At 36.5% G+C, this 1045253-nt stretch overlaps 35 protein-coding genes and 6 non-coding genes across 65 annotated transcripts; 26 read left to right on the forward strand and 15 right to left on the reverse strand.

Annotated features, from left to right (window-relative positions):
- The first annotated feature begins 34348 nt into the window (after nt 1-34348).
- LOC124641778 (multiple epidermal growth factor-like domains protein 10) lies at nt 34349-74009 on the forward strand. 2 transcript variants are annotated; one of them, XM_047179997.1, is made up of 8 exons: nt 34349-34398; nt 57487-57640; nt 64304-64438; nt 64851-64988; nt 65725-65854; nt 66184-66320; nt 67180-67376; nt 73165-74009. In XM_047179997.1, exons 2-8 carry the CDS (start codon nt 57574-57576, stop codon nt 73333-73335), a joined length of 975 nt encoding a protein of 324 aa, XP_047035953.1. In that variant the 5' UTR covers nt 34349-34398; nt 57487-57573; the 3' UTR covers nt 73336-74009. The 2 variants fall into 2 exon arrangements, with proteins under 2 accessions (XP_047035953.1, XP_047035944.1); XM_047179988.1 differs by lacking the exon at nt 34349-34398 and adding an exon at nt 46206-46368.
- On the forward strand, nt 38201-38273 carry Trnar-ucu. The gene has a single exon. It is a non-coding gene; the product is annotated as a tRNA-Arg (tRNA).
- Nucleotides 39303-39375, forward strand: Trnar-ucu. The gene has a single exon. It is a non-coding gene; the product is annotated as a tRNA-Arg (tRNA).
- Nucleotides 74010-74535: 526 nt separating the features above from the next.
- Nucleotides 74536-78935, reverse strand: LOC124640011 (octopamine receptor-like). 2 transcript variants are annotated; one of them, XM_047177587.1, is made up of 9 exons: nt 78826-78935; nt 78171-78415; nt 77421-77688; nt 76933-77080; nt 76546-76625; nt 76365-76451; nt 75913-76031; nt 75307-75490; nt 74536-74909 (listed from the first exon to the last, which is right to left on the reverse strand). In XM_047177587.1, the coding sequence occupies exons 2-9, from the start codon at nt 78406-78408 to the stop codon at nt 74789-74791; spliced, it is 1245 nt and encodes a 414-aa protein (XP_047033543.1). In that variant the 5' UTR covers nt 78409-78415; nt 78826-78935; the 3' UTR covers nt 74536-74788. The 2 variants fall into 2 exon arrangements, with proteins under 2 accessions (XP_047033543.1, XP_047033551.1); XM_047177595.1 differs by having other exon boundaries at nt 74779-74909; nt 75302-75490.
- Nucleotides 78936-82296: 3361 nt separating this feature from the next.
- On the reverse strand, nt 82297-212513 carry LOC124636369 (neurogenic locus Notch protein). 5 transcript variants are annotated; one of them, XM_047172467.1, is made up of 33 exons: nt 212170-212513; nt 172115-172193; nt 130898-131175; nt 125982-126326; nt 119781-119943; nt 110341-110534; nt 109745-109900; nt 109313-109495; nt 102128-102242; nt 101650-101771; nt 101194-101361; nt 100739-100877; nt 96428-96580; nt 95708-95814; nt 95317-95430; nt 94770-94926; nt 94030-94262; nt 93540-93685; nt 93014-93162; nt 92454-92603; nt 91984-92123; nt 89535-91816; nt 89189-89397; nt 88643-88843; nt 88143-88311; nt 87482-87686; nt 86972-87125; nt 86480-86591; nt 86004-86120; nt 85463-85583; nt 83601-83723; nt 83074-83178; nt 82297-82653 (listed from the first exon to the last, which is right to left on the reverse strand). In XM_047172467.1, the coding sequence occupies exons 1-33, from the start codon at nt 212279-212281 to the stop codon at nt 82460-82462; spliced, it is 7395 nt and encodes a 2464-aa protein (XP_047028423.1). In that variant the 5' UTR covers nt 212282-212513; the 3' UTR covers nt 82297-82459. The 5 variants fall into 5 exon arrangements, with proteins under 5 accessions (XP_047028423.1, XP_047028405.1, XP_047028415.1 ...); XM_047172449.1 differs by having other exon boundaries at nt 85463-85598; XM_047172459.1 differs by having other exon boundaries at nt 91969-92123.
- Nucleotides 212514-212908: 395 nt separating this feature from the next.
- Nucleotides 212909-218370, forward strand: LOC124639747 (ectopic P granules protein 2). The gene is made up of 12 exons (XM_047177217.1): nt 212909-213200; nt 213445-213644; nt 214158-214337; nt 214507-214595; nt 214710-214806; nt 214927-215107; nt 215507-215623; nt 215993-216170; nt 216551-216695; nt 217015-217173; nt 217434-217554; nt 218142-218370. Exons 1-12 carry the CDS (start codon nt 213095-213097, stop codon nt 218255-218257), a joined length of 1689 nt encoding a protein of 562 aa, XP_047033173.1. The 5' UTR covers nt 212909-213094; the 3' UTR covers nt 218258-218370.
- A 274-nt stretch (nt 218371-218644) lies between these two features.
- On the forward strand, nt 218645-220499 carry LOC124642686. Its single transcript, XM_047181289.1, has 3 exons — nt 218645-218759; nt 219028-219224; nt 219440-220499. The coding sequence occupies exons 1-3, from the start codon at nt 218645-218647 to the stop codon at nt 220475-220477; spliced, it is 1350 nt and encodes a 449-aa protein (XP_047037245.1). The 3' UTR covers nt 220478-220499.
- Nucleotides 220500-221210: 711 nt separating this feature from the next.
- On the forward strand, nt 221211-223080 carry LOC124644005. The gene is made up of 3 exons (XM_047183180.1): nt 221211-221325; nt 221753-221928; nt 222049-223080. The coding sequence occupies exons 1-3, from the start codon at nt 221211-221213 to the stop codon at nt 223078-223080; spliced, it is 1323 nt and encodes a 440-aa protein (XP_047039136.1).
- A 660-nt stretch (nt 223081-223740) lies between these two features.
- LOC124644989 lies at nt 223741-225820 on the forward strand. Its single transcript, XM_047184703.1, has 3 exons — nt 223741-223855; nt 224399-224574; nt 224777-225820. Exons 1-3 carry the CDS (start codon nt 223741-223743, stop codon nt 225818-225820), a joined length of 1335 nt encoding a protein of 444 aa, XP_047040659.1.
- Nucleotides 225821-226036: 216 nt separating this feature from the next.
- LOC124637756 (neuropathy target esterase sws) lies at nt 226037-259073 on the reverse strand. Its single transcript, XM_047174397.1, has 29 exons — nt 258840-259073; nt 251657-251738; nt 251134-251345; nt 250564-250750; nt 250124-250269; nt 249601-249729; nt 249275-249355; nt 249003-249131; nt 247909-248001; nt 247299-247391; nt 246892-247023; nt 246056-246152; nt 245495-245703; nt 244561-244873; nt 243966-244124; nt 243407-243525; nt 242488-242601; nt 241744-241926; nt 240683-240838; nt 240206-240325; nt 239597-239783; nt 237126-237242; nt 236375-236491; nt 235851-235971; nt 234775-234865; nt 232150-232358; nt 230675-230822; nt 229723-229776; nt 226037-228256 (listed from the first exon to the last, which is right to left on the reverse strand). Exons 1-29 carry the CDS (start codon nt 258939-258941, stop codon nt 228146-228148), a joined length of 4011 nt encoding a protein of 1336 aa, XP_047030353.1. The 5' UTR covers nt 258942-259073; the 3' UTR covers nt 226037-228145.
- LOC124645295 lies at nt 235167-235330 on the reverse strand. Its single transcript, XR_006986203.1, has one exon. It is a non-coding gene; the product is annotated as a U1 spliceosomal RNA (small nuclear RNA).
- Nucleotides 259074-259238: 165 nt separating the features above from the next.
- On the forward strand, nt 259239-262471 carry LOC124639437 (RNA-binding protein 1). 3 transcript variants are annotated; one of them, XM_047176799.1, is made up of 5 exons: nt 259239-259384; nt 259487-259695; nt 260576-260647; nt 261034-262060; nt 262148-262471. In XM_047176799.1, the coding sequence occupies exons 2-4, from the start codon at nt 259487-259489 to the stop codon at nt 261242-261244; spliced, it is 492 nt and encodes a 163-aa protein (XP_047032755.1). In that variant the 5' UTR covers nt 259239-259384; the 3' UTR covers nt 261245-262060; nt 262148-262471. The 3 variants fall into 3 exon arrangements, with proteins under 3 accessions (XP_047032755.1, XP_047032772.1, XP_047032763.1); XM_047176816.1 differs by having other exon boundaries at nt 261910-262060; XM_047176807.1 differs by lacking the exon at nt 262148-262471 and having other exon boundaries at nt 261034-261563; nt 261910-262060.
- On the forward strand, nt 260166-260299 carry LOC124645314. Its single transcript, XR_006986207.1, has one exon. It is a non-coding gene; the product is annotated as a small nucleolar RNA SNORA53 (small nucleolar RNA).
- On the reverse strand, nt 262459-266128 carry LOC124639427 (UDP-xylose and UDP-N-acetylglucosamine transporter-like). Its single transcript, XM_047176787.1, has 4 exons — nt 265782-266128; nt 264704-264825; nt 264000-264267; nt 262459-263068 (listed from the first exon to the last, which is right to left on the reverse strand). Exons 1-4 carry the CDS (start codon nt 265947-265949, stop codon nt 262703-262705), a joined length of 924 nt encoding a protein of 307 aa, XP_047032743.1. The 5' UTR covers nt 265950-266128; the 3' UTR covers nt 262459-262702.
- A 4655-nt stretch (nt 266129-270783) lies between these two features.
- On the forward strand, nt 270784-372983 carry LOC124642531. Of its 2 annotated transcripts, none has more exons than XM_047180974.1 (7): nt 270784-271133; nt 308499-308680; nt 367191-367361; nt 368213-368396; nt 368998-369234; nt 370081-370236; nt 370565-372983. In XM_047180974.1, exons 1-7 carry the CDS (start codon nt 271079-271081, stop codon nt 370801-370803), a joined length of 1224 nt encoding a protein of 407 aa, XP_047036930.1. In that variant the 5' UTR covers nt 270784-271078; the 3' UTR covers nt 370804-372983. The 2 variants fall into 2 exon arrangements, with proteins under 2 accessions (XP_047036930.1, XP_047036931.1); XM_047180975.1 differs by having other exon boundaries at nt 370099-370236.
- LOC124642482 lies at nt 341256-347461 on the reverse strand. 9 transcript variants are annotated; one of them, XR_006985784.1, is made up of 4 exons: nt 347254-347461; nt 346895-346953; nt 346407-346532; nt 341256-341847 (listed from the first exon to the last, which is right to left on the reverse strand). XR_006985784.1 is itself a non-coding variant. In XM_047180961.1 (2 exons), exons 1-2 carry the CDS (start codon nt 346792-346794, stop codon nt 341682-341684), a joined length of 432 nt encoding a protein of 143 aa, XP_047036917.1. In that variant the 5' UTR covers nt 346795-346888; the 3' UTR covers nt 341256-341681. The 9 variants fall into 9 exon arrangements, 6 of the variants coding, with proteins under 6 accessions (XP_047036917.1, XP_047036894.1, XP_047036909.1 ...); XR_006985779.1 differs by lacking the exons at nt 346407-346532; nt 346895-346953; XR_006985775.1 differs by lacking the exons at nt 346407-346532; nt 346895-346953; nt 347254-347461 and adding an exon at nt 342150-343373.
- A 603-nt stretch (nt 372984-373586) lies between the features above and the next one.
- Nucleotides 373587-376251, forward strand: LOC124642515 (zinc finger protein 665-like). Its single transcript, XM_047180973.1, has one exon. The coding sequence runs from the start codon at nt 373704-373706 to the stop codon at nt 375456-375458; it is 1755 nt and encodes a 584-aa protein (XP_047036929.1). The 5' UTR covers nt 373587-373703; the 3' UTR covers nt 375459-376251.
- A 9173-nt stretch (nt 376252-385424) lies between these two features.
- On the forward strand, nt 385425-588209 carry LOC124641374. Its single transcript, XM_047179445.1, has 4 exons — nt 385425-385842; nt 545406-545477; nt 584305-584415; nt 585155-588209. The coding sequence occupies exons 2-4, from the start codon at nt 545464-545466 to the stop codon at nt 586224-586226; spliced, it is 1197 nt and encodes a 398-aa protein (XP_047035401.1). The 5' UTR covers nt 385425-385842; nt 545406-545463; the 3' UTR covers nt 586227-588209.
- Nucleotides 450225-451684, forward strand: LOC124641382. The gene is made up of 6 exons (XM_047179455.1): nt 450225-450280; nt 450504-450689; nt 450836-450898; nt 450985-451053; nt 451247-451372; nt 451495-451684. Exons 2-6 carry the CDS (start codon nt 450594-450596, stop codon nt 451663-451665), a joined length of 525 nt encoding a protein of 174 aa, XP_047035411.1. The 5' UTR covers nt 450225-450280; nt 450504-450593; the 3' UTR covers nt 451666-451684.
- On the forward strand, nt 483393-488444 carry LOC124641357. The gene is made up of 3 exons (XM_047179422.1): nt 483393-483926; nt 485387-485467; nt 485699-488444. Exons 1-3 carry the CDS (start codon nt 483856-483858, stop codon nt 488355-488357), a joined length of 2811 nt encoding a protein of 936 aa, XP_047035378.1. The 5' UTR covers nt 483393-483855; the 3' UTR covers nt 488358-488444.
- LOC124641364 lies at nt 490312-492471 on the forward strand. The gene has a single exon (XM_047179434.1). The coding sequence runs from the start codon at nt 490394-490396 to the stop codon at nt 492176-492178; it is 1785 nt and encodes a 594-aa protein (XP_047035390.1). The 5' UTR covers nt 490312-490393; the 3' UTR covers nt 492179-492471.
- A 12735-nt stretch (nt 588210-600944) lies between the features above and the next one.
- LOC124641711 lies at nt 600945-603219 on the forward strand. The gene is made up of 2 exons (XM_047179878.1): nt 600945-600989; nt 602887-603219. The coding sequence occupies exons 1-2, from the start codon at nt 600945-600947 to the stop codon at nt 603196-603198; spliced, it is 357 nt and encodes a 118-aa protein (XP_047035834.1). The 3' UTR covers nt 603199-603219.
- A 22058-nt stretch (nt 603220-625277) lies between these two features.
- On the forward strand, nt 625278-628506 carry LOC124639121 (60S ribosomal protein L7a). The gene is made up of 7 exons (XM_047176354.1): nt 625278-625434; nt 625829-625943; nt 626378-626527; nt 626972-627060; nt 627340-627471; nt 627933-628055; nt 628297-628506. The coding sequence occupies exons 1-7, from the start codon at nt 625420-625422 to the stop codon at nt 628477-628479; spliced, it is 807 nt and encodes a 268-aa protein (XP_047032310.1). The 5' UTR covers nt 625278-625419; the 3' UTR covers nt 628480-628506.
- LOC124645341 lies at nt 626110-626183 on the forward strand. Its single transcript, XR_006986213.1, has one exon. It is a non-coding gene; the product is annotated as a small nucleolar RNA SNORD36 (small nucleolar RNA).
- Nucleotides 628507-629110: 604 nt separating the features above from the next.
- Nucleotides 629111-632355, reverse strand: LOC124639129. 3 transcript variants are annotated; one of them, XM_047176380.1, is made up of 3 exons: nt 632174-632355; nt 631560-631877; nt 629801-630031 (listed from the first exon to the last, which is right to left on the reverse strand). In XM_047176380.1, exons 1-2 carry the CDS (start codon nt 632231-632233, stop codon nt 631572-631574), a joined length of 366 nt encoding a protein of 121 aa, XP_047032336.1. In that variant the 5' UTR covers nt 632234-632355; the 3' UTR covers nt 629801-630031; nt 631560-631571. The 3 variants fall into 3 exon arrangements, with proteins under 3 accessions (XP_047032322.1, XP_047032336.1, XP_047032328.1); XM_047176366.1 differs by lacking the exons at nt 631560-631877; nt 632174-632355 and adding an exon at nt 630469-630711 and having other exon boundaries at nt 629111-630031; XM_047176372.1 differs by lacking the exon at nt 629801-630031 and having other exon boundaries at nt 631384-631877.
- A 4224-nt stretch (nt 632356-636579) lies between these two features.
- On the forward strand, nt 636580-732697 carry LOC124640802 (extensin). 2 transcript variants are annotated; one of them, XM_047178736.1, is made up of 5 exons: nt 636580-636959; nt 695886-696148; nt 729343-729469; nt 729698-729755; nt 729833-732697. In XM_047178736.1, the coding sequence occupies exons 2-5, from the start codon at nt 696067-696069 to the stop codon at nt 731381-731383; spliced, it is 1818 nt and encodes a 605-aa protein (XP_047034692.1). In that variant the 5' UTR covers nt 636580-636959; nt 695886-696066; the 3' UTR covers nt 731384-732697. The 2 variants fall into 2 exon arrangements, with proteins under 2 accessions (XP_047034692.1, XP_047034699.1); XM_047178743.1 differs by lacking the exon at nt 695886-696148.
- LOC124640817 lies at nt 680702-682390 on the reverse strand. 2 transcript variants are annotated; one of them, XR_006985599.1, is made up of 3 exons: nt 681592-682390; nt 680840-681365; nt 680728-680807 (listed from the first exon to the last, which is right to left on the reverse strand). XR_006985599.1 is itself a non-coding variant. In XM_047178754.1 (2 exons), exons 1-2 carry the CDS (start codon nt 682378-682380, stop codon nt 680913-680915), a joined length of 1242 nt encoding a protein of 413 aa, XP_047034710.1. In that variant the 5' UTR covers nt 682381-682390; the 3' UTR covers nt 680702-680912. The 2 variants fall into 2 exon arrangements, 1 of the variants encoding a protein (XP_047034710.1); XM_047178754.1 differs by having other exon boundaries at nt 680702-681365.
- A 36613-nt stretch (nt 732698-769310) lies between the features above and the next one.
- Nucleotides 769311-771224, reverse strand: LOC124643804. The gene is made up of 4 exons (XM_047182906.1): nt 771090-771224; nt 770433-770534; nt 770213-770342; nt 769311-769601 (listed from the first exon to the last, which is right to left on the reverse strand). Exons 1-4 carry the CDS (start codon nt 771221-771223, stop codon nt 769311-769313), a joined length of 657 nt encoding a protein of 218 aa, XP_047038862.1. The 5' UTR covers nt 771224.
- A 6090-nt stretch (nt 771225-777314) lies between these two features.
- LOC124642621 lies at nt 777315-779332 on the reverse strand. The gene is made up of 4 exons (XM_047181136.1): nt 779208-779332; nt 778773-778874; nt 778466-778595; nt 777315-777629 (listed from the first exon to the last, which is right to left on the reverse strand). Exons 1-4 carry the CDS (start codon nt 779330-779332, stop codon nt 777333-777335), a joined length of 654 nt encoding a protein of 217 aa, XP_047037092.1. The 3' UTR covers nt 777315-777332.
- Nucleotides 779333-781971: 2639 nt separating this feature from the next.
- On the forward strand, nt 781972-784090 carry LOC124642628. The gene is made up of 4 exons (XM_047181147.1): nt 781972-782441; nt 782650-782754; nt 783222-783354; nt 783772-784090. Exons 1-4 carry the CDS (start codon nt 781972-781974, stop codon nt 784066-784068), a joined length of 1005 nt encoding a protein of 334 aa, XP_047037103.1. The 3' UTR covers nt 784069-784090.
- Nucleotides 784091-784226: 136 nt separating this feature from the next.
- On the reverse strand, nt 784227-826616 carry LOC124639181 (fizzy-related protein homolog). Its single transcript, XM_047176430.1, has 10 exons — nt 825995-826616; nt 809418-809683; nt 796201-796434; nt 795154-795288; nt 793962-794076; nt 789881-790002; nt 788378-788546; nt 787873-787982; nt 785106-787488; nt 784227-785074 (listed from the first exon to the last, which is right to left on the reverse strand). The coding sequence occupies exons 1-9, from the start codon at nt 826140-826142 to the stop codon at nt 787312-787314; spliced, it is 1476 nt and encodes a 491-aa protein (XP_047032386.1). The 5' UTR covers nt 826143-826616; the 3' UTR covers nt 784227-785074; nt 785106-787311.
- Nucleotides 826617-830394: 3778 nt separating this feature from the next.
- On the forward strand, nt 830395-832182 carry LOC124638623 (RNA-binding protein 45-like). The gene has a single exon (XM_047175626.1). The coding sequence runs from the start codon at nt 830651-830653 to the stop codon at nt 832085-832087; it is 1437 nt and encodes a 478-aa protein (XP_047031582.1). The 5' UTR covers nt 830395-830650; the 3' UTR covers nt 832088-832182.
- A 149-nt stretch (nt 832183-832331) lies between these two features.
- On the reverse strand, nt 832332-840635 carry LOC124638607 (histone-lysine N-methyltransferase SMYD3). Its single transcript, XM_047175625.1, has 10 exons — nt 840543-840635; nt 840060-840329; nt 839489-839573; nt 836900-837059; nt 835894-836021; nt 835362-835538; nt 834888-834987; nt 833778-834113; nt 833278-833440; nt 832332-833080 (listed from the first exon to the last, which is right to left on the reverse strand). The coding sequence occupies exons 2-10, from the start codon at nt 840185-840187 to the stop codon at nt 832876-832878; spliced, it is 1482 nt and encodes a 493-aa protein (XP_047031581.1). The 5' UTR covers nt 840188-840329; nt 840543-840635; the 3' UTR covers nt 832332-832875.
- Nucleotides 840636-840897: 262 nt separating this feature from the next.
- On the forward strand, nt 840898-842713 carry LOC124638639 (uncharacterized protein C1orf131). Of its 2 annotated transcripts, none has more exons than XM_047175629.1 (3): nt 840898-841269; nt 841632-841819; nt 842204-842713. In XM_047175629.1, exons 1-3 carry the CDS (start codon nt 841008-841010, stop codon nt 842315-842317), a joined length of 564 nt encoding a protein of 187 aa, XP_047031585.1. In that variant the 5' UTR covers nt 840898-841007; the 3' UTR covers nt 842318-842713. The 2 variants fall into 2 exon arrangements, with proteins under 2 accessions (XP_047031585.1, XP_047031595.1); XM_047175639.1 differs by having other exon boundaries at nt 840902-841269; nt 842619-842713.
- Nucleotides 842714-850139: 7426 nt separating this feature from the next.
- On the reverse strand, nt 850140-900627 carry LOC124642739 (probable serine/threonine-protein kinase tsuA). 2 transcript variants are annotated; one of them, XM_047181355.1, is made up of 3 exons: nt 900198-900627; nt 880651-881022; nt 850140-853527 (listed from the first exon to the last, which is right to left on the reverse strand). In XM_047181355.1, exons 2-3 carry the CDS (start codon nt 880768-880770, stop codon nt 850309-850311), a joined length of 3339 nt encoding a protein of 1112 aa, XP_047037311.1. In that variant the 5' UTR covers nt 880771-881022; nt 900198-900627; the 3' UTR covers nt 850140-850308. The 2 variants fall into 2 exon arrangements, with proteins under 2 accessions (XP_047037311.1, XP_047037318.1); XM_047181362.1 differs by lacking the exons at nt 880651-881022; nt 900198-900627 and adding an exon at nt 857919-858030.
- Nucleotides 865960-866032, forward strand: Trnak-cuu. Its single transcript has one exon. It is a non-coding gene; the product is annotated as a tRNA-Lys (tRNA).
- Nucleotides 900628-904324: 3697 nt separating the features above from the next.
- Nucleotides 904325-907394, forward strand: LOC124642771. The gene is made up of 2 exons (XM_047181412.1): nt 904325-904605; nt 905189-907394. The coding sequence occupies exon 2, from the start codon at nt 905997-905999 to the stop codon at nt 907389-907391; it is 1395 nt and encodes a 464-aa protein (XP_047037368.1). The 5' UTR covers nt 904325-904605; nt 905189-905996; the 3' UTR covers nt 907392-907394.
- Nucleotides 907395-908074: 680 nt separating this feature from the next.
- LOC124644437 (UPF0605 protein CG18335-like) lies at nt 908075-923554 on the forward strand. The gene is made up of 9 exons (XM_047183790.1): nt 908075-908195; nt 908658-908775; nt 913525-913663; nt 914676-914772; nt 917371-917546; nt 917770-917932; nt 918271-918409; nt 922867-922965; nt 923352-923554. Exons 1-9 carry the CDS (start codon nt 908075-908077, stop codon nt 923419-923421), a joined length of 1122 nt encoding a protein of 373 aa, XP_047039746.1. The 3' UTR covers nt 923422-923554.
- Nucleotides 918459-922266, forward strand: LOC124642750 (elongator complex protein 3). Its single transcript, XM_047181384.1, has 7 exons — nt 918459-919231; nt 919418-919582; nt 919768-919882; nt 920276-920526; nt 920886-921051; nt 921435-921647; nt 922051-922266. Exons 1-7 carry the CDS (start codon nt 918669-918671, stop codon nt 922243-922245), a joined length of 1668 nt encoding a protein of 555 aa, XP_047037340.1. The 5' UTR covers nt 918459-918668; the 3' UTR covers nt 922246-922266.
- Nucleotides 923552-936356, reverse strand: LOC124642758 (kynurenine aminotransferase). Of its 2 annotated transcripts, XM_047181403.1 has the most exons (11): nt 936204-936356; nt 935916-936074; nt 935429-935582; nt 934893-935019; nt 931295-931404; nt 930762-931005; nt 929626-929792; nt 929012-929198; nt 924952-925115; nt 923718-924568; nt 923552-923676 (listed from the first exon to the last, which is right to left on the reverse strand). In XM_047181403.1, the coding sequence occupies exons 2-10, from the start codon at nt 935969-935971 to the stop codon at nt 924494-924496; spliced, it is 1284 nt and encodes a 427-aa protein (XP_047037359.1). In that variant the 5' UTR covers nt 935972-936074; nt 936204-936356; the 3' UTR covers nt 923552-923676; nt 923718-924493. The 2 variants fall into 2 exon arrangements, with proteins under 2 accessions (XP_047037359.1, XP_047037351.1); XM_047181395.1 differs by lacking the exon at nt 936204-936356 and having other exon boundaries at nt 923552-924568; nt 935916-936153.
- A 24813-nt stretch (nt 936357-961169) lies between these two features.
- On the reverse strand, nt 961170-1031114 carry LOC124642655 (protein obstructor-E-like). Its single transcript, XM_047181230.1, has 6 exons — nt 1030959-1031114; nt 1013068-1013126; nt 975337-975573; nt 974771-974959; nt 967150-967370; nt 961170-962047 (listed from the first exon to the last, which is right to left on the reverse strand). The coding sequence occupies exons 2-6, from the start codon at nt 1013099-1013101 to the stop codon at nt 961976-961978; spliced, it is 753 nt and encodes a 250-aa protein (XP_047037186.1). The 5' UTR covers nt 1013102-1013126; nt 1030959-1031114; the 3' UTR covers nt 961170-961975.
- Between the last annotated feature and the right edge of the window lie 14139 nt (nt 1031115-1045253).

Raw genomic sequence — 1045253 nt, forward strand, 5'->3', positions numbered from 1 at the left:
CTAAAATTACATAGAGAGTATCAGCACACTGAAAACTTGTATTTGGCCGACAGTTTGTTTTTCCTCATAAATCAGTTTGAAGATTTTTGCGACTATGCAATTGCACATTACAACCGACTGTACACTTCGATTGGAATCAAGTATACCTAACTTCAAAAAAAATGACAACCATCGGGTCAACTGTTTAAATCTGCAGTGTGCGGGTATTCTAAGTATTTAAATCACATTAACATCATTATAATACCCCACAGCTATTTCTCCACCACCCAAAGGTGTACACCACCTTGTACGAAATGTGCAGAAGCATTAAATAAATAAATAAATAAATAATAGTGTCCACAAATCAAAAACGAACCACAACACAAAAATCAACGGAAATATGACGTCACGCAGATTGAAAAAGGGTCTTGTACGAATATGCTAATAAAATGCCAGGTGAAGCCAGGTGTCTACATAGTAGGCGTGACAGTTTTGATAAAGCTAATGCATTGATTGACGAATATTAACGTGTTGACCCTATAATGATATGCGCTTGCGCGGTTATGCGGAAACTGATTTAATTTTGAGTTTGTTGATTTTCTGTTGAAGCTGTTTTAATTTTTTGAATATTTTATGGATTTATTGAGCTTGATATTGGGTATATTTATTACTCTTACACCCCACGAATACCTAATGTTGCATTCACCTAAAAGGAACTTGCTAAAGGGATTTTGATGAAACTTAACAGTAGCTTGTACTTGTACATCAGAATAATCTTTTTTTTAACCCATAGAGTAACATAAAGTGGATTTTCTAGAGTAGTAGCTAATTAATCATCCAATCAAATCAATCCAATGAACTTACATGTAAGTATATCGTTTGGCGCCCACATAAAGGTGTCTTTTTAAGTGAACATACAAGGTGTTGATTTGCATTTGTGCCATAGTTCAGGAGGAGGACATACAATACGTAAATAATCGATTGCAATTACAGTAGATGGGAAATAACTAATATGCACTGCTTTTTTTGTCATTGTAATGTCGTGGTATTTCCGAAGTAATCCAATTTTATGAATGAAATTTATGAGTGATCGTTGCGTATGCTTTGTGTTTGCGTTTGTGTGAGGGTGCAGCACGGTTTTAACGCCAGTAACGTACGCGCCAAGTTTAAATAAGGCTAGATGACATTTACGGAATTCCAAAAAAAAAATAAAAGAAAAAAAATTACGTACCATTTTTTTATTGATTTGGGTCGAGAATCATTAGCATAATTACCTCCTTGAATATGGCACGGATGCAAATCAACAGCTTGTATTATAGGTTCTTGACACCCGGTACTAGCTCGTATCGGCAGGTGTTACCTCTATCTAAGTAGGTAACGTCCTATCGAATATGCAAACAGGATTCTGATATTCCAAGTTTAATATAGGTCATTGGTAGTCTGAATAAAAAACGATCCATTCTTTTTGAAAGACAACGTTTTTGAAGACAACGTTTCTAATTTACAATAGGTATTAGTCTATTTCCAAAGGTTTTAATTTTCAGCCGTGTGTATTTACTGATGCGATGATTATGAAATCGGCCGCCATACAAAAAAAAAAACAATTCAAACAATGACACCTTTATCCTTCAAATTATTCAGAAGATGACCTTCTTGTTTAATGCGAATAAACTGCGGATAAACACAAATTAGCAGATACATGACAAAACTGACACTTATATCACTAATGAATCAATTCTTACTAATAAAAACCTGTCAATGTCATTATCTCCCGAGCTTTTTCCCAACTATGTATGTTGGGGTCAGTTTCAGTCTAAAAAAAACTTGTCAATGTATTTCGATGAAAGGCAAAAATTGCTTCTGCCAGCGGTCTCACCCGTATCCCGTGGGAACCTCGGCACGAACCCTGATAAAAAGTATCCTATAGCATTCCTCTAAATCTAATTCTCGATAAATGGGCTAATTAACACTGAAATAATTTTTCAAATCGGACCAGTAGTTTCTGAGATTAGCGCGTTCAAGCAAACAAACAAACAAATTCTTCAGCTTTATAATACATATTAGTATAGATTTATCGGAATAACATACAGGCTACTTATGATCCATATGCGGGAAGTTTTTCCAACACTTTTGGGAAACTCCAAGCGGAAACTAATACCTAGATACCTTTAATTTCTTGCAAGTTTTTCCAAATATGTACTACCATCAATGTAAACAGGCATAAACAATGCCATTTGCATCCTCCAGGGTAATTGCCAACACTTAATCGACTGTCAGTCGCCACAGTGGATGGATGTCTGACAGTTACACGATTCATGATTGCCATCTTTGTCAGTACCTATATCTACCTATACATAGAGAATACAATAGTAAGAACAGGGGCCCGATTCTCCTAAGTTAATAATGTCAAAATTGAATAGACAACGAATCGCAATAGCAGTTTTAACCATATCGGGCATTCTGCTACTAATAAAAGACCAATCGTATTACAACGACATTCGATTGGTTTGCGATTGGTCTGCCATTTTGGTGATTTTGGTCTATTCTTTACGGTAGTTTGCTCTACAATCATATTGCAATTGTAAATCATTTGCAGACAAAATGATTCATTATTAAATGACAGAAAAGGATAAAAACTTTTATTTCAAAGGATAAATAGCGGAATGCCACATACGCTTTAATCGTAATTGACTCGTGATTGGATCTCAGTCGAATGTGAATTGTATGTCGCTTAAGTAACATTAGGAGAATCGGGCCCCAGTTCCCTTCAAATGTGACTGCTTTTGTTATTAAGAAATACCGATATTACCAATGACCTAGGGCCTATGTCCCATCTCAGGCTCTAAGCTGTCTGTGGTAGTTTCATTATCGTGGAAGTTATAGACAAAGGAGGTTTGTCTTGTACAGTAGACTGCACATCAGTGGTATCTGTCATGCACCTTAACTCAATAGTGATAAATACGATTTTCCTATAAAACTGTTACTACTGACCTGAAGTTGACTGTGCAGTTGCTTTAGTAAGGATATTGACGAAAGTGCAAGGCGAGCAGCTCACCTTCTTAAGTGTTACGGCTTAAAGCTCATATGCTAAGATATTATTATATATATCTATAGCATCTTTAGGTACAACCCCTTTGCCCACGGATCAATAGTATTTATTTAAATGATTTGATATTCTGTACCATTTTATCGAAATCAAAGATCGATCGATCGATATAATTGTATCGAGAAAGGTCGGAAGCGAGATACTTATCTTAAAGTATCGTATTGATATCAAGACGGTGCATCCTTGATATCTTGTAGAGATAAACAAAATCGTCAATATCTTTTGTATAAATCTACTTTGGTCTTACTGACTTAAACCCACCACGTTCCTTCTTAAACCCTTATAAATGTACCAGGGCCGCGGTAACTCTTTCGAACAAACCCACAATGGTACTGTGCCTGTCAGCATCATAGAAAAAAAAAAGAATAACTATTATTTTAATACCATGAAAAAATAGATGCGCGAAAATAAAACGCCAAAATTACTGACTGACATTTAAGTAACACGATTAGGGCTGTCCACGTTGTCACTCTATCGATATGACGACGTCATTGTCCAAAATAAAATGACACGCATTTTTAGAATGACATTTAAAAAGTGAACGCAATGTCCGCTCATGCGTGTGCATTTGAATAAAGAACAGAAGTTGGTACGTATTAAAAATGATATTATATTTTCGATGTGGGTAAAATGCATAAAAAAGGACAAGTTGCAAGTAATGTGCAGTCGTATTTGTTCGTAATTATTTTAACAGTTTCTGTGGTGCCTTTGTCCGAGGGTGTTGAAGTGGTTTTGGTGGAAATTTGTCGACGGTTGCCATATTATGGGTGCATATTATATGTTTTGAAGTGAAAGTTTTTTTAGAGTAATTTACTTCACTGTCTCATTAGGATTTTAAGCACGGAGCTTAGGTACCTACTTATCTAAGGATATTTTAACACTATACGGTTATAGGGGCATTCCTTATTGCATCGAAATACTTTGGTAACTAATTAGCTAACTAGTTAGTAGTAGTTGCATACTTAAGGTGATGATAAAATCTTTGTCAGCGAAATGCTTAAGAATAGGAAGACAGCGTTATTTTTACTTAGGTATTTCTTTATTGCATCTCCGACAAAGAATATACCGATACATGATATCTTGCCGATAGGTAAACAAAATTTTGTTATTTTTCCAACAAGAATAAAGTCTGTTTATCTTATTGGATGTAGGTCAGAAAGTAGCTTACCTGCTGTACAACCAGGTGTAACCGGGTTCTAGAAGTACCTACATTAATCCAACCGTTTCCACGTTATCCTGTTATCCGATACGACGTGCTTACGTCACTGTACATTGGATTAGTCAATGCTACCTCTTTGCTTTCAATCTCTGGCTAGATTATACTAGTGCATTTATTGACGATTATTACGTACCTATATTGTACATTGTAAATGTGTATAATGCAAACATATTTGTTCCTCAATCATGTTTGAATGGCTGAACAGGATTTTGATGAAAATAAATAAGGTACTTTTAAAATCAGTCTATGAAATTGTTCTGTCGGGATGCGAGTAAAACCGCGATATTAAACCTTCATGGCCTTACTACAAAAACTTTAACCACTGTTTTGCACTTGTCTAAAAAAAATGTGGCTCCAAAATGAACCATATGTCAACGTCATAATTTGACATTTTTTTAGACAAGTCTTAAACTGACGTTAAAAAGTTTTTGTGGTAAGACGGTCATAGTTTATAGTTCCAGCAAAAGCATTGCATGTAGGCATAGTTCTTAAATTCTAAGGCCTGTTTTGAATAGAGAAGGGAGTCTAAAATGATTACATTCCTCATTTATCCGTATGTTATGTATACCACTTACTGGCATCCTGGAATTCTAGCAGGCGCACGCCAGCACCCGTTTACCCAATGAGCGACATTTAATTAAACATCTCAATAGCTCAATCATTGCCACACGTAAAAAATATCCTTTAAATTCTCTAGCAACACCACTAATTAAACGTCAAAATTAGCCGTCAAAATTGGACAAACTTCAGCCCACTTCCTTTATTTTTTTGGAGACATTTACACTATTTTTAATTCCACAATGCGGTACCGCAATACGTACCCTTTTTAGTAATAAGATCTCTTTTGGTGAAGTCAAGTAATTTGAGTACTAATTCTTGAGCGCGTGGACTATTTTTTGAACAACCAATTTATATTACTACCCAAAATTCTTATGGTCCACCTTAACGTCATAGAAATAAGGATTGTTTTAGCATGTTTTGTAGTTTTCGAAGTCGACTAAGTTTGGTACTTCTATTATAAAAAATGGAATCAGCTGCCGAGACCCTTCTTTTGTTTGAAACGGAATAAATATATCTAGAAGGAGTTTTGTGCAAAGGTATTTGCGAGACGAAATGCGGTTGAATGCTTGTTAGAAGCTGTAGGGTTGGGAATTATATCGACATTATCGATGCGATGGGATTTTTTCAAGCGATGTTCATATTTGTGATCTTCATAAATATTTGTTGCGGGCTTAGTAATAAAAAATATATTTACTTACCACGTTTCTGGTTACATAAATAACCAAATACGTGACACCTAAATTATTAAATCCAAACGAAAACTCGAATTTCGAAAGTGAAAATTCGGAACGCAAACCACATGTTGCGTAACAAAAGCGAAACATGTTCTATATTTGAACAGGATTGCTTCCGGCTGGACAGATAACGTACGAGTACATTAAATATTTATCGATGTCTGTTGGGCACATCACTAGTGGCCAGGTGATGCGAGCGGTCCTCTGCTCTTTGACAGCACCCGACGTAGAAAAAAAAGTTATTTATGTCAAATAAGAATATTTCACGGACAAGCTTTGCTTATTTGGTCATGTGGATTTGTCTACTTTTGAATAATGGTTCAACTTAGGTTTGGGTTAGGTCACAATAGGTTTACGAAAGGTTTAGTTTTTCAGCAAATATTTTTTTCTGTTTAGACTTTTAGAAACAAATTCAACTGTAATGTTAATTAAATAGTGGCCAAATCAAAAGGTTGATTATATCTTGGACAAAGGATAAAAGACATTACCATATTGCCATGGTGCCAACCTTTTGGCTTTTTCCTAGTCGACAGCAGTATGACAGATTTTTTGAAGTTATTGGTTATAATTACTTCTTTAACTTTTTCATAACCCTGTCAGTAAGTATATTTATAATTTTAATAATTAATTACGAATTTGGGCATCTTATTTTATATGGACCAATGTTACTCAAATAATTCCCTGATACAAGGAACCATAGGAGCTTAAAAAGATAAGTATTGGACAGTAAGGTCATTTGTTATTTCTTCTCAGCTCCCACATAACAAATTGTACAATAGACTTTTATTTCTCAATGATTTGTTACAAACATTTGTAAAGCAATAAATCCGCACGTTACTGTCGCTGACATTTTGTGAAATTGTAAATCTTACAATACCGGACATAATCTTACGGTGAATTGGGAAATACAAACATACATCTACATTTGACAACCACCTTATTGCGAAGTACGAGAGTTCAGAATTGAACAACCACTGCCGAACAATATTTTGTTTTCCAAACTTTGAGAGGTCTATGAAATGTCAATTCGAATTCACAATTTTAAATTTTGAAATTGCAAATTCTGCATTCTAGAACTATTTCTTTGCCATTTTGAGTTTCGAGCCCGCAAATATAACTTTGTATTCTGTATTGATTGTAAGAAAAGAAGTAATTATTATTTAGCTCAAAAGTTTTTCTTGCGAGGGTGTGTGACAAAGAGAATTGGAGCAAAATTCCGTCTATGGCACGTGGGCCAGCTGCATTTTTTTCTTTTGGCACAATAATAAACAATTTGTGCAATCAGTGAAAAAAATACAATTGGACTGAGGATTAAGGAAATTCGCTTTGAATTTTATTGAAGCGTGTATTATTTGGGAAAAGACGTTGAATACCGTATTTTAGACTTCTCAACGATAGCATTGAAGTAAAAATATAAGAAAAACGTAATTGTTTCACTTTGTGATCTATTTTAATCAGATTGTGTATTTTTGATTCGTTTACTTTATACTAGAGTGAATTGACAATTTCCAATAAAAAATAATAGGTACTTCATTAAAAAATCTACACTAAAATTACAACCCCAATTTGGATGGTTTTAATCCAAGTTGGCGATTATCTGTTTAATAATTCAAGTTGGCGAAATAATATTCCAAAATTAAAACATTTTTATTCAAAAAAGTCAAGACATACCTACTACTAATACAAATTGTTCCATTGTTTGACTCTTTAATTTTAAAATGCAATAAAAACAAATAATCCTGTCTATCGATATACCATCTTTAAAATAATTTACTGCTTTACACCTTGCTTTAAAAAAAGCGTGAACATACATCACTAATATCGATAAGAAAAACAAAAAACAAAACTGCTCATATCTTACAATCTTGTTACTTGTCATCACTAGTACATTTTACCACGTTATATTCCTTCGTCTGCTACCGAAAAATAGACTTTACTGCTCGGAGATAAAGTTCAAGCAAGTTGCATAGATATCCTTGCCTTAGTCCTGATCATTTTGGAAGTTCACATCTGCTAAGCTTATGACAAGTCAAATACAGTTTTATTGTAAAGTGTTAAGGTTAAAATTAGCGTGTCAAAATGTAGAATCTGAATGTTAGTTTTTCTAATTACTATACGGTTGTAAAACTTTATTTTGGATTATAAACTGTTTCAATCGAGATATTGTATCGATTTAAGTGTTGATTTGTTAATCGATCAATAAAAGTTTTTTGTTCTTTTCAAGAAATTAATTATGTATGAGAAATGCATTTTATGATTCATAGTTACTATTGTAGTTTTAAGACGCTATTATTAATTAAGCCTGTAGCAATAATTCATGTTTAAACAGATACTTAATGTACCTGTAATACTATTGTAAAATGAAATAACATTTTTCCTTTTCAAATATAAAACAAAAAAAAATACTATAATATAAGTAAATTATATTGCAGTGTCCAAAAAGCTTAAGACATTTTATTATATAAAAAAAAACAACAGAAATACACGCTATTACAAATTCACGTAAAAATAAATAATTAAAAGATTTTTTAACATGTCCAAACACAGCTATGATTCGATGTTCCACCATGTGATCATCATCTGATCAGTTCGATAGTAGACATTTATATGTATTGTCATCAAAACTACACACAAAATGGATTAAAATAAGGTTCCTTAACATGCTTAGGTACATACAGGACCTATAAAAACGTAAAATAAATCTGTTCTTCAAACAACTTGATACCTTTATTAAAATCTCATTGGACACCAAATTAGTAATCACTATCTCGATCATTCAAACCGATAGGAATGCAACTGCACACTGCATGCTGAAGGATTATGCACAACGCGTGCCTTTGCATACAAATCTCCCTCAGCTGAGTAAACGAGGATTATCGTTCTGTTTGAAAATGATAAAAAATCACGCGTTTGTCCTAGATATTCTCAAATCGATTTTAAAGGAAGCAGGAACCATACTGGGTAGGTAGGTGTAGGTATTTTAACGTTTTTAAATCACCTTGATATTAAAATAAAACTTAAAGAAAATATTAAAAGGTCAATGTCAAGCTAACGCTCAGTGTCTTAGTGGTATTTTTTTTTATGAAAGATTAGGTACTTAGTCGTTTTTCTGCGGTTTCACCCGCGTCCGTGGGAGTAGTGCCCATACCGGGATAAAATATGACTTAAGTTACTCGGGAATAGGGCTGCCATCTCGAATTTCGCCAAACCCGGACAAACATTAAAGAAACCCGGACATTTGGCGTAAATTTTTTCCCCGAACGAGTACGATTTTTTTTTTTTTTTTTAAAATCAAAATAATACTTAATTTGTAATCCATTTACTATTAAAATATGCTTAAATTCAATGAGGTGCTTCCTTACATGAAAAGTGTCCGGGTTTTCCCCGGACACTTCTTGAAACCCCGCCCGGACGGCCCCCGGACGGCCTCCAAACGAGGACAAATCCGGGGAAACCCGGACGGATGGCAGCCCTACTCGGGAAGAGTGTAGCTTTCTAGTGGAAGAAACTACTTTTCGTGCCGGGATCAAATATTTCGTGTGGAATCCCGAGATAGTGTAGCTTCCAGCAGTGAATTTTTCGAATCTGTTCAAAAGTTTCGGCGTTTACAATTTTAATATTTAAGAGGCGACATATTAAAAAGAGTTGCACTACATCGCTGGCCTTAACTTTATAAATATACAAGAGATAGGTGTTAACATCAATGTTAAAATGTACAAACACTGCAAGTAGTACTTGTCTATCGTACATCTGCCGCCCGTATACAACATGACATAATTATGTGCGACGCATCATCGTTTGAATTACGCCACTTTTATTAGCCCCTACGTACAAACAGCAGGGTAAAAACGCCGTATCTCCACTTACGGTTGTTACCGGAAAATAACAATAACCACAGTTCATATATCGCCTAGGAAAATTATAAACTTTCCTAGGTTTGTAAACGAGACATAAATTATATTATTTTTATGCCCATATTTTAGAATTCTAATCTTACCAAGGGGTATCGGGTTGCCCGGGTAACTGGGTTGAAGAGGTCACATAGGCAGTCGCTCCTTGTAAAACACTGGTACTCAGCTGCATCCGGTTAGACTAGAAGCCACCTCAACATAGTTGGGAAAGGGCTCGGGAGATGATGATTTTATAATCCTAATAATTATAAACTTACGGATCTCTTATTTTTCAGTGACAGAGGTAAATTCACTTACGACATTTTCAATATGCGATAGTAACATAGGGGTGGGCTGTCTACATGTTGCATTATTTTTTGTATTGTTTTGTATACTCAGTTAAATATTCTATATTCATTGTTTGTGGAAAATATTGATGATTTTGTATCATGGGGGAGTGTTGTAGTTGCATGATAAATGGACATGCCTACCTATTGTTATATTAGCAGAATCATGGTATTGAGTTCATTTGTTTATAATGATTCGCCCTGTTTTGCTGGACTATATCAAAACACAATTGATTTTGTATGGTCTTTGAAGTTTATTAAATATACAGTGATTATAGTCAAAAAGTTTGCCTGTCTGAACTCAGCCAAAAAACGCCTTGCGCATGCTTTTACTCTGATAGTGATACTTTGAAAGTGAAATCTTCTTTCATCATTTCATTTGCTGCAAGATTTTTAAAAAGTAGGTATGAGGTACCAGTGTGTAATTAGAGTAAAATATGGATACTTAATAGTGAAGTATAGTAAATGATGCATACTTAAATATAACTTTTACTTCACATTTCTATGTATACCTACGCATTAGAGATATCGTCATATAGGTAAAACAAATGTTTTCGAACCAAAATCCTATCGCTACTGAGCTATCCCCAAATCATGCAAACTACTAGGTACCCCAGTAATAGTAGCTTACCTTTATATTACAGATTGAAACTTCACCCGTACACCTGGGTTTAGCGTGACCTAGATTTTAGGAAGCCTTACAGAGCGAGGGTTTAAAGCCTGATATCCAGGTCCGCATAGAGGCGGCAGCGTGGCGGATAATATTAATCTTCGGCAAAAATCATTTGCCTAGCGTTCTTACAAGTATGTTGGCGTCGGCTTATAGTCTAACTGCATGCAGCTTAATACAGTGCTTTACATGGAGTGACAATTTATCAAGCCTCTCTATACATATAATTACCCAAGTAATGACTAATCACTACCAAAGATGTTAAAATGGCTGTTGTGTCACATAATTTGAGCTGCGAGATGGTTTGAAAGAGTTACCACGGCCCTGGTAGGTACACGAAGGGCTTAAGAAGGAACATGGTAGGTCTTAGACAGAGTCTGTCACTCCTTCACGCTGCACCCACAGTGATACTGTGATGATTTCCCACCAGTTTTGGATTCAAATAATATCTAACCAACAACCTAAAATCAAAACAAACTACGCAATTACCATTTGTCGCGAACCACAGTGCAACAAACCAACAAACAAACACAGATTATTGATAACCAACACGCAACATCCAGCTGTGACATGCAATTGTACATTTTATCTACGCGATCGGCGCGTGCGCGGCTAATATTGCGATATTGCAATTATTTTGCACTGTGGGTTATACGTTGCTATGGTTACCTAATTGCTGTGTAGCTAATTGTTTTTTATTGTTGTTTTGAATAGTATTGTGGTGATTGATTGTATCAGAAGTTAATCTGTGGTTGCCGCCTGTGATATAACAAAAAAATGAAACTATTGTATTTCGGAATGCATGGATTTACAAAATCTACCAGATTTACCAATCAGAATCATTAATTTGTTAAATAAATCAATTAAAAAAATAGTTGTAAAAACAAAGTTACCTACATATTTTTCAATTTTTAAAATTACGTTCGCATTATTTTATTTACCCCATAAAACAAAATAACCACCCCACAAATAAAACTTTCGATATTAAATTCTACACTTTTCAATGCGCAAGATAATTTGTCAACAAAAATTAATTTAACATTAAATTGGACAGCTGGCATAAGGCACGGGCCACAATCGAATCAAATTAAATAATTACTGGTACATGTGTATGCGTTTAAAAGTCCATCAGCCGTCCGTCGGTCCGTCGGGCGTCCGTCACGCGCCCATCAAAGTGCGTCAGTCATTATCGTCATTAAATTGTGTCCACATGTCACCGGCGTGCGTTACTGTTTTAAGGGTTATTTTTTAAAGATGGTGGATGCGGGTTACTTTATTAAAAATATTGAAAGCGATTTTGATGCAATTTTGCCTCAATATGTAACTGTTCTATTTGGCAAAAAATATTTGAGATTATTATTTTTTAATTTTCGGTTGCGGAAAGCCAGATTGTGTGTTTCGTGCGGTGTGTTCAATTTTAGTCTGGTGTAGATTTTTGTCTTCATTCATAAAAAAAACTGAGAACCTAATTTTTTTTAAGTCGGTTAAAAATACAAAATTATTAACATTGCAATATAAAGATACTAGCCATGTACTAGCCCAAGGACAAAAACCATCAAAAGCTTAAACTTGTAACCTAACCCTCTCTCCGCTTTTGACTTAATCACACTCAATGCGTCCGCTACCTAACATTACATTTATTAACGACAATGCCTGCACTTGTCCGCGGCGGCCTCACAAATTGGACCATTTTATTGACTTCCACAAACATACAGTTTTAAAAATGTATGCAATTTTGTACAGTAGCGTATGCCTTACAATTTTATACACTTCAAAGCTGTATTTTGACATTTTTATGTAGCTTTGGGCATTTTATTCTAGAACAATATAATATAAGTCTTACGGCACAGATTACTACTTACGGTAACCTAGTTGGGTACCTACCTATTAAATATTTGGCTCGGAACGTAATAAAACAGTTTTCGCTTTAAACAAAATCTATACCTACTTTGATTACCTACTTAAAGTATCATAAGGTTTCTAACTGTATGAAACTTATAAACCAACTCGCTTGCAGTGAGTTACTAAATTCATTCATTTTGATGAAATGACTTTTCCCACTCTACATTTTAATTTTGGGAAATTCCCAGCTGCGAATTAAAACCAGATGTATATTTCATAACGGCTGCGCATTTTTCAGTTTTTATTTAAGTAAGTTAAAATTTATAGGTATACCTATGTGTTAAAATAACGGATGTTCGTAGTCGTGGCGTATAAACTTTGAGACAGATTTTGACAAATGGGAATTGTATCGGGAATCGATTAATCTTTCTGACGCGTATGAACTGCGCTAGGGTTTATTTTATTAACAGCATGCTTTCAGGTTCCTTTAGTTTTAGATATTTATATACATACTTAGTTACGTCACCATCATCATCATCACCCTTTTTTAACGTCCCACTGATGGACACACAGGTCACCTCACACACAGAAATATATTTACACTAAACTTAATTAAATGAATAACGTGTAGTTACATTTTTTTTGTGCAAATTACACTGACAGAAATGAAAATTCCCATTTGTCTATTTTTTAGGAAATTCCCAACCACAACACAAAGCGATGTACCAAAACGTTTTACCTACAAAAAACGTGTAATATGATTACAAACCAACTACAGAAATTAAACGTATGTCCATCAAGTCCTATTATAAAATAAAATATTTTCTATTGTCATTGTGGAATATATCTGATTTCCATTTGATTGTAATGTACCATTTTGAACTTAAAACCGGTTCATTTTAACGTAGGGGTAAGAACACTTAAACAATTTGCTTTGCTTTTTGAACAATTGAATTATTTTATTTTGTATGGTATCTTCTGAATGTGTTTTGTTAGCACAGTTGTAATGAAATTAGTTTTTGTTATAGGTAACAAAACTACTGATATAGATCAAGTGGCAACAACACTGGGTAATGGTAAAACAGAAAATAAATCAGGAAGATATGTGCTTGGTATAATACTGGAAGGCTCAATAATTAAAACTTTTCTAATTTTTTGTTTTGGGCATAAACACTTACTTGGTTTTGTGTATGAGGAGAGGTTTTAACTAGATCAATGATTTTGACCTAATATTCCATAATTATATAAAGCTTTCTTACAAACTAACCAACGTAAGTAGGACCATTTTTATTTATTTGCAGGATCCCAGCGAGTTGTCGGCTCTGAAATATTTCCTATCCACCAAAAAACCTTATGAATGTTAAAAAGCATTCGCAGCTTCGCATACACAGATGCTTTAAAGCGCTTAAAGCGATCCAGCTATGTAGTGGCGCTTACATATTTAACAGGCGTTCCTTGGCAATAAGCCAGAATATATACAGAAAAAGAATTTAAGCAACTAATGATTACGTTATTTCTGACTAACATTGGCAAATTGTTGCTCACATACTCGCTTATTTATTTTTAATATTTATTTCAGCATGCGAAGCTTTACAAACTGTTTGGATTTCTCCCTTTTAATACTTTGTTTTTGAATACTTACATATATATTTTCCAAAGGAACTTAATCTATATATGTAAAGGAAAGTCGTGCTAGTTACTCCACTATAACGCAAGAACGGCTGAACCGATTTAGCTGGTAGGGAGGTAGTTTAAGAAGGACATAGGATAGTTTTTGTCACCATCCGGCTACGGGAAGCAGTTATCTCGGGACGCGGGTGAAATCGCGGGTGCAAAGCTAGTTATTTATAATAATATGTTATAATAGGTTCCTAAATATTTTGTAACCTGATTCACGAAGTAATTGTAAAGTAGTAGGTATTACTCGAAAGCTATTGATATGTTAATTGGAATACGTGGACATTAAAATAGCATACGTATTCAGTTACTGAATGTAGTTAGGATTTGTTCAAATATGAAAGACGGTATTACCTATGAACGCATACAATTGTCACCAAAAAAACAAAATTTCTAACAAAACCACTATCAAAATACCACAAAAAGCGATAGAGGTCCATTAAAATTACGCTTACGTGCATCTGCCGCCCGCATCACACCTCAGGTTAACTACACTCGCGGACAAAATTACCGACCGCGCGTAATGAACACTCGATACGCCCGATAAATAGAAAGTAATGAATAGACGAGCTGTTCACACTCGTACTATGAAATCGAGTGTATTTGGAAAAAATATGGTAATTCATTGCGGAGCGCTATGGTGGCACATTTAGACAGTCAATGATGTGGAATGCGTTTATAAGTATTGGCAGTGTATATTTGTAATTTGATAATTAATATTTTTTCCATATTTTATTGAATTATTTTTATACTTAGATTGACCAAAATATTGCAAATTTGATTACTATGTCACTGTTTCTATTTAACTAATATACAAAAAGCGTGTAAAAAGTCGTTTTTTTACGAAACAATATTTTATAAAAAATCAGTTATACATACATTTATAAAATGAAACGAGCAGTGTATAACGTATATATCTTCCCATTCAAACAGCAAAAGGGAATTCGATCATCATCATCATCATCAGCCTATCGCAGTCCACTGCTGGACATAGGCCTCTCCAAGTGCACGCCACTGAGATCGATTTTCGGCTTCTCGGAAAGGGAAGGGAAGGGAAAGGGAATTCGAACATCGTTATTATTGTCATTCGATCGAAGGGTGCGCCTGCGCCGGCGTTTCGAATCGTTCGCTATGGTGGTCAGCAATATATTTATTAAATTTATATTATTTTTAATACATTTCGTAACGGGTTTGTGCCCCCAAGTGTATTTAATGATATGTTTGACAATTTTGATACTTTTTTAATGTCTATTTTTGATCGGTAATTGAGAAATTGTCATAATATAATGATTAGTAATAATATTGATTGATTAAGATTAATCAATGGTTTTATTATTCAGACTGTACCTTTTATAATACATGTATGTATTTCTCATGGTGTCATTATTCAGTCATTTCATATTACACTATATGAATACTATACTTTGTCCTTCTCTTATTTTATTAAAATCCTTAATTTAATATTAATAAAAAAATGGAGGTAATAAAGTCAGTCAATGAATATAAACAATATCTACAACATAAGTATTAGGGGCAGAGAAGGTAATTTAAGGAAATGAAGATTATGAATTTCTCGTTTTGTTCCGTACCAAAATACAAAAATATTTCATTAATTTATTACTTAGTTCTTTATACTAAAACACTTCAGTAGGCTTTCTAAAATTCCCTCACATGAAGTTAATATTGAGAATTAGAAATTAAAAGAAAGTTTTACACTTGACGTACAAAAGCTAATTGAGGTCAGTAATTACACTTACTTGCAGAAATGACGGAGCACTTTATCATGACGGTGTTACTTACTAACCTTAATTTTCATATTGACGTCTTATAAGATAAATCTTTCCATTTATTTAACTCATTAAACTAAGAAGATTGAGATAATATACATACATAGTAAAGAAGTTTGAAATTATTTTTTTAGCATAAATGCATCACCTAATTATGTACTTAATTATCTATAGTTATCTAATAAAAAAAATCTAAATAAAAAATACGGATACGGAAAGAAATTCCCTTTGGATGCGAGATAACCGCGGTAAAACAGCTAGTTAATATAACTGTAGTTACATTCATAAACTATATTTAAGTCCCAATCTAAAAACGGCCCCAAAAATATCCACAGTAATTATTATTATACTTAACACGAAACTAATTACAGTTGTCCCAAACCGCAACTAAAAAGAAAGAAAAAAAATGAAAATTCCCATTGGTAAGGATTTTTTCCCATTACCGGCGTGGGAGCCGACGCCCGGTCTAATTGACCGACGCGTCTCAAACTGTCGTGGCAAGGACGTTTCTTGTCTTTGACACGAATTTATTTACTTTGCAGGGTTGGCCCAATTTTTTTGGTGTTAAGTTTAATTATTCATAAAATAATATTAGTTTGATTTGAAGTAGAGATCGGTATTTTATGCGTCTGTTGGATTTTATGGTTAAATTAATGAATACATGGTATGATAATGGTAAAATTCTAGACGTTTTCCGTCTATTTTGAAGCTCGGGGTTCATTTGATTTTGATTGTTAAATATACATTTACATATTTGAAAAAAAGTAGGTATGCATTTTGGAATCGGTAGAGATGCCATAAATTATGATCTAAGAAAAGTTCCGGACAAATTATTTCATTTAAAAGCAAAGAGAAAAGCATGTTGAATAAAACTTCAGGATCCCATTTCTCAACAGCTTCTTAGGTAAATATTATTTTAATACTATTTTTACTGTATTTCTATTAACATACATAATTATTAATTCTTAACTCCTGCCAGCCCTATCAGTGTCCGTCACCCGTGACCCAGATCTAAGTAACTATTATTTCTTGTTATCTAACCTGTAATTTCGTTTTAAATGTTTTAAGACCTTTTGAAGGAGTCAAACGGTCGTATAATGTTAGTTTCTATTTAAAGAAACAATTTATTTGTGTTACCTATTGATTTTCAGTGGTTCAAAACGTAACTTTGGCCTGAAATCAAACTACTGCAGACTTCACTGTCATTACAATTAGGATTTTTTTTTCTATCAGACTTCCCAATATTATGTCTATCTGTTCATTTGCTTACTAGACATATAATTTTGACATAAGCCCCGCACAAGTACTTAACGTCAAATTCCTATCTCCAAACAATAGATAGTTTGCATATCGGGAGCGACTGCTATTCAATTGTTTTCGCATTTAAAATGCACCCCAAATCTGAATCGGATCCAGGTTTTTACGTATTTTATATTTATTTGGTAATAAACAACAAGATTTTCATAATCCATGCATAGATCAAGTGCTACCAAAGCGCCGTAAGCAGATGCTTTCAACCCTCAAACGCGACCAGGCCATTTTTATCCCAATCACATATTTTTTACGCACGCGCCCATTGTTGTACTTATAAATTATTTACATTACAACAATGGCCAATTGTTACAGTCGGCTGACCGTTTAAATATTTAGTGCAACCTAATTATTTTGTTAAAATAATGATACGTCCATGTTGGATCACAATGGTATACGTGGTTAAGAATTTTGTGGTCTAATTATGGTCAGTATGTGTGGGGTTAATCGGGATATTGAAATAATAATGGTTCCTATGCTGAAGAGTTATTTTGCAAATCGCGAAACGTGCCTGTTAGAATGGGCTGGACGAGGGCGAGAAATTATAATTGCTGTTCGTATGCTAATATGTATTGTTATTTTTTTGTCGTTTTTGAAAATTGTATGCTTTATGATTTCAATCGTTAGATCGTGGAAGGGTTGCTTAATTAATAAGTAGTGGATACAATTCGAAGCAGCTTTCTCATCAGCCTTATTTGGAATTAAGAGAACCCGCACATTTCAGACTAAATAATCGACAGCTGACCCGATGGATGTTAGCATTTTTTTCTGTAAATGACTCTTGAATTTTCTTGAAGATTATTTATTCTATCAAAGTTTTCAGTCATTCTATTACCTACTAAATACCTGATCTTTGTAATGTGCCATACCATGGCATTCCTCTTCATACTGATTTATGACCCCAAACAAAATATCGGCCTACTAAAATTCTGCAGTATGCTGGTAGTCTTATGCTAAGGCTAATGCGGAGACGTAATAAAAACGTCTACAATTACCCCACATAACTAAATTTCAACAAGCTTACCCCCTTGCCACAGTAGCACATCAATTAGCTATTTAAATACCAATAACAGTTTAAGTAGCTCCCAATAAAAAAATACCCCAAAACGAGAAATAAAATCAATCGACCGTTTCCAATGATACTAGGAAACATGACCGCGGTACGTTACGTAGTTACGCACAACAAAACAGACAGACACGCACTAAACGATAATTTTGTATGCAAATATGCAATATCTTAAGTGGGATCGAAATATACGTCCGCGGTTCAGGATTAAGTACTGTTGGGAACGAAAGTGGTTTGTAACGTTAGTGGAAATAAATTTTTGAACATGAGTAATTTCTGATTATCGCCTAACGGAGATAGCCGAATTCAATACAATAATTAAAAATAATCCTATCAACAAACGTAGGTATTTACTGTATTTAATATCTAATTATATTGCTTTATCGCTATTTATTTTATACCGACATAGCCACATAATTTGAAAAGTTAGAAACTGAAAGAAGTCAGAACCTGGAACCTAAACTGGAAAACCAAAATTAGAGACAGAAAATCCCCATAGTGAAATTGTACCATGTCATAGTAATAAATAAATATATATTTATGCTCTTTGATATATTATGTAAAGGTATACTGTTTTATATACAACTATAAGTTACAAGACTTTTCCAGCAAAAAAATATATATTTCTAACGACCAATTTCTCTAACACTATTTTCCATACAAGTACATACAAAGAACAGATGTAGGTATGTGTCGTACCGGCTAATTCATATGCAGCAAGGGTTCGCGCATGCGCTCTGTGGCGTGCGCAGGAGTCGCTTACACTACACCGATATAACCGCTTATCAAAACTTGTATGTCGATTATTTTATTTATTAAAATGCTAATTTATATTTCTAAAATTTTGTATTATGAGTTATGCTAATATTTTGGTTTTGAATGTTTTTTTTTATATATTTTTTTTTCGGTTGTTCTTTATTCGCCTCCGGTTGTGGGTTAGTACACCGTATTGTGTAGGTAAACTAAAGCTTAAACTTTCTATTAGTTTGAGAATAAAACAGTTACGGAATACTTTTATTATACATACAGTTAAGGAGTGGAATTCTCACCCTGAGTCCTTGTTTCCTGTCAACTGCAACCTGGGAGTCTTCAAGGGTGAACAGGATTCTTCTAGCTAGACAAACGTGCTCCAGCTTTCGACCACATCGTCGCTTACCATCAGGTGAGATAATGGTCTCAAAAGCGCCAATAAAAAAAAGAATTGTTAGATGGAGTTGAGTTGATCCCACATCTGTGTGCAGAATTTCAGATCAATTCATTCAGCCTTCAAAGCCTAATTGAGGAACAAACATGCAAACCCACAAAATTTAACATGTAGGTATAATATCATAGGATATGATGTCTGGAAACCTCCCGCTTGTTGCAGTTTAGGTAGGTACCTACAGCAAATGTCCTCATTAAAATGTATTCGGACAGTCAACTTCGGAGTCATTCGTGCGTGATCGGGAATGTTCGTAAATATTCCTGGATCGCCCTTCGTTGCGCATCATTTGGTAGGAGCAATGTAAAGTGCTACATCTGTTTTTGTCGATTGATTTATAATATTTACACTGTTGTAAGTTTCATACTGCATAGATAAAATATACCTGGGTACCTTATTTATTATGAAGTCGGTAAAAACTTACCATGTCGATTTACAAGCCTCTTTAGTCGCGTTGTCGATGGTCTGAGAGTGTTACTTAAAGAGTTTTGGGTCTCTATTTCTGGATCAGGTCGAAATCGAATAATAGGACTAAAGATTGATCACTATGCAATTAAGTAAAGTTACATTCCCGTTCCTAGAAAGGCTTAAACCGCCATTCCTGGTTGCCTTGTGCCTAGATCACACACTACCGCAGAAAACAATTCTATTCTAAGTCGGTTCCCGTCCCAGGGGATACAATTTCTTAGAAAAGCATTACTACATGACACTATAAATCATCCCTTCATACCCCACAACCCTTTCACCGAACACTATGAATAATTACTCAAAAAATAACGTTAAAACAACATCTAACGACCCCATTTACGTAACTACGAAACCACGAAAATGTAATATTGTACAAAATTGCCCATCTAAACTAATTTATCAAGTTCACCGTCTGTGGTAGACCTTAAAATGCAATTAAAGGGTATCGCCGATGACTTTATCTTATCAAAGGGATATCAAGACGATTAATAATTACGTACGGAACCGTTCACTGCACACGTGTGAGCTACCGTGGAATAGGTGAAGGCTGGATACGAAAAACTAGGCTAAAATTACTAAGCAATTTTATTTTTGTAAAGGTCAAGCCTGTAATTAAGAATTATTTTGATGTAAGTAAAGTTCTAGGTATAGCTTAATGTTAAATAGAGGCTTTAGTTAAGCTATAGATTCACTGCCTAGTAAGTAATATTTAGTAAAAATATGCCATAGTTGACTAAAACTTACGGAAGGAATCGATAAATGAGAAATGCTAAAATTGTTTTGCAATCCATAATGTGAATATAGATTTAGTTTATTTTAAAATATAATGTACATACTTCTGGTAAATAAAACTACTATGTCTATTAATATTTTTTTTTCTATATTTCGTATCCACCACCTTAAAATCCAAGTCCTTAGACCAGTTTCAATTAGTGTAAGCGCCCACTGTACAACATTCTTATGGCCACCCTTAAGTCACCATACGACCCTCAATGTCATAGACTGATGGACATAGAAGTGCGTCTAATGGGGTCTTACAATAATAACATGTTTTGGAAGACGACATTTATTTTGGATTGTTATTATATTAGCTGTATAATTTTGGTTAAGTATTTTTTTTCATAGTTACAGGAGGAATGGCTCAATCATGGTAGGTACTTTGACATTTGCACTGACAGTCACTCGTTTAGAAGAGGATCTTCGTCTTCTGCAAACAATTATTAAGTACTATCCAATTGAAGAGTCTTTAGTATTCATTACAGATAGTCAGTAGCCAGAAAGTATGAAAATCAGTCTTATCAAACTGTAGTAACTCACTCACACTCAACTGTATAGGGTCGCTTAGGTAGGCAGACGCTTCATGTAAAACTCAGGTACATAACTGCATCCTGTTAGACTGAAAGCCGACCACAACATATTTGTGAAAAAGATAATTAGATCCAAGATGTCTGACCACTTGATATTTAGAACTGGAAACCAATTCCATCGTGGTTGGAACTGGGAGAAAATAAATGAAAAACTCAAGAGTCAAGAGTAGATATTTCTGATGCCAAAAAATAACATTTTACCCATAGCTTTCTTCCAAACTCGATGGCTTCATTCAAGTCCAGCCGCAAATCAATAGACAAAACTGACTTGATTGATTATTCCGGCCGTTGTCAAAGCGCGGGCTTATCCCGTATCAAAAACCATGACCAGCAAACCCGACCGCTATTGAAAAAACTGGCGAAGTGCGAGTTGCATTAGTAGGGCTGAAGGTTCCGTATTTTTAAAAGACGTAGGTAAACATTTATTTTAAGTGCTGGTTTGCTCATTAAAACGTTAAGATATTAATGAATTTGTGTTATGAATCGCTTTAGAATATAGAGCACTTTGATGGCAAAATATAGAGCACTCATAAGATCCTATGTTACCCATGTGTTATAAATAAACACTATAATTCTCTGATTTGGATTTTGGAAGATGTTTCAAGTAACGTAAATATTTTTCAACATTTTGCTTGTATTTATCAATCTTCAGAAAACTTTTTTTATTTTGAAAATATTTTACAACAGCGTATGCTAATCTTACGTCTGACTTCTTGTAATATTGCAACAGAACCCCAAAAAAGGATTTAAGTAGGTACCTTACCAAAAAAAATCCATAGTCACCAAAAATTCAGTCCTGTCAAATTCTAACGACAATAGAATATTAGCCCGCAGTAAGCAGTGGGGGGCGACTGTTATTTTATAATAAGTGACAAAAGGGATATCATCATCCTGTTTATATAAAGGGTACGGGTAGAACTATAAGTGATAAGTGCTTATAATAATGGTCATTGAATTGCCTAAGGGTTTTCACAGATTAGTAGCCCGTGTGGATATTTTGGTTTGTTTATTGTGATTTCCAGTTTTGGGATTGGAAATAATAGTAGGTTTTAATTTATTTTTGCCTTTCAAAATGCAGCTTTTAATAAATAAAATCTCTATTTATTTTTGAATTTTTATGTCATTCTAGTTCTTTCTTCCCGTGTTCTTGTCTGTAACTGCAACTCTGAAAATTGACTCTCTTTTATTTCCATGTCATTAATCGACACTAATATTTATAACTGAGGAAAACGTTGTTTACCTATTTGTTTGTAATGGCACAGTAATCTGTGTGGTAATGGATAAACTCAAAAACTACAACCAATGGTTATTACTTAGGTATATACTATATATATGTATATTGGCCAGTATTGAATGGTGCAATAGTTACCTGGTGCCCATTTTTAAGAACAAGGGTGACGTGTTGGATTGCAACAACTATAGGGGAATAAAGTTAATGTCACATAGTATGAAAGTCTGGGAGAAAATTATTGAAAGAAGGCTGAGAGAAGAGAGTGATATCTCACGAAACCAGTTTGGTTTTATGCCTGGTCGGGGTACAACGGACGCTATATTCTGTATTCGCCAACTGTGCGAAAAGTACAGGGGCGCACACAAAAACTTGCATATGGTGTTCGTTGACCTTGAAAAGGCATATGACCGGGTACCTCGTGAGGTTTTGTGGTGGGCCCTTAAGGAGAAAGGTATGCCAGGGAAGTATGTGCAGTTGATCCGAGCGATGTACGGCAGATGCAGTACACAAGTCCGGTCCACAGCCGGCACTACCGCCAGTGTCAGTGTAGGCGTTGGCTTACATCAGGGGTCGGCGCTCAGTCCTTACCTCTTCCTGTTGTTAATGGACGCCCTTACAGCGGACATACAGGAGGAGGTTCCCTGGTGTATGCTTTTCGCCGATGACATTGTTTTGGTGGGGGAGAGTGGACCAGAGGTCCAGAGCAGATTGGAAGCATGGCGGCTAAGACTGGAGACGGTAGGGTTAAAGGTCAGCAAGAGCAAAACTGAGTATCTGCATTGCGATTTTGGCGGTATATCAAGACCCATGGCCATAACCCTAGCCGGCATGCCCCTACCAGCCTGCTCCGACTTCCGGTACCTTGGTTCACTCGTCCAAAGTGACGGTGAGGTGGACAGGGACGTTACGCATCGGATCAATTCTGGATGGATGAAGTGGCGACAGGTAACTAGCACTATCTGTGACCCACGGATGCCTCTCAAACTGAAGGGCAAAATCTACAAAACCGTCATAAGACCTGTCGTCCTGTATGGATCAGAGTGTTGGGCATTGAAAAAGAAGGATGAGAAAAGAGTGCATGTAGCAGAGATGAGAATGTTGAGATGGATGTGTGGTGTTACCAGAATGGACAAAGTGAGGAATGAGTATATCAGAGGAAGCCTGAAAGTAGCGCCAGTGACAGAGAAAATGAGAGGTCAGCGTTTGTCCTGGTATGGGCATGTGATGAGACGGTGTGAAACGCATGCTACAAAGAGTGTGCTAAGTATGAATGTGGAGGGATGGAGAGGCAGAGGTAGACCGAGGAAAAGATGGATTGATTGCCTGAAAGAAGACATGAAGCAAAAAGGAGTGGATGTAAGTATGACGTCTGACAGAGAGGAATGGAAGAAAAAGACATGTTGCGCCGACCCCAAATGACTTGGGAACAGGGCAGGAAGATGATGATGATGTATTGGCCAGTAACACAGTAATAGGTACGTTTATTCCCCGTTTGTATCTCTATAAATGGAATTGTTACCTACTGTGATTTTGCAACATTCCCCATCAAACAAAATTATCTCCTTTAATTCAGAAATAGATTCACAAAACGGATTATCAAACAGATGTACCTACAAAGTGCTCACCTACTGCTCTGCTCACCCACCTTTAAATCTAAGCTCACATGCTTGACTGAGCACAAAATAATCCATCCATGAACTATGCTCATGTGCCTTAAACACGAACAAATAAAGATTAACAGAACGCACCTAATTATTTGGTTTATCTATTTTTTGCGTTTTTTAATTGGGTGCAGTCTCTGAGGTATTATTAAATCCTTGGTCATGACGTTTCCCATGGGTTTTGGCTCATTAGTAGTTTATTGACATGTGAAGTACTTTTTTATAGTGGAGAAATAGATGGATCTGTGCATAATGGTGCCTTACTGGGAAAGACCTCTGCATGGGCTGAAAAACCTAGTTGGCTTTATTAAGTCATGCACCACAGGCTCTCTATCAAAGTACCTAAGCTAAAAAATTTGGTAGGCAGATCCTTAGTCTGGAGAAAGCAAAGTGTTAAATAGTTACTAAGGCAAACTTTGTGTAAAAAGTGTATACGAGTTACTCAACAATAGGAAGGGCATACAGTTTCAGACTCATAATTCGAATGCTACAAAGACAAGTGATGACCATTTATTGCATTTCCTTAATTTTCAAAAGAAAATCTTTCTAGGTATCCTAAGTATGTAAACGAATTCACCAATAACTTCACCTTACCTACCTAAATATACCTAACTAATCTAACTACAAGACCACTACTTAACAAAACGCACCCTAAAAAAACAAAAAATCACCGACGTCATTGCACTATAATCCGCACCCTAATAATCGCCCTTGTATGCCCAGTCACGTATTAAAAAAAATAAAAAGAACTATCTATGCCCTCATTATCTCTTTATAATGCTAAACTCTATGGTCTATTGTCAAAATGGCGGTAAACAAAGATTATAGAAAGTAATAAAACGAGGGAAGTTATTGATACGTTAGGATTAAAATTAATCTGTTCCAGTCAAGCGGTTTGCAAATATTTTTTGAATTAATAAGGGCTATTCGATGATTATTTTGATGTGACTGAGACTGACTTTAAGCTGGGTTTATGTTTGGTAATTGTGAGCGCGGTTTCAGCCGCGTACTGGTGAACTTATTTAATGATAGAAGTAAAGCGGTACAAACAATCTAACTTTAATAGATATTTTGGTACCAATCTACAGTTTTACTGATATTAGGTGTAAATTTGTTTAATTTATTTAAACAATTCTTTCAGTTTCAGTGCTAGTTTCTCCGGGTGCGCGGAAAAGAGAAGAAAACACCAGTGGCAGCTAAAATAGGTATACCTAATTCAAATTAACAAGTAAGGAAATCCTGAAATTCGCAGATAAAACTATAACGGCATAGTAATTTCTGAGATCATCGTCAACAAACAAACATCAACATAATAATGTTAGAAAAATAGTATGTAATTTTGAAAATATGAATCATTTTTGATGAATGGACCATGACGTAATGTTAAAATGTGATGACGATATACAAAGAAACTGGTTCAAAACTGCATTCAAATAACATTATTAATGATATTTTAATCGACTTTAAAAAGATAAACAATAATATTTGGCATACATTCGGTAACTTAAAGCAATACATTTAAATTTAAAGTAAAAACTGACTAAGATACAAAAAACACTGACAATCTAAAAAATATTCTTTACTAGCTTCCGCCAGCGGCTTCGCCCGCGTGGTGTGTTGATAAAAAGTAGCCTATGTGTTAATCCAGGTTATCACCTCTCTACACACCAAATTTCAATCAAATCGGTCCAGCCGTTTTTGTGTGATTTAATAACAAACATACATCCATACATTCTCACAAACTTTCATATTTATAATATAAGTAGGATTAACGCCCTAGAAATAATTCCTGGCAAAATATAATTATATCTCGAGACGCCATTTTTTTAAAGCGCCATCTATGAAATTACAAGTCAACTAACAAGACCCTTCGTTAAATGCCTAACATAGCGTTGTGTGGCAGCAAGTTTGTACGAACATTACTACAGCTGTAGTTCCGAAAGATACCAACAGATAGCTCTGTTCTAAAAACGATTTTGAACTAAAATAAGAATTTATGTGTACCTGATTTTGCCAAGCAAAACTGTTGAACTGGGTAATTAAAAATTGATTTAACATGGAGACAAAAATATTGTAACTAAATCAACATAATTTGAAGCCAAATTCAAGTTCATTACATCAGTTGATTTCTAAGAAACCTTAACCTTTTTTACTAAAACACATTACGTACACTTGACAACATTAAAAAGCTCATAATTTAATTACCTTCACAGCCATAATTAGAGGCAATTATAAAAATAATTTCTACTTGAACGACGATTAGTGCTGACAGATGACGCTCGTTACAAACCGCGATTTGCGGTAGACAGCAGTATAAAATAAAATGGATACCTACTCTAGCAGAAATAGATACTAAATCCTCCCTAATATTTTGTACGGAGAACTAGCTCTGTTCGTTAGGACAACAACTGAAATGTTAAGGGCATGACCGCATTAATATAGCTTATTAAATATATGTGTAACAGCTAGACAATGGTATCACAAGTCAATTCTCAAATCTCAACTAACATGCTGATGATAAAAGACATAAGTATTACGTAACAATGTATGAAGTCACCAGGTACTGACTACTGCTTCGGAATTTTCAGCCTGACAATCCTGTTGCTAAAACAAAACTCATGTCGTATATCAAGACGCAAGAGACTGCTTCTATTCCTTAAGAACTGGCGATTTACTTCCCTACAGAAATATCGGCCATAAAACTTTCTTAAAAGCTTTCAGTCTCATGGACTTAGAGATTTTGTTAGAACCCTTTTAAAGTAATCCTTTGCATTTTTTCAAGACAATAAATAGGTACTACGGTACTATACACACCACACTTACAAAAAGATCCTCCCGATATGTTCGTAGATCGTGTGTCGTGTAAGCTGCGTCCGCGCAGTAATCACGTCATAAGACACGGAGCCGTGGGAACATGTTTGTGCGCAACTTGTTTCAGTTTGTAAGTACACATTGTTTTAAAACCTCTTTTTAGGAGAGTCTTTTAAGGTCCAATTTTGGAGATAATGGGCATTTTGAAAGGTTTCTGTTTTTTGAGTTGTGTTGAAAATGAAAGTTAAATGGTCCTTTTCTTGAAGTAGTTGTAAAGTTTGTGTGGTAAATAATTAATATAGCTTTGGTCATTCTTTATTTATTGCTGTAGAATATTTTCTGTATTTAAATAAAATTTACAAATGTAACCAAAGATTAACTATATTGTCTCTAGAAATCCACCTCATTTACGTCATCAGCAGGCTTCTCTCTATATTATCACACAGTAACACACTTTCCGATGTCATATAATAGGTCTTTACCTATGAAATTACCGTTTTGTATGAAAAAAATTAAACGTTTTTTTTTTCATGTATTTTTTATTTGTATTTATCAAAGTAATTACCTATGCAATCAATGCTTCTTTGCCAACGCAGTGGCAGTGAATTGATGCCCTTCTTAAAGAAATTAGCTGGACGGGGGGCAACCATTTGTTCAAAGGCATTGGGGTAAGGGTACTGAATTTTTTACCCGACAAAAACTTATCCAAATTCTGGAAAAAGTTGTAGTGTGTGGGCGCAAGGTCTGGTGAGTGGCGGACGACGGAAAAAATCATTCATTTGTGTGTCTGTTGAGCAGTGCAAGGCACGTCTCGACGCGTACTTCGCGCCAGCGTTCATTGAGTTCGTGGGACACCCATTTGTTAAGCTTTTTTACCTTGCCAATTTGACGCAAATGGATCAATATTGTTTTGACGCTAACGTCGAAAGCTTTAGCCGTAGATTGTGTATCATCAGCTTCCACAATCGCCTTTAATATTCATCGTTGTCGACCAAAGTCTTCGGTTCAACTTTCAGGTCGAAATTTCCAAAACGGAAGCGAGGACACCAATAACAGATGATGCGTTAGTTAGCAGTTTTAGCTCCGTAAACGTCGTTGATGTTACGTGCCGCCTGTGCCGCCTTGCTGCACCACGGTACTCATATTCCATAATAACTTGATTTTCTAACGTATCCACGATGAAGAAGAAGATTGAAATGCGATGACAATGTAGCACTAATCAATTAACTAATGACTACTTTTGGAAGATGAATTCCATGTTTTTTTAATAAAATTAATTTGAAAATTACAATTCTTAACCAAACAAAAAATATTATGATTTGAAATGGCCATTACCGCAGAACGGCAATTTCATAGGTAAAGACCTAATAATAATTGCGTAGACCGTACTTAGAAACATATTGTGGCATTTACATCAAAACAAATCACGACTCATAACTGTAAACAGTCGGGTAATTATAAGTACAAAATTAGTAAAATATCTAAAAAAAAGTGTCAGGAAAAAGTTCGAAGTCCCGACAATCATACCCTCAGGTCATGCTCAACTCCTATTGGCGGGAAAGTGACCCATTAAGCCATTCCCGACATTCCTAGTGGATTATAAAAGAAATTACTTGGACGCGGCCAATCTGTATAATGACCGCAAAGATGATAGGATCCTGGCATTAAAATGACGGAACACACACAATGGTACATACATAGATTAGAATTAATGCAGAGGAGATAGTGGATGGCGTGATTAATGCCTAATGTTTCTGCATGTGAGTAAAACTTTTGCGATGACTATTGTAAAGCCTGCAAAGATTTAATCAAACAGAAGCAAAATATTCTACAGATTTTGGAGATACCTTTGCAAAATCATATAACATTATAAGCAAGCTTCAGTAAAAGTGCTCAAAGAATTAATTCCGTTCCGTTTTTGAGTACCTATCTACTAAGTACAATCGTATTAAATACACATTGAATGGCATTAAAATTAAGACAAATGACGCTTTATAAAGTTATAATAATATTTTTTTTTTATCCTACAATCCAAAGCATGGGCATACAACCGTCGTCCTCAGTAATGCATCAAAGACATTGGTAAAATACTATCACCGTTACCATTACTTACTCTTTTTATGGAATGCTCCAAAACAATGCAACTATTAAATCACACCAAATCTCTGTTAAGCCATTACAATTTTTATTCCTCAGTTCTTACAGTTCAAATTCCAGTGACTTTACAGACGAATTGTTGTTCAAATTTTTTCCCATAAAATAATGTAGAAATTAGGAGCATTATAAAATTGATAGTGCGGAGACAATTGGTCTGATGCTGATGGTGACACGAATGATATAATGACGCGTGAGATAATAAACATTAGTATTAAGGTGATAAACAAGGCATATCTAGTAGACAAGTATTTACGTTTAAAGGTGGTGAATACACTAATAGTGTAGCCACTTGGTATGTTCTTAGCACCAGTTGCTGTGTGGTTGCACATTTCAGATTTTTTCCCACCTAGAAGAAAGATCAAGAATCTGGGTAGCTTACTTAGATAATTTGCTAATTAAATTAAGCTTTATTTTCTAAGTGGCTTTTGTTAATTATGCCGCCAGTGTTTATAATGTTTTAGTTTTTCAGAAGTTTCAGAAGCATAGGCTACAAGTGAAATACTAAGTGAAACTTTAAGTTCTTTGAATAACTTGGTCCTACCAAATGTAATTCAATCAACTTTCAAAAAATTACTTTCAAATTAATCTCCACCACTTGAAAAAGCTCATCCAAAATCTAAAAATAAACATAATCCGACTTCAAACAAACAAACGCCACGTCACACCGCCATGATTAATTCTCATTACACAATGCGCGCGCGCAGTTATTAATGAACACATCGTGATTCTTTGTTTATCTTTTGTGGGAAAGTTTGATGGTGGAATCCTTTCGGGTATAAGCTTTTTGGGGTTCTGTAAGTACCTAAAAGATAAAACGGGACCCTTTTACCAAGGCTTCGCTGTCCGTCTGTCAGCAAGTGATAGTTAGATCGTTGATAACATGGATTAATTGCATCATCGGAATCTCCCGTTGACATCGGAAGCGTCTGAACTGTTAGCAGAAATTGCTATGAGGTCAGTATGGGTCAGAACTGCACCTCAAAAATTGGGGAAGAGATACATAGTGCGATAAAGCTGCTGTCTGATTTTCTGTAAAAGCCAGGCCATCTCACAGGATTCATGGGATGAAAAGAAAGAGAGGACTCTCTAAGATGCTATGGTGTTATGCGCGTGGTCTCGGGTTCGATTCCCGGGTCGGGCCGAAATCGCTTTGTGGGTTTTCTTAAACTTTCACAAAGCAGCCCGTAGTCTGGAAGTTGGTGATTAATTCACCCGTGCATCGGAGAGCACGTAAATGTCGGTCCTGCACCTGATCTCTTTCCGGTCGTGTCGGATTGCCGTCCCATCGGGTTATGAGAGTGAAGGAATAGGGAGTGCACCTGTGTCTGCGCAAATGCTCGTGCACTATAATATGTCCTGCGCAGCTGGCTGATCTCCTTAAGTGAGAGCAGCCGCCGTGGCCGGAATCGGCCGAGGACGCCATTATTATCATTATGGTGTTAAGGTGTAAGGTGTTAAGGGAGACCGATCAGGATAATGTATCTACTTTCGTGGCAAAAGACATGGCGCCACTAGAACAATAAACTATCCCATAAAAACTTCAAACTATTCCCCCTATGAACTGCGCTCATTGTAAAAAGTCCTTTGGTTATTTAAAAACAAAGAACCTTTCACCTCTTACGTAACCAAGTAAGAAGTGCTCTCAAAACTAATGATTTACGTCAACTCAGTTGACCCACATTCGTCAATCGATCTTTGTTGCTGAATCGAGTTTTATTGCTCTGTGGCTTTTGTACGTAAGACTATAATTATCATGTGATGCTAATGTTATTCTGGTTTTACACTAGATGTTTATATTCAAAGCTGTGGTTTTATAGGCTTTTGGAAGAAGAACAATCGAACCTACAGTTGCTCACTTACAGGTCCTACAACGAAACAATACCTGAATAATTTGACGGCAACGTTACGACTCCTGACGTGCATTTAATACGTAGGTACATATCTACAAGTATCTTATACGCGTCGTGGGAACTTCGGCGCGATGAAAAGCTCAGAGATAATACTTCTATCTTCCTTACTCCTGCATCATCAGGTATAACGCCATCTCCTTCCCAAATTCGTGACTATACGATTTTGCTTCAGAAACCGAGAGGCAATTTGTACGTACTTTTGTTTTTTGACAGACGATCTTTAATAAAGATATGTATCTGAGTACAGTTTAATAGCTGCTTTGGTCCAGTTTTGAAAATTATTATTATTATAAGTGGTAAATGGGATGGTTTGTTGCCTCATCGATCATTCTGCAAAGTCTACAAGTCTAGTCTAGTCTAGGCCTTACTTAACATTATCTGGCATATTTCTATCTATGAGCTGCAGGTTGGAGTTTTCTCAAATCCACCAAATCTGTAGTTCCTGATGAAGGTTTTTTTTATTATTTTTCAAATTTCTACATATAAGTCCATGAAGCGATTTCAGCCTCATCAAGGAACTGAAACGGAGACGTCATACTAAGCGGTCGCGCTTACATCAAGACCAACGAGGTAGTCTATCAATTAAAAACTGTGGTCTCCACATTCACAAACAAATAATGCTTTATAGAAAATTGAGAATTTTATTTCCTAGTGACAGCAGTCTCTTTTTTCATTTAGCTTTACTCTTGTTCAAAATTCATTGACCATCAACTACCATTACCATTAAAATTATTGTAATTACCTATAGATTTCTACTGTCCTACAGCACGCGTGAGTGACTTGCTCACGCGCATGACATTTAGTGGGCGACTGGACGCGTCCCATTCATGGGAACGCGTTATTCTAATGTCAAAACGTTCATTCATGGTAGCTTCGGACTTGTTAGTCGAAGATAATTGTAGGAAGTAAATTGTTTAATGTGGAGCAGTCATAGTTGTTCAGTGGTTAAAGCACCAGCCTGATAAGTATGAGGGTGCGGGCTCTATTTCAGGCAGGTTGAGCAAGTATTAATGCAAGTCTTCTAAGCTGTGTGCATTTTTGGCTATATCATGGACACCGAGGATGGATTTAAATTGTTACGTGATTAGTGATTGACGGTCAATCCTAATCTGTAAGGAAGTGTCCTGTGCCTAGCAGTAGGACAATAAAACGGCTGACGATGATGTTGTTGAATACCACATTCGTCACTTTATTTCAACAAGACCTGATGATATATGATTTATTTTTACAGCAAGTATGTGGAATATGGGTATAAAAATATTTGTCGTAACCGTCTTCCAATTCTGGTACACAGAATAGGTTCTCCACGTAAAGTCAGTTATCAAAATACTATAATAAGGGATTACACCGTGACAAACGAACTGAACGACAGCCTGTGTTAGATACTTCGCCAGTGAGCGAAATAATGAGCTATTTCCTTTACTTTACTGTTATTATACCGAGGAATGATGCCGGTGCATTATGGCTTTCTTTTGATGCTAGAAAGACGTTATATTTTTGTATTTTGGAAAAGTGTGTGACGGGCGGTGAAATGCTGCGTGCTGAAGTTATGTCATGAAGCTGAAGATAGATTTGGCATATTTTGGGGAGGTCTATATCCAAATGAACTGGTGTAGAGTAGGTAGATAAAAATAGAAGAATTAATGGAACTTGGGTCTTACAAAGGGAAGAAGGTACATCGTGTTGCCGGTAACTGGGTTGAGGAAGTGAGATAGGCAGCCACTCCATGTGAAACACTGGTACTCAGCAGCATCTTGTTAGACTGGAAGCCGACCCCAGCATAGTTCGGAAAAGGCTTGGCAGATATTGAGGTGAACTTTTGGATATTTTATTTATTTATTTTTATATAACTTGCCAGAATACTTTTTATTTTCATTTCTCTCCTGCAAACAATAAGAATTGCGTGCCAACCAACGCAAACATTTTGGAAAATGCAATATCTTATTCCCACAGCTCAGTCTGCCCACCCAGGTGGGAAGCTCGCGTGAAGTTACAAAACTAGTTGGACGCCCGGAGTCGTCTGCCAGCCGGCGCTATGCCTCACGTAATACCAGGCATTGTTCACGACTCAGCTCTTTGTACCAGTTGCTGGGATTACCATCATTTTTGCAGGATTTTTTAATCAAAATTAAAGACCAAAGCAGCCTTTTGAGTCATTATTATTGTAAACATCTATCGTGCAAATTATACTATACCCTTCAAGAAATTTTTCCCCATTTCCACAAAGGTAAAAAGCCTCTCCCAGTCTCTAAACTGTCAATGAACCAAATTCCATTTAAATTGATGCAGTCGTTAGGGGGTGAAAGCGCGACGGATAGAAAGAGTTAGATACTTTCCCGTGTATACTATTAGTAAAGATTAGCTCTATCTGATTGTTTTTAGGTGTCCTTCTATGTATAACTGATATTGTATTGACCTTTATAGTTTTGAAACTTCTACTCTGCTGCTTTAATACCAATCAAGACTGTCCCAACATTCTCCGAAATCATGGCTGCTATGGACACCCACCGTCCGGACTGACCGACATCGGATCCGGTCGGTCTCCCGACAATGCACGAAACATTATTATTACAGAACAATATTTTTTTATCTCGATGCTATTCGATTCAAATGGCATGTGATCTATGAGTATCGATACATAGTTTCGATTCTTTTGGTTGTGCAATGGTTTTTGAAATAGAAAATAGGTGCGGTACCTATTGTTCAGTTACTGATAGACGAACGAGTTTTTTTGTGTTTTATTTTTGTAAATTATTCTGTGAAGTACATAGTTTTCCGATTGGACTTTTGGCTTTCTTGCAAATTTTCTTAACCTTCTTTTTAGGGCTTTTGGAACAGTTTTGGTTTAATAACACAATTCGGTACCTACAAACTATACACTTCCCCGAAACTCCAATAAATTGAAGATTAAAAAATTAGAAAATTATTAGAGGTTTTACTACATATTTTCCAACTATTTGAACGCACCGCTGTAAAATCACGCACTATTTCCCTTTGCTATTGTTCAGAATATCTCTCCAGGGAAAAAAGCTCGTAAATTGTGTTCCTAATTTCGATTCCGCATCAAATGCCTAGGTTAATCTTTTCCGGGGCAATCACGGAAGGAATTCACACGGGCCAACGAGCACCATCTCTGGGGCCATCGCTTTGGCGCCAAAACAAAGATACACTGACAGTCTATGCTCGTTCGGCCCCCAGAGCGCATGCGCGGACGCGCGCCATCTTGCCGTAACCATAGCAACGCGAATGTAATCAAATAAACTTATTTAAATCAAAATAAAGACTTTATAGTGCGTGTTAATTATATTTTTATATTAAAAGACAAATAATGGTGAGCAGTTTTGTGTATTTTGTTAAAGTTGGACGATTTCTATTGTATGTTTTTGTTTGCGAAGTAAAGTAGGTAAGTATGTGTTACGATTATTGCGCTTCGAATTTAATTTATTGCGCATGGCAAGCTGTTTTTTGTCTGTCATTTGATACTGTGCGGTATTTTGGACTTACTAGTTGGTGTAAATAAGGAAAATATTTGGTTGTCAAAGTAAGGGTTTACCTAAGTATTTTTCAGCAAACTTGTTAGTCCAAGTACATGAAAGAAGAATTAACTAGTAACTATTTAAAATACATAAAACTTTCTCGTGCCTCAGACGGCATTATCAAATAGAACAAGTCTAGTTTTATTTCTTAATTACCCATGAAGAAAGAGTGCATTCTCAAAATCTAAGCTACTGAATAAAAAACTACTGGAAAGTTGTTAACCATCTTTCGACCACTTTGCGACCGCAAATTATAAAGTAAAACGAAAATATAAGCTTTAATATTACAATTTCAAACTTAATCAATTATTAATCAGATCGATTTCACTTATAAGTATTCTAATAAGAATCCATTTCATTTCCTATTTATCTACAACTTTCCAAAAACACATTTCTAAATAAATGCTATATTTTTACTCACACAGAGGTAGGTACCTACATACATAGAATGCGAAAACATCATTTCTTTATATTCACAGTTATTAAGAATTCTTGCTAAATGTACAGTACCGTTATACCTACTTTAAATCACCTAAACGAGTTGTTTTATTAAATTAAACATTTTTATTAAGACATGTCAAAAGTAGGTCTCTCGTATTCTACACGAAAATTAATAATTCATGCAGTGACAAGCGAAAATAAGTGTTGCCAGTCAGCAAAATAACGGGGTTTTTCTGAGATTGCTCAACTACAAGAGGGATTCCTTATCTTTAAGGTTTTGTCACCCTTATGATTTACTTGACTAACTCAGGAGAGTGAGTAACCCCTTTTTCCTGCACCTATGAAATGCACTTACCTACTTCCCTACTCATCACCTCTAGAGCCTTTTCCTAACTATGTTGGGATTGCCTTCAAGACTAACCTGATGCAGTTGAGTACCAGTGCTTTACAAGGAGCGAATGCCTATCTAACCTTCTCAACCCAGTTACCTGGGCAACTTACTTCCCTGCTCCTGCTCCCATTTGGTTTTATTAATCAACTCTATAATATTCTACCTATTTGAGTAAATGAAAAAGCTCCCATGACTGTTAACCATCACCATCATGATAGATGACTTTACTGCCCCATCAGTTAGGGAGGGACCAGATTTGGTCATGCTTATAACTAAAAGTGGACTACCCGACCACACGTTACCCCCTGGTTAACTTAACAGACTTTCAGGCTTTTAAACATAGAAGCTTTCATTCTTCATTCAAAATTAATTAGACGCATTCTTCATAAAACAACATGTCGCAAAAATACCCACCTACCAACAGAAAAATTCGATGACAGAAGTAATAAAAAAAGCAAAACGTCAAATAGACACTCAATAGCAGCTAAGTTGATACCTTCCCACGCTAGTGAGAGTCAATTGCGTAAATCGCAATATACTGTCACAGCACATTTACACAATAGCTTGTAACTGCACTTTCAGCTGTTTATGTGTATCTATCTACTAAATTGATGGACGCTGACGAAGAGGAACGATAAAGTTTCCCATATCTAATTGATAATAGTTTAGTTGTCGTCAAATAACTTTGCTATTATGAAGTCAACCATTTAAGGCGCAAACGCTGTAGTCTTTTGTTCAGCGTGAAGTCATTAATAACTGCAGATTTTAGGTCTCCATTCTCAATTACTGGATCAGGAATTCGCATTGTGGATTTTCGTTATCATTATAGATAGTTAAAAGGCAACACACCTAGTAGTTTTAATGAATATTCACATATTACTGCAAAGTTGCCCCTGGGGCCCGATTCTCCTAAGTTAATAATGTCAAAATCGAATAGAAATCTAATCGCAATATGATCGCAATAGCAGTTTTAACCATATCGGGCATTCTGCTACTAATAAAAGACCAATCGTATTCGATTGACATTTGATTGGTGTGCGATTGGTCTGCTATTTTGGTAATTTTGGTCTATACGGTAGTTTGCTGTCCAATCATTTTGCAATCGTAAATCATTTGCAGACAAAATGATTCATTATTGAATGACAGAAAAGGATAAAAACGTTTATTTCAAAGAAAAAATAGCGGAATGCCACATACGCTTGAATCGTAATCGAGTCGGAATCGGATGTCGCTTAAGTAAAATTAGGAGTATCGCACCCCAGTTCCTTCGAGTTCTTCTGTAGCTAAACTAATCATCATCATCATCTTCCTAGCCTTCTCCCAACTATGTTGGAGTCAGCTGATATGGCGGCTAAATTCCTAAATACTTACACCCCACATTTAATATAATTTCATTATAACATTTCGGTTTTCATTTACTTAACTGTATTTTACGGCAGAAAAATGGTGTTGGTAACCCATTTTCATTTGTGTGTAGGGTGGCTTTGAGTTGTGATTAAAGCACAGAATGGTCCCGGTACCTACATAATTACATAATTAATCGAGAATTTCAGATAACTGTTATCGGTTTTTGTATATTAGGATTTGAAAAATAAGTGCAAAAAATAAAACTCTTATCAGTCCGGAAAGTAGCGTCCTCAGTCAAAATGATTTGGAGCCTGTGTTTAGATAATTGAGATATTACATAAATTACATTTCTCTAAAAAAACTAAAAAAATATTGTACCTATCTAAATCAGCATCGTCCCACACAACAAATTGCTTCATCGAAATTTCAAAAGGCAAGAAAATGAATTAAGAAGATGGTTACCCTAATTTAAAATGGTTTAATTTATTTGTTCAGATGTTGAACTGTTTAACGATGTGTCGAAATATTGTGAACTACTGCGAAGTAGTAGTGAACTCTTGGGCGGTTCGATAAATAAATAAAAGGTAATTCGATAGACTTTTGTTTATTCAATTATGTACTATATAATGTTCTGAAATAACTCCGTGAATTATGTACTACTACGGTTTATTCCAAAAAACTTTCACTAAAATAAATAAATATTGCTGTCATGCCAGTGGATTCGATTGAATTACCTAACAGTATTCTGGGGCCCGATTCTCCTAATTTTACTTAAGCAACATAATATGATTCACGTTCGACTCGATTCGACTGAGATCTAATCCCGACTCGATTAGGATTGAAGCGTATGTGGCATTCCGCTATTTTTTCTTTGAAATAAACGTTTTTATCCTTTTCTGTCATTCAATAATGAAACATTTGTCTGCAAATGATTTACGATTGCAAAATGATTGTACAGCAAACTAAAGTATAGACCAAAATCACCAAAATAGCAGAATGCCCGATATGGTTAAAACTGCTATTGCGATCATATTGCTATTCGATTTTGACATTATTAACTTAGGAGAATCGGGCCTCAGGTATTAAATGGTTGTGGAATCTACACTCTAATAATCAATAATATGCCTAATGCGAGCTATGTTGAAGAAGACTAAACGTTTTATTTTTATCCGGATGCGCGGAATAGTACCCACTACCCACAGGACGCGAGTATCACTTCTGGCGAAGCTACTACAAAAATATTTCAATAGCATCTATTGAGATCGACCTAAACCTCTGTTTACCCTCTTTTATAAAGAACCAAAATAAATCAATGATAGGTACCTATAATTTTATTAAGATTGTCGTCAAAACATTGTTATGTAAACAAATTTCCTCTTGCGTATACGTACGCGTTGCCAACGCGACGCACACAAATAAGTTTTTATACTAAATGTGTAGGTGTGTGCGTGACGTAGAACGCGATACGTTATTACGGCGAGTCTCATACAGTCCCTGTGGCGCAGAGGATAGCGCGTTGGACTTCTAATCCAAAGGTCGTGGGTTCGATCCCCACCAGGGATGCAACGTTCTCAATGAGAGTAAATTCGAAGCTGAGATATTTTTGGTTATTCTCATAGATTTTATTTAGTCATTTGGGACTTCATTTGTTTTGCGTTGCTTTTCAACCGACTTCCAAGAGGAAGTGGTGTTCAGTTCTGATGTTTTTAAATGTGTAATAATTTTTATGAAAAGCATTTTTAATTATTAATTTAGCTTTATAGTAAGCTTCTGCTTACGTATAAATATACTTGTAGCCTGCAGCCTAATTGAATAGTAACGAAAGCTAAAAATATTTATATAGATGTACTTACATGATGTTTATTGCGTCACCGTCATTATTCATGATGGTTCCGTATACATTTGAATAATATTTTATGTATCGTTTTATTTATTGATATTTATTTTACAACATTGTAAACACTGTTATTTAGTAGCTAGTATTTAGATTTTTTCAAAAATTGTTTTTTTTTATTGATAAAATTTTTTTAAGAATTTACTTTGGGATTCTTAGCAAATAATTTTTTTCATATGTATTTTTATTTTCTTCATAGGTTCCGTTTCTTAAGAATAGGTTAATTAATATCGATAGTATCTTCAGATAAAATTATAATTTTTGGACATGGTTATTTTTTTTCTGTTTTTTAATTAATGACCATGAATTTTTTAATTGTTCCTCATGGTTTTACCAGTCTCGTCCCGGGGAAACCACTTTCTGTAAGGGACTAAATAAATTAGGTACCTTTGTCATTTCTTACGTCCGTTTGCAATATTCTATCTAATTGTAGCTTTGCAAACTAGGGATAGGAATTTGACAATACTTAAATTGGCTTATGTCAAAATTCTATCTCCGTCCGTAATAAAGGATAGGTTTATAAACGTTGTATTAATTTAAAGAATGCTATTTTCGTCACATTTTCATTCAATCAGGCGTGTGATTAATTTACAAACAATGTTTTAATCTCGTAATCAATTACTGTTTCCAATCAATTTCATTAATTTTCAGTACATTGCAAGTCTTATGGACCGACATTATATTATAGTTTAGCAACTGTCCCTGTGGCGCAGAGGATAGCGCGTTGGACTTCTAATCCAAAGGTCGTGGGTTCGATCCCCACCAGGGATGCGGAATACCCGTGTTAAATAGCACGTGGTCTTTCTAAACAAAGTTTTGAAGGTTGCGAAAGAGAAACAGAAGGGAAAAATGCAAAAATGCTAATTTGTTGGGACAAAAAATACACAGTTGTCATTGAATGCTTGTGAAATGTCTCTTGAATCTTATTTTGCATTTTTTAATATTTTTTTCTATTTTTTCTTACAATGTTGGATGATCTTGTTAATCTGAATGTGTGTGACTCACATTCTACTCTAAAAATAAACCTGGCTGCAATGCATCTTATTGTCACTGGTTCCAATAGTAAGAGTGTCAGGAACCCTGATTTTCGTAACTTTGATGTAGTAGGTTTCAGGCAAATGCGAGACATAAGTACGTGTAATGTCTTGAAAATAATTCAAAAATTAATTTCCTTTGACTTATCTTTGACCCTTTGGGCTTCAATGAATCTGCCTCCACGATTCCGATCCCTAATATTCCCGACCATTCCACTTTCTCGTCATTTGCTTACCCATCAACTACTATCAGTTTTTTCGTGGTTTTTTCCAACCAGACCACTACTCATTACTCGTAACTCCCAAGTCGTGCAAACATACAAACAGTTACCCGTCGATCGAGTTTTTTACCGGCGGCCATGTTTATATCCGGCCCGCTTACTGGTCAGTCGGTCAATAAGACCGTACATCGATCAAGGGATAAGTATATTTTTGGTACAATTGACCCACTTGGAAAGTATTGATATCCACATGTGGTTCTTGTAGGTTTTCGTTTTACTTTTTTATGGGGTCAATTGCTATTAGGAAGTTGGTTTTTAAATGCTACTGAGTGGTATTTTTCTTGGAATCTTGAATTAATCGAATTTCGGTAAGAATGTTGCTATTCAAAAATATAAAAATTAAGTAATTATTTACTTTTGGTCCCAATTACATAGTGACCCAGTGTTACACAAAAGTTATCCTAGAATAGGTCATAAGAACATTAATTATGACAATTGTTATTTATAAAATAGACAATTGGAAAACCAGTCGATAGGAGAAAAACCCTATAGGCACGGTCAAAGAAAATTTCAAATCCAAAACACAATAAAATTATAGATATCTCTTCATTCAAAGTAATAGGTACTGCTGTTAAGTAAAAAGTGACAGTACAAACTTACCTCGAAGCCTTATAAGTTATAACTTTCTTTCTTATGTCGTTACTTAAGTAAATTGTATTATGATGTGTAAAACACCATATGGTTATGGTCAAACCGCAAACCAAATTTGGTGCAACTTGACACGACCCGGAAGGAGGATATAGGAAACTTTTTATCCGCTTACTTTTATAGGGTCCAATTGGACCTTCTGGTTAAAGCAGAAAATTATATTAAATTAAGCTTTTGTGTTCGAATGGGAGAGATTGCGACTATTCTTATGTATAATTTTACTTTTGTGTTTAAATCGAGATTAAAACTTCACCATCTATCTATCTACATATCTATCATGATAGTTGGTCAGCTGAAATTTTCACAAATGATGTATTTCTGTCGCCTGTTTAACAAACAATTTGAAAGCTCTAGTAAAATAAGTATTTTTACAAACGTGATTTTCTGTACGGAACTCTTGGTGCGCGAGTCCGACTCCCACTTGGCCGGTTTTTACATTCTACTCAGTATGTATAATTCAAACTTACTATTAATTATAATATCAATATTTCGGTATCTATCATGAAAATAAAAGCGTGTTTACACAGTACTTGTGTTTTTTTAAATAAGAGAAGAACAAATAAAAAACAATTTGTAATAAAATTATACAAAGGTCCAAAATAATATTGTTATTACTCAACAATAAAATTGTGTGAACTACTTGGTTCAAGGTTGGAATGAAGCAAAACTGGTCAAGAGCGAGTCTTTGTCCAAAAGATATGAACTAATAAATTCTAGATTTTTTTAATCAAATATTATTAGTTCTAATAGAGGCAACTATAAATAAAATGATCTGTGGGAATAATAAAAAATACGATCGAATACTGTTTCTATTTTTTTTATATATATTTTTTATTTACCTATCTCTAAAATGGCTCAGAAAGAACTATGGCATTTCATTTGTTTCTATCCAAAAAAATCTTGAAAAATATTTCATTGGATTTTGCCGAATTCTACGGAACCCCAAACATTAAAAATAACAATAGCGTTAAAGAACAGCCTTGAAACGGGTTGCTGTTCTTACAGACAGACTTTTTTGTGTTTTAAAGAAAGGTAGATTATTTTTATAATATTATCTTCACGGTCGATTGCTTTTATAAGGTGAGCAGAACAAATGAAAGGTTTTTAGCCTTGTTTGTTCTTCTGTCTTTGTTTAATTAATGCACCTGGTTGTTTTTGATTGCAATGCATCACTATAGTTTCCCTAACCAATTTTTTCTTGTCTTGACTTTGGCTTAACCTTGAAAATGGTCGAGTTTTTTTTCTTTCCACCAACTAAGTTCTCAATTAATCACCACATAACGTATACAAAGAAGATACTATTTGTGTACTATATTGTTCGTTTTTCTAAGCCTCACAAAAACTAGCATTATATAGGTGAGGTAACTCTCTGCTTCAAATACATTATACAAGTACAGTCAGGTACAAAAATACATACATTGAGAACAAAATTAAAAAAAAAAACTTCCTATCTGCCTAGCCTTAAAGCGTCCTTAAAATAAAAATACCTGACCACTATAATCTTAAATTCAAAAACTGTCGAACTGTCTACGGATATATCTGTACTAATTAATATTTTACGAAAGTTTGTCTGTCTTTAATATCTAAGTACCTAGTTTATTTTCTCATGTAAGTACCTAGTCGTATCAGTTACAGGAGGATTCAGTGTTCATACTTTGACTGTTTAGTACTTTTGTTGCTAACTATACACACATGCCTACTTATTTATAAATAAGTTCAAGGCTAAGATCAAGGCTACAACAAATACCTACATAATTTGTTATAGAGTACGTTTCAAAACCAGTTTGCTTGTATGGTTACGCTACTATAATACATGTATTAGCGTTGGCGCTTGGGGCTTCCAATTTGTCGAGAACTATGCTTTGTATAAATAAGGTAAGTAGTTGTAAAAAACGAATCTTTGCAAACTCTTTTTCATTTCTCAGAAGTTAGTTCTCATTACCTAGTAATCCTTCCACCCTATTCCCAATTTTATTTGGTCGAGTCGAGTTGGCAAGTCTTCATCTTCCATACTCTTGCCATTATCTCACAACTGACATTATTTTCAGCCATATCTTTTATGTTAGTCCATTCCTCATATAGGTACTTATGCCAAATAGCTATTAGGCACACTTGTCTTTCAGAAATATCTATCAAATCCTTAAGAATATTTATAGCAATTCATGGTTACTGTACAATGAGATCATCACCAAAGGACAAAGTACCTTCAAACCGACATACTGACCCATGTTTTCCTTACAAACATACAGACACACAGCAATGCCAGTAGATTGTTTTCTTAAGGTCAGTCTTATTGATCTGACCTCCGCTTACGAAACGCAAGCAAAGACACTGCTTGAATGAAGATTGAACGATTAGACCGTCGATGGATTTTTGTTGGGTCAAAGAATTGCGACTTTGGTCATGTGGTTTTGTATTGCTAAAGGTCCTAAAACCTAAGTTTTACGGACTGGTTTGTTCCGTGAATGTACAATATTAGAAATGCAAATTAAAGACTAGCTATATTTCTTGGCAGTCAGTCGGTGAAAAATTTTCCTTGTCAGTTTAGAACCAGGAAAATGGTTTCGTCATATTTCTTGATCCCCCCAGGTATTGCGAAAACACAAATTTTCCTTGTTTAATAATGTATGTGCAATTATGTAATTTTCTTTATTTTATTACGTACCACTGTTCTATTTATATCAGCAACTCTTATATGGCTTTAAGCTGAGGAGAGACGTAGTTAGATAAGTAAATAAAACAAACGCGCAATAAATGTTTCCTATAACCGGACTGGGGCCCTATTTCCGAACATCGTGACCTAGGTTCAATCGCATTTGGTTACACTAGGACGATTCAAATAGGAATAAGAGTTGGTTTGTTTGATCACAGAAAAAAATTATCCGACTTTTAAACAAAAATGCAAAAATCTTAGCCTTGTCTTAAAAGTTGATATTACGAAGAACTCTTCGAAATATCAACTTTTATTTTGCCACCAGCATCTAAGTGGTCCCAGAATTTTGAAATCGGCCATCTTCCATTTCTGTAACACAAACTCCTCCTGTTTTGGAAGTCTTTCAAAATATCTAAGAGGATTACGATTTAGTGATCAATAGCAACCATCTCAAAGTAAGGGGAGTGAGCCAGTTGCCATCAACTCATAGCAACAGCAGCTTCCCAAATACAAATTAAAATTGAACCCAATGGGTGCTAGAACACTATCTTTAGCTGGGATCATAAACTCGATCATAGAAACAATGTTCTGGTCTTCATGACATATCTGTCATATTGATAGCGAGTAGCACTGTTTAACCAGCTCCATGTCTTAATTCTGAAAATCGAGTGAAGAAAAAAACTCAACATTAGATTCCTCCACAACACAGTCGGAGAAAACAGCGTTACATTAGTAGAGCATCGTTCAAGGTCAGCGCGTTCTGCGCTGGCGCATCCTGCTCGCATGGCGCCGATACTTTTGTTACGTTCCTTTTATTGCGCTCTTACTTACGAAAGTGGTGTCCTATTTCTTTGGGGGAGTTCGGTTTTTTGCTGGTGAAGTGTGGGGTCATTGACCAAGCAAGCTTTGTACGGAGGATACTGTGATGGGATCTTTGTCGTGACGATAAAGGATCCTTAAAGGTTAAGTTGGTCCTAGTTGTGTGTGGAGCATGTAGAATGTTGGGTTCTGCTAATTTGTAGAAACTCCTGCAAGGATTTCTTAGAACGTAATTGTTTCTGGAACAGTAGCTTCTAAGGTATCTTAAAGACATAGAAAACCTTACCCGAGGTTTCTTTATAAGGAACTGAAGCATATAATCTACATGGATGATATAATTCCTATTCGAATACTGACAAGTTGAAAAAACACCGTGCAATACTAATTTGCTCTTGATAGTTTACTGAGTATATATTCATAGTTATGCTGACAAAAGAAGTATTATAGCTACCTACTATATAAATAGTTCAACCTACGTAAACAGTATGAGTCACTTTAGGAAAACGAAATACTATAGCGTACGACCTTATATTACTTCCGTAGTAGAAGATATACTTCGACTCAATACAAAAACAATTCTTGCTCAGCTATTTTTGGTCGCAAATACACTGTACGAACGTGATTTTTTCTAAGTCACACACTAGGTATTTTCTAAATAATCTTACGGAATATGTATCTTGTGCCTTTAAACCAAGTTTATTTGAAATCAGCGCAACAAGTTATCTTCTTCCATTCTCTTCTATCTGGCATCATCTCACAAGTAACATTATTTGTAGTCCTATCTTCTTTCACACCTTCATCTATAATTTTTTTGGTCTTGCCATGTGTGTCCATCCATGTTCATACTCTCATAATTTTTCATGATATTTGATATAATGTCTTTATATTGCCTTTTTTAATAATCTGAGAACACTTTAACGCTCTCAATTTGAAACACCTAGGTACTGATTTTCATATAAATATTTTTTTCTTCCTTGTACCCATCGATGTAAATATGACCCGTTTTGCCAACAACTGTAACCAGGGCACGGCTCAAGGGATTTCAATTAAAATACAGGCACACAATACCTTTACCCATCCCTTAGAGAATTGCAGGCTTTATTGGGATTGCAAGAATATTCAATGTTTGCTTTCTTTTCTTTACACAGTTCGATTCAGCACTTGCACCTGATATAGGTGAATTTTGACCACTTCGTAGTGAAAAAAAGGAAAAATACCTACATTATTTATCATCTAATGATCGCCGTGAATCACATTTGAATCATGGTACAGAAAAATCAATCTAAAAGTTGAAAAGCAAAAATACAGATAAATATAAATACTATTAACCAACAATTAAACATAAATGATTCACAATAGAATCAAATTCGAATAAATATGTTATCAATTGACGTAACTGATAAACCAATCAGAAGGTTATCAATGTTCTAGGTAAGTAACATACTGACTGATTGTAATCAAACAAATGACCACTTTATGATTAAAACTACATTTCGAGTAGTATCAGTTATTTGAAAACAAGTGGGTGCCAATTATTCCGTATCTAGGCTACATATATTTAGTTTCTATAATAGGTACTACTGTGTACAACTATATTACTACAAATATAATTCTGTCAAGTTTATGTCCCTTACTACCTATGCCTTAGTCATCTATTTAGCAATACCAATAGGTATTTTAAACAGGATCTTCCTTTTGCTCTTTTGCTAACTCCGAAGCTGCAGAACCGAATTGAAAAATGCTTTCTCTATTTAGGACACTGCCTTATTCATGGGCTGACTTAATGTAGGCTGTATTTTATCCGGATACGGGAAAAAGTTCCTCTCGTGATGAGAGTGAAACTGGGAAAAACAGCAAATATTTGTTTATTTTCCTTTTAGAACAACCAATTTCAATATGTACAATAGTTAGGGAAAATACCAATAAGATCTAATAAATACCCTAAAAAAATAAGCAAAGAAGAAACGGGGCATTTGACTGGTTGAGAGGCCGTATTCCTTTAGCAAGGCATTTTATATCAAAAGCCCAAGGCTCTTTTCTTCAAAATATTGTCATCTCAACTTTTTTCCCATACTTACTTAGAATTTCGTAATAAATACACAAGTACAATAGTACTCTATGTATGAACGAAATTAAATTCGCGAACGATCGTCTAATCTGACCGACCGGTACGTACCGTACAGTGTAATTTCAACCGTGGTGACCGATGGACGTTCGAGTCAGTGCTGTGGGAGTTTCAAACGCGTGTTTGAGGAATATCTTAATAATGATATTTGAGTGATATTTAGTGCGTTTTAGTGATATTATTGGATTTGGTTTTGAGTTTGAGGTATGTTGGAATTTTGAAGTTTTTATACTTAAGTATTAAATGCGTCAGCTGTTAGCATAAGTAAATACTTATTTGGGAATAGTTTTTTGTCGTTTGTTATGGGAAGTTTATTTTTTATTTTAACTAAGTTTGTTGTGAGAACATATAGTGTGAATTGACCGTGACATTTTACATTTACATTTGACATTACACAAAGTGATGACAGTAAAAAAAAAGTAAAGTTGAATGAATAGAAATTGAATGAATCACAACCATATTCTGTTATATGCAGTAACACTTTATATACAGATGTAGACATAATATAAGTGTCCTTATGACTACTGAAAATTACTCATTTCCCTTCAATGAATAGACAACTTTCGCGGAAAGATTAATTATTTCCTTCGCGATATAGAGTTGTTAGAAATCTTATGTTTATTTAGGTATTTAGTGAAAATGTAATGTTGATACTTAAGTAACGGACATTATTTTTTTTTAATATTAATAGTTTCCCGCGGTTTCACCGGTGTCCCGAGGGAACTTATGTCACTCGGGGATAGTGTAGTCTCAGAGTAAATATTTTTTCAAAGCGTGGGTTCTTTCGAAACCTTTAGGGTACTAAGAAAAAAACAATTTTTCCTCTTTATTATCAGCACCTACCTATATTTAGATATTTTGTAGTCCAATATTAAGCGTCAAATTTATAAAAATCCGTCATTGCAGTATTTTTTAGATGATAGGACTTTATAAGTTGGTTGGTTGGTTAACTACGTTGAGCTGCACCTGCCGTGGTCAGTCTACGGATGGGTACCCATCCCCTTTTTTTTTTTTTTAATGACGTCAAAAATCATCAAATGACCCCTCCCGCTGTGGGTTAGCAGCGGAGAGGGAGTGTCAGATTCTTACTGACTAAAAACCGTCGTGTTCCGTCATAGGCCTTTTGTGTACCAGGGCCACGGTATCTCTTTCGAACAACCCGCAGCATGGGTACCCATCCCTGACAAACGGATAAGGGATAGTTAGATGAAATTCGTCAGTCAGGTGCAAAAAACTATTAGGAATATTTTGTAAATGCAATAGTCGAGGTAATGTAGTAGTAAATATTTAGTTTGTTTTTTTTTTTGAAATTATTATGTACATATACCTATTTAAGGTTTTTCCTTAAAGTAAACAGTTTAAAAATAAAAAACTGGTTTATCTAAGTAAATTCCTTTGTTATGTAGTCATGATGATTAAGGTGCACCTTGCATGAATGGTAGTGACATAATCTTATCAGTTTAGTATTTTCTTCATGACGCCGAAGCCGGTATAGCCGGTACTTACAGCTTAGATATTGCAAAATGAATGTGTTCAAGTATTGTTCAAATAAACCATGAAGACATCTCATCATAATCCTCCGAGCCTTTTTCCCAACTATGTTGGGGTCGACTTCCAGTCTAACCGGATGTAGCTGAGTACCAGTGCTTTACAAGGAGCGACTGCCCTATCTGACCCCCTCAACCCAGTTACCTGGGCAACCCAATACTCCTTGGTTAGACTGGTGTCAGACTTACTGGCTTCTGACTACGCGTAACGACTACCAAGGATGTTCAATGACAGCCATGAAGACATATCCAAGTATGAAAAAATTGAGTATCTGAAGGAAAAACAAGCTACAAAAATCACTAAAATTGTTAAAGAAACAAAAATGAAGGCAGCATTTTATGATGTTTTTTTTTTGAATGCACGGGTTGTTGTCCATTTATTTGTGAAAAAAGTTATTTTTATGAACATCTGTATGTATAAATTAATCAACTATTACGTACAGAAAAATACTTTATTTTAAAGCCAGAGAAAGAGTAGCCCTTATCTTGATACATCAATGTGACTCAATGGGCGGTCTTATCAATGACAACAATCTTTTTTATTTTAAATTCATTCAAAACAAACGTAGTATTGCAATCGCATCGCTGCACCAACTGTGTCGGTATTTTTATTAGGCACAAACTCCATTTTATAAACTTGTCTGTCTGTTAGCTCTAACTTATCAAATACAACATAGATTTTCATGCAGTTTTCACCAATATAAAGTGTGATTCCGGAGGAAGGCGTGAGTGTATGTAGATATATTTAAACGTGACTGAAGCAATATAAAAAATAAAATTGAAAAAAATAATGAAAACATACATTTAGATAAATTTCGTATCATACATGGTTTTCCTCTGTAACTGAAAACTAATAAGGTACTACACTACTTAAAAGTGTTCCGATATTGCAATAAATTTCAATAAAAGTCCATACATAATAGACTTCTTTTAGAACCTATAACTTAGAACACAATGTTTATTATTAAACAAACTCCACTCAAGCAAGTCACTCCCTCGGAATTTACTTTACAACGAAGAAATCTTAATCGTGAATAAATAACTCTTATCGACAAATATTATCGATAAACACTATCGATAAGTATCGATACATGTTTTATCTAAACGGAGAATTACATTTACCACGATTGTTTATATCGATTTGACCCGAGCCATGGAAAACACAATGATTAGCGGAGGTGTCATAACGCAAAATCTCCTAAGAAAGTAGCGCACCAAAATGCGGATGTTCGGGGGACGAGGAACGTTACTAGCTCCGCCCTTACACGCTTTTCTATGGAATCTGACATTTATTTTCAAAATAAAATCACCAAGCAATCCGGACCAATGTTTGACTGATTGATTATGATTTGACAAGGAATCCGAAAGCCTCGTTACTTTTAGTTTTTTGATCATACCTACCAAACGTTGCTTGACCTACAAGAAGGCTTGACCTACCTTCCTTATGGCATCTCCGCTATCTTTCCTTCCTCCGTGTTTACATCAATTTGACCCAAGTTTAAACGCGGGTCGCACTGTGCGTTAACCTTTGATTAATAAATCATTGGTTATATTAAGATTAATGTTAATGCTCTGGAAATTGGTTACGTGAGTTTATTGCTTGAACTATGATTAGAAGAAGGGTTAAGTGATTTTCATTTTCAATTTTAGTTGCCTTTTAATATTTATTTCAATTTCCAATAGGTACGGTTTACATAGAATGTTATATTTTGATGTACCTACTTCGTTGTTTTTATATCATTACTGGCTATTCCCTGCGGTTCCAGCAGTGTTTTAAGGGGCACTTTGCGCACCCGGGTAAAAATTGACCTTTGTTAATATTGGTTACCTTTGTTAGTGAGACTAGAGTTACTTTCACATACATAATATTAAGTAAGGATAATAAGTACTAGTACAAGATTCTTTATTAATTTACCTAGTAAGGCAATATGCGTAACTAAATGCATTAAAAAGACAACAATGTAAAAATAGATGATGTAGCAATATGATTACGATTTTATAGGCGTTGTTAAGAGTTTTTACTTTGTACCGTATTTAGCTGACAAGACGGCTTAAAGATTAAAGAAATCAACAGTTATTGCTGTAAAAGTTAATTAACAATCTTCATGCTGAATATAACAGTTAAAATCGGAAAAACTTTCTTCAATTTCGTTTGACGGTCGTAACTCTTACCAATAGCTAGCTATACTTACTTAGTTGGCCGTGTCTCATTATGATCGTTATTTAACGATAATTTTTAATCTACCAATATAATATGGAAACAAACATGTTTTTATTTGTTTGTAAAAGCTCCGAAACTACTGAATCGATTTGAAAAATTCTTTCACTGTTGGAAAGCTACACTCTTCTCGCGTAACATAGGCATACATCAGGTGTGTCGTTCATAATCACATTAAATGAAATGCGTTAATATACTGGTTAATATATGTCGATTAACACAAAGATAAAAGAAAAATACGTAAAAATAAAAAAAAATGTTTTTTTCAAACAAAGTAAATGGAATAAAAATGTGCAAAAATTAAAACACCATATAAAAGTCAGTCATTACAAACAACTGAAATTCTCCCTTGAAAACTGACAGCTGTCAACTTATCAAAACATACGATACTCCTAACTTTATCTCTGCTTTACACATGATGTTGTAAATTATAAAAACGAAAAATGACTCCTGTGGCTAAACCACTGAATGGATTAGGTTATTTTTTTTACAATTGTCCATAGAATATCATAAACTATATGCGATATGATTTAATGTGATTGTGAACGACACACCCGATATTTTATCCCGGTACGGGCAGCAATTTCCACGGGACGCGGGTGAAACCTTGGAGAAATCGGCTAGTTTTAAACGAGCGAACGAAGATACCTATAAGATCTTGTTATTATATTTCGTAGCTTTAGCCATTACAAACTGAGATAGCGTGAACAATTTTTAGAAAGTCGACCAATTTTTCGGTCGAAACTTTTTTTACGCAAATCTGCTATAATCCGTTTTGCAATAAAGATTTTTAACCGCAGTTTTACGGTTCAATCGGCTTATCGAGGTGATAAAATTATTTCATATTTTAAACTTTATTATAGAAACTTGAGATTAGTTTTTATTTGATAAGGACCCCAACGCCTCGTTAGTTCTAGTAACTGATCACGACTATCATACATTGCTTGAGATACCTTCCTTATGACATCTCCGCTATCTTTCCTTCCTCCGTGGGATAACCTCAGCATAAATTAAATACTTATGTACCAAGGAAAACCACCATCAATTAAAACTGCAATTATAAATCAATATACATAATTTTGTGCATAATTGCTTCTATTTAATGAGTCATTCGTGAGTCAGGTGCATTTTTGTGACACCGAAACAATTGAACGATGTCACCCACACAGACAATGCATGATTAAAATTAGTTAACAATGACTGCATTTGTTTTACTGTATAACTGTTATTTTTAAAATTGGTATGAACAAAATTGCATCATTTTTGACATAATATGTTAGCATAGTAACTTTAAATTAGGCTGGTAAATCTGCACTTTTCGAACGTTAAAAACAAAAGACAGATCAAAACGCCCACCCTTCACCTCTTCCTATGTGTTTTTGCTGGGAAGAAGAAGTGGTGGAACACAACTCCCCAGCAACACATGTTTGTCTATTAGGTTTGAAGAACCAGATTTAAGTTTCTATACAAAATGAGTCTAATCTTTGCAATTTTTTAATTTTTTACATCTTCAAGGTGTCTTTATAATCCTTACCTTATAATATAGGTAGTATATCAGCCGTTTCTAGCATGTTTACCCGTATCCCAGGTGTAATAAAAAATATAACCTATGTTATTCGAGGATAAAATAGCTTCCTAACAGTGTAAGAATTTTCAAAAAAATCAGTTCAGTAGTTTTGGAGCCTCAACGGATAAAATGCTGCTGTTATTAAGTTAGTCAAACCCGTGGTCTCGGGACCTTTAAAATCACAAATCGCCATAAAAGCCGGGAGACAAAGCTGGAACATCTTAAGATTTACAGTTATACCCAGTAAACAGTAAGTTCCTACAAACAAAAGCATTCCTGCTGCATGTGCACTATTCATTCTTTGGGTGCATTTTTGAGATGTCTCAATTTATTTCGTTCTTGCAAATAAATGAATTATAGGTGATTACCACTCAATCCATCTCTGTGTGGAGTTGGCCTGTGCCCAGCAGTGAGCACAGGCGATAAAAGGCTGATGATGGTGAAATAAACTCATTGAAAACATAAGGATCTATCTCAATCTTCATCGCCACGGTAATTCTTTTTAAAAGTCTCACAGGACTCGTATCAAAGAGAAAGGAAACGAACGTTAATCACCAAACTTGCAGACGAATGAAACAAACGATGCAGACAGAATAGTTAATCAATCGGTGTGTGTCACATATGACTCATGGAACAGAGAAGTTATTAAAGTCTGGTGGCCTTACTACAAAAACTTAAACGTCTGTTTTACACTTGTCTAAAAAAAATGTGGCTGCAAAATGAACCATATGTCAACGTCATAATCTGACATTTTTTTAGACAAGTCTTAAACTGACGTTTAAAAGTTTTTGTGGTAAGACGGTAGGTCTAAGTTTAGGTTTAATCTGTAAGGTTAGGCTTATAGAATAGAGTGGTTTCCTTATTTCCATAATGCTGACAAGACAGTTCATCTCTATTAGCATAATCGAGTCCGATGATGCGAAGAATTTAAGCGATCTGCTTACATTCTTAAATTATATGATAGTTTATGGCCATAGTTGCCTACTTCTGAATATGCTCATTTTCCAACAGGGAAAGGATTGTTCGAATCGGTTTAATAGTTTTTGAATTCATCCATTACAAACAAACAAAATAAAAAAAATCCTCTTTATAATAGATATTATATAGATGACTTTCAATCTGCAATTGAAAAACAACAGATAGTTCGATTATTGCAATCCGCGTTAACTCACCAGTATTTCGGTCACACACCGAGTCAAGAACCTACAGTAATTAACTTAGACTAATTACATTACAGCATAAAGGCATACACCACGATACGTGTTACGGTGGCTAACTTCGCACAATGGGACGGTACGGTGGCCGGTTTGTGCGAACAAGGCCTTAGAACTCAGTGGGTATATGCCTTTATTTTGTTTGTATAACCTTTTTGGAATGGGGTCATGTTTTTTTTTTTAATTCTGATTGGCTGTTTTTTTTTTCGTTTTTCATTCTTTGACCGTTAATGTGGTTTAGACTGTATGTATAACACCTATGTATGCAGTAGGTACGTTGGTACATACAAATAAATTATTACAGTTGGTATATATTCAGGTACGTAGATACAGTAGGTTTCGATTAGTGAGAGATTTGGAACAAGTAGAAAAGGTTGGCAGATTATAGCACAGATACAGACTATTTAGAAACAAATTGTATCGCATTTTAATTGATAGTGTCAAAAATAGATTATAACAAAGACTTCGCAATATTTTTGAAAAAAAAAAAAAATCTCGCTGATAAATGTCAAAAACACTATAATTTTTACACTTCACTCCAAAAAAAAGTACCAAACCACAAAATATTTCCTTTTTGTACAAATCGAGTACGCAGACGCGTATCTACAGTCACGATCAATCGTGATACAAAACGCTTTTTTACTCGACTGTACCTTGGATTAGTAAGTACTTGCGTTTCGTAATTGTTGTGTTACCAACTTATTTTATACAGAGTGATGACTTATCAATTTTGTTCGAGCTGTTTTTGAGATGGTGTTGATATGCAGACAAATTGTTAGTTGGAAGCTTAGTGATATGTAGGTAATTCATTATCGATGTTGTTGCTTTCTTTAGTTTTTGGTAGTTATACTTAAACTTCCATATTTATGAAAAAAATTGCATTAAAATTAAAATCTTTTAAAATAATTACGTATTTCCATATAATAATTTTACAACAAGTACCTACGTACAATACCTACTTATGATTTACAAAAAAGTGATTATTGACAAAAATTATATTACATAAACAATTAAAACCTAAATTATATTCTCCAAATCTCTTGAGGGCCAAATCAAGACCGCATCCCTTAAGAAACACAAAACCTCCGTCATTAAGAGAAAATATCAAATTCCAGTAAAACCACACCCTGTATAAATATAATGGCGTTAGTAATATTTTTCACAGCATGACTCTTCGTGGTTCAATTGCGTACAAATTGAGTATTATGGAACATGGAAAAAATATACAAAAAATTGCTAAATGTGTAGCAAGTTTTGGGGACATAATATTGGTTGAGGAAGAAAAATAAGATTATTTACGCTTTTGAAGGACGATTGATTATAATAGAATCAGTCCTGCATAGTTCTATTCCAGCTCAGACAATAATACCAATACCACTTTTTTAAGTTTGTATGTACCTACTTTCTAAGTGTATCCTGGACACCAATGACTGTATTTCGGATAGGGCTGCCATCCGTCCGGGTTTCCCCGGATTTGTCCTCGTTTGGAGGCCGTCCGGGGGCCGTCCTGGCAGGGTTTCAAGAAGTGTCCGGGGGAAACCCGGACACTTTTCATGTAAGGAAGAACCTCATTGAATTTAAGTATATGTTAATAGTAAATGAATTACAAATTAGGTATTATTTTGTTTAAAAAAATCGTACTTGTTCGGGGAAAAAATGCGATTTACGCCAAATGTCCGGGTTTTTTAAATGTTTGTCCGGGTTTGGCGAAATTTGAGATGGCAGCACTAATTTCGTGGGACACGGTAAACTGTAGATCCCGGCTGCGTTTGAACATCTTTGGCAGTCGTTACGGGTTGTCAGAAACCAGTACGTCTGACAACTAATCTTACCTAGGGGTTTGGGTTGTCCAGGTAACAGGGTTGAGGAGATCAGATAGGAAGTCGCTCCATGTAAAACACTGGTGCTCCATTCTATTCGATTAGACTGGAAGCTAACCCCAACATGTTGGGAAAAAAGGGGTAAATATACCTCGTCAAAATCAGTTCAAGAATAAATATGCTCTTCTTGTAACTCTTACTCTTTGCTTATTTGTAATACGTATAAGTAGACTCATTTTCAGACTTTAGTTAAAAATCTAGGGCAATACCAGCTATATTATACCACCTTACTCAAAGTAACCCGATGACCAACTTTCGTTGGAATGTTATTTGTTTGCAGTAAATGCAAAAAACTTGTAAATACGCTTGCGCAAGCACGAGTGCGACGTGTAATGATACCGCAGCAGAATGTTAAGTTGAAGTTCTGTAGTGTACATGACACGTTCGCTTACGTAAATAGGAAGGTATCTGTGTTTAGCATCATCAATGCGTGTGGTCTGCCAATGAAAAGTAGAGAACTTCTTTTTAGCACGAAAATGCAATAATTTATTAACTAATCCACACAAATACTATAAAGCTAGAGAATTCGTTTGTGTATGCTCTAAGCTCTAGAAGTGTACTGGAACGATTTGTTTTTTTTTTTTCATTGTTTGATGGCACTACTTTAACTCCGGCTTTGAGAGGTCTGTTTCAAACTGCCTATGACTGCCGTATCCGAAAATTGGCCTGGACAATCTATTTAGGACTTTTTCTTCCTGACTACCAGTGCCGATAAAATCAAAGATCTAGTCACAAGGAGAACCTGGTTCCGCTTAACGTGCTGTCTTATGTACTGTTCTATATAAAACATATGTATTTAGTTTAATATGGACCAAATATCTTTCATTCCAAAGTTCTTTCCGCTACAGCAGTCGCCGTGAGAATGATATAACTCAGTAGAGCGAGAAGCGACTAGAAAATTATAAATTTTAACTACATAGTAAAATCTATTGTTTTACAACGATTTGTGGCGTTTAGTACATTCGATTTGTGTTCAAGTATATTATTTGGGCGATAAGAATCTTGTAATGGACGTGTTAACAGTAGAATTTATCGTGGGAAGTGATTGGGTAGTTTTGTATCTATATAATAAATATGTTGATTATTGTAGATTGTAGACGATGCATTCCTTTTTCGATTTTTCCTTAACTATCCTTACTAAAACCTTATTAAGTATGTCTCTAGCAGTGTCTTTAGTATTTGGAAGGCGAACGTAGGGCCGAAGCCAACACGCTGAAGCTCTTTTGAGACATAATGAAATGGTGACACAAAGCCGATGATTATCTCTGTATACACTATAGAAATGTACCCAAGGACAATCCCCATTGCTAACTTAGAAAACTACTTGGCCTTTTATGATGGGATATTAGTATATTAGGATAGTGGGAAAATTTTACCCCTTTGCTTACTCGATACAAATACTCATTCGCAAAAAAAATATATGAACTATATAAAGGTATTATTTAGTTTACCCCGTAAAAACTAGATGGCGTTACTATACGTTATGGTTAATTTAAAAGTACTCCATGCTTATCAGCAAAACGACATGGTGACCTATTTCTGCAGTTCATGTAAAAGATAAGATTGTTTCTTTTAAGCTCATAAGTAATACCTTTTAATCTAGTTCAACAAATAATGAAAAAAGATTAAAATATGTCTGCTGTTTACTGTGGGGCAAAGAACTGTTAAAGTAGTTTTTAATGATGATTTCTGACTTAATTTTGAATGCGTTGTGTTTTTGAAAATTTGCTGTGAAGTACTGCTCTCTTGTTATGAGTCCCATCGGGCTATGAGAGTTAAATAATAGACAGTGCACAGTGCACCTGTTTCTGCGCAAATGCTCGTGCACTATGCCCTGCGCTGTTGGCTGATCTCCTTATACACGAAAACCGCCGCCTTGAGCGACAAATCGGCTAAGAGGACATCATCCTCATAATCACAAATCTTACTATCTTCAAAGAGCTATTATTACTGGATGAAGGTCAATAATCCATTAAAAGAATTGAAACATATCACACAAACAAAAAACACTGGTCAAAAATGCTGTTTAAAAAAACCTACTCTCTAACTATTACTATTCTAATAAAGTTGTCTAAGACCACACAAACACTACTAAGAACCTAAATCTAAAAACTTACAAAACATTCTTATGCAAAATAAACCTTAACTCTATAAAAATAAAGTTCATTTCTCCTTAGCAAAAGACAGCTAATAAACAGCTAGCACAATAAGTGTTAATGAACTCGTCTGCCTAGATTCTTACTAGGAAAACGTGTTACTAGACTAAATACTCACTCGTGTTTGTAAACTCACAAACTGGCTTATTTGCTTTGCAGTGCTTACATACTAGCGGATTTCACGCTCGGAAAAGCTGAGCGCGATATTCGCAATGCTCGGTTCGAACGGGCGTTGTCTGTTCAAAGGATGATGTTAAAAACCGCGCGATAGATTTTGTCACCGGATTGAGTCGTACGACAGAATTTCGCTAGTGTGTTAAGTGTGCGAAATGTCTGTGAAGTCAGATCTTAATGATAACTTGTCTTAATGGAGACTCGAGTCTCTAGGGATGATTTAAAATGATGTTGACCCTAGCTTGAAATCGACCCCTTCGAACCCCTTGAATGTCATCGACTGCATTTGAGATAGCTCTTATCCTGACTGTTCAGAGAGCAACATTGAATTGAATTTTAATGTTTGATTCAATTTATAAGTAATATATTTTCTATGCTTATCTATGGTAATAATACCTACTTCTAACGTACTATCTAACTATAGTACACGTCTATTACAAGCAGCATCCCTACCAACTATCTCGTGACGAGTATTTTTCCTATCACACAATTAATCATAGATGTGATAATTTTATCTTATCTCTGGTACTAAGGCATACTAATTAATACTTTAACATTTTTCCTAGACGTGAGGCGGTGTGCGCGTGAGTGCCTGCGTCCCGAAAATTCCCGAGCGCCCCCGACGTTTGCCGATTGGTTCCAGAAGCTAGAAAATGAAGGGGTGGGAACTATGCCTCTTGGGCCTTTTGGGCTTGGCTGTGGCACAGGGACCTGAGAAACGTAAGTGCTTTTAATAACTTAGATTTTTTTTGCATAAAAGATTTTCAAGTGGGAACTTAGAAATCCCTTCATTGTGGAAGATAGTCATGATATTAAGTACTGACTGATATAAAAAAAGTTTTAATTTAATTAAATTCTCAGAAGGTTACGAAGAAGTAATTTTATAGTTGCCATTTCTTATATCTTTAGGGCTATTTTCAGTCTATAGTAGATACAAAATAAATTATTTCGGTCTGAAAACAAAATCTCAGCGTAACTTTAATTAGTATTGATTGCGTAATTTATTTTTCGTAAAAGGTACTTACATAATTACAGTCATATAAAAATATTTTTAATTAAGCAACTGCATCGAATTTTTCAAGCGTTTTGCACAAAACAACTTTTTGATATAACCTTATCGGCAATATCGGTATAAACCTCAATTTTACGCTGTTACATACAACAATATTATTCCGTCAATTATTATGTAACCATTACAATTTGATCACGCGAACAATAATTGAAAAACCTGTGTACTTACAAGTAAAAGCAATGGTTATGTTAATGGTACAAAAATAAATGGGCAGTACCCACATATTTTACTTGCCTACGTAACATTCACACTTAATTGTACGGGATTGAGGAGATCAGATAGGCAGTCGCTCTATGTAAAAAAAAACTGGAAGTCGACCCATACATACTTAGTTGGGAAAAATTTAATAGAGAGATATAATAGCACATTTTAAAAGAGAGTGGTTCTTTCCTGTTCTTCACAGTATGAGTAGGAAACTAGCTGTCCCCCGCAGTTTGACCCGTGTATCGAAGGAAGTACTTCTCGCAGCCGGATAAAATGTATGTCTATCGGGCTCTAGACTATCTGCTTACCAAAATCCGTATTTTGCCGTAAACGATCGGCATATAGACAGGCACTTTCGCGTTCCATATTTGCCCGAGTTACAAAAAAACAAGTCATTTTACAACATAGGCCTATGTGTAAAACTTCAGTTTCATCATATTTGCGTCAAGGCTTTATACTTTAATGTCATTGCTTTGTTATCAGTATAAACAATGGGAACGCTTATCAATCTTATTTAGGCTGTAAATCACTTCACTTCGGTCTTCAGAGGCCGTATTGTGTATGTCGCTATGCGGATTCTAGCACTGCTATTTTTAAAGCTAGATCCTTTATACCTACATTTTCTGAAAATCTATGTCTAGGGATATAAGTACTTCTCTGTGTAGTAAATATGTAGAAATGTACCTAAGTAGTAAATTAACTATAATATCGGGCTAATATAATAAAGAAGAAACATTATTTATTTGTTTGTTGAAACAAGAACTAATTTGAAAAATTATTTCACTGTTAGGGCTCGACGAGCTCCACTATTCCCGAGCAACATAGGCTATATTTTATCTGGGTAAGAGCACAAGTTTCCCCGGGATGCGGATGAAATCGCGATAAAACAGCTGGTCGTCTATAAAGTAGTACTATCTGTTACTATTCAAACACACGTGTAAGGAAGAAAAAGAGCTGTAAAAATCTTAGTGCCTGGTAGACCACCTTTCAATTCAATGAATAAGTGGGTACCTAATATTTCTACTTCTATCAATTCTTCAAACAGATCCTAAAATCTAGAATCTAAACTACATTGTTCACATAACACTTAGTAAGTACTTAGTTAATAGGAAATTAACACAATCACTGTGTTACGTACCTATAAGTATTCCCACGGTGTTAGGAATCACTCACCCAGTTCCTATTTCCTCGCAACACTGATATTATCGTTAATTATATAGTAAAGCGGCTTGTTATTAATGAAGTTTCTATAGATTACAGGCTTTTTTTATCGACGACTGTTGTTCGATAGTTGGCATATAGTTTGAACTAGTTTGAAGGTTCGATCAAACTTTTAGTCGGGCGATACCCGAGCGTTGTAATGTCTTCACTAGCATACATCCATACTGATAAACGGTAGATTTCAATAACTATAATCTTTCTGTTTATTTGACTAGGTAGGTACTAGAGATTTTGACATAAGCCTTATACAAGCAATGTCTTTCGTCTATATCTCTTGCAAGTATATCCTCAGGTATATACGAAAACCCATTCGGCTTCCTTCTTCCACTCTACAGAAATTTGACCAGAAGTTCGGAAATGCACGAACAATGTTTCCAAAATGTTTCTTTTTAGGTGGTTAACAACGATGCGTACACGCATATTAGCCAATTGTAGTGACTTACCCGATAAGAGACGTAAGGAGGGCAAGGCGACTGCACTTACGACGTCCTATTAGGACGTTACCATTTAGCGTCGTGGTGAGTCATAAGATTGCAAGGTGCAGGGCAATAAATATGTATGGGTACAGCTATAGAAATTGTCTTCGAATAGTCAAAAAAACCACCTTGGACACCAATAGCTGATAAAAAGGTGAAGGAAAACATCTTGAGGAAAGTTGGACTATACAGTCCGAAATCACCAACCCGCATTGAGGAAGCGTGGTGATTATCGCTCAATCCTTCTCCATGTGAGAGGAGGCCTGTGCCCAGCAGTGGGACGATAAAAAGGCTGTAACAACAGTGAAAAAAAAATATGGGTGTAGTAGAATTGTCTTCGAATATGTCAAGTTTGATGGAGTGAAGCGAAGATTTAAAACTAGTTTTGACAAAAAAAGAAAAGGATTAGATAGCTTTAACTGCACCACCTTCAAAAGCATATTTATAAAACACAGTTGTATTTTGTTAAATAGTGCCTAGCTAGACAATAGGTATATGTAGTATTACGTTTGTGATCGCCATTTGATAGCAGTTCAATTTTAGTAATATGTTGATGTACAGCTATATTTTGACGACTATATTATTAAAACAATGCTTATTATTCAATTGTCAAAATGATGAGTATGTTGATCAAAACTCTCAGTTAAACATTTCGGATCGTCATTCTTCAGCTGATTGAATTTATTTATATCCAGCCTTATTCGCCAATACAAAAAACACGAATTACAACAGCCATAAGCCACCATAACAATAAGCGTCACTAGACATTCCTCAGAAACTATCGAAGACAAACCGTTATGAACCATTTGCAACAGTCCATTCGTTTCATCTGAACCGGACTCGAACCCGCACCGTCGCACTCCGTCATTGGTTGACAATGCACACTACAAACTTTTAGTCGGCCGATATTTTATTTCGGCTCTTATCAGTCATCTGCATAGCCTTTTCTCAAATATGTTGGAGTCGGCTTCCAGTCTAGCCGGATGCAGCTGAGTACCAGTGTTTTACAAGTAGCAACTGCTTGTCTGACCTCCTCAACCCAGTTACCCGGGCAACCCAATACCCCTTGGGAAGATTGGTTGACAGACTTACTGGCTTCTGACTACTCGTAACGACTGCCAAAGATGTTCAATGACAGCCGAGACCTACAGTTTTGCCCTCTGTGCTCATAAATCTGTATGGAAATGAATTTCAGTACGCACATAACAACGATCATGTATTTGGCCGGTATCAGACCGATTGAAAACTTTGATTGGATTCACAATTAAAAAAAAAATGTTTTCCAACTCTCGGGCAAGTTGTCGGCCGATTGTTTAGTCTCCAGTGTGCGGCTACTCTAACTGCGGGCGATAATTGAAAACCGCGAATAACTAAGGGAAATTGATTTTTTACTATCTCTGCTCTCTAATTTTTAATTTTTGTGTAACGGTGCTCTATCGTTGTGAAGTGAAAAATGGTACTATGATATTTTTGGTCGATGTATAATTTTATTATTCGTCGTTATTTATAACTATCTCACTTATTATATCGTATCGTATTGACTGTCGATATGCAAAAGTGATTGTTGATGACTTCTCACAATCTTCTATATGTACTTATTAATGTTTTAAAGCTGAAAAACTTCTTCCGCTTTCTTCAGTTTGTATGGTTGTTTAAAGTAGGTAGCAGTAAGTAAGTAATCTCAGTAATTACAGAACCAATTCTTATTTTTATCGAGCCATTCTATCAGTCAAAACATTCACCTTAAGGATGCCCACTGACCTGTTTTTTGGGTATTATTTTGTGAAGCTTTTATCTTAATTTTCATGAGACTAACCTCCCCACTCAGAGACATTTAATGATTACTTAAGTCACTCCTTAGTGACGGAATGTCATACAAATCCTTCACTAAGGAATGGCTTAAGTAACCATTAAATGACTCTGAGTGGGGAGGTTACTAAGATACCCAGATTTTATTACTTGTCATGATAATCGAATTATTAACAAAAGATGGTAGTTGATTGCCACTTCGTCGCACTTGTTTCCAACTGTCTTTAAAATCTGAATTCGACTATTTCACGGCTAATCATACTTAAAGAAAACTATTTTATTTACCAACTAACATCTTCAATATTCTCTAATCTACAATATTCGGTCAGCCATTTAGAATTTCTTGTGTCGCGCACGTCTCTCAATTAATCATTTTGAGACCATTACTAATAATGGTTTGGTACACTTCGTTAATACTAAAACAATACAAAAGAACTATTCAAATAAATAGTACAGCTTGACACGGTTTTCATGATCCGAAAAGATTATTTATTAAACTGCGAAAAGAGCGTTTTTATGGACTAGCTTCCGTCAATTTTTTCACCCGCATCCCGTGGGAAATACTCTGTCCACACAGAAAAATGGGCTGTACCCTTTCTCTATAAAATGGTTACTTAACTAAAACTGAAAATGTAAAGATTTCCAATCGGACCAGTACCTATAGTTACAGAGATATGCTCTTCTAACTCTTCACCTTTATAATATTAGTATGGATAAACTCAATATAATTCGGCTGCTAAGAAAATATACACTATATAAATATGTAAGTACTAGTTCTAGGACTACACTGTTTATCTAGATAAAAGTTTAATCCAAATACTTGTTGTATTTCCTTGATTTGAAAGCAAAAACACTTTTCTAGGAAAAATGACGACTTTACAATTCGTAGAATGGTGTGCGTCAGTTGGTATCAGAGATAATGTTCTCTTTGTTGTTATTTAAGTATTTAATACACTTGTCTAATATTTATGTACTACTTACATACTTATCAAAAATAGTCATCGCAGTGTCCAAATATTACTTAAGTACCTGAACTTTCCACGTGAAAAACTTCATCTATATTGAACACCGCATGAGATCTATAGGTACCCTACTTGATACTATTATGATAAAGAGGTAGGTACACTTTAGTAGCGCTTTCCTGGCAGTAGTTCCAACGGAACGCGAGTGGAACCGCGGAAAAACAGCTAGTATATGATATCGCGAACAGACTTAGTGAAGGACTTCTTTTTAAAATACGTAGCTACTAAAGGTAATAAAACCTTATCACCAACTATCGGTTACAAGTTTTTATTAACCAATAAAAAATCCCTTAAAACAATCTAATTTATCTAGATTAAAATAGATCAGCTTCGCAAATTACCTTGAAATGAACAAAAAATATAGGCAAGGTACACTTCGAGTCATAAAATAGAGGCTTCCTACAATAGTTTGTTCAGCACTGATTACACTAGCTTGCAAACAAAGTTATCGCGAAATGACTGATAGTACTAACATTTCCTTGTTGTCATTTGAACTAGAAGAAAGAGTATTGTTTGCAGTTGTTCGTCATTTATTTTTTCAGAGAGATTTTACATAAATATGTACATATGTTGTTGTTATGTGGTGTGGAGGTACATTCACCTAGTGATATCAATTCACTAGTACACAAAGGGCTCCAGAAAGAACATAGTGGGTTTTAGTCAGTAAGAGTCTGACCAGTCTGTCACAGCGGGTGGGGTCATTTGATTATTTGCCACTAGGAAAATAAATCATGGTTTTGAATCTAGCTAGTTCAGTTAATTACCTATTTCTTTATTTTTCTTTACAAATATATACGATTTTCTTTAGATTAATTTATTGTGCCCCTTGTCTTTGTTTTTTCAAATACATACATACCTACGTACCTACTCATTTAATCCCACAAACCCACTTTAAAACAGTTGTTTAAGTTACAAAAACTTGGCTAAATAATTCCGTATTTCAGCCCGAAATAACAACACCAGAAATACACTGAATTAATTTACCAAATTAGCATATTTTGACGCTTAATCTTGAGTCACGTCATCTGAATAACTTAAAAACAAAAGAGTGACTACAATAAAAAAGAGTTATTGCTTATATTTGTCTTTTTAATTTTGATAAAGCAATATGCCTCGTGACGTCAGTGGAACGAAGCAAAAATGCTAGTGTGAATTGGACATCCATTTTGAAAATTAATCATTTACGCTCTTTAAGACAAGTCAGTTAGACAGACAAGCTAATTATTCATTTACTGCGAATTTCTATAATCTTATCTGTTCTTTGTTTTGCGATCAGAGATTGGGCATAATTTACATGGAGCTAATTTCAAAAGTCGATCTTGAATCGGACAAAAAACCGATAGATTGTTTAAAGAAATCCTCTTTTAGCTGTAGGTACTACTTTGACGGAAGCTGAAAAGTCTCGATTTTCAGGAAGAAATAAAGTCAAAGAAGAAGTAAAACATCCAAAATACTAAGTTTTTGAAAATTCACATAGTATTTGAGTAGTTGTATGACGAACTACAACTCAAATCCTATATACGAGGTATCAGAATAAACTGCAGACGGTTCATTTCTAAATTCTTACTATTGTTCACAGGTCGGACGGGTAACGTCTGTTCCGTGGACATGGATTGTCCGGACAACGCGTTCTGTCGGCTCGGCAGCTACTGTGTCTGTAAGGATGGGTTCGTGTATGCCGCTGTCAACAGCACACATAAGGGCTGTTTGAAAGGTAATTTTAAATTTACTATAGATCATTCGTGTCATGTTCTTCTTTTCAACCCTTTTTAATTTGTAACTTGAAAACTTGAGACGACACGCAGTTACTTTATCAGAATAAAATAAGTCTGACAGTAAGGTTTCTCAGTCAGAAATTAAAATTCTTGTTGATAATGCAGGGGATTTGTTTTTTGTTGTTTTATCTATCTTCAGCTCTACCTTTCCTATCTTCAGAAATGGTAGACTACCTACTCAATGTTCCGAGCTTCAGAAACTCCTTCCTTCCTCCTTTCTAGTCCTAGTATAGTTCCTTCTTGGTAGTCTTATTAAACGAGCTACAATCTCAGACTTCCAGATCCCCAATCAATTCTTCTAGATCCTTCGGCAAATTCTTTGCATTAATACCAACATTCTCGCACTTCCAGAGGCCCACATCGGCGAGGAATGCGTGCAACACATCCAGTGCCACTCGACGACTGGCATCCACTCGGAGTGCGCTAATGGCGTGTGTGCCTGTGCACCTACCGCGCACTTCGAAGACGATCGCTGTTATGAGACTGCTGGTAAGCTTGGCTGGTTTTATAAGTTAAAAAAACGGATTGAGAACCTCTTCCTGTTTTTTGAAGTCGGTTATTATAAAGTGAGGAGTGAAGGATGTAATTTTTAAAAATAATGGCAAAATTGGAGACCTCTGTGTCGAAATATGCCTTAAAATGGCTGTAATTATTGTTTGTACTATAGTGCCAAAAACACAACTTAAAAAATCTATATAATATAACTGAAGGTATGTTCTTATTGGCAGTCGGGTAAAAACTGCAAAAATGGATCTCATAATATTGCGATCCTTATTTCTAGAACAAGATATAAATTACCTGTTTAAAATTAGATTAACTTTTTTACCCGCACCTATTTGAAGAGACCAAGAAATAATTGAAGTTACTCTAATAGAAGTTATATTTGGAAAATAACCGACGAGTTACGGTGCGGTTCGTCATGCGATCAAATAATGACTCGCTTCCTTTGCCATCTTGTACCGTGGTATATTGTTAGATTGTGTGTGAATTTTTCTTCAGTCAGAAATAGAAAAAAACACTTTAGAATATAAAACATTTTTCGTTTTGGGAATATACATTGATAATGGTACGGAAATATTCATACGCAAATCCGACTCACACTTTTCCGGTTTTTACTGTTTTACCGGTTTCCTTCTCTAGCTTCTATTTCTCTGGAAATCTGCGTAAACTACTTACTGTGAGAATGATGAACCCATCGTAACCGAATCCTTTATTTTTCTTCCAGTAATCGGCGACCGATGCGTGGTGGATCAAAACTGCTACCTAGGAGACCAGGGGGCTGAGCGACAGGCCTTCTGTGTACGAGGGTACTGCACCTGCCAGTTGCAGTTCAGTCCTAGGGATAATGGCACAAGGTATATAATTCTAGAGCTTACTATCATGACTTATAATCATTTCTACTTGTACACGGGGATGCTTTTTTATAATCTTTTAGACAAAATAAATATGGAGTTTTTTAGAAACTACTAAACTCAGTTCTACTAAATTCAATCCTATTCATATTCAAGAGAGACGTTAGAAATTCATATTCATTGAATTCATGTTCTTCAAAACCTTTAGATTCTATTATATTGTATAAGACGCCCATTCATTCTTAATTCTGAATCTAATTTAACAGACCTGTGTTATTTTTTTTACCAGCTACTCTCTAAGCTTGCTTATACAAAAAATAATTTCCATCCAGATGTGTCCGCGACGCGACTTTAGGCGAGGAGTGTGAGGATCAGCTGCAGTGCGCGGGCGCAGGTCTCGAGTGCAGAGGCACTTGCAGGTGTCGCGACAACTGGGTCGCGCATAATGGCACCAACTCCTGTGTGGAATGTAAGTAGCTTTGAGTTTTGATGTACATAGTTTTAAGTTTTGGCGACAGCAATTAATGATGATATGTTAAATAATTAATGGTGTCGCACAATAGATACATGCTTCTTCACTAAGATTTATCTATTTAGTCGGTGACAAAATAAATATAGTCTGTAGGAAGTGATTAATAAGAAACTTTAGCACGCCGTATAAGTTTAACATCGACCATTTGTGGAAAAAGTAAATATTTTTCACATTTCTGTTTTGGTTGTTTCTGATTGGAGTTCGGTTTAAACTAGAACTCCCCATTGGCACTCGATGTAAAATCCAAATAATTAGAATTCTCTTTTTCCTAATTAGACAACGCTTGAACTACGGTTAATCAATTTTAAATAGATGTTAATCAAGCCTTGGAATTCCAATCAGAGCAAAATATCTTCGATTAATTAACAAGCCCTTGTGCCCTTAATTCTTAGGGCTAATTGGCAATTAAATCCTACATAATAATATGCTAATTACATGAACTTACATAAAAATAGGGTCAAGGCTTTCTATCACACTTTAGGGCCTTAACTTCAATGAAAAAGTAATTCGATTTTTGTTAGATGCTGCTAATTTGTGGATTGCTCATCTAATTTGGAAAGGGTAAAACCGATGTTATATAATTATTAACATTAACTACTGTCAATTACTTAGCTATCTGTATTCCAAATACAATGTTTAGGTAGGTACAGCAATATCATGCGAAATGTTGTCTAAATGTTACCAGCTATATTTTGACCGATGACAATCATAATAATCACTACAATATCAAAATTACTGGTCCACCTATTCCCACTCTCATCACCATAAAATTAATTTTCTTTTCCTTCTATTCCAGCCGTAAAATCTCTAAACGACTTGTGTGAATACGACGTGCAATGCGACGGTCTAGCCGGGTTGCCTGAAGCGCGGTCACCGGGCGCCGCGCTGTGTCTCGGAGGGGCCTGTGCTTGCGCATACAACGCTGTGCCGGCTGGTAATCCGCCGAGGTGCTGGCATCGCAGGCGACCGGGACAGGAGTGTAGGAGAGATGAGGTGAGCATGGGCGTAGCCACACTGGGGCAAGCTGGGGCACTTGCCCCACCCTGAGCCCTGGCTCTGACCTATAAGGTGTCTGATTAAACAATGTTTTTTTTAATAACTCTAACTAACAACATCAACAATCATACTATCCGTAAGTTATTGCACAAAAAAAGGTTGTCGACTTTGAAAAGAGCGCGATCAAAACAAAACGCACGCTCGAGTTCCCGAACGTGCGCGGTGCGCGCGTCATTTGAAAGCGAGCCGTATTCCCTAAAAGAATAGGTGCTATCGAGGACCCGTCCACCTAATCCAAAAAATAATGCATTGAAGGAGATGGAACTAGTAGATGTGATCAAAATTTCAGAAATGCAATTTTATCCTAGTGTAAAAACCGCGCTTGCTATTTGGCTTGCCCAGCCATGTACGACCTGTACAATAAAACGATTGTTTAGCACAGTGGTTCTTAACCGGTGGTCCGCGGACCACTGGTGGTCCCTAGAGGCATTCCAAGTGGTCCGCGAAGCTTAGCTGCGCGACGTTGCTATACGTTATCTAACTTTATTTTTATCGACTTATCTATGCGAGCGAGGGGGTTTTCGTATGGACGTATATCGGGTGTGTCGTACCTAGCCCCCCCATTCATGAAAATGTATATTTGGGCGACATTAGTAGTTTTTGGTTTTGTCTTAAAAAATAATTAAAATTTCGCGCTCGCTTCGCTCGCGTATTCAGAAACTATATGCCCTTATTTTTGCATTTGTCAACAAACAAAAAGTTAAGAGGACGAATTGGAATTTTTGGCGCCAAGGATCTCAATTTTTCTCAGTAAATACAAAACGGATCAAAATACAACTTGGTTACCTGAAAGTTCAAACATGATTAGGTAACTTTTATAACAGAGAAAAATATATCAAACATACCTCTTTTTAAAAAGAGATTCACATATTATGGGCAAACGGGACCGATTTAAGCCTCTTAACTTTTTTAGTAGTTGAATATATACATACTCTTTAAAATTGTAGAAGGAATTTTTATCAAATTATCATTTCTAAATAATAAAATTACAAAACCATTTTGTCGCTTACGACTTTTAGTTATAAGCTAGCGCGCGTATTGTTATCCTCGCCCCGCTCAGACGCTCCGACCCCTTTTGGCGCCTTAGATGCGCGTGCCGGTTATGGAATTATTGTTGACCAATTCGTCGCCTTAAATACGTTTGGGCTAAATTTTACGTAATATTTGGTTTAAGTCCGATAAAAATTTCGCGCTCGCTTCGCTCGCGTATTTGGAAACTACACAGGCATGTTTTTCTTTCTCTGCATTCGCTTATCTAAACAACTGCCGACATGCGTTTAGCTTTGAGTAGTACTGTACCAAAAATTCAGAAATTAGTAAAGAGAATGCAGTCACAAAAATCTCATTAAATTAAAATCTGTAACTTTGAGTTTTTTGCTAAATAATAAAGAAATGAGTGCTAATTATAAAGTATGCTTGTATTCTTTATTATTTATTGCTTATTACAAGGTACATTATATATTCGAAAAGGTACAAAATGTCCAACAAAACTCATACCTAAATTGAGAGTAAACCGATGAGGTGTCCCCGGCAAGACAAACTGTTGGTAAAATGGTCCCTCATGACTAAAAGGTTAAGAACCACTGGTTAGCACATTACGGCGCACAGTGGATCCAAATTGAAAATTAGTGGACATAGGCAACAAAGTTCCAATATCGATTCGATATTTTTTTATGTGATTCTACATGATATTCCAGACAACTTTTACTCTTGTGAAATTTCTTCTAAAGTCGATCGTTTGTCTGAAAAAAAATAAATTAGATTTTTTTGTATGGAGCGAATCACGTTTATTTTTTTTTCTTCAATTGTACGAATATGTTAGGTCTGTGGCATGAGTATATGATACCTAGGGTCATTCTCTATCCAAGAAAAAATATATCAGCGCCGGCCATCTGCAGCCGCGCGAGTAATCATGCGGTGAAAAAATAATATTTTCTATGACATTTTTTGCCTTTTAAGATCAATTCAAAGTATATTTTCTGTCTCACTTGGCTGTTTTCACCTTATTTTTGGTTAAATATATAGTTTCAATGGCTCACAACTAGTAATTCTAGCAGAGGTTTTGTTATTATTGCATGTTATCGGTGGCACCTGCATTGTGATTGATGACTCATTTTTGTTGTGCGCTCGTCTAAGCGCACAACTAATTAGTCATCGAAAAATGCTCGTCTCTGATTGGCTGTAATTTTTTTACTACCTGCTAGTCATGTTAATATGTTCACTACTTGAGTAATTAACACTGACTATAAATACAAAGACATTTATTATGTCCCTCTAGTTTCGCTCTTGTCGCTTATTTGTGAACACGGTGAAATACTTTTATTTTAATATTTACGTTAGAACTATGGCTGGATTTTGTACCAACCTAGATCTTTTAGTGAAATTAAGAAGTGGTGGTGATCTGAAAAATTATATGTTTCTATATGAAAGTATAATTTCTGTTTTGAATACCACAGTTTCTGAAGAAGACAAAAACCTAATCAAGGAGTTCTGTCGGCTTTTTTGTGTAAGTCTAAATAAAAAGTGGACAGAGTCAAGTAGAAGTCAAAAAACTTTTATGAATCGTATAAATAATCGCAATTGGTTGGAAAAAAATATCAACTGGCCTGTTTTTGACAGTGTTGACCTGAGAAGTGAGTTGGGCTTTTCGGACGTAGACTTATCTGAGCCAGTGGATGTGAATTCCCATGTTCCTAATCTTGCAGTATGTACTACGGAAGCGGTAACATCTACACTCTACAGAAAACCGTTCGAAGACTTATGTAATAAGCAAAAAAAAAGACGTTCTACTTCCATAGTAGAAGAAAATTCAGAGGAAGAGTTGTAGGACTGGTACTTAACAAAATTGAAAGACAACGGCAAAACGAATCTGGCAAAAGTAGTCGAATACCTTTCCAGTAATCCGGAAACGCTATCCCAAGTACACGAGCGACTATTCAAAAAGCAGAGCCTAAGTACCGTCTCTGAAGATAAGTGCTTAGCTCTTTATACCTCACTTGCGCTCTCGAGATGGAAGTACTTAAGACTTCAGAAACGTCAGAGAGAGACAAACTCGGAAAACGGACAGAAGAGCAACAAACGAAGACATCCTCCCATGGACTTCTAATAAGCGCTGATCCCCACATATCCTACATAAGGCCTAAAATAACGAAACAGGTTCATGGTGAGTTGTTGCCTGAAGCAAATCAGTTGTTACTGACTACCGAGCCTCCCTGTGATAGCGAGATTATGGAGGAAGAAGAATGCCTCATAGCAGAGTCCGAAAATTTGCCGGACCCACTTCTGGAATAAGAAATAAAGTGATCCGGCTCTGGACTGTTCCCACAAAAGCCCATCAGGGCTGGTATGATAAACAGCCCCTTTCAGGGCTTTAATAATTTCACAATGTTCTTTCGATCATACGTACGATAACTTATACTATACTTTACATACGCTTGATTGTGTAGATAATGATTATCAACGTCTTGCCCATAAAAAATCAAACTATTTCACCTATATTTGACAAATAATATTTATTTTACAGGTAGCAGGTAGTAAAAAAAATTACAGCCAATCAGAGACGAGCATTTTTCGATGACTAATTAGTTGTGCGCTTAGACGAGCGCACAACAAAAATGAGTCATCAATCACAATGCAGGTGCCACCGATAACATGCAATAATAACAAAACCTCTGCTAGAATTACTAGTTGTGAGTACCTATGTGCCATTAAAACTATATATTTAACCAAAAATAAGGTGAAAACAGCCAAGTGAGACAAAAAATATACTTTGAATTGATCTTAAAAGGCAAAAAATGTCATAGAAAATATTATTTTTTTACCGAATGATTACTCGCGCGGCTGCAGATGGCCGGCGCTGATATATTTTTTCTTGGATAGAGAATGACCCTAGGTATCATATACTCACGCCACAGACCTAACATATTCGTACAATTGAAGAAAAAAAAAATAAACGTGATTTGCTCCATACAAAAAGATCTAATTTATTTTTTTTCAGACAAACGATCAACTTTAGAAGAAATTTCACAAGAGTAAAAGTTGTCTGGAATATCATGAAGAATCACATAAAAAAATATGGAATCGATACTGGAACTTTGTTGCCTATGTCCACTATTTTTCAATTTGGATCCACTGTGCGGCGGGTCAAAACGTGGCTTCGCTCAACCATGAGCGAAAATCGCTTAAGCGGCCTGTGTATGCTAACTGTGCACAGAACAAGGGTCTCAGAATCGAAAAATATTTTTTTAGAAGAAGTGCTTAACAGGTTCTGCCAGAACCCACGCCCTCTTCTCTTGAAGTAATATTACTCATACATATACTTAGTTAAAACTTTAACTTATAAACACGGAGTATTCATAAATAAATAGGATAGGTTGACTGCTGCCCCACCCTGAGCCCAAAGCTGGCTACGCCCATGGAGGTGAGGGACTATGGTTTTGAAGTGTTTTTATTAGATATCGTGGGGGATAAGTAAATTTGGCCTGTCCACGGAGTAAGGAAAGATGAGCGGAGATGCCATAATGCAGGCAGGTCAGGCGCCTTCTTCTAGATCAAATTCGTACAGTGGGCATGACCAAAACGATCAGTTACGAGTGAACTGACGGGCATTCGAGTTCTTTGAGATTTTATTACAAAAAATGGTCCAAGGAAGACTTATAAGGGCGAAAACAGTAACTTTCATCGTCCCCTGCTCACCCGCATTTTGGCGCGCTACTTTCTTAGGCGATTATCCGTTATGGCACCTCCGCCAGTCATTTTGTTCTGCATGGGCCTTTTTTTTTTTTTTTCCGACGTCAAAAATCATCAAATGACCCCTCCCGCTGTGGGTTAGCAGCGGTGAGGGAGTGTCAGACTCTTACTGACTAAAAACCGTCGTGTTCCGTCATAGGCCTTTTATGTACCAGGGCCGCGGTATCTCTTTCGAACAACCCGCAGCCCCGGCAGGCCTTGGCCGTGCTGGGCCCCGCTGGGGTTGCTGACATCTCTTTGAGGAGCGCGTGGAACAACGCGCGCCGTCGACACGGGTCTGTCGTCTAAGTAGACAGAGGGACGATGAGCCACCCGAACTCACCGCCCACAGACCCACGCCTACGGTGGCCGGGAGTCATCTCGCGACACCCAGCGCCCATGGTGTCTACCTGGTCCAGTCGGCGGCCGGGATGAGAGGTGCGAACTCTCTGGCGTTCCGCCTCCTCCTTCTCGAGCATGACGGCTTCGCAGAAGGAGGCGACGGCATCCCATTCCCTCTCGCCCCGGACCATGGCCTGAACCAGGGCCGGACGCGAGAGGTCGCCGCCGCCCAAAGCCTCGACGAGGACCCGGCGGTGCCCTTCCCATGCGGGGCACACCTGGACTGTGTGGTCCACCGTGTCCTCGGGGCTGTCCGCACAATGGTGACACCCGGGTTCTGCATGGGCCTGTCCCATGACTTGTGTAACCTACTCGGACACCATTCTATAGTTAGGTTCTGCCCGAGTTTTGTATTATCTCGAAAGCGTTTGTCGGTCTTGGTAATACAACTAAACGTCATGGCACATCTTACTGTGCTTTCACATGATATTTTCCGCACGGTATTTTTACGCACGACAAAAACCTGTCGCTCGGTGTTTCACGTGTCATCATTTGGACTGGTTTTCAATTCACCGCCCGTACGATTGTCTCGGAAAATCCACTAGTGTAAAAACCCTAGTAAAATACATTAAAACAATCCCTTTTTTTGTTTCAGGAATGTGTATCCGAAGAAAACGAGCCCGGCTACTGTTTAGCTGGCCGCTGCACTTGCAAGACTTGTTCACCAGACGCTAAAGACTTCGGCGGTGCCTCCACGTTTTCCCGCCCACCATTATACCTCTCCGCCATTTTGTCCGTCGCCGCCATCTTGAGATACCAGCTTTGAGAAACAAATTTTTAATATTATTACTTGTTATTAAGTAGATTTGTTTAAGGAAAGATGATATTAGTCGAGTGTTTTAAGAAACGAAATCTGCATATTTTTTTGCTGCAATTGAATCAACCAGTGGGAAAGTAATGGTGGTCGAAATAAATGGATAAGTATAAAAAAGGTGAAAAAGCGTTCAGAAATCATGAAATCGCATTCCATAGAGCATAATATTCTTTTAATAAAAGATTATATAGTGAATGTCAATTATAGGTACGTAAACAATATTAAGTATTTATTTAAAAGAAAATTTTTAATGAAACAGTTTCAATATTTTCCTACCTAAATTATTTAAAAGTATAATCGAACAAAATGTCCAACCGAAACTGCACAGTGTTACAAAAATTATATTTTATAGAAAAAATTAAAATATTATATTTCCGCACAAAGCTTAGTTTATAGGATGTTACATTGTTCGTAGTTTATTTCAAAGTTTATTTAAGTTGTAAATAATATTGTTGTTGTTAAACTTTGTAAATTTTAAGCGTAGATATAATAATTTCACGTAGAAACAGTATTTTGCGAGTGCAATTTTATATATTTGTTTTAATTATGAATGGGTAGTGTTCATGCCAAAGAAATGTACACAAATATTGAATGTATTGTGTAAATAAATATTATTTATTTTAAAACTCTGAGTGGTTTGAATTTATGATTTTCCTGACTGAGACAGGAGTATATGACAGATGGGGAAAAAATACTTATTTTTTAAAGTATTTCTTTAGATGTAAGTGAAGTCGTGGTGGCCTAGTGGGCAAAGAACCAACCTCTCGAGTGTGAGGGCGCGGGTTCGAATCCAGGTCAGGCAAGTACCAATGCAACTCTTCTAAGTTTGTATGTACTTTCTAAGTATATCTTAGACACCAATGGCTGATAAAAAAGGTGAAGGAAAACATCTTGAGGAAACCTGGACTATATAGTCTGAAATCACCAACCCGCATTGAGTAAGCGTGGTGATTAATGCTCAATCCTTCTCCCTGTGAGAGGAGGCCTGTGCCCAGCAGTGGGACGATAAAAAGGCTGTAACTGAGGTAACTTGCCATGTCTCATGAGTTATACAAAAGATAAAAATGACTTTTCGAAATATTATTGTAATCAAGGTTTCGTGACCAGAGGAAGGGCAAGGTTTTAACAGTACCATATATTAAACAATCATTCTTCATTCCAATTTATTTATTTTTAAATAACTTAAAATTCAATTACAATATTTGTCATCGTTATAAAAAAATGCACATTAGTATTGATTATTCAGTCAGGTACATTACATTTTTATGCATTTATACATTTACATTTTTTACAGAAATATAACTTACAAAACAGAACATACATACATGAGGTTTATTTTGTCACTTTTTAGACCATTCTGTATATAGCTCGAACTCTAATCATTAAATGGTCATCATCATCATCATCAAGACTTGTTCACCAAAACGCTTAAGGGTTCGTTGGGGCCGCCACATGTTCCCGCCCGCTCAATATACCTCTGCCATCTTGAGCTCAGCTTCCACTGTCGCTTGTTCGAAGCTTCAACTCTGAAAAAACAATTTGTTAACTGTCACTAATTCTTAGAATTTAAGTATTAAGTAGATTTGTTTAACTAAATGTTTCACGGTAAGTACAGAGGCACGAAAATTGCTTATTTTGCTGCAAATGAATTAGCAAGTGGGGAAAATGATGAAAGGGAAATAAATGAATGATAAAATATAGAATAATTAAAATAAACCCTTTACAATAGTTATTCCCTTTCTTTTTATTTTTATTTATGGCTCTTTCGTTATTTTCGAAGACTGCCAACGCCAAGGTAAGAAATGACACTGTGATTGGTGAGAAGAATAAATAAATTTCCTTCCTAATCATTTATCTAATGCCCTTTACGTATCTTTGTTTGTAGAGTAAAAGTAGGATCGTAAAATGATGTCCTCACCTCACCGATTTCTAACAGCAGGAGCGAGCTGCACGTCAGTTCTTCCCCCACTTGACAATGACAGCTGCAGCGCTTGACGGACACTGGGTGACGCGGCTGCGTACACCAGCGGATTCAATGCCGAGTTGATGTACCCTAGCCAAGTGCACCACTGCCAGATCGAGTCCCATACGCAGTCGCAGATGGAGTCTGAACAGAATAATTTATTTATATGAGTATAATATAATATAGGTATATAATATTATATACCTATAGTATAGTGGTACCTATTTGCAGTGACCCTCAAATCTAAAGTATTGGTTTTGTGAATGCGACAAAAAATACGTCTGTTTGTCCGGCACACGGAAACCACTGAATAGATTTAAATGAAAGGTGCACAGATAGTCTAGCTAGAGCCTGAGAAATTCGGGGTCGCGATGTACTCCTGTCAGGTCGAATATGGACAGCTGCTAGTTTTTTTATATATCTAAGTGTTTCTTTTTTCTTAGATATTATTTAGCAGTATTCAATGCAAAGACTGGTAGAGACCAATCCAAAGGCTGGTGATAATTTGAAAGAAAGTAATACGTAATACGTAATTATGTCAAGTTTTATAGCATGTGACAACGGACCTATAGGCAACGCCAAGAAGAAAGGCGTCCAGCAAAACAGGAACAGCCCCATCAGCCTGATGATGGTCCTCGTTGCAGCACGAACCATTGCCATCTGCTGCTGAGAGAGGCTGCAGCAACTAGAAATATAAACAGTGACAATTAAATTGATAGCAAAATTACTACCGGGTGTGTATATAAAGGGAGTGCATAAAGGAATATATAAGTGGAATACATGATAGAGTGTATAAGGCGTCCCTAGAGGGAGTATACAACGGGACGATGTAAGGGCAGTCCATAAGGGAGTATATAGGTAAGCAAGGGGCAAGGGGATTACAAAATTATACTAATCGCTAGGACTATCTAGAATATCGAATATAGTCGCATTTTAAACTTTTATATATCAAGAAACTTAGGACTGCTTCTACCTCGAGGATAATGCACGCAGAAGGAAGAAGTATAAATTGACTTACTGAGCCGGAGACTGCTTTAATGGTGACCGTGGATCCTCCCCAGAACCTCCAGGAAGATCGAGACGACAAGCCTTAGGTGACACTGCTCTGCAAAGAAAAAAACAACCAAAATGATAATTTAATCTGATTTGGAACGAATTTGTTGAAAAAGTTATAAACATAAGGAAAAAACAAGACTTACCCAGAGTTTGTTTGCTCCATTTCCAAGCGAGTTGGTTCTGTAGTAGCACATTTTTTCAAAGCAGTTTTCGAAGGTTTGCCCTGAAAAAAAAAAAAACATTAAAACTAACTTAATCCTTGAAAATAACAGTGCTTTCTCTCAAAAACGTCCCTTAGTCATGTGCCCCCTCAGATACTCCCTTAGTATTACCACAGTATCATCCCTATTTACTCCTATTATTTTAAAAAGAGTTCAGTTTCACACAACCAAGTTACACCCATTTATATCGTCCCACTGCTGGTCACAGGCTTCCTCTCACACAGAGAAGGACTGAGCGTTATCACAACGCCCTTCTTAAAATTATTTTCCAAAACTTAAAAGAAAAGGATGTCTAATGGTATTTCTTACCCCTTGTCCGGTATCTGGGCAAGACATCCCGCCTCTATGCGCGCGGATTTGCCGCGGTTCCGACAAGGCGCATAATATCCGCGCATACAACACTACCATTACGATAGCGGGGAGATAAAACGATAGGGAAGCACTGTAGAACACATATCTGAAAGAAAAATAAAGATTTCAGGAAGTTAAAATTCATAAGTGACATTAAATAATTCAGTACATATATGTGAGTTAACTTGGATGTAAACTTGCTTTGCCCAGCTTTTATTGTAATCTGTTACCCGCGGTTCCACCCACGTTTCAAGGGAACTACTTATGTACTTCCAGTACTCGGCTAAAAACACGATATCCCTTATCTGGCTCTAAATAACTATGTACCAAAATTCATTAATCTGTTTAGTACCTATATAATTTTGCAAAGGGTGAAACTGCTGACGGAGCGTCCGCTAGGAGGCAAATTAAAGTACAAATTACAAAAAGAAAATATTCCAACTCACACAATATTCTTATTATCCGGACATCCCTTCTCACTTTCATCTTTCTCAAACTCGGTCGGTGACCCTATGAAAACCGCTGGCAGTGCCACGACCAAGGAGATCGGCCACACGAGACAGGCAAACAGTCTTGCTTGCTTCGCTCGTTTGGCTCGAGCTAGGGGTGCTGTGATGCCGGACCAGCGCTCCCAGCCGAGGCAGCAGAGAGACAGGATCGAGGCAGTACAGCACATCACGTCTAAGGTCTTCCAGAAGCCGCAGATTACGGGTGCTGAAAAGTAATGATGGTAAAGACGACCATAAGACTAAGTTCAGAGCCCAAGTTCAGATACAACATAAAGGTATTTTTTTCCGCTAAAACGCCTAAGTAAGTGGTACATATGTAGCTTATAAGAAACAAAAAACATCATTATTTGACAACCTACACTCAGGTACCACTTGGTAAATGTATTTTTAAGTTCTATTTCAATTAGTTAATAACATTGCCCATCAAAAGAAAAAGGTACATTAGATACAGTTTAATACATTAAATTTTAATAATAATTAACAATAACAGTCCCGACCCAGGTATAAGGTAAACCACAATTTGAAGAAGTTTGAGGGCAGCTTATGATGGCGGGTTGCCAAAGTCTTACACAGTTGACGCTCAAGAAAAGTCCTCAAATCTGCACTGACACTATACTTCATACTCACGAATTCTAAACACAAACAGCTCTCTCACAGAAGCGACCGGCAGTACAACTTCATACTCACGAATTCTAAACACAAACAGCTCTCTCACAGCAGCGACCGGCAGTACAAACAACCCCACAAACAAGTCAGCGGTCGCCAAACTCGCGAGCGGGTAGTGAGCCGGGGCAGTGCGCGCGCGCCGTAATGCTACCAACACGGCTACATTGCCGATGATGGTAGCCGTCGATAGGGCAGTCAGACACGCGCAAATCGCGCACCAGAGGGGTGTCAGACCACCCCGAGGGTTTAGCGAAGTCATTGTGCATCTGGAATTTAAGCTGGATTATATCTATAGAGCTGACGTAGCCTGTATAGCGATAAATTGGTGTCTAAACGTCAGGCTTGCTTAGTTTTGGGCCAATTGTAAAATTTACAAAGTTTTGGAAAACAAATGATTTTGATTTGATATTACTGTCCATGTTAGATCTATGGACCTTTTCTTGAAAGGTTATTTTAATAAAGGTATTAAATGGTTTCCACACTATCGAGTTCATTGTCAACAAATATAATTACAACCATAATTGTGTTCATTGGGATATTCAATAAAAAAGCTAGGTTTGTAGTGACGATCTACCATATGTACCAGGGACAGATGTAGCACTCAAGAGTTTGTGAACATAATCCATACAAAGTCGACCACAAAACGGCATGCGACTTAAAACACAAGTCTACTTACATGAAAAATATAACCACACTCACAAAACCCAGAGAATTGGTACTACGTAGTTCACGTCACTATTCTTAATCCATGTGTAAATATCATTTAAATTATATCTTAGCTCGGTTGTAAACGATATCACTCACTGCACTGGAACGGGTTTTTAAAAATACTTATTTTACTATCACCGTCTATTAGGGAAGCCACATATATTTTGAACTACCGTCTTCACAATCAATATTTGTATCGGGTATCCTCTTTCTTTACTCAGTGGGTATTCTAATGTTAACCAATTGCAACGAATATTATATTGTTTACATAGCAAAAATGCATCAATTAAGGTATCATCACTGATCGAAATTTTGAAAAATCGGTTAAAAGCGTGTCGGGCGGGCTACGCTCAGGGCCCCGATTCTCCTAAGTTAATAATGTCAAAATCGAATAGAAATCGAATCGCAATATGATCGCAATAGCAGTTTTAACCATATCGGGCATTCTGCTACTAATAAAAGACCAATCGTATTCGATTGACATTTGATTGGTGTGCGATTGGTCTGTTATTTTGGTGATTTTGGTCTATACGGTAGTTTGCTCTACAATCATATTGCAATCGTAAATCATTTGCAGACAAAATGATTCATTATTGAATGACAGAAAAGGATAAAAACGTTTATTTCAAAGAAAAAATAGTGGAATGCCACATACGCTTCAATCGTAATCGAGTCGGGATTGGATCTCAGTCGAATCGAGTCGAACGTGAATCGTATGCCGCTTAAGTAAAATTAGGAGAATCGGGCCCCAGTGTGTACTCCGTAGATACGTTTAATGTAATTATGTAACTCAAAAAATCGTAACAGCTCGAAGTAGCGCAAAGTACAACATCTCTTAGGAAATTAGGTAACTAATTTGTAAAAATGGAATAGGTTATGTACATAACCTATGTACTTTGGGTTTTCGGTGATATTTTTGAATTGCGTGAAGCGATTTTTTTTTAAATTACTTTTAGTTGTAACTAGGCCAAACATAGATTTATTGTAAAGAACCCTTGCCAACCATCGGGAAAAAACAATTAAAAAACCAAAGTTTTATTTTATTCCTTTATTGACATTACGGGAGAACATTTATTAAAATTTCATTTTTTCCTTAAAAATTAAATGCAATTATCTTCAATGAAAATAATTGTTTAAAATATATTTACAAGTCTTATGGCTACTGCTAAGAAACTAAACTAATTTAATAGTTTAAATTACAAACATCTTAATTAAAAGGCACACGGATTGAAGATCATTTCTCATCATTTTATTCCTAATATGCCTTCAAAGTGCATTACAATTTGTGCCAGTGTTTAAAACATATGCCAGTTTATTTTCCCTTTTTTACACACACAAACAAAAATATTTTTAAAAAGAACATGTGTTAATCTTTATGAGTATAACGTCTGCACTTAATTTTATCTTTTACAGTCTTAGATTTTTGTCAAAAGTTTTTTTAGTGTTACATTTTATGTCTTGTACTTCAAGCCAATTCCTACGTGTCACGGCCATTTATTGCTTAATCTTAAGCAGTTAGGAAGCACGTTTCGCTTAACCATAATATTTATTCTACAACTAGTAATACACAAGTAAATGTTCTGTGCTTTTCACTAACGGTACAATATTCAAGTTTGCTCATTGGCACATCAAAGATGACACAAAAATAATAAAAACTATGAAACTATAGTAAAACTACGAAGATCAGTTATTTCATTCGCATTTAAATATTACTTAAATTACAAAATAAAAATGATAAAAATATTTACAAGGATGCAGGCGTACAACATCGGAAGCTATAAAACTATAAAAAAATACTTAATAATATAAAATATATTACAATATAATAGAGTATGTGTGGAATTGAGTAAAAATTGAGCATGAGTGGTCCCGCTTCAATTGCTTTTGTAATTAAAATAATAACAAATCAACAAGTTTTGTTAATTTAAAACGAAAATGGAATGAATGAGATCTTATATCAATTAGACATATGCATTGCAGGATATGCGGGAGGCGGCAGAAGTGTTGTGGAATTAATGGCAACATTGTTTATGGAATGGCTTAGTGTTGCTAGTATATTAACAAATAATACCAACAAAATATGTAGCTTAAAGTTTTTTTTTCTAAACAGCCACCTCTGCACATAAAATTAAAAATTGGAAGCAAATTATGGAATGATTCGATAAACGGAAGATATGTAAACTATAACATAATATTCAAAACTGAGATTATTGCCAGATCAAATAAAATAGTCTGCAAAACAAACAAACAAAAATAAAATTACTAAAATAAATGTGAGAAATGCGATGGCGGCATCAATCTCAGTCAATATTACATTTAAATACTAAATTAACGCAATTTGTTTCTAAAGCCGATTTAAACGTGTTTTTCATAAAAACTCTTTTGATTTATTTTTGCCAAAACTCCATTGAAAGCCATGCTTATTAAAAAAAAACTAATAATTATTATCTATTAATTTTATCCCAGCTTTAGTAACAAATCGAAACTATCTACACACTAAAAGCGATAAAATCCTAAGCTACAGAATCACACATAAATAATTTCCGTACAAATGTGTTGTCGACGCGTACCGGGCAGCCATCTTGTGACGTCATCGACCGCACCTAACAAATCTCATATGCGTTGAAACCAATGTCCAAAACACAGCTTACAAACAAGTAAATAATAAAAAAATCAACAACGTAACAAGTGTGTCATTAATCAATATGTGATTATTTATTTATCGGTGTATTTTTTTTCCTCAAAATTATTTTATTATCATGACAATCCATTTTTAACTTACTTATTTCATTTGCCTAATATGTGGCGATTCAAAGTAACAACTTCAAAAAAACCTGTACTACTTCAGTACTATAAATTTATCGCCAATATCATTCAGTATAAAAATTACCTTTTTCTAAATTTTTTAATAAAAAATACACCGAAAACAGAGGAATGCTTAAAATCACGAGATTACCAAATGTTAGTGCGTTCTACACTAAGTTAATCTATACACTCGAGTCATGGCTGTACAAGTCAGTCTATGTTCACGTTACCGCCGGCCGCGTGCAAGCGAAGCCGCAATGGACGACGACCGGGCAATATGCACGTCTGTACATTTGTCTTCTTTCGTATGCTGCTGAACGTTCTTTTTTTGTGGTGTTATTGAAGTTGAATGTTTCCATAAAAAAACGACTTTCCAAAAAGGAAGAGGTTCTTATTTCAAGATGTCTGAATTTTTTTGCAATGCATTGTAAAGTGATTATGAGGGAAATTAAATGAATTTTTATGACTGTTTCTTTTCTGAATTCATCATCCTCCGAGCCTTTTTCCCAATCATGTTGGGGTCGGCTTCCAGTCTAACCGGATTCAGCTGAGTACCAGTGCTTTACAAGAAGCGACTGCCTATCTGACCTCCTTAACCCAGTTACCCCGGCGGTTTCTTTTCTGAATTATATGTTGAAAATTTTGTGTAGTTTTGCCATTTATTTTATCCAGTATTTTAGCACCAAAAACGTGGCAAAATATTTTAAAAAAATGTTCAGACCCAACAACAAAACACCACTTACAATAAGATTTACAGAACGTCTATAATTTTTCTAAACCTGAAACTTAACCTATGTTTATATATAGATGGCTTCCGTCGCCCCCTTATTGGTCTGTTGGATGTCGTTGGGGGAGAGAGCGGCGCGGTCCGACCAATCAGAGTGCGGGGATTGCGTGAGGGGAGTCTGCGGGGAAGGAGTTGACCAGTGGTCGGGGGATTCCGGTGATGGCGTCGGGAACGTGTCCCCGATACCCCAACCTCCGTATAGACCTGTGGAAGAAAGGTTTATTTAGTAAAAGTGGAAAGAAAGAATTGGCTAGATCCGTCTTAAGTCGGCTAAAATGCGAGGAGGAAGAAGGAGGCCCAATTTTATTTTCACATGACAATCTCAAACGATCATATTTGAAGTAGGAAACAAAAAGTGTAAGTCACCACCATGATTCTTCCATTATCAAAGTGACATAATAGGTATTTTCTCAGCCGCAAGGCCAAGTACAACAACAGCAGTTTGACGCAAGAATTTCACAATAAAAGCCCAAAAAAGGGCCATACCATAATAACAAAGCTAAGTTTGAAGGTGGCTTGTATAGTGGTGGTTTAAGGTAGTTTATTATTATATACCAAATCCTAATTCTCATAACCATAGTTCCCTGCCATACAGTTTTGCTAGTTAAAATTAATGGTACTTACTTGACATCATATTGGTGAGCGCGGGATGCTGTCCCTGCACTTGTCCGAGCGCGGCCGCCTGAGACATCACCGCTTGAAACTGCGCGTTGTGCTGATTGTTTGCACCTGTTGAAATTAAATATTGATTAATAACCTTATCTATACTTCTATTATAATAATAATAGGCATAGAATTCTTTTTGATGTTCCCTAAAGCCTACGAAAGAACGGAATCGAGTTGATAAATTATGTCACTGTTAGGAACTCTATCTCCGGGTGCTATGGAAAAAAGTACATTTAAATGAAGAATGTGTCAAGCAAGGATTTTTGTTCAAATGAAATCACAGCGAAAAGTTTGTTGCTGGAAGAGTACGTTTTACGGTTAATAAAATGGTCTGTACACAAACATCTAGGTATTTGAATTTAAATTACACTAGACGAAAAATGATCAACATTAAAACTCTATTAAACATGTAATGTATGGCCAATGTGTCCCTACAAAACAATAACCTATCATAAAAATACAAGCACTATATCAAGTATACTAACTCATCTGCGCAAGCGCGGAGTAGGCGGCGGCGTCGAGCTGGTTCTGATGCGAGTGGCGCAGCGCCGCCATGTGCGCCGGTGACGTCGGCAGCGACGGCCGCGACTTGCCCGGGGACGGAGATCCTAAAGATACAATGGAAGGTTTAATATAAAGGTATATAATAATGTCATTTAGGTCAAGTTCAAGGAGCTCGTGAGTTTGTAACAGCAGCATGGGTCGTTCGATCACGAGGTTGGTGCGGTCGAGTCGTGCATAGGGGACCATCCTTTAGAACGAGCAAAAGCACGTTCAATTGGTGGATCTTGGTTGTCCCTTGAACATGTTTGGCACTTATCATGTTTACTACAGCTAGAAAGTCAGACTATCATTCTTAAAAAGAGGTATCGAGTTGCTGGCCAAATTGACTGGCTCGAATAGGTACTCGCTCTATGATACCGATGCTCAGCTGCGTACTGGTAGCCGACCCAAACATATTATTCTTTATTGCACACATAAATACATTTGACACACTGAATACAGAGAGATAATGTACAGTGGCGAATGGCAATGTAGCATAGTTGGAAAAGGCTAGGCTTAAGAGATCTGGTTCACGGCACAATTTATTTACATAACACAAAAACAAGAAGCCTAGAGCAGCCGTTCCCAAATGGGGTTCCGCGGAACCCTGAGGTTCCGTGACAGGCCCTCAGGGGTTCCGTGGAAAATTCAAGATTTCCATATGGTAAATCGTTTCACTTTTGACAATATTATATTATTATTCATTTTCAATTAAATTGTTTTAAATATTGCATTCCAAAATTCCATTTTGGCACCATGTAGGTTGGTACCACTCGGGAGTGTAAGTCTCGTACTTTCGCGACAAGTGGCGGGGGAAGGCCACGGCAGCAGATAATTAAATTCCGTTTTTTAACAAATTGTAGATTAACTTAATACCTCCAGGTCTTCAGCAATCGGCAAAAGTAGGTAGCGAGGCTTATTTCATCGCCAGGATTATACGTTTTCATACATTTGACAGGACGTGAAATGAAACGGCATACGAGTATTTCCAGTGGCTATTTTTACCATGAATCAAAGTGTGACATTATTTCCAATTTTTGCACCTCCGCGAATCCGAAAATTTCGCGCTCGCTTCGCTCGCGACTCCATGTTACGTGTGATGCTTTTAGGTTCGTTTCATTGCTCAAGTATCCAACACAGAAAAAATTTCGCGCTCTTGCGTCGAGTTTTCCTTTGATGTTTATTTATTATTCCTCTGGTTCAGAAAAAGCAATAGCGCTTTCTTCGCTAGCTGCTTATTCATTTGCATTTGCTTTTTTTGTGGATTGTACTTTTTGAGACCTTATTAATTTACAGTGGTTTTGTTTATTTTGTGTAGGTACTTAAACTAAAAAAAATTCGCGCTCGCTTCGCTCGCGATACCGGCTACCACTGAATGTCTTTCAATGCTAGCGGGTGCTTGGAACTTCTTTTTTTAGTTAAAAAAAATCGCGCTCGCTTGCCTCGCACCTGTACAAACCCAATCTATTTCTTTTTGCGTTTACTTTGTCAGTCTTCAAACTGAAAACTATACACATAATACACAAAGTCAAGGGCGGCTAAATTGTTTTCTGGCCCTTGTGGCAGATAGGTAGCCATGCTACGCCTGAGTATAATGAATATGTCTCTAACCATATAACCATTTGGTGCGCTACCACACGCTACGAGCCGTACCTAAGTGTATTTACGTTTTTAGTTTACTTCTTACTTAAGGTAAGGTTCCGCCGAAAAATGGTGAAACGAAAAGGGTTCCGAAGCCAAAAGAATTCGGGAACCGCTGGCCTAGAGAACTAAATTAAAGTATAACAATAAAAGGGAAACTTACCAATATAAGCGTGCGGCGACGTAGTATGGTTGGAGTGCGTGGGCGAGTGGTTGGAGTAGGGCGGCGACAGCGACGCGCCCAGCGCGCCGCCGCCGTACGACTGTTGCAGCGTCTGACCCGTCTGCGGGACGAAGCACTGTTTCCATTAGGTTTGGAGTTAAGAAAATAACAGTTTTTTTGATATAACAAAGTGTTAACTAAAGATATTACTAAAAGGTTTACAAAAAGGTTCAACATTTCGAAATTAAAGCGCGTTTCATCGATATAGGAAATGATAATACTAACTTAGCTGGTAACTTTTTTGTATTTTGGATTATGGAGAAAATATTGATTAGCGTGATTACCTAATCATAAGGTGAAATTAAAACTTCGTACGAGGTAGATTATGGTACTGCAGATAATGATGGAATATCAAAACAAAACACAGTCAAGTGTTTGGTGGCACAAAAATTGGATCATAATCTTCTTCTTTACCCCACATTTCACTTCTAAATTCTAAGAAACTCCCATATTGCTAAAGACAGCAAGCCATATGTATTACCTTGACGCAGTCCTCATAGCTTGGCGGCTGTTTGTGCTGCACGAGCTGCTCGATGCCTACGAACTGCGCCATCGCGTTCGAGTACAGGGACGTTGCGTCGTACGGCGACGGCAAGTCCTACAGACAAACATAGATTTAGTTAGATATACAAAAATACTTAATAATGCCGATTATCGGCCATTGACGCTGTTCTTATTTAAGGAGATTAGCCAGCTCTACAGTTTCGTTACGGGTAGTCAGAAGAAAGAAAACCTACCAAGGGAGTTTTGTTCAGATAACTGGGTTGAGGAGGTCAGATAGACAGTCAATCCATGTAAAACACTGGTACTCAGCTGCATCCAGTTAGACTGGAAGCCGACACTAACTTAGTTGGCAAAGACTAGGCAGATGATAAGGTAGAATCCAGTTCAATAATGACGGATTTCATTATTTCAACAATGACTTTTGTAAAGTGTATGTCGAGTATGTTTACATACCTGTAAATTTTGGAGCGGTGATTCAACGGGGCTCAAGCTGGAGCCCAGACTCTCCACGCTCTGCGGCACTTCCTGTGCCACTTTCTTATTGTTCTTTTTTACACTAGGTTTCCTGAAACAATATTATATGGGAATCAGTTAAATGTAATAGAAGGACTTAGGTATTGCTCCTGCCCTTTCTCTCTCTCTCTCTCTCTCTTCTGAACCGATTTGAAGAAAGTTCTTCCAGTGTTAGATATCCCAATAATCGGAAGGCTTATTTAGGCTTCTTTTTATCTGGGTGCGCTACTTAGTTCCCACGGGACCGGGCTGAAGCCACTGACAGAAGCTTTGTAGGACATAATAAACACAAGCGCCTGTTTTTAAAAATTGACAAAAGGCCCTAGCGGAGTTCCGTAATTACCTAATGCGTTTTTTTTTCGTTTACCACTTACCCTATACTACCTATACTTGCAGGATGTAAAAATTTTTTGAAAGTTGGTTAAAACATACCGTCTAATCTGCGTAGTCTGCAAGTTATTGTTGTCGTAAGCTTGGTCGGGGCTGTCGGGGCCGGCCTTCGCGCGCGACTTCTTCGGCTTGCCCTTAGCGGCCGTGCTGATCACCGTCGGCTGGCTGATCAGCTGCGGGTGAGGGTTTGGAGATGCTGCGGGAGAAATGTAATGTTAGTATAGTGGATACACAGGTTGTTTAAATAGATGAATGGAAGTATCGGCAAACTGGCGTTTTTGAATGGTCTTGTTAAGAATTTACTCTGGCTATTTAGGACCACCAGATTCTATGTGGAAACTGCGTCAACCATACATAGGAGAAAATAATAAATCAATCAGTAAACCATTATTGGGTAACTTAAGTCACAATATTTTGTAGACTATTCTCCTGAATGAGGATAAGTTTCTTGCCAATGTTTGTGTACCATTGGGACACATGTCTTGGGTTTATTCTCAGCAATTGCAATTTCAGCCTCTTCACTAAAAAGTCCAATTGCAAACTCCAACTTACACATAAGATGATGATGCTGCGGCGGCGGCCTTGGACAGTGTTCATCCAATAGCCTCACGATGTCATCATGCATCCTCTCCTGGGCCACATCCCGTGGCAGTCGGTCCATATGGTCCGTTATCTCTCTGTTGGCCATAGCGTCCAGTAGCGCTCGGCATGCACCGTATGAGCCTTCGCGAGCGCCTAGGAAGAGGGGCGTTTCGTCCTGCGAAGAATAAGAGAATAAGATATTTTGTAAGAAGAAATACGAGTATATAAATCTTAAAGCTTGATTAAGATAGGGATAAAGATTTGTTTGCTGAAATGCATGAACGAGCTAATCTCAGAAAATACTGATCCAATTTCAAAAATACTTTCAGATTTACATAGCCCACTAACACGGGAATGCAATAGGCTTATATTAATCCTGAAATTGAATAAAAGTATGTGTAAAAGGACCTTCATAAATCAATTTTTGTTTGCTTATCACAATTTACAATATCACTAAGCGACACCCGTGTATTTAAAGCTATGTGAAGTATGTATTGGCTACAAACGTAAATTCAGCAGTAAAAAAGGTAATTGTTGAAATAATCCGCATTCATTATTATTCTCGATAATCGCATAACTTAATAAAAAGTCTCAGCAATGGTCTTCCTTCATAAATATTTTCAAAACTAACCTTATCATCCTGAGCGTCTCTATTAGCTCCATGAGCCAGCAACACATTGACAGCATCAATATTATTAACAGCGGCTGCCCAGTGCAGTGCGGTCTTGCCGCTGTTGTCAGCTGCGTTAATGTCTGCGTCTGCGTTGATTAAATCTTCTACCATGCCTTCTATGGCTAGCCTGGGGAGGAAAGAAGTAACATTAGGAATTGGTCTCAAAGTATCAGTACGGTTTGTGAACGCTTGGTCCTTAAAAAATATAGCTCGATTAAGTAATACTGCCCTCAAAAATATCAGTTCTAAGTTTCCTCTCAAAAACCTAAGTAAGAATGACATGAAACTTTTTTCGTTTTGTCGTGATGTTAAAAGAAATATTTTTGACTGTGTTCTGAGCTTTGGTTCTAATTGATTTTTCTAATTGAAAGTTACTTAACAAAGTCATCATTTCAATCCTGTGATCCTTGTGTCTATTGCAGTTAACATTGTCAAGTCAAATAGGTAAATATTCTTACCTAGCAGCCAAAATAAGTGGCGTGGTTCCATCATGCATCCTAGCGTTGAGGTTCGTGGCTCTATTCCGCAGTAATATCTGGAAGACTCCCATGGCATCAGCAGCGACGGCCGCGTGTAACGGTGTGCGGCCTGTATTGTCTTGTGAGTTCGCGTCTGCACCCGCGTCTAGAAGACGTTTGGCTGCGTCTGCACGTGCGTATCTATAAGAAATAAGGATAAGTAAGTGATATGAAATCTTCTTCTTCTATTTCTTGGTCGGTCGATTGTCAATCTAGCTTTAATTTTGGACTCAATATTTGTATGTTACATAATCATGATAAAATTATACAGGTATTTATTAAATGTTAGGTAATGAAAACGGATAGTAAGGCAAATTTAGTTTGGGGGAAGGACATCTAATGATTTCGCGTGTCCTACAAAATGTTAATTACGACCACTAATAAAAATTAATAAGTTCGTCAATTATTTACTCATTAATGGCTGCTGACTGACTACATTAAGAATTTTGTTTTATTGTTTTTTTACACAGAAACAACTCTTCTTACCTCGCGGCCAAATGCAAGCTAGTCTCTCCAGTCTTATCCATTGCCGCATTCAACTGAGCACCTTGAGCCACTAACTCCGATATAATATGTGCTGTCTGTTCATCTTCAGCATCAGACCCTGTGTCCAGTCCACCTCCTCGCACTGCTGCCACCATCAGCGGCGTCATGCCTAGAGGACCTCGTGCGTCGACTTCTACGTGACCATCATGCTGGAAGAATAAGGAAAACACTGGTTAGAACTGATTAAATAAATCTATACTAATATTTATAATCTTGAGTGTGAGATAGCCTCAATAAACAGTATTTAATATGTGTGTTAGAGGAATAATTAGTATGGAATACTTACGATAGCAGGCGGTGTCATCATACTAGGAGGAACTCTGATATCAGCAGCATCAAGATGCTGTTGGGTCCAAACTCTTCCGTCATGGCCGGCTTCCTCATAATCCGTGATAGCAGTATGGTCTGACGCATAACCTCCAGGTGCACCATTAGCATCCCCTGGACCTCGAGCACGCTTAGCCCTGGGAGGCGCTGACCCATCATCATCTTCATCCGACCAGTGATGAGGAGGTCCCATATGACCCCCATTGATATCCACGTCAATACAACCGATAGAACCTTTGTTCAAGTTTCTCATCTCCTGTCCATCAGGACCACGTCTTCGTGATCTTCGTCTGGTCGAAGAGTTGTTGCGGATGAAACCTTCTGGGAACCATGTTATGCCGGCTGCTCGCTTCCTTTGAGCAGTCACTAGCACTCCAATCAGTAGTCCAGCAAGGAGGACCAGAATCACTCCGATGAAGACGTATTTGGAATTGGTTGGGACGTCACTAGCATCATCGGGGGTTTTTACACCCTTGACTTGGAATATAGGGAAGTCAGGTGATAAGGAGTGTTTAGATGCTGTAGCTGCTAAGAACTCTGCGGCTTCTCTCGCTGAGAAGAAGCACTCGGAACTTGACATTGATGTACATTTTCTGTTATCAATTTCCAAGTAGACTTGGACTCCTGATTGTCCTCTTTCCGTAAAGACGATATTATGATTCTTTCCGAACTCTGTGTCTTGTAAGCCAACATCTGTCGATCCCTTCCATGGGTAGACCATATCATTGCCTAGGTGATCTTTCTTTATCAAAACTGTTGTTCGTAGCTGATGGCCCAAATCTCGAAGGAAAGCGACGGAGTTCTCCTTAAAGGTCCTGACATCCATCAGTAAAGTTACTGACATGACACCTTCGGCCAGATGTGGAGGTTCGTTCTCACAGTCGAGACCGTCCCAGTTACATTCAGCGTTGTTACAGCCGTAGTCACAATGACCGTTCGCGTAATGTTTCTGACAATACGCATCATAGATTGGATTACAGCGTTGTAGGGACTTCTGACAATCTCTTCCGTCGAACAAACAAGCCTGTGTGTTGCATACTTCGTTACATTCACCATCCATGAAGACTTCCCAACATTTGATAGGTGCTGTGCAGTTTGCCCAAGGATTCAGCCCTAAAGAGCAGTCATTACCGTCAAACTCACACGCGTATGTGTTACATTCTTCGTCACAATGGTGGTCGCCTTGCTTTTCTTTGCAACCCTTCTTTACACACTGTTCTCTTTGGAAAGCCAAATCTAGTTCTTCAAAACTTGGTCCTGGTTTCTTAGGGTTGAATCCTCCAATTACTGGACTTCCATAGCCTCCTCTGGAGTGTGGGTCATGGATATCACAGCTCTTGCCGGTCCATTGTCGTGGGCAGTAGCAGAGGTAGTCGCCAGCTTTGTCAATACATCTGGCTTCGGGATGCTTACAAGGGTTGCTCAGACATTCATTCATGGAGTCAATTTCGCAGTTGATTCCTGATAAGCCAGATGGACAGTCGCATACATAACCTCCGATTTCTGAGATACGACAGTATCCTCCATTTTGGCATGGGTTAGAATCGCAAGCGTATCCTGAATATTCGCAGTTCTTGCCGTAGTATCCATCACTACAAAGGCATTCGTGTCCTCCCTGAATAGCAGTGCATCTTCCTCCATTCTGACAGGGGGAGTTAGCGCAGAAGTTTACTTTAGCATCACAGTGTCTTCCCATGTACCCAGGCTTACAGTTGCAATGGTAATCGTTGACAAGTTGGACGCAGTCTTGAGTACCAGGTATTAAGCAAGGGTTGGATAAACATTCGTTGATGTCACCCTCACATCGTGGGCCAACGAAGCCGGGCGGACACTTGCACTCAAAGCCCCCAACTTTGTCGATACAAGTACCGTTGTTGTGGCAGGCGTCTTGTTTGCAGTCATTCACGTTGATCTCGCATATTTTGCCAAGAGTTCCGAAGGGACAGGAGCATGAGAAGTTGTTGATCAGATCGTGGCAAGTTCCTCCATTTTGGCAAGGGTTAGGTAGGCAATCATTGACATTGAGCTCGCAGTTCTGTCCTTGGAAACCTTTGGCGCATTGACACTGGTAGGTTCCTACCAGGTCCTTGCACAAAGCTCCGTTCTGGCATGGTGCTGAGTCACACTCGTTGATTTCCTTTTGGCAGTAAGACCCAGTGTATCCTTCAAGGCAGTGGCAGCGATGGGAGTTGCCAATATCTTCACATGAGCCGTTATTGCAAAGCTGTTTTAGTTTTACACCTGTGGACAAGGAATATTGCATTAGCTTAGGTAAAACTTAACGTGGACAATATAAATAATTTAACTTAAGTGATTTTTTGTACAAGCCATAATTTTTTTTTTCCCGAAATGGTCTTAAGATAATTAGAAGTATGTAAGTAACAGTAAATTACCTCTGTAATCCATACCTTTCCTGATAGCCGCATCTTTACAGGACACCATTTCGACGTCACAGAGTTTGCCGGACCAACCTGGGGCACAGGTACAAGTATACTGTGGGCCCTTCTGCGAACATGTGGCACCGTTCTCGCATGGATTCACTTCACACCTGAAGGAAAATTTAAACATGAATTACTATAAATTTTAAACTTGGTAAATAAATTTTGAAGATAACATAAAAGGATAGAACTCCAACAGAGACTGGTTTCAAAAACTATTGTGATAAAGTCAAATATTACATAGCGAAGTAAGTAGAAGATAGAGATATTATGTAGAAATGGAGCTATAGAAGTCGAAGTCGTGAAATCTGGTCAACAGGTTAAAAATAATATTATGCTTATGCATGAAGATCGACACAGTAGTCTTCACTTCAATGTTAAAAGGCTAATTTGGTCTCCTAAAGATTAATTAAGACTAGCATTAAAAACTCTTAACTTACCAATCAACATAAGTCTCGCAGTGCTTGCCAGTGTATCCATACGGACAGTGGCACGTGTAGTAAGTGATGTGATCGTGGCAAGTGGCGCCATTGTCGCAGGGAGAACTGTCGCACATGTTTATACGGAACTGGCAGTTGGAGCCCGTGTAGCTGTTGAGGAAGAAATAGGAGGTAAAGTAATGGTAGAAGTAATACATTTTAATGATATGAAATGTGATGATAGAAGGACCGTTGCTTAAGTTACTGCTTAGGATAATGATTTTGGTACTACAAGTAATAATGTAATAAGGCAACAAGAAGTAAAACATAACCAGAATAAAAGGCACACTCAATTTAAGTTGCGCCGTGTTGATTTTTATTCAATTTGTACTAATTACTGTCTTAAAATAATAGGATAAAGATAAAACATAACAAATAGGTATAATAAGATGATCTGACGAAAATATAGGCTATATGCCAGAGTAACGATGACCTTTGACGATGATGATCTTTGAGGATCCAAAAAAATACAAAATCTATATATGATATAAAAAGCCTTAAAGATCACCAATAAAACTTACCCAGGAGGACAAGAACAGTTGTAAGAGTTGATGCCATCGATGCAGGTGCCACCGTTCATGCAGCTGGACTCGGTGCAGTCCTCGTCGTTCGTCTGACAGTTGATGCCCGAGAAGCCGAGAGGGCAGGTGCATGTGTATGATGCAACGTACTGGAAGAAATAAATAAAGTTTTAGGTAAAGATAGATAAAGGAGATTTTGGTAGATGATCTTTTAAATTCTGATCTGGGAGAATGGACATAGGAAATAGGAAAAACGATAAGAGATTGATAATATTTTATAATTCTATTCCATTATTTAATGAACTCTTTTTGAAGGATAAGAAGGAAAGAGGTATTCAATATATGGGAACTCATATTGATAAAGGACCATATCCTTGCCTAAATTTTGGTACCTGCCACTTGCAATATATGGGTGGACAGTAGAAGTTCTTTTTTGCGTTAATTGAATGATTACCTATTTTTACCTTTCCATATTCAAATCGATGTTTACCCTAGTTTGAAAATGTAAATATATTTAGTTTCTCACCTGATTGCAAGTAGCGCCGTTCATACAAGGCCTAGACTGACACTCGTCGATGTCCACCTCGCAGTGCTTGCCCGCGAAGCCGCTTGCGCACACGCAGTTGTAGTCGCCGATCGAGTCGAGGCACGTCGCGCCGTTTTGGCATGGGACTGTGAATAAAAAGATTTATTATTATTTAGTATTTTGTAAGATATTTAAATATAAAGGAAATTAGATTATATCAATGTTAATGAAAAAAAAATATTATAACATATCATCTTATATGATTCATAGGTTCATGTAAGAAGTTTATTTTTATTTTAAGAATTAGTAAACTGGAAGGCGATAGGTAGTATTAACTACCTGTACATAACTTGACGAATGAATGGAAGATAATTTATAACTCCTCGTTGCAGATCCCCATTAGACCCAAATGCATTGAAATGATACATCAACAAAACTTTCACGTATTTAGACACCTAAAAAGTATTAAAAATAAATCTTGCATACTCACATGAAGCACAATCATCAGTATTAATAGCGCAATCCTTCCCCTCGTACCCCCTCGCGCACAAACAGGCATAGGACCCCTCAGTATTGATACACGTGGCCTCGTTGTGACACGGGGCTGTCACCGCACACTCGTCCACGTCACGTTCACAGAGTGCTCCTGTCCAGCCCACTGGACATTGACAAGTGAACTCAGCGTAGGATGCTTCGGCTACGCAGCGGCCGCCGTGACGACATCTGTGGAAGAAAGGAATGATGTGTTAAGAGTGCTTTATGTGAAATAGTGCAAAGACCTATCCTGCCCTCATGGCAGCAAAAGTTAGATATAAGGTTTTGAAAATTTCATGATGATAGGGTTAAAAGTTCTGAGTGAGCAGTTGTTACTTCTTATTTGTTAATATGGTTTTAAATATAACAGAAGGTGGAATTAATGGCGGTAGGCTGTTATATGACACGTTACGTCAGTTTGAAGAGTACCTACAAAGGTTTGAAGAGTTTGAAGATTGCAATATGTATACCTATTTCTAACTTCCTAAAATGTATCATGGTCTTCAAAAAACAACGAGCTTGTTGAATAAGGAGAAGAAATTACGTCACTAAGTATTGCTCGTCACTATGTAGCTATATGTAGTTTATCAGTTGTGTTAGCACCCATAACACAAGTTAATTAATAACTTAGCGTGAGGCTAACCGACCGTGTGTGAAAAGGTGTCCCGACATTATTATATTTATTATATTACTTACTGGTTAGGCGTGCAAGGATCAAGAGTGTTTTCACAGTTGCGTCCGGAGTGCGGCGGTGCGCACACGCAGCGGTAGCCGTTGACGAGGTCGATGCACGAGCCGCCGTGCAGGCACGGGTTACCGGCGCAGTCGTCGATGTTTGTCTCGCAGTTCACACCTGAGAGAGAAATAAGTGTTATGATGATTGGTTGTGTCATAGGTGTAACCTTAGGTGTTATTAAGAACCACTAAATGTTACGATGATACTTATGTATTTGCTAAAATTATGGGTAGAATCAAGACTCAGTATAATTGTCTACCTAGCTTAACAGAAAAAATCAACTTCAAAATGAATGGATGATAAAAGTTGCTGAATTTTCTGTTGCTGAGTTGACATATATGAGGATCATTAGTAGGCAAGAAAGTTTAATCATGAACTAAGATGATCATGACTTAAGATCATAAATCAGACCGGTCATACCTAAAAGCTTTCTTGGTTGCTTGATGAAGCCATGTCTACATTGTATTAAATGCTCAGAATTCAATAAATTGAACTTAGTGAACTTACCAGTAAATCCAAGTACACAATCACACTTGTAAGCATTGAGCCTGTCGTGGCAAGTTCCTCCGTGCTGACACGGGTTCGAACTGCATTCGTCAATATCACGTTCACAGCGTTGACCTAAAATAGAATAAAAATGGATTAACTACCAATTTCCACATCATAAAATTGGTAATCCCGAGAAGAATGAATCTTTAACTCCTTTAAATCTCTATGTTAATTAAACACATTTCAAATTATAACAAGCTTCCTTCGGTGAAAGTATGGAAAATTGATTTAGGTCCAAAACCAAAAAGTCCCATAAATATCTCCAAAGTGATGAATTGACCCAAGACAACGGCCCAGAGCCAATCCAGGGTTAGCGAAATAAAACATGTCATGAATATTCAGAACTTACCTCCGTATCCAGGTAAACAATGGCAGATGAACTGGTTCACTCCATCTTCGCAGGAGCCGCCATTGATGCAGGGGTTCGAAGCGCACTCGTTCACGTCTGAGAGGCATCTGCAGAGAAAATATTTAATTAATATCGTGTTCAAATTATCAGTAAACAGGTAATAAGTAGATGCATTAAGAACTTAAGCTTAACTTTAGTTATTAACTTAAATTCCTGTTTTACTTGATCTTACTTGGAGTTTCGAATGTACTTTTAGGTATAATTTAGGTATCTGTATCGTACGCAACTCTATGAATTTCTAAAGACTGCAATGTTAACAAGGTGCGAAGTTTCGAAGACTTAAAACTAAATTATTTACTAGAACATCTTTTATCGACGCATTTTGGACTAGTTTCAAAGCTATAGTCCTACTTATATTATAAATGTGAAAGTTTGTGAGAATGTATGGATGTATGTTTGTTATTAAATCACGCAAAAACGGCTGAACCGATTTGATTGTAATTTGGTATGTAGATAGGTGATACCCTGGATTAACACATAGGCCACTTTTTATCAACACACCACGCGGGCGAAGCCGCTGGCGGAAGCTAGTATGAAATAATTTCAGCAGTTGAATCCTTAAAGTTTATAATTCTTCTTCTTTAGTTAAAATTTTGACAGCACTCGGTAAATCTAATCCCAAAACCCTTAAAGTAGTCCGGCACCCGCTACCGTCCGTACCTAGCGTCATAATACCCTCTAGGGCATTCACACCGAAATCCGTTGATCCTGTCCACGCACTTCCCTCCGTTGGCACAGGGGTTCGACAGGCACTCGTTGATGTTCGTCTCGCAATGCTGGCCAGTGAACCCTGGGATGCACTCGCAAGTGTACCTGAGGAACGGGGTTCACGTTAGATGGATTTGAGGGTGTTTTTGGTGTTGACAGCAATGATGATGGGGTGATGTTCGGATGGGTGTTTTGACTTTAGTAGGATCAGTTACTTTAAGAAGTTTGTGGGTTATGGACACACACTTGGAAACTTTTTTTCTTGAAATTCGTATTTCTACTGAAGATTTCGTGTGACTGAGAGAAGTAGGGTAAGAGATAAGTAAAATATCACTTAAAAGCAATAAAGTCATATACTTAAAGAGTATAAATAGGTAAGGGCGAGCCTCAGCTACTTACCGGGTCACAGGTGGCGGATAGTGACACGTCCTATAGTAGGTAGGATAGCTGCGAATATAGGGAAACCTTAATAAGCAGTCCCGGACCGAGGCGGTAGGGTTATCAGGGAGCGGCGGGATGTTGAGTGGCATCGGCATCTCCAAGAAAATCCGCAAACTACCCAACGACGATCCTATGACATGGCGAGTTAGTGCCGCCATTAAATAAGCACTTAGCCCTGGCAGTGGGAAGCAGCCTGCCAGCCTATCTTCGAGCGGATTTCGGCTAACGGGATTTACGGTCAGGATAGAGATTACCTGCGAGCGCGAACACATATTGTTCTCACCGGTTGCAGTACTGCGATCACCAACTCGTCGTGGCTGGCGCGGTGATTATTGCTAAAACCCCTCCAAGTAAGAATGTCAAAGAAATCAAAAAATCGACCCCGAGTTCCCAGCGCTCCGTCACTCCTTGGTTCGAGCAGTGGCCAGGTGAGATGGGGCAGGGGTGCGAAAAGGAATCCCTGGGAGTTGACTAACTGCCGTAAACAACGACTACTTATTGCCACTTATAACATCCGAACAATGTCATCAGAAGAACATCTACTGGAATTAGAAACTGAACTACTCACTATAAAATGGGATATTCTTGGACTATGTGAAATACGCAGGTCCGGTGAAGCAGTGACTATCTTACCATCGGGGCATATGTTGTACCACAAAGAAGGCGAAAAAGAAGGGCAGCACGGAATAGGCTTCTTAATTAAAAAAGACCTAAAACATCGTATATTAGAAATTGGTTGTATATCCAGTAGAGTAGCTTATATGAAACTTAAGCTGTCAAGACAGTACACATTAGCAGTCATACAAGTATACGCACCAACCAAGAGTGATAAGTACACTGATGAGGATGTCGAAAAGTTTTATGAGGATATAACATCTGCTATGAAATTATGTGGTTCTCCGTTTAACATTGTAATGGGAGACTTTAATGCCCGTATAGGCGCGATAGAATCGGACCACGAGACGTGTATCGGAAAATTCGGCTTGGGTTCTAGGAATGACAGAGGTGTAACTTTAGTCCAATACCTTCAACAATCAAAATTGTATGGCATGAATACGTTCTTTGACAAGAAGCCGCAACGAAAATGGACTTGGAAGCATCCAGATGGAATTCACAAAAGCGAATACGATTACATCCTTAGCAACAGGAAGGATATAGTAAGGGATGTGACAGTGCTAAACAAGTTTGCAACTGGAAGTGATCATCGGTTAGTGCGTGCGGAAATAGAAATTAACATCAGCAAAGGAAGGAGAAATTTAGTCACAAAGTCCGCAACACCACGAGATGCTACTGTCGAAATCCTTAGAACGAATGCTTTAAAGTATCAAGAGGTAGTAGACGAAGCACTTCCTGATCTCTCTGAACTGGGGAACATGGACATAGATTCCTTGAACGAGCATATTAAATATAGCTTGACATCAGCACTAGAGGCAATAATCCCAGCCAACGTCAACTTCAGTTCACAGAAGTTAAGCCAGCAAACACTAGACCTAATGGAAAAACGGCGGCTATTACGAGAAGGGAATAAAAGTGATGACATGTCATATCGAGACCTACAGAGAGAGATACGAGAAAACATTAAGCTGGACCTACAAAACTATAATGAACATCTTATAATTAAAGCCTTGGAGTTAAATTCAAGTAAGAAAGTACTGCAGACTAAATTAAGTACAGGCAGGAAAGAAATATTTCAGCTCTATGACCAGCAGAATGTACTAGTATCTAATAGAGAGGAATTGCTTGAAGTAGCGAGATCATTCTATGCATGCTTGTATGAAAGTAAAGTACTGGACCCACACAAAACTCCACAACATAGGCCACACCGTCCACCTATTTGTAATGTAGGATCAGAGGATATTCCGGATATTGCGACGATTGAGGTCAGACATGCGCTGAGTCTAATCAAGAACAGAAAAGCACCTGGTCAGGACAGGGTTCTGCCGGAAATGCTCAAACTCAGCACAGACAAGCTTTGGCAGGCTCTAGCTGTTTTGTTTACTAAATGCTTAATGGAAGGCCGAATACCGCAGGACTGGAATAACGCTATAATTACACTAGGTACTTCACAAAAAAGGTGATATTCGTAAATTGGACAACTATAGACCCATCAGCCTCTTGTCGCATATTTACAAGCTGTTTACAAGAGTTATTGCTAACCGGCTGTCCAGGAAACTTGATAACTATCAACCACGAGAACAAGCTGGGTTTCGTACGGGATACGGGACAAATGACCATTTGCAAACGCTGAAAACGCTCCTCGAAAAATGTCACGAGTATCAGAAAAAAGTAATTTTAACTTTCGTAGACTACGAGAAGGCGTTTGACTCTGTGGAATTTTGGGCGGTGGAAAAGGCTCTTGCTGACTGCAGAATTGATGAGAGATATATACGCGTAATCAAATATATGCAGACTCATGGCACATCCTGTATCAGGCTCCACAAGTTAACGAAAACATTTCCATTAGGACGTGGCGTACGGCAGGGCGATACTTTATCTCCGAAATTATTTACCGCTGCACTAGAAAATGTTTTTAAGGAACTAGACTGGAGTGATAAAGGTATCAACATAGACGGAGAAAGGTTGAGTAACTTAAGGTTCGCTGATGACATAGTCCTGATATCCGACAGCGTTGATGATATGCTTAAAATGTTGGAAGATCTGCGTAAAGAATCATCACGCATAGGATTGAAAATGAATGTCGGAAAGACGAAGATCATGACGAACATACCTGACTCTCGTAGATGTGACATGCCTGTGGAGGTTGTTGATGATTATGTGTACTTGGGCCATAAAATATCTCTTGGCTATAAGAACCAAACAGCAGAGATCGACAGAAGAATTGCACAAGCATGGTCTGCCTTCGGTGCGAACAAAGCAATACTCCGCTCAAAGAAAATTCCGCAACACCTTAAGACTAGAGTCTTTGATCAATGTGTCCTGCCAGTATTTACCTACGGGATGGAGACAGCGACTTTAACACAGAAATCGGCCGAAAAGCTGCGTGTAGCCCAAAGAGCGATGGAGCGTGCAATGCTCGGCATATCGTTGAGGGATCAGAAGAGGAACGAATGGATCCGAGAAAAGACCCGTGTTAGAGACGTTGTTGTGGCAATAGAGCAACAGAAGTGGAGATGGGCAGGACACATTGCCAGAATGGAGCAGTTCAAGTGGACCAGGAGGCTAATGGAATGGCGACCGTGGGAGAATCGTCGCGGCAGAGGACGTCCCCCTATGAGATGGGTCGATGACATATCCAAAATAGCCGGACCAAATTGGATGAAAGTGGCAAGAAGTAGGCAGAAATGGAAAGATTTGGAGGAGGCCTACGTCCGAAGACGGACAACCTAGGGGCTGTGATGGATGGATAAATAGGCTTCAATCGTTTTCTTAACATGCAGTGTAAAAATCAACCAAAAAAAACTAAGAAACTCAACATGCTTTTTAATAAATGATTTGGAAACTTACTCAAAATAATTGCTGCATGTAAAGAAAATAAAGAAGCATTAATATTATAACAATACGTAGTGCAAAATATGAAAACAAAAGAACATTAGTGATGAAGGCATAGGATTGAAATATAAAACAATAACATAGCATGCAGTAGTTACTATAATAGATCGAGTGAAGTAAATACGTGACAGATAAGTACACCATAGTGCAGTTTATAAGTAAAGAACAATCAATGAAAGACGAGTGTAAGCTAAACTTCTAAAACAAATGACTAATCCTGACCTGTTGATGTCATAGTTCAAAAGTAAAGAAGATTCAATGAAAGATCAATCCTTGATTGTATGCCAAACTTTGAAGACAAACAAATCTTACCTGTTGATGCCATCGATGCAAGTAGCACCATTTCTGCAAGGGTTGGAATAACACTCGTTGACGTTGATCTCACAGTTGCGGCCGGAGGTGCCAGGCTTGCAGCGGCACTGGTAGCCACCGATCAGATCTTCACAGTGGCCTGGAGAGAATTTGTGAGGTCAATTAAAGACATGTACAGTAAATACGTAATAAGGTTAGTAAAATTGATAAGGAACATGATCATTATTTCTCCTAAGTGATGCCCATAAAAATACGAAAGTTGTTAATTTAGGACCTATCCGAGGGTCAAAATATTTTGTTGGACATCTGTTCCTTTTCATAGCAACTATGTTTGATCCGGAAGAAAGTCAAATGTTGGATCTTCGTCCTCTCTCTTCTTCTACAATCGCATTGTCAAACAATGCTATTGAAATAAACCAGGAACTCTTCCTAAAGGCTTGTTAGAATGTTCTTACCTCCAAATTGGCAAGGGTTAGACTCGCACTCGTTGATCTGGGTTTGACAGACTCTGCCGGTATACCCAGGGTGGCAGTTGCAAGTGAAACTATTGTCACCATCGATGCACTCTCCTCGATGACACGGAGCCGACAGGCAGTCGTTTATGTTGGTTTCGCAGGACATACCTGTGGAATAATATTATAGATTAGAAACATAGTTGTGGTATTCGGAAGACTTAAGTTTTGGGAGACAGTTGCCATGATTTTGTCAAATTCTATAACTGCTTTCTTACATTTTCTAGCAACGAAGTTTTTATAAATAAAGCAAGCAAGTATTATTGAATGAAGTTACAGTGACTGTTGTTGTTGTTTTCAAAGAATTATTTTCAGTACTATCTATCGCAAAATATGTTTGGTGTTGATGTTTGAACTATTATAGTGTCTGTAATTTTCAAAAAGCTCATGATAACTTACCAGTATACCCAGGTGGACATTCACAAGTATACCCAGCGACTGAGTCGTGGCAAGTCCCGCCATTGCGACAAGGACTCGAAGCACAGTCGTCTATATTCACTTGACAGCGGGCTCCGGTGAAACTGAGGATAGAAAAAATGAAGAAATTAGAATTATCTCGAGTATGTTATTTACAAAGAAAAGTCAACTAACGACCTTCAGAAATCTAAGATACAGAGGTTAATCAATATTCGGACCGTTTTAAAAAGCAATGGGTCAAAAAATATGTAGACCCTAAAGTTAAGACACATTTTTGGAGACATAATGCCAAAACAATTTTGATCAAGGATAAGCTTGCCAGGCTAAATGGCAAATCTTATCCTGTATCCAAGGTAAACATTGCGAGTTGTTTGTGCTGGTTTGATTTTCTCCTTATAAAATATTGTTTTACAGTTCTTGATGCATTCCCTTCTACAAATAATACGAAATGTGTACTTACCCAATAACACAAGTACACTTGAAGGCGTTGATCATGTCGTGACAGATGCCTCCGTTCAAGCAAGGGTTGTTCGCGCACTCGTCAATCTCCACCTCACATTGGGTTCCCGTGAAGCCTAGAAAAGAGAAACAGATGAAATTAGCGTAAGATAAAATCATATTTATAGGCCCCTTAGATTAAGGGACTCTTATAACTTTTTTTTTTTTTTTTCAAACCCTTGTCTTACCAATTGATTGACAAAGCATCTGAGTTCAGAAAACTTGAAAGTGCTTAAAGTAACCCATTAATGACTACATATTTCATTAAATAACATTGCCGCCGCAGCTTAGTTAATAGAAGGTAATTTCAAGATAGAAAAAACATACGGACAAGCACATACTCCGGGCTGGATGACTTCTAGACGCTAAATCACTTGACTATAACAACTTACTTAACCAAATATTTTATTAATACCTAATATTTTTATTTACACACAAGAACGAAATCCTCTTCAAAACGACACAACAGAACATAATACCATCTATTTATAGCTTAAAGTTAAAGTGTAATAACTTGAGCGAGTGACGTAGTTTAAAGTGCGCTTCAAGTTATCGGAGCATCGTAAAACGTAAAGCCGATGGCGACTACAATGTTCACTTAGTAAGTTAGGTACTTTACTTAGTTGTAACTTAGTTGGTATGTACTCTTGATATAGGTTGGAATTTTCTGTACCTATAAGCTATATTTACTCCTATTTTGGTTTGGTTTGTTTTGCTAAAAATTGCTTGCGTATTCAAAAAAAAAATTAGTATTTAATAATGAAAAGAGTAAAGAATATCATTAATATTTTTCTACTTCAAATTTTTCCACATTTTGCTATGCCTGAAGGTTTTTGTAAACAAGGATCCATTCGTTTATGATAGTGTAATAGACAACCAATGCACATAAAATTACATTCCTATAACCTAACCTATAATGAGATGGAATAAAACCTCACAAAACTGAAGCCCAGTCCATCATACCATTGTCCTAAAATCAAATTATATATTACAATAGACCCCATACAATAGTCCGTTCAATTCATACGGACTTCACATGAATACCATTATGACAGCAAAGAGATTTTATGTTTATACCATAGACTCGTCTCTGAGAATGCTAATTGACGTCAGTGGTCCAGACCCATCAAAACCATACCATCGACCTTCACATTGGAAAACGTACTTTAAGTTAAGGAGGATAGTTCTTAAAATTGAGTGGCGTTTCCACTGTCCTATGTTCAACTGGAAGTTGAGAAGCGACAAGGGGAATTGGACTGAGTAACGAAGTGGTTAAAGTTCAATTTTGAAATAAGAATGAAGAACTGCTCGAGGCAGGGCAATCTAGCTCCAACCAGTATCGAGTGTGCCCTTTTAAAGAAACAAACATAAATCTGCAGTTCCCTGACCTCTATTGTATAGACATAAAGTTTATATTTGTTTGGTTATATGACTTGTTTAAATGGTAATATCATTCTTAAGAAAATCACTATCCCGCCAAATTGGGAATGTGGTTCTGCATAGCAAAAAATTAAAATAATCGCAGTTGAATGACTCTTATGGTCGTTGTTTTAAAGTTCATTTTCGTTTTGTTTTAATTGGATTGTTGCGAGTAAATTAAATATTTAAATAGCGCGGTTCTTGAGTAGCATTTTATATCGTTTATGGAAAAAGACTGAAATATCTTGTACAAATATAAAGCTAGACAGAGGCATTGGAATCCTACTTAATAAAGTTCTATTGAGTAAGAAAGAATGTACAACTTGTGGAAGAAATAAAATATTAAGAGATGGCAAAAAAATCGTCTCATAGGACAAGTTACTTTCTGCAAAACCCGATTTGCAAACAGAACCTAGGAATATGTATAAAAAAAAATAAAAAGAAAAAAGATACTGCATACATTTTCATTAACTCTTACATGGTCCTACCCCAAAGGAAAATGACAAAAGACTATCTATTATTAGCTGATGAACAAGCGAACATACGCGTAGGCCTGACAGCCATGCTAATTCCGCCTTACGAATTACGATTACTTAAAACAATGACAATAAAATGTGTTTACGAGTAAGACTAGCCGTGGTGGGTCTATGACTTAGATAATTTTAACAACAGGAGAAGCTACTGCCGTGCCTTCCCTTCTGTTAGCTTGCGTACGCTTGATACGTCTGTACTTTTTATTTCGTAGTTATAGGTGTTTGAATCGGGTGGGTTAATACTAGGAATGAAATGGCAGTAAGATTCTGTAAAAGACTCCTCAAGTTTATGCTTGTGATTGTCAATTTTGCTGCATACGTGCGTAACGATGTGATCGAAAATGCATGAAGAAGCTATCACTATTTGTTGTCTAGCCACCTGCGCGTAAATTGGCAGACTTTTTCGCATACAATGTGCTTATGTAGGTTCCGGTTGGTTTAATGATCTAAGACCTATGGACAACATGGACTATGGTGACGATGGTAGGGATGCCCCGCCTCTAACTAGTGACCATTTTGGATTTAAGGTATAAGAGATCAGCGGTTTTGACCAGGTAGGTTTGTTTGATTGACAGGCGTAACCTTGTAACTGCTGAACCAATTTGAGAAAATTTTGTGTTAGATAGCCCATTTATCGAGGAAGGTTATAGGCTACTTTGTATATGGGAGTACAAAGTAATTACTACTGAACGTGGGTGTACCCGCTGGCAGAGACTACCTGATAAGAAGCAAGACGTGGGTGGAACCGCTTTCAGAATCTAGCAATTGATAAGGGTCAATTTACCACCTTTTGCACCTCTCAAATCCTTATTCCAATGTCCAGAATATTTATAGATAGGTCTTACAATATAGCCTGTATATTATGAAGATATCCTACAGTTTACGCCGTGGCTCGACCGTCACGATTTCGGATCACAAGCCACAATGAGAATGTTTGGTGAATGCTAATAGCTACTATTCGCATACATGAATGGCTAATACCAGTTTTAAATACATATGCCCAGCTGGCTTTAAATGCTTTAAATATTATGTATTTATTACTTTGTGGGTATTTGTTTGGGAAACCCCAAAGATTGTGGGAATTATTTCTGGAGGAAGAAGGTACCTCAATTAGGTATCTTAATGAGGTATCTATTTTGGATCATTTTGGACTTACATATGTTTAACATGGATTCGACTACTTATTTGACTGCCTTAACCCGGTCACACCCAACTTGGCGACCCTTCGGTAAGATTAATTGCCAGACTTTCGGGTTTCTGACTATCCATAACGACTGCCAAAGATGTGTAAAACGATAAAAAGGCGATAAAATATGATAAAGACATATTTCTAGAGTTCCATTATTCATATTTATACTTAGCTTCTATTCCATCATGCAAACAATTCCTTGTTCCGTTATATTAAAGGCAATAAAATAAATTGAATTAACAAATTATACTCCAAGTATGATACCTATTTGAAGTAATAGACGCCGTTAGCTTAGTTTTTCTACTTAAAATTATTATGGCGTTAGTGCTAATAGTTTTAAAGTAAAAACTGAGGAGTTGCCTCTTAAGAAATATGATTGATTTATGGTGTTAAATGAATGAAACGAATGATGAATGGTGTGCATTTTTTAGTTCACTAACTGTATTGCACATAAATCATCGCATGTACGAAAAAGTAGCTTACCGATGATATTTTCAATGATATTTCTTTTAAAAAAAGATGCATCTGGATGTAAAGTTGAATACCTATTTTTGCCTCTTATTGAACAGGTGTAAAAATAACAAGTTACAGACAACAAAGACTTTTAAAACGACAATTAAAAACAGGCAAGGGTCCGATATCAAATTATGCAGGTCAAAGACCTTATAGATGTTTTTATAAAAACTATAATGTCGTCATACAGTGCAGTCATGCCCTTATTTGTACTCGCGTGACAAGTTCGAGCTCAGTCGAGCATCGCGAGGTGCGCGGGCGCAGCAAGATGAACTTGCGGTCTCGTGTAATGATGCCTCAATTCCTTGTTGTTTTAACGTTTTATTGTAATATTACATGACATTATTGAGTCTTCTTTGAGACGGGAGAGAGCTAATGCCTTGTTTTGTCGTTTCTATGGTGATTATGTAAAATGGTGGACGTTATACGTCATTAACTCTTCCGTTTAATGAACTGACTTACCTGTAATGGTAAGCAAAAAGGCCACTAACATTCCTTATAGAATTTATGAGAGAAACTATGAGGGTGTAAAGAGGTAGGGTGCAAATGCAGACCTATATAAAGTCTTGTTAAAGCTAGTATTAAAAGCCCTAGCTTCATTATTCACCTTATCTACAGCAACTTTTACTTCCGTAGTTACAGCCTCTAAGAATAGGCCCACGTGGCAGGCAAATAATAGTCATATAACTTCGCTAAAAGCCAACAGTTCAACACCTTCTACAGGAAGTATGGGGTTAAAGATCAGAAGCGTCACTAACATACTCGTAACCCCCCCTGGTACGCCGTGGGATGAGAACATAGTGAATGAAGATGGTATTGAAAGTTTTCATTCATAGGTTTGATAATAATAAGAACTTAAGCAAAATATAATGGAGATGTTTTAGGTACCTAGTATTTTACTTTTTCAATACCCTACAGTACGTCGATTCTATAAAATTCAGACAACAACTCGCATTTCACTTCGCATTTCTCTTCGCTATTCACTCTCATTTCGCATTCGGTTCAAAACGTTCTAAAACGAAAACGTTCATCTCATACTTTATCTGTCAAAATCTCGAGTTTAATTTAGTTCAACTCGCAAACACGCTCGCAAGAATAGCGCTGGTGTAGTAACTCACGGCGGATTCAGATGTGAAGCTTAGAGTGAAGTCTTATTAGAATCACACTGCAGAGCTATCAAAAGAAGACAATGTAAATAAACCGATATCTCCCAAATTATTATATTTGGCATTCTTTACTTCTGATAAGTAGGTACCGAATATCGGCTTTAATTTTGCTTACTACAGATAGGAATTTGGCATTACTTGTATGGCGTTATTGTCATAAGTCTATCTCTTTTAAGCAAATAAGCAGATAGATAGAATATAATTATATTGGGAATTGCCGCAAACTAGATATGAATAGCCCATAATAGGTTGATGAACCAATCCCTAATAACCAACTTATTAATCCACAAACAAATTCACACGGTTTTTAGGTCATTAGAACTTAAAGAGACACCAAAAAAGATGAGCCGATGATACCCTTTGACACTTATGCAATAACAGATTGTGGCAAAAGATTTGAATATTTTATACCATTAATAATGACGAGAAGCGACTTTATCGCTGAATAAGTTTCCGATTTCCTTTTGTCTTTTGCAATGGAGGTGTAGCTTGTGAATGGGTAATGAATGGTGGTAGAAGGGGTATGAGTAAAGCTGAAGATAATTTGAAATGAGGCTACCATTGTATAGGGCTGTTTACTGTAAGGATAAAGTATCTCCTAATTCTTGCTCCTCATATATCTTCACAATTTCTGCTGGAGATTGGTATTCTATGTAGTTTCAGCTTTCTAAATTAATGTGCCCTTAGTGTATATTCGTCGTCGTTACAACACATATAAACCTGATTATTTATTATTCCACTACCAACTACACATCTATTCCTTTCCCAACCTAACACTTAGGTACATGTCCGCAACGCAACGCCACCCAACTTCCTAGCCATCTGAATGAAAACATAGGGAGCTAATACTACGTATTATAGCGTTGTGCCTAGCACACCGTGTCCGTATTACGTTAACTGTGACTCTGATAGCAAGGTTTGCCAGCAATCGTTTCCGCGTCAAGACAATGCGCGTGAGCAGACGCTCTCATCGCTATGGGAATTGGGTCCGGAATAGGGCTGCCAAGCTCGTAATTGGACCAATTAATGCACAGTAATTGTAGGTAAAGCTGGACTGGATGTAAATAGTAGTGTTGATAGATAGTTGTTAGGTTTATGTCCTGTCGTTTGCTTTTATAATGCGGGAAAAGTGGGATTGTGATTTCTGTATAGTTAGATGGGTAAGCATACGGTTGAATGCGTTTGCAGTTTTATTTTTTATTCAATTAGAGGGTGATCCTAATATTTTTAAGTGCCAAAGACCTTGCCAAATTATACCAAATTATACCACCACATTACCAAATGTAACAAATGTATATTCATCTCACTACTAAATTTGCTTCAAAATAACTTAAATTTCAAATAGAATTTCAAAATAAAACCCAAAAATAAGTGTTCATCTACCAACTTCACTACCATCAAAGTCTAAATCAAAAATATTTATGTAATAGCAAAAGGTAGACAAAGCGACAGCCCTAACCCAGCAGTATCACCCGTCTCTGTCTAATAGGAATTAATGATAATCATCAAGCTTACCGTCAACTGCTTGCAAATTGTAAGCTAGGCTTCAGACCGGCCTCTAGAGAAATCGAGCCCTACGACTACTTACTACTAAGATAAATGTATGCAAATATGTATTAGAAATCTGATAATCTCCCTATAAGTTAGTCTGAATTTATCATAATTCCAATTCAGGTGAACTGTCCTACCAGTACCTATCATGATGAGAAAATTTCAAATCCGTTTGGGTGCTGTCGGGTTTATGCAGTTTTGTCTTGAAGATAGGTTAAAACTGTGAATGATACTGATTATCGAATTGTTGGTACTATTTAGCCATGTCGACACACCATAATTTATAATCCATGTCGATATGAAAGAAGTAATAATTCTGCAATGCCCTAACGGTACAAACTTTATTACAATGTACAGAAAACGTCCAAGTTTCTATGCAGATTAGTGAATATAGTCGTCGAGATGCTTGATAAGGCAATTTGTGTGTTTGTTTCACTAAGATAAGTTGTTTTGAATATTAATCAATTCCCAATGACTCACGTAGAACTGGTTCCAATGAAGGTATTAGTAGTTGTGATAACTACGACGGTTGTAACATTTTACATCGTTAAAGGCCTATTCAGGTATTTAAGTAGCTGTATATTTAGTGTCGTGAAAGTTCATGCATATCTAGGTGGATTTACTGACCTAATTTTAGTCACTGATAGAGAAAATGAATTTCCTTCACAACTGTTAAATCACAAAAAGACATATTATCCATCTTGAATCAAAAATTTTAACACACTTTTAATAAAAGATGTTGGACAGCTAAATATCAATATTGAAGGTCCACTTACCAGGCATACAGACGCAGCGGAAGGTGCCAGGATCATCGAGACAGGAGCCATCGTTCCTGCAGGGGTGACTCTCGCACTCATTCACGTTGGTCTCACAACGGGGTCCCGTGAACCCAACGGAACAGTTGCAAGCGAAAGACCCTGGAGTGTTCACGCAGATGCCGTCATGTTCACATGGTGATCCTGGAAATGAGGATTGGTTAAAGACAATGGCTAAAGTAAGGAGACCAGTCTGTGAATGGAAATCACATAAAAAAAGATCTTTCATTGAAACATAAGTTACGCCTGTAGCTCTTAGAGACAATTTTACGGTGAGTTGTACCATTAAATAATTTAATTGGGTCTTTATCAGCCCCTTACTTAAAAATGCAACATGTTCTTCGTTCACCGAAAAAAAAAACATCATAGAATAAACTGAAGTTCGATGCTTACCCTGTTCACATTCATCGATATCCTCAGAGCAATCTAATCCCTTGTATCCGGATGCGCAGGAGCAAGTGTAGGAGCCGTTTATGGGGCTCGTGTCGCAGATGGCGTCGGCATGGCAAGGGTTGGACGTGCAGGCGTCGTCTAAGTGGCAGAGTAGACCTGGGAGGGAGAAAGTAAGGGTTAATCAGCTGACTCTTCAAAAAGGAGGAGGTTCTCAATTTAAATGTTGGTTTTATTGCTAGCTTTTATTTCTAAGCCTTCCTATGAACTTAAAAGTAAGTAGGTAGAAGTATTTAATAATCACTATCATCATACTGGAAAGAATCGGGTATCATAATAGAACAACTATCAATACAACAAGATCCCTGACATTCAAAACCGCATCCTATATCCTCATACACATATCCTATTTTAACCACTTTAAAAAATGAGGTTTAACCTGTATGTTTGGTTGAAAAGATTTTGTAGCGGTTTTCAGCATAATATTTATCACACTCGAGCGAAGATTTAAGATAGAAATTAAATATTGAAGTCGGTTTTAATTATTTTGCAAAACAGTTATTTAAGTAGGTATATGCTAATACTCAAAATTCACTCACCAGTCTTCCCAGGAGTACATTTACAGTAGAAAGCTCCGACCCTATCGATGCAGGTAGCCCCGTTGAAGCACGCCGCCCCTGCGCAGTCGTCGATGTTCACAGAACATTCTGGACCCGTCCAGCCGTTGACGCAGATGCAGGAGAAACCGCCCACTGAGTTCGTGCAAGTCGCTCCGTTTTGGCAGACTAGGGGCCTGGTGACAAAAGAAAATTGTTAGTTTATCTATGGAATACATAAGAGAAATAAATAGGTGATTGATGTACATAAATGACACTTAAAATTAATGACAAACTGTGTCTAGAAGTAACTGAATTTAAAAATTTTGGTAAAATATGTAGCGTTGAATGTCATAGATTTCCGCAAAGTAACGTCTGATTCCATAATTTAGTAACAAAATAATTATATACATACATTTTCTGTGACCGTTAATAATTATTACAAAAAAAAGGTATCAACACATTCAGAAAACTAAAAGTACCTAAAATCAAAAGAATGCACATAAAAGAGCAATAATTTTCGCGGGAAATTACAAAAAGTAGCCGCCATGTTTTTCACCAGTTTTAGTTTTAAAAACCATTTAATGGTGCTTATTAAAGAGGTTTGAATATTTCGGTTAAAACCTTCGTCGTAATTTTTGGCCGGAATTTGGTGCAGATTTTAAAGTTGTCTCTGATCACCGTTTAGCATATCTTTTTATTTAATGGGACATTGTAGATTTAATGTGTAATTTTAGAGTTAAATTGAAATTAAGTGGGGAGACATTTTTGGAAAAGAAATCTACATACATTTTTTTTTGGAAGTTGTTAACGACAAGCAATGACTTCGGTTTAATTATATTCAACAGTTTATTAGGTTTTTAATTCGATATTTCTGAAATAGCAGTATAGTTTGTCGTATTTTGCTGAGCAGATACGAATAAAAATGATAAATCTTCCTAGGTTCTACTAAGTTACAATTCTTAAGTGCTAAGTGCCTAGGCTTCGTACAAGGCACCGTTACAAAAATATCAATGAATAATCATAGTAATTACATTTAAATATTTCCACAATAAAGGTTAAAGGCGCAATGTAAATCACTAAAGTCCGTATTACGAAAGATTTATGCGGCCACTCGGGCACAATCGGGTACGATCGGCAAGGATCGAGAACGGGCGCGGCACGAGCGCCTGCGCGTATCAGATCAAATTGCAAACAATATTGCCAAACCTTTAGTTTAATATATTATAGTTAAAGGGTCGCGCTTTGCTTGTGTCAGATTGATAAGTTAAGAACTTGTTGAAGTAGAAGGAAAAAGGTTTAATAGCAAAAACAAAAGCAGGCCTAAAACAAATGAAAGAGGAAAATTAGGAGACACTGAACACGAAATTCAAAATTGATAATCAAGAAGAAAGCTAATAGATAATTCCAATAGATCTACCGGATTAAGGTAAGGTGAGACAGATTTATATAGATAAAGCTACATGAATGAATTATACTACGGTCACACCCAGACACAATTTAATATTTCTTAGGCTTACCATCGTAAATCCAGTGGGAGTGTCAATAAATTCATAATTTTTAACCATTTCTGACAGCACTGTGAAATGTGTTGTAAATTGCATACCAGGTGACGGAAATTGTAGCTTATGATATTAATAAATTATTATTTTGGTTGGTCTGTTATAATTCATTTTGTGAGTAACAGTAGTTTTGAAGTTTTGCTTGTTTGTTTTTGATTAAGAACATGCTTTCTGTGTCTACGTTGATTACCTTGAATTCATTATTTTAAAAGCTGTTTTTGACAGGGGTGTCTTAAAGCTGGCTTGTATCCTACTGTTGGGAACAGTAACGGTGGGTATTGAAGATTTTAGATACACTAATAACTCATCCTCCGAGCCTTTTCCCAATCATGTTGGGGTCGGCTTCCAGTCTAACCGGATTCAGCTGAGTACCAGTGCTTTACAAGAAGCGACTGCCTATCTGACCTCCTCAACCCAGTACCCCGGGCAACCCGATACCCCTTGGTTAGACTGGTGTCAGACTTACTGGCTTCTGACTACCCGTAACGACTGCCAAGGATGTTCAATGACAGCCGGGACCTACAGTTTAACGTGCCATCCGAAACACAGCCAATGGTGTCTAAGATATACTTAGAAAGTACATACAAACTTAGAAAAGTTGCATTGGTACTTGCCTGACCTGGGATCGAACCCGCGCCCTCGTACTTGAGGTTGGTCCTTTACCCACTAGGCCACCACGACTCTTAACACTAATAACTGTACTTCTTATATCGGCGTTTCTAGTTCTGACTGATAATTAATATCCTTTCTAAAATCTGTACTACAGAAGATTGTATCTGTATGAGTATGCAAAGCCGCAAAGCCACAAAATGAAGTAGCAAACTGTTTTTACTTCAGTTTACCTGGCAATATAACTATCATCACTTATCTATCTATTAGACCGGGATGAGGGTCCATTCATCACGCTCTGCACGGAAGTGAACCGAGATGATTGCAGGGGTCATCATCATTAATCACTTCGCTTTACGGGACCCACTGGGTGCGCCGACGCCAGATCAGGATCGAAGATTCGATCTCTAGATGTAACTGGCTTTGATTTAGTTTCTATGATGCTACTGATAAACCTGATTATGTTGTTAACACGGGAAATTCATGACACACAACGGACAGTTATCGCCTACTTCCTGGTTCCCATCTGACAAATAATTTTATATTTTTAACTGCCATCTTCGAAAATGAAGTCAATCATGCCAGAATTCTTTAAGTGCGGCTTTATTTCTTTTTAATTAATTGGGAACGAATAAAAAGATGGGAAAAAATCTGACAGTAAAAATACAATATAAATAATTATTCGACCACCTACAAATACTTGATTGTAATTACTCCCTTCACGACGATCGTTTATCCACCCGCCCTTTCTCCCCACTTAAGGCAGCGGCTTCACGTACCCGGTAGCACCGCGATGCGCAAGCACAGACGCGCTTAACGATCTACGCCGCTGCGTGTTCAACGCAAATTGTGCCGAAGCAATTTCCTCATAAAAGTATCGTGTTCAAAAAAATACGGTTATAAAAGTTTTTATACGTACTACACTGATTGCTAAGGAAGGTACAGTAAGGATATTGAGTACGTAAAAAAAGTGATGAAGTTTGACTAAATAACGGGTTGCGAGAGACTCGTTAGTGGTTTGAGGAAATGAAAGATATGGATGGAATATCATTTCGAAAGCCAACAGAGAAATTGGCAAAGTAAATGATAAAATCACATCTGCCAATGACTTTTAGCTTTTAAAAGAAGTAGACTAGAATCAAATGAATGATTACAAATATGCAATCTAAAATAGCGAAGTTGTTGTAGAATGAAACCCCAAGTAATAAAGCAAGGCTTTATTAAATAAAAGCTCTGCAGACCAGTTTTGAATAACCTTAATAGCTTTTATCTTACAGCATCTGTAAGCGAGTGTACGCGTCTCCGAGCAGATTACTCCTCTCCATATAAAATAATCGATTAGCAAATGATTAATAGCCAATCGATGATGCTCAAATTGAATATCCTATCGGCGATCTGGTAGCCAGACAATTACAAATTATCGTAACGTCCCTAGAATGTTAAGAAATTGTTACTGTGAAAGACTTTTTTTCTTGTTCTGGGCATTCTATTTTAATAAATAAGGATGCTGTCGGTATGTATGTGCTTATCTTCAACGTTAAAAACATTTAAGAACTTAACAAAATAACAAGATGCTTGCTACACAAAACCATAAAGGCTTACACATCATCTGACTTTTACGACCTTTACAAGAGAAGAGACAGCTGTCGCATTCTTTTGCCTACAGCCCCAACCGGACAGTTATAATAGTGCGTACTTATGCGACAATTTCCTAGCCAGCCAATTCCTCTGGAATCGGGGTAAAAAATAAAATTGTGCGCCTAACAAGACGGTTGCTTCGTGACTCCGCCGACACGTTGTAAATCTAAGAGTGAGTAATTTCTTTGAGAATTCTGTAACTGTTTAAGGGTTAGAAGAGGTGAAGTTTTTTAGGTTTAAGTGGTTAGTCCTTCGTCTGTGGGTGTGATTTTAATTGTCCATATATTTTGTATTTTATGGCCCTCACTGTTACGTGAGATGGTTTCAATATTGTTGCTTTTAATGTTATTGGTCCTTCGATACGGTTGTTTATTGTTTAACGGCTGTCTCATAAAATGTCCCTTACTTATAACCAATTCTGTTTTCTTTTACCAACATTCTTATATCAACAAACATTATCGTTTGTTATAATTAAACTTTCCTCATTTCATTAATTAAAACTCACACTTAGGAATAATTGAACGGCTTTGGAACACATCATGAATAAACATGGCGAAGCTTAAAATTCTGGTTGTACTTACTATCAACATTTTTACCCAATAAGGGATAGGCATTTTAATTGTGACTTTCTTAAAGCCAATAGCCATACGGAAACAGCTGGATCATTAAAATGAATTGATAGGTAAGTATATATTCAATAACAAGAAAATATTTCCTCAATTAACAGAAATGTCCAGTGAACAATTACAGTTAGAATATTGATAGTCACTTAGATTTAGTAATCAAAAGCTTTATGAGACATGAAATTAGAGAGTCTGGTCATAACGTAGCTTATTTAAACATTACTGGCGAATAAGATAGTAGTCATAATTTAATACTAAGAGAAAATAGGACATGACTATTGGAATAAGCTGTTCCCCTGAGGGTCTGGCTATCTTTATAGGTACCAAATATTTTAGGATATGTAGTTTTGACGTAAAAGCCAGATAGACAGAAAGACAGAGGTACTCTCACATTTATAAAATTAGTAAGCATAACGATACAGATGAAACAATCAATGTTGTAGATAATTTTTATGAAGTCGCTGATGCAGTTTTAGCTGAGACCAAACATTTCTAAGAAGAAAGACAGACACAAGATGTAAATAAACAAACTAAGCGTAATGTAACACGATAGCAATGCCACCTGTACCGTTGCTACCTTCCGGCGTTAGCGGAGTGTAAATCTTGACTGACGTTAGATTATAGCCCTCAGGGGATGAAGGGAGATGGTGGATGAAATGTTATAGTTCATAAAGCTGTTGTTTGGTTCAGAACTTTACGTGGCTCTTTGTGAAGAAAATCAATTTGCTTTTTAAGAAAATAACGATTTGATGTTGCTAATTCCAAAAATCCCTTTTCAATCAAAGTTGATTTCTTTGAGAATAAGAAACCTAGGAAAGCACACGCATATATTTACTTACAGCTAACTTAATTTGCCTTCAACCGGGCACATATCCAAAACTATGGAATTCTGGAAATTCCAAACAATACTAGATTTGAAGGTATGCCATACAATGAAGGCTATATAATGAAGAACTAAATGCATTGACTATAAATATAACATTCCTTTTATATCCTCAAACACAACACCTAAAGCGCGACCCGATCTAGCATAAAACTTTATTATAAAAACTGTATCGACTTCCACCTCAAAACCAAATGAAAAAAAAAGCCTTAAGGCACCAAGACGTAACTTGATATTGGGCACGCATTTATCTGACGCGTTTCATGAGCCAGCGACTCGGATACTGTGACACTATCCCATGGAACAAACCCACAAGCAAATCTAAAGCTAAACAACAAAGGAATAAAGTCCAAAATTAGATAATCAAAGTCCACCCTGCTGTACATGCTACAAGTAAAACAAAACATAAGCAACAACACTACGCTAAAGTGTGTCCATACAAAGTTATCCTTTCAATTGAGAAGGGATTTCGTAATCGAATTTGAACTTTATTGGATTGTGATAAGAGTTATAGGAATGCAGATCAGGACGGGATTATAGGTTGTCTGGTTTCGAAAGAGGCCTTTGCAGCGGGAGGTCTAACAAATCCATAGATGGTCGAAATATTAATAGTTTGTATAGAGACGATTAATTCAAAAGAAATGGGTAATAATATTCATTTTTATAATCGTATTACTTTTATGACGTAAGCAATATATCAGAGGGACCAAAAAAGGAGATGTTTTGAAGCGGTCATATTTTTTTGAATTTTTCGGTAATGATTTCCACTTTGTTTTATGGAACGCCATTGGGAGTCCCTCTTGGTGGCCGGATTAGAAACTTTAGGGTCAAGTTAACTCTGATTAGTTTAAATTTGAAAACAGTAATAAAAAAGTATTGAATAATACATATTGATACATCTCCATTTACGTACAGCATCTAATCGCCTTCTCTCGTGTATTGTTGAAGATAAAAAGAAAAAAGATTCGTCTCATCTTTCATCGTCCCGTCATTCATCAATCTTAATTTACAAGCTTTTGAGGCGCCATAATATCGGAATGGTACATTTACGACATACTAGCTGTTACCCGGGGTTTCGCCCACGTCCTATGTAAAAAAAAAACATATTTAGATAAAACTAGCTTTTGCCCGCAACTTCGTTCGCGTGGAATAGTGACTACCAGCAGATTTTTGATTTGACCAATAGATGGCGCTATATGTCCGGAATAATTTTATTTTTATTTTTTTATTTTTTTGTAATAAAAACTATCCTATGTCCTTTCTCAAGTTTCAAACTATGTCTGTACCAAATTTCACACAAATCGGTTCAGTAGTTTAGGCGTGAAGAAAAGACAGACAGACAGACAGACAGACAGACAGAGTTACTTTCGCATTTATAATATTAGTTTGGATAACCCGACAAATTAAGAATGTTTCATATAAAGTTCAGTAGTACCGGAGCGTTTTGGGTCCAGACAAACGAACTCAAATCTTCTCTATAACACTAGTGTGGAATTAAAAATTTTGAGATTGATACTATCACAGTACAGTTAATCTTTAAAATATTCACGATTATGAACGATAAAGTGAATATTTTGGATGCCAACCATTGATTATGGCGACATTTAACTGTGAATAAAAATGATTACAGTTAAATTAATTCCCGTGCGAAAGACACAGTAAACCTTAAAACCGGAGGTACTGAAGAAAAGGTTTTTGCGCTAATTATGAAGCCTTTAATTCCGGACATACAGAAGCCGCATAATCTTTGCTAAAAATCTTGGAGGATGTGTATTTTGATCCGTACAAAAAGTTTGGTTCAGATGAAACAGAAGTCCAATGGATATCAATTTTCTTATAATCCGTTGAAGAAAAAACTGCAACTGTTAATAACAATAACCATGTTCAAGATTGTACACTTTTACCTGAAGCATCAAAAGTTTTTAAAGAGACCCGAAATACATATCTGGAGAAGGATAAGACATTACTTAACAAAATAAACAAACTATGCACTAAGTAATAGAAAAATATGAGAACTTAAACCATCAAGAAGTCAATTACTGGAAAAAATGAAGTCATTTGCGTTTACAGACGCCAAAGTATTATGAATACATCGCTATACTATTACCGTGCGAACGTAGGAACATCTTGGTGTTTTTTGTAGCCAATCATTAGCTAACAATTAATGAAGGAACGGCGCATCGCACATGGCGACTAAGGACGTTGATCCTAACCTAAGTTGCTAGCACAAAGCGGGGAAAATAGCTACCTGTCTAAACGAGATCAGTCGGAATGAAATATAGCTAAAAGTCGAAATGGTTGAAAGTTCAAAACTCGTAGAAAATGTCAAGGTTGAAGAACTAGAGATAAACATTGCATAACAATGACAGCTAAAGACAAAATAATAGCTAGAATAATAAATTAACATTCAACAAACGTTTTTGGACGAAAATTAGAAGAATTAGTTAAGAAAACATTAGGAAAAAATCAAAAGTACAAATATAACAAAAGTAAACAGGAAGAATGAAGCGTGTTCCGCTATTCTGTCGTCGCTTGAGACGCGGGGCCGTTGACTTCTTGACGAGTTATTTTGTAATTAACGCCCAATACATCGACACACAGCCACGATGATATTGTATCATACAAAAAACTATCTCAATACAGATGTAGATATCATTAGCCCGTTTATAATAACATTTGGCAGTAATTCGTTTCATTAACTTGTCGGTTTTTTAACGAGTTACGCAAAAAATACATATTGTGGACATAGTCGCATGCGCATCGTCATCCAAGATGGCGTCTGATATTGAATTACGAAGCTCAGGACGCGCTGTTGTTTTTAAAATTGTCCTGCTCCCAAATTTCGGCCTTGTGCGTCCGCAATAAAGAGTAATCTTTGGTTAATTCAATTTTTTAGGCGGTGCAATCATCCGATCCGTTCCAGACTTCGTTTTGCCGGGACGCAGGCTTAATTGGGCCGCGCCGATTCCTTGACAAGCGAATAATATCTCGCAACACATATTTTCCAATCCGAGCATACCGCGCCCCTTTCATCGGGACAATAAAGTCGATATTTCTATGACATGCGCTGGCGCAGCCGTAATATTTCATTGTCAATTATAGGCAGTGCTTCGAAGTCCAAGAAGGATACACGAGCCAACAAATTGGCGAGATGTAACTGTGTACATAAAATTGTTCGCGTATGAAAGTTTAATTCCCTCAAACTATTGGCTGACTCATACTCTAGGGACTCAGTTATTACCAACTTTCGAAAACCCAATAGTGACAAAGACTTTATAAAACTGCAATTAATTTAAAATAATTGACAGTATTTGCTGAAGAGCTTTTTCAAAGCAACGGTTCTTGCTTTGTTGATTCGCGCGAAGATCTTAACCGTCTTGATTGGCGGATATCTTCATTTATCTAGATTAACGATAAGATCTTTAATGCCGATTTGTTCATTAATTTTGTAATTAGTCGACTGGTTTTTAACTATGAGAAATGTCACAGAGGGCATGTTAACGACTCATTTATCAAAAAAAGATAATTGAAGAGCAACTAAACTTATGGTATTACCTAAGTTTAGCGATGATTAAAACAATATAGCACTAGCAAATGGTGATACGGACGTGAAAGGTTTCTGAAATGTAATAAACGCTATTATTTCGTCTCCACGTACTCACTATCATTCATCAACAAGCTATTCTCTTGTCATTCAGTTTGATTGTCAATATTGTCAGTTAACTTGACTGTCCTTTACGACTTGAATGATCAAAGAATGGCTCGGACTACGAGGTTAGAAAATAACTTTACAATTGTCTTGTTAACTTTCAATAAACAATACAACAGCGTTTCTAAAGTTCAACTTATATAAAGTGTTCGTTTCATGTTACGCCGTTCTATTTATTACGACTGTATATAACCTGTTGTTGTTTTAGGTAGACGTTATTTAGCAAGTTATCATTTACATAACAACCAACTAAAACTAAATCAGATGCAGATTCAAAAAACTGAGTCATCACAAGGTTAAGCAGGTCATCCTTGCTTGATTTCAAAGACGATAGATAACAAACAATCAACCAAACTTAACAAAATCTGATCTAAAAGTACCAGGACATCATAAAACTGAAGCAGTTAAAGCAGCCTTACCTGAGAGCGCACTCATCGACATCAGTCTCGCATAGTGTCCCGGTGAAAGTGGGCGGGCACTCGCAAGTGTAGGAGTTGAGACCGTCGACGCAGGTCGCGCCATTCTGACACAAGTGGCCGGGACAGTCGTCGATGTCGATCTCGCAGTTTTGCCCGCGATAACCTGGGGAAAGATGAGAGAATTTGATAATGGTTAATCTGATATACTGGGTTGTGCATCTGTTTCATTTATGAGAGAGGTCAACAATTAGAAAGGCTCGGTATGAGATATAGCCCTAGGAGAGCTTATTGCAGCCATCCATAAAAAGCTCAAATTTTTATTCTGTGTCATGTACCTACCAAGTTTAGTCACAAAGTTAACAAAGCAAAAATGGAAATAAAAGTCAATTCTAATAAAGTTAACAATATTTATAAATATACAGAAGAATGCAAGCCTAATGCAATTAAACTATTGAAAATTGTTTAACAGTAAACTTTAACTGAAATAAACAGTTTGAAAACAATCCTAAAATTCTTAGACTATGAATCAACATCATGAGAGTTCTTAAAAGAAATGGTTCCCAAATTAATTAGTCATCTACACTCTTAAAAAAATTTGATAGACTCTTTATTCTAAGTGTCAGGACATCTGTTTTCTATTTTCAGCTGAAGTGTTATAGTACCATGTTGATTTAAAACACGTGTAATTTATTACGTCATTGGCTTAAGTGTTAAAGAATCTATAACAACCATTTCTGATGTCAGACTTATAAAAAAACTATCAAGACCATCATTACTTAGCTAAATGATAATCTTTTTAATTCAAACCTACTGAAGCATAAAACTAGAACTTTTTAGTGCTAAAATTAGCCATGGCTAACTTTTTTCCTCTTAAAACAACACGCAAAGCGCTAAGTAGAGGAAAACAAAAAATATGATCAGACGAAGACAATAAGCTTTAATGAAACAAATGAGATCTGGTTAACAAATCTCACGAGACTTTCAATAGAAATCAATTTGAAGTTGGAACAGATATAGATAAAGATCCGATTACTATTGTAGTAGGTATGTACAAGATCAGTGGTCAATCCTGGAGTGTTGAAATCACACCACGGTTTACAATTCGATTAGCGAGTATAGAATCTCATTATATTCATTAAGCGGTCAGTTCCCACGATGCCACATGTGCTACTGTTTATGTTAGAAGCGCCTCGTTTAAATCTCTCGACGCCTTTTTTTGACTTGAAGTCAACGTGCGGAAAGTTGGGGATAAATATTTTTGTTAAGATACGACTGGAATAGCTTTTGCAGTAGACGTTGGAGTTTAAAAATAGAATTCTAAAACGGTTATTTATGCATTATTTTGGACTTGCTTGATGAAGGAGATACGTATCAACTGAATAATAAAATTGATTTTAAACAGTACAGTACAAAAAAGAAATAGAAATAAATAAAATGATTACCATATCCAAATGACGTCAAGACAATTCCCAACATATTAATAAGATAAAAGAGCTATAAACACAATCATAAAAATGAAGATTTCGTATATCTCAGTATAATTAAATGATTTAATCCTAATTAGCGCTTAATAAGATTGGAAATAGTTAAGACGAAAGATGAAAAATAAAACTGAGAACACTATAAAACGGTTTCGGTTGATACGCGAAAGTAGATTTTATCACCATACCGACAATTTTATGTGTTTTGATATAAAATTCTTGAATTTTATTGTACATTAACATTAAACCGTTGTGTTACAAGTGAGAGAAGGTGCATCTAAATTAAAGTTCCATTAGAAAATTAACATATTATATTTATGCTTCCTTTTAAGAGTCGAAGAAAACTTTGATTGGTTAATAAAAGTTGTCTTTGCAGCGATGAAGATTTTGCTGTTGATACTGGAATCTTTAATGTTCTGACTCACTTCCATATTGAAACTTACTTCAAGTTCTTAATCCACCATAGTACCGAGGCTTATATCAAGCACACTTATTCCCACTTCTTTCCCAAGAAATTTGCCACCAGCAATCACACCAAATATTTGTTCAAATATTTCAAATTCATCTTCATTACTTCTGGCAACGCTTCTTTCTCCATTATTTGCCTTTGTACGCCATGATTGAATACACACACAAACATTGGCTACAAATATTGGTGTTTCGTCTTACGTAAACTTTTTAGAATCTAAATTGACAATCAGATTAACATAATATAACAGTGTGAGAGATTCTCTCCCTGTCTTCCCATAAGTCGAGTCTTGTACGGAAGCTATTATTTCAGAGACACATGTTAGAACAGTTTCAACATGTGTTAATGATTCAAATATTAACTAATAGGGTTATTAATATTACGTTTCTAGTGTAGGAAATGACATGACACAGTGGATAGTGTTATGGTGAGTGATAGATGGTTTTTAAGCAGTCATAATATTATTTCTTTGAAATTTAGTCATATGAAGCACGTGTAAGCAAGTATATTTTTAAAAATTTTGAAGGACATTGTTATTCTTTATATAATAATTGTAAATATATTAGATTTAAGTGATTTGACTTTTATGATTGTGATCAAAGATTTATAGATTGCAATCTTAATTATCATTGGTTTTTTGATCATATTACTGAAACAGCTTAAGTAGACGCAAGTCATAATAATAACTTTGCATCAGAAAAATATGCATACGATTTTAATAATACACTAGATAATATAAACAACTAAGCTACTGCGACAGATATGAATAATAACGCTGTCATTGAAAATAGAATTCCATAGTAATTATGAATGTATTTATTACAATGCAGATTGTAATATTAAACATGTAATCAAAGGAGCCAGCGAAGCGTGCGCAGCAGTATTAAAATTATAGTTAGTTGAATGGGAATGCGGTAAAAACCTGACAATCTAGCTAAACTTGGTACTTGGGTACATTTGTTGAGTTATACGGTACTTGAGATCAAGCTTGATGAAAAATATGAAGCCAGACAAGAGATAAATAAACATAAAACAACATGGATGGCTACAGTTGAAAATTCTTACTCACCAACAACTAAAACGTTTAGAGTCAATAAAATTAATGTGAGTGCCATCATAACATTTGAAGCAGAAACAGAAACAGCTATTAAAGAAAATACAGATCAAACAACATCTTTCTTTCTTTTTCAATCATCAAGTGTTGTAGAAATGTTAAGTCAATAAACAAATACAGCTTCAGGTGTTAATTAACTGTATTACTTTTCCCACAGTTGGGCAAAGTGTGACGTCACTGTAGTTTAAGTGGTCGATAGCTGTCGCTGACTCTTGAGTGCAAGGAATGTATGGGAGAAAGTGCTTTTCATTGAATTGTATTGAGTCATTGGTCAATTATTTTGTGTGATACAGATGTCGGTTGGTCTAATTTTATGGCCTCTGATGTGTCAATGGTTAAACTTGTGACATTGTTTGTTTGTTGTGTTTAAATTAATCGTTACAGAATCATTTAACTTTTAAATCAATATTTAAAGAATGACCCTGTAAAGGAGCTCTATTCCACAACACTATTACAATCTATGTTGTAAACATCAGCAAAGAAAAACCTAGATACGTGATCATTCAAAAGAAAAACACACATAGCGTGTATCCTATCTCACCTACTATTGCACAACATAAAACAAAAACAGAACTCAGAACAAAACAAAAGCAAAACAGCAACAAACGGCTCTCAATTCTGTCTTCATCAAACTCATCTTCATATATATTTCCCTATTACGCAATTTCTTTCCCAGAAACTTAATATGGTGTCTCAAAATATGGACCATTTCAGCAACGTGTTGCAACTGCTCACCACCATTTTGCAACGGCGTAATGAAGCTAATGAATCTAGATGCGCGCGCGCAAGTACAAAAATTGTGACGTAACCGTTGCGTCAGTGCGGTTGGTTTTTAGAGAATTACACGGAGATATTAAAATAATGGCGGGTGTAAGTAATGGAGTTAGTTTATCTTAATATCTTTCCTCTTTTTCTATCAATTTAAAATTGCTGTTTTCAGACATTGTACACCCATACCTATGAATGGGTACCTATGTATGGGTGTACCGAAAGTCTTCGGTTTTGATAAAAAGCTTACTTGAATCAAGAAGCTCTTCCCAAGTGATACTTTCACAAACAAGTAAGTTTGGATTTCTATAATAAGTGATATTTTCTACAGATTAAGCTGTAGTTGAATTAAGTCATTCATCATGTTTTGTTGTACCCACAGAATATTTTCCCCATTAGCGTAAGTAATGACAACTTACAAATCGATCTGAGTCAATGACATGAAAATGAAATTGAAAGCCGTGATCGAGCGTGTACTATAGTGCCTTATGATCTTGGAATCCTGAATCTCCTCCGTTTATAAGACGAGGAAAATATGCTTTTAAATCCGTTTGTCGCTGAAACTGTGCTAGACAGATTTCCAAATTGTAGCGTACATATTGATAAGGCTATAATATTCCATGTGCAAATACCTCGGGCAAAGTCACAGGCAGTTATTAGCGTATATTGTTTCAACGAGGTCACAAAAATACACAATTCACTTATATAGATCATACAAGACCAGACCAAAGCCATTCACAACATAGATTAACATAGATAGCACATTAACATTATAGATTTATGCAGTATACCAATTCTGTGTAGCTTTCGTACCAGTCGTGGTCGCCTCGGGCCACGGTCGCCTTTAGCTCAACTTGTACTCTGTGACGTAAATAATGCAGACACGATTATGAATGTAAGTTTTATAGTTCGGTGCGTATGTTCGTGAGACTCGAAGTTTGTATAGGAATCTAGATGAACTGGTTTTTTTTTGGCATCTATGGTGTTAAATTTAGCATCGTTTTGATTTTGTGGCGGTTTTCCGCCATACGCGTTTTTAGGTGCAGCATATCCTTCACCTTTAGTTAATAGACTACCGGTACATATTAATCAAGTACGACTCCTTTATGCCTATTTAAGAAGCCTATTATGTTCCTACAATCGAATTAAAACCTCTGTTCTGAGAGCCGGTAGCTCTACCCACTATTTAATTTGGGTCACTTGAGTTTCAAAGCGTCTTATTTATTCCTAAGATGTCGAAGTATCCACTACTGAATACTACTAACCTCACTGATACCATCTCATCTTCACCATCGTTAAAATCACTAACTTTCCTATCTTAATCAACTCAGAATCCAGTAGAAATCAAGATAAAGAATCCATAATTACCACCATTCACATACAAATAATATTTAAAGGTAACACATAAACTCGGTGCTATAAGACGGCAAATATCTCGAACTTTCTCGAATCCTTTCAAGAGCAATGACATTACACAGTGTGAATTATATTTGCTTATGCAGTTTATTGGTATGAGAAATTTATGTCTGTTGGACCTTGGAAAGTTGGTCTAGTCCACGCAGGTTTAATATCGTGTCTAATAGAAATCTTGCTGTAATGCGTGTACTGGGAATTAAATTTTGAAATAGGCTTATTAGGTTAAGTTTTAGCAATGTCTACCGTAAAGTAGGTTTTATCTGCGTTATAAAGAATCCTTTGGCTAAAATTATGTTAATACCTTTTGCAAACTAGTACGCAAGTATTAAAAGCAGGTGTAAAATAATATAAACTGTTTGCGCAGGAAATCTTTACTCATAAACCAACACTTTCTCATTTAAATCATTACTCAGAATTAACACAAGACAGTAGCCTATCGTTATTACTCATGATTTACACGACACTGCTTACGATATTACCCATAAAGTTCCACCTAACGATGACCACGCCCTTTGGCAAACCAGTACTACATTGTACATCTCGCTGATTGAATAACACTGCCCAACTAGGATCGTAAGCAGTTATGTACGGGTTAGGATATGGTGAAATATCTAACACGCCCTGTTTAGCTAGTTAGCTTATTGATCTCGCTACTATTAGCATTAGAATGGAGTGAAATAGTGTGTTTGGTTTGCAGATAATACGTGTTGGTATTAGGTTGCTATAAATAAGTGAACTGAGATTTTATAGTTTAGTTTACAAGCTTCTAAAGTGGGTCTTATGTAGGGTCAGTTTTTGATAGTATCCAGAAATGTTGCTTTGCATTTCCTAATAAAACATAATGGTTTACCATATCAAACCATTCAACCAAAACATTGTCCTTAAGAATGAGCTTTTTATGGATGACTACAAAAAAATTAAAAAGAAATCTATTAAATAAAAACTTCACTTACCAGGCGGACAATCACACTCGTATCTAAGCTGGTCCAAAGGCGTGCACCTCCCATCATGATGACATGGAGACGGCTCACAAGGAACGTACTCCGCATCACAATCCCTCCCCGTGTACCCAGGCTCACACACACAAGTGTACGACCCGTGTGTGTTGAAGCACCTTCCATGGTGGCAGGGGCCGGAGCCACTAGAGCATTCGACCACATCTTCGGTACATCTGGAGCCGGTGAAGCCAGGAGGACAGGCGCAAGAGTAGCCAGCTGTGGTGGTGTTGTCAGCTACGCAACGCCCTCCGTTTCGACAGGGTTGGGACGCGCAGTGGTCTTCGTGGGAGCATTCGTCACCTGGGAAAGAGATTGAGATTATATAAAGAATAGAAACCAATTTTAAGGTTGCTTAAAATGGTGGATAATCCTAAATATAACACTACTCTTGAACTTGATAGACTACACCTACTACAAGGAATATGACTAACTAGACATTTTTAGGAGCTATTTTGGAATTGTATATTGAGCAAAACTATAAAAAACTATCAGTAGAAGTCCAGAGCAAAAGAAAAATGTAATGATACTTTTAAACATAAGCTTCAACGAACAAAATAAAACCTGTCATATCTTAATGGCTTATGCAAAACACGAACATAATAAGTCATAACCAAGGCTGAGATTGAGAGACACGGCTTTATTCGACTATAAGACACCGACACGAATGATCGAATAGGACCTACAGACATAAACAGCTAATCGAATCCTTCATAAACCATTAAGGACAGCTTCTAAAATCATAATTATCTAATCAGGAATATTAATGAGACAGAAGTGTGTGAATCGCTAAAACATTTGCATTTAAAAGCGCCGATGAGCAGATATTAATCGAACTGATGATTGCGATTCGATGTCGATAAGTTGAAGCCGATTGTTAATCGAGTAATTTAGCCTTCGATTGAAATTTTGGATTTGACATCGTTTTACAATTGAATAGTTTGGAGTTAATTAATTTATTTGCATAAGAATTGGAAGTATCTATGGGCGTTTTTGGAGAAAGCGTGGCACACTTATAAAGAGGCCGATTTTTCATTGATAATTTGAACTAAATTGTGTCAATGATATCAATGCTTGAAATTATGATTCATTCATTGTTATTGCTAATGTTGACCTTTATTAAAAGGCTGATTATAACAACAATAAAGCAAGTCCCAAAATTGTCGATGGTGTCGACCTGACCTCTGAAATTCATCATGTAATAAGAATGTTAGGCTGACTAATAGACGCCTAAACGAAAGAATTCGGTTTGATTGGTGGAACGAGCTCAATTGCTGTTATGGACACTTCTTCGATCCTAATGCAAGTTTAGAAACAAAATGTTTAACGCCTGATAGGTATCTGGCTGTGGTTGTTCTTGCAGGTCTTTTACGACGCCATAAAATAGATACTGCTCTTTCTGTAAATTGATCTGTTAAGTGTTTGAACAGTGCTGGATTTGTTGCAGACTGTTCCATTTTTACGACTGTCAATACCCACATAGTTATCATTATTTGCGGCACAGAAATGTAGAATAGCTTTATTGGTCGTTTCGTCTTTACACTTCGGTAGTTCATCAAGTTAAAATATAACGTTGTCTACACTAACAAATTAATCAACCATACGCATATTTTCCTCCAAAAATTCCACAATCATCAAAGCGGTAGCCGCCTCTAAAACAGTAAACCATCTAATTCATTAGTTGCACAAACAATTGTACGCCATTCGGTCGCATTCACACACCTCACCAAGACTGATATTCAAAAAGTATTACTTGCCACTAGTTATTCAGGAAATGACAAATTGCGGACTTTCTATAAACTTTCACCGACTCCCGTGTGATACGAACGCAGTAATATGTAATTTTCCATATAATCTATTAAAAGTTTTATTCGTTTAATTGAAAATTGTTCTTGATTAGACTCGGAGGTGGTTTCGTCAAGTGCCACTTCCAGTAGACTGTAATTGGTCTTTGCATGCAATGCTACCTGTTTCATTATTTCTAATTCATTTACTTTTTCTAGTGTTTTTTGTTTGTTGTTCTCGTTCATTTTGATGACGTTCGTGAGAGTCGTGACCACATTTCGACAATGAAGCTCAATTACATTAAAAGTTATTACCTTAATTAATACTTATTTTATACTATAAAAACGTTGCTTCAAAATCTCATCTAGGTAAAATAAAAATGTTTCTTTACTCTGATTGCTGTGCAAATGGTTTCAGAAACGCGTTCTATTATACCAAACCAAGATCTACTATAAAAACAAAATTAACGTTTTTTCACTCTTCAACAGAAAATTGGTCTAAAAGACCTTCCACATTTCCACAAAACCGTATTCTAAATCACTCGTCTCACTCATACAAGATTATTGAGCTTCTAAACGTCTGTGCGCGCCATAATTGCTTGCCTTAGATGGCGGCTGCGCTTACGCAGCGGAGGAGTTTTTGCCCAGATTCCCTTCTTATGGTGGCAACTAGCCCATGTAGACTACTGGTTTGGTAAGTGCGATGTGAGTTGTGGCTTTTTTTTGTCTTCAGCATTTTAGAATACTGATTTGGTCTGACTTAAGTATATTTAAAGTTATACAAGTTGACCAACGTGCGCTTTGCTTCGTCGTTAACTTAATTTTATCGGTCACTTTAGTACAAAATGGCACAAGTAATAGCGTACAAAATAAATAAATGATGATCTAAAGTAAACATCTGCCATATCTTTACACTATTATTATCTCTAGTTTACAGTACAAAATGATCAAGACCAAACAAATAAAATTTACTTAATAAGGACCAATAAAAGCTCCACATGAGTTTATTTTTTCTATCAAATATAATAGACTCTCATTAGAAAAAGCTTTATTTCATTTATATTATCCTATTTAGTATAAAAAAAATCACTAGTGACTTGCGCCTTGTAATAAAAGACCCATTTTAACAGTGCCATCTGCTTCTGGTCTTTAAAATATCCCCAATCATATACTAAATGATAGACCGTGATCCTCATAAGAAACAATCTCAGAGAGTCAGGGACAATCAAAACCAATTACGGTACTACTTAAGAAAGACATGCAATTAAAAATACGAAATAATAACAGACGTCCTGTTATTACAAAAATATTGTAGGACCAACTCAAAAATAAACTTTATTTAACCATGGCATCATTCTAACAATTAACGATATTTTATGGCTTTAAACTTTATGATATGAAACGTCATGACGGCAAATAAAAATAGTTGAGACATGACTGGTACTTAGCTTGTGGAGCAAATCCGTAAAAGGATATAAAATATGTAGTTAAGCTACTAAAGAATAAATCGCAGAAACATGTTTACAGTACGAAACAATTATGAAAATAGTTATTGTAACAAATGCAGTCGAGATAACAAAGAATTACAATACACTTAGATATTCAGAAAAACTGATCGTTATAGGAATTCTGTACTACGATTCACGATCGAATAATATTGAAAAAAGCAGAAGATAAGATGTGGATACTAAAAGTATACAATGTCCTACCTACACCCATATCAATTCACATGCAACTTCTGACCGTATTTGAAAACCCAAACTTGAAAGAGAAGATCGGATGCTTTTAAAGTTCACATCTAAACAAAGCGATAAATGTATCACATAATAGACTTTAAGTGCAACAAAATAAGAGTGTAGAGCCTACTAATATTATTAGAGTATTTGAAAGGAAACGACTTTCCAAAATTGACCAGTTACTCCTTCCTAAGGTTACAACATTAAGAGTCCACTGAATCATTACGATAACATAATTCTGAAACGAGTTTTGCTTGAGGCACTGATTGATCAAATTTCGCTTTTAGTTGACCGTCTTTTATGTTCGTAATTTATTTTATGCCAACTGTAATATAAAAATCTTCATCGTTTTAAATGACAGATTTATATTGACTTTTATTGATATCGTTTACGTTTGCGTTTCTGAGTGTATTAAATGTTCCCATATTTTGATGGTGATTCGAGATTTATGAAATTCATATCGTGATTTCTGAATGTTCTTTATTGGGTAATGACAATTTATAGCTTAACTTTAACTGAGTATGTTCGAATAAAGACGAATATTTTTTCCAAGCTTTTGCTCATTTAAGACAACGCTATAATGATAAACGATGCTGATTAATATTTTTATGTACATCCTGGATTTATGCTACAACAACATACCGTTAACGACAAATATGAATTATTATCGACAGCTCACCATTGTGGTCATAACAAAAGCCATAAATGGCGTAGGATAACCACCATAAACGGTGTCTAAGACGATGCCAATTGAAACAAAGATTAAAATCAATTCTTCATGTTCTAGCTGTATTATCTTTACCGTAATTTATAACATAAGTCTTGTATCACAAACACCTGTTTATTAGTCATCAAAATGCGTAACCAATTACGCATAAAGGATGTAAGATACAGACAGACGGACAGACAATTATTGTGATAATATCTAAACCATTTCTGAGGAAGAATATGAAGTGGATAATTGCATAGGTGTGAAGTAAATGGGATTAAGATAATTGAAAATTAAAGTAAAGCAATCCCACAAGAATAAGAAATGACAGCCTATTAGGGACTTCAACCATAAACACGTTTGGTGTTGATTGAAATCCAGGTGCATGGTAAAAAATCCATAAAATTGACAGAATAATACGAAACTGCGTCTTATAATGAATAAGATAATTAGTCTGATACTCCAGAAGTTTATAATTGATATGTGTCCAATTTGATTCCGTAAGACAACACCAATTTTGAACGCAATAAAAGAGACCATCACACTGAGGGTGTATGTTTAATATGACGACTTACACTGCCAGTGTTTAGTGCCTCTATTAAAAAGAAGTCATAAAGAGTGTGAAAATTGGATCAGGAAACTCACCTGTATAGCCCGGCGGACAATCGCATTCGTAAGTGTCAAGTGACGTCAGCCGGCAAGTAGCTCCATTTAAACAGGGAGCTGAATCACAGGCAGCCGGTATACTGATCTCACATAACGATGCGCTGAAGCCCAAAGGACAGTCGCAGGCGAAGGAAGGAGGACCTCCGCTGACTCCTGGCCTGACCCTGCAGGAGCCTCCGTTCTGGCATCGAGGACTAGACTCGCTGTGGCAAGGGTTCAGATGCTGGCAGAACTCGCCCGCGTATCGGGATGTACAGCTGAAACAAAGAAAGGCAATGTTAGTAATGTGAAAATAATACATTGAAATTAACAGATAATTTTTGACGACCTCGATGGCGCAATGTTCACCATGCCGGACAGCCGAACCTGAGGTCCCGGGTTCGATTCCCGGGTAAAGGATTGTCTTATTTTCCAAAATGCTATGAGTAGTGTCAGCAGTATTGTGAAATACCACGGTAAAACACAAAACACTTAAAATGTCTAGATTAACCTAAATAGACATTTTCAAATCCCTACTAGGCAAATAAAGATCTCAGTGAAGCGTTTGATAGCATTAACAAATCGGAATATCCGCTTTCCTCAAGTGAATAATAATCTCAAAGACTGCCACTTTAACCTGTTACTTATCCTTGTAATTTTATACTTTTGAGTCCATTGGCTCCTTTGAGAACAGTAACTCCTACCTTTTGTATATCTGTCCTGATTCATAGAGCTGTAGCCTTTTCTTGAAAGGCTATTTTACTTTTTGGTTTTGTATCCAAACCATTGGACATGTGTGAGGGTTTATGTATATGTGCTACTCTATTTAAAGTGCTAGTATTTATTACTTTGCCTCCGTTGGAGGTCTTTGTAACACACAATGGGTTTGTAAGCTTGGCTTTTTCTATAATTTGAGTGAATGTTATAGGTTTAAGCTTATTTTTATTTGATAAATTTTTGTACGTGTTATTTTCATTATTTATGTTAAAATGGTTATAAAGTTAAATTTCCGCATATCAAGTTACAAATTTTTATTAATTGAACAAAGATGGACGATGTGTCGCGACGCATATTATTGATTTTAAATTCACTTTTAAAAATTCATTATTTGGAACATGAGTTGGTTCTCAAGACCTTGGTATGCATAAATAATTAAAATCTATAAATAAATACTAATAGGGAATCTTTTACGTCAACAAAAAATATTGCATCATATTTTCCATTTTTACCTTTGACCAGACCAGATTGGCATTATTTATTCATTCATAAAAATTCCGAAACCCTGAAGCCTACAGAAATAAACTGGCATAACATATTCGTTGCATTATAAGGCTGACAACACACTAGCGGCTCGTACGTAGGTGCGCAGTCGTGCAGCGCGGGCCGGACGTCTACAATAAATAACGCAGATACGTCGCGAACACGACCACGTGACGTGTGCACGTTCAGCCCTCGCCTTTGTATCGCGTTTGTGCTTTTTTTTGGTTCCAATATTTGTATAAATGAATAAAAAATATTTCTTGGGTACATATTTTTAAGTGTAAATTATGTCTTCATCCTAAACGGGATTAAAACTTGCGTAAGATAGTTTTGAAACAGGTCATTATTTAAAAGGTAAATAAGAGCATTTTTCTTCTGAATTCAAAAATTAGTTTAGACTCTAGAAACGATTAAAGACTAAACAAAAAACAACTTAAGAAGTAAACAACGATTGAAATAGAAATACTAAGAATAAAACAAGCAACATGTATAATGATGGTGTTTTTGCAGATTGCTATAATGTAGGTAATCATGGACCGCTAGCTCATCGTCTAAGAACGCCATTAAGTAATCAATTTCCCTCAGTTATCTCCTACACCTTGCAGAATAAGCAACTTAATACTTTCTATGTTTTTCTTTTATGGCATCAGTATTATGAACTTTTACCTAACCAATCTCACTTGAAAACACCTCTTCTGTGTTTTTTAATTACATCAAAATTCGAATGGCATCGTCATGGTCAACTTGTTCTTATAAGAAAGAAAATAGAACTTTTCTATGTACTAAATGAGAATATGTTTTTGATAGTAAATAACAAAGCAACGGTCCAAAGCATTATTGATATGGGAACTGAGAAATTCTTGACACAATTCAAGCCATTGCACGGAGCTTAAGGTGCACCCAATACGGTCACAGATAAAATAGTCAGAAACCGCCCACGTAAGCAAGAAAATCTTTCCTTAGCAGTAAAAAGGTCGTATTATCATAATCTCACCATAAATTACAATGACATGATAAGTGAACAGAGAATACGCATATTAAATAAATCGTTGTCACTCCCGATATTTATGGACGTGACAGAATTCTGAAAGTGCAGTTTTGACGAGAAGAGTTGCTTGACGTTTTATTAAAAATACAGGATTTTTTGTAGCCACAGGTATTTCATCATCTCGATTTGCATTCTAGATTGATTTAAGATCTGCAATTCAGAATAAATACATAGTGAGATAAACGAAAAATCTTTGCGAAGGAAGTAACGCCCACTTTACTTTTATTATTATATTAGCTTGTATCACAGATAGCAGTCCCGATCTAAATGTACCCACCCACGGGTATGTTAATGTTCCCAACTTTAACGAAGTAAATCTCATTTATTGGTCCGTACCAATACAGACACTTTAAGTGTTGGTGGGAAAATAAACTATATCCAACTACCCATAGACGTTTTACACAAATCGAACATCATAAACCCATATTGGTTCTTTGATTACACATTCGTTCTAAATGGTTTGTGTATTTAATATTGTTTATAATATTTGTAACAATTATAACCTCCAAATTTATTGGCCGTAAACCTCATAAAATGCGTACAGATGTAAAGTTATTTATTTTCTAATAATTATGAATATTAATGTTTTATTAGTTTTGAGTCAACAAGGTTTGATGAATGGTGCAAGCTTATTAGTCGAAGACGAAACGAAACCTCCTGATACTTATAAATCTGAGAAGTTATATGAATAGCGAAAAATATTTTTAGACACAAAACTATCACCAGTAAAATATGCAATAGACTCCAAGGATTTGCTTGAGCAAAATGTTTTGGATCCAAACAATGGATTCCACCAAATACAAATGGCTTTATCGTGATTTCGTTAGGTTGGTGTACTGAAGTGAGGTGAGCTTGTCTGGCGTGGGAGGACGAGCCTGAGCCTGCCCACGCAGTGACCTCGCTAGAGGGTGCATGCACTGGACCTGCAACTCGCAACTTCGATGACGTTGTAGATGTTTCGGAATATATTTGCGAGTTTTGAGATCAAGAAACAAAAATATCTGTATAAGGACAGACTATTGAAATCATAATTAAAAGGGAACTTAACAAGCTAGTTATTTGTTCTATAGCCAATAATGAAAAAATAAAAATAGAGGTGGAAATCATCCCATAAAACCCGCTGAGCTTCCTCGGGTTTCCCACCTCCATTAATTACGACGTCGAAGGAACAATAACACTGTTAGATGACGATGGCCACCGCGCAAAAGATTATCTCTAAAAATTATAACCTGTCTTGAAAATAGGGCTTTTGTTCAGCTAACAAGACTGGGAGCTAAATCTTCATTATAGGGCTAACAATAAATCGTTATTATCGCTGATCTAATTATAGACGTGGATGAAAAAAAGAGATATCGACACGGTAATACGGGGTTTTTATTTGCAATTTCATATGAGCATGGTCGTCTTCGTCGTTTGATAATGACAGACTGTCCTGTTTGTTGACTGATAATTTCAATGTAATTTCGAGCTTATTGTTTTGAGAGGTTTTCTGCACCCAAAACAAAATTGGTCGTCAATGAAATTTTAAAATGCAGCATAGCTTATTATAAACTACCCTATTTATAAACTTAAATTTTCTAAATTCCATTGGTCTTTTACATTTCCAACTTTCTCAACAGCTCCAAACATCGCGACCGCATCTATGTTTGACACACGGCTAGTTGGAAACCGCGCCAGACCAAGGTTGGCTGCGCCGCCATAATTTATAGCTGGCGACAGGAGATCCCGTGTCGCAGCCAGTGCCCGCAATAAATAAATAGTTGCGTGCTTGTTCTATGTTATACGATACGCTGCAACGCTAGTGAACTTTTAAAGGGTTGCACCATTTAATGCTAGTGAGGCGATGAAAGAGTTGGTGCATTTAGATAGGCTGGATTTAAGCTTAGAAGTGTGGAGGATTGTCAAGGAGATAAAAATAAATTGCAATGTGCTTTAGAATTAATTAAGGCAGACATTGCTACTTTGTTTATTATATCTAGGTACTAAAATAAGACAGCTTTAAATGCATCGACATTGAAAAATATTATAATAACCGTCACGTAACACCTGTTCCAAAAATAATTATTTCCAAATGCGTTTGTACCAAATGTAACAGTACCTACTACAGGCGGTACATCATAATTAGCATGGGCACGTATGAATGCATGTATAATATGATTAAACGCGCACAGACGACAAATATTCCGTTGGGTTCGGTTCGTGGAAGCGCGCATAGCATCGCATGTCGTAGTTATCTGATGCGCGCGCTGACGGCCTGCGTGCGCTTAGGCGCACGCGCAAGCCTTGTATCTTGACGTTAAATCGTTTAGCGCTGAAGTGTCATCGATGTGAATGTTATTTTTGGCTGCTGATTAAGATTTTGTATCGGCGGATCTTTCGATTGAGATTTTCAGATTTCTCATCTCCTTTTGCTTTATTTGGGTGTCGTCGTTAAATTTTAAAGGCGGCATCGTCAAGGAGGAAATACGCCAAATATTATCTTCGATTCCGCGAAAAGCTCTGAGCCAGACCCATCATACTGCTCTGTGGTACATAACTAACATGACTTTACGACTACCTTTTTCAAACATATTATACAATTCAAGCAGCGATCCTATTACCGCAGAACTTTTAAGGCGATGGCCGATCCCACAGATCAGCTAGTACTAATCACTTGATACCAATTTGTAACGATAACGGTAACAAGCCGGCTGGACCAGAAAAAGTGTTTTTCTACAAGATTCCCCAGTTTTTTCCTGAGAGAACTGACAGCAGCCGAACCAGTTCAGTTCCTGTCATCATTAGGTGCGTCTGCGCTTCTATGGACATGCCCAGTTATGCGACCCGTAAAGGGCGGAAAAGAAGCAATGTACTCGTGATGTTCAACCGTTTTAATGAATTTTTGTATGGGAATTATGTTAATTGCCATTAATCGTATGAAGGCGTTTGGATTCAGCCGTTCTTTCTCGTTACTGTCATATATAGTCGAATAGCTTTTAGTATTTTGTGAGAATATTGTTTTAAAATATTCATAAACTAATTTTTTTTATGCTCGTGTTGCGGGAAATAATTCACAAAGGCAATATGTAATTGTGCCATATTAACAGAAAATACGAATTAGAACTTTTATATCTTCATCTGGGACAACCGTAAACCAACTATTTTATGATATTGCTATAAGACCATATTCATAACAAGTCAACCTGTTACTCCAAATTAACAGTCTCCTAGAGCCATATAAACTGTTCGTTGAAAAATAAACGAAACCCAATATGGCGGGAGCATAAAACGCACGGTAGCATGCGCCGGCGCAGCGCCATAGCTCATCGGGTGCGCGCGCAACTAAAACATTACATTTCGCTTGTTCAATAAATACTTCTCTTTTCTCCCGGCTTTGTATGCAAATTGTGGTTTCAATGTCTTATTTGTTTTGTGAATGGATTTTTAAAGCTAGTTTACGCTGTGGAGTTAGTCGTTTTGTGGTTGAAGGGAGTATATGGGAATTTTAACAGATTAGATGCAGAATCACTTGGCAGAGATTTTTAAGAAGAATTTTCAAACATTTTGCTTCTATTTTAGCTCCCAAAGAATAATAGCAAAAATGCTAATGTTTTTACACTATTATTTCACCATACATGTGTGTATCATAAAAAACAATTCGTGGACCCAATTCCCACATCGCAGAATGTTAGAACAACACGTGTTGTTAAACATGTGTAAAAATGCTGCCAACGAACGTCGTTCAGATTTCTCCTATTCTCAGAAAGATCTGTTATGTGAGGTCTGGGTACAGAATTAGATTGGCAAAGCTCATTGAGCATTGAATTAATTAAGTTTGCTTGAATTTACATTGCTTCTTCTATAAGTAATTGAACTTGACTTTTGTCACTTGATGCATTATTTTTTGTTTCATTACAAAACAGAAAAGAAACTTCACCAATAGACTTTCCTAAACATCTAATTTCACAAGAAAACCACAAAACTAAGGAAAACACAGCAGAAACTGCAGTAGATCCCTCTAAACCCTTAATTAGCGTAACAACAATTAGAGATACGAACACAAAGGCTGCGGATTGTATCTTGGACTCGGGAGGACCTTCCATTCCTTGTAAATCTTTCAGATAGCGCGCCGCAGACACCGGCCGATAAGAAAGCCCACACGACCCCAGTAATTGACGTAATAAGCTAAAGGTTTTTGAACCCCTATAGCAACTTTATGTCCTAGGATTTAAAATAGATAGGCCCGATGATAGTGCTATATTGTAGCAATAAATTGTCCTATCTGAGTTTCGTGCGAAATATTATTTGATATGGATTATTTTGAAGTTGGAGACGCTGATAGGATATGAATATTTATTTGTACTATCTCACACCATTTCATTATAAATCTGTGATAGTGTAATGGTAATCTTAAGAAGGAAAGCTTTCGTAGTATGTAAAAGTTAATACAATTCTCCCCTCCGGCCATCACCCATCTACAAAACCACCAATCCAGCATTTTGAGCACCATCCAACACAAACTTAGACAGTTCAAGCATCTAGATCGTCTAAATTCAGATCTATGTTAGTACGTGATTGGGCGAACGAGCGACGCAAGCGCAGCGGCGGACGCAATTTGCCGAGAGGCGTGGCCACGGTAGCGAGAGGGGGAAAGGGACACCCGCACCTACACGTAATAGGTAACCTCCGCGCACTCGAATTCTTCAAGTTTTTCTTATAAGGACCAAGATTTATTGTGATGGTGCTGCTAAATGAGATGAGTCTGTGTTTCTTTGATTAGCAAGATATTTTAGACATGTACTTTTTATTGCAAGTTTAACTACAACTAAGTAAATTACTAATGATATAACTATTGATGCAAAGGCTGAACACAATAGAAAAACGGAGGAACTATTTACTCAAAATAATAGACCAGATGACGATGAACTTAATAAACAACATCCAAAAATATAACATGAACTAGTCACACCGACAGAGCACAATTTACCAAGCGCATTAAAGGCAGAGGCGAATGGAACGCAAACAAATAATTCAGATGGTCTATGCTTGCTATCCGGGACAATGCTGAGCCACACAATGAGTGCAGTACTTTGTGCCTCAGGTAAGGCTATTGGTCGGATTTTATATTTAAAGTACCATACAAGTTCTTACAATGCAATCAAGAATAATTTTACGAAATGAGCTTTAATGGCTTTGATTTTAGGTTTATATTGCAAATCGTCTAGTAGATTTTCACTATGATGTTCTAAATTTGTTATTTTTGATTGTTGATTGATTGTCGTCTTTATTAGTTGTAAATTCCAGTAACAAAGTATCCAAAAGTTTATTTGCAACTTGATTTCTCAACGATACAAAAACAAATAAACCCGTTTACATTATTTGTTTAGGCTCAAATCCCGGATTTGGCAGTGCAGTTGGCAATCGTTCTTATAAAAGGTTAGCCAATGTAATAATACCAAAATTCGAGGTAGTTGCGAAATCGTGACTGAACAAACATTTGGCAAATGATAATGACTCAGAAAGGTGATTTGTCCAAGTGTGATGTCGAAAAAGATTGTATTCTATACATTTTAAGAGATTTGGGTCTTGATGATAACATTTATACTGCATTGGATGACGTAGATACTTTTAAAAGCAGTCTTGATTCAAAGATTGAAGATAATGAAACACCTAATGACGGTTATTAATAAAGCGATGATTTAATAAATAATGTCATGATTATGAATTCCTAGGATTCAAACAAGAAACTGAATGAATGGCTATGGAACGGAAAATGCATCATTTAACAATACTAAAACTGACATTTTAACAATCTTAATTATATTAATCTTAATTATATTAATCAGCATAACAAATTGTTTTAGTTTTTTGGGAATTAAGATTCTACAGAATAATATCCTCTTTCGTTTATTTGAAAATCATATTTGCCATTTTTCATTCTTCCATCGTCTTTCAACATCCCAACTTCAGAATCATCATCACCAGTTCAAACGTAATCAAATAGAGATTTTAAACTATTATTTACTGCAGTTAAGATACTCTTAGCATTACAGGTTACAGTATCATCGTGAAGTAATCAGATCGTGCAAGTCATATTTTAATCTTTACATCGGATCATTTGGTTGGCGATAGACAAATAGAGGTTATCTAATACGAGGTTTGGGAGCACTTACTGTTACTTCGTCATGTTTAACTTTTACCTTTATATGGAGTTCAAGATGTGGTTTTACTTTATTAGGATTAATAACTTGTGTGTTGTTCGACGGTTGTAGAGAGTAAACTCATATTTTAAGATTTATATCAGCAATATTTTCATCAGTACCTATAAACACAAGACGACTATCAACTCACATGAAATAAATTACAAAATGTTGGTTAATGGATCAACAAACAAAACACTGTCTACCCTAAAGTGCCTAATGCTCGTACCACAAACTAAAATAAGTCAAGTCGCAAAGGTAAAAAATGTTGATTTGTTTAAATAATTTACAATACGCGCATGTCACAATCCGCGCACGCGTCCGCCGCGCCCGTTCCCACGCGCACCCACACATGCGCACGCGTCGCGCGTCTGTGTGCGTGAGGCGCGCGCAGCTTGCGCTCCCAACTTTCATAGAGTAAAACATAACGCGAGTATAGCTGGACAATGATCTTTGCGAATACAAATTCTGATGCCACCAATAAATTATATCTATTACAATGTTTGCCAAAGACAACTTAACCACTTATACATCGTAATTAACGCCAAAGATGTCGATAAATCACGTCAGATTCTAATATATTTTAATCATAAAAATCTCATTTGAAATTCAAAATTTTACTCAACGAAAGAAAGATATAGCACCGCACGTTTTATATCATCAATCAACTTTTTTTAACCGGTTCCGATCAAGGTCAGCTAAACTGATGATTCCGAAGGTCCTAAACATGTTCTGGACTTTGGCTAGAATCCCTTGTTCTATAGTTTTGATTAAAATTGGATAATGGACAACGAAAATTGATCGTAAAATCTATAATTGTAGGCAACGCTGTGGATGGAGATATTTTTTGCAATGTTTCTTTTATCAAACATGATACAAACACTTGTTAGCAACTTGCTTTCGGATTATTTTTAGATGAACCAAAAAAGTGATAAGATAAATCGTGGACTTACAAAATACCAACAACTCTGTGAAGGCACAGCAATCCCAAATGCCGATGACCTGTCTTAGCATATTTTGTATGTCAACACGTGTGCCAAAGCTGCAATATATCGATCGAAATTATTGCATAGCAACATAACAGGTCGCAAAATCTTCTACCCATTTAAATTCATTTTTTTCACCATCATCGTAAAATCATCTACCATGATTTACGGAATCAAAATGAACATTTGGACTTTTCATATCTCCCAAACATTCACAAATGCCAATTTGATCATCGACCCCATTTTTGTGGTCTGACCTCACAGATGTTATAACATTGTTAACAAAAAGTATCGCATCTGTCGCGTTGATCTTTGTCCCACCCGCAGAATAACATCCGTCGATCCTATTGAGCATACGGCTGCTGACACCAGCAACGTCATCATCAAGGTGATAGCATTGTGCTTTATGAACTACAAATCGGAGGTTATTTAGTTTAATGCCCTTTCTAATGTTGGTACATCATCTATGTATTAGACTGATGATGAGAAATTAAGGATAGTGAAAGAAGCTTCAGACTTGATCCTAAGTTAAAGTTTCGCTATTAAAGACAACGAAGAAATCAAACTGTTTGGTGTACTACTTATGATGAGACCAATTGATTTCCATCTCCCTCCTTCCCAGCAATTAAAAATAAACGTTATCATCATACGAGTACTTATGATCGTGCATCTATTCATCACCCCCTTGCTTCATTATGAGACCAACAATACGGAATTATCTATACACCGGGATCGAGTTACTGCACACACGTGCAATACCCCCTCTCTCCCCTCCACCGTGCGCAGACGCGTCTCCGTGAGATCGGGCGGAAATTTTGCCTCACTGCAGTTTTGTCATGGTCGGTTGTTATGTAAGTAATGTCAAGATGATTGAAGTTTAAGGTTTCATGTGCTGTGCTGTGTTTTACATACGAGTACAGTTAGAAAGCAACTTTATGAGAGTTCAAACTGTAGATAGTTCTGTTGGAACAAGGTTTATAACTGGCACAGTAAATGTAAATACAAATGATGTAAACCTTCGACTAAATATAAAACCACTGCTTATTCTAGATCCATTACATAAAGAGACAGATAGATACAGACACTAATGCCCTTATAAAAGGGCTAACCAATAAAATCATTAAAAGACATCTAAATGCGAAAGATTATGTTCAAATCAACAAACAAAAGACAGTAGAAAATCCCATTAACTCTAATTGCAAGGAGGCATTTTAAAATAGGATCACATTAAATAAAGTAAAAGCAAATTAAATTGTCCAAGTGAATGGAACCAGTGTTCACGTCAGTATCACTTCTGAAGCTATTACAGTCGCCATAGAAATATATAACCTATGCTAATTGTCATTAAGGTCCAGTTATTAATCTCCTGAACGCATCCAATTAACTGACGTAATCGCTGATAATATATGGCTAACTACTTTGCCTGGACTAGTCTCTTAATCTTTATAAGGTTTAATTCGAAGTTTATCTTATGCAAAATGTGCATCGTATCTTTTTATCTATCACCTATTAATAAGTTCTCTAGAATTTGAAGTTTCAAATTATGTTAACTTTTTGAAATTAAGAAAAATTAAAGGTGTCAAAGTAAAGGTACCGTAAAGTAATAGTACCTTCAAAAATATAAACCACATAAACTTGATTGACATCAGCAAGTTCGCACCATCGATCAAAATCATGTTAAAAGTAACCTGAGACATTTTTAAGAGAGGGAGAAATACACTAAATTAATTACAGAACTAAATCAAAATGTAATTGGAGACCTAAAGGTACAGAAACCAGACTGTTCAACATAAACGAAGCAAGATATGAGATCAATCGGATCATTTAACGGCTTGCGAGAACCGCGTCCAAGCCTGAAACGGCAACTACGGTTGGCGCTAGATGCCAGATAACATCTCCAACAGATGTGTGAGGCTGTAATGAGAATCCTTTAATGTTTTAACTGTTTGAAGCGAGAATAACGTCAATGGATAAAGAAAAACATTGCCAGCGAATATTTATGTCTCGAATGAAACAAACACAGATGGTGAAATAAATTGCAGGGATTGCGAACAACACCTTCAAGAGGTACATAAATCAATGTTCAAAACCAAATTAGGACACCCAATAACGCTTCCAGGCAGAGGAAAATTTCAAAATAAATAACAGTCCGTATTTGTTTCGTAACGTTTGATAGCATCGCCGAATAAAAACAAAAGTCTCTCAATTTAAGGTATCAGCTTCGATCAGCATAAATATTAATATAGGCGTAACCATGTCATGTTGCATTTAGGAAAATTAATCATGGTGTTCAATTCTTTTTAAATTTTAATTGTGGACTACATTCGCGTTGCTATTGAGCACATGTTAGCAATTACTTAAGTCAATAGAGGATGCAAGCATGCGATCGTGATAGTGGTGTGACAAACGTATGGCGCGGGCGTCGGCGGCGGCGGCTCGCGGCCTGCCTCGCCCATAAATCTAAAAGCCGGCCCGAAAGGACGCGCGCAACCCTTTATTATACCGAGACATGATTGGCCTCGGGCGCTCGAACCAAACGAATGCACGCTTAGTAACGACCGTCTCGTATCTCTGCGACTTTACTTTCCGAGAGGGTTTTCTTTTTTTGAACCGCGGCGATTAATACCTCAAGTCAAGCGCCAGAGTTCAACGTATCACGCTCAAGGTCGCGGCTAACGGTCGCACAAACCGCGAATACAATAGTCCATGGTTTAGCAACATAATTGTTCCTTCACGATCGCTACGTGCGGCACCGGATTGTAAACAAGACATGTGGGCTCGTGTGCGACGTGCATACTGATAGCCGGGGAAACACGCGACCCTAGCGATTGTAACACTTTTTTGCGATTATCGAATTCCATCTTTTCTATAGTGGGAATCAGATCTATTGGTTGTTGAGTCGTAACAATTGTGTCTACATCAGACGTCGCACCACCGTCAATCATGTACTCACTCGTAAATACCTCTAGAGCACGACCGCTATTGAATGCGGCAACAAGAGAACGAAATGTAAATCGAACATGACATCCGGGTGCGAGTTCAAGCGAGCATCACCGCGGATTCAAAATGGAAACATTCACGGACGCCGCTTAATCTCATATCGAATCAATGAGATTGTTCTGGCGAGCACGCCCGGGGTCGGGTCACCGTGCTAAACGGCGCACCAACTCGAATAACCAACCAGTCGGTAGTTAAAACCATAAGAATACGTGAGTACATTGCTGTCATAACTCGTATACAAACAATTTTGAGTCGTATACCATTGTGATAAGAGTTGCTGAATATTTGCCATTAACACTGCTCGAATGCCGTGAGTCATGCGAACTTTATTTTTAATGAGGTTTAAAGTCAATAAACCTTTATTAAGTTTTTCTCTGTTAGCATCTCTGTGTCATATTTGGAGCTGCTTGCAAACGAGCTTCTGATTGTGCGGAGTAATTGGCAAATATTGAAGGAGCCGGTGTTGACACTGATGTGCTAAGTCAGGATTGAAACGTAATCTGGTCGTATGATGTATGGAGTGGCGGAGAGGCGCACGACGCTCGGATCTGTGCTCCAAATCTAAGTCGTGGTCGCACCGCTCAACCATTATATGCAAATAGTAAAGCCGTTCTTCAGCCTCAAGCCTGGTACGACAGCGTTAACTAATTTGGTATCGACCATAGCTGCGAGCCGCTGCTTTTGTCCAATCACCGCTTAGATCAAGGTGTCATTATAGAAATCGAAACAGCTGACTACATCACAGATAAGTATAAAGTACGGCCATATTATTCTTCAATGCTATGATTTGAAGACAATGAATATCTTATGAAGGTAATCTTGGAATTCCTGTCGCAATGGCGCATTACATTTTACCAGAACACCGTCTCGTCTTCCAAAGCTAGTGACTTGAACCATAGGCAAGCGCTTCTTAAAATAAATAACGATTGGGCAACCGGCGTCACCCTATTGTGACAGAAAGCCACGCTTAAGACGTTAAAACGTTCAAAACAGACGCCTTTTGAATTCACCCAGATTATTTCTGTGAATAATTGAGCAATCTTATTATGTATGTGAGAATGACATGTCGTTTGCGATTTTGTTTTAGAAAGCGAATAAACAGACTGTTTGTATAATGTACAGTAATAAAGACATTTATACGTAAACAGGCGCAGGGCGAAAGCTACATTTATAAGGCGAGATAAGTTTCAAACTAGAAACATTACTTAAAGGAGATTATAGTTTGTTCATAAAGAACAATCTTGAGCAATATATTCGAAATTATATTCAGTTCTAAGCAAAGATTATAAGATCTAACGAACTTGAGTTTATTGCGACAGGTAATGTAATGGTTGGCTGTGAAATTAATTATGGGGGACATAAAAAGGCTGAAACTATTGTCGATTTAAGTGACATGCAAGATCATGGTCACAAAAACAGTGTCTAAATTAGCCTAAAGCATGCAAGAGCAAAAAATTCAAACTCTATTAACAAAATTGGACCGAAATTTTCTTAGACCAAGCTAGTTATTTTAGTTCTTGATCGAAATTCGAACGGTACAGCCTAGGATCCAGGCGGTATTTACGCCTTGGTGGGAAAGAGGTTCGGCTCGCATGGGAGCCCTCGAGGCCTTCGTTCACTCGATTGGGCTCGCGCCACCGCCCCAGGCGCTCCGACCTGGCCTAACCACCGGTTGTTACAACCTTTTTTACATTGGAAACAATGTTAGTAATAATAATGTGTGGTATGATAGAATTGGAATTGGTTTATAATCGATTCCAAATGTGGTTTGAGTTTGTGATTGGTTTCTGGTCTGTGAATGAGGAAGAGATTTGAACAATGTTTTGATCTTGTAATGCTTTGTAATGATGGATTTCTGTTGGCTTTTATTTTTATCCTTAATATTCTGGAATACATTTCAACAGTCAGCTTTGGAGTGTTCATTTGCTATAAGATGTGTCACATAATAAGATATTCTATATCTACTTTTGTTACAAAGTTGTCCAAATTCAGCTCTACTTTTGTGTTTATAAACTCGTGTATTATAGTGAAATAACGAGGTGATACCTCAAGGCATTAAATAAATCATGATTTCGCCACGCGAGCTTAGCATTAGTGTGAATTGGATATTGAACGGAATATTTACTTAAGGTTTGTAGACTATAATTTATGTTGATTTTAAGAAACAAGCCAAAAATATATTCCCAAACTATGAAATGACTTTAATAATTAATGAGCTGATGCTGATAACTTTGGCTAGACTATTTTTAAGACTAATCTGATAAAGATATTTGTTGATAATAATAATGAGAGAGAAATAAATGAGTTCCTTACTGCTGACATCTTATTGGCAAATAGCAGACCAGATACAGGAAATATAAATAAATGTGAACAGTTATCAGAAGCCTAGATAGCCTACAAAATTATAAACGAAGTAGTTTTAGAAGTAGGGCATGAAAAACATGTATTATGCGTTCTTATTAAAGATTCAAATATGCAAGCAAGAAATAGTGGCGATACATACATATGTATACGGCATGTAATATGTTTATTGATGGCGTGTCGTTACTGATATTGTGCATAGTTCTTTACGACGCAGGAAATCTTGGGAACCAGACCATGATTTTAAGATCTGAAGAATTAGTTGGCGTCAATGTTAAAGAAAATTATCATATCACCCACGGCTTCTCAAAATAAATAAACGTAAGTGGCACTAATATGGACGTATTCCATTTAAGATAGTTGTAATATCATTTTATGATTGTGATAAATTCATGATCGATATTAGCTAGATCGCAGTGTGAGATCGAATTTCCATATGCAAAGAATGAAATTAAAAACATTCTTAGAGGAATAACGATATTAAAACTAAACTGAGATGTTGATACACAACAATCAGAATACAAGATTGATTTGTGAATGGATACCTAAAAGTTTTTATGAACGATAGAAGGAGGTGATTTAAAAAATGCAAATTATTTTGTTCCTAGAAGTAGCGTCGATATGAGAACGTTTGGCAATCAAATCATATTTTTATAGCAGGTAACACTATGGCATAAATAAAACATGTTTCACGTCGTGTGATATATTGTCGTATAGGATATTATGTAGATGCTGAATATAAATTTTGCGGTTACCATCTGATTACCTTGATAAAAGTTGTTTTTTTTATTAACTGCATTTTTCGATGAAGATGAACCTTGAAAATAACCTCTGGAAGAAAAAGACATGTTTGCGAGATATAATGTGTTTAGTTGTTACAAATCTAGCACATAAGATTCTTCTAGTAACCTTTATTTTTAAATCAAGTTCTTTCAAAGTAAACACGGTTCTAATATCATCATATCTCGCTAAAGAATCAGTACTTTATTGAAAACCTCCTAAAGCGCTATCACAAATCATATCATTGTCTTCAGCCGCTTGTCTAACATAAACTTCTCTTGCAAACTAAAACAGTATACTCATTACATAAGATTCTAGTTGGTTTTTATCCCTAAATGTGAAAGCATGCGACTTCACCCAAGCATGGGCAGAGGCCGCGGCTACGAGCGGCTCACGTGTAGATGCTATCAAAGATAATGCTATAATATGACGCCCCATCGCCGTTCACATCTTACGGAACCATATTTTTTATTGACAATAATAAATTAATAACGCTTCGACCCTAAAATTAGAAATTACTGTTATATCGTTTATAGCTCAATTATAAAACAGCTTTCGTGTTCTATAAGGAAAAACTACAATTAGACATATCTTTTTTTTTATCTTTTGATAAAATCTTCCAGACACTAACGGCGAGATTAATTCTAGATCAAATAATCGGTAGCAGATCAAAGGCGTATCGACATTGACCTTACCAGCGCGGGCGCAGTACGAATCGATTCAGATCCGACCAATGAGGGCGCGACGATGCTCAAACAGTGCGGCCGATGACCCGAAGCTGGACAATTTGCATACCTAGTTGCATCACCGGTCATAACTAGTTTGATGATAAGATTTGGTCCTCTGATTGTGTGGGAGATAACATAGAGCGACAGTTATTATTATTAGACGCTCTAGATAGGTTGGATGGACTGGAAATACCACATTTTCTATGGTCTTTAATTTTTATGGATTAATTTATGGATATAATGAACTAATCCTAAATGGTAATATAATAGACTAATTTGATAGAAATGAGTTGCAAAATTGATTTACATCAACTGAGGGACAAACAGCAATAAAAACTGCAGATGATGCAAATAAATCAAAACAGAACACAAACCACAAATAGAATGCTAATAGGTGTACAAGGAAACATGATGGCAACGTCAATTTAATATCCCACAGATTTGAAACTGAGGGCTTGTTAAATACTATAGTTAAGCATGATTCATCAAGAGGTAAGACAGAGGTAGTGGGCACCTGCCCGCCCAGCTTTCAACCTGTCATAATTAAAGAAGGTTCATCTCTGTATGGGTAATTAGCTTTATTTGAGAAAATTATATTAATATGGACGCTATTGGTAATTTGAGACGGGAAGATGAAAGCAGAAATTGGGATGTACTTATTACATCAATTATTTATTAAATGGGGTCTTAAGATCAAGACTTACTGTACATAATTAGATATAAAAAAGAGTTACATAAGGTTTATAATGCATTTTGAAAAGAATAAGCATATGTATAAATTCTGAGAACACCAATAGAATAATTTCTTACACAATTATCAAATCCCATATATCTCAGACCCATAGAGCCACCTCAATTACCCACAAATTAAAACTTATGGAATAATCCAATCGTAAAAATCACACACCAATAAAATTCATGGCACCATCCATTTTAGGAGACCAATTTGTGCATCAAACGTGTTCGGAGCGGTAAGGCCTCTAATAGATCACCTTTAATAAAAGCGGATAACGAAAATCAAAGAGTATTCAGATTTCTTTATGGCCTACATCTAATATTTCTTGACAAACGTGTGGTTTCATATTTTTACGACATCGCGAGCTTATGTGAATATTCACGAGTTGGGTTAAAAAGATCCTATGATAAGTCTGGGTTTTGAAGTGATGATATCATTAACTGCTGGGTTTTTACTACTTCAATTTTTACCATACCATCCTTTTAAACATCTAAATTGGATTTCTCATCACATAATCTTCCAGAATTCTTCAACATTTTAGCCTGATCTATGTTAAAGTTTACATCTATATCATCTTTCTTTTTCTTTCTTTTCTTCAAATCCTTGGTAACAATAAAGTCTAACAAGGTGTATAAAAGTGGAACTTCAACCGGTACTGCTACCCGGATATTGTTTACAGCTATGGACAATCACACAGGTTCAGAGATTGCTCTTTGCATCAGTAATCAGTTATTCTAGACTAACATCATGTTGGGCTATTTCTGTTTCAATCGATTTCTAAAACATTCTCCTACTTATTGGTACTCGCCTCTTTAGATCATTCTGTATTAAGGAAATCTTGATTGAATCAAAGCACAGGCTTATCGTCATACTTTTTACGCTCTTGTAATGTCCACGAGTAATTTTCTCGCCTTAAGGAATTAGGGTCTTAATCTGAATTTTAGATAGGTTAAGCCGCTTTGGCCCCTATCAACTATCTCCATTAATTTAATGATACGAGTACAGGCTGTAGTGTCGCTAGTGATGTTTTTTTTTTAATACATAGATATTACATGCACATAATGAAATTGATGTAGCACTATATCTGCGATTAAGAAAAACGCCTCACTAACTTGGTCAGTTATGATTTCATTATCAATTTATGATGCAAATATTTAATGAGCTTAGTATAAAAAATACGGTTCAGAACAGGCATAATTTAGTTGAACATTATGATGTAAATTAGAACATTGGTATTTCGGACACGTCCCACTTGAAAATTAACCTAAATGAAAATTCATGATCAGATTGCCATCGATACAAAATTAAGAATCGAGGTGTCCCATTAAAATAGCTTAAGACAAGTACATACAAAGTATTAATGGAAACTACATTAGTGACAGATAAAGCTGAATGAACTTGAAAGCTTAAACCAACGACATCGACCAATCAGGGCTTGTTCTTAATTCTTCCTGTCCTGTGATTGGTCGAACTCCCGCGCTCATCCTTCGATGCATTCGTTTTTTTAAAGCTGTATTTATTTTAGATTCTTTTTTTAATTTAATACAATTGCGGGGGCTTATTCAAATGAACGGGGTAATCGGTCGTCGGCACCGTATTAACGCTTTTTATGGCGTTTTTTGGTTCAAGTGAGGAGAAAGAGCGTTCCTCTGAAACTTTAGTACCTGACTGCTTGACTTTTGTATTCTTATTTCGTCCTTCAATGATGCGACATTATTCATAGTTTCTAGCAGATACTGCATCATTTTTAGCAGCTCCGTAATTGTGTTAATTACTTTTAAAACATTAATGAAAGTAGTCTCTTAGTTAGATACTATGTTTTGGGTTTTAATATCAAGTATATCTTCCTTTACATGGACACCGGTTATGATTAAAACTTTAAAGACTGCATCACCGCTTTCTTCTTTAACATGCACCAACTTAAGATTGTTGTTTTACCGAAATCTCATTTTAATTTTATTAACATTCAAGCACTGCTTGTGGACGATATCAGGAATACATAATTACTAATGGACATACCTTCAAATTAGAGACCTTTAATATCACGTGGATGTTATTATCTCTTGAAAAAATTTTAATACACAAGACATTCCGTGGACGATTAAAAATTAAGTAGCGTACAATAAATTTTCACTTTTACGATCACGAATATTTTTATAAGTTCGGATTATTTGATGTGGGACCTTTTTGCATAGGACCTTGTTAATATGTTGGAGTTGGCCCACAATTTATGGATAACAAAAAATGTTAATTAATATATGAGCATTTTATTATCTTTACATCTGAAATTGGCTGTCATAAATATTTAAGAAAGAGATTAAATCAAATCTAAAACTTTGTTGGTTCAAAATTCCGAAAATAACCATGAGGGCACATACCTAGCTATAATAACACAAAATATAAACTTACAAATGCTCATTTACAATCAAGACAACCACGAATCGAATAAACATACCATGTTTACAGTACAAGCAACAATATTATGACGCATCGAATCCACACAATCGATTGATACTCCACTCGATGTCATATCGATACCTGCTCAGTTCAAGTCCAAAGAACCATGAACACTTTTTTCCAAAATAAACATCCATCGAATCGATTTGGAACTTCATCTCCGAATGTTTATTTAGTAACAGTCCGTATTAAGAAATCGATTATAATATTAAGACACGCATTCCAAAATGCATCCTTAGGAGTAGATCTTAAAGTTCAAATTTAATTTCTTTAAACTTACAGCCTTGGCCAAAAGTATTGAGCACCCATGACATCTTTCAGTTTTATGCGGAGTATCAAATAGGAATAAAACAAAACGTTTTTTTTATTTGTAATTTACTATTTATTAATTGAAAATTAATATTTTGTGGGTCCACCGTTTGTCTTAATTACAGCAGAAATTCTTTTTGGTAAAGAGCTAACAAGATTTTTACAGTCTTCAGCAGCAATCGCGTTCCATTCTAGGCGCAGGTAGCGTTTCAATTCTTTTCTGTTGTTAATTGTGTGGCGCCTAACTCGACGCTTTAATAAACCCCATAAATGTTTTATGGGGTTCAGATCTGGCGACTGGGCAGGCCAGTCAAGAAGCTCTATGCTATTTTCCCGAAACCATGTCATAGTGCGGGCAGATTTGTGGCAAGGCGCGTTATTCTGCTGTAATTTATCACTATCCATGTTCGTGTCACCGAAAAGTTTCGTGAACGAAGGCAGCAACGCAGTTTCTAACACATTTACGTACTTAGAAGAGTCCATGCGGCCCTCACACAAGAACAATTCGCCAACTCCAGAATCGGTCATGCAACCCCTGACAATTATACTGCTGCCGCCGTGTTTTACGGTTGGGACCACACACTCTGGCTTAAATTCTTCGCCCACCCGGCGACGCACAAAGGTCACACCAGGTGTACCAAAAATCTGCAATAAAGAGAAAAATACTGAGTTCCGGAAATAAAAAGAACTTCCTCTATGCGTTTAGAATTTAAACCATTTTATATTATTTTGTTAGGGCATTATATAGACTTACTCACCTCAAAGTTTGATTCGTCTGACCACACTACATTTGACCAATCTGCAGCGGTGAAAGTTCGGTGTTGTAAGGCCCATTTGTACCGAGCTTTTTTGTTGCTCTCGGAGAGCCATGGCTTCTTCCTAACTTTACAGCCTTTCAGACCAGCTTCCTGAAGCCTTCTACGAGTAGTTCGAGCAGAAATTGTTTTCTTCATTTGTTCTGAAAACTCAGCAGCGAGCTCTGAAGATGTTTTTTTCCTATTTCTTAATGACTCTCTCAGTAACTGACGATCTTGACGGCCTATGGTAATGCGTTTGCGCCCTGTTCTCGGTCTATTTTGATGTGATCCGGTATCAGAGAATCGCTGAATAGCATAATGCACGGATCGGCGCGAATATTTCACAGTTTTGGAAATCTCTACTTGTGATTTCCCTTGCTCATGCAGAAGCTGCATCTGCACTCATTATTCTAAAGAAAGTTCGTTTCGTTTTGGCATATCACAACTATAACACTTAAAACTTTGAAATAAAATACCAAAGGCGCACTAGATCACTGGATGTTGTCACAACGAGCGATGGTAGCGAACTAAAAAATAAATTCAAAAATTGTAAAAGACAGATTTTCTTGCACCCAGGTGTTTTATTGTCCGCTGCGGCATAAGTCATTGTTTTAAAATCTTTGTAGATAACCGATAAATGAATACATCAACGATAGATTCGGGTTTCTCCCATAATTACCGTGATCTAGCGAAATTTGTAAGGTGCTCAATACTTTTGGCCAAGGCTGTAGGTGATCTTTATGAATTCATTTGTAAGGGATTTTGATCCTTAAATGCAGTCTGTTAGAACACATTATTCTTCAACGATAGATTTGTTCGGACTATGACATCCGCGTTGACAATTTCGGAGCAGTACACAGAAAACTAACATAGCCTTGAGTCTCAAGTAACGAGACAGGAAACTAGAGAAATAACACTTTCAAAGCAATCAAACTTGATTTAGAAAGCAATCGCTGATTCAAAATTGATAATAAATCTTCCTTACTTACGCAAACATTTAAATAATCACTTGCAATTTGTTTAGCAACAAATGAACTTGTTAAATTATATCATCTAGAGTCTAAATCTGTATTCTACAAGTCTAACTACATTCACTTTTGGGATTGAAATATTACAACAATTAATAGATTTAAAGAACAGGTATATGAATTAAAAGCTTTCTCGTCAAGAATTAATGCGAAAACATAAACCATACGAAATAATTTAATCACGAAATTTAAAGTTCATCTATTTAATTACAGAAACTTGCCATCTATCAAGGTAAGGCGTGGCGACCATACTGTTTTAACTTAACCAGTAATAACAGGTTAAAGATCAGCCACAATGTGTTACTACGAACTCAGACAATGTCTGGTTGAAAATACTGCAGAGACAGTAAACAGTAACAATAAAGGGATAAAAGATATAAATTGCTTTTTGAGTTGAGTTGTAAAGGTCGAACGAGAATATGGAACCATTTGTGGTCGAGTGGCATCTGGTAAACCACATGTAGTGACGATGGAGATATCGAACTGAATTTTAGACTCTGGGCTCATGCGTTTACGCGCTGAGATGAGGAAGTTTAAAATAAAGGAGAAATGACACTGGACTTGAATGACGCGCAAGAAGCGCCATTGTTTTCCCACTTCAAGGAACCGTAATGTTATGAAAACATTCGGAAACGTCATTCCGATCAATCCATTTAAAGGTTTCAATTAAAATTCTGCGTGTGCGCATTACTCAGTCGAATCAATCACGCTGATTGGTGGCACGATGTAATAATTTACAATACCAATCGTTTTCAGCTGCAATAACTTCCAATTAAGGTCCGTCATGTCCGAGATGGTCGATCAGACAATGGCGAAAGATACGACAGCAAAAAGCCGGTCAACTTCTGTGAAAAACACTATTTAACTGTCATCCTATTGGTAAACATGCATTCGTAGAAAAATGTACAATCTAAAATATATCACACGATAGCTACAAGGATCATTTTTCAAGAGAAAGAAGTAATAAAACACCCAAATAATACAAAAAGGTTCATCGACAGCTTATGTATGCATCTAATATTGAGTCAACATTGATACCTGTAAATGAAACATCCTAACAAGTCCCAGAGAAATTCGATCGAGTTGTTGAAAAGAAAGTAAAAATTAACATAACAACGATAAGTAAAAGCAATTAACACGCACAACCAGACACAGGGAACATTGTACACGATGAAGGTACTAACAAATATATGGAGTGACATTTAGTAGTAGTTAAGTTTAATATTCGTTAAATAGAAGCATCAGTTAAAATGCGGCAGCTGTTAAATATAGTTAATTAGTTATACGACATTGGAATGCTGTTAAATAGAGCACGAGATGATGTAATTTACGGAGTTTTAGATATTAAGTGGTTTGCCACGGAAAATATTTTGTTAAGGTTGATAATGAAAGACGACTCATTTTTCTTTTAGTTGTTTATGACTGAATACCAGATGTTTTTATTACGCATGCCACAATGATGGAATGTAAATATTAAGTGAGGTTATACATTGGCGGCTTATTAGTCAGCTTTCCTAGAAGGAGAACCTGGACTATAAACTCACAAAGTTGCAGAAGCCACAAACGATAATGGAAAAAACAAAAGGACTCCATTACACGTATCAATTTCCACACTGGCTAGTTAGTATGATATCATAGTATTACCACGGCTATTACTCTCAATATCAGCAGAGCCAATTGGGAGCCCCATGCTGCGTTACCACTTCACGCGCGAAGTAATTTTGAGAAAGATGCCACAAATATTTTATCATGGAACCTTAGCTCACAAGTATCACGGATTTAAGAAGATCGTGCGTAGATAAACGGTCGATGTTGAGTAAACAGTGCTGTAAGGCGTTTGGTCACGGCTCCACAGTAATCTAAATTCGAAATTAGTTTGTTTTTTGTCATATTGTTCGGGAACGGTCCATCACGTCTTGGGACTAGTGAGAAATTGAGAGCTATTGGAAATCAAAACCAAGACAGCAAGCTTGATAATGAACTTGGATGAACGAGTTAAGTTAAATAAATATTTGTTTTTAATATTATAGACAATGGAAATTATTCCAAAAACTATAATAATAGAGCATAAATTACATGTACTCGTATGACCGCTGACCTGAACGCCACTCCATTAAAGATGGCCACAAAACAAACGCAAGATAAGAAGAGCAAGCAAAATATGTACATTCCTAAACCAATAGACCTCTTCGGGTAAAGGTCGGTGACCTCCTGTTGATATTTACGTAAATCGTTCATGATGCGATGACTGACAAATGATGAGTATGATGCTCCGTGCTTTATACTTGAAGTTAAAGTTCAAGTTGCGTAAAGGTGCTGACGTATGATTCAATAGGATCGTGATCGAATATGGGCGGAGTCTTACACTTGTTTTCGAAAATCGACTTTGTAACAAAAGGGATAAGGAATGTTTTTGACTTTCTGGAATGACGTCATGGTTTTTGAAGAGTGAAGGGTATGTTCAGTGTAAATTATAACAAACGTCAAGTGTCTTTTCTGGAAAGTAATGCTACTATTTCATGCAGATTTTCAACACTATTTAAGATGACTTTCAAGAAACAATTCGTTTTGCTAGAAACTTGACCAGTTAAATAAAATAAACATTCTATAATACACGAACTTGATCTGTCAATCAAGTACAGCGATCAATACTACAATATTGTGTATACCCTAGCCATCATCCGGTCGTTAGATAACAATTTTATTCACGTCTCCATGAATCATGATCTATGCGGCCGTGTTATTAGTCTGGCACGTGTTGTCGATCTAACTATTGTACAACTTGAAGGAAATATAATAGGAGATGAACGATATAAAAATGTTGGGGCAAAGAATTGTGACGTTGAGGAATGTAGAACAAGTTTATGTGATGACGATTGTGATGATGGTATCCATTCTACAAATGGAATAGATTTTCTCAAAGTTGAGAATACTAGGAATACTAGTAAAGCAAAATGTTGACAGTCATTTATTTAAAATAAATATGTCAAATGAATCTTTAATAGCTCCAGTACATGACCTAACGCAACAAACACTACAGACTACACTAATAACAAATATTATTCAAGAAAATAAATCACACAAATTACAAAAAAACCTTTGACATTAGCCACAATAAAATTGCACCATATTACATCAAACTGTGTGAAACGAAAGCATGCGTGCGCGCAGGTTAGAGCTAACCTAACACACCATTGTTCTCAAGTTGCAATGGTACAGAATTGCGTGATACACGCCAGCCGGCGAAAGTCGGTAAACAACACTAGGCATTAATAGGGATGTGCCTTTGTAACTAATGATTAATCGACTAAATAAATTGACAGTAAGGTAGACAGTTACGATATATCGATATAATGAAGAGGGAATTGCGTTAGTAAATGTCATGTTAGGAGTAATGTTTCGTGTGATTTTAAGGCTATGAATAGTACTTCTGTGGAAGATCTTTAGACCGTAACAAGGAAATGATCGTTATTAGTCATTATTAAAATGAAATCAGTACAAATATAAAACAAACACAGGTAATTTAACAAAGAGGATTCACAAATGGGTACCAAGAATCGATTCCTTAAGTTACCTGTTAGCATGTGATTAGTTTGAAAGATTCTGGGTGATGTAAGCACCGATAAATTTAATCCTAACAATAGTGGTCAACTCATTGATGAATTACCAGCTATCTATAACTTTTGTATTCAAAGTTTAATAATATTAATGATAGCCGTTCACCAGCCGTTTAAGCAACGGTATTGCAACATCAACTAATGTTAGTGTTTTATTGCCCTGTAAAGTCTCTTGTCCATTGTTTTCTATCTGAATATAATTAATTATAAATGTTCTTTGTTTAGAAGCCCGTGTTCTGATTATGTGAGAGAAATGTCTACTGTGAATGGCCATTCATAAAAAAATATTTACTGATAATTTTTCAAGCGGCTCGAGTGATGTGCATTTTAAAATGTTAATCCAAATAAATAAATATAAAACAATAGACTTTATAGAAGAAGGAGATAATAATAAAAATAAAATCTATCTTAACCCAACAGACTTCTAAGAAACGGGACTTAGATAGGCAGAAGCAATCATCAGTCAATAACATCATTACAAAATCTACAAACCAGAAGCATTTGCAGACACATCCATTAGTCTTACTGGTGAACGAAGGGTTATTAACAGCAATCGCTCATAAGATGCTCATTGTGTTGTTCGTTAGCAGTATACGAACAACACAATGTTATAAACTACTAGAATTTTTCTAGACCTTGTCGGCGTCCCGAAGGTGCCCAAAATGAACCCATCTTTGTCTCCAAGGTACCACCTATCTCCATACCTATCTTAATCAGTTCAACCGTTACAGTGTAAAAGGGTAACAAACAAAATTCTTTGAGCATTTATTTAGTGAGACTAAACGCAATGACATAAATCGAATATGTTACTTCAGTAGCTTTCACTCAACAGTCAATCCAAATTCCATACGGCGATATATGCCTTAATTCAGTTAAATATCAAACGTAAGCTCTAGACATCCTGGTTCTAGGGTTGCCTGCTGCTTATCAATAACTGGGCAGACATTATCCTTTGCTATTTTGACAATACATGTTCCTTTAAATATCTATTACATTCTGTGTATTTTTTTCTCGACTGTATTCTTATTTAAACTTCGTATTATTGTCATTTTGTTTTCAATTTTACCTAGACATACATTTTATTATTCTCTATGCCTCCCGCTGTCGGGGATTCAGCTCAACTTATTATATGCCTTTACTTTTTAAAGTTTTCCTCCTTTTCTATTGCCTTTTTAGTCTTTTGATGTCTGTTTCAAGTTTGTTATCATCGCTTCTCAACCTTGATTGCTATATCAAGTCAGCCCTATCCAGCCGCAAGTCGTGATCCACCATTGCTATTATTTCATTAAACGAATAATTGATAGTTTCAGATGTTGTAATACAGTTTAGATGGATAGCTCGTGCTACGCGCTATGGATTAACAAGTATTATACTGATGGTGCGCTAAGTTGTGTGACGTAGATTTATAAGTGCCACCTTAGGAGCTGGTTTAATGTTGCTTTTATAGACTGTGCTGGCACTGATCTTTTAAAACTAATCAATTTTCCAGCTTTTACAATTGATATGAAAAGTACCATGCTCTATTTTAGATTTTTTAGCTATAACAAAATACTAACTTAACCAAATTTTTTGAGCATCCTCATTGACATAGCATCTTTCAATTTAAAATTCGATATAACAGATTTTCTTCTGCAAATAATCAGTTTCTCCACCTAACGCAACGTAAATATATTCGAATCTAGCCAGTACCGTTTTGTGGGTGGCAGCATATACATGCAGCCTGATTTACCAATACTATTTAAACGCAGTGAATGAGTGATTAAATAACTCGATACATCATTTCTTAACAATCGCATTGTTATGCCCAAGGGGATCATTAGTGCTATTCGTTAAAATCTGATCGTCAAAGATGATAGTACTGATATCGAAACAGGGCAGATTATCAATCAGCATAATGCAATGGTTTGTAATTGAAACTTGTGGTTATAAAAAGTAATGAAGGAGTAGTTAAAGAAGATGAAGCTTAAGTAGACGACAGCTACAAAGATTTCGACAATACTTTTGTAAAGGACGATGAACGTATTATTGACAAATCTCTACCAAAAAAAAAATGAGAAATGCTACACTTTAAATATCTTAGAAATAGCTTGAAGAGAACCTCGTGCTTACTCATGTGGTCTAAGACCATTAAGACATATGACTGTAAGATAAAAACATGGCGACCGAATGAGACGTGCTTCATGCATCGAGATAGGCGCGAGCGCAGGTGAATTTTCACGGAAATCATACAAGACTATCATTCCTATTCTTACAACCTTTATGATTTAGAAAATAAGGTTCATTTTTCTTTAACACTGAAATTTTCTATGATGGTACTGTCGGCACTTTTTAGTGGAAGTCCAAGTTCTTTATTACTTATGTTGTCGTCAAGATAAACCGTGATAGTATGACAAAGGTACATTGACAATGTTTTTTTTATAACTGTTTTATTACAGAAAATAATGCTTTTAAGTGTTCTTGGAATGAAATAACTGTTGCGGTCAAAAATGTTTGTTTTAGTAAATTCTCATACTTTTCCTCAGATAAAAGAGTATAAAGGTCTTAACTAGGTATTTTGAAATTGGTGACGTCTTATAAGCCATTGCCTTCAAGCATTACTAAATAACCCTCATTTGAAACTGCTAGATGATTTGTGTCTATTTGTCCGAACTAATGTCAATATCGTGCAGATCATAAATAACGTGTTCCTTTAGATACACTATTGTTACTGTAAATATATAGATAGTGCTTTGTTTCAACAGTCTTTAGTGTCAATTATCGATATTAGTTACGAGTATATCGATACCGTCTCGCACAACTCTTCTTAATGGTGTTTCATTGAAAGTTATTTTCATCGTTTTCATGACAGTAACTGGTCTTTTTGTTGCATTAAAATAATTTTATTGACATTCAAATCTAAAACCAATAATTAGTTCTACGTTAACCAAAGCCTACCGAACCATAACGTCTCAATAACGTTATCCATACCATCTTTATCAATTATTTAAATTTCATAGACACTAAATTTGGATTCCAAGACCTTTGTATCGTTATAATGAACGCCATATCAAGATTTTGTATCATTAATGGGGAATATTCCATCAAGATGCAAGCCAGCAGTTCCGACTGCATTTAGCTGTCAATATCACGATAATCTTGAATGATCGTGATTACTATACTTATTGGAAATATTATATTTACTACGTGTACCGTATGTAATATTTCAATTGAATGTGTATTGGTTACGTAGTGATTCATTTGGATATATGTATTTTTTATATAGATGATATCATTTGATTTCTTAGTTATATAATTAACTAGGTATGACAAGCCCATGTAATATGATCACAATCATCATATCAAAACCACAAACTAGACGGTGAAAAAGTCCAAAATTAAAAGTAGAAATTTTAGACAATCATCTGAATTTCACTACATTCTGGGCCCTGAGTAGCCAATTACTTAATATTCTCCAAATATATTTTATGAAACTATAAACGGAATCAAAAAATTAAATTCACGCTTCTTCAACAACTTTAAGAACATAACAGAACCGTTCGACATTTTACACAATCCGCAATCGTTAACGACAATGCGATGTGATACAGATATCGCGGACGATTGCGCGGGCGCAGCGAACGAGCCCATAAATGGCGACGCAAGCGTTCATTAGGACTGATCCGACTGACTTGATGAGGCTTGATGTTTGATTCAAATGCCTGACGATTGTGATTGCTGGGTATTGTTTTGATAAGCCTTGTTACAGTTCGACCATTTTTTACGGAAGTTTCCAAATAAATAATCCAGAATTAATGGCAAAAGTGAAGGAAGAAAAGCAAAACTTAAATACTGTATCAGTGACAACAGATGTGAATTCGGATTGCGATAAAAATTTCACAAACCTGCTATACTGAAATATGCATGATATGATTTAATAATCCATTCATGCGGAAGGACGACCACAAACGTCACCTGATTGAGATAATCAAGTAATTTGAAAGACAACAAATAATAAAATGCAGGTTATTATGAACCTTAGTCAGCATCGCATATAACCAACATCGTTGAATCACTTAATGAAATGTCAATTAGAATAAATGTTTTAATGTGAATAGACGTTGGAATATTTTTGCTAAATGTTAAGGCCGATAGACGGCCTCAGTCTACACGTGCAATTTGTTTTAGGTTACTGACAATGCAAATAGATAAACACAATCTCCTTTTGAGAACAAAGGCACATTTTTTATTATTTGCTTAGGAATAGAATAACATAAAGACTGGTTAAAGGTTTAGTAAAGATTTATAGCCTCTTATAGATGAAATGATAGGACTTGACTTTAGAGAACACATTTGTTTAAATCTAGAATTATGATTGACATTTAATGGCTTAAGCAAAGGCTTAGAAGGTAACTTCAATAATAATGACAACTTAAGACTAACATAAATTAAATGTACTAAAGCAAATTTAATCAAAGGACATAAAGCCAAGTACTCCACATGCTCTACTTTGGCCAAAGGACGAGGGAACGGAGCCATTCTAAATGTGATAGCTAGCTAAATTACAATACGGTAAAGGGAATCGATGTTCGCAACGAGAACGAGCATTGATTCAATTTGAATTGTAGTTGAATTGAGAAACTTTAATACTGTTATAAATCTAGATTGGAAACTGTTACGAACAAGCTATCAATTTAGGGAAATGGACTTAACATGTATTAGGTCTATAAGACTAGTGCTAATGTTGATTGCATCCCAACAGACCCATAAACACTGATTCTTAATCTTACTACAAGATTGTAGGAGATAAAAGTTTAACTGCTAACGAAAAAGTAATTCAAGACTTATATGATCTGCTAAAAGTTAGCAACGTGAAATTAAAAATCTGAATTGCATACGCTGCAGTATCATTTGCAAACAAAATTGTTGAAATTATAATGCTCACGAATAATAAGCAACTAAAAACGAAAGAACCATCTTCACACCAAGCCATAACAGATAAAAATGCAAATGCCACTACCGAACGTCCGCTGAACATCTGCCAAATACTAAACTTGAATACGAAACTAAATCATCAAGGCCTGATAACTTTGAAAAAGGTGCAAAAAATCGGTTCGCCCGTGACCAGAGTATAGTGGGCTCGCTTGAATCGCCAGTGATTGGCTTTTGTTAAAATAAATACAAAATCTTTAGCTTTGTCCGAGGATTAGCATTGACGTATCGATGAGTGGGCATCGAATATTAAATAATCTAGACATTTTTTACATTTTAATGTCTGATTGCTATCAACAGTATAACATCATGTAAGGAAATGTAAATGTTTTTTTTATTACCGTATGACGCAGATATGATAATTTAAATGCCTGATGTTTTGATATCCACTACATAGGTAAATATTTATTTTCCAAGATTACTTTTCTCATCAATCATTTTGCACGCTTCTTATCTGGCGATGCCTCCAACTTTTCATCTACGAGTAAGACTAATGCAACGCTCATTTATACAAATTTTTGATTAATTCCTGTCGTAACTCAACTGATTAACTATGTTATGACATCTTCGATAAAACATTATGAATATCTTCACCGAGTTAATCCATTCATTTGAATTTTACTAAACGAGTGTTGTCATATACACAATTACTCGAAGCCTGTACCAGCTCCTCTTAACATTTTTCCTTGGGTTAAAAGTCGTCACTTCATTTTTCTTGTCTAATCCTATTATTGCTTTTACGTTCCTATTTTTTACCTTTTCATCGAATTTTTCGTGAGTACCTTTTATAGCTGCTGCATCTTTTTCACCTTCAAATTAATCACCTTTTATAATAAAAGGATTATTCAAATGATCACCAAGGTCTATCTACCGAATGTGCACACAGATACCGAACGTCGGAAATTCCTAAAACGTTCACTGTCTAAAGTAAAACTAAAAGGACGTATTACCGTTTACGATATTCAAGCTGGGCCAGTTATGGTGCTCTTATACTAAATGCCTATTCAACTAACAACAGGAGCACACATTTGCATGTACCGACTTCATAAGGCCTGTATGCCTATAGTGCCTCAGCATGTACAAGTTGCCGACCGAGCATAGATTGTATCACATTATTTATAGCATAAAGTCATGGTTCAATACCTTTGGGCTTATTATTATTCATTGGTGCCGTGTAGGAAATCTTTGCCGCTCTGAGGCAAGTCTGATAATGACAAAGTGTAATCTGAAGTCTGCTTTGAATTCAACCCTACGGGGTTACAAAGCAAATAAAAGTGAGCTTAATATCAATTTTAATCGATCTTCAATGATATTTATTTGAATAATTCCATCGATATTGAAACGAATCGTTTCTTCTGTCGGCCTTCTATTTTTAAACGAAAAATAGTTAAGAAGGGTGACAGCTTCATAAAAGAGTAATGTATGGACTATGCCGTATCTTAGAACTGGAGCCTCCGGAATCCAATCAAAAACATTAATATTCAATTAATCGTTAGACGCCACTAATTTCCTATCACCGTTAATGGCCTGTACCGGTAGCAGAATAAAATTCTCTGTTCCGAGAAGATAAGAAATAATATTTAAAATCACAGTAGCGTCCATTATAGTCGTTTCATAATTTATTTGTTCATTGAGCGATAAATAAGCGGACGTCTATGACTTTTTATCGAAAAATGCCTTCGGACAGGATTCCCTAAAGTTTCGACGAATAAAACTACTTTGGTCGGAATTTCTCCGAGGCTGCGTGCGTGGACGATCGTTTTGGTGCTATTATCTCTGGAACCGGTTTGTTTGGGCGAATTTGAGACAATGGCGGCGGTTTGCGCGTGCGCGTATACGTGATTCGTTGTTCCGGGACGGTGTATCAAGTTTATTTTGCTGCGCGCTGTATAAAATAATATATCATAATTTTATACCTTATACGTCGGTCGGTGTATGTGCATCGATTGTTCAGCAAACGCGATAGAAGAAACATTCCAATAAGGATTTGAAGTATAAATTATTACATGAACGTACTCGTATATTCAGCAAAATAGCTCGTTATAAATCATTGTAAACAATGTCTGTGAAGGCACACTTATATGCTTGATAGCAGACCTTGGTTACATAAACATGGAAACTGCCCACAAAAAATATATCATTGACCGCAGTAAAATCCTCCAAGATTCTTGCGTCCTTAATAACGGGCTACTTGAAGATAAAAGTCTTTTAAACTTGTAAAGCTCTTGTAATTGATCTTTTTGACCGCAGTTTGTCCTTAAAGTGTCATGGTGGTCAGCAAAACACTTATTTTAAGACAAGCTCCGAATGGGACGTGTTTTAAAGTCACAAAAGGACTTAATCTTTTTGGTGTCCCATTTGCCACGTATTTTTGGGAGCCATTTGGGACCTGTATGTGGGCTGTTTTTGAATTGTGTGTGGGTTATAAAGCTGTTTTTATTATTTCTTGGTTGTTTGATCAGGGATTTAAATTAAAAACAATGTTCATATAATAAAAATATTTGGTTTGGCACCTTATTCATTTATTTTTGCTAAGCTTTTTTGGCTTGCTTGTGACATGTGATTCACTGAGAATCTTCACAAAAGCTTAGACTAGTAAGGACTGAGACAGATTGAATTGAATGGGACCGTATCGTTGAGATCAGGTTTCGTAAAGTATTACCAATTCAACTCTAACGTAGATTTTTAATTTTATTAGATTATTTTGTTATTAATAGTCGTTCTAATTTGAGAAACTTCGGCTTTAGTTTGAAGCTTGATGAATTAATCTAAAGCCTGTATTTTTTCTGCCTAAGTTCAAGGAAAGCAAATACAATAATTTTATCCGTTTCAACAACGATGACATCGTGAAACAAAACCTTTTTATTCCATTAACTCTATTTCATCTAAGTTTGAAAGTGTTACATGACACAACTTAACACCATCAAAAGCGATTCAGAAACTATGATTTTATTTCTCACGCTCTTACGCGAGTCATCTCGAGACGAATTTGAGGAAGTCGGCGCTATTATCTTCCTTCGACTTAGTCAAACAAACCGAGAAATGGTCGCATGGCAACGGCCGCCCATAACAAACTGGTTCCGTAACTTTTGAAATTTATTTAGGCAGGTGTCATTTATGTTTTCGAGAATAACACGACTTGTAAATATTAAGAAAAAACATTTCGTAAGTATGGTTAAAATACTCTTTAGTTAAAGATGGTATTCCTAATATATGTATTTGGTTGGGTAAAGAATTCCATTAATTATAATAATTTGTCAACTTAAAATTTTGGCCTTGACTTCATCCAATTAAATCATGACAGTTTTATTTTAAACTAGCTTTTGCCCGCGGCTTCGCTCCCGTCAACTGACTTCTCTACTTTACCCTATTTGTTTTTTCATAAGAACCTTCTCCTGACAATAACAAACACAAAAAAAAAGAATTAGCCAAATTGGTCCAGGCGTTGTTGAGTTATGCGCTTACCAACACATTTTGCGATTCATTTTTATATTATAGATAAGATTATTTTTTAAGATTCATTAATCAAACGAAGCCTTAATATACCTGTTTTTGGAACTATGGTTACTGACTTATAATAACCGATACAAATTAAATACTGGCCACTAACACTGATCTCTAAAAAGGTTTTTCAACCCAATCCAGTGTACCGAGAAAGTTCGAAACAGAACTACAATTAAACTAATGCATTTCTTAGTGGCGCAAGAGTGGACCCACGATAGACCCCTGTGGAATCCTTTATTATAAACTCATTTGCTACTAATGATACTGTTACGTAAGATCGGAAATGGACCGAAACTTGTTGGAATAGATAGGGGGAGTGAATATCAGGCATTATTTTTAAGTAATCTGCATATTTTTAGGGTTCCGTAGCCAAAATGGCAAAAACGGAACCCTTATAGTTTCGTCATGTCCGTCTGTCCGTCTGTCCGTCTGTCCGTCTGTCACAGCCGATTTACTCGGAAACTATAAGTACTACAGTGATGAAATTTGATGGGAATATGTGTTGTATGAACCGCTACAAAAATATGACACTAAATAGTAAAAAAAAGAATTGGGGGTGGGGCCCCCCATACATGTAACTGAGGGATGAATTTTTTTTTTTCGATGTACATACCCGTGTGGGGTATCAATGGAAAGGTCTTTTAAAATGATATAAAGTTTTCTAAAAAACATTTTTCTTAAAGTGAACGGTTTTTGAGATATCAGCTCTCAAAGTCGTAAAAAGTATGTCCCCCCCCCTCTATTTTTATAACTACGGGGTATAAAATTCTAAAAAAAATAGAGGTGATGCATGCTAATTAACTCTTTCAACGATTTTTGGTTTGATCAAAGTATCTCTTATAGTTTTTGAGATAGGTTGATTTAACTGTAATTTACGGAACCCTTCGTGCACGAGTCCGACTCGCACTTGGCCGGTTTTTTTTTGTATGGATTTTATTGTTGGTAGGGATTGACGTTGCAAATGCTGATTTACAAAAAATATGTCTTTAGTATTTTTCTAGAAGAAATTTTCTTCTGAAAGTTTGCCCTAGGCCAGAACTGAGCTTTTGGAAGGAGTGCATCACCTTGAGTTACCTTTTATGTAGGCACAAGGTACATCTTCAACTACTATACTCATAATTGTACAACCACAACTAATTAACAAACAATTATATCATTGTTATGCTAAACATACACACGAAAGGATGTCAAAACAAAACACAGTCTACGAGTATATTACTATTAGTAACACTACTACCAACAGACTATTAGCCAAAACACATTACCTTCTTTAAACCAACATTGCACAATATTGCAATACTTCTTGGTTTCTTATTTCGTAAGTGTTCGTGTGAACTCGGGCTCTTCGTGTCATTTGTAAATGACGGACGAAACTATTTTTTTCCTTACGTTTTGTTGCTATCTGCAGCCGAAATTACTGCATTGATATCAACAAATGCCCTATCTTTAGATTGGTCTTTATCTGAAGTGTAGTGTGGTACACTAATATGTTAAAAAAATATCATTAGATTTTACTAGATTTCCCAGCAAGATGCGTGTGAAAACCTAAGGAACAACTAGTCCTACATATTTCTTTACACACATGACAAAACTAGCCACAGCCAGTTCTAAGGCATGCATTATGTATTTACCATACGTCGTGGGACATAAACTTTTATGGTACTCTGATACTGAATTACAAAATATCATTATAGATGATGGTACATATAAAACTCTATGCATAATGTAAGAATATGTAAAAGGAGCGCAGGCTTATAGAGGGCTTGTAAAGTTATGGATTGACTGAGGGACAAATTAAGGGGAATTAGGTATAATGACATAGGGTTCTAAGATGCACCATTTTAATAATTGATAGATACGATAATCGATGAAGATATGAACATAACAAATTAAGCTAGCGTCAGACTCCAAGATAAATTGATAGTAAGGTGTAAGGATTTGCAAATCAGCGATCGTATGTAGAATGGTGGCTGTTAAATCAGCACACACAATCACACGAAATGTTAGTTTGAAAATAATTGGACCAGTATATCTAAAGATTTGGATTCATCTCTTTTTTCTTTAGCACCGCTAAGTTTGGTTTTACTTGCATCTTCAAGTCCTGTGAGAATGACCTTTCTACTTACTAAAGACGAAACTACATTTCTGCTAACCACCGTTACCATAAAATGCGTAACAAAATTCACGCAACAATAACCCGACCGGCGCATACGCAGATTAGTCATCAAGTAGCAACGTAACGTATTTCATCATACAAATAACGTTTTCGTGAGCATGTCCGACCAAGGGTCGTGGGTTCACTCCCGTGCGGTGCGATATTCGGTACTTTATTGTAATCATTGCTTTGTTTTATTGTGTGAAGTAATTTGTGTATGTTTGTTTTGTTGTTGCAGTTATTTTTGTAGAATTCAACTGTTTTACGTGATTTTGTTGTTTTTGTTTATTTTATTACAAGTGCTGGACCCAGTCAATTGATACTTTTTATTACCCATATGACATGAGAAAAGAAATTCTGATTCATGAAAAAAAATATATGATCATTTGTTGCCTAAAAAGTAATTTTGTCCTTAATAGATCCAAAATGCTTCAGATGAAACTATACAGGCTTCTAAAATGTCTGTTAAAATAACCTATTGTCCCTTTGACACGAACCCGAACCACCGTAATTGTTATAGTCAGTAATAGTGATGTACCTCAATCGAATTCGAATAATTTCGATTACACGAACGATTTGGGGCTATAATCATAGTAGATGTTTGTAATAAAGGCTATGGAAGGTGAATTTGATATCATAAATGCAATTGAATTGATAAATCCTAATAATTTTGAATGGCATGTCGAGGAAGAAACACGTGTTAGGGTCGTTTCAAACATTCTTTTGTGTCTCTCAAATTAGGGTGAATCCAGAGGGGATAGATAATAATAAATTCGAACAATTGGAGAAACATTAAACATTATTGCTTTACGTATTCCATAAAATTTTGAATAGATTTTATAGCTTAACCACAAATATTCCCAAAAAAATTGATGAAACATAAAAAGAATGAAAGGATACTTTAAACTATTACAATTCAATATAAAAAGCTACAAAATTATTAGTTGAACAAATAATCCTGAGGCAGATCGTGGCCATAGATCGGTACATCAGAGTTGCGCGCGCGCATGACATCAGCGGAATCGGGTCGGCCGCCCACCTCCATTAGCCGTCTAGACGAGTGGACAATTGTTATCTATTATCTGTGCATCTTCAAAAGTACCTTTCATACTTATGTCCACTCCTAAAGCATAAAGCACCTATAGATTTTTGTAATCCATACAAGGCAGAGTTGTTTGGAATTTCCTGTTGACTCAAAAGCTGAGTGAGTCATTAGATATAAAATTTTAGCCAAAGAATTTTATGCCTCAGAAGGAATTAACAATTTAGTCATATTAAGACATATCTAAAACAATTTTCCCAACATGAAAAGCACATGGGACTGTCGATATAAATGGTATTAAATTGTATACAATTATCGATAAGGAGATAGTCGATACAAATATGTATTTGATCGCAGCGTTATAAGTTCCGCAAGAGGTTATGGTCACAGCGGTTGCCATTATCACCATAAAAGTAACAATTTTAATGAGCACAAAACAAAGGGATCTGCCGCTCCAATGCCCTTACCATTGGTCTTATAAGTGATGCTGTGAAGGAGAATTATGGAAGGAAATCTCACATACATGTCCCTAGTTATTCACTTAAGCTAATGTGACATTGACTGAATAGCATTTAAATTAGTAATAATCACTGCAAGACTTTTTTCATAACCCTTCTAAAAAGCTACACGTTATGTATTTCTTGAATAACATTTCCATTCTTTATTACCTTTCATTTATTTGAAGTTAAATCCTTTCTATAATCATCTCCGGTATTAAATGCTTCAGTTTAGGATACTAATATATCTGCAACCTTCACTTTCTCAATCACCTCTTCTTCTATGTTTATTAGTGAAAGAACTTCGATATCGCTAACAAATGGTAGGGGAACTAATGTGAATCCCTGCACATTACATGACATATATGGCCATCTGATAGCGGACCAGTATTTACTGCCGCGGGACAGTGCCTTACCGCGGCAAACTAAGAATTACCTGCGTTTGTAAACTCTGCTGTAACTGGTTTTAGAAGTAAAGTTCTAACACCGTTTGTGAATTTCGGATATCTTCTAAGATCCAATTAAATAACAATTTGAAAACTTACTGATCTGACATTTTAGATCATTTTCTTCCTTATATCCTTCGTTATAATTTTCTTCCATTTAATCCTAATCTACATTTTCATATAAACTCACATTCTGCATGCTCATCTTTCACTCTACCATGAAATCTTTCGAACATATCAGTCTAAGTTCTAGGAACAGCATAACAAGCAGATAATAAGTCAGCATTTTGTCTGAGTTTCATCACATTACATGACTGCAAACGTCTAGACTTGATGATAGATATCGAAACAGGTTTTAATAATAAAGCTTCATGTTTTACAACCAAACATTACTAAGTATATGAAAGATACTAATATGTTAGTAACAAGAGACTTGAAATTCAACTATCTCAATTGAAATCAAAATCTTAAGAAGCTAAAACTAATACTGACCAAATAGACAAAAGAGATGACAATGATGCATATTTTATTGCATCTTTAGATAATCGTTCGATCTCATGTAAATAAATATCATCAACCCCGATTCCAAGTTTCCTATTCATCTTAGAAAAATGCCGAAGAATTGGGAGACGTAAACGACCGCCATGCGGAATATTTCGAATCCTTTGATTCCATTGTAAAGGTTTAATAAAAAGCATTAACTCGTAAATATGTATTGTAAATTCTTGAGGGGATCCAACAAAAGACTGTCTTAGGCTTCATCATCTTGTCATGGCAGTGTCATTTCTATCGAGTTACAGGAAGGCGTGTCATAATATTTGCGCACGGGCTTCGCTTGCTCTCGTCGCAAACGCATTGTCATTGTCCCCAGAATTCATTTCGAGAGGGTTGCCAGAAGTAAAATGATTGGTAGCTTTAATTTCATTGTACCTCTGTCCAGTTTTATCTTTTTTATCATTTATAGTAGCTTAATCATTTTCTGCATCATAAAACTCACTTTAAATTCAATCATTGGATATTTCAATATAACAGGCTCAACGATTTTATTATTTATACTTTATACCACTTCGGTCGCTGCAATTTTATTGCCTTCTTCAAAGTCGAGCGAAAGCAATTTAGGATAAAAGGGCCATATTTTTTGTTGAACGATCATCGAAAATGGTCGAGTGCAATATATTGGTCAACGTCACATATCAATCGAGTCGAGTGGTAGGTACCATTAGCATCGATACCGGCTAAGGATGGGAAAAGAATGTGGGTTCAGTATACGAATTACGAACCAAAAGATGCATTGTTAAAATGGGGTTAATTGAGATAAAGAATATGTATATCAATATAAGATTTTGAACATAACACCACTGGTAGTATTCTAAATTGCTGATTTTGGGACCATATTTTTGTTGCTTAAATAATAAAATTAACTAACTTATTTAAATGAAATGTAAACTAGTAAAACATATTGCACCAACAAGACCTTTAATTACATCCCTAACAACAATCAAACATGATTTATTTGAAGGAACCCAACAAATTCATTACAGCAATATATTTTTTAATGCAATTACGGTCCCACTTGAGTGCCAAAGGGCTCGCTTGCGCATCTGTCCGTTGATACGCACACATGCAAACGCGCTGCGCACACGAACGCGATCTTTACACATGTATACGGGCACTGGGTGTCTATGGGGCGGTGAAATAATAATTCTAACGGTTCTATGGCATATGGATGGGGTATCAATTTTCGGAAACTAGTAACGATCTTTTTGAGTTCGGTTTTTGTAATTATGGTCGTTTGATTAGTTTTGAAGTATGTATATAATTTTTGTTGTATAGATTAAGTCAAATATTTTTTATGTATGATCTAATCTGTATAATTACTTTGGAAAAAAATATATAAATATATAAAAAATATATATATATGTTTTTGAGGATATCAATTTTGAATTGTCATGATCCAGATATTGATATCAGCTAGCGTTAGGATATATTTGTACCTATTTGACGTGTTTTAGAAGCTAAGCCAAGATTAGGCTTAGTTCTAGACACACGGCAGTGTGTCCGCCAAGTTCGAGCAAAAAAAGCGACACACCGGCCGTGGGTTATATTACACGAACCATTTCGGGCCAAATTCGACCCCCCTATAACTCAAAATCTATTTTATTTACGCATATCAAATTTCTAGTATCTGTTAAGACCCCCTCACTTATCTAAAATACAAAATTTCGTTAAGATACCTATTGTAGGTCTTGAGATATTGACGTCAGAAAATCGCTATTTTTACTATACACTCACTGACTGACTGACTGACTCACTCATCAAAAACCTAGACCACTTCCAATGGTCGCATTGACTTGAAATTTGGCATGGAGGTAGGTCTTTATGTCAAAGTAAAGGGAAAAATCTGAAAATGGCCAAGTGTGAGTCAGTTTCAAAATAATTCAGATTATACCCCTAAGGAACTAAAACGAACTAAATTTATCTATATTTATATAATATATCTTCGAATGGTCGTACCGATCTGAAATTCGTTACAAAGGTTTGTATTTAGTCAAAGTAAAGTAAAAATCTGAAAACGGCCAAGTGTGAGTCACTTTCGAAAATAACGAATGTGTAACTTTGATCCACGAACATAATATATGATAACATGTCATGTCAGTCAGTTGGTAAATCTAGTCCATTTAGTTAATCTAGTTCATTTCTTTGTAAGAAGCATAGTGCATATTCAAAAATCTGAAAGATAGTATAAATGAGACATTTCCTTAACTAACTTAATCATAAGAAAAAAATAAAATAAACAACCTTACAAAAATAAATGAAATCCCACCCAAAACAAAAATGTGAAAGGCTGCCAAGTTCGATAATATGGGAATGCTTCGCCTATAAAAGAAGTGAGATCTGAATAAGTACCAAGTTTCATACACATACCTCAGTTAAAAATAGTTACTTTTTAATAATGTTGCTTGGCAAGTTTTCACACACCTTGTTATAAACCTACTAAACGCAATGAATCAAGTATATAATTTTCTATTAAAACTTGCCAAGTAACATCATTAAAAAGTAACTATTTTTAACTGAGGTATGTGTATGAAACTTGGTACTTATTCAGATCTCACTTCTTTTATAGGCGAAGCATTCCCATATTATCGAACTTGGCAGCCTTTCACATTTTTGTTTTGGGTGGTACAACTTTTCTCCTACTTGTTTGTTGTCGTTTTAAATTCAAAGCTTAAATTTAAAAAAAATATGCTTTATAAGCTTTAAGTTAAGAACGCAACCGCATCACTGTTAAAAATAAAAACTAGTAAATTAATACACTTACTTGCAGAAATATTCTCCTCTCGGCGTAGACAGGCAAGTTCCGCCATTTTTGCATGGCGAGGGCGAACACGACACGAAACCTGAGAAAAAGAAAATATCACATTAGCATTGTATTCGTAAGTATAACAACTTTTAGCTGCGGCTTTGCTTGCGTTAAATATTACTAGACACCTAGACACCACATTAGTGAGTTCCTTAAACTCACTAAGGAAGAAATGAAGAAATGAAATCGTTTATTTTGCAAGTTGGACATTACATCACTTTAACACGTCATTGAACGCTGGGGTCGGCATTTCCTAACTGAGTGATCCCTGATGATGCATATTATACAAAGTAATTTTTGGAAATTCGAAGGACACAAGACAGTTGCTGCAAGATTGTAGGTGAAACTGCGAAAAATAACTAGTCCACTAGTACCTACCTATGAATAGACAAGTTCATTACATCAAAAAAAGCGTTCATTAACAAATAAGGCAACGGAACTTGGAACAGAAAAATGACACACATTTAATTCGTCTGATTAATTGCACCAACGTTATGACTATGGCAGTCATTATACACTGCCATATAGGGCCATCTGGGTCACTACAGAGATTTCGAATAAAAATTCTGAATGTTAGACAGATCTTGATAAAAGCCATAAGATTTGAAACGAGATTGAGTGGTAAAGAAATATTTATTACGTAGCCTGAGGTCAGTGTTGAATTTGAATAAAGAACTGTAAGATAATCATTAAACAATAAATATTCACTATTCACGTCCTATTCGAAATCGAATAAAAAGTTTCGAAATATCGATACAAAAATTCGCGCCCGAAGTTTCTGCGTTGTATTGTAATGCAAGTGCCATGTTGTGGACGAAATTTAAAATAATGAAAAAAGGAACATGAGTTTAAACAAGATTGATTGGTGACAAAAAACACTGGAATGATCCGGTGGTAAAGTGTAAGATACAGATCGAGAGGCCTGGGCTCTTAACATATTACCTGTGTCCCGAAGAAGGATTGCTGATTCCGTGATAATGCTCATAAAAAGCATTTTTGCAGAAGCGATGAGGTGTTTGAAAAAGAAACGAAAATTGGACGCGATTTTATCAGTTTAGTGTCCATGTGAAATTTTGGAAATTCAGGACTTTTGGCCATGAAAGAAGAGATATTTAAATTTCAACGGCCCAATAAACCAAATAATCCTAAATAATTTATGCACATATTTTCAAAAGCGCCCATTTACATAAAACATACAGCATCAGATATTCAGATGATCTCTACAAAAACAGTAGGAACGAAAAAAAAACAGCATTCGATTTGTTATCAACACATTCGAGTATCGATCGATATAATCTCGATGTATCGATCAGTCAGAATCGAGACCACCCAAACATAATCGGATACATTTAGTCCAGGAAATTGGACTCAAAATGGCGGCTTTTATTTAATTTAAATAAAAATAGCGAAGGAGTGACTTTAGTTGTTCGCACAGATATTTATTTTATCCTGTGTTAAAAATAGCTCATACTCGATACAGCTTTTTGCAGCAGGTACAAAAAATAATCGATACGCAGATGCGTTTTAGAGGACGAGTCGAAACCTGACCTGACCTAGTAGATGAAAAGGCCTCGTAGCATTTCTAGTAATTATGATAATTGTAGTATATTGGTAAATTAATTTCGTCACCTTTTTTGCATGAGAATATTTAGTTTAGAATAAACAAATTACACAAGATCAATATTGATAAACCTAGCTTTACCTAAACACATAAGATTTCATATTAAAAATACGCAGGTAAAAAAAATGGCGAAAGTAAACATGTATGAGAAAAAGTAACGAATTTCGCTCAATATAAGATTTTAAGTGGAATCAGATAAGCCTAGGTACATATTTGAACAACCGATAAATAATTTTGGTAAAATTAAAACATGATAAGAGCACTTTTCACTTGTTTACTTAGCTCTTGTAAAAATGTCAACACGCTTGAAAATGTAACTTAGGCGTGGGTAATACGCTGTCAAACTTGTTTGTGATAACGTCGAAATAATTTATTTAAGTAAATAAGAACTCTCCAATGTACTCTAAATGAAGGCTTTCAAGGGAAAAGATGCTCCAAAGGTTCTTGAAAATACAACGCTTTTTGAGAATGGAGATATAGAGGAAAGAGCCGACTGAAGGAACTATGAATGGATTGTGTGAAAGGCTGAAGGTATTTCTGGCAAGAATGTTATTTGTTAGATGACGTCAGCAGTGGCGAGGCGTCCTTATAAGCCGATTCCCATCGGCTTCCCTTTCGAATTTCAAGAAAGAAGCATAGGTATAAGTTATAATATAGGTATAGGTATAATTAATATAATCATTTAAACCACACAATTTAAATATGTAGGTATAACAAAACGCCTACCACCGTAAAAAAATTGTCTATACTTGAAACATTTTGCTCCTACTAAACAAGCCGCGGCTTCCTCCTCCATACAAAACTACGCTTGCGTGACGTCATCCACGCCGCGCCGCGCGATGTTCGCGGCATAATGCTACGTTCACACGCGCGCCGCGCAGCCCGGCGGGCTGCCTGGCGGGCTGCGCGGCGTGCAGCCCGTCGCGGGCAGGCGGACATTCAAGCTGTTCACACGCGCGCCGTCGTGTCAGTCAGTGCAAGAATGGCGAGCAGCGAGGATCTCGGTGTTGTTGCTGTCATAGCCTTTGCCTTAACTTATTTTTATTGGAAAAAGAATCAAAATGATGAACGACGTTAACCATTCCGCCATGTTGTTATCTCCGATCGTAGCGACTTTCTTAGAACGTTTAATCGTCACGAAAGCGCAGAAGAGACTGACTGCCCGCGCGCGTGTAAACAGTCGCCGGGCGCCCGCACATTCATCCTTTGAACTTTGCCAAAAAACCGACACTCGACCGATTCGCGGCATTCACGGGCACGGGCGCGTTCACGGGCTCGGGCGTACCGTTTACACGCTCGTGATAGTGACTGTGCCCGTTGAATGTCGATTTGAACGCGCGCGTGTGAACGTACCATGAGGGCGAGCGGTAAGCCGGCTCACGGAGCGGCTTCCAGCCAAATTAAAACTCGCGAGTGAACGAGAAAGAACGCGTCAAGAGTAGAGTAGCTATATCTGTCTACGCGCGCGCGAGTGACAGCGCTTAGAGCTCTCAAACATGTAAACAAACAAATCAGACAAATTCACTCTCATTGTTCTTATTTTGTTTTAGATAATACCATTAACAATTTTTTCTTTGTATTACTTAATTGAATTTATTGGTGTGTGTATCATTTGGAAATAACATAGTTCGTGTGTGTACAATATTTTATGTTAGTTTAAGTGTTGTTACATTATGTCAACATAGATGGCGTTGTGTATTTTTATGCAAATCCTGAATCGCGGTGTTAAGATTCTCCGCGATTTAATGACCCTACTTGGGAATTTATATTTTTTTGTATTCGCCAACTGTATAATTTTGATTAAGTAGTTGGCAGTATCATTACTCCCTACTAATCCCCGCGATCGCACTGTGACCTGGTACTCAGTACGAGTACAGCGTGTGTAGTGATAATAGAGAAACCTACGTTGAAATGAGTTATTTATTTTGTTTGATGCTACGTTCAAACGCGCGCCGCGCAGCCCGGCGGGCTGCCTGGCGGGCTGCGCGGCGTGCAGCCCGTCGCGGGCAGGCAGACATTCAAGCTGTTCACACGCGCGCCGTCGTATCAGTCAGTGCAAGAATGGCGAGCAGCGAGGATCTCGGTGTTGTTGCTGTCATAGCCTTTGGCTTAACTTATTTTTATTGGAAAAAGAATCAAAATGATGAACGACGTTAACCATTCCGCCATGTTGTAATCTCCGATCGTAGCGACTTTCTTAGAACGTTTAATCGTCACGAAAGCGCAGGAGAGACTGACTGCCCGCGCGCGTGTAAACAGTCGCCGGGCGCCCGCACATTCATCCTTTGAACTTTGCCAAAAAACCGATACTCAACCGATTCACGGCATTCACGGGCACGGGCGCGTTCACGGGCTCGGGCGTACCGTTTACACGCTCGTGAACGTGACTGTGCCCGTTGAATGTCGATTTGAACGCGCGCGTGTGAACGTACCATGATACGTAGACAGTTTGCATCAGGTTTCTTTTTAGTGTACCTACTTTTAAAACTTAACTAGGATAGCATTTATCGCATTACACTGTTTTCCGACAGATTATTAACTTTAGGAAGGAACTTATTTTTCAAGGTTAAGTTTTGAGAATAAAAACGTGTTATAAAACTCGGGCATGCCGCTCGGGTGAATTACCTACCAATAATACGTCAATATTAAAATTACTAACGTCCTGACGGATTTATGAAACATATACCTACGATAATATCAATGGCTAACAGGCCGTTGTGAATTAAATACTTAAAATGTATTGTTTCTAGTGCCAACTTTTCGCAGATTCTAGTAGTTAATATACCTAACTAAAGATAATAAAGTTTTATAGATATTAATAATCTGCCGAATTCCTCGAGAAAACATGTTCAAACTATCAGTCTCTCAGTCAGTGCTAAAAGGTGGACTGAGAAATTACCTCCATTACTTCTCCCCCCCATCCCTGAGTACTCCCCCCCCCCCCCAGTTTTTTTTTGCTGCGGCTTCCCTATTTCATTAAACCACCCTTCGCCACTGGACGTCAGTTAGAGGAGTAGGAGACCATTGTGTAAAAGAAGAGCACATCGCGCCGACCGCCAATGCAAATCGGATTAAGGGCAGGATAAAACGAAATAATACCTATTAGCTTGAATTAAGATTGTCATCCATTTAACTTCACACGAACTTCTCCATCTTTCTCGAGCTACAACCAAATAATACCAATTATTTACCGTTGGAAAGAATAATTTGTGACAATCCTCAGGCACTCGATAGGTTATCATTACAAATATAAACATGTAAGTGATTGACATGCGTGGGAACAAGTTCAAAGTAAGTAAACAGAGATAAATTGGACAAGGTTTAGACATTTCCTTATTATTGCGTTTCTTGGTTAAGAGGAGGATTGAAGAAAATAACATAAAAATAACTGAGATAATAATATTTATATGTTGTTTTTCCGAGGGGCAACACTAAAGGGATATAAAGACACCTAATTTGGAATCTGTTCCTGTTTATTTAAATTGCCCCAAGAGATTATTTAAGGATCCAGGAATACAAAGGACAACCTTTTTAGAATCTTTATTTACCTTTATATCTAAATCCTAAGAGACTGTTCTGTCTTTGGCAAGGACTTAAAGATGGTACAAAAATCAATTCTATCTAAATTGTTGGATGAAGGAGACATATATTCAACAGTAGGTAGACGGCATTCATATGGTGATGATGAAAAGATCCTCTCAACTACCATAATCCCATTTAAATCCACACACATACCACCTAATAACCTTTACAATTTCAAGTATCAAAACTGGTCTAACGCCAATTTGACAATACAAGCGCACATTGTTTCGAGAAGTGAAGGACGCCGATCATTGCAGGTCACTCGTTCAACCGGGATCAGATAAATGCCATGATCCGCATACCAGCCGGGTAAAGGGCTTTTGGGCATTAAACCTTTCATTAGGATATTGTTATGTAAGACGTTTAGTTTGAGATAAGGAAATAAGATTTAGAATTTGAGAATAAAACTTAGTGCTCTTGAAAGACCAAAAAGTTTAGAATGGGGTTCTTGCTATTGTAATTATGACGAAAGAGGCTTTTTGCAACAAAAAATAAAATTCAAGATACTTATGTACACCTCGTCACTTGGATGTTTCGTTATTGTGATAAATATAAGCTTATACATAAGGCATTTTCTAAAAACAGTGCTGGACAATAAATCAGTGAAATCATCAGATATGTAAATAGAAGCTAGGCATATAGCCATTATGAAATCCATAGCCATATTTAAAAACCCTTTAGCCACTATCGTCTTTAACCTGGCAGCACCAAAATTTCGAAAACTCAAACAAAGCCAAAAGGATCTTCGTTTTTTCGCATAACTTGCCAAATTCGCGTATCGGGAGGGAGGCAACACAAAAACTGGATGCGACGGCTATTACCTTATAAGGTCACCCATTGTTTTTGTTGAACAAACAGGATCGGGCTTAAAGGACCCGAGAGGTCTCTGGTCATTGGAGTTGAGGAATAATCATGGTGATATTATAGACGGGGAAGTTTGAAAGTTTGGTAAACTTTTACGCAAGAATATTGAACTTGACAGGAATGTATGTAGATGATACACCAGAATAGATGCCTTTTAACCATGTTTGGGGAGTAGTTATTTCAGGACGCTGGTAAAACCACGTGACACTGGTAAATATCCCATATTTCTAGTAGATGTCTTCATATGAAAAAAATGAGTTTCAGGACGGCATCATACTATCTATAGTTGACGACTTTGAAAAATATTTCAAAAAGGTTTTAGACCAGTATAAAATATACAGTTATAAATATACATACATGATTAAGCAATATGCAAAATCAAAATTCGATTGCCATTTATAAACAACCTATCTGCAACTAACCGGTTTTGTTTTAAAATTCATATTGCAATCCGCATAAATTATGTTAACAAAATATTACTTAGACTACATAACTTCCTAATAACCTAGATTAGACCTCAATAGAATAAATACATTATCAAATTGCCTTGCACAATAGTTAAAACATTTGTTTGATTTCAATAAACTGACTGCGCAAAATGGAAGACGCCAGACTCTCTGATAACTGAAGACTGCTAATTATAAGTCTGCCGATAGTTTATTTGGGTTCATAAATCAGTATGAAAATGAAGGGTAGGCATCAGATTTTTCTATAAAAAAAATCACAGCTATTGGGTCAACTGTCGGCCGACTGTTTAGTCTGTAGTGTACGAGAGCACTAAATCTGACACCAAATACCACGTTTGTCTAGTTAAACTGCTGCTCTGCTTCACATACGTATTACAAAATTAGGTTGGATCCGAGAATACCCTCTGTGTACAGGAAAAACAGCTACTACCAATTATACTCCTGAACTCCAATCATAAACCCACTCGATATGTCTCTGCGTACATTCAGCGCGTTCAGCAAGACATTGATGGATATAAAGCGCTTGAGGAATGACTATCAAGTAATGACTGGCCCCTTATTGATGTTTTATTGATCACTTACTTTTATATACTGCGCACGAGTCGCAAATGCACCAAATTTGGAGTATCACGACGCTGTTAATGCTGTTTGTTTAAAGTTTATGTAAAACTACCTTTTAGTAGCGGTTTTACCCGTGTCCTGTGTGAACTAATTTGTAGGGACATCCAGATAAAAAGCCTTACAGCCTTGTACGACAATTAGGCTATCTAACACTGAAAGAAATTTTAAAACGCGTTCAAGCAATCAAACAAACGAATAAATTCAGCTTTATAATATTCTCAAATTAATCAAAATTAATAAGGCAACATATTAACGCTTTTATATATTTTTCTTTTAAACAATTAAATCGATACCTACTATTTACTTATCGTTCCAAAACACACACTAAAATCATCAGATTCGACTATCATTGAGTCATTCAGGAAGTCCTGATACGCATATCTGGACCGTGGGAACGTTAACCGTAAACCGCTGATAATATTACAAAAATACTATGCACAAAAAATATATATTTTTTTATGGTTAAAAAAAATTGCTATAACGTTTCCGCAAAGTGTGATAGGAGTGTGATAGCGGGGACAAGTTGGGACTTGATCAAATGTGGTCTGATAACAGACGTTAATGCCCGCTGTATGATAATGTTCTATTTTTGAAAGCAAAGCTTGAATAAAGCCCGATAATAGGTACTGTTTGAAATGAACAAGGTGCTGGTGGTAAATCAATGGGTGAGGTTAACTGTTCAGAAGAGGACGTCTTATGGCTGCGAATTGTAAAAACCAAATCAATTGTAGTCGCATTTGGCACTAATAGCGGCGTGTGTTTTAACCGACTTCCCAAAAAGGAGGAGGTTCTCAATTCTGATGCTTGTATGTTTCTTTTAGCTTTTCATAAGACCTGTAGGTAAATCTAATTACATAAATAAAGTCTGCGTCAAATTGTGACCACCTCTGGTTCCTATATTTGCATATCTACGTGTAAACAGACACTTTGTCAAAGATTAACTTAACACGAGATAAGAAACTGTTTGCTTAGGAATGTCGGGATTTACGACACAGTTTTTTTCGTGTATATTCATTTTGTGCTTTGCAAGTTTTTACCGACTTAACTTTAAAGAAAAAATAAATGAAGTGTAAGTGTAGAAAATTCGATAAGATTTTGTACTCTTATCCACGTTAATATAATCCAAGTGCAGATAAAAATGCGCCCAATAGTTATTTGTGTATAAACAGGTCATTATTGTCAGTCTGACAGCATTATGGGGTTCTATTCCCGTGTAATACAACGTGTACTTATTAAAAATTCATGATTGTGACATAAACCCCGCGGGTTCACTTACTAATATATCGAGTTATAATTTAGATATTTAGAATCGATTCTCGACTTCGTAAATAGGTTTTGAAGAGGCTTTTACTATTCGGTTGTATCTAAATGTGAAAATAAGTCTGTCATTCTCAAATGCATGATAATTTTGCTACGGTGAGTAAGACCACAACCACCGATTAAAGTAAACTCAATCTTAAGTAACTTTGATAAGACACACTTTTGAAAAACATAACTTAACTTTACTACCACACGAACTTCCAATGAATTGACAAACAAAAACAAATTCAAAGGTACATTTCACAAAAAAAAACCTGTACCGGACACCAAGCTATTTGGTACCAGATGCCAAAAGACTTGGTACCCAAATCTGGTACCACTATGGTACTAATTGTCAAAATCTCGCGTGTCAATGTTCGATGATGCCGATATTCAATACAAACTCGTATAAAACAATAATTGCTTGCGTTTAGCGATTTCACGGTGAATCGGGCCTGTTTGACAGTTGAGCCGCCATATTGGAATGTGGCAAAGGAAAATATTTCGCGGTTCCCATAGATTCGGATGTTTTGTTGATGGTATGCGTGAAAATGTGAATGTGGAATATTAAATTACTGTGTCGTCTAAATACTGTTTTTGTCTTATCTAAACCGTCATCTAAATTATTTGAAACTTGTTATAAGCATATTTATTTACTTGTTTAGTCTGCCCGTGACCATAGATGTTGTAAAGGATCCGAAACGTCGGGATTAAATAGTATTAATGTAACCGCGAAAAAAACGGAAAATTTTCATTTAAATGTCTATTCGCGTTAGTGTCAGAAGTCAATATCTGTAATAATCTTTGAGTAGGTACAGGAAAACATGTATGTGAAACTTTTTCTACTACACGGCCGATGTATGCGGGATTGAATTGGGCCACTTAGCCAATTTAGGAAGCTCACACGAACTTGTGAGAAACCCTGAGCCGTTTTAGATACATGTACTATAATGGACACACCCGCTTAACCATCACTGTTCCTTTTTGCTGGTTCTTAAGATTATAGAAGCACTAAGCTTGCCCCGTGATATTAGGCTTTTCAAATAGATGAATATTTAAGCGGAAAACGCAAAGAAACTATTCCGAAGTTGCTTTGTTCTACAACGTAATACTTATATCACACTAATTTTCAAGTAATTAACGCCATAAAAGTGCTCAAAGTTCACGTTATTATCACCATTGATAAGCAAAGTTAATTAAAAGTTATCCGAACTTTTCTTATCAATCATTATGATTCATTATAATTGTTTATTTTGGTAATGGACCGTGTAATTTTCTCTGTAGTGTCAATTAAAGCGTAGAAATAACCAATTAGTTATAGTAATTAGGAGTCTGTTTGGTAGTTGTGATAAGGTATTTTTATTTGACATGTTTATGAAGTTTGATTAATTATGAGTGAGATTATTAATAAATATTAGATTGTTAATAAATATTAGATTGTTAATAAAGTCACTAAAGTTTATGATTTAAATTAGATTGATGGACTAGCAAAAGAATGGAAAGTAAACTAAACGTACTAACACAAAATTGATAAAGAACAGACATGAGAGAAACTATGGTGTCTTAATCCGGAGGCACGGTAATGGCCCCGCGAAGTGGTTCGTCTTCGCAACCCTTTTATCGAAGCGATTTGTCGTTTTTCTGAACCTAAAAAGATTTCCGAATAGCACAATAGCTAGGTGACTTATAAGAACAAAACATTGACACATCCATACCACGGTATATCTATACCTTCTACAACTGTCATCACCTAACCTACATAAAAAAAATGTAAACATATAGAAATATTACCATAACATCATAAGTGACATGACGGCTCCCCACCTCCCTCCTCAAAACAGACAGACACACCGATTAACATGAGTCCCGTTAATTCAATTAATATAAAAAACAAATGACTGTGTCTCATACTCTTTCCGCGGAAGCTGGACATACAAAATGGTGCTTTGCATACCGTTATGGGACATTACTGGCCCACTATGGGCCTACTACTGTTAGACTGCGTAGGCGCAGGTTAGGTTATATATGTTATAGTAAATTAATAAGCTGGTTTATTGTTCGTTTGGTGGGATAGATTTCGATTTGGGTTACTTTGTGTGTTTGGTGTTGTTGTGGTGAAAAATATGTGATTGACATTGCACGTCGGCCGTAAAAAGTTGTTATTTAAATTGGGTATTATTTACGAGTTAATATCTTATTACATAGACGTTTACGTTTAGATAGCTGAAGATTGAGTGGCTGTCCTTTCCGCGATTGTGTCTAAACCAGATATTCATATAACCTAAGTCCGTCTTATGAGCTTTATCAGTTACGTAACATCCCTGATTTTACCCCGACCAATTTACCTACAAAAAACACCATATAAGGTCATTATTGAAGCAACCCATTCCAAAAACGAATTAAAATATCACTTCTCAATTTTCTATAAAAACGTAGAAGAAGAGAAAGAAGTGTAGAAGTCAATTGTTTTCACTGAGGACATCCCTCAGTGAAAACAATTGACTTCTACACTTTCTAGAAACATCGATAGTATTATTACTACACACGGCACTATTCCAGGGGTCGTGCTCACCCTCCGTGGCGGATCGGCGCGGGCGCATCGTGCTGTACTTTCGCGACGCTAACAAATATGGCAGATAGGGGGTGGTATTTGATATTATTATTTTTATTTTATATATAAAGGATGTTTGAGTGCACTTTTGGGTGCAGTTCCAAAAGTAGCACGTTCATGTTAGTAAACCAGCTCATTGCTCGCTTGTAAGAAAGGGTAAAGTGTAAATAAAGAATTTTAATTCATGTCTCAGTTTCAGCGCAGGAAGAAATTAAGCTTATTGTTATCCATATGTGAATATGTTTTTGGAAATAAATGATTTGATTTTGATATGAAACGAAAATAATTCAAACATGACAAGACAAAATTATAACTTGCTTCAAAACGTGATTAGCCAAATTGTGTGCTACTTTTTCATAATTTTAACCTATGTACCAACGAGACCCAGTCCATATAGTGTGACCCATGTCATCAAAGGTCGCGTTACACTATAGAGTACTAGTATACTAGGTAACAGGGGCCTCAAATCAGCGTTAATAGCGGATGCCCTCGCTTATACGTCGCATCCGCTGGCAGCGACACGGTTTCACTTCGTTTTTATATCGATAACGTTTCATCTCGATATTGAGAGATGAGGAGGTCATATCGATATTTTGGGAGACAAGTTACCTTGTTTGGGTGTTAATGTGAATTTGGGAAATAAAATCGATAACGTTTCATCTCGATACTGAGAGATTAGGAGATCATAACGATATTTTGGGAGAGAGTGTAATATTGTTTGGGATCCTTTGTGATTTTTAGGGGAGTAAAAATATGTTTGACTGTTGCTATTTATTGGTGGTTACCAGGTTTTCATATTAACATATATAAACATATAAACCATTGTTTTAACACTGTAACTTTAATACCACAGGCGGTAAGGCAGAACTAGAACACTTACTTTCAGAATTATAGCAAACTTAAGAACTCAAAATGATTCATATATACCATCTTTTACTCACACGATAAGCCATACAGCATCTTCAGCATAAATCACAACATTTCCCAATCTTCCCTTACACTGTATTAACAGACAAAAAGCCTCACATTTAAGCAGACCAGCCCACATGGCTGTAAGGCCGTTATAATGCATATTATGGTCTAGCACAAGACCCGTTATTCCTAGAACGATGGGCATAAAACATGCAGTTTGATCGCGATTTCTATGGGATTCTACAATGAGATTTTCCTGAATATAAATATAGATGGTAATATAAGCTTTAAAAGAGGTATCTGTAGTTAAAACTTTAAGTTTATGAGAAGGCTTGATGACTAACGTAGGTATCAGCAATTCTTCGAAACTTAAACTTATGATATTGCTTTAAAAAGTACTCAGAAACTTAAACTAGTAACTGAAGAGAACTCTGGTCTGGCAAAAGAAGGGTTGTGTTTTACATCAAGTTTTTTTTTCAGGAATTACCAACAAAAGTTCTTCAAAGTGTTATGTCAAAAATAATGCAGCAGCTACTTGCTCTGAACTCAGAAGCTGTCACCATGCATTGCTCAACTCCAAATCATTTTACCCAGCTTCACAAGAAGAGTTCACTAAACTTTTCCACCATCAATCTCTCAGTCGCTCTGTTAACATAATTATCGAGCGGTTTGAGCGACAAAAGCGGTTGAAGCGACAAAAGCGGTTTGCTGTCCATTGTTCGGTGATAAATCGTCGAGCAATTCATTAATACCGTTTGAACAGACAATGGATGACGAAATCAGAGACATTGGACGCTATGGAACTTGTCCATGTGTGTAGAATTTGATTGCAGCTTTCTCTTGATGTTTGGTCTGATTTCAGTATTGATGTGTAGGTACTTTTGGTATAGTCTAAAACTACGTGCACTCAGATTTATCAAAATATAGGATAGTTATAAATGCTTGGGTCCTTAAATTCGCAGTACGAATTTAAAATATACATACAAATTGTTGATTTGAATTTAACGTTTTGAAAATGAGTTAGGATCCACATCTCAAAGTTTTCCGTACTTTTGCAGATTTTAATATAAGTATTTTGAAATGAAAAACTTTAACATAGCCTCAAATAAATAATACCAAATTAAAACATAACCAGTAAGTATGACGCCATCTTGTTACTTGCACTCACACAAGTACATATAGCACACGCATTAGTTGTACCGAAGGACCAGGAGACAATCGCTCTTTATAAGGCTCTACAGCCATCCATTGTTATGGTGGACGCTGATAATAGGTTCCCAGGTGCAGGCTGTATTACCTTCACGTTATAATGTGCCTTAGTTACTTTGATTTAAAATGGAGTTCGAATTTTTTAAAGTTAGACCTTGTTAATGGGCAAAACCAAAAGTTTGTACTTAGAATGTAAACGTCGTCTAACATCATCTTCTTCCTCCTGATCTGTTCCTAAGTTATTTGAAATCGGCGCAGTATTATGTTTTCCGCATCCATTCCTCTGTCAGGCGTCATACTTACATCCTCTTTCCTTACCTCCCAGATAGATATCCACCGGTTTAACAGTTACAACAGAAACTTGTACGTACATCCAATCCAAACTTAAAATAAACTCTTTGAATCCGATAATCAACAAGTTTGGACACACTTACGAAAATGAGAAACAAGTACATATGAAGAAACAAATGAGCAGCTCTTTCTTATTAAGGCCAATAATAACGTTGAAGTTTTTAAGTTTGTAACACGTTGTAGGTAGCTGTATCAAGTGATCCGCAATCCGAGACTTGCTCTGTAAATACTGATCTTGATTACATTGCAAGTTTTTGCATTTGTCCATTTAGGATAGGGCTGTCATTTGTGGTAGGTTAAATTGTGGAAAATATTATAATGTAGAGGTAGATATTTGAATAATTTATTAACTTTCTTGTAAGTTTTTTTTTCTCTTCATTTACATCATCACCAGATTTTAGATTAAAAATCCCAGATTGTATTCTAAAAGTGACCAAAAATGTCGAACTAACTTCAAAGGATTATAATTATTAATTTACCGTTCTCCTTCATCTTAGTATCTATTAATTATTATCAATTTACTAGATCAAATCGTTTCCTCTGTCTTTTCCCAGTTTCGCCAAATCAACACACGTATAGCATTATTAAAATTAGTCAATTTCAAACTTAACTGTATATAACAACATTCTAGTGGCCAACCCTACAACAATATGGTATTATACCACAGAACGGGTTGCCCACATATTAATTTTAATTGCCCAGTGAAATCGTGCAGTGCGCTTTGCACTCATATCATGGCGCCTTAAATGGCTGGGTAACGTAAAGAAAGTGCATATAATCCAGACTTTCTTCAAATATCTGCGAACGATATTATAAGACTGGATTATAGATGTGGTTTACTTGGCAGATCAGTTTAAAGGAGAACTGGTTTCAGTATCATCAGCAAGTCTGGTTTTGATATGAATCATGATATGTGGCTAATTTAACTGGTATAAAACTGGTCCTCTTTGAGAACTTAGATTAAAATTAAGCTGCAATTTTGCATGAGGTTCAAAAAAAAACTTTTCGTAAGCAGTAATGTAGCCCACATGCAACATCACCACATACCACGCGCAAGCGCATAAAATGAGATGATTTAACAAATTGCCCCCAATCGCAATCCGCGTTTTTCTACATTCCGTAAAAGAAGACCAGTATTTAAAATGTACTGAAATTAGGTAACTAAATACTTAGGCATACCGGCTTAATTAATTCACGAGCTTCCTTTTAAATTACATAGAAATTAAAAGTGTAAAAGGATGTTGAGAAATGTCTGTCTACTGCCATTAAAATGTGCGTCTAATTTGAATTTAAGTATGGAACTGCAATTTAATGTAAAAAAACTGCCTCATCTAAAGGACCTACATAAGTAAGTATTCCTTCAAAAGGATCAAAATATTCACCCAGGTTTTTTGGTCCAAAACTCCACGAGGCTCTTTTCTTATACCCTTCATACAAGACAGCTTTTAAAGACCCGAAGGTTTGTTCCAAATATCTCCAGACTCCAATATCTCTTGAATCATCTCACTCTACAACTACCCGCCCACAAAAGAAAACTACTCTTACGCAAGCTAATGCCACCTAATTAAAACTACCAGAGCTACAAATCGAACAATCTACTTTATATTCCAAGTTTATCTGGTCGTTTTATCATCTGTGTAACACATTATTGCCATTGGAGTATATGTCGCTAGTTCATTAGTAGACCATTAGTCAGGCGCGGTTGTAAATTGGACTATTTATCTGGCAAAACCCACGCTTGATAGTGACTTGTACGCAAATGTCTGCAGTGGGGTTCAACGTCAGTTTATTGTCGGGTAGATTAGAACTAGGAAGGCATTAGAACACATTTGTGAAGTCAGAGATACAAAAATTTGATTTTGACCCTTTTTTTGGATCTGAGTTTCGAGCTTGAGCGAGCCAAAGCTTCTGAAAATCTGTTGAGCTACTTTTGTTTTAACAAAGGTAATAAAAATTTACTTATACGGTATCTAAGGTTAACTGCACAAACTCAAAAGCAAAATCCTGTCATACTCAAAATGATTTCTCATTCCAGTTCAGCACTACCATACCGTTATTCCACTACTCAGAATTCTCTCACTATCCCCACTATTAAACAATAAGTTATTAATAATATCTTCTCAAACACTTCCTTACACCTACAGGCTGAAATGCAAAGCAAGTGGAGATACCAAGGATTTATAGAATTGATACCTGTGACAAATCGTTATGGGAGGTACAACATGGTCTATGACCATAGTTGGGCTCCTGTGGTGTAACATGACAACGCGATTATAGGTCGTATTGAAACGACGGCTGTAATGATAGGTACCGATAGGACCGTTTCGACGAGTATTATTCTAGGGTTAGGATTCTGGTTTGGTGAAAGCTTTCTGTTTTAAGGTGTTGTTTTTATGGTAGATCATTTATGTGTTAACAAATGTAAGTGTAAAGTGACCCCTTTGGCACCATTGGACCCTTTGGCAGTAATAGAAGTAGAAATATTGGCACAAAAACACAGAACCCAAACGATCAGTCGGGAACCTTACGACAAAAAATTTAAAGACGTAGGTCATAAAAAATGAACATTCACCGCTACAAAATGCCCATTTAATTATTAACAAAGTACTTTTAAAGACTGTAATTAATTCACCAAAAAAACTAAGGCATGCTTTCACCTATTTGACCTATCATGACCTATGGCCGTCGTTTGAAACGGTCGTAGTGAGTGCAGTTCCACGTTTTGATATATCTGTTATGGACCAAGTGATAAATTGAGCAGTATACATAATGCCCGGTCATTATGAAAAATGCCCAATATGAGAGCGCAATTTGATAATAATTATTCAAATAATCAAATTGACCGGGCACTATACATATTGCCCGTGACCTTTTGGGCAAAGTAATACAAGCAAAGTAATAACATATTTATATTCATTTTTTTCTTGTTATTGCCATTTAATTTAAAATAAACTAAATATTAAACCACTTAAATAATCAGCCTCATGATTTGGATTAATTATGAAGGACTTCTGCCTTAAAAATCCACTAGTTTTTGCATTTAAAAGTTAAGGAAAGTCATATTTAAAGGGTGCTTATTAAACAGGCTCCTTTTTAATATAATTATTCGCCCCGAATAATGTATGTTGCCTTCTAAATTACTAAGTCAGCCACAATTAACGAGCATCTAAATAATACTATCTCAGCCACTCGTTATCTTCTAAGTAAACCGCTCTAAATACAACTCCGCATGATGGTTATTTTTTAGCATCTAAATTTGTAGCATGCGTTCTAACAGTAAACTTCTAAAATACTATTAAATGACATCATAAAATTTATTTATTTAGCTTCTAATTTTTTAACTCAGTACGTTTAAAATGTAAGCAAGCAACATGCAGCAAGCATGGCTTCTGTCACGGCTCCGGTGCTGCGGGGCTCCGGCGGTCCCATGCGAGCTTATCGTCGCAGATGGTTTTCACGCTCACCGCCGCAGCTTCGGCTTGCTGGCCGGCTCAGCCGGCCAGCCTCAGCCGCGTCGGCGAGCGTTAAAACTACCTGCGCCTCAGCTCGCAGGCCGCCTCGCCCCTCCACACTTACGCGGTTGTGAATTGCACTCTAGGGGTAGGACAGACAAGACTACGTGGAGTCGGTTTTGCAGCGATACGTTTTCGTCACATCATCCTCCGAGCCTTTTTCCCAAACTATGTTGGGGTCGGCTTCCAGTCTAACCGGATGTAACTGAGTACCAGTGCTTTACAAGGAGCGACTGCCCTATCTGACCTCCTCAACCCAGTTACCCGGGCAACCGTTACGTGGGATACGTTTTCGTCACTAACTTCAATTTTTTGCTTTATTATCAAATTGCCCAACTGTCATGTAGCAATATAATAATGCCCGTGCAATGTGATAAATAATGAAGTTAAGATAGTTATTAATCACTTGGCCCGATAAAGCTAGACATTATTCATAATGCTCGGGCATTATTAATAATGCCCGAATTAATCACATGGTCCATAACATATCGATTGTATATTAAAAGTGTTTTTCCCGGGTAAATAAATAAGTTCCAGATCTGACCCAAAAACCTGGATAATCTCCATTCAAACGAAGCCAAAGTTTCACTCAATTAAAGTCTACCTTCAAGCATGTTAGCCCCGACACTTGAATACCAAACTGTCTCTCTCCTCCGAGTTACACGCGTTACTCGCATAATAGCGTCTAATGGGCTACGTTAAATCGATGCATAAATCGATCTAACAGAATAGAACCATTTATCAGGCAGACTTGAGTAATATCGAGCGGGAGACGATTTTAACAGAGGCGAGATGTAACATCGATTCTGAAAGCGGCCTTTCGCGTTTCAGCGGATTCGTGGGGTAACTTCTCATTGAATGTCTTAGATAATGGATTGGTCTTTCGAGACGCGGGTCATTATATTTCTCACATAAATACGCTCTTATTTCTTCTCGCATAAATAAGAAAGTTACGCGATTAGGGCCCAAGTTCATCGACAACATAAACGTCAGTTGTCAGAAAAATACACAGATATTTTGTAAAATAATTGGGGATTGGTCAAAATGGAGTTAAATATACAGATAATAGCACAAATTACCAAGCAATAAATAAGTACTCTTTATGAGGCGAAAAAGCACGAAAAACTTCTTTTAACGAACAAATATCAATCTTAACAAAATACCAATTAAATTCACATAATAGCAACATACTCCAATTATGGGAAATTGTAGGTAATTAACAGAAACTGTGGCATCTTACTCCACGTAATTAAATGTTGATTGAAGTTAGTAAGAGAAGCCGTGTGGTTCGGCTAGTTAATTGGTAAGCAAGTAGCGATCAAAGGTGCCGCGTAACGAAATGTCAGGGTTACCAGGATATTACCGGGGTATTGGCTGGTGCAGTTTTTTATTGGAAATATTTTGTATTTAGGTACTTCATATTTATGTAATAATGTACCTAGCTAAAGGTGCGAATTTTTGCTGTTTCTAAAATAGATCGAACATTAATTACCTAACTTTTGTACTATGTAAATATGCTTACATTGTTAATCATAAAATATATTGTTTTAAAAATCGCCTTTTTAGGGAAATATTTACGTTCGAAGATAAATATTTAAACTAAAGTCATGGAAATTTAAACCTTCCGAATTACTAAAAGTCTTATTTGTAAGCTTTAGAATATGCTTCATAAGAAAATCAATTAAATCTGGCAACCCTACACCAGACGCAACAAACTGATTGTTTCGATTGGCCACGGCGAATAAAAATTCTGAATCAATCAGACGATTGATAACAAATTGTATGAGAATCGAAACAACCGCCGATCGATACAGTTTAAGGCGAGGAAGTGGTCAACAATAATTCCATAACCGGCACGCGCATCTAAGGCGCCAAAAGGGGTCGGAGCGTCTGAGCGGGGCGAGGATAACAATACGCGCGCTAGCTTATAACTAAAAGTCGTAAGCGACAAAATGGTTTTGTAATTTTAATATTTAGAAATGATAATTTAATAAAAATTCCTACTACCATTTTAAAGAGTATGTATATACTCAACTACTAAAAAAGTTAAGAGGCTTAAATCGGTCCCGTTTGCCCATAATATGTGAATCTCTTTTTAAAAAGAGGTATGTTTGATATATTTTTCTCTGTTATAAAAGTTACCTAATCATGTTTCTACAACTAACAAAATAAGGCTTATATCATGAACTTTCAGGTAACCAAGTTGTATTTTGATCCGTTTTGTATTTACTGAGAAAAATTGACATCCTTGGCGCCAAAAATTCCAATTCGTCCTCTTAAACTTTAGCAATTACGCGTTTATTCTCACATGTTTTGTAATACATTTCGTAATCAATAAACTTTTGAGGAAAGCTAATCTGCAGACGTATTCAAAAAACATTGGTTATCAATAGGTAACTGACCCCATTAGTCTCAGAGGTCACAAGTGCGTCTGCACGGGGTCCCAGTTCTGATTATTGGGTTGATGTAAAATGCTTTGTGGGTTTTAGAAACTTTGCCAAACCGGTGTCTGCAAATTGGTAGTGTGACACCCCCTTGCCTGGGAGGGTACGTGAAACCGAACGAATGCTACTCAGTAGCAGTCGTTGTTAATTCCATAACAGAGGCCGTCAGAGAGATTTGAGAAAGCTCTGACACTAGGGCTTATTAGCTGGTAGAACCTGCAGCTCACACGATAATATTGTTTTCTTTTTCTAACTTCTAAACTCTATGCAATTCGAAGCCAGTCAAATTACATAATACCTCTTTTTCTCATGTACACCCGGATCTGTTTTCATTCACCTCCGAAATAAGAAGCCGGATTTCAGTAAACATTAAGAAAATTCTCACACACAATGAATATGTATGATTCCATGTATATTTAAGTAAATATACATAAAAGCTACTGCATTCGATCTATCACACGCTTATCATGCATTTATTTATGACTAATGTATTTGTATTTGTACTGAGATATTACTTGTATTCATTAGATACAATGTCAATAGTTGAACTTGTATCTGCATAAGGAAGTTGTATGCTAATGTATGACTATAACACCACGCCTTAGTTTATTGGTTCTTAGAGACGCTGTTGAGTTACCTTCAACTGTTTTTTTAATCTTCTAAGTATAAGTAGACTATACTAAAGAAAATCTCAAGAGGATATACCTAGGGTGGTCTCTTCACTGTCCTTTTTACCCGGCTGTCAAGAAAGGTCGTATTTTTTGCAAATCCAGAACGGCTTCACCCAAAAAAAAAATAGTCAGTTCAGAAAAATTGCTTACTACTTTTGTGCAGTCTTGTGCAGAAGTTTTGTGTTTATATGTGAAGAACGTAGTCCTAATATTCCACTAGCATACATAGATAATAAATCTATTACCTAATTAACACAGCCCACTCCAAATATGTACAGCAGTTACAAATAAACTAGGCACATTCTCACGGAACGCGTCAACCGGTATCATAATAAGAATTAGCGCGCAATATTGACCTTACCCGATCATTATCTATAATGGCTACGTATGACAGAAACCTGGTACTATGACCTTCAGTTAGAAGCACACTGCAGACTAAACAGTCGGCCGATGGTCAGCAATAAAAAAAATCGTGGTTCCAACCACAGTTTTCAGTCTCTCCCGAGCCTTTTCTCAACTGTCTTGAGGTCGGCTTCCAGTCTAACCGGGTGCAGATGAGTACCAGTGTTTTACAAGGAGCGACTGCCAATCTGACCTCCTCAATCCAATTACCCTGGTAAGACTGTCTTCTGACTACCCGTAACGACTGCCAAGGATGTTAAGTTTTCAGTCAATCTGATACGGACTAAATACCTGATCGTTGTAACGTGCGTACCACCATTCATCTTCATACTGATTTAGGAGCCCAAACAAACTATCGGCCGACTAAAAGTATGCAGTGTGTACTCTTAATGGAAGCAGAACATAATAGATCAGTCTTTGACCAATTTTCCGCTTGTCATGCAAACTGTTTGTTTGTCTGTTAATCAAGGTTTCGTAGTTAGATGACGAATTAATTGGAGTATGTGTATGTAGGGCAAGCTTTATTGCGAAGGTTGGGTAATATGTGGTAATCTGACAAATAGTTATGGAATTTAGTTAAAACTCAAGCTTAATATCATTTTTTGAAACGTGGATGCAAAACAGAACATTTTTAACGGCAAAAATTACAAAAGACAGAATTACGGAAATAAATTATTTTGCACTACAATCATTTCGTACATCACTTTTAGACACCGCTAAAAATATCCGTAAAATTGTAGATACGTACTTAAAGCAAGTAATTTTTAAAATTAATAAATTGTTTTAAGTACACTTAATGTTAAAGGGTTTTCTTTAAAAAGTCTTATTATTTATTTAAATCCATTAAAAAGTAATAAAAAAGCTTCTAATTAATATCTCCCTTACACCCTTTACATCCGTTGATACCTCGGCTGCGCCCGCGCAAGTCCTCGCACAGATGCGCGAGCGTTCCCACCGCATCCCCATCGAGAACACAAGTGCGTCCCATATGGCTTGGATCATTCACATGTGTACCATTGATTTTTACGAGTATTCGTATTTGTATGGAAAAAATGTTGTAGTATGGAAATTATGACTGGCTTGGTTTTTTTCTATGGTAAGATTTGGGCTTTGTTTTTAACTTCATGTGAAAGTTCATTCATTGTTGTATAGATAAATATTTAGAAGCTAAAAGTTACAACAAAAGAAAACGATTGAGAAATCCATGTTGGCATCAGAGGACCAATAAAGCAATACATAAAAATAATAACCTAATCAAATAAAGAACTATAAAAATATCAAAACCCATTAATAAATAAGCAACTAAGATAACTAAACATTAAGTTAAACTTAAAGTCATTTAACTTTTAATAACTTTAAGAACACAAAAATTTATAAACATAAGTTTTGGACATAAAATGTTCAAATCAGTAATTGTTACGGACGCCAGTTTATTCTCACGGTTAAATATAACCGGACTAATTAAACTTAGTTAAAGAGTGGAATATTAATTTTATTACGATTCTCGGATTGACTTTGGTGGCGCCAAGACCGCCTAGCTTGATAACTTTTTTATGAACAAGGCATAAGTTCACCGACAACATAATGTCAGTTTTCTTAAAACAACAGCTTATTTCGAAGATTTAACGAAAAAATTTAGAATCAACAGTTGTATTCAGAAAACTGACGTTTATGTGGTCCGTGAAAATGGACCTCAGATTTTTTTGTGAATGAATCAAAGTGAAAATGAAAACTAAAAGTCAAAAGTTGATGTTGTAAAAAAAAGTAATTGGAAATAAGTTAAGTTTTAGAATTATTTTGATCTTTAGTCTTCCGCCATGAAATGCAAATCAACCTTTGAATGAAAAAACTGGGTATTCAACCGATTACTGACCAACCATAAAAATCGTAATTGCCAAAAATATTTTATTGCTGCCAAAAATATTAAACCACAAAATAACATCAATTATCTTGTGGTGTATTGACTAAAAAACATGACTTTATGTAACCTTCTCTTTAAAACATATCTACATAAAATATTTATTTTCTTTTTAGAAACCACAATTTTATTTTAATAGGAAACTAGCTTTTTCTCGAGGATTATTGCACATCCTTGATGATCTTTTAATTACTGCAATATTTTTATTGAATTTTAAGTATCCATCTTGACCAAAACTTTATATAAATTTATATCCGATTTCTATAAAAATATTATGTTTCTTGATATTAATATATTAATTACTTTAATATTTACAAGATATGTAAGAAATTGACAATGAAGCCGCCATAATGGAATTATGACATCGTTGAACAGTGACGTGTTGTTCCCGCGCTTCCGTTAAACGACACAGGTGGGGCGCTTGCGCATCGCCGTTGTAGTCTTGAGATCGATTAAGGTCTTCAAATTAGTGTCAGATCCATTATGGTAGCTACAGGTAAGTATACAGTATATAGGCTATGTATAGGTGCTGCTGGATCAAAGCTAACATAAAAAACAAGGTCTATAATCGACTAAAGACACTAAAATAATAGTAACAGCCTATCAAAACTACGCATAATCCGTCATTCCTATCAAACACCGCCATATTGACGATATAAATAAATAAAAAGGACAAAAAAACGACCAAATAAAGGTCATGCGTATTGCATGTAAAGCTGTGAGTGTGTATTTTTTGTCGGCCTTTTGTGTTACATTTCATATGCCATTAGAAGCAAAAAATAATACAAAGCAAGAAAAAAATGATGATAAAAAAGATTTGGGCCCAACACGTGGGCGTTCGATAGCGTAAGAAGATTAGTTTGGTGCTGTATCGCTTGTTGTAGATTTTACTTGATATTGATTTGGTCCTTTTTGGTCATAAAATTATTGGGAAAATAAGTAAGAGACTTCATTTTTATAATTATATTTTTTTGGAAACTGACAGTTGTGATCCTTGAATGGTAGGATGCTTGAATAGGTGGTACCTAACACCTATCGAAATTGATGTCAAAAAATAGTATTTTGAGCCATAAAGTTTAGCATAAAACTGTCTTTACAAGCGAGGAAGTATTGAAAAACATATTTCCATACAAAGAATTTCTCAAAAACAAAATGACACAAATCGATACAGTTTCACCGCGCGCGCAGCAGACTTGACCGGATGATAGATATGCACTTGCGGGGGATAGAGACAGCGATATCACACCACGCGTTAGAACGAGACGCAAATATAAGTGGCGTACGTTAGTTGCAGCTGCCGCCAACGTCACAGCTAGGGAATAATGGGACCCGCTCAAGCGTAGACACAAGGATAAAAACACTATGTATGCCACCTTTGGATACTCTGACATACCAGAATATCCAGTTTGGGAGAATAACTGCGAATTGCAAGACTTGTAAGTTCAAGTTTAAGGCATTGATGATTCAGGTAGAAGTTGTATCAAGGATAAGTGCGGGCTTTAAGGTCCATGTAACAGCTGTCAGCATAAGTAACAAGATAACAAACAAATCTACACTATCAACTATTAGCATAAACATCGAACAATCAAACGAACACTTTATAAATACATCAAATAGTACAATAGATATTATTAAACAATGACCCGCCGAAGTCTTGTCCGAAGCACAATGCAGCCTTTTAGATCCCATACTACATGCGCGTGCGACTGTTCCTTACAGTACTGCAAACAATTGGTTGGCCCAGGTGCCCAGGGCGTTCGTGACGCCTAAAGATAAGGTAGCACAATAAATAAGCCCTAATTACTTCCTATGTAACATTGGAATTAGAATTTTCATTGCCAATTAGATCGAAACAATGAGCTTTCTGTGTTGTCCACTTAATATATTGGTTGTTCTATTGTAGATACAACAACGATAGGACAAGGGTTTTGTAGAGGTAAATAATAAAAAAGGAATGGCAAAACCTGTACAAAATGATATAACGTACAACATAACAATATTATCAATAACAGAAAAGCTTATTGTAATAACAACAGTGACCTCAAAAGCGAAATTTCGAATCCAATAAAACAGTATGATGAGAAACTCAGATGAGAAAATGTAGGTACACCACAGTCCGATATTATAGCGAGCAAGTGGAGTCATTACTTACCTCACAATACTGTCTATCATCGGGAATGGAATCGTTGAAACCCGTTATACAAGGAGCTTGGCCCAAAGATGGATCTTTAGCGAAATGATTTACATTCAGCCGTGCCTTTCTACTTTCCAGATCGCATAAAGATTGAGTTTTAAATAAGGCACAGCAAGGCTTGTAATATTTTCTAGTATTTATTCATCTGTGTTATCGAAATTATGAAAATTTTGTGATATTATGCAAGATTTATATTTTACAACAATGTGGAATGTATTTTTACTCCACTTTGCTAACTAAATATCTCGCTAACGAACCGAATAAACATTGACGCAAATTTTAACAAAAACATTCCGAAAGAATTTGATCAAATTAGCTATGAACACGAACATCTAAACTTCTAAAGCCATCAGCGAATGGTGATTTCGATTCGTCATGACACTCACTGACTGCAGTATTCTCAAAGCTATATAATTGTCTGCCACGGTCCATAGTCGCAAATTATCGCAGTATAATATTTGAAATTGTTTTGTTTATGGCTATCCGTAAAATTGTGATATGCTTCAATATGTTTTTGTTGCATGTTAAGTTTCATTTTAAGACTGCAACTTCTTTTATTATTTTGTCTATTGCTTCCAATTTATGTGTGTTGATAAAACCTCATCATTCAGGTTTTGATCGACTTTTTGATGTACCGTTTCCAAAAATCTACATAGCCCCACTATCTTTAGACGAAGCCTATAATCACCTCGCATTACGCGGAACGATTACCTATCCCAAATTAGTTGATGTTGAAAAGGCGGCATCTTCCTAAAGTCCATTAATCACGAATGAACGAACGATAGTAAATCGAATATTAGTCCGAGGTTTACAAATGGCGTCAAGACTGAAGTAGTTCTGGTACAATATGTCTTCTACCAGTTTTGAAGCCCCATCTTTTTGATGGGCATGTAATTTTTCAAAGTGCCTCACTTATTGCGGTTATATTTTAGAGTTAGGCAACTTGTTTTGTTACTTGTAATTTGGGTGCTGGCTACTTTCGAAAACGATTACAGCTTCGTATGGAGCACTACTGATAGGCTGCTTATTACTCAGCGTCATTTTAAAAATGGTTTGAGGAAAAAGTGCACTGGCTTATCCATTTGGATCTCTTCACAGTACTAACTTCTTTAGTTTCGCAGGGTTAACTTTACAAGCGTATAACGGTATAACTTCATATTCAAGTTACACGTTGAGCGACATTGACAGACTCATTGTAGCAAAACTGTATCTCATCAAGACTTCACACATCCTCAACCCTGCACAACTGAAATCTCTCTCAATTGATACATAAAATTAATCATAATCATCCCGTAGCTTCGTGAATGGTTAAATTATGAGTAGCGTCATTTAGCCAGGGTACCAGGCCCACTAACAATGACTAATAGTCTCGATGAAATAGATTTGTTGCCTGTGCCAATTATAGAAGTGGGTGATCGTAAATTACGTCGTTAGGACAGACAGAATCTAAGTGGTATATTTTATGTGTAGGAATATGATGAATTTTAACACTGGTGGCTGTTGGAGCATTGTGTAGTGAGAGGACTGCTCAAGGCAATAACGTAATTCTGAAATCAACTGGAAATTTAAACGAGGTCTAAAATATTGCTCGCAAGTCTACCTTATTCAGGCTTGCATTGATAGAAAGATAGTGTAAATCTTCTAACAATGAAGTGTTGTATCATTGTCGGAAACTGTGAATAACATGCGAACGTCGAACCACTCCATTAGACACTATTGAAGCTTAAAATATTATCCTCCATTTATAGTTCATACTGAACCCTTCGGACAAAAGCATCATCTAATTAGAATCAATAGTCATGTCCAATTTTCTTTTAAAGGTCACGAAATGGTTTGCGACCCACAGGTTAAAATCCCTCAGGGAATCAGCTTAAATATCCCATATACGTCTGTACCACAATAGCTCGGTTTCACGATTTACTGTAATACCCCTACTTTAAGTCCGTAAACGGCATATTTAGGCCGACTGGCGAAGATCCAGTGAACACCATTACTTTGGCTAACAAGCTGTTATATTTGGAGTTCTTGTTTTCTGCTATTTTGTTTTCATTGTTACGGTTATCAATGTGTCAACAATATTTATAGTAAGTATGAGTTCAAGTGGCTCCTTCACATATGGTTTTAACTATGGGAATCGAAACTTTAGTGAGTTTATAGCTCCTAAATCATCAGACGCAGTTGCCGTTGTAACGTCTATAGGTCATGAAACAGTTTAAGTATCAATAAGTCATTAATTTCTCCTTATCCTGCCATCATTAAACTTTGATATTTATTATCCCCGACATTGCGTGACTTATGGCGGTGAAAGCGCCCTCTAAATGATAAATTTAAAGACTCTTAAGAAGACTTAGCCGGCGTCCCATACCGAGCATGCATTATTAAAGTTGAATATTAAAATTCGTGTTCTAACAAAATTTATTTAATCGCATAAAACATTCAAGTTTGACCGCAAACAATAATCTGTGTATAAATCATAGTGTAGGCTCACACGCGAGGTGAATCACGGTTCCGAGAAAGCGGAAACGGCCAAATTCTCCGTTCTTTTTATGGTATAAACCGGCGGAATAACATGACACGGTTGCCATCGCTCCCGACTGGGACTTTTTGTTGTTTTTGTAAAATAGACGGTTAGTACGACCGTCGTGCGTCGAGCACCTGCGCCGGCGCACCCGGCGCAAATCTCGGAGGGTGCGACGCCTCGGGGCTCCGCTGCGGGCGCAGGTAAACGGTCCCAACCCTCGCTCCAGCGACTCACATCAATAAAACTAGTTCAGGATGCGAATATGATTTGAGACGTTCAAACCTTGTAACACAACTAATCATTCAAGTTGTAATGAATGTAATCACAGAAAAGAAAATGATCACATGTGACGTGTTACGCAACTACCGCACATCGCATGCGCGGCGTTCGTGTGGCCGCAACTGCCGAGCTCCATTCTCAGCACAAATCATCACAGACAGACAAAAAACGAGCCATGGAATAGGTTTAGAGGTATTAATTACAGCAGCGGCAGCGGCCGACACGATACTCCGGTATTATATAATTAACCATTACCAAGTGTGTCGAAATCCCACGTGGAGGTTATTTTATTCATTAAATTGTCGTTTAAATGATGTATTTTAGTCTATTATTCGCGCCGACATAATTATAAAGCTTGATAAATCATCACATAATTTTCATTTTTGATTTTCTTCGCCTTCGTATGTGGATGATGTTATAATGTTTTCTCAGATGCCGAAATTGCTGGTGATCACGCTATTTACGACAACGATGAACTAAGTAGCAATTAAATTTGTTTATAATCCACGATTCGGAGTTACGGGTAAAATCTAAACAGATTTAAATGGTCTCACGGTCCACAAATGGGTATTTAACCGTCAACGGTGACTGGCCTTCTGGTTTCAGTAGCTTTATAATAATACTTAAGCAATTACGCATGTCAGTCAGGGCCCGCGGACCAGATGTCGATTTTAAGCTCATACCGTTATTACCCAGAGTTGCAAGTCCGACCGAGTAAAGGATAATCCATATAATTAATGCTATTGTTTCGCCAGGATCTCGCCGAGTTGAAGCCACGTTTATATCATTAAGTTTTAGTGAGGCATCAACTGTGAAACGTGGATTTCTTCAAGTGTAGCAAGATTTGTTAGAGCGCGCGTGTTGACCTGTTATAGGTATGTGAACGCTGAGGCTCAAAGGCTATGACGAAATGTTTAAACAATAGGCTGTTTAAATAAATGAATCATTATTTTCATAGAAATCAAAAACGAAACACAATGTGCAAAATTTTGCAACGTTAAAAGTTCAATCATAGTGGAAGAGGAATAGTCACTTCAATGGAAGTTTTCAAATAACAATAGTGAGTCGGGAGATCCCAAAGCATCCCTGCCCAATAAACTATGGGCACAAGCTCATTTAAAACACCACGATGGCTAAGACAATGCGAACAGGTAGGTAGATGAACAAGTGGTGCTTTACGAGTCTTTGTAAGTCGCCACAATGAGAGGACCTGACATTACCGGATTCCACTCTTCCGGACGAAGTACCTACTCCGTTTAAAGAGCACTTTTAACAAAAGTTTGGGTGATTAAGTGTTGACTATGCTTTTGACTTTAAAGGAAGTTGTTAAACGATAAAATTTTCAACTACGGCGGTTGAGCAACGGTACTGATTTTTTGAGAGCAGTTTTAATATAGCAGTGTGGATTTCTTCTTCAATGCTTTTTTATTGATTTGAATACATTATCGGCTTTTTGTACTACATTTTATAAAAAGCAAATAGTGATTTGCATATCGCAAGTTTTTTGCAGTTCTGTAGCACATAATCGTATCTAAGATGTAACACTTGGCTTTAACTTTTTTACTAATTTATGGTAATCAATTTGCCACCTGAAATGATACTTGACATTATACATTTGCTTTGCTATGTTACACTTTGGGAAATTGATTATTCTGCATTGATTATTTTAGGTAGGTAAGTACATAATAAATGTCAGATACTCAAAAGCCCTTTAAATATGATACAATCACTTTGGAATTTTGACTTGAATATCAATTAAGTTCAATCCAAATCTCTGATACCGAAAGCACATTACATAAACAATATCAGCCAGAATCCGGAACCATTAACCACGATTTGGATCAAACAGAGTACATTACCAATGAGGTTGGATTTCGACAAGCAACCGAGGTCATTACAAACAATGACAGTAGGGACAAAGCCATGGATTTTGGTACTATCACTTTTGAAGTAAGTAAATCAGTTTTTGATATAGATGATGGAAATAGATCATTTAAAACAGTTGAAAGAGTATGCGAAGAATTTTGAGTAGGTAATTAAATGTATTTTAACACCAAAGACCTTCGAGCAATCAATCGAAAACCAGACCAATAAATATCTAGAAACTTCTCATTCAACAAGTTATATTAACTGTACACACTAAAACAACTTGGTCCATTCATACAGTATCCAGTTACAATCGAGTGGTGCCGATTTCGGCAGTATATGCGCCGGCGCGCGATAGCGACGTTCACACGGTACGATAGAGCTTCCGAGAGCCGCCTTCCGCTGACTTGTCGAGACCTGACCCGGTATCAGACCGCTTCAGACCACTTCCGCCGGACACCGCAAACGACAGTCTCAGTATCAATAACTGATAATGATAACTTAACCATGTATGTTTTTGTGTTTGAAGTGTCTGGAGCAAGGTCAGATGTAGGGGAGTCGGGATATTTGTGGTTGTTAAAGTCTGATTTATTGTAGAGTATGATGATTTTGGCAGTTCTAAATTTAACAGCACCAAAATTTTGAAAGTGAGTTGCGAAAAGCTAACGATTTATTTGGACGGTACGGGAGATCCAGTCATGCTTTTTAATTAAAAATATTTGAACAATATTGACACACAAACGTGTGATACGAAACAATCTCACAACGATTGCAGTTTCCTTACTTTTATGGGCGTGCGCCGCTCCCATCATTATAGCAGTACCTGCGCGCGCAGCATTACGAAAATATCATATTCACACGAAATTAATTGACGTTTCTTAATGTTAAAGTGATCGCCTTCATTGTCTTATAAGATTATCGGATAAATGAGGAAATCTGTGGGACGAAGTTATCTCCCATTTGAATACAGATTCGTAGATTGTACCTACATAGAAACATTTCCACGGAAGTCGTAAGAATTACAACGAAGATGCGAGTTATGTTTATTGTTAAAGACGAAATCTCATGCTTTATGAATATTGAGAAGCTGAGTAAAGACTAAGATCTAAAATGTATTCTTAGACATGATCCCGGATTTTGTAACTGTGAATTCAAAGTCTAAAGCTAATCCCACCCACGTCTACAGAATTTAGCATAAATTAAAGCCTTCAATATTAATGTCTTCGGCCGAATCACCTGTATAATCCGCCTTAGGATTACATACAGTCATCGGTGTAACCCAAACACTGGTGCCCAGACACAATCAAAGTGACAAGCCAACCAAGCGTTAAGAAGTAGTCTGGTATCGTCAGACATCATGCACCAGTTCATTCAAACCATTCCGTAATCCAATTACTGTCTAAGACCGTATGACCTTCTACCACCTGTTGAACGTAACTTATAGATTGACAAGTTGATTGCAAGCTCTGAGTTTAATTATGATATTTGAGCAGATTTTGAAGGTATTATTTTTGGGAGCGATCTTATTGTAGGTTTGGACGATGAGTGTGATGTAAGTATAGCTTGAGATGTAATTATCGCTAAACCAAAAGTGTTTTGTAAGAGATAAGATCTAAAGCTCTTCAAACTATATGTATTTATAACTTGAAGAGTTACTGATTCGAGATATAATCACATTAGATGTTAAGGCATAAAAACCAAGAGAATTTTTCACATCTTCAATTCACACATCTTCAAACACATTTATATCCATTACAACTCAAAAGTCACTCTCACAACTCATTACAGTTTTTGCATCTTAAAGTATACCTGATGATCTATTCTTGATTGCACTTCGATACCGTTATGTGGCTGCCGCTGACCGATTCGAAACAATGAAAGGTCATTTCGTAATTCATCATCTACAAGCTCTGTCTTATCTTGTTTATCGTATTTGTTTTAATAATAAGCACACAGCTGGACAGTGGCTGCAGGTTTGTATTGAATTGTTTAAGGTTTGATGCTGTTAAAGATACCGCAGCTTCTTTATTTAACTCATCAAATCATTCCTTAAAAGTATCTTCTAAATTTCAAAATGGTTCTAGAACTATAGCAGTATCATGCTTTATCATCAACAAAACTAATTACTAATTTAATCAACTGTCTGCATTACATAACACAGTTTTTGCTAGAAAGGTTATTTAAAATTGTAACGAACCAAATGAGTTTCAAATGGCAGAGCACGGCTTTTCTCAAAACAAAAGACGTACCATCATGAAATAATAGATTTGTAAGACTCAAATGATTAATGATGACCAAGTAACAAGTAATGTACGGAGCTTTATACTTTCACACTAATGATTTATAAAGACAAAACAGTTTTTAAAACTTGATCTGTATGAGTCTTCTGTGATTTATGAAGTGGAGTTATTTGCCGCTGACATGGTTCTTGATTAATCTTAAAGTAAACTAGAATATGAAATGGTTGAATTGAATTAAGCATCTGATCTGTCGGCACACTTTACTTTACCGTTATAACTTAACAGATATAACTTAATACATATACAGAACTTGAAAACTATCATGGAAATATCCCATTTTGATTCCGCATAACCATAAATCTGGCTCATTTGGACCACCACGAATTCAACTATGGCAAACACTATCCAAAAGTATCTTATTCACTTCTCAGCTCTCAGAATAAATCAAAGCATTATTTAACCATCTTCGTTCCGCCATCACCAAATAAAATAAATTCATGCTCAACCACGGAGGTTTCATAAAACTTAATCTCTAGTGGATATGGCGTCCATAAAACCGAAATCTCGAAGGTAACACCCACAGTTTATCAGGGGCTATCCGAATGCCTTACACGTATGTCCACATGGTACATTGTATTTCGGAATAATTTAAAATCAATTATGTGCGGTTAGAAATTCCACAAGTCTTAAGTGGACGCTATTTCGAAGAGTGATTTATTTGGCTTTGAGATTTGTGCTTGGTACTTTCTTGTTTTAAAAGTACCTTCGTAACAGTATAATAAAGATTATTTTTGTGGGAATTATTCTGAATCATCTTTGATCACCGGTATCGCAAAGTTACATGACAAGTTTTTAAGATTGCGCTTGGCTTGACTTAATCATTTTAATTAATCAGCATTTTATCCATATAGTTTCTCACAAAAAATCTGTTACCAAATCCTTGACTGCGCAAAATAATAACAATCGCTGCAATATCAATTTTCGAAGTGGCTAAATACCACCAGACATTAGATCATAGACTTTGATTGCCATAACTTGAGATAAGCTTTGCTTTCACGATCGTCTGGCCAATAAAATAAAGAATCACCGAAGGCCCACTGACGGCCGTATTAGAATCAGGGTCAAAAATGCTATAGGATACATTACTTTTAGTAAGACGAACACTATCATTGTCATAAGTTGTATTTTTATGGTTAATCCGTATTGTAACATCTTTTCTTTCATTTTATTGTCCATCTTATCATATACATCTGCCTTCTTTGACTTATAGATATTTAAATTCAAACTTTAATAAAGTCTTCACTTGTTCTATATCGTCATCATTTGCGGTTTTAACTGTCTCTGCTTTCGTTATAGTGAGACTTCTGTCTTTAATTATGTATACTGTGACTAAATTGGCTTATGGTGCAATTAGGAACCAAACTGGTAATTTACAATTGACAGGTTGGAAAAAAAGCGGACAGACAGACGTGAGACGTTTAATATTATGTAGGAATTGACGCTAGCGGAGTGTGATGGATTTTATTAATTTGATTGTGCATAGGTGCGTTAATTAAGATTACAGGCAGTTAAATATACGTAAATAAACGAGGGTTTAATATAGCAGAATCAATAATTGAATCATTTTGACTGAATATATTAAAAATAAAGTTATATATGTAGGTATGTATATCATGAGAAATAGGTCTTTATTGGGGTCTGCTTATATTTTTCAATGACAATAAAAATTCTGAGTACGTGAGAGACCGATCTATTCGAATACAACGGAAAATCGAGTAATTATACGACTAATATTCGATAGTCGTACAATCGATAGAATAGAATGTACTAATAGGCCATCGTTTTGATATTTATACCGATTTAGAATCATGGAGGAGCTTTGTAGAATAGAAATGTCGACAAAGTTAGCTTTGCAGTTGGTTTGAAAGCAATACTTTCTTTAAACAATGAAGAAGATTTCAATTCAGTCCAAAATACTTTTGTGTCAATTGTAATTAATATCTTTGTCGGATATTTTTTAACGTGGGAGAGGATTCAGATATCCGATACGGGAAAGGAGCCACAACCCTTTGGTTTTCGACTTTGAAAGCACCAAATGGACAAATAAAAGGTAATAGCCGATATATTTACATGATGCCTTGTACCTCGAAGAATTATCAGGTTTCTTTGACCATTCAAATGTTTGGGTTTTCAAAAGAACTTTTTCTAAAATCAATATTCTGGGAGCTGTATCTTTTACGGTAGAATTCTGAATACTTAAGTATATTACGATAAGCGGATTAGTATTTATTACATTTTCATCTGGGATTGGAATTCAACAAGTTTGAAAGCAGTACTACTTTATCACGTTATAAAAATTGTCCAAAAGACATCGAACATTACTTAAAGGGCATCGCAAAAAAACAAAAGCAAGTTCACACTTAAACACAAAGCTTACAATAAAAGTCAAAAACAAATCAAAATCTAACACTTTTTTTAACATCATGACTTCTATGTTAATTTTTTTCTCGGTGCTCTCAACTCTCAACCCACATTTTAAAACTTTTTCATTTTGTATCTTGCCACAAAACTCGCTTACCCCGCGGCTATGTTTGGTGTTCGTGACACCGGCGCGGGCGCAGGTTTATTATTAAAGCAAACGGACGGACGATAACTACTAGCGCATATGCATGGAGGTACTACGTAAACACTAGAACTGAACATGTTCGGATATTTTGAAAGAATCATCCCGGATTTTATGGTGTGCGAGCAATAGAAGTTAAAGTTCACGAGTCAAGTTCAAGTTAGGTCATTTTGTTCACAACGTATGAAATATGTAGTTCAAAATACGTGTGTGTAACTTTTTTTAAGGAAGTAATAGTTTTTATTTTCAAGGTAGACATTACTAATGTTGGATTAATAACTAAAGAAAAAGAATAGGCCCTTATTGCATAAAATCAAGATGACAAAGTTACCAGGGAGACGTTTTATTCCCTCCAACATTTAGCCACATTTCTCACAAGAAGTTGAAATCATGCGGGTGCGGGTATTATGTAAAAATAATTGTTTTGAGGTTTTCCACGTCACCAACGAGGCTGTGACATGTTTTTATCGTAAAACTCCGCCAGTGTTGTATGGGAAATGTAAGGTTCTCATGCGAAAGTCTACCATTGTCTGTCTTTTTTACTTAAACTTCACAATATTGTTATTTATTTGTTAAAAACGAACGCTAATAACTAATCAGTAATTGTTTCTTTCGATTAGAACAAAAAAATATGTTTTTTAAACAGCGTTAATGGGTTTTGCAAGATCATAATTATTGGCTATTGAAGCGATTAACGAGTAATTATATGATTTATTTGAAGACCATTAATGAGGGTATAAACATTAGTTTTGTAATTCTGATGAGAATGAAAATAAATGGTCAGACTAAACAGTTATTCATTAGTGATTTTGAAGACAAATCGTCGTGTGAAGGCCGCGATAAAGATCGACGTGAACATAGAATATGTCAAAAGTATGGATAAATCAGAAAACACTGAGGACAGATTTATCACCTTCCACACTCGTCCCGTCTTAATACATTTCATAAACCTGTCTTATAGGGCTGACACACCATGACCACAAAGGCAAACAGGAATCTTACTTTAAAAATATCGATAACGCAACAAACGTTGTTTAAACTATACCTCATTTAAATATAATACCATTACAATATCGTCCACATAGAAGCAAGAAGTTCCAGACTCCAGATAAAGTAAAACATGGTAAGGTAAGTGCGCCAAGTGTCAACCCTATCTAACATCCGTGAGGTCCAAACACGGGCGTGTTTGAGCACCGCACGGCTGCGCCAGCGCACTCTTGTGTAAGCAAACAACAAGAGATAACTAGGGATAGATACTGCCATGTGTAGTCTGAGAGAGATAAAAAATTTAGTTTCGAAGCACAAAATTCAGGTTCAAAAACTTGTCAAGCTACTTTTGGCCGTGAACTTAGTGATCTAGCTCTATGGGAGGTTAGAAGATACAAATGTATTTAATAGCTGAGGAATGAATAATTTTGCATTTGATCATGTATTTCCATCTTTATATGCCAAACGCAAATTCTGGTTACAATACAATACAACAGTATTAAACGATCATATCAGTTTTACTGCAGGGTAAATATAAGTACACAGCCTTATGGATAAGCAAGAAAAATCCTCAGAATAGTTAATGGCAAAAAAGTAAAGCCAACAAATTTTTACAACATCTGTTAACTTGTTGCTAGTTTGCGACGATTTTTAGTACTTTACATATTATATTATCCACTCATAAAAATCTGCCGCAATGCTCTAATCAGGTTTACGCCAATTCAGCAATATAATGTTGCTCATTGTAAGTTTTACAGCTTTACAAATTTATAAGAGTTGTTTGAAGTTGTGCTTGAACTTACAATTAAGTTGTAAAAGCCTACCCTTCGATTATTTTATGACTAACTGCTGAAGGCTGGTTACATGGATCATATACATAAGGATTGTTTGTTTTAACATTTCTGTATTTATGAGGAATGTTAATCAGCAAAACATTTGTTTTTATTTTTAGAACATTACTGGAAATGCTTCGTGATTTTCATTTGTTATTTTCGCAGAAATAAGATGGCATTCACTGCAACAAACGGCACCATCACAGACGGCATTATCTTTACAGAATATTCCAAGTTTAAGCCGTCAAAGAGCAATATGAAGCTGTCTCAATCTACACTTAGTTTCCAAGACATGTCAAAGCATAAACTTTTGACTATAAACTTTGCCTGAGCATCAGCAATCAGCATGAATGCTCATTACCATCAGAAAGCTGCCACTAGCGGCAGAAATACCTTATAAGTGTCTCATAGTCATAAACTGGTAATTAGCAATTTAGCAAACAGTTAAAACCTGTGTGGTCTTAACTCAACGCTTATATGGCAATACCTAGCTTTGACACGCCATTTTGACGAAATAGATTCCGTTTTCAATGCAACAAAAAGTTTGAGCCTAATTTGGTAAGACCGGTTCGTATCATTAACAATTATTGCTGATTTATGAGAAGTCTGACGACATTATGATAATGTCCTTTAGGTCTAAAGTTGCCGTGTGATTGTGATTGGCTGGAAATAGTAACCTGATATGATTGACGTTGAAACTGAGCATTTAGAGGTAGCATTAATAAATCATGAGTAGGTAACACAAGTTTGCCGAAGCAATACTACTCAGATTTAAGGACATTTATAAATGACAAAATCAACTACTTAAGTGAAGAAGAACTAAAAACCAATGTATTGTAACCTTCGCGAGTTGGAACTATTCAAATATTCAATGTTTCTCAGACTACATACGTCACAAATAAGTAAAGGCGATTCGCAGAACAATTTCTTGCGTCGGACACCCGAAGGCGTTATGATTTTGCAAATTTAAGCTTTATCACATTGGAAATAAGAATGGATGTTGACAGTGGAATTATAGCAGATGCAAATGATGTAGATTAAACGAGAAATTGGTCATATAGGGTAGAGTTTAGTTGAGATTTATTTGTGACGGCGTCCAGTGACCCCGGGCGGGTACAAGTTGGACAATTGGCCATTAATTGCGCGTGTTTGTAGAATTGGAGCGGACCGTCTGTTTGTACAACATGGCGACATCTGCATGACTTGTGCTCCGACGGCGTGGAGCACATTGCTTACCGGATTGAAGGAACGTAATAATTTTTGCAATGATTAAAAAATACAAAGTAAAAGCTGGCTATTAAATTAAGATAAGCAAAAATATTTCTACAATCTCCTCATTATAACTTAAATACGTTTTGTAAACGTTAAAATTATGAGTCCTGTCAAAATTACATCCCATGAATTTTACAAATATTATCTTCAACAGTTCAATACCCTTACTCAAAAACATGACACCCATAACTTTTACCTGTCTATCCTGTCATTGTTATAGTTCCAGAGATAGAACGAGACAGCAATAGTATTCCGAGTAAGGATTAGTTTACCTAGAAATGTTATAACAACTAGGTTAATCTTGTAGCTAATGAGATAAAGCTTCAAATAACTAATTCGTTCTAAATACTAATCCTGCAGATTTAGACGAAGCATTGTCTGCATAGCTTAATATATGTAATTGTTACATGCCTACCTGTAAGTGCTTCAGCTCGACTTAATATACCTCTAATAGAAACTAAAGTAACAAAATCAAGCTAAGCAAAGGAACCTTTGAACCAAGATAAGGTCCAAATAGACATACATATCTTAACGAGTAAAGCGAAAATCGCAAAGCATACAAGCGGAAACATAAATGGTTTCAAACAATATTTGAGGCGTTGTGTCCATAACATTAGCCGTTAGTTTGTTTGGGCAGGCCCGGTTACTTCGCTAGTGGGTACGGGAATATTTCCAGATAGGCTTAAAGTTTGGGTGGTAAAGTTAGTTATAATCATTCTTTGGTATGTAGGTAAGAGGTTCTGCAGGATGCAAAAGTTTGAAAGATACAGCAAAATAAATGTCTGGTTTTACAGTTAGTAATAAATGAAGAGAAACCAACAAATTGTAAAGTATTGATGTAGGTAATGACAATAACGCGTAGAGGAAAGAAAGCTCTCAAATAACCTTGTTTGGTAAATACAAGATGTAATGAAGTTTTCTCGTAAACCGAAGCTATGAAGAAATAAAAATATTAAAACAAACACTTGTTCTCAAGGCAATAAAGATTTAAAATGAGCAATATTACTAAAAACGCCAATATAAAGTCGTATCACAGAACAGATTTAAGTTGAATTACGTCCGTTCGTCGTCTTCGCATACAAAACAGGTACAATTTTAAAAATACAAAAAGAACTTTCCCTCAAAATCGAGAATTTATACATACATTGTCCCTTTCTAAACTGTAAAGTGACACTTTAGTTGATCAATATTCAAAATGTCCCGAGTCCCGACCACAGAAATCGTGGGTAGATGGCTGGAATACAAAATGGATGGAGCGTACATTGGTATTCACCCAGAACAGTATAGGCGAACACGCCGAGAACTTGACGTATAGAATTAAACTGTTCTTTCTTATCTCTAGATCTAAGATATTCTTATATTTAGAAGAGTTTAGTGTAGACGGATTTCTGGGAAACAATTTGCTTTAATTTGTTCTCAAGTCTGTGATATAATTTGCCGTTAATTTTAAGAAAAAAACGGACCTCACCTAGTTTTCAAACCTAAGCCTATACGAACGTTTCCTTATTGCGGATATCAGTGATCCTATGGAAAAGCGAAAATGCGTACATGGGTACGATAAAGAAATTACTCAGGCTATAAAACAAGAAACACGTAGGTATTTGTTTTAAGAAACAATGTGGTTTCGATAAATGTTGATGGAAAGTAAACGACGCTTGAAGATGAAAAGCACTATAATTTTCTAATAAACGGAAAGCTAGTAAATACCTATTGGTAAGTTGGTTAAAGAAAATTAACAGCTAATAGACAATTAACTGGAAAACAATCCGCAAATTAAGGGTGAGGATAAAACAACTGATAAAGTAGGTATCGTACTCAAGTTTTTACCATTAACAACAAAGACAATACTTGTAAACAGAGACATAACGTTACTTGCTTGGTTAATAAAGCTTTAGCGGAAAACTATTGTACTGAATCTATAGTTTACGGCCTTATATTGAACATAAAAGAAGAGAATAAGAAGATACAACTTAAAATATTAAACAATATAGGTAGCCTAGTGGGAAAAGGAACGGTAAGGAATTTTGTTTTAAAAGAAATAGAAACATTGGCATAACGTAAGCATAAACTTGCTAAAGCAGTTTTAGTACCACAAAACCAAAACACTTTTTGATATTAGAAAGAAAAGGATAGAAGAAACATTCATACATATTCAGAGAGGATGAGATTAGGAGATTTGTATGTAGATGAACTACACGCTGCCCGAAGGAGGATGACATAGTATTCCTACGGCTTAAGTTAGTAGAAAATTGAATAGATAGCCAGAAAGATGTAACTAATAGATAAGCTTAAGAAATACGCTTAGCTATAACGGTCTTATAAACGGATAGCTTGTTCTAAATACAATGTCCGTGGGTACCTAAATGTGATTGCCTACAAGCTAAGCCTACTAGAACAAATATACAAATATCAATGTACAGAGCAGTAAGTGAGCCGATGCCATAATACGGGTTCGGATTACGAGCCGCGCTTAACGTCAACAAACGCGGCACAATTAAAAAACATTAAAAAATGCGATGCGTTGAATTCACTCCAGTTTTTAAAACGACTCGTTTCACAAGTCCCTACTGTGAGAACCAAGAGGTAACCCGACCGAATGAAAACGACATCGGCCCGCGGAAAGCTCGCTAAGCAAGCGCGCCAACTCAACTTGGTCGCGTAATCTTGCAGACCGCGCTTTCATAAGCTCAACTACTTGTATAACTAGCACTCACCTTCGACTCCATGGATCCTTGCGGCCAGTGTCGACAGCACTATGAAGATTGACAGCAATTGAATCCCATAATCCGGTATAAAGTTCCTCGACCACATTTTGTAACACAACATTCACACATGGATCACACACATTTGTTTTACTCCTTCTATGTCGTTTGAACACTAAATAATCAACACTCACGGAACCAAATGTAAGAACTGACACTTCATTTTGTTTTTGAACTGTTGTTACGTCGAAAACAGTTGTTTATTGGACATTTTAGCGGTAAAACACGTTTGAAATTAACGTAAAGCCCGGTAGGAACATGCGCAGCCGCGTCCCGCTCGCATCTGACGGCTTTGTCCGTAAATACACAGCGTACGGTAAATCAAAATGGCCGCCGGCGCGTCTGTGTGCGTGCGCGCCCCTTGTAACAATACATATTATGATATATAAGCTTTATCACTTACTTGGGACACTAGTTTCAATCATTTGAAAACAGCACACAACTGATTTAAGTCATGAATTGTAGAATATTTGGCTAAAACACCGTGAGAACTGAATTACGCACACACTCAAACGTACGCGGAGGAATGTTGATTCAATGGAGAAATCAAGCGATTCAGCAGCGCTGTGTGCGCGCAGCCAATCAAGAGCTTTTGAACTTTGTCGTTCATGCGCCACAACACAGATGGCGTTTTATGTTATTTTGTAAAAGGGGTTGGTGGTGAAAATCATATTTTTATAATTAAAAACGGTTACTTACTTGTAGAAAGATGAAAAATTATTTGATATCCTGTCTGAATAAAAATATTACGAATGTCTTAGCATTTCCACAAGTAGGCTATTGTTTGATCAATACGCCGTTGCGAGTGTTACTGTGAACCTAGCCAAAGGGAGGCTCGTATCATCTTATTATTAAAAACAGCGACAATACTATAACAATGGCGATGTGTTATCAAAAACATCCCTTCGAAATAGAAACAGAGGATCGGCTAACTACTATCAACACTAAAATATTTGAGATCAAAAAGAAAATACAGCTGTCAGGTGCGTACATATGAACGAAGATTTGTAATTAAATAACATCAAATACTTATTTAGGTAACCTTTAGGCAGATTAGCTTAGACCCACTGTTTTACTCACCTGAAGATACAAGAAAAATTACTCCGTGCGCCTTGCATATTGCCATAGTCAGTATACAGGATCTCATCTATCTACATAGGAATTTTTATACTAATCGGTTCCGACCTTTTATAAAATCAGACATTAGAATGGATGTCTTATTTTCAGAGGGTCAAAGAAAATCCAATTACGAAGAAAACGAAGCTGAAAAGCAACAAAACAATGATCTCATAGATACTTTGAAGAAAGAAATAAAACTAAGGCTTACAGAGCTTGCACAAGCTAGGGCAGTGATTGGAGAGGAAGAGGTGCAGATCAAGAAGTACCTCAATGAAGTCTGTCCTATGGGAGACAAGAGTGCTGATAAGGTAGATGCCACATTTTAATAATTTGTCGTTGAAAGGAGTGATGGAATTACGCAATTTATATGTGAATTTAAACATAAAAGTCAATATGGTCAGTGACGATATCTAAACCGATACATCTATGTTACAGCGAAAATAGTAGGTTAACGTGTGCTGAAGATACATCGTCTTTCTCATATGCTTTATTTTAATAGCTAAGAACCTTTCACTCGTTCAATAGTTTATCATACAAGGAAAACCTGGGCATTCATACAATGATAATAACAAAGCCCACAAGATGGGATTGCCAACTATTATAGTGACTCACAAAGTGTATGTTTGTTGTCATCAATTTGTGGCTTAGCTTAGAATGATGGCCTCATGACCCCATGTATGTACGTATTTCACCTTATAGTCTTAATGCAAGACAAATCGCACAATATATCAGTAATTGGAATAATTTTCCTGTATGCAAGAGCATACAACATTGTAAAGAAGAATGATGCATAAATAATGATTAATTCTTCCTTCATACAGATAATACACAACCTAGATCTTAAAGTGACAGAACAGAGAAAAATACTGGACCTACTGAAATATGAGAAAAGAAGTAAGAAGAAGAAACTGTCTGAATTGGAGAAGGAGTATGAATATCTTCTGATAGAGAACAATAAAGGGATATTGGTGAAGTCTAAAAACAATAGCAGGGCGAGGAAGGTAAGTATATCATTGACTAAAGGTAAGAAATGATAAAAATGTCGGTACAGTTAGCTTTGTATCACAGAAAAAATCGTATCATAACTAACAAATTATGAATATTATAATTGAATATTATTTTATACTACATTTTACAACATTTCATGTTATCTGTGTTTCTTTCACGCAGAATGTTTCGCACTTAGAAAATGAGATACACAAGGTGCTTATCCAATGGACAGAAGCGGAACTGGTCAAGAAGAAATACATTTCTATCAGGTATATCGCCATTTCTACACAAAAATATCTCAACAATCTTATTGCGTACCTATTTTCAAAGCAATTTCTTGGATTCAGTGACTCACCATCTAACCAAATAGTTATTTGTCACAGGCAAGCGCTTTTAGATGACTCGGTCAAATTCGAAAGCTCATTATCCCGGATAGAAGATCTTCTGAAGAAACAGAAAGAAGAAATCATGAAATTAGAGGTATTTTTCAATATCCATGTAACATATCTTCGACAATGACGATACATAAGACTACTAGTTTGCTAACCCTGCAAAGTAAAATCGACCTTACCAATACTCAAATACTGCTCAATATTGCAGCGTATTCGTGAAGAGGCAGCAGAGATGCGTGTTCGTGCAACTGCAGCGACTGCAGCTGAGGCAGCTCGTGCCCATGATGCAGAACATTCGAGAGCCTCTGAACGAGCGTACTTCGCACAACGGTTCGCTGAGAGGAAGAGGGAATTAGAAAAACTAGAGAAGAGGGTGTTTCCACCACAAGGTAATGTATACCATAACGCTTGCTTTAACATACTTATGGACAGTCGGTGGCATTGGTACTCATCTTCCCGACATTACAAAAGTGATGTCTCAATTACATGTGGACCATTAAAAAATAGACCACCAAGAAAACGGATGCCCATTATATAAATGTAGTAATTTAAATAAATATGTAAGATACTGTCATTACCTAAATTGTTAAACCAATTACTAATAGCAACATGTAATTATTCATGCGTGGAACAAAAACTGAAAATTATACAAGGAATGAGTACTTTGAACCTTAAACATTTTAGCTTTGGTAATAAAGATGAGCCAATTGAAAAGCCTAAGTACTCCTAAAATAATAAATTGAATACATATTATACTAAATAATGATTTAAGAATAACTCTTCTGCAGCTCGGGTCGTGGTACGTCAAGAGTCCACGAGGTCTACGGAGGGAGAAGCAGTTCCCGAGGAAGTATCGGCTTCTCAACAGATGGAAGACATCTTCCAAAGGCTGATGAAGCTAACGGGTATGCTGGATAATTACACAAAAATACTTAATAGCTGGGGTTTAAGATATTTATCAAACTGTCGTGTATGTGTATGTATGTATATGGTACGGTTAAAGCACAAAGTGTGGCTACACCTAAATTTAGCCGACTACAGCTTGGCATTCTCATTTGCGGCTAAACTTAGTTGTATCTTCTTATCTTCGGTTATGAGGAGGGGAGTCTTCATTATAGCATAGGTGCAGCCGCATGCGTTTAGCTAAAGTTAGATAATTATGTAATTTATGGGGAAGGCCGTAACATGTTCAACAGTGGACTTTCCTAAACTAAAATTCATATGACAATGGAATAAGTGTATAATACAAGATAACACAATCAAATCAATTCCAGGGGTGACAGATGCTGAAGAAGTTTTCGACAGGTTCAAAGCCCAACGCGACACGTCGCAGCGTCTGAGCTACTTGCAGCAGACCACAGAGGAAGAGAAATTGGAGTTGGAACAGACTCAAGCCACCATGATGGCTGAACTGGAAGCCTTTAAGTTCGCCTCAGTCAAGGATAAAGATGAGTTAGTACTATGTAGCTTTCTTTCGTATTCTCTTACCTATACCATACTTATATTTTTATGTTCTCCCAAATTATTTACATAAGTTACACAGATTGTTTAAAGTAGATAACTCATAGAATGCCAAAGTTTTCTCCAGATTTAAGGCATCTATTTATATCTATCTATAACAAAGATCACAAAGCAAATAAAAATAATTCAGATGAGAATTTCCAAAATTAAGATCCGGTACTATTGATTCTTGTCCATTCGTAATAAACAAACACAACTGAATGAATTTTCATGCAACTTTACCCATATGAAGAATGTTAAGATTTATCTAAACAAAGGCGGGTTTATCACCAATTTTTTATTCTTTATAACAATTTGACTTTATCATTCAGAGCTCAAGACCAAATAACAGCACTGAAAGAAGAAATAGCAGAGGAGAACGCGATCTACGAAGAATTGGAGAAGAGTATGGATGAGCTGGAGACTCTTCTGCTGGAGATCAAGAGATTACTGTATGAGCTGTGCAAGCTGTTAGATGTAAGTGATTAGCAAGTAAATATTAAATAAGATGTGAGATAATGTAGTTAGAAGTCTCTTTGTTTCAAGTTTAAAATGCCATCAAATATCAAGACACTCGAAATGATTGAAGTTCCAATATTCTACTGTGATCTATAAAAGATCATCTGGGTTTGACGTAAGCCACTTCAATCGATCTTCAGCCCACTTTAATCAGTGCTATCAAAAGGATTCTTTAAATCAGTTGTTTTAGTGTTGATTCAACAGACATTCTTCCCAATCTTTACTCATTAACACTTGTCTTATTGTTCAGTTTCAAAATGCCCACATACTATTTTAGATAATCCCAGAGCCCAGCATGCCAGAATGGACTGCTGAAGCGAGAGACGTGCAAGAGATCATGACGGTACTCACGACCCGCTATGAGAAGGCAAGAACCAGAGCTGAAGAAATTAAGGAAAAGCAGAAAGACACTACCATTATTATGGTACCTTCTACTGTAAGTTATTGATGTTCTTTGAACGCTTAGATATTTTTACTGGCAAAATGGACAAAGTACCTACCTATCTTGTGTAGAATTAGTTTTTGAGTTAGATACTCTTTTGCTTCACCATCAAAACGGATTGTGCTTATGATGTATCATTTCAGGTCTGGTCTAGATGTGAAACATATTTTTAAATTATTAGATGTGTTGTCCTCTTTACGTACAGCTTGCTGGAATTTACAATCTAACAGGGTTTCTTTATTAAAAACTTACAGCCAGCCAGTGCAGCAGCTTCTGTGGCTGGTATGAGTGGAAGCCAGAGCACCCCTAAAGAGTCAGAGAAGAACATACCTACATACAAGGAACTGTTGCAGAAGGAGCCTGTTAAAGCTCAGAGTACGTATTACCAGAACATCACTTGTATAGTCACCTCTAGCCTTCCTACAGATATGTGCCTTGTTTCCGCAAATTCTCTTATACAGAACTATAAAAGAATTTGTGAAACTATAGTTCGGCCATTCAGAGAATGCGTTCCTGACACGTCGCGATTGAACTGACGACGTAACTTTGCAATGGCGTTGCAGTTACGATAAAAATATTTTTGCTGGTTGTTTACCGTTTTAACAATTGAGGAGCATTAAAACAACATTATTATATCAATAATCAATGAATGTAGTTACGTCGTCAGTTCAATCGCGACGTGTCAGGAACGCATTCTCTGAATGGCCGAACTATAGTGTGACTTTTATTTAAACTTGAAAAAGCCTTGTTGAATCGAAACATAAAAGTTTTAAAGTCTTCTATGAACTAGCAACAAGTTCAAAGAAAATCGAAAAAACTTGTTTCTTGGATCGTATCCAAGATTTCGATATTTATACATCACGATCAATACATATTATGTATTTGATACATTAAAGTGTTGTTAGCTAAATGTAGCAGTCGTTCAACTAACATACATAATAGTAGGTACTTATGTATTTCAGCTTCTGAAGATGAAGAAGACATACCCTCACGCTGCTACCTCAAGAGGCAAGCTCAGTTGATTGTGGACACTAAGTGCAGAAGGAAAGGGTTCAGAGTGCCTTACCCGAGGAAGTAAGAAACCAAGCTCTTTGCTGTGGGATTAGTTCTAATGCATCAATGTTTTACACTTTTTCATAAAATTATTTTTTTTGTAATGCTTAAGTTTTCTATTACATTATATGTACCACACTTTTCTCGTTTTTTTTCTCTCCTAATCCTTGATCCAGACTTCTTATGGTCTTCAATCATGAGCCAGTCTTTAAAACCAAAGAGTACGTAGGTCTCATATAAAACCTTTTTCATTTCATCTCAAACACATAGACACTAAACTGCTCCTGGGTCATTGACAAATGTCATTGATAACTGTCAAAAAAAAAAACTGATTTATGTATTTATTTGTCCATACAAAAGTTTTCATAGTATATTTAATAATAATTTTAGTAGATTTTTACCAGTATTAATCATGTTTTGTCCCGATCAGAATGCGTATCTCCAACTAGTATGTCCTATAGAGCCACGGGTGATAAACAAGGCAGTGAGAAAGGCTATGCGTAGGAAGGTGAATGAACCTCGTGATGGTAAGACTTCATGGACAGACCTATAGGATAGCTGAAAAAGTTTTTATACTTAGTGATGTTCGATACATCTGAATCTATTGGTAAAGCAGGGATTTCTCCGTTGTCAGCCTTGTCCCTGAGTGAAGTGTACCTAACTCAAGTTTACAATCTCCCTAGGTTACACCCATCACCGCAACAATCTCAACCAGTCTCCGTTTCACTCGAAAAGTGCTACAAACTACTAAGCAAACTTACCGTAGCATTTATGTTAACAAAATTTTCCTTTCAGATAAATATAATTTATTAACGACTTCTATATCATCTTCAAGACTGGATTCATCACAACCGTCGTTGTCTATGCCTTTTGTCGACGTCACTGAAGCTCGCCTGGGCCTAGGCCGTAATGGACTTAAAATTGTAGTCAGGGAGCTCAATTCTCCGGACAAATTAACAAAAATTAGAGCTGTGCATACTGTTGGTAATCTGGTGAGAATTTCCTTATTTCCTATTTCCAGCTTAGGCCCCAGCCCAAAATTCAGTCAGCAAAGTTTAATAATTACTGACCTCCACCAATCTCGATAAAAAATCATTTAACCGACAGTTGATATTGAGAACCATGAACCATGATGAACCAGAGAAATGGTAAATAAAGTTTTATATTCTTCTGTAGTGTAAATTAAATCTCTGTTTTTATCATACAGGTCGCTGGAATGGACTGCGCCCTACACCTCATTGATCTACATGTCATATACAGACTCATCGACCTCATGCAGGATATCGAGCCCATCATCAGGGAGAGAGTTGCTTTCATCCTCACCAAGTTTGCTACCATGTATCAGGGCAGAAAACGCATCATGAGCCGACCTATCGTCGTCGACCATCTCATCCAAATGTTCATGCAAGACCGCAAAGAAGTACGATACGCTGCCGCGCTCTGCCTCAAAACGCTAACCAGAGATAGATGCGCTTGCGAAATAATCAACAAGAATGATAAAATAATCGTAAGCCTTCTAAAAATGATCAAACACGATTACATGGAGATTGTACTGTATCATTTGAATTCGCTCAAGAACTTGTCGGAATGGGACCCCGTGGGGCCGTTGAAAGCAAACGCGTTTTTGGTAATGAAGAAGTTGCTTGTATACCACCAGTACAGGGTTGTACATGCTGCTTTGGACTGTATGACACAAATGTGCAAACACAGCGTGGGCAAGCAACTCGCTGACAAATATGACTTGAACTGTACTTTGTTACATTACCTGATGTCGCCAGAAATAGAAGTGATCGTGAGCGCTGTTGGTCTGATGCAGTACACAACAGTGACAACCCAGTCGAAGTGGAGAGCGAAACAATTCGGGTACGACTTGATCAAACGTTTAGTGGCTTTGACAGCGTCGCATACCGTACCAATACTGCAGCTTCGATCATTACAAGTCATGATAAACCTCAGCTCCTGTTCTGACATCAGGTTTGAGCTGAAGAATAATTGGGAACAAGCTATTGCATCGCAAGTAAAAATTAGGCCTTTTGAGAACTGGGACGGCACTTCAACAAATACAACTTTTACTACAAAGACTGGGTATAACTACGAGACGATGTGCATAGAGGACGAAGATACCATCAAAGCAGATTTCGGTGACCGTGTTCAAGCATTTGATACTCAAAGCTATGCGAAACGCATCGCAGACGCTAAAAAGAGACTGCTAGCAGCTATTAATAATACGAACTATAAAGAATAAAAATCAGTCGTTGTTTTGAAGAACAAACACAAAAATGACTTTCTATAAAGTATTTTAAACCAAGTTGACTATTGTAATTATTTTTTAAATACCTAATGTAAATATTAATTTACTTGCATGTTTGCTAATCGAATTAAAACAATATTGTGCAAACAGTACGTGTTTGATTTTGAGAAATAATGGGTTGAAAAAAGTTCATTGCAATCTAAAACAATTATTTTGTGCAAGTGATGCAAGCAAGATGTAAATATATTCTTATCAACAAACTTAGCAGGAATTTCCCGCGTTCATAGTGGACTACTTCCTGCACCCAGATTAAAAGTCCTATCGTATTTTTTTAATTGGAGCCCAACCCATATGTAAATTTCAGATAATTTCGTATAAGATTTCAAAGCTTGATTGATCAACAAACCCTGAAAAATTACAAACCGCACCATCTATCAGGATGGTAATAATTTAGATGGTTGGAAACTTCTTTGAGCCCTCACAAAATGGGTACCAATCTGACGCACCAATAGACAAAACTTTACGAAAACAAAAAAATTCGACTACGTTCGACAATTTGCTGTGACATCGGTTTTGAAACATCAAATAATTCCTATTAATTGATGAGCGAAGTGTCTGCGAAGCGAAAAATTTACTCTAGTTTTTTAGATTAATCGACGTATATTTACTAAGTTTAATTATACGTAATTTATCTTAAGTTTTAGAGATTAATTTTTAAGGCCTCATCATGTTCTGCCCCCATAAGAACTCGTATCTCCAGCTAGAATGTGCTATGGAACCGAGGGTCATCAACAAGGCTGTTCGAAGAGCTATGAGGAAGAGCCAAATTGACCCTCATGATGGTAAGTCATGGTAGAAGATTCTTGTAGGAACGTGCCACTAGCTCTACACAAAATTGACCCCTCAAAATTGCTAAGATTGCACAAAGTACATTGCAGAGTAGGCCTTGGTTAATGGGTTCCACCAAAATTGTTCAAAGATCACAAAAAATATTTGCAAACTGGACACTGATGAGCAGTGCCGTGCCGCGCACGGTAGAATCTCGCCGTTAGATACTTATATAGTAACGCAATAACAGGCATTAAAATTTTCGGATCAGAGGCATAAAAAGCATCCTAGCCTTATATCACGAGCCTTCAAGATCCTCAGCAGCGCTACCTATCGTCGCTACCCAAGAATCGTTTTATCTGAAGTCATCAAATACATTTTTAGCACTTCACTTCAGTACCTGCTTGTAACATGGTCCTAATTCTCCGTTCCTAACCATAGAAAAGCCAGCAGCGCAAAGGCTGACCTCTTCGCAACCATCTCTGTACGCACCCTGGGTGGACATAACCAGGGCGAAAATCGGTTTCGGACGCCGAGGACTACGCATTCTCAACCGAGAACTCAACTCAGATGATCCATTGATACAATTGCAAGCTGTTAACAGTATTTATGATCAGGTGATTTCAAATACTTTTCTTTCAGTTACATAGGTACAATGTTTTAACGCTTAACGTGGCATCGTTTAATGTTTGCTTAAATACTGCCATGGCTAAACGAGCTTTTTTTACTTTCAACAGGTTTATATATCGGAGAGCGCATTGTTTCTCATCAGTTTAAACGTCGTCTATAGACTTATTAAATTGATAGAGCATAGTGACGCCACGCTGCGGGAGAAGGTGATCCTTATCCTAACTCGACTTGCTAATTACTATCAGGGCAAGAAGCAGATCTTGTCGAGACCAATAATCATCGATCGCATTGTAGACATATTTTTAGAAGATTGCAAAGAAATACGATACGCTGCTGCGTTCTTGCTCAAAACTCTGACAAGGGGTGAATACGCTTGTGAAGTTATCTTAAAGAATACAAGAGTCGTGGAGGTTCTTTTAAAGGTAATGCTAAATGACCATATGACTATCGTCGTATTTTATTTGAATGCACTCAAAAACTTAGCGGAGTATGACCAAGAGAGACCCCTGAGAGCTAACGCATTTCAAGTGATGCGAAATTTTATGAAAGTACACGAGCCGAGAATCGTGACCGCTGCAATGGATTGCATGACGCAACTCTGCAAACACCCCGTGGGCAAAGCCTTAGCCGACCAGTACGACATTATAAAAGCCATAAAAGTTCTTCTGTTAGCTTCTAATGTGGAGGTAATAATATGCGCTGTCGGATTACTGAACTACGTAACTATAACAAACATGTCGAAATGGCGATCGAAAGAGCTACAGTGGGACTTGGTCAAGCGTTTGGTAGATTTGGCCGTGTCCAGTAATTTGCCATCGCTGCAGTTACGATCATTGCAAGTGCTCATCAACTTGTGTGAAAGCCCTGACCTGCATCATCACATAGGAAGTATTTGGAGAGACAAAATAAGCAGCATACAGGTGAAGACGCATGAACAATGGGACGGTACCACGACCACTACAACTTTTGGGCTGGAGACTGGTCACAACTACAGAACTATGTGTATCGAGGATGTGGAGACGATAAGGAACGATGAAGGTGACAATGCTGAGGTTATGAATGCACACAGCTTCTTGCAACGAGTTAGGGATGCAAAGCAACGACTGTTAGATGCTATTGACAGACGGCCATATAAGTAATTAATTAAATACTATATTGTAGTTTGTATTGTTCTGATGAATGGTAATATTGCTAAGTTTTGCTGTGTTGTGTTTTGAGGGAGCTCCGAATGTTTTTTTTTCAGTTTGATCAGTGATATAATCGTGTTTAATTGTACTGAATAAAGTTTTAATTAGTTATGTATCCTTTTGTGTTTCTTTATATAAACTGGGAGTAGTTAGCTTGCATGAATATAATTACAAAATGTTAGGTGATATATTATAATAGTAATTGCCTCAATATGCAATATTGAGAACTTTAACATTGGTTGTAGCTCATACGAATAATGTTTATTTGTACCTAAATTCCTTTCAAGTCCTTCTGTTTAATGGCATGATGATCATAAGATTCCAGATAAGCGAGCTGTAATAGGTACAATATCGTTAATTACAATAGGTACCCGTAGATGTAAAACCCGAAACAAAAAGCAACGGTGTAAAACTCCCGCTACGTAATCAAGGCGTAAACAATAAATAAATACCTAAGCCAAACCTCAAATACTTTTCCGTCAAATCATATATTTTTATTTATTTTTGTTATTTGTCAATCTGACATTGCCAAGCTGTGGTGTCAACAAACTTAATTGTTCGTTATTTACAAGTTATACATAGGTTTTTATAGGTTTTTTCAAGAAATCAATCATGTTTTGTGCACACAAGAATTCATATCTTCAGCTGCAAACGAGCGTGAATCCGATGCTGGTGAACAAGGCTGTTCGCCGCGCTATGAGGAAGACGCAGTTTGATCCTCATGATGGTAAGGCATCGAAACAACTTTCCCTCTTTACCTAACTAAACAATCTGAAATGGACTGCATACAACCCCTACACTCCGCCCCTAAGACGACCCACTGACCCTACAGTACATACGTAGGAAAGGCTCGTAACCACTAGATTTTTGGACGTTACAATCGAACTTCAGTCATGAATCTATCGTAATAACAAATGGGAGATTAGGACACCGCTCGTGGTTCAAAGTAGCCTAAAATCCTATAATAAATAAATGTTATAAATGCAAGCAGAAAGTAGTGAGCATGTATTAGTCTATGTTTGTTACATTTTCACGCAAAAACTACTTGACGAATTTCAATGAAAATTGGTAGTAGGCAATAAAGCTTAGATATATATCAAAATAACATACAGGCTACCTTTTATCCATGTGCGGAAAGATTGGTAATAGGCAATAAAGCTTAACTAAAAATAACATACAGGCTACCTTATGTGCGGAAACTAGACCCCTCGGGACGCGGGTGAAACCGCGAGCGGAAGCTGGTTCATTCATATTGTTTTTCGTACTTCAGAAATCCCACCAGCTCAAAGATTAGCGTCGATGCAGCCATCTCTATACGCGCCCTGTACTGACATCACTCGAGGGCGCATGGGGTTCGAGCGTCTCGGCCTCCGCATCCTAAATAAAAATATCACTTCTGAAGATAATGCCATTAAAGTGCAGGCGATTCATACTTTGAAGGATCAGGTAATTTGAAGTTACTGGTTCACGAACTTCTATACCTAATAAACAGACCAACTAGAAATAAAGTAATAGAAATAAAGTTGCTGACTACCATTCGTTACAGCGATGATAAGGGAAGGTAGCAAAAATAAGTCTCTCAACTGAATGATATACCTACCAGTATCAAAAATACCAGTCTTTCTTTCAATACGATCTCACTCAACAGGTTCAAATATCAGAGAACGCGTTGTTCCTCATCAACCTGAACGTCGTATACAAACTAATAGATTTGCTGACGGATCCCGACCCCATCGTCAAGGAGAAGGTGTGTTTAATCCTTTCACAACTCACAAACTACTATCAAGGCAGGAAACGAATCTTAGCTCGACCGGTTGCCATAGACCGCCTGACGTTCCTGTGCATGCGAGAACGAAAAGAACTCAGATATGCCGCAGCGTTCTGTCTAAGGAACCTTGCAAGATACTCTGCAGAAGACATGATAAAAAACGACAAACTAGTCGAGAGTCTCATTAAAATGATTAAAAACGACCACGAAGGCATCGTCTTGTTACACATAGAAACCCTTAAGAAATTGGCAGAATGGGATCCCGAGAAACCGCTAAAAGCGCACGCGTTTAAAGTCATGCTGAAGCTGATGTCTTATCGTCACGATAGAATAAAAGAGGCTGCAATGGACTGCATGAGGCAACTGTGTAAACATAGCGTGGGGCAAAAACTGGCAGACAAATATGACTTGACACATTTACTGTTAATGCACCTAGAGTCAGAAGATGTACAAGTCATTATCAGCGCTCTTGGTCTCATGGAGTACACATCAGTAACATCGATGTCAAAATGGCGAGGCAAAGAGTTCGTTTACGACTTGACTACCTTATTGGTCGTCCTGTGTGTGACACACGACATCCCCGTGCTGCAAATAAGGGCCATGCAAACCCTGATTAACTTGTGTGACAGTCCAGACATAAGGAACTTTGTGAAAAATAATTTAGAAAAGCAGATAGTCAAAGGTATAAAGATTAGGAAGCCTGAACAATGGGATGGTACTACTGAGACGGATAATTATGGACTGGAAACAGGCCGTAACTACCGGTCAAGGTACACACCTAAAGTGGAGACTATCAAAAATGACCAAAACGACCACGGCGAAATGGTTAATGTGCCAAATTATTTGACGCGAGTCAAGACAACGAAGGATCATCTGCTTAGAATATTGAAATATAAATCGTATAAAGAAAGCGATAAAGTATAAGATTATGCAACAATACTACAAGTCTTAGCCAGCGAAAAGGACAGAGAGAATTGAAATATCATAAAATGTCTCAAAATCCGGAGACATCTGTATTTCGTTGGCTTTTGGGTCGTATTTAAATTATTTCCTTTTCTTATTTTTTACTCTGTATTATAATATTGAGAAGTATTACCAGGATGTAGAGAGTTTTAATGACCATCAATTATTAAAAAAAGATTTTTATTATTAAGCATTTATTTGATAAATTATACGAATTACAATATTTGAGCTAGACATTTGGTTTTATTTAAACACATTTTGTGCCTCGTGGCATACTTAAAGCTACATTCAGTCGTTTAGACTAAATAATAAATTATTATCTACAAGATACAGGCTGCTATCGACATATCGATATAAAGTGTCGATAAGTTAGAGGTTGTTTAGATATTTTAGATTGTATAATAAAAAGAAACGAAATATAGGGACTTGATAATAGAATTATACAAACATAATATAAATATTTTAATATACAAAATGAATAAGATATAACACAAATCATTCACACAATATTATTCAGTGTACAAAGTATTATAGAACTGTTATTAATAAATAAGAGATATCATCATTTATAGTAAAAAAGACAAAGGTTTTTAACTGGCAAAGAATTTGCTAACGTAATATAGCTCTTATGTCTAGGCAGTTGTTATTAAAATCGTATGGAACGATACCTTCGTGTTTCGTCGTAAATAAACATGTTTACAAGAAAAGGCAAAATATAGCGAATCATATTATTTTATCTACCAAATATTAGTGTGTAGACTAATAGGAAGTTCACAGATAATTTATTAATAAGTAAGTCTTACAGTGTTTATACATACAAGGAATATCTATCTACGATATATTTTGTAGGTATTATTATGTAAAGGCAATTCTAAAATGCTTATCTCATTTACAAATAAGGTATTTTTATCTAAATTATGTTCTACACAAGCTGTTATCATTTTATAGTCTGTGTTTTGGCGACCATTACTAGTATTTTAATATAACAGCTGTCAAATTTGACGTTTCAAAATCAATAGACAGACATATGGTTTTGATTTTACCAAAGATTTATATTTATTTTCCTAGGCCCTATTTTTACTTTTTGAATCAATACTGGAATTGGTTTATTGTTATTTCTACCCAATTAAACAACTATAATATTATATTTTATACAGGATACCATATTTTTCAGTCATACAAAACGACCATTCACATAATGATTATTCTAGAATATTCCTAATGTTTAATTCCACTTTCCAGATTTCAAATAAAGTTACGCTTTCCTGCATATTATGATACAAAAAGTTTTAAACACGCTCGTAATATAACATCAGGAATTGTAAAACTATTCTCAATTAAATATTTGTTCTTCTAACATACATTACATATCTAATTGCATTGATATCATGAGTATATATGAAGAAAAAAAGAACCAAATAATTAACACCATCTGTGACTCCATCAAATCAAATTATGCAGTATTACTCCAAATAACAATGAAAAGAAATACACTGGAGGAATAGTAATTTATAAATATTTTTAAGGAAAATCTCGAGACAATATAATTTATAAGAAAATCTCATAATTTAGCAGCTAAAATCCTACTATATATTGCAACCATCCCGCCATTCTACGACCAGACTCGACCAAAGCAAAGGGGAGATTTCAAACAACCAATAGAATTTCTCCGTTCAGGCACCACTGGGTGGAGACAAGATATTTGAATAACTTAATTCTATTGGTTGTCCATTTTCTCCGCTTATAAAACACCCCCAATTTGGAAAAAACATCCAGATTAAAAAAAATCGCCACTAACTTTCTACATCTCTTTAAAATGTAATTACAGTTCCACCCACTGCACAAAACTTTTACAAAGCAATTGTCTTTTGATTATTTACACATACCAAAATCATCATCATCTGCTAATTAGTTATAATATCACAACATTAAAAAACATAATTTTTATCCAAATAACAAAAAAAAACAGAATATCAAGTCTCCTATCGATTATCATTTATATTATCAAATACAATTTAGGATAAGCAATAATGCCACTTCAATGTCCACAAATAGTCCTAAAAACTGGATATAACATAATGAAATGTGTCGTCCTGCATGGTTGTAGCATAAAACACATCTTCTTCGGTTATAACACGGGCCATTTCCGTTATAACACAACACAACGCAGTAATAACACATCACATGGCCGTTATAACACAAACACTACGGTTATAACTAGTCAGTGGTGTCGAGGTACTGTGAGTACTCGTAGAGCGCTTTGCACAGATCGTGCAGTGTCGGGTCTCACCTGCCGCCGCCGCGCTTGTTCAGCGGGTCGTACACTTCAGCTTCAGAATCTATCTCATCTTCTGAAAGGGACAGGGAACCTCCTACACGACGGGTGCGTAAACCCTCCTGAAATTTTGATAAAACCAAATTTAAATTTTGATCTAGAGGTATTAATATTGTTTTTTTTTTTTTGTTTGTTGACGTGTTAGAATGTTAAAATACAAAGTGGTACTAACTATGTGTAATGGGGTGCAGGATTGAAGTAGTAAATTATATTGTTAATGACCACTAAATTAATTACACGTTAAAAGCAAGATTCTTGAGTTTTGAGGGTTTGATTTGGTATTATATTTGGCTTTGATCAAAATCTTGCTTTCTTTGATATCTATAAGAAGAGTATGGTGTCAATAAAAATGTCATAAGCATTGCAACAAATGTTAATAGAAAAGTAAGGACAGCTGTGTGCATTATCAAGAAAATTAGCACTCTGCCTACTTCCTTAATGAAACGCATGCTGTAAATATCAATTTAAATTGATGACATAAATAATGTAGGTGTTTTTACACAAAATAATATATAATTTTGTATTGAAGGAGTACAAGAGAATCCACTACAAAAAGTACTACTGTGTTTCCTGTATAGATAGAATAGACCTTGACCCCATAAAACAATACAAACACCCAAATTAACCGACACTAACATTAAATTATATGGTTTTTAGACTATCTCAAGTTTATGGCTGTATCAAAACATGTTCTATTCTTTAACTTAACCCATTCCCGGTCGGCGACGTAAATGACTGATTGACATTCAAAAACCGATGTGGTAAACGAGACAAAATTTTGATCCCACTTATTTAATTTTTTATTCTACATAAACGGAATTAGTAACGATACAAAACATACAATATTTTTCTCACCCATTGAACTGCCCCGTAACCAAACAAACCAATTTCTAAGGACTCATAATACACACAGAATATACAAACATATAATATAGTTAAGTGAATATTTGAAAAAGTAGTAACACCGCAAGCAATTTCTAAAATGTTAAACTAATAGTACAGAAGACACAAAAAATAACCCTCTCTAAAATTAGCCTCAAATCAACCCCAAAATTATTATTAGCGAAGAGAATAGCGCACCAATATTTAAAAACAGAACCCCATTAAGCAAACATTAAAACTCCGACTACACCAAAGAGGAGCGGAGCAAAAAGTTTTTAAACAACCAATAAAATTTATCCTCTCAGAGTAGGCGGAGATTAAGATTTAGAACGAAATGTCTCGAATAGGATCTTAGCACTATGTTGAACAAGGGTCGCATTGCGTCCCTATGACACATAATATTCTCTTATGTCTGATTATTTTTGTGTATATCTACTAACATGCAATCAAAGGCATTTTCTTTCTTTCTAAATTTAATTAGCTGATTAAAATCTTCCCCGCTCCACTCAGTTTTAGTGCAATCCGAGTTCCACTGCATTTCAAAAGCCCGTGACGCCACAGAATCCATAGAGAAACAAAAAAAAAAGAAAAAAGATCTGTACACCGTATTACAAACTACAGTGCAGTGCAGTCAATATGTGCCCACCAATTCCGTGTCACTGATCCAAGCGGCCGCTCCGTCCTCTACGCTTGACGACATCTGAATGTTTATTGAAAATTCAGAATTTATTCGCCGGTTTTTAGATAATTTATAAAAAAAAACCGTAGTTACACGGGGTTGTATTGTTGGAAGATCTGGGTCGTTTTCATGGCCTCAAGTGTTTAATGATTTTAGTAAATAGAAGCTTGTGAAAGCAGACAAGAGAAAAAATAGAACGAAAAATAACACCATTTTTTGTCGGGGGTTTAAAAGGAATCTTAGCTAGGAGTTATGGTATTATGAAGTTATTTTTGAAAGATATTTAATTATTATAGCCAACCCCGTGTAGTTACGGTTACTGATAAATATTTGTTACGTGACTGTAAGCCTAGAATATTTCTAGACTTTTAAATCTAAGTAACTTTAGTGTACATCTTTGTATGAATCAATATGAATAAACTGCACGGCAAAAAAAGAATACCGAAAAATGTATACCCCAGTTATTGAGTAGATTCTTTAGATGAACAAATTAATGATATTTACAGTGAAAAACAAAATAAATTAGGCCACAACACTTAAAATCTGATAAAATGAAACAAAACAAGAATAAGTTAAAAACGAGCAAAATTATTGCATGAAAAAATAATATTTACTGAATAAGTACAAAATACAATATTAAAAACTTTTGTCAATTAAAATAGAATTGAAGCCACTCACGAAAAATATACATACTCATTTATTGACCGTAATAAACCATTAAAACAAGTTTAAAATAAAATTGACGGAAAGTGACATTCCAACTAGGTTCACCAAACGTAAATCATTCTTATATATCGCTATGAGGGTTTATCCCAAAATTCCATATCACTACAAATTCTCATAACTACAATACCTACTGCTTATAAAACATATGCCTGTACCCTAACAAGTAAGTCTCAAAATTCCATAAAAGTCTTACCTCGAGTATCCCAGCGCTAGGCTCCGACGCGTACCCCTCGAAATGGCGCTGATCCTCCTCATAGTCTGATGATGAAGAGGAGTCGTTCTCCATGTCGCGAGCAGTTCTCACCGAGCACACCATCTGAGCTAAGTCCGTGAATGTGTAACTGGAAATATTAAGAGAAGAAATTGATTAGTGGGTGGTAAATTTTTTTGGCTTCGAGTGTAATCACACAAACAGACAGATATTTTTTTCAGTAATTTTGCGAGCTTTGCTACTGGAAATTGTTTATGAATCAGACAAGCTGAAACTGAAAATGTATTGTTTTTGTATTGCAAAAATAATCATTTTTGAGATCTATTTATCGACTCAGAATTCAGATCCTGATGTGTGTGTACATAGAGGTATATTTATAGGTATTTTGTTAAGAGGTTGAGGTTAAGACAATGGAATCTTGCTGTTAAAATGTTGCAGAGTTAAAAATATTATAACCACAAATAATGTTTAAATGTAACACGTGCTTCAGTGAAAATCATAACAGAAATGTGTATGAAAATGATTTTAAACCAAAAAATTAAAACTACAACTTATTTATCTTAATATAAAAATACATACAATAAATCCATTACGAAGCAAACGTTGCAATTCTGTTTGAAAAAGAGCCGTTTATTAATTAAAGACCTCAGTATTTTGAGGGTTATTCAGTGTTCCACTTACTCAGTGAGTGAGGGTGGGTGTTTCTTGTCTGCAAAGCCACTGGGCCTTCGGATCCCTCGGCGTTGGCCCTCGAAGTATGTAGTCCCGTACCGGTACCTCATAGAACAAACTTCAATGTTTTCACTACTGAAAGACGATGGTACCCGCCACCCGAAGAACGTTCTAGAAGCTAGTCAGCTCACTCCAAAATTCATAGAAAATTTTAGAAGCTATTGTCAGCTACTCACAGATGAGTACTGCTTGGCTCCAACGCCCATCGGAATGGTTCGCGTCATTGGTTATAGAATAAACTTAAAAGCTCTTATTCTTCACTAATATGCCTCTAACTTAAGAATACATTTAAAGCGAAAAAAAAAAATTGGCAAATAGTCTACGCAAATAAAAATTGATAAATTGAAATCATAATTTATTTCATTTTGTTGACGTTTCGGCTTATAAGGTCTAATAACAGATAAGCCTGATCTTATGTACTCGTGAAATAACAAAAAAAGTGATGTGACCGTGAGTAAAAAATGAGTGTGCAATAATATGACTTCTAATTAATTCTAAATGTTAATTACACAACTATTACATGCTGTTAACAACGTGAGTATAACCACAAACACATTCACCACCAAGTTTTTACTTCTTAAAAGATCCCTTGGAAATTGCAACGACCACCGCATATTCCAAAGTCGCGGAACACAGAACATCTAAGCGTCCTCCGAAGTAGGTCCACACAAGGACCATCTAGAATATTCTAGATCATTCCAGAAGGTTTGAGAACTCATACTTACTCAGTCAACGAAGGTTGGGCATCGTGTCTTCTGCCTTCAGCCGCAGCACCGCTAACCCCTCCCCCGCCGCCTCGCCTCTGGCCCTCGAAGTATGCGGCGCCGTGACGGTACCCGACTTCACGAATCTCGTCGAAAGAACCGAATTGTAGGGTTTTGTATGCGTCGATGGGAGGACGTATGTATTCGCAGTAGTCGGATTTCTTTACTTCCTGAAAAAAACATGATTGCATTTAATATAACGAAATAAGTAAGACGATATACAAGGTGTGATTTTTAGACTAACATCTAAAATGATTTAAAAATTAGAGTCAGGACCTAGGTGTAAGGTGAATAAAAACAACCACATAAAATATACCCATCAGTGGCGTAGCGTGGGGGGGGCAGGGGGGGCAAATTCCCCGGGCGGCAGCTTTTAGGGGGCGGCAAAATTTAACCAATTAAAAAAAAATTGTTCGCAACTAGTATCTGCGCCGCTACATAAAACTGTCTAACAATAACAAAACATTAAACAAGAAAGTTGAAACTTTTTAAACTTAAAATTAATTATTGTTAAAAGGACAATGGGCACTTTGTATGGGATTTGGTACCCGCTCCAACAGCAACGTATTATATATCATTAGAAAGGTATTTACGTGAAGAATAATAAAAACTATGGAGCTTGCCTCAATTAGCTGTCCGATCCAAGAACGATAAAAATTGAATCGACATAGAAACAAATATATCATCCATATATGCAAATTCATTAAGAGGCATTTATGTCGTCAGTGTAATAATTTTAAACTCAGTTAACAGACATCTTACATTGATTGATACACTCTATTATAATCTAAAGGTTGTAATAGTCTATGGAGTCATAATACGGAAACACAATCGTCATCTGATTTGACAAAAGTTCAAAACATTTCTATTCATCTTTTTTTAAGAAGAAATTCACCATTATCTCAGCACCTCTTGAGGAGCAAGATTGAGTCGTAATATGGACTATGTAAACATCGTCTCCTGACTTTTTAACCTCAATTGATTGTAAATACTGAAAGACTTTCATCAAATACATAAGCTGGTTCTGCGTGAACTGCAAAGGTTTGCACAGTCTTTTTTTAAATCAATCGGCAGGCAAACATTCTAAAAAGGCCAAATTCCTGTTTTTTTCTTACTTTACCAGTTTTTATTCAAAACAGTTGGATTTAAGAACTTCATCTACGTTGATGATTTATGAACATTACACATTCTATTAGTCGATGTCACGGGAAATGGACAAGGATTTCGGACTAGTCGTCATAGTAAACATTTTTTGCCTTGCCAAGACCTACGCAATGGTACTAGATTCAACACTGTTGGACAGGGTACCAAAACGCCCATCGTCCTTTGGTACTTAAAACAAACGTGACACTACATTTTACGTAATTTTGGTTTTGAGCCTTAAATAAAAAATAATTAAAATTTCGCGCTCGCTTCGCTCGCGTATTCAGAAACAGTGTACGCTTATTTTTGCATCTGTCAACAAACAAAAAGTTAAGTACGTTTGGGCTAAATTTTACGTAATTTTTGTTTTAAGTCCGATAAAAATTTCGCGCTCGCTTCGCTCGCGTATTCAAAAACGATATGCACTTATGTTTGCATTTGTCAACAAACAAAAAGTTAAGTACGTTTGGGCTAAATTTTACGTAATTTTTGTTTTAAGTCCGATTAAAATTTCGCGCTCGCTTCGCTCGCCTATTTAAAAACGATATGCCCTTATTTTTGCATCTGTCAACAAACAAAAAGTTAAGTACGTTTGGGCTACATTTTACGTAATATTTGGTTTAAGTCCGATAAAAATTTCGCGCTCGCTTCGCTCGCGCATTTGGAAACTACATAGGCAAGTTTTTCTTTATTGCATTTGCTTACCTACACAACTGCCGACATGCGTTTAGCAGAGTGCTAATTTAGGTAAACCAATGAGGTGGTCCCTCATGACTAAAAGGTTAAGAACCACTGGTTTAGATAAACTTGAATGCTATAGGTAAGCAATACCTACCTAGATACAGGCCAAATTTCACGCTTAGGTATAGTTCCATGGAAACTAGTTTAAGTCCGTAAATTAAATTAATTAGTTAAACAGTTTAAAGTAGCCCCGCTTTTAAATTATTTCAATTTCATATATACTTATAGGTACCTACTTCGCTAGCCTGCGTACCTAAAAGAATTTTAAAACCTTCAAGAAATCAAGTAACAAAGATATAAAATAGTCTACTTGCCCTTCTGCCGGGGCTGCGGGATGTTCGAAAGATTACCGCGGCTCTGGAACATAAAAGGCCTTCGACGGAACACGACGGTTTTTAGTCAGTAAGAGTCTGACACTCCCTCACCGCTGCTAACCCACAGCGGGAATGGTCATTTCATGATTTTTAACGTCGATACAAAAAAAAATCCCTTTTTTTGAAGTCGGTAAAAAATAACAAACGGCCAGTAACACTTGTTAAAAAAAATACACGGGAAGGGGCGGCAAAATCGACAACTGCCCCGGGCGGCAGATACCCACGCTACGCCACTGATACCCATATGACAATTAACCACAAAAATATGTATTTCATTAGTCAAATTTTGCTTGCAAAACTTTACAATCAGATTAAAATTGCAGTTTACCTCTAGCTGTCTATTGCAAGACACATAGGCCAGTCGACTCTGAATATCTGGCAAGTTTGGCACTTTCACAGGCGTTGTGAAGGGATTCCATCTGTAAACACAACACATTACTGTTACTACAGAAAGACCATAAAAATCGTACCAACACCGCTTATCTATCTATTTACTGAAAAGAAAATTTCGACTGCGAGTAAAGCCAACACGAATGATTTTAGAAATCGTCACGGTCAGTACTTGAGTAAAACTGTAGGATCATAGTAGTAGAGAGATGTTTTCATAAAATTGTGAGAAAGCCTTAACTTCTCGATAATACCTACAGCACACATAGAATAAGCACTAAATGTGTACTTCACATAAAGCCCTTTCAATTAGAAGATTTTTAAGGAAATCCGGAGGGGACGGCGCGTACGCAGTCCCCCACTACCAAAAATTACGCGTCCGAGTTATCCACATTAGGGATAATCGCAGGGGTCAACCCATCCGCAGTGCAATGGATGGACCTCGCCCTGGGGGAACCGCCTTCGTGATCACGGTATCCCCTACGCCAGGTAAGTATGAGTTCACTACGGTACCGCCGGGAGGTCGTTCAATCGCGGAGAATCTTAACACCGCGATTCAGGAACGAGGCGGAATTGCACAGTGACATCTAGCGATGAGTTTGAAGAAACTATGAGCGTGGTGCCCAGGGTAAGTACTATTTGGTGTGGTTTATTGCTTTGCTTATTTTTATCAAATCTTCTTATTCACTAAAACACTTCACTAATATAATAAAAAAAATATTATAAATATTAATTTGAGCGCTAATAATAGAAATACATAACACATTGTAAGTAGGTACAAGTGGCGACACCTAGCGGATCAATAACGCAACTCAACTTTTAGATACAAAATGGTGGTTTCCCGCGCTTATTCAAATCTATAAAAAATCTATAAATAATCTTAGGCTTTGAATAAACATAGCTCCTAAAAACAACAGAAGCATTGAAAATCAGAGAAGTATTTACCTGAATATTGTTATATTAGCTTTAATTACATCTAATATTCTAATTAACTAATAATTTGTAAAATAATCTCACCGTTTCCACAATAGCCACCATCCGGACAAGTCGTCGCCATAGTTGGTGAGATCTGTATCATCCTGGGAGCCCACATCAATGGCCAGGATATGTTTCGCTCCCAGTGATCTCATCACGTCCGCTGTAATGCATTGTTGATAACATTATAGACAATTTGACTATAATGTGCTACATCCGTGAAAAACTAGGATAACTAGCAGGGTAAAATTTATTAGGGTTCTACAGTTTTCAAGATAATTCTCCAAGTAGAAAGATTAGTTAAGTATTGGATAGTCAGAGTGATTTTATGGGTTTCACTTAGACTGCAATTCCAATGTATCTGAATCAAGTGATTATTGGGTGTCCACAATCCATAGGACATTGTTTCAAGAGATTAAATCTCATTCTGCAGTAACTATTGTTTTGTGATATATAAATAAAAGGAGCACCTTTAAAAATACACTGTTATTCTTAAATATGGGCACAGATTATATCTTAGTAGGGACATAAAAAATTTGTATTTAGTTACAAAATTAATACATTACCAGGCACATTATTGACGTAGCAGCCATCCAACAGCAGATGTCCGTCCATAGGGTCGCATATAGGCGGGAATATGCCCGCTATGCTCATGGAAGACCGGCAGTACCTCCATAGCACACCTGGTGACACTCCGCCATTGAAGCATCCACCAAGGAGGCCGTTGCCATTACTTACCTTCGACGCTAGACTGAGTGACAATATACGTCTTCTCTTTTCAAATTTTAGAGTGACAATATATGTCTTCCTTTTTCAAAACTTTATACAACGAACGGTGTTGTTGTTTTGTTTATTTTTTATATGCTATGGTAGATTTTTTTTATTATAAAATGAGTTTGGTAGAGCTTTGACAGTGAAATGCGTGGAAAGGAATTTTCGTGAGAGACAGAACTATGTGCTGGAAGTTATTAATTTTGTTAAGAGTTTTGTATCTAAGCTACTCGGTTTCCCATGAGTTATTAACGGATTTCTACTAAGATTCGTACTGCAGTTATTTATTGAGCGAAATAGTGCATCTATTTGGACGGCAAGAAGAATGTGATAGACTTAGAATAATTTTTAGACCCCCGAAACTACAATACATCTAATTATTTATCTAATTGTGTCACACAAATAGAAAAGTGAATTTTAATTTTAAAATTAATTTTAGTCACAGAGTCGTCTGACAATATTTTCACTCAGCCTAACAGTGCGTGCGTGATAGATCAGCCAATCGGATAGTAGTACGCAACACACGGAGCTCTGTGATTGGTTTACCTGGGAGGTTGTTGACGTAACCGCCGTCCAATAGGAGGTGGCCGTCTACGGGGTCGCAGAGCGGCGGCATGTAGCCGCTCAGCGACATCGACGCGCGAATGTAACGCCAGAGCGAACCTACACACACAGCACAGCTGACGCGGGTTCACTCGCCCTACTCGTCGTATTAGTTCAAGTTAAACAACACACTCCATGGAGAGGAAATGAACGTGACAGACATAATTTTACCAACCCAATAGAACATATCAGTGTCGCTTCTGTTTCGTGAGTAATCTATGATGAGAATAGACATTGCTACAGTACTACATGCACCATGCTACGATGATACGCAACGACCACGCTGCGGCGCCGCTGCGGACAAACTACGGATGGCAAGTTAAGAGGGTTAATACATAGATAACAAATGAGGAAATAACTAAGAACCACACTCATGCATATACATGAAGATGAGATAGAATGTATGAGAGATGTATGATGATTTAATACATACAAACTTTATATCACATCCAACCCGACATTGTATGGACGATACATATATTTATTAATGAACTCCCAAATAATTAGCGTTATTAGGTAAACCAATCACAAGCGCTTTTTTTTAAGTAATGGCAACTTCCCAAAGGCAAATGTCGGATTCGTATCGTTGTTAAAAAAATATAAGATTAAAAATTTCGATAGTTTATATAGGGGGGATTTAGAACACCAAGTGAGGGGGGTGTAGGTATACACATAAATATAATTGCATGTAACAAACACACTTTGACATCATACAAACATATAAATGCAAGTGAGTGTGGTTTGTAGACTGTGGCGGACAATGAAACAAAAATAAAACTGTCACAGCGTACCGTGTGACTGGTGGGGGGGGAACAAAATGACATGAACACAATATTAGCACTTTACACCTGTAACGACTATTGCCATCATAGATATGTTTGATCGTATGACGGTATAGGCATCCGCATGACGTACTGTATAGCCAAGTGACGCGAACATTGCTTCACTAACGCCCAAATTCACCGATAATATAAACGCCAGTTTTTCTTAAAACAACTGTTTACCATGAAGCTTTTACGTTCAATTTTCAAAGTAAACAATTGTTTTACGAAAAATAAACGTATATTCTATCAGTGACAATGAGCCAAAAGCCGTGTATTTAAGTGACGACCACTATAACGTCCATCCGAATATTTGGGATGAAAACTTTTTCATCCATAGACGCTAAAGTGGTTAAAGCGTTTACAGACGAATCATATTACACGAGCAATATAAGCAGCTACATTTAATCCTGTTTTTATAAAATTAATATCTGTAGCCACTTATGAGTCTGTAAAAGCTATACAAAAAAAAAATAGCCATAAAATATAATCTGGTCTGCAGATACAAAACGACATCAATTTTTAACACAAATTTTCTTTCAATATTAACATGCATCACATCGATACGATTATTGTTTTGGACTCGTTTACACAATGGCTCATGTTTGGGCGTTTTAAGATCATTGCACATTTTAGTACCCAATGGAATATATTTCTTCACATTTCTATAAAGCTTGCCAGCTGCTACGGCCCGAGTTCATCGACAACATAAATCTTCTATTTTCCTAAAAGAACTATTTACTTTAAAATTTCAAACGTGAAAATAGTAAACAGATGTTTTAAGAAAACTAACGTTTATGATGTCGGTGTAATTGGGCCTGAGCAGGATATAATGAGATGAATGCAATGTATAATATTATCGACCAAATGATAGGACACCATGAGTGTTACAAACCCCATGTTTATGAACCCAACAATGACCGTAAAATACGCCAAAACTTTCCATTGTAGTAAAAGAGCCACGAGACATATTTGTAAAAAAAAATCGTAAAGCAAAATTAAATTAAAAACTTGGGTTAGTAAAGTGCAAAATAAAGCTTTAAATTAATCCAAAAATAATAAGTTTCCCGTCCACGAAATGTGTTGTGTTATTGTAACTAATACTACAGCGGGTTTCATGAATAGAATTCAAAAAAGTTTTTATAAAAAAACACGTGTGTTTACGGACATCGCACACATTTGTGATTGCACACAATTTTAAGCTTTTGAATTGTGGTGTAAATATAAAAATAAGCCACTTTTTATTTGGTACGGCAAAAAGATACCTATGATGTAATTTTGGTACTCTTTTTTTAATAATTATTGTTTTGCTGTATATTTATAGGAGTATAAGAAATCATAATATGGATATCAATATTTCAAGATTATTAAAATCTGCAATTATTTCATCGAAATTAACTTCTTGTTAAGATGTAGATAAAATATACTCCTTACATAGATGCTGTAACTGGGTATTCATCAAAGTTCATGTGGTTAAATTCATTTACCTCTAATTTCTCAATACTTTAAAACTTCATATGTTGTAAAAACCATCTTAAATTAGATGTCCTAACCATGAAATTCCTAACAAAAAAAGTCCAATTTCCAACTTACCATGTCGATGTACCCTCATACAAGACGAACTGATATCCGTAGTGACGGTAAAGTATGGGAGCCATAGGTCTTCAATATGAACGTCCCCGAAGGTGGAACGTATGGTCGCGTTGAATTGACGACCAGAGAACATTGATGTAGCTGGATAGGTTAGGTCCAGGAGCTGTTTGCCCCATTGGGTCATTTTCTGGAATTTTACGTAGTTTGTTAGATTAAAACTACTTTCATAATGTAAAAAATATGATGTTGCGGTTAGAAAAATAAGGTTGTTAGAGTTTTTTCGTGTATATGATATCTGTTTGCGGCAATGTATCTTCGAAACGGATAGGATAGGTATACTGATTTAGAGTTTTTTTTTTATTTCAACTTGTGTTTGCTAGTCTTGTCTCATCATTTGCGCAGCCTTTTCTCAACTGTGTTTTGGTCGGCTTCCAGTCTAATCTGAGAGTACCAGTGTTTTATACTTCTTGTATATTAATTATTGATGAAAATTCATCTATGCTTTAATAAATTATGAACTGTTGACAATAAAACTTACGGAGGGAAAACTGACCTGTTGTCTTTTATAAAATATTCTTTAATTTTTGAACAAGATAATTGATTTAGTACCTGTGACCACTCCCTGGCCTTCTGCGTGACGGTGGTAATGTTCCTCTCCATGCACCACAGCGCCCCCATGAACGCGCCGATACTCACGCCGCCCACCATGTCTATGGGGATACCGGCTTCCTGGAAACAGAATTATAAGGTCTTTAGTAAAATAGAAAATAAGTTTGATGGATATATAGAACAGTACTACAAGATGTGAGGTGGTTAGCAAATATTTTTTGAACACAAGTACAAGTAAAGGCACGGATGTTGAGCAATCGGTGAACACAAAACAAAATTGCAAAAAATTGTGCACAAAATGCACAGCGAAGTTTAACGCTCAAGATTCATGCCGATTTTTTTACGCTACCTATATCTGTGCAGTCATTGATAGCAATCATCAAATAACCCCTCCAGCTGGGTTAGCAGTGGTGAGGGAATGTCAGACTGACTGACTAAAAACCGTCGTGTACTTTACCACCAGCTTCATCCACGTACCTGTATGGCCCGCACCATGCCGACATGCGCGGCGCCGCGAGCCCCGCCGCCGCCCAGCACCAGCCCCACCGACGTGCCCGTCAGCCATCGCGCCAGGCGAGAGAAGTCAGAGTGGACTGAAGCTTCGGACATCAGCACTTTGCTGTATAACTCGCTCTGGAAATGTACATAAAGTCACTGTTAACCGAAGAAAAAACAATAATAAATCTATCAGTATGTGGTCACAGGTTACGGCCGGTTCACACATGTCTCCGTTTTACTGTCCCGTTTTATCGTGTACGTTTTTTTTTCGTCGATGGCGTATGTAGTTGTATACAGAATACTGTGCCATGTGTGAAGTCACTCATACAACTACATACGAAATCGACGAAAAAAAAACGTACACGATAAAACGGAACAGTAAAACGGAGACATGTGTGAACCGGCCGTTATGTGTCAAAAATGAGCAAAAACCCTTTTAGGATACCTCAGGCCCTTTTTATATGCATACGGTTCCGTCACGGCTGCATATAATGGCAGTTAGTTCCCAAAAGGTGAAACACAGGATAATTTTTTGAGTAACACATTTCTTGGTGGTTCAACACAACAATAATAGAACACACACATTTAACGGTAAACAAAATATTACTGTCATACCTATACCCCACCACTTTGGCTAACAAACTACCCCAAAATACTTACAATCCGATACTGTGACTTCCTGGTGAACATGCGATGCGGGCATCGCACGTGGTGGTGCTGGCTGACCCACGTCCTCATGTTCAGCCAGTGCACCGTGCCTGAGGGGTTGGCACCACCTTCTCCATGGAGAAGCACCAGCTCCTTCTCTGTATGTATAGCTAGGAGCCCGACAAAATACTAAAAAACACAATCCGATACTGCGACTTCCTGGTGAACATGCGATGCGGGCATCGCACGTGGTGGTGCTGGCTGACCCACGTCCTCATGTTCAGCCAGTGCACCGTGCCTGAGGGATTGGCACCACCTTCACGGTGGAGTAGGACTAGCTCCTTCTCCGTAAGGATGGCTAGGGGCCCAGGAAACTACTACAAAACACTTACAATCCGGTACTGCGACTTCCTGGTGAACATGCGATGCGGGCACCGCACGTGGTGGTGCTGGCTGACCCACGTCCTCATGTTGAGCCAGTGCACCGTGCCCGAGGGGTTGGCACCACCTTCTCTATGGAGTAGGACTAGTTCCTTTTGAGTACGAATGGCTAGACGCTCGATTTCTTTTTCAATCTGAAAAGGGAGACGCAAGATATATGACATCGCGCGCTTATGGGATGGGAAGAAAGGAGACAAATGCGTCATTGATATATTTGCGTTTATTGACTATTATTTTTTTTTATATCTTTGGTATTTGTCAATTATATATAATCTATATGTATGTACACCCCAAACTGCCCGTTTTTCACTGTGTTCTACAGATAAACTCCACTCAAAGGTTGTCTGGAAGAAATCGCTATTTAGCGATAAGACCGCCGATTGTACTGTTTTTTTGTATGTTGTGATGTCCTGTGTTGTTAATTTTCTTGGTGTACAATAAAGAATAATCTATCTATCTATCTACGTCAAACACAAATTTGCAAACAGATATGCACTTCCCATTGAGATTTTTAGTATCTGCATAAAATTATTGACTATTTTCCTAGGACCAGACTCTATAAAATATCAAGGTTTCGCACAACAGAGAGTACATAGATACAAGGGCCTCAGAAAAAAAGCAGATCTCCAGAAAAAGCAAAATACACCCTTTGATCATATTATTTATTGTATTGTATTTCTATTTTGTGTACTTACCTTGCCAATACTGGGTTGCTTGTCTCCTAAAGCAACAATAAGAATACAATCTGCCTGACGGATGCATCTCTGGGTCCACTGTGTGAGACTAGGATCGCACTGGTATAATGCCACCTGGAAATAACACGTAAATCATACGAATATTGGCAACATCAGTCAGTCAGTTTTGGTGTAGTACTTCAAATCTTTATATTAGTTCACAGTTATAAAAACTAGCACTAGACGGCTGTTATTGAACATCCTTGGCAGTCTTTACGGGTAGCCAGTAAGTCTGACACCAGTCTAACCAAGTATTGGATTACCCGGGTAACTAGGTTGATGGTCGGATAGGGCAGTAGCTCCTTGTAAAGCACTGGTACTCAGCTACATCCGGTTAGACTGGAAGCCGACCTCAACATAGTAGGGGTGATGATGATGATGATGATGATGTCCTCCTAGCCGATTATCGGCTACGGCGGCTGTTCTCATGTAAGGAGATTAGCCAACTGCGCAGGACATATTATAGTGCACAAGCATTTGCGCAGACACAGGTGCACTCCCTATTCCTTCACTCTCATAGCCCGATGGGACGGGAATCCGACACGACCGGAAAGAGATCAGGCGCAGGACCGACATTTACGTGCTCTCCGATGCACGGGTGAATCAATCACCAACTTCCAGGCTTCGGGCTGCTTTGTGAAAGTCTTCTAAAACCCACAAAGCGATTTCGGCCCGACTCGGGAATCGAACCCGAGACCTCGTGCTCAGCAGCCACACTTGCGACAACTAGACCAACGAGGCAGTATAGTAGGGGTAAAAGGCTCGGAGGATGATGAGTTATAAAAACTAGATAAACGTGTTGGACATAGGCTCCTCAAAATTGAAAAATAAGACAATTACGAAATTTCTTAAAAGAACGTTCTATTTTTTCATGGCTTACTTTATGCTTATCTTCTTGCTGAGCAAGCCAGGAGCTAAGTCTGTATTCATTGTTAGGGTCCATAATAGTCAGACCCAGAAGCTTTCTGATCACGTCTGATGTTAGACGCACTGTGGGTCCTGAAAATTAAAATTATCCTGTTAATATAATGTCTAGGCACTTTATGAGTGCTCTTCAACATGGCAAGTTTTCTTAAACGTAAGGTGCATAATGCCGGGCGTTGGAAAAAGTGGTCAATCGTGAACTACATAGGGAAATACAGAAGCGGGTAGTACATAGGGGGAATACATAAGTGGAATAAATAAGAAAGTACACTGGGAGAGCACATAAGGAAGAACATAGTGGAGTATTATAGAAAGTAAATAAGGGAGAATATAGGAGGAAAACACAAAGGGAGTATATCTGCAATGCTGTCGAGGTACACAGAGGGAGTACATAGAACGAAGAAAGAAGTGTGACGTCACAAATTACTTAGATGCCGCTGCAGTTTTCATCTAGCCTCCTTGCCCTACTATTGGCACTTCTAAGGAACAGGGGTACTACTAGAGAACTAACTCACCGATAGCGGACAGCGAGTGGTAGAGCTCGTAGGTGAAGGCGGTGAGCGGCACGTCGTCGCTGACGGGCACCACCGCCACGGTGGAGAAGTTGTGCTGCGACGGACGAGGCTCTATAGCAGCCGCGCCTCCAAGACCTGCTGTTGGTTTCTGCCAGGATCCTGAAGATTTTTTTTTTAATTTTATTTTTTTATTAGCCTATGCTGTCCCACTGCTGGGCAAAGGCCTCCCCCAAAGCCTTCCACTTTTCTCTATCCATCGCTGCTCGGGTCGTGCGATAGTTGTCATTCCCAGGGGCAAAATCACGTCCCTGAAGGGCCGGAACGCGTATATAGACAAGTTCGTTTGCACGCATTCCTAGCGCGCCCACGTCGGCCGGCAGTCACTCGCAAACCGACTGAGTGATGACCCCGTAAAAACACACGCGACCATTTTTTAACACGCTTATTTTAATCGTGAAACGAAAGGCTAAACTGACCACAACGTACAAAAGTGCAAAAACGCTCGACCACTTGAAAATCAGTTTGACGAACAGTCATATTATAAAATAACAATACTAAAGAATCTATACAAAATTTATGTAACAAGAAAACTTACCCAAAATCCTATGCCCCAACAAATTGATCAACCTCGTCACCACAACAGGGAACCTCAGTTTGATCGCGTTAAACAATCCTTCTGGAAGTTTCGCTAGCTCCGAGTCCCTGACCGCCATTACTGTGGTACTTCTTCTAGTTTGTGTCACCATTTCCACTATGCCAACGAGATCACCCTTGCCGTATTCACCGACCAGCTCTTTCTTGCCATTGGGATGAGTGATCACGGATCGGAGACGACCGGACAAGACTATGAATGTGGATCCGGATTCCTCGTCTTGACGGTAGACGGCGCGGCCTGATTCGAGGAATACCTGGAACAAATACATGTACATACAGTTTTTACATATTAGACAGGAGGCTGTCATAAAAAGTGTTCTTTGAGAAGTGAGTAGTTTCAGAGATTTTTACCAATGACTGACTGACATATTATAAAATCAAGTGAAGCTTGGCAGTCGGTCCGTGGATCTCCATATATCTAAACGGGCTAATCTGTGTTCGAAAAGCACGATAAAATGTCGATCTTGTCTGTCATTTGTATACCTTTGGTAATCGTTACGGGGAGTCAGGAAACAGAAGTAGTCAGATGACAACCTGTCTAACCTAGGGGACATTCTGTTAAAAAAAATCTTATCAACTTACCCAGTCTAATGCGAAGTCGACTTGTCTAACAAAAGGCGACAGCCTCCTGACCACAGTTTTGGCGGTATGCAAGACCACTGAAGGCCGTGCTCTCATGATGCTGTACACTGTCTTTAACCAGATGCAGGAGAAGTTATCAACTTACCCAGTCCAACGCGAAGTCGACTTGTCTAACAAAAGGCGACAGTCTCCTGACCACAGTGTTGGCGATATGCAAGACCACTGAAGGCCGTCCCCTCATGATGCTGTACACTGTAGTCTTTAACCAGATGCGGGAGAAGTTATCAACTTACCCAGTCTAAGGCGAAGTCGACTTGTCTAACAAAAGGCGACAGCCTCCTGACCACAGTGTTGGCGATATGCAAGACCACTGAAGGCCGTTCCCTCATGATGCTGTACACTGTAGTTTTGGATAATAACCCGATGCGGGAGAAGTGTTTTGCGCGAATGGAGAAAAAGCTGGGTTCGCCTGTTAGTACGGCAAGACCGCCTTCGACTTCACCTGGAATAATGTTGCAGTGACTTATTAACCACGTAAATCTCTGGATTTGATCGATTTGTCAAGGAAGTTTACTGGTGTCAACAACGTATGTCAAAAATGGATTGATGCACTTTGAAAGTAGGACAGGCCAACGTAATGAACATGACAAATAATTTTGGAACTTATCTGTATCAGTATAGTTTTTGATATGTAACTTGTGTACTAATTGTTTAGAGATATTATTCCGACAAAATCAACAGAACGGAAGGGTAGACTTAAAAGTTTTATAGCGTACAGTAAAACTTACTTTCGGTGAAAAAAGTAATTCAATTGACTAGTGCCAAGATTTACCTATTACCCTATATTAACATACCTGGATAAGCAGTGAACATATGAACTTCCCCTTCACCCTCAGCCACTCTCTGAGATACCAACAGAGCTCCAGATAGTAAGTACACCAGCGCCACATCCTAAACAAAATTAAATAAAATTAACCTTTTATATCAGTGCTAATAAATAATGAGTATAACTAAACAGCTATTGTACAGAAGAAAATAAGGCGAATAAGAAAAAGTATACATGTAAGATATTAACAAAAAAAAAACAAAAGGTGTAATGGGAGTTATCTATGATAAAAAAAGTTTATGCTCCTCCTAACTTTAAATGTTTACTAATTTCCGCTAAAAATAATTTGAGTAATGAATTATAATTTGAATCATTGCACAGATTGCTTTTCTTGTGTTTTTATATGTAAAGTATTTATAAAATAACGCAAATTTATATTTTTCTAATTTTTCCTAACAGAATCCAATGACGTCTAAAACCTAGACCTATGTACTAAAGAATGAATACTAATGCTATTCAAAATCCAATGTTTCTAGAAATGTATGGGAAAATTGACAGCGATGGTATGCGCAACTGTCACTATGTCACACTGAGTCTCACACAAAAGTTACCTGTGTGATCTCCGGCTCCCCGGGAACACTATAATACAGCTTATGAAAGGGAATTATAAAAGCAATTTAATACAAACTAAATATACAGCCTACAGAATATATAGTCAAACAATAAATACATATTTGTATGTGTAAGCGCAATACCAATATTGCAGTTTTGCGCAAAACTACTAATGTTTGCGCATTTTAGCGCAAAAGTGTAAGTGTTTCCGCAAGTTTGTGTGCGTCTGTGTGTGGAGGTTTGAATGCTCACCTTGTGACTCTCTTCTTTCATGATATAAGTTCCCGCGGGTAGGTCTCTAACTTGCACATTGCCGCGCAAAACGGTGTCTGAATCCAGACCTAGTTCTTTGACGAAAGCTTCTGTCGCTATTTGGATTAACGCCTGTTAAATAATGTATAAACAATATTATAATTTTCTTCTTCTTTATTTGTATATTAAATTGCATTAGTGTTTGTTTCTACTAAAACTCAAAATGGTGGGATCGATTGGTCTTATTTTTTTTTTATTGTAGAAGTCCAAGGAAGGTTTAACTTAAACAATATAAGACGTTACGAAGTTTGCTGGATCAGCTACTTTTAAATGAAATTTTACCATAGTAAATTATGACAAATATTCTTCTTTAATACAACTTGCTTATAAAGTTCTTTAATGCATACCTGTTCATCAAGGTTATCAGTGTTATGCTTCTTGAAGGAGTTTCCCTCCCGCGCCCTCTGTAGCGACGGCGTCGGCTGCACGTCGGGTTGCTGCTACAAAATTATATTATTTAAATATCTATTCTGAAATAGCTACTAAATAAGTATATTGCGTTCCTCGCTAATAATTCCAGGAATGCTTAACAACTTAGAACATATTTGAATAAAATATAATAGGTATAAAACGTCGGACAGATTTTTATTGCCTATGACCGCTTATTTTCTTGGTGTTTTAACCCTTGTCAATTGGAACGAAAACCACTCTTTTCCTCCGTGGAGGGAGAGCAAAGAGGTTGCAAAATAACATAAAATTTCTTTAGTTGCCCTTTAATCAAGGCATATCTTACCTCATACAAATTACAATTATGTACAGTTCTCGCCAAACTTTTTGCCGTCACTGAAAATTACTGCGTCACTACATAGAAACAAATTTTAGGTATCAGCGAGTAGCAGAGTTATGGGCTACATGTACATACTGGTGGTCGGAATTTTGTTACGGACCGCCATTGTATTTATTAATGTATTTAGCGATAACTGTACATAACTATTATCTACATATAATTGTTCTCACCTGCGGCGTGTTGGTCGCGATGTCAGGCACCATGTCGGGTTTCTGTCGCCGCCCCTGTATGTGTATGGGCGAAGACGACGCGTGGTTGCTCTCCTAGTTCAACAAGCCATTAGTAGGGAGACACACGATAAAAAACATGTTATTCATATAAAACTATGGGGAGGAGGGTTAACCAACTTCAAAAAAGGTTCGAGGTTCTAAGTTTGAAGTGTATGCCATGTTTATGCCCTTGTCGGGACGGTATTTGTCAGACTCAAGAAAATGGTTCTGTTTTAGATACATTAATTGAAATCGGTTTCATTTTATTTTTTCATAAGAATGAGGGATGAAGTTGTCAATACTGATCATCTGTATTGATGTGCACACTGCATTATACAAAAAAAAGCTAAAACTGATTGTTATTGACATGAAAATAATTTTGAATTACTCTTTGTCAGACTGAACAACACTACGTCATCGCATGTACAAAAAGAAATGATCTATTTACAAGGTTTCTTGACAAACTACATAATGTCGTAGAGTAAAGCTACCTGCGGAGCGCAGCGATGTGGAGGAACGGAGAAATATAAACCAATATCAGCATTGCAAAAAATCTGAAACAACCTCATAAAATCAATCCTTGGTTGGATAATACTTCTCGGTTTCTCCCATGGAGAACAAAATGATTAGCGGAGGTGCCATAACGAAATACTCCTAAGAATGTAGCGCACCAAAATGTGAGTGTGCGGGGGACAAGGAACGTTACTGTTTCCTCCCTTATACCCTGACCATTTTTTGTAACACCAAAAATCGTTGACAGTTGTCTCAAAGAAGCCAAACGCATAGTTAGTTCACTCGTAACTGATTGTTTTGCTCATGCCCACCGTTCGTATTTGACCTAAAGAAAGGCGCCTGACCTATCTACATTATGGCATCTCCACTAATCTTACCTTGCTCCGTGGTTACCCCGCACCGCAAACTCACTCCACAAGTAGCCTTACCCTACGACTCTACGTAGTTTTCAAAGAAACTTTTTACCAGGACATTGGTAACACAATAAGATCATTAAAATCATGCAAAATTTCTCAATAAATAGTAATAATATTTTTTCTTACCAAATGCTCAGACATTGCTCGTTCGCTGTGGTGGGGAGAATGCATGTTCGCTCCGCTTTCAACGTTAGTCATCTTCGCTGTTTTACCGGGAGAGGACGCCACTGTGTTCGGACGACGTTTCTCGCGGCCCTGGAATATATCAAAATAAAATGTACTTTAAATGTAAAAGAGCATATCAAAAGCATAGGAAATTAAAGTTGGGCCTGAACATTTTTTCGAAATGTTTGCTTGTTGTCTTTATGATGAAATCAAAATGGAATAAAAATAATTACCGGGTTAACCAACTCTGCACTCAATCCAAGGTACTGATGCAAAGCAGTAAATGTCACTCTTTGGAGACGCACCATAATGATCTGGAAATAAACAGGAAAGCAATCAAAAATAATTACAAATATATAATATGTATTTTCGAAACAAAAATCACATAATTATCAAGATCTCAACCAAAGAACTGGTTCTATATAGGAAATGAGGCAGAACTTTAATTTACTTCAATCTCCCATTTTATAAATAATTGGATGATTAGGAACCCAACTCGACTAAAGACCACGTATGGGAAGTTGAGGATGCAGGTGAAACCACTGTCGGAAGTTAGTACCTGTATAACCCTGACGAATATGTCAGGGTACTCTTTGAAGACTTCCTGGAAAGCCCTCATTGGCAGCTTTATAACTTGGGAGTCTTCTAGAGCCTTCGCGTTTACCGTCTTGTATGGTTGTGAGTGGCCCTGGAAGACAAAGTGATAAGTTTAATTGGATCATATTTACTTTTTTATTTAATAGTTTATGTACACAGTTACACACACAAGAGGAAAAAAATTAACAAATAGTACAAAGGCACAGCTTATTTTATAAGAAATCTCTTCTAGCGGGCCCTTTCTGGAAGAGTAGTGTAGTGGCTTCTATTAATACCTGGAAGATTACAATTATTGTTCTTAAATACGACAGCATTTTTTGGCATTTGTAATTTCTTAAGGTAAAGTGGTATGTTCCACTGGTGTGCAGCACTGTAACGCACTTAAATTGCAAAACTGCGACCTTTGTACGCGAACACAGGCTAGCAGTGGACTAGTGCCTACGAGTGCCAACAATGTGCCTAGGCGGATAAGGAGCTGGACTCACAGTGAGCACATCAGTGAAGCTGAGCAGCGAGGTGACGCTCTCTCCGGCGCGGACCACCTTCAGAGACAGGCTGCTGCCGTCCTGGTTCGTTATGTAGACGTTGACGCGCCCATTTTGGACGACGTATACGTTCTCGTCTGTGTCGCCTGTAAAGAAAGACAAATGATAAGACATAATAACTGCTGATCTGGTCTCATTATATGCAAGCACAGAAATTACGGAATCAGACAAAGTGATACTGACATAGGTATCCTTAGTATGTATTCTCTTTTAAGAGGTCCTACAGTGAAGGTAGTCAAATCCATGACGAGAATCAGGATCCAAAAATAAAAGGATCAGATTATGACAACTTAGACAGTTTATGGAGATAGAAAAAAGCTTGATTAATCACAAAGATCCCTAAACCAAACAGTTTAATTTATCAAGGAGGTTGCACTTACCAACTTTGAACAAGAAAGCACCAGCGGGCAGGTTGAGAATCTCCGTATGCTTGCAGAGCATGAGGAATACCGGCTTCTCGAAGTGTCCGAACACCCTGATGCTGTGTAGCATGTAGAGGGCGTCTGGGGGGACCCTGTCGTCGCTGGTTAAGTCTTCTTCTAAGTATTCTGCTGGGGGCTCCAGTACCTGAGCGAAAATTGGGTATTAAGGATATTTTTTGCTATTGAAGTGCTATGGGAAGACTGTCATTTTGCTATAATTCTGAGGTAAAACTGACACAGGTAAGATTGAAACTCAGGAATGATTTAGGACGAAAGAATAATTTAGAATCGGTAAAGAAATATTTTCATCAACTTAAATATTTCTAACATAGTCTTTCGTACCTATATACACTCCTGTATTGAAGCATCCTAATATCCTAATTAATATGTTTGTTATGAACTCATTTCTTAATCTCATTCATATTCATAAATCCATTTAGCAAATTACGGCAAAATCCAGTAGAAGAAAAAAACTGTCTATCTCATTCCTAGTAGGCAGTATATCAGAATCCCATTGTTCTTTCTCACCTTCAATTGTTCCGGAGCAGTTTCCTTCTTCAGCTGCAGGAGTTTCCTAGCGAACCTCATGACAGCGCGTCTCTTGCGCCCCTGACCAGAGTTGGAGATAGACTTGACCTTCCTCAACATCCTGCGACCGTAGAACAGCATCTTGTCTCTTTTGCGGAACCTCTTTACTGCATCCCCTGTAGCCCCGGCGCCGCCTGTGGCTCCTGCCATTTCTGGAAGTTTCAATGATGGCCTATGATTAGCGACAGATTAATAATTTCTACATTGTTAACCTGCAGACCTCAGGGTAAGAAGGTGAGTGGCTTTTAGTCAATAAGAGACCGACACTCCCTCGAGGTGCATCCACAGTGGGTCACTTGATGATTTCCCATAAAAAAGGTAAGAAACAGAAGAGGCAGATGGCAACTCAAATCAAACTGAAATGGTTATTATTGTTAGGAAAAAATAGGTTTGCTTGTCATTTTTTTAAACAATGTTGAGGTAGGTCTCATTTCTATAATAATTGATAGTACAATTGAATTACCTTTCGACCTCCATCGTCTGTAATAGTAGAAAAATACGACCACTAAGGATACGAGGAGACAACCGCAAATAGACCACAGCAACTGCGAACAAAAATATGAATTATAACTACTAATAATAAAGGCCAAATTAGGCCGACAAGACAAGGCTATGATAACAATTTTACCGCATACATTCTTTATATCAATGTCACGTTCATTGTGAAAATATTGACCGCGATAGTTTTCAAAACATATTCTTTCAATTAGTAGAAATGACAATACAAATAGGGCATGCCCGCATCTACTTAACAACTGAATACTGAATAATGCACTGATATAAATATTTATAATCAACGGCTTTCATTTCAAGGTAATAAGGAACTGCGCGTGCGCTTCTGTAAAGGTCACACGTACCACGTGTATCTTTAAAATATTAAAATGCTACTAAAATACCATATCGACACATTTATAAGGTAAATAGCAGAAACCTTCATACTGTTTGTTAATTTGGCAAACATTAAGTTAACGTCTCCTTGGATCAGACGTGTGAAAACTGCGTGGGTCGGCGTTTAATTGTGTGATGTAACCATTGAGGAATACTCATAGTTTGTCAAAAGCATCATAAAAATTGTCTCAAGCATTAAGAATGTGTTTATCATATCTAGGTAAGTACATTAAATCGCAACCAAACCAAGAGCATCATCATCATGATAATTCACTTGGTTCTTCAGTAGTATTAAGTAATATCGGCTGAAGTACCAAGTACGAAGACCTTATAACTATTTTGGCATTTGAACAACCCTCGAAGGATTGATCAAGGAGTACATTAGCTTAAATACCTATGTGGCTTGTGGATCTCCCACCATACCTATCTATACGTAACTATATATAAATAGTCATACACAAATCTCATAAAGACCGAAGTTGCCTACTCCAACAAGACAAGTGCATACTACTTCCTGCATTCCTATCTATAATCTAATACGAGTAGTAGCGTAGATTACGGAACTCTTGTAGTCTTGTTACACAATACGGATCAATTCTTCCATTCATGATATCCTTAAGTGAGCAGCCTACTTACGATGCTAAGATGTTTCTCGAGCTCAAAGAGAGACGATATTGTGTTTGGTCTATAAGTAAGTAGTATTTATTTCCTAATTGCGAGAGAAGTTTTAGTTTTTTTTTTTAATATTTATTTAGAGCAGCTTGGTGATAATATGTTAACATCCTATCGTAAAACGAAGAGAGATTATCTGCTGAGCCAGCAAATTTTGTTTCGGTTGGTGGGCAGATAAAGAAGTCATATTTCAAGCGCAAAGAACACCGTAGCCGTATCTTTAGAGTATCTAGACTCCCTTAGCGAGAGAACTGTATTGTTTGTTCTGGTAATTTTTTTATACCAGGCTATAAAAAACTTCTAAGCATGATTCTGTAATTTCTGCCTTCTGAATATGTATGATAATCTACTAAAGTACGGCCTTCTAAACAACTTCTTTACATACATTTATCAAAGAGCGCGATAAAATGTGTCAAGCCCCCAGGCCTTGAGAATTTTGTGACTATTTTTGCAATCTTCGAATAGTCGTTGACATTGAACTAACAAGAATATCGCGGAAAAATCAACGTATTGATGAAAAATGTACGGTCACGTTTTGGTCAAAAATAGAGATCAATATTCGGGCTTCATTGTTCAAAAGAATTACTGAGGTCTTGGCACATGAAGGGCTTCAGACGGAACATGATGGGTTTTAATCAGTAAGAATCTGACACTCCTTCACGCTGCTAACCTACAGCGAAAGGGGTCGATCATTTGAAGATTTCTCAAAAAAAAGACCAATATTCGAGTATCAAATGGTCAGAGGTTTCTTTGCAAACTGTGGGTTTAGTATCGAAAGTGGTCTCTAAAAAAGTAAACACTAGATAATTGAGAGAGATCTGTTTTTTTTGTGCTACATTTTAGTTTAGACAGTAGTAAACAGGACCCAAAACTTCTAAACAAAAATACATTTATCGAGTTTTAACTTCGAAATAATATTGTAATAAAAATAACAAGTTTTTTTCCTTATATGGCTACTAATGCCGTAACAACAGGCAAGTTTGAAACATGGTTTAAATATTAACTTCAACCATGGATAAGATCTTTGTAATAATTTGCATAGATCCTAATCTTTTTTCTAACAGATACCATTGTGTTTGACTATAATAAGTAGGTTTATTTTGATTTCTTATTAATACACTACTACCACTACTACAGATGGAATGATTTCTTGCTAGTGCTACTCCAAAATTGAAGTTAGGAATCATGGGACTACATGGGTTACATTAATGCATAATATCGTCGTATATTTTTCAAGTCTATTTGGTCCTTTTATTTTTAAGGTTCCGTATTAAATTAATTTGTAGTTGATAAAGTATGACTTAAATTAACGCAAATATTTCGATGCGTTCATTAACTGGCAGATCTTTATGATATTATCTAGAAAATTATTTAATGTATGTTTTGACATACGAACACCATCATGTTACTTCGCAATAAAAGTCCAATTTGCTGGTAAATTGTATGATAACAAAAGCTTCAAATTACTCACGCGATACTGTTTGTCTCCCAGCTGAGCGGTTAATATGACGCACACGCAAGCCACAAAGAACACCATTATTCACTTCATTTCATTACATGCAATTTCTATTATTGACGCACTTAACAAAAAAGGTTTTTACTATTTTTATTTTTTGCACACTTTTTTATAAATTTTTCATAATTTTTTTATAAATTATTTTTTCATTGTACGTCCATCACCGACTAAACAGATCGGATCCACTAGTCGCGAGTTTGTAAACAAGTTTAGTCCTTGCGTACGACTTTTCATTTTCTGTCGCAACTGAACGCGACTAGCCGCGTTGCGACACGCGTCTTTATTAACCGTTTATGTTTCGTTTGGAACAGCTGATAGTAGTGACGTTAAATTCTAAATAGGCGTCCGGTCATTATCTTTGCACTACAGTGTAACCGCAATGTTTATTTGGTATCTATGTTGACCGCAGACGCCACTGTTTAAATATTTTGGACGTTCTCAAACGCGTCGCTATTTAATCATTAGGTAGTAGTAAGCGTGGTATTGTAAAATATAGTAAAGTTAGTGTAAATAAAAAAATAAGCTTTTAATTAATTTAAATTAATAGGTAACTTCGTATGGTAAAATACTTCCGTCTTCTAGTAGCAATTATTTAATTAAAACTAACATCAAAGCGATAGTTTCAAAGTTGCAATAAGAGATAATAATGGGTCAAAGTCAATCCAAATGATTCACAAGTTCAAAGACAAAGAGTTACCATTTTACTAGTAATTCAAAAGCAATACATTTTAAAAAGTAGGTAAAACAGTTCAATTATTTTCATTGTCACGGTCCAGTTTTTGGGAAAACCATTATCTAGCCCAATGGACTAGTATTTCTTAAATTCTAACAAAATACTTTTTTTACCATATTGAGCTACAACATTATTTTTCTAGTTAAATGAACTTTATAATACATAAATAATATACCTATATACCTGACTTACTCAGAGGGCTAATTCTTTTCTTATTTTTGCAGATAAATAACATACATAACTTCATGATCATTACATACATAACACGCAACAATAGATCAATATAATAAAACTGTGATCGTCTTCTAAACTATGTAAATAAATACTCAACGCCTTAGTCATTTGCTGTCGTTTTTATTGTCAACAACATTTCTTCCGCATACGGCAATGCGCGGGCGCACATGTTTTTCTAGAGGTGTGTCAAAAGGGGACAAGAAGTATTTACTATCATTACGTCATCGTTTCATTAGATATTTTTATTCATACCGCTCAAGGTCATCGTTTAGACTTGAGTAAGTAAATAAGTTTATCTAATTGACGACATTTACGGCCCTGCCTTCGTAAAATAAAAAATAATACCCAAACTTCGCTTAATAGGCTTTTGTATTTAATCACGCCTTTGTCCTAATTAAGGAAATAACGAAGCTTATTTCATTTAAAAACTAAAACAGATCTAGAATAAAAATACCACGGAGCTGAGTTGCAAATTTTTAAAGCGTGTTATTTTTTTACACTTGTTGTCTCGTCTAGACTTTTTTGTTACAAACTGTATCACCTAGATTTAAAAGATACTTTTTTGTCCGCTGTTACTAGATTTCTTCTGTTGGTCCTAATTACTAGAAACAAAACAGAGTCACACAGACATAATTTACAGCTACCTTTTCTAGCCACATGTATGTCCAGTAAAATGAAAATATCACATAACATCAACATTTGCATTTACAACCTCGTAAAGTACATTGAATCTGCTTTCATAGCTGTCGTCATTTGTTTAACGCAAATTGAATCAAACATGCAAAATATTTATACCACATTGTATTTTATTTATCGCATATATCCAGTTGTAAATTGTAATAAATTGCGTAGCACATAGGCCTTGCTTTTATAAATATATCTGTCTTATCATTTAGTAAGATTGATGTAAGGCCACACACATCATAAGATTAAAGACCACCCCTGGAAGCCAAAATCTTAAAAAAAAAATATGAAAAATATATTTTGTTTTTTTTTACGAATATTTTTTTACTTTATGGGCTTACGAAGCCACTGTGTTGAATCATCATCATCATCATCATCATCATCATCATCATCATCATCATCATCTCAGCCATAGGACGTCCACTGCTGAAAATAGGCCTCCCCCTTTGATCTCCACAGATACCTGTTGGAAGCGACCTGCATCCAGCGTCTTCCGGCGACCTTTATAAGGTCGTCTGTCCACCTCGTTGGTGGACGTCCTACGCTGCGCTTGCTAGTCCGTGGTCTCCACTCCAGCACTTTTCGACCCCATCTGCCATCTGCGAGCAATATGGCCTGCCCATTGCCACTTCAACTTGCTAATCCGGTGGGCTATATCGGTGACTTTGGTTCGACTCCGGATCTCCTCGTTTCGGATTCGAACACGTAGAGAAACACCGAGCATAGCCCTCTCCATAGCTCGTTGAGCGACTTTGAGCTTTGAGATGAGGCCGATAGTGAGAGACCACGTTTCGGTACCGTAAGTCATCACTGGTAACACACATTGGTTGAAGACTTTCGTCTTGAGGCACTGAGGTATGTCGGACGAAAAGACATTGCGTAGTTTCCCGAACGCTGCCCTCTTTCTCGAAGTTGGACCTACCTAATTGGACTACTTGTCCTAGGTAGATATATGAGTCAACAACTTCGAGTACCGAGCTTCCAACAGAGACTGGGGTGGGCTGAACATGGACATTTGACATAATTTTCGTCTTGTCCATGTTCATTTTCAGGTGTTGAATATGAAAGTTATATTTTTACTCGTATTTTTTGCATGCATCTTATTTATTTATTTATACTTTATGTACAAAAAAGGTACATTGGCGGACTTAATGCCTCAAGGCATTCTCTACCAGTCAACCATCGGGTTAAAGGGAGAAAATAAATAGGTAGTACAAAAAAAAAAAAAAGAGAGAAAGTCATGAAACGATAAGAATAAAAACATGATACAATACATAAATACTCAATACATAATATCTCTTTGTTTTGTGTGAGGTATTCCAATATTCATTGAATATTTTATGGTTTCGATATCACAACGCATATGACTAATACAGCACCAAATTAAAGTGCATTGTCCTGTGGTTTCTGGGGTCAAAGTCTCACAAGTGGACAGTGAACTCGCAAAATCCTTTACAAACGAAAATATAATTATAATAAATGGTCATTCATTTTGAACAATCTTATCATTAATCAGGGCGTTAATCTTGCCTTCATTTTCAACCAAAATTGGTATTAATACCTGCCTTTAAAAAAACTGGAATTTATTTACACTTATCTACTTGTTCATTCAAATATTTACATTTTTAGATTTCCTTTAGTTAAAATAATGGTCTATGTTTAATTTTATTGTTTTTTCAGAACTTTATTAGCAGTAAATGTTTTGTCAAACCTATATTTTTGATTGTTATCATAGTTCTACAATACTGAAGCTATTGGTTTCTGTAAGATAACTTCATATCAAATAGAAAAAAATAATCAATGTCTAGTCACACTATTGTTACCTACTGAGATAAGTCACATACTACTATTGTTATCAGCGAGTTCACTATAAAGTGCAAAATGTCATGAAATTAAATTAGCGGCCAGTGACAAGTGTTTAGTGCCAATTATTGTAATACAAAAGAAACATGACAGACACGAATTAGTACCTTCTGTTTTTAAAGCATCCATTCTCACGTTTTTACGTCAAATCTATCAAATAACATTTTTTGTTATAACAATAAATGTTTTTTGTTATAAAATAAATTCAGTATTATAATACTGAATTTAACACAAAATTTTTATATTGGTTCCATGTAACAATATATTTTTTTCTTAACATGAAAATACTGTACTGTCTACTACCTACCTACAATTTATGATTTTTTAGAGAGTTGAATTGTAACCACAAACTATTATTAATAAAAAAATATAGTTTTAAAATATCCAGTTACGGGTCACCTTTGATAATCTTTAGCTTATCAGCAAAATTTTACATTAAATTTCTGAAGTTTTAAGAGAACACACACAATAGAAATATTACCAAGAATAATCAAAATACATAATTTATTGTCCATTATTAGGTATAAGTAGGTATATTTTCTTTTTTATGTTATTGTGAACCATTTGACCATTCTGACTCGACTGCATCCTGGGGTTTCTCTTATGGAATAGAATAGAGTATCTTAATTGGAACTGTCAATTTTTAGCTAGTTAGCAATCCAATACTAATAGTTGAGTTTCATATAGAGTTCAGTCTGACAGACTGAAATAAATTATGACTGTGAATATGTGAAAATGAATGGAATACCCAATTAAATGTGTTTTTCTACGCATGTAAGTACATCTTGAGGAAATTACTAATGATTTATACGTCTACTATCTTTTACTTAATTGATAACCGGACCATTTCCAAATCTATTGTTACATCGCACACGATAACATTGGCTTCAAGGATACCGATTTCTATTATTACAATTCTATACCCTTGTAACCTAACAAAATACTTCCGGTATGATATTATTGTCACACAGTACGCAACATATTTTATTCTATTACATACTTTCCACATAAATAAAGGAATTCGATAAACTGAAGTACCGAAAAATCAATACTTACTTGGTTGTCTTGAAAATTGTTAGACCACTCGGACGTCCATGTTTTCACCGCAAACATGTTCGAATTGTCGTTAATATTGTTCAAAAGCCCTACCACGTCCATCTTCGTTAATTATATCGTATTTATTCAAGTCAATTCTAGAAATTCATCGCGATTCTATGAAACAATCAGCTGTTTGACAAATAAATAACAAAAAGTGGAGAGGGGGAACGCGGGGTGGAGTGCATAGACAATCAGAGGAAGTTTGAAAAGCAGCACCATCAACTACAGACTAGTGAATGAGTGTAAGTATTTCTATCCCTTTCACTCTGTGTTTATGACTGTTTATGATCATTCTATCGTTCATTCTTTCAAGCAAGTTGTATTATAATCATTCGATCAAAGACATTTCGCCCGAAACTTCATTCATTTTCTTCATTCCATTCACGACGTTGCTAACAAGCGACAGGGTCGAAGTTTGTGAATAAAATATTTGAGTTATTTCAGTACTCATCAAGTACTCAATTTATTTAATTTACTGTTACTAAAGTAGTGTAAAAGTCGATGTAAGTTTCACGTTATTTTATACAAACAGTAATTGTGAAAAGTGCAGAAATTACCAAAATGGCGTCCTTTAAAATGTTACACGTTGCTTTTACGTTTTCCAGATGTCTCGCTACCGAGAGTGGGACCTCTCTTGCAAGGTTTACGTGGGAAATCTTGGCACAAATGCATCTAAATATGAAATTGAGAAGGTATTCTCTAAATATGGAAACATCAGAAATGTGTGGGTGGCGAGAAACCCGCCAGGATTTGCTTTTGTGGAATTTGAAGATCCACGTGACGCTGAAGACTCCGTGCGTGGATTGGATGGCACGTAAGTATTCGTTTTATTGTAAACTCAGACATTTTTCACATTCCATCTGGTATTTTTTTCTAAATGTTTATGAAATGATGGAGTTGGCGAAGTGCATCCGCCATTTTAGTTTTGCTTGACCCACTTGGAGAGTGGTGGATACATCTAAATGTTTTTGAATATCCTCGTAAATTTAGTTGCAGTCGGAAATCAGTAATTACCTACCATGTTATTTATGAATGGTACCTAAGCACGCCGCTGAAGTTATCGATCCACTTAAACCGTCTGACGAGACGCCCCAGACTTAAATGTTTTATGAGGTTGTGCTGTGAAAGCTCTGTTTGATATCGAGGCATTTTCAACTCTAAGGACCCTTGCATGAGAATCCAAATTTCGAAATACTTATAAACCATACGATAGCCTTGCTGCTATGGCGTTGACTGCCGATCGATAGGTTGCGAGTTCAAATCTCAACCTGCGCCGTAGTTTTGTGCACGCTCCTTAGATCCGTTTCATCCTCAATGTGAAACGCTTGAGTCATAAGTGTGCTAGATCATGATACCTCCATACTAAGACTGAGATGTGGTATTCCTATGGATGGCACTTGTCTTGGAATGGGGAACATTTTTATTTAAACTACTTTCGTACTATTTGCTAAATACGCATCTTTGGATGTTCATTAACTTTTGCTTGACCTAAATTCCCTTATGTAAGTAATGTTGAGTAGGTACATAAGATAGCAATATTTTCGTCAGGAATATTAATTTTCGTGCAATATAGGTTACCTACATATATATACCTATTATCGGTTATACCTAACATCTTCTTGATTGAGCAGCTGTCTGCAAAGCAACAATTCTTTTGAATTTTTAGTTGAATTGTTTTTCGTTTTTGTTTCTAGTCGATGCTGTGGCACTCGTATCAGAGTAGAAATGTCTAACGGCCGCACCAGAAGAGATCGCAGATACTCCAGGTATGTTGAAAACTCATTTCGTTTTCTTTGGAGTTCTTTACCAATAAATTTCTATACAAAACAATGGGGATTATTAATGATTGTGTCATTAAATTATCTATTATGTACAATCTAATGACAAAAGCTGAGTAATGATTATAAAATTAATGGGGAGTACTCACTAGAAATGATCATTAACAGTTGTGTACCTTCATTATCATTATTTAACTCTGAAAAGCTCTACTACCAAGCAAATGCAAAACTAATTACATATTTGCTTTTGACACAAATACCTGTACTGAACTGTAATTTAAGATGTTACTGTTTTAATAAAATCTGCTAAAAACAAGTAGCTAAGTAAGTTGATCTGGAAATATTAAAAGTGGTGGGTGTTGGAACGTTTGCAGGTCCATTTTATCAACCAACCACCAACACACCAACGACCTCACCACATGTGTTCACCACAACTACGGCTCGTTAACCAATCTGACATCCGCGAACGCCGCTCGCAACAACATCCCGCTCAACTTCTGCGATCGGCTCTCCAAACTTCTGCGCGCAGCCGAAGTCTCCAACATCTGCGTCCCTATAACTTACCTCCTGACCGCCATCACCTAGTCCCCAACCGTAATCCGAACCTGGACTTGAATAAATGCATTATAGAGAGCCACACAGTATAGGAACCTACAACTGTCCTGAATGTCATTGCAACTCCTAATGCTTCACCGACTGCACACACTCGTCGTCACCGTGGCACCGAGCTAGAATACAACCTAAGGCGATCGACTTCCCCGTGTTACCGCAATTTTTCTTGAAACTTCCAATTAATGCCACCGTTCGACGGAAGATAACATTGAAACGCCTCCGCCTCAGTAATATCCCTTCGGCCTCACAGCAGCCCCACAACGGTCGACCTTCGCAGGCTCACCATTTCTCGGTACTTTTTAAATCCTATACTTAGAACCTTACCTTGCCTAATACTTAGAATTAGAGAAAATCGTCGTGTTGGCGTTTAAGGTGTAGGTAACTAGGGTTTTGAGTAATGTAGATGTAAATGTTAAATGGGGCCCCAAATATAGCAAACTAAGACTAAATTTTACAAGACTACACATATTGAGTTATGTAAATTGAACAAAGCGGTCAGTAAATAAGTCAGTTTCTTTGTAATGAGGGGATAGATGTAAATTCAATCGCCGTCTAATTGAATGTCCTTGAGGTGTAGAAGTTGCCATGTGTTTCATAGTGGAGAGACTGGGCTTGAAATAATGTGGGTATGTTGATAGATCCCGCAGTCGCAGTCCGCGCCGACGCTCGTACTCGCGCGGCCGGTCCGGCTCTCCGCGCCGATCGCCGTCGGTGCGCCGCCGCTCGCCATCAGTACGTCGCTCACGGTCTCGCGACCGCCGCAGCCGCTCTGACAGCAAGAGCAGATAGGTACGTACCTTCATTTTTATTCCCTTTACATCATATCCGTAAGCGCGCCTCATTACGATGTACTTAATAGAGAATTATCGTTTTCAGATAATGAACTACATTGACAGTTGAAGAAGTTTTAATTAATTGGACAAATATTCTGTAATATAAGTGACGTGAAGTGAATAGAGCGATTGAGTGTATGGATTTGAAGTAGGTTGCATACAAGTATATATTTTCTCATATAATGGTACAAGCAGCTTCATCTTGTCGATCGTATGTAGTTACTTTAGTTTGCTTGTAAGGTTGTATATTTTTATTTCTGTAGATACCTTACAAAAGTTGTATAATTTTCTTGTTTAAGAATCACCTATAGTTTACATACAAAATATTTTTAAGATGACTAAATAAATGTGGGATTTAAAAGTGAAATATTTTTTATTCAATATGTCCTACTTATAAAATACATAAAGTGTACTTAAGAAGTGTAAAAATATAATTTATCATAAATGCAAACAGTGTATAAGTTAAAATATAGCTAAGAATAACACAAAATATAATATTTTAAATCTCAAAGATCTGGAAGGCCGAATTTCACAATTTTAATACATAAATATATCACTACGAGACATTATTTACCTAAAGGAATGTCATGGTACCTACCTACTTTAGTTTACTTTTCATGGTGACTGGTTGTTGCCGTTTAGCAGAGAAAAAGTCAAAATACACGCATGTACCGACAGCAACCAAAAGAGTTCCTATTACGTGAAAAATATTTAAATTATTTTTAAAAACTATGGTGGAGATCAATAGAGATGCAAACTTCCTCAGTGTTAGTATGAAGGTCACTGTGACCGAAGTCTCTTTGGTTGCCAAGTCATGGACTGAATGTGTGCAATAGAATTGAGAAAGAATGTTCAACCCAATTAAAAGCCATCCATCTAAGGGAAGATCTGTTGACTCGTTCATCAATTGGGAGGAGATTCCGAAGAATAATGGCATTGGAATGGCGTGTGTGTAAAACAGCATCTGCAAAATAGAGATAATATTAAATAATCTTCACCAGGCGACTACGGTAAAACAGTTACCGTTTCGTAACAAGTACCTAGTTTAGAAAAAATTCTCCCGTCCGAAACCCCTGACCTGATTTTGCATAGGTACCCAAAAAATTAAGCTGAATAAATAAAATAAAGTCTTAAAAACATCTATTTTATGATGTATAATTAGCCGAAATTGCCTACAAAATAACTGATAACCGGCGAAAATAACACTAATTATGCAATTAGTATTTTATTACATACCTTAAGAAGATAAAGATATTTGCCCAAACTGCTAATAATGGTTATATTATAGATAAGGTCTTTTTATTATCACTGTTAATGAACAGTGATAATAAAAATGTAAGATATTTATCTAGCTAGCTATCTTGTAACTTCTATTCATTCATTTAATACAGCCTATACAAGCTGTTTATTTGCATCCGTGCCATATTCAAGGAGGTAATTATGCTAATGATTCTCGACCCAAATCAATAAAAAAAATTGGTACGTATTTTTTTTTCTTTAATTTTTTTTCGGAATTCCGTATATGTCATCTAGCCTTATTTAAACTTGACGCGTACGTTACTGGCGTTAAAACCGTGCTGCACCCTCACACAAACGCAAACACAAAGCATACGCAACGATTACTCATAAATTTCATTCATAAAATTGGATTACTTCGGAAATACCACGACATTACAATGACAAAAAAAGCAGTGCATATTAGTTATTTCCCATCTACTGTAATTCCAATCGATTATTTACGTATTGTATGTCCTCCTCCTGAACTATGGCACAAATGCAAATCAACACCTTGTATTATGTAAGAAGACATGGCATGTCATAATATTATTAATTTTCTTGTATGGCAAAATGCTCTAACAAGCCATAAAAAGTAAGTACATAATGTTGTTTGTTACCTCATTAGGGTGTTTCCCGTATTTTGAATACAACCTCTCCTGTTGAAGTCCAGTAAAGGCACCGGTTATTAGTGTTGCCAGTAAGATAGTTACTCCTATGCACCAATATAGGAATGTCCCTTTATTTTCCTCATCCGTTGGGGCTCCTCCGTACATAGCCAGTGCTACTCCGGCACTTATAAGTATTGAGCCTATTGCATTGTTTAGCTTTGGCATTTGTTTCTTCACACAGCAGTACACTAGCATGCTAGCTGGTGAGGATGCTGACCTGGAAACGAGAGACCATAACTCTTAGAAAGTTGAATCAACACTTCAAAAGAATTGACAAATATGACTGCTTGCGCAATACTTTCATAAGTACAGACTCAACTAATACAGGCAGATTAGTGCATTAGAAAAATCAGATTATACTAGACAATCAGAAATTTTTAAATTCAATATCACAAAGCAAGATGTAGAACAAGCATGCTTAAGCCAGAGGACCTTTTTCCTTAATGCTAGAGAATATTTTCAACTAGCTGTTTTCCCACACTTGCATCCTTGTCCAATGGGTACAACTTTTGCCCGTACGACGAAAGTTACTTGGGAAGAATGTAGCTTTCGAACAGTGTAAGAATTTCTCAATTTGGTTCAGTAGTTTCGAGTATTTCTTCTTTTTATATTACTGCCTAGTATAGATGCAATAATAAACTATAAATAGTTACCGTATTATCATATGCAATGTGGAGGGCACATGCAAGGCGTAAACATAGTTATTAGCCACAGTAGTTATGAAGAAGAGGCTGACTAGCATCACATACTGCTTTAGAGGTATCTTTGGACCTACCTGAAAGAATTTAAGTTGATTAGTAGGTAAGTAAGAAAAAAGAATAGAAATAAGTAGGTATAGAAATTGTATGAGTGATGTAAGATAGCACTTGGGATCATGGGAGTTCAAACTGGTGTTAAATACAAAGCATGTATTGGATATATAAAATTTCACTTCTTACAATTGAAGTAGATATAATAGAAAGATAGAAAAAAAAAAAAAAAAAAAAAAGTCACGATGGCCTAGGGGGTAAAGGACCAACCTCTCAAGTATGATCCCAGGTCAGGCAAGTACCAATGCAACTTTTCTATGTTTGTATGTACTTTCTAAGTATATCTTAGACACCACTGACTGTGTTTCGGATGGCACGTTAAACTGTAGGTCCCGGCTGTCATTGAACATCTTTGGCAGTCGTTACGGGTAGTCAGAAGCCAGTAAGTCTGACACCAGTCTAACCAAGGGGTATCGGGTTGCCCGGGTAACTGGGTTGAGGAGGTCAGATAGGCAGTCGCTTCTTGTAAAGCACTGGTACTCAGCTGAATCCGGTTAGACTGGAAACCGACCCCAACATGATTGGGAAAAAGGCTCGGAGGATGCCACAATTGAAGTAGATAAGCCCCTATTAGAATCCGTTTGGAAACTGAAAACAAGGTCAGTTTATCAATTTTTCACTCTATAACAAATGATTACCTATGTTAAGTAGGTATACCTAAAAAATGAGTGACATTCCAGGTTAATAGCTAAACTACTTTGAGAAATTTCTACTTGGACTTGGAAACTACCTACTTAAGTAATTAAATTCTTATTGTTTCTAAGCAATGCAAGCTTCTTGCAATAAGATATGAATAAACATATTTTTAAAACCATACAAAAGGATGCTGAAGGGCGATTGATTCACGCAAAAGGAAAATAACAAAATTAAATCATAAGAACATCACAAACTGACGTAATTAGTTCTCTGTAAAATGACTCACCGTTCCAAACTTTGCAGTAACTACGAACCCATATAAACTAATAAAGAAGAATTGTAAAAAGGTAACTAAATTAGCGCTGCTTGGCCTCTTTGCCATAAGAATTTCCATAAGAAAAGCGCTGGAACAACATCCTATAAAAACGTTTACTGTCGTTCGCGAAACACCCATTTTGAATACTTTATTTTAACACTCGTTCAGCTTTATATTTCTCGCCAGTAAATTTTTGATATATTCGCATTACTAAGTTTTAAAAAAGAATAACTTATTCCGTATTCGCGGAAATTCGTATTTTTTACGGCGCCCGCGCACCCAGCTTGACACAGACCACTATACTGACACTGACAGATAAACAGAAATTCTATTGTGACGTGACTGACGTTTAGGCGTTTATGACGATAGTCACGTACTAACTGTCAAAGTGTCGTTAGTCTTGGGGTGGCCCGGCTAAAAATATTATTACCCCATTATTGCGGTACCTACTGATATGTTCAGTATTAAAAAAAAATTATATACATTAATATTACGAAGTTATCAGATTTTCGACATTTTGTTTGTTAATTGAACGAGCTAGTCTCAGTAACGGTCTGATTTTAAAACGCTTTACCGAAAATGGTTAAAGGACGGCTATTTTTAACCTCGGTACGCGAATTATTTCTCAGGGGTTGCAAGACCATGAAAACCATAAAATAATTTCATACTACCCATATGAAATTTGAAAGACAACGAATTGACAGTCTCCTTCCATTTATGGAAGTTGGTTGAAATGTGGTGAATGTAAAATAACCACTAACAATAGAAGCAATTAGCATTGCCATTCAACGTGGCAATGCAGCCAGTCTTCTGGGCACGTTTCCGGGGGACAGCGATGCGGAAGAGTACTTCGACGCCTAACCCTCAACTGGTTTTTGGTTTTGTTATTTTTTATTCCCTTTTTATTCTTGTTTGTAGTTAAGTTGTAGGGAATAATTTAGTTTGTAAATATACATTACATATTTTACATTACATTACATTACATATTTAGTTTATAAATATGTCGGAGGCGTCATCAGGATGGATGGCACTATCGTCCGACATCAGGTAGGATAATCGAGCAAAGAGATAACTCAAAGAAACTCAAAACTCAAACAAACTCAAAACTCAAACGTTTATACAAATTAGTCAGAACAAAAGACAGCCCCCAAAACGCCCGCCCTTCGCCACTTCCTATGTGTTTTGGCTGGGGAGAAGAAGTACGAGTACGTAACGAAATGCAGTAACGCGACGACTCCTCGAAGACTCGACGAAGCCTCAATGAAGACTGAACTAAGACTCAACCGAGCCACGCTGACCGCCACGACTCTGCCAAGCGCGCCAAATTGTTGATTCACCGGAAACGCCACCAGAGGGCGCGCTTGCGTCTCGTTCAGTGACCGTAGTTACTATTGACTATCTCCGACACGGCCATAACTGACATACACACGTCCTCGTGTGGCTCTACATTGTACCTGGTGACAAAAGAAAACAAAACTGGAGTAACTTTTCAGCTCGGCCTACCTGACTACACGATTAGGAATGACAAAATAATTTTAAACAAAACAGGATCGAAATATTTAGAAAGAATGCCACAATCTTAAAATCAATCGAAATCAGATCACACAATCTCGAATCATTGCACCATGTAAATGATCGAGACAGACCTAAGTCAATCAGGAATCGATAGGCTCCAGTCCTTCTCACTGGGCGTGTCAAAGATGAAAAATGATCAGTCCTTCTCACTGATAAGTTGTCACAATGACGATATCTTTGACACAAGCAGTCCAGTCCTCACTGGAATACTCCTAGGATCTACCCAAGGGATATCAGTCCTTCTCACTGATATGGTAAGGTAGGAATTGCATCTGAACAATGAACTTTGCAATGGAAATATTAGCATTAACTTGAAATAAAATCAGCGAAATCAATTCGAACAAAATCAGTCGCAAACATCAGTCAGATACAATTATCATGCGTGCATTAGTTAGAGTTCGATGAAGTACCAAATCAACAGCAACTAAATCTAATTCAGTTGGAATCTCAGCTTGGGGCATCTTTCTAATGCGATCGTGGGCATACTCGTAGGCTCATTAAGAGCTAAAGAGGCTATTAAGAGTTAAAGATTTCAAAACATAGCGATCACCTTCAAGTAACTCAAGAACTTAAAATGGCCCTTTAAACTTAGGGTCAAGTTTAACTGGATTGCGCTCTTCATTTTTTATTAAAACTAGGTCACCAACTTATTAACGAGACAGACGCCTCTCAAGCTTATTAGTGTCATATGACAAATAACCTCAACATAAAGCAAAAATGGATCGGTCTCACCGGATTTCACTCAACGTGCGTGACGATCGCACATCGCTATGGCGCGCAGTACAGCAAGGCTTTCGCGGATGTGAAGCCACGGAGATGCACGAGCACCAACACTCCGAACTCACGATGACACGTCAGGCTCCTAGCAGGCAGCTGGGATGCTCCGCAGTAATTTTGTCGCCATATTGCACAATAACCACCGTCATTGTTGAAACATGAAACAAAGACAAATTCGGTTAATTTTCTAGCATACCCTCAACAACTAGCTTGACATGTAACAATGGAAAACGATACCATTACCATAACCGTGGTTACCATACTTGTACCTTCGCTGAAATTCTTAATGAATGTTCTACTACAAACTCCATTTTAAATTATCGACGTTCCATTATTTTTTTTTTTTGTTAGTGGGTAGAAATTTATCTTCGCATGGCGAATTCGAAACGCATGTGGGCTCGGATTGCATCCCACTTCTGATGTCGGAGGCGTCATCAGGATGGCACTATCGTCCGACATCAGGTAGGATAATCGAGCAAAGAAATAACTCAAAGAAACTGAAAACTCAAACGTTTATTCAAATTAGTCAGAACAAAAGACAGCCCCCAAAACGCCCGCCCTTCGCCACTTCCTATGTGTTTTGGCTGGGGAGAAGAAGTGGCGGAACAAACTCCCCAGCAACACAAGTCTGTCTGTTAGGTTAGAAGAACCATTACAATTCAAAAATCACAAGACTTTACAATAACACTAGATACACTACACGTAACGAAATGCAGTAACGCGACGACTCCTCGAAGACTCGACGAAGCCTCAATGAAGACTGAACTAAGACTCAACCGAGAGTGCGCTAAGACTGAGCTCCGCGGACGCCACGCTGACCGCCACGACTATGCCAAGCGCGCCAAATTGTTGATTCACCGGAAACGCCACCAGAGGGCGCGCTTGCGTCTCGTTCAGTGACCGTACTATTGACTATCTCCGACAAATATATAAAATGTAGTATTAAGAAGTAGAATAGTAACTTTGTATATAAATGTATTACAATAACGTATGTAAATAAAGTATTATTTTATTTTCGTATAATTAAAACATAAAAAAATAGAAGCAATATAATATGAAGTTCTTTCTGAGATTATATTTTCAAAAGTCTAAAAAAATGTAATTCCTTAACTAATTACGCTTATATTTTGGGAACGCATGCTCTGTAATTATTGGCAACACTGATGCACGAGTTGCCAACGTTTTCACCACTAAGTAGATGGTAGAAAAAAATAATAGCATTAACATTTTGTGACTCATACACAAGTGATATAATCTTTATCTACTTGTTTGTAGGGAACCTGTTTGCTCCAATAGTTTTTACCACATTTTTTCTTCAAGGTTAGGCAAGGGCGATGAAACGTAATTTGAAATTCCACCTTAAGAATATTGGTATCGCCGAATTAGGCGATATGACGAAGGTTACTACGCAGTGAGAAGAGTAAATAAGTACCAAAAGTAAATTGTTCGTCTACATTGCCATAAAATAGTTCCTAAGAGAGGAAATGATTGGTTTTTAGTTACTTACGTTTTGTTTTAGTATTTGGGAACTCAGGGGTCCCCTTTGTTCGTCACGGAGAGGTTCAAGTGAAAGTCATTAGTACGTGTAACCATGTATTTCACTGGTCGTCATCGATACATATAATATCACTATAAGCTATTAACACCACGGAGGAATAATGTTCTACTCGAAGCCTTTGTAATAAAGTAGTTTTGTGTCGAGTAATTATTCGTGTCCGTTGGAAAAAAGATGTGTTCCATAGATAACCAATGTCTATATGAAAACATAATAAAATTCTCGGGTTGCCAGCGCAGTGGCGTCCGGAAACGCCACACCACCCCCCCCACGGAGAGGGATAACCCGATGTCTATATGAAAACATAATAAAATTCTCGGGTTGCCAGCGCAGTGGCGTCCGGAAACGCCACACCACCCCCCCCACGGAGAGGGATAACCCGATGTCTATATGAAAACATAATAAAATTCTCGGGTTGCCAGCGCAGTGGCGTTCGGAAACGCCACAAGTAGTATTTTTATGTAGGTAGATGACTAAAAATAAAGAGGTCTGTCTACCATGTAGTCTAGTTTTTTGTTTCTAACAAACAATAACCATAATACCTGATAAAATACCTGATGGCCAACAATTCCTGATCCTGCATTCCGGATGCAAGTTTACAGATCAGTCTAGATTTCAGTCATTTTCCCAGGATTTTCTTTAGTTTAGTACTTGGGAGTCTGTTTATAGCAGTTTCCAGTCTTATCTACTTAAGGTATCTGATGATATGACATCGGTACTCAATTTAAGACAGTCAAGTCAATGATCTATTACATTTCTTGCTTGACCTGGAATCGAACTCGCACTCTCGTACTTGAGAAGCCGGCGCTTTAACCGCTACGCCACACCGGCGTGCTTACTGCTTGAGTGCCTAAGGCCTAAAGATTTCCGACAGTTTCACCGCAATTCAGGACGGTTGAGGAAATATTGAGTGCATGCAATGAAAGATTGGATACACTGTAATGGCGCGATAGGGAGTACCTCAGTCTACCTACTGCCGCGTCGCAACAGTCGTGAGTCGTAGGTAAATAGGTAACCGCCCAAACAAGCCTCGCGCCACAGCCGCCGAGCCCGGTACCAACGAGTTGGTTAATCAACTATCGAGTGTGCCTGTGCAAGTCTGCCTCGCCGCGTTCAGTCGCGCGGACGTGTTGTTTCGCGCCAAAATGATAGCTCCGTTCCGATTTCACGCATCGAGAGTTTAAACGATCGCTTCAACTGTTATTTTTTACTCTGATCAAAATCAACAGTTTTTAGTGATGTGAGTGATAATAAGTGACTAGTGATTGTATCTGTTTTAATTTTTATTCAAATACACAATGCAAACAGTTAATTTTTTTGATTATTTGTCAAGTGTGAACGAAATTGCACTGTTGGGAAAATGTTGACAGGATTCCTAGTGTTGTGTGTGCTCCTTTTAAATATATTCCCGTCAGGTAAGTGACTGTAATTTAATTTGATTATTTAAAGCGACCTTCGAGATTGAATGTATTGTTGTTTTTGTACAACCGGTATTGCAAAAAATATGTTAATCAGAATTAGTTCGTTCTACTACAAAATAGAAGGTAGAATTCCTTGATGTCATAGGTACCTTCCAAGACTCAGGCAGTACTCCTATTGAGAAAACTTTTATGCAGGGACCTATTTAATTTCTCCTAGGAAGATAATTTTTACCTAGTTAAAGACTTAAAAGGCAATAATCCCAAATTAAGCCAATATTTATTCCCACCTAAGTGTTGGTTAAGAAGATTTTGATATGCTTACGGAGCTAAGCTACTTAACTGTTACCCCACCAGCGGAGCGTGACGAAATAAATTAATTTGCACGCCTTGCTAAATTAAATTAGCATAGTTTTTTCTCCGTCGCAAGTAAATAACTAATGTTATCTTAACGTCTACCTGATATTTCTCAACATTAACACGAATAGCATTTTAGGAGTTTTGATAACTTTGCAAGTGTATGTAGATGAACAGCTTGGATCTTCATTAGATTTTGGTACTGACCGAAATAAACATTCAATACTAGATAAGGGTACTTACTTTCTAAAATAATCTTTTGTCGTGTGGGTACGTAACTTAGGTACTACGTACGTATCTGCCCCAGTAATTCCTTAAAATTGGGATTACTTCTAAAAGAAAATATTTCGAGCGTTCTGAAGGACCCCATTGTGAAAATGTTATAGAACTTCCGACGAAAATAAAAAATAATTCGTTAAATATAGCCTGTGTTAAAGACCTACCTAGACCTGTATTTATAATGAAGTTGCATGATAGCTGAAGCTAAAGATAGAACGGTAGTTATAGCATGTTTACTGCAAGCCATCAATTACCTACGGTGTGTCGTTGCGCACACGCACCTAGATGTTTATCATGCTCGTTTCTTAAGATAATTATGGTAACAATGTCTGATACAAGTTATGCTTAGGACGGTGATAGCAGGTACCTACCTACTTACCTACCTACCAACTAAGGCAGAATTGATGGCCAAGGAAGTCGAAAGGCGATAATAAAGAAGCAAATGTGCCGGTTTACTCAATGCTGACGATACTGAAAATCAAATATTTGCAAATAAGGTACTTCTCTAAAGTTCCAATCTAAGAAAATCTCTTCACAGTCACCTTGACGAGGTGAGGTATTATCGTATCATAAGAATTTATAGGCCCACCATGTCCAATAGAGTACGAGAAATCTCACCCCAAGCCTACTAGATTTAAAAGTTACGAAAAAGCCACGATATTCCAAAACATTCTTTACTACTCCGATTTTGAGCTCAGAGGGTTCCACAATATTTAATGCTTCATTCATTTGTTTTGCGTTCAACTCGCAGACTAGCTTATTCGATCCCTAGGCTTCAACAATATAAACTAGTGGTAAATACTATCCTACACACACGCGCGGTTTTATACACGCTGTTAATTGTGTAATTACTGGCTATAAGGAAAATCTATTGTTCGTAAATCAATAGGACGAGAGGAAGCACGTTAGCCTAGCTGAGCAAAGGTCATGAACATAAAAAAAGTTATTCATTTTAAAGCTTCTGTAAAAGAAGTTGGGTACTAGTGACTTCACCACAGTTAAAATGTACGAACAAAACACTACAACTTTCGTGAATTAACTTTGCCGTTCTGAAGTACTACATTTGATGCCTCTTAAATCATCACCTTTTATTATGACAAGCTGTAATTATAATTCGCTTTTTAGTCCTCATACCTACATCAATGTAGGTACCTACGTAACAGTTTCTTTGTAGGTATTATAACAACAACTGGTCTTATAGCAACAGCGTTTGCAAAATAACGTGGGAAAACCACAATAAATAGGGGAGAACATAAAATGTTGAAAATAAAACTACAATTTAGTAGTTTGATCACGTCCTAAAGAATTTATGGCAAGTCAGCGACTTTGCAGCAATCTGAATGTGTTGTAATTTTCCTAGAAAATGTAGACCTGAGCCATTAAAATTCCATGGGTTTTTGGCGTTGTGTTAAAAAAAATTGTATGCTTGAACTATGAAATTGTTCTCATTGCAACAAACCCGCTTATATGAGTCTGAACATTTGGTTTTGAAGTCTAAATAACAACAAATACAGAAGCTGCAATTCATTAAAATAAAAATAACAGTTTTGAGAGATGTACAAAATCATATTTTATTGTTGGTGTCATCATTCATTAAATCATAAATTATCTGAGTCCCGAAGAAGATGGGAGCATTAACGAAAGTAATATAAGCAAGCAAGTGGATCAACCACAAATCAAATCATCACTGTCACGGCCAGTGCCACGCGCCAAATGGCACGCGAAGAAACGTAACATAACTCAAAATAGAAGCCATCAACTATTTGGCAAAACGTCCTAACTGGGGAAGGGAAAAGTGGGAACTATAGAACAAATTATAGTTAAGGTATAAGAATGGAAACAGCCTTGGTATATATTTGTATAATGATGTAGGTATAACAGCTGAAATAAAGACCAAAAACATAACATAAACTTTCCAGTCCATGCGTTCAAATTAAAATAAGGCAGTCGCAAAGAAAAGAAAATCTCGGATTCAACAGAAGCATTCGACAAAAGTAATCATAGCAATAACGACTTCATCATCAGCTTAGCCTTATACCAACTGTGTTGGGGTCGGCTTCCAACCTAACCGACAGCTGAGTACCAGTGTGTTACAAGGAGCGACTATCTATGATGCCAATAAGAGAGTCATTAACGAACCATCTTTCATTGAACACAGAAACGAAAAGTCGATGGCAACGAGCTATTTCGAGGAGGAGAGGAGTGAACTCACGGCGATGTCTGCCAAGATTCAATAACAAATAACGTGTTTTGAAACAATCCCACGTGTAGGCTACGCAATGTCTGAATCAACATTGTTATATCAAAGAAATTATCTACAACCACATGTACTACGCTAGAAATACCAGCTATTTCTATTGTCACTATGATTAATTTTAGAGTAGATTCCGATCTCATTACATGCATCTGTTTCTTACACTGTAGACTGTTTTTTCGTATTCATTTGTTTTCTAGCGTCACGTATTCTTCAGAAATTATCATCATAATTATTCCTTTACCACTCAAGTGGGCAGTTGTTTCCGAGGAAACTTAATTCACTTTAATCCCTCTTATATTTTATACTTATAACTTGATTTTCTTGTTATAATATCTTAAAGATAAGAAATGTCAAGCGTTTCGTGACGAAATCTTCTTACGCAGCTATTACGCTTTTTGCAAAATTCTATAGTTTCGCCAATTTTATTTCGAGATATGACTTAAGCAGCACTAATTACCTAGAAACGACAGCTTGCCAAACACAGGAACTGAAAACAATTTGCTCCGAAGCTCTAATTACATGCTCTCGCTTTATTTAATGCAATAATCATTCCATGGAGTGCCTATTTACAATTCTGTCTAGCGTAATGCGAATATCTTAATCTGTATCTAAAATCTAGTTATTGCTATTAGCAACAGTTTTCAAGATCCTCTCTATAGCTTGATTGATCAATGAAAAATTCTCGAGTCACCTTCGAACCACATCAACGCCCGCCCGAGCAAATCATGGCTCTCGTATTTGACCCCAGAAATGTAATGCCAATTAAAAGTAATATGGTCAAGCGTCAAAACATCTGATGACGCTATCGAACTATTTCAGGGTCAATTATAATTTGTTGGAATGTCTGTAATACATAATATTGTTGAAAACAAACAAATGAAATAACTTCAAGATGCAACGAGAACTATAGATGGCTTCGGATAATCGTAATCTGATTCAAGGGGTGCAGTTAATGCTGTTTGCAGCCATCTTACGAAGCTATAGAAAATATCTTTTACATAACATAAGCCATACGCTTAGAATGTTCTCGCATTGTGACTTAAGTTTCCTCTTGTGAAGGAACGGGTTATATCAGACCACCTATGACGAGTTCGGAAAACGTCACTTGTTTTTTGTTTTTTTGGCTTGCCGATTCAATTGTCTTGTTTAGTGAATCAAGGACTTATGACTTATCCTTTCAAACTGTTATTAATAGTTACTTTGCTGGTTCACACTTAAATAAAAAGGGCCGTAATCATACACAATAGGTAAATTAAACCGACACAAGTGTAGAACCAGATCTCGATACACGTATACACACATACAGGGTTGGAATACTAGACGGTATCCGCATCCAAGTGTGCCAACAAACGGTTGACCTGGCCGACCGGCGCCCCAGCGCTCTGGGAACCAACACATGGGAACACAGCCGTCACACATAGCCATCAAACCATACGTACCACCATGGCATACGAAATTTTGTACTTCGACGAAGATTCTGTAAATGAGACGACTGATATTCTTGAGTAAATAAACGATGATGAATGAGAATTAGGTGTGTGTAGAAGATGACTACTTGTCTACGCATGAATAAAATATAAAATAAACTTGAGTGAACACTTTATATTTACATAAAATGGTATATAAATTACAGAGATAACCTCTACAGCAGGTACATAATATGAAGCTTTCACTCCGGTTACTTGCGCAATTAACTCGAAGGATACAAAGGCTACGTATGATTTATCTCAACTTTTTTCTTCACAAGGTGAACTAGATCGTTGAGTCACCATCGCCAAAATTGATGGCATCAGTAATTTTTTGGTAGATCAGGAAATGTTGGTGGAAGGTTAAGGTGAACCTATGATTTTAAACGATGCGTTTATTAGTTTAACTACATCTTGAAAGATATGTTGGCATTTATGGCAGAGAATAAGTATATTTTTACTAACCCGTGTTATCGAAGGACTAAAGAGCAAAGTTTCAGACACCAATCCCAATAATAGAATCAATGGGCTAAACAAAAACAGAATTCATATCTAAAAATGACATTGTAATAGGGATTCCTGGACCATAAAACTAAATTAAATGAATTTTCAGACTTTTAACAATGACGTGGTTTTCTTCTTTCTGAGCCTTGATGGTAGCACGTCCTACACCAAAGTCAATGTCGACTTTGTTTACCACAACAATTTTTTTATTAATTCACTGACCCTAAATAAATAAATAAATAAACCCTGTACCACGTCATTCTGTTTTCCACCATCTTGCTCTAATTTATATTAATATCTAATATTTACGAGTATTTTACCCCCATTCACCTTCGAACGAAAATAAACTTTTCTTGGGTTTGCTTGTGGCGGGAAAATGGGATGCGCTATTTTTAGTGGTCAAACAAGTTTTGGATAATAAATGTTTACCTACTCAGTAAGATTTGATGAATGGAACCTAAATTTTTAGATTCTATAAAGAAATCTGATGCAGATAACTATCTAACTACCTTACGTTAATTGTTTATTGAAAGCTGACGAGAGCAGCTGTGGCGGCAATGCATTTCGCACAGTTGGTTGACCTTGTTGATCTGATTGTAATGCAACTATAGTTATGCATATTGAATTGGTAACAAAATCTTGATTAAAAATTACACTTCCATCTGCAAATCCAAGAAATTATAAAACATCACAAGATTTAAAGCTATAAGTACAATCCTACAGAGCGAGCGGAGTCTTTAGAAAGAGCCCATGAACCCACGACTTTTAATTCTCAAGACCTTACCCAGTGTATCGACCCCGACCCTGGCTATAAGACGAGAGAGGTACAACGGCCTATCCTGAGACATATCTCAGTCTGGCATATTGTAAACATAGTGCGCAAACGACTACTAAATATATCTTCACGGCCGAATGTCTATCATTAATGCTCACTGATTATGTCATTCACGTATCATTTTGAATGGCTGTAGCTTCTGTATTGTCCTGATGATGTCCTGATCTCTCTCCGGTCGTGTCGGATTACCGTCCCATCGGGCTATGAGAGTTAAGGAATAGTGAGTGCACCTGTGTCTGCGCAAATGCTCGTGCACTATAATATGTCCTGCGTAGTTGGCTAATCTCCTTACATGAGAACAGCCGCCGTAGCCGATAATCGGCTAGGAGGACATCATCATCATCATCATCATTGTCCATGTGTCCGCCATTTTTCTTTTGGAATACAATAGTGGGTACAATAGCTTTTATGAATATTTAGGCTTTGATTTTAACATCTGTTTTATGGTTATCAAAAGCTCTGTCTATTATTATCACACCTTTTGTTTTGTGGCTACAGCAGAGACGTTAGTAGTTAATATACGAATAGACTTTCACTTGGTCTATAGCAATGAAAAAGGTTTTATGCCATCGACAAACCTATAAAAAAAGCTTTGCTTCTGTCATATATTGAAGACCTCAGTTGATCGTCTTCTTCTTCCTGTCCTGTTCCAAGTAATTTGGGGTTGGCGCAATATGTAGTTTTTTCCATTCCTCTCTTTTAAACATCATACTAACTGTTGTAAATCCACTCCCTTCTGATTCATGTCCTCTTTCAGACCTTAGCTGATGATAAATGGTAAAACACAAAAAATACAAAAACAATCCCAGAATCGTCCCTTCAATAATACCCGTCCCGTTTTCAAATATGAGCAGTTAGCTGTCTTTTATCTGCTTCCATGAAGTAATTGCATTTATAGCATAAATCATACTTAATTTCTGTCATCTTGATTGCAGAAACCACGTAAAGGTTAAGTAGTTCTGTAACGTGATATTTATCTGATGTCTTACGAACTTTATTAGCATGTCTTATATTTTACATAGGTAATTACAAACTCGCCTACAGATTAGGTACATTTCTTAAAATAAGATTCTTGGAAATCCGATGCCCAATGATTTGAAAACATAGATTATGTTATTGTCAGTATTAGTTGATTTTATCTCATCTGGATTTGAAATGTTTACTTACTTGCACTAAAATTAAATTAAGCATATTATTTTATCCAAGGAATTTACGCAGACGAAACACTTAGTATGGTCTTAAGTAAAACTATATATATAACCATGACCACGAAGAACACCGTATTAAAAATACTGCCTACCCAGAAAAAACAACAGTCTCACTATCACAACTCATACCAAGTACTTTCTGCTTCACTAACCTACATATTTCCTTTTAACTACGAAATCCTTGTGAAGCAATTAAAATCACGCTGATAACGTTCGCCCGTATGGAGGCGCACGTGTGCTGCGCAGACGCACCGATTGCACAAGCTTGATGTGACGTCACTAGTTTATTAGCTACCTAATAATTGGTAATTGCCCTACCTGATTTATAGGTCGCCATGATTATTTATGGTATATGATAGAGGATTATTCAAATAACTGACATTAGTGGCTGAATTAGCTAAGGGTAGGGGATTATGTAGGTAGGTGTGACTACAATTTAATGTCGTAAAGGTACAAGAAATTTCATTGATTATCGTTTACTGAAATAGATAGTTTATTATTCTTACTGCAACAGAAAAGAAATGGTATCCTTTGGTGGTCATATCACCATCAGTCGGTCGTCAGAGCGTTTTCAAGCAGTGCATCATAGGCAGGTGACGTTAGCAATTGGGACTGGATGATGTTAGTTTGATCCCTTACACCCAAAAGCAGAAAGAAAAGAAACGGTATGTCTTGGGCGAAGTCAGACGACTCCCTTCTGCATCGTTAGCAACGTATTTTTCCGGATTTTCCAACTGTCAAAATCAATGTCTGCAGAGCTAAGTTAGTATCTACTAACGTAAAACTCAGTATGTACAGCTCTCATCTTAAGAATTCTTCTCACCTCCCACGTGTCGCTGACTCTCAACCGGAAAGGGTTTATGTACATTAACTAGACACCGCTTCGAATTATAATGTCTTAAGGTTTTTCTTGCATGCAGTCGTTGATTTACGCAGTTTGATGCGTAGTGAATCATTGTGCAAGTGCAAGTGTCCTAATTTGCATTAGACATTGTGTGCACAATGTTTGTGACGAATGGATGGTTCAAGGGAGTACGTCTTGGATAGGTGATGGCGAATAGTGTTGGTATTCTGTAAATATAAGATGTTAGATATAGGATTAAGTTTGGATTAATGTTGTGTTTTGTCCCAAAATAAGTCGTCTTCTTATTATCGTGGGAGTTGCGGGCTTTATTAATCATCTTACAAGTCTTAGATTCAGAGTTTTCTCAAATCCTCCTGACGGCCTCTGACGTGACATTGTGACTATTGTGGCATTAGGATATACCTAAATGATTAACTGTGTACACACACAACACATAGAGCTTGTAGTATCGCATGTTATTTTTGTAGTTTATTTACAAGGAAACCTAAATTAATTAGTGAGGCAACTTCAGAACAGTTTCGCCGATTACGAAACGCTCGCATTTAAGCCGTGCAACGATTATTTTACTTCCTTGATTCAATTATTGAGGATATCGCTAATGTTATTAACTTCAAAACATTATGGGCATTTATGTTATTGTTGCTATTGCAACTGCAACGGATGTGGTCATAAATCAACTGTTATTCGCAACTTTTTACACACTGCAAAGAAGGGTTTTGTTTTTCGTGCGTATTGGTATAGTTCAAACAGTTCACTTACCTTTAGGTATGAAAAGCTTCTAAAACTCACAAACGATTTAGACCCAAACCCGGAATCGAACCTGAGACTTCGTGCACTGCAGCTGCGCATGCTACAGCTAGACCAAGAAGCAATTGCGTGGTGTAAAAACACCTCCATTTAATTATCCACCAGTATGACATATAGGGGTATGGTTTACACAGGATGTTACATTGTTTCACCTAAGTTCCCATATTCCCATTATAACTCGTTTGAAAATACCCATGGTAGTAAGTTGTGACGTCACAAAGTTCATCGACCGATAGAGTTGCGTACATCACATACATAACACAATAGAAAACATACTTACGAACACGCCACGTAATTTATAAATAGTGGGTTCGATTCTTTGTTATGTCAGTGTTCATGTATTGGCAGTGTGAACGAACTGGATTTAAATGGGTAGGTTATGGAGATCGTTACCTGGTACTTGGCTAATGTATCCATTTAAATTACCTCAAGCGATTATTTTTTGTGTGTTTTTGATGCTGCGTAATAAAATGAAACGCGAGAAATATCGAAGTCAAAAGTCAAAGTATTTTTTTTTTCAAACAGGCTTATCAAAGCTCTTTCGAAACGTAAAACTAGTTGAACGCTTCCAAAGAGTTAGTCCCATAAAGAAGAACCGGCAAGAAACTCCATAGACACTCTTAAAATCATTATTTACAATAGTTTTCAAGCAAAAAACTAAAAATAACGAAATTATCCCAGTTTCAACCTATTCTTAAAGATAAGGTCCAAAAAGAAACCTACCAAGACCTCTCAATCTGTATAGTATAAGATAGATAGACCTATTCCTCGGAACTCACGCGCGTATAGATGCAATTGGTCCAATTTGCCTACAAAGTAACACTTCAATTGAAAATGTTCTAGCACCCACAAGTACGTTGCATTAGTAGCGAGTATTTGGACCGATGCCCAATGATTTGCAATGAGGGATGCTAAGTGCATTGGCATCATTCGAACTCACTTAGTGTAACCTACTTTACTGTGGACCGAAGTTAGCAACAGCGAGATCATTAGGTACTACTGCATTTGTTTTTACAGGTCTCTCTGACGGTGGATTTCTTTAACCGATCTATTCCCTGTCTTGCGATTAGAGATTAAATTTCGACATCAGCTCCATATAAACTATGTACATAAGGCCCATTCAGTCCTCGTAAGAATAACCTGGAAGGCTCCTAGAAACTTCCACCCTAAATGACGAAATTATGTGGATTGAGTTCTTGCTGAAAAGGTTCAGGAAAAATAATACTTTATTGCACATGAATAATAGTGAATCAATCAATAATGGCTGGTTTCTGTAGGTAATAAGACATCTTATTAGCTACTTTTGTTCATAACGAAATACAAAATCAGCTGTAAGCAATAGGTAAGTCGTAATTTTCAGTTGCGAAAACTTAGCTACACATTCTCAAGTTATGGCAAGTTGTCAAGTGAAAATAGGCCTGCATTTGAGCTCTATAAAGCTGGCAGTACAAAGTGGGCAAAAATTAAAAAAAAAAAGCTCAAAATTTGTTGCTAATTTGTTGCTAATTAGTTGCCAAATAATCGATTTTTTTGCTTTTGCCGATTTCGAGAAATCGTCAACAATGCTAGCTTCACCATAAGCTGGCATGGATTATAAGATAAAAGTAAAGGTAAAATAAACAAAATCACTACAAATTTGTTGCTAATTTGTTGCTGTATAACCAAAATAAATTTGAGGTGCAAAAATATTTTTTTTTTCAAATAGAAAATTTTTATTTGCTTTGCGCGCTTGAATGTCAATTGTTTCATGAAAAAAATATGAAATAAATTTGTTGCTCGTCACAGAACTGTTCCTTGTCACTTAGAGAACCAGCAACTAAATAGACACCCGACGATCGGGTGTCTTGAACTTCGGTGACTAACAAACCGGCCATGCTAGCTTGAATGTCGATTTTTCCGGTGAAAAACGTTGAAATGAATTTGTTGCTCGTCACAGAGGTGATTAATGTCTCTCAGAGAACCAGCAACTAAATACACACCCGACGATCGGGTGTCTTGAACTTCGGTGATTAACAAACCGGCCATGCTGGCTTGAATGTCGATTTTTCCTGTGAAAAACGTTGAAATGAATTTGTTGCTCGTCACAGAGGTGATTAATGTCTCTCAGAGAACCAGCAACTAAATAGACACCCGACGATCGGGTGTCTTGAACTTCGGTGACTAACAAACCGGCCATGCTGGCTTGAATGTCGATTTTTCCGGTGAAAAACGTGGAAATAAATTTGTTGCTCTTCGCAGAACTGTTAGGCATCGATCGGAGAACCAGCAACTAAATAGACACCCGTTGATCGGGTGTCTTGAACTTCGGTGACTAACAAACCGGCCATGCTGGCTTGAATGTCGATTTTTCCGGTGAAAAACGTTGAAATGAATTTGTTGCTCGTCACAGAGGTGATTAATGTCTCTCAGAGAACCAGCAACTAAATAGACACCCGACGATCGGGTGTCTTGAACTTCGGTGACTAACAAACCGGGCATGCTGGCTTGAATGTCGATTTTTCCGGTGAAAAACGTGGAAATGAATTTGTTGCTCGTCACAGAGGTGATTAATGTCTCTCAGAGAACCAGCAACTTTTCGTTAAAAATCTAAAAATCAGATCTTAACGTTTTGAGGTTCTAGGAAGCTTCCTTGACCACTTCCACGAGGGTGACACCCTGGCTGTATATATGTGTAAGAATAAGTATGTGAATCGCTTATAACTTTCGAACAGCTTGACCGATGAGTACCAATCTTTGTCATTCTAAAGAAATTTCATCAAACTTAGATTTCCTGAAAATGTAAACCAACTTGGTCCAATATATAATAGAAAACAATATAAATCATTACTGAACGAACTGTAATTATTTTTACAAACAAAAAAATATCATCTGAGTCACGATTTCTTCTTTGGCATTAAAAATGAACTAAGCATTGAGTACTTTCCAGAAACTATATATTGATTAATTTTAGTATACTCTTATAGCCACGTAATCAACTGGTAACATTGGTGACTAGTATTCAGTATTAATATTTTTTTATTTTTCAATTTTATATTTCTTTCGCTTTTTTTTTTAATTATATTTTTCTAAGCCATCCTTGAGCGCTAATAAGCAAAAAAAAAATATCGAAATCGGATGACCCTAAAAGGCCATTCCTGTAACTTCCCGCTAGATACATTAAGCGTTCGAATGTTGCCGTTTGTTGCGATGTTTTTGAGCTCGTCAATTTATGAGAGCTCAACAATTTGACTTGTGTGTTATTTTGAGCTCTCCTATTTATTTAGTTGCTGGTTCTCTAAGTGACATTAATCACCTCTGTGACGAGCAACAAATTCATTTCAACGTTTTTCACCGGAAAAATCGACATTCAAGCTAGCATGGCCGGTTTGTTAGTCACCGAAGTTCAAGACACCCGATCGTCGGGTGTCTATTTAGTTGCTGGTTCTCTGAGAGACATTAATCACCTCTGTGACGAGCAACAAATTCATTTCAACGTTTTTCACAGGAAAAATCGACATTCAAGCCAGCATGGCCGGTTTGTTAGTCACCGAAGTTCAAGACACCCGATCGTCGGGTGTCTATTTAGTTGCTGGTTCTCTGAGAGACATTAATCACCTCTGTGACGAGCAACAAATTCATTTCAACGTTTTTCACAGGAAAAATCGACATTCAAGCCAGCATGGCCGGTTTGTTAGTCACCGAAGTTCAAGACACCCGATCGTCGGGTGTGTATTTAGTTGCTGGTTCTCTGAGAGACATTAATCACCTCTGTGACGAGCAACAAATTCATTTCAACGTTTTTCACCGGAAAAATCGACATTCAAGCTAGCATGGCCGGTTTGTTAGTCACCGAAGTTCAAGACACCCGATCGTCGGGTGTCTATTTAGTTGCTGGTTCTCTAAGTGACAAGGAACAGTTCTGTGACGAGCAACAAATTTATTTCATATTTTTTTCATGAAACAATTGACATTCAAGCGCGCAAAGCAAATAAAAATTTTCTATTTGAAAAAAATTATTTTTGCACCTCAAATTTATTTTGGTTATACAGCAACAAATTAGCAACAAATTTGTAGTGATTTTGTTTATTTTACCTTTACTTTTATCTTATAATCCATGCCAGCTTATGGTGAAGCTAGCATTGTTGACGATTTCTCGAAATCGGCAAAAGCAAAAAAATCGATTATTTGGCAACTAATTAGCAACAAATTTTGAGCTTTTTTTTTAATTTTTGCTCACTTTGTACTGCCAGCTTTTTAGAGCTACTAACAAACCGGCCATGCTGGCTTGAATGTCGATTTTTCCGGTGAAAAACGTTGAAATGAATTTGTTGCTCGTCATAGAGGTGATTAATGTCTCTCAGAGAACCAGCAACTAAATAGACACCCGACGATCGGGTGTCTTGAACTTCGGTGACTAACAAACCGGCCATGCTGGCTTGAATGTCGATTTTTCCGGTGAAAAACGTGGTAATAAATTTGTTGCTCTTCGCAGAACTGTTAGGCATCGATCGGAGAACCAGCAACTAAATAGACACCCGTTGATCGGGTGTCTTGAACTTCGGTGACTTACAAACCGGCCATGCTGGCTTGAATGTCGATTTTTCCGGTGAAAAACGTTGAAATGAATTTGTTGCTCGTCACAGAGGTGATTAATGTCACTTAGAGAACCAGCAACTAAATAAATAGGAGAGCTCAAAATAACACACAAGTCAAATTGTTGAGCTCTCATGAATTGACGAGCTCAAAAACATCGCAACAAACGGCAACATTCGAACGCTTAATGTATCTAGCGGGAAGTTACAGGAATGGCCTTTTAGGGTCATCCGATTTCGAAACAAACATTCAAGGAAACATAACCTGTTTGATAATCATCAGCTTAAAGGAGACTTGGTGATTGGATGTTTATTTAGTTGCTTGTTCTCCGATCGATGCCTAACAGTTCTACGGAGAGCAACAAATTTATTTCCACGTTTTTCACCGGAAAAATCGACATTCAAGCCAGCATGGCCGGTTTGTTAGTCACCGAAGTTCAAGACACCCGATCGTCGGGTGTCTATTTAATTGCTGGTTCTCTGAGAGACATTAATCACCTCTGTGACGAGCAACAAATTCATTTCAACGTTTTTCACCGGAAAAATCGACATTCAAGCTAGCATGGCCGGTTTGTTAGTCACCGAAGTTCAAGACACCCGATCATCGGGTGTCTATTTAGTTGCTGGTTCTCTGAGAGACATTAATCACCTCTGTGACGAGCAACAAATTCATTTCAACGTTTTTCACCGGAAAAATCAACATTCAAGCCAGCATGGCCGGTTTGTTAGTCACCGAAGTTCAAGACACCCGATCGTCGGGTGTCTATTTAATTGCTGGTTCTCTGAGAGTCATTAATCACCTCTGTGACGAGCAACAAATTCATTTCCACGTTTTTCACCGGAAAAATCGACATTCAAGCCAGCATGGCCGGTTTGTTAGTCACCGAAGTTCAAGACACCCGATCGTCGGGTGTCTATTTAGTTGCTGGTTCTCTGAGAGACATTAATCACCTCTGTGACGAGCAACAAATTCATTTCAACGTTTTTCACCGGAAAAATCGACATTCAAGCCAGCATGGCCGGTTTGTTAGTCACCGAAGTTCAAGACACCCGATCGTCGGGTGTCTATTTAGTTGCTGGTTCTCTAAGTGACAAGGAACAGTTCTGTGACGAGCAACAAATTTATTTCATATTTTTTTCATGAAACAATTGACATTCAAGCGCGCAAAGCAAATAAAAATTTTCTATTTGAAAAAAAAAATATTTTTGCACCTCAAATTTATTTTGGTTATACAGCAACAAATTAGCAACAAATTTGTAGTGATTTTGTTTATTTTACCTTTACTTTTATCTTATAATCCATGCCAGCTTATGGTGAAGCTAGCATTGTTCACGATTTCTCGAAATCGGCAAAAGCAAAAAAATCGATTATTTGGCAACTAATTAGCAACAAATTAGCAACAAATTTTGAGCTTTTTTTTTTTAATTTTTGCCCACTTTGTACTGCCAGCTTTTTAGAGCTGCATTATCAGATGTTAAATTCGCTGTAAAAATAGATCCGTGCCTGCGAAACAGCGAGCATACCTTTCAGCAACGAAGAATGTAAGACATAAGAAAAATGCTTTGAGAAACAGGAGTACTTTTTTATAATGTTGGCATTTTTTAAAGAATGTCTGCGTCGGTTTCCCGACCAGATGAAACTGAGCTGTTTTTTTTTTTCAGTATAATTTTGTTTAGTTATAGTATATTTTTTTGTACAAAGCAAGTGAAATTAGTGTGATATAAAAATACTATTTTACGACCGTGCTACATTTTTATTGATTACATATTGAAGATGGCTGGTACTTATGTATTACATAATTTATTATTAAAGGTTCCTTCAATGTGAACGTTATAATTCAGGTTAATGGTGATTCAATAATTCATGCTATTATTTTTATGAACAATTCAATTTCATATTTCAAAACTGTTACATTTTTAATAACTATACAGTATCATCATTCATCAGCAATCATCATCCTCATCCCCCGAGCCTTTTCCCAACTATGTTGGGGTCGGCTTCCAGTCTAACCGGATTCAGCTGAGTACTAGTGCTTTACAAGAAGCGACTGCCTCATTCATTTCATCAGCAATTATTATCTATAAATTTTATGGCTACAAAGTACGTTAGATTATGTTCCCATTCCAAAACTAATTACGAACAAACTGTATCTTCTGATTAGTTTGTACCGTGGTAGAAATGTGACATTTGCCGTATACCGTATATTCCGGTCCGCCGGTTCGCATCCCAGGTTTGCCCGTAATTCCCCGGAATCCTTTCTTTAATTAAGGATTTACCTGCGTTAGGAAAGCCGGCCGGTTTTTGCGGGCATCACCGAATTTATTTATAAGGACTTAAATTCAGAATTATTTACAAACGGAGATAGGAGAATAAATCGTTTTTCAGAAGCAGAATCTCGAAACCCGAAAATTAACTTTTGTCTAAAGTTAATTTTCGCCTTTCGAGATTTCGAAAGATTATCTTTGGGAAATGGTTATTCTATTCTATATTTTGAGAACAGTGTCAATGTTTGTGAGATAAAAGATAAACTGGAGCTTAGATGGATATATATTTTTTGATAGATGATACCGTTGTAAGGAAAATGATCGTTCCCAAACGACAGCCGATATGAATGGAAGACAACTACGTGATAAATTGGTATAATGACAAGTGGATGACAAAACGTTATCAGAGCCCAAAATAGACTGGATCTTTATAGAAAAATAATGATGTGACGTGTCTTGGAAAAAACCCTAAGCTACGTTAAGTGATGAACTACCTATTTAGACGTAGGTCTTGCCTACCAACTGAACTAAAAAGGATTTAATCCAGCGATAATTGACATAATGAGGACTACAATCCTATCTATGGTACTCAGAATAGTTACTAATAAGTACCTATCTATAATTGAAAATGTTCTTGTAAATAATGGTGTAATTAGTAGCAAATTGCAAAACAACAGGAAAAATAGAACCATGGAGAAAATTTTGCTATATTTAGAAGTTATAATTGGTAGAAGAAAATGAGAAAGAAACCGTAATAAGATTTAATGAAGGCGAAGTTCTACTTTCTTGTCTTCAACTTTCATAAAATTTAAGTATACGTACTTGCGTACAGTACTTAAAAGTAAATTGAGAAAAACAAGTCAACTTAGTACACAAAAGTCTCTTTTACAACAAAACTGAATCTAAAAAATATTTGTGAAGGTTTTTCTTTGTTTCACCAACAAATATATATTTCCACAGACTTACAATTTATGGACCAAAAGACCTTCATAGCCTTTTATCCCAAAAAACATGTTATATTCCCATAGGGACATTCAGTACATACTACCTTAGTGTGTCTCTATCTGATATAAGATCTTACAAATATGTATAACGTAAAAACCATTACATTTAGGTACTGAAATTGTTCTACCTAGAAACTCGACAATGCTTAGTTTTTGTGCCAACTGACATTTCAGGTACATAAGTGATTGGCTAGCGACCTCGACTCTTGAGAACCATCGGTAAGTTATAGCTACATCCAAAACTAGAAAACGACAGAAAAATAGTCTGGTAAGCCAGAGAAGATGTAATTTATACTAATATTATAAAGAGGAAATATTTTTTTTTGCTTTAATCCTAAAGGCTCCGAGACTAGACTAACGCGCCATATTTTGTCCGGAAACGGGAAAAAAGGTTCTCGGGAGGACGTGGGTGAAACCGTGGAAAAAAGCTAGTCATTCATGTAATTGAAAAAGAAATGGTATGTCTTACTTTACTAATACTTAACTTTTATGTGAAACATTATGAACTTTGACGAAAGACGGGTCAATAAAAGTTTTATATCTTAGAAACATGTCCGCTAAACAGTTGATTGACACTGTGAGGACCATTTTCTCAAGCATAATATACTCCTACCACCAAATATATTCTTCATCGAGTTACAAAAACCATATTTTAAAAGCAGTATCTTAGCTAAACAGCAACAAACGTGGAAAAAAAGAACATACAATTACACGAAAAGATAACCACCATACCATTAAAAGGGTTAGTCGAGTTTGCGCATTAGATTGACCGATAAAGAAGATAAACCTTATCGCGTCGTATAACAGTGTGACGTCATAGTTTGCACGCGTATCATTAGAGAGAGAATTAGTTAAGAACTGACGGCCTCGTTGGCGTAATGGTTACCATGCGAGAAGAGGATCCGGGGTTCGATACTCGGTACGGTCAATATTTGTGTGATGAGCATGTTTGTTGGCTGTGGTCTGGGTTTTACATTAATATGTGTAAAGTATATTAGTTCTGTCGGCACCTATAACACAAGCTAATCAATAGCTTGGGGCTACCCGACCGTGTGTGAAGGTGTCCCGATATTTAATTTGACTTAAAAATACGAGTGTATCTGTCACTACTTGATCTGAAATATTCGCATACAACTGTCATATCATGTCGGGGCCGCATGTTCAGCGATTCGATAATATTTTATTTGTACGATTGGCAATCAGGTCGACATAATTTGAGGCCCCTTTAGATATGAGTCGTTTCTGCATGCGAAGCTGGCTAAAACCAACGATGTGCGTTTTCCAGTATTTTTTAGTTCGTATCGTGGATTTAAATTGACTACTTTCTATGTTACTCCCTAAGGTTTGTATTTCATGATTTTAAGCGAATAGTACCAAAACAACTACAGTATAGAATCATCGTGAATGCTTGCTGATTGATGATGAAGTAGATTTTATAATTAAATACACGTCAGCAAAGAGGTTGATATTACCGCTGATTTTCGGGCACCAGGCCAATTTGGAACTGTACGAATTTTGGAAACCGACAACCGCTCCAAATTATAAAACGTAGACGACATAAAATGGAAAACGGATGCCTGTAATTTTTTTACGTAACTAATTTAGACGTTTTTCAGAGAGAGAGAACTTCTTAATATAATTAATGTAGAATTGTACTTGATTTTACAATCAAGTTCGAAACAACTAAACTTGGTATAGGAGGAAAACCGCAGGGCAGTGGGAAATTAGTTTTTGCTGTAACTAAGCTCAACGTCCCCAACCACGAGACAGGCAGATAAATGACGCGATATAATTAAACTCAAGGTTATTTATTAAGCGACATTTTATAATGATTCAAATATTAAACATTTTTACAGTACAGCGACCTTAGCGTCCGCTACGATAGTTTTTTTAATTAAGAGCATTAAAATAAAATGTAATTTCGTTTTTCTTTTAATATTATTTGTAGAGACGAAACTAGAAGGCTGAATTTCTTTAAACTAGACTAGACACAACCCGGATTTTGGTGCCTAGTGCCAAATAATATTAAATGGACTGAATCTTTTTCATGACCTTCGGCATTTTTGAATCTCTATGTAATTTAGCCTCTTCACTATCCACTATTCAGACACAATACTTAGTTTAACAATAGTGTACCTATATCACATATGTGACTCACGGAATAGGGAAGTTATTAACCTTACTAGCCAGTCAATACTTACATATTAGTGGCATACACACTAATATTAGAAAGGACATTATACAAGTAGGCTATTTTGATGTGAAAAGCAGTTACTTTAGGACTCCTGAAGAACTGCTGGCAGAAGCTGGTCTATCATAAGAATGGTATTATGCATTGCAAACCTTACAGACTTACATATATAGTCGCTCTTAACTATAAGATTTCTAGCACTCTCTTTACGTATTCCGCTGATTAACATTTTTCCTAATTAATGTTTTTCCCTTTACAGTTTACACCGTCAAAGCTTAATACTGCCAGCATGAAAACATTTTAATAAAATTTCATTAGTACTCGCAAAAAATAGTCGTAAAACATTTTCTAACGAGCCGAATTATTGCTTTACAAACCGGTCTAGTGTTGTTAAAGATAATCTTTTATCTTACGAAATGTCTGATAAGTTTATATTAGAGTTAACGACATCAAAGTGCGGTGGTTGTGGAATATCAAGATTAAAAGGTAGTGGTATCAGTATTTTCCTGTCGATGACAGAACAATTGTATTATCATCATCGGCCGTATTATCTCCTTAATTTGGGTTTGTCTTAGTGTAATACAGAGAAGACAGAGCAATCTACTGTAATTAAAAATGCAAAAGTTTGTAAAGATGTTTTCTTTTTGCGCAAAAACTAAATAATGGATTTTATTGAAACTTGGCCGTGAAACAGCTTATGAATCATAATAACATATAGGCTACTTTTTATTCATATTGACAAAAGTAGTTGCCTCAAAGCGGAAGCTAGTATAAAGTAAATCTCTCGCTCCATGCAATATATGGAGACTTCAGACGTTATGACCAACATACTAGAAAATATAATTCCTTCCTTTCACAAAATAATAACATCAGCACATGTATGCAGCGAGTACAATGCAATTTAATAATATTCCTCATAAGACGAGACCTACGTATACAAGCAACGAAATGGCAAAGCTTATGAGCAATCTACAAAATGAAAATTAAATGCTTTCTAACATAACACTGACAAAACCCACCAACCCCAAGTGGTAGTTTGGACTCGCACACGAGAAGTTCTGTACCATTAACATTATCTATAAAACTTACTTTATAATATACCCCAAAAAATATGTAAGTCTTTGGGAAGACCCCAAAAACAAACTTTTTTAAATTTTCAGTATTCGTTCTTATAGCAGCAACATTCATCATCATTCATACATCGTCTGTGAAAATCTCAACTGTCTTAACTATCACGGTTCATGACACAACCTGCTGACAGACGGCCAGGAAAGTCCTACTAAAAGGGTTTCCTTTTTTACTCTTTGGGTGTGAGTACCCTAAAAAGCAACAGCAGGAATAAACCTAGACAGTACATAGGCAGCTTATGTTCTCAGCATCTACCGTGACGAGTCGATGCGGATGTATGCACCGCCGCACTCTCCCTTCTCCGTGAATGCTACTCCTATAGGTATCATGGTAAGTACTTCAATTCTACATAAAACTATGTGTTTGTAAGTTTTTTCCATAGCTATTGCGTTTAAATCTAGTTGATTGGTGGAAAAATTGCGTCGTAAATCAATAGTTTCACGAATTTTCTATACGTAATAGATTTCATACTACACCATGACATTATTTAGAGGTAATGTTGGATATACTTACTGGATTGATTTTGAAAATTCTGTTCACATCATGATATGTATGTAATAATAGGCTATATTTTTACATGAACCAGCTGGGATGTAAGATATAAAACCAAGAATAAACTCGAGGAAAAATATGTATAAAAGGTGGCCAAAACACGTGAAAATATATTAAAATGAAATCAAAAAGATCCCAGTTTTATTAGTGAGCAATTTTATAACCGATAAAACACTATCATACATATTACTAAGAATGATAAGGCCTGGTTGGTAAAAGTACTTATGTTAATTAAAGAAACCCAACCCAAACACTTGCTCCCAAAATGAGTAGCACCCAATGATTCATAACTACACTACCGACAAAAAAAAGACGCAGCTTAATCAGTCCAGTTATCTTCAAGTGTAAACTGCGCATTGACAAATATACGAACTTTACAAGAATTTAGTTCAGGACATTAAAACACGCATTACACAATACCGCGATAAGATATCAAGTTTTAAAAAACAAATATGATGTGGAAATGTTTAATGTTCAAATTCTAGACGAATTTTCCTTCCCAATTTGGTTTAAATAAGCTTTAATCAAGATATTATCAGGAGTATGTAACATGGAGCCGAATTACCGCTTGCTGTTCAGTGAAAGGCTATGATTTCTTATGAGAGTCCGAAAACTTCAGTGGTTGGAATATTATACTGGAGCGAAATATGATGGAATGAAAATTCTCGCTAATTTTACTATAGTTAATTTAGTTACTAAAGTACATCACAAAACTATAAGATTAACCTGCCTGGGATTGAGCAATCGTGGTGATTAACGCTTAATCCTTCTATGTGTGAGAGGAGGCAAGTGTTCAGCAGTGGCCAATAAAAAGGCCAATAATGAAGAAACCAGCAGATAACATGCAGCGTAAGGGCAAGAAATCAAAACTTTCGGAAGAGACATTAGGGCTTATGAAGAGACGACGTGAAAACCCACCTGTCACTTCGTCAGCTAAGCGGGCTCTAAACCAAGAGATCAACAAGCACGTACGACGTGACCTCCGGTGCTCCAATACTCTTGACATTGAAAGAGCAATTGAGCTGAATCGGGGGTCAAAGGTGTTCGTACAATCTCTTGGAAGAAGCCACTTGACGAAGCTGACCACAACAAGTGGAGAAGTCGTTTCTTCGGTGCCCGCAGTCCTTTCGGAAGTGGAAAATTTCTATGGCCGGTTATACGCATCGCATGCATCTCGACCTGATCCCGGAAATGAGGATTCTAGAGCCACATTAACGCGCCATTTCACCGAAGACCTGCCAGAAGTCAGCAGTGGCGAAATCGAGATCGCTCTGAGACAGCTCAAAAATGGAAAAGCCCCTGGCGAGGATGGCATTACAACAGAGCTATTAAAAGCAGGAGGAAAGCCCGTACTGGGGGAGCTCCAGAAGCTTTTTAATGCCGTCCTGTTTGAAGGGAGAACTCCAGAGGCGTGGAGTAGGAGTGTTGTCGTCCTGTTCTTCAAAAAGGGAGACAAAACCCAGTTGAAGAACTATCGACCCATTTCCCTCCTAAGCCACGTCTATAAGCTGTTCTCAAGAGTGATCACGAACCGACTTGCGCGAAGACTCGACGAATTCCAACCACCGGAGCAGGCTGGGTTTCGGAGCGGATACGGCACCATAGACCACATCCACACAGTGCGGCAGATTATACAGAAGACCGAAGAGTATAATCAGCCCCTGTGTCTAGCATTTGTGGACTATGAGAAGGCCTTTGACTCGGTTGAAATCTGGTCTGTTCTGGAGTCCCTGCAGCGTTGTCAAGTAGATTGGCGATACATCCAAGTGATGAGATGTCTCTACGAAGCCGCTACAATGTCCGTCCAAGTACAAAATCAGCAAACAAGGCCCATACCGTTGCATCGAGGAGTGAGACAAGGGGATGTTATTTCCCCGAAACTGTTCACTAATGCAATGGAGGATATGTTCAAGACGCTGAACTGGAAAGGACGTGGCATCAACATCAATGGCGAACACATCTCTCACTTGCGATTTGCTGACGATATCGTCATCATGGCAGAAACGCTGCAGGACCTACAACAAATGCTGAACGACCTGGCTGAATCTTCTCTACGCATCGGCCTACGGATGAACTTGGACAAAACCAAGGTCATGTTCAATGAACATGTTCTACCGGAACCGATTGCGATACACGGTGCCGTTCTCGAAGTTGTTCGGAAATATGTATACCTCGGGCAGACATTGCAGTTAGGTAGAAACAACTTTGAGGACGAGGTGAATAGGAGAATTCAGTTGGGTTGGGCTGCATTTGGGAAGCTACGTCGAGTCCTAACATCGTCGATCCCACAGTGCCTAAAGACGAAAGTCTTCAATCAGTGCGTCCTACCTGTCATGACTTACGGAGCCGAAACGTGGACACTGACGGTACGGCTGGTCCACAAGTTTAAAGTCGCTCAGCGGGCTATGGAAAGGGCTATGCTTGGCATTTCTCTGAGGGATCGCATCAGAAATGAGGTAATCCGTCAGAGAACCAAGGTCATCGACATAGCCCACCGAATCAGCAAGCTGAAGTGGCAGTGGGCTGGCCATATTAGCCGAAGAACCGATAACCGTTGGGGTAAACGAGTTCTAGAGTGGAGACCACGCCTCGGCAAGCGTAGTGTAGGACGTCCTCAGGCACGGTGGAGTGATGACTTGCGCAAGACGGCTGGCAGGAGCTGGATGCGAGTAGCCGAAAATCGATCTCAGTGGCGTGCACTTGGAGAGGCCTATGTCCAGCAGTGGACTGCGATAGGCTGATGATGATGATGATGATGACAGCAGATAACAAATCATTCATTTGATTATAAAAAACTTCTGGTGCAGACAAGTAAAAACTAAAAACATTAGAAGTATTTCCGAACAAGGCCTTCCAAGCTCTTACTAAAGACTAAACTACCTTTAAACATAATAAATTATAGAAAGCACAGGTGCCTAAAACAGCCTGTATAACGAATTCATAAACCCACCAGTCTGCGAAGATAATTACAAGTACCACGTCATACTATGACGTCACAACGCTGTAGTTAAGTACTTCAGTAATGAATTAGCCGTTCTAAATATAGAGAGAAACCGTTAAGTTTGGTTTATTTTCTGCGGAGATTTATAGTTGCTAGCTTAGACAGAAAGGAAAGAAAAAAACTCTTACAAAAACAAATACCTAATAGCGGAAAAATACATGTGTGCCAAATAGATCCCATTCAGCATTATGCCTGACTCTGGTTTTCAACTTGTAGCGCCCAACTATAAACTGGACCTAAGAGAAGCTGCGGGTCAATATGTTTTAGGATTCAAGGGTCAAGGTGTTCCTGTTATAAGTTTACCTAAGTGTGATGTGATTATTTGTCGAAAAACATTTCAAATACAACATTAATTAATATCTCAACTTACGTTCCATCATCACCCTCTATTCCTGTTTTGTTTATTTGGAGTCGTCGCAGCATGTCTTTTTCCATGATTCAGGCTGACGTCATCTCACAAGCAACATTCTTTCCAGCCATATCGTCTTTCACACAAACCATCCATCGTTTATTAAGTCGTCCCCTCTTTCAAGTCTCAACTTACATTTAACTATATAATTGAGGACTGACCAAAGATAGAATGTAAAATTATAAAAATACTAATATATTATCTCCTTCAATATATTTTCTCAATCTTTACATCATTTCGGGTGGAAATTATCAAAGGGCATGAAATAAATATTACGGTAACATACTAAACTAGATTCTGGCAACCCAGCCGTTTCATCCGCTTCAAAGGGGAACTACTTAACACACCCGAATAAAAGTAGCCCATGGTTATTTTGATACATAAGCTATGTGCTGCCATTCATATTTCATCAAAATCCATGCAGTAAGTAGCTTTTGTTTGAAAGAGGAACAAACATAAATACCTACCTAACTTTCGAGTTTATGTATCAATAAAAGAACTACACTACCCAACAACACACTATCCAATCTATCTATGGCTTTAAGGTTGGCTGTAAGAGAACCCAATTCTGGGTTAAGCTCGCCGTTGTACATCAACTGACTTTATTCTGTGTATATTAATTGTTAAATGTGCAATAAAGAATAATAAGAATGTTGGAAAAATCTCATTACGTCCTTTAAGTTTTTCAAGCATGAGTTGTCATTTGCTTATCACGCTGTAACACGTGTTATTTCACTACGTACATGATTAGTAATTTTACTATTTTATACAAAGTCATTGTATCTACACTCGTATGATTTGAAATGAATAGGCCGGGCGTTTTATTGAATAACATGTGCTGTGACGGCTATCGACCATTCCCAGTATGCTATCTATCTATTTATTTTCTTACCAGAGATAGGCCATAGCTCGAACATTCATAGTAAATGTTATCAAAATCTTTGATAGACGTTTGAAATGCTCTAAATAACTATGAAGGTTATGTTTCTTTTAAAACCAACTAAAGGTGACATCTTGTTTTTTAATAGGCAAAAAAATAATTAGTTAAGCAAAAAAGTTGTGACAGAAGCCGAACAAGTCTAATTAATATGTCGAATATCTTAACCAAAAACGTAAAATTAAAATGTAGTTTACGCAATATACCTAGCTTGCCACTTCGAAGGTACTAAATTACCCTAATAATCTACATATATTTTTTTGCCTGATTCTTCATAAACTTAACAGAATACCTTCTGAATTATATTCAAAGGAAACTGGCCATCAAAACGCTTTTATTTCACAAACATTAAAAGGTTTCTAAAACCCCATGTGCATGAGTTAACAAATTCGACCCTTATAATTGCTGGTCACGGGATCCGGTCCCATGGTGTCAGGGACCGATTAAGGGCTCGTGTTTGCAAGATGGGGTATATCCACCCATGGTACGTTATTAATTATGTCTTACAATGTAATCAACGCTTGCCAAGGATAATTTATAGGTCCTGCAATATAGGATCAAAGGGAGTTAATCACTATAATATAAAGCATTATAAAAGCGAATATTTTGAGTTCTTTGCAAAATTTTCCTAATTTATTAATTACAAACGAAAACATCAGAATTGAAAAGTTTCTCCTTTTAGGGAAGGTGGTTAAAAATATTATATTTTATCAGTATAAATCCATTTGGTTTGAAATTACATGGTGTTGACCATACCTATGCTTAATTTACCTCACCAATACATGTTTTTAGACCTAAAATTAGATTTTCCTGTATCCTAGAACTAATATTTCCTTGAGGTCAACCGCAATTTCAATTTTAATTAACCATTCAAGGTTGACGGCACAACAAGGTCTTCATAAAACGTCGGAGGCTTTTAAAAAGAGGTTCTATTTTTTTATCGTCCCTCAATGAAATTAGCATTTTTATAAGGCAGGTTGTTTTCTTGTTTCAGAACTGTATTATTTGTAGCATTTTTTAAGGTTAGAATTACAGAGAAATTACTGTAAAATGTTGTTCAAGGAAATCTGTGCTTGGCGAGACGATCAGTACTTATATTTATTTTTAAAGTACAAAGTAGCAATAGATCCTAGGACCTATTCAAATGAAGTTTGCTTACAGATAGTTAGCTCTATAAAGCTGGCAGTACAAAGTGGGCAAAAATTAAAAAAAAAAGCTCAAAATTTGTTGCTAATTTGTTGCTAATTAGTTGCCAAATAATCGATTTTTTTGCTTTTGCCGATTTCGAGAAATCGTCAACAATGCTAGCTTCACCATAAGCTGGCATGGATTATAAGATAAAAGTAAAGGTAAAATAAACAAAATCACTACAAAGGACAATGCTATTCTTTGTATGGAAGTTGGGCTCAAGAGTTGCCCACAGTAACTGCATAGTGTATTATGTTCCATAGGCTTATAATAGGTCCCAGATCGAAATATTTCGAAATCTATCCCGGGAGTCCTGAGAAAAACTGGTTTGACTCTTATTCAATATTACGAAAAACATCCTTACGAACTCTTAACTATTCCACTTTTATTACCTTAATTGAAATGCATTATAATATTAATCGACAAATACGAGGTATTGAACGAGAATTTTTTTTACCGACTTCAAAAAATGGAGGAGTTTCTCACTCAGTTCGTTTGTATTCTTTTTACGTAAGTAAAAAAAAACCGATTTAAACAATCATTTTATTGTTTGAAAGGATTTACTTTCCAAATAGTTCCTTTGTTATTCGGTCCAGGGTCTGGTGATAGAAACCTTAAAACAATAGGGAACTCTCGGAAATTGTAAGCACATATCGAATAAAAACTTGTCATTCGGGTATATGTCTCCGACACCACAAAACTGTGGAGGTTAAGACCTGACCTGCCGATGGAGACGACAGTGAGACGAGGGAACTCCTCAACGATAACTATTTACTACCTCGTGTTCGAGCTTATTTAATTCGTCCTGATAAGATTTTTCCATTGCCATTACGGATATTAATTGCATGACGCTACACGAACTTAGGACTGATTGTAGTAGATAGAGACTGAAAAGCAAGAGAAACAACAATTACCTTTAAACGTCTATTTCTGTTATTTTATCCTGTTATCAGTGAAACCACTAACTATCTGAATGTTATTTCAAGAAAAGAAGGTTGTTAGGTTTGTGGCTGCTTAAAATGGCTAGCTAACAATGGCTGGCTAACATGAGAACCGGTTTTTCTCTTGACCTCTGGGACCGATTTCAAAAATATTTGGAGTCCGTCTTAAGAGTGAAGTAAAGAACCTATTCTAACCATTCCCACTACTGGGCAAATGGCTTGGGCTTTATAAAGTGACTGTTCAAGTTTAACATTATAACCGGTTTTTTTCGGGACCTCTGGGACCGATTTCCAAAATATTTGGATTTCGTGTTAACAGTGCAGTAAAGAACCTATTTCGACCACTTTCACTACTGGGCAAATGGCTCAGGCTTTGTTAAGTGACTATCTATGGAGAACATTTGAACCGGTTCTTCTCGAGACCTCTGGGACCGATTTCAAAAATATTTGGATTCCGTCTTAAGAGTGAAGTAAAGAACCTATTCTAACCATTCCCACTACTGGGCAAATGGCTTGGGCTTTATAAAGTGACTGTTCAAGTTTAACGTTATAACCGGTTTTTCTCGGGACCTCTGGGACCGATTTCCAAAATATTTGGATTTCGTATTAACAGTGCAGTAAAGAACCTATTTCGACCACTTTCACTACTGGGCAAATGGCTCAGGCTTTGTTAAGTGACTATCTATGGAGAACATTTGAACCGGTTTTTCTCAGGACCTCAGGGACCGATTTCAAAAATATTTGGATTTCGTGTTAACAGTGCAGTAAAGAACCTATTTCGACCACTTTCACTACTGGGCAAATGGCTCAGGCTTTGTTAAGTGACTATCTATGGAGAACATTTGAACCGGTTTTTCTCGGGACCTCTGGGACCGATTTCAAAAATATTTGGATTCCGTGTTAAGAGTGAAGTAAGGAACCTATTTTAACTATTTCCACTACTGGGCAAACGGCTTGGGCTTTGTAAAGTGACTGTTCAAGTTGAACATTAGAACCGGTTTTTCTCGGGACCTCTTGGACCGATTTCCAAAATATTTAGATTTCGTGTTAACAGTGCAGTAAAGAACCTATTTCGACCACTTTTACTACTGGGCAAATGGCTCAGGCTTTGTTAAGTGACTATCTATGGAGAACATTTGAACCGGTTTTTCTCGGGACCTCTGGGACCGATTTCAAAAATATTTGGATTTCATGTTCAGAGTGCACTATGGAACCAGTTGGAACTACTCCCACTGCTGGGCAAACTTTGAGCCCAGACCCTGGCATTGTCCTTTGTTGCTAATTTGTTGCTGTATAACCAAAATAAATTTGAGGTGCAAAAATTTTTTTTTTTTCAAATAGAAAATTTTTATTTGCTTTGCGCGCTTGAATGTCAATTGTTTCATGAAAAAAATATGAAATAAATTTGTTGCTCGTCACAGAACTGTTCCTTGTCACTTAGAGAACCAGCAACTAAATAGACACCCGACGATCGGGTGTCTTGAACTTCGGTGACTAACAAACCGGCCATGCTAGCTTGAATGTCGATTTTTCCGGTGAAAAACGTTGAAATGAATTTGTTGCTCGTCACAGAGGTGATTAATGTCTCTCAGAGAACCAGCAACTGAATAGACACCCGACGATCGGGTGTCTTGAACTTCGGTGACTAACAAACCGGCCATGCTAGCTTGAATGTCGATTTTTCCGGTGAAAAACGTTGAAATGAATTTGTTGCTCGTCACAGAGGTGATTAATGTCTCTCAGAGAACCAGCAACTGAATAGACACCCGACGATCGGGTGTCTTGAACTTCGGTGACTAACAAACCGGCCATGCTGGCTTGAATGTCGATTTTTCCGGTGAAAAACGTTGAAATAAATTTGTTGCTCTTCGCAGAACTGTTAGGCATCGATCGGAGAACCAGCAACTAAATAGACACCCGTTGATCGGGTGTCTTGAACTTCGGTGATTAACAAACCGGCCATGCTGGCTTGAATGTCGATTTTTCCGGTGAAAAACGTTGAAATGAATTTGTTGCTCGTCACAGAGGTGATTAATGTCTCTCAGAGAACCAGCAACTAAATAGACACCCGACGATCGGGTGTCTTGAACTTCGGTGACTAACAAACCGGCCATGCTGGCTTGAATGTCGATTTTTCCGGTGAAAAACGTTGAAATGAATTTGTTGCTCGTCACAGAGGTGATTAATGTCACTTAGAGAACCAGCAACTAAATAAATAGGAGAGCTCAAAATAACACACAAGTCAAATTGTTGAGCTCTCATAAATTGACGAGCTCAAAAACATCGCAACAAACGGCAACATTCGAACGCTTAATGTATCTAGCGGGAAGTTACAGGAATGGCCTTTTAGGGTCATCCGATTTCGATAATTTTTTTTTTTGCTTATTAGCGCTCAAGGATGGCTTAGAAAAATAGAATTCAAAAAAAAAAGCGAAAAAAATATAAAATTGAAAAATAAAAAAATATTAATACTGAATACTAGTCACCAATGTTACCAGTTGATTACGTGGCTATAAGAGTATACTAAAATTAATCAATATATAGTTTCTGGAAAGTACTCAATGCTTAGTTCATTTTTAATGCCAAAGAAGAAATCGTGACTCAGATGATATTTTTTTGTTTGTAAAAATAATTACAGTTCGTTCAGTAATGATTTATATTGTTTTCTATTATATATTAGACCAAGTTGGTTTAAATTTTCAGGATATCTAAGTTTGATGAAATTTCTTTAGAATGACAAAGATTGGTACTCATCGGTCAAGCTGTTCGAAAGTTATAAGCGATTCACATACTTATTCTTACACATATATACAGCTAGGGTGTCACCCTCGTGGAAGTGGTCAAGGAAGCTTCCTAGAACCTCAAAACGTTAAGATCTGATTTTTAGATTTTTAACGAAAAGTTGCTGGTTCTCTGAGAGACATTAATCACCTCTGTGACGAGCAACAAATTCATTTCAACGTTTTTCACCGGAAAAATCGACATTCAAGCCAGCATGGCCGGTTTGTTAGTCACCTAAGTTCAAGACACCCGATCGTCGGGTGTCTATTTAGTTGCTGGTTCTCTGAGAGACATTAATCACCTCTGTGACGAGCAACAAATTCATTTCAACGTTTTTCACCGGAAAAATCGACATTCAAGCTAGCATGGCCGGTTTGTTAGTCACCTAAGTTCAAGACACCCGATCGTCGGGTGTCTATTTAGTTGCTGGTTCTCTGAGAGACATTAATCACCTCTGTGACGAGCAACAAATTCATTTCAACGTTTTTCACCGGAAAAATCGACATTCAAGCTAGCATGGCCGGTTTGTTAGTCACCGAAGTTCAAGACACCCGATCGTCGGGTGTCTATTCAGTTGCTGGTTCTCTGAGAGACATTAATCACCTCTGTGACGAGCAACAAATTCATTTCAACGTTTTTCACCGGAAAAATCGACATTCAAGCTAGCATGGCCGGTTTGTTAGTCACCGAAGTTCAAGACACCCGATCGTCGGGTGTCTATTTAGTTGCTGGTTCTCTAAGTGACAAGGAACAGTTCTGTGACGAGCAACAAATTTATTTCATATTTTTTTCATGAAACAATTGACATTCAAGCGCGCAAAGCAAATAAAAATTTTCTATTTAAAAAAAAAAAATATTTTTGCACCTCAAAATTTTGGTTATACAGCAACAAATTAGCAACAAATTTGTAGTGATTTTGTTTATTTTACCTTTACTTTTATCTTGTAATCCATGCCAGCTTATGGTGAAGCTAGCATTGTTGACGATTTCTCGAAATCGGCAAAAGCAAAAAAATCGATTATTTGGCAACTAATTAGCAACAAATTAGCAACAAATTTTGAGCTTTTTTTTTTTAATTTTTGCCCACTTTGTACTGCCAGCTTTTTAGAGCTGACATTAATCACCTCTGTGACGAGCAACAAATTCATTTCAACGTTTTTCACAGGAAAAATCGACATTCAAGCCAGCATGGCCGGTTTGTTAGTCACCGAAGTTCAAGACACCCGATCGTCGGGTGTCTATTTAGTTGCTGGTTCTCTGAGAGACATTAATCACCTCTGTGACGAGCAACAAATTCATTTCAACGTTTTTCACAGGAAAAATCGACATTCAAGCCAGCATGGCCGGTTTGTTAGTCACCGAAGTTCAAGACACCCGATCGTCGGGTGTGTATTTAGTTGCTGGTTCTCTGAGAGACATTAATCACCTCTGTGACGAGCAACAAATTCATTTCAACGTTTTTCACCGGAAAAATCGACATTCAAGCTAGCATGGCCGGTTTGTTAGTCACCGAAGTTCAAGACACCCGATCGTCGGGTGTCTATTTAGTTGCTGGTTCTCTAAGTGACAAGGAACAGTTCTGTGACGAGCAACAAATTTATTTCATATTTTTTTCATGAAACAATTGACATTCAAGCGCGCAAAGCAAATAAAAATTTTCTATTTGAAAAAAATTATTTTTGCACCTCAAATTTATTTTGGTTATACAGCAACAAATTAGCAACAAATTTGTAGTGATTTTGTTTATTTTACCTTTACTTTTATCTTATAATCCATGCCAGCTTATGGTGAAGCTAGCATTGTTGACGATTTCTCGAAATCGGCAAAAGCAAAAAAATCGATTATTTGGCAACTAATTAGCAACAAATTTTGAGCTTTTTTTTTAATTTTTGCTCACTTTGTACTGCCAGCTTTTTAGAGCTACTAACAAACCGGCCATGCTGGCTTGAATGTCGATTTTTCCGGTGAAAAACGTTGAAATGAATTTGTTGCTCGTCATAGAGGTTATTAATGTCTCTCAGAGAACCAGCAACTAAATAGACACCCGACGATCGGGTGTCTTGAACTTCGGTGACTAACAAACCGGCCATGCTGGCTTGAATGTCGATTTTTCCGGTGAAAAACGTGGTAATAAATTTGTTGCTCTTCGCAGAACTGTTAGGCATCGATCGGAGAACCAGCAACTAAATAGACACCCGTTGATCGGGTGTCTTGAACTTCGGTGACTTACAAACCGGCCATGCTGGCTTGAATGTCGATTTTTCCGGTGAAAAACGTTGAAATGAATTTGTTGCTCGTCACAGAGGTGATTAATGTCACTTAGAGAACCAGCAACTAAATAAATAGGAGAGCTCAAAATAACACACAAGTCAAATTGTTGAGCTCTCATGAATTGACGAGCTCAAAAACATCGCAACAAACGGCAACATTCGAACGCTTAATGTATCTAGCGGGAAGTTACAGGAATGGCCTTTTAGGGTCATCCGATTTCGAAACAAACATTCAAGGAAACATAACCTGTTTGATAATCATCAGCTTAAAGGAGACTTGGTGATTGGATGTTTATTTAGTTGCTTGTTCTCCGATCGATGCCTAACAGTTCTACGGAGAGCAACAAATTTATTTCCACGTTTTTCACCGGAAAAATCGACATTCAAGCCAGCATGGCCGGTTTGTTAGTCACCGAAGTTCAAGACACCCGATCGTCGGGTGTCTATTTAATTGCTGGTTCTCTGAGAGACATTAATCACCTCTGTGACGAGCAACAAATTCATTTCAACGTTTTTCACCGGAAAAATCGACATTCAAGCTAGCATGGCCGGTTTGTTAGTCACCGAAGTTCAAGACACCCGATCATCGGGTGTCTATTTAGTTGCTGGTTCTCTGAGAGACATTAATCACCTCTGTGACGAGCAACAAATTCATTTCAACGTTTTTCACCGGAAAAATCAACATTCAAGCCAGCATGGCCGGTTTGTTAGTCACCGAAGTTCAAGACACCCGATCGTCGGGTGTCTATTTAATTGCTGGTTCTCTGAGAGTCATTAATCACCTCTGTGACGAGCAACAAATTCATTTCCACGTTTTTCACCGGAAAAATCGACATTCAAGCCAGCATGGCCGGTTTGTTAGTCACCGAAGTTCAAGACACCCGATCGTCGGGTGTCTATTTAGTTGCTGGTTCTCTGAGAGACATTAATCACCTCTGTGACGAGCAACAAATTCATTTCAACGTTTTTCACCGGAAAAATCGACATTCAAGCCAGCATGGCCGGTTTGTTAGTCACCGAAGTTCAAGACACCCGATCGTCGGGTGTCTATTTAGTTGCTGGTTCTCTAAGTGACAAGGAACAGTTCTGTGACGAGCAACAAATTTATTTCATATTTTTTTCATGAAACAATTGACATTCAAGCGCGCAAAGCAAATAAAAATTTTCTATTTGAAAAAAAAAATATTTTTGCACCTCAAATTTATTTTGGTTATACAGCAACAAATTAGCAACAAATTTGTAGTGATTTTGTTTATTTTACCTTTACTTTTATCTTATAATCCATGCCAGCTTATGGTGAAGCTAGCATTGTTCACGATTTCTCGAAATCGGCAAAAGCAAAAAAATCGATTATTTGGCAACTAATTAGCAACAAATTAGCAACAAATTTTGAGCTTTTTTTTTTTAATTTTTGCCCACTTTGTACTGCCAGCTTTTTAGAGCTCTGCATTTGTATCGATTTCTTGCAATGCAGACAGTGTGTCGAAGACGTGTTTGTAGTGAGAAGCCGCTTTCTGTGCGTTCCGTCTTACGCAAGTACGCTCTATAAATAGCTAGGCTCTGCATAATGTGATGGCTTGGGTTTAGGCTTCTTTTAGCACTAGCATAGTATAGTACCTAAGTTTAGAAATATGCTCGTCGTCGTCGTATTAGCCGAAAGACACAGCTAGACAAAAGCCTATCCCGAGGTTCGCCACATTGCTCGATTTTCAGCAATCCGCATCCACTAGAATCTCATACGCTCATTTACCAATAATGTATATACAAATTTTATAAAGCAGAAGAGTTTGTTTGTTTGACGCGCTGATGTTAGGACATACTGGACCGGATTTACAAATTATTTCAGTGTAAAGATATTAAGATAGTCCATGTATCAAGGACGACGACTTATAAGCCATTTACTCGAAGAAGTCACATCGGGAACAGGGCGAAACCGCTGGCGGAATATTCTGTGAGAAAGCTGATTTTCTGAAAAATTCTATCAACTTAAAAAGTCTTAAAAATGCAGTTCCCAAAAATGCATTCTTTTTATAGACGCATCGCTCGTGTAAATTATGTGCCAAGCCAAGTAAGATTGTTTACAATTTGCACTTTACAAGGTGGACGAAATGTACACCTGCATTGCTCAGTTGATACAATGCCAAAATATGAGAAAAAAAAACACTTCATCCGTGTAAACAAAATGTCCAAAGTAGTTGTGTAATCAACCAGCTTTGACGCGAAGCTGACGTAGAATGTAAAGGTACATGTATTATTTCTAGACTTTTCTAAAACATTAAAAGGTCATTTTTCATACAAAAATAGTATTAATTTACATAATAGACAATTGATTGTTTTGTAGTGTTTGCAGCCATTTGTGTAAAAATAGGTACCTGCACTGTTGTTTGTTTTGTCATTGGCTTTTCAATCATTTCAATTGATTTTTGGACACAAAAAACGTGAAGATTAGCTACGATACGAACGGATAGCCAAATCAGCGCGGCAGAATTAGCCTTTGGTAAAACTATACGTTTGACAGCCGAATTCTATGATGGATTGCAAGAAACAGATTGTAATAACCCAAGTAGTTTGGTTGAGAAAATACGAGAGACTGTCAGTCATTATCGTCCAACGAGAGATAATGTAGACTCGCGTAAGATTTTTGTTCATTCCGCGTTGCAAGATTGCCAATATGTTTTTGTACGGGATGATAAGGTTCATACAACCTTACGATGGCCATTTAAGGTTTTAGAGAGATCTACAGTATTTAAAATTCAGTTACCCGAACGCGAGGCATATATTTCAATAGATCGATTGAAACCTACTTTCGTAATGAAGAAAAATGAAAGTTCCGTAAGTAATAATATACCTATCATGCCCAGTGACGATTCCCAGTCGTCACATAATACGCCACAGGTGTTGTTAGATATGCAAAGAGTAACAGGATCAGGGAGAGTAACGGCCGGTTCACACATGTCTCCGTTTTACTGTTCCGTTTTATCGTGTACGTTTTTTTTTCGTCGATGGCGTATGTAGTTGTATGAGTGACTTCACACATGGCACAGTATTCTGTATGCAGTAAAAACGCCATCGACGAAAAAAAAACGTACACGATAAAACGGAACAGTAAAACGGAGACATGCGTGAACCGGCCGTAATCCGAACACCCGTACGATTTGCGTTATAGGTAAGTAGTTGTAGTTCCCATGGGAATAAATTAGTTCGTGATTCTTTTAGCACAGTAAGCATTTTCAACAATGTCTGTAATAATATAATCGTTATCTTTTCTGTGTTTATTTTAGGATTGTCATAATAAGGTTATGTTACCTATTGTTATGCACCCTTGTAAAACTGATGTTTTTTTCTAGTACACGTTTATCTTTATTTACTGCCTCGTTGGTCTAGTGGTCGCAAGCGCGGCTGCTGTGCTCGAGGTCTTGGGTTCGATTCCCGGGTCGGGCCGAAATCACTTTGTGGGTTTTAGAAGACTTTCACAAAGCAGCCCGTAGTCTGGAAGTTGGTGATTGATACACCCGTGCATCGGAGAGCACGTAAATGTCGGTCCTGCGCCTGATCTCTTTCCGGTCGTGTCTAACGTCTTAAAGTGAACTTTTTTATAATTTCGATTTTTGTGTGAACAATACAATGTTAGGTAAATAAAGCTGGTAATAAAATAATAAGAGAAATAAATATCTAGAATGCACATACCAACAAGTTTGGTAGCGAATTAATTTATTCTTAAACTAGTTACGACTACCTACTTATATTAAAAGGTGCATAATGTGTAGTCTTTTACCTACATATGCAAAGAATAGGTTGTTACCTATTGCTATTCTTAACACTTTTTCTAAACTTTGGTGTTGGCCCCACACGTATCACCGAACGTGTTTATCGGAAACTTTACGTTGGCCCCAACATTTGCTTCGACGTTGGAAGCTGCTGGTATTATATGTACAAAATGTGGATTTACGTCTACATATTCGACGCTAATCGCGAACGCTATACCCTCAAATATGTTTGAACAAATATTGGCACCAACGTTTGTACCCACATAAGCATTAACTTAAGTGGCACCCATTACCTACTCAAATATCACTAGAACACACGAAAACGTTCTAGAAAAACCTGTTAATCTGTTAGTTAATGAGCTAAGCGATTAACAGACGGACGTACAGAAGGCTATTTTCGGCTACTTATCTGTTAAAGGCAATTGAATTTAATGTTTAAGTCATGAAGCTGGGAATAGATAGGAATTTTAAATAGTGTTATTTCTGTCTTGACGGTGACTTTAAAAGGGCTGTCTGTCTGTCTGCGTGTATGTCTGTATTAGGTTTAGATCTACTGCGTATTCGGAAGGTGCTGCTGGTTTTCTCTGCGCGTGCGACGGGTGTGAGGTGGATTTAGAATGAAGGTAATCTGTGTAGGCTGTATTTAGATGAGGTTTCTTATGTTAGATTGAAATACAGTGGGTAGTTATTGTTGCTATATTACCCTGTTACTTTGCAGTTACCTACCTAGATATCTAGCATTATTGTGATGTAGAGAAGATATAGTAAGCACTTGATAGAGTGTAATAAGATGAGCATGTAAATGATATAGGATTGTCTCTAACAAAACAACCACATTTAATGTAAATGGCCAGTGGATGGTTTTCTTCAATAAATAAATGAGTTAATTTATCAAGATTTTGAGAGTAGAAGAGAAATGAAGAATCATGTTTATGAGTAAAATAGAAACGTAAAGATTAATATTTGAATATATAGGTACCTAGATATGTATATGTCTACTATAAAGTCAGTTTCCTTTGCCAAACTGTTATTGCTCATACATTTTCATTATAGTTTATGCAGATGCATATGTCAATTCCCTTGGCTTGCAATTGCAAAGATGCAATAAAATAAAACGGTTTATGATCATAATGCAATCTTCTATTTGAATTTTAATCTTTCGATGTGGGTGTCTGTATTTTGATTAACCTTACGTAGGTACCTACCCAGATACTATATAGTATATTAGTAGTCTCTTAACAACAAATGTTTTAACTTTTTTCGTAAGCGAAAAGCAGACTTCTCAGTGAAGATGAAGTAGCTGTTCTTCGGGAGACAATTAGGATCTTTTTACTCTTATGGGGTATTCATGCCATTTTCAATTTAGATCAGACAGAGCATAGAAATCTACTTAATATGTGCCTACTTGGTAACTGTCTCTATATTTGCCGTTTATGCCCACTAAGCACTTGTAGGTCGCTTGCACTTATATGTACTTGCTTTTACCTCATACTTGCACACTAAGCATAGTTATCGGCACGAATCTTGACCTCTGACCTTCACCTGCGCAGAAGTAATTTATTGGGTCTCTTTTGTGGTATGAAGTGAGTCGCGGGGGCGGGCTAAAGCGGCGATTGGCCCGCAGTGCATCGCGTCATAGCCGTCACTCGGTATTGGTTCTTTTCTAATAAATCACTTCTACGCAGATGTAGATCAAAGCTGAAGATTCGTGCCGATAACTATACGAGGTAATTCTTCTCCAGTGGAATAAAAGCTAAAACTTCCTTCTCCTTGTTCCAGGGTTGTGTTCTAGTCTACTATGCGGGCGCACAGAGAAGTTGGAGCTTGGCAGCAACAGCGGCGCGGGGGCTGCGCTCGCGCTGGCTCTAGTGCGGCCTCCCTCTGCACCCCGAGCCCCTTGCCAGCTCAGTCTTACTGCCCCTGAGGCCGCGGCCTTCGCTGTCAGGCTTATTGATGTTAAGGTAAGGGATACTCAAACTTAGTCATCTTTTCGAACTTCAAAAACATAAAACTGATCACCAAAAGGCTCACCACTCACCACTTCTTACGTGTGTTTGCTGGGAAGAGAATACCCCTGATTGGATTTGTGACCAATGAATCGATGGTGAAGGGGCGATAAGTTTCTCGAGTGGTCATTGACACAGTCTTGTAAACCCAGCGTAGGACGGCCTCAAAAGAGGTGGATGTGGCCCCAGACACAAATGCCAACAAAGAAACATATGTATTTTTTCTACTGAAATATTCATGGATTTTCACTATTTACGTCATAAAAAATATGGCATTAATATGTAATGTTTTCCCTTTTTAGAATACTAACATTGTCTTCATCTATTCTCAATAAAATTATAATTTCACAAAAAAAGTAGCAACACAACTGCAAAATTGTGAACAAAGCAACGGAACGAGTCGTGTGTAACTTTTTTCGCTGAACAAACTCGTAACTAAGTTGGCACGTTACGTCGGGATCGACGCTAATCGCTTACGTAGCCACTTAGCACCTTTATCGCGTGTTTGTGCCAACAAATCAATCAATACGAAGCCATATGATCTGCTGGCTTTTTCCAGATCACGCTAAAAGGCTTTAGGGGGCCTTTTAATAAGTTTCCGCAATATCTGTTTTCTTTCTCGCTTGGGTTTTCCCGTGAATTCATTTTTTTTAATACAATTAGTTAAGTAGCTTTTATTGAACTGCTAACTACATCTCAACTGCCTAACCTTTTCACAACTATATTGGGGTCGGCTTCCAGTCTAAACGGGTGCACCTGAATGGCGTCAGCCAATCTGATAGCTAAATCTTGTTAAGCCTGGTTGCCGGACTTACTGGCTTCTGGCTACTCGTAACGACTGCTAAAGATGTTCAAATGATGAAGTAGAAAATCCGACAGTGCTTAGTTCATTATTGGAAGTGTTAATTACATAGTCTAATTATTTTGTGACATGATCAAGTAATTAATAATGCAACAGTTTATGTCAAAACATGATGATTCTGGTTGTAGCGTAGGCTTTTGTTACGAAAGAACAAGGTCGGTACTAATGATGATATTTGTACAACATGACATTACCTACTTATTTCTGCTGCATCAAATGATTACAAGATAGGGTCAAGTTACTGTGCACAACGGGGTTCAAATTACGAAGGAGAAGTATCGTATAGCAGTACTTTTGGAAACTTGTAGGTAATTACTACTTATATATATAATACAAGATATAATACTAGAGGAAAGATCTTTATGTTTGTTTGACCTGGTAAATAAAATAAAGGCTTTGCAACTACTGATCCGATTTAAAAAATAAGCTAGGCTCCTCCCAAACATAGACTATATTTTATCCCGGTGCGGGCAGTAGTTCCCACGACACGTGGATGAAAAAATAAGCTAGGCTCCTCCCAAACATAGACTATATTTTATCCCGGTGCGGGCAGTAGTTCCCACGACACGTGGATGAAACCGCGGAAAACGGGTAGTACTTCATCAGCTTGTGTGACAGCAACGGTGACAAGCTCCAGTACGATTAGGATAAACTTTTCGGAACGCGATCTTCTTTTTTCACGACCACCTTTAAGGTAAGGCTCTGGTTGTGAGCAAAATTACCAATAGTCCAATACATACTTAAGTTACTTCAGCAAAAAGGGGCGTGGCTCACATCTATCGTCACAAGGACCAATACATAATTACCTTAGCAAAAAGGGGCGTGACTCGCATCTATAGTCACTAAACGTTTCGTCTAGACGCCTTGACATTCCAGTAGATCATCATCGATGATGTGGTTTTCCTCAATATGGCAATGACCTTAAGTAACACAGTTACTATGGTCACAACTTTTTTCTTTATACGATATCCTTAACGTGGAAGATTTTCCTTGAAGGGTCACGTTATTCCGGTAAAAAATAACAAAAAACTGATTTTTGGCACGTGTGTGGGAAGGAAACTTGCTTTTTGACACGACCCTAATGACGATAACTTTTTTTAATTTTACCTTTTTGATTCGTATCCAAAAATATCTCAGGTTCAGCATTTTTAATTAATGTGGTAACTGACCAGTAAGTATCTCTGTCGTCTTTTAGGTATCGGGATCAAAAATTATAAGAAGAATAGTTAGTTTAGTAGATGGTAATAGTTTCTTCTTGGCTCTCAAAAATAATCATAATTTAATTACTTTTTTACTCAAGAAGTTACGTTGGAAAATCGATTACTCCACGGTCGATACAGCATGAGTTTTATGAGTCATAGCACGTGTAACAATACCGAAAAATCGATTATGCAAATCGTTCGCTTATTGCACGTTTATCGACAAAGATCTAAGTTTGAAAAATTTTAAATCTCCAGAATATATATTTATACCCTAGGCTTTGTTGCTTGGGAAGAGTGTAGTTTTTCAACAGTGAAAGATTTTTTCAAATCACTTCAATACTTTCGGAGGCGTTTAGGGTACAAACAAACAAACAAAAAAATTGTTTCCTCTTTGCTGTGTGAGTATAGACTATTTTCTGCATCTCCAAGGAAAGTTAACTTTTCACATTTTACATAACATTACTTATAAACTGGTAAGGCACGAATTATGTCATCACTCATTAGCCGTTTGAACAAAGCAGTCTGATAGCCTTCCTTATGTCACAATGCTTGTAATTGTGATAATCATGCCCATGTAAGCTTGGGCACGCAATCGTAGAAGACAATTTGCGAATCATTACGCAAGTGTCAGAGTAAAGAGTGCAAGACTAGGACCGTCTGATGTCCATGACAAAAAATGATGTCAGAATTGGGTAAATTGACGTGATGCTTTTCTTTCGTCATGTAGAAACTCACTTTTTAGGTAGAGGCTACTTTTGCTTTGTAGGTTGTTCCCCAAGTTTTCATCCGCATCCCGGGGGAACTTGTTTCCGCACCAGGATAAAATGTGGCTTATGCCATTTGGGAGAACAATTCGATAGTTCAGACCCTTCAGGGAACTAACAAACAAAATGTTCTATCTAAACTATGAAGAGGACTTCATAGTTTATACGACATTCTTGTAGATACAGTGGAAAAATGGTACTTATCAGATATTGTATTTTGATTTTCTTAAACTTATATTTCTTAAGTCTCTGGAACAGTCGCTCATAAAATTTGCCAATACCTCATCCTTATCCAGTCTTCATCTACTCGTATGCTGACACAACTCTTATGACACAATATAATTTGCCTTTACAAAATCCAGTTAGAACATGGTGCCATCCCATTGTTTGCATCATCAGTTCGCTGTGTAACCAGGAAACCATTAGACTCAATACGGTGACCAAACAAGGCGTGGACAATGGTCTAACAACCGATGTTCGGACATACTGGCGCCGGGAACTTCGATGTGGTAGAATTTTATCTCATGCGTCTGAGCTATTTACTGATGCAATTGTGTCTGAGTAGACTGTTATTGTTATCGTTTTGGCATCTAATCGTAAATCAATTTTAATTATTATAGTGTTTTTTTTTTGTATTTTCTATGACTGATCATCTGACATGTGTCTGAAATGACCCCTTACACTGCATATACAGCGTGCATCAAAGTCTTTCGATTAAAATCCGTCATGTTCCTGTTGTGATTTTACATTAGACTCTTTTAATATAGGTTTCATTGAAAGCTTAACTTGCCTGATCTAAGTAGGAACCGTTATCAAAAAAGACACAAGAAAACTTCCCGCTACACGATTTTTCGCAAAAGAAAATTACTACAGACAACAGAATTCATTTGTTCATGCAAATAAGTGACGGATAATGCTTGTTTGTGCCAGAAAAACTATAAACGAGGTCGCACGGATAAACTTAACAATAGTTCAATGGATCTTGCTTTAGGAAGTATTTGAGAAAACAAGGCCGCTTCCAAAATGAAAAGAAATGCTTTGGAAACTTTATTGTTCGTCGTTATACTTTAACCACTTCATTTTGTTTAATTGAGGAAATACTACCGTTCCTTTATTCTATCTATCTTTAGATCTGCGTACTAGAGATAGAATTTTGACAACTCAATATACGTAATGTCATATTCTAATCTGTGTGTTGGGAACGGCTGTTAGAGAATACGTGTTCGTCTTAATCTTGGTTCATCCAAAAAAAAATGGGCCCCCTGAAATTACCATTATACTTTGCTGGTCTGCGTCAGGACCCCTGTCACAACTCTCCGATCCTCTCGAAATACATATGGAGAGTTGCTACCTAATTGCTACCAGCTACCATTAGTTGCTACCAATTGCTACCCTCGTGGTTTTGAAGATATTCAGAATCTAAAGGTGACAGCCATTCTGATATCAGGATGGCTGTCACTTTTCCCAGTGTGAAGAAACGGCGCAAAAGTATTGTGTTTTTTTTCCACCCAGAGTTGCTACCTAATTGCTACCCTCCAGAATTAAATTTTGGACCACATCGATTTCGTGGATAAAAACATATCTAAAAAATTAGTTTTAGCGCCTATCAAAAATGAATTAGCAAGTTTACAGTTCAATACAAAGCGGTACTTTTAAATTAGGCGCTATCTATAGTCTACCTGTCATATCAACTTAAGTATGCCAAATTGCTAATTTATTTTGACGCAAAGACTCATTTTTTTATATCTTTTTATCCACGCAATCGATGTGGTCCAAAATTTTATTTTGGAGGGTAACAATTAGGTAGCAACTCTGGGTGAAAAAAAAAATACAATACTTTTGCGCCGTTTCTTCACACTGGGAAAAGTGACAGCCATCCTGATATCAGAATGGCTGTCACCTTTGGATGCTGAATATCTTCAAAACATCGAGGGTAGCAATTGGTAGCAACTAATGGTAGCTGGTAGCAATTAGGTAGCAACTCTCTATATGTATTTCGAGAGGATCGGAGAGATGTGACAGGTGTCCTGACGCAGACGTTTGCTGTTTTTGTAACTTTGCAATAAATTATGAAAAATTCTTGTAGGTACATACCTACGTTTAAATAAAAAAACATTTATTAATTTAACTTTAAAAGTGCACCCAAATAAAGACTAGACTTAATTACTTTGGCCTCCAAGGTCCAGAAAGGGTCACAAAATAAACAAGTCCTTGCATACCTTTATCTATATTAGTCATGTGTTGCTGTTTATACCTGCGACCATACAAATTAACTTAATGCAATTTATTTATTACTCCAATGCTTATTGTTTGTCGTTAAACGTTACTATTGCAAATGGTTATTCCGATGAATCATCTGTTTGCTTTTATGCTAAATCTACACTAACTGTAATAAAGGGGAAACATTTTTTTGTTTGTTTGTTCGTTTTGACCCTTCTTCTTAAATTTAAGAGCCCAGCTCTTGTCGGTGTAGCTCCTTCCATTTACGCCTATCTAGCGCCACTCCTGAACTTCCTTATACGTCACAACATTCACCTTCTATTTAATTTGCTTGATGTAGCTGTACCTTGGACGACCCCTTCCCCTCTTTCCTTCGACTTTCCCTTCCACGATGTTTTTTATAAAATCGTCGTGTCGTATAAGGTGTCCTATCATTTTTCCTCTCCTGTTCTCTATGCTATGCAATAGTTATCTTCTACTCCCTGCTGGAAAGCTGCGCTCTATCCGAGTAACATAGGCTATACTTTATCCCGGTACGGGCAGTAGTTCCGTCGTGAAAATATTCATTAGTTGTCCGGGTGTTTCTTCCATATTCTGTCAATTTTTGTGCTTTGTACCTGCTCCATTTAAATCATCAAAATCGTTTAAGCCATGATTATTGTCATACAGACACGTCGATCCACGAGAAGTAACTAGTATTATTATTATATGTATAAAATAATAAAATTGTATGTGCCATTTATGGTTATTGCATATTTATTATATAGTAGATACTTCCATGCTTAAAGGGTAATCAAATTAATGTGAACTTTGATCAGGTAGTTACATATTTATTTAACTATTTAATGATCAATTTTATGGCTGCGTTACATCTTCGCTATATTTATTGGTTGCCTTGGAAACCAATACGTTTAAAGGCTATAGAATTTGTTTCTATTAATTAACAGTTGCAGTAACCAAGGAGTAGTTATCGGGTTGCCCTGGTAACTGGGATGACTACGTAAACTAGATAGTCGCTCCTTGTAAAACACTGGTACTCAGATGTATTGAGTTAGACTGGGAGATGGCCTTAACATAGCTGGGAAAAGGCTAGGCAGATGGTTAATTTATTAGAAGTATTGGATAGATTGGCACTTACACGTGAAACAGAAGAAGTCCAGAAGCTGATCATTGATGGTATTTTGAAGAGACTGCACCACGTCCCGAAAATATTTTTTTTCACAGTCTATTTTACAATCAAGCTAGCCTAAAAACAAGCCTAAATAATAATTTTATTTCGAGCACGTGATGTTGATAAGGCTTTACATTATATAAAACTCGGCCTCGTATATAACATATTGGCTATTTCACAGTTAAACCCAGTTGTAACTGGCTTGACCTAGATTTTACTGGCTCTTACCACAATGAAGCTAGAACTCAGAACTACAGAAGTCATAACGGATTTAAACTAATTAGATTAAAATATTTTACAACTAACCATTATAATGTTTTTATTTACGTATATGTAAATAAAAACATTATAATGGTTAGCTAGACTTGTTCAAAAGTTTGCTCTAATTTCGACCATTCTATCAATTCTCGCTTGAAACTTAGTGCTCCTAAAAAATCAAAATCAATTGTTCTCGTTTCACAAGAGATAAGAATTTGCATTTCAGACTGTTTTGTTACGTTCTGCATAATCATCTCTGTCTGTTTGAATAGTTACATCATTGTCAAAGTCTGCGAATAATGATTTGAAGGCGCGAAATAATAATACAAAATCTTGTATAACCTTGCAGTTGTTTGTCTTTTAAATCCCGAATCTCATTATCATCAGCCTTTCTATTGTCCCAATGTAGGGCACAAAAGCCTCTTCTTCTCCTCACACGCTTGTTAAAACATTCCAAATTTAAGGATTCAAAAAATTATTAACTCGCAAAGGCCCATGTTTGATCACTATCCCACTTTTTTTTCGTTTGTAAATTATCTAATGAAAAGCCACCTTTTTTTTAACCCACCAGCTGTGGGTGGAGTGACAGACTCTTACTGACTAAATCCCAGCATATTCCTTCTTAAGCCCTTTATGTAGCAAGGCCGCGGTAACTCCTTCGAACAATGCCGCAGCCCAACCTATCAATAGTGAACTTTTATAGGAATAGGTGTTTCTAGAAGTCTCTAACGGATAAGTTTTATGTTACCTACGCGTGGCGGAAACCAAACCTGTTTGTAGGTAAAAAAATACAAGGTTGATTGCTTGCTTTATTTTCTAGTCTGCAGAATTTAGAGTGTAGGTAATAACTACATGTCTGTCCAGTGTGAGGTATGTCTCAAATAGAAGCATAAAACATAACCCATGTTCAACGCTGATCGTGTAGCTTCCTCACAGTGAAATAATTACCCAAATCGCTTCAAATAAACACACCTCCTTTCTTAATGAAGAATAGTATTTTTTTGTTTCATTTCATCGGGAGCAATATGGACAGTGTGCAAAACATGGATATCAAATTGACTTTTACAAGGCATGAAGAAGAATCAAGACCTTTTGGTCCACAATTCTTTTTCTCAAGTCTAGACTAGGTAGACTAGAGGTATTCCTATAATTTGGCTAATTCTGCGTGGGAGTTAGTTTATAGATCTGGTCGTGATAAATGTCAAACAGTCAATCCGGGTACAGCTTTTCTTCAACTCATGATTCATATGATGACATTATGGTGATTGCAAAAAGGTGTCAAGATGTTCAAAACTGATACCAAGATTAATTTGATAAACTGATGAAGCAAACTATTGTTAAGTCGGTTCTATAAAAAAATCTAAAAATATTGCTCATAAGAAGCCGAGACACTGGATAATACAAACACCTAGCTATTAGAAATTATTTCTTTATCTTTTCTCTGACCATCATTTTTTCAAAACCTTCATAGATGTTACTCAGGATTGTTTCTCAAGCGATTAGATGTAGCTACTGCAGCCCTAATGGATGTAGGGTCCGCAGATCGTCAGTAATTTCTTCATTCTTCATTATAATTGACCATGATTACGTCTATTAAAGAAATTGCGTGAGAAAGCACAATGGATGGCCCGTGGTGAGACACGTGATCAGTTGATCTTCAGAACTGCAAACGTGCGTCGTGTCTATTGTCTATAGCTGTCTATTCTTTGACATGATTTTATTATTATCTGTCCAAGCTATGGACTCTCTTTGAATGTTAATTTCGTATTTTTGATCGTTGTTTTATGTTGCATAACTTGATTATCGTTGGTTATATAAAAAACAAAAAAAAATAGCAATGCAGTAATCAATTCTATTTTTGTTCGACATAATCACATCACTTTTCTTTTAAATAAAAATGTTGTTTTGATATATAGAACCATATCTATAGATATTTTCTGATTTGACAATCTCACGAAGGCACTGGATGCAGCAACCAACCGGGCCCTTTTGTAAATCAATTAGGGATGGCATATGATCAGCAGTCAACGTTCTATAAGGATGCTATGATGATGATGATAATTTAACTATTGTCATCGTCCTTAAAGCTTATTGAAAAAGTCCTTGGGCTCATCAGTAAGTGATAAAAACACGTTGCATGCGTTTCTATTGTGATACGGTTCACGAACCTCGCTCAATTTGCAGTGGACAGTGTGATGATTGCAATTGTATGCATTCACGATTGATTAGTGTCAATTGAATGTTCCTTTAGCATTGGCACACTTACGGCTGAAGACTTGAACTTCGATCCTGCAGAATTGATCACTCCTTCTCGTTAGAAATTTTCCGCTGTGCCAGTAATTCCGCAAACTATCATAGTTGCTGCAATATTTTTCTCATAATATCTAAAGTTACTGGGTTGAAGGGGTCAGATAGGGCAGTCGCTCTATGTAAAGCACTGGTACTCAGCTACATCCGGTTAGACTGGAAGCCGACCCCAACATAGTTGGGAAAAAAGGCTCGGAGGATCATATCTAAAGTCACTTTTACTATGTCTCCTTTGGTGTGGAGCATTGTGCGAAGAGACACACAAATGTTTCTGCTAATATGTCGGCGAAACTGCAACCTTAGTGCGCGAACACAATCCTGTTAGCTGTGTACTTGGCCGAAACGTACATATTTTTCGGTTCCGAACAAATGTGTGTGTGAAGATGTTTGACTTGTAAATCCATTGAATTTTAATATATTTTTTTAACGTTTTGTCTGCAATTTAACATCCTAAGAGTTTCCATGACCTTGAAGGCCGATATAGTTAAAGTAAATTACGAACAATGTGATATTCTTTGATATTGAAATAAATACGTCAAGTGGGATGAATTGGATGCAACGAAGATCGAGGTCAAATATGATCACGTGTGAATGTCATTACTAGGTACTTCTTTTGTATTACTTTACAAGGCAAGAGCCTCCGCAGACTGCAGATTGACTTGACGGCCAACTATTAAACCAACTATTGGCTGATAGTTGGCGAACAGTTCAGTTCGAAAGAATTTAATCAAGCTTTTTACTTAGCGGATACCTTATCATTTATTAAATGTGATTTGCGATAAGGTCAGAACAAACTAGCGTCCGACTAAAAGTTTGCAGATTGCTGGGGTATTAAATATTAATTAACTACATGGAAGGTAAATGAAATAGAACCATTCCCTTTCAAGCTTGATACTTATATGTCTTTTCTTATACAAGTTCAAACAACAGTCCTAATTAAACAATGAAACACGATACAAATCCATTTACACAAGCCACGGACCTCTGGAATATTCACTGGTCTTCCGCTCCAAAAAACTGACACTGTATTTTTTATGGAAGTGTTCCGTTGCCATGGAAACAAAACCACAAACAAATATGACAATCACAAACAGCAGCTTTATTACTAAGCAATAAAGTCCAAAATACGTTGCATCGAAGGTTGCTAAAATTCGAAATAGGTTAATGAAACTGTTATAATAGTTGAAATCGAAAATGCGCCGACCAATTACAAATTAATTCTCGCAGCTGAACGAATGATTTTCTTCTAAGTAATCACGTTTTTTTTTGTTTCAGGTAACACCTGTCATAATTATTTAATAACTAGCTTTCCGCCCGCGGCTTCGCCCGCGTGGAATTCGGTTCACCCCTCCCGCTGTGGGTTAGCAGCGGTGAGGGAGTGTCAGACTCTTACTGACTAAAATCGTCGTGTTCCGTCCTAGGCCTTTTATATACCAGGGCCGCGGTACCTCTTTCGAACAACCCGCAGCCGCGGCTGGCCCTGGCGCTACTGGGCCCCACTGATTTCAAAACAGACTAATTCGCGGCGAACCTTAACACCACGATACAGAAAAGCACAACGCCATCTATCGAGCTATCGGGAAGCTCGCGATTGAACAATGAGCTACAAGTTAAAGCGCGAGATATCATTGCACTTCTTACGTATCTTAAAAAAAACAACGTCACCACGTTTTAAAAAGCTATCATTCCACTTCTTATGTATTTTAAAAACACATCGTTACCACGTTTTAAAAACACCCAGCGCCATCTATCGCATACCTCAAGAACGAAATAACTTAACTAATACTTATACCAATTAGTAATTCGTTGAATTATAGTTAATTCAGGATAAGTAGATGTAAAAAAAAACAGTTAAGACGATAAAACAAATCGTACGTCATCCCTCGGGAATTCCTCATTTTCGAGGATTCATTATCGTATCATTTAGCTTCTAAATTTATATGTTCATATTCGTTTGCAATATATAAGTAGATGTAAAAAAAAAACAGTTTAGACGATTAAACAAATTGTACATCATCCCTCGGGAATTCCTCATTTTCGGGGATTCATTATCGTATCATTTAGCTTCTAAAGGACAATGCTATTCTTTGTATGGAAGTTGGGCTCAAGAGTTGCCCACAGTAACTGCATAGTGTATTATGTTCCATAGGCTTATAATAGGTCCCAGACTGAAATATTTCGAAATCTATCCCAGGAGTGCTGAGAAAAACTGGTTTGACTCTTATTCAATACTACGAAAAATATGCTTACGAACTCTTAACTATTCCACTTTTATTACCTTAATTGAAATGCATTATAATATTAATCGACAAATACGAGGTATTGAACGAGATTTTTTTTTACCGACTTCAAAAAATGGAGGAGTTTCTCAGTTCGTTTGTATTCTTTTTACGTAAGTACGTGCATAACTCCGTCGTTTACCAACCGATTTAAACAATCATTTTATTGTTTAAAAGGATTTACTTTCCAAATAGTTCCAGGGTCCAGGGTCTGGTGATAGAAACCTTAAAACATTATGGAACTCTCGGAAATTGTAAGCACATATCGAATAAAAACTTGTCAATCGGGTATATGTCTCCGACACCACAAAACTGTGGAGGTTAAGACCTGACCTGACGATGGAGACGACAGTGAGACGAGGGAACTCCTCAACGGTATCTATTTACTACCTCGTGTTTGAGCTTATTTTATTCGTCTTGATAAGATTTTTCCATTGCCATTAAGGATATTAATTGCATGACGCTACTCGAACTTAGGACTGATTGTGGTAGATAGAGACTGAAAAGCAAGAGAAACAACAATTACCTTTAAACGTCTATTTCTGTTTTTTTTTTTTTTATCCTGTTAACAGTGAAACCACTATCTATCTGATATATATATCTCTATCTATCAAGAAAAGAGGTTGTTAGGTTTGTGGCTGCTTAAAATGGCTTGCTAACAATGGCTGGCTAACATGTCTCGTACTAGCTGCGATTCGATGCAGTCGTGTTGCTGACGCATTCTTTTGTCACTAATCGTTTTAGCGCGGCGTAAGCCGTTGCTAGTTATTTTAATCGCCATGAGTGAACAGCTTGTGGCGAATGAGCTGCTGGCGTTCCTGCAGCAGAAGCTGGACGTGATGGACGAGGTGTCCGCTATCCAGATCTGCGCGACGAATTTCAGCGAGGAGGACGTCGCTGCTGCAAAGCAGCTGCTGTACCGGTTGCTCAACAAGAGCGATCAGATGGTGTCCCGACGGCGTGACGGGACAAAGAAAAGCATACAAGATATCATCACGCTGCTAAAGGAGACCGATCCTGACGACGTGCCGACGTTTGTAGCGAAGGATCTCAACAAGCTACCGCCCGTCACTTTCGACCACGTCGACGTAACAAGCCTATTGAAAGATATTGTCTTTCTTAAGGCAAGTCTTGCGGATGTACAGAGGAAGTTAGATGCATCCCAAAATACTGTCGCCGAATTGCGCAGGGAACTCAATGAGTTGCGTAAATCGGTGACTGTAACTGGGTCACCTGCGGGTGCATCGAACGTAAACATGCGGCGCGGAGCGTGCCTCGACGTATCGGGTGCAAGTTTCGCGTCAGCAGTTTTGTCGCCATCGCCGCTGTCGCCGCCGAATGCTGAGTCGGCACAGTGCGCGCCTCGTGCGCCCCGCTGCCCCGCTCCCGTCCCTGCGGCTCCTCCGCTCGCCGCCGCTCGACCGCTCGAACAGCTGCTCGTTTCTGCAGCGTCGACGAAACATCGAGACTACGCTAGCGTCACCGGTAGCAAAATTGATGCTACGAAGAAGCCCGTGCCCGTAAAGGGACAGAATCGGGCTGACGATGAGGGGTTCGTTACGGTGCAAAGGAGGAAGCGCCGTCAGCGAACCAACGAGAATCGTTGCGGCACGGCTCCTACTGAGCCAAACATCAAAATTCGTGCCGCCAAGCCGAACACCCCGGTGTACATCTCCCGCCTACACTACACCACTAAGGCGGAGGACATCGTGGAGTACGTGCGCCAGAAGCTGAAGTACGCCCCGAGAGTGCAGCTGCTGGAGTCGCGCCATAACGTCAATTTCAAGGCGTTCGTGGTGCGAGTGCCGACGTGCTTCCTGCACCTCGTGTTGGACGAGAACTTCTGGCCACAGGACGTGGTGTTCCGTCGCTTCCGCGGACAAGTGCCACAGGACCGCACAGATAGTAGATAGTGCATTAAGTGAAGTGCTACTAACATAGTTTTAAGTTTTTATTTACTAACAATTGTGTATAACATATGTATGCTAGTTTTAAGGTATTTATCTATGGGCCTTTGATGCCTGATAATAAAGATGATTTGATTTGATTTGATTTGATTAGAACTGGTTTTTCTCGGAACCTCTGGGACCGATTTCAAAAATATTTTCATTCCGTCTTAAGAGTGAAGTAAAAAACCTATTTTAATCATTCCCACTACTGGGCAAATGGCTTGGGCTTCATAAACTGACTGTTCGAGTTGGACATTAGAACCGAGTTTTCTCGGGACCTCTGGGACCGATTTCAAAAATATTTGGATTTCGTGTTCAGAGTGCACTATGGAACCTATTTTAACAATTTCCACTACTAGGCAAATGGCTTGGGCTTTATTAATTGACTGTTCAAGTTTGACATTAGAACCAGTTTTTCTCGGGACTTCTGGGACCGATTTCCAAAATATTTGGATTTCGTGATAACAGTGAAGTAAATTACCTATTCTAACCATTCCCACTACTGGTCAAATGGCTTGGGCTTTATAAAGTGCCTGTTCAAGTTTAACATTTGAACCGGTTTTTCTCGGGACCTCTGGGACCGATTTCAAAAATATTTGGATTCCGTCTTAAGAGTGAAGTAAAGAACCTATTCTAACCATTCCCACTACTGGGCAAATGGCTTGGACTTTATAAAGTGACTGATCAAGTTTAACATTTGAACCGGTTTTTCTCGGGACCTCTGGGACCGATTTCCAAAATATTTGGATTTCGTGATAACAGTGAAGTAGAGAAACCTATTCTAACCATTCCCACTACTGGGTAAATGGCTTGGGCTTTATAAAGTGACTGTTCAAGTTTAACATTTGAACCGGTTTTTCTCGGGACCTCTGGGACCGATTTCCAAAATATTTGGATTTCGTGTTAACAGTGCAGCAAAGAACCTATTTCGACCACTTTCACTACTGGGCAAATGGCTCAGGCTTTGTTAAGTGACTATCTATGGAGAACATTTGAACCGGTTTTTCTCGGGACCTCTGGGACCGACTTCAAAAATATTTGGATTTCGTGTTCAGAGTGCACTATGGAACCTATTTTAACAATTTCCGCTACTGGGCAAATGGCTTGGGCTTCATAAACTGACTGTTCAAGTTGGACATTAGAACCGGGTTTTCTCGGGACCTCTGGGACCGATTTCAAAAATATTTGGATTCCGTCTTAAGAGTGAAGTAAAGAACCTATTCTAACCATTCCCACTACTGGGCAAATGGCTTGGGCTTTATAAAGTGACTGTTCAAGTTTAACATTTGAACCGGTTTTTCTCGGGACCTCTGGGACCGATTTCAAAAATATTTGGATTCCGTCTTAAGAGTGAAGTAAAGAACCTATTCTAACCATTCCCACTACTGGGCAAATGGCTTGGACTTTATAAAGTGACTGATCAAGTTTAACATTTGAACCGGTTTTTCTCGGGACCTCTGGGACCGATTTCAAAAATATTTGGATTTCGTGTTAACAGTGCAGTAAAGAACGAATTTCCACCACTCACGACTGGGCAAATGGCTCAGGCTTTGTTAAGTGACTATCTATGGAGACCATTTGAACCGGTTTTTCTCGGGACCTCTGGGACCGATTTCAAAAATATTTGGATTTCGTGTTCAGAGTGCACTATGGAACCAGCTGAAACTACTCCCACTGCTGGGCAAACTTTGAGCCCACACCCTGGCATTGTCCTTTACATGTTTATATTCGTTTGCAATATATTACCTTGTTTTAAACGACACACAGCGCCATCTACAATCCATCCATCAAGCAAACAATATTTTTGTTTTCCCTCGGGAATATCTATTTTTTTCGGGATAAAAAGTACCCTATTATTTAATCCGGACTTCTAACTTTACGTCTGCAAAATTTCAAAGCAATCGGTTCAGTAGTTACGGCGTGAAAGCGGAACAAACAAACAAACAAACAAACAAACTCACTTTCCGATTTATAATATTAGTAAGGATACACGTTTGTTACTGAAAATGCTTTCATAATCAAGTAAGTTTCTATTTTGAATATTTATGTAACCTACGCATTGTGAATTTTGCTGTTTATAAAACAGCCGTGCGTGCATAATTTTGACGAATTTACCTGTTCAATTTGGCTATTGCCTACTTACTATGCAGGTTTTTATTAAGATTACAGACAATACTTATGCGAAATTGATTACGCTTATAGAAAATAATGGTTCTTCCTATATTCATTATCAGTGAGATATTTTTTGGCTGTTCTTTGAATTTTAATATTTCTTCGACTACATCTTCATCTTCCTCGCATGGTCTTTTGATCCGTATAGCAGAGGAGAAAATAATTTTGACCGTGCCGATTTTGCCAAGAGAAATCACTGGCAAAAGGTGTCACTTCGTGTCTGCATGACAGTAGTTCATTCTTGCTGATTCATCATCTACAGATATCATTCGTCTCGTTTTGAGGTTGCTTTCTAACCAATATTGTTTAATTTGTATCGTTGATCTTTATGTTCGTTTATAACTTCTACGCTATGTAGGTAAGCAGTTTTGAGTTTTTTCATAATAATACTTGGGTCATGGGTGCTGATCTGTTCGTCTTTGGTTTTTTATTTTATTGCATAGGAACATCTTCTTTTACATTTGTTTTATCTCCTTATATTTTTATGCCTTTAATTATCGAATTGTGGATGGACTCCCTGACGAATCAATAAGGATGTATTTGGCCGATTTGAAATTAGTAAATCTGAAGCAAGAAGAATAAAATCTTTTGTTACAAATTGAAGTCCTTTACATCTTTCTTTGACTTATGATAACGGCAACCATAAAAATGCAGAGGTCAGTTACTTCATAAGGAAAGAAAATAAATACCTACGACTTACGAGTAGCATTCACATTCATAAGTTATGACCAGGAAAGGGCACATACCGAACTGACCGTTACATGTATCTGATTGTATGTATGTCTTTATTTTAATATTGTGATATTTTTGTTCAAGGATTTATCATTTTTTGGTTTTGTGGTTAGAGTAACTCTTTGTGGTGGTCTCGGGTATAGAGTTGCAAAGTTAATATGCTTCATTAATAAAGATAAATAAATGAAATACCATCAACATAAAATTAAAACGCCATTAAAAATAAAGATATCAGCTTAAGCAGTCTATCTTGAGATCAAATCATGCTAAAATTGGCTTTACCCAACCGAACGGCCGAGAAGCCTGCAAAACCCGCCGGAGACCCGCCAAGCAGGTTCTTAGATCTAAAAATAGCAGCCAGCAGCCATTAACGGTGCGTACGCGCAACTCGACACGTACATTTCTCCTTTCACTCACAGAGTAATTTGTACCTTAAGCGAACATCGCTATAAATTATATTTGTGTGCTAAAATGTTGGCTTTGACTTTCAGAAGGACGTTTTAAAACAAAACAGTTTTTTTTTTTAAGTTAATTTTTAGCAAATTATTTTCCGAGTTGTCGTCTGTTTATCGATATTTCTGGAAGGTTTTTGGATTTTCCTGATCATAATAAAATACTGGTATTGTTATATTAAAAACAAATATTGGGAAAACCTCAAGAATTGGACAAAGTCCGTGATCTATTAAAAATAACTTGAAACCTTGATACGAGTACCTATTAATTTACCATTAACCTTAATGGAAATAAGGATATTTTTATAATGAGCATAAATAGAGTAATTATACATTTACATTAAAGTTATTTATTTAGGTAGGTATAGATATAAAAACTGGGTTCAGAATAACTGTTTCAAGAAGTAAAGTTGCAATGAAATTCAAGTAACAAGTTAACCTCCAATATAAATACCGACTTGTATAATAAAAAAATTACCATTCATTCCAAAATTAGGTACTTTTCTACTTTAAAATTTCAGAGAATTAACGTTATATACATTATCAATATGTTAGGAAAATCTAGCTTATCGAGTACCTAAGTCAAGTAATCGCTAACAAATACATACTTATGTAGTTAAGTAAGTAATAATTTATCTACAGGAAACAACTGACTTCGTGATTTCAGGCGTTAAATCAGAATTTTAGACAAACTGAACTATTGAACCTTAGCTGTAATTACAGCCTTCAGAAATGAATAGCAAAGCCAGTTGATGAAAAAGGTTAGAATATAATGCGTGTACGGAACTGTCTTTTATTATAGTCCATTAAAAACAGCGTTTGATTAATGGCGAAGCGCCTTTTATATGTATGTAAAATTAAAAACACCGGTAAAAGCTTACCTATTCATATTCTAATTTAGGTTTCGCACACTGTCAGCTTTATTAGGAAGTTTGTTCATTACAGTTTCTTCTCAGCCAAATAGTGAATTCAGTCAAAGTTTTTAGTCAGTTTGATAGCGGCCCCTGATCGTTGTTATGTGGGCGCTACCATTCATTTTAGTACTGATTTATGAGTCCGAACGAACTGTCGGCCGACCAAAAGTTTGCAGTAAGCTCATAGGACCAAAGCGGAGTGGAGCGGATAGTTTCGTCAGGCTTAGTTTTTATCCGTGTACTTACTTCTGCTTATTTCAAAGAGGACATTGAAGTCTTGAAAAAACAGGAAAACAATAATATTCATAAAAAGTATTTTGAAACACTTCGAGGAAAATTACAAAAGATACGCTTCAAAAGACCTGTGATGGATCCACTCTTGCGCAACTTCTCAGAAAAGATCGGTTGGATTATTAAGAATTTTTCATACTTTGCACTTGGAGGTTGTATCGGTTATTTGACGTCATTTGTTTTTTGTTTTATCCTCAAATATGGGTACGTCAGTACGTAATCTAAGATATATAAAAGAAAGTCGTGTTAGTTACACCACTTATAACTCAAGAACGGCTGAACCGATTTAGCTGAAAACTGGCAGGGAGGAGCCAGGAGAAGGACATAGGATAGTTTTTATTACAAAAAAAAAAATACAATTTAGGTATTCCGGACATACAGCGCCATCTATTGTTCAAACCAAAAATCTGCCGGATGCCACTTTTCCACGCGAACGAAGTCGCGGGCAAAAGCTAGTATTCAATGAAAATTGTGAAACGAATGATGTACCAAAAATATCCTCGAAGCTTACTTACGACATTTATAAAAATATTTCTTAGTGATTTGTTCTTCGTATTGTTCTTACACTGTTTTTTTTTTCTATGTCACACATATTTATTTGATGTTCCTTATGCACACCAGACTCATTTTTTTCCTGAGGTTCGTTTAAAAAGGACCGAAGAATATACGCTCATCAAGATGCAAAATTCAACCTTATGCAACATGATATCAATATAATAATAATAGTCAGCTTTAAAGGCTGAAATAACGATAGGAAGATTTGCCTAAGGAAAAACCATAATAATCTAAGCATAATGGTAGATTCCTTAATTTGATGTTGAAACATAGGTACTTATTATGTTGAGGAACATTAAAATCGGCGCCAGCGGCGGTGCTGGCCTGTACGATTACCTTCTTGGGTTTTTATTACTAAGGTTTGTTACGTTGTTAAATCTTAATTTAGAATTCAGCTTAAGTTAGACGTTTATTTTTGGAACACCTTTATGACAGGGTGAATTAACCTTATTTACTACTTATTATTTAAAATGAGAAATGTCCTCATGTCTATCTGTCCTGCTTCCACGCCAAAACAGGTTTAATTACTGGACACTAACTTATGTATGTTTCTATATTTTATTCAATGTAACTTAATTACCAGTACTTAATTAAGTTCTAGCTTACAAACTATTGGCTATTCAATAAAACGAGAACAAACCAACAATCTTATATGTTCTAGCAACAATTACTACTTTATCAACACTTAGAAGTGTCCACAAGCAAGCAATAAATCCAACAAGTCTCAATAAGTCGTCAAAGAAGGACCAATTGGCCAGCTCGCCGTACAGTTCAGACCGACATATCGTAACAGGGTACATAGCACACATATCCATTAACAGGTATTTTTACTTTATATACAGCATATGATGGTACATAGTAAGTACAGTGACGGAAAGAATTTCGCTTACACTAATTATAAGAATAAATTAAGTCAACATACCAATGCAAGAAACAGTTGAGCTGAATGAGGCTGCATCCGGTTAGACTGGAAGCCGACCCCAACATAGTTGGGAAAAGGCTCGGAGGATGATGTATGTTGTCAGACTGTTAGTCCGACCGTATCGCTTAGTTCGTTCAATTAAGTCTTGCTAATAGAAGGTGAAGGTGATGTGTTGTGGACACGTACGACTGTGTTTGGTCTTTTTTGATAGTGTGCAGATTGATATGATTTGATTTGAAGCAATTTAGTTGTTGCCGTAGTAAGTATAAGCTTCCGTGCCAACGTTTTCAACGTCTTCGTTTATAGAATGTGACCTAACTAACCTAACCTAACCTAACCTTCCTCAATAAATGGGCTATCTTATACTTGATTAAATATTTTTTGTTATCGGACCTATAGTTCCTGAAATTGGTTCATACAACCTTGCAGATGTTCCTAATAAACTTACAACAATATTATGGATCCTGTAAAGTGCTAATTTGTGGAGGAAGTATTTTTTGTACTCTCAAAACTTCCATAGTACAAAAATAAGTTGTTATCATTATTGTCAATACAGGAAAACGGATAGAAATACAAGTAAACGTATAAAATGTGACCAAAGGCGTACTTATACAAGTTTCATAAATGTGTTAATTGAGCACTAAATGAAATAACCTCCGGGCACAAAAGCCTATGATCGATGAATACATATATTGCCATAATTTCATAGAATTTGTGAAGGAAAATATGACATTGCCATTGATGCTTCTACCACAAAATATGAATAATATTTGCGTAAATCACTGTATGAATTTGTTTGTTACAGTGTAGGTAGAACATGTTTGTTTTGCTAATGAGGATTTTTCAAGCGCGAAACCCCATTCGTTATAATAAAGTTCATAAAAATTAGTACAGTCAGTCTTTTGGTATTTTCCCTTGAAAACTGGCTGCTGTCAACTACATATAAAATTCGGTACCCCTGCATTTTTATTTTCAGGATTAGTTTTGCAGATTGTCAGTAAGTCTGACACCAGTCTAACCACGGGGTTATCGGGTTGCCCGGGTAACTGGGTTGAGGAGGTCAGATAGGCAGTCGCTCCTTGTAAAGCACTGGTACTCAGCTGAATCCGTTTAGACTGGAAGCCGACCCCAACATAGGGAGTTTTGCAGATTTCCAAAAATACATAAGACATACCTGTGTTGTCTATGAGGCGTCATGTCTTTTTTGTATCACTTAAAATCTAAAAAAAAAACAAAGAACAGGAAATGAACCGGCTTAAAAATTAGCATCGTGCCAAATCGGCGTTTACTTCATTAATATTCTCTCAAACTAGGAGAGCTATAATAAACTTGATCTGTTACATAAATGTTACGAAACCTTTTAGAGATTCTTGTGATTCTTGTCATGTCTTGTATCGACATAGGTGGTGGCCAAATCAGGGTTGTCAACCTTAAGATTGCTTTCGATCGTGGGGCTGATAACCAATATAAGAAGATTATGATAACAAGAAGTATGGTGTGTAGGACAGTGGGACACTGAAGTGACCAAAATTCATCCAGTATTCCAGGGTAATATGCTATTTAAAAGTTGAAAACGGCGTATTTTTCAGTAAGAAAGCAATTAAGTTTAAGTGTTTCAAAAATTATGTTTAAACAAGGGAAAAATAAACCTATATTAAGGCGGAGAATATGCTTCACATTGTAAAAAAATGTCGGCCCTTGCTTAGCGGTGCTAATTTTCAGCAACATCCGATTAAATTAAAATTTAAGTTTCATAGAACCTCCAAATACCTCGACTGCGTATCGTATCTTCATACCATTTTACGTATCAACCCTACCATTACCCAGTATGTATTCAGGCTGCGTGCACGCATTACATAACAACACTACTGCTAATTATATCACCCGGGACCTTCAGTGGCATATAGTAGTACCATAGTATATGTTACATAAGGGCCCTATGTCTAACAAAGGAAATAGATAAATAATTGAATACTAATCAGTAATCACTGTTTACATCGCCATATTGCACGAATCTCACGTTGCTAATTATTGCGTTGATAAATATCTGGTTTGTTATGTAATAATAATTAGTAATGTTACTATTTCATTATGTGGATACCTGGCTTTTCCCCGGATTTGTTGCTTTTGCCCAGGAATGACTATGGATAGTAGGCAAAAGAAAAGGTGGATTCATAACGGATGATTAAGAGGTATGACATAAATCCAAAAAAAAAGCGAACAGGGCAAGAAGTAGAATTATGAAGAGCATAGCTCTGAAAATGCTTCAGATTTTATTTATAAGCAGGGTTAATTTTGGGCCTGAAAGAACCCCTTGAGAAGAAGGCATTGGAATCATGCTCGTTCATTACATGACCAGACCGTCCATGAATAGTCTTTTTCATTGTCAAACATGGTGGATGAGTATCCACAATGATTATCAGCAGCAGGCTATCCTAGGTAGACAACTGAACAGCCTCTCAATCAAATCGCACAACAGCATAAAATGGCGGCCGAATCGCATAATGACTGCGTCGAGGTAAATATGTCATGACCGTATGATTTACTAGCGTGTCATTAGAGTGTGAGACATAATGCACTCGACATGCAATCAGTGCAATAGGCAGGCTGGTTAGGTATGTCATAGTTGAAGTAAGGTAACGAGGTAATAGGAGAGCTAGGAATCTAGACTGCATTGTTATGCTTTTATTTAGTTGTGAGCAGAAATTCTGGGTTATTTTTTTTAGATTAAAAGGTGAGAATTGAGCGTATTTATTAGGTTTTTATTATTACTTCATACTTTCTAAGAATATCTTGGACACAAATGGCAAGTTGAAAGGCAAAGGAATATTATATTACCAACCCGCATTAGGTGTAATTACCAACCCGCATTAGGTCCCTACAGTGGGAAGTAAAAAGGCTGATGATGATTTCATGCTATAGAAGTTACTTAGTTAGTTAGTCACTTTAGTTAATTTACCAGAAAGAGAGCTTAGAGCTTCAAATAACAAGACCATCGTTGTTAAAACACTAAAACTCTTTCGAGCTAGAAAGACTTGATAAAATGTTAGGGGAATTCCGAAAAGGTATCTATGTTGAACAAAAACTGATAAAACTTCATCATCGCATCAACAGAATAATAATGTCATCAATACCCAGACAAATTAAACACAAATGTTCTTCACACTCAATGCCTTGTTTGTCCAAGGGTTTTATATGTACAAGAATACTCGTTTCCACGTACACGACCTCCATTGTACCACATTGTACCATGTTTACTTGCATTGGCACAAATACATTGACAAAAGCGCGGGAAATCTTAAACATACAAAATGGCGGCCGTACCACGCTTCACGCACCTGTGCGCGGGATGATACATTTGTAAGCACGCACGTCAATGCGTTTCGTCAGCCAGCTGCAGTTTGCGTGTTTTTACCCGATTGAGCGACGAGGGTTATATGTTTGAATAATACGCTTCTGGGATACAACTTTTGCCTACAATTAAATAATCAGCGCTATTTTATTTACCTAGACACCAACGCAGATATATAGTAAAGAATGGATGTCTCATAACATTTGGTACGGGAAAACAATGCCTAGATATGTTCAGCAATGACCGTCCTATATTAATAAATTCTTTTCCGAAAGGTGCTTCATTAATAATACACACAGAAAGCTTGTTCATTAATAATACAGCGTGTCTCTTTGGTAAACGACCAAAAGTGGATGTAGACTACTAATGACCCCTATTTAAAAATGCATCCCTGTGCAAATGTTGGCACGTGGCAGTATTATCAGCCTGTGGGTGCAATGACGCACTGAGGATAAGGTAACAACCTGCATGGTAATGACTTTAATTGCAAAGACACGGTCACTCATTATGCTAATTATGCGGCTTAGTCAGACTTACCACACACGGCAATTATCGATTAACGCTGATATGTTATTTATCTCATTCATTCAAAGTACAGTGCTAGTAACGTAAAAATCAATGGACCCAGTGTGGGCTCCAGTTCAACTATATAAAAATGTAATTTTAATGTGTGCTCATCCAGTAGGTCAACTTGAGAGATGGTTCATCATAGGTACGTTATCCATATCTGTGGTCTGTACACTTTCTAGAGATACAATAAAACATTAATTAATAAGGTCAAAAATATTATGTATTTACCTATACCCAATTTTATGAGAAAGAATATTTCAACTGTTAAAGCTAAAGAAATAACTCCCATGGCCTCCTACATAAGTAGATAATGCGAAAATAAGTAACATCAGTTGCAAAGAAATCTGATTGATATAGGGCGTGTGACAGGTGATATTATGTGATATGCATACATGCTTCAACAGATATGAGACCCTGTGTGATATTTGTACATCAACTAATAAGCATTTTTGTTAGCTTATCACTAGCGTTGAATATTAGGAATATTAGGACTCAGCAACTGTTTAGGCTGCAAGGATAAACATACCAACCCACAACTCCCTAGTATTTGGCTTCAAAAGACCAAACCAATGTTCAATTCCTTTCAACCGACTTCCTAAAACGAAAAAAAGTCGTTGGCAAAATAAACACAATCAACAGACCTGCAGAGACCGACTTCTAGTACAGTCCAAAAGTTATATTTTGTCCCTTTTAATGTTTTTGTAATTGGTCCTTCGAGTCGCATCAACGCTGTGTATGGCCGATATCTAAGATGACTAGATAATATCATCAGTCAACTGTCAGTGACCTTGCGTATAATCTAGTTGTAAACAACAGTAATAACACGCAATTAACTATGAACTTATTATTCATTATATTCAATCAATAAGATGCTTAGTGAATGATGTGGGCTGCATGACGTACGGGTTCAGAGTCAGAAATAACTGCAGTGTGTAACTCAAGTAGGTGTGTACCTCGATATGGTCAATGGCCATGGCTTGAGTTCTTACAATTTGCTCCAATTCTTAGAATCCATACTTCAAGACGAGGCCTTTTATGCTGAACCATTGCTTTGAACCACATGTGAAGTCTTTTCAAAGGTTTTAAAGTTAGTTAAAGATGAAATAATTTTCTCGATCCATCGTGATTAGGATTCCGTCTCTATTATTTTCTGAAGAGGTTTTAATTTCTATAGTAAATATCTGTTCGTTTCGTTCGATTGTTCGGGATCTTCGGTATTAATCACTGCACTGTCCTGTGTGGACATAATAGTTAAACAATCGGGTTAAACAATGATTCATGGGACAGGGACGTTATTAATTATACGTAATTATTTAGTCAATATTTGTTGAGTGACTTGGTCCAATGCTCAGTCTCTAACTGGAAATGAAAGTTCTCAATACTCTATACTTTATTGCATTCCATTATGTGTACAACGTTGTGGGTAAAAGTAAATGGAAACAATTATGGACCCTGTCGGGTACAGCGAGATAGTTTATAGAGGAGAGGATGAAGAGCGCTTTTTTAAAAGAAAAACAAAAACATATATTCGTTCTTGCAAGACGAACGTTAATCACGAGTCACATAGAATGGAGGCCTAATGGTGGTTTTATAATAGTTCAGTGAATATTCAAGAAGCGTTGCTTTAAAAGTCACATGATGTTACAAACACATGTTCAAATGTTTGCTGTATTTGTTCATATGCTGTCTACTACACGTTGTCATTAATACTATTGTTTTAACTGTTTGCTTCGTCCTGAAATGAAAAATCGATTATTAAAAAAACATTTGTGATAACATGACCTGTCAATATTATGCTATTATGTGTCTAACGAGAACCTTAAATCACAATTAGAATGCCTATTTCTCGGAGAATATAGAACAACCATTTTACAGTAGGTATGTCACACAGGTTGTAACATTAAAAATATTACTCCATTTTATGGACAGCCGTGAGGGCCAGTAATGGACTTGTCAAATGTTGGAAAATATACCGTTACCCACGCGTGACAGCATACGAGCGTATGCTCAAATGATCGTAGTAAGTGACTGATAAAGTTTTGCAGGAGTTCTAAAGGGAAAAACAGTTTTAAATCTTGATTTTTTTTCTTTCAATTCGGGTATAAACACCACTACACTTTATGCATTAGATGAGCATGAAAACCTTTATTTACAACTATTAGTTACACTCATCAGTTGATACTGTTGGAATTAGTAAAAGATTATTTGCTCGAAGCTATACAATTGATAAAGATCTTTATGCTACATGTTTGTAGAACGAGAAAGTGGCGCCTACGCAGCCTGCGGCCTTTTGGCGGAGAAATCTGATGACGTATGGTAAATGTATGTAGGAACCAATAGAACTGTCTCTTATTATGATTGTTTTGTCTATGACATGGTTTTTAAGAAAATATACATAAAGTAGGAGTTAAATGCTATGTGTGTGTTAAAGCTCACTTCTCCTATTTTTTCGTCTTTTTACGTAAAAATGTTTGAAGAAGGGAAGTACGTAATTTCTAAATATACTCGTATGTCTGTATCTTGCTATGCCCATAAACTAAAATCCTTTTACTACTGCGTATAAAACTTAAACGCATTAAATGCTAAGACCGGAATCACGATTTTGTTATAAATTCTCTATAGTCGTGACCGAGCCATTTGTTATTACTTGGAAAATATTTGAATTGACTGCGTTACCACAAATATTATTATCAACTATTTTTATGGTGTTTCTATTTTCAGTTACCTATGTCATACACAACTTCCTTTTTAGGAATCATCGTCATCTGCTTAGCTTTTTCACAACTATGTTGGTGTCGGCTTTCAGTCTATCCGGACCATTGACCAAGGAGCGACTGCCTATCATACCCTACTCAACCCAGTTGCCCGGGCAACCCAATATCCCCAGTAAGACTGGTTGTCAGACTTACTGGCTTCCGACTACCCGTAAAAAACCGTGCCTTAGATGTTCAATGACAGCCGGAACCTACAGTTCAACGTGCCCTCCGAAACACGGTCATTGGTGTCCAAGATATACTTAGAAATGTTAGCTACCAATATGTTTGCATGATAAATAAATGATTTAGTAAAGACACTGGCGCCATCTATGTCCGGGAATGGCACAACTACCCGACAAGAGTTTGTGCAATCACTGTGATGAAATAATGGAGGGGATAATTCTTTCTTGCGGAGTTGTGCCATGCCCGGCGCAGTCTTACTTTGGACGTCGCCGAGTAATCATCTCTGGAACAACTATAATTGTAACCGTGAGCTAAAGATTATAATTATTATATTTGAAATAACGCTGAAGTGTATTGGAAGTTGTGTATTGGAAAGAAATATATTTGCTGGGTAAGTACACCTAAAGTGTTTATAATTTATTTCTAATTTCCCCTAAAAATCTTTTGATAACATACCTAATTCATTAACTTCTGCTACTGAGATAGGTGCCATAATCCTGGGTGTTCTACATCTCAGAAGTGGGATTGCAACCCGAATTGGCCATTTTCTTTTTTTTTTTCTTCGCTTTACGTAAATTGATGTGACTATTTTAACGCATTTTTCTTTTACTTTATCAACTATAAATCCACGTGGTCAGTACATAACCTAATTTTGCTTTTGTCTAGTTTGCTTCACTACTGACCACATATTGTACGTGAAGCTATGAATCTGTTTTTAAATCAATTCGGTCATCGATTTAGGAACTCCCAAAGATAAGATAGTGCTTTATACCTACCTTACCGAGTAGCTACTATAAATACTGAACGCCCAGACAAAGTTACTTTCCTTACTTGATAAATAGTGTTATACCAACTACGAATGGACTTATTTTATCTGACCATAACCTTTTCTCAACCAATAAGTACATTTGAAATTTATTATCGTATATTATAGTTTAGAAAGCGCCCGCTACTATAACCTTAGTCTCCTTCTTTTTAAACAAATACTTTGGGATTTAATCTACTTTGCAGGTTTGAACTATGGAAGCAAACAATAGAGGACGTGCAGTCTACACTCCAACGGAGGCTACGGGATCCCCTCCAGTCCTCGCTGAGACGGACACCGCTGCAAGGCGTCGGTCCCGTAGCCGGCTCAGCCAGCAGTCTAGACGTCGTCGGAGATCAGCCAGCCGAAGGTCACCGGTATCACCGCGGTCACCGTGCCAGAGGTCAACGGGTCGCGCCAAGTCGAGGTCCCCAATTGACTCTAGACACGTGTCACCAAGCTACAAGCATCCTGGATCTTCAAGGGTCTCGCAACCCAGGTCTACAGGCCGCCAGCAGTCAAGACTGCGACGGAGGTCACCGAGCCGGAAGTCTCCGAGGTCACCGTGCCAGAGGACAACAAGACGCGCCAAGTCGAGAACCCCAAGCTACTCTAGACACGTGTCACCAAGCTACAAGCATCCTGGATCTTCAAGGGTTTCGCAACCCAGGTCTTCAGGCCGCCAGCAGTCAAGACTGCGACGGAGGTCACCGAGCCGGAAGTCTCCGCGCCTAGGCGTGTCATCAAACGAAGAGCATCCTGAACATTCAAGGGCCACGCAACCCAGTTCAACAGGCCGCATGCGGACAGGGAAACCAGGGCATGAAGACTCACCAGGCGGCTGGCAGTCGTCTAAAGACCCCAGCCAGACGCAGAGTCGTGCGGGCTACCGTTCGCGCAGTCCTTTGAAGCAACCACGAGCCAACTATGCCAAGGGTCATCAATTCGCAGCTCCAGACAAGATCACCGGTGAGTCAACTTCTTCATCTGAACAACCTATATTATCAGACCTTGTTAATGTTTTAAAATCAATGTCTAGTAATAATCTCGAAAAGTTAGGCTCTCTGAATAACACCATCCCCGAGTTCGACCCAAGTAAAAAGGAGCAGACAATGACCATGTGGCTTCACAAAGTCAACGAGTGCGCAACTATTTATACATGGTCGGAGAGACAAACTATTCATTTTGCGTTGCCAAAATTAAAAGGTATTGCCCAAAGGTGGTATGAAGGTCTTCCATCTGTCTTGTTTACTTGGGCCGAATGGCAGGAAAAACTTTTATCCACTTTTCCTTCCGAGGAAAACTATGGTCAGATGTTAAGCGATATGTTGGCAAAAAGAGCTAGATTTTCGGATTGTTTAGAAGAATATTATTATGACAAACTCTCATTGATTAATAGGTGTGGTATATCGGGAAAAAGGGCTGTCGAGTGCATTCTACATGGTATTGATGATAGATCTGTTAGACTGGGAGCCGAGGCAGCCCAATTCGACGATCCTAATAAGCTCCTTTCGTATTTACGCAACGCTCGGAACACAAAACTATACAACGAGCGTAGAATTAACAAAGGTCAACCACAAAAAACGCAGAATAACCCTAACCCAAGACCTACACGTTGTTCAAATTGTAAAAAGGATGGCCATGTTACATCCCAGTGCACTCAACCTCTTAAGAAGTGTACCCGGTGTAGTAGGATAGGTCATGAAGCTGAACAGTGCTTTGCTCGATTGCCAGTAACTGAAGAGAAAAAGGTCATGCGAATTGTGGACGAGGCTGATATATACTCGACCGTTATTCCAGAAGTTACATTCCTAGGCTCTGAACCGAATGAGAAATTCTTTAAAACTGCATATTTGAACGGTTTCCCGATTCCCGCATTTGTCGATTTTGGGAGCGAATGTTCAATGGTGAAGTGGTCTGAGTTTCAGAAAATAGGTTCAGGGTTCCAGACCGATAATCTCCCTACACTTAGAGGATTTGGCAATTCAGTTGTTCCGTGCATCGGAAAACAACAAGTTCGAATTGTTATCGATTCTGTAGGTGCCGATCTCGAATTACTGATTGTCTCGGATGACACCATGCATGTGCCACTTCTAGTGGGACAAACATATACAGAGCAACCTCACATAGTAATACACAAAACTAGTAACGCCTTAGAAATTTCCGAGCTTGATCATCAGGACGTAGTACTCAATAGTAAAATTAAACTATTCTGTACCAGCTCTGTTGAGGTTGTAGGTATTACTCTCGTGAATGTTTATACTGATCCTCCACATAAGGGAGACATATTTGTTGACGGGAGTATCCGATCACAAAAAGGCATTCGTTATTCAGTAGCCGCCGGATTGTTCCATATAGGAGACCTTGGAACTGGACAGATAGTAGTCTCGAATACTTCTTCGGTACCAGTTTTGCTCCCAAAGGATGTCTTGATTGCTCGTGGCCGAGTGGCATACAAGGAGTCCAATGTTCAAGTCTTGACTATGTCCTCCACCCCTAATAATGAATGGAAATTTATTACCGAGATTGACCTAAATTTAAATGACAATCTTTCCCCTGAACACAAAATACAATTACTTAATTTATTAAACAAATATCGATCATGCTTTGCGTTCAATCTATCCGAATTAGGTAGTACTACGGTCGGTCACATGACGATAGATTTACATGATAATGAACCGGTTGTTTATAGGCCTTACCGTTTGTCAATTTGCGAAAAAGAGAAGGTCCGAGATATGATCTCGGAATTGTTGGATAACGACATTATAAGACCATCTACGTCATGTTATGCCAGCCCGATAGTAGTCGTTAGAAAGAAGACCGGAGAACTTCGCTTGTGTATAGATTATCGGTCCCTCAACAAGAAAACAGTTCGTGAGAACTACCCTATGCCACTAATCGATGATCAGTTAGATGTCTTATCAGGGAACAATTATTACACAACTTTGGACCTAGCTTCGGGGTATTATCAAATACCAATTCAAGAAGCAGATCGACATAAAACTGGCTTCGTAACGCCAGATGGTCATTATGAATTTAATCGAATGCCATTTGGTCTAGCGAATGCCCCAGCAACGTTTCAACGCATTATGAACCAAGTCCTTGGATCCTTGCGACACAAGGAGGCTCTAGCTTATTTAGATGACGTTATTATCCCTTCAAAGGACATAAACGAAGGAATGGCAAGGCTAGAGTCCGTATTACGCTTGTTCGCTAATGCAGGTCTCACGTTAAAACTGGCTAAATGCTTCTTTTTCTGTAGCTCGGTCGAATACTTGGGCTTCGAAATCTCCGGAGGTGGTATTCGTCCGGGTGAAAGGAAGGTTGAGGCTGTGAAGCACTTCCCTACCCCTCAGAATCAACATAACGTCCGCCAGTTCCTTGGACTCTCTAGTTTTTTCCGCAGATTCGTTCATAAATTCTCTGTTATTGCTAAGCCTCTCACCCTTCTCCTCAAGAAAGATGCTAAATGGTCATGGGGTACTGAACAAGAGACTGCATTTCGCACGCTACAAAAAGAGCTTGTGCAGCGCCCCACACTAGCTTTATACAATCCAGCAGCAGATACAGAACTCCATACAGACGCCTGTAAGATTGGAGTGGCGGGTATCTTGCTGCAAAAGGATAAAGACCATCACCTTAGGCCAATTGCCTACTTTAGTAGGCAGACGACACCCGAGGAACAAAATTACTCGTCATATGACTTGGAAACTCTTGCTGTGGTCTCTGCATTACAGAAATTCCGTGTTTATTTGGTGGGCATACCATTCAAAATAATAACGGACTGTAATTCCCTACGAGCAACCTTCCAAAAGAGGGATATGATCCCACGAGTCGCTAGGTGGTGGGAGCAAATGCAAGAATATGACTTTTGCATTGAATATAGACCTGGTGATCGCATGAATCACGTTGACGCACTCAGTCGTAACCCCATTCAGGAAACTCAGAAGTCCTATGACGTTAACATAATGGTCACTGATTGCGACTGGCTAGCTACAGTCCAAAGTGCAGACAGCGAGATCCAAAGAATAATTGGTATTCTAAAAGATCCCCAGCTGAAGGACCTAGTTGATATTCAATCCAACTACAAGCTGAAGAACGATAGGCTGTATAGGATAACTAGTAACGGCGACAGGTGGGTTGTGCCAAAAGGTGTTCGATGGCAGATTGTCAAACAGAACCACGATGACATTGGTCACTTCGCGGTGGACAAGACATTGGAACGCATAAAAGCGACATACTGGTTCGCAAAGATGCGTAACTTTGTCAAGAAGTATATTGGTTCATGTTTGGAATGCGCCTATTCGAAGGCTTCAGGTGGTAAGAAACCCGGCACGTTACATCCTATACCAAAGGTCGACACTCCCTTCGATACAATCCACGCGGACCACGTTGGCCCTTTTATTCGTAGTTCTAGAGGAAACATGTATATCTTAGCACTAATTGACTCATTTACTCGGTACATTTACTTAAAACCTGTGAGGAACACAAAAACTGCCACTTCCATTAAGGTCTTCCGCGAATATTTTGGTCTGTTTGGTGTCCCAAGAAGGGTGATAACGGATCGAGGTACCTCATTTACTAGTGACAGCTTCAAGTCATTTATGGTCGAAAAGAACATTAAACACGTATTGAACGCTGTTTCCACTCCAAGGGCCAACGGTCAGATAGAGCGATACAACCGGACTCTTGTTGATGCTTTGACTTCAAAATGTGTTGGCACACAAGAAAATAAATGGGATGACCATCTACCCGATATTCAATGGGGCATGAACAACACCTTCAACAAGGGTATAAATCGTACCCCGGCAGAGGCTTTATTTGGAACTAGACCACTTGGCTCAAGTGACTGCAAGGTATTAACTGAGCTTTCAGACGATCTGTCGGGCTCTTCTAATAGTCAGGATCTGACCCAAATCAGAGAAGAAATAAACTCCCATGTAAGCTCTTCCCAACAATCGCAAAAGAAAACGTACGATGCCAAGCACTGTCGAGCTCCAAAATATAAAGTAGGCGATTTAGTAAGAGTTGAACGCCAAGTCCCAGCTACGGGAACTAGTAAGAAACTCGTGCCCAAGTTTCAGGGACCTTATAGAATTACAAAGGTGTATGACTTTGATAGGTACCAAATTGAGGACACCCCTCTCACTCGAAAGTCTAACCGATCATATTCAACGGTAGTGGCAAGCGACAAAATTAAGGCTTGGTTGAACTTCAATAGACCGCATGATGAATCTTCTGGCGATGATAGTGAGTAATATTAAATTACAAATATGATTGAAGAATTATTATGTTTTAATAATTTTATTTCAGCCTTATAAATCAATAATCATTCTTTATTTCAGTTCAAATTAGTTTTTTTTTTCTCGGTATTTGGGCCATGAAATAATGCTCATTACTGATATTTTCTTAAGAGACCTCAGGACCATGAAATAATGTCTTTTGAGGTCTCCTCTGGCCATGAAATAATGCCAGTCATCGTACAAGGGCCATGAAATAATGCCCATTAGTACTAACTATAGAAGGCCTTAAGACCATGAAATAATGTCTAAAGAAAGTCTTCACGGGCCATGAAATAAAGCCCACATACTAATCCTACCTATTGATTACATGAATTGATGTTATTATTTGTTATAAAATATGGCTTGATTGTGCCAATGTATAACTAATTGTTAATATATAATATTATGTACCTATGGAAAAGCTATGCGAATTATTGTCATTCATAAATTGTACGCTATTTTCAAGAAAGTGTTACTATACGATTAAGTATTAATTATTATAGATAGGCCCAGATGGAATAAAAGAGTGGACTGTATTTCTTGGTTTAATAGGTTTTCTTAAGTAGGCTATTAGCACTAATTAAATTCGCAATCCCGTCCGTTCTTGCTCGCGTTGTCGTAAGGTGTGTTTGGAGGGCGCGCGAGCCGTCGCTGCCCCGCCACGCCGCCCGCTCCCCTCTGCTTGAGATGCATGTGTGTCTGCATGTGCGTGCGTGTTAACGTGTGCGTTAACATATTCCCGGGCGACCAAGGAAAGGCCAGCCCAGGTGATGATGATGTATGATATTTCATGATCAGTCCGATGGTTCATCCAGTAATGGGCATATTTTATGAAAGGCCCGTCTGATTGTCCCGGTCTTTACTTTGATGTCCGCCACTCGAGCTTCTCCGTCATGTCCCGGATACAGCTTCACGATACGTCCCAATGGCCACTGAGCCACCGGTAGCGCCTCATCTTTCACGATGACCAATGAGCCCTCTGTGAGCGCGCCGCGTGAGCGTTGCCAGCGCGTTCGTTGGTGCAACTGAGAAATATATTCCTTATTAAAGCGTCTCCAAAAATGTTGGCGTAGAAGTTCGATTCGGTGATGACGCGGCAGCCGTGCCGTGTCGCAGTCGGACATCTGTGGATGAGGTAGAACAGTTAGAGTACGACCAATTAGAAAATGAAAGGGAGTGAGAGCGGAGAGATCATTTGGATCGGATGAAAGAGGTGTGAGAGGCCTTGAATTGAGGATGCCTTCTATTTGAACTAGCAACGTGTACATTTCTTCATATGTGAGGTGTGCCATCCCTAGTACTCTTTTGAGATGATGTTTTACTGATTTAACGGTGCTTTCCCATAGGCCCCCGAAGTGGGGTGAATATGGAGGAATGAAATGAAAGTTTACACCTTGTTCTGCAGCGCAACTGTAAATTGACTCACCGTGATTTCTAAGAAAGTTGGTGACCACACGAGCGGCACCTACCAGATTTTTTCCATTGTCTGAATAAATATTATTTGGTTTACCTCTGCGAGAAATAAACCTGTTAATTGCTGCTATGTAAGATTCTGTCGTTAGATCTGTAACCAATTCCAAATGCACAGCTTTCACGGCAAAACAGATGAAAATGCAGATGTATGATTTAACAAGTACACTTCCACGCCCCTTACGGTTGTTGATCATAATTGGCCCTGCGTAGTCGACACCTACGTCACTGAATACAAAATTTGCATGCAATCTCTGTTCAGGTAATTGCCCCATGATAGGTGTTACAGTTTTACCTTTAAACCGTTTGCATGTAACACATGATTGTGTAGTTTTTCTAGCCAAGTTTCTACCGGAAATTGGCCAGAATGTTTGACGTATGTGAGACAATAACAATTGTGGGCCAGCATGTAGAAGTGTGATGTGATATGTTGAGAATATGATTTGAGTTATGTAATGAGCTGAATGCAATAGGATAGGAAATTTTCTATCGTAATTGTATGGCGATTGAGCTAACCTTCCGCCCACACGAATGAGGTTACCATCCCCTATGAAAGGATTAAGTGAATTTAACTTATGTGATGTAGGTAATTGTTTGTTATGTAATAATAACTGATATTCCTCAAAAAATAAATCTAGTTGCACTAACTTCGCTAATTGGTATCTAGCTGAATTAAGTTCGCTAGTAGATAAGGGCATGACGTCACCTCTGCGCATCTGTTGGCGTTTTTTAATGTTGATTTGATTTGATTGTTTGTGTTTGCAGTAATGAATGAACCGAAGAATGTAAGCTACGATTCGTGTAAGTTTGTTAAAATTAGAATATTTGTAAATGAATGAATTGTTATCAGTCACATGTTTGTGCGTGAGATGTGTTTGAGACCGGACTTCTGGAAGGTCAGATACGCTGAGATGCCCTGGTTGTTGAGGCCAGCTGTGTTTATCATCATTCCTTAAAAAGTCAGGTCCTGAAAACCATAAAGGTGTATGGAGTAATTGTTGTGCATTGGTACATTTAGTAATAATATCAGCTGGGTTTTGTTTAGTTGGTACATAGTACCATGTCTGTGGTTCAGTATGTTTGAGAATGTCCGTGACTTTGTGTTTTACGAATGTTTGTAATTTATGTGTAGGTGAGTTTATCCAAGATAAAACAATTATTGAGTCACTCCAATAATAACACTTACAATTTTTGTTGCGAACGGAGTTCAATATCTTATTACTTAAATTAACACCGGTAAACGCGGCACATAATTCCAGTCGCGGTATGGTAAGTGCTTTTAAAGGAGCCACCCGTCCCTTGGCAACTAACAGTTGAACACTGATACTGCCATCTGATGTATAAGTACGTATATATGCGCATGCACCGTATGCCTGTTGTGAGGCGTCGCAAAAAATATGCAGTTCAATGTAATCGCGCGATGAGTCATGAAATGCTCGCCGAGGAATAGATAAATGATTTATAAAAGATAACGATTCTACGAACTTTGCCCATTGTTGTTGTATTGAAACCGGTATTTCATCGTCCCAGCTGACGTTGTGTGTCCACATCTGTTGCATAATTAGCTTAGCTTCGAGTATGCAAGGGCTAATAAGTCCCAGTGGGTCGAAAATATGACCTATGGTGGATAAGATTGTGCGTTTTGTGATTTGTTTTTGTGATACAAATTCTGAATGTACTGTGTATGAAATTGTGTCTTTGTTAATGTTCCAATAAATGCCTAGTGTTTTAGATGGATCATTTGAGCTAAGATTGAATGTTGTGTCATTTGAATCATTGAAACCCAGATGTTGTAGAACAGTTTGACAGTTAGACTGCCATTTTCTAAGTGGAAATTGATATTTTTTTAATTCAAGAAAGACGCCTTTGGCGATTTCAAAGAGTAATGACTCATCATCGGTTCCTGTCAAAAGATCATCACAATAAAAATCATGCAAGATGACCTCGGAGACAATTTTGTGATCATAGCTGTCTGAATGATTCTGTGTGTTTTTACAATCTAAGCCTATTTGTTTTATGCAGCGTGTTGCTAAATACGGCGCCGATGCCGTGCCATATGTGACAGTGTTGAGCGTATATGTTTGCAGAGGTTCCGTAGGATTGTATCGCCATATGATTTGTTGTGTTGGGCGCTGATGCTCCATCAGCATCACCTGGCGAAACATTTTCTCAATATCTGATGATATTATATACTTATGTTGTCGAAATCGTATGAGTATAGAAACAAGATCGTCTTGGACGACAGGTCCTACTAACTGAATGTCGTTGAGTGATAGTTTTGAGGACGTCTTTGCGGAACCATCAAATACTACTCTGAATTTTGTAGTAGTGCTGGTCTCGCGTACAATACCGTGATGTGGAAGGTAGTATACTGGTGAGTGCTGTGTGTTTGTGTTCGTGCTGGTACCTGACTGTAGGTTTGATGTTTTATGTTCTGATTTAATGTATGTATTTTGATGTGAGTGTTTGTTTAAAAACATGTGACCTAGCTGTATGTACTCTGTTATGAAGTTTGAGTACTGTTGTTTGTATGTGGGATTTGAATTCATGCGGTTTTCTATGGAATAAAACCGTCTTTTTGCTTGAAAATAGGAGTCACCTAAACAATCAGGTGACTTTTTAAATGGAATAGTGACAACGAATCTACCATCACTTTGTCTTGTAGTTGTTTGAGTGAAAATTATCTCGCATGCATCTGAGTCGGAAGGATCGTCTACTTGTGTATTAGTTAAACTATCTAGCTCCCAGAAGCGTGATAACTGATCTGAGTTGTTGTTATTGAAAAAACAACTGTTTGCTTGCTTGTCGGTGTTTGTTGTGCAACCGGAAACTAGCCAGCCTAGTTCAGTTTCTTGTAAAGTAGGCTGGTTTTTGCCTAATCGAATGTGACCGCTGCTAATTATTTGCCAAAATATGTCTGCACCTAGCAATATGTCAACTGCTGCGGGTTCATAGAACTGAGGGTCGGCTAGTTTTAAATGTTTAGGTATATTCAAACCTTGTGTATTGATGCGCATGTAAGGTAATGACTGTGCTATTGTATCAAGTACCAAACATGATAAGTTAGTTGTGAATGAACCATGTAATGATTTTATCTGAATTTTTGTGCGATAAAAAATGTTTGTTTGCTGCTGATTTATGCCTGAAACTGTGCCGTGTATGGGTTCGAATGTAAGATTAAGCTTTTTACTCAGACTGTTTGTAATGTAACAGGAGGTACTTCCACTGTCCAGCAAAACCCTGGCTAAGTGTGGTGTTCCATCACTAGCGATGACATGAACTAAGGCAGTGGAAAGTAATACTGATGCGTGTTGTGATTGTGAGCTACTGTTACTAGCGAGTGTTGTGTGCACAGTGTCTTTGGTCGGTCCCTTATGTATGTGTAGCATTGTGTTGTGTTTCTGTTGACAATATTTACATGCTCCTCCACGGCATGACTTTGTTTCATGACCGTTATGCAAACAGTTAGCACAGAAGTTGGAAAACTTGGAAACCTTCTCTATTCTCTTTTCCACAGTCATTTGTTTGAATTGTGAACAACCGAATAGAAAATGATGACCTTTACATAGGGGACAAGAAATGCGAGATTGTTTATCTTTAGCATCTGATTTTAATGAATGCGATTTTGAATCGGTTTGTTGTGTGGTTTTTGTGTCTTCGAGATTTTGTAAAAGCATGAAACGATCACTGAGATATGTCTTTAAATTTTGAAGTGTGGGCTTTTCTACTGTGTCGTTATTGATTGATTCTTTCCAATATCTGAGTGTTGTGATATCTAATTTGGAGGTAATAAGATAAATCAACATTGAATCTACTGTGGGTTCGCCTAGTGTATTAAGTGCTCTGAGATTTTTATTTACTGTATCTAGTAAGTGTCTGAGTGATGTTGCTGATTCTTTTTCAATGTTTTGTATGTTGAATAATGCGTGAAGATGATTGTATATCAGCTGATGTGTGTTATTATATCTTTCTGTGATCAGTTCCCAAGCTACCCTGTAATTGTTTGATGACATTTCTAACGATTTAATAACATCGGAAGCTTCACCTTGCAGAGATGCACGCAAATAATGAAACTTTTGAATACTATCTATTGATTTGTTGTTGTGTATCAGTGATTCAAAAGTGTCCCTGTATTCGAGCCAATTGTGATAATCTCCTGAGAAGTGTGGAAGGTCAATGGTGGGTAATTTAATGAATGCTTTGGTTGTGTTACCCTCACTTGGAGTTGGTACAGACCCGTCGACGCCAGCAGTTTCATTTTCTCGCAGCAGATGGATGCCGAGCGCAAGTTGAGATTGATAATCCATTTCAAATTGCTCCCGCTCCCTCAGCTGTTCATCTGAAACCCCAGTAATGTCGTCGATGAGGGTTTGATTTTTATCGAACTCGTTTGCAAGATACTTGTAGGACTCTAGTCGATTGCGTAATTGAATAATATCTAAATCAGACAATGGCTTTTTGGATTTTAATGACTCGAGATAATTTTTAAAAACCGTGACCTTGCCTTTATGACTGGATCTCCTCTTTTTGTATGTATTGAGGTGAGGAATGTCACATTCGTTGGGATTATTTAAAGTTTGAGCTGATTTAGGGTCAGTCATTATTACTGAAATTTGATAAAAGTAACGAACTTAAATGAAATGAATACTTAAATTTGATTGGGGGTGTGGCATGGACCGCGCGACGATCACGTAACCTTACCAGATTACCCTCAGAGAACGTGGTGTTAACTCGTTACGCTGAGAACAAGGTGATGTATGCTGTTGGGGAAAATAAGAAATAAATGCATTAGAAAGCGATGCAATTATTAAAAGTAACAATTGATGATGGGATCAAACTTCTTTTTAAAAAACAACTACAAGAAAATTGAGAAAAAAAAGTGTAGGGTAGGTGAGAAAAAAATCTGATGCAATAATTGCTTATGTGAAAAATTGAGTGTAAATATGGACTAATGATAGCTGAATTGATGTTTGGAATTGGGAATAGATGGCAATTAAGCAAGTTCACTGAATATGAGATGACTTTGAATGATTTTGAAAGAATGAATTGGTCGAACTCACGAAACCGCTGCTACCAAACCCTTTGTTCGTCCTTAGCGACTGATGATGTGGCCAGCACTGCTTGTTGCTGTGATGTAGCTCTGCTTCCAGATGCTGGTAGGTTGAATTCGTTGATGCGACGCCTTCTATTTGACCTCCAGCTGATTTCCGGCCGCTTTTGTGGTGGCGTGGCTTGCGATCGCGAGACGTTTTTGCTTTTAACTTGACTAATTACTTCGAAGGACCATAGATAGGCCCAGATGGAATAAAAGAGTGGACTGTATTTCTTGGTTTAATAGGTTTTCTTAAGTAGGCTATTAGCACTAATTAAATTCGCAATCCCGTCCGTTCTTGCTCGCGTTGTCGTAAGGTGTGTTTGGAGGGCGCGCGAGCCGTCGCTGCCCCGCCACGCCGCCCGCTCCCCTCTGCTTGAGATGCATGTGTGTCTGCATGTGCGTGCGTGTTAACGTGTGCGTTAACAATTATGTTATTCACCATGTGGTGTTGAATTATACGAGGACGTTTAATGTAATTGGATGGCCGACTGTTAGCTACCAATATGTTTGCATGATAAATAAATGATTTAGTAAAGACACTGGCGCCATCTATGTCCGGGAATGGCACAACTACCCGACAAGAGTTTGTGCAATCACTGTGATGAAATAATGGAGGGGATAATTCTTTCTTGCGGAGTTGTGCCATGCCCGGCGCAGTCTTACTTTGGACGTCGCCGAGTAATCATCTCTGGAACAACTATAATTGTAACCGTGAGCTAAAGATTATAATTATTATATTTGAAATAACGCTGAAGTGTATTGGAAGTTGTGTATTGGAAAGAAATATATTTGCTGGGTAAGTACACCTAAAGTGTTTATAATTTATTTCTAATTTCCCCTAAAAATCTTTTGATAACATACCTAATTCATTAACTTCTGCTACTGAGATAGGTGCCATAATCCTGGGTGTTCTACAGAAAGAACATACTTACAAACTTAAAAAAGTTGCATTGCCTCACCTGGAATCGAACACACACTCGTACTTGAGAGGTCGGTTCTTCACCGACTAGGTTACCACGAGTTCCATTCTAGGAATACAAAGCTAATATTTGTATTGAAGTAATTGAATAGTATTTAATGGCGTACCTGTCAATCATTGATCGGATATAACCTTCAACTGTCAGAAAGTTGTCTTATCTAGAACAAAAGGGAGTGTTTCAGTATTTATCGAGCTAATGACCCCGTAAAAACTTCCGTAACATAAGAAACTGCAGTGTACATTGGAAAATTTTATAACAACACAGATAGAGTTAAGAAAGATCATATAATATGTGTGACGCTGGATGCAGGTCGCCTCCAACAGGTATCTGTGGAGATCTAAGGGGGCCTATGTTCAGCAGTGGACGTCCTATGGCTGAGATGATGATGAAAATGATGATATAATATGTAGGTGGTTCGAAGAGACCAAAAAAATATTTAACTTTGTAACTCGAAAAAATATGTTTATAGAGAAGTCTGAACCTGTATTAATTAAAAATACGCTAATAACTTATTAGCATTTGCTGAATAATGCATCTATAAAATTTCCGCTTATCGAACGAAACGTTGCAAACAGCACGCATCCTTTGAACTTGACCGACTTATCAACCGCAGAGGTAAGCCCATTTATGATGAATAACCTTTACAACTTGATTATACAGGTAATGAAAAACAACATGTTCTTTAAGATTTAATATTAATCTATACCAGTATTATTAACAGAATTTTTTTTTTTAGTTTGTGTGTACTCTGAAGGCTCCTAAACTACGAAATGGATTTGAAAAAAATGTCACTACTGGAAAGCTACACTCTTCACTCAGCCCGGTAATATAGGCTATATTTTATTACGGGCACTAATTCCGACATGACGAGGGAAAACGGCTCTAGTATTTTTATATCTAGTATTACAAAATGTTATAGTTGTCAATCCTAATTCATTCACTGATTATCATAATCCAAACATTGACGTCATTTTCCAAGGCAAACCTATTTCACCTTCAAAAAGAGACCAAAACAATTTCACCAAACTGCCCTTTGACCCAAAAATCACCAAAAGAGTGCAAATTATTTCCCACAGTGCAAAAATTGTACCGACCTTGGTAGAACAACCTGATACGTTGAAAAACGCCAATTCACATGGTAATGTCGAAACAGCTACTGCAACTCGCGTTAACTTCGCAGATAGTTTCGTAAGTGCATCTTCTGCATACAATGATATTACTGTTAACTGCAATGGTTCATTTCCAAATTGTTTCACACCTCCAGAAAGGTCAGATTGGCGTAATCTGCAAGATTTTGGAATCATTCTTCATCGCCGGCTTTTGTTTTACGAGGATTTTGTTAATTTAATGACAAAAATCTATTATTAATTGAGTATTTTTTATTTGTATTGTGGTAGGTTATCACTATTGTTATTATTTTTTATCGTAATTCATTAGTTTCCTCATAGCAATCAAGTCATTTTAATAATTAGGTACTATTGTTAATTTTGTTTTGCAAAGCACTAGGTTTCATTCAGTCACTAGGTTTTATTGGTTTGATATTAATAATTGATATTGAAAATATTATGGAGTTCAATTCTATCTGTTTTTAACCAGATTGGGTACATTTTGAAAAGCACGCATTGGGAACTTGAATTTAAGTCATTGGCAAGCTGTATCTAAATCTTAATTAACTTGATTCATAGCTAGTGGTTTTCCCCGATACCCGTATAACTTATCTGATTTTTATAAATTTTCCTCGCCATGCAATAATTCACTTTTACAATTATAGATAAAATCTTGGGATTATCTTCGATGTCCTTGTAATTTATCTTCAACTAGCGACCCGCCCCGGCTTCGCACGGGTGCAATGCTAAAATTAAAAATTACAGTCCTTTCCCACTATTTAATGGATGTTATAACCTTCCTCTTCAATCACTCTATCTATTAAACAAACCGCATCCATTTCGTAGTTTCACAGATTTAGGCATACATATGTATATAGGGACAAAGAAAGCGATGTAGTGATGTTCCCAAGATCTATAAGTCTTATATTAAAATCTTTATGTGACATATCCTTTATTATTCCACGTTACCTACTTCCACGTACCAATTATCATCTGCACAGATTAAAGGCTATCTATCTTATTACTCTCTTTCCCTTGTCTCAGGATGACCAGTGTCTGCTCAGATAAGCTAGGCCACTGACCGCAAGTCATAATGCCTAGGTTCACATCACAGGTCAATATATTATTACTGTCTTGACGTATTTAAAGTAAATATGATTAATTGTTCAAGTGTTAACATTGACAATTAAGTTTGTTTAAACAATTAGCTGCATCAATTATATGCTGTTTTGCTTTTCATTTCTGTGGTACATGATCAGGAAATGGTCTTTGTAAACTTATGATAACATGATGAAAATCACGCCTTATACCGTGACACATATCGACGACACTATTAATCACATATTTTATGACTACCCTTTTTCTAGCGGTTTCACCCGCGTCCCGTGGCAACTACTGCCCGTATCGCGATAAAATATAGCTTATGTCACTCGGGAAGAGTTTATATTTCCAACAGTGAAATATTTTTTTAAAACAATTCAGTAGTTTCGGAGTCAAACAGACAAACAAAAAAAATGTGTCGTCCTTATTGCATCAGTATAGATTAACTCTATTTTAACAAGTTTCCTTTCTTCTCATACATTAAGAATAAAAGTACAATAAGTGAGTGATTCAATTTACCCAGCCAATCTAAGTTGTGAGAACTCAATTGAATGAAATGAGTAATTGGTCTTGCATGCTACAAACCAGACATTAGTGTTGCATTATGAACGAACTTCGTGATATTGTGTTTCACAATGTAATTCTTGCTTGATGGATTAGTTCAAATATTTAATGCCCTTGTTTGAATCGGTCTTTGCTTTCCGTCATTATCGAGTAATATTATTAGCGGCTTTGCCCGTGTCCTGAGGGATAGATCTGAATGAGTGTCGCAGCCTGCCTTAGCATTCTTTCTGCACTATATGTTATCTCTTCAGTCGGTTTCCCACCCAAAATCTTTACAAGCAATCCTGCTACATGGACGACTTAACTTGACATTTTCAAATTCATCGAATTTATTAACAATGATAGCTATATCATTGTCTTTATTAATAGTTGAATTCTTGTTAAGAAATATTATTTATACCTATTCTCTTATGAATCGTACGCCGCTAAAGTCACGTACTATTCATTTTAGCCATGTTTAATTAACGCCATGTCGGTCACCACGCTTGAAAAACTTGTTGTTCTCTTGTATAAGTCACATGATCTTTCATAATATTTAGTGTTTTTCGCACTACGTTGTCAAAAATATTTGGAAAAATTGTCTGTTCATTTTGTTTTGAGCCAGCTGTTGTTGTCACATCATGCCATTATTAAAATCCTACAATTTCAACCCTTTTTAGCTCATTTATCATTAATTCTTTCAGGGATGATCCGTCTTTCAAATGTTTCATTCATTTACGTTGATCATTTCTTTACGACTTTGTATTATTATCTAATTATGTCATCTTCTATAATAATAACTACTTTAACGTTATCATTAAGTCTTTATATAAATATTAATTACATTTTGTTTGTTTGTTTCAGGTATGTAAAGCAGATTGCACTTACTATGCTTCATACATGAGACGAGGTGTAAACAAGACGTATGTAATTATGCATTCATTTGATTACTCGTAGCTACCTTCATTTGTACACCTGTCTTCAGGAAAGGTTTATTAAAATGGCAAATCATGTCTTGGCAAGAAATCTTCTTCTTCTTCGTGCTTTTTCCCAATTTTATTAGAGATATCCGTAATTATTTTTCACTACCATTGCACTCTGTCATCCATCCTACTAGCATTGACTCTCTCTTGTTCATATCATCTTTCAGACAATCCATCCATCTTCAGTTATCCTCTCCCTCTTCATCAATCTTCATTCAAACACCGCTCCATAGAAATTCATATTATTCCTAACCATACAATAATTTCATCATACCTTTATCTACGCATTAAAATCCAAATTCTCTTAACCACCACGCAAAAAACTGACATTAATTCGCCAAATTGCCGACATCATATGAAAATTACATTGATTAAAGTCCAAATTCCCACACTCTGAACACAGGTCTAATTATTTCATCTACTCATGTGAACGAGCTTATTTTTTGCTAAACTAAAACTGGTTTTTGGGATTGTAATTGAGAACTGTTTATTTCATTCATGAAATATGGGATTTTATTATTGGTTATACTTTGATTGCTAAACTTGTACTTCGGTTAAAGGTTTCCAATATTGTGATCTCACATGAAATCATGCTATTGAAACTTTTCTTATCTAAAACTTCCTTATTTCTCAAGCATGAAATTATGACGTAAATTACTGCTCTACTTACAAAAATTGATAATCAGTTAGATTGAAAACCAACTTAAGATAAGAAAGAAGAGGCATATCGAGAAGCTATTAAAAGGACACTTCAAAGTCTTATTACAATTCTAAATGAGTTATGACTTCATTTATTTGAACTACTCATTAAAATAAATGGGTTTTTACAATCAGCTAATCAATTCTTACGACCATTTGTGTCATACAATACTCATAACGGCCGGTCCCAATATTCTATCTATCTGTTGTTTCTCTTACTAGAGATAAGAAATTGACATTACTTGTATGGGACTAATGTCAAAATTGTATCTGTAGTAAGCACATCAAGAGCATCATCCTCCGAGCCTTTTTCCCAACTATGTTGGAGTTGGCTTCCAGTCTAACCGGATTCAACTGAGTACCAGTGCTTTACAAGGAGCGACTGCCCTATCTGACCTCCTCAACCCAGTTGCCCGGGCAACCCAATACTCTTGGTTGGACTGGTGTCAGACTTACTGGCTTCTGACTACCCGTAACGACTGTCAAGGATTTTCAATGACAGCCGTTCACCTATAGTTTAACGTGCCATCCGAAACACAGTAATTGGTGTCTAAGGTATACTTAGAAAGTACATACATATCTGTAGTAGGCAAACCAAGAGAAAGATAGAATATTGGAACCGGTCAAACAAAGATACGTATTCACAATGGACTCTTAACAATCTTCAGACAGATGGAAAAAAAGTAGGTGAAACTTTTGTTTCTTGCATTTACTTTCTCTATTGTTTCTTAAACGTCATTTGTTGTTATGTTAATTTGTACAACTGGTTCTACCATTTGGTTGGTACTGTCTTGCTGGTACTGTGCCACCTACATTCTTGTTTATGACGTCAACGTTGACAATTGGGTTACATTTTGATACAGCTTTAGGTGTGACTAGAGAATGCATTTTCATAGTTAATTAGTATCCTACTCAAGCTGTCTTTGCTAGATTTGTACAGTATCCACGCAGTTCTCATTGAAAACGTCTAACAAACAAGCTTTAATATAACAAAGAACATAAAGTACCTCATCGTGTTCAAAACCAACAGGCGTCTCTTTGTCTATTACACAATACATTATTATTTACACCAGAACAAGTAGTAAAACTCATAGTAACACGTAATTATGAAGCATGTCCATTATTGGAATCATTATCTGCAGTAATTAGCATGACATCTTCAGAGTCAATGGTTTCTGCGTCATCACATGACTTTCATGAGTGGCCTTTTGTTCGGTGCCTGATAACGAACATAATTGTTGCAATTGACCCACATCGTCAGGGGTTTTATTGATGGAAATCACGATCAGTACACCTGATGAACTATGTCGTGGTAGCCTAATGGGTAAAAAACCAACCTCTCAAGTATGAGTGTGTGTTCGATTCCAAGTCAGTCAAGTGCCAATTCAACTTTTTAAAGATTGTATGTACATACTTTCTAAGTATGGACACTATATAATGACTGTGTTTCGGAGGGCACGTTAAACTGTAGTCATTTAACATCCTTGGCAGTCGTTACGGGTAGTCAGAAGCCAGTAAAGTCTGACGCCAGTCTTACCAAGAGGTATTAGGTGGCCCGGGTAACTGGGTTGACGAGGTCAGATAAGTAGTCGCTCCTTGTAAAGCACCGGTACTCAGCGGCACCCGGTAAGACTGGAAGCCGACGCCAACGTAGTAGGGAAGAGGACCATTGACTAAAGATTTTACGTAAATATGGAAGTGAACCATATTTCGTTGTTTGTAGTTTGTTCATGTTTGTGTCATGCTTTCTCGGCTTAGATAACCTTATTACTTATGCAATTAATTATGCATTAGCGTTCTTGCCTAGGGGAATAAATGCGCGTGTTTTCCGTATCCAAGGACTAGCTAGCGGTCACCGGAAATTCATCAGAATATTATCAGCTAGACAATTTTTACTTAGAGCAATAAAAAGTCATGAGTTTCAAGTCTTCTCAGCTTGAGAAGAAGCCAAGCAGTAGGTCTTAATTTCTGAGGGTCGTTATATGTAGATATTTAGTTATCATTATATACCTTATTGACGCATAAACTTACCCGACTGGCATTACAGTTAAATTAATTCTAGTTTGCAATTTTGTAGCATGCCTTTAACATTAATTAGTATTATTCAAGATTACTATCAGGTTATCATAAAGTATATTGGCGTTGTGCAACTTACCACAATTGTCGCTGTCATGAATATTCAATTTAATTGTATAATGTTGTTAATAACTAATTTTCATTTCATCGATCTTAAAGATAACTTCTGCTAATTAGTATTCATAATTTGCTTCTACTAGTGTTTGCATATTTTCCTGTTTATCGTTTCTTAGTCTGGAATCCTTAGTTTTTAAAACTTCATCAATTTTAATTTAAAAAGGTCTTTTGTTTGATATAACAGGGTTTAAAAGAGATTGTTGAAGAATATCTTTAGGAAAACCGTATCGTGCTGTACCTACGTCTGCATGACTAACTCAAATCTTTTTCTTAGCAATATTGTAGCCAATCAAGTCTTACTTATGATTACAGTTAATAATCGTAGGTTCATCTAAAAATCTATAGGTTTTTTGTTCAATTCTATTTTTATCATTATTTTCAATTGGAAAATCCCTTCCGTCTTATCCTGTATGACTCCTCAGTAATTTGATTTCATCATAAAAATATGCTCTTTGTACCATTTATTCTCTAGAAATCTTCAAGAACGTGACTTACGTAGAGCCTCCCAATAATATCCTTTACAAATACAGAATACTACAAATCTTTTATAGCTGCGTAAATATGTTCACATTCCTTCCCAATGTTGTAAGCCGGCAAAATTGGAAATACATGATCTTTTTTAGGAATTTCAGCAAATAGAGTATTTTGTACTTGGTCGGTTAGCTGTTGTTGACCGTCTACCATTGACTCGCCTCCTACGACCAAACCAGTTTATTCTGAATCAACATAAGGATTGACGCCTTATAATACTTTGAAACGTATATTTTTCAAAGATTTGCATATCAGGGGCTTACCGTGATCTCATGCGACTGTTTTACGAGTATCTTCGTTTGGCATTTTTGTATTAGTCATTGCTTGGTGCCCATTTTGAGAAATCAGGCAGTTTCTCAAAAAGGTTTAATTGTTGGTTTATAAATGTGAAATCTAGTATAGATGTACGTAATGTGGCTATACTAAGCTTCCTGTTTGACTTACAAGCTTTTCAAAGACTATTTAAGTAAAAATATGATTTTCGTTTCTGTTTATTTTTTGAATAGCAAATAAAATGGGTTACAATAATGTGTCGTATATTCCAACAATCTATTTAAAATGTTAATAATGGTAGTATGTGTGTGGCCATTTACCTCTCTCACAGAGGCCTATTCTTGGTTAGGGTGAACAATCTATACTGTGTATGTGTGTTAATCAATAGATATTATACGAGGATTTTAATTTGGCGGAATATGTAAACTTACCTTACAGTATTCGTATTTTTATCAATAACATTTTATGTAGTTGGCTGCTACTGTAGTTTTTTCACCTTCCGTATATGTACGGAGTTCATACGGAGTTCAGCGGTGGTTGTAAGTTTATATTTTGTAATATTAGTCAATCGTCCATATAATAAAAGGTAACAAAAAGCCTTAACGCCTAAAAGCTAAGATCCTTATGCATTTCGTTGACTTATCATCTTCAATCCATATTTTTCCTGATTTTTGACTTCTAACAGGAAAATACAGTCTGAAGCTTCAGACTTATGTAGACGGTCACGATTTTTATTCTAAGAACATATTAGGAAGACTAGTGCAAATAGAGCTAAGTATATTTGTTTTAGTTCTAAATGACCTTTAGATATTTACCGATGAGCTCACTGTCATAATAAAAAAAATCATCGTGTAGGTGATATGATACGACATACTATAATATGTGATCTGAAATGTGAATAATACTGGCTGCTAAGAAGGAAGAAAAACTTCCGGGTCTTTGTCGCGTATAAGAGCGCTTTATGAAACGTTCAATGTACTTAGGTACTCAATTGTATTTTAATTGAAAATTTTGGATTCCTTAAAAGCTGATGATCACCCTAATATAATAAATAGTAGCTAAAATTGCTTTCATGATTTTCTATTTTAGTTTACTGTAGATGTTTCCCCAGACTTCCAGCCTTTCTTTACGTATGACTTTAAAGTCACATGAAGCTAAATTATACGAAAATATTGATCTTAACGTCAATTTTCTTCACAACTTTGTAAGTATATCTAAGAAAAACTCGACAATAGCAGCTAACTGGTTCGAGTTCCTGCGTTACGGTTGTTTTTTATACTGCATTGCGCGAATACTGCAACTTAATTGCATTCACAACGACATTAATTAGACTGTCTGTCTGTTTTGTTCTGTTATTATATTACAACTAGCTTTTTTAGCAGTGGCTCTGTAGGTTTGGAGCCTTTCGGGTACAAACAAACAAAAGAATGGTTCCTCTTTATTAGGTATACTAGCTTCTGCCCGCGGCTTCGCCCGCGTAGAGTTCGGTTATATCGCGTTTCCAAGAGAACTCTTCAAAAGTCCGGGATAAAAACTATCCTGTGTTCTTTCTCAAGGTCAACTCTATGAGTATCTCTGTACCAAAAATCAATTAAGTGGTTTAGACGTGAAAGCGTAACAGACAGACAGAGTTACTTTCGCATTTATAATATTAGGATTAGGATTAGCACATATAGATTAGCATTAGTTTATAACTTAGATTAGTGTTGTTTAAGTCATTAAGATGGGTCAGTGAGACTCTACTGAAATTCATAACACCCCACTTTTTACTGCAACGTTTATTACCCTTTGCAATACACGGGTAGAGATAGGATAAAGTCATATGACTCTGTAGCAATTTATTCTGATATAAATACCAGAAGTTATGACTGTTATGATTTCTCATAACTTCATATTTTTAAATAACAATTAAGTGCAATTAATATACAAACGTCAATGGATACTGAGAAGACTTGATAATCGTTTTATTATAGGTTTGACTATTAATATCATAATCTACATTATTAGGTATGAAATAATGTTATTATTTATAAGAATAAGCATACCAATTACCAAGGTTACCAATATAGTTAGGTAAGTATAAGTGACTGCCCTTTTTCACTGTTGCCTATCTATTAGTGTAGTGTAATGATTCAATGAAACACATATTTTCACCATTTTTGCTCTCCGAAAAACTTTGTGATATTAATAATTACTCACAGGCTATTTAAGTTGGTTTTTAGATAAACATAATATAAAATTTATAGCTCATTAACATATCAAAGCTATCAATGCTGATTATAAAATTCGCAATAATTTCCCAATATTACTAGTTGATAGTTGTGAAATGGTAACTGAATCATTATCAAACGGTTCATTAGTGAAATTGTCACGTCATTACCATCAATAAATAATCTCTTGACTGTTGCTTTAAATGATGTAATCAATCAGGTCTTAGATGTAATTTATTGACTTTTTACGATTCGGAAGATATGGGATAGATTTTTCTTTTATAAATGGGATGGGATTTTTTATTGGCTTGAGTTTGTCAAAATAGGCAGCTCCAGTGGGTCGTTTTTTGAGAAATTGGCATAAAATATAGTAGCTTTACTAAAACTCAGTCTATTTTCAATAATGCCTATTATTGTAGCTACCTTTACACTTCCAAATATTAAGAAATACAAATTATCATTGCCAAATCTCTTGCCACAGATAAAATAACATTTCGCGCCCATTTAATTCAAAATGGCTCGTGACGTCACGCCGTGTAAAGGTTAATAGCGAGATTTCCATGTGTTATGTCACCTTCAAGGCTGTGTGGGTGTGTCTATACCGATCGTCACAGATTGTGTACCTGTGTGTGTATCATGCGTAATTAAATTATATCAGGTTTTTGTGGCCGCGACTCGTTGTGATTGGGTGATAAAAATGTGATCTGATAAATATACATATTGGCAAATATCTAAAAAAATATTCAAATAAAATAACTCCAATATAGTCATCTCTTATTAAAAAAAACTGTTTGTTGGACTACGGATTGGTAAGTTTCAGTGTTTTGAAAGAAAATGGCATGACTTAATTAAAAATACAATTTATCCTCATAATAGGTATAAACTACATGTTTACGTGATCAAAACCTTCGGTCACCATATGTTTACAGTTAGTGGTCAATCAATAATACAAAAATATTAAACCGTTCTTTATTTAAAATTGCTCAAGTCATCGTCATCACTGTTATTTTTTATATTCAATTCAAATCTTTATTATCAAACGGTTTGTACTGGTTTAAAAGCCATTTTTATTATTTAATGATGTATCAATTTGTGTCAATTCTGTGTTGATTTGTAAATTGCTTTTGACCATATTAAAATGTGAAAGTATAATCATTAAAATGTGGTTAAAGGTGGGATTACGGTTTATAACTATTTTGGCTTTTAGCACACATAATTTAACTTTATAAAATACTTACTAGCTTTAAGTTCAATAATACAAGTTTAGTTTGTGTGAATTTGCATACCAAGTGTCCATTTAAATTCCTACACGTCTACGAAGGGGAAAATGTCAAGAAAATCGTAATGAATGACTTTGCTTGTCAATGCGTAAACGGTTGTAAAATGACTAACTTTATAATATTGCATCATTACATCCTCAGGCATTTACCTACCTATTGTCTCGATGTGTCATATTAACTTTTGACGAGCGTCCAAATTATGAATTATGTTTTGGTGCACGAGGAAAACAATCGGGAAAAAGATTTATATTTTCAATCCTTAGGTACTAAAAATACAAATGCGAAAGAAAGTGTGTAGGTATGTCGCGTTTTCAAGCCAAAATATACACCGAAAAGCAGTTCGGTAAAAAAGATGGGTACTCTTACTCGTTATTAAAAAGAGTTTTTCGCGGTATTACTACAAACGTAGACATACTTACTCGTAATTCCTATGCACTTTTAATGTTTTATTACCTACATACAATGAAGGCGAGAGAAATGAGGAAGGACTCGGTAATTACCTATTAATTAGCATACAAAGGCTCTGTCATACAATTTTCTTTTACTTACGTTTGTGAAAACAATTATCTATTTTATTTATTTTAGTAAAAAACTACTAAAAGTAATTACAGAATGAGAAATCAGGAATATCTTTTGCTCCTCAAATCACCCGCCTGTTTTACTATTATGGTTGACCAGTTCTTATAAAGTCGCGTGCGTGCCATAGGTACGAGTTATCAAGAAAGCTAAACAATTCGTTAGGGGAACCCTCTATGGCATACGACCTCCACCTTTTGCGAATGAAATCAGGTCAGCCATGTTTAGGCGGGTCGGTCAGTCTTGTGTCTTTTGCCAGTTTTAGTTACAAATTTAGCTAAGCCTGGGTAATAATCATAATAAAAACCACCCGTAGTATATCAGGAATACCTAGGAACTTTAAAGGGAACACAGCACTGAGTTTTTCGCACAACGTTGTAAATTCTATGCCATCGACGTAAATACATTTAAAATATGCAAGAGCGGGGGCTTTGCAGATATGCACGTAGCAGGAGTGCAAATCTTTCTCTTGGCATTTATTAATGGCCGCAACTTACCTGAATTGGTATAAAAATCATCTAAACAGACATTATCATTGCCTGAGAAAAACACAATGTCGTGGAACATCTTTCACACGAAAAAAACACGTTTGGTTTTGCTGGAGCGAGTAGACCAGAAGAAACATTTGTTGCGTCAGAGTGCCGTAAATCAGTGGAAACTTTTCTAGAAGCTAGTATAAAACGAATTCCAGACTTATATTAGACGGGCTGCGGGATTGTTCGAAAGAGTTACCGCGGCCCTGGTACATAAAAGGCCTACGACGGAACACGACGGTTTTTAGTCAGTAAGAGTCTGACACTCCCTCACTGCTGCTAACCCACAGCGGGAGGGGTCATTTGATGATTTTTGACGGACTTATATTAGACTTGTATTAATACTAAGATGATACTAAAGTCATGCTCACTTAAGTTAACGTCGGAGGCTTCGAGAAAGGGAATACTTAGTGTGAATGGCGCGATCGGTATTCAGTCATCAAGGTCTATGCTAAATAGTGCAGCAGGATAAATTGCATAATGCATTCACATTCAACTTACATTAAGTTGGTATTGTTGACTAAAAGATCATGTCTTGAAATGATGAAACCATGAATTTTGAAAAAAATTAAAGTCACTTCATAAAAACTGGCAGTTTTTATGAAGAAGACTTCCATGTATCTACAATGTAAAACGAAGAATCTCGTTTGTTGCATGTGGGAGCCCGCCAAAATAACAACAAAAAAAAACAATTATCATGGTACATGGAATAAAGCCTGGTGACAGACGGCCAAACTTATAACCATTCCTTTTTTACTCTTCGGGGTCGGTAAAAAGATAGAAAAAACGAATCTCAATATAATAATGAATAATGTAGGAAGGCCTTACTTCATTCACAAAAGCAACCTGCATCACACACTACATAATTCATATGTTACTCAGACTCTATGAATGTTAAGGCATACACTTTACCACAGTTTTTACAAGAAATCCTGCATTATATAGAAATGCGTTGTTTGAGCTCAAGGTCTCTCGGATCACGTTTGCTAAGACCTTGCCGTTGCCTTGGCAGGCATTAGGCTTAGTGCCTAGATCTCATCTAGATTATAACGTATAGCCGTTTTATGCCTGCTTCTCGTGGGAATTACTGTTGTGTACTGTACCGTACCTGGATACAAAATAGCCTATGTTACCTGCGAAGAGTGAAGCTTTCCAACAGTGAAAGAATTTTTCATATCCATTCAATAGTTTCAGAGCCTTTAGGGTAGGTACAAACAAACAAGCAAAAAAAGGTTTCCTCTTTAGTATTATACTAGCTTTTGCCCGCGACTTCGCGTGGAATAGTGGCATCCGGCAGATTTTTGGTTTGATCAATAGATGGCGCTGTATGTCCGGAATAAATTGTATTTTTTTATTTTTATTTATTGTAATAAAAACTATCCTATGTCCTTCTCCTGGCTCTAAACTATCTCCCTGCCAGTTTTCAGCTAAATCGATTCAACCGTTCTTGAGTTAGTGGTGTAACTAACACAACTTTCTTTTATATATATAGATTAGTATTAGTATAGATTTGTTGTCTTTTTTGACAAATTAATAACTTTCATCTTGTAGCTGTGACTAATGAAACCAGGTAGTGTACTTCTGGTCTTAAAGTCATAAATCACTAAGTCATTTATGAAAACTTACCTATTGCTTAATTAGTGTTCAATCAATCAATTTAGTTGGATCATAAATCTTCTTTTTTACCTTATTCAAGTAATATACGATATGTAGGTGAGAGTACGATACGACACGTGAGATTATTATTCTGCTTCTTCCTGTCCTGTACCCAAGTTATTTGGCTTTCATTTCTCTTTGTCAGACATCATACTAACATCCACTCCCTTCTCGTTCATGTCCTCTTTCACGCAGTCAATCCATCTTTTCTTGGGTCTATCTCTAGATGAAGATATTTTTTATTATTAGCATGATAGATTATTAAGATAAATATAATATTATGTAGACATGTTTATTGTTTACTCTCGGATATTTCCTAGCAGGAAAATTAGAAGATAATCATGTTACTTGATACTATTACTTGCTGTGTAGACAATGGGCCAGGTGGGAGGTAATTATTATGGCATTTTATCACGCTAGCCTATGGTAAACAATATTAATTACTATACCTGACACATGTCTTAAACACAAGTACCAAGACTCATCCAAACATTATAGCAAAATTGTATTAGATTCACGATTTAAAAATACCTCACCATTTGAATTAAGTATCAAGAAACAATGAATGAAATTTATGAATACACCAGACAGTATATAAAAAAGGAACAATAGCTTTTCAAAAAACTTGAGGCCTCATGATGACAATCCCTCTGGATTGTCATCATGAGGCCTCAAGTTTTTATTGTAGTGATGTAAAAAAAGTAAATCATGATGACAATCCCTCTGGATTGTCATCATGATTTACTTTTACAATGGATTTATCCCCATCACTCCAATATATTGCTATTACATGCTCATGCAATGACACCATTCAATCATTTCCTTTCATGACACATACTTGGGTACCCATAATTTTTCAAATGAATTGCCTATCAAATGTAGCTCCTCGGTGACCAAACGAACCACAAAGGTTTTATTTAGTCTATTCCCTATGACTTAGTAAGTGTTGTATATTATACATATATTCCTGGTATTCCACGTCCATTCATGTGAAATTCCAAACTTAAAATTGTTAGAATGTGCCGAAACTTTTAAATAAAGAAGTATATCACATCTTTTGAGCAAGTGCAGTGATTAACGCTCAATCCTTCTCAGTGTGAGAGGAGGCCAGCAATGTTGCAATAGGACGATAAAATGCCTATTATGATTAAACCTTTTTATACAAAGCTTCGTCCTTTAATATACATATGTATCTAGACCAGTTCATAAAATCAATGCAATCATAACTGTGTCTAGGTGAAGGGCTGCAAGGTTAAACGGAAGGCGTGACGCGACCATTAACTTTTATGACATATACAGACATACATATGCCACTCATTTAGAACATACATTAATAATTATGTAGGCCGTTAATGGATACATTAGGGCAATATATTTTGGTATTTCCGTAGTTCCGTATTTGACTGATAAGATCAATAACGATTATAGATTTATATCCTGTCTGATTTCTCTGATTCTGAAAGAATAGGTGCCTGTTTGTGTAAATTACTTGATTTATAGATACCTACATATAATGTCATTGAAGATAGATAAATACACATAAATGTATTTGCAACTTTTCTGTGACAATACATGCTTATAGTAATATTATTTTGAGAGCTAACATAACAGAGAGCTTGACTTTCATGTTTTCAACTGGTGTTGGCAGATTGTAATTTACATACTTACAATATCCTGATGGAAATGCCCAGTATAATTTTCTCCAAGACTAGACAAACTATACCTAACTCTGTATTATGATTTATTCCTTTAACGATAAATAGCATAGACTACAGATTACGTAAACCCTACTTCCTGCATTTTCACTTTCAGCAACCATAGACAATTTATCAATTTATTGTCTATGCCTAAACAGGAACTGTCGTGCCCGAACTGAAGTGGAACAAATGGCTGGCCAATTACTCTTTATGAATGTTATAACTATAATAATTAATTAACTTGTTTTATGGGCTAAATATTAATGAAAACTTTAAAGGTCTTTGTGAAGGTAAAAGTTTATTTAGGTAATATTATGAGGTCCTTTTTGTTTTCTTAATATTTTCTTCGTGCTGCAAGAGTTATTAAATAACAACCTCAGTGCTATATAATACTTCCGATAAACGTTATATGAAATACTGATGTAACTGAACTCGCAGTCATCATATTTCCTTTGTTTGTCACGTCATGTCTGTGACATAAACACTGATCTATCCCACGATACCAGATTGTACGGCGCGGGCAGAAAAACTATCCAGTGATGTTTCCTCGCAGATGCAAAAATCAGAATCAGAAGGTTACTTGCAATGTTAAAATGAATAAATAAATTATAGAATCAAGCATTACTCGGCGGATATTCGTCGACATCTCTTGAAGGGGCACTGTGGAGTGGCGAAACACGTTAAACCTTCCTCATGAATCACTCTATTACTTATTTGTTTGAACTTCATGGGATCGTTGGTGTGCAGATCGGTTACAATGCAATGGATCAGCCCCCTTATCTGTTTTCAAGTCCATGGATCTACGGGTGCTCCATTAACAGCTTCGACACCCTCTTTTCTTGTCTATGGATCCCCCTAATTGGCAAACCGCAAAACGGAAGTCGTGCAGAAGTTTCAAATGACGAGGAGAGACGCGAAGATATTATTTTGCAGTTTCACGGTTTTATCTTCAAAACTTAGGTTTACTTTCAGCTCAGTAAGCCAAGACAATGGTTTAATTGTTGGCTCACTATGTGCTACACACATACATACTGGTAGTCAACCCAGTTGGGTAACAGATTCCATTGTTGAGGTTTTCATAACACCTATTGTGTTAGCGATTCCAAGTTTTTATCATACTCATATGCTGAACTATATCGCTGTGTGCCATAGCATCACAATGTGGTGGAAATTAATGGTATGTAGATAGATAGCATAATCAGCTGTTTAGGCATGCATATAAAAGTGAAATACCGCGAGGAAATACCCGTTTCAATTCTTGTAATGATTTTGAAAATATAATGAATTGAAGCTACAAACAATTGTCGCTAGCCCGTTTTTTAATTATAGAACAGTGTAGATAATGTTTGCCATATTGCATTAATTTCTGGCAGTAAATAATCAAGATCCAAACCTATTAAACCATGAAAAAAATAAGCATATTTGCAATTCTAATCTAGAACTAAATAAATCAGTCCTGTAGATTTACATAGCACAAAGACATTCTTATGGGAATGATCGCATCACCATTCAGGCGGATTTCCTAGCTTCGCATTGTTTCAAGTTTTACAACAAAGCTTACATAAAAACACTAATTTATTCATCTTCTAAAGGAAACAGAATAATCGTTCGTGATTACGATACAAATTTTTTGAAACTTGTGCAAAAACTATGTGCAATTCAGATCGTAAATTCTTGCATTACACGACCTTGCGTGCATGTGGAATACTAAGTAGAATGATTTTGTTTTATAAGGGTTTCTTGACTTTTTGGACAATAACATGTTCACATAATTAAGTTTACCTACTTACGTGAAGTCTGCAGAAATGCTTTTGCACTTAACATAGTTTGTCTTGCGCAGCTAGCTGATCTCCTTAGAGAGGACCGCTGTGTCAAGTGACGAGGTTTTATATGTTTTTACACACACACACACACACACAGGCTTACATTTCTCAGTAGAATTTTAAATGGATTTGCAAACAATGATTTTGTTTATAATTCAATGTACGTAGACTTGCTATAAATATTAACCTGTTGAACAAATTGGATGCAATTGCGATATATACAAAAACTACCTGAATACTTAATCGGCACAGATTTTAAGCATCCTTCAGGATAGCTCATTCGGTCATTATAATTAGCTTAAGGGTCATCAAGACTTTTAAGATCTATCTGTCTCATATTTTTTTCTGAATTTAATTTGATTCTGTATTTAATTTCAAGGGATTTACCCATGTTGTCACGCCGAATCGATCATAACCTTTGATCGGAATATCGGATATGGACTTTAAGCTTATCATAGCTTAGATTTAAATGTGATGAAACAAATATTATTATTAACAAATCTTCAAATATATTTCGTATATTCTTGTCTATAACTTACCTCATCTTCGGCACAAAGTCAATAACTGCTAATTGACTTAGCACGTCATCACAAGAATAATTTACAAGTCCAGCTCAATAATAATCTTCATTATTATTTTTACCATTCTCTTATTTAATTTCTTCATTGTGACTGATATTATTTTAATGATGGCAATTACGGTCTTTTGAAATTGTTTTTACAGATTGTTACTTTAATTTTCAACGCGGTTGGTGTTGCCTTGTCCTTTCAGCTTCTTGCCTTAGAGTCGCAATATCAAGTAGATACCTAGTCTTAAGCATGTCTTTACATTACCCCCTCTTTGTCTTTGTTATAATATTTCTGTCACATATAGCCTTATGCTTTCTTAAGAGGTACCTACCAGATACTCTAATCTTCTTAGGTTTTACAGAAAATATTCTTACTTGATCTATGCCTTACCATGGTCATCACTAGACAACTAGACACTGACTTGTCGGAGGGAAATTGTCAATAAGACCTATCCTCCTTAATGTCTGTACGTTAACGAATGTTCCATTGAATTTATAGTTTTCTTTTGTTCTTTATGCTATCGTAACAAACGTGACTTCATATGTTTAATTACTGTCAAAATCTTCATGTATGCACGTATGACTGTGTAGGACATTAACGAAATTCATCATAACTGTTCAATGAATCAGTTTTTTAATGCACTTGTATGCTTCAACTTAAACAATGATAATGTTCTTTCGAATACAAAATGGACACATCACAGTCGAGCTATTCACGTTTTCATTATTTTTGGCAACTTTTATGATCCTGTCAAACATAGACATCTATGACGCAAGATCTTTTTTCTTATTTGCAAGTTTCGTGTCTATATTAACAGTCATGCATTGTTATTATCATTGCCGTCGTTTTAAGGTCGGACACGGTTTGACATGATGAGAACTAAAAGTCACATGATGGGCGAAAATTCCCATGAAAATTCATTGGATACGGTGGCAAAGAATGTCATTTACATCTTCATTGTCATTATTGATGATTACAATTGCCACAGAAAAATGCTAAGCGTCATTTTCTCTTCACTTAGTTCAAAAAACATCGCCAATTTCACGAGTTAAGTCGTGAACATGTCATCAATAAATCATGAATCCAAAATGGCCGGTTCTTCCTTTTGAAATGTTCTAAAGTCTAAAATGCTCGTTTTTATTATTTCAGGAGTCACTATCAGAATGGGACCGAGGTATTCTGACGGACCTCCAGGTGCCGCCAGTCGCCGGCGCACTCAACCGCAAGTGGAGTGCGCGGACAGCTGCTCACGCGCAGGACACGGCGACCGACCAATCAGCGCCCGTTAACAACAGCACTGATGCCTGCAAGCTGCTTATTGTGAGTATAACTAATGTTCAAGATATAAGATATAAGGAATATAAGTTACTAGTTTAGGTGTAGGACCTAGTAAGGAAAACAAGGACCACTTTCGCTTAAATACCTATAAATCAATTGGTCGAATGCCAAATCTTTTTTTTCTTGATTAATTGCGCACCAGTTCATTCATGCTCCTTAATGATTGAAACAACCTTCATAAATGTAATTAAAAGTTACTGTTAAGAATATGTAGTCCAAGCTATGTAAATCCCGTTATCTTTTGGAATAAAACTTTCGAAACTTATTCTTGGTAATTTGGGATTACAATCTCATTTAATAAGGTAAACAGCAATAATTCATTAAATGCTTCTGACCTTTATGAATACAAAAGTAATGTTTTCTCAAGACTGCAGTCGAATGGGTATATCTTGGTACGCTTATTGTATTACGAGGATATTCGGGTTAATTGGAGTCAAATGTCTTCAATTATTTCTGCAACAATGAAGTACTCTGTTGTTTTCGTTGGACTTCTCGAATACCCTTCCTATATGATCCCACGCATCCTTATGGAATAACCCGTAGGACTAATTAATTTCCTTATAAGAGGTCAATCCAATCCAGTTTATATTGGTTCTATTAGAATAATAGGACGAGCATAAAGATTGAGGTATTAAGTTTCCATGCAACATGAATGGTAGACTGCATTTATTGATCTTTTTACCCGTATCGAGTAGTTTTATGAGCTATCAAGTGTAATTTTTCTCATATCCACTTGATGGCCTCTGATATCGAATGATGATAGTGACTGCCACTGGATTACAGCTGAGGTTTATTGCCCAGGTCATCAATAACTCTATAATTTATTTTTCCAGTACATCGGAGACGCAAAAACACCGATGTGGCGTCTAAACCTCTGCGGAGGAAATGCAGCAGCCGTGGCGGCGAGAGCTGGAACCAAGCTGCTGCCTTCCAAGTTGAGGATCGTGTGGAACCCCCCCACTTCGCCCTACCAGCACACGGAGAAGTTACGGCTGGTCGTTACTGCGATTAATAGTGGTACGTAGATACCTACGTAGAAGAATAAATAAGACCTTTACTGCCAGTAACTTTACAGGCTGTAGGACTCTTCAAAAGACTCTCTAGAATACAAAAGGAATAGAAAAGAACATAGCTGGATTCTAGTCAGTGGTAGTCCTTTGGTTGACACTCTTTACTCCTCCACTTACAGTGGTTGGAGTCAGTTTCATTCTCACTAAATAAACTAGGTAATACCTACAACTAAGTGCTTACGCCATCTAGATCCAAAGGTGAACGCTTGGCATGTTTTAATGATTGCAGTGTCCTAATATATTGCGGACTGCAGTTTATCTGATGATAGTAATTTTCTTGATTAACAGACTAGCAAAGTAATTGCCTGTGACAAAGAGCTCGTGCCAATTAAATGTGTTGTCTCACTATCCATACCAAATGAATTACGAATGCAACCAGAAACCGCAAAGTGATGGTTAAAAGACTGCCCATAAGGTATTTCCAATGATATTGTTTTCAAGTAGTTTTCATGAAATCTGCAATACACTCATTTACCTACAGTCACTACCTACCTTCTTACATTTAAATATACCATCTTTCTCTAATATCTGCCATTCCTATCTTCCAGGTTCAATCTGTACCAACGACTCCCAATTCGTTTGCGGAGTGACCAGTCTCTGCATATCCTCGTACCTCGTCTGCGATGGAGTTCGTCACTGTCCTGGTGGAGAAGACGAAGACCCAGGTGCCTGCTCTCATAGACACGATCCTCCGTTACTGGAACTCCTGAGAAGGTTTGCTGCAAGGAACCAAGAGCTGCTTGGGTTGGACCAACCTGATGGCATGACGAAGCCTTCGGTTATAAGTGAGTGTTTATTTATAAATGCTTTTGTTTTGTATTGGTGTATCTGAATGTTGTTATAAGACAACATTCAGATAGGTAGGAAAAGTGAAGGCAAATTATGACGCAAGCAGATAAATAGGTAGAAAAATTTGCAAAAAAGAAAACTGTTATGCTGGTGGACTGGATGTTAATACTTGAGTATGCAAAACATGAATGGAAAATCTAGAAAATCTGAAAATAAATAAGAGTTATTTCGTACTTCTCGGATGAATTAAACTCACATAGCAAAAACTAGAAAACTGGAAATTCTCGCGATGATTTCCTTAATTGTATTTGAAGTGATAATTGAACCAATTGCATAATGTAAAATGTCCGCTAAACTTAGAGGGCATGGGAATGTCCATCATTATCAGTCATAGTTGACAAAACAATTTACTCTATAATAATATTGAAATTAGTTTCCTTATTAAGCGCTTCAATAACAAAACTTGAATGGAATATCTTCGTAGATTCTTGCCATTTTCCCCTATATTGCTGAATGGGAATACTTATTCTATCAGCGCTCATACGTCAGTACATGGGATATGAGTAATTACTCATTACATGAATACGGGAAAATCATTACATGTCCACATGTCCCAATATTCGATAATTCTCAAAAATTGGAATATCAAGGTAGGGCTTAATTACCATCACTAGTCCATAAAATATAACTGCTTCTCTTAAATCATTATCCTCTATCATTTTAAAGCATCGCGTTTACAGCTAGATCAACTATCTTGTACCAAAAAGTCCCGATACTTGTCATTACACCACTATCGTGCCCTCAAATTCATTTAACTAAGCTTCAGATGTAACTGACAACAGGCGATTTGACCCTTTCAGTGAAGATCAGCGAGTCGGAGAAGCCGTCGAATGCCTTCATGGAGTTCGCGGCAGCTCTGGAGCCGTACGGACCCTGGAGTTATATGGTAGTCGGCATGCTGGTCTGCGCTACTATACTCATGTTCTGTTTGGCTTGGGGTGAGTAAAAGATCATCATACATTATAGATGGATCAGGCAAAGTCAAATGTAAATCAAAGACTTTTACGGCATTTGGGAAAGTGGTCATTATAATTGGAACTGTGTCTTGTGTGGCTAATAGAAGACTTGACAGTTGACAATAATTTGAAATAGAACAATCACCAATCATGTAAACTGTTATTTATACAAATGCATACGAGAGCATATAAAGGTGTTAAAAATTTTGAATAAATATATTAGTGAGACGGTTATTATTTGTAACATTTCTACTTCATCGACAAATGTACTATAAATAGTTGAAAATAACTCAACTTCTTAATTTTTCAGAATGCTGCTGCAAACGTTCAAAGCCATCAGACACTCCAGTCACCATCCCGCCATCTTGCATCGACCTGTCACCAACAGTCACAGTGACAGCTGCATCCCAGCAACTGTTTACGTCCCCCCTGCCTCCCTCGCCGCCGGAGTACGAGCCTCCCCCGTCGTACTCCTCACTGTTCCCTCGCGCCTTCAAGTCTTCACCAACGCCGGTACCACACTGCTCTCATCAGGAACCTCCGGATTGAAGTGCTGGGTAACTGATCTAGCTAGTTCGTAGGTAGAGTATTGCAATTCTTAGGGTTAAGTCTACAAGTGTTTGACACGGATTTGTTTTGTTGATTGCTTCTTGTGGTTGGTGTAAATTTTGCTGTTCTCTTGTGTAGTCATCTAAGAAGGAGCTAGTAACGCTCGCACGAGTCGATCGATCATAAGGCTGAACAACGCCTGGCGCGTTGTGTCGCTTTATAGAATACATGAGTATTCAGCTGATTCAGCTGCAAATGGTTAGACTGAAAGCCGAACCCAACATAGTTGGTTAGGCCGGTGATGATAGAGATAGAGCAACGCAAGCTAAGGTGCAAACTATTGTCCTTAGCGGCCATTTTACTCTTAGTATGGCGTGATTTATGGTACACACAGCTGCAGCAAAATTAACATTAATCAGAAAAGGCCGTAAGTGATGGATGATTGTATGAATTTAGGCAAACTAAACTATCTCATTAGATTTGGCTTGCCTTGTAAGTTGGGCTTTTGTGGTTTACGGATGACACAACTTTGCGTTAACACCGACTTGTAAAGTCACAACATTAGGCTGAGCGAGAGGCATTTTAGACTGTGACGCGTACTTTCCCGTATTTCTTCTTTTATGTTAATTGCATGATTAACTTGTTGTGTATCAGTTAACTATTCTTATTTATTTTTTCCTATAACTATTTTACTTTTGTGTCGTATATGTGTCATGTTATCATTCTCGTTCTTTATCTTACTCAGTCATTGCCTCTGACTAAATTCACGTCCCTCTTTGGATTTACCATCATCATAAACTTAAACAAAAGAGTGCTGAGTTGTGTCATGTAGGACTACACTATGACGACCCCAAGTTAGAGTCTGACACCTATTTTAATATCACCATCTCTTTGCAATCACTCTCTTTGGTTCGTCATAGTAAGGCCCTAGTAACCTACTGAAGTCGAATGAGTCGTGATAAATGACGTAACTTAATAAAATGTCTCGATACGATATTTTTATTATAAGTAATTAGGTATTCACCTGTTTAATTAATACGACCGCTATACTAGACGACCAATGAATCATTACATATGGAATTCAAGGAAAAATTGACGCATTTAGTAACGAACTGATGACTAGACGGAACCTTTGTTTAGAATGGCAATTCCAAATGTAAACAGCTCTTAGTGTTCCAGTAATAAGGGTCAATTTACTTTGAATTTGTTACTACGGAGTTTCCAGGGAAATTCTAGGTCTTAAGATACCTAAAATTCTTTTCAGTACCTAATCTGTTTGAGGTCTTAATGAAAGAAGAGCAAATTATATTTAAACATATGAACGCCCATAAGTAAAAAAAAAGAAGATCCCGACAAACGGAGAACCTCCTCCCTTTTCGGAAGTCGGTTATTAAATACATATTGACCTTTCTATAATTTCTTTGATCTGGTATTACTGGAATGCAAGATTGTCATAGTAATTCTCTGAATAGTTATGGGTTTAAGACCAATGAACAGACACTATTGTAAGTTTTATTAGTTAATATGATATTTCAATTATTATTGTAATTAAAAGTACAGACGGTAGCTAATACAAAAGCCATGTAGTGACAAGTACAATAGGATAACGGTTTTTTTATTATATTTTTTTCAAGTTTTACACGTAGGTTTGAAATTAAATAAGTATTAAAAGTTTTTGTGTTATGGGACCAAATACCTTCGTGAGATTCACTCAATAACAACTCTTCAGTTTAAGATTTTAAAAATAAAAATAAGTATGTGTGTCTGTAAAGTGCCTTAGTATTTGTATAGTCCCTGATTAAAGTGTAATATAAGATAATAATTAGAATTAAAGTATGTAACATGACTATTTGGTAAAGCTGAGCGATAAACTGTTTACGTTTTGGCGCCCTGCGCAATTTATTATCTGTGTTATTATATTTTTTATTTTTATTTAAATTCAGAAAATGTCGTTAAAAAATATAAGGTATCGTGTCTGTGCTCCGTAAAGTTTTGCTAGTCTTCTTAGTATCTTTATAACTTTCGATTTGTTATTAGTATTTTACTTTAATACTTGATATTAACCCGTATTATGTATTAGTTTATGAAACTGAATTCCATGCATTGTAAAAAATGAAAGTGATAATTTTGTATTATAGTAAAATATTAATATTTAAAAATTATAAAAAAGATTTATTTTACAATTTGTGTTTTATTTTCTTGTTTAAATGGTCCCATAGTAAAGTTACTCCCTTACATATGAACTACCCCTACAAATCACACCCTTATATTTGTTCGAGTCTTTGCTTGTATGTAAGTACTACGAACTCCCCCTATAAACTCCTTATGTAACCCCTAAGTCCTCCCTCATAAATTTAATGATGATGATGACTCCCACCGAGTCGCTTGTCGGACACGGCTATTCTCATACAAAGACATCAGCCAGCCGCACAGGACGCCTTTCACCTTATAATAAAAGTACCAGGTTTAAACCACCGTCCCGAACAAAGTTTAAATTAGTATAGCACCTTATTATTTTCAGAAGTAGGGTTCATATAAAAAAAAGGTCAATGGAAAAATTTTCTTGAAAAATAACTCGGTGAAATGGAAAATCATTTTGTATTGTCTGTTCCGTTCATGTCACTTGATGTCACTGTCAACTTTGAGTAGCGTTCCATTGGCTCATATGTACAAATATTTTGCATCGTTAGTTTGTGTGTCTCGTTCTATCAAACGTGTATACAGTTATGAAAAAAAGACGGAGTGTCAAAATTGTTAAACATTGCAATAGTTATAAATGAGCTCGAAACGCCATTGACCTAATCAATTGCATTTATTTGCATGAATTCAAACAAATACAATAAATAAACTCTAAAAACGAAATAGTTTGATGGCTAATAAACAATGTAAATGAAAAAATAATGAGTGAGCAAAAGAAGAACATTAACTGTCGTGTTTGTTTGCGATATGATTTGAAAGGACAGAAATGTTTCTCCTTGTTCGAAAACTACAATAACTCTTTGATATTTGAGAAAATTAAGTATGTAGCCGACGTTCAAATAAGGGAGGGTGATGGCCTTCCTAGCACAATATGTCCAGACTGTTTACTGCAATTAGAAACAGCACTAGTGTTCAAACAAAAATGTGAGACTTCAAACAAAATCTTGCTGAGTGTCCTCAAACAACCGTCTAAAATTTGCAAGGTAGCCTTCAGACCTGTTCCAGTTAAAAAAGAAGCAGAAATAGTATTGGGTAATGCAGCACAGGATCCCAGCCAAGGTCATAGTCACATAGGTGCAATATCAAAAACACTTGAAGGATCAACAAATGTGGTAGCAGAAATTCCCACTGATGCACAGCCTGTCCATGAAGTACCTATAACTTGTCAAACGAAGTTTTTAACTATTTCACCACTACCTCTCAAATGCGAAGAACTAAGACAACCCATCGACCAAGAATTTGAAACTGTTCATCTGAAACTTGAACAAAATACTCATGAAATACACAAGGAAGTCCCAGTAGCTGAACCATTTGAAAATGAAGGATCCATTGATGAACCATCTGACAGTGAACTGGTTATTGATACTGATAACAATGGAGGAATTGACAGCGAAGATCATGATGAACCTGATAATAAACAACAAGAGCCTCAAGGAACAGTAAAAAAGAGTAAAGCTAGAGATCTTAAATTAATATGCGATGATTGCGGAGGAAGCTTCAGAAGTAAATGCAAGTTAGCCGTCCACTGGAAGAAAGTTCACCAACCCCAAAAGTTAATTTGTCCGCACTGCAAAAGAATCTTCAAATCTTTCAAAGCATACCATGTGCATGCCAAAAAGAATACAAGAAGCTGCTATGTTGCTACTCTCGTAAACATTGAAGGTTTGGGCAGCGATAGGATATATCACTGCAGGGACTGTGATTATAAAACTAGAAATATTAAGGACATAGATGCCCATTTGGTTACACACAGCGGAGACAGACGGTTTCAATGTAAAGATTGTTCTAAATGTTTCACACAGCATGCTTCACTGCAAGGGCATAGGGAATCACAGCATAATGACTTTAAAGTTGAAGCAACATGTCATTACTGTGGTCTATACATAAAAGGACGCAATAAACTATACAAGCACTTACGAATACATGAGCCGAAATCGGTTAAATGCGAAGTTTGTCAAAAGATATTTAAAAGTCATTCGAATTTATCTAATCATATGAAGAGACACAATGGTGTTAGAGGCTACACGTGTGAACATTGTTCTGCAAACTTTTTCACCATGTCCGAGCTCTGTAACCATAGAAAAAAGGTGCATTATAAGTCGAAAACATTTAAATGTGACTTGTGTGAATATTCTTTGTATACAGCTGTTACACTGAAACTGCACAGGGCAAAGCACACTCATAACAATGTAGTATGTTTACTGTGTGGCATGTTTTTGGAAAGTGCCGAGAAGTTAGCTCTTCACCAGAGAAATCACAATGAAAAGAACTTCGCCTGTCAACAATGTGATAAAAGTTTCCACCGTAGAGATTCACTGCGGAGACACATTTTACAGAAACATGGGCCCCCAAAAAGAGAAGAACCGGTGCACATGAAAGTTGTAAAGATCAAACAAGAGTTTTCCGCAGACCATAGGTTTGATAATGTCATTACATTGTCGCCTATTTTGTCATAATCTCATATCAATTTAAATTTCAAAAGAATAGCTATGATGTTTCAACGGTTTCTATGAATTTGGATTCAGGCTATTGTTTACCTACCTATAAAAAGTACTGATTTTATTTATTTAAGATTTTTTTTATATGTGGTCGGAAATAGGATGTGCAATGTACAAATACTACTATATATTTTTTTACAAAATTTAACTGTAAGTAGGTATGTATAAGATTTTAAATATAAATATTTATAGACCAATTTAGATACTTTAAAGGCTCATAGTATTATTTTGAATATCTGACTATTTCAATGATGTCCTATTACTAATTCAACTTCTATGATTTCGCAATAGGTTCAATCATTTTGTTAAGTACCTTTTTAATTCCATAATAAAATAAACTTCTGACATACGCAGAATCGTCGATAGCTAGATATATTTATATTATTATTTATACCTACTAGGTACAGAGAGAGGATTAGTTAGAGGTATTTAAATAAAACTACTCTTACGGATTTTATCGCGTTATATTAATATTATTTAATCCCGACGTTTCGGATCCTTTACAGCAGAAAGTAGTTTTATTTAAATGTCTAATATTCGCGTAAGTGTCAGAAATCAATAGGATTAGAGGTATTTACATGCCTATGTAATAATATTAATATGTAGGTAGCTAAGTCAAACAATACATGAAACTTGTAAATCTATGTATTATATACCTAAGAGTTTGGGCCGCTGTAAATATGAAGTACATTGAAATCGTTTAATTTTATCGTATGTATTTAATAAATAATAGATAATGAGATATTATGTATTGCAGTAGTCTTCTTTGTTATTACCCGCCCACATAACTGTCCCGATGTTCAGTGGTCGCAAGCATTGCGGATTCTTGGGTTCGATATCCGGGTCGGGTCGGCCGAAATTGCATATTGCGAAATTTTAAGAAAATTAGGCAGAGCGACGCGGAATCTGAAAGCCTGCAACTATAACTGCAACTGCATATAAGCGCAGGCTAAGCTGTAAAGGTAAGTAATATCCCGACTCGTCTACGGTAAAACGGCTAAACCGATTGAGATGAAACTTGGCAAGGAGTTAGAAGTGGTTTTGGTACCATGGAGAGAGCGGAAGGCTACGTTTTAATGCAACGATATCTACTCAATCTCAGTCGTGTAATCTTTAATTACACGATTGCCGAGGCTGAGTAATATTAAAGTTAATTTATGTACCTACTCACCTAAGTAAGTACCTACTGTATCTACAGAATAGCAAAACAGCCAACTCTTTTCTACTTAATTTGTTTATTTATTCTGAAGATACGAAAACAATTCAGTGAATATATACCGATAGATCGAGTCTGAAACTCGGAATCGGCCCAATCCGTTCCGTAACGTACATCCGAAGCGTGAATATTCAAATGTCGCAGAATAAAATATTTTTGCAAAATGACGCCGGCTCACTCGGAAATAAGCCCAGCTTTTCTCCACGCTCATTTTATACCGTTTGTTCGATTTCTTGTGCTATTCTAGAAAAACAAATGGGAAGTAGGTAGGTACCATCGTTTCTTATTTTTAACCGACTTCCCAAAAAGGAGGAGGTTATCAATTCGGCCGGTATGTTTTTTTTTTTTTTTTCTATGTATGTACATCGATTACTCCGAGGTTTATGGACCGATTTACGTGATTCTTTTTTTGTTCGACTCGGAATAGCTGCCAGTTGGTCCCATAGTCATCAGGTCAGGATCTGATGATGGAAACCCTGAGAAATCGAGGGCAACCTTCGAAAGTTGTAGGCATACATAGGGTAAAAACTTGATACTCAGGTGTACGCCTAAAAGCACTATTCAACAGTGAAGATTTGGAGCTGATCTGATGATGGAAACCAGAGAGGGTCGAGGGAACTCGACAACTGAATATGTAAACTACCTCGTGTTTGGGCTTAAATTATTTGTATTGACAAGACCTTTGCAACAGTGAAGGTTTGAAGCTGACCTGATGATGGAGACCAGAGAAAGTCGAGGGAACTCGACAACTGAATATGTAAAATACCTCGTATTTGGACTTATATTCTTTGTATTGATGAGAACTTCCCACTTGTATGGATAGTGACAACTATACGTATCACTGAAAAGCTTTAAATAAAAAACTTTTTTACAAAAAAATTAAACCGACTTCCCAAAACACTAAAAAGCAAAAAAAAAAACTATTTTTAGGTGCATCGGCCTAGAAGTCGGTGGCAAAATTAACTTAGTAACATCCATTAGACACCGAATTCTAGGCCGATGCACCTAAAAATAGTTTTTTTTTTGCTTTTTAGTGTTTTAATTTTTTTTGATTCTTAGGTAACTGAAATGTTTTTTGTCATTTTTCAAATGTTACTTGATATCATTCTTTAAATTATTTCTAGTGTATCAAGATTTAGGAACCCAACTAATGTTTATGTCAGTGAACCTGGCAGATCATTGTCTAGCAGATCAACTTTTTTTTTGAGTTCTTATCGCATGCAGATGAGTTCTATAGTTCCTGATAGTTTTCAGGAATAGTTCTACCATTTTCAGCTGAAAAACGATAGTTCACAAAATGATCTGCTAACTTCCGGTAGCAGAGCATTTCTCAGAAAATAAAAAAAAAACTGAGATATTGTCACATAAAGATGAGTTCCATAGTTCCTCATACTTTTCAGGAATAGTTCTGGCGTATTTCAGCTGAAAAATATTTTTTTTCCCAATTCACGTTTGAGTGTTAAAAGAGCATGAATAAAGATTAAAGTGTTATTTTCAAAGTTCAATCCAGATAAAAGGGCGAAAACTCATTTGTTTTCGATAGATGCTTCATGAAACTGTAATCTAGACTTCAATTCAAATCTAGAACTATCATTAAAGTATCAGCAGAGCATGGCTGAAAGTAAGAAGCTGTGAAATTTCACATTTTAATATGAAAAAATATCCAAAAAAATATTTTCGCGGTTCCAATTACTCTAGGAGGCGGGAACTATCGCGTTTCTGATAGAAGAATACCAGCACCATAATACAACAGCCGATTCAAACCCAGAACTCTCACTAAAGTATCAGTAGAGCATGGTGGAAAGTAAGGAACTGTGAAATTTCACATTTTAATATGAAAAAAAATTTTTCGCGTTTCCAATTACTCTAGGAGGCGGGAACTATCGCGTTTCTGATAGAAGAATACCAGCACCATAATATAACAGCAGATTCAAACCCAGAACTCTCACTAAAGTATCAGCAGAGCATGGTTGAAAGTAAGAAACTGTGAAATTTCACGTCTTAATGTGAAAAAATATTCAGAAAAATATTTTCGCGGTTCCAATTACCAAAGGAGGCGGGAACTATCGCGTTTCTGACAGAAGAATACCAGCACCATAATATAACAGCAGATTCAAACCCAGAACTCTCACTAAAGTATCAGCAGAGCATGCTTGAATGTAAGAATCTATGAAATTTTACACTTTAATATAAAAAAAAAAATTTTCGCGATTCCAATTACTCTAGGAGGCGGGAACTATCGCGTTTCTGATAGAAGAATACATGCACCATTATATAGAAGCAGATTCAAACCCAGAACTCTCACTAAAGTATCAGCAGAGCATGGTTGAAAGTAAGAAACTGTGAAATAACACATTTTAATATGAAAAAATATTCAAAAAAATATTTTCGCGGTTCCGATTACTCTAGGAGGCGGGAACTATCGCGTTTCTGTTAGAAGAATACCAGCACCATAATATAACAGTAGATTCAAACCCAGAACTCTCACTAAAGTATCAGCAGAGCATGGTTGAAAGTAAGAAACTGTGAAATAACACATTTTAATATGAAAAGATATTCAAAAAAATATTTTCGCGGTTCCAATTACTCTAGGAGGCGGGAACTATCGCGTTTCTGTTAGAAGAATACCATCACCATAATATAACAGCAGATTCAAACCCAGAACTCTCACTAAAGTATCAGCAGAGCATGGTTGAAAGTAAGGAACTGTGAAATTTCACATTTTAATATGAAAAAAATTTTTTCGCGGTTCCAATTACTCTAGGAGGCGGGAACTATCGCGTTTCTGATAGAAGAATACCAGCACCATAATATAACAGCAGATTCAAACCCAGAACTCTCACTAAAGTATCAGCAGAGCATGGTTGAAAGTAAGAAACTGTGAAATTTCACATTTAAATATGAAAAAAATTTTTTCGCGGTTCCAATTACTCAAGGAGGCGGGAACGATCACGTTTCTGATAGAAAAATACTAGCACCATTACATAGATCCAGATTCAAACCCAGAACTCTCACTAAAGTATCAGCAGAGCATGGTTGAAAATAAGAAACTGTGAAATTTCACGTCATAATATGAAAAAATATTCAAAAAAATATTTTCGCAGTTCCAATTACTCTAGGAGGCGGGAACTATCGCGTTTCTGATAGAAGAATACCAGCACCATAATATAACAGCAGATTCAAACCCAGAACTCTCACTAAAGTATCAGCAGAGCATGGTTGAAAGTAAGGAACTGTGAAATTTCACATTTTAATATGAAAAAAATTTTTTCGCGGTTCCAATTACTCTAGGAGGCGGGAACTATCGCGTTTCTGATAGAAGAATACCAGCACCATAATATAACAGCAGATTCAAACCCAGAACTCTCACTAAAGTATCAGCAGAGCATGGTTGAAAGTAAGAAACTGTGAAATAACACATTTTAATATGAAAAAATATTCAAAAAAATATTTTCGCGGTTCCAATTACTCTAGGAGGCGGGAACTATCGCGTTTCTGATAGAAGAATACCAGCACCATAATATAACAGCAGATTCAAACCCAGAACTCTCATTAAAGTATCAGCAGAGCATGCTTGAATGTAAGAATCTATGAAATTTTACACTTTAATATAAAAAAAAATATTTTCGCGATTCCAATTACTCTAGGAGGCGGGAACTATCGCGTTTCTGATAGAAGAATACCAGCACCATAATATAACAGCAGATTCAAACCCAGAACTCTCACTAAAGTATCAGCAGAGCATGGTTGAATGTAAGAATCTATGAAATTCCCGCCTCCTATGGTAATTGGAACCGCGAAAATATTTTTTTGAATATTTTATCATATAAAAACGTGAAATTTCACAGTTTCTTACGTTCAACCATGCTCTGCTGATACTTTAGTGAGAGTTCTGGGTTTGAATCTGCTGTTATATTATGGTGCTGGTATTCTTCTATCAGAAACGCGATAGTTCCCGCCTCCTAGAGTAATTGGAACCGCGAAAATATTTTTTTGAATATTTTTTCATATTAAAATGTGTTATTTCACAGTTTCTTACTTTCAACCATGCTCTGCTGATACTTTAGTGAGAGTTCTGGGTTTGAATCTGCTTCTATATAATGGTGCATGTATTCTTCTATCAGAAACGCGATAGTTCCCGCCTCCTAGAGTAATTGGAATCGCGAAAATATTTTTTTTTATATTAAAGTGTAAAATTTCATAGATTCTTACATTCAAGCATGCTCTGCTGATACTTTAGTGAGAGTTCTGGGTTTGAATCTGCTGTTATATTATGGTGCTGGTATTCTTCTATCAGAAACGCGATAGTTCCCGCCTCCTAGAGTAATTGGAATCGCGAAAATATTTTTTTTTATATTAAAGTGTAAAATTTCATAGATTCTTACATTCAAGCATGCTCTGCTGATACTTTAGTGAGAGTTCTGGGTTTGAATCTGCTGTTATATTATGGTGCTGGTATTCTTCTGTCAGAAACGCGATAGTTCCCGCCTCCTTTGGTAATTGGAACCGCGAAAATATTTTTCTGAATATTTTTTCACATTAAGACGTGAAATTTCACAGTTTCTTACTTTCAACCATGCTCTGCTGATACTTTAGTGAGAGTTCTGGGTTTGAATCTGCTTCTATATAATGGTGCATGTATTCTTCTATCAGAAACGCGATAGTTCCCGCCTCCTAGTGTAATTGGAATCGCGAAAATATTTTTTTTTATATTAAAGTGTAAAATTTCATAGATTCTTACATTCAAGCATGCTCTGCTGATACTTTAGTGAGAGTTCTGGGTTTGAATCTGCTGTTATATTATGGTGCTGGTATTCTTCTGTCAGAAACGCGATAGTTCCCGCCTCCTTTGGTAATTGGAACCGCGAAAATATTTTTCTGAATATTTTTTCACATTAAGACGTGAAATTTCACAGTTTCTTACTTTCAACCATGCTCTGCTGATACTTTAGTGAGAGTTCTGGGTTTGAATCTGCTTCTATATAATGGTGCATGTATTCTTCTATCAGAAACGCGATAGTTCCCGCCTCCTAGAGTAATTGGAATCGCGAAAATATTTTTTTTTATATTAAAGTGTAAAATTTCATAGATTCTTACATTCAAGCATGCTCTGCTGATACGTTAATGAGAGTTCTGGGTTTGAATCTGCTGTTATATTATGGTGCTGGTATTTTTCTATCAGAAACGCGATAGTTCCCGCCTCCTAGCGTAATTGGAACCGCGAAAATATTTTTTTGAATATTTTTTCATATTAAAATGTGTTATTTCACAGTTTCTTACTTTCAACCATGCTCTGCTGATACTTTAGTGAGAGTTCTGGGTTTGAATCTGCTGTTATATTATGGTGCTGGTATTCTTCTATCAGAAACGCGATAGTTCCCGCCTCCTTTGGTAATTAGAACCGCGAAAATATTTTTCTGAATATTTTTTCACATTAAGACGTGAAATTTCACAGTTCCTTACTTTCAACCATGCTCTGCTGATACTTTAGTGAGAGTTCTGGGTTTGAATCTGCTGTTATATTATGGTGCTGGTATTCTTCTATCAGAAACGCGATAGTTCCCGCCTCCTAGAGTAATTGGAATCGCGAAAATATTTTTTTTTATATTAAAGTGTAAAATTTCATAGATTCTTACATTCAAGCATGCTCTGCTGATACTTTAATGAGAGTTCTGGGTTTGAATCTGCTGTTATATTATGGTGCTGGTATTCTTCTATCAGAAACGCGATAGTTCCCGCCTCCTAGAGTAATTGGAACCGCGAAAATATTTTTTTGAATATTTTTTCATATTAAAATGTGTTATTTCACAGTTTCTTACTTTCAACCATGCTCTGCTGATACTTTAGTGAGAGTTCTGGGTTTGAATCTGCTGTTATATTATGGTGCTGGTATTCTTCTATCAGAAACGCGATAGTTCCCGCCTCCTAGAGTAATTGGAATCGCGAAAATATTTTTTTTTATATTAAAGTGTAAAATTTCATAGATTCTTACATTCAAGCATGCTCTGCTGATACTTTAATGAGAGTTCTGGGTTTGAATCTGCTGTTATATTATGGTGCTGGTATTCTTCTATCAGAAACGCGATAGTTCCCGCCTCCTAGAGTAATTGGAACCGCGAAAATATTTTTTTGAATATTTTTTCATATTAAAATGTGTTATTTCACAGTTTCTTACTTTCAACCATGCTCTGCTGATACTTTAGTGAGAGTTCTGGGTTTGAATCTGCTGTTATATTATGGTGCTGGTATTCTTCTATCAGAAACGCGATAGTTCCCGCCTCCTAGAATAATTGGAATCGCGAAAATATTTTTTTTTATATTAAAGTGTAAAATTTCATAGATTCTTACATTCAAGCATGCTCTGCTGATACTTTAATGAGAGTTCTGGGTTTGAATCTGCTGTTATATTATGGTGCTGGTATTATTCTATCAGAAACGCGATAGTTCCCGCCTCCTAGAGTAATTGGAACCGCGAAAATATTTTTTTGGATATTTTTTCATATTAAAATGTGAAATTTCACAGTTTCTTACTTTCAGCCATGCTCTGCTGATACTTTAATGATAGTTCTAGATTTGAATTGAAGTCTAGATTACAGTTTCATGAAGCATCTATCGAAAACAAATGAGTTTTCGCCCTTTTATCTGGATTGAACTTTGAAAATAACACTTTAATCTTTATTCATGCTCTTTTACCACTCAAACGTGAATTGGGAAAAAAAATATTTTTCAGCTGAAATACGCCAGAACTATTCCTGAAAAGTATGAGGAACTATGGAACTCATCTTTATGTGACAATATCTCAGTTTTTTTTTTATTTTCTGAGAAATGCTCTGCTACCGGAAGTTAGCAGATCATTTTGTGAACTATCGTTTTTCAGCTGAAAATGGTAGAACTATTCCTGAAAACTATCAGGAACTATAGAACTCATCTGCATGCGATAAGAACTCAAAAAAAAAGTTGATCTGCTAGACAATGATCTGCCAGGTTCACTGACACCTAATGTTTGATAATATGGGTTTACAAATCTGCTGCTGATTGTACGTATTTGGATGATATTCGCCATTGATGTCGAAGCCAACTGGTTGAAATAGCCGTTAAATAAAAAAAAACTAGCTGGTTGATTAATGATGCCTATTTTAACTATTATGTAATCTGTGGTAATGTCTAAGTAGCAACCGTATTTTTAAATTGAATTTTGCCGACACGTATTTAACTCACATAGCGTAGTGGTCAATTGCATCGTCAGCTGCTCTGCTTATTTAATTTCCAGGCGAAATCTAGGAAATATACCTAACACCTAATGTTGAAGGATTGCATTATGTTTGTTTTTCTTGTTATCTCCCATGAATTACTAATTGTTTGGCATCGACTAATGAATCTTTAAAGTCATTACTAGCTCCAGTGTGTAAGATGTGTGTAAGTAGGTTTATTGAGATAAAGCGACATACAGCGATGTTGCGAGTAGCATTGTCTATGCTATTGTCCCACAATGGATTGTGATGGCCATTCGCGTAATGTGTGTTATGTTTAGTGTGCCTAGGTACTGTAACGTAGTTAGAAACTTTTTCATTTGTAAGGTTTTATTCGTGAGATATTTTTGATACTGACCGGGCAATCATTTCAAATGTATTCGATTTGTTCCATAGAATAAGTTTTTTATATTGAAGTGTGTCACTTCACCTCTCGAGCCCAAGCAATAAACGTCGTGATATCGAATCAGTTTTTCATTTTGAGCAAGATAATTATTCCCGGTACGACAGTACCTATGACTATCAAGCTACCTACCTACATACATTAGGTTCCTACTTTGCTAGTTGTTAGTTCTTACTATATATGTAGAAGAATCTTTCTTCCTTAACTGTTAACTGTTTGCAGAAAGATTAGCAGGAAACACCATTCATCAGATATGTTCGTATACATAAGGAACCTACCTACTAATTACTTATCTTAGTATCTCCTATAGTTATGATAGTGACTGTCAAAGTGAATATTAGATTTGGTCTTCAATTACCTACATCAGATGAAGTGCTATGATAACAAAGCAATCGCTCGTTAAAATTATTTAATGTTTACCTACTTATTAATATGTTATTCCTAAACAAATAATAAAAATGCATTTTGCAGCCATATTTGTATTTTTAAGCGTTTTCCCAAACCAGTTTTTGCAGATCGGTAGCTCAGCGCTGTTGCTTGCTTCATAGATTAAGCTAGGAAGTGCATAGATGCGTCAAAACGTTAACACTCTTACCTGCAGTGAATTTTGCCTATAATGAAATACATTTGCCATAATTTTGCATTTAATAAGGACGTCATTGTGCAAGCAATTGATTTTTTTGGTAATTAAATAATTTATATTAGATACTTTTTATATTTAGTTAGTAAAAGAGGTATCTATCGGGTGTGTAAGTGTAGGTTTAACAACTCATATACTAGGCAGTAGTGTTCACCTGCTCTTTTTTTCTTGCCTTATCCTAAAGCTTTATATAAACCTTATCGCAAAAATATGTCGCTAAACAAGGTAGCCTTTCTGTTCGTCTGCTTTCTGAAACCAATTAGGAAGACTGGAAACGATTGCATCTGGTTTATGGAGCTAATTAAATTTACCCATATCATTAATCTACCTGTACATAAATTCTCTCACCTGTGCACTGCACGCATGATCTTTGACTGCGCGGCGCCGTTCGTCGCCGCCACCAGTCGACCGGCCAGCCAGCCACCCGCCACCGCCATTTTTGCTTCAGTCCAGTTATACCTGCGCCGCGCGAGCACGTGTCAGTGCCGATTTTACCGCCAAAAACGATCGTCAACGAAGATGAATCTGTTCAAAAGTGTACATATTTAAATTTTCCCACGTCCTTTATTGTGTAATATCGTCGAAAATTAGCTTCTGTGTGTGTAAAAAGTTAAAAGTAAATGTTTAGATTGTTTTTTGCATAAAAAGTGGTGTTGCAATTTCTTTTCATCTCAAACTTTTCGATTGGAAGATTTGTTCAGATCGCTGTTGTGATTCGATAAGTGTTGTAAACAGTGATTTTATCTTGTAATTAGTGTCGTGTTGGATTCTAATTGGAGCCGTACCGGTCCGGTGGTGATATTTCGCCGTTCCCAGGCGTACTTTGGCAACAGGTTAGTAGTGAGCGTTCAACCCGTATCATTTCGGTTACGTACACATAAACTGTGTTTATAACTTTATAAATAACGGTGGTTACCTGCGTGAATTTTATTGTTTGTTTCTATAATCTCAGATGTACGATTTTTAATGTGTTTTTATGGGTTTGCTATAAATATTAAGAAGACAACATTGTCGTGTAAAACTGTAGTCGTAGTCGTTAAATTGACGTTGCCACAATGAAGTCGTAACGTTGTTAATGATTATAGTATTTATTTATTGGCCATGGCGTCGCTGATGAATAAGAAATGCACTTGGAGAGGCCTATGTCCAGCAGTGGACTGCGATAGGCTGAGATGATGGCGTCGCTGGGATGTCGCTGAATTATACACAGATTCCTAGGTCTTACGGTTGCTGGCTAGCCGCTTGATACCTACTGCACTTATGTGCCTACAAACATAAATTAAACGATCATAATGGACATTCTTAGTCCTGGGAAAATGTTGTACTGAAGGCGATAATTAGGTGTCACTTCGGTATCTTACCGACATACATTTGAAACCATAACTTTAAATTTGTGTAACTATCTAGGTACCTAGTCAATTAGGTATACCTACTTATCTATAACGAAGACCTAACCTTAACTAAAATATTTTTATAAATTTTTCAGTGATTTAATGAACACCCGTTTTGGTTCGAAATGATAAAAAACAAACACAAGCTGATGAAAATCTAATACCTACCTAATTTAATTCAAGCATAGTTTGTCTATGCTGCCTTCGTAAGAAGCTATTCAGGTTTTGGTATGTTCTCCTTTGTTTTTATTGAAGGAATCATATTATCAATAAATACAGTAATTTAGAAACATTAGCTATTACAACAAGCTTAGTCTCATTTTCATATTTTCATGTAGGTATTACTCCATTTCCAATATGTACTAATTTCCGTTCCAATGTACCGTAGACAAATAAACTTATTTTAGTTTTGTTTAGGTAATTTTTGTAGTAAAAGCTCTTTAGTAATCTGTGTTAAAATAACGAAATATCCAAGAGAATAACTTCCACACAATTTATACCTACCTACCTCACATAAAATAGAACTCAGTATTTTTATACAGTATGAGATTTTCATCACTCATTTCTCATTTTAGTTATAGCCTTAGTAAATTAGCAAACACCTAGATAAAAGAACTTTTTACAATAACTTAATAATAAATATTTATACAACATACAACTAACTTATTACCTAATATATACACTTACTATAAATAAAAATATTTAAAAAATTGCATCAAAAAACTCCTCATCGCTGCCCACCGGGAGTGTACCCAAGAGGCTGGCAGCATTGCCACGTTGGATGGCAATGCTTACTTTTTGGCCAAAATAAAAACCAGCCCTTGGGTCACCTGAAGTGTCAGCAAGTCGCTTAGCGATATCCTTATATAGGAGATGAGCACTTGGACCCCATGGCCCGAGGGTTTCAACCCCAAACGGCTCAAAGGTATAGTTACCCACCAGGGTACTATATTTGCGCCGTTTGAGTTCCTCTGCAGCCGCAGCAGCGGAACCAGCACATCGCGCCGAGCTAGGAAGGTGAGATGGTGCAAGAGTAAGAGATAAAAGTAGGTACATACAAATTTTACTTTTCCTCACAGAAAACCATGAACACCGAAATAACGAATAAAAAAAGTTTGTAACATAATGGGTAGGTTAGTACCTACCTAGTTAGACTTGGAAAAAATTGATGGCAAGCGATTTTTCGATGACGAAAATGGCCGACCACTTCCGACGTTACGAATTTGGAATCCAAACCATGCCTACCTTCCTATATTTCTATTCGGAACCTAGGAAAAGCTAAGTCAAAAACATAACATGCATCTGTTACAAACTTCACAACTAGTCTAGCTTATGGAGAAACTTGGTAGCAACTTAAGAACACAAGTTTCCAGCTTACGTCTAACTTCAAGATAGAATGAACAATTGTTATGAAAGTAATTCAAACATTTTCAATTAAAACTACTGCAATTGTTGGTGTTTCTTTTGTAGATTGTAGTACCTTTTCAGAAAATGAAACCTTTTTTCAAGGGCAATCTTCAGCATCCTTGACAATAAAACTTTTCCTAAGATTCACTTCAGGATCGCCTTACGCCCGATTCGCCATCTTCCTGTTTAATTAGAATACGCGTGTAGCTTCAATTTGCATTTTACCAATTTCTAAAATTCAAAACTAGGTAAATTGAGATATTCAAGCGTTTTGATGAATTTTCTTTTGATAGGTAAATAGACATTCACCACACACATTTCCTGCTACCATTTTATAAGAACAAGGGTGACATCAGACTATGTGGAAACTACAGAGCCATAAAGCTAATATCACACACCTTCAAAATATGGGAAAGAGTCATCAACCGCAGACTACGGCAACTCACCCAGGTGTCCGAAAACCAATGCGGGTTCGTCCCAGGAAGGTCGACAACTGATGCTATACATTCAATCAGAATTCTGATGGAGAAACATAGAGAGGCCCAAACCGACCTACACATGGTATTCATTGACTTGGAAAAAGCATTCGACCGTGTTCCAAGAGAACTTATCTGGCAAGCCCTAAGAGCACAAAAAGTCCCAGAGCACTACATATTTCTGGCGAAAGACATGTATCGCGCTGTTAAAACTAAAGTGCGAAGCCCAGCTGGAACAAGCGATGAGTTCGATGTGATGGTCGGAGTCCATCAAGGTTCAGCGTTGAGCCCCTTGCTGTTTATCCTGGTAATGCAATACCTCACGGCGGAACTACAGCGCCCCCCACCATGGGATATACTTTATGCGGACGACATTTTACTGGTAAGCGAAGACCCCAACAATCTTCAGCAAATCGTGGAAGAATGGCGAGGAGCTCTTGAGAGAGCCGGCTTGCGAGTTAGCAGAGAGAAGACCGAGTATCTGCACTGCAATTTCAGTGGCACAAAAAGTAGCAGCACTATCCATCTGCGGGGCACCCCACTTAAGGTAGTCGACCACTTTAAATACCTTGGCTCAATCATCTGCAATGATGGAACAATAGATGCCGATGTAACCCACCGTGTAAACACCGGGTGGATGAAATGGAGGGAGCTATCTGGGGTTCTATGTGATAAAAGGATGCCCGTTCGCACTAAAGGCAGAGTCTACAAAGCAGCAGTTCGTCCATCCATGACATATGGTGCCAAATGCTGGCCACTGAAAAAGCAGCAGGAGCAAACACTACATGTCGCAGAAATGAAAATGCTAAGATGGGCTGGTGGGGTAACGATGCAGGACCATGTCCAAAACATCCATATTCGGGGCAGTTTTAAAGTAACGCCTATACCGGAAAAGATCATGGAGAGCCGCTTAAGATGGTACGGTCATGTCATGAGGCGACCATCGGACCACATGTCGAGGAAAGTGCTCGATATTGGTACCCAGCCCAGAAGACGCGGTAGACCCCGCCTTACATGGATGTCCGTTATTGAAAAGGATCTGAAGAAGACACAATTATCATCCCAGACGACCCAGGACAGACCGTCCTGGCGAAGATTGACCAGAAGGGCTGACCCCAAGTAAATGGGATAAAGGCCAGGCAGAAGAGAGGTAAATAGAGATTCAAATTTTATAACAATGCAACAAGATTTCATTTTCGACTTAATCAAAATCTTACTCAACAGTAAATCTTAAAATTTTCTACCATGATGTAGGTAGGAACACTATTTTAAAAGCAAGACTTCTCGGAATGAATTTACGAGACAGAAACAGGATTATTGTGCAGTCACCTCGCGGCCCGTTACATGCAGTCACGTGGTCATGTTGCTATGTGAAATAATCGATATTAACGACAATCGCTATACGCTAATTGGCTCTGTAGAATTTTGAAATTGTTGGGCCCGTGGGATAGCTACGTTGGGATAATTGATCGATATCAGGGTACGGATGTCAGAGGTACAATACAGTTCATTTATTCGAAGATATGTGAGACAAGACGATTATGATATAGGTACCTATTTATTAAATTAGAATAGGTACGGTCTATCCACTACAAAATGAAAAATAGGTACTTCAATGTGGTGGTGGTGTTATTAGTAAATACTGAAGCCTACTCTATGTATTGATTTTTCTCAATGACAGGAACATAAACACTAATCCGTATCGCTATCGAAATAACTTAAACGAAATACAGTATTGATATTCAGGATATGTTTCTCACAAAGCCGATAACAAAGGCCTCAGGCAACCCTACTCTAGTTTCTCTATGTTCCTGTAACGGATCAATAGCATAAATTACCCGACACAAACAGAAACAGGCTAATTGTAACACAAGCTCACAACAATCTGGATTACAATACCATTATGCTAATTGTTTTCGGAAATTGAATGTTAATTTTAGTTGTAAGCCGGTGTTATAATGATGGTAGGTAACACATTGAGTGATGTTCGATAATTGCTCTAAAATCCGATCTGACAAATTAGCTTATTGATCGATGAGATAATGGGTGCTTCGTTTATTCTCTCAAAGCTTGGTACCAGAATTATGTGGTACTGAATCTTATGAATGAAAAGTATTCCTCGATACAACTCTAGAGATTGTTGGCAGACCAGGATAACAGAAATAGTTGAGTGACTGAAACGTAAGTCGTGAAGTGTTGTGTAGATACACAAAGATCACCTCTGATCCCTCCGGGAAATACAAGCCATAGCGACGTTGTGATTTTTATCTTTCACGTTCAAATAACATGTATTTGTCAACCACGAGTATCTGTATCATAAAGAAGAGGTGACGACGACATAACGGTAAAGTTAAGACCTACTTAGAAGTTTGTAAGCCGAGCGTAGTGTTCATACTTAGTACCTAATATTTTTGTTCCTAATGTTTTGAAGTAAACTAGGTGTAGTGTAGGGTAAGAAGCATAAAATTATGTTTTTCCTATAACATTAGGTACTGTACTCTAAAACAAGATTAACAGCTCAGAAGCTGGTAGCTAAAGCCAGATAAGCTATCTCACTTTTATTTCCAACGTGACGAGTTTTTCGAATTTATTCCAAACCCGGTTTGTATAGTTTTTGCAAGAATAGGTAAGTGCCGTGCTTAATACTCTTTGCCAACCTAATTTAAAAGTAAGATGTTGCCCAAACAATGACGAAACGCAGGTCTCAATTTGCAAATTGTAAGATCTGAGACTAGATCGACAATTACGTCATGAATTGCGCTCGCTACGCGCTATATTAAGTACAATACACTAATAAGAATCAATAGTCTAGAAATGTTAAAATCTTTTGATACCTATTTGTTTTTCTGTTTTTTAAGTAAGCAAATACAAAGTAATCGATGAATTGATGATACGAAGTGTAATTTATTTTAGCACTTTACGCGTGCCGTTTATAGATAAGTGTGGGTGCCATTAAAAACTAGTTCTGTAGCTGATAATTATTGGAGCCAATGCCCCAATAAAACTTACAGCGCAAAATAATCCGCCATTAGATTTAAAATTCAAAATAAGCAAGACTAAAAAGAAATCAGTCTAGTTTTTCAAATTAGGAAATATAAAACACGATATTACGAAACAATTACAATTCCTGCACATACTACCTCATTTACAAATGAATAGACTTCCAACAGAGGCCCGTGAATGCAGGCCTAGGAGACCAGGCACAAAGGAGCACCTAATGAAGTACCTACTTTGAATAGACTGCAATCACTAAGGAGGCTAATCTACCACAAATGTCAGGACACAATGTTTCTGAATGGACCGGGGATTTCAGCCCAGAATATTGTCTATTAGACTTTGATGACAAAGAAGATTGTCTATGAGGTCTCTAATTGCTTTGCAGGGAAATAATTCCCACAATGTTAAGAACTGGTCGTCGGATTCCACTAAAATTACACTACAGTATTTAATCTAAATTTGTGTCTTAACACATACTTAAGTAATACCAACTATGGACCTCTTCCTAAGTCAAAGATCCACAATTGGCAGGAACCAAATGCTCAAATTATTTCCAAGTTAAGGCCCATGTAGTAAGTACGAAACGCATAGTCACTCATCCATGGTTGGCTGGTCTGAATACATCGATTCTTGGGCTTTTATTTAGCCACGAGCCCCTTACATATCTCAGAAATTGTGACGCAGTTTTGTTCACTGTCTCCTGAATGGTAGATAAGTTCCGATGTCTATAATGTTCGCTTCATTGGAGAGAAAAGAAAACCGAGTGTTGTCACTTGGAACAGTACACATAGGTACGCTATTGACTTCGTTTTGTATGATTTTGTAGAACTATTCATTTTGTGCGCAACTATAGTTCTACGGAAAAATATTAGGGCACTTCAGTCTATTTGACTTTAACCTTTAATTCATCTTTTAATAACAACTTCACGTTCTAGACACAAATGTATGACTGCGGAAATAAAGTGTCGTTCTGCTAGTTTAAAAACGAAATATCTGAAAACAAATTACGCAACTCATAATAAGATTAACGCTAAAGCCCGATATTACGAAGAAACGTAATCTCATAAAAATCTTAAGATTCCTCGTTACGATAATGGTTGGGACTTAACTATTCTCAAAAGCTCCGATTATACGCGTACTTATCATATTTTTTCATTTTGCACAGCGCCGGAGACAAAGTTTTGCAGACATCACGCTGAATAATTTTATGCTTTTAAAACTACGAGCATAATTTAAACTTTTACGAGTCGCGTCGAGTGCTCTTAAATAATACATATTCTGATATAATACGAGTGTTAAAGCAGTTCATTGTCCCAAAGGTCACCATTGTCACAGACCATTAAAGAAACAATAACCTCGTATACCTTTAATCCATATTTGACAGCGGTCTGTACGCTTTACAATTGAGGGTACTTACAAAACGATTTGTTGAGGTTCTAGCACCTTCTAAATTAAGTTGCTTTGTTCTGTATTGTGAGAACTGGTAATTAAACTTGATCTATGGTCACTTTAATGCTGAAAGGTCGGTTAATAATGTCTGTTAAATCCAAATAAACTGAAGTAACTTTAGCTACAAAACTACTTGTAGCTCTTCCAAGGATAGAAGTTGAAAAGAGTTGGATAGAATCCAACCCTCACGGGACTTAGCGATACAGTTATGAATTTGTAGTAACAGTAATTACTTGAATAGGAAGATGAAGCTACAAATTGTTTTCCAACTCCCCGGCTGCAAGTTCGGAGAGTATCAGGTACGCTATAGACACGGAACGATTAGATTTCATAACTATTCCGCAATAAAGTTACTCGTGCTGTAGACTGTAGCGAACTCTGTTTTGATTCAGAATCAGAACATACAAGCTTTTGTTGTTATTATGACGAACGGTATTTTTTCAAGCAGCATTTTTAACTTTGTTTTGTCGAAATATCGCTTTTGTAGAATAGTGTAATAATAGGTTAGGTAACACGTAAATAATGCCTAATGCCCCCTAATGCCGCTACTTTTTCGTAAAAGTTTTTAAGCTTTAGCGAAATATTTACCATAAGTCATGGTTTTGCTATTGAAAGGCACAAAACAAGATAGAAGAATGTTTAAACTTCACAGATTCATCCTATAAGATTACCAGCATTTCACAATTTCTTTCCCTCAACTAAATGAAGTTGCATGTTTTATTTCAACATTTTACCCGTCGGATAAATTACATTCGCTCGTACCTTGTCAGATTACGTCTGGATGCATGTAAATGTAATCTGTCACAAATGTGTGTCACTTAAAAAGCTCGAGGTTTTAACTCTCAAATTGGTCTTATTGACTCGATTTATTGGGTACCAAAAATAAACACCGAAAGTGGGTCATTGTAAATCGTTACAAAATTGTCAAATGATACAGTTATGTATCGATAATAATTGGCAATAAATTATTGGGTTTTGCAATAAATTGCTGTTCCTTTTATTTATGTTGTAACCTTTTAACCAATTACAAAGAAAGGTAATGATTTATTATTATTAACACCTTTTTTAACATTCGTATTCAGGTCTTCAAAATTCGAATTACCTACCTATTATTGTTTTCCCTGAAAACATTCTTACCAGAAAAAAGTTACGAAAATCGTTACGATTAGACAGTAAGCAGATCTAAATTATAAATAATGTTAGATACGTTAATCTGCTATTATCCTCCTAGTACCTTAATCCACCTATCCCGGAAAATAAAACCTTAACAGGAGGCTGTTATGTCGTCTTATGTCCTGTTTCTACTAACAAAGGCCACCCGTAGTGCGCTGGCAACATTATGGTAGTTTATGTAACGCTATTATCTCCACAACATAAACTGGGAGATGCAGGGAATATTAGATTTCAGAATATGGTGCCTTGTTTTGTATAGTGCCCGACTATTACTAGAAATTAGGTATCAGTTTTACCAGATGATGTGTGCAATTCAGCTACTTTAAAACTTTGTAAAAAAACAAATGTCTAGTAACATACATTAATCAAAAGCTTCTATGCTGAATACAAGACAACATTTATCTAAGCTTGAAAAAATCTTCAAAACTTGCTTAACTCACCTTGTCAGGTACAAGAAATATTACTTTTATATCCCTAACTTGAAACCGAAGATATTTTTGCGGAAAAATGTGAGATAACCTCGTAAAAGCAACAAAAAGAAGTCATTTGGCTGAAACGGATCTGCTGTTGAAGTTATACCCACATTTACTGAACTGAACGGATCTAATTTATCGGAATTTTTCCCGCGGCCCTTCTCGTTCATTTGACAAGTAAGTAATGTTTACTTTTGGGTGCTTAGTTCTTATGCGGTTTATTTTACGAGGCCATTACGCCCACGTATGTGGTATCAATCTCAATTTATTTAATGGTCTGCAAATTGGAAATAAAAAGATTTTGGAAGTGCCTGCACATTGCTTTGTCAATAATGGTCCTTAGGGTGATGCTACATTTGAGATTATCCGTATTAACAATATAAATTAAATATTTTAAGTGTAGATCGATTCTGTATTTGTTGACACGTTTGTTCCACATGGCAACACATTTTGTCATGACAACCAGGAGCTCTACTTTGTATACGTTACACGATAAAAAAAATATGTTTTATTTAAAGGTACGCAAACACTACACGACTCCACCCAAAGAACATAGGCTTAGCTACTTTCCCACAATATTATAACGAATAAAATTAAAACCCAATCAAGAAAGTGGTTTTATTTATGCATGTTCGCTTCGTACCGGCAGTACTAACTATAGATTTCCATCGTAACCTGTGGCTTGCCTTCATTAAACATTAACGCGACCTCAGCCACGTAAATGAGGATCATTTGGAGACAATTTGTGTCCGTCAGCCATTTTGTGGAGTGTACAGAATGGGACAAAAGGACCGACATAATGGTTACGAAATGGTCTTAACGTTTATAACAATTTGTGAGTACGTGTAACGCTGTGTCGTAGTTTATCAGATGTTATTTTGTAGTTCACGACTTAGGTGTAATAATAATCTGTTCAGGCATTACACGTTAAACATTGTCAAATAACTAACGAAATTAAGAATTATATATCATTTCATTATGAAATAGAACATTCTATTTCATTATTTGTTTGAAATTATAAGGACAGACTTCAAACTCTTAGAATTAATGATATCATTCGACAAACGTCAATGATGATCTAAAATCGTAACTTTGTATTTACTCCAATTAGCTCCGGCTTAAGAAGCAGATTGTTAAATAAACTGAAGCATTTACAACGTTGTTAATTACCAACTATTACAGATTGTAATCATGTTACTAATTTTGCGAGCGATTAAGACTAGGTCGTTCTCGTTATTACTGAACAATTTGTATTTGTTAAACATTGCTCTACTTATAGATTGTAGATAATGTCTTGCTAGAGTATCTTTGAGATAATGATCTGAATTTGTACTCGAGTTTTATGTCCTTCAAGTACCTATTCTTATTACGAACCACATAATTTTTACCACAGCCAAGGCTCAAAGTTTGTGAGGTTGTGAGGAGTTATCACAGGATTTACTGAAACGGTCTTTAAAAAATCTTAATTCTCACTTATTGTAAAAACATGTTACTTGTGCCAATGACTATATTTTGTATTTGTACTGATAGTTGCTCCCTTGCGACTTGAGCGAAACCGCTTGAAACAGCGAATAAATTATGTAAGAATTACAGAAGATGCCTTCTACGCTGTAACTAGACGAAGCATTCCAAATAATTTTACTCTGCAAAATCTGTAACTACCGTATTTTCTGCTTTACTATGCACTTCGTCTCCAAACCCAATCTGTCTACGTCATTCGGTCAAAGCCTGAAGGTTATTGAATGCCATGTTCATTAAATTGTGCACCTGAAACAATTTAACTTTGCTTAACGCTTAAATTAAGTTTTAACCGTGTATTACAAATGACTACAAGTTTTGACTTTAACTTTGATAAGCAATTCATTTGCTTGACAATTTGACAGTATGGGGTAAGAACAGTCACGTTTATTGACAGCTACATCATCAAATGATTTTCGAAAAATGTAACTTTTTTTAATATTTGTAAAATTACATAAAATACAAAACAGTATGCTATACATACAACGTATGTACTACATATTCTACTTAAGCCCGCATTAACAAGCTCAGTAAGCAAAAAATACAACATTTTAATATCATAAAGCAGAAATTTATCGATACACACGAAGTGCGGGTACTTGAAAAACAGCATTACTTTGTAAAAGCACTAATACCCTCATCCAGCTACAAACTAATCGATGTTAAAGTATTTGTTGCTCAATCGTTTACTGAAGGGCAATTTGCATTACATTAAAGCCTGTGGTCTGATCAACGTGAATGAGCAACGCTTTAGGTTTTATCCGTAAATTAACGAGCGAAACGTAGTTATTTATTTAAAAGTATGTATTTACTAACTGTTTTCTCGAAGTAAAGTACTCGAGGGTAGGGTTTAAGACCGTTTTGCTGGTGCGGATGAAAGTTTAAGGGCTATTAAAGCTGCTATGTCTTTACTTGAAGCTACAACGAGCTGTTTGCGGATTAATGGTTGTACCTAGTAGTTGGACAAGTTTGAATACTACCGATTTACGAAATTATGAGACATATAGACTGATGACATGAGACATATAGTCTACTACAGTTTACACGAGATTAGGTATAAGCTAGATTATTGTAGAGCCGAAGTTCCTACCAGACAGACAATGCGGCAAATTCTGTACTGCCTAATGTTTATAAAGAAATGATCTTCTTCAAGTAAGCGGCATGTTTCTTTCTGTGATAGCATTCTTAGTTGACATTCGTGACACATATGCCTTCCCATGACACCCTCCTTTTAACAGCCTAGTAACTAGTGCTATAGCAATTTGAGTACACAAAGACTTTGCCGGAATTGTGGGAAAATTGAGCACTAAAGACATTCCTAACACGCTTAAAGAGGACAATCGTTGTAAACATAATTGCATTTGCTATGTTCAGAAACTCATTTTCTTCGAATTAAACAATACGGGGCATTTCCTTCATGTTGATTCTTTTGATTTTCGCAGAAAATTGTCGGCAATATTTTCTGCGCCTTGCGCTTAATTCCCAAACACTTCTGTGAACTTGGTCGCGTCGGTTTTTCAATTGATGTATTCTTGGCCTCTTGTACCAAGTGAAGTATCTTCCCAGACTCGAGTGATATCTTCAAGTTTTCACGATTTTATGCGACGTTGCCTCCAATACAATTTATGGCTTGCAATAAAATTATATCTACTTTTTTATTGAACTATAATTCTTTCATGGCTCTTGTTGATAGTAATAATGGGCAGGCTAGTAAAAACATCCTTATCATTATTTCAAGAAATCCAACTGAATTTTAAACAAATTGAATGTGTTTTTTTATATACGATGATCCCATTGATGATCCTACATTTAAGTTAGATATCCAACATCTTGCCAGGACTAAAGTTATTTAAATAAATTATATGTCGTGATAGCTATTCAAGTTTGTGCTCGTTGTTCTCAAACTTGAAATTACAGTTCCAACACGATACATTCAAACTAAGATCTGAGACCTGAAAACTTAGGACATAATAAATGTAGTATTCATGATATCTCGCCCGACTTGGCTCAGGAGTTTTGTTAAAAGACAGACTAGTTAAAAAGATTCCCGTTCTTTTAGGGATGAGAAACAAGCATGAATCTCCGATGATTAATCAAACCGTACATTTGTGACCTTTATTTATGTAGGTAGAAGCTTCTACAAATAATAATCGGTCAATACCACACTAAACAATAGCACAGAACTGATTACGAATTCATTGAAATAAAGACTTAACAGAGCCACCATGAAATGATCCCTTCAAATAATCTCCTTTCAATTAAGTTGTCTTACCATTTGAATATCTACTCTATTCAAATTAACACAAGGCTTCCTTTTCCATTACAATAGAAGGAAATGCAATTAATATAAGCGACGTGGCGCGAAGTCTTATTACTTGAAGAGTAGAGCCATGTTTAAAACCACAATGAATGTGACAACCTTTAGGGGACGAGAAATATAATAGAATGAAGAAGTTTTCTTGCGTTATGTTTTACCAACTCACTGGAGAGAGGAAATTAAATGGAAATAGAAAGAAGGACGTTCGGAAGAGGGCGTATAAGTTTGTCTATGTGCCTGCTACATGGAAGCATGGAAGTGGCAATTTTAAATAAGTTTCATTCTTTACAATGACAGCCAACCAAAGACAAGTTTTTTTGTCTGTGCTGAGCATGTAATGTTTTCTCTAGATTTCCTTCCGAAGGAATTTTCCCAACATCAAGTATTTCTATCCAATCATAAAAACGATAGAACCGCGCATCTCGCGGTTCCAACAAATCTGTAATCTTAACAACCGGACACTCCGGTCGGAAGCCGGTATGTTCACATAACATGTTAGTCTTCATTGCTTAGTAAATAACCAATAGCTATTTATATACAAATAGTCGTTAAGGCTGAGCTTTAATTTCTTCCTGGTCATCTGAAGTTTTTCTTATGGAAATATTCTGATCACGTCGCAGTGGACGTAGTTTCATCTCGTTACTTAGCATAAAGATTCAAGAAAGTGTCTTCGCTATTTAAAGCCTCCTTTGCTTAACCTTTTATTAAAATACATTCCATATTTGAAATCAATGAAACAAGCTGACAACACTGATTCCTAAGAAGTTTGAAGGTGATCATAATGTCGATATTCATCATCTTATAGCCGTTTTGTGAGCAACCTTATCTACATATTACTTTTAACGATAAATCAACAGTTATGGTGATGCTTAGAAGCTGGTAATTACACATCTAAATCACTCAATCCGTATCTGTCAGTCAGTCGTTTTTTCCCGCCACCACGCGTGACGCATACAATTGATTTAGCATGCAGTATTCGGTTTGTTGACAAACGACCGCGTGTATTGTTTTCGCTCCATTATACGATACATGGCCACGATTTCCCTATACAGCAAGTAGTCCAAACGAAAGTGATTTATTGTATCCGTTTAAAGATAATGCATGTTTTACATAATTGAATAAAAGGGTTTGTTTAGCCATTCAATCAAAAAGCCCTTTGACTGAGTAATAATTTGTTGAATTTATGGTGTTATGGCCGACTGCGTAAAAATGGGAGATCGAAGAAAGGAATGCTTGAACATTAGTGTTCATATCGTCGCAAGTAAAGTTTATTAAATGCTATGCTAGACTTTTAAATAAGTCGGTGCCAGTCCAGTAGCTGTCCGTCTTGAATGAATGAATTCCACCTATCAACATTAAAGAAAAATCCAAAAATGTAGGTACTCAAATTGATTGTAATTTCCTACTTACGTAGGTTCTTACTTTTTTTTAAAGTAGGTAATTATTAAAGGTTTAAAAATAGGAAATATAGGGTCTAACAGTATAAGCTAGCAACTAATCTTTTGCAACAACAGTTCCAATATAACGGAAACTATTTTATTGCAAGAGAGGTTAGAGCTTGCAGTTGTTTTGTCGACATTAATGGCGCGGAATCGGAACTATTGATTGGAACCAACGTGTGATTCCAAGAACTAGCTGTTCCGACCTTTCTTTACGTTTTGTGGAGAAAATAAACTTTGTTAAGACTATTGTAGGTAGATATTAATTTCAAGAAGACATAGGAATGTTAGACCTATTGGAAAATCTAAGATTTTAAAGTCTAAGGTCTTAAAGTCTGTACGTACACAATCTGACACTGAGCTGCTTCAGTCGGACCTTGACAGATTTGTACAATATTGCAAAACCAACAAATTGCAACTGAATGTGTCTAAATGTTTTCATGTAGTATTCACCCGTCGAAAATCTAATATTGGTTCGGGGTATAAGTTGGATGGTACTTACATAAATAATGAAGCCAGAATTAGGGATCTTGGCGTGATACACGACAGCAAGTTACTTTTTGACAGTCATATAGAGACCATGGTTAGCAAGGCTTTCAAAGCCTTGGGATTTATTATTAGAGTTTGCGCTAGTTTTCGTTCGATAAAACCTTTAAAAGTATTCTACTGCTCCCTAGTGCGAAGTCACCTTGAGTACGCTTCTCAAGTATGGAACCCTCAATATGAGATTTACAAATCTCGGGTTGAATCTGTACAGAGGAAATTTTTGCGGTACCTAGATTTTAAGGCCAAGCAGTTCTCAGTTAAATATGAGCACCGATGTAGGAGATATCATTTCTTACCGTTGGAATTACGGCGTAATATTAGTGATGTCTGTTTCTTGGTGAATGTCGCAAATGGCTCAATTGATTGTCCTGAACTGCTTAGCAAAATATGTCTCCGGACTAATCAAAATAATTTAAGAAAACGGCCCTTATTACAAGTACCATATTCAGGAACAAATTATAGGCGCAACGCCTTCTGCTTGCGCAGTGCCAGAGCTTTCAATAGTTTACCATCAAACCTGGAAATTGATTTATTTTGCACGAGCGCACAGAAAATTAGAAAGATTTTAAACAACGATTACTTTGGCGATTAAATACGTGTTGAATATTGGGGAATGTTGTGTGAATGTTGTTAGTCTTAAGTTGTAGTAGTTATTTTTAGTTAGTAGTCTTTATTAGCCTGTTAGTTAATTCTTATTTTTTGTTATTTTTTTAAATGTATTTATGAGTCTTTAAGCTAATTATTAATAGTTGTTAATTTACTTATTTTTTAGTCTATAAGCTTGTACGTAGTATTTATTTAGCTACATAAATGTGGAAGCTTGTAATTAGCAGTAAGTACTACTTGTATATATTATTTAATTGTGTTATTAGTCTGTAAGCTTTCTGTAAAATAAAATAAATAAATAAATTTGTTTGAACGATACTAAAAGTGTCAATATTAGTTACAAGCTTTGATTACTACAATCAAAGGCTACAAGCAGCCATAGCAAAGAGCTGTTTTGGAGGTTAAGTTCTGAACACATATCGCTATAGTTCGGCCGCTCAGAGAATGCGTTTCTGACACATCGCGATTGAACTGACGACGTAACTTTGTAATGGCGTTGCAGTACGATAAAAATATTTTTGCTGGTTGTTTATCGTTTTAACAATTGTTGAGCATTAAAACAACATTATTATATCAATAATAATCAATGAATGTTGTAATTTTGTGCCAAATTGAGTGTCAAATAACTTGGTAAACAATATTTTTCTAAATCTATACTGCGCTATTACAAGGTTATGTCAGCGCTTTATATTTGTAGTGCTGTGCTAAAAATAACAGGCAAGTATCGTAATCTGTTCTGGTTGATGGTTCTTATACAGTTATACTTACAATATAAAATAATACTTTTTGTTTTTCTTTTTAAGAATTTGAAAATAATGGACTATAGGATAACTTTTATGAAATATAAAAATAAAAGTATGATCAAACTGAACGCGCGAAAGAAAGTAGCATTTTTATATTTAGGTTGAAATTGGTAACCCCAAATGGCATCATGGGCCGTCATTTTGTGACGCTAAATAGTCGTTTGTTGTCGTTTCGTGCGCTAAGACTAAGTGCCCTGCCTCATTAGGACGCCAATGACGACGTCGCCGGCTACGTATCCAAGCAGTTAGTATTGAAATGTATGGAACGTCGCAACGTCGCCAAATTGGAGGCGTGGCCACGAGCTACAGTTCCCTATGTGGCTTCTGGCTACCGTGGCAACTTGGCGACGCGACGTGGCCACAGTAGCCACTATAATGTACACGGTAAAGCGCACCTCCCTCACACAGTCGCCAATGTGGTCGCCAATTAGCTTGCAATTTCTTGAGCGACGACGTAAACAATTGACTGTCGAGACGCCATGGCCACTCGACTTGGCGACATTTGGATGCCAGAAGTAGCCAGACCTGTGCCGCTTGCGACGTCGCCATGGCGTCCCAGTGAGGTAGAGCTCTAAAAACCTGATTTTGGAAGGTTTTGACCGAGATATCAGGATTGATTCTGTTATTGATAATACCTAATATAATTATACACGTAGGCGAAGATGATGATGAAGACACCACCTCCTCAAGCGAATCGGAGTCTGATTAATATTCTGTACGCACATTCAATTCAATGTACTTACTTTATTGCATAGAAATACAGATTGTAACTTTGTAACAAAGAATAAATAAAACGATTTTATTATATGAATATTACCTTTTTTTGGTTTCCACTTAAATAACTAAAATATAAATTTTAAATGATTCCGCCAATTTAAAACGAAAATAATCTTAAAATAATGCGGCGGTTTATTTTGGGGGAACGGTAACGAACTCAGTGTTATGTTGTGCCCATCACTAGTCCTGACTAACTGATAGGTGTCAGGAACGCATTCTCTGAACGGCCGAACTATAACATCAAATACTTCTTACGAATTACTTACCTACGCACTTATGTAGATCTGTGTTTTAAATTAAAAGTTACGCAATTTAATAAGGAATATTGTTTACGATTACAATCAGTGGATTATGCGTACAAAGATGAAGTTCATTTTAATTTTACCTTTCAATCATGTTGCAAGCCGTCCTTGACGTATTGTGTCAAAACAATAAACAAATGAAAGAGATTGTCAATTTATGTAAATCTTAATAATGGCTGTAATTACAAGTGTTAAAATAAACGTGTTTTGTTATTAATTTTGAAGTTCCAATTGTTATTTCGAGGTTGATTGCCAACTTATTGTTTTGCGTAGTGCCCTTTGCAATTGATTATCAATTTATTGCTTTTTATTACACCTATAGCATTTAATAAACTTCAAAGTGATATTTGCACCTTATAAGTGACTTTAAAAAATGACCAGAACTGGGCGTATTTTTCCTAAGCATATGGCTAGGTATGCCTTTTACTTCGTCACATACTTACTTGTAATTTAATTCAAAGTAAGCAGGTAGGTCACTTCTCATATTCCTTGCGTGTAAACAGGCAAATATTGTCACATGCCGATAATCTATTAGTGTCAGTTTTTAGTTACCGTCTAGTGCATGTGAATGTTAATATCTAGCGTTTCTCACGATCCTACGAACTTTGTTAGACACCCGATGTTGGGATAAGGTTGCAGAATGCGGTGGAACGGGTGTAGGGCCTTTGAGGATGAGCTGAATGTCAAGGATAGCTGTGGATGGTGTGGTGGTGTGACAAAAATATTGTATTCCAATGACAAGAAAAGAAAAAATAAGTATCATTTGTATTTTATGAATAATATTTTGAATACCATTTAACTTTCTTGTGTATTTCCTCTTGTTTTAATATATATTTTTTATTTTTTTTTATTGATGTAATAATATAATAATGTACTGTGACTTGGAATTGAATTTGTATTTACTTATAATTTGGAATATTTTAGTAATGTACCGAGACTAATATGACTGATTGTGTTTTAACCTTTGATTTGTATTTTATTATTGTATGCCTTAACGGCGGGACATAGCTGAAGTTATTTTTATTATTTAAGACCTGTATTTATGATGCATACCTATAGTCCACAATAAAGATGATTAGATTTGATTTGATTTGATGGTGCAGCTAAGGAGTGGGGATAGGCTTATCGTGTAGTGAGGAACACATAAGCCATAAAAGCAGCCAAGCTTGAACACGTAAATCTCAGGAACTACTACTAGACTGACTTCAAAAATTATTTCAATGCTACATGGCCCATTCATACATGGAAAATCATGTGTCTCCGACAAATTGTATTAGAATGAAAGCATAATTGTTAACGAATGAAATGTTATCATAAATTCGTGTAAATGGCTCTGGCATTGAGTCGTTGGATGCACTATATTTTATAATTCAGAGATTTTTTTTGTATTTAGATTTTATTTGTTATTTTATATCAATTGTGTAACCTAACGAGGCTGGCATAACGTAACAGAGTTAAAGCCTCATATAAAAAATAAATGACTTAAAAAATGAATTCATGTCTTCGATCCCAATACAACTAGGAATTTTACGGACACAAAAAAATAAGCAAACCATTTTTCGCGAACATTATGTTGTAGTATTTTTTCGAACTTTCAAGTTCATCTCAGTTGACTAGCAAAAGGCAATAAACCCGTAAGTTGTAACTAATAATAAAATAACTAGCGCCAATTATAGCTTAGGAAACGAGTTCCCAGTACCCATGTGACGTGTATGGGAAATGGCCATTATTACCAATAGCTTACACCTGTCAAGCCAGACCATGTCTTGGATTTATATTATTATGTCGTTAAATAAAGATGTATATTTCTTTTATCTTTTTTATTATCTGTTTTAAATATAATTTTATGTCAGAGCTTAATAACTTAGGTACCCATTTATTTTTGAGTTAGTTACATCATCAAATATTTGCCAGTGGTCTGTCTTGCAACATAGGTGCAGTCGATTCGGAAATTGCTTTTTAAAACTATGGAAAATCTATGGTTAAGTATGGTTTCTAGAGATTAGACCTTTTTTTATTTTAAATAGAATTTATTAAATCTCTGTTCAAAATAGGCATAATTAAAAACAAATAATTAAAACTCTTGTATACTGGGATTAAACAAAAGCGTAATTAAAACGTAATACAGTAGATTTTACGTCTAATAGTCTACAAGTTAATCCTAATTGTCTAACATAATTCGAAATGTAAGCATTTAAATGTTAAAATTAACAGCTTTGTCTTATGTTCTGTAACTGAAACTTTTAACTTTGAAAGATTAATTATTTTGCTTTACTAATTATAATTTGCGAATGTTTATCGTAATACAAATTATTTAAGTAACTTTCGGAAATTCTTACTTTTGAGAACATATTTCATCTGTTTGTCGACAACGAGATTTTCATTTCGGATTTAAAGGCTGAAGTTATAAACATAGCTTTATTGAACCCCGAGGAAGACTTCTCGTTTATCGAAGTTCATGATTTAATTCTTCAGAATAAAAACATTTCATGACAATACTATGCTATACATTTATTCAACATCCTTATCGGCCGTTACCAATATTCCATATAATATTAGGGGTTAAAGTATGAAATTGCCGTTTTATTCTAGTAGGTTTTTGAATTGCCATAGAGTCTTCATGGTTTGAGGTTTTCGAATGAAACTTTTTTCACATGGTTTCTGTGACGTTCTTCTTTCAAAATATGTGAAACATTTGATTATCGATGTTCAATTGTTTTTGTTATTCAACTTTAACAAGAAAGATGGATACTGCGAAAATTTGAGTAATTTTTGAATATGAGTTCCGACGCGGAAGTAAACGGCAGAAACAGCCCGCAATATCAATGCTGCATTTGAAGAGGTGTCTGCTAATGAACGCACCGTGCGATTTTTGATTAAACGCTTTCGTGGTGGAAACTTTGACTTGAAGAACGAGCCACGAAAAAGACTGCCTGACAGGTGATTAACGTGGAATTAAGAGAGACGGTGAAAGCCTATCCTAGTCAAACTACCCAGATACTCAGCTGAACACCGAATAATGTTGAAAAAATTAGCAGTAAAACAGCCACGACTCATGAATCGACCTTCACCGTATTGCTCCATGACAAAGCGAGACCTCATACAGCAAGAGAAGCCGTTTTAACTGTTCAGGAACTGCAGTTGGAAACTATTCGTCTTCCTCCATATTCGCCAGACCTTGCTCTAACGGACGACCATTTTTTTTTTGTGATTTGGACAATTATCTGCCCGACAAGAAGTTTTATTCCCAGGAGGCAGAACAAAATTCTTTCACACAGTTTGCGCAGTCTAGATCCTCAGAGTTCTACCGTAAAGGCATAATGACCTTCCTATTAGATGGCCGCAATGTATAGATAATAATGGCAACTATTTTGATTAAATAAGTTTGATAAAAAAAAAAGATTTTCAGTACAAATCGGCAATTTCATACTTTAACCCCTATTATTAACCAATAATATTCCATATACCTATCTGTTGATTTGCTCATTATTATATAGAATTTTGACATCAGCCACATGCAATTACATAATGTCAGATTCCTGTCTCAGGTAAGCAATACAGCAGATAACTAAAATAGAGGTATTTATAAGGAACGGACTCTTTGACCTCCACGACCCAAAAACTAGATACCCACACGTTAAGAAAGATCTTTCATGACAGACCATGTACCAATAGGCCAAAACTATTGCGGCAACCAAATTAATTGCTGAGCTATAGTCAAGTAATTAATTGTTAACTCATTGTTTTAGCCAGGTTTCGTCCGCCTCGTCGATCGCTCGTTTGAATAAATGTGTGTTGTCTATGGTTTTTAAAAATTGCTCAATGATGGGTTTAGTATGAAGATTGTATTGCTTTTGGCAGAAGTGTAGAGTAGAAAAAAGAAATGCTGAGTAGTTTTCTTGCGTGGGGAGTATTTTAACATATAATTTATTTTATCGTGCTCAATTTAATCGTTTCAAACAAAACACAATAACTAAGTAAATAAAAACATATTACATAATTCAAATTCAAATATCGTGCCTCTTGGAAAGGTCAGTACATAGGTACGTTCAGAAACACTGAATGTAAAACTGGTAAAAATATAACTGAATGTAGGTACCACGCCGCCAGTTGCCACGCTGGATGGCAATGCATATCCTTTGGCCGAAGTATTTTAACCCATTTACATATATGCTTCGACTTTTCATCTATAATATTTCGGCATGAAGTGTTCTTAAGTTTTACCCTTAATTGAAAAATGCGTCTTTCTTTTATGAATAAAATCTGATCATTCAATCTTTAAATATTGTAGTAGGTACATACTAAGCCTACAGCAGGTGCTATTGTTCAAGAAGAAGTGTAACAAAAAATCCTTTGATGTTGATTGCTTATCGGTCTCTATCGGTAAGGCCTAGGGGCCCAATCGAGGTTACTTTGAGGTAGGTACTTCCAAATTGGTTCCATCATGACCTTATATTAGTAGTATTATTACTTTAAAACATTGGGAATTTTAACTGTACCTAGTCTGTACATATTGGTCCTCTTAAGTCATTTTGCGAAGTATGTATATGAGTTTGAAACACAAGAGGAACGTGAGATTAGAGAGAGCACCCGAATAAAAACCTTTAAACAACATATAGTTCCTAAATTTAAAGTAGTAGAACATTGCTCGAGGTACCAAGCTGTAGAAGTTTTTAATAAGTTGCCATCTGAACTTAAAACACTTATTTATAACACCCACCTGTTCAAAGCAAAGTTAAAAGCCTTTTTATTAGAAAAATGTCTGTATCATATATCGGAACTAAGTAATGTTTCAAAATCATAAATGTATTCTCTGTTATTTTATATTTTGGTATATTTTGACATTAATTCATATTTAATATTGATTTATTGTTTATTGTAATTTTTTATGTGCATATTATGTAATTCTACACAATGGAAATTGTTACTGAATAAATAAATGATGATGATGATGAGTATATTGGTAACCTTGACTTATGTAAAAAAAAGTCCAGTTCTAGTCAAGTACCTACCAGTTGTAGGCAAAGAGGATGCTTTAATTATAATTATTGTACCACAAAACCTATGTCGTGGCTGAAGTCATAACTGACGGAATTCATTAAACTTTCATACAGATAAACAATTAAAATTCTAACTAATCAGAAATATTCCCACCACCATTTTAATAGCTCACTAAAACTAAATCAAACAACACCTCGATTAACGCGAAAATAACAACAAGCACATAAAAGATAAATTATACACTAGTTTACAGTACATTTGTTGCCGGGATTTTTTAAGCTGTTGTTGACTACTCATATTTAACCATATTTGAAACTATTAGTAGTTTTTTTTTATCAGCTCTAGTTTTTGAGATACAGCTAAGTGCGGTTTAAAGAGAAAAAACGTGTATTTACCTTAAAGAATATTTGTTTAAAAATTATATTAATTGTTAAGTTCCAAAAAACTTGACTTTAAAGCTCTTCTCTTATGTGTAGACTTTGGGAAATGGCGTATCAGAGACCAGCAATAGTCAGACATCATTTAAATCCCAGAAACCCTGATAACGTTCTTCCATGACACGTTAATCTTGATGCATAGGTACGTTCTCCCTGCTCTTCGCTCATATCTCCTAAATTTTCCGGAAATCTGTCCAGATGACTGAAGAGGAAGTGAGTTTATGCTCAAATTGCATCCCATATCTCTTAATTGTAAGAGCAGGTCTTCGACAAGTTCAACATAATTTTCATTATAATTTTTCAAAATTCAATATAATTTTTATTCTCTGAAAGTTCAGGTGAATGCTGCACTGGACGCTGAACACATGTACTACTTCGGTTTTGCCATTTAGCTCGATTTTTGGTGTTTAAGCTGTTTATGTTCACGCTACAAAAGTAAGAGTCGTCGAGATGATTTTTCGATTATTTCCAAATAGTTCGTGTTTTAAGTTTAAAAGTACTTCTTTTACCACTTTTCCATAATCTTAAGTATTCAACGCACGATTTACAAACACGATCAGGAGCCCAAGATTTGTCATTTTTATCCAACAACATTCCAAAATATAAAAAATAAGTATTTTTAAGCGTCTCTGATGACATTTCTACTCTTCTCAAACACATATTTTCCACATAAGTAACAAACATGGTTTGGATTGTTCAAACAACGCCTCCTTGAACTACTCATGTTGTAAAAACTTCACATATTTGTATAATTACACTAAAATACGTACTTTAGCGACTGAAAAAGGTTCAGAAAAGAGAAAGTCAATAACAAGTAAAGTCGAGCTACAAAAAAATTTTTGCGGGTGTAATTAATAAAAACTAAACATAAGTGAATGTTACCAACCATTAAATCCACGGCAACAGGCAAAAAGTTTGATTTTGTAAACTAGTGTTATAGATCCTCGTTATGGATCGAAATGATTAACAAGATTGCGCCGGAGCATCGAAGGGGCGACCCACGCGGTTCATGGTAACCGGTCGCTGTTTGCACTAACCGTGAGAATCGTGTTACCAGCGTTTTAGGACAGTTTTTTTTTTGTTTTGGAGTTAAAAGAAGTGATTGTTTGGTCATTGATTTTTTGAGTATTTTTCCTGCTACCGTATTTTGGCGGTTTTTTAGTACCTATTGCATTTTTTAGATCTGGAGAAAACTGTTAAGTTTTCTAAAAGCATGTACCCCTATATTCAGGATTACATAAAAGTTGAGAATGTCAAAGGTTGACAACACTGAAAATACCTGCAGTCATTACAGAAATATGTCAAAGACAAAGTTTGCAGCAAACATATAAATATCTTTTCCTAGTTATCAGAAAATACAATATCTTAGAAATTTCTAGAACAGTGAGCAGCAGCACGTTATCTCAGTATTTGCCGGACTGACTGACATTCCATTTAGGATCTGTCCCTCACGGGTATTCTAGCTAGACTATACTTTTAGCTACATTTGTTCCTAATGCGATCTTTTGCTTTTTCTTTGTAAATAGTACTCTATTCTTTCTTAGAAGTCTTTATTATGTTAGGGGAAAAGATTTTTCTAGGAGAATAATGTTGTTGGTATCGTTAAACGAAGTAAAATCTATTTGGTTACGCCTTTTTTGTCTATGAGTTCGTTTGATTGATTTATTCGTCATTGGATTTGTTTCTTATGGAATATTTATGTTAAAATGTATGTTTTTTGATGACAGTTTCAATAGTCACAGTTAATCAAGTTGTCTATGAATAATTTCGAGCAGAATTCACGTGAAATAATTTACTTAACGTTGGTCTTAATAGAATTCTTAATTAATCAACGTTTCTTGTTACAAGGATATGGTAATTTGACGTGGGTGTGGGAGATCTTGTGAAGGGGTGTCAAAATGGAGCTTACGAATATAGCGTTAATATGAACTGAGGTGGCGAGCCAACGCCTGATTATGTTTAAACTCTGTGGGAAGATGTGTTTACTCCGTAATTTCATCATGAAGTGTGGTTCTGTCTTCATATTTTGGTAACAAGATTTTACAAACAAATATTTTCAATAATATAGTAGATACTAGATAACTACTTACTATAATTTAACATACGGCCACATTAGTAGATTATTCAGTTCAATTTATTTATCTGTGTAAGCATAGACTAATGTAAGAAGTCGTCATAGAAAAAAAGTCGGGCCTTTACACAGCCCACTGAAGAACATGGTATACCTTTTATACCAGAAAATGGACTTTCTCCCTAAAAATGCGTATAAAAACACGGCTTGCTTTAATAAAAATGTCAACAACCCCAAATGTATTCTGTACAGCCTTTTTACTGAAAGTAGGACATCTTTGCCGAGTTGTAAAGTACGAGCCGAGCTGCTTGTAAATACGTCTTTGTGCGAGAATTGTCTGAATACCACTTTTGTCTAAAATAATGGTAGGCTGTAAGAGAAACTCCTTTGCTTACATTTTAAAACGTATGTTTTTCTCGCTAGTCTGTATTATATTTTTACATCACTTTATCGTTAAAAAAAAGTAAATTAAAATTCCGTTTAACTAAACGGAATTTTAATTTACTTTTTTTTAAAAGTCGGTAACTACCGACTTTTAAAAACCATGTTAAATGGTTTTACATTTATAAATGTTTCTCTCAAATGTTGCGATGTAAAATTCATTTCCGAATAGTAAACTAAAAGGACCGAGTACGTTTTTAATCGAATTGCGAATAATACTAAAACGCTCCGGTTAGTAAGTCAATAGAGGCTTTTGCCAGTATAACTAAAAGTGGGACAATTGGGTTTAATATTTGAACGAAAATAGATGTGGTTGGAAATTGTTGACAAAATTATCGAAACTTACCTTGTTCACAAACAAATGATGTTGGTATGACATTAGGTAATATAATTTATTCAAACGAATGTTATCTTTTGATGACATGTTTTGTTTATTCTGATAATAATCTAAAATTAATAACAGCGATCATGCTTCCAGCAAAGTGACACGCAATCATACTTTGTTCATGATGCCGTTGATAACATCAATTTCTAAACAACTTCTAATCCAACTGTAATTTAAGCTGTCAACAGTATAATCTGTGGTCTTGTCAGCCAACTGTCAAGATTAGGGCGGGCAATGAAACGTCCAGGGTATTTGAACTTCGAGTGTGGCGCCAGTTGCATAGACAAACGTCAAATTGGGAACATTATAGCTTAGTGCCAATTTTCGCCGCATGTCAAGGTACACTGGGCCCACAGTAATTGAAGTAATCGGATTTTAATTAAGTGTTGAACTGGCAGCTTCATTTATTCAGACAATGAGTTACGTAATCGGATACTGGCATGACCAATCGCTGTTGTAAGCGCTTAGCTACAATATTTATTTATATGTGCGCAGATGGGTCAATTAATTCGTCTCACTTAAGTAACGCCGTGGTTTTTGTATCTATGATTGATGTCTAGTTGGTTTTGCAAAAACCTATTTGATTAATTGGTAAATGGTTTGCGGTTTTGTTAAATAGTTCTTCGTGTAGTATTCTGTCAATTGAGAGAACATATAAAAAAACTGCCATGGTGATGGTAAATTGATTTAAATTAGCTTACGACTTGATTGGCAGCTACTCGAGCGTATAACTATGTTTGTAAGAAAATTGAAGATACAGAGACACAGGTTTACGAGTGCTGCTATAACTGCATATCACAAGGCAGTAATGTAAGTTGATGGTCAAGTGATCATATGAAGTAGTACATACTTCAATGTTGTCATCCAGTAGGTACCTATGGTAAGGTGATTATAGTCAAATAGAGGTAGGGTTTGCAGAAAGAGAGATGAAGGGTCGAGTAAGTCAGCTCAAAGTTCCCAAAGCTCGCAGTCCGTCATATGGATAATGATGGTTATTGCCGAAGTAACGTTTCCCGCAATTAATTGGAAAATTAATAGGATGTACATAGACATTCGTGACCACGCAGGATGATAATTAATTGTTCCAATGTTATTTCAATTATTTTCATTTAAATTCGCGATGCAATAAAATAGCTGACATAATATGTTTTTGCCGGTTCATCCAACTGCAGTGGCTCAACAAAATAGCGCGGCAAATTGTAAATTATCATGGCGGTTAACCAACAGTGTTAACTTCGCTGTAATGATAGTCATTTTGTGCGCAGCTAAATACACCAGTACTGTGTACCATACAACTTATAATCAGAAGGTTCATATTGATCCATTAAATATCTTCCGTCTTACCACAAAAACTTTTAAACGTCAGTTTATGCCTTGTCTAAAAAAATGTCAAATTATGACGTTGACATATGGTTCATTTTGCAGCCAAAATTTTATTAGACAAGTGTAAAACAGGGTTTAAAGTTTTTGTAGTAAGGCCCCTTAAGTTTAATAAAGTCTAAGTTCATATCCAAGTTAGCAGATTTGCTGCGCGGTCGGATGGTTCCACTAAAATGCCACAGTTTTAATGAGTATTTTCTAATCATTTAAAAAAAGGTTCACTTTTATGGAGCAGTGAACTGAATGAAATAACAATTTGGAACTTTATGAAACTTCAAGTCTAAGAACAAATCGAAAAGTGAAAAAATAATCTTCACTGGGTCAACATGCATCAAATCACAGATTTTTGTAAAACCTGTGCGATTGCTTCCGTATTATTCAAAGCGTTACCGAATTGCAAAAAAGTACCCATAGCGCTGGGAAATATAGCTGTATGGCCTTAAAGTAACTTAAAAGTACAGCCTTCTGTGTTCGACTGTATTGTAATCAAGTTTTGAGGTGAAGTAGAAGTTGTATTCCAACTTAATTGGATTTTAGAGTCCCGTACACCTAATTAACCTACTTGGAACTAGCTACGATGTGTGGTTCCGTAAGTACTAAGGTTTCTTTTCCTTTTGTCGCTTTCTGAGTGCGAATGAGAAATTAAGGTTGTTTGTTTGTTTTGGAAGTGTTATTATTCTCTAATGCGGCTTTGTTTTGAGACCGCAATTTCGCTTTTTACGTCCCATCTTTTGCCATGCTTTTTTTCTTTTACGTCCTGTTTTTACAATGTTAAACATACTAAGACAAGTCCAACTAGTTAATATGTCACTATTACTATCGCTTCCATAAATTTCACATAAAAACCCCATAAATTGTAGTGCGTAGGAGAAACAAAGTTCAATTGCGTAGGAGTGAACAAAAACTTGCTCTAAAACATTGCCAATAAAAGTTAGGTTAACTTATAAGGGTGATGCGAACAAAACTATTTGAAATTACAACTTTGAGGACATGTTTAGGTGAGTAACAAAGTTTAAATCCCTTATTTGCCATTTGGACCTTTAGCCAGATTCTAAAATAGACGAAGTTACAAAAAAATATAATTCAGTTCACATCGAAAATACATTACTATCCTGGGTAAAAAATATTATAATCCTAAAAAACCTGTCTGCAAAAATATAGGACACAAAACAATATACTTTTTGAGGTCGCCTTTTTACATAACTGTAGATCAAACAATTTTTATTCGCGTCCAGGGATTAGCCGTCTGTGTAAACCGACCTTTTTCGTGTGACCTAAGCCTAACAAAAATGTCAGTGTCGCTATCACTATGTAAGAAAAAATGATCGGAGTTGCCATAATGCAGGTAGGTCAGGCGCTTTCTTCTAGGTCTAAATGCGTGCGGTGGACATGACCAAAACGATCAGTTACGAGTGAACTAACGAGGCTTTCGGTTTCTTTGGGACATCTGTCATCGATTTTGGCATTACAAATAATAATCGGGTTGGTATTACAATTAAAAAAAAAAGTCGTGGTGGCCTAGTGGGCAAAGAACCAACCTCTCGAGTATGAGGGCGCGGGTTCGATTCCAGGCCAGGCAAGTACCAATGCAACTTTTCTAAGTTTATATGTACTTTCTAAGGATATCTTAGACACCAATGACTGTGTTTCGGATGGCACGTTAAACTGTAGGTCCCGGCTGTCATTGAACATCCTTGGCAGTCGTTACGGGTAGTCAGAAGCCAGTAAGTCTGACACCAGTCTAACCAAGGGGTATCGGGTTGCCCGGGTAACTGGGTTGAGGAGGTCAGATAGGCAGTCGCTTCTTGTAAAGCACTGGTACTCAGCTGAATCCGCTTAGACTGGAAGCCGACCCCAACATAGACCCCATTCCACATTGGGAAAAAGGCTCGGAGGATGTGAAATAATAATCGGGTTCAAAGAAGGCGTATAAATGAGAAGACAGTAATGTTCCTCGTCCCACACCCGCTTTTTGGCGCGCTACTTTCTTAGGAGATTTTCCGTCATGGCACCTCCGCTAGTCATTTAGTACTCCATGGCCTCTATTTTTACAGGCTATTCCCAGCTTGAACCGTGTACTTCAGCAACAGGTCTATAAGATTCCCTTGAAGATAAGGGGACCCTCACTATGTAGCCCTTATTGTTACAGTCACAAAAGATGGTGGAAATATTCGTTAGAAGTAGTTTTTTTTTAAGTACTGGGGACGATGTTGTATTTGGGGAAAGTGTATAAAAATATATATTTTGGGAAAAGCTTGCTGTTTTTTCTGGGAATTAATATTAATTTCAAGTTACAGTTCTATAGACATATAGGTTTGAAAAGATTTTGTATTGATTTTGATGAAATGCAGTTTTCTGTGTAAATGTAGCTACAGTATGTGACCGCCCCCCGTCTCGTTTATTTATTCATATTAAATACACGAAAATTACTATATTCTTTCTGGAAAAAACTTCATTACATACTTGTAAATTCACAGTACAGCTAATATTAAATTAAATTCCCATTTCGGACACGCCGTTCAGCCATGGTCTTTGCACGCAAATGCCAAACAACCCGTAATCACGTGCTCGGTTCCGACAAAACGACACACTAATGAAAGGTTTAAAAATGTTACTTCCTCAAATCATTAATGTTAACTGTCTATTTTATTGTTTCCTAATATTCTAACGCTTTTTAAATAACTGTTTGATTGTGCTTACTGCCTGTGTCATGATGCATGTTGCAATAATGAAATAATACGTAATAAAAAACTATAAGGGTTCCGTTTTTGCCATTTTGGCTACGGAACCCTAAAAATGGGTTACTCTTATCATATCTATTTTTATTGCATCAGCATGCTTAATTATAGTTTACTTCGGCAGATTTTATAGAGATTTATCATTCACCCTATCGAAAACCGATAGCAAGTACTAGTAGCATCGTGTATCTCAGAGTCGTGATTTTAATTCCGAGAGCAAAAATAGATACGGAGCCGTTCGACGGCTTCGTGACTGCCTGCCTTAATATTTTATACCGGCTCTCGATTGACGAGGACGTCTGAAATTTAAAAAGACGAGAAAATGCTTTTGCCGTTTTACTATTTTACGAAATACGGTACTTGGTTTTAGTCGGCCTATCTTCAAACGTTCTTTATTTAAATCTTGAAAATGTCTATTCATGTTTATATCGTATGATCGAGGTTGTATAGCATTTTTCCTGCCAGTAATAATCTTTAAAAAGCGTATTTCATATCTGTTAGGAGTTGATGTGAATAGCCGAATGGCCATTTATGTCCAGCCGAGGATTGAAAGAGGTACGAGGAAAGAAATTCTTGAATTCACTTCACCCTAATGGGAGGTTAACATATTTTAATATACTCGTATTTCTATATGTTTGGTTATTAATCTAGCAATACAAATCACTCTTTAAGACTTTGCTAGATATTTCGTTCGACATGTTTTACCATAACTTTCACGAAAAACTCCATTTAAAACCGAAATTCAAAAGACTTTCTCTTGTTTCAGGTAAAAATGCAGCATATCACGAGGTCAGATGGACCTTTGTGAATTTTGGCGCGAAATGTATTCAGCAGCCGCCAGGGTTATGGTCATTTGACATTTCATAGCCACCCTGTTGCCTTGGTACGCAGTAACGAGAAGGTTTTATGTGAAAAAACATGAACGGCCATTTTTAGAGATGCAACGAATATTTTTTTATGAATGAATGACTTCGCTGCTGTTTTTGCTGAAGCGGTTTTTATTCATTTCTTTGTATGTAGGTTGAACTTGTTTTGATAATAGAAAAAAAGTGTTTTAACCATTTTCATTTTTAATACCTACCCATTCCTGGCTTATAAATCTACATTGTAAAGGGATCTAGTCTATGCAAAAAAACTTCTGTATAATTCTTTAACCCAATCTATATAGATTCCATATTCCAAACCTGTTTAGCAGTTTTCAAAAGCCCAACGTACAGACAGACTTGCTAAGTTAATAATTTTACTACGGGAAGTTCGACCAATTAGGTATTCAGTTTTGAATTAAAACGTTCACAGCTAATTATAATTGACTCACACATTATTGCAATCAATTAGCATTGACTTGAGGCAGTTATATACCACGCTCTATTTTGTATGATCATCATGCGCTAGCTAATCGTAGGTAATATTTTGACATTAGGCTGACTTTGTACGGAATGGAAACCACGATTGTCACTCAGTTAATGACGTTTTGTTAGCGCAACTTTTTGTAATACAATATTACTACATAGAACGATTATATTTCTTTCTTATAGCCTCAAATACATGGAGAATTTGTATATTCCTACCGCGCTTAAACGTTCTATCATAACACCGGTGCACAAGAGTGGTGACAGATGCGATGTCAACAACTATCGCCCGATATCTGTCTTACCAGCAATTTCGAAAATAATAGAAAAGATAATAAATAGAAGACTTACAAGCTATCTAAATAAATACAAAATTCTCTCTGACTCACAATATGGCTTCAGGCAGGGTCGGTCAACTCTGGATGCGGTCACTGCACTAACGTCTGAGATTGCTGATAAGGTTGATAAGGGTTATAAATGCGTTGCAGTGTTCCTTGATCTAAAAAAGGCATTTGACACCGTATCTGTTTCCATTCTTGTGCAACGACTAGAGGAAATTGGAATAAGAGGGAAGGCTCTCTCCCTTTTCGACAGTTACCTCCAGTCAAGGAGACAGCTAGTTAAAGTAGGTGACTCATGTAGCGAAGAGGAAAACATTGCATTTGGAGTTCCACAGGGCTCAGTCTTGGGCCCCCCACTGTTCCTGTTGTATATTAATGAACTCTGCAACCTACCTAACAGTGGGGGGAAAATCTTCTCTTACGCAGACGACACAGCCATAGTCTATCACGGTGAGACGTGGGAAGCTGTGTGCTATCATGCCGAGCAAGGACTAGTAGTTGTAGACAGATGGCTCAAAGCAAATCTACTTACCCTAAGCGTTCCTAAAACAAATTACATTTGCTTTTCCCCCAGTATACGGTCCAAACCAAGTGCAGAATTTAAAATTAGAATACACACATGCTCTGACTCTATAGACCAAACATGCAGTTGTCAAGTCATTAAACATGTCTCTTCCATAAGATACCTGGGAGTGATGGTCGATGAGTGTTTAAATTGGCACTCCCACATTGAGACTATCACGAAACGAGTACGTAAATTCATATGGATATTTAAAAATCTCAGGTATGTGATGCCACAGGAAACACTCAAAAGGGTCTATGTTGCGCTCACTCAATCGGTTATTGCATACTGTTTACCAGTGTGGGGAGGGGCCACTAAAACTAAACTCCTTGAGTTAGAAAGAGCCCAAAGGTCACTTCTCAAAGTAATACACTGTAAACCATATAGATATCCCACATTCGATCTTTACAGAGAAAGTGGCCTACTCTCAGTACGGAAATTATATTATCTAATTACTACCTTATATTTACAAAAATCTATTCCACCTAGTCGAGATGGACGGGAAAGAAGAAGGGATGCAGTGGCTTACTCCCCAAGGGTCAGAACCACCTTCGCCCAGCGCCAATACGCAACCCAATCAGCCTACATCTACAATAAAATTAACACTAAGCTACGGTTCCACAATGAGCCTGCATTCGTGACTAAAAAGTTATTAACTGAGTGGCTAAAAACACTCACCTACGAGGAGACTGAACTTATTTTGAACAGACTTCAGTAAGCGATTTTTTACTATACATACATTTAATGAAGACACGCACACATACGACACATAACATAATAGGCAAACACACTTACGTTCCACACACATACACACTTACACACACACACTCACACACGCACACACACACAATCACTTTAAACACAAAGAGCTGCTGCTACTCAAAATCTAAGATTAAGATTAAGATTTTTGCTTCATATTTTAAGTTTATTTTTTAATTTTACTTTTACTTTATTTTGTCTGTATTTACTTTTAAGTCTTCAATTGTAAAACCTAGTCTCAATTTTGCTACATAAGGGAAAGAGCGAGATAGCCCCAACACAAGTATTATTAATTACTTACTGGGGTTGTCTCATTTATAAAATTATTGTGACAGTTTGAGACAAATAAACATTTTTCATTTTTTCATTTTTCATTTTTTCATTTAAGTTACTGTTTTTAGTCAAAGGCTACCATGTTTTTTGGCAATATACCTTGCAAAACCAACGCTAAAAAGGCTAGATAAAGTATAAATATTTAAATCCTGACTGATCAGACGATATAGTATAGACTGCTAAAATCACAACGCATACCACTTTTGCCAAGTCGGTTAAAACCCGCGTTATTTCGAAGTGAGCCTTAAATAGCTGAACAGTGAATTAACTTATATCGCGTGTCATCTAGTGCACGTCTCGACACGCGAATACTTAAGTCTGTTTTATGCATATTTACACACGATTTCTTTCGTTTTGTTCACTTTTGAAAACTGTTGTGAAGTACCAGTTCGTTACCTACTGTATTTATAGATTACTCGCTTCCGTCTGCGGTTTTACCCGCGTCACGAAGGAGCAACTTTACGCGCAAAGATAAAGAAGCCAAATTTTGCTCTGTGTTTATGTAAGTAAGGTTTATTACTGAGCATGAAAATCTATTCAGTAGTTTTTGCGTGAAAGAGTAACAATTATTCACACGTACATATTGTAACTTATGAAATTTTCCCAGTTATAATATAAGTAGGATTAACAGTTTTTGTAGCAGTTAGAATGTTTGACAACTACCCATGTACTCGCCGCCGCTTGCTAATTGATACCCATAGATAGAATTTTGTATGGCCGATACCTAAAAATGGAGTCTACACGGCTGACATAAAATTTTTATTTTTTAAGGTAACTTCACTATAGAGACAGTAATTCAGTCATAATCTAAACTTAATACAGCCTTGGCACATTAGTGAACGTTCTAACCTCTGAACATTTTGTGGTTTTAATGTCAAATTCGTTCACAATGGTGATGCAACGCTTAAGGTCGGTACACACTGCCCCGTTTGATCGCCTGTCGCATTATTTTAATGTGGGAATCTAGTATTTTGTGTGAAAAGTTCTGACGAACAATGTCTGATATGTTATTGTAGTTTCTGTTTTGTGGTGATTTAATTTCATAGATTTTTTTGGATAACGATTTAGTTCAAGTGAAAACAAAGTGTAGTGAAAATAAAAAATCCAAAAAATAAAGACTAAATAAAAAATAATGGAAACTATTTCTAATATGCAAAATCTAAATGCAAATATAAGTGAAAATCTTCAAAATTAAAATCACGGTACAATTAAATATTTCATGCTTAACTAGGACACTTGATTGATCTCTAACCATTTTTAGAAAACTTATTAACCGACTTCCCAAAAAGGAGGAGGTTCTCAATTCGGAAGCTTTTTTTAATATCATCTGTCTAGCTTTTTGTCTATCTCACCTCTTCAAGCCAGTTACATAGGCAACCCGATAGTCCTTTGTAAGACTACCCGTGACGACCAAATGATAGCCGGGGCCGAACAATTTACCGTGCTTTCCGAAACAACAAATTTACAACACTACAAACATTCAAAGTAAAATACACCTCTTGGTTCTAAATTGCAATTCTTACGACTTGTAACTCTTGCAAGTCACAAACGTTACGTGTGCCCATAAATATTGTTTAACGACTTTCTTACGGTATCAAACCATAAATAAGATGTTTTCGTCCATTTATGTTTTCTCTTACAATCTTGATCGGTAAATTTTCTTTTACTGAGGTTGTAATATGAGACGTTATTGTGATTCAGATTTGAGAGAGATGGAGCTACGTAATAAATAGCTTTGTCCCTTTTACACATTTCTCTTGGCCGTTATAGCCTGGCCCGTTCGTTAGTGACACTTCTATGGTCCTCTCGGGGAGCGATACGGAGGCAGCGGTGGTGATTGTAGTCTCGCTTGCGGGACAGTCTTCTCAGCTGTCGTGATCGTCAGAATCGCTGTCACTCCTCGTAGATCCCTTCGAAAAACATATAGTGAGTTACCTTTTTGCCACCATTAGTGCTACCAATTCCTAGCCTTGTGGTTTTCAAGATTATCAGCATCTAAAGGTGAACCATTCTGATATCAGACGGTCACCAGCTGTCACCATCGCCGCGAGCACCCATAATCACACCCGCTGCCTACATCCCGCTCCCCGCGTGGACCGTGGGAGTGTTACTAACGAGCTGGCCAGACATTAACAGGACAGTCAGTCAACATAATAGGTTTTGGTGTATCTTTTCACGAGCCGTGAGTTGCGAAAAAGTGTGTATTGACCTTTATTGCAATCGATAAATGATTGATGCGCATTTAAGTAGGATCGTATTAGGATTAACCTTCTCCTTTGAGGCTGATTCGATTGTAAATGCGCTAATCTGTGAAGTAATCTTTTAAAAGCATCCAATAATATGATAGTTAAGTAAAAATCTATAAAAAAGGGTCATCAAAATCCATTAATCACTTAGCGAAAGTCAAGTGAAAATCTTAATTAAACATCGCAACATTAAAGTCTTAAGACATTTACCTTTCTTAAAAAGCTCATCACCAAAAATTCTCACACTCGTATGAACTATGACCGAACTGTCACCTTTCAAACCCGGACACCATTAATGTTCTAAAACAATGGTTATGGTAACCATACAGCTTAGATCATTAAACCAACGGGAGTCGGAGCAAGTGTCTATGCGAAAAAGTCTGTTAAGATTTGAGGCGAGGTTGAGGGAAAGCAACAAATAGTGATAGCACGCACAGGACCCGAAAATTTACTACTTTGACGCACATATATACATACAAGCATGACCACCCGCAGTCTCGTATCTTTGACAGAAGAGAAGGCAGGGCAATGGCGTCTTCTGTTGGTTACATGTTCTAAGCCAAGCACACCAAATCAACGTAATTATAGTTTTTCGAGGTAGGTGAAAGTAGTGGATAATGTCAGCCAGTAATGTCTTACCGTCATTTTGGATTTTTGTGATCTATTGTGATGACGTAACGATAATATTTCATTGTTTTTGTGGGAGTATCGTTGTTTAATGTACCTACTGTGAAATTGTAGGAAATGTGTGTAGGTACGCCGTTGAGGTACGCCAATTAAATTGTCGTGGCCATTTGGTCACTTGACACAAAGGTCGTTCGTTTGTAACTGGGAAATTGTTATTTTTCTGTTTCGGTGACTTGTGAAAGATATTTAAATGTCGTTGCGGAAGATTCAGTGAATTGAATGAAACGTAGAAATGTCATTTGAAGATGAGTTTTTTTTAGAGACTTTCAAGGAATAGGACGGATATAAGGGAAGAGGATGACTAAAGAAACGATGGATGGATTGTGTACAAGTTGATAGGGTTAGAAATAATGTTACTTGTGAGATGACAGCAGATAGGAAAGTATGGAAGGAGAAAATATGCTGCGCCGACCCCAAATAAAATTGAGATAAGGGTAGGAGGATGATGAGGATGACGATTATAGACTTTCAAGGAAAATATTATCAAGATGAAAAAATGTATTCATACATTTGTAGTAGTTACCTTTTAATCTTTGACTTGCAATTAAATAAATAGCTAAGGTCTAAACCACCCACACAGTCATGCATTTATTCAAATTGATCACCTGCGCTTGAGCATCAAAAGACCACTATCATTAAATCCGACATATTGTTTCGAAACCTTAGACTACCAAATTCGACAGCTCTTTATCACACCTATTGCGTAGGCCGTAAGGTTTAAAATCCAATGTCAATGGAAATGTCGTTCAAATATGTTTCCGGATAATTTTGTATGGTTTTGTTGGTCGCCATTAAAGTTGGATGTTCCGTACAATATGGCTTCCTACGGATGATGGGATGTAGTTTGTAGTAACTTGTCAAGCCGTTTCTCTTTTGTTTGTGTTTCAAATGTCAAATGTAGGCTGTATTTGGTACTATGAAGGATCTGAGTCTATTGAGCTCGAGATTTGTTACTTAATTTGTGGACTTATAACTGATATGGAATCTTATTAATATTATATTTGAAAGTTTGTAAAAAAGGATGTATATGTGTGGATGGAATTGGATGTAACATCTATACTAATATTATAAAGCTGAAGAGTTTGTTTGTTTGTTTGTTTGAACGCGCTAATCTCAGGAACTACTGGTCCGATTTGAAGCATTCTTTCGGTGTTAGATAGCCCATTTATCGAGGAAGGCTATAGGCTACTTTTTATCCGGGTCCGTGCAGAGGTTCCCACGGGATGCGGGTGAAACCGCTGGCAGAAGCTAGTGACAAGAATATGGCTTATTTGTAGGCTAGTGTGAAATAAAATCTCATTTTATTAAAATTGGCATAGTCTACTAAAAATAAAAATATTGGAATTTTGGATTCCAGATAACGGAATTTAGTTGAAAGCACTGCTTTCTGAAAGCTATTTTTATTCTGTAAATAGTATAAATAACAAAGGCTAAATATAAATGCGGAATTTGCCTTGTACACTGAAAAGCATAAAATATTTTATTTTGGAAAAAAATATAAACCGCCTTTAAAAATTCTGGATGGAACCGAATAAAAAAACTTTAACACGGCTCTAGGAGTCGGTGGCAAAATAAGACAGACCTGCAGACACCGACTTCTAGAGACATGACAAAAGTATTATTTATTAGGTTTTATTCAGTGTTTTTGACGCCGGTTTTTATTTTTGATAACTCGGTTGGGTCTTTTTATTACTGTCCACAGCATCATAAACACGAAGGACATAAACTTTAATAAAGTACACTCACCGCCAAAACTACTAAACTCTGCAAGGATAAAGCGCAAATAAAAGTAATATGGCGGCATCACGTCACTTCGCTACCACAATGTGGAGATAGCGTGATCATCGCGACATTACCACTTGTTGTACTGTCGGGGACTGGGGTGTTTTGTTTTACCGACTTTGCGGAAAGAGGCTTGAAAAATACTCTTTCAACAGTACCTAAACTTGTTGCTTGACTAATAACTCCAAATTCTTGAATTTATTTATCGAGTTATCTTCTTCTTTCTATTGTTATTCATCAGAAAAATCAGTTCTTTAATTAATCGTAACTACAGTTTGAACGTTGGAAGCTAATTATATATTCATGTAATACACAGATCCTTTTAACCTACTGTAAACGAAGGGTAAGCACAAGATAAGATTTCCCCATACAGGAAATCTTTTAAACATAAGTATTGTTATTCCCTAAGCATATCCTAATAATAATCCTAAGTTAACTTCAATGCATCTTGTTCTAAAGTTAGAGATACACTTATTACACATTTATTCCTGTCACAATCTTTATCGCATAAGACATTTCCTTCAACGCGAGTCCCCAGACGCCATTTTTGCAAATGGCGGCCTTAAAATTGTTAGCGCTCAGGACCGTGGTATACTCGTATATTACTTGCTTTTACGTTACCGCAATGCGAAACTTCCATTTTTGCACATTAGTACAACTTATATATTCAAGCTTAACTTATATTTAAGTTATGTAGTCTCTTAACCAAAGTTCTCGCGATAAGGTTTGAGGAAACACGACGTTTTAACCGCTAACTTGTTAGATAACACTTATGTTAGCTGTGTGAGTTAAGTTCTTAGCATTTCATAACTTAACGCATCTCTTAGTTATGAGAACTTGGGATTTGCAAGATTACTCCAAAAGTGCAGAACGAGGGAAACAAATCTTTAAGATCAAGTAGGTAAAAACCATTTCCTTTTGATACATCCGTGGTTGATAACTTTTGACGGAGTTAGAAGAAATTTGTCATCATCAATATTTTTTTATTGTCTCACTACTGGGCACAGGCCTCCTCTTACGCAGAGAAGGATTGAGCTTTCAGAGTACGTTACTGGATTTTGTTACTAAATAAACAAACTCATAGAAAAACGTCATTTATCTACCTACCTAAAACTTATGTTGTAAGTTTAAAATCATGGTTTACTTGCCGGGATTTCTTTGTGAAATGATTTCTTCATACAAAATGAGTCTCTTGTGGTTTCAGCTTTCCCAAAAAAACAAATTACGGAGATGGCTCTTACTCTAAGAACTAAAGCACTTACTGTGATGTTTTATCACATTTCCTCTAGGCTTGGTTTTTTGACATTCTCCATAGTAATTTATCATAAAGAGTCGGGTTTTTGTGTTGAAACAATAACTTCGGGTAGGCAAGGCATGGAAATGGTAAATAATGGGTTTGTTTAGTGTATGTGTGTTAATGAAAGAATAGAATTGCGTTATTGGAGAAAGTTCAAAAATATATTCTTACATAGAAATGTTTTGGGAAAAGATGATTTCAATTAGTTAGCTACTGAGATTGCGCATTTAAGTGACAAAATATACTTTTTTAATAACAAAAAAATGTAAGCAATACCAACAAGACGTACCATAAAAGTTCATGCTTACACTGCAGAAAAGATAACATGCCGATCCTTTAAACAAATTCAGTGCAATTTATAGTTATGACTTGTGTGCGCGATCGTACAAGACATCTATGATCGTGTGTAACGGGTTGTATGGTGGCTAACGACCAGGCGCACGCGACGCTCTGTGATATTTTAACTTAATTACTTTGCTTTGGCCACGTAACTGATTGTGTAAGGTGGTGTGCTGATTTTGTTGATGTCTAAAACGGGAGTTGTAGTATAATAAATGAATGACTGAAAAATAAGGCTCCACGGTCGTCTGTTTATCCTGAAAGAATGGGTTACGGATTCAGAAGTCAGAAAGTCTGAGAGCCAGGCTTGCTAGGTTGCTTATGTATGACTGGGTAGAAGAGGTCAGATAGGCAGTCTCTCCATGTGGCACACTGGTGCGCAACATTCAATCAGATTAGAAGCCGACCCTGATGTAGCTGGACGTTGGGTTGGCTAAAGGTTAGGCAGATAATTGGCTCATATTTGGCATAAATTAACATTTATTGCTAGATTTACTGTCTAAGCATCAGATGAACTCAAATGTCAGTATCAGGGTTATAGAAGAAGAGAGAGGAGAAACTTGGCTATAGGTACAGTACACAGTCGATTGATAGACTTACTATATTCATGACGATGATTTGAAACGAAGACCCTCGAAGCAGCTACAAATATTATGTATAGGCTCCGAGATTATTCGAAAGAGTTACCGCGGCCCTGTAACTCAAAGGGGAAGGTACAAAGGTATGCTTTAGTCACTAAAAGTCAGTCACTGCAAAAAAAATGTCTAGGGGGTCTTAGTATGAAGATATGGTTGACGAGGATTGCGTAAAGCCGGTTGCTAAACCTCATTAAGGATTCCCTAACCATCTGCTGCTCATATTTTTTAATTTTTATGACAGCTATACAAACGTCGGCTCTCCTTTTAATCAGATAGACAGCGATATATTTTTTTCCACCGAATAACTTTCTGATCTCTAAATTAACAAAGAAATGTCTTTATAATGCAAATTATGAATATTTAATACTAGGCATTCTATATTCTTTCGTTGACAAAATTCTCTCCGTTTTATTATAATTTTCACAGTAGAATTTTGCGGGCAAAACCGGGCCTATTATGCGAAGTAAAGAATGTGTTCTATATTATATTATTCAAACTTTCTTATATAATTTCGAGGTTTTCAATTTGCAGTAGTTTTTAGTTACATAATCCTTGTTTTTGGTCGTGAGACATTATGATAACTCTATTAAATAGTGATTTATGAGCTTGGTTGTTTTATGGAGCTGTTGAAAACTGACAGGTTCAAAAATTCGGTACCCCTATACCCCTTTATTCGTGTTTTTGTGATTGCTTGTTGATTTTAATAAAGTTATATTGTTCGTTGGATTTTTGTATCATTTAGGGATACTAAGACATGATTATTGTGGATGTTCATATTCACATATATTGTTATTTACTAAAATGAACATAGTTATTAGTCTTATGCAAGTATAAATCTACCTTAAGTTCCGATAGTGAGTCCAGGCTGATTTTTTAAGTTTTTATGATATGCTCGATATGATTAAGTTGTTTGAAGTAGCCCGTGGCCTCGCGCTCTGGCTATCACATATTAAATATTCATATCTTTACCGCAATATATCAACTAAAGTGTTGTCCCCTAGGGATCTACTTATTTGTTTTATATAGACTTAATTAATTTTAAGAACTAAGTTACGACTTACATTATAATTAAATACGTTTATGGTTTATGTTTTCAAATCACAACCATTAAAAAATGTTTTTTAGAGAAAATATTTAAAAAAATCAAATTCAGGACATGTCCAATTTCAGACGAATTACCCTTCAAATTCCAAAAAAAGGTTCTAAAAAGGCTTAAAAACAAGACAAAAAGTAACTTCGTTTTTCCCAGGATTTTTCAGGTAGGTAATCGTAAATTTTCCACACTTTCCGACCCTCGGAAAGGTTTAAAATCAATGTTTTATTGGCCACGTGCGGAATGGGAGGTGCCCCACTCAATTTTGTATGAAGATAGAAACGTTACGTTACAGGTGTTGCGTCTCTAAGGAATTAGAAACTTCGTCCTTTGATCTTTGAGCAGAAAAACTTAAAATGTTAGGAATAAACAAATAGACGAATCTATGGATTATAGAAGTTTGTGCTTCTTTTAGGCAAAAACTATCGAAATTTGATAAATCTTAACAGCTATATATATAGCTAATAGAATAACATAAAGGCTATTTTTATCCGGGTGCGGGAAAGAGAGTGGTTCCCTTGGAAGAAGAGCGAATGCCTTGGAGAAAACTAATAGGTAATGTTATAATTATAAAAATGATGATGAGGTTAGGTTTAAAAGAATATGAATAAAGTCGACGATGATGATAATCAGGATTGGCCAGTATACTTATTACGTTAGATTAATTAATTTATTGACTGTCTGCATATAAATTAACTCCTTAAACAAATAACCCGCTTTTAAATATATACATAATAAATTATACTTTTAAACACTACTTTTAAAACATAAATAAGCCCTGAGGCCAGGATACCGTTAAGAGCGTGTTACAAAAAAGGCTAAAGTACTATCACTTATTTCCAGACTGAAAACCAGTTCAAACTAGTTCGTAGCCCAGTTAAGTCCAGTTTTTTGTCACGTAATTTTAATTTGAGGTTATTTTTAAACGATTGTAGTGCAGTTTGACAGTTGAAATTACGTGTTATTCTGTTGTGTAAGAATTAATTCAATTACCTAATGAACTAAAATTAAAGAAAGCAATTCTGTTTATCTGTCTGTCAGGCTTTAAAAACGACCGAAGTTATTCAGATAATATTCGTCACAAATAAATACGTTTGAAAAGGAAATCGTTTAATTGTGAAACAATAAAAGATTCTCTTCCTTTTTTTTGAAGTCACTTTAAATATCTATGGTATCAATTTCAAAATGTATTCATCATACACTTGAAATAAATTCTATCTCGATACTCAAAGGTCTTGATCGCAATACCCAAAAACTGTTTGCTTAAAACTTGATCTAAAAATAGATTTAAACTGATTGCACAGCACTTCTAAACCGATGGACAGCAATATCCAACATTTTCAATAATAAATATTGGTTTAAGATATTCGATTTTGTCAGTACCCTCCTCAGAAGTGAGATATTTTGGGTTGTACCTAATTTTAGTTAGAGGTCCAATGCTTTTGATAATAGTTTATTTTGTTTCTAGCTGATTTCCCGCGGTTTCACGCGCGTCTCGTGGGACTCAGAAGTGAGATATTTTGGGTTGTACCTAATTTTAGTTAGAGGTCCCATGCTTTTGAAACAAGATTATTTTACCTATTACTAGCCGTTTTCTCGCGGTTTCACACATGTCCCGTGGGAATTACTGCCCGTACCGGAATAGAACATAGCCTAAGTTACTCGAGAGAAAGCTACACTACTTTCCAACAGTGAAAGAATTTCTCAAATCGGTCCAGTAGTTTCGAAGCTTTTAAACTAAAAACAAACAAACAAAATCCTATTTATTATATCAGTATAGATGAAACTAAAGCCCAAAATTGACAAACTTGTGACTTTAATTCACGTGTAACTTTACTCGAACATCATATAAGATTGATTTTATCGATACTCGATATCCATATACTGCCATAGACATTACGAAATAGGTACAGAGTACACCACTAGTCGATTGATATCGTTGCGAAACATTAGGTTATGGCCGTTATAAATATTAATGATAGTCAGTTTGGTACAGCTAATGTGCTCTAATATGTAGCCTGTTTATGTACCTACAGTCTAGTGTCTGCTGTATATATGTATTTATTTAGATATAGGTAACTATAGACTGGTTTGAGCTAGATTTTTGAAAGAACGCTCGATTAACTCGTTTCGGTAAGTTCGAGTGATGAGGTTCCAAATAATATAATTTTTTCTCATATTGAAACTTAAACTAAAGTCAATGACATCTGGAGGTGTCAACTTTTGGTAGGGTAAATTGAGAGATTGTTGCCCATTTTCACCAACAATCTCTTAATCTAAGTGCCACTTAGAATAAGGGCTCTCCCAATTTCGACATAAATAACTATGGATAAGGGATACCTAAACTTTGGTGAAAACGAAATTCTTATTAAGTGTTCCGTAAATGCTCTTAGGGGATCCCTTAATTTAGGTATTTGTTGGTGTGTATCTATTTATTTCTGAAAAGGAAGACATTCCATTATTTGACAAAAGACAAAGGACAAAAAGACTACACAATTCTCTGCTCTACAGGATTTGACAATCGTGATTCGGCTTCACTCTCGATATTACTGTTCAACTTCATGGAATCCTTAGAACCGAAATATTAATTAAACTTGCCATATTAAGTCCGAAGACTATCAAATTCCTTGTAAAACAATATTGTGGTCAGACTTCATACAACACATATATGTTACCTACTAACTACAATTTGTGCGAAAATAGAGGACCGAAGGACCAAATCTGAAACGATCTACACTTCGGTTAACTATTTCGATTTAAATCTAACTTGTGACTGTTTAACTGAATTTATCACTGTGATTTATGGGGGTTCTATGGTACCCGAAATTGTTGGTACTATTGATAACCTTTGGAATTGTTAGTATGTTACATTATTTAGATAATTGCAACCCATTGTTGCTGGACAAATGCCTCTTTGAAATCAAAACTTGCGTCTCGTGTGGTCGCGTCACGCCATAACAGACAAATATACGATGAAACATTCCACACCTAACCGATGATTCGTTAATGCGTCGATCTGAATACATTTACGATACGGACACGAATCCGCTCTTAAATACATATTTTTAAGTTGAATCTACTTTTAGGTCAACATGCTTCTTAAATTAGTTCAGAAGAGCGTAGAAGATCACTGCTACCAGAACTGGTCTTCTCTGTCCTTGCATTATGAAAATATAAGCAATGTTTTATGGATTGGATTAACTTTGTACCTCCATCACTCGTCGGAATGTGGATCATTTTAACGCCTCAAAAGTTCGTGAACAATGTCCGCAACTCCAGTAATTTTACAAACAATTTCGTTTTTGATCTTAATCATTCTGCCTTTGTTCCGAGCGATGACAATAATATTTAGTCCAAAAATGTTATCAGAGATTTATTTCCTGGTGACCATTAGAGGGAGATAAGGTGAGACAGCAAACAAGTCTAGATCGAATAGAAAGTTAGACAATACAATGGGCCGTTTAGTCCGTACTTTCTCCCAGCCTGAAACAATGAGTTTAGTGTAAATGCGAGTAGGTATGTACCTTGTTACGTATACATTGTTAGATAAAACGGATTTGTGTACATCCTAGCACTTTCGTTTTAGTACACGGTTTGTTAAAAGGAAATTATTGTATGAGGAAGTTTGGTGCGGTTCTCACAGATTTTAAACTGGCTTATCTTAAGAAGCAAACAATTTGTGCAGAACGTGTGGTAAGATTTAATAAATTATAGAAGTCTCTGAATGAAGAGTATTGGAAGTAATTCGTTAGCATAAATATTTCCATTTCGATTATCCGGGCAACTACATACTAGCGGAGAAAGTACAGGACATTCATTGAAAAATATATTCTCCTATTATCGTGCTCCTCAAAATCCTGCTATTTGAATGTATAACACAAAAGCAATGCCGCGCTCATATCAATAAAAATAAAAGTAAAATCCCTCTCCTTTCCTTAAAGAAAACAATTTCATTTAAACACTATTAGAAAGGAGTTCTTTAATAAAGTCGAAACACGTTTACAAAGATCCATTAGAACAGTTCTCCCACACGTGGTTCGAGAGATTAACGCAGCTTTATTCGAAGCTAGCTTTGTAAATACTCGTACAGACTGCTACTGTTACTAGCTTTGTCGGTTATCTGCATGGAGAACAAAATAACAAGCGGAGGTGTCATAACGGAAGATCGCCTAAGAAATTCACACGCCAAAATGCAGGTGAGTGGGGGACAAGGAACGTTACTGTCTTCGCCCTTTAGATCCAACCATTTTATCGTTGACAGATTTCTCAAAGAACCCGAACGCCTCGTTAGTTTACTCGTAACTGATCGTTTTGGTCAAGCCCACCGCACGTATTCGACCTACCTGCATTATGCATTATTAGAAGGCGTCTGACCTACCTGCATTATGGCATCACCGCTCTTTCCTTGCTCCGTGGTTATCTTTGTGTTTGTTGATCTGGTCCTTGTTTGCGCTTTGTGGGGATTGGTCCTTTGATCCACGGCGATACGCTGTGTTGCCAGACCTTGTCTGTTCAGTTACATTTTACGGAGTTAAACTGATGTAGCTTCATTATCTAGTCTTCTATATTCTATACTATCTAGATACTAAAATAATATAGTAGTTCTTATGGTTGGTATTCTAAAGACTCGGAACATTCAGACTTCGGACAAAATTCTTTCGTTATTAGGAAGCTAGACTATCCTGAGGAACATAGGCTATATTTTAATCGGGTACGAGAAGAACCTTGGGACGCGGGAGAACAGCTAGTGTTTAATATAATTTAAAACAGTGTATTCTGCGATAGGTGGAGCTGAAATGAGCAAAATATCGTGTGTCAACAATTAAGTTTCATAGCTGCCACAAATTGTGCAAATGCATGAAACTAAATTTCTGTTCTCGTTAGTGTGTTTACCAATATTGCAAACATGTTTTAATCGATTTATTGATATTTAAATTTTCATCATCTGCCTAGCCTTTTCCAAACTATATTGGGGTCGGTTTCTAGTGTAACCGGGTGCAGCTGAGTACCAGTGTTTTACAAGGAACGACTGCCTATCTGACTTCCTCAACCTAGTTGTACCGGGCTACCCAATACAATACCCCTGCGTAAGACTGGTTGTCAGACTTACTGACTTCTGACTACCCGTAGCAACTACAAAGACGTACAACGTACGACAAAGACGAATATCAGCGGATACTTGAAGTCTATACGGTCAATATCTTTCTCATTTTATCAATTTATGTAACGAGGCTTTTATTCCATGATTTCCAAAACACCCACAAAAATGTATCTAAGAAAGAACACAACTAATAGAAACGTTCAGCTTCAGATACCACAATAACTAACAATTCTGTCTTCGCGAAAACAAAGGGAAAATAATCCCAGTTATCTTCGAATCTGGCCTTCAGAACCGGGTCACATAACTAGGGCCAGGATAAAGTTTGACAGGCAGGATTTATTATCAAGTTTCATGATATATATTAGTCACAGTTTGGTATCTGTTAACCGTGTCAGTGGTACGAGTCTCATTGAGTATTCTGTGTATGTGTTAGTGAGTAAGCCGACTACAATACCAGGTTGTAGGTACTGTGTGTGAGAGAGTTTTGTTAAGCGGCTAATGTGACGGTAGAGATTGTGGACTACATATGTAAATACATGAGAATTTACCTAGTGTGTTATATGAAGTAGTATTGCAATTCAGGGAAGCATTTCCGTTGTAAATAGGCATATTATACCGGCGGATCGAGTAGTACGGATACTCAACAGCGTGTTACTATATTGGTCATTTTTACTTGCTCATTGTCAGAATTTAAGAGGGTGATATCGTACATATTGTGTCCGCCATTGTTGAAATGGCAAAAAAAAACAACTGTAAAAGAAATGTATGTGTATGTAAATAAACCTTCTTCTTCTTCTTCTTCTTAGCGTTTATCCCGTCTTGTGACGGGGTCCGCTTTCCGTATCTTCTTCTTCTACTTCGCTCTATCCTGGACATCTTCCTCTTCGAGTTCGCAGATCTTCATGTCTTTCTTTACGACACTCATCCACCGCAGTTTTGGCCTGCCTCTGCGCCTTTGACTGAGTATGTAAATAAATACATTAAATTCTTCTAGCACAGTCTTGGATTGAAAAGTCAGTCCGTCTTTATTTGTAATATATAGGTTAGAAATTGGTCTTATTAACCCATCTGCATTTTCGGAGTCATGAATTAAAGTCAACTAACACCTGAATTAATTTAAAACCGGATTCAAAGTATGACAGACCCCAACAATTTTAATGAACCCCACGCAATGGACCATAGGTACCGAGATATGGTACCAAAGGACCAATAAATCAAAATTTTGCCTTCTTGATGTATAGGCGTGGTTTTGACTTGATTAATTGCTATGTGTTTAGCACAAAAATTGCTAAGTCCAAAACTAAATGACGGGTTTGGACAAATATCAATTGATCAATGTTTTGCGAGACCGCTGTTGTTGGCACAAGTAATGTTTGTGAGAATTTTCGAGTCCAAAAGTATGAACAAAAATATTGTTTTTTCTATATTTTTTAGTACAATAACATCAAAACTCAGTCGCTGAAGAGAGGCAGCACAATATAATATCTAAATTATCCGTCACTATTTATAACTCAAGTTGGTTCTTCTTATTATACTCTCGGAATCACACACGGCTGATATTGTCGTGGTACAGAATGAACATTAAACTGCAAAAAATAGGAAGCAATATACTAAATTTTAACACCAACTATAAATTGTCTAAAACTATTAAACTACGGAGCATTCCCACGGATTTAAAACCATTTGTCTAACATGTTTCCGTTGAATTCTATTCATAATAAAGAAGACAAATATTACGAAACGCGGTCCCACGCAGGTAACGTATAATTACAAAACTTTGCTGTTAATATACCTACCTAGACTTGTATAGCTGGCGGCTGTGTTTGGGAATATCAGTAGGTATACAAGAATAACATATCTCCCTCTTTTGAAGATATTCCCAGTCTTGCTAAGGGGTATCGGGTTGCCTGGGTAACTGGATTAAGCAGGTCAGATAGGCAATCGCTCCATGTAAATCACTGGTACTCAATAAGAGTGGAAGTCTACCCCATCATAGTTGAGAAAAGGCTAGGCAGATGATGATCGTGCGAACATAGATTACAAGCCCTTATACATATACATACCTACCTATACCTGCAGCGCCATCAAAACATTCTTATTCCTAAGGTGCTGCGGGTCTGCCGGGGCTGCGGGTTGTTCGAAAGAGATACCGCGGCCCTGGCACATGAAAGGCCTACGACGGAACACGACGGTTTTTTAGTCAGTAAGAGTCTGACACTCCCTCGCCACTGCTAACCCACAGCGGGAGGGGTCATTTGATGATGTTTGACGTCGTTAAAAAAAAAAGGTGCTGGTTTGAGGTCTTAATAAGACAACCAAAATAACAAACCTTAGCAAAACGAAGAAACAGATACAGTAATAACTTTGTTGCTAATCTAATTAGATCATCGTCGGCTTTTCTTCCAAAACTAGTGATTGATGAGCATATTTGAATGATGGATCTGAATTCATCAATCTGACAAGATAATCATTATTGACGATATCTTATGGCTCACAATAGTTTCTTTTTAAAAATAGATTAGATATTTGGCTGGTCGGTCTTCTTATTCAGGATCGAAGGGCTGATGATCTCTGACCTGTAGAAAATTATCTTTACCACCTCTAATTTCATTATTACCGTAAAAATTAACCCCTGAACGAGTCTAGACCGTCATTTCAGTAGTCTAAATAATCTTGAATTTGGATCCTATGAGTTTTCCTAAAACTTTTCAAGTAACCTTAATTTCTTCTAAGGCAGTTAGAGTTGCTACTTCCTCCATATTAGAATTAATTAATGGAGATATTATTGAACTCATTGATTGATTTTAATTGATATCACTTGACATTTCCAAAGGGCTTGATTGGAATTTAATGATCCATGATATTTAATGAAACTCTTTGTGGTAGTGTGTGGGAGATATTGTGAAATCCTCCTTGATGACTTTATATTTGTTTAGGATCAACTGGAGTGTAGGTGTCTGTCAGACCGTTTTGTTGTACTTTTGCTTTATTAAAATTGATAAATTAATCGGTGACGATGGTGTAATTATAATATTGCGACATTTTGTTCATTGGTTTCGTGTAGCTACATCATTATCATCATCTTGCCTTTATTCAATACGTCAGCGCAGCATGTCTTCTTCTTCCATACTTTTCTATATGACGTCATCAAAGTAACAAATATACATATTTACCTGTACATGGTTTATGCCAAAGTAGGGATGAAGTCACGTTTATCCCGGAAAAATGCTGGTATTTTGTAAAACGCCTCGAGAGTGAGGTAACAGGTAAAAGCTTAGAAAAATTAAAAGTCAATAGGTTTGTATGAAATTCTGGCTGCAAAAGAAATCAATGTTTAGTGAGTATAGATCTGGGGGCACGGCAGTGCCCCAGCCAAGTCTCGAGCAAAACGGGCACGGCGGCCGTACCATCTTTTCTCGAAGCGATTCGCGGCTGTTTCGCCCCCCCTATATCTTCGACGTGGACAAAGCTAGGAGTTAAGGTTTTCGGTGAATAATAGTAGGCATTAGAACAAGCTTAAGTTCGAAATTACATGCCAATTGAATTAATAGTTTCGGAGTTACGGTCGATCAAAGTTACACCATTTTGTCACTCACTGACTCACTGATTCACTGACAGATCATCAAAAATCTAAGGTACTTCTAGCAGACTTAGAAACTTCAAATTTTGCACCAAGATAGGTCATTAGCCACATATAAAGGAAAAATTATAAAAACATTAAAAAATAATATGCCATAGAAAACAATTTTATATTTGCGGTTTGGCAAGAACATTATGTATGGATTTTGACAGCATTGTTAACTTTGTTCGTTGTTTAAGTACCTATTCAATGAGGGTCTTCTCAATTTTTTCTGCCACAGGGTGGCGCCCCGTATGCGTCTGGTCCAAACAGCTGTCAAATAGTATGGAATTGTAGGGTCCGAACTTATTGTTTATTTAAATTCTGTTATATTGGAAGTGTTATTGATTTTATTATGGACTACGGTCAGAATAAGGTTTCCGAACTAAAAATTGAGCTAAGAGAGAGGGTGCAAAAGTCACTGGTACTAAGGAAAAGCTTGTTGAAAAATTTGTTAACACAATATGATTTAGTTTTTTTATTTACTCAACCGCAATAGTAAAACAATAATGCAGTGCTTTAATTATAAAATAAAAAAAAAACACTAAAATCGTTCACTATTCATAGTAAAGATAAGCACTTTGACAGTTACCTGGACCTGACGACTCGGTGCTGCCACCTCGTGGACGCCATTTTAGAAAACCCTCATTGGATGAATACATACATAGAATAGAAAAGAATAATATAAATGTAATACATAGACTATCATTAATACAAATTAATACATAAAGTTCATAATTCATTAAATTATTAAAGCTAAAACTCCATTGTATTGCGATAAATATTGTATGCGCGCTCGATAGATGGCGTTGTACCTGTCTGAATCGCGCTATGGTTTCTTTACAAAGCGCAGTCTAAGTAGTACTTCAAAATAATTCGATAATTTTCGTTTGATAGCGCCATCTGTCTATGAAAAACCATTTCGAAACTAAAAAATATTGTAGTGATAATTGATATTCGGAAAACTTTACGTGTTATTTAGTTTAGTTTAGTTATAGTTTGTAAGTTAGTAGATAATGTTATCTGTTAGTTAGTTTAGTTCTATTTAGTTTGTTAGTTATTTATTATACATATATATATGCATATATATATATAAGTTTAAGCCCTATTAATATATTGTTATAGTAGTAATTGTAAATATAGTGTAATGGAACGTGAAATATTGTACATAAATGGCGACCTTTGTCCACACAGAGTCATCTCTATTTCTGGAGATGGGTCGTGTTTATTTCATTCGTTGTCATACTGCATGTATGGGAGTTTTCAGTCGTCAAACGATATTAGGCGTGCTGTCGTCCATTATGTAGTGGAGAATTGGGATGATATGCAAGTCTATACCTACGACGAACGTGGAGACGTTTATATCAATGCAGATATGTATTCAGCTGCAATGCTGAAAACAATCACCTATGGATCCGTATCCGAACTTAAAGCGGCCGCTGCATTGTACCCCTTTATTTTCCAAGTTTACCAAAATGGTCGTTTGCAGGGATCATTCGGTGATGATCCTAGGAAACCAGTGAAACGTTTACGATTTACTGGGAATTTTTTAGGAGGTCATTACGAAGTACTCGTTCCCGATAATTACTCCATAGTATCAGATCTTCAGGTAGATGAAAATACTTCTGATTCTCCTAGCTCGACCCAAGCTAGTGAAAAAAATTATAGTGAAAAAGAAAATCGACTCCGAAGTATATATCGCCCAGACTTGTCTACCTTAGAAGTAACGAAGCCTCAGAGAAGAAACAAAAGAGATAGAGAATGGGTTCTAAGCAAAGCAGTAGCTGAAGTCCAAGAAATTATGAGTCACCTAAAAAAAAGAAAGAAATACACTTACAAAAAATAAATGAGATCCCACCAAAAACATTAAATGTAAAAAAATGCCAAGTCTCTCGATGCAGTCTTTCCATCGTAAAAAGTTTTGAGATCTCATAAAAGCCAAGTCCTATTCAAAATATTTTGTAGTTATAAATCAACATTTAGTAATTGTATCAATAGTTTTCTTTATATTATAATTATAGTGACTTGGCAATGAGCACAAGAAGAAACAAATAAAACGGCATATTTGGAGGAGTTGAAAGTTACACACACCGCATACGTAAACATTAATATCACAAAATTAATTTTCTTTTGGTTTATCCGTGTCGTCCCAACCGAATTTCGGCAACGGCAGTCAGTTTTAGTGTACTCTCGATTCATTTACTTTCATAAAGCCCGTAAGGTATTCTTAATTATTGTATTGGAGCATGTAGTCGGTAGCGACCATCATGATTCACACATAACAAATAATTTGATCACTGGTCTCGTCAGTAACATTTGCACATAATTCCAGGCAGCAAGCAGCTTTTAATTTGTGCTCATTTCCAAGTCACTATAATTATAATATAAAGAAAACACAACGAAGAATTATAATATAAAGTAACAAATATACATATTTACCTGTACATGGTTTATGCCAAAGTAGGGATGAAGTCACGTTTATCCCGGAAAAATGCTGGTATTTTGTAAAACGCCTCGAGAGTGAGGTAACAGGTAAAAGCTTAGAAAAATTAAAAGTCAATAGGTTTGTATGAAATTCTGGCTGCAAAAGAAATCAATGTTTAGTGAGTATAGATCAGTGTTTACAAATAAACAACAAAAAGAAGGATTTAAAGAATTCTTTGTAGGAGATTTGTCAAGCGCTATTAATTGATGACCCGACGCGACGGCCGGCTCGGGTCGTGAATCGGGAAGTGAGAATTGCGAAATAAAACACGAGGAGACAAATGCCATTGTTTGGATCCAAATAAAATTAATCGTCTTTAGATGTACTTTATATACTTTAAAAAAAATCTTAATTGTTACAATTAGTGTTTTTTTTTTACGTTAACATGAGAGACTGCAGAAGTTTATGCAGTCTGAATAATTCTCTTCGCAACACACGAAAGAAAGACCGGTTCCTGTTTTAATTGATTCAAATCTCACACGAAAAGAAAGCACTAAAAAGAAGAAAACAATGGAAACATTTTTAAGAAATAGCCGACTGAACCTCGGGGAAGGACTAATCCATAATAAAATATTTCACAGGGTTTCTTTCCATATATTTCAAATAGGAGCATTTAAATGTTTAGTTAGGAGTTTTTCCGGGTAAAACCAAATTTTCTCACTTCAGAAGGAATAATGTTTCGTGCGTGTTCGTGAACAGTATTTCGCCAACTTTCCTCCCATGGTCCTTTGAGACAAGATTTACAAGCAAGAACATCGGTTTGTGACCGTGACGGAAAAGGGCTGTATTTTCTTGCTTACGGAGACAAAGGAAGCCTTTTGTGGCCGGAAATGAAAGATCGGATTTTTTTCTTTAGTTTACAACAGGTGGTTGTGGATAAAAAGCCTAGATATGAATCCTATTAAGGACCATTATACTAATTTTACTAGCCTTAGTTTCAGTGATTTTTTAGCGTTTCATGTTCATCGAAGTTCAAGAAGAAGTCTGTTTTTACCGTCACACTGACTGTAAAACCTATAGTTTGTCTGAACATCATCCGGGCTGATAGCAACCCGTTATCCAAAAACACTTCCTACAATTTCTATGTATAATATTTTCACAGTAAACAGGCATAAAAATCAATAAATCAGTTACGTAGGATTTTGATACCCCAAAGTGCGCAACAGAAGTGCATGTAAAGCCGTTGTTAGCTTGATCTCTCTGCCGCTGTATCGGATTACCCCTGCGTACTGTGAGGGAATAGTGAATGCACTAGGTCTCAGTTGCATACGGTGTGTTGGTTTAGTAGAAATGTTCTTTGTGGCGCATTACTGAGGATTATAGGGATCCTAAATTATTATATTAATGAGATGTGTTTGTTACAAGTTCACGGTGAAGCTAACTTGATTTAATGTCTTTCAGAATTCGTTAAATAGTGGTAGTAACATCATTAATTTAACCATAGAAAGTCCACTGCTCAACCTATGCCTCTTCCATTGATTGATTGCATAGGCCTGCGTCCAGTACCTTGGTCAACAGTAAACTCAACTTCTAAACAAACAAAACATACCACACAATTAGAATTACAAGAAAACAAACAAAATATAGACTTAAAACACAACAAAACATATACATACAATTCGCCGCAATTTCGTCTCCCCGGGTTCGCTGAGTCGCATTGCTGAATAATATGTGATGTCATTGTATAAAACTAGAGTTTTCTCGCATTTCCTGATAAATTCAATTTATTATACCCTACTTCGAGGTCTGGGTTGAATTGAGTAAACATAACAGCATAGTTTTTATTTGCCATGAATATTATAGAATAGTCGTTATGTTTTTGTAAGCAAACAATGTCATAGGCAGGCAGGTTTTTCTTTCAGTTTAAATTTGTATAACTCACCACTATTTCAAACTTTCCCAGATCATTACAAATCTACACTATATATAATATCTAATGTTCAAATAAAAAACCATATAACACATAACTGTTGTTAATTTATTACCAAAGAATATTTTGCACACACCATTCCCATATTTTCACATTACGAAACACCACCTTGAAACATCAAAATAAACCCCTAAACACACCATTTGTCTTTAAAAGGGTCGCTTTCAACCGTGATTGATTTTCCTCTGATTCGCATACACCCTCCTTCATATAGACACAGGTATACACCAGCCTTTATGCCAATGCAGTCTGTGAATACCAGGTATTGTCCCAAGCGGCCTTCAGTTAGCTATTCTCTTTGGCTATTAAATGTTACTGCTATTGTGGGATTTCTTTGTAGTTCACTAACGTGTTGTTGATTAGGTTTCGTTTTGTTTTGGGTACTGTTTAAACTGTTCGGATAGAATAGAAATGTACCTTCTGTGTTTCGGAGGGCACGTTAAACTGTAAGTAACTGTAGGCTGTCATTGAACGTCTTTGGCAGTCGTTACGGGTAGTCAGAAGCCAGAAGTCAGATAACCAGTCTTACCGATGGGTATCGGGTTGCCTAGGAAAGTAGGTTGAAGGAGTCAGATAAGCAGTAGCTTCTTGTTTATCACCAGTATTCAGCTGCATCTGGTTAGATTGGTAGCCGCTCACTATACATAGAAGAATAAGAAACGTAAATATAAAGAATAAGAAATGTACTAATTAATAAATAATTTTTCATTTGTTTCAGGTACATACATACAGCTGAGATTACTAGTGGAATACACGACAATGATCTGCTACTAGTTGTAAGTAGTAGGTACCTACAGTAAGGTGATCCTTTGAATCGCTTTGAGATAATTTAGATAAGAGCTACATTATGCGACTTAATTAGATTAGCTTATTAAACTTATTGCAGACGTGAGATATTGTTGACCCTGTGTGTAACTATAATACAAAAGACATAATTGCATATTATATTATAATTTTATAATTACAAAATGTTTCTCTGTATATAAAAAACGTAATTATTTTTATTAAGAATCAATTCAGTCTTCAAGCAAAACTATCACTAAACTAGTTTTACAGTTGACCAATAATTCAAGCTCCATTTCCAACCTTATGTAGGACTGTAAACATGAAAACTAGAACATAACTCAATTTTATGTCCTCACAAACTGAATTTTTGGCACAAATCCATCCAGTATGTATTTTGTCGACTGAAATAACTGTAATGGTCCCTATTTTCCTGTGATCTTCGTACTTAAAAGGAAAAACCGGAGTAGGTATTTTAAAATACATACAACAGTAACAAAATCAAAAGACTGAGTTTAAAATGTTTATGGAATAGACGCCCCGAAACTCAACATTTGAAATTTCAAATTAAGAGTCCGTGTAAACTAATAGAAACCTTTGAAATTCCCTGACACGTATCAAGGAGTAGGACTCAAAATAATAAAACAATAAATAAATTAATAGTAAAATAAGTTTCTCTCATACCAAACGGAATACTAAATAAAGAGCAATATTTTATGTCCGGAAATGTATGAAAGTGTGTTGGAACTGAAATATCGATTCTCTTTCTTCTTGAACCGTAATGGTCTGTTCAGAGGGGAAAAATATTTTGGCAGTTAGTGTAAGTAGTTTTTATTAATTCTTTTTTGGCAATCAATTTTGTATAAATGAAAGGCATATTTTATTTTGAAACACCATCGAAAATGGTGTGATGCGCAACAAATTTGTGCATCCGGATAGAATCGTAAGCTTTCTGTGTTGGGTTTTATACAATACCTTATTAATGAACATTCTAAGCTATATTTTCAATGTACGCTATATGTACAAACTTAAACTACTTATCTTTATACATTGTTGGGTTATATCTAGTTAACTTTTCTCAGTGATAATTCAATAGCTTGTGGGACAGTTATGAATGCCTGAAAAAAATCAATACAATTGCATTAACTTCAAACCTAACAATATCAAAATCAAAAGATAAATCACGTACATAACAATACAATTTTTTAAGTAATATATTATAAAAAAATGCGCTACTCCATCGTGCCGTCTGAACGCGATACAACTATTGTCTCAAGGCTCCACGGAATTCAATCTGCAGCAGAACTGTGTTTGTCGATGCAAATGCAAAGCAAATTCAATAATAAGGAAACTGAGAAATTATCCAAGGAAACAGAATGCTTCTTTGTATACTTGAAATATAATTTCTTTCAACTGCCGATGAAGTTTGCATTTTAATGGCCAACGATATTTCTGTTTGTGTGTAAGTTTTAATAAAGTGAAATATCTATAGATATACATATATCACAGTTTGGTGCCATTCTATAGCAGATCATTTTTTATTATCTAAGGCTGGCTATAAACACAGATTACTATAATAGTTACTACTACCTCGGACACAGGATAAGTTAAGCATGGCGATCCAACGAGGTAATGCTGCCAGCCTCTTGTGCACGCTCCCAGTCGACAACGATGGGGACGAATTTTATGACGCGTTTTAGTTACTATGGTTTTTTTTTTGTTTTACTAGGATACTTTTTTATATGTATTGTAAATATATAAACATCTATGTAAATAAATAATACTTAACATAAATTCAACATAAAGTCAAACGCGTGCCTATATTCAAGGAAAAAATGTGTTTTACTTAAAACATAGTCCGATGATCCAATGCCAAGAACTCTCATAAACATTATAGAACCGCTCGCCAATCCTCTGACTAGCCTCAACAAATAAGGCTTAACTTCTCAAATATATTATGTATTGATCCTCAGCTGTTACGTAGTCACCGCTATTATAGAGCTTCCGGATTCCGAGAGCCTTCTTAGAATATAAATGATGAAACACAGTGACGGGAATAAAAATTGAGTATTTAATCTTCCGACTTATATATACAAGATGAAAGTAGCTGCCGCGGTTTCGCTTGTATCCTAAGAGATCTTTACGTCATCTAATAAGAAGTATATGGTTGGCTTAAGGTTAGGCGGATGGAAGTTGCCTTCTTTACCATCCCGTCATCATCATCATCATCATCAGCCTATCGCAGTCCACTGCTGGACATAGGCCTCTCCAAGTGCACGCCACTGAGATCTATTTTCGGCTTCTCGCATCCAGCTCCTGCCAGCCGTCTTGCGCAAGTCATCACTCCACCGTGCCTGAGGAGGAACCATCTTTACCATCCCGACTTTATTCCAATTGCATTCCTGGTAGGTGTAGCATATCTTGTTCTTCTATACTCTTCTGTATAACGTTATGTCACAAGTAACATTCTTTCTTGCCATCTTCTTCTTCATCTTTCACTAAATTCATCTATAGTTCCTTAGATTTTTCCCCTTCATCTATCTATGTTCACTGCTGTATATGCTCAATGTAACTCTGTTCAGCCTTTTTACCGTCAACAGAGATTGCGTTCTGACATCTTAGTTATTGTTTTAATAGAATAAATAAAGTACTTCTTTACCTTCCTTTGCATGCTTCACGCGTATTGGCGATAAAACTCTTACTTTCAAATTACGATGTATCTAACGGTAAACACGTAACTACCTATATAAAAGTGCACTAAAAAGAGAAGTAGACATTTAATCTAGAATTCTAGATCTTATTAGCATGCACTTGGTGTTATTTTACGTCATTTTAGGGTCACTGATTAACGCTCAATCCTTTTCCGTGTGAGAGGAGGCCTGTCCCCAGCAGTGGGACGATAAAAAATTCTGTAACTAGGGTTACTGAAAGATGCAACCGTAGTAAGTGCTTATACTACCTACGTATATCTACGCTTAGGTTTTTACGGCGAAACATACCTACTTATTATATATACTTATTTGCTCGTCTGTCCACCTGTCTGTATGTCGGCATGTCACCATGTTTTTCATAAACATGGAACTATGACAAAAATACTGAAAACCAAAAGAATAATAAATACCTATATAAGGGACTTCAATCCAACAAGCGCGATTTCTTGGTTAGTTTTCTACGGAACTTCGAGCGCGACTCCGATTCGCACTTGGCCGTTTTTTAAATTGGTATGTAGATATTGTTATAAAAAGTTAAGTGTAAAAAACGATATAATCTGGTCTAATGGTGTGTCAATGTGATAGATAATGTCAAATGCATTATGTAAATGTTTGTATAATCGTCGAGTGGCTTTTAGAAGATACCTATATTAAGACTAATTACCTAGTTTATTATTTAATTTAATTTAAGAGAACTGAAAATTATATTACCAATTATAAATACACGTAAGAAACCAATTTGCGACATTGTTGACTGCCTAAAATTGATAAATTTTTGGCTTTGGTGATCACCCAGGGAAACGGTATAAACTCAGATAATAAGAATTCTAGAGAATGTGTGTCGTACTATACTACTAGCCGATTGATTTTATTATCGTTAAAAATTCCCCTCTATTTTAACGGATATATCATAAAATATACTATAAACTGCAATTACGCGCTCCATTCACCCCTTATAGCAATAATCGACGCACCGTAAACCACCGAGTGACACGCTAATCGATCGTTTGACACGCATACCGGAATCGATACAGCCCATGGAGAACAAAGTGATTAACGGAGATGTCATAACGCAAAATCTCCTAAGAAAAGTAGCGCGCAAAATGTTGCGGGTGTTCGGAGGACGAGTAACGCGTTTCTATAGCTGACCTCGCCGTTCTTACACGCATTCTATAGAACCCACTCATTATTTTCAAAATAAAAACATATCATTACTAGCTCCGCCCTTTCACACCTTCTGTAGAACCCGCCAGTTTTTTTTTTTTCAAAACAATATCAACAATCGATCAATACCGCTTCACAGTTCAATTTTGATTTGACAAGGATCCCGAATTCCTCATTTCTAGTAACTGATCAGACTTACCGTAAGTTACCCTGACCTACAAGAAGGCGCACCGCAGGCCTTATGGCATCTCCGCTATATTTCCTTCCTCCGTGATACAGTCTGTGTCGAAGCCACGATGCATCGATGCATCGGCGCCGGTTCGATTCACCCAGCTCGATGTCGATGTTGAACTATGGGAAATGAAGCGGCTGTTATGTCTTATCAATGTGGGCAAACCGGCAGGATATGACAAATCAATTTATAAGCTAAAAGCTCGATTTTGTTATTTAATTTACGTTGCAATGGTAGGTCTTGTCCGGGCCGATTTAATCCTTAAAGTTGGTTGTGGACACATCCATCAGACATTTCAAAAAATTACATTCATATTAAATTCAGGTAGGATGAGGAAGTATATGCATAAGGGAGAGTAGGAATAAATAGGAAGTATACATATGGAAGCATAAGTATAAGGAAATAAATATGACACACTAGTTATAAGCAAAACGAAAACTCAAGCACAAAAAAGTGGCCATTTTTTTTAATAAACCGAACCAATTTCAGGCCTACAATATTGATACTCGTAGTTGACTCACAAACCGCAGTTTGCTGACTACTTCAACTGAACCCAATAGTTGCCGAGTGGTCAACCGGCGACCCATTTCCTAATTGCGTGAAAACTCGCAAGTTAACTCTTAACTCCCGTGATTCCAGTTAACTGGCTGCGGTTTAATTAACGTATGTCAGTTAAGTGGTTGTTTTAACGTTTTATGTGTCTACTACATGATTTTTTTACACGTTCCGTATTTTTTTTTAGTTGTAGAGCTTATTTTGAAGGAACTCAACCGAGCATTTTAATCATTTTAGTTGGATAGACAGTCACTACGTGTAAAACACTTGCACTCAATTGAATCCGAATAGACTGGAAGTCGACGCCAACATAGATAACAGACTCTACAGATGATGATGATGAAAATGTTGTGTCCTCAAAAGTATGTCAGAACACCGACCCAAAATGAAAATGGGATAAGGCCAGGACGATGTTGATTAAATTCTTCTTGAAGTCCAATTCCTTATTGCTAATTAATGGAATCCACATCCATTTGATATCCATGTGACATTTTAGCTTTGTCTCACAAGGCAGACAGATAGCTTTTGTATGTAAATAAGAATATAATTTATGTAACGCTAGTTGTTATTTTTCTTTGCTGTAACAAAATAATGTCATGGCGGGCTGCCAAGTCTGCCAAAAATATTTAATGTCGTCACAAACTAACGGGCATATCTAGCACATCATGTTATAAAAAATATTCTTATTATCGCCAAATCTTATACAAATATTCCTTGAATGCAGGCTGAAATACGGTGTAGCCCATATACGTCTGACTAGGCAGTTTTTTCATAACTTCAAATATCTCTGTTAACAGAACATGCCATAGAAGCTAAAATATAGGTTCTTAAAGTTTGCCAAGTTATACCTCTACGGTATACAAAAATAGTCATTTCGAAGAATAACATTTATAGAAATACCTAGAAACTGATTCTTTAAAATAATTTTAATAAAAGCACCACCTACGTCGAGTGGCCCCCCTTACTTATTGGACTTCAAAAAACTTCCAAACAAATGAAATTTCGTAACTAAAATACTTACAATTTCAAACGCATAATAATAAATAAACGCGCAATAAATATACGATTTCGAAACCCAACCCGGAACCGATTACGGCATTGTTACGGCACAAGCGTGTCCTTTTGTGACCCTAATACGATGTTCTGACTTATTAGGACGGCATTGTCTTAGCCGATTTAGGGTTGAAAGAATTACATTGTATCTGCATAGGTTCTGCGTCACTTTTAACTATTCTAATATAATATAATAAATAGGAAATATTTTTTTGTTTGTTTGTTTATAGGTTCTGAAATTATTTGAAAAATTCTTTCACTGTTGGTAAGCCACACTCTTCCCGAGTAACATAGGCTATATTTTATCACGGTACGGGCAAAAGTGTTCACGGGACGCGGGTGAAACCGCGGGTAAATGGCTAGTTTATTATACATACTTATGCATTGCCCCATCTGCATCGTTATTTTTATGGACAATTCAATAGATTTATTACTTGAGCATAAACTTTATAGTAAAGGAACACACTGTACACTTATTGCAATCTGTTTTTACATAACAAACTCACAAACATACTAACACACACAAACGTATTACTCACAAACTCTCTCACACATCACACTAAAACAAAGGTTTACCACAACTTGAAACTTCACCCTTTTGACACAGTCCACTTGCACTCCTACAACAATACATTTATTTTATAAACGTACCTGTATAGCCGGATACTGCCCCCTAAGATACAGGTTTAGGGGACAGGGTCGACCTAATTGTATTTTAGCCTAGCTTAAATTATTATTAAGAACTTTATTTGTAAGCATGTGCAATGTACCTAAATTCTTGTGGTAATAAATACATTATTATTGTGCATTTATTTGTCTTTCAACATATTATTTATATTTTTAAATATAAGATTACAAAAAAAAAAAAAAAAAATAACATTTAAAAATATAAAAAATAGATGGCCACCTATATCGGGCACAGGGTCCAAGGTACCGGTGGTTAGGGTCCCAGAGACAGAAACCTCCTCACAATACGCGCCGTATCAAGGAGTACTGCCTTCTGAATCAATCCCTTGATCCAGCCGCCCAACGAGAGCCTCCTGAGGTGTTGGTCGAGGCTCTTGGCTATTTGACCATTGGCCGTAATGACAATCGGCACAATAACAGCCGTGTCGACATCCCACATGGCGACAACCTCGTGCGCTAAGTCAAGATATTTTATTTGTTTCTCTTTCTCAGCTTTCACTAGGTTCTCGTCATGCGGGACGGTGACATCGACTATCATCGCGCGGCGCGCTAATCGATCTATCACCACCATATCAGGCTTATTGGCTGCAATAGTCCTGTCAGTGATGATAGATCGATCCCAGTACAACGTGATATGGTCATTTTCGAGAACTGGGTCGGGCGCATACCTGTAGTACGGTACCTCAAGATCTACAAGTTTGTATTGCAGAGCAAGCTGCTGGTGGATGATCTTGGCCACTTGGTTATACCTGTGCAAATATTCACCGTTAGCCAAACGAGAACAACCAGATATAATATGTCTGATAGACTCACCCGGATGGTGACATGCCCGACATATGTCAACCGTCTCGTCTTTCATAATATATCTCCGGTAGTTATTCGTCAGGATAACTTCGTCCATAATTGCACATACAAACCCTTCGGTTTCTCCAAATAGGTCACCGAAGCGTAGCCAAGCTACGGACGCATTGAAGTCTACATCGGGGCCATGAAGAGCCCCGAAGAAGCGTCCGTGTAGCTGTTTGCTCTGCCATACCCCCTTGCGATCATGGGTAGTTAGCACCACAGGTCTGCGCCAGTTCTCATTTGCCAACGATAGCGGGGTGAGTCCTTTGTCCACTGCTACCATATCACGATGCATACCCACGTCGCTTTTGAGAAGATATTCTCTGAGAATGCACACCTCACGGTTGTGGAGCGTCTTTGCATTTAAAAAGCCTCGGCCTCCACATTTCCGTGGGATAGGTACAGTCTCATCACTGACGATCGTGGGTGATGCATTCGTTCTGCGGTCAGCAGTGTGCGGACTCTCCTATCCAGGGCATCCAATTCAGTTTGGGTCCATTTGAGTATACCGAAGGAGTACATCAGGACTGGCATGACCCAACCATTATAGGCGCGAACCTTGTTATTATTATTAACTCTTTTAATTTATCTGTGGTCTGCATAAAAAGGCGGGAAATGGCTTGTCAAATACAGCTAGGGCAAGATGGTGGACGCCAGCCTGTAAGTGCAAATTATTCATCGGATTAAAGAGTGATTGGACTCTTTCATATCCATTCAATTTACTGATGAAATAGCAAATGCTTACTTGAAAATTTGATTTTATCCCGTTGGCTTAAATTAAAAACACGCACTTGACTCGATGGTAGGCAATTTTATATTTTTTAAGAATATCTTGATTTAAACCAAAGTTAGGTTAGTAAGGGTGGGAAGCGGCCTAAACTAATAACAAAATGAAAATAAGCTAGTGTATGTCTGGATTCCAAATCCGGTACTAGAAGGTGTAATTCCTGGACACGTGACAAAGACATGTAATTCCGGGACAAACCCGGATTTCCTGGCCATCTGGTAACCCTTGTTAGAGGGTACTATATTTGAAACAAAAGCTAGTTAATTTCGAAAAATCCTGCAGCTCTTAACGCAATAATTCAAAACAGCCACACTGAGTGCTTTTTCGAGTTTAATCAACCCCTCTAAAGAGAGTTAATCCTTTACAATAAATTATAATTATTACAAGGTAAGCCGCCTGCCGTAAGAAGGTTTTAATTGGCTTTTAAATTCAGCCTTGTTAGTCAAAATAGCTCGTTAAGGATGGTTTAATATTAATTCCTGTACTGGGATTCTATAAAACTCGATCAACAACTCGCATTTCACTTCGATTCGTAATGTCATTTCATACTTTAGGGGAGGTAGGGGAGGGATGGGCACTTTTTCACAATTTATTGCATAAAAAATCAGATTTTACAGATCATTATCAACTTTTATTGCCATTTCTTATATTCGGCTAGATATAATGAAAGAGCTTTCCTAAAAATTACAATCAGTTTCAACATTACGAGATATTTAAACGGTTTTATTTAGCTCACCCCGTTTGTTTTATTATTTATTCTTGGATCAAATTTAGTAATTCAAATTTCACCCTCTTCCTGTCAACCGATTGGTCTGAAATTTTGTATACACCTTTAATTAAATCCAATATGGCCGCCGGCACAAAATGGCACAGCCCCCTCAATATGGGTATCAAATGAAAGGGCTACACAAGTAGAATACTGTCAGCAACCCCAGCGGGGCGCAACAGGGCCAAGGCCTGCCTGCACGTCGATTCTATAAAATTCGAACAACAACTCGCATTTCACTTCGCTATTCACTCTCACTTCGCATTCGATTCAGAACGACCTTGATTTTGCATTCTGTAAACATCACCTAATCACTTGCGAAGTGAAGTGAGCTCGACATCGACCAATGCTGTGCTAGTGACTTCCCCACTCGACAAAATGTCAACCGAGATTAATCAGTTTTTAATTTTATCAGTTTTGACACAGAATTTTAGCTAAATATGATGTTTTAGTTATAATTTGTTATTGTAAGGAATTTGAGGCAGCTTTTAAGTATAAAATAAACAGAAATCTCTAAATTCGTGCTGTGAATATAATCTATGCTTACCCTACGAAAAAAAATACTGACAGCGCCAATACCATTATTAATCTGTGGACAATATTTTCTTCTCTTCTGTCATAGAGGAAAGTAATATATCGGGTATCTTCTGTCTTCATATTGTGTTTAAGCTTGTTTGTTTTCGCCGGTTTTCGCCGTAATTGTGATAAAATCATGAAGTAATTTTATATTTCTTGTTATAAAGTTAAAAATAATATTAATTAAAGAAGTGTTTATTTTATTAATCCAACAATAATTTCAGTCCAAATGACAGGTCGTCTCACCCTTCGTCGGCTCAGGTTGAAACTCTGGTTGAGTTTATGGAGCAAAACCCTGGCCTGGCGAAGGGTTTCGTGAGAACGCAAAATGCCAGAGAGCGAAGTCGAAGCCAGTGGGAGGAATTAGCCGTGCGCTTAAACAGTATAGGTGGCACCATCAAAACCCACAAACAGTGGACCAAGGTTAGCAGTATTTTTTTTTGCAGCAGTATGTTAGAACCACTTCACATTCCTTAAAGCAAACCACTTATGCGATAGCCGATAGTCTTGGTTTCAAGTGTGTTCCTTGAATTCATAAATATTTTATTTTGATTTTATGTAATCTTTTTCAATTTTTGACCAAGAATATTGTGGAAATGGAGACAACTAATTTTCTTTTTAATTTTAAATAAATGTTTGATTGTAGTATTGGACTGACAAAAAAAGCGCCATTAAAAAAAAAGTTGCAGCACGCTCTGCTGCTAGGCGTAGGACTGGTGGTGGGGTGGAGGACGAAATGATGCTAACTGAGGTTGAGGAAAGGATTGTTGCTTTGTGTGGTGGTGAAAGCTTTTCCACAGGAGATGCACATTTAGGCATTCAGCCGTTTCCGGTAAGAAATTCAGAAATGCAATTGGTAAGTAATACTAGAAACACTCTGCAAGGTTTGCTGTCGTTTTTACAGCACCCATTTTTTTGTGGATTAGACCCTTTTTAGTGTTAAGTGAATTTTATATTAAATTTACCTTCCTGTTTCAGGAAAATGATACGCCGTCTCCATCACCCGAAGCACAACCTATATACAATACTAATGATGACAACGTAAGATATTTTTTAATTCATAATTTTATGGAATTCATTATTTTACACTCTTATCTAGCATTTTTTTTTATGTTAACTTATTATAGATTAATGTACCACAACAACAGCAGAGTCAGGCACGGCCTACTGAGGAATCAGCAGCTATTGTATTTTATGTAAGCTATTTTGTACTAAATATGTCTGTATATGATGTGTCTAGATTATATTCTATTAGTATCTATAAATATTGAAATTCATTTTATTATTACCAATATAATTGAAATAGTAATTCATCCTTGTAATAACCCTAATAATATTATAATCTTAATTTTATCCCACAAGGAAGATACCATTTTATCCAATTTACAGGATTCCGCCCTGATTGAGGACAGTCCAGCACCTCGAAATTACAGACCACCAGCTAGTGCAATTTCGAGAAAACTGTTTGCTTCCTCATCCAGCTCCATTGTTGGAACTAGCCAAAGCATTTTACGGGTATGTATCTATCTCTGAAATTCTAAGTGCTTTAATATTATTTACTGTGTCACTTGGAATTGTCGATATTTAATTTCAATATTAGGAAGTGGGCCTTTTTAAGATTGTTTCTGTTGTTTCAGAATAACCAGTTAGACAACACTCCTCCTCCAAATCCTCATGTTTATCATCCCAGCCTGTCCCCTCCAACTGTAACACTTTCCCATACGCCCACACCTTCACCTTCACGCCGTGGTTCCACCCCAGTAGCCTCCCCAGTCATTCCAAGAACTGCGGCTTCATCATGTAGGTAAAAAATACATTTAAACAGCATTCTCTACATTTTTGCAACTACATCTGGATGGTAGTCGAGTACTCTGTGTACTAATAAGCACCTAAATCGTCCTTTTAGGAGGCCTATTGTTCTCTCAACTGAGTTGCGAGCAGTTGAATGACGCTTATTGTAATAAGCTTCAGGGGAATTCTCTTCAGCGCCACTAATTGGCGTCATGAGGTAGGCACGCTGAGCATATCCTGAATCACCTGAAAAAAAAATAACTATGTAGTTTTTATACTTAGTAATTAGGCTTATATTCTGAAGCAGGGTCAGGAAAGGATCTACTTACCGAGCAAAACTACTTCTTCACCAGCATTTGTTAATGCCTCTAAATGGTCTTTGATAGCACTATAATTAAAAATGAAGCTATCGTGAGTAGCTCCTCCATATGTGGGATCCACGTGTAAAATATTTAAATCTGCATCTGTTATCTGAAAAAGAAATAAATTACAATGACTCTATTATACCTAATTATAATTGATTACAACATTGAAATCCATTTTACCAATTGCACATTTCTTGCATGGTAGCCTTTGCGGCAGTAAAACCGTTCTTCGTTCTCTGCTGGTCTATTCATTGCCACCAGAGTGCCATCAATACAGCCTATGGTGGCTGGAAACCCAAACCTTTTGTAGAACCTGTAATTTACAATAATCACTAACATGATCAACTGTAAAAATAAAAGGGTCAGTTTAATTATAATAATATTAAAATTATATTATATCTAGGTACTAACCTTTCTTTTAAAATTTGCCTTTCTTGCTGATTTTGAGGAAACCTTATATATTTTTTTACTACGGCCGGATTGTTCAGAGCTTCCACTACTTCATTTATGCAACGAGATGCAGACGGTTGCGATAAATAAGTTCTGATGCCCTCTTTAATAACCTTCTGGTAACTGCCACTAGCCAAGAATGATAAAGTACATAGTATCTGTGAAACAATAAATCAATAAAAAATGTAATACCTACTTTATCTGGATTTAGTGAAAACAAAATTGAGACCAATTTGGTTATTTTCATGCTTAAGAGAATACCAATATTATAACTGAAGTACAGAGGCTTTTGAAAACATATCAGCTGGCGGGGAAACCACATAAAGGGAATACTCCTTATTAAGAACTAAGTGTTTTTCTTATTATTGTGTGCTTGATTACAATTTTTCAACTATAAACTGTGTCAATACTTACTTTTACACGAGTTGTAAGTCCTTTGCCTCGACGTTTTGTGGGCTTTATCAGGGGCAGTAAATCAGACTCCAGTTGGTCAATTAGCTCCTTTGACAATCTATATATGCTCACATAGTCATCATCGCGAGTTAATAAAGGTAAACTACGAATTCTAGCAGATTGTTGACGCTTTTCTAAATTATCTAAAGCATGAGCTTCTTCTAATAAAGATTTAAGCAAAAACATTCTAGCCATCGTTAAATGTAGGCACTTAATCACTTTAAAACACTTAGAACTTTATTTAAACACTATTTTAAATATAATAGTCTCTAGATCAAGTTGGCAACGGTACCTGAAACAAGATTCTATAAAGGATTTTTCGCGCAGATTTATAACCTCACAAATTTTCACTGACGAAGAAAAGCCTCCCTACCATTGAGAGCATTGGACACTTTTGACTTAGTTTATGAAAAAAAAATCGGTAAAAAAACTTTTAAGTTAAACGGTTTTATCTTATGTGCACTGAAAACTAGAAAATAAAAAATAGTTACTTACCTGTCAACCTACGTAGGTGGTCCCGGTCATATTAGACTAAAATAAAAACGTGGGGCCCATTAACTATTGCTGTAGTACTCTCTTCTAAAGGTATAATAGGTGTGGATTGCATCGACTTACTATAATTGTAACTGGAGATTTTGACAATCAATAATTAATAATAGAAAATACACATACCTTTCATTAGTTTTCTCTTTATAACGATCCGAAACCGCAACAAAATATTTAAGTACTTTTACGAGTGTTTGTTCTTGACAACTCACAGAAATGACAGATAGTCTATGGATGAACACCGTTACCAGTCGGTAACGTAAACTACCCAATTAAAAAAAAACAAAACTATGATCAGAAATCAGAATAAAAGGACCCCCCTTTTATTCTGATTTGATCATGTCTCCCAACTGCCCATCTCTCCCCTACCTCCCCTATAGATAGACAGATTTTGACAAATCTGTCAAAATCTCGACTTTGATTTAGTTCAACTTGTCAACACGCTCGATAGTGAAGCGCTAGTGTAGTTTGACAATGTCAATCACGAAACTTTAAGGTAGAATTCCGTGGGTCGCGATTGTCGCAGCCGCGCGCGACAAAAGTCAACCTATGAAAATGTATGGCACCGCTGCCGAGGGCTGCGACAGTCGCGCGCGGACGACGAATTTCGTGAGCCGCTCGCGGCCGTACGCTTCTCAACATGGTCTAGCGCTTAATAACATCTATAGAATTTTAGTAAAACCAGAATTAAATTTTTGACAATGCCGCGAGCAGCTTACGAAATTCGTCGGCCGCGCGCGACTGTCACGGGCCTCGACAACGGTGCCATACATTTTCAAAGGTTGACTATTGTCGCGTCCACGGAATTCTACCTTTAGATCGAAGTCGAAGTGAGAGTGATGTCGAAGTGAGTTGTGATATTTTATAGAATCGACATGCTGATTACTTAATGTGTAAGCTTTTTGGTAAAATTATGCCTTTGTTATTTTCAGGTAACAAAGCCAATAAATACGTGTTGTACTTAGATAGAGTCAGGGTGGTAATTGATTAAAAATTGGGTGTTCCCTGCGGTTTACGTACCCGGATAAAATGTAGCCCATTGTCAAATCAGCCCAGAAGTATCGAAGTCAGGGTAGAAACAAAATCTTTTTTAATATCATTAGTATTTATGTGTATAAAAATTCATGATCACCATTTTCATAATTTCGAAGTAATTTTCACAACAAATGAAAGGCTAGTAGTATATTTTACACTAGCTGACAAAAAAATGTGGCTAGTAAAACCGTTGATTTTAAAAATGCAGGTAAAAGTAACGAGTTAATGGACACCAGAGAACTTTTCTAGTATTTTTTCTCTTTCCGTGTCCGCTTTGATTAAAAAGATGCGCTCATTAGCCAGTGTAGGTAAGCTTTTAGATAGCGCCATTTTTTTTGGCTTGCTTTGTAATGTCCGATGTGTTTTTAAAGCGATTTGAAATGGGAACATGTTTTCAGCTTGTATTTTTTGTATGATCGATCAGTGATATTTTCGCGGGTGCTAGGATAAAAAGATTATGAATTATGTAAAGAATAAAGTTATAGGTAAATCTTCATATAAGATAAGACCCGAGATATAATGATAATCAAAAATAAACATAAAATACTAACACTTTAATTAACAGCCTTAATTTTACGTATTAGCTCTATTTATCACTTCACAAAGGAGAAAATATTTCTTATACTAAAACCCCCGGTATTATTTTGATGGACCGCCAAATTACCAGAATAGATGGGAGTCCGTTAGAAATTCGGCAAACAAGAACGTTGTTAGGGGAAATGAACTCTTACACAGTTCATTACGATGTTTTATTTTGTTAATTTCTGTGTTTTATGGTACTTAATAAATATTATTTCAGAAATTACTAGGTTCGGCTCTTAGGGTGCGTCCACATCTGGCGAATGCGCCGCGAATGCGCAGCACGCGAGCCGATCGCGAGCTGTCCGCGAGCTGCGCGCGTGCATTTTTGTTCGTGCGCCGCTTCTGCGCCGCCCGCGCGCAGCTCGCGCGCGACCTAAGCGCCGCACGCGAGCGGCGCGCAGGCGGCGCGCGACGTCTGCCATCTTCGATAGTACTGAGCCAATATACGGAACTGTAAGGGCGAGAACTGATTGCGCGCAGATCGCGCGCCGCTCGCGCGCTCTATACGAGCCTTGCGTGAGTTGCGCTAAAGAGGCGCACCGAACTATTGCAGTGACTGCACGCGCGCAGCTCGCGGACAGCTCGCGATCGGCTCGCGTGCTGCGCATTCGCGGCGCATTCGCCAGATGTGGACGCACCCTTAGAGACCTGATCAATAGGGGGTTGTGTCACTTCAGTTTTGAATTATTTTTGAGGATACGTATGTGTCAGACATGTAAAACATGTATAGAAATTATTTCATCTTGGCTAACCTGATAAGAATTTAATTTTTGTAATGTTTTAATTTGTTAAGTGCCTCACTACCGCATTGGGTTATCAAATCAAATCATTTAGGCCTTTACAAGCGCTTATGAACGTCAAAAATTATAAATAAGTTTGATTCTAGTGGCCCATTCCAAAAGTAGCTTCCTATGGAGAAGAACGGGCAAGAAACTCCATGGTTACTCTTTTTAAAACATAATAGGTGTTACAGGTCATAAGTCTGTAATGTTAGTGATAAAGATGGTAAATAAATGAAGATTGTACAATTTGCGCCAGTGGTACGTTGTCCAGGCAATCAGCAATGAATATGGAACAAATCATTCAAGCCATTCGGCATTCATCTCTTATTTTATTTAAACTCACCGAAATATGCTATTGTTGTGGCTTATGCGCCTCGGAACAATTCATTGCTTCGATATTCTCGACCTATGAACCGTAAAATCATAATGAAGAGAACGGTTTCTAAACAAATAGTAAACTAGTTGTTGCTTGTGGTTTCACCAGTGACATAAGTGAATAAGACCATTGTCTTTTGTAAGTATGTAAACTATCCTGATAGAATGGTCATACATACCCAATGTAGGTACTACCACGCAGGTGTTACTAAAAAAATGTATCAAACTCGATTCGTATTTGTATCGATAGATTTTACTGTAAACGAGTGGCAGACATACATCTCATTCAATAAATAAATATAACTTTAAGCTACTCCAATAAAGTCGAGACAGACAAAAAATTCACAAACAATATTAATATTTTTCAGTCAACAATCACTTAAAAATATGAATACATTGAAATGAAATTAATAAGCACTTCAGTTCATGAATAAAATATAGATAGGAAGGCATTTGTAAGGTCTTTTGAGGCATTCGCTCCAACTTTCTCTGCAGACTATTCATCAATCTGCGAATTTATGGCCTAGGTCGGTATCTAGACGTAATTATTGTTATATCTGGGAGGTATAAATCGTGGTAATTTCAGCGGATGTAAGATGATAAAGATCTTATTGATTATTTATTACTATTTGTTACAATTGGCTGAGAATTACTCTACTAGTCTCCGAAACTCATGAAAAGATACCAGTGCAACCCTATCTCTTTGTAAGTTTGTTTGACAGTCATTCTGGTTTGTAACTACTAACTTCAATTCACGACTGCCAAAGATGTATAATTGACAGCCGGGACCCACAATTTCACGTGCTTTAATCGATCTACCGGTGCAGCTGTTATTGAGTTCGTTTACTTTAAAAGTACTGCATAATAAACAAATGAAAGTTCACGTAAAATTATAACGAGGCTCATTATTGCGTTCACAAAGTCCTCGAAAAGTCAATGCTTAATGAAAAACTTAATAAATAGACCGCAGTACGGCCCAGTTGCAATTCACTGCGCTTACAAGTTTCGCATTAATATCGGAATATTTTCAATGCTTTTTGTGCGAAGTGACTGGTGGCTGTGATAAATAAATAAGGTGGGTTTGAAATGGAAATTTTTGTGTTGTAAATTATTTATTTGTTGAAAGATTCTGTATTCAATTGGTAGTTTCGCATTACTCCTTCCGAAGTGAGTCTTTGATGTTTTAATTTAAATGTTTCAGGTAAAAATTTGAGAAATACCTTTTTTTTATCATAATCCCAAAAAAAAACTATACAAATTACCAGTAATCTTTTCTTCCAATTCCAAATAAACTCTTTAACTTCGCAATATCGCTATAGATTCATCAATATTAAATCAGCTCCGTCTGACATGATAAGCCTTTTAAGTAAAAGAAAACAATATTAAAAGCCACTCAATAGAAATGTATTCGGGATTCCCGATACGTCACTCAACCCTACAGTCAACCCTTGTCAGATAGCGTAAGAACACGGAGGAAGGAAAGGTAACGGAGTAGCCATAAATAAAGGTAGGTCAGGCGCCTTCTTGTAGGTCAAGGTAATCAGTTACTAGAACTAACTAGCGTTCGGGTTCCTTATCAAAGATTGGTGATTGGTGATTGGTGATTTTTAACCGACTTCCCAAAAAAGGAGGAGGTTCTCAATTCGGCCGGTATGTTTTTTTTACAATAATGGGGATTCCATGAAAGTGTAAGGGAGGAGCTAGTAATGTTCCTCGTCTCCCGTACACCTTTTTTTTTTTTTTTTTTTTTTGTTGTCGCTGGGCTAAAAATGCTATTACGCATCCCCTTCCCGTCGGGGGACGGGAGAGGGGTATGTGGGACTCCCCGGTAAAGACGTTCCCGGTATACCCACTAAAAAGGCCCAGCGGCACTCCGACCTCGCCTGAGTGGAGGGGGTCTGGGAATCTATGGCATCCAGTCCCCCACCGGCGATTGCCCGCCTTACGGCAGGCCCCTCATGCCTCCCCCCAGTGGAGAGGGGGTCCCTATGATGGCCGGAGCACAAGGGGCGGTCCTTGTGGTGCAGGCGGTGGCACCCCCGTGCCTGTCGCCCGCTGATCACCCCCCGGGGCGGATGGGGACGGACGTTGTGTTCGCCGTCTTCCACCCCTTCTTCGTCTGCGGTGCGGCGCCGCGAGAGGGTCGCTCTCCCGCACGCGCTCCGCCGACTCCTTCTGTGACATGACGTCCTCACAGAAGGAGGCCACCGCTTCCCATGCCTCCTCACTTCGCAGCATGGCAGCAATCACGCTGGGGAGCGAGAGGTCGTCCCCGACTACTGCCACCAGGGTGCGGCGGGGGTCAGTCCACGATGGGCACACCTCGATTGTGTGCTCTGCCGTATCCACCTCGGCTTCACAGTGGTGGCACTGTGGAGTCTCCTCCCTCCCAATCCGGTGCAGGTACGATCCGAAGCAGCCATGCCCGGACAGCAACTGCACCAGACGCATCGAGAGGCACCCGTGCCGCCGATCGAGCCATCCGTTCAGGACAGGCCCGATGGCATCCAACGTCCGGCGACCGAACGTTGCCGAGGCAAGGTCCTCGGCCCAGTGCCCAGTTATTACCTCCCTCGCTTCCTCCCGAACTTCTTCCCGTTCTATTGGGTCCGGGTGCCGGTCTAGAGCCCTCTGTGCCGCCTTCCAGTCGTACACTCTGGCGAGCACCCAAGCCTCGAGCTCCCATGGAGGGGTTCCCGCCAGAACGCACGCCGCCGCAAAGCTCACTGTTCGGTACGTCCTCGCCACCCGCTGCGCAATGACCCTCTGTGGCCTTCGGATGGCAGCGGCGTTTCTCCGTCTGCACAGTGAGTCTGCCCAGATTGGGGCCCCGTACAAGGCCATACTCTTGAGTATGCCGGCGTATAGACGACGGCATTGGTCGCCGGGCCTCCCGATGTTCGGGAGAAGCCATGAGAGGGCGCCCGCGGTCTTCATTAAGCGCGTCGACAACCCGCTGAAGTGGGCGCTGAAGTGCCACCTGCTGTCGAGGACTATGCCCAGATATTTCATCTGGGGCTGCACCCCAATGCGGACTCCCTCCACATGGATATGAGCGTCGGGCGGTTGGTGTTGCCGAGGCCCGTGGAAAAACACGGCTTCGGTCTTTTGCAGCGCCACCGTCAGCCCTAAGCGGGAGATTCTGTCCACCACTAGTGAACCGCCCGCCGAGGCCAAGCTGGCCGCCTCTGCAAAATTTCTCCCCCGGGCAGTCAGAAGGGTGTCGTCTGCATAGCAGATGACAGACGTGCCACGGGGGAGGTTTTCCCGCAAGAGCCAGTCGAATCCGATGTTCCACAGGAGTGGCCCCAGAACAGAGCCCTGTGGGACACCGGACTCGACGCCGTAACGTCGGAGCTGACCCGTCTTGTCCACAAGGAGGACAGTGCGGTCCCTCAGGTAGTCCGCCAAAAGTCCCCGCAAATACGGAGGCACCCCATGGAAGCGGAGGGCCTCCAGTATGGTAGAGTGGGGAATAGAGTTGAAGGCGTTGGCTATGTCGAATGACACAGCCAACAGTCCATCCCCCGCATCCATCGCCTCCTTCACCTGATCCTTGAGTCGAGACAGTGCATCAACTGTCGAACGCTCAGCTCGAAAACCGAACTGGGCGTCCGCTAGATCTGGGCCGATTGTACTCAGGTGCCTGTTGATTCGGGCGGCGAGGACCCTCTCGAACATTTTACCGACTTCATCCAGTAAAACGATGGGTCGGTATGCCGATGGGGAGTCCGCCGGCCGCCCTTCCTTACGAAGAAGGCACAATTGGCCCTCCTTCCATGGCTTCGGGAACCTCTCAGACGTGAGGCACGCACTGAAGAGGTCCCGAAGCCTTTCTCCCATCTGGGAGGTGGCGATGGCCATCACCTTTGCGGGGACGCCGTCTGGACCTGGGGCCGTCTTTTTCCCCCTGAGGCAGAAAGCTGCCCTTTCTATCTCGTTCTCCGTAACCAGCGGGACCTCCTCGGCCGACGACAGAGCCGCACCCCGCGGGGCGCTCATCACTGGTGGGGTGAAGTTGTCCCTGCCCGGAAACAGGGACTGGACCACCCCATCCAGCAAAGACGGCTCGAGGGTTTCGGCAACGGGGGGACCGTACGGGCGCAGTTTGTTGCATGCAGCCTTGTACGGCCTCCCAAAGGGGTCAATGTCCAAACCTTCAAACATTTCCGCCCTCGCGCGATCCTGGGCTGTGCCCATTCGCGCCGTCAGTGTCGACTTAGCCTCTATGTAGGCTGCATAGAGGCGGTCTTCGTTGTCAAGGTCGCGAAGGCGCCGCCGCCGGCTTCTCGTGTAGGCCCGCCTGGCTGCCACACAGGCGGCCCGTAGATCCCCCAATTCCTCTGACCACCAATAAACGGCACGTCTAGGTTCCGGACGATGAGACCGAGGCATGCTAGAGTTGCACACCTCGGTCAGGGATACCCTTAACTGGACCGCTGTGGCGTCCACATCACGGACTCCGACAGAAGGGGCCAGCCAGTCCTGGACGAACGCCGCCTCTACGGCGGCCTCCCGATCTAGGCGGGAGAGCGCCCACCGTGGGAAGTGCGACCGACCCTCCTGGGTCCCCTGGGAGTCTGGGGTGCAAACATCAAACCGCACGTATCGGTGGTCGGACAGCGTCTCCACCAGCTCCACCCGCCAGTCCACTACACAGGCCGCCAAAGAAGGGGATGCAAAGGCGAGGTCCACTATGGAGCCCCCCTGCCGCCGCACGCAGGTGTGTACTGTTCCTCTATTCAAGAGGGACAGACCGGATGACACGGACCAGGTTTCAACCTCTCGTCCTCGGGCATTGGTGGTCGGGTTACCCCATATTATCGACTTGGCGTTAAAGTCGCCCAAGACCAACACCCGGTGCTGTACCATTCCGCCTGCCACCCTGGCGAGGACCTCTAGAAAGTTCTCGAAGTCCGTGAGAGGGCGGTTTGGTGAGAAATACACCCTATAAGGGCAATGTCACCCCACGCTGCGGCCACGTATCCCGGTCCCCTCTCTAAGAGCGAGAGGGGAGGAGAGTCCGTGGACGATCGCGCCATCAATGCAACCGAGCCGTTGTCGTCTCCCAGCCAGCTGCCAGGGACAGAGTACGGCTCGGCGATAACCGCCACGTCCACCAACCACTCCGCAAAGGTTTGGACCAGCAGGCTCTGGGCTGCTCTGCAGTGGTTGATGTTCGCTTGAAGAACACGTCGTCTTTGTCCAGCTATCAGTCGGTGTTCATAGCGCTACCCTCGGTGGCCGGCACTGAAACTGGAGTTACAGTAGCAGCGACAGCGGCAGGCCGCGCCGGCGCCTGCGATTTGCTCTTCTTTAGTGGCGGTCGGCATTCCCTGCCCGCCATCACGTGGTTGGCTGGACGACCACTGGCAGCGCATACCGCGCAATGCGTGGTGGCAGCCTCGCAGGTGGCCACCCTGTGCCCCTCTTTCCCGCAGCGGAAGCATAGTTCCCCACGATTGGCAGTGGACGGGCAGAGAGGCCGGGTGTGCCCGATGCCGAGGCACTTGAAACAGCGCATCGGCGCATCCTCGAGCACTCGGACCCCACCCGAGCTAAGTCCGACCGGAAGGCGACCCTTAGCCAGGACCGCTTTGGCAACTACGACCGGGCACTCTAATCTCGTAGTGCCCATGCCCCTGCGGCCAGGTCTAATGGCTCGGCCTTTGATAGATGCGACGGTGCAACCCCCCGCCGCCGCAACCGCTGCCACCACCTCCTCTTGCGTGACTGAGTCGTCGAGGTCGGTCACCTCAAGTGTCACACACTTGACTGCTCTCACGACCTTGGCCGTGTCCGAGATAGCCTCTCGGAGCTTCGTCACGAAGAGGTCCGCCTTGGCGCCGCGTTGGGCCCCCGAGAACTCGAAGATTCGGGCCCCTGTTTGGGTCTTTCGGCACGTGACTCTGCCAGCCCCAAGTTCTGTAGGGTCGACATTTGTACGAGCCCGCCGCAGCACGGACTCATATGTCTCCCCTCGTTCCGCTGCCTCTGGGGTTAATGTGACCACGACGGCTGCAGTTCTTGGAGGAGGAGCGAGCTTCCTCCTCTTGTCCGCTAGAGCTGCAGGCTTGGCTGCAGGGGGCTCAGGGGCCGACATTTTCCCTCTCTGCTTCCTTTTTACCACCTTTATCCAAGGCTGGTTGGAAGGTGTGGTGGAGGGCAGCAGTACGTCTTCCGTCACCGGTTCGGGAGGGAACGTCTGAGTAGTCGGGGCCGGTGACGTCTTCTTGCCCTTGGTGGTTTTTAGCACCTGGAGCTCCGCCTGGGCTGGTGCCGTTGAGGGCCCCGGTGTGATGGGCATCCGTCCGGGCGCCTTATCCGCCGCGAGTGGAGGGCGTAGCCGTGGCTCCGGCAGGAGCCGATCTTCGATGCCGGCGAGACAGGCTCTGGTGAAGGCCCTCTCCTCCATAACTACCTTGCGGATAATATCCTCAAAGTAGGAGGAGGGAGGCAGCGGTGTTGGACCTTCTAACGTTCCCTCTTGCCGAGTCGTGGGCTCGGCAATACGCGCGTGCAGCGCAGACACCTCTTTCTGCAGGCGATCCACCTTCGCCTGCAGTTGCCGCGTTTCCTCGGAGGTGGTGCGCTGCGCCAGTTCCTTAACAATGCCGAGTAAGCTCGCTGCCCGGCATTTCAGGGCCTTCTGTAAGGTCCCCTTCAAGTTGGAGGACTTGGAGGCCACCTCGAGGATTTCCATCTGATCCTCCAGGGCCATGCGCTCCATTTCCTCCACTGTGTGGTCCGCGTAGACGACACTAGAGGCGCCGTGGCTGGCCTTGGCTCGGCTTCTTCGCGCCGGCTGTTCCTCCAAGTCGTCTTGTAAAACCGCCCGCTTCGCCGGCTTCTCAGCCGCATCTGAAGAGCCTACGGAGCCCCGCTTGAGGAAGGCCCTCTTCCTGGTCTGGCGGGTTGCAACGCCGCTCGTGCCACTCATTTGTGACTCCGTGTCGGACAAATCGGTGGACACGACGTCACTTTCTCGCATGAGACTAGCCGCGGATGGTGCGCGGCTGGTCTCTGATGCCGAAGCATCTCGAGCCATGGTTTGGCCCCGAGAAGGGCCTTTGGGTTGGCCCTGAGAAGGGCCTTTGGGGAGACAGCGCCCGGAGGCGGCCCTTACAAGACGTGGCATTGCCACCCACAATATCGAAACGCAAGACTGTTGAAGATGTTTCGACGCACAGCGTTCGTTAGCCGCCGGCCTGCCACTCCGTTACGGTGGTCAGGCGCGGCGTTGCCCAGGGGTCACTACGTGGAAGTCAACGCTGTGGGGGGACCCCCCGCTGTGGGGGGACCCCCGTCTCCCGTACACCTACATTTTGGCGCGCTACTTTCTTAGGAGATTTTGTGTTACGACATCTCCGCTAGTCATTTTTTTCTCCATGCGTAAGAAATATCGACAAACGTAGTTCGGTAACCGCAATGAAACTGCGCTAGTTTAGCATGGCTAACCGCAAAAGGTTAAGTTACGGTTTTTGGGACTTTGATGTACTTACACTAGACAAATAAATGCGGTTGAACACTAATAAACCATGAAGATTTAAAAACACACTCAATTTACTTATAAAAAATGCTATTACTCTGTATCAGATTTCATTAATGATAAGCCAATTTAGTTTACAGTATTATTGTTTCTTAGATTAAATTTATATAGCAATAAGTGATACCTAGATTATAGTTTTTATAGCATAAGTCATATTTTTTGCATGCCATTTAGGCAGAATGTACACGGGTCAAATAATAAAATTACCTACATTTTATGCAAATAAATAAATCTATTCTATTCTATGCTGAGTTTGTATGTTTAAAGGAAATAAAATGTCTCACCCACATTGAGTAAGGTTGGTGATTAACGCTCAATCCTTCTCCGTGTGAGATGAGGCCTGTGCCCAGAAGTGAGACGATAAAAAGGCTGATGATAAAGATGTGGTTTTAATAACTTCTTGACTTAAATCTAGGAATTAGTTTGAAATGAACGTTGGAAGCTGTGAATACAGAAGTACAACACTCGCCATATAACTTTGCCACTCTGAAGCCAGCTACTTGATGACTTGCCCCACGCGTCCTTTGCGTACACTTTGACTGATTCGCACTGGAGTCAACTTCAGTCCGTAAAGTCATACAACAATAGGTAGAAAACTACATTAAAAGATGTTTCGATTTAAATAGATAGGAAAAACCGCACGACCAATCTAGTAAGACAAGTAACCATAACTTAGTTTATTATTTAGTCGAGTTTGCGGAAATTGGATTAGTTTGTCTCAAACGGGTCGTTTACACGAGTTTAAGTTGATTATAATTAAAAGATCAAGCGTCTTAACCTTTCGTTTTATGAAATTTCCTGGAGGGCTTGGATAAATAAGTTGTTGGTCTTTGATCAGTTGATTCATCTGCTTCTCGTTAACTGTAAGTTTGTAAGAAAATTCATAAGCAATATCAATATTACCCACAGTTTTGTTTTTCTTTTTTTTAATATCAGAAGGTTACTTATAATAAATACTACGGTACTCGCAAAACACAATGGCGGTTTGCAATTAAATTAGGACCATAAGTGGCATGTGGCCCATATACCACTTGTCTAAAAACATGATTCTGCGATGGTTCCGAATAGTGTTCTGAGACGTCAAAAAGTTTGGCGAAAACTATCCAGACATAATAAGTTAAATGCAACTGGAGAACGGTCCTTATTGAAAAAGTTGACTCCGTCCGTAAGTATCTTGCATACTTATTTACCAAACATTAAATCAATAAAAAACACATTTATTCGTCTTAACTAGAAAACAGTCCCCGAACGAAAAACTAAACGTAACCACGAAATATTTTGCAATCATCACAAAATAATAAAAAAAGGTATTAGCGTTCCAATTTTTTCCACAAAATTACTTTTAATCAAACCAAATGAATACAAGAAACATGATTATTTTGCGGTGTAAATAAAAACCTATTGTGCTTATTCTAAGCTTAATGTAAAAACCAGTATAATTCTAGACCATTTTAATAAGAAATATAAGAAAAAATATGAATTTTCTATTCAATTGAACGTAAGACTCGCTCTGTTGGATTGAAAATTAAATAGCGCTTCGAATGCAGACCAATAGTTTGATGAATATTTAAATATTTGTTCTTATTGCAAGAGGAGTTTTAGAAATTAATTTTAGTACTAGAAGCAGTGGATTATAACTCGATAATACTAAGACTGTTTCTCGCGGCTTTATCCGTGTTCTGAACATAATTTTTAAGATTTTAAAATAATTCTGTGTTGGTTTCAACCAAAACAAATGAATGTTGGGATATTGGGTTGCCCGGGAAACTTGGTTGAGGAGGTCAGATAGGCAGTCGCTCCTTGGAAAACACTGGTATTCAGCTGCATCCTGTTAGTTTGGAAGCCGACACCAGCGTAGTTGGGAAAAGGCTTGGCAGATGATGAGTCAACTATTTTGCGTCTGTTTGTCAGGTTAATAATGCTTAAATGCTGTGAAGTTTAGACATTTTACGTGACAACCTGAAAAATGAACTCTGCTATTGCTTAGTTGAGTTAAAAACTTAACAGATATTTTCTGCAAACATTATTAACTTAATTATGCGTGCTGGTCCTAATTAGCTCGGGAGCTGTAATTGCATTTCTTCGATGCATCTTCATTACACGTCAAACCGGTGCTATAAAATCTTCTATGTTATTTTTTATGCACTTATTTTAATACAATCAATCTAACAATTGATGTTTTTATGTTTTTTATTTATAATAATAATCGGTTTTAATGATCAGTTTTATCGTTCTTAATGTAAGTGGTAGGTAATCAGCGCCGATAAAGCAATAAAGCTTACTTTGTGATCAAAATGCTACTCTAGGAGAAGAACCTTAATCGCAAACAGAAAAATTGCTGAAAAAATATTCTGTCGAGACTTACATCGAACTGGCCTGGAACCACTATTTTGACAACGGCAAGCAGATCACAGTAAACGATATTTTCAGAAAAATCTCCCTTACTACTTAAAGAAACTTACTACTACAAACTAAGTAGTATTTACATAATAATAAAATGCTTTTTCACAGTACAAAAAGGCCATTGCTACACGTCTATTCGTGACAGCTAACCCGTAAAAGCCACAGGGCGTGCGTTGTGAGCTAACCCGCACGCACCAGCTCTCTTCCGCGCTGACGACTGTGTGAGCTCTGACGAGGAAATGTTAGGGTAGTTGCATATCGTGTTCGAGATAGGAAATGTCGAATGAATGGAAGGAAATGTGAAAGTTTCAAAATCGATTGTCATCACACAAGCTACAGTTTGTACTGGTATGAGTATCTTACTTCTTCACGCGCAAACAGCAAATCCGATTTTGATGACACTTAGCAGTCAAAATCAGAATAACATATACTTCAGGAAGTGCGAAGTACATAGTTTCTTCAGGATTTTTCACAGCTTCAGTTTAAGCCGTGTTTCCGCAGATACCAAAAAATATCTCAAACATTATTTTCGATACACAAGAACACCTTAAAAACTACGATGATATCAATTCCACCCCAACCAAAACAGAAAACCACAAACACCACAGTATTACACCAAAAAAAACAACCTAAAATCCTAGTATATTTCGTTTCCACGTTAGTATAATGTGCAGTGCGGCCTCGCTGCGGTTTCTATCTTTTGTGCGGTATCGACTCACTGGATCAAAGCCGACTGAATGGTATGCCTTTTGTGTACTCTGTAATGTGAATACGTAGTACATTATGTACTGTAAACATACTGTGTTAACGTAGGTTATGTAGGTATATGGAGTGGGTGGATGAATGGCATGTATTTTCGTTTTTGGTTTTTAGTTTCAGCTTCAGGGGTTGATTTTATCAGTTATTGTTCATATTTATAATAGAAAGGGGCAAACACAGGAGCTGTAAATGGATTGTGTGAAAGCCTGGAAATAACTTTATTACTAAGATGACTTCCAATAGAGGTCTACGGAAGAGAAAGACAAGCTTCTCCGACCCAAAATAATGATGATGATGGTCTTGACTTTGTGAAGATTTCCCCAGGATTTTTAAACCACGATGACCTGAAAATCATGACAGCCTTATTTATGTTGTTATTCTGTATATGTGCATAAATAAAAAAGGTTGACCTAAACTAGAATATATAAGCTCACTTCTATATAAGCTCTTTTCTAAGTTTGTATGTACTTTCTAAGTATATCTTAGACACCATGGACTGTGTTTCGGATGGCACGTTAAACTGTAGGTCCCGGCTGTCATTGAACATCCTTGGCAGTCGTTACGGGTAGTCAGAAGCCAGTAAGTCTGACACCAGTCTAACCAAGGGGTATCGGGTTGCCCGGGTAACTGGGTTGAGGAGGTCAGATAGGCAGTCGCTTCTTGTAAAGCACTGGTACTCAGCTGAATCCGGTTAGACTGGAAGCCGACCCCAACATGATTGGGAAAAGGCTCGGAGGATGATGATAAGCTCACTTCTGTACGATATATCAGCCGTTCTAAGTTTACACGAAAACACAACAAAACAGACCTAGCCTTGGCATGTTAAACTTTATAAACTTAGTTTAACATAAATATCTTCAAGCTGCTATAGATAACATAAACTTAGCGTTTCTATGTTACCTCCATCTCTAGATTCCTTTTACGGGTATAGAACCTTCAGTGTTCATCATCGTGACCTCAAATTATTCCTCTTAAATGTAGCTTTTGTTATTTGTTTTTTAATCCATCTGTTTGTCTGTTTTGTTATATACAGAGATTCATTAATATTGATCTAGCTCGATTCAAAACATTATCTTCGATCCTCAACTGAAATTCGAAATTTCCAATAACTAGATAGAGCAGGGAATACAATATTGTGTCATGACAGAGTCATAAAAGTAGTCTAAAGGTTTCAGTCTAAATTCTTTAATTTAGCAGAAATTATATTTTATTTAAAACAATATTCCATCCGGTTCAAAAGTTACAAAACCAATTTTCTCAGCTTCATGGTCACTCAACGAAAGCTCATTCCTCATTACCGTCCCCCCTGAAACAAAAGAGAACCAAACATTTTAATTTCCACGTTTTTCTTCAAGGCTCCTTTACAAATCTCTTGGAAACAAAACACCATCGGATACTATGGAGTCGGATGAAAGACTCCTTTGTTCGAAAGTAATGGAATACTGGCTGAAACAGGTGTCGGACTGTCATGTTTAATTGGATTCCATGCCTTTTTGAATTTTACGGAACATTCTAGAATGAAAGGCATAAATAAGCGAGATTATAGGACTGCGTGGATAATAGCTAAGAGGTGCACGATACCCGATTAAGAGGACTTATAAGTATCTACAGTCCCAAAATATAGATAGATAGGTAGATATATAGGTATATATAGGTATAGTAATGGTTATGTATATTCTGCTTAATTTTGAAAGTAAATCGTGTGACTCATGAATCTCCAATGGAATTCAGCAAAAAAATGCTGCTTCTATAATCCCTAATGCTTATATTCAAAAATTATACTGTCTTAGTACATTTGGAGATACAGAAAACTTAATCTATGGTTTAAATACTTATAAACAGTACTTATAAAATGAAATAGTAATAATAGATGTGGATTCACAAGCAGCTGTTTCTATTGACGGCCGTGACCCTACCTCTGACGCCAGCAATTGTCAAGGTGACAGACTTTATAAGCACGAACTTGAATACCAAATCAGGCTGACCAGGTCTATAATGTGCATCTGACTTTGTTACTAAGAACAAGGAGAATAGTGTTTGTGTAGTGTTTGATTATGTATCTGCCTAGCTATTTTTTAAAACAGTTTCTATTCTAACCAGACGCAGCTTAGCTTAGCAGCTTATTGTACATAAAATATTTAAAACACACACAATACAGAGAAGACATGTACAAAGGCGAGCTTAACCCAGAGTTGGGTTCTCTAACCTAACAGCAAACCTTAGAGCGATAGAGAGATGCGATAGGGAAGAGAAAATTAAAAGTGCACAACATTAAACTAAACAAAGATGAAACTACATAATATATAATATATACGACTGCCATTGTTTTACATAAAGCGGTTGTCGGACTGTCTAGCTTCTGACGACCCGTAACGACTGTCAAAGTTGTTCAATTGACAGCCGGGACCTACTAATTCAACGTGCCTTACGAAACATATAGGAACTTGCCATGATAATTGTCTTGGAAGATGGTACCACTTCTATGGAACGACCGCGCTAAGCGTTGCTTATGCTTATTAATATACTATATGTATATGACTATATGACCGATCTACCTTTGCGACTGTTACTCAGCCACAAGACTTTCAACGCCTTATTACCTAGAAAAATAATAATACATTTCAGACGCAGTCTAAATAAATTGACCTCAAAATGAGTCAACCGAAGCCACAGTATGAAATTATACGGGACCTTTGATCTTGTTATATCAAACGATGTCAAGTTGAATAAAAAATGTCACCTAGAAACGTTCCATTGGTTTCTTAGAAATCTTAAGTAGTAAAGTAATGCTATTTTATGTTTCTTTTACATTTTTAAATAAATTACAATACGTTTCTGTATTATACACGTTATAAACTACAAACGAAAGGAATGATAAATCAGTTTGTCTACAGAAGTGATCAAATTGAAATAACCCTTGGAAATATCTGAATCAATAGTCACTTACAACTTTTTTCCTTTAGAAATGAGCGAATTACGAAAAATTTTAGAACCTGGTACATACATACAAAAAAAAATATATCTGAATTATTTAACGTTCTTATGAGATAACGACTATAGCGGGCTACTTTCAAAGTTTGTGATCTAAACGCTTCAATACATAAAACATGATTCTCCCGCAGTCGGGTAAATACATAAACATCCAACCAATCTGCTGCAAAGCTGGAGTCAGGAACTTACGATTTTCCATATAATGGTGACCAAACAGGCTGCTATCGGGGCCAATGCTTGTTTATTTCTAAGGCCTTTATCGATCCTGTGTAGTGACGGCGCAATGTTTAAGGTAACAGAAGGTCAACTTTATTAGGAGAGAGATAGTTCCATCATGTCTTGATTTGGTGTGGGTGCATTTGGACTTCATCAGTGCAAGACTTATAAGAGGAGCTTGTGGCTAAGTGACGGCTCCACCTGTCCACCGATCATAAGGTTAAGCAATGCTTGGCGCCGTAGGTATGTGGATAGGTGACCATCCTCCCATGACAAGAGACTCCGTGTTCCTAAAAGCGCGTTAAATAAGTGGTTCTCGGAGGCTGTCAGTTGAATATTTTGGCAGTTGATACGAGTCAAAATATTAGTTGTTAGAAGCCGGAAAATACTACAGCCAGTCCTAGTAACGGGAATGAGGTTGCCCAGGTAATTGGGTTGAGGAGTTCATATAGGCAGCCGCTTCATGTTAAACACTGGCTGCATCTCAACACAATTAGACATACAACATAATTACCAAAAAGGCTAGGTCGATGATGATACTTGTGTTCAAGCTAAACTTATGTCAGTTGCATTAAAATATTCCTTATATGAAGTCCACCTGTTCTTCTCAAAGTTGTTTGTTTGTCATCATTACGTGCTTTTTATTTTACTCGTCAGTGGCAGAATCGTCGACATGGGCATCGACAATTTACCATATAGAAAAATAGAATAGAATAGAGGTCTACCTTCTAAACTTACTTGCATAATGTCATTGACATAGAGTAAATAGCGAAACAGACGCGACTAAATCGGAAAGGTCTGCGGTTACGACATGCGCTGAGGATTGATATAAGATACTGAAGCCGGTTGGGTTATGCTATATATGTACTTACTTTGTGTGGTTCACTTTAGTGGGTTAGAGTTCATTTTAGTCAGTATTATGTCGACTTTTTTTAACCCTCCTGATATCTATAAAATTCAGTCTTCCTGATAAAATCTCACTTACATAATCTTTTATTATATTTCTTTCGCATTTATTTTATTTCTATAATAACAAAGTTTAAAGAACTTTACTTGAGATTCTTATTTTTATTTCATAATAAAATTCCTGGAGGAGCCCAGGAAAAAAACTAGGTAAGTGAAGTAATGATGAACGGATATTGACCGAAATTTAATTTCTGAAAAGTTTGTAAGTGGTAGGTTCTAGGAAAAGTAAATCAATTACACAATATTACCCAGAAGCACAAAATTGAAAAAAAATGAAGTTACATAGTAACAAGAAATGTCAAAATCATTATTGATTTTGACTAGTTCCTGAAAAAAATGTCCGAGTTAAATAACGAAAGTCGCCTCAAAAATCTGGTAAAAAATCAGCACTGCTTACTTCGAACTCCGCCAACTGAATCCTTAGTAATTCTCCATATCAAACATTTCAATAACAAGCTTTAAAAAGAATAAATTACCATACAATCACTGTCAAAAACATTTAAGGAGCCAAAAAGACCAGCTTATGAATTATTTGCATATTCACCTTGTAATTGGTCTTAATTTGCATTGCTTAGCGACATTAACGGGAGCACCATTCATATGTCTAGACTAGACTACACACTCTATTTAGTCGACCTCAGAATCATGTCACCTCAAGACCTTATACCTACCTTATTCCCTACATCATAAGGTTCAATTTCCCCCACCCTTTCCACCTGATTTGCTCAAGACAACATGTCTATATTGACCTCTGTTTCTTAGATCTAGAATTTGAATAAACTCACCCGGTTTTGTTCAATTGCATCTTTCACGGTTTAGTGGGTCGGAAATTTGAAATATGTACATCAAGCTTGTGATAAATAACCTTAGATGATATGTTTTTGAATAAAGGATGATTGAAAGGCGATTGACAAAAGGATGATGCAAGAACAGCTATAGATATAATTCTTCTTTCGTTTTAAGCAGTTTCCATACTTTTTGCAGTTTTCAGTGGTTCCTAAAGCTAAGCGTCCACTCGTCGGTATCGTACGCAACGGACGTATCGCACGCAACGGATCGTAGTATTATTTGTATAGAAACTCAAACAAGTGCGTCCACCTGTCCGCATCGTACGAGTAATCTTGTTTGAGTTTCTATATAAATAATACTACGATCCGTTGCGTGCGTTGCGTCCGTTGCGTACGATACCGACAAGTGGACGCTTAGCTCAATAGTCTATCTATTCTTTTTATTGCTTACTCGAGATAAGAATTTGACACTTTGATGTATGAAACTATATAACGTGGAAGCAAATCAACATATGCATAAAATATTGGGAGCCGCTGTTACAACGCTAGAGACCACAGCGACATTTTACTCTGAAAGTTATCGTGAATCCAATCAAACTTTTTAGTCAACCGACTAAAAGTACATCATAGCCTGAACATTGTAATTGGCGCACTTCCATATACCTCTATAATAGGTTAGGAGCCCGATCAAACTATCGGCCGATTTAAAGTTTCCTGTGTTAGTCTTTGGAGGTTATCAATTCCGCGTGAGTCGATCATAATGGTAAGCAGCGCTTGGCCCGGTTGTTCCTTGGATGGATGACCTTGTCATAAAGTGTTCTTCTATGTTTCTTAAAGTATGATAAACTGTAGATCCCGGATGTCATTTAAAGATCTTTGGCAGTTGTTAGGGGAAGTCAGAAGCTAGAAAGTCTGACAATCAGTATTGGATTGCCCGAGTTACTGGGTTGCAGGTCAGATAGGCAGTCGCTTTTTGTGAAACACTGGTACTTGCCTTAGATATTTTAACTCACTGCATAAAGTACATATTTAATAATGGCAAAGACGTATTATATCGTCTTGGTTTATCACTTGTCGATGTCAGTATATTTTGCTTCCATTTTAGTGCTAATGGTTTCCTTTTGAAGGTCATAAGACGTGACGTTTTGATGAGAACGTCTAAGTTAATTTCCTAAAGAGTTTTTCTTTATAAATGGCTGGAAAATACTCGTTTATAAGGCATGAAGGTTGGCCTTTTTGAGTCTTGTATGTGGAGAGATTTATAAATAAATTATTTTTAATTTCTTAGCCTTTAATGAATTAATATTATGAATGAGTAATTTGGCATAAGTACCTACCACTAATGCCCGGTTCTTATAAATGAAATTATGAAAAACAATTCGTTTTGTGTACGGAAGGTTGCTCTTTATCATACCTACAATAAATATTTAAAATACTCACTATAAGCAAAACGAACATGTTTTTACAGGAATCGGGAATAATTTCATGAATAGAAATGTTTTCCGTATTGTTGAGTACGTATAACAAAAATTAAGAACAAACAATAGGAGATGATATATCATGAAGTGTGGTATTATAAATAAAATAAATGAAGGCAGTATCCATGACTCACACTGCTCGCCAAAGGACCAGCTAATAACGTTTACTTGAGTGTCATCATGCGCGGGCGCAGGCCAGGCTGTAATTGTTCCGCCCACGAACAGTTTATTTCCTGGATTTAATACTAACATGCGTGGGAGTTTATTGTCTATGAACATCCTGGATTGTGACTTTGTGACAGTTAGCGTTAAAGTTATGTTAGAAACTTTGCAATGTGTTTTTGGTCACGGATGTGTCAATTACGATATTTTAAGCTATAGCCTGCTGTGGAAATAATATTGCTTAAATAAATCTATGTTTGTTGTTTCCACCATTTTGGGTTCACATATAAATACCTACTCGTTTAAAGAACATAGGGCCTTTATTATAGTGATCCTTGACTCTTATTTAAAAGCCTTTTTATACCTAGGCTCAAAAAAATTAAGGATCAAAACAAGTAACGACATTCTTCTCTAGAACTATTTTATTTACTTTCTATCCAAAGTAAATAACATTTACCAAAAAATACATTTAAATGTTCAAAAATAAAACTCCTATCGAGTCTTCAAAAGTACTTCCATTTCATCGGCTTCATACTATTCGATAGGAAATCGCGATGCAAAACTATCGTCTTTGCTGGCATTGGCACGATGCCACGTACATCCAATCTGTGTACCATTGCATTTTATTTCAAATCCTACAAGTTTTCAATCTTCTTTCAATAAAAAAGTGACCGAGAGTTGGTTATGGGTTCCGTAGATAAAACGCGAGACTGACTGACTGTCTGACTGTTGAGTGTGGTTGGAATCTGACTGTTAGGCGCAAAATGTTGCTTGTAACATACTTCCTGAATAAAAATGTTTAGTGATTCAATCCTCACTTATCATGTCTTTTCTGTAAGAAAGAGCTCTTGCAAAGGTGCAGTACCTCCTCATCATCATACCTACGAAAGGTAATTAGTGGCGGTGGATATTCTCTTAAAATATGGATGTAACTACACCCATGCGCATTCGGAAGTCACATACGAGTCGCTACTAAGTTTGGTTAGTGTTTTAGCAATAAATGTGTCAAATGGCATTCTAAAAATACTTTATAATTTCAAATTTTCATATGAAAAGATTAAACTTTTAAACATTGAAACGAAGAACATTCGTCGCCCCTATTTCTCAGCGGAACCCTGAAAACTAAATGGAAATAGGGAAAATATTCAAAAAAGGCCCGCTCGATTCATTTCCGTGTAAGTCTAAGGTACACAGCCATCTTTTTTCTTAGGGATGCGCACATATGTAATATCGATACTCGATGTACATATTTTGATTTTGTATCCTTACACGCACTTTGGTATTCAAATGTTTTGCTTTCATCTATTTTGTATTTACATAGGAAGGTTTTTGTATACCTAAAGGTAATGTAGATTGTGTTATGTTTGGGGATGATACGGTGTTTGTGAGACTGTATCGCGGGTTTATCGATGTTTTCCCGACTCTATTTTTGGCACTGTGTGTGAGTTTGCTAACTCAAATCTACTTTGTACACCCGGACTATACGTTATTTGGTAGAAATAATATAATGACCTCTTATGCTGTGAGTTTCTACTTAAATACTGATCCATGTTCCTCTTGGAACCCTTCGTGTTCCAGAGCTGCGGTAACTCCTTCAAAAAATCTCTATAAAGTTGTTTGTAATCTTAAGTTATTATTCGTAATTACAAACAAAGAACCAACCATAACACAAACTACAACAGTAATAACGATTCAATCGAAGTATTCGAAATAAAAACACACCATTTTTGTAGTTTCGATGTCCTTCCTAGCAAAGTCAGGTTTGAAGCCGAGACCTGCTTATCTAATTCTGAGATTACATTAGACTAATTTCCAAAAGCCAGCGATAAGATCTTACGCATCAGGTTTTACTTTGTAATAGTCCAATATGCGATAAATAGATCCTTGATTAATGCCTTAATTGAAACTATGACCAATATAAGCTGAGCTCTTATTTCATAAGACTTGTACCAAAGCCGGTCTGGTTCAGGATATAATAGTTATGTGCTATTGATGGTCGGTTGACCGTTGGTAGACATGTAAATAGGTATATGCAGGCCTCTGTCACTCGACGTACTTGCGCGCGATAAATGCCTACCGCTCGCTGGGTTACCGGTAGCCCCACGCGGCACAGGGCTTTCGACAGCCGCTCGCGACGCGCGCGTTTTATGTTTATTATTTTTATTTGTGAACATGACGACCTCTGGCCAGTTATGTGCTGTGCTTGGTTGCAGATCAAGTAAAAGAAAAAATATAAAGCTTACGTTTTTCCGTTTACCTAGAGATGTAGACAGGTCAGTTATTGTTTATTTTTTATTTGGTTTTTAAAATTATCTAATAAACTGAACAACTATTTTGATTTATGTAGGTGTATATGTGACTATTGTAGGAAAATATAAAGGTTTCCTATTATATATGTATAGGCATTTAGGAATATTTTATACCTATGTATGAATATACATAGGTTTCTATTTTTTTAAGTAAAAATACTTATCGCTCACCTAGCAGTATAATGGCACATTTACAAAAAAAGCGAAACTGGGTTTTTACGGCCTAAGTGTTTAAAAGTGTATAATTTATAAAGTGGTAAAACGGTACGGCATTAGTTGTTAAAACTATAAAATCTAAGATAAAATATAAAATGAAATCATAACCTCGTTTCAAACGTTTGCAAAATCTTTGACCCTCATTTCTGTAAAATAAGAAAAAAGTAGATGTGTCATTATACTGCTAGGTGAGCGTTATCTTCTTTGTCATTTAAAAAATAAGCGACTTACTTTAGATACTTAAATTATAGATACTTAAATTATAGATACTTATACCTTATACTTAGTTATACGTGCAATGATTACCGAGTTTTGTGGCTAAAAACATTTCGAGTATAAGTAGGTATAGTTTTCGTCCAACTAAATGGTGGCTTGGAACATTGCATGTATCGCTGCGCAGAAACCAATTTTGGGTAAGTAGGTATGTATCAGCGGTCAGCGGTGTTGTGCCAGGAGTAATAGGTAAGTATAGAATCCTTGCGTGTTCTGTGCTCGAAAAGTAGTTGGGCACCTCCATTGATTTGGGAAGTCAGCTACAAATAAGCGTAACTTTGTTTCCCTATTTAATTGTAAGAGACAACCCTACGCTCGCTGTTGGCACGGCCGCGGACAATGAACTGTGCGCTATCGCATTGAAATAACAATCGAGCGCTGGAGCTTTTAGGGTCAATTCCCACTGAAAGAGCAGCGGCCGGCAGCGGCCGTAAATGCAAGTGATTGAGCGCGAGCGCGGCGGGCCGCGCGGCGCCGCGCTGGGCCGCGCCGCGCCGCGCTGGGCCGCGCCGCGCCGCGCTGGGCCGCGCCGCGCCGCGCTCTTACATTGTCCGTGCTCTTACGGCCGCTGCCGGCCGCTGCTCTTTCAGTGGGAATTGACCCTTAAGGTTCATTTTCTAACGCAGCTATGAATTTGTAGGTAGTTTGGGAACTTGTAGGTGCTTATAACAGTAGGTATGGACTTTTTTGTATTTTGTATTTTTATTTATCTGTTACGTAGTAACTATTATATAATCTGTGGTATATGTATGTAGTTTATTTCGAAGGAAGCATGGATCCATTAACTAATTTGATATTGAAAGGGTTTTAATAGCTACTTAGCCTTTGCCAACTATGTTGCGTTTAGCTTCCATTCTAATCGGATATAGCTTAGTACCAATGTTTTACAAGAAACGACTGCCTATCTGAGCTCCTCAACCCAGTTACTCGGGCAACCCAATACCCCTTGGTAAGACTGGTGTCAGACTAACTGGCTTCTGATTACACGTAACGACTGCCAAGGATGTTCAATGACAACCGGGACCTACAGTTCAACGTGCCATCTGAAACAGTCATCATTGGTGTCCAAGATATACTAAGAAAGTACATACAAAGTTTTTCAAGGTGGCATCTTGAATAAAAGAACCTGAAGTTACCGTGTTCCTTGGGAAATATGTAATAACATGATATTAGTTATACTGTTATTAATATCATATATTTTTATGTTATATCAACCTCAACACTAATTTCTAAGACTTTTTATAGGACACCTACCCGACCTAACCTAACCTAACTTTTATACGATCCTTTTGCCGCCAAACCCGATAAAATATGTCTGAAAAGACATTTCAGTGAAAAGCGATTTTCAATAAAATTACGTTTTACTAAACCATCGAGGCTGATTGATATCAGTTATTTTACAACTTGTAATAGAAACCAGAAATTCCATTATATAAGGAAGAGTGATGACACCCGATCCGTTTTAATAACCAGCGATAATTTGAAACGTCCATGGAGAACAAAATTACTAGCGGAGATGTCATAACGCCATTCCCTAAGAAGCGCGACAGGAACGTTATTACCCAACTCGGATTCTTTGCAACCCGTTTATCCCGTCCAAGACCAATCTTTGCCAATTTGGTTTTGATTTGAAACGGCTCCGTTATTTCTGTTCACCCCTACCGTGCGTTACTTAGCCTACAAGAAGGCGCCTGACCTACCCGCCTTTTGGCGTCTCCGCAATCTTTCCTTCCTCCGCGGACATGTCTCTCATTCGCGCTCTTTTATACAATAACCGTTATTTTACGCGGGAAATTGATTGAGTTTACTTTATTATACTCTTTTTTCGTGGGATACTTAACAGTACTATACTCTATCCACGGAAGCAAGAGCTAAAAGGTAAACAAAGAATGATACTTTTTCAAGATGGCGGTATAACCCGACCGATGACAAAACGTCACATTTTTGTGTAAAATGTTCGCAGTATCTGTGATTTTGTCATCGGTCGGGTTATACCGCCATCTTGAAAAAGTGTCATTCTTTGTTTACCTTTTAGCTCTATCCACGGAAGCAAGAGCTAAAAGGTAAACAAAGAATGATACTTTTTCAAGATGGCGGTATAACCCGACCGATGACAAAACGTCACATTTTTGTGTAAAATGTTCGCAGTATCTGTGATTTTGTCATCGGTCGGGTTATACCGCCATCTTGAAAAAGTGTCATTCTTTGTTTACCTTTTAGCTCTTGCTTCCGTGGATAGAGTATAGAGCTTTAATACATAGTCATTCGTATTCGAATCAAATTACATATGTATATATATATACATATGTAATTTATGTATGTAATATATATATACATATGTATATATATATACATATGTAATTTGATTAGTAGAATAGTTATTAGTTGGGGTGTTCGTTTTCATAATTTTATAAATTTCATTATATTATTTTTTCATTATAATAATTTTATATTATTTTTAGATTGCGAAAGTAATCGTTTTCATTTAAAAGAGAATGTGATATTTTAATACTTCATTATTAATTTGCCTAATTCATTGACCAGCAGTTTTTGTTAGTTTATTTATTACATTTTCTATTTATAAAATGCACTGGCTGGTAATAATCGGATTAGAGGTCAAATTCTATTCATTATTATTACCCAGTTGATATTTAAAACTAAAATCATGACACAAGATTGTGATAAAACAGCATTCTTAATTTATAGAATGAATTAAAAGCCTTGAATAAAAGTAAGCTTTAAAATGGTTATCTACAAAATATATAGATGTCTTAAACAGGTCAAAAACTTCTTCAGGCAGAGTTTATGCAAATTGAAAACTTTATTTACACATATATTATTTTAATTACTTATTAACTGGTTCATTAGATTATGAACTCGTTGAGTGAAACCACTTTAAAACGGATGAATAAGAAAATATTTTATGTTTTTATCAATATTAAATAGATTATTTAATGTATTATTTTCTTTTTACAGGTAAGCTGGTGCATGATGTTACAAAAGCGAGAACAGAGGCAACAAAATTTCAAGGAATATTCAAACTAAAAATGTGGTATGTCAAAAGCTGCCTTGTGTTAATTGTTAAATACTTAGGTCCTAAGTTGGTAACCCTTCAACATTGTCTACAATCAGCGCCATCTAGTGCAGCGGCGATAGCACGCACGATGTTTTCGACCGTGGCTGGCGCCGCTCTGTTTTATCGAGCGGTGTCGCCAATCAGAAAGCAGCCTGCATTTACCGACTTTTGACAGTGACGTCTTAAATGTCACTCACATTTTTTTCTTCCCTACAATTTTTGTAAAACCTGTACCTACATGTATAAAAAATAAACGCACTAGTTACTGGAAAAATAATAAAGTAAATTCATTGAAACACATACAAGAATCCCGAACAAAATTGGACCTTCAGACCCGGATCTTCAGCAGAATCAGCATTGGCAGTCACGGTCAGGTCAATCAATCCTTTCCTTTCCCAAACCGCTACTCAATTTGTGCTAACATCGTCATTATTGTGCAAATTCCAGTCTTCGCAGCCACATGTGCAGCGGCCACATTGCCACGAGCACGACATTGCAGTTAAAACTGTAAGTACTTGATTCCTTTCTCCTGTAAATCACCAATATGACTGAAAAGGGGCAGTCCCTAGATATAGAAAGTAGTGAAGATCTTATTCGTGATTTAGTGAAAAAACGAGGTGTAGTTAAAAGAAAGTTCACATTGTTTCTCAAATATGTGCAATCTTTGGACGAGTCAAACTTAACAGCAACTCAGAAGTTAGAATTGGAGGAGCGTTATCAAAGAGATAAAATCTTGTTTGATACATTTTCTGAAATTCAAGACGAGATAGATGTGGCTGTGTCAGAGTGTCAATTAGATAAAGAATTACAGGAGAGAGAAGCGTTTCAAGACCAATATTATGCTATTGTGGCTAAATGTAAATGTGTTCTTAAAGATTCCAGTAGTCAATCCGCTCAGAGTCAAGCACAAAGTCAAAGTCGCATTAACGGTGTAAAACTACCAACTATTTCTTTACCAACCTTCGATGGTTCGTATGACCAATGGCTTGAATTTCGAGATACTTATATGTCTATTATTCACAACAGTAATAATTTAGAAAATGTGCAGAAATTTCATTACTTACGTTCCGTCCTTACGGGCAACGCCCTACAAGTCATTAAGTCGCTGGAGTTTTCAGCTGATAATTATTTAGTAGCTTGGGGTCTTTTAGAAAACAGATACAATAATAACCGTCTATTAGTTCATAATCATGTGAAGGCAATATTTTCAGCGCAGTCAATGTCTAAAGAATCAGCTGCTCAAATCCGTAAATTAATTGACACAATGTTACGTAATATTCGTGCACTTAAAACTTTAGGAGAACCCACTGATACATGGGATACATTAATTATTCACATAATAGTTTCAAAACTAGATTCGTCAACTGAGCGTGAGTGGGAACTTCATAAAAGTAATTCCACGAACAGTTCTGTCGATAAAAAAATGTTGCTGTCAGATTTATTAACATTTCTGAAAGATCGAGCTGATTTTCTAGAAACTGTGAAGCCTTCGCAGAATAAGCCAGCCACGATAGACAATAATAATAATACTCACACAAAGAAGTCGTTATCAGTAAAATCACACAGTTATGTTGCAACACAAAAGGATAGCAAAAGGTCAAACAATTCAAAACGTTACAAATGTAATATGTGTGGTTCCAATCATCCCATTTATTCATGTGAAGAGTTCCTTAATTTATCGCTTCGGGATAAACTACGTATCATTGAAGAAAAAGGTTTATGTGTTAATTGTTTACGCATAGGTCACGCAGTTAACGAATGTTGGTTCGGACCGTGCAAGCATTGTAATAAGAAGCATAACACATTAATTCACGACCATTCAGTAAACACTTGTACATCATCAGCAGTGGCGCATATCACACAAAAGTCTCACCCTGAACCTAGTACAAGTGACGCACACACGCAGTTAGCTCACACCACTTCTCATAAAACACACACGCTTTACACAGAAGATAATAATATCAATACACACTATTATCAAAACCCGGTATTATTGTCAACTGCTTTAGTGGAAGTGGCGGACGAGCATAACGTATATCACACAGCACGTGCTCTTCTGGATAACGGAAGTCAGCATTGTTTCATTGCAGAAACATTGTGTAAAAAACTTAATATTCCATTGATACAGTCCACTGTTCAAGTGAGAGGGGTAGGTAATACTGTCACTCAATCCACAAATTCTTGTAGCATTCAATTGCGATCCAAAGTAAATTCATTTAACACACGCTTTAACTGTTTAGTTTTGTCTTGTATTTCATCACACTTACCGACACTGAGTACAAAAGGTGACATAGAAATACCTGACAACATTCAACTGGCCGATCCTGAATTCTGTTCTTCCGGTGAAATACATTTGTTGATCGGGGCGGACAGGTTCTGGGATCTGCTCAGTGAGGGTTTAGTAAGATTGCCTAATGGTCCATACTTACAAAACACAAAATTTGGATGGATCATATCTGGTATTGTACACAAAAGAGTTTCACGCATTAAACAGACTCAGTGCAATTTCACACATAGTACATTAGATTCTGATCTCAAACGTTTTTGGGAACTTGAAGAGATTCCTATTAGTAGTAATAAATTCACTAAGGAAGAAATCGCATGCGAAAAATTATTTAAAGACACTACTTTACGCGTAGATAAGGGTCGTTTTTCTGTGCGCATACCGCTAAGCGAGTCAGCTGATGTACTCGGCGATACATTTACTATGGCCGAGAACCGGTTTCTTGCACTCGAACGCAAATTACTAAGAAGCGCACCGGCCTATAGAAAAATGTATATTGATTTTATAAATGAGTATTTAAGCTTGGGACACATGAGTCGCATTTCTGATTATAATAAAATTTGTTATTTTTTACCACATCACGGTGTTTACCGAGAACACAGTTCTACTACGAAGTTAAGAGTGGTGTTTGACGGAAGTGCAAAGTCAACGTCAGGTAAATCATTAAATGACATCCAACACACAGGCCCTGCGTTACACAATGACTTGTTTTCTATTTTGCTTCGATTCAGACAATTCAGATACGTAGCATCTTCTGATATTGAGAAGATGTTTCGGCAGGTAAAAATACAAGAAGACCAAAGAAATTTACAATTAATTCTTTGGAGAGAGAATCCATCCGATCCTCTCGGTGTGTACCAACTTAACACAGTAACATATGGAACTGCGTCCGCACCTTATCTTAGTATGAGGTGTTTGAAGCAACTCGCGTTGGAATGCAATGATGACGTCATCGCACAAGTCATTAATGACGACATTTTTGTAGATGATCTCGTCACTGGCCACGATGATCAAGAAACATTATTAGAGATTTGCAACAGTGTTTCTAAAGTACTAGAATCTGGATGTTTTCATCTGAGAAAGTGGGTATTTAATTCACCAGTTACACAATCAAACGTATCCGCTTTTAAGGATTTATCATTCGGTGAAAACTGTCACACTAAAACATTGGGAATGGGATGGTTTTATTCTTCTGACGAATTATACTTTGACACTAAATATAATCAAGATAAATCTCATGTTACTAAACGAATCATTCTTTCAACTATCGCACAAACATATGATCCATTAGGTTTACTTGCACCAACGGTTATTACTGCTAAAATCATACTACAAAAACTGTGGTTAGCTAAATTAGACTGGGATGAACCGGTGCCTAAGTCTATTTTATCAGATTGGCAAAACTTCATTAATAAATTTCATAATTTACAGTATATTCACATTCCACGTCATGTAATAGGACAAAATACAAGTGTAATAGAATTACATATTTTTTGTGATGCTTCACAGTGTGCGTACGGAGCTTGTGCATATATACGCAGTGTTACAGATAATAATATAATAACAGTACATTTGTTATGCGCGAAGAGTCGAGTCGCCCCGGTGAAACCGGTTAGCATACCGCGCTTAGAATTATGTGGTGCATTAGTGGGTGCAAGATTGTTTAAAAAAATCGAGAAATGGGCCCCTTCTTCGAAATTTACGTTTCTAGATCGAGTTGTTTTCAGAGAAATCACCATATTTAAATCCGCAAAAAAATATATAGTATAGATACATCTTTGATGTAGTGACTTTTTTTGTTAAAAACACATTATTTAACATTTCACTCGATAAAAAAAAAAGCTGAAGTAAAGTCGATTTTGAAAGTATTTTAAGTTTTATGAGACTTGGGAGAACGCAACTTTTATGAAAATTTTACATTTCATTTACTAATCGGGTTTGACAGGGATATTATTAGATAAATTTGTAATATGGCAAATTATTTTTTTAATATAAAATAAATACGTGAAAACGGCACGCGCGCGTCGCGCGCACCGCGCCAGTGTCCTGCCGGACGTCATCAAGGGAGGACCTATGCAACTTTTGCTCGCGACCACAAATTATCGATGCCGCGCGCGTAAATAAACGTGTTGTATTATAAGTAATTAAAATGGCGAATAAAAAGAACAAAATTAAGAAAAAAAGGGTATCTGAAGTGAAGAAAATCCGAAAATGTATTGCGTAAGTACTTATTCCATAAATACGTCACAATATACCTAATTACTTCTCTACACAGACCAGTGAAGTCAGTATGACTAGAATTTTAAATCTATAATGGAAACATTCTTATACCTTTACAAAGTGCAGTTTTGCATCCTGGTCAAATTCAAGGAGGTGTAAGTAGGTACTTAGGTATGTTGTGTTTTGTTTTTATTATTACATTCTTTTATTATGTTTATGAAGATTTGAAAGAAATTGAACATGGCTATCGGTCACTACTTGTACTTACTAGGTAAGTACCCTGAGCACGGTTTATGGTCGCGCGGCACAAAATAAATAGGTACAGAAGTCAATCTACATACAAAGCGCGTTCGAGACACGCAGACATAGGTGTCTATGTGTGCGTGTTCACAGACGCGCTGTCTCAAAACGACTCAAAACAGTGCGAGCGCGGCTGCCATTATTTTACTCTTTGGCGGCTGCCGCTTGAGACACAAGACACGCGGGTCACACACAAGGTAGATAAATGTACACGCGTTGTGATACCTAACTGTAATTTGATTGTAATATTTTTAATTTTAATCACAAAAGAAAAAGTAATAATTGAGCAACAAAAAAAGTCGTATTATAATTGTTCAGTGGACGGTTTTACAACAATAAACAGTGAACTGTCGTTTTTTAGCCTGCCGGTTGATTCAGAAAGGTACCTTTAGTATGTACCTACTTATTTTGTCATATTTCGTTTTTTCGTTTAATAAACGCAGTAGGTACAATTAGGTGGGTAGGTAAGCGCCGCGGCCTCTGGCCTAATGCCGTAATAAGTTTTTCTAGTGTCGACCCAGGAAAACCTACCTACCTACCCTCAAAGATTATTACTAGTAGGAGTTGACATTTTTTGTGATCATGGCGAGAGTATGTTGTAAGGTAGACGAAATATTTTCTGTGACTAATTTGTAATTAAAAATAATCCATTACATACCTACGGTGATTCTGTTTATTAGGTAATTTCGTATTATTCTGAAATACTGTCAAAACATTTTAAAACAGAAGTTTTTTATACACCGTGACTTTTTAGTCGTCTTACAACGTCAGCCCACTTCATGTATCCGAAGAGTAGAAAACGTTAATAATAAAAAATAGGTATGTATTTATGAGATCTGAATAATTTAAATAAAAAAATATTACGCATGACGGTCCAAAGCTTGTATCAATGAAGCGGCGCCGGCGACGGCGCGCGTCTCGGCTCCATTGATACAAGGCTCGGACCGCGCTCGCAACGGGGTGTGTTTGTGACTATATGAGTCATAACAATGAACAATATTTTTATTTTTAAATTATTCTAATAATATAATAAAAATATTTTTTTTTTATGAACGTGTTCTACTCATTGGAAACATGAAGTTATTAAATTATTTTTTATTATTATATTAATTCAATTATATTTTATTAAATTAGTGTTTGTTAATTTCATTTCATTCCAGTGCTCTGAGACCACGTACCGAAAAAGGTACTTTGATGTCCAAAACAAGTACCGATGGGCACTCTAAAGAAGGACAGGATGCGTAAGTACATTATATACATATTACATAATATACTATGGCGGAGCAGTGTTATCCATCCGCTACAAGTTTGACGTTATCTCCCGTCGCGCTTTAGTTTTCCTACTTATCACATGTCTTATGTATCCTATTATGGGATGTAACATGGCAGTAAATGATTTTTTGTTCAACTTTATTTCAGTGACTTTGAAACCAAATCCGTTTCATTACGTTAATGACATTCCATTGTTGCAGAAAAACTAGGGATGACGAAGATAATTCCATGATTGTTGAAACTGAAAACCATGAAGACAAACTTCAAAAGACAACTGGAAAAGACAAAGATGATTCCATTATTGTTGAAACTGAAAATCAAGAAGAGGAAGATGATTACTATAACGTTGAACCTGAAATTCAAGAAGACCAGTTCCAAACAGTGACAGGACGACGCGTTATTGATATCAATTATTTATTTAGTCAATTACAAGAAAAAGCACGTCACAACAACTTGTTCGACTGCAAACAGGAAAATTTTCAGCTAATCAGTGAAAAAAGAATTGGCTTAATTTCAGTATTTAAATTTGAATGTAATATTTGTAAACAACTTTGCTTTATAAATTCCGAAAAGACTGAGTCAAAAGTTAATGTAAATATCGCAGCCACCACTGGCATGGTAGCAACAGGGATTGGCTACTCACAATTCGAAGAGCTTTTTTCTGCAATGAACATTCCCGTATTTTCTACAAATTATTACAATCAACTCCAGGATAAAGTGTACGAATGTTGTGAAAAAACAGCAGCCGCATCGATGCAAGATGCCGCAGAAGAAGAAAAGAAATTGGCTATCGCAGAAGGTCGCACCAAAAATGGCATACCAGTAATTGATGTTTACGTGGATGCTTCTTGGTGTGCAAGATCGTATGGATCGAATTATAAAGCTGCATCTGGAACTGCAGCAATTATCGGTAGAAGAACCGGTAAAATAATTTTTCTGGCTGTAAAAAATAAATACTGCCTCGTGTGCGCCCGCGCAGAGAACAAAAATGTCGCTCCTAACGAGCACAAATGTTTTAAAAATTTCCATGGTTCGTCATGTTCAATGGAGGGCCAGATAATTGCAGAGGGTTTCAAACTTTCCATTTCCATGTATGGAATAATTTACAAAAGAATGATTGCAGACGGAGACGCCTCGACATACGCAAAAGTACTAAAAGAAAATCCATATAAAGACCAAAATATTACAGTAGAGAAAATTGAGTGCAGAAATCACATATTGAGAAATTTATGCAAAAAATTACGTAGTCTAGTTTCAGAAACAAAATACCTTTTAGCTCACCGAAAAACTTTGACAGATGTGAAAATTATGTCAATGAGGAAAGCAATAGTAAGGTCAGTTATACACCATAATAAAAATCTTAAGGACGATGCTGTAACTATCCTTCACAGTGATATAATCAATTCTGTAGCGCATGCATACGGCGATCACAGGATGTGTCAGGATTATAACTGTGACAAAGAAAAACTGTATAGCGACGGACTGAAAACCATTCGAAATTCAACATTTCTGTTCCGGATAAATTCGATTATTTCTAATGTGGCAGTAAAATCACGAAGTTTAATAGAGAACGTTAATACAAATCTTGTCGAATGTTTCAACAATGTCATTGCGAAGTTTATAGGAGGAAAGCGAATTAATTTTGCCTTGAAACGAGGCTATCAAGCACGATGTAATGCTGCGGTGGTAAAATTTAACGAAAAGTCAGCAATATCGTTTATAAAAAACACATTAAGAAATACAAATCGACCAGAAGAGGGATTAGCTGAAGTTGTGGAAAGGAAAAGAGAAGAAGCCCAGAAAAGAAAAAACAACACGGAACGTCCAGCTAAAAGGAAAATCAGGAAATTGGCAGACACGAAACCAAAACAAAATGACTATGGCCCCGCTAGTTTAGACCCAGATATGTCCCTGTCTGAACTAGAAGTAGCTAAAAAAGAATTTCTAAAAAACTTAGAAATTCTTACTGCTGACAAGGATGCGATTGAGCGCACTACAATATTACAACGAGACAGTAGCGAATGGCTAGAAATTCGAAAAAATCTTATTACTGCCTCCAATTTCGGTCCTATTTGCAAAAGGCAAGTATCAAAAGATACCGCACCATTAGTAAAAAATATTTTATATAAAACAAATTTAGGCCGTGTTGCATCCATTGCTTACGGTATTGAAAATGAGCAGCAAGCATTGCACAAGATACAACAACAAGAAAACGTATCTATTGAGCCCTGTGGTCTGTTTATAGATACAGAATTCCCATTCATTGGTGCTACGCCAGATGGGCTCATTGGAAAGGACATTCTGGTGGAAGTCAAATGTCCTTTTTCAGCATTAAAAATTGGCTTAAAAAAAGCCATAGAAGAAAATAAAGTACAAATACTAAAATTTAATAAAAAAACGCGCACTACGTCAATTAATACAAATAGTAATTGGTTTTACCAAATACAGGGACAGTTGCATGTGGCAAGACGACGGCAATGTCTACTCGGAATTTGGGCCGGAGAAAAAGAGCCAGTCCACATAGAAATGATTAAAAGAGATGACTTATTTTGGAAATCTAAAATGGAGTCCAAAATAATACGATTTTACCATAAATGCCTACTTCCTGAAATAGTGAACCCCAGACATACGCGTGGTATGAGCATAAGAAGCCTGACCCTTGAAGACAACATATCATCCGAAAATAAGGAAAATGAGGAATCGCAAGACAATCCTGATTCCCAACTCGGAGGGGAGTGCCATGAGGATTGTGGCTTTGACCCTCTTAGAGGAGACTCGCGCCTAGCATTGAGGAATGTCTCGGTCGATGAAATTGAACCTGGACCTAGCACACGACCACTAAATTTTTGTGAATTTTAATTTTTATACCTCATCATCCTCCGAGCCTTTTCCCAATCATGTTGGGGTCGGCTTCCAGTCTAACCGGATTCAGCTGAGTACCAGTGCTTTACAAGAAGCGACTGCCTATCTGACCTCCTCAACCCAGTTACCCGGGCAACCCGATACCCCTTGGTTAGACTGGTGTCAGACTTACTGGCTTCTGACTACCCGTAACGACTGCCAAGGATGTTCAATGACAGCCGGGACCTACAGTTTAACGTGCCATCCGAAACACAGCCAATGGTGTCTAAGATATACTTAGAAAGTACATACAAACTTAGAAAAGTTGCATTGGTACTTGCCTGACCTGGGATCGAACCCGCGCCCTCATACTTGAGAGGTTGGTCCTTTACCCACTAGGCCACCACGACTTTTAATTTTTATACCTCATCCTCATCCTCCGAGCCTTTTCCCAATCATGTTGGGGTCAGCTTCCAGTCTAACCGGATTCAGCTGAGTACCAGTGCTTTACAAGAAGCGACTGCCTATCTGACCTCCTCAACCCAGTTACCCGGGTAACCCGATACCCCTGGCTAGACTGGTGTCAGACTTATTGGCTTCTGACTACCCGTAACGACTGCCAAGGATGTTCAATGACAGCCGGGACCTATAGTTTAACGTGCCATCCGAATCACAGCCAATGATGTCTAAGATATACTTAGAAAGTACATACAAACTTAGAAAAGTTGCATTGGTACTTGCCTGACCTGGGATCGAACCCGCGCCCTCGTACTTGAGAGATTGGTCCTTTACCCACTAGGCCACCACGACTTTTTACTAATTAATTACTTTTTACTTTTAATTTTTATACCTATACACTTTATTTTTTTATTTTATTATATTACAATTAATCATATTAGTCTTTCATTATATTACCCACCAAATCTTCTACAACCATTCTTCAAGTTCTACAGAATGATCATCGCCTGCTTTTTCATTCACGAGACTGTTATATCAGAATACCGTGGCCGTTCGAACAACCCGCAGGAGCGACAGAACTCATTTGATGATTTTACCAAGCAGTAATAAAAAACTTAAAAAAATAAAATAAAACCGATTCCCAAAAACACTGAAAAGCAAAAAAAACTATTCTTAGGTGCATCGGTTTTTGGTTTTTCAGTGACAAGCATAGTTGTCACTATCCGCATTTGTGGAAAGTTCTCATCAATACGAATAATATAAGCCCAAACACGAGGTACCTAGTTTACATATTCAGTTGTCGAGTTCCCTCGACCTTCTCCGGTCTCCATCATCAGGTCAGCTCCAAACCTTCACAGTTGCAAAGTTATCGTCAATACAAATAATATAAGCCCAAACACGAGGTAGTTTACATATTCAGTTGTCGAGTTCCCTCGACCTTCTCTCGTCTCCATCATCAGCTCAGCTCCAAACCTTCATTGTTGCATAGTGTTATCAGACATACACCTCATTGTCAAGTTTTTAACCTATGCACGCCTACAATTTTCGAAAGTTGCCCTCAATTTCTCAGGGTTTTCATCATCAGATCCTGATCTGGTGATTATGGGACCACCTGGAAGGTGTACCCTATCAAACAAAAAAAAATTTTGCAAATCGGTCCAGGCGTCTTCGAGTAATCGGTGAACATATATGTAAAAAAAAAAAGATCCCGACGAATTGAGAACCTCCTCATTTTTGGGAAGTCGGTTAAAAAAAAATCATAGGTACATTTATAACAATATACCTAAGTGTATTAGTGTTTACAGTCAACAGTGGAGTGGACAGCACATCAAGCTACACGTTTTTGTTGCAAACAAACTATTGTTACCAGCACACCAATTATATTTGAACTACTGATTTATTTATCTATACTGTGGCGTGCTCGCCCGCCGCCATAGGTCACCAGAGTTCATATCGCGACGGCTCCTGTGCAACGCGGACGCAAGCCGTCTCGGTGCGTAAAATGCCTAAACTTTCGGAATAAGGGGCCCTTAAGATTAAACTTTGATAATGTCTATTTTTGGTCAGACTCCACGGTAGTATTAGGATGGCTTAAAATGTCGCCTAATTTATTGAAACCATTTGTACAAAATCGCATTGTAGAAATAAATGAGCTCACTGGTGACAAACAATGGTTTCACGTCGCAGGTAAACAAAACCCGGCTGACATGTTATCACGCGGAATGCACCTAGATTTACTTAAGTCGTGCGACATGTGGTGGCACGGACCCGCATTCTTACAAGTTGACAATTCGGAATGGGATCAAAACATGCGCTGTTATGACATTAATTGTGATGAATTGCCAGAATTAAAACCAGTTAAATCTACTGCACTAGTTCAGATAAATTCAGATGATTTTTTGTTTCACAGATTCTCAAGTTTTAATCGCTTGCGCCGTGTGGTAGCATACATTCTTCGTTTCACACATAATATTCGTAAACTAAAGGCAGGTGCACAGCGTTTCACAGGTTGTTTATCTGTAAACGAATTGAATAATGCAACGAGAGTTTTAACTCAAATCGCACAACAACAATCTTTTCCAGAAATTTATGATAGTTTAAAAAATAAACGTCAGTTTAAATGTTCACGTAGTATTTCTGGTTTAAATATATTTATGGACGAACATAATTTAATTAGAGTAGGAGGAAGACTTGTGAACTCTGACTCGTTTACCTATGACAAAAAACATCCATTGTTGTTGTGTAGCAGACACCTATTTACTAGACTTATTTTTGAACATCAGCACAAGGTATTATTACACGCTGGGCCGCAGTTGCTTTTAGCAACTGTTAGAGAAACATGGTGGCCTTTAAAGGGACGCAATTTAGCAAAACAAGTTGTACACAAGTGTGTAAGGTGCACACGAATGCGAGCTACGCCAATGAAAATACAAATGGGTAACTTACCTAATGAACGGCTTGTGCCAGGATATCCATTCTTACGTTGTGGTGTCGATTATGCCGGGCCATTGCTCATGCTGAATCGCGCAGGTAGAGGGGCAAAATTGACAAAGTGTTATATCTGTCTGTTTGTATGCTTTGCCACTCGCGCTATACATTTGGAGTTAGTCACGAGTCTGACTAGTGAGGCATATTTATTGGCTTTGAAACGCTTTATTTCCAGACGTGGCAAACCTATGCAGATTTTTTCTGATAATGGTAAAACATTTGTCGGAGCTTTAAAGGAATTCTCAAAATTTTTAGATACCAATGAGTCAGACATTTTGAATTATACATCCGATAACTCAATAGAATTTTCTTTTATTCCGCCATACTCGCCTCATTTTGGTGGTTTGTGGGAGGCAGGAGTCAAGTCTTGCAAATATCACTTGCGTCGTATTGTAGGCAATGCACATCTAACGTACGAGGAGTTGAGCACAGTACTAGCACAAATTGAGGCTGTCCTGAACTCCCGTCCTATATCTCCTATGTCCACAGATCCGACAGATTTGCTCCCGTTAAGTCCAGCTCATTTTTTGATTGGCCGGCCACTTACTGCGCCTGCTGACAAGAAAGACCTGACGATGACAGCCACACATCGCCTTCCACGATATGATCGCATAGAACAGATGCGACAAAACTTCTGGCGTCGGTGGGCTACGGAATATATTTCTGAGCTTCAGAAGAGGACCAAGTGGCAATCTAACCAAGACACATTACTTCCGAACACACTGGTCCTAATAAAAGAAGATCACCTTCCACCCCTGAAATGGCAACTTGGACGAGTGCAAGAGACGTTCCCAGGTCGAGATGGCCTCTCTCGTGTAGCAGTCATCAAGACGGCGACCGGAATTATCAAGAGGACGTACCCAAAACTCTGTCCACTACTACAACCACAGTAACTTCGTTGGAAGCTGGTGCTTCCAAGGCCGGGAGTATGTCTACAATCAGCGCCATCTAGTGCAGCGGCGATAGCACGCACGATGTTTTCGACCGTGGCTGGCGCCGCTCTGTTTTATCGAGCGGTGTCGCCAATCAGAAAGCAGCCTGCATTTACCGACTTTTGACAGTGACGTCTTAAATGTCACTCACATTTTTTTCTTCCCTACAATTTTTGTAAAACCTGTACCTACATGTATAAAAAATAAACGCACTAGTTACTGGAAAAATAATAAAGTAAATTCATTGAAACACATACAAGAATCCCGAACAAACATTTTATATAAAAAACTTCAACCCATCTAGGCATTATCAATAAGGCTGAAACGTGAGCCGTACACTGATAGACAGACAGTCGTTTGCATTCAATAAAAGTTTCCACTTTTAAGCCACACCAAAAAAAAAATACCTTTTAAACAATAATAAATTTGATGATATTTTTAATCCTATAACAAAGTTTCTAAACAGTAATAATAAATCCTTCAAACATTAATGGTCCTATTCTGACACCCACGCCTTTCTAAAGTTGGGATCACATTGATGTCAGGAAACTTGCGTGGGTATTGCTCATTGCTTCTATTTCTGGCATTAGAGGACAATGTTGGAGCAATTTGAGTGCCCAAATGACACCCTAAATCTATTACGCTTAATCTTAATTGAGTTAATTTATTTGGAGAAAAATAATGTTATTATTTTAGTTGTTTCTTTCTAAAAGAATTAATAAAATGTTTTGTGTGGATATTACTGAAATGTTTCTTCTTCTTCTTCCGAGCCTTTTCCCAATCATGTTGGGGTCGGCTTCCAGTCTAACTGGATTCAGCTGAGTACCAGTGCTTTACAAGAAGCGACTGCCTATCTGACCTCCTCAACCCAGTTACCCGGGCAACCCGATACCCCTTGGTTAGACTGGTGTCAGACTTACTGGCTTCTGACTACCCGTAACGACTGCCAAGGATGTTCAATGACAGCCGGGACCTACTGTTTAACGTGCCATCCGAAACACAGCCAATGGTGTCTAAGATATACTTAGAAAGTACATACAAACTTAGAAAAGTTGCATTGGTACTGAAATGTTTAAATGACAGTTTTATTGAGAAAGGATTTTGTTTTAAGTTGTTTTTTATATTTATTTTAATGGTAGATAATAAAACTGCAGTAATTATAATGTAAAAAGAATCCCTGCCTGAAATTTTACTGATACTGTACCTAGTAGATACCATATATGTATAATAGTGTTTTTACAAAAGTATTTTCATGCAAAAAGCTAGTTCAGATTTAAATTCCATTAGTTTAATTTAAATCAACGATAATAGATAGCAATTCGATAAATTAGAATTGAATATTAATTTTTACATTAACACAAAAAACAGTCCGAATACTGAAAAAGCAACCTGTTCGCTCGCAGCTAATAAATATGTTTTTGGCGTAGGTCCCGCGCAAACCTTTCAGGCCTTTCAGCGATATTGAAATGTTTGATGGATGACATGTTAACTCCGCACGAGATTGGGTATTTGGCTTGTCATATTTATTCATTTTATTTATTTATTGTTGTAACTGTTGTTGAAAGTGAAAATATATGGATGTACATATGTATATACTTTATCTTGTTTGGATATTTTTTCTACATGAAGCTTCAGTCGTAGGTAATCTATGAATGAGGCATGAGGTTATCTCAGAATTCAATTTGTAAATGTACCTACTATCAATATCAATACTAATCTGATCACTAATATTCATATTGTTTCTTTATCTGAAGATTTTGCTTCAACGAGCCAATCTCAGGAACTGCTGGACCGATTTGATAAATTCTTTCCGTTTACATATCCCATACCAGGGTGCGCGGAGTAATTCCCATGGGACACTGATGTTACTGCTGGCAAAATCTAAAGTAAATCTAGTTAAGTAACATCTCCAGCTTCTACACTCAAAATTTCATGAACATCTAAAACTAGGTACTAAGTTTCCAGACTTACAATACACCTCCTCAGTAACGTTATAATACAAACAAACAGAAGCCTTAATGTCAGTTTTAATTACATTGCCAAGCCCAGCTTCTCTTGAGGTGAGATCTAACTAGATCTAACTAATAGCAGTACTTTGATAACTTTCGTCTGGATGTGAATGAACTCTTAATGAAACAAGATGGAATACTTCATTATTTTAACTGGAATACGTTAGAATATAAAGACTGAATGGATAATGAGTGGCCATGTATTAGGTTTTGTTGGGATTTTTCTCGTGTGCAAAAAAATATGAACATATTTTTGTAATTTATGTTAAACACTTTGAAGTGTATCTGAAACCCCTCGCCGTGTCAGCCGAAAGATGTCCACTGCTGGACAAAGGCCCACGTTCACCACTTTGCTCGATCTTCAGCAACCCGCATTCACTGCTTCCTGATGGCCTGAAACCTTAACGTATTTACAGAAATGAATAGTTTACAGTATTCTTTTTGTAAAGAAGTGACACAATAAACAAAAGAGCAACAAGTTTGTGAACACAGTTTCCTACTTTTTGAACTAGTGCATTGCAAAATAGCACACCGTTGTTCTTTTATTTCTGGAAAGGAATTAGCACAACTTTACAGTTCGTTTTTGAACAGATCAATTAATGGAAACGGTAGTTGCTTGGAGCTTTATTTCAATTACATTATTATACTTGTTGGAGACTGTGATGAAAGCTATTTAAACAAAAAATAGATACTTCCCGCACCCGGATAAATAGTTATCCTTCTCAGGCTCAAGATTGTCTGGTTTTGATTGAACATTGATCAAGACAGACAGAAAGAGTTACTTGCAAATTCCCTAAAATAATTTTGCCAAACTTCAATGTTAAATCCTGCTCAAAACTTTCAGAATCGTGGCCACCATTTTATATTACAATACTAGGGCCAACGTCAGCCATTCAGCACAGGTGCTACCTACTACTCATATTTCAGAAAATACAGATTTAACTCCACAGGTTCATTGTGCACTGAAAACGAAGTTATTTGAGTATTCTATGTTGATATTATATTTGGAGAAATTAATGGACGTCCGTGCAACCTGTTGAAAAGAAGCTTTTGTAAAATATATTTAAATCTATACTAATATTATAAAGAAGAAGTTTGTTTGTTTATTTATTTATTTAACAGTTTATGTACATACACAGAATACAGATAAGAAGAAAAATAGAACAGGTAGTACAAAGGCACAGCTTATTTCATAAGAAATCTCTTCCAGCTGGCCCGTTATGAGAGAGTTAGAGTTGTTTGTAATGGATAAACTCAAAAACTACTGGACCGATTTTAAATATTCTTTCACTATTAGAAAGCTATATTATCTGCGAGTAACATAGGCTATATTTTATCCTGGTGCGGGCAGTAGCTCCCACGGGACGCGGGTGAAACAACGGGAAAACGGCTAGTGTTAGATAAAAATAATTTATGAAGAAAATTTATTTTAAGATATGCTTTGCAATTTTCTTCTAAGGGTTTTTGAGATAACGCTATGGATTCTAACATTATAAAGCTGAATAGTTTGTTTACTTGAACCCGCTAATCTCGAGAGTCAGTGGTATGTTTTGGAAAATTATTTCAGTGTTATACAGGCTGGGTATAGAAAAGTTGGTAGACTACTTTTTTCCGATGAGGGTTTCTATTAGTAATAAAAAAATTGGTTCCATAAATTCTTAACCCCTTTAACCGTCACAAAAAAATCCTCTTTATAATATTATTACCTATTCTAAGTTCCAAGGCAAGGTAAACAAACATTAATTAAACTTAGCTTTTAACTAACATTCCAAGTTGTAACTTAACGCTAATTATGAAGTATTGAATTACTTAGCAACCTTCATTGTCAGGGCCTTTTGTTAACCTTGGTTTTACTTAAGGCCGACATACATAGACGGGCTTGCAAGAAAGAACTGGGTCAGATGTGTGTCGGGATTTCAGTAAAAGGCGCCTCTACTGCCACCCAAAAATGCGAATTTGTTAATGTAACATACCATTTTTTTGACCTACACTAAGGGTCAATTCCCACTGAAAGAGCAGCGGCCGGCAGCGGCCGTAAGAGCACGGAAAATGTAAGAGCGCGGCGCGGTGCGGCGCCGCGCTCGCGCTCAATCCCTTGCAATTACGGCCGCTGCCGGCCGCTGCCGGCCGCTGCTCTTTCAGTGGGAATTGACCCTAATTATGTTGTTTTAAAATTAAAACCACAATGTATTTTCGTAAACAAAAATAAGTTTATGATAATGTTATTACATTCTCGTTTGAGTAATTATATTTGGTCAATGGAAGAGATTTAGTAAAATATGTTAAATATATCATTCTTCAGTAAAATAATTCCATTCTTTGGAAGACGGAATGAAACAGATAGGAAATACAACTCACTTTATATTGTCCTACATGAATTATGTGATGCACAGAACTACATAACAAAACAAAATGAAAAGCATTAAAGCAAGTGAAACCGGCAAAAGGTAGCAGTAAATATTTATAAGCTTTCAGTTCAATATTCATATTAAATTGTAAAATCGATTCGAAGTGCCACCGACAGGCGGTAGACTCGTAAAATATTAGATGCGATTGCAGAGACGCTTCTGTTTCGTAACTTATTGAAATATCAGGAACTTACAAGCTATAAATAAACTCTTGGAGATTTACTTTTGAAAATTTAAAGTCAAAATGATATTAATCCATCTGCTAGTAAATATGCACCTCTCAAATTATTACTACAGTATCTACAGATTCCCGTATTTAACTGATTTTATGAACTCAATGTCTTTCAAAATGGTGATTGCAGGCAATGGATAGTCATCATAAAGTATGAAGCCGATGATTTCATAGTCTTCGATGATGATCAATGAAGAACTAGTCAAGAAATAATGATTGAAGGAACGATCTAAAGTGTAGGAAAATTTTGTGAAATAGAGGTACAGTAAATGCCTTATTTGTGTTCCATGTGAATTTAATCGATCTTTCTGCCCTGTTGCCAAGTTTTTGGGGTCAGCGATATGAATTTAATCAACCAATAGCAATTAATGGGGCTACAATACAGTCGATTCGAATAGTCTAATACCCCGCAAAGTATATTGAAGAACTTAAAACACTGAATTAAAAGCGGCTTCACTTTAATTAAACTTGGTATAACTTGGTCTATTAAAGTAATTACCGTTCCGTTTAGCTGTGTCAATTTCAATTGACTTCGAGGAACTCTCAAAATCGAAGTCTACAGATAGTTACACGGGTCATAGTTTCACTAGCCGTTTTCCGCTCAGTTCAAACGATGTCGACTGGAACCGAGCAACAGGTATTTTTCCGCGCGGAATATGTCGCGCGTAGAAAAACCGAGCCGTATAGCGCGACAAAATCTACTATACTCTATCCACGGAAGCAAGAGCTAAAAGGTAAACAAAGAATGACACTTTTTCAAGATGGCGGTATAACCCGACCGATGACAAAATCACAAATACTGCGAACATTTTACACAAAAATGTGACGTTGACGTGTGAGTATAGTATAAAAGCGCAATTGTGTATTAAGCTGTCTTGTTCTCTGTATTATAATCTTAAATAGAATAACACAAGCCTTTTTACTTCACAAATACACACCATCATCATCCTCCTGCCCTGGTCACCTTGCGGGTAGCCCAAAGTGCTGGTGGAATGCCTTAGCTTTCTTAGTCGTCTCGACACCCACGGGCGAGAGATGGGGAGGTCGTATTCTAATCCGGGCGGTCACGGATGCCACACATATACACACACGAGTATTCTAAAGAAGATAAACATTAAAACACCATTTTCTATACCAATCAAGCGATTTATCGAACATTAAATCGAGAGCCTCCGGTATCGATATGGCCGTGCGGTAATCGATTTAATACTCCAATATTTACCTTTAATAGCCAATTGTGACGCTAGAGATGGGCTTTGTGGTAATTATAAACATCGATAAAGCGATCAGAAGCGATAGTTTCTATGTGATGGTTGTAGAGAGGCTCCCACGCCGTGAGTGAACGTTTTATCCATATAGTGTGGTGTGTGCTATCGATAAATTAATGGGCAAAATGTGATGGGAGATGAAGAAGGGAGTAGGTTTATGTTAAAGTAGATTTTGTATTAAAACTTTTAGTGAGTATTATATTGTCCTAAACTGACCAAAATAAGGTATAGACGATATTTATTTAAGCCTTAAGGGAATGACAATGTTCTATTGTTATGCCTATTTTCTGAAGTTAATCAAATATTTTATATTATTTTATTAGGTTATATTTTGTACTTTCAACACACGATATGACATTTATTTTGTTCGCAATGAACTGAGTATTGGTAAAATGTTAATGAATCCAATACCTAATTAATATTATTAACTCGGAACTGACACTGTGCTTTAAATAACGGCTATCTGCCATAATAACGGTATAGTGATTAAGTTTTGATTAATATGTAACTGTTATAATAATTAAATGTACCATTATTGTTTTATGGACTTCAATGTGAGAGGAATATATATTTTTATTAATGAATTACTTTTTTTGTAATGGGAGTTATATTAATTACTGAGCAAAAGAAGCCTCTCAGGATTATTAAAAGTTTCTTTATAATTACTTGTGATCAACAAGTTTAATGTTACTTATCTGCTTGCTAATATTTGTTTTATATATATTATAGTTAACTATAATATGAAATCTAGTGAAACAGAAACTAAAATAATGGATTAATATTATCATGCAGTGAATGAATAGTTCATACACCAAATATGAAACATTGCTCAAGTTTCTTACATTTTAAAGGGCTCCTTAAAATTGAATCACTCCGAGTAAAATCACTTGAAATAAATTCAACACGTTAATTTCAAACGCTCATAATTAATGAATTTTGTTTTCGTCTCAAACTCATGTGAGAACTTGGTAACTTCACACGCTTTCAGTTCGCAAAAACCGAAGTTTTTATGTTGCAATGTTCATTAATTTTCGCTATTTATTGTTTGAGATTGTTACGCTAAAAACTGAATCTTTGATGTTGTAACAGTTATTTATTAATTACTTATTTAATTACAATACAATTGCTCCTACCTGTCTATCACTATTTTTTTATCTTATTATTCTTTATTGTACACAAAGGCGAGCTTGACCCAGACTTGGGTTCTCTCTCTAACGGCAAACCTTAGAGCAATAGAGAGACGTGTTAGGGAAGAGTAAATTAGAAGTGCACAACATTAAACTAAACAAAGATGAAGCAAAACTACATAACATAGAGGTATTTTACACAAAAACTACTGGAACTTTGCAAGTATAAGTATTAACTATTAAGTAATCTGTGGATTACCACAGATTGTTATAATATTTAGAGAGATAGGTAGGCTACTTTATTTCAGACTGCTGACATGTCAGATAAACTAAATTCTTGTAAGGTGATCACATTAAAACAACAGTAGGTATGTCAAGTACCTACCTGACTGCTACCAAAACTTTTCAGTCTGCCGTTTGCATAACTGTTATAATACAAGGTCAGCAGTTAAATCTGAAATACAGGTACAAACGATGCTATTTTCGCGCGATCGATACACGGTCTGTGCCAAATACATGCATATTCAGTTTGACTTTTAACGGCCTTTGATTTAATATAAACATACAAATACGAATATAGATTTAATTTATAGATTATGTATTTAATTTATAGGTCCCTTTTGTTAATCTTGTCGTCTGTGTCTTCGTGTCTTTTCGAGCCACAAAGGGGATTCCTAACGTCGCGTCGTAGATTGTCATCTTTTTAAAAAGTAAGTAACTAACTACTAATTTTGGCCTATAACCCGCTAAAGCTTCATACGGTTACTAAGCCTTCATCCCAAACTCATGAAATCGTTTACTTATTGGTAAGTAGTTTTTGACTTTACCGCGAAGAGACAGACCAACAGATGCGACGGAGGGTTTTGTCTATAAATGTAGTAATACAAAAATATTATGCTCAAATTCTCAATTCTCTTTGTTCCATTTCTAGATTTATGATATACAAAATGTCTGAACGTCTGGTATTTAAAGTGCTCTGACCTTTTGATTTAGTTTCAATGTTTCTCTGTAGCAGTCAGGTTCGTAGCGGCCTCGTCTAGACTCAAAATAAATGGCAGCTCTAAACTTTTTTAAACCTAGGTATCAACCTTAACTTAGTGAATAAATTATATGTTAATACTTTGATAACATGTGATACGTACATAGCTTATGTTATCTATGAAGTTTTGAAGGTATTGATTTCAAAATTATAATATTCTAGTCTCTAAGGGCCGGTCCCAATACTCTTATCTGTTATTTTGTAAAACAAAAATAAGAATTTGACATAAGGCACGTCTTCTTCTTCTTTCGTGTCGATGACATGTCTTATAGTAAGACTTACACTATGTCAGCCCAATATGCCGCCACAGCGAGAGCACGGCCGGATGCGCTCATTAGGTCCTCCCGCGAGCAAATTTCAGGGCACAGTAGACATGCGATGAGGTGGGACATGGTCCGCACAGCACTCGCACCCAAGGCGCTCGTATGAGGCTAATGTCTAAATTATTTATCTATTTAATAAGCAAATCAAAAGATAATATTGAATGTTAGGTTTGGCATTAAGAAATCCTATTTTTACACTGCGGTAAATCTACAAACTAATTATGTCAATATAATTTATTCCGTGCCAATTATAAATTAAAGCGGCTAATATTACAGTTCAATGATTTCAACTTGATTGATTGCAAAAACTAGTGCTTATGACCGGTTCAAAAAACTTGTAAAACTACCGTGGTGTTTTAATATTTAAAAAGGATTTTTTTTGTTAGATCACACACTAATAAAATTTTAGACCGCGCCTTTTGCGTAGAATAACAGAGGAAGGAAAGATGAGCGGAGATGCTATAAGGCAGGTAGGTCAGGTGCCTTCTTGTAGGTCGAGTAACGTACGGTAAGCGTGATCAATTACTAGAACTAACAAATCGTTTGGGTTCTTTGTCAAATCTAGACGAATCTGTCGGAAATTAGCGGATTAAGCGGAGCTGGAATCGTTCCTCGTACCCGAATACCATTGTGGTTAAGAGATTTTGCTTTATGACATCTCCGCTAGTCATTTTGTTCTCCATGGTTAGACCACGCAGTAATCAAATTCTTTTACAACGCGCCTTTTGTGGAGGACTCTCTCAAATACATTTACATTATTACCACCTTTTAAGGTTATTACAATTTCAATAACCTCTGAGAGTAAATACTTTTTTTTATATTCATTTATATTTTTAATATATTTGACTTAAACGACCTAAAACAGCCTAAATAATAATGTCGGGACACCTTTTTCACACACGGTCGGTTAACCCCATGGTAAGTTATTTATTAACTTGTGTTATGGGTGCTAACACAACTGATAAACTACATATAGCTACATATATACATATTTATAAATACATATCATAACACCCAGACCACGGCCAACAAGCATGCTCATCACACAAATGTCGACCGAACCGGGAATCGAACCCGGGACCTCAGGTTCGGCGGTCCGGCATGATGACCATTGCGCCATCGAGGTCGTCAAACTAAAGGCTGAAGGCTATTTCTTAAATAAAACGTAATTTGTCAAAATCTGAAAATATTTTAAGAAGTAACCTCACAAGTACTAAAAAGCCTCCTTTTCTGTGCTTTTAAATTTACATAAAATGTATATAAGGTGGTTCTTTATATTCTGAAACGGTGCACGTAAAATGGTTCGTGTGGCTACTAATGTGGCCACAATTTGCTGAAATTTGCGGACTTTACGTGTTGAATTTAAAATGGAAAAATTTAAAGTTCTATAAAGATTTATTTATTTAAAGATCTTTCTAGGAGGCTGATTGACGCTTCTCGTGACCAAAATGCTGACTATTACCTCGGACAAAGGATCAGCATGGCGATCCAACGAGGTAATGCTGCCAGCCTCTTGGGCACGCTCCCAATCGAGAGCTATGGGGACGAATTTTTTGACGCTTTTTAGTTTCTTACTAGGATAGTTTGTAATGTTGATTGTAAATGTGTTTGTCTTGTAGATATCTATAGATGTAAATAACGTTTAAATGGAAAATGTATGATTATATTGTGTCTAAAAGCTTTTTGATAAACGCGTTAAATGGAGTTTTGTGAGTTTACACTGGCTGAACACATTGTGTAAGCCTTTTGTAATTAATTTATCTGTTATCGGTGCAGTTGAATGGTTCGTAATGATTGATTCTTGGCTCAGTTTTTCAATGATATGTAGTGAGAATGATCTATTCTAGTGACAATTAAGGTCCATTACATACGATAAAGGACCTTTATATGGCACAAATGGATCACAAATGGAACCAGTATTAAATCACCACAGAGTAAGCTAAATAATCTAAAGAAAAATATACTGTTATTTTTCTTAATTTTTATCCCTTCTTTAGACTAGAACTATTTATCGGCAAACTCAAATCTAGCTTTAACTAGTGGCCCGCTCCGGCTGCTTCCGGGGTATGTAGATACATAAACTAAATCTTTAATTCCCCTTGGTGTCTATCTATTCGGAGCAGTAGTTTTTGACTGTAAGAACTGCGGACACAAAGAAAACTTTATTTTGTAACATGTACACTCTGCAAAATAATTAGCTGGGCAGGCAAGTGGCTCCACCCAGCGCGGCGCGGTGGTATTAAGAGAAACATACATGTTAGTGTGCGTAAAGTTCACGCGTGTATTACTTCGCCTGTTTATTAATGTGCGTACACAACGGGTTATTGGATACAAACCTCAATAACCCGTTGTGCACGCACACACTTGCAATTTCTTTTCACTATTATGCTGATGAGAATATGAAGTTAAAAGGAGATCATTCAAGTCTCGAACATTTTGTACCCAAAAATGAAAGTGCCGGCCAGAAGAAAAAAATAGTAGATTCTTTTAGAGAATAATGCTCTGAAGATTTTTTACTATTACAAGAATTGTCTACAGTTAACCCCCAGGCTGCTATTTGACTTTAAAAATACAAATAATCCAACAATGTTTGTAGCATTACATTACGTCCCAAAACTGGAGAAGGCAGGCGCTGCCTTCAAACGATTCTTGCCTAACCTGGGAAGTCATCAAATGACCCCCCCCCCCCACCCGCTGTGGGTTAGCAGCGTGAGAGCCCACTGGGGCCCACTAGGGGTTGCTGACACCGGAGTAAAAATATCTTAGATTCTCGTCGAGGATAATGCTCTGATGATATTTTACTATTATAAGGAACGTCTACGGTTAACCCCCAGACTTCTATTTGAGTTTAAAGTGTGAGTACCGTGAATAAAAACTCTATGCTTGAATGTTACGGAAAATAACGTCCACAGTATTTTTTAACTGACCGAACGTCTACGATACCCCTCCTGCTATACCTAAGTGCCTCTAACTGATTTAAACCCATCATGTTCCTTCTGACCATTTACCAGGGTCGCGGTAACTCTTTCGAACAATCCCGTAGCCCCGGCAGGTTTTGGCCCTGGTGGGCCCCAGTGGGGTTTGCTGACTCTCTGTGGAGGGTGTGGAACAATGCACGCCGCCGACGCCTGTTGTCTCCAAGGAGACGTAGGGACGGCGAGCCACCCCAAATTCTATAGGGGCGAGGGTGAACGGGATGTCTTCGTCTCCTTCTGCGAAGCATGCCAGAGAAGGAGGCGGTGTAATAACTGAGAGTACGGGCCTCTCATTCCAGCCACTGCGGTGGACGTGGAAGACACCACGCGGGTCGGCTATCGAGACGACTCCCGGCCACCGTAGACGTAGGTCTGTGGACGATGAGTTTCGGAAGGCTTATCGTCCCTCCGCCTCCTTGGAGACAACAGGCCCGTGTCGACGGCGAGCGTTGTTCCAAACCCTCCACAGAGAGTCAGCAAACCCCACTGGAGCCCACCCGGGCCAAAACCTACCAAGGGATTGCTCGAAAGAGTTACCGCGACCCTGGTACATGGTCAGAAGGAACATGCTGGGTATAAATCAGTAAGTCTCCTCGGTGTAGCAGTGGGGGGGGAGGGCAGCTGTACGTGGACGTTATTTCCCGTAACATTCAAGTATAGATTTTTTATTCACGGTTCTCACACTTTAAACTCAAATAGCAGTCTGGGGGTTAACCGAAGACGTTCCTTATAATAGTAAAATATCATTACAGCATTATCCTCGACGCTATTACGATATTTTTACTCTGGCGTCAGCAACCCCCCGTGGGCCCACCAGGGCCAAGGCTTGCCGGGGCTGCGGGATTGTTCGCGCGAGTTACCGCGGCCCTGGTACATAAGAAGGGCTTAAGAAGGCACATGATGGGTTTTAGTCAGTAAGAGTTTGACTTTCCCTCATGCTGCCTACCCACAACATGAGGGGGGGGGAGGGTCATTTGATGACTTCCCAGGTTAGGCAGGAGTAGTTCAGTCGTTTGAAGGAAGCACCTGCCTTCTCCAGTTTGGGGACGTAAACGTAAAGTATTGCTCCAAACGTTGTTGGATTTTTTTGTATTTTCAAAGTCAAATAGCAGCCTGGGGGTTAACTGTAGACGATTCTTGTAATAGTAAAAAATCTTCAGGGCATTATTCTCTACAAGAATCTACTATTTTTTTACTCTGGCCGGCACTTTCAGTTTTGGGTACGAAATGAATGATCTCCTTTAATGACAAGACTATGAAGGCTCGTAGCCGAGGCGTAGAAGCGTTCGTCTAGCGATTCGGAAGTTTTATGTTCGAGTCTCACATCTGCATAGACTTTTTTCATAACTAAAACCATTTTTTATTTTCATTATGTATTTTTTTATTATTGTAAATAAAATACGAATATTAATCTAGATTTTAATAAGGAAGTATAAATTAAACAACAACATTTGTATTAAGAAAGCAACAATATTTATTGACTAGGTTTATTTATATTATAATCACAAATTAATAAGTTTTATGTATGACAAAACTATTCTAAGTCGGACAAGAATTAGCGTTATTTTTCATATTCAGTGGGTAATTATTAATTTATTAGTGATATGAATAAACATGTTAGTAAGTTAGATAATTATTAAGATGCAAGTATCTTAAATTGTAATCTTACTAACAATAACATCACTCACATAAAACAAATTTCATTACCCCCTGATATTTTTAACCGACTTCCCAAAAAGGAGGAGGTTATCAATTCGGCCGGTATGTTTTTTTTTTTTTTTTTTTTTTTCTATGTATGTACATCGATTACTCCGAGGTTTATAGACCGATTTACGTGATTCTTTTTTTGTTCGACTCGGAGTAGCTGCCAGTTGGTCCCATAGTCATCAGGTCAGGATCTGATGATGGAAACCCTGAGAAATCGAGGGCAACCTTCGAAAGTTGTAGGCATACATAGGGTAAAAACTTGACACTCAGGTGTACGCCTAAAAGCACTATTCAACTGTGAAGATTTGGAGCTGATCTGATGATGGAAACCAGAGAGGGTCGAGGGAACTCGACAACTGAATATATAAACTACCTCGTGTTTGGGCTTAAATTATTTGTATTGACAAGACCTTTGCAACAGTGAAGGTTTGGAGCTGACCTGATGATGGAGACCAGAGAAAGTAAGTCGAGGGAACTCGACAACTGAATATGTAAAATACCTCGTATTTGGACTTATATTCTTTGTATTGATGAGAACTTCTCACTTGTATGGATAGTGACAACTATTCGTATCACTGAAAAGCTTTAAATAAAAAACTTTTTTACAAAAAAATTAAACCGACTTCCCAAAACACTAAAAAGCAAAAAAAAAAAACTATTTTTAGGTGCATCGGCCTAGAAGTCGGTGGCAAAATTAACTTAGTAACATCCATTAGACACCGACTTCTAGGCCGATGCACCTAAAAATAGTTTTTTTTTTTTTGCTTTTTAGTGTTTTGGGAAGTCGGTTTTTATTAATAGCCAATTGGTGCGCCACTAGACCTGTATGGAAGAAAATTTTTTGAGTTATAGCGGTCACCATCCTTTCGCCAAAGTATTTTGCGACCATCCTTGTCCGACTTATAACATTTTTCATCGCTAAATATATTATTGCACCAATCAAAATCCAAATATTCTTTTGCGAAGCGTACCCGGTTTTGTTTGTGAATGTCGGATAGTAAAATTTTCTTAGCTGGCCTACGACATTTCACACCAGCTGCATGCAAGTGGTTCCTTATAGTTTGTAGTGTCACATCATGTTTAGTCGCCATGGAACGAGTGCTGAGGAAAGGCTCAGCCATATGCGCAGAAACTATATCACGGTGCCGCGCATTGGCTTCTGTGTATGCAAATCCAGCCTTCGGTCCCGGTCGGCGAGGATCAATGTTTCCCGTATCGGCATATCGATGAACCCACAATTGCACAGTACTTCTCTGTGAACAATAATTAAATATTGATATAAATAACAGCAATCGATTACATTACATACAAATCTAAATCAAAGTAACATAATATTATATATATATATAATAATATATATATTATATACATATCCATTATATATATTATATACATATAATATATATAATGGTCATTGTATATATATATGTATTACATATATATAATATGTAAGTTAATAATATTAAACTTCATATTATAATCACATAACAATAATCACAGTATATATAAATATATTATGTTAATATGACATTTAATATTATTAAATTACATATTAGTATAATAATAAAATAAAATTACTCACCGATAACTTTAAACGTCTCGCAATTTCACTAATTGAAACGTTTTGCTCATGCAAAACAATGATTTCTGCTCTTAAAAGTGTAGTCAAATGATTCATGTTGATTTGACAAACAAAAGCACTCTTCTCTCAATAAACGCAAAGTATAATCACAGATTATTATAATAGTTGGTATAATGTCTAAAAACGTATCGAAAGCCCGCTAGTCAATAGCATTATGAATTTATGACGGTGAACTTAAACTAATAATTAGCTTAGATATGGTTTGTTATTTTTAGAGGGTAGACGGTAAATATATTCCATCCAAAATACAACGCAGACTTACTATTACTTAAAGCAATGAATTCAACAAACAAATGTAAAATATTTATTTTTAAAACATACAAAAATCGCTGTGCCGTAAGCGAGATACGATCCTACGGCCCCAGCGGCGTAGAATTTTAATTTCTGTCCGCTCGACCAACGCGCTATAGAAACGATAGTTATGAACGCCAAATTTATGCGTCATATTCCCTGCATCATTAGAGGCATAAGATATTGCAAATGTTTGAGTGGGGACACCGTGTTATTATGAAGCAAAACTATTGAGTCACATACTCAATATCACCACGCCGCGCCGCGCCGGGTGGAGCCACTGGCGCGGCGACTTATGAATAGGCGAAGTTAAACACGTTTTGCTTTACGCACACTAACATGTATGTTTTTCTCAATATCACCGCGCCGCGCCGGGTGGAGCCACTTGCCTGCCCAGCTAATAATTTTGCCGTGTGTACCTAGTTCATAATATTTATTATTACAAATAATACCTGAAAAGTCTCATTCTCACATACATTATAGTCAAACTATAATCTGGGTTACACGGCGGTCGTTACGCACTCCCGTAATGATGCGTTTTGTTCTGTACTGTATGGCGGAGGTGACAGGTCACGTAACAGACACTAGACAGTGTTGAAGCTGGGATATTTATCTACATAGTTATTTGTAAAAACTGGGTCCTTCATTATAGTTTCTTAAACTATCTGTATCAATTTTGTGACTAAAGTTTGACAAGATTTCAACTAGGTTTTCTTAAAAATAAAGTGAATTTTTTTGGGACTAAATCCTCTTTTTTTATTGATCATAATTATGGGTTAGGGGGAAACTCGCCTCTGGGCCGCGGCCCAGATTACACGGTATAATAACAGTCGGGAAAACTGGTCCGAATGTGCGGGCCAGATTACTATGTGAAATAAAGTGACGGAGGTAAGTCGACCCATTGGGACTTAATTTCATAAAATCCGATAGTTGTGAAATTTTTCACAGCTCAAAATCGTCAGGAGGCAAAAAGACTTAGATCTTTTTCATAATTTTCATCATAAATATAATACTTTGTCTAGATACTGGACTCCTAGTAGCTAATATAGACTTCGTTAAATAATGAAGTTCCTATAGATACTTAATTAATAATCTCAATTTATAAGTAAAACGTAAATATAGAAACATTGTTTCTTTTTATCAAAATTTTGTTCGAGTGTTACAAGAAAAAACAAATCCCCTTTTGGCAACAAGAGTATTTTTGTAACACTCATTTATGTTGACATTGGATATATTGACATCAATATAAAATAATATAAAAATGAATCGCAAAATGTGTTGGTAAGCGCATAACTCAACAGCACCGGGACCAAATTGACTAATTCTTTTTTTGTTGTGTTTGTTATTGTCAGGAGAAGGTTCTTATGAAACAAAATAGGGTAAAGTAGAGAAGTCAGTTGATGGGAGCGAAGCCGCGGGCAAAAGCTAGTTTTCGATAAAATTATGAAAAAGATCTTTATTTTTTTAGCTCCTGACGATTTTGCGATTATTAAATATATAGGTATAGGAACTAAATATGCAACAAAAACTTTAATGGGGTTTTTTAACATGCTGTAAGTAAATAAAAATAAATATTATATCCTACTTATACACACATATTCTACATATGTAAATATCCCACTATCTCCACTAATCTAGATATTAAAAAAAAGTAAAAATAAAAACTATGTATCAAATATCTATAGGAGCTTCATTATTTAACGAAGTCTATATTAGCTACTAGGAGTCCAGTATCTAGACAAAGTATTATATTTATGATGAAAATTATGAAAAAGATCTAAGTCTTTTTGCCTCCTGACGATTTTGAGCTGTGAAAAATTTCACAACTATCGGATTTTATGAAATTAAGTCCCAATGGGTCGACTTACCTCCGTCACTTTATTTCACATAGTAATCTGGCCCGCACATTCGGACCAGTTTTCCCGACTGTTATTATACCGTGTAATCTGGGCCGCGGCCCAGAGGCGAGTTTCCCCCTAACCCATAATTATTGGCCATTTGTAATGAGTAGCTTACCAAAACTTTTTGTACTTACTAAAGCCATATTTCACAAAGTAAACACATTTTGATCACAATAAAACACTCACTAAATCACTTACTGCAATTGGGGAATCGCTTTAGCTTTTTGAAAAATGAAAGAAAATTCGGAATCAAACAGAACCGACGTAATCTTGGATAGTAGTTGCACGTAGGTAACACAAAAATTGCTTGTGACAAACTGACAGACACGGATTTTACAGTCTGTATGCTATGAGAGTGTTGAGAATTCGGTTCTGTCATGTTTAAAAGGGAAGCTCAAAAAACTCAAAAATATGTGAAGAACTTTGATTCTATTAAGTGTAGGTAAGTATGTTTATTCATACCTGATTGTCATTCATTATCATTTTGTTTGGGCTAGGCGCAGCATTTCTTCTTTCATACTACTCTGTATGACGTCATCCAAAATTAACCAAAATAATCGCAGTGTATTGTTATTCCCCTTTATAAAACCGTATTTAAGGAACTCGTTCCTAACGTTTAATAGAGTTACATTTTTCTAAGAATACGGAGAGCGCAGTATTTAATATTATAGAAGATATTTCCTGTAAAGAATAGTCTTTAATTGCGGTATCAAAGCGTTTGTACTCTTTCCTTTTGTAGAGCTAAGAAAGTAAAAGAGGAGGACTTCTTTCTGCAAAGACTCTGATGATAAAGATAACATTTAATTTTAATATTATCACTCGCTTTTGCATAACCGAGTGAATTCAAAAAGAAGGTTACCAAAGTTAAAATGTATCTTTTTCTTTTAATTCGTAAATGGTCGTCCAATTTTATAATAAGCTGGATATATTCCGCGGCGAATGTACCACAATTGAATTTTTGAGGTAGTTATAGTTCGGCCATTCAGAGAATGCGTTCCTGACACGTCGCGATTGAACTGACGACGTAACTTTGCAATGGCGTTGCAGTTACGATAAAAATATTTTTGCTGGTTGTTTACCGTTTTAACAATTGAGGAGCATTAAAACAACATTATTATATCAATAATCAATGAATGTAGTTACGTCGTCAGTTCAATCGCGACGTGTCAGGAACGCATTCTCTGAATGGCCGAACTTATAAGTATGCTAAAATTAAATAAGTTACTCCATTAGCAGGCGTTCCAAGTAGCTAAATATTGTCATTTATCAACAAGTCGACCTTAACAAACCCGTTCATACCTGTTATCTAATTAACTATGAAAACTCTTTCACTTCTCTATCTTCAGCCCATCTTAAAATTGCCAAGTAAATGTAAAATCACATTAGATCAGCCATCTATTCAAAGCTTAGCCTGTAATTACCTACCGTTAGTCAGATACGATGCAATTAGTATAACCTCACACTGCAAACTTTTAGTCGGCCGATGTTTTTTTGGACTCGGAAATCAGTATGAATTTTAATGATAGTACGCACATAACGACGATCGGGTTTAGCCGGTATCAGACCGAGTAAAAACATTGATTGAAAGACAAAGTCAAATTACTTATTGAAAATAGACTAATTAGATAAGCACTTTTTTTCACGTCAAAATTACAAAAGGACAGTACCCTCAAATATTTACTGTTTCACATCTTCCTAGTGTTATGGTTGGAAAGAAGAAGTGGTGAAGAACAAACTTTCCAGTAACACAGCCGTCTTTTTATTGAATGATTTTCTTATAAATATTTTTTTTCAGAACATCAATCCAACAGTCGGCCGACTGTTTAGTCTGCAGTGTTCAGGATACTCTTAGCATTCAGAATCTGTCCCCCGCATTACGCCGAGATTGATAGACGTTATGATAGGCGACACGCGATTTTTTACTCAATTACTATGTATGTAGGCGTGAATAGAGATGGAATTTCCTTGATTTCGATTGATTGATTGATTTAGCACGCGAGAGGACGTCGCTTGTTGCCTAAAACTATTGAAGACACATTTGTTCGAAGACAAAATCTAAATTGTACCTCTAAGTTGTTTTTGTCACTCATTGTGAGTCTCAAAAGTCGAATTAAAATAGTTTCTCACTAGGTTCTTATAGTAATTTCCCTGACTATGTTTCAAGGCCCATGAGGTTATGCTTATTGCTACCGATATGGCATTGAGTTAGTTTTCAAATATCAAAAATCGATGTGAAATACATTAAGGTTTGGCCTAGATTTGTATACAGATTTCGATCCTTAACAGATCCTTTGTAATCGTCAGACCAAACAGAGGTTACTGTTATTTTTGGAACCTCTATTAATACTGTCTGAGTAATGATTTTTAATATATTTCGCGTAATTAAAATAAATTAATTCACTTACCTCATTTGTAACATTACTGCAATAAATTCGTTCGGTATGATCGCGTAGGGAGAATGCATTAATCTGAGTTTACGCGAAATTGTTTCCGTAAACAAGGATAGGGCAAGCTAAACAAATTTCCACATTACTGTATTGGCATTTGAGTTGAAAGATTAAAATAATTGCATGAGTGTCACGCTTCGTCAGGTCTAGCTAGTTCGTAGCTCTGTTATTGTAATTGCGATAACACCGTGAAATTAATTTATAATGTATGTTTTTTCTACGAAAGTATAACGTATGTTCTTTCAGCTAATACATTATGTAAAGCCATAAAAGATGGTAATGTAAATGATAAATGTTTACTGTAGTAAAAACTCTGTAACAAATTAATGCAGAAATCATAGTTAATTCTCCACATGCATAAAAGGAAAATTTTGGAAAAATTAAAACACAGCAAATACCACAATTTAAACTAAAAGAACATTTAAAATTAAGTAGGTAACCCACATTTAAATACAGCATCCAGTCTTTTCATTCAAGTTCATCAAAAGACAAGTAGTAGTAAAAAGACGGCACAAAATGCGGTGCACCTGAGTTCCTGAGTGCAATTTGTGACTGCACATTTGAAAAGAAATGCATAACGAGGACTCCTTGCAGTAAATGTGGGACACTTATTCATTACGATTCGTGGTTGTAAGTTAATAGTACGGGTCCACGTGACTGTACTATGAATGACTAGCTGTTGCCTGCTGCTTCATCCGCGTTGAGAGGTTTTGTTACGGGATAAAAAGCAGCCGATATGCTATTTTGATATACCTAAACCTTACTGATATTTTCATTGTGAAAGTAACTTTGTTTGTCTGTTAAAAATACACTTTTTATCCGGCTGTATGAGATAATTCCCTGAGACGCACGTGAAACAGCTACATGCCAAATCGTTCAGAAGTTCTTGTGTGAAGGGTAACAAAAAGATAAACATCTGTACAAACTCATGTTTATAATATGAATGGAATGTGGTTTGATGTTAAAGCAAGGACCTCGACTCATTCTTTTCTCTTCATCTACAAAAATTAACACTTAGCTAGCAAATACGTGTCGCAAAAGACTTAATAGCGTTCAATTAATCTAATCAATCCCGTATGGCTCTTTCAGTCTTCCCCGCAGAAAATCTTCATTTGACGGATTACTGCCTTCCTATTGATAAATGAATGAACCCTTGATAAGCTTAATCTATATCTAATCGTATCTTACGTACTAACATATTGATCTGAAGATTTTGTTAGTTTGAAAGATATAACTGTAGGAGTTCATGGCTAAGTTAGGGTGCGTCCACATCTGGCGAATGTGCCGCGAATGTGCAGCTCGCGAGCTGCGCGCGTGCATTTTTGTTCGTGCGCCACGTCTGCGCCGCCCGCGCGCAGTTCGCGCGCGACCTAAGCGCCGTACGCGATCAGCGCGCAGGCGGCGCGCGACGTCTGACATCTTCGATAGTACTGAGCCAGTATACGGAACTGTAAGGGCGAGAACTGAGTGCGCGCAGATCGCGCGCCGCTCGCGCGCTCTATACGAGCCTTGCATGAGTTGCGCTAAAGAGGCACACCAAACTATTGCAGTGACTGCACGCGCGCAGCTCGCAGACGGCTCGCAATCGGCTCGCGTGCTGCGCATTCGCGGCACATTCGCCAGATGTGGACGCACCCTTACAATCGGACGCGTCGAACGATCATAAGGTTAAGGTATCGTTTGGCGCGGTCGGTCTCGGAAGGCACGTTGAATTGGTAGGTCCCGGTTGTCGTTTAAACAAACTTCGGCAGTCTTTTCGTCTTTAGTCCGAAGCCAGAAAGCTAACAACCAATCTTGCCACATAATGTCTGAAAGAGTTAACTCTGTGACTATCCATGCTGTAATTTCTAGTTTTCTGCATTTGATAGCTTTGACGCGGCAGATTAAGGGCCGCGGGTGACACCACAGGGCAAAGCTACCTTATATCCTGTTATAGAAGGCGTAATTACACTAGAAACGTATATCCGTCAGTTTGACGAGAAATTCTAGCGTTTATATCGTAATTAACAGGAGTTAACGACCTTCTTCCTGATTGATAAAGTTTTGCTGTCACGGACATGACTTTGACACTTGGGAAGTGGTATGGCAGTCGGATTTCAGATCAGGGAATCGGTACTTATTTGGACCTCTAATGTTCCTACACGCAATCCTTAATAGCCCTGTCAATTAAACCGATTCAGAAGGGATTTGTCACAGAGATAGGTGGTACCGTGGGATAGGCGGAAGCTCGTTTTGTTATTAGCTTTGATATAATATAATAAAGGAACAATTTTTTCTTCAGTTTCCAATTTTTACAGCTGTTATATTTTCCTCATAAAATAATAAGCAATATATAAACAAAAGCTGACAATCTGCATGCATTCCCTCATCTAGAAATATAGATAACATCTAACTTTACTCCTATACCAACCAAACAATATGACAGTTCGCGTCAAATTAACTCTCCTCACTCCTGTCAGTATAGTAGTATAGTATAACAATAGTCGGGATATGATTGTGGGTGACAGCTCAGAGAGATCTGGATGAAAGGGTGACAGGTTACGTCGACAGCCATAGACGTCAGTTGACGACGGCTGTAGTGTGTTGTATAGACGTCTTTATTATGCAAGGGTGACGTTATAATGAAGCCTGTTGTCTTGCTTGCTTTATCTTTGTTTTGAAAGCTCCAAAGAATGATACGTTTTGAATCCTTTTTTTAGAATGGTCCTGGTCATTTGCTGTTATTGGGCCGAATTCATTGGCAGGAATCGGACATAAGAAAATAAGTTAGGCAATCAAGTAACGTGATCTTCTTTTGCTTTTGAGCATGTTATTCTAAATCTTTGTAACTCCTATCTTGCCAGTTTTAATTAGAGGTACATAAAGCTTCCATCTTCCACATAAAAAGTATGGTGACAGTATTTTTGTCCAATATAAGACAGTAGTGAGGACTCTTTGCATAAAACCTGTAAAAAAAAGTTAGCTAAAAGTGCATTATAGGGGTTCCCACAGTTAAAAAAATATGAGTATGATATAAAAATCTTGATTGAGTCGACCAGGGAAACAGTTTACTACGCAATCACGTGGCAGACGGCCTGTGTGATGGCTCGTCAAACAGGAACGATCCCACCGAGCTTATTACAGCTTTTAATTGAATTTTTAATACGGACACTTTTGTAGGAGACATTTATTTAATGGAACATGTAAAAATGTTATATATTTTTTATAATAAAACCGACTGCTTATGTAGTCTTTACAAGTCGTTGTCTCGAGATTATTGCTGTATTTATTTTTTCCACCAATTTCTATAGGGATGTTAAAGTGCCTATGCATTGTTCGGCTTGTCAGTTAAAACACTGATGGTGGTTTGCACAATTTAACTATAACACAAGTATACAGCTGGTTATGGTTTGGTTATTATTATAGTTAAACGGTGCAACTCACACTGAGAAATAGGTTCAAGCGTGGTTGTGATCAGAGCGCTAGAAAATAGTTTTAAAGTATTAATAGTTGACGTAGATAGATTGCGTCAATAATTAATACTTTTCCGCACCACATTTCTACACAACATCTTCCACAAGAAACTAAATACCCCAAGATATTCCGTAACATTAATTAACGAAACCGAAACTATTTATAGTTCGGCCATTCAGAGAATGCGTTCCTGACACGTCGCGATTGAACTGACGACGTAACTACATTCATTGATTATTGATATAATAATGTTGTTTTAATGCTCCTCAATTGTTAAAACGGTAAACAACCAGCAAAAATATTTTTATCGTAACTGCAACGCCATTGCAAAGTTACGTCGTCAGTTCAATCGCGACGTGTCAGGAACGCATTCTCTGAATGGCCGAACTATAGCAACCGAAGACGGACTGGCGAAACTCGGAAAGTCTATTATCTCTGGATCGGAAATTTGTCAGACTATTCGGACGCTGATGTCGAACTGTCCAAGTTTCTTCTTCGATTCACTATTACTACGTCTGGAAAGTTTGGAAACTGATGTATATATTACTAGTATCGAATATGATTCAGTGTAGATCAAAAAGTACAAACAAGTAACGTACAAATTAAAAAAAATAACAATGAAGTATATGGATTATACTTCCAGGATTGGGAACATGGTTCAAATAGTCTGATTTTCAAATGAAATAGTAATCAGGAAACATGGATGGATCTGACAGTCGCTACATCCGTAGTCGGAGAAGTCAATAAAAAAATGCATTTCTCTTAAAGAATACGAAATAAAATAAATCTGACATAAAATGGATTGCTAGCGCTAAGTCCTTTGTAATGAACGTATGTCCATATAAATATACTAAAGAATTGTGTGGGAGTGGAATTATCACTTCAACTTTAGGATTATTTTATACTTTCACAAACGGGCAAATAAGTCTAGCACAGTGTAACGGAATAATCTCTTGTAACATGGACGTGGGTCAAATCTTAATACGAAGAAGAAAACATATATTTTTCAGGTATTATAACCGCAGGAAAGATATTTTGAATTGTCTGAGAAGTACCTTTTAATTTAAAGACTATATTTTATGAAATGATAACATTCACAAGTAATTAAAATGCTGCAAACTAACTTCAAATAAAACCTCAGAAACCAATACCTTAGTTAACAGAAACGATGTCTTTTAACCGACAAACGCGAACACAAGATGTAATAAAAGCCACGATCATATCAAAGGGAACCGCTCTAGTTAAATACAACGTTCAAGCACAAAGCAACCTGTCAACCAACGGTGGTTGCCAAAGGAACATCAAAGATAAGAAATGCGTTAAAGATAAAGTAAAACCGTCAACATCTTTCAAGTTTACAACGAATTCCTCGTCTTTGAAAAGCGGTGTAGTGATTGAATTTATTAAATCTTTCTATTCAATATCGCGGGTCGCGACAGAATTTCTAGAAACATTTGATTTATAGTCAGATGGTCCCTGTTCGATTGCCGGTACGGTCAACATGTGAGTGATGAGCACACTTGTTATTATCTGTGTTTACAAGTATATATCGGGTGTGTCGTTCATAATCACATTAAATGAAATGCGTTAATATACTGGTTAATATATGTCCATTAACGCAAAGAAAAAAGAAAAATACGTAAAAATAAAAAAATGAATTTTTCAAACAAAGTAAATAAAAATGTGCGAAAATTAGAACACCATATAAAAGTCAGTCAGTCACACAAACAACTGTAATTCTCCCTTGAAAACTGACAGCTGTCAACTGATCAAAACATTCGATACTCCTAACTTTATCTCTGCTTTACACATGATGTTGTAAATATAAAAACGAAAAATGACTCCTATGGCTAAACCACTGAATGGATTAGGTATTTTTTTTTTACAATTCGCCATAGAATATCATAAAGTATATGCGATAGAATTTAATGTGATTGTGAACGACACACCCGATATAGTTTATCACTTGCGTTAGCAACCAATTCTACATTAACACCAAATTACGAATATCATAAAATTAACAGCACACCATCAAGGTTTATCAAATCAATCTGAACCTCATTCCATCACAAGCTATCTAACGGTCATTGTATTCACTATCACGCTCTCGACACAGACACGTCGATATAATCTACGACTGCCTGACACGAGCTGAACAGAATACCCACAATGGTCCAGGTTTAGCAGCATTGTGATCACAACTGACAGCCATAGCAGCTTGCCTTTCCAAAGCTTGTCTTTCCAAAGGTTATTTAGACGGCAATAGACGTGGACGATGAACGTAAAATAGACTGGCTTTTGTTTTGGAATGCTATCGGTTTGTATTTTATCGAAGGTCAGACGGGAATAGACCTGGTCGTGGACGTGACAGTCTTTTGTTTTGGTTTGCAATTGCTACAATCTACAATAGATGTGTCCTAGCTCTGGATCAGTTAAATTCCTAAAGCCATAGCTTTGTGTCAATAGTGTGAATATGTATAAGTCGGAGATTTTTTAAGTCTGTTATATTTTCAGCTTTACTACATAAATTCGCTAATGAATTAACAACCAAAACGGGACAATTGATTACTGGAATTTTCATTTCAACTTTCGAATCGATCCATCAATTAAATTACTTCAGAACACAATGCAAACATTCATAAACTTGTGCTAAAAACCTAAATTTTTACGTGACAGACTTTTCAATTTTTGCTTCTTTTATTAAATTTTCGTCTTCTATCGGATGAATCAATAACTGTACATGACATGGCCTTCAATCTATGAACTTAATGAACGTCGTGGAAACTGCGGGTGAACCACAAAATTGTGCTGACGGTCCTGCCTTTTTCATGTTTAGCGGTTAGAAAACCTTTTGATGGCTGTGAAAACATTTGTAGGATGTTGTTGTGGGAAATGTTGAGGAAATTATTGAAATTATTTGTTTGATTGAAGTTCTTGAACGAGGAAGATCCTGAATTTAATTATGCGCTCTTGGAAAGGCTTATCATCTTTTAAGATTTCCGTGGATTATGGACAAATAGAGGTCCAAATCCACAGAATATAGTTACCAAATTAAATCTACTTGTTGTTGTTGTTTAATGAGTTCACTTAATTAAAATGTTAAATTTCCGATTTCCTAACCCGTAAGTAAACCATTAAAAAATACATTATCTATAATACCTACCTTCATATTCTTTACCGGCAACCTAGACCTTTTCCAATGTACGTAACACATGACCCAGGTAAATATGTGTGCTAGATTTTCCAGCTAACACTAACCTGACCGGGATGCGCTCCGTGAAGGAAATTGGACTGTAATTGCTCGGAAAAAATGCACACGGTAATACGAGGAGATGGGAAATGCGAAAGGCTCCTATATGTATGAGGAATATAACTATGCTGCTACGTATGAATTTCTAGTGAACAAAAGATCATAATTGTCAGTATTTCTTAATGTCCCATTGCAGGGTAAAGATCTCTAATAGTACAGAGAAGGAGTGAGCGTTAATGACCACGCTAGTTTAAGGTGGATCGGTGATTTTAGAATTTGAAGATTTCCTCAAGATTTTCTTCACCATTCTCAAGTCATTGATGTCTAGGATATACTTGTGAAAATTAATGCTCATGCTTTGAGCAACAGTTTTGCATTGTCCAGTGCTCTTAATTTAATCTAAAATCGTTTGATAGGCTGTAAAAATGCGATTAGTTAAGTAACCGCCTCCCTTTTTAGTAAACTAAGAACCATTTGGTAACAGCTGTTTCTTCTCTCAAATTAAATTGATACTAGGTACATATAAAAGTAGGTTGATATTCGAGCTATTACCCACCTTAATGATACTATTAATTCTTAAGTGGTGTACCGACTGCTGCTGTGTTTTTGTCGTAATTAAAGCTTTGAGCACATGAAGGGAATCTCTCGCTATTAGCCACGGTTGTTTCTTATATTTCTTTAATTCTAGCAGAATTCTCTGCCTGTGTCTTTTCTTATCATAGATGTAACGGAGTTAAAGTATCTAAACTAATATTATAAAGAGGAAAACTTTGTTTGTTTGTTTGGTTGTAATGAATAGGCTCAAAAACTACTGGACCGTTTTAAAAAATTCTTTCACCATTTGAAAGCTACATTATCCACGAGTAACATAGGCTATATTTTATCCCGGTACGGGCAGTAGTTACCACGGGACGCGGGTAAATCGCGGGAAAACGGCTAGTTTTTACACGCTTTTTATTAGCTTCACCTGTATGTTTGTATGTTTGTAACCGACTTCTTTGGGCGCGATTTTGACCCACTTTAAACGGCCAGATTTCGTTCAAACTTTGTAGATTTATTGCGGACCGATGACAATACACTAATTTGATAAAATTATTCCATTTTTAACCGACTTCCCAAAAAGGAGGAGGTTACACATACACATCGATTACTCCGAGGTTTATAGACCGATTTACGTGATTGTTTTTTTGTTCGACTCGGAATAGCTGGCAGTTGGTCCCATAGTCATCAGGTCAGGATCTGATGATGGAAACCCTGAGAAATCGAGGGCAACCTTCAAAAGTTGTAGGCATACATAGGGTAAAAACTTGACACTCAGGTGTACGCCTAAAAGCACTATTCAACTGTGAAGATTTGGAGCTGACCTGATGATGGAGACCAGAGAGGGTCGAGGGAACTCGTCAACTGAATATGTAAACTACCTCGTGTTTGGGCTTAGATTATTCGTATTGACAAGACCTATGCAACAGTGAAGGTTTGGAGCTGACCTGATGATGGAGACCAGAGAAAGTCGAGGGAACTCGACAACTGAACATGTAAAATACCTCGTTTGGACTTATATTCTTTGTATTGATGAGAACTTCCCACTTGTATGGATAGTGACAACTATTCGTATCACTGAAAAGCTTTAAATAAATAACCTTTTTACAAAAAAATTAAACCGACTTCCCAAAACACTAAAAAGCAAAAAAAAACTAATTTTAGGTGCACCGGCCTAGAAGTCGGTGGCAAAATTAACTTAGTAACATCCATTAGACACCGACTTCTAGGCTTTTCAATTTGCAAAATATGATTTTTGTTAATTTATATAATTTTCATCTATAGTCGATAAGGTAAGAAAATTAATTAAAATTTTCTAGAATTTTTCTCTACAGTCGATAAGGCAGGACTCGATGTTAATTTTTATTTCCAATAATTATCTTTAGCCGTTTTCTCTAATATTGACAATTTTTTGTATACTAAAGAGAATTTTAATTCTACAAAACAAATAATAGTTTTGAAACAAACTAAAAAGTAGAAAATAAATAATAGTTTAAAAAAAAACTAAAAAACACGCTTTTTATAGAAAAACGAACTAAAAATTAGAAAATAAATTTTAATGGATTTAAATTAAGAAAACAGTGTTAAAAATTTCAATGAATATAAATTAATAATAGTGTGAATACAAAAAAAAAATATTTAAAAAAAGCGTGGGGTGCTTTTTAAGATATTATCGAAATGAAAATCACTGTACTCATATCTGTCAATAAAATATTTAGAACTATTGACACCATGCACCCCACGCTTTTTTTAAACATTTTTTTTTTGTATTCACACTATTATTAATTTATATTCATTGAAATTTTTAACACTGTTTTCTTAATTTAAATCCATTAAAATTTATTTTCTAATTTTTAGTTCGTTTTTCTATAAAAAGCGTGTTTTTTAGTTTTTTTTTAAACTATTATTTATTTTTTTAATACATTAACTACTTAAGTAGGTATATATTTAACCCTTACACATGAATCACTCTTATCTTTTTAGGTATTAATGCAATCCGCATAATCATACTGTGCAGTATTTTTCATTAATCATGAAGAGATAAAAGCAGCCGCTGCGTAAGACTATTTTAAAGGAGCCCTAAGTTTTTCAAACTGACAATGCTCCTCTATTCACTCGAAAAGCCTCACAAAGTGCATAGCGTATGTCGAACTATACATAGAAGCTAATTGTTTCACAAGTTCTCGCCTCAAGTCAATCAGTGTTCACCAAGTTGCATCGTGTGACCAAGGCTTAAGCGCTTTAGTCTCAAGCTGGTACAATGTAATTTGAAGTTTTGACTTTAATACTGAAACAAGGCTATTGGTTAAACTAGGGAATCATTGAACATGTGGAATAGAAGAACTTTTAGTTTTCAGCCATGGTCTTAGCCAGTCTAGCTTCTAGTATAAGGGGGTTATTGTTCTCTATAATATGAAATATAGCGTGCAATAATAATAATAGAGAAAAGACAATTCTATTATCAAGAAAGTGTTTTCGATCTGGGAATTTAAGGGACCCATCGAATATCCTGGTATGCATGAACTCATAATTTCAGACAATGGTCTGAGTGATATCATAAATACTTCCGCTAGCGGTTTTATTACAAATCGGTTCAATAGTTCCTGAGATGCGAGATTTTTAACAAACAAACTTTTCAGCATTTATACCTACATATATTATGTTGTATTTTAGCCTAAAATTAAGAACAAAAATAAAAAATCCCGGAATTTTTATTTACCTACATGCCAACTTGACAAGACAAAACAACCTCGTAAATTATATTTTGGACCACAAAAACACGAGAACAAGTGACAAACACAAAAGAAGCTGAATTTTGCAAAATGTTAATTCAGCGCGTGATGCTGAATAAAAATGGCGGCTAAAATGTCGCCTGTCTTCGAATTATGAATGGTAAATGTTTGTTTATGGTCTAACGTACCTACTTGGTAACTACGAAACTTCATGGTAACTAGGTATGTACCTACATGGTTACTAGGTATATACCTTCATGGTAAATAAGTACCCATGTATTTTGGAGTCACTATGCAGGCTTTTCGCCGAAGACTATAAAATTATTCTCTTTGCTTCACGTCCAGGATATAAAGTTGCAACAGAACTTTTGGTTTAACAAAATATTTTTTCAAGCCAGACAGGAGATGATCAGAATTGTCAGTGCGCTTTGAGCAAGCGCGTTGATTTAATGCTCATTCCTTTTCTGTACTGAAATCGTTCCTAGAGGTATACAATAAACAATATTCTATTCTACAATATTAAATCTACTTGTACCTGTAAAATAAACCTTCAATTTTAGCAGCTCTCAAAATCAAATTGGAAAGTACTCGCCCGCTCAAAATTTAGTTACACGTCAAAATTTCATTCGCGCGTCCGAATAACTTTGGCAGTAAATGGCAGAATTTCACTATTGCAAGCACCCCACTGTTTGCTTGCCAAGTGTAAATAATTAGCTCACAACTTGGTAATTAGCCAGCAATGTACTTTGTATATTATGTTAGAACTACGGTAGTTTTAGCGGGCGTGTAAATTAATACTAATTTCTCGTGCAACGGGTTGTGTGCGCAAGCAATATGACAATGTATGTTTTCAATATGTTTTTTTCATCAATTCATGATTAAATTACAGTGCCTATGTCTTTTTGTATGTGGTCTAAAACTGAAATTAGATCAAATGATACGGACACAAAAAAATTGCTGTTTGGTGCCAAGTTAACGTGTTGGTTTATGTTCAAAGTTACGTATTTCTATATTTATTTGGATATTTTTTCTAATAGACTGTCGACCTTTGTAAACTTAATCGAATGCCAATCAAGTGATTTTAACAATCACTTGATTGGCATTCGATTAAGTTACCATAAGCTAACATCAGTTCTGAAATTGCTTTGTTTAGGAAACATATAACAAAACCTTAATAAACATTAATAAACCATACTTATAGCACGGTTTCGGAATAAACTCACATTTTGTTTACATATATACCGAGAACATAACTACAATATCTGATTACCTTTGAACCTTCTATTTCTTTCTTAAGAGTAGTACATAGCTGACTAAACAGTCGGCCGACAGTTTTCCTGAAACGTGAAAAAAATGTAGGTAAATCAAAGTTTTTAGGAGGTTTGATTCCGGTCAAATACGGGTAGGTAACTGATCGTTCTTACATACGTTTAACTACTATTTACTTCCATACTGATTTATGAGCCCACCAAACTGTCGGCCGACTAAAAGTGCGCAGTTTGAGCTTACTCTTAACTATAATTCATATCGGACATTTCCCCCACATAATTAACCCCTTTGTGCGCGGAACCACTTATTTAATGAAATTCCTTTTTATTTTTCTTTTTCAAACTTTTCTTCGTCTGGAGGTAAATCGTAGTCCTTTTGTGAATACAGAAAATGTAATAAAAATTTAATTTTTCTAAAAGGCAGCCTTTTACCTTTTATGAGGTAGGAACTTTCAAATTATTATTATTCGGGAGTTTTTGCGGCGAATCTTGTCACGAAGATCTTGAGACGTATTTTAGGTTTTTGGGTTAAACCGATAGGAGAGCTAACCTTTTATTACTAGCGAGAAGCTTTTATTACTAACGAGCTATTACTTTTTAACATAAAATATTTATGTTAAAAAGTAATAATATTTTTGATTTTGTTTTGCTGTGGGTTTGTGAAATTTTATGTTTGCCTTCAACATAGGTAAATTAATGATCCTAATGATAGCTTTTGTCATAAGCCTTTGCTAAGCCAACTATTAGTGTATTCTGGCGAGTGAGAAATAAATAGTAGGTAAATTTTGAGGACTATTATGACTATTATTTATATATCCTTCTCCAGTACTTACATAGAAATAAAATGCTTAAAAACGCCATTTAAAAACTCAGGTATAACTTGAAAACTCATTCAAACTTCAACCCGTTTGGGATTTTAGAAATAACAAATGCAAATTAAGAGTATTCCACTTTCAAAGAGTTACTTAATAAAAACTTGAAACAAAAATAATACTTAGAAAAACATTATCTAAACTTAAATCGAATAAAAAAATAAAACGAGTTTACTTTTCACAAAGGGTCATTATTCGAAATTGATATAAATTACAATTCCATTAAAATTGAATAACGTCATTGAAAATATTGTAAAGCTTAGCACAAAACACGTGCAAACCAATTATCATTGAAAGGTTGAAAATGAAATAAAATCTATTGTGTACACCGAGCTTTGTGATTGAAACTAGACCTGTCTTGCGGCTTCACTGGCTTTTTTTTATTCGTCTACTCATCATCTGCTTAGATTTTCCCAACTATGCTGGGGTTGGCTTCCAGTCAAACCAGACGCAGCTTTACACACTGGTATGTTTCACAAGATGCGACTGCCTATCAGAACCTCTCAATCCAGTCACCTGGGCGGCCCAATACCCCTTAGGTAAGACTGGTTGTCAGATTTTCTAACTTCTGACTGCCCGTAACGACTGGCAAAGATGTCGAAATGACAGTCGGGAACTACAGTTTATCGTGCTTTCCGAAAGTAAACGCAGATTTCTTTCCAAAGGTTTCAGTAATATTGGCACGTATAATCATTTAAAGACAGCAGCTTTTTATATAAGTAAAGATGGATTACGTAGGCACAGACTAAAATCTTTGATAAATAAATTAGGTACTAATGAGCACTAATTACAATTTGGGATTATTTTGCGCGCCTAATGGATTTCAGTACGTTTAATTCTTGAAAATAAGTATATATTTATTTTGTTCAGAAATGTTTTAGAATTATGTAACACCTACTTAAGTACTTTATTAAGTTTTTGATCCTAATAGACTTTATCTTTGTTTACAGGTATGAATTTTGGCCCGGTCTACTTCTTATAACGAGAAATGGTCGTGCATTTTATACCCAGATTGAGCAAGGTTAGTTAATTTAGGACCCAATATTTTGAATCATTTCTGGTAATAAACTGTCATGATAAATACAAAAACAGCTCACAGGTCAGTGACCTTATCTGCTTATACTTAATTACTAGTCGTTTCGCCGGGGAGCCAATGCCCGTACGTATGCCTATACCTATGTTTGTATAGCCTATGTTATTCGGGAAGAGTGTAGTCTTCCAACAGTGTTTTTTTCAATTCCATTCGTAGTTTCGGAGCCCTTATGGTAGAAGCCAACAAAAAAATGTTTCCTCTTTATTGCATCTATACTAATATTATAAAGCTGAAGAGTTTTTTGTTTGTTTGTTTGTTTGAACGCGCTAATCTCAAGAACTACTGGTCCGAATTGAACAATTCTTTCGGTGTTAGATAGCCCATTTATCGAGGAAGGCTATAGGGTTCGTGCAGAGGTTCCCACGGGATGCGGGTGAAACCGCTGGCATTCTGAAGGTACCTTTTCGCAAATTCGAATAGGAACTTTCTAAAACCTAATATTGGTCTTCTAAATCTCATAATCGAGACACAGAACGGCAATCCGATCTGCGATTCAATTAGTCTCGGATAACAGCTATGCGATACAACTCAATTTACCTTGTAATTTTCGGACTACCCTCCAATCTTTCGTAGTGTAATCTTAGCTTCAATAATGCTTGTGTAGTTTCTGTTTTGAATTCTGATTCGAAAGTGTATGTTTGTTCTTTGTATGCGTGTTGTGTTTGAAACGTTTGATATACTTATTGTTCCAATTCCACGTAAATAATTTAGCTGGCTTCAGGACTTAATAATTTTTAACCGACTTCCCCAAAAAGAGGAGGTTTGCGATTGGGATGTTTGTATTTTTTTATTATACATTTTACTAAATTGTGGTGTTTTTTTTAAATCTTTATGTGTACTTTATTCTAAATGTCCTTTTTTTGACCCTATATTTATTGACTCTCAAGTATAGTCGTCCTGGATAACCGACCTTTTTCATAGTAAAGAAGTTCAAACGAACCCTTTCTTCTTTTAAATATCGCATACCAAAGTCCAAGAACCAAATAATTCACCAATTCCGAGAGCAAAGGACAGATATTCTGCCTACCCATTTGGATGAAACTTCAAACAATGACAATAGGTCCCAAAGGGCCCATTCCAATAAAATATTTAGCGCACACTTTTCCTGCGATAAATAAAGTTTTATCATCCCACTTTGGCAAGTTAGGGATGTCAGGAAGACAGGAACTTTGAGGCGGATTATGTCCTCTGAGGTTTGGTGCCGGATGGGTCCTTGTTAGTTGTGGCCTACGGTTTTACCAAATAAAATTCTTCTTCTCTATATCTTGATTTTAACCAGTCTAAGTTGTGTATGAAGCCTTGGTGTTTGTTAGTGTCTCTGCAACTATCCAAATATAGTTATGTCAGGATTTTAAAAAGGTGTTTTGGAATTGCTGTCCTCAGAGGGAATGATCAGAAACACTTGAACGTTAAGAACAAACCTGACGACTTAGGTCTGGTCTTCCTGTGCTCGGAGTAAATATGTATGTCCTATTTCTCTTCGGGATTGTGTAACATCCGAAAGTGAAAGAATTTTTCAAACTGATGCAATAATTTTGCAATTTTAAGGATAGGTGCAACAAATAAATAAACAAACAAATAATAATAATCATTCGTAATATTAGATTATAAGACTATTGATAGCCACTGTCGTCAAGGGACATACCTTAACCTTTATCAATACCCATCAGTTGGACCCTAAAGATGAATTCTGACATGAGGTAACCCTACCAGAATATAAAGGCGTTAATACACGGTCGGTTAGATAGACCCGGGGGATGTGAATTGTTTATCCAGTTATTAGTAGACTTTGGATATTGTTGGGATAAATGTTTAAACGGCCAGTTAGCTGCTTGTTGTTGTTTCTGAAGTGCTCAAAATTAAAGAGGCTACCACTTACAGTTTCTTGGCATCATATTTACGTCGGCGACGCGACGTCTTGGAAAAATAAATGAAATCTAAGTGTTTTTGGTTTTGTTCTTGATTTATTTTAACGATGTATAATATTGTAGTGGGGTAATCAAAAATATTGTAGTGGGGTTTCCTCTAATAATGTATTAATTTAGAAGTAAGCGTTGTTTCTCTTTATGATTCTCCTGGATTATTGAGAACATGATATACGTCCTACCTTTGGTTTACCGCTATCCCAAACATTTTCACACAAAACGATTCAAGTTTAATTACCACTGACCTCATTAACTTAACCAAAAAACCACAACCAAACAATGTTTTTGCACCAAACACTCCGGAAGTATACAATTCATTAAAGTTTTTGATGTAACCACTATTAAATTAAATCTTAACTTACGAAAATGAACCTTAACGCAATCGCATTAAGATCTAAAAAGATTGAATAGTAATTACACTTCATCGAATAGGTCGTTGACCCTGCGCAAGAGTAGCCTTTAGTTCATTCACGTGCGCGCGCACCTGCTAACTTGTAGACCAATGATTTTCATTCTATGTACTGTCGTGCACAATGGTCTTCGATTGTAATTGATTTAGTTATAGATCTGTAAGAGCGATGAACGGGATTTTCATGAGAATACGGTTAAGTTCGTGTGATGTTGCAATAGATTAGTTTTTGTTAGAAATTCTGGTGAATGCTTTGATTTCATTACTGTGATAACTAGATCCAGTCTTGAAAATTTTTACAAATTCTTTCACTGTTAGAGAGCTACACTCTTCTCGGTTAACACAGGCTATATTTTATCACGGCATGGGCAGTAGGTCTGACAGAGAACGGGGAAAAACTGTTTGTGGTAAATAAAAAATGCTGAAAAGTGATAGTCACTTCAATTTTGAATGAATATTAAGAGAATACCTAACCCCACTTCGCAAACATAATACATCAAATTATTCAAATGTCGTTTTTACATAAGTGCCAAGCGAAGTGTCGTTGAAATAATATGCGGAACCCCACTTATAAGCAACGGTAAGTGCAAATTGGGGTTCAGAAAACAAAAGGGATGCGGAAATGGCCCTCGTTTACCCAATTGACCTTCTTGATATCTTATTCTGTATGCGTTTGAATTTGGAATTCGTTGGCTGTTATTTTTGATGCGCGTGAGTGGTTTTTGGAGAATAGAATGGTTAAATGGATCTTTTTGGTTATTATGTTAAAGTTTAAACTGATTTATGTTGCTGTATTTTATTTTGTTTAGGCTTGTTTTTAATAATTCATTTGTATTGAAACTAAAGCCTAAAGAACTTGTAAAACTCATCTCAACTTTGAAACAACTACATTAAAAAAATGGTAAGCTAAGCTATCAATATCACGAGGCTTATAATTATTATGTCAGTAGGTACTGTAGCTTAGCAAAATAACATAAGTTTCACTTAAAAGCTTAGCGATCTCAAACTAGACGTCAAGTTCATAATTAAAGTACCGATTAAGTATTCATTAAGTTATGATTACTCTCTATAATGCTTCCAACTCACTTTGAATATAAAATCAGTTTAAGTTAGAAGTTTTTAATACCTAATGTCTAAGTGCCTACGTTATAAGTTTTAAGCTGGCTTGTGTTTGTAAATGTGTTTATTAGATATAAATGGTCTTACTACAAAAACTTAAACATGTGTCAAACACTTGTCTAAAAAAAATTGTAGCTGCAAAAAGGACCTTAATACAACGTCATAATTTGTCATTTTTTTAGACCAGTGCTAAACTGACGTCTAAAAGCTTTTGTGGTAAGACGGTAACCGTCTTACCACAAAAACATTTTGGAACCACATTTTTTTAGACAAGTGTAAAACAGTGGTTAAAGTTTTTGTAGTAAGGCCATAAATGTTTAATTATGTTATGGCAACTTAATTTGTATTTACATAAAAAATACGTAAAACACATCATCTGGCTAGCCTTTTCCAACTATATTGAGGTCGGCTTCCAGTCTAACCGAATGTGACTGGGTGTGAGTGTTTTCGATTGCCTATCTCTGACCTCCACAATCCAGATACCCGGGCAACCCTTTGTTAAGACTGGTTTATCAGAGAGAATGCTATTGATGAAAAAAAAAATACAATCCTCGCATTTTTGGGAAGTCGGTTCAAAATGTATTTATTGAGTCCGTTACTAAATGACAAAAAATAACTTCTGTGACTAACAGTACTTTACCAAATATTGATTCAAGAGTCAAAGTAAATATTGTATGTACATAATGTGTACACACATCTCGCGTTTGACAACCGCCGTACCGCGATGCTTTGAGTTCGATTCCCGCTCAGCGCACGGATTTGTTTGTTCATTGCATTCTACAAACGTCTGTTGCGGTTTGTTTGTATGGAGTTTACGACTTTTAGTGTTAGGTTAAATGTTGAACGAGTTTAGATCATGTTTTGAAATGTTGGTATTATGTAAGTACATGAGGTAATTTTATGTAGGGAAGGATGATGTGATATTTCGAAGGTCCCTATGGGCCCTATTTATGCCCGTAAGCATACTGTAAAGAAGTGATGATTTTGTTTTACTTATAGTCCGTATGATATATGTATGTGAATATTATATTATAATACTCTGAATGTCTGTCATTTCGACTTTCACACCATAAACTACTGAACAGAAAGCCTGAAAAAAAAAACAGCCTAATTTTTATCCGGTTGTGATAAGTAGCTAGTGTATGAAATCTCAGGGAACTATGTAAATAAGTACATAGACACATATGAAGTTTCTAGTTCGAAGGTTAGTGATGTGTAATGGTGCTCAAACCACATACCTATCTATTGAAGCATTTAACTTGATAATTAACACTTAATTAATCAGAGATTCCTGCGATCTGCATTCCGACCTATATTATTGTCAAATCAAATCAAATTAACTTTATTGATACATAAAAACCTTTCTTACATTTTATCTTGTTGCCATATTATAAAAAAATCTTAACTATAGGAGGATTTGAAATAGGTATACAAGGAAATACAATACAGTTGTTTAAAGGTAACATAATGATAGTGAAAAACCCTGCCTCCCAGACTAGGGAAACCCTGTGACCTAGGAGTCAGTGTTCTGCTTATTACTAGTGCACAATCATAGTGTGGTTTTAGCAGTTACCTATTTCTTTTGTTTGTGTGTGTGTGTGACAGTAGACAGTACTTCTTAATGATCTACAGCCTTACTTATAAACGTGAATTAAATATAAGTAATACTTAAGGGCTGTTTCAGAAAATTCTCACTTATAAACTTTGCTTAAGCATATCTTAACTAACATTTAATCACTACTTAAGACTTTAAGTAGTGATTAGTTAAAATGTTGCTTAGAAGGTGATTAGAGATTTTATAAGTAAGGGGGATAGTAACTAATAAGAAGTCTGTAATCCATAGAAATATTTCATTCAAGGCGCGTGCCCTACTAATGCGTACGTGACCAATCAGCTCTTAATTACTTAGTTACAAAAGGCAAGGCTAATTTCATTGTAGTCTCGTCTGTGGGAGTCTGGTCAGTAATTGCTTAACTTGTAGCCTAATAAATACTGTTATTTCGATACACATTTCAAATATTTTAGACCGAAAGAATGATCGAAAACAAGCTGATTTAATTTAAATGTGATACACAAATAGTTTACTAGCGCCTGAGGAAGGCATTAGCTGATTTTTATCCGAGTGTTAGGAGTCGTTTCTTCTGCATGCACGTAAAACCGCAAAGTAAAGCTAGGTGTTGAAAGCACATTACATACAGCGGACGAAGCCGACGAAGACATGTCTAATGTTAGGCCTCTATATAACCATGTGATACCCATACGAAATTCATCAGGTGCTGCTTAGCATGTCGCGGGTTCAATCCCCACACGGAAAACCTATCTGAAGTTTCCATAATTCATATTTTTGCCATCTCATAAACCCATATAGTTTTCCACACAATTTTACAATAAAAACATTATTCAAACGAATATTTTTAACACAGCAAAATAAAGTAATTATGCAATGTATTACACAATAGTATACCTTCATAAGTAGCTTTACAGAAATGTCAGTAAAGCTGTAAACAAAAGCTAGATTTTACGAATGCTTTGTGAACTTCCCTGTTGAAGTATATTAATCATTGAAGTAGTGTTTCTAACAATGTACAGTAAACTGCACATTAGTGGTAACTGTCATGCACCTTAACTCAATAGTAATAAGTGCGATATTCCTATAAAACTATTACCACTGACCTGAAGTTGACTGTATTTGTATATCTAAAGTTGCCAGTTCCATAAAGTTTTATAACTAGAAATGCACCTTTTGTTTGGGCGTGATTGATGGAACAACCATCTGTGTTACGAGTAGTTAGTGTTTCGAAGTCAGGTAGTGTTTTGTTCTTACCTTTTACTATCGTGAAGCCACTGATGACCTTTACCAAGGTCATTTTACGACAACTGTACGAGTTAATGCTACTTTTAATATAGAAAAATAAGTCAGTTGTAGGCATTAACCTAATAAGTGAGCAAGTGTTTTTTTTTCAAAAGAGTGTTTCTTGCCGGTTTTGCTTCTGCATGAGACCCACTCTTTAGAACAGTGCAACAAGTGTGACGTTTCGAAAGAACTTATAGGCTTAATTGAAAAAAAAAAGAACTTAGATATTGTGGAACTTTATTTTAAAAAGTTTATAATGTTAATATATTACTCGGGATCGAAAGACCAACTTTTTCAAAATCTTCTGAATATTTCTTAGTCGTAACTTCCACTCAATGTTTAAAATGTAATGTTATATCTACATGTATACGTATTATGATAATTTCTTTAATCGGATCTGAGAAAATTGTTTTGTCAGTTTGTATCGTATCTATATCGGTCATCTGTCAACGCCTCCGCGTATTTCTGATTAAATCTGCCCACGATCCTAATATTGATCGAATTCATTTGTTTTACAATAGGATTAATGAATTAAATTAAATCGATATTCAATCGATTGAATGAAAAATTGAAATCGATTGAAATAATACGCAACCTTTATTTTCTAATGTGTGGTAAAGTAAATTCCTGTTTCAATGCATTTAAATATATTAATTTCTTCTAGACCAATTTTAATATGCATATTATTGTATTATTCCTTCTCCTTGTAAGAGGAGGCCTGAGGCCAGCAGTGGGACGATAAAAAGGCTGTAACAGATTATTGCATCGACACATTCCTAAAGGAAGAGTTTTGGCCGAAGGGTGTCGTCTATCGGAGGTTCCGAGGATGGCTACGCGACACCTCGCAGCGTAACACGACGCCGACACTCCGTGTGCATTAGTTTTAAGTATTTTATAGTGTATGATGTATTAGTATATGATTTAATGTTATAATATTTATGTATAGTGTTTTCTATGGGCCTTGATGCCTGATTTAAATAAATAAATAAACATTTTCTCTACCAAAGTTTTAATATTTTCTGTACTTATAAAAGCTTTTTGTTTAACCTAACCTAACCTACTCAGTACTCATGTTAAGAGTAACTCTTTACCATTCAACAGCGTGAAAAAATATTTAATCCAGTTACAAAAATATTTTTCCAGCTTTTCAGAGCATTTTTGGAACATTTCGCTATCTCAAAATATACTAAGGAGTATGTAAAAGAGGCTTAGATGCGCTCAATTTAACGTCATTAGGCCTAAGAGTTTGGGATGCTGTGATATGATAGGTAGGTATGCATAGCTGAACTCGCTTTCAATTGCGGTTAGAAGGACCAGAATTTTGCAGCCATGTTTGAGTGTGCAACAAATTATTTTGTGAATTTATGATGATCAAATAATTTGGTTTACCTAGTAGAGTTATTGTTTTTACGGAATAATAAGAAGAGAATTAGTTCACTATTAAAAGCACCATTACTCTGAATAAAATAAAATTAGTATATTATATTTATAAACGTTAAATTAGGCAATAATATAATTTTGCGGCATTCGATGTGAAAGTTTTCATTATCTTTTCTCAATTCAAGTCGAGCTAAGTCAAGTCAAATCATTTATTAATTTTACTCAGGCCTTTACAAGCACTTATGAACGAATTAAATCACGTACCTACAGAAAGTACAAGAAAGCTATAGATCATGTATTTAATTGTGTTATTTACACAAGAAAATGTATTTAATGCTACATTAACTATAATTATTCGCCTTAAAACTTTCTTTAATTTACAAATGCTAGGGTTTTCCTTCTGTTGCCGACAATTTCCCTTTCTCTAATAATGCTAAGTAATTTACTTTTATTTTCACTGATAATCACCGGGTCCTTTAGTCTTAAGTGCCAAAGAATAATGCCAGCTTGACACCTGATTGGCAATGATACTTGCCAAGACTTTGCTTTGTAACTAGATATTATATGCTGCCTCGTTGGCCTAGTGGTCGCAAGCGCGGCTGCTGCGCTCGAGGTCTCGGGTTCGATTCCCGGGTCGGGTCGAAATCGCTTTGTGGGTTTCTTAAACTTTCACAAAGTAGCCCGTAGTCTGGAAGTTGGTGATTGATTCACCCGTGCATCGGAGAGCACGTGAATGTCGGTCCTGCGCCTGATCTCTTTCCGGTCGCGTCGGATTGCCGTCCCATCGGGTTATGAGAGGGAAGGAATAGGGAGTGCACCTGTGTCTGCGCAAATGCTCGTGCACTATAATATGTCCTGCGCAGCTGGCTGATCTCCTTAAGTGAGAGCAGCCGCCGTGGCCGAAATCGGCCGTGGACGCCATTATTATATTATGAGGGGAAAAATTACTTCACTCGATGGCGCAATGGTCATCATGCCGGACCGCCGAACCTGAGGTCCCGGGTTCGATTCCCGGTTCGGTCGACATTTGTGTGATGAGCATACTTGTTGGCCGTGGTCTGGGTGTTATGATATGTATTTATAAATATGTATATATGTAGCTATATGTAGTTTATCAGTTGTGTTAGCACCCATAACACAAGTTAATAAATAACTTACCATGGGGCTAACCGACCGTGTGTGAAAAAGGTGTCCCGACATAGTAATTAAGATCCCAGTTCGAGTCCAGTCGTTGGATGGATTGTAAGAAATAATTGTTAAGTTTATCGGGTACAAAGATTTAGGTTGCTAATAACATAATAAAGTGTATAGTATAACTTGAACACTTTACTTAACATAATGAATAAGGCTGTTAATCAGCCTATTATCAGCTCAATATAACATCCAGCCCTTCCTATATTTGACTAGAAAGCTGAACAACGCTCCTCCAACCTTTGAAGGATTAAAATAAATAAACAAATATCTAATATTCAGTAGCTATTCAAAGCTTTCTCCTGAAGTGTTTCAATAACTTATTCGCATATGTAAGAGGTTGCAAGTGTCTGCTTAGCACTTAGAACTAATTCAAAATCACTTACCTAAGTTGACAACTGACTGGCGTGTAAGATATTCGTATCTACGTAACAATCATGTACCTGCACACTGGAAATTAAATAGTCGGCCAACAGTTGATCCGATGGTTGGCAAAAAAATAAATTTTGAGTCCAATCAAAGTTTCCATTCGGTCTGTCACCGACTAAGTACCTGATCTTTGTAATATGCGTACTTACACAGTGTCGTTTCCGTACATAGGAGAGCACGTAAATGTCGGTCCTGCGCCTGATCTCTTTCCGGTCGCGTGGGATTGCCGTCCCATCGGGTTATGAGAGGGAAGGAATAGGGGGTGCACCTGTGTCTGCGCAAATGCTCGTGCACTATAATATGTCCTGCGCAGCTGGCTGATCTCCTTAAGTGAGAGCAGCCGCCGTGGCCGGAATCGGCCGTGGACGCCATTATTATATTATGAGGGGAAAAGTTACTTCACTGTAGTAACAATGTGAAAAAATAGTGTGATTTCCCACTTTTGTTTCATAGGCACATCAAATGCTTTGACCAAGAAATTAATAATTAAGATCCCAGTTCGAGTCCAGTCGTTGGATGGATTGTAAGAAATAATTATTAAGTTTATCGGGTACAAAGATTTAGGTTGCTAATAAAATAATAAAGTGTATAACTTGAACACTTTACTTAACATAATGAATAAGGCTGTTAATCAGCCTATTATCAGCTCAATATAACATCCAGCCCTTCCTATATTTGACTAGAAAGCTGAACAACGCTCCTCCAACCTTTGAAGGATTAAAATAAATAAACAAATATCTAATATTCAGTAGCTATTCAAAGCTTTCTCCTGAAGTGTTTCAATAACTTATTCGCATATGTAAGAGGTTGCAAGTGTCTGCTTAGCACTTAGAACTAATTCAAAATCACTTACCTAAGTTGACAACTGACTGGCGTGTAAGATATTCGTATCTACGTAACAATCATGTACCTGCACACTGGAAATTAAATAGTCGGCCAACAGTTGATCCGATGGTTGGCAAAAAAATAAATTTTGAGTCCAATCAAAGTTTCCATTCGGTCTGTCACCGACTAAGTACCTGATCTTTGTAATATGCGTACTTACACAGTGTCGTTTCCGTACATAGGAGAGCACGTAAATGTCGGTCCTGCGCCTGATCTCTTTCCGGTCGCGTGGGATTGCCGTCCCATCGGGTTATGAGAGGGAAGGAATAGGGGGTGCACCTGTGTCTGCGCAAATGCTCGTGCACTATAATATGTGCTGCGTAGTTGGCTGATCTCCATGAGAACAGCCGCCGTAGCCGATAATCGTACATACAGATTTATGAGCCCATACAAACTATCGGCCGACTAAAAGTTTGTAGTGTGATGGTACTCCTTGTTGTCAGCTGACTGCTATGTAAGATATATGTAACAGTCGTGTTAGGTAACTTAGGACAAATGGTTACGAACTTAGAGCTTACTTAGTTTATAAGAAGCATTATGAAAGGCAGGAATTTGCTTGAAAACTGGAAATTGCTGGAATGTTCTAAATTCTAAAGAGTTTCAATGAATAGTCTTTCTATGTATTCTTGTTGGTAGTATTTATTAAAGTGTCTTATACGAAGTGATAGTGATCTTGTTTATCTTGTAAGAGTGATAACGAGATAGGAGAGGCAGAGGAAGACCTAAGAAAAGATGAATGGATTGCCTGAAAAATGACATGATTAGGAAGGGAAGTGAGTGACATTATGACGAGTGACAGGGGAAAATGGAAGAGGATGACATATTGCGCCGATGCGACCCCAAATAAAATTTGGAACAGGGCAGGAGGAAGAAGAAGTGATAACGAGATTCTTTTGATTTTTTTTTTTCAATTTTAAGGGTTCACAGTTATTTAACATTAACCATTTATAAATAAATACATACATAACATGATACATAGAGGAACTAAACTTTAACTGCCTTCCTACATACATTGTATGATAAATACCTGATACATTTATAGATAGATGCGGTTTCTTTCATCAGCTATATAGGTAGTTACAATCTTATCTCGGATCGAAGGACCAATAAATATTTTAATTCACTATCTATCCATTAAATGGGCAGTAAAGAATTTTAGGACATTTCAATATTTATTGCTAGTGTGCTATAAAACTCAGTTTATGTTGTGGTGGTTACGTTTTATGGTATATGTTCTTTGAAGATGTATGTCTAGACTAATATGTAGAAAGGTTTTTCAAGAAATTGTAATTTTACATTGAACAAAAAAAAAGGTTTTTTAGATAGATAAATATATAATAGACAAGTCTCAATACATTACATCCTGGGAATTGAATACTTTTTTTGTTTACAAATCAAAATATAAACTGTATTTTTTAACCTACACTTTTACTTATTTAACTTCTTCCAAAGTTATACCAAGTTATACAAAGTATAGCAACAGGTCTACGTGTTGCGCCCAACTTTGTCATACAATATTGTCAAAGTAAATACATATATGTACATATAATAGGTACTGTACATATCTTCTATACATTTTACATGCAATCCATCGATTTAATAATATAATCACCCCCCGCATGCTGGCAGGTATAAGACAATAGAAAATCAATTGTGTTTCCGTCTCTCGAAAGAGATATATGGGCCATAAAGGATGGGGATCATGTGGAGTTTGCGGGATCTTTTATTTTGAATTTTTATTTTTACTTGCCTTGTTATCAATATGATAATTTTTGTTGATGAAATAATCTCATAAGGTTAATTACAAAGTATTATACCTGTGCAAGTCCTCACTTCTTCAAAATCTGTCTGCCTGTCTCGCTTTAACGCTGGCTTCGAAACTGGTACACCAAGGAGTACCAAGGAAGTCTAGACTAAGACTTCTAGTAGATCTTGAGAAAGGGACTACTTTTTACCCGTTGAAAAATGGTTTTTCCGAAACGTACGCAAAACCGTAGGGAAAAGCTGGTAGTAAAATCAAAACTTTAGCTTCACACCTTCCCACCTTTATTTAGCTTAAATAATTCACAGCATTTAATAAATCACATTGCATAATAATCGTCTTACTTAACACAGATTTAAAGGCGTTCCTAATTGGCGAAGACAACTAAAATAAAGGCGTGGGCCCATCACGCCGACGCGAAATCTAAAAAAAACATTAGAATCAACAATTAGCGTCAATTAACAAAGTCCTACTCAGGCTCAAAGGCTTTATCTCTAATGCAAAAAGTTTTACAATCAAAAAGGTTGTATGTAGGCGGTATTGCACGATTTCTTTGTCTTTTACTTCTAATATAATATGGGAGACGGATTAATTTGTCTGTCTGCCCATCTCGTATTTATTTATAATGCATTAAAGTGTATCTTATTTATTTTCAAATCTTTTTGCTTTTTGGTATCCCTCTAAGACCTCCAACTTTCTGTCATCCCTCCAGGGACCTCCTCGAATGATACTCAGTTCATTTTTCATAGACCTCTCTCTCGATCACAAAAAGTTTCGTTAGTCTGGAAAGTTGTTCTAATCCCGCTCAGGTTGAGGCATGATTCTAGTAACAAATACTATCAGCCTTACTTATAAAAATCAACTAATCATCTTCTAAGCATTGTTTTAACTAATTACTTCTTAAAGCCTTAAGTAGTGATTAATTTTATATACCTATAAACGTTGCTTAAGCATCTCTTAACTGATGAACGGATAATGACATAAAAACATACTAATTTCTCAGCACTACCTGAATGTTGGTAGCTTAAAAAAATATTTGTCATCAAAACGTTGTGTAATGGCAACAATGGCATCCGTGAAATATAAAATTAAAAAGTTGAGCTGTCAAAAAACCGGAAATGAAAAATCAGCTGGTAAAGATCCAGCCGTTTTGTTAATTAGCGGCTTAAACAAGGGTGTGAGGCTACTTAATTTGACAGCTCAATTGCTAAGCAAGCGATTTAGTTAAGCCACGTTTATAAGTAAGATTTTTTCTTAAACACCCCTTAAGTATAACTTATTATTTAATTCACGTTTATAAGTAAGACTGTATGTTTCTATTTCACTCCAAGCTTGCGGATATAACTTCCTACAAAATATCAAATAAGTAACATCAAAACTGACTCAACAGTTTTTGAACAAAAACCCCACAAATATCCTGTCGTATGCGACATTAAACTCCCTTAAACAGCGGAAACAGGCATATCCGTATGTTCGGCCACTGCACACTAGTGAGGGGAACAATCCCGGTAACCCCGGGATGGATGGTAGCCCGTCAAGTGAGACTTCCGCGCGCCCCGGGAACCGTGGCCGCCCGGTATGGACCGGTCACGAGCACTATTAAATTGGGGTCTGGTACAAGTTGGAGGCGATAGCGATTTGTTTTTCTTAGATATTTTAACACTTAAACATATATTCAGTTTAGCTTTGTTTTGGGTTCTCGGTGACTTTTCTTATTTCTTTCGTGTGTTATTGTATGAAACTAAAACACATCATCAAAAATTGTTCTGGCTACATATGTGTGTTCTAGTTTGTGTCCAAAACTTTTTCGATTCGATCAAAGGAAAATACCTCCCGCATAAAAGTAATCATGTCCTTTCTCTAGCTCTAGATAGATTATCTGTGTACCAAGTTCAAAGTACCAAGTACTTACCAAGTTTCATTTCATCATTGAACTCTACACTTTCGCATTTATGACATTTTAACTTAAACTAATTTAAAGTACTACCGAACGGAAGATCTTATAACTTGTAGCACACAAAACTGAATCTTTAGTGTTGGTTACACGATCGCATCGCCCACGGGCGAACAGACCGACAGGCAAAGTTCAATATTAGATATCCGATATCTAGACATAAATAAATCGATTTATTTCTATAGATATCTCTATCGATTGCTGCCTACCTATGGAATCTTAGGTCGTGATCGCTCGTAATGTCATTGTGTAGCTTAGTGTTGTGGATGTAATAGACCTTTTATTTAAAGTGTATATTAGGTAATGATTTTCTAGACTGCTAGAAAACACTGTTTTAGAATATTTATCGTGAGGTTTCTGAAGACCCGTGCGTAGGTCTCAAACATGACATACGACTCAATGCTTGATATAAGTGGAATAAGTCAACTTTAATATCCCCTAATAAAAATACCAGTTTAAAAGACCAGTTTAAAATAAGTATGTATTTTTAATAAAAGGCTTCCCAAATCGGGTGCACTTTAAAGCAAATAAATCCTAAAAGCGGACGGCTGAGATTTATCGGTAACCCGGCGCGTGATAGGACGAACCTAATGGATCCCACTGGTTTTAGCCTTTTTGTGCCCTTTGGGAACATTTTACTTCTGAAGCATACTTTGTAAAGTACTAGCTTCTGCCTTTGTCTTTGTGTTGAAACTTTGGAATTCATCCTCCGAGCCTTTTTCCCAACTATGTTGGGGTCGGCTTCCAGTCTAACCGGATGTAGCTGAGTACCAGTGCTTTACAAGGAGCGACTTCCCTATCTGACCCCCTCAACCCAGTTACCCGGGCAACCCAATAAATACCCTTGGTTAGACTGGTGTCAAACTTACTGGCTTCTGACTACCCGTAACGACTGTCAAGGATGTTCAATGACAGCCGGGACCTACAGTTTAACGTGCCATCCGAATCACAGTCGTTGTTGAAACTTTGGAATTCCATCCGCAAAAAACATATAAATCACACTGTCATAACCCTCAACAACACAAGTGACTGCGGTTTCATCCGCGTCCCGTAGGAACTACCTATTTCGTATACGCTAAAAATTGCCTACTCTTTGTCGACAAATGGGCTATACAGCTTGGTAAGAATATAAGCACGTTGGGCTAAATAAACTTTATTTATATGAAGCTAACTTAAAGTTCACAATAACAATAATAGTATGTTCTGAAGTTTAGAATAACACCCCATTTACTTTAAGGGTTATGCTCATTGGCTGGCGTGAATCGCCGGAATGCCTGGCTTGACCAGTGACCATAACTCAGGATGCTCAAAGCCGGCTCACAGTGGCTGGCAAACTGCGACGTCAATCGCTAGCTTAATACGGAACAGGTAAAGCTACCGCCTCAGTGTATAAACCTCTATGTTAGTAAACGTAAGTTATTTTTTATTACATACGAAGATTAATAACGGACAATTAAGAGGCCTATAAAAACTTTAGCTAAGAAATACCATTTATTTTTATTTTATTTATTTATTTAAATCAGGCATCAAGGCCCATAGCAAACACTATACATAAATATTATAACATTAAAAATCATATACTAATATATATTTTATATAAACAACTTAAAAACTAATGCACACGAAGTGTCGGCGTCGTGTTACGCTGCCAAGTGTCGCGTAGCCATCCTCGGACGGAACCTCCGATAGACGACACCCTTCGGCCAAAACTCTTGCTTAAGGAATGTGTCGATGTGATGAGTTGGAACTCGCACCATGAACGAATTGAAGTTCGTATTGTGGCGCGTATTGTGGCCACCCTCAAGGTCCAGTTGGTCTTGGATCGAACATACTCCACGATCTGCTCCACCGTCGTGGTGTGATGTAGGCGGGACACGTACAGCTGCGTCGTTGGTACTGCAGGACACAGCAGGATGTTAGGTCCAGTTTGTGCGGTACCGCACTGATTCCTACAAGGTGGCCTCTTTTTTCTCCTTTCTACCTTAATGAAGCCATCCTTGTCGCACGTGTCCTACTTAGGACCAGTCTGTGGCTGAGATGTGCCACGGGTTAAATTATTTAGGTACTGCTAACGTTATGTTCACGCGGGACATACCTACATTTCTAAGCCGGATCGGATTTTTGGAGGATACGGTTTAATCATTTACCTCTATTACCTCAATGTTATCTAAGTACTTTTTCGTGCCTTATGATCTTCATTCCATTTGATTCATATCTTTGACAGTAGAATAGTATCACTCACATTCTTCTCACATCACACTATTTACCAATCTATGACAGAATTAGCTCACTTTCCACTTAAAACAAGTAGTCTGAACTATAGTAATTCTTCGTAAAAGCAATAAAAAGGTTTCTCACCATTTATCAGAATGTGCCAATGGTGTTAATGGATGATAGCAATACGATAGAAACTGCTCGGTTCCCATCGAACGCTATTGTTAAGGTTGATAGACATCTGGTCTAGATCGGCTTGTTGTATGAGACTGTTTCTTAGGCTACGAATAGACAGACGGCGTAGTCGGTTACGACAAACACACTTCCCTTTGAAAGTGCTGCGAGGTTGGAGGTACTCAAAGTGGCTGCGGGTTCTACGTATTCAAGAACTGTACGAGTACATACTCTGCCGGAGCTGCGGGATTGTTCGAAAGAGTTACCGCGGCCCTGGCACATAAAAGGCCTCCGAAAGAACATGATGGGTTTTAGTCAGTAAGAGACTGACATTCCCTCACCGCTGCTAACCTACAGCGGAAGGAGTTATTTGATGATTTCGGACTGTAGATACTGAAATATGGTTCCCTGTGTTTGCGTGACCAACTACATGTAGTGGGAACGCCTAGTCTGTTCTCAGCTTTAGATATCGTGTTGCAAGCGAATTGTTTGTATCTTATAAGTAAGATACTATAGTCTGTTTTTTAATCTCGTAGACTAAATTGACACTTGCAAAATGTCAAACTTTCTAATAATTTTGCTAGCTCTGTGGTGCAGTGTTGTACTTACGATACCGGTTCGTTGAATCGTAACTTTTTATCTATAATAGACGAATTTAATATTCATTCAAAGTTTTATATTAAAAATTCACGTACGTACACATGGCTGTACGACGTGCTACAAACTGCCAGGGATATCTGACCACGCAAAGCCATGCGTAATCATCAAGGATAAGCCCATTATTTCAGGATGACTTATTGTAAAAAGTTACGATTCAACGAACCGGTATCGTAAGTACAACACTGCACCACAGAGCTAGCAAAATTATTAGAAAGTTTGACATTTTGCAAGTGTCAATTTAGTCTACGAGATTAAAAAACAGACTATAGAGATAGTTAATGTATTGCTCTTTTGTCTGTTGAACAAGTTATTAATCATAGCAAAAAATACTGAAGTTGATATATTGAGTATTTTTAAATGTAGGGAAACGGTTTCAAAATTGACAAAAAATCGGCAAAAGACGAGCGTCATCTTCATCATGCATGAATCAAAATACATTTTATAGTTCACTGACTCAAGATTCTTTGTTATCACAAACAAAAATATTCCAATACACATAATGAGAAATGTCAACATCATGATCAAGTCATCAAAAAAGGAAAATAAGAAACATCGTTCTCAAAATAATGAAAACTCAGCTACAGTTATTTATTCCAAAATTCTCAAACCGAAATTATACTTCGGCCGTTCAGAGAATGCGTTCCTGACACCTATCAGTTAGTCACGACTAGTGATGGGCACAACATAACACTGAGTTCGTTACCGTTCCTTCAAAATGAACCGCCGCATTATTTTAAGATTATTTTCGTTTTAAATTGGCGGAATCATTTGTTTTATATTTTAGTTATTTAAGTGGAAACCAAAAAAAGGTAATATTCATATAATAAAATTGTTTTATTTATTCTTTGTTACAAGTACATTGAATTGAATGTGCGAACAGAATATTAATCAGACTCCGATTTGCTTGAGGAGGTGGTGTCTTCATCATCATCTTCGCCTACATGTATAATTATATTATTATCAATAACAGAATCAATCATGATATCTCGGTCTAACAAAAGCCGGGTAATCAAATAAAAACAGATCGAAAACACTTGAAAAACGTGGTCTATGCGCACGAAACGACAACGGACGACTGTTTTAGCGTCACAAAATGGCGGCCCATAACGCCATTTGGGGTTACCATTTTTAATCTAAGTATAAAAATGCGGTTTGGTCATAGTTTTATTTTTATATTTCATAAACGTTATAATTAAGTCTTATAGTCCATTATTTTCCAATTCTTAAAAAGAAAATCAAAACGTATTATTTTATATTATAACTGTATAAGAACAGATTACGATACTTGCCTGTTATTTTTAGCACAGCACTACAAAATATAAACCGCTGACATAACCTTGTAATAGCGCAGTATAGATTTAGAAAAATATTGTTTACCAAGTTATTTGACACTCAGTTTGGCACAAAATTATAACATTCATTGATTATTGATATAATAATGTTGTTTTAAGAGGACGAATTGGAATTTTTGGCGCCAAGGATGTCAATTTTTCTCAGTAAATACAAAACGGATCAAAATACAACTTGGTTACCTGAAAGTTCATGATATAAGCCTTATTTTGTTAGTTGTAGAAACATGATTAGGTAACTTTTATAACAGAGAAAAATATATCAAACATACCTCTTTTTAAAAAGAGATTCACATATTATGGGCAAACGGGACCGATTTAAGCCTCTTAACTTTTTTAGTAGTTGAGTATATACATACTCTTTAAAATGGTAGTAGGAATTTTTATTAAATTATCATTTCTAAATATTAAAATTACAAAACCATTTTGTCGCTTACGACTTTTAGTTATAAGCTAGCGCGCGTATTGTTATCCTCGCCCCGCTCAGACGCTCCGACCCCTTTTGGCGCCTTAGATGCGCGTGCCGGTTATGGAATTATTGTTGACCACTTCCTCGCCTTAATGCTCCTCAATTGTTAAAACGGTAAACAACCAGCAAAAATATTTTTATCGTAACTGCAACGCCATTGCAAAGTTACGTCGTCAGTTCAATCGCGACGTGTCAGGAACGCATTCTCTGAATGGCCGAACTATAACATTGGAAATTGAAAATAAAAAACTTTCATAGCAAAAATAACCCTCATCAGAATTCTTTATAATATTGTTTGGAAAGTTGAAAGGAAGAAAAAATACATGTTTCTGAGTGGCAACTGTTAAAGTTCTGCCATTCCACTTTGAAGTTTTAGTTTCAACTTACCAGCACGTTTTGGTGCAAGTTGTAACAATATTATTACTTTGCCTGGCTTTTCTGCTATTTTCTTATGCATCCTCCGAGCCTTTTTCCCAATCATGTTGGGGTCGGCTTCCAGTCTAACCGGATTCAGCTGAGTACCAGTGCTTTACAAGAAGCGACTGCCTATCTGACCTCCTCAACCCAGTTACCCGGGCAACCCGATACCCCTTGGTTAGACTGGTGTCAGACTTACTGGCTTCTGACTACCCGTAACGACTGCCAAGGATGTTCAATGACAGCCGGGACCTACAGTTTAACGTGCCATTCGAAACACAGCCAATGGTGTCTAAGATATACTTAGAAAGTACTATCTATGTGTGTATAGTATACTAATATAAAAAAGTTTTTTTTTTTTTTTTCTTTTTGTCGGAAACTATTGACCCGAGTTGAAAAATTCTTTAACTTTTGAAAATCTACACACTTCCCGAGTAATATAGCATATTTTATCCCGGCACGAGCAGTAGTTCTCACGGGACGCCAAAATCTAACTAGCTTAGCTAGAAGAATAGTATCATTGTGCACCATTTTAGCGGGATATCTCAATCAATTTGTTATGTATATAAGAGACACATAAAATTATTTTATTGTTTATGTAAAAGTATGGTGTAAACCGCTATATCTTAAATCTTGTACCACACCCTTTACTAAGTAAAATCGTATTTCCCATACAAACGATGCATTTGTTTAGCTGCGCTCGTTTAGAAAATTGCATTCTATTTGTACTGGTGTTCGCATTTATAGCACGATTACGGAAACATGTTGGGATGAGCCTGTTGCTCGAAGAAGCTACGGAAGTACATAACAAGATGTTTGTTTACATACATTTGTGTAAAGACTAAGAAAATTGTGAGACCATATTGGTAAGTTACTATTTAGTAATCTGTGGTATTGGCAACAGTCTTGTCAATAGGCAATCCCTCCATGTAGAACATAGGTACGAATATTTACAAAAACAATTCCAGCAATGTCTATGATTTATTACGCCGTGATGCACGCGTCCTCGTCATTTCAGGGACAAGAAAAGAGTACAGTCATGAATTCTATACATCTAAAACCATGACAATGCTTCTATTTCAGACATTTACTATTTAAAGAAATAATACCTATCAGAAACTACTTAGAAACTGAGACTTTTCTGATGACTCGGGACAATAACACTTCCTCCGTGTTTTAAATACATTTTAATGATGTCAGATAGTCGTGTAGAACTAAAAAATAAAAACAAACTTGCTGCAAATAGCACTAAAAATATAGTGCAAACAATTAAAATATACACCGTATTCAAAAGTTTTCTCCTCAAAACATCAGAAAACATTCGTGTTTCAAATATCGGAACGAACCCAATTTGCAACAGTCGGCGACCCAGTTTGTTTTCAATTAGCGAAAATATTGAAGTTTTATATTTTTGTTACAGTTTCACGCGCGCCATCAAAATTCGTCAAAACTGGCTACCCTCTGATAACATCAGTACCATGGATTCGGAGAGGTAAGTGATTAATGTTTTTTTGTTTATTTAACGTTTCTGCTTTATTGGTTTCTTGTTGTATTTGTCTTTGGGACGCAGTTTTGAAGTTATAAAGTAAGTTGTGCAAGAGTTTATAGGAACGTTCTTAGGAGATGGACTTTGTTACATTGTGATAGTAATTTCAGTACCGCGGTCATACATTTAGAGAATTACACCAACAACTCTTATCCAGTTTTACGCCCTACGCTTATGGCCCTACGGTGCCATAGACATACACAGACACGCCAAAATTAAAATATAGTTTTAGAATTTTCTCACGATCACACACAGATGTACAACTGCTATATTTTAAGGTACGTTTTGAATGCTTGCTACCCACTGCAACAGCCAACCGCACGTGCCGCGCCAGTGACTGCATGAAATTGGTCGATATCTCAGTGCGATTGCACATTGGCAGTTGCAGTCGGCAACTAGCATTCAAAACGTACCTTTAAAATAACAACTGAAAAATTCACTAATAAATAAAGTTCCCAGGAAATATTTCAGCAAATAAAAGGTTTCCCACTAAAACTAACGATGTACATTTATATTTGCTAACAGTTCTATCATCCCCACTTGTTACACAACCCTCGTCATGTGAGAAAATGGTACATAAAACTACCCAATCAACATTCAACCTAATGCTTAAGAAATAAAGTTGAAAATCCATTGAAGAAATTTGACAGATCTATTGTACCTAGTAGCTTGATATGTGGCGTTCGTACTATTTATTGAGTGCTAACTCGCCACTTTTCTGTATTCAGCTATATTTTATTGTTCCTGGCAGAGAAATGTGTTTCGAATTTTATATAATTGTAGGCATTAAAGTTTCAATTTGTATCTTTAGTGAAAATTGTGGTACCTCTGTTTTGTATTTCATCTTTGTCGGTAGTGTTATGTTACTCTGAAATGCAAGCAGCAAAATGCAATTTGTGTTCGTTACAAGGAGTAGTTTAGAAAGCCTCACGGTATCTTCAAACATATACATGAAACTTAGAGGATAAATAGCGAATCTTTGATTATATATATCTCTAGATGGAGTGTCACCATACAATCCCAACAAAGAAGCAGAGACAAAATTGTTATGCATGTGTGCGTGTAGGTGTCATTTTACACTGCGCGTTGACGTAAATAATGATACCAACTTTCCAGATTCTCCCATAAATAATGAAAAAAAAATAGACTAATTAAATAAGTTTGTATACATAGTGTTATTCGGTTTAACTATAACTTTATAGAAAATTGAACCTTGTTTGGCACTGCTCCTTTTGTAAGTCTTCGGCGCCCTATCTTGTCGACAGTACTCATGTCCTTGCTGCGGAAGTGATCGGAACACACTACGGTATTTTTTGTTGGTGTCCACATCCCATCTCCGCGGCTTTTTTTAATGCGGTCTATCCACTGACTCTTAACAATAGGATTACTTGGAATTCTTGAAAAAAAATGATGTTACGTTGATGACCATAATTTACTAATCAAATAATAGTAGATAATATTTTGGAGAATCAGAAAATGTCTATCCGAGCAATAAAAATAGAAATTATACCTACCTATTATTTTTTTGCGCAATGCTTAAAAAATATCCTTTATACATAACATAAACACGTGAAGTTGGGAAAATGAAAAACAGAAACTGGCAACACTGATACAATATGGCGTGATTTAGTAAACATAATTACAAAAAACAAATATTTATTTTCTGGGTCAGTTACCGATGGTAGGTGATGTTATTGGCACTTTTTAGCCTTCCTTTATAATTCCGGCAGACTTTAATTGCACATATCGTCATTTTATCTCTGTTATTTGTATTTTAGTTAGCGCGCGTAATACGTTTTGACAGTTAAGCGGAACGATCTGTTCTGATTGACAGGAAAGCTCCTGTCGATGAGCAGTTCATCGACATTTTTTTCCACGCTTGCGCGCACTCGACGCTACATCTAGACATATATATAATCAAAGTAGCGAATATGAAACGTCCGGTTGCAACTGTTGCAAGCGTTGCTTAGCTCTGAATTTGTATCTTAAAATATGGTATAAACTAAGTATAAACGGACCTAAATATGAATACAATACCGCAACATTTAATATACACACACAAACATACACAATTGTAAACAAAACAGTAGGTACTATTCAGGATATCATTTCTCCCGTGATTTGAATACAAAGGAGAGCCTTGTCTATTTTCTCAAACTTACTCGCTGGAATTTGAGAACAACGAAATTTCCCGTAATTTATTTTCATTGCTTCCTATGAAAAGAAGCTTGGCCTGACGTCCTGAACAAAAGCGTCGTCCGTTACTGCAGAATTAATGTCGACAAAGACTTATTTCTATATTTATCCAAGACTGTATCGGATATATATAGCATCAAAATAAATATCACAACATACCTAATGAATTTCTTTCATCAATTTTCCTCAAGAAATCACATACGAAAAGTGCCTGTCAAAATACATTCTTTTCAATCTACAAAGAAAAAACCAGAACGTTGTTTATTCCTCTGAGAATAGACAATAGAAAAAGATTGACGGACTGTCAAAACCCTTTTCAATTTCGAATATGGAACGTCAAAACATACGTCACATACCAGTGTAGTCCGGTCGGACATGAAACAATCAACAAATTGAATTTAGTTCCGCGCACAGATTAGATACGTTATAGATTGCAATTTATTTATTAAATTGGGAGTGACAATACAATCGGTCATTTCAGAGTGTAGAGTAAATATTACGTCATACTGCAGCGAGTGAAAGCTTGGATACCTTAACAAAATAAAGTAATAAATGTGTGTTCAGCCAAATTTTAGGGTTCCAGTTCCTTATAATTAAATAGACTTCTCTGCTCAATCCTCATCTGCTAGATTTTCAGTGTGATGATAGTAAAAGAAAATACAAAAAAGACTATGCAACTCTTGAATACCGCATACCATTTTTGTAAATTATTTAAACCTTTCAACATTAATATCTACAATCTTATTGCAACATTTTAACATGCAAGTTTATCCACCAACCTCTGACATTCAATACTCCATAACACTTTCCTACTTTTATTTCCTCGTCCTTGGCCGTGCCTCGGGACTTGATGCACGGCGTAACAACTATATCAGACTCTCTAAGGAGACCTGATTAAGTATGTACAAGATTTAGTTACGTAGAACAGTGGTACCAAGGTGAACGCTCTTGTATGTAGGTTAGGAAACTCGTTCATTTATTTTGGGAGTAGGACATTTTGTTACGCAGTGCGCTTTATTTAAATAGTACATATGTCTTAGGTTGGATGCGTGATAATTTTATATGTAACATGGCTGAAAATATATAACAAATAAGGTAGTAATAAAATGGACAGTGGATTTTTTTTGTGACTTAATTTGATTTTTTGCGGTTTTCTTGCGTCATTAATAAATGTATACTTTCCCATGTTCTTCACATTCCATGGAATATGCTACAATATATCCTATTAACAATTAACCTAAAAATTGTGTCGCAATATAAGTGCGGATCCGTAAAGTCCGCACTAAGTACAGTTTAGAAGAAAACTAATTTCCTCACAGTTTTGAAGTCCCAACTTCCAATCTCTCAGTAATGACTAGCCCGAATACCGTATTCATAGGTGTAGCAACATCGTATGAATAGCTGAGCAAGTGTTGCCAACAAATAACCACAATGTTCCCTGAAATGTTATCTTGTTTTTCGTCGAGATTCAACGAGCTATTTTTTTTCTGTTTGAATGTAAACGTGGATGGGAGTTTTTGGTACATTATTTCTATGTTTGTAAATGTCTTTAAAGTCTTGTAGATAAAATTGTATGAAAGACGAACTGGCTGGAAAGAACTTTGCTAATGAGATGACATTAAATAGAGGAGTATAGAATAACATTTTGTGCCTACCACAAATAAATATTAAAAGTTCTATTTCAAACTGAACTGTAATTAATTTTAAAAATTAAAATAAAATGAAGTCATTTTCCTTTTCATCAACTAGGCAGCTAGCCGAATAAGTTATTAGCTCTATATTGTATTCTAAAGATAAATAAATAAAAATAGTACCTATTACTCAGTCTACGAAGCATAGACACAAATCTCAATTAGTCTTCATTCTAGAATTCCCAGCATAGAAATATAGCGATCTATCGTCTGATTTACTTGCTTATAAACCCAAGTAATTTATTACGAACATTCCTGGATGGCTACTGAATATTTAACTACAAAAAACTTAGGTAATTCGACTGATTTTACTTGAGAACTTTTCGAAGCCTAAAAAATGTGAATACTAGAATTTGCTACGGAGTTTCCAAACAAATTCGAAGTTCAAATTCTTGAATATTTGAAAAGCGATTCGTGAAATGTTCGTTCGTAAAATTAATTCATTGTTCTCCACGTGTGACTTACAACCTTCGAATTCCTTTTGTATAAAACTCGGAGAAAGGAAAAATAGCGGAGATGCCATAAGACAGGTAGGTCAAGCGCCATCTTGTCGGTCAAGCAACGTAGGATTGATCAGTTAACTAACGAAGCGTTCGGGTACATTCTCAAATCAAAACCAATCTCTCAAAGATTGGCCTTGATTGATTGGTGATATTATTTTGAAAATAATGAGTGTGTTCCATGCGAGACAGGAGCTAGTAACGTTCCTCGTCCCCCGAACACCAGCATTTTGGTGCGCTGCTTTCTTAGGAGATTTCGCGTTATGACATCTCCGCTATTCATTTTGTTCTCCATGCTTACAACCTTTGAATTCCTTTTAAATAAAAGCAAATCTGTTGAAAATACCAACTATTATTTGTCTTACTAATTAATTAAGTCTCCTTTTCTGCAGAACATTTTATTAACGTCTTGTTCGCGTTGAATTCTCGGCATTTCTGTTCTTAAGATATTTCTGCTGTTTGTCACGGGCCACGGCTTTATTGAGTTTGAATTTTATGAATTACGCTCTCTTTTATTGTCTTTGTATGTTCTGTGGAGACTCAATTTTCTTTAGAAGTCGTTGACTAATTAGATATGGCTTATTTTTTTCTCATCAGATTGATATTGGTTGGCCATATTTCTACAGAATGGCAAAATAATAATCTACATAAAAATATTATCTTACTCCCTATTATGTATCCCTTTCAATAAAAACCACTGGACCCTCAAACTATTACACAAAACTAGCGAAATGAATACAAATCTTAATCTAAGAATCGTTCTTTAGGGAAAACAGAATATTACATATATTACTATTAAATAATCCATTGTTATGTCAAAAAGTACAATAAACACTCCAACGATTTATCATCTCGGTCACGGCCGCCATTTTTTCGCGGCAAAAAATATTTTGTTATGAGGTCAAGTTGGCGGCAAACATTCGAGAAACCAATTTAGCTGTGACAGACTTTTTGGAGGTTATGTGAACTTATCTACTATAATATAATAATAAAGAGAATCATATTTTTGTGTGTAACCCTAAAGGCTCCGCAACTGCCGAAAAGATTTGAAAAATTATTTCACTATTCCTGGTAAATGCAGTATGCCTGGTAAAGGCAGTATTTCCCACGAAACGCGGGTGAAACCACGCGAAAACGGCTAGTATGTATTATTATCTTGTTATTTATAAGTTTGTAAGTTATCAAATAGATCGCGGAATGTTTGGCAGTTGGTAGATTACTTGCTAACTTTCATTTGATCTTGGATTAAGAACTTTGTTTTGGGCTAAAATCGAAACTGATAAAATATGTGCGTATCTGTTTATGTTAGTAAGGTCTGATAGAGTAGTATAGTAGACAAAGACATGCTGCAACGAACACAAAGTAAAGTTGTAATAAGGGCAGTTGGATAATAATATTTTCCTTAAAATAATGTCTGTTCCGTGACACTAAAAAAGTTCTAATGATGATCATGTCATTATACCCAAAATAAACTTTTTAATTTAACTTCATCCAAAGTTTCCAATCGGTTTGGCCAACATTCAAATAAGTAGACCTTAATTTTAAAGTAGGCTACTATTAAAAAGATATTCCGGCCTCTCAGTGTGAATTTCCCCGAGGAACTAAATCTTATTAGGTACACAATTTCACGTAGACAGTTCTATTAAGTCTGTTAATACCATTATATTGTAGGAAACTATAGAATAATTGCGTGTCACGTTTCATATTCAGGAAATGTTCCATATTTGATGGGAATTCTGTTAGGATGATAAAAGTTTTTCTGACGGGAATCTGATTTATATAAGCTACGTTTTTTTCGCCACTATATTTATGTATTCTTATAAAACCTAGACTACAGTACTAAAGAAATAAAATTGCAGTTTTATGTACTTGTTGCCTGATAAAAAGTTGAAGGAAAACATCTTGAGGAAACCTGGACTATATGTATAGTCTGAAATCACCAACCCGCATTGAGCAAGCGTGGTGATTAATGCTTAATCCTTCTCCGTGTAAGAGGAGGCCTGTGCCCAGCAGTGGGACGATAAAAAGGCTGTAACAGTAACAGTAACAGTACTTGTTGCCCGTATGCCAATTTTATTTGTTGTAGGCACAGCATGTCTTCTTCTAAATCTCTCTTTGAATTTATCCCTCAAGTGATATTATTTCTAGCCATATCGTCTACACTCTACATACAATTCATTCATTGTAACATACACTAAGTTTACAATACATACATACGTCGGTTCCCTTACCCTTACGTGTTCTGTTGCTTTTTAGGGTGCGTCCACATCTGGCGAATGCGCCGCGAATGCGCAGCACGCGAGCCGATCGCGAGCTGTCCGCGAGCTGCGCGCGTGCAGTCACTGCAATAGTTCGGTGCGCCTCTTTAGCGCAACTCACGCAAGGCTCGTATAGAGCGCGCGAGCGGCGCGCGATCTGCGCGCAATCAGTTCTCGCCCTTACAGTTCCGTATATTGGCTCAGTACTATCGAAGATGGCAGACGTCGCGCGCCGCCTGCGCGCCGCTCGCGTGCGGCGCTTAGGTCGCGCGCGAGCTGCGCGCGGGCGGCGCAGAAGCGGCGCACGAACAAAAATGCACGCGCGCAGCTTGCGGACAGCTCGCGATCGGCTCGCGTGCTGCGCATTCGCGGCGCATTCGCCAGATGTGGACGCACCCTAAGATATAGGAATTTCACAATACTTACGTTATGTTAAAATTGCACCACCGCAAAATTGCAATAGTCATTAAACGGTCTACAATTTTGTTAAAGACAAATATAAACCCTTATATGTATTTTCTAAGAACTTACTTTCAAACCACAAACACAGTACCTTTAAACATTTTCAAACCAATAATTTCAAGGAGTATTAGAACGCATAGGTCAAACTAGTTTCGATCTTAGACCATAATGCCTCGGAGACATTTCTTTAGTACCCTTGATCTTATGAGTCCTGACCTCACTGGTATAACAAAGGAGTTTGCTAAGATATTTAATGGAACCTTGAGATTCAATATTGTCGTAAGTCTTAGGACTTCGGCTTAGGTCCATTTTTAAGTACTTTAGTAGAAAAAGGGTATTTTGTGTACGTAAGAAGGAGGTTATGTGATCGGTTTTATTTTATTTATTTTTCTACGCTAGCGGCATGTCCCGGCTGCACTTGGTGATGTAAATATACCTAGACCTTCCTCAGGAATCCTTCTATTTATAGGTGGAAACCACGTGAAAATCCCGTCAAAACTTTTTGAGTTTGTCTTGACCGAATAGACTCGGCGTAGAACTTTGTTTCATAATATGTATGAAGTGATTAATCTCAATGTGTATTATTTGGTTACATAATTTCCAAACCGTTTTAGTTATTCATATGAAAATAATTTAAATTGTTAATTAAATTATCCCCAGTACAGGTATAAGTCCCCTTGTTCCCACAAAGTGTATTCATTAATAGTATAGAACACCGATTTATTTTTATTGAAAAGGCTTTTGTGCTATTTAGTAGCTATTCCATAGAAGAGATTAATTAATTTATTCCCAATGAATATGAAATTGAAAACTAGTTCTGTATTTTAATTAATTTATAGCTTGAATAGGTTTGTATTTTATTAATATAAAAAGGAATAGTCCCTATATTTTTCCTGGCGTCTGTCCATAAGAGATTCCATGTTCGAAAGGCACAATAAATTGGTGGGTCCCGGCTTTTATTTGAACATCTTTGGCAGTCGTTACGGGTAGTCAGAAGCCAGAAAATCTGACAACCAATCTTACCGAGGGTATCGGGTTGCCCGGGCAACTGGGTTGTGCAGGTTAGATAGGCAGTCGCTCTATGTAAAACACTATTCTGAGTTGCATCTGGTTAGACTGGAAGCCGACCCCAGTATAATTGGGAAAAGGCACTTTGTCATAAGATAAAAATAAATGAGGTTTTTTAGGCTGTATATCTTCCCCTTTGGAGTCAAAAGTTTTCTGACTCTGGTAATTCTTCGTCCGAACAACAGTGTGGTCACATCTTTAGCTTAGCCGCAATAGGTCCCTTAACAATCCAATGTTTTACTGACCTCAAAATTGTTCCGAATTCGCCCCTGAGGTACGATAAATTTTATATTGTACCTTGTAAAAAAGTTAATAAAGCATTTTTCTTTTTCTATACTTCCCTAGAGAAATATTCGCTTTATTATTTTTGTAGCTTTGAACTGGTGTTTTATTCATAAAACCGCCATTTGCATGAGCTAACCCGCGCGACAAGATTACCATTTTCTCGAAGTTTTATTTCCTTTTGCTTTCACACGGAAAATGTACTGTTTTAATATTTAATCGGGAAATAAATTTTCGAGGTTTGCTGGCAGAATTATTATGATGTAATTTTAATTCTGGCATTAAATTACCATTTTTTTTCGATATACTTTAAATGGTGTGGTTAATTTTCACAAATCATGACATAGGCTATATGAAGGTTGCGTTGTTGCTGCTTATTATCGTCGGTGTAGAACAAATAATAATAACTTTTTTACATTGTATGTACCTGTCCAAAAATACCTTCTTTACAAAGTCATCCAAAAAATTACATTTTCTTTAAAGTCAGACATTTTTTTTTTGCAATAATAAACTCACATTCTTTCATAATAACATGCCCAAGATCAGCAGTCTACGCTCCACATCCCCAATAAAGGCGCGTAATGTTAATAACATGTATTGCGCAAGCGCACTTGTAATACAATGATAATCACTTTCGCCCGAGTATTGACATGCGCGTGAGTGCTACCGGCTAACGCACTGCTAAGGTGACCATATCGTTGATGGAATTTGGGACTGTCTTGTTTTTTGTTACCGACTTGCGAAAAAGGAGAAGGTTCTTAATTCGGATGTTTGTATTTTAACATAGTTAAAACAGATAAGTTTTCTTAATTATGATTATTTCTTAAAGGTGTCAAAAATGTACAACGCTTTCAATGCGTAACCTCTAAGAAAGTCTGTCCTAAAGGATAAGATAAAAGTTTTTAAGTAAAGAACAGACGTATGAAATGTATTTATGTATGCTTTGGAAACAAATTAAGCAAACAAATGTAGGGCAACACTTGTTCTTCCAACAGGTATCTGTGGAGATCAAAGGGGGAGGCCTATGTTCAGCAGTGGACGTCCTATGGCTGAGATGATGATGATGATGATGACTTGTTCTTGTACTGTTTTTCCTCATTCGCATACGATCGTGCGTTACGTGTGATACATACGAGTTTAATTTAATCTAAAGGCATTACGGAATTTTATACAGAAAGCGACAGGAAATGTAGCAATGATAAGCGATTTGTTTGGAAAGCCCTTTTTTACTGCTTAAGTATTCGCAGATTATTATGCAAAATGTTATTTCGGAAAACCTCTTTAACTTTGTATTTTTCAATTATATAATAACAAACCACGAGTATTTCGCTAACAAACACTATCTTATTTCCCATTTCTGTCATATTTAAAAAAAAATGTGTTAAATTCTTTAGTGTAGGATGTCCTTTAATGAAGTCCACGCATGGCCAACCTATTCGTCATGACGCAACGTGAAACATCGGCGCCGGCGCAGTCTGACAAACAGTGGCATGCGGCTGTCACATTGTTATTAGTTGTATTCGTGTTACGAGATCTGCGCCGGCGCAGTTACGTGCGTTTATGGGGCTAGTAGAGCTGGTATGTATGTACGTGGTTATTGGAAAAAAGTAGTTCTTATTTCTCACTTTCAAAGAGTATAGAGGGGTGAGGGTGTATCTGTGTTATTTTATTTTTTTAAATTATGTATTTTATGTGTACAGAGAAATGGTATTATTTCATTTCAAATTAAATGCCTCTTGGATATATCAGTAATTGTGTTTGCAGTATTACGTTATCATATCGGTAGATACGTCTTGAATCTTTCCTACCTAAAAGCAGAGTATAATTTTCTAATGCTCTTATGTGGTCTTAAGTTCAAACAACCAATAATTTGAAAACTTTCCGGAAGTGAAACCACAATAACTTAGAATTGCACAAAGCTTTCAGTAAATCAAAAATGTTTTATTGTTGTGGCGATTCGCACAACGCAAAAGTTGTGCTCTTGAAACTTTATGATATATAGCTTGGTATATGAGCTGATGGTCACCCGAGGTTTGTTTTGAAAAATACGTAGGTGTATTTGTGTGAAAAAACACTACCAGTTTCTCGTGATTTCACCCGCGTACCGGGGAAACTTCTTACTTCTGGATATAATATACAATAGTGTTTTTCTATATCGTTTCAAGAATTTCAAATCCTTTATAACACTAAAACATTAAGTAATTTGGGTTAGGTAATTTAGAGTTTGAAGTTGGTATGTTAGTTTCTGAAGCGTAACGGCCTAACGATTCAAACTGATTCTCATTAGTTTATTTTTTTCAAAAGTTCTAAGTGTCCTAGCGAAATGTTATAAAATGTAGAAATAATAGAATTGTTTAGTTACACCCATACATAGGTAAAGTTAACTGAAATAACAAGCTCTGCAAGCATGACGTTTATAAACTTGATTAATAAACAGGTTGCTTATGTAGCAGTTAAATTAATTCTTGAAGAAAAATAGTGCGGGCTAAACAATCTTTGATGAAATATTTTTTATTAAACACAGCATTTAGATTGCAAACACAGAAGATGATTCTTATAAAAAATAGCGTGTAATAAAATAATAATCTCTGATCATCATATGTAATATGATATTATCATCACGTCAGCCAATTGCCGGCCACTGCTGAACGTAGGTTCCCCAATGACCAACATTTTGAGGCCTGAATGTGTGACATCAACAAAAAGGCGGTTTTACAGTCACACTGATCGTCGGCTGAACTGACAGCTAGGCGTGTAGTTTTTCTGATCATCGTTAGCGCCCAGTTCTACGCGTCATTCAAAAACGCTGCATAGATTTTATATATTTTCAGCTTTCAGCCATCAGCGCTGATGGTCAGCGCTCGGTCAGCGTCACTGTAAAAAGTGCAATTTAATATTTCCAAAAACAAACTTTCACATAATTGAACATTGAAAAGACTAATGACGCGTCAAGCTATTTTTAGTCAAATTGTTTTAGCGTAATGGAGAACTGTTAATCATTGGCTAGCACGTGCCTTTTGCAGGATTAGGTATATCTGTCTTTGTCTTGCACTTGAAATCTAACAGTCGAGTGAAAGAGAGAACCCAGATGCAGCTAAGTAACTAAGAAGTCTTTAAAGAACAAAGGTTTTTGTGGAAAGGAGTTTGTGAACAAAGTTCTAGTGTGGCTTCTAGTTAGTCAATAGGTATTGTTACTAAATACTTCTCAAGGAAAAACTTTATTCCGACGGCACACGTGACGGGGGATCGCTCAGTGAAGGTATTCCTATATCATGATGAGTTCCTTCATGTTTCGGACCACTCTTTCAGCCTCACTGACTATTTCTTTCATCTTTGGCAGTCGTAACGGACAATCTAGAAAATCTAACAAAAGCTAGCCAAGGTAGCTTTTAAACTCTTGTAAGTGTTTGAGTTTGTAAGATAGACACTGGTTCCTACTCAGTTGGCCAGTAAAACTATAAGCCGACCTCAACATAGTTGGTAAAAGGCTCCTCAGATTTTAATCAAAACCCCGTCAACCGTCAAGTACATAAGAAAAATGAAAGCCCTTTTCCACTTAGTAACAGGCAGGTTACAGGTTAAGTACATAGTTGTATACGAGCGACCTTCACCTTGACCCTGGCCATAAATCTGTGAGGTCAAACACCTGCCTCCTTTGTTTTGAGGTACTACAAATTAGGCAGAAGGTCCACTATGTTAAACGGTGTAAAATTGAAGTAATATTGCTTGGCTGAATGATATTAAAATACTCATTATTTTGTGATGTTATTTGAGACAGTTGCATCTCTATGTATGGCCAAAACGAAGTTAATAAAGAAACTGAATAAGTCTTCTTTGAATATCATGATAAGATTGGTCTTCGCTGTAATATAGAAATTCCTCATGAAACCCTATTTTATCTACTGGTGTTCATGTCATGTGGGTTCTCCCACAAGAAAATCCAGTATTTTATTACGGCTAGGCAGACAGACAGACATTGTATGAATGTTATTTATATTTTTGTATTTCTGCATATAATGTAAGAATTATGTTTTTAACCAAATGGCTGGCTCTTCTGTTACTCCCTGTGTTGTGACACTAACGGTACATTTCAAGCTTATTAATACGAGCTTAGGATTTCAACTCACTCTATTTATTAATACGAGCTTAGGACTTCAACTCACTCTATTTATTAATACGAGCTTAGGACTTCAACTCACTCTATTTATTAATACGAGCTTAGGACTTCAACTCACTCTATTTATTAATACGAGCTTAGGACTTCAACTCACTCTATTTATTAATACGAGCTTAGGACTTCAACTCACTCTATTTATTAATACGAGCTTAGGACTTCAACTCACTCTATTTATTAATACGAGCTTAGGACTTCAACTCACTCTATTTATTAATACGAGCTTAGGACTTCAACTCACTCTATTTATTAATACGAGCTTAGGACTTCAACTCACTCTATTTATTAATACGAGCTTAGGACTTCAACTCACTCTATTTATTAATACGAGCTTAGGACTTCAACTCACTCTATTTATTAATACGAGCTTAGGACTTCAACTCACTCTATTTATTAATACGAGCTTAGGACTTCAACTCACTCTATTTATTAATACGAGCTTAGGACTTCAACTCACTCTATTTATTAATACGAGCTTAGGACTTCAACTCACTCTATTTATTAATACGAGCTTAGGACTTCAACTCACTCTATTTATTAATACGAGCTTAGGACTTCAACTCACTCTATTTATTAATACGAGCTTAGGACTTCAACTCACTCTATTTATTAATACGAGCTTAGGACTTCAACTCACTCTATTTATTAATACGAGCTTAGGACTTCAACTCACTCTATTTATTAATACGAGCTTAGGACTTCAACTCACTCTATTTATTAATACGAGCTTAGGACTTCAACTCACTCTATTTATTAATACGAGCTTAGGACTTCAACTCACTCTATTTATTAATACGAGCTTAGGACTTCAACTCACTCTATTTATTAATACGAGCTTAGGACTTCAACTCACTCTATTTATTAATACGAGCTTAGGACTTCAACTCACTCTATTTATTAATACGAGCTTAGGACTTCAACTCACTCTATTTATTTAGGGTTAAGTAATTGAACGGATTTTTTTCATTTTCTGAATTGCTACGTGGAATGGCATGGACCCTGTATTATTTATCGTAATATTCTATTAACAATTTCAATATACGCTGTAAACTAGCAATAAATTAAACACACATATTAATTAAATTAACCATAATATTTTCAAGCTTTCGCCTGCACTTCATCCGCGTAAAGAGAAGCCATAAGATTATGAAACGTTCTTGGATAAATGAACCATCTATCGCTGAATTTTTCAAGAGTAAAAATAGCTTATATCTTATATCCCGGTACGGGCACACGTTCTCATAGGACGCGGGTGAAACCGCTGGCAGAATAATAAATAAATAAAATAATGTCCGGACACTTTTTCACACACGGTCGGTTAGCCCCATGGTAAGTTATTAATTAACTTGTGTTATGGGTGCTAACACAACTGATAAACTACATATAGCTACATATATACATATTTATATGTCGGAGGCGAACATCAGGATGGCACTATCGTCCGACATCAGTTAGGGTAATCAAGCAAAGAGATAACTCAAAGAAACTCAAAACTCAAACAAACTAAAAACTCAAACGTTTATTCAAATTAGTCAGAACAAAAGACAGCCCCCAAAACGCCCGCCCTTCGCCACTTCCTATGTGTTTTGGCTGGGGAGAAGAAGTGGCGGAACAAACTCCCCAGCAACACATGTCTCTCTGTTAGGTTAGAAGAACCATTACAATACAAAAATCACAAGACTCCAATAAGTTTAGGTACTACAACGCTAAGCAATAACACTGGGTACACTACACGTAACGACAGGCAGTAACGCGACGACTCGACGAAGCCTCGACCAAGACTCGATCAAGACTGAGCTCCGCGGACGCCACGCCGACCATCACGAATCTGCCAAGCGCGCCAAAATGTTGTTTCACCGGAAACGCCGCTAGAGGGCGCGCTTGCGTGACGTTCAGTGTCTGTACTATTGACAGTCTCCGACACGGCCATCTTGACAACTCACACGTCCTCGTGTGAGGTAGGTATCTGGAACAAGAATTCACGGAAAGTAAGACGTCCTTTGTTCGGCCTTCCTGACCAAAAGTTGGGAAATGAAATCGTAAAATGAAAACAACAAAATTTATTCTCATTCACATTGTCATAACACAAGAATCTCAGCATTTAAATTACAAAATCAACATTCGAACCAACTTAAAAATCGTTTGATCAAATTTAGTATGCAGTACTCTGTTCGTAACTCCACCTCGTCTAACAACTCATTGCCTCAATCCGGCAAAACCAGCGGGACCTCCATCCGGTAACCGAATTCAACACACACAACATATCATATTGCCTCTGTCCGGCAAGTATGGGACCTGCTCAATAATTCAAAGTTCGAATTAAAACAATTTTTACTTAGTTATCGTCAGGTTTATCTGATCAATCTAAACATTTTCAATGCAATAGAACGCTTTCACCTTGTGCGATGAGACGCGATGTCCTGGCCTGCCGCAACTCACATGGCCTCCACGACGAATCTGGGGGAGGATGACGCTCCAAACAGCAACTGCAGCGCACCTCGCCCGCCGCTTGACCGTAGTAGACCTCGTCCTGTTCTCCAGGCTCGGTTCACCTTAGATGTTATCTGTTAAGTCAGAAATGGAAAGTGCTTAGGCAACCGATCAAATATTGACAACATATGGGTCAGCAACAAAACTCCACGATGGTAAGACCCAAACACATATTATGGGTTTTAAGAATAGCAATCATCATTTAAATGAAGAAACTAGTTACATTAAATGCTAAGCACGAAATCAAAGAAAGATCGAATTGCTAGTCAGACTCAACTTGTAAATTACTAAATCATTACAGCTATGGTTGTCATTCACATCAACGCCTTCTACTCGATAGGCTTCACATAACTGTCGTGTCCCTTAGCAGAGCTCACAGCCCATCCTGGTCTCCTAGGGACCACAACCACAGCGACATGACACCAACTGTACCACTGATGTATACGGGTCTCTTCTTGGTCACCCCGATGCCGTCACACAGGCCAACGAGTCTCTTCCAGGTCACCCCGATACCCATCATAGGTACAGCTTAACACAATGAAATTACTGAGAAGGTGAATGTAACACCTTACCAAAAATCTCTAGTCTGATGCACAATTCAATCAAATGACGCAAAACTGAAATATTCTAATTCGAGGTTTTAATTGATAAACAGAAACCAGGTAATCCCTGTGACCAAACATAAGATACACACTTCAGCCATCCCTGTGACAAGTGTTCAACGGCAGTCATCTCTGTGACTTCCAACTTAACAGTCAATCAACCCTGTGATTGAAGCGCAACACACAAGCATACACACATTTACGTGCTCTCCGATGCACGAGTGAATCAATCACCAATATCCAGACTAAGGGCTGCTTTGTGAAAGTTTCTAAAACTCAAAGCGATTTCGTCCCGACCTGGGAATCGAACCCAAGACCTCGTGTATAGCAGTCACGCTTGCGACCACTAGGCCAACGAGTCAGTCAAACAGTACAATGTACAATGACAAGCCACAATAAAATTGGATTGATCTCACCAGGTTTATCATTCAGGCGTCGTAACATCTCTGTGCATAGCGTCTCGTGTATGTTCATGCTGAAATCCGGCGCGCAGTAGAATCCAGGCGTCGCGCTCGCGGACGCCACAGCGACGAACTAGCAGACTAGACTCCTTTCACTCGAAGCAGGAGAGGCTCACGGGATTATCACATGCAAAAGAAATCGGAAATCGGTTAATTTTATCACAACATTTTCATAACAACGATGACAATATTGCTGTCATGGCATAAATCTAATTTCACTGATTGACGATTTTCCCAACAATGCAATTCATGAAGGTCACGTGAACAGTATGTCAGAACATTATCACATTCGAACCCAGGTGGTTCATAACCGACAATAATCAGCGAGACAAACTACCTCTCATGTTTATAAATGTCATGACAAATAACCACAAAAATAAACCAAAAATGGATCGGTCTCACCGGGTTTCCATTCAACGTGCGTGACGATGCGCACATCGCTATGGCACGCAGTACAGCAAGGCTTTTGCAGACGTGAAGCCACGTAGATGCACGAGCACCAACACTCGGACCTCACGATGACACGTTGGGCTCCTGGCAGGCAACTGGGATGCTCCGCAGTAATTTTGTCACCATATTGCACAATAACGACCGTCATTGTTGAAACATGAAAAAAAAAGACAAATTCGGTTAATTTTCTAGCATACCCTCAATAACTAGCTTGATATGTAACAATGGAAAACGATACCATTACCATAACCGTGGTTACCATACTTGTACCTTCGCTGAAATTCTTAATAAATCTTCTACTACAACCTCCATTTGAAATTATCGACGTTCCATTTTTTTAAAACCAAATGATTCAAATTCCACTTACATCGTTAAATACACACTAGCAAAATTCACATAGCAAACCTTACTAACAAAAGTCAAAAACTAAGCTCAATTCAACAATTTCCGTCAAGACAACCTCCCTCCGGCGTCTGATACCGATGACTCAAGACATCCTCTATCCGGAGTCTGATAGTCACCATTTCAAGACAACCTCTATCCGGCGTCTGACATCTACGACTCAAGACATCCTCTATCCGGAGTCTGACATCTGTGACTCAAGACATCCTCTATCCGGAGTCTGATAGTCACCATTTCAAGACAACCTCTATCCGGCGTCTGACATCTGCGACTCAAGACATCCTCTACCCGGAGTCTGATAGTCACCATTTCAAGACAACCTCTATCCGGCGTCTGACATCTACGACTCAAGACATCCTCTACCCGGAGTCTGATAGTCACCATTTCAAGACAACCTCTATCCGGCGTCTGACATCTGCGACTCAAGACATCCTCTACCCGGAGTCTGATAGTCGACTTGCCGTTCAAGACAACCTCTATCCGGCGTCTGACAGGCACACCCAAATAACCATTCCACCGAATAACCACCCAGGATTCTTCCTAGTGCTTACCTAGATCGATTCAATGTGATAGCAGTATCGTAACTGGCGTTGCAATTTTCACCACTACAATCTTTGAACACGTGACACTGTGGACATTCGGATTGCATCCCACTTCTGATGTCGGAGGCGAACATCAGGATGGCACTATCGTCCGACATCAGTTAGGGTAATCAAGCAAAGAGATAACTCAAAGAAACTCAAAACTCAAACAAACTAAAAACTCAAACGTTTATTCAAATTAGTCAGAACAAAAGACAGCCCCCAAAACGCCCGCCCTTCGCCACTTCCTATGTGTTTTGGCTGGGGAGAAGAAGTGGCGGAACAAACTCCCCAGCAACACATGTCTCTCTGTTAGGTTAGAAGAACCATTACAATACAAAAATCACAAGACTCCAATAAGTTTAGGTACTACAACGCTAAGCAATAACACTGGGTACACTACACGTAACGACAGGCAGTAACGCGACGACTCGACGAAGCCTCGACCAAGACTCGATCAAGACTGAGCTCCGCGGACGCCACGCCGACCATCACGAATCTGCCAAGCGCGCCAAAATGTTGTTTCACCGGAAACGCCGCTAGAGGGCGCGCTTGCGTGACGTTCAGTGTCTGTACTATTGACAGTCTCCGACATATAAATACATATCATAACACCCAGACCACGGCCAACAAGCATGCTCATCACACAATTGTCGACCCAACCGGGAATCGAACCCGGGACCTCAAGATCGGCAGTCCGGCATGGCGACCATTGCGCCATCGAGGTCGTCCAGAAGCTAGTGCATGATACTTACAAAACATCCATAAACAAACACACAAAAACATTCTCTTACACCAGTTAGCCAGTAAGTCAGTCTCCATGATGAATAGCATTTAAAAAATAAAATGTTAAGCCATTCATCACTGAAAAGCTTTTTATTTCGAAGACGCTTTTCATTAGGTAACCTTGGAAACAATTTAAAATCTCTCCATTGTCTCGCTAAAGATTTTTTTATTGTTTTCAATGGAAAATATGGGCCAGGGTTAGGTTTTTTTGTTGACCGAAAGCTGTATTGTAATGTAATATAGGTACCTTATACTGTAAAATGGAAAACATTTTATATATCATTTTACAAAATCGACAATAGTAGATTTTGCCAGTAATGTCTTTCGAGTCTCTTGGGGACCACTTCGCGCACTCGGAAAAAAAGAAACTTAAGGCCTTTATATAAATGAGCTGATCGTTTTTTTTTTTTCAAGTTGACCCATAGGTTCTTCAGATTTGAGCGTTTAAAAAATAAATCAACTCATTGTTTTCATACAGATTCCTTTTACCTCTGTTTAGATTAATCATTTCTTCATTATCAACGTAAAACGACAGATTACTTTAATAGTTAGGTACCAGTAAAACCAAAAGGTGGCTCAAAACTAGAATTATTTTACTTACATAAAAACACGCAATACGGAAAAATACCGGGACAAAGGATCGAAAACAAAATAGTTTTGATCCTTACTAGACCTCATTATCATAAGAAAGAACCCAAAAGTTTACTCGTACAGACCTTGATCCCTTCGGGTTCATTCGGGACAAATATTTGTATGGCCTAATGGCCTATTATGGGCATTTGTTTTCTGGCATCTTGACTGGTAACCGCTGAAGTTAATGGCGTTGATATTTATTAAGACCTGAAAGGGATGAGGAAGATTCAGTAAATAGGCTTTTTGAAAGAGATGTAGGTCAGCTGTGGTCAAATATAGACAACGTACCGACTAGTTTAGGTAGTCCTAGAGTAGACTAGGATAAGAATACATATATTTTCTTCTGCCCCACTGCAAGGCACAGACATTTTCTCATACAGAGAAAGAATGAGCTCAAAGCGGAATAAAATTATTTCTAAAAACGCACATCTGTGACATATGACCTAAATTAAATTAGGGTCGTAGATAATTCCAATCTCAGCTTATATAAAGGCAGCTTCAATTCTTCTCCTTCACATGTAGATATCTATTCTTTTTCCATCACATAAGATCGTGATTACTATAAATAGCCTATTACAATAAGCCCAAGGCTAACACAGATCTAACAATAGTTCCATTCCTATTTTAAACGTTCGAAATAGGAATAGCGGCACTTCTAGGTCACAGTCGTGACCTTCACTTAAAAAGGCGATCTCAACCATAGACAATCCCGCTGCAACACCGACCTCTTTTTAACCGTTGTTACCTGTTGGACGTGAATTATAACGGACAGTGACAAATAGGCTAGTCTACATCTCGGGAATATTAGGATTTACGCTAGGTCTTGCTTGTGAAATATGATATCTTTGTCTGTGATTTATTTTTTGTTTTTCATTTGAGGTAAATTCGTAAATGTGTATAAAACACACGTGAATGTTTTCTGCTCGTAATATTTCTTTATTCTTATACTTATTCAAGTTACTGATAGTGCCTATATTTTCATTTCTGTACAAACGTCTTACATTTTGTGAATACTCAAAGAAATATCGCATTTACCGAATCAGAGATAAGACCAGAAATCAAAATCATTGTTTCCAATTGATTGATGAGCCATTAATCCCTTCTGTTCAAAAAAAAAAAACTTCTTTAATCCATTATTGCATTTTGCAAGTTTGCAATCACAACACCCAATCGGTCTGCCGTAATCCAGTCAACCTCAGTTATATTTACGTCCCTTATAAAAAGGAACAAATCTTTTACCAGATAAATCAATCACCGATGCACAGGTGGCGCCATCTATCTTCCTGATGACTCACAAGCCTTACGCGTCCCGACATTTTGTCGGAAAGACTTGCAACTAGTTTGAACGACAATATTTCCTAAGTTTAATAGGATTCTCTAGGGAAAAACTAAGTTGCTAGACGTTGCTTCCAATTATTTTATGTGAAAGAATGGGATTTCTTGCCTTTTCTTTATCCGGGTGAGCTCAAACTTGGCTAAGCTTAAGTTCTTTCAAAGTTGTTGACGGTTTTTCAACCCTCTAAAAGTTTCTCTCTAAACTTTTGCGAAAATTCAATTCTAGTTTTTTTTTTTATTCTAGAAGAAATAAGCAGCTAACTTGATGTTCTATTGGATATTGATTGAACATGCATTAGACGACCAATCCATTTAAAATAAGCACTATTAAGTCCAAAATCATTCAAGACCCGTTCTCATCTCAAGATGGCATCATTGTAGGTACTCAAGAATTCAAAGCAAATGCGTTTGCTAAACCAAGTAAACGTTACCGTCGTTACCAGAGACAAGTGGTCTACCCTTACAGCATACGTAATTCGGAGAAAGCCCCATCTGTGGCCAACAGCCTTGTTTCTTACACATAATTTATTTGCTGGCATACTTTTTGTGGAACCTCAAATCTTGCCAGGATGTATTTAAGTGTGCAATTTTGCGCTTAGAGAATTTTGGAGCTGGTTTGTTTATGTGAGTTTGGGTAATCAATGATTTATGTAGATAGTAGAAGGTCTTATTATCAGCTTTGAAGATTTGGTGGGTCTCAAAAGGAAAGGTTTAGGGAATATGTAATCATTTTGTTATTTAGGGAGCAATTGGCTCTTATTGTCTACACTTCTATACTAATATAAATCAGAGGAAACATTTTTGTGTGCACTACAAGACTTTAAATTTGCAAAATTCTTTCACTGATGGGAAGCTATAATTTATTTTGGTACGGGAAATGAGAAAACCTCAAGACACAGCAAGTAATTACAGGAAATACAAGTGACAAGGTTTACCAATTGTCTAAAGCTGTATTCAATCCAATACGTATGTTGTAATGTCACTTAAGATTTATCCATTACGCCCACATATGTGCAATCTATTAAGGCTATATTCTTAGCACATACAGCACAAATAAGCCCGCAGACAATTTTATTTACTTGCGTAACCGAAGTATTTCCTCCACAAGAAAGTAATATTTTCTTACGTCTTTTCTTAACTTCCTAATATTACGAAATGGAAGATTAATCTTCTGAAGAACCTCATATCATCTCTTATTGTATTAATGGTTTGGGTGGATCACATACTACCATGTATCAAGTTTTTTTGCACCCTGATTAGCCACGATAGTGCTCAATTCTAATGAGAACTGCAGGGAAATTTATGATTGCCGTAAGCAAAGGTTTATGTATGAGCTTGTCATACAATAAGAACCACCTACCGATGAGTCTATTTTCGTGGGTTCCTCTACAATTAACACTGACAAACTATGTCTAACTAACTACGTTAGGTGGTTTCAAAATCGCAGCCATCGGTTTTATATTAGGTTAGTCAGATATCGATCCCGTACCGACTATTCCTAATGATTTTGTACCACAGTTGGTATTGATACACAAACATACACATCGCATCACATTGGTAACGCGATGAACCGTACTTTCGTCTGCGCGGCTACCGTGGAGAAAGGAAAGATAGCGGAGATGCCATAAGGAAGGTAGGCCAGGCGCCTTCTTGTAGGTCAAGCAACGTACGGGCGGCGATCAGTTACTTAGAACTTACTAGGCATTCGGGTTCCTTTTCAAATCAAAACCAATCTATCAAACATTGGTCTTGATTGAAAGATGATTTTTTTTTTTTTATATTGGGCGGGTTGCAAAAAAGACGTGTAAGGGCGGAGCTACTAGCGTTATGACATCTTTTTATATAACTTAACATATATAATACTAATATTACATATATAATACTAATATATATATATAATATAATACTAATATATACTAATATATTAATTTTATTATTATTGTAAACTTAATAGAACCTATAATAGTAAGTCAATAGTTTAGAAATCTGATCCAACAGATAAACTGTGTATACAGTTTTGTTGGACATTTTATATTTTTTATAATGTAAAATGTACCTTCTAAGCAATAAATAAATAAATAAATAATAAATAATTTCTCCGCTAGTCATTTGGTTCTTCATGGTGGCTATGTATCAAAGCGTGGTTTGTGGTGGTGTGTGATCCGCCTTATTCTATTAATGTTTTAGTTTCGGTAAATAAAAGGTAGCTGAGAGAAATACTGGATCGTATTTGAGTCAGATAATTAGATTTCTTGATGTATTAGGTTTGTGATGAGATGGGATGAAGATAATAAATGTAAGAGATATCGTGTGATTCTGTAATGGATTGTAGAAGTTATTTTTGGTTAGATGATACATGATACATGATGATGTATTTTCATTAACTTTATTAAGTTGACCTAGATTAGTAATTGTTTATGTTCTTAATTATGAAAATGATTTATAGTTAATTAAGGTTAAATAAAAAGTGCTGGAGTGGAGACCACGGACTAGCAAGCGCATCGTAGGATGTCCACCAACAAGGTGGACAGACGACCTTATAATGGTCGCCGGAAGACGCTGGATGCAGGTCGCCTCCAACAGGTATCTGTGGAGATCTAAGGGGGAGGCCTATGTTCAGCAGTGGACGTCCTATGGCTGAGATGATGATGAAGGTTCATCATCATCATCCTCCGAGCCTTTTTTCCCAATCATGTTGAGGTCGGCTTCCAGTCTAACCGGATTCAGCTGAGTACCAGTGCTTTACAAGAAGCGACTGCCTATCTGACCTCCTCAACCCAGTTATCGGGACAACCCGATACCCCTGGTTAGACTGGTGTCAGACTTACTGGCTTCTGACTACCCTACTACTACTACTGAAGGTTACATACACCCAAATTGAAATTAATCATATTACATCTCACTGTTACTAAATGCGAGAAAGTTTGAATGTTTGGTCGAATATAGATTTTCGTTACTTATGCAAACACTATGTGGCAGATTTTGATGAAACTTTCAGCTTATATATCAATATAATATTAAGCTATTTCTTTATATTACTGTACTGAAAGTCCTAAAAGTCCTGTGAGAAATAGTGTTTAGGTATATTAAACTTTGTTATTCCATCATTATCTTCAGTCTTCATCAATAAGTCTTCACAGTTTACCAAAGGCTCCGTCACGATAATCTTCAGCGTACAAAAGTTCAGCGGTTCGTCGGTTCGCCGACAGACTTCCCAATAACCAATTACGGTCTTATTGGGCTCCAAAGTTTGCTTGTCACTTATTGTTTTCTAAGTTAAAGGTGGTAGCACACTCATTCGAGCCAATGGAAACGAATTCTAGACTTGAAATCTTATGGAATCTCAAATACTTGCATGGTCTGAATCGTCCGATTCGACGCCTCGTAAAGTTTGAGCTAATTAAGTTTGCAATTTCTGAATTAAGCATCTGACTCTTTGCTTATTTGTTAATAGATTGAGAAGCAAAAAGAAAAAAAAAATCAATCTTTTCTAAAATGGCTACTATTGAATTCAGAATAGTGGTACATATATACAATACACATGCTTGAGGCATCAAATGGCCAACTTTAGATATTCCAAGTTAATTGTACATTCGACAGTTTGAAGGAAATAAATACGTTTTCTTCTGTGGATCGAGTAAATGTGGTTTCACCTTTACAAGACCTCGGAAAAGGTCGAAATATTGAGGCGAAAGACAGCAACAAGTTAGCTTTAAGCCAGTTGTTTTGACAACATTTTGATCGAGCAAACAGATGTTATTTTGTTTATTGACGCTGTTTAAGTTCTTTCGTCAAAGTCGAAGGAATAATAACCGTTTTATTAGTGTTCGGTTTTGTCGACAGAGTTGTTTGAACAGACTTGGTGAATTTTGAGAATTTTTGTTCTCTGTTCGGCAGTTTCTCAAATCATATCAATTTAAGATACTAGATAGGATTATATATAAACTTACTTCTGATAACACCAAGGCCAAGTAGGTAAAGAGTGTTATCCCAATATAATATTACTCAAACCGTTCAGCTGTTTTCGCTTAAGGAACACACACGCAAACACATATTTTCGCCCCTATTTTATTAGTAGTTATTATATCATTTCAAGAAACACCATCCGTGATGGTGATGGTCCATAAAATTTAATTCACAGTTTATTCCCTAGTAAACACACTACAACCCGTGCTGCCTCGGGCAGCGGATGTCATCTGACACTCGGCTGCTTCCTACAGTGATAACAGCTTGTATTTACACGTTATCTACAGTTGTCGCTACATTATCGCGGGGAAATCTACTATGTGGTTTAAGGAAGAAGGTTAAATTGTGGATGTGTCTATAACAATATCCTATCCTGCTAATATTGAAAGTTTGTGAACATGTATGGATGTATGTTTGTTATTCTTCCACGCAAAAACGGTTGAACCGATTTGGTTGAAATTTGGTTTGTAGATAGGTGATACCCTGGATTAACACATAGGCTACTTTTTATCAACACACCACGCGGGCGAAGCCGCGAGCGGCAGCTAGTTTGTTTTTAAAACTATGATGGTGTCGGGTCTTATAAGTAAAACTTTTCGGAAGTCAATCCCTATTCTGAAATTGGTCTTGAATTTTCAAGAGGTGAACTTACATACATTAGTTTGTCCGAATATAGAAAGAAGTTCTCTAACACAACGGGTGAAGCCGCTGGCAGCTAGTTTACCGTGTTTGTTGGGAAAATAAATTACGAATTCAATAGGGCATATTATTGAAATAATTGAATTATTAAAATCAATTGATTATTATTATATTGACGCTATTATTAAAATATTTTTAGTAATAGCGTTTTTGACGCTATTATTAAAATATCTTTAATAATAGCGTCTTCCGTTCATGACACATTCCAAAACTTCCTGTTCGGATTTATATAATAATAGCATTCAGCTATAAATAAAATAAATGGACACACGAGGGTGGTGTTGGTATAATTTCTACCCTTATGAAGCCGGGGCTAGCACTGTGTAAAGCCAAATTATTGATCAGCATTTATAGTTAAATACGTGGTTTGTGAGAAAAAGTACACATGTTGTAAGTTTATAATCATTACGCTCTTGTAAGTGGTTCCATGAAGTCTGACACGTTTTTAATTTTCAACTAAACCTTGTTTGAAAGTCAAAATATGATATTCTTATCGGTTGCTATGTCAATATAGGTACACTTTATTGTAAGACCCCTCTTGACTCATAAAATATTTAGTCTACTTCAGACCAAAATATTTATCTAGCCCAGTCGTGTCTGTGGTCTCTTGAAAAATAAAAGTAGCTAATATCTCAAATGTATAGCATTAATACCGAATTTATATTTTATATTTATATTACAAATATTAAGATATAATCGCAATAACATTTTAATTTCAAACTTTTGATTCAAAGTGCTTGAAGTTATTTAAAGCCGAAACGATCCAATCTGGAATTAATATCTAGTTTTAAAGAGTGAAAGTTCGAATTGGATTCTAACTCCATTTTATTTGAGATTTGTGTCCAATATTCGACACAGACAATTGTGATACAGATTGAATTTTTAAAGCGACGATGAAATTTTTATTTTGGAACATATTGCTATCAATACAAAATTTTGAATGAGAAAGTAGATCTATCTCTATGATTACTATTACTTGGTACAATTTCACGGTATAGTTGAACGAATTTGTATGAAATACCTACATAGATTAAAATTAAATATTATTGCAAAATTACAAGCGTCAAATCTATAAATATATATATTTATTAAGGAAAAAGTAAAGTTTTATTCTATACAAAGCTATTTTCAAGTTTATAAAATGTATGTAGATTATAACTAGGTGTAAATTGCCGAGCTATTGTTATTACCGCCAAAGTACACGCTGCCAAAAAACATATGTTATGCAAAATTTCCCCATTTCACCGTTTTCCATATTCAAAAAGTTCGTTACAAGCGCCAGCTGTGTGGCACTCCTGCGCAGGCCACCTGTTGCGCATGCGTCGTTACGCAGCCAAGCGTGGCGGCACTCGCTTGTAAGTTACAAAGCCGCTATGTGCTTTGCTGTGTCAAAAAGTCGTATGTGACTTTGATATCGTTGTACGCCTTATATTAGTTACTTTATATGTATACATAAAGAGATTATTAGATAATGTAAACGCACCTACTAATTTGGAGGATTTTCGAATTGAAATCTTGCTTGTGCCTGGACTTTTGTTATCTCTTTCACACAATACCCACTGATCGTATTCTGATGAAAATTGACCTATTTTATATGGGTCACATACTGCACTGATGCACCTATAAGATTCTTTTTTGAGTCTGTAATAAGCGCTAATTCACCAATACAGTGATATATATTTATAGACCTTTAAAACGCAATTTAGCACTATGTGTTGTAATATTTGCAATAATAGACAGCTTGCTACCTAGCTTAGTCTCGACTTGATGAACATCATATCGGCTCAATACGGGTCATCATGCTGCACCTTCCTTCCTTTTCTCACTTCACAAGTTAAAACGAGACAGAATTCTTCAAATCGAAGTTGACCCTTAGAGTACTCGTACACTGCAAACTTTTAGTCGGCCGATAGTTGGTTTGGACTCATAAATTATAGTTCGGCCATTCAGAGAATGCGTTCCTGACACGTCGCGATTGAACTGACGACGTAACTTTGCAATGGCGTTGCAGTTACGATAAAAATATTTTTGCTGGTTGTTTACCGTTTTAACAATTGAGGAGCATTAAAACAACATTATTATATCAATAATCAATGAATGTTATTACGTCGTCAGTTCAATCGCGACGTGTCAGGAACGCATTCTCTGAATGGCCGAACTATAATATAAAGATGAATGGTAGTACGCACATTACAAAGATTAGGTATATAACTTTGATTGGTATCAAGATTAAAAAAATAGTTTTGCTTATTTACTTTCTATCTGCCCGTGACCATGGATGCTGTCAAGGATCCGAAACGTCAGGATTAAATAATATTAATACATATAACCGCAATAAAATCCGTTAAAGTAGTTTTATTTAAATGTCTAACATTCGCATAAGTGTCAGAAATCAAAAATACTTTTGGCTACCATGGGGTCAACTGTCGGCCGACTGTTTAGTCTGCAGTTTGCTATTAGGTACAGCAGGGAAAGGTGCGGTGTCCGTTGTTTCGCTTCCCTGCGCAGGAGTCGATATTTTTTTGTTGGAAATCGTATTACGTTCAGGTTCGCGGTCGGTGTGGTACATTTAGTTAGGTTTCCTTTGAGAGTGTATTGAAGGGTTTTAGAAGGTTATTGATGTTTAAAATTGTGTTCAGGATATGTAGGAGTGAAGTGAGAATGGATTATCTGAGACTGGATGATGAGGGTGACAGGTGAGTCACTGGTTTTATGGTTAAAAGAACCGTGGATTAGCAATTGAATGGTTCACTAATGACTTGCAGGAACTCAAATGGAAATAGTATCCTATGTGTTTCGGTTTTTTATTGTAGTTTCGTTAATTGGTTCGTGCCAAAGAACATCATGACAGAAAGACAGGAGACCAATGATCATTTTAGCAATGTTCGACATGCATACCAGTAGACCTATTTAGGAAAAGGGCTTGACTCCCGATGGCTTTTTCGATTTCCTTTCTAACTTTCCGTTTTTCATCCTTATCTGGCTTTTCCGTGAAACCGGGAAATGTTTTACGGATTTTATTAAAGTGAGTGAAATATTAGCCATGTCTTCTTTCACCAGAAAACCCCATTAAATGTGTCGCGATATTTCATTTACGTTCATATTTCTTCCATTCGCTTTATGAAGTTGTGTCGTTCTATATTTCTTTGCATTTGAAGATTTAAGTTGGTCGACGAAAGGAAAATTGAATTTTCGCTTTGCGTCCGTTGTCATTTGTTTGTATACATATATTTAAGGCTATTCAAGACATCCCTGACGATTGGTATTCACTATCGTAATACTAATTCATAGTTTTGTTCACGAGCACGCATACACAAAATTTTGGTTTGTATAGTCGTAGTTGCTAAGAAACCAAAATCGTCGGATACCTATCTAAGATTTGACTATGAAGTGTACTAAATATTTTGTCAAAAAATATGAATAAATGACAAACATGGGCCTATGTTCATATTTCATGTAAATAAATCCGATTGTCTGCTTTGAATTTTTTCGTTAATGTTAGACAGATCATTTTATCGTAGAAATCTGGTAGAACCAAGAGTTATTTCTATAAAGTAGGAACGAAGCCGCGTGTACCAGCCAGCATATTAGTCGTGCAGGTCAAACGACATACGACTATATTCCCCCATACCGCTACGACCTCTAACCACTTCTAACGGGATAATCAGACCTCAACAGTAAACGTATTCATTAACTATTTTATACCCAGTCAAGTTTAACTCGATCGGTTAAGACATAAGTCTTCCGGATTAACGCTCGGTTAAATGTAATCTGCATATTGAGTGCTTCGTAATACTAGTAATATTATTTTCTTGTTATCTATTTAGTCCGTTGGGAACTTAACTGAAGGAAATTGCGGTTTAAGTCGATCGTTTTCATTTAGCCTTGATAATTTAGTGCTGGTTACCCCGTGTTTGTGTCTTGAAACTGTTTATCCCCGATAAAGACAGTTCAAGTCTGAGTAAGTGTACGAGGGATTCTTTACTTCTTTCATCGTCACCATCCTCATGCCTTAACTAATTCTTCAATTTATTTTAGGAAAAAGAAGAATATTGATCCAGCTTATCTTCTTTCATACTCCTCTATCTGACGTCATCTCAAAAGAAATATTCGTTCCGGCCGTTTTCACAATATCCATGTACCATTTCTTCCTCTATGTCCCTCTACGTTCATGCGTAGTACCTCGTATGTTATTATTCCTTTGTATGTTCTGTAGGATTCTTTACTAGTCTCCTGGCTCAGAAACACAGAAGTCCCGTTCACAACTACTAGACCGACAAGACGTCACAAGAAGTCATATTCATATAAAGTAGGCCAATAAGTGTTAACTAGATGCACATTTATTGAATTCAATTGCAAAGACCAGTGTTCATCAATACCGTTAAGCATATTAAAATATGCAAACGCATATTAAGCATACTAAAATATGCATATCACTTCACACGTTTTAACACAGTGGTTATCAGTGAAAAAATCTCCATACATATTTAATAACTAGCTTCTGCCCGCGACTTCGTACGCGGATCCTGTCCCTTATGCCAGCGACTACGGGGTCAGCAAAATCAAAGATCTTAATCGTCTGATATTGAATTTTAAGAGCCCGTTGACTTGAAAACAACGGAATACGCATTAGAAACGTTACATATATTTTATTTTTGTACTTCAACAGCAAAAGCACAGCAGACTAAACAAAACGCTGAGAACTGAACCGCAATAGACGCGACCATAGGGATAAAAGTAGTGATTCTAATTAGTCCGAATTTAAGTTGTGTGTGGCAAAAATATTACACGTATTATTACGTAAAAAACATTAAATAGATAACAAAGTCGTGGTGACTTAGTGGAAGTCGTGGTGGTTTATAGGGCAGAGAACGTCTTTGATTCCAGGTCTGGCAAGTGCCTGCCAATGCAACTTTTCTAAGTTCGTATGTACTTTCTACGTATATTTTGGATACCAATGACCGTTATTTGGAAGGCATGTTAAACTGTAGGTTCCGGCTGTCATTGAACATTCTTGGCAGTCGTTATGGGTAGTCAGACCAGTAAGTCTGACCAGTTTTACCAAGGGGTGTTGGGTTGAGCGGGTAACCGGGTTGTGGAGGTCAGATAGGCAGTCGCTCCTTGTAAAACACTGGTACTCAGTTGCATCGTGACTGGAAGTCGACTCTAACATAATTGGGATAAAGGCTCTTGAGATAATAACGACAATAATAATGAGCTATAAGCACCGCAGGACATCTGAGGCTGATGACGGGGAGTAGCTACCCCGCGGGGCTATATATACTGAGTTCTCCAGGGAGAGTATACTGCCCCCATCTCCGGCCGGTCGGAGTGAACCATGACGGGGGTAGGTCTCAAGCCTCTGGCTTGGCTTAGCCGTCCAGAGTGGAGTCGCTAGAGCAGGGTTAGTAGCCCTGCTCGGAGGATGCCTCGTGGTAAGTGACCCACAGGGAGCGCGTAATCTGCATTTAAAATCCGCCGAGGTATTCTCACACTTCAGCCGCTCATGTCCCTGTTGCCCTCTTGTTGCTATTCAGTGACTGATCTGTACAGTAAGTGAGCTGGCGAAGTCTCCACCTGCAATTTTTACATGTATCTAATACATTGTCATCGGCAGGTGCCATAGTTCCCGTAGTTTCCCCATTCCTAGTCCATTAGCATCCCATCACAATAGCCCAAGTAGTTTTCATCCACAGTTAGCAATGGTATAGCACAGAACCGGGGATTGTCTTTTTTTAACGACGTCCACCGGGGATTGTCCTTGAGTTCATATTTCTATAGTGTATAAAGGGATAATCGTCGGTTTTGTGTCACCATACCTATTTCATAACATTCGTTTCTATACATTTCAAGTGTAGTATTGCTCTTGAAGTTCCACATCAGGTGTTCCAGATCTTCGATGTATATACGTCAATAGAGAGTGCTTATTAGATTGAACCACTTTTGCAAAAACGTCATATCTTTATATGCTATAGTATAGCTGGGCTCCTGGGGTTCCACATCAGGTGTTTTACATCTTCAATTTTTATAAGTCAACAGAGAGTGCTTATCAGATTGAACAACTTTTGCTAAAACGTCACACCTCTATATGCTATAGTCTAGCTGGGCCCCTGGAGTTCCACATCAGGTGTTTTAGATCTTCAATTTGTATAAGTCAATAGAAAGTGCTTATCAAGTTGAACAACTTTTGCTAAAACGTCATACCTGTATATGGTACAGAGAAGCTGGGCTCTTGGGGTTCCACATCAGGTGTTCCAGATCTTAAAATTTATTATCTCAGCTGAAAATGCTCATCACATGAAACAATTTTTGCTATGGCACCATTTTGGTATCTCTTATAGTTTTGTTGGTCTGTTGGTGTTCTGCATCAGGTCTTCAAGTTTTGAAGATAAATTATAGCCTATATGTTGACCAGGCTTAATACTGATACAACAAAGAAAAAATCATTGAAATCCGTCCAGTAGTTCCGAAGATTAGCGTGTACAAACAAACAGACATACAGACATACAGACATACAGACATACAGACATACAGACAGAATTTTTTTTTTGGATTTGTGCTCCATTACTGTTTCTAAACCCCACCCAATTAATATTTTTTTAATATATTCAATGTACAGACACAGTTTTTTTACAGATTTATTATATGTATAGATATGGTGAAGCGCGAAGGTGTTGGATTTGCATTCATTATGCAATCTCTATGCTTTCTATTTCCGGAGCAATATGCAAATTTGCAGATAAGGATCTTCCCGTTACGTATCTTCTTGGAGTCTATGGCACATTAAATTATGCTCTTGATTGGTACACTGATTAGGGTACACAGTTAAGGGACCCTCACTTATCATGATTGCCTGTTCTATTAGAAGGTTGATTAATAGCGTCAGGGGATGTTTTTTTAATGTACGAAAATGTTCAAGGTTTTAAATGTTTGGCTGGCAAAACATGATACAGGGAGAAGGTGACATTAGTCAAAAGTTGAAACTGTAAGAAAATACATTGTATAAAAAAAAAATGAAGCTAATAATATTTTTGTCGAAAAAAAATTGATGACTGGAAACTTTTGCAGCGTATTTTTTACGTATTGTTATTACGTCTTATTGATCTTAGATGAGACTGGACGAGCTGTAGTAAGTAAAGGTAATATAACTATCAATATTCGGATATCTGCCTATCAAAATAAATTGGCCGATCCCTTCTAAACTATCATTCAAGACGTTATGTTATCCTTTACTTAAAGCATTCAATTACTTTCACATTTTAACGTTATTAGGCTATATAACCAAGAGTAGCTATATATTCAACAGGTTACGTTTCTGAGGATAACGAAATCCTACTTCTAACTGGCATTACATAACATTTTTATATGAATTGAGCTTTTGTGGATGCTGCTGAATAGCTGTAAAGGTACTTTAGCCTGTAAAATGTGTTGCATAATGTAATAGATATTGTTAAAAGGAATCTATTGTTATATTGCCCATTAGTAGACCATTTCGTGGGTTAAGAACTAGAGTAGCGTAAGGCCAAAATGACAACTTCTCGGGAGAGCCCGAAAACAACTCTTTACCTACTGTTATCTTATAGCCCTTTTCGTAAAAATCTATAGTAGTTAGATATCTGATTTTTACTAATAATAAAACTGTATTTATCGGCTACAGAATAATGTAACTTTTTGGTCAGTCAAAATACGGTTTCATTTTAATAAAATGTATTTTTCAAAAACTGGTTGACATTTTGGCTGTTACATAAATTAGTGCCATAGTAGCGTATCGTATCCCACCCTTACGTTTTTTTGGCAGGACGAAAAATTACGGAAGCACCACCCATAAGCAGTAACGGTACTTTACGTTTATTTGGCACGAAACAAACTAAGCCTACATAATCAAACTTTCTGCGTTAATAACATATGGCAAGATACGTTATTTAAGCGATTACATTGAAGGCATATTTTGGTGTCTTATTCGCTCTGTAAATCGAGTTACGATCGTTGTGCTCGAAATTTTGTTTGGCAATAAACAAATATCTTTTTTTTTATATACGTTATTGTTGTACTAAGCAATCGACTCACTACATCGTTCCAGTTTTTCGGCACATAAAAATATGGGGATTAAATAAACGAATGGTGAAAAAATTTGTTTTTGTATTTTTGCCCTTACGCTACTCTAGTTCTTAACCCACGATTTATCGAAAGGTAGGGAACTTTTTATACGGGTGCGAGAAGTTCCTTTGAGAAACTTTGTTAAACTGGGGGAAACAGGCTTGCTGAATTTTTTCAGCTAATTACAAAAGTATTTCATTAATTGGAAGATCCTTATTGCCGAGACAGACTTCGTTTATTTTGATTGCTTTTATTTCAGAATTAGCGTGACAATTTAAATGGTCCAACTCAATGCAAAGTCATTTCGGACTCAAAATAAAACCCATATCTAGCTGTCTTAATACAATTCACAATAAGTCAGAATACATTAGACATCAAAACTACAGTTCGAAATAAACGCCGTATCACCTAAAATAACTACATTATATAACGTTATTAATACGTTATTAAAGACGCTATCGAAATAATAACACGTTACTCGACAGACTTCAGTCAATGGCACTAGGGTAGACCAGGAACTGAGACTGGCGTCAAATTATAGCCCATAGGCTCTGAATAACGGACGCGTCATATGTGGGGAGAGTTGGGGACAAGCGACAAGCGACAAGCGGGAGCGGTTTGAAAATGTACGAATGTAAAGAGCGGATTATTGCGTGATTACTAAAGTAGTGACAACTTTATCGTAGGGGAATTTTTGGTAAGTGATAATATTTAAATTGCGTAAATTACAGTACCCATATGCAAAGGTGAACAAGGTCAGAAAAGGTCATCGTTTCAACCATAGGACCTTCACTGCTAAACATAGGCATCCTATTAATTTTCAGTAACAACTAAAAGTGGCTCGAGGATATTCAATACCGCCCGTTTGGTTCCCAGTTTGAGACAGTTTCCACCCACTTCACAATTATAATTAACAAAATCGCCACTCCCTCATCACTTGGGTCACGGATACGCGCCCACTTACCGTATCGCTAGCTCCGTAACGTTGCTTATAAATATTTCACGTAATACTCGTAGAAAGGCCTGCTTTACCCAGCTGCGGGACTATTGATTCTATGCTTATGCAGGGACAAGCAAATGTGGGAGTTTGAACAGTTAAACTAACAATATTCTGTTGATCATGTGCGAAAGGTTTGTGATTATTGTTATGGCGTAAATCCACCGTTTATGGTACTGTGCTTCAGTATGATGCTCACAAATTTTAGTTCTTGTTATTATTTACTCTAGAAAATAAAAACAAACTGCGTGGGAACTGTTCTTAAATGCCATACAATGTTTATTTTACACAGAGGTGCGCGAACAATGTTTGTGGAATCTCGTTGTTATAGAATTTATACGACCTATTTAGCGTTTTCCTACCAACATTTTCAATAACAGTTGTTTTGAAAGCTGTTCCATAGCCAATGGCACTTTTTTATAATTTTCAAAGGAAGAAAAAAAAAACTCCATCGTTGCACAAACTTCATCTTGTATTCGAATGTTAGTAAATATAGATTTAACAGTAAATATAAATGAAAATTCAATCGCAGATTCCTCTCATCGCAAAACTATTTACACACTCAACATAAAACAACCCAGATTGTTTATTGAAACGTATAAATTATGCAGCACATTTCAGCTTGATTTACATATACAAACATACGTTTATATTGTATTTATGTGTATGAGTAATGAGCGATTCATGTTCCCAATTACGAATGCATTAAGATTCTGAATATTCCAACATCACTAATTTCCATGTTAGCACAAATGTTAATTTGTGCTAACATGGAAAATAGAATAACCACGTCAAATGTTGGAGTCTAAAATCTCTAGTGAATCAAAGCTGATTTTAATTTAGTTTGTGGTGAAAGAGTTTTTGAGGACGCTGCTTTATATGCGGAAAGTTCTAGAACTTTTTAGGTCGAAACTGTTCGATAATAAGTTTGTTTTTGGCCGAAAGGGTCTTGATAGTGTCATTGCCACTGCCAACTCAGGTTTGTGTCTCGCAAAGACTCTCAAAATTAGTAATATAATACTAGGCTGATTGCTATTTGGTTAATCCATAGTTCCAGTAGTCATTATCTAGTAGTCCGCCTTTACTTTTCTTATAGTCGGTGGAAAATAATGGAACTGGGTTTTCTTGGAGCGATTGCCTATCTTACCTCCCAGTAACCAGGGCAGAAGCGATACCCTTGCTTTCGAAACACGGCTCTGTAATATTTCAGTAACCTAATTGCTTAAATGTAACAATTACGAAAGAATATAAATGTTCTTCCGATAATATGTTCAGCCACGTTCAGTATCAGGAAAACGTTTTAATAAATCATTTTACACAATCCAGTAATGAAGTTAATTGAAACTGAAGTCTGAAATGCGATGCGATGCGATAAATCGTGCACAACGTAACAGGTAACAGCGTGTAAACTTGTACTTCACGGGAGAATTGTGTCGGATTATAACACGCTGTTGTTATGTAGTACATGTGTACATAATACGTAGATATGTACATTATTTACGTATGTTTGAGTGGTTGAATCTCGTGGCTTCGTTTGTGTCCTCATGAAATTACTAAGTACAGGTAGATTTACTCAAATATCCTTGCCGTTTTGAAGTTACCTACCGACTTCATGATAGTTAAATGCTCATATCTGAAGAACTGTTAAGTTAACATAAGTAATTTATACCCGTTTCCAGCATTATTTTCTCACTGTTATCAGAATTTTATGGTATTTAGTCGACCTATTTTGGACTCAAGCGCATTTAGAAATCAGTTCAATTTTTCAAAGATTTTCTTCTACATACAAAACACATACATAGCGACCTTAAAGAAATCGCGATTACTTAACAACCATTAACCAATATTAAGAAAAAAAAATATATCATTCAAGGAAAACTCTCTCTCAAATATAATAGGAAATAAGAAAACTCTTTTACGTATTTTTCTTCCTCAATTTAGCTAAATCGATTCGCGCTTACGATTTAGGCTCACGCTTGACTGAACTCGGGAACATTGAAAAACGTTCGTGATTTACTGGTAATAAATACGTTACTGATACTTTTACGAACAAATATTTAACTAGGGCCCAAGTTAACCGACTACATAAGAGTCACTTTTCTTAAGACAACTGTTAACTATGAATTTACACGTTCAATAGTCAAAATGAACAGTTTGAAATATTGAACTAAAATTGCGGGCTCCGGCAGTCATTTGTACATCTTTGACAGTTGTCATGGTTATCCGAAAGCTAAAAAATCTAACAATCAGTGTTACCAACTGTTAGCAGGTCACAAGCAGTAGCTACATAAAACATTGGTACCCACAGCCGCATCCCAGTAGACTGGAAGGAAGCCGACCAAATAATTGGGAAAAGGCTAAGCTGATTTATCATTAACTTAGTTATCATCACACAACAATCTGATAAAACACTCGGTCCACTTATGAATTTCAATGTACAAGACCCAGTCAATTTTAAGCTACCATAAAAATACAATATCGTCAAAAGTAAACACAATAAAAAACAATCACTGAAAAGCAATCATCACTCCATACGTAGTATTTAAATGTAAATCGAGCGATGTCCAGTGAAATTCCGATATTCCCCGAACCTTTCATTGTAAACAGTACGCATGTGTGTTTAACAATGTTTTATTGGGGAACAGATTTCAAAGGAATTCGTGGGTATCTGTTGTCAATCGTTTATCGTGATAGGGCTCGGTTTTTTAAGAGAACGTTTAAGCGTTTTAAACGTTTTATCTGCCCATGCCTACGAAATTTAGACACTGACCTATCGGATTGTAGATCGTATTACTACTATTCTATGCGAATTCATAGCTATATAAAGTTCAGAGATTTCCAAAAAAGCCTCACCCCTCAAAAAGTAGACCAAAAATACAATATTCACACAAATAAAACCGTATTTATAATAATTTGCAAACAGTGATAAAATAATACTTCACCCAGACCACATCCATTTGCGTTGAACAAAGTTAATTAAATGGAGTATCACGCAGACTCTGTTTTTATTATGTTTGCTTATTTGTATTTCAATATTGCAGCACATTTTATGGACGTTATGTATGCAGTAAACAGAACAAAAGCATATATTCCTTTTAAGTTTAAAATTATTAATGAACCCTTTCAGGAGCATCATATGAATATTTAACTGACTGTCGAAGGATGGTTGGCGATTCATTTTTGCGATGCGTTTGGTGAAAGTTTCGAGGCGTCACTGATATTTTTAAAACGACTGCAGCTTTTTATCTGCCAAGATAGAGATGAATGCTAATGCACAAATAAAGTACAATGATTAGCTATTGGCCGTTGACTATTTACCGCCCATATAGTACAGAATACAAATATAATAGTTAACTATATACAACATGTAACGTAATTAACGCACACCCTCAAACACCCCAATTAGAATATTATGTTATAATCATAATACATACACTGAATTTTCAATTTAACATGTATATGCATTGTTATTTACTAAATTAGTTATACCAATTCTTGGAGAACTTTTTGGTCATACTACTACGCACGCAAATATCGCGCCGCGCGCCGCTCGACTCGACACAATATAACGAAACTACGGAAAAAGCCGACAATACACGAAGTCTTATTACTTTGAGTTACGGTCTATTTGAATTTGTTTTGACTGTACAGGGTTAATATGACAATAATTTCCGTAGTTTTAATTATTTTTGGGATAAAAACTACCTATATTAAAATGATATAAATCGATTCAGTAAACGATTCTGAACAAACTAATTTCAGGATGTGCGTTAATTAAGTTACATGTTGTATACAAACTTAAACTACTTATCTTTATACAGAACTAAAAATAAAATACTATATACAAAATATATATACCTAAACATAAAACATATATTAAAGAGCATCGATCAGGCGTCGAAGTATTCCTCCGCATTACTGTCCTCCGGAAACGTGCCCAGAAGGCTGGCTGCATTGCCACGTTGAATGTTAACTTATTTACTATTCAAAACGTTATTCAAAGGCTGACTCATAACAGACAAAAGAAAATCAATTCCTAACATCACTTACCACTTAACTACTTTCCAAATTAACAGGGTCCTCCTAATTGTTCTAAAAGCTGATATATTTCCCGTGAGTTCCCCTTTTTGTTCGGAAATCGAGTTGAACAAACAGACTAACAAAGTAGCGTACTAATAAATGTTGAAAGGAAAGTTAACGATTTTCTCCAACTTTTAATGGCGACGAACCTTCATTGGGTGCTATGGTACCTAAATGGTAATTCGTTCGTAGTTTTGATTTAGTTAAGGGTGGGTTTATTTGTCTTTACTTTGCCAGGTTTTGTGAGGATCCTGTTTATTACATCTATGTTTTAGTATTCTCATCAATTTTAGTATTCTAGGTTTTTTCACGTCAAATTTTCGAGTTAGGATTGAACAATGTTATTATTTGACACGTTTACATTCGTTCTTAACTCAATATTGTGCGCCAAAAATAAAAGAAAACCTACAGATATGTTAAGGGAGTTTTACAGCTAAAAAATATTTTCGAAGAGCTGGTCATCGATTTAATATTGTTCAAATGTAATAGCCCTTATCTGAAAATCTCCTGTATCTATCGTAAATATTGAAAAGTTACTAATTTTGTGTTTTCTTTGTCCACAGCCGAAGCGAGTCGGCTCTGAACAGCCCAACGGAGCCTGACGTATCGCTTGCGGCATCCCTTACCGACCCTCTAGAGGCACACACGCTGGAAGAAGCACGGCGGAGCATCAGGTAATGGCATGTTAATAATAATTAAAAATAATGAGATTTAGGGCCAGGACGACATATCAAAAGAGATCAGATGTAATAGATGTCATCTCTTTTCCGTCAATCTCATATTCTGATGGCAATCCAACAACCAGAGGGAGATCAGGCACAGAGTCGGCGCTTGTGCAAATAAGCTATCAAGTACCTATCATCGCTTTAAAAAGTCATTAAATCTTGTTGTTAAAACACAAAATACATAGGCTTTACACAGCCAATGGCTACTTAATTCAAGGCCTAACTACTTTGACCTCCGTAAACCGCGGCTCAACGAAGTCATATCTTCCAATTCGAGAAATACATAAAACATGGATTGTAAATGGAAAAGAAAACAGCCATCCGAATATATTGACATTACCTCGACACTTGGAAAACTTCGCCGAGAAAATAACTTAGAAACAATATTACATATTTATTGAAACGGTCAAATTTCATGAGAACGCTGCGACGCGAATAAAATATGGCTAGAAAATCTCTCGAGTACACGCCACAGTAAAGTGCTTCGATATAGAGTAGTACTTAAGAATTGACAAGCTGTTTAAAGTTGGTTTTATAGCCTCCATAGTCCTTGTCGATTCATATTTAGGCATTAAAACATTTATGGCATAGTTGTTTGTACCTGGATGTTGTTTTTCAAGGAATTTCACCATATAGGATAAGGGATATTTATTTTGTGCACTAATAAATATGTTTTCTGGTTTTGCAGAGATCTTCGAATGAAGTATCGCGCTCAAGCCCACCAGCTCCTAACATGGCGGCGTGCGCACAGAACGCAAGAGGAACTAGTCACACGCCTTCAGAAGGAGAAAGCGGAACAACTCAAGTCCCTCTCCAGCCAACTCCTTCTCTTCGAGTCACGCCTCGTTCGCAAGCAGAAAGAGATCACCACCATGATGGCGCTCCGAGAAACAATCATCATGAAGCAGCAGAAAGTTATCGAATCACTTCAAGCCAAGCTACTCGATAATGGAATCGAGTCACAAAATATCCCAGACTTCAGGGACATGCTCCAAGATACTCACCTCGCTGGTGACTTCGACTCACTCAATGATTCAGATTCTGCTGTCATCATGGAAGACGTAGACTTCGACAGCAGTAATACTCCGCATGTGCCAAGATTCAGGTCCACCAACCCTGACAGCGTCACCATCGTCCGGTCAATATCAGATGCTATAGATCCCAACCTCAAATACAACGTCGTGAGGCGATCGAATGGCTTTCTGAGGAGACCAGAGATTCTGGAAACTGTATACAGTGTAGAAGAAGAGGTTGATGGAGATTCCACAAAAGGTCTCAGTGCGCAAAATAGTACGGAGAAGGATCTGCTTGATGCCAATAAAACTGACGAAGAGAAATACAAGGAAACGAGTCTCCTCGCTCAAAGGCGGGATAACTTTCGAATGAGGAGCGTCGTCCTTACCGCTGAGGTCAAAAGCATAGACAACGACAAGGAGTTAAAGCCGAAGAGCGGTAAAGAGGTGTGGTCGTACAGCTATGTGCCAAAACGAATGACTCCAGCCAACGAGTCTGATGACGAGGGCACGTCGAACGCCGAGAGTGACGAGGAGCCAGAACCGAAGTCGAACCACGTGGTGACGTACAACAGAGTGATGTCGAACCACAGGAACGTCACCAAGCCCAAGGACGTCAAGTATAAGAGGATAAACAAGGCCAAGTCCAAGAGCTTAGAGGAGCTGCGAGGCAGACTAAAGAACTGGGTCGAGAAAGGCAACAAGTTGTCCAACATACCTTTAGAACACGCGCAAAGTTACGCCTAAACTGAAAGTTCCTTTTAATTAAGTGTTGAATTTCTGCGTGATTCGTTTCTCAAACGATGTTTTACTTTCATCACAGATAAAGTAGATCACAATGTAATGGTAGTATCCAAGTACCTTTTAAAATAAGGGTTGTAACCAGCTTTACGTCGGAGGCAAATCTATTGAAATATTCTTGATACTCAGACTATTGTAAATAAATATTTCTTGTATGTTATAGATATTGTGCAACATTAAAACTAGGCTAAGTTAGGTTGTCTTTAAGTTTTCTATTGTTTATGAACGGAGTACTTAAGAATAAGGTATCGTGTGGTACGCAAAGGGTACGCATTACGTAAGCAGTTTTCCTGTCTATTTTTTGACAATGTCAAAGTTATTAAATGTCAAAATTGCAAGAGACAGGGACAAAAAGAGCTAAGTGATAGAATGCATCTAAATATTTATTTATTTATAGAGATGTAGATTGTTAAAAAATATAACTAAAATGTATATTCCCCTGCATATTTTCAATGTCTACTTTAAACTGATTATATTATTGGCCTAGGTAATAAATTGTTAAAATAGGTACTTAATTATTCATATTTACAATTTTGAGCCTATAAATGGACAGTATAAATTCAATGTTAAATATAATATTTAAATAATAAACATTTTTCCATTACATTTGCTTACCCTTGGGGTTTTGATGTTATAAAATAAGCAGTTATCAGAAATCAGAATTCATATCCATTCCTTAGTGAATTTTCATTATAATAGTACAAAATATGTTTTTAGTAAATGTTCTATAAACAATAGAAAACTTAGAAAATATATATTTTCGCGCGCACGACTGATTTTGAGTATTTCATTTTGGATAAATAAAAATTGTAAAAAATATCGCTTTATTGGAATTGAAAATCTCCTGTGATTTTGTGATTGTCTCGTCAAATTGTTTTCGCCAATTCCTTATAATGTTAGGTAAAATTAATATAAATCAGAATAGTTAAAGAATTATTCTGGAGATTTATAATTATTTAGATATTTATTGTCTCGGTGCCAATTATTAAAATATTTTTTCTCTTGATAATAAATAAATAGTTAATATTTTTTTCCGTATACAGGCTGGTCGGTTATTGATTTGCGTCAAAAAGTGTATTTATTTTTACGTGATAATTTGACGAAAAAGTTTCTGTTTCGCTTTATTTTGAAATAGAAAAACTTTTTGTTTTATTTACTGAATTTTAAAAACATGACATTTGATATTTTTTTATCCACGTTTTAAAAAGAGTTGATTTTTATCACAATATTTACTTAAAAGTTTTTTGCAAAAAATTTAAGTAATCGGATCGAAGAGTTTTCGAATTAATCAAGATATTTGAGAAATATGATCTCGACTGATTTTAATTAATTTGATTGGAAAACAGAGAATATTTTGTTCAGAAGCAAATTAAGGCTTCGAACTCTTTTGAGCGAGTTTACTAATTGGCTTAGTGCTAAGCTTGGGAGTGCGTGCTAATTGAGTTTCTGTAATTAGTAGACACGTGCTCGAATATTGACTGTTTGCTCATCCAAACACGTGGTTATATTACTCAAATGTAATTACACAACGTTTTTTGTATTGTTGAAGATATTGTTATAATATTTACTTCTTGATTTGAATAGTTTTCTTATAAGTAATAGTTTGGATTTTTAATGTATGACTATTCCAGTGCAAATCTTTTAAATCATAATTTTACATTTTTACAATATCTGTACTAATCATTTTATATCCACAAGACATCGTATCTTTTTTTATAGTAATTGTTGCCCCAAAAATATCGCTAAGCGATAAAAATAGCATTGTCAATAAACGACCACCCTGTATACAGCCTACATATCACTTTCCGCTGTAAAATGGACGATAGCTTCGGAAATATATTTTTTTAAATATAATAACTGTGTACACCGCATTCCTAATAATAGTCAAACACTGATATTGAATTGAAAAATAAATATATCAATAAATCATTTGTTTTGTTTTATTTTAAACTGGTATTCACTCTAATGCGTTTAAGACTGTGGTAAGAAAATGTTGGACTATTAGGTAATTAAATAAAAATTCATGACACTTATCGGTCACAGGTATGAATAAAATCATTTTATCTAAAACACTCACAAATTTTAGGGTTTGGACTAAATTAGTGGTACTTATTTGGTTGTTACAAACGGTAGTAGGATCGTAACTACAGTTTGAAACTAAAAACTTATATTACTTTGGTCAAGGGCACATCATGTATTTCTGTAAACTTAGATATCAAGAAGTAGATCCACTACGCCGTCATAACGGGGTTTTTTTGCTCTACAAATCAGTAAATCAGGTAAAATTATACATAAGTAGGTAAGTACAAAGGTTAACGGCACAATATCGGCCGTCGTAAGTCAGCCGAGTTTTATGGACCACTCACGGTATCTCTCACTTTTGCAGTAAAACAGCTCAATGTTTAGTACCTTACCTTAGTATCTTACTTTTTATAAGGTTTACTGGACAATAGCCCTTTTGAGGTCTTGTTTTACGCCCGGTGCTATTAATTTATAGAATAAGTAATAATTTAAATCTATTTGCTCTTCAGGTTACGAGGCACAATTTATGAGCAGACAAGCTGTTTACTGCGGTTTCACCCGCGTCCCGAGGAAACGACTTCCTGGGGATAGGATATGTTCCAAACGATAAAAGATATGTTTAAATTGGTTTAGTAGTTACTGCGCCTTTAGGGAACAAAAAAAATACACTGTAAGTATAGATTGCCTTTTTAAGAAAGCCTTCGTACTGTATTTCGCGCATGACTAAAATAAGGAACAGAGAGTACAAAAAGTTTTAATTAATTCGCCTAAATCGCAGCAAGTATTGAAAGTCTTTCGTAAATGTTCTTAATTTCTTTCAAAGTCAGAAGACATCATTATATCAGACTCACACAGCTTCGTTCCCCATTCTTGGTATTATAAACGAATAATTTTAACTTAAGTTACAAAATTCTATGTCATTTCAACACCGAACGACGACCCTTTGTAACTTTATACGTGAAATATTAACTTGAATATAAACCGCGTTAAACTTTGTTCCCCAAAAGAAAAAGGAAAAATTGCGAAGCTTAAGTCAATATTTTATGTGGAAGAAGTTCTCTTTCTTATGGTATTTTATTCGGATGAAAATGAAAATCATTGGTGCCTTGTTTTTCCTGAGTTTTTTTCAAGAGTTGGGGAGCGAACTTTATGAATACACAAACTTACATACACAACAGACATACCCACTATCTAGGTATGTATATGGCATGTACACTGAACTTAGAGATATCCTCTAAAGACGAAAACTAATACCTCATAACAGACGGAAGTTCAGGATAGAGTTAGGGACAGGCTTATTGATTCATTGATAAAAACTTATCTACCTTTTCCCAACTATATTGGGGTTTCGGATTCCAGTCTAACCATATGCAGCTGAACTACTATTTTTTTTACGAAGAGCAACTGCCATCTAACCTCCTGAATCCAGGTATCCAGCCAACCCGATACCTGTGACTGACACCAATTGGCAATACTGGTGTCAGACTTTCTCACTACCGACTAAAGTCCATTTCACGAAAAAAGTCCCGTAGACACAGCGCTAGTGTCTATGCTATGCGATAGCTCAATAAATACGTACAAAAATATATAGTTCCACAATTTTCCGCGAACTTCTTTCGTGGAATGGACTTTACCCGTAACACCTGTCATATATGTTCAAACGACAGCCGGCACCCACCAATCGAATGTGCCTTCCGAAACACGGAAAAGGCGTGTTCTATAAACAAAACACGACCTTCTGGGCTTTGCTGCAGCTGAAGAGAAATAAAAATATGCGGGGATCCTTTAAAAGGACATAAATTGGAATTTTAAAGTGAGTATTCAATAATATATTAAAAGTCTAAAAGAATAAGCTTTAGCCTGTAATAATAAAGCTAAAAGTTTGCGTAAGACGATTTGACATTATTTTGGTCTTAGATTTAGAACCGAAGACGTTAGGACATAATAGATTTAAGCCATGTCTTTTTAAAATAATACTGAATCAAACATATAAAAGGTTTTTTGGTAATTTTATAAATCCAGATAATTTTGCAAGTTGGAGTTCAGCATTTTTAAAGTTATTATCTAAATAGTTTTTAATAAGACAATATATAGGTAAAATTAAGTAGGTTTGGAGATTTTCAAAATTTACAAATCCAAGAAATACCGTCCGGTTTGAGAAAACTAGCACTAGGCCTTTATAGATGATTAAACCTGCTGCACACATTTTACTCAATTTTCCATCAAATCATTACCAGACTGTTCAAAGCATTTTCGGACGACAAAAACAGATCTAATTTCGAACAAACCTGATGACGTAAACACAATTCTGAGAACGTTAATGAAAACAAATAGAGATTAATCAATGCTTTAACAAAAACACTCGTTTAGCTAAACCATTTGTACAAAATTAAATCAAACATTTTCCAGTTGAAGAAAGCGTGACTTGGAACGTAACTTAGAACATTAACCAGATGGAGTCGCCATGAGCACAGATCTGTATGTAAAAATGTCTGCCGAGCTTGGGGCGCAACCATATTGATAGAACACTAATGGACTTTCGAGCGCGTCGCTCTGTTAACACATAACAACATTGTCAAACACAAACAAAAACGTGATGAACACAAGTAGGTAGGTTAATATGATTTACATAGGAGCACGAGCATTTTCGTACCCATAGAAATCAAAAAAGTATCCCGTACCATTGGCACAGGTGAAGACACAGCGTCTCCAGTCGGTCAAATTATCCAAGCTACCTACACAATCATGGCCGGTGGGGTGATTGAGCACCCCTGCCTCGTGCCCCAAGTACAGAGAATGCCCCAAGTAGGTACCCAAGTGCCCCTAATAGAATTACACAGGCTGTATAACTCAAATTCTTGTGCCAATTCTTCGTCTTCGTCAAAAGCGTTGATTGGACGCTCGATGTCAATAGGAATGTACTGAAAAGTTTTTTTTTGTTACGAAAAAGGTTGGAAATTGAGAGGTTTTCATTCTTTAGATAATTTAACAGATTCCATTGATGTTAAAGCAAATGTTGGACGAGATTTTGATTTCGGAAATCTTTTTTGAAGGTACAAAGGCGAAAGAATTTTATTTGTTGAGTTTTATTATGTTCTCAAATATAGGATAAGAATTTCTCCGAAGGTTCTCTATGGTTAACCAGTGAAGGCTCTTCAACATGGCAGACGTATGAAGTAATCTTAAAAAGAAAAAAAATTGTAAGTTACTATATTCGAAGAGTAATTTGAAAAAATCATCTTAAAAATAATTTACAAAATAATTATTCTCCTCATTTAACAATAAAGACCCTCATATTTCTTTTAGCGTTTATCTAACGAGTCTTAAGACAACACTTAAGAAAAAAAATAGTCACTGATAAGTAAACAAAATTATAAACGCCTGAAAATTCCTTGGCAATTTTAAACAATAAAATAAGACTGGCTAAAAAAAATACAATATAATCAAAACTAAAGTTTATAATAAGACAATTTTTTAATGCGATATTCAAAATGCAATAAATACGTCAAAAAATACTCTATTTTTTGGAAAATAATTCAATTTTATTTCCAATCAGATTTCCCGAGAGGCGTCAACGGTAGCAAATATCTACCGTTGACTAATTGCTACTCCACCGCCTCTACCGGTAGATGGTACCTGAATACCGGAGTGTCGGGAATTATTCTATTAGGGAATATCTGTTACATTGCTGTATTGGATTTTAGAGGATAATAATTGCATTGTGGTCATTGCTGAATATGGTAAAGATTAATTGAACGATTTATTGGGTTTTTTGTAGGAGTGTGTGACCTTCCTGTTATAAAAGAACCTACAATAAATAAATAGATCTATACTTGTATATAACGAGGAAAGATTTCCTTATTTCTTTGTTTGTTTTTTGAATTGAATAGGCTCCGGAATTATTGTACCCATTTTAACAATTCTTTTACTGTCAGAAAGCTACACTATCTGCGCTGAATATGGGCACAGTTTTCGCGGGACGCGAGTGAAACCGCTTGAAACAGCTAGTTTACAAACAAGATCAAAAAGGGAAAATTTTCTTGCTTTTCCTCATTTGCCAAGTAAAAAATAATAAGAATACGATACGATGAAAAGAATTTTCCAATCAGCACAAAATTAAAAATCGCAATGAAAATCTTAAAATTAACTTTTACAATTAAAACTTCTTTCTCTAAGTTGCTTCATATTTTTCTCACGTATAAGTAAGATAAGTATAGGCAGCAATATTCCTTAATCCTGAGCTGGAGTACAAAGTTTCGTAATCAAGCTGTTGCTGATCAGAAGTTAGTAGTTGGTATAATTAGACGCAGCGTCAGACTTTGAGGAGGAAACTTGAACGTGCCGGTGCAATTACTTCTGTTGGTATACGTGTTTCGATCGTATGGAACTGTTGGTAACATCTTAAGTAATACAAATACGATGGATCGACAGTTATTTTCTCTGAATTTCGATAAGGCCGACAATAATTTCGATAAAGTAAGTAAATACTTTTTTAGAAATGTCAAATCCGCACCTGGTTGCCATTCGTGGCAGTCGGTTTGAGAGTTAAATACTTAATAAAAAAATTGAGAGATAAAAGTATGCAACAACTTTGCTTAATGGCGTCCACGGCCGATTTCGGCCACGGCGGCTGCTCTCATTTAAGGAGATCAGCCAGCTGCGCAGGACATATTATAGTGCACGAGCATTTGCGCAGACACAGGTGCACTCCCTATTCCTTCACTCTCATAACCCGATGGGACGGCAATCCGACACGACCGGAGAGAGATCAGGCGCAGGACCGACATTTACGTGCTCTCCGATGCACGGGTGAATCAATCACCAACTTCCAGACTACAGGCTGCTTTGTGAAAGTCTAAGAAAACCCACGAAGCGATTTCGGCCCGACCCGGAAATCGAACCCGAGACCTCGAGCACAACACTCGCGCTTGCGACCACTAGACCAACGAGGCAGTCAACTTTGCTTCACAACAAGGATAAAGACTGTCAAAGTATCGGAATTAATGTCATCGCGGACTAATTCTCTGCCGACAGGCTCAGTGAATATCCTATTTTATTTGAATACAAAATAATACGAATTATATTATTCGTATTATTTTGTATGATTGAGTAATACTCATTTGCCAAAAAATATCAAAAAGGTACCATCTTTGTATTTTGTTCCGTATTCCGTATTCTGCCGCATCCCGTATCTCCAAGTAACGTTGTTTCCACGGCATTTATTATTGTGTAGCTAGCTTTACGGCCCATATACAGAGTGAAGTTAAATATTCAGCTGCTGTCTTCCTTATTACACGGTAAGATGCAAGTGTGTATGTGTGTGAGGAAATTGTGCCCAAGACATAAGGCTTTTTGGATTAGTCTGAGGCCTGATATTGGTGAATGTAGCCTTAACAGATGTCTTATTTCGAGGAGACAATGTTTTTTTACGTACATTTTAATAAATGTATTCACGTGTATGTTCCGAAATCAAGGCTGACCATCCGCCGAAAAAACAATCACGACAATAACTGTCATGACGAGTTTCTCGTGATAGGAAGGCACGTTAAATTATCGGGCTGGTGTTGGAACTTCTTTGGATGGTTACGGGTAGCCAGAAAGTCAAGGTTTGCCCGGGGAGTCTTATTGGGTTGAGGACCTAAGATAGGCAGTCGCTTCGTGTATAACACTGGTATTTAGCTGCATTCGGTTAGTCGGAAGCTGACGTCAATATAGTTAGGTAAAGGCCATGGAACGAAAAAAAATCTTCCATATAGTAAAGTTGCAATTGTTACAAAAATCTCAGTGAATTTGGATGGCCATTCTGACACGTTTTAAACATCACAATAGCTGCAGTTGTCAGACTATTTCGCTTTTGACTATGCGTTACGGCTGACATCGTTTATCTCTCACAAAGCATTGCTTAATTTCGCGGTCATGCGATGTTCGGCTGTTGTTTGTGTGCCAGCCTTTAATAAAGAGCTACATTTGTTTAACAAGTAGGTAAACTCGTTTAAAAATAGATAGTCTATAACCTTCTTCGATGAATGGGTTCTTTAGAACGTAAATGATATTTCCGTACGGCCTGAGATTAGTGAATTCTAACGAACAAATAAAAAAACTAAAACTTTGTGAATTTGGATGTTTGTTGGTTGGTCATTCACGCTTAAAGGCTGTGAAACTAGCACTCTATGTATTTCTAGTTTATAAATCCGAATAACATAATCTAACATACTGCGTACATAGAAGCATTATTTATTTATTATTATTTAATTTTTACCCGACTACACCAAGTCGGGATTCCTGTGAGACTGTGTATGGAAGCTATATCTATACTAATATTATAAAGCTGAAGAGTTTGTTTGTTTGTTTGAACGCGCTAATCTCAGGAGCTACTGACCCGATTTGAAAATTTTTTACAGTGTTAGATAGCCCATTTATCGAGGAAGGCTATAGGCTACTTTTTATCCCGGTACGGGAAGTAGTTCCCACGGGATACGAGTGAAACCGCCGGCAGAAGCTAGTCTATACTAATATTATAAAGCTGAAGAGTTTGTTTGTTTGTTTGAACGCGCTAATCTCAGGAACTACTGGTCCGATTTGAAAATTTTTTTCAGTGTTAGATAGCCCATTTATCGAGGAAGGCTATAGGCTACTTTTAATCCCGGTACGGGAAGTAGTTCCCACGGGATGCGGGTGAAACCGCTGGCAGAAGCTAGTATCGGTATAAAATCTACAGCAGCATATATACGAGTATAAGCGCAAATTAATCAGTGTCAAGCGCTCTTGTTTGTTGAAACCCTCCCAGTTTGAACATTTCACTACAGCAAACTTTGCTCCACATTTGCACTTGACTGGTACCAGTAACTATGGCGGAAAATACCAGTAATGTATATCGAGAATGTTTCTCTACTGCCAGGGATGAAAACGCAAACATTCGGTGAATAGTTTCTTAGTTTATCACGTTAGGAACTCGATAGTTCTGAAACATGGTTGTATTGTGCAACATAATTTTGAGCTCTTACGACGATAGTGTCTTAAGTGATAAGGATATTTAAATCGTACCAATGTTATTATCAGGTTAAGGCATCAAGCTTTTTACCACCACGGTCAAGCAAAAACCTCTTCTCATATAGGTAGAGAAAGAATGAGCTTGCTGAAGGCGGACTGGCAATTTTGACTTTTGAGTTCAAGTTTGGCGAAAACTGCTATTAAAATCGTAAGGCAAATGCTTTGTAAGTAGTTTGCAACTAACATTAGTTTTGTGCTTCAGTTATCTAAGGAAGACCTTTATAGAAACTACCTAAAATCTATGTGAACAATTCATTTTCATGTTCAAAGGCATAGGTACTGAGGCTAAATAGACATTTATGTTATCACAAATCACAAAGTTTGACCAGCACTTTATATAGTTAGGATAATCTATCTTTTATTCCAGCGATTTATCTGTATAATTTACTACAGGGAATTCTAGTTTCAACTAAGTTACAGTAAAACAATAAATCAATTACTTTTCAATAGTTTCGAAAGCGTCTATCTTTTAACTTTGTACTCTGGGATTCGAAACAGGGGTAGATGATTTATTTGAGGAAAATACGAAGTTTTCAGCAAGATTTATGAAGCAATAGTTTATAGTTTTTATAGCCACTTCAGTCTTTTTAGTTTATCTTTAACGCCATAAACTTTACGTAGCTAACGGGAAAATATCGTCGGGAAAATTGGCTTAAAACTCGTTGTTCCGCCACAAGGCTACGTACTCGTTTCTAACTATTTTGCTCTCCTATCCACCTACTACAAAATGGAGTAGGTGGATAGGAGAGCCTGTGTATGTATCTGGGTACATATTGCAAGTACTCACATAGAGACTGAAGTCATCATAATGAAGTAAATAAAATAAATAAATCAGCTAAAACTTACGCAAGCTATAATTTATTATGATAGCGAGTTGCGTAAATCGGTGACTGTAACTGGGTCACCTGTGGGTGCATCGAACGTAAACATGCGGCGCGGAGCGTGCCTCGATGTATCGGGTGCAAGTTTCGCGTCAGCAGTTTTGTCACCATCGCCGCTGTCACCGCCGAATGCTGAGTCGGCACAGTGCGCGCCTCGTGCGCCCCGCTACCCCGCTCCCGTCCCTGCGGCTCCTCCGCTCGCCGCCGCGACACCGCTCGATCAGCTGCTCGTTTCTGCAGCGTCGACGAAACATCAAAATGTACGTCGAGACTACGCTAGCGTCACCGGTAGCAAAATTGATGCTACGAAGAAACCCGTGCCCGTAAAGGGACAGAATCGGGCTGACGATGAGGGGTTCATTACGGTGCAAAGGAGGAAGCGCCGTCAGCGAAACAACAAGAATCGTTGCGGCACGGCTCCTATTGAGCCAAACATCAAAATTCGTGCCGCCAAGCCGAACACCCCGGTGTACATCTCCCGCCTACACTACACCACTAAGGCGGAGGACATCGTGGAGTACGTGCGTCAGAAGCTGAAGTACGCCCCGAGAGTGCAGCTGCTGGAGTCGCGCCATAACGCCAACTTCAAGGCGTTCGTGGTGCGAGTGCCGACGTGTTTCCTGCACCTCGTCTTGGACGAAAACTTCTGGCCACAGGACGTGGTGTTCCGTCGCTTCCGCGGACAAGTGCCACAGGACCGCACAGTGACTTAGTGCATAAGTGAAGTGCTACTAACATAGTTTTAAGTTTTTATTTACTAACAATTTTGTATATCATATTATGTATGCTAGTTTTAAGGTATTTATCTATGGGCCTTTGATGCCTGAGAATAAAGATGATTTGATTTGATTTATAAGTACTACGAATGGTCTTATAATCGCAAAATATAGAAAATTACTCCTAATAAATCATAAGAGTCGTGGTGGCCTAGTGGGTAAAGGACCAACCTCAAGTACGAGGGCGCGGGTTCGATCCCAGGTCAGGCAAGTACCAATGCAACTTTTCTAAGTTTGTATGTACTTTCTAAGTATATCTTAGACACCATTGGCTGTGTTTCGGATGGCACGTTAAACTGTAGGTCCCGGCTGTCATTGAACATCCTTGGCAGTCGTTACGGGTAGTCAGAAGCCAGTAAGTCTGACACCAGTCTAACCAAGGGGTATCGGGTTGCCCGGGATACTGGGTTGAGGAGGTCAGATAGGCAGTCGCTTCTTGTGAAAGCACTGGTACTCAGCTGAATCCGGTTAGACTGGAAGCCGACCCCAACATGATTGGGAAAAGGCTCGGAGGATGATGACTCCTAATAAATCATCCAAAAGTACAGCATTTGCAGCCAGTCATAAAAAACGTAAGGCAAACAGGCAGACACCCTTTATTCTATAAAAGGGTGTTTATCAATTTAATGGTGCTATTGAAAGGAATTTGGGGTCGACCCTTCATAAGTAGGCTTTTTATTCGCTGAAGCCTGACAATACCCCGCATTTGGGGGCATACATGACCCCATCTTTTATGAGCTTAAAAGGATAATTAGATACATTCTTATTGAGAATTTTCCTCTCTGCATAATTTTGGTTTGGGATTTTGAACCCTAAAACGGACGGTTTAGGGTCTAGAGTAAAGGCACGGGTTTTGATTCGTCATTGAGATGAATAAAGCTGCAACTGAAAAGGACATTTTTGATCCTAAATACGTTATATAAGAGGATTATACTTACGTAGTAACTATTATATAATCTGTGGTAACTATTATATAATCTGTGATTATACTTCTTCGCTTCCGAATAATTTAAGGTTGTACTTTCAAGCAACTTAGTGCACTCAAAATATGTCCGTAAGTAAGAAGGAAATGACATTCTGTCCCAACTGCTGACCCCAAAATACTTTAGAAATAATTTAAAGCAAGACGAGCGGCATAGTTTTCACACAACCCTTATTACAGGGTTTCATCGACACTTTCTAAGCAACCCTAAACTACCAAAGAATATAGCTACAGACCAGTTTTTGTGTTCATCCCACATACTACTATAGTTCGGCCATTCAGAGAATGCGTTCCTGACACGTCGCGATTGAACTGACGACGTAACTTTGCAATGGCGTTGCAGTTACGATAAAAATATTTTTGCTGGTTGTTTACCGTTTTAACAATTGAGGAGCATTAAAACAACATTATTATATCAATAATCAATGAATGTTATAATTTTGTGCCAAACTGAGTGTCAAATAACTTGGTAAACAATATTTTTCTAAATCTATACTGCGCTATTACAAGGTTATGTCAGCGGTTTATATTTTGTAGTGCTGTGCTAAAAATAACAGGCAAGTATCGTAATCTGTTCTTATACAGTTATAATATAAAATAATACGTTTTGATTTTCTTTTTAAGAATTGGAAAATAATGGACTATAAGACTTAATTATAACGTTTATGAAATATAAAAATAAAACTATGACCAAACCGCATTTTTATACTTAGATTAAAAATGGTAACCCCAAATGGCGTTATGGGCCGCCATTTTGTGACGCTAAAACAGTCGTCCGTTGTCGTTTCGTGCGCATAGACCACGTTTTTCAAGTGTTTTCGATCTGTTTTTATTTGATTACCCGGCTTTTGTTAGACCGAGATATCAGGATTGATTCTGTTATTGATAATAATATAATTAATTATACATGTAGGCGAAGATGATGATGAAGACACCACCTCCTCAAGCAAATCGGAGTCTGATTAATATTCTGTTCGCACATTCAATTCATTGTACTTGTAACAAAGAATAAATAAAACAATTTTATTATATGAATATTACCTTTTTTTGGTTTCCACTTAAATAACTAAAATATAAAACAAATGATTCCGCCAATTTAAAACGAAAATAATCTTAAAATAATGCGGCGGTTCATTTTGAAGGAACGGTAACGAACTCAGTGTTATGTTGTGCCCATCACTAGTCGTGACTAACTGATAGGTGTCAGGAACGCATTCTCTGAACGGCCGAAGTATAATGAGCGCAAAAATACCTCGAGCAAAACCAGAAGAAAAACCTGGTGATCTTGAGGAAATGTCTTTAAAAGGACCTTGAAGGAAAATAAAATATCCCTTACATTTTCAAGGGAATGATATGTCAAAGCGATGTTTTATAGCCGCGGAAGACAACGCTATATATTCTGAGCCTGATTTACAGTAAGCGGTAAGTTTAATCTTGTTCTAGTTTTGTTTTTATTCAAAGAAGTTAATCGATGTTTGATTATGATTAGTATTTAAGAAAATTTTGGATTTGATGGTTATTGTTTATAGACACGACTGCCAAGAAAGGCTATGTTTTCTGTAATAACACTGTTAGAGTTTTTCAGACTTCGAAAATCTTTGAACCACGTAAGTATATCGTCCTGAACTTGAAAAAGAGCCAGTAAAAATTAGCCATTTTTTAAGTTACTAATTACGGTAATCAGCACGTACCTACGCACTTTAAAAGGTCAAGTGCATGTTGCAAGAATCTTATCAGCTAGCAAAATAATGTAGAATTTTGAAATATTACTAAGATCTACCTAATCATTGAAGGTAAGTATCTACGTGACTTTTTACTAAACACGGCTCTAGCTTGACCAACTAACTCAGTAATTCATTTACGAAAGTGATTTTCGAAATATTGATAACATTTTAGAGTTCCGTTGTGAATGTGAAAAAACCTTTACATTAATGAATCTGTTTTTGTAAGACTGATGAGATGCTCGCGTTTCATACAAGATGTATTGCGCAATTTATAATTTTGCTGTACACTGAAAATGTTGAAGTTTTAAAGTAAAATTTAAGCTTTATAAGTTCGGGAAATGCTGAAAATCGAATGCATTTTGAATGAATTTTTTATAGAAAAATATCAAATATATTTTTCTTACATTTACATTGTGATATATATTAGTTGGTTGCGAATAATTTTATTTCAATCACACGTGGTTTTTTTTCTGTAGGTACATGAAAGAGCAAAACTATCACGTTTACAAAACTAGTGTGACGTGATTTGTCTTCATAAAGTGTGAATTAAATTAGACGAGGTGTCTGTCTGGACGTTTTAGGTCAAAAAGGGATAATGGGAAACAAATATCCCTCATGCTTCACCTTTATCAACGTCGACAGTTCTGTCAATCAAGACGAATGGGGATGGTTGAGATAATACCGCTATTCATTTGTCTTAGGATTTAAGTGGGATATTCTACGACGTAGAATCTGTGCTATATCATAATTAGATTGAAGCTTAAAGACCAATAAGTTTACGTGATTAAATAAATTTAAAATAATTAAATCACATACATTTGCTACATTTCAGTTAAATCAGTTTTAAATAAATAATGATTGACATATGATACCTATCCTTGATAATATTATGAAGTCTGTGCTGTACATTCGTAATTATAATAATGTTAGGTACCTAAGTTACGCTAAAACAGCAAATCGATTGAGATGTTTGACACTAAGATAAATGGTACCCTGCAGACGGAGTTAATTTACTTTTTATACGACAGTTGAAACAAGTCCAGTAGTCCACCCGGGACAATGGTAAAGCCGCTTTCGGGTAACTATTAAAATAAAAATACCTATGTACGGAACCCGTCCAACTATTTTTGTTTTGTATAAATAAATAACTTTGTGCGTTGCTACTAGTTTATATAGGACACAATCGTAGGAATTGCTCCAGTTATTGTTTTAAACAATTTGTGTGCAACATGAAGAATTTGCTGCTATTCGTTTTTGCACTCTATTTGTGTCAGGTAAGGTTCATTTTGCAAGTTTAATATTTTGATGGACTCATAGAAAATATTTTTTTTTTCTAAATCAGCCCCTATCTGTAGCTTTTCGATTCGGTTAAAGTTTAAAAAGCGATACTTATAATTTAATTTATAATTTAATTACCAATCCAATTAAATGCTGTATACTTTTTATATGAAGTTTCATCAAAAAGATTATGAAGAAATCTTCACGAAATATAATCGTTGTAATCCAGAATTACCCACAAAAATTATAGTACCTAAAATTAAACTCTTATGGCCTTACTACAAAAACTTTAACCACTGTTTTACACTTGTCTAAAAAAAATGTGGCTCCAAAATGAACCATATGTCAACGTTTTTGTGGTAAGACGGATACCGTCTTACCACAAAAACTTTTAAACGTCAGTTTAAGACTTGTCTAAAAAAAATCAAATTATGACGTTGATATATGGTTCATTTTGCAGCCACAATTTTTTTAGGCAAGTGTAAAACAGGTGTTTAAGTATTTGTAGTAAGGCCAATACCGTTTTACCACAAAAACTTTTAAACGTCAGTTTAAGTCGCAATTCATCCTTGCTAACATATTATACATTAGGCAGAATATTCATCACTACACCAAGAAAAGTGATGTCCACAGTATCAACACTAGGAACAAGCATAAACTGTGCGTACCCATTCACAGGCTTCACAAGGTACATGGAACATTTATGGGGCTTGGTATTCGATTTTATAATAAACTTCCTCAGTCGTTTTTAGAATTGCCTTTTGATAAATTTAAAGTGCAGATCAAATCTATCCTGTCGAAGAAAGCTTATTATACAGTTAATGACTACATAAACGATAAAAATAGTTGGTCCTCATGTTAAACACTGGACAGCTTCAAAAGTTATCATTATGAGTTGATGTGATTTATATTATTTTATACGTGACATTTTTTTATTTTATGTATACTGACTAATTACCATCATCGTTCTGTTTTTACGATGAGTTGTTCCTTAATTTTGTAAATGGTCTACTAGCGACTGCGAATCTATTAGTATTAACTGTTTTCTTGTAGTGTAGCTGCAAGTCGTCATGCTCCCTTTGACGGTATTGCTTGCGGTAGCGTCGGTGGTCGGGTTGCCTCCCTCCCTCAAAAATGTGCGAGGGGGGCGATGGCTGATCCTCGCGTTATGCTCGTGAACGGGTGCTGCTTGTGGTACCAGGTCGTCTTGCTGACTACATATTTGTACACCCGTAATATACCTAATGTATATGATTTTGGTATGAACGGTAGTCCTAGTTCACCGTTTTCATTGTTAATGTTGTTATTTTATTTTTTCATAAAAACTCTTTGACATGTCGGTGGGTGCACCCTAAACTATATCTATCTTCACTGAATGGAGGCTTTATATTTTTCACTCTTTTTTTAATAGATTTATTTTGTAACTGCTTGAGTAATAGGTATGGGTAAGGTGTGTACTAGCCAACATGATTAACTATTTGAATTGATTTTATATACAAATTTATGTACACAATGTTGTATAGTGATATTTAAATATTTGTATACGGTTCTTCAAACCATACAGACAGAATTGTGTTGCTGGGGAGTTTGTTCCACCACTTCTTCTTCCCAGCAAAAACACATAGGAAGTGGTGAAGGGCGGGCGTTTTGGGGGCTGTCTTTTGTATTGACGTTCGAAAAGTGCTGATTTTCAGCCTACTTTGAATAAATGACTTTTGATTTTGATTTTGATTTTAAGCCTTGTCTAAAAAAATGACAAATTATGACGTTGACATACGGTTCATTTTGCAGCCAAAATTTTTTTAGACAAGTGTAAAACAGGGGTTTAAGTTTATGTAGTAAGGCCATTATACTTTTTAATCTCCCATAACTCTAACTAAACTTATGTTACAGCAAGCAACAGCCTTCTGTTGCTTCCGTGACCCCTGGATGTTGCCAACCACCCCTTCCACCAACATGTGCGGTTGTTCCAACGTTTGCACCAACGTTGGCACCAGCTGCGACTGCGCAAATCCCTGCAGATGCTTCAAGGATCCCGACAATGTTTGCAATGTATGCCAATGCACGTTACCCTGCGAATGTACTGCCAACTGTGGCTGTGGGAACCAGTACCCTATTTATTTCCCTGAGGTCCAGTACCCGGTCAGTATTATGGAAATTGAACCTTTCTATTTTAATACTTGTAACTGTGGTTGTGGTTGTTGAAATAAATGTGTGGAATATTAAGTTTGAAGTTTTTAATTTGAGCTGTTTAGAATTTACTGCCTGTCAAGTGCCATGATTCTAGGTTTAAGAAAAGTACCCTGATAAGCTAAGTGAAGGGTAACAGCTTTACTAATGAGGAAAATTTTATAGTTGTTTTTTTGCACCTTAAAGTCTCCGAATCTACTGAACTGATTGGAAAAATGCTTTCACCATTGGAAATATGGCTATATTTTATCTCGGTACGAGCAGTAATTTCCAAGTGACGCGGGTGAAACCGCGGGAAAACGCCACCATTTCACCGTAATTTCTTAGGCGACCATGCACTGAAATAATTACATTTACGAAATGTAAAATTAACCCTTCACCAACCGCAGTGGCACAAGGAAGTAATTTACACGAGCCTCGGTTAGGGTTACAAATGAGCCCAAACCGCGGCTAAGTTATTGTGAGCCAATTTGAATTTACGGCTTTTGTGGGATTACCCACACCTTACTTGAACTTAATAAGTTATCACTAGACTTAAGTAAAGCCGGGTATTTAGGTTAAGGTTCTGGACAAGTTTGTTGGGGTAACAAAATAATAAGAATGATGTTCTTCTTAATTGTGTTGCATTTATACTTATCCTTCTTCGATACATTACTTGATTAAGTAGTTCTTAGATTCATATGGCCTTACTAAAAAAACTTTAACCACTGTTTAACACTTGTCTAAAAAAAATGTGGCTCCAAAATGAACCATATGTCAACGTCATAATTTGACATTTTTTTAGACAAGTCTTAAACTGACGTTAAAAAGTTTTTGTGGTAAGACGGATAGGATTTAACAGTTTTTTCCGTACCGAATCACTATTATTATCGGTTTCATAAAGCTTCACTTAAGCTAAAAGTATTTTGATTTTGCATTAAATAAGTCCATTTTAATTATTCTTTAATTATCCCAAACCAAAAAATAAAATCTATAAAATTTCTAACACTTCCCATGCAAGTAAGAATAGTGTAGGTATAAAAGTCACCAGAAAAATTAGATAATTCTAAAATATCTCCGAACGGACTGAATTTCGTGTTCCTGCAGTTGAACGGTAAAACATCTATTGATGTTTTGAGTTCTTTTGGGGTAGCTTTAAAGACACACATATTACAAATTTAATTTTTACTCCGAAATTGAATTATTATTCACGACAAAGCTACACTTTAAATCTGTCTATAAAAATTTACATCTATTCTAAAACAACGTACAAAAGCAAACGCCTGATAAAAAAGTTACTCTCAACAATTTAATACAAGGACGCCGCTGTTATATTTTATAACTCCTGGAAGCTACCTTGGGATATATTAGCGTCAGTTTATGCTCAGCAACGTAATAATGCATAAAATAAAATGCTCTTCCAGGAATTTTATGCACAATTTTCTTGTGTAAGAAAACAAGTTTTGTCGTTGACTTGAATTATGAAAATGGCTAGTACATCCCTCTATGGTGTATTTAGGTAAAGCTTGTTGCACTTTCGTATGGTGCGGTTGTTAATAAATAAATGAAGGATAGGATAGGTTTAGTTGAGGAGTTTTCGAAGAAAACTCTTCAAAGTTTCTAACTTTCTTTGATTTGGTATTTCCCTACATGTGCAGTTTTCTGTAGTTTAGAGCTCGAAGAAAGTATACAGGCTACTTTTTACCTGGTTGCGAAAAGTGGTGTTCTCACTCGAAACTTGAGCAAAACTGCGGGACAGATCTATTTAGGTTACAGATTACCAGTTTCTACACACCTAACTATAAATTGCATACCTAATTGAGATAAAATAATTATGAAATGCTTGCCATAACATTGAGCCATACCATTTTCTATTTAATAGGAGTACTATTTAAACGTATTATTCTAGTTCTAGAACTAACAATGAATTTAAACGTGCATGCTCATAGTTAATCAAAACTGCAATATTAATTAGACAGCATTTTCAACGAGAACTACTCTGTTATTCTGTTCAGTCCTAGAGCATTTACCGAACTGGATACGCCATTGCAGTGCTTTCCCATCTGCTAAGAGTACCAGCACGCTTCAAACTTTTAGTCGGCCGTTAGGTTGTTAGGGCTCATAAATCAGGATAAAGGTCAGGTAATCAAAAGGTAGCAGACCGACTGAAAACTTTGATTGCAATCAAGTTATTTAAAAAAAAACAATTGCCGATCCTACTCTAAAACATCAATTATACTCTTATTTTTGCTTCAAGTTTATGCAATTTTACGTGCTAAACCATTTATATAAAGAGCTATCACTATTTGTTACATCTCTTAAATTGCCAGTCTTTTAAATACATACAGAGTTTTGCTCATGCCGTCTCCAGTTGGTTAAACGCTCCAAGATAAAACCCTCAATCGGTTCAATACTAATGGATTCCAGGAACCCTATTTACGTTATGTACTAAGCCTTGGAACTAGTGCGCATATCAGTGGAACGGTTCCCAGGAACTGTTCCTAGTATTAATGGTATTAGGTATTGGCTTCGACAGTATATGTCAAGGGGAACGGATTGAACTAATTACTTATACATGATATTTTAGTGCTGTAGTTATTATGTATAGGTATAGTATTGAATTTTGTACTGTTCTAAATGGAATTTGCTTAAGGATGAAAGCAAGAGTACTTTACATGGGTTTGATTGTATATTTGAAAGAGTTTCCAACTTTCTGTCTTTTGAAAGAATACGGATGGAGACCTAATATGAATATCAGTCAGCTTGACACTTTCCACATCAGAATTATTTGATGACTAGCTTCTGCCCGCGACTTCGTACGCGGATCCTGTCCCTTATGCCAGCGACTACGGGGTCAGCAAAATCAAAGATCTGAATTGTCTGATATTGAATTTTAAGGGCCCGTTGACTTGAAAACAACGGAATACGCATAACCATTAGAAACGTTCCATATATTTCATTTTTGTACTTTAACGGCAAAAGCACAGCAGACTAAACAAAACGCTGAGAACTGAACCGCAATAGACGTGACCATAGGGATAAAAGTAGTGATTTTAATTAGTCCGCATTTAAGTTGTGTGTGGCAAAAATATTACACGTATTATTACGCAAAAAAACATTAAATAGATGACAAAGTCGTGGTGACTTGGTTGAAGTCGTGGTGGTTTAGTGGGTAGAGAACCAATCTCTCAAATATGAGCGTGCGTCTTTGATTCCAGGTCTGGCAAGTGCCTGCCAATGCAAGTTTTCTAAGTTCGTATGTACTTTCTACGTATATTTTGGATACCAATGACCGTTATTTGGAGGGGATGTTAAACTGTAGGTTCCGGCTGTCATTGAACATTCTTGGCAGTCGTTATGGGTAGTCAGAAGCCAGTAAGTCTGACCAGTTTTACCAAGGGGTGTTGGGTTGAGCGGGTAACCGGGTTGTGGAGGTCAGATAGGCAGTCGCTCCTTGTAAAACACTGGTACTCAGTTGCATCGTGACTGGAAGTCGACCCTAACATAATTGGGACAAAGGCTCTTGAGATAATAACGACAATAATAATGAGATATAGGCACCGCAGGACATCTGAGGCTGATGACGGGGAGTAGCGACCCCGCGGGGCTATATATACTGAGTTCTCCAGGGAGAGTATACTGCCCCCATCTCCGGCCGGTCGGAGTGAACCATGACGGGGGTAGGTCTCACGCCTCTGGTTTGGCTTGGCCGTCCAGAGTGGAGTCGCTAGAGCACTATTAGTAGCCCTGCTCGGAGGGTGGGTGCCTCATGGTAAGCACAGGGAACGCGTAATCTGCGTTTAAAGTCCGCCGAGGTATCCTCACCCTTCAGCCGCTCATGTCCCTGTTGCCCTCTTGTTGCTATTCAGTGACTGGTTCCCGGGAGCCCAGTAAGTGAGGTAGCGAGTCTCCACCTGCCATTTTTACATGTACCTAATACATTGTCATCCACTAACATCCCATCACAATAGCCCAAGTAGTTTCCTCCATAGTTAGCAATAGTTTAGCACAGAACCGGGGATTGTCTTTTTTTTAACGACGTCCACCGGGGATTGTCCTTGGGTTCATTTCTATAGTGTATAAAGGGATAATCGTCGGTTTTGTGTCACCATTTAATAAAAGTTGTCTCAAAAGGGCTTCAGCGTGTTGGCTTCGGCCCCACGTTTGCCTCCCAAAAATTCGGAACTCTGTAGTCCCGAGGTATGGAAGAGACATAAGTACAAAATAATAATGAGATATAACGCAACAAAGTCGGAGAGTGGGGGCTCGTGACGCCACGTCTAGATATGTAAAATTTGTACTAAGCAGTGACTTAACACAAAATTCAAGCGTTGTTGCATCTTCGTTATTATTTGTTTGTGAGAGAGAGAAAAGAAAAATACGTGTCCATTATTTTAGGGTTATCTAAAAGACGGACGAATTACTTTTTTTGATTCACCATACCTATTTCATAACATTCATTTCTATACATTTCAAGTGCAGTATTGCTCTTGAAGTTCCACATCAGGTGTTCCAGATCTTCGATGTTTATACGTCAATAGAGAGTGCTTATCAGATTGAACCACTTTTGCTAAAACGTCATGTCTTCATATGCTATAGTCTAGCTGTTTCCACATCAGGTGTTTTAGAGAGTGCTTATCAGATTGAATAACTTTTGCTAAAACGTCATAGTTCTATATGCTATAGTCTAGCTGGGCCCCTGGAGTTCCACATCAGGTGTTTTAGATCTTCAATTTGTATAAGTCAATAGAAAGTGCTTATCAAATTGAACAACTTTTGCTAAAACGCCATACCTGTATATGGTACAGAGAAGCTGGGCTCTTGGGGTTCCACATCAGGTGTTCCAGATCTTAAAATTTATTATCTCAGCTGAAAATGCTCATCACATGAAACAATTTTTGCCATGGCATCATTTTTGTATCTCTTATAGTTTTGTTGGTCTGTTGGTGTTCTGCATCAGGTCTTCAAGTTTCGAAGATACATTATAGCCTATATGTTGACCAGGCTTAATACTGATACAACAAAGAAAAAATCGTTGAAATCCGTCCAGTAGTTCCGAAGATTAGCGTGTACAAACAAACAGACATACAGACATACAGACATACAGACATACAGACATACAGACAGAATTTTTTTTTTGGATTTGTGCTCCATTACTGTTTCTAAACCCCACCCAATTATTATTTTTTTAATATATTCAATGTACAGACACAGTTTTTTTACAGATTTATTATATGTATAGATGGTGCGTAAGTAATTTTCACAGGAAACAGCTATAATCTATGTCTATATGCTTTGAGTCTGACAAAGCTGTCATTTGTACATTTTCTGCAGCTGCTGCGACTAATCAGAAGCCAGAAAGTCTGTCAGTCTTACCATGGATATCGTCTTGTGTAGTTGACTGGATTGAAGATAGGTAGATAGGTAGTCGCTCCAAGCAAAATATTGGTACTCAAACAGATTCGGTGACTGGAAGCCAACACCAACATAGTTGGGGAATAGCTGGATGGATGATAAAATGAGTCATCATCATCAGCAGGCGCATAGGGTAGGATAGTTTCACTACTGGGGAGAAACACTTGTATGACGGGGATTTTCTGTGCACTTACTCACTATGGTAAGGCTGACCCCGCATTAGGCGTGCGTGATCCTCGGGCGTGTGAGTAGCGCGGGCGTCGCGAGCGCGCTGCGTGAACGTCGCGTTTTGCTGCCCTACGCTCGCAATTTGCCATTTCTTGGTGGAGCCAGCAAATCAAAAGAAACATAAGTGTTATATACTGTGCATCACTACCGCACACCGGGAAAATTTCGCTATTGCGGAGGACGTTTATATACCATATTTTGTGTCACACGTAAACAGGACGACAGTAAGTATCCACCGAAACACTTTCAAAGATCTGATGAACAAACAAATCAGACCTGACTTGGTCACCTGGGGCCAATCAGAGCTCTATGAAGCGATCATACGCTTTGGCTCCTACTGTTATTGTGGTTTCTGAAAATTTAATCACCTCATTCAACGATGAATGTAATTCTGATGGTACTATTAAGAACACTTGCTTAGCGCAGAAGCTGACGTTAGCAGGTCAACTCTTTTGACTTCTCGAATAGGATACCATTGGTTTTTGTGCAATGCACACCTGCAATGCATTCTGGATTAGGATAGGATATAGGTGGATAGGATTTGCAACAGAGAACAATTCTGTCTTTGTGATTAAATGACATCAAACGTAGTTTTATATAAAAGGTGTTTTTTAGGGTTTTTAGACTTGGCTCGGGTCTTACTGAGACTGTTCGTAATCGTGAACAGTGTATTTGCGATCAGAAGTTGAAAGTTAACATGTCTCTGGTATGCGGCGCGTAATTTGTACGTTTTCAGACGCATAAAGCATTTTACGTGTGTATGGTATTAAATCGAGAAAGCTCCCATTTCTTATCTGCACTTTGTATCTGGGCTTGTTTTTAAAGCTACAGAATTCTACATTACCTACCTCACGCTTAGCAGCGCTTGCGAGAGATAGATCCTCATTTCTTCTAGGATTAAGTTTACAGATTTTGCATCAGAAAAAATAATTAAGGTCTACTTAATACTATATACTCACTCAAAGTAATTTGTTTTAAGGCCACCACATTAGTGGAAGATAAGCTAAACTATGTTTATGAAAAAATCCTGATATGAACTCCATCTGTAACTTTAAATGATGATTAATTGTTCCACTAAAGTCATCATTTTTGACATAATGTTCAAAATATAATTTAGATGGCACCGTTTTAAATTTGGCCGAGAACTATTAATTTTCCTTTCATCAAGGTAATAATTACAGTTGGATTTTGATGTGGCACGGCAAACTGACAAACACTATTGAAATGTCTATCGAAAAATTACACTTCGTGTTAAAATATGGTGAATTACGGAAAATACACAACTCCATCTGTTGAAATAATAATCCTCTATAAAGAATGTATGGTAATATTGTCATTCCACCTCGCTCCTTTGACAAATTGATGATGTATTTTATTTACCACAGATGGAGCTACTTTAACCTTGGCTAAACAAAATTTTCATATTTTTTTTTTCTTCCGAAGTTACTTATAAAGGTGTGATTTTCTGTGTAAAGATTAATAATAGGCCGATCAACTAATATAAGTACAACATTCAAATGTACAGTCTGTACAAATAGATTGCGTGTCGTAATATTTTACATCTTGAATTCACAAAATTAATCATATCTTTTGATAGAGTGAATCGATTTCGATGAAACAAAAACTAAGTAATACCCCAAGTTACGTAGAGTTTTTGTATATAAGCATTGTCTGCATTTAATTCGTAGATTTTACGTGAATCGCGAACAAACAAACAGATAAACAGACAAACAGACAAAAATGACAAAAATGATGGAAATGGGTTCTGTTAGTTATCCTTTAACATGCTGGCTATTTTTTTTGTCAATTTCTTCAATGTACAAAAATTACTTTTCTACAGATTTATTATATGTATAGATTTGCTGTCTACAAAAGCATCCTAGAAAAGGTCAGAATGCGGTAGCTACTTATAGAACGCTTCCGTTGGACCTAATATTTATCTACTGCCCAATATACCTAGTTGTGTCTTTAAATAAATATCACTACGTTCACTACAACATAAATTGGAAATATTTATATTCGCTCTCCAGTATGTTGTCAAGGTCCTAGGCTAACGAACCCTTCGGTATCCTTTGGGACCCTAAAAAGGGCCCAAATAATACTGAAGGTCAGCCATGACATAAATGATAAACGAGTACCGTAGTCATTAGTACGAGCGAAGTAAGAAAATTAAACCAAGTATTTTGAAAATTTAAGCCGAAAATAATTCAAAAATTCCCAAAAGAAAATTACGTAGGTACCGTGGAAATATTCGGCCGACCATTAAGTCTTAATTATTCAAAGCCTAAATTACTTTTTGGCGCGAATTGCCTCCGCCATATTTAATTTTGTTGTGAACAGTACTTATACGCGAATATTAAGTTGATTTAATTAATTTTCCTTGGTAATCTTGGCAAAATTAATGTTTATAGGTTGTAATAAAATATTTCTTGGTTCCTAGTTATGTTTCTTGAGATGGACTTTGAATTTTCTATTGTCTTGTTTTCCTTATTCCCAAGTCTAAAGTAAGATGAAATGCGTCATAAATCCTTGCCAGTATACTCACTATAATACATATAAATGCGCAAGTAATTCTGTCAGTACGACTTCCACGTCAAAACTACTGAATCGATTGTATGTTGGAGCGCAGATATACGCGAGACACAATTGATTTTCTATTGTTTTATGGTAAATGTTTGCCGACCCCAACATAGTTGGGAAAAAGGCTCGGAGGATGATGATTAGGTATGTTAAATGTTTGATTCACATTAAAATTGAGTCTAGCTTAAAGCCTGCGAAAGACCATGGAATAGGGGTTGTAGGTTACACCACAATAAACTTTCTTTTAATATGTACGTACCTGTGTTAAAATTTGAATAATTATCTTACTCCTTATGAAATTTTCCGTGAATTTCCACTTCCTCGCAATAGTTTGATGTCAGCCACATTATATAGTTAACGTCCTTCGGTAACATCTGCTATTAATTGGCAATTAACCACAGATGTAAGGTAACGGGTAACGTTACTTTAGATAACGGTTTAATTGATATCTTGTATTAATTAGAGTTATCACTAAGATTAGAAGACACCTTTGACTAAGGGCTTGCAGTTCCTTTTAATATCTGTGGATGAACTTGTACTATAGAAATCACTATCTAGGTATGGTGGACATACATTGAGAATCATGTGGCAATAGGAGTGTCTTCATGTCCTAGAAATATGTAGTCTTTAAAAGGCACTGATAAAACCATCAAATGTACCTAAGTATCTTTTGTTTGAGCACAATGTATGTACAGAAGTTTTATTTTCCCATTCAATGCAACACACTAACAGGTTAGCCTTTTTCATAAAACAAAAATTGGCCATTACTTCCCAGGTATAATTATCGTTGAAATAAAGATTCACTCCACCCAAACAGGGCAGAAAAAAATACATTTTAAATACAATATAAATACTCCCAATGAAAGTTCTAATCTAACAGTTTCAAGTGTAACTATCTACCATTAGAAAGGGGTTTACTGCACCGAACTGTACCACTCACGATTCCGAACTCACGACTTTCCGATCAAGAGCTACGTATATAACTACTGAGCTATGGTGGGTAAGTGGTTCGGCTAGATTTATTAAGTTTATCTACGAGTAAGGGAGTATGTATTGCTTTGAAGATTTAGATGAGCTCGTGGCAAAGTAACAGTCGTAAGGTTCGATCGATCATAAAGTTAAGCAATGCTGGTCTGTGGAGGGATGAACACATATTGTCATGAAAAGTTTCGATAGCCATGTTAAAGAGGTGGGTCTCATCTGACATTTGAACATCCTAGACGAGCAAACAGAAGGTAGAATGTCTGACTACAAGTCTTACTAATTACAAGGGTAGGTACTGTCTTACAAGGGTAACTGGGATGAGGACGTCAGATAAGCAGTCGCGCCATGTAAAACCACTGACACTCATCGGCACCCGGTTAGACTGGAAGCCGACCTCAATAAAGTTGGGAAAATGCTAAGTGATGATGAACTACAGCTTTTAAGGCTTATACGGTATTCCAAAAGTGCAGTCTAGAGCCTGCCGTTAATAAAACACTGCAAATTTATTCTGAAACTGAAATCCTCGATGTGGAAATCGTAAAATCAGATTATGGTCGATAATCCTGAAAGTCGGCAGGCAGCGTGCCTAATCCGGTTAACGTAGGAAACACAGGGCTGCCGGATAACCGGGGATCCTACGATAAACGGATTGTTTTGGCCTTAACTTCAGGTAAAATAACATTGTAAACACAAGTGGTTGCCGCTGGGATTAAACTACAACTATATTTAAGTAGATATAGGTAGGTATATGTTTCGTTATCAAAATTCAAAATCTGTTTATCTTTAATAAATTCCTAATCAAATCGAGTATGGGTAACGTCATGTAAACTACTGCTGTTTACCTCTTTATTTAGTTATATCCCTCGAAATAATGATTAAATCGAATAGAAGTATAACCCAAACGGTCGGAGGCGCACCAATTCGCGTAGAAACGACCTCGTTTCACATTGATTACCTACACAACCAAATTCGCAGTATTTAAATATTTAATTAACCAAATATAAAATCAAATCCGGCCGCCAACCCTGCGGCCTGGTGTTTAACCACAGTTAAATATTAACGGACGGACACACGATGGAATTATTTATAGACATAAGCCCCTATGTTGGGAATCTGCAAACATTTGTACCATACTCAGTAGTTTAAAGGGATGAAGGGGATACGAGTAAACACACTAATTCCCCCTTTTATTTGGAAGTTGAGGACGGTTGAAATGGTTTGCAGAAATCTGTTATACTTTTAAATAAAAGATACAGTCTGTGCAGTGAATAACTTTTGCAGTAGGCAAGTGTCTATGTCGTTCGGTATCTACTTAAAAGAACACGACTAGTTTCATTCAGTAGCCATTGAAATTCTACTACTAACTAATATAAACAGTATATTTCGGCTATACCCGACTCTTCATTACCTACAGACTTTACAAGTACTTTCAAAATACCGAAACATTGAAATTATTAGAACTATCTCGTATCTAGGTAGGTATCTATATGTATATTAACCATAGAATGCATAAAACGGACTCAATATTGGGTACCATAAACCAATGTTTGTACTAGGTCCAAGAAACCCATTTGTGAAATTAACAATTTTAACATCCCCGCATGGACCAGGTGTAGAGATGGCCATTTAGTAATTGATACTGAAGTATCACTTACTTACGTAAACCGTTAAATGTATTGCTTCTCTAATTTATTGCTTGTGTTCAGACTATTTTATAGTTACCTTTCCATAGGAACTTCCCTATATTAAAGTTACCTACTACATCATCATCAGCCTTTCTATCGTCCCACTGTTAGACTAATGCCTCCTCTCACACAGAGAAGGATTGAGCGTTAATCACCACGCTTGCTCAATGCAGGCTGGTCAAAAAGTTATTTTAATCAAAATGAAAGCACAGGGGTCTCAAAATGGGAGCAGTATCTACATAAAACCTTCTCGTCATTCCTCATTCCAAGCTTATTCCCTGGTCAGGGTCACAACAGTCGTTGACAAACAAACGACAGAATATTACAACAGTGTCTGTGTGCTCGAAATTAAAAACATCGCGCACCCCAGTGTTTTGTTTCGTTCAAAACTTTCATAATTCCCCCATTCGAGTATCTGACGGTTGTTGCGATGTGCGAAGCGAGTGAAGAAAATGGAGAAGTACTTCAGGTCCATTTAAGATGACAAGGGAGGCCCAGTGTTAAAATAACTTGTGACTTAAAATGGGCTAGGTTTGAAAAATGCTTAGGTGGGGATTTATTGAAAACAATTATGAAACTTGTCACTTGTTCAGAAAGAATGACGTTTTCTTTTTTCATTTTTAGTAGTTCGATGCAGCTATTGATGCAAAGTAGCCAAACAAAGACAGAGGGATGAAATAGCATCCACAATTGAGGCATTGATTACACAGAACGCCAATCATCAGTCCTTGTTTGTTTAGGCACCTATTTCTTCAGAACAACTAATGTGTATTATGTCTAAGTACTACATATATTTAGAAACCGACATGATATTACCACATTCAACTGTGTCCTATATCGTTCCACGTATATTAATTTATTCGAGACGGCCACAGCTCGTCGTTAGCATGTTTTTATTCCGGTGTGAATAATTAATAGCGGACAGTTTCAGGATATTCTATCTGATCACGTACCCTTCATTACTGGCTGAGCTAATTAGTATGCCCTACTCTTCTTTGAAGTTGGTTTTTAAAGTTCTCAGAAAAATATTGATAAGTTGGTCGAGTTCAGGCTAGACTCAATTTTGTTATTTGTCAAGTTTTTATAAATCATTTGTTAAAAAGTAACGATTCTTATTCTTGACAAAATTACTGTTGAGTCAGTTCCGTTTTTAATCTTTATCTGTAATAATAATATAATATTTAAATTTCTTAACAGAATCAATTACAAAGAGTCTTAAATATAAGCTTATATCCGAGTCTTACTTACTTGAACTAGGATATCCTGTGTTTCAGGCGAGAAGAGCTAAAGTAGATAATTTAAAATTGACAAATAATAATCAAAAGGATTCTATAGTACATTAAAATTTGAAAACTTTTTGTTAATTACTACTTATTAACTAATTTGACGACCTCTATGGCGCAATGGTCACCAAGCCGGACTGCCGAATCTGAGGTCCCGGGTTCGATTCCCGGTTCGGTCGACATTTGTGTGATGAGCATGCTTGTTGGCCGTGGTCTGGGTGTTACAATATGTATTTATAAATATGTATATGTGTAGCTATATGTAGTTTATCAGTTGTGTTAGCACCCATAACACAAGTTAATTAATAACTTACCATGGGGCTAACCAACCGTGTGTGAAAAGGTGTCCCGACATTATTTATTATCTAGTTCACAAATACATAGATAAGACTGCACTACCTACATAAAACCACGGCAACCACGGCCACCACGGTCTTCTAATTCTAAACGGCTCCATATGAAACTTACAAATGAGAAAAGTTCTTATTACCGCGCCCCGTGTATGTAGTACAGTCAGCGACAAGACTCCGTGAACACAATCCAAATGACAAAATATCTGAGGTACTGAAATCTCAAATGCAAAAGTTGTTGTCAGCAACTTTTGTAATTCTATACATATATCGTGTGATTACTTATGGGAGATTTTACTGTTCAGATCATCATTATCATCATCATCCTCCTTCCCTTATCCCAATTTTACTTGGGGTCTGTGCAACTAGTGTTCTTCTTCCACACTATTTTATCTGCCGTCATTTCACAAGTAACATTCTTTTTAGCTTAGTATTTTTTGTGTTCATGGACTTTTGTAGCTGATTGTACTTACTTTCATGGTTAACTGCAGATAAGCATGAGCGTGGCAGATATGAACTATTTAATGCTGGCCTATAGACAGTAATTTTGTGTTTACTTCCATGTTACTTCCTCGCTTGTATAGTGGACATAAGGTTCGATTCTCCGGTCATGTAGCTTTTTTAAAAACTTTTTCGGAACAATCCATTTTATGACTGGTAGTTTCTACATCCTATAGTGCCATACCGTCTGCCATGATAACTCTGAAGTTACCTACTACCTGATTGGAAAACCTGCAGCTCGCAAAATAAGAAGGTTAAACATGATAAACATACCACTAGATACAAATAAGATATTAGCAAATAAACTCGTATATCCCTCGGGAAATATTGATTCTTCCGTTGGATGTTATCAATGATATGAAAACAAATAATAACATCAAAGGAATGCTCTGGTTTCTGCGTCTATATATATAAGGGGGTGTACACACGGATGAACGGTGTTGCGCGGCTTTTAATGGGCAACTAGAATCAAACTTAGTTATATTTTTGACGTTCATAAGTGCTTGTAAAGGCCTAAATGAGATAAATGATTTGACTTTGACTTTAATCATAAAGTGCGCTCGTGTTAGCTTTAAATTATACAAATCTTTAAAATAATTTAGGTTTAAGCTCAGGAAGAGGTATAGGACTGTATATTTTTCCTGGAATACACTACATCATCCTCCGAGCCTTTTCCCAAACTATGTTGGGGTCGGCTTCCAGTCTACCCGGATTCAGCTGAGTACCAGTGCTTTACAAGAAGCGACTGCCTATCTGACCTCCTCAACCCAGTTATCCGGGCAACCCAATACCCCTAGGAATACACTACGAACTGTAAAATTCGTGCGCTCTAAATGTAGAATTCCTGTTAGTAACTACGAGTGAATGTAGTGTGCGACAGTAAACATAATTATTTTTCGTGTTAGTGCACTTAGTTTTTTTTTCTTCTGCTTTGGGCACGTGCATTGGTATATTTTGATCCAAAATAATGTATTTTTTAGTTATAAGCATATAAGTAATTACAGTAATAGTAGTTGTAGTTGTTTACGTTTGTGAGTTACGGCCTGGACATTTTTACACAAATAAAACTCTCCGCGCGGCTTGTGTGAAAGAGCCTTATTCCTCCCTCGGCTTATAAATAATCCAGTAATACATCGCGTACATTCCCAAGGCTTTTTATGAAAGCCTGTATATTAACAACAGAAGATATTTAATACCCACTTATTAAAAAAATACACGAGTAAACATTCTAGCGTACTTCGCAAGCTTTTACGTAGCTATATTAGATTTCTCAAAATAAACACTGGAGTTCCGTACGTTATTCCATCATTGCCAATTTTACTGGGAAATCTTGCCGGCTTTGGATGAAAAAACGGCTAAATTAAATACGGAATATAACACGGTTTTCGCGTCAAAGGCTTGGGGAATTAAATAAAGTTTAGCTGCTCTTCCGGAAGGCACGTTTAATTTGAGGGTGGATTTCTCTTGTATTTTATATTCTCGTCTTTTTGGAATGTTTGTTGAATGCAATGTGGATATAGAAGCCATACATTTGAGACTTAGGATGTTCAATGAGTAGGTACCGTCTATAGATATGACTTTTTGAATACGATTTTTATGATGGACACGACTATAATAGGTATTAGGTAAGTAGGTAACTATACTGCGTTGTAAAAAAAAACACATTTCTGATATGTTTTTATTCCAGTTGCCAAGTATTTTTCTCTAGAAGCGTGTGAAATTTCAAGAAACATCTAATTTAGTTATATAACATTCCAACCAGCTAGCCGTTACCCGTGACTTCACTTGCATACAAGGGTTCGCGATGGTGATGATGGGTGGAGATTTCAAGTTAGGGACAGGACAACTTACCTACTTATACTACAGATTACTAAAAGTTATATTATATTTTGACCTGATTGATGGAATAATTTTGTAGTTCTTTTATTGATTTCACAACATATTTTCTACATTTTTGAATAATAACAAAATAAAACATTTTAAAATATAAAAAATAGATGGCCACCGTAGCGGGCTTGATATTATTACAGTAATAGGTGCAATATCTCATTCTTGCTGTTAATTTTGGATAACAATGACTAAGTAGAGGTACCAAAAGGAAAAAATCTAGAGGAAACCTAGACATCTCCTTGAGCAACATTGGTAATTAAAACGACCATTCCTTATTCCTTAAGTATGTACGAGCAGAGGCCTCTATCCCTGCTTTGCTTGTCCTACAACAATAAAATGCTGATGATAACGAAAAGTAATCGCCACGTATATATTTATGGAAATATGATGATGAATATTTTGTCCATTTCACACAATACAACAGCTGAAAAAGTAATTAAAACATACAGTTGTCCACTCAATCGGATAGTGCACTCAATTTGACTCGATTGCAATCCCGCATTCATCATCAAACTGATACGGTTTTTAATCGAATATATCATCAATTTTCCGTTCGATATAGGTACCGATATCAATCGACAATGATATTCGATTTGAATGGGTATGATAAATTGGGTTCGGTGTTGTGACAGTAATACAGTAGTTAGTTTGAATTATTGATTATGGTAATTATTATTGAGGGCTAACTATCTATTTCTATGCTAGTATGATAAAGGGAAAACATTTGTTGGTTTGTAATCTCCGAGACTACTGAATCGATTTTAAAAAAAAACTTTCACTGTTAAAAAGCGACACTAATGTGGATCACAGAAGTTACCGATCCATCTGTGGTTTTTCTATTAGACATTGTTTGACAGTTGCAATTGGTAAATTGAGCATTTTCGATTCAATAACACAACCTATTCAGGTATTTACGTGAATTAAAATTTGTATTCACGTTGCTGGGAACTAGGTAGGAACTAGGTCTTAAAATATCTAGCTGGGTATATAATTAAAGCGTTGCATAGTATCTGATACACGCCGTAAATTAATCGGATCATACTGAACTTAATTACTGCATTCTCTTCAAAGGGAATAATTTTATACAACGCGATCCCCTATCGAACCGATATTAAATTCCAGGATACCTTCGCTTACAATATGCCATTCACAAGAGCGCGTCACTCGATATTGTATCCTATGCTATTAGGAATAAAGTCCATACACCAAGCTTCATTCGTGCACCAAGTTATAAAGTTACAGCGCTATTGGATTTTCGAGGGAAAATGCAACAAGCATCAAAGAGCATGTTTGGAAAGCTTGATATATCTTGCCTATAAAAGTCCTCAAAAAAATATAAAAAAATACTGAAAAAAACGGTTGAAAGAGTGAAAAAGTTCTTTGAAGTTCAAAAATGGCGAAAAAATCGAAGCTTTGGTATTGGAAGGGATTAAATTGGAAACCGCATGTCAGGCTTTACGCAATGTTGCAAGTTTTTTAAGGTTTTTTTTTCATAAAAAGACTGTACCTAGTATTTTGAAAATTAAAATATTGTACGTAAAAAAAATGTAAGTACACAGAACCGATGTATGAACCATATCCACATATACTCGACTGTCAAGTACAGTTTTTAGCCTTAGGCCATATCGAATACCTAACCTTTTGTGTTGTTTAAAATCATGTAGGTACTTCACTACAAATACTTCAGAATCCGACCGGGCGATGAAATCAAAGATAATAGGTATAGATAATGGGTTTTTAGTTTTTTTAATGTAGGTAGTCAACATTTGAAATGTAGGTACATACGGCAGCAACGACTAAAATGCTTATCACGACTCAATTTTAAAAGCACTACGACCAAAACTCTAGGGGTGTAAAATGCAATGAATATTATACCAGTAAGCCCGCTGCAGAAAATTCTAAAGGCAATGCGCGCCAATTTCATGTGGCGGGAAATATTTAAAATGGCCGTCACGTCTGACAACATGGCCGCGTCCCGGCCAGTTCTACGTTGAAATAGTTCCGAGTTTTGTGTGACTTTCTGCAATTAATGCTGAATGAAACTGCCGTATGGTTTATGAATATTGAAGTGCACGTTTTCGGTTGTATGAATTTTAAATTGCGAAAATCCCTGTGAGAGTTTGGGAAAATATATCTACAAACGACTGTGGGTAGGCAAGTGCGATTCGGAAATTTGCTAGGCACTTAACAAAAATGAAACACATATTCTTAACCGATTGAGTCCCTAAAAGAATATGAAACATGCTAAGAGATAAAATAATTGCAGTAGCGCCTGGATGGGTCAGTGAGTCGTCTTAGGGGCGGAGTTTTTTAAAAATCTAATATTAATTCCTAATAAAAGTTAACCCCAAAATATTCTCAGAAAAAAATAAACTAATTTATAAACAAAAAAGGTGCAAAAGTCTTTAATCTTACCGAGTAGAACAATTAATAGGCAATTCGATTACAATGCAAATTAGCTTAGTTTAAATTACACCCTCTGTCAAGCTAAAGAATATAATTTTCAGTTCATTTCCCGCGCTAAACAAACCTTGCCCATTTCTGGGGTAATGACATTTTCTTATTAACGAAACTAATTTCACAAAATACTTGGATATAATTATTTATTCTGTCGAGCTGACCTGGATTCGCTGAGATTTAAAAATAAATCCATACTTGGTTGCTCGTTTTGGTGGTCTTTGCAAATGCTGTTTACGTCTATTTTTTTTGTTAACAAAACATTATTTTATACTGGCCTCCCTTATAATAGGTTTATCTGTGATTTATTTTATTGATAAGTAGGTTTTTTTTAGAAAGTTTAAAGTGTAAGTAGGTCGGAATTTACAGATACTTTCATAGTGACTCAAAATCAGTTCCATTCATATTTTATTTTGGTCATTTACCTACCTATTTGTAGGTAATTAATTGATAACAAACCTACTTTGTATCTGCTAATGATTTTGTCCAGATTACTCGATACAAATAGGTACTTATTTAAAGTTGTGAATAATCAAAGGTTTCTTCGAATTACCCCACTTTACTTTACTAGTTTTATTAGTTATTTAGGTAAAATTCGTTACTTTCCAAGCAGCTTTTTGAAGTCCGTAAAACTTTCAACAATAATCGCTTTATTCGGAATATTTTAGGGACTTTGTCAAACTTTTGGAAATTAATTTTACTTTATTGCAATTAGGTATTGCCTACTTAATAGGGCTTCAAATGTTTTTTTTTTTTTTATACAGCTGAATTAATTTATCTATTTATAACAGGTGTTTTTTTTAAATCACTCGTTTTGCTTACGGATGGTAAATTTTAAAACCGAAGCCTCTTACAATAGAATTTTTCATAGTTTCCTGCAAAGGCAGTGTTTAGTAAGAACCACGGACGAGAAATAAAAAAATATAGGTACCTACTAGTCCGTGGTAAGCACATACCATCACAAAAATCTCAAAAAAAAAGCAGCCATTGTAAGAAATGGCTGTTTTTTTTTGAGATTTTTCAAACTATATAACATAACCAGTTAGGTAACCACCACCGCTTACAGAACCGACCATGTTTACCATCCCCAAATTATTGATTACTACATTTTCATTGACGACAAATCCACACTTTAAAATGTCATTTCCAGTTCACTAAGTCATTCTGGGTAATACCCGGCCACTTCACAGGTTTCATCGTTTATATACTCATTGTAGCGTGGAATAATAAAGTTTTAAATGTAATACGGAACTTCGGAATTGAGGCGTTACGGCGAACCTGGGAAACTGAATAATTGTATGAAGGAAAAGTAAGAAGCTTTCGTGCGAATTTCAGAATAATGGAGAAAATTAAGTCTGTATGTTGTTGTTAATAGGCAAGTTTGTAAACAACTTATCATTATCGTTAATTAACAAAAAAAAACATAAATAAACTTACTACTCAATTAAAGCCAATTTAAGTTGATAAGATACGCGTAACGCCATCTATTGAGTAGAATTAAGAATATCAATGATAACAGAACCAATTTAATGTAATCTGTGACGAAATGAATAACATCGAAATTATCAGCAACGTTCATTCATACGCCACTGATAATATAACAGTGATTATATAAAATAATTAACACACAACATTAAGTTTGCCATTTGATGCCTCGCGGTCGAGCGATAGTGTTGTGTTATGTTCTGACATCTTTTGATTGTTGCTCAGTTAATAGTAGTCAAGTTCAGAACGGTATGGTTATTGAATGCTTTCATTCCTTAACTATACCCTTACATTTAACAAATAAAAACTGAAACTAAGGACATGCATTAGTAAAAACACAGAGTTATCTATACTGATAGGTATTATAAAAAGGAAAACTTTGTTTGTTTGGTTGTAATGGATAAACTCAAAAACTACTGGACCGATTTTAAATATTCTTTCACCATTAGAAAGCTATATTGTCTGCGAGTAACAAAGGCTATATTTTATCCCGGTGCGGGCAGTAGCTCCCACGGGACGCGGGTGAAACCGCGGGAAAACGGCTAGTAACTAGATAAGTATGTACTCAAAACTTTAACTTTGGCTCAACAAGTAACGCAAGCGATGACCCCAAAGTTTAAGCTGTTCTAAACCAAAAAGTTCTAAAGTAGCGGTCTAGACTGAAAAGGATGCATATTGATACAGCCAAACAAAGTTCCTAACTAGTTTGCAGACGAGACTTTAATATTCAGAATAGAGTTAAAAGTTTAAGCCTTGGTTTCATTGTCCTGACAGTGTTGTCAAAGGAAAATAATGTAAAAGGTATGTACTTCTACCCCGGATTAAAAAAAAATATTGTCACTTCGCAAATTTCCTAAGCGTACCTACTCACAAAGACTTTTTTGTGTTTTATTTATTTTAACCTTTCCACTGCGTTTACGTTTACCTTTGTTAAAACATTTACACTAAAAAAATCGTTATTAATAAAAAGATACGCGCCTACAGATATTAACTCTGAAAATCTGGAGACAGACAAATAGCATCAAAACAGTTGTTTGAATAAAATCGTAACAATAGAACATAAGATGCACTACACGCGTTAAACCCCATAAAAGTAGGAGGTAATAAAATTTCAGTCAATCAAAAAATTTTATTTTATTTTTCCGGATCGACGGTGATTTCTAAAAATGCTCTCACTTCATTAACGAGCTTCAAACTCAAGTCTGCTTCGACCTCGCTGAGCTCATCACTAATTTCTTTTAGCAATGTGCGCACTGGGGTCCCCAATCTCGACCCAGTCCTGGACCACTCAAAATAACTTGTCATAAAATTATGGAACGGGTCTACATTATGTTTGCCATAAATATGATCCATGTCTGATAGGATCGCATGGACCAATTCCACATCTCTCCCGTTTATCATGTGTTTTTTAGTAATCAAAGAATTTAGCCTGTCTTCCACAGTTCTGTGTATGGTCAATAATACTTCCTTCGTTGGAACATTATCCGAATAAGCCATATCGTTTAGTATTATTTGCATTTCATTTGCAGTTATATCGCTAACATGGGTATAAAATTTAGTTTCCATCAATGCTTCGGATACGTATCGAATGAAGATCTTCACATTATCTTCTTCCATGTCTTTGAAAGATCCTAATAAAGTGTCCAGTGCTTTTGTGCACTCATAGGCTTTTATGCAAATGTCGTATTCTGAGCAGAGTTTGCTTTCATACTTTCCTTCGACTATTGCGGTGGCAATGACGAATTTTTGCTTCAGTTTCTTCTTCACCTCGTTAATATCTTTCGGGGAGCCTTCCAATCTATGAGAAGCAAACTCAATGGCCGCTGTTTGGAACATAATACTTATTTTCTTAATTAATTCAGACCACATGTAGGGATCGTTGCTGGAACTGACTTTCATATTTATGGACCTTAGCAACTTTCTAATTTCACGCAAACATTTCTTGAGTTCCTCCTCAAAAATAAGACGCTTAACCAATTGTGTTTCTTCATTTCCAAGATCTTTTTGACTAAGTATTCCTTCAAAAATGGCTTCTATAGATTTCGTTTGGACCATAATGTATTCGTTTAAGAATTGTTCTAAGTTACCATCGCAGAAATCTAGATCTCTGCATAAGTATGTAGACTTAATGATTAGATATAGAACATCGTTTTCTTTAGAGAACGTCATAGAGCGTCGCCCAGAAGTTATGGTGTTTTTTTGCATATAATGAGATATAGTATCCATTACTTCTTTGCCGATGCTCACTGCCCCTTGCATGTTGACCTTGACTGCATCATTGAGGGATATTAAAGCTGGAAATAGATGCAACGTGCATTTTGGTGCTTCATTATTCAAATAATAAGTAGGTACCTTTCCATTGTTTTAGTTAGTTAGATGATTGATGAGACATGAAGAAAAATAGAACAATCAAGTATTTATCCTTATATCAACATTTTCAAGTTATGCAAAAATGTAAGATCAGATATTATACCTCTAATAAAATCGCTAAAAAGAATCTAAAATAATTATTTTTTACTAAATAATGAATAAAACTCTTACCAAAAATACCAAACAAAATGTTTTTATAATCCATGGCCAATATAAAATATATCTTTATTTAAAATAAATAACATCTTATTTTACTACCCATAAAAACGGTTGACGCTTTTCCTTTTCCCCTTAAAATAAATTCAAATAGAGGCGTGATTCAATTTGATGGTCGTAAACTGTAAAACCAAGTAAACGTGTTTAGAATATAAATAAAACATTTGTTTCACGTGGTAATGACGAAGAAGTAGTTTTCGGCGTCGTTCGCCCACCTCCGACAATCGTTTTTTTGTAGGAAAAAAATAGAACACACTGTTAGCAACAGTGTAACGTATTATGTTATACAAAAAGTGGCCCGATTATCTGTCCTACCATTGCTACAAAAAATCTGACGCGGGCAGCCTTCATCTGACCTGAAATATTCTAAATTCAATATTTATGATACCTTACTTATTAGATGTGCCTGCAGTATAACAATAGGAGAGAGAAGCAGATAAGATCGTAGAGCATCATTATTTTGTTAACCACATAGATTTTTTATGAAATAATTTAATTTTAGTTTAGTGACAGTATGAATAAACGATTACTTAAACATGATCTGATAAATAAACAAGTAATAAATAAAAAAAAATATAAAGTAATATACATTCTTTAAAGTAAAATAGCAGTTCTGCCATTGAGCTTAAAAGCCTAGGCTTCAAAACCTTGAGTTGAAGGTAGAATATGTTATCTGTGGTAACGTTTACATTTGACGTTATTCACAGCTGTCAAATCTTTTTGGTTCGGCCATTTTCGCCGAACGTTTGGTGTTCGCTTTGGGTCACGTATCTTTTCGTGGCCTTTAGATCACTTAAATAAAACCCATTCAAGATGGTGCAGAAGAAGGTAAAAGCCATGTGCGTTTAGTAAATTACTATATTTTCGTTACAAAAAGTGATATTCCCGTGAAGTTTACACCATAACATGTTTATGGGACCGTCGATGTTTTTGGCGTCCAAACTGTTTTATTTTGGTTTATATTCAGGTATTTTTGTTCAGTGGTGCATTTAAATAGTTTCTGCTAACAGTGATTCTGGATTTAAAAACTGTTCTTCTTGAATTTTAGTTCATTTAAGTGAATAATCTCATCCTAACCTCCAAACATTGCCATGATGTTAACTTCGTACTGAAGTGCTATGATTACTACCAAATTATCACCAAGATCGCTGATGACAACGTGTTAATTAGTAATAGACTCGCTAGCACGTGACCTCGGCTTACAAAGTTGTTGTTATTTCAGCCTAAGAAGAAGGTAGGAAAGAAAGTAGCGGCCGCACCTCTGGTCGTGAAGAAAGTTGAACCCAAGAAGGTAGTAAACCCACTCTTCGAGAAGAGGACCAAGAACTTCGCTATTGGTAAGTTTACTATTTAGTCCTTTGTTGATACCTCTTTGTTATTACTGCTAAGAAACTACCTACTGAATAGGTTCTACTCTACAACATCAAAGTTCCATTGAGTTTGAATGCAGTGTTCCTTTTTTGAATTGCGTTGCATGTAGTTTTGGCGGTAAATGATATTGGACTAAAATGATGTAAAACTTTTATCCGAATAACCATGTGGTTACAAAATATACGAGCTTTTTAACACTGATTAGTCCAATCTAGACAAAATTACTCATCAAGCGCTACTGGCTGAGGCACTGTTTAGTTCTAAATGTAATACACAACAGTATTTGTGGGTTGGTTTAATATCTTTACCAAGATAATTTCAATAACGTGGGGTACAATTTGCTGGATTTATTATCAACAGAAGTCAGACGGTTATGTTTTACCCTTTTATTACTTCGTAGGTCAGGACATCCAGCCCACAAGGGATCTGTCCCGTTTCGTCAGATGGCCCAAGTACATCCGCATCCAGCGCCAGAAGGCGGTGCTGCAGCGCAGGCTGAAGGTGCCCCCACCAATCAACCAGTTCACCCAGACACTTGACAAGACCACAGGTTTGTGCATTATTAACTTAAATTAAAATGTATTTCAGACAAGTTAGAGAATCATTTTATTGTAATTAATAAGCTTGCCTTTATTTTCTTGATTAATTCTAGATTTTATTATACTTATACTTACTTTTAAACTTTTATACAGTAAATGAGTATGTCCATTAACCCCTTGAACGCTAGTGCGCGAGACATAATTGATTTTCTATTGTTCTCTAATTAGAGGCATTCAAGCTGTTAAAAAGACAAGCAGAAAACGAATATTAAAACCATTTTCAAGCTAAATTGTTGAACTTTTTAGGTTACATGATGATTACCAAATGCAACGATGAATCACTATGATTATCAACAAAAATATACGAGCTTTTTAACTCTGAAGTACCATAAATATTAATTTATTCTACTTTTTATTCTTACATTAGGTTTCAAATAGATTTGTTTTGTTTTCAGCCAAAGGTTTGTTCAAGATCTTGGAGAAATACAGGCCAGAGACTGAGGCAGTCAGGAAAGAGCGCCTAAAGAAGGCTGCTGAAGCTAAGGTAAGATTACTCTTTGTACTTGAAGTTACTTAAAGGTTGAACTATATCTAGCAAGTGCCAGAGTAATATTTTCAAATAACTTAGTTGTGTAATGTAAAATAATATTTGAAGGGTATCCAAAATTCTTGAAGTAGGAGTATAGGCCATTGAAATGATGCATAACAAAATATTCAGATTGCCATGAAGACCTCTAACCACCAAGATCTCTGATTGTTTGCTTCAAATTCACACTCCAACCTTCTTTTACCACATTTATTTGAGAATAAAACCTTCTTTCAGGTCGCCAAGAAGGACGAGCCTCCACCAAAGAGGCCCAACACCATCCGTGCTGGCACCAACACTGTCACCAAGCTGGTCGAGAAGAAGAAGGCACAGCTTGTTGTCATCGCTCACGATGTTGACCCCATTGAGGTGAGATATGAGTATTTAGTAATTAATATTCACTGATCTTCAAGGTAGATGTGCTGGTAGTTACTTTATCATTTATTTAATAGAAATATGGATTCCATGAATAGGATGGACAGATAACAAATTATTTAATTGCATTTTAGAGTCTTATTTTGAGATTGATGGTTCTTATGTTATGGTTAACTTGTTATGTAGTTACATACCAGAGATTATGAGAATATTTTAATGTACCTTAAAAATGTGACCAGCAAACAATAGTCAATTTACCAAGTTTTCTTGTTATTCTTTGTAATGTGTATTATGAGATAGGTGGTTGCTGTGATGTTAGAATTTCTTCACCTGAGGCTTTAAATATAAATTATTTTTAGCTGCATGAAGATTGTTGACTCTGAGCTCTCTTCCATCAGATCACAACATTACCATACCCTGTACGAAATATTGCTAAAAGACAACTTTGTTCACAGCTGGTTCTCTTCCTGCCCGCCCTCTGCCGTAAGATGGGCGTACCCTACTGTATTGTGAAGGGCAAGTCCCGTCTGGGAGCCCTTGTGCACCGCAAGACATGCACCTGCGTTGCTATCACACATGTACGTATTTTATGCCTATTCTTTATTTATGTGATAGTAGAGATGGCGAAGAAAATGTGTCTCAGATGTGCATGTAATGATGATTTATTTGCTATCATACAGCTATGCTGACAACCTTTCTACCACCAATAGATTTTATCTGAGGATGCCATCTATGACACATACAAAACTTCCCATTTACTGAACTAAAGTAACAGCGCCAAATCACAGAAACTTACTAAGAGTCATCTATCTTTCCCAGGTTGAGTCTGGCGACCGCGCCGCCTTCTCGAAGGTGACCGAAGCCATCAAGACGAACTTCAACGAGAGGTACGAAGAGCTCCGTAAACACTGGGGCGGTGGCGTCCTCGGCAACAAGTCCAACGCGCGCATCGCTAAGCTCGAGAAGGCGAAGGCTCGCGAGCTGGCGCAGAAACAAGGCTAAGCCTAATAAAATTTAAGACCTAACGTATTGCTGTTGTTTTTTTTTTGTTTTACCTTATTGAAACCCCATCCATTTTTAGCCATTTACAAATCATTTGAAAATAATTATGCAATGGTTATAGCCCAAAATGCGGCTACACCTAGGGTTTAGCCGGCTACAGCTAGGAGTACCTATCAAACCCATTTACCACACATATCTATATAGCAATCTTCACACCAGTGGCTAAAGTAGGTAGGTTTTAAATTCTGGTTTGAGAATAGTAGAATATACATGTATCTTAAAATTAATATTAATCAGTGCCATCTAACGTGTTGAAATTAAATCAAAAAGTTAATTGACTTGTTGCTTTCAACGCCATCTAGATTTGTCTTACATTACTTTTTAAATAGATTTTGTTTTAACTGGGATAATTAACACATCAAAATAAACCCTTGTAAAAAGGTAGCAAGTTTCAACCAGTTTTAACTGTGTTCCGAGGAAACGTTACCAGCTGACGTACGCGATAAAACTGAATGTTATTTTTCAAGTTTCATCAAAATTCGTTTAAGTGTGATTGAGAAACATACATCTAATCTCATAAACTTCGACAATTACTATATTAGTTAGGTAAAAAAAAATGAAAGATATAAAATAAGAAATAACGTATGCTTTATTCAGCTAGAATTTTCAGTATTGGTTTCTATGCTGTAGTACAGTAAAACAACTAATGAGAATTATATAGTGTGTACATTGTATAAAATAAATAAAAACTAAGCAAGCAAAAAAAAGAGAGAATTTTACAATATACTAAAAGCTAAAGTTCTTAAATAAATAAATCAGTGGTCAGAGGTCATTAGGAAGGATATAATTTCAATTTTCAAAAAGGGTTCTTCCTAGTTGGATGTTTCTAAATACACAAGTACATATTTTTAATTTCCAAAAGAGTACATGTGTAACTGTGTGCTTTAAAATAGTTGCGTCATCAGCATTTTTATTGCCCCACTGCATAGCACTGGCTTCGCACACTTCAAATAATACTGGCCTTACTGGGAACAATCCTCTGTGCCATCATAGTTAACAGTAACATCCCCTCTGCACCCATGGATAAGATAAAAAGTCATTTATTCAAATTAGGCTGAAAATCATCACTTTATAATACATATAATAAGTTTCTTTCTAATGCTTATACATTTTCATCTTCTATCTTTATTTCAATTTTTGTAGGTAATTCACTATTTGGGGATGTACTTGTGGCATCTTCTTCTTCTCTTGATATAGTTTCCTCTGTACTTTCATTATAATCTTCTTCAGAGTCACTTTCTATCTCTTCTTTTATTTTTCCTTTCTTCCTTTGCTTGCGTTTTGGTGAAATTTCAAATTCAGAAGAAATTTCTCCATCTCTTTCTTCCTTCAAAATTTTTTGCACTGTTCTTGGACTAACTCCTGTAGCTGCAGCAGTGCGCTCGGTAATATTACGCAAATGTGATATATCACAATTTGGTTCTAGATAAAGTACAGTAAATTTATATTCTTCCTTGAGATAACGATAAACATTTGCAATCATTCGGCGGGCCTGAAATAAAACAGATTGTTTAAATCATACAGCAAAACCCAAAATTAACCGACATCCTAAAAAGGACAGACCTAAGCTGAGAGACATCTTATAACTACAACGCACAACAAACTGTTTAACACGATCTAAGGATCAATTCTCTCACCCAGTCCAAAAGGCTAAATAAATAAATAAATTTAATTCATATCTCTCAACCCATTCTTAGACTAAGTCAAGAAATAAGGAATAACTTAAACACAAAGCATGTTTGCTTGTACCCACTTAGATCAGAGTGTAGCAAAGGGTACGCAAGTCTCATGAAAACCCGGTTTGAAAAAATATTTCACTTCAAGATATCATATCAAGAAAGTTTTTAGGCTACATCTTAGTAGCTGAGCAGTAGTTCTCGCGGGATACGAAATCGGTTGGCGGAATCTAGTAAAAATGATTTGCCATACCTGAGTGCTAAATACTATTCTCTTTTTTATTTTACCAGTCTTCTTTACGGAACTCATTGAGTTATGTGTAGAACACTGGCTGTATGAAACTTATCGACAAATTTACTTTACAACTTCATTAAGCGTATGTAGGTTCGTAGGAAACAACGAGTTTAATCACGTCGGAATAACAAACAAAACAAATAAAATCTCTGCATTCTGCAAGCAATTATTTGACTGTATGACAGTTCACTCAACGTCAACTTCAGGTCAGGCAACTACCAGTGCTGCCATATATACTTTATTATTTTCCGCTTCCATAATATAACCAATTTCATGAAATTCCCCACTTTTTTGCGGTTCATTGTCCACATTTATAGACTCTATTGTAAATAAAAACACTGTTTTACACAAAGATTTTATTTCGTAATTTTTACCTTTGTAGTCGTAACGAGGAAATTATTTGTACGCCTAATCCGCGTAATAGTCAAGTTTCAATTTAAATCTTCAATCGATTCAATTAGAATTTTAATCTTTTCAGTGAAATGTATAAAATTTTTTGGTTTCACGATTTTTGACATTCACCGTTCTCTGACTCTTGATCTAACAGTTATATTATATGTCAATGATCTAACCCCAAAAATCACGGGTTTCCCTGGAATTGGCAGCACTGACAGCTTCATGTCAAATCCTCTTGTCATTTTGCGTTTCGTTCTACGATATCAACGCAAAATTATCATTCCTACTCCCTACTAATATTATAAATGCGAAAGTAACTCTGTCTGTCTGTTACGCTTTCACGTCTAAAACACTGAACTGATTTTAATAAAATTTGGTACAGAGAAAGAATATAGGTTAGTTTTTATCCGAACTTTGAATTCTCTTGGAAACGCGATATAATCGAACTCTACGCGGGTGGAAGCTAGTGACTATATATAAATACTTTCTATTTTATTATAATATTTTTGCTGCCAATAACAATGACAGAAATAAAGATGCACCAGAAACAACCGTCTCTGCCATCATTGAGGGTTAAGTCCCGCAACAGATAATTTCCTGCATGTTGATTTGTTCAACACTGAACCATGAACTTAATTAGCAACATAACTAACATCTAATTCCTCTTATGATATATTTTGTTCCGTGCTTTCACTAGAATCTTCTTCAGGGTCCGTTTCTATATTTTCTTTTATCTTTCCTTTCTTTCTTTGGTTGGGCTTTGGTGAAATAAGATTAGATGGTTTATTCGCAGCCTCTCTTTCTTCTTTTAAAATTTGTTGTACTGTTCTTACACTAACTTTCGTCGCTGCAGCAGTGCGCATGGTAATATTACGCAAATGTGAAATATCACAATTTGGTTCTTTATGAAGTTCTGTAAATTCAAATTCTTCCTTGAGAAAATGGTACACCTTTGCAACTATTTTGCGAGCCTGAAAAATATAACATAGATTATTAGAAACATATCTATCAAACTATTCTTAAACTATCATCTTTGTGGATGGAATAAACAAAAAATTACTCTGAATGGACATTAAAACCATTTACCCTAATAATACAAAGCCCGGATGCAAATCTCAAGAAACACTGGTCCTACTTGATAAAATCTTTCAGTGTTAAACAGCATAATTTATCGAGCAAGGCATAAGGTTTACTTTTAATTAGATAAAATAATAGAAAAATAAAAGAAGAAAGCAGAAAAAAATGCTTTAATGTTCATTTATCGTACCTCACTGCGAACAATTTTCCTCTTTTCTTTTGCTATACCGTTCTTCTCAACGTTGCTCATTGTATTATGTATGTGTATGGTTGAAATAACTACTCCTATTTATTATAACATTAACTAAATACAACAAATTATTTTTATTTCCCTCTCCTTTATTTATCATCCCATCTGTCACACAAGTTACAAGTGACAATGTCAACTTGAACTCAAGTCAACTGTCAACGCATCTCGTGACGCTTCATTCTACGTACGATATATTAGCACAAAAATATAAATATTCTCAATTTTACGAATATCTACCGTAAGTGAAACTGAATGTTGTAAAAAAAAATCCAACTTGATCTTTACTTGACCCCTACTCAAAAATTCTTACTTAGCCCTATTCCTTATGGGCAGACGTTTCTTAGGACCAAAAAATGCGTAGTGGTTGGGTATGGAGAACAAGGAAAGGAACATACCTACTGTTTTTCAAAATGTTCTGTAAATATGTAAATAGAATTTCGCTCAGAAACTTGTCATTTTTGTGGATCGCTTCTGTTTACTTGTCCTTCGAATACAAAGTAGGTGCAATCAACTTATTTGACTTTTGACCCATATGAGCTTATTTCCATACCTATCACAAATTAGGCAGATTTACCAAATCCATTTTTTTATTATTTATTTTTATATCTCGTTATTAGCGTAATTATACATACATTGCAATTCAGAAGTTAGCCTTTTGCCACGCACCAAGCAGGGCATGAATTAAAAATGTATAAAATTATACTTTTTTAGAACACTGGTACTGGAAGGAACACAAGTCACACCAACCAAGGAAGACCTTATTTCTTTTTTTATGAAAACTCATTACATTAGATTGAAAACACATTGAAAGAGAGTATTACTGCGTGATGTATTTTCACTTTTCCAAAGATAAAAAAAAAAACATTTATTCTCATGTCCTAAAAACTCTTATGCTTTACATTTATAATTCCCATAATTTACTAAGACCTAGAACTTCCCTTCTATCATCTATCTAGGCTAACTTGCTCGTAATCTGTGGTGCTCAGCTAAATCGTCTCCTGCCTGCCCCTCAATAGATAAGGACGTAAAGCGGATGAAGCTTCCATCTATTCAGCTCCGAACCTATTGTGCTCAGATTCTTTGCATCAATTCTGAAGAGAAATGCTCCGTAGCCGTTATTTTAGAATGATTATCTGAAATGTTAAGTGGTTAAGGAGTGGAAAAGTAGGTGTTCAGTGCATTCAAGTGGTGTATGGTAAGATTGGAAAATGAAGAAAAAAAAATCTATTTCACTGTAATATTTCTGCATTTTTTTATAAGTAAACCCCATCTAAAAACATCTATTTATTTATTTTTACTTAAGAAAACTTAAGACCTCCCTTTAAATTACTTAGTCGTTTTAACCCTTAACGTAAGTAGATCACTCGATTTTTTTATAGTTAAAATAAACATGAAGATCACTTTATTTGCTCTAGCATTTTATGCATACCTAGACATTTATTTGAAGGCATAGTGCGTAAGTATTCTTCATTACAGAAAAAAAATCTTAAGTACTCTACCTCTAGGTAGCTACAATTTAAAAAAAAACAACCTACTAACATTTTCAAAGCTTACAAAAACAACAGGTATCCCATCCGTCGTATTTCCTCTTTTAAGTGAACTAAGCGGTATTAATTCGAAAAACTTGGAACGGTTCCAAGATGGAGTCAGGTGCAGTTCGATAACGTATGGATTGGACTTCCCGCGACTTTCGGACAGGCGATGTCAAAGGTCGATTGGAAATATGCTGGTAACTTTAGAGGGAAGGAGAATTTGGAATTTAATTTCCGATTTGTAGCTGGTTATTAAGTTTGGGTTTAAGTTGGAGCTATGTGATTTAAATAATACGCTATTTAATTGAAGGTGTGATTTAGAGGCTCGTCTACCTAAGGGATGCCTATGAATTATGGATGCTATGATTATTTTTAAGAGGACGAATAGGAATTTTTGGCGCCAAGGATCTCAATTTTTCTCAGTAAATACAAAACGGATCAAAATACAACTTGGTTACCTGAAAGTTCATGATATAAACCTTATTTTGTTAGACGTAGAAACATGATTAGGTAACTTTTATAACAGAGAAAAATATATCAAACATACCTCTTTTTAAAAAGAGATTCACATATTATGGGCAAACGGGACCGATTTAAGCCTCTTAACTTTTTTAGTAGTTGAGTATATACATACTCTTTAAAATTGTAGAAGGAATTTTTATTAATAATAAAAGTATATAAACAGATATGGACTTAGTTGTTAATAGGTATAAAATTACATGAAAATATTCAATTTATCATATCCAAAGTAAACAAGATCAAGGTTCAACGCCACCAAAGCCTTTAAATGGCCAATAAAATATCCGATTTTATAGCCTCAATTGGCTATAAGTGGCCATAAGTTAAAAATATAGGTACTGCTTCAGTTAACACTTCTTAAATTGACAATTCCATCTTTAAAAGATTCCGACGAATTGAGTACCTTGTCCTTTCGGGAAATCGATTAAAAAGTAATCATTGCTCTACTTTCTCTGCCTCTATCGTAGACTAGTAGCAAATCTTTTAACACCTTTGTTTGTCCGTTCGAAGCTGAGGAATCTGCGGAAGCTGCTTTTTCAGACACTAGACTAACAGGAACTTAGTTAGATCCGTTAAGATTCTTGTCTAGTAATCCGTAAATTTCTGCGTGGAAGCAGGTAAAACTATCTATGTATATAAGAAAATCCTGAAATATTATGTTGAGAAATAAATTATTATGAAAAGATAAACTAAGTAGGTACTTATAAATGCACGTGAACTTGAAAACTATTTAACAACTTAGTATTTGCGGTCAAAATAATTTCTCACTTCAATAAAACCTATTTTAATTTTGACTAAAGAGTATGTCAAAGTATGGCTGAATTCGGTCAGAGAAAAGTTGGACGCCATTAAGTTTTAGTTTTTATTTATTTATTTTATTCGCATTTAATGGCAGTTGAAACAGTTTTCGAGCGATTTCAGCCATTTTTGAAATAGGCTCATAGGTTTTATAGAAAAGGTGATATATTCTATATATATAAAAATGAAACTCGCTTTCCGTTGTCACGACATAATTATGAAAACGGCTTGACCGATTTGGTTGAAAATTAGAGGGGTGGTAACTTAGACCCGGGAGAAGGTTTTAGGATAGTGTTTGTCACCATCCGGCTGCGGGATGCGGGTGAAACCACGGGCGAAAGCTAGTTTTTTAATAAAATAAAAACAACCCTGACGAAAAATTCCAACCAAATTTCTCAACAAAAATGGCGAAAATGTGATGAAGGAAATGAAACGACCTAGAGGCTGGAGATTGGTTAAGTTTTTCTTTAATTTTATTGGGATAGGATTTTTCAGTAACCTTCAAATACCTACAGGTACCTATGTACCTACTTACTTACATAAAAATCTCCTGTGACAAAGACTAAGCGATCATTTTTACATAGGTACGGGACTCGGGAGCTTTTTATCTTGACTTATCAGTCCGTCGCGTCCTTGAGAGTGAAATATCATTATTTTATTTTACCTACTTCTAAAGCATTTTTTTTGCGTGCAGAACAGATAGGGTTCGATTCGCGGTACGGTTAACATTCGTGATGAGTGAGTATACATACATGTTTGTTGTGTCTACTGCGAGCTTATTATAAGTCTGTTATAATAAAGTGTTCAATCTAAAGATGGAAGCCAAGAAATCTATCCATTAAGGGCTATCTTTTTAGTTGACAACTAGGGAGAGGGGCGGTCAGACAGGATTAAGCAATAACCATCGAAAATTATACCATTGATACTTAGTTGAAACTGACTACCTTCCAGCTTCTTCTTTCCAGCCATAACACTAGGAAGTGGTGAAAGGGGCTTTTTGGGGGTGCTGTCATTTTTGTAACTTTGACGTTAAAAAGTGCTAATCTAATTAGCCTATTGTAATAAACGATTTTTGACTTTGACTGACTTTACCTAAACGCCAGCATTCATTACATTCCGATTTTCCACACTTTACAAATAGGGCAAAAACGTACGCAAAATGAGATTACACTCCTGGTTTAATCAAACAATAAATGAAGAAGAGAGCAATTATCATAAGAAAAGCCGAAAACAATAGGTAAAACCCACAAAAACAAAATAGAAGTTTTGCATGCAGCTTTGCCAATCAAACAGTAAGCCCTCCTGATTGACAAATCAGCTTAACCACGAAGAAAACAGATCCAAGTATCGTTCAGAAATAGAACAAGCGGAAATGGCGAATGGCGCACTCAATCCGACTACGGTTCTAATTGCATCCTAACTAACAATCAAGAAATTGTCAACGGCTATTATGCAAACTTAATAATAAACGCCTCTGTTAATGGTTCCGTACTCGTCCCGTAGTACGCACGCGCAAAGCCATTGCAAATGTAACAGGTACTGTGAACTTATAGACGCTTTCGCTCAGTCGCGAAATGTCGGGAGAGCCGCGCAGGCGTGTCGCCTGTTCGTCTTCAATTAATCCCACAACCCTAAAATAAAAAAAAATAAACGTCAAATTAACCCCGCCAATCGAAGATTGAATTTCAAAAATGGAATTGGATTTTCGTTTGTTTATTAATTCAATATGGCGTGATTTAGTGAAGATGTTTGTAAGTGGCGTGTATTGACTTTTTGTTTTGTTTTGTGATAATTTGTGATAGCGATGCCAAGTGGATATGGGTGTGATAATGATAACTGTTTGTGGGATTGGATTGCTCAATGCATCGGACTCTATGGTGAGTTTCGTATTTTAGACATATTCGTACATTTTAATAGGTACCTACCCTGGATGTACCAAAAACAATAAAGATATAGCTAAAATACTATCAAAACTTATTAAATAGTTTGAAACTGTCAGATAAACGAGAGAAATCTAATAAAACAGCAATGGTTTTGGAAAAAACCCATTCGACGAATATAAAATTAATGAAATTACTGGAACATTTCTTCAAAGCTTGAAGAATTCCCTGAAATATCGTAAGTTGGATCAAAATGAAGAATTACAAGTTCTTGCTAACGATTTAATTGATACCGTTTTAGATAACCCAATTATAAAGAGGATAGCCACGATAGCTCAAGCGTAGAAGTCTCTACTAGTGAACGAGAGGACCATGGTTCGATCCCATCGTGTAGGTACCGTTATTGAAAAAAATGCTGATGAATGGTAACTTATAACTAAGAAGACCATAGTTCTCTACTTATAGGTAATTTTATTATATGAAAGTAAGATAAATATGATTGGGACACAATTTATGCGGATTGCTGAGCTTTACACTTTGTTTCAATTTGAAGTTGAATCAATGCAGAATTTGATCCAAGTTGACTTAGGTAGCTTATCGCAAGACATAGTTAAGAAAAAACAACTTATCTAAGCAATTTTCGATACAAGTCAAGCCTTAAGAAATACTGGACCTGAGAATCAAATGCCCCTAATAAGTAAACATAGAAGAACAAATGACAATGACAGCAATAATAGGACAGAAGATAATAGTGCTTCGAAAATATCGAGACATTATTCGATACAGCTTTTAGCTCTCACGTAGACAATAATATCGATGCTAGAGGTCACGTAGACCATTGGCTCAGCTGTTTTCAAATGTTTCGCATTCGTTCCAGAAAATAAGGTTATTATTATTATCATAATCCTTCTATAACTCTAATGTTGTAGATTACCATATATCAGAATTGTCATTTTGTACTTTAAGCATTATATGCGAGATTAAACCGGTGTGTATACATATGTTACATAGTTACTTATTGCGTGCGAAAATTCCAAAAATTGCAAACTTTATGTGCGAACATTAGCAAACAGTGCAGTGCGCAATTTCGCACACGTATGTTCGCGAACAATTGCGGTCCTTAGACTCATGTGTCTGATCAGAGGTGACTTTCCTGAGAGTTTGATTTTCATCCGCGGATTGTGTCTCGGTCAAGTCAACATTTGGATTAAGTTTATCTTCAGTCTGATGGACAAACCCTGGATTACATCAGTTTGTTATTAAATACCTATCCTTCACTAAGGAGATATAAGTACACAACTTTTAATGTGAAGTTGATGAGTCGGGGACGAAATGAATCAAACTTCTTATGAATTTGACTGCTCAAAGGCGCACAATGTACTGTTATATCCTTTTCAAATTCCTTGGAATAGACAATGATAATGGAGATGATGTAAGTGGATCACTTTTTGTAAGTTATTACTGAATCAGCAATTAAGGGTAGATAAGCCTTACTTGATTGTGTTTATAAAAGCTAAAGGTTATAATTAACATAATTTAAGAACTACTATTAGAATAACTTTAGACTTGCAAATGAGACTCCCGATGCCTAAACGATATTTATTCTTTTACCTCAATAATAAATATTTATTTTGGGTTTCGCTCTGTAACTCAAAAATTGATCTAACCCGTTGAGGAAAAAAATGAGTTTGTTATTGACATTCGAAGATTATTTTTTGTCAAAGAAGATCTTACGTAGACAGATAATTATGATTTCTGCGATACTTAGGCATTGAAGAGATATTGGCCCAAACGTTATAAAAATGGCAGACGCAAGGGTGTACTTAAAGTAAAGATAATGCTTGAACTCTCAAAATTTCTCAAAATTCATTATTTGAATGAACACGACTCCCAAGATGTTAATAAGAAAATTATACAAACGACGAAGTCTTAAAATGGATTAATGTTTTGAGACATTAAGCTGAAGACACACTCTTAACGTCTCACGACAAACAAGATATAAGGGATAACGTCAATAATGATAATAAATTCCAAGTTCTAACAAAACAGCTAGCCGTTTTGTCAAATGACGTGAATGCGACGTTGAAAATAATCGCACGTCAATTTGTTATTTGAACGGTTTCGTTGTTAGGGTTCGAGCACACTATTGATTTTCGGCAAACAACGGTCCCGTAATGGTTCCTATTTTAAACGAATTCTTTTGTCGGGATCGGCCCCCTATCCTGCATAGTTGAGTTATTGATGTCAGGAAAATTATTGTGAAGAGTAAGTTAATATGCCGTTTAGATCATGCATGATATGGATGTGGATTGAATCCCCTTATTTGCTAGATACTTAGACCAATTGAAAATCATCCTCCGAGCCTTTTTCCCAATCATGTTGGGGTCGGCTTCCAGTCTAACCGGATTCAGCTGAGTACCAGTGCTTTACAAGAAGCGACTGCCTATCTGACCTCCTCAACCCAGTTACTTAGACCAATTGAAAAACGAATTATAAATCTTGCTGTTAGAGAATTTGCTGATTCTCAGTCTCAGTTTACTCAGACATTAAACGAGCTTCATTTGAACGTAGTTGAGCTACCTATATCTCTGGATAGATATAGAAGAAGGGGACGAGCCAAGACACGATGGATGGATTGAGTGAAAGACGATATAGCTGGAGAAAATGTCACTTGTGAAATGACGTAGGAAATAGAATTAAGGAAAACGAAGACATGCTGTGCCGATCCCTAATAAAATTAGGATAACGATGATAATGAGTTGAGCTAAATCATTATCTTTGTACTGTGAAATACTCCCTTGTAAGCATTACATACTTTATTTCGAAGAATCCATCGCTGAACCATTCAGCATTCGAAGTAAAGAACAAATAATTCTCAATCTCCCACGAACTCGTATATTAAAGAAATACGAGCAGAATATTAAAAAAATACGATAGATCTTTAAACGTGCCAGCCTAGTAACCCAGTTTCTTCATATTCTTTTTGTGTGCAGCTGATATGTATGATTTTATCTAATAATCCGGTATTACCGAATAATAGATATCGTTATCGGTAACGGTAATTCTGTCACTTCCTATTTGGTAATCTGTATTAGTCAGTGTTTCCTGTACTTTAGCTTTAATCACTGGTGTGTGAATACTTATTGGTAGACATTTGCTGATTTATTAGGAACTAAGTTTATCTTTTGTTTTATGTTTTTCATAGTTATAGTTGTGGGTTAGGTAGGTTTAACATTAGCAAAAGCTCGGGGATAAACTTCGTATGCTCATTTTAATCGAGTGAGTGCAGCACTTCGCTATGGATGCAAGCGAACTCCATAAATAATATAGTTTTTTCTTTATAATCAGATTTTAAACAAAATAGAATGAAAAAAGAACGTGAGTTTAACTCACACTAGATCGTGACGTGAGTTCATTGCCTTTGATATTAAAACTTCACAGCACGATATCTTCTATGTAAATGCGAAAAAAGTGAAAATATATGATATACTTTAATATTTTTACTCTGCTGTGTTTTATATTTAGAAGATGTAAATACTTAACTAAATTAATTAACTATTATAAGAGTATTTATATCGACGTTACAGATCAGCGTTATTTTAGCACGTGGATGGATATATAGAGGAAGGAACGACCAATGAAACGATGGATGGATTGTGTGAAAAACTATAATGGCGGCTGGAAAGAATGTCATTTGGGAGATGACGGCAGACAGAAGAAGTAGATATGCATGGGAGTAGAAGATATGATGCGCCGACCACAAATAAAACTCTTATAAGGGCAGCAGGATGATATTTGCTTCAATATACTTTTTTATTTAGACAACATTTTGATGAGCAGCCCATGAATTAACCTTTATTTATTTCAGCAGCAAATATTCTCCAAAGATAATGATGTTTTACAAAAGCTCACGCTCCTTAAATAGTTATTCACCAGGTACCTGTGCCCACCTGAGTAACACTGTTAAACCTGTTTATACTTCTTTAAAAAACGCTCGCGATATAATAAACAACCTTTCAGTATATTTTGATAGCCCATCCAGAATTACCCACTATATCCTTCAGCAGTACTAATATTGGATTTTATTCCGGAAAGCATTAATTTCTAATACCATTAAACATTTGAATCATAACAATGCGTGCTCTTCCGGCGATATATAACTTTATGACTATTCTAAACAAATAATTCCATTTAATCCATATAGTTTTTGCCTAGAGCATTCAACCAATAGGAGCCGCCGCCATTAGTCTGTGAGAAAAAATATTAAAACTTACAGCCTTTTCAGGCGGGCGGATTTTCCGCACGACACCTCTCGTTTCGTTTTTGCGTCATTTTCAATTGGCGATGTTGCAGGGGCGAGGCAGTGTAAGAAATACTAATACTGATACGTAGCTTACTTATACATTTTGAGAACGTCTTTACGCAAGCACAACTTAAGAACGACGAAGCATAGACGCACTTATGTACCTATACCTACTTACCTGCGTGGCTGGGTGATTGGCGCTTTCAGACCTTTGATGAAGGGGAATGACACAGCAATAGTGTTTCCAGTTCATTAAATTATCTAAGTGTATAAGCGAAAATTTATTGTAATACCGCCCATAAAGTTTCTAGAAATCTGACGAGGAATGTGAGCAGAATTTTTTGTGTAAACAATGTTTTTTCTGTGCGTGCCTGTGATGCGAAAGCTTTGTGGAGTCGGTCTAATTTCATTAAGTCGTGACATCAAAGTCGGGTTTGAGCTAGGCTGTTCATTTGTCTGTAGGGTAGATAGATAGGAGGGTTTTTATATTTGACTAGCTCTTCCTGCGGTTTCACCCACGCCTACGGAGAACCACTTCTCAAGACATAGAAAGTAGCCTATGTACTATGTCCTTTCCGAGGCTCTAGATTAGAATGATGTGCACAACATTTTTGGCATGAAAGTGCGACAAATGGATAGATGCTGTTAGTCCTTTTTTGGAAATAATAGAGAGGTTAGAGTTATAGGAGTTACGTGTTATTCTGATGTATTCGTAAGCTATATGAGTGCAAAGTTTTACTAACATGCCGACAGCAGTTTTTGTGTAAAAGAGCAAAGCAATCACAATTACAAACTTCCACGTTTTTTATGATTTATTATACACTAAATTGTTTATCACCGAAGATCATTACGACCTAAATCTAATTACACAGGCGATGAAAAATTTCTAGTTTCATTTAGGCGTCCCACGAAGCCTGATGGCTGTTAGCTCATAATCCTATTATGGTATTAGTTCCCAGAAATCCCGCTTAATGTTGTCGGCGCTAGCGGATTTCTTAGCTTTGTACTTACAGGGTAATGTTCGAAGATGATTATTAATTATTAATAGATAATTAGTAAGGTATGTTGTGTTGGTTTTTGATAAAGAATAGATTTGTCTGTCTGTTTGATGTAAATGTAAGGGTTTTTGGGTTTATAAGGATGCCGTGGTGGCTTTGTGGTAAAGAGCATCTTGAAATCATTCTCCAGACTTTTACTGATTAAAACCTAACTTAAAATCTCTGTAGCAGTATCTCGTGTAAGTTAGTAATTTTTATCAGTGTCTTAAACATCAATTATTTCAATTTATATTATTTTTAATGGGTGGTCTAAGACGAATGACGGACATTCACTTTTGCGATGGAGATAAAAACCTTAATTTTAATGAAATATTATGGTATGGTGTGATTTTGCAAGAGGGAATTTATAGACTTCTAAAATACTCGTATTTTGCACAATAAAGTTTGATACTTCAATAAAGCCTCCGATAGTGTAATAAAAACCTGATAATATCTATTCGAATCCGAGTATCGATATCTCCGAAATGCAAATGAAATTCGTATTCTTATCGATAAATCCCTCAACTCTAAGAAGATAAAATACAAAGCTTTATTTATGTCTAAACAAGATAAATCTGATACAAGTGGAAAATAAATAATATTTCGAAATTATTCCTTTCGCTTACATTTGTGCTTATTTTTATCAATTTCTTAGAACTTGGTAATAATCCGGTTTCTATTGTATCTAAGAATAAGTTGGTACAACAGCCATATTATTTTGTTTCGAGATGTTATTTAGGCAAGATTCCACAAAAATTGTTCGCGTACCTACATATTTTGGTATCGAACCTAGTCTATTGTCATAGCAAATCTGTCAGTATGATAGTTTGCTTCGCTTTCACGGTTGAACCGCTTCACCGAATAATACCTCGATCGTTTTTGGTGCATTTGACAGTTGCTGTCAGTCAGTACCAGCAAGGCTATTTTCCCTAGAACACTGACAGCTGTCAACTGCACAAAACATTCGGTACCTCGGTGTCACCATTGGAGTTAGACAGGCAGGATCTAAGTGCTTCTCACATCCGCAGTGTAACTATGTCTGGTGCAATTTTAAGTTTTTTTTTAAATAAAATTAAACAACTTATAAGCATATCTGCAGGTAACTTAACAACGACGTCCTCAATCTATACTGTTATTATAAAGAGGAATCATTTTTTAATGTGTACCCTAAAGGCTCCGAAACAACTGAACAATTCTCTCACTGTTGGGAGCTACACTATTCCCGAATAACATAAGCTATATTTTATCCAAATACAGGAAGCAGTTCCTTGGGAATAAGGATGAGAGGGTGGAACCGCGGGGAAGCAGCTAGTAATTTATATAACGAGACAATTATCCACATTAGGGATGGGAAACTGTCTCAGCAACGGCTTCCGTTGCCTAGCAACGTACCACGGAAACAATATATTGCTCAATTAACAACATAGCAAAATAGCGTTCTACACTATATTTTATTAGTTCCTCCATTGTTTAATTAACTGCCCAGTTTTCATTAATACGTGTGGGAAGAATCTTAACTCAGATCTATTACTTAGTTCTATTTTGAGATAAGTATTTTTCGCCTTAGCTGCGACGGGTAAGATATTTTTCCACCATAGATTTATACCATCTTTGTCTACTTCTGATATGTTTAGCACTATGTTTTGCAAACATATAGACAGTAAAAGACAATGAAATATAGCCAGTTTGCAGCTGAAAATATGCAGACGATTTGGAATTTATCGACTTATCTAGTTTTTAGTTTGAGCTGTTTACCTGCGTTAAGTACTAAATATCTCCAAATGAAGACTGGAGAAATTAATTTTAGCTAAAACGTTGATGCTGATAAAATGCTAACCTATAACATGAGTAAAATATTTTACGTGCAATGGTGATGTGCATGCTCTAAAATTACCGATATCGATAAAATTTCTCTATTGAAAGTTTTGCAAACTTAAGCCCAAGTGGGTGATCTAAAACTAAATGTAGCATTAGTGTGGTATTTATAACTTTGCGTGTAAAAGTTTCTAAGTATAATGGGCAAGTTTTAGTGTTACTGTCACTAGTAGAACTTTCTAGTACTTTGGAAAGTTTTCTCAGGTCCTAAATGACAGTATGAGTGATAAAGGTTTAATTTCGGCAAGCTAGCACCTACGCACTTACATACTGTAGGTACTCTGTGCCTTCTTAATGTTGAGAACCTTGGGTCTCAAACTTAAATGTCTTTATTATAAGTAGGCATTTGCAGGTTATTTTTTTAAGTTACGGTACGGTATGGTTCCAAGAACTACTGGAAAGCCTAAATGATATGACGAGAAAGGTTCTTTGGTAGTCCCTTTCATTAAAACATGATCTATAGTGCCTTTCTTCACATCACGATCTTCATTCTTCCACATCACATGCCCATAACAACGCCCAGCTTCCTCACAGCTTCTCAGCTACCAGTTCCACTTTCAAACTTCCACAGAAACCAAAACAAAACACTCGATAATAATATTCAGAATATCGATGTCTCTTATAAAATCAATTCCATTTACCACTCATGACAGTAGTGGAGTGTCGTCGAAAGACGTTCGAGCATCCAGACTGAGACGTTCTCCTTGTTACTGGGGGATTTTATAGCTAACGATACGATTGCGGTACGATATCGATGATTTAGAAAATAGTCGTAGAGGTGTGAGGGAAAATTTTATGGAGAGTTTGGTGTTTTGATTTGAAAGTATTTTTAGGGGACAATACCCACTGTTGTATGTTTGAGCCATGACAAACTTTGCGGCGGAATTATCAATTTTAGAGTAGGTATTTGAGACAAGTTGAAAATCCACTAGTCTCCAGCCAGGAAGGTATAAGTAAAGTAAAACATATTTTCAGCATGCTTTGAATACGAGTACACCTAAAATTTACTAGCTTGCACATAATTTAAAACCTATGTAAAAAAAGTAGTGACCAATTTTTCCTTTAAAAAGTATGTTTCACGTAAATCGAATCCTGTACCATAGAAGTGAACGAATGTATCCATTTTGTCGTACAAACTAAATCTCGTATTTCTGATCTGTGAGAACTAACAGCTGCTTACTATTGATGTTCCGTTCCAAATTACATTTCCGATGAAAATTAAGTTACTGTTAACTGTCCATTGCGTGATATGTAGGTCGTCTTTTATGTTGTTCATTCCTAAATTGAGCATTGGACGTGTTACGAGGTTCAGTCACGAAACCTTTTTTCATTTATCTTTAATTTGTCGATATGTGTCTCACAACACTATTTGGAATGAAGATTATTATTTTTACTACGTAAGTAAATTGAAACTTATTACGTCTTCAACGAGAAAGGATGGAGAATTTCAATTTGTTCCCATTTTTTAACCCTATAGGTACACATCAAGTTCATATCTATCTCGTAAATTAGATAATGGTCTCATATCTAAACTTTTAGTATAGTTGGATACCCATAGACACCCAAAACGCGGACGAACCCACAAGCAAAAGCTACTACTCTAATAAAAGCCCACTCGTGCCAAAATTATCCTCCCATTTATCAGCAAAAACAAAAAGCAACCAGTTATTACCACCCCTAATATTTACCAGACTCTTCGCAAAAGAAAGTTATTTCTGTATAAAATATAAAGGAATTATCAAGGCTTTTCTCTTTATTTATAGATATCCTTGGATTTTGTCCTCTCAGTTGGGATAAAGGAAATTATTAGCAACAAAAACCGAAATAAAACCTAAAATTGATTTTGTGTCCTATCCCTAGGCAATTGTAAATGTCTAGATTCTCTAGATTCTAGGTAGAAGAGGTGTGATATTTATACCTATGTGTAGTGGTAGGATGTTTATGTTTTCAATCAACTCCTTCAAAGGATTTTCGATGGTGGGAGCCTTAAGAAGAATTTATTGTAAGACTGGAATATTTCTTCAGAGATTATTTCACGGCAAGCCTGCTCCACTTTTGGTCACATAATTGCTTACCATCTGGTACTGAAACGTGTGCTCATCTATAGTAATATTATAAAGAGGAAAACTTTGTTTGTTTGTTTGTTTGGTTGTAATGGATAAACTCAAAAATTGCTGGATCGATTTTAAATATTCTTTCACCATTAGAAAGCTATGTTATCTGCGAGTAACATAGGCTATATTTTATCCCGGTGCGGGCAGTAGCTCCCACGGGACGCGGGTGAAACTGCAGGAAAACGACTAGTAAAATTATATTGTAGTAAAATTAATCTTCATAATTTTCTTCATTTCAGTACCGCGACTGTTTCCAACAGATAATTCTAGTTTTTTTGCTTCTAAAGTCAACACTCTTCACAAAGTCCCCTTATCATTAAGCACTCTTATTTCAAGAGTAACAAACTAAATGAAAATCATATTTTTTATTAAGAGCACTTCGCTGAAGCAGTTGTTGAAAGTCGAACTTGTTCGGCTTTCAGTCCAAGTTTTGCTGGATTTAAAGCAGTAATTTTTCTCACATTTAAATCGACCGTAGCTTAAACTCCATAATAAGGAGATGAACATATTTTGAAGTTTAATATTTAAGTTCTTTTGACCAATATTTGGCTTTTCTCTAAAGAGAGAAAACATATGCAGAGCATATAGAGCTAGACTAACAAAATTTTGCATAGACACAGGAGCTCCCTCTAATCCCTTACTCTCATAGTGCGACGGGTCAGCAATCCGACACGACTGACAGCTTAACAGACACTACTAAGTAGGTAATTTCTATAAGAGAATATAAAGCTAAGTCATCATCATCATCCTCCGAGCCTTTTTCCCAAACTATGTTGGGGTCGGCTTCCAGTCTAACCGGATGTAGCTGAGTACCAGTGCTTTACAAGAAGCGACTGCCCTGCCTGACCTCCTCAACCCAGTTACCCGGGCAACCCGATACCCCTTGGTTAGACTGGTGTCAGACTTACTGGCTTCTGACTACCCGTAACGACTGCCAAGGATGTTCAATGACAGCCGGGACCTACAGTTTAACGTGCCATCCGAAACACAATCATTGGTGTCTAAGATATACTTAGAAAGTACATACAAACTTAGAAAAGTTGCATTGGTACTTGCCTGACCTGGAATCGAACCCGCGCCCTCTTACTCGAGAGGTTGGTTCTTTGCCCACTAGGCCACCACGACACAAGCTAAGTAATGACCATTATAAAAAAAAAGTTTTCCAAACATAAAACTTTTATCTATGTATCTCTGTATTTTCACAAATTAAGTAAAAGAAATACACAAGCCCCTACGACGTGTCCAAGAACGTTGCCAAGTAACGTATCTACGTATCTTTATTTACTTGTTACCGTTATTCGATCTTGAAATGCCAAAGCCGTCTCAAGGACACAAAGTCGACTAAGTAAAGTTCAGGGCTGTCTGTAAGGAGATCTATCGGCTTCGGCTGTCCTACATATTTCTTTTCGGGTGTCGTAAAAGGAGGTTAAAGTGTGAGTTCTTTGTTTTAGTAAGCCGAATTGTTGAAGGTTCTTTGAAAACAGTCGAGTATGTGATATAAATGTTTTTCGTTTCCCTCCGCTGCGTTTGAAACAGTAGATTGTAGATTAATGCATTAAGAAAACATTGGATTTAAACCCAGATTCAAACTAAATCCTTCTCAAGCCCACATTGATGAATGTAGATGCTATATCAATGACTATTCATCACTCATTGCTTATTCACAAGAAGGAATTAAAGAGGAGATGCTATAAGGTTGATAGGTCCGGCGCCTTCTTCTAATCAATTTACGGTGGGCAAGACCAAAACGATGAGTTATGAGTGAACTATTGAGGCGTTCGGGATCCTTGAGACATCTGTCGAAAATTTTTGGTTTTTCAAAATGGGCGGGTTCCAAAGAAGACGTATGACGGTGCCAGAAACGTTCCTCGTGCTCCGAACACTGCATTTTGGCAAAGCTAATTTCTCAAGAGATATTCCGTAATGACATCTCCGCTTGTAATTTTATTCTCCATGCTTATTCCTAGGTTGCATTTCATATTAAATTGATTAATGTGACGGCTTCGTTTATTTCCAATATCTGGGACTTCAAAGGTTTAGTAATGGTTACTGAGATTCATGTAAGGTTTATAGCATCTATTCAGTATTTGGTGATGGACTACTACATTTACACAAGCTTAGGAATATTCGGAGATTCGGAGCAATGTATCGGAATCAGCCTAAAAGGTGAGGCAACAGGCTATTCTGTATTGAAGATATTGTGGTTATACGATCAGTTAGGATTCTATGGTTTAGTGTGTTTGCTAAATGGATATAAGCTATTGAATATACATGCAATATACTGACATTTCTTGAAGATACACGTCATTTTATGCCGAGTTGACAAACTTGACTCTGCACTACTGTGCATGTTGTATATTGTGTTTATTGGTAATATCACACTTTTGTCAATGTACAAACGAATATAAATTCAAAATAAAATTAAATAATAAAATAAATGTTTTTGAAATTATGTATGTACCTCCTTATTCTAAGTACATATACTTTTATATTTTTTTTTTCCGACGTCAAAAATCATCAAATGACCCCTCCCGATACTTTTATATCTGACGTTTTGTCATAAGTAGCATTCTTTACATAGAACATAATTATCGTCTTTAAGAAACTCTATCCATCAATAAAACGATCCCTGCTAGCTGCTATTGTACAATTTATGTAAATTCCAGCCTAATTATAAAAAAACTTCTTGTAAACCACGTAGCTATGCGCAGCCATCTTGTTATAACTATTAAAATTGTATAAATATCATACAGTTCCTGTCTAGCCGACAGATAAACAGCAGTTATAACGTATGTAGCGATGAAATATACACTTTTCAAAAACCTGTTAAAAAATCTACGTTGTTTCCTATAAATCATACAACGCTTTGTTTATTTCCAAAATATTTTAACACATTTTTGTAAAGTACCAACCGGCAGGTGGGTGCTATGTAAATATTTATGTTATTATTTTTTGTACGTCTGAGGCTGTTTATTAAATGAATTATGAGCTAAATTGAGGAGCTTAAAATTAGAAACTGGATATAGTTTCTAAGACTTTTGAAAGTTTAGTTGGACCTGTATTGAGCACGTTGCCCTTTTTCCATACAAAATTGAGATACGGTCAAAATTAAGAGCGCTTTTACATCAACGGATTTTTCGATCGGTTTTTCTACTCATCTCATTCCCAGCGGCGAAAAATCTGTCTTGCTATTTTACGTGTCATCGTTTCAATTTTTCTACACGCGACGCATTCCCCGCGATAAAAACCTGTCGCGCGGTTTCACGTGTCATCTTTGTGATGCTCCGCTCATACGAAATACTACCTATATGGTGTGAAAGCGCTGTGAAAAGGCAATGAAAGAATTCGAATACAACTTTGTCGCAATTTTTCATGTTTGGCTTTTATCCCCAACAGCATTTGTTCAATTAAGGTCCATTTTCAGGAACACAAAAACTGTTAAAACTATTTTGTATGCAGACAGGGTTAGTACCTTTTACTGTTTGGGCATTTGGGAATTATCTCGCTGAGGCAAAAAAAGGCAAACATTTAGTATTTCATTTGTAGGATCAAAAAAAAAAAAAACATTTTATGGATGGACAAAGAGTATATAGACAAAATATTAGTAAACATAAAATTACAGGTACCTAATATTGTATTACCTAACCGTTTTATTTAGTACCAAAGTTTTATTAATATCACTAAGGAAAAATACACTTCTCATCAAATAACTCCACTATGGATATAAGGGTTCTTCAAAATCGGTCATTTTCTCGACACGAGACGTTGACACGAGACGTCAAGTTTGACTCTTACTTGCATAGATGTAATATGTTATAAACAAGATTGCGCACTCTCAAAATATATATTTACGAAAATGAACTCTATTCCAACGCAATAAGGTACTAAATTGGTTGCATAATACACAGAGGCAAATCCGAGCCGAGAGGGATAGTTAGAACGGAGGCCGTTTGTCTCTTTCTAACACCTTGCCAGCATAAAAAAATGTTGTGATCAAGTTTTTTTTTGCCCAAAAAAACAATTGAATCACTTATATTTTTATCTTATTTTAACAATTGTAAGTCAACAAATTAATAACAATCGCATTAATTTATTCGTATTTATTCTTAAAACATAAACAACATAAATTTTTATTTAGCTTTTTTTATTTTCTAGTGGTAACCCTGAACATTCTTGGCGCGTAATCAGCATTCAAAATTTTGTTTATATTTTTTTGTATTAAATCAATTTAAACTATTAAAATGGTGAAAAAGTGTTGCTTTTATACTTGTGAAAGTGAATCCTATGGTGGTTGCAATATATCGCTAAGCTAATAATAACATTTTCGTAAATCAAACAACTAGGGTGTCCATGAATTCTTGTAATGAGTCAAAATATGGGTGATGGATTTTAAAACTGTTGTACTATTGTTATAGCTTCCCAAAAAAATGTAAAAAGGCGATATAAATGGCTCAGCAGTCTATATGTGAAGCAAAAATACAAAAAAATCAGTCTGCACTTCGAATCTTCCCGTTTTTATTACTGCTAATTCCCGCTAATTATTAAAAGCCTATATTAGTATTTTAAGGTCACAAACTGCGTAAGTTAAAACTTCAATACCAATCTGTGCTTAATAATTTAATAATCTTAGCAAACTCGGATTGGTCTCACATAGCTTAATCTCATAGTCACCCTATTAGAAAGGGACAGACGGCCTCCGTACTAACTGTTTCACTCGGCTCGTTTTTTGGTTAAAAATGCGCAGTCCTGTTTACTATATTATGTCTATGCTTACTTGTCTATCAAAAAAAAAATACGACAAAAATTACTTGGAAGCTTATCATTAGCTCGAATGACAAAATCACGCTTTGTCGTAATTTACGTGAAATTTTATATCAAATCTATACATATAATAAATCTGTAGAAAAGTAATTTTTGTACATTGAAGAAATTGACAAAAAAAATAGCCAGCATGTTAAAGGATAACTAACAGAACCCATTTCCATCATTTTTGTCATTTTTGTCTGTTTGTCTGTTTATCTGTTTGTTTGTTCGGGATTCACGTAAAATCTACGAATTAAATGCAGACAATGCTTATATACAAAAATTCTACGTAACTTGGGGTATTACTTAGTTTTTCTTTCATCGAAATCGATTCACTCTATCAAAAGATATGATTAATTTTGTGAATTCAAGATGTAAAATATTACGACACGCAATCTATTTGTCAAAACTGTACATTTGAATGTTGTACTTATATTAGTTGATCGGCCTATTATTAATATTTACACAGAAAATCACACCTTTATAAGTAACTTCGGAAGAAAAAAAAAATGAAAATTTTGTTTAGCCAAGGTTAAAGTAGCTCCATCTGTGGTAAATAAAATACATCATCAATTTGTCAAAGGAGCGAGGTGGTAAATGACAATATTACCATACATTCTTTATAGAGGATTATTATTTCAACAGATAAAGTTGTGTATTTTCCGTAATTCACCATATTTTAACACGAAGTGTAATTTTTCGATAGACATTTCAATAGTGTTTGTCAGTTTGCCCTGCACATCAAAATCCAACTATAATTATTACCTTGATGAAAAGAAAATTAATAGTTCTCGGCCAAATTTAAAACGGTGCCATCTAAATTATTTTTTGAACATTATGTCAAAAATGATGACTTTAGTGGAACAATTAATTATCATTTAAAGTTACAGATGGAGTTCATATCAGGATTTTTTCATAAACATAGTTTAGCTTATCTTCCACTAATGTGGTGGCCTTAAAACAAATTACTTTGAGTGAGTAGTATTAAGTAGACCTTAATTATTTTTTCTGATGCAAAATATGTAAACTTAATCCTAGAAGAAATGAGGATATAGGATATATCTCTCGCAAGCGCTGCTAAGCGTGAGGAAGGTAATGTAGGATTCTGTAGCTTTAAAAACAAGCCCAGATACAAAGTGCAGATAAGAAATGGGAGCTCTCTCTATTTAATACCATACACACGTAAAATGCTTTATGCGTCTGAAAACGTACAACTTCTGATCGCAAATACACTGCTCACGATTACGAACAGTCTCAGTAAGACCCGAGCCAAGTCTAAAAAAACACCTTTTATATAAAACTACGTTTGATGTCATTTAATCACAAAGACAGAATTGTTCTCTGTTGCAAATCCTATCCACCTATATCCTATCCTAATCCAGAATGCATTGCAGGTGTGCATTGCACAAAAACCAATGGTATCCTATTCGAGAAGTCAAAAGAGTTGACCTGCCAACGTCAGCTTCTGCGCTAAGCAAGTGTTCTTAATAGTACCATCAGAATTACATTCATCGTTGAAAGAGGTGAATAACTTTTCAGAAACCACAATAACAGTAGGTGCCAAAGCGTATTATCGCTTCATAGAGCTCTGATTGGCCCCAGGTGACCAAGTCAGGTCTGATTTGTTCGTTCATCAGATCTTTGAAAGTGTTTCGGTGGATACTTACTGTCGTCCTGTTTACGTGTGACACAAAATATGGTATATAAACGTCCTCCGCAAGAGCGAAATTTTCCCGGTGTGCGGTAGTGACGCACAGTATACAACACTTATGTTTCTTTTGATTTGCTGGCTCCACCAAGAAATGACAAATTGCGAGCGTACATTCTGAAAATCTTGGCAAAACTACAGGTTTCAAGTACGAACACATGAAGTGGACTCTCACAGATACGTACATTTTGCCTATTCGTGAACTAATGCAAACATTTCGGTGGAGTCCCGGCTTAGGCGTCCCCCACATTAGGCGTGCGCGATCCTCGGGCGTGTGAGTAGCGCGGACGCCGCGCGTGCGTCGCGAGCGCGTTGCGTGAGCGTCGCGTTTTGCTGCCCTGCGGCATTTGCAGCGCGCTCGCGGCGCGCACGCGCCGCTCTCCTTGACGTTTAACTGCTAAGGCGTTTAGCGGGCGGCGGGGATAGCAGGCGAAGGGGTAAGAACGCAACTCGAGCGCCGCGTGCTCGCCGCGAGCGCGTCGCTTGCACTCTTCACACATGCCGCAGGGCAGCAAAACGCGACGTTCACGCAGCGCGCTCGCGACGCCCGCGCTACTCACACGCCCGAGGATCGCGCACGCCTAATGTGGGGTCAGCCTTACCATAGTGAGTAAGTGAAACTATCCTACCCTATGCGCCTGCTGATGATGATGACTCATTTTATCATCCATCCAGCTATTCCCCAACTATGTTGATGTTGGCTTCCAGTCACCGAATCTGTTTGAGTACCAATATTTTCCTTGGAGCGACTACCTATCTACAATCCAGTCAACTACACAAGACGATATCCATATTATGGTAAGACTGACAGACTTTCTGGCTTCTGATTAGTCGCAGCAGCTGCAGAAAATGTACAAATGACAGCTTTGTCAGACTCAAAGCATGTAGACATAGATTATAGCTGTTTCCTGTGAAAATTACTTACGCACCATACGTAATAATTTTCCAAATTGGCTGAACAACGTCACAAACTTTACTTCTTTTGTTTAGATAAATGGTCACATCCACAACACAACCCTGATCATTGAATCTATGCGACTGCTAAGTGCTAATCCTAATTATACTGTCACGTGAAAGAATGCACCTACGGGATAAGTAGTATTTTGACGATTCTATATTGCCCACGCAGACGAAGTTGCGGGCAACAGCTAGTCATTTTATATTTGCGTTACCCACACCTCGTAGTAACATCCCCCTTGAACCCATAGGGTCTTAAAGTATAGATATAAGTACTAATACCCTTGACCGCTTCGTCATAAGCCCTATACTTGGCGAATTAGCTGGCTAGCAAAATTTATTACAGCCGACCCGAAATAATTATGTTAAGGCAAAACTCGTAAAGTCAAATTTTCATTACAATTCTGTTATAAATATCCGCCTTTAGTAACTCTTTGAATTAAGTAATAGTTTTCGTTTATAACAGTAAGTGAAGAAGTTTGTAAAATGACTGTAATGAGTACTAGTAGGCACAGTAAAGTAAGGCTCATATTGCAATATAAGGCAACCTGCATCTTCTTGATTACTTTCACGAGGTATAGTTTAGCTATCCATATGTCAATAAATTATACATCTTAGATATCCAACAGCCAAGACTGACAGTCGAGACTCCGAAACTTACTACTGTATATGTTTCAGTGTGTTTTTGTAAACTTTGGGGTATCAGTTTAATTAAATACGTTGATAGAACTCTCGTCTACTTAGTTCAGAACTTTGAACTCTGATCTGAATACTAATGTTACTGAATAAACTTGGAATCTGTGCTAGTGTATAAACTGGACAAATGTAAATACAGAATGGATACATTGTAAGTACTAACTGAAACTAAGTTAGGACGGTCGTAATGTTACTCCTCTTAACTAAACAGTAACTATTTGAGTCTTTTTAGGTACCTGAGATGTCGTTCATTATGGTACGTTCGTCAACAGATAATACCTTTAAGTTTTTACGTATAGGACCCATTTCACACACGATCGGCTGATTCCAAGGCAAGCTATTTATAGCTTGTGTGGGTGATACAAGTGATGTTATTTTCTTTTTTTATGATTGTATATCACGAATACATATTCCAGCATCCATCCATGTTGGCGGTGCCCAAAAGTCTTACTTGGGATCCTCTGTGAAGCAGTCAGGAATGGTTGCCATTTTACCAACAGAATCGCTTTGTTGACATTGATGATAGGATGTCATGGTTTACAAGTTTTTCTCTGTAACACCTCTGCGTCCATCAGTGAGGTCGTCTAAAAAATGTTGTTTCCCACTCTTCTGCCTATGCACTATAAACTCGTATCTAGTAAACACAGACATTTTCACACCCTCAAGTTTTATGGTCCGTAGACTGTTCCCGTATTTTTGACACGCGCACACTGAATCGTACGTGCATTCCGGCCGTTATGTTACAGTAGGTACATGCAAAGGAAAAAAATGAAAATCGGGAACACTATGGGGACCCTCACGAACTTTTACATCCATGTTTGTTCGGCTATAACAATAGTGGTGATGGCAGGGTACAGTGAAAACCTTTTATTTATTCCCGGAGCTGATGGTATACTTAACTGTACCGTTACACTGTTATATTTATTTTGATACCTACTACAAACATAAATCCTGTAAGATTATTCTATGGCACTAAAGATCGGTCTCCGACTTTTTCTGATGACATCTTATTGCCCCGATCTACATACGTTGTGTTCATTTCTGCCATTCCTCTCTGTCAACCATCATACTTATATCTTTACATTCGTCTTTTCTTCAGGTCTACTTCTTTCTCTCTCCATCCATTCTTGACTTGAACAAACTTACAATAAAATTCATACAACAAAAATAAGAAAACATAAATCAACTATAATATGATGTATGAATTTCAACAATTTTCCAGACTCACGTGCGCTCATAGGAGCAATTCTCTCACCTACGTACTCCACTTAACGCGAGTTTCCGATCAGATCAAAACTTTCCGCATTTCAGCTAGAAACGTTCGGCTCACTTAGCAACTATTATATCCTCAAGCTTCTTATAGAAAGGCGGATGATAGGAAACTAACTTGAGAATAGTTTCATTGATTACTGATTACGATTGCGTAGATAATGTAGGCTTCATTCAGGTTTTTTGTGTAAGCGTTCCTCTTAGATAATTTAAGAAAGTTTTGGGAAAGCTTGACTATAGATACTGAACTGAACTGATAAGGTCTAAAAAAGGAAAAACCCTATCAAGCTTTAGGAGAAATGTTGAAGGTTAGGTTAAGTTAGAAAAGGTGGAAGAGATGAAATCCTGAAAAAATATTGGTAAAAGCGTGAGCACATAAAGTTAATAAGAATCCTGTATATTTAACCAAAATGTCTCCCGCTGCGTTATAAATATCCTAGCTAGATGGTGATGAATGAATTTCAGGTGACGTAAAGGCTAGACAAACAAAATGGGAAAATATTACCAGCGAACTAGACGTTCCGTATTTACAGACAAACATGTAGCTTGGAACAAATATCTGGAGCCCACACAAATATTAGTCTAGATGGAATAGAACGGCCCACATAAACACTGCTTCTCTATATACATTCGACAGAAAGACTAATAAAGACAGACAATGTAATACAAAAACAATCAATTTAAATGAAAGGACCATTAAATTAGGATAATGGCAAAATGAAGAACCTACTACATCATCTTCATGTACACATAATACTTAACACGTGGAGATTTTGATAGCCTAGACAACTTCTAATAATATTTAGTTTAACAACCACGAATAGAACGGTCAAAACAAGAATCAAAGCCTCCTAATCTCAATACTTGAAATAGAGCCAAACAGCAACAGTTGACCAACTAATTCATAACTTATGGCATCAGAAAAAAGGTTTGATATCGCTTATCCGCAATCTGGAGTTACGACCTTTGATCTATTAGCAACATTACCATCTCCGGTATATGACAAAATTGCGAGGGTTGATAAAATTGAAGCTGTGATTTGAGCTTGTTTGATAAAATACCCGACTGTTTATACAGGTATACCTACCTGCCGGGAGGCGGTACACAGAAATTTGATAGTTAAATTCGTTCGGGCTTGATGGTGTCGACCTAATTTTGGTGTGTAGCTACCACCGAGGGGGTTGCCAGCTAAATGAATTTGGCTTGTGTTTGTATCTTACAACACTAGACTAGCTTACAACACATTGAGAAGGTAGTGTTACTTACTAAGTATAGCTTTGATCCACCAAGGCTTTCGAATGTAGAACGATCGACTTTCAGTCAGTAAAGTGCGCTTGAATAATGAATCATTTTCACCTGTTTTTTTTTTTCAGAAGCTCTTGAATATTAGAACCAACGTTTGTCTGAACAGAAATACCTACTGTTATCACAGTCCATATTCCAAATAACACGCATTCTAAAACTTACTCTTGAAAATCCTCGCAATTGAATCAACGCAAATCCCTTTACGACTCCATTACTAGTTCTTTCTATTTTTACGTTCCCACAAAGTTCTTTAAGATTAATTAGCATCAGTATTCCATTGAATAACAATGGAACTGATCGGGTCGTGTCGAGATAACGCCGGTTGTTTAACGATGCTAAATGCAGCCTCTACTCGGTGGAAATTAACTCATTGATCTTTTTCAAAGACATTGTTCGTGTCACAAAAGGGATTCACAGTAGAAATAAGTTTGATGTCAATAGAGAAGAGATCTTTGGGATTCCAATTTCATTATTAACGGTACTCAGTTCTCTGTGAGACTGATACTTTTGAAACTTTGTTTGGACTGTAACGAATAAGCAAAAGCATTCCATTAGGTAAGTAACTATCGTAAATAATCCTAAAGAACCACGTTTGTCAATGAAAGATGAACCTGAATAAGCAAATAATGATAAATAGGTACCAAACACTAGTGCGAGTGTCAATAAACAAGCTTTGATCGCTGACACAGCAATTTGTTTTTAACTGATGTTTTTTAAGGAGGGCGCGTCAAAATGAAAACAGGGGTTCACATAGCCTCTGGCTACATGGGAAATGGAGTGCGTTCCAGCCGGTATTATCGATCTTTTCATTCTAATTAATTTCTGAGCTAGAATCGAAAGTAGCAGGTACAAAAGATTTAACAATTTAAAGGTTGGTCCGTATCATTCGGATACACCTACGCGTTAAAATGACACAGTTTTGATAAAGTAGTGTATAGTTTAATAATCACCTACATTATTATTATCCACTAGATGTCTGACTACTTATTATTTATTAAGAAGCCTTCAAAGATAGCCTTGATAATACAGTAAACACACAAAGATTGGTTTAGTATATCAAAACAGTAATTGACAATATTACTCACATAACATCTATAATACTCCAATAGCTACTACAAATATCGTCCTTGAAGATGACATGCCAAGGAAATATCAGAAACTGGAGACAGTGCCATTATGTCAACTGAACAAATATTCCCAGATATTCCTTTAGCTTCCAATAAATAACAGAATAAAGAAAATAAACCTTATAAACTGATCGCTAAAGCTGATTTTGATATAAACGCTAAGAATCACATAGCAGACTTCAAATTCGCTCATATGGATAGTATAGATAAAGTTTTCTTTGGAAGAATTTTCGGGAAATATTATTATGATGAATGTTTTCTTTGTTGGGAATTATTTGAAAAAAAAAAAAAGTATTTGTTAGGGTATTTAGCTGTCGGGTCAGCTGATGTCAATATTGATGTGGATGGGACAGAACTATATTGTGTATGTATAAAAACCGGTATTAGTTATTTCATAGAGCTAATAATGCTGGCCTTCCTTCATTTTCAATTACAGCTTGTTCAATTAAATACTGTTATGAAATTCTTGTACATTATATTGTGGCTAAGATTTTCTAGATATCTTATTACTTTCTGTTCACTTAGGTAAATGAACTGAACTGAAGGTGAATGAATAAATAGAATGTTAAGATTCATCAATTTATTTTATTTTAAAAACCTACTTTGTTTTCCCTTCAAATAAAGTTGAGCATGAAACATGAGGAAAACGAACCCAACCAAACGAACGAACCAAAAAGCCCAGATTACCTCGTGAAATTAATTTAAATTGCGATTGCAATGGAAAAGGATTCCAATTGCTAAATGGAAATATTTGGTATACACACTCGTATACAGGGAGTAAATACATAGCTTCTATGTTCGTATTTTGTTTAATAATTCCATCCAACATTTTCACTCCAAATTGGTTTGCCAACGCAAACGAATCGAGTTTATTTCGCTCTCACCTGGTGTAATCTGCCTCGCCTTCATGGTAACCTAACAGAAATATACGTACAGTAGGTATCTGTGTCAACTTTACGGACTAGATTAGATAGATCTTGCTTCAAATTGTCATTCGTTTGTGTAAATCTTAAAAATCAACTTCAACTTCTTCTAAGACATGTCATTAACTGAGACTACTTGTACCACATCTGTTTTGTAAATAGACGCTTTTTCCCTTACCTTCAAAAGTCTTTTATCTTCATTCCATTCATTCCAATCTTAATTTACCCAACACAAATATCCACAATCAACAAACCGCCTCAGAATCACCCGATATAAATTCAATTTTATTATCCACGGGGCTTAGCAACCGAAAATTAATCCTCTCTGATTTGGGGATTACACTCCCGTTTGTTCCAATACAATCGGTTTCATTTGCCTGATATCCGTGGATATGTTATAGATTAGCTTCGCGGGTTCGCTAAAGGCTGTATGATTAATAGTATTCGGTGAATGGACAGTGACATCAGACTGATTTCGTGAAATAACGCGTGTACAGCGTAATTCTGCAATGCGGGTGTTGTTACTTAGATCTTTTAATGTTAGACTTATTGTATTTATTTATCAAAATCAGGGATTGATTGGTAATAGTTAATAGCTCTTTGCCTGGCATTAAACTACTAAAAATTAAGGTTCAATAAACTCTTTCAAAATTCAATAACGTCGATCCTAACCCAGTGAACCTCGAATTCATTGACTTCAACTAAAAGGTGCGCGTGAAATATGTCAGCACGTATCGTCAATAAAGGACCCTAGCCAGCCTAAATGGATGTCTCCAATACAATCTTCGCTCCAGGTGGTTACGCAACCAATATGGCTGCGGAGCCTAACACTTTGAAATATAAAGACATTTTATCTTCTACATAAGAAGGTTTATGTACGAACGCACGTATCGGAATACTAATACCCAAGGCTTTGGGAATGTTCTGGTATTTAGATTGAAGAATACTGTATGTGGCTCCGTTATTTTATTGACTCGCTTTTATTTGGCCTTTTATTCGGTTCGTTTTATTGTTATTTATTGTACCACCAGTTTATTGTTCTTCTTAAATGATTACTACTGTTCTTTCTTTTTCATGGGGATATAATTTTGGTATATTGCAATTCTGATGCGTGGGTTAAAACATATTCATTATCAACATTCTTACACATTAATTTTGCATTGCTATCGTCGATAAAATAAATCGACTGATGTTTCATACTTTATTACAGAAAGGTAACAACTTCTCATATTGCTTCCATGCTTTTGTTATAAACCGTTTATACTTAGAAGCTCCTTTTACCTATTCGCGAGAATGAGAATACTTTCCTATTTTACAAAACAGTATACAGCTGCCGTACCCATCTTCCGTGAAATAGCTTGTAATGATGAAAAAAGTCGGTATAAGCAAAGTTTTTAGACGGCAAAGGAAAAACTTTGACTACAGGGTGTTTTGAGATCGAATGGTCTTATGTACCCCGTAGGTAGCTGAGAGGGCTTGCGACAAAAATACCCCTTGTTGATGGGGGTCGATTGGGCAGGATAATTAATGATCCTAACTGGGTATATGTATATTAGAAGTATAAAGTGATGGTTCTTTTAAGGTTTTTACAATTAATTTTTAGGGTCATCTAAATATAAACGGGATACGGTTTTAGGTTAAGTATTTGAGTTATTTAGGCTTTTTAAAAGACTTTTTGTATCCTATACATACCATCTACTTTATCTAGATATTTAAGCTTACAAAGTTAGGTTTAGTTTAATTGAATTTTATCAAGAAATATGAACCGAGCTGAATCGTAACTTCAGATACAACTAAGTCATCTATATACACAAAACAGTTGACAAAGGCAGGCGTCTGATAACAGAGAACTTTACCAATACCGTTGTGTCAACACTAATCAATAGTTTCAACTTTACAAGTTATTCGACATCAGTCAACTGTAACTTGTGACTAACACAAACAAACCAAAGTTCTTGTATTTACCGTTATTTGATAATAACCGTCTTCAGAAGCAAGACTCGTTGAAACTTCTGTGTACGTTTTACTTTAACGTGGGTTTATGTAATTAATAAACTGAGTATATTTAGACGCTGGCTTCCGCCCGCGGTGACACCCACATCCCGTAGGAATTCATTCGCGCTCCCGGTTATAATGTAGCCTATGTCACCCAGGGATAGTGTAGCTTCCCAACAGCGATAGAACTTGGACTCTTGGATCCAAACAAACAATATTTTTGCTTTTCATTTAGATAAGATTTTATTTGAAATGTTTACAACCCTGAATAGCTGGAGATTTTCAAATACTTAACAGAAAACTAAAACGAATTTGCTCATTATATTTTATCAGTATTTCAATCAAAGCATCGCAATCACGGTTTCTAAAGCTTCAAATCAAACGTTTTCCAATTTTAGCTACTAAGGGTGTAAATCAGTCATCAGCTTTGTTCCACTAAAATGTTTAATTGACCTCGTTAACACGTAAATTAATTAAATTAAAACGAATCAATTAATTTAATTGATCCCTTTTATTAGTAGGCAGAGTCGCGTTGATCTGTGATTTGGGAAATTGAAGCTGCATCACAATTAGTGATCATTATTTTAAGTACCTCATTGATTTTCTATGCCTTTACATCATTTTGATTAATAGGTAATGGTGACGTAGAGTATTAGGAAGAACATTATCATATTGTTGGTTTCATGGCACCATTTCAATTAATGTAGGTATTATTTTTGGGAATGGATGGATTGTACAGAAGAGATAAGAGTAGGATGAAGATATGTAAAATCTAAGAATCTTAGGGGTGGTGCGTTCATGATACAAGCCAAAATGTTAAAAACACTTTACTGGTACAACTATTATTCTGGTTATTTCAAGATTAATAAATAGATTCAGATTTAATTTACTTTAACGTAAACCTTTGTTTTACACCCACGTCTAAAATCCCAACCATCTACATTTAGATCTATTTCCAGAAATAGACTCTTAATTGTTGAACAACTAACACAAAATGGCCTTAAGCACTGGTCCAGGCGTCCTGGATGTTACGTCACGTCAGAGAGTTTCAAACGTCACGTCAAAGTGTAGTCGTGTTACACGGGTCGTTAGATTTTCAAACACGTAGGTATTTAAACTTGAATTTGTAAAGGGTGGTGGCCTGGTGAATGCTAAGCTTTTAATAGCTCTGCTACTTACTGTTCTTATTTAATGATTACTACTGTATGTTTTACTGGGTGGTATTGGTAGTTACCTATTGTTTTGCTGGGTGTCTGTTACGCCACTTCTTCTTCCCAGCAAAAACACATAGGAAGTGGTGGAAATAAGGGTGGGGGTTTTGGGAACTGTAGCCTAATTTGAATAAAAGTTTTTGATTTGAGTTTTCCTTTGTGTTAAACCAGTAGAACTACTCAATAGCTTATGTAACTCTGTTTCTTTACTTATGTTTTTAACAACTAAGCTCTCCTTCCCAATTTTCTTGTCACATAACTACTACTAGTCTTTACTTTCTTGTTTAAAAATCAGGTTTACAAAGTTTTTCTATCGCTTATTATTGCTCATTTTCATGTAGTCTCACCCTTAAGCCTTACTTTGTAGAAACGTTCCATAATTACGGCTGGCACAACCCTCATTTGTTTAGTGAAAAATTTAATACTTTAGTGTAACTTAGTCGGTAGTTACTTAAATTATATTTGCATGTTTTACGTGATATGTGTACGCTGTTGATATTATTTTATTTAATTAGTTGTGGACTGTAGTGTGTAGTCCGAGATTTTATTTGTCTTTTAAAGCAAACAAAACTATAGTTAAACAATAGGCCACTTTTGCACTTGTTCCCTTCGTAAGTCGTTTATTATTTAGAACCTCTTACAACTTAGTGACTTCTTACAAGTCGATGATAGTCGTATCCACACGACTGCCTATTTCTGTCATTAGATTGTAATTTCCAGTTTTATGATTGAAAAAATAAACTTCAGTAGCATCATTTATTATTATCTTATTTTGTTCAGAATAAAAAATGCGCCCATTACAGCTCCCTCGTCAATTCTGAACTCACAATAAAGAATAACATCTCCAATAAAACCTACAATGGTGCATTCGTACGAAAATCAATTATTATGATAAGTGTGGGGTAGATATTGCCTATAGACGCACTTTCCTACCCCTGTGTTCAGACCACGGAGGAAGGAAAGATTAGTGGAGGTGTCATAATGCAGGCAGGTCAGGCACCTTCTTCTAGGTCAAATGCGTACGGTAGGCGTGACCAAAGCGATCATTATTATCACTAATGTACTAACTAGTAGTTCGGGTTCCTTGAGACATCTGTTTAAGACTGATTGGTGATATCAAAAGGGCGGGTTTCAAAGAAGGCGTATAAGGGCGTAGCGAGAAACCCCGCACACCCGCATTTTGGCGAAGCTGTTTTCCTAGGAGATTTTCCGTTATGACATCTCCGCTTATCATTTAGTTCTCCAACTTTTAGACAAACAGGAAGTATGATAAAATAATGCTAGCCGAACAATATACAAGTAAAAGATTTATAGGCAAAGAAGTTTCTATTTGTGCATCTGAGAATATTCCGGGAATTTCGTATTGAATGAGAAAAGAAAATAATGTTATGACATCCTATGATAACTGTGTATACAGCGAGAAATCGGTTTACATTGAAAATATTTTCGAAACACTGATCTATAGGCATTTTATCATTGACCTTGATGAAAAATGAGACTTCGACATTTCAATTTATCTTCAAAATGGAGCGAACGATTCAGTTAATTGATATGAGGGTTTCCACATTGTAAACTTCTAGTCGGCCGATAGTTAAATGGTGGTCGAACATTACAAAGATCATTGTGTATTAATCCAATATCAGAACGACTGAAAACTATGATTGAAATAAAGATTTTCCTTTAAAAAAACTTACAACCATCGGGTGAACTATCGGCCGACTGTTTAGACTGCAGTGTGGGACCTCTAAGACTTGAGAATTAATGAAAAGACAATTGAAGACTCAAATTGTTCAGGTTTTTTTGTAGGTAGAGCTAGTTTCTGGCAGACAGCCAGTAATCTGTCATAACTTCATAGCTTACTATTACAAGTTTTGAAGTTCAGTCATTAGCACGTCTGCACGCTCTAGTTCTTTATGATCCTTCTCATACTTTCTACAATCTATCTATTCCTAATAACATTATAAAGCTGAAGAGTTTGTTTCCTTGAACGTGTCAGGTACTGCTAGTCCGATTTGATAAAATTATTTCACTGTTAGAGTACCCGCACACTTTAAGTCTTTTACCATTTCATAAATCAGTATGAATATGAATGATAGCACTGCACATAAAAACGATAAGGTATTTGGCCGGTATCAGACCACTACTTAGTCACAACAACTATTAAAGAACAATGTCAGACGTCCATAGTAACTTAGGCTCAATAAAAATATTTCATGGACAGTGAAAATTCTTACAGTTTTTTGTGTAGTTTAATGTCAGAAGCTTTTCTATGTTTTCTACTTTTGCATTGAACTTCTCAAAACCAAATTATTCCAAATTATTAAAACGAAAAACCTGAACTCGATAAACAAAATAATTACTTATTACAATGATATTTTTTTTTGGAAAAGTTCTAGATAACAATTAAATATTTTATAAGAAGTTAGTATTTTATATTTAAATTGTTGTAGTAAAGAACTTTGTGTCCGTGAGAATTTAGTTTTAAAAGTTGATTGGGTGGGCCGAAACCTGACATTGTTCTTTGCAGTGTGCTATTTAGATGTCTCATTTATTGAGGAAAGTTACACGCTTTTAACATAAATAAAACTTAAACAAAATGGTTTAATGAGATCAAAGTACCTAAGTTTTGTAACCACACGGTTTCTACTAACCATTTCAGTTACGATAATTGGGTACGTTAACTAGGCCTTACCTATTCCAAGAATACAAGGTTTTTCATCTGAATAAACATGAAACCGACCGTTTTCTTCCAAGGCTTAACGTAGTGTCCTACTGGCCTATTAATACCCCTTAACCCTCCACTGGCCACGGATCGTGAGCTCACGTAATCTTACCTAACCCGTCGCATGTTGCTCACACTTGACTAGCCACAGGTTGTACTGTAGTTGTGTTTTACTAGCAGGCTCTTGTAACCTTAATCTATTTTTAAAATGACCTGTTATCAGAAAGGATTTGTTTACAAAGAGATACCTTTTTGGATCATGTTATTTGGATATTTAAAAAAAATCTTTGTCGATGAATGTCGAAGACAGATACGAAAAGTTTTATCATAATATTTTTCTAATACGAACATAAAAATACGAAGATTGGAGCTTTTTTTTTTTTTTTTTTTTTTTTTTTTATCGACGTAAAATCATCAAATGACCCCTCTCGCTGTGGGTTAGCAGCGGTGAGGGAGTGTCAGACTCTTACTGACTAAAATCGTCGTGTTCCGTCATAGGCCTTTTATGTACCAGGGCCGCGGTATCTCTTTCGAACAACCCGCAGCCCCGGCAGGCCTTGGCCCTGCTGGGCCCCGCTGGGGTTGCTGACGTCTCTTTGAGGAGCGCGTGGAACAACGCGCGCCGTCGACACGGGTCTGTCGTCTAGGAAGACAGAGGGACGATGAGCCACCCGAACTCACCGCCCACAGACCCACGCCTACGGTGGCCGGGAGTCATCTCGCGACACCCGGCGCCCATGGTGTCTACCTGGTCCAGCGCGGCGGCCGGGATGAGAGGTGCGAACTCTCTGGCGTTCCGCCTCCTCCTTCTCGAGCATGACCGCTTCGCAGAAGGAGGCGACGGCATCCCATTCCCTCTCGCCCCGGACCATGGCCTGAACCAGGGCCGGACGCGAGAGGTCGCCGCCGCCCAAAGCCTCGACGAGGACCCGGCGGTGCCCTTCCCATGCGGGGCACACCTGGACTGTGTGGTCCACCGTGTCCTCGGGGCTGTCCGCACAATGGTGACACCCGGGCGCCTCCTCACGACCGATGCGGTGCAGGTACCTCCCGAAACAACCGTGTCCGGTGAGGACCTGCGTCATGCGGTACGTGAGGGCGCCGTGACTCCTCCCGAGCCACTCCTCAAAGAGGGGACTTACCGCCACGATGGTGGCGTGCCCTACGAAGATTGGAGCTTCGTTTCAAACTTAAAAAAACTTAGGATAGCTTGTTGGAAATCTGCATAAATATAGCTCAAGAGGTCCTTCAAGGAAATGTTACGAAAATTACACGCATAATTGGGTTTATTTATGCATCAAGTAGTGTTGAATCTTGAAAGGTAACGTTCTCCTTTCATCTGACTTATAAAGCGACCCCTAGTGGATTTACAAGGTTTGAATTAATTAGCCTGCCGAAAACTTCGAGGGAAATGTTATTACATCGTGATTTTGTACGCAATTCTCAGGATTTTGTAGCTTGAAGTAAGAAATTAAACATGTTTTGTCAAGAGTAATTTGGTAAATAGAAAAGGGTATTTTAATAAGTGGTAGGAAAATTCCTATTTGTGTTATGAAAATATGGAATTCTGGTCCGCCATCTTTATCCTCTCAGCTGTTAGTTTGCAACGAGTCCTTCAAAGTTTTATACTGGCTATAACCCTGTGCCTAGTCACACTACAGGTACCTTCGTATACTCTCGTAGAAGCCCCATTAAGCCATTAAAAGCCATAAGTAACCCTCCACTGGCCGTAAACGCGAAGTTCTAAGCACATTATAAATATCATGTGGCTTATAAACGGCGCTCTACTTATTTAGTTGCCTTTATAGCCTCTGAAGTAATATGATGTGTTTTGTCCGGCTATTAACAACTGATGTGGGATTTTAGACTATTTTGTGACAGGTCAAAATATTCTGAGGAATGACAGTAATGACTTACATTTTCAACTTTACACATCTGTATGTAGAGCCACCGAGTATTCAGTCGATGACAGTGCTGTGAATTATGATTTGATGGTATCATTTTAAGGCATTCGCTAAGAAAAACTGGAATTGCCTAAAGGTCAATTATCTTTCAAATACTTAAGTCACTTTCATAATTACACATCGCCATTGTTCCTTTTTATGGTGAAAAACTATGGAATAAGGTAAGCTGTAGGTAGTGACAAAAATGATATCTGAATTGTTTGGGATTGAAAATCTGCTTTTGAAATAAAAAAGAGGAGTCATTGAGTTACCTATATCTGTGAAAACAGACGTAGGCATACCGCTGTGAAATCAACGTTCCCATTTTCGCTCTACGGACACAGGTAAAGCTTACTCGGTGGCTTAAGAAGTACTTAGACAGGTGCCGAGTTAAATAGTCTAGTCTAGGCCATGATGTCCGTAGTTTGAAACTTTTGGGCTTACAACTAATTTATTCAGTAAGACTGTCGTTAATATTCATATGGAATTTGACCTACGAGATGGCATGACCAGAGGCTAAATTGTGATTGTGATAGTTTGACATTTATGCTCCTGGTCCGCCATCTTGGATTTGGTCTTTATGTTTTGCCATTGAGATTGTTTTGCTGTTTATCCTACTGACACTTGCAATAATAAACAGTTTATTACTTAACTGTCAAATGATGAATATGTAGAACTCATTACAAAATTACCCACTTATGCTTAGCCTATATAGCCGTTTTCCCGCGGCTTCTCCCGCATCCCGTGAGAACTACAGCTGTTCGTACCGCGATAGAATATGCCTATGTTACTCGAGAAGAGTGTAGCTTTTTTACAGTGAAAGATTTTTAGAATTGGTTTAGTACAAACAAACAAACAAAAAGTGTTTTTTACTCTTTATTACATTAGTACACATTTCTCATCACATAAATACCTTCTTATACTGAGATTAATCGCTGTTTACGAAACTACAAGAAGGTATTTTGTGGGTGTTAAGTTTCTTGCAAATTGTTCTTCATGTATTTCATGCAACTCAAGCAATTAGGGTCTTATATTGCATGTAAAGGCTGAAAGAAGAAAAAGAAAAGAAAATTGCTGATATTAACAGGTACTAAAGTTATGGGAATGCACGGACTAGTAACAGAGTTTGTGAATGTGGTACTATATTAACTCAAATAAAATTTGTAAGTATGCTCATTTATTTGTCTAAGCAAGAATAATATTTATATGCACGGTATCAGTATATTCTATCTTCTAAAAAATCGTTTAAACTGCTTTAATATTAGGTATCTACGTACACAAATAAGACTTCTTAAAATAGAAAACGATATTAACTTCAAAGCAAAAGTGTAAGCATGTCTAGTTTACTATCGTTTTAATTTAAATATTCAGTATAAATATCACTGTCTTATTTGAACTAACAACAAATAAACTACTTAAATCTAACTCAGTTTCAAAAGTATTATTAGTTGAAACTTATTTTATTACTTGTTTGTAGTTTTCTGTCTTGTTTAAAATCTTATGAAGACACAACCAACTTGAAGACAAGAAACTTAAATAAATTATAACTTAGGCATGTGTTAGAATTTCCAAGATGGCCACTGATATAAATAATGCCGGGACACCTTTTCACACACGGTCGGTTAGCCCCATGGTAAGTTATTAATTAACTCGTGTTATGGGTGCTAACACAACTGATAAACTACATATATACTTATTTATAAATACATATTGTAACACCCAGACCACGGCCAACAAGCATGCTCATCACACAAATGTCGACCGAACCGGGAATCGAACCCGGGACCTCAGGTTCGGCTGTCCGGCATGGTGACCATTGCGCCATCGAGGTTGTTAAGGTCGAGGTTGACAGGAACTTTCGAAACTTCCCACGCAGCCATGTTGGATATTCAATCAATGATACACACGTGGACGACTGATCTAAGGCTTGGTTCATACATTTGTTTCGTGTCGTCACAACTCACTGTGGCCGACAGGTTTATTTCAGACACTCAGACACGCCGTGTCTACGCCCTGCCGCGTATGTAGGTCACAAACGCCTTAAAGAAGACATTTGTCCATGTTATGTCTCAACCCCACGTCGTTGTAGACCATGCTTTAGACTAAAATTACTTGAAGGTATATAATTGGTAGCAGCTGTTTGACGGAAATAAATTCCTCTATTATTGATTAATAGAGCCAAGTTGAAGGTTTTTAACGACCAAGGACGAGTATTATCAGTCCGTTTTTTTTATAGCAAAACTTTTCAATCAACAAAATTTTGTCATGTACCTAGAAACCCAAATACCTCTAAAATTCTGCCATTCACTAAACCTCCTCAACAATTTATAATTGGAACACGGTACTGATAATCTCGTTCCAAAAAGTGGGTAATTACCCTTCAATTATTCAGCAGAACCCTCGTCCAAGCGAAGTAAATGTAATGGCCTTTCTGAACGTTGCAAGGCACTCGTCAACGACCAGCAATTATAACAATTACCACAATGATTGGTGTCAAATGTTGGTACCAATTTCTTTTACCTTTGGCCTAAAATAGAACTTGTTCATGAGGGATGATGATTATAACAATTACCACAATGATTGGTGTCAAATGTTGGTGCCAATTTCTTTTGCCTCAGTTCTCCTTTGGCCCAAAATGTCACTGGTGCGCGAGGGGTGAAGACTAAGCGTCCATGTGTGAATGTCAGAATGTTGTTTGATGTTCGACTACATGCCAGTTGAGACGGTACGTTTAGTTAGAGCGGAGAATTTAGGTCCTGCCCTGCGTGTCGTGTCATGTGATTTTTCGTATGAGACAAATATTTTTTTGATCAGCGGCTTTGGGGCCTCATTCGTTTAACTCTAAAAATAATGTATTTTAAAAGCCTATTGAGGATGTTCTGCTGCAAGAGGATGTAATGCTGTAAGCTTGTATCCTAAAATATCTGTTACTTACTTAAATACGTAGGTATACATATCGCTATATCCAAGTCAGTCATGTCGATAACTTACTATTGACAGCTCACCTTGTATAACTCAGTTAAACGATGCACTACATCGATGTTATCTAACACCGCTGTCACATGCCAGCGTGAGATATAGACGAATATATCATGGTTTATCGATACCTGTATCGATACTATACATATATCGATTCTATAGTGATATATATCGAGTGGCCGCGCGGTGGACCGAGATCGCTGAGATCCAATTAAGCGCCGCCGGACCACCTGACCTTGATTGAAGAAAATATGGGCTGGTGGTCAGATTGTTTGTTTGTCAACGTTACAGAAACCTTTGGTCTTTTATTTTTTACCTGTCCAAACTTCTTATATGTTCTTATATGTAAATATAACTGGATCATTAAAACAAATCTATTGAACACTTACCTATTCATCTAATCATGTAATCTGTAACGGTAGAGATTCATTTGTATTTAATTGCGTATTTTCAACAGAAAAACATACATTTTCATGCACCAATAAATTCCCTACCGATTCGAACAACTTTCAAACTTGCAATACCCTTACAAAAATTGCCGTGATCTTGAAATATACTGACAACTGGCTATAAAGATGCTCTTGGCACTATATTTCATCGAACGACCGAGTAGGGGGTTCCGCAACCAACCGAGAAAGCGGTCAACGGGTTATTCACTACTTAACCCTTCAATGCCAAAGTCCCTTCTTCTCAATGTCATATCGCGAACGTTCTTGAAATTTTCGAGATAGAAAAATACGAAGGTCTACGAAAATGTAAAGATGTATTGGTACCCAAAAAGTCTATTGTTCACGGTTGTAAGCAGGGGAATATTGTTCGAGAATTATTTTTTAAGGATGCTCCACTGGACAGAGCGGGGCTTTTAATGCCTATCATTTATAATATTTTAGAATTTTCAATTACTTAAGTATATATTATAAGAACATTTAAAAAAAAACTTTATTTCAGGCAGCTAGGGCTATATTAACGTAAAGAATATGCTTTACGTTATAATGTAATACCATTAAAGTTCATTTAGTCCCATATCTAAACAACTATGAAACTTGTCTGTGCTCAGAAAACAATAAACATGTTTAAAAGTAAAAAGCAATTGAATCTCCTCCATTCTATAAAGTCGGTTAAAAGTCCGTTTAATTACTTACGTTTTGTTTGTAAGTTTGAGATTGTTTTGTCGAATTCTGAAGTATTTCTTGCTAATGTAAGGCATATTAATGTAGATATTCTTGGCCTCCATGGTATGCGGTATTTGATGAATGCGGATCTGTGTAACTATGCACGTAAATTCACGAAATATTCGTCACCCACGCGATCACTACTGAGTTTTACGTGTTATTTACGAAATCCACGTTTTTATCTAATAAAACACGTTGGTCATAAAGCTTGCTGCGTGTGTTATCTGTATAATTTATAAATTGTGCTGGCGCCTATGTGTAAAATAAGATTTACACTTCTTGTCAAATAACTTTGGCTCTCTGAAGCTGACAATAACAGTTCATTTACGAAAACTGAACTAATGGATAGCCACGCCAATAAATATTATGATTATCCTTTCGTCCTTTCTAATGATACACCTACACATAAAAGAAAAAAGAACAATCTAAAAGAATTTAAAAACAAAAAATAAATTCAAAAAAACATTTTCACTCTCAAAAGATAATCTGTTTTGTGAAAATACAATAGCATTTATGACTCCTGACTACACTTAGTGCCCAAATAACGTACACAATCAAATCAACTGGAAATCGGGAGCAGCATCTGAGCGCCGCACTGTGGGATGGATTTCGGGTTTCATAGACATCCGATTAGTAACCTCGAAAGTGATGACTTTTACGCCTGAATATCTTTCGGAAGACCACATACATACTTTAAAATTGTATAATTATAGTATAGACTCGTAAACGGCTCTTTGAGAATTTTTTATTCAAAAATTTGTATGAAGCTGAACGAATAAAAGGACATATCTCCGGTCTCGCACAATTGGCCCTAATTATTTTTCAGGGAGTCAATCAATGAATTATTTGAAATTTTTTGATATATTGCATTATACGGCCAGAGGTGCGAAACATTTTTTTTTAAATTATTAAACTTTTTTTTTGGAAGTATCAAAAGTTTTAGTTTAGGCCAGCTTGGCGTCTATATCTAGCGCAATAAAAATAGGAATATGAATGGGGCTATGACAATATATGATAAATATATATTTAAGTGACAATTATTTAACTTGATTTACCATACATACATAACATAACCATTTGTAAACTATTCCTCAATCAAGAAATATTCGATTATTTAAAATAATAAACACGATATATAAAAATAACATAATCAAAGATAAGTCATAATTAATTTGGAAACAATATTATGAAACAATCTTAAAAAACATAAATTAATAAAATAAAAAAATCTTAATTCTTAAAAAAAATAAAAAGACAAGTAGGTATTCATGAAACTAAAATTAATGTCATAATAACAATCACACTCCAAATCATCACGATCATTCAGAGTCCGAATCAGAGTCACAGTCCATTTCAAAGTCAGAGTCTAAATGCGAAATGTCTGTGAATTCAAACTCAGATTATTGAAGCTTAAGTAAATCAAGGGTTTCTCTAAAGAAAGTTTTATTTTTCTTCGCGTCAAAAGTGGGTCTTATTGATGAAATAAGTGGATCCGAAGAAAGAAGAAGAAAGTTTAAAATGTCATCATTGGAACTCACTCTACTTTTCTTACGGGAGTTGTGTTCCCTGAATCTTCGGAAATCCTTGTTGCAGGTTTCCGAAGCCTCTTCAGAGAGGTTGTGTGGTACGATCGCATTACAAGTAATGATGTCAGCTCCATGAAGTAGCAATTTGTGCACGGTTGCAGTCATGTAGTACCAATTATACATGGATACGTACCTTTTAGCAGTTTTGTATGCGTAATCTTTGAATTTTACGGTATCCAAATCCTCACCGGAAGTTATCGCTTGCAAAATAACAGCAAACCTGTGAATCAGTTTCGCATCGAGTCCTGTTATATCGGCAGTTTTCACTGAATCTGTAAAGAATTTTCTCGCTATATTACCGTCAATGGTCGTACCATGGCCATGCTTCACTACATCAATCAGTAAGCCGAGTTCATTTTGAAAAACGATCTTGAACTATCTTCTTTTTCGCATCTCTTACATTTTGTTCTTCTTTTTCCTCTTACAGACGATTTTTTGATATGAAGTCTGTATGATATATTTAAAAGGCATCCCATCACATTTATACGTGCATGCAGCGTAGATAGTCCAAACTTCAACATTTCCGGTGATGTCACTCTTTTTTCTACAAGTTCCAAGTTGTTCATCTCGGTCGGTTTCGCTAAACAAATGTAGCATGCAGCATTGGACTTAGCCTCTGAAAGATAAGTGCAAATCTTGACATCAACCATTGTCATCATAAGGTCATGGGTTACTTTGTTAGTTTCATATTCGGTTGGTCGAAGATCTGAAATTTGCTTTTCCATTTCCGTTACTTCGGCCTTCATCACAGCCTCACTTTCTTTTACAAATTGAAACTGCATTGGACGACAAAAAGCTGGTGAACAAGGTTTTTGGTTTTCCCAAACTGTTATGTCTTCACACATTATTTTTAAAGGCACTAAGGATGTCATAAAAATGCTGGAATCATCGTCTGCAGAATCCAACTTTTGCTTATATCTACTTTGGCTCGATGCATCGTCACAACCCCATTTCGATACCAGAATCATTAGGTAAAAAGCTAATTAAAAAACTAGCCTAAAAGCCATATTGTGAAATTTGTGTCATAGTCATATACACATATTACATTAATATACTCATACATGTCATACATACTGATATACAAATAAATTTTAAATACAAAAATACTTATCGAATAATTTAAAGAAAAGTTCAATAAATGTCACTTAAATATATATTTATCATATATTGTCATGGCCCTATTCATATTCCTATTTTTATTGCGCTAGATATAGACGCCAAGCTGGCCTAAACTAAAACTTTTGATACTTACAAAAAAAAAGTTTAATAATTAAAAAAAAAATGTTTCGCACCTCTGGCCGTATAATGCAATATATCAAAAAATTTCAAATAATTCATAGATTGACTCCCTGAAAAATAATTAGGGCCAATTGTGCGAGACCGGAGATATGTCCTTTTATTCGTTCAGCTTCATACAAATTTTTGAATAAAAATTTCTCAAAGAGCCGTTTATGAGTCTATACTATAATTATACAATTTTAAAGTATGTATGTGGTCTTCCGAAAGATATTCAGGCGTAAAAGTCATCACTTTCGAGGTTACTAATCGGATGTCTATGAAACCCGAAATCCATCCCACAGTGCGCCGTACAAATGTTTGTTCGACGCCCAGGGGTTTGAATTTGATGACCGCGAGTGTAAGTCGACAAAATTCACGTTCAATTTTGGATGGAACTTGCTCGAACGTTTTTCGAAGTTTTGTCATCTTTTCATATTGATGTTTTAGCTGTGCAACTGCTATCGATAAATCTGTACCTAATAATGTTATAAATGCTAAAGTTATAGTACTGAATATATAATACTGAATCGTTTTTATTTGATACCCATACAGTCTTGAGCCTGAGAAAGGACATTGGCTGTTAGCCAGTTGTGGAGACTTTTGAGACGAGAGTGAAACGGCGGGGAAAAGTATGCTAGTGTTATGTAGTATGCTTCTTAGCATCATGGGTCTTAAATGCCAAATTAAATTAAAACCCCTTATATTAAGCATTAAAATTATTAATATTCTTCAATATTGACACAACTAGAAGACTTTTGAAAATTGCTATACTTACAAAAAAGAAACGAATTAAAATCATATATAATCATATCATAATATAAAATGAAAAAAAATCCCGCCATCTAAAAAGCGCCTAGAATGACAGCAAAAGAAATATGGCGGACCGGCAATGAACACAAATGAAGAATTATTTCACATAGACGAGGAGATTGGGGCGAAACACAAAACCTTATTTATTTTAATTATGGGATAGGCTTACTGTTATGTGATAACTACGTGAATTGTATGTTAACTAACGTGGTTGCCCTGTGTCCATAGTCATGTATAATATCCAAGTCCATAGCATAGTAATCTTGTTGGAATTTGCGTGATTACAACAGATTTATTTAATCTTTAGCGATCACAGAAATTTTCACCCGATCGAGTCAAAGTCGAAAAAAGAACAAGTGAAATTTTAACTTTTTAATAACATGTTTAGGTTGTGTTTACAAATCAGAAACAATTTTCCAACAGATCTTGCCGTGTATTCGCATCGTGGCCTATCTCCGTCTAGTAAGGTATCTGCTATCATGCCTTTCTCAATCAAAGGCAAATCACAATTGGTTCTGCCGTTTTAGCGTAACAAAGAGACTTTCAGATGATTGGAGATGTATGTAATGTACTTCATTCTTCTGCATATTTTGTATGAACGGATTAATCCCATAAATAATCTTGGGTTAAAAGTTAAAAGCCCATCGAACACGACTAATTGCCTGCTGAAAACCTGTATGTTTACTAGTAGGAATATACAAAGGTTCAGTAGCAATAATAAACTATTTTTCATTTACGTCATTCCTGAATGGAAGTGTAAAAGTTAAATAAGCCGTGAAATGATTCGCGAAACTAGTTTCATCTGGTTGCTCGTGCGGTTTTCCGGTATTACCCTGTTTCTCTTCGTTTCGCTCAAATATTTTGTATACGGAATTCCGGTGTTAGTGTATAGTTTTTTCGGTTTAAATATGTTATTACTAGCTATTCCACATACTCCCCGAAGGAACTAATTTCCGCACCCGTATAAAAAGTAGCCGATTCAAAATCAAAATCAAAATCAAAATCAAATTGTTTTTATTTCAAATAGGCCTTTGCAGGCTCTTATGAAACGTCAAATTAGTTGCACGGTTCCAAAAAGTTGGTCTCATGGAGAAGAGCCGGCAAGAAACTCCATAGACACTCTTTTAAAAAGTAATATTGTCACAAACATTCTATTACATAACAATAGTAAGCTGATAAAATTATACAATGCAACTGAAAGGTAAACAGTAAATCTATACAATCCAAAGAGAAAAGAAAAAGACGTTTAATTGCCAGGGAAGCCACACATGGAGAGATGAGTTATCGCCATATAATATCTTTATCGTCAACGAAGTCTTGAATTTTATAATAAGCTTTTTTAATGAGGGTGGATTTTACAGTGTTCTTAAATTTTATATCCGTGAGATCGGTTACACACTTAGGCAGCTTGTTGTAAAAACGGACACAGTTCCCTAAAAACGATTTATTCGATTTCGTTAATCTGAATCTCGGAACTACTAGTTTGTGCTTGTTTCTTGTATTAATCGAATGTATATCACTTTTAACAATAAATTGATTTAAGTTTTTGCGTACGAACATTATATTTTCAAGAATGTAAAGAGAAGGAAGTGTAAGTATTTCAATTTCTTTAAATAATTCTCTCAATGACTCGCGAGGGCCGAGGCCATAAATTGCACGAACTGCCCTTTTCTGGAGTACAAATATTGAATTTACGTCCGCCGCTGCCCCCCACAATAAAATACCGTAGGACATAATACTATGGAAGTAAGCAAAATACACGAGCCTAGCAGTAGCAACGTCAGTAATCTGTCTTATTTTTCTGACTGCATAAGCTGCGGAACTCAGCCTTTTTGACATTGCTGAGATGTGAGCACCCCATTGCAATTTAGAGTCTATGGTGATGCCCAGGAAGACGGTTTGCTTAATAACATCTAACTTATTATCGTCCAGAACGATATTGAGCCCTACTGGTGTTACATTAGGTAAAGAGAATTTAATACATTTCGTTTTAGAAGAATTAAGAAGCAAGTTATTCGCGGCAAACCACTTGCTCAGAATAACCAAGCTATCGTTTACGTTTATGGGACTAGATTCCTTTCTGTTAATTTTGAAGACAAGGGAAGTGTCATCAGCAAATAAAATAATGTCAGAGATCTCAGACATCATATACGGGAGATCATTTATATAAGCTAAGAATAAAAAAGGACCTAAAATTGAGCCCTGCGGCACGCCCATTTTTACTAATGACCCAGATGAAGTTGAGCCACTTATGTCCACTACTTGCTGTCTATTTGATAGATAGGAAAGGATTTCCCTTTCTCAAGCTCTAGAATATCTGTGTATCAAACCTCATTTCGAACAATTTAGGTGGACTCTCGTCTCTCGCCAATATAGGTACTCTTAATGAGCTACTAAATAAGTTAAGGAAAATATGTGAGGAGCAGGTTACTATAACGATAATTTAATACGATAACATAATCTAAACTAGAGCAATTATTTTTCAAACGAGTAAAAGGCTAGGCATATGATGATTTGCATTTGATTGAAATTTTGCAGTAATATTTATTTACTAACGTAGTTAGTAGTAAGTTACAAGATACCGCATCTCTTTTCAAATTCTCAATTCTCATGTATTTTTAAACTAAATCCGATACCAGAGAGAGTTGGCTAAGAAGCTTTAATACTTGTAGACACAGCAAAGACCGTGTATTTCTAGCTTACGAGATTTACGTTCCGTGCTACCGCTGGTAAGGTATTCCTTTTCACGTAATATTGTATTTATCAACATTAATATTATGGAGAGGTATTTAGTTGAATGTTAGTTTGTGTGGTAAAGTTAACCGTTCGGAAACATAATAGAAAAATGTTTATGCGAATAAGTTATAAAACTGAAGAGTTTGATTGTTTGCTTTAACGCGCTTACCTACTAACTACTGGAGTGATTTGAAAACTTCTTGCAGTGTAAGATAGTCCACATATCTAGGGAGGCTAGCTTTTAATCCGAGTGCGCGGAGTACTACTTATGGGCCAAGGGTGAAACCGTAAGCATTGTTTAACTTAGAGTAAAATCTATGATGATGTTTTTTACAACACTTCATATAATGAGAGTCATTAAATGACTCCTCTCGGTATCGAAGCGAAAGGGGGTGTCAATCTTTACTGAATAATGAAGCTTCCCCTAATTTGCCATTTTCATTCCAATCAGTGCGTATTTGTCACATAAAGTTCATTTTACTGTTCATAATGAAAGTTTACGAAGATACGAACAAAAGGTACTATCAAAATAATGTATATCTATCAAGCTAAGAGAAAAAAGTAGGCATCTGTAGGTACTTTCTCCCTTTAGGCATTTTCTCCCCAGGCCATCTAAGGGATGTCTGTAGAAGATCACTTTTAGTGATAAGACCGCCCATTGTGACACCTACTTTTATTAGGTTTAGGCCGTTCGTACAGGCTACGCAAATCTTCGATGGACGATGTTTTAGTCTCTGAGCAACTATCGAGAGAGTAGCGAAACATAATATTGCTGACGCATGCAGACGATAATTTAAATATGAATTTAGCAACATAAAGGCAGCCGTTTAGACACACAAATCGTCGGGTATCCGTAAAATCATAGCCAAGTGTAAGAAAGACCTAAGTTAAAAATGGTGTGAAGGAAGACTGAATACTATTAAAAATGAGTACCTTAAAAAGAAAAAAAAACTTGAGATAGTTTGAAAATATTCTAGCCTTCCTTCCTTCTTTTCCACTGCCGTAAATATCGCTTAAAAATTTGTCAAAAGCGTCTTATTAATAATGACTTCGCACACCATAACGATGCGGTAAAAGCCCTTGTGCGATGCGGTCAAATGTCCGCCAGGGCATTTCCCGGCTTTCCCGAGCGTTCCCGAGCGTTCCCGGGTGTTCCCGGGCGTTCCCGGATCATTGCGGTTTTGCGTCCAGCCTGTTTAGCTTCCGAATTAATCAATTGATCATTGTTCTTCGCAATTGGCTGGTTCCTGTTACATATTTGTAATTCAAATTAGGGGCTTGTGATTGAAGGGTCAATGTGTATGTTTGATGGATTTCTTGAATTTGTTAATTAGAATACCTGCCTGAATTAACATTCTTCAAATTGAACGCCAGTTTCACTAGCCACAAGAGCCTTCCATAACAACGATCGATATTTAGGAATCGCGTCGCCAGACAAGGGTTGAAAGTTGATGATGATGATGAATTACCATTCTCATGAATGACGTATCACTGCTTACGGCCTTCCACAAGATGTTCTACGGTGCCCTTGGTATTTGTTTATGTTACAGCAACATTGAAAATTCGTTGTAATCGGGATTACCAAATATAATCGCAAAACTTAAATCCGTTTACAAACAATCTCTCAGAAATTGAAATCATATTCCCAGTAAACAGAACTTAACAAGAATAGCGAAACACTTCGTACAAAAATAAACACATAGTAGAAATCTTACGCTTTAGTCTACAGAGACACATTTATATAAGTTAGTTTGTGCCCCAAGGAGGGGTCTGGCTCGGTCGATATCACCCCTTCGAGGGGAACTTTCGGGCGAAATGCGTAGTTTCAACATCCATTGATGATTTTGTATGGGCGGTCTAATCGGCGACGGGAACCAAAGGAGCAATGAATAGTGAAGTGGGGGATTGGGAATGTAACGTTATAAATTTGTGAGGAGACCCTGTCTGTGCATTCCAGATGTCGGCGAATTACGTTTTGAGGACAATTTTAATGAGAATAAGAAAGTTTATGAGGAATTATCGGGTTTTGAGTGAGTTTGGACTGTTGAATCGAAAAAGGTAGCTGCTATTGAATTCTTGTGTAGGCGGATCGGCATCTCTTTAGTAAGTAACACTTCAATAGCATTGCAAATGATTAATTTTTGTAAGTATAACTTTCTAAGACAAAGTAGAGACTGACTTCAAAAGACAATAAAAAAGCAAAAAGGTTTTATACTGGTACTTCCAATTAATAAAAGGCTTGCAAAAATATTCCACATGTGTTATATATATTGTGTCCATGTCATAGACCCTCAAATAAATATACAGTTTACCGACTCAATAAAAACAATTGTGAAACTCCCTACACTCGAAACACACATCAGAAAAGATAAAGTTTTTACGACAACGACATCTCAACTTGTGATCTTAAATAAAGTTACAGTAACTTCGATTCCATGGTAATGTCATAAATAAGGAAAAGACGAATCTTTTCTACAGTCTCGATAGATCTTGTGTGATAGGAGTTTGAATAAAACATGTATTTATGGTTTTACGTTTTACATAGAGTGGTTGGTTTGTATTTTAAAGTGATCTCTGTAACAAATGAACAGATTTTGGAAACAAGTAAAGGCAAATGATTATGATATCAATGTAATATTTAAAAATGTCATCAATTTGTTTTTGAGTGAATAAATAATACCAATGTGATCATAGAAGTAGAAGAATGCTGATTACCAAAATAGTTGTCTTTGTTTTGTGAGGTTTGAATACAGCGGTTACCCACTTAATTTACGAGCAACGCATATTGTGTTTTCATTCCAAATATTCCATAATCACAACAGCTTTTATCCCATTACTTCCAGCCATATTACAAAAAATAACAAAACCAAGGAATCTAAATCGATTAATCGATTTAAAAGCGAGATAAATAATGGTATTTCCTCGATTCCGCATGCATCATCTCATGAATCGTTTTACTATCGAATTTAAAAGCCGGGCGGCGTAAACATCGGATATTCCTGGATAGTTTCACGATGAAGCTACACAGACGGACATACAGACGCGGGGTAAACAGTTTGTCGTTTGTGGACGCCGCTATTTACGGGCGCGCAGAATATAATACTGATGCATATTGCATATATGTAAAAGAATATGGTATCATAAACTTCCTCTGAAAGGTTTTATTAAAAAAAGGCGAATAAGAGGCTATTTAAAAAAATATTTATTTAGAAATACTTATTATTTACTGATTAACAAACAAATAAATAAACTATAAAATCCTGGGTTCAGGCCATATCCATCCATCCATCCATTACCATGTAGCATGTAAAGTGATAATTTTTAATAAGTGTTTCGGAACTTCTATCGCTTAAATTGACAGAAGTAGTCTTATCACACACTATTTATACAAACAACATAATTTAAAACAACCCAAACTGTTCGTAGCTAGCAATAACACCCTCTATTCTACCCTTGATCCTCCCAACAGTCGCACTCTGCAAGTTCTCCGACTTCAAAGTTGCTGTGGCGTCATCTAAATGCGCTTTTTTGAACGACTCCAAAATTTCCGTCGCTTCTGTCGGATCCCTCATTAGAAGAGTAGCAAATAATATACAATGATAGAACATGAATTGAGCGTATTTCTTTATATCTGCATCCATCTGGTTTCTTGGGTAAACTATGGCAGCTTTTAGTCCAAAATTCGATAGTGACTTGTCTAGTTCCGAATAGTAATGGTCTATCCAACTGGGATAGTGTTTGGACCTGGTTTCGTGATCGGTGCAGTTGAAGATGATGTAGAGGAGATCAAGTGTTGGGTTACCGTCGGTTGCAAATTGGTAGTCGATCATGATGGATTGTATTGAGTCACCTTCCTGGAAGCGAAAGTAGATTATGTTAGTCTAGCTTTAAACAGTTTTACTGTGCACGGGCTACTTGCAATGCAAATAAACATTGTCACAAATAAATAAGTTTCAATTCATGAAGTAAAGAGTTTTTGCAATTTTATCAAACAGATAACCTGTGCCAATGATTGATGATGAGAAGTATTAAAGAAGGCGGTTGAAATCGCGGTTAATGGTAAAAGAAGAATGTACTTACCATTTTAAACATAATATTATTCGTCCACGCATCTCCTTGTTGAATAACATTATGTCTTTGACTTCCACTTGCTACCAACTGGGCCCGCCCTTTGAACATTTTAATAAGTTTATTTTCAATTAAATGTTTATGCTTATCACCAAGAACTTTTACAGTATCAGCTTCCAATAATTTCCAGTGATTATTCATCAAAGGGTTTGAGAACACTACATTCCAACCATCTGTCAGTTTCTTTTTAAACTCTTCATACTTTTTCGGTTCTTGCTTCTTCAGAACGAATGAAAGAGAATGGTACACAGCTAAGTCTTTTAGTACCTTTCTCACACATTCATTGGACAATGATTCAAACTTATCCAGCATACTGAATTGTGATTCATTCAAGTCTTCTAATATAATAACTTCATTGGGAGGTTCGTTGAAAGATCCATAGCATTTTGCAAACCTAAATAGATCCTTTTCTGGTATTCCTGCTGCTTTCTGCAGCTGCACGAATTTAGGCAATACCTCTGTGTACATGATGTGTTCATTGCGAAACGTAACTTCATGATTGGTTGTGTGTCGAGCCATTTCATCTGTAGCGGCGATTTTGACAATCATTTTCATGCTTCCATCTTCACCTTCTATGGTGATTCTCTTAACATTTCCTACAAAATTATCACCGGCTTTCCCAACTGTGTTGAAAATTACTCTTTTAGCTTTTAAACCTTGTTTTTCTACCACTTTATTGACGAACTCCAGTTGGGGTTCGTTTAGGCTTTCAAAATCACCTTCGAACTTGTATTGCGCCATGATTGCTTTAGACACTAACTTGTTACTGAAATGGTGTTTAAATTTATATAAATGTGTTATCTCTGTCTAGTCTGGCTATTGATCGGATGAGTATAAGATAAAATGCGTTATATTTGGTGTTTATTTGTATATCTGCTAAGTCATACTATGCGATTGAAACAATTATGATCAACCCATTCATATTTTTAATACTTTGGTAACGCGGGAGACAAAATCCTATAGCCTTCCTTGACAAATGGGAAAACTGAACGAATTTCTTTAACCAGTCCAGTATATCCTGAGATGAGCGCGTTCAAGCAAACAAATATCAGTCGATAAAGATGTTGTTGTGAGGAAGGTGATGTAGCATTAGCATGAATGTAGAAATTAAGAAACGATGAAGAGATTGGGTAAAAGTCGATATGGCTAGAAATAATGTTGCTAGTGAGATGACGGCAGACAGAACAGTATGGAAGATGAAAACATGCTACGCCGACCACAAATAAAAAATGGGCTAAATGATGATGATGAATGGATGTTATAAATTCAAAGAGCAACACTTTGAATTTTTTCACAAGTTTTCCTGTTCCGTTACAAATCCTCTAAATTGATTCAATGATGAGCCATCACGGTTCAGCAAAAATGCTTATCTGGTATTAATTTTTATGAACTTTGGATCCATAAATCTCTATAAATTGGACATTGGTCTTTTTTATCAATACTACAGCAATTGTAATCAAGACAGCAATTATTTTCATGCATTTATCAAAATTAGTATCATTTTGTTATCTGTGGAAAGGTGCAAGTCAGTATTGGCTGTCTAAATAAAGACAAATATTATGTTATTGTAGGTTAGTTCCAAAATACCTACGTTTTTATCAATATCATGGTTAGATAAAAAGTACTTTATCAATTATTGTTTGTCAGTTAAAAGTCTATACGATTTGAAGAAAAAATACTCGTAACTATACACCATTGATATTTCAATTCCATTGTAATAAATATACATACTAGCACCAGCCCACGGTTTCACCCGCATCCCGCGATAACTGCTTCCCGTAGCCGGATGGTGTCAAAAACTATCTTATGTCCATCCATTTTTGAGTAATAAGTATAATAGAGTAACTAACACGACTTTCTATTATTTATAAAAAGATGTATATTTTGATGATACACGCAACTACTACATACATTACGTATTACGTATATTAATTTAAAATCATTCAATAATTTTCAGAGAAATAACAGAGTACCCAGATTTCTGGCAACACCGCTTTTAATATTGTCTGAGGCTTTCCGCAGACAACGTATTCTGTCTGCGGTATTATTTTATGCTGGTAACTCTGTATTAGAGTTTCTAGGAAACTATAAAGCTTTTAAAGGGTTTATTACTTACTGCATACATGCAAATGGAATGCAATATATTAGCAATGAAGTTTTAATGAAGCCAGTCAACTATCTTACCTATTTAGTTAATTCAGACTTATAGAGAGCGGCAAATAATTTACAATTATGAAGTTATTTTCAAAGATGATGCTCCTACCTAGACATCATCCTGAATTGATAAAACTCAACAATAGCGTGCTATTCAGCAAAAAGATAGATCAATAAATTTTCTGTATCAAAGTATAACCAGAAAAATATTGTGGTAAGGGTAGTAAATTACTGATGCACATAAGATTTTTACTGCTTAAAATAAAGTTTATTTTCTTCAAAAGTAGGTACATAAAGACCTGGCCACCACCAGTCTCAAGTCACCAACAACCTGCGTCAGACTGCTTCATTTGAAAAACTTAGAATTAAAACCGCACTGTACCAAATAAACAATTTAAACTAAGTTTAACATCCCCATAAACTGTTTAGTTCAAGTTTATTACTATAACAAAGCCTCATTTGTACGGAACGTTAACGTGCAATTTCCCGGACTACGGACTTCGGACCCCCGACCCCGGGAGACCGGGATTCAAAACGGCTCCGTCTCAAATTACTCGCGATAAATTCATCAAGGAGAATTGTGAAGGAATTTTAATAAAGTATATTGTTAAAGATAAAAAAAAATCTTTACTGTGGCTAACATCGTACTGTAAAAGCCTTTGAGTATTTTTCATAATGATTAGGTATTGATGAAGAAAGGTTTATTTAGAAAGTACCTACATTGTATTGTGGTTAAAAATACTACCAAACTATCTCTGAAATACTGAAATGTTAGGTACTTAACTTCAACTTTTACTTAAGTCTTTCTGTGTCACAGTCAACAAGCATAATACTTTGTAACCGTACCTATGTAATTTCAGTCAAAATAAATGAAATCTGGTATCACCATTAAAAAATGTAACGTCCATCATTTCGTGCATAAGTAACAAAATCATGAATATAACTTTTGAGTGTTCCGTTTAAATCTAACCCCGTATTCGGCATAAAGTGCTTCACAGGAGCGCCATAAAATCTTATATTCACCTACATTTTATGGTGACTTTTTACAGCTTTATCAGCGTTGAAGAAAAAACGTTTTGCAGTCCTGGTTTTTATTTGTTCCAATGAAAGGACCCTCATTTGTTTAGGTCCACAGGCAGTAAATATTTGCAGCCGACGCGACGTCCACTTCTTTCACAGCACTGGCCGACTATGGACTTTTTATCTTTTTGTTCTACCGGCTGCAATTCAAATTTTTCTTAGCGGTAATGAGGACGAAATGGTTTTATAGTTGCTGTTTAATGAGTAGACGTCGGTTTTATCTGATAACAGATATAAAAACCGGCCAAGTGCGAGTCGGACTCGTGCACGAAGGGTTCCGTAAATTACAGTTAAATCAACCTATCTCAAAAACTATAAGAGATACTTTGATCAAACCAAAAATCGTTGAAAGAGTTAATTAGCATGCATCACCTCTATTTTTTTTAGAATTTTATACCCCGTAGTTATAAAAATAGAGGGGGGGGGACATACTTTTTACGACTTTGAGAGCTGATATCTCAAAAACCGTTCACTTTAAGAAAAATGTTTTTTAGAAAACTTTATATCATTTTAAAAGACCTTTCCATTGATACCCCACACGGGTATGTACATCGAAAAAAAAAATTTCATCCCTCAGTTACATGTATGGGGGGCCCCACCCCCAATTCTTTTTTTTACTATTTAGTGTCATATTTTTGTAGCGGTTCATACAACACATATTCCCATCAAATTTCATCACTGTAGTACTTATAGTTTCCGAGTAAATCGGCTGTGACAGACGGACAGACGGACAGACGGACAGACGGACATGACGAAACTATAAGGGTTCCGTTTTTGCCATTTTGGCTACGGAACCCTAAAAATTTAAAACTAGATTATTTGACCCCATGTACAATGTGCTAATTTTTTTTTCACATTTTTGATAAAAATTAGGCTTCTTAAAAATACTAATGCTTACCTATGTGTTCTTCACATATCCCAGACATTTTAAAAACAATATAAAAAACCAAAATACGAGAAAGGCTCGAAAAAGAAGAAACGTATCGTATCGCGCTAACATGTCAAACTGCATGACAGATTTTTTTGTCAGTTCAAATGTCTCGCGTGTAAGAAGACGAACCGAAAAATCCGCTAATAAAAGCGCCGTAGAGATTGACTACAGAACCACTCGAGGGGATAAAAAAAAAAACAAATGCAAAGCTGTCGTGACACATCTGCCGTCATATTGCAAACGTGACCACTTTACAAGTTACATATTGCAGTGACAAAATGACGGCACATTTGGAGACAAAAAATGATGACCAATTTGTAAAATCACACGTTTGAATTGCTAGGGGGGATAAGCAGAGCTTTCTTTTTTCTCTAAATTGTCTAATGTGTGTTCTAGGGGTATGGATATATGTATTTACAATTAGCTGTTCTCTGTGGATCCGAAAGCATCTAGATCGAAGTAGTAACAAACTTTCCGCATCCAGGTTAAACGTAGGTTATGTCCTTTTTCAGACCCTTAAATATTGGTGTTACTTTCGCATTTATAATATTACTAAGGGACAAGTAATTGAAAAAATTTAATGCTTAAAGATAAAAAAAGAAAGCTACATATTTTATGTACTATTTTCAACCCAGCCTTTAATATTGTTTACTTTATTCTAAGCTAAAGGTAATCCAAGAACCCAACAAAAATCCTGATACTTCATAACAAGCGCCCCACAGGACTATATTTATAACGGCTCCAAGCTACGATGATTGGCTCATTAAACGCGATTACACTGGCGATAAACTGATACACGCGCTATCAACTTGCTCCTCATTACTCGTAAATACTGACATATTTTTAGATACTACGTTATTTGTGTGCTGCGTAGATTTGTGTTTATGTCGTTTTAACAAACAAAAATAAATACGACGTATTAAGAATCTCCCCCTTTTTGGGTAGTCAGTTAAAAAGTTAGGAGTGCTTGAGCAAATTTTGATTTAGTTTTTCTTGGTTTGATTGATGGTTTATGTTTTGTGTGATTGGTTAGATATTAGGTTTTGTTAACCTTTCCAAAGTATGTTACATTATTGGTTAATGGTCAACAAAATTATATACATTTAAGACTCAAAGACCACCATTTTACAAAACAACATACGTTTAATTTTGTAATATTAAAAAAAACTACTAACTATTATGCTTTTCCTAGGTGGTCGCGAAATATTCGTGCAGCGTATATTATGACATAAAGCCAGCAACAACAGACATTATTTCCATGTATTAATTACACACACAAGCCTCGGTGCGTCATAGCATACTTAATCACGGCGAGGGTCGTAATTCTGCCTATTTAGACATGTCAGCTTTGAGGAAAAAGGGGTAATTGGCCTCATAAAAATACAAAGTTATCATTACGCAGAAGAGACGGAGGCCTTTTAAAAATAGGTTTATCCGTTTGTGTGTGAAAAAAATTTTTTTGTCCACCGTCCAGAGGGGACTAGTGCGCACTCGGAAAAAGTATCCTGTCTCCGTTTAAGGATATCATTTAGCTTTGTACACATTCTAATCGGCTAAGGTGATTTATCGTCAAAGGGTAACAAACAAACAAATAAAGAAACTTGCATATTTTTTACTCTTACATAAAATTAGACTGACCTAGGTAAAACTGACCTCGATAAAACGTAGACATTAAATAGCATTTTTATCCCAAAAATCATTCATTTTAAAATCTTAATGTAGCTTAATGTTGCCCCAACACTAAATATTTTTAACGCCTTCCACATATACAAAAAGATAAGCACCATTTAAATTCCCTATTATATCAATACGTGAAATTTCTTCCACGACCCCGATCCTTTGTTGCACACACTGCACAAAAGCTTCATGGAATTACAGCCTCAGTTCCCTGCATTTTTCGTTATCTGTTTAACGTAAAAATGTAATTTTAATTCTGCATAAAACCTCGCCTATTTGTAAAGGTTTTCTTTGTTAATGGGTTTTATTATGAGTGTTTGTTTATGGTGAGAGGGTGGTGGAAGAAGCCGTTGCTGTTTTAAAGCTGTTTAGTGCCAAGTGAGATGTCCATTAGGATTGTGTGAAGTCTTTCTGGTTAACAGGAAGCTTGTCTTGTGTCTTTCATAACTACCAAACGCATGGACTGTGTGAAGGACAATATGGCTAGAAATAATGTAACTTGTGTGATGACATAAGGTAGAAGAGTGTGGAAGAAGAAGATATGCCGTCACCACACCGACTCCAAATGAAATTGGGATAAGTGCAAGACGATGATGATGATTCTTTTAGGTTAAATCCTCAGATTTAGGGACCGGCAGCATAATAAAAAACAACTAAAATATTGGTTTGTCGTACAAAATGAAGTTATAAATCTTTGCTTGCAATGAATCATTTTTATTTACAATCGCATAAACATGCAAGAGTGGGTATTGTTTAAACTGAGCCGTGTAAACAGAGCTTAGTGTTCATCAAACAATTTGATTTGTGGCTTCAGGAAAATGCTTCAGTGTTTGTATCAATTTGTGTAGGAATCGTTTTGTTGCTGTGTTTCATAAACAATAATATCACACCTCTGTAATATTAATAATCATATTTATGAATGTGTATATGGGGCAGGCAGGTACAACAATTCACCACATAGGTTATGATCATCATCTTCACCCGTAAGATGTTCGCGGTCAAACATAGGCCTCCCCATTAATTTCCAAAAGGACCACCACGTAGGTCAAAGAGTATGTTAAATAACAAGACTGATTTGTTACTAAAGAATTATAATTCCTGGTAGGTTAAAATAAAGAAATGTAAGTAAAAGTAACAAGTCTAAAACAATAGCACATGGCTTGACGTAAGGACCCACAAAGTAGCTACTCCAAGTCGTCACTTCTCTATTTTGCGTCGTAAACTGAATAACAATCACGTTGATGTGTGCGTCAAAACCACGGAGAATAAAATGATTAGCGGAGGTGCCATAACGAAAAACCGCCTTAGAAAGTAGCGCTCCGAAATGTGAGTGAGCGGGGGAAGAGGAACTTACTGTCTTCGCCCCTAATACGTCTTCTGTGGACCCGAAGTTTTTTGTAATACCAAATCGTTGATAGATGTCTCAACCCGAATGTTCACTCGTAACTGATCGTTTCGGGCATGCCCACCGTCCAAAGACCTAAAAGAAGGCGCCTGACCTACCTGCATTATGGCATCTCCACTCATCTTTACTCCGTGGTCAAAACACACACATACACCCAAATACGCAGTTAGTCAGAACTTAAACAACAGGCGTCTGATTCGCGTACTCTCTACTACAAAGGTGGGGTACTCGATAGACGAGAGCAAAGGGCTCCGAGGGCCCTCTTGCCACTTAGACAGACCTGCCACTACTTGGGCCCTGCGCCGTTGCACGTTTGTTTTTCTAACACGCAAGCAAGTTTTGTGTGTATGTGTGTGTGAGGATGCAGACTCTTATGACGACAATGAAAAACTACTTCTATTATGATGTGCCCAGAAGGGTTGAGTTGTAGTGGTAATAATAAAAATTGCGGAATTTAATTTAGTGTTGCTATGGTAATTTTTTGTGTGCTTTTTTAAATAGTTTAACGAGTAAAAAATACAAAATACCGGTGAAATTATAAAATCAATGAAAAGTAATTCTAGGAAAAAAACTTTTATTATTAATAAAATAAAAACAATGTTTATTTCATCACAACCTGTATATTGCGCAGTAAAATGTGAAAAAAAACAACAAATTTTAATACTTAAATCGAAAATAAATGCTTATAAAGTATCTATATCTGTTATATCAAAAGTAATGAAGAATTATTTGCATATTTAACGATTACGACATCATTAAGCCGGCCTCAGATTGTCTGAAAGCCGTATTTAAGATCAAACTTCTAAACTTAACAAACTTAGCCCGCGGCGTTCATCATACTCAGTTAAATATTACCGTTTACGTGTCATATTTCAGTTTAAATTGCCCTATCGAGACTTGCGTTGTGATTACAAAAGTTTCAGCTTGACTATGAAAGATTAATATTAAGTTTTGTGCCTATTTCTTAATTAATGACGTATCACTGTCCGGGTAATTGTTATTAAAACTAGCTTCTGGTTTCACCCGCTTTTCTGGTTCCTGGTATTATGGGAATTACATATCCTTCCTCTATAAATGGGCTATGTAGCACTGAAAGATTTTTCCGTCCAGTAATTCCTGAGTTTAGCGCAATCAATCAAACAAAGAAACAGTAAGGCTCTTACTGACTAAACTCACCCATGTTTCTATGCCACGGTAATTATATATTTTGTGTGTAATGTTAAATTTCTTGGCACACATATATACAAATATAGGTAACCTCATAAAGTCATTGAAATCGCCTGTAAGATTTACGCGACGATCACAAAAACTTTACTATCATTCCAGCTTCCAGCCTATGTTTACACACAAACTGACAAATAAAAGAAGAATTAAAACCTATGAAAGTAACTTGAATATGGTGCACCTGTTGGGTTTGTTTATATGGTTGAATATAAGATTAGATGTGACCGGGATTTCCACCATATACCTCCCATATATACTAGGTTTCATTCGCGGCTTAGTCTAGATCCCGTGGAAACAACTTTCGAATGAAAAGCCTCCCTTGATAAATAACACTCAAAGATTTTATAAAAACGGGCTATATCTGAGATTAGCTGGTTCAATCAAACAAACTCTTCAACTTTTTTAATATTAGTACCTAAAGGTGAGAGAAATTCAGCATTGTCATGCGTGAATTATGGGAACTATCCATGGGTCGGTACTATTAAAGATTACTCTGTCGTAATATTGTATTATTCATTGCTGAGGATCTCTAGCACTTCCACCAGACATTTGGTCAATTTCTTCATTTTTTTCATGTAGTCCAAACAAACAATCTTATATCATTCAATTTATTATGTTTGCCTTAACAAGTCGTGTCGCATACAAATTCCAAGTGTTTGTGTAAAAAGAGTATAAATAAAGTTTTCGTGACCAATGCAATTACGTAGTACCGTTATATTTACATAGTAATTCTGTTAATGTTTGATTTGACACGTATTACATCTTGATAGCGTTATTTTAATTAATCACTGTAATTATCACTATAAATACTTATTAGATACGCTATAGATGCTAATCAGTACTATTATAAAATGTCCTGTCATGTCTATTCGCAAAACTCAGAAACTACTGGACGGATTTTCATGCGGTTTCCACCAATAGGTAGAGGGGTTTATGGGGAAAGTGTAAAGATGAGGTATGTGAAACCGGGGTAGGTCCTAAGTATTTGTTTGTAACATTAGTCCTTATGTTTCATACCCAGTTGACAGCAAAAAAGCAAGGTTATGAACATAGAAAACTTGGAAAGGGTACCCCTTTAAAAAGAATAGTCAAAATAATACATTTATGACGAAGATATTACCAACCAATATCAATAACTTAATACCTACCCCCTCTACACTTAACATGAATAGCCGAACATCTAAATGCCATCAGGTCCGGGTAAAAATAATTGGCGTATGCCCGAGGCGCGGATAAAAAACAATGTGCCTTCACAATGGCCCATTTGACCGGGTTGCTTTGTTCCAGCAATATTAATAAATACTGCAATTGGCCCATTTTTTGACGAAAACCAATTTGGGAGCGGAGTTTATGGAAAATAACTGGGAGGGCAGTATTTAGATTTATTTGCCTAGATAGTGCTCGTGTAGTTGGCGAAATTCATTTATTTGTGTTTGGGTCAATATTTTTATTGAAGTTTGATATTCTTTTGAGACAAAATTAGTTTTGTTTTTAATTTTTTGTAATTATTTTTATTTTCTTTTAAAAAGAGTGTCCATGGAGTTTCTTGCCGGTTCTTCTCCATGAGACCAACTCTTTGGAACCGTGCACCTAACTTTGACGTTTCGAAAGAGCTTTCATAGGCCTATTTGAAATAAAAAATTTTGAGTTTGAGTTTGAGTTTGAGTTTGAATTGATCTCAGAATCTTAATTTCACATACTTAGGCAATAAACAATTAACAGAACTAGGTAGGTGTTTAAAAACATTTAAACATAATATTTAAATTCCCATCGAAGGCTTTTTATTGATTAAACAATCAAAGCATACAAAAAACAGTATGTCTGTTTTTTTCTATGAAAGCAATAGATACTTTCCCATTAGTTATACATAAATATTTTTAACAAAGGATGAAAACTATACAAAAAATGTTTCCTTCCTTCATTTATATTATAAACATAGTCGCTCCTTGCAAAACACTGGTACAGTCGACTCTTGTTAATTCAAACCTGCGATATTTCGAACCTCTCGTTAATTCAAAGCTATCACGAGTTCCCTGCAAAATCTCTTTATATTTCGAACTAAATCAATACATTTTTATGCACTTGGTAATTCGAACGAAAAAAGCATTGCTATATAACAAAACGACGCGTTAATTCGAATTCCTAGTCGTCCAACACTCGAGAATTCAAAGTTGCAGAGAGAAAGAGGCGGAAAGATTGTAAGTCAGAGTCAGAGAGCAGTCTGAGTAGCAGCAATCTGTTTTGAAGCAGTATGACGGAGCTGTTTCGAAAGATTAATTAATTCACATTATGAATACATGTATGCACACAAATGTGTCTTTAAACTTTTGACATTGTTATAAAATAGCAGTTAACAAATAATAATTGATCAACACTTAATAATTCGAAGTTTTATTTTGCAAGTTTTCTCTCACAAATTTCGAACCATTTAATATTTCAAAAACTCGATAATTCGTTATATTTTAAGAGTCCCTCGAGTTTCGAATTAACGAGAGTCGACTGTACCTACTCAGCTGCATCTGTTTAGACTGGAAGTCGACCCCAACATAATTGAGAAAAGGGAAATGATGATGTAAACTAAACTACATAGAAAGAAGTCAAGTAATGCAAGTAAAAAATAAGAATTTATTCGCAAGGTAGAACCATATTTTATTCACGAAGAGGTACGGAAATAAATTCAAGTTCCCAAGTCCACGTGGGTGACCTATATACTTACGTGCACCACTGGTCTCTTGGGAAACACAGCTAGGTTCACAGATGCATTTACACGTTTACAGGCCACGTGCAACTAAAGTTTACTTAGCTTAGTTTACTTTGTTTGTATGTTTGTCTGTGAGAGAATTTTAGATGCTCTACGAATGACCTTATCATGGTGAGATTGCATCAATATTGTTTGCACACATTCTTCATGACCGTTTGCGACAAATACGGAATAGATTTTGACGAATCTATGCTTAAATACATAGCTCATTATATTACAACATAAGTATATTATAATGTTTTAGCGAGTGTTCATATTACTTAGTACCATCAGGACATTGGTTAAACTGCGGCCTTTGAAATCTCGTTATTAAAATAGTCAGCATAGTTTTGACAGAAAATGGACATGGAAAATGCCATGAAAGTTACTCTTCTACATAACAAAAAACGTAAAATAACGTTATACATTACAATAGCCTTGGCACACAATCATTATTCCTAAAAATACATTTCAAAACAATAATATTAGACTAACAGATACACAACTTTGAAAAAAACATCATTATACCATCGTAAACTCATTATTGTCGGCCGTGAAAAAAACACATAAACACTACTTACATTTTATAAGAAAATATTACTACCCGTGATGAAAAGACCTAAGTTCTACTACTAAGACTCAGACAGAAGAATAAGTTAGACGTATAGATTTTGTGAAAGAGGATATAGCTGCAAAGATTTGTGAAATGACGTCAGGTAGAAAAGTATGGAAGAAGGAAACATGGGAGGTACCAAATTAAATTGGGATAAGGGCAGGAGGATATGATGATGTAGTGACCTTTATTACTAACTATTTCTTACTTTGACAATTTTACTTGTCAAGATTATTTTTGAAAGTCGGATTTTCTTTAATAACCATTGGCATTCACATCAAAAAGAAGTTTACAATCGGCATAAACTTGTTTCAAGTTTCAGCGCAACGCAACAATTTGTTTCCTGATAATTTAATACAAACTAGATACTTTCTGTAGAAAGCATATAAAAAACAAAAAGTTTAAAACGCACGCTCATGTGAAAAAAAGAAGTGGCGGACCAAACAGCACGTATTTGTCCAATGAGTTTGAAGAACCGTCCAAAACGCATCAATTAATAAAACAACAATTATGAGAAACACGCTCAGTCACACACAAAAGCTAATGTGAAATCAATTTGCAAATTGCGATTCCAATAGTGCATCAACGGATGCGTTCGGCCATGACATTCGCTCATTACCAGCCACCGCATCGCCCGAAGCAGTCATTATGATGACTGTCAGAAGACCAGTGACAAATTACATAGCTATAAATCAAGTATTTTGTAGCTGTAATTTGAACATATTTGAAAGTCGTTACGGGTGGTTAGAAGTCAGAAAGTCTGACAACCAGTCCTACCAGTCGAAGACCCAAACATAGTTGGGAAAAGGTTAGGCGAATGATGACCATCGCATCGTCCGAGGCAGTCATTACGATGACTGACAGAAGACCAGTGACAAATTATACCGGCTATAAATAAAGTATTTTGATTTAAGTATTAATGGAAATGTTAGAACAGAAATAGAACCTTGTCATGTTGATTTTGAAATGGACAATACTCTTGTGGTCAGTTTTCGTTAATGGTTTGATCTAACAGCAGGGTCCAAACTTAAGTTGTGTTCAGTTTATACATATGAAGAGGCTTCTAGTTTAACTTATCTTACTACAAATACGATTGACTAAAAATAGAATGTATGTGTTTGTTAGCTTTGGCATAATTTCATAGTTATTTTTATGTTTGAAATATTAACTAGGTATGATTCACAAAATATTGAAGGATAAATAAAATAAAGGAAAATATTGAGATAATAATATATAAGTGTTCACATGAGGCTTTTGTCCTGCTGTGAACCGAATATAATCTGAAAAAGACGTAAATATAATCTGAAGTGACACAAAAAATATCATAATCTATACAGAGATACTTATAATTTGACGTTAATTATAAGTAACCCTGTGTACTAGAGGTTAGTAAACAAAAAAAATACTAGTGGAAATAAAATTGCTGTCTCCTAAAATCCAATGTGAATGTTTGCTACAAAATTGATCAAATGTTGTCTGCAGTGTCTTCTCCAAGTAAATGCTCCGATTCTGTATGGCATTCTACAGGAATATTGCTATCTATGTTTCAAAGCATAATAGAGATGTATCTGAAAGGAAAGGACATTGTCAAAACCCAATTTTTCTGCCTGTATGCAGGCCCATTTTCACTGAAGACATCAACGTAAGTTAACTTTGAAAATGAACGTGAAAAATCATAGTTGCATAGTTTTAGTTGACTTAAGGCAATTGTAATTTTACTGTCTTGGGCTAACTTGGGCCTAAGTCCTTACCTTCCAGTCCCAAATTCATCCTCTTTCACACAATGACTTTTACAAAAGATAGCAATATTAATGCAATTTGCCTAGCCAATTGGATCCAATTGTGTCGTCTGTTCGTTTGATTGCAATCCCGTTGTTCCCTCGGGCATTCAGCTGATAAATGTTTGCAGAAGCTTGTCAGTCCAACTGCTGTGCTTACCCTTTGCCCAATTGATTTTGGAAATGATTGTCCTGATATTTGAATATAATTGAATAGTTATAAGACTAATTTAGAAGTAAAAAAATCTATGAAAAATCTAACTTCGTTGAATAAGTAATTTTTGATAATATACCTCTATTTATGTGTCGTTGTTTAGACAAAATGTGGTCATCTAGACCACGTCACCAGAAGAAGAAAAAATAACAAGGCCCCGCCCGTCATGCTATTATAGCGAGGGGATGTAGCCACGAAGGAAAACTATAATAAGGAAGCAGTCTAGTTCTATTGTTTCCTATTGTATTCGACTGACCTTCAAAAAGGTTATCTACGAGCCCCTTCACCCTAATGTTTACCAAATTGTGAACCCTTGGCCCAATTTCCATAATTATCTGCTTGGGCTTACTTAACCACCCTGTAACCAGCTTCATCCAAACAACACCCTATGTGTCTAGAATTCTTTTTAATAATTTCATTTCTTTTTCAGGAAAGGAATCATGGAGCAAAGCTTTCGTCTTTATAAATCGAAAAAACATAAAATTAAGTGGAAGTGTATTCTAAACTTTTATTGAACCAAAATCTAAGTGTGGTGATATTTAGAAAGAAATAAAAATAAAATTAAGATGATCAAGTGATTTTGTGTTGAAATGTGAATAATCCATTCAGTGATGGGGTGTGGCCAGAGTAAAATTAATCTCTACCCGCGGAGGAACAAAAATGGCGGCAAAGGGAATAGTGCCAAAAAGTCAGGTGAGCCAACAAAATATGGAAAAAAAACTTTACTAACCAATATATTCATCAATCTTTTTATTTCTTCTATTCTTTCTATCATCTCATTTCCCTATTCACGCCGAAAATCACGTAACAAAAGGCTCGTAATCCATAAGAGCAATCTCCAAAAATATTTGATTCTGCCAAAAAGGTTCCACCATCCTTCGGAAACTGATATCGCTAGACGGTTTCAAAGGTAAATTTACCTCAAGCCAGTTTTATCCTTATTTTAATATAATATACGCGAAAATATCTCTGCTTGTTTGTCTGTCACCCTTTCATGTCAAGAACTACTGAAAAGATTCAAATGGGTGCCAACATTGTCTAGAACCTAAGAAAGGAGGTAGGCTACTTTTTGATTCGGTTGCGGGAAATATTTCCCTAGGGACGCGGGTAGAACCGCGGGGACCAGCCAGTTCTATATATTTGATAAAGCGAGGTATGCAAGGGGAACGCAAAAGGCAGCCGCCGACGTGCTCTAAATATTCATGAGGCTTGTAAGAGCTTAGGCTATGGTCTGGATGGTGGCGGAAGCGACACTGGTTAGGTTTTAGACGGTATTTTTAGTTTTAGCATAGTAGGTGATATGATAGGAATTTTTTAATGTAATGGAACAAAAAATTGGAACAGTCCTACCAAGAGATGATGATGTAGTGTTAAACTATACAATAGGTGAAGGTATCCTATAGCTCTATACTCTATATCTGGTGACACTGAAGACTTTCTTCAACAATCTTAATGGGTGGTACATTAAGATTGTTGAAGAAAGTCTAGGTAGAGATCAATTCTGGTTATTATATTCTGGTTTAATTAGTTAGTAAAAGTGTGACACTCCATCTATCTGCACCCACAGCAAAGTCATTTGAGGATTTCCCTTCTAAAAAAAGGTTGATGTCAATATATGGTAGTTAAGATAGTCTGCTTGCCACTATTTACGAAACATGTATGTACTAGCCTACAGTTTTCTTTCATTCATCGGCTTGACTAAAAACCATTTCAACATACAATGTTAAACACTGATTGACACCTGCGATTACCGCCAGTACTTCTTATGAAAATCCTCGACCTTATTGTGTCATTCTATCTTCATTTTCTAATACCTATTTTAATAACAGTAATTTTCCAATTGCCCTTACATTTCCAATAATAAAAGCGGTAGGTGACAGTAAATTGTTTCAATTGCTCATATTTTGTAGCTGTGTTAGCGTGCTTAGCCCTCATTAATCATGAAGTACTTGATTAGACCAACAAGTGGTTAAAGAATGGTTATATTTTTATTCCTTTTGTAAATTGTGCTCTAATAACTTGTCGATTATAGACAAAAGGTTATTCTGGGAAAATACCTCTTTGAAGTAGATGTATAGAGCACCACATCTTAATATGGCTTTAAGTCTGTCTTTGTACATGTCTCATGCTGCATAACATTTAAATAAACAAACATGTAGCAAAAGTACTTAAAAACAAATTGTAGTTATCAAACAACTTACTTAGATTTTTATAAGTGGGTTATGATGTTTTTCTTCACCGTAACTGATGTCGAAATAATCGTACAAAGTAACAACAAATGGAAAAATGAGGTCGCTGTCCGGATTTCAACCCATGTTGTCAAGTCTTAAGCTCAATATTATTATTTTTCTTGTGTTATTTTCCGTCGTTTTAAGTGTCATATATCTTTCCTGTGTTATCCTAAATGTATACATATTGTAGTGATAAATTAACCATTTATTATATGATTTCTTCACATATTTACTCATCGTCATTTGTTAAGGCTACTTCTAACAGTTCTATATTTTTATCCATTTTCATATCACCTTTACCAACAGCAGTTTCGCTATTGTGAAAATCAAAAATACCAAGTGACAGACTTGTCGTTCTCACAAAGCTGCAAAGTTTAACCAAATATTGGTTCAATATGTTTTCTGCGCACGTTTTGGCTGCCTCTAACTTTGCATGTGGTAAAAACGATGGGATCTACAAATCACATTCGTCACCGAATTTACTTATCCTATCAAGTTGGCGAACGATCTGAATTTGGTACTACTTGTGTATATTGCTGTAGTAGTAATTTACTAACCTTTAAGACTTAATAGAATATCATTATCTTCTATTTTAGCTATGTAGATTGTAGGTCATTTTATTATCCTCTAAACCTCTTTCCCAACTATGTTGGGGTCGGCTTCCAGTCTAACCGGATGTAGCTGAGTTCCAGAGCTTTACAAGGAGCGACTGCCCTATCTGACCTCCTCAACCCAATTACCCAGGCAACCCAATACCCCTTGGTTAGACTGCTAGGTCTAGGTCATTTGAATGTGCAGATATTCTTGCTTAAAATTGCCTAAATTAAGTTCAGAACTGTTTCTAAGTATTCTAGATTAAGACTTATTAGTGCCCACTGAGCCCAATGTATTTGAGATCTTTATTTTCATTACTTACAATTGACAATGACAAACTCCAGTCAAAAAAACAATGCCTTAGAGGACACAAAGATTGCGCACACTTATGAGTGCATTCATAACAAAGACCGGTCGCTTTCTTACTGGCTTCATTCAAAGAAATGTCCAAAACTTCTATAATAAGGGAAGCCATTGTTTCACGTAACAATTAATTAAGAACTCTAATTATATGGGAGTTGCGCACGGCGAATTGTAATTGGATAATGGTTTATTATGGTTCCTCGTTTGCATAATGTTTTTCGTGTTCCTTTTGCTTTCTTGGTGGTAATATCGTTTCCTGTAGTTAGGTTAGTGTGATTTTCTTTCTTGTGGACTTTTTTTGGGATATTGTGGCCTTCTTGTATACGAAAAAATTTAAATCATTCCAAAAAGTTCATATGTGGTTCAAAACTGACGAGTTAGTTTTCAGCTTACATTGTATAAGCTTGAGAGAACCTACAAAAGTCTGAAATCTGGATAGGCTTTTCCTTTAATTCTGATAAGGCTCAGACTAACAAAGGGAGGAGTTTTTAAACAGCCAATAGTATTTCGGCACTCAAAAGTGCTACTGAGGGAATTAAGAGAAAATAATTAAATAACGAGACTCTTTTGATTTATTTTCAAACTTAAGTTATCCTAGACTATCGAAAACAGTGATAACGATTCCAAGCCGAGATAAAATCTCCTAAGTCCTACATTATACCCACAAATTTTCTTCCTTTTATCCCCAAAATAACAGCTACAAAATACACCAGAAACGTTAGAAGTTTTATTTAAATTGATGTGTCAAGCGCTATGATAAATATGTGGAGATGGCCCAGAGTATTTAACGAACTGGAAAGGTGACCATGGCCACAATTATGTATTTATAGGAAAAGATCTTCTATATTAGGGGACAACGCAAAAAGTAATGATACCTCATCTTTTCTCACATTTTCATCTACACACGTAAAAATTTGCAAACACTAGCTATTTTCCACAGTTTCGCCCGCTTCCTGGGGAAACTTCTTTCCGGGGATAGTCTAGCTTTCCAACAGTGAAGGAATTTTTCAATTCAGCTCAGTAGTTTTGGAGCCTTTAACAACCAAAAAAATGTTTCCTCTTTACTAGTCAAAATGAGCGCCGTTTTTCTACCGTATTTTTGGCAAAGGCGCAGGTACGGCAAAAGCGTATCCGGTTGGGTAAATTATCTTTGGGATTCGTTGGTAAACCTTTGCTTAATGTATTGTTTGAGACAGGAGGCGTATGCACAGATGTTTCAGCACTTATTATGTATTCAGTAGCCGGGTTTTTATCTCCCTTTTCCACTTCCCTTTAAATCATATGTGTTGCTTTTTGTATATTTGTTTTTTTATTTGATTTTTTTTTGTAGGTAGAAGAAAATCTGTAATCAAGTAATTTTATAGTTTAGTCACTGTCTATCTAAATCGAATCTATCTATCTATCAAGTAACAGTTAAAGTTGTTACTTTTAAATAGTTATTTTTTTCTATTGGGTTTCGGATGAGTCCTTAAAAGATGCGGATGAAACCGTTGGTGGAAGCTAAAATACAACAAAAGTAAGTGGGAAATAAGATTCTTAATGAAGTATTTTTTCTCCTTTTACTTGATATTTGAAATTTTGTGCGACCCCTGTTACTTGAACTCTTATTAAAACAAGATTTGGCAATTAGAAAACTTCCGAAGGCATTCAATTTGTGTCTTATTTTGGGGAAGCAATTAATTATTGTTAATACTTTAGATTGAAGTTTATTTACTTTCAAACTTTGTTCTAGTTGGTTTACTTAAGTCTTGGAAGTGACACCGATCGATATTCAATAATTTATATTGCATTTGACAGTTTAGACTTGCATAACTTAGAAGCCTTTTTAAGGGTGCGTCCACATCTGGCGAATGCGCCGCGAATGCGCAGCACGCGAGCCGATCGCGAGCTGTCCGCGAGCTGCGCGCGTGCAGTCACTGCAATAGTTCGGTGCGCCTCTTTAGCGCAACTCACGCAAGGCTCGTATAGAGCGCGCGAGCGGCGCGCGATCTGCGCGCAATCAGTTCTCGCCCTTACAGTTCCGTATATTGGCTCAGTACTATCGAAGATGACAGACGTCGCGCGCCGCCTGCGCGCCGCTCGCGTGCGGCGCTTAGGTCGCGCGCGAGCTGCGCGCGGGCGGCGCAGAAGCGGCGCACGAACAAAAATGCACGCGCGCAGCTCGCGGACAGCTCGCGATCGGCTCGCGTGCTGCGCATTCGCCAGATGTGGACGCACCCTTACCTGACTGCAATTATTATAATGAGCTAACTTTACTATAATCAAGTACCTAACTGTGATCTTGATTGGATTTTTTAGGAAGTACCTATTTCGTAATATTTGAAAAGGTTTTAATTGTCTAGGTTCAATTTGAATCAACGCCACTTTTCAAGTTAAAAGAAAATGGCGTGCGATATCTTTAAAATATTATAAAAATCTGCCATCCTTATGTCTTCGGAATAATATAGCCAACGTAACAATAGCCAACTAGGGTATTCCTGTGACCGAGACTCAGTTCGAATATCATTATGTTATGTAAATAACTAGACCTATTTAGAGTACCAGCCTATCTAGCGTCCAATTAGCCAAACAACACTATTATATAATACTTTAGGCGAAACCCAGTTTCCTATCGGCCATGAATTATACATTGTTCAATTTGCAAGCTCTGTTAATTAACATTAGGTGTTGCGTCACTGATTCAGAGGTATGGAGAACCAAATGACTAGCGGAGATGTCTAGGAAAATCTACTAAGAATGTCATCCAATCGGAACTAAAGTATATATACTCTTCTGTCAGACGTTATGTCACAAGTAACATTCTTTCTAGTCATGTCGACTTTTAGACAATCCATGCATCGGTAGTGCATTCTCTGGTCGTCCCCTTTCTCTTTTCCTAACAAAATAGCGTTGCCAAAGTGCGGGTGTTCGGAGGACGACGAACGTTATTGACTCCTTATATGCCTTCTTTGGAACTCGCCCATTTTTTTGTAGAACGGAAAATCTTCGATAGATGTGTCAAAGAACCCAAGAAGAGGTTGACTTGTTTTACGTTTGGTCACGCTTAGCGTATGTACTTGACTTAGAAAAAGGCGCCTGACCTACCTGCCTTATGAAATCTCCGCTCATCTTTCCTTCCTCCGTGCTTACAGCTCACAAGTTTGGGCTTAAACTAATTATTTTATGTAAATGTTACGAGAACTACTTAACTAACAACGTAAGTTGTGTGTTTGGTCAGATTTGGTTTCATTTTGAAAGTATTATGCTTAAAAAAACTTTTGTATATTGTAATTTTCAATTAATGTCGAAGTGTTGATTTTTGCGTTGTATTCACATAATTTTTTATACAATGCCCAAACCAGAGATACTATATGGCCCTAATTTACCGAGGTTTCATTTGAAGTCTGTGCGAAGGTAGCAGTAATAATAAGCAAAAAATGTGAGACATGGTATAGTCCCCTGATTAGGTAGAGACTTGGGTGTAAAACGTTCTAGACAACCGAAACAATAATACAATATTTATGATACAGATCTACTTATTTTCTCACAATAGAATTTACATAATTATAAACGTTGGAACAATAATATAAACTATATCCGTCTTACCACAAAAACTTTTTAACGTCAGTTTAAGACTTGTCTAAAAAAATGACAAATTATGACGTTGACATATGGTTCATTTTGGAGCCACATTTTTTTTAGACAAGTGTAAAACAGTGGTTAAAGTTTTTGTAGTAAGGCCATATAAATTTTGTTTAAATAATCAGTTTCCCGGAAGATTAAATAAAACCTTTTCTTGTAGGCGCCAATCTATTACAATATTCCTGTATCTTAACGCTTCGATAATATAATTGAACAATATCGGATATTGTTACATATTAATTATCACTTAAACGAACATATAGTTTTCTTCGTAATAATTAAGAGGCTGACTGGATACAATATCATAACAAATAGCTTTTGGTTCCGATGTGTAAAAAAAAATAAAAATTGTACCTTCTGCTATGAAATTCTTGAAACAAACTCTCTCATTTATTTGTAGCATTTTTTTCCTATCAAAGAAACGGTTCTGGATCATGCTCTAGTTTTGTTCTACTTACTTAGAGCACCATGTATGAGCTAGTTCATCATTTATATCCCCGCGTCCCGTGGTAACTACTGCCCGTACCGGGATAAAATATAGCCTATGTTACTCGTGGATAATGTAGCTTTCGAATGGTGAAAGAATTAAAAAAAACGGTCCAGTAGTTTTTGAGCCTATTCATTACAACCAAACAAACAAACAAAGTTTTCCTCTTTATAATATTATAGTATAGATATACCCTCCATAACCCAATGATCGCTAAACATCCCAATCTTGGGCAGCCCGTATCCGTGCAGCACTGTCCTTCCCAACCTAGTTACTACAGTCGAAAAGCCCAAATTAAAACAGCCACACTCACAACCCAAGTGCTCGTAAAAAAATATTTGCCTGCACCTGTATTTCGATATGGACACAAAAATATCGGTTTTCAACAGTTTCCCCGTGAAAAACAGGAGCTGTCGAAATAATCAAACAATAGGTTAGTTTTGATGTTTCGACGCGTCATCGGGAGCTCGGATTCATCAAATATATGTCAATCAAGTGGATATCCAAACGAAGGCATATTTTTTGTTTTTTTCCCTTGTTTCTATTGTTTTTACAAACTTTTGTTTATTTCCTGAGTCTTAGTATTTGACGATACTGATGTCCTCCTAGCTGATAATCGGCTACGGCGGCTGTTCTCATGTAAGGAGATTAGCCAACTGAGCAAGACATAGGGTCGAGTTGCATAAATTGGACAAGCTCGTAAATTGTACCACCTCAAAATCTACTAAACTGTGATATTTAGTTTTAAATTGGTAACACTAAAAAGCAGTACTACCAAAATGACGCAAACGCTGGCAGCGTTTGCGTCATTTTGGTAGTAGTTTTAGATTCGATAACACAACAGAGTAAATTGTAGTAAACAAAAATATGTTTTGCGGCGTCCTAGTATTATTTTATGGGTGTTTACCTAAGGATTTCTTGTAGCAACGGTAAGTACACTGCAACTTTTATGTATGTTTTTGGAAAGTAGACATATTAGTGACCTTTTTTGAGACTATTGTTTTATGTTTAACATTTTGAGATTATAATGCCGGCTCACATAAAAATAAAAGTTAGGGTTGCCTAATTTGTACCTGGTGTTACCACACCTAGCACCTACTAATAAAATGTACCGGTAAAATTTACGTGTATGAAGTATTTACGTGTACTAGATTGAAATGTTTTCAGATGTCTGGAGAAGATAAAAAGTATTATAAAAAGACACAAGATGACTTAAAATGGCCTTAGATTGTTTGAAAAATAAACCGAAAAATAAAAATTTCATTCCAAATACTTTTCCATATCTTATTTCATTAACTACATAATTAATATTCAAATCTATTTGAATAATATTTTTCATAAACATGTTTGTACTTTTAGTTATACTTCGGCCGTTCAGAGAATGCGTTCCTGACACCTATCAGTTAGTCACGACTAGTGATGGGCACAACATAACACTGAGTTCGTTACCGTTCCATCAAAATGAACCGCCGCATTATTTTAAGATTATTTTCGTTTTAAATTGGCGGAATCATTTGTTTTATATTTTAGTTATTTAAGTGGAAACCAAAAAAAGGTAATATTCATATAATAAAATTGTTTTATTTATTCTTTGTTACAAGTACATTGAATTGAATGTGCGAACAGAATATTAATCAGACTCCGATTTGCTTGAGGAGGTGGTGTCTTCATCATCATCTTCGCCTACATGTATAATTATATTATTATCAATAACAGAATCAATCCTGATATCTCGGTCTAACAAAAGCCGGGTAATCAAATAAAAACAGATCGAAAACACTTGAAAAACGTGGTCTATGCGCACGAAACGACAACGGACGACTGTTTTAGCGTCACAAAATGGCGGCCCATAACGCCATTTGGGGTTACCATTTTTAATCTAAGTATAAAAATGCGGTTTGGTCATAGTTTTATTTTTATATTTCATAAAAGTTATAATTAAGTCTTATAGTCCATTATTTTCCAATTCTTAAAAAGAAAATCAAAACGTATTATTTTATATTATAACTGTATAAGAACAGATTACGATACTTGCCTGTTATTTTTAGCACAGCACTACAAAATATAAACCGCTGACATAACCTTGTAATAGCGCAGTATAGATTTAGAAAAATATTGTTTACCAAGTTATTTGACACTCAGTTTGGCACAAAATTATAACATTCATTGATTATTGATATAATAATGTTGTTTTAATGCTCCTCAATTGTTAAAACGGTAAACAACCAGCAAAAATATTTTTATCGTAACTGCAACGCCATTGCAAAGTTACGTCGTCAGTTCAATCGCGACGTGTCAGGAACGCATTCTCTGAATGGCCGAACTATAATAAGAATCACTTTAATCTCATTTAGAATATGAAGTATTAAGGAAACCGGTTTCCTAAATTGTACTTTTTGAGACTTTTTTTAAAACTTTAATTTTCATATTTATTTTTTAACTTCCTAATTTTCTTTCAATACAAAATTATTGCTAATAGAACAACCTTTTTATTTATATTAATATATTCCTTTAATATTAAGTAGTTTTTGTGATAGCGTATGAAGTTTGTTAACTGGTACGATTTAGGCAACTCTCCTATATTATGGTGCAGGCGCATTTGTGCAGGCACAGGTGCACTCGCTATTCTTTCACTCTCATAGCCCGATGTGACGGCTATCCGACACGACCGGAGAGAGATCAGTATAGGTAATTAATTATTTTTGTAAACAAAGTAGGTACGGAAGATATGATCATGATTCGTATACCTACAAACATATTATAAGGAAATCGAACCTTCATAATTATATGGATTGGGTAGGAGAATTAATGAAGAAGTTTTAATCTGAAAAGTTCAGTTTTAAGATAAAAGTACGATCTTGAAGAAGTTGTGTAATAGGCAAAGACAAACACTGTTTAAAACAGTAAGGTCGCTCTGTAATAATTTCAGAACTTTGTTTGACAAAGGCTGTAAAATCCACCATCCCTATTTTTGGAACAAATATGACAGTCATTGTCAACCCTATACTGTACCCACACTAGGATTAGCATACAGAAGCCATGTAGACAGAAACTGGCTTTATGGTAATTAAATCCTGCTCTAACGGTTTATGTGAGCCTAGTACCAATAATTTGTTATCACTTAGATTATCCGCACACTGCGAACTTTTAGTCGACCTATAGTTTTGCTTGGGCTCGATAAATGAGTATGGAAAAATAGTCATATAAAAATATCAGTATGTAATAGGTAGTGTTCATATAACAATGATCAGGTATGTAGCCGATATCAGACCGAGTGAAAACTGTGATTGGAATCCAGATTATCTTTAAAAAAATGCCAACTAACAGGTCAACTGTCGGCCGGCTGTGTAGTACGTAGTATACATATATTAGTTCATGTTACGATCGCTGTTGATTGGGATATTAAATGATTATCTTTAGTTAAGATTGATGGGGAGTTCGATAAACTTTGAATGTAATTATTGTGATGTGATAACTTGAGGATAATCATGGTTAAACGGCATCATGAGGCTCATTCATGATAAAGTTTATAATGCTGTCTATTGATCATGTCTTTTCTTTATATATGCAAAAAAAATATTGTTTTTTTCGCCACTGGCACAGTAGTTCCGCAAATTACCAGGGGGATAAACTTACAAAAAATCCCCTTAGTATAAATACTATGTAAGTAACTCTCTATGAGAGTAACTCAAGTGTATATTCCCACTTAAACTACTTAAGTACATAGCGAATCCAATTCAATGTTGTGATTTTGTCCCCAAACCCAACATCGATGCAACTTGCACTTTACGGATAAGTGACCAAACAGTTTCCATTCGGTGCCAAATAATTCCGGCCATCTACACTCATCAGGCTTTAGAAACAAGATGCTTATCTATAAAATCACTACCAATACTTCACCTCACTAGGGATTACTTTGATTCACTGTGAAATCGGAACAGAGGAACTAGGAATACCTTTCAATCAATTAGAATTGCAACACGGCAATCGATACAGGGGTGTCGACAAAAATAACGGGTTCTGGGTGCGACAATCCAATCATTGATTGAGGTTGATGAGGGGTGTCACGGGTATATAAGGTTTTTTTGGGGTTAAATGAATGGGACCTTAATAACTGGTTGAGCAATTTTAGGAGGTAATGCTTTGAAGGCTGTTGCATACTTTTGCGTGGTGTTTTTGAGATATGATTGTGTGAACGGGATCATTCTTTCATCTCCAAAAACTTTGAAAACTGTCAAGTGACCCGAAATAAATCCCAATTTAATTTGTTTTGTTTGATTAACAATAGTAAGGATTTTGCTCTCTTATGGCCTCCTGGCGTGCACTTGGAGAGGCCTATGTCCAGCAGTGGACTGCGATAGGCTGATGATGATGATGATGATGATGGAGGCCTCCAAGTTCACCGTCAGTTTTTTTTAAATAACTGTTCACTACGAATTTTCAGGATACATTTTCAAACTAAACAGTCGTTTTAAGATAGATCAGACATCTTTATTGTCGGTCAATATGGGCTTTACCTTTTTCAATTTGCTTCAAATGCAGGGTACCAGTTGCATACGCCAGCCCTGCACAGTGCACCATGAAAGTACGTTTAAAGTTGATGCAATTTACTGATTGGCGCGCGCCCGAGCTGTCGGCGACCAGTCTAATGGTATTGAACCTTTACCCTGTGACATTCTATTTTACAAAAGTTTCGCTTACACAACATTCGTGGACTGAGTGTGTTTTTTTTTTGTGAAACTGATGCATAAAAGTCTTTGTGGATGAAGGAGTATGGGACATTTCTGTTGGCAGTTAGGTAAAAATCTACACAGTTAGAAACACTATGTGTATAGAAATAGACAGTATGCTCAGTACACTAGTAAACGAATTAAAGTGTTCCCGTTATATATGTACATAATTAGCCATAGTGTTGTCATTTAGAACCGTGTTGAAAGGTACCTACTTAATCCCATACCAATAAAACTTGCCTAGATTGCTCAGAAAAATAATTCTATCTACGTGACAACAACGACCTTCTTAAAAAACAAAAAAACCTACTTCAACTAAAAGCTTTTACTTGTATAGTATCCATGGAGAACATAATATCTAGCGGAGATGTCATAACGCAAAATTTCCTATGAAAGTAGTGCGCCAAAATGCAGCTATTCGAGGGACGAGCCGCCCTTACACGTCTTCTATGGGGTCCATCATTTTCAAAATAAAATTACCAATCAAACAAGAACAATCTTTAACAGATTGGTTTTAATTTGACAAGGAACACGAACGCCTTCTTAGTTCTAGTAAATGATCACACCTACCGTACGTTGCTTGTCCTACAAGAAGGCGCCTGACCTACCATCCTTAAGGCTTCTCTGCTATCTTTAATTCTCCGTGGCAGAAACATATCTAGGTCTCTAAATACGCCCTAAAATATGTCTGCAGCTGGATTATCGCGACAATTTATACTTCTTTTGTTTAATCTTTATTTGGTGCCTATTGTGTCTTATTGTTATAGCAATAAAGTCCATTGTTGCATTGTATTTTCTGTGGTGTTCCAAACTGATCCTAACGCTCTGTAAGAATGTAATTTGATCCTTATTTCTTTGGGCTGAAGTTGTGTTAAAACCAGTAAGAGCTGTTAATACTTTTCAGTGACTTTTCTTTTGTTTTGCTTGAGGTGAAAATATAAACAGTTACCGTCCGATCCGATGTTAGCTATTTGGCCACTCGTACATGTGGATTTGGTTGATATACATATTATATATGTCGGCGCGTTGATAACATTAAAATTATGAGCGGGTAACCCCGAATAGAGTAGTAAGTGTCACGACGAGTGATGGCAGCAGTCATTCTGGTGACAGGTGCCAACTGAATTGTGCACATACTAACCTATTGGCTCGAAATCCCATTCCATCTTACTGATTGTGTGTGATTGTGAATAAAATGGTGAGGAAACCAAATAATGGAACGGTGGACTACACAAGCGTGCCTTTATTTTTGAATTCCGGTCGTTACAACGCCCGAGATGCAACGTGACAGCCATGACCGCCGCGAGGCTCCTTCTGACGCTCCCACATCAGAAGTGGGATGCAATCCGAATGCCCACATGTGTTAAGGATTGCCCTGCTACGTGTTCAACAAAGTGAAAACGCTAGTAGCGAAAAAAAAAATATGTCTGTTACGACACTGCTATCACAAGGAAGAATCCTGTGTGGAAACATCTCGTACTGCAACATAATGTTCATGGAGCTGTCTATGTAGAACAAGAATTTTGTGAACAGATTGGTTTCGGGAGAATTTGCCACGTGAAGATTGCAATCCTTATAGTGCTTAATAACCAGTAAAAAAAAAATGGAAGGTCGATTATTTAAAATGGTGTTTTTTTAGAAGAAGATTTATAAAGAATTTCAGCGAAGGTACAAGTATGGTAACCACGGTTATGGTTATGGTATCGGTTCCATTTTTTTTTTTTACCAGTCATCCTTGTTATCGAAGGTATGCTAGAAAATTAACCGAATTTATCTAATTTTCATGTTTCAACAATGACGGTGATTATTGTGCAATATGGCGACAAAATTACGGCGTGAATGGAGCATCCCAGCTGCCTGCGGAGCTTGACGTGTCATCGTGAGTTTAGAGTGTCGGTGCTCGTGCATCTCCGTGGTGCCTGCGAACGTGAAGCCGCTGTACTGCGAGCCATAGCGATGTGCGCATCGTCATGCGCGTTGAGTGGAAACCCGGTGAGACCGAACCATTTTTGCTTTATGTTGAGGTTATTTGTCTTACGACATTTATAAACTTGAGAGGCAGTTTCAATCGCGTTTTTTTTTAATTGATTGAATGTGCATCAGACTATAGATTTTTGGTAACATTTGGCGCTAAGTTGTACCAATGACGGATACCGGGGTGACTTGAAAAAGACCCGTTGGCCTCGTGATGGCATCGGGGTGACCAAGAAGAGACCTGTGTAAAGTCTGCGGTACTGTTGTTTTTATTGTGTTAAGCTGTACCTATTGATGGGTATCGGGGTGACCTGGTAGAGACTCGTTGGCCTGTGTGACGGCATCAGGGTGACCAGGACGAGACCCGTATACATCTGTGGTACAGTTGGTAACATGTGTCTGATAGCTTGGCTAAGGGAACCCTGTGTGACAGCTACTAGCCTGTGTGGCAATGACTAGCCTGTGTGGCAATACCTGGCCTGTGTGGCAATAACTAGCCTGTGTGGTAATGACTAGCCTGTGTGGCAATGACTAGCCTGTGTGGTAATGACTAGCCTGTGTGGCAATGACTAGCCTGTGTGGCAATAACTGGCCTGTGTGACAATGACTAGCCTGTGTGGCAATAACTGGCCTATGTGGCAATGACTAGCCTGTGTGGCAATGACTAGCCTGTGTGGCAATAACTGGCCTGTGTGGCAACGTCTAACCTGTGTGGCACCGACTAGCCTGTGTGGCAATAACTAGCCTGTGTGGCAACGAATAGCCTGCGTGGCAATAAGTATCCTGTGTGGCAACGAATAGCCTGCGTGGCAATGAGTATCCTGTGTGGCAATGATTAGCCTCTGTGGCAATGACTAACCTGTGTGGCAGCAATTGGCCCGTGTGGCATTGACTTTCGGAAATGTGTGACTTAAGGGAAACATTTTGTTGCGCTTGGACTTCAAATTTGTAACCACTGTAAGATGTTGTACAACATGGACAAAGGGAGTCATTTGAGGGGTCAGGGAGGCCGAACGGAGTAGACTGTAAGATGAAACCGGTACACACGAGGACGTGTGATAATGCAGGATGGCCGTGTCGGCGCGTTGATAACATTAAAATTATGAGCGGGTAACCCCGAATAGAGTAGTAAGTGTCACGACGAGTGATGGCAGCAGTCATTCTGGTGACAGGTGCCAACTGAATTGTGCACATACTAACCTATTGGCTCGAAATCCCATTCCATCTTACTGATTGTGTGTGATTGTGAATAAAATGGTGAGGAAACCAAATAATGGAACGGTGGACTACACAAGCGTGCCTTTATTTTTGAATTCCGGTCGTTACAACGCCCGAGATGCAACGTGACAGCCATGACCGCCGCGAGGCTCCTTCTGACGCTCCCACATATAGATATTTTGACTGTCTTGAAGTCACAGTCAATTTCAAGGTGGCAACGTAATTTGACGAAAAATATATGGTAGCGTATACTTCAAAGTAAAAGAGAACAAAATAACGAGGCAAAAGACCAAGAATTTTCCAAGAAAATCCAAGCTTAAAACTACTCTTTTCATACACTCTATAAAATTCTACCAAGATTCTGAATTGTAAGGCACAGAAGTTTTACATACATTTTCGTAGCTCATAGAATACATAATGCGCTGTGAAAATTTTTAAACGTTCATGCATCAGAAAAGTTACATTATTGTGCACATCTATAATACTAATATGAAATTTCTGAAGAGTTTGTTTTTGTGCTTGAATGCGCCAAGCTCAGAAACTGTTCAACTCACAGGCTTCCTCTCACACAGTGAAGGATTGAGTATTAATCACCACGCTTGCTCAATGCGGGTTGGTGATTTCAGACATTATAGTCCAGATTTCCTCCAGATGTTTTCCTTCACCTTTATAAGCAATCATTGGTGTCTAAAATATACTTAGAAAGTACATACATAAAGTTTAATGAAACCAATTTCTTACTAAAACTGTAATCCTAGATAACAAATCATTATTAGTCTTCACAATAATGTCTGTGTTACGAAAGCCATGCGTGTTATTTTAGGATAGCGAATATTTTTTCTAATAAAAGCTGTGCGAATAAATCAGGGGTAGATAAGCTTTTATTATTGTCGATTTAAGAAAGGATTTAGTTATTAGCATTTAGTTTAATAATGTCCAATTTAGTCTTATGAACAAGAAATGATGGTTTTAACAACCTTAATATGTTGTCTATAAGAATTGAGCAAAACTTGTGTCGCATTCTTATAAAAGGGGAATGCTTGCACTTTGTAAGTTAATTCCCTAGAAATCCTCACAGTATCCAAAGATTGTTACTAGATGTATCGTATAGAAGAGAACTCATTTTCTATATTAAGTCGTGAAGGTTTACTAGGATACAAAAGTTAAACATATTTATACCATTGAAAAATTTAAACATATTTTTTGGCATAAGAGCACGTCAGGCTAATAAAGTATGATAATGCCAAATAGGCTATTTTATAATTCAACACACCTATTTTTAACACAAAGTTTGATACCCCCAAACGATATGATGACGTGTGCCAATCATTTATTACTAACTGAAGGATCGAAATACCACACCCAAGTTTTATTGTTTCAGTGCCTATTACTGAAATGGACTGTCTCGTAATTATGTGAAAATATGAGCACCATGTAGCTAGGGGAACGAGTGTAGGCGGTAGGATATCGCTTTGTATATTTTTACTTTAATTGTTATGAAGTGACGCACTTTGTAATATGGAAGTAGTTGAGTGGGTGGTTACTCTGTATACTTGCCTAACTTGTTCTGCTTTTAGTAGAAGTGTGTTATGGTACGGAGCTAGAAGACCAAAAGATGGTATACCCACTACTTTAGGTATTATTCACTTTGAGACAACATAGGTAGATATGTATTTTGCAGATATATTTTATCGGCACTCAAGGGTGGTAAAATAGACAATAAACATACATATTGACATAGAAAAAAAATGCTAACATTATCCAGCAGATACTTCTACTTTTGCTTCTAACACCCAAAAATCTTGGCATAAACTTACGACGGCGAACTTTTCCTTTCTCGTCCTTTCTCAAAGGAGGATGGCATCCTTTGAAGGCCAGCTGTCTCCCCAAGAATGGGGGTAAAACAAATGATAGCACAAAGCCTTGGTTACAAGGAACCAGATCATCTGGACAATAATGGCAATTAGGTTTCTGAACTCGTTTGTTTATTGTTTGAGACTCTAAAAGTTTCTATACTTTAGTGACTGGAAGATAAACTTTAAAGTGATACATTTTGGTGTTTTCGGCGTTATTATCCAAAGTTTGTAGATCGGGTCTTTTGGACTATCTTGCAAAATTTTGGGAAGTTAGTTTCAAGATAAAATGAAGGTTCCCTAAGTTTCAGGCCCCAAGATAATGCCTAGAAATTTTATCTATGCCAAAAAAAGAAGTTTGTATAGTCAGTTGAACGCGCTCATCTCAAGAACTACTCTTACATATTTACCAATCCTGCAGAGTAACTTTGTCCACAAATATGTCCTGAAATAGCCGATACTCCGATGATGGGTAACTTATAAAGTGACCCACTTATTACCCTTTAAAGGCGTCGCAGGGTAGGTATCAGGTGGCCGGGCGTGATACTCGCTTAAATATTGATAGAGAGGCGACCACTTTGCGTTCAAATAAACATTTGCTTTATTCGCGTCATCGCTGAAGTTGGTATATCTGCCAGTTCGAATAATATAGGAGAAGGTTTTGTTTCGCAAAAACATTCTCAGTATCAAGTCCCATTGTCTTTATTCTCTTAATGTCTTTTTGTCTTTGCTCTTATGCTTCTTTACCTTATAACCTTCACTAAAAGTTTTTTTTGGTCGTTGTAAGTCCTTTGCAACTAGATTGACGTTTCGAAATTACTTTTATAGTCCTACTTGAAATTAAAAAGATGAGTTTGAGTTTGTATAGTCAAATATTGCCCAAAAGTGTGTTCTTTTTATTAATTTTATAACAACATATTCGCTGCATTTTTCTTGCTCAAAGCATTCTTCCAGCGACACACTTCGCAACACACAAAACTCGCGTAGCCGTCATTTTTACCAACTTAATTTCAAAATACCAGTGCACAAAGTTTCCCCAGGCTAATTTATCAGCTGACTCAGTACCCTGAGGGTAGACAGGCGCTGAGTTGACTAGTCTAGCTCAAAGGCTCCTCATTAGGTTTACGAAACTACGACATGAGAGTATCTGCTTACCCTTTGAAAAATTCTGTCTACCTACACTTATGTAGTAGCTAGTGGTATGAAACATTTAGTAGGTAAATGTAGCTGGTAGTTTAGAAGGGGTTTCTTGAGAATGGTGGATGCTGAAAGGTTCGTTTTTTAAGGTTTACAGAGCTTAGTTTAGGAACTTTGTCACTAGAATAATTCTTAACTCACCGGGATTATATATTGCATTGCTTATCTTATACATTCATTACATTATGCACTTAACAATCCGCATATGAGAATGCACGCAAAATTGTAAAGCTGTCTATTTGGAATGTAACCTATTGGCAAATGCCGATAGACGAAAAAAACGACGTTTGTTACGTAATTAAATCTGCGAAGAGAAAGAAGAAGAAGCATTAAACAATATTTCATTCTGGAAGATCTAGTAACTACACTATATTAACTTGAAAGTAGGTTTATTTCCCAGTAAAATGAAAGCTTGTAACTCATAAAACAAACAGGGAACAATCAGATATAATGTAGATGTACAAGTGTATACGTAGCATCTGTCGCGAAGATGTAATGTTCCAAACTTTGGACGACAAGTTGTACTTGTCATCAGACGAATTATTGCTGGGGCCACGAAAATAGCGACCGTCATGAAAAGAAAATGGAATTTTGGTTCTACTGTTGGCGTACTGTTTTAAAATTAAAATCACGTTGATATTTCTCTAATTTTCCTTTAAACCAGATTTGATGGATACATTTAGGTGTATTTTTATTAATATCTCACAGTTCTCTGCGCATTTTTATGTTTCTACAGTCTTGATTCAAGAAGAAGACACTAACTTATTCTATGCAGAATGTCATAATATTTTATAGGAATACTCAATATTCATACAGCTAGCACCTACCAGCACCATATTCCAATACTAATACTAAAATATTGGAATAAAAGACTCAATCTTTATAACCTAGAAATGAAACTTTTCTGACATTTATCGCACGTATAAAGCGTACATCACTGAAGCTATATTATTTACTTCCTTCCCATGTCACAAAGAGAACCCGAGTCACAGTTTAGTTCAAACTTGCCACAAGTTTCCAAAAGTCTACCTATATTATGTAAGCAAAGTCGTCAACTTCGTGGCCACATGAGGCTTACAGTGAATACATGTTTTATACCTACGTATATGGTGAATGGCACTTCTGCGCGATTTTGATGTTTAGAAGTATTTTAAAAGACGCTGTTGTAAGAAGATTAAACAAAATGAAGGACTGGCGTGTTTGAAGGATGGTGTAAAATGTTCCTAGTATTTTGTCGGTTATACCTATTATTGCAATTTGATGATCTTTGAAACGAAGTATTTGTCAACTTTATAAGTTTACAGTTTTCTTTCTTAAATGTTATAGTCAAACTGTTTTTTTTTTAATAATAATATTCTTTGAAACAGTAAATATAAGTTTTCTCCGACGTATTTGTCAACTTTTATAAGTTGTAACTAACTAACGGTAACAAAATACTCTTTTTCACAGTGTGCAACTGCAAGTAAGTATGTGATTACCATTATATCTTTACATTATTTTAACAACGATGCTAGCCCCTAATAATATAGAAAAAACATAATCTTCAATGCACTCACAACTAAACACCATCTAATGAAATTCAATCATTATATACAAAATAATTCAGTCATTCATTCAACCATAGATAAAGACATTCCCGGATGTTTTTTATTCGTCGTAAGATCGTTCACAGCCGTCATAAACACGTACTGAACATTTTAATGGCCATTGAATCGTTTTGAGCGTCATTTTATGTGCCTGCGCAGGTGTGAACCTATTTGTTGGAACCTCCTTTGTGCAGTCGGTTAGGGGAATGGTTGAATGGATGTTGCGTAGTTAAGGATTGGGAATTATTGTGTTAAGTCGTTGTCGGTGTTTACATAATTGAACTTTGAAGCACGTGGAAGAGTTTATAGGATTTTTTTTTATTAAGATGACGGTCTGTTTGTATTGTTTTTCTAAAGAATATTAATATGAGTTATTTAATGTTAAAGGTGTGGTGCAACAATTACTGCCTTCTTCTATCCAAATCTTAATTCTACTAACTAGTGTATATAATTTTCATAACTTGTCAGAAATACTTACTTTAGAACTTTACTTTAGAAATACTTAGGTACTGATCAAGTGGGGTGAAAAAGTAACGAACATACCCACATACATACATTTATACAAACATTCGCATTTATATCAGTACAATATAATCAAAACCAAACATTTTCCAGATCAATTTTATACCACAACATGCCACACGATTATTAAACTTCTAACCGCCTACCTATACCACCCATTCCAGAATCAGTCCATTGTACCCAACAAAGCCACGAGTCCAGCCCTCACGGAGTAAGGAATATGAGCGGAGATACTATAATGCTGGCAGGCCAGGCACCTTCATCTAGGTCAAATACGTACAATGGGCATGACCGAAACTATCGGTTAAGAGTGAATTTACTAAGAGTTTAGGATCTTTGAGACATCCGTCAACGAGTTTTGGTATTACAAAAATGAGCGGGTCCAAAGAAGGGCGGAGACATTAGCCCGGCACACCTGCGTTGTGGCGAGCTACTTTCTTACTAGTCGTTATTGTACACAAATAATAATATATTTTAATACAAACACAATACAGAGAAGGTATGTACAAAGGCGAGCTTAACCCAGAATTCTCTAACAGCAAACCTAAGAGCGATAGAGAGATGCGATGGGGAAGATTAAGTTATAAGTTTTAGGAGATTTTCCGTTATGGAATCTCCGTTAGTCATTTTATTCTCCATGAGCACACTGCACACCATATGACTGACGCATTTCCTATTCACGGGACAAATGTAGGACAAATAGAAGCCTATGAATTATGGACGCTATTGAAAACTTTGAACAGGACATATTGCGGATCATTTTGTTTGTTTGTTCGTTGAAGCCAATGTTTTTTGAAAGCGGCCGAGTTTGTGTTTGTGTTTGTTAGGGTGACTACGCTGTTGGGTGTAGAAATGTGTTGGGATTTTTTTTTTTTTGAGAAGAGTTGAAGTTCAGCGATTTGGTACATAGGCCAGTTGAACCTACCCAAGTGGCCTACTGAAGTAGATTCTTGTTAATTTTATGTAGGTACCTATGCTGTGTATGCTGATTCAATACTATAAACTGTCCGTAGTGTGCTTTTTATCCCAACACTGATAACAAACTATTTACTCCATCAATCGGCGTCTTAATTTCCTTCACAACTAAAAAACGTCTTAAAAATAAAATATTTTTCAGTCGTATCTTGTAAATTGAAACCAATATTAAGTAAGATAAACGACTTACAACATTCAAGGTGACCTCAATAGAGTCGAAAATCCTTCGACAAATATCTCCCCAAGCAGATCTTTTGTTATTGACTTTATAGGCAGTTGATCTCGATAAAGACATTTGAAATTGAACTCTGAAATTAACGGCATAAAGTTTAATCTTGCTTGAGTGGGATTGGGTAATTCAGCCGATAAGTTAAAGCTTTGAAATTCAGTATATTTTAGTTTACAATCGCTTTGTGTTATTCGAAGCCGCGGCTAGACAGATAAATGAACTTCAGATTTTTTTATTCTCTTATCATTAATTAATTTTTTGCTCTCTATCACTCTCATTATCTATGTTGGTTCTACGGAAACCTAAGTTGGTTTAAATATATCTTTTTAGGTAGCATTTTTTAGGTATAATTATATTAGTATTTATAAGCTCGGAAGATGATGACATTAGTAAAAGTACCTAAACTGTACCTATGATGTGTATGGACCATGTTGTCGGGTGCTAAATAAAAAACAAACATAGTTTGATATGTACATAGGTACATTGTTTTTGTAAAACCTATAACAGAAAATTGCCTATACATATAAAACCAAAATGTAATTTCCTTACGTCCATCCAAACCCATAGTTTATTGGTCCACTTACCACAACTTTGATGGAATGTATTAATATCTCGAGGGAAACGGTTCGCATAAAAAATATTCGACATCAAATAGTTTCTAAAATCGATTTAATCCCCAATAGAAAACTGAATAATCGACTTTTTTGAAAACTACAGATTTTATGCTGTTATGAACGGATTTTTCCGATGGGATTTGTATATTTTTTATGGATATAAGTATGTCAATAGAGGTTGTATATCGTAGAAAGTTATTCGATGAATTCATAACACTATCGGAGTTAATGTATGACTGGTATCAGATAAATGAAAATTAAATATTTTGAAAATAATTTGTTAAATAAATTACAAATTCAGAATGTACCAAATTAATAAAATTTTAATTTTAATAATTGATTGGAAGTATTTATTACGTTTTAAGTGCCATATGAATAAAATTTACGCTTCATCAAAATAATAAGTTATACCAAACAAGCACTGTACAAAAGCTGTACCTGACTTTTATATTCCTCATAAAAAGTTATCGTAGTTAAAAGTTAGTTAGCCTTTTAAGTTACAAATCTAGACACACGGCAGTGTGTCCGCCAAGTTCGAGCAAAAAAAGCGACACACCGGCCGTGGGTTATATTACACGAACCATTTCGGGCCAAATTCGACCCCCCTGTAACTCAAAATCTATTTTATTTACGCATATCAAATTTCTAGTATCTATTGAGACCCCCTCACTTATCTAAAATACAAAATTTCATTAATATACCTATTGTAGGTCTTGAGATATTGACGTCAGAAAATCGCTATTTTTACTATACACTCACTGACTGACTGATTCACTGACTCACTCATCAAAAACCTAGACCACTTCCAATGGTCGTATTGACTTGAAATTTGGCATGGAGGTAGGTCTTTATGTCAAGGTAAAGGGAAAAATCTGAAAATGGCCAAGTGTGAGTCGGTTTCAAAATAATGAAGGTGTTTTATACCCGGTGTAAATTTATACCCCTAAGGAACTAAAACGAACTAAATTTATCTATATTTATATAATATATCTTCGAATGGTTTGTATTTAGTTTAGTTAGAAGTAAAATAGTGTAGTTAGAAGTAAAATAAAAATCTGAAAACGGCCAAGTGTGAATCACTTTCGAAAATAACGAATGTGTAACTTTGATCCACGAACATAATATATGATAACATGTCATGTCAGTCAGTTGGTAAATCTAGTCCATTTAGTTAATCTAGTTCATTTCTTTGTAAGAAACATAGTGCATATTAAAAAATCTAAAAGATAGTATAAATGAGACATTCCTTTAACTAACTTCATCATAAGAAAAAAATAAAATAAACAACCTTACAAAAATAAATGAAATCCCACCCAAAACAAAAATGTGAAAGACTGCCAAGTTCCATACACATACCTCAGTTAAAAATAGTTACTTTTTAATGATGTTACTTGGCAAGTTTTAATAGAAAATTAAATACTTGATTCATTGCGTTTAGTAGGTTTATAACAAGGTGTATGAAAACTTTCCAAGTAACATCATTAAAAAGTAACTATTTTTAACTGAGGTATGTGTATGGAACTTGGTACTTATTCAGATCTCACTTCTTTTATAGGCGAAGCATTCCCATATTATCGAACTTGGCAGTCTTTCACATTTTTGTTTTGGGTGGTCAGATAATACCCAATAATAACAAAAACATCCATCAAACCATTTAACAGTAAAATGAAAACAAATTCATCCTTTTCCACGTTTCATTTTACGCGGCTTACGTCAACGATAGTAATTAGCGCTGAAATCAATTTATTATAATTGCCTGTCCTCTAATGGATGCGGCACTTTTAGATACACTCAGCCCAACGTTAATTTAATTAATGCACGGTTATCTCAGATTTATGTGTACGGATTTATATTGCTTTTTATCACGTTTATGTAAGTTCAAAATCGATAAGGTTTTGTTTACAGACGATTTTATGGGGAAACCGAAAAGTATGGTGATTATAAAAGTCATAATAAATGATATCTATAATAGGTATTCAAAATTTTCACTTTAAGCTTTCACTCTGGAACTACTAGCACTACTTATATAAAAATGTTTTCAATGTTAGAACGCCCATTTATTGAAGAAATATAGTGCTAAAATTAGGCTGATATAATATAAACATGTCTTGTGCCTCATTAAGCAAATAAAAATTACACACATTTTAACAACTTAAAACCGATATTACATCAAGTGTTTTTGCTGTATGTCGCACTTAGTTTAGTTCCTTTAACGGACTTAAACTGACACGTAAAACCACTTTAGTATTTTCTAAAGAGTACCGGTTGGGTTCAACTTCAAACGTTTGGCAAGTTTTTTGGAATCCGACCCGAAACGATATTACAGGCGAGAGATAAAATAAATTCGGAAAGGATCGGACACGATTAGTTACACCAAATCATCGGAACTATGAGGATAAGTCCACGGAAGTCAGGATTTTTTATTTAAAAAAATTGCGACGTAAAATACATATTTCATGAGTAGAGTAGGTTCGTACATAGAAAATTATAAAAGAATACAAAAGTGTATTATGTCAGTTTTCCACTTAGAAAATGTTGCTACCTAAGAAATGTTTGGGTAACTTTTATCGTAGCAATGCAATTACTATCAATCAATGTAGTTGCCATACAATCATAAAAGAATCACAAACTATGTATTAAAACCTGACGTTAATAATTACATTCTATTGTTTCTTACAAAAAAGAAAACCATTGTAACCAAGAGGAAATAAAACAAGTATCCAATTTTAATCTTGTCCAGTATTTTCAACAAGTATTTGTGTAAACCCTACAGCGATATTCAAACAAGAGCGCAATATATTTCGGAATGTTCGTTCGAAAATGGCTGCTTTAACGTTAAATAAAGCAAAAGTTTCGCCAATAGACCTCGTTTATTGAACCGCCAGATAAATTCACGTTATGTGTTCATTAAAGAAAAATAATTAGCTTTTGGGAAGCAAAATATAATTTGATGTGTGCGAATTAATGGTAAATAATGGCTTATTTACCATATTCCGTGCAATCTATTGTATGTATAGTATGGTCCATAATCCTATATTATGTGATCAATTTTATTCTTTTATAATTTTTCGAAATTTACCTCTGGCGTAGTCGAGTAAAAATCGTCGATCTCTCACGAATCTCGTAACGCCTCGTTTTTTTCGATACTGCAAAAAAACATTTGTGCCTGTCCTGCATTACTAAAACAATGTACCACCATTCACTTGTTTCGATCAAAAACATAACAAACGAGTTATAAATACGCCAACAGTTAAACACACGCCTAACAATGAAGTCTAGACAATAAACTTGATATGTTTGTGGTTCTAACCACGACTTGACTGAACAGATCTGTTTAACGTCAAACTCTTCCTAACTACCGTCCTGGTACTTTCCAGCCGAGAATATTGTATCGAAATTGATGATCCTGTAATAACCAGTCAGAATTTTGGCAAGGTAACATGTTAAACTATTGTTGGATCAACCATTTGTGTGTTGTGTGGTTGCCAGATTTGCATCCCTTGTATAGTAATTCTTGATAATAACTTTGAAATTGGCTACTATACCCACCTTTGTGACTTCAATAAAGTCAAAATATGCCAACAAATGACTCTCAGATCTCTTCAAGCAACTTTGCCCGTCTGAAGGCAGCACACAAACGCAACAGTGTTTTGTTCATACATTATGACTGTTTCATAAAGCTACCAAGAAGACGAGACCATGTTAGAATTGTTTTTATGAAATTAAAAAATATGATTCCATAATCTTTCTTCTCCTTTGATAAATCAACCATTCTTCCTTCCAAATGAAAACTTCACACAACACAAACAACTGAAGACGTCTACAAAGACAGTTAATCTGACAATATTGTGTTTAACAATAGTTGCACTCTTCACAACAGGATTGTAGAAAGATTCCTTCATATATTGTAGTCTGGAAGCGTTCAAAACTGAATGCACTTTATTCACCGCAATTTCTTAGCGAAGTAGGTCAGTAGAAGGTGTTACTGTGTAGAACTTTGTGTTACTATGTGGGTGCCGACTGTTTTTTGTTATTTCTTCGAGATTTGAATGTTGTTAACAATGAACGAATTATTATTTGTTTTAGGAAAAATGGAATAAATGTGGGATGCATTTGTTGATAACACTGACGTAATTTTTTTTTATTGTGTATTCATTTCAGAATTAAGACCTACTGCCATCCAACGTGCTAATGCCACCAGTATATTGGGTACAGCAATGATGACCAATTTCTCGATGTCCTGTATTGTTTTAAAGCTTTGCCTTATTTCTTTAAATATAAACCTATACACTTGAAATCTTCGTCTATACCTATTTCACAAAAATTTTAGCCACCTTTAAAAAAACCTCAAAAACTCAAAAAGAAGAGTCTCCTAAAAAGGTTTTACTCACAAAACATTTCTTACCAAGTTATGCATTATTTACTTGTTACTCTTTTCAAAGGCTTCTAAGTTGCTTTCGGGCCCAAGTTTTAGATTCCTCTGGCGCAAATTATCGGTTTTATATAAGATAATCCGCCTGAGGTTTGCCAGTTGAAGTATAAAACTCGTAATAGCTTTAAATCAATATCGGTGGTGCTCAGCAAATTTCATTTCTGACTCTTTGATAGAGGCAGGATTAACTTCAATTAGCATAACTTTTATGAACTTTTTTAGGTGCATTGGCAATGGGTCCCCCCTTTATGGCAGAACTTTTTATGGCATAATCTTATTTTGCATACCGACAGTTCGCATAATCTTCATTTCGCAGAAAATCGTGTGGCATACACTCATTTTGCATAATTTAAAAACGCATAATTTTGGCAAGAAGAATCATCTTTAGGCATAAATTTCATATTCATAATACTTAAATAGTAGAAACATCATTTCGCAGAAAGTTGCCAGTCAGAATTTCCTTTTGGCATACATTTCATATAAGTAGTCATTAAAAGGCAGAACTATCATATTTCAGAATGTTTATAGTCAGAATCATCTTTTGGCATAGTTTTGTAATTTTTATTTTCATGTAAGAAGCATGCAAACAAGCCTGAAACATGGCTTCTGTCACGGCTCCGGCGCTACGGGGCTCCGGCGGTCCCATGCGAGCTTATCGTCGCAGATGGTTTTCACGCTCACCACCGCAGCTTCGGCTTACTGGCCGGCTCTGCCGGCCAGCCTCAACCGCGTCGGCAAGCGTTAAAACTACCTGCGCCTCAGCTCGCAGGCCGCCTCGCCCCTCCGCGCCTACGCGGTTTTGAATTGCACTCTAGGGGTAGGGCAGACAAGACTACGTGGAGTCGGTTTTGCAGCGATTCGTTTTCGTTACTAGCTTCAATTTTTAATACAATGTTTTTTAATTGAAGGTTATAAATGGCGATTTACTAAATAAATTGAATCTAAATAAAATTCTACCATCTTCATAGTACGTAAAATGAGATTATACCAAATAATAGTTTCTCAAAATATACATTATGCTAAACGAAATAATGCGAAACTCTAACTATGCCAAAAGCAATTATGCGAAAAAAAAAAGTTCTGCCATCTTAAAAGTATACAACTGTAAATTCGGCCATATAAATATTCGGTGAAACAATAATTATGCTAACTATTTTTTATACCTTAAAAACATTCGTTGAAAAAAAATTATGCCAAGTGTGTTATGCCAAATAAAATTCTGCCAGATAGACGGAACCCATTGGCAACATGTTAAAAAAATGGTTCATAGAAGACGTAGTAAACACATAAAAACAAAAAAACGGTAAAATTAGAATCTTTTTGAAGAGTCGGTTAAAAGCAATAAATCTTACAATGAAGGATCAGTCTACGCAATGGCCGACATGCGGATATGGAAAAGTGCTATTAGACAACGCTAAGTATTAAAGTATAAAAAAACACCTTACCATAACTACCAGGACTGTCATCGTCATAACTTATGCAATGACCAATAGTACAGCATTATGACCAGTAGTTGGCCAAAGTTTAACTTGACCAAAACTAACATTGCCCAACTACCAGAGGTCACCGGTACACCAATGGTCCCCGTGTGACAAGTAACGGTGTGATCGTGCAAACGTGCCGCTCTGTAGCAGTCCATAAATTGAGCCTAACAGCCGAAGGTTGGCGCGCGGCCAACTGGGGACTGCAATCAGCCTAGTTTTATACCACCGTGGATATGGTGATTGGATGTAATATTAAAGACATAATATGCAAGACAATCGTGTATTATTGCTCATATTCTGTGTCGAATAATTTACAAAGTTTATGTAATTACGTAATACGAGATTATTCGCACATGCCGATAAAAAGCCGCCTGCAAAAATCAAATATAATATTACTTACCAGAATTCTCCTAGTATAGCTCAATAATTCAAAGAAACAAACAAATTCTGTAGTTTTGAGATAGATAAAGATCCTGAAAAAAATTTCGGGTCCGCACCAGTACTGCCTTTTCTTTGTAATCAGCCACAATTTCATCATCATCAGCACCGGCCTTTCTAGCCTTGCTATCTTTTACACAGATATGAGAGAAATTATTCAAAGATACAATGTCCTGTGAGCCGTCAGGCTAACTCAGTTTAAGTATTAACTTTCTCAAACTTTTCAAGCTCATTTCAAACATGAGAGGAATAATATAATTAAAGCTTGGTTTCGGTGGTTGAAATCAGCATTCACCATTCAAAATGTTGGTCTATCTGCACACAACCTTGTAATTAGATTTCCAAAAGGCCTTAATATTCGCTTAGCAACCCGGGATACGGCAATCATCTGTCCATTGTCAATTCCAGGGCTTGGAAATGCAAACCAGAACTGTTCACACATTTCTGGGAATGCCATATTGAAGCCTTATTCATGGAAAGCCAAAGTATTCAAGTTTTCTGGGAATTTTGTGTAGAAAAGACGATGGTTGGACAAATGTTCTGGTAGATTTTTTCATTGTTTTGGTTTAGAGCGTATGACTAGAAAATTCTATGAATTCTAACACAAAGACTAACCAGTTTTCTCAATAAAAGTTTCAACAACTTTGTCTTAGCTTTGTTGTTATGGCCTATGTCTAAAATTTATATAATCCCGAGAATCGATCCTACTTTCCTCATTTGGATTGAAAACCTGATTTGCTGTTCAAAATTGGCTTGTTCTTTCCACCACGACAGACAAGTTATCATCCTTGTTATAACTTCACGTCAGATCTGCAACAACCCTGACAAACTAACGCAATGCACGTATCAGTCAGTTTATTGACCTCTGAACTCTGCACAGCATAGCTTTCAGTGTACGAGTAGTATTACATATATGTACGTAATAGTATTTGCCCATTGATTGGACCATTCAGTATCGAACCGAATATTACAATTTTCCTCGAATATATGAACAAATATTATTGAATATGCATTCAGAACAAATTGGAGTTGCGTGTATCGAGGGCGGTTCGTATGTTTGTCTGTAAAATACACATTGAATAAATAAGCTGCTGTTCCGATGTATGCAAGTTGCAACTGTGACTTTGATTCAGAAATCGATTGGAAGGGAGTATTTTTCTGTGTGCTTTATAGTTTTTTTATTAATCCGTATTTAAGTATAATTACATTTCGTGAGGAAAACTTGACTTCAAACTCAAACTAATCCGCTGTAGGTATAAGGTTATTTGTCAATGATGATGCCTTCTCTGCAATAATGGCGATATTCTTATGTTTTTAATAGAAATGTCTAGCAATCGTCGAGCGAGCTCTTATTTTTGGCCAGTTAAATGTAAAATAAAATGCATATTTCATTCTCCCGTGGTCTCTTCCAAAACCTACCTTGGATGAGACCACGGACCACAAAAGAAATGCATATTAAAGTGGTTTATTTCTTTTAGATTCAGATGATCGATTCAAATCGAATACATGAAATAGCAAACCAGATACAACCAATATTGAAGTCGACATCGACAACAATGTAACATCCAATAAGACATCTTATCAGAAAACCGTACAATGTACCACAGATGGTACATACATGATATGTACCGTGGTACATTTATGTACAACATTCAATCTCAGAGATGTATGAATCGTGTAAGCTGTTTGTTATATGCACCCCCTGACCTAGTTGCATCGCAATGCAATATACATTCCGACTTAATTGAGACTGTCCGATGTCCGGGTATAACCGGGCTTTAAAATGCAAATATGGCTATATCCGGGCCAAGCTCTATAGAATATTCTGGAATTTTATTGAATAACTTTGTTCATTTGCTCGTAGATGTTGAAAGGACGGGATTTATGGGTACTCTTGAGCGATTTTCCCGGAATAGTTCTCGACATTTTGAAAATGAATATTTAGCTTCAGATTTTATTGGACTAATTGAAAATAGATGTTATAAGTTATTTCATGAAAAGTAAAGCATGCAAATGAAAATCGAAAATTAATTTGTGTATTATTCGGATTTTACTGTCTAAATTGCTTGAGAGACCTCTTATCCTATACAGGATTTACGTGTAATGCTTTATTTGTCTAATCTTGTGTTGTCTCAATGTTTTCTTTCATTGTATATTCAATAGGTAAAGTACTTATGCAATATTTTAGAAGCCACACGAAAGAAGTCCGAATTTCAAAATTGCATAATTAATGTGACCTTTCACCAATCGGCTTTAAATAATTTGATCCATAAAGAATCATTCAAACCACTCACCAAGCCGAATAATTTCCATTTCGTCATCATAACAATTTATGAAATAAACAATAAAATGTTACGTCACAATCCCATTTTACGTCAAGTGTACCGAAATCCCGCGACCGAATTTTTAATTCCGTTCACGGAGGAAGAAAATATAGCGGAGAAGCCTACGTACCTTAGGTAGGGTAGGTTAGGCCAAGCAACGTAGGTTCTTGTAGGTCAAGCAACGTACGTTAGGCGTGAACAAGACGTTCGGGTTCTTTGTAAAATCAAAACCAATCTAAAAAAACATTGGTTTTGATTGATTGGTGACTTTATTTTGAACACGGTGGGCTCTATAGAAGGTGTGTAGAAGCGGAGCAAGTAACGTTCCTCGTTCCCCATCCACCCGCATTTTGTCGCGCTACATTCTTAGGAGATTTTGCATTATGACATCTCCGCTAGTTATTTTATTCTCCATGATTCCGTCCATAAAATTTACGGATATTCGTATCTCTCCGCGCGGAATCGTTATAATATGAATCGCCTCGGTATTCATATTTAATGTCAGTCGGCATTTGATTCAGGTGAAATGGTCGTTTTTGCTGGACTTAATTTTTGTTACCATGCAAAATAATAATAGAGTTTTTTCTATTATCTCAGAGATTTGAAGATTGCTAGGTATATCCAGTTGATAACCGATAACAATATTCTACGCTTATAATATACGATCATTTATATGAAAGAGACTCTTGACCCCTAACATTACATAAATGTTAATAAAACTTTATTCACAATACACAAAAAAACGGACCAATTAATTTTAAGTACCTATTTCAGTAAGAAAAAAATACTTTCATCTTTATTTTTAAAGAGGCCGAAAACTTAAAACATCGTTTAATTAGTACACAAGAAAGAAAGCAAAGAAAATCGTAGGTAACTTTGTGAAGAAATGAAATTCTACCTGAGGGAGCCGTAGGTCAAAGGATTGTCCTATCTGAGTTTTACTAATGGACATTTTGACTGAATTTTACAAGTTTTCCCTTTGTAGGCAGAAAAAGAGATTCTTTTGAAGACCTGTGAATGATGTCTGTGTTTGCCTTTTTGGAAAAGTTTGTTTAAATACTGTTTCAAATATTTTCTTTCTATTTTGTTTCTTTTTTAGTAGTTAAAATGTAACAAAACTTTTACCAAGTTGTTTTTAAAAGTAAGTAGTTCAAAAGTCACTAACAGTCCTGTATAATAAAGCTGTTTTATGTAAAACGAAACACTTTATTTTTCACCCAGGTACCCTTGTGACTAGATGAAGTACAGGTCAGGATAGGATAATGTATTTATGCTTTTGTTTTCAAATTCTTGTCGCACATAAATTCACCGAGAAAAACATAAATTCCGATGCGAGCGACCTTTTCGAGTAATTTCCACCATTACACGGTCTCCCACGTTCTAATAAAATATTCTTCGTGTGGCTTCTTAAAGGCTCTTCACATGAACCAGCGTTTCCGCCCACATAATCTCTTTAGCAATATCGCATACCAATTAGTAGCGCAACCAAAGCGTGGTTAAGACTTTTATATTACGTCCCACTGTAAAAAAATATTCAAATTTATTTTCTTGTGAAAGATTTCTGCGATTTTCTAGGAAGACGGCCAATAAGAAAATACCTTTTCATGGAAAATTAATAATAAAATATTCTCAGATGTCTTACTTCATAAATAAAGCTGGAATAGATTTTCTATAATTTTATTATGGCGTTTATCAGTGGAACGTGTGGGGAGAGCTTTCTACATACTGTTAACTAGTTGGAAACAGGAAAGGAGTGTAGGTAAAACTTATGATACCACATTGAAGGGACATATGATACCACATTAACTTTATTCGACGATTAACGGTAATTTACTGATGATACATAAGTTATCATATGAAAATTATTTTTAATTTATAAATCAATTGATATACTGTACACACTATACATATATACAAACTTAAACTACTTATCTTTATACAAAACTAAAAATAAAATACTATATACAAAATATATATAAACATAAAACATAATATAAAAGAGCATCGATCAGGCGTCGAAGTATTCCTCCGCATCACTGTCCTCCGGAAACGTGCCCAGAAGACTGGCTGCATTGCCACGTTGAATGGCAATGCTAATTCTTTGTCCAAAGAATAAGCCAGCCCTCTGGTCACGCGAAGCGTCGACAAGCCTTTTCGCGATGTCCTTGTAAAGTAACCACAAACTCGGGCCCCATGGTCCGAGCGTTTCGACCCCAAACGGCTCAAAAGTATAGTTCCCAATAAGGTTACTATACTTGCAACGTGCGTCGACACCCTGGCGCCATCGCATCTTCCCTGCACGGCAAGTCATGCTGGTGCGGCTGCTGCTTCTGCAGAGACCACCAAGCGGCGCAAGTATAGTAATTTACTTATTTATAAATATCCATACTTTGGGTTGCCCGGGTAACTGGGTTGAGGATACTTATTTATTTGTAATTACACGTAAAAAAGGCCCACACACCGCGGTATGGTAGATGGTAGTGTAAAATAAGCCTTATAGTGGAGCATAACCATTACTTCCAAGCTAGTATTATGTGTAGATAACTACTAAATCCCTCTGACATGGTAAGACAGGTGCACTGACGGAATTATTGATGAAGTTCATAATTTTGAGCGGTTCCGTGGTCACGCACTGCACTTAACTATGCAAGGCATTAAGTAATAGCGCAGTAACTAAATGCCACATGGAACGTACTACGTAGATTCTACGGAATCTACTTCGTGGAATATTATGGTGATTTAATTTTCCGATATATTCGATCTAGCCGACTTTAATGATAAAAATGCCTTACACTCAAGTTCACCGACAACATAATCCTCAGTTTTCTCAAAACAACCGTTAACTATATATTTACACGTTCAAGTTTCAAAGCCAGCCGTTGTTTAAAGAAAAATGGACATTTGCGTTGTAGATGAACTTGAGCCTAAGTAGGTACTTAATTATAAAAATTGTAAGTGATCTATTAACGTCTAACATTCGCAACAACCTAAGAACTATGTTCTTCATTTGCGCAGGCGCAGCAGACAAAGAGGCGGATGAGGAGGAGGGCCCGGCCGCGGGCGCGCAGCCATCAGACGACAATGAGGACGAGCTCGAGCAGACCAAGCACATCCTGCCGCTCACCAACCATCAGCCTGTCGTGTGAGTACTGTCGCACCTTGGAAACTAATAGCCAGCTTCACTGCCAGATAAACTATAAATTGGGTCTATATGTCTCTTGTTGCGGGGTTTATCTGCCAGATAGCATAACTATCAGATAACTATCTAGCACTTTATCGGTAACCAGTGAAACTGGGGATAAGACTTTTTTGTTTTTTTTTTCCTCTTTTATTATGAAGAAGACATGAATAAATTAGATAATTGTTGCAGCGAGGTGTCAGCCAGCCAGCAAGATTTCTTCAAGATGCTGGACGAGAAAATTGAAATGGTAAGTTTTTTTGTTTTAATCGTGATAGAAATAATATTGTTGAGATGTATGTTGTTGACGCAAATCAATCTCAACAGGGTAGAGACTACGATTCATCCAGCGAAACAGAAATCAGAATGGAACAAGAAAGGCGGAAAATGCTTATAGAACAATGGCGGTCCACGTCATTATCCATACATTCCTCTCAATCGCAGCCGAGTCCGCCCACGCCAGCGAGAAGACGAGTCTCGAGGCCGATACCCCAACCTCCAGAACGACAGAACAGCCCCGGGTCAGGCAGGAGGTGCTACAGGCAGCAACATGTCCCAGATGGCATGTCACCACCACCAAGAAGGTCCCACAGCGCGCAGTCTCACCACCCACCAGACCCAAGACAAATTAACGGAGACAACTGGCATGACCCCACAAAATCCCCTGTGAAAAGACCACAGAGTGCCGGATCAAATTGGAAGAGCAACCCTAAAGTGGCGCCTTATAATCAAAAACCTAGGAAAAATGAAGCGAACGAATACAGACAACAAAACAACCAGGATGGCCAAGGGCCAGGTCAGGATATGTCACAAATTACGTTTAACCCTACATTCCAAACCCACAGTCCAGCTCATTCAGCTAAATCTCAGCAGCCGTATATAGCACAGATAATTAGCTACCCGATGTCGCAACAGGTGACTCCACCGTCTCCACCCAAGTATATTGCACCTCCTGAAGAGTACCAGGATCCTCAGAATAATGTTGTAGATAATGGTAAACAAAACATACAGCAGAGGCAGTCGCCAGTGACCCAAGCTAACCCCAATCCTCAACCGCATATCTATTACATACACGGTAACTCCACGTCGGCGATGGCACAAGATATAGCTCAACAAAGACAGCAGACAGCCATGCATCTGCAGCAGTATGTCGCCATGAAACAAGCCCAGCAGCAAATGTTCACATATCTACAAAGAAGTCCTCACACAGTGTTCCCGAATATAGATTATTCGCAAAACCCCGCACCGAATCGAATGTACGAGGGTGAAGAGTTTGTGGGTCAGTACGGTCACCCCGCGATGAGACCGCACAGCGCGCCGACTCCCGTGGGAGTTGTCAGGCCCATGCCGGTCGCGCCCGGCTTCAGTCCCATGGGAGATGGTACTCACATGGTTCAGATGCCGATGTGGACACACATGCCTCCTGTTGTCTCCACTATGGGTCCCTGGGTGCCGGGCCAGGCGCCTCCAGAGATGCAGTACTACTCACAGACGCAGTTCATGCCGATGTATCGGCCGAACTCAGCGGGGTCCGCCGGCACGCTGACGCGATACCACAAGAAGGAGCCGAGTGACAGTGAAGTGAAGAATAACGTGTGCCAAAGCATAAATCTAGTCAGGCAGAAGCCGATAGGTCAGATCGTGTCCCTGCCGGGGCAGGAGCTGACGGTGTGCAACAGCGTGAGTGACAGTCCCAGCCCCGCGTCCGTCAGCACGGACAGCGGCGTGTCCCCCGGGAACAGTGTGCCTAGCTCCAAAAACTTAATGTTCAACACGCCGGCGCCCAGTGACACCTTCAATTTAGAAAGTAAGAATAAAAAAAATAAAACTGTACAACAACCTAGATCTCTGAAAAATTCAAAAAGTCTAGATTCTTAGTGAAAACGTTTGTAATTATGTAGATTTTCTAAGTGTATGTAGATTAGTCAATATGGCTATGTAAAGAATAGATAATTAGATTCCAAAGTGCTTATTATTAAGGTGCTTCTCGAGTTATGTTCTGTTTTAGAACTCTATCTACTGAATTACTGTCCCGAGGTACGGCCGAAAAAAACAGAAAAAAAAAATAAACTTCAAGTGTACAGTTGCATGTCTGAATCAAAATGATTGCATTAAAAACATAACTTTTATCCATAAGGCCTTATAAGTAAAGTTAATACGGTTATCCGTTCAAGGAGAAAATAACTCGAGTAGCATACGTAAATTGTATTTATTGTGATTATATAATAAAAACCATTTTTTTAAAGATCGGTGTTAAACTTGTAAATGTAGGTGATGTAAACAGATATTAAAACTTCCTTTCAAATCTTCATCAGTGCCCATTATATATTGTTTAACCACATTATGAAAACATGCAAAAATTAGAACAACATTTTGGTAATTTTATAGTTTTTTAGGGAATGCTAAAAAACTCGTATAAAAATTGAAGAATAGAAAGAGAATTGGTTAAGTTAATCGTCGATAATAAACGTTAAAATTAACCATAAAAGGTCACAATATAATGGGCATCCTGTATATTCAAACTTTCATTTTTATTTTTATGATTACAAAAACATGTCTTCAGTAAAATGATATAAAAAAATTACCATCACCCATGAGTGTAAAAACGATAACTTTTAGAATACCAGCACACTACAAACTTTAAGTCAGCCGATAGATTGTTTGGGCTCATAAATCAGTATGAAGATGAATGGTCGTACGCACGTTACAAAGATCTGGTATTAAGCCGGTATCAGAACGACTGACAACTTTGATAGGAATCAGAATTTCCTTTAAAAAAAAATTGTCAACGTTCGAAGTAACTGTCGGCTGACTGTTTAGTCGACAATTTGCGAGTATTTTTATGTTATTATTTTCACAAATGTTGCTATGTTTTACTACATTCATAATTTATTATACTTATTAACATAGGACCAGAATTACCTAAAACAAATGTACAAAAGCCTTTAAGTAAATTAATAATTTATTTTAGCGTTAATTTCTGTCATTACTATGCAACATTAATTTATTTTACTTGAAAATTAATTATATTTTATTTTATATTTCCAAAACGGGTATGAATTTATTTAAAAATGAAAACTAAACGAATCTTTACTATTCTAAATGTATGTTTAGATAATAAAGACATGTAAATGGTACCTTTAAGTGCCGAAATGCATTTTAAATTATCCAATAATAATGGTAACAAACGTGGTTTTTGTTTTATTTACAACCTTTTTTTAAAACAGATGAATATCAGCCATTGATCTCTCTCTGTGTACAGTATACTAGCTGGCCCTGCTTTTTCACCCGTTGGAAGGAAAATACTTACCGTATTGGGACAAAAAGTATCCCAATACGAGTATCCCAATAGCGAGCTGTTATATATCAGTTTATTTGTGACAGCATAACAAACATCAACAATACAATGACACTTGATTTTCTGACACGAAATATCGTTATTTTCATAAAATTAATCAAACCAAAAACAAACAACCTACTTAATTAGCTAATTAGCTCATAAAAGCAATAACAACTATATAAATATCATAAAGTTCAACAGACACTCTGGCTTCCATAGCTCTCAAACAATATAATTGATTAATTACCATCCAGTACCAAAATATCGACGAACTAACCACCGGAATCGGAAGTTTCCATAGACAAACGCGATTAACTCTATACCTACATGTTTAAAACTGTCACCTGTGTCTGTTGATGTCATTCGACTATTTTGGGGTTGAAACTACCCTTAAGTTATTGATTTGTCTGTTCGTTGATAGTTTGTGTTTTAGTTTCTAGCTATTTTAAAACTGTCGTTCATTATCGTGAAAGGATATATCTATACGTACTTACTATGCTTTTTATAAAGCTGAAAAGTTTATTTGAAAGCTCTAAGCTTAGGAACTATGCAACGATTTAAACAAATTATTTCAGTATTAGATAGTCCGTTTATCAAGAAAGGGTACAGGAACTTTTTATCCAAATGCGCGAAGATGGTCCCACGAAACGCGGGCTGAAGCTAGTAATTTTATACCACGACTTACCCGACGTTTTCTTAACAGATTAACATATTTCTAAGCAGCTTCATTTATTCGTTTTTAAGGGAAACTCAAAAGGTAAACTCATCCCTACTTTAGGATATAATTTGTTTTGCATAAGCAATGGGGACAGCGTTTAGCGAAAACCGTACATAAATAATTTAGGCTACATAAATTTCATTTCACGGAAGAAAAAAGTTGCAATGTTTTTTTTATATCGAATTAGCTACCACCCGTTATTTCACCCGCGTCCTGAGATAACTGCTTCCAGTAGCCGGATGATGACAGAATTATCCTATGACCTCCTACCGGTCTATGCTATCTCCCCTATAATTTTCAGCTTAAGAGCTATGCCTCATTAGGACGCCAATGGCGACGTCGCCGGCTACGTATCCAAGTAGTTAGTATTGAAACGTATGGTGCCTAACTCACTTGGCGACGGTAGGGCAACGTCGCCAAATTGGAAGCGTGGCCACGAGCTACAGTTTTCTACGTGGCTTCTGGCTACTCTGGCAGCTTGGCGACGATGCCACGGTTGCCACTATATTGTACACGGTAGAGTGCACCTCCCTCACTCAGTCGCCAATGTGGTCGCCAGTCAGACAGCGATTTCTTCAGCGATGACGTATACAATTGACTGTCTAGACACCATGGCCACTCGACTTGGCGACATTTGGATCCCAGAAGTAGCCAGACCTGAGCCGCTGGCGACGTCGCCATGGCGTCCTAGTGAAGCAGAGCTCTAAGCCATTCTTGAGGTATAGATACTGTAACACGACTTTCTATTATATAAATGGATTTAACTTTATCACCGATCTCAATTTCAATTCCAATCAAAAAAAAATTCTGACCTATAATTTCAATTGTTCATATTCTCGCTATCAAACTATCGTCCACTTACATAGGCACATACTTTAACTAAAGTAGTGTAAATTACTCTACCATCAACCGATATAAATAACAAAATTATACCATCATTGTGCCTCTATCATTATTTACAACATCATTATGAGCCACTAGTCATATTACAAAAGCATTAAGCTGACGACCAGCTATTTAGAGAAGCACCATGAATCACAAAAACTACTCTTCAATGGATTATTGATAGATTTGAACGAAACCAATAGTTTTGTAAAGGTTTTGTGACGACTAGTATGATAGTGTGACAAAGCGAGATCAAGATCGTAGAAACACCTACCAATAATGCGAAGTTTGTACTAAAGATGTGTGTATTAATATGGGTATGATTGTTACTCTTTTACGTGCAAGCGGTTTCATAATATCATTCCGATTCCTGTGGAAACTACTTCTCGCATCAGAATAAAAAGTAGCCTTTATGTTATCGGACATTTTAAGCTATATTTTAGCCAAGTTTCATCAAAATACCTTCAGCCTTTTGCACATAAAGAAATAACGGTCAAAACGATTACATAAGTGTGATGCTGATTTAACTTCAAATTACTTAACTGTCCCCTAGTTTCTCCTCGTCTAACCAGTGGTAAGTTATCCTAAGTCGATCAATAACTTAAGTAACCCAATCGGTATGCAACCTCGGACGAGCCAAGGACAATAATAACGCTTATTCTAGACTATGTTCTCTATTGCTCAATGTATTGCTTATATTTAGTCTGAAACAACCTTCGGGAAGGTTAGTATTGAATCTTATCTGCTCTCAAGGATGGCGGGTCCTTCTAGGTACAGACTGACCTAATTAAAGAAATGTATTTTTATCTTATTTGTTGACCGTTTTCAATCTACAGCTGTTGATATGACAACGATGCTAATCACAAGCAGAGGGTTTTTCATTCAATTTTGATTGAGAAAACTCGTTTCTAAAAGCTATTGACCCATTGAACCATTCGATAAAGATGAAGACTATATGTAGAATAAATGAAAACGTTAAGAAGATTTTCGAAACCTATAGAAAAACTTATTAAACTACGTGTTAAGTAAAATTGATTGATTAAGTATAGGTATAGATAAACTTACTTTAAAATATTTAAGATATTCATGCCTGAAACCCACCCAGATCGGTGTTCACGGTTAAACGCAAACTTTGTTGTGGAAATCTAAAAATGTATAGTCAAAGTTGGACTTAAAAGTTGTAAGGAGTTGCATGAAAATTTTAGTTTTAAAGTTGCTCCGAGAGCTATTTGTAGTTCCCTCAACATTTTAGCTCAAAGCATAACTTTCGTAACGAGGGATACATTTTAGGATAATCTCTGGAAATGACTTTGTTGAGATAACTTCTAAATAGCAACCGTATGGTGACGTAATAACGACATGAAATTTATTTCACTTTTATTCCTTGAAAGAAGCCTTTTCTCAGCTCAGCATCTGTCTAGCATTTCTCCTTTGCAGATGAGTACCAATGTTGTAATAGAGCAAATGCTTATCTGAACTCCGCAACCCAATACCCTTAGGTAAGAATGGTTGTAAGACCTTACTGGCTTCTGACTACCTACACGTATCTACGCTCCTTTTCTTCTACATTATTTTATCTCCTCATTCATCACATTGCCCTTTAAAATGCTATACATATCATACAATCAACTAAAACAAAAACAAATCAAACCTCATTGACTGACTTTAAGTTTTCGCAGGCCATCTTTCAAACAAGCGCAAATAGCAACAATAGTTTTGAATGATGGGGTATTTTATCACCTCTGTTTATTTGGCCGGCAACATCTGGGCAACATCAGCGGTAGTCAAGGATACACGCTGTTCATTCACGCAGATAATGAATCATTTTACATACCTTTGGGTGAAACAAACTATTAATGAAGAAGTTTGTTGAAAAATATAGAGTAGGTGTCTGCGTAGGTTAGGAGCTAAGTAGTAAAGTATCTAGAATCACAAAAAGTGTCACTTTTGATAGCGTATGAGCTACCACTCTTAAAATAAATAAGTATGACGTTATTACTTTAATTTTACCAAAATAATCGTACACGCTATGAGAGTATTAATTATCCAACTATGAGACTAACTGTAAAACTGACTAAGAAGTAACTAATTGTATGTTCGGATGAACAAAGATAAAAAATAGAGCAGAATAGAAGTTAAAAAGCCACATTAACCCATGGACAGTTATGACCAACACATTACCAGTCAAAAACTCGGAGTGAATTTTGCTCCCTACTTGATATTTAGGTATATAAAAAGACGACTAGCAATAAGTTGGCGAAAGGTGGCAAGCATTTCATTAATTATATTATAGAAGATTTAGGTCAAAACGTTCAAGTGGCGAGGAGCCGAAATTACGTTACCGTTTCGAGGAAATTGCTCCAAGACTATTTATAGCCTGAATCAAGTTGAAGGATAAATATACAAAAATAACCTGAAGGTTGATTTCTGAGAGATGTAAATTATTTTAGATTTGAGCTTCAATTATGTCTCTAGTAAAAACTTACCTCATTGTTGTCACAAGCAAGGTTCTTTTTGGGTATACCAATTACTTAAATAATTATTTATATTATGATCATACAACACACACATTCCTAATTAAAATCGCATATGTAATTCAAGTCAGGACGTTGTAGTTATCAAATCATTTATTTGATTCAACACTTTCTTTTCCTGCCCCCAACTTCTAATATATAATAGAAAAAGATATGCAAGACAATATCTTTTTCCATTCTCTGTCTGCCGTCGTCTTACAAGTGAAATTATTTCCAGCCATATCGTCTTTCACACCATCCATGTCATTCTCTTTGGTCATCTCCTTCCTCTATGCTCTATCCATCCACATTCACACCAATTATTTGACAAAGCAGACCAATAATTTTACGAATTCATACCATTGTACAGTACAAATGCGGAATTCCATACATGTTTGATATCCGAAATTTTTTTGGAAGCACAGGTTACCGCAACGCAGATGTCTGTTCTGCGTTGCGGTCGTAACGCTTTTGTTCCACAGAACGCGTAGCGAGAATAATTTAGGAACAATATTTGCAAGGTCTATTTGTTTATGGGTGTGCGTGTTTCCAGTATTAATATTTAAATATGTAATGAATATAGGTCATTTACAAATAGCATTGATTTTCTGAGATTTTATGCAATGTTATTGGTTGGATAATATTTCTGGCCTCGCTTCGCTTCAGTGGACCAGCAGCATTACCATGCGCTATGTCAGATGGCTTCCTATAGCATAACTTCGTGTATAGCGGTTTCCTTGCTGACCACAGCCATTTCCTATCCTATATAGATATGTCAATTATCTAGCAGTTACGGAATAGTTTAATTACTTACAGTATTATAATGCAGTTATCAACTTGAAATTTTGCTTCAGGTTATTTGCTGTTATTTTTTCTAATTTTCATTGCATGTTTATTAAATAAAAAGAATTTTGGAAAGCTACAAATTATGTTTTGGTTTTTGGAAGTCATCAAATAAAATCAAATTTCCACTGTGGGTGCAGCAGTGGTTTTATATGTAGTCTTTGGTGCAGCGTGAGGGAGTTTCAGACTCTTACTGATTATTCTACCATGTTCCTTCTGACGCCCTTATATCAGGGACGTGGAAACTCTTTCGAACATTCATTACGTACATATCTCAATACGCTTCTATTAAAATGTTAATCATATTCAAATGCTAGTTAAAAATAAATAAACATGAACTCAAATAGCAGAAAATCATTCAATTCCCATTACATTCTCATTTTTCGCTGCGAGCGGTCTGATCTGACAATAATGAGACTCAGAATAATCTCGGCCTCAGGTAGGCCCGTAATAAGGCCTTAATACGGCCAGTCCCGTCCTTCATTCCGCCATTAACAACGAGAGATTTTATACTGCTGCTGCCATCATTAGAATTCTGACTATTTACGGAATGTCTAGACTTTTGCCATAGATATTGCAGGACATTTTTATTTCGTTTTACACTTTTTTTCGAGTTTTACTGTTGCTTTAGGGCCTGATGTTGATGTGATTGCCTAAGCATGAACTTCGATTTTCAATTTTAGAAAATTGTAATTGGTTTATAGATTGAGTGATTTTCGGAGTCTAGAAAGTTCAAGTTGTATGTAAGGTATGTAAGGGTCACCTACCTATAACTAAACTGTATCTTGTGAAATAAATGTTTTAATAAAAACTTAAGTAAGTAATTTGTATTTAAGTATAGTTTGTTCTTAAAGTATAATTGTCTTTTTATTACGGGCCCTTATTTGAAGTACATAAATTAATACTGAATCCTTAGTTACTGCATTAATTGATAGTGCAGTCAACACTCTTATCAGAATGTACCTTTAAAATTAAATCGAAGAATTTTGTTGTAGGTAAACATATTCCTTTAAAATCACATATTGTTTCAGAAAATAGATAACTGCAGTCCGTCAAGCGCGGGTTCAATATTAGCATAGCCCACGGATGGATGTTGCGTTTCTGAGTGTTTGTGCAGGCGAAATGTTTGTTTGTGTATGTTGTGTATGTCCGCGGCACAAGGAATACGTAGAGAGATGCAACATTTTGTTTACCTTGCTTGATTTTCTTGTATTTTGTTTTTAACCCCCGACGTAAAAACGACGGGGTGTTATAAGTTTGACATGTCTGTGTGTGTGTGTGTGTGTGTGTGTGTGTGTGTGTGTGTGTGTATGTGGCATCGTAGCTCCCAAACGGATGATCCGATTGTAATGCGGTTTTTTTTGTTTAAAAGGTATGTCAGTCGGGAGTGTTCTTAGCTATGTTTGGTGGAAATCGGTTCAGGTCTTCAAGGTCATCAGCTCGTTTGCTAGATGTGATAGGAATGTTACACGATCAGTTTACTTGCAAGTATATGTGGGATCTGAAATTTGAAACACTAATGTCTTTTGGAACCACTGAGCTGGTCTGCTGTTAGGGCACGAAGGTAGGAGACGTAACCCTGAACTGCCTTTTAGTAAACCCATCGAGTTTGGGCTCGTTGAATTTGTCTTGACAAGTTCTCTTCATGTTTCTGATTGACGAGAACCTGATGCTGGAAATGGGATGTGGCGGATGAAACCCTGAAATGCCGGAATGAAACGGATAAACCGATTTATATTTTTGCTGAAAATCTAGAATGTCCAAATGTTTCTCAATCTGTGCAATTCTCCCAGAGCCAGTTTGTCATGAGGATTGTTAAACAGCTTCCTTTGGCCGAGATCGCATATAGCGACCCCATCTTAAGGTAAAATAACTTAAATGAAAGAAGGAAAAATTAAGGAGCTCCTTTAAAAAGCATGAAATAAAATTAAATTATAAATTTAAAAAAACCCCCGACCCAAAAAAGTACGCAATAATTATGACAAAAGGTTAAAAACGCTAAACCCTATAAAAAGCAAAAAATAACTTTTAACACTACGTAAACTAAATTTTGACGTGTCGGGGGACCGCTTTTTACCTTCATAAATACTTACATAAATCAAATGATACCTACCTAATTACAACATTCGTTAAAAAAAAAAACACGTATCTAAAGTAATGAATTAGAGCGGTCCCCCGACATGAAAAAATTTAGTTTACGTAGTGTTAAAAGTTATTTTTTGCTTTTTATAGGGTTTAGCGTTTTTAACCTTTTGTCATAATTATTGCGTACTTTTTTGGGTCGGGGGTTTTTTTTTAATTTATAATTTATAGAAATTAATAAATGAAAAGCGAAACAAAGGCAGTTGAAGTAGTTTTTCCCGTGAAAATAATTAAATGATATAGTTTACATTATTTCGTAATTTAAAAAAAGCTCCGTTTGTTTGTCTTCGTGTCCATAACTTTTTTATTATATTCTAATAGGTACAATACGCGATTACAACTCAATTCGTCCCTATGTGAGAGAAGGCCTGTGCCCAACAGTGGGACGACAAAAAGTCTATGATGATAACAATACGAGAATTTCCTCGGACATCCACAACGGAAAAACATCAAATAGTCTAAATTCCTAAACGCACCGTAACAGTTAGTCCCGTCCTCACATAAACAGGATGTTACAAAATTCACGGCGCACGGAAATAATGAACAGATGTACGAACGTCTCATGGTTATTAATCTTTTGAAGTCGATCTCAAAGCTTTCGTTTACGTTTATTTGGATATAAAATGTTGAGATTAATTGTTTTATGGGATATTATGAATGAAAGTATGTTTGAGAATGAGTTTAGTGAAGCAAGATTAATGTGTTTGTATGCTCGTGTATCATTTTTGGATATAATTTGCTCGATTGTTTAAAAAACAATGAAGTAGGATTATAATATTCATTTGTTGTTGTGTGTATGTGAAATGTGTATCGATATAAGAAAAAAATAATATCTACAAAGTTTGGTGTGACTTGAACGGCGTTTCGTTACCCGTACCTACACTATAATAACAAAACATAAAAAGCACCGTTCACAGTACAAAAAACAGGTATCAAAAAATCTGTAGTCTTTAGCCAATTAACAAACACTTCCTTTCCACATCACAACTTAAAAAACTAAAATAAATCTGTCATACAAAATCACCCAATATTTTTCTATCGCAGACTAACAGAAATAAACTCCATCGGATTACGAGCAAATCAAATCTAAGCAAGTCCTATCCAATTCAGGCTGAAAACGACAGCAAAAATAGACAGACTGAATCACAGACTATCCTGAGATCTCAGATATGAGACGCGCTCCAACGGACAATATTTTTTTTTTTCTTATCCGTTGCTATCCATCCAGTTTGATATTTCTTAGTGAAGTTTCTTCTGGATTTTTTCGCTTGTACTATACTTTTTAGATGTGTATTTTTTGCTTGTGTTAAAAATTGCTGGAGGGAATGTAAATCTGCGAAAATTTAAATAAAGTTGTAGGTTTTGTTGGTAGTTATTTTTATTTAGATAATTTTACATGTAAATTACACTAGTACTTATTTTGTTTAAATATAGATTTTAAGTTTAATAAATGTTAATTTGTACGGCATGGCTGACATGACAAAACATATAGAAACTGTAAATAATATTGTAACACCTTTATAACATATGTTTTTTAACAAATAAATTTATCTTTATCTTTAAATTGCATAAGCATAATAAAATTGTTTATGAAACGATCAAGAACATTGTTAAACGGCAAATTTTGCAGTTTACCTGCGACGTAACATTTGTTACAATAGATGATATTATTACTGAATGAGCACGTTTAAAATTGTTAAATCTACCAAAAAAACGCATTAAAAAAAACTTTATTCGGGTCTATATTTTTTCAACTACAAAAATAAAATATCTAAGAATTCGTCGATCCGTTAAACCTTCAACATTCACCTGTGCAGTTCATTCGTTCAATGAATGAACTATCATTCAATTAGCTTCAACAGGTCATCGGTCAGGTGATGACGTCACTGCTATTTTTACAACCCTCTTCGATTTTATTATGGTTTTCAATCAACCTTCGTGGTTATGCATTATTGGTTCAGTAAGTGAAAACTTTCATTTTTCAGTAATATGAAGTAAATTACAATATTATGGTGATATAGCTAAACTGCAAACTTCGACACTAATATTCAGAGTCAAATGTCTTAATTTAGAATCAAACTTTTTTAATGTTTATTGTTGCACCAATATGGGAAGCTACATCATCCCGCATTGGCATGACTTTGTCCGTTTACGGGAAGAAGTCCCCTGAAACTACGAGAATTAGCTAGTCATAAATACAATACACCATACAGTATTACTTATATCAATTTATAATTCATTTGACACCTTTAAGATTCAGTTTAATTTTAAAACAATAGACTATTTTATATTTTACCGGGAAATTAAACTGATAAGTATCTCATTAAGCGGGCGACAGACTGTTACTAACTAAAACTCATCCTTGTTCCTTCAATTGGCCTTTATCTACGTTCCAGGGTGAATCCTTCACACCGTCTTTGTACCCTTGTGGAGTTTAGGATCACACATACATATAAAGGTAGTTACCATGGAGAACATAATGACTAGCGGAGGTGCCATAACGGAAAATCGCCTAAGAAAGCAGTGCGCCAAAATGAGAGTACAAGCCCTTACACGCCTTCTTTGGATCCTACCATTTTTTTGTAATACCAAAAATCGTTGTCAGATGTCTCAAAGAACTCCATAGACAGATGTCCAACCCACCCAGTTAGTTCACTTGTAACTGATCATTTTGGTCATGCCTACCGTACGTACTTGACCCAGAAGAAGGCGCCTGACCTACCTGCGTATGGTATCTCCGCTCATCTTTCCTTACACCATGGCACCTAGTGACGTCAAAGAATGTCTGGAGCCAGTCTAAAGCAATACATACCTAGGCTTTTTAAACAATTTCGTTTGTCCCATTTCAGTTTCACTCCCAAATAGAATTTCTACATAAAAATAAAGTTACTCAAATGATAAAAATAATGCTTAATCAAAAGAAAAGTTAGTCTACCAGACAGTCCATTACACTGTCACGAAAAAATTGGGTCGTTTTAAAAATAAACAGTTTTTCAATTCACGCCACATTTATTCTGGTGAAGTTATTTAAAAATGTATGGTAATTGTCCGTGACTGAATGGGTTACCGCGACTGTTGAACCTCGATTTAAAACCGCGAGCTTTTGATTGACTTTCGTATAACGTACCTAGGTAGCTGAATGAAAAGAAAGGTAATGGTAGGATGTAGGCAAATGGTAGATTAATTGATTTCCTGTAAACCTAAGATTCTAACAGATTCTTATAACTCAGATAAATATAATTTATAGTTCTCTCTTCACAAGGTAATCTTAGAATTATACATTACAATGTCCTCATTTATACTAGTTAACACTTATGTGAGAAACTAGTGAATGCTATTTGTAATTGTATCTATCTTGTTCTCTCCCATTAACTACTATATTAATTAGTACTAAAAGCTCGAATAAGCTTAGAACTTAATTTTAGAAGCAACTTTTTTTTGTATGCATTCATTAGAAATCTACGGTCAAGTGTGAAGCAAAGAAACAAACGAACAGACGCGTGATCAGTCACTCCTACAATCGCTTTGAACACGGAGCAGTCACCGCGGGCAGACATCACTGGCTCCTAGCAAGAGGGTGGTACCGTAGTAAGGTGAGTATAGACTACAACATTTACTTGTAACAGAACAACGAGCCGCTCTCCTCGCCTCTATGAGAACATAACGTCGAGCACGCTCGCCTGTTTAATACAAACCAACGAGCATATTGGTGTAACATTTCGTCGAGCATATTGGTGTAACATTTCGTCGAGCGTATTGGTGTAACATTTCGTCGAGCCAAGTGCGGGCAATGCGCGATTGCGGGGTGACTCAAGTGATTCGATGAAAGTTATCCAACTACGTGGATATAATACTGTCAGTAAATAAAAACTATCAAATACCACCATTTACTTAGTAGTAATTTTGCACAAACACCCGATAAATTGAGTCGCGAACTCGTTGGAGCAATCCTTTGGCAAAAATAAATAAAATTTATAAATCCTGCAAAAAAAACAGCTTTAATATACTTTAAAAATAACCCTTGATTTTATTAAAAACTCGTATTATAAGTTAAGTAGAATTAAGTTATTGCATGTACGGCTGTCTGCGCGGCGGGGTCAATGACCCGCACCCTCAGTCTCACGCGAGGGGCGTTTGATCTGCCAAGCTACTTGTGTTCTACTCGACCAAGGCCCTGTTTACTTTTCAAGTATTACTCCAGTGATTCTGGACTTAATTAGAGACATTTTTCTTATTTCTTCTTTTGGCATGAACTTCTTCGAGAACACATAATTATAGTACATACCACTAGCTGTTTCCATGGTTCCACACGAATACTGAGGAAAATACTTGTCGCACTCGTACAAGAAGTTGTCTATGTCCTTTCTCAGTTTCTAGATCATTTGCGTATCTATAATTTAATTGGCTTCAGTAGATCTGTTACTTTGGTATTTCAGCATAACATTAGTAAGGATTTCAAAGATGATAAAGCTAAATATCTCATCGTTCTGGCGTTTACAAAGGTTAAAGAAGATGTTTAATTTTTATTTGTAAGTTTCAGCAATTTATAACTACACACGGTAGGTACACTACGTTTATGTTAAACTCTTATTCATTGAAATAAAAATAAATAAATAGCAATAAACACAGCTATCTCAAAGCCAAAGTGTTGTTTATTCGACAAACACAATTTGTATTATCCGAGCTTCTGAATAAAGCTGCTAATTTGAATAAATATTATGTGCGAAACGAATAGGTACTTTGAAACTTACCCCAATGTAATTTTGCATTTTAAAAACCATTTATTTTGGTCAATTTTGAAAATCCTCACAATTGCAACACAAGCATTTTTTTCGTACCTATGAAATAATTGACAACCTTAAGTTAGCTAGAAGTAAATAAATATCCTGAATAAAATAATATCTATTTATTATATGTCGACCTCGATGGCGCAATGGTCATCATGCCGGACCGCCGAACCTGAGGTCCCGGGTTCGATTCCCGGTTCGGTCGACATTTGTGTGATGAGCATGCTTGTTGGCCGTGGTCTGGGTGTTATGATATGTATTTATAAATATGTATATATGTAGCTATATGTAGTTTATCAGTTGTGTTAGCACCCATAACACAAGTTAATAAATAACTTACCATGGGGCTAACCGACCGTGTGTGAAAAAGGTGTCCCGACATTTATGTTACCCAAGAACTTTACAGCTTTTCAACAGTGAACGATATTTTTCAAATCGATTCAATAGTTTGAGACCCTTTAATGTACAAACAAACATAATATAGTCGATCGATTACAACTTGTAAGTACATCGAATAATACTTACTGTTAACTTGTTCTAGAAATGATAAGAAGACAGCCATTGTAGATAGAACTGAGTAAAAAGAAAGTCGACACGAAATGCTGTTTGTAACAGTTCAAGATAAAAAAAATAAAAATAACAGAATAGTATGAAGATAACAGCTTTTACTCAATTTTAATTTCTAAATGCAACACAGGGATTTCAGTTTTCATCATCTAAATAGGTACTTACGGTGAGTTGAACCATTTTACTATAATGATAAACGAACCATTTTGTGTTTTCAAATTGTTGATTTGCGAGGCTACTGGGATTTGGCAAGTATATTGCTTAATATGATTTAGTTGGTGATGGTGCAACTCACTTTTAATAACCGCAGTAATAGTAAATAAAAGTTACGTAACTATAAGTTTAGTTCTCATTAAAACGACACAATCCTCACAATCAAACATTGGATCTAAGTTACGAACCGTAGTAACCCTAACTAAAAGTCCACATTAACTGGACGACAAGACAAATGCATTAACTTACATGAACACACAGGCTAGCAAACATTAAGGAGGGATTTCACTGTAAAACTAAACGCGAGGAAAAGTAAAACGCAGTTAAGGTTTTATGTATTTTGTATAACTTTTGTCCTCGACGTGTTCCACGTAGATAAAGGATCCGTTCATTTTCCATTCTCTGTTCTGATGTATTTAATAATCATTCTGCTAATTAAGGAAGGATAAAATCAAAATCTTAAAAAATCGGTCGAGTTATTCTCGACTTAATTGTTCGACTGATTATGAAGTAGTCTTTGGTTCGGACAAACACATTTGTTTTAAAAACTTACCCATAGTGACTTTCAAGGATTATTTTTTGCTGGGTAAGACGTTTTAGAATAACAACCCACTATTTCAACTTAGTAGATATATACAGTGGAAATCAGTCCTAAGCAAACGCACACAAACACGATGTGAATACACACATACATAGGTTCTGTGTAATTCAATCGGAAAACTCCCTAGTTGCGATTTACAAGGTCGCCGCGTCCCTACGAGATGGAGTATTATTGAAGACATGATTTTATGTTTGTCAGTTTATATTTTAAGTTGGTAGTGGTACATTTCATCAAGTTAAGAGGATTAGAATAAGGAGTTCCAATGTACAAATTGTCATTACAAGGAACGAGTTATTCTTAATATATAATACAATTTTATTTAAGGTGGGAAATCATCAAATGAGCCCCCTATGTTTCTTTTTACCAGGGCCGCGGTAACTCTTTCAAACAATCCTACAGCCTCGGTAGAATCTTACGAGCTTGGCGTTAGATTTTGCCGACAAAACTTTGAAAAACTAAATAAGATGAACTAAGATGAAGTATCCTCGTGCCGTAATCCCAAATTTATTTAAGGGTTACTTTCTTCTTTGCTTCTCTAACATGACCCACAATCCATCAATAAAATTACAATTAAGGAACAAACCTTTTCAACGAACTAACAACGGAGAATATCCCCAAAAAGGACACCGATCCCTTTATTTTCCGTGTCCTATAATTTGCTCGTAATCCAAAACTCGAGTCCTGGCCAAGGTCGAAGCCTCCCGGAGACACAGCTGCTTATGACCAAATGATCATTCCCTGACCTACATAGAACTTGGAGAATTCAACCAACTGGAAACGCCAATCCCGTGTCTTGTTCTCTGCTAAAGGTGCTAAATTGCCACTCATACTTCTATGTGTATACGTTCATTTTCTTATGTGGTATGTTTATTCTTGTGTTTTTTTTTTTATCGAGAGCTTAAAAATCATGCTATTTTATTATTAGGTCAACCTGCTCAGATCAAAAATTTCTGTGATCTGAGATTTGCTATTTTTTTTTATCTGAGTCAACCTGTATGTAAACTATGTTATGGGATTTAAGGTAACTAATTTAACCATCTTCCAGGGATAGCAGTGTCAAAAAATTGGCAGCTGTACGTAGTTCTGATGACAAAACACAATAATATGGCACTGTCGACCTAATCTGATGATGGAGTTTTCGTTATTAAAGTTACATGCACAAAAATTTCTTTTTCTAGTGTATTTAAATTATTCGTCTATTTTCAGGGACGTCTTCCGCAGACGGCGACTCCAGTTGATCAGCTGGTCTAAAATTTAGAACCTTTGTCCTAGTTTAAAACAGGCAACGATACTGGCGCGTTTATATGTTTTTGAAAGGGTTTCGCTGTTAGAGGATGTTACTTGTTTATATTTTACGGAAGTTGCTGATCTTTCTATTGGGAGTTAGAGTTGATTGTAGTTCAGCTCAATGGGTGTCAGTGTTTAACTAGATCCTTTTAGCCAGCCGTAAGATTTATAAACGAAAAGAATGCTTTTCAGAGTCCCAGTTTTATAGGTCCGAGACACGAGTGTAGATTATGATAGTAATAGTATTGTTATATTTTAAAGTATTTAAGTAATTCTTTCTCACTTGGAGAGGCCTATGTCCAGCAGTGGACTGCGATAGGCTGATGATGATGATGATGAACTACTTCCCGTACCGGGATAAAAAGTAGCCTATAGCCTTCCTGGATAAATGGGCTATCTAACACTAAAAGAAATTTTCAAATCGGACCAGTAGTTCCTGAGATTAGCGCGTTCAATCAAACAAACAAGCAAACTCTTCAGCTTTATAATATTAGTATAGATTCTCTAAAATTGTAACTCCTTCACATCTCAGAAAGTTTTCAAGTGATCGTTATTTCAAAATGTTTTTGATATATACATACATATGTGTACCATTCAGTAGAAAAACGTTAAACATCTTTAAAACACTTTTCATCATTTTTATTTTACGTATGTTTACTAAACTTTAGAGTTAGGTACATACATTACTTATGCCATATTTCATGCGCACCCAACGGACTAGGAGCACTTAGTCTAAAAGCCTAGTCAGAAATTAGATCTATACGTCTGCCTATTTGACATTTCAGGTACAAGGTCGTGGCTCCAGCCATTTAACCATAAAAGTAAAGATCTGCTCTACTTTTAGTTTATAATCACAGAGTCTGAAATCCCAAAAAGTGATTTCTGTTCTATAGACTCCGAGACCCAGTGCACAGCGCGACTATTAGATCAACGGAAAGTTTAATACAGTTTTATTAATATTTTCCGCTTAAGATATAAATGAAAACAAAAATTAAAAGTCTTCAAAAAGAACTTTGAAATTATATTTCCTGTTATTTCCTCAATTTTTCAAAAGGCAAAAACAAAACATTCTATTCGTCAAAAGACGTTTTTATATAGACTTTGTTTTTTTTTGTGTTCTAAGTAGCAAAAATGTCGGTCAAATCTTTGAGGCAAGGACATTTCACAAAGTTCTAAAATGCAGGCCATTTAATAAGCCATTACAAATTCTCCGCTAGTTCCAAATTTATGGCCTTAGTACTAAACTGGACTCGAGTCTGTACTGAAAAATTTAAAGGATTTGCAAAGTATCAATTAATTGAAATTAGTTCTTACAATTTTAATTGAATCAGTAACCCTTTTGGTTGGAGAATATTTGGTAAAGTTGAATTAATATTTGGGCACAATTTTTAATGAGGGTCAAAACTATTTACGAAACAGACTCCGAGCTTGTCCTGAGAAACTCGTAAAAGCAAAACACAATATCAGTTATTCTACTTGAAAACTTAACCCTAGCGTTTATTTACTTCGTGAGTTGATATAGGGTTAAGCAGCATTTGAAGAGGTCGCTCAGGAATGGGTGACCATTTATGTCACAACTCCTCCATATTTCAGAAGGCATGTTATAACTAAGACTGTCATTGTAAGTCGTCACTGGTAAGTAACGTAGTCAGAAGCAAGAAAGTAATAATCAATCTTATCAAAGGGCATCGGGTTTAAGAATTTAAAAAGTTCTAATTGATTTTGGTTGAGAAGGTTACTCCAAGTCATCATGTCATCCAAGCCGTATCCGGCGACGGCGACTCCTAAATGTCTAACCCGGGTCGTTGTTATGATAGGCTCTAATGTGGCTAGCAAAACCGAACTTCGATCAAAAGGTGCGGCTACATGGCACACAAAATAACTGACCATCAGAGTACTCCAAGTAAAATTCTGCTGTCTATGATGCATCAGATTAGACTCGAAACCTAGCCTGTCATATTTAGGAAAGGCTAGGCAGGGTTAAAATTTGTTCAGTAGCTGCAACCACAAGAAAAACACGTTATTTTCAACACATTCGAATGAACAAAATTTTCAGTAAATTCATTTGAAAAGCGCTTTGTTTGAACGCTCTCCCGCAATACAAAGAAAATATGGAGGGAAATATTTTTAATCCGCCAACTAACCACTGTAAACCTAGAAAAAGTTAAACCTTGCTGGTTTTAACCTAATTAGCTTTTAACTTACTAGATCTTGCTTACCAGTTTATTTCTTAGAAATTGCTTCTAGAAGTCTAGATGAAAGATTATATTATAATAAAAACTTTTCTGCCTTGCTTTTATATATTTTAGATAAGTTTCAGATTAAATAAAGTTTATGAAACATACTTAGAACAATTGTAGATTATTTGGAAATTTTATTTGCTATTATGATTCAAATTTCTCCAATTTCACGTAAATACAATAATCAAGGAATGCTAAGGTCGTTAGCAATTCAAAGATTTAATTCTGTTGACGATCTGGAATACAGATGTAAACACGTACCTACACGTACGTATATAAAGGTGCCTACGTAGGTACTATCTCCGATTTCTGTAGCAATAACTTCAGAAACTATTTATTTACTTTATTGTAAAGGCATATCCAATGAAAAGATAACATTTTATTCCCCTGTTACTGGAACAAATTATAATGTCTTGTTACAAAAAAATCAAACATTAATTTGTAATGCCACCTTTTTCTAAAAGGATATTACTCACAGGAATTAAAACCTCTTCGCATTTCATTATGACGTTAGTAAAAATGCCAAAGTGATAACTGGCTGGAATTGGTCAAAAACAGCGTAGAATGCCATTAAGTTTTAGTTTTTATTGATTTCGTTTTTTTGCATTTAATGTCAGTTGAAATTATTTTTCTTGCCTTTATTATCTATAAAACTAGGTTTTCGGAAAAAGGTTTTGTTTTTTGTAAATTGTGTTATATTAATATTTTGTAAGTTATGCTACAAGCAACTGGCTGCAACTTAGAACTTTTCAGAGCACTATTTCAAATTAAGTAGCTTTCGTCCACGTCTCGAAGAAACTACATATATCCGCGCCAGGATAAAAATGCTTTTAAGTATTTTTATGATAAGCTAATGTGTCATTAAATTCGTATAGCTGTTAAAGCTAATTCGTTAAGTTATTTTGGCACAAAAATCCATATTTTCATAATAATACTCACGAAAAAAAATATGCATATTAAGAAGCTCCTCCTTTTTCGGAAGTCACTATAATGTAACAAATTATTTGACGAACCTACCATAAATACTCTCACCCTATCAAAACCTACAGGATCTACACAAAATAACAACAGATTGCGAGTCTATTCAATTACTTCGTTCGTCTTGTCCACTGCGCCATAATTCCGAGCGGGTCGGCTAATATGCTGGCGGCAGAATTGACTTTGTAACTCACTAGCCGCGACTGCGTCAACGGTTTATATTTTAGATAGGCTTCGACTATGGTATTTATATAGTTTGTATATTTTGATCGAAAATGGCTTGTCATCGTTTGAAGAAAGATTGTGCTTAATTTTTCACTGATAGTTCGGAGGATAACGAGACAATTTCTGATTCAAGATATCAAAAATTTCATAATATTTTAAGCTAAGTCTCAGTTCACAAATAACCATATTTAAAGCCCACACTTGTGTCCAAAACGTATCTGGTCAAAACTGGTCAACGTTGATTGCATGCTAGTCTTCAGAACCTATTAGTTTTGATCCACAAACCACCACTAACTAGAACCCTCTCCTGTACCTATCTATGTATCATAAAAAATGTCCTCTTAATGCATAAAGGACTCTCAGATTTAGGATAAGCCTCCAAAAGACAATGGGGCCGATTGAATAAAGCTTTACAGAATCCTGAACGGAATCCTGAAATACGTTCAAATATACAAAACATGAGCCTCATTTTACGACACTGTTAAATATTTACGACCGTTGTCCATCGATTATTCATATCGATGAGACTTCTTCGCGGCTTCGAGTATCGATTTAAAATCGTTCACGTCACTAGTGTTGGAAAAACTGTCACTTCGTTTATGGTCGTATGTTACATGATCATCAATCATTCAAAAAGGCTTTCTTTCATAGGAATAGTTTGTAGCTTCATTCAAGCTACAAACTATTCCTATGAAAGAAAGCCTTTCAGCCTTCAGTATTTCTGATACTTATACAAACTTAGAAACATGATATTGAAAACTAGCTGTTTTCCTGCGGTTTTACCCTTGCCCGTGGGAATCACTCAACGTACTGGGATAAAATACAGCATATAAATATACTCGAGAAGAGTGTGGTTTCCAACCGTAAAAGAAATTTTGAAATCAATCAGTAGCTTTGGAATCTCCTCAGACTCCAAAATTACAAATAAAAAATATTTTTCCTTTTTATTATATTATTAGTATAGATCGGTACTTAAAAAAATGCAAAATAAGAATATCTGGCTTTTCTTGATCAAGGAGAAAGATAGAAGTCAATTGAAAATTATGTTGTGTGTTTCAAATATCCCATTATCCTTCAAAACACCAATTATTTTCTCCTTATCCTTATAGATTGTCGACAAAATATTTTAACAAAACTGGTAGGCGTTTTATATATTGATAATATCGCCATGATTATAAACTAAATGTTGGTCACGCGATTTAGGTCTTAGGCCTTTTGCGGCAAACAATAGAAAACCTAACATTAGGCCATTCACACAAGTCTAGTGTCATTAGCCCTAAATATTCAAGGATTTTTGGAAAACAGTTTATCGCCCTCAATAATAATCTGATTTCTATGGCTCTAGCTCGTAATCTGATATTGAAGCATGAAAATTGTTTGAGAAATAATTTATTATGAGGCTATAAAAAATCAGAAATTAAAATAAGTGTCCCTTCTTGTAATTGTTTAAAGAAGCCTTCAAAATAATCATTGAAAATTATTTTAAAACATTTACCTATGTATTTGTAATGCGATCTATTTGCTGTCAAAATAATAATCACTTGAATAAAACCTTTTTAATCTTCACGACTATGAAATTTGTCAAAGTACTGGCTGAATTCGGAAAGAAAAAAGTTGGACACCATTAAGTTTTAGTTTTTACTTATTTCTTTTTTTTGTATTTAATGGTAGTTGACATATTTTTCGAGCAATTCCAGCCATTAAGCAAAATAGGTTTTACAAAAAAGGTAATGTTTTGCTATTAATATCATATATTTGCGGTTTAATTAAAGCGTATAAATAGCTATTCAATTCAGCTATCCTTCAATTTTTTATTGTTAAACTTGTACTTCATAACTGAAAACACCCGTAAAAAGACTTTTCCGTCCATTTCAATAACTGGCAATATAAAATACATACAATTTCCATTCCATATGATTATCTACGGAAATGAATTGTCGAAACATTTTCTTCACCTAAACATACAGTTATGCAGTTCATTGTTACATAATAAAGTACATAAGAGAGTATATAATAAAGACGACCTCGACGGCGCAATGGTCATCATGCCGGACTGCCGAACCTGAGGTCCCGGGTTCGATTCCCGGTTCGGTCGACATTTGTGTGATGAGCATGCTTGTTGGCCGTGGTCTGGGTGTTATAATTTGTATTCATAAATAAGTATATATGTAGCTATATGTAGTTTATCAGTTGTGTTAGCACCCATAACACAAGTTAATTAATAACTTACCATGGGGCTAGCCGACCGTGTGTGAAAAGTGTCCCGACATTATTTATATTTATATTTATTTATATTTATATAATAAAGTACATAAGTGAGTATATAATAAAGTACATAAGAGAGTATATAATAAAGTACATAAGAGAGTATATAATAAAGTACATAAGTGAGTATATAATAAAGTACATAAGAGAGTATATAAAGTCCATAAGAGAGTATATAATAAAGTACATAAGAGAGTATATAATAAAGGACATAAGTGAGTATATAATAAAGTACATAAGAGAGTATATAATAAAGTACATAATTGAGTATATAATAAAGTACATAAGAGAGTATATAATAAAGTACATAAGAGAGTATATAATAAAGTACATAAGAGAGTTTATAATAAAGTACATAAGAGAGTATATAATAAAGTTCATAAGTGAGTACATAAGTGAGTATATAATAAAGTACATAAGAGAGTATATCATAAAGTATATAAGTGAGTACATAAGTGAGTATATAATAAAGTACATAAGAGAGTATATAATAAAGTACATAAGTGAGTATATAATAAAGTACATAAGAGAGTATATAAAAAATTACAAAAGTAAGTATATAATAAAGTACATAAGAGAGTATATAAAGTCCATAAGAGAGTATATAATAAAGTACATAAGAGAGTATATAATAAAGTACATAAGTGAGTATATAATAAAGTACATAAGAGAGTATATAATAAAGTACATAAGAGAGTATATAATAAAGTACATAAGAGAGTATATAATAAAGTACATAATTGAGTATATAATAAAGTACATAAGAGAGTATATAATAAAGTACATAAGAGAGTATATAATAAAGTACATAAGAGAGTATATAATAAAGTACATAAGAGAGTATATAATAAAGTTCATAAGTGAGTACATAAGTGAGTATATAATAAAGTACATAAGAGAGTATATCATAAAGTATATAAGTGAGTTCATAAGAGAGTATATAATAAAGTATATAAGTGAGTTCATAAGAGGGTATATAATAAAGTACATAAGAGAGTATATAAGTGAGTACATAAGTGAGTATATAATAAAGTATATAAGTGAGTACATAAGAGAGTATATAATAAAGTACATAAGAGAGCATATAATAAAGTACATAAGATAGTATATAATAAAGTACATAAGTGAGTATATAATAAAGTACATCAGAGAGTATATAATAAAGTATATAAGTGAGTACATAAGAGAGTATATAATAAAGTACATAAGAAAGTATATAATAAAGTACATAAGAGAGCATATAATAAAGTACATAAGATAGTATATAATAAAGTACATAAGAGAGTACATAAGAGAGTATATAATAAAGTACATAAGAGAGTTCATAAGAGAGTATATAATAAAGTACATAAGATAGTATATAATAAAGTACATAAGTGAGTATATAATAAAGTACATAAGAGAGTATATAATAAAGTACATAAGAAAGTATATAATAAAGTACATAAGAGAGTTCATAAGAGAGTATATAATAAAGTACATAAGTGAGTATATAAAAAAGTACATAAGTGAGTATATAATAAAGTCCATAAGAAAGTATATAAGAAAGTACATAAGAGAGTATATAATAAAGTATATAAGTGAGTTCATGAGAGAGTATATAATAAAGTACATAAGAGAGTATATAAGTGAGTTCATAAGAGAGTATATAATAAAGTACATAAGAGAGTATATAAGTGAGTTCATAAGAGAGTATATAATAAAGTCCGTAAGAAAGTATATAATAAAGTACATAAGTGAGTATATAATAAAGTACATAAGAGAGTATATAAAGTCCATAAGAGAGTATATAATAAAGTTCATAAGTGAGTACATAAGTGAGTATATAATAAAGTACATAAGAAAGTATATAATAAAGTACATAAGTGAGTATATAAAGTCCATAAGAGAGTATATAATAAAGTACATAAGAAAGTATATAATAAAGTATATAAGAGAGTATATAATAAAGTACATAAGAGAGTATATAATAAAGTACATAAGTGAGTATATAAAGTCCATAAGAGAGTATATAATAAAGTACATAAGAGAGTATATAATAAAATACATAAGTGAGTATATAATAAAGTACATAAGAGAGTATATAATAAAGTACATAAGTGAGTATATAATAAAGTACATAAGAGAGCATATAATAAAGTACATAAGAGGGTACATAAGAGACTATACAAGCTGTTGATTTGCATCCGTGCCATATTCAAGGACGTAATTATGCTACTGATTTTCGACCCAAATCAACAAAAAAATTGGTACGTAATTTTTTTTTTTTTTTTTTTGGAATTCCTTCAATGTCATCTAGCCGTATTTTACACTTGGTGCGTGTGTTACAGGCCTTAAAACCGTGCTGCGCCCTCAAACAAACGCAAACACAAAGCATACGCAACGATCATTCATTATTTTCATTCATGAAATTGGGTTACTTCTGAAATACTACGACATTAAAATGATAAAAAAAGCAGTGCATATTAGCTATTTCCCGTCTACTGTAATTACAATCGATTATTTACGTATTGTATGTCCTCCTCCTGAAGTATAGCACAAATGCAAATCAACACCTTGTATAATAAAGTACATAAGGGAGCATATAATAAAGTATATAGGAGAGCATATAATAAAGTACATAAGTGAGTTCATAAGAGAGTATATATTTTCGCCATAACTCGGTGACCTTGGACCCTTTCGTCAAGGTCATAGCCATTTGACATGCCACGTATGCTATCTTTGTTCACATTGCCGTGGGAACAAGGCGTTTTGGTTATTTTTGCAAGGGGGTTCTTTTGAGGTAATGAGGTGGAGAAACCTTATTGATTTGCTTAAATATAGTTTTAAAACGGCATACTATTCAAAACAACTCGTTTATTTATTCAAGTCCTTTTGAAAATATTTTTATATGACCACACTGACCACATAAGCGTTTCTCGAAAAATCAATAAAATATTTTATTACTTTCACATACCATAAAGCGCCAGTATTCATTCCAAAAACAAAATCACATCAACAATTGTTTTGACAGGTGCTCTCAATCCGTCATGACGTGGAAATAAAATAATTCATTCTCAATATTTCCCCGTAGGCGTTAAAATATTTTATAAATATATCAACGATCCGTGCCAAAGCCCTGAGAGCCTCTATCGGAGACCGAGCACGTAGCCCAACCATCATTTAATTAGTATACTTAACTAAATTAAGTATTTTTACGGCAAAATTTTCATATAAGTAGTCCGTTCATTCAACACCCAAGCGACGTACAGAAATTTTATGTGTACCTAGATAATATTATTTACAAAACGACATTTTAAAAAAGCCTTCCAAGAATGTTAAAAATACAAAATTAACTTTCATTTTTCCATGAATTCTATAGCAACTCGAGAAACGGGGGATGGAAGGAACTTCAATGGTGACACTATGTGCTGATCTAAACTTTCAAAATGTTTACTTGTGTTATGTGCTAAGCAATTTCACAAGAGTCTATGACTTAGACTCTTGTGAAAATAATAGTAAGTATACCTACCAAAAACTTGACAGTTTTAAAGAGACCCAAACTTACGTAGTAGCTATTAAGTAACCTCTGCCTAAACGCATTCATAATGGAAAAGCTAAGCCAAAGATTGGCTAAATTGTATCCCAGTTAGGGGCAGTAACTTCCTAGATATGCGTTTGAGAAATAATAGGTATTAAAATTTCAAAATAAGCACTCATTTAATGTCCCAAAATCCTTACAACAGATTATTTCAAAACATTGATTTCATGAAAAAGCTTTGTTTGACCCAAATTAAATGAGGTTACGATCAAATGAGTTGGAATTCAATTATTGTTTAATTTTCCCTACTTTTGTTGTTTCAGTCAAATTAATTTTAATTGGGTTACTGGTAATTTATATTATTAATTTACAAATTACCAAACAACACATTATTTATTTGGTAGCATAAAACATTTGTTACTGAAACTAAAAGTTGGCTCAAAGGCTGAATGTTGTACTGAAAAGTTTTAACATCGCCTGAACCCTGTTGGCGATCAAGGCGTAAGTATTTCATGTGAAGCAATGTAAATATCGCTAGTGTCTAGCCTTACCCCGAAGATGATGATGATTGGTAAATTTGTCGTGTTTTAACTTGAAAGCAGTAAAAACTTGGTAGCGATATAAATTTAACATTAGCAAGGCTTCTGTTTTATCTTTAGTAAGAAAATCAACAGAGAGATTAATTTTTGGAATACATATATATGTAGATTGCAGCGAATGCTATTCAAAGACCTTTCTTACCATTCCTTTTTACTTAATCCCTACAGTAGCAAAAATAAACTATCAGAGATACCTAATAAAATTGAAATCAAACGGAAAGCCAGCTATCAATTCCATTTAGTATTCCTTACGGGTATTATCGTCGGCGACTGTCCATTAAGGAAATTACAATGTAAATTATTGATTACTGTCAATAAGGCATTTTTTATTCACGTCTGTTTGTTATCCTTCTATGTTATTTGGTTTAATATCATTATCAACCCTTATAACAACGTATTGTTTGTATTTTAAACTACATTCATAAATACTCTCACTTACCCTAACTACATGAAAGTATCTACCTACACAAATAAATAAATATTTTTTTCTAAAACCTGTACCAATTTACCTGTTTGATAAACAAAATTAAAAAAAAAAGCTTACTAGGCAATATTTTCTCAATACAAATTCTACAGGGTCAAACAATTCAACGATTTTTGGTTATATATTTTCACAACACACACTTAAGTTCGTATATATCTCTAATCTATACCCTGTTATTCCTGTTTCCCTTGTCTATTATTCCAGTTAAATCGATACAGCTCTCTGTAATACTCAATTAAAGTGCTAATTCAGAGCTTCTTGGGTCATTGCCTGCCAAAGGCTCTTCATTTGGGAGAAACCACGGTTGCCATTTTGATGTCTAACTATTGTTATCGGAACAATACCCAATCTCTTCTTAATTTTTTGATAGTTATTATTGTCTTTAGTGTATTTCGTAGTTTTTTCCTTTTTCTTCTATCTTGAAATTATAGGCGATTTCACCAGCAGCTGCTACTTTTCTGTTTTTTTTTTCAAGAATATTTTTTTAATTGCATACTAATAATCTTAAAATTATTGACTATTTCATCATCGACAGCTGCACTTCGATCATTGATTTTTTCTTGAAAGAAATAATTATTCCCTATGTAATCAAATCTAGTTCGGTCTGTTTGATTCAAGCTAATTGGATACATATCAGCAGGTTTCAGCTAACTCCTGAACTTGAAGGTTTGCTAATAGTTCGCTGGTCTGGCACTTGAGTTCTGACAGTTTAGTGGGTTTGCAGAATTTGTAGGGAATACGTGAAAACGTTATGATTTGTTACATAAGTAATTGGCAGTTATTAACCTTAGATAGATAACCTACGTCGAAACGACGTAATCGATTTTGAAAAATCGTTATAACTCATTTGTTTTTCGTGTTATTATCCTGCCCGTTGCTGTCAACTCAGTCGGCCGTCGCAGCTTTTAGGACATACCCATATCGCCCCGGTAAGTGCAATACTTTCGTCAATATTTACCTACCTTACGTCGAAGTGACGTATGGTTATCTTTAGTGTTCGTTTTTTGTTTCTGGGAAAATGTGTTATTGTCTTTTTTTTGAGAATAAATTTACATGTTTTTAGTTCGTTTTTTTTACTTGTTATAGGCCACGATAAAAATTACATTATGACGTCACAAAACCGTGCAAACGATGCAGCAACCTGTCGGTTGTTGCTTGAAACAAGCGATGAAGAGATTGAGGTGTCGGACAGTGAAACTGATGACTGTTTATTAGAAGATGAAGTACAGAGTGATGCAGAAGACTTTGAAGACAGTGCACTAGTGAAGGGAAACACTGATGCTGAAGACATGTCTGAAAATAACCCTGAAATTTCTGAAATTGTTTCGCTAACTATGCCGAGTTGTATTGTCATGCCATAGTGTCAAATTCTCAGTGGCAAAAGCGATCATCGTTGGACGGGGAGTAAGGCAGAACACGTGGCAGAGTATCTGCTGCTGATAATATGATTTGTAAGAAAGAAAAACCGCTGGGTCGTAGAGATTTTATGAAGAAACTCAGAGGTAGCGTGATGACCCCATGGATGTAGACAAGGCGTAAAATGGTCACTTTGCCGATAAATATCAAAGAAATAAAGTAGTATACTGCCAAAAAGACCAGCCAAACGGTTGCCATTTTGATGTCTAACTATTGTTATCGGAACAATACCCAATCTCTTCTTAATTTTTTGATAGTTATTATTGTCTTTAGTGTATTTCGTAGTTTTTTCCTTTTTCTTCTATCTTGAAATTATAGGCGATTTCACCAGCAGCTGCTACTTTTCTGTTTTTTTTTTCAAGAATATTTTTTTAATTGCATACTAATAATCTTAAAATTATTGACTATTTCATCATCGACAGCTGCACTTCGATCATTGATTTTTTCTTGAAAGAAATAATTATTCCCTATGTAATCAAATCTAGTTCGGTCTGTTTGATTCAAGCTAATTGGATACATATCAGCAGGTTTCAGCTAACTCCTGAACTTGAAGGTTTGCTAATAGTTCGCTGGTCTGGCACTTGAGTTCTGACAGTTTAGTGGGTTTGCAGAATTTGTAGGGAATACGTGAAAACGTTATGATTTGTTACATAAGTAATTGGCAGTTATTAACCTTAGATAGATAACCTACGTCGAAACGACGTAATCGATTTTGAAAAATCGTTATAACTCATTTGTTTTTCGTGTTATTATCCTGCCCGTTGCTGTCAACTCAGTCGGCCGTCGCAGCTTTTAGGACATACCCATATCGCCCCGGTAAGTGCAATACTTTCGTCAATATTTACCTACCTTACGTCGAAGTGACGTATGGTTATCTTTAGTGTTCGTTTTTTGTTTCTGGGAAAATGTGTTATTGTCTTTTTTTTGAGAATAAATTTACATGTTTTTAGTTCGTTTTTTTTACTTGTTATAGGCCACGATAAAAATTACATTATGACGTCACAAAACCGTGCAAACGATGCAGCAACCTGTCGGTTGTTGCTTGAAACAAGCGATGAAGAGATTGAAGTGTCGGACAGTGAAACTGATGACTGTTTATTAGAAGATGAAGTACAGAGTGATGCAGAAGACTTTGAAGACAGTGCACTAGTGAAGGGAAACACTGATGCTGAAGACATGTCTGAAAATAACCCTGAAATTTCTGAAATTGTTTCGCTAACTATGCCGAGTTGTATTGTCATGCCATAGTGTCAAATTCTCAGTGGCAAAAGCGATCATCGTTGGACGGGGAGTAAGGCAGAACACGTGGCAGAGTATCTGCTGCTGATAATATGATTTGTAAGAAAGAAAAACCGCTGGGTCGTAGAGATTTTATGAAGAAACTCAGAGGTAGCGTGATGACCCCATGGATGTAGACAAGGCGTAAAATGGTCACTTTGCCGATAAATATCAAAGAAATAAAGTAGTATACTGCCAAAAAGACCAGCCAAACGGTTGCCATTTTGATGTCTAACTATTGTTATCGGAACAATACCCAATCTCTTCTTAATTTTTTGATAGTTATTATTGTCTTTAGTGTATTTCGTAGTTTTTTCCTTTTTCTTCTATCTTGAAATTATAGGCGATTTCACCAGCAGCTGCTACTTTTCTGTTTTTTTTTTTCAAGAATATTTTTTTAATTGCATACTAATAATCTTAAAATTATTGACTATTTCATCATCGACAGCTGCACTTCGATCATTGATTTTTTCTTGAAAGAAATAATTATTCCCTATGTAATCAAATCTAGTTCGGTCTGTTTGATTCAAGCTAATTGGATACATATCAGCAGGTTTCAGCTAACTCCTGAACTTGAAGGTTTGCTAATAGTTCGCTGGTCTGGCACTTGAGTTCTGACAGTTTAGTGGGTTTGCAGAATTTGTAGGGAATACGTGAAAACGTTATGATTTGTTACATAAGTAATTGGCAGTTATTAACCTTAGATAGATAACCTACGTCGAAACGACGTAATCGATTTTGAAAAATCGTTATAACTCATTTGTTTTTCGTGTTATTATCCTGCCCGTTGCTGTCAACTCAGTCGGCCGTCGCAGCTTTTAGGACATACCCATATCGCCCCGGTAAGTGCAATACTTTCGTCAATATTTACCTACCTTACGTCGAAGTGACGTATGGTTATCTTTAGTGTTCGTTTTTTGTTTCTGGGAAAATGTGTTATTGTCTTTTTTTTGAGAATAAATTTACATGTTTTTAGTTCGTTTTTTTTACTTGTTATAGGCCACGATAAAAATTACATTATGACGTCACAAAACCGTGCAAACGATGCAGCAACCTGTCGGTTGTTGCTTGAAACAAGCGATGAAGAGATTGAGGTGTCGGACAGTGAAACTGATGACTGTTTATTAGAAGATGAAGTACAGAGTGATGCAGAAGACTTTGAAGACAGTGCACTAGTGAAGGGAAACACTGATGCTGAAGACATGTCTGAAAATAACCCTGAAAGGACAATGCTATTCTTTGTATGGAAGTTGGGCTCAAGAGTTGCCCACAGTAACTGCATAGTGTATTATGTTCCATAGGCTTATAATAGGTCCCAGACTGAAATATTTCGAAATCTATCCCAGGAGTGCTGAGAAAAACTGGTTTGACTTTTATTCAATACTACGAAAAATATGCTTACGAACTCTTAACTATTCCACTTTTATTACCTTAATTGAAATGCATTATAATATTAATCGACAAATACGAGGTATTGAACGAGATTTTTTTTTACCGACTTCAAAAAATGGAGGAGTTTCTCAGTTCATTTGTATTCTTTTTACGTAAGTACGTGCATAACTCCGTCGTTTACCAACCGATTTAAACAATCATTTTATTGTTTAAAAGGATTTACTTTCCAAATAGTTCCAGGGTCCAGGGTCTGGTGATAGAAACCTTAAAACATTATGGAACTCTCGGAAATTGTAAGCACATATCGAATAAAAACTTGTCAATCGGGTATATGTCTCCGACACCACAAAACTGTGGAGGTTAAGACCTGACCTGACGATGGAGACGACAGTGAGACGAGGGAACTCCTCAACGGTATCTATTTACTACCTCGTGTTTGAGCTTATTTTATTCGTCTTGATAAGATTTTTCCATTGCCATTAAGGATATTAATTGCATGACGCTACTCGAACTTAGGACTGATTGTGGTAGATAGAGACTGAAAAGCAAGAGAAACAACAATTACCTTTAAACGTCTATTTCTGTTTTTTTTTTTTTTATCCTGTTAACAGTGAAACCACTATCTATCTGATATATATATCTCTATCTATCAAGAAAAGAGGTTGTTAGGTTTGTGGCTGCTTAAAATGGCTTGCTAACAATGGCTGGCTAACATTAGAACTGGTTTTTCTCGGGACCTCTGGGACCGATTTCAAAAATATTTGCATTCCGTCTTAAGAGTGAAGTAAAAAACCTATTTTAATCATTCCCACTACTGGGCAAATGGCTTGGGCTTCATAAACTGACTGTTCGAGTTGGACATTAGAACCGAGTTTTCTCGGGACCTCTGGGACCGATTTCAAAAATATTTGGATTCCGTCTTAAGAGTGAAGTAAAGAACCTATTCTAACCATTCCCACTACTGGGCAAATGGCTTGGGCTTTATAAAGTAACTGTTCAAGTTTAACATTTGAACCGGTTTTTCTCGGGACCTCTGGGACCGATTTCCAAAATATTTGGATTTCGTGACAACAGTGAAGTAAAGAACCTATTCTAACCATTCCCACTACTGGGCAAATGGCTTTGGCTTTATAAAGTGACTGTTCAAGTTTAACATTTGAACCGGTTTTTCTCGGGACCTCTGGGACCAACTTCAAAAATATTTGGATTTCGTGTTCAGAGTGCGCTATGGAACCTATTTTAACAATTTCCGCTACTGGGCAAATGGCTTGGGCTTCATAAACTGACTGTTCAAGTTGGACATTAGAACCGGGTTTTCTCGGGACCTCTGGGACCGATTTCAAAAATATTTGGATTCCGTCTTAAGAGTGAAGTAAAGAACCTATTCTAACCATTCCCACTACTGGGCAAATGGCTTGGGCTTTATAAAGTGACTGTTCAAGTTTAACATTTGAACCGGTTTTTCTCGGGACCTCTGGGACCGATTTCAAAAATATTTGGATTCCGTCTTAAGAGTGAAGTAAAGAACCTATTCTAACCATTCCCACTACTGGGCAAATGGCTTGGACTTTATAAAGTGACTGATCAAGTTTAACATTTGAACCGGTTTTTCTCGGGACCTCTGGGACCGATTTCAAAAATATTTGGATTTCGTGTTAACAGTGCAGTAAAGAACGAATTTCCACCACTTTCACTACTGGGCAAATGGCTCAGGCTTTGTTAAGTGACTATCTATGGAGACCATTTGAACCGGTTTTTCTCGGGACCTCTGGGACCGATTTCAAAAATATTTGGATTTCGTGTTCAGAGTGCACTATGGAACCAGCTGAAACTACTCCCACTGCTGGGCCAACTTTGAGCCCACACCCTGGCATTGTCCTTTCTGAAATTGTTTCGCTAACTATGCCGAGTTGTATTGTCATGCCATAGTGTCAAATTCTCAGTGGCAAAAGCGATCATCGTTGGACGGGGAGTAAGGCAGAACACGTGGCAGAGTATCTGCTGCTGATAATATGATTTGTAAGAAAGAAAAACCGCTAGGTCGTAGAGATTTTATGAAGAAACTCAGAGGTAGCGTGATGACCCCATGGATGTAGACAAGGCGTAAAATGGTCACTTTGCCGATAAATATCAAAGAAATAAAGTAGTATACTGCCAAAAAGACCAGCCAAACCTCCCACACAACATGAACGTGTACAACCTGAGATAAAAAAGGAAATATTGTGCCTTTTGTTCTTCAAAAATTAGAAGGATGACAAAGACAATGTCCGATAGCTGCAAAAATCTCATTTGTGGAGAGCACAAGTCTAGCGCCTGCCCTAAGTGCCTTGCATGCTAAAATGAATAAAAATTGTGATTTACTTTAATTTGTTATATTCTAGAGATTAAAAAAAAATGATTTTTAAAAGTTTACACAATAAATTATAAGACTGATGGAAAGATTGCTAAACGTTTATGTTTCGAAAAGTAAGAATTATCTTGTTTTTGTACTTAATTTTTTTTTCTAATAAAAATATAAATAAACTCTAATGTTTTTCATTTTATCAACATATAATTAAATATATTAAAACATAGTATCACATTTATAAACATAGTATATACATAATCCAAAATATGCTCACTCAAACATTCGCACGTCGAATCGACGTATGGTTATCTTTAGTGTACAGTGAAATATGGTTATCTATCTAGGGTTAAGGGTACTATTTAGAAGCCAGAAGTCTGTCAACCTGTCTTAGAAAGGGATACTGTATTAGCTGGGTTACCCCAATATAATCAGAAAAAAACCTAGTCAGATAATGTTATCCTATATTGCATCGCAATTTGTGTCATCTAGATACGTATGTCCGTTGTTCATTTTCACATTATATAATAAGTACGTAATATTCCACAGCTTAAATCAATAGTTCAAAAGTTAAAATTGGCTACTACGCATAAAATACCGTTATCTGCTACACCACTGGGACAAACCATTCGGTTTTATTCCATGGTACATAGGGCTGCCATCTGGAATTTCGCAAAACCCGGACAAACATTAAAAAAACCCGGACATTTGGCGTAAATTGCATTTTTTCCCCGAACGAGTACGATTTATTTTAAACAAAATAGTACCTAATTTGTAATCCATTTACTATTAACATATACTTAAATTCAATAATGTGCTTCCTTACATGAAAATTGTCCGGGTTTTCCCCGGACACTTCTTGAAACCCCGCCCGGACGGCCCCCGGACGGCCTCCAAACGAGGACAAATCCGGGGAGACCCGGACGGATGGCAGCCCTAATGGTACATTATGTCCCTAGATAGTGGACATTTTAACTGAATTAACGGCTCATCCCTTGATAAATCCCTTGATTGTACGACGGCCGGCTATCGTCGATCTTACAAATGTCGATAGCTCTAATACATATTTTATACTTGATTTTAGGACGTTTGAAAAATCAATGCAGCATAAAAATTCGATTAGATTAAATTTTTTACACAACTTATTGTCGAATAATTAAGATTCAAATAATAAAAAACGAATGATACATATTTATAACCATGAATATGCATAATTATCTCAAGATTCGATGGAAAGTAGGTGAAAAATCTTCTTCTACTTTATGTCATTTATTGGACTTGCTCGTCAGCAGAACTGACATATTGAATATAAAAACCTGATCTTCAGAACTCTCCGCCGTATTTTGCCCCAGCATCAAATAAGATAGGAATAAAACCTCTACGGTACATAAAAAAGCTGCTAAACATAAATATAACATATAGTCGTGACCAATTAACTTCCCTTACACACCCCCAATTACCTTCGACCTAGCATCGAAAACTCCACTAAATCTAGTAGCAAGATAACGTTATAGAACGTCATAAGGTTTTCACCGTCAGACGTGAGCAGAGGACCGGTAACAGACGCGACGCCATACGCCGACGACGTCTATTGCATCCGGCGGCGCGACGCTCAACCAATTAGCCAGCGAAGGATTGCGTAAATTGAAAGGATAACGGTAAACAAAACGGTACTATCATACATAAGTTTAAGTCTAATCCAAATCAATTGTTTGCATCAAGTTAATAAGATTTCCGTGGAACTCTTTAGAAACTTAATAACGATTAACAATGTTTTTTCAGTATTATTGATTATGATTCACACTATCCTGAAATCATCAACGGTTCATTAGCACAGGGCCTTGCCAATACACAAGACGTTGTTACTGAAATCAAAGGGCTTGTCGCAAATCTACACAATGTAACTAAAGAGGTATTGATTAAATTTCAACGTGTTTCGTGGTGGGTAAAGAACCAACCTCACAAGTATGAGTGGGGTTCGATTCCAGGTCAGGCAACTAGTCCCCAGCGGGGCCCAGCAGGGCTAAGGTCTGCCGGGGCTGCGGGTTGTTCGAAAGAGATACCGCGGCCCTGGTACATAAAAGACCTATGACGGAACACGACGGTTTTTAGTCAGTAAGTCCAGTCGTTACTGGAACGGGACATCAGTCTTACCAAGGGCAATCGGGTTGAGGAGGTCAAATAGGCAGTCGCTCCAGCTGCATCCAGTTAAACTGGAAGCCGACCCCAACATAGTTGGGAAAAGGATCGGAAGATGAAGAACGGTAAATAAACCTTGGTGCTTATTTATTTGTATTGCTTATTATAAAGGTGAAAGTGTGACGAATCGATTGAGATACTGATTACGCAAATACCATTGAAGTGGTTAGGAGAATTGGCACGTGGTTAATGCTAATTATAAAATGCGTCACTAGATACAAAAATGTTTGCATATAGTATTTATTTTTTTAGAAGATAAGTAGTATACGATTGTATATAGAGAGTATAAAATAGCTGAATCTTAAGATACAAAATTTTTTGTAAAAAGAAGATAATTCAGACAGAAATATAAAAGCTGCACTTAACAATAAGTTGGATGTAAAGTTTTTTGTAACACAGCTACGGCATCCACAATCTCCTCTAGATCAGCCGGTGACGTCAGTAGATAATGACTGGCTTTTAGATCTGTAGAAACCTTTTCAAATTTTTCCTGGTGACCATTTAATTGCTTTGCGAGTTTACCAGCAGCGACTATCACCAAATTTTGGTAGTGGTACTTTCCCGGCTGGTCCCTTATTATTTTTTGAATAATCTCGTCGCAACCATCCCTAGCGCAGTCCCTTGTAAGCTTCAATACCTGTAAAGGAACATATGTATTATGTAAAGATCTTGAATAGCAACCTAACACGTGAAAAGAACGTAACTTTAATCATATAAATGTGAAAGTTTAGGAAAAGCCAAGCGGAAAATCTGCGAGTGTGAAAGAGTTGTATCACTACTTTTTATCCATGTGCTGGAAGTAATTCCCTCGGGACGCGTATAAAATTGCGAGAAACATCTAGTAAATAATAACAATAAAGTAATAAGGTAAACCTTATCGGTGTTGTCCTGAATTTCATCAATCAGTATCCTAATCTTAGCAATCACATCTTCTGTGTGACAGATAGCTTCAGGTAATGAGTCGTTCAGATATTGGTAATACTCGTTGTTGTAATCATCGACCCTGGAACAATCATCAAAAACTATTTAAAAATAGGAAAGAGGAGACAAAAACAAACAAGCATCCTTGACAACCTCCAAATTTTTGGGAAGTGAAAAATATGGCTTTTCTGGGATACGTATTTGGTATTGGCATAACTACATCTATAAGCAAAGTAGTCGCATAATATAAATGTTCTTCTATTTAGTCAAAGGAAACGTGAACGTATATCTACTTACACGCAACCGGCGCGAAATACACCGTGAGTTAAAATAACGTGTATAATCTCAATATATTGTCGTCTCGGATCGTTAAGAAGTGGTATCTGGCCCTCCATAGTTCTGAAAGGAAGGACAATATGAACATGATTAGGAAAGAAAAAAGAAAGACTTCAAATAAAAAATTGGCGGCTGCTTAAGCTGTACCTACTTCGTTTTTGACAAACCAACTTATTTTAAGCTAAGTGTTGCAGATATGTATGTATAACTTATCAGCTAGTTTTCTTGCGTTATGGGTCCTATAGTGTCAATAATTCAGCTTTCAAGACAAAGTTAAGCTACAGAATCTCGAGAAGGACCCAGCAGAAGCGGAACAGAACAAATAAACTAACAGTTTTTCTAAACCGTCAATGATACGTACATACATAATGTTTACTGCGAAGTTTCTGTACATTTCCCTGAGTTCAGATGAATACATCCCGTACGGCGGGACTTGAGCCATGACGCTAACTGCTGTCATGGCGGCCACAACGAGTTGCAGAATCATTGCTAACTGAAAGAAACAGTAAGAAATGTATTTGTAGTAACTGGTAAAGCCGGGTTAAATGTTTTACAAGTTTTGTTATATTTTTCTTACTTGGTGGATGCTTTCACAAGGAATAAATGAAGGTATAGTCCAAGCTTTATGTAGTAGTCAGGAAATGTAGGTAATGAAAAAACTACTTACGTAAGACGAAATCGGCTGCAGCAGTAATTAGAGATTATTACAATGCTTTGGTTCTGATATTTATATCTTTAACAATTTGTTACAGGTTAGCTATGGAAATAACTTGATTACAAGCCTCAATAACCTGATTACCTATTCTATTGTTTTAATGGTGATGAGATTAATGTAGAGTCTATTGTCTAAAATAATTGCGGTAACAATATTTCAGTAGCAGGTAGGCAGTAGGTACGCGAGTGTTAATAGTGGTAACCGCTAAATGGTATTCATATACAAAAAAATTAAGTTTATTCCTATCAATATTCTAATGTTTCCTTTACCACAGATCAGTATGATCAGTATCATATCATAGATGCCCAAGATGAGCTGGCTTTGTTCGGTTTTGGCAGTATCAACACACAAATTGCAAAAAAAACTTATTGTCAGGCTGGCCTGTTAGCTCTGGGAACAATATGCTGTATAGTTTTCACATTATACTGTTGACTTGATGTAAGTATATACATATACGTGTTAATGTTAGCTTCCACTCCGTTAGTCGCTGATGCAGATTGTGCCATATACCAATCTATTACCACCACTTAATCCTAAGAGCAAGTCCATCAAACAAATTATGTTTCAGGTAGGAATGAGCGAGTTCAAAGCATTAGATTATACAAATGATATTCGCCATCAAGTAAATAATACAAACAATCATCATTCCTTAAAAAAATCATTTAATAGATGATCATAATAAACTAAAAAAATCACAATATACGATAATAAGACAATTGGAGAAGAAAGAAAAAAGTAAAAAAAAACATACATGAAACAGTAAAATGATGATAACAATATTTTCGTAAGGTTGTTGAAGAAATCTCTGAATCTGCTGGATGGATATTGAAAACCACATTATTTGCATCGAATTTGGAAAGTACCTAGTTTCCCCAACAGGTTGGTGAAACGAGACTACTATTATTTTACACAATTTTATTTATTTTCACAAACTATTTGAATTGTGTAAAAAAATATAAAATTTTTATTTCGATTGAAGCTATTGTCTTGTCAATTTTCAGCATTGACGAAAGCCATTAAGTGCTCGATGAAGTGCAGCAGTAGCCTCTATAATTTCTCTCAGTTTGTCAGCTCCATTAATAATGAATTTTAAAGCACTTAAATCATACGCGGCTCTATAAATTTCTTTGTTAAGATCTTCAGCTTTCATTGCAGCTTCACCGGCAGCTATGAACATTGCAGCTGGTGTTTCATAGGACGCTAAATCAGCTTTAATGCGCTGGTCAACTAATGCATTGCGTTTGTTGTCTTCCATGTCAGGGTCTGTGTCTTCTATCAGGTATACTATCTAAAATATAAAAACAACACAGTCAATGTGTTAGCGAAAATAACTGATAGCTGGGAGTCTTCAAATTGTAGGTACTTAGATAGGTTTCTTCTTAGCCAAGGTCGCTCCACTTTCAACCACATAATTGGTTACCCTGCCTTGAGACTTGACACGTGTGAACATCGTACTTACATAAATAACATGTTTCTAATTTACTCTTATCATTTTGGTAAAACTTCAGTAACATTTTTAGGGTTCCGTACCCAAAGGGTAAAACGGGACCCTATTGTTTTCGCTCCTCTGTCCGTCCGTCCGTCCGTCCGTCCGTCTGTCACCAGGCTGTATCTCATTAACCGTGATAGTTAGAGAGCTGAAATTTTCACAGATGATGTATTTCTGTTGCCGCTATAGCAATAAATACTGAAAACTAGAATAAAATAAATATTTTGGATTTTTTTTGCTAATTTTTGCTCTGGTACGGAACCCTTCGTGAGCGAGTCCGACTCGCACTTGGCCGGTTTTTTAATTTTTGGCTTGACAATTTGAGCAACTTTCGAATTTCTCGGTTTTCAAAGCATTTGAGCTTGACTGAGAGTCTAGAAAAAGTTTTTTTTAATGATAGTCATACTAACTTTTTTTAATTTCTGTTGTAAAGTTGTCATTAGATCAGCAAGTTCATCTACTGCGGCTTGTGGGTTAGCGAACCCCTCGAGCGCCGAGCTGTTGACGAGTTTCACGTATTCTTCATTATACTTCGTAACACTAAAAAATACAATAGTTTTAGTCACAAAAAAAAACAATAATCTCAGTGTATAATGAATAAGTTTTCACGTAAGTACTTAGTTAACTTACACACAGCCAGATCTCGCTCGAGCTGCAGTGTTAATAAAGTACAATATTGCAGCAAAATGTCGTTGAGGACTGTCCAGGTACGGTATGTCGTCCAACAGGGGTCTAAAACAAGATTGTATATGAACTTCCGACGTTCTAGTCTTTATCTGACTTCAGATCGAATTCCAGTCCAGCGGGGCCCAGCAGGGCCAAGGCCTGCCGGGGCTGCGGGTTGTTCAAAAGAGATACCGCGGCCCTGGTACATAAAAGGCCTATGACGGAACACGACGGTTTTTAGTCAGTAAGAGTCTGACACTCCCTCACCGCTGCTAACCCACAGCGGGAGGGGTCATTTGATGATTTTTAACGTCGGAAAAAAAAAAAAAAAAAAAAAAGATCGAATTCCAGCCACGGCAGCTGTTCTCAACGAAGACGTATTAGTGCACAAGCGTTTGCACAGACAGATGCACCCTCGGTTCCCTCACTCCCGCAAGATGTTGAGACGGCAATCCAACACGAGCAAAGGAAGATGTGGCGCGGACCTGACGGCTTGACGGGTTTAGTTCATCCTACTCTGATCATGATGGTGTACCTAAAACCTTTTTGAATGGAAATAATTAAGACAAACAAACGAGGGTTGCTTCATATTTATGTTATTTAACAATTTTCAATACGTACAAGACCTCTTCCACGACTATTTCACCTTCCGTATACATGGCTGTCAGATGTTGGAGGTACGGCGGCGCGGGCGCAGCGTTATCAGCTACCACGCATGCGCAAACGCAGAACAAAACTAACAGTTGCGTTATCATTGTGATCTGAAAATTTTGGGACATTATTTTCAGTAAATTGTGAAGTATGTCGCTTATTTGGTAATATTAGACCTTTAATTTGCTAAAAAAAATATGAAATTTCGCTGTCAGGATCCTCAATGAGGAGTTGAGTTGGCGGCATTTTAAATGTAAGGGCCTGATATATCCAAATATTTAATCTTAATTTAATATTGTAAAATATGTGAAAGTGACTCTGTATTGTTTATTTGTAAAATAGCTGACGCTACAGATGCATATAGGCAACTTTTTTTGCGGTGAGCAGGATTCTGGGGACCCAGTGAAACTGCGGTTTGATACGATACGAATAGCGAGTTAGATAAAAAGACAATATTAGCGAGTTAGGTAAACTGGAGCCATTGATAGTCTCCTGTTAACAGTTAACTTACAAATTTTCTTGTTAATTATAATTAAAAATCACATTATTTATATTGCTCATTATATGTGACGAATTTATGTACAATAGTGAGATTAACCACAGGATGTTTATAGTTATTTATTATTAATCGGCGTGCAGAATTTTAATCAACTATCGAGAAAAGTACGGAAAATCACAAAATCTTTACAGTTTATGCAAATCTGAGGTTTTCTTGGGAAAACCACTGTAGAGAAGACAAATATGATACAAAGTACCTAGGAAAGTTATAACAATTCTGGCGATACAGCGTTTTTTTTTTTAGAAGATAATTAACAGAATATAAAAGTTGGAATTTATTGCGTTTTATTTCATCATCATAATAATTACTTACGTATTTACATTTAATTAAAAACTATTCTATTAAACAAAACTAAAAGGCATCAAAAAATTCGTCGCCATCGCTGTCGACCGAGAGCGTACCCAAGAGGCTGGCAACATTACCTCGTTGGATCGCCATACTGATCCTTTGTCCGAGGTAATAGCCAGCCTTGTGGTCACAATAAGCGTCAACCAGCCGCCTTGAGAGTTATTTAAATAAAATGTGGGCATTCGGACCCCACGACCCGAGGGTTTCAACCCCAAACGATTGGAAAATTAAAAAAATACTTAATATCATTGACATATAATACAGTGTGGGTATTTCTCTCAACGGTCTATAACAACTATCTTGTATTTGGTCATACTTTATTCGTATTGATAAAAGCGATACAGCCAACATATGCAGGCCAATTGCGGGCAAATGATACATGATTTTTGAATAGCCAAACCTTAAAAAAACTACTTTTAAAATCACTTCAAAGCAAGAGCAATTTTACATTTAGTTTAAAATATTTTAATGAAGAGCTCGTGACGAGAAAAAGCGCGGATCAATCGAACATAAGGTTAGGCAACGCTTGGCGCTTGTTTTTAAGGCACGATAAACGGTCGACATCTTTAATGACAGTCATTACAGGCAGCCAGTAAGTCTGACAACCAGTCTTGCCTTGGGTCATTGGGTAGCCTACTTAACTGGGATGAGAAAGTCAGATAGGCAGTCGCTCCTTGTAAAACACTGGTACTCCGCAGCTACCGATTAGATTGGAAGCCGTCGACGACGTTCAACTTCTAGTGAAAAGTAAAGAATTTTGTACAGTTACGGTAAATATAGAAGTTAAGGCTATACTTTTTTGAAAAATAATATTCAGAACCAAAAATAAACTACAACAATTCAGGCAAAAGTATTTATTTCATGTAGAAGACAAAAAATACTGTTCACAAATAATTTTACAACAGATGCTAATTACGAAAGGATTTTAATAGCAGCCAACTAATCCACTCCAGGTTTTGAGCGATCGATAAACATTAGCAGTCTTCTCAATAGCATCTTTAAGCACGTTTTCTTTATCCTCAACTGCGAATGTAGTTGTGGTGTAGTTCTGTGCTGTTTCCAGTAAGAAGGGATTTATTTTATCTAATGCTTGTGCAGCTGCACCGACAGCCAGGTATACGTCATTTTCCTTCTCAAGATTCTGCTTCAATGTAATGCCTTCGGCTATTAACTCATTAGCATGTTCTAAAGATTCCTCCTTTAAATATGGTTCAACCATGTTAACTATCTAAAAGAAGAATTATGATTAATTCCAACTTAATATTGTAAGTGCGAAACTTCCATAGTTACGGTTTGAATGTTATAGTGCTTGAAGTTGTCCGTACAGGAAGACAAACAAGTTGTAATATAATAAAAACCTCTTTAGTTATATTGCGTAGAACTTCGATAAGCTCGCTGAGTTCAGTCACAACGCCTTGTGGATTGGCGAGGCCCTGTGCTAATGATGCGTTCACAATTTCAGGGTACTGTCCATCATAGTCAGGAATACTAAAAAAAATGTTGCAAATCGTTACTCTGCACTACTGTTAATAAACAATTTCATGAAATCACTGGCATGCAATACTCAAAATCTGAAAAAGATCAGACCGCGCGTCTCCAACACCATCAATAGTATGTATGACAGATGGCACACACACATCTTTTCTGCAACTTTACTCAGTTGTGCTGTTTCTTTGTTGAAGAAAAAGGATCATTTTATTTTATTAGAGGAGATGTTTAACAATTACTAATTAATTAAGAATATGAATTCAGATAAACGTTTCGATTGTCTAATACTTAAACATATTTAAGTGTTTATTATTAACAAAATACTACTCACAAACACCCATCCCTGCGCTTTGCCCCTTCAAGAATTACATTTATAATTGGTATATAATGACGTTTGGGGTCGTCCAGTTGAGGTATATCTCCATCGACTGATCTACATGCAAATATAATAAATTAAAGAAAAATAGCAATCACCAATACTAAAAACAATCTTTATGAATGTTATAATGCCGAAGAGTTTGCTCGATTCTCAGGTTCTACTGGTCCGATTACAAAAATTCGGTATTCTTTAATAGCTATAGAAACATGGATTGCCTTTCGTTATGGGAAATAATTAGATATTTAGGATTTACACGGCGAGAAGTAGTTCATTCACGATACGAGGGACACTGCGGGGAGAACATATGGTATTTGCATGATGATTCTATGCAATATACATGTAGTAGGTACATGACTTGAAAAGAAGTGAGAAAGGAAGGGCCCCCTTTGAACATTGCTGGAGACATACAATGAAATAATGAAACAATATCTACGATTTATAAAAGTTAGAAATAATACTTACAAGACATTTTCCTCCAACGTTGTGAGAGCTGATTGTATTGCCATTTCATAATCCACATATGGTGGTAATTGACTGGTGCTGCCCAGAGCGCAAGCGCAGACCAATGTAAAGAGTTGAGCAAACATTGTCGTCTGGAACAGAAACGAATATGTAACTGTAATGCTTAGGAAAGCATATCACTACTAATCTAGATAACCATTGGTGGATAGACCCCTGTCGGGTTGGATCTTCTTGAAGAACAGTAAAAAAATGCAAGATGTTAATGCATAATAATAATTGATAATAAAATTCAATTGTTCTATACTTATTACTTACCCGGACGTCTTCCCAGAGACAGTGGGATGAGCCGCTCTGCAAAGTAGCCCGGAATAGTTTGATAGAAACGGTAATTATTCCTGCTAAGCGAGCGCGCCTACTTTCTGAGGGGCCAGTAGAGGAGTCGGGGCTTTCGCTCTGAATCCAGAGAGGTAGTGCCTGAACACTACGACACAACTTTCCGCCTCGCTACCTGCCCGCGTTTAGGATGGACAGACCTTTAGTATGGGACGCAACCTGTGTCGATACTCTTGCGCCATCCTACCTTGCAAGCTCTGCGTGCTGTGCTGCTGCTGCCGCTGCGGCTATGGAGAACCTCAAGCGGCGGAAATATAGCGGCCTTGTGGGAAATTATATTTTCGAACCACATTTTATTTAAAGAACTCTAGGCGGCTGGTTGACGCTTTTCGTGACCAGAGGGCTGACTATTACCTCGGACAAAGGATAAGCATAGCGAGCCAACGAGGTAATGCTTCCAGCCTTTTGGGAACGCTCCCACTCGACAGCTATGGCGACGAATTTTTTGATGCCTTTTAGTGTTAGTTTTTTAGTAAAACTAAAAAGGTTGTAATTTTTTTCATAGAATACGTAGTTTTAATTAAAATGTAAATATGATTAAAAATTAATTAAATAAACAAATTGTAGGTCATCTCCCGAGCCTTTTTCCCAATCATGTTGGGGTCGGCTTCCAGTCTAACCGGATTCAGCTGAGTACCAGTGCTTTACAAGAAGCGACTGCCTATCTGACCTCCTCAACCCAGTTACCCGGGCAACCCGATACCCTTTGGTTAGACTGGTGTCAGACTTACTGGCTTCTGACTACCCGTAACGACTGCCAAGGATGTTCAATGACAGCCGGGACCTACAGTTTAACGTGCCATCCGAAACACAGTCCATGGTGTCTAAGATATACTTAGAAAGTACATACAAACTTAGAAAAGTTGCATTGGTACTTGCCTGACCTGGGATCGAACCCGCGCCCTCATACTTGAGAGGTTGGTCCTTTACCCACTAGGCCACCACGACTTTTAATCAAATAAACAAATTGTAGGTATAATATATTAAAAGAATACTTCAAAAACTGGAAGGTACTTACCGGTGTAGGTAATTCTTGACAATGAACGTTCAATAGACTCAACCACACTTTATACTGTTCCAGATTTGTTTCGAATTATTTCAATTATCCACACCGGGTTATTTAATTGACATGAAAATTGAAAATATTTGAAAGATAAGGTTTTATAGACATAATTTATTTTATTTCCACGGTCAATTCCTGATAAAGGAATTCGAAAAAGATGAAAGATGAATTTAAGAATGTTGTTTCACCGAGTAACGTTGGGTTATTCCGAGATTCATCATAACCGCGAAGAAATTAGTGGAAGAATATTAATATTCGAGTTTTGGCATTTTGAGTCGGCTTCCAAGTCTTACCAGATACAACTGCTTGAATGACCTACTCAACCCAAGCAGTTACGTTACGGGGTTATTCGGATAACCCTTGGTTACTCAAATTGAAAAACATTAATTAAATTATATATTCTACAATGCTGATTAACCAGTGCTCTTCGAACATTAAAACTAAAAACTAGTCCCAGTCTGCATTGGCCAGTAGATATATACCTTATACCTTAAAGACTAACATACATATTTGATTATCAAAAATAATAGCATAACCATAACTCCCGCCTTTTACTGCTCGTATTCCAAAGTCAAGAATGAACCTAATATTGAGCCCTGTGGCACGCCAGATTAAACTGAAAAACCTGAAGATTTGACGCCTATGACATCCCAGTCTTGCATCCTTGTATTTCAATATGAGTCTATTGCTCCAAGAGCTACATTTTAGACTCCGTGATAGCTTAATTTACGTAAAAACGTATCACGATGAACGCAATCGATAGGAGATCAAAAAATACTCAAAAGAACCAGGATCTGTTGCTGAAAGATCTTTTGTAAAGCCATATTGTTCACTATGATCATTACCATCTTACCTGATTTAGATTTAAATAACGGCAAAAACGGCTTTATTTGTTTCATGAGGTCTGAAAAAACTTATACTTATAACTTCAAGTTATTAAATTCCGAATTCAATTTACAAAATTTTGAATTCATAAGGTCCTTAGATCCAACATATTATGCAGGCCAGAATAATCTTAAAAAAAAGAAACACCGACTTCTTAGCTCATAAAAAGAAAATAATATGACTTAAGTTCACTGACTTCTATTCTAATCATGTCATAAGTTCATTTTTGTATAATAAACTATTTTACAAGATTGCAACGTTTATATTCCTAGTGAAAGAGTAAAGAATATAATAAGGAACCAATTTTATTTGAGAAACATAGGTTTACACTATCAAATAAGTGCCCGTTCTTCTCCACTAGAAGACACTTAGGTATGGAATGGTCATCTAAATTCAATATTGACAATTCTTTTGATTTTCATAAGTTCTATCAAAGGCCTTGAAAATAAATTATTTGACTTTGTCTTTAACACTGTTGCGAAATAATTTTTAGTGATGAAAATCAACAACAACAATTTAGGGCCAAATATTTATTTAAAGGAGAAAACAAAAAAAATGATTTTAAGAATGACAAAATTCGTATATATCTCAAACAATGTAGCCAAATAAGCAAAAGAATATTATTTTAGGCAAGTTCTAGCAAGAGTGTTGCCTCTTCCAGTAATTATAGTTTCGGTAAACGGCAGCAGTCTTATCAATAGCATCTTTAAGTATGTATTCTTTATCCTCAACTGCGAATGTAGTTGTGGTGTAGTCCTTTGACGCTTTCAGTAAAAAGGGGTTTATTTTATACAATGCTACTGCAGCTTCTCCGAGAGCCACGTACATGTTATTTTGATCAGTAAGATTGCCCTTTAAAATAATTCCTTCGGATATTAATTGATTAGCATGTACCCCGCCGGTTGTTACACCTTCTCTAACGATCTCAGCTACCTGAAAGAAGAGTTATGATCAACGTACCTTAATATTGTAAATTGAGAAAATTTTTTAATACGATTTGTTTGGTTTGCAGCTAGAACGGCGGTGGTTCAGAGCTGGTATGTTGGCCCGATACTGCTAAATTAATAATGTCAAAATCGAATAGAAATTGAATCGCAATGGCATTTTTAACCATATCGGGCATTCTGTTACTAATAAAAGACCAATCATATTCCAAAGAAATTTGATTGGTGTGTCATTTGGTCTATACGGTAGTTTGCTCTACAATCGTATTGCGATCGTAAATCATTTGCAGACAATATGCTTCATTTTTGAATCACAGAAGTGGATAAAAACGTTTATTTAAAAGAAAAAATAGAGGAATGCCACATACGCTCCAATCGTAATTGAGTCGTGATTGGATCTCAATCGGATGTGAATCGTATGTCGCTTAAGTAAAATTAGCAGAATCGTGCCCCTGGTTTGTCTCGGGGTGTTGTGGCTTCCAGTCTAACCGGATGCAGCTGAGTACCAGAGTTTAACAAGCAGCGACTGCCTATCTGACTTCCTCAACTCTGTTACCCGGGTAACCCTGCTTCATCGGCTTCTTCTGACCACTCGTAATGACTGCCAAAGATGTTCAAATGACAGCCGGGACCTACAGTTTATCGTGCCCTCCGAAACACGTTCATTGGCGTCCAATATTTAAGTACTTAGAAAGTACATACAAACGTAATAAAGTTGCATTGATGCTTGCCTGATCAGTAACTGAACCCACTCTCAAACATGAGAGGTTGGTTCTTTGCCTACTACTTAGGCCACCACGAAATATGTTGTAATATAATAAATACCTCTTTTGTTATATTCTCTAGATCTGCGATTAGCCCTTTGATTTCAGTAACAACTTCTTGTGTATTGGCAAGGCCCTGTGCTAATGAACCGTTGATGATTTCAGGATAGTGTGAATCATAATCAATAAGACTGAAAAAACATTGTTAATCGTTATTAAGTTTCTAAAGAGTTCCACGGAAATCTTATTAACTTGATGCAAACAATTGATTTGGATAAACTTAAACTACTTATGTAGTGACTTATGTATGATAGTATCAATATAAAATAGAAGAAGAATTATTTTTGTGGACATTAGTTACTACTTACAGACAACCACTTCTCTCAGATCCTGCTTTATTAATTACATTTATAATCTGTGTATAATGGCGTCTGGGGTCGTTCAGTTGAGGTATGTTTCCATCCATTGATCTATATGCAAATGTAATGTAAATAACGTTAGAAAAAAAAATGAATACCTACAGAATACTTTAAAGAATCACACGGTTACCCTTGGTAAAACTGGGTGCAAGAACTTTTGGCTTCTGTTTACCCGTAACAGCTACTAAAAATGGTCAAATGGCAGCCGGACCCAACAAATTACAGTGCCTTCAGAAACATGGGAGAATTCCTCATGACGGTTGCCCTCGAACCAACCGAGCCACTTTGTCATCGATCGACTGTGGGGCTTTTACTTAGCCACGAGTTACTCTAAATTCCTGAAGTACTAAAGTAAAAAGCTAGAAATATGTAATAGGTACTCACACGACATTTTCTATCAGTGTTGCCCAAGTTTCACCAATTACCTCGTCATATTCCAGATATGGTGATTGAGCCAAGCCTACAGCGCAAGCGCAGGCCAATACGAAGAATTGAACAAACATTGTCATCTGGAACACAAGGGAATAATTGTAATTCTTATTCAGACAAAATATGTATATTACCGGTCTCTTCCAACGTATCGACTATCTAGGTACACCAACAGCTATTTTGTGAATAAAAGACAACAACTTATTCTCTTTCTTTAAAAACATCAAGTTAACCGTAAAGATTTTCAGAGATCTAATTACAAACTGATATCATTTACTGCAGAATTACAATGGACAATTACATTGTTAGTCACTTAATTTAATAAGAATTATAAGTTAGAGAAGTTACTTACTCGGTTCATGATTTTGACAATGAATGTCCGACTGGAGCGATCACATTTTATATTGCTCTAGATTTGTTACGAATTATAAAAATTTACCACACTCAACTGCAATAAGGCAACTTAATTAACATTTTAAAAGTAACATAATTAAAGATAAGGATTCACATATTTCTTACTGGCTGAGCGGTCTTTTATATCGTACTAGCTTCTGCCAGCGGTTTCACCCGCATCCCGTGGGAACCTCTGCACGAACCCGGATAAAAAGTAGCCTATAGCCTTCCTCGATAAATGGGCTATCTAACACCGAAAGAATTGTTCAAATCGGACCAGTAGTTCCTGAGATTAGCGCGTTCAAACAAAAAAAACAAACTCTTCAGCTTTATAATTATAATATTAGTATAGATAAAGTATAAACTTTGAATGGAGCCAAATTTGTCCAGCCATTCTCGAGTTTTAGTGAAACTAACGAGCAGCAATTCATTACATATAAATATAAGATTCTTCCACGGATAATTTACTGATCAAAGAATTGAAAACTTATCTACATTTCAGTAAAGTTCGACGATTTTTTCAGTTTCAGGACATCCTTTGAACCTATGAGCCTTGGAAGATCTCAAAACTGAAGCTAAGTACATGAAAATTGTTGCTGTGCATTTGTGCTAACTGACCCCTTTTTCTAGTACCTATGTAGTTGCAAATGCGACTGCAGAGCATTGGGCCTAGGGTCCAATTCCTGGGCTAGATCGACATCGTAAGGAGATGAAAGAAATAACAATGAATGGATTGTGTGAAAGCCGAAATGGCTGGAAAGAATGTCAATTGTGAAGAATAGGTAAAGAATAGAAAAAAAAGCATGGAAGAGGATGTTACGCGGCCTCGATCATGAATTAAATTGGGATAAGGATGACGACGGTATCTATATTTTTTTTAATCGTCGCCCTTGGCTTCAACATACCATCCCGTATTAATTTATACACGCCTCGTCTAATTGCTTTTACACACTTTCGATTAACTAAAAATTATAATTTGTTTAGAATCTGCTAAGATGTTACAGTGCGAAAAAATTATTAAACTTTATTGAATTATTTTGGGAAAGTCGTTGTCAAAGTTTTACAATTTCATTTATTTAAAGAGATAAAATGAATTTATTTACAAATAACTTTTACATAATCTTTATAATGAATATATATACAACTTACAAGTAACTTATTACCTACTATGTTCACTTACTATGAATATTAAAAAAATTGCATCAAAAAACTCCTCATCGCTACCCACTGAGAGTGTACCCAAGAGGCTGGCAGCATTGCCACGTTGGATGGCAATTTATTAAAAAGTAAAATCTCTTAAAATTGTATTAATTTCAGTAAATCAACATACAGAAACTCGACGACCATATTATTAGTCTTTTGTTTTGTTAAATGTTTTCATGAAGATGAAGATAAAACACACTTTATAGTTTGTTGTAACTCAAAATACCGCAAACGCCGTAGGAATGACGAAGAGTCATTGTTTCTCAAAATCTAAACTTAATTTAACATTTCTTTCATTTAGTTTCAGAAAAGCCAGCAGAGGCCCTTTCGTGCATTCGGTGTGACCTATGACATCCCAAGTGTATTATCGATCTTAATTAACACTTATTTTGATGATTAGAATAGGTATTAACTAATCCCGAGAGGAAGGCCCACGAATAAATTGGTCAAATTGTATCCTCAACATTTAATACCTGACGTGATCCCGGTTACTCATTTGCCCCGGTTGAGGAGGTCAGATAGGCAGTCGCTCCTTGTAAAACACTGGTACTGCATCCGGTTAGACTGGAAGCCGACCGAAATATAAGTAAGACGGGAAAAGGCTCGTGAGATGAAACGATTCCTGTCAGGACCACTATGCGTTCATTTCCTATTTACGTAGAACTCATTATTCCTTCACATTTAATGTTTTAGTTTTAGCAAAGCGAGTAATATTGAGAACCACTGTTCGTACAAATTACTAGTCATAATAAAGAACACGCAAACTGTAATTAGTTATAACGGTATAAATACAGAATACAGTTTTATTTCAATTTACTAACGACAAGCTGCATTTATTGGGTAAGCAAAACTAATTAATTAATTAGAAGCGAACTGCCCCGACGTCGCGCGGGTGCTGGATGTTTGTATTATTATACATATAAACCTTCCTCTTCAGTCACTCTTTCTATTAAAAAAACCCGCATCAAAATCCGTTGCGAAGGTTTAAGCATACCTACATAGGGATATAAGGACAGAGAAAGCGACTTTGTTTTATTCTATGTAGTGATTCTTTTGAAAAGTTACATACGCTGACCTTGCCTTAGCCTGCGAAATTTTACCTACCGTATTTCTTACAGAAACAATGCAGCACATAATATCAGCAATCCTTTGCGCCTCGTTTATTCAAGCAAAACCTCAGAACCAAGCTCACTACCTTAGCACTTATAGCAATTATATGAAGCCTTTGACGTACTTCGCGCCCTCGCCGCTTTATTCTCCAAACGTACCAAGTCCTTACCCCGAATCAATTGCAAGCTATTACGACGGTAACAGACGGACACCGGACTATTCCAAATTTAGTTCCGGGCCATATGTGCTATACCCAAGGGCCAATTTCCGCGAGCCCAAACTTTCAAAACCAGAAGCAGAACCCTTCTCGCTTGATTTAGACGATGTTACAAATACTCAACCTGAGGATGCTTCCTCTGAACTAGATTTCGCAATAGAGAATAAGGCTGAGGTGAAGGAAGAAGACTCCGACGTTTCCGACTCGACATATTACGAGGATCTTGAATTAACAGAGAACTTTGCCAATTATTTGAGGAGAAGAACGTAAGTAAATGAAAGAAATATCTGTTCCTTTAGCAGGTCCTGAGAACATTCTATGTTGTGCGGCTCGTTGCCTATCGTTAATGCTTACAAACTTTTGAGATAGCCATACTTAAATATGCTGATATTCTCAAACTGTGAGCGCTGTTGACACAAGAAGTTTCGAGCCCTGATCGTGACGATGTAAACACAATCCTTCAATTTTTCGCAGTCATGTGGAATCAAGATCATCCGTGAATGACGCTGCACACCAGTACAACGCGCTTTTAGCAGTTCTGTTGGCTCTGGCTAAAGCCATCAGAAACGCATGCTCTAAGTAAGTTCTAACTTAACCAGATTCACTACAACCTGAATACTTGGGTGTATTGTGTTGTAACTAGGTGTGGTACCTAGATACAACACAATACACCTAAGTATCTAATCTTGCCGAACTTGATGGTGGCTCGTAGCGTAGCTAATTTTGTCCTCGCTGGTGCCTCATAAGCATTTCTGCGAAGCAACTCGCACGATGTGCCGGGCCGCTATAAACTGTAGCCGGGTTGTGGAGTCAGATAGACCAACAAAACACTACCTACTGTAAAAATATAGGGCAAGCCCGGTGGGGGGAAAAATAGTAAACAATATATTGCTATGTGGAGTCCGAAAACCATAACAGGACGTCTGCGAGCTGGTATTTGGCATGGATATTATGTAGGTACGAAGTATTTATACATCCATGGTACTTGGTACCTACGAAGACAAATTAACAATAAACCTTTCATAAGGTAATCTTTCTACCTGCAGCGTCGACGAAGTATACGACCAAATATACGCAACCACCGTCGAAACTTACTTCAAATATGGAATTCACAATGCGGAAAAAGTTGCCGCATTGATGGAAGAGTATATCCAGAGAGGAAGCTCGCGCATATCTAAGGTTATTAATTTTATTAATAAATAATAATATTTTATTATATAAGGTTAGAATTTAGTTTTGGGTTCCTTTTTGTCCAACTAACCAGTAGAATTTGTTAGGATCAATTACACTGGTCTACAATTTTTTTTTTGTCCCAATGGTGAAATATATAATTTCTTGTAGAATATTTGATATGTAATCGAATACCCCTCGTATTGGGTTGCCCGGGTAACTGGATTGAGGTCAGATAGGCAGACACTGCTTGTAAAACACTGGTATTCAGCTGCATCCGGTTAGACTGGAAGCCGACCCCAACATAGCTGGGAAAAGGCTCAGGAGATGAATCGGAAAATGCATGAAAGCCTATGTTTCACTTTTGACAAACTTCAAAACTCAAAACAAGACGAAAATAAAAATCGATTATTCTAAATATTCCAGATAAAAAAACTGAGAGCAGACCTTTGCGACAAAGAACTGTACTGCCCGCCAGTCATCGAAAGCAGAATCAAAAACGCTCCTTTAATTTATGTCAAGGAATTGGAAATACTGGAAGCCATAGCACATTTAGCAAGAACTTACTACTCTTACTTGGTGGAATTCAACGATGCAGCTCAGAAGGGCACCGTTCTAGCTTACCTTCAGACTAATAAGGACAGAGTCAAGGTCTATGTAATGAGTGTGGTCAATGCCGTCAATCATTTAACTGACAAGCCTGTGAAATGCGATGGAGCATGAGAACAGATAACAGATGTTATCAGTAAATGGAAATTAAAATGGATTGTAGAGGTTGTTTTTTTTTAACAATATTTAATTATTACCTTTCAGTCGTAATAGTATTTTTTGCATCTTTAGGTAATGGTTAGAGTTTAGGGAATGTAAAAAAACCACAGTTGTACAGCACACAATCAAACATTTAATTCTAAAATACATATTAAAAATTAACAACATAAAATGGATACGTCAGTCTATACAAGTTTAATATATTATTCACTCTCTATTTTATATAAATAACTCTTTTTCTATAAATAGTAGTCAGCTATTAACTCTTAAGATACTACATTTTAATATACAAGGAATTTTAGAAAGAATGTTTAGGCATTAGATACGTTAGGAAGAAAGTTTTTTTAATATCGAAAGTTTTGTTTAATTATAATTACGGAAAGTGTGTATTGACGCATTAATAATATGTATTTTCATTTATAGTCTGAGAGAAAAGAACGTTTAAGTCATATTTTTAGCTTTACTTATTGACAATTTACTTATTTATTTGAACTATTGAAAAGCATGTAATAAGGAATGCATTTGGTTATCAACAACTGAAATCGATGGATATGTTGTAACGTTTTTGTCTCTTAAACTATTAGTATTACCACATGAAAATTTTCACCTGTCAGATCACATTATAGAAAATATAATTAAGCTTATTGCTGGCAGCACAGTTATTTTCTATGATTATGATATTGAACAGTTGAAAACAAATAAACAAAACAAAACGCATCTCGTAAACTGATTAATTTAACTTCTAACTGATTCACACAATCTCAATTTTTATTCGTAACACACCGGAACAAACACACTTTTTCAAAATTCAATCAAAAATGATATTTTTGGTTCCGAAGCCATTTTGGAACATAATTCACTTGAAAACAGAGTTCTATGAAGACGAGACGATATTTTTAAATTAAATTGGGTTTTCATAGTTGACCTCGAGAATAGCAAAGACCGACAAATGAATTTTTAATTACATATTGGACTATCTCTGTTGAAACAGTCATCGAACTTATTGAAAAGTGGTTCAATGCATTTGTTATATTTTTCTACCTAAGATACGAAATTCAATAGTAGTTAAATACCAGTAAGAACATTTCCCTTTCCCATTTATTCATCTATCAAATCATCTTGATAGAACACTGCAAAATTGATTGAAAACTCCATTAGTTATATTTTCTATAGTCACACTCAATTATATACACAATACAATTTTTATTAACTACATTGCACGGATCAAATAGATCTTACAGAATATCTACGTATCTAATAGGACAATTAATTTTACACATAATATATAAGGAACTTGAAGGTGCCTCAGAAACGTCACTAGTATTTAGAAAATTACAATTTTGGAAAAATATAAGGAGTAATGTTAACGGCTTAATTAAAAATAGCTACAAGCAACAATAATATGAATAAATACAAACTACTTCAAAAGAAACAATAAATAACGTAAAGAAGAAAAAGTAATTAAAAAATATTGTATTGCCATAGACAAGATCATAAGGTTGTTAATGAGATCAATTGAGGCACCTCCCGTTTGTTTTCTTAAATCAATTTTACATTTAATAAATGCGATTCCATTTATTTATAACTAAAATTAATAAAGATTTAGCTGTTACAAGCCTGGTACTATTGTACGCTTATATCTCGTTCAAATTTTTCTCCTAATTTTCACCGCCCTAAAAATATCTCGAACAACTTTCGACGTAAATCATTTAAGAGAATGATACTATACTTAAATACCTTTCTATCAACTGATAAAGTCGAAAAAAATATAGCTGGAACAGAAAAACGTAATAATTAGTTAAACAAAAGAATGTTTTACTAAATTAGCTGTCGCAAGTCGAAACGTAATTTTTTTGATGAAATATATCTCAAAATTGAAAGTAAAGTTTTCAAAAATTATTTCTCACAATTCATTATTATCTGTATAGGGGTTATGTCAAAATGTTTGTAGAGGATAGAGAGGCAGGACTTATTTATAGTAGACAACTATTATATTTATAATCATGCCTGTTTGGTAGGTAAAGTCCATTTAGCTTGAGAAACATAGGAACTTGGTTCTTGCGAACGAATTTTAAACAACCGCGCCTTACGACAAATTGAACAAAATTCGTTGGCAAATCTCCACCATCCTTAGGTACGATCCTCAATCATTAAAGAGAACTAAGCTTATAGTATTTCCAGTATGTATTGAAAATATAGTTGTTAAATAATGGACTTTACGCCGACTGCATAGAACATTATCTACTAAAGCAGATCTATACATTTGTTGGTTGTAATAAATATTCCAGCCTCTCTATCGTCTAATTGTTTGAAACAGAGGACAGACTAAAGACACGATCGCTACCTGCCCAGCAGTTTGGTTATATCACCTTTTCTTTGGACAAATTGTGTTATAGTCATTTAAATGCTCGGTTTTTTTTGTATTTTTTGGAATTTAAATTCATCACGATTTGGGGTTAAACAGATAAAGGTCATTTGGAATAAAAGCTAAAGAAAAATATGCGTAGTAATGAAAACTGCACAAAATTCATACTTTCAGCTTCCAATCTAAATGCTGTCTATGTATTTAACCTTTAAGTCTTTGTCCGCACCTTGTTTCAGTAAATACATAGAAATATAAGTAAGGCGCCACGATTCTATCAAAGAACCGCAGTCACCGTAAACTGTACAGTTATCTATGTACAATACGTCTAAACAAATGTACATTGTACAGTATATGTATAATTTATACACAAACTAGTGTACATAATTTAAAAAATAATAATTTGGTACAGTATGGTGATTCGTTTGAAACTTCTATCAAACTAATGGCGACCAAAAGATGTTACCAACTACGTAGGAGACTACCGTTCAAAGCAAGATCTCTTCCAAATAAATAGTTGGAAAAATCCAAAAAATATATATACTTTTATATAAACAAACAAACCACCAAAACCAAACAACACGAATTACAAACGAACTAATAGTCCAGCTTATTTTAACTCCCAAAAAAATACTTCGAAACACCGTATGGGTTAAACGCCTATAAATAAATAAAGCTAGTATATACAAAGGTAAACTATTGCCCGACCTCCGAACAACTTATTCGCTTTGCTTACGAATGGTAGTGAGACATAAGACAAGTGTCAAACAGGAACCGTTCGTAAACAAAACGGATCGTTTTTCCAAGGTTTGGGCATATAAATCTAAGTGATAAGTTTATCTGAGTGCCGTGTAGAGGTTGAGGACACTCTTGTTCTCTTTGTGTGACGGCGTTTTGGAGAAAACGTTCCAAAAGCGTAGCGTCTCGTCTCCGGCGCCCGTCACTATCGCCTCGCCGTCCGGGGAGAGTGCTAAGTATAGGACGCGGTATGAGTGACCTGTGAGTTTCGCCACCTAAGGACAAATATACATCGATTAGAAAATAGTTACTCGATTGTAAATGCTGACTCGAAATGCAGAACTAAAAGATTTTCAGGTTCAAAAGTTCTACATGTACTCCTAAAATTATAAGATTTTGGACCCGTTAACCATCTACGGTAACCATTAATACGTTAATTATACGGTTCGTAATTCTTTGACCAGACCACAGAAATATTTATTTCCCCTGGGTTCTCTCATAGTCCGAAAATAGAAAGTCATTAAGTTCTCTCCCACAAGAGAGGGAGTCACTGAGCTCGATATTTTGGAAAACTGGTCATATGTGCATGTCTAAAGCGGCCTATCCTAGTTGACCAAAATAATAAAATGTATATTGTATAATATATTTTATGTACAAACCTGCGTGAGCGAGGGGTACTTCCAGACTAGGATCTGGTTCTGTGAGTAGCCGTGCGTAGACACGAGCTCGCTCGAGTGCTTCGACCACGCCAGGTTGCATACTTGAGATCCTGTCAACAAAAAAATAATTATATAAGCATACAGGCTTCATCACTTGCATCAACTGTCCAGCCTTTTCCCTGCTATGTTGCGATTGGCTTTCAGTCTAACCTGATGCAGCTGAATACCAGTGTTTTACACGGAGCGATTGCTTATCTGACTTCCTCAACCCAGTTGCCCGGTCAACCCAGCACCCCTTGTTAAGACTAGTTGTCATACTTTCTGGCTTCTGACTACTCGTAACGACTGTGATCGATGTTCAAATGACAGGCAGAACCCATCCATAAACATGGGAGGACTCGTCATGACATGATAAATACTTTATTAAGTACACCAACTCATACATTTTTGAACTTAAATCTAATTAAAGTCGGTGATGTTTGAATGATTACTAAGTATGACATACCTGTGTCAACACACTGCATGGGCTGTGAAGTGAGGGTGTTCCAGAAGCGAATGCAGCGGTCCGCGGTGCCGCCGCCGGACGCGAGCAGACCGTGCTGGTGAGGCGACCACGCGATCGCCTTCACCGCCGCCACGTGGGCGGAGTACGTTTGCACGGGAGATGTCGAGTGCTGGAATAGAGAGAGAGAATATAATATGAATACACAAATTATTGAGAAATAATTCAGTATTTTTTTACTATACAATAGTACAAGATGTACCCAAGACGCAAAGATAACCTAATACAGGACTGTATCTTGAACATTTTTGTAAAATAAGCCTGTACCTACAGCTTTATATACAGAGGCATTTTCTTTCCTAGGTGTGTAGATTTTACAAACATTATAAACAGAAAGATTGTATAAGTTAACTCAAGGACAGCAAATTTATATCTCCGTCAATGTATGCCTCTATCAATTATCCTTGACCACATAAACTCATAAAAAGAAAAATGTGTTAAAAGCCTCAATTCCCATTATTATCATGAAATAGCGGAAACAATTAATACAATTACTATCGCAGTGGAAATACGTTAAATTTTGCATGTTACCGCAACTCTTATCAATGAATCGTTATTCCCACGGCAAACAATGAGTCTACATGTTCCAAAAAAAATTACTGCGATTTCACTTGAATTTCAAGTAGTTTTTTTACAATAGACTACGACTACTGGTTTTACGGTTTCATGATATAAAGTTAAGAATTATCTCATTATCATCATCATCAGCCTTCTTATCGTCCCACTGCTGGGCACAGGCCTCCTCTCACACGGAGAAGAATTTTCTATTAGACTACATTTTGACATGTAGTCTTAATCAAACAGTTATGTATTTAAATACTCAATTCTTTATTGCATCAAAGCTTGCTTGCTTGATTAAATGAACTATTACGCTGAAAAAAATGTTATCAGCCTGACGTATTTTTTTCTCGGGATATGAAAACCGAAGGATACAAGTTCGATTTAGTCAGTATAAATAACAATAGCACATAACAAGTCACCTTTCAGTGGTTATTCCAACAATTAGCAGTTTCACTCTAGATAGAGTATTTTGGACTCAATTGCAAAGGATTAGAGTTCTTATTTGTACGAACGTAGTTCTGACTCAACGGCTTGTTGGCAACTGTATTACATCAAATGCTTCATTGACCTACCTACTGTAGTAATTTTGTCGGAAACCTACTTATTGTCACTTTATGACACATCACGATGAAATGTAATTTTCCTGTGTACTTTAACATTTATTTATTTGTAGTTAGTTTTTTAGTTATTTTTTCTGTATTTACCTATAAACAGTATTCTATTTCCTCTTACTAAAAAGAAGTCACTGATTTACTGATTCGAATAATTGACGCAATAAACAAATAAATCAACCAATGTTAACGTATTTCTTGATAGAGATAGCTTGAACCCTGCGGAAGAGGAAAACTTCCATAATGATTGTAATTTTTTTTTTATGACACTTACCATAGACCATACGAAGAGTTTATTGTCGTTGCCTCCGGACGCCAGCGACTGTCCGTCCGGCGACCATTTGAGGCCGCACACCTCTTGTCTATGGCCTTGAAGTACGCGATTTGCTTGCACCGCTAGAACAAAATAAAATTTATATATTTAGTCTGGGTTCTGAGTCATAAAAGGTCAACGAACTTGCAAGGCCTTAAAGCCACAAACTGCAAAAAAAAACTGAACTATAAACTTAATATCATTATGCAGATCTATTTTTGCGTAGACGAATTTTCTAAATAGGTATACTTATAAGACTTAGATCACGTCCAAAAAACTCTCAAGTGAGTTGTAATCATGTGCCTAGTTTTTCTCAGCTACTTATTTACGGCTACCGGGCTAACCGGATGCACACCAAAGTCTGGCTTGTAATTACCCCAATCAAATCGAGTAGCACCGTAATACCAGCCAGTACTAATGGTATGACGTCTTTTCAGCATTGGTAGAATCTAGGTATAATTTCGAAAAGATCAAACAATAACCTTGATCGATACACCTGTAAGGTCACCATGATGGCACGAGCCTACTACTGTCTGATTAGTCAAGTGTAGACAGGTTCTCATTTTTTGCTTTTAACCAACCCGACGCAGGTAATAAAGCGTTCAATAATAGTAGTCTAATTTTCCAATTTGAATTCTAATTTGATCTGTGGCACGCGCGCAACAGCCAATAAAATGAAAAAAAAAAGAAAAAAAAACCAGCCGCGTCTATGCCAAAGTCAGATTTTTTCAGAATCTCATGAATATTGAGTGTTTACAATGCATTAAAATTCGTAAATCGCTATCTAAATATTCTAGCAAAATTGTATATTTGGATAATAACGTTTATGTCTACGACATCGAATCGATTGCTTAATATCATGGCCTTTTCAACGACTTTTTCAACTGGCAAGAAACATTTGGAGCTCGATATTTTATTTGTTTGTTGGACCATCATTTTGGACAACAAACATGGGTGTATTACATGCAAACTCATCCTAAGCATATCTCGAACATGCATTTGCTAACAAGAACACGTTGCACGAGTCGGCCAGTTATCTCGATGCACCGTAACTGCACGCTGCATGCGCCGAGGTTACTGTAGGAAGTATTATATTGCAGACTAAAATACTAGCTGAGAAACTGCATTTTGTGTTCTATAGATATTTTACAGTAAAATAACTGTTAGGAAATAACGGTAGATGTTGATTTTATATTATATTTCAAAATGTTAAATACTTTTTTATTCGAATATCTATTCAGACTTAAACAAGCCGCTTTCAGCTGTTGCGGGAAAGTCTAATAAATCTAGCGGTTTTCGAAGCATTCGGAATCTATTTGAAACTTAGTTTGTATCATCGTATGTAGTAGGAATAATGCAATTTTCCCTCCCCTCTGTAAATTAACTGTACTGGTTTTCAACTCTTCAAGCTTCCTCACTCAACTACTTCTAAACGAACTCCCAACTAATTAATCTCCCAAGTTTCTTCCCTGAGTTTCATACAAGTACCTCGCGCCAGGTTAAACAGTGGTGCATGTCAAGATACCCACACAAAAGCTCTAAGTATAACACCGACGCATAATTGCATTGTCGTTGAACTCTCAAAGGCGCACGACTTTGAGATGCAACGGGGCTTCGGTAACTGTTCCCCAAAGTTTTGCAACTAATTGTAACTTGGGTATGAAAATCACTTTAATTGTGACAAAGCTGGTCAAAAGTATGTGTTGTACGGGGAAGTTATTAACTGTCGTGTGTTTTAAAACTCGTATATTTTTGAAGAAATTAAGATGCTAAATTAAAATTGTATATTGCAATTATTATTGTCTGTAAATGTACTTACACCAGTTTTTGACATATTCAGATGTATTCTCAATATGGATCTTAATTATGTTACTTAAAAACAGTTTCATTATTAACAACACTGGCTTTTAAGAAGATATACCTTCATATTCCTCTCCCCCTTAGGGTCTTAAAAGGCAGTCAAGGGATTCGTTTGAAGTAAAGGGTCGCTAAACTTTGAGAACCCCAGTACTAATCGCTAGAAGCTAGCCCGGCGGATACTTATGAGCTGCTCAACCCTTTGTCTGTCCTGTCTAGGCAGAGCTTTGTAGCCACTTTGGGGAAATTTATAGCAAGCTGCAAAACCCTAGGCGGTCACCCATTACTAGCTTCGCTCAGATTTACATTAATATGTTCAGGTTCGCTATTAATTCTAGAAAAACGGGCCGAATCAGGTTTTGTTGCATAATTTGAATAACTATTTAGTTAGGCCGGTATTTATACTATAGTTCGGCCATTCAGAGAATGCGTTCCTGACACGTCGCGATTGAACGATACTAACAGCGATTTACTTGCGTTGCAGTTACGATAAAAATATTTTTGCTGGTTGTTTACCGTTTTAACAATTGAGGAGCATTAAAACAACATTATTATATCAATAATCAATGAATGTAGTTACGTCGTCAGTTCAATCGCGACGTGTCAGGAACGCATTCTCTGAATGGCCGAACTATAGTCATATCATTATGGCCGATGCGATAATTTAAAATGTTGTAAAATCCAAATCAATTTACTTTTGAAGGATGCGTGTGGACACTAATTATGAGTGATCTCAATATTACTATCACATAATTTTCTAATACCAGATTTATAACATTTTTTTTTTTAGTTGAACCGACATTCGACAGTGTCAACTTCATTATTTTATAATGTTGTCAAATGAGAGGTAGAATAGAATAGAATAGAATAGAATATTCTTTATTGTACACCAAAGAAACATAGACAATGACATTACAAACAAATACGTGTGAGTACAACAGGCGGTAAGTTATTTTAATAACTTATTTATCTAGGTATTTCTTTGAGGTAGGTAAAACCGTATGGAGAAATTATAGTTCGGCCGTTCAGAGAATGCGTTCCTGACACGTCGTGATTGAACTGACGACGTAACTTTGTAATGGCGTTGCAGTTACGATAAAAATATTTTTGCTGGTTGTTTACCGTTTTTTCAATTGATGAGCATTAAAACAACATTATTATATCAATAATCAATGAATGTTATAATTTTGTGCCAAACTGAGTGTCAAATAACTTGGTAAACAATATTTTTCTAAATGTATACTGCGCTATTACAAGGTTATGTCAGCGCTTTATATTTTGTAGTGCTGTGCTAAAAATAACAGGCAAGTATCGTAATCTGTTCTTATACAGTTATACTTACTTACTTAATAATACATTTTGTTTTTCTTTTTAAGAATTTGAAAATAAAGGACTATAAATAACTTTTATGAAATATAAAAATAAAACTATGACCAAACCGAACGCGCGAAAGAAAATAGCATTTTTATATTTAGGTTGAAAATGGTAACCCCAATGGCGTTATGGGCCGCCAAATCGATGAACTGGCTCTGGAGTACGGTCATCGCGTTCTAAGAATTCTACCGTATCATTGCCAATATAACGCGATCGGGCTAATCTGGGCTCAAATAAAAGGTTACGCCGCCCGCCACAATACTTCCCTGCCATTCAGGACGAAAAAGATGATGACCCTATTAAAAGAAGCCTGCGGGGAAGTTACAAGAGATGACTGGGCAAAGGTTGTTGGGAAGACTAAAAACCTGATTTTGGAACATTTTGACCGAGATATCAGGATTGATTCTGTTATTGGTAATAATATAATTATACATGTAGGCGAAGATGATGATGAGACACCACCTCCTCAAGCGAATCGGAGTCTGATTAATATTCTGTACGCACATTCAATTCAATGTACTTACTTTATTGCATAGAAATACAGTTTGTAACTTTGTAACAGAGAATAATTAAAACAATTTTATTATATGAATATTACCTTTCTTTTGGTTTCCACTTAAATAACTAAAATATAAATTTTATATGATTCCGCCAATTTAAAACGAAAATAATCTTAAAATAATGCGGCGGTTCATTTTGGAGGAACGGTAACGAACTTAGTGTTATGTTGTGCCCATCACTAGTCGTGACTAACTGATAGGTGTCAGGAACGCATTCTCTGAACGGCCGAAGTATAGTATAGTGTACTCACGTGGTGTCCTAGTATCCCTCTGCCGTATATGCCTGTCTCTGGATCCAGAACTGAGTATGTCTCCATTCCACGCAAGAGCTCCCACTCGAGCGATGTGCCCCTGTAGTTTCGTCACCTGGGGAAAAAATACAAAAATATAGGTACTTAGTTTAGGTAGGAAAATAAATATTATGTTAGCCAACTTCAAATATGTATAAGTTGCTTAAGAATATATGGAGAGAAATCAACAAATGCATTTTAATTATATGTTAATTAAAACCGAATTCTGCTTTATAATCTGGCTAGACCATAAAGAAAGATTAATTTGCGGAGTGAAAAATTAACGATCTATTAATTTTGGCTATATATTGCACCTAAATATGCCTAGAATTTCATGGTGATGATATCAGAAAACTATATTTAATCATGACTTGAAAAACAAAATTACTTATTCCAGCTCTTTGCAATTCCAGCTTGAACCTAGTACTTAATCTGGTTAGACCAGTTAGAAAATTACAATATCAGAAAATATTATGCTGTAAACAAATCTAGATATTTATAACGCCTGTAGCGTAGGCAGTTTTCTAATAAAACTTATGCATCCGCGTCTCGAGTGCCGGATAGATTGCGGATGCATAATTTATTGTGGAACAAACTGGTTGGTGAAGCTGATTGCTGATTCACTCAGCTATAGAAACAATCATTTTACCAATTAAATATTCTAGATTTTGATTGATTTATCAATTTATCGTTTCCTATCAATCAAAGTCTACAAATGATTGAAAACGCTGTATTGTTTGCGATTTCTTCGCTAGACACAAAAACATATTTTCTCTCCTCTTTATTTCAACTCTAACAAAAGTGAAAAGATGACATTCCCAACCTGACCGTTAGAGACACTTGCAACGATGAACCTTAGATAATTCTACAATTTCTAAGAACAATAAACGCATCATTGCATTACGGTGCCTGATTCAGACACGTGCAAGCAATAATATTGGCATAAAGATACTTCGTAACAACATCAACATTGATTGCATTGACGTTACGATAACACTGGATAATTCTCAACCATTCACTGCAGCGGAATCATGCCTTTAGAAATAAATCCAATAATTTGCAGTCTAGCAACCATACTTTTCAAAAATCGAATACCAAGCTTCAAAAAGACTCCTCATCACCTAAAATCTTCTTCCTCATTTTTATTTCTTACCTCTTTATTAACAGCAACATCCCAAACACTGATATGTCCTTTTTGCGTGCCCACTGCTACCAAATGCCCCCTCTCGCTCCAAGCTACAGAGGTCACGGCGTTGCCTTCCGACGACAGATCGCATAGCCTGGTCACCTGACAAACAAACACGGTTGATAGTTAGCACTGCGAGAAATGAACGGCTAATATTTGCGAAACGTACGATACGGGTTAGTGACTTTAAGGAGTGTTGAGTAACTTAGCGGTTTCTATTGCAGTATAGGGTTCTCTTTTCTGCACGCTAGCTTGTTTACTTATATTCAAAGGTTTCTACGTTTTGTAAGTAAGTTAAGTAGATACAATATGTACAACAAAGAATAATCTATCTATCTATCTAAGTAGAAACCGTTAATAAAAATCTCCTAAAAGGCTGTCTTCAGTGGAAAAGGTCTTAAATACTTTTAGATCTCAGTTCTAACTTGAAAACTGTCATCAAATACAGCTTCTATTAGCTCTGTAAATAGGCTCTGTAAATACAGTACAAATAATTCGGTAGACGAAACTGCTCGTGCACGAAATCAAAGCAAGTCAAAGCCCTTTAGAATAACTGAATAAGGTAACTAATGAGGTTGTTAAAGAACGTATGTACTGAGGATCATCAACCTAAAGATTGTGGAAACGCCTCGAGCTCAGCCACTCATATCGCGCATCTAGTGAAACTGGCGAGTTTGATTACATGTCTGCGGCACGCTATCAACACGCTCGTTTTATATACATTTTGGTTGGATTTAAACAGTCGATTTTCCTTATGCACACACAACTATTTAGGCTACCCATAAATACTAATTATAAGCGTCCTCAAATTGTCCTGTAGATAAGGAGCACTGAAGTTTGATGAGGTATAAAATACGTCAATATCCTTGAAACATTCGAGCTAATTAACCGCTCAGGATTCATGCACCATCTGTATCGCATCTAATAGAAGGAAGCCGTATTATTATTGTATGCATTGTTCTACAAAAATGTACATCTACAAATCCAAGTTAACATTACCATGTCTAAGCTTACCTGACTAGTACAAGCGCTCCACAAATACACACAGCTCCCAAGACCAACACTGAGCACGTTCTGCGCTGACCAGTCCACCAGGTTCAAGTAGAAGTCGTCCTGTAGCTCCGGAGCATCCAGGACCTTGAAGGGGATCCTCGAAATCTTCCGCGTGGCCTTCCTGGGCGAGCGCAGCAATTTCTCCGACTTTGCCGATATGGGTGACAGGCTGTATGGTGAAGGATCGATGTTTTCCTGCAAAGAAATGGACTTTTAAAACCAATATAAAGGGTCAACATTCTCGTGTCGATGATTTTCCGTCATTTGTCGAGAAAATCTATAGAGAATAACAGGAAGAGAACATACTCGTATAAGCTTTCGTATTAAAGCAAAATACTATGGAACTGAATAGCTATGAAAACAACACGAGGTATTTCTTAGAATAACTAACAATAAAATACTTTTGATTGTACTTGCAACTTTTAATATGCGAATAAATGAGCCATTACATGTAGCAAAACCAGTTCATTAGAGCCATTTTGAATAATGTTTCGAAAACTAGAAAAAACGCAGCACTACACTAAAAAAGAAGCCTCAAAAAACCAAAAAAGTCGACGAAAAGATGCGACGTATTTTATAATTATAATAATCGTTACTAATAACAAGTTTGATTCTAGGCAATTAAACTAAATATAGATAACGTTTTTTGAGACGGTATCAATAATAAAATGAACGGTAGTCAATAAACAGCCATTACGAAAAGCTGTCTATCTTGACAATCTCATTACAAAAGTAAGAAAAAAACTCATTACAGATCTGACCACAGCAACAATAGATAAAGATTTCTGTATAAACCCTAAAAAAATTACGAGTCATTTCAAGATAAATAACAGGTAATTAAACTGCTAACTTGGTTGAAGCACATAAAGTAAAAAGAACATATTTTTCAAAAGAACGCAAACATTAGATGGTGTTAAAGTTATAAATGTTGCACCAGTCATTAGCGTTGTAACAATCATAAAACGTGAACATGCGAGCACTGTAGACGATGATAATGATGATTATACAAAAACTATTGACAAATTGAATCTTCTAATTTCGACACTACCTGCTAGTCATAAAATATAAATTTTGATCAATTCTAATCTATGCAAAAGGATAATAAAATACAAGACGCGTGCGCACGAAATAATCACCACAAGAGGTAAAAGATCTGTAAATTAAGCATGACGGAACTCTCAGAAAAAATCCAAGCAAAAAACCTACCTAGACTTTATTATGACTTTTTTTCATGTCTCTGTAAATCTAGACTCGAATGCAAAAATATTCAAATTGGTTTATGCAAACCGCTTTTCGGCCGTCGAGAAATGGAGATAAACAAGCTGATTATAGGATAGAATTCACGAAAATGTTTAAGATCTTACGAGGAAGCAAAGTGAAACCTCCTGAAGCATGACGGAGTCCTTGAAAAGTTCGCCCACCCAAAGCCTTTTGTCAGAATCGAGCGAATAAAAAGACACTGAAAAAAAAAACGCAATAAACTTAACGTGTATCTGTCTGATAGCGTCTCGATTTGTCAGCGATTTTTTTACGGCACGCTTTCAATTAATCATTAGAATAATTCCTATACAGCGCATTTTGATTGGACTTATTGACGACCGGAATTAGAACCACCTGATGATATATCTGCCACTGCTACCATTCGTCTATCGAGAAGTGAACATAATACAAGATTAATATCGCTACGTATCTACGGTTACATTTATAGCAAACACAGTAATTCGTCAAGACACTGTGTTTGAGAGGAACAATTATTTACTGAGATATAAAACTTGCATTTATTTTGTTTATTGCCGTCTGAAAAGGCAAGTATGTTGACATTTTTAATGTGAATTTTCGCACCGACAAACGTCGTGTGAAATTCTAAGTATTCTACTGCAAAAAGTGCAGAATTTCGTTAAACTGACGGCAGTTCAGTGTCCATGAACCCGCTTTTATTACGGCTCCTAAGTAATCTAGATGAATAACACCTTCATAAAGAGACTCAAATTTCCTGAGACATAACGTGGGTCGCCATTACCATATGTGTATTTTTGGGGCTGATAATAATCCTTTTATTGTTGCAGCATAGAATTTGGCCGTGTGGGTGGAAGATATTGGTAGTTTCTCGGGCGCGAACGGAGCCATATTTAAGTTAAAGGAAACAACAACAAAAGGATGTGTCGCGTCCACTTCGGACATTTTACTGTAATGTAATTCAGATGGGAACACAACTGGACTGTGACGCCTACGTCAACGAAAAACATAAGGTGGTACAAACGCACAGGGACAATAAACATGAATGTTTAAAGTCAAGCGCACCCAATAAATCGCTGATAAAGGGAAGATTTACATGTAATACTACGAGATAACACATACGACACCGTTGCGTCGTGCCGATTTTGGTTTTCAATCAATGATATACTGTCCGACAATGGCAGCACAGCTAAAACAACAAATGTTTTCACGTGCGCCTGAATCATGAATGAATCAAATACTAACGGAACAGTTGGAGTAAGATTGAAAGTGCATCGAGACATGCACGATGATTAATTCGCAAGTGCCACTTAAGGAGATATTGACTTAATAGTTGCCCCGCCCTCGAATGGTCATTGACATAATGACCTTGGTGTTCCAAATTAGATGCATATAAGCGTATTACGTAAGACGTAAATCTTCTGCAAAATACTGCAACAGGTTTCCTGATACAAAAACAGGTATGTCAGCTGTGATTTAACATGTTATTATTAATAGAAGCGATACTGGTTGATTCGAACAAGATGCGACTTGCACGGATTAGATAGCATATTTTTAGAATTCCTTGCGTTGACATCACGTCTGGTCTAGACTAGACTGCATGTTTGATAGTCATCGTGTACCAATGACCTCGCTACCGACGCATCAGCTCTTAACGCATGTTCCAGATGTAATGCACTCAGACCACGTTATGCTACTAAAATATAAAGTACATAGATACTATGGAACAAAGAATACTTGTCCAATGAAATGCTTCTATTTCTAACTCTTAGTGGCATGAACTTAATGACTTGAACTATTGATGAAGGGAAAATCGTTGATTTTGATTTCAAAGATCAATCTCTTTAAATCAATTGTACTTGATTGGGTTAATGGAAGCCTCATAAGGAGATCGAATAACGGCAATAATTACCTACGATATAACTAGTGCGTGACTAAATGCAGAAAAATTAGAGATACCTTCTATTACAACAAAGAACAAACGTTTTATAACAACTGTGGCTATAGCTTCGCTAATGCCGTTTTGATTACGCGTATTACTGATATTTTTTACGCAATCTTACACCAAATTGTCGGCAACACCGGAGGTCACGTCATACCGTAATAAATGGACGTTTACTTAACTACCTAAGCTACAAGTTTTGTAAGTCAACAACACCTCAAGTGGCTACTTAATGTGATATAAAAAATTATTTAAAGTGTACTTAGCATCCTTCACGCATCAACGGCCAAGTTACTAAAGAACGTCAAGTAATTATAACGGCGAGAAAATTTTAGGTAGCGTGAGCTGGCTGGCAGTTGTAAGCAACTTAGTGATACCAAATCGTCCACTTCCTTCATCCACAATTGGCTTATTCATAGCAAACAGAAAAAAACTCCGTAACAATGGACCTACAATTGTCCACAATAGACGTCTGTCTGGTCTAGCGCAAGATCATAAAAGACATAACATCGACGTATCTAATCGAATTGTAACTGCAAAAAGCGCAGCGTACAATCAAAGATTGAAAAAACCTGATATGAACACTAATCTAGGCGAGCGAGACTAAATTGTATTAGATACTAATGATACAGGAGCCGGGTATGTAGGTAAATGAAAAATTTCAATCTATCCTAAACCACAATGATGTAAGATGAATGAGCAATCAGAAACGCAAGTTTGTTAACCTCAGACATCAGACGCATAAAAAGCTAGAAGTCCAGCAGTGACTAGATCGCAGATAGCAGATTGATTGGTTCTATAAATGAAGTACAATTGTGACCTGTGGCAGTTCCGTAAGCGGGTCACGTCCTACGCACTGCAATAAAACAAAATGAACCACTGCAGAACCAAGACGAATGTGTAGATTTTCAGCGAACTCTATATAATACGAGGAGAATACAAATTAAAATCACGGAACTACAATTTAGATGAACTCATAAAACCGGCCGTAAAATGTTTGACGTATTTTTTCAACAATTATAACATGACTTTCTGCTATTTTGCCGAGCCAAAACGAGAAGAAATTATTAAAATACTATGTCTAAGATCTTTGTTTCCTTTTATTACGCAATATTAACTGACTGGCCGTCAAGTGCACCAGGAATGCGAATAAAAAACCGCTAAAGCTGTGGTGCGGTTACATCCGACTGCCACAATTTCTTTTCTATTTTCACGGTTGCAACGAAGGTTCAAAGCCCGCTATTTCTCTAACCGTTGAAAACAGAGTCGTTCTATTTTAGTAAACTTATTACTCAGGAACCAATCAAGATAACGTAAGATAGGATGTAATATCCAGATGGTAATAAACGAACAGGAGGTAGTCTGCATCACATCTAAGTGTCGGTTCAGAAATAGATTCATTAAACGATAGCTTTACCGTGGTTCTCATGGAACTCATCGCTGGATCGATTGATTTAGCACTGTCAACACGAGTAACCCTACCGGGCCTCGATCGCAAAAAGCCTCTGTTTATACAAGTCCTTATGTCAATATGTAGTTTGGAAAAAATTAAGGCCAAGTAGAGGCCTCACGTGAAATTCCCTCGCGTAGGTACCAGTAGACTTTGTTGTTTCTGTAAACAAACCACTGAGCGAACACGGATGGGCACTTCTGGTGACCGGTTCAATGGCTGATGATGGCACGGGAGCCGCTTGTGCGCACCATTAGCCAGCCAACACAGACTGGTCCTTTTAGAATAATGCAAAACGTGTTTGAAAAATATAAAGACTGTTTTTTTTGCAGTTTTATAACTCTCGAATTGAGGCAGTTATTAAATTTTATTTTCTGCTGCAATTTAATCTTTAATCTAAAGGATATGATGTATATTTTTTCTCGTGGCTGCTCAACTAACAATAGCAGCAAACGAACACCGTACCTGTAATATCAAAGGCCAAACCTAGGCATAGACCGTGCATAATACACAATACCTAGCCAGGCAATAATGGCCGCATCACATTCTATTGTAATGATACATCGTTCGCGTCGTGTGATGTGTCAGTCACCGTGCTGTCGCATTTGGAAACTAAACTTGTCCCGTATCAGATAACTATTTGGACATCTGCATTATGATTAGCATGTTGTTAGTGTCAATCAGTGCTTTCGTATCGATGCTCGATGGCAAAAAAATGTATACGTAGGTGCCGGCAACAAACTCGGATTCAAGGTTAACAGTAACCATATCTATGTTCTGATCATAAAAAAAAGTTCTGATATAATTAACGAGAAATTCATATCGAGATGTCTCAGAAATTAAAAGAGCACCCACACAATGATCCCGAAACGTGACTGTGCAGCAATTCGGGAGGACAATCTAAGACATGATCTAGATTGTAACAACACTACAGCAGCCGACAGACGTGTGTCCAAAAACAACTACAAAGAAATCGATTTCATGCAGTTGAATAAAAAATTAAAAGAAAAAAATGCATTCATACAAACTGACATAGCAAAACTTACGAATCATCCCCTGGCCTGGCCATCCACCTACGTCTAGACCAAAGTTTGTATCTAATCAGACTTGTTTCTGTTGAAAAAACTTTATAATAAGCATTTGATGAGCAAATACGCAATCCCCGTGGTGTATTACTTAGAAATGTTTTTATAGCCAACCATTATAACTATTACTTTGCAAATACTAACTCTAATGTATCTGAGCGTCTTAAATAATTACTGGCGTGCAGCAATCGTGCGGTTCAACCTAATTGATTTCACATTAATTTTTATTACTAAATAATAGCGACGAGTGGATTACAAATCGAAACTTCACTTTATATGATTTTTTATTTATATTGGGTACTTCCGTGACCAAGTTCAATTTAAACTTATCGTTTAAGAAATATCGTCTTTCTTAGTTTTAAGGATGGACAAATCGATTAGTTTTCGCGTGGAGTGATAAAATTAATAGCATTTCTATTTTTTGTTCGACATGTAATAAAAAATAAGCATCGAAAGCCGGGCCTCAGCTACTTTTTGCATTGCTGCAAAAATACGTCACGACGTGTGCCTAAGCTTTGTGTGTTGATAATTTTTATCACGGACTTGTCTCAGGACATTTTGATGACGGAAAAAAGCTGTCTTGATACAATCGGATCGACGAACTCTAGTATCACACGCATCATTGAAATGCGCAAGCGCAAAATCTGTAAATTGCAAAGTGTCTAGACTTTTATCTATCTGTTCAAGGACTGGGTAACAAAAAGTATTTGAGATGTAGCCGTGAGGATTCGATTCGTCGCGCCTGAGACTGAATCATGTAACTTACATGTCAATATTGTTTAGACATTATTGCAATTGCCATTGGAGTAGGCGCTCATTATAATTACTTTTATGCCTGATGAGTCAGTATAAACAATAGCCGTCTTACCACAAAAACTTTTTAACGTCAGTTTAAGACTTGTCTAAAAAAATGTCAAATTATGACGTTGACATATGGTTCATTTTGGAGCCACATTTTTTTTAGACAAGTGTAAAACAGTGGTTAAAGTTTTTGTAGTAAGGCCACAAATCTTTTGACTTAGTTTAGCAAGAGTACCATATTTTACTAATGTATTTATACATAGTATTATTACACCTCTTATAAACCTAAATTGCGGCGGATAATGATAAAGTGGTTAGCGTGCGTCATTTGCAAAAACACTATCCTGTCAATCCCACATTATATGAAATACATTAACCTGCACAATAATGTTAAAATAACGTTGATTTTAGAAGAGCTTTTGGTCGTTTCAAAACACTCAAACTTTTATTGTGAAAACATTGCAGTAAAATAAAATGTTATTTATCATCACGATTAGAAGCAAGAACGCTTAGCTTTTCTGAAGTCGTGACTTCACGACAGGTTTAACAGTGGGCTTGAACATAATGACGAATATCATCTCCATTTTTATGAACTGGTGGATGCATCTGTGTGGGTTTATCGTTATGGAATATAAAAATAATTAATTACACATATTCCCAGATCTAAAGACAATCTAGACAGCAATGCTCACATAAAACTAATCAATTTAGGATTGGCATAGAAACAATCGATTGCCATTTTTATGGCTAAAATGTTTATTGTCTATCGTGGAAATGTATCCACCTGGGAACATGTGATGGTGGAATTAGGCGCAATAAAATTACAGACCGAAACGCAATAACGACACACTTAGATATAGACTAGAGGCTTCGGCACATTTTTGCTAAACGTAGGAATCCTAAATCGCGTGTTACGAAGCGATTCGAAAATGGCGTGTTATAGACCGCTGTGAAATTTCTAGCACCAACGAAAAATTACTTCTCAGGGAACGTGTAACAAGGCGTGCAATTTTTTTAATGTAGGTAATTCTGAATAGTAAGAGATCTCTAAATCAACTTGGGAAACGTGCAGACAGCTTGATACACGACGACGTTTTTCCTCCAGGCTCAGCTATTTTAACTAACTTCAATATACCTATAGGAAAAAACCATTGCAGAATTTCGCACATTTTTTTGTCATGACAATCAAAATTGCAAATAAGCATTAGCTAAGACAGACAAGCTTGAATTTTTAATCAGCTTACTTGTTATTCGCCGTCATTTCCAAATTCAACATGTGCAGAGCGACAAAAATTTATATGGGGACGCATTAAGAATTGAATCAAAATAACAATGCATTTTTTTACGTACGAAATTTGTATTCAGTGCATAATGCAAGGATAATACAGTGGGTGGGTACTACCAGACAGATTTAGAATTTCATGCAATGTTTTAATGTGTTTTTTCTGTGATCTATGGCCAACATGGACAATTATTTTCTTTGACTGAGTGAGCGATTAAGCTATTTCGATTTTGAGTACGTGTGGATTTTGAAGATCGCCGCACTTCACGAACAAGATGTACGTATGCACATTACCTGTCAAAGTGGCATGCTGAATATTAAACTTTGTTCAGTAAAATTCAAATAAAAAGTCGCTGATTATTTTGTCACAGTGACTAATATTACAAATATTTGTATTCATTGCTTGGTAATGTTTGACGAATGAGCTGTTGACAGCGGGGTTGCGGCTCGACACCCGGGTCGTGCATGACCTGATCACCTGACCATCATCACTCCACATGAACTGACAAGCCACTAATGCATGAGAATAAAAACTGTTTACACGATCGCGTTTTTTTTCTCTTGGATTAAGATAGCTTAATAGAAATTGTTTATTTAACATAATATACGAGCTTGTTTTTTAATGTTAGCTGGGTTTTTTGTGTCATTTGAAGACTGCACAGAATATTTTGATATCATAAAGCAAAGACTGGTTGCTTTAAATTAAGTTAATTATTACAGGATGTAAGTAGATATGGGGTTTATTATGAGCATAGGATGGGCGCATAACATGGTCAGGCCAACATTAGTAACTAAACCTATAATTTAGATTTTCGTGAAAATGTTTGCAACCATAAAAATAAGTTTGTATAAAGCAGATGTTATAATAATTTTATAAATAAATAAAAAACAAATGGCACATGGAATATTATGCAATGCTTGTCTACATAACACGGCATGATTTTTTCCGATATGTACAAAAAACCTCTCGGTAAGTTCAGCGGTAATCTGACATTAAGAACACATTAATTTTCTTTTTATGCCTCATTTATCTTAATGACACTAAAAACTAAATCGGTCTTCAAGCACCATTCTAAAAATTTGGCTGTAAAACTTCAAAATTATTATTTTAGGTCATTGTCACTGAGTGATGTCAGACAGACAGACAGACCAATGATTGGACAAAATCAAAAATAGTTGCACACACAAAAAAAAACAATGGCATTGTATCGCTAATGTAATGGCCGGAAAAAACGATGCAGAAGGATAAATATTTAAAAAAGTCACTAAATAACATTTGCATGGTAGAAAAGAGAATAAAAAATGTGCAAAAAGTTGGGTGCTGTGCTGATTAGCATATCCTCGTTGTCACTCATACGTTAAACGTTCATTCCGTGATAATTGACACACAAAGCGTTTAGACTGCGCACTTTAACTTGCTCCGGCAACATTTAGCTGTACACTTTCGCCTATCTGTTACTAAGCTGAACTACTGAAAAAAATGTGCAAAAAATAAAAATCTATTGCATTTATCAGCAACCTGTCCATCCGTCATCTTGTTTTGTTAGGCAATAGCAAAAAATCCTAACACTCGGCCAAGTATTTTATTTTTAATAAAAAAGCATTATCCATTTTAGAAGTTCTAAAACAGCATGAAAGAATTCTTAGATGTGTAGATGTATAATAAAACTAATTAATACTGCCGGTTGCAAAAAATTCGACACCACTTGTCGAGTCAAAGATTAAAGTGCAGTAGTTTTTGCACATTGTTGAAATAACAAACATTGGTGTGGCATGGTGATGTAAAATTATGATTATCATGTAACAGTGGATGAGTATTGTAAGTACACGTGACAGATACTTTACAAGAATGGCGTGGCATTCGATACGGGCGTCTTGTTACAAACGGACCGCCTCGATTCAGCGATTTTTGTCGCTTTGTTGGTGCATCGGATATTGTATAACGGTTGCTATAATATATGACAAGTGTTGATTGAAAGTTAATCGTATTGTTCGATTCATTTAAAAAATGTTACTATGATTAAATAGAAATGTTCTAAGTTTTACATAACAATTCCAAATTGCATGCAAGATCGCCATTATCTTTTGGCCCGTGTTTAAAGACGTCACGTCTATATTGAGAAGTAATTGCTTTAGAATACAGCTAATATCATAATAATTGACCCTCATAAACACTACATGACAAGCAAATAATTTCTAAACGTTTTATAACTTATTTCTTTAAAAAACCTTTAGTCATAATTTGGACACATTGTATTCAAGTGTCTGACACTCGGGGTTTTCAAGAGTCCGTCATCACGCGTCAATCAATCTTCGATCGATCAATAGTTACGAAATGATATAAGTGTACAAATTAATTCAAGTGTCGCGATCCCAAAAGTGATTTGTATAAGAGCGCAATTTGTATGTCTTTTCTTAGAAATTATTGAGACTTGGCTGAGAGCGGATAATCTCACTCAAATACATTCAAATCAAGTTACGTAGCATAAGTTAATTATTTTAGGATATATGTATTAACTGGAAACCAGCCATTAATTGCCTAGATGTTATAGACTACATCCTTAAATCTAGGCAATTGAGTAGTATCATTAATATGAACAAGGAACTCTTGACAAACGTGCTGGCCATTGGAAGCTTCAATCATAAAAACGATCCATTTAATAGTCGTAGAGGATAAGCTTGGGAAAGAGTTCTCTGGGAAATCAATATGCAAATGTCCAGTGATCCATGGATATTGTACCAAATCGTAAGATGGGGACCACATGTGCCCCATGAGGTTCAACTCCCGTAATCAAACCCCAAAATCTCTTTAACGTTAATCGCAAATCGCAACACATTAAACTGTGGTCACTAATGTGCTTGTATCTTATTGATATTATATAGAATCGAGCAAATATCGATAAAAAACCAATATAAATACGTTTCCATAAGTATCGATTCGTACATATTCGTAACATAACACGAATTCCGTTTGGGCGGCGATGGGATGCGATTCGACGTCACTTAGCCATGCAATAAAAATCGATGTCCGCCAACTTTTAATAAGTTTTATATTTAAAATGGGTACTTACGGCCGAAGATACTGTCACAACAGTGTTTGGGCCACATTAGATGGGTACTTTACGCGACATTATGCTCCGATATTGGCAAATTCAATTTGGTCCAGCCAGGGGTTAAATGTTGGGGTCAGAACAATTAGGTTTATTTTGTTAGTGCAATAATACTGGATGGGAAGAGGTATTTCAAGTTGTGCAAGCTTTACAAATACATACATATTCGATGCCTTTCAGAGAAAACATGAAGCAAGTAATGTTAAGTCTCTTTTCATTTTTTTAACAGCAACTATTGGAACCCCTTTAAGAAGATTTATTTAAAAAATACATTAAAATCGGAACTAAATAATGCCCATAAAAAGTGCAATAAACACAAAATGAAATTAAGAACTCACATTTTATTGAGTAATAAACCAAATGCATTTTGACAATTCGCCAATCGCCGTCTAAATAACTCATCGAATCACGAAATGTTCAAAATGTTCAAATACATCACTGTGACGCGTCCATAAATATTGTCAGGGCATAAAAGGCTCAATTCAGGCATACAGGCTTTTAAAATATTTCTTTTTTAACACAATAATCAAGCTAATTTTATAAAGAGAAAAGTTTTTACTCATTTTTTACACGAGCGCACAATCTCGACCCCGCAATGCGCAAGTATTGTTCATGTCTTGCTGGTTACAGTACTTAAGCTTTTTAGTCATGGATTAACTTCTGCCTGGGAAATATCTAGATGGTAGCCAGACAAACAAAGGATTACCAAAAACTGGGCAAAAAAGCAAATTACCAATTACGCTAAAATTTTTGCAAAAACGCGTTCTATCGAATAAAGATTTCTGATGCCATTAGACACAGGCGGAACATGCAGACAAATCGCAATGCGATTCATTTTACACACTGGGAGAACATATACTATGCATATTTTTTATACTGTAACGCATTTGATGTGAAACCCGGGTTTACTGCACGAGAATTTTATTGTTATTAGATTTTTATGAAGGTAATGACAAGAGTTAAACGAAACGATTTAACTGATTTGGGATGACATAAAATCACATTTTGAGATTTAATTATCCTTAAACCTGAAACACTTACGATAGTATTTTGGGCTTGAAAAACACATCTAAGATAGAAAGAAATAAGTAACCATATATTAATCTATCCATAATTTTGGTATGCAAAATCAAACAATACAAATCCTAAACATTGTTTTCCAGCAAATACTTAGATAACTGTAAAGCATGAATGTAATTAAAAACCTGAGACGTGACCGCTACGCATTCATTTCTAAAACAGTAGCGAGAGAAATTAATTCATGACCTATTTCCCACAAATGTGTTGCGCAAAAGACCATCAGAGAATTTCGTTCCCAGATTCGGGGCGAAAATAAATTGCATCTAAAAACTTTAGAAATTATCGTGACAGTGCATTTCTCTGCCCAGAGACCGTTTTTTTACGTTACGCATTAAATAAACTCACGGTTCGACGGACAATTGTACCAATCACTAATTTGATGCCGAAGCTTGAAGACGCCATGACTTAGAAGAATCGAACTTTAGAAGCTTATAGAACAATTGAAAATCAATGATGAACCTACATAAGCAAATCATGACTAATGTTACTGGAACCTCATAGAATACACGAAATTACTGAATTAAGATGTAAAAACAAAGATTTAATACAGTACAATAACCTGCGGTTTGGCTACGATCCAAATCTCTTGTCAGCCATTTATTAGAAACAATAGAATACCAACAAAGATTGATGGTACCACGGAGGGTCTTATTTCAAAATGGCATGTTTTCTATGTAAAGAAAATGGGCATTTTACAAAGTCAAATGTAAACAGCTGTTAGGCAAATTCCTTGTGCTAGAACGGGCCTACGAGCCTAGAATGTACTACAATCAGCATTAATATACGTCAACACACTGTATTTGGCACAAGGCTAGCGTTCGTACTACCATAGATAGATTTTATGTCTTACTTGTTTCCGACTGTTATCTCTATATCGTTATCGCGTTTAAAACAAACGCATTAGCATTTTAACTTAGAAAGATTGTCCTTAAATGTTTCCTAAAAGTAATGTGAGATAAATCATTTGAATAGGGTTGTGTCACGAGTCCTGGAATGGGTGACCCAATACTTAAGAATTCGAAATTGTATTGGCGTTTGGGCAGCTTGGTGGAAATTCAAAATACCTAGAAGACGAATCTGACATAATTATCTGAACTTCTTCTACAGCAAAAGTCACCAAAACCGACAATCTTAAATTACAGAACAGTTGCTATATCAAAATATCGCTCAGCCAAAAGAAAAAGGTACTCACCACAGCATTATGACTTTGCGCATTAAATCTGTAGACAGGCAGATATGCTGGCGAGGACTTTGGGGTCTGTGCGGTGCCCAAGCTGGCCTTGTTGCCCTCCGCGCAGGAGGCTGAAGGTCCTCGGACCTCCTCTATCTGGGCACCGAGGAGTTCGTTCTGAAGGAGACAGTTGTACGCGTGTTGGTCTCGAGCACCCGTGCCGTTGTCCCCGCCGCCATCGCCTCGCGCTTTCTTTGTGGGCTGGTTTTCTGTTCCTCTGTGTATCGCTGGAAATGGAAGAAGTTTGGTGTTAAATAGCAAATCTGATAATTATTTATGTATTATTTCTAATTAAATCATACGCTTCAAAAGAGCTCAGGATTATTTTCAATGTTTCCTTATAATTTACGTATAATTGGCTTTTATAGGTAAAGAAATGTTATGTTATCAACATGTACTAAACAAAAAACACAGTAGTCTACTTGAGCTATACAGTCTTTAGACTCTTCTGCATAAGATTCCTAAGCAAATAGACTATCCATTTCGTTTCAGTCTATTTGTTACGAACACATTGTACTAACACATATAAATGAATTTGAATTTCCATAATATTAAATAGGATGGCACTCTTCAAACTAATACTAACTCAAAACAAAGTCATGTCAGGTCCAAATGAGGTAATGTTTTATAGCAATAGGTGATAAGTTCTTATCTAAGTCCTAAAATAAACTAATTTATAGGTGAGGTTATAAGGAAAAATCATCACAATGACGGTAATTGTTTGTCAATAACAGCAAGGACTGCATTTACTCATTTACATTTGGCTGATCATAAAATGCAATAGGTACTCTAATTGCTGACAATAGCATGCTTGTAAAAATAATTTGCGCGACAGTTTACCATCATGCTATTAACTATTCGCAAATAATCTGGTTTCAAAACTAGCCAATAAAATATAGATTTCCCCACATGTCAATAGACAAGTTTATTTGATAGAATCTGATAATTTTTATTCACACGTGTTCGGTATCGAAAAGTTTAGAGATCGCATCAACAGCCCAGTAAATCATAGCTTGGTGCAACAGCCCCTAAATGTCCAAATCATTTAAATAAAACAAGTAATACATTTATTTTTAATTCTAGGTATAATTTGTCAACATAAATGACCAGACACGGGTCATCTTAATTTCGAGCCACAAAAACGTCGAAATATCTAGTTAGAAAAGATTAAAACTTTAATATTCAGATCTATAAAAATAATAACTAAAGCAGGTGAATATATTATGAGCGTCGGTTCGCCGTGTGTGAGTCGGTATCCTGTCTGGCCGAAGCCATATGCGCCTGCGCACGTGCCACGTGATTCACGACCATAAAAAACCTCTTCTAGCAAATATAATTGACAATATTTCTAAAACACAGCATATCTCGCAAATTAATTATAGCTCCGAACATTTTCTGATTAATTATTCAGTAACCGAAAAAGCTTGTTTTTGCTGCTTGTAAAGTTTTAAAATAATACTAATTTAGTCACGTCTAGTGTCAGAAAAATGTGAGCTTTGAACTCTAGATGCGAATATTAAGGAAAGCGGATACAGAAAGCTCTTTTTAATTAAAAAAAAAAATGGGATAAATGAAACTTAACATAAATCAATCAACGACCTTACTTCTTATCCCGTCAATATCAATCAAGCGTTCATATAAATAAAAGCGGCGAAGTTATAAATCTTTATTTATAAAATGAAACATGGGGTATTAAACGAAATACTTTTTTGTACAGCGATTAGAAGAGTGCTAATGACTGAAGCACCTTTAATTATACTATCAGAAACACATGGCGGATGTTTGATGGACAGTTTTGCGACAACCCGGGGGATATCGCCGAAAATAAAATTTGCACCCAGTACGGACAACCACTTGGAATATTTTGTTAATGATGATTCACATAACACAAATACAATGCACTTGACAACAGTGATTCATAGTGCTCCTTAGAAACACTTAATAGCCACAATTTAACGCCTGGATATATCGAACCAGTTTTAGAAATACATGATTGTTAATGTTTTTACATAAAAACTGCATAATATTAACATAAATTCTTGTATTAGCATGTAATATTTTGAAATTTTACATCGAAAGAAAATTAAATAAAATATACTACAGTTTTAACGTTTTATTGACATTCAGAATTAATAAAATCGATTTTGATATAGATTGCAATTATATTATTAGTACATTCACGATACGACATTAAGACACATATTACGATTTTTACCTACTGAATTTAAATTATCGATTTATATTCAACATAATAGTCGAGGGGCATTGACGTCCAAAGAACATTTGCGAAGCGTGGTCGATGCACTTCCCAAATAACAAACGCACATCGGAAGCACGTCTCCAAATTGCATTTGAATCGTAACGTAATGAATAAAAACATCAATTGTTCCCATGTAGCTGCTCACGCGCGGGTTCACTCACACCTCTTCCTTCCTGGGGCACCTCCATACAAGGTGGGAGACGTTATACATGCAACTATATTTGGTTACCTACGTGACAGACCATTGGCGCACACATAATTAATTCGGAACATCGCCAAATTTGTCAACATCCGTCCAGGACGCGAATCCGTGCTGAATTATTAAAGGTATAGAGTCTATTTTGCTGAGGTGAGAATAGAACTACCTACGTGGTGTCTGCCCACATCCAATTGCCCTGGACACGGAGTACGGCCACAAATTGGCCCCAATTTCTGGTCGTAACCAAGACTCAATAGAATTGTTCTAGTAAATATTATCTGTAAGTAAATTGCTGGGAATTCTGTGTTTAGTACACAAGATAAAGTGATAAGTTATAGCACTGGTAAATGAACCAATGGACGGACTGGCGATAACGATAGAGTTTGCTTGTTTGAAGAATTTTCAATACAGCAAAAAGCTAATAGAAGAAAACGGTGGTGCCTCACCCAGATAGTGGTTATCCATATTCATTGAAAGTGTGTCATACACTCCAGAATGTGTGTTATCGGGACCCGGTAGCAGGTTGAAAAATCCTGATACAAAATAGTCGTGCAATGTTCACTTATCTAGGTATGCGACGATGGGTTTCGACGCGCAACACTTGAGTCAGATTTATAAGAATCAATGCAGTAGGTTACATAAACAAAATATTCTTGCCTATAATAAAAAAAAAACTAGCTCACAAACGTTCAGTTTTACGTAGACCTAGAAGCAGTAGCATATTCTGAGTCAAAATTTTAATTCACGATTGAATACTGGTCTTCTAAATCGAACTTTCCAACTTAGTAACACACTAAAGATCTCCGATTACTTAAATCTCCACGTGACCACATCAACATCTTAATCGTACGTGTAGCATAAGAGGTGAGCAGCTCATTATGTTCAAAGCCAGCCTAAACCTATTTGGTTAACAAATGATTGAAATTCGTTCCAGCTCTCTGTACGACCCGTAACTAAATAGTAATTACGTCACAAGTGTTAGTAAGTTGTAGTTAGCGGCAGGTGCAGTAACAGAAGTCGATAACATGCCCTAGATTTCACGATAACCGATAGCATACGGGTACACCTACGTGCCTAGTCAGATCGTGAAGGACGCAAATACGAAAGTAGAAATGAACATTGAAATGGAAAAAGAAAAGAACTTTATACTCCTACACATGGATATGATATGGACGAAGTTAATATCAATTACATTCACCTTTAGCTACTGTTCAAATATTTGATCAGTGAATACTTTATTCGACACACAACCTGTTTGCATTGTGACAGGTTTCAGATTAGAAATACTGGTGCTCTAAATTTTAATTCCTCGACATAATGGCACGCGCCGCAAAATATGTTAACATCATTAAGTAAATCAACTTTTTCATAAATAAAAAAGTTGCGAACGTTTGACAAAAAAACTTAAAACCAAGCTAGAAGTGAAGGAAAAAACCACGTGGCACGTTTTCTATGAATAGTGTTAAAGTGTTTACGTCATTACGAGAACATTACTTAACGAGTAACACCGACAGTCATACCTGTAGAAATGCACAAATATATGGTATATAGTTTACAGTTTACTCATTCACGACCTACTATTGCCGTACTATAAACGTTTCTAGTGGAACAAATCATAACTAGCGCAATATCCTAATTCAAAGAATGCGATTGTTTTGCAAATGCAATCGGCTGCAGCTTGAGAACCCCGCTATATGTGCTGGGAGAATTCTAGACCCGTAGCGTATATAAGCAAGTACTTGGCTCTAGTACCTAGTAAAGTCAGGTCAATAACGGGATCCAACGCAGCGAGCGCATCGTAAGCAGTTCTAATGCATCTGCGTCCGCGCCGCTGCGCTTTCACAACCAGATACAGACAAGTTCCTTAACCTTAGAAACTTTATCAGCTATTAGGGCCACAAACAACGCAGTTCTATTGAAAACTTATCGTACAGTAGCGGTGTTGTACTTTCATAATGCACCGGTTATCGACTCTTTCTTCTTTATCGGGTGACCCGGCCAACAATTGTTTTACTATACTATGCCAGCCGCATAAAATGCACATTGAAATGAAAGCTTTCTGAGAAGGTAATTCACATGACATCATTACAACAACATATATCAATAGCTAAGTAAATGACAGCAGGATCTGGAATTGACTATTTGACGGATGCTTACAATTAGCATGTATCAACTTTGACTTATAGGTATTTGGTTAACAATTTCGCGGTTACATTGGCATTTAATTTACATTTTAAATGGTGTGTAATTTTACCTCAACAAATGACTTCATAGAACAAGAATATATCTGAAGTTTCCTTGAAATAAACACAAGTCGCGACTTGTGCACAGAAACGATGTCAGCGTCCATTCTCTCGCAGGTACGTCCGTGAAGCCGAGTTGATCTGCGCACGGCAGTAGCACCTGACGCAACGCGGAACGGTGGAAAACGGAAAATTAGTTGTGAACCCAAATGCGGTGCGTTGAACTGGACGCAATTGTCTGCCACAACCAATGAAATGACTCAGATATTGTAGGAGCACCCACCCACGTGTACTCTTTCAAATTGTATGTGGGATACAATATATTAATAAATAGGATCCTGCATTCGTAATGCATTAAGCTAACCATAAATTATAGAGGCAATCATTCCTAGATATTTATTTAGTCCAAGGAAATCGTGCACACGATGCAAATAATGACTTTAAATACAAATGAATTGATAATCATGGCATTTGATATTCAGTAAAATAAAGATTCGTGAGTGCATTGAACCAAAAACGTGGTTCATTACTTAACACATGGATGGGGTCGTGAGCGATTCTGCTTTTTGCATGCAAAACATTTTTTGCTAAATTTTTACCTAATACGAATAGAATATGTTGACGTTTTTGCCGAGCATTTCATTACTAACAGCGATTATAATGATCTCAAAAAATCAATATTTTTAGCAACCAAAGCTAGCAAAAAACTATACGACCGCATTGGCAGGTATTAAATTCATATACATCTTGGTATAATCTAGACATGATCGAGCTCAAACATGTCAGAGATCATCAGACTTTGGCTGCGGATGATGATGTCAGACGAACAAATCTCGAAGACGTCAATTGATCACCAAGCATTGTATGCCATCGGCCTAAATTCAACACTTTGACAACTGATTTATGCTCCAACTCAGGTGTCAAGTCTGGAGACAATACAAAAAACTGTAGCAATTACATACATAGAAACAACAATGCATGCTAATGTCTAGGACATTAATCATCCTGTTTTAAGCTTTAAATAATGCCAAGTGACAATGTTAGAAAATAGATGGACACCGAGAGGATCTATTATGATCGTCTAGGTTCGTACGTGTGTGGAATCTCGCAATAATAATTCAACATCGACGAATAAAAAGAATAAAAAACCTACCGCTGACAATATTTGTACAAAGAATCATTTGTTATTAGTTGCCATGTGTCATTAGAAACTACGGCCGATTATCCAGTCATCACACCTGAAATGTTACCTACTTATAAGAGCTTCTGTTCAATAGGTTTTTTGTGGCACGCTGATATTTCTCGGCACAATGTTAGTACGAGTGGTAGCAGGCACCTCAATGAGGCCATAACTATTGGCATAAGTGAACTAACAATGTAACAGGCAGTGTTTACTTTCGTAACTGCTCGCAGTCAGGGGAATAGCGCGGGATTTAGAATGTCGTCAGGAACAGAACCTTCATTTGAGTACCGCTAAGCAAAACACCGTGCATATTCAAGCACTATTTCAGAATTATGGTCTTTGTTGGTGAATTATAGTCTCGTGTTGGTGAATTATGGTCTTGTGTTACAATGTACTGTAACAGAAGTGCGCTGTAATACGCTTCAGTGCTTTCCCCTAGCGACAGCGTCACTTCGTTTCTCCAACCTACTTTCAAATTGAACTACCATCCAAGCAATAGCTAGCTATAGAAAACTTCCAACGAACAGTTACTCGGCACGGACGAGCAGACTTTGAAACCACTCAAATAACCAAGTAATGTAAAGACTAAAACAAGTAGGTATAAAATAATAACTCTATCCGCCAGGTCTAGTCTGTTGCTAGCCGATTATTTTATTGTATGAAATCATATAATATGAGCAATTATCATGCACAGATTAAGAATACATTACGAGAAGAAATCAAAACATGCATCAATCAACATTTTATTGAATCATCGTCTAAAAACTTGCATTTAATTTCGTGATAGGGTTAGGCACCGACGAACAAGTCTATAAAAATATGGCCCAAAAAAACTCGACTAAATCCTCGTGTTGCTGACGCGAATGATGAATGTTGAACAATGTGTATTTGTCGTCTTATTCGATCCTATGGCAGCATCACAGCTGATATCTGACAGCGGGGTGGGCATTCAACATGTCTAGACTTGTCGGAGTACACAAAAAAGGATATTTTTAAGATTGTCGTCAATACATGAAATCAGACAATAGTTATTCGAGAGAGGTGCAAACAGATGATATCATTTGCCAAGTAGTCGATAAAAGAGATGCACGAACGAAAACTCGGAATGACGACAGCCAATTTATCGATTCACATGAAATAAAATTTGTATCGAAGAAAATAAAAATAAGAATTTAACAAACAACAAAACTCATTTATTCCTTCCTACACGTGATTTCAAGTCAAAATATTGGACACTTTTGCAACTTTGTCGCCGTATTATTGTCCTTAACATGCAAAGGGAAAAAATCAAACTAAGTTGACTCAGCTGATCGTTCAATGAACTTCTGAGAACAACTAATACATTTGGAATACTGAAAGTCCAGCTACAGCGTACGATCACGATTTCTGAATCACAGTCAGCTGATTCAAATACACTCATAAAAAACCTGACGTATTTTAGTCACTAAAACAAATATAGAAGAAAATCATTACACGATTGTAGTAAAACCTCGTCAAATTGTGAATTTATGTAGCAAAACAAATATTGAATAATAGCGAATGACATCATCATTTCAGCTGATCGTGTGTTGAAGGCTGGTCGTAACTAAATTATTGGTGTAGGTGTACAAAATCCTGAGGATGTCATGCACCTTGCCTGTAGACCTGTCTTAAATGTCAATCTATAAAGAACCGACATAAAAATAAATTCTGCAGTCACAATATTTGAAAATGAACGAATTATTTTGGCAAGTTACCTCCACGACAATGCAATAAAAATGACATTTCATTAGTCTGGAATCGTCCATAAATCATTACTAAACATAAAAGATAAGCTAAAAGCACATCAATATCAAAACACGAAATGATGTATCAAGATTTATTTCATTTCAATGCAAGTGACAAAGATTTACGATTAATATGGAACCAAGTGTTACTTGATGTGGCCGAAAGTGTTAATTTGTTGGTTACAAAATTTGCAAATATGCACTCGCCCACCCAAAAGTGACAGAATCGTGTAAAGTTGACACAGGTGCAAGAATGATCTCCACCGCGTCATGTGCAATTATTTGCTATAAACTTTTTTGGATCTGGCGCTTGATTAAAGTTTGCGAGAAAACTTTTAAATTTTGCGGTATTTGCTTATCTTGATTAGATGTTTTAGAATTTCTGAGGCGGCACCTCTTTTGGAGAACATATTTTGTGAATGACAGTACGCTTTTCATACCTTTAGCAACAATGAGGTATTTGCATACGTTTTGTGGGAAATTTAAATAATCCGAATAAAATATACGTACGTGATTCATCATTGTGTGTGGTTACTGTTCAAGCAATCTAAACATTTTAAAGTTTAGCACGGAAGACGACAAGGACTGATTACAAGACTTAACATTTTTGAAATAAGAGGCAAGACTGAGTGGACCAAGGAGCGTGGAGATAACGATGCAGTGATTAATTAGGCGAATAGCAACAAAATCGACGATGCTAAATATAATCCTTCGAATGCTTAAATACGCAATTTCATGCACATAGCAGTTTTGCGATAAGGCGTCTTATCAGAAGTCAAGCAATTTGTTCCCGATGTTAGTGGGACAATTCGCTGCGTTAAGGAGTGCACACACTTGCGTTTACGGAGGTAACATGCAATGTTGTCATAATTTATTAATCAAACTATTATGTCAAGATGTCGAGTTCTATACTACATGTGATTTTTTGGGATACAAAGACAATTCCCCTATCTATTTAGGTTGTGTTAGGCCTAATAGATAGGGGAATTGTCTGATACAATTGTAGTCACTATAGGTAATTATAAGTGCATGCATTATTCGAAAACTTAGGAAAGACCCGTTAGAGATACTTGAATATAAAGAAAAGGTGCATATCATCTATGCAGTGTATGAAACAGTTCAAAGAGGCGAACCGATCGAAGGCTCATGTGCGTGCATTTTAAGCAGTCGATGTAGTATTTATCATCAGTACAGGTTGCAAAAGCTATCGCAATGCATTTTATTACTTTTCTGATAACGAGGCTGGTGATAATTTCGGGAATAATATTACACTTTTAGCGCGTAACCACACTTAGTATTTAGTAGAGGTCAGTCTTATTTTTGTGCGTTTTTATCATTGTGCAATGGCTGCAAATTGATTATAAAGTAATTATTTACTCAATAATTACCTAAAGAAGGTAGGCATCTAAAGACTTTTATTCACCTTGAATGAAAGATATGAGAAAACAATAACAAAGCGATAGAGATAGTAATACCTCATTACGTAAAACTCTCGCATTATTCAAAGAGGCTGTAGAAAAGCGCCACATTCACAATATTGTGAAAGCAACGTGAAGATGAATCATGACAACTATTTACGCTAAAATGAACCTTAAAGCTACACCTTGTAGCTAACAGAGACTCGATTAAAACGCACTTATTAAAACTCTAATATGCTTATAAATTATTGATGCAAAGCTTGAAAAACTGCTAATTACTGAGGCAGTATTCAAAACTGTCCTATAGAAACCTATAGAAAAGTTATTGGTCGCGACGAAAATTAACTGCCTATAATTGACTCCAATGGCCTTTGACCGGCGTTCCTGTGATTGGTATAATGGACCCTTAATTACCATGCTAATGGGAAACCGTTGCTACATCCGTCTGGCCAGCTAATTTCAGTTTAAAGACCTTAAATGTGATAATAAGAATGAGTAGAAGAAAAGGCTAAATATCAACCAATGACGAATATTCTGTAGGTGGGGGCTTAGACGTATTAATAGAAATTATAGGATAAAATCTACTCTGCAATGTGTAGACACCAACTTCAAAACTACTACTATGTGGAGCTAACGCTTAGACTATAGCTAAACTAAAAGAAAAAATCACGGATCATAATTTATTATCACGCCTTAAAAGGCAAGCAATTTTCGAAATTCAGCTATCAAATGATACACTATCATACGATTATTTTCCAAGCGTGACGGAGCTCGGCTCTGATTAAAAGCGCTCAAATGACCCAAACGAAGCCTTCGTTACGGTTGAGACCTCACGCTATTCGCAACAGTAGGCAAAATAAATGTGCCGACATAATCCGTTCCGGACGAGAAGTCCTCAGGAACTAGACTTATTTATAGATAAGGGCATCGTCCTTTATCATAGGTCTTGGTGCTTCATGCTTCAGCGGTGGAACGCGAAAAAATCTCTGCGGAATTATTCAAGCGAACGTTACGGTGGGTCTAAAGGGATCTAATAACTGGGGTTTTCCAAGATAATTATGAATGTATTAGGATTCATAAATTATTACATAAAAAGAGATGCAGATTACAAATGATAGATAAGCTACCATTTTGCTCATGAGGATCAAAGGACCAATTATAATAATGGTAGCCGGACAAAAAGTTAAAAGCTAAAACTGGCGTTCGTTTTTCAAACCTAAAGAATCCCAGTAGTTAATCTCGGTGATGGTTGAACAAGAATTGCGTAATGGTCTTGCCCGAGTGATTTTAATGCCCTAATTAATGCATGTTAATGAACTATCATACGCCTTAGTGTGAATGCCCTGTACCTCTCATTGCTCTGGCACGCGATAGGATTAGGGCTGCAAACTTTAGGGTTTTATAACCCTTGCACTATCATTAAAAGTCTATCTCTTTGATAGTGTTTTGAGAATCGATAGACTTATTTAAAGGGGATTTTCAAAGTGGACCCGCAGTGGCATAATACTTACTTTTATAAATACAACTATGTACTACCATCTAGTACTTATGATCAACCGGTTGGTGCAGTGTGCCGGAAAAGCAAATATCCTGCTAGCTTACAGCTCATTCGATTTTAAAATTATCATATTCTAGTACCTAAGATGACGCGCAAGATCTAAGTAAAATATTTAATATCTAATGCGTGGGCATTTAAGCTAGACACATAAATCTGTTTAAATTTTAAGTTTAAAGACCGCTGTATTGCAAAAGTGACTCATCAATGACTAGTACCGCACATCCTATTTCCCTCAATTGGGTGAAGCAAGATAGCGACGAGGCTCACCTTTGTTACCCGCAGAACAAATAGAAAACAGCTATTTTAGAATGTAGTGAAGGGAAATAAAAATAGAACAAATGTGGGAGATAAAATTGCTCGATGACGTAATGAGGAGTTACATTAGGAAAAAAACGAAGTACGTAGTATTGAAACTAACTTCCTTAAGCCTTTGAACAAGTCCTTAGAGGCAGCCCTACCTAGGACCAGTCCTTACATATAAACTTCACGGTCGATGTAACAAACCCTAGACTCATTTATTCCATAATCATATCATATAGCACGTTTGATATTAAACATGGAAAAGCAAAAACTTTTAATTGGGAAGAAAAGAAAATTACTTGAACACGAATACCTAAGAAGCTTTATTTTTTGCCGTGCAGTTGGAATTATTAAGCGTGATTTAATTAGCTATGCTTTTGAACTGCGGTTCATGTAGTGTAGATACTATGGAAAAAAATAACTTTTAAACTAAAGGTTAATGCAGTATGCATTAAAATTATGCGATTACTTAATTAAGCTATTTGAAAATCAAACACGCACCAAGCGCGCCCTTTATTTCGATGCAATCAGGTTCGATTACTTCACAGGAACTCCAATAAAAACATAAGCGATAAAAATCTACAACAATACACACCCACGTGTGTTGCGCTCGAAGTTCCGTATCCTAGCACGTGCAGGATGCGCCAGAGTGACCAAGCTCGTCCTTAGGAAGGACGAACCGAAACGAATTCTACGCTCGTATCGGTTTTACACGTCCATTACACTTGCCCGACAAAGGTTCAAGCACGTGCCTTTTCGAAGACCCTTTATTAAATTTTAAATAAAGCAGATTACTCAAAATTACATACTAATTAAAGACTCCTAAAACCCTTAATTTACATTTGTCTAGGCAAGTCAAACAATGACTTGTAAACTTTCTCTCTGTAATACAATAGCGTCCAGGTAGCCAAGCGCGAAGCATTATGAATTATAAATAAACCACAATTGTTCATGGTGCCATGATTTAGTCGCATTTTTAATTTTGCTAGGAAACAAAGAAAAAGAGTTTTAATTACGTGAGAAACACGAAGGGCCGTTAACCTTGGTAGCTAATTAGCTCACAGTAACTTGATAATAAGCCGCTACAGAAGCTACTGAGGATACGTAATAAAAAGTTTGTAGCATCACAGAAGCCAATGATTATATTCTAATTCTAAACATCATACAAAACTTAATTAATGGAAAAGTAAACTTTGGACGCGCTTGATGGCTATTTGCCGTACGTGTTAAGTTTCCATGATAACACTTAATTTTTGCTAGTATTTCAGACAACACGGGTACAGCTTAATGGATTCAAAGTGATCAGTCTAGACTGGAGTCTTATAACTGTAGTTGTATCTCTTTGTTTTATTAGCGCATTCATTAAGTGCGAGTTAGACAGCGAAGATTTTATCGTGCCTTTAGGTATTCTAGCTATCTTAATTGAATTGCAAAAAACTTCGGCGCATCACTGATACTGCGAAGATCGTGGCAAAGTTAGATGAATTTTGAGCTACACGTTACAGGGCCAAGCAAAGACAGGTGGCACCGTTAGGCCCAGTTTCAATTACTGCTGAGTAGCAGAAAATAATAAAATAAAGAGTCGGTGTCAGCTCACCAGACAACCTATCATTATGGTTAGATATGAAATTTTGAACGAATCATTGTCATTACAGTCTATTAGGCGGTAGCCAGCAAAAAGACAATAAGTTTAGGGTCAATTCCCACTGAAAGAGCAGCGGCCGGCAGCGGCCGGCAGCGGCCGTAATTGCAAGGGATTGAGCGCGAGCGCGGCGGGCCGCGCGGCGCCGCGCGGCGCCGCACCGCGCCGCGCTCTTACATTTTCCGTGCTCTTACGGCCGCTGCCGGCCGCTGCTCTTTCAGTGGGAATTGACCCTTAGAGTATTGACTTTTGATTGGTACAGCACTTAATAGCTATTTTTTGCCACTGAACATTTATTATTAGTTACACTTACGGCTTTTTAGACAAAAATGTATCTAACTTCAGACGATGCTACCGACTTCGGCTACGAATTAAATTCTATTCTTATTACAGAATCTGTCGACAGCCAAAAGCATAGTTCTGCATCGATCGGTATTATTGGATAATTGAAGAGATAAAAAAAACTCGTAATTACTTAAATGGTAGAAGCTCTTAACGCTGCAGCGCCCAGTATCTTTCACAATGGCGTGCCTTCCAAACGGATTTAATTAGCTAAGGCGATTACTATCACTAGCGTTCCTTATTTCACTAATACGGAAGAAAATTGCCTAACGACTATCATAAATTGTCATGGAGCCAGTCGTAATCTGCTGAGTAAATTGCAGAGTAGAATTTCCGTCGTGATAAGTCTTTTTTCTGACAGTAAATTAAATTATAATTTAGGAGTATTACGGCGCCTAGTTTGAAGCGAATGAGTCGAGCTCATGACAACAGCATTGCAATAATTTTATGCGGTTTTTTCTATGATTTCAGCAAATTATTACGCTTGCCAAACCGGAAAGCGCTTTATACATAAACCGCTGCAAAATGATGGTATTGCTAACACAGGATAATGTTTGGGTCAGCTTGCAGTAGGTATCTGGTAACCACAAAACATATCATAACTTTATTATCACATAACTCGCCACGGCATGCGTTCCTTGTTTTAAAATTACGGAAAAAAGGGCAATTGGAATAAATTGTGGACAATATGATGTCACTCAGCAATAATTTAGAATAAAATTGAAATACCTAATATGAGATTGTTGAAGACTGGGGCCATGTGGTTGTAACCTTATATGTCTGTCGGTGTAGTGTTCCTACCACCCACACCTTGACTTATTACGTAAGCTAATATGGGGCGTGCAAACTCCTGTAAACTGTCATTAGGGGTCTAGACAGCTGTTAACTTGGCAGTTTTTGGGCGGCTTTGACGGCAGCAAGTTAAGCGGCAATGAAACTGTGCTATAATCGACAATTCAAAATAATTCCCAAAAATTTCCTCTCACCACACAAACCACGAAAACTTGGCGCTGTATCCTAAAAATTTAGAAATGGCCTTCGTAAAGCTGCGAAGTTTGTTCACATCACAGATCCCTGAAGCGTGACCAAATTGAGCTATGAGCGATTTTTTGCCTAGACCGAAAGTAATAGGCTTTTGTTATTACTAGATGTAAGAAGACAAGCATAGTAAATCAAAATTATTACGTTATTTAATGTTTGCCACCAACACGAAGAGGTTTTTAATATCAAACTTTTTTTCTTAATTTACCGTCAAGTTATTTTGTAGTTTTTGCAATGAGAAAGTGCCGTTTTTCAGTAGGTACGCTAAGTCGATAAAGACTTCATTGAAACGAAAGAATAAATTAACTTAAACGAATCTGCGACTTATACATTAAGTTACAATAAGTAGTTATATTGACTAAGATTTTTCTAATGGCAAACAAAGGTAGGCATCATTGGGCCTCAGACGCACGAAAATGACATCAACTGTTTAGTAATTTATGTAAATTATGAAACTGTACGGGTCAATGGTGAGCAGACTATGGTAATTATGGAAAACCATAGGGCTTTAGCTTTAGACATGGAAATGAGGTTGCTCATTAATAGAAGGACTATTCTTAGATCCTTTTCAAAAACTCCAAGTAAGTACTTCAATACAAAATCAGGAACAGATAAAGGAAAAAGACTCTTACTACTAATACTGCCATATATTTATGTAAATTCCATGTTATAGAAAGAATGGAAAAACTATTGTCTGATGACACTGGAGACTCTGTATGGGGTAAAACATAGACGCTGGATGCAGGTCGCTTCCAACAGGTATCTGTGGAGATCTAAGGGGGAGGCCTATGTTCAGCAGTGGACGTCCTATGGCTAAGATGATGATGATGATGATGATAAAAACATTAAATGATACCATCAGAGTATGGAAGAAAAAAACAGGCTGCACCAATCTAAAATAAAATCAGTACTAAGAAAAAAAATAATTTTAAAGAGGTTTTGCTTGTTTTGACATGGTAAAACTATAAAATTACAGTACATTATTCATTTACTTACCTAACTCACCAAACACATTTAGTCAAAACAATACAATTTGTTTACTAAATTAGGAATTTACCTTGCGTCTGATCATACCTAGACGAATACTTATCCTTATTTTAATGCATTATTTGGTTTATTTTCCTATACACCATGAGGATGACATTTGTTATTATTAACCACTTCACTGTCCACCATGCAGACACAATAGTCAATCATATATGATTCATTGGACCGGGATGTTATTAATTTATACTAGTTAGGTAACGTTATACACCCTAAACATATAGCCTATACCCTAAATATATAGCCTATTACACCCTAAATATATAGTATAGCAAGTGCATTTATTTAAAAATTATGGTGAAGTTGTGGTGGCCTAGTGGATAAAAAACCAACCTCTCAAGTATGAGTGTGTGGGGCCGATCCCGGTCAGGCAAGAACCAATGCATCTTTTCTAAGTTTGTATATACTTCGTAAGTATATGGATCGAAGACACCAATGTCTGAATTAAGGTTAAGTAAAACCACCTGCAACCCCGCATTGAGCAAGCGTGGCAATTAACGCTTAATCCTTCTCTGTGTGAGAGGAGAAATAGAGGAATGTGCTTACCAGTGGAACAATTAAAAGCTGATGATAATTATGTAGTAGCCTACATTAAGGAAATTATAATACAATTAATGAAATTCCATGAGTATTATTTTTGGGTGATTAGCTTAATGAGTTCCCAGTACCATTTCACATAACTGTAATGATAAGAATTTACCTTGAGTTTATTATGACAATAGTTTTTTTTTTTTAATAACAGAATTTTTGTCTCTTATCAGCTATGGTTATTATCAATAGATTCTTTAGATTAGTAAATTATTGCATTTCCTTTGTTATGCATTGAAATTAGTCATACTGCAGACAAGTCTATTAATGAAAGTCTGCATAGAAATTAACACTTATTCATTTTCACAAGCTTATTGTGACTGTTAGAATAATTCGTAAAGTAGAAGATTCTTTTTCACTATTTCATGAACTAAAAATACAGTATTAGAATACTGAATTGCAAAGTACACTGCCTTACCTGTTCACCATTGAATTTATATTGGCTATTTAATTTCTACGGAATTTAGTTACAGAATTAAAATATATTTATTGTACAAAAATACATAACCAAAAAATAAATCAAGATTTTTTTTAAATTGCATAGGTATTGAGATTTTTTTCTACCCACTGCTATGAGGGTAAAAATTAAATTAAAATTCATGAGTTTGCATTTTAAATGCAAATAATAATACAAAATCATTTATAGCACACCGATGGCAATAAAAATGATAAATCAATAAACAACGAATGATTTCCCAATAATAAGGAACCATTTGTGAGAAGCGCTCAAGATAACAAAATTAAAATTAAGTTCCTCAAAGTTTACTCAATAGCTTATCAGTGCCCTAAATGATTGTGTACCCTTGTGTAATTACATTTTGAACTTAGAACATGACAACATAGCTGTTGTAACCTTAACCTTAGACATGTTCTAATTTCGAAACAACGCCTGCAGCATTTCTGATTATTTTGATATTGGACTACACACAGGAGGTTGATAACTGGAAAACTTACCTTGAAATGCTGTCTGCCAGTTGTTCCCAGCCCTGCACGGCGTAAATCTGTCTCCATTTGTGTGTTCTGCTGGGAACCTGATGCACTGCTTCTTACTCAGGGGGCTGCATTGCTGCAGCAGCCTGGTCTCGTAATGTTTACTGAACATGTTTCACGTTACCAGTCCTTTGTCAAAAGTCCCACACAATAACTGACCAAAATTCAAATAGTCTAAATCACAAAAACTTGAGGGTATATGGAAGAATGTAGACTAGAATATTTTATGAAACAGGTTTGTCCTCAATCGAGCATCGTCCGCCGATGATAAGTTCCGAACACACTGTTTACTTCAGTGTCCGGAGCCAAAACAAACAACATCAGAGGCAGGAGCGCTCTCACCGACTGCTGAGTACCATTTGACTACATTGGACATGCTCCATAGCGCAACAGAACACATCGTCCATGGCTACTGAGAGATAACGCACATAACGATATTGTCCCACAATACTTTGTATACCGATATTGTAAAGTTCCACAGACACAATTTAAGGATTCTGATCAATATTTTACGTGTTAAATTATAAGAGTTCAGTAAAAAAATGATAAAATAATTCTTTCGCGGACTGTCACACACAGCATAAATAAAAAAGATGTTGCAAGACCAAAAATTTTTTTATCTTTGAATACAACGGTCATTTGAGATTAACAAAGTATTGCTAAACAATGGCGCTAGTATTCGTTGTATTTTTTTTGTATTTCACTTAAAAAATATTATTTATAATTTTTGAGAATTCCCGTATTTTATTTCAATTTTAAATAGTTTTTAGTGTCTATTATGAAGTATTGTATATTTTTCATAAATAAATATCGAAATATTTTTCTTTCTTTACAATTGAAATGTCTTTAGTTTTTAATCTGGATTAAGTATTTTACTTCCCTCTTCAAGATTATGTATTTCAAATACATAATTAGCTAAATTATAAATTCAGCAAAAATCTCTTCAACCATATATTAATTGTGGGGCAGTGGTATTTTACGGTAACATTTTGAAGAACTTTTGGATAATTTACAACGCTTATAATATTAAATATTAAAAATCGCATTTTCTTCGCTTGCGCTGCCTACCTGCTACTAAACTCAATCTTTCGATACTTAGCTGGTACTTGAGAAATACATAATTGCACATGCCTTGGACTTCACTAGTCTAACCAAGGGGTATTGGGTTGCCCGGGTAACTGGGTTGAGGGGGTCAGATAGGCAGTCGCTTCTTGTAAAGCACTGGTACTCAGCTGAATCCGGTTAGACTGGAAGCCGACCCCAACATAGCTTGGGAAAAAGGCTCGGAGGATGATGACATGCCTTGGACTTCACCAGTAGCGTAGCGTGGGTGGGACAGGGGGGCAAATGCCCCGGGCGGCACAATTTAGGGAGCGGCAACATTAAACCATAATAATTACTGATTACTGAATTATGAAAATTGTTTTTACTATACATAGATGAGTAGATTAGCAATAAAATTTCAGAAAAAGCCGCCCTTGCTTTGGTCGTGTCCTGTCAATTTTGACGGGTTCACCCTTTGCATCCCCAAAAAAAAAAACTAAAAACATAATACCTGAATTCGAGGGCAATAAAATTTTCTCACACCCGGGGCTTTGGACAGCCAAGCTACCTCCAAGCAGGCTGCTAACTCTGCTGTAGTGATTTCACTCTGGGCGGCCAATAAAGGCAAGACAGAGGCGGGCGATCTAGCCCCCATCATCCACCTCAAATGCCCTGCCGGTTTGTTATTATTATTTTCATCAAATGACCTCTAGTGGGTACACTGTGAGGTACCGTCACTTTTCCTCTCGCAGACTCTTCCTATGTATAATAATACTAGCCGTTTTCTCGCGGTTTTACCCGCGTCCCGTGGTAACTATTGCCCGTACCGGGATAAAATATAGCCTATGTTACTCGTGGACATTGACATATATTCTAGCGATAGACAAGAACATCCATACAAATAATTTACCCGCTTATGTCGTCTGTTGACATCTTGTTGACGTATTGTGATCGTGATCCTCATTGATGTTAATTGCAGAAGTGACATAATATTTTCGCTCGTATTTTGCCTACATTTTTCATTACTCAAATTAAAAGTTTATATCTAAGTTAATTCAAAATCATGTAATATATCAAAAAGTTTATTTATATCTAAGTGAATGTAAAATCATGTAATATGTTAAAACCAGGAACTTATTTTTAGGGTTTTTTTAATATTAATTACGATGTTTTTTTTCTTAAGAGGGCTATCACAAAGGACCATGGGCAAAAATGTATGAAGCCTGGGCTCACCCACCAACAGAGATGAGACCACTTTGAATATACTTGTAAAGCACTAAATATAAAGATTTAAACTCATTTTTGCGAAGAATCCATGGGGTTATTTTGCTATAAATATTTTTCTCCGACCATAAATAAACTAATATTCTGCAAAAAGTAGTGCTGTTATGGCAGTGTAGGTTTTGTTATTGAACACCTTTAACTAGTTTTAATTCCAGGTTTAATGTATACATAAAAAATAAAACAGCTGCTAACAGTTAAAATTATTTTTTTTAACATTTCAATCAATATCAATAATAATGTCGTCTAAATATCCTGCCGGTGGATTAAATTGTGAGTGCCTGCCTAACCCCAGACACCATATTATTGAAATGATATGAGCACAACTTCCTACTGAGCGTCTACCTGTTAGACACGAGCAGTAATACTGAGCGATGGCATCTCGACCCATTTCGTTTCTGTTAACCAGAATGTATACCTACGTAATATGTAAACCTATTTAGGTGCATATCTTTTTTTTGCCATGGAATTGAAGGTAGTGCCCAAAGTAACAATTTTAGTACAAACAAAAACCTTCACAACGGCATATGCTATAACTCTGTTGGACAATGAGCCCAATTTGACTCATGGTCCTTTTCGCGAATTTAATTATTTTTTCTTGAAAGTAAGAACATACCATGACAAAGTGAAGTCTGTTTTCATCATAGACATAATATTAGTAAACAGGACTGCGCATATAAACCCAAAAAACGAGCCGAGTGAAACAGTTAGTACGGAGGCTGTCTGTCCCTTTCTAAAAGGGTGACTATGAGATTAAGCTATGTGAGACAAATCCGAATCTGCTAAGATTATTAAACACAGATTGGTATTGAAGTTTTAACTTACGCAGTTTGTGACCTTAAGATACTAATAAAGGCTTTTAATAATTAGCGGGAATTAGCAGTATAAAAGCAGGAAGATTCGAAGTGAAGACTGTTTTTTTTGTATTTCTATTTCATATATAGACTGCTGAGCCATTTATGTCGCCTTTTTTCTTTTTTTGGGAAGCTATAACAATAGTACAACAGTTTTAAAATCCATCACCCATATTTTGACTCGTTACAAGAATTCATGGGTACCCTAGTTGTTTGGTTTACGAAAATGTTATTATTAGCTTACCTGTGGAACGATATATTGCAACCACCATAGGATTCACTTTTACAAGTATAAACGCAACACTTTTTCACCATTTAAATAGTTTAAATTGATTTAATACAAAAAATATAAACAAAATTTTAAATGCTGATTACGCGCCAAGAATGTTCAGGGTTACCGCTAGAAAAAAAAAACCAAAACAAAATTTATGTTGTTTTTTGGTAAGACAAAACTTTTGATCACAACATTTTTTTATGCTGGCAAGGTGTTAGAAAGAGACAAACAGCCTCCGTTCGAACTATCCCTCTTGGCTCGGATTTGCCTCTGTGTATTATGCAACCAATTTAGTACCTTATTGCGTTAGAATAGAGTTCATTTTCGTAAATATATATTTTGAGCGTGCGCAATCTTGTTTAGTAATATTATATCTATGGTTTTCATTGATATTTTACCTACTGCCAGTTTTATGGCACATCTGTTTCTGCACGATTTTCTTAATCCATAATTTAAGATGGCGGGCGGGAACAAATTAATGCATATATGTAAAATTGAATTATAAATGAAAAGTATGATATACAAGCGTTGCAATAGCATGAACAGCGTGTAATTTTACTAACTTGACTCTCGAATAGTTTATATGTATAAGTTTATACCTTGTTATGTATTTTCTATTTTATAATTGTCGTTTCATAGACATCCATCTGACGCAGGTGTCAAAATCGCTCTGATTTGCCATTTTGGGCAATGCATAGTCTGCAGTGCATTTCAGTGTGGTAAGCTTTTTGTTCGGAACGTTCTATCTAGTACGTAGTACATATATATCGATGCTCGTGGATAATGTAGCTTCCGAATGGTGAAAGAATTTTAAAAAACGGTCCAGTAGTTTTTGAGCCTATTCATTACAACCAAACAAACAAACAAACAAAGTTTTCCTCTTTATAATATTAGTATCTGATTAAGGAACTAATAAGTCTAGTCTATGTTAAGATATTTATGATGGATATTTGTCTTTGGTTGACAACAACTTGACTTTGACAGTAATAATTTTGTCAATAATTTGTGTACAAAAACCATTGACACAAAAACTGCTGTATCTATCGCTTAAACTCCTATTTATTTCATAAACAGATCCTGATCGGCTAGGTTAATGGAATATTAAACTTTTCACTCTTGTTAAAGTTTCGCGAAATCGAATACCTACAGAAGAAAACACCGGCGAAAATGAGTAACTATGGACCTAAACGAAATGAGGAAAATTCGGAAGATTCACCTCCTCATTCGAGACTATTCATTGTTTGCGAACGGCGGTTTACAGAAGAAGATTTTAGGGAAGTTTTCTCAAAATTCGGCACTATTGAGGACATTAGAATGCCACGCAACCATCAAACCGGGCAATCGAAAGGAGTTGTATTCATAAAGTTCTCGAAAACATCTGAAGCTGCTTATGCTTTAGAAGCTATGCATATGAAATCGCTGAAGGGTTCCGGTAGAGCCCTAAAAGTGATGGTTGCGACCAATCGGTCAGACATCCATACTGATGACAATCATGACGACAAATACAAAAGACTATTCTTAACTATTCCATACGTATGCACTGAAAAAGACATACAAGCAGCCTTTGGTAAATACGGGTTTGTCGAGTCAGTTATCATTCAAAGAAACCGCGTGACAGGTGAATCGAGAGGTTTTGCATACGTCACATTCAGTAAATTTTCTGAAGCAGCTGTTGCTTTTGAAGAGTGTGACAGAAAGTATCGCGCTATTTTCGCATTGCCAAGGGGGTCTGCCAAACGCACTGAATCTGCTTTCGAGTCAAGTGTTAATGACTTGGTCAACATCCCTTCCAGTAGCAGTGGGAGTACAGATCTCATGTCCTTAATGAGAACTACTCCTAAGGGCTACACTACTGTTCACTTCATGTGTTCCCCTGCTTTATCCCAGATGCATGTTGAAACTTTATTTGACCTCATACCAGGTTTAACTGATTGCCAATATCATGTTGATATGTCGCGCCCTTGTGGTAAAGGTACCGCTTCATACTCTAACCCCATCTGTGCAGCATATGCAGTTGAAAAATTGAATGAGTTTGAGTATCCCCCTGGTATGAAAATTTATGTTAAGCCTGACAAGTCTAGGTCTGAAATGCATAATCACTATAACAAATTATCTACTGTAACTTATAACCTAAAGAATGCCATGAACTCTACTCACACATCTTCCCCTGACCTAGCTAAGTTAACAGAAGCTATTGCTGAAGCGTCTAAGCTTCTCAAAATGGCTACTAAGGCAGATGACAAAACCCCTGATGCTAGTGACTTGAACTACTGCAGTGTGAAGCTGCCTCCTCCAAAGCCCCTCGCCGACATTGATTGCCCTGTTGCCAAAAGGTGTTTCTTAGTCTGTAAGCCTCACCCGCCACCACTGACAGTTTTGCGTGACATCTTCTGTAGATTTGGGGACCTTATCAATGTGTACACTTTGCCCAATAAGACAGTAGGATATGCTCGTTATGCAACTGTAAGAGCTGCAGATGAAGCGATAAAGGTGTTGCATGGAGCGGAGGTTTGTGGTGTGCGTATTAAAGTGTTAGAAGCGGAAGATGAGTCTCGTGCTAAGAAACGCAGATTTGATTCGGAAAAGGACGAACAGGTTGACTGACTTGACAGTGTCATCCACCCAGCAGGACTAGAGGACAACTACTGACAACTTTTATTAAGACATTGTAGCTTGGACAAATAAATAATATTAACAAATTTAAGGACATTATTCTTGAGCTGAAATTAATGAAATGTTTTGCTCATTTCAAAGATTTCTGCTCTCTTCCCATATTGATTTAACAACATGGACAAGACATACCTAAATTTCCAGTGAATGTTAAATAGGTAAAAGCAAAAAGAACATGTCAGACTTAAAATTAATTTATTTAAAAAAGGCTCTAATTACGACAACTTAACCCAATTTATTGCACACACAGCCTTGTGACTTATTAAAATAATTGACAATAATTATCATTATGGTAAGGTCACTTTAATATCTAATCTGATGTTCTAGTTTTCATCTAAGTATGCTTCTTAGTTATATGGGAGCAGAGATTTAAAATTATCACAATTACATTATATTTCACCAGATAATTACAATGTCCCTAACCTCAATACATAAGTGACACAAAAAGCTAAATAATGTTTTAAAAATATTATATCAAATTCTTGTACAGTTTTATTGAAAAAGACGACATATTGCATATTTTCATGAAGTTGTAATGGTGACTCGAAAGTTCTAGGCAAAGAATTCCAATGAAAACTTAACTGTACTCCTAAAAAGATGTTCCTAACACACAGATAACTTGTGTAACTGCACTAAAATATCGCTGTAGTTTCAATGTTTCAAATTTAAACCACATTAAATACTAAAATGACCCCTATTACTACAGGCACTAAAATTCAAATTCACGATTCCATTATTGCTTGTTGTAGTAAAGGTAAAAGCTGTTGCTTATAAAGTGGATGTCTGTCTCCGTGTGTCATCTTGATTATCTTTTCAGCAGTTTTCAGCTGGGCCAGCGCTTTATCGACCTCCATCTTGAACAGCAAGATCTTCCCATATTTCAGATGCAGAAGGCCTAGTAAGGGATTTCTGTCGCCGTAGTAGAACCTGGAAAGAATAAAAGGAATATAATTAATGTTACTTTATAATTTTTGGTTTCAGGGAGAAAGGAAACATGATTCCTCCATTGTTACTCAACTTCGTCACTTTTGCTCAAGTCAATTGCATGCATACAGAAATCATTTTGACTCTTGCTCAAAAAATCCTACAAATATTGGGACTTAAGTTAAAACTACGCAACTTACCTAAAGCAAGGAATGAGCTTCTCAGCATACAAGCAAGCTTTCTCCCACAGCTGCACCTGTATGAGTGCATCAAAGGCATGGTCCAGTGTCTGCGCGTGCATCACGTTCAGAGGGTGTAACACCCCCTCTTGCCGGTCTAGGCAGTATTGGCAGACGTCCACATCTGAATGGTGGTTAAGGATATTGATGGACAGATAATGGAAATAAAAATAAATAAAAACTTGAACAGACCAATTTGAATTTGGAACAATTTCAGTTTCGTCAGCATCCTGAAGGAAAATTTTGGAAGCGAAGATGAAAAATATGAATAAATTAAATTAAATAAATTCATGCAGTCTCTGCCCAAGTTTCCTTGATAAAATCGAAAATCTTGTGGTAAACTTTCCTGGCTGTACATGTAGCTATATCTATTAAGATTTGAACAGCCTTTAAACTAGAACTGGTTACTTTCCACAATATGCTAACATGGAAGTAATGTGTAAATTGATTAAAAAGGATACACGCCACAGACGCCCTTTCCATATTCTGTAAATGCACATGTGTAAACTCCATGGTCTTCACAAAGACATCAACATGCTTCTCCGTATACTTTGTACCACACTCTTTGCAATGTAAAGCATCCTCTTTGCTATCATTGCCATTAACTGCAACTAAGGCAGAATTCTCATCAATTTTCTCCACAGTTTGATTGTCTGTGGCCAATTCTCCATTTTCTTCCGTCTTCTTCTCAGGCTTTCTGACTAATATACAGTCTTCTTTCCAAGGAATGCTGACTGGTTCATCACATTGCTTGTTTAGACAAGTTGCTCCGTGCACATACTTGATCTGATTTTCATCTGAAATGTTCTAGCTGATTATTTTGTGTAAAACAGTGTAGTATTTAATTGAGCATGCTTTGCAACGCGGAAGAGAGAAATATAGCTAATAGTTTAAATAAAAAAGTAACAAAAATATACGGGCAGGGGTACTTCAGTCAGTAAACAATGATATGAGATTTTCGAATGGAATTGTATATTTGTTTCATGAATGAGCAACGAAGCTAAACTACAAACATCACAGAAGGATGCTGTATGTTGAATTTAAAAGTCACCAGGGTTTTGTATATGTATTATAGGAAATTAAAATCATTCTTACTCAATATAAGCAATTATATTGATCCCTAACCTAACACCTTTCTCTGTTGGAATTTATAAAAATTGGGCAGTCAATTTAGTCACAAATTCACAATGCTGTGAGTTGCCTACTTTCTGAGTTAACTAATAACATAGGGAGGGACTGTTAAATGTTTAGGGTAAAACAGTTAACACCACAAAGGTTTGGGAAAATATTCTGAACTGAACTCGTCCAAAAGTGACTGATTTTGATCTTATAAATAATTATTTTAGCAGTAGTCTTCGGACGATTTAACTGCTTGTATGCCGCTAATAACAAAACAATAGAAAATCAATCGTGTCTAGCGTATATCTGTGCTTCTACATACAATGGGTAAAATGCAGTCTTGTCCCACGTTGGGCGCCAATGACACATTCCCTCTTCACCCTGGTGACTTACAATAGAGGGAGATAGAGCATGCCGAAGTATAAATTAGTAGGCACATCTAAAGCATTTACCCATGCACCTGTCACACTGGCATAAGAAGTAGTAGTTCTGTAGAAGCTCTGACTGTCGGTCGTACGGCGTCTTCATAAGGTCGATGTATGATATTCGCATCTGAAAGGAATTATTGAAGGAGATAAAATTAGAAGAAATGTACCTAAATTTCCCACGCAGCAGCATAATAGTTCATGCCGGAAAAAAATATCAGTAGCTCATTACTGGCGTTTATGATATCAGTGAAATATTATTGTACTGTTACGTAAGATACGATTTTATTAGGATGCGCAGACGCAACTTTAGGCCTTTGGAATGGCCTACTATAGAAATGGACTGCAACAGAAAGTAGTCACTTGTGACATTAAAAGAAAAACAAAAACATTGTCTTTATTCTGTCAAGATCCGTATTTTCCCCATTTATGAGGTTCCAGTGTCGTGTAAAAAAATTTAACGTCAAACACAAGATTTAAAAAAATCTAAAATTAAGTTACCTGATTCCAATCCAAGCTTGACATGTCCTTAATAGCCCTAATGTTGATAGTCTTGCCGTCAAACGTGGCGACCGCGTTCGGATCACAGCTGTGGTCCAATATAGAGGACGCCAAGTAAATGCCTGTCCCGATGGAATTCATGTCGATGTCTAGGATCATGAAGCTGTTTATTACCATCTGAAAGCAGTCGATTAATACATTAGATAGATAGAATACATTTCTAGTTCCAAGAATTTTTGAAGACAGTTTTCAAGTAATTCTAAGGTTACCCATCTACGGCCGACAATCGGTGACAGATTTTTTCTAGGAAGAAAATAGAACACACTGATAGCAATAGTGCAACGATACATCCGACAAAAAAAAAACGGTCTGAACGTCCTACAAAAAGTCTGATCGAAGGGCAAACTAAAAAAGTCCAGATACTCATAATAAAAAGACAAAAATAATGTTATTTCCTAAGACATTATCATTTTGAACGAAAACTTTTTAGTGAATGGGAATATGCCCTACAAATAAAAAAAATGATACTCACCCTACCATACAATCCCATAAGTTCAACCGTGTTGGGCAGTGATATGTCTTTTAGGAATTCGTACAGCACAACGCATAGAGAGGTGAAATGATCCATCCTTTTCGTATCGGCTTTTAAGTCTGAGTAATCTGTAAAGATAAGAAATCAAAGTCAGCAAAATTATTTTCATAAACTCATGTTCTAAGTAGGTATAAACTAAGTCAGAAAGGTTCATAACATTAGATGATAAAGTTTATTAAAAAGACGATCTAATCATCTGTATCAGAATTACTCAGAATAGCAATAAATATAAAGTTAGCACCCCACTTTTATTTCATAACTCCGTGGCCAAGTAAAAAAGGATTACATAAAAATTACAAGAACCCATCTATGAAATGTGATATATTTGATCTTAAGATCCAAACAAACATTACCTGTTGTACGCAATAAACCCTCAAAATATACAAAACAGTAGTCTGCTTTTAAGCGGATACACTATAAACATTACAAATGGATTTATATTCTTAGAATGGCAACAATCAAGAAGCTATAAATACTACAAATAAATAACAAATATTATTCGAGTCTGTTTGTTATTCCGCCCAATGACGCAGAACAGGTGAACTGAACGGTAGATAGTTGGCGCGAAACTCTATCGTAAATCATTCGTTATTTCTTAAATGATGAATTGAGTCTAAATGGGGTCGGTCAAGAGTTTTATGGTGATGCCGTTCAATAAGAACTATGTCTGGATTTTAGGTTTGCTGAACTTACTAGGTATTTGTTAGTTTTTATAACACACACTGTTGCTTTTACAAGAACATTAAATAAGAATAACCAAACCAGCTTTCTCCCAAAAGACAACTGACTAAGATGACCTGAGATGACCCCCTTTTTCATGAAAGCTGGCTCTGGCCTCCTAATTATGGATAATAATTAACATCTCAAAATATTAGCAATCAGAAATAATGTCAATTTTCGTTTCAAAAGGAGAAAAATTGATGTAAAAATGTAGTCACGGACTCACGCGACATTAAATCCTTCCACATTCGGAACGATGTCCCGGAGTAGAACGATCTGAAGGAATGGCCATCTCCTCGGTACAGGCGGTTGATGATCTTGGCCAGCATGCGGGCTCCATCGGGCAGCACTTTCGGAGCCACCCTTTTGAAGTTCGCACACTCCCACTGGAAATTAAGGTGTTAGAATTTATAGCAGCACAGACAGTTTTTCTGTAACATTACAGTTGCGTGATTCATATTTATGTATAGCTGTTTTAACGAAATTTTGGTAAAGAATATTTGTTTTCCTACAAAAAAAGTTATTACTCTGTTTGACTCTGAAATTAGCCATGGTTGACAAGAAAGGGATCTTATTCATTATTTTAAAATTTTAAAAAGTAGTTCTAAATGCACCAACCCGCATTGAGCAAGCGTGGTGATTAACGCTCAATCCTTCTCCTTGTGAAAGGAGGCCTGTGCCCAGCAGTGGGACGATAAAAAAAGGCTGTAACAGTAAGTGCTAAATGTGGGAGGTCATACACACACCTACGATTGTAGGTATAGGTATGTACATTCTTTCTTAATCTTCCGAAATATAGACGTGATGCTTTATCTTCAGCATCCTCTGAACAACCGATAAATAAAAACTGACATATTTTCGAGAAGAAGATTAAACTCGTACATTCGAATATAAACAGCATAAATAACATCACGAGTACATTCCTACAGCGTAAACTAATTTTAAAATACATCTTGAACCAGGATATGATAAAAACTCGCTGAGGAAACGTATCATTTCATTCAACATTTTTATATTCTGAGTTATGATCCATTTGCTCTTTGAATTATATTTAAAAATATCATTTGGGTGTACGTGAAATTTTAAAACATCGTTTGGTACGTAAATAGAGTAGTTGGAGCTGAAATAAAATGAAAAAGTGATGCTTCAATTGCACGAGAATGGCAGCTAGCCATGAAATGTCTGCTTCGAATCACAAGCATACGTGACTGGGACCTTTGACAGACGAAGATTGAAAGAGCGAGTACGCTTACAAATGGACTTGGGGTATAATTGAAAGTTAAGCTAGTAAGTCCACAATGCAACTTAGAGATAAATTGGTATTGCTGTCTGAAACAAAGACCATTTAACAGCAGAAAATCTAGTTTTTTTATCAAATTCCTGGAGTAGACTTGTGATGTTTGCCCAACTCTAGTTAAACTGTACCATCAACTTTCCTAAGTGATGTAGTTTTGAGTGGTGTAGTGGTGAGGAGTAAAAGTATTGTTTCCTACTTTAAATAAGAATGATCTATCATTCCTTCTGACACATAGTGCATTCAGGGCATAGTGAAACTCAACATTATAATTTTACTAGCTTCTGTCAGCGGTTTCACCCGCATCCCGTAGGAACCACGGCACGAACCCGGATAAAAAGTAGCCTGTAGCCTTCCTCGATTGAACACTGAAAGAATTTTTCAAATCGGTCCAGTAGTTCTTGAGAATAGCGCGTCCAAACAAACAAACAAACTCTTCAGCTTTATAATATTAGTATAGATTAACACCTTGTAACCTACCTATGTTCACAGAATAAAGAGCTTTGACTTAGACTTTGACATAAGATAATTTTAAACAAAATGCTTAGCGGAAAAAGCATAGGTGTGCGGTAATAATTTAATATCTACTAAGCAACAGACATTTTAAACCAGCTAAAAGTAAACCTTGGCAGTAACGCGGAAAAGGTTACTAGGTCGCGGACACGCGCCAAAACCATACCAGAACTAAGATTAATTTCCACCATGTTCTTATTTTAAGATCATCTGCATTCGACTAATCATTGATTTTTAAAAAAAGAATCCGTTACACAACGCCCTCTGACGTCAGGTGTCATTTGACGTGCGTCGGCGAAGTTATTCCGGATATCTCAGCCGCTGTTTGTATCGCACCGACAGTTATCGAGCGAACAGTACGCGAAAATAAAATACAAAACTTTAGGCGGAGCTGCCAAGAAGAATTACGTGCTAACCATGTCATAATGTTTGTGTATAGTACGGGATTACGAGGCGCGTTGTACTAATATTTATTTAACACATTCGTTTTAGAAGTAAGACTTTTGATGATGAAGTTGCAACATTTGGCTGTAATGGCCAACTGGTTTATTGCTGCATTGTTATTACTAACTTTATTTGACGCCTATGATTTACGTGCATGTTCAACATTGTATTAAAAACTAGATCTATATTTGTTAAAGTTTGCATCCAAGTTTTTGATTTGATTGTATCAAAAATAAAAGTTTAATCATTTTATTTCTACCTTGATACAAAAAAATCTACTGAATATGGAAAGAATTTGTTGGGACAGTCTGCAAAAGTGACCAGTAATGGTCACCCTAGGAGCAAGCCTAAGATTTTAAAGTTATTTCAGTTTATTTGTAAGTAATTAAATGGGATGCAGATAAACAGTAAACTATTCATATGGCAAAATAATCATAAATCAATATTGTTTTCTACTTTTAATTTATGAAAAAAATATTAAATTTTTCTCTTGTTAATTAAGTTTTCCTAAAGAAGAGCCTGTTACCAAGATGTGCTTATGCTAAGTGAAATGTAGGAACATACCTTGTGATCGGCCCACGCATCTCTCTGGCACGCTCGGCCGCAGTAGTAGACAAACTGGCATCCTGAACATTTCAGCACTTTGCCCCTGAAATGCAACATGACATGGTCATCGAGAGATCTTACTGATGCATGTTTAAAAATACAGGTGCAACACGTGTGTGTGAATTTCAATGTCAATTATAGACAATATGAGTATCATGTTTTGTAAAGTAAATCAAATTTTTATGTTACAAGTAACATTACATAATTCTGCCTATTAAACCTAATTGAGAATGTATCACAAGAAAATTATTACAAAAATCTATTCAATATCAATAAACTGCATTTACAAAACTTTAAATAGTTTTAAAAAATTATGGATGCTTATATTTAACTTTGTAACTTAAACAATAATAGCCATGCTTCCAAATTAAAAAAAAGAAAATATGCATACAATGTTTTATTTATTTCAGAGTACTTTTGAACTGTTATGAATTGAAGAGCAACAAAAAATTATGAATTAACAGATACCTATTGTACATGAAAATGTAATGTATATTTTAAAGGATTTAACTTGTTTTAAGTTACTTACTTTTCAAGACAACTATCGCACCGGCTTCCTTGTTCTTTCGACGACAAAACAAAAGCGAAAGGTTGTTCAGTGAGGATCAAATCACCAGCTTTTATTGACGAGTCCGTATTCCTGTACTTGTTCTTCATATTTATTGTTTTAAGTTATAACTTAAGACTAAAGCGTACGTATTCGATAGAGAATGTAATAGGAATGTCAACGTTCTATACTCCTCGAGTTACGAGGCGAGGTGTTACTGCGGATGCCGAAAATATGATTTGGCCCCGCTACCTGCCGGTCCAAAATTAACACTACTCAATACCGGTTACATTATTTTTAGTGAAGACGCGACTACAGCCGGCATATTAAAACGAAAAACAAACAAAAAGCGGCACTATTATTAGATCGGCATTTCGTCATGAAAAGTAAAGGAAAGCAGGCGAAGTCTTCAAGCAAGCGGTATACAGAAAACATCAAATTGCATTTCCACGAGCTATTGTTTACCTTTTTCTGACAACAGGATAGCCATATTTTAATCACTTTACACTATAGAAAGAGATGGACATAGAAAGGCAATAAATTTTAGTTCGTGTACCAAAGCGCTTTTGGCACCATTTTGGTACCACAATTTGACATTGTCTTTATTGTCAGAAAAAGGAAGATATTCTCGAAATCTCAATAAATATATTTTGTTATTGTATTTCTTCTACAGATATATGCAATAAGAACGTTGGAAAATGTTATAACTATAAGGTTATAAAAGATAGACATTCATAATGTATTGTTAAAGAAATAGCTTTATCTCCTAATATTTACTGATGGATGGAAACCAAAATACTAGAGCCCAAATGGTTGTCAAAGTTGACGTACGAAAAAAAAAAGAAAAAAAAGCAGAAAATAAACAAAAGCAACGTGCACGGCAGTGCTATTTTTATTTCTACAATAATTTAAACAAATAATTATATCACTATGTCGCTTATAATGACAAAAGCTGCGCTTGCTTTGAAAAACCCTGAGAGCAACTTTCAATTCGTTAAATTTGAAGCACATAAACCAAAAAAGAAGGCTGCTCCAGACAACAGTGAGCAAAATGAAATGAAACAAGGAAACAAACATTCTAGCAAAGATTTAGACCTTAAGAAGATAAGGCATGAAGTAGTCAAGTTTGGAATGTCTGGGTTTGACCCCACAAAGAAAGAAGAAGCAAGAATTGCGCTGGCAGTCAGTTTAGGTTAGTTTTTATTTTTGTAATAATTATTTGTTATCTAACACGATTGTGTGTGATAATACGATACTTGATTTGCGTCTTCTTTGCATTTATAGATCCCTTCAGTATAACCTATATAGTTATAAAAAGGCTATTTGCTATTGCAGGACTTATTAAAAACCCTGCCCCGGAGAGTGATGAAAAGGGAGAGATTTGTTTGTACAATTATTTCTGAAATAAAATCACAATAGACTCTTTAATAGTAATATTAGATTTCATACTTTAATCAGATGTCATTATTCACATAGTAAATAGCTATAAAATAAAGTCATAACTATACTTAATTTTTAATCAATATAGGTACCTACATTTTTGTCTATTTGCAGGTGCTAAACCTCCCAAAAAGGAGTATGTAAACTACAAAGAACTTATGCAGAAAAGAAAACAAGAGAAAATTAAAGAAAGTGAAGAGAAACAACAGATGAGGTCCAAGAGTATATTACAAACTGGTGGAAAGAAGAAAAAGAAAAATGCTAACAATGATGTTGGCCACTTACTTAGTAGTTATGGAAAGGTAATATTTGGTTTTATTCATATTTCTTGCATTTTCAAGTCACCACACTAAGCCTAATGCAGGTAATTTAGGAGTAGAAAGTCTCGCTGGCTACAAGATAATAATAACATTGATTCATTGTAGATATAACACTGGTTTTAAAAATATCTTTATTTTGGATTTCACATAATGGCTTGGATTCTCACCTTTGAGTTCACCAGCTTTGAGCATTGTATGATGTTTGGTGATTGGTCCTACTTCTGATCTTTCTCTGGCCGTGCCGGATTGCCTGTACCAATACTCATCTCCTGTACATCTCATGGTTATCGGCTGGGAAGACATCATCATATTAGGATAGCATTTTTGTATTCCACTGTGTTTGAGTGAGATATATTTACTTTGCAGATGCCTTATGAAGAATCTAATGGCAGCACAGTCTTAATGCTGTTGTGTGGAATAGTGTTCACCATTGTCACTGGATTCTGTACAGTGTCCATATTTTATGATTGTATGATGTGAAAAAAAAATAATAGAACAAATAAGATGCTCAAAGTTTTGACCACTCCAAAGTTATCTTAACGTAACTTTGTTTATTTTGGGTATAGTTTGTATTTTGTTTATCAATTCTTTAGTTTACTTTTTTTATTCTTTTTATTATTTACATTAGTAACATCAGTAACATGAAGCTTGTAAAAATAGTGGTCATGTTAGTACTAGGAAAAACAGTCCCATAACTGACATATTTTGAGTATTCACAAGATTGAGATTGTGTTGATACGTTACTGGAGATATTAATAAAATTACTTTTGCCTTGTTTCAGGTCAAGAAGAAGGACTTATTAAAGAAGGACGATAAAGGCGCAAAGAAGAAGAAGAAAACTAAAACTATATGATAAATAAATAATTTAAACGTTTATTTGTTTGTTCTTAATCTATACTAATATTATAAAGCTGAAGAGTTTGTTTGTTTGATTGTTTGTTTGTTTGAACGCGCTAATCTCAGGAACTACTGGTCCAATTTGAAAATTTCTTTCAGTGTTAGATAGCCCATTTATCGAGGAAGGCTATAGGCTACTTTTTATCCCAGTACGGGGAGTAGTTCCCACGGGATGCGGGTGAAACCGCTGGCAGAAGCTAGTTTATAATATTACAAAATCCTAAACTTGTGTCACGTTCGCGTTTAAATTTTCCGCCTTGTTATAAACCCACGTTTAAAATAATATCCTTGAAGTACTTACTTTTGATAAGTAAGGTCGCAAAGAAACAAATACATGGTTTCTTGAGTTTCGGGTTTCACAAAAGGCGCCGTACACTTTCTGTATTATTGGTGGGTGTGAGATTTGCTTATATTTTTTGTCAGGCGTATGGGAAGTTGATGGTCATGCATGTCTATTTATTTACTTGCATACATTATTTTAGCAAAGCATTTTATTACAGTGATGCGTATATGCCGCTTTTTTTTCCGACCCTCGATGCACATAGCATAAATAATTTATCATATGACATCTTAAACAATTACATTTAGTGCTTAAATACATTTTCATGAATCACCTACCTGCGAACACTATTATAAAATTAGGGCCTATTGTTAATTTTGCCTAATTAGCACCTAATTATGAATTAGGAACATCAACAAATTGATCGTGAATATCCAGGTAACTTTAATTAACACCTAATCAAAAATTAACCATTAGTGTCAAATGATTAACACCCCATTATTAATTGAACAATTGGAAGGGGTTGAAACTCGTAATAAAAGGAGCTTCAATTTCGTAGTTTCATCATTAAGCCTCCAGCTTGCAATCAGCACACATCTATTGAACATGGAGCTACATCTACATTTGAGCGTCGCTTTCCGTGCATTGGACCGCAAGTGGGGGACGCCAGTTGACCTGGACACTGCCGAGGACCTGTCGCGGTGTCTGCCTGCAGTTGTAGACATGCCCACAGCCACCTTCTCCTCCGAGGAGTTCCTGCGCTCCAGGAGAAGGCAGAAGCCGTACTCACGTCGTGAACACAGGAGGGCGAAGGAACAACATGAAGTGAACGATTCCTTCTCAAACATATCTTGTTCGAGAATACCTTCAGTGTCGGATCTTGAAGAGATCACAAGTTCTAGAGGGAGTTGTCTTTCAGTCAGGACAGAGTTATCTCTTGATTTGGACAGAAGTTTCACAGAATATTTGGGAGATTGTGAAAAGAAATATGAAGGTGGTTCCACAGTGACTCTTGACTCCGGTTTGGGAAGAGGCAAAGAGCGGAATGTGTTCAGACGGATGAAGTTCGCCGCGAAATCAATTATTACGAGGAAAAATTGTGGATGAATAAAAAGTGTTAAATAGGTTTAAGGATATTTTAGATAATTTAAGTTACTTATTTACTACCTATGTGTTTATATAGAAATTAGGACAAGTTCTATGTCCTCGTTCTTCTCTTCTCTTCTATTCATATCTTCACTTACTAATAATTTATTTAAATTATTCTATCATTAGGTAAAAGATTTTTTTTATTGATGTTTTATTTACTTTTAATTATTTATACCTACCATTGTTGGATAGTAAAATGTATTTATTTAATAACGTATTTAAGGAAATAAAAATATAATGAAACCTACACTTTAATCTTTTCATTCGACAACTTCGCTCTCGTTCACATTCAATTATTTACCCATTTATTAGAACTGAGGGTGCTAATTAAAGAGGCTTCTTTTAAATATCATTATTCGCCCCCAAAAATGTATGTTGCCTTCTAAATTACTAAGTCAGCCACAATTAACGAGCATCTAAATAATACTATGTTAGCCACTAGTTATCTTCTTAGTAAACCACTCTAAATACAACTCAGCATGATGGTTATTTTTTAGCATCTAAATTTGTAGCATGCATTCTATCAGTAAACTTCTAAAATACATTTAATTAGCTTCTAATTTTTTAACTCAGTACGTTTAAAATGTAAGCAAGCAACATGCAGCAAGCATCGCTTCTGTCACGGCTCCGGTGCTGCGGGGCTCCGGCGGTCCCATGCGAGCTTATCGTCGCAGATGGTTTTCACGCTCTCCACCGCAGCTTCGGCTTGCTGGCTGACTCGGCCGGCCAGCTTCAGCCGCGTCGGCGAGCGTTAAACCTCCGCGCCTACGCGGTTTTGAATTGCACTCTAGGGGTAGGGCAGACAAGACTACGTGGAGTCGGTTTTGCAGCGATTCGTTTTCGTCACTAACTTCCATTTTTAATACAATGTTTTTTAATTGAAGGTTATAAATGGCAATATACTAAAAACGAGGCCGAGTTAGTAAATTAGATGACAATGTATAAATAAGAAGGACTAGTCGCAATAATTGATGATCTTTACTGAAGCTTTCTATAGAATATTTAGTTGGCGTTGTAAAAAAGACGAATTAGTTTGATTATGCTATGTCATTTCCCCGTTGCTTAGTTATAAAATTAGAAGTTTAATCATATGTCCAATAAATAATTTTGTGGCTACACTTATAATTTCCCTAGAACGATTATACGTTTACCTACTCCTTTGGCTATCTATTTGGCTAACCTACATTCTTAATTAAACCTTTCTTTCTTAATTAAATTGTTACTTACCTACCTGAATCATTTGCCTGATAATATTATCATTGTCACAGAACTTTTGCCCGGATTCAGTATGCAGGTTGTGGATTAACGACCTTAGTAAGCATATAGGTAATTTAGTACCTGCTTACTTGCAGTGTAGGCTACTAGTAGGTATCACAGAGCTCTTCTACTTTTTTTTTCGAGTGATCTTGTATTAGTAGCGCATAGTTTCAACACGCTTTGCACGTAAGAAAATCTGGTAATTTTTGGACCCGGTCTTCGATCAGGATGAATTTTTTCTTTCATCAAAACTATTACGATGAATCTCTGGACAGTGAAGATTGAAAGATTGATTAAAGTAGGCGTGTGATGCATAACAGTTAGTGGAACGTTATCGCAGGCTTCGTTAACATATGAAGGGAGAAATACCTAGTACCTAATCAGGCTTTATGGTTCTGAAAGCTCGTTATAGCAAAATTCTACTTCAAAAGAAACAAAAACAGATTAGGCGCCCCGTGCTAGGGTCTCTGCACTGTTGGGCGGTGCCAAATGGGGCTCATAGCATAACTATATTCTTGCTAAATTACTAATATTTTTTATTCTTGATAAATTAAGCAAGTGACAGTGATTCTCTCCATTCACTCCTTCCTGAAACGTATAATACATAGACTGACGAACACATTACGCTTTACGGGACACAGTCTGGTAAAAATGTTTTTCTAAACAAAATTTCACAGCTTAATTACTAAGAGTAAAAATAATTTATTGTTTAGAAAATAACATACACTGCCTTGATTCTTGAAAAGATTCCCTGTGTCGTGAGTTCCACCCCTATTCGTAACGTCTGTTACTTTACTTACTACAAGTATAATACTAACAACTATCCGTAAAGCGTTTTGGTTTTTCTTCTCTCTAAGTATTTAGCTTTGCCGATGTTAGATACCTACAGGTAGAGCAATATTAGGCACATCAGCTAAACCACTTTTTTCCTTTCCTACTTATCGTTGGTGCTTTTTTTGGTGACTTCAAAATATTAATTGAGTCAAATTACTTGTTGCTACTGAAACTAAACATTTCATCGGCTTAATTGACTTGGTGCCTATTACATATTTTGGGAGTAGTCATTATTAACTGCATGTAATTATCACACCTTCTAATGTGATCCAGGTGTTGATGATTAACACTTAATCAATAATTAGGTCATAGTTGCAATCGATTAATTTATCACAGGTAGCAGTTAATTAACACATGATTAATTAATTAACACCATGATTAACACCCAATTATTAATTGGGTCCTCATTATGATCGATTAATATTGTTTTTTGGGTGGGAGGAAAAATTGGCATAAAAGGGCTACATTAAATTAATTTTAACATTAAGCCACCAGCTTGCAATCAACACACATCTGTTGAACATGGAGCTACATTTGCATTTGAGCGTCGCTTTCCGTGCATTGGATCGCAAGTGGGGGACGCCAGTTGACCTGGACACTGCTGAGGACCTGTCGCGGTGTTTGCCTGCAGTTGTAGACATGCCCACAGCCACCTTCTCCTCCGAGGAATTCCTGCGCTTCAGGAGGAGGCAGAAGCCGTACTCACGTCGTGAACACAGGAGGACGAAGGAGCAAGTTGAAGTGAACGATTCCTTCTCAAACATATCTTGTTCGAGAATACCTTCAGTGTCGGATCTTGAAGAGATCATAAGTTCTAGAGGGAGTTGTCTTTCAGTCAGGACAGAGTTCTCTGTTGATTTGGAAAGAAGTTTCACAGAATATTTGGAAGATTGTGAAAAGAAATATGAAGGTGGTTCCACAGTGACTCTTGACTCCGGTTTGGGAAGAGGCAAAGAGCGGAATGTGTTCAGACGGATAGGGGTCGCCGCTAAGTCAATTATTGCGAGGAAAAATCGTAGATGAATTAAAAGTGTTATACCTATAGGTTTAAGGATAATTTAGAAAAATATTTTTTTAGATAATAATGTTAGATTTAGGTAACTTATTTACTACCTATGTTTTTATATAGAAATTGGGACAAGTTCTATGTCATCTTTCTTCTATCTCTTCTACTCATATCTTCACTTACTAATAATTTATTTAAATCATTCTATCATTAGGTAAGAGATTTTTTATTGATGTTTTATTTAGTTTTAATTAAGTATAGTAGGTAACATTGTTGAATAGTAAAATGTATTTATTTAATAACGTATTTAAAAAAATAAAAATATAATAAAACCTACACTTTAATCTTTTCATTCGACAACATCACTCTTCTTCACATTGAATTATATACCTAATAGAACAATTTATATACCTACTTAGGACTTGACTATTTACTATCTTTTCTTAATTAAAAAGCCTTACCTGGATCATTTGCTTGGTAAATGCCAGACTAACTTTTGTCCGGATGGCGGATTCAGTATGCAGGTTGTGGATCAACGATCTTAGCAAGCATATAATTTAGTACCTACTTACTTGCAGAGTATTTTACTAGAATGTATCACAGAGTTCTCCCACTTGTCCGAGTGATCTTGTATTAGCAGCAATAGCAGCTTATATTTTTTGTCACCAAAAGTACCTGCGTTATGCTTTTGAGGAGATGGAAATGAATCTCCGGAGAGTAAAGGGAGAAAGACGCATAACATATTGTCGATAGAAACTTTAGGTACTCCCATTTCTAACATATAAAGTTATCAGTACCTAGTTATCTGACTTACTATGTAATGTTCTTTAAGGGTCCGTTCACACAGATCGGCTGGGAGAGGAGAGCTAATTCATTACACGTTGAAAACCGAGTTCTTAATATTTGGCATAAGGTTGGTTTTTGCACGTGCACTGCTTATGTCATTAAGAATGCTCCAAGGCGCTTGGAGTGAAATAATAAAGAGGAGCTGACCGGCTCCGATCGCGTACTTTTTCTCGGTCTTGCATATCTCTCCAATTGCATGCTCTCGCTCACGCAACGGATCGGTTCCAGTCTGTGTGAAAAGAAAAATGCGTGCCGATGCTCTCCGAGCAGGTCTGCATGAACGGACCCTAATGCTCACAATGTCAAAATTATACCTCAAAAGAAACAAAAGCAGATGATTTAAGAACATGCTTGGAGCTAAAAACTAAAACGTCACCGCAGGAGCTCCGCGCTAAGGGACACAGATGGGTTGTGCTTGTGCCGAATAGGGGCTACCATGCATCCATAACACATAGGGGGTTAAAACATGATTCATTAAAAAAGATTAAGAAAGATTTCTGTAAAAAAGCATGCGCAGGACCCGTTCTGACCTGAAAAGTATAAAAATGTTTTCCTAAACAAAATGTCACAGTTTGACTACTAACAACTATCCATAAAGCGTTTTGATTTTTCTTCGTTCTTTTTAAGTATTCAATTGTCTACTGCTTTGCCGAAGTTACTGATAGAGCAATATTACTTTAAATAAATCACTATTTTAATTTGCTTGCCAAACCGCCTATACTAAATACCTTCTAGAGTTTGTGGGTGGTGACTGGAAAACAATATATTGGGTTAAATTACTTGTACTGGAACTAGAGAAGCTTTTTTAACATTTCATTATCATGCTTGGCATATTACGGGAATATACATATTTCGGGAATAGTCCATTAACTGTCTGTAATTAAGACACCTAATGTGATCCAGGTGTTGATGATTAACACTTAATCAATAATTAGGTCATAGTTGCAATCGATTAATTAACCACAGGTAGCAGTTAATTAACACATGATTAATTAATTAACACCCAATTATTAATTGGGTCCTAATATAATTGAATAACATTGTTTTCTGGGTGGGAGGAAGCATTGGCATATAAAGGGCTACTTCAAATTAATTTTAACATTAAGCCACCAGCTTGCAATCAACACACATCTGTTGAACATGGAGCTACATCTGCATTTGAGCGTCGCTTTCCGTGCATTGGATCGCAAGTGGGGGACGCCAGTTGACCTGGACACTGCCGAGGACCTGTCGCGGTGTCTGCCTGCAGTAGTAGACATGCCCACAGCCACCTTCTCCTCCGAGGAGTTCCTGCGCTCCAGGAGGAGGCAGAAGCCGTACTCACGTCGTGAACACAGGAGGGCAAAGGAACAAGTTGAAGTGAACGATTCCTTCTCAAACATATCTTGTTCGAGAATACCTTCAGTGTCGGATCTTGAAGAGATCGCAAGTTCGAGAGGCAGTTGTTTTAATTTGAAGGAGTCTTTATTTAATTTGGACGTAGAAGAATACTTACACGATTATGAAGATAAATATAGAGGAGGTTCTACTGCGACTCTGGATTCAGGCTTAGGAAAAGCCAAAGAGTTGGGTGTCTTGAAGAAGTTGAAATATACTGCTAAATCGTATATTAATAAGTGCAAATGAGTGTTTCCTGCTTTTTGTAAATAGATATTGTCTTCTGTAAGAATTAATTTAATAATTTATTTAGCGTTAAGTTCCTTTGTAACTATATTATTTATTTCATAAAATATAAAATTATTATTCTGAATTAATTTAGTAATTTTCTTTAAATACAGGAATGAATTTTATCCAGTGCGCAAACTTTGTCAACTTATAGTTAAATAAGTTTTATAGATACGTATATTTTTATTTTGTCGTGTTTTAGTACAAAAAAGAAAAGTTATTGATATCGAAAGATGTTTATTTTGTAACCGATTGTACGGTCACAGTCGTCATAGTAGGCGCGGCGGCGGCGGCGCGGCGGCACTGCTTATAATTCATTCCTGTATGTGACTGATACCTCATTTAGGTCTCTAAATGAAACAATTAAATAATTGTTAAATATTTTATATTTGAAAAATAACTAGGTATAATTATTATTATATTTACATTAACATAAATACATTAGTACATAGTATTACGCCGGCAAGTTCGTTTTTTACAATAAATAGTTTTAAGCATTTCATTAAAGATAAAATACACAATTAACTAGCAATTAGTTTACACATAGGGCTCGAAATATTTAATAGCAGTCGTCATAGGTTTTTCGTTGATTTTGTTCGTTGTAATAGAATTCTTAACACGCATCTTGATGTCCCTAGGCTTCAACACACTCTTGTGATTGGCACTAGGCGGCCTCAGGCCCAGGTAGTGCTTGCTAGGAGTGAAGATAGACTTAGAACTAAGACCAGACGTCTCTAAGAAGAAGTCAAAGGTTCCTTTCGTTTTGGGAGCATTGATCTCAGGGTTGTTGTTCAGCACCATCCGTGGCTCGCACTTCACCGTGTTGTAAGAGCCGCTATTGCTCCCCGACGAGTTGCTGGACTCGATATCCGAGTTCCTCACTGATTCAGTCTCTAAATTCTCTATATTTGAAAGGAGATCAGGCTTATTAGACAGCTTAGCGTTTTTCGACAGGCCCTTGTTCAGGGTACTCTCGTTATTTTCAAGAAAATTATCGGCATTTTCATTGTCATCCTTGTTAGTATTATTATGCTTTTTATCTTTATCAGGTACATTGGTAAGATTTTCGGTTACAACATCAGACATGGAACCGTCACTGCTGCCGGAGCTGATGCGGTATTCCTCTGCAACTATGCTGCCGAGTTCATCGTCTATCTTAAATTCTTCGAAGTTCTGTGATAAGTCGAATTTGTCTATGTCTTCGAAATATTCAGCTTTATGCATTTCTGGATTGTTAGATTGATTTTTCTCAGGTCCATGATTGAACTGATTGTCCAGTTCTGTCAAATTAATCTGCTTATTGCCTCCCTTGCCACCTTTGTTAATTTCTGACAAAATAGAAGACACCGTGTTGCCCATTTGAATAGAAGCGCGAGGGTCCAATTTTGGTTGCAGAGGATGCATAGTAAAGTTAGTCAAGTAACTGTCACTAGTTTGCTGGAAGGAGCGGCTTTGTTCATCGCTCGACTTTTCATCTTCGTCCGGGATGATGATCTCAGTGACGTGAGGAAGTTTAGGAATGTCTTTGTCACTGATCTTGTTCTGGATCCTTGGCAAAGATACCACCTTAGCGACGCTGTTTCTCGGACTGCTGACGGCGTGCACCGGGTACTGCTCGTTGTGTATCTCGACCGTTGGCTGTGTGAGTAGCAACTCCCTCTTGCCATTGCTGACTACTGGAACATTTATCTCTGAAATGGAGCAGTAGTCAGGCTCTATATTATTGACAGTTGCTACTTGTCCCACTTTTCTCGTCTTAACATCTGCAACCCGTTGGTTAGCCGCAACGGCTTCAGAGTCTAACTGCTCTGTCATTTGCTTGACAATATTTTCAGCTTTCCATTTAGCCGAAAGGTTCTTTGGCTTCGGTGGCAGGGCGGGAGGAGTTCTTGGCACTTTTCTCTTATTGAATATCTTCATAGACCCAAGATCATTATCAATCTTTCTTTCAACGACATTGTTGACGTTGCGATTTTCTAAGTTAGCGGCCATGTTTTTAACTATAGAGCCTCTAATTTTAGGGACCGCTGGTTTATCGTTTGTTTGTATAGGACGTGGAACTGGCGCAGGTTTAGAATCATTGCCTTTTGTAATGATTGGCTCGTATTCATTACTGTACAAGCTTTGAATCTCATATTGAAAGCCTTGTGCTGTGTTCGGCACTTCATAGCTGTGCTCAGATGCTGTTTCTAAGCTGAACTTAACGATTTTGTTGGCTCTTTTATCTGATCTAGGCAGTGTGTTGCTGATGTTATTTGATCTTACTTTTTCATCATAGGAGATGCTGTTAAGCGTGGAGAACTGCACGCGCTTGGTAGAAGATTTAGGGCTTGGAGCTTCACTAGACTTTGAATTGTCATTGCTGCTATCATCTAAGGAGTTTTGAAGCAAAATCTGGTTAACACACTCCAGTACCGGATTGTTTTTGTAAATTTCATTAGTTGGGTTCTCATCGGCATCGCTAGTGCTGGCATACCAGTTCTCATTAGTTTCAGCTTGAGGTGCTTGTTTGTTTGTTGATTCTATGTTGTTGTTCTTATCATCAAACCTTGAACTGAATCTCTCATTATTGTTGAGAACGTTATTACATAATACTTCGTTTTTAGCAGCCACCACTACAGCATCGCTACCATAACCAACCTCTAGCAGATCGTCGGTTGATTTTGATTTATTGGTTAGTGGTCTTTGATCCAAACAATCTCCTTCTTGTTCAGGATCACTAACATTACAATACCACGGCTTCTCGTTGCCCTCTTCGGTAAGAACGTTATTCAGGAAAAGTTGTCTGTTAGCTTTAATTTCATCTGACCCCTGCCTTTTGATTCCATGTAATCTCTCCATTTTTGTGGAGTAAGTTTTCTCGGAATCGCTGGCAGTGGTTTCTTGTTCCTTTTTAGCAGCTTCTCCAATAAGCTGGTCAATTTTCATAGACGCTCTTCTGATATCATTCGCGATTTGACTCGCAGTAATTTCATCATCGTGGTTAACTTGGTAGCTCATACCAATACACTCTTCAGCACTACTGCTGTTGTTTGCTTGGTTATTGTAACCTTTCTGTATGTTGTCAACATACTTGCTGTTGTTTTTCCTTCCCGAGTATTTCCTCGACCTTCTGAAGACGTCTCTTCTTACGAAGGCTTGTTTATTTTTGATAAAAGTACCCTTGCTGCCAATACTGGCAGTGTTCCCTTCTTCGCTGGAACTCGTGTTGTTGTAGACGATCTCACTCTTCGGCAGCTGATACTGAAAGCTCTTACTTAACCTAGTATTTTTTTGGAATACCGGTGGAGAATTTCTTTCACGATAACTACAGCTCCTAACAAATGTGTTTTGGAATCGTGAATCTGTGCTTTCTAAGCTCTGAAATTCAGGATCTGTTTCAATGTTGGTCTGTTCACTGGTAAACCCGAGTAACTGTTGGCAGTTGCTGCAGTACGATTTTCGGGCTTTCAGTTTAGCTATTTCTTCTTGTTGTGTTTTGATGATCTTCTCTTTTTGGTGGAGTGCAACGTGTATCTGTTTCTGTTCTCTGGTTAGGCGGGATTCTAGGAGTACTAACGACCGTAGTACTAATGCTAGTTGGTCTTGTCTGAGGCGCCTCTCCTGTGCCGCCTTCTTGTCCCTGGCGGCGAGGGCGTTGCCTGCTTCCACCAGCTGGTGCCTCTGCTTGAGGACGGACTCGGACTGCTGCTGCAGCGCGTTGCGGACCGCGTCCAGCTCCCGCCTCAACTCCATCGCCTCGGAGCTGCTATCCATCTGGAAACAGATACAAACATTCATCAATACACAGTTGACTAACTACAAGCATTATTGCAATAACAACGACATTTAACTTCATAAAAGGTTCGTACAGTCTATTTATAAGATCATACCGATAGCGGTGAAATGTCAAGTACGATTGATACACGATTCCATACACGACTAGAAGAAATTAATGTCATCTAATGACGGTGCGTCTTTGATCGTCGCATAAACATTGGTAGAGATGGTTATCTCGATGTAGCGGTGCAACGAGCGGTCAAAGTCCACGCAATATTTAACGAGGTCACAACCAAGAAGTACCTAAGTCTTTTGAACAAAAGTGGAATATTTTATAATTAATTTAATTGCAGATGCAGATCAGTTAATTCTCAATTCTATTACGACACAATAAAGTTTGGATTGATACGCAGGTATTTGGTAGCTGGTTTTAATGTTTGATAAGGAGAAAATCAGAGCGTGGTGAGCTTATCGCTCGTGATAAGACGTACAAACGCTTGAGAATAATGTTTTTCAAACTGTTATCGTGACCGTAATCTTGCGCTTCCTTGTTTTTTTAGATTTAAAGTTCAGTTAAAACCAAAGGCCATGACTCATAACTTTATAAAAACCCGATAAGATAATTATGTCACTACCATATTTAACTGAAAAATAATAGAATCTAATCTTTTATTTATTCTACTGTTTTCATATTTAACACATGTGCATTGTTCAGGTTCTGTATGTAAAATTAATCCTTGTTCAGTGCCAGCTAGACGTGCCTACTTATCCAAAAATAACAGCATGAAACTTTAATCTGTTGGTCCTTGCGCGTGCGCTGTCAATCAGTCAGTTTAGTCACGTTACTGATTTATGTCACATACGGTAATGTTTCTCATAGGTGATACTAGTTGACCCACTTATTCCAAAGGTTTAGTTAAGTTTTCTGGCGCTGGTATAAGCAGTAACTATTAAGTAATTTGTGGTATAAGATAGTTATAGGTACCTAATAGGTAATGTTTTAAGTTAGGACTGGAATGATACTTAATTTTCAGCTAACTGACGTGACTTTTATATTAACCTAATTTCATCATCACTTCCTGAAGAGATATCAAGTCACAAAAACTTTACTTAGGTATCACATAATCTACGTGTATATATTAAGTTTATATGAAAACTTAAACATATGAACAGGTATATTATACATAGAGTCCTCATTAATTCACTTGGCCGTCTTTTCTCCAACACCATTCACATTGAAAGTCAAGAATGCAGTATTATAATACTCTAATCTCGTTAGTGGCTAAGCCCGAGTCGTGTCAATGACGTCTGACAATGTCCAAGCATACTTACCCTCTATGAAAGTATGTTATACATAGCATTGATGAAAGTTTGAGGCCTAGCCCCCGGGTTTTATAAGACTAGAGATTGACCCTGCTACACTTGAATTTATTGAAGAATAAATAATCACCATTTATTTTTCAGTAAATTGCAATTCAGTGCAGGTAAAAACGTAACAGGAGAAAAGACTTTTACTTTAAAAATTCTCGTTGTAAATCACATTATTGTTTTAATTCACTAAAGCGCTTTATTATAGACAAAAGTTTTAGTTTTCATTTGAACTTGCCGTGCCATTTGAAATTGTTTATGTTCCTATTCATAACGGAGCCTAGCCACAGATAGACGTTTCACTATAGAATACCTACAGAAAATAAAACAAAAACGCACTTAAATTCACGATACTACTATAACATTTCACAAACACCATCCCCAAATAATTCTCACAAAAAGAACTTACATGCGTTCCATGCATATTTCTGCCTACATTAACCAACTTAACTCAAAAGACACCGAGCTCTAGTACTAAGAGCTGTTCTCGCGTCAAAATCTTGTTCAAACTGAGTCCTAATGCATTTCTACAATAAACATTATTAATAAAACAATGTAGAATTTCACCTAGATATCAAAGGTTGACGAGAAAATCTCCTGGACTTTAACCCTTGCATTTGTTGTTGTTTTCAATTAATTGATTTGTAATCGTAATTATAAACTGTAAAGTCAACAAACTGTTTCTGTGATAATCAGCGGTAATTATGTTGACTCGTAGTTTTAGGCCTAGGAATAGTGGCGTCGGTCGTATTGTAACGTGACTGCGATTAAACTGTAAATCTATACTGATATTATAGAGTTTAAGTTTGTGTGTTCATTTGAACGCTCCAATATCGGGAAATACTGAAAAATGAGTCAGTAGGTAAGTCAGATGGCCCATTTATCGAGGAAAGCAAGATTACTTGCGGTGGAGTTCCCAAATGACGCAGGTCAAAACCACTGTCGGAAGCTAGTGATAGATAAGTGGCAAATGGCTAAGTGGTGTATAATTTCTCTTTGTGGTCAAAATATTTTGTGATATTGCTCTTCCAAAAAAAATGCGATCAGGTGTGAGAGCAACCATGACCTACGATTAGTTTAAAATTCATTTTTATTAAAAATAGCGAAGTTGTAAATAAAAGTACTAACTAACTACTTGTACCATTAAACTATAACCAGTTAACTAGTTAGGTACTATTAGTAAACCTAAAATGTCCCATTTATAACAAGTAAAACCTCTTAATTAGCATTGTCAAGGTCGACACCACTAATTACATCATTTATTATCATTAATGAATACAAATGAATTCTGTTTAAACAAAGATTTCAGTACATTTGACGCGTAATTCTTTTTCATTGTTGTAGTTAACATAGATAAGCAGTAAATTAATGCATTTGTCATTCATGAAAGATATACGAGGCGTATTGAATTGCAGTTGGTGTATAGATAGTTCAACTCAGATTTGCGCGCGGCCCTATGTGTGCGTCGGCTTGTAAATATACAACTTTCATTTGTGTGACAATAACGTCGTCCGAGCATGACGTGTTCTTATCGCTTTTTCTTATGGGTACAGTCGTTTACGAAAATACTAGCTATTCGCGGAGAAATTATTAAGGAGTCAGGTAAAGCGTTTCAAAAAATGAAACAACATTCAAAGCTTTTTATTATTAAATATACTTAGTTTTTCATTATTTTCTCATACCTACGTCTTTTCAAATTGACATTGACAGTATCTAAGAATTAAATACTCCTTACATACCTATTTTCTGACTCGGGGGTACGCGGACAATAAATAAAAGTGTGGACTAAGAATGTAAAAAGAGGTATAATCTAGTATAATAATGTAGGTAAACAAAATGTGTGGGGAATTTTTAAAAAAATATATTGCTTCTCATAATGTCGACCAAAATAAGACGGAAATAATGAAACTCATAAATGAACGTTTAAGTCAAATTGATGAAGGGATGTGGGGTAATACTTATCGACATGTACATAAGAAAAAAGTAGAATACTATAGACATTTTGACATGGAGTCAGAATATATAATTCACCTTGGAGAGTAGCGAATCCGAAAATTCATCATTTGATTTTTTAAGTAGCGATTCATAATCATTATAAATAAATAAACATTAAATTACGTAATAACTGTTTTTTTTTAAACACCTGTATACAACCCCTAAATAACTGTATTGTACCCGACTGTACCTCTTGTCACGCACACAAAGTCATTGTATATGTACAAGGGTTACCCACACATAAGGCCGCGCGCACGACTGAGTTGAACTTACTATACGCATTTCATTTCATTGATGATTCAGTGAGAAAGGTTCATTCCAGTAGCTATTTAGGTACCTTTATGTGTTTTTAAAGACAGGCTTATATAAATTAAAATAGAATACCTCATACACATAAATATAGATGGTCCTTTAATGAAGCTATCCGTATCGTAGTAAAAGATGTTACTCGAGAAGAGTGTAGAAAACCAACAGTGAAAAGATTTTTTAAATCGGATCAATAGTTTAGCCTTTAGGGTATAAACAAACAACAAAAAAACCTCTTTATTTCAATAGTATAGTGTAAGCACTATAAAGTACAAACATGTTTTGCAAAGGAAATGCAAGCATCCATTAACAAATATTATGAATGTAACCGAACTCCCGTCCGCTGACATAAGCGACCGTCACTGCCGAGCGCAGTCCTAGGAAATGACTTGTTTCGCGCACTACTGGTGCAAATGCATAGCTTGATAACCTATGGGTTGTTGCCACAGGAAATTCTAAGGATACCGTGGTGTAACGGTGTAGGTTTATAATCTAATTTCTATGGTATGCTATAACCCTTGATAATAATGTTTGTAATACCGTAAACAGGGTCCATTGATTCTTAGGTCGGGCCAAAATCACTTTAAAGGTTTTAGAAATATTCATAAAGAAGCCCAGAGTTTTTAAATTGACAGTGTTTCACCCCCGAGTCTGGGTGGGCACGTGAAGTCAGGTGGATAGAGAAAACTCTGACATTAGGGCGTGATAGGTTATCATACCTGTAAAAGTCTCGATAAGAAGGAGCAGGGGCGATGCAATGTAGATAATTTAAACTTCTAAGCAATGGCTGGATGAAACCATGACGCAAAACTAGTTAACACACATAAATCTTAATTTGAACTACGCAGGTGCGAACCGTCGAAGTGCATAGGAAGTGATCACGTTATTATTATGTTTATCAGTGCATACCTCACGATAGATTAGATAATCATGATGTATCACGTTTACGTAAATACCCTGCGTTTGTTGGAGATTTCACTTCTTAATTACGACTAGCAATTTCTGAACGAATCAGTTATATTACGCGAGTTCTTTGTTTCTTACCAAAAACGTAAAGAAATTGTCTCAACTTTTAGGGAGTGATTAATGATTGGGTAAGATATATATAAAGAATATGACGTCCTAAGTTACAAAATATTTAAACTATCATGCCTACAGACTTAATTTGTATCTAATTCGTTAAGCAATATTGCCTAACAATTAATAAAGGGATTGTGAAACAAAAACGCACGTCCTCCGATTGTAGGTCACGCGACATTTTAACAAAAAGGACTTTGTCAATATTTGTTGTTAAAATATTGTTATTATAAAGAAAAGATATGGAATACAAGGTGTACGGTAGACCGCACATCAGTGGTAACTGTCATGCACCTTAACTCAATAGTAATAAGTACGATTTTCCTATAAAACTGTTACCACTGACCTGAAGTTGACTGTACAAACCTGGGATATTTTCAATAGTTTGCACACGTGTTGATGATAATACAAGTTGTTGATAACTACTGTTTGTTGACTGGTAGTCGATATGGCCTTTATTGGAATAACTCGGTTATCAAGGGCTTGTAAAACATAATGTTGTTATCTATGGTAAACACTTGTTCGTCGGTGTAGTGCTACTAGTCCTTGAGAATTTATAAGTTTATGTTCTGAAGATTTGTTACGGTTTAGAAATTTTCAGGGAACAAAGGTTTTTAGTCGGTAGAAGTCTGCAACCTCATTATTTGATGATATCCCACAAAAAAGGTCAAATAATTTTTAAGCTAACTCCAAAGTAGATATTTTTTAAGTAAACAACTTATGTAATCCTTGAAAATTACAATTTTCCCTCACCAAAACAATCCTTGAATTTTTATTTCGTAAAAATGTTACCAAGGTTAAAAATCTCCATCCACAACTACTTTGCATCAACAAAATCTTTCAAAGTTAATCCTTTCCTAAAGAATACGCAACTATGTATTGCAATATATTTAAATACATAACTAACGACAGCTAATTAGTAATTAAATATGTAACGTCCGCCTTGACGTCCAGAGGAAGTCACGGCCATTGACTCGCGATACGACTGAACATTCGCAAGTTCTATGATATAGCACTGCTATATGTTCTACTTATTTTATTATAAATAAGGTTACGTTACTAAATAAACTGCATAATCAATATTTGTTATATGTTTTAAAAACATAGTTTGGTTTCAGTGCAGTGGCGATTTTTATGGCTCGCAGATAAGGGGCTCTTACTACTGAAGTTCTGAGTTTTTTAAGTTCTGTATACCATAAAAACCATAATTAATCTTAATTAGTGTAATTGGCTTGCGGCCGTTCTAGTTAAGTAAATAAATAAATAAATAGTCCCAATTAAATCATAACTACGATAACTTCAAAATGAATTGCCTTTTTGATAAAAATAGTGATTTTGAATTAAAATTTTAATAAAATAATAAACCATTCAAGGTTTATTATTCTATTATTGAGGAAAGCATCGTATTGAAAGACGACCATAAAAATAATAAATGAACACGCAATGGATGACCTGGCGTGATGACCACCATGATGATAAATTCCCTAGAAGAAAGAGCATTTGTTCTGGAATAGGATAATATTAATTATGGTCCAGTTGTTCTATTATATGGTACAGCTATTATCGTTCTTGATCACAAAAACACGGATATACCTAAGACTGAAAATACTTATGACATTCTCTAAGCACTAACAATACTAATATTATCGAGAGGTTCTCTTTTTGCTTGTAGGTACCCTAGGAGTACCTATCACACTGCAAACTTCTAGTCAGCAGATAGTTTGATTGGGTTCATAAATCAGTATGAAGATGAGACATTAGCTGTATCAGACCGACTAAAAACTTCGATCGGAATCAAGCCTATCTTTAAAAAAAAAATTGCCTTCCATCGGGTCAACTATCGAGCGACTGTTTAGTCTGCATTGTGCGGCTACTCCAAAGACTTCAAATTCAATACTACTACAATAATAATAATTCCTTCATTATCTTAGGTCCGTTTACGTACAAATATGTAGAACATACAACCAATTCCGTTCCGCAAGCGGATTCGATCAAGTATCGAAAGGACAGTTGATTGTAATCTGATATTAATAAGACTTATCGTGACTGTCAAGCTGTTTATGTAACAAACATTATACGAGAAAGTTCCTATCCTTAGTTTCCTGTAATACACATACATAATATACATGTACTTATTTATAAAGATTTAAATAAGTTTGTGTATGACGAATTGACGACTACTTGATCCGATTAAATAGAAATTCTTTCATCAATAGTCAATTTGAAAGATACCGCGGTCCTGGAACACCAAGGGCTTCAGAAGGAATTAAGGCTCACGTTTGCTTCCACTAAACTCAGTAGGAGAGGTCGTTGGATTAATTGCCGCCTACCAAAAAAAAAATATCCCCACTTTTAACAAAGGTACCATTTTATAAGTAACTTAGCTAAGCAACTCTCAAATCATTTACAACACCACACAACGTAAAACCTTCACGCTGACTCGACCCAGTCAGAAACATTCTAAAAAGCAATCAAATGCGCCTACGCATGAACCGTGGAACTTCGGAAAATCGAAAGTGGCCGACAACGAGCCATTGTCTGTTTTGATAAGTTCAAAGAATTTATTAGCACCGAGGAAACTGGTTGGTGTAGTGGAAACGGGTTACCTTACCTACTCACCTACTAAGGTTATTCAGAGATGAGTTTTATTGACGGGAAAATTCTGATGAAAAGAAAACAAAAGAAGGTTATATGTACGACGGTTTGCAGTGCTATGCCTCATTTTAGTGATAGTTTAAGAATTATATTACGTGTATGAGTTAGTTGAAGTAAAACAAAGAAAAGGTAAGTATGTATTTAGAAACCTCATTTGATCAACATTGCCAAACTTGCTGCAAAAATACAGTCACAAAAGTACCTTTGGTAGGTTAGACAGCCATTGCAAGAAACAACATTCTATTAAGTTTGTTTATAGACCTAAATCCAGGCGAAACTACGTCGTTAGACCTAGAATAGCGAGCGGCGTCTAGTTTTTCATAAATCTCATATAAAATACAGTTCCGCGTTGACTGGCACTGGGTTAAAAGTGTCATATCAACTAACGGTACTATAGGGCTTAGCAAACACGATATCTTATAAAATATATAAGATTAAAACCCACCTTACCGCGGTATAATTAGGGTCGAATTTTGAATAATTGTTATTCATAAATGGAATATTATATTCAGCCTTTATTTATATCTACATATACACAGAAGCTGTTGGTAAACCCTGTAATAAATAAATATCTAAACTGTTTGATACCTTATCGCGTATTTTATAAGGTTTATTTTCAAGTGTCAAGTTTATGGCGCAGTAGCCGTTTAGTAAGCATTTCACACCGTTAACATTTTTAATATAAGTGTTATGGCATTAATTTAGTTTGTAAAAGCACGACAATCTCACGCCCAGGCAGATTCTGACCGAGATTCTGTTAAAAAGGGTAATAAGAGCAAAAAATATTGAGCGTTAATTTAAAGTCACGTCGGTTTTTACCGGTGGTGGTTTGTTAGGGTTAAAGTATAAAAATGTGCATGAGAATTACGTGTAGTTACTCAAAATAACTTTGCAGTGTATTTTTTTTATAACTGCATACATTATAAAACGAATGTTCATGCAAACATTATTTTTTAAATAAGCTAACTTTTCACGGCAGTATCGCCCCAAAATATTGAATAATTTTCGATTCTTCAGGTCTAAAATATATATTCAAGAAAGTCGAGCAGTTTCTTCTTGAGATAGGTAATTGTCGTCATACATACACATACAAACGTCACAATTTTATAAGAAATCTAAGTGCAAATAATTTCCGTGAAATCGTACACTGCATGTGCATGTCATAGTACCTAAGTTATATAATATAGTGAACCTCTGACGGCCTTTCGTGGTTAGGTTTCCATTTACATCAGTACTCTGTGTTCAGTTTCCGAGATAAAGGAAAACTTGCCATTTCTTCAATTGCACAATCTATTTGTTTTATTACGAAACCTTTTGTAATTGTAAGATAGTGACATCATTACGATTATATCTAAGTAAACTGATGAGATTATGACTATCTATTCAATAGTGTAAACGACAACATAGTTGGGAAAGGCTCAGCAGATGATGTAGAAGCCTAAATTATCTTGAACCTCGACAAAGGAATGTATAATCATTATTGGAAAAAACTTAACCAACAAATAAATAGGTTAGTGTGCTTACAGAACTAGGTAAGAATGAATCTAACTAAGCTAACGTTTGGAAAAGCCATGTAAAACTAAGAAACATTAATGTACACTCATAAACTCAAGCAAGACCACGTCAAGAATGCTATTGTTCTTGAGGAGTTTAAATGTTGACCTAATGCTGAATCCGGTTCAAGTTTTCCTTTAGCATAGGCCAGTGTTGAAGACGTAAAGTTAAAGACAAGAGAAATTACTACACCATTTGAGAAAGACCCAAATATATATTTTTACAAAGCCACATTCCAGGGAAGCCAATATTGAAAGATGGACGATCGGAGTTGAAAGATGTAACTTTGCCTAATTTTCGACAATAAGACAGGACCAAATTAACTTAAAGTAAAATATTAAGACGAGGAATGTGAAGCTACACCAATCCAGCAAAGAGAAATTCCTCAAACAAGTCCAGACGCTAAACCTAAGTGGGATCTGACATTTAGCTGAAGAAATGTGAATGTTCATTGAGTACTAAACACCAATAAAACGTAAACACTTTCTACGGCAAACCTTAAGTTCAAAACATTACTTGTATTAAGCTCACTGATGTTGAACAAGTGAGATCGGTCAATAAGTAAATTAATGTCGAACACTAATCTATAACATATGTTTCTCTTTATGGAAACTCGATCATCCGAGTTTCTTGCAGTGTTGCAATTAAAATATTTATTGCGTTTATGCGTCGGTAAGATATTTTTGATGGGCTTTGATTGGCGGATCTGTTTTCTCTTTAATTTGTAAAATATCATTTCTGATGATGAGCTACAATGCCTGTTAACCACACTCTCTTTGCTAGTTCGTTATTAAGTAGCTAAAATACGAGCAAGTATGTCCTTACTTTCAACAGATGGAATAACACCAAAGGCCACAAATCAGACTGTGTAGGGCAATCAAAAACTTGAGCGATATGAATTAAAACGCCCAGTTTCTTAGCTTCCAAGGTGAACCAGTTTCGTAAAACAATACACTGGACTTACACTATAAAACAACCCATAACTCTTCATGTAGAATGGTTATGACGTCATGCATTTGTTTGTAGAAAAAGAAAAGATTAAATTAAATTCAGCCAGTGTTCTGTTGTGGTATAGAGGTTCGTCTTCTGTGATGTAATTATGTAAGAAGCCTGTTGGGTAGACACTGATTTAGAAACCATAGGACTATCCTTAGCAAAAATAAAAGTTTTATAAACCTTCAACGTGCCTGCAAATTATTTTCACATTCACAATGCCGATAATAAGGATGTTTACACACAATCCAATACCGTTGTTATGGCAAACACAATAAAAAATACCACAGCTAACGAAGCTGGTACCTAACGGTTTTGCGGGTGCTGCCTGGTCAAAAGCAATGAACTTAATTGGCTGGCCAGCTAGTCACTAGTGGATCAATAAAGGGCTATTGTGTCGACTGACGTAGGACCGACATTTTTAGGTCGTTTAAAAAGCGTAGGACAGACAGATAAAAACGTGTGAGATAAGATAGGAATTGTTGCCGACTTTCCAATTGAGGAAGTTAGAGAAAAAGTAAGATTTTGACTAAATTTTGGTGATGATTTCAAATTAGGCAATCTGCTTGTCCGGTAGTTTGATAATGCTTAATTGTGATTCGACCATATAATGTAGTATCTTCCTAAATCCTTGGAAATGTTAACGGTGTGAAACCTTTGTTATTTGTTCCATCAAATTGCTTTTATGCGAGAACAATTTGTCCAAACAGTTTTCTTTCTTTCCAACCGAATGTCGTGACTTCTGACCAATCTTATTGTTTTCACTGACCGACGAAATTATTAATAGTTTTACAAACTTTCACTGGGCCTGAGAGATTTTTTATCGGCGCCATTTTTGTTCGCTCTTATGTCACAATGGCCGAAAATTTTTGACAGAAATTAACAGTCAAACTTTAATTTTTGTAGCGTTTTAAAGTGCACGCAATGTAGACATTAGAGTTAAGTGATTTTAACCATTGTTTAGTTTAAAGTAGGGAAGTACTTTTGAGAAACTTTCTCATGTTACGTTTGGTACTTGTTTCTTGTTTTTACGCCTCCCTTATTATTTTCAAGCTTTAGATTTTCGTTCAATTTTAAACATTAAATAGCAAGGTTAAACTATAAATGTACGATGCAGATTTCAACCAACTATGGCTAACTATAATTCAGAAAATGGATCATAGACCAACCAAACTGTGGCTTGTTGTTATTATTTTAATATCGGCTGTTTTGCTGTCTTTGCTATAATGTTGGCGCCAAGCCAAGTATTTCATAATGTGCTATCTAATTTCCGCTTCAGTAGAATTCTTAAAACAATATTACGTAACTTGTAATTAATTAGTAGTTACAAAATCATCCGCAACTATTATAACTTATTTATTTTTAGATTACCTACTTCCTAAACGGAACTGCAAACATAGCAACAATATTATTTCGCGAATTTAAAATCTTTTTAATTTTATATCGGAAGTTTTATCATCATTAATCTTCCAGTCAAAGTGTAAGGACGTAGCTTTCATACAATGTAACTTAATGTAATCAGTAGTCAGTCAATCACATCAGTGTTGACTCATCACCATGGCAACGTGGTCAGGGTCACTGTCATCACGTCATCACTCATCGAAGGTCACATGTTCGGACTATCAGGAAGATACTTTTGCGATAAGGAAAATAAATAACCATATTTGGACTAAAGGAAGTACGTTAAGGCGACGAATTGGTAAACAATAATTCCATAACCGGCACGTGCACCTAAGGCGCCAAAAGGGGTCGGAGCGTCTGAGCGGGGCGAGGATAACAATACGCGCGCTAGCTTATAACTAAAAGTCGTAAGCGACAAAATGGTTTAGTAATTTTATTATTTTGAAATGATAATTTGCTAAAAATTCCTTCCACAATTTTAAAGATTATGTATATACTCAACTACTAAAAAAGTTAAGAGGCTTAAATCGGTCCCGTATGCCCATAATATGTGAATCTCTTTTTAAAAAGAGGTATGTTTGATATATTTTTCTCTGTTATAAAAGTTACCTAATCATGTTTTGAAGTCTAACAAAATAAGATTTTTATCATGAACTTTCAGGTAACCAAGTTGTATTTTGATCCGTTTTGTATTTACTGAGAAAAATTGAGATCCTTGGCGCCAAAATTTTCAATTCGTCATCTTAACGGCCTAGCTTGATAGGAGCGTACATTGTTTACAAATCGCCAATGTCCAATTGTAAATTTATTCTGTACCTTTCAATGTGAAGACGTGAAGGAAGCATGTGGACAGAACACTGTATATTGTTATAGATATTATTATACTAAAGAAAGCTCCAATCAACCTTGAACGTAGCTTTCGCAACTTCTACTGGAAGACCGGTTCAAATAAGGAACTTAAAAAGCGACGCGTGCGCACTGTCCGAACGCGCAACCAACATTCTGTACTACTTATAGTAAAAGTAAATCGAAATCGAATAATTCTGGAAGCTAATTGGGTATTTCATCGAAGCTTCCACAGCCCGGCTAGCTCAGTCGGTAGAGCATGAGACTCTTAATCTCAGGGTCGTGGGTTCGAGCCCCACGTTGGGCGCAACTTTTTGCGATTCCTTTTTATTGATAAGACAACATGTCATCGAGTTTTCAGCATTTTTTAAAAAAAACATGCATTTATTTGAAAACAGAGACTTAAGAAACAATTAATGTATCTTTATTATTTATCGATCTTCCGCGAACAGGTCAAGTTTAATAAGATGAGGAAAATAAATGTTGTAAATACATATATGTATGTGAATTTGAGTGGCATTGAAGTCATTATTTACATATTCTGATAATTTCGTCCCAAAGCTAACAACATTGGCCTAGATTTCGTACTTTTTAAACTTTCTTTCATGAGCATATTATTATCATAAAATATGTAGCAATTTTTAATAATGACTCACGAATCGGGCAATGATGGAAAGTGCTCGATAATCGACTAATGATATCGACCTGGTTCTACTCGATATTAATGAATAAGATTACCTACTAGCAAATGTGACGTGAGCTTTATCGATATTGTCGAAAGAATTCACTTTCTTTAGAAGACGAAGTTAGTTAGCAAACATTTCCGTAATAGATGTGTCGTAGGTTTTTCAACAAAGTAACAAGGACTTTTTTTTTAAATAGGTAAATGCTGTCTAATGCTGACACTTAGGCCTGGGCACTCTATAAAACTACAATTCACAATATTGCTAAAAATAAATAGGATGAAGTTTTATCGACAAACGTTCAATTGTTCGCTCTGATTTACTACACAAGAACATCACTAAAGTACCAGTACCTTTATATTCCTAAACCCAATTTCCTATCAACGATAACACATAAAACTAAATGGCTCATTGTATAACATCTTTCATAATAGTACATAATAATACAACTGATGTAGTACGTAGTTGACATTTCGTAAAATCACCACAGCGGGAAGCAAGACGATGCAGAATAGCTGTATCACTGTTTAAAACGTCCATTTAGTTTTTATGTAACAGTTCAGAGCTTTATGTTTCTTTTATTGCCAAGTAATGGTGTAATTTTTCATTATTAAGCTCTGTTTTGGTTATTAGATAATGTTTGAGACAGAAACAACAGATGATGAATGGTAAGCGCTCGTATTATCAGCAATTTAGGTTTCATCTGGTAGAATTGTTCATTGAAATAGGATTTGTAGTAATCTCTAATACCGTAGACAATACCAATGTGTGATATTATTTCTGTAAGAGACCTTCCTGCATTAAACAATGTAATTTCAGCTGTGTACGTGATTTATTGCTTCAGAACAACAGATAAGTAGGTACGTAATATTGCAACCTCTGTTCATTGTCTACAAAGAACAATTTATTTTTGTGTTAGGTAATTAAATCCTCAATGGTTAAAAATATTAAGATTTTTTTTAACCCAGTGTTGATACCTCATCCTTCACAAATCCTGAACCCAATCAAAATATTTATGAATCTAAAAACGACAATAGTCACTAGCACCATCTTGCTTTTAACGCGGGAATGATAGAAAATGGCTGCTGGTAGTTCTTGCGACGAACACGCCTGCAGTATTCCGTTTGACGCCGTTGGGTTCATCGGAATTTTAATTAAATCTACCGTGTTTGCTGTATTGATGCAAAAAATAAAAGGTCGTGGAGGCACGCGCAACGGACGAACTAGTCGAAGGGTTAAGTTTTTCTAGACGTGAAAAACAGTACAACTGGTTTTACAGATTGTGCTATGTAACGAGCGAGTTGGTCGACCGTGACTATATCGGTTGGGATGGCGGGAAAAGCTTCGATTGTAAGCATTTTGTTTGGGCTTTAGTGTTTCGTTCCGTAATTAAGGTATTTACATTGACAACTATTTAATTATTACTATCCCATAAATAAATACTTTGGTTTAATGAGCAGACCGTATGCTTGTTATTCCTCGTGTCGTAATTATTAGCAAGATTTTTCAACGAAAATTGCGATCTTACAGATATTACTTATGTTTGGTCATCTTCATCACTCACGTGTTTATTAATGACTGCAAATTAAAACAGTAGCCGCTTCTGGATATAAATGTCAGTCGTTACATAATAGAAACATTAAGTTTAATGTCACTCAATTAATCACAATCAAATTCAGATGACTTCTGGTTTTGCATCTGCAAATATTTGCGTACATTTTCGGTGTTAATAATAAATCGGCCATACAAGACCTCATGGCTAACAAGAATAACATACGGCCCATATATCAAAATAAGCAAAAGAGGAATATCCAAGATATGCTGGCTTAATGCCGTTAAGGATAACATGAGCTTACTAGGTACCAAGGCACCAAGTCTACCGAAGACCTAGTAAAATGGAGAAGTCGAAAAGCGGATTCCAGGGTTGCAAAGTCCTCAAGATGAGGATACAACCAGAAACACGCTCAGATAAGAGAGAGCGAGAGAACGCCATTCATCACAATTTTCAATAACCAACTATGCTATGCAGATGCAATTGTTAATATAAAATCGTCCAGCAGTTAGAATATTTACATACACAAGATAATCACAAACTTTATCATAATAACATTAGTCTAGATTTCCACATGAACATTACTGGCGCATCTCACTTTTGTGCCACTTCTAACACTTGAGAGTTCGGAGAAAGTGTTCGTATCGATAATCGGTAATTCATTAAAACCATTCATAATGCCAACGAGGCTATTGACAGTTAATTAACTGAATAAGGTTAAGTAGTGCGGGTCAAACTGTCGAATTGTTTTGATAACTGATTCATTGTTATTTATTTATTCATACAATCGAGGATTGTGGCTTATTTTTGCTAAACGAAATTTTTGAAGAGAAGAACTGACAAGATTACACCTACCAAAAATAAAGCATGCGTTCAATATTAGGTCCCATAATAGAAAGGACTAAAAGCAAAAATATCGCATTTCAAAGTCTATAGTAGCGATAAGACATGTTAAGCTATTTAAATCATAATTTAGTAAATAAATCTTAAAGAAACGTGAATATTTTACCATAATTAAAAGGTACCCCATTTTTCCACAAAAGCCCTAAATTTCCTGAGCCTGACAAAACGCAATAAATTAAAACAAATAAACAAAACAAAGGGCTCATGACGATAGTTGCCTAGCTACCGGCGCGGCAACACAGACGGACGTTAGTTGCCAACCGTGAATCGTGCAGTTTATGTTTACAATTATAAGTGACGTCACGGTGCATTCGCTGCAATTGTAGGTTAGGTTTGCAGTAATTAGTAGAATTGATATCCTGTGATATAATACATAGTGTGGTTTATTGTATTGTAGTGTTTCTGGGCTTTGGTTTAAAAAGAAGGTTACTGATAGCATTGTGAAAAATTTTCATCCTTTTTTGTGAAAATATATGGTTAATGAAAGATGACGATAGAGGTTTACAGTCTTTAAAAAAAAACTGCAACACTGCTTGTAACTCCGTTGCATACGTAGTAGACAAAAGTCCAAATACTTTTTTACCAAATGGGTAACTAACTAAGTCCTAATCTGCACATAGCAGTTAAGTAATTCAGGTCAAAATACCTACAAACCATTTAACACAGATTGCAGTCCAAACAGGAACCTAGTTGAGTTGATACACATCGTTCTTACCACAGAGAAGGCAGCGCGATATTCACGGTGTTGAACACTTTGCGCAAACGCATACACACAGACATACAGGTGCAGGAAACCACAACGACAACACGCGAGCGAAATGATAATCAAGCGAATTGATTAGAAAATGGTTACTTTAGACATTTAGTAATGGTCACTGAATATTGAATAAAATATCCGCTGTTAAAAACAATTCAGATGTTAATAGAGACGAAAGAGTCGTTGAGATAGAAAATACTGTTAGTGCTATTAATAAAAGTTTTATCTTAGCTTTCGTGTGACCAGGTGTTCCAGATTTATTGAAAGCTGACGTACAAGGCTTAATGTTGACACTGTAGATTAGGGTCATGAATGAAATTGAATAATATCTTTGAGATTAAATTGAGAAAAAACATAACAAGGATGATGATGAAATGAGATGAGAAAGTCAATAACCCAAACTATGCTTATTCATTGTGACAATAACAACGAACGAAATACTAAAGACAACAAAAATGCATAACCAGAGGTTAAACTTAACTGCAATGATGAATGGTAAATATAACCATTACACTTTAGTAGAGAACGTGCAATTAGTGGATGACAGTAAAGATTAACCAGACGTATCTTATGTAAGCGAAGCGGGAAGATTTATGCGAACATGCGATTATAATATTCAGTATTACCGTAAGGCTAATATATTGTAGGAATTAACTGGACGTTGGGAAGAAAAAATAAGAGCCATTTTTATTATGAAATGCTCGTGAAATCTTGGATTTATCATTGTCATATTACAATGGGATATTTACTGAACGAGAGCTTGGTAGGTAATCCAGAGTGTGTGCAATTCTGGTTTCGCAATAGTTACTGGACTGGAAATTGACGAATTTCGGAAACCCTTGGTTCTTTGTTTCATAAAAAGCTATATATCACATTTCAAAGTCTATAGTTAGTCTATGTTACAGCTTTCTCCTTCTAGTAAATAAATAAATAAATAGCAATTGCTAGACTAATATCACTCATTTGTTCTTATTAGATAGCATTCAAAATATCAACATGTCTAGTAACTACTATAAGACAGCTGAACACTATTAAACTTACAATGACGTCTAACAAACGTCTGCTTACATCAAGCCCTCAATAAATCAACGTTATCACTGTCATGAGGAAGTCGAAGTTATATTGCCCTCTATGATAAAACCTAACAAAGGAACAACACCCATTGAAAATACAGATACATACCCTAATACAGACGATAGGTAGCAGCAACTATACCTTCAAAGTTCTTGGCCGATAACTTAATTGAAAACGTGTTAAAAAAAGTGTTGTTCGAAAGAGTTTCCTCGGCCCTGGAAGGTAAACGTTCCAGAAAGAACATTTTTGTTGCACTATCATGTCTTTAGGTATCCAAATAAAATAATCTTCAAAATAAGTCCTAATTTCTAATCCTTTTACAACAGTGCCAGTTTTAACTAAGACGCGTCATAAGCACAATTTAAATGTCAAACAAGATGAACTGTTGAACGGATAAGTCATGGAGAGAAAACAAAATGCATGTGACAATGACAATAATCCTAACAAAGTGAAATATAAATCTTAGGATCAAATCAGCGAGCTGTCACTGTGACATTTCAATACTTCATTAATCTCGTTGGAGAATCTGTAGTTATTAAGAGGATCAACTGGAAATGAAGTTAGGATTTAGTGAGTGTTAATTTAATCATTGCAGGTATTACTGACCGGTACTTTATCTTCTAGAAAATTATAAGTTTTGATAGCTACCTATAGGCTAAACAAATCTTTTGATACCTACTCTAGTAGCTACTAAATCTTTTCAGTGTTTTTTCTTCAGTATTTTTTAAGTTACGCTATATGTAGCATTTATTTACTTGATAAAGTCTGTTTTTGATTTCAATGTTGATATTGAGACGTGTTTTAATTCAAACCAGCATGATAAATTAGTTTCAATGTTAGTTCAAGTTCTCCATTCCCAGGTGTTCATTGAGTATTAAAGTTATTATTCAATAACATGTAACGGAATTATGAAAGCGATTCCGGTTATCAGTTATTAAAAGATAGGTAATAATTAAGAAGAAGGTCTATACATATTAATGAAAAGGTGATGAATTCCCAAACTAGATTGGCATAAAGAAATTAGCCAATCTCATCAATTCTAGTGTCAAACATGGAGAAATTTTGGAAGTCTGGATCCATAAATCTATCAATCGGTGCGATATTAATTATCTTGTGCAGGATGTAACAGATGACGTTGATGTTGATAACGTTCAGATTATATCACGAATTTGACATGCAAATAAAAAAGAAATTATGAAAGCAGTTGATGTTTTTGACGCAAGTTACGCAACGCTTCAAAGGAACAAATACTTGGGAGTTGTTACGCGTCAATACTTTATCTATTGGAATCTTAAAACCAGTAGGACCGTTGCTACACATGTTTTCAAGTGGTTCCAGCCATGTTTGGCTTTTGGGTTCATTTTAAGTAAGTCGTAAAAGGAAAAAATATTTCAAGTCTCTCTGTGAAATAAGTGGTTTCACTTAAGAGATATTTGAAAGCTCTTGATTGAAGTTTTTTTTGGTTAATTGTGAACCTGTTCGAAGACATTTTTTTTTCTCATTCACTGAAACGAAAACCATATTGCAATTGGTTGTTCGTTAAAAAAATTTGCCAATCAACAGTTGGTTGAAAATGTAAATTATGGCATCAATGTCAGTAAAGAAAACGCCAAAAGCGCATTAACTCTGCATTACAAAATATTATGCATGGGTAACATTAGATTGGCCTACATATTTATATGAAGAAAATTCCATATTGTTCCGTTTCGCGGCCGCTATATAAAGCATAACTTTCTCGAAAACTAAGTGTGTTACCAAGAAAGGTGTCATACATACTTTGACATCACCGTCGCATCTAATATCAGCATTATCATATTTTAAAGTTGATATATCATCATCATCATCTTCAAACGCAATAAATATATTAAAATCTTTACAAATTTTATACATAACTATTGTAAAAGTGATAATTTTGTATGTTTTATTGCCGGATCAGTATGGTTGGCCTTGATTTTCTATAGCTCCGAGCCTGTTTTCTCTTGCTAGACGAGGTTGTTTCAACATTGTATAAATTTATCCCACTATCCCCATTTTATTAATGGACACAAGGCCTGCGGCAAAAAGGTTTGATTTTTAATGAGGAGAGATAGGAAATAGAATAGTGGTTCATTCTATATGGCATATATTAACAAACAAAGACGACTATCAGAATGGCCGAAACAGACTGAACTGAAAGAAAGATGGATAAGACATGGATTACCTAGTTTTTATGTAGTAGTTTTACCTGCTGCTAGGAACTCTTGGATTTAGCGTATCTACTGCGTAGGCTAGTTTAAAACTTCATACCCTAAATGAATCCTGCAAAGTAAAAGAGTGAATTGCTCAAATACTGCTTATCCACAGTCTTATGTGTGTCGGTTGTGTTACCAAAGATAAAATGATGTTAATCGACGCTTAACAATTGCATGTTTTACACAAACACCAAGATTGCACCATAGTTAAACCATAAAGCAACAATTTATTTTTACTCCATAAGTAACAGTTAAAAACGTTCATTGACATTATTGTACTACATTACTAGTTTCGTTTCGCAAAATATAGCTTTCGGGTCTTTTGTTGCTTTATTTGTAACGAAGTAAACTTGAATGTTAATTAGAGTAAAGATAACTCATTAACTAAATCTACAGAAATTGTTTTCAGTTTTGCTATTTGACACACGAACTACAATTGATGATGCATTATAATCAGCAAAGTGTTTAAGTACCCTTGTTTTTTTTGGCTTTGCTTCTCTAGATTCATTTTCCTTTCTAACGTTTATTCAAGATTTATATTCTTTCCATTTAACTCAGCCGATTAACATCACGTGGTATTTTATGATTTAGCAGATGGCACTATATTCAACCCCAAAAAAATGCGACACGCAAGTGTGACTGGGGGAATACCATCATGGTGCCTTTAAAATTTACAGTAACACATAAATATGGAGTTTCTATTATTCTTTGTAATTTAAACTGTCTTTGACTTTGGTTATCATTGTCTTTTCTAATTGTCCTTTTAAAATCCTTTTGTGTTTGAATGGAATTAATTATTGTATTATTTACATCAGTTTTATCGTTAAAATTATTATTACTTTGATACAATACTTTCATTGGGTCTAATTATTTATTTTAATAACAAGTTCATCCATAAATCCTTAATAGTGTCAATAAAATCAACAAGTACTTTTCCATTGATTAAATTATAATCGCTTCACTTGTTCTTTAGAAATGAATTCTACGAAAAAATGTAACCGGTATTATTGTTTAGCATAAAAAAGCTTGTACAATATGTAAGTGGGGCTGCCTGGTCACTTGTAAGACTTCCAAGTGAGCGGATCCGTTCAAAACTATCGATTCGTTTCAGTGTGGACTGCTTTCTTATGTAACTTTAAATTTTTATTACTTTCTTCACCCTTTAATTTAGAGTTTGTTACTTTATTTTCTTCTCTACTGTTAACTGAGTCTGTAATTGGGATCCTTTCTTTTGAATTCTGATTTGCATTGAATTTAGAATTGCAGTCTAGATGCTTATCTGTAATTATCTTGTTTATAAACTCATGTACATCACGTTTCTGTATATCATAAAAACTACATTACCGAAATGCTTAATTTTACATTTTCTTAAAGTTTATTACATACGTTTAGTCTTGTTCTGTTAAACACTGTCCGCAAACCAGAATGAGCAATTTGTAAGTCTAATTTATTAAAGTGTTTAAAACATGTTTGTGTCTCACCCCGACTCAGACGTGTAACATGGAGCAGTTAGTAATTGGAATATGCACGACAAATTGAAGGAAATATACTATTGATAGGGCACGAGCTGCCATGTCTTCCTATTAGACTATTTAATGAGAAACATGCAAATGAGTCCTCTATTTCCGACCGCATCGCGGTAAGTTTCTCGCGTGGAAAATTAGATGAGCATACAGACGATACAATTTATTTTATTAGGTCACACGACGATCTGTTCGTATGCAAATCTCCGTGAAATTGCAATGAATCGAGAACGAACGTTCAACTAGAGTGATTGAGAAATGCGCTGTCATTTCATGTATAGCTTCGTCCTACATTCAATGGTTTGTACAGGGTTTGTGAAATTATTGGCTAGTATTCAGTCCCCATTTGCTTAATCTGTGACTATAAAACTTAATAGAATATTATACTGTACCTATATGTTTAATATGGAGAAAGGTGAATAAAATTAGTTTGCATTTCTCTTCATAAAGTTCTGGTTTCATTTTGATGTTTATTTCTGTCCTAATCTATACGGCTACTATTTTTGAGTATTATGTTTTTGTTTTTTCGTCTAGCGTTAAGTAGAGTAATCTTGAGCCATCTATTTCTTCACTAAGCCATTGTGAAGTGAGCGCGCCAGCTTGTGAAATGTACCAGAAGAAAATGTTGAAAGATTGAACAGTCTCTCGAGCCGAGTGCGTAAAGATGCTAGATATCATCTCAGATAGCCAGATTTAAGTCAAGCGTGTTATTGCATGGTTTATAGCCGAAGATATTATGGGGAATGAGAATGAAATTATATCGTGCAAACAATTATTACGAAACAGAATTTGAAAGTGAAACGCTACGCAGCAACAATAATATTTTGATAATCAAAACAGCAATAACAATATTACTATTTGTTATTAGTACGGCAAAGTATAAACAGAAGGAACTGTGTCAGCCGAATTACAATAGTTTGTAAACAAAACATAGGCAGTGCAGCCGAAATATTATTGTGTAAACAAGTTTAACATAGCATATACAAAAAATATTGTAAATTCAACACAATATGATCTTTTGCAAAAGTAGATTACTACAGACGAAAACAAAAAAAAAAAAATAACAAAGGTAACAACATCAAAACATTAAACCCGTCTCTAATACATTTAGTAGGTGTAAGAAAGAAACATGAAACGCAACACCGAATGTACGTCTGTTTGCATTTCAATACATTTCCGTGAACATCTGCGGTGTAGCGGAAAGCCAGACATTTGCGTACGAATACTTCACAATAGGGGTTCTAGCGTAACGAAACACCGTAATGTACGATTCTAAGCAACATGTGATTAGGAACTACGGAGATGTATTGCAGGAATCGAGGGTTACATTGCTCGAAGATTTGTTACACGAGAAGATAGTGTTAGAAGATAATGTAACATGTGAAAGGGTTTCCGAACAATAGGATTTAAATCAACATACAAGGCGGAGTTTTTGTAGAATGGCACTTTATCTCTAGTATGCATTTCTAGACTGTTTGCAAGCCTTAAAACGCACCGATTGATATTGTGTTTCAAGTCTTGCAAAGAAAATTTTGTGATAAATAAATAAAACTGCAAGAACTTGAAATTCACTTGTATCTCGATAAAACACTGCTAAAACATCTGTATTTATTGTACGCTAACAGAATTACAGAGATGTTGACATCGAACATAGCGTGAGTATTGCACATGAGTATAATTTTACATTCCTGTTAAAAGATATTCACTCACATACTGAGCGGTCACACTTGACTGGTTCAACATCTAATCATCTGCTTGATAAGTGTTATGATCAAGATAGAAAACTTCATCAGTAAGGATAAAATAATCAGTAACAAACTATTAGAAATGATCAAGCCAACGTATTTCCTTAGTATATATTATTTCAGTGAAGTACCTTCTCGTTTCATTAGAAAACATTTCTAAATTGTCTGCGATCGAGATCCTAATTTCTTTATCGCCTTTTAACTATCTCTTTTCTTTGTCAATAAGCTCCAAATGATCTAGATTATTTACAGCAGCGATTAAATCTTTTTTTCTCTTACACAAATTAACCAATTAAATTATTAGATCGTGTCATAATGTAACATTATTTATTTCAGTAATAATTGAACGTGTGCAAAATTTAAACAGCAATCGTGAAATTACTATAACTGTGAAAGGTTTGTTTTGTCATTACACTAATGTTAATAGTCACGATACACGTATCATTAGGTGGAAAATTACTATTATTAAATTAGCAGAAAGTTTTATCAAGCAAAAGTGTTCTACTTCAGTTGAATTGTGCGAGAATTGATCAATCGAATCTAGTGGTCAGAACTACAGGGCAACAAACTGTGTGCTACTGGGATTTGTTCTGAAATGGGTAAAACAGTAACATACTGTGCATGATGTCACGCATCAAGGCAGCATCAATTAACACGCCTGACACTGAAAACCCTGCAAATAAGAATAGTGTCAACGAACAGGTATAAAATTTTCAATTAAATATAAATGGTAATTATAATTTTAAATACGATGTTATGGATAAGAAGAGAGGTAGGCGTCTAGTGAAATCAAACATGCAAACTACATTCTAGACTTAATGAATGTAGAGCAGCCGATAGGAGGACTTGCATACGGAATACTTTCAGACGTTTATTCAAATACAATTTCTTTTCCAGAGAAAGCATGAACACATGTAAATGTTGACGACACACAACATATAATCGTGCTGAGATAAACTCATAACATGCGCGATGAACAACAGAACAAGGCAAACACTATAATGAGCTCTCGTGAGGTCACACTAGATGAAAGTAATGATAGTAAAGTTTAACAAGCCGTGAAAATAGCAAACATATCACAATAGACAGTAAACAAACAAGTCATGTTCCTCGAAACAAACGATGCTATAGAACCTGTCGATCTAGAAACTGGACACAGGCAAAAAAGCTACACGTGCTAAATAGATTAATTTTGCTAGTATCTTAGTTCTAAGAAACGAAACGAAACTGTAGTTTTTAGCCATAGTACGTTTCCCACGTGATACAATGACAGTAAAATTCTTTTGCCAGATGAATTTCTCGGTATTTCCAATACGCTATGGTAACGATCTCACAAGTTGATGTAACTAGCGACTGTTAGAAAAAGAATCGTGCGATTGTGCACGCTTCACTCAAGGACTATCACGCGACGCCACGCCACTGTTATTACAGCACTGAAAAGCTTATTAAAATAATGGCCCGATAGCTATGGAATTAGAGATTACAATGAGGAATGCGAACATTCCTGTTCTTGTTGCCAGGTGCGAGCGGATTCCTATGCCAATGGGAGTCGATCGTTTAAGGAAATTATGTGCTCCTGTGAGAGAAAAATGCCTGGTTATCCTCACGCTAGGCCCGCAGGAATGCAAGCGATATTTACTGCTGATGAATTACAAAAGAATCTATAAAGCGTGAATGCATTTTATTTTCATTAAATTACGACTGCATTTTTGTGTTATCGGATGTAATGACAAAAGATAAGAAAGCCGATATCAGTAGGAATCGATAGGTATTCTTTAACGAGGCGAAGTGTGTGAGGTACCGACAATAGTGAACAGTATTGTGCACAATGAGGTAGACCCGACTGCGGTAAACGAATTCGTATCAGATTACTATGAAATAAAAGGAGCGTAAATATACAGTCCGATAAACAAGCAGAACGGAGCTAAGGTCGCAAGATGAAAGCTGTTGGAAATACTTGTAAATTGGGGTTTTCGTTCCAAGTAATGACAAGTTAAGCCAGTTAATTTCACAGTTGCTTTCGTTCGTGGAATGAGAAGAATTCTGGGCAGTAGATAAATTAATAAAGATAGAGACGACTCGACGTCAATCCGGAGTCGGAATAAGCAAGAAAGATTTATTTGTTTCAAGATGGTGGCACGTAACATGCAGCATAACTTCTTGGGTTCAATGAACACGATAGTGTAATGACAGGTTGCTAGGCTCTGGTCTATGAGTACAATAATAAAGCCAAGTTTATTATAGTCTATAAGAAACGCCTTGAAACTGAGACTAGACTTATTCAATAGTCTTTGTCTAATGGAATAAGTAAATTGAAACTGGCTCAGAAGAAGCTAACTATGAAGGTCAACTGCCAAATAAGCAGGTGAAAAAAAAGATTTAGGTATATACATCATTATTGTACGGCAATCACCAACACTTGAAAAAAAAAACACGTCTTCTAAATATAAATGAAGAGATTATAGTATTAGTCATCGCGTTTGGCCAACGGGTTAGTGACCGTAAGCCCTTTCGCAGCTAGTCTCAATACGCTTACGTCATCTTAGGCTCAGTAATCATATACTGAATTCATATTTAACAGCTGTTATTGCAATTCGCTACACGACAAGTTTCATGCACTTATATTATTCGAAGGCCGAGATAACGTTACGGTTAAACAAGCCTTTGTTGATTAAGAGAAGAAAGGTAAAAAACCTACATTACCTCTAGGTCAGACGAGAACAGTAGTGAATAGAAGAGTATCTAAAAATACTGATTGTTTATGCGTATGCAAAGAATTGACAACAAGTTCAAGGATGTTACAGCTGCAAAATATAGAAATTTACATTGAGCCAGGTCAAGATTGTAACCCTTGGATATTTTAACACCTGAACCTTAAAAGCAGTTGCGTAACACTGAAGGCGATTTCACCAACGATCACAAAAACGTCACGACGTCTCGCGAGCATGCAACCGAGCTATAAACAATACGAGCAGACCATCAATAAACATCAAGTCGATGACAACGATAACGTCCATTACAAGCGATCACTTCTCTAAACTCACTCATTAAAAGATACTTTCATTTCATAGAGTAAAAGTTCATTAGCCGCTGAGAGAACAATAGGCGATGAATAAATACCAGATAATAGTTCTGATACGATGATTGAACACCCACACGCTGACGGCGAAAGTGATGGCCTGGTGTCGTATGAGGTAATTGAAATCTCGACCACTGTATTACGTACAAGATAATCTGTTTATTAAGAAAAAACTATGCAGCGTAACATTGAATTGTTCAGTATTATCGGCGTAACAGAAATAAATTACGTTGAAGTTACACTTGATATAAGTTTAGATTAGTCAGACGTGCGAGCTAGACTTAATAATAATTTCGAAAGTTGATTGAACGACTATTTTTATGCACGAAAGCGTTCTGTAGATTGTGAAGTCAATCGACCTGATAGAGGCGTGGAAACTTAGTGTAGTAAGATTTCGTATGTGATATTTAAAACAATAGAGACCTTGAGACTGCCATGAATATGTTTCAATCGTCCGGACGCGAATAACGAAATAAACTATAACAATAACAAGATATTAGCCAATATACATCCATTTTGAGATGAGTCAGTCATTAATCAAAGATATGTAGAACCTCTTTATGTCAAATTTCAAGATCAGAATGCAATACTTGTTGGTCAAGTGGTGATTCATCTCGGAATTAGTCTCAGAAAAATTCAAGGTTGTGAAGTAAATAAATACATTCATAGTTCAATATCGATTGAACAATTGTCGCGCAAAAACTGAACATTGTTAACATTCATGTAATTTTTGTAAGCGATATTAATGTAATGATCGTTTAAGTTTACACCTTTAGAAATTGCAAAAAGCGGAATTAACTATCAGTAATTAAGTCTTCGCGAGTTAATTATGTAGAAAAAGTTGTAAGGGCAGCATTTAAATGACTAAATGAGAATTTATCGGTGCGTGGCCATAAAAGATGCGGACACACCGTGTAGGGCTGGACGGACAATGAGACAAGATAAATATTCAAGGTGTTGCAAAATATCGTTGGAGCCAGTGGCCAGGTGGGTCGCGAGTCGCCTCGGTGCCAGAGATGACATGCTACTTTCTCTCGGGTGGACCAAACGCACCGAACTCTCCAACCCGGACGCGCGGCTTTTTGCATTGTTTTTGTTAATGCGATATTATTATTATCGTGGTTCGAAATTGAAAGTTTTAATGTACTATACTTGGTTGTGAAAAATCGAAAGCAAATTGCCCAGATGCTTGGGTCTCCCATAATATTAAGGTTACATTACCTTTATCGTCGACCACTTTAATTTTTTTGGCCTTATAGCCGATTAAATCTACAATTTAAGTGCCTAGTATTGGATGCGTCTCCATTTTACGGTGCCCCCTACTGCGGCGGATTATTAATTTTTCATATAATGACGTCGTGGAGTGGAGAGTACTCACCCTTTCGCAAGGCGGCGGCATAGCGGGTGCATCGACTTCTGTGTAGATGCATAGAGTTGACTTCCTCGACAGCGAGTCGCTGGCAAGACTGCTCGAGCTGGAGCCAGTTGAGAACTTCATGGTTCCGCCTCATCCAGGAGTGGTGGGGAATCAGGTGACGTCTACCTGCACAGCAATGTGATGTTGCCGGCACATCACACGGGTGCGGGTGCCACCGTCCTCGTGGGTTCTCAGTCAGGCTCGACTTTCGTATCGGGTCGGAGGTGAGCCGCTTGCGCAAGTGACAGCGGTGTCGTGCGTTCAAAGTCAGCTGCGGACTATCAAGGTCTTTCCGTTGTCAATATGCGGACGGAATTTTCGATGACTGTTAGCCTGCAAACAAGAAAACGTGAATCAGTCGTGCTAAATAAGGCAATACCACTTTTATTAATAGTATATACGTCTAAAAGTGCTAAAATGCTTAGGTGGCACCAACGCCAAAAGTTTGTTTGTTGGACAATAAAATAGTAAAAATGTTGATGTAAGATTTTCTACAGATCATTATCTCTATCATTAGAGAGCAATAAAATCTATAATGTCGGTGAAGATGGTAGGATCGATCACGTTATATCAATTTGGAATCGATATCTACGCAAATTGTTCAATTTTATTGCTTTAAAATTTAGAAACGGATGTTACGTAAGTTTGCACTAAGTTTTTGTATCACATTGACGCTCATTGCCTTTTTTGCATTGCTCCACTTTTAAACGATGTTTTGAAACTATACCTACAAGGACTCGGGTAATTTAGATAAGCTGGATCGATACATCGATGGACAGATCGAATCAATTAAGTGTAGATCGTATGATCGATATCGGTGGCATTGTGTGCAATTGTTGCAGCGATTGTAAAGGTGAAGTGTGTAGATGATTTCATTGTGTTGTGTATTTTAATATAGTTCGATTGAATCAAGATAAAGTTTATTATTAAAGTCGGCCGTTCTATTTACAGGTCGTCCTTGCCATGCCTATTAGTTAAACGGTATTAAGCAAGCCGTTAAGTTATATTAAGCTATTACTTATTCCTGGGCGCAATAGTGATCTGATGAAGGATCGATTTTCATCTCAGTTATCTTAAACATCGATATAAAAGTTATTGATGTCAGAAAGATCTTTGATGCTCTGATATACACTTTAGTGGTTTCGAAATACTACAAAAATACGCGACGTTTTTATCTATCAATGCTTCAAGTGAATACCGATAACTTCAAAATTGATACGCAAGATTCCTCTAGATATTTTTATCAAAAATCGCGTTTGACGTTCTGTTTCGTCATAGATTTGAAACGCACAAAACAAGAATGATATGATCAATTTATTTATTCAGATCATAACAGAAACATGAAAATGTTGACTTGAATCCACACAAATATTATTGTAACTTGCCGGTTTCTAAATTTAGTGACATCAATAAAAATTTCTACATTACAAAAGAAAAGAAAAATCAAGCTTAAAGTGATGACTCAGGGAGTCAAAGGCTTTAGTTAAATCGATTGAGCAAAGGCAATATCGATCACAAATTAAGTCGGGATGATCCAAACCTTATTAGGAAAACTAATACGGATTACAAAGTAGATCATAATACAATAGAAATACATATTTTCTGCCATGTCATTGTGTGAGATCACTCAGTTGAACTATTACACAGTTATGTTAAACGTTTCAAGACCGCAATGGAGTCATTTTCATAAGAATTGTCTCTGTATTTGGTAGCGAAACTATTGTTGTTTTAATTAATGACGCGACTGTGTGAATGATGATTGTACTGGTAAGTATTAGGTTTTGACCGTTTCTATGTAAAGGTAAGTTAAATTTCTAGCTAATCTTAGTCATGTCAACATAGACCTTGACCGATGTAATTTACAATAGTCCAAAAACTTCCAAATATAACCATGCCTTTTTTTTTTTTTTTTTTTTTTTGTTTCAGCTGAGGAAAATGCCTGACGCATACACACACCGCCCGGGGAGACGGTGAGGTTATGTGGGGCTTGCACCCACTAAAAACCTCAGCGTTTGTGCCGTCTTCTGCCTTTTAGAGAGGGGCCACGAGGACCAAAGACGACTTTCGTGACCTCTCGGCAGTGGCTGGTCGCCTCCATCTACTGGCGATCCATCTCAGCAGCAGCTCGTGCAATGCAGGTAGCAGGAGTTCCCCGGTCTGCTACCCACTGGCTGCTGCTAGGGCGGCATCTGGGCGGCGTAACGCGTCCGACGCCTGCCCACCCTCCGGCGACGAATTGGGTCCGCATGAGCGTCTGCCTCACGGACCCGCTCCGCCGCCTCCTTCTGCGATATTACTTGTTCGCAGAAGGTATCTATGGCTTTCCAGCCGGCCTCGCTGCCGATCATCACCCTCACCAAATTCGGCAGCGAGAAGTCCTGTCCGGTATTTGCCGCCAACGCATTGCACTGCTCGTCCCAGGCGGGACACAGCTCAATGGTGTGCTGCGCTGTATCTGGGCTACTACCGCACTGGTGGCACACGGGGGTAGGTTCCCGTCTAGCCACCTTATGCAGGTAGTAGCCGAAGCAACCATGGTCAGTCAAAATTTGGGTGATACGGAAGGACAGCACTCCGTGCCTTCTTCCCACCCACTCTTCGAGAATTGGCCCTATTGCCGCCGCAGTCCAATGACCAGCAGTAGGCGCCGCCAGTCTATCCTTCCACTGGGACAGGACATCCTCCTGCGCCTGCTCGCGCCATCTTCTCACAAGCTCGGGCGGAGGACGGTCGCCGCTCGAGCGAGCATTAGCTCTCCGGGAATAAATCTCCGCGAGCACTTGTGCCTCTAGATCCCACGGGGGGGTTCCAGCCAGGGCGCATGCGGCCTCCGCAGAAACGGTCTTATATCCACGGATGACCCTGTTCGCCATGATCCTCTGTGGCTTACGCAGTAAAGCCCTATTTGAGGGGCTCCTCAAACAATCTGCCCACACCGGTGCTCCATAGAGCGCCATCGACCTAACCACCCCCGTGTATAGCCGCCGACATATCGCGCTTGGTCCGCCCGAGTTCGGCAACAATCGACCAAGGGAGGACGCAGCATTGATTAGCTTTGGCTGAAGCTGCAAGAAGTGCTCGCGGAAGTTCCACAATCGATCTATTACCAGGCCCAAGTATTTCATCTTGGTTTGAACTCTTACCCTTGTAGTCCCAAGGGCAAGGTGGGCCCCGGCAGGTGGACGACGCCGGGGTCCATGAAATACTAGGGCCTCCGTCTTCTCCAGAGCAACGCGCAGTCCGAGCGCTTCAATACGGCTGATGACCAGGGACACGCACTGGATTGCCGATTGAGCTGCTTCGTCAAAAGTCTCACCCCGAGCGGTAACGAGGGTGTCATCTGCATAGCAAATTGCACCCTGCCCGGCGGTAAAGCCGCCACGCAGGGCCCAATCGTATCCGATGTTCCACAGGAGTGGTCCCAGGACTGACCCCTGCGGAACACCGCACGTAACAGAGCACCGTACCATGCGCCCGTCGCGTCTCTGGTAGCAGACGCTCCGTCCTCTCAGGTAGTCTGCCACTAGCTGCCTCAGGTATGTAGGCACTCCGTGGAATTGGAGCGCTTCACCTATGCAGCTGAATGGCAGACTGTTAAATGCATTGGCGATGTCCAGTGACACCGCCAACAGCACGTTCCCTCCGGCGACCGCTTCCCTCGCCTCTGCTTTCAAGCGCAATATGGCATCCACAGTCGATCGTTCGGCCCGAAAGCCATACTGGGCATCCGACAGGTTGGGGCCGGTCGTATTAAGGTGTCGAGTTATGCGGCTGGCCAGAATCCCCTCCAGCATCTTACCCGCTTCGTCTAACAGGACAATGGGTCTGTAAGCCGAAGGTGAATCTGGCGGCCGACCCGGCTTTTGCAGAAGCACTAAGCGTCCTTCCTTCCAAGGCTCAGGGAACTGTTTCGACGTTAAACACGCGTCGAACAGTTCCTTCAGCTGATCCTTCATCGCATCGCTTAGTGCCATGGCTAGTACCTTGGAGGGTACGCCATCCGGGCCGGGAGCTTTATTCTTGGAGCGCGCCTTCAAAATCACAGTATTCATCTCCGCCTCAGTGATTGGCAGGATCTCCTCTTCATCGTGCTGTTCCTCCTCAGGCGGAGCCATAACTGGAGGTACATGTTCTGCCCGATTGGGAAATAGGGCTTCCACTATAATATAACCATGCCTACCCGTATGTGATTAAGAGACATAGTACTATGTGAGGTCCTCTTCCTTTTTTTGAAGATGGAAGGTTAAAAACAAAAGCGTGTATGTGCCCGCGCACGAATGCCATATAAAACAGCCTTTACCGTAAATACGCCAGTTTCGAATTTCGAACGGTTTAAGGAATTTTAAATAGTGCTTACGAGTGCATGGCATGATTCACATTTCGATGGCACAAAATTGAACAAAGGATTTTCAACCTTACGTCTTTTGACATAAGGTAATTTGATGTTTTATGGGATTACGAATAAAACAGTTATGTAATAGGCTTAATTCCAGTCTGATGAATCAAAGCTACCGGGCAATGACCATGGTTATCCAATGGATAGTGAATAAAAAGTAGTGAAGTAAGTATACGTTAAGCAGATGGTTCAGTACAAAGGACATTCAAAGTTATAAAAGTAAACATCCCATCCTTAATATGAATTGATGATATGGAGTTAAAAAAAAAAAACAAGTTTGTTGTACATATTTATAAGTTCGGCAAGTAGCCTACGATAGTCCACACTTCAAACATACGATGAAAATCGTTCAGTCTCAGAGGTTTCAACATTTAGTAACAGCTAGGTCGTAATCTCAAAAGGAACTTCAAAAATGCTCATTGTTATGATGAGAATTTTATTCATTAGGCAGCGAATCGCGTTTACTATCACTCAGCAAAACTTGTTGTAAATCTCAATCGTGTTATACCTTTCTAATTTGAATTCTTTGATTGCTTTCCTTCCAGTCAGACAGCATATCTTTGCATAATAAACTTATCTTCAAGACTTACTCACTTGCATGTAAAACAACTTGTTAATGATGTGGAAATTAGAAGAAAAACTGAAAACTGGTAATCTATTGCAAGTCATAAAAATCATATGAATGGAACGGAATGTTTGTGTGACAGATTTGTGATATACAGCATTTCACTTTCAATATAATTTTCGATTACACACCGAAGACAGTTATTACTTAATTATGAAGTTATTTCGCAATATAGTCAGAAAATTGATGAAAAGAAGACTACAGAGAGTTTGCATGATTATTAAGAATAGTCTGATCTACCAGTTACACTGCCACCAGAAAAAGAAGCATTTTCGACAAAAGACGACGAATAAACCAGTGATCTACTAAAAACACCAAATACAGAATGAATAGCAGCAAAAGAAATAGCTGCAACAAAACTATAAAACTTAACTGCAGTAACAGCTAACCTGAACGACCTTCAGGCATTAAAAAAAAACCTGCAACAAACAATGCCTTACGTATCGTATGAGAATGCTGCGTTTGTGCCGACAATTAAACGAACGAACAAACGAACTATATTGACGGTATATTGTGCGCCGTGGGATTTCTAGGCAAATGGGTTAGCATGGCCATTTGTGCTCTTGTATGGTGGCTTAAGAAATCATAGTTTTACACGCATGTTGTTAAAGAAATAAGTATTAAAAGTGTGTCAGCAAAAAGACTTCCATTGACCAGTGGAAGTTAATACGAAGTTAAAAGATACTATAATTTTAGCAGCAAAATCGCATCTTAATCAATATTTTTGCATTAAAAGATTACTTTTTCTGGCAGGCACGGTCTTATACATTGGAATGTCATTGTTTCAAAGATGGCAAGTTTACTAGAAACAACTATAAAGGCTAGTTGATATACGACTGTCGATAAATCGATACGTTATCGCAGAGCAACTGTAAGTAGTTCTACATAGCTCGCGTTAGTACCGTTTAAACGGATTATACAATAAGGTAAGAAAGGCTTGACAACTCACAATAAACCTACTTACAGATGGAAGCAATTAAACCTTTCAACGTAATACTGATTTGGTTTAATCTGTTTTTACTGCAAAGAAACTACAAGTTAAGAATATTAACGAGGATATTTACAAGAGTATAAATAATGATGACAATGAAATACACAATTGAAGACAGTTTACACATATTTAAATGACTGATGACACTAGCAGAAGATGGAGAAGAACAAGAATACACAGATCTTGAACATGTCTATCCAGACACACAAGATAATAGTACACCACCCACCAAAACTCACACGAACTTAATTAAAACAATGCATATATAGTTCGGCCATTCAGAGAATGCGTTCCTGACACGTCGCGATTGAACTGACGACGTAATAACATTCATTGATTATTGATATAATAATGTTGTTTTAATGCTCCTCAATTGTTAAAACGGTAAACAACCAGCAAAAATATTTTTATCGTAACTGCAACGCCATTGCAAAGTTACGTCGTCAGTTCAATCGCGACGTGTCAGGAACGCATTCTCTGAATGGCCGAACTATAATTACACTAGCACTTCCGAATCTTCAATTCCACATTTCCCTTTTGCTGAATACGGAAACTTCATGGGCACGGTCGCAAACCGAACTGCTTCATTACAGCCATACACTTTATATAAATATGATAATGTCCCACTTTTCAGGAAACTGAAGCGCACACGCAAACTTACAAACAGCATATTGATTCTATCATTAGTGATTAGTAAGGCGAAGCGACAGGAAATATGGGTAGCGATTTCTTTGCTTTTTGTACAGAGGATGTTGATTTGCATACCACTCTCTAAGAGTTTAGAGGAAATGATCCTATTAAAGTAAATGAGGTTCTATAAAATCATTTTGCTGTAACACCTGACCTATAACATAACACGGAAGCAGACTATAAACATATCCGACTAATAAAAACAAATAAAAATAAGGAACCATTGTGACAAAATAAAAATATTTACAAAAGAAATGAAAACAACAATACGGTAGCTGATTCGGTAGCAACTGAGCTGACAAAAGAAAGTCCAAACATCCCAAATAGCGACGCACCTACCGTAAACATTAACTAACTGGATATGCAGATGAGCGTAGGTATTTCCTTCTGAGGCTGCAGGTCCTCTCGAAGCAGCCGAGCGGCGAGCGCGACCGATCGCCCGGAACGGCACGCAACGACAACAAATTAATGCTAGCGAAACACGCAATACACGCAACAAAATCAAAATTTGTAGCTTAACGGTGTCTTAAATAAAAAGCCTTTAACACTTCAAAAATACTAAAGACTCAAGCACGGACCGTTCGATTTAACAACCATCTCGAATTGAGAAGAATTTACGAAGAGAAATATAATATTATATCTACTTCAGGTATTACGGTCTTGTGAGGACAAATATTAGCATGTGGGAAATAAAGCCACGTCAGTACTGATAAGCACATACCGCGCACTTTAAAAGCCATACCGTCTGCGTTACATAAAGAAAAATATGCAGTCATGGTGGATGTTAAACTTGAAACGAGTGCAGCTGCAAAATATACAGTAGCTGATGAGAAAGAAGTTTTGATGAGGCCCTTCAATATTAACAAGATTGTTTCTGATCACGCAACGTCGGGTTAAGAGATTGAGAGCAATTTTCTGGTTTGCTTATTTCTGTCTCCAATATTGTAAAGTGATTGACTGGTCATTTCTTTTAGAGCAAGCGGCGACGCGTGACTTAGCGCCGTTCAGTCTACGTGATATTTTCGTCAAGCCTAAAGCTTCAAGTTCAATGACCACGGAGGTCAGGTGCGAGATAAAAAAAATATCAGCAGTTTCCGCAATATCTAATTTTCGGTCGTAAACATTAATTGCGCTTATTAAAGTGTTCGCGTTCAGCTCCGTTTGCGGACTGGATATAGTGCTTATGATATTTTCGTACACGGAATTTAAATGGCGGTTGAAATTAAAAGGAATCGGGTCGGATTCCTTACGTAATGTTGCATGTACAGGTCTTATCTGATCATCTGTTTCCGATGTGATGTTTGACTTGTCAACACGGCATCTCATTATCTTTGCTCTCATAACAACGTTACATACAGTTCCGCAATGAGATCCGTCTTGACGAACAACTTGGCGGCATAACTTGACGAGCAAAAAACCTCTCCCACGTATTTTGATCCGCATGAATGCCTCCAGTAATCTCAAAGGGACTGCATTCCTCTGTTGTTGTATTTCAAATTTTACACCCACATTCATTTTAGCAAGGTCCACTGGTAACCACACCCGGTCCGTTATCACAAAGTGCACCTTTATCATATTCTACCCGTATAGCTTTAACTTAACTAAGTTTTATTAATGTGGCCCGTATCTTTCTATGGGCACGGGTACATTACGCATAATAATGTTCCTTTCCCTGCTTCGTGTGCGGTCTCCCGTCTATGTAGATAAAGATCTAGCAAAAAAGCCGTGACATAAAAGATAGGCCACTTTTTAACAGTGATTTATCTTGTCTGAGCAAAAACTTGGCCTGGCGACAGATATATTTGACCTGTCGGATCAGATTGATGCCATTCGTGTCTGCATTACTTGCGATTGAAAATCAAATGCCTAGGTCACGTTGTGCACGGCTGAAAGAAACTTTACTGCATATGTGGTTACCCTTGGAGTTTTTAAGTCCAGGACGTTGTCAAAAACGGCTGTCCATTCGATTTTGTTGGTTACACCTTGAACGCAAATAGGCCAGTCACGACTTTTGCCTTATTAAGATTTATCGGGCACTTTGTTACTTGATTTGTTGTTTTATTGTGGTAACAACCATACATACATAATCCGGCTCAGATTTTGAATTAAATGGCCACCTACTCAATAGGACCATTTGATTTTGAAAAGTGGTTCATTGCAAAACAAGTTTGATACAAGTTTATAAACTAAACATACATTTGACAAACCAAATCAAAAATGCTAAATCAAGACTGAGGAGAGACAAACAATGAAATTGCACAATTATCTTATTATACCTTGGTGTTGTTAGCACCTCATAAAAGATTTCACTAGCCAAAACAAACCCCTTTAGCATAGTCGCAATAAAAAACAACGCGTGCCACAAAGACGATGAACCCATAATTTACCCTGAACACGATAATAACGTCACACATGTTGACAATTCTACCCCTAATTAAACGCCAAGACAGCTATTAATACCCGCCATAACTTTAATGGCAGTTTAACTAATAAATTAGGCGGAGATTCTGTTGAAAAAAGGTTTGGAGGCGAAACCTGTTTCGTGGTGTGGTCTTCCCGGTTACCTGTACCATGACTCGGGCATTCCACGCATATTTCCAATGCCCCTTTATACGACATAACTTCACTATACAATATTGCGTTTTGCAGAGCAGAATTTGAAGTAAAAAGCGATGTAAAAAGTGAGGAGACACTTAATTTAGGAGATGAACAAATATTGCTACCTGTTAAACTGATGTATACATTACATTTGGTAAGACCCTTTTATCATGACATTGTGGAAGGACACAATACTATTTAAAAGTGCAGAGAAAAAAAATGGGAAACGGGGTCTTCTCACTTTGTAAGATAAAATAAACAATTTAACAGGTAAACAATAGATTTTGGACACGTCAAATAAAGGAACATTAAATATGGCAGTTAGGAATAAAACATCGATTTTACCTTTTAGTGGTCAGTAAAACTGAGAATGTGTAAAAAACCTTGACGTTGAAACTGTCTCAAACGAAATGGTGTTATTTACAATCTGTTTATTATATTTAACACTTTTCTGTGTATTCTATCTTCTTGACATTTTAATATCCATTCCAGTGGAATATTTTCCAAGGAACGAAATCCTTCTCATTTTTTAGAATGTTAAATTGCTTTTTGTTCTTATCGGCCACGATCAGAATATTAGCAAAATTAATATTTAGCATAACAATAAAAGAGATAAAGAGCTTGTCATTTCCGATGCTAATACAGAAACAGGATTTGCTATTATGTTAATTGGATAACGGTGTTTTTTAAAAAGCAATAAAGCAGCGAAGTTCGATAAATTGAAAAGTTTGACGTAGACCTACAAATAATGACAGATATAAAATCGAGGATAGTAAAATAGAAACTGTTCTTGGCTACTTTTATCACACCACAAAAATCGTTTGGGAAGTAAAAAGTAAGGTAAAAGACACTCTGAAGTTGAAAACCAAAAATATCAATCCTGTATCGGGTCAAAATCATAACTCAGCTCGCCAAACCAAAAGGGACAAGTTTCCAAAGATGGCGTGTGGTCTCTATGATAACATCTCAATGGGTTATTAACAGGTTATAAATCCACAATGTCACTTTCAATTCATTCCGAGACCATTCAATGTATTTTTAGTTTGCATTTAAAGTCTAAAATTATTTTACAAACAATAGTTCAATAAAGGCTTCATAACTTGCGTCAACTTTTTAATATACACAAACATATTGTTGATCGTAAAAGCTGTCGTTATAGTTTGTTCTACAATAAACCTTAAATCGAAATCCAGAAAGTTATGACTCTTTACTTTCTAAGAAATAATACTTGTATACTTTTATTTGTTACAATTCCGGACCGGCCATTTTGACTGTTGCATGTTTCTTCATTTCTTAGATCATTGTCTGGTAACAAAAGAATGTGTTCAATACTCATTATTCTTGGCCATAAGCTAACCGGATATCCATACATGTGAAAACAGGTCATGCGTTGTAGCCTTTATGGTGGGCTATACTGGCATTCGACTCTCGAACACCATTACGGATTCTATGAGCATTGAACATCGCCTAGTTTCCAAAGTACGATTAGTTAGCAGTACTTCTACGATCAGAAAAGGGCTTCGGCCATTTCTCTTTAGGTAAAGAATCATTATGGCGTTCAAGTAATGTTAATTTGAAATACGTAATTTAATCGTTTCTTGGATTTGGTTTTTGCTCTCTAGTCTGCAGTATCGCCCGCGTCAGTCATGCCCGCGTTTTCTTTGTGCTATATGTTAATTTGAATGCGCATGAGGCCATGAAGTGCAAATGCGAAGCATTAATCTTTTCAGGTTTTATTTTAAAGCTTTTTTGTCAAAACAAAAAATACTGGTCAATGTTAATAAAGTCATAAAAGTAAATGATTTCGTTTGAAACACCTACATTTGCCTCCATGCAGTAGACTATACCTGCGCAAAACTACAGTTTGCACAGCTGTGGTGACGTCACCAACCAGAAAAATGGACTGGCCTTTATGACTTCAACTCTGCCATAATGTCTTGAATAAATAAACGTTTACCATGATGCTCGTTGCAAGGGTGACGCAAAATAATCGGCCAATTAGGCAAATATTTTGAAGTTACGTCAAGCAATATTATCATTTAAACGTTTTATTTAAATAAGTCTGTCTATGTAGTTACGATAGTCCAATTATCTGAATTCTTCATTTTGTTTTGTGTTTACGTAAACTCTGTTTTTGTGAAGTTATTTCAAAATTCCAACAATGCATTTGCAAAGCTTCACGGGGCGGACGCAAATTAGATTTGTGTTCCAGTTACTCGGGTAGTCCAAGGCCTCTTTAACTCAAGCTTATTTTGTAAGCTGAAGCCAACAAAGATGGAAAGTGGCCGCGTTTATGACAATATTATACTTTGAGCAAAAGAATAGGTGATTCCGATTCCTCCATATTCGGTGCATCATGAATTTGTGACTCATTTCTTTGTCTACACTTGCGCCGATAAAATCTGAATTTTAATATGGTTTTAATCTTCTAAATCGTTTTAAACGATCAGAACTAACAAGTAAGCTCTATTAGCGCTTATCTTAATTGTGGGTAGATTAATACTGGGTATAAACATTTTCGATCTGTAGCCGTAATTGCCGTAGAATTCTTGTTAGCGTGAAACTCAGTTAGTATTTTGTTTATTAGTTAGTAAATTGGTGTAACAGGCAATTACTACGATCGACTGCTGTTTGGTAATCTTTTCATGTAAGCTCTCGATTGATAATAATTTGTTAGGCAACAGTTACAAAAACACACGAAAGGAGAAAATTCACGAACTGTACATGGTAGCGTTAAATAAGTCTAATACGTTTGATGCTATTTTAAGTCAATCATCTTCGAATAGATACGTTATTTCTTTTTATTAATTCAAAGATGGTTAGCGAGACTTTATTGCATTATCCAAAACGTTTATTAAGTTCACAGGTGTACGCAGATGCTCGCCTGATAATAGCTGTCATAATTATACGGTTTTATCTCGAGAATCCCGTGGGAAATACGGCCATTATTATTTCAACTTTCGCAGAATCACCTGCAGGTGGAATTAGGACGGTTTCTGGACTTATTACTGACTAGCTGGTGCCCGCGACTTCGTCTGCGCAGGTTTAGTATTTCGAACAATATGTTTACAAATTGTAGCCTATGTGTTATTCTGATGTATAAGCTATATTATTGTAAAGTTTCATTAAAATCCATTCAGTAGTTTTTGCGTGAAAGAGTAACAAACATCCATACATCCATACATACAAACTTTCGCGTTTATAATATTAGTAGGATTTACTTAGACAACAACAAAAGGGTGTGACGCAAATTGCCAGACGCATCGAGATTAACGTGTAGGTACCAGGAAAACGAGATCATTTAAAATTCTTAGAATATCTAAATTTGGAGACCAGTTCCCACAAGTTTGTGGTCAGCGACCTTCGTAGCCAAACAAATAGTTTTATCGATCATAACGATCGAGATTGATTTAGTTTTGATGTCTTCATATCTGAGATAGTGATTGAACAATCAGAAGACGTTGTTTGATCGCCAGATAGTCTTAATAGTAAAATCAATCAACACGGTAATAGAACAAACGTTAATTGAAACGCAAACAATAATATAATGGCTGACTAGCAACTGGACATTTCGTTTTAAGGTACCGTTGACCCTATTAGTGGTAACTAATGTTTAATATTAATTATGATAGGTAAACTGGTATTTGTGAGGCAGTTAGTTTTAATGGTAACCAAGCAACTAGAAGTATGAATGATTATACCCAATGGGGGATAGCTAAAAAAACTTTTGAGGTGACTTCAGAGAGAGATAGAGACGAAAATGCAAGAAATTAGGATACGGAAGATGATGAAGCTCTATAGATGACGATAACTTTGAAATAAAATAAAAAAAACTATTCTGTAGCATAAGAGATTATCATGCTATTACATGCAACAGAATGACTTTTTTATTTGAAATATTACAACAACGACTGTTATGCGACCAAATCTATTGCAAAAGCAAGATTCTTCACGTCTGTCGGTTTGTTCGCTTTTACAACAAAAGCATTATTAGCTTAACTGTGTGCACTGCATAGATAACGAGATGTAAGGAGTGATAGCTCTGTTTAAATTATAATTTCAGCTTGTCATGTCTGTTGCAATAACTCTTTATTATTCAGTGGCGTTTTCAAGTACGCTCGTAATTATAAAAGTATGAAAATTGAATGTAAAAAGACTGAAAATTACATTCCTATTAAGTCTGCTGCATTATGTTATCGTTGTTTTTTGTTTTGAGATAAGATATAATGATCCTTATTTATAACTTCGAATGTGACTAACCCTTGGACTTCAGGTGCATCCGAATTATTTCTAGAATATTTGTTATTCAAAACTGTAATAATACCTATTCGCTTGCACAAAGACTTATAATTACATCTCCGTACTAGTCATGAGCTCGATCAAACAAACAGCCAACTACAAGTTCGCAATGTGGGGCTCTCTAGAACAATCTCAAGCAAAGTTTTTGTCTTGAATCTTATGTCATGCATTCTGTTACTTATCAAGGAGGTTCTAATGCAGTTTTTAAAATTCAAAACATGACCTCAAGTATCAAGAAAGTTCAGTTTGAAAGATCAGAACAGGCTAAACACAAATAATGCGTGGTTTACAAATACGATCGCTATTTCGCAAGACACGTCGTGATCTATCAGGCCATGAGCGTTACTTACACACATAACTTTGGCATTCTTATGTATCAAAACTTATGTAGGGTTAACAACAAAGAACTGGAATATACTCATTCCCAAACTTCTGTTGTAAGCACTTTTATCGTCATCTTGCAGGCCCCTAAGTTTGCAGATTAATGTTTAAGTAATCCAAAAGAGAATCATCTTTTCAATTTCACATAATTGTTATTCGTCAAAATATAAGTGGTGCAACCGACGAAATACTCGGTAGTCCCTACTTACAAACGGAAGGCGTTGGACCGGGAATGGTGTCGCAACTTACCGAGGTCTATGACCATCAGCAACCTGTCATAGGCCGACTTGATTGATTGAACATGAAAAACTCAAGTGCCACTATAATGACGCAAGACTTTTTGATCATAGTACATTCAAAATAACCGTTACAAATGCATTATAACCTGCATTGTTACGCAACAGCTCCAATGTAATCGATACTTAGACAGATCGTTAAAATACTATAAAACTCTGGAATTCCTTAAAGTATCTCAAACTTATCGATTTACTTGTGGATTCTTTTACATAACAGTTTGATTTCTGTCTCAAATTCCATGGTTATGTCGATGTTTTTGTATGTCGATAACCCTGTCCGTAAGTTTAGTATGTGAACAAAGTTCTTCGCATAAATTCCGATGTAACAGAACACCGAGCGGCCTTGCTTTTGTTATTATTGATAGTTTGGTTGCACAATACGTGTTATGGATAGAATCTGGCGTATTTGTGCTGAGTGCGCTTAGAACCGTGACGCGGAATGCGTAGGAGCGTTGCGTATGGCTATCTGACGGCTCGTGCGTGAGTTGAAAACTGCTTTGTTTTTGTTGTATGAGGAATTTTAGAGATAAGAACATTCTTGATGTCAGCACAAGTGAAGTTCTTGTGTAATTCTATCTTAGTGTGTCTTTTTTATTATTTAAACTATCGTCAGTGACACTCATCCCAAAGTTTGTAAGCATCGTCTCAGCATGCCTTTTCTCCTTTGTGTCCAAATCCATTTGTCAGCCATGTTGTGTTTACAGTTCATCATTCCTTAATCTAAGTCTTCTTTCTTGTTTTTCTCAAGACCATCATCTCTGATGTCGATATAAAAATCCAAAGCATTTAAACGCACATTTGGTAACAATAAAACAGCGAAATAGTAATGTAAATTGCCATAATGTTCACTATAGTTACAACACTCTCGTCCCTAATTGCAACAGCGTAATTATACAGAGACCACCTCGTATAATGATAAGAAACTTCGCTATGAATGAAGCACTTTGAAATGTTGCTTCATAAATACTGCTTGTACATCAACGAAAGAAAATAAGACGTAAACTGAATGTATCAGTTGTTTTTGGTAAGCAGCTAATTGAAAATCTTCAGAAAAATTACGAAGCTCAATGGACACGATACATTTTGAACATTTACACGTCACAATTTCATCATTCCTTCTGTCATTATCTGCTGTTTTCAAGGTCTCCCAAATCTTTTTTCTCCATATTTCTCATGATTTCAATACCGTTGGTAACTAAACAACCGGATGTATTTAAGGATGCTTTACTTGCACTATCTAAACGAGCATTCTCATTATCATCAGCAGATAAGAAGCCGAAAATTTTTACACGTAATCAATAGCCTTTTATGAAATTCCAAGAAAGGTCTTCAGATACTACTCCTATTGTAAGGGCAAGATGCAACATGTTCCTAAAAACAATAGACGGTGTATCTTTGATATAGAGCTAATGAGAAGTTCCCATTGATAAGGTTTTGTTTAGCTTATAAATTTGACACCTTCAGGAGTTGCACCATTTCTTAGAACTGTTGCTGTTTTACTGTCGTCATAAGTTCTGGCATTTACCAGACATGTTTTGGCTTGTCTCTTAAGAATTGGCAATGGTTTATGAACGCGAAACCATAATTATATTTTGCAGGTTAGTTCTAGCATGGTAGGCAATTGTAAGAACATGTTATTGAACTTGTTTTAATGGTAATTCCACGACTGAAAGATATGAGCCGTGACCAAAGGAAATCTACATAATAATAATTACCTGACTCATAGCTCGAAACAACTTTACGCAGCTGGCCAATCCATCTGATGTTCACCACAAAATGATTGAGAGCTGAGGTAACTGTTATTGTTATTTTTTTGAATTCCACTAATGTTTCTTTTGGTTATTTCCTAAAGTGATGTCAGAAACTCGTCACCATGTCGATAATTGTTTGTTAACGAGTCGTAACAAATTTAAATAACGATTTCTATTGGATTCTTCATAATTGATTGACCAAATCGCTTTTCGAATATTTTGCAGTTATTGCCTTTCGTGTTAACTCATAGTTTTAGTATCGAAAGTACGAATAAATGGTTACGTAGCCAATTGTTCATCGCTCACTGGACTAGTTTTTATAAGATTCTCACCATTAACGCCTCTAATGATAGCAGGATGTCTAAAAACTGAAGGCAGCACGTGTTTTATTTTTGCATCATTATTGTAATACCTTTCTGCGAAGTGGAATGTCGGAATCGGAGATTTAGGGGTCAATGATATTGAAAATTTGTCATCTTTTAATTGTCTCCAGTCGCGTCTGTGGTCTAGAATGTTGGTCTCAAAACCTACTTTTAATACGAGGTACAGGCTGTCTCTTTCATCTCAGACAAACGCTGACACCGGTGACTTATTTGGTGTCAACTTTGTTTCCAAATATATCGTTTGAGCGTGACTTTTACAACGGTATGGTAATTAGTAGCAAGTTTTATTCGGACATTTAGCGCTCTGTATTATTGGGTGAAAGTGTAACTTTAACGAATCATTAAATAAATCGCAAATCATAAATTCGCATGTTTGCCATTGAGTGGTACACCTGCAGACTGTCTTTAGTGAAATGTCTGGTTGGGCGCGTCACGCACGGGAGAAAGTGTACTACAAAAGCGTACCTGCGACTGGTCCCCAATTGGGTTGCGACCTCGAATATCAGTCGACACGGGGCTTCTTTAACAGTTCCGTACACGTCGTTTTGTGTTATTGACATTTGTGGTCATTAACCAACATTTTGAAAAAGTCCCAATAACCGAAATGCATATTGCAACTTGATCTGTCACCGTTTTTAGCCGGTTATAAGCTCCATCACACATCCTTGAATCACTCTCCGTCACAGTTTCGTTAAGAACACAAAGACCATAAAAGGCACAAATTCGAACTTAGCCAGTTTTTTATACCATCGCAAACCGCCGTTCGAGTCTTCCTCTAAACCGGTCTCCGAAACTTGCTGGACGCGGAAAACTATTTCTGAACGATTATGTGCTCTATGCTTTAGAGAAAAAAGTGATCTACGTAAATTTGAATATCAACATCAGCATAATTGAGTTTCGTTATAAACAGTCAATTTGAATTAAACGAACTTGAATACTTTCCGTTTTTATCATAAAGCGATCTGTTTGCCAGATAAAGCTTGGAACTGACCTTTTAAATGCCCTCACTTGATAGCTTGAAAGCGGTTCGGACAACCATTCAGTAGTTATTTACAGCGTATAGAAGTCTCTTACAAAAACAAAGAAGCGTTTAGTTTCTACAATGAGATTTGCAGGAATGTGATTCTATTGGGTGTAATACAAGTTGTACTTTATGTCTAAGGCTGTAAGGTCGGGATATGTTCGTTGGTGGCTGTCACCCATGTTTGCACTACGTCGCCACGATGTCGTCGCGAGGTTTTGTTTCTCCCGGCCACCAAACAGGATTCCTTTGAAACATTTTACTTGAGACTGAATGGGTGCCTGTTTCATTGTTCGGTAACGTGTTATCTCTTATTGGGAGGGTAACGGCGATTTTATGTAGATGACTTAAGACCTTTAGCTTTTATATCCGAGAAATTGCTTACGTCAAAGGGCGGCCTTAGCTTGGGACTAGTTGGCTGTTTCATTATTTCTTTATTTCCTGCATATGTTAATCTCAAGCCTCGAATCGATATAATCAGCTATTCTCTAAACGTAATTGGCAGAACGATTCACTAAATTCATTAACAATTTTGCACTTAAATCTGTAGTTAAATAGATTTAGTGTTTTAAAATGACATTTATGGCCCAATGTCACGTTACTTGTCGTTAGTGAGGATATAGGGGCATTGTGGTCTCGTTTTATAAACATATTTGCATTTGCCCTTGATGTTAAGGCGACTTTTATATGTATGAAAGATGATGAAAATAATCATGGAAATATTTGATTCGGCTTTATGAAAGTTAATTGGACCTACGAACGTAGTCAGATAGGGAAGAAGCGTTTTAAGAAGTTGAGCCCTTACACTGATGAAACACAAATTGAACAAGTCTTAAGAAGAAGGAAGATGCAGTAAATTTTCAGATAAAGAAGAACATGTAAACAACAAGAGTTTGATACTGTTTTGGACATTTTGCCTTGACACCAACAGTACAAAACTTATGGGGCAAACTATTATTATGATAAAATGTCGTCACGACCACGCTCGCCATGGAAATTGGCCATCATCTGTGGTTTCGAAACTGAGAGGCGATAATGTAAGCCAGATAACGTGGATTTTAAAGTGGTTTGCAATATCTTTATCTTTGAAAACATTTGAGATCTACAATCGCGTATATTCCGCAGTTTTTGGCCATGCCAGTTTTGGTTTACCTTTGTGGTACTTGTAGCTATCCATCATTGAATATCTTATTCCATGTTATGTGTAATTATGATCGTATTTAGCGCTTAGACGTCCCATACTTCTATATCTCTGACCTCTTTTCTCAAGGTAAAATTGTGTATCTTCTTATTCTTTATCCTAAATCTGCCATTTTTGTCTGCCTTCCGAACAACAGTGTTATCATTTTGGACTATTAAAAATTTCCCTCTTACTTTCGATAGATCGCGAGTTTGATTTATTGCATTATTATTGCTTGCAGCGCACAATATATCTTTTAATATTCCGTGTAGATGTGTAATTTTGTGTGCGGGTTTTTACAGATGCACATAAATTGACAATATATATACTTTAGTTATTGATTCTGAGCTTCTTAAAGTCGTCTTCTGTTTAAGAAGTTATGCATTTTACCTTTCTCTAAACAGTTATTCTGGCCACTAAATCTCCACGCAGGTATACTAAGGTACTTAGTGGAAGAAAATCTCAAAATAAGAGATTGCAATCAAGCTGTTTTGAAAGATAATTGAGGTTCTAAGGTGACCAGTATAAACAGGCAGTGATAAAGATGTATAAGTAAGGTTTTGTGGTTTCGTATATCGATAATTAAAATTACCTGACGAAAAGCCCATACGTGTCTAAAAGAGCAAGGTATCTGAGTAAGTAAACACATAGGTAAAGAGAAAATATTAAGTAAAGTGGGTCAATGGGGTCGAAACACCATTCTCTCGGAGATTAAAATTAAATTAACGAGTTTGCTTCTTTCGCGGTAATGATGAAGACATTGCAATTGTAGAATAGGTAGGTGCGAAGATTTTCTCTTCATTATGGTTTTCGCGCTTAAAACTGTTTTAAGTATATGAAAATTGAAAGTTAAAATTAGTTTAATTAATTATGAGTGCATTGTCTTGTTGACCTTACCTTGAATATTTCGGCAATTCCTAATCTGCTTTATTACCAACTCTGATAACACAGTCTAATCAACACTTAACACTATAAATATATAATTTTTACTATATAATGTCTTTATACGTTAATAACCATAGTTCACGGTGGATGACTTACAAAAAAATACTTGATAAGAATCAAAATGTACACCGAACGAAAAAAAAATAAAAGTTCAACAGTCTCGGTGGAATGCATGCATTTCAAGTCGCTGGATCAGTTATAAATAACGAAACTATATTGTATATGGGTAAATATGTAAGAACACTTCACAGTTTATTGTAATTGTTGTGATAAAGGGAGCACTGCTTAGCACAAAGTTTTTGAAAGTTATGAATTCATCGTTATCTGGCTGTCACTGCGCGGCGCGCCACCGAACACACCCGACCGCTGCGGCGGTTACATTCAATATGGCGGCCGAGTAATTGAACGAAAGAACGAAGTCCGAGCGAATGACTTGCGAAAGAGCACGAACGATGACCGAGGGAGCTCGAAGGCTCGAAGCCTGCGCAGGCATCGTTCAAGACTTGTTTTGTTTTGAATTTATCTGTTCCTTGCTGGTACAATTAGACACAGTTTAGACTCTGTAAGTAAACTTATCTATGTTTTGGGATTATTATTTATAAACAATTCCCTAAATAATGGATGACCTGTAATTATCGTCCACTAATGTCAATTATTATTAATTTTTAGAATAACCCATTTGCCTAACTACCGAAATTATACTAAATTTTAGCACCACATAATTTATCTGCTCAATTACCTATCTGCTGTAAAAACACGTTTTTGACAAGTTTTCAGGTAGATATACAACCTTTGCGGTGAACCCCCAATTCCAAACGATGCACATAGGGGTATTGGACCAAAAAAAGCGGACAATATTATTTTATGCTCTTATCCTGTTTATTGGTCAAAAATCACTGTGTAGAATGTATTATTACTTATTTTATGATATTATTTTAGTTAAAAAAAAAGTCGTGAGAAAAAAAATTAAACATAATAATTATTAGCAAATTTTGTGACATGAATGAATCAATCAATTAATCCTAACTGAAAAAATCACTAGGTACTTGCTTCAGTTTCATCGCCAGAATCCATCGAACTTTCGTCTTCAGTTGAGACTTCAACTTTACTTGGCATTAGCTTTTCCCTAGCCCCGGTACTAAAGGGTTTCGACTTCTTTGGGCGTTTTGGCCTAATACTGCTTATAAACGGGTCAGATGTAAGAAGTAACCTATTCAGAACGTCTTGGTTGCACTGAATTGTAATATTGTATTTCCTCGTTTGTAATATCAAATGTTTCATGAACAAATCTTATTCTCATGGGGCGGCAAAAGCGAGGTGAGGATGGTGTCGCATTTTGCCAAATAACCCTTTTGCTATTGGTACAAATAATTTGAAGGGGCACCACAGATGATTGAAAGATGAAAGCATCGGAATCGGCCGTATTTTCAAATCTTTGTTTGTACTCTGTCTGGTTCGATCCATCACAGCCCCACTTACAAATTAACTCCAATAAAGCTATTTCTTCTGTTGGTAGACTTTTTAGTACATCATCCAAGTATAACAGTAGTCGTTGAGACGTGTGATTCAATAAATTTTGAAGTTTTACTTCGGCGCAGATGGCAGTTACCAAAACTGATTCTTTATCTGGGTAACAGTCTTTTTTTGCTCTTTCTTTGCACTATAACATGGATATAATTTTTTATCACTAGTCCTAATAATTTCATACTGATTCCTCGTTAAAGACGCTTCCACAAAGATTGATAATGCTTGATTGGGTGTTAATTGTGATCTTAATGATGAACCGCTGCTTTTGTAGTTTTTTAAGTACGTTGATCCTCGGGTTGGACTTTTACTGATATCTTTGACCACTTTTGCAGCCTGTGGATAACCACATTCTCGGAGCTTCGTTTGACTCGCATATAAGAGTTGTTGAGAGTCACCCTCATCTTTAAGGCTCTCAACTCTTCGCCTTTTACTGCGATCACATAAATCACTAAATGCTTTCGATGGACGACCTGAATTTCTACTTGATCCCGTAGGTATTTCTACAGTACCTTGAAGCCAACTGTGATTTTTTTTCAAGAAAACCTTTTCTGTCCTACTCGCAGCAACCCATCTGGTCTTCATTTCTGACTTAATGGCAGAAAATTTGTGCAGAAACTGTTGTTTTTGTTCCTCGGGGAAAGTCGGCTCACTTACAATATCTTACTCCACAGAGTCCAACTTCTTTACAAATTCTCTTTCTGTACTTTTTTTCATCAATTTAAATAAGTATTCCCGCGTAATAACATTGTTTCCAGAACTACCTGCTAAAGAAAAACTCCTGTATTGTCAAGTTTTCAATATCAAGTGAATAATATAAGTTTGTTTTGTAAAAATTGTATTAACAAAATAATACGAAAAAAATATGATAGGCAGATTTAGGCACCTAAATTTCTATGTTTTCAATAGTAGAGTAGTTAATCTTGTTATAAAAAAAACAAAAATTGCCCTGAAACGTCCTGAGACATAACAAAAACACTATTATGTATATGTTTGTTGTAAAATCTTACTACGTTTTTATGCAGTCTAAAGAATTGTTCATATCTATAAGCTAACTAATACTACATCAAAACAAATAAAATAAAACGAATAATGAATAAACCTGCTTCATTATTATCCATCATGAATATCACTTCACAAGACTTTGTTTAGTTAATAACAACCAAAATTGCGCGATAAAAAATCGTTAACTCAATGATTGTTACGTGACCGTTTGCAACCGTTCAATTGATAGGCGAAATAATGATACACAACATTTTTGTAAGTTTTTAATGTGGGTAGTTTTAGGTTCTTAATTTATCTAGGTACCCTCAAGTACATCCAATTTGCGAAGATACTGTACTTTGATCTTGTCGAATATTGTCCGCTTTTTTTAGTCAAATACCCCTATGTGCGATGCATGGCCACTACGATTACGACGTCAACTCAGACAATTACTTAAAAATAAAACTACAATGTCAACCATTGTCAAAATTTCACGTCATTCATAATCAAAATCAACAAATGTGGTGTTAATTAAATTCAGGAATCAGTAATTATTATCCGTTTTTTATATGTAAATTATGAGTTGATCATTTCCCGGCTTATCAAGGAATAAATCAATATGGCTTTGGACTTAGTCAGTATAGCCCAGCCTCATTACATACCAGGGTTAGTTGTTTATCAGTATAGTCATATTTATATGGGCTTCTACAAACAATTTATGACTTTCTGGTCTTCCACCAGCGGTTCCACCAGAGCGTCGCGTGGAAATTGCTCTGCGCTCGCGGACAAAAAGTAGCTTACGGGCTATCATCTATGCTGAACGTATTTTCAAATTGGACAAGTAGTTCCAGAGATTAACGCTTTTAAACCCTCTAGACTGAATTCTACCCTTACTTACCCTAACTTACCTCTCCATAAGACTATTTATCCTTACTTGTATGCCAAACGGAGGCTAGGAGCATTTTGAAATCAAATGCTTGAAATTCAACTTCAGTCGTGATGTCTGTCTCAGAACTTGATGAATGATTGGGAATGCAGCTGCTAAGCTTTAGATATGAAATCTTAATACATACAGAGGCACGATTCTCCTAATTTTACTTCAGCAACATACGATTCACGTTCGACTGCGATCCAATCCCGACTCGATTACGATTGAAACGTATGTGGCATTCCGCTATTTTTTCTTCGAAATAAACGTTTTAACGTTACGTAAAAGTTTTTATCCTTTTCTGTCATTCAATAATTAATCATTTTGTCTGCAAATGATTAACTATTGCAATATGATTGTAGAGCAAACTACCGTATAGACCAAAATCACCAAATTAGCAGACCAATCGCACACCAATCGAATGTCGTTGGAATACGATTGGTCATATATTAGTAGCAGAACGCCCGATATGGTTAAAACTGCTATTGCGATTCGATTTCTATTCGATTTTGGCATTATTAACTTAGGAGAATCGGGCCCCAGATGTATCCAATATTCATAATATATTATCTGGAAACATTCCATTAATATTGCATAGCAAATACACAGCCAAAGGTGTGTAACGTTGTACGTTATATTTTGAATATTTAAAAATACTAGACTTGCTATATCTCAACCGCGCGCCGCGAGCCGTGCGCCGTTGACGGGTGACGGAAACCGGTTCGGCGAACTATCCCTCCTATGAGGCGACGCGAGCAGAGCCGGCGGTCAATCGCGAGACGGTCACTAGCACGACACCGCGAGCCGATACAGTACTGGTCTATGTTGGTTTTTAACTCGCTGGTATATCGCATTTAATTTTATCCTAAATTAACTATTGTGCTTTTAAAATCACTATTAGAATCAGTGTATACCCCAGATCGGGTGAGTGTTGCAAAATATTACTTATTATGTGCATCTAGAAAAGTTATACGTGAGTACGTGACGTGTCGTAGGATGACTTGCTGATTTCATTGTGCGCTCATTCTTTTATTTCATGCTACGATCACGCCTTTGTTGCTGTTCTTATGGAATATTATAGACTATGTATTGCCATAACGCTTTTAAAAAATATCAGGTGGTATTTGACCTTACATGACCGGTGCACTTAGACCGTGTCATGAGGGCCACGCCCTACAATTATTTTCTCACATTCTTTCCTTTTTAAATAATTTCTTATAGTGTCTACCTACTTATAACTTCTTCATTAACTTTTTCATTTAAACTAGTGCTTTGCTTTTTAAATCATTCACATACTTTCACCCTCATCACTTGCATTCAGATTACATTTTGGTTAGCTGTATTATAATTTGTCACGCTGCCTAGGCTGCCTCATCTCGATGCTATTTAGTGCTTGATCACTGCTTTCCATTTAGTTAGGTAGTGAGTAAGTGGACATCGGGATGTTGCAGTCGTGGCTGGAATATAACCGGACCGTAACTAAGACGGAACATAACGGACATTCCAGGGTTCAAGTACCTGACTACCTCCAGTGCACCTACCGTAGTGCACCTACCCTCAGTGCACCTACCTACGCGCTTGTCTACCTACGTGCCTGTGTCTACCTACGTGCCTGTGCCTACCTACGTGCCTGTGCCTACCTGCGTGCCGCGCCTATCTACGTGTCCTGCATCTACCTACGCGTCCGGCATCTACTAGCGCGCTGCACACCTACCCCGCCTGACCGCTGCCGAGCTGCCTGACTATACAGGATAGTGGTGTTTCTATAGCGGGCCAGAACTTAACGCGTGCTCGATATTTCTAAACTCACTTCCGGCTCTGCCGATATCTTTTTATAGAATATAGACTTATACTAAATTACTAAATTTCTTTTTTTATTTTCTACCTACTAGTCTACCTACTACTAACCTAAACGTTACAGTGGCGCCCAATAATGGTAGAATATATCGAGCTGTGTTTAGTTCTTGTTTGCTAAGCATTTTGTAGTTGTCCTGGTGTTGGTTGTCTGTCAGTTGTGTTGAATTTAATCACAGCCTACCAAATGTGAATCTACCCACATCTGTTTAATAATTATTTTTTTTCTAATATTTAAATTCAACCGTCCATTTTTTTGTTTGACCTACCGTCAATATTTTTCTACCCCCAAATTTTATTTTTTTCTTCACATTTAAATTCAAAGTTTACATACCTTAAATATATTTTCACATATGGTTAGACTGACCACAAACGTGCTGATTTGCATCCGAATTGTTTTGTCTTTATTATTTTTGTCTTTATTTTGCAACACACTCCTAACTGCGGTTTAATTTTCAATTATGTCATACACTATTAAATTCTTATCGCTTCAAAAAGCTGAATTAGAGTATGAGGTCGCTGTGCGTGGAGGGGTAGCTGCTGATTCAGTTAACGAACTCAGGAGACAAATAGTAAAATTATCTTTAGCCTTGCCTTCAGAAGACATTCTAGAATCTCACCTAGAGCCTTTTGATGACCTGAAAGCAGTGAGGGAATCTTTAATAAAGTCCCACAATAATATAATTTCTCTTAAAACTAAATTAGATAAAAACCTATTTACACGCACGGAAACCTTACTCCATCACATCTATCATCGCTTGAATAGAATAGACTATTCATCGGCTGACGTTGCTGAAGCTTATAAAAGTTGCCGTTCACATTTCAATTCTCAATATAAAGATTTGACGTCATTTAAGATGCAGTCTTCACAAGTGCCTCAAGTCGCGGATAGTTCGCCAGACCCTATTAAAGAGCTTGTCAACGTGTCGGTCAGTTGCGAGCGAAAGCTTTTCTCGGAAATAGGAAAACTTAAATACTCGGGCAAGACTTGTGTTAGGGCATTCATTCAGAAAGTTAATGAGTTTATTCAGAGCAGATCTATACCTCAGGAGAAAATTCTTGCTTTCGCCTTTGAGATCTTCACGGATGACGCCTTACACTGGTATCGGTGCATCAAGGACAGAGTTGAGACTTGGGATGAGGTAGTCGTTTTGTTAAAGCAGGACTTCAGTGAAAACGATTATGACTATAGGTTACTCGCAGAGATACGTGCGCGTACACAGGGTGAACTAGAAAATATTACTATATATATAGCTATTATGCGTGGTATGTTTTCAAGGTTGGGGAAGCCCTTACCAGAGGAGGATCAGTTGGAAATATTACTGCATAATATTAGGCCTTGTTATGCAAGCACTCTAGCATCTTCAGCAAACATAACCGATATTGACAGCCTCCAGAATATATGTAGGAATTATGAAAATATACAATCTAGACTCAAGCGGTTTCGTGAGCCACCTAAAGTTAGTGCTGATACTGTAGCCCCAGAGTTTGCATATACGAAGCAAGCTACTACAAGTAATTCTAATAATAACTATAAAAACTACAAACAACTAAGTCATAATTTTAATACTAACTATTCTAAAAACTATTCTAATAATTATAATAATCACTACAATAAATATAAAACTACTTCTAATCCAGCACAGCAGGAAAATCACAATTTACACGTAAATGAGATGGCACCTGCCAACGATGATAACAATAAAAAAAACGTATACTGCCCTAGATGTAGATCTCAAACACATTCTTTGGGTTCATGTCAAAAGCCTCGTTTTCTTATCTGTTTTAAATGCGGAAGGAAGGGTGTGAAGTTTCCTGACTGCCCTAATTGTAATGCAGGGTTAGCAAAAAACTAAATCGCGCGGGTTGCAGAGGCAGTACTATCTCCAATTTTGATAAAAGTGATTGGGAAAATTGGCTTAGTACCGTTACTAAATTCTTTTCTTGCTATACTGTTTCTTCAATCCGTGATACTCAAACAGATTACACTCGACCGTATGTTTCTGTTAGGGTTAATGGTAAAACTATTACTGGGTTACTAGATACAGGTTCTGCCGTTACTATAATGGGGAATAATTTTGATAAGAATTTCAGTTCCCTTACCCAATGGAACATCTGTCAACCTTTGACTTTTGTTGCTGCAGGGGGACAAAGACTTTCATCTATGGGTTCTGTCTCCTTAACTTTTGAATTTGAAAATCAATCGCACAATTTAAACGTGCATATTATACCAGAAATCAAAAATAATTTAATTCTAGGCATGGACTTTTGGCGCAAATTTGGGTTGTTTCCTAGCCATTTAAATTCTATAAAGTTTTTAAATTCATCGGACGCTCAGTTAGCTGAATTAGGGTCAGATTGTTCTGAACATCTACAGTCGTATGATCATCTAACGTTAAGTCAGAAGACTACAGCTGACAATATCATATCTCAGTTCCGAGAGATATCATACGAAGAGCGAGGTCTGGGTCGTACTTCTTTGATAACTCATTCCATTGACACTGGGAATGCTGCTCCCATTCGTCAAAGGTACTACAGAATGTCTCCAGAGAAGCAACGAATTTTAGTAGAACAGCTGGATGAGATGCTGAAAGATGATGTGGTTGAGCCTGCTGAGAGTCCGTGGTCATCTCCAGTACTACTTACACCTAAAAAAAATGGTGAGCTTAGATTTTGTCTAGATAGCCGTAAATTAAATGCCGTCACAAAAAAAGACGCGTACAATCTACCTTACATCTCGGAAATACTGGATAATTTACGGGACGCCAAATATTTAACAAGTTTAGATTTATCTAAGAGCTTTTGGCAGATTTTGATAAATGAAGAGGATAGATGTAAAACCGCGTTTTATATTCCGACCCGTGGAACTTATCAATTTAAGGCTATGCCTTTTGGTCTTACTAATGCTCCAGCTACTCAACAACGTCTCGTAGATATTCTGTTTTATGGACCTGAATTTGAGCATAGAGTTTTTGTTTTCGTAGATGATATTATTATAGTATCGTCAACTTTCGAGCAACATATATCCTTACTTTTACTAGTCTTAGATAAATTAAAGTTAGCTAATTTAACAATAAATCTAAAAAAGAGTCAATTTTTCAGAGAAAAACTAAAATATTTAGGCTATGTAGTTGATGCTAACGGTTTACATGCTGATCCTGAAAAAGTAGACGCTATTAAAAACTACCCTACCCCCACAAATAGAAAAGAAGTTCGGCGGTTCTTGGGCGCAGCTTCTTGGTATCGCAGATTTATTCCCAACTTTAGTTCTTTGGCTTCTCCATTAAATAAATTAACTTCTCAAAGTAAAAAGGCACCACCATTTGAATGGTCGAAGGAGGCTGATACTGCTTTTACTCAATTGAAAGAGTGCTTAGTGTCTGCGTCTGTACTTTCGTGTCCGGATTATACTCAACCTTTCCAAATTCATACTGACGCGAGTAACTACGGAATCGGTGCTGTTTTGACACAAGACATAAATGGCGAGGAGCGTGTCATTGCCTACATGAGCAAGTCCTTGTCTAATCAAGAACGCAATTACAGTGCGACCGAGCGCGAAGCACTTGCTGTCTTACTAGCGGTTGAACATTGGCGATGCTATGTAGAAAATGGCCAGAAGTTTATAGTTTATACCGATCATTCTGCCCTAAAATGGTTTTTAAATTTGAATAATCCTACCGGTCGTTTAGCTCGCTGGGGAGTACGACTATCGGCATATAACTTTGAAATTAGACATCGTCGCGGTGTAGAAAATGTTGTGCCTGATTTTCTATCTCGTTCAACTCCCGTATCTGCTATCGATAGTACCTTGACTAATCGCACTACGGATAATATTGTGGCCAAGACATCGGATCCTTGGTATCTAAATATATACAATGGCTGTTTAAATTCCCCAACTTCTTTTCTCGATTTTCAAATTTCTAACAATAAACTTTTTCGTTACAAAAAATGTCTAAATCCACTTGCTAGAGAATTTGAATGGAAAGAAGTGGTACCACTTGAATATAGGACTGATATTATCATTCAAAACCATGCTGAACCTATTAGTGGTCATCTAGGTATATTTAAAACTTTTAAACGCATTGCACTAAAATACTATTGGCCTGGTATGTATTCCGATGTAGTTAAAGTAGTGAACTCTTGCGACGCGTGTATTGCACATAAACATCAGAACCACGCAACGCTGGGTCACATGGGTAGACCTAAATCTTGTCATAGACCCTTTCAAATGCTTAGCATTGATCTTGTTGGACCACTGCCGCCGACCAGAAAACAAAATTGTTATATATTTGTTGTAACCTGCTGTTTTTCCAAATATTGTTTACTTTTCCCTATTAGACGGGCTACCGCTGACATTATTGCTAAAATCTTAGAAGAAAACGTATTTTTGGTACATGGTATTCCATCTACTATTATCCTCGACAACGGTAAACAATTTATTAGCGCTACACTAAAAAACTTAATAGACAAATATAAAATACCGAATTTACATTTCACACCTAAATATTCACCGCATATTAATACCGTTGAAAGGTATAATAAAACCGTAATGACTGCAGTATCAACTTTTATAAACAATGATCACCGGGTTTGGGATTTACTTATTCCTAAAATTCAATTTGCTATTAACAGCTCTGTAAATGAGGTGACTGGTTTCACGCCTGCATTTCTTGTCTTTGGTCGTGAACTAGTCAGTTGTGGCACTCATTACATTAATGCTGACTTTGATGATAACATTATTTTTGAACCTCGTGATGCATACGTAGAAAATTTAGGTTACCTATCTACAGTGTTCAATAAAGTACAAGCTGCGCTTCTACAAGCTCATTCTAGGAATTCGCAATCTTATAATCTACGCAGAAAGGCTGCTGAATTCAATATAGGTGATATCGTCTGGAAAAGAACTTTCTACCAGAGCGATAAAGATAAATATTTTAACAAAAAATTAGCGCCTAAGTTTATAAAATGTCAAGTAATTGGGAAAAAATCGCCCTTGGTTTATGAATTAGCTGACATGTCTGGAAAGTCTATAGGAGATTGGCATATTAAGGACTTAAAACTAATAAACTACAAAGAATAAATTCTTAGTTCAACTTAAATTCTATAACTGTAATTAAAATTATATAACAAATTTTAAAAAATCAACTAAAACTAAATGCACTAAATATAACTAAAACATATACATAATATAAACTAAAAAACTAAATTAAATAATATAAACTAAAAAACTAAACTAAATAACGTAAACTACACCCACTTACTACTACTACCCATAACTATTCCTTTTCTATTTTTCACCTATTGGTCTACCCCAATAGTTTATATGATGATGGTCTACCCCATACATCGTATTCCTACCATATTAAATATATTATGACTATCGGCCCTACACCGATGGTTATAAACGAAGCTTGATCGTGGTTCTACCCCATGGATCCCTTCTGTATGCTAAAGGCCCTACACCTTTGGTATTCTTCGGAGCGGTGCAACTCCTTAAATAAGCCTTTGCAAGAGCGGTTGATTACTCTATAAGTAAGCCTTAATCACAAATATAACTTATGTATTTATCTTTTCTAATATTCAATCTATCAATTAATAGTTATGTGTAGTTAGTAATCGCTCGATTTCAGCCTTATCCTCTTCCAGCCATGACTGAACTGGGTGAGTGTTCTGTGCACTATAGGCAGAATACTCAGGTCGAAAGGACGCTGACGCACAGATGTCTAGTGTGATGTCGGCTATTTAATGTAAGGAAGAATGAAAGGTGAGGGATGTTTACATTATGAATGAAGACGAATGAAAGAGAAACTCAGATCAGTTGTTAGCAAGAGCGAAAGCAGCGGATTTTTCCTAGGAAAAATCCTACGCTAAAAAGGGGGGTACTGTAACGTTGTACGTTATATTTTGAATATTTAAAAATACTAGACTTGCTATATCTCAACCGCGCGCCGCGAGCCGTGCGCCGTTGACGGGTGACGGAAACCGGTTCGGCGAACTATCCCTCCTATGAGGCGACGCGAGCAGAGCCGGCGGTCAATCGCGAGACGGTCACTAGCACGACACCGCGAGCCGATACAGTACTGGTCTATGTTGGTTTTTAACTCGCTGGTATATCGCATTTAATTTTATCCTAAATTAACTATTGTGCTTTTAAAATCACTATTAGAATCAGTGTATACCCCAGATCGGGTGAGTGTTGCAAAATATTACTTATTATGTGCATCTAGAAAAGTTATACGTGAGTACGTGACGTGTCGTAGGATGACTTGCTGATTTCATTGTGCGCTCATTCTTTTATTTCATGCTACGATCACGCCTTTGTTGCTGTTCTTATGGAATATTATAGACTATGTATTGCCATAACGCTTTTAAAAAATATCAGGTGGTATTTGACCTTACATGACCGGTGCACTTAGACCGTGTCATGAGGGCCACGCCCTACAATTATTTTCTCACATTCTTTCCTTTTTAAATAATTTCTTATAGTGTCTACCTACTTATAACTTCTTCATTAACTTTTTCATTTAAACTAGTGCTTTGCTTTTTAAATCATTCACATACTTTCACCCTCATCACTTGCATTCAGATTACATTTTGGTTAGCTGTATTATAATTTGTCACGCTGCCTAGGCTGCCTCATCTCGATGCTATTTAGTGCTTGATCACTGCTTTCCATTTAGTTAGGTAGTGAGTAAGTGGACATCGGGATGTTGCAGTCGTGGCTGGAATATAACCGGACCGTAACTAAGACGGAACATAACGGACATTCCAGGGTTCAAGTACCTGACTACCTCCAGTGCACCTACCGTAGTGCACCTACCCTCAGTGCACCTACCTACGCGCTTGTCTACCTACGTGCCTGTGTCTACCTCCGTGCCTGTGTCTACCTTCGTGCCTGTGCCTACCTACGTGCCGCGCCTATCTACGTGTCCTGCATCTACCTGCGCGTCCGGCATCTACTAGCGCGCTGCACACTTACCCCGCCTGACCGCTGCCGAGCTGCCTGACTATACAGGGTAGTAGTGTTCTATAGCGGGCCAGAACTTAACGCGAGCTCGATTATTCTAAACCCACTCCCGGCTCTGCCGATCTTTTTCTAGAATATAGACTTTTATACCATTTACTAATTTTTTTTATTTTTCTACCTACTAGACTACCTACCACTAAACCTAAACGTTACAGGTGGTAATTTCAACCCTGCTTGCAAACTCCTTTTAGTCGCCAAGAAACAAGAATTCTCAATGTCTTATGTCCATATAAACATATTTTAATTTAAGATTGCACTTTGTACCTACATTCCATTTATAAGATTAAAAGGTCCAAAAAAGGGCTTCGTCGCCAAGAATAATCAGCGTTGCATTTGTAATGTGACGAAATTGAACTAAGTGATGCTGTCTGACCGTTTTTCATAAGAAAAGTTACGATTGTTGCCAAATTGGCGCCAGATGATGTAATGAACACTGGTACACTTTTGAAGGTACATTATTCAATTTGTCAAGAGTGCGTTACAAATATATTTTATTGATGAACCGAGTCCGTTTGTACGTATTTACTAATAAGGATTGTTAGGTAATTCGTGTTGTGTTGTTGACAATGTATTTAGGGCGTTGCGTTGGCCGTGTCCCGTGTCCAAAATATGATGAATGATGTCGTTTTATTATTTATTTCTGGCGCGTGTTTGAAGCTTTCGTAAACGATCGTTTTCTTAATTTAAAGCACATTTTTCAATGTAGGGACGCAAGTGAAGGTAATGTTTCATTCGGCCTTTTAATTTTGTTTAACCGTGTTATGTGGCATGAAATCGATAAGGGGAACCTATAAACCTAGTTGGGACTCGTCAAAGACAGGGTCAATTTGTTAAATTTCTTTAAAATATTATAATTAAACATTTGCATAATTTTACCGTTCATCCTCTTTCTTACGAAACATCCATAATTAATTTTCTATCTTCACGTGGAATTAACTAGTGATGTTTTTCGTTGTCTACAGCTACACAGGCCATTGTCCCGAGTACAAATACCGGATAGGCGATACTTATGGGTCGACCACACACAAGATACTCCTGGACCCAAGCGTCCAGCACTCCGAGAGACTGGTGCTGTCTGATCGGACGGCTGATGATTTTCAGGTCAGTAAAGAAGCTTGACAATGGAGGAAATCGATAGAAAAGGGGGAAGGGTATCGTTTTCAAGTATAGACAATATTCTTCATCCTTCCAAAATTTATCTAGTCATAAACTCTCGGTCGGTTATATAAACATTTCTAGAATTTGTCTCCCAAAGGCTCCAATCAGTCTGCCGTTGATGAATAAACATCGGGACAAAATTGCTCTGCGAACCCAGCCATTATTGATAACAGAACTTTATTATCATCGAGGCCTCAGAAATGGCGACTAATTCATAGTTTTTTGGGGGCAATAAAATTGCTGTAGGTGCCTTTAATATGTAGTTTGAGCTAACCGAAGATACGAGTGCCAAGAAAAGTGTTTGTACCTACCTACTTATACATCGTATGAAGGAAGATATTATTCTTTAGATTGCAATTCGCGCACTTTACTCAGAAACACTATAACTTAACCATTTTCCTGAAAGCTATCAGACAATTCCTGTTATTTCGCCGCACAGTTATCTTCCAGTTAAATTGTTCCCTCACATGTATTACCGTGTTCATTCAATTAACCTTACTTAATCCTTTGCCATTATCATTTGCATTTGCTACTAAACGTGGGTGTACTTAATCTGTTTATTGACTAGCCAGATAAGGCCATATTGATTATTTTTCCAGTAGGTATGTCCCTTATCTAATGGAAAACTTGCCAAAATCAATAGCTAAAAGATAATGTGCATTGTGCTGCTAATGGTTTGATTGATTTTATTAGATAAAAAAATATTGAAATAAACATTTAATCACATTGTTTCTTATTTCGACTTAAGTCGCCTCAGAGGGTTCAATCTAGACTTCTTTTAAAGTATTTGATCCCTAGGTATGAACTGACTCCCGCTGAGATGGCTAGATTAGCTGTTGTCAATTCAAAATTTCTTAAGGGTTGGGAAAGTACCTCTATTCGTTAGTAGGGGTTATTTTTATCAGGTTTTTTAATATTTTCTTATCCATTTGTATGATGTTTTCAAATTGCACAGATCTATCGGCCACCGCAAACAGACATCGACATCGTGAACGCGAGGTTTCGGAATGGCGACCCAGTGTACAAGCATCCTATGATACCGGGATATGAGGGTAAGATGCATTGTTTCTTTATATTTCAAAGGTAAGAAGTAATTAGGGCGTGCCAGGACCTCTAGTGCGTTTCTGTCTTCTTGAAGTGGTAAGAAAACGCAGGGACGCGACTTAAACATTTTTCACAATGATGTTTAATTAAACTATGCACTGCAAAAGCTAAATACATACCCGAATACCTTTAATATGAAAGACGTTTTATCCATTTATGCAAGTACAGGAAAATAATTCTTAGGTACCTTATTTCCCAATATTGAATTCTTAAACTATTTTAGTCCTAGTTTATTTTTCTCACATAAATAAAGTGAAATCTCAAGGATTTGTCTAGAAGTTAATCTCGGTGAATCAGTTTGTATGAGTCATAGCGGACCGGTCCGAGACTCCAAGGCATGCCGCCATTTCCTCACAGCCTTTGGCTCCCAGATACTTAAATATCCCATTACTGTTACACGTACATTTTAAATTAAAGTGTGAAAAAAATTACTTACATTATAACGCAATTGAAGGGAAATCTATTAATGTGCTGTTGTTTGTGGGGATCAACAAAAAAGTTTGTAATTTCGCACGTCCAGTTTGCGGTTGTCTTTTTTTTGTTTTTGGTGAAAACGGCGCGTTTGTTTTAGACGCGAGTTCGTGACTGTTAGCTAAACGTAGCTTAGTCAGTTTGTATGACCTTTCAGCCAGTGCGGTTTTGGACATGAGACATAGGTAGCTTTTCAATCTCAAATACTAGATTACATAGGTAAGCACCACAGTCGCCGCTGTAGCTTGGCCAAAAACTGCATTAAAAACCCCTTTTTTCTGAAGATCTTATTTAACGAAGTACCTACCTACGTAATTATTGCCTACCTTCACTATGACCATGAAATCGTGTATGTTATGGTTTCAATTATTTGAGAAAAACTCCTCCTTATTCGAGCTTGTTTTTAGGATAACTTATAAACAGACGATATTTATTAAACCATCGATAGACTTATGTGATGTCATTTACTTATTTTGGTGTTGTTGTTATTATCATATCCTCAAAATATTTAGTATTTTGATCCTTCATTTTCCGCAGCGCTATAGTCCCTCTGTTTTGTTATCCCGTGAAATTCAAATAAAAATAGACGAGTTTTTTTTCAAGCCTAATCAAAGACAAGTGGAATAAAGATCTTTTCAATAGACCTGGTTACAGACAAGGGACAAAATAAGGAACCTATCACAAACGCAGTGACTATCAGGATTAAAACAAGTCATTCATGATTAACGTGGTGTTTCTAAAGCTCTTCGTTTATTTGCGTTATTCCAGCCGCAATGACCGAGTTGACCACAGCACGTAGGTGTGAGTAATTGTCTAAAGCCCACACTTCAGCGGCTGCACTATTTACGTAGGCAGTTGGTTAGGCTGTTAATTCGCAAGGATTTGCATACACATTGTCAGACAAGCTGGATTTATTGCTGCATCGGGTGTTTGATTGTTTGAGTGCCGATAAGATTGTTCTAGAGGGCTGGAAGTTTTGGTAGACTTTTTTTGACTATTGAACTCGTTGTGGGAAATAGGAATATAGGAGAGCGAGCTTTTAAAACAGTACATCAAAACCCCTTTCTGCCACTATAAGTATGACCTAGCAAGATCTATGCTATTAAATGTTTCTACCTCTACAATTCTACAAATATGGATCAAATTTTCGCAAGGAAGACATTTATAGAGCAGAAATACGCCTAGAAATACATGAGTCAATAACAATATTTTCCAAACTTCCTCAATAGTTCAGTGCCGATCTAGATGTGGTACATTTATGTAAACTGCCATGGCGGCCCTCAGACTACTTCCAGGAGACAACAGCCTTGTTTATCGCAATGAATGGACCAAACAGATGTTCGTTGACCTCGAATTACACGAAGATATTTTAGTATTTAAACTAGTTTATCCACTAGACTAGAAACTACGTAGTTCTGTGGCTGAGACATTTTTCTATCGCCGTTTATTGAGGTGAGGGTCGAGGCTATTATTTCTTGCATACATGAGCCCATGCACACATGTAAAGCTTTTATATAGCTACATAAAGTTCCACACAGATATGGAGTAGAATTACGCACACACGCAAATATTTCCCATAGCATATAAGTGAACATGATCAGCGATTTTCTTCAAACGGAAAACGTTGACAGTGCTGCTTCCCTGCGTCAGATTATAAAGTCTAAGGCCTACAAAATATGTGCATAATCTTCGAATAAAACGGTACACGTTCTTTATCAATCGTTGCTCTAGTTATGTCACGGTATCAGATGGCGACCACTTGTTTTGTGACTAGCGTTCGCGAAAATAACGGTCAGTGTTTTATTTAGTGTTTGTTAGGTACCTAGGTACCCTGCATCGGGCCGTGGTCACAGTAATCTAGTATCTAAATACATCTTGGTTTAGCATAGAATCACATTTTCGTGTAGATGGAGAATCGAGCGAGTTTAGGTACATTTTATCGAGGATACTATTCGTACCTTGCACGTTGTTTAAATAACTTTCATCAACTATTCATTTTTCATTCAACAATTCGCCATTTTTGATCAATGGTTTTCGTATCTGAGCGACTTTTTAAAGTGATTGGTAAAATATAGGATTCCTACCGAGATTAAACAACCACTTCGGTCAGCGATACACTGTTGCTGCTACCGAAGCCCTGTCAGAGTTCCAAAGGGTGCAACTAAACCAGAGAGCAGCAAGGAACCAGTTGGAAAGAGTGGTGGACTTACAAGCCGGGAAAGGACAACCTTGGGATTTGGTCGACAGATTCGTAAGTCTCACGGAATATTTTGAAATCGAATGCAGATTTTATTCGTATTTATTTTTGGAATGGAATGCAAGAATACTTCCTGCAATGTTAATCTTATAATTCACCAAGAATAGAATCAGAAAGAATGGAGATGGATGAAGAAAGAAGAATGTACGGAGATGGAGAACGCCTTGTTGAAGAGGAAAGTAGCTACAATTATAAAGCCAGATCTTAAACTTCACAGTCCGCGACAGCCGAGTTCAAGCTACCCCTAGTCACAGTGCGACCAGAATGCGCAGGAATATTACGAGACGTGCCAATGGATGAACCCCAGCTATCACCCGCATCGCATTCTGTCAGTCCATTTTTCATGGAAAATGGTCACCCCGACAAATATATCAAGAAAGGTGAGATCAAGATTAATGAAGAGATACACAGTTGCAAAAACTCTTTTTAAAAACCTCCTTCGTTATAGCCATTGCCAACGGGTTCTTTTTTTATTGAGTTGACTTTTTGATAAATGTCATCGCGTTTGCGTTTATTTCGATGTTTCTAAAGCTCTATAAATATTGTTTTATATAAATGTCCTATGCAAAATTACACGCCTCCTTTGTGCGAAATCAAATATGGGGATTTAATCCGTCGCAATCAGTGCGTGAGTTCAAAACATTGATTTTTCATTGAACAGGTAGGTACGTAAATTACGTTCTCAGTATCAGAGGTAACTTGATATGTTTGTTTAAAGGTTTCTCGGGCCATGTTCCGTACGGTTTCCAAAGATTCGGAGAGTCATCCAAGAAGCTCACGAACTCTGCGCTCTGTGACTTTTCATCTAACTACAGACGAAGACAGAGCACTGAATGGGCACCAGTGAATGTAGTCAAGTAAGTTTAATACAATTAAGTTAGTTGCATACTTGTTTTTATATAATAAGCGTAACTAATAAGAGTTATGTATACTTAATTAAATGATTAATAGATAAAACATTATTGATTTTATTGTTTCTGAACGATTACGTAGGTTGACGTTATTAAAGTCATATATGTCAACGTCAATTATCTGTCAAATTGGGAAGTAAATAGGTTGGAGTTGTACACGCGCAATTTATTTATTTTTCTCTAATATTTATTGTGAAAGTTTAAAATGGCTAAGAAGAAACCGATGCCGAACCTCTCGAAAGAGGAGAAAATGGTGATGGTGATATCAGAGATTATTCAAGAGTTATTAGTGGCACATCGACAAGGCAAAGATGTTAACCTCAACAAGATGAAAACGAGGATTTCTTCAAAGTACGGTTTAGGGACATCACCTAGACTGGTGGATATCATAGCGGCTGTGCCCGCTGACGCTAAAAAGATCTTACTTCCAAAATTAAAGGCTAAGCCTATTCGTACAGCTTCTGGTATAGCTGTGGTCGCTGTCATGTGTAAACCTCACAGATGTCCGCATATAAACTTTACCGGCAACATTTGTGTGTACTGCCCTGGCGGGCCGGACTCGGACTTTGAGTACTCCACACAGAGCTACACAGGCTACGAGCCTACTTCGATGAGGGCGATCAGAGCGAGGTACAATCCTTACCTACAGACGCGCCATAGAGTCGAACAGTTGAAGCAACTCGGTCATAGTGTCGATAAAGTCGAGTTTATTGTCATGGGCGGCACTTTCATGAGTCTCCCTGAAGATTATAGAGACTATTTTATAAGGTAAGCTGTTTGATGTTATTTATCATTATTTGTTTTGGTAGCAACGATATTGCAGCGTAGTAATATGGCATCATCATTAAAGACTTGAGATTGAATAAGTTCAACACATGTTCTAGTACTACTTACAACTTGAAAACTTTCATACATTCTGACTTATTCACTAATACATATTCAACCTCATTCCAGGAATCTCCATGATGCCCTATCAGGCCACACGTCAAGCTCAGTGGCTGAGGCTGTGAAGTACTCGGAGAAGGCTAAGACAAAGTGCATTGGTATCACAATAGAGACACGACCAGACTACTGTCTGCAGAGACACATGAGTGATATGCTTAATTATGGCTGTACCAGGTCAGTATCATCAATTTATGAGGTAAAATGTCTGCTGATCAGTTCTCTACTCCACACAGAAGTGAACTATGGGATATGCATTCCTAAGTTTTATTCTGCTATTTAATAATCAAAACATAATATTGCTTCATAATTAATTACAGTGTTATATTCAATTAATAAATTAAATTAATATAATATTTCAGGCTTGAAATAGGTGTTCAGTCAGTATATGAAGACATTGCAAGAGACACTAACAGAGGTCACACAGTGAAGGCTGTCTGTGAGAACTTTAATCTGGCCAAGGATGCTGGCTACAAGGTAATTAATTTATGATGTAATTAATGGCTTTGACTGCATATTGCTTAGAAAAAAGAGAATAAAAATAATAACTTTTTACAAAAATCAAACAAATGAACTGCTGCTTATAATAAAATTGAATTGAATAAGAAATTGTTATTATGGTATTTATGTTGATTTTTGGCAGCATTTTATTTTTAGACTGAGTTTTCAACAAAAATCCTGACACAATTGTTTACGTTTAGTTAAGTGGCTACTCCAGTGGGGTATCATTAAACTCATATAATGAATATAATGAAATTTTTCATATAATAATGTAAAGTAATATATGTATTTACTTTGTAGGTGCTTATTTCTAAATTACTTTATGTACAGAGATGGTCTCTTTTAAAATTCCTATTTAATGGTTCCCAGATAGTTGCTCACATGATGCCAGACCTACCAAATGTAGACTTCGAGAGAGACGTAGAACAGTTCATAGAATTCTTTGAGAACCCCGCATTCCGGGCTGATGGGCTCAAGATATACCCTACACTGGTGATCAGAGGCACCGGGTTATATGAGTTGTGGAAGACAGGGAGGTATAGGAGTTATCCTCCGTCTACGTTAGTGGATCTGATCGCTAAGATATTGGCTTTAATACCACCATGGACTAGGGTGTACAGGTAATATGATAGTATTTTTTTATGAAAATAATCAGAGTGGGACTACCTTACAATCATTTACATAATAAGAAACTTGTGGTTCCATGTGCTTCTTCGCATGTACAGAGGGAACTAATTCCTGCATCTGGATAAAAAGCCTGTGCTTTCTCAGGTTATAATCAACTGTCTATCTGTGCACCATTCATTTAAATCAGTTCTGTATTTTTTACGTGACACACACTAACAAGACAAACAGGCAGACAGAAGAGTGCTAAAAATAAGTCTGAAACAAAAAGTATACTAATATTTACATATTTGGTTTCCTATCTTTTTATTTTTATGACAATATTTTTAATTTATGATTAAATTGCCCTTTCCAGAGTACAGCGTGACATCCCAATGCCGCTAGTCTCATCAGGAGTGGAACACGGTAACTTGAGGGAGTTGGCCCTTGCTCGCATGGCAGACCTGGGCACAGACTGCAGAGATGTCAGGACCAGGGAGGTTGGCATACAGGAGATACACAATAGGGTCAGGCCTTATGAGGTGAGTGCAGTTTTTCTGTGTATCTATACTAATATTAAGAAATTGAAGAGACTTGCTTGAACACGCCAATATCAGAAACAATTGCTAAATTCCTTTTGTTTAGTTTTTGATTTCTTAGAAATAATTTTTGAAGAATAATGCAAAAGCATTATTCTGTCATACATTGTGACTGCTGAAATTAAGCGACACTAAAATACATATTGTTTTGCATTATTACCAGCAAGAATTCTTTTTCGGTAAAAGAAGTATTGCATTTCATTTGAGAAGTGCTCTTTCTCCTGATTGGTCTCTTATTAACTACGAAATAGACAAAAATTTCGTTTATTTCGTAAAAATATAATTTTGTTATTTTTATTTCACTCATCACCATTTCCAAATTCCAGGTAGAACTAATAAGACGCGACTACACAGCCAACGGTGGTTGGGAAACATTCCTAGCTTACGAAGACCCAGACCAGGACATACTGGTCGGTCTACTGCGGCTGAGGAAGTGTGCCTCCGATACTTATAGACCGGAGCTAAAGCCTGGGCCCAATGATAACTTCAAACAGTGCAGTATTGTGAGGGAACTGCACGTTTATGGGTCTGTTGTGCCGGTGAGTTATGCAAGATTTTTGCTTACTATTTTATGCTTGACTGCGATTCAGGAAGAATGTCTAAATAGAGCTTATATAAAAATCGTATAAAACCTTAAATATCAGATCCTCAGTCACTTGCAGTCACAGTGCTTATTTTGTGGCGAGTTAAATAGCATGATTCATGATCATAAAAATGCCACATGCTTATATGTGCCCCGTAAAATGAATTAGTAACAAAAAAATAAGGTCGAATATTAGTGATGTAATTTTTGTTGCCACTGTTTAGAACCTCGCATACTTGCCTCTATAATACAATAACGGTGTGTATTATTGGGTCACCTGCTGCTTCTCAAGTGCCTATAAAAATATGTACGCATAATCACTTATTGTAATTTTTATAACCTACTCATTTTTCTTTCAGGTGAACGCTCGTGACCCAACAAAATTCCAGCACCAAGGGTTTGGCATGTTACTGATGGAGGAAGCTGAAAGGATTGCCAAGGAAGAGCATGGGTCAGACAAGATTGCCGTCATATCTGGTGTGGGCACCAGGAATTATTACGCCAAGATCGGATACCATCTCGAAGGGCCTTACATGGTCAAAATGCTTGTATGACAATAAAGTGGATTCAATGATGTTTTGGTTTTTATTTTTAACTGATTTTGAGTTTGTTTTGCAGTGAAAGGTTTGTTCTGTTTTGGAAATTATTCTCAGCCTTACTTATAAACGTGAATTAAATAATAAGTAATACTTAAAGGCTGTTTAAGAAAATTCTTACTTATAAACGTTGCTTAAGCATGTCTTAACTAACATTTAATCACTACTTAAGACTAAGTAGTGATTAGTTAAAACCTTGCTTAGAAGGTGATTAGAGATTTTTATAAGGGGGTAAATTTTTACAGTATTCTGAAGTATGTTACTATTCTGAAGTATGTTACTTAGGAATCCAATCACACCGTTTTGTGAGAGCAAAATATTCCCCAATTGCCGTAGAGCCCAGTTAAACAAATGTTAAACTCGATAGACTTTTTAGCAAAACCTATGCGTTTATAATCCTTATGGCCGATTTTTCAACAGTTACCTATGTATAGAAAATATGTTATAACCGCTATATTTATTTATTCCTTAGCAGTTAACTGATTAATATTTCAAATTATTATAACAAACTTTTTACGTAAATGTATAGGTTTTTTCTGTCCCTCCGCCTGAAACCCTTTCCTTGTTTTCCTTTGACAGGCCTGATCCGCCGCTGTCGATCAACCCGACGGAGATCTATCACAAGCACGTCGGCATGCTGCCCAACTACGCCGGACACGTTCCTGGATGCATGTTCAGGTAAGAATGTAGCCATTGATTCTTTAGGGCAAAGCAGTATGTAAGGTGCATTTGGAGTTTGACATCTATCAATCTTGGCAAGTCTGAAATTTGTATTTCATAGTTGGCATTTCCGTCCCTAAAATTGTGGTGCGCAGTCATTTTATAACTTTTATTTGTTGGCATAATCTCATATCCAGTCAGTCTGTATCTTTAAACACATTAAAATCGTATCATTGGTTAATTTACGCAACCCTATGATTTACTTATTACCTATTTTTTGAGAATTTAACTTTAGGAATAGTAGGGCTGTAGCAAAAGAAACAAGTAATAATATCTCGATTAAGTAGGTAGGTTTAGAAGTTTTTTCTTATTTTTTCATACTTTTTTTCATTTACTCCCTCCAGATTTGGAAAAACTTACGGCAATGACACGAGAGACGCCAAGCGCTGGCTTCGCGGAGATTTCACCTCATAACGACATAAAGTGTAACAGACAAGCGATAGTGAAGCTTATTGTAACAGCAATATGGTCTAAATTCAAAGTGCACCTACTTTGACACGATCAAATTATACTCCTTGGTATCGTTTTTAAATAAAACGCTGAATCACGAATTGCATTTTCTTTAATATACCTATAACATACAAATAAGTAAAATAATTAACAAAGAAAATAATTGCAATCCTAAAAGTCTTTGTTCCAACATAAATTATAGAAAAGAAACAACGTTTTATACTTGTGTCTTAACTCTTAAAGTTTTGAGTTGACAATATTATGTAATAACGTTAACAATGTATAAAAATATAACAATATATATCACAATAGGCTTGGTTAAAAAAGTGATTTTAAATAATCCCCCTTTTTGGTCCCAAAATATTTGTATAACTTTTGGGACTCGCATGCAACTTCCGACCATAGTAATATTTTTCCAAAATAGGAAACATGCTTATTGACTAAGACTTAAGACATTAAAAAGTAGTCACACCATGGTTATACAGAATTTATACAGTCAGCGTCATAAAAATGGAAACACAACTAAAGACGAGTGGTAGACGCAAACAAAAAGTTAATAATATCGGTATAAACAAAATTACCTTAGATATATTTAAAAAAATTAAGTGCTCAAAACATACTTGTATAGTCGAGTAGTCTTAAATATGGTAGCAGTCATTCCACTATTTTGGTATCCAAGCATTTTGTAAATTTTGAAATATGGAACTCATCGGAACTACATTTTATTTACTGTTTGATTTTAGTTACTCATTTGCTCTGTTTGAGGAGATTAAAATAATAATAGATTGTAAATTTTTCAAATGTGTTCCATATTTTTTTTTACACTTTCAATGCTTGGATACATTTAATGACTGTCTGTCCATGTCTGTATGAAGTTTTGAACGTCTCAACTTTTTATTATATTTTGTGTTTATTATAACGTCACCATAAATGTATATTTGAGTAGCCTGAGTGTTACCTTCTTTATGAAGCTGACTGTACCTCATGTGACGTAACACAAAAAGATGGACTCATTTCTTTTTTTTTGTCGTGATGCCTAAACACAAGCTTTCTTATTCTTAGCATTCCATTCTTTGATTAATTTGCCGGCCAGCTGCAAGTTTTCGTCTTTCTGCAAAAAATGGAAATCATAAAATGTAGGTACAGAATCTCTTTAATACCTAAAAAAACTCACAATATAAGTGGTAATAAATAAAAAGGTAAAAAAATAAAATGGATACATTTTGAAATGCCCATTTGCCAAAACAAAGCTTTTACTAAAAAATGAAAACCAACTTCAATAGGACACTATGCAGAAAACCGCATCAAAGTTGGTTCAAACGTGAGATAAGCGCAGACGAACATACCTACATACGTCATACTGATACAGGTCAATATGAGAACCTCCCTTTTTTTAAACCTCCCTTTTCAGAATAAAAAGCCAGTATAAAAAGCAGTTTGGGGAGGAAATGGGCCACAAGAGCGTACTTAAAGAGCATGATAAATCCGACATACCTTAATAAAACAGAACCTAGCGAAGTTCTCCCCTAAATGCTTGTGTTCCTGCGAGTAGAAGGCCGTGGGAGGGATGGCGAGTACTCCCGTCTCTTTGGCAAACTTCTTCGTGAATTGGTAGTCTTTGTACTTGTCTGGTTCTGATGATAGGTCGATTTTATCCGCTGGAAGATAAAGGTTTGATTATGATGAGACAATAATGTGGATGTAATTGTTATTTAGATAATACCAGGGATACAAATCTACGAATATTTTAATGCTGGACTCTACGAATAATAAGCAATAGAGTTTTTTTTCTGGCTATAAAAATTATGTTAGGTAAGCTTTACAGCAACAGCATCCTACAGGTTATTGCGGAAAAGCAAGACTCAAACGTCCTGAAAGCATTTATACGTGCTCAAATTTTGTAAACTGGTTTCTGTATGTTTTTATGTATGGACATTGGTCTGAAATAAAGATTATATTATAGTCATTTATTTATTTAGAACATATAATTTACATTTTTAAATATTAAATATAAAAATAAAAAACATTTAAAAATATAAAAAATAGGTTGCCACCGATATCGGGCACAGGGTCCAAGGTACCGGTGGTTAGGGTCCCAGAGACAGAAACCTCCTCACAATACGTGCCGTATCAAGGAGTACTGCCTTCTGAATCAGTCCCTTGATCCAGCCGCCCAACGAGAGCCTCCTGAGGTGTTCGTCGAGGCTCTTGGCTATTAAACCATTGGCCGTAACGACAATCGGCACAACAACAGCCGTGTCGACACTCCACATGGCGACAACCTCGTGCGCTAAGTCGAGATATTTTATTTGTTTCTCTTTCTCAGCTTTCACAAGGTTCTCGTCATGCGGAACGGCGACATCGACTATCATCGCGCGGCGCGCTAATCGATCTATCACCACAATATCAGGCTTATTGGCTACAATAGTCCTGTCAGTGATGATAGATCGATCCAACCAGTACAAAGTGATATGGTCCTTTTCGAGAACTGGGTCGGGTGCATACTTGTAGTACGGTACCTCAAGGTCTACAAGGTTGTATTGCAGAGCAAGCTGCTGGTGGATGATCTTGGCCACTTGATTATGTCTGTGCAAATATTCACCATTAGCCAAACGAGAACAACCAGATATAATATGTCTGATAGACTCACCCGGATGGTGACATGCCCGACATATGTCAACCGTCCCGTCTTTCACGATATATCTCCGGTAGTTATTCGTAAGGATAACTTCGTCCATAATTGCACATACAAACCCTTCGGTTTCTCCAAACAAGTCACCGAAGCGTAGCCAAGATACGGACGCTTTGAAGTCTACATCGGGGCCATGAAGAGCCCCGAAGAAGCGTCCGTGTAGCTGTTTGCTCTGCCATACCTCCCTGCGATCGTGGGTAGTTAGTACGACAGGTTTGCGCCAGTTCTCATTTGCCAACGACAGCGGGGTGAGTCCTCTGTCCACTGCCACCATATCACGGTGCATACCCACGTCGCTTTTGAGAAAATATTCTCTGAGACTGCACACCTCGCGGTTGTGGAGCGTCTTTGCATTTAAAAAGCCTCGGCCTCCACATTTCCGTGGGATGTACAGTCTCATCACTGACGATCGTGGGTGATGCATTCGTTCTGCGGTCAGCAGTGTGCGGACTTTCCTATCCAGGGCGTCCAATTCAGTTTGAGTCCATTTGAGTATGCCGAAAGAGTACATCAGGACTGGCATGACCCAACCATTAAAGGCGCGAACCTTGTTGCCTCCCGATAAGGAACTTTTCAGGACCTTATTCAGGCGGCCAAAGAAACGCTCCCGTAATGACTGTTTCATGACAGCAACATTGATGCCTAACCCCTCCGCCATACCCAAGTATTTATATGTATCGTTTGCGGAGAGTGATCTCAGGTTTATAGAATCTGAGAGTTGTACTCCCTCAGATTCCACAATTCCCCCTCGCTTTACATGCATGACTGCACATTTGTCCACACCAAATTCCATCCTGATGCAACTACTGAAAGTTTCAGTGACCTTCAGTAGCTTCATCAGCTGCAATTCTGTGGTGGCAAACAGTTTCAGATCGTCCATGTAAAGCAAATGGGATATAACCTGACCCCCTCTCCGCAAAGGATAGCCCAACCCCGAGCCCTCTAGCAATGTGCTCAGAGGGTTCAAGGCCAGGCAAAACCAAAGTGGACTCAAACTGTCACCCTGGAAAATTCCCCGCTCGATCTTAATAGGATCGCCGGTCCCTTCAATTTCTCGACATCCTGTATAGTGAAGAACCGTTCTCCATTGCTCCATACATGACGCAAGAAAGGCGCGTAGAGTTGAGTTTATTTTATACAACTCCAATACCCTCTTAAGCCATGTATGGGGGACCGAGTCGTAGGCCTTCTTATAGTCTATCCAACATGTCGACAAATTCTTTCGGGATCGCCGAACCTGTTGGCTGATGACCATATCAGTGAGGAGCAGCTCCTTAGTAGCACGGGACCCCTTCTTACATCCATTTTGAGAAGTTGACATAATTGAATATTTTTCAATATGTTGATTTATTTTTAATCTCAAAATAGATGTAAGAAGTTTATAGACCGTCGGTAAACAAGTGATCGGTCTATAATTTTTGGGTTCCGCGGTACTACCTGATTTATGGAGCAGGTGGGTAATCCCTGTTGTTAGAAACTGTGGGAGCGACCCGGCTTCTAAGGATGACTGAAACTGTGATGCTAAACAGGGGTGCGAACTTTGCAGCCACTTTAACCAGAAATTGCGCAGTCCGTCCGGCCCTGGTGATTTCTAATTCTGCATCGGACGGACTGCATAGGCTACGTCGGAGGAGGTAATATTAACCTCTTCCATTTCTGGTATTTTTTCACACTCTCGCTCAACATCACGTGTCCAGTCACCCTCCTCGTGACAGACGGGCGTCGACCAGAGGTTGCGCCAAAACATGTTTTATATTATTATTATTATCTTGTATGTCTCTAAGTCTGTAAGGCTGATAAAAAGGTGAAGGAAAACATCTTGAGGAAACCTGAACTATAGACTGAAATCACCAACCCGCATTGAGCAAGCGTGGTGATTAATGCTCAATCCTTCTCCATGTGAGAGGAGGCCTGTGCCCAGCAGTGGGACGATAAAAAAAAAGGCAGTAACAGTAACAGTATGTCTCTAACCAACCACGGGACTACAGAGTCCCGGATTTTTGGAAGGCGAACGTGGGGCCGAAGCGAACACGCTGAAGCCCTTTTGAGACAACTTTAATGAAATGGCGACACAAAACCGACGATTATCCCTGTATACACTATAGAAACGTACCCAAGGACAATCCCCGGTTCTGTGCTAAACTATTGCTAAATATGGAATAAAACTACTAGGGCTATTGGGATGGGATGCTAATGGACTGGGAATGGGGATAACTATGGGAACTATGGCACCTGCCGATAACAATGTTTGCACACGTAAAAATGGCAGGTGGAGACTCGCCAGCTCACTTACTGGGCCCCCGGGAATCAGTCACTGAATAGCAACAAGAGGGCAACAGGTACATGAGCGGCTGAAGGGTGAGGATACCTCGGCGGACTTTAAACGCAGATCACGCGCTCCCTGTGGGTCCAGCATCACCGGCCCACTCGCCACTTACCACGAGGCACCTACCCTCCGAGCGGGCTGCTAGCCCTACTCTAGCGACTCCACTCTGACCGGCCGGTGAAGGCAAGCCAAGAGGCGGGAGACCTATCCCCCGTCATGCTTCACTCCGGCAAGCCGGAGATGGGGGACAGTATACTCTCCCTGGAGCACTCGGATATATAGCCCCGCGGGGTCACTACTCCCCGTCATCCGCCTCAGATGCCCTGCGGGGCTTATTATTATTTACAACGCGAATTTTTTTTTTTAATAACATTTTTTATATTATTTTTTTACGGGTACTTGAGAAATGGTATCCCATCTTTCAAAATTATATTTTAAAAATATTTACTCTACTAAGTTTATCATAAAAAATCCGACGAATTGAGAACCCCTTTTGGGAAGTGGGCAAAAAAATAAACCTTAAATGGTGAACTCACCTAAATTAGTCCAGTCGGCGATGATGAAGTACCCGGCTTCGGGCACGGTGGGGTTGAAGCCGTTCTCTCTGAGCGACTTTATGACGAAGTCTCTCTTGGGCCTCAGCTCGCAAGCCAAAGCTGTGAGGTAGCACTCAGGGGAGTCACGGCGAGCTAGCTCGTAGTCAAACGAACGGGATATCGCTTCCTGTGGGAGATTGTTCAAGTTATATAGGTAATAGTTCACAAATAAAAAAAAAACTAAATTCCAACCTTGTTAATTAAAAAATATATTTTGGAGCTTTTTCTTTCGTCTCTTCGATATAGGAGGGAATATAATATTTTCAAGAGTCACTCGAACAATTCTAAAAATATTTTTATACTACTTTCACAAGCAGCTATTTACAAAATCACTCATTGCACAAAATCTCAAACAACCCAAACGATTTTTAATTCTAAGAGACACAAAGTAAAAAAAATGTTTATTAGGTAAGGTTTATTACTATGAGGTTATTGGGGGTATATAATAGACTGACCTGCACAAGAGTACAGCGTTTCGAAAACGTCTTGCCGGCTGAACCCACTGGGTAGGTGCTAGGGGACCATAGATCTATTTCGAAGCACATGGTACTGACCTGCACCGGAGTACAGCAGGTGTAGACGCAGTTCTGGTGCACGACGTGCAGGTTGCGCATGAGCGCGGCGGGCGCGTACGCCCAGCCCGTCTTCCAGCCCGTCACCGAGAACGTCTTGCCGGCTGAACCGATCGTTATCGTACGCTCCCACATGCCAGGGAATGATGCTGGGAGATAAATATACAGACACATTATATAACAGTCAAGAAATTAACATAATAGACAGTAATATTCAGTAACCTTTCACATAATCTTAAGGCGTCTAAGGCCGATTTGGCCCCGGTGCTTGTTCTGATGCACTAACATTTGCGCAGACACAGGTGCACTCACTATTCCTTCACTCTCATAGCCCGATGGGATGGCAATCCGACACGACACGACCAACATTAACGTGCTCTCCATTGTACGGGTGTATGAATTACCAACTTCCATAGTCTGGACTGCTTAGTTAAAGTTTCGAAAACCCACAAATAGAGTTCCGAATCCACAAATAGTGGTACCGGGAATGGAAGACCTCTTGCACAGCAGTTGCGCGTGCGACTACTAGAGGCAGTCAAACTTTTAAATATGTGTCGGAGACTGTCATTAGTACGGACACTAAACGTCACGCAAGCGCGCCCTCTGGTGGCGTTTCCGGTGAAACAACATTTTGGCGCGCTTAGCAGAGTCGTGGCGGTCAGCGTGGCGTCCGCGGAGCTCAGTCTTGGTCGAGTCGTCGTGCTGCGCACATCTTGAAACTGCCTTTCGTTACGTGTAGTGTACCTAGTGTTATTGTAAAGAGTCTTTTGATTTTTGTATTGTAATGGTTCTTCTAACCTAACAGACAGACATGTGTTGCTGGAGAGTTTGTTCCGCCACTTCTTCTCCCCAGCCAAAACACATAGGAAGTGGCGAAGGGCGGTCGTTTTGGGGGCTGTCTTTTGTTCTGACTAATTTAAATAAACGTTTGAGTTTTGAGTTTCTTTAAGTTATCTCTTTGTACGATTACCCTAACTGATGTCGGACAATAGTGCCATCCTGATGTTTCGCCCCTATCCGACATATGCATATCTACAAAGATAGCTAGACTGAGCGATCTACATAAATACTTTCAGTAACTTCCGCCACTAGCGAAGAATATTTCCAAAAAAACTCACCTATCCTAATATGCTTGACCGGCTCATAGGCCATCCACTCATACACTTCATCGGACAAGCACAGCACATTGTGCTTCTTGCACAGATTGGCTATTAACTCCAACTCCTGTTGAGTGAATACTTTGCCCAAAGGATTGTGAGGGGTGTTGACTATGATCATCTTGGTGCGAGGGTTGAAGAGAGATTCCAACTCCTTCTCATCAAGCACCCAGTCTGCTGATGTTATTTCTCCTGATGTTTTTGTCTGCGGAATTCATTACAAGTATGTAGAATGCATGATTAATATAATTTTTAGCTTAATTCAGCAGTAAATAATATCTAGATACAGCGTAATATTATGTAAGTTTTTTTTTTCTTGATTTTTTTTTATGTAATATTAATACAGTAGGTATATATTTTGCGCAAAACCTTATATCTGCCGTTGCGCTTAGAGTTGCGCAAAATAGTTTATAAACGCGTTCTTTTAGTCTAAGTAAACAGGCAATATTGCAAAATTGATATTACAAAATTAAGATTCAAGAAGCTATACTTACAGGACACAAAGCAATAAATCTAGGTTTTCCACCAGCAGACTTGATCATAAAGTCATAGCAATCAAAGAAAGGCTCGATTACGATCACCTCATCGCCTTCATCCACGTGACCTGGAATCACAAATTACGTAATTATTATTACTGAAAATAAAAACATTAATTATAGCCGGTTAGTTATTAAATAATGTTAGACACGCAACTTTGAAAAGCGAAGATCGTGCGCTCGCGCTGGTTAAAAACAAACATCGATTATATTGTGTATTTTGTCATTAATTGATATTGTAGCTAAAATACTATAAAATAGCATTTAAGGTGTTACCTCAACCCTATTGAAACTAGTGAAAAATTGTTGAAAAAAATATTTCACTGTTGTGGATAGCTACACTGTTCCAGAGTAATATAAGCTACATTGTAGTAGCAGTAGTTCCCACGGATCGCGTGTGAAACCACGGCAAAACGGTTAGTAAAGAATTTTGAATTAAAAGTGTAAATTGAATAGTAATTAAACTCATTGATTGGCTTCTGGACATACTTGATTTACTTTAATAATTGTTTAATTGGAAGCCGACCCCAACATAGTTGGAAAAAGACTAGAGAGATGATGAAATCAATCTAATTTGATGACCCATTAAAACGAATGCAAATTGCACAATCATTTTATAAATCATATTCATAAAAACCTAGGGGGTCAATGTTATCTTTTTTTAACTTTGTACAAAGGAAGGGGGTGACTTATCTTATGTAGCTGGGTCAGAGAGCATATGACGCATGTAGTGACTTTTATAGATAATGACATTCATGGTGTTATGGTTATCATAAAATAATTGCGTAGTCATTGAATTATGGTAAGAAATCACCTATTATAATAAAAGTTCAATATTGCATCATAGATACATATCATTGAGAAAATATATTATAATTTACAGTTTTTTGTTTATCTCACATTGTACTTGAATTAGACATGGGCAAAATGTGTCATTGAAAAGAAAAGATAGATATGCATCTTTCAATCACTGGGATATGAATCACTCTTTCATATCTTTATATCAGTAGCTCAGTATAACTCAGTAGCTCGTTTAAACTCGCAACTCGTGTGCGGCTCACTCATTCAAATAGATCATTCAGATATAGTGATAGGTTGGTTGTTGTTTGCATCTTTCTGATATATTGAGCGGTTGCGATTGAACAACTTTATTCTAATTAAATAAAATACTATTCTTATGACTGTAGGTACAACCTACTTCTTTTATGTTAATTAGTTCAATGAATAGTCAATCGCAATCTAGTATTGAGTATAAGCATTAGTTTAGTAAGTATTAGAAAATAAAAATAGAAATAGCCTTCTGATTTCCTTTCATACTTTACACAGGCTTAGGACTGTCTACCTACGAAATTATTTACGTGAAAATTAAATTTTAGTTCAAAATGTGTATTTCGAGGCAAAACATGTTTGTTCGGTAGGCGGTAAGTTTTCAATACATTTGACAAGATTATAATACCGAAATATTCACTAAGGACAAACAATTATAAGCCTTATGCGTGAGCAATAGAGTTAACAACTTATTATTGGGTGTCAACTTATTGTGGTCAAAGTAACGACATTCGTAATCGTATGGGTGCGAGCGAGACGGCTCGCTTGACGTTCAACCAATGGCGCGCGACGAAGCTATCCGACGCCACAGATTAGTTAGTACCCGACGCGATGACCGACGCACTAACGTAGATTTGAGCAATTTAGCTGGCCAAAAGTCTTTTTTTTTTAAATAAAGGTTATCATCAAATTGTGGGTAAAATGCAAAGAGGAATACCCCAGCAATAAGAATTTACCACATCTACCTACCAAACATGCGATATGCGCTTGCACCAGGAGTTGGAACTTGACCTTAGTGCAAATTTTACGTTATACGTTTTTAGAGATCTCGGTAGACGGTATTAAAGAAAAATTATTTTTGTGCTATCTAATTGATATTAAGCAACTTTTATGATGGATTCGAGTTGTGTAGGTAACAGTTATTATATTTTAATATATTTTAAGTGTGATCACTTAATTTTTTATAGTATTATTTCAATTTTAAAAGAGGGTGTGTAAGCAAAATATTTTTTTAGTAATTTTCTTGTTTAAACACAATTTTGTTATATTATCGCGTTCGACCGCGTAACATTTTTTTTAGTTTTAGATATTTGACATATTAAACTAGCTTACGACATATTTTTTGGCTGCGGATAGCTGCGGATGTCCGACTTACAGGCTTTTTAAGATTTGAAGCTCATACAAAAATAAAATACTTTTTTCTTTAAAATGTCACAAAGTGCATTTTTTTTTGTTTTGAGTACCTCTGGCGTAAAAATAGTGACCCTACGTTATATTTACAATAAAATACAATAGCAAGATCTGACTAATTTGGAAGAAAAACTAAATTACCTAGGAAACTAACTTTTGACCTATTAGGGTGACACACCTGATAATATAAGCAGTTTTAAACAAAGATTTGCATATTTTAAAATAGCTACGAAAGTAAGAAACTGAAACTGTAAAAAAAATCCTTAAAACTAATGAGAATTGGTTAAGCAGAACATTTGAACGCCCGACAAGTGTTGGAAATCGACCGGGGCGGCCATCTAAATCACTTAAAGATTGTAGTGAGAGGACTAAACGAAGGAAAACTAAAGAAATACGAAACTGAAGAAATGTGACCAACAAAAAAAAAACATCAAAACAAGATTATTTTGCCCTGAAACAATAAAATATGCTACTACCAGCTGAATCAAACACAGAGTCTGATATATCAGAGGCAGAAAGTGAGGAATAAAAAAATATTATTTTTTTTTACTACATTACATATTATTTTGAAATAGATATAATAAAAAATATCATAACTACTTTTAAAATGAAAATATATGATACTCTACATTAAAAAAAAAAATATTTACGGTTTTTTTCAATAAAACATGCTTATTATCAAAATACAATGCTTAAATAAAATAAATAATAAAATAATGATAAAATAAAGATAGAAAAAACGAAATACATTGTAAAATATTTTTGGCCGCCTAAATTGGTCAAATCTACGTATGTGCGACGAGTGAGTGAGGTGTAAAGAAAGATATACTGAACTACTGACACATTCGGATATGTAAAGATATGAAGAGTGATTGATTCAAATGGAATGATTCATATCATTTGTATCTATCACTCCTGAGTTACCCATCTCTAACTTGAATAAGTTCAAAGAAATACAGTTATGTTAATATAACAACAAAAATAATTTCACAATAAATCAGTGGAGAAGGTAACATGTAACTTTAAAAATTTGAACCTAAAATCAACATTGCATTAAAATAAATCTTTTACAATGTAATACTTATTTTAATGAGATAGTTAAATCCTATCTTAAATCATAAATGTCTTTAACCTCTCATAAAAACGGTTGAAAATAAACATACATTACTTTGAAACATTATTTTCATCTAACACTCTATTTATTATTCTATCTTATGCCAACACTTGAAATAACAATATAATTGTAGCATATATTACATACAATAAACCAGGATATATTAGCTGTAGATAAGAGTATATAAACAATATATTTGCTCACCCAAGATAGCGGAGTACAGAGCCTCGTAAGCACCAAATGTGACTAGGATCTCATTCTGAGGGTTAATTTCTCTTCCTATTAATGGAGAGTATAATTTTGATAAGTTCTGAATTAGTGGTGGATGGCCCTGTAATTAAAAAAAAATCTATTTTAGTAGGAAGCTAAAAAAATCATTTTTTTTAGTAAGTATGTACAAAAAACAAATTTTAATAGTCGTAGTAGTCTAGTAGTAAGTAGGCACATTTTGCAATCATCATTAGATTAGAAGGTATTTTAATTAAGTGGTTTCTGAAGCAAATCACACTGGGAGAAAATGGTTAATGCATGAACAGTTATGTAGCATGAACTAAAGATTAAGATGATAATGCTACTTGAAGTACCTATGCGTGAGTCTTTTAGCCTTGGCAATAATAAAATTATTTAAGATATTCCTGCACTATAGAAGGACACTCTAGAGAGCTTGGAAATATAACACCCTCATCTAATATTTTTATAAATATAAAAATAAATAATACAAGAAGATTATAGGTACTTACAAATCCCCTAGTATATTGGTTAAGGAGTGGGTTTGGACCAGTGGCAATGTCTCCCAGTGCCTTGGTGACATGTTTGGGAGCATGATAGTCCGGGAAGCCCTGTCCGAGGTTCACTGCCGGCTTGATTTCCGCTGCCAGTTGGATGTATTCCACCCTGAAAATGAGGTGGAAGATAATTAAGAAATTCTTTTATTTATAAATACTTAATTAAAATAAGCTCTAAGAAACGGGCTATTCTTTCGGTTTAATATTTACCAGATAAAAACTCAAGTATGTAATATTAAAGTGCATTAATTCCGATCATAATAACTAAGCTCATCATTCATTTATGAAAATTAACAATAGCCTTCATTTATAATTGCCAATTACTCTCTCAAGCTGCTTATGTAACAGCAATAAAACACAACAATTATGATAACTTATTAACAAGGCCTTTGCTAACAACTGGGTAATAAGTTAAAAAATAAATATTCCAAATTCAACTTACCAGACACTTTTTTCTCCTGCTCCATATCGCGCAGGTAACTTGAATTTGTCTGCCATCAAAGAAGTTGTACAACTCAGATTTCTTACTACTTTTTTAATGTTCTCTGGTCTCACAACACCGTTCAGGCCTCGCACAGCCACGTACAATGATCTCCCCAACCTAAACATCATATATATACGAGATATATAAACGAGATAAACGAGAAGCAATCAACATAACCTATTGTGACAGAAAAATAGACCGGAATGTCAAGTCATGAAGTCAATTAAAATGATAAGAAAGTCTTACTTCAATTCTAATTGGTTTGAAGGAAGCTAATCAGTATTCATCCGAAATTAGTAAACAGTATCAATCACATGTTTGATCACAGAGTCACAGAACATAAAATCCGTTTGATTATGTTGCCGTGATTAGAAGTTTATGTAATCTTTGTAGTTGTTCAGACGTCACAGTCAACATAAATAAACCGGCAAAAAAATGTTGCTTGTGCCTACACTGTAGACTGTGATTAGATTTTGTAGTTTAGTTATATTTGGTTTTGTTTTATTTTAATGTGTTCTGTTCTGAGGGTGGGATACGATACGAATGAATGTTTATTAGATGATTAGTTCCAGTTACCTGCGAAAACTAACCAACAGAAACTCCTGTCCTCTGGAAGTTTTTAATTTGAAGTAGGAAGAGCTGCATCTTGATAGGCAGCGATTTCGGTTTCAGAACGATTTGATTTATTTCAAAATGACAGTATTTTGTTGAGTGTTGCTAGACTCTGTTGTTTTGTTGCACCCATAGACATAATATTAGTAAACAGGACTGCGCACGTAAACCCAAAAAACGAGCCGAGTGAAATAGTTAGTACGGAGGCTGTCTGTCCCTTTCTAATAGGGTGACTATGAGATTAAGCTATGTGAGACAAATCCGAATTTGCTAAGATTATTAAACGCAGATTGGTATTGAAGTTTTAACTTACGCAGTTTGTGACCTTAAGATACTTATAAAGGCTTTTAATAATTAGCGGGAATTAGCAGTATAAAAGCAGGAAGATTCGAAGTGAAGACTGTTTTTTTTGTATTTCTACTTCATTTATAGACTGCTGAGCCATTTATATCGCCTTTCTTCATTTTTTGGGAAGCTATAACAATAGTACAACAGTTTTAAAATCCATCACCCATATTTTCACTCATTACAAGAATTCATGGGCACCCTAGTTGTTTGGTTTACGAAAATGTTATTATTAGCTAATCTGTGGAACGATATATTGCAACCACCATAGGATTCTCTTTTACAAGTATAAACGCAACACTTTTTCACCATTTAAATAGTTTAAATTGATTTAATACAAACAATATAAACAAAATTATTTTAAATGCTGATTACGCACCAAGAATGGTCAGGGTTACCGCTAGAAAAAAAAAAAACAGAATAAAAAATTATGTTGTTTATGTTTTAAGAATAATAATTTATATAAATAATTTATTCGTATAATAAATTAATGCGATTTTTATTAATTTGTTGACTTACAATTGTTAAAATAGGATAAAAAATATGTGATTCAATTGTTTTTTTGGGAAGACAAAACTGTTGATCACAACATTTTTTTATGCTGGCAGGGTGTTAGAAAGAGACAAATGGCCTCCGTTCTAACTATCCCTCTCGGCTCGGATTTGCCTCTGTGTATTATGCAACAAATTTAGCACCTTATTGCGTTGGAATAGAGTTCATTTTCGTAAATATATATTTTGAGCGTGCGCAATCTTGTTTATTTTATTACATCTATGGTTGCACCATCGAGCTTAGAATTATAAGGAGACGCCGTGTTGTTTTAGACGTATCTATAGTTATATAAATATGAAACAAACTATGCAACATAGTTCTGTCTCACTCTTTCTAAGCAGATAAGTGTATTTGAAAACAGGGACAACAATATTTTTGTGATTGCGTAAAATGGTGACATTTTACTTTTGAAATCCTCCGGTTTGTAGGTGCGTGCCATATCTGGCCATATATGTCATGGTAGTTGTGCTGTCAAATAGGTGCTCTTCGTGACTTATTTTTGCTATTTTATAGAAAATCACTCGTGTTTACTTTTAAGACTTTACTATTTCAATAGTGAAATAATCAACGAATATGCCTATGTGTTGTATTGTGAAGTGTGGTGCTAGGAAGCACCAAAATCAAGCTGGATTGTCGTTACACAGGTTAGGAACCTATTTTTGCTAGAAACTACATAAAATAATTCACATTGGATAAAAAATATGTATGGGAACATGAATTGATGGTGAAAGTACTTATATTTTGGTTTATTTCTGTACAAAAACCTATATTTAGAAATAAATGTTGTTTACAATAACATGTCATATTGGCATAGTGCTGTGCAGTTGTCATAATAGTATCGATATATTATCCACTTAATAAGTGTGCTTTTACAAATTTTAACCTAAGACACTGAGCCCTCAGAGTTGTGTATTATTTTCAATAAAACATCTTTATTTTGTTCTTTAGTTAAATACTAGCTTTTCCTCGCGGTTTTAGTTGCGTTCCGAATATATGTGTATATTTTTAGGGAATAGTTTATGTTTTTATATATATATCCTTCATTTTACAGATAAAAAGTTTTAAAATGCAGTTAAAAACATTTTGATTAAAAAGGCGTATTATAAAATTCAGGATTTTAAAGACATATTTTATTGAAAATAATATGTTTTGCCTTTTTATCTTCACATGATGCTTCTACGGCGATCACGGGCACGGCAGTGCTTCCGCACAGACGAGCAAATCGGAATGCAAGTTGCAATATTTGCTTCAGAACTTAGTTACCGAATATAGGTTTCGAATTGTATAAATATTTTTTTCTTAGCACTAAATTGTTTTGTACAATCGATTAATACATAATTAGCTCCATTTGCATTATATAACTTTCTCATGAATAGCTTGAAAACGATTTTAAATTATTGTATTTTTTTTAAGAGAGTATCTACTTATGGCGTTTCTTGCGGATTCTTCTTCATAAGACCGAATCTTTGGCACCCTGCAACTAGTCTGTCGTGAAAGAACTTTCATAGGGCTATTTGAAATAATAAATAATTACTTTGCCTGTGCTTTTTTTTTAAAGGTATCACCCTACTGAAATGACTCCTCCCATTTGGTTGATGTTGTTGAGGTTATTAGTATCAGTGAAGTTAATGTGATAGTTAGTTCTATGACGAAGAAATTATTTATACTCGGTTATGTTTATGCACCCAGTAAGACTCGTACGTACTTCTAACTAGAATACAATATCGATATTTGTTGAATCCGGTAGCGGTACAACCCTAGTAATGGCAGCCATTTTAGTTTCTGCAGTATGCACGTTTTTTTCATAGACATTTCCTGTCCCTATAGTTATATGTCAATGTGTTGCACGCATCGAGCTTAGAATTATAAGGAGACGCCGTGTTGTTATTGACGTATCTATAGTTATATAAATATGGACGAAATATGAAACAAACTATGCAACATAGTTCTCTCTCACTCTTTCTAAGCAGATAATTATATTTGAAAACAGGGACAACAATATTTTTGTGGTTGCGTGAAATGGTGACATTTACTTTTGATATCCTCCTGTTTGTAGGTGCCATATCTGGTACATATGTCATGGTAGTTGTGCTGTCAAATAGGTAGTCAAACTCCCAATACGGATTTGCCCGGCAACCGCTGCTCTCAGAGACAATGGGACGGGCCGCTCTGTAGCACTATACGGAATAATCTATTAAATACGTGTAATAGTGCTGCTGAGCGTGCCCGTTTGTTGGCTGTGGGAGAGTGGGAGTCGGGCCTCTGGTTACAGGCGATCCCGTCATCTAGCATAGGCACTATGCTGGATGACACAACGTTCCGCATCGCTACATGCTTACGGTTAGGCGCTCCCTGTGTTGCTCCGCATCGCTGCCATTGCGGTGAAGCCGTCGACAGCCTCGGGCACCATGGTCTGTCGTGCTGCAGAAGTGCTGGTCGTATTGCACGGCATGCCAGCATTAACGACATTATCCGTCGTGCTCTTTCCACCGCCGGCGTGCCAGCCGTGTTAGAGCCTAATGGACTGGTACGTGACGATGGAAAGAGGCCAGATGGTATGACGTTGTTGCCATGGAAGTTGGGTAGGCCCTTGGTGTGGGATGCAACGTGCGTCGACACCCTGGCGCCATCGCATCTTCCCTGCACGGCAGGTCATGCTGGTGCGGCTGCTGCTTCTGCAGAGACCACCAAGCGGCGCAAGTATAGTAACCTTATTGGGAACTATACTTTTGAGCCATTTGGGGTCGAAACGCTCGGACCATGGGGCCCGAGTACGCGGTTACTTTATAAGGACATCGCGAAAAGGCTTGTCGACGCTTCGCGTGACCAGAGGGCTGGCTTATTCTTCGGACAAAGAATTAGCATTGCCATTCAACGTGGCAATGCAGCCAGTCTTCTGGGCACGTTTCCGGAGGACAGTGATGCGGAGGAATACTTCGACGCCTGATCGATGCTCTTTTATATTTTATGTTTATATAATATATATTTTGTATATAGTATTTTATTTTTAGTTTTGTTTAAAGATAAGTATTAAAATTTAAAATTAAAATTAATTATTATAACATTGTAGAAATAGATTATAAAAATAAACTTGTAAAAATAAATAGGTGCTCTTCGTGACTTATTTTTGCTATTTTATAGAAAATCACTCGTGTTTACTTTTAAGACTTTACTATTTCAATAGTGAATTTATCAACGAGTATGTCTACGTGTTGTATCGTGAAGTGTGGTGCAAGTAAGCACAAAAATCAAGCTGGATTGTCTTTACACAGGTTAGTAACCAGTTTTTGCTAGATTCTACATAAACTAATTCACATTGGATAAAAAATATGTTACGGAAACATGAATTGATGGTGAAAGTACTAATATTTAAGTTTATTTCTGTATAAAAAGCTATATTTAGAAATAAATGTTGTTTACAATAACATGTCATATTGGCATAGTGCTGTACAGTTGTCATAACTGTATCGATATAATATTCACTTTTATAATTCAGCTTTTACTAATTTTAACAACAGAAGTTACTGTTCCTAAGACACTGAGCCCTCAGAGTTGTGTATTATGTTGAATAGAACATCTCTATTTTGTTATTTACTTAAGTACTATCTTTTCATCGCGGTATTACTCGCGTTCCGATGGATCTAATTCCGTACCCGAACAGTAATAGCCTATGCCCACCGGGTAAAGTGTAGCTTTCAAATCGGTCAACTTGTTTCAGAGCCTATGCAATCCAAACAAATAATCAAAGTATAGATAAGTTCAAGTTTTGATGTTCTTTAATTAAAAAAACATTTTTTGCAGGTTTCCTATACGAAATGATTTAAGGACAAAATGGTTAGAAGCTATTGGTGAGGAAAATATTAATCCCAGACATAAATATTGGTTTGTCTGTTCGCTTCACTTTGAAGATAGTTGTTTTAATAGAACACTGGATATCGTAAGATTACGTGACAACTCTGTTCCCACATTATTTTTGGTAAGTCTTAAGATAGTTATTTTTTTTTTTTTTTTGTTAGACAAATCCTATGTAATTACATTATTAGTACAGTATATCTCTCCGTTCAATCGTTATTAAAGAAATATTCTTTTTTTCAGACACCCAAAGAAGGTCCCCAAAAGTCGTTGAATAGCTTGAAAACGATTGTAAATTATTGTATTTTTTTAAGACAGTATCTACTTATGGCGTTTCTTGCGGATTCTTCTTCATAAGACCGAATCTTTGGCACCCTGCAACTAGTCTGACGTGAAAGAACTTTCATAGGGCTATTTGAAATAATAAATAATTACTTTGCCTGTGTTTTTTTTTTTTTTCAAAGGTATCACCCTACTGAAATGACTCCTCCCATTTGGTTGATGTTGTTGAGGTTATTAGTATCAGTGAAGTTAATGTGATAGTTAGTTCTATGACGAAGAAATTATTTATACTCGGTTATTTTTATGCACCCAGTAAGACTCGTACGTACTTCTAACTAGAATACAATATCGATATTTGTTGAATCCGGTAGTGGTACAACCCTAGTAATGGCAGCCATTTTAGTTACTACTGCAGACTGTAGGTGTGCAGGTTTTTTTCGTGACATTTCCTGTCCCTATAGTTATATGTCAATGGTTGCACGGCACGGTTTTTTGTTGAAAGTAAATAATTTATGCGAAGTTGCCGCTGAAAACTCGAGATGAATAGTTATTTTTAATTTGGCGATTAGTTTTATTATAATTCAATAGCTACCTCTTGTATTAAGAGCCACAATGATATTAAGAGCTTATGTTATGAAAATGTATTTTATGGATCCGAACGAAAATTAGTTTGTTTATTATGTTTTCACTGTAAAAGGGCTGAACCGATTCTAATGAAAATTGGTGCAAAGATAGATTCCACCTATTTTGAAGATTGTTAAGATCATTTCAATAATTACGTATCTAGGTTTAAATGTGGTTTTAAAGAATTTCCATGAAAACCACAAAATCTCCAAGGTTGTAAACCCATTTTCAATAAAAGGCTAAGTTAGATTATACAATAAATTGCAAGATTTTCCCGCGCTTCTAAGATGTCAGTGTGTATCAGAGACAAGGGCGAAAACCTCCTTTCCAACTCAATGAAGGTTTGGTAAATAAAATTAGGGGCTTAGGACTTAGGCCTCCTCTGGTTGGGTACGACACGATCTTGTGTTGAGTAAAACTTTATTTATTGGGATTTTGATGTTGTAAGAGGCTTATGTTACATAGCAACAAGATTTTTAGAGATATAAATAAGTTATTTACTGTGTTTGTTCCGTTCACTATCTTTAAGAAGTTATTCATCTTAATACCTACTAGCAGCCCCGGATCTTCAATTTTTTTTAGGCGGGGCAAAAACTGAAAAATGCCGCCCCGCCTACCTACCTACTTATGTTTATTTTCACCAACGAAAGTCATTTTTTTGGTAGGTAAATGACTTAAAAAAAAGTGTCCAAATAATTGTAGGCTCAAACTGTTGGCCAGGTTTAAGTTATAAAAGTCGAGACAGAATAATGCAATTATTGTAAAAATTTGTGCGAGCGAAAGAAGCGCGCAAATTTTTTAATTTTGGGACAAAAAAGTTAATAAATTTTAAAAAGCGCTGTAAAGTAACAAGCAGTCGGAAGCGCAAACTTTTTTGTTTTTGAGGACTCCATAAAAAATATTTTTTGCTACATTTGACTTATAAAATGTAATATAGCGTGGATTTGAGTCATGAAGTTATGAAAGTAACATATGTATAATATTGCGCGAGCGAGCGCGAAATTTTTGAGCCTACGACACAATATTAAGTGACTAAGTACATTGTAAAGCCACGAACTTTTTTAAATTATTTGTTTGAAGACTCACAAATTAAACTGGGAATTATGTACAAATAAAACGAAACCGTAATAAGAGCGAGTGCCATTTGTGTTCGTAATTCGGTGCGTCAATAAAAATAATAAACAATCAGAAAAATAGTACATACTTTGTCATTTAGCCGCGAGCGTAGCGAGCGAGAATTTTTTCACTTATTTGGAGGATGTTAAAAGTGAAAAATAATCAAAATGATCGATTAATCAAACAAAGCGAAGGCGACTTTTTTGTCTGTATCATATGATACAATGTGGAAATTCCTTATCAAACAGGGGCGTCCCGCGGCGCCCCTGAGACCGAGGCGCCCGGGTTATTCGCACACCTTGCACCATAGCTTAAGACGGCCCTGAAGACTCACAAATGAAACTGGGAATTATGTACAAATAAAAAGAAACCGTGATTAGAGCGAGTGCCATTTGTATTCGTTGATTCGGTGCGTCAATAAAAATGATAAAGAAAAACAATACATACGTTGTCATTTAGTCGCGAGCGTAGCGAGCGAGAATTTTTTCACTTATTTGGAGGATGTTAAAAGTGAAAAATAATCAAAATGATCAATTAAACAAAGCGAAGGCGACTTTTTTACTTTGCTTGTCAGTATCATGATACAATGGAACTTCCTTATCAAACGGGTGTAATTTTTTCGAAATTTCCTGGTGGTGGGGCGCCCCTGAGACATACAAACACCCTGCACCATAGGTTAAGACGGCCCTGTAGGTAACAATTATGGTATTCTGTGATGTAGGATTTAAAATCAGGCAGCCGCCTGATTTTGCCGCCCCCTGAATTTGCCGCCCGGGGCATGGGCCCCGGCTTGCCCCCCCTAGATCCGGGGCTGCCTACTAGTAAATTACCTACATGTTTTGGCTACCATAGTAAAATATCCGTATGCCTCGTATGTATCGTATCGTATGTATCGTCAATTTTCTACACAAATACAGGCAAAGGTATCAAATCTATCACTATGCCAACTATTCGCGCCGCCAACAAAGGAGATTCAATATGAAGATTTATGGTTCACAATTAATTCGGCTTACCTATTCTACATGAAGCGTGTTGAGAGAAATGAGGTCACAGCATTTATAACCGAGTTTTGGTAATAAATCGAATTTGTGTGGAATATAGGAAATTGAAAATGTAAGGTGGTTTTGTTAAATGTATGTATTTCTTTTGATGTATCGAAGGTTTTTTTAACACGGCTGCGCGCCGCAAAGGAGGTTAATGTGTTCATTACATATGGAGACAATGGAGACATGTTAGGTGGTTTATGTCTAAAGTTTAGTTAGTTCGATATAATTTTGTGTAAGCCACTATAATCATTCACTGACATAAGACACAGTATTTACCTATATTGTGTCTAGCTCAGAATTTTATCCAATACAGCCTATAAGTAATTCTGGTGCCTGCAGAATCTAAATACACGAAGACTCAAAGCGTAGGTATACCTACCTGTTTGTCGTTCACTTAGTAGCTCTCATAGTTTACGAGCGACCAGGGATCGCCCTACTTACCTATCTGTCTAGCAACACATACATAATATGGAACCACCACTCCGAAATTCTTGTACATTATCAACTAGCCAGACTTTATTCCCTATGAGACATGTCTGGTCTAGTTTGACGTCATTAAAGACACATCATGCGTAGGCTTGAGTAGTCAGACTGCCTACTCGTTAGTATTCCTTTCAGAAGTAAAAGAGGACGGCTTGGAGGTCAAAAAGTGTGTATCTCGTAAATGAGTCTGGAACCCTGAAGTGTAAGGAATAGTTATGGATATTGACCAAGCGAAATGATCTGTGTAAACCTTTTCCATAATAAAGGTTTTAAACCAAATGCACGTATGCTCATTCTTCCGAAATAAATTAATTTAGAGAGACCTACCGACTTATAGTAGGTAGGTAGGTATAAGTAGCTAGACATCTCTCCTAAGTTTGCCAAATACTTTGCTGAAACCGCATCAAAATCAGTTTAGCCAAACGTGAGATAATGTCGCACAGACATACATAGAAGGTAGGTCAAACTGAGTACCTCCTTTTTTAAATTCGGTTAAAAATCACGTGAGACCTATTTTTATACTGTGTGAAAAAAACCCCTTTGTACATGAGAGGAATATCGAACATTGCATTTATTGCGCGAATATTAAATTTCAGCTCTATTGTGTTACCAGTTTACCAGGCTTCCACGTGGAGTGTGCATCTATTTATAGATAGACTGGAATTTTATTGGTTAAACCACTGATAAATTGATATGATATAACTGGATTGTTCATCAAATGCTATTGTAATGCAAAGTCACCATAGGATTTTAGAGGGGTTTCAAGCTCAGGTTGGAAAATAATGGGGAAAAAGGGGGAAATCAGTTTATATTTTAAGTTTACTGACATTAATTGATGTTTTCTTGATATCGTTTTTGTCCGAGGGTAATATTTTTGCATCAAAATTGAAAGTTAACCTACATAGGTACATCCGTCTCCTTATTTCAATATCCCACCAAAATACATAAAATTAGATGCTCATTTAGTAGGCAATGTTGTTTGATTTTAGTTGGTTTTATACATAAGCAGGCAGGTAAATATAGGTATCGACTTATATACAAGGTGTTGGTTTGCATTTGTGCCATAGTTCAGGAGGAGGACATATACAATACGTAAATAATCGATTGGAATTACAGCAGATGGGAAATAACTAATATGCACTGCTTTTTTTGTCATTGTAATGTCGTGGTATTTTCGAAGTAATCCAATTTTATGCATGAAATTTATGAGTGATCGTTGCGTATGTGTGAGGGTGCAGCACGGTTTAAACGCCAGTAACATACGCGACAAGTTTAAATAAGGCTAGATGACATTTACGGAATTCCGAAAAAAAATTAAAGAAAAAAAATTACGTACCAATTCTTTCATTGATTTGGGTCGAGAATCATTAGCATAATTACCACCTTAAATATGGCACGGGTGCAAATCAACAGCTTGTATTTGACTTTCCTACATCTTCACCTAACTTAGAATATAGAATTAACATTTACGTATGTCAACGTAACAGACTTCGTATTCAATGTCCCTACTCGTACCCCTTGACACAGGCACGAGTGGATTTTGTACTATAGTAGGTACAGGTAATATTTGCTCCGGTACATCGAGCATTGCAATTTCCGTGTCAATGCGATTCCTGGCACGTGCAATGTTCCGCCTATTTATAGTTGTGTGCAATGTGGCTTTACTGTCCAAGTAGAAACTAAAATTAGGGAGTAGGGACTACATCATCGATGGTCCCTGTCTTTCGACGGTGGAAATACTGGTTTGTCTATTTCAATTTTATTTGATCTCATAGATTGAGTATTTATTTTGTCAAGGAATGTATTTTGTATTGCAGATATTGCTTAGGTACGTCGAGCATTGCAATTTCCGTGTCAATGCCGTTTCTGAGCCTGGCCGCAGCACGTGCAATGTCATGCCTATTTATAGAAGCAGTGGTGATCTAGTCTTCAGGTGGAAATTAGGGACTTAATAATTGGTAGGTGTCCTTCAACGGTGTGTGGAGATACCGGTTTACCTAAAGGAGTTTTTGATTTTTAGTTCTCTTTGATCTCATAGATTTTTTTAAATCATTATTCGTATCTCACAAGAAGGGACTTTACAACTCGTTCAGCCGCTGATTGTTATCACTGATTAAAAGGATATTTTTTCAGTAGCCATAACTATAATAATGTAATACTTAACCTAATGGTCCACAGTATTGCTTAGCAATATTTCTATTGACAGACAAAAAGTATCATAACCATCACCTACCTGTTTCTATTTCGTCCTCAACATCCCAAGACACAAAATACTCACACGACGTGAGTTCCTTGAAGAAAGGTACCTACATATATGAATATCAGAATTTAAATAAAACATAATATTTTGCACGGTTTCGTCTTCTACCGTGTAACAAGACCGTGTTCATTCCAGTCACGTTTTCCATTTCCGTTTAATATCTTATTTTGCAATGAAAATGAAAACTACTCTTTACTTTTATTTTTAATAAAATATATAAAAGTCAAACAGGCGTTGAAAAATATCGTATGAAGTACCTGAATGGAAATAATAATATCTATTTATTTGTATTTTCAATTGCTTAAAGGGATTTGGTTGAATTCAGTGAGCATTTTCTATGCTGTTTTAAACTGACTTTGCAAAAGGAGGTTCTCAGTTTGGCCTCTATATCTGCGCGATTATCTGCCGTTTTGCTGAATCGATTTTGACGCGGTTTTCAGCGTTTGTCAAACCTACCTATATAATTGAAGTCACTTTTTATTTTGTTCAATGTTTTCATAATTCAGCATCTAGGTATAAATTCGGAATATACCTGCGTAGGTTTTAAGTTAAAATACATAATGAAGTTTATTACCTGACTGGCGGTTTACAGAGCCCTTATACAGCCTACGCAAATGTGTAATAGGGGCAATGGATTCTCGAAATAAGTTTGTCATGCTACCAAAGTTATTTGACGTGGAAAGAAACAAAATTCTAGCTTGGACATTGGACATTAAAATTGTAAATATTTACATTTTTTCAAGAAATAAAGACCCGATGTGTTGCTGGGGAGTTTGTTGCGCCACTTTTTCTCCACAGTAATAACGTATAGGAAGTGGTGAAGGGTGGGCGTTTTTGGGGCTGTCTCATGTAATGCTGACGTTCGAAAAGTGCTGTTTTTCAGCCGACTTGGTGGATACTTTTGGTGGATATTAAAATTATAGTAACAGATAATGTCTGATTTATTATCGCTTTGTTTCGTAACGTCAGTATTTTAGTGCTTACCTAAGTTTTTATTTTATTTGAATATAACTATGCTTTCTGTTTTTTACCCACGACGTATATGCGTTTAGGGTGAGAGATGTGCGTTTGTGCAAAGTAATGTTCCCACCTATCTTCTAAACTAATGATCTGATTTTGATGCGATTTTCAATAACGGGTTTTTTTATAGGTGTATTTTACGTGTGTAAGGCTGTTGGTGTGCCAATAATGATACCTAAATAAATAAATGAAAGTTCCCTAGGAAGCAGAAATTTTATTTTTACCACATATTGTCCAATATTTAACCGTATTCGACAAAAGGTCATAAGTACATTTCGCTTTTATTAACACCACCCTGCTACGCCGTAGCACGCGTAGCGACACACGTCATGCTACGCGGTTTTCGTAGCCGTAAGCTTGGATCTACGTCATACTCATACGCATAACCATTGCGTGGTCGTTATGGCAGAATTATATTCTTAATTTCAAATTTTGCGACGGTCAAAGTAACCGACGGGGTAGGGGTCGGTAAAATTTTAACGTTAGTAAAATTTGAAGTTGACGCTCATACGTTTTTCGTTGTAATATTCTAATGTAATATTAATTATAAGACAATAGAAAATCAACTGTGTCTTGCGCATATTTACTCTTAGGCATATAATGAGTTTATGCCACAATAAAAAAGCGTTGATTATTTACCTATCATAAAAATTCATAAAGCAAGCACAGAGAACAAAATTAAAACTCATCTATAAAAGCCTTTTTAAGTTCAATTACCTTTTCGGAACAGTGTTGCCAGCCTAGAGGGAGCAAGTTTACATCACATGATCGCTAAATTAGATTTTCGCGCGAAACTATACGAAGCTAACTACAAACTAACTACTAATTTATCATGGCTGTATATACGGTATTATATGAAACGACTCCGATACGATTGCGACGTTGTGATTGGTAGATAGGATGCAGTCGTAAATTATCCACCAATCACCACTGCTGATTATTCCGAAAGCATATTTTATAAAGATAATTTTCAATAAATTGTTTCATTCTTATTCATTTTTACTGACCAGGTGTATGATGTCTCCTAGAGTTATTGTTATTTCTCAAACCTCAACTAAGCCTATCAAATACTATGGAGTTTAAGTTTATATGAATTTTGTCCCAGCCGGTAGCACTGTTAGGTTTTAAGCTCCTAATTACAGCTGCAACTTCCTCAGGGTCTGAGTTGAGTAGCACAAAAGACGAAACAGGTGAATCCGTATTTCCTGTAGGTACGTTGGGGTCGAAAACGGCCTGTCTTACTGGGGTACTTAGGATATTGTCAGCAAGGCACTTCCCTATTGTTGAAAAGTATTTGTTTACATTATTAACTGCCTTAAAAGGAGTATAGCGGCTGATTCTAGTAGTTCTGCGGAGTCAGTTTTGGGTGGTTTTCGTCGGGTGATTGCTTTGATTGTTTGCCATAACTTTTTTGGGTTTTTGTGTGTTTTGTATAGTTGGTCGCGGTCGTAATTACGTTTTTGTTTTCTAATTATGCAGTTGTAATAATTCCGATATCTCTTATAAGTGATTTTTAGAATTTCATTGTGTGGGTTGGATTTGAGCTTTTTTTTTTGAATATAGTTACGATTATGTATGCAACGCAACAGGCCAATGGTCATCCATGGTTTTATCATTCTACATTTCACTGAGATTCTTTTAGAAAGAGTACTGTCAATGAGACATTTTTGTAATAAGCTTATGAGGCTATCTGTTAGGATATTGGGGTTAGTTAGGTTCATTAGGTCTTGAATGTTGTTAGTTTTTAAAATTTCGAGTGCGTTTTCCATGTTTCTGGTTGTTTTGATTTTAGTTGTGGTTGTGTCCTGACTGTTTGTTAATTCAGAAAGTTTGAGAAATACCATTGAGTGATCGGAGATGGTGGTATCGACAATTCCAATGAAAGCAGTTTTTTTATTTGGCTTAAGCTTAAGAATGAAGTGATCCAAACAACTATTTCCTCTTGTAGGAAGTGAGTGTCCAGGGAGTAGGCCGTGCATTGCTAACATATTTAAATAATTGAGTCTGTTTGAGCGTTTGTGTGATTGCTCTTCTGGTTTGTGTATTAAATTTATAGGTATATTGATGTCACCAGTGATTATTATGTTTTTACTAGAGGAAATAGTAGTTTAATGGAGAGCTAACGAGTTTATAAAGTCATCGGCATTTGTTTTAGACGGGGAACGATATATACCTAGTATAATAAGATCTGGCTTTATGATTACTTGTAAACAAGATGCGTGAGTTAATTCTATTTCCTTTATTTGAAATTTGTGTTTATTGTTAACAAAGAGGACCACCCCGTCTGCTTTGTTTAAATGTTTAGTAGTGTAACCTGACGAGTAGTTACTTAATAGAGGAATATTTTTATTGGGATTCAGTCTACATTCGTTTAGGATGATGACGTCAATGTTGAAATGTAACTTTGCTAGGTTTAGTTGTAGGTCGTTAAAATTTGTATAGACACTTCTAATATTCTGCGAGATAATCGTGAAATCGGAGTTATTTATCTTCATTGTTGTGTTTAAATCATTAAGTGAGCAATTTAATACTTGGGCTAATTCTATGTTGTCTATTTCAGTTTTTATATTAATAAAATATAAAATTACTATTTATATTCCTTAAAAGTTAGCATAGGTACATAGTTCTTTCAAGAAACGTAAACCGTTAATACAACTTAATTTTCATTCAACATTTACCCTTTTTCTAAGATGTTTGAATTGTTAATAACCTAAAAGCTATTTACACGTGGCCAAAAAAGAATAAACCGAACTCGTGTCGCCTTCACTAAACACCCTCCTCAGCCTGACTGACGTCTCACGGGCCCTCTTTGAACGGGAGGTCCACCCTCCTATTTATAATTAATATTCATGCAAACGTAATCACGAATCCGAAACCCTTTTTACTTAATTGACCTCCTAATTACAAATATACACGAAAGGTCAGTTTTTAGAAGGGACCGTTCCTTGTGAGCTAATGTTTGCACATAGCTAATATTGGTGTATTATATGTATGAAGAATTCGCTTATTTATAGAATTTTACATAAAATATGAACATTTTAAGAGATAACAGGTCGGCTAAGGTCGACTTCCAGTCTAACCAGATGCACCTGAGTACCAACGTTTTGCCAAGGAGCGACCCGGGCAAAAATAGATAAAATGTTAATTGGATAAATATTATGACGTGGACCAAATTTGGTTTTAGCCGGCTCGGTAGCTTTGGTGTAAACGCCAGAAAAACAGACTTTCGCTTTAATATAATAGGATTTTCCATTCTTGAATTGGCTCATGTGAAATAAAGGTACCAAAAACTTAAACAAAGGGGAGAATGCATATGTAATGTTGGTGAAATTGTTGTACTTTGTAAATAAAACTTGGGTAGTTTCACAGTCTTGTGAAGAAAACTGGCCATAGAATTTTGACACAGGAAGATTTTATTTGATCACAAAACCGACTTATTTAAAAAGTTCTTCTAAGTCTCACAAACACTATGAATAGGCGGTTTTCACCGCATCAAAACCGGTTCAGTCAATCGTGAGATAGCCGCGCACAAACAAACCTACATACATACACGTCAAACTGAGAACCTCCTTTTTTCAAGTCAGTTAAAAAAATAGAATTTAATTCGGTACTTAATATCTATTTCTCGTCCCAAATTTGCCTGAATGGAGTCTAAAAATGTCTTCGGGGATATTATTGTATATTGTTACTTCAAATTGTATTTAATGAAATTCTGGGAAATCTGTTCCAAATGAGGAAGAATTACAAGAATCCATTTAATCTGTTTCAGGAATGCGATAATCAGATTATTGAATGATATTGAATCCTTTGACCTTTTCACGCCTTCGATTGTTTGTTATTTAGGTATTTTGTATTTTAATGTGAAAGGACACTCTCGTTAGATTATTTTTAATTTTTGTTCTAAGTTGTTGTTCATTTGTTGCTACATAGGATAGGGAGATGGCTACAGTACGTAGCATGAAAGTAAATACAAATTAAGTGTCTATACCCAAAATCATTTTTAAGGCCGGCTTTATAATAAGGTTGACATAGACCTTGTACTCAAATAATTTTAAGACCGGCCATACATATAATAAGAATGACTTATAGACCTATGCATATCAGAACAATTGTTATTCTTGTACATAGGCAGTTACCTACACAGACATGTTTTTTCGAGACTGTCAGAAATATGTAGCATATTTGACTGTTTAAAACTGGTATCGAAATATTGAATGACATAGTGAAAACATACAATTTTTTCAACCACCAGATTCGCGGTATTCTGAATAGTTGTGCAAATATCCGGTGAAAAACCGCTGTATGTTTTCGCATCCCTATATTTATCTGGCTTTGTTGTATCAATGTCACGCACGAACGGACGAAAAACATATTTGTGTGTACGAATATTTACACATTACCTTTACTCGGAGTTGTTGTTTGTTTGTACCCTGAAGGCTCCGAAACTAGTGAACTGATTTAAAAAATTATTTCACTGTTGGAAAGGTAAACTCTTCCCGAGTAACATAATGCTATATTTTATCCCGGTAAAAAGCTGTAGTTCCCACGGGATGGCTAGTGTATAATTACATAGTTTTATATGGTGGTCACCTAAACTTTTATATGAGTAGGTAGCAATTTGCTGGATTTATAAAGTCCCTTCCATCTGTCCTCGGTAGATTTGACGTTTTAGTACTTCATGAACCTGGGCAAAGGTGTGCTACAGACGAATAGACGGACAGCGAAGTCTCAGTAAAAGAGTCGGGACTTTAGGTGCGGAACCATGAACAGAAAATAATTTATACCCATTCTGGTCACGATAGTTTCTCTCATTAGGGATTATACCTACATTTCACAATATAAACTACTAGCATAATAGTACTTCCATACGCCCACATCGTAACAACAACAGCCACAAATAATTTCCACACGTAATTACGTAAACTACCACTAGAGGTCGCTAGTATATACGTAATTTCTATAAATAGCCGTTTGAACGTTACGTATAATTTGCGTGCCTGAAATAAATTATAATACCTTGTTCCATGTTTTGTTTGATTAAATCAAACGTTTGTGATTGTTTTCGTTTTGATGCGGGTGTGGAAACCTTATAAAAATTAACGCGATATTTATTGTGGGCGGCTGACAAAACGCTGGACCTACTGTTCTAATTACAAAAATAAATATTGTTTTGAAGATTACCGATATTTGTGACAGAGTGTTTAGAGGTATAAATACATTTTACCACTAAAAACAATGACCAATGGTGACGAAAATACTCTTAATAAATTGTTTGCTCTCTAGATAAGGCATCTCACATTGGCCTGTTTAAGGTCCAAATGCACCAACAACTTAGACTCAGATATCTTCAACAACTACCTATTTACTATGAACTTTTACGTTCAATTTTCAAAGTAAACAGTTGTTTCAAGAAAAAATGCTTTAGTTTATTTTGTCGGTAAACCTGGTCTATTCAAGAACTAATTTTCTTTACTTTTAATGCCTATATCTTCAAGTAAGAAATAATTATAAGTAGTGAAGGGTATTTGTAGAGCCAGATGGATAAGAAAGTACGTTAGACAGCTATTATAAAAACATAGATATCTAACAGGTAATACAGGCCAGTGGTTATGATTCTACGCATCAAGAGTTTGAAGCGCAATAACAGTGTAAATATCGGTAAGGCTGCAGCTATGTGATAAGCGGAGCGACAGCGGGAGCGAGTGTGCAATGCAAAACAATATATGTCTTAGTATACCTTATATCTTAGTAGTATATCTTAGTAGTAGGTATAGATATTATCTTTATAAATACAGATATAATATGTATAACACCCAAACTACAGAAAACAAACATGCTCCTCATACAATTTTTTACCAAACTGGGAATCAAACCAGTGACTCTGTATTTAGCAGCCCGGTATGGTGATCATTGCACCCGTCATTGCATTGGTCGTGGTATTTTTTAAACATATAGTTTAGTCAATATGATATAGATGTAGAAAACTTAAGCTTACTTACCATAGTAAAAAATATACGTTAACTCACTTTTAAATTTTGGCATATGTAATATCATTGGCCGCTGTTCTCTCGCTATGTGCCCTCACCCTTACGCGTGGGTTTAGCAAATTAACACTACATGTAAATAACGTGAAACCTGCAGCTTGAAAGTGCAGGTTTATGAATATTTACATTACAATTTTATTTATAGTGTAAAGTATAATCTATGGGGTATTTATACAGGTTAATATGAATATCTACGAGTACCTTCCTACTTTTCTCATTAAGAATTGAACGCACGAGAATCTTTTTGCATCATGATCTATTTTTAACCGTCTTTAAATAGGAGATTTTCATTTAAATTATTCATATTTTGCGACTCTCTGCAATCTGTTTCATGCGAATAAACAGTATTGTACTTTTTTATTAAAAACTCGATAAACCTTCAGTTTTTTACACGGAATTTCATCAATTTATAAACATACTAGCCGTTTACCCGCGTCCCGTGGGAGCTACTGCCCGCACCGGGATAAAATATAGCCTATGTTATTCGCAGATAATATAGCTTTCTAATGGTGAAAGAATATTTAAAATCGGTCTAGTAGTTTTTGAGTTTATCCATTACAACCAAACAAACAAACAAAGTTTTCCTCTTTATAATATTAGTATAGATTATATGTACCACTACAGGACTATACACTAGGTGAGTAATATGTTACATAATCTGCTCCTGTAAATTACAATTCAAAGTCCACCCACATCTCCATTAATGAAACGTCACAACAAACTATGACCCACTCACTCGTGACGTCATATCACAGTGTTACGTTATTATGACAGCAAGTACCTAAGTATTATAGTTTGTACCATGAAGAATAAAATGACTAGCGGAGGTGCTATAACGGAAAATCGCCTAAGAAAGTAGCGCGCCAAAATGTGGGTGATCGGGGACGAGTATTTTCTTTCCTCCCTTATAAGCCTTCTTTGAGCCCGACCATTTTTTGTAATACAAAAAATCGTTGGCAGATGTCTCAAAGAATCCGAAAGCCTCGTTAGTTCACTCGTAACTGCTCGTTTTGGTTATGCCCACCGTACGAATTTGACCAAAAAGAAGGCGCCTGACCTACATGCAGTATAGCATCTCCGCTCATCTCTCCTGACTCCATGTTTTGTACAAAGTATTTTCCTTACCCTTGGGGATCTCACCACTCCTCTGTACCCTTTTATATTTCTGTTATAATCTTTACTAATAACAAAAACTGGTTATATATAATGTTGGTTTGTTTCGCTTTCGTTGTAAAATAACTTCACACCGGCAGTCCCCAGTAAAACCCAGGAGATTGTAGAGAGCTTACTGGGAATATTAAGTCTGTAAGCTTGAAAGAACTTACCATAGGAATTACTACTCTGATTTGATCTTGAAATCTTTATATATAGCTACAGGAAAGTTAACGTTTGCCATAGCATTTGACGGTTATTAATGAACTTTTTATTATATACTAGTAAGACAACCGTCTGTAAGCAAAACAAATCATTCCGTTTTATAGGAACTCGGCAAAACGTCAAAAAGTTGTGAAAGAGAGATGTTCTGCGACGCAAAAGAACATGGGTGAAGCCACAGGGCACAGCTAGTAGACATTGTAGGCCGGCACGTGGATCCGTGTTTGTTTGTTTTAGTATTTAATAAAAGCTTTGTCTGAGAGTTTTTCCCTTTGGTTTGTAGGAACTACGGGCTCTCAAAGATTCATAGAAAAATAAACTGGTTGTTTGTACATTTCCGCGTATAGCCAATCACGTGTTTCGTCAAGCTTGTTGTTTTGAGAAAAAAGGAAATTCTAATGTTTAACTATTTCAGGGAAAATTAATAAAAATGAAAAAAAAAATGTTCTGGGAATTGTCAACCAATATTCTAGGCATGTTTCCGGAAGATAGTAATGAGGAGGAATACTTCGACTCCTTATTGATGTCTTTTTATACATATATATGTTTTATTTTAGTATTTTTGATATAGTAAGTTTGTATATAGTGTGCATATACATATTAATTTTTCAAATAAATTATGAATTATTGAATGTTGGTCCAAGTTTCCCGTTTTTTTATTACCTACGGGCTCATTTCTGACTTTAAATGGCATGTAACTTAACTTGCTTATGCAAACAGAATACCAGGTAAAAGCTAGTCACAACAGCACTCATCAAGCAACAATAATTCAGCATCATGTTCCGTTCAGGTCAGTTCCTGGAAGCGATTAATAAATGATAAGTTATGCATCATCTGGCGGTACATCGCTTGGTTTGATTAAACTGCATAAATAAGGGACTGTATACATTAAGGTAAAGGTAATGTTGGTAACATTAGAATAATTTGTGACCAATTTGTGTTGGTTCTTTTCTGGACAAAATCCTTTCTGATGGCACGTTAGTGATCTTGATCTTCAACTCGTTGTCATTGTCACGTCCACTGCTGGAGTGCTGCCTCGCAAAAGCTTAGGGGATTTGTCCATACTCACCGCGTTGGTCATGAGTGTTGGTGAGCGCAGTGAGGAATATTTTTAACTTCGGAGGTGATGCTGATCCGATCTTCGACCGTGTTCCTTCAATATCTAAATGCTAGCTGGCACTCTACTTAAAACAAACGATGTAATAACTAAGGTCACATCTCTGAATATTCTGAAGCTTCACCAATCTTACCAAACATTACGAAAAAATTAAGTTTCAGTATCAAAACCAAATTTAAAAAAGTAAAGTATCTAGTAATAAAATTAGGCTTCACACCACCACATTTTCAACATAAAAAATAATTGAATTACTAAAAGCTGCCCAAACGAGCCACATATTTTCATCTCTCCACGTAGACTTACCCTTACGTATTAAATGTAGTTTTAAAAGGCTTCATATTAACAGCGATGCAAACTATTGAACACACACTTCCATCTTCCAATTGCACTTGTAAACTTGCTCGTGAATACAAGAATAGAACTTTCTAGCATCCCAGCTAGATGTTAAAGTTTCCCTAGATATCTTTTAGATAGCTCATACTTCTTACCTGTCTGGATAAACTTAGAATAGATTTGATTTGCCTGTTCCTCTTTGCAGTTTCACAATTAAAATGCATTTTTTGTTCCAAGTTTTCTTTGAGATGTTTCTCAATTGAAGCTAGTTGTTTCGTTGTCTTATTTTTCAACTTTTCAACTATCTTATTATAAAGACTTGAAAATGTAAAATAATGAGAACAATTATTTGCAATGGTGCTTGAGTTACTTTTCAAGTGACAATTAATTGTTTCTTACTTTATTTGTTAATCATATTTTTTTTTGTATTCACTTGCGAAGGCAGAAAGTCTGACGGTCAGTTTTATCAAGGGGTCGCTCGGGTTTATGGGGTTAGATAGGTAGTCTCTATCAGTGGATATACTCATTCAGCAGCATCAGGTTAGACTGTAAACCGACCCAAAAAAAAAGCTACGCAGATGATGACTTTTATGTATTCTACTTACTCGTACTTTTTGCTTCCAAGAACTTTTATTTCAAGAATTTTTCAAAGCAATTTCTCCACAAACATATCCCACAAATTACCACGTCACTTTATCTTCCAATTTCTTTTTAATTTAATCCCTTAACCCCATAAAGTCCCAAAAACGTATTAGCAAGGAGGATCTACACTTTCTTGATGTCAACGCAGGTACAATGTACGAGACGTGAGGCACTCAAGTTAAAATTAAATTCCCTGATCGAGCTCCTCCATTAGACAAGAGACTGAGGTACCTACTTAATTTGATACCTATTTGTAGCTGTAGTATGTCAGTCGGGGGTTTGAAGATATAGGAACGTATTTAAGAATTATGTGATAGTGAGATTCCTGTAAAATTGTCTACTTCAAAATTGAGCCTCTTTTGATAGCGATCAAAAATATATTTGCAAGACTTTTGCAAGTATGTGTTCACGCGCGAAGGTTGCAGTTTCGCGGACATTTTAGAAATGTTCACACACAATTTGGCCATGGTGGCCTATCTCTATACCATAGGCCATAGAGGGCCATAGGGGGGTTTATCCGGGTGCCTGAAATAGTTCTGTGGAATGAACTGTGGAATGCCATTTTCTTTTTATAACACGTGCGTAATGTTTCAACGTAGGTGTGAATTGGGCTTTTGTGCCGATGTACTTTTGTTTTATGTCCCGAGCACTTGTTTTTGCTGTGTAGGTGGTTATTAATAATACCAGCTAATTAATTGATGGCTTAAACGGAGGTTCTCAGTGACAGTGAAAAGGATACTTTTTATATAAACAATTGTTTTGTGTTACAAAATTTCTATGTCGTTATCGGACGCATCTTTTTTGTACTAAAATATTTTAATTTTCGCTTTTTGTAGCTTCTCCGTAAATGCTTTCAGAATTTCTCTCATACCTACTGCATTTGAAAATATAATAAAATAAATAAATATAAATATAAATTTTAGTCCCCTATTCATTATCTCGTGCGAAATTCGTCACATAAATAAATAATTGCATGCTTAGAAAATTGCTTTTCAAGTTATTTCAATTTATAATAGTCGTATGAATGTTATTATTAAGACAAAGACATTATTACTGCTAAATTCCATACATTATGAATAATGTGGATTTTGAAACAGCTACATTCAAATAACCGCTGGGTGAAGACCCTAGTTGCGTGGGAAGGAACGTTATTGTAGATATATTAATGTAGATTTTTTGCAATTTAAGACGCAAATAATATGAAATATTTAGAATACTATTAAATAAAATAAACAAGATTTTATCAAATTATATTTGCTTATTGAAAATGGTTGAAATTAAACGTCGAAGAATGAAAAATCTGATGCGTAAATTGCCATATTTTATTTTTAACTGAAAAGAGGTGGCGTGTTATAAAAATATCCCTTTAATCGGCAAAACATAAAAGCAACCTTTTCATTAATCTTTTCCTCGAATCGACTTTGTTTTTCACCTTTCTTTGAAAACCTTAAGCTTCACTCAAACACCTACGCTTGGCCCAAATATAAACTGGACCGATCACGCACTTACAAATAAGTATATGGCCGTCCAATACTTCCTTTTTATTTAATTAATTGGTGAAACCACTCACTAAGAAGTTTCGTTCCCCAAAGAGGCGAGTAATAGCAATATTGTGACCAAAATTGCTTAGAATTTTGGTAAAGTCAGGTAACGTCCCAAGGGCTTCGTTGATTTAATGTCTTTTTATTAGGATACTTCAAGATATTGGACCCTAGGGACCTGTTCTGATACTTACCCTAATTTGTTTCAAGGGTCATCTATTTTTATGTCAAATTATTCGTGTACCTAACGTTTTATATGCGAAAATAAAAGTTTTTGTTACCTAGATGAAGACGTTGAGCTAGTTTGTGTAATTTTGGTAGAAACATTTAGAGGCAATTTTTCTTCGTGAGTCTAATTTTCATCAGGGAGTTTATGTTGTAAGATATTGTAGGGACAGCCTTTTTTAGTATGATAGATTAATATTACGCTATAAGAAAAATATACTGATTCACGAAAACAAAAATACTTACTTGAAGTAGCTGTTTACAAAACATTTTAATCGGTTCAGTTTTTCGAGGAAGCCAGGCGATAGACAGACAGCTTCACATTTAAAACATTATATTGTTGAATCGATATTTAACATTACGATTCTAATAATAACAAGACCAGCACTGCATCTTCCAATTTACAGCGGTTTCAAAGCGCAGGACTACACAAAGCAAGTCACCGCAAATTGTCTGGGAGTGGTATCTGAGAGCCGGCTGCTAGTGGCTTTAGTGCCTTATCTATAGCTAATAATATCTACAGAGGTAAGGTATCGGCTTACACTACAGCTGTAAGGAAAATTTGTCAAAGACTAAAAGATTTTATCAACATAATTTGCCTATTTGGGACACGTCGTGTACCTATATATTTTTTAATAGGTCTCATCACTAGGTTAGCGCAGACTGAAATTTTGTGTACAGTAAGCTAGGCCATTTCTAAGTGTTGGCTGAAGCATGATTAAGTGGGAAACTGTAATATAGCTTAAACAATAAAATAAAAAAACAAAAGACAGGCATCTTCTGCTAATACCATCATCTGATATACTTATCTATTACGTAAAGTTGTTTTTGACAGCCTTCTTATAGTGTAGTAAATGTTTTAATTATAAACAACATTATTCCTTTGTTATTTTAGGCGTACATTTAACTCCAAATCCAGGCAGCTTTTTGTACCTAATTATGAAAACAACACCAACCAATTAAGACAATTAAGCCTGTAGACGTTTAATGAATTCTAAACTCTTTGATAGGAAAAGAATCAAATTACTAAGTAACTGCAGTGGCGGATCATTTATGCCTACCCACGGAGTAAGGAAAAATTAGTGGAGATGATATACCTAATGCAGGTAGGTCAGGCATCTTCTTCTGGGTCAAAATTGAACGGTGTGCATTACTTAAAAACGATCATTTATGAATGAACTAACGAGGCGTTCGGGTTCCTTGAGATATCTATCAACGATTTTTGGTAGGTCGGTTCCAAAGAAGGCGTAAAGGGGTGAAAACAATTTTTCTCGTACTCCACTCACCCGTATTTCAGCGCGTTACTTTCTTAAGAGATTTTTCGTTATGGCACCTCCGCTAGTCAGTTTGTTCTCCATGTCTATCTTACCTTTCACACCCGATACCCACCAATCGTCTCTTGCCTCTCTGATGACTTATGTAATTAGGCACTTTCTCCGCGCAGTATTGTTCTCTTGTATTTAGCAACGATTAATCTTTGTAGTTGTTCGGGAAGTTTATTAACAATAGTTGTTCATGTAACATGAAGTTGTTACAATGTTACAATAGGCCTTCTTTTGTTTCGGTGCTTGACAAATGACACGAATAAGATTATCTATTGGTCATCAATCCTTGCAAATACTGTTATTAATTTGTCTGTCTGTCGCGCTTTCACGCCAAAACTACTGAATCGTTTTAAAGGACATAAGCTAGTTTTTTTATGGGTGCAGAAAGTAGCTCTATTTTAAAATTAAACAAAAGGAACTTTATTAAATTTAATTTTATTGACTATTATTAAGAACAATATGAACTTACAAGTATAAATATTGACTAAGTATAAGAACTTATTACAGCCGTGTTAGACCATCGTGACATTAAGGTATCTATGAATTTATGGAAATGCATAGAAATATTGAGTTTTCAGCATAGACAAGCAGGTACTAGTGACTGAAGTTAAAAAGTAATCTTACACCAATAATAAAAACGCAAAGAAACTATAAATTTTAAATAGACATAACAGTAAATAAAAAGTAAATCTTTTGAAACTGATAGCTGATTTAATGCTCTTCCTTTAAACAAGACAATTCATACGGACGATTTGGCTCATGAACACTGAAAGTTAAAGCAATAATTGCTCGTAACTTAATCAGTAAGCCTCCGCAGTTTAATGAAGTATTCAAAGGATTTGGGCGCCATTTTGAAATAACACCTCTTTTATGAACATAAGACTCTAACGTCACAATACTGGCTTGAAATAAACCACAAACAATTTTGAAAATGGAACTATAAAATTCGAACTGCATTTAAAATTTTAAAGATGGCCGCATCATGCCACGGTGATCCAACCCGATTTGAAATTGCGCCAGATTCACTTACTGAGTATTATTTTAGTTTCACGGCAGTATTTTACACTTATAATTAATCACTAAATTAATTACATGACTAATGTAAAACGATGAAGTATAAATTACTTCTAATGGAGAAGAGTACAATGGTGGGAGAAGCTTTCGAGGCGAAAGAAGAAGAATTTGGAATGAGGAAAGGTTCTAGAAGATTCTAGATGATGGAGACTTAATTTCTAGATTGTTGTCTTTGGCGGCCCTGGTCCTGGTATTCGCCGTTTGGCCGCTTGTGTTGTTGGCCCTGTAACAGAAACAAAAACCATTAAAACATAATTATCCCATTTTTCTCTTTTCTAACCCTTAAAATTTAATGTAGGTAACTAAAGCTCGTAAAATAATCTCGTAACAATTAATGCGATGTTCTCCAAGTCAAATCAAGACATTTCCAATGAGCAAATGTTTCCCTAACTTTAGTGACCCAAATCGTAGTGTACCGCTGAAGTACAAATGGCTCAATGTATTGAATCAATCGAGCAAGACGTTGTATTCGACAGTTAAATCAAGAAGCCCAATTTAAAATCAAATAAATGACATGGCTATGACAATATGTAGTCATGTAGACAGTATAACTACATTAATGAGTATATTAAATATATCGTATGAAAAGTCTTTCACCCCTCTCATGATTTCAATAGTTTGTCCATCGAAAAGTTTAATTAGAAGGTACTTAATCGTGAATCCCATCAAACTTTTAAGCCGGCCGCTATCTGATCATTGCAATGTACGCAGTACGTATGTTTCCATTAAACTTAAAATCGATTGAAACCCCTAGCCACATTGTCGGTCATTTGAAAGTCAGCATTTTGACGATTCTTAATAATGTACCATTTATATAATTTCTTAGATTTGTTCCTTCTGCAAATTATCTGTACAATGTAAAGCTCAAGCCAAAACCCACAAACTTCTAGTGTGAATCAATAAGCAATTCGATTTGCCAGTCCATTTCATTAAGATCAGCATTCTAGACTCCAGCCTCTATAGGTCGCTTTCAATTGGTGTCGAGTGTTCATTTGCGTAGCTTAAATAATTATTGACAATGTTTACAAGCGAATGGTTTAGTGTACTAAGGATTTTTGGCTTATCTGGGTCGCTTCGTACAGTCATTTGTTTTTGCTTTGCATTTGTTTCAGAGTTTTTCTTTTGCTTTTTCTCGACCTCTGCCTTGTACAGCGGGATGGTAAAAGCATAATCCTTCCCCGAGAAATGGTTTAAAGAATGCATACTTTTTTAAATTTGACTGGTATTTCTAAAGACTGTACAGTTGCATTAAAAAGCTGTCTTTATTTTAGTTTTTTGAAAAAAGCTTTAAAAAATGTAAAGTCTGCAATTGGCATGAGTTACTGATAAATTAGCACTGTTCGGCTATGCATTAATGGCAAACTGAATGACTTGATGGTACTGATATAGGTGTTTAGTTTCTATCGAATTATTTTGTATCTTTGGATCAGGTTTGGTACATTTTGTCAGGTTTTAAGTCAAATTAAGAATTATCTTACGTTTCATTTATCAGTAACTACAAAACCTACAAATAGATGGTAAACCAGGTCGATCGGTAACAAACAAGTAACTACACAAAATACCAATATTGCTTGTCACGTTCAATTTTCCGGAGCGTTCTGTGGCTGACAGACAACTAAGCGGCTACAATCGGTTTAGCCCAACTGTGGGCTGTCGACTCACGGAGTTAGGTGATGTGGACGTCATTCAAATTACGGTATTGGGGACGGTCGCTACAGTTTTAAATTGTACTGTCGACAGTGACGATGATTGGGGGATAGAGTAGAATGTTTGCATGTTAATTGACCATCGATAGTCGAATATTTGGAGGCTTATTGCTTCCTCTGGAAGACATCTTAGTAGCCCAAAGCTGAAAAAATATCAAGAGGAAGAATATTTTTCTACAGTAACGTAGTAAGTACTAGAAACCTGTAAAATAGTATGAGTAATTCGAATGTAAAATCATTGTTAGTAAAATGCCATCAAATAAAATCTAATTCGAACTAATGGCTTTCCATTTCCATTACGAATAACTGAAAAACTATTTCATCAATTTCCATTATAATTATTTTCAAGCAACACGTCCCCTAAAAGTTCAACTGTGAAATCCGAATAAAAAACTGTGCTGAAAAACACAGAGAAGTCAAGGGCACGATGTATTTTTTTATTGCTAGGTTTTACAGTTAACAACCACAGAGGTCTGACGTGTTTTCGAGGGGACTGTCGAATTTCAGCCGCTGGCTACACGAATTGGAACAATACGATATCCTGTTTCAGGCCTGAAGCGTTTAATCCACCGAGTAAGGAATGATGAGCAGAGATGTCATAGATGGCAGGTAGGTCAGATCTTCTTCTAGGTCAAATAAGTACGGTGGGTGTGATCAAAACAATTAGTTACGAGTGAACTAAAGAGGTGATCAGGCTTATTTGAGACAACGATTTTTGGTGTTACAAAATACAAAAGGTTCCAAATAAGACGCCTAAAGGCGGAGACAGTAACGTTCCTCGTCCCCCGAATATCCACATTTTTGAGCGCTTCTTTCTTAGGAGATTTTCCGTTATGACATCTCCGTTCGTCATTTTGTTCTCCATGGTTTACTCCATATAGAACCTTCGCACTTCGATCTATACATTGGTAACTTGATCCGCGTATGTAACTGAATATTTATTGAGAAACATTTCGTTTATTTGTCGGAAAGATCAGAAAGTGGGGCATGGGTTAATGGGTCGGTGGGGAGGTAAATAAATTGTGTAATACTAGCTTCTGTCTGTAATGTGTAGATAAAGGTACCTTACGACTTACTCCTCCAGGCTATGTACGAATTCCTTAAGTGATGGACACATTTAAATAATGGATAAACAAAACATGTTTTTTTTTACTAGGATAGTTTTTTATATGTATTGTAAATATGAATATCTATGTAAATAAACATTTCTACGTAAACTTTGATATACAACTATTTCATTACCTACTAGCTTTTGCCCGCGGCTTCGCTCCCGTCAACTGACTTCTCTACTTTACCCTATTTTTTTTCATAAGAACCTTCTCCTGACAATAACAAACACAACAAAAAAAGAATTAGCCAAATTGGTCCAGGCGTTGTTGAGTTATGCGCTTACCAAAACATTTTGCGATTCATTTTTAAACGGTTTTATTTAGCTTACCCCGTTTGTTTTATTTATTCATTCTTGGGTCAAATTTAGTAATTCAAATTTCACCCTCTTCCTGTCAACCGATTAATCTGAAATTTTGTATACACCTTTAATTCCGATGACAATACAATATAGTAATATCAATAACATTGTAAATCCAATATGGCCGCCGGCACAAAATGGCGGATAACGTAGATTTTATCAATCCCATCAATATGGGTATCAAATGAAAGGGCTCAACAAGCAGAATACAATATACTATAAAAAATTGAAATCCAAGATGGCGGCCGCTACAAAATGGCGGATAACGTAGGTTTTATCAATCCCATCAATATGGTATCAAATGAAAGTTCTCAACCAGTAGAATACAATGTACTATATAAAATTAAAATCCAAGATGGCGGCCTCTACAAAATGGCGGATAACTTAGGTTTTATAAATCCCATCAACATGGGTATCAAATGAAAGGACTCAACAAGTAGAATACAATTTACTATAAAAAATGAAATCCAAGATGGCGGCCGCTACAAAATGGCGGATAACGTAGGTTTTATCAATCCCATCAATATGGGTATCAAATGAAAGTTCTCAACCAGTAGAATACAATGTACTATATAAAATTAAAATCCAAGATGGCGGCCTCTACAAAATGGCGGATAACTTAAGTTTTATAAATCCCATCAACATGGGTATCAAATGAAAGGTCTCAACAAGTAGAATACAATTTACTATGCAAAATTGAAATCTAAGATGGCGGATAACGTAGGTTTTATCAATCCCATCAATATGGGTATCAAATGAAAGGGCTCAACAAACAGAATACAATATACTATAAAAAAATAAATCCAAGATGGCGGCCGCTATAAAATGGCGGATAACGTAGGTTTTATCAATCTCATCAACATGGGTATCAAATGAAAGGTCTCAACTAGTAGAATACAATTTACTATGCAAAATTGAAATCTAAGATGGCCGCCGCTACCAAATGGCTGATAACAATTTTTTATCAATCCCACCAATACGGGTATCAAATGAAAGGGCTTCACAAGTAGAAAACTGTCAGTAACTCCAGCGGGGCCCAACAGGGCCAAGGCCTGCCTGGGCTGCGAGATTGTTCGAAAGAGTTACCGCGGCCCTGGTACATAAAAGGCCTACGACGGAACAAAACGGTTTCTAGTCAAGAGTCTGACACTCCCTCACCGCTGCTGACCCACAGCAGGAGAGGTCATGTGATGATTTTTGGGGTTGTTAAAAAAAAAGTATCTGGAAGGGCTATGTATTGAGGAATTAGATTGTAATAAATTGTCAGGTAAGAGACCATGTAATAATGATACACTAAATGAATTAGATAGAATGAGGAATATTCGGTACGCATTTTCATTAAATACTAAAAACTAGAAAATAAAAAATCGGTAAAAAAACTTTTAAGTTAAACGGTTTTATCTTATGTGCACTGAAAACTAGAAAATAAAAAAATAGTTACTTACCTGTCAACCTACGTAGGTGGTCCCGGTCATATTAAACTAAAATAAAAACGTGGGGCCCCTGTGAAATCCTACCTATGGCAAAGCATATCTTTATACTTTGGTAGATCATGAGCTCGGCGTTCGCTGGTGAAGCCGCTACGGCTGATTATTGATTGTCAAAATCTCCAGTTACGATTATAGTAAGTCGATGCAATCCACACCTATTATACCTCTAGAAGAAAGTACTACAGCAATAGTTAATGGGCCCCACGTTTTTATTTTAGTTTAATATGACCGGGACCACCTACGTAGGTTGACAGGTAAGTAACTATTTTTTTATTTTCTAGTTTTCAGTGCACATAAGATAAAACCGTTTAACTTAAAAGTTTTTTTACCGATTTTTTATTATATTATAGATTAAACAATGTAAAACAATTGACGCGAGCGAACACTTGAGTGCAGAAGCTATTGACACCTTATTATAAAACGTGATTTTAAAAAAGTACCAGCTTTTGTACAGCCTTTAAACCACCACCGTTCTGAATAAAATTAGTGGACTATATCTATTACTAAAGCGGGTACTTCTTAAAACCACGTTTTATAATAAGGTTTAAAGAGTTTAATAAAAACTAGTTCTCGGAATGAACCTCACTATTCAAACCAAAGCGTACCCAAAAAAACCTCTGCAATAAAAAAAAAAACAACCAAAAATCCACCAAACAAATACCTGTCTTAAATCCTGCTGATTCTCTTCCTCCGGTGGTGGAGCCGTGGTTGTGGGGACATCACACTCCTCAGTGGGAGGCACCACACACCTCAGGGACCTTCTGTCGAAGACCAGCATGGCGGGGCAGCGTTGAAGACGAGGGTATCCACCCTGGCACTGCCAGTAGCGGTTGCAGGACTTGCCTAGAGGCACGTTGCCGTTCGGGTCGTCGTTGCAGAGAGCTGGAAAGAAAATTGGTAAAGTGAGTATTTATTATAGCTAGCTAGCATATTCTTATTATACAGTCCATGAGAGTGATGGAGTAGAGAGTGCATCTGTGTCTGTGTGTATGCTTGTGCACTATAATTGTCCTATGCAGCTGGCATACGTTATGGACACAGGGGATAAGCTAAAAATGGCTCTGCATGATATTATTGTTTTTCTTAAGATGTTCAGCCTATTGGTAATTTAGCTACGTGAACTTAATAAGGGTGTTTGATATCATGTACCAAAGCATGAAGAACAAAAACATGAAATTCTCAAAGCCCAAAATACTATCTTGCATGAATAACAAGAAATTACCCATCGAAACTTGTTCATCCAATTGTTTTAACTTCCAGCTAAGCAACAATAAGCTCTACAAATATAAGTCGAAGAAAACTTTGTTATTTTCTTTATTAAGTCCCACCAAGTAGGTTGGAACAATAAGGTATAAATGAGTTTCATTTCAGGCTATATCCGGAGTTCTATGGAACTTTCACGTCTTATTATTTTTCTCCACAAGTCTGCAGGCTTTCGTCAGGTTTTACGATTCTTGGAGGTAAAAGTTTGTTTGTTCAATTGTCTTCATTTTGTGGCCACTTTCAGTAAGCTTTTCATACGTTAGTGTAAGTGCTTTCTCTCTGATATACGTTTAAGAAAGTTTTATATGTATCTTTGTAGTGAGAACAGTGAAAGAAATGTGAAAAGGTTTGTAATAAAAATCAAAACAATATCGTTAGACTGTTCATAAATTGCTTCCACGAAACGAACATACTTACCACAACTATGACGAGTGTGTCTGTTCATACTTAACTCCCACATTTATCAAAGTTACAAGGAAAAACGTGTACTCAGAAAACTTAACCCTAACGTTAAAAGCTTCTACAAAGTTCATACGCGGTTCCGAGAATCGGACACAACAATCGATATTCGTGTCCGGCTATGAGCATTGAATCGATACATCGTGTTGAATTAGTTATAAACACTAAGATAGCTCAGGTCCGCTCGTGATGGAAAAACGTGAAATGTTTATTTTATAAACCTCTTAGGATTACTTAGGTATTATTGTCTGTTTTATTTGTATTTATGAGCGGTGTTTTTAAAGCTGCAGGGTATTGTTTTATTGTTCTGGAAGTTTCTTATTTTATGGAATAATTGTGTAGCTTTTAACTATGGTACGATAGACATACAACATGGTGACTACATAGAGACAGGCTGATCTGGTATAAGGCGATTATCACACTGCCCCGCATGATGCAGCGTAGTGCGTGGATGCGTTTTTTTTCGTTGTATGGAAATATCTCCGTTTGTATGGAAAACACGCATAGTCCAACACACTGAAAATGCATCCACGCGCGTTCATGCGGGTCACGTACATACATGCGGAGAAACACGCACCCCCGCGCGTAGGTGCGGGGCGAGACGCAAGGTATGACACACTGAATCCCGCAATGCCGCGCGTGATTTTGAATGGGCGTGACGTGTATATTTGAAAATGGAACTCGCTGTGCGTGAATTTACAAAACGCACCTACGCGCGTGAGTGCGTGAAAAACCCGCACGATGATGCAGATCTGCACTCCCGCAGGAACGCGCGTAGGTGCGTCGACACGCAAGATGCAGCGTGATGCGGGGCAGTGTGAAGATCACCTAATGCTTTAATTGGTTCCCATTTTGCGGTTCCTTCATGAATTGAAAAGTCGATACCAAAAGTTTTAAATTCAATAGACTGTAACCATTGACGTTTGTAGCTTCTCACAGTTACAGAGAATTGGTTTCTTTTCTATATAAGTAAAAAATTCTCATACTGCGACACCAGATCGATAAGGAGCAGGGCAGAAAAATATGAAGTATTATTGGATTGTAAACAACAAAATTATGTAAGTATGTACCTACAATTGGTGAGAGGGCTGAAGATTATTTCATTGTAAAATAACAAAATTGTTTTCAAATAAAAATAACTTTCTTTAGGGACTTTTCAGCTGAACTTGAGTATTGAAAGGAAAAGGTTCGTTAATCGTTTTGGAAATAAAAACTCCAAAAGTATCGAGGCTTGTTTCTTCCGCTTATTTATACAATGCGCTCACAATCTTAAGAAAAGCCTCTTATTGTTTGACCTTATTTTTCAAGGTAAAAGGTTGCAAAAAATATGCCTTTTAATATTTTTGGAATTCGCAATTCGTTGGCAAGACTTGTGTAGGATTTTTTTCTCATATTTATGTAGAAAATATCCCACGATTGTTGTCTGTGATATATGCATATTTATGTCTGTAGGTTATGCTTATTTTCTTTATAAGTCATTTTCGAAAATAATCGATATGTTATTTTGAGACATTAACAATTACACACATCATTTTTATGTCTTTAATTATTATTGGGATCATAGTCATCAAGAGCCATAGATTCATTTGTATTTTTTTTTCTTATTAGAAGTTCTAGATCATTCCATTCTCGTCTCACGGCTCCATTCCTATTCGGTCCACGATCGTGAACGCTCTACCGGCATATGATACTTTTAATTATCAGATAGCCTGAGAACTTAGATCCGTTTATAGGCCACTGCTGTCCCACGCCTAGTTCACGACTTCACCAATGTCAGGCGACCATTATTTTGTTATGTTCCCACAGATGGACGAAGAAATATGAAGTTTTGTTGGCTGTTTGTGTGCAATGTCATTTGTCAATGTCGGGGGGTGACGGTGGAAAGAATTGGTGGACTGTGAGTAGCCAACTCATAAGTGAGCTGTTACTGCAATATGTAGTATAGGTACGAAGTTCGTGTACACACACATGAACAGTGAGCGTCCTTTGATTCGTGGCAAAAATTGACGCGACTGACAGTTCACCGTAACCGCGACGTGAGTCCCTCGTATCTCGCAAACCACAGTACATACTACATACAATATAACTGGTAACAATACCTTTTTTTTTTTTTTTTTTTTTTTTTTTTAGCGACGTAAAATCATCAAATGACCCCTCCCGCTGTGGGTTAGCAGCGGTGAGGGAGTGTCAGACTCTTACTGACTAAAATCGTCGTGTTCCGTCATAGACCTTTTATGTACCAGGGCCGCGGTATCTCTTTCGAACAACCCGCAGCCCACTGGTAACAATACCTTCCTACAAGTAATGGTAATGGCTAGTGTTCGATGGTCAGTACCCGGCTTTGAAGGACATTTAAAAATGTTCTTTGATTCACGGAAAATGCATCCTAAAGGAACTTAGGAGTAATTGGAGATAGGTACCTAATTTCTAATAAAAATCTAAGGTACTCAGTATTATTATAATGGTCCATTACTTATTAATTGCTGGGTCTTTATCCAGCTTAGTTCTAGTTTAATCTTTGACTGTTGGTGTTCGGTGGTACCCATTTCATTATTCATTTTCTCTTAACATAACATAACATTTTTAACTTTTTATTTCATTGCATTGACATCAGACAGATCAGTTTTATACAAAAGCCTTAGTAGGTACCTTGTTTTTATAAATCAAAACATTCTGCAGATACCGTGGGTTGACAAGACCGTTATGCTTCGATAAATGATTAAATTATCATTTTGATTGGCACGGAAATGAATACCAAGCCTCAAGGTACTGCAAATCATGTAAATTAAGGAGATATATCTACAGTCTACAGATATATAAACAGTTGAATTGGAATGTAAGGCGACAAATATTATTAGACGACGGAATTGGACTGCTTGATCGCAAACTGTTTTGATTGTCAAGATTATTATTTAAAGATGTAGACTGTATAACCTAGAGGGCCTTTGAATGTTCAGTTAATAATAAGAAAAAGCTCGTTTGTATGTTTTTTCATTTGATCATTATGCACTTGAGACTTGAGGATATTTTTCCTAGAACCAATCTGTAGTACCTAGCACTCAAAATTTAGTACGTAAAAACATTATGGCTATATAAGGCGCTTTTGAATGTCCGTTATATGTTGAGAGTTTTGATTACGCAATCTGTACTTAAATTAAATGATTGTACGACTATTAAAAAAGATTCCCACATACACTGTTGCTTTTGTTTCAACCCAGGGTTCAAACCAATGACCTCAGGCTACATATCTGTCATTTCTCCATCGATAGAACATCGTTCACTTTCGATTTCATTCGAGTAGATCCGATAACTACGATTAATGTCCAGTCAAACGATTACTGTATTACATAAGGAAGCTAACGCACCTATTATGCTATTATACGCTTTATTAATCAAGCAATTAGTGTGAAAGTTGCGTGATTGATCGGTGAAACGAATGCTGTGAATGAACTAGTGTTTGCTGTGTAATTGGTCACAAAAGTTTTAGTTGATATTTATTTTACTGCCGCATTTTCTTCCCGCATTTCCATCTGTGGTTCAGGGGAAACTTCTTCCCGCAACAGAATAAAAAGTATACCTATGTCATTGCTCAGGTTCTAGAATATCAGTGCATTAAACATAATTTAAATTGGTTCAGAACTTTTGATGTGCCAATCAGGCAAATAGAGTCCCTTCTGCATTGATAAATTAGTAAGGTCTTTATATTTATGGCTCCTAAGATATACTTCTAGGTAGAAGTTATAGGTTATAGAAGTAGTGTTGTGAGAATAAATGAAAGGTAAATATAGATGTAAACCGAAACTTCGAAGTCGGGAAAGGACGCTTTGAAGGGCACCCACTGATCTCACTAAGGTTTACTTCAAAAAGGTCAGGTGGGCACTGTTTTTGTATACGTTATCTATTCGGACACGAGCAAATCTATAAATCGGGAAACCCTCTCTAGCAAACCAACCCGTTTCAAATAGCCTTAGGGAAAAGGGTATTTTAAGCACAAATCTATCCACCTACAATAGTGTTTTTAACATTTTACAGCTGTAAATATATTGCTGCATAGCAATCTACGACCTATGTATGAATTTACTGTGTGCCGACAGGAACAAAAGTTTGGATGTAGGCTATTTTCAGCCGCCTAAACGACAGCTTTACTCTCGGCACCTTTCCTTAAGCTTTTATTTTCACTACTTTTGAGATACCAAACAGGATGTTTTTTTTATTATTTATAATCGTAAATACATTGCTTCTTAGTAATCTATTTATGGCGTGCCTAGCTTCATTAAAAGAGGTTTAGATGAAGACTATTTTACAGCCACCTAAATGACGGTTTCACGCTTAGCTCCAATTTTCCCGCCACGTCAACGCTGTGCCGAAATGCAAAATGGCGCCGAAAGCCCCTCTCCTCATGCTTTTATTTTCACTACTTTTGAAGTATCAAACAAAAGAAGTCGACGGTCATTTGAGCCCCAAATATCTTTTGTATTTTTGCAAAGTTTTCCTCAAAGAGATATGAAGTCATTTTGCAGGTTATCATCAAAGAAAATGTAATGAATGTGTTTTGTAGCTTCTTGATGGAGATACGAAAGTTTATTACAAAATTCTGCAGTGAAAATTTTAATGAGCTTTAATTAACTGTTTCTGAAGTTATTAAACATTTGCAACACGTTTTCGATGTTTATGAAAATATATTTAGGTTTTGAAAGCTTATTTTGTGTTCTACAGAGTAGATTTTAAGTTTTTTTCGAGTAGTATGTTATTTATTTTCAATATTTTGTAACCGCATAAAGATTTTCCAAAAAACTACATAGAATACAAATATTTTTATTTTTAAATGACAGTATTGCAGTTGCCACTACCAGGTAAGGCCAAAAAAAGAAACATTTTTCTACTACATAGGTTTGCACTCTATTCTCAGTTACTAACGCTTGTGTGAGCGACTGTACACCATTGAGTATGTAACTTATGAATAGCACACATTATTTGTATGGGCTTTTCATGTCGCCGTTGTAAGTCGTTTTATTAAACCATTATTGTATGTACGACTACAATATGTGGGGAATGATAAATTACTGGTTTTAAGTATGTGCTTAGTGTGTGAAGTACTAAATACTGCTTTATTATAAATTGTATTGGGTGTGTGTTTGTTACGCTTTCACACTAAAACTTATTAAAATAACATTTTGGATGAGTTGAAAATTTGTTGAAAAATTATATGAAACTAGTTCTACGCGGTTCTACCCACGTCCGGAGTTAGCTACTTTTCGCATCCGGATAAAATGTGGCCTATAGCCTCGATATACGGGCTTTCTAACATTGAAGATTTTTTTCAAATCAGACCAGAAGTACTTGACAAGAGGTAGAATGCTCAAGCTATTAAACACACTCTTCAGCCTTGTAATAAAATATTAAATACAGATTTGAGACACAAACATACTTTTTGATACAAGTTTATGTAATTTGCTTACAGAAAGTTACATACTTACCTGTAAGATCACAATAAATTACACAACATGACATGTAAAGTAAACGTGAGAAACACTACATTGCCGACTTCACTTAACTTTATGTTACCTTTGACTAATCAACGTGAAAACTTGAGGAGTTAGATTAAATTAATTAATTTCTCTCTGTAATGTACTGAAATCGTTTCTCATTAGGATTGTTTCACGTATGTTTGTTGTTTGTGCGGAAATAAGGCTAATCTTTGAAGTGGGATTGAATTTTGTTGGAGCAATTTGAAATGGATTGGGAGGTCGTTAACCTTGTGCCCGTGCCTTATACATATTTCTTCAGAAATTTACGGGTACTTCAGAAAGTGCAAATACGTATGTACAGTGGTTTCCGTCAACTGGAAAATTATTGAGGGTCAATGGCTGACCAACAGTTTTACTAGAATACGCTAGGGTTTTAGAGAGTGCATTAAGGTACACAACTATTTATTTACCTATACTCTGACACACAGTACCTATTTAAGTAAGTTTCCGGAGGACAGTGATGCGGAGGAATGATCGATGTTCTTTTATATATGTGTTAGCTGCCAGTAGTTACAAAGAGGGCAGCAGAGACGAGCGACCATAGACACCTTACCATTCAGCCGTGTATATGCTCCGTATCTATGCTTGGAGGATTCTTTTTTCAAACGTCATTGTGACAAGACATGTTATAGTTTGACAGAACACGATTTTGCCGCGTGCTCGACTAATCTTAGTTGATTTTCATGTTAAAACTACTTCTTGTTATTTCCAAGTTAAACAAACCTTCTTCTGGTTTTTAAGATATGTGTAAATAATGAAAAATTAAGTTGTGTTTGTAATTGTGATTTTCTGATGTTCTTAAAAAAATAATTTTCTATTTAAGTAACGAGTGTACCTTTGTAAGTAAAAACTAAGCAGGCTCCATTTATATCTCCCATCCCTTTGTGAATATAGATTTGTTATGATAGGCGTAAGTATTTGCTCAAAACTATGCATCGTCTCCCACATTCCGAGCTTAGCACTCCAGTGATATACCTACTGAACTATGACCCGATATTTCAAAAGAACAATACAAAAAAAAAAAGAACTCACGATGTTTCTGACAGCCATCAACATTTTCGGGCCAATCACAGGAGTGGGCGTTCTCATTGTACAGCAGGCCTCCGATGCACAGCTGTTCCGTAGCAGTGCCGTTCCAACAAGTCCAGTACCTAGTGCATGAGGTCTCGTGGCCGAAGATGCCGTACAGCCAGTCGCAGTGTTCGGTGCCGATTGGGGGGTCTGGAGACAGAAATTGTAATGTAAGTTATGGGGTGAAAATGGTTGATAAGGATTCTGGATGTCGTGGTCACTGGTTGCAGTAACTGACTTTTAAGTATCAGTGGGATTGATGCCCGGTCAGGCGGTACCAGTGTAAGTTATGTGTATCTTAAATCTATAAGCTTTTTGAGGAAGACTGGACTATAAAAATTCTGGAATCACTAATCCTCGTGCAAGCGTAATCACTAACTAATTCCTACTCCGTATGAGAAGAGGCTTCTGCCCTACAGTGGGATAGTAAAAAGGCTGATGGTGATTACCACTTTACCACTGGAACTACGGAATCTTCCCCACCTTGTTAGTAAAACATAGAAACTACATAAAAGTAAACAACTTACTAATCTGAACTTTAGGATATTCGCAGTAGTTCGACCTCCAAGGATAGTCACAACCCTCCGTCACTCCTCGATGCTTGCCAGCGAAGACCAGCCCGTTAGGACAGTCATACTGGATCGACTGGCCGTTGTCACACTCCCAGTATTTGTCACAGTACTTGTCATCAGCCACTACTCGGGACTTCGTCTTGCAAGGGTCTTCGACTTGGGCACATGTTGCGAAGGTTACTGCCAACAGCACTGCAAGGAGAGAAATGGGTTTTAGAAGGTTGTTGAAAAGAGTTTGGTGGGTTGGTAAAGTTTTTGGCTATGTGATGTGCTTTAACTTAAATCTGATGGGTTATTATTATATTACGATTGTGGTCGTTGGTCGTCAACTATTTTTGTAGGTCAGTTTGATTGTAAATAAGCTTTGAATAGTCAAACCGACCGCAAAACATTGGGAGGTCTATCGTAAATACAGCCCAGCAAGTTAAATGAATGATTGGTAAATCATAAACACAATAGTCATTACAAACTTATACAATAAATATTGAGGTTTTACAGTAAAGCAGTAAAATTAGTTATTATTTACAAAGGTAATGGGCACTAAACGGCTAAATAGCCCAGCTATAAAATTTGAACACAGTCATTAAGATTTTCAATAACTTTGTTGCGGCTTCGTATTCTTTAAAACATTTTGCCGAAGTATTTTATTGACCTTGTCTTTATAACTTTTGAGCCGAGTCCATCAAGAAAGGTCAACGACCCTTGAAAAGGATCCCGTTTTGCTGTTTCAGCACAATTTGACTACCCCAGGAAGCCTTTGGGCCACAGCCACGTTTCATACCAAGTCATTATCTGAGTCTCTAATTGGTAACTTCTGTTACATTGGTATAAGGTCTAAAATTGCTCAGCAATTTGGTTACTGTCGCTGTCTACGTCGAAGGATCATTTTTTATTTTAATATATTCTTAGATTTCCTTGATTTTACTTATAAAATGGTAATTCATGAAATATTTTCACAGGATTTAAATCGTATTTAAAATCCAAGCTTTTCTGGAATTTGAAATACTTACCCAACTACTAATCATAGATTGATGTATGATATATCGGGTTTGTCGTTCATAATCACATTAAATCCTATGGCATATACTTTATAATATTCTGTGGCGAATTGTAAAAAAAATAACCTAATCCATTCAGTGGTTTAACCACAGGAGTCATTTTTCGTTTTTATAATTTACGACATCATGTGCAAAGCAGAGATAAAGTTAGGAATATCGAATGTTTTGATCGGTTGACAGATGTCAGTTTTCAAGGGAGAATTTCAGTTGTTTGTAATGACTGACTTTTATATGGTGTTCTAATTTTCGCACATTTTGTTTCTATTTACTTTGTTAGAAAAATTCATTTTTTTATTTTTACGTATTTTTCTTTTTTCTTTGTGTTAATCGACATATATTAACCAGTATATTAACGCATTTCATTTAATGTGATTGTGAACGACACACCCGATATAACGCTTAGCCATTACCTACATTTGAAAGTGTATTTTCAATCATTTGGAGCTATAGAGAAAAAATCTAAATTGCCTGAACCTGGGCATTTACCTAATACATTACAAAATACAATTTACCTAATAATATCAACTATATCAAGATTAGTCATTTTATTACACATGTATGTTCTATGTTTATTTATGTGTAATGACGTCAAAGGCATACAATTCTCGGAACTGTGCTGAGTTCTAATTAAAATTAAGGGTTGTTTGAATCATAGTAGATATTGAAGCTTTATTTCAGATGGAATTCATTATTATTTATTACTAACTTCTGCTCGCGGCTTCGCCCGCGTGATGTGTTGATAAAAAGTAGCCAATGTAGTACCGTGTAGTTTGTGTTAATCCAGAGTATCACCTATCTTCACACCAAATTCCAATCAAATCGGTTCAGCCGTTTTTGCATGAAAGAATAACAAACATACATCCATACATTCTCACAAACTTTCACATTTATAATGTGTCGGTAATTCATTATAACGCTGGTTAATAAGAATAATAGTCGGCCACAGATCGCTGGAGATTAATTTGTTTTTCGGAACCATTTTGACATTTATTTATTTTCAAACATATTATTTACATTTTTAAATATTAAATATAAAAATAAAAAACATTTAAAAATATAAAAAATAGGTTGCCACCGATATCGGGCACAGGGTCCAAGGTACCGGTGGTTAGGGTCCCAGAGACAGAAACCTCCTCACAATACGTGCCGTATCAAGGAGTACTGCCTTCTGAATCAGTCCCTTGATCCAGCCGCCCAACGAGAGCCTCCTGAGGTGTTCGTCGAGGCTCTTGGCTATTAGACCATTGGCCGTAATGACAATCGGCACAATAACAGCCGTGTCGACATCCCACATGGCGACAACCTCGTGCGCTAAGTCAAGATATTTTATTTGTTTCTCTTTCTCAGCTTTCACGAGGTTTCGGAACCATTATTATTATCCTTATAATATTAGTAGGAAGTAGGATTTATAATAGAATAGTAGGATTTCATTTCAGTAACGTTCTTCGTCCCTCGAAAACCCGCGTTTTGGCGCGCTATACTTTCTTAGAACATATTGCGTTATGACATCTCCGCTAGTCATTTGTTCTTTATAGTTAAAACCTATAACTTTCTGTTTTTCTTTTGTTTGTAACCAACTCATTTGCTATTAAATAGTTGAAAGCAGGCACATCAATGGCGACGCACGTATCAATCGATGACAATAGCCATGTTGGCGTGTCGGCGCATAACTTACGTCTTTATTAAGTTTATTTGGCAATATTGTTGTTATAGTTCGGCCATTCAGAGAATGCGTTCCTGACACGTCGCGATTGAACTGACGACGTAATAACATTCATTGATTATTGATATAATAATGTTGTTTTAATGCTCCTCAATTGTTAAAACGGTAAACAACCAGCAAAAATATTTTTATCGTAACTGCAACGCCATTGCAAAGTTACGTCGTCAGTTCAATCGCGACGTGTCAGGAACGCATTCTCTGAATGGCCGAACTATAAATTGAGTGGGGGTGTACAGGAAATTAAAGTGCAGAAGGTTTAGACAGTTATTATTCTAGAATGTTGTGTAAGGGTTAAAAAGATAAATAATGGTGTCGCTGCTACGATAAACCTTTTTATTTGCTGAAATCAGCCGTGGACGCCATTAAACCTTTCGATTATAATTGCAAAAATAAACCTCTCAATGATGATAAAAATGCTTAAAAATCTGTCTCATTGACCCAGTAACGCATTTTCTTTGGAATGTAATAATAACCATAACAGGGACAAAATCCTTCATATCACGGCAATGAAGACCATTTTAGATAAATTCAGTAGGCCTACAAATATAAGTATGAAACTTCAAAACAGGATGATAAGGTAACAAAAGTATTGCACATTTTAAGATCCCACATTAATTGTATTCTTTACCTTCACATTCTATCCATTCATAAAATATTAAAACAATTAAATATCCATTCAAAATGTAAATTCATTGTTCTCTACAAAGTGGTACTTCTGAAAATCTCCTGTCAAATACAACAATTGTTATGTCCCAGTAATTGTTCTGCGTTTGTACATACATTGCGGTCTTGTGTGTGTCTGCGCATGTTTGTACCTTAAAGATAAGTCATTTATAGCTTTTATGTTTGTTGAAAGACTTGAGTTATTCAGGAAAAGTTTTATATCATTCTTTGATAGATATAGATACACGACTCGTTCATTAATAAAATTGTTTATTAACCCGTTGTATGTCGAAGCCCAAACGTAGCGAGAGGCAATTGATTTTCTATTGTTTTAGGATTAGCGATATGTAAGAGGTTAATTCCCTTTTTGTTGTATGTATAAAATAAATAATTAAATGATAAAACAGCAATAGTAATTGACTTTTTTTTGCAATAACATAGATTGAGTTTTAAAAATCTGACATTGATATATTAACCAATCAAACTATTGCATAGCTTTTGACGCGAAGTTATTGAATACCTAATACAATGTACCTACGCAATCAAAATATGGTAATTTTGAAGGATTATTCAAATGTATTCCAATGTCACATACAAGTCTTCGCGACTCTTGCGCAAGGAGCGCTTTCTCCACGCATGCGCACCCGTGCGCGGTTGACGTAACTCGCGTAATCGGGTAAGGCTGGTTACAGACTAGTGTTTGTTTCTGCGCGTTTGATGTACACGACGTTTATATGAAGAGGAATCACGTACACGAGCATGTTCCGTCATTTGTTTGAAGAAGTAAAGATGAGGAGCAAATAGCTAGCCGATTTCATGCGTTCATCCGTGTACCGTGGGAACTACTGGCCGTGCCGGAATAAAGTATGGTCTATGTTACTCGGGAAGGGTGTAGCTTTAAAACAATGATACATTTTTCAAATCAGTTGTGTAGTTTCTGAGCTTTCAGGGTACAAAACTACAAGGAATCAAAAAATGTTTCCTATTTATAATATTAATTAGACAGATAAGCGCGTTATTTTTTTTTTTTTTTTTTTTTTGCCCATAGGGCAGGCTAAAGTCTTTCGACCATACTGCCTAGTCTTTCGTAGGTATTTATTTCTTTCGTAATATTTTTTTAAAATTTTGTCATACGTGTTTAATTCATGTCAAATCAATAATTTTTTGTCAAGTCATTGTCTTCTTTTATTATCCAGGTTTTTTTTTCCTAATCCAGCCGTTAAAGGCATAATTTCATGTCAAGTCATATCAATTTTTTTTTTTTTTTTTTTTTTAAAGACAGTGTCAACGTATTTTTTACGTCAAGTTAATGTTATTTAAAGGTTTCACCTTTTTCCCCTATTCATATGCTATTATTTATTTATATACACCATAAATTAGACAAATATAATAGAATATTTTAAAAACTATATATAAATTATATATACAAAGGTAATGCTAACTTTTATGAACATTTAAATGTCATTAACTGTTTCCAATATGAATCTGTACAAATATATATAAGTTGAAGCATTCATAAGCAACTCCTGTAAGCTAAGCGGGACCATTTCAGGATTTTTGTAAATTTTTAGAAGCTCATCCGACAACACAAGGCGCTGAATGTTGAAAGACGAACACTCAAAAAAGATGTGATGTAGTGTTTGAACCTTTTGCAATTGACAATAATCACAATATGCTGAGCTGACCATTTTGAGACGATGAAGATGATAATTTAATCTGCAATGACCAAAACGCATACGACAAATAATTGAATAAAATTTCCTATTTAAAAAAATGTTATTTTTACAGAACCAAGGTACAGTATTAACTTGGACATCGAGAGTATTAAACCATGAACCCACATTTTCATTGTGCACACAATTATATGAATGTCTCCCCCACGCTTCACACATGCGTTGCCTTAAGAGACTAACTACATCTGTGTAAGGTATGGAAACACTTTTATCGCTGCTGGGAATTGAATCCTCTAGTTCGACAATTTTTTTGGCAAGATAGTCTGCTTTTTCATTTCCTTTAACGCCAATATGAGATGGTACCCATACAAATTGAACTTCAATATTTGACTCAATCAATTGTACCCACATTTCCTTAATCAGATGAATAATGTAGTTAGTGTTAGCATGGAATTTATTATTTGCTATATTTTGTAGGACACTCATGCTATCACTTATTATGACCCATTTACTAGACTCTAAATTGGATTTTTTTATATGTTTCAGTGCACTCAAGATTGCAACAGCTTCAGCTGTAAAAATACTGGCATTTTTGTCAACTTTCATGCCTATACCGATATTTGAAGTAGGCTCATAAATAGCAAAAGAAGCCGCTCTATCATTCTTGGAACCATCAGTATATACAAATTTGTGATCTGACCACTCTGACAACATATTATACACATCCTCTTTAGAAGACAATTCTTTTCTCTTCTTTATAATGACAGTTATAGCTGGAAATTTACTACTAAATGAACCTTCATAACAAGGCAGGATATGTTTTGATTGATGAATGTTAATATTTTCAATAAAAGCTCTAAATTTTTTAAGACTTTGTAATATATAAAAAGGTTTTAAAGTAGTATGTGTAGCTAAATGTACAAGATTGTTTAAAAGACTATTACCAGAAACACTATAAAGCTTCAGAAAGAATCTTTCCAATAAGAAATCAAAACGAATAGCTAGAGGTGCAACATTACATTCAATCTGCAAAGCGTTCACAGGAGTACTTCTGAATGCCCCAGTAATAACCCGCAAACATTTGTTTTGCAAAATATTTAAACTATTTACATGTTTTGAATCTGCAGCAAAGCAATAAAAACCATATTCAAAGTGACTACGTACTAAAGATTTATATAACAATAATAATATTTTTGGGTCTGCTCCCCAGTAAGTTCCACTCAAGGATTTTAAAACATTAAAACCTCTATTTGCTTTGGCAACAATATTCCTAATATAATTACTCCAGGACAAATTGTGTGTAAATATAACTCCCAAAAATCTAACTTCAAGAGAGCTGGGTAATGCACAATTATGATACAACACAGCGGGTAAATTATGATTCCGCTTACCGAAAACGACTACTTTGGACTTTAATGGATTGATAGTGAGATCAAGGTAAGAGAAGTAATTGTGCAAATGTGTTAATGCAACATTGACTGTCTCAACTACTTGCGAAATGTTCTTCCCAGATGAATAAACCACAAGATCATCTGCAAACTGTAGATTTTTAACTTGAGCCCCTAAAATTAAATTTAATCTATGTATATACAATATAAATATTAAAGGTGACAATATTCCACCTTGACAAACTCCCTTAGCCGATAGTCTAGGACCATAAAGGTGCCTATTAAATTTTACGAATACTTCCCTATTATTAAGGAAATTTGATAGCCAATTAATGATTTTTCCCGGAATCCCTATCTGTGATAACTCATCACATAGAATATCTATATTTACACTATTAAATGCACCTGCAACATCAAAGAACACTCCAACCAAATTTTCATTTGCTGTTATGGATTTATAAATATCAAGCTGCAGTTGACAAATACTTTCACGAGCGGAACGATTCCTACGAAAACCAAATTGATTTGATGGTAAGATACTATTTTTTTCTATATAAAATTCTAAGCGTTGTTTTAACAGTTGTTCAAACAATTTACCAACACAAGAAGTAAGAGCTATAGGACGATAAGAATCAGGACACATTTTAGTTTTATCAGGTTTTAGAATGGGTACTAGGCAATCAACCTTCCAATTATGGGGTATAATATCATTTTCCCATAACAAATTCAAAATTTGTAGAAATAATTTTAAACCTGAAATATTAAGTTTTTTGAAAAGTATATACGGCATTCCGTCAAGACCACATGTGGTATCTCTCCTGGAAGTTATAGCCGCCATCAACTCTTGCAATGTAAAGGGATCAAGCATGTAGCAATTACTAGAATTACAACCAGAAGTGAAAATTTTTTCACTTGATGGGACAAAATCTGGTGTATATTTTTTAAGAAAATCTAAAATCCATGTATCGTCTTCATGACCACTGACATTGTATGTTTTATTATATTTGCGCATAAATTTCCATATTATTGATATCGGTGTAGATCTATTAAAAGTTTCACAAAGGGAAAACCAACTTTTTTGCCTTTCTGTTTTTAAAACCAGTTTTTTAACTGCCCGTAACCTTTTAAATTGCAAATAAGTTTCTTCGGATGGATTATTTTTAAATTCCACATATGCGTTTCTGAAGTTTATTACAGCTTCCGCGCACTTTTGATTCCACCAAGGAAGCGAAGGTCGCTTATTACTTCTAATGCAACAAGATCTATTGGAAGAATGTGCAGAACTGACTATAGAATTGGCGGCTGCTGTGCGCAAAATGCTACAAAATCTAAGATATGTGTCAGTAATACATAAACTGTCGATTTCAAAATCATATAGCAATTCATCAACACTACTGGTATATCTCTTCCAATCTACCAATTTGTAATTTGGATAAACAGGCAAATGCTCAACATTAGAAGAATAATGACTGTTGTTAATGTAACTATTATTGCTAATCACTGCTTTTATGATTACAGGGATGTGATAACTGCTACCAAGAGGACAATCATGTACGTTCCATTCACAATTCAGCGCTAAAGATGATGAAACTAATGTCAAATCCAACGCATTAGGACGCCAAGTCAAGGACCCAACAGTAGTTGGTTGACCATCATTGAGCAGAACCAAATTATTATCATCAATAACCTGTAGAATACTGCGCCCACGCACAGAGTCCGAGCCACAGCCCCAAGATGTGTGATGAGCATTAAAATCACCAGCCAATATGAAAGGTTCAGGAATAGATTTTATTAATAGATCCAATTTTTCCTTTGAGAATTGCGGATTACAATTCAAAGGACTATAAAGACTGACTATACATAACTCTTTGTTATTTACTTTTATTTTAACACAAATATTTTGTAATGAGTTATCACAGAAGGTTTTAATTTGAGTATAATTAATACTTTTATGAATGATTATTGCAACACCATTATGTTTGTTACCAATATCATTTCTTTCAATATTATAATGTTTAATTTTAAAATCGTGTTGCGGTTTTAACCACGTTTCACTAATGATTGCCAGATGAATATTGTGTCTATAAAGAAAGTCAATAAATATATGTTTGTTACTATTTAAGCTTTGTGCATTCCATTGGACAATATTTAATTCCGAAATATCCATTAACAGGCAGAAGAAAATTTATCACATAAAGTTGATTTGAGAGCTTCTTTAATCGACATTGAATTAATGGGTGTTTGTTTATTGCTTAATATTTTCGTAAGTGTTTCCACTAATGTATTTATAAATTTGTCTGATTTCATAAGATTATTTATTTGCGTGTCAATATTGCGTGCCGTTAGAGCTGGGAATGAATTCACATTAAAAAGGTCTGAATAAGTGGCGTTTCGAGATTTTATTTTATTTTCCTCTACCTGCTGTTTTTTAATTGGACAAGCTGAAGATATTGCAATGTGATTGCCCTTGCAATTTGCACATTTGGCATCCTGCGGAGCAACGTTACATTTTTTAAAATTGTGTTGCTCAGAACAGATCGAGCAGACTTCCGAGTTTTTACAAAATTTGGCGATATGCCCATATCGCATGCATTTAAGGCATTGCTTAACAGGAGGGATATATTTATTTACCTCATGCCGCCAAGAATCCAAATATATGTACTGCGGTAAGATGGTTGAAGCAAAAGTAACCGCTACTGCCTGTGTAGGAACGAAAGAGAACTTACCTCCATCACCTCTTACCCTGCGCATGAAACGCCTTACCTGGATGACATTTTTTGAACTACCAATCAACGAAAAAATTTCTTTATTTGCCATATCAACTGGTACTGAAGTGAGTACCCCAGTGACCTCAGTATCACCAGCAGGAATAGACGCTCTGAGCGATAATTGCTCCAGCAGTTTTTTGTTCTTCAGGAACATATTTGCGTTGTTCGGTAAGTCGAAAGTGACGCCAACCTTGTATCTATTAATGCTTCGCAAGTGCATCACCCCAGACACACCATGCTCCCGTATGCCCTTAGATAGAGCCATACGATCTCTGTCAGTAAAAGTCCTGCCTTCGTCAATATGGTTAAGGAAGACAACCAACTCCTCCTTCTTACAGTCCTCCGGATACTTCCGTGCGTAGCCTTTGACTTTGTAAATGGCATATTTATCTTTAGACTCCTCAACTTTGGAGTTGGAGCATGCCGACACCACCGAAAGTTCGGAGTCCGAATCTACGGACTCAGGCCGATTCACGTCTGGAGGGACATCTATGAGATCATCTTTCCGCCGCCTCTTCTTCCCCATATTTACAACTATTTATTTACAACTATTTATTTACACTGTATTCACACTATTATTTACAAATATAGTCCCGAGAAAACCTAATATTTTAATTTTAATTTGCTTCAAAATTAAAAAGCGCGCCTTTCCACTTCAATGGTTCCCGCCTTTTTCCCTCATAAGCGCGTTATTACTTCAAGTGACACGTAAAACAAAAACAAAAGACGAGCTCATCTGCGTCTATTTTTTTTTTTTTTTTTTTTATTTTATGTATCTGGTTCACCAACAATTGTTTATACAAGAAACAAGAACTTACGAGCTAGTACAGTAGAATAGCAGTTGTACAACAATTACTTATAGGTAAACTCAACATTTCTGATAGACATGCACGTAATTACTAATTTACAAGTACAGTGAAATTAAATAAGCCAAACAGTAGGTATATATAAAAGTGATAATGTACATAAATACAAAAGGAAGAAAGCGATAAAAGTTAACAAATTTAAAACAACACTAATTGACATTACAATAAATTATCATCAATAAAAAATAATAAGTACGAACAGAAATAATAAACAGAGAAACTAATCCAGAAAAACTAAAAACTGTCAGAATTCAGTCAGGCCCGAGTGAATAGACTTTTTACTTTTGTCTATAACATTTAAACACACATAATCAACCTACAAAATGCGCACGTAAAAACCGCCAGTCTAAAACCGCGCTAACTTTGTGAAACAATACAACACAGTCGGGCCAGTTTATTCAATAAATATTGTTTTACGTTGGGTCACTGTTTACACATGTATTTTTAATGCATTTGCTAAATAGTGTTGACAAGGCGTAAGGAGGGTAAGTTTGTGCGTGCGTGAAATGTTGCGAAATATTGTTGCATACGATGTTTGTTTTGTGTATTTAAATACTTGATTGTTACGAATGGTTGAGACTGGTTTTTTTTTTTGGAAGATATTCGTGTTTATTTTATTTTGCCATACGATATTTTTGTAGTTCTACCTACTTATTAATAAATTAATTTTATATAGGCATGCTACATAATTTAAACAAAATAGACGAAAGAGACTCTTATAAAAAAAATTATCGTATTTATCCGACTAAGGAAACCAATGTAAGCACCTAAACTGTTTGAAAGTCACACAACCCATAAAACAAAAGAATATCGTATAGTCGCGAAAGTATTATTTTTTAAACCAGTTTAAACCAGATCTCGTCTTTCCTTATTTTGCTACCAAGCGCATATCGAATAATCTAAACTGCTACTCCCGATTAGATTTGACCTTTGACCTTGAAACTTGGCATTCAGCTCGAGCGTAGGTTCGAGCAAGCTACATCAATATCCGATAGTCGGTAATCGAGATTGTTAGACTAATATTATCCTGTGTTGTTCTGTATGTTATATTCTCTTTTCATACATTAAGGAACTATACTATATTTACCGAAGTATACTAAATCATTTTAGTTTTATACGGACAACACTACCTCTACTGTGAGGACAACACTAAAAAGAGATTTTGACAGTTAGAGCGCGCGCTTCCCTGGTTTCCTTCGTGGACTGATAAACTATATTTTCTTACGATTGATATTAAATTGTGTTTTAAAAGTGAATACAAGAAGTTATTGTGATACGAATTGACGTTTTATTTCTGATTAAGGCTAGGAGATCATACCCTAGCTTATATCAGAAGCGGGAAGAACAGAAAACGCCTAATTACCAATGGGGCGCGAATGCTCCGAATACAATAAAATTAATGATCACGCCACACTATGCGAAACACTTAAACGAAGACGAGATGACCACAGCACTGATTGCTCAACCGCAATAATGTATCAAGGACTTATCTACTCAAGGAAAACAAAGCGACATGGTCAACAACTTGTGGAGCCTATAATGACGACGACCAGACAAGATTCTTGTGTGTAGATTACTGCTTGACACACACTACGCCTGATGGCGATTAGACACCTTCTCCGCCGCGATGCAACAGGTACCTGAGACATTGGACAATCAGGTATAAGCATTAATATTTTTTTTTCTCATTCCAATTAATCCATGGAATAGAAAACAATCATTTAATTGCCCAAACATGTGTATACATGCATACACACGCAGGTGCATGCATGTAGGATAATACAATTATTAAAGGTATGTGCTTAAAACATGTTTGCCACTTGTCATGGCATACAAATATAAAACCAGAAACATTTAGCTCTATATACTAAAAACTATTTGAGCTGACATTTCAGAGCTTCGGTACTGAGTTTCCTCTAGGTTATAGATATTTTGTTGTACATAATGGGTGCCATTCAAAATATAATTTAGCACATAAGTGCAGTTTTACATGGATGTGAACAGAGTTTGCTATTGATCCATTTGATGCATACATTTTTAAGGTGAGTAAATGTACAACAATATATTTCATTAGACATCCATAAACCAGCTGGGAACATGACAGATACTCTGAGGTAAACATTTATATCCTGAGTAATTATGTATGGTGTTATTTTTGCTACACATTGAATACATAAAATATTCATGAGAAAAGAGTAAATAAAGCAAGTAAAGCTAATTGCATAGTTCATGGGGATGATGGCCAAACGATTTGGTGTTAATGCATTATTTACATACATTACTGAAATAGACAAAGGAAGTACCTATAAAAATAAGTAAATAGGATATAACAATAGGATATTCATGATATAAAGCCAATATTACAATAATTAAAATTGAAATAATCATAATCACTTACAAATAGAGGTAGAAAATAAAGTGGTTAATTGACAACCAACAAAAACCGTGCGACACAGCTCTTGACTATTCTATGTACATCCAAAGCGGTGATAACAGGTATTAATAATGGATAATCAAATACTTTAAAGTACTATAAACACTAAACTGGTTTTTATTAATAAAGTAACTATGAAACTAAATGCTTCAAGCCAGTATGTTTCAGACAGTAAGTATGTTTTACCAATATCTTGGTACTGCCAATAGCATACATCATTGTTAAGTAAAACTTCATTCCAAGCAAATATCATTGCTTGTTATTATTTTAAAGAGTATCTAAAGTGAAAATTATAAAAATGGTAATCTTTTTAAATGATCTTTTCCATATTATTAACTGTAAATTGCCTCACCTAGAAAAAGTTAAACTGCTTATTCTATCTGAATGTTGGATGATATTACAGCTAACAGGTACATTATAGGACTGTAACACATTAAGGATAGTTTAATCACAGTAAAGATGCAGCAATTGTAGTAAATATTATTTACTTAAAGGATTTTACAGACTGAAGCATAATAAATAAATATAAATCAGTAGTGTCAATTAATCAGAAGAAAATATAACTCAGTAGTGTCAGTAATCTGAGTAGCCAGATCAGATATGTTCTTTTTGAAAGATTTCATTTTAATTTGGAATCCACCACTTGATGCTGAGACCAGTTTTCTCAACCATTAAAAATAACCCGAAGTGCTTAAAGATATGTATACTAGAATCAAATAAATACAAAATAAAGAAATTTCGGCTTTGAAATCTGAATCGAAAGCAGTCTATATATTATTAACTTAATAAATGAATATGGCAATTGGGTCAATAAGAGATAGGTTTGAGTTGGAACAAAACAACATTAGTTATACATAAAATTGTCTGATACTACACAGGAGCTATACCATCAGAATACATTATACCATACTGAAAAAGAAGTATGTGAGACAGTTAAAGAATAAAAGACTAGGCAATTAATAAGTAATTTGTCCTAGCCCATTAAAAAGTTGAATGCATACCAGGGCACTCAGTAAAACATATAGATTATTATAAATAAACTGAACCTGAACCTTTATGGATGGTAACGATACGAGTTAACATTTCTCTCTATACTCTCTTTATGACAGGAAATCTTGTAATTTCCTGGGAGGTAAGACATTTTATTCTGAGACTAAATTTCAGCACATATTGTATGTTAGACCTTCTCTCACAGAAAATTACATGTACAGTTTATGATGATTTTCTTGATTGATGTTGTGAGTCTATTCTGACCACTTATAAAATAGGAACCAAGATTGTGGAGGATCAGAGGAGTGAATTCAGTGGGGTGTCAACAACATCTTTAACAAGTCAGTAAGTACAACCACAAGTGTTTTACAGTCAACAACTAAGAAAGAGCATTGCTTAGTATCTATTAGTTTGAACCATTAATTGAAAAAAAAACTGACTAATAAAGAACAATTTATATGGTGATTGGAACTTATATTTAAAGATGATGACATCTGGTTATGTTTATATTCATATATATTTATTTGCATTCCATAATGTTACAATAGATGTTGAAGAGGCTTAAAACTAAGTAGGTACCATTATAGGCCCTGTTAGGGCACAGCTAAAGAAGGCAATACTTTAAGGCACCATAAATAAAGAACCATGAGTTAAACTAGGCTCAGGGGTACTTTGTTGTCACTTTGTTTGTATTAAAATTGTTTCTACGGCACCACCTTCAATTCTGCTTTCGTATCCCTCATCAGGGATATAGTTCCGAAGGAGCAGAAAGCTTTTCCACTCACGCTTTACAACTTGTAGAGTTATAATTTGATTAAATGGTATTAACTAAAAAGAAAAGCTTAAATTGAGAAGTGTAGTGATTTTAATGAATTGTTAATTAATAAAACAATACCAGACGAAGAAAATTGAATGAATAAATTAAAGATTTGTACAATTTTTACCTTGATTATCTGTTATTAATTCTTACGCGCCTCTGTATTGAGATGTGAAATGAATTGAAAGATTCATACTAATTCAGTTTGGTTGTATTGTTGAATTATTGAAATAAGACTACATAAATAAACTTTTGATAAGTTCATAGGTTGGAAGGTATGCACTATGTACTGTTTTAGCTGGTTCTATTGTTTGTTGCTGAAAACAAACGACTCGAGGAAGAAAATGGATATTATGTATTTATATATTTTAACCACTACAATAAGGGATTAACAGAAACAATTGTAATGTTGTAACAATTGTATGGTCTGATTGAGTTTGATTGTGTTGTTAAATAATAATAATAGAAGACATGCATTGATTTAGTTCAACCATAGGCATTGCTCTAATACAAATAAGAGATGGACAGAGAAAAATGTAATTACTTGTACATTTCTCATTTTATTATGTTGTTAATTATTAAAAACTAGCGACTGGAATGCTAATAAAGAATTGAGTATTGAATAGACAAGATATATTGTACTAGTTGTGAGATAACGAATATAAATAAGAGATGGGCAGAGAAACTGACTAAAGAATTTGTATTAGCTACTTTGATCATATTGATGATTAATGGATACTAAACGAGATAAAATATGTATACATATATATTGTAGTCAGAGATAGAAGATGTAATAAATTGAGAGATTTGTATATTGTCCAGTTTGAGGATATTGACAATTACGAGTCATTTATGATTCTGAATTTAATACACGAAGGAATTGTGTAAGGACGGTTTTGTGTAAGGAGCCGCTTGTAATAATATTATTAATCAATATTTATAGAGATCTTCATTGACACATACCTACTTAAAAAGCTGTGTATATTTATCATAGCTCTCAATTCTTCGAAACTAAGTCCTTAAAAAATAAATTGTATATATTGTGCCAATAAAGTGTAATTGTGAAGTATATAAAATAAGACAGGATATTAAGCAATTGTATATTGTATTGAAGATCAATACAAGTGTAGTGACGCAGTTTATGAATCTAAGGCTGGATATTAAGAAATTGTATATTGTATTGTTAATGTACAGTAGTCCAGGTACTGGATAGAAAGAAGTTGTTTACTGTAATGAGAATTATATAAGCAGAAGCAATGTGTAAATACTGATTTGCACTTTGAATTATGATAGTGATAAATTTTAATGTGTTAATAAGGAACATAAGTTCAGAGACTTTGTATAATAGAAGTTTTCTATTGAAATGAGAAATGATATAAGTATTTTGATGCCAATATGGTGATGTTGACTTGTACTGCTTGAATTTGAATGAGGTACACAAATCCAGAGACTGGATACATAGGATTCTTTATTTAATGATTGATGATATAAGTATGTTGTCGTCGATATGTTCATATTGACTTGTAATATTGAAATTTGAATGTATTGATAAAGTATGTGTAAGATAAGAACCGAGACTGGATATAAGGAATTGTTTATTTGATGGGGAACTATATAAATGAATTCATGTCAATATGTTGATTTTGACTTGTATTGCTTGAATTTGAATGTATTGGTAAGGTACCTACACAAGTCCGGAGACTGGATATAGAGAATTGTTTATTTAATGGGGAATGATAAAAGTATATTGATGTCAAAATGTTGATGTTGACTTGTAATCGTTGAATTTGAATGTATTTATAAAGAAATAAATCCAGAGACTGGATATAAAACATGTCGATTATTGAAATAGGAAATGACATAAGTATATAGATGCCAATATGTTGATGTTGACTTGAAATGGTTGAATTTGAATGTATTTATAAAGAATATAGATCCAGAGACTGGATATAAATAAAGTTGATTATTGAAATAGGATATGATATAAGTATATAGATGCCAATATGTTGATGTTTACTTGTAATGGTTGAATTTGAATGTATTTATAAAGAAATAAATCCAAAGACTGGATATAAAACAAGTCGATTATTGAAATAGGAAATTATATAAGTATATAGATATCAATATGTTGATGTTGGCTTGAAATGGTTGAATTGGAATGTATTTATAAAGAATATAAATCCAGAGACTGGATATAAAACAAGTCGATTATTTAAATAGGAAAATATATAAGTATATAGATGCCAATTTATGTTGATGTTGACTTGTCATGGTTAAATTTGAATGTATTGATAAGGTACATAAGTCGAGAGACTTGATAGAAGGATCTTGATGTCAATTTGTTAACATGACTAGAAGGCGTAGATAGCTCCAAATAGGAGTGAATTCCTCGTTGCAGTCACAGTGATAGTAAGATTAACTTACTCTGTTAAACTTGAATGTTTTGATAAAGTATACAAGTCCAAATACTAGACGTGAAGTTGTTTACCGTAGTAAGAATTTGTACAAGTATATGGTTGCCAATTTGTTAAAATGGCAATGTACACAAGTCACAGTTTGGATTCAAAATGAAATGAAATGAAAATATTCGCAGAAATTGTTTATCGTAGTGAGAGTTTATGCAATTATATTGTTGACGATTTGTTAGCATGGCTGGAAGGCGTGGATGGCTCCAGTTGGAGTGAAGGCCACGATGCAGTCATAGTTAGAGATGGCTGGAAGGCGTGGATGGCTCCAGTTGGAGTGAAGGCCACGATGCAGTCCTAGTTAAAGATACGACTCTGGAAGGTTGGCACGATCGTGAAGCCTTGTTGGTGGACATCCTCTTGGCTTTGCGGTGAGGGGTCAAATGCTGATGTCGTGAGTTGAGATTGGCTGGAAGGCGTGGATGGCTCCAGTTGGAGTGAAGGCCACGATGCAGTCCGTCCTAGTTAAAGATACGACTCTGGAAGGTTGGCACGATCGTGAAGCCTTGTTGGTGGACATCCTCTTGGCTTTGCGGTGAGGGGTCAAATGCAGATGTCGTGAGTTGAGATTGGCTGGAAGGCGTGGATGGCTCCAGTTGGAGTGAAGGCCACGATGCAGTCCGTCCTAGTTAAAGATACGACTCTGGAAGGTTGGCACGATCGTGAAGCCTTGTTGGTGGACATCCTCTTGGCTTTGCGGTGAGGGGTCAAATGCAGATGTCGTGAGTTGAGATTGGCTGGAAGGCGTGGATGGCTCCAGTTGGAGTGAAGGCCACGATGCAGTCCGTCCTAGTTAAAGATACGACTCTGGAAGGTTGGCACGATCGTGAAGCCTTGTTGGTGGACATCCTCTTGGCTTTGCGGTGAGGGGTCAAATGCAGATGTCGTGAGTTGAGATTGGCTGGAAGGCGTGGATGGCTCCAGTTGGAGTGAAGGCCACGATGCAGTCCGTCCTAGTTAAAGATACGACTCTGGAAGGTTGGCACGATCGTGAAGCCTTGTTGGTGGACATCCTCTTGGCTTTGCGGTGAGGGGTCAAATGCAGATGTCGTGAGTTGAGATTGGCTGGAAGGCGTGGATGGCTCCAGTTGGAGTGAAGGCCACGATGCAGTCCGTCCTAGTTAAAGATACGACTCTGGAAGGTTGGCACGATCGTGAAGCCTTGTTGGTGGACATCCTCTTGGCTTTGCGGTGAGGGGTCAAATGCAGATGTCGTGAGTTGAGATTGGCTGGAAGGCGTGGATGGCTCTAGTTGGAGTGAAGGCCACGATGCAGTCCGTCCTAGTTAAAGATACGACTCTGGAAGGTTGGCACGATCGTGAAGCCTTGTTGGTGGACATCCTCTTGGCTTTGCGGTGAGGGGTCAAATGCAGATGTCGTGAGTTGAGATTGGCTGGAAGGCGTGGATGGCTCCAGTTGGAGTGAAGGCCACGATGCAGTCCGTCCTAGTTAAAGATACGACTCTGGAAGGTTGGCACGATCGTGAAGCCTTGTTGGTGGACATCCTCTTGGCTTTGCGGTGAGGGGTCAAATGCAGATGTCGTGAGTTTAGATTGGCTGGAAGGCGTGGATGGCTCCAGTAAGAGTGAAGGCCTCGAGGCAGTCCTAGGAACGCAGCTCTGTAAAGGTGGCACAGTCATGACTTCTTGCTGGCGAATAACCTCTTGACTTTGACCTTTAACTTTGTACCAAAATATAAACCAATTTGTAAATGTGAACACCATGTAGCATTTTGATTGTCACTTTACTCTCATTTGTCTTTGCGATTCTACATGATCTTCGCATGCTTTTACTGTATGTATCAATACATACAAATTGTAATACTATATTATTTTTAAAAAGAGTAACCATGGAGTTTCTTGCCCGTTCTTCTCCATAGGAAGCTACTTTTGGAATGGGCAACTAGAATCAAACTTAGTTATAATTTTGACGTCCATAAGTGCTTGTAAAGGCCTAAATGAAATAAATGATTTGACTTTGACTTTGAGAAGTTTGAGGACAAACTTAGTGGTCAGAATGGCCGAATGTTAGACTAATATTATCCTGTGTTGTTCTGTATGTTATATTCTCTTTTCATACATTAAGGAACTATACTATATTTACCGAAGTATACTAAATCATTTTAGTTTTATACGGACAACACTACCTCTACTGTGAGGACAACACTAAAAAGAGATTTTGACAGTTAGAGCGCGCGCTTCCCTGGTTTCCTTCGTGGACTGATAAACTATATTTTCTTACGATTGATATTAAATTGTGTTTTAAAAGTGAATACAAGAAGTTATTGTGATACGAATTGACGTTTTATTTCTGATTAAGGCTAGGAGATCATACCCTAGCTTATAAGATAGGTCATGTCTTCTGGGAAAACTATACCTGGATCAATCTACCTAATGAAGTTATAAAGGTGGATTTACATATCTTTAGATAATGAGTATGTCAGACGCGTGTCATTTGCATTATCTAGGTATGGTTCCATACCAATATTATAAAGGGGACAGATTTGATAGCTTTTAGTACCTACTGACTCCGAAACTCCAGAAGCTATTTGAAAAAATATTTCCTTGTTGAGAAGCTGCACTAATTCTAGGTGTATATCCGGTTGCGGGAAAAAAATCCCCACGAAACGTGGATGAAATCGCGAGAAACTGCTTTTATAAAGACATTTCACATCCTATACGTAGCTTTATGTTATTTGTTTAACTTTAGTTTTTGTCTGTAGATGTAAATCCACCTTAATACTTAGTAGTTGGCTAACTCGTTGCAGTTCATGTTCAGACTAACTTGTTAAAGTGTCACGATGCATCTGTGTGCAAACCTACTTGGCAATAGTTTTGGTTCCCTTCTCGCTTTTTTACTATATCTACCTAGGATACTAAAGTGTATATCGAGATGTTTATGCTGCATCTTCAAGAATTCGGCTTATCTATTTTGTAGAAAAGTAGGTTCCAAAAAGCGTTATGCTTTTAAATAGGGCGTTTTTTATGCTGTAAGTTTATTGTAAAATTAAAGTTGTAGATTATTAAGCTTTATTTTAGATTATTATTAACATTAATGATGATTGAAAAATCGGGTAGGTATCTGATGTCGATGGTAGCAAAATGATCTTTAGGTATAGATACTTAGGCGACAATTTCAGGCAGGCTCTATAATCATCGTTTGATTGTCACGTACGCAAGTGATGTTGGCGGTTGGTGTCTGTCTAGACTAGATGATATAATGAGAAGAATTAATTTATATTCAAAGAAAGCTTCATTATAAAAGCCTGCCTTAAGCTCGACCTTGACTTTTAATATCTCATTCTGTTGAAGTCTTCATTTATGAAAGCTAAACATTTCTTTTTAAGTAGGAGCTAAAACAATTTCTTTTTTATTCTACGTAAAATAATAGAGGTGTAATCAAGCCTATTATTTAAGAGTATTTTATTATTAAAGTAACTATAATTTTATACATACACAAATGTTATTTCAAAGTAATAATTAGAATGTAATAAATGACTGTATTTATATAATTTTATATATAACTAGTCCGCATCCCGTGGAAACTACTGCCCGTACCGGGATAAAGCATACCCCTTGTTATTTGGAAAGAGTGTAGCTGTCCAACGGTGAAAGAATATTTCAATACAAACAAAAAACAAAAAAAGTTTCAGCATGCTACAAACAATGTTTAGTTATTACTGTCTTTTTTAACGCTGTAATTAATACTGAAAAATTACTCGTCAAATTAAACATAGTTATTAATATTGACGTTAACGTTTGCACTAATTAGTCACCAGTGTGTTCCTGCCTTTCAAATCACAAATTGCAATTTAACATACACTTTCTAAAAAACAGTATTAGAATGTTTTTACAGCAAATTGCTATAATTATAGTCTTCATGTAATTAAGTAGAATTTATAGCGAAACCAGGAAATTGGTAGACTTAACACTACAATGTATTAATCCAATTAAAAGATAACTATATTTTACAAGCTGCTTTTGATTTACGACGGCGTGAAAATGTGTGGTTATTGCACTCAGCTTTTATCAAGAATATTGTATTAAAAGCGGGAGTGAAGTATGCTTGGAATACATCATCCTCCGACCTCGGCTTCCAGTCTAACCGGTTTCAGCTGAGTACCAGTGCTTTACAAGAAGCGACTGCCTATCTGACCTCCTCAACCCAGTAACCCGGGCAACCCAATACCCCTTGGTTAGACTGGTGTCAGACTTACTGGCTTCTGACTACCCGTAACGACTGCCAAGGATGTTCAATGACATCCGAAACACAGTCATTGGTGTCTAAGATATACTTAGAAAGTACATACAAAAGAAAAGTTGCATTGGTATTTGCCTCACCTGGAATTATGCTTGGAATACATACACATATTATAATATTCTTACTTCAGTTAATTTATAAATTAACTTAATGTCTTTCCTAGATGGGCTGCGGAATTGTTCGAAAGAGTTACCAAGACCCTGGTACATAAAAGGCATCAGAAGGAACATAATAGGTTTTAGTCAGTAAGAGTCTGACACTCCCTTACGCTGCTAACCCACAGCGGGAGGGGTCATTTGATGATTTCCCATAAAAAAGGTCTCTGCTAGATCGTCATACTCCTTGTTCTTATCAAAATTTCTGTACTTTTCTATCTGACGTAATTACGCCTTACAAACAAACTTACGAACATGCTGCTCTTTATATTAGTGCAGAAGTTAGAATTACTGTTGATTACAAGTCTAGATTCAAAAGGTTAAATGCCCATTAGAGTTGGTTCAGGTACTAATGCTAGCAAATGACTGGGATTGGGAAATTAATAGGATGCTGTTACTACATAAGTAGGGACGGTATGTAGGCTACACTTCGTCGGCATTTAAGTGATAAGCGATTGGTTTGGAAGAGGGTTTTAAGTAATGAAAAACTGAGATGGTTTCTTTATACAGGGTTACTTTGCAATTTGAGGTATATATATATATCAATAACTAGCGATTTTTTAGCGGTTTACTGCCCATACTTGGATAAGATAGGTAGAATACGTTACTTGGAAATATTTTAGCTTTTCAACAGTTTAAGAATTTTTCAAATCGGTTCCGAAGTTTTAGTAGTTTTCTGTATACAGGTTTACTTGTTACTTAAAGTGTGTCCGGAAGGACCTGATAGAAGGATTTAATTGTAAAATTTAGGTAAGTAGGTAATCCTATAAATTATAAGGATCAGAAACAGTGGAATAAGGATAAAGATAAAGTTATCACTAAAGAAGTCGCCAATTAAGATGAACTTTTGTTACCTACCGCAATATAAGTTTTTTGGTATACCAATTTTCCTCACCAAGAAACATAAAGAATTTATCAGTGATAATATAAATTAAGGCTGACTTGCACCATTTTACGTAACGATATTCGAAACATTTTCAGTCGATTTGACCAATGGACGGCAGTTTTACGCCTGGTTAATATTTGGTAATCGTTATAGTTAAATGGTGCGACTCACCATAAATAATGTTTCTTTAGAACATAACTCTATGTATTTTCTATATATCTGCATTAGTTTATAACTTGGACATCTTGTTGCGTATGAGTTCTGTCGAGATCAGCAATGCAGTTGGACAGGATGCATTCACTGACATTTTTATACTAGTGCGCATGCGCTAGATGTGTAGTCATCTAATCACTGTGTGTGTAAGCAGGTGGATATCGTAAGAAAGACGTAGAAAAGTATTTTGATTCCTTATTTCGCTTTTTACAGCCCTTACTTGTGCATCAATCATCATCTTTGATCATTGACATTGAGCAAATGTTAAAATAGTCTTAAGCTAAAATACCTAGAGGTGATGAACTACTTTTCATTATTTTTGTTACCTAAGTTAGGAGTTTTCCATATTTCAGGAGTCAAGTTCCTAGTTAGAGCCCCCCTATAACTAAACTGTCGGTCAACTATCCGGCCAAATATCATACCACTAAAAGTCCACAGTCGGCGGATGGTCACTGTCACATGTCGGCTCACTAAAAGTTCACAGTCAGTGTCTTACAATTTTATGACAATTCACACAATGCCAAAGATAAAACAGCAGTCATCTTTTCTGAACCCATCGCACTGCAGAAACATAATATCTCCATACACAATACAGGTACGTAAAACATTGACAAAAGACGACAATGCAAATATGTACATTCAAGTGTCACTTAGCTCTTCGGTATTTTTGGGACCTTTCCAAAAAGCCCAGAGTCAATGACTTTGGTACATAAAACCTTCGGAGAAAATGCAACCTCTAATAAATTCTAACTTGAAACTAAGTAAATTGACTGAGCCTTTTTCGTGTAAAAGACCCGGGACCAATTTATGTGACTTAAGTTTTCGCTGCCGTTTGTAAATCAAGTATTTTTAGACATCTTTTTTGAGTTAACTTATGCATGCGAATTTTTGGTGTAAATTGAGACCTCTAAAAGTGACCTTCTGTTTTCTTTTTTAGATTTTTAAATAAAATATGTACAGTGGGATAAAATGGTCTTACTTCGATTGCCAATATTTTTTTCGATAGGTAAATGATACTCTAAAATTATACCATTATCATTTTCTATCGTTATATTTGCAGTTGCTAAACGAGACAGGTAGGTACTCAAACTTATACAGTAAACTGCACATTAGTGGTAACTGTCATGCTCCTTAACTCAATAGTAATAAGTATGATTTTCCTATAAAACTATTACCACTGACCTGAAGTTGACTGTACATTAATATGGCTCAAGTCACAAACATATGCAATACATAATGTACACTATAATATATGGGAAACAATACATACCTGTCCATGAACTATAAAAGGTATTAAGGTAATAACCATGTTATTGCGTCTTGCAACAATTAAGGTCGTTATCGCGTGATGTAAGATGCGCTCAGATGTTCGGGCATGATGTTGAAATGCCCTCAGGGAGGCTGATGAAACAGCATCAATGGAAAGTTCGTTCTAGATTGTGCCATCTTTGGTTTTTTGTATCGGACATCTATACTATAGTTCGGCCGTTCAGAGAATGCGTTCCTGACACATCGCGATTGAACTGACGACGTAACTTTGTAATGGCGTTGCAGTTACGATAAAAATTTTTTGCTGATTGTTTACCGTTTTAACAATTGATGAAATAAATTTAAAACAACATTATTATATCAATAATCAATGAATGTTATAATTTTGGTCCAAACTGAGTGTCAAATAACTTGGTAAACTTGGTAACTGACAGGTGTCAGGAACGCATTCTCTGAACGGCCGAACTATAATATAGTAAAGAGGAAACATGTTTTTGTTTGTACCCTAAAAGTTTCGAAGCAACTGAACTGATTTGAGAAATTCTTTCACTGTTGGAAAGTACACATACACTTACACTCATTCCGAGTAACATGTGCTATATTTTATCCCGCTGCGGGTAGGGCTGCCATCTCGAATTTCACCAAACCCGGACAAACATTTAAAAAACCCGGATATTTGGCGTAAATCGCATTTTTTCCCCGAAGGAGTACGATTTTTTTAAACAAAATAATACCTAATTTGTAATCCATTTACTATTAACACATACTTAAATCCAATGAGGTGCTTCATTACATGAAAAGTTCTTGAAACCCCGCCCGGACGGCCCCCCGACGGCCTCCAAACGAGGACAAATCCGGGGAAACCCGGACGGATGGCAGCCCTAGCTGCGGGCAGTATTTGAAGCTGAGGGGAATCGGTTTGTAGATTATACTCGTCATTACATATATGTAGGTATTTTGGATACCATGATGACTGAATAGTGAAGGAAAACTTCGTAAGGAAATTAGCAACAGCGCTTGTTCAGCGTGATGAAGAACGCATACCTTTACCTTTACCTGTACCAGAAGTAGTTCCCGCAATACAAGAAGTGCCCTGCATTGGGACAATGAAGAATAAACTTGATGACGATATTTAATTTATGCGCATTGTTAAATAAGATTTTTTGGAAGGAAATAAAAGCATTTGGGTGTTAACAGTCTCAGAACATCACACATTATAATAACGTGTCCCTGAGTTAGAATTTACCTTTTTTGTAGCCCTTTAAGAGAATAATCATGTAAATCGGTATATTTTTCCTTTTGAGATGGTTAAATAAGTAATGGTTAAAATTACTGTCAATTGCTTTTTAAATTCGTTCAACCGTGTAGAGTAAATAATGTTTAATCCATCCGAATTGAGAGCAAACAAAAAATAAACGAATGTGGATTTATTTTTTATCAATGGCTATTTTGGGAGATTCAATAAATACTTGTTTGTTTTTATTTCCCAAATTATTTTTTATGCCAAAGTGAACATCATATTGAAAATATTGGTTTTGCAGTTTTCGGAAACAGCTTAAAATATTTTTAAATTGCAGTTTGTTTTGTACATGTCAGAGAGACGTATCTGCATGAATGATTTTCAGTAGTACCTTTATTTAAACGTATATATATATATACCTTTATTTAAACGTCATACCAAAATAATTATTCTCTACCTTTACTATCATTTCCGTATCGGCACAGAATGTATTTTTGCTACTCACTACTTCTCTGTTTGACATTTAACTAACTTTCTTTGCAACCATATCGACTTTCAAATGTCTTGCCAAACCTGAACATCCAAAACTTAACCATCTCTAATATATACAATGTTACAGTTAACCACACAACTTCATTCAAGAAACAATGTCAAGAATTTATCGATAAGCATCGATATCCGAAGGTCAGATGCATCTGCATTTGACCTTGACCCCTCTAGTCTGTAAGCTGACACGCCGTGTCTAGCCCAGCCTCAGAGGTCTAGCCTTGACACTAGCTAGACACACAATACTCAACAGCTGATAGAAATAAAACAATCATTATTGTTTTTGAACGGAAACCGCTATTATGTGTCCTTGGTAAATGAATAGAGTTTGAGACCTAGGTTAGATGGTTTTTGTAATTATATATTAAGTTTTTTTTAGTGATTCAATCATATTTTTAATCAGTAGTCTTCGAGGTTTTTTTGATGCGAAACACTTTGGGAAAATTACTTAGGTACTTTGGGTAGTGAATTAAAATCTTTTAATCTCAGGGTTCCTATGTATTACTTACTTTTGTAGGTATTTGCAGATTTAAATGTTTGTTATGTCTCTAGATAATATTGTAGTTAACTATAAGTATATCCATCTATCTATAAATATGAAACAATTAATGTACAAACTAGTAAATAGATCTTCTAAGCAACCAGTAGTCACGAAAAACAATGAACTAAAAACAAATGATAGCCATTGTCATCAGTATGAACAATTGACAAGTCATCACAATTTGTCCGGGACAAACATAATGAATGAGCCTAATGAATAAACAATGTCTAATGATCGCGCGTTGCTATGCACAGGGTACTTGAGCGGTATTAATTGACGCTGCACTCATTTCCTATAGGTAGGTATAGCTTAAATTGTGGTCCGAAATTGTTGTACTGCATGTATTGAAAACCATGTATATTTGACAATAATATCATAACCTGTGGACTACTGTGTAGGTAGTAGGTATATATGTATTCTATAAGGGAAGGCAAAGGAAGGTTCGTAGCCTATCTATAATTTGCAAGTTGTTTAACAATATAAATTCTCTATTTTGTGTTTTTCCACGTTTTTGGGTTTTAACGGGTACAATTCGAATGCCTGTTGTCAGCTTTTTAATGGTACAAAAATTCAAAGGGACTAACTTATGCAGGGGTACTTAAGTAGGGGTACTTTTAGCAATTAAAACTTTCATAGACAGCTACAAAATTTCGCAACTCAGAGCAACATAAAAATTGAAGAATTCTTTTCTCCACTCCCCATCTTAGGCTCTTAACCCTGACAATTACAAACACCAAAGAAACAAACCAGGATATGATATAACAATAACAGTTCATGTTCAACGGCCACGCTTTCCACTTTCTTGTGATAGACATCTCGAGTCGTGGGAGTGCGGGTGCCGTGAGACCACATCGATTATTATCGACAGATCTGTTTTATGAGAGCTCGTTTGTATGGTCGTGGTGGTCTTGTGGTTAGGGTACTTGTACTTATGAGAAAAAGGTGTGATTTGCACCTGGCTTCTGACCTTTTATGAAAGGAATAGAAATGTTTGACTATTTCTTTAAGTAATTTTGCAGTACTGTTAGTTTGTATATTCTGATGTATTTATTAAATCTTCTTGCACATAACAACGTTTTTATCAGTCTACCTTTGAGTTTTGGTTGTCTTCTAATTGCGTCTTGGTCATCATTAACGAAGAATTGGTGAAGGAAAATATCGTGAGTGTTTGTTTCAAAAGTTTGATATCTTGCTATGTATAAGATATGCTTAAGATGTTTGTCTTTTGACTAAATATCAAATCTATCAGCTTAATTAATTAACCAAACAGCAGAACTTACGCTTAAGTGACTTGAAGCAAATAACTTAAGTTAATAATCTGCTGTTGTACATTGTTTGTTTGACATTTAAGTTTTGAGCAAGTAAAACATAGTTTTGCTTTTCACCCTTAAGCAGTTACGTGGGTGATATTTACTAACGCAATGTGGACTGCGTTTTGCAAGGTAAAATCAAAGATATAACCACGGAGGAAGGAAAGATATTGGAGATGCTATAAGGCAGGTAGGTCGGGCGCCTTCTTGTAGGTCAAGCAACGTGCGGTAGGCGTGAACTGTTACTAAAAGTAGCGGGTTGTCCTTGTCCTTGTCAAAAAAACAATTTTATTTAATTGATGATTTTATTTTGAAAAATATGACCGGGTTCCGTAGAAGGCGTTTAAGGGCGGAGCTGGTAAAGTTCTTCGTCCCAAGACCACGCACATTTTGGCGCGCTACCTTCTAAGGAGGTTTTGCGTTATGACATCTCCGCTAGATATTTTGTTCTCCATGGACATAAACCATCTCTTCTTTGTGGCTTCTTTTATAACAGTTCTATAATCTTGGTATACCTTAAACTTGCCACAACATTTTCTCCCTTTATTCATAAAAATGTAATCTAAAAATAGCAAAAACTTACTTACTACATTTCCCAGTGTACTCTCACAAGACATTATTCTGAATAACGTAAGAATATTTCCTAGAGGATTACCGACATATCTCGCTCTGTAAGGCTATGTGCCCGCAGCTATGTGACTCGACGTTCTTTTTAATATAAATGCTTCAGTATTGCTGGAGAACGTGGTTAAGTGGGTTAATAGACATTCTTTATTCATACTTGTTTGCTTGGAAATAATATGCTAAGTTTTGAATTAAAGAACAAACTTTTTTACATGCCTGGATTTTTTATTTGGTACTCTTCTGTGCGTCTTATAACTCTTGGAGTCGTAATGAGAATATTATTGGAGGCTGCTTGACACGTACATATTAAAAAATACGATATGTTTAGAATTGTATTTCCATGTCAGATGATATCAGATAGAGGAGTATGAAGGAAGAAGACATGTTGCACCAACCCCAAAAAAATAAAAATGGGATAAGGACACGAGTGATATAATGAAATTTCTTTCAAAAATATTACAGCTTCTCCCTGCTATTTCCTCAACAAAACATCAGTACAATAACAGTCTAATAAGCTAATAACCTCCCTAATTAGCAAGGAAACAAAAGATTAATAAACACAAAGCAAAAACTCAACTCATTGACACGGTATTGATTCCGAGTAGGTACTATTTTCTCATTCAAACGCGGAAAGCTAAAAAGCTCACCATTGTCTCAACGATGAGACTTGATCTTTTGTCTGTCTTTCTTTTTTTCTTTTGGCATTTTCTTTCCTAGTTTTCCTACGAATTACTGCGAACGGAGAACGGGGTGAAATGCAAGCTTTAATTTGAAAAATATCTCCCGGAAGAATGTTTTGTGAATTGTTTTTTAGTGGAGGAATGCAGGTTAGTTTTAAAGCTTCTTTCGGAACGTTTCGGGTTTTAACGTAAAGGTACCTACATCTATAAAACAGTACATGTATTTAGAAATTTACATACAGTTTATGTTTGTTTACTTTCTTCGTTATGTTTTTCTTCGATATCAAAAGTTGAGGGCGAGTTAATTTACAGAGAAATGAGTCGTTTTTTTGGGCTAAGTATAAAATTAAATAAGCAAATTGCCAAACTAAACAAAACACCAGAATCTACGTTAAGCTAATTTATAGATATTTCTCTCACATTTTCATCTTCAAAGCTTTCAATTTAGCTTTAGCCGAGTCCTTCAAAATCTTCATCCGTTGGCTAAAAAGCAAGCCTAACACATTTTTAAGCCAAAAAAGAAGTGAAGCAATAAAGTAATGAGAGGTCCAACCTTCGTGATGTCTTCGTTAACGTTGGACCAAAAAGGTTTCAAGGAAAAAGGTGCTATTTTGTGTAAGTACATACTTGTAATTTGCTGTGTGGGCTCGCTTAGTTAGATTGAGGATATTTAAGCAAGATTGTGTTGAGCTTTCAAGTTTTCAAAAAATTTAAAAGGCTTTTTTTTTTCAAGTGTATACCTACATAGCTCAAAAATTTAAAAAGCCATTTAGTTTCAAGTGTCGACACTTATATATTTGTGGCAGACAACTGGCATAAAATAAATTTATTTCGCAAATAGTTTGAAAATTACACTTTGAGACTAGCCAAAGGGTTTTCAACTAGCCAGCTGCGATTTAGGTGATCTTCACACTGCCCCGCATCACGCTGCATCTTGCGTGTCGACGCACCTACGCGCGTTCCTGCGGGAGTGCATATCTGCATCATCGTGCGGGTTTTTCACGCACTCACGCGCGTAGGTGCGTTTTGTAAATTCACGCACAGCGAGTTCCATTTTCAAATATACACGTCATGCCCATTCAAAATCACGCGCGGCATTGCGGGATTCAGTGTGCCATACCTTGCGTCTCGCCCCGCACCTACGCGCGGGGGTGCGTGTTTCCCCGCATGTATGTGCGTGATCCGCATGAACGCGCGTGGATGCATTTTCAGTGTGTTGGACTATGCGTGTTTTCCATACAAACGGAGATATTTCCATACAACGGAAAAAAACGCATCCACGCACTACGCTGCATCATGCGGGGCAGTGTGATAATCGCCATACACACGAACTCTGTTGACCATACACCTAACAACAGAATCACAGCTTGACATAGTTCACAATACAAGGACCTAATCAATGTTACTAACAAGACAAGACATGTTACTTGTAACTACAAGTCATAGCTCCTACTATGCAGGTCACATGCAATTCGCACACTGTTTAAATAGATATAAATTAATTACGCATTCACTAGGCTCAAGGTCGTGTGAACGCAAGAGAAGTAGGATTGTGCGTAGTACAAGCTATGGTGGAGCTAGTAAAAACTTCGCTAAAGCTTGTACGTGATGAAGAATGAAAAAAAAAAATAATTAAAGGACAGATAGTTGTGCACCACGTCTTGTGGTTTCATCCAGTGGACAAGACGGCCACAGCAGACGAGGAAGGCACCGGAAAAGATGGCGGGATGACAACGGCGACAACCCTGATTGGTGGGAACTATCAGAGCATAGAGAGGTATGGAGAAAATGGGGAGGCCTTTTCCCAGCAGTGGGACAGTTAGGGCAAAGAAAAAGAAAAGATAGGGGTGAAGAGGTATTTTGGAAAATGAACAAGTATGAATAGCTGATGTTTTGTTAAGGATGCAACGTTGTTCTCATTTTAGTATATGATTGAGTACAAAGAAAGAGAAGTTATCGGCTGTTTTTCTATCTATGTAAGTTCAGTTTATTTAAGTTCAAGTTCTTTGTTGCGAAATCTTTTACAACCAATATAAGCCACTTATTTCATATTGCTCTATTATATAATCAGAGATTATAATCAACAGTTGGTACTATAACGATCTCATCATCGATTTAAATCAGAATCAAATGATTATGATTGCCATCAAATTATCATGATTACGGCCATAGTTTAGAGTGATGAAACTGGCCCTGTGTGAAACTGGGCCGTCCTCTGCAATGTAGGCTAAGTTAGCAACACTGTAGCTTCGTGCTTACTAATTAAACTTAGGTGAGACGTGACAAATACGTGTGTAAAATACCTACAACTGTTTTTCTTTTAAAGATACGAAATATAATGAAATTTAAGATTTGCATTTTTTTAAATCTTTCAACAGGTAACTGGTAACAGACTCAATGTGCAATAAAATTTGAATATCAAAATACTTACCGTCTTACCACAAAAACTTTTAAAAGTCAGTTTAAGCCTTGTCTAAAAAAATGTCAAATTATGACGTTGACATATGATTCATTTTGCAGCCACAATTTTTTTAGACAAGTGTAAAACAGGGTTTAAGTTTTTGTAGTAAGGCCATTAATTGTTATTTATTGCAACCCAGCTGTTTATCGTGATCCGATGGTTTAAGGTTATCCGCGTCTTGGAGAAACTCCTTCTCGTATCCGTACCGATAAAAAATATACCTAGCCTACGTCACCTATACTAGGACCAATTTAGTAGTTTCGAAGCCTACAAACAAACCAACCACAATTTTTTCCCTCTTTAGAACATAAGTTAAGATACCAAAACAATATCGCATCGCATATCTTATACTAATCGAAAGCCTAACACCTGACGCCCACAACCCACATCACATTGTTAAACCAACAATAGACCGTGGCTTCTGTCGGATCTTACAAGATAACACGATTGCCCATACATTTGAGCAATGTTTAACATCCTACACATATGCATTGTGAATAGGCTTTATCATGTGACAAGTGGAGAATTTATTAGTGATTATGTGCTTAGAATGTCGTGCTCGCAGGTTAACTCCTACTCAAATATGACCATAGTCTTAGTGGATACTCTGCAAACTAAGGGTCAATTTATACAAGAGCAAAGTCGAAGCGCATCGAAGCGACTTTCCAAAACTGGACATAACAAGTTGAAACTTAACACTACAGCGTAAAGCACACATTTCTTCTGGGATTTTAAAAAGTTGCGCGTATTCTTGGAAACAGTCGGCCGACCGTTAACCCGATGGTGGCTGAAGTTCAGTCAAAGTTTTCGGTTGGTCTGAAGATGGCTAAATCCCTGATCGTCAGTGTATTAGTGTCATTTAACTAAATCAGTTTAGTAGTTTTTGAGTGAAACCGCGAAAGATAGACGGACAGACAGAGTTACTAGTCAGGATGTGAAATGTCATTTTTATTCGAGTTTATTAGCCGATTATACTATTTTCAATAGAAATCAAAAGCCACAATTTCAGCTTATAAAACATTGACCTCAAGCAAAATAAATCATGCATCGATACACAACCGAAGTGCTACATAAAATTCTACAGCCGTTAAATATACAAAAAATACATTTTTATTTTAATCCATTAACTTGATTAGTTTCTTCACTAACAGCCAGTTTCTTCATCAAAAGTAAAAGCCAAAGGAAAAGTCAAAGTAATGTCTAAAGCAAAAGTTACGGTCAAATAAGTTTTTTCTATTAGTTTTGTTTTCACTTTAGCCTTGAAAAAACGAATTTGACCGTTACTTTTACTTTAGACATTACTTTGACTTTTACTTTTGATGAAGAAACTGGCCGTAAGAGTATCTGCACACAGCAAACTAAACAGTCAGCCGACAGTTAATCCGATCGTTGGCAATTTTTTAAAATAAATCCTTGATTCCTATCAACGTTTTCAGTCTGTCTGATACCGGCTAAATACTAGATCGCTGATATGTGCGTACTACCATTCATCTTCATACTGATTGATAAGCCCAAACAAACTATCGGCCGACTAAAAATTTGCAGTGTGAATCACTAACGGCCAGTTTCTTCATCAAAAGTTAAAGCCAAAGTAAAAGTCAAAGTAATGTCTAAAGTAAAAGTAACGGTCAAATTCAATTTTTCTATTAGTTTTGCTGTCACTTTAGCCTTGAAAAAACGTATTTGACCGTTACTTTTACTTTAGACATTACTTTAACTTTAACTTTTGATGAAGAAACTGGCTGTGAATGGACGCTGGGCTAATTAATAACTTGTGCCACTGATGGACGGTACGGATTATACGAAAAAAATCCCACAACCAGAGGATTTATATTTTTAATCTTTCGCTCATTTTTCAAGCTGTTGTTGATTTATATCGGAACAAATCCCGGTACTATGTTTGTTTAAGAACGATTTTTTGTTTGTTTGTTTGGTTAGGGAATTCTATTGATATTGGTGAAGATATTATGTAGCTAATATTTTCACAGTATTCAGTGAAAATATTTTGCTTGAATTTCTCTGAGAATTCGCTTTGGCGTAAAAGCTACATGTAGGTACTCTCGCATTTTTAATATTAGGTACTTAGTAAGTATTTAAAATACCCGCACAATGCAGACTTTTATTCGTCTGATAGTTTATTTAAAAAAAAAATGACAACCATCGGGTCAGATGTCGGCCGATTGTTTAATCTTCAGTATGCAGTAGCGCTTATAATAATTAGTTACCTATACAGTGACAATATAGCAAAATAACAAATAAAGCCTCACAATATTTAACAAAATCTCATGACCCCAAAACAACTGAATAAACAGTAAACCTTATATAATTGAACCTGTAACGATTAGCTGCTAAAAGTTAAAAGTAAATAATTTGTTAGTTTATGGCCGTTAGTAAAACTTATGTTTATTATCGCAATAAATATTTGCAGGTTTTAAAATGTAACCTTTTTATTGGGCACTAAACTATACGAAGGGGAAAATGGTCAACTCTGGTACTTTTATGTTTATTGTGCCTTCAGAGTATCAGATAACTAATTACTCAGTAGTTTTACGATCTCATTCATCATCATCTGCCTAGCCTTTTCCCATTATTTATATTATTTTCCCATGTTCTATGCGCCATGTTGGGTCGGCTTCCAGTCTAACCGGGTACAGTTGAGTACCAGTGTTTTACAAGGAGCGACTGCCTATCTGACCTCCTCAACACACTTACGGGTTTTGTTATGTTTATAGGTTTTACGATCTATTTAGATATAGATATAATTATTTTATTGGTAAATCTAGCAAATAACATTTTCTCATGATTCAATATTTTTCAACGATTTACGAAAGAAATATGTAACTGAACTCAAAACTTCTTACAACATTTTCTTCTTGAAATTTTTTATAGTCTTAAAATAAAATTTAATTTACGTTTTCGAAGACAATGGTATTTGTAGTAGAGAGATATTGATACGAGGGCTGCCTTTTAAGTTGTGTCGTTTGAAATAAGTATAGATAATCCAATAGGTTATTACCGTTTATTATTTTTTTAAGAATACTTAGCGATATTTAATGCACTTTTGCATGCATTCAAATCAGTTTTTAAATATTTATTCCATTCCAAAGTGGGGGTAGTCAAAACGGCCGATTTGTATACGTCAACAGCTTCTTCAGGTGTGCTGAAAGGTAGTCCACGAAGAATTTTCTTAATTTTGGTTAATGTATTAAAATCATTAGTGCTTAAGTTACAGCTGTAAGGTGGATGATCCAATATTACAACATTTTGGGAACTCAAAAACATCGGTGTTTGGCGGGCGGTGCGCGAACTTGCATTGTCATGGTGCAGTATCATTCGAAGTCTTGGATAGTTTTTTCTAAATTCGGTGATGACTTTTGGCAAACAAACAATGGTATACGAGTCAGCGGTAACCATGTCGCGATATTTTAGTACAATAGTGGCGACACGATCACCCTTTGCCAAAAACGAGACAACCATTTTTTTTTTAAGTGCTTTGCGAGCGTACGACTTTGGTCGGTTTTGGCTCGTCTTGGAAGACCTAGACAGCTGACTGCTGCTTAGAATCCGGATCATAAGCGTATATCCAGGACTTGTTATCACTAACTATATCATAGACCTGCTTTGACTCTCCTCGGTCGAATCGCTGCAGAGTTTGACGTCACCAACTTACTAGGGCTGTTTCTTGGTCGTCGCTAAGAAAATGTGGTATCCATGGAGAGATCATCTATCTTACGCCAAGTTCTTCGTGTAGGATATTTTTGACTGTGGTCCCTGAAATGCCCACGGATGCCTCTATTTCACCATATGCTACATGTCCGTCTGCGAGGATTAGCTGCCGCACAGCCTCGATATAAACTTGCATCATGGCGGTTTTTGGACGACCTTCACGAGGCTTGTCACTGAAGCTAGAGTGCCCAGGTTGAAATTCTAAATATCAGCGTTCTGCGGTCCTAAGGAATGGTGCTACATCACTAAATACAGAATTAATCTCTTTCTAGTACTGAAGTCGCGACAATCCCCTTTTAAAGTTGTAGAAAATTATCGCACTCAAATTTTCCTTACACATTTCCATTTTTGCAACCGACCTGTCACCTTTGAATGGACGATACAATAAAACTATTAGACCTATTTAAAAACATTCTTTTGTTTTCGAATTCTAAATTCAAAAAGATTCAAATAGCATATATATATATTTTTAAAAATCGCGGGAGGTTACCAAACGACAGAACTTAAAAGGCAGCCTTACGTATTTACGCAATAAAATCTAATATAATTATTTTCAGGGGCAATGTCTTCAGGAGGAATTTAATAAAAATAAAATTTAATGGGAAAATGCCCTTGTTTACTGAACGCTATCATGAATTAATTTTCTTTGCGCATAAAATGGCTGATGAATTTTTTAATGTCGAAGCGAAGTCCAAAAGTTAGACTATCTTGGTTAAGATAAAAATATGTTTACATCATGTCATCATTATTAGCCCTTTTGCAGTTCCATACCGTATTAACTTAGAAAAGTTTCATTGGTACTGCCAGACCTGGAATCGTACCCAAATTCATACTTGAGACGTGGGTTCTTTACCCACTAGGCCACCACGACATACTGCAGGTCACATCATGTCAGAAAATTCAGGCATTGAAGGAACGAGATTATAATGTATGTAGATTAAATCATAAGGTTTGAGGATGTCGGGAAAAGTAATATAAATATAATCAGCTTACTGTCACTCGGATATCAACATATTGTATTAACTTTTATTACAGCTGTTCTTCTGTAAGATTCTTTATTTATATTAAAGATCACCGAATTGAAGTTAGAATATAAATACGATTATTTATATAATATACGAAGAGCTTCTGGGTAAGGCAGTTGATCATAAAGTGAAGCAACGCTTGGCGTCAAACGATGCTTGTTATGACCATTTCCTCTATGTTTCGGAAAGCATGATATACTGCAGGTCCCGGTTGTCATTTGAACATCTTTGGCAGTCGTTATGGGTACTTAGCAGCCAAAAGGTCTGACAACCAGTCTTGCATAGGGGTATTCGGTTGCCCGGGTAACTGGGCTGAGGAAGCCAGATAGGCAGTCGCTCCTTGTAAAATTGGTACTCAGCTGTATTCGGTTAGACTGAAAGCCGACTCCAATATGTTTGCGAAAAGGCTTATAAAAGAGATAAAATAGTTTATCTCTCAATAACAAGTGTGATTAACTCTCTGCTGTAGTCTGGTTTTTATATCTCAGCTACATCAGAACTTCCTTGAGATTTCATTATCTATTGAATACAGTGAAAGGAAAGTTTAACCCCCTGAAAAGGAGACTCGGAGAAGGAAATGACTAATCAAATGATATAATCTTTAATTAAACAGAACCAATTAATTTCGCGTTATCCCAAGTTATTCATAATTCCGTGGAAACGTCCCGACTAATCTTTGTAATTTGCATCTTAGCCTACGAGCATACTGCATACTAAACAGTCGGCCGATAGCTGACCCGATAGTTGGCAATTGTTTTTAAAAAGAAAGTCTTGGTTCAAATCCATGTTTGCAGTGGGTCTGACACCGGCTAAATACCTGATCTTGGTAATGTGAGTACTACCATTCATCTTCATACTGATTTATGAGCCCAAACAAACTATCGGCCAACTAAAAGTTTGCAGTGTGCTCTTAGACAATACACAGCAAGATTAAAATCGAATCCTAATTTAAGTTTGTAAAACAATACAGTAGTTTCGTAACAGCCTGTTAAATTTTAAACTAATTAAGTTAAAATTCGAAGTTAGTTTACTTTGTAAGTATTTCGATCGAAACTTTCGTTAAGGTAGCGTTGATTTTGAATTTATTTTGTATCGGGTATTTTATGAAGGTAATTTAGAAGCTTTTGTTACACAATTAATTCTTAAAATGTTGATATTTTAAAGTTGTAGTTAAGTAATTAATATGTATTACATGTTGCTTGGTTTTATTTGAAGTTTAAGGCAAAAGTCGATATCAATCCTTTGTGTATGTATATTTGATGTTAATAAGCATTTTGTAGTCATTAAACTTATTTTCTTCTCTAGACAATAAACCTATAGTCTGTCAATCCATACTTTAGCCAGTTTACCAAATCCATACAACCTATACAGATAAGTATATCGGGTGTGTCGTTCACAATCACATTAAATGAAATGCGTTAATATACTGGTTAATATATGTCCATTAATACAAAGAAAAAAGAAAAATACGTAAAAATAAAAAAAAATGCATTTTTCAAATAAAATTTTTTTGAATAAAAATGTGCGGAAATTAGAACACCATATAAAAGTCAGTCATTACAAACAACTGAAATTCTCCCGTGTGAACTGACACCTGTCAACTGATCAAAACATTCGATATCCCTAACTTTATCGCTGCTTTACACATGATGTTGTAAATTATAAAAACGAAAAATGACTCCTGTGGTTAAACCACTGAATGGATTAGGTTATTTTTTTTTTTAAATTCGCCATAGAATATCATAAAGTATATGCGATAGGATTTAATGTGATTGTGAACGACACACCCGGTATATCCATTTAACTGTTCCAACGTTTACCTATTCTCTTTCACAGTAACTTTGCAACTAGATCACACATACATACAGACTAACTAAAACCGTATAGATATGAAAATGGACTCACCGATGAAACCCGTCCAATGGTGCCTGGATAACATTTTCAGCTCGGAGCACCAATAAGCACTGAAACAAATGAAACGACAGGTTAGTTGCAGAAGTACGAGTTCATATGAGATTATTTTGGATAATAATGAAGGATACTTTTGGAAATAGAGGAAAGTTGTGGAATGCTTCACGTATGAGAAGGAATGCTATCTACATCTATTTGATAACCCCTAATGTAGATTAAAAAAAAAACTTAAACTGTTCAACAATATTTTTAAAAGTAGGTACAAAATATTTAAGTATATATTTTTTAGTTTGGTTTTATTCTGTAAATATTATTCTTTTTGAAATTGTGCCGCAGCAAGGCTATTTCTAAGACTTTCAACGCCAATCGTAACACAAATCACAGTCACGACGACGGCGACGTAAGTATGGCAATAATGATGTAGTAAGTACCTATTTCAATTCACAATCAATGTGGAACTTCTACTTCTACTCTGTTGAGTAACATAGGAATCCCAATCAGACATTGTAATTGCATTTCATTTGCTGTCCGCACAAGGCATTGATCACATACTGGCATGATCATACATTTGTGCCGACTTCACTCACAACTGCACAGCTACACTCGACCTTCTTACTAACAACATAAGGTTGAAAATCCCATGTAGGTAAACGTACCACAGAGTTCAGAAATTATTTGAAATTGAATCTTAGCATTTCAGAAATAGGGTTGATTTTACAATGTTTTTCTCTGCGTTATGCATTTAAAATGTGTTCGTATAGACGTGAAATGAACAGCGTTTAGTTAATATTGCTGTTGAGTACATACAAGTACACAAACGTTTCATATTAATGGTTTGAATTCGGGTACAGTCGGGGTAAGTGGTTGTTTTAGGATGACAATGAGGGTAGCTTTTGTGATGGCGTTTATAAACAGTTCGAGAGAACATGATGGCTGAAGAGGGCATAAATAGCGCTCATAGCAAATTCTGTTGATTTTATGTAATAACCAATGATCGACTCTTGAAATAACTAACAAAGTTTTAAACACTACAGGTGCTACTATCTTTTAAAATTTAAACGAAATAATAGCCTTCTAAAAAGGACGTACGCTCAATTCTGATAATTGTATGAACGAATTATTATCTCATTATTTACCTATACTTAAATCGCTTTACATTACTTTCAGTTTAACAAAAGTTCAGTTTCTGAGCATGTTAATAAAATTTCATTAACATTTATACAATACAATATATATTACGTCCACATTATTACAGCTTCCACACAAAACAAAAGACAATCCCAATAAACAAACATTAACTACACCACAATAGAGGAAGAGAATTAAATTAATTTGTATAACAAAGTGAGAACCTTTTGTATACTTGATTAAGTTAATTTGTATTGAAATGAGCTCGTGATGAAGAACAAGGGTAATTAACAGGATTAAGCGTACTTCTTAGGTTAACTTTACTTCATAGTACAATAGTTATTTCATCCGCGTCGCGAAATAACTACTTACGGCCGGTTCACACATGTCTCCGTTTTACTGTTCCGTTTTATCGTGTACGTTTTTTTTTCGTCGATGGCGTATGTAGTTGTATGAGTGACTTCACACGTGGCACAGTATTCTGTATACAACTACATACGCCATCGACGAAAAAAAAACGTACACGATAAAACGGGACAGTAAAACGGAGACATGTGTGAACCGGCCGTTAGGTACTTACATATCGTACGTGGATAAAAAGTAGCTTACATAGATACTCTGTTACCTATGTATAACATGTTGTTGACTGACATTTGTTTGTTTGTAAAGCCTCCGAAACTACTGAAACCATTTGAAAAAATATTTGACTGTTGAGAAGTTTAGCCGGGTACGGTGTAAGTAAGTGGTTTCCCTAGAACGACAGAGAACCCGCGTTAAAGAGCTGGTTGTTAATGTAATCGTTTTATTCCAATTATTTCCACGATTATTTCCATCAACATAAAGAAGACGAAGAAGACAATTTTAGAAGACAGACTCATGAAGACACAGCTTCCTTAACCCTAGTTCAGTTTAATATTTAAGTGAAATCTTGTTTCTACTAAGTGTTATTCGAACGTAGGTAAATAAAACAACTTATTCTAACTTATATAAGCCTGAGTTGACATCGCCACGTGCACTTTCAGTGCAAACGATATCAAAGGAAGCCTATAAAATAATTTCTAGAGATCAAAAGCTGTAAGTAGTTAAATAACATTTAATTAGTTACCTTAACTTACCCATGTTTACAGTTAATTTAACTTACATAAGTAAATCAAAGCACTTGAAGGGGTTCGAAAATTATGCAAAGGGAGGGAGAATATAAGTTACCCACGGTTTCACCCATGCCTTGTTAGATGTAGCGGTTTCCTGTAGTTTCACCCGCGTCCCGAGAGAACTACTACTCGCACCCAAATAAAAGGTAGCCTATAGCCTTCCTCGACATGTTGGCAACAGTATGACAGTAGCCTAGCCCTTCCTGGTTCTATCCTATTTCCAGACCTACTAATTTCAGTTTATCCTGTATCCACATCATGGATACAGGATAAACTGAAATTACCATTTCGGTTGGTTCAGTTGTTGCACAGTGACAAAATTGGAATATTAGTTAGTATGTAAATATAAAATGTAACCTAATCAAATGTCAATTGGCGACTGCCAAATTGAATTGGAAATCATTAAAAAATAATAACTTTAAAGTTCATTAAATTGCTATTATTATAAAAAAATAAAATCCGGCTTAACGAAATGCATAGCAGATATTATAATCCTTTACCTACTTTATATTAAAAATTAGTATTACTCTAAGAGGATTTCTCTATTAATCCGAATATTTTTTAATTATAATAAAGCTTAAGATAGTGTAATAATTGCAATAGTTATTTTGGCTTTTGTGTTTCACAGATTATATCTCATACTTTCTAGATTAAGCACACATAATAAATGTCTAATATACTTAAATATGAACATTAAACTTAGCCTACCCGCAGACAGCAGACTAAACAGTTGACCAACAGTTGGCCGATTTTTTTTGAAAATCGTGATTTCAATTAAAGTTTTAGCCGATCTTTGCCGATTTTTTTTAGAAAATTGTGAATTCAATCAAAGTTTTTAGTTGATCTGATATCGAACAAATACCCGATCGTTGTTATGTGCGCACTTCTATACATCTCCGCAATTATCAAACGCCCGATTCAACTGTTGGCCGACTAAAAAGTTTGCGGTTTGCGGGCATTCTAAGTAAATAGAATGTCTACGAGTATAATTTCTATATAGTAACTGAAATACTAGAAAGTGCTATTACTCTAGTCTAGAACGAGTAGAAAACTACATTTATGCAATTCATTTCTTATAATATTATTCTTAAGTATCATATTAATTGAGATGACTGCTGAAAAGAGATTTTTATGACGTTCATTAACTTTATAAACAACTTTTATTATGTCTAAGGCTAGCTTAATAATACTCTTTAGTGGAGATAGAGACTAGACTAATTAGGATTTAATTCAAGTAACAACTAAGTTATGTAAGCAGCAGATTAAGTTACCTATTCTTTAAAAAAAATATTGAAGTATTCATATTAAAAATGTATAGGTATGCAAATGAATTAATATAACTACTACTACTATTATAGAACTACTCTTAAAAATATAAGTAGGGAAAACGTACCTATGTAAAACTTATTTTGCATTTTTATTTTATTTTCGTCCTCTGATACAAATTCTATTTAAGTAATAGGTATGTTAATAAGCTATCATTTAAAATTTATTAGTATTTCAGATTTCCTTATTTTATTTTATTTTTTACAGTTTTCCTCATTTTTGTTATTGTATTTTTGTGTATATGACGTTTCTAGAATTTTAAGGCTACAGAACCGCTAGCTGCAATATGTAAAAGTAGGCGCATAATGCAGTGTGTATTGTATGCATTTCCATAATGTATGCGGTCTACATTCCGCACTGATTGTTCTAAATCTGTCATTTAACCAATATAATGAACCTTTGCACAATTTGCAGTAGACCTACCAACTTTTTACACGATAAAATGTCATTATACCTACTAGTAAACGGTGCTAAACTACACAAAACTACCCATTCATAATACAGTGACAATAAAAAGCTATATTACGTCACTCGGATCGGTTCACATTGTCGTAACTTTGTCGCACATGCGATTCGCAGCGTTCGCACGCGACCGCGCGTTGCGCCACATGATTCCTCCGACCTCGACAAAAAATGACGCGACTGGCGCAAGATTCAGGTGAAAGCATACAATTAGTGCGTGTTACGCAAGACTGCGACTAGTCGTCCGAATTTGGCGAGTTGTCGCGAAGTATGCGGCCGCACTTATTCCGAGAAAATGCTTAGATGCGGTTTGATTGGTCATTTTGCTTGATGTACTTACTACTTACGTTAGTGGGTTAGGCTACCGGTATTTTCCACTAAGCTTGGATTTTACTCTAAAAGGAATTGGAATCTCTGTGAATTTGAGCGGCGGATGACATGCAATTTACGTAAACGCTGCATCTGCAATCCTCTAACATACATACTATAACTCCCAAAAACGTCATACCGGTACGAGAACGGAATATCCTATTAGCATATTAAGTCTTGCTTCAGAAGCTTCCTGGGCTCTAGCGACCAAATTCCGGTACCTGGTAGGTAAATGATTATGTACATACATGCTACTTAAAGTATGTAGGTGCACAATACTGCTTCTGAATTTCCTTAGCCCCGTAGGTACGTGGCAGTCTAGCGATAAGATCTAGACGTGACAGTCAAGCGAAGACAAGCGATAAGGTATAGAATCAGTGAGGAGATTATCTAGGCTAGTCATGTCTTGAAATTGTCACCCAAACGTATTCAGACTGGAGATAGCATTGTCCTCACAAGAATAACTGGTTTATTAGTTCACCTATTTCAATTTTAAAAGGGTGGCGTTTTATATGCGGTTGAGACTTATCGGATCAACTGTCACTGAAGTTATTTTTATAAGACAAAAGAAAATCAATGTGTTTCGCGACTGCTGTATTCAAAAGCGATATTCAACGGGTTAATAAAGCATGTAGGTTACCTTGTCCGAGAATCAAATACCTAAGAATAAAATATTGCATTAGGGTCAATGACCGGTGCATCTAAGTTGGTGATTTTTCTAGACCTATCTTTTGTTTTGTTCTAAGTTTCCTTTAGATAAAGCTTTTAAGCTTGTTTCTGCCTGTATTTATAGGATTGGTGCGTATTATTTATACGTTTATTTTGCTCATTATCATACATTCTTGTCTAGGTTATAAGCTCGGCCTTTATTCTAGACAAACTGGTTTAGAAATCAGGTACAATTGTATAAATACCTTGTTTGCTATATTTCTCTCTATGAATAACCAAATATATGATTTGTAAAGCTTTGTTGATTGAAAAATCGGGTTATAAGTATAAATTCTAAATTGAAGAAACCACCATCATAACCAAGGATGAGAATGTTCATTGTTTAGGTCTTCCCCGTCGTTGTAAAGAACGACCGGTTCAAAGCGACCTGATTTTTTAAATCGCCAATCTGCCACCATTATTTCCACGACAAGAATTAATCCAACGGTAAGCAGCTTATTGAAATCTAGCCAATAAGAAAGCTTATAATTTAGCTTAGAAGAACTAGGCTTTAAATAATGTAGGTACATGTAGTAGGTCCTTGTTCAGTACATACAGTAAAGTAAAATACTTTTTACATAACACTCCGTTTTAAGAGCACTCTGATAAAAAATATTACCTAAGGCAAATCAATACCTACTGGTAGTAAACCATTCAGATTAATCTTTCAGGCTTCAGAGTATTAATTTAAATTACAACGATAGATTAGTTTTAAGATCTTAATTAAACCTTGAGGATTTAGTTTCAGTTGATTGAGGCAAAAAGTTCTTTTTAAATATTCAGTAGTGTGAGAATGTTTGCCCTTTAAACTTCATTTTAATATTCTCTTCTTTTTCTTTCGTATTTGAATTTTATTGGTTTTTAATTGACTTTTAATGGTCTTCAATATTGCGCTTTATAAATAAAACTGCCACCTGATATTTATTACTAACTAATTATTTCAGAATCAGTGTAGTACTTCCAGAGACTACCCATTCCATGAAATTCTGTACATGATCTTCAATCTGCTCTATTCCTATTTTATCTTAAGTCTCGTCTATCCGATGTCATCTAACAAGAACCATACCTTTATAATCCATACTAATTACCTATTTATATGAAGAGAAAATAATAATAAATAACAGCAAATTAATAATTATTTAAACCTCATCAAATAAATCACGAAGACTTGTTATAATGTTTTAAATTGTAATTATTGGCTACAAATGTTTCAATTTGAACGCAAAATCATTACCCCTCGTAGCAAACATTCAATATTCATAATGCATAACCCAATACATTTATGAAGCCTGATTGACGTATAATTGATTGTTAGTGGAATAAATTAGTGAAAATTAATACATTTTCGACATTTTACAATAAGTATTTTTAATGAGTACTAATGTTTTGTTTTCCCGTGGTTTCACCCTCCTCCCGTGGGAACTACTACCCGTTTTGGGATAAATATAGCCTATGTTACTCGGGAAGAGTGCAGCTTTCCAACAGTGAAAAATTTTTTTGAATCAGTTTCAATAGTTTTGGAGCATTCACAAAGAAAATAATGTTTCCTCTTTATTATAAATATAAGTCATCATCCTCCGAGCCTTTTTCCCAATCATGTTGGGGTCGGCTTCCAGTCTAACCGGACTCAGCTGAGTACCAGTGCTTTACAAGAAGCGACTGCCTATCTGACCTCCTCATCCAGTTACCCGGGCAACCCGATACCCCTTGGTTAGACTGGTGTCAGACTTACTGGCTTCTGACTACCCGTAACGACTGCCAAGGATGTTCAATGACAGCCGGGACCTACAGTTTAACGTGCCATCCGAAACACAGCCAATGGTGTCTAAGATATACTTAGAAAGTACATACAGACTTAGAAAAGTTGCATTGGTACTGGACCTGGGATCGAACCCGCGCCCTCATACTTGAGAGATTGGTCCTTTACCCACTAGGCCACCACGACTTTTTTTACTTATAAATATAAGTATAGATCTAAAAAGTCGTAAGTGCATTGCCAGCCTTTTACGAAGTACGCTCTTTTTTCGAAGGTTTGAATGTCGAATGATAATTAAGTGACTTTAAACTTTAAACCTTGGACCTTTTATGATGCGCAGAGCAAGTTCTGCTTCATAAAATTAATGAAAACCTACATAAAATTAAACTGAAGCTCGTAGTGACGTGATTAAGTCGACATTTTGGATACAAAAATACCGCAGGCATGTTCGGTGTATATTCAACTGTATTCATGACTTTCTACAATATATAGGTACTGAAGATGTAAACCACTGGTACTCAGCTACATCAGGTTAGACTGACTACAACATACTTGGGAAAAAGGCTCGGAGGATGAGGACGGAGGATGATGAAGATTAAATGAGATAAATAATGCTAGTATTTAAAAGTATATATTACAATGAAAGTGAAGTTAATTTTGTGGTAGATGCAACTGAATTTACTTTTCCTTTAGAATCTTTCTCACATTTTAGCCGACAAACAAAATAAGTTCGTGCTCAAAGGGAAGTGTCGTTTCAGTTTATCGATAAAACAGCTCGATATTTTCCACAACACTGAGACTTTGTGTAGGAAATTTCGCGGCTGCCTCAAAGGTGCCTTTGTGCCAAGTCTTGGCAGCTTGTCCAAGCAATAATCTGAAGGGTCCTCTCGATATAATGTTATTTTAAACTTGACTCCTCTATTTATAACTTGGTCTTTGTGTTCGACGTGATCAGACTTAAGTGTTTAAAGGATACTTGCAAATAAAGTGTGTTGTTATTGTGCAAATTCTTGGTAGTGTCGATAAAAGATTTTTCTATTTACCTTTGCAGTGTTTTGTGACCAATACTTCATTGGGACTTTATAATTTTTGTATTGGGTGCACAAACTGAGCAATGTCACATACTTACAGACCTCTATTTCCAAAAGTGTAAAGACAGCGCGATTCGCATACAAATAAAAATAGTAGTTATTAATTTTCCTGTATGCGCCGTCGCCGTGGCACGCAGACGGGTAGGTACACTCAACCACAAAATCCAGGCAAAGTATGAAGTTGGGTGTCGCGATATCTTCTGTAAGATTCTTGTTCACTATTATAAAAAAGTGTAGAAGATATGTGATTTCTAGAATTTATGTATTCTTCAAAAACATTAATAACATGAAAATCAAATATTATATTGAACTGTTTGCACTCTCAATACCGGCAGAAATACAGGCTTGAATAAGTTTCTTTCTGTCTGCGTTTTCTTTTTTGTTATTTTTTGTTACAGCCTTTTTATCGTCCCACTGCTGGGCACAGGCCTCCTCTCACACGAAGAAGGATTGAGCGTTAATCAATTAATCTGCGTTTTCTAATTAGTATTATTCAAAATATAAAACAAAACGACTAACAGCCAGTTTCTTCATCAAAAGTTAAAGCCAAAGTAAAAGTCAAAGTAATGTCTAAAGTAAAAGTAACGGTCAAATTCAATTTTTCTATTAGTTTTGCTGTCACTTTAGCCTTGAAAAAACGTATTTGACCGTTACTTTTACTTTAGACATTACTTTAACTTTAACTTTTGATGAAGAAACTGGCCGTAAGTAAATAAAGCAAAACATTTCACATCCTTACTGCACCACTTATTATAAAAAAGTATTTTCCCAACTGTACCTGCATGCAGTGACAATGAGTGTGCATGTGTGCGTTAATGTATCTTCGCGTCACGCTGTCTAATAAATAATGTATAGTGAAACGTAGGAAACATTTGATCGAATTATTTCACGGATGGCGTCAAATGGCGGTCTCGCAACGTTACAAGCACAGCGTACACTACCAACTTTTAGTCGGCCGATAGTTTGGATAGGAGCATTTTTTGTGATACCAAAAATCTTTATCAGATGTCTCAAAGAACGCGAACTCCTCGTTAGTTCACTCGTAACTGATCGTTTTGGTCATGCCCACTGGACGAAATTAACCTAGAAGAAGGCGCCTGACCTACCTTCATTGGCATCTCCGTTCATCTTTGATTACTCCGTGGCTTGGGTTCATGAATCAGTGTGAAGATGAATGGAAGTAGGTACACACATAACAATGATCAGTTATTTTTCCTGTATCAGACCGAATAAAAACTTTGATTGAACTCTCTATTTTATATTATTACTTCTTCTGTCATGCGTTTACTGTAGGTGCATAAATGGTTAAATAACAAATACTTAAATAGATTTTCTTTACAAAATATTTTACCAACTGCCGTGGCAACAGTCGGCCCACTGTTTAGTCTTCAGTGTGCGCGTGAGCAAAGAGTTTTAAATACTTATTTACTTTGTATTCAAGTCTTGTGTTGTGATGTCATTTACTTTATGGTGATAGTGCCGTTATGTGGCCAATGGTTATACACCGATTTGGTGAGCATAAGAATTTTTAGACGGAATATTTTGCAAGTTTGGTAGATTTTAGATAACGTAACAGTATGTGTAAGTTATATTGAAAACCATACAAAAAAAAAAAATATTTTATAGAATAGGACATAGAAAACCAATTACAGGATTTCACGAATAGAAATAGATTAGCACACTTAGCCAAACTGTGTCGTTATCTGCAATAATCTATCAGGAAAAGTTATAGCTAAATATAGGGGTACTTAATTTTGTCCTGAACCTATCGACTTCTTATTAAGTTAGATAGGATAAGTTTTTGTTACCAAGTATAATTTCCAAATGAGTCAATCAAGACGTCGAGGACAAAACGTTTATAATCTGAAGTAGGTATTATAACGAGAAAGCGCCAACGTCTTTGTAACTCCATTAATTCCTTATAACAATGCCATCTTAACACAAAAGCCAAGTAAAACCAACATTTCTCCATCAATTGCTAATCTTAGATGATCATAATTACAGTCACGATTAAGGCCCGTTCATTCAAAACGGCTTACATAATAAGGTAACGAGCACACTGACCGACTTGCGAGTTGCGACTTTACACCATCGATATTCACGCACCATCGGCCGCTTTGTCTATACTATACGATAATAGAGAAGAAACATTTTTTGTTCTTCTGCAAAACTACTGAAGCGAATAAAAAAAAACATCAAAATCTTTTTATTTTACTACTATTAAAAACCTCGTAAGAAGTTGCGAGCTACCGCTAGTATAGTTATTAATCAGTTCACCAATTGCAGAAGCAAGTGTACACCTTGCCTTTTGTCTTTTCCTTCTTATCTCAATTCATTTTAAGGTAGTCTAGAAGAGGATTATTATAGATGATTCTATGATAAAAATAATAAAATTAGTTTACATAATAAGGTACGTATCTTTTCCTGTTGGATAACAACACTCTTCCCAAGTAACATACCCAAGCTATATTTTAACCCGGTAAGGGCAGAAGTTCCCTTGTGATACGAGTGATACCGCAAGAAACAGCTATAGTAAGACAATACTAAAACAAGCCGTGACAAAAACGCCAATGGTCATCGTTCTGTTAATTAAACACAAGTTATGCAATTATTACGTGTTATTGGTAAAATTATGTATTGAATATATTTGAGAACTGATCAACCTTGATAGGCCAGTTTTGCGTTTTGCGCGAACGATTTTAGTATTGATGATGTCGTATTGTGGGTGAGGAAACGGGGCACTGATTTCACTTTTTTGATGATTTATTTGATTTTAATTCGATATTAAATAATTTGATGCGCATATTATTATAATTTGCTTCATTTGCTTCGCGATATCAATAATATTGCGTACGAAAATATTTTGTTGAAATTTTATAAAAAAAGGTAGGTAAGGTAACAAAAGTAGGTGTATACCTAACATAAAAAAAGTTTTTGGATAAAAAAGATTTACTTTTTAAATAATGCAGAGTATTATTGCTGTGTTAATCCAAAAGTTACAAGTTTGAATTATATACATGCTTAAAATGGTCATTCCTCAAATTATTTACGGAACCTTTTCAATTTTATTCAATAAAATGAACATGGAAGACAATTGCCACCATATTTACTTATGACATAACTTTTAATGCCAAATTATAACGGATATTAGAAGTAATTGCTTTCTTACACAACAAAAAAGCAATTTACGTGCATAACACATATGTAGGAACAATCATTTTTATTTGTGTTCGTAATCAAATCATCACATTTTATGACTCGTTACGAATATTTGATCGATGATGTTTGTAAGACTTTCGCTTGTTTTTATTACTGTTGAATTAAGTAATGTTTTTATTTGTAATTAAGAGGAATTAATTAGCTATTAGTCTTGTTAATTGTGTATAATAAGAGGAAATGTTATAAATATCACATTAGCGGAAATATCCTGAAATAAATTTAATTCTGCCGATTCTTCGAAGATCACAAAAAGTTCAGTTTTAGTACCTACATAATGTATTCCTATTTACAATTTTGTAGTTAAAATGAAGCAATTTACGTGGAAGGAAAGGACAAAGTTAGAATAATGTTAAAAAAAAACTTAACCACAGAAAAAAAAGTATAAAATATCTCATTTTAATTCCCAATCAACAGGAAAAAACAAGAAGCGAAAATGTTCACGTTTATTTAAAACTAGCTTCTGCCAGCGACTTCGTCCGCGTTAGAGTCGGACTTTGTGCAAAGAGAGGAAGAAATAATAAACACCAGCAACTCCAATTATCTAAATCTATGCGTACTTACTGCTACTTTACGTAATAAAATGTAAACTATTAATAATTTGTAATTTGAATGAATATTTAAACACAAAAATAACTAACTATACCAACCTATTTTATAAAATAACAACAAAAGAAAGTTAAAAATAAATTATTTAAAACCTAAAAGTCGCGCAATAAGGTTGAACGCTCTGAACGTCTATTCGCATCAATCGCACCAACAGACAAATATTGTATGAAGCTCGCGCAGCCACCGCGCCGCGAGTCGCGTCGAGCGCGGCGACCGTTGCACAAAAATGATCCTTATAGCGTGCGTGATTCAGTATTCACGCGCGGTGGCTTATTACCGTTTTTCATGTATAACTTTGGTGTTTCTTTACCGATTAAAATCATTCTTTTTTTAATTAATAGATAATACTGTTAACTATGTTTAATTAGTGTGAGTGAGAATGTTATAAACGAAATAGTAGACAAATATAATCAGAAAGCTCCGAACTGCTAAGCTACCGAGAGTTTTACGTGTTATTGTGAGTCAACCATAAAAGATAGACATATGCTGCCATGGGATATTTTTTACATAATCTTATGAAAAATATTTCCGTCGTACATGGTTTCTGTGTAGCTGTAACCATTAAGGCTGCACACGCGACGGAAGCTTAAAAAATGGAGTAACTTCTCCCGTTTTCCCAACATTTACCTTCACTGCTCTGCTCCTATTGATCGCAGCGTGTTGGAAAGTATCCTATAACCTGCCCAGGAGTATGAAGAATATTTGTGCCAAGTTTCATTAAAATCCGTCCAGTAGTTTTTGTTTCCATAACGAACATACAGACAGACAGACAGACAAAAATTTTACTGATTGCATTTTTGGCATCAGTATCGATCACTAATCACCCCCTAATAGTTATTTTGGAAATATATTCAATGTACAGAATTGACCTCTCTACAGATTTATTATAAGTATAGATTAAACATGAAAAAACGTATACAAACTTGTTTGACCATCCTATTATGAAAATAAAATCTTTAAGAAACTTGTTTTAAAAATGGAAATGCATTATTAATACACTACTCAAGAAAATCCGGGGTCAACGACCGCACCCTTCCTTCACCTTTGGTTTTATTAATAAGGCAGCGTCTTCATAAAAGTAAAGCTGTTTTCCTGCGGTTTCACCTACGTCCCTTAGAAATTACTGAACGTAAACGGATAAAATTTAGACAATGTTACTCTAGAATAGTGTAGCTTTCCAATAGTGAAAGTAGTTTTCACATCGGTTTAAGAGTTTCGGAGATTTTTGGGGCTTAAATAAAATTCGTTTTCTCTTTATTTACCCGTACAATAAGTATTGATGTGCTAATGCTAAGTGGCGTTAAATAAATTAGATGCTAACTTTCAGCATCTTTGATAGCTTTTACGGGTATTCATAATCCTAAGGGTGCGTCCACATCTGGCGAATGCGCCGCGAATGCGCAGCACGCGAGCCGATCGCGAGCTGTCCGCGAGCTGCGCGCGTGCAGTCACTGCAATAGTTCGGTGCGCCTCTTTAGCGCAACTCACGCAAGGCTCGTATAGAGCGCGCGAGCGGCGCGCGATCTGCGCGCAATCAGTTCTCGCCCTTACAGTTCCGTATATTGGCTCAGTACTATCGAAGATGGCAGACGTCGCGCGCCGCCTGCGCGCCGCTCGCGTGCGGCGCTTAGGTCGCGCGCGAGCTGCGCGCGGGCGGCGCAGAAGCGGCGCACGAACAAAAATGCACGCGCGCAGCTCGCGGACAGCTCGCGATCGGCTCGCGTGCTGCGCATTCGCGGCGCATTCGCCAGATGTGGACGCACCCTAAAAGTCTGACAATCAGTCATACCAATGAATGCTACTACTACTAATAATAAGTGTAATACCAGATTAACATACAACTTTCCTTGCTCACTAAATGGCTTAGTTTATCTTAAGAAATACAGCATTACTATATTATTTTTCCACTTGTCAACAACCTAAGAAAACGTCGAAACTTTGACCTTGCAATAATAAAGATCGTGCTCAAATGTCTAGATTTTATACGAAGACTAAAATTGATTAAAATAGAAAACTTGTTTGCAAAACATTTTCTTGGGATTTTTTAACAGCCAAGAAAAATAATGATGGACCTTTTAAATAATATGAAAGCTTGTCAAAGCTCTACGAAGTGGTTAGTTTAATTTTCATGTTTTTTGCTGAAATTAAAATACACTTTCTGAGAATTAGATTTGGTTTTTAGTTTTAACATCATATTCTCTTTTTTCTGGAAAGTTTTGATACTAATCTAACTGCTTAAAATCGAGGCAATATTAAGCAATTGGTTTAAATCAAAACTTTTTCCCATCGGAAAACTATGTACCTAGCAGGTATCGTGCGATTACTACAGTCAGGACCAAAGATTTTTGAAATATGTATTAAGGTAAGGAGGAATACTTTCTTTGTAAGCAGTTTGATCTAGTTTACGTTCAGAAATGAATGAGGATATTTTTAAATCGGCTCACAATCTACAGGGTCATAGATATATTTCTTATAGTATACAGAAGCCACATCAACCAGCTATAAATTCTAAAATATTCTAGAACATGTGACACACGTGAGTACGTGTTTCCCTTAGGCGATTGCGTTTAAGTGAATTACTTAACGCACTGGACTTAGCTAAATATTGCCGGGTGAATGGTCAACGTTACCTCATACATACGCACATGCCCAGAATATGCAGGTCGAAGACATTTTCAACAGGTACTCTGATGTTTTGACATACATTCGGCAATTTGTTAAGTGTAGTCAGTAGGATATTTGAAGACTGACCATACATTTGGGAATCTACAAGCATTTTGCTTGTAAGTTTGCGCAAAGCTTACGCAAATTATTACTGTTTGATTCATTCAGTGTTAGATAGTCTGGTTATTGACGAAGGCCAGAGGCTACTTTTTATCAGGGTGCCTGAAGTAGTTCCGACGGGACGTGGGCGTTGATAGCATGAAGTGAGGGTAAACAATAAAAATAGTATGATATTAAATGGACATAATAGTTCAGTACTAAACATCAAAGAGGAGTTCATTATCAGCAAGAATCTGCAGGCGGCAGACAGGATTTGGATGTATTTTGGATACACGCCTACAAACTGAAGATCAAGCGTAACAGCACTTGGATAATAATAACGATGCCAAAAGGGCCAACATATTATATGCGAGGTATGATATTTTTGAGGAAAAATAAACATTTTACAAAAATGTCACCCAATAACATTTATCTTTGAAATGTCTCGAAAAAACTTTCAATTTCTTTTCGACATCCTGAAAGTTGAAGAAAAAATAAGAGAAAGCTGTCATAATGAGAAACAGTTGAGACTCACTTAGTTTCCTGTTTAAGTTGTACATAAGCCAATGAACGGATAACTTGAGAACGTTCTCTCTACGCTTGGAACCTGTCTACATCTGTTAAGTTATAAATAAGTTATGTATTTGCAAAAATAATTTTGTGTTTACACGAAAGTCCATTTTCATCTAAATCTGTCGATTGTTGCTAAATGGAATGAATTCAAGGTGGTTTGGGGCTTTCAGACCCAAAGAATAGGTTTCCTCAAAATGATTTCCTTAATCTTTTCCCAGTTAAGTATTAATGTGTAGAACGAACGTAGAAAGTACCTACGTATGACTTAGCAAAGTTCTGCATTCTGATTTCCACAAATATTAGTTTATAAGATTAAGAACTTAAACTCACTAACAACTTCATGTTATAATTTACTTTATTCTCATAAATAAGATTACTTATGAGGCTGGGTAAACGAATTGGGAAGGGATTTTTTTTTCTAAGCTGCTCTGAAAGGGTACTCGTCTTATAGACCTAGTCGCTTATTTCTTAAATCTTCTTTTGTCGAGTAATGGAATAAAGATCGAAGAATGGAATGGAAAGAAGAAGGTTTTATTTAATTTATTCTATAATGAAATATCTGATTGATGCAAAATAAAACAAATGACTGCATATCTCGATAAACTTGTAAAAAACAAAAACACAATAATTCTTCAAAAGGAATGTATGTTGTTATGTCCTATGTAACCTTATATAATGCACTCAGACTACTATTTAAAAACTAAAATAGAAACCAGCTATGAACACGCAAAAAATGTGCTGTAATTAGTTTTTACGATCGACATACATATGTAATTACGAGTATACCTCTGTATTTTTACAACTTTTTGAGGATATTGGATTATTTTATTAGACAACAACTGCGTCTCTAGTGAACTAATCTCGTACTTGAGAAAAGCAGCCTGTCTCCTTTCTCAGGCTATAGGTTTTCCGTGTACCAAATCTTATTTAAACCGGATCAGTAGTCCTGGCGTGTACGCGTGAGAAATATACAAAGTTACTTTCGCATTTATTATATTAGACGCGATTGAAGCTGCGGGCAACAGCTTGTGTTTGCTATCACTACATAGTATAAAACAAAGTCGCTTTTTCTGTCCTTATGTCCCTTTGTACGCTTAAATCTTAAATCAAAACTACGCAACCGATTTTCATGAGATTTTTTATCAGATGGAGTGTTTCAAGAGGAATGTTTATATGTACAATAACATACATCAAATAGTGGGGAAATACTGTTATCCCGTGCGAAGCCGGGGCGGGTCGCTAGTAACGTATTAACTACAATGTGGTTTCTTAGTATTATATCACTAGATACGCCAGTCTATCCATTAGATAGATAAGGAAACTTTTACGTTACGTTACTATGGAATAATCCATAAAGTGTATGTCTTCAAGATACACTTTAGATTTTATAGTTTTAGTTAAAATACTTTGAAGAAAGTGTTCATGTTATGTTGTGGTTGATACAGGTCAAAATCAGCGGATTACACTGAGTAAGACCGACCATAATTGGGATGTTATCATAACCAAATCTCACAAAATCGAAAAGAAGATGCAGGGATTTGTGGATCAAATGTTTTTTAGTAGGTACGTATTCTAGTATACATGCTATTTTTTCAAGGAAAAAACAACTTTGAATTTTTGTAGCTATTTCACTAATTTAAACATTCAAGTCTCTTCCGTCCGTCCGAAGCTAGTTACTATTGAATTCAACTAACAGAACGCTATCGAAGATTATGTCAGACTCGTCAAATGGCTACCTTCAGATATGCAAAATGATTTCTCACGGCCTGCAGGTACATTAGGACAACTGCACGTAACAACTTACTGCAAAAATAACCAGTAAGTTCACACAGTCGTAATTCGTAACGCATTAGATAACATTACGTGTTAAACGTAAGAGTAGGTAATAAGGAAATCCAGTGTTTGTCAAACTTCCTCTCATCTTCTGCTCAGACAGAACTATTACACTTTCACTCAGTGTGAGCTAAGACTCCTAGCCATGACATAACAGCTAACACGACCTTTTTGTACTCATATGAGTACACTAGATTCTGCCTACAGTTTCACTTGCGACCCGTGGGAACAACTTCATAGGTACACCGAATAAAAAGTAGCCTATAACCTTCTTCGATATGGTTTATCTTACACTGAAAGAAGATTTCAAACCGGACTATTAGGACCAGAAATTAGCGCGGTGTAACTAACAAATTCATCAGCTTGATAATATTGGTATATATTAAAAATTACTATACCGTAAATAACAAAATATGAAACTAAAATATGCAAAGAGAATTTTTCAATTTTGTAGTTAATATTTTTTTTAAAGCTGATGTATTTTTTTCTCTTCTATGTGCTCGTTAACATCGTAAAATCTATTTTGAAATGAATGCAGCCTTTTGTCTATTTTCGCTATCCATTACAGTTATTAAGTTTCATCGATTCAAATTACAGCAAAAAATAGACTAGACATGTATGTGTACAATTTTATTATTTAGTAGGTATTCACATCTCAGTGCAAAATTCTTGGTGAGAAACCGGACTTACTTCTAGTGAGTTCTACCTCAAGACGAAAAAATAAGCAAAAAATACAATTAAAGTTTGTGTTATTGTCTACACTTATTTTTAAATCGAACCCTTTTTTTAACGAACTTTATTTAATTTTGCTCGAAGTATTAAAATAACGTTCCTACGTTCCAAATTAGAATTTAAAAAAATAAATACGAAAAAACAATTTAAAAAAAAAACGAAACTTACGCGTAAAAAGATCCGTCACCGTTGACCACACACACTTAAGAAAAAAAAGTTCGAATTATAAAAAAAACAACTGTTCAAAAGATGGCGTCTTTAGTGGCGCGTTCGCGAGGTACAACTGCGGAATCGTCGCTTGCGCAGGTGAATGTGCACGTCACTCCACCACTCTTGTTTCGCGTACTATTAACCATATAAAGATGCACCTTCCCTTCTATAATGGTTTATGTCATAAGGGCCTCTCGAAATTGTCAGGGTAATACCACTTGTCATGTATGTACATTGAACTTTGCCTATTTGAATGGACGATTGTTCTTGGTATGTGTCTCCCATTTTTATTAGGGTGTATTGTGTGCACTTGGAAGTTTTGTCGTATGTCTTTTTCGTAAAATATTTAAGCTTTTACTTTAACTTGGATCTTGTGTTTATTTTTAAATGCGTCTATAGAAGAACGGTAGCAACGTAAATTAAAATAATAAAACGATATGAATTTATAAATAGCTTGGAGATCGCTGCATTCTTAAAATCATGAAAAAGAAAGTAATGTTAAGAGTTATTAATAGTAACTTCACAAAAACTGCGGTTAATGAACTAGTTAATGAATGACAGAGCACGTTTGTGTTCACAATCTTTTCTGTATTTAATCGTATGTAATTATTTCCTACCCACATGTCACTACATTCAGAGACAGCGTGAAAACTGTTTGTAATACGTCTACTAAAAACGCTTTTACTTTTTACACCTTATTTTATAGAACACTGTTTTTAAACAATACTAGCGTTGTTAAACCTAGCCAAAGCAGGTGCTTTTTAAGGTCATATTTTATAGGACCATATTATTTTACAGGAGAAATGACGAAAAGGTTATAACTTACTCATTTCGTCCATTAGGTACCGTTACCATTTTAAAGTCTTTTAAATAAAGGTAAGGTTTAAAAGTAAAGATTGATTGACAAATCGAAACCAAGAATGTTTGGTGAAAAATCCATAGTTTTCCAACTTGCAAACTTTAAAGTCGATTGTATTATTGTAGCTTAGTTTCTGATCTTTAGATATTTTTTAATAGACGGGTCTCCATTAATAAATAAGTATCTTTAGGTAAACATCTTGGTTTATTAATAACCAACCATCTGATAAGCCCATAATGAAACCAGTTACACTCCCTTGTCCTACAGTTCAGCACGGAAATAAATAAATATGCAAATACGTAAACCTTTTTACTTGATATTCCACTCATCAACAGCAAGGAATGTGGATGACCCTTGAGAGAGACAATAAAAGTAACCAGTCTACTGTTGACCTTCGGTATTGAGGATCCAAGGTCAACAATTAGTGTTTACAGAATAATTATCGATATTAACTAAAGAATTCGAAACGGTACTGATGTTGAAGTTGTTAAACTGTTTTTTTTTCTTCAATGTTCTTGTAAGGCTACTGGGCTTAGTATTTTCTCGGCTTTTTATTGAGGTAGGTCAATGCTTATTGTTTGAAGTTGAAAGTTTCATTATGAATAGCCGTACCGGCGAGATTATTATATTTATGAAAGTAAAGGAAGAAATTTGCTTGCAATAAATTGACGTCATTTAAAAAGTTGGTTGTGTCTTTGGGGCTAATTGTTATACCTACTTGTAAAACAATAATGTAAGAGTGTGAAACATGAGAGTTTCTTTCCGGCATTTACCTGTTATTATACAATATTTGAAAAAGATGCTATAAATCTCACATCAACTCAAATTTTACAAAGATTTTCACCAAGTCTTGGAGTAAAATGTGACAATCACTGTAACACAGTGTTCTGTTTTTCTTCAAATCTTTTTACTGTCTTGTAAACCAGAAATAATATCTTAATCTTTCAGTAGGCGTATGAATCCACTTTGTTCTGATTTTGAGGCACATTCACGTAATAACATAAAATTTTTATTTCGGGTTATAACACAATACTGAGACGTGACAAAAGTATAGTACTTCTCTCATTTTCCCACAAGAATATAGTTCTTATAATCAAGGATATAAGGTCGAGAATAACTTGCTTGCAAGGAATATTTTCACCTGAAAAGATCGTACGAAGTTTAAGAGAAATTGTATCCATTTTATTTGATTACATAGGTAATGGTTTCCTATTACGTTTTTGATATAATTTTAAAGATTATTTAAATAACTAGCTTTCGCTAGCGGTTTCACGGTTGTTCCGTGGGAACCTCCTTTCTCGATAATTGGGCTATCTATTTAACATTGAGATCATTTTAAAATTGGACATCATTTCTGAGGTTAGAGCGTTCAAACAAGTAAACAAACTGATCGGCTTTAGGTATAACATAAAAATAAACTTAAGTATACTTATCTGACGCAAGCTAACTTTATGACCTAGGCATCAGTGCCGTTAGTTACCTAAATGACTAGTATACTTCGGTTATACATTTGCACCTTGCACCATACAAGATTATAGCAATTTGATTTACGAAACTTTCGGGGTTCATCATTGGGTAATAATTGCAGTTCATAATGAGATGACTTTGTGAAGTTGAGTGCTGAAAAACGTGCCTTAAATCTGTATATAATAAAGCTGAAGAGTTTTAACGCCGACTAATACCTTGTAAATAGCATACAAACTTAGAAAATAAAATCTGCATTGGTAGTTGCTTGACCTGGAATCGAACCCACACACTCATACTTGAGAGGTGGGTTCTTTATTCACTAGGCCACCACGACATTTAAAACTTTTTTTTAATGTCGGAAATACATACTATGTTATGGGAATCGTAACCTTACTATTCCACATCAAGTTATCTAAACAAATAACGTCGTAAACTTAGCTATACTTAGTTACTTTGTTGAATCAATACTAGTCAAGTTACTAAAGCAATAGTGTCAATATTGTTGATGTCTCAATTGTCAAATTTCCTTTACCCAAACCCTTAACTTAAACATTTTGATGTTTATTATTTTTAAAAATAATTTATCTACTAAAATTATATTAGTGCTGATCAAGTATGATTAGAAGACGTCACATTTATTTACATTATAATTTACCTAGCCTTTTCCCAACTATATTGAAGTCGGCTCCCAGTCTAACCATTTTTATTGTCAATCTCGTTAAATTCATAGACGTACACTTTCGACACGAATAACCATAGACAAGGTATGACGAAAGTCAATGCATGGATGTACTAGTAATTTAATTTATTTACATACGAATGTTTGTTTTGCAATATATAGACACTAGTTATTTAACAGTTCGTGCAGAAATTCCAATGATAAATGCACGTGAATTTTTACAGCTAACGTTTTGTAAGACACGCAAATTGTTTAGGAATGCCGAGGCTTCAGAACAAATAAAATGTTGATTGGATAAATTATCTGTTTCATGTAGTTTCGACTATTATTTTCAAATCATTTAAATGTTTTTTTTTTTACAAAAATGCAGTTTCGATGAATCAGGGTTGCCGCGATACTAACTGTAATATTTGGCTTATAGGCCTATTTTTTTGTATGTAAATTCGAGTGCTGTAAAAATATTTACATAATAACCAGCTATAATCTATATACATAAACATGAATTGTTGTTCGTTAGTCTGATTAAAACTCGAGAACGGCTGGGCCGATTGAGCTGATTTTGTTTTTTAAATGTTTGTAGAGGTCCAGGGAAGGTTTGAACGATACGAAGTTCGCGGGATCAGCTAGTATTTAATAAAATTGATCTCAAATAAAATTTGGATAAGGGCAGGAGAATGATAGTGATTTTATTGCAAACATGTTTTACCTAAACGATTATTTTAAAAAAGAAAATTAAGTTTTTGTTTTAGATAATTCTGAGTGACTGTTTTCTTAAAGACGTCTGCGGTCATACAACTGTATAGCTATGAATGTATCTTTTCAATTCTTTTCCTGAGCAATAACAACACTATTCTTAGATGTTTGTATAATTAAATCGGAATCTCAAATATTCAAGTGAATATTCATTACAGTAATTTAAAATTCAATTGGACAGACATCACAAATAGTCTGAGTATTGCTTTCAGAATGTGTATACCACCGAGGAAGGAAAGAGCGGAGATGTCATAAGCCAGGTAGGTAAAGAGCCTTTTGTAGGTCAAGTGACGTACGGTAGGCTTGACCAAAACATTCAGTTACTACTAAACTAACGAGGCATTCAGATTCCCTGTCAAATCAAAATTAATCTGTCAAAGATTGGTCTTGACTGTTTAGTGATTTATTTAAAAAAAAACATGAGCGGGTTTCAAAGAAAGCATACAAGGATGGGGCTCGTAACGTTCCTCGTCCCCCGAACACCCGGATTTTGGCGTGTTACTTTCTTAAGAGATTTTGCGATATGACATCTCCGCTAGTCATTTTGTTCTCCACGGTGTACACTCGTACATACTACATAGATCTACATCTACTAGAAAGGTCCTTTCTTTGCGCTGAAATAATATTTTGCAGAGTCAAGTATTTGCCGTCTCTTCTGACAGTAGGTATTAAATTAATTAACATTAACAAGTGTAAGTAATTATGTTTTCCTAGAAAGTATAAGCGAAATTCAATGTTTAAACGGGAGTGTGCCTTTTGCTACCACCTTTTTGAGCTCGGCTGATAAACATATAACCGTCCTTTGCATTGTGCAGTTGGGTAAAAAGAGACGCATCATAGGTGTCGCACACAGGCGCGGCTCTGAAATTAACTGACAATTGTCTTTATGCGAACAACTAAATTCCATAGGTAGTGACAGCCGGGTCTTGAAAGAACACGTCCTGATACAAGAAGACTATGTCTAGGTACCTAATTAGATACTTGATGTGATATAAGTAGATACCTACTAAGCAATATTTTGGATCTACCAAACCTTGTTCAGTGAGCAAAGGGATCAAAGAGCCGAAGAGTGTTGAGCTACATGAAACAAAATGGATGTGGAAAAACTACATAATTATGTATATGTATGAACAGGTAATAGGTACTTAATTCTCACCTACAAGGAACATGGAAATAATATTTGTATGTACAGTGGGTTGCCAAATTATTAGGGACAGTTACAAATACACGGTATTGGTAAAGTATTTGGTTTAAATTAATTATAAAAACACACTTTTGACATAGTAAAAGCTTTAATATGATAACACAACTATTTAAGAATGATATAAAATATATTTAAGAATAAAATAACAAAAATAAAAAATTATAAATAAATAAATGTACATGCAGAAAAAATAGTTAATATTTTGTGACGTTGCCTTTCGCCTCAATGACTGCTGCTATACGCCTGGGCATGGTTTCTATGCAGTTTTTTGCACTTTGTTTTATTTTTGGGTTATGGTGCCACACATTAATAAGCTTTTCGATCAGTCTAACCTTGGTGGTTATGTTCTCCTTGGCTATTTCAGCCTTGGTGATCTCCCATAGATTTTCTATGGGGTTCATGTCAGGTGAATTTCCAGGCCAAGGCAGTACTGGGATGTTGTGGTCGGCCAGGAACTTGCTTTATGCTCCTGGCTTTATGGCATGGTGCTGAATTGTGCATAAACATGAATTCTTCACCGTCTGGAAACCATTCTTCAAGTGTGGGCAACAGGCGAGTTTGTAAAACTTGCTTGTACTGGTCTTGCTTCATGGTTCCCTGGACGATGTAGAGGCGCCCAACCCCTTTGGCACTTATGACAGACTACACCATTACCTTAACTGGGTGATTTACCCTCTCAACAATGCAGTCAGGGTGGTATTTTTCACCTGGGCGTCGTCGCACAAAGCTGCTCTTGTCGGCTAAAATCTCAAAGGATGACTCATCTGAGAAACACACCTGAAAAAAAAATTAAAGTTGTTTATATTTTTTATTTATGCGTTCTTAATTTAGTCGACTATAAATATGGACCCTATCTGACCTTATTCCAGTCCTCGATTGTCTTATGCCGGTGCTCACGAGCCCAGGCTAGACGCTTCTTTTTCATGGCCTCTGTCAGCCTGGGTTTCTTAGCGGGACGATGTCCTGTCAGGCCTTCCTCTGCTAACCTACGCTGCACAGTTCTCTTGGATATCATTATTCCAGACTCTTGAACCATCTGGGTTAATAATCCAGCACTTTTTTTCCTGTTATCTAAACAGATATCGCGTATTTTCCGGTCAGTACGTGGAGTTGTGATGCGCTTTCGTCCGCAATGACCTTTTCTTTGAGGTGTTATTGGCTGATCCAGGTCCAAAGAAATTTTTATTTTGTTGACTGCTGACTTAGAAACACCAGCGATATCTGCTATCTGTCTTTGAGAGTGCTTGGTGTGTTGCAGAAACGTTTTAATTTCGCTTTTCTTTTTTGGAGTCAAATCACAACCTCTACCCATGCTGAAAGGCAAAAAAAATATGAAAAAAATAAAAATATTGCAATATGTGCACGTAAAATAAAATTTCATGAATATTAAATAGTAATACTTACATTTAAAATAATTTTCAGGCACTAATACTGAAATATTTTTTGTCTAAAATTTTTAATTCGTCTTTCACTATCACACGTCTCCAGCAAACTGTAGCACTCACTTAATTTAAAAAATTGTAGAAAATAATCCAACCATTGAAATCTCAAAAACCACTTATAATAGAAAGAGTAAAGAACAGGCAAACATAAATAAAACATTTTTGTAACACCTACACCACTCAAAACTGCAGTCAAGTGCATCCAACGTGAGAAATCGACAAAAAACGTAAGTGTCCCTAATAATTTGGCAACCCACTGTATTTCCTAAAAGAAAGTGTATGGTTCACGGACATTTTTACATTATTTAGGTAAGGCGGATCTCACACTTAACGCTCCGGTGCGCGCCGTGAACACGAGTGTAAAAACGCGCAAAGATGCGTTTTCAGCGAACAAGGTGAGTATAATATAGTATAATTTTCTGTTCAAAGAGAAAAAGTAAGTGTGCGTCTCTCAAAGGAGAATTGCAAATGTATTTTTGTTCATGATTCTGTTTCTTTTTTGAATAATCAAGGTGTTGTTGTGTTTCATTTAAACACATTGAAAGTTAGCTTTTGGAGAAATTGGACCAATAATATTGCAACTTTTGGTGAAATTGACCAAAATCTTCTGCTATACAAATATACCAGAATGATCTTGTATCGCACTTGATATTCGCATACAACAATAATTGGTTCCCAATAAAATTAAGTAGTAGAAGTTATTCAACTTTCAAAATGCCCTCGTTTCGGAAACGGACCAGTCAAAACAAGGTCCGTTGGTTCCTTCCTTTCTAAACGCTTGATGGTGCCATCGCAAGGTCGGCTGATATGTCCACTCAGCGTTCGGCCGATGGTACAAGCCATAAGATACACATACATAGAGCTCACTGTAGACTACTTTCGGCTGCTAGTTTGAAGACAGTATTGTTTTGCAGGTGATCGTGAATCCCAACAACCTTTTTTTAGTCTGATACTGGCGGGATACCTGATCGTTGTATGTATGCACAACATATGTCTCAACGATACTGGTCTCTAGGTACTGATACACGAGTCCAATCAAACACAGGGCTCATGGGTTTTGACATTATTAGGTAAGCGAAAGAAAAGTAAAGAGCCTTTTGTCATCCTCATTTTCTCATGAAAATGACAACAAAAGGCTCATATGAATGAATCTTTATGAAACCGTTGCTTCTGGAGATCTCGGTGCTTGAGAAGAACACAGTATACCAGCAGTATTAGTGACAGAAGCAAAAACTATTTGCATCAATATTTTTTTATTAAGTATTTCAATTTGCCAGCTTACAACTTGTACCACAAACCAATAAAGTGCTCGGCGAAACACTATAAGCTTGCCGCTTGGGAGACTCCCACCATTGTGGGCACAAACGAGCTATTGTGCGCACACCTTGGCCGAAATCTGCCCAACCTGATGATGACTGTGATCAGCTATTCCAACTATGGGTTAGGAAGTTGCTGGCAGTAATTAACGGATTTTTGTAGTTTAAGGGATAATCGTGTGGGTAAAGTCTTACTACAATGTGGTTTCGATGCGGAAAAACTTGCGACTGGCTTTTGGATGTGGTATATGGTGGTTGTTTACTTCTATTTTTGGAACTTTTAAGTTTGAACTTGGAAGAATTGATAGATAGGAATGTTTGCAATGACTACTATGTTGGTAGCTGCATATTTTCACACTATCGAGCCCAACAACTGTTAGGCAAAAGGTCAGATTCTAATAAAATCTCTTGCAACCTACAATCATCTGCAACATTGAGATAAAACTCTTATTTCTGTCTGTACATATTTTAATCGATTACTACCTGTGAGCTACAACCTGTAACATTGAGATCTTACGTCTGACTGTGTATATTTTGATCCCTTTCTCCAGATCAGCCTTGATTTTACCTATTTATTATTGAGGAGGAACATGGAAACTGCAAATAAACATTACACTATGAGAACGATACTTTATCATTGAAAATTAAGGCTATACTTTGCTGTATTTTCCATGGGTACTGGAAGTAGTTTCCCCCGGGATGCAGGTAAAACCACGAGAAACAGCTAGTGCACTATAATAGTCTACTTTATGGCAGGTATCTCCTTGAACCCGTTACTGAATACGAACTTTAATAGAGCTACTTGGCGTTTACGAGTCAGTTAAGAGCACGCGTACACTACAAACTTTTACTCGCCCGATAGTTGATTTGGGTTCGTTATCAGTATGAAGATGAATGGAAGTACACACATAACAACGATCAGGTATTTGTTCGGACTAACAACTTTAATTGAATTCAAGACATTCGCTTTGACGCTTCTCCTGACCAAAATGCTGGCTATTACCTCGGACAAAGTGTTAGCTTGGCGATCCGACGAGGTAATGCTGCCAGCCTCTTGGGTATGCTCCCAGTCAATAGCAATATGGATGATTTTTTTTATGCTTTTTAGTTTCAGCTTTTTTTTCTTTTTGCTATAATACTGCCGACTGTTTAGTTAGCAGTGTGCGCCCTGGCTAAGTGTAGCAATATTACTACGTACTAAGGTAATTTTGCTGAGATCCTCAACAATGTTCCCGGGTCTCATTTTAGAGTTTTAATTTTGTTTCCATAGTTTAATGGACTTGACCTAGTTTTGGTTGTTATAATTGTTACTTGGTTTTTTATTTAATTTTGTGTCATTACATTTATTTTGATCATTTTTGTGTTTATTGTTTGATTGTTTTCTTCCCATTTTGTGCTGATTATATTATTTAAAATCTAAATATATTTGTTTCGTTTGCAAAAGCAAACTGTGAAAGCATGAAATGTTTTAGTTGTGATGAAATTTTGTACAACAAAATGCACTGAAGTTAGCTAACAAACACTTTCGTGAAATTAAATTCAGTTTCAAACAGTTTACGTTGTTGTGTTCAAAAATTAATTCAATCAAAAACTTGTAAGTTATAATTTAGCGAGTTTTACCGATATATTTTGAGTATACATTATTTTTAAAGATTTCAAAGTCATGCCAGTAAGCTGAAAACCCTCCGAAACCTTTCACATTTCGGCTAATCCACTTGGATTATGATTTATTTCTGAAAAAAAGAGAGAAGCAAGCTAAGTTATTTTTATCCGGCTGCCGGATATATTTCACATAATATTTCCATATTATACTCTTATTTTTTTTTTTTTTATTTCAATAATTATTTATTATTTCTATATTTACATTAATTTTAAAAATTAAAAATAAACTTCTATATACAACTTAAAACTAATACATAGCATCAAAAAATTGCTCCTCATCGCTGTCACCGGGTAATGTACCCAGAAGGCTGGCAGCATTGCCACGTTGGATGGCAATGCTCAACCTCTGTGCGAAATAAAAGCCAGCCTTTGGGTCACGGGAAGTGTCAACAAGGCGCTTAGAAATTTCCTTCGCAAGCGCGTGAGCACTCGGACCCCACGGCCCGAGAGTTTCGACCCCAAACGGCTCAAACATGTAATTCCCGATAAGGCTACTATATTTGCGCCGTTTGAGGTCCTCTGCTTGTGAAGCGGCGGAGCCGACACAACACGCAGTTCTAGGAAGATGGGATGGCGCAAGAGTGTCGACGCAGGTCGCGTCCCACACTAAAGTCCTACCCATCTTCCACGGAAATAGCGACATGCCGTCTGGTCTCTTGCCATCGTCGCGTGCCAAACCATTTGGTTCAAGTACGGCTGGCACGCCGACGGCAACAAGAGCCCGACGGATCACGTCGTTGATATTCGCATGTCGTGGTATGCGGCCCGCACTCCGACTGCACGACAGGCCGTGGTGACCGAGGCTGTTGACAGCTTCCCCGCAGTGGCAGCGGTGAGGAGTGCAGCACGAAGCACCCAGACGCAGGCAGACAGCGAGTCTGAAAGTGGTGTCGTCAAACATGGTGCCTATGTTTGCCGACGGAAATGCGTGAAGCCAAAGACCTGACTCCCATTCACCCACAGCCAGTAGGCGTGCTCGCTCCGCAGAAGTAATTGACGTATCAATGAGATTTTTCCGTATTACTCTGCAGAGCGGCTCATCCCACTGTCTCTGGGAGGATGGGTTGGCGGGTAGATCGGTATTCGGGCATGTGACTTTCCAGGCATTAATAGCCTCCGCCAGGCATGGCACCTCAAAATTGATCAGTGTAATAGGTAGGATTTTCCTGATCAATTTGTCAGTACCATGGACGGAGGAAATAAATGCCGGTAAACTAATACTGGAAATTTTGCGGACGCCAAGCCCTCCCATACGGATGGGAAGTGTAGCTTGAGACCAAGCTTTGTCATCCAAGGCCACATTTAAAATTGATGAAAGTGTGTGTCGAATTATTTTATCAATTTGATCCAAAAGGTTGATGTGCTTCCATAAATGAGAAGCACGCAAGATGTAGGTTAATTTGGGGCCAAAGCAGCAGTATCGTAGGATGGTGATGGCTGAATGTATATTAATTTTGAATAACCTTTCCGAAATATCATTGAAATTTTGAATTTTGTTCTCAATAAAATCCGAAAATGACTCTTCTAGTACTGGTGACCCCAGGAGGCAAAGAGAACTTTTGTCTATTATTTTTATGCCATCGGCTACTGCGTTAAAATTTTGGAGTGTCGTCTGTCTGTCGGTTGTGTCAGATATAAATAGTTCGCATTTGGAAATGTTTAGGTCAAGGCCAATGTTATGGAGTTTGTCTCTTAGAAAAATGAAATCATTAAGTACGGTATCTCTGTTGCCTCCCAGGGTCCCATCGTCGAGATACCAGACGTTAAATTCAGAATTTAGTTGCCGAATTATTGGGTTAATTGCCAAACTAAAGATCACAGGCCCGAGGGGATCACCTTGTTGACAGCCAACAGCGGATTCTAATAGGTTGTCCCGATAAAGTAATTTGGTTGGATGTCTGTAGCACTGCCAGAGGAAACTAAAAATTTGGGGTATTTCTTTTTTGGCTTCTGCCAGCAAGGTGTCCCTGTTCACCGAGTTGAATGCGTTCTTAATGTCAACCTTCAAGATGACATCTCCGTTCCCATAATTTAGGTAGGTCGACAGGGCGTGTACGGCAGCCTCGCAGCCCCCTTTCGAGCCATAACCTAGCTGCAGGGGCTGAAATTTTTCCGAAACGTCCTCACTATAAAATTTACAGCAGATTTTGGCTGCCATACGACGATAAGTGGTCCCCACGGCAATTGGACGAATACCGCCATCCTTCTTGCGCAAAGCACAGAGGTTTGCTCCATACAAAACGTCTATGACGGTTTCGTCCACCTTGCCGGAGAGCATAAGGTTGGTCAGGGCCGTAAGCTCCTTCAAGAGCGACTCACCTGCTTCCCCGGCGCTTGGGCAGGTGAGATCCTTCAGGTGTTGCGGACTCAAGCCATCGAGGCCGCCTGCGGAGCCGCTCCTGAAGGAGCCTATGGCTGTGACCAGGTGTCGACCTGAAATTGTGAGGGTATGTGCGTCTGAATCAGGAGGGTCGGGAAAAGAGAGGCCATCTGCTGGGGCTGGGTGTTTACTCTCCAGAGCGGAGAGCGTGTCTGGAGAACACGGAGCCACCACATCACTGCTAAAGAGAATTCTAGCAGCCCCCCGAATGTCACCCTCGCCTAGCTTTGATTCCACTAGGCGGGGTATATTAGAAATTCTTTGGGTCGGTAATTTGGTATCGAAATCTTCATGGCCTAAACTTACGCAGTTGTCTTTAATTTGTTTTGTCAAGGACTTTTTGTTTGCCAAATTTTTCTGAACGTGTAAAACTCTATATGGGAAGGTGAGCAATTGCTCCCAAGCACGTTGCGAGTTCTCCCGTGCAGCCAGGCGAACACAACCTGCCAAGTGTTGAGCAACCAGGGGCCTGGCTCCACGGGGAACTCGCTTTAATACCGGAGTTGAGTTTTTTAATTTAGATAATTTTTGCCAGAAAGGATCGGTGGTTGGTGTCGGGTTTGTAGCGGTCGCATTAGCAGAGCCTGCACATTGGGATTTGTGGATCTTCCCAATGTGCACGCTCAAGCCTCGCTTACCTCTGAAGAAACGAGCTTGGGGGCACAGGGGGCATCTCTCTAGGGCATCCAGTGATCCAGAAGATTGACATGCACTATAATCCATATCATTCCCGATGCGCATCTGTGTGCTGCGGCTCGTTTTATTTACACTTATAGGCTAAAAACACTAAAAACACTAATATTACAAGAAAAATAAATACAAAATCACAGAAAAAAGTCAAATTGACGGCGTCGCTTTGGCGCTGTCAGGGGCCGCGCCGCCGCACCGCGTACCGGCAGCGGCATCTCGGCACAGGCCTCGCCGGCCAGTAAAGCTTGGAGCTGTCCAGCTCGCCGTGGAGTTTATAAAATATTTTACATCGGAAATCCAGATGTAATTTTGTTAGATCGTAAAACTATGTTACTGAAATTTCAATAATTTCGTTTAAATCGATGTAGCTAAACCTTCATTGGTTTATTATTGTTAACGGTAGTATTATTTATTATTGTTTTTAACAACAATCTTATGATCTTTCATCAAAAATGATTGGATTGTCGTCTTCGCTGCGGATTCTACATATAAAAGTAGGTTATAAAAGATTATCAGTACTTCAACTACACTTTTTTTTTTTTTTTTTTTTTTTTTTTTTTACTCTTATTTATATAAAACGATAGCGAATCCTGCCACGTCACTTATGATTTAACCCACACGCGTGTAACTGACATAATAATTTAACCCGAAACTTTCATATGGGTGTAACGGATTTTTTATTTGAATCTGAACTTTATGGCATTGAGATATGGTTCATTTTTTAGTGCTTTATGTATAAAGAGGAGTATAAAGCTGTAGACATGACAGTTCTTTGAGTACTTTCGGTATTGTGTAACGTAGGTGCAGTGAAAACTAAATATATCTGCACAATACAACGTTTGTAGATTTGTGAAATGTGTAAACTCTGCAAAGCTGTTGGAATTTTTTTGTCATCCTAAAATTATACCTACTAGTGAGAAAATTGATTTATATCATAACAAATCGTCTTTAAAATGTAGAGTAAGCATAACCTTTAATAATTTAATAGTGATTTTGAGCCCAATTATTTCAGACATTTCTTCATAAACTAAAGTCCTTTTATAATATGCAAATGACCTACTTTCTGTGCTTTAATATTCAGCATAAAATTATTCCCCATCATGATCCACTGAGGATATCATTTAATTTAACGCTAATGGCGAACTGATTACCGATTCACTTTGAAAGTACATTCGGGGAAGTTCGCTGTGGTCCTAACGTGGCTCCCTGCGGCACGCCAATCAGTTTCGCATAACCCTGGGACTGGGACTTGTAGTTTATAAAGTAAATGTATAGTCCGATTAGTTTACGAATATTGATAAGTTTGTCGCTGTTTGATATCTAAATGGTCCCTGCCTACGGTTTCAGTTTCATCCTATGGGAATTTAGTCATTTACTAAGACAAGGGTAAGCCCTTTGTGATCATACGGGACGGTGATGTGTGTCGAAAGCTTTATATAAATCCGTTCAGCAGTGATTGACTTAGGAATCTTAAGATAACATCGTCGTCTATTTTCACTTGGTAATTGTAGGCTATATTTTGATAATAGTCTGGTATACTGTTCTAGATCCATTTAATTTATTAATGTTGAATACACGTGTCTATTCCAATTAGGGCAGAGCGAAGTTTTGATGTAATTTGAATTATCCTCGGGCTTTTTCTATTTGTTAATTATTAAATTCGTTAATTATAGATCAGTTGAGCATTATTACAGAAATATTGGCACAAGTCTGGTATTTAGTAATTCCAGTTTAATAATTTAGCTTCATTATTTCTTAAACAAGCAAACATGTACAAATACTAGATAAATACAAAATAATT

The sequence above is a fragment of the Helicoverpa zea genome, chromosome 2 (assembly GCF_022581195.2).
Source record: "Helicoverpa zea isolate HzStark_Cry1AcR chromosome 2, ilHelZeax1.1, whole genome shotgun sequence".
Taxonomy (NCBI): Eukaryota; Metazoa; Arthropoda; class Insecta; order Lepidoptera; family Noctuidae; genus Helicoverpa; species Helicoverpa zea.

Bases quoted from the DNA above. Each gene is read 5' to 3' on its own strand.
- LOC124642482 (XM_047180919.1), bottom strand. From the start codon at position 346,206: ATGTCATCAAACAATTACAGGGTAGCTTGGGAACTGATCACAGAAAGA. The intron at 341,848-343,379 runs GTAAGTGTTATT...CCTCATCCACAG, and splicing joins CTCCGTTCGCAACAAAAATT to ATGTCCGACTGCGACACGGC.
- LOC124639121 (XM_047176354.1), top strand. The intron at 627,061-627,339 runs GTAAGATTACTC...ACCTTCTTTCAG, and splicing joins AGAAGGCTGCTGAAGCTAAG to GTCGCCAAGAAGGACGAGCC. The intron at 627,472-627,932 runs GTGAGATATGAG...CTTTGTTCACAG, and splicing joins ACGATGTTGACCCCATTGAG to CTGGTTCTCTTCCTGCCCGC.
- LOC124644437 (XM_047183790.1), top strand. From the start codon at position 908,075: ATGTCTCCAGAGAAGCAACGAATTTTAGTAGAACAGCTGGATGAGATG. The intron at 913,664-914,675 runs GTCAGTAAAGAA...CAAATTGCACAG, and splicing joins GGACGGCTGATGATTTTCAG to ATCTATCGGCCACCGCAAAC. The intron at 918,410-922,866 runs GTAAGTTTAATA...TTCCTTTGACAG, and splicing joins GCACCAGTGAATGTAGTCAA to GCCTGATCCGCCGCTGTCGA.
- LOC124636369 (XM_047172441.1), bottom strand. From the start codon at position 212,281: ATGTTGTGTTACAAAATGTGGTCGAGGAACTTTATACCGGATTATGGG. The intron at 100,878-101,193 runs GTAAGAACATTC...AATTCTCTCCAG, and splicing joins TAACCCTTGCCAATTTGGAG to GCCACTGTGAAGATCTGATC. The intron at 86,121-86,479 runs GTATGTAAACAT...GTTTGTCTGTAG, and splicing joins CACCGCTCCAAAATTTACAG to GACTTGCCGTCGCCGTACGA.
- LOC124642771 (XM_047181412.1), top strand. From the start codon at position 905,997: ATGTCATACACTATTAAATTCTTATCGCTTCAAAAAGCTGAATTAGAG.
- LOC124642531 (XM_047180974.1), top strand. From the start codon at position 271,079: ATGTTGACAGGATTCCTAGTGTTGTGTGTGCTCCTTTTAAATATATTC. The intron at 271,134-308,498 runs GTAAGTGACTGT...TCCTTGTTCCAG, and splicing joins TTTAAATATATTCCCGTCAG to GGTTGTGTTCTAGTCTACTA. The intron at 368,397-368,997 runs GTACGTAGATAC...CCTATCTTCCAG, and splicing joins CGTTACTGCGATTAATAGTG to GTTCAATCTGTACCAACGAC.
- LOC124642515 (XM_047180973.1), top strand. From the start codon at position 373,704: ATGAGTGAGCAAAAGAAGAACATTAACTGTCGTGTTTGTTTGCGATAT.
- LOC124638639 (XM_047175629.1), top strand. From the start codon at position 841,008: ATGTCGCTTATAATGACAAAAGCTGCGCTTGCTTTGAAAAACCCTGAG. The intron at 841,270-841,631 runs GTTAGTTTTTAT...GTCTATTTGCAG, and splicing joins TGCGCTGGCAGTCAGTTTAG to GTGCTAAACCTCCCAAAAAG. The intron at 841,820-842,203 runs GTAATATTTGGT...TTTACTTTGCAG, and splicing joins TACTTAGTAGTTATGGAAAG to ATGCCTTATGAAGAATCTAA.
- LOC124642686 (XM_047181289.1), top strand. From the start codon at position 218,645: ATGTTTTGTCCCGATCAGAATGCGTATCTCCAACTAGTATGTCCTATA. The intron at 218,760-219,027 runs GTAAGACTTCAT...TTTTCCTTTCAG, and splicing joins GGTGAATGAACCTCGTGATG to ATAAATATAATTTATTAACG. The intron at 219,225-219,439 runs GTGAGAATTTCC...TTTATCATACAG, and splicing joins TGCATACTGTTGGTAATCTG to GTCGCTGGAATGGACTGCGC.
- LOC124641382 (XM_047179455.1), top strand. From the start codon at position 450,594: ATGATGCTAACTGAGGTTGAGGAAAGGATTGTTGCTTTGTGTGGTGGT. The intron at 451,054-451,246 runs GTAAGCTATTTT...TCCAATTTACAG, and splicing joins CAGCAGCTATTGTATTTTAT to GATTCCGCCCTGATTGAGGA. The intron at 451,373-451,494 runs GTATGTATCTAT...CTGTTGTTTCAG, and splicing joins CTAGCCAAAGCATTTTACGG to AATAACCAGTTAGACAACAC.
- LOC124639129 (XM_047176366.1), bottom strand. From the start codon at position 630,525: ATGAGTTCCGTAAAGAAGACTGGTAAAATAAAAAAGAGAATAGTATTT. The intron at 630,032-630,468 runs GTATGGCAAATC...GTTTTATTTCAG, and splicing joins GAATAGTATTTAGCACTCAG to GCCCGCCGAATGATTGCAAA.
- LOC124638607 (XM_047175625.1), bottom strand. From the start codon at position 840,187: ATGAAGAACAAGTACAGGAATACGGACTCGTCAATAAAAGCTGGTGAT. The intron at 836,022-836,899 runs GTGAGTCCGTGA...TTATCTTTACAG, and splicing joins GTGGAAGGATTTAATGTCGC to ATTACTCAGACTTAAAAGCC. The intron at 833,081-833,277 runs GTAAGTTGCGTA...TATTCTTTCCAG, and splicing joins AAGCTCATTCCTTGCTTTAG to GTTCTACTACGGCGACAGAA.
- LOC124642628 (XM_047181147.1), top strand. From the start codon at position 781,972: ATGCAGCACATAATATCAGCAATCCTTTGCGCCTCGTTTATTCAAGCA. The intron at 782,442-782,649 runs GTAAGTAAATGA...AATTTTTCGCAG, and splicing joins AATTATTTGAGGAGAAGAAC to TCATGTGGAATCAAGATCAT. The intron at 783,355-783,771 runs GTTATTAATTTT...TAAATATTCCAG, and splicing joins GAAGCTCGCGCATATCTAAG to ATAAAAAAACTGAGAGCAGA.
- LOC124641364 (XM_047179434.1), top strand. From the start codon at position 490,394: ATGTCGCCTAATTTATTGAAACCATTTGTACAAAATCGCATTGTAGAA.
- LOC124640802 (XM_047178736.1), top strand. From the start codon at position 696,067: ATGGGGTGTGGCCAGAGTAAAATTAATCTCTACCCGCGGAGGAACAAA. The intron at 729,470-729,697 runs GTGAGTACTGTC...TAATTGTTGCAG, and splicing joins ACCAACCATCAGCCTGTCGT to CGAGGTGTCAGCCAGCCAGC. The intron at 729,756-729,832 runs GTAAGTTTTTTT...CAATCTCAACAG, and splicing joins TGGACGAGAAAATTGAAATG to GGTAGAGACTACGATTCATC.
- LOC124639181 (XM_047176430.1), bottom strand. From the start codon at position 826,142: ATGTTCAGTAAACATTACGAGACCAGGCTGCTGCAGCAATGCAGCCCC. The intron at 809,684-825,994 runs GTAAGTTTTCCA...TTCCATTTCCAG, and splicing joins CTGGCAGACAGCATTTCAAG to CGATACACAGAGGAACAGAA. The intron at 787,489-787,872 runs GTTTGTACATAA...ATTTGTCCTTAG, and splicing joins AGTACCCCTCGCTCACGCAG to GTGGCGAAACTCACAGGTCA.
- LOC124641357 (XM_047179422.1), top strand. From the start codon at position 483,856: ATGGCGAATAAAAAGAACAAAATTAAGAAAAAAAGGGTATCTGAAGTG. The intron at 483,927-485,386 runs GTAAGTACTTAT...ATTTCATTCCAG, and splicing joins AAAATCCGAAAATGTATTGC to TGCTCTGAGACCACGTACCG. The intron at 485,468-485,698 runs GTAAGTACATTA...CCATTGTTGCAG, and splicing joins TCTAAAGAAGGACAGGATGC to AAAAACTAGGGATGACGAAG.
- LOC124639427 (XM_047176787.1), bottom strand. From the start codon at position 265,949: ATGGGTGTTTCGCGAACGACAGTAAACGTTTTTATAGGATGTTGTTCC. The intron at 264,826-265,781 runs GTGAGTCATTTT...AAATTCTTTCAG, and splicing joins TTACTGCAAAGTTTGGAACG to GTAGGTCCAAAGATACCTCT. The intron at 264,268-264,703 runs GTAACTATTTAT...TCTCGTTTCCAG, and splicing joins ACATTGCATATGATAATACG to GTCAGCATCCTCACCAGCTA.
- LOC124641374 (XM_047179445.1), top strand. The intron at 584,416-585,154 runs GTAATGGCATGT...CTGGTTTTGCAG, and splicing joins GAAGCACGGCGGAGCATCAG to AGATCTTCGAATGAAGTATC.
- LOC124640817 (XM_047178754.1), bottom strand. From the start codon at position 682,380: ATGGCGCAATACAAGTTCGAAGGTGATTTTGAAAGCCTAAACGAACCC. The intron at 681,366-681,591 runs GTAAGTACATTC...TTTCGCTTCCAG, and splicing joins ATAATATTATGTTTAAAATG to GAAGGTGACTCAATACAATC.
- LOC124639747 (XM_047177217.1), top strand. From the start codon at position 213,095: ATGGCGATGTGTTATCAAAAACATCCCTTCGAAATAGAAACAGAGGAT. The intron at 213,645-214,157 runs GTAGATGCCACA...TCCTTCATACAG, and splicing joins GAGACAAGAGTGCTGATAAG to ATAATACACAACCTAGATCT. The intron at 215,108-215,506 runs GTAATGTATACC...ACTCTTCTGCAG, and splicing joins GAGGGTGTTTCCACCACAAG to CTCGGGTCGTGGTACGTCAA.
- LOC124642655 (XM_047181230.1), bottom strand. From the start codon at position 1,013,101: ATGTTATCCAGGCACCATTGGACGGGTTTCATCG. The intron at 974,960-975,336 runs GTAAGTTGTTTA...TTCTGTCTCCAG, and splicing joins ATATCCTAAAGTTCAGATTA to ACCCCCCAATCGGCACCGAA. The intron at 962,048-967,149 runs GTATTTGTTTGG...TTTCTGTTACAG, and splicing joins ATCAGCAGGATTTAAGACAG to GGCCAACAACACAAGCGGCC.
- LOC124639437 (XM_047176799.1), top strand. From the start codon at position 259,487: ATGTCTCGCTACCGAGAGTGGGACCTCTCTTGCAAGGTTTACGTGGGA. The intron at 259,696-260,575 runs GTAAGTATTCGT...TTTTGTTTCTAG, and splicing joins GTGCGTGGATTGGATGGCAC to TCGATGCTGTGGCACTCGTA. The intron at 260,648-261,033 runs GTATGTTGAAAA...GAACGTTTGCAG, and splicing joins AGAGATCGCAGATACTCCAG to GTCCATTTTATCAACCAACC.
- LOC124641711 (XM_047179878.1), top strand. From the start codon at position 600,945: ATGAAGAATTTGCTGCTATTCGTTTTTGCACTCTATTTGTGTCAG. The intron at 600,990-602,886 runs GTAAGGTTCATT...CTTATGTTACAG, and splicing joins TTGCACTCTATTTGTGTCAG to CAAGCAACAGCCTTCTGTTG.
- LOC124642758 (XM_047181395.1), bottom strand. From the start codon at position 936,085: ATGATGTTTAGGTTGGGGAGATCATTGTACGTGGCTGTGCGAGGCCTG. The intron at 929,793-930,761 runs GTGAGTTTTTTT...TTTATCTCCCAG, and splicing joins GGTCAAGCATATTAGGATAG to CATCATTCCCTGGCATGTGG. The intron at 925,116-929,011 runs GTGAGTTCACCA...TTTATCTTCCAG, and splicing joins CGCCGACTGGACTAATTTAG to CGGATAAAATCGACCTATCA.
- LOC124638623 (XM_047175626.1), top strand. From the start codon at position 830,651: ATGAGTAACTATGGACCTAAACGAAATGAGGAAAATTCGGAAGATTCA.
- LOC124642750 (XM_047181384.1), top strand. From the start codon at position 918,669: ATGGCTAAGAAGAAACCGATGCCGAACCTCTCGAAAGAGGAGAAAATG. The intron at 919,883-920,275 runs GTAATTAATTTA...AATGGTTCCCAG, and splicing joins CCAAGGATGCTGGCTACAAG to ATAGTTGCTCACATGATGCC. The intron at 920,527-920,885 runs GTAATATGATAG...TGCCCTTTCCAG, and splicing joins CCATGGACTAGGGTGTACAG to AGTACAGCGTGACATCCCAA.
- LOC124640011 (XM_047177587.1), bottom strand. From the start codon at position 78,408: ATGACTTCGCTAAACCCTCGGGGTGGTCTGACACCCCTCTGGTGCGCG. The intron at 76,452-76,545 runs GTAAGTCTTGTT...TTTTCTTTGCAG, and splicing joins ATGGAGCAAACAAACTCTGG to AGCAGTGTCACCTAAGGCTT. The intron at 75,491-75,912 runs GTCCGTTGTCAC...TATTCTGTTCAG, and splicing joins CTTCTTGGCGTTGCCTATAG to ACTCCATCTGCGACTGCGTA.
- LOC124644005 (XM_047183180.1), top strand. From the start codon at position 221,211: ATGTTCTGCCCCCATAAGAACTCGTATCTCCAGCTAGAATGTGCTATG. The intron at 221,326-221,752 runs GTAAGTCATGGT...TCCTAACCATAG, and splicing joins CCAAATTGACCCTCATGATG to AAAAGCCAGCAGCGCAAAGG. The intron at 221,929-222,048 runs GTGATTTCAAAT...TACTTTCAACAG, and splicing joins TTAACAGTATTTATGATCAG to GTTTATATATCGGAGAGCGC.
- LOC124644989 (XM_047184703.1), top strand. From the start codon at position 223,741: ATGTTTTGTGCACACAAGAATTCATATCTTCAGCTGCAAACGAGCGTG. The intron at 223,856-224,398 runs GTAAGGCATCGA...TTCGTACTTCAG, and splicing joins GCAGTTTGATCCTCATGATG to AAATCCCACCAGCTCAAAGA. The intron at 224,575-224,776 runs GTAATTTGAAGT...CTCACTCAACAG, and splicing joins TTCATACTTTGAAGGATCAG to GTTCAAATATCAGAGAACGC.
- LOC124637756 (XM_047174397.1), bottom strand. From the start codon at position 258,941: ATGGACGTGGTAGGGCTTTTGAACAATATTAACGACAATTCGAACATG. The intron at 246,153-246,891 runs GTGAGCATTCAA...AATTTTGTTTAG, and splicing joins TGAAAGAAGAGAGTCACAAG to GATGTGGCGCTGGTGTACTT. The intron at 240,839-241,743 runs GTAAGTGTTTTG...GTACATTTCCAG, and splicing joins GGAAGTCGCAGTACCGGATT to AGCGAGTTATACAGCAAAGT.
- LOC124642739 (XM_047181355.1), bottom strand. From the start codon at position 880,770: ATGAAGTTCTCAACTGGCTCCAGCTCGAGCAGTCTTGCCAGCGACTCG. The intron at 853,528-880,650 runs GTGAGTACTCTC...ATCTGTTTCCAG, and splicing joins TGCCGCCGCCTTGCGAAAGG to ATGGATAGCAGCTCCGAGGC.
- LOC124642621 (XM_047181136.1), bottom strand. From the start codon at position 779,332: ATGACAATGTTTGTTCAATTCTTCGTATTGGCCTGCGCTTGCGCTGTA. The intron at 778,875-779,207 runs GTGAGTACCTAT...ATTTGCATATAG, and splicing joins ACACTGATAGAAAATGTCGT to ATCAATGGATGGAAACATAC. The intron at 778,596-778,772 runs GTAAGTAGTAAC...ATGTTTTTTCAG, and splicing joins TCTGAGAGAAGTGGTTGTCT to TCTTATTGATTATGATTCAC.
- LOC124641778 (XM_047179997.1), top strand. From the start codon at position 57,574: ATGAAGGGGTGGGAACTATGCCTCTTGGGCCTTTTGGGCTTGGCTGTG. The intron at 64,439-64,850 runs GTAATTTTAAAT...TCGCACTTCCAG, and splicing joins ACATAAGGGCTGTTTGAAAG to AGGCCCACATCGGCGAGGAA. The intron at 64,989-65,724 runs GTAAGCTTGGCT...TTTTTCTTCCAG, and splicing joins TCGCTGTTATGAGACTGCTG to TAATCGGCGACCGATGCGTG.
- LOC124643804 (XM_047182906.1), bottom strand. From the start codon at position 771,223: ATGATAACGCAACTGTTAGTTTTGTTCTGCGTTTGCGCATGCGTGGTA. The intron at 770,343-770,432 runs GTAAGTTAACTA...TGTATTTTTTAG, and splicing joins CGAGCGAGATCTGGCTGTGT to TGTTACGAAGTATAATGAAG. The intron at 769,602-770,212 runs GTTAGTATGACT...TTTATATTTTAG, and splicing joins TACAACAGAAATTAAAAAAA to ATAGTATACCTGATAGAAGA.